The following is a 1,070,378-nucleotide window of genomic DNA, read 5'->3' as shown; positions in this document are numbered from 1 at the left end:
TCACTGTCTTCAGTTACCTTATGTGATCCTGTCCACATTGGATGTCTACCATAAAACCATCTACTTGATCTTTGAAGGCATACCTGGTGTCAAGACTTTAATAGATAACGTCATCGTCTGGGGAAGGATACAATGCATGACTGAGACAGGTGCTAGATGTAATCTGAAATATCAGTTTGAAATTAAATAAAGAGAAATGTGAGTGTGCTATTAAATACACTGACTCTCATAGGAGATGTCATAATGGAAGAGAGAGTGAAACCCTGACACAAGAAAGATGTCAGCCATTGAGAACATGGAGAGGCTCCAAAGAAAAAAGATGAGATGAGATGTTTCTTAGAGATAGCAATTTACCTGGATAAGTTCATCCCCTGATTGGCTACTGTGTCAGCACCACTTAGGTCACTCGTTGAGCAGCAAAATGAACAGATTTGGTCTCATAAGCCAGAAGAATGTTTCCAGAGGCTGGAAAGAATCCTAATTGAAGAGCCCATGCTGAAGTTTTATGATCAGGAGAGGTGTACTAGAATCTTGGCCGAATGGCCTTGGAGCAGTACTACTTCAGCAACATAATGACACATGGAAACCTGTGGTTTATCCATCACGAGCTTGAACAAGTGCGGAAGCCAACTGTGCACAGACAGAAAAGGAGCTTAGCAGCACATAAGCATGCAAAAGGCACCATCGGTATATCTATGGACAAGCTTTTGAAGTGGAGACAGACATAAACCATTGGTCTCAATTATGTCCAAACCACTGAATGAATGTCCCATGAGGATATAGCACATGTTGATAAGGCTGTAGAAATATGATGTGAAGATGATCTACACACCAGGAAAATATATGTTTGCTGCTGATGCGTTATCTCGAGCAGTCAACAAGAAAGAGAAGAGTGACTAGAGATTAATGTAGATATATAGGTCTATGTTGACATGATTATTGCCTCCATTCCAGTATCTCCTGATAGAACAGTGAATAATAGGACTGCAGCATGAACAAATGAAACAATGAAAGTACTCAAAGAGACAATATTGAAAGGATAGCCAGCAACTACTGTAAAAACGGCTGTCCATTGTGTATTCGGGATTAGTGGGTATGCAGAGTAGTGGAAGATATGGTCTTCAAAGGGAACAGGTTTGTGATTCCAGTTGGAGTGGATTTGTTTGTATGTAATGGGAAAAGTCACATTATTGTAACAGACTACTTTTCTAATTACCTAGAGGGCAATCAACATCCAGCAAAGCGGTCATCACCTTCTTGACAGCTGTGTTTTCAAGGCATAAAGTGGTATCAAACAATGGTCCACAATCCTCGAGCTGTGAATTTGAGCCCTTTGCCAATGATTGGGGGGTTAGTTTTGACATAAAAATTCAACCATACCTCACCCAAAATTTAATGATCTGGCAGAGAGTTTGGTCAAGGTAGTTAAGGGTCTCATGAAGAAAGTCTGAGATGGACAAGAAGATTTCCACAGAAGTCTGATGACTAACAGAACTTGGCTGCCACTGCAGAATGGCCTTTCACCAGCCCAAATGCTGATGGGTCAACGCATACGCAATAACCTTCCAGTCCATGAAAAGCTGTTCTACGACCACAAGTTCCAACCCATAGATGTGACACATCACCTGTTAGTGTGCAAAAGGGGCCAGCAGATGTAAAGAATAAATGTTAATCAAAATTCTCAGAAAGGCACAAATATTAAAGCACCAAATACAAGCAATGCACCTGTGGAAACATAGAGCAGACCAAAATGGATTGTTAAACCACCCGAGAGACTGATTGAAAGTTGTTAAGTAAATAAGGAGCTGTATTTGCTCATTACAATTGAAGTTTCACTATAAGGAGAAGCACTGTCGACGTTTCAGGCCGAGAAATTGAAGTTAATGTAAATGTCTGTGTTGGAAAATATAATTGTTTCTGGTTGGATTATGAGGGCACAGTATTGTGTTTGTTTTTTCTTTAAAGGTGGAAGATGTGTTATTAAGTGTGTACATAATAAAGAACTTTAGTTCCCAGTGTGCAATGTGGCAGTTCAGAGGGATCTGGAAGTGACATTGGTAAAAGGGATGCACACACACTTTTGGCAGGCTGAAGGTCCTATTAGTTGAGTAGTATGGTTGAGCTGAAGCCATTCTGTAAATCTGTGAATAAAACAGTTCTAGCATTTTTACCCATGCAAGTTTGTTTTTGTTAAAGAACAAACATAACATTAACTAATAAAAAACATATCAATCTCTGCTTTAAATGTGCCCAATAACTTGGCCTCCACAGCTGTCTACCAACCTCTGACTAAAAAAAATTACTCTTCATCTCTATTTAATATAAAGGATCATCCTTCTACTCTGAGGTTGTGTTCTCTTGTCCTAGATTCTCCCACTGTAGGAAACATCTTCTCCATGTCCACTCTATCTAGGCCTTTCAATATTCTGCAGGGTTCAATGAGATATCCCCTCATTATTCTAAACTCCAGTGAGTACAGGCCAAGAGCACTCAAACATTCAACCACCACTGAGGACATCTTCAAGAGTTGCTATCTCAAGAAAGTGGTTTCCATCACCAAGGATCCTCACCTCGGAACATGCCCTCTTCTCATACATCAGAGAGGATGTACAGAGCCTGATGACCCACACTCAGTGTTTTAGGAGTAGCTTCTTACCCTCCACCATAAGATTTCTGAAATGTCCATAAACCCTACACTACCTCACAATTTCTCTTTTCCACGATTTATTTATTTCTGTAGTTGAGGAGAATTTTATGTCTTTGGACCGTGCAGCTGCCGCAAAGCAATAAATTTCAGATCATCTAAGTCAGTGATGATGAATATGATTCTGATTCTGACTCATCCTATTTACCCCCATTTTCTTTGTAGCCTTCTATTCAATGGCGATTCAATTATTTCTGGAAGCTTTCAAAGTTCAAACTTCAAAGCTTCTGCCTTTTAACCTGTTATGACAGCTGCCCTGACCTTTCCCCATGAACGATCAGCCTTTGACCAATGCTGTGGGTAGATTTCAATGGATGAGGTAAATATTTGATACCCCTCAAATGAATTTTACAGACAATTTGGAAAGCTTATTCCATTTCTGGGTGTGACAGCTGAACTTTACTATTAATCTGTAGCCTTGAAGAATTCTTCCAAGATTTAGTCTTGTCTGTTAAACGAAGCAGACATTAATTATTCTGCTGATGAAGATTATCATTCCAGGAGCCTCCGGTAAATGATTGCAGCTCAACACAGTGAATTATCTCTGAACAGCCCAATCTTGGAGATGCCTTTCAGAATGCACTTGAAGTGCAAAATGAACTCTCTGTCGAATAAATATCTCATCATTGATAGCACATTACTGGCATGGCTTCACTCATGTGAAAGGTCTGTTGTAAATCACTTATGAATCTGCCTGCTGTGAGTTATGAGGGTCCTTTTACCGTCTCGCATGACGTAATTTTGTCACTGCAGAAAGTGAGCTTTGCTTCACAATGAAGCAAAATTAAAAGATTAATTTGAAAATTCCAAGGATGAGGGGCTTCAGTTGTGAGGTTACTCAAGGGAAGCAGAGATTGTTCTCCCTAGAACAAAAATGGTTGAAGGGGCTTTTGATTGAGGTGGACAAGATTATGACTGGTTGAAACTGGTTTAAATAAGGTAAACAGAAGGGAGCTGTTCCATGAACAGATGGGTCAAGGGACAGAGTACCCTGGCTTAAATTTTTGATGTAAGATCCAAAGGGGATGGGGTGAGATAATTTTTTTTTTTTCTTAAGTTATTCTTAAGGGGCTGGATGAACTACGGATCATTCGGGAGGCAGAGGCAGAGATAGATAAGAGTTATCGGGAGGTAGTCACACCGAAAAGTCAGGAGGTAGGCAAATGGGTGACAGTCAAGAGAGGCAGGGGGAGCAGACAGAGAGAGCAGAGCACCCCTGTGACCGTTTTCATCAATAATAAGTATACCATTTTGGATACTGTTGATGGGGATGACCTACCAGGAACAAGTTGCAGTGGTCCTGTCTCTGGCACTGAGGTTGGACCCTCGACTAGGAAGGGGATAAGGGTAGAGAAAAGAGCAGTAGTGATAGGGGATTCTATAGTCAGGGGGGCAGATAGGAGATTTTGTGGGGAAGATCGGGAGTCTCGGATCGTATGTTGCTTCCCTGGTTATTCTCGAGAAGGAGGGCAAGAATCCAGATGTTGTGGTCCATGTAGGGACCAACGACATGGGTAGGATGAGTGAGGGGGTCCTGCGCAGGGAGTTCAGGGAGTTAGGTGCGAAGCTGAAGAGCAGGACCTCCAGGGTAATAATCTCAGGATTGCCACCTGTGCCACGTGCGAGTGAGGCAAGGAACAGAAAGATTATACAGATTAATACGTGGCTGAGAGGATGGTGCAGGAGGGAGGGCTTCAGGTTTTTAGATAATTGGGCTTTGTTCCAGGGAAGGTGGGATCTGTTCCGAAGGGACAGTTTACACCTGAACTGGAGCGGTACTAACATTCTTGCAGGGAAGTTTGCTAGTGCTTCTTTGGGGGGGGGGTTAAGCTAAATTTGCAGGGGGCAGGGATCCAGAATGAGAGAGAGGATAGAGAGAGGAAGAATAAAGGATAGGTGGGGACTACATGGTTCCGGAATATTAAGTGTGGAGTAGAGAAAGGTGAGGCAGAACAAGTGATGAGGAGGACACATGTACAGAGGGATGGTCTGACGGAACATGGAGTTAAATGTGCAGAAAGAATAAGTAAATTTAGGAAGGACAACAAAATTCTAGAGGCATAGAGCCCAATGGGAGTTCGGTGAGCTGGGTTAAGCACAATAGGCAGAGATTCAAACAGAGAGAGGAGAAATGGGCTAAAAGTTATATGTCTGAATGCACGAAGTGTCAGAAATAAGGCGGATGAGCTTGAAGCTCAGGTGCGAATGGGTAACTATGATGTTGTTGGGATAATGGAGACATGGCTGCAGGGAGATCAGACCTGGGAAATGAATGTACAAGGGTATACGTGCTATCGTAGGGACAGAAATGTGGGCAGAGGGGGTGGGGTGGCCCTGTTGGTGAGGAATGAGATTCAGTCCTTTGCAAGGGGGGACATAGAATCAGGAGAAGTGGAGTCTGTGTGGATAGAATTGAGGAACAGTAAGGGCAAAAGGACCCTAATGGGGTGTTGTCTACAGGCCACCAAACAGTAGCATGGATATTGGGTGCAAGTTGAATAGGGAGTAAACATTGGTATGTGGCAAAGGTGATGTCGCAGTAGTTATGGGGGATTTCAACATGCAGGTGAACTGGGAAAATCAAGATGGTGCTGGACCCCAGGATAGGGAGTTTGTAGAGTTCCTAAGGGATGCATTCTTGGAACAGCTTTACGAGAGCCGACCAGGGACAAGGCTATTCTGTATTTATTGTTATGTAATGAACAGGATTTGATAAGCGATCTTGAAGTAAAGGAGCCATTAGGAGGTAGTGATCATAATATGATAAGTTTTTATCTGCAATTTGAGAAGGATAAGGGCAGCTCGGAGGTGTCAGTGTTGTAGTTGAACAAAGGAGACTATGGAGCCATGAGGGAGGAGCTGACCAAAGTTAACTGGACGGATATCCTAGCAGAAAAGACAGTGGAACAGCGATGGCAGGTATTCTTGGGAATAATGCACAAGGTGCAAAATCAGTTCATCCCCCAGAGAAGGAAGGATTCAAAGGGGGGAAAGGGGCCACAGTGGTTGACAAAGGAAGTCAGAGATTGCATAGCATTAAAAAAAAGGAAATATGACAGAGCTAAGGTGAGTGGGAGGACAGATGATTGAGAAATTTTTAAGGAACAACTAAAAAGGCAATACGGGGAGAAAAAATGAGGTACGAATGCAAGCTAGCCAGGAATATAAAGGGGGATAGCTAGCAAAAGCTTTTTTAGGTATATGAAGAGAAAGAAGATAGTTAAGAACAATGTTGGGCCCTTGAAGAATGAATTGGGTGAAATTGTTATGGGAAACAGAGAAATGGCTGAAGAATTTAATAAGTACTTTAGATCTGTTTTCACTAAGGAAGACACAAGCAATCTCCCAGATGTATGGATGGGCCAAGGACATAGGGTAACAGAGGAAATTAAACAGATTGACATTAGGAAGGAAACGGTGATGAGTAGACTGATGGGACTGAAGGCTGACAAATCCCCAGGCCCAGATGGTCTGCATCCTAGGGTACTAAAGGAGGTGGCCCTGGAAATTGCGGATGCATTGGTAATCATTTTCCAATGTTCCTTAGATTCAGGATCAGTTCCTGAAGATTGGAGAATGGCTAATGTTATCCCACTTTTTAAGAAAAGAGGGAGGGAGAAAACGGAACTATTGACCTGTCAGCCTAACATCAGTAGTGGGGAAGATACTAGAGTCCATTATCTAGATAGCAGTGATAGGATTGGGCCAAGCCAGCATGGATTTACCAAGAGTAAATCATGCTTGACTAATCTATTGAGTTTTTCGAGAATGTAACCAGGAAGTTAGATGGGGGAGATCCAGTGGATGTAGGGTACCTCAATTTTCAGAAGGCATTTGATAAGGTCCCACTTAGGAGATTGGTGGGTAAAATCAAAGCTCATGGCATTGGGGGGAAGACATCGACATGGATAGAAAACTGGTTGGTGGATAGAAAGCAAAGGGTAGCAGTGAATGGGTGTTTCTCGGAATGGCAGGCGGTGACTAGTGGGGTGCCACAGGGCTCGGTATTGAGACCTCAGCTGTTTACGATTTATGTCAATGATTTAGATGAAGGCATTGAGAATAACGTCAGCAAGTTTTCAGATGATACTAAGCTGAGTGGCAGTGTGACATGTGATAAGGATGTTAGGAGAATTCAGGGTGACTTGGATAGGCTGGGTGACTGGGCAGATACTTGGCAGATGGCATTTAATGTGAATAAGTGTGAGGTTACCCACTTTGGGAGTAAGAATGGGAAGGCAGATTATTATCTGAACAGTGTAAAGTTAGGTAAGGGAGAAATACAAAGAGATCTAGGAGTCCTTGTTCGTCGGTCACTGAAGGTGAATGAGCAAGTGCAGCAGGCAGTTAAGAAGGCTAATGAAATGTTGGTCTTTATTACAAAAGGAATTGAGTACAAGAGCAAGGAAATCCTCTTGCATTTGTGCAGGGCCCTGGCGAGACCACACCTGGAGTATTGTGTACAGTTTTGGTCTCCAGGTTTAAGGAAGGACATCCTGGCTGTAGAGGAAGTGCAGCATAGATTCACAAGATTAATTCCTGGGATGTCAGGAATGTCTTACACAGACAGGTTAGAGAGACTGGGCTTGTACAAGCTGAAATTAAGGAGATTGAGAGGGGATCTGATTGCAACATATAAGATTATTAAGGGATTGGACAAGATAGAGGCAGGAAATATGTTCCAGATGCTGGGAGAGGCCAGTACCAGAGGGCATGGTTTGAAAATAAGGGGTAGGTCATTTAGGACAGAGTTAAGGAAAAACTTCTTCTCCCAGAGAGTTGTGGGTGTCTGGAATGCACTGCCTCGGAAGGCAGTGGAGGCCAATTCTCTGGCTGCTTTCAAGAAGGAGCTAGATAGGTATCTTATGGATAGGGGAATCAAGGAATATGGGGACAAGGCAGGAACCGGGTATTGATGGTAGATGATCAGCCATGATCTCAAAATGGCGGTGCAGGCTCGAAGGGCCGAATGGTCTACTTCTGCACCTATTGTCTATTGTTTGAAATTTATTGCCTGCAAACTGAAGGAAACAAATCGATGGTGCCAGCTCCATCATGGGCACTAGACTCCCCACCATCGAAGCCTGGAGAAAACAGCATTAATCATGAAGGACCCCACGACCCAGGACATGCCCTTTTCCCATTGCTGCCATCAGAGAGGGGGTACTGGTGCTTGAAAATACACACTCAACATCTTTGAAATAGATTCTTCCCCTTCGCTGTCAGATTTATCAATGGTCCATGAACCCATGAACACTAATAGCTCTCTTTCTGCACAAATTACATTTTTATAGTTCTTTTTCTAACTTATCATAATTTGTATGTATTCAACTGAATTGCTGCTGCAAAACAAAAATTTCACAATGTGCACTCTGTGTCCACTTTATTAGATACACCTGTACACCCGCTCGTTAGTGCAAACGTCTAACCAGCCAATCATGTGGCAGCAACACAATGCATTAAAGCATGCAGACATGGTCAGGAGATCCAGTTACTGTTCAGGACAAACATCAAAATGGGGAAGAAATGCAAACGAAGTTACTTTGACCTTGGAATGATTTGTCTCAGAAACAGCCGATCTGGCAATTTCATGCACAAATCTCTAAAGTTTACAGAGAAAGTTGTGATGAACAAATAGCATCCAGTGAGTATCAGTTCTGTGGGCAAAAACGCCTTGTTAATGTGAGAAGTCAAGGAGAATGGCTAGGCTGAAACAAGCTGAAAGGAAGGTGACAGTAACTCAAATAACTACACGCTACAACGGTGGTGCACAGAAGAGCACATCGAACCTTGAAGTGAAAAACCACAAACATACGCTCAGTGGCCTCTTTATTTGGTACAGGAGGTAGTGGCCACTGAACATTGTTTCTGTGACTGGACAGTGTTTCAAGTCAAACACCTAACTCCAGAGAAGGGGTGAATGAAGATTTACTCACCACCTTCGCACTCTCCCCCAGCATTTTCCGATGATACCCCATTTTCAAACTCTCTTGCTCCTAAAGGCAGTGTAAACAGAACCTTTGAAAATTGTTTAAGGCTCAGAGACATCGATTCCTGTTACAGGCAGTGATGGGACTGTGGAGCTGAGTTTACAAGCATATTGTCCATGATCTTATTGATAGCCCTGGGGTAAAGTGGAGAACATTCTAACTAATTGCATCACAGACTGATATAGAAACTGCAATGCACAGGATTGAAAGAGGTTGCAGACGGTTGTACACTCAGCCAGCTCCATTATGGTGACAATCCTCCCCACCGTCAAAGACATATTCAGAAGGCAGTGCTTCAAGAAGACAGCATTCATCATTAAGGACCCTCACTATCCATACCCTCTTCTCATTCCCACTATCAGGGAGGAGGTACAGGAACTTGAATTTCCACACTTAACAATTCAGAAACAGCTTGTTCTCTTCCTAATGATCCATTAACCCATTAACAATAATTCACTATTGTCATTCTGATTGTGTTCTCCATTCTGTGGAATGCTGCTCCTATGTTTATTGCTTCATTGCATGATGGTGCTTGAGGGTCAACATTCTCATGGTGGGCCGAATGGCCTGTTTATGTCCTGCCTGATCTTTAAAGCCTAACACTGGTCATTGATTCGGTGATAGGTATTAGATTTTAATTGTCCAGTGTCAGGCACAAAGCAACATTTAAATATGGGAAACCAAGCTGAGCTGACGCATGACGGACTAAATCTTTGACTTGAACTATTTTGTGGAGAGGAAGTGCTGCTTTATACCCCCTTTGGCTGCTTAGTTTTTCTGTGTTATATCTAGTTCCCTATACTTGTGGTCCTAATCTATTTAAAGCTATTTTAGAAATGAGTACTTATGATACTAGTCAATGAATGTTTAATGTCTTGATCCAATCGTACTCCACTGTTTCAATATTATTATTTAATCAACAATTTAATGGTTCTGTATAAATTTTTTATGTAAATGTGTTTATAACCTAATATCACACATACAGTTTCTTAGCTTTATTTCCTTTCAAAGGAAGTTTAATTTCCCTATTACTTTGAATCTGGCTTGTTACTCTTATAGTTAAATTTCCTCTGCTTTCACTCAATTTTTGCCTGGTTTTTATGATGCCCTTTGTCTTGATAAATCTGCTAATGACTTGAACTATCTGAGGGACGCTGGAGAGGCTTCCTTCCCGGCTCATCTGCGGATCAAAAGCCCTGCCTACCATCAGACTGAAAGACTGTAAGACAGAAGAGCAGAACTAGGCCATTCAGGCTATTGTGTCCGCTCTACCATTCCATCATGGCTGATTTATTACCCCTCTCAATCCTATTCTCCTGCCTTCTCCCTGCAGCCTTTCATGCCCTGACTGTTCAAGAACTTATCAATCTTGGCTTCAAATATACCCAATAATGTAGCCCCCACAGACATGAGATACCCCTCATTCTTCTAAACTCGAGTGAATACAGGGCTAAAGCCATCAAATGCTCCTCATATGTTAATCCTTTCATTCTGGGAATCCAATGCCCCAAAGAAAATTATCCAATCTGATAACCTCTATCAGATCTCCTCTCAGAATCCAATATTCCAGAGAAAATGATCCAAGTTTTCCAAACCTCCCATGACTCACTTTGCTTCCTTTCTAATGGAATTTCTAATACCTGACCTCATGACAGCAGAACTAAAATCATAAACTCCCTCCATACCTTGAGAAAATTCTCCTTCAGTCAAGCGAAGGCAACTCCATCCTGATCACTTTTGAGCAATTTCATGTGATGAAGATAATTACCAGTCTCAGTTATCTTTGCGATGAAGCTCGAATTGGATTCAGGCACTTCAAGGGATATGAATACAGGCATTACCAGAGGAATAATTGAGGCACCAGGGACTGAAAATTCAAGAGAGACACATCAAAGACAAGATGAAATATAAAAGTCTTTGGTCAATGGAAAGCAAAATAATAGATGACTGATGTCTCTTCCTCTTCATGCTGGTTATGTGCTGGATTGTGATTAACTCGCCTCTCGCCACAAACTGGAGCAGGAGCTGAGCACAAAGTCCAAAGTTCAAAGTAAATTAATTATTGAAGTACATATATGTCATCATTTATTACCTTGTGATCTGTTTTCTTGCAGGTATCAATTGCAAAGTAAAGAAATACAATAGAATTTATTTTAAAAAACTAACAAGACTGCCAAACAACCAATGTACAAAAGAAGACAAGTCATGCAAATAATACAAAAAGTCAACAAATAATCTTGAGTGGAGAGTCCTTGAAAGTGATCCTATAACCGTTCAGCATTAGGGTCAGTGACGTTATTCACACCGGTTCAGGAACCTGATGGTTGTGTGGTAATTACTGTTCGTGAGCCTGGTGTTGTGGGACCTGAGGCTCCTGTGTTTCCTGCCTGTTGGCAGCAGTGAGAAGGGGACATACTGGATGGTGGGGGTCCTTAATGATGGATGCTGTTTTCTTGTTAAACTCTGCCCCACTTATTAACATAACTATGGATGACCCCGTCTTTCATCTTCCTCTTTCTCGGAAATCTTTGGGGTCCAGGGTGCCTTGTTTCCAATCCAGATTTGTGGCTTCTGGGATTGTTAATGAAGGTAATCTCTACTTAAACCTTCCTTGCAGAAATTTAGCAAGGTCTCAGAGCCAGAGTCATAAAAGTGTATTTGAAGTGACATCAACAACCTCACAGACGAAGAACATTTGGAATTCAGGCCTCTGCAAAACTGTTAAAGGCTTACAACATGGACGGGTGGAGGAGGGCATCTGTGGTGTTGGGCAGTCCAGGTTAGTGGGTCCCACTGTTGGATGTCTATGCGAGCAGGTGGCACAAGGGCCAGTTAGTCTGTGTACCTAAAGTTGTAGCCTGGAGGTTAGGGTCCTGTCATTGGCTAATTTGATACTGAAGACTGAAGCCCAAAGGTCAAAGCCCATTGGCCAAAGCCTGGATATTAGAGGCCTATCTTGGAGTTGAAGGACAGTCCATGTGTGTGGGTTGATGGGAGAGATAAGCAGAGCTTGTTTCATTTTGCATTTCCCCCTCCTCCCACTACTTTCAAATCTCTTACTATCTTTCCTTTCGTTTAGTCCTGACGAAGGGTCTCGGCCCAAAACATCGACAGTTCTTCTCCTTATAGATGCTGCCTGGCTTGCTGTGTTCCACCAGCATTTTGTGTGTGTTGTTGTTTGAATTTCCAGCATCTGCAGATTTCCTCGAGCTTGTTTCAATGTTGTTGTTTTGTTGCTTGTTGTGTTCAGCTTTGCTGTGTTATGGATGTTATTCTGCCAAGCACTGTGGGCACGATATTTTGGCATTGGAATGTGTGACGATGCTTGTGGTCTGCACCTATCGTGGTACATCCCTAAGTGTGTTGGTTGTTAACACAAACGACACATTTCACAGTGTGTTTCAATGTACATATGATGAATAAACCTGAATCTGAATTTGAATCTAAATCAAGGCCATCCATCAGGATGACAGAGAAGCTCTGCTTAAGCAGTGAAATGAATGCACCCTCCCACAAGCTCCCCAGCTCTCCATCTCATCAACCAATCCCTGCCCCATCTGTGGAACCATCTGCGATTATGACACAAGATTCAATGACATGGCCCAATCCTTGATATCACTCTTTGTAAAAAAAATCCTTCAAATATACCCAGTAACCAAGTGTCCACCACTGCCTTTGGTAGAGATGGGCAAAGAGTTGAAGGCATTTCTCCTCATATTGGTCCCAAACAGCCAATCCATTGTCTAGTTCATTCCAGAATGGCTCACTAGAGGAAGCAACCTCTTCAATTTCAAGTTCATTGGCATTTAACCATATACACATATACCACCAAACAAAACAATGTTCCTCCAGACCAGGGTGCACAATACAGTATATATAACACACACACACAACATATAAAGTAATATTACCACAGATAAATTAACAATTAATAAGGTTGCATTGATGACACAATTTAAAAAGTAAACAGTATAACAGTTTGATAGGTGATGAGACCTGAGTGGTAGTGGGAAGTCTCATGGCTTGAGGGAAGAATCTATTTCACATCCTAACAAACCTTGCCCTAATGCTACGGTTCCACCCCCTGTCGGTAGGGGGTTGAAGAGATTGTTGGACAAATGGGAAGAATCACTGACAATGCTAAGGACCCTGTGTACGCAGTGCTCTTGATAAATATCTCTGATGGGTGGTAGAGAGACCCCGATGATCCTCTCAGCAGTCCTCACAATCCTTTGTAAGGACTTGCGATCGGATGCCTTGCAATTTCCATACCAGAGAGTGATGCAGCTGGTCAGGACATTATTTGTATTCATTTGCAGGATGTGGGCATTACCAGCTAAGCCAGCATTTATTGCCCATCCCTAGAGCCCTTGAGAAGGTAGTAATGAGCAGCCTTCTTGAACTGCTGCAGTCCCTGAGGTGTAGGTACACCAACAGTGATGTTAGGGAGGGAATTCCATGGTTTTGACCCAGCAACAATGAAGGAACGGCAATATGTTTCCAAGTCAGGATGGTGAGTGGCTTAGAGGGGGAGTTCCAAGTGGTGGTGATCACAGGTATCTGTTGTTCTTGTCCTAGGTGGTAATGGTCATGGTTCTGAAAGGTGCTGCCTTAAGGACTTTGGTATGTTGTTACTGTGCATCTTGTAGATAGTACACATTGCTGCAACTGTTCATCGACGGTGGAGGGATTGGATGCTTGTGGAAGGGATACCAATCGAGTGGGCTTCCTTGTATTGGATGGTGTCAAGCTTCTTGAGTGTTGAAGGAGCTGCACTCATCCAGGCGAGTGGTGAGTATTCCATTACACTCCTGACCTGAGCCGTGTAGATAGTGGACAGGCTTTGGGAAGTCAAGTGAGTTATATGCCGCAGGATTCCTAACCTTTGACCTGCTCTGGTAGCCATAGTGTTTATATGTCTAGACCATTTCCATTTCCAGTCAATGGTAGCCCCCAGGATGTTGATAGTAGGGGATTCAGTGATGGTGATGCCACTGAATGTGAAGGGACAATGGTTAGAGTCTCTCTTATTGGAGATTGTAATTGCCTGGCACTTGTGTGGCTCGAATGTTACTTACCACTTGTCAGCCCAAGTCTGGATATTGTCCAGGTCCTGCTGCATTTGGGTGTGAACTGCTCGCAATCTGTGGAGTCACAAATGGTGCAGAACATTGTGCAGCCATCTGTGAACATCCCCACTTCTGACCTTATGACAGAAGGAAGGTCATTGATAAAACAGCTGAAGATGGTTGGTCCTAGGACACTTCCCTGAGGAAATCCTGCAGTGATGTCCTGAGGATTTGATGATTGACCTCCAACCACCACAACCATCTTTCTTTGTGTCAGGTATGATTCCAACTAGCGGAGGGTTTTCCCCCAAATCACCATTGACTCCAGTTTAGCCAGTGCATCTTGAATCCATACTGCCTTGATGGCAGGGGCTACCACTGTCACCTCACCTCTGTTATTTAGCTCTTTGGTCCATGTTTAGACCAAGGAGATGATGAGGTCTGGAGGTGAATGGTCTTGATGGAACCCAAACTGGACAGCCTTAAGCAGGTTTTTGCCCAGTAGGTGCTGCATGATAGCACTGTTGATGATCCCTTCCATTACATTGCTATGGTAGAGAGTAGGCTGATAGTCCGGTAATTAGTTGGACTGCACTTGTCCTGATTCTTGTGTACAGGACATACCTGGGCAATTTTCCACATGGCCAGGTAGATGTCAGTGTCGTAGCTGTTCTGGAACAGTACTGGAACAGTCTTGATGGTGCTTCTGTAAAAATCTCTTAGCATCTACCCTGGAACATCTCCTGTTCGAGTACCCATCTCATGTGGCTTCTCCTGGTGGGAGAGATAGTTTGGATCAGAAACCAGTCTGAGACACAAATGGAGCCCATCACTCCTGCGGCCAGAACAGGAATTAGAATTGGTTTACTGTCACATGTACCAGGGTAAAGTGCAAAATTTGTCTGCATATTCTTCATACAGACCAGATCATTACACAGTGCAATGAGGGTAGTAAGATTATAAGACATAGGACAGAATTAGGCCATTCGGCCTATTGAGTCTGCTCTGCCATTCCACCATGGCAGATTTGCTATCACTCTCTACCCAATTTCCCTGCCTTCTCCCCGTAACCTTTGATGCCCTTACTAATCAAGAACCAATCGACCTCAGTTTTAAATATACCCAATGACTAGGCCTCTACAGCTGTCTGTGGCAATGAATTCCACAGATTCACCACCCCCCGGCTAAAGTGATTCCTCCTCAATTCTTTTCTAAAGGGATCTCCTCATATTCTGAAGCAGAGCCCTCTGGCCCTAAACTCCTCCACTGTAGGAAGCATCCTCTCCACATCCACTCTATTTCGGCCTTTTAATATTTGATAGGTTTCAAAGAGATTCTGCCCATTCTTCTAAACCCCAGCAAGTACAAGTCTAGAGGCATCAAACACTCCTCATACATTTCATTCCCTGGATCATTCTTTTGAACGTTCTCTGGACTCTCTCCAATGCCAGCACATCCTTTCTTAAATGAGGGGCCCAAAACTCCTCACAATACTCTGGCCCTCTGGCCAATGCCTTATAAAGCCTCAACTTTACATCCTTGCTCTTCTCTCTAGTCCTCTTGAAATTAATACTAGTATTGCGTTTGTTTTTCTTATCACCAACACAACCTGCAAATTAACCTTTAGGGAATCATGCACATGCAAGTTCCTGTGCACCTCTGATTCTGAATTTTCTCCCCGTTTAGAAAATAGTCTATGCATTTATTCCTTGCACCAAACTGCATGACCATACACTTCCCTACACTATATTCTATTTGCCACTTCCTCATCCAGTCTCCTAATTTATTTAAGTCCTTCTGCAGACTCCCTGCCTCTGCAACACCACCTGCCCCTCCACCTATCTTTTATCATCTGCACATGTGGCCACAAAGCCATCAATTCTGTCATCCAAATTGTTAACATATGCTAATCAGCAGCTAGCCACCAGATAATGCATCCCTTATTCTCATTGTTTGCCTCCTGTCTGTCAGTCAATCTTCTATCTATGTTAGTATGTTTCCTGTAATACTATGGACTCTTATCTTGCTTAGCAACCTTATGTGTTGCACCTTGTCAAAGGCTTTCTGAAAACCCGAGTAAACAACATCCACTAACTCTCCTTTGTCTCTCCTGCCTGGTATTTCGTCACAGAATTCCAACAGATTTGTCAGGCAAGATTTTGCCTTAAGGAAACAATGTTGACTTTGCCCTATTTTATCATGTGCCTCCAAGTACACCAAAACCTCATCCTTAATAATGGGCTCCAACATCTTCCCAATCACTGAAATCAGGCTGACTCTTGTATAATTTTCTTTCTTCTGCCTCCCTCACTTGCTAAAGATTGGAGTTCCATTTGCAATTTTCCAAGCATGGAGTCATAGATTTATAGAACACTTCATCATTGAAACAGGCCCTTCGGCCCAAATGCTCTGTGGCAAACCATTAACCTGCCTACTCTCATCGAACACCAACTGGACCACAGCCCTCATTACCCTTCCTATCCATGTACCCACCAAGATTTCTCTTCAATGTTGAAATCAACCCCGTATCCAGCACTTGCTCCAGCAGCTCATTCCATACGCTCCTGATACACTGAATGAAAAAGTTCCGTCTTATGCTCCCCTTAAACCAAGGGTCGGCAACGTTTACCACTGAAAGAGCCAATATGGACCCATTCCCCACAGAAAAGAAAACACTGGGAGCCACAAAACCCGTTTGACATTTAAAATGAAATAACACTGCATACAACAGTTTTTTTTGCCTTTATGCTATGTATAAACAAACTATAATGTGTTGCATTTATGAAATTGATGAACTCCTGCAGAGAAAACGAAATTACATTTCTGCATGCAACAAAAACATTTTGAACTCCGAAAAAAAGACGTTGGGTTGAAGGTTACTCCATAGTTAGCCTACCTTGGATCGAAGAATTAAAAGAAAGCGCGCACTGGCGGGTGTCAGGCATTGGCAGTGGTGATGTATATTAATAGCGATAAAAAACACGTTGTAGCAGTGTGCTACACGCAGCGCTAAAATAAAGACACTGCAGTCAAAGGTAACTTTATTCGAACTAAACAGCCTTGCTTTAAAGCCTCCCTCAACCCGTCCCCGTGAGCGCGGATGCTCCAAAAGACACGTACTCACAAACCCCCGTAGGCTATCTCCCTTAGCCGGAACGGTGGCTAATTGTGAGCCGGTTCGGATGTGCCAGGAAATGGGGTCTCCACAACGTTTTTAGATTGTACAAGATCACCATAATCTTCAAATTTCGAATTACATTTCAAAAACTAACAAACCACGGGGAGCCGCAGCACAGAGATGAAAGAGTCGCATGCGGCTCTGGAGCCGTGGGTTGCCGACCCCTGCCTTAAATATTTCACCTTCCACCCTTAAACTGTGACCTCTAGTTAACCTCAGTGGAAAAAGCCTGCATTAATTTACCCTCATAACTTTGTATACCTCTATCAAATCTCCCCCCCCCCCAATCTTCTATGTTCTAGGGAATAAAGCCCTAAACTATTCAACCTTTCTCTACACCTTAAGTCCTCAAGTCCCAGTAACAGCCTTGTAAATTTTCTCTGGACTCTTTCAATCTTATTTATATCTCTCCTGTAAGTAGGTGATCAAAACTAGACATGTTCCAAAAATGTTCCAAATTAGGCCTCACCAACACCTAATACAATTTCAACATAACATCCCGGCTCCCGTACACAATACTTTAAATTATAAAGGCCAAAATGCCAAAAGCTTTCTTTACGATCCTATTTACCAGTGATAATATTTTCAAGGAATTATGCATCTGCATTCCCAGGTCCCACTATTCTACTGCGCTCCTCAGCGTCCTATCGCTCACTGTATAAGGCCTACTGGACCTTGGTCTGTCCTCCCAAAATGCGACACCTCACATTTGTCAGCATTAAATTCCATCTGCCATTTTTCAGTTCATTTTTCCAGCTGGTCCAGATTCTGCTGCAAGTCATGATAGCTTTCCTCGCTGTACACTACGTCCACAAACTTGGTGTCATCTATAATTTTGCTGATCCAGTTAACCATATTATCATCCAGATCATTTATTTAGATAAGAAACAACAATGGACCCAACACCAATCCCTGTTGCACACCGCTGGTCACAGGCCTGCAGTCAGACAACTATCTACTACAACTCTCTGGCTTCTCCGGTGAAGCCAGAGTCTAATCCAATTTAATTACCTCATCTTCAGTGCAATCAACTGAATATTCTTGACCAACCTTACATGTGGGACTTTGCTAAAGCCCATCTAGACAACATGCACTGTTTTACCTTCATCAATTTTCTTGGTAACTTCCTTGAAAAACAAAGATTGGTTAGACATGGCTTAGCACACACTAAGCCATGTTGACTGTCCCTAATCAGTACCTGTCTATCCAAATACTTATATATCCAATCCGTTACAATACCTTCTTATAACCTTCTGGTGTCAGACTCATGGCCCACAATTTCCCACTTCTGGTGTCAGACTCATGGCCCACAATTTCCTGGTTTATTCTTAGGCCTTTTCTTAAACAATGGAACAACATTAGCTATCTTCCAATCCTCCGGCACCTGGTCCATGGCTAAGGATGTTTTAAATATCACTGCTTGGGCCCTTGCAATTTCTGCATTAACCTCCCACAGGGTCCAAGAGATCACATTGTCAGGCCCTGGGAATTAATACACCCTAATTTGCCTGAAGACAGCAATCACCTCCTTCTCTGTAATGTACAAGGCCCGTGATCTCGCTGCTGCATTGTCTCATGTTTATAATGTCCCAGGTAAATACAGATGCAAAAAGATCCATTTAGGATCTCCCCCATCTCTTATGGCTCCATGCAAGATTACCATTCTGTTCTTCCAAAGGACCAATTTTGTCCCTAGCTATCCATTTGCTCTTAATATATTTTTAGAAGCCCTTAGGATCTTCTCTGCTAGAACAATCTCATATCTTCTTTTAACCATCCTGATTCCCTTTAGTGTTATCTTATACTCCTTAAGTACCTTATTTGTCCATGCCTGCCTATAGCTGCTATGCATCTCCTTTTTCTGAACCAGGAGATCAATATCTCTTGAAAACCAAAGTTCCTTGGCCTGTAATCCTTACCTTTTAATCTGACAGGAACATACAAACTCGGTACTCTCAATATTTCAATTTTGAAGGCTCCCATTTACCAAGTACACCTTTGCCAGAAAACAACCCGTCCCAATCCACACTTGCCAAATCCATTCTGATACTGTCAAAATTGTTTTTTCTCCAATTTAGAATCTCAACCAGAGGACCAGACCTATCCTTCTCCAGAAGTACCTTGAAACTAATGGCATTATGAATACTAGATGCAAAGTATTCCCCTACACAAACTTCTATTTTCTGCCCAGTCTCATTCTGTGATAGGAGATGAAGTATCATACACCCTCTAGTTGGGACTTCAATGTACTTCAATGCAGTACAATGTAGTGAATGTAAAATGAGAAGGAGGGGATTGATATTAGGTAATGAGGAAATGGCCAAGGCTTTGAAGGACTATTTTGTGTCAGTCTTCATGGTGAAGGACACAGCTAACATGCCAAAGAGAGATGTTATGGATGCAATAGGAAGTGAGGACCTCGAAATAATAGCTATCACTAAAGAGGTAGTGCCAAGCAAACTTGTGGGCCTGAAGACAGATAAATCCTTTGGTCCTGATGGAATGCATCCTAGGGTACTGAAAGAAATGGCAGAAGTTACAGTAGAGGATTTGTGATAATTTATCAGAATTCTCTGGACTCTGGGCAGGTTCCAGCGGATTCGAAGATGGCGAATGTCACACCTCTGTTCAAAAAAGGATGTAGGCAAAAGGCGGGCAACTAGATGTTAGTAGTTGGGAAAATGCTTGAAGCTATCATTAAAGAAGAAATATTGAGGCATCTAGAAAGAAATGGATCCATCAGGCAGATGCAACATGGATTCAGCAAAGGCAAGTCCTGTTTGACACACTTACTGGAGTTCTTTGATGATATGAGTGCAGTGGATAGAGGGGAAAAGATGGACATTATTTACTTGGATTTCCAGAAGGCTTTCGATAAGGGGCCGCATAAAGGACATCCATAAGATAAGGATGCATGGAATTGTGGGTGATGTATTAGCATGTATAGGGATTGGTTAACTGATAGAAAGCAGAGAGTTGAGATACATGGGTGTTACTCTGGTTGGCAATCAGTGGTGAGTGGTGTGGAAGGTTAAAATCTTTTACTATCACAACCTTAAGTTTCATAACTAACAACAATCTATGATCTCTCTACAAATTTGCTTCTCTAAATGCCATGGACTGTTGGCTGGTCTATAACTTAATCCCTTTAATGTGGTCATACCTTTCTTGTTCTGCAGTTCCCTCCACAAAGCCTCATTAGACAAGCTCTCCAATCTGTCCTGACTGCTGTGACATTACCCCCTGACTAGGAATGCCACTTCTCCCACTTTAATCCCTCCCACTCTATCACATCTAAAACAACAGGACCATAGAATATTGAGCTGCCAGTCCTGCCCTTCCTGCAACCAAGTCTCACTAAACGCTGCAATGTCATAATTACATGTGCTGATCCATACCCTACGTTCACCTATCCTACGTTCTCCTTGCATTGAAATGTACACAGCTCAGAACATTAATCCCACCAGGCTCGACCTCTTGATTCCTGACTTTGTATGTATGCTTAACACCACCTTTCTCCACAACAGCTAATTAACTGTTCTGGTTCCCATCCCGCTGCAGAAGAAGAAGAAAGCCCTTAACTGTGAGTGGAGTCATCCGGGTGCCGTCGTGATAGTGTTTTTTTTAGCAGGCTTTCTTATTTTTACGAGGCCAGGTTGCTAGCTCGACGCTCATGGATGGAAAGCGTCCAAGGCAGCTGGCTGGATTCGAACTTGGGGGAGCCTTCAGCATAGTGATATCTTCTTCTCCAAACTCACTTTGCAGGACCTCATCACACATCCTACCCATATTATTGGTACCAAAGTGGACCACAATCTCTGACTGCTCACTCTCCCACTTAAGAATGCTGAAGACTCGAGCTGAGATGTCCCTGACCCTGCACCCGGGAAGCAACAAACCATCCATAAATCTTGTTCTCATCCACAAAACCTCCTTTCTGTTCCCCTACCAATGAACCCCCTATCACTACAGCTCACCTCTTCTCTGCATGTCACCCCACTTCCCTTCTGATCTGCACAGCTTATCTCAATGCCAGAGACTTGACCTTTGTGGCTTTCCTCTGCTAGGAAATACCCCTAGATTATCCAGAGCAGTATAATTACTGTTGAGGGATTTGACCACAGAGGTATCCCCTTTCCCCCATGACCATCACTCAGTTACCCAGGTCTTGGGTGTAACTACCTCCTTGTAAGCCCTATCTATCAACCCCTCAGCTTTCTGAATGGCCCACCATTCATCCAGTTCCAGCTGCAACCCCTTAACAGAGCTTTTTAGAAGCTGCAGCTAGATGCACTTCTTGCAGGAGTAATCGTCAGTGACACCCCCTCATCCTGCAAGAGGATCATTCCAATATTTTCTCTGGCATCCCCACTGATCTTAATTAGAAAGAAATGAAGAATAAATAATTTTAAAAATCTACCTATAGCCTACACACCTCCTCGCTGAAGCCTCAATGAACCAAAATCTCAACTCCCCACTACCCAATGTCTCCAAGGGACTGTGGTGCACAGAAAGAGCCCTCCAGAACCATTCCAAGAGAATCTAGTAATTCTTCAAAGATCACTCACAATGCCTGCTCAAACTGTACAGCTACCTCTTTCAAAACTTTGGCATGTAGTCCACCTGTTCCAGTGATTTATCTACCTTCAGGCCTTTCAGCTCCAAGCATCTTCTCCTAAGTAATAGCAACTACACTCACTTCTGTCCCCTGACACTCTCGAATTTCTGGCATACCGTTGCTGTCTTCCACAGTGAAGACTGAAACAAAATACTTACTGAATTCAAGGTAAAACAACAACAGAAGGCAGAATCAAGTGCAACAGTTACAGAGAAAGTGCACTGCAGGTATACAATGTAGATCGCAACAAGATACACTGTGAAGTCAAGGGTCCACCTTATTGTACCAGGAGACTATTCAGTTGTCTTAAAACAACAAGTAAGGTGCTGCCCTTGAGTGTGATAGCACATGCTGTTGTATCTTCCGCCTGATTGGAAGAGGGAGAAGAGAGAATGTCCGGGCTGGGTGGGTTCTGCATTTAGTTTAGAAGCCACGATGTTACATACAGATTTAGTAGGTTGATTGAAACTTAGGTTGGTTGATTGACTGTACAGTCAATGGCATGTCATATACTTAGAGCTCATCGCCGAAGGTGAAGTTCTCCCCAGTCAGTTCCTCCAGGGATTCCGAATCAGAATCTGAAGTAGACTGATTATCATTGACATATGTCATGAAATTTGCTATTTTTGTGGTAGCAGTACAATACAGTACATAAAAATACTATAAATTACAGTAAAAATATATCAAAGCCAAAAATAATCAATACAAAGAGCGAAAATAGGTAGTGTTCATGGGTTCATGCTTCTAATACAATGAGTGTGTTTCTTCAGGCTCCTGTGCATCCTGTCTGGTGGTAGTAATGAGAAGAGGGCTTGTCCTTAATAATGGCTGCCTCCTTTTTGAGGCATCACCTTTTGAAGGTGTCCTCGATGGCGGAGAGGCTAGTGTCTATAACGGAGCTGTCTGAGTTCACAACCCTCAGTAGTTTTTTCCAGTCCTGTACAGTAACCCCTCCAAACCAGCTAGTGATGCAACCAGTTAGAATGCTCTCCACTGTGCATCTGTAATTTGCTGGAGTGTTTGGTGACATAACCAATCTCCTCAAACTCCTAATGCAGTATATCTGCTGGCATGCCTTCTTCGTAATTGCATCAGTTTTCTGGGCCCAGGATGGATCTTCAGAAATGTTGACACCCAGGAACTTAAAACTGCTCACCCTTTCCACTGTTGACTCTTTGATGAGGACTGGTGTGCATTCCCTTGATTTCTACTTTCTAAGTTCTCCAGCAGGACCTTAATTAGACTTCAGCAAACACAGCACTCACGATCCTTTCACACTGGTGGCACAACAGTGGAAACTGTGAGCAGTTTCAAACTCCAGGGGGTGCATATCTTGCACAATCCCTCATGGTCCCTGAACACATTCTCCACACTAAAGAAAGCTCACCAAGAAGGCTAAGGAGGGATGGACTATGCAACCTTCTACTGACAGGCGCGCAATTCAGAGTAGGTTTGGAAAATGCACTGTGGTGGACCAGAGGGCTCTACAATCCCATCCACCCTGCTTATGGACTGTTTGACCTACTCCCTTCAGGGAAGAGGCTACACAGCACCACTAGACTCATATACAGTTATTTCCCCAAGCCATCAGCACCTCCACATATTAACCCAAGTGTACCCCCACCATCACCACTCTTCACCACCACCACCAAATCAGCCACTCTTCTCCACAGCCCCTCAGCAGCCTTCATCCACCCCCTCAACAACGCCACCGCCCCCCCCCCCCCACCATGCACTGCCACTCGATCATTGTGTCCTACCAAAGGATCTTGGCCAGAAATGTCAACTGTACTTATTTCCATAGATGCTGCCTGACCTGCTGAGTTCCTCCAGCATTTTATGTGGGTGGCTTTGATTTTCAGCATCTGCAGCTTTTTTCTTGTTTTTACATTATGTTTTAGAGGATTGCATTTATATTTATATTTACTGTGTTCTTTATGCTTATTATGGTTTCTAATGTTACATCAGATCTGGAGTAACAATCATTTCATTCTCATTTACACTGGTGTATTGAAGAATGACAATAAACAAATCCTGAATATTGAATCTTAAGTTAGCAAAGCTGATCAATACCTGAGAATTTGACAGGATTGGAAAAAGCTGCAGAAAGCTGTAATCTCCATCATGGGCACTAGCGTTCCCAGCATCCAGGACACCTTCAAAAGGCAATGCCTCAAAAAGGTGGGATCCATCATTAAGGACACAGGAGATGCTTATTTCTACCATCAAAGAGGAGGTACAGGAGCCTGAAAACACACATTTCAGAAACAGCTTCTTTCCCTCTGCCATCAGTCTTCTGAATCAACAATGAACCTATGAAGACTTTCTTAGTATTTATTCCCTCTCCTCTTGCATACCTATTTAATTTAATTTTTATATATACTTATTGTAATTTATAGTTTTTTTTAGTACAGTATGTATTGCAATTTCATGACCTATGCCGGTGATGCTAAACCTGACTCTGATTCTAAGAAATATCACTCTACCTTCCCACACAATTACGAAGCAAATTGTGATGCAGAGCCTCAGTGAGCTGCCAAGACAGGCGAGGTTCATGGATGAGAGCGAGAGGAAGAATCCGAGTGGGAATTCTAGAATTAAACATGATATTTTTAAACAAAATCAGTCTATTACAATTAAGCACAGACACATCTACCTATGGTACAGTACTTAATTCAGGAAATGTCACAGTAAACAATCCTTCTTTTACAGCAGAAGATCATACAGTGGCAGTGTTCAATTCCTGCCACTGCCTGTGCTTTCCCCGTGCCCATGTGAGTTTCCTCTGGGTGCCCGGATTCCTCCCACAAGTTTCCTCCCACTTGCGGGTTAGTAGATTAATTAGTCACGTGGGTGTAATTGGGTAGCGCAGGCTCATTGGACTAGAAGAGCCTGTTACTGTGCTGTATACTGAAACGAACGAACAAGCAAGCAAGCAAACAAACAAGTAAGTGAATAAATAATTAAATAAACAAGTAGGTGTACTTCTGAGAAAAATGAATTTAATATTCAGTCAGATTGCAAACTTTTCAATGAGTGAGTGTTCCTGTGATAAATTTGGTTAGACACAGCGTGTGCAATTTCTAATGTGAGCTTTAATCCTTTAATCTTTTAATACCTGCTTGCAATGTTCCTCCAGCACCATCAATTGGATTCACCTAACTTCCAGCCATTCGTTCTCATTGATAGAATTGCTTGTTCATGTCACTGGGAGTCCTGGACCAAGGCCTCGTCACTAACATAGTGAACTGTTTACTGTTTACCTACACTGTGCACCTCACATGCATTTTGAATTATATGTTATTAACTTACTCTAATATTTTGTTTTATGTGTTGTGTATGATATATGTATCCTCCTGTATATCGCTGAGACCCAGCGTAGACTGGGAGACCCTCCTGTATATCGGTGAGACCCGGCGTTGACTGGGAGACCCTCCTGTATATCAGTGAGACCCAGCGTAGACTGGGAGACCCTCCTGTATATCGGTGAGACCCGGCGTAGACTGGGAGACCCTCCTGTATATCGGTGAGACCCGGCGTAGACTGGGAGACCCTCCTGTATATCGGCGAGACCCGGCGTAAAATGGGAGACCCTCCTGTATATCGGCGAGACCCGGCGTAGACTGGGAGACCCTCCTGTATATCGGTGAGACCCGGCGTAGACTGGGAGACCCTCCTGTATATCGGCGAGACCTGGTGTAGACTGGGAGACCCTCCTGTATATCGGGGAGACCCAGCGTAGACTGGGAGACCCTCCTGTATATCGGGGAGACCCAGCGTAGACTGGGAGACCCTCCTGTCGATCGCTGAGACCCAGCGTAAACTGGGAGACCCTCCTGTATATAGGTGAGACCCAGTGTGAACTGGGAGACACTCCTGTATATCAGGGAGACCCAGCGTAGACTGGGAGACCCTCCTGTATATCGGTGAGACCCAGCGTAGACTGGGAGACCCTCCTGTATATCGGTGAGACCCGGCGTAGACTGGGAGACCCTCCTGTATGTCGGCGAGACCCGGCGTAGACTGGGAGACCCTCCTGTATATCGGCGAGACCCGGCGTAGACTGGGAGACCCTCCTGTATATCGGTGAGACCCGGCGTAGACTGGGAGACCCTCCTGTATATCGGCGAGACCTGGTGTAGACTGGGAGACCTTCCTGTATATCGGGGAGACCCAGCGTAGACTGGGAGACCCTCCTGTATATCGGGGAGACCCAGTGTGAACTGGGAGACCCTCCTGTATATCGGGGAGACCCAGCGTAGACTGGGAGACCCTCCTGTCGATCGCTGAGACCCAGCGTAAACTGGGAGACCCTCCTGTATATAGGTGAGACCCAGTGTGAACTGGGAGACACTCCTGTATATCAGGGAGACCCAGCGTAGACTGGGAGACCCTCCTGTATATCGGTGAGACCCAGCGTAGACTGGGAGACCCTCCTGTATATCGCTGAGACCCGGCGAAGACTGGGAGACCCTCCTGTATATCGGTGAGACCCGGCGTAGACTGGGAGACCCTCCTGTATGTCGGCGAGACCCGGCGTAGACTGGGAGACCCTCCTGTATATCGGCGAGACCCGGCGTAGACTGGGAGACCCTCCTGTATATCGGTGAGACCCGGCGTAGACTGGGAGACCCTCCTGTATATCGGCGAGACCTGGTGTAGACTGGGAGACCTTCCTGTATATCGGGAAGACCCAGCGTAGACTGGGAGACCCTCCTGTATATCGGGGAGACCCAGTGTGAACTGGGAGACCCTCCTGATATCGGTGAGACCCAGCGTAGACTGGGAGACCCTCCTGTATATCGGGGAGACCCAGCATAGACTGGGAGACCCTCCTGTCGATCGCTGAGACCCAGCGTAAACTGGGAGACCCTCCTGTATATCGGTGAGACCCAGTGTGAACTGGGAGACACTCCTGTATATCAGGGAGACCCAGCGTAGACTGGGAGACCCTCCTGTATATTGGTGAGACCCAGCGTAGACTGGGAGACACTCCTGTATATCGCTGAGACCCGGCGTAGACTGGGAGACCCTCCTGTATATCGGGGAGACCCAGCGTAGACTGGGAGACCCTCCTGTATATCGGGGAGACCCGGCGTAGACTGGGAGACCCTCCTGTATATCGGTGAGACCCGGCGAAGACTGGGAGACCCTCCTGTATATCGGTGAGACCCGGCGCAGACTGGGAAACCCTCCTGTATATCGGTGAGACCCAGCGTAGACTGGGAGACCCTCCTGTATATCGGTGAGACCCAGCGTAGACTGGGAGACCCTCCTGTATATTGGTGAGACCCAGCGTAGACTGGGAGACCCTCCTGTATATCGGTGAGACCCAGCGTAGACTGGGAGACCCTCCTGTATATCGGTGAGACCCGGCGTAGACTGGGAGACCCTCCTGTATATCGGTGAGACCCAGCGTAGACTGGGAGACCCGCCTGTATATCGGTGAGACCCAGCGTAGACTGGGAGACCCTCCTGTATATCGGTGAGACCCAGTGTGAACTGGGAGACCCTCCTGTATACCGGTGAGACCCAGTGTGAACTGGGAGACCCTCCTGTATATCGGTGAGACCCAGCATAGACTGGGAGACCCTCCTGTATATCGGTGAGACCCGGCGTAGACTGGAAGACCCTCCTGTATATTGGAGAGACCCGGCGTAGACTGGGAGACCCTCCTGTATATCAGTGAGACCCGGCGCAGACTGGGAGACCCTCCTGTATATCGGTGAGACCCGGCGTAGACTGGGAGACCCTCCTGTATATCGCTGAGACCCGCCGTAGACTGGGAGACCCTCCTGTATATCGGTGAGACCCAGCGTAGACTGGGAGACCCTCCTGTATATCGGTGAGACCCGGCATAGACTGGGAGACCCTCCTGTATATTGGTGAGACCCAGCGTAGACTGGGAGCCCCCCTGTATATCGGTGAGACCCAGCGTAGACTGGGAGACCCTCCTGTATATCGCTGAGACCCAGTGTAGACTGGGAGACCCTCCTGTATATCGCTGAGACCCAGTGTAGACTGGGAGACCCTCCTGTATATCGGTGAGACCCGGCGCAGACTGGGAGCCCCCCTGTATATCGGTGAGACCCAGCGTAGACTGGGAGACCCTCCTGTATATCGCTGAGACCCAGTGTAGACTGGGAGACCCTCCTGTATATCGGTGAGACCCGGCGCAGACTGGGAGCCCCCCTGTATATCGGTGAGACCCAGCGTAGACTGGGAGACCCTCCTGTATATCGGTGAGACCCGGCGCAGACTGGGAGACCCTCCTGTATATCGGTGAGACCCGGCGTAGACTGGGAGACCCTCCTGTATATCGGTGAGACCCGGCGCAGATTGGGAGACCCTCCTGTATATCGGTGAGACCCAGCATAGACTGGGAGACCCTCCTGTATATCGGTGAGACCCGGCGTAGACTGGGAGACCCTCCTGTATATCGGTGAGACCCAGCATAGACTGGGAGACCCTCCTGTATATCGGTGAGACCCAGCGTAGACTGGGAGACCCTCCTGTATATCGCTGAGACCGGCGTAGACTGGGAGACCCTCCTGTATATCGGTGAGACCCGGCGCAGATTGGGAGACCCTCCTGTATATCGCTGAGACCCAGCGTAGACTGGGAGACCCTCCTGTATATCGGTGAGACCCAGTGTGAACTGGGAGACCCTCCTGTATATCGGGGAGACCCGGCGCAGACTGGGAGGCCCTCCTGTATATCGCTGAGACCCAGCGTAGACTGGGAGACCCTCCTGTATATCGGTGAGACCCAGCGTAGACTGGGAGACCCTCCTGTATATCGCTGAGACCCGGCGTAGACTGCGAGACCCTCCTGTATATCGGTGAGACCCGGCGAAGACTGGGAGACCCTCCTGTATATCGGTGAGACCCGGCGTAGACTGGGAGACCCTCCTGTATATCGGTGAGACCCAGTGTGAACTGGGAGACCCTCCTGTATATCGCTGAGATCCGGCGTAGACTGGGAGACCTTCCTGTATATCGCTGAGATCCGGCGCAGACTGGGAGACCCTCCTGTATATCGCTGAGACCCAGTGTAGACTGGGAGACCCTCCTGTATATCGCTGAGACCCAGTGTAGACTGGGAGACCCTACTGTATATCTCTGAGACCCAGCGTAGACTGGGAGACCCTCCTGTATATCGGTGAGACCCAGCGTAGACTGGGAGACCCTCCTGTATATCGCTGAGACCCGGCGCAGATTGGGAGACCGCTTCACCGAGCATCTGCGCTCCATCCACCAGAACAAGTAGGACCTCCCACTGGCCACCCATTTTAATTCCACTTCCCACTCCCATTCCGATGCGTCCATGGCCTTCTCCATTCTCTTGATGAGGCCACACTCAGGTTGGAGGAACAACACCTTATATTCCAACTCCAACCTGATGGCATGAACATTGACTTCTCAAACTTCCGGTAATGCCCCTCAACTCCCACTCCCCCCCAACATTTCCCATCCCCTTTTCCCTCTCTGACCTTAACTCCTTTCCCACCCAATGCCTCTCTCTGGTGCTCCTCCACCAGTTGTTTCTTCCATGTCCTTCTGTCACTTTCACTAATCAACTTCCCAGCACTTTACTTCACCCTTCCCCCACTAGGTTTCACCAACCACCTTGTGTTTCTCTCCCCTCCTCCCACCTTTTAAATCTACTGCTCAGCTTTTTTCTCCAGTTCTGCCAAAGGGTTTCGGTTCTAAACGTTGACTGTACGCTTTTCTTAGATGCTTCCTGGCCTGTGGAGTCCCTCCAGCATTTTGTTTGTGTTGCCATGATATATGTATTGAGGGTGCACCATGGTCCAGAGGAATATTGTCTCATTTGGCTGTATATAAGTAGTCAGATTACAATAAACTTGAACTTGAAAGACCACACAGCCCTAATCGTCCAGACAATGCAGGGGTAGTCATTGAGTCACAGAAATGTACAAGACAAAAACAGGCCCTTCAATCCACTATGTCACAAAGTCTCTGAATCATAGACTCGAGTCATACAGCACAAAAATGGGTGCTTCAGGCCATTACAACAACGTGTCCACCTTAGCTTGTCCCATTCGTGCTCACTTGAATTGAACTGATTTTATTTCTAACATACATTTTTTTCTAACATACATTATTCTTGGCATACATGAGGAGTAAAAATCTTTACATTACGTCTCCGTTTAAATGTGCAATGTGCAATCATAGTAAGTTGTAATAAATAGAACAGTCAATGTAACGTAGAGCACGCTCAAATCTGTGTGAGTTACTCAGTCTGATGGCCTGGTGGAAGAAGCTGTCCCGGAGCCTGTTGGTCCTTTTCCCATAGCCTCTGAGTCGGTAAATTGGTATGGGTATTTGAATGTGCAAGAACATAAGAGGCTGCAGGGAGTAGTGGAATCTGCCAAATGCATCTATCTCCACCATCGAGAATGTGACATCTATCATCAAAGTTCCCCAAATGATGAACCATGTCATCTTCTCGCAACTGCCATTGGGGCTAAAGACTGGAATCCACACACCAGATTCAAGAAGAGCTACTTCCCTTCGACCATTCTGTCCTGAACCAACAGACAAAACCCTGATCAGTACAGTTCCGCAAGACTGATCACCGTGCACTAAAATGGATATTCTTCTTGTCCTTAAGTCTGGTGGTGTGTGCTTTCGGGCTTTTGCATCTTCCCCCCAATGGGGGAGGGTAAAACAGAGCATGTCTGGTGTGGTTGGGATCACCGATTATATTGTTTGCTTCACCGGAGCAGCGAGAAGTGCAGACACAGTCGATGCAGGGAAGGCTGCTTTCCGTGCTGTGCTAAGCTGACCCACAACTCTCTGCACTCTGCAGTTTCTTGCAGTCAAATGCAGACCAGTTGCCATATCAAACCGTGATGCACCCAGATAGCATGCTATGGTGCATAGATAATAATTTCATATCTATATCAAAAATGGATAAATGGATTCTTATCCATGTACACATCCAATTGCCCAAGTGCTTTTTAATGTTAATGTACCTACCTGAAAAGGTTCATTCAGCTCATTCCATATACTGAGCTTTCTCTGGGTGAAAAAGCTGCCTGTCAGGTATCTATTAAATCTCTCCTCTCTAACCTCAAGTCTATACCCTCTATTTCTTGATTTCCCAACCCTGGGAAATAGATTGTGTGCATTCACCCTTTCTGTGCCTCATGATTTTTAAACACCTCTGTATTATTACCCCTCTTTTCCTGCACTCCAATGAATAAACTGCAAGCCTGCTCACTGTCTCTCAATAATTCAGTCCCTCAGTTCATGCTGATCGATATTAATCTCCTTTACCCACATCAGACTCTGTCCTATGCCTTGCCTATTCAAGCTCTCGTTTAAATGCCTCTTGTCATATACCCCACCGTTCAATGAGATTCCTTGCTTGTGTGAGCTCACACAATGTTTACATTGTAAATACATGCTGCTATTCATGTACTTATGCTCACTTTACTTCACATCCATATTGTAGCTTTATTTTTATATAATTATTTATCTTTTAATATTGTTGGAAGTTGTTGGTTTTGTTGCATGTCGTGCCAACACACCACAGCAACTTCCTAATGAATATCAACGGTCGTGGTGAATAAAGCTGATCCTTGATCCTTGATCCTCACATGAAGGATATTCAAGATATTCAAGATTGCTTAATGTCCTTCCGGTAAATTAAAATCCCCTCCCCCTCCTTCTATTCCCTGCTCTGGCTTCTCAGCTGCCTATCACCTTCCTCTGGGTTCCATCCTCCTTCTCTTTCTCCTATGGTCCACTCTCCTCTCCAATCAGATTCCTTCTTCACCAGTACATCATCTTCCCAACCTGCAGAGCCATCCTCCTTCTCCTCCCCCCCCCCAGCTTTTTATTCTGGCATCTTCCCCCTTTCTTTTCAGTCCTGAAGAAGGAACTTGGCCCAAAATGTCATCTGGATGCTTCCTGACCTTGACTTCCTCCAGCATCTTATGTGTTTTGCTGCAGATGGAATTTAATTCAAAGTTAGGTGTTGCACTTTGGATGGATCAACCAGGGTAGGACTTACATGGTGAGTGGCAGGGCACTGAGGGGTGAGGTAGCACAGAGGAATCTGGGAAGACAGATTCAAAATTTCTGGAAAGTTGCATCACAGGTAAATAGGGTCATAAAGGAACCATTCGGTACGTTGGCTTTCATAAATCAAAATCTTGATTACAAGAAACAGGATGTCATGTTGAAGTTGTATAAGACATTGGTGAGGCCTAATTTGGAGTACTGTGTCCATTTTTGGTCAGTAAAGATGTCAGTAAGATTGAAAAAGTGCAGTGAAGATCTACAAGAATGTTGCCAAGACATGAAGACCTGAGTTATAGTGTGTAGGCCTCCGTTAGTCTCGATAGACCATGGATTTGCGCCTTGGAAAGTTTCCAGGGTGCAAGCCTGGGCAAGGTTTTTTTTATGGAACACCAGCAGTTGCCCATGCTGCAAGTCTCCCCTCTCCACGTCACCGACCTTGTCCAAGTGAAGGGCATTAGGACCCATACGGCTTGGCACTGGTGTTGTCGCAGAGCAATGTGTGGTTAAGTGCCTTGCTCAAGGACACACACACAGCCTCAGCCAAGGCTCAAACTAGCAACCTTCAGATCACTAGATGAACCACTTGTCTACGCGCCAACATCTGAGTTATAGTGTAAGGCTGAATAAGTTAAGACTTTATTTCTTAGAGTGTAGAATAATGAGGGGAGATTTGATAAAGGTGCACAAAACTATGAGGGGAACATTTAGGTAAATGCAAGTAGCGTTTTTCCACTGAAATTGGGTGAGACTAGAACTAGTGGTCATGGGTTAAGGGTGAAATGTGAAATGTTTAACAGGAACATGGGAGGGAATTTCTTCACTCAGAGAGTGGTGAGAGTGTGGAGTCAGCTGCTGGCATAAGTGGTGGATGCATGTTCAGTTTCAAACTTTAGGAAAAATCTGGATAGGAGGGATATGAGGCGAGCTATTGTCCAGTGAAGGTCAATGAGATAAGGCACATAAATAGTTCAGCACAGAATAGATGGGCTGAGGGGCCCATTTCTGTAACATAGTGTTCTATGACTCTGTGACTCTGTTCTCATTATCATTTTTTTTATTATTTGCAGGATTTGCCTCCTTTGCACATTGTTTGGCAGACTTTACTCATGTATAGTTTTTCATAATTTCTATTGTATTTCTTTAATTTCCTGTTAATGCCTACAAGGAATAGAATCTCAAGGTAGTATATGGTGACATATACGTACTTTGATAATAAATCTACTTTGACTTTGACAATGTATTGCTTTATTAATGATTGAACTCAACCAAATTTACTGAGCCATTCCAAGTCATGTTCAAGTTTATTGTCATTCAACCGTATACATACAGTATATTCTTCCAAAAGAAACAACGTTCCTCTGGACCAAGGTGCACAACACAGTGTGTATAACTCACTCACAACACCTAAAGTAATGTTACCACAAATAAATTAATGAATAATGAATTATATTCCAGAATTTGATTAAACGAAGGATTTTGAATGACTTGCAAGAACAAGGATTTGAATTATGACTTCTCTCAAAACTCTCCCAAACCCCAACCTGTTCAGTCCATCTACACTGGCTATCCTGGCCCACATGCTAATTATCTTCAGGAATTTAATAATAAGAAGGTCTATGAAGATAACAACTGGAAGGATGACATTCGCAGAGTGGCTAGAGAGGAAAACAGGAAAATAAATCATGCAACCTTTTCCTTCATACTGCATACTTTTAAATTTCTCCCAGGAGAGCTAATTAAAATACAGAGTCCTCTCTGGAGGCTTTGGTTTTCAAAATGTACAACCTAACGCCATTAAGGAAAACAGTCTCTGCTGCATTTAAGATATGCTGCTCAGTCCAAAAAATGTTCAACATCAAAATGACCTTATTACAAATTTTCTGCTGCCTCTGGCCCAGGCCTGTCTCTATGGCAACATAGCAACCAGAGCCAGATGCAAGGAGTTCCCTAATGGGTCTCTGTCTGATCCAACCCCAACAGCACGAACAGTCGGAGGCATTGCCTCATCCGTGGGATCACAGAGGAAGATTGGAAATGGGGAAGAAATCCAGAGGGTACATATTTTTATAACTTATGTATGGGACGAAGGTAAAGCCGGAATAGCGAAAGGTGATTATTTTACTTGCGAACATGTTCACCATGTTGTTTTATCTGTATTCATAGGGTTGCTCTCTTGATTATATCAGTGACTACATTTCAAGAGGATTCAAATAGTTGATTTGGGATGTTCTGTCATGAATGACGCTATAGAAATGTAAATCTTTCATTTTGCTTTCATAAAGAACATTAAACATAGAACAGTACAGCACAAGAACAAGAACAGGCCCATTGGTCTATAATATCCACGTGGCACATAAGTGTCATCACAAAGAAGGCTCAATAGTGCCCTTACCCTCTGTAGATTTGGCATGCCACCAAAAACTTAGACAATCTTCTAATGAGAACTTCATTAGAGAATCCTAATGGCCGGGAACAGACATCCTGGGCATTAATATCCCAGAGGATCTACCCTCTGCGAGGTGACCAGAACTGAGCACAGTACTCCAAGTGGAGTCTGATCTGGGTCCTATATAGCTGTAACATTACCTCTCAGCTCTAGAACTGAATCCCATGGTTGATGAAGGTCAATATGCCTTCTTAACCACACAGTTAACCTGCACAGCAGCTTTGGACTCCTATGGACTCAGACCCCAAGGTCACTCTGATCCTCCACACTGCCAAGAGACCTCCCATTAATACTATATTCTGCCATCATATTTGACCGACCAAAATGAAGAGGTCCCAGAACAGATCCCTGAGGCACACCACTGGTCACCAACCTCCATGCAGAATATGACCCTCTACAACTAATCTTTGCCTTTTGTGGGAAAGCCAATTCTGGATCCACAAAGCAAGGTTTCCTCGGATTCCATGCCTCCTTACTTTCTCAATAAGCCTTGCATGGGGTACCTTGTCAAATGCCTTCTGAAATCCATATACACTACATCTACTACTCTACCTTCATCAATGTGTTTAGTCACATCCTCAAAAAATTCAAGCAGGCTTGTAAGGCACGACCTGCCCTTGACAAAGCCATGCTGACTTTTCCTAATCATATTATGCTTCTCCAAATGTTCATAAATCCTGCCTCTCAGGATCTTCTCAATCAACTTACCATCCACTGAAATAAGACTCACTGGTCTATAATTTCCTAGGCTATCTCTACTCCCTTTCTTGAATAAGGGAACAACATCTGCAACTCTCCAATCTCTCCAATCCTCCGGAACTTCTCCTGTCCCCATTGATGATGCAAAGATCATTGCCAGAGGTTCAGCAGTTTCCTCTCTTGCTTCCCACAGTAGCCTGGGGTGTATCTTGTCTGGTCCCAATGACTTATCCAACTTGAAGTTTTCCAAAAGCTCCAACACATCCTCTTTTATATGCTCAAGCTTTTCAGTCTGTTCTAAATCACCCCTACTATCACCAAGGTCTTTCTGTAGTGAATACTGAAGCAACGTATTCATTAAGTACCTTCGCTACCTCCTCCAGTTCCATATACACTTTTGAATTATTTATGTATTATATTTTTATTCTAACTGATAGTAATTATTTATGTCATTCCAGCTGGTGGCAGAGCGTCATCAGCACTGGACTGCGTGGCGAGAGGTCCCAAGTTCAAATCCGGCCGGCTCCCTTGCACGCTCTCCATCCGTGTCTGGGTTGTTGAGTGTCGAGCTAGCAACTCGGCCTCGTAAAAAAAACCCTGGAGAGGGATGGGCTCCGCCAGGTTTCAGACACGCCGCATGATGAGCAATCACCAACAAGATCGGTGCAAAAAACTTGTTATGACGGAGTCCCGACAAATCCACCAGGAGTTAAGGCCGCGCCCGAGCACACACACACACTGTACTGCTGCCACGAAAGCAGCAAATTTCGTGACACATGTCAGTGATAATAAACCTGATTCTGACAACTCCTTTCCACTTGACCCGTTGAGTTCCTTCAGCAGATTGTGTGTTGCTCCAGATTCCAGAATCAACAGGCTGCTGTGTCTCCATTGAGCAAAAGCCTTGCTAGCTGTGTCTGAAACATCAAGAAAACTTGGATTGTTATACTTGAACCCTTATCACAAATTGTAAGCAATAAGCGCAAGAGATTGTGCAGATAATAGAAATCTAGAGAATCACACACAAAACGCTGGAGGAGCTCAGCAGGTCAGGCAGCATCTATAGAGATGAACAAGCAGTCACCATTTCAGGTCGAGACACTTCTTCAGGACTGGAAAGGAATGGAGAAGATGACAGAATAAAAAGGAGGGTGGGAAGAATGATAGCTAGAAAATGATAGGTGAAGCTAGATGGATGGGAAAGCTAAGAGTGCCCCTGTGGCTGTTTCCCTCAATAATAAGTGTAGATGCTGTTGGGGGCAGGGGGAATGAAGGATGACCTACAGGAGGAAGATGCAGTGACCAGGTCCTGGCCCTGAATTTGGCTCTATGATGAAGAGCAGTGCAATACTGATAGGAGATTCCATATTTAAAGCAGAGAGAAGACTCTATGGGTGTGAAGGACACACCCAGATGGTATGTTGCCTCCCAGGTGCCAGGTTCAAGGATGTCTTGGATCGAGTCCACAGCATCCTAAGGTGGGGGAGAAGGCGAACAGCCAGAAGTTGTGCTATGTATTGGTACCAAAGATGTGGGTAGGAAAAGAGAAGGAGTTTTGAAGAGAGAAATTTGGGGGTCAGGTAGCAACTCAGAAGCAGGACCTCCTGGGTAGTAATCTCTAGATTGCTGCCTGTGAGGGTAAGAATAGGATAATTTGGCAGATAAATGCAAGGCTGTGGAATTGACACAGGGGGCAGGGTTTCAGATTTTTGGATTACTGAAATCTCCCAAGGGAGATCAATAACCTTGCAGCAATGTTTGATAAGATTGTTAAGGAGGATGTGATAAGACTGTTAAGGAGGATGTAAACTAATTTGTCAGGGGGATGAGAACCAGATTGATAAGGTTGAGAATGAGGTAGTCACTATATAAGTAGATAACCATATAACAATCACAGCACTGAAACAGGCCATCTCGGCCCTCCTAGTCCGTGCCGAACTCTTAATCTCACCTAGTCCCACCTACCCGCACTCAGCCCATTAACCCTCCACTCCTTTCCTGTCCATATACCTATCCAATTTTACCTTAAATGACACAACTGAACTGGCCTCTACTACTTCTACAGGAAGCACATTCCACACAGCTATCACTCTCTAGATGCAGTGCGTAGTGAGGCTATGAGGAAGGACAGGCAGATGATAGGGCAAATTTGCAGATGAATTAAAATATAACTGAGGGCTGAAATCAAAAAGGGTGATGAATACAGGACTGAAGGTGTTATATTTGAGTACCCGTAGTATACAGCACATGGTAAATAATCTTGAGGCGCATTTAGACATTGGCAGGTATGATGTTGTGGACATCTCTGAGTTGCGGCTGAAAGAGGATCATACTTGGGAGTTTAACATCCAAGGATACGCATTGTATCAAAAGCACAGGCAGGGAGGCAGCGGGGTGGGTGACTCTATTCTTAAAAAGTGTAAAAAGAATGCTTGAGGGTAGAGTGAAAAGAGCCTGGTGAGAGTTACATACAGGCCTCTGAACAGTAGCTAGGATGTAGGTAACAAATTGCAACAGGAGGTAGAAAGATCATGGAAAAAGGGCAATGTTGCAATAATCATTGGGGGATTTCAATATGCAGTTATATTGTGAAAATCCAATTCGTACTGGATCCCAAGAGAGGGAATTTGTAGAATGCCACAAGATGGCTTTTTTAGAGCAGCTTGTGGTTGAGCTGGAGGAATGGCAATTCTGGATTATATAATGACGAAGATTTGATTAGGTAGCTTAAGGTAAGAGAACCCTCTTGAGGCAGTGATCATAATACGATAAAATTCACTTTGCAATTTGAGAAAAAGAAGATAAAATCAAATGCATCAGTATTACAATGGCATAAAGGGAATTAGAGAGCCATGAGAGAGGAGCTGACCAAAATTGATCGGAAGAAGTCAATAGCAGGGATGATAGCAGAACACCAGTGGCTGGTGTTTCTGGGGGAAATTCAGAAGGTGTAGGAAAGATACATCCCAAAGATGAAGAAGTATTCAAAAGGGAGGACAAGACAACCGTGGCTGACAAGGGAAGTCAAAGACAGTATAAAAGCAAAAGAGAGGGCATATAAGTTAGCAAGAATTAGTGGGAAGATAGAGGATTGGGAAGCTTTTAACAACCACCAGATGCCAACTGAAAAAGCCAGAGAGAAATGATGAAGTGTGAAGCCAATAATATAAAAGAGGATGCAAAAATTTTTTTCAGATACATGAGAAGTAAAAGTAAGATGAGAGTGGATATTGAACTGCTAGAAAATAACACTGGAGAGGTAGTATTGGGGGACAAAGAAATGGCAGAGGAACTTAGTAAGTATTTTGTGTCAGTCTTCTCTGTGGAAGACACTAGCAGTATGCCAGGAATTCAAGAGTATCAAAGGGCAGACATGAATGCAGTTACTATTACTTAGGAGAAGGTACATGGGAAACTGAAAAGCCAGAATGTAGATAAGTAATCTGGACCAGATGGGCTACACCCCAGGGTTTTGAAAAAGGCAGCTGAAAAGATTGTAGAGGCATTACTAATGATCGCTCAAGAAGCACCAGATTTTGGAATGGTTCTTGAGGACCCGAAAAGTGCAAATGTCACTCCACTCTTTAAGAATTGAGGGAGTCAGAAGAAAGGAAGTTATAGACCAATTAGCCTGACTCCAATAGTTGGAAAGATGTGGGTTTCAGGGAACTTGGAGGCACATGATAAAACAGGCCAAAGTCTGCATGGTTTTCTAAAGGAGAAATCTTGACTGAAAAATCCATTGGAATTCTTTGAGGAAATAACAAGCAAGATAGACAAAGGAGAGTCAGTGGGAGTTGTTTATTTGGAATTTCAGAGGCCCTTGACTAGGTACCACACATGATGCCATCGTCCAGTCTGTGGACTCGGCATTCCAGTTCATGGTCCGGTCCTTGGACTCCACATTCCGGTTATTTCTTTTTCCCTGTGTACAGTTGGGCACCTTGATTGAGGCACCTGATCCTCATTTCAAGCCGCAACATAAATAGCTCTGGGGTTCAGCTATTCCTTTGCTGGACCGTCATCAGAAACTCACACCAAGAAACTCGTCACCAGAAACATGTTACCAGAAGCCAGGCCGGTGGAGTCAGGCTCCAGGCTGCCGAGAAGTCTGGACCGCCGAGAATCGTGGACCCTAAGTGCTTCGGTGCCTGTGGCTGCTCAGCGAATTCAGTCGTTTTCATGTCCAGCTGAGTTGCCGGATGTTTGTCGCTGCTCTGAGTAAGGTACGAATTCTGTCGTTTCTGTGGCCGGCTGAGACTTGCTGGTCATTTGCTGCCACTCCAAGCAAAGATACAAATGGACGGTCATTGTGTGGTTTTATCTCTCCGCGTTGTCCCAGTCCTTTCCAGCTGAGTGGGTCTGGCCATTTGCTGCTGCTCTGAGTTGGGTATTCTGTTTCTTCGTTGTCCAAGTATGTGATCCAAGTCAAGTCAAGTCTGAGTTCCAAGTCAAGATCCAAGTCCTGAGTCTGAGTCGAGATCCTAGCCCCAAGTCCAAGTCAAGTCCAGGTTCTACCGGTTTTTTATCTAGCGTTTACGTCCATGTTGACATTGTGTCCTCGTTCCTGGCCTTACTAGTATTCTCAATAACCACATTTCAGTTTATCCTATCTCAGTGTCTGTGTCTTGCACTTGGGTCCACTGCCAACACCCCCTTGTAACACATGAGGCTGCTTAACAAGGTAAGAGCCATGGTATTACTGGAATGTACTAGCATGGATAGAAAATTAGCTAACTGGCAGCAGGCAAAGAGAACTAATTATTGTGGGCCTTTTCTGGTTGGCAGCTAGTGACCAGTGGTGTGCCACAGGTATCAGTATTGGGACCACTTCTTTTCACATTGTATGTCATTGATTTGGATGAAAGAATTGATGGCTTTGTGGCTAAGTTTGTGGACAATACAAAGATAGGTGGAGGGGCAGGAAGTGTTGAGGAAGCGGGGTTTCTGCAGAAGGACTGTGATAGATTGGGGAACTGGAGAAAAAAGTGGCAGATGGAATATAATGTAGAGAAGCGCATAGTAATTCACTTTGGCAGAAGGAACGAAGGCACGGACAACTTTCTAAGTGGGGAATTGCAGCTGAGTCAGTGATAAGGAAGACTAATTAGCAATCATTTTGAGAGGACTAGAATACCAGAATATGTATATAATGCTAAAGTTTTATAAGCTATTGATCAGACTGTGCTTGGAGTGTTGTGAGCAACTATGGGTTCCCTTATTTAAGAAAGGATGTGCTGGCATTGGAGAGAGTGCAGAGGAGCTTCACAAGAATGATCCCAGGAATGAAAGGGTTAACATATGAGGAGCGTTTGCTGGCTCTGGGCCTGTACTCACTGGAGTTTAGAAGAATGAAGATGGGGGAGGGGGATCTCATTGCACCCTATTGAATATTAAAAGATCTAACTAAGGTGGATATGAAGAGAATGTTTCCTGTAGTGGGGGAGTCTAGAACCAGAGAGTACAGCCTCATAGTTAAGGGACATCCATTTAGCACAGGGATGAGGAAAAATTTCTTGAGTTAGGGTGTGGTGAATCTGAGGAATTCTTTGCTACAGATGGCTGTGCAGGCCAAGTCATTGAATGTATTTAAAGTGGAGGTTAATAGGTTCTTGATTAATCAGTGTCAAATATTAAGAGAAGAAGGCAGGAGAATGGGATTTAGAAGGATAATAAATCAGCCATGATAGAATGTCAGCACAGACACGATGGGCTAAATGGCCTAACTCTGCTCCTATATCTTATGGTCTTTTGGACTAATTCTGAATTCCCCCAAGAAACTTTAAATAAGTGCTGCTCAGACAAAATCCTCTGTTGCTCCCTGGAGTTGAAGGATCTGTGAATGATAGTAGTTGGTGTTCAGGGCTGGCCTGAGTCCTCAGGATTCTCAAACTGTCATTGCCTGGCCTCAATAGGTGCCATCCCAACAGATAGACTTGGGTATAACCTCTCCCTCGAGTATTTCCAGACTAATTAAGCAAAATATAAAGGATGGCTAAAAATTAAACCATACAAACTTAAAGCCACTGAGTATTTACTCTGCAACCTTCCACTGTTGTGTCACGGAACTCACGATGACTGTTGTATTCCCTTCTATATAAAACTCTGTTACCAAAGTTTCAAGCTTATTCTAAAACGTACAAGCACTCTCATGAACAAGTATGCAACTGCACAGTACCCGCGCAATGAGTATACATGCACCCTTCTGGCATCCCAAATAATCAGTAACCATCTTTCACAAATGGTGGCCCCGTCACACCAAACTACCCAAAAATGTCTGGTACCTTACACAAATGTACATGCCTATGCACACCACACTTTTATATCTACCAGTTTAGCTCTCCACCATGTTTGTTGATACTTTATGATCCTAGGGTCTTTGATCTGAATAGATCTACGTGTGTGTGCTACTCTTATAAGTATTCACCCTCTTTCGACTGCCTAAGTTGCTGGCTGCACTGTGGGTCACAAACGTATGCCAGACAAGCCCCCAAATGTCGTGACTATACTATGATCAAAGTTACTAAAGAGACACTGAAGCTGGGATATAGAATCAGAATGTTCTAATTACTACTAGAATGTTACCTGGGTTTCAGCACCTAAGTTACAGAGAAAGGTTGAACAAGTTAGGTCTTTATTCTTTGGAGCGTAGAAGGTTGAGGGGGGACTTGATAGAGGTATTTAGAATTATCAGGGGGATAGATAGAGTTGACATGGATAGGCTTTTTCCATTGAGAGTAGGGGAGATTCAAACAAGAGGACAAGTTGAGAGTTAAGGGGCAAAAGTTTAGGGGTAACACGAGGGGGAACTTCTTTACTCAGAGAGTGGTAGCTGTGTGGAATGAGCTTCCAGTAGAAGTGGTCGAGGCAGGTTCAATATTGCCAGAAAAAAAATTGGATAGGTATATGGACAGGAAAGGAATGGAGGGTTATGGGCTGAGTGCAGGTCAGTGGGACTAGGTGAGAGTAAGCGTTTGGCACGGACTAGAAGGGCCAAGATGGCCTGCTTCCGTGCTGTAATTGTTAGATGGTTATATAGAAGTCTTTATTCAGCACAACAAGCAGGCATTCTTCTGGAGACACTTTCAGTAGAAGCTCACAAATCCAAAAGTGCATCACATTTTTATTACCTTCTGATCAAGGGTAACAGCTAGTGATTCAGTACAATTTCAATAGTTACTGTGAGTACCTCCAGTTGAACTCTGTCTTTTTGTGTGTTTCCCCTTAGCTGTTACTGTGTTTTTGTATTGCCATGTCCTCTTGCTTGTTTTCATACCCCATGTGCTCCTGTCCCTGCCTCTGTATCACTGAATACTTTGCTCCTCACCTGTTTCCCATTATTACCTGTATTGCTACTTGCATCTCATTGTGCTCCACCTATCATCTGCCTCTCTCTTTATTCCTCTGTGTATTTTAGTCCTGTGTTTTGCCAGATTGTGCCAGTGAGCTTTCCTGAATTCCTAACTGAACCCTGTCCCTCTGAGTATCGACCCTGCCTGTTTTTATTTACCCTGATTTTGCCTGTCTAGCTTGATTGTTCTGGTTTTTAACTCTGCCTGTTTCCTGATTCTGGTCTTTGGATTTCTCTAGATTTTTTGATCTCTGCCTGAACTTTGACAGCAACTTTGTTTGCTCCTCTGGATTTGTTATGCTATAAGTATCACAGTGTGCACAGTACTTGGTCTGCGATTGGGTCCCTGCTCCAGCATCCTGACAAGTTACAATAACATTGTTTACTTCATTTTTTTGGGTCGACACTACTTCCTTTGAATTACAAATCTACAGTGAGAAACATCTCCAAATATTTAAATTGCCCTTGTCAATAAGTAAGTCACACAACTTATCTAAGAGCTTCTGAAGACAGAGAGCCAGACACCAAAAGTTAATATTGTCAGACTGTCTCTGAATATCCTGATTTCCTATACCTGTGATCAAGTTTGGTATGCTAAGTGACAACATCAGTTTGGTCTGCCAGCTTGAACTCAAGTCACAATGGTTCAAATAACTTAAACCATGTTACCAGGTTCAATGCAAGCCAATTAACACAACCCCATTGTCTTAATATTTAGCTGATGTATATGCAAACATCTCCCAGTCACCACTTTGAAAACTCTTAGTCTATGAACAGCCTGTACTCCACATTCATTGCAAAGGTATGCTTTTAACTTCAATTTACTGCTTGCAGTTTACAAACCACGTTAAGAACTGAAGACTAGTTCCTGTTTGAATTAATATCTGCTTTATTCACGTAACTCCAGAACACTCCCTAACTCTTTCTTGGTACTGCTGCCATCAGGAAGGAGGTACAGGAGCCTTAAGTCCCACAACACCAGGTTCAGGAACAGTTATTACCCTGCACCCATCAGACTCCTGAACGAGTGTGAATAACTTCCTTCACCTCAACACTAAACTGCTCACTGAACACAGCCTATGGATTCACTTTCAATGACTTAACAACTCAGATTTGCAGTATTATTTATTTACTTGTTATTATTTTTAATTGCATAGTTTGTCTTCTTTTACACATTAGTTGCTAGTCATGCTTTGTGTTTAGTTCTTCATTGAATTTATTGTATTTCTTTATTCTACTGTGAATGCCTGCAAGAAAATGAATCTCAGTGTAGTATATGGTGACATATACAGTATGTACTTTGATAATCAATCTGCTTTGAACATTGAACTTTGAATCTTTTTCCCAAGTTGAAAGAAATCAAGTATTTGATGACATGAAATTAAGGTGAGAGCAGAAACATTTAAAAGGAATTACGAGGCAAGAGAGTGTGGTAGTTGCTTGAAATCGGCTGCCAAATGCAGTGATGGAAGGAGAAACAATAGTGGCGCATAACAGAATGTTAGATTAACTCATAAATATGTAGAGAATAGAGGGCTGTGGATCATATACAGGCAGTCGAGATTTAGTTTAATTCAGCATTGTGCTCTGTACAAAGTTCAATTGAATTTATATCAAAAATACTGTCATGGTGTGCACTAGCAATATCAGAACCAAAGTGCCGAGGAAAGACAGACTCCAATGTAAAGATGGCAGCCAGAGTTTGTTCATAAGAAAGCCAACAGAACGTCAGTGGCTCAGCTGAGCAACACCGTGAGACATAACACTCTCAAAATAGGATCTCGCGATTATCATAATTCAGGTGTCCACTTAAATAATACAAGCAACACAGAATTCCCAAGCCTATCAAAGTTCTCTTAATAAGTTCAAACAGACAGCACCAGGAGTCTGCATTACAAAGAGCGAGTCAATTGAGAAAAATCACAAGTTAAATCACAATGATTAACGATTCTCATTAAACAACAATTAACCCAATCAGGTGCTCTTCAAAATCTGAAATCCAATTTTCGTCTCTCCACACAAGCCTTTACATTCATTTTTTTCAGGCATTTACTTGAAAAAAAAGAAAAACAAAAGAATTTTATGAAAAACTATATATAAACAGACAAAAACTGACAAATGAACAATTGCAAAAGAAGACAAACTGCGCAAATAAAAACAGTACTGAGGACATGAGTTATCAAGACTCCTTGAAAGTGCGTCTGTAGGTCATAGAATCATTGCAGAGTAATGATGGATGAAGCTATCTGGTGATGGATGAAGTTCAGAAGCCTGATAGTTATAGGAAAATAACTGTTCCTGAACATGGTGGTGTGGGACCTAAAGCTTTTGTATCTCCTGCCTAATGTTAGTAGCGAGAAGAGGGCATTCCTGGGCATTGGTGTTCTCAATGCATTTCTGAAAACTAACGTGCCTACAAACAGCTTTACTTTTTAGTAATACTCTTGGTTTATTATTGCCATACGTACCAAGATACAGTGAAAGTATTTGTTTGCCTACCATCCAGACAGGTTAGAAGACTATAAAATAGAAGCAGAATTAGGCCATTCAGCCTATTGAGTCTGCTTTGCCATTCCATCATGGCTGATCCTTGATCTCACTCAACCCCATACACCAGCCTTCTCGCCATATCCTTAGATGCCCTGACTGATCAGGAAATCATCAACTTCCGTTTTAAATATACACACAGACTTGACCAGCACTGCAGTCGGTGTCAGAGCATTCCACAGATTTACTTCTCTAGGACTAAAAAAATTCCTCTGTTCTAAAGGGTTGCCCCTCAGTTTTGAGACTGTGTCCTTGAGTTTAGGATACCTCCCCTATAGGAAACATTCTCCCCACATCCACCTTATCTAGTCCTTTCAACATTCGGTAGATTTCAATGAGATTCCCCCACATTCTCCTAAATTCCAGTAAGAACAGGCCCAAAGCTGCAAAATGCTCCTCATATATTAACTCCTTCATTCCTGGAATCATTCTTGTGAACTTCCTCTAGACTCTCTTCAATGATAGCACATCCTTTCTGAGATACGGGGCCCAAAACTGTTGACAATATTCTTAAGTGCAGCCTGACTAGTGTCTTATACAGGATCAGCATTATCTCCTTCCTTTTATATTCTATTCCCCTTGAAATAAATGCCAACATTGCATTTGCCTTCTTTACCACTGACTTAATCTGTAAATTAACCTTCTGGGAGTCTTGTACAAGAACTCTTAAGTCCCTCTGCACCTCTGATGTTTGAACATTCTCCCCATTTAGATAATAGTCTGCACTATTGTTTCTTTTACCAAAATGCATTATCATACATTTCCCAACACTGCATTTCAACTGCCACTTTTTTTGCCCATTCTTCCAATTTGTCTAAGTCCTGCTGCTATCACATTCCTTCCATGGCACTATCTACCCCCTCCATCCAGCTTCATATCATCCACAAAGTTTCAATTCCATTATCTAAATAATTGATAAGCAATGTGCAAATCAGTGGTCCCAATACTGACAGCTGAGGAACACCTCTAGTCACCAACAAACAACCAGAAAAGGCCCCTTTTATTCCCACTCACTGCTTCCTGCCTGTCAGCCATTCCACTATCCTTGCCAGTATCTTTCTTGTAACACCACAGGATTTTATCTTGTTAAGCAGTCTCATGTGTGGCGTCTTATCAAACGCCTTCTGAAAATCCAAGAAAATGGCATCCACTGCCTGTTACTTTCTTGAAGACCTCTAACAGGCAAAATTTCCCTTTACAGAATCTATGCTGATTTTAACTTATTTTGTCATTAGTCTCCAATTACCTCGAAACCTCATCATTAGCAATAGACTGACACTTTCCCAACCACTGAGGTTCGGCTAACTGGCCTATAATTTCCATTCTTTTGCCTTTCTCCCTTCTACAAGAGTGGAGTGACATTTGCAATCTTCCAGTCCTCCAGGACCATGCCAGAGTCAAGTGATTCTTGAAAAGTTCATGACCAATGCATCTGTTATCTTTTCAGCAACCTTTCTCAGAAATCTGGGATGTAGTCTGTCTGGCCTAGGTGACTTATCCACCTTAAGAACATTGAGTTTGCCTAACACTTTTTCCTTTATGATAGCAATGGCCCTCACTCCTGCTCCCTGACACCCATGGACCTCTGGCACACTGAAGACTGATGCAGAGTACCCATTAAGTTCACCTGCCATTTCTTTGTACCCTATTGATACCTCACCAGCATCATTTTCCAGTGGTCCAACATCAACTCTCACCTCCCTTTTACTTTTTATATAACTAAACTTTTGGTATCCTACTTTATATTATTGGTTAATCTGCTCTCATATTTCATCTTTTCCCTTCTTATAGCTTCTTCCAGTTGCCTTTTGTTGGATTTTGAAAGCTCATCCAACTTCCCACTCACTTTTGCTACCTTGTATATCCTTTCCTTGGTTTTTAGGCAGTCCTTAACTTCCCTTGTCAGCCACGGTTGCCTACCCCTGCCATTTGAAAACTTCTTCCTCTGTAGGTCATAGCCATATCTATCCTGCACCTTGTGAACTATTCCCAAAAACCTCAGCTATCTCTGCTCTGCTAGTATCCCCCTCCTCTCTCATGCCCCTGTAATTCCCTTTATTTCATTGAGATAGAGAAATATCTGTGACTTATGCTTCTCCCTTTCAAACTGCAGTATGAATTCATGATCACTGTCTGCTAAGGGTTCCTTTACGTTAAGCTCCCAAATAAGATCTGGGTTATTACATAACACCCAATCTAAGTTAGCCTTTCCCAAGTAGGTTCAAACACAAGCTGCTCTAAAAAAATAATTTTACAGGCATTCATCAAATTCCCTCTCTTGTGATTTGACACGAATCTAATTTTCCCAAACCCCTTGCATATTGAAGTCCTCCCCATTACAATTGTGTTATTCCCCTTATTAGATGCCTTTTCCAGCTCCCTTTGCAATCTCAACCCCATATCTTGGCTACTATTTGGAGGCCCATGGATATGATTCCCATAATAGTTTTTTTTTACCCTTGCAGTTTCTTGACTCCACCCACAAAGATTCAATGACCCTATGTCACCTCTTTCTAATGATGCAGTTCTCTGTCTTACCAACAGAGCCACACCACCGCCTATGCTTTCCTACCTGTCCTTTCAATACAAAGTCTCTCCTTTGATGTTAAGCTCCCAACTATGGTCTTTTTTCAGCCGTGGCTCAGTGGTGTTGAGGAAGTAAAATGAAAACAGAATTCAGAATATACAGTTATAGTTACAGGCAAGGTAGACATAAAGTGCTATAGCCACAACCATAAGACATAGTAGCTAAACTAGACCATTCAAACCATGGAGTTCACTCGACCATTCCATCATGATTGATTCATTGTCCCTCTTTACCCCACACTCCTGCTTTCTCCCATAACCTTTGACATGGAAACTGGTTGTCAGACCCTTCTGATATGAATAGCTTAGGCACTTGAGAGGGACAAACTTAAGGGTTCTGGGGAGAGAACAAGCCGATGGGACTGATTGACTCTATGGCTGTCTCCTATGCCATATCAGTTCTCAGTTCTACAGAAGACCAAGTTTATGTATTTAATTAGCACAGTGTTTACTGGCATTGTCAAACCTATGCTGAGATTGTGGAATTAAGAACCAGAGAGCATAGGTTTCAGATGAGAGAGGAAGGAGCTTGAGGGGAGAATGTTGTACAATGAAGTGGCACATATGTAGGATGAGCTGGAGAAGGATGTGGTTGAGACAGGTCCTTTAAAGGACAGTTGCACAGGAAAGCTTACAGTAATATGATCAAACTTGGGTAAATGGGACTATCTTGGAAGCAGCATTTGGCTCAGCTTGGGCAAATTGGGCTGAAATCAAGAACAGAACACAAAAAGAAGGAGCAGGAATGGGTCACCTGACCCGTCAAGCCTGCTTTGCCATTCAATGAGATCATGGCTGATCTGGCCATGGACTCAGGTCCACCTACCTGCCTTTTCCCTTTAACCCTTAATTCCCCTGCTATGCAGAAAGAAAATCCATTCTTCGGACCGACAATCTTCACTATTGCTACACACAAAACGTGTTACATCAGTCAAGACACTATTGCCATCCTTATCTTATCGTATTGACAGTTTGGAAGCCCCTGTTCAAATTACACACAGTTAGAAGGACTGTTAGTTATTTCAGAAAAGTTTTGAACTATTAAGTTGACTTCAAGAATGGTAAATATTCAGATTATCCTTCCCAATCTCACTGGCTCCCCTACTCTATTTAGGAATGGAAGATGCTCTCCCCTTGTGATTCCAGACCCAGACCTCCAGGACTAACCACTCTGATACGCTGGTGTTGGCATTAGTATATTATTGTACACGTACTGAGATACATAAAAAAGCTTGTCTTGCACACTGTTCATACAGGTCAAATCATTACACAGTGCATAGGGTGAGAATAAGGCAAAACAACAGCAATGCAGAAGAAAATGTGAAAACAACAGCAAAAGTGCAAGATCATAACGAGGTAGATTGTGAGATCAAGAATCCATCTTGTACGAGAGGTCCATTCAAGAGTCTGATAACAGTGAAATAGAAGCTGTCCTTGAGACTGGTGTCACATGCTTTCAGGCGTTTGTATCTTCTGCCCGACGGAGATGGAGAATGTCAGGGTCTTTTTTTTATAAAGTTGCATCATGTGGTTTTGAATCAATGAGCCTTATGAAGCTGCTTTACTGAGGCAGTGGGAAGTGTAGACAGAGCCCATGGAGGGGATGCTGGTTCCTGCGATGTGCTGAGCCGTCTCTCTGCAGTTTTCTGTGGTCATGAGTAGAGCAGTTGTACCACAGAAGCCACACAGATCCACATTTCAGCCTAGGGCTGGGGTTTAGTTACACCATATCCATTTACTGAGAGGCAAGGACAGCACCGCAAGAATGAGGCTGCATTCTTCACTCACTTCAGGATCCAGAATCAGAGCAGCCAGGGAGGTTACTGGGAGCCCTTTCAACTAGAGGGAGCACCAGGATGCTACCAGGTGTGGGGAAAGTCCATTCTCAACATTGGATGAGTGTAGTTATCCTGTTTTGCTCAAGAGCCTGATGGCTGAGGAGTGGTAACTGTTCTTGATCCTGGTGGTGTGAGTCCTGAGGCTCTTGTACCTTCTACTTGATGACAGCAGTGAGATCTGAGTATGGCCTGGGTGGTGAGGATCTCTGATGATGGATGCTGCTTTCCTGTGACAGTGTTTCGTGTAGATGTGCTCAATGGTTTGGAGGCCTTTACCTGTAATGCATTGAGCCGAATCCACTACCTTTTGTAGGATTTTCTACTTAAAAGGTACTGGTGTTTCCAAACCAGCCACGATGCAGCCAGTCAATACACTCTCCACTACATATCTGTTGAAGTTCATCAAAGTTTTGATGTCATGCCAAAACTCCACAGACCCCTGAGGAAGTAGAGGTGCTGTTGTGCTTTCTTTGCAATTGCATTTACTGCATGAAAAAGCTGTTTCTAAAATCATGACTGCGTCTTTTCAGACTCTCGTACCTTCTCCCTGAAGGTAATAATGAGCCAAGGGCTTTTGCTGAGTGGTGATGGTCCTTAAATATGAACGCACGCACGCACACAAGCGCACGTGAGAGACAGTGTCAGGAAAACGGCCATCCATCTGAGCTGGCTTTCAAAGGGATGCTACCAACTGGAATGGAAACGTCTGTGTGTCAGTGCTGTGTGCTGCAGCAGAAATCAAGAGCATTCCCCACCTTGGCAGGCTGCCCCCACAAGCAACACACTAAATAAATCAGCTCTATCAATTTTTTTAAACCTGAAGATGATGAAATTCTCTGTGCCCTGTCCTGAAAATCTGCTTCATTGCTCTGACTGTGAAGGTGTCATTCCCAAGAAATCCTGTTCTAAATCAAATAGGTCCTTCTTTGAAGTGTTAATTTAAAGCTTGACATAATTTATCTTGGCGTTGGTGTCTTTGCTGTGAAACATCGTCTTGTCCCCAGTTGCAAAGAGGTGAGTGTGTACATTGGACAGATTTGCAATAGGTTGTTAGATTTTAATCCCAAGGTAAATATTTGGTCAGAGTCTGTGTAAATGAGTTTCCCAGTAGCTTGTAACACATTAATACTGTTTGTTTGCTGCTATGTTATTATTTTATTTGGTTGCCTCAGTGTTATCTTTGGCTGTGTGTGGGATCTCTGAGTGCCATTAGCAATCCTCTCCTAAAGACGTTCAGAACTAAATTGAATACTCTGCAATTTTTCTATTGGATACAACAGGAAAGGAGAAAGCCATTCAGTCCCTCTGGTCTTAGTATTGGAATCAGGTTTATTATTCAAGTTCAAGTTTAATTGTCGTTGAACCATACACATGAATACAGCCAAATAAAACAGCGTTCCTCCAGGACCACTCAGCCCAAGAGTATGTGCCTATTGTTGGTTTTCTGCAAGAAAATAAATTCCATGGTACAATATGGTAGCATATACGTACTTTGATAATAAATTTATTTTGACATTTGAATCACAACACCAATTTAAACTAAATGTGGGGTTGAGATGTTCTCTGCCCTTGGCAATTAACTGGAAAACATTTCATTACCATGCGAGGAGACATCGTCAATCTACTGTTGGTCATGGTGTGTCCTCTGAAAACCTGGCTTTTATATACTTTTCAATCGCTGATTGGACATCATTTTGGAAACTCAGTTGTGATGTGGGGAGGAAATCTCATCACTGATTGGCTGTGCGGCTCTACTGTCTGCATATGATACATATCCCTCAATTGCCTGCACACTCATGTATCTTAGTGATCACCAACCCATTGATCGCGATCGACTAGTCAATCTTTGAGACTTTCCCAGTAGATCCCGAAAAAAAATGAAAAATAAATACACAAATACAGTTGAAAGATTGTTTCTGGGTTGCGGGGTTTTAGTTCCTTTCTTTCTGCCCAGTGCACATGTGTGTAGCTCCCCCGCACTACACAGTGTGCTTCAGTGGTCCCCAACCACCGGGCTGCAAGGGAACGATAGGAGTCGGCTGCACCTTTCTTCATTCCCTGTCACGTTCACTGTTGAACTTGAACCCACGCGAGGTCATCAGTTGCCTAAATGCGGAGATACCCTCGTGCCAGGGCTCACTGGTTGGCCTCAGGCGGCTGGCGGGAAATGCCATCACTACTGGCCTGGAGTGCTGCCTCTAAACCTGTTTAACACACCGAATGTTCGTGGGGAATCCGGTGCTAAAATATTCACAGACGACCTAATTCAGGCTCAGCGTTTCATAAGTATCAGAGCAGCTACCTCGCTGCAATCTACTGAAACAAACTTTTGTCGGCTGATGGATCCTACAAGGGGGGGGGCAGCCGTGCACCCTGCACGCCTCACTCGGTCGCCCACTCTGTCCGGACTGTGACCACCACGGCCCCGACATGGGGACCTCCGGCCCTGACCTTGTCTTCTCACCCCACCCACGACCAACCACACCTGGCCAAGGCGACTGGTGGCAGGCGGGTGGGCGGGAAGCTGGAGTTCGGGCCCAGAGGCTGTCTAAGGAGGCAATGAAGCCCTCAAAACTGCTTCAGTACCCTGAATCCAAGCACCCCGCACTTAAAGACAAATCCATTGGGCTTTTCAGCAGAAAAAATGTGAGCAGTGCGGGACAGAAGCTAACACCTCCCCCCAACGCACCCCCACCCCCCCCGCCCGTCAGCTGGTCCACAAGAATATTGTCAATATTAAACCGGTCTGCAGTGCAATAAAAGGGTGGATACCCCTGGTGTTTATACATTATTTCTACTTCCGGGTTGTGGGGTTTTATTTCCGGTCTTTTCTGCCCCGGTGCGCATGCGTGTAACTAATCTGGGGTCGATCTTGCCTTTTAATGAGGCTGAGGTAGGGAATCTTGGGCTTAAAAAGGTTGGTGACCACTAATGTACGTCGTTTAATAGCCTCTATCATATCTGTCTCCACCATTACTTGACAATGTGTTCCAGATACCCAGCACTCAATGCATTTCACACATCTCCTTTAAATATCCCCTCCTCACTTCAAATGCATGACTTCTAGAATTGGCATTTCTACCCTGGGTAATAGGATACTGACCGACGATCCTATCAATACCACTGTTAATTTTATAAACTTACATCGAGCTCCCTTCAGGACCCGACACTCCAGAGAGAACAGCCGAAATGTGTCCAACCTCTTCTGACAGCTCATACCCTCTAATCCAGAGCAAGTAGAATCTCAGAGTTGCAGGTTGGCCACTGCAAATTTGCTCTCATGTTTCAGTGAGTGGTAGAGTCCAGCGGAGAGTTAATGAGAAAGTTTAAGTTCAAAGTAAGTTTATTATAAAAGAATGCATCTTCTTTCAGGCAGCCACAAAACAAAAAAAAACACAGTAGAATCCATGAAAACCCCACATAACAAAGACCAACAAACATCCAATATGCAAGAAAATTACAAATCATGCAAACCATTAAAAAGTGAACACATCATACACACTACATGAACTTGCAGGGTCCTCGAAAGCGAATCCACAGTGTCAGTTCTGTGCTGAGACAAACAAAGTGGGTCCAGGAGCCCCACAGCTACAGAGCCACAAAGATGAATTTGGCGGCATGGGCCCAAGATTCCCACACCGTCAGCCCAATGGTAGAAGTGAGGAGAGGAGGAGGTCAAACCCAGGCAAACAGGTCAGGCCCAGTTGGGAGACCAACACAAGATTAACGTAGGATTACTTTAAATGGCCGATTGATGCTCAGTGGAATTCAGTTGTCCAAAGGACTTGTTTCCATGTGGTTTCTCCCTAAGACTCTCTGAGAATTCCACCATACTCCAGGTTTGTGGGATTAGGTGAACATACTGAATGTTTTGAACTTCTTGCTTTTAAACTTTGTTGCCCCAGGATCACAATCTGAGACCAATGGAAGATGGATATTTGTAGATTATTTATTGTGAAGAACAGGTACAATGTCAACCTGGTATCCTCAGGAGGCTAAAGAAATTTAGCATGTTCCCATCAAGGCTTGCCAATTTTTGTTGATGTACCTTAGAAAGCATCCTACCTGAATGCAGAATGGCAATGGATCTGCCTGAGACTACAAAACTCTGCAGAGCTGTGAACACAGCTCAGCGCATTACAGGAAGCATCCTCTGCTCTATGGACTCCATCTATACTTCTCGATACCTCACTGAAGCAGCCAGCATAATCAGAGGTCTTACCCACCTCCTCAATTCTTTCTTCTCCCACTGGGCAGAAGATACACACCAGTTGCATCAAAGTTCAAAGTAAAATTTATTATCAGAGTACATGTCACCACATACAACCCTGAGATTCTTTTTCCTGCGGGCATACTTAGCAAATTCATAGAACAGTAACTGTAAACAGGATCAATGAACAACAAGCTGCGCAAATACAAATGTAAATAAATAGCAAAAAGTAATGAGCACATGAAATAACAAGATAATGAGTCCTTAATGTGAGACCATCATCTGGCACAGGAAATGCAAGCCATCTAACCACAAGTCCCTACAAAGAATTGCAAGGACTGTTGAGAGGATGACTGAGATCTCCTTTCCACCCATCAAGATATGTATCAGGAGCTCTGCAAACACAGGGTTTTTAGTATTGTTGATGACCATCCCATCTATCCTACAACTACTCTGACCTTCTACCATCGAGCAGGAGATACCATAACGTTAGAACAAGGACTGTTAGGATGGGAAACAGCTTCTCCCCCCAAGCCGTGAGACAACTAGGCGCCTTGCTTCCACCCAGGTCTCCTTATGTATGAAGTGCCAGTAGTGTTCTACTGCTTACTTTTTAACTTGTGCTGTAAATGCACCTTGTTATTTGTAAATTCATTTGTGGTAATATTACTCTATGTGTTGTGTGTGTTATATGTACTGTGTTGTTCTCCATGGTCCAGAGGAACATTATTTCATAGAAACATAAAAAACCTGCAGCACAATACAGACTTTTTGGCCTACAATGCTGTGCCGAATATGGACTTACTTTAGAAATTACGTAGGGTTACCATAGCCCTCTATTTTTTTAAGCTCCGTGTACCTATCCAAGAGGCTCATAAAAGACCCTATTGTATCTGCTTCCACAATTGTCGCCGGCAGCCCATTCCACACACTCACCACTCTCTCCGTAAAAAAACTTACTCCTAACATCTCCCTTGTACCTATTTCAACAAACACCTTAAAACTGTGCCCTCTCATGGTAGCCATTTCAGCCCCAGGAAAACGCCTTTAACTATCCACACAATCGATGCCCCTCATCATCTTGCACACCTCTATCGTCACCTCTCATCCTCCGTTGCTCCAAGGAGAAAAGGCCAAGTCCACTCAACCTATTCTCATAAGGCATGCTCCCCAATCCAGGCAACATCCTTGTAAATCTCCTCTGCACCCTTTCGATGGTTTTTGCATCCTTCCTGTAGTGAGACAACCAGAACTGAGCACAGTACTCCAAGTGGGGTCTGACCAGGGTCCTATATAACTGTAATATTACCTCTCAGCTCTTAAACTCAACCCCACGGTTGATGAAGGCCAGTGCACCATAATGGGTTCTCAACCACACAGTCAACCTGTGCAGCAGTTTTGTGTGTCCTATGGACTCGGACACAAGATCCCTCTGATCCTCCACACTGCCAAGAGTCTTACCACTAATCCTATATTTTGCCATCGTAATTGACCTACCAAAATGAACCACCTCACACTTATAAAGCTGTCTTCTTTTTAAACTCTTCTGGCTGTTCTATCTGGCTGACGTCCAGTCATGCTTCGATCAAAGCTGCTAAAGGAATAACTGTTTCCTTTTAAACTCTTCTCGCTGTTCTAACTGTCTGATGTCCACGCACTTGCGCAGTTGTGTCTCGATTTCATTGGGCAGTATATATGCACAGTTAAATGACAATAAACTGGAACTTGAACTTGAAAGCTTGAAAGCACATACCACTAGTCTCAAGGACAGCTTCTACCCTACTGTTATCAAACTCCTGAATGGACCTCTTGTATGATAAGATGGACTCTAAATCTCACAAACTGCCTTGCTATGATTTTGTACTTTATTGTTACCCTGCACTATATGTTTTATGAAGCCGTTACACTTTATTCTGCATTGTTATTGTTTTACCCTTTTCTACTTCAGCACTCTGTGTAATGACTTGATCTGTATGAACAGTATGCAAAACAAGCTTTTCTCCATACCTTGGTACAAGTGGCAATAATAAACCAATTTCAGTTCCAATTCCTATTTAGCCTGAGCCAGCCCAAGATGTCCTGACATCATCACATAGTTTGATACTGGAGTGACATATCGACAGGTGAGATAAGGTCAGTGAGCTCACAACACTGGAAACATTGGAAGCACTGATGTATCAACAGGTGAGGAATGGTCTGTGGACTCACAACCTCAACAGAATTGGGTGTATAGTGGTTGGCTGAAGTGTTGAGAGAACTTGTTGCCATCCTGAACTCCATCTAGGGTTATAGAGAGGTACAGCACCTTTCAGCCTACTAAGACCATAGAAACCATTAAACATGCATTTACACTAATCCTGAGCAATACAGAAGATGCTGGAGGAACTCCAGCATCTTGGGAATGGAGGAAAATAAACTGTCGACGTTTCAGGCCGAGTCCCTTCATCAAGATTTGTCTTTCATCAGTGTCTCGGCCTGAAACACCAACTGTTCATTCGTCTCCATAGATGCTGCCATGCCTACTGAGTTCCTCTAACAATTTGTGTGTTGCTTTGGACTTCTAGCATCTCTAGAACCTATTGTGCCTCTAATTTATGCTAATCCTACACTCAGCCATTTTCTGTCCTCCCATATTCCCATGAACACCTCCAAGATTATAAAACTCACCTGCACACTAGGGGCAATTGATAGCGGCCAAGGATAATCCCCCAACCCACACCTAAGTGTACACCTGTACAGTCCCGAGAACTCTTGCGGTCTTCACAGAAGACCTGCTGCCAAAAATCCATTCCTCCAAAGTGGAAACAAAGCCAAGAGACTCACCTATACACAAAAACACAATGACTGGGATACTGAACAATGGCAGCAAATGGTCTAGTCTGATGGGACAAAATTTGCCATTTTTGGCTCAAATAGCAGGCAGTCTGTCCATAGGCAAGCTGGAGAGTTCTTCATGGTTGAGCATCTGTAGCCAAGAGTAAAACATGCTGGAGATTCCCTGCAAGTTGGGGGCTGCAATTCTGCAAATGGAGTTGGTGATCTGGTCAAAATTAATGGACTCCTCAGTGCTGAGAAATACAAGTACTACACAATACCATCAGGCAGGGGTCTGATTGGTCCCATTCTGCAGCAGGACAATGACCCTAAACACACATCCAAAGACATGAAGAACTATCTTCAGCTAAAAGAAGAACAGGGAGTTCTGCAACAGATGGCATGGCATCCACCGAGCCCTGATCTCAACATCATGAGGCTGTCAGGGATTACCTGGAGAAACAGAAGCAAACCCGGCGTCAGCCAAAGTCTGCAGAAGAGCTCTAGCAAGTTTTCCAAGATGCTTAGAACAACATACCAGCCAATTTTCTGATAAAAATGCATGAGAGTGTACCTAAGAGAATTGATGCAGTTTTAAAGGCAAACATGTCAAATATTGATTTAATTTACTTGCTTACAGTTTACTGCTCTTTGTAGAAATGTTTTGATGTTTAGAAACTTTTCATTTCATTATTTGTGAAAGCATCTTCGCTTTACAGAATTTTCTTTACATGTGCCAGAGATTTTTCTACAGAACAGTAGAAGCAGAATTAGGGCATTTGCTCTGCTCTGCCATTCTGTCATGGCTAGAATCCTCCCATTGGAATACTTATGCAGCTTTAGGATGATTCTATCCTGCACCTTCCAAAATACCCCCAGAAACTCCAACCGGTGCAGTTCTGCCATCATCCCTGTTAGTGTCCCTTTCCAATCTACTTTGGCCAGCTTCTCTCTCATGCCTCCATATTTCCTTTTACTCCACTATAATACTGATGCATCTGATTTTAGCTCCTCGCTCTCAAATTGCAGAGTGAAGTCTTTCATATTATGATCACTGCCTCACTGGTGTTCCTTTACCTGAAACTCCCAATCAATGTCCTGAAGTGAGAGGGTGAGCAGCCAAAGGTTGTGGTACATATTGGTACCAACAGCAAAGGTAGAAAAAGGGTGGAGGTTCTGAAAGCAGAATACAGGGAGCTAGGAAGAAAGTTGAGAAGCAGGACCTCAAAGGTAGTTATCTCGGGATTGCTGCTCGTGCCACAGTGAGTATAGGAATAGAAAGAGGTGATGGATAAATGTGTGGCTGATGGATTGGAGCAGGGAACAGGGATTCAGATTTCTGGATCACTGGGACCTCTTTGGGGAGGTTTGCTAATGCTATTAGGGAGGGTGTAAGCTAGATTTGCAGGGGGGTGGGAACTGAATTGAAGAGTTAGAGGATGAGGATGTTGGCACACAAGTAGAAACAGCTTGTAGGGAGTTTATGAAGAAGGACAGGCAGATGATAGGGCAAAGATGCACTCAGCGTGATGGTTTGAGATGTGTCTAGTTTAATGCAAGGAGATCATAAACAAGGCAAATGAACTTAGAGCGTGGATCATTACATGGAACTATGATGTTGTGGCCATTACAGAGACTTGGAAGTCTCAGGGGCAGGAATGGCAGCTGAGTGTGCCAGACTTTGGATGTTTCAAAAAGGACAGGAAGGGAGGCAGAGGAGGTCTGCAGAAAAGGAGAAAATCATGGAGGGATTATCTACTGAGTCAGTGTGAGTGGAAGTTAGAAACAGGAAGGGGGTAATAGCTCTACAGGATGTTTTTTATTGACCTCCCAATAATAACAGGGACATCGAGGAGCAGATGGGGAGGCAGATTCTGGAATGGTATGATAATAATAAGGTTATTGTGATGGTATTTCAACTTTCCTAATATTGACTGGCATCTCCTTAGAGCAAGGGGCTCAAATGGGGTGGAGTTTATTTGGTGTGTTCAGGAAGGTTTCCTGATGCAATATGTAGATAAGCCAACTAGAGGAGAGGCTGTACTTGATCTGGTATAGAGAAATTAACCTGGTCAGGTGTCAAATCTCTCTGTGTGAGAGCATTTTGAGGGTAGTGATCAGAACTCTATCTCCTTTACCATATCGCTGGAGAGGGATAGGAACAAACAATTTGGGAAAACATTTAACTGGGGTAGGGGGAAATATGATGCTATTAGGCAATAACTTGGGAGCATAAATTGGGAACAGATGTTTTCAGGGCATGGCAGAAATGTGGCAAATGTTCAGGGAACATTTGCATGGCATTCTGCATAGGTCTGTTCCATTGACGCAGGGAAAGGATGATAGGGTAAAAGAACCATTGTGCACAAAGGATGTAGAGAATCTAATTAAGAAGAAAAGAAAAGTTTACAGAAGGTTCAAAAAACTAGATTCTGATAGAGTTCTAGAAAATTACAAGATTGCCAGGAAGGAGATGAAGAATGAAATTAGGAGAGCCAGAGGCCTTGGCGAGCAGGATTAAGGAAAACCCCAAGGCATTCTACAAGTGTGTGAAGAGCAGGAGGATGAGCCATTTGAGAATAGGACCAATCAGATGCGATAGTGGAAAGGTGTGCATGGAGTTGGAGGAAATAGCGGAGATACTTAATGAAGACTTTGCTTCAGTATTCACCAGGGAAAAGGACCTTAGCAATTGTAGGGATGACTTACAGTGGGCTGAAATGCTTGAGCATATAGACATTGTGAAAGAGGATGTACTGGATGGAGCTTTTGAAAAGTTAGATAAGGCACTAGGACCAGACAAGATATATCACAGGTTACTGTGGAAAGCAAAAGAGCAGATTGCTGAGCCTCTGCAATAATCTTTGCTTTATTCACAGGGAGGAACAGGAGAAGTACTGGAAGATTGGAGGGTTGCAAATGTTGTTCCCTTGTTCAAGAAAAGAAGTAGGGATAACCCAGGAAATTATAGACCAGTGTGTCTTCCTTCGGTGGTGGTCAAGTTGTTGGAGAAGATCCTGAGAGGCATGATTTATGAGCATTTGGATAGACATAATCTGATTGGGGATAGTCAGCATGCCTTTGTCAAAGGCAGATTATGCTTTTCGAGCCTGATTAAATTCTTTGAGGATTTAACAAAACACATTGATAAAGTTAGAGCAGTGAATGTAGTGTATATGGATTTCACTAAGACATTTGATAAGGTTCCCTATGTGAGGCTCATTCAGAAAGTAATGATGCATGGGATCCTTGTTTTGTGGATCCAGAACTGGCTTGCCCACAGAAGGCGAAGGGTGATTGTAGATAGTTCATATTCTGCATGGAGGTTGGTGACTAGTGATGTTCCACAGGGATCTGTTCTGGGATTCCTCCTCATTGTGATTTTTATGAATGACCTTGATGAAGTAGAGGGATGAGTTAGTAAGTTTGCTGATGAGGCAAAGGTTGGGGGTGTCATGGATAGTCTGAAGGGTTGTCAGAGGAGGTTACAGTGTGACATCAATAGGTTGCAGAACTAGGCTGAAAAGTGGCAATTTGAGTTTAACCAGATGTGTGAAAAGGTTCATTTCGGTAGGTCAAATTTGAAGATGGAATATAATATTAATGGTAGGACTCTTGACAGTGTAGAGGATCTGAGAGATCTTGAGGTCCTTGCCCATAAGACACTCAAAGCCACTACACAGGTTGACAGTGCTGTTAAGAAGACGTATAGTGTGTTGGCATTCATCAACTGTGGAACTGAGTTCAAGAGATGTGAGGTAATGTTACAGCAATATAGGACCTTGGTCAGACCCCACTTGGAGTACTGTGTTCAGTTCTGATCACCTCATTACAGGAAGGGTGTGGATACTATAGAGAGAGTGCAGAGAAGATTTACAAGGATGTTGCCTGGATTGGGGAGCATACCTTATGAGAATAGGTTGAGTGAACTTGGCCTTTTCTCCTTGGAGCGACGGAGGATGAGAGGTGACCTGATCGAGATGTATAAGATGATGAGAGACATTGATTGTGTGGATAGCCAGAGGCTTTTTCCCAGGGCTGAAATGGCAAATACAAGGGGGCATAGTTTTAAGGTGCTTGGAAGCAGGTATCGAGGGAATATCAGGGGCGAGTTTATCACACAGAGAGTGGTGAGTGCGTGGAATGCACTGCTGGCGGCAGTGGTGAAGGCAGATACAATAGGGTCTTTTAAGAGACTTGATAGATACATGGAGCTTAGTAAAATAGAGGTCTATGCAGTCGGGAAATTCTAGGCAGTCTCTAGAGTAGGTTACATGGTCGGCACAACATTGTGGGCTGAAGGGCCTGTAATGTGCTGTAGATTTCTATGTTCTATGTTCTATGTTCATTACACAACTCAGAGTTGCCTTTCCCCTAGTGGACTCAACCACAAGCTGCTCTGAAATGCCATCTTGTAGCCATTATACAAATTCCCTCTCTTGGGATCCAGTACCAACCTGATTTTCCCAGTCTTCCTGCGTATTGTAATTCGTAACCCAAGTCATCGCTACTATTCAGAGCCCTGAGGTTCATGATGTTTTTTACACTTGATCTTTAACTCTACCCAAAAGGGTTCCACATCTTCCGATCCTATGACACCTCTTTCTAAGGCCCAGAAGGGCTCATTCAGCACCGTATCACAATAAATAAATTGGAAGTACTTGGTATATTTGATTATATGTTATTCTATATATTGTTTGGTTTTACTTACGATTTTTAATTTTGTCTCGTATTTTATGGCTATATTGATTTATCTTTACAATCTATGTAAAGCACTTTGAGCCTGCTCCTTAATATATGAAAGATGCTATATAAACAGTTATATTATTATTATTATGTAATTCAAAGGAAGCACTGTCAACCAAAAACACTGTAGCAAATTATATCACTGTAACATTGAAATTGTATTGATTCACTTATTGATAAGGATATTAAAATGTAATGTACTTTTGGATTTGTGAGTCTCTATCTAGAGGACCTCCAGAAGAATGCCTGCTTGTTTTGATGAGTAAAGACTTTTATATCACCAGCTTCAGTGTCTCTCTTGTGACTTTGATCACAGTCACGACACTTTCTATTGTCCTTTGATAAAACTGTTCAGGGTTGACAAGAACATGCCAAATCTCTTTGGCCTTCTGAAATCACTGAATGCAGTAGACCAGGTCAGAAGAGGCACAGGTGAACCTCTGCTTCACCTAGACCGGGGGTCGGCAACCCGCGGCTCCGGAGCCACATGTGACTCTTTTACGTCTGTGCTGCGGCTCCCTGTTGCTTTAGGAAATAATTGGTCAGTATTTAATTAAAATGTACTTTATGTTAGTTTGTTAGTTTTTGAAATGTAAATCTAAATTTGAAGATTATGGTGATCTTGTACAATCTAAATAAGACGTTGTGGCGACCCATTTCCTGACACATCCGAACCGGCTCACAATTAGCCAGCGTTCAGGCTAAGGGAGATAGCCTACGGGGGTTTGTGAGTACGTGTCTTTTGCAGCATCCGCGCCCATGGGGGGGGGCGGGTTGAGGGAGGCTTAAAAGCAAGGCTGTTTAGTTCAAATAAAGCTATCTTTAACTGCAGTTTACTGACTGCATGTAGCACACCGCTACAACGTGTTTTTATCGCTGGCTGTCCAGAGGGGAGGTGCTGAAACGCTTTGTCGCGTGTCTGGAAGAAGTGAAAACTTTCCTGGGCAGCAAAGGGCTCACCTTTCCTGAGCTGGAACAGCCAGAGTGGCTGGAAAATCTACACTTCATGGTAGACATGACAGCGCACCTGAACACGCTGAACACAGCTCTTCAACGGGGTAAGGACGTACAGCCCTGCACATGTTGGAGGATGTTTTGGCATTCGAGCGCAAGTTGACAGTGCTTGCCAGAGATTTACAGAAAGGCACATTGTCTCACTTCCCCAATTTGAGAGAGTTCAAACAAGGTCACGACATGATAAATTCGGAGTATTTACATTCTGCAATCATCGCAATGCAAACATCGTTTGGGAAACGCTTCTGTGAGTTCAGAGAGGAAAAAAACACATTATCCTTCCCGGTCACTCCCCTAAGCATCGATCCATCCCTACTGAATACGACTGCATTGTCAGGTGTGAGTCAACCTGACCAAGTATGATAAATATTTTAATTGCCTATTATTTTACGTATATTCATATGTTTTCATTGTTCAGTGAAATAGTCCTTTTATTTTTCAGGTTGACAGCTGGCTGACATTATTTTTGGTTTGCTGCTGGTGGACAATTTAAGTTTGGCGTTTTTCATAAATACAAGAAGGACTCAAATAGACGTTGAGTATTTTACTTAAAAGTAACCTTCAACCCAACGTCTTTTTTTTCGGAGTTCAAAATGTTTTTGTTGCATGCAGAAATGTAATTTCGTTTTCTCTGCAGGAGTTCATCAATTTCATAAATGCAACACATTACAGTTTGTTTATACATAGCATAAAGGCAAAACAAAACATTGTATGCAGTGTTATTTCATTTTAAATGTCAAACGGGTTTTGCGGCTCCCAGTGTTTTCTTTTCTGTGGGAAACGGGTCCAAGTGGCTCTTTCAGTGGTAAAGGTTGCTGACCCCTGACCTAGACGGACTAACTAGGATGGTGGTAAGATTTGTTGGATGTGGTTACTGGTGGAGTGAACGGTAAGGACCAGGGAAACTCGCTCAGGTACTGTACCTCCTGTACTTACAGGGAAAAGTGCCAGCACACAGGGAGAATGAGTGGTGAGGGATGAGCGGACCAGTGAATCACAGAGAATGGATCCTGTGGAAGGGAAAGATATAACTGGTGATAGGATCAGGCCAGAGCTGAGGGCAGTGGTGGAAGACGACATTTTGTAGGCGGAGGTTGGTGGAACCATAGATTCATTGAGCACTACAGCACAGAAACAGGCCCTTCAGGTCTGTACGTACTGTTATTCTGCCTAGTCTCACATACCCACATCTGGAACAGCCTTCCATACTCCTCCCATCCATGTACAGTACTTATACAACCTTCTCTTAAATGTTGCAAGCAAACCTGCAGCCACCACCTCCATACAGTTCCTTCCACACTCACACCACCCTCAGAGTGAAGAAATTAACCTTTCACCCTTAACATAAGACCTTTAGTTCTAGCCTCAACTAACCTCCATGGGAAAAAGCCTGCTTGCATTTACCATATCTATAGCCCTCATAATTTTGTATACCTCTGTCAAAATCTCCCCTCATTCTCCTACACTCCAGGGAATAAAGTCCTAACCTATCAGACATTTCCCTGTAACTCAAGTTCTCAGCTACATTTTTGTAAATTTTCTCTGTACTCTTTCAAACTTATTGATATCTTTCTGAAGGTAGGTAACTAGGACTGAACACAATATTCCAAGTTTGACCTCACCACTGCCTTATAAAACTTCAATATAACATCCCAACTCCTGCACTTAATACTCTGATTTATAAAGGCCAACAGGCCAAAAGCACTCTTTATGATTTTATACATCTACAAAGCTACTTTTAAGGAATTATGGATCTGTATTCCCAGATTCCTTTGTTCTATCGCACTTCTCAGTGTCCTTCCATTCACTCTGTATGTCCTATGCTGAGTATCCTCCTAAAGTCCAACTTGGGAGCACATACCAGGAAGACATACACAGTGAACAGTAGGGCATTGAGAAGTCACGCTTGTCTACATTAAATTCCATTTGCCAATTTTCAGCCCATTTTTCCAGCTGGTCCAGATTCTGCTGCAAGCTTTGATAGCCTTCCTCTCTGTCCTCTACACTTCTGGTTTTGGTGTCATCCACAAATTTGCTGAGCCAGTTAATCACATTATCATTCAGGTCATTGATATAATGGACCCAGCACCGATCGCTGGCACTCCACTAGACACAAGCCTCCAGTCAGAGAGATAACCATCTATTACCACTTACTAGTTTCTCTTGTGAAGCCAATGCTGAATCCAATTTACTAGTTTATCCAGAATCCATGCGACTAAACCTTCTAGACCAGTCTCTCATGTGAAACCTTGTCAAAAACCACGCTAAAGAGACCAGGTGTACTCTCTTACTGCCCAGTCTGGAGGCAGAGAATGTCAGTACAGAAATGCGTATGAAGATATATTGGCGATGGAAGCGAGGGTTCCTTTTGGAAAACGGACCTCAGTGTAGCCAAGTAAAACAGAGTACTCCATCCCTGTGCTGGGGTTCTCAAGTAACGTTGACCACCAGCCCCAACATGCCAAAGCGAAGTGCAACAACATCTTGTTTATTGTGTTGCCACTGCGGAAATGTAAGAAAAGTAGCAAACTATGTGTGAGCTTTAAGCTCCTTGAGGTAGCAAGTGATAATCTTTGTCCGATGTGTCCTTTATCAGTTGATTTTCTCATCTATTATACAGCATGTTTTCTGCCGATTGTTCGCTCTATCTACCGTGAAGCGTCTCAGTTGGATTCCTGATCTATTTTGCTATTCATCCGTTGTGTTTGTTATCCATTGTTTTCTCATTGTTTATTAATTGTTTCTAGATGATTGCGTTCTTTATTTCCACCTAATACGTTCTTTATCTGCCATATTACTTTGTTTCTTATCTGTTGTTTCTAATATGGTTCCTCTTCATTATGCTCCTTTCTATTCTGTTCTTTCTCTGCATTGCTTATCTACTGTGTCCTTTATCGGTTGTATTTCTTATCTATCATGTGTTGTATTAATTGTGTTCAGAATCAGACTCAGGTTTATTATCACTAACATATGCTGTGAAATTTGGTATTTTCTGGCAGCAGTACAGTGCAATGCATAGAAAATTACTCAGGTACAATAAGTATATTAAAAATATAAATAATACACAAAAAGAGAGCAAAACGTGAGCTTGCGTTTGTTCAGAAATCGGATGGCAAAAAAAAAGAAGCAGTTCTTAAAACAGTTGGGTGTGTGCCTCCTGCCCTTCCTTCCTTTTCCCTAAGGATCACCACCTTGTCTGGTGGCTGGACTTGCAAGTTCTCAAAATCCCAAGAGTGATGCTGTCCTGGGGTTTAGTTCCTGGTAGGGTCACCCATGGCGGTAAGGTCAAGGTTTCAACAAAGAGTAGTCCAACCAAGACCTCATCGGCGAAGCTGGCAGAAGATAACACATCACAACAGTGAGGGTGGAGGAAGCTTGCAGCAGTAAAGGGTCCTCAGTTATCTTGCATCCCATGCCACTGGAGCCTGCCCTGATCTGCCAAGGGCAGCATTGCGACTGGCCATGCATCAATCTAAAACATTAGACAAAGTCACATACTGGCATTCTTCATTAAGGGAATAACCCCTTGGAGGGACACCATACTTGCCTCGACTGACCACACGATTACTGCTAGAAGCAGGGAAGTCCTGGGTGGTGGGGGTCCTTAATGATGGATGCCACTTTCTTGAAGCATTGCATTTTGAAGATGTCCTCGATGGTGACCTCATTGAAGTAATGTGATGATCTTTTACTTCTACCTGAGACGGCTGTTGAGGCTTCAACTGAGAGTCTCACCAGAGCACTGTACGCCCCCTGATACCCTCAACACAGCACATCGCAGGGTACAGCATCCACTCAATATAGTACCAATGGCAGTTCATCATTCCATTACATCTACTATCACCTTTCTGTGCAAGGAAACCGGAGAAAGCCCATGCATTCCACAAGGAGAATGTACAGAGACTCCTTGCAGAGGACGCGGGATTGAATTCCATACTCTGAGAAGCTGAGCTGTAATAGTGTTGCGCTCAACACACACAAAATGCCGGAGGAACTCAGCAGGCCAGGCAGCATCTATGAAAAAGAGTAAAGGTGGGGCAAGGGGAGGGGGAAACACAAGGTGATAGGTGAAACTGGGAGGGCAGGGGTGAAGTAAAGGGCTGTGAAGTTGATTGGTGAGAGAGATAAAGGGCTGGAGAAGGGGGAATCTGATTGAAGAGGACAGAAGGCCATGGAAGAAAGAAGAGGGGGGAGGAGCACCAGAGGGAAGAGATGGGCAGGCAAGGAGATAAGGCAAGCGAAGGAAAAAGGGGTGGGGAATGAAGGAAGGAGGGGGCATTAGTGAGAGTTCGAGAAATTGATGTTCATGTCATCATGTTGGAGGCTACCCAGATGGAATATAAGGTGTTGTTCCTCCAACCTGAGTGTGGCCTCATCGTTTCAGTCGAGGGGGTCAAGGATAGTCATATCAGAATGGGAATGGGAAGTCGAGGTATGCAGATATGAGTTCAGTGAGGCAGGAACAAGCTGAAACAATAGGTCTACATGGACAATTGGGTTTGTGGATACATTGTAGACCCATTGTTTTAGCTTGTTCCTGCTCCACTGAACTTATATCTACATACCTCGACTCTGTTTTATCCCCCCTAGTTCAGACCCTTCCTACCTACATCCATGACACTTCACTTACTCTGGATTTTTTCAATGATTTCAAATTCCCTGGCCCCCATCATCTTCCTTTTTTTACTATGAATGTCCAGTCCCTATTCACCTCCATCTCCCACCAGGAAGGCCTCAAAGATCTACATTTTTTTTCTGAAACAAGATCTAACCAGTTCCCCTCCACCACTCTCCTCCAACCACATCTCTTCCATTTCACACACATCTGTTCTCACCCCATCCTCCCAACACCTTACCAGGGATAGGGTTGGTCATGTCCTCACCGACCATCGCATTGCCAAGCTCATCTTCAGTGGCAAACCAATCAATTAGCCAGGAGAGGGACAGAGCTTCACACAGGTTGGGGTGAAGAGTTTAAAAAAGGAGCGTTTTGTGGAGCTCAGTGCATTAGCATGGACCAATCGATTCATAATTCATTAGCAGGACCAAATAAAATGAAAGCAGGTTCAAATTAGAGCAGCCTTTGTGTGAGTGGATCAGTGTTAGAAGTGAGAACTTGAGGCCGCAGCGAGGAGGCACAGGTGAGTAGCAGGTAAGGCTTTTGTAGTGGTTGAATAAAAAGTCACTAAATTACAGCTAATTAAATAAAGTTGGGATGATGCAGGAGCAGGTGATGTGCTGTAGCTGTATGATGTGGGAGCTGGTGGACCCCATTGTGGTTCCTGGTGACCACATCTGCGGCAAGTGTTGGCTGCTCGAGGAACTCAGGCTCAAAGTCAATGACCTGGAATGTGAGCTTCAAACACTGCGGCACATCAGGGAGGGGGAGAGTTACCTGGATTCTCTGTTTCAGGAGGGAGTCACACCCGCCTCAAGTTCGGTCTGTGGGTCAGGGGCAAGAGGGTGCGACTATGAGTGAGGTGGGTAGTGGGATCCAAGAGACAGGGCTGGAGGAGCCTCAGGCCTTGAGCTTGTCCAATGGGTCTGAGATTCCTGCTGCCTGTGTGAATGAGAGTAGGGGCTGCAGGAAGGATGAGCAACCTAACTGTGGCACCGTAGTTCAGAGAGCCATTCCAGAGGGGGGGAAGAAGAGAAATGTAGTGGCAATTGGGGATAGTATAGTCAGGAGAATAGACAGAGTTTTCTGTCATGAGGATAGAGTGTTCCGAAGGCTGTGTTACCCACCTGGTGCCCGAATTCGGGACATCTTATCTGACCTGCAGAGGAATTTGCTGTGGAGGGGGGGGGGCAAGATCCAGTTATCGTGGTCCATGTTGGTACCAACAACATAGGTAGAATGAAAAAGGAAGTTCTGCTGAGGGAGTTTAGTCAGGAATAAATTAAAAAGCAGAACCAAAAAGAGGGTAATCTCCGGATTACTACCTGAGCCATGTGCAAATTAGCATAGGGTCAAGAAGATTAGAGAGTTAAATGCATGGCACAAGGATTGGTGTGGGTGAAGTGGGTTTGAATTCCTGAGAAATTGACACCTGTATTGGGGAAGGAGGGATCTGTACCAGTGGGTGGGTTCCACCTGAACCGTGATGGGACCTGGATCCTAGCTAATCACAAAACTGAGGCTGTGGACAGGGCTTTAAATTAAATAGTAGGGGGTGGGTTCAACAGATTGGAGAAGTATGGATAAAGTAAAAAAGAAAAGTGTGGATAAAGAAAAAGTAAAAACAAAAAATAAAAAAGAGAAAATTAAGAGTGGTGTGAAGAAAAGTCGAGTTCAAAAGAGTAAAAGATTTCAAGATATTAAAAGCACAATGAGTGTAAAGGTGCTATATCTGAATGCCCATAATATAAACAAGGTCAGTGAACTTGTGGCACAAGTCAGTAGAAAGGGGTATGATTTTGTGGCCATTACAGATACATGGTTAGAGGGTGGAGAGGATTGGAAATTTGTGGTGGCATCCCTCAGTCTCAAGAGACCATGGATCTGCGCCTGGAATTTCCAGGGTGCAGGCCTGGGCAGGGTTGTATGGGAGACTGGCAGTTGCCCAAGCTGGGGGCCTTCCCCTCTCTACACCACCAATGTTGTCCAAGGAAAGGGCACTAGGACCCATGCAGCTTGGCACCGGTGACATCACAGAGCAATGTGTTGTTAAGTGCCTTGCTCAAGGACACAAACACGCTGCCTCAGCTGAGGCTCGAACCAGTGACCTTCAGGTTACTAGTCTGATGCCTTGCCCACTAGGCCACGCGCCAACACCAAATGAAGGATGAGATCATGGCAATAGTGAGAGACGATATAAAATCTAAGGAGCAGAATGCTGAATCCATCTGGGTGGAGATTAGGAATAGTAAAGGGAAAAAAAGCACTTGTGGGAGTTGTCTATCAGCAACCAAATAATAATGTTACAGTGGCACAGGCAATAAATAGAGCAATATCTGAGGCATGTAAGAATTGAACAGCAGCTATCATAGGGGACTTTAACTTGCACATAGATTGGGTGAATCAAGTTGGTCGAGGTGGTCTTGAGGAGGACTTCATAAAATGCATCTGCGATGGTTCTTGAACAGCATGTTACTGAACCTACAAGGGATCTTTAATCTGGGGCCGTGTAATGAGTCAAGTAAAATTAGTGATCATGTAGTTAGGGATCCTCTTGGAAAGAGTAATTACAGAATGATTGAGTTTCTTATATAAATGTAGGGTGTAATAATTCAATCTAAAACCGATGTATTGTGCCTAAACAATGGAGACTACAATGAGATGAGGGAGGATTTGGCCTGTGTAGACTGGGAACACAGGTTATATAACCATATAACCATATAACAATCACAGCACGGAAACAGGCCTTCTCGGCCCTCCTAGTCCGTGCCGAACTCTTAATCTCACCTAGTCCCACCTACCCGCACTCAGCCCATAACCCTCCACTCCTTTCCTGTCCATATACCTATCCAATTTTACCTTAAATGACACAACTGAACTGACCTCTACTACTTCTACAGGAAGCTCATTCCACACAGCTATCACTCTCTGAGTAAAGAAATACCCCCTCGTGTTTCCCTTAAACTTTTGCCCCCTAACTCTCAAATCATGTCCTCTCGTGTTAATAAAATTTGGTGGGACTGTTGAGGAACAGTGGAAAACTTTCAAGGAGATTTTTCACAGTGCTCAATAAAAGTGTATTCCAGTTAAAAAGCAAGGACAGTAAAGCTGGGGAGAGCCAGCCTTGGATAACTAAGGAAATAAAAGAAGACTTCAAGATGGCAAATGTCATGCCACTGTTCAAAACAGGATGTCAGCAAAAGGCAGGTAACTATAGGCCAGTTAGTTTAACATCTGCAGCTGGGAAAATGCTTAAAGCTATCATTAAAGGAGAAATATCGAGGCATCTAGACAGAAATGGATCCATCAGGCAGATGCAGTGTGGATTCAGCAAGGGCAGGTCCTGTTTGACAAACCTACTGGAGTTCTTTGAGGATATAATGAGTGCAGTGGATAGAGGGGAACACATGCATGTTATTTACTTGGATTTCTAGAAGGCATTCGACGGGGTTCAACAGAGGGGAAGAAGCCATTCCTAAAACATTAAGTGTGTGTCTTCATGTTCCTGTACCTCTTCCCTGAAGGCAGAAATGAAAAGAGGGCATGTCCCAGTTGGTCAGGGTCCTTGAAGATGGATCCTTCCTTCTTTTGGCATCACCCTTTGAAGATCTCCTCAATGGTGGGGCGAGTTGTGCTTCTGATAAAGCAGGCTGAATCCATAACTCTCTGCAACCTGTTGCAATTCTGTGCATTGGCACCTCCAAAGCAGATAGTGATGCAAGGAGTCTCCACAGTATAGAGAACATGGAATTTATAACATAGAGCAATACAGGTCTGTGTGCGCTTTTTGGTGCACAATGTTGTGCTGACCTTTTAACCTACTTATGATTAATCTAATCCCTCCCTCCCATGTAGCCTCCATTTCACTCTAATCCATGTGCCTATCTAAGAGTTTCTTAAATGCCCCTAATATATTTGCCTCCACCACTACCACTGGCAGCACAATATCTGTAGAAATTCTGCAAGAGCTTTTGGTGACATACAAAATCTCCCCAAACTAACGAAATATTCCCACTAGTGGGCCTTCTTTGTGATTGCATCAATGTGTTGGAGCCCAGAATAGATCCTTCAGATTCACCAACATCAGGTCTTTGACCCAAGGACGGGGCATCATGGGCTTCCAACCTCAGTAATTGCCAGCCAATTTCAAGCCTCCAATCCTGGGTCTTGAAAACCTTGGGGATCGCTGATCATCGTTCTCGGGGCCAGGCAGACTTCAAACCTTGGACCTCCGTCCTCAGGTTTTGCTAGCCTCTGGCCTCAGTCTTCTTCCTCTAACTCTTCATTTATTGGACTTAAACTCCTGCTCTCCTAATCTCAGATGCTACCCTTAACTACCCACATTGTCCCCAAAAGCCATCCAAGCAACCTTAAACAACTAAGTCTGACACACAAACCTGACAGAGATCATTCTTAGCACCATCTTGAAAAGAATATTTGCCTGCACAGTAACAGAAAATGTGCTCTTATGTTTTTCACTGCATGGGGATCACTGGAACATTTTTGGGAGATTTGAAAGACTACCAGACAAATGCAAGTCTTACCTGTATCACTGCAGCAGTCTTCTGTCATGTTTGTAGAGCAATTCTATCTCTCTGAGTTGACTGTCATTGACAGATAGATTTGGATAAATTACATTGCATTTTCCATCAGGCCATGTCCCATTGAACACAAAAATATAGTAATAAAATCCTGACATTAGAATATTAGGAGAAGTGTCGATCTAGCACCTCATTGGACAATCCAGCCTGTGAAATAGGGCTAATGATTGGCTGGTTCTGGGGGTAATATTTGCATTTTATGTTAAGTCGTGTAAAACACACGTCATTTTTTTTGTGTGTGGAGATGACAATGGTAAAGTTGTCACCACTCTCATAAGCCGTGAGTGCCAGAAATGTGAGAAAGAGTCATTGGTCAAACAACACAAAACAAGCCATACAATCCAAATCGTCAATGCCATCAAGATGCCACAGTTAAACTAGTGCTATTTAGAACATAGAATACTGCATAGTACAGTTCCTTCAGCCCACAATGTTGTGCCATCTTTTCACCTACCCTAAGAAAAATATATCCCTTCTTTCCCACATTGCCCTTCATTGATCTTTCATCCATGTGCCTAGCAAAGAGTTTCTCAAATGTTCCTAATGCACCAGCCTCTACCACTGACCCTGGCAGACATTCCATGCACCCACCACTCTGTGTAAAAAACCTACTGTGGTGAACTACATATACCTGTCTGGACACGCCCCCCCCCCCCCCACTGACTGCTCCTGTGGCTCCTCCAAAAGACCCCTGTATAAAGGCGATTGGAGACACAGCCCCAGCCTTAGTCTCCAGGATGTAGTGTGGTGGTCAATTGCTGCTTGTTCTTTCTTCCAGCCAATAAAAGCCTATATCTTGCCTCACGTCTCTATGAGTTATTGATGGTGCATTACCTACCTCTGACATCTCCACTGTACTTTAATCCAATCACTTTAAAATTATGTCCCCTTGTATTAGCTCTGGGACAATGGTGCTGGATGTCCACTCTGTCTTGGGTACCTTTATTAAGTCATCGCTCATCCTCCACTTCAAAGAGAGAAGCCCTAGCTTGCTCAAACTATACTGATAAGACACGCTCTCTAATTCAGGCAGCAGCTTGGTAAATCTCTTTTGCATCCTTCCTATAATGAGATAACCAGAACTGAACACAATATTCCAAATGAAGTCCAATAGAAATTTTATCGAGCTGCAACATTACCTCATAGTTCTTGAACTCAGTCCCCTAACTAATGAAGGCCAACATACCATATACCTTCTTAACAACCCTGTCAACTTGGTGGCTACTTTATCCATACCCTTTCACATCTTTCCTATGAAATGATGACCAGAAGACGTACTGACCATAACACATAGGAGCAGAATAAGGCCATTCAGCCCATCAAGTCTATTCTGCCATTTCATCATGGTTGATTTATTATCACTCTGAATTCCATTCTCCTGACTTCTCCCTGTAACCTTTAACATCCTTACTAATGTAAACCTATCAACCTCCGCTTTAAATGTATCTAGTGACTTGACCTCCACAACCGCCTGTGATAATGAATTCTACAGACTCACCACCTCCAGGCTGAAGAAAATCCTCCACATCTGGGAGGATTTATATTGCAGGCAAGGATGTTACTTAAACTTGACTTCTACAGAAATGTAGAATGGGTTCGGATTTTATTCCCTGGTGAACAGAAGAATGAAGGGAGATCTTATGGAGATTTACAGCATTATGAAGGGGTATAGATAGGGTAAATAAATGCATATAAGTACCTTGATAACAAGTTTATTTTGAATTTCTAACTTGAAGTTGAAATGGTTAGAGGAATCTAAGGAACAACTTTGCGCTCAGATTGTTCAAATTTCAAAGCTCAAAGTGATGACCCCACATATAACTCGAGATTCATTTTCTTGCAGGCATACTCAGGAAATCCAAAAACTATATTTGTATCAATGAAAGACTGCACTCAACATAGTGGACAAGAAACTGTACAAATAAAAAAGAAAAATAATAATAATTAAATAAGAATAAATATTGAGAGCGTGAGTTGAAGAGACCTTGAAAATGTGCCCATAGTTTGTGGGAACAGTTCAGCAATGGGGCAAGTGAAGTCATCCCTCTGGTTCAAGAGGCTGATGGTTGAGGAGTAGTAATTGCTCCCGTACCTTCTTCCTGATGGCAGCAGTGAGAAGAGAGCATGGCCTGGGTGGTGGGAACAAGTAGTGGATGCAATTCCAAAGTAACACTTTAAGAAAAGTTTAGATAGATTTATGGATGAGAGGTGTTTGGTGGGCTCTGGTCAGGTTCAGGTAGATGAGACGAGGCAGATCAGGTTCACATGGACTAGAAGGCTGATGGCTGTTTCTGTGCTGTTGTGCTCTATAACTATGACTCTGGCCTACACTAAACTGCAAAAGGTTCAAGTGCTCCTACGCCTCCTCCATCACCACCAGCTGATGTCCTAAATGGTCTTTCCAGGTGAGGTGACATTTCACCTGTCTGTCTGTCGGCATTGTCCACTGTATCCAGTGCTCCCAATGCGATTTCTTCCACATCAGTGAGACCGGACATAGTTGGGGGACCACTTTGCTGGCCACCTTCACTCCATCTGTCACAAAAGACATGATTTCCCTGTGGCCACCCATTTCAATTTGACTTCCCATCCCTATTCCGACATGTCAGTCCTGCAACAATGAGGCCACACACAAGTTCAAGGAACAACATCTCATATTCCATGTGGGTAGTCTCCAACCTGATAGCCTGAACAATGATTTATCTAACTTCTGTTAATTACTGCCCCCTCTCCAACTCTTTTTTTTCTCTATTCTGACACCCTTGTCTCACCCCTTTTCTCCTTCCCTCCTGAGGAGCATCTCCCTCGGGTGCTCCTCCTCTCCTTTTCCCATGGTCTTCTACTATCAGCTTCCTTCTTCTCGCCCTTTACCCCCTCCATCTATTACCTCCCAGCTTATTACATTATTCCCCCCCTACCCACCCACCCACCTTTCCCCTCATCTAGTCACATCTGCCACCTGCATCTCCCCCATCTTCTTATTCTGGCTCCTTCCCCATTCTCTTTACTGTCCTGATGAAGAGACTTGGCCCAAAAAGTCAAATCTTTATTCCTTTCCATAGACATTTCCTGACCTGCTGAGTTTGTCCAGCATTTTGTGTGTGTTGCTCTGGATTTCCAGTACCTGCAGAATCTCTTATGTGTTTTCTGAACAATCCCACTTGCAAGAGCAAAAGCAAATTTTGAGCACATGCAGACAAGGCATTAAAGCAATTATTTTGAGCTCTTAGCCACTAGGGACCAGAAAACAGAGCAATGCTCTAACACTGATACCAGCCTGCTCAATCCTGTATAAATAAAGTGCACGGAGGTTGATATTCCCTTTGGACCAGCGGTCTGTGAATCTTTGTGTTAAATTTATAATAAGGTCCTTCAATTGATTTCCAATCACTGCCTGTGATTCTCTCAGTATCTGACGCACAGCAGGATACAGTGCTCTGACTGTGGATGTAATCCTTCCGATGATTGTCACCTTGACGAGGTGGTGAGACCTACGAGTTCCTGAGATCCCGAAAGCGATGCTGTTGACAATTTAGCCATTCGGCACCTAGCTCCTGGGGCACTCACCCATGACGGTAAGGTCAAGGAGGAAGCTTCAGACAAAGAATGATCCAACCAAGACCTCAACAGTGGAGCTGCTGGAAGAGGATGGCACATCACAATGGCAGTGAAGCTGGAGGAAGGCAGCATTAGCGAAGGGTTCCCGGTCGTTGAAGGGGGAGGAAGGCTGCAGCAGTGGAGGGCCCCCAGTTATCTTACATTCCCTGCCACTGGACCCTGAGCCTGATCTGAGAAGGACCACATGGTGAGTGCCCATGCGTCAGCCTCCCCACGTTAAACAGAGTCCCACCTGGTCGCTTTTCATTAAGTGAATAAGCCCTAATGAGAACTTCATATTCGACTCAACTGATCTCACCACTACTACCAATCTAGAGAGCTCCTGCTTTGGATGGTTTTGTAGATTCACATTCCCCTATGATTTTCACCTCTCTTCTAAACCCTTCTACAGGCTGACCCTGGGAAATGACCCATTCTCACTAAAGGAAATATAATCAGAAAGTACACAAACAAAATCATTTGATCTGGCAACCACAGTTCCACAGAACTGGAATGAATGGCATCAAAACCTCATAAAACTGATAAGAAAGAACAGTTACTAATAGTGGAGGGGGGTGGAGAGGGAGAGAGAAAGTGTGGTCCAGAGAGGGGCTGCATTTGTAAATGCACCACAGTTACTTGCCCATGTTACTCTAACAACAACTCCCAATCATGTGACCATTACTAACAAGAAGGACAAGGGCAGAATTTGAATGAGACCACCACCTTGAAGTTGCACACCAATCTGAGTTGGAACTACATCACCATCTTGGAGGGAAGGCTGGTGTAGCAACGAATGAGGCAAACCCAAGCGCAGGGCACCGGCACGGAAATTTAGTTAGGATGCAGATGCGGGCATGAGGGTTGAACGGTAAACAGGAGGGAGAGCAGGAAGGTGGGAGACAGGTAGGATTTATCTTGACACAGGGAGACTGGGTTTCACAGGTAAACCTCAGAACTGGAGTAGAACTTAAAAATCTGATCTTGACACGGAGAGACTGAGTTTCACAGATAAATCTCGGTACTGAAACAAAACTTAGGACACACAATCCTAAGCGGCCGGGAAACGTTAATTACCACATTGGCAAACCCAACAAACTGGCAACTAGTGGGTGCAAACTCGGGATTCTTATACTGCAGGTCTTGATGAAAACCAGGTATGTCATCATCAAAGGGAATTAGGAGAAAATGAGGAATTAACAGTCAGGACTGTGACAGCTGGTGTAAAGAATGAGCAGCAGAAATATATTTTAGCAGTCACCCATTCAATATATTGTGTCTGACCTGCAGTTTTGAAGTATGGCAGCCAATTCCACCTCTTGTCTCTTTGGGGGCAGATTTAGACAGTTTTTTGGCACTCTAGATGTCTCCCTGAACTGAGGGAAGCAGTTATGAGAAGTTGGATAGAACCTGCTGTAGCTAGCCAGGAATGGGTAATGGTCATAACTAAACTTTAAGTTCAAAGTAAATTTATTAACAAAATACATATACCATTGAAGTCAGAAGTTTACATACACCTTAGCCAAATACATTGAAACTCAGTTTTTCACAATACCTGACATTTAATCCTAGAAAACATTCCCTGTCTTAGGATCACTACTTTATTTTAAGAATGTGAAATGTCAGCGTAATAGTAGAGAGAATGATTTATTTCAGCTTTTATTTCTTTCATCACATTCCCAGTGGGTTAGAAGTTTACATACACTTGGTTAGTATTTGGTAGCATTGCCCTTAAATTGTTTAACTTGGGTCAAACATTTTGGGTAGCCTTCCACAAGGTTCTCACAATAAGTTGCTGGAATTTTGTTCCATTCCTCCAGACAGAACTGGTGTAACTGAGTCAGGTTTGTAGGCCTCCTTGCTCACATGCGCTTTTTCAGTGCTGCCAAATGTTCTATCAGATTGATGTCAAGGCTTTTTGATGGCCACTCTAATACCTTGACTTTGTTGTCATTAAGCAATTTTGCAACAACTTTGGAGGTATGCTTGGGGTCATTGTCCATTTGGAAGACCCGTTTGCAACTGAGCTTTAACATCCTGGCTGATGTTTTGAGATGTTGCTTCAATATATCCACATAATTTTCCTTCCTCATGATGCCACCTATTTTGTGAAGTGCACCAGTCCCTCCTGCAACAGGGCACCCCCACAACATGATGCTGCCACCCCGTGCTTCACGGTTGGGATGGTGTTCTTCGGCTTGCAAGCCTCACCCTTTTTCCTCCAAACATAACAATGGTCATTATGGCCAAACAGTTCAATTTTTGTTTCATCAGACCAGAGGACATTTCTCCAAAAAGTAAGATCTTTGTCCCCATGTGCACTTACAAATCTGTCTGGCTTTTTAATGGTGGTTTTGGAGCAGTGGCTTCTCTCTTGTTGAGCAGCCTCTCAGATTATGTCGATATAGTACTCGTTTTGCTGAGAATATAAATACTTGTCTACTTGTTTACCCCAGCATCTTCACAAGATCCTTTGCTGTTGTTCGGGGATTGATTTGCACTTTTTGAACCAAAGTACGTTTATCTCTAGGAGACAGAATGCTTCTCCTTACTGAGCGGTATGATGGCTGTGTGGTCCCATGGTGTTTATACTTGCAATTGTACAGATAAACGTGGTACCTTCAGGCGTTTGGAAATTGCTCTCAAGGATGAACCAGACTTGTGGAGGTCCACAATTTTTTTTTCTGAGGTCTTGGCTGATTTCTTTTGATTTTGTCTGTAAACTTCTGACCCACTGGAATTGTGATATAGTCGATTAAAAGTGAAATAATCTGTCTGTAAACAATTGTTGGAAAAATTACTCGTGTCATGCACAAAGTAGATGTCCTCAACGTCTTGTCAAAACTATAGTTTGCTAATATGAAATCTGTGGAGTGGTTAAGCAATGAGCTTTAATGACTTCAACCTAAGTTTATGTAAACTTCTGATTTCAACTGTATGTCTCCATATACTACAATGAGACTGATTTACTTGCAAACATTCACAGTAGAAAAAATATACAATACAATCAATGCAGAACGACACACAAACAACCAATGTGGAAAAGAAGGCAAACGGTGCAAATACAATAATAATAATAATAATAATAATAATAATAATAAAATAATACAGAATGCACGAGTTGTAGTGTTTTTGAAAGTGAGTCCATAGGTCATGGAATCAGTTCAGTGTTAATGTAAAAAAAGGAATCCACACTGGCTCAGAAGCCTGATGGCTGAAGGGTTGTAATTGTTTCTGAACATGGTGGTTTGGGACCTAAGGCTCCTGTCCCTTCATCCCAATGGCAGCAGCAAGAGCCTGGGCTCGATCATGGGGGTCCTTGATGATGGATAATGCTTTCTTTTGACAGTGCTCCTTGTAGATGTGCTCAATGGTGAGGGGGACTTTGCCTGTGATGGACAGGGCTGTATCCACTATTTGTTGTAGGCTTTTCTGAATTTGAATCTCTTTCACTCTGGTGCATAATCCTAGTGAACACAAGATCTAACTTCTCTTTTCGTGTATTATATACAAAAGGTATGAGAAAAGGACAATTATACAGGGAATGTCACATTGTTCTTCCAACAAAACATTGACAGCTGTATGTTAAAGCATTTCAGGGATATTTGGAGAGGTAGTAATGGGGGACAACAATTTAGCAGATGAACTAAATAACTATTTTACATCTGTCTTCATTGTGGAAGACACAAGCAGGATGCTGAAACTCCCAGGTGTCAGGGGCATGAGGTGTGTGAAGGTGGTTGGGAAACTGAAAGGTCTAAAAGTAGAGAAGTCACCTGGACCAGATGGTGTACAACCCAGAGTTCTTGATGAAGTGAATGATAAGATCGTGGAGGAATTAGGTGTCACTACCGTGGATTCGGAAGCGCAGTAGATACGGCAATTGCGCTTGTGAATTTGCACATGTCAGCCAATTATCATTTAATCATGATGGTATTTAACTCCATACTTGTCGCCGTAGTGCTTGTAGAGACTTGGACAGAGCACAGGAATGCTTCCCTTTTGTTTTTCATCGACTCTGAAGACTCGCCGTATTTGTTTAATTATTAGATTCTCTTTTCAGCTGCAGTGTAGGCTTCATTTCCCATTTGAGAGTTTTAGTTAATGGCCCTGGTTGGCCCAGCGTTTATTGCTTTATTTTCCTTTGGACACTGTTTGCATTAAAGTTTTGTGATCTATCGACCAACTTCAGTGTCTCTCACTCAGCACTTGGGCCATATCCGAACCACAGTGACATTAGGAATGATCTTTGGAGAATCACTAGAATCTGGAATGGAGCTAGAAGACTGGAAAATTGCAAATGTCACTCCACTCTTCAAGAAGGAAGAGAGCCAGAAGAAAATAAACTATAAGCCAGTAATTCTTTGCCAAAGACAGTTGTGCAGGCCGAGTCTTTATGTATATTTAAGGCAGAGATTGATAGATTCTTGGTTTTCAGAGCATAAAGGGATATGGGGAGGAGGCAGGAGAGTGGGGCTAAAAGCAAAATTGGATCAGCCATGATGATATGGCAGAGCAGACTGGATGGGCCAAATAGCCCAATTCTGCTCCTATATCTTGATCATATGTTCTTGTAATTTGTCCAGCAGGATTTAATATCTGTCCTGCTTAAACAATAATTTTGTTTTGCAGCTCTATTTATACAAAATCTTGCAGGTAATGGATTGAAACATAGAAACATAGAAAATAGGTGCAGGAGTAGGCCATTCGGCCCTTCAAGCCTCTACCACCATTCGGTATGATCATGGCTGATCATCCAACTTGGAAGCCTGCACCTGCTTTCTCTCCATGCTCCCGATCCCTGTAGCCACAAAGGCCATATCTAACTCCCTCTTAAATATAGCCAATGAACTGGCCTCAACTGTTTCCTGTGGCAGAGAATTCCACAGATTCACCACTCTCTGTGTGAAGAAGTTTCTCCTCATCTCGGTTCTAAAAGGCTTCCCCTTTATCCTTAAACTGTGATCCCCCCCCCCCATTCTGGACCTGCCCAACATCAGGAACAATCTTCCTGCATCTAGCCTGTCCAGTCTCTTTAGAATTTTATACGTTTCAATAAGATCCTCCCTCAATCTTCTAAATTCTAGCGAGTATAAGCCCAGTCACTCCAGTCTTTCTTCATATGAAAGTCCTGCCATCCCAGGAATCAATTTGGTGAACCTTCTTTGTACTCCCTCTATGGCAAGAAACAAAACTGCTGTTAGATGTAAGTCAGAGGCAGGTTGTTTAGAAGAAGAGAATTGATATAATGAGGTAGAGGAAGGAAGGTGGTCTCTGGACAGGAATAAATTGGAGGAGATGGAGTACCAGATTACATAAGAGAAGATGGCTGGATTCATGAGTTGGTTGACATCAGTCCAAAGCAAACTAAGAGCTTGGATCACCTTTAAGGAAAGCAGATTCTTCAAAGGACATAGAACAGTACAGCACAGGAACAATCCCTTCAGCCCATGACATGCCAAACACAATGTCAAACACTAATCATAAATTGGACCATAAAACATAGGAGCATAATTAGGGTGCTTGGCCCAGCAAGTCTGTTCCATTATGCGATCATGGCTGATTTATTATCCTGCTCAACCCAATTCTCCTGCCTGCTCTATGTAACTTTTGATCCCCTGACTAATCAAGAACATATCAATCTCCACTTTAAATGTACCCAATGACAGCCTCCGCAGCTGACTGTGGCAATGAATTCTACAGATTCACTATCCTCTGGCTATTGAAATCCCTTCTCATCTCTGTTCCAAAGGGATTTCCTTTTTTTCTGAGGGTGTGCCCTCTGGTTGTAGGCTCCCCAACCATAGGAAACATCCTCTCCACACCCACTCTATCTATGCCCTTCAGTATTGAATAGTTTCAATAAGATCAACCCCTCATTCAGTTAAACTCTAGCAAGTACAGGCCCAGAGCCATGAAATGCTTCTCATTCCCAGAATCACTCTCATGAACCTTCTCTGGACCCTCTCAAATGCTTCTCCAATTCTAAAGACCACAATCATCTCTTTGGTCTTGTCCACATTGAGACTCAAGTTGTGCTCGTACCATTCTACATCCTCTCTGCGTGCTGTCTCATCATCATTGTTGATGAGGCCAACCACTGGTGTGTCATCAGTGAACTTGTTGATCTAGCAAAGCAGTCATACAGCAGTGGGCTGAGGATACAGGTCTGGGGTTCGACAATGCTCAGTGTGATGGAGCTAGAGATGCTGCTGCCAACGCAGACTGCCTGTGGCCTGTCAAGAAGCAAGGATCCAGTTACAGAGGGAGTTGTTGAGACCCAATGAGGACAGTTTATCCACCAGCTTCTATGGTATGCTCTTATTGAACACCAAGCTGAAGTCAGTAAACAGCATCCTGGTATATGAGGCACCATTTTCCAGGTGGGACAAGACAAAGTGGTGTGCAGAGGCTATGGTATCATCAGTGAACCAATACGAGCAATGAACAAGCTAGGGAAGGTTCAATGTAGCAGGAATATGGGATTTAATCTACTCTATCATGACCCCTCATGATCTTATATTTCAATCATAGTCATAGGGTCCTATGGACTGACAAAGGCCCTATGGCACACATGTGTCTAGGCTGGGCAAGATGTATATTCAAGCTAATACCCTTGGCCAGTACTTGGCCTATATCCCTCCATCAAGCAGGAGGTACAGAAACCTTAGCTTCCACACCAGCAGGTTCGGAAAACCCTAAAATGTCAGGCTCCTGAACAGGTGTGGATAACTTAATTCACCACCACTCTGAACTGATTCTCTGACCTACAGACTCTTTACAAATCATGTTCTACGTTTTCTTTTGAACAGCTCGTCTTATTTTCAACATCAGTTGTTTGTCAGTCTTTGTCTCTTTATTTATAGGGCTTTTTGTAAAATTCCTTTGTATTTCTTTATTTTTCTCTAAATGCCCCCTAAAAACTGAATTTCAAGGTAGTATAATAAAGTTATTTTGAACATTGAACTTCTGATACTCTTGTTATCTATGTACCTGTCCACATACTTCTCAAGTGTATCTAATATACCTGCCTCAACCACTTGCTCTGGCAGCTGTCATGGCAACTACTGTGCCTGTCACACAAGAAACAGCTCAGCACATCACAGAAACTCCATGAGTCTGCTCACATTTCTAGCTGCTTCAGTAAAGTACCATGCACTATCAAAGACCCCATCTACCTCTGACATTCTCTCTTCTCCCCCTTCCATCAGGCAGAAGATAGAAAAGCCTCAAAGTATGTATTACTAATCTCAAGAACAGCTTCTACACCATGTTATAAGACAACTGAATGGTTTCTTAGTTTGATAAGATGGACTCTTTACCTCACAATCTAACTTCTTACAATCTTACACCTTAATGTCTACCTGCAGTTCTTTTCTGTAGCTGTTACACTTTATTGGACATTATTATAGCTTTACCTTGCTCTACCTGAGAGCACTGTGTAACGATTTGATCTGTATGAACAGTATGTTAGACAGAAGCTTTTTGCTGGATCTGAATACATGGAACAATAATAAACCAATTCCAATTTCAATTCCAATTCCGAAAAGAAAAAGGGTTCTTACCAGATCTCTGCAAGCAGCTATTTCTGAAATGGGGGGGGAGGGGGTGAAGCAACTTTAGCTTGCTACTCTCCGCAGCTCCAGAAGAAGATTCCAACCAGCCTGCCTCTTATTTGTTCAGCAATATGGGATGTGGAAAATTGGAGCTTAATTATGAATTGGATTTGATGATGGAGGAGGCTGCTTTTAGAAATAAAATGCATAGGGAACAAAGAGGGAGGGCTCTCATCTCTATCATCACCCCTCTTTATCGTCAGCCCTCTGTATCATCAGCCCTCTTTACCCTTAAGCAGAAAGCAGGAGGGTGATACGAAATGTTTAAATGGTTCCCAAATGGAGAAAAGTCAGAATTAGCAGAATGTTAGTCAGACTTTTCAAAAATAAATAAAGATGAGCTCAAGAAATAGAGATTACAGCAGTCAGGTGGAAAATTGTGATAAACGTGTTATTTTTCAACTGAAGTCTTTATCTCCAAGACAACAGCTACTTGAGCTATTGGAATTTTTATGTTTTACTTGGAATTGCCATCAATTGTGACAGTGATGGATCCATCCAAACCTTGGTGGGGGGGGTGGGGGGGAGTGCAAGTCTTCAGAATTGTCCTGGCGTCTCCATGAGGGGCAGAATGATCCCCAGGAGGACCTTGCATTGGGGGGAAAGATTGACCAGGTTAGGCCAATATTTCCTAAATGTTAGAAGAATGAGAGGTGATTTGATTGAAATATAACGAGCTTGAGAGGACTTGATAGTGTAGAAGATGATTGAGGGGATTGTCCTCAAGGGTAAGTCTAGAACAGGGGCTTTAGTTTTAGGAAAAGTGGGTCAGTTACTTAATGTGTTAAGATGTAGGGCTAATAGGATGGAGTGGAGAAAAGAAAAGGGAAGATTGGTGATCTGGAAGAAGACAGAAGAGATTAAATCACCAACACAAGAGATTCTGCAGATTCTAGAAATCCAGGGCAACACCTACAAAATTCTGGAGGAACTCAGCAGGTCAGGCAGCATCTATGGAGAGGTCTAAACAGAAGACATACTAGGCTGATATCCTTTATCATGACAGGAAAGGAAGAGGGAAGAAGCCATAATGGGGGGGGGGGGGGAGGGAAGTACAAGCTGTCAGGTGATAGGTGAATCCAGTAAGCGGGAAGGCAGGTGGGTGGGAGAGTGGGGGATGAGCCAAAAAACTGAGAGGTGATAGATGGAAGAGGTAAAGGGTTGAAGTAGAAGAAGGAATCTGATAGGAGAGGAGAGTAGACCATGGGAGAAAGGGCCACCAGGGGGAGGTGATGGACAGGTGAGTAGAAGAGAAAGGGCCAGAATGGGGAATGGAACAAGTGAGAACCAGGGGGGAGGAGAAATTACTTATGTTAGAAAAGTTGAATTGAATCACAAAATGGGTTGACGATATAAGAAGTGTGAGAATGGTAACAGTCTGGTTTGATTTATTATTATTGTAACATGTACTGAGTACATAGAAATCTTTATCTTGTGTGCCATTCAGGTTTATCCTTCCATGCATAAGGACATTGAGGTAGTAAAAAGAAAATAACAATGAAAAGTATCCAGTAGTTTTGCAGTTACAGAGAGAGTGCAGAGCAAGTAAATAAAGTGCATGGGCCACGACGAGGTAGACTGAGGGATCAACATTTCATTTTTTACCACATGAGAGGTCTATTCAAGAGCTAGATAGAAGCTGTTCTTAAGCCTGGAGGTATGTGTTAAACACATAGCATAGAACAATAGAGGCCCTTCAGCCCACAATATTCTGCTGACCTCTTAACCTATTGTAAGATTAGTCTAACCCTTCCCTCCCACAGAACCCTCCTTTGCTCTTGAGCTTTTGTATCTCCTGTCCAATGGGAGAGTGGAGAGGAATGAGTCACTGAGATTGGGGGGGGTGGAGGGAGGAGTCCTTGATTATGTTGGCTTCTTCCCGAGGCAGCAGGAATTGGAAATGGTAAAGGGTGCTGGTTTTCACGTCGAACTGGGCCGTGTTCACAACTCTCTGCAACTTTGTAGAGTCATAGAGCACTACGGCACAGAAACAGTCCCTTCAGCCCAATTAGTTCATTCCAGCCTGATTTTCTGCCTAGTACCATCTACCCGCATGCATCAGGGCTACAGGCCACCATTAAACTAACTCCTAGGCAACCGTGTCGCTGTTTACCAGTTAAAACTGTTTATACTGAAGCAACAGCCGGGTGTTACAGGCATGATGTTCCAGCATCTTCCATTCATATTCCACCTTCCATCTTAAATCTATAACCTCCACAGAGGCCTCACCTAACCTCCGCATGCATTCTCCCCACATGTAAATGGTCCTCATTAAGTTTATCTACCTCTGTAAGATCTCCCATCATTCTCCTGCACTCTAGGTAATTAAGTCTTAACCTATTCAACCTTTCCCTATAACTGAGGTCCCAGCAACATCCTTGTAATTTTTTTTGCACTCTCACAATTTTATTGATACCTCTCTTATATGTAGGCCTCCAGAACCGCACACAATATTCCACATATGGCCTCACCAACTCCTTATACAACTTCAGCAGAACATCCCAATTGTTTGCATCTTGAGAAAAGCAAAGTTCAAAGTAAATTTATTACTGAAGTACATACAGTATATTTCACCATACACAACCCTGAGATTCATTTTTCTTGTGGGCATATTCAGTAAATCCGATAACCATAATAGTATCAATGAAAGATGGCACTAACGGGGCGGACAACCAGTGTGTAAGAGACATCAAACTATTCAAACACAAAAATAAAAAAATAAGAAGAATTAATAAATAAGCAATAAATATCAAGAACATGAGATGAAGAGTCGTTGAAAGTGTGTCTTTCGGTTGTGGGAACAGTTCAGTGATGAAGCAAGTGAAATTGAGACAAGTTATCCCTTCTGGTTGAGAAACCTGATGGTTGAGGGGTAATAACTGTTACCAAACCTGGCTGTGTGAGTTCTGAGTCTCCGGTACCTTTTTCCTGATGGCAGCATTGAGAAGAGAGCATGACCAGGTTGGTGGAGGTCTCTGATGTTGGAGAAAGCTCCGTCTCGATGTGCTCAGTGGTGGGTAGGGCTTTACCTATGATGGCCAAATCCACTACATTTTGCAAGATTTTCCGTTCAAGGGCATTCGTGTTGCCATACCAAGCTGTGATGCATCTGGATAGGATGCTTCCTATGGTAAAAATTGGTGAGGGTCATAATGAAATTCCAACAAAGGTTTGATCTCAATGCAGAGAATGTTCGTGATATTCAACAGGTTAAGCAGTATCTGTAGAAAGAGAAACAAAGTTAAAATTTTGGGTCAATGTATTTCCATCAGATCTTTCATTAGAAGCTTGGAATGGATGTAGTATAAATAGGAGACGATGAGTAATCATTAAGAACATCAGACCATAAGACATAGGAGCAGATTTAGACCATTTAGCCCATCGAGTCTGTTCCTCCATTCAAACATGGCCAATTTATTTTCCCTCTCAACTCCATTCTTCTGCCTTCTCCCCATAACTTTTGATGTCCTGACTAATCAAGAATCTATCAGCCCCCACTTTAAATATACCCAGTGACTTGGACTCCTCAGCCATCTGTGGCAATGAATTCCACAGATTCACCTCTGGCTAAAGAAATTCTCAATATCTCTGTTCGAAAGGGATATCCTTCCATTTTGAGACTGTGTCCTTTGGTCTCATACCATTGGAAACATCCTCTCCATATCCACTCTACATAGGCCTTTCAATATTTGTTAGGCTTCAATGAGCTTCCACCTCATTTTTCTGAACTCCAGTGAGTACAGGCCCAGAGCCATCAAATGCTCCTCATGTATAATCTGGAAGGTTGCAATTTATTCAATCAAAGTGCTGTTTCTTGATCTTCCATCGAGCATCTTTGGAACAGTGCAGGAGGCCAGGGAGAGAAAGACCAGAGAGGGTGTTTGACAGAGAATTAATTAAAAGACTGTCATTGGACTCTGTTACTCTGATCGCGTTTCTGTTATGCTAATTCCTGATTAAACGAGTCTAACCAGTTGAAAGGGCAATAAAGACATGGCCAGAAGGAGCAACTTCAGCATTGTGGAACTGTTTTGAAAACATAGACTGAAGCATGTTCAGGGAGGTAACTACAGTACTTTTGACCAGTGCATAAGATTGATGAATATGCAGGGTCTGCGACAGACTACATAGAGAAGTGCCTTGAAGATTTCACCATTATACACATCTACGTCAGGGCAAATCAGAAGCCATTGTGACTGTAGAGGTCCAAGCACAACTGAGAAATCAGCAAGCTGCCTTCAGGGGGTAAGACAGCTCTCAGGTCAACAAGAGTTGTTCTTTCCTGCATCATTAGGAAAGCCAAATGCAATTATTCACATGGAATTTACAGCCAGTTCTGTTACATCAGAGACATGGAGTGCATGTGGCAGCGTATGCTGACCATAATGGACTACGAGCCCACCCTGCTTGTCAATGGCAGTGCTGCTTCTCTTTCTGATGGGATGAATGTCTTTTACACCTGGTTTGATACACAGAACGATGTGCCGGCGAGGAAGTCTTCCCCCTACACTGAGGAGCAGGCCACAGCTGATGCGAGGAAGTCCCTAGCCAGCGTCAACCCATGTAAAACTGCGAGGCCTGCCAACATACCTAGTTGGGTGCTGAGGGACTGTGCAGCCCAGTTAACAGAGGTTCCAACAGATACCTTCAGCATGTCTCTGTAACAGTCCACTGTCCACTCAAGCTCGAGGCTGTCCTCATCCCAGTGCCCAGGAGGGCATCAATAACCTGTCTCAATGACTACCATCCACTGGCACTGATCTCAACAATAATGTAGTGATTTGACTGGCTGATTGTGGGTCTATTAAGTCCCATCTTTCTGCTAAATTGGACCCCTTCCAGTTCACTGATGATGTTTCTTCACTCTATTCCATCCCATCTCACCTGGCAAATGGTGTCTCATACACCAGAATGCTGATGGGTAAACTGTCCTCGTTGGGTCTCAACACCTCTCTTAGTAACTGGATCCTGAACTTCTTGACAGAAGGTCCACAGTCAATCCATGTTGGCAGAAACATCTCTAGCTGCATTACACTGAGCATCGGTTCCCCCAGGGCAGCGCCCTCAGCCCACTGCTGTGCAGGCTACTGACTCATGAATGTACTTCTAGATCCACTTCTATCCGAATCATTAGGTTCACTGGTGACACAAACGAGGTTGGCCTCATCAACAATGATGAGAAGGCATACAGAAAGGAGATAGAATGGATGGTAGAAAGCTGTGAATACAGCTTGAGTCTCAATGTGGAGAAGACTACAGAGATGATTGTGGACTCTGGCAAGGTGCCCATCACCCCTCACTGCATATAAACGACACCTCCATGGAGAAGGGTAGGAGGTACCAGCTTTCTGGGAGTGCACATAATAGACGATCTCACCTGTTCCCTCAACACTTACTTTTTTAGTCATGAAAGCACAGAAGCATCTCCACTTCCTGAGGAGATTTAGGTGAGCGAGAACCTGCCTGCCCCCCTCCCCAGCAGTTCTAATCGATTTTTACAGAGGCACCATTGAGGGTATCCTGAACAGTTGCACTGCCATCTGGTACAGGAACTGCAAGGCATCTTACTGCAAGAAAATACAAAGGATTGTGAGGACTGATGAGAGGATTATCAGGGTCTCTCTTCGACCTATCTGAGATACTTACCAGGAGTGCTACGTCTCCCATTTGTCTAGTAATCTCTCAGACGCCCTACCGTCAGGCAGGAGGACAAGGACTGTTAGCATGAGCTTCTTCTCCAGGCTATGAGACTACTGAACTCCCTGCCGCCACTCAGAATGAAGCGCTCGTAGTGTAATATCATTTACTTTTTAACATTTGTCATAAATGCACCTTATTATCTGTTAATTCATTCATAGTAATATTACTTGAATTTGTTAATTTATTAATGACACTATGACTTTATGAATTGTGTGTGAGTTATACATGTACTAAGTTGCACCTTGGTCTGGAGGAACGTTGCTCCATTTAGCAGTATCATGTTTACAGGTTAGTGGCATTAAAACTACAACATTCCACTCAATGTCAATAAGGCCAAGGAATTGATTGTGGACCTCAGGAGGGAACACACATCAGCCCTCATCAAGGGATCAGCAGTAGAAATGGCAAGCAATTTCAAGTTCATGCGTGTCCAAATCTCTGAAGATCTATCCTGGGCCTAACATCATTAAGGACCCCACCACCCAGTATATGCTTACTTCACATTACTATCATGAGTGATGAGATACAAGTACCTGTAGATACACATGACACACACCCAAACATTTTCTTCCCCTCCACAATCAGATTTCTGAATGAACAATGAATCCATTTTTAAACTACATACAGCTTATATATATACACAGGAGGTCTCCATTGAACTATTTATGTGACTTCTGAAACCAATTGGCTGCACCAGTGATGATTTGGTGTGTCATATTAAAGGGGGTGGATAAATATGCAATCAATTATTTTGTTTTATATTTGTAATTAATTTAGATCACTTGATAGAAACCTGTTTTCACTTTGACACAAGTCTTTTTCTGTTGATCAGTGTCAAAAAAGCCAAATTAAATCCACTGTGATTCAACGTTGTAAAACAATAAAACATGAAAACTTCCAAAGGGGGTGAATACTTTTTACACGCTCAGTATACTTCTTATTGTAAATCAGAGTATACTTTTATGTATTTTACTGTACTGCTGCCAGAAAGCAGCGAATTTCATGACATATGTCAGTAATAATAAACCTGATACTGATTCTGATTGTAACCCTGTAGATAAAATCCTTTATCTATCAAATAATTCCAGTAAATCTTTCCTACATCCCCTTTCACTTCATCCCTAAAATGAATTAGATACAAGATTCACACCAATCCAACTGTTTTCCTTTGATTCTGTAGGGAGAAGCTACAAAGGACGTGGCAGATGGAGCAAGGTTCGGAAGTTCTATAAGGCACAGAAAAATAGCTGCAAATTGAATCTCACAATGACACAGATCCTGCAGTAAGATATTTGGCTTAATTATTGGCTGTGCCCAAAATGCCACTGCAAGGCGTACATTCATCACACAGAAATCATAGCAATGATCTGTTTAGTTTGTTACATGAAAGGACTGCTGTAGGTTGTTGTTAGAAACATACTCGTGAATAGAACGGGCAGACAGATGTTGAAAGCATCGCATTGACGGATCGGTGGGGGGTTTTACATCGTTTGCTAATTGATTGGGTTTTGCTCCTTGCTTTTTTTAGAGTAAATTTTGCATGGATAGCTTTACTGTTTGTAAATATGGAACAGATTTTGCTCGCTGGCCAGATTAAGACATACTAAGTGCTGGAAAGGATTTGATGAAGGGTTTCAGCACAACAGTCCTTTCCATAGATGTCCTCTCCATTGATGCTGCCTGGCCTGCTGAGTTCCGCCAGCATTTTGTATCTGTTACTCTGGATTTCCAGCATCTGCCAAATAGTTTATGTTAATGACTTGTTCACTAATCAATGGCATTAGTTGAAGGAGTCTGGCATCTTGACTAGTCATAGAACACTACAGCACAGAAAAAGATCCTTGGGCCCATCTAGTCTGTGCCGAACTATTACTCTGCTAGTCCCATCAACCTGCAATTGTATAATAGCCCACTATACTCCCACCCATCCAAACTTTTTTAAAATATTGCAATCGAACCTGCATCCATCACTTCACTGGCAGCTTGCTCTACACTCTCATCATCCTCTTAGAAAATTTCTCCCTCAGGGCTCACTTAAATATTTCACCCTTCACACTTAACCTCTGAACATATTTACCACCTAGCCTATGCTCTAGTCTCATCTAACCTCAGTAGAAAAAGCCTGCTTGCATTTACCCTATCTATACCCATAATTTTGTGTACCTCTGTCGAATTCCCCCCCCCCCCATTATCCTACACTCAGAAGAATGAAGTCCTAACCTATTCAATGTTTCCCTGTAACTCGGGTCAAGTCTCAGATCAATCCATGCCTCTTGCCCAAGATGTTATTACTAATGCACAGAAAGGCTCTGGTCCAAGTCCAAATTACATCTGTATAGATTTTTTTCTGGCCTCTTTCCAGCTTAATGACATCCTTTCTAGTGCTCAGTGACCAACCCCAAGTATAAACAAAAGTGTTAGATCTAGGAGGAGTAGATGGAAGTGGGGAAACAACATAGGGGATTAGTGTAAATGGATGACTGATGGCTGGCGAGAACTCAGTGAATCAAAGGGCCTCTATCTCTCTATGACTCATTGTATTTTTTTATTGTAGAGCACCTTGGAAAGTTCTAGAACATAGTACAAAGAACGTAGAACATTACAGCACACCATGGCCCACCACATTGTGAGCTCTGAATAAACGGTTGCATACCCTTCCATCTCTCTTGGAGTTAATGGTCTTTTGCTGTTTAACACTCTTACATCAAGCCCATGTGAAAATATTCTTACCTACTTCAGTCTGAAAGATACACCTCATTTCCTGACGTCAATGTCAGAATGTAGACAGCAGGTATTTGAAAAGTGTTCATTAGCTTCAGCAAGCCAAAGAATAAAGTCTGAGGTACAAATTACAGGCCAGGATCACACTTCCAATAAACCAGTTTATAAAGCCACACATATGAACATAAACTCATCAAATGAGTCAACCCTTACAAATTTAGGGAATGGGAATAAAGGAGGCCTTTTCTGGTTGGCTGTCAGTGACTGGTGGTGCTCCACGGGGGTTGGTGTTGGGACCACTTATTTTCACATTATATGGCAATAGTTTGGATGATGAAATTGATGGTTTTGTGGCCAAGTTTGCGAACGATGGAGGAAGCAGTGAGTCTGCAGAAGGACTTGGACAGATTGGGAGAATGGGCCAAGAAGTGGCAGGGAGAATACAATATAGGGAAATGTTTGCTTCCTCAACACTACACTACCTTTGGTAGAAGGAATAAAGGCATAGTCTATTTTCTTAGCAGGGAAAAAATTCAGAAATCCGAGATGCAAAAGGGTTTGGGAGTCCTTGTGCATGAGTCCCTAAACATTAACTTGGTGGTAAAGAATGCAAATACAATGTTAGCATTCATTTCTAGAAATCTAGAATATAAAAGCAAGGAGATAATGCTGAGGCATTATAAGGCACTTGTCTGACTGCTCTTGTGTAGTAAGCAGTTTTGGAGCCTTTATCTAAGAGAAGATGTGTTTACATTGCAGAGACTTCAGAGGAGGTTCACAAGGATTAAAGTTCAAAGTTCAAAGTAAAATTTTATTATGAGAACACATACAGCACATGTCACCACATAAAACCCTGAGATTCTATTTCAGTCAGACATACTCAGGAAATGCATAGATTAGTAACTGTAAATACGGTCAATGATTGAGCAGAAGCATAGAGGACTACAGACTGTTGAATGCAACTATAAATAAATAGCAATAAATAATGAGAGCATGAAATAACAAGATAAAGAGTCCTTAAAGTGAGATCACTGGTTGTGGAAACACCTCAATAGATTAGTGTAATTATCCTCCTTTGTTCAATAGCCTGATAGTTGTGGGGTAATAACTGTTCTTGAACCTGGTAGTGAGTCCTGGGGCACTTATACCTTCTGCGTGATGGCAGCAGTGAGACAAGAGCTTGGTGAGGATCTTTGATGATGGATGCTGCTTTCCTATGACAGTGTTTCATGTAGATGTGCTCAATGGCTGGGAGCCTTTACTCATAATGTATTGGGCCTAATCCACGACCTTTTCGTACAATTTTCCATTCAAAGGCATTGGTGCTCCGATACCAGGCCGTAATGCAGCCAGTCAGCACACTTTTCCTCTACACATCTTTAGAAATTTGTGAAGGCTTTTGATGGCATGCTGAGTCTTCTTCTAGGGAAATAGAGGCGCTGTCATGCTTTCTTTGTAATTGCATTTGTGTAATGCATCCAGGACAGGTCCTCTGAGATAGTGACACACAAGAATTTAAAGTTACTGACCTTCTCTACCTCTGATCCTCCTCTGGTTTTCCTCTCTTGAAGTCTACAATTAGCTCCTTGGTCTTGCTGACATTGAGTGACACCACTCAGACAAATTTTCAATCTCCTTCTTGTATGCTGATTCATCACCACCTTTGATATGGCCCACAACAGTGGCGTCGTCAGCAAATTTGAATATGATGCTGGGGCAGTACCTAAGCCAAACATAGGTGTAAAACTAGCAGAGAATAAAAGGGTTAATATATGAAGAGCATTTGATGGTCCTGGGCCTGTACTTGAGAAGTTTAAAAGAACCGTGGGGTAAGGGGAATCCCATTGAAACCTATCAAATATGAAAGTACTAGGTAGAGTGCATGAGGAGATAATATCTCCTGTAGTGGAGGAGTCTAGAACCAGAGGGCACAGCCTCAGAGTAGAGGGATGTCCACTTAGAACAGAGATTAGGAGGAATTTCTTCTGCCAGAGGGTAGGGAAACTGTAAAATTCATTGTCAGAGACAGTTGCGGAGGCAAAGTCATTGGATATATTTAAAGCAGATGTAGATAGGTTCTTGATTAGTCAGGGCATCAAAGGTTATGAGAAGAAGACAGGAGAATAGGGTTGAGAGGGAAAATAAACCAGCCATAGTGAAATGGCATTGGAGACTTGATGGGTCAAATGGCCTAATTCTGTTCATATGATCTTACAGTTTTATGGTGTGATTTTTATCAATGCGCACAGAAGCCATCCTATTTGGATGCTTCACAGCTTGGCATGGCAACTACTCTGCCCATGACTGCAAGAAACCGCAGAGTGTAGATACATCTTGGTACATCACAAGAACCAACCCTCTCCGTACAGATTGCATATGTTTCAGGCTGCTTAAGTAAAGCATAATTAAAGGCCTCACCCACCCAGACATTCTCTCTTCCCCACTCTCCCATCAGGTGGAAGATACAAAAGCCTGAAAGCATGTCCCACCAGGTTCTAAGGCAGCTTCAATCCCACTGTAATGAGATTATTAAATGGTTCCTCAGTACGATAAGGTAGACTCTGATCTGCCATAGGAATTCTGAGTGGTCTGTGAACCCATGAACACCACCTCATTACTTTGCTGTCTTTTGGCACCATCTATTTATTTTTCTTATTATAATCCATAATTTTTATGTATTGCACTGTATTGTGGCTCCAAGCAGATAAACAGATTCTGATTTCTGACCTCACAATCTACCTCATTATGATCTTGCACTTTATCGTTTACCTGCACTGTACCTTCTCTGTTACGCTTTATTCTGTTTTGTTACTGTTTTACCTTGTTCTACCCCAGTGCTCCGTGTAATGATCTGATCTGTATGAACAGTATGCAAGACAAACTCTCACTGTATCTCTGTACGTGTGACAATGGTAAACCAATTCCATTTCCAATACCAAAATGACTCTGGGTGATTTCTTTCACTTTAAAGCCCATGAAGCTCAACTAATCAACTACATTTCCTTTCATAAGGGACTTTTCTGAGGCACACTGCAAATATTTTACAGAGATTAGTGTCTATCACACTTGTAGCCAGCGATCAGACACAGTCACACTTTGATTTTGCATCTTGTGCAGCCTTTCCATTCATTCCAACGTGGAAGGTTGAAAGCACAGCTGAACCCCTCCCTTGTAAGTTCAGAACTTGGTCCCCAGTTCAGTGGAAGAAGCGAAAAGTGCATCTCCCACCCTCCCCGCCCACCCCTTTTCCAAAGGAGGTTTACTTAGCTACACGAGGAAATCAGCAGATGCTAGAAATTCAAGCAACACACACAAAATGCTGGTGGAACGCAGCAAGCCAGGCAGCATCTATAGGAGGAAGCACAGTCAATGTTTCGGGCTGAGACTCTTTGTCAGGACTAACTGAAAGGAAAGATAGTAAGAGATTTGAAAGTAGGAGGGGGAGGGGGAAATCTGAAATGATAGGAGAAGACCAGAGGAGGTGGGATGAAGCTAAGAGCTGGAAAGGTGATTGGCAAAAGGGATACAGAGCTGGAGAAGGGAAGAGATCATGGAATGATGGGAGGCCAAGGGAGAAAGAAAGGGGGAGGGGAGCACCAGAGGGAGATGGAGAACAGGCAAGGAGTGATGGGGAGAGAGAAAAAAAAGGGGGGAGGGAAAATAAATAAATCAGGGATGGGGTAAGATGGGGAGGAGGGGCATTAACAGAAGTTAGAGAAATCAATGTTCATGCCATCAGGTTGGAGGCTACCCAGACTGAATATAAGGCTACCCGTCTGAACCTGATGGTGATGGTCGAAGTCCACAGTCTGCAAGTCCACTGGGAAAGTCAGAGGCTCGATATCTGCGAGTCCTCAAGTCTACTGGAGGCCCAGAGGCATTGCGACTGCGGGTCAGAGGATTGTCTGAGTGTGTGGGCGGCTGGAGGGGGTAAAGGGCTTGTTTTGTCCTTCTGGTGTTGGTGTTTGTATTGTTCTGTGAACATGGTGGGCACGTTATGTTCACTCTCTAATGTGTGCCCCAGCACATCCTTAGGTTGTGTTGATTGTTAACACAAATGACACATTTCATTGTATCAACCTGCAAAAAATAAATGAACCTGCACCAGATTCCTCACTAGGGGGATCAGAAGTGGGAGCTGTGAGCAACTTCAAGTTCCTGGGTGCCAACATCTCTGACGATCTATCCTGGACCCAACATATTGATGCAGCTACAAAGAAGATGGCAGCTATATTTCAGAATCAGAATCAGGTTTATTATCATCTGCATGCAGGTCATGAAATTTAACTTAGCAGCAGCAGTTCAATGCAATACATGATATAGAAGAAAAAAATAAATAAAATCATAATAATAAAGTAAAAATAAATAAGTAAATCAATTACAGAATATGTATATTGAATAGATAAAAAAGTGCAAGAACAAAAATAATATAAAATATATTTAAAAAGTGAGCTAGTGTTCATGGATTCAACATCCATTTGGGAATCGGATGGCAGAGGGGAAGAAGCTGTTCCTGAATTGCTGAGTGTGTGCCTTCAGGCTTCTGTACCTCCTACCTGATGGTAACAGTGAGAAAAGGGCATGTCCTGGGTGCTGGGGGTCCCTAATGGGCTACGCTGCAGCCCTGATTTTCACTTCTGCACCACTCTACGCCGTAGAGAGTATGCATTGGTGTGCACCAAAACCCTAGTTGACGGTGGTGTTTCTATGCCACTGTGCTGAGTTTCTTCATGAGAGACGTGGATGAGGAAATGCATTTCAAACATTTTCCCATGTCGGCAGGTAGATTTGATGATTTGGTTCAACTATTTTGCATTGGTGTACACACATGGCAGAGAAACACAACCAGAAATGCGATGCTACCAAGCCAACCAATGACGGTTATTGCAGTCTGCATCACTGCGACGCATGAGTGAGTGTTCTGGGGAGGTGCATGTCATCCTACGGCGTAGGGTACAGTGTAGGGTACACGGTACCTACAGTGTTGATGTGAAGCACAAGTATAAATCAGCCTTTACACCCTTCTGCAGCTTCTTTCGGTCCTGTGCAGTAGTACCCCCCCCCACCCCCATACCAGACAGTGATGCAGCCTGTCAGAATACTCTCCACAGTACAGCTATAGAAGTTTTTTGTGTGTGCATTTTTGGACATACCAAATTTCTTCAAACTCCTAATGAAGTATAATCACTGTCTTGCCTTCTTTATAACTGACAGGACCAGGTTAGGTCTTCAGAGATCTTGACATCCAGGAACTTTAAACTGCTCACTCTCTTCACTTCTGATCCCTCATTAGGAGTTTGAGGAGATTTGGTATGTCACCAAAGACACTCACAAATTTCTACAGATATACCATGGAGAGCATTCAAGAGGGGAGGCGGCTACTGCACAGGATTGAAGTAAGCTGCAGAAAGTTGTAAAATTTTTCAGCTCCATCATGGGAACTAGCATTGGTCGTATCCAGGACATCTTCAAAGAATGATTGCCCCAAAAAAGGTGGCACACGTCATTACAGACCCCCATCACCCAGGACATGCCTTGTTTTCATTGCTACCATCAGGGAAGAGATGCAGAAGCCTGAGGCACACACAACAGTTCAGGAATAGCATTATCCCCTCTGCCATCTGATTTCTGAATTAACATTGAACCATGAACACTACCTCACTACATTTTTATTTCTGTTCTTACTGCAATTCAGTTTTTTTCTATTATTATGTATTGCAATGTACTGCTGCCGCAAGACAACAAATTTCACAACGTGCCAGTGACATTAAACCTGATTCTGATCCGAAGCTGAGTTGATGGATGGCATTGCCTCAAGAAATCTGGAATAAAAACAGAAAATACTAGAAACTTTTGGAAGAGGACAGCGAGGCTTGAGAGGAAGTGCGGCGGCGGCCATTTTCAAATTGTCCAATTGCGTCTCAGATCGGAGTTCTGAGAGGCAGGACTGCGCAGGCGCGTGAGGAGGCCTGGGAAGGAGGGAAGATATAAAAAAGGAGAGACTGAGTGAGGTAGTTCTCTTTTGGAAGAGGACAGCGAGGCTTTGAGAGGAAGTGCGGCGGTGGCCATTTTCAAATTGTCCAATTGCATCTCAGATCGGAGTTCTGAGAGGCGGGATTGCGCAGGTGCATGAGGAGGCCTGGGAAGGAGGGAAGATATAAAAAGAACGCAGCCTTAAGAAGCGGGTAGCGGAGTGTGCCGGGAGCAGAGTGTAGGGCTTGGGCTCAGGGGGCTTAGGCGGAAGAGAGCACAGTAGGCTTATCTTTTAGTTCTTGTTATTTTTCAGTTTTTCGGGAAGTATGAGTGTGAGAGCAGCTTGTTGTTCTCAGTGTCGGATGTGGGAGGTCCTGGAGTCTCCGAGCCTCCCAGACGTCCACATCTGCGCCAGGTGCATCGAACTGCAGCTCCTGAGGGACCGAGTTAGGGAACTGGAGCTGCAGCTCGATGACCTTCACCTGGTCAGGGAGAGTGAGGAGGTGATAGAGAGGAGTTACAGGCAGGTGGTCACTCCGGGGCCACAGGAGGCAGATAGGTGGGTCACGGTCAGGAAGGGGAAGAGGCAGGTACTAGAGAGTACCCCAGTGGCTGTACCCCTTGACAATAAGTACTCATGTTTGAGTACTCTTGGGGGGGACAGCCTTCCTGGTGGGAGTGACAGTGGCCGAGCCTCCGGCACAGAGGACGGCCCTGTAGCTCAGAAGGGTAGGGATAGAGGAAAGAAGACCATAGTAATAGGGGACTTGATAGTCAGGGGTTCAGACAGGCGGTTCTGTGGAGGTGATCGGGAGTCCCGGATGGTAATTTGCCTCCCTGGTGCCAGGGTTCGGGACGTTTCTGATCGCGTCCAAGATATCCTGAAGTGGGAGGGTGAGGAGCCAGAGGTCGTGGTACATGTAGGTACCAATGACATAGGTAGGAAAGGGGAAGAGGTCCTGAAATGAGAGTATAGGGAGTTAGGAAGGCAGTTAAGAAGAAGGACCGCAAAGGTAGTAATCTCGGGATTACTGCCTGTGCCACGCAACACTGAGAGTAGGAGTAGAATTAGGTGGAGGATGAATGCGTGGCTGTGGGATTGGAGCAGGGGGCAGGGATTCAAGTTTCTGGATCATTGGGACCTCTTCTGGGGCAGGCGTGACCTGTTCAAGAAGGACGGGTTACACTTGAATCCTGGGGGGACCAATATCCTAGCAGGGAGGTTTGCTAGGGCTACAGGGCAGACTTTAAACTAGTAAGATGGGGGGGTGGGAATCAATTTGAGGAAACTATGGGAGAGGAGGTTAGTTCCACCAGCAGAGCAAGTAAATAGACAGTGTGTGAGGGAGGAAAGGCAGGTGATGGAGAAGGGATGCGCTCAGCCCGAAGATGTAGGGGAGAAGAAAGAAAAGGATAATAAATTTGAATGCATTGTTAGGGATGAAAAGAGAGGAGGGGGTGGAGAGTATCTTAAATGTATCTATTTTAATGCTAGGAGCATTGTAAGAAAGGTGGATGAGCTTAAGGCGTGGATTGATGCCTGGAATTATGATGTTGTAGCTATTAGTGAAACATGGTTGCAGGAAGGGTGTGATTGGCAACTAAGTATTCCTGGATTTAGTTGCTTCAGGTGTGATAGAGTAGGAGGGGCCAGAGGAGGAGGTGTTGCATTGCTTGGCCGAGAAAATCTTATGGCAGTGCTTTGGAAGGATAGATTAGAGAGCTCCTCTAGGGAGACTATTTGGGTGGAATTGAGGAATGGGAAGGGTGTAGTAACACTGATAGGAGTGTATTATAGGCCACCTAATGGGGAGCGTGAGTTGGAAGAGCAAATGTGTAAGGAGATAGCAGATATTTGTAGTAAACACAAGGTGGTGATTACGGGAGATTTTAATTTTCCACACATAGACTGGGAAGCTCATTCTGTAAAAGGGCTGGATGGTTTAGAGTTTGTGAAATGTGTGCAGGATAGATTTTTGCAACAATGCATAGAAGTACCGACTAGAGATGGGGCAGTGTTGGATCTCCTGTTAGGGAATGCGATAGGTCAGCTGACAGATGTATGTGTTGGGGAGCACTTCGGGTCCAGTGATCACAATAGCATTAGCTTCAATATAATTATGGAGAAGGACAGGACAGGACCTAGAGTTGAGATTTTTGATTGGAGAAAGGCTAACTTTGAGGAGATGCGAAGGGATTTAGAGAGAGTGGATTGGGTCAAGTTGTTTTATGGGAAGGATGTAATAGAGAAATGGAGGTCATTTAAGGGTGAAATTATGAGGGTACAGAATCTTTATGTTCCTGTCAGGTTGAAAGGAAAAGTTAAAGGTTTGAAAGCACCATAGTTTTCAAGGGATATTAGAAATTTGGTTCAGAAAAAGAGGGATGTCTACAATAGATATAGGCAGCATGGAGTAAAGGAATTGCTTGAGGAATATAAAGAATGTAAAAGGAATCTTAAGAAAGAGGTTAGAAAAGCTTAAAGAAGATACGAGGTTGGTTTGGCAAATAAGGTGAAAGTAAATCCGAAAGGTTTCTACAGTTATATTAAAAGCAAGAGGATAGTGAGGGATAAAATTGGCCCCTTAGAGAATCAGAATGGTCAGCTATGTGTGGAGCCGAGAGAGATGGGAGAGATTTTGAACGATTTCTTCTCTTCGGTATTCACTAAGGAGAAGGATATTGAATTGTGTAAGGTGTGGGAAACAAGTAAGGAAGTTATGGAACCTATGACAATTAAAGAGGTGGAAGTACTGGAGCTTTTAAGAAATTTAAAAGTGGATAAATCTCCGGATCCTGACAGGATATTCCCCAGGACCTTGAGGGAAGATTGTGTAGAAATAGCAGGAGCTCTGACGGAGATCTTTAAGATGTAATTAGAAACGGGGATTGTGCCGGAGGATTGGCGTATTGCTCATGTGGTTCCATTGTTTAAAAAGGGTTCTAGAAGTAAGCCTAGCAATTATAGATCTGTCAGTTTGACATCAGTGGTGGGTAAATTAATGGAAAGTATTCTTAGAGATAGTATTAATAATTATCTGGATAGACGGGATCTGATTAGGAGTAGCCAGCATGGATTTGTGCGTGGAAGGTCATGTTTGACAAACCTTATTGAATTTTTTGAAGAAGTTACGAGGAATGTTGACGAGGGAAAGGCAGTGGATATAGTCTATATGGACTTCAGCAAAGCCTTTGACAAAGTTCCACATGGAAGGTTAGTTAAGGAGGTTCAGTCATTAGGTATTAATGCTGGAGTAATAAAATTGATTCAACAGTGGCTAGATGGGAGATGCCAGAGAGTAGTGGTGGATAATTGTTTATCTGGATGGAAGCCGGTGACTAGCGGGGTGCCTCAGAGATCTGTTTTGGGCCCAATGTTGTTTGTAATATACATAAATGATCTGGATGATGGGGTGGTAAATTGGATTAGTAAGTATGCCGATGATACTAAGGTAGGAGGTGTTGTGGATAATGAGGTGGGTTTTCAAAGCTTGCAGGGAGATTTATGCCGGTTAGAAGAATGGGCTGAACGTTGGCAGATGGAGTTTAATGCTGAGAAGTGTGAGGTTCTACATTTTGGCAGGAATAATCCAAATAGAACATACAGGGTAAATGGTAGGGCATTGAGGAATGCAGAGGAACAGAGAGATCTAGGAATAACAGTGCATAGTTCCCTGAAGGTGGAGTCTCATGTAGATAGGGTGGTGAAGAAGGCTTTTGGAATGCTGGCCTTTATAAATCAAAGCATTGAGTACAGAAGTTGGAATGTAATGTTAAAATTGTACAAGGCATTGGTAAGGCCAAATTTAGAATATTGTGTGCAGTTCTGGTCACCGAATTATAGGAAAGATATCAATAAATTAGAGAGAGTGCGGAGACGATTTACTAGGATGTTACCTGGGTTTCAGCACTTAAGTTACAGAGAAAGGTTGAACAAGTTAGGTCTCTATTCATTGGAGCGTAGAAGGTTGAGGGGGGATTTGATCGAGGTATTTAAAATTTTGAGAGGGATAGATAGAGTTGACATGAACAGGCTGTTTCCATTGAGAGTAGGGGAGATTCAAACGAGAGGACATGATTTGAGAGTTAGGGGGCAGAAGTTTAAGGGAAACACAAGGGGGTATTTCTTTACTCAGAGAGTGATAGCTGTGTGGAATGAGCTTCCTGTAGAAGTAGTAGAGGCCAGTTCAGTTGTGTCATTTAAGGTAAAATTGGATAGGTATATGGACAGGAAAGGAGTGGAGGGTTATGGGCTGAGTGCGGGTAGGTGGGACTAGGTGAGATTAAGAGTTCGGCACGGACTAGGAGGGCCGAGATGGCCTGTTTCCGTGCTGTGATTGTTATATGGTTGAACACTCAGCAGGCCGGGCAGCATCTGTGGAGAGAGAACCAGAGTTAATGTTCTAGGTCTGAGACCTTTAATCAAATGCTGCCTGACTTGCTGAGAGCTTCCACTTTCTGCCTTTGCTTCAGAGTTTCAGTAACCGCAATCTTTTATGATTTACAAACAACCTCAGACTTCCTTTCAACATTAAAATCACTTCTGGTAAGAAACGTTTGACACAGGAAAGCCAAGTCAATAAAACCTGTCTCGCCACAGCTACGTCAATCTGAATCAGTAAACAAGCATCAGGCATAATTGACCAGTCATCAAAATGTCACAGCAACGGTTCCGCCAGTCAATAATGTGAGAAAAGGGTTCAGTAAAATAGAAATCATTAAAGGTATGGAGGTAGTTGAAACAAAAATTGCATATCTCTGAGAATGCTGCTTCTCGTTGCCTCAGTACAGCAGCCAGCATAATCAAAGACTACTCACCCTGGGTATTCTCTCTCCCCACAACAAAAGATAAAAAAACCCTGAAAACACATTACAAAATAGTCTGAAAGCACCTACCACCAGGCTCAGGGACAGCTGTTACATGACTATTGAATGGTCCCTTAGTATGATAAGATGGACCCTTGACTTCACAGTCGACCTCATTATGATGCTGCACTGCAGCTTCTCAAAGATCAAAGTACATGTTGAATCAAAGTATGTATTTTGTGTACAACCCAGAGGTTCGTCTTCCTGCAGAGAGCTGCAAAACAAAGAGACACCATGGGCCCCATTGAAAGAAAATATCATACGCCTAATGCACAAAAAAAAGAGCAAATGGTGCAAACAGCAAATACACGAGTGAATAGCACACAGGATATTAAAAATCAAACCTCAGAGTCCTTGAATGTTCAGCTTAGTTCTGCTCAGTTCATCTTCAGGCCCCAAAGAAACTGTAACTATAACACTTCATTCTGCATTCAAACCTGACTCCGGTGCTGTCTGCCAGGAGTTATGCACATTACCCTCGACTGTAGGTGCCCTGGGGTTCTTGGATTCCTTCCACACCCCTAAGATGTGCAGGTCGGTGGGTTAATTGATCACTCTAATTTTCCCCAGTGGGTGGTGAGTGGTAGAATGGATTGGCGATTAAAGCGTTATTGTCACATGTACAGAGATGCAGTGAAAAGCTCTTGCTTACATACAATTTGTACAGATCATTCCAAGGTAGTGCAAATGGAAGAAAAACCTGAAAGCACGTACCACCAGTCTCAAGGACAACATAGATAATGTTACAGATTCAGCAACAATAAATGAATAAGTGAGGCAGGGTTTTTTATAACAAATAAAACATTTATTAAACACTGAAAAACAATCCCCCAAAAGTAAACAAACCACTAACATAACCGGAAATCAGCTGCTGTGCGGCAGCTTAAACAGTTCTTAAAGGAATAAAGCAAAAATAGTTCTTAAAGCGATGTTGCAAAAACAGTTCTTCAAAGTAGTACTGCAGAAGTTCAAAATGCTTACAGTCCATTAAAGGAGAGACTTTTTAGACAATTTAAATTCACTTTCACTTCGTGTTGTTGTGGTTCCCAGTCGAACTATACTTTTCCCGGACGAAGATGAAAATGAAACGGCTTAAAGGCACTGACCTTTCCTTTACAAAACTGTACCCAACCCTTTCTGCTATATTTTGCAGGGGTTACCGGGGGACAGCCAACAAATTCCTTCCGAATGAGGATCAAACAAGGTCAAACCTGTTTCACCATTGAAATCGACTTTCCTCGATCTTTTAGCTCCCGAACTCTGATCTTCACTCTCTACTGATTTTTAACTGGCAGTATTATAAAGAAACTGCCGGCAATGACCTTTTAGACTTTAGGCATTAAATAAAACTCCATCTTTCAACCAAACTGCGTCATAATATTGGACCACGCAGTGGCATGGAGTCAAAATGGCAAATCCAGCCACAAACTGCCCCTCCTCACAGGGAGGGGTCCTCCTTTTATACCCTGTTAAAAAAAACCTGTCACATGACCTCTACTGGCGGGAAAATTACATCACTCCACCATCACAAGACCAGTACTTTAAGTCCAGTATAGCTTCAACACCACTGTCACGTGACAAGTACAAGATACCCACGGGTACATAACAATAAATACAGCTCATTAACAGGCCATTCAGCTCACAATGCTGTGTCAAACCTGCTAAAAACCAAATCAGAAACACCCAAACACTAATCCCTCCTACCTGCACCATATCCATATCCCTCCATCTTCCTCACACCCATCTGCCTACCCAAACATGCTGTCAATGCCAATGTCAATGCCAATGTCAATGCCAATGTCAATGTCAATGCCAATGTCAATGCCAATGTCAATGCCAATGCCAATGTCAATGCCAATGTCAATGCCAATGTCAGTGCCAATGTCAATGCCAATGTCAATGTCAATGCCAATGTCAATGCCAATGTCAATGTCAATGTCAATGCCAATGTCGATGTCAATGTCAATGCCAATGCCAATGTCAATGCCAATGTCAATGCAGTCAATGTACTTGCCTCTACCACCTTAGCAAACAGCACATTCCAGGCATCCCAAGTCACAAGTCAAGTCAAGTCACTTTTTTTATTGTCATTTCGACCATAACTGCTGGTACATTACACAGTAAAAATGAGACAACGTTTTTTCAGGACCATGGTGTTACATGACACAGCACAAAAACTAGACTGAACTATGTAAAAAAAACCAGAGAAAAAAAACTACACTAGACTACAGACCTACCCAGGACTACATAAAATGCACAAAACAGTGCAGGCATTACAATAAATAATAAACAGGACAATAGGGCAGTAAGGTGTCAGTCCAGGCTCTGGGTATTGAGGAGTCTAATAGCTTGGGGGAAGAAACTGTTACATGGTCTGGTCGTGAAAGCCCGAATGCTTCGGTGCCTCTTCCCAAACGGCAGGAGGGAGAAGAGTTTGTATGAGGGATGTGTGGGGTCCTTCATAATGCTGTTTGCTTTGCGGATGCAGATGTAGTGTAAATGTTCGTAATGGTGGGAAGAGAGACCCCAATGATCTTCTCAGCTGACCTCTCTATCCGCTGCAGGGTCTTGTGATCCGAGATGGTGCAATTTCCAAACTAGGCAGTGATGCAGCTGCTCAGGATGCTCTCAATACAAGATGTACAAACAAGCTGGATGAACTCAGCAGGTTGGGCAGCATCCATTCTCAATACAGCCCCTGTAGAATGTGATGAGGATGGGGGGTAGGAGATGGACTTCCCTCAGCCTTCGCAGAAAGTAGAGATGCTCCTGGGCTTTCTTTGCTATGGAGCTGGTGTTGAGGGACCAGGTGAGATTCTCCGCCAGGTGAACACCAAGAAATTTGGTGCTCTTAACAATCTCTACTGAGGAGCTGTTGATGTTCAGTGGGGAGTGGTCACTTCGTGCCCTCCTAAAGTCAGCAACCATCTCTTTTGTTTTGTTCACATTCAGAGACAAGCTGTTGGCTCTGCACCGGTCAATTAGCTGCTGCACATCCTCTCTGTAAGCTGACTCGTCGTTCTTGCTGATGAGACCCACCACGGTCATGTCATCGGCGAACTTGATGATGAGGTTCGAGCTGTGTGTTGCAGCACAGTCGTGGATCAGCAGAGTGAACAGCAGTGGACTGAGCACACAGCCCTGGGGGCCCCCATGCTCAGTGTGACGGTGTAACATTCCAGATGTGGCTGAACCGCAGTTTAATAGATGTAACATAATCTCTTGACTTTTGAGCTCAATGCCTCAAACTATAAAAGCAAGCATTCCCAAGCCTTCTTAACCTGTGTGGCCACTTTCAAGAAGCCATGAACTTGGATCCCAAGATCTTTCTGCTCAGCAACACTGTTAAGATCTTGCCCTTAGCAGTGTGCTGTCTCCTTGCATTTGCCCCACTAAGATGCGACACCTCACAATTATCTGGGTTAAGTCCTATCTGACAATTCTCCACCCATATTTGTAAATGATCTATATCTCGCTGTATTTTTTGTCAGTCTTCTACATTATCCACAACTCCACCAATTTTTGTATCATCTGCAAATTTACTTACCCACCCACCTGCATTTTCATTCAAATCAGATTATTTATACATCACAGCAGCAGAGGTCCCAGCACAGATCCCTGCAGAACGCCACTAACTACAGACCTAGCTCAAATAAGTCCGCACAAACGATTCCCTCTGTCTTCTATACACAAACCACTTTTGTAACCAAACAGTGAATTCACTGTGGACTTCATGCATCTTAATTACCTGGATTAGCCTCCCATCATGGACTTTGTTAAACACCTTACTAAAATCCTTGTAGGCAACATCCACTGCCCTACCCTCATCAATCTCTCTCGTCACCTTGTCAAAAGACTCAATCAAGTTGTTGAGGTATGACCTGCCACACACAAAGCCATAGTGGCTCTCCCTAGTTAGGCCATGGGTTTCCAAATGCGCGTATATCCTATCTCTGAGAATTTTTCTCCAGCAATTTCCCTACGACTGCTCCCCCAGCTTCTAACCATTATAAGACCATTGAACAGTCCCCTTGCTAGACTCTTGATTTCACAATCCACCTTGTTGTGGCTTTGCATCTTATTGTCTACCTGTACTGCACTTTCTCTGTAATCATAGCACTGTATTCTATACACTGTTATTGTTTTCCCTAGTACTATCTCAGTGCATTGATGTAATGAAATGATTTGGATGGATGGCATGCAAAATAAAGTCTTCACTGTACTTCAGTATATGTGTCATTAATAAACCAATTTACCATCTATATATAGGTACAGAATATATAGGTATGGAACTAAAACATTGACTGTCACTCTCGTCACACAAGCTGCCTGGCCAGATGAGCATATGACCATATTCAGCAGATCCTGTTTTTTTTTTATTTCAGATTTCTAGATGGTGCAGAATTTTTCTTTTTTTGATTTTGCTTTTCACCTTCCTGCTGTCTAAAGCTTTCCTCCTCACTCTACATCGCCCAGCCAACTGTTGTGCCATCTGCAAACTATTTTTATTGTATCTATCACAAAAAGCTGCAATCTCAACAAATGGCAAAGCATCCCCAAGGGCTGAAAGTCTGACAAGCGATTCTGCAGATGCTGGAAATGCAGAGAAACACACACAAGCTGCTGGAGGAACTCCACAGGTGGGGTCAGGCAACATCTGTGGGGGGAAATAGAGAGTTGACATTTCAGGCCAAGATTCTTCATCAACTTGGGACGGTGGGAAACTCTTGGGAAAATGGATGTTAGTGAAGCTTAGAGGTGGAAAGATGCAGAGGGTTGTAGACTCAGTTAGGTCTATCATAGGCCTGTTACCATGCTGTATCTCTGAATAAACAGGCACAACCATCCCCACTATCAAGAACATCTTCAAATTGCAGTGCCTCAGGAAGGGAGCATCCATCATTAAGGAGCTTCACCATCAGGGACATGCCCTTTTTTTATTACAACTATCAGGCAGAAGGTATAAGAGACACCTTCAATGCTTTAGGAACAGCGTCATTTCCTCTGCCATCAGATGTTCTTATGTTGCTGTGTTCCTACACACATTAAATCCACTCTTTTCACTCTTTACATTGCATGCATGAACAAGCAAGTGAATCTGGAGTAGGTTGTTGTAGCTTAGTACAATGACTGGAAGGAGGCAAAGTAGGTTGGAGAGAATGATGTACAATGGAACACGATGTACAATTATGTACTCTGTACAATGGAAAGAATGAGGAATATGCAGGATCTGTGGAGGGAGAAACCAATCAAGTATTGATTACCTGACTGACAGACCACAGTACGTGTGCTTACAACACTGTGTGTCAGACAGAGTGGTCAGCAGCACTGGGGCTCCACAGGGGACTGTCCTGTCTCCCTTTCTCTTCACCATCTACACCTCAGACTTCAACTACAACACAGAGTCTTGCCACCTTCAGAAGTTTTCTGATGACTCTGCCATAGTTGGATGCATCAGCAAGGGAGATGAGGCTGAGCACAGAGCTACAGTGGGAAACTTTGTCACATGGTGCAAGCAGAATCATCTACAGCTTAATGTGAAAAAGACTTAGGAGCTGGTGGTGGACCTGAGGAGGGCTAAGGCACCGGTGACCCCTGTCTCCATCCAAGGGGTCAGTGTGGACAGGATGGAGGATTACAAATACCTGGGGATATGAATGGACAATAAACTGGACTTGTCAAAGAACACTGAGGCTGTCTACAAGAAGGGTCAGAGCCATCTCTATTTCCTGAGGAGACTGAGGTCCTTTAACATCTGCTGGATGATGCTGAGGATGTTCTACGAGGCTGTGGTGGCCAGTGCTATCATGTTTGCTGTTGTGTGCTGGGGCAGCAGGCTGAGGGTGGCAGACACCAACAGAATCAACAAACTCATTCGTAAGGCCAGTGATGTTGTGGGGGTGGAACTGGACTCTCTGACAGTGGTGCCTGAAAAGGGATGCTGTCCAAGTTGCATGCCATCTTGGACAATGTCTCCCATCCACTCCATAATGTACTGGTTAGGCACAGGAGTACATTCAGCCAGAGACTCATTCCACCGAGATGTAACACTGAGCGTCATAGGAAGTGATTCCTACCTTTGGCCACCAAACTTTACAACTCCTCCCTTGGAGTGTCAGACACCCTGAGCCAATAGGCTGGTCCTGGACTTATTTCCACTTGGCATGATAAACTTATTATTATTTAATTATTTATGGATTTATATTGCCATATTTCTTCACTATTCTTGGTTGGTGCGGCTGTAACGGAACCCAATTTCCCTCAGGATCAATAAAGTATGTCTGTCTGTCTGTCTGACATTCAGCCCATCAAGAATGCTCTGCCATTCGATCATGGCTGATTTATTTTCACTCTCAACCCCATTCTCCTGCCTTCTTCCAATAAATTTTGATGCCCTTACTAATCAAGAACCTATCAACCTTTGCCGTAAATACACCCAGTGACTTTGCGTCCACAGCCATCTGTGGCAATGTATTCCACAGATTCACCACCCACTACTAAAAGAAATTCCTCCTCATCTCTGTCCTAAAGAGACATCTTTGTGTTTTGAGGCTGTGCCCTCTGGTCCTCGACTGCCCCAGTATTAGAAACATCCTCTCTGCTACCAATCTACTCTTGGCTTTCATATTTGGTCGGTTTCAATGGGATCTCCTCCTCATTCTTTTAAACTCCAGCAAGTACAAACTCAAACCATCAAACTCTCCTCATAACCTCATCCCCAAGATAATTCTCAAGAACCTCTTGTAGACCTTCTCCAATTCCACCTCATCCTTTGTTAGATATGGAGCCCAACTTTTTTAGATATGATGAATCTGTGGAATTCTCTGCCACAGGAAACAGTTGAGGCCGGTTCGTTGGCTGTATTTAAGAGGAAGTTAGATATGGCCCTTGTGGCTAAAGGGATCGGGGGTATGGAGAGAAAGCAGGTACAGGGTTCTGAGTTGGATGATCAGCCATGATCATACTGAATGGCGGTGCAGGCTCGAAGGGCCGAATGGCCTACTCCTGCACCTATTTTCTATGTTTCTATGTTTCTAACACTGTTCACAATACTCCAAGTGTAATCTGATCAATGTTTAAAGCTTCAGCATTACATCCTTGCTTTTATATTCTAGTCTTCTTGACATGAATGCTAGCATCGCATATTGCCTTCCTCACTACCGACTAATACGTTTGCCTTCCATATCAACAAGTTGTAGAGCTGCTGCCTCTCAGCCCCAGGGTTCAACCCTGACCTCGGTGCTGTCTGCGTGGAGTCTGCCTGTTTACTCAAAGATTACAAGGGTTTTCAGATGCATTGGGTGCTCCACCTTCCTCCCAGATCCCAGAGACACGTGGGCCAGTCGGTTAATCGAACACTGTAAGTTGTCACTAGGACATGGAATGTCGAACCATGCCAGCATAGCGTCAGGCCTTCTGGCCCACCATGATCCCAGCTTAAACTAATCTCATCTGCCTGCACTTAGTCTCTCTCCCTCCATTTCCTGAGCACTGTCCGCACAGATCATTTGATCACAATAGTGCTGTCATGGAGTGCTCTCAGAGGACTGGACCTCGGTGCGGAGGAGTGGCAGGATTACTGAGATGAGACAGGAACATCGGAATACCATCAGAACCTTGTAGGAGCTACTGAGTGACACCAAGAGACTATTCACTCTCTCCAACACAATGACACCTGCCCCCAATGCACTGAATGAGAGTCCTCTATAGACAGTGATAGAACGTGGGAAACATACACCAGCTACAATGAATTTAAACCAAGATTAAACCAAAAACACAGGGGCTTAACCACTCTAGTTAAGAGTCTAAAGGAATATTCTTGTATTCTAAGGTAATCCTTGCCCTCCATTGGAAATATCCACTCCACATTCAGTCTAAGCCTTAACCAAAAATTAAAATGGGGAGAGCAATATGAACAACAGTGATGATGTGTAAAGAACACCAAAGCAAACTGTGGATAGGAGAAACTGAATCAATAACTGGAAAACCCAAAGGAAAGTAATGTCCATGCTGGAAATATAAAAGCAAGTATAAGATTGGGACAGTATGGTGCAATTGCACAAGTTCAAAGGTTCATTGATTATCAAAGTATGTGTGCAGTATGCAACTCTGAAACTCTTCTTCTCCAGATAGCCGCGAAACAAAGAAAACAATGGAAGTTAGTTCAAAGAGAAACAGCAAACCCACCCCACACAAAACAAGAACAGCAACACAGTCATCAACTCCCCCTCCCTCCGCACAAAACGCAACAAGAACATTCTCCTCCCCCTTACAAAAAAGAACATTGGCCCCAAAATCCCCCTCCTCTGCACAAAATACAACAATAAGTACAGACGACAACACAGAATAAAAAAGGACTGAATAAGGCCACGGCCATCGTCCAAATCCATAAACACAAAACTTTGGTTCAATGTCCGACATCATGGAAAGATAGAGAGACACAGCTTCATTGAAAAGCCCTAGCCTCCGGGCGCAGCAATAAGCCACACAGGCTCCTTGTCTGGCAGCAGTCTCAGTGCTGAAACCTGACTCGCCTTCCGCACTCACCTCAATGTTTCAGTCTTCCTCAAAACTTCAATCGCTGATTAATGGACGCTTTAATCAGCAAACTGAAGTCGATCATCTGCTCACATCCTGTCTCAAAATTTCTTCACTTCAAGGCCTTGAGGGTTCAAGCTCACTTCCCAGAATATTCTTGGAGACAGCAAAGTGCTGCATCGCTCAATCCTTATCCAACCTGTAAATCACAGGCTTTAATAGTTCCAGAAACACATTTAAGATGAAAAACAGATGTAAAAGAACTGAAATTAATAGTTTCATGGTCTATCCAGAATTGTGAACCAAGGCAGCGTTGTACTCCGGTGCCATTTTGCCTGGCTATTGTTAAGCTGTGTTTGGAGTATTACGTACAGTTTTGGTTTCCCTCTTAAGAGAAAGGTGTCATTAAGTTGATGCAAAGAAGGTTTATGAGTGTGTTGCCAAAGCTCAAGGGCCTGAGTTATAGGCAGAGTTTGGGCAGGCATAGGAGACTGAAGGGGGAACTTACAGAGGTGTATAAGTTCATGAGGGGCATAGATAGGGTCTTTTTTCCACAGACAGGGTATCAAAAACTAGAAGTTGTAGGTTTAAGGTGAGAGGGCATAGATTTGAAAGGGACCTGAGAGTAAGAGTGGGCTGAAGAAGTAAAAAGACAGGTAACTTGTAGGGCTGGGGGCATAATGTAGTGGTACTGAGCTCCCCAGATTGATCAACCGTGAGCAAGCATGGACCCACCCACTGGGCTGAATAAACTCCATCTGTGCTATTCCAATTTTGACTCCATGGACAGTCAATATATATTGAATCCCTAGCCAATATACACTGAACGGCCTCGTTATTAGGTACAGTAGTGGCTCCCATTGTGGTCTCCTGCTGGCAACAAGGCATTTTCACCCACAGAACTGCTGCTCACTAGATTTTTTTTGTTTCTCACACAAAACTCTGGAAACTCTAGAGACGGCTGTGCATGAGAATCTCAGAAGATCAGCACTTACTCAAGATAGTTAAACCACCCCGTCTGGCACCAGCAATCATTCCACAATCAAAGTCATTTAGGTCACACTTCTTCCCCATTCTGATGTTTGGACTGAACAACAACTGAACCTCTTGACCACGTCGCCATGCTTTTATGCTGCCACGTGATTGGCTGATTAGATATCTACATTAACAAGCTGGTGAACAGATGAATCTAAAAAAAAAATGGCCATTGAGTGTCTGTTCTTCAATCCATCTCAATGAATTGAATGAGTGCCAATATAAAGGATCAGAGGGTTGTAGATTTAGGCAGCTCCATCATGGTACTAGCCTTCCACCATCGAGGACATCTTCAAAACGTGATGCCTCAAGAAGGTGGCATCCATTATTAAGGACCCTCACTACCTGAAATATGCCCTCTTCCCATTAATACCACCAGGGAAGAGGTACAGGAGCCTGAAGACTCAATGTGTTAAGAACAGCTTTGTCTCCTCCGACATCAGATTTCTGAATGGTGCATGTACCCACGAACGCTAACTCACTGTTTTGTTCTTTTTATTACACCTCTTATTTTTTTATATTCCTTATTGCAACTTATAATTTATTTTATGTATTACACTGTACTGCTGCCGCAAAACAACAAATTTTGCAACATACTGTATTGTCAGTGGTAATAAACCCTATTCTGGGTCTGAGATTATCTAGTCATTATCACATCACTGTTGGTGGGATCCTGCTGCTGTACAAACTGGCTATCTTGGTTCCAACACTTGGAACCACACTGCCTGCAAAGCACAGAGGACAATCGGAAAAGGCTCAGGGAATACGATTCTTTTAATTTTTTAATTAAACTGCACGTTGATAACACTTTGAAAATCAATACAATTGACCCGATGATCTGATGCTTGTTTCATTCCATGGTAATTTATCACTGTCTCGGACAGCAGATACGGTCAGCAGGAGACCAGTCGAGAGAACGTGCTTCAATGAAGTAAACTGTAGTAGCATTCAGTGTGAGGAATGGGCCCTCGCCCATGGGGATCTGTTAGTAAATAGAAAGGGAATGAAATGTCAGCTGTTCTCAGAGCCTCAGAAGAAAGTATTACATCTTTTCCTTATGTAGAGCGGCAGAGATAATTACTCAGCTGAGATGGGCTGGGACTAGCAGCGCTCCAGAGAGGGATTGAAGTGGCATGCGTCCCCAGCACTGTGGTCAGTCTGTTCACACACTGCACTGTTCCTCTGGTCCCCACTGAGGGTGATTAACCTTCAATCATTTACCAAGAGGGCAACTATAACCGAACCCGCTTATTAGTATTCTGATGAAAATGGACACTTTGCTTGGCTTAGCTCCCTTTTCAAGTTCACTCTCCAATTAAGGCAATGGAATACGATAACATTAACTATTTCCTTTTCTCAGTTTCTTTGTTTCTCTGTATCTGTTTCCAGGATGCAGCTTTTCATTCCAGAACATCAGAGACTCCCTCTTTACCATTGCTGCTGCCCTCACCTGCATCTCCCTTACTTCCCGGATATCCGCCCTCACCTCATAATCCCGATGCCTTAACAGGGATAGAGTTCCTCTTATCCTTACCTACACCCCATGAGCCTCCGCATCCAGCACATTATTCTCCGCATCTTCCAACATCTTCAGTGGGATACTATATCTTCACCTCCCCCTGCCACTCTCTGCTTTCTACAGGGATCGAACTTTCCCTTGACTATTCATTCCTGCCCCTTAATCTACCTCCTGGCACTTACCCCTGCAAGTAGAAGTGCTTCACTTGTCCATTCACTTCCTCCCTCACCTCCATTTAGAGCCTCAACGGTCCTTCCAGGTGAGGTGATACTTCACCTGCAAGTCTGTCAAGGTCACCTACTGTATCCAGTGTCCTCTACATCAGGGAAACCCAACATAGATTGAGGGACTGGTTTGTCAAGCACCTTTGCTCAGTCTACGACAAGCAGGATTTCTGGGTGGCCAACAATTTTAATTACAATCCCTATTCATATACTGACTTGTCAGAGATGGCCTCCATTACTGCCAATGGTGAGGCCACTCTCAGGTTGGAAGAGCCATACCTCATATTCTGTCTGGGTAGCTCCAACCTGATGGTGGGAACATTGATTTCTCTATCTTCCAGTACGTTTCATATCCTTCTTCCCTCTTCTTCTATTCCCCACTCTGGCTCCCCTCTTACCTTGTCTTTTCTCCTGCCTATCACCACCTCTGGTGCCCTTCCTTTTCTCTGATAGCCCACTCTCCTTCCTATCAGATCTTTTCTTCTTCAGCTCTTCTCCACCTATCATCTCCCAGCTTCTCATTTCATCACCCACTTCACTTCACCTTCACCTGGCTTCACCTGTCACTTGCACAAGAGATTCTGCAGATGCTGGAAATCCAGAGCAACACACACGAAATGCTGGAGGAACTCAGCAGATCGGGCAGCATCTATGGAAATGAATAAGCAGTTGGAGTTTTGGGCCGACACCCTTCAACAGGACAGGAAAGGAAGGGGAAGGATGCCAGAACAAGGAATACAGAAAATGATAGGTGAAGCCACAAAGGTGGTGGAGGGGAGGGGGGGGGGGTAGGAAGTAAAATGCTGGGATGTGAGCTGGGAGTGGCCCCAATGTGGCCTCTTCTACATAGATGAGACCCGACAAAGGTTGGGGGACTGCTTTGTCGAGCTCCATCCGCAAAATGTAGGATTTCCCAGTGGCCAACCATCTTAAACACAATCCCCATTCCCATTCCAACATGTTGGTCCATGGCATTTTCTTCATCAATGACAAAGCCATTCTCGGGGTGGAAGAGCAACATGTCATATTCCTTTTAGGTAGTCTCCAGCCTAATGACATACATACTACCAGCAATGTTCTGCCTTTCTCTCACTCTTCTTCAATTCCGACTCTGAACTCTTCTCCTCATCTACCTGTCACCTCACCCTGATGCCCCTTTCTTCCACGATCCACTCTCCTCTCCAAACAGATTCTTTCTTTTCCAACCCTTCACCCTTTCCACCTATGAGCTCCCAGCATCTTACTACATCGCTCTGTGCCCAACCCGCCTCAATTTACCTATGACTTTTTAGCTTATACTCCTTCTTCACCCCAGCTTCTTATTCTGTCATCACCCCCCTTCCTCTCCAGTGCAGCTGAAGGGTCTCAGCCTGAAAAGTTGACTGTTAATTCATTTCCATAGATGCTGCCTGACCTTCTGGGTTCCTGCAGTACTTTGTGTATGTTGTTCTAGACTTACCACATCTGCAGAATCTCCTGATGTCTTCACCAATCTAGGTCTATTATTATCGCAAGAGACCTGCAGATTCTAAAAAGCCAGTACAAGATGCTGGAGGAATTCAACACATCAGACGGCATTATAGAGAGAGAAAAACAGTCAACATTTCAGGCTGAGAACTGATGCACGTGGTGGTGGTGGTGGTGGTGGGGGGGGGGGGTGTTTTGTGTGTATACGATTGTGCACCTCTGTATTTGATGTGTGTCGCACGTGTGTTTTTATGTGTGCACACAAATGTGTGCATATGTATATGTTTGTACCATAAGACCATAAATCACAGGGCCACAATTAGGTCCATCAAGTCTGCACTGTCGTTCCATCATGGCTGATTTATAATCACTCTCAATCTCATTGTCCTGCCTTCTTCCCATAACCCTTGACAACCTTACTAATCAAGAACCTATCAACCTCTGATTTAAATACAGTTTACCTGATGACTTGGCTTTCACAGCTGTTTGTGCAATGAATTCCACAGATTCACCACCCTCTGGCTAAGAAATTCCTGCTCATCTCTGTTCCTAAGAGATGTCCAATTCTGAGGCTGTACCCTTTGGTCCTAGACTCCCCCATTATAGGAAACACCCTCTCCACATTCACTCTGTCCAGGCCTTTCAATATTCAGAAAGTTTCAATGAGATTCCCACTCATCTTTCTAAACTCCAGTGAGTACTGGCTCAGAGCCATCAAATGATCATCATACATTAACCCTTTCGTTTCCAGAATCATTTTTGTGAACCTCCTCTGGACCTTCTCCAATGCCAGCACATCTTTTCTTAGATAAGGGGCCCAAAACTGCTCACAATACTCCAAATGAGGCCTAATCAATGCCTTATAAAACATCAGCATTATATCCTTGCTTCAACATTCTGGTCCTCTCAAAATAAATGCTAACTTTGCATTTAGGTTCCTTACCACCCACTTAACTGGCAAGTTACCTTTTAGGGAATTCTACATTCACAAGAAAAAGACCTTTGACCAGTGGCCAACCCAAACATTGGAAGTTTTGAGAGGAGGGCACTTCAATCAGGTCCACTGCTCAAGTTCAAAAGTCAGCAGTGGGTCGCTGCAGGAAAAAAGAGCTTTAATCAGCGACCAGTCAGCTTTTGGGATTGATTAGCAAGAGCAAATTGAAGATAGGCAGGGCCACACGGTTGTCATCTGAGTGGACAGGAGCCACTCGAGGCTTCGAGGCTCCACAAAGAGAGGCTTCAGTCAGAGAAACTGAAAGAAAAGAAAAACTTAAGTTTTATTCCCCTTCCCTTCTTTACATCTGCTCAGCTGGGATAGTGGAGATGTCTGGCTAGATCAGGGGTGGGCAAACTTGTTGACTTGTGGGCCACAAAGGGTTCTAAAATTTGACAGGGGGGGCCGGACCAGGAGCAGATGGACAGAGTGTTTTGGTAATACACCTCATAAGAGAAAATAAAATATCATGGGATATGTAGAAAACATGTGCTTTAATTTCAATTGAAAATGAACAAATGCATTACAACAAAATATCTGTCTTTGAAGTCCCATAGTATTTAGCTATTTATTGAAATGACTTTTAAAACACTGAAAATTAAATGAATAAAGTACAGCTTTTTTTAATAGTAACAGTTATTATTTTAAAGCACTGAAAATTCTGTTATCCTTCAAGATATTATCATCATCACTCTCCTCCTGACTGTCTTTATTTCAAAAACGGTAGGAGATGCAGGTCTACTTGTCCTGCTCCTTCTTATTCAATTGTCCCCTGTGCCAAAACTCAACAACGACCAGCACAAGGACAGAACACTGACAGCGCGCCAGTATGCAGAGCGCATTACTTCATCTGGAGCGCATTTTTTATTTTGAGAACGTACGTGCACCTGTGCACTACTCATGTCCATCACTTAACAGAAATGACATGTAACATGTAAGGCTTATTGAAAAAAATATTTTCAAATGCATTTTTTACATAACACAACGAAGAAACTTATTTTTAATTTCAGTGGGAACAGTGTTGTTGGTCTCCCTTTTTAGCCAGCGCATCAAAGTCTGGATTTAGTTTTGTTGTGGCGATTCTCAGGATGGATCTGAGGTGTTGGTCAGTTAACTTGGATCTGTGGCTGGCTTTGTTGATGTTCATGATGCTGAACGCCTGTTCACACAAATAGGTTGAGCCAAACAAAGAGTAAAGCGCAAATGTGGAGTAATACGCTGCACCTCAACAAAGGTCAATGTATACAGAGTGTGTCATCTATTGGGAAAACGCCAGAATTGCGGGGAAAAAACGTTAACAAGGTTTATTAATATAATTTCATCAAGTTCTGCGGGCTGGATTAAAAAGCTTAACGGGCCGCATATGGCCCCCGGGCCGTAATTTGCCCATGCCTGGGCTAGATAGTTGAATTGAAATATATGTGGGACGTGGGAAGGCAGGGAGTCTCCAGTGCCCCTAATGACTACAACTGAGAGAAGTCCATGCAGCTGCAGCTTCTAACAAACCACATTAAGGAGTTGGAGCTGGAACTGGATGAACTCCAGATCATTCGGGAGGCTGAAACAGTGATAGATAGGACATTCAGAGAGGTAGTTACACCCAAGGTGCAGGACACAGGAAACTGGGTGACAGTCAGGAAGGGAAAAGGTGTAAAGGAGCCAGTGCAGAGCAACCCTGTGGTCATCGCCCTCAATAACCGGTACATCACTTTGGATACTGTCGGGGGGAATGACATAACAGAGGAAAGTCACAGTGGGTGAGTCTCTGACACCAAGTCTGCCTCTGTGACTCAGAAAGGAATGGGGAAGAAGAGGCAGACTATGGTGCTTGTGGATTTGTTGGTTAGAGGAATGGAAAGGAGATTATGTGGGCAAAAACAAGATTCCCGGATGGTATGTCACCTCTCGGGTGCCAGGGCCCAGGAGATCCCAGACTGAGCCCTTAGCATTCTTAAGTGGGAGGGTGAACAGCCAGTGGTCATTGTCCACGTAATGACATGGGTGGGATGAGTGACAAGGTTCTGCATAGGTACTTCTGGGAATTAGGTGCTAAGTTAAAAGGTAGGACCTCCAGGGTTGTGATCTCAGGATTGCTCCCATACCATGTGCAAGTGCAGCCAGAACTAAGAAGACTATACAGTTTAATATATGGCTAAGGAGTTGGTGTAGGAGGGGGAGGGCATAAGATTTTTGGATCATTGGACTCTCTTCCAGGGAAGATGGAACCTGTACAAAAGGGACGGTTTGTACCTGAACTGGAGGGGGACCAATATCCTAGCAAAAACTTTGTCAATGCTGCACAGTGGGGTTTAACCTCGAATTCCAGGGGGATGGGAACCAGAGAACAGTTAGTGGAGAGTTTGTGGAGGCAGATGGTGGTAAGACCTCAGACAAAGTTAGGAATAAAATGGTTGAGCATGGTGCGACTAATGTCCTGAACTGCCTGTATTTCAATGCAAGAAGTACTGTAGAAAAGGCGGATAATAGTGCTGAAGATGAGGTAGCTGGTTTACAAACAGAAGCGATATGTAGTGAGGAGAGGCTGTTGATAGGGAAAAATTGCAGTCAACAGGATGAGTTGCAACGTAAAAGACGGACACAATTGATATGCATGAACACAGGATTAATTGTGTTATATTTGAATGCACACAGAATATGGAATAATGCAGATGTGCTGTACTATTCTGTTCTATGTTCTAACTTGCAGCATATTTGCAGATTGGCAGGTATGATGCTGCAGGCGTCACTGAATTATGGATGAATGAAGATTATAGCGGGGAGCTTGAAGTCCAAGGATACACATTGTGTTGGAAGGATGGGCAGGAAGGCAGAGGGGACGGCATTGCCCTGCTGGTAAAAAAGTGAAATCATATCATTAGAAAAAGGTGAGATAAGGCTGGAAGGTGTTGAATCAGTATGGATAGATCTAAGGAACTGCAAGCATAAAAAAACCTGATGGGAAGTGACAGGCAGTAGTAAAGATGTGTCCTACAAATTACAACGGGAGATAGAAAATGCATGCCAAAAGGGCAATGTTACAAGTCATGGGGGATTTCAATATGCAGGTAGATTGGGAAAATCAGGTTGCTGCTGGATTACAGGAGGAGGAATTTCTAGAGTGCCTATGAGACGGCTTTTTAGAGCAGCTTGAGGATGAGCCCACTAGGGGATCAGCTATTCTGGGCTAGGTATTGTGCAATGAACCAGAATTCATTAGAGAGCTTCAGGTAAAAGAACCCTTAGGGGAGAGTGATCGTAGTATAATCAAATTCACCCTGAAAATTGAGAAGACCATAAGACCATTGGATATAGCAGCAGAAGTAGACCATTCAGCCCATTGAGTCTGCTCCATCATTCAATCATGGGCTGATCCAATTTTTCCAGTCACCCCCACTCCCCTGCCTTCACCCCATACCCTTTGATGCCCTGGCTAATCAAGAACCTATCTATCTCTGCCTTAAATACACCCAATGACTTGCTCATGGCAACGTCCACAGATTTGCCGCCCTCTGACTAAAGTAATTTCTCTGCATCTCAATTCTAAAAGGATGTCCTTTAATCCTGAAGTCATGCCCTCTTGTCCTAGAATCCCCTACCATAGGAAATAACTTTGCCATATCTAATCTGTTCAGGCATTTTAATATTTGGAATGTTTCAATGAGATCTCCCCTCATTCTCTTGAACTCCAGGGAATACAGCCCAAGAGCTGCCAGAAAAAGCTAAAGTCAGATGTATCAGTATTATAGTGGATTAAAGGGAATTGTAGAGGCAAGAGAGAGGAGTTGGCCAGAATTGATTGGAAAAGAACACTGGCAGGGATGACAGCACAAGCAGCAATTGCTGGGATTACTGGAAGCAATTCTGAAGGCACAGGATATATACATCCCAAAGAGGAAGTAATATTATAAAGAAAAGATGCCACAACCATGGCTAACAAGAGAAGACAATATTAATATAAAAGCCAAAGGGCATGTAATAGAGCAAAAATTAGTGGGAAGGTAGAGGATTGGGAAGTTCTTAAGATCCAACAGAAGGCAAGAAAAAAGTCAATAAGATGGTACAGATGGAATATGAAGGTAAGCTAGCCAATAATATTAAAGAGGACAAATAATTCTTCAGATAAATAAGGTGTTAAAGAGAGGCAAGAGTGATTATCAGACCACTGAAAATGATGCTAGGGAGGTAGTAATGGGAGACAAGGACATGGCAGATGAACTGAATAAGTATTTTGCATCAGACTTCACTGTGGAAGACACTAGCAGTGTGGTGGAAGTTCCAGATGTCAGGGGCATGAAATGTGTGAAGTTACCATAACTAGAGAAAAGGTTCTTGGGAAACTAAAAGGTCTGTAGGTAGGTAAGTCACCTAGAACAGATGGTGTCCACCCCAGAGTTCTGAAAGACGTGGCTGAAGAGATTGTAGAGGCACTTGTAATGATCTTTTAAGAATCACGAGGTTCTGGAAGACTGGAAAATTGCAAAAATGTGTCTCCACTCTTCAAGAAGGGAGAGAGGCAAAAGAAAGGAAACTATAGGCCAGTTAGTCTGACCTCAGTGGTTGGGAACGTGTTGGAGTAGGTTATTAAGGATGAGGTCTCACAGTACTTGGAGGCACATGATAAAATAGGCCAAAGTCAGCATGGTTTCCTCAAGGGAAAATCTTACTTGACAAATCTGTTGGAATTTTTTGAGAAAGTAACAAGCCAGAAAAACAAAGGAGAATTGGTTGATGTTGTGTACTTGGATTTTCAGAAGGCCTTTGACAAGGTGCCACACATGGGGCTGATTACTAAGCTACAACCCCATGGTATTACAGGAAAGATTCTAGCATGGATAAAGCAGTGGCTGATTGGCAGGAGGCAAAGGGTGGGAATAAAGGGAATCTTTTCTGGGTGGCTGCCAATGACTTGTAGTGTTCCATAGGGGTTTGCGTTGGGAACCAATTCTTTTTACATTAAATGTCAATGATTTGATAGATGGAATTGATGGCTTTGTTGCAAAGTTTGCAGACAATATGATGATAAGTGGAAGGGCAGGTAGTTTGGAGGAAGTAGAGAGGCTACAGAACAATTTAGACAGATTAGGAGAATAGTCAAAGGAATGGCAGATGGAATACAATATGTATAAGGAAGTGTAAATCATGCACTTTGGTAGAAGAAATGAAAGGGTTGATTATTTTCTAAATAAAGAAAAAATTTAAAAAGAAACACTGAGGTGCAAAGGGACTTGGGAGTCCATTTGGAGGATTCCCTGAAAGTTAATTTGGAGGTTGAGTGTGGTGAGGAAGGCAAATGGAAGTTAGCATTCATTTCAAGAGGACTAGAATATAAAAGCAAGGATAATAATATTGAGAATTTATAAAGCACTGGGGAGGCCTCTCTTGGAGGATTGTGAGCAGTTTTGAGCCCCTTATCTTAGAAAGTATGTGCTAAACCTGGAGAGGGTTCAAAGGAGGTTCACAAAAATGATTCCATATTGAATTGTCATATGAAGAGTATTTGATGGCTCTGGGTCTGTATTTGCAAGAATTCAGAAGAATATGGGGTAACCTCATTGAAACCTATTGAAGACAGTGGATGTAGAGAGAATGTTTCCTATGGTGGGAGAGTCTAAGACCAGAGGACACAGCCTCAGAACAGAGAGGCGACATTTTAGTTCAGAGATGAGGAGGAATTTCTTCAGCCAGAGTGTGGATTTCTTTTCCATAGGCAGCTGTGGAGGCCAAGTCTTTATGTATATTTGAAATAGAGGTTGATAGATTCTTGATTGGTCAGAGTATGAAGGGATATGGGGAGAAGGCAGGAGATTGGGGCTGAGAGGAAAATTGGATCAGCCATGATGAATTGGCAGAACTGGCTTAATGGTACAAGTGGCTTAATTCTGCTCCTACATCTTAATGTCTTAAAGTCTAAGCTCCTTTTCACCTCTGATTTCGGCCAGATTTGGGAACAGCTTCTTTCCAACTGTGATAAGACTGCTGAACGGATCCGGACCCAGATCTGGGACATACCTTCCAAATATCTGGACCTGACTTGCACTAGCTTACTTTCTCATTTCTATTTTCTAATTATGATTTATAATTTAAATTTTTATTATATTTACTGTGATTTGTACTAAAGCGCAGAAACAAATATCACTGTGATGATTGTACGCTTTAGTATCAATTGCCTGGTGACAATAAAGTATAATGGTAATGGTTCTGATTTTTTCCCCCATTTAGAAAATGGTTTATGTCTTTCCTACTTCTACCAAAGTGCATGACCATAAACTACTCTAAACTATATTTATTTTGCCATTTCTTTGTTCATTCACTTAACATATCTGAGTCCTTCTGGTAACTCCCACCTTCCTCAACACTACCTTCTCCTCCACCTATCCTTGTGTCACCCATAAACCTGTAATCAATTCCATTATCCACATCGTTGACATATAACATGAAAACAAACGGTCCCAACACTGACCCAAACACTACTCACCAGCAGCCAACCAGACAAGGCCTCCTTTGCTCCCACTCTTTGCTTCCTGCCAATCAGCCAACCTTCTATCCACGCTGGTGTCTTCCCTGCTATACTGTGGGTTCTTATCTTGCTTAGTAGCTTCAGGTGCAGCACCTTGTCAATGGTCTTCTGAAAATCCAAGTGAACAATATCTACTGACTCTCCCTTGTATATCCTGCCTGTAATTTCCTCAAGGAATTCCAAGAGATTTGTTAGGCAAGATTTCCCCTTAAGAAAACTATGTTGACTTTTGCTTATTTTATCATGTGGCTTCAAGTACACTGAAACCTCAACCTTAGTGTTAGACTCCAACATCTTCCCAACTTCTGAAGTCAGGCTAACTGGCCTATCATTTCCAAACATGAGGAAATCTGCAGATTCTGGAAATTCAAGCAACACACACAAAATGCTAGTGGAACACAGCAGGCCAGGCAGCATCGAAAGGGAGAAGCACTGTTGATGTTTCGGGCCAAGTCCTGACGAAGGGTCTCGGCCCGAAATGCCGACAGCACTTCTCCCTATAGATGCTGCCTGGCCTGCTGCGTTCTACCAGCATTTTGTGTGTGTGGCCTATAATTTCCTTTCCTTTGCTTCCTCACTCCTTAAAGAGCAAAGTGACATTTGCAGTTTTCCAGTTTTCCATAACCATTCCAGAATCAAGTGATTCTTGAAAGATCACTACTAATGGCTCCACAATCTCTTTTAGAACCCTAGGTTGTAGTCCATATGGTCCTGGTGACTTATCTAACTTTAGACATTTCAGCTTCCCAAGCACCTTCTCTATAACAATAGCAGCCATGCTCACTTCTGCAAGTCTGAGTAAGTGTGTGTGTGTGTGAGAGAGAGAGAGAGAGAGAGAGAGAGTGAGCTCTGTATCGTGTTCTGGTGAGGTTCTTATGCATCTGTGTGTGTATTTATGAGTTTGGTGTAAACATATATGTGTATAGCACTTCTCTGAGGGTTGTCAACTTATCGTGGTGGAGGACCTTGTGAGTTCTTGAGGTCCCAAAAGTGATGCCATCTGGAGTTTAGTCATCCGACTCGTAACTGCTGGTTGTGCCACCACTGCAGTAAGGTCAAGGAAGAGGTGCCAGACAAAGAGCGATCCAACCAAGACCTCAATGGTGGTGCTGGTAGAAGATGACGACACATCACAGCAGCGAAGGTGGAGGAAGGCTGTAGCAACGAAGTGTCCCCAGTCGTCTTGCATTCCATGCCACTGACCTTGACCCCGCTCTGCAATGGCTCTCCATGCACCAGCCTCCCCATGTTAAACAAAGTCATGCTCAGGTGTTCTCATTTAAGGGAATCCACTGACAGCCGCTCAAAAGGACCATACCTGACTCCAGTGACTGACTTACTACTGAGTGAATGGTGTGTCCCCATGTCTGAGTTTGAGTGTCAGATTGCCATCAGATGTTCAATAGTTCAACTCATGGGCCTGATGAGTCTCATCAGTCCAGAGGAGGAGATTGTTTTGATAGTGATGTTTCTACTCCAGATTGAGAGGATCATTCTAAGTAGTTAAGATGGAGGCAGATAACAATTTGAGGGAGCAGGGAGTTGAGAGCCATGGGGAACTGAAATGCAAACACGAGGAAATCTGCAGATGCTGGAAATTCAAGCAACACACACAAGATGAGGCCACACTCTGGTTGGAGGAACAACACCTTATATTCCATTTAGATAGCCTCTAACCTGATGGCATGAACACTGGTTTCTCTAACTTCCATTAATGCCCCCCTCCCCTTCTTACCCCATCACTTATTTATTTGTTTGTTTATTTATTTATTAATTTGTCTGGTTATTTATTAATTCCCTTTTTTCCTTCTTTTCTCTCTCTTTTTTCTCTCTCTGTCCCTCTCACAATCACTCCTTGCCTGTTCTCCATCTTCCTCTAGTGCTGCCCTACCCCTTTCTTTCTCCCTAGGCCTCCTGTCCCATGATCCTTTCCCTTCTCCAGCTCTGCATCCCTTTTGCCAATCACCTTTCCAGCTCTTAGCTTCACCCCTCCCCCTCCCACTTTCAAATCTCTTACTATCCCTTCTTTCAGTTAGTCCTGACAAAGGGTCTCGGCCCAAAACGTCGACAGTGCTTCTTCCAATAGATGCTGCCTGACCTGCTGCGTTCCACCAGCATCTTGTGTGTGGTGCGGGAACTGAAATGGGAGCTTTGGCCTGGGGTAGATGAGCCAAGGACATGTTGAACATTGGGGCAGCACTGAGAGGCCACGTGCTCTTCTGCTCTTATTTTGTTGCGTCTAATTTTCGTTCCACTCTGAACGAATCACAGGCCTAAAACAAATGCAGCTTGCACACTGCCAAGATATTTAGACAGCTGGAGTTACTGAGTCCCTGTTCACCTGGGGGACAGAGCCCATCTGCGGTCCATGCAAGCTCACAAGCCCGTGGAGCTGAGCTTTCAGGTTGTGGCACCTCTGAGCGCGTGACCCTCCCTCAGTACCACACAAAGCGCCACCTCTCTTTGCCAGAATGGGGATATGAGCCTGCAACTCACAGACACTGGACTGAGCCCAACCCAGGTAAAGCAGTGTTTGAACACTTTTGCACTGACCTCTTTTATCGATTCATAGAGTGTCACAGAAGCAGGCCCATCAGCCCATCTAGTCCATGCTAAACTGTTACTCTGTCTGCTTTCAACAACTTGCACCTGCACCATAACCCTCCATATCCATGCATCCATGCACTTACCTAAACTCTCTTAAATGTTGCAATTGAAACCATATCTGCCACTTCTACTGGCAGCTCGTACCACACTCCCACCACTCTCTGAGTGAAGAAGCTCCCCTGCAGATTCCCCTTAAACATTTTCACCTTTCACCCTTAACCTATGACTTCTAATCTCACCTAACCTCAGTGGAAAAAGCCTGCTTGCACTTACCCTATCCATATCCCTCCTAATTGTGCCTGCCTCCATAAAATCCCCCCTCATTCTCCATGCTCAAGGGAATAATGTCCTAACACTATTCAAACTTCCTTATATCTGAATCCTCAATTCCTAGCAACATTCTTGTAAATTTTCTGTGCACTTTTTCAATCTTATTGATACCTTTCCTAGAGGTAAACCAGAACTAGCCAAATAAATAGTAAAACAAAGCTTTCATTTCTGACTGAACATTTCACTAACCAACATCCATCTGCTTCTTGCAAAGCACTGTTTGTTAAATAATGAATTAATTTCATTTTCTGCTCCTTATCTAATGCTCTCAGCTGGTCCATAACAGCACAATTTTCATATTCACTCTCTGTTATCAATACATTGTCAACCATATATCATATTATTTCACTTCCATCATTTCAGTAATAACACAGCTCTTGGTGATAATGAAACATTCATTCCACTATTTGTAAGCTCTAAAGTACTGCAAAGAAACAGCCTCCTCAGGTAGTGTGTTAATATGAAATCCTGTTCTGTGAGTTTTTAATTCTGCCAGGCAATTAGTGTGCGAATCTGCAGTGTAAACAGCGGCTTTTCGTAAACTCGGTCGCCTATCAGCTCATTTTGATACTTCTGACAGTGAAATCTCCTAAACGATGCTTGCTGGGTAACGCTTTGCATTAAAGAATGATTTAGATGGAAAAGATTGTTCAGAGATTTTGAAATATCCATCTATTTAACATGCCCATCATTGAACTGTTCCCACAATCAATGGATTCACTTTCAAGGATTCTTCATCTCATGTTGCCGATATTTATTACTCACTTATTTATTATTATGTCTGCTTTTTGTACAGTTTGTTGTCTTCTGCACTCTGGTTGAACGCCTTAGTTGGGTGGTCCTTCATTGATTCTTTTTTGGTTATTATTCTATAGATTTATTGAGTATGCCCACAAGAAAAAGTATATGTACGTTGATAATGAAATTTACTTTGAACTTTGAATGTGACTCTAGAAGAGAGACAGTTCTCCTCTTTCTCTCTGTCCACTAATAGGATCTCTTGATGGTTACCCATTTCAATTTCGACATGTCTGTTCCATGGCCTCCTCCTACCGCCATGATGAGGCCATGCCCCAGCTGGAGTAGCAACACCTCATTTTCATCTTAGTAGCCTCTAACCTGATGGCATAAGCATCGATTTCTCTAACTTCTGGAAATTTCTCTCCTTCCCCCTTTTACCATTCCTCCCTCTTACCCCTTCCCTTCTCCTCACCAGTCTGTTACCTCCCTCTTGTGCCCCTCCTTCCTTTTCTCCCATGGTCCATGTCTACTCCTACCAGGTTCCTTGCTGGAGCAAGAAGATGGGGTGGGAGTGGAGAGGAAGTCGCTGGCTTAAGCTGGGAACATGGAATACTGAGTAAATCTTCACTGATGATGGGAGATGTGGTCTATATGAGACTCTGTTGATAACCTTCCCTACGTAGTTTGGTGCAAACTTGCGGCTCTCAACTTTCAAATGAAGATCCCTAGATGTCAGATAGATTCCCTCCCCTGGTATTAAAGGCCTCAGCTGTGAATGGAGCCAATCAGCCTGCCAGGCATGATGTCTTTGAGTGTGTAGCACAGAAGCTCTGGTCATCTCCACATGAGCTTGTCGCATTAGACCAACTGTTTAGCAGCAGGAACTCCCATTCCAACAGCAGTGGCTGGAATCCATTCTGGCATTCAAAGGGGGAACATGCCAGTGGAGGACAACTGAAGGTTGTTGTGGGTAATCTCTGCCCAAACCAATTGGGAGCACCAGGGCATTTGGTTTAAGAGGCAAGCTAGTGCAGGGTTGTTTCCTTCTCCTGGCTCACTCTCTCAGTCTGACTGTTAGATTGGGGGCAGAAAGCAGATGAGAGGCTGGCTTTGGCTCCAACAAGAGAACAAATGCCCTTTCAAAAACAGGACATATCCTGAGAGAACCCATGCAGCCTGAACACGTGCTGAACCATAAAGGTGGCAGTCTCAGGAGCCGGTGGGAGCTCAGAGAAAAGTGGGCAGACTTGGAGAATTGACCCACAACTACCAGAAAGGTAGTGTTTCCACCAGATGGGGGCAGACCATGATGAAATCCACTGACAGGGGGGTACACGCAGTGGACATAGCTAACTTGCAGAACACTAGCATGGCATCTTGATCTGGGTACAAGTGGGGCTGATAGAAATGTAGTCATGGATGTCCTGTGACAAGTTGCCCGCCAAATTCATCTCTTGATAAATTCCAGTGTCCGTTGAATTCATCGCAGTGACAAACAGCTGGTTGGGAGGTCCCCCACCTGGGCCTGGATCTGACTGTTATACAGCCCTCACCTTTGCCCCTGTTCCCCAAATGCACGAGCAAGGAAGGATGGGCTCTGGACTGTTGTCCTTGGAGATGCCAAAATGTTGGGAGAGAGCATTGGCCTCGGTATTCTTGGTAGGTGAGGAAGAGAGCCAATTGAGTCTTTTAGAGTCATGATTGTAGGGAAGGTTCTTGAGATCTGCCCAAACCAAAAAGGGGTGCTCTTCCCCATTCTGTCAATGTCGCCTTGCTTCCAGGTCCTCCTTGACAGCCAGAAATCCTCAGTTCCAGACACCACAGTTATACTTAGCCAGAGTCAAACAACAATGCTGACATCGGATGCATCCATCTCGACAAGGGATGGCTGTGAGGCAGCATTGAGGCAGGGGTGAGGCATCGCTTTAGTTTTCAGAACGCTTACTCTGTTTCGTTTGTCCAACTGGATCTTGGTGAATGCATTTAAAGGGGCTGTGATAAGACTGAAGTTTCTAATGAAGTGGCAATAAAAGTTTATAAACCTCATCAGGCGCCGTACTGTTTTGACTGTAGATGGTTTTGGTCACTCTGTGACTGCCTGAACTTTACACTGGTCCATTTGCACACTGGAAGGGGTGAGTGTTCAGCCCAGAAATGACATCTGCTCTTCATGGAACTCACTCTTCTTTAGCTTGGTGTAAAGGTTATTCTCGAGGAGCCATCTGAGAACCCTCCAGACGTTCTGTATGAGTTCCTGGCAAGAGTGGGAATAGATCAGAATGTCATCAAATGACCAAAAACAAACTGATTTAACATGTCCCTGAGCATATCATTTGCCAGGGCATGAAAAACAGGAGGTTCATTGTCCAAACCAAAGAGCATCACAAGGTACTCATACTGGCCTGTGAAGGTGTTGAATGCTGTCTTCTGTTTGTCCCCCTCTTAGATATGAACAAGGTTACAAGCATTGTGCAGATCTTTCTTGGAGAATATGGTTGCTCCTTGGAAACGCAGAGGCAAGCAGGAGAAGAGGGTTACGGTTCTTCACTGTGATGCCGCTTAGGGGCCAATAACCAATACAATGATGGAGTTTGCCATCCTGTGATGAAAGAAGCCCACCCCTAACAGGCAAGGTTGAAGGATGGAAAAAAACCCAAGGCAAATGTGACCTTGATGTACTCTTTCGTGGCCTCCATTTCAGAACGAAAGAGGGAAAAATGTGGACTAGTTCCAGTAAGCGGTCAATAGCACAGTCATGTAGCTATTATGGAGGCAGAGAGGTAGGCTTCAAGTTCAAGTTTAGCTGTCATTCAACCGTACATGAATACTCATGAATACAGCCAAACGAAATAGAGTTACTCCTGGGGCCAAGGTGCAAAACACAGTATCAACCGTCACACACAGCACCAAGCACATGTCAGGTCGCAAGCACATATAAGATATCAGTAAAATATAGTCTCGCAAAAAGAATTATAGTCCAAGACTCTGAATCCCAGGAGCGTTGAAGCAGTCAGCAATCAAACACATCTTGTTTTCTACTGAGCAAACACTTGGGGGCAGCGCAAACTCCATCTTGGAGGTCACACCACACCAGCTCCTTTGGATGCGATGATACTGATGCCTTTCTCCTGGGTGGCTATAAACAGATGACACTGTAGCTTGAGGCCAAGTCCTCACTACGTCTGAGGCCACACAACTCGCCCGCTGTCTGCCCCTGCTCACCACCAATAAGTCGGTAAATCAGACTTGCAGCATACCACAATTATAAGGTCCAAAAGGGTGTAACAATCAGAAGAAAAGCAATGATAGATTGCACACCGCCTACCCACACCGACTCCTCTGACGCCTCTCTGATGCAGGCGGCAACTCGGTCCACGCCAAGTCCAGCTCCTTCAGTTTCTCCGCCAACAAGCAACTCGCTGATTGCATAGGCCTGCAGAATTTTAAGGTCTTAATGTTCAGCAGGGTCCTACAATTGTAAAAAATACATTTTAAAAGGACAATAACACCTTTAGTCGAGGCTGTGATGGAACGCACCGCCATCTTACTGGAAGATAACTAAGGAAGACCAAGCACCAGCAGCAGTTCAGGTGAATCAATCAGATAGAGAGAGAGCTGTTCCTTATGGTTGCCTTCTAGCACAAATTGGAGGGTTTCCGTAGGAAGATGGCTCTTGTGGTTGGTCAGAGGTCAACCATCCAGGGACTAGACATCAGTAATTTATCTCAGTTGCTGAGTCAGAACTCTCCATTTCTGAGCCAGAGAGATATTCATGAGATTCCCAGCTGCCCCAGCGTCAATAAATACCTGGAGCTCATGGATCTGAGACCCACCCCACAACAAAGAAGCTGGGAGCATCACATAATTAAGGGAAGATGCTTTGAAGGGAGAACTGACCCATCAGAACTCCACTTCCTGCTGATGGGTATCCTGCTTAGATGGGTACTTTGGACATGAAGCTCAGAAGTGTCCTGGATTGCTACAATAGAGGCAGAAAGCTTTTCTTCTGCATCAAACGAGTTCCTCCTAAAATAGGTACTTGTAACCCCCCCCCACAACCACATAGGCTTCTCTGTGGACTGGGTGCTGGGTGCTGAGGGAAAGGGTGAAGACAGACGGTGATCCAAAGAGTAGAAAGCTCAAGGTATCCCTTCCCTGTGCCACTTAGTTATCAACATAGATTAATCAAGTCATCCAGGCTGTCCTGCTTGTCACACATTGCAATCCCATGCTGGACCCTGCATGAGGGCTCTCTTGTTCCACCCCGTCTCCACTGCAAGTATGTGGAACTTTACTGCATAGTCCCTGTCCTCCATTAGTGCGGGCCCAGGAATCAGTGGGCAGCCTCCTGACCTCAGACTGGAAGATCAAAAACTCTTTTGAACTCGACAACAAATTGCCAAAAACAACTGGACAGCGGGGAACGCCTTTCTTCCGCAGAATGTTGAACGGGCAGAGTGCAGATACGTCTGAGAAGCTCATCATGTACACCATTTTATGCACATCATCGTCAAACCAGGCCAGGCTTGGAAAGTCAGTGCACACTGGGTAATAAAATTCCTGCATTGTCAGAGCATTCGCCAGGTGGAGAAATATTCAGTTTTGGTCCGGACACGTATATAGGAGCCAGAGCACTGGTGGCCAAGGTTGATGCGGCTATTGAAGAGCAGGCTGTGAGAGATGCTGGGTGTGTGATTGATATGGCAAAAGGCTACTGAATTGAATTCGCGAGAGCAGTAATGGCTGTCGCCTGGTACTGGCTGTCAGTAGTGAACTGCTGATCCACAGCCATGAGAGGAGTAATACCTGCCACCTGATCCCAGCTGTCTGCAGGAAGTTGCTGAACTGTCACTGCAAGGGCTGATACCTGTACTTCCAGCTGGGACTGGACTTGCCACTTTGAAAGCAGCTGTCACATTGATTCCAGCAGTGTGAAAGACATCAGCAGATCCCTCTTCTACCGATCTTAGCTTCTCCTCTACACATTTCAGTTTGGACTGGGCTTATCGTTCTAGAGTATCCGTTGCACCCGCTACAATGCAGCTTCAACCGACTGTAATTTATCTCCTATCTGGCCAATGAACATCAGGGTTCATTCAAGATCGGTTGTTCCCTCTGCACTGGGTCCATTTTCTGCGGTCAAGACTTGCTGACTGGACCTGCAGTTATGACCCAAGTGCCGAGAGAGACACTGCAGTGGATCAGCTTAAATGGAAACTGTGCAGAAAACGAGGGGGAGAAGAACAGTAAACGCTGGGCTGACAGGGCTGTTAACTAGAACTGTTAAACTAGGGCTAACAGCAATATAGCGGCTCAACTATAACAGACTAATACTAAATAAATACCGTTCCTTACCAGTGTCAGGGTAAGTGGTGGTCTTCTTTCCCAGAACCAGAACAACTATAAGCAGTGAGAGTAGAGGTTGCTCGGCTTTTGGTCAAGTCTTAACAAGACTGAAATGAGAGGAACGGAGCTAAATACCACTAACAGTGAAACACTAATTGGCTGGAACATGCATATTCATGAACGTAATTGCCAAATCTGTTCCGCTGCCCAGCTGCAAGGGTGAATTGAATTGAATTGAATTGACTTTATTTCTTACATCCTTCACATGCATGAGGAATAAAAACTTTACGTTACGTCTCCATCTGAATGTGTAATGTGCAAATTATAGTAATTTGTAATAAATAGTATGTACAGTAAGATATAGAACAGAACAGTCAATACAGCTTAGAATTACAATTAGACCATAAGATTATAAGATATAGGAACAGAAGCAGGACATTCAGCCCATCGAGTCTGCTAAACCATTCAATCATGGGCTGATCCAATTCTTCCAGTCATCTCTATTTTCCTGCCTTCTCCCCACACCCTTTGGTGCTCTGGCTAAATTGTATCAGCCTGGAGGAAGAAGCTGTCCTGGAGCCTGTTGGTACTGGCTATAATGCTGCGGTACTGTTTCCCGGATGGTAGCAGCTGGAACAGCTTGTGGCTGTGGTGACTCGGGTCCACAGTGATCTTCAGGCGCTTTTTACGGACCTGTTGCTATAAGTGTCCTGATAGTGGGAAGTTCACATCTACAGATGCGCTGGGCTGTCCGTACCACTCTAAGCAGCATCCTGTGATTGAGGGAAGTACAGTTCCCATACCAGGCAGTGATGCAGCCAGTCTGGATGCTCCCAATTGTGCCCCTGCAGAAAGTCCTTAAGATTTGGGGACTCGTACCATACTTCTTCAATTGTCTGAGGTGAAAGAGGTGTTGTGCTTTTTTCAGCACACAGCCGCTATGTAGAGATCAAGTGAGGTCCTCAGTGATGTAGATGCCAAGGAACTTAAAACTGTTCACCCTCAACCCCAGATCCATTGATGTCAATAGGGGTGAGCCTGTCTCCATTCCTCCTGTAAAACACACAACCAACTCTTTTGTTTTTGTGACATTGAGGGAGAGGTTGTTTTCTTGGCACCATTGTGTCAGGGTGATGACTTCTTCTCTGCAGGCTGCCTAATTATTATTTCAGATAAAGCCAATCAAAGTAGTTATCATCTGCAAATTTAATTAGCAGATTGGAGCTGTGGGTGGAGACATAGTCATGGGCATATAGAGAGTAAAGGAGGGGCTGAGGACATGGCCCTAACAGAGTCCGTGATTGTGACAACCAGTTAGTACTCAGTTCCACACTCCCCACCTCACTCTGGCTCTGCCTTCTTCCTGATGAACAGTCTTATTCTAAAACATCGACTGTTCATTCTCCTCCACAGATGCTGCCTGATTTGCTGAATTCCTCCAGCATTATGTGTATGTGCATTTCTCAAGATTTCCATCATCTGCAGAAACCTTTGTGTTTATTATCTCTGCTTTCTCAAATTTTAGATGAAGGCATTTCAGTGGGGCAGGGTTTAAATTCAGGGATGTGCAAGAAACCAAATTTGGAAAAGCTTGACGAGCTCAGAAGTTTGTGCAGCTGGAGAGGATTACAGAGAGAGGGAAAGGGAGAGGTGTGGATGCAGGTCTGGGAATTTCAAAGGGAAGCAAGAGATGAAGAGGAAGTGAGTGTGGATTTGGGAGCACAAATCGTGGTTGAGGATTAATATCACGTGGAGGCAGCCTTTTGTTTCTGAAACTGAAGATGTGTCTTGTTATAGGAGACATCAAAAATCAATATAAAACTGCAGATGCTGAAATAAAATCAAGAAAAGCTGGGAAGGTCAGGAGCTTAGGGACTTCTAAGAGACTAATAGATAGGCACATGGATGAAAGAAAAAAATGGAGGATAACGTGGGAGGAAAGTGTTAGATTACTCTTGGAGTAGGTTAAAAGGTCACCACAACATCATGGGTTCTATGCCCTCTAGTGTGTGATATTTCTACCCTGGGGTATTTACCCTGTGATAAATTCCATCAGCCTCTAAAGCCCCAAAGACAACAACCCAGAGACAACAACCCTCTCCTTAAGTCGAACACCCACTATTCCAGGCAACATCCTGGTGAACCTTTTCTGTACCCTCACCAAAACCTGCATGTGTTTCCCGTACTAAGAGGAATGATTTGCTCACCATACATCAAGTGCAGTCTAAACAAAATTTTATACAGATGTAACACGACTTCCTGATTCTTACAATCAGTGGCCACTTTATTAGGTACACCTGTACACCTGCTCGTTAATGCAAATACAAAGTACAAAGCAAATTATATCATCAAAGTGTTTATATGTCACCACATACAACCCTGAGATTAATTTTTCTGTGAGCATACTCAGCAAATCTATAGAATAGTAACTATAAAAGGATCAATGAAAGATCAACTATTAGACAAATAAATAACGAGAAGATGAAATAACAAGATAAGGAGTCCTTAAATTGAGATCACTGGCTATGGGAACATCTCAATGGAAGGGTAAGTGAGTGTTTTTGTTCAAGAGCCTGATGGTTAAGGGGTAGTGACACCATGCATTAAAGTATGCAGACATAGTTAGATGTTTAGTGTTTGTTCAGACCAAACATCAGGAAGGGGAAGGAATATGATCCAAGTGACTTTGACTGTGAAATGATTGTTGGTGGCAGATCGGGTAGTTTGGGGATCTCAGAAATTGGTGATCACCTGGGATTTTCATGTCGTACAGTCAGAATCAGAATCAAAATCAGACTTAATATCAACAGCATACTGTATGTCATGAGATTTGTTGATTTTGTGGCAGCTGTACAATGCAATACATAATAATAGAGAAAGAACTGTAAATTACAGAAACTACTATATATATTAAACAGTTAAATTAAATAAATAGTACACAAAATAGAACTTTTTAAAAGTAGTGACGTAGTGTTCATGAGTGCAATGTCCATTCAGAAATCTGATTGCAGAGGAGAAGAGGACGTTCCTGAATTTTTGAGTGTGTGCCTTCAGGCTTCTGTACCTCCTTCCTGATGGCAGAAATGGGAACAAGGCATGACCTGGCTGTTGGGGAGTCCTTAATGATGAACACTGCCTTTTTGAGGGATCGCTCCTTTAAGATGTCTCTGGAATTTACAGAGAATGGTGAAAAAAAAATAGATCTAGTGAGCGGCAGTTCTGTAGGTGATAATGCCTTGTTAATGAGAGAGCTCAGAGGAGAATGGCCAGACTGGTTCAAGCTGACAGGAAGGCAACAATAACTCAAAATCACTATGTGTTACAACAGTGATGTGCCTACGAGCATCTCTGAATGCTCAACACGTTAAACCTTGAAGTGGATGGGCTACGGCAGCATAAGACCACAAACAATCACTCACTGGTTACTTTATTAGGTACAAGTGTATGTTGGAAGGTATATGAATGACAAGATTTTAAGCGTATACTCAGTGCCCTGACCAATGAAGACACTTGCCACTTTTAAGGGACTATGGACCCCCAAATCCCTCTGTATATCAATGCTCTTAAGGCTCCTGCCATTTACTGCATCCACTCCCTTACATTGGACCTCCCAAAGCGCAGGACCTCACACCTGCCTAGATTAAGCTCCAAACATCATCTTGTGCCTGCCGCATTAACAACACCATTTCAGCAATTCCACAATACTGTAATCCACTACACCAAAAATCATACTGATGTACCCCATAACACAGTGCAGGAGACTGGTTTGTCGAGATGCAATCAAAATCAATCAAACTGAAGGGAAGTAAGCTTGAAAGAATAAATAAGCTTAAAAGAGTGCAGGGAAAATTTACAAGGATATTGCTCAGAAATGATGAAAAGTTTAATTAGTTACGGCCTTCTTCCCTGGGGCATAGGAGAATGAAAGGGGAGGTCTTATAGAGCTATACAAAATTATGAGGGATATAGTTAGGGTAAATGCATGTGAGCTGTTTCCCTTCAGGCTAAGTGAGACTTGAACTTGAGGTTACAGGTTTAGAATGAAAAGTAAAATATTTAAGGGGGACATAAGAAGGAATTTCTTCACTCGGGGGCGGTGCGAGTTTGGAACAGGCTGCCAGTGGAAGTGGCAGGTGCAAGTTCAACTATAACATTTAAGGGAAGTTCGGATAGGTACATGGATGAGAGAAATGTGAAAGGCTGTAATTCGGATGCTGTTAGATGGGACTAGGCTATAATTTATATTCAGATTTAGATTATCACATATACATTGAGACATGCAGTGGAATACATCATTTGAGTTAACAACCAAAGTATCCAAGATAGGGTGGGGGCAGCCCGCAAGTGTCATCTCATGTTCTGGTGCCATTACTTTCAACAGAACACAAATGACAAAGCGACAATAGCAAAACAAAACCCCTTCCTCCCTCTCATCCACTCACACACATACATTGTACTCTAATCCCAGGACAGGTCATTTTCTTCAGCCTGCAGCAGACTCATGGGTATGCATGGACTAGTTTGAGCCAAAGGGCCTACTTCTATTGTGTAATGCTCTACAACTCTGTGATTGGAACAATGGAACAGTCGTCCATCCAGAGACGTTTCAAGAGCAATCTTCCCCTGGGCATGCAGGTGAGAGCCAGTGTAGTGCAAAACCTCTCCCATTGGCTGGCAGGGCACACAGGACAGCCAATGAGCACACACCCCACCCCTTTAACCACCCATTGAAGCTGTCACTTAACTTGAATGTTTGTGAGCATTGAATGCCTCTGACAATTGCCCACATGCCAAAAACATCTGGAAAGTAGTAAAAAGAATTCAAGTCAAATTATTCAAATCAATTCAAATTTTTCTCTGACAAGACACACACATTCACTTAAAGCAATTAAGTATATTTAAACTATCTGAATTAAATTGAATGAAACATTTAAGAAGTATCTGTGATCGAAATCCAGTAAATGGGATTAGCATCAATGCCTATTCAATGGTCACCATGGATGTAATGGGCCAAATGGCCTTTGTTATGCTCAATGCATAAAAACAACTGTTTTTCCTCATTTGAGCTCCCTCTTTCCATTGGTTTAGATGGGGCAATTTTACTTAATTTCCCCTCCCTTTATTCCTGCCCTGCTTCCCTCCTCTTCTAACTCCTCCTCCTCCTCTCCCCTCCTTCCCTTTACTTCCTCTCATCTCCCCTCCTTCTTTCTACCTCCTCTCTCTTCCTCCTCTTTCTCTCTAACTCCACCTCCTACTCTCCTCCTCTTTCCTGCCTCCTCATACTCTCCCTTCCTCCTCTTTACCTCTTCTCCTGCTCATTTTCTCATGTCCCTTCCTCCTTTCTACCTTTCCTAACCTCCTCCAACCGCTCACCTCACTCTTCGACTCTTCCCCATCCTCTTCCTTTCTCCTCTTCTTTACCTCCTCCTCTTCTCTTTACCTCCTCCCCTCCTCTTCCCCCTCTTAATTCCTCCTCTTTCCTCCACCTTCCCCTCCTTCTCCACCACTGCCACACCTCCTCACACTTCTTTCACCACTTCTCCACTCCTCTCCTTCCTCCCCTTTTCTCCTCCTCCTCTTCTCCACCTCCACGTCTCTAACTCCTCATCTCATCCTATCCTCCTCTCTACCTCCCTTCCTGGCTGAAAGAAGATCATAGTTGGGAGGTTCACATCAAAGGATACACGTTGTATCAAAAGGTCAGGCAAGTAGGGAGAGTGTGGTACGTTGACTCCTTTGGTAAAAAATAAAATCAGATCCTTTGAAAAAGGTGACACAGGATGTGAAAAGCCAAATCCTTGTGAGTAGAATTAAGAAACTACAAGGATAAAAATAACCGGATGTGAGTAAAATACAAGCCTCCGAACACTAGCCAGGGAGTGGGCTACAAATTACAACGGGAGATAGAAAAGGAATGCAAAAAGGGCAATGTTATAATTACCATGGGGGAATTTCAACATGCAGGTTCATTGGGTGAATCAGGTTGATGATGGATCCCAACAGAGGGATTTGTAGAATGGGTATAAGATGGGTTTCTCGAGCAGCTTGTGGTTGAATCGACAAAGCAAAAGGCAATTCTGGATTGAGTGTTGTGTAATAAACTAGTAACACACACAAAATGTTGGAGGAACTCAGCAAAAGGTCTCGGCCCAAAACATCAGCTGTACATTTTCCCATAGATGCTGCCTGACCTGCTGAGTTCCTCCAGCATTTTGTGTGTGTTGCTTGGATTTTCAGCATCTGCAGATTTTCTCTTGTGTGTAATTAACTAGATTTGATTAAGGAGCTTGAGGTAAAGAAACCCTTAGGAGGCAGTGATCATAATAAGATGGAATTCACCCTGCAGTTTGAGAGGGAGAAGATAAAGTCAGGTGTGTCAGTATCACAGTGGAGTAAAGACTATTACAGAGGCATGAGAGAGGAGCCAGCCAAAGTTGATTGGAAGGGAATACTAGCAGGGATAACCACAGAACAGCAGCAACTGGAGTCTCTGGGAGCAATTCATAAGGCGCAGGATAGATATATCCCAAAGAAGAAACATTCTAAAAGGAGGATGAGGCAACTGTGGCTGACAAGAGGTCAAAGACAGCATAAAAGCAAAAGAGAGGACATAAAATAAAATAAAAATTAGTGGGAAGCTAGAGGATTGAGATGCTTTTAAAAACCAATAGAAGGCAACTAAAAAAGCAATAAGGAGAGAAAAGATGAAATAGGAAGGAAAGCTGGCCAATAATGTATAATGCTACAGGCTTTTCAGATATATAAAGAGTAAGAGAGAGGGGAAATTGGATATCGGACCACTGGAAATTAACTCTGGAGTGGTAGTGATGGGGGATAAAGAAATGGCAAACAAGCTTACGGTAAGTATTTTGCATCAGACTTCACTGTGAAAGACACTAACAGTGTGCCAGAAATTTGAGCATGGCAGAGGAAAGAAGTGAGTGCAGTTGCTGTTACTAAGGAAAATGTGCTCGGGAAGCTGAAAGACCTGAGTATAGTTAAGTCATCTCGGACCAGATGGACAACACCCCAGCATTCTGGAAGAGCTGGTTGAAAAGATTGTGGAGATATTAGTAGTAATGTTTCAAGAATCACCAGATTTAAGGAATGGTTCCAGAGAACTGGAAAATTGCAAATGCTTTAAGAAGTTGTGGAGGCAAAAGAAAGGAAATTTAGGACAGTTGCCTAAGTTTAGTGATTGGGAAGATGTTGGATTCCAAAATTAAGGATGAGGTTTTGGGGTACTTGGAGGTACATGATAAAAAAGGCCAAAGAAATCTTGCCAGACAAATCAGTTGGAACTCTTTGAGGAAATAACAGGCAGGATAGACAAAGGAGAGTCAGTGGATGTTGTTACACGAATTTTCAGAAGGTCTTTGATAAGGTGCCACACATGAGGTTTGTAAACAAGATAGGAGCACATAGTGGCCATTTGCAAACAAGACTAAGATAGGTGGAGGGGCAAATTAGGAGAATAGGCAAAGAAGTGACAGATGGAATATAGTGTAGGGAAATACATGATCATGCACTTTGGTAGAAGGAATAAAGGTGTGGACAGTTTTCTTAACAAGGAGAAAATTAAGAAATCAGAAATGCAAAGGGACTTGGGAGTACTTATGCAGGATATCCTAAAGGCTAGCTGGCAGGGAAAGTAAATGCAATCAACACACACAAAATGCTGGAGGAACTCAGGAGGTGTCTATGGATAAGAGTTCAGTTGACGCTTCACTAAGGAGTAGATTTGAAAGGTCATCACCTTCCCCCCACTTTCTTCTTTCTTCCATGGCTTTCTATCTCTTTCACTAATCAACTTCCTAGCTGTTTGCTTCATACCTCCCCTTCCAAGTTTCACCTATCACCTGGCGTTTCTCTCTCCCCACCATCTTTCAAATCTACTCAACTTTTCTTCTCCAGTCCTGCCGAAGAGTTTTGGCCCAAAACATTGACTGGACTTTTATCCATAGATGCTGCCTGGCCTGCTGAGTTCCTCCAGCGTTTTGTGCGTGTTGCTTGGATTTCCAAGCATCTGCAGATTTTCTCTTGTTTGTAAAGTAAGTGCAATGTTAGCTTTCATTTCAAGAGAACTAGAATGTAAAAGCAAGGTTGTAATGCTGAAGCTCTATAAAGCATTGGTCTTATAAATCTGAGTCTTTTATTGTGAGCAGTTTTAGGCCCCATATCTAAGAAAAGGTGAGCTGGCATTGGAGAAGGTCCAGTGGAAGTTCATTTGAATGGTTCCAGGAATGAAAGGATTAACGTATGAGGAGTGTTTGATGGCTCTGGGCCTGTACCCTCAGGAGTTTAAAGAATGAGGGGGGGATATTATTGAAACCTGTTGAATATTGAAAGGCTTAGAAAGAGTGAAAGCTGAGAGGATGTTTCCTGTGCTGGGGAAGTTTAGGACCAGTGAGCAGTCTCAGAACAGAGGATTATCCATTTAGAACAAAGATGAGGAGATATTTATTTAGCTAGAGTGTGTTGAATCTGTGCAATTCATTGCCTCAGACAGCTATGTAGGCCAAGTCATTGAGTATATTTAAAGAAGGGGTTAATAAGTTCTTGCTTAGTAAGGGTGTCAGTGGTTACAGGAAAATGGGTTGAGAATGGGCTTAATCAGCCACGATGAAATGGCAGAGCAGATTCAATGGGCCAAATGGCCTAATTTTGCTCTTATGGACTTCTAGACTAACTTTTCTAGACTAACATCTTTCATCCCCTCCCCTCTGGCTGTTCTCCTCTTCCTACTCTCAACCTCCTCTTCTCTCTTCCTCTTCTCTATTTCCTCACCCTTCTCTTCCCTTCTCCTGCCTTCTATCTCTTCTCCTTGTTGTTTTCACCTCCTCCTCCTCCTCCTCTATTTTTCCTGCTCCCTACCTTACCCCCCTCCCATACCTTCCCTCCAAAATGCCCTCCATCCATTCTTCACTCACCATACCTTCCTGGCAGGACCCCATATCCTCTTTCAACACATTCACCCCATCCTCCTCTCCTCTCCTTCCCCCTCCCAACATATCCTCCCTCGCCCCCCCCTATTTCCCTCTCTACCCTCTTCATCCCGGGCTCTGCTCTTCCCATCCTCCGTCTTCCTTCTCCCTTCAATTGCTCCCCCTACATCGTTCCTCAGCGCAACAGGGCTGCCCTCGATGAGTTCTGTGACTGCAGGCCCTGTTACCATGGTGATGTGTCCAGGCTGCTTCACCGCTTAAATCTCATTAAAGTGTGGGGACCTGAACGTCCAGGGATATCAAATGCAATTTTTTAAATTAATACATATTCAAATAAATTTTTGCAGATATTATACAGGACAAGTTAAACCACACTAGCTGGTGTTAACGTCGACAGTCATTTCAGCCCAGTATGCCTGTGCTGACCATTATACCAAACCAAGATAATCCCATCTGCCTGCACACGATCCATATCCACCACCCCCCCACCCCCCACCACCCTTTCCCTGACTGTTCATGTGCCTAAGTGCCTTTTAAACATCTGCAGATGCTGGAAATCCAGAGTAACACACACATAGTGCTGGAGGAACTCAGCAGGTCAGGCAGCATCTATGTTGGTGTTTTGGGTCAAAACCCTTCTATTGCTATTGTCTCAGCTTTTAAACAGTTTCCTGGCAGTATGTTCCAGTCACCTGTCACTCCCTTTGCAAACAACATTGAAGTGTATTTCCTTTAAACTTTCCTTCTTCTCAGCTTAAGTGAATGCCCTCTAGTATTAGATATTTCCATCCTGGGAAACAGACTCTGATTATCTACTCTATCTTTGCCTCTCAGCATTTAATTCTCTTCTATCAGATCTCCCCTCAGCCTCTGATGCTGCAGAGAAAACAACCCAAGTTTATCCAAAATGGCCTCACAGCTCATACCATCTCATCAAGGTAGCATCCCGGCAAATCTCTCCTGCATCTTCTCTAGAACCTCCACAACCTTCCTAGAACGGGACAGCCCAAAAGGCACACAATACAGACCGGGAAACACATACTGTTTTGACAATATGGGATAGCCTACGTCATAAACAGAAAGAAGCTTCTCAGAGTTACCATTGACTAGGTAAGTGGAGAGTAGTTCGCCAAACACACTTGTGCTCTGGAGTTCGGTTTTCAGGGGTTGTCATGGGACACCCAGTGTTGTGACTGACTAAAACTAAACCACACGGAAGCTGTAACCAGAAAATATAAAAGTCTTATATGATTTATAAGTCTTTCATGCATCTTATTTGACCTTGTTGCAAAGGGAAAGTCTGTCCAGGACGAGCAGGATTTCACAGTGGTCCAACCATTTTAATTTCAATCCCCATTGCCATTTTAACATGTTGTTCCAAGGCCTCCTCTACTGTCACGATGAGGCCACCCTCAGGTTGGAGGAGAAACCCTTCATATTCTTTCTGGGTAATTTACTGTAGTGTTCCCCCCTCTGCTTCTCTGTTCATCCATTTTGGCTCCCCTCTTACATCTTCTCTTCTGCTCACCTGTCCATTACTTTCCTCTGGTGCCCCTCCTTTCCCCCATGGTCTATTCTCCTCTCCTATCAGACTTTTTCTTTTTCACCCCTTTACCTTCCCACCTATCACCTCTGAGCTTCTCACTTCATCCCCTATACTCCCTTACCCACATACCTTCCTCCTCACCCGGCTTCCCTATCACCTTCTAGTGTTACACCCTCCCCCCCCCTCCCAACTTCTCATTCAGGCTTCTTCCCCCTTCCTTTTCAGTCAGGATGAAGGGTCTCAGCACAAAATGTAAACAGTATGTTCCTTTCCATAGCGGCTGCTTGATCTGCTGAGTTCTTCCAGCATTTTCTATGTGCTACTGTGAATATCAAAGTCTTTATTCACATAGCAAACTCTCAAAAGTGAGAGAGTCAAGGAGAATCCAAGAGACTCTTATTCTCCTGATATGATTGCTTATACTTCTTCAATACAAAGACAACAATAAATGATTAACTTCAGATTCACTGTGAGAATGACTGAGTGGATCATAGGGGTTTCCCTAACATCCATCAGGGACACTTATCAGGAGCACTGTCTATGTAGGGATCTTAGTATTATCAAGGATCCCACCACCCACCCATCTTTTACTTTCTACCATCAGATAGGAGACTCCGATGCATAAAAACAAGAATGGTCAAGATGGGAAACAATTTTTTTCTTTCAGGCCATTAGGCGTCTGACTTCAAAGTGTCACCGGTTAATCTGTTCTGTACCTGACAATATTTAATCTATGCGCTTTACTTTGTTTATTTATGCGTATTTCATCTGTCAATTTTATCTTAAGTTATTGTGTGTTATATGTGTGTTATGTGTGGGCTGAGAAGTGGCAGATGGAGTTCAACCCAGATAAGTGAGAGGTGGTTCATTTTGGTAGGTCAAATATGATGACAGAATATAGTATTAATGGTAGGACTCTTGGCAGTGTGGAGGATCAGAGGGATGTTGGGGTCTGAGTCCATAGGACACTCAAAGCTGCTACACAGGTTGCCTGTGTGGTTAAGAAGGCATATGGTGCATTGGCCTTCATCAACTGTTTATGAGCTGAAAGGCAATGTTGCAGTTATATAGGACCCTGGTAAGACCCTACTTGGAGTACCGTGCTCATTTCTGGTTACCTCACTACAGGAAGGATAGAAAGAATGGAAACTATAGAAAGAATGCAGAGGAGATTTACAAGGATGTTGCCAGGATTGGGGAGCATGCCTTATGAGAATAGGTTGAGTGAACTTGGCCTTTTCTCCTTGGAGTGGTGGAGGATGAGAGGAGACCTGATAGAGCTGTATAAGATGATGAGAGGCATTGATCGTGTGGATAGTCAGAGGCTTTTTCACAGGGCTGAAATGGCTAGCATGAGAGAGCACAGTTTTAAGGGAAGAAGGTACAGAGGAGATGTCAGGGTTAAGTTTTTTTATGCAGTGAATGGAATGGGCTGCCGGTGACGGTGGTGGAGGTGGATACGATAGGGTCTTTTATGGGACTCCTGGATGGATGCATGGAACTTAGAAAAATAGACGGTTATGGGTAATCCTAGGTAATTTCTAAAGTACATACATGTTCGGCACAGCATTGTGGGCCGAACAGCCTGTATTGTGCAGTAGGTTTTCTATGTTTCCATGTGCTTTACACCCTGGTTTGGAGACATATTGTCTTATTTGATGGTCTACATGCATATACTTTAGTTAAATGACAATAAACTTGACTTGAATTGCTAGGATCACCTACTTAGCGTTAGCATTTGGAATATAGTCAGTTAAATTTACAGAATTGCATATTTACAGTGGAAACATATCCCAACTTGTGGAACTGCTTTGAATATTCAATGCAGGGGCCAGTTCCAAAAGCCAGACACCCAAAATATATCCCATTTGTAACGGTGTTGGGGGTGGCTCCATGATTATAAAACTAACCTGCAAGTTAAGTACCAAAGCAGGTCTGCCTTGAACTGTGCCTTAAGAGGCAGGGATACACCTTTAACAATGCATCAACCTACAGGAAAAGTGCAAATGAGGTTGAACAGGTGTAAAGAAAATTTACAAGGATGTTTCCGGTACTGGTGGACCTGATATCAGGAAAGATTGGATAGGTTCGGGCTTTATTCCTTAGAATGTAGAAGACTGAGGGGAGATTTGACAGAAGCATACAAAATTATGAGAGATATAGATAGGGTAACTGTAAGCAGGCTTTTCTCACTGAGTTTGGGTGGGACTACAACTAGAGGTCATGATTTAAGGGTGAAAGGTAAAAAGTTTAAGGGGAACATGAGGGGGAAATTCTTCACTTAGAAGATTGTGTGAGTGTGGAACAAGCTGCCAACACAAGTGGTGCATACAAGCTGGATTTCAATGTTTAAGAGAAGTTTTGATAGGTACATTGATGGGAAAGGTACGGAGGATTATGGTTCAGGTGCAGGTTGATGGGAGTAGGAAGTTTGTTTTCAGGTTTAATTTCCTAAAGACTGGTTCTCACTTCAGTTAATCCATAATTATGCTGTCCATAATTTCATAACCCCAGAGGGATCCCTTAATCCCAGGCTCTAGCATCCAATTTTTACAGATCCATAATTACATTCATCCACTCACAAGGAAGGACCTGAAGCCCTGGTACATAACCTATCCATCCATCAGTCCCAGCACCAGCTGCTTTGGAGCTCCATCTGCTGTCAAACAAAGCATCTTGCAGTTCCAGCCAACTTCTTCCTGGATGTCAGAAGACTCAAACATTCCTTGCAGGTTGACTTGGTTCTTGTGTGGCAAAGTGTGGTGGCCAGTCTATGGGACAATAAGAAATAGTAGCAGAATTAGGCCAGTCATTCCATCTAGCCTGCTCTGCCATTCAATCATGGCTTATTTATTTTCCTTCTTAACCCCATTCTCCTTTCTTTTCCCCACAACCTTTGTCACTTTTTATAATCAACACCCACTTTAAATATATCCAATGACTTAGCCTCCACAGACATCTATGGTAATGAATTCCACAGATTCACCATCCTCTGGCTAAAGAAATTCCTCCACATCTTCATTCCTCCACTCTATCTAGGCTTTACAATATTTTATATATTTCAATGAGAATCCCCCCTCATTTTTCTAAACTCCAGTAGGTACAGGCCCAGAGCCAATAAACTCTCCCCATGCATTAGCACTTTCATTCCCAGGATCATTCTTCTGAACTTCCTCGGGACACTTTCCAATGCCAGCATATCCTTTCTTAGATAAGGCAGTCAGTGCCAAGCAAGCTGCAAGAAATGCCAACTGAATAAACTTAGACTGGTGGTATTTGAGTGAACCAGGGGCATTTAAGAAACTCCTAGATAGGCACATAGATGATAGAAAAATGGGGGTGATGTTTAAAGTTTAAAGTTCAAAGTAAATTTACTATCAAAGTACGTATATGTCACTGTATGGTATCCAGAGATTCATTTACTTGCTGATCTTCACAGTAGCACAAAGAAATATAATAGAATCAGTGAAAAACTACACACAAAGACTGACAAACAACCAATGTGAAAAAGACAAAATGTGAAAATACATTGCGGACCTGTACAAATAAGTAAATAAATACACTAAGAACATGAGTCACAGGGTCCTTGAAAGTGAGTCTGTAGTTGGTGGAACCAATTCAGAGTTGAAGTGAGTGATGTAATGTATAGATCTATTTATTTTAGAGCAATAATCCTCCCCTTAGCACTAGGTATTGATCTGATGTCTGTGCATGCGCATTGTTTCCTCTCTCTCTGTATTGTAACACAAACAATGTAGGGAAGCAAAAGAAAGCCCCTGCACTTCTTAGCTTAAAGAGTGCAAGGACGTCTAGTCTCTTAAGCAACATGGACACCCTTGGAAAGCCAGCAAACACGACGTTTGTTGAAATTGTTACAAATTTTACAAAGTTACTTTAGTCCTAAACTATTGGTAATAGCCGAGAGGTTTAGAATTTACAAAAGGAATCAGTCAAAAGATGAAAGCATTTCTAAATACAGTACATTGCAGAACTTTGCAAACTACAGTGACTTTAGAGATGCCCTTGCTGAAGCATTAACGGATAGACTCGTATGTGGCAAGCATAATCAAAGCAGTCAAAAGAAGCTACTGACAGAAAGAGACCTAACCTTAGAACAGGCATTGACCACTGCAATGTCATTAGATATGGCAGCAAAGAATGCAGCAGAACTACAGAAAAGGGAGGTTAGAATGTGAAATGCACAAAATATACCTGAATGTTGTTACTGATGTGGCTGATCCTCTCATGATGCAAATAGCTGTTGGTTCGAAGAAAAAGTCTGCAGAAAGTGTCACAGACAAGGGCACATAGAGAGAGTGTGCAAAGTAGACAAAAACCAAGTGAAAAATCTCTAACACAAAACTAAGAAAATGCATAAAGTGACGGAGTGCAAAACAGAATCAGACAACATAGAGTTTGACAAAGGAAAGCTGCCATGCCTAGAAATGCATAGTATTTCTGAAGCAGATTGCAGTATAATATGGATCACAATAGATGTGTCTGGTGTAAAATTGAAAATGGAGCTGGATACAGGGTCAACTTTGTTCGTAATTCCAGAGGCTGACTTACAACAGACTGTTCACAAATTTAGCATTCAAGAAGACTTCAGTGATGGTAAAGACTTACACAGCTGAAAAAGTAACTCCCAAAGGCAAACTGAAGATAAATGGGACAGATAGAAGTCAAACATAACAGTTAGAGCTTTATGTATTGAAAAGCAGAGGACCAGTTCAAGGGTACCAAAAAACACAGCAATGCTGATGGCATGTCACTTCTTCCACTATTGACAAATGAAGAAAAAAGGTCTTCATACTGTGACCCAGCAGAAGTGTTCCACACTGCATTGGTGGACCCGTTGCCAGTAACAAATTCCAAATTACAAAGGGAAACAGGGAATGACCCAACATTGTCAGAAGACTATGAAATTATCATGCAAGGATGGCCAATTCATGGTAACCCAATGTTTCCAGAGTTCTCAGCAAGACAAAGCTAAAGAATACTGATGTGTGGATTTCGTGTTGTGGTCCCCTCTGAACCATGCACCAGAGTGTTAGAAAATCTGCATGAAGGACACCTGGGTACAGTCAAGATAAATAGTCTCTCCTGGAGCTATGTATGTGGCTGAGAATAAATAAACAGATTGAAGACTTGGCCAAAAGTTCAAAATGCATCCCTACAGTCACTGTTACTCCCATGGGAGTGGCTGTTATTACCATGGCAAAGAGAACATATTGACTTTACTGGGCCATTCATGGACTCCATGTTTCTGATTGCTGTGGATGCTCATTCGAAGCGGCCGGAAGTCATACCACCTCAGCAACCACCTCAGCAAAGACCGTCTCTGCTCTGAGGACTATCTTCACCAGAAATAGCTTACCAGAATTAATTGAGAGTGACAACAGACTACAATACATGTCAGAAGAATACCAACTGTTCATGAAGAAAAATGGCATCAGACATTTCAAGTCAGCTCCTCACCACCCAGCAATGAAGGGGTTAGCTGAAAGGTTTATCCAAACCTTCCAAGAGCCCATTAAAATGACGGACAAGGGGAAGATTTGTCTACAGCATGAGGTGGACAACTTCCTTCTTGTGTATCAGAACTCTGTTCATGCAATGATAAATTAAACACCTGCAATACTCTTCAGGAGCAGGAATCAGAGATCTTGCAGAGAACTCCTAAAACCATTCCTCTGGGGAGCTTCGAGATTGGATAGGAAGTCCTAGAGTGCTTGAAAAGTGAACACCGGGTAGGATTGCTACAAGAACTGGACCCCTGATGTACACAATGGATGTTGGAGATCAGACATGGTGACGTCATGTGGACCAGGTACTGAATGCTCAACTGAAGAACACACCTGAGTCAGTTGCATCCAACAAGATGGACACATCACAGTAACTGGACTTACCTCTCAGTGATAATCATGTCGATGACAGAACAATGACATGGGAAAGCAAAAACATTGTCTTAGACAAGACACCTTCCAAATCTGATGTCACTCCACAGGTCCAGAAGTACTATCCTGAAAGAAACAGAGCACTACCCAAAAGGCTGAGCCTTTAGAACTATGAAATTAATCATGGACTGTTATTGTGAAAGCATGTTTATGAAAGGGAAATTGAATGTTTTGTACATATACAGTTTGATGTTGCATTAATCTAAAGGGGGAGAAAGTGTAATATATGGATCTATTTCTTTTAGAGCAATGATCCTCCCCTTAGCATTACATATTGATCTGTCATCTGCGCATGTGTTTTTCTCCCTCTCTCCCTCTCCCCCTTCCCCTCCTCCCTCTCCCTCTCCCTCACTCACATAATAATGAATTATGTAAGTAAACAAAAAATGTTTAATGCACGGTAGTGAACAACACTCTGTAGTGCCACCGACCCAGGTTCAGTTCCTGTTGTGCCTGTAAGGAATTGGTATGTTTTACTTGTGACCATGTGGGTTTCCTCCGGGTGCTCTAGTTCCTGCCCACAGTCTAAAGATGCACCCATGAGTAGGTCATTGTAAGTTGTCCTGTGATTAGGCTAGAATTAAATTGGGGGATTGCTGGGCAACACAGCTCAAAGGGCCAGAAGGGCCTATTGCATGCTGTATGTCAATAAAACAAACAAATACCTACAATATTATTCAAATATTCCTGAAATATTGAATACACTACACTCCTCCCTGCTTAGCTATAAACTCCAACTCAAGATAGAGTGCATCTTAACTCAAATGTGTAACATATTGCTCTCTAGTCATTATATACCGTATACTATAGAATACAACTACTATAAAGGCATTTATAGCATTGTAAATGTTAAATTGTCCCATTCAGGACTAAAGATTTAATCACTGTGGAGGATTTCTACTCTTGTGGGGTAATGTAATTCCTGAAAGAGGGGTCACTCTGCTTGGCCGGTGAGATTTATGGCAGTGAAACAATCTCAGATTCTGGAGCTTGCTTCGTGGTAGTTATAGGAGTTCACTCTGGGACTGCAGGAAGTGGTTCTGACAGCTCCAGCCAATTGTCTTCTCTAACAATTTACTCTGCTCTCCTCAACTGATCAATGTGCCATCTCCAGATGACATCAGACACAATCTCCATTGTGGTCCAGTTCTTACAAAGTACCCACTTTTGATCACCTCTGTAGTCCTTTGCCAGGACTGCTTGTCGAGGAGTGAAACATCAAGCCTCTTTGTTTGAGGAGCCCTCAGTTTGTCTCAGCTGTTTGTCCTGCGTACTCCTTCTGGATCTGGACTTGAGGAGATCCAAGCATGAGCGCAAGAGATGACCCAGGAACAGCACAGGTGAATTGTGGGTTGTGGAGTGTGCTGCATTGCAATATGCAAGGAGGTAATTTGTGAGCTCCTGATTCAGTGTCAGTGTAGTGTGTTCTGCTGACATTGCTAGCAGTACAGTCTTTAGAATCTGGACAAACCTTTCCACTAAGCCATTTGTAGCTGTGTGGTATGGCTTAGATGAGATATGTCTTTTTCTATTCATTTTCAGAAACAGCTGAAACTGTTCCGCAACAAACTGTAGTCCATTGTCACTGACAAAGTGTTCTGGAACACCAGTCCTTGAGAAAAGGCTTCTCACCACATCAACAGTGTGCAAGGCTGTAGTGGAGGCTATTCTTGACACATTACTATCAAGAAATGTGTGATCATCAATGGTCGGTTAAAGTCTACATGAATTCTCTGTCAGGGCAATGCAGACCATTCCCAGGGATGGAGAGGCACTGCTCTTGGTATCTTCTGGATGTGTTGGCATCCCAAACAGTGCACAGCAAGCTGTTCAATCTTCTGATCTATCCCAGGCCACCAGACAAAACTTCAGACCAACACTTCCATTTGAAACATGCCTAGATGACCGGTATTACAAGAATCACCCCTTGTAATAATAATCAGAGAGGCACAGATAGATCTGCATTTACTGATAAGTACCTTTATTGTCTAAATTAACAAGCATGAGAATCCATACACTAAATAGTTTGTGTGCACACCAAGTAACTTTCCTTGACCTTCCATGAACAGAGAAAGAACAGAAATATAATACCATTTAAAAAGGAGTTTCTGCTGCTGTCCATGTTCCACGTAGTTTCATTTCGAATCTCCTCGATGGTGGGTCCCTGGTTGCTGAATTCTACTCCAAAAATAAGCCTATTATAGCAACAAAGCCCTTTGTGAGGGTTTATGGTGAGAAACACTTTGGACTTTTTTTTCATCTCCTGTACATAGGCCTCATCTAATTCCATTCTGCTGAAGTGTTTCCCTCCAGAAAGGTTTGCAAGGATATCCTCTATCCTCGGCAGAGGATATTGATATATTTTCAGCACTAGGTTGACGGTGACCTTAAGATCACCACAGATCCTGACAGACCCATTCTTCTTTTCTACTGAGACCACTGGGCTCCACTCAACCTTGCAAAGAATTCTTTCAGCCTCCATGCGATCTAGCTCTCTGGCTACTTTATCACAGATGGTATGAGGAACCAAATGGACTTCGTAAAACTTGGGGGTATTATATTTTCATTTAACACTATGTTATCCTTGATAAGTTTGAGTTTTCCAATGTCATCCTTGAACACTCTTGTGGCATCATCCAGTAGCTTTCTTAATTTGCTTTCAGTTGACTCTGTTGCAGGGGATGTGGCATGCAAATAGTGGATGGATCTCCAATCAAGTTGTAGTTGTCTCAGCCAATCACAGCCCACAATTTGGGCCTTCCTAGTTTTACCACATAAGGCCCCGCGTCTGTCTGTAAGGTGTTTGTACATTCACCCTGTGACCATGTGGGCTTCATCCAAGTGGTCTGGGTTTCCTCCCACAGCCGAAAGGCATAGCAGTTGGTAAGTTAATTGGTCATTGTAAACTGTCCATTATTTGGCCAGGGGTAAATTGGGGAATTGCTGGGCAGAGTGGCTTGAAGGGTGGAAGGGTCTATCCCATGCTATAGCTCAATACATAAGTAAACAAATCTGGCTTGTTGATTGTTGTGTTTCATTGTTACGAATGTCATTCCCATTGGAGCAATCTTTTCTCCAATATACAGTAATTTCTTAGTTGGATATCTACAGGCTTCAGTTTAGTATCTTTGAAATGCCATTAAAACTCATTTTCTGAAATGACTGAAAATGCTGAGCCAGTGTACCAGTCCATTTTAATTAATTTGCTGTTCACTTCTAGTGTAAGCTATATGGCTTGTCCCTTGATAGTTTTAACTTTGTAAATCTCATGGCTACCCGGTCCTTTGTCACTCTCATAATTCTCAGACTTCTGTCAACAACATTTAGATTAATGCTCTTTTTGAAACTGCAACTTGACCTTTTCTCATCCCTGTAAAGTCCATGTATTCCTGTTTGCCCGGCATTCTCTGTGTATGTATCCTACTTTGTTGCAAAATGATTGTTGTGCAGTGAGTAGGGCTTGTTGTTCTCACTTTCAGCTTCCACCGCTGGCTAGCTGTCTCACAAAATGGAGAGACGAGCATGTAAATCTCTCCCTGTCAGTACATAGCCTCTCTAACAGTAAGCCACGTGTAGTGACTCCTCACTGGCGACACACGGAAACTGAACTCCTTTTGGACTCAGGCTGAACTACAGAGGATGGGCAGATGGTATGGCCCCTGCACATGTAGCACGCAGGCCTACCAATCCATTCTGGTGTTCGTGAACCAGACCCCGTGCAATGGGTAAATAGCCCACTGCCTTGTTGGCTGCCTCGGGAGAGACAAAGGCTATGTGAGTAAATCCAGATAGTAAACCCTTAGTGGAGCCCCTAAGGTGGCTGGATGGTATTGAACATCATTCCAGCAGCTCCTGCAGCCAAGCTGGTACCAAGCGTATTGCTTCATAAGCTTTCCTTTGGACTGCACTGGTGAGGCCGAGAGGGGGATCTTGATGACTGGGTATCTCAGGATCTCTATACCTTCTGCCCAGGCTTTTGATAATGATCATTATCACCCATTGTCCTTTAAGACAGACAGATACCAACCACCGCCACTACCACTTTGTTGCATGTTCTGCAAGTTTTGAATTTAGATCTGCATTGATCTGGTGTATGTGAGCCCCTGTCACAGCAGTAACACAATTTGATCATCAGGCCGGTTTCTGTTTAGACATTGCAACTTTGTTTATGCTCACTTTTGTTCCTGACTGCAACTCACTTGCATCTCTGGCTGCTGTTTCCATTGATATAGTGATTTCAACTGCTCTTTAAAATGTGAGTTGTGCTTCAGTTAGCTGTTTTTGAATGTTTACTTGTAAGATTCCACAAACTAAACAATCTCTCAGTGCATCATTGCATCATCACTGAACTGACAATTGCTTCAATTCAGCCACATAAACTGAAATAGACTCTCCTTCCTCTTGCAGTACATTACAGGAACACAATATCTGCACTGAACATGAGGCCAAATTAAACTAAATCTTTTTATTTGGTACATGTCCATATTCCTCTATTCCCTGATATTTGTGTGTCCATCTAACGGCCTCTATAACATCAACCATTTTAAATCCTCCCATTCCCATTCCAACATGTCAGTCCATGGACTCCTATTTTGCCACTCTCAGGTTGGAGGACCAATACCTCATATTTCGTTTAGGTAGCCTCATATTTGATGGCACGATCATTAATTTCTCCTTCCAGTATTTTTTTTTGCTCCCCTTTCCCTCTGGCCTCTTACATCTTCTCCTCACCTGCTTATCTCCTGCCCCTGTTGGCCCTCCTTCTCCCCTTTCTACTATGGTCCACTCTCTTCTCCTGTCAGATTCTTTCCTCTCCAGCTCTTTGCCTTTCCTACTCACCTGCCTTCATCTATCACCTTCTAGCTAGTCCTCCTTCCCCCCCTGCCATTTTTATTCTGGCATCTTCACCCTTCCTTTGCAGTCTTGACGAAGGGCCTTGGCCTGAAACTTTGACTGTTTATTCATTTCCATAGATGCTGCCTGACCTGCCGAGTACCTCCAGCATTTCCTATGTGTTGCAATGTAACATCTGCTTCCACCTCAATGCCTAGAATTGTGTAACATGGCATGGATTTCAGATTCAGATTTATTTATTTATCACAGTGAAATGCGTCATATACATTAACAACCAACCCAACAAAAGGATGTGCTGAGGGCAGCCCACAAGTGTCGCCATACATTTCATTTGGAAAAGGCCCTTTGGCCCATCTTGTCCATGCTGACCAACGTACTCATGAAGCTAATCCCATTTGTCATTCCCCTGGCAGCCCGTTCCAGGCACCAAACTTGCTCTGTGTAAATAAAACACTTGCCTTCAACACCTCCCTTAAGTTTTCCCACTCTCAGATTAAATACATGTCTCCTAGTGCTTGACGTTACTATTCTGGTAAAAAATCTACACAGAGGAAGGGTCTCAGCCCCAAACCTCACTGTTCATTTTCTTCCATGCATGCTGACTGACCCACTGAGTTCCTCGAAGAATAAAGAATGATATAGAAAGATAAATTCAGAAATTTAAGGACAGATGGGGAATAAAATTTGTATAAATACATAAATACCTTTGCACTTACAATGCAAACAATTTTGGCAGAGCAGATTTAATATTGGGGTTTAAACTAGAGTTGCAGGGGGATGGGAACCAGAGTGCCAGAACAGTTAGCGGAGAGGTTGTGGAGGCAGATGTTGGCAAGACCTCAGACAGAGTCAGGAATCAAAGGATTGAGCATGATGCGACCGGTGTCCTGAGCTGCCCATATTTCAATTAGAAGTATTGTCAGAAAAGTGGATGATAGTGCTGAAGATGATGTAGCTGGTTTACAAACAGAGGCAATGTGTAGTGAGGAGAGGCTAGGGCAAAATTACAGTCAACAGGATGAGTTGCAACGTAAAAGGTGAATGAAGTCAGAAAGGGTGAACACAGGACTGAAGGTGTTTTATTTGAATGCACGCAGTACACAGAATAAGGTAGATGAACTCAAAGCCCAGTTGCAGATGGGTAGGCATTACTGAATCATGGCTGAATGATTATAGCTGGGTGCTTAATATCCAAGGATACACTAGTATCAGAAGGATAGGCAGGAAGGCAGATGAGAGGCATTGCTCTGTTGATAAAAAATGAAATCAAATCATTAGAAAGAGGTGACATGGGTTCAGAAGGTGTTGAATCATTGTGGCTAGAACTAAGGAACTTCAAGGGTAAAAAGACCCTGATGGGAGTTGTATACAGACCCTCAAACAGTAGTAAGGATGTGGCCTACAAATTACAATGGGAGACAGAATATGCATGCTAAAAGGGCAATGTTACAATAGTCATGCAGGCAGATTGTTGAAAAGCAGGTTGGTGCTGGATTACGTGAGGGGGAATTTCTAGAGTGCCTACAAGATGGCTCTTTAGAGAAGCTCGTGGTTGAGCCCATTGGGGGAAGGCAATTCTGAACTGGGTGTTGTTCAGTGAGTCAGAATTCATTAGAGAGCTTAAGGTAAAAGAACCCTTAGGTGAAGTGACCATAATATGATCAAAATCACCCTGAAATTTGAGAAGAAGCCAATGTCAGATGTATCAGTATTACAATGGACTAAAGGGAGGCATGTGAGAGGAGCTGGCCAGAATTGATTGGAAAAGAACTGACAGGAATGATGACAGAGCAGCAATGGCTGGAATTTCTGGAAGCAATTCGGAAGGCACAGGATATATACATCCCAAAGAGGAAGAAGTATTCTAAAGGAAAGAAGACACAACCACAGCTAACAAGAGATGTTAAAGCCAAAGAGAGGGCATATATTATAGCAAGAAATAGTGTAAAGTTAAAGGATTGGGAAACTTTAAAAAATCAACAGAACACGATTAAAAAGTCGTTAAGAAGGTATACAAAAGTAAGGTAGCCAATAATATTTAAGGGAATACTAAAAGTTTCTTCAGATACATAAAGTGTAAAAGAGGTGAAAATGGATACCGGACCACTGGAAAGCAAAGCTGGAGAGGTAGTAATGGGGGCAAAAAAATAGCGAACAAGCGGAGTAAGTATTTTGCATCAGTCTCCACTGTGGAAGACACTGGCAGTATGGTGAAAGTTCAGTGTCTCAGGGGACATGAAGTGTGTGAAGTTACATAAATAGAGAGAAGGTTCTTGGGAAATTGAAAGGTCTGAAGGTGGATAGGTCACCTGGACCAGATGGTGTATACCCCAGGGTTCTGAAAAAGGTGGCTGAAGACATTGTGGAGGCATTAGTATTGCTCTTTCAAGAATTAATAGATTCAGGAATAGTTCAGTGGTTAGAAAGATGTTGAAGTTGATTATTAAGGATGAAGTCTTAGGGTACTTTGGGGCACATGACAAAATAGGCTGTAGTCAGCATGGTTTCCTCAAAGGAAAATCTTGCCTGACAAATCTGTTGGAACTCCTTCAGAAATAACAAGCAGGATAGACAAAGGAGAATCTGTTATGTTCCATATTTGGATTTTCAGAAGGCTTTTGACAAGGTACCACACATGAGGCAGCTTAACAAGATATGAGCCCTTGGTATTACAGGAAAGATTCTAGCATGGATAAAGCAGTGGCTGATGGCAAGAGGCAAGGAGTGAGAATAAAGGAAGCCTTCTCTATCTGGCTGCTGGTGTTCCACAGATGTCTGTGTTGGAACTGATTCCTTTTGTTGCATGTCAATGACTTAGATAATGGAATTGATGGCTTTGTTGCAAAATTTGCAGACAATATGAAGAAAGGTGCAGCAGTAGGTTGTTTTGAAATAGAGAGGCTACAAAAGGATTTAGATAGATTAGGAGAACAGGGTGAAAAATGGCAGATGGAATAATGTATAGGTAAGTGTACGGTCACGCACTTTGATAGAAAGAATAAAAGCTTATTTTAAAGGCCTTGATAGAGAGGATGTGGAGAGGATGTTTCCTGTGGTGGGAGAGTCTAGGACCAGGGGACACAGCCTCAGAATAGAGGGGCATCCTTTTAGAATGGAAATGAAGAGGAATTTCTTTATCCAGAGACTTGTGAATCCATGGAATTCTTTGTGATAGGCAGCTGTGGAGGCCAAGTCTTTATGTATATTTTAGGAAGAGGTTGATAGATTCTAGATTGGTCATGGACTGAAGGGATATAGGGAGAAGGCAGGAGATTGGGGCTAAGAGGAAAATTGGATCAGCCATGATGAAATGGTGGAGCAGACTCAATGGGCCAAATGGCCTAATCCTACTCTTATATCTTACGGTCTTATGGGAGATTGGTTTGGTTTGCCAAATGCTTACTGATTTAATTAGCTTGAAGCAGGACTGTGGGCCAAAGGGCTGTGCTGTTGAATGTTCTATAAAAAATGTTTTGAAGTTTTTGCAGTGCAGTGTCTGATATAATAGGTAGAGGGGGGAGGGGCTACTTACAATGGCTGTTCAGACTAGGGGAAGAAATTCTTAAAATAGCATGAAGTCTTTGTTTTAATAGCTGTATAGCATTCTGCAGAAGGGAGCTTTTGGAAAAGGTGGTTTGAATGGTGGGTAGTGTCAGCAGTGACTTCTCTGCCAGATTCTTAGTCCTGGGCTCAGACAAGTCCTGCAGTGATGAATGACTGTAGCCAATGACCTTTTCTGCTGACCTGACAGTTTACTGTAGCTTTTGTGTATTGTAAGAGGATTCTGGTACAAAAACTATAGCACTTAGTTCCCTATATTCCAAATAATATAGTCCGAGCTCGCTCAACCTTTCCCTATAATGCAGGGCCTCAAGTCCTGGCAGCAGGGAAGGGGAACAAACTGCCAGAGGAACTGGTTGAGGCAGGTACAATAACAGCATTTAACAGACATTTTAGATTAGACCATAAAATAGAGGAACAAAATTGGGCCACTTGGCCTATCCAGTCTACTCTGCCATTTCATCATGGCTGATCCAATTTTCCTCTCAGCCCCAATCTCCTGCCTTCTCCCCATATCCCTTCATGCCTCGACCAATCAAGAATCTATCAACCTCTGTCTTAAATGTACATAATGACTCGGCTGCTTGTGGCAACAAATTCCACAGATTCACCACACTCTGGCTAAAGAACTTCCTTATCTCTGCTCTAAAAGAACACTCCTCTATTGTGAGTCTGTGTCCCCTGATCTTAGACTCTCCCATCATAGGAAACGTTCTCTCTACATCCACTCTATCAAGGCCTTGCACCATTCAATAGGTTTCAATTATTCTTCTGAATTCTATCCATCAAATGCTCTTCATATGACAAGCCATTCAATCCTGGAATCAATCTCGTGAACCTACATTAAACCCTCTCCAGTATCAGAGCATCCTTTTTAAGATAAGGAGACCAAACATCACACAATGCTCCAAGAGAGGCCTCACCAGTGTTTTATAAAGTCTCAACATTACATTCTTGCTTTTATATTCTAGTCCTCTTGAAATGAATGCTAATATCACATTTGCCTTCCTCACCACAGACTCAACCTTCAAGTTAACCTTCAGGGAATCCTGCACAAGGACTCCTTTTCACCTTAGATCTTTTTTCTCTCCATTTAGAAAATAATCAACCATTTCATTTCTTCTATCAAAGTGCATGACCATACACTTCCCTACACTGTATTTCAACTGCCATTTATTTGCCCATTCTCCTAATCTGTATGTCCTTCTGTAGCCTCTCTACTTCCTCAGAACTACCTGCCCCTCCACCTATCTTCATATCATCTGCAAACTTTGCAACAAAGCCATCAGTTCCATCCTCCAGTAAGTACATAGATAGGATGGGTTTACAGGGATACAGGCCAAACATAGGACTCTCCTGGTGGCATCAGGGTGGTTAGTGCAGTCTCTTTATCACCAATCAGGGTCCAATTCACATCGCTCTGCTAAGTGTCTGTACATTCCACCTGTGACTGTGTAGCATTCCTCCTGTTATTTTGATTTCCTCCCATATTCCAGAGATGTAGCATTAGTAAGTTGTGGGCATGTTATGTTGGCACAAGAAGAATCACTTGCAGGCTGTCCCTTGTATAATCCTCGAAGATTTGACTTGACACAAAACCACACATTTCACTGTGTATTTCAATGTACGTGACAAACAAAGCTAATCTTTATCTTGAATGATGGTCAGCATGGATGATTTGGGCCGAAGGGCTAGCTTCCATGATGTATTACTCTTTGACTATGATTCTGTACCGCTATCCACATGCATCAGCTGTTTTTATCTGCTGCGTACACAAGTTCCTTCAGCCATCTCTTCCTATCATACACTTGACAGGCAAATAATATTTTTTTGAAGAAAATGCTGAGAGCTCGTCTGATCACTGGACATTGATTCATGGGGCTCATAAGTCTTGCCAATGAGATTAGAATACAATCAATTAACCTCCCCTCTCTCCGTTACACTTGTCATTTATGCCTGACCCTCTGGTTGGAGAAATGTTTCATCGCTGAAACTTGAGTGAGAGAAGGGGAAAAGCTGTAGGGAGTTTTTTTTTCTCTCGGTTTACTTATTGTTTTTCCTTCTATATGTTTGCTTCATTAGGACAGTAGACATGCTCCTCTTGTAGGATATGGGAAGGCAGGGAGACCTCCAGTGTCCCTGATGACTACATCAGAGAGAAGTCCATCCAGTTGCAGCTTCTAACGCTTTGCATTAAGGAGTTGGAGCTGGAACTGGATGAACTCCAGATCATTCGGGAGGCTGAAACGGTGATAGATAGGACATTCAGAGAGGTAGTTACACCCAAGGTGCAGGAAACAGGAAACTGGGTGACAGTCAGGAAGGGGAAAGGAGTTAAGGAGCCAGTGCAGAGTACCCCTATGACCATCCCCCTCAATAACAGGTATATCACTTTGGATACTGTTGGGGGGATGACCTAAACGGAGGAAAGTCACAGTGGTCAGGTCTCTTGCACTGAGTCTGGTTCTGTGGCGCAGAATAGAAGCGGGAAGAAGAGGTGAGCTGTGGTGATAGCAGATTTGTTAGTTAGGGAAATAGAAAGGAGGCTCTGTAGACGAGAATGAGTTTCTGGATGGTGTGTTCCTTCCCAAGTTCCAGGGTCCAGGACATCTTGGATTGAGTCCTCAGTATTCCTAGGTGAGAGGGTGAACAGCCGGAAGTCGTGGTCCATGTAGGTACCGTTGACACAGATAGGAAGCGTGACGAGGTTCTGTGAAGTGAGTTCAGGGACTTAGGTGCTAAGATAAAGATCAGGACCTTCAGGATTGAGATCTCAGGATTGCTCCCCATGCCAGGAGTCAGTGAAGATTATACAGTTTAACACGCAGTGAAGGAGTTGGTATAGGTTGGAGGGTGACAGGTTCTTCAATGATTGGGCTCTCTTTGTGGGAAGGTGGCACCTGTACAGAAGAACAACTGGACTGGAGAGCGACTAACATCCTCATGGGAAGGTTTGCTTGTGCTGATGTGGGGGTGGTTTAAGCTAGAGTTACAGGGGGATGGGAACCAAAGTGCCAGAACAGATAGTGGAGGCAGATGTTGTTAAGACCTCAGACAAAGTCAGGAATCAAAAAGTTGAGCATTGTGTGACAAATGTCCTGAGCTGTGTATCTTTCAATGCAAGAAATATTGTACAAAAAGCAAATGAGTTCAGGGCATGAATAAACACTTGGAATTTTGCTATCATAGTCATTAGTGAGTCTTGGTTGCACGAGGGGCAGGACTGGCAGCTCAGTATTCCAGGGCTCCATTGATTTAAACATGACAGAGCAGTAGGGATTAAAGGAAGAGAGATGGCGTTACTAGTCAGGCAAAGTGTCATGACAGTGCTCAGACTGGAGAGCTTGACTAGTGAGACTTTATGAGTGGAACTGAGGAATAAGAAAGGTATGATCACGTTAATGGGGCTATATTACAAAGCAGCCAAAAGTCCGCAGGATTTAGAGGAACAAATTTGTAGAGAGATTGCAGACTTCTGCAAGAAACATTAGGTTGTTATAGTAGGTAATTTTAACCTACCACATATTGACTGGGAATCCTATACTGTAAAAGGACTGGATAGGATAGAGCTTGTCGAATGTGTTCAGGAAAGTCTCCTTCATCAATATGTAGAAGTCCCAATGACAGTGTGCAATAATTGTTCAGCTCTTAGGGAATGAGACAGGGCAGGTGACAGAAGTTTGTGTCGAAAAACACTTTGCATCAAATGCTATCAGCCCAATCAATGACAGGAGCAGGCCACAGCGATGGGCTTTCGCGCAGGTTGGTGACACTTGCTTAAAAGCACTGAAGGGCCAAGCAGGTGGCCATAGTCGGGGCAGCCATTGTTGGAAGTAGGCTAGTGGCAAGAGTAGGAGTGTCAAGCTTTAGCTCAAAGGAGGCTTCGGCTCAAAAGAGGCACTGGTTCGGGGTAAGTCTCTGTTAAGGTTCCCTTTTTTTCCCTCTCTTACTGTACTTAGTGTAGAGAATGGCTGTTGTGGGTTCTTCATGCTGGATATTGGAGTCCTGGGAGACCCAGACTCTCCCAGGAAACTACATCCATGTGAAGTGCATTGAAGACCGTGTTAAGAATCTGGAGCAGCAGCAGGATGACTTTCAGCTTATACGGGAAAGTGAGGAGATAATTGATCAGAGTTATAGGGAAGTAGTCGTGCCTAAGTTGCAGGGGGCGAGTAGCTGGTTGACTATCAGGAGAAACGGAAATGTGAATAGGCAGCTAGCACAGAGCATCCCGGTGGCCATTCCTCTCAATAACAAGTATTCTGTTTTGGATACTTGTGTGAGGGGTGACCTCCCAAGGGAGTGCCACAGGGGTTACTGGCACTGAGCATAGGTCCATGATGCAGAAGGGAAAGAAGGAGAAGAGGAGAGCGGTAGTGGTAGGGGACTCGATAGTGAGGAGAACAGACAGGAGATTCTGTGGATGTGAACGGGACATCCGAGTGGTATGTTTTCTCCCAGGTGCCAGGTTCAGGGACATCTCAGACCACATCCACAGCATTTTGGAGAGGGAGGGAGAACTGCCAGATGACTTGGTAATAATGACATAGGAAGGAAAAGCAATGAGGTCCTGAAAAGAGAATTTAGAGAGCTAAGTAGGAAATTGAGAAGCAGGACCTCCAGGGTAGTAATTTCTGGATGGCTGCCTGTGCCACACACCAGTGAGTGTAGAAACAGGATGATATAGCAGAATAATGTGTGGCTGAGAAGCTGGTGCAGGGGGCAGGTTCTTGGATCATTGGGATCTCTTCTGGGGAAGGTATGACCTGTCCAAAAGTGACTGGTTCCACCTGAACCCCAGGGAGCCCAATATCTTCGTGGGCACCTTTGTTGGAGCTGTTGAGGAGGGTTTAGGCTAGTTTGGCAAGAGGCTGGGAATTGCAATGAAGGGATCAGGAAAGGATGAAAGGTAAAAAAGCAAAGATAGCATGAAGTCAAACTGTCAGGAAGCGCAGGCAGATGATAGGCCAGGGTGAGTATCAGTGCATTAAGGATGCAAAATCAAAAAGGGTGACAAATACAGTACTCAAAGTTTTATATCACAATGCACAGAGTATAAAAAGTAAGGTGGATGCACTATTACAGATTGTCAGGTATGATGTTGTGGCCATCAATAAATCATGGTTGAAGGGCGGCTGTAGTTGGGAGCTGACTGTCCAAGGTTACACGTTATATCGGAAGGACAGGAAGGTAGGCAGAGGATGTGTTGTGGCTCTGCTTGTAAAGAATGGCATCAAATCAGTAGAAAGATGTGACATAAGATCAGAAGATATTAAATCCTTGCAGGTTGAGTTAAGAAACTGCAAGGATAAAAGGACCCTGATGGCAGTTATACACAGGCCTCCCAACAGTAGGTGGGTTGTGCATCACAGATTACAATGGAAAACAGAAAAGGCATGTCAAAGGGCAATGTTATGATAGTCATGGGAGATTTCAACATGTAGGTCGATTAGGAAAATCAGGTTGGTAATGGATCTCAAGAGAGTGAGTTTATAGCATGCCTACTGTGGTGAACTACATATACCTGTCTGGACACGCCCCCTGCTGACTGCTCCTGTGGCTCCTCCAACAGACCCCTGTATAAAGGCAATCAAGGCCTGAGCCCGGCCTCTCAGTCTCCAGGATGTAGTATGGTGGTCACTCACTGCTTGTTCCTTCTTCCAGTCAATAAAAGCCGATATCTCGCCTTTACGTCTCAGAGTGAGTTATTGATGGTGCATCACCTACAAGGTGACTTTTTCGAGCAGTTTGTTGTTGAACCTACTAGGGGATCAGCTATACTGGATTGGGTGTTACTGCAGGTGATTAGGGAGCTTAAGATAAAAGAACCTTTATGAGAGAGTGATCACAATATAACTGAGTTCAACATGAAATTTGATGGGGAGAAAGTAAAGTCTAACGTAGCAGTATTTCAGTGGAGTAAAGGAAATTACAGTAGTATGAGAGAAGAGTTGGCCAAAGTAAATTGGAAGAAGATGCTGGCAGGGATGACAGCAGGGCAGCAATGGCTTGAGTTTCTGGGAAAAATGAGGAAGGTGTGGGATAGACGCATTCCAAAAACAAAGAAATACTTAAGTGCAAAATTGTACAACCGTGACTGACAAGAGAACTCAAAGCTAATGTAAAAGCAAAAGAGAGAGCATACAGCAAAGCAAGAATTAGTGGGAAGATAGAGGACGGGGAAGTTTTTTAAAAACTACAGAGAGCAACTAAAAGAATCATAGAGGGAAAAGATGAAATATGAAAGCAAGCTAGCAAATAATATCAAAGTGGATAGTAAAAGCTTTTTCAAGTATGTAAAAATAAAAGAGAGATGAGTGTGGATATAGGACCACTAGAAAATGAGGCTGGAGAAATAATAACAGGGGATAAGGAGATGGCAAATGAACTAAATAAGCATTTTGCATCAGTCTTCACTGTGGAAGACACTAGCAGTGTGCCAGATGTTGAAGGCTGTGAGGGAAGAGAAGTGAGTGCAGTTACTGTTACAAGAGGGAAGGTGGTCAAAAAGCTGAAAGACCTAAAGGAACATAAGTCACCCAGACCAGATGATCTGCACCCTAGAGTTATGAAAGAGGTAGAGGTAGATACTATGGATTCATTAGTAATGATCTTTCAAAACTCGTTGGACTCTGGCATGGTGCCAGACTAGAAAATTACAAATGTCACTCCACTCTTTAAGGAAGGAGGAAGGCAGCAGAAAGGAAAGTATAGACCAGTTAGCCTGACCTCAGTTGTTGGGAAGATGTAGGAGTCCATTGTTAAGGATGAGGTTATGGAGTACTTGGTGACACAGGACAAGGTAGGACAAAGTCAGCATAGTCTCCTTAAGCAAAAATTTTGCCTGACAAACCTGTTGGAGATTACAAGTAGAATAGATAAAGGGGATTCAATGGATGTTGTATATTTGGACTTTCAGAAGGCATTTGACAAGGTGCCACACATGAGGCTGCTTACCAAGTTAAGTGCCCATGGTATTATAGGAAAGTTACTGGCATGGTTAGAGCATTGGCCGATTGGTAGGAAGCAGTGAGTGGAAATAAAAGGATCGTTTTCTGGTTGGTAGCCAGTGACTCTTGGTGTTCTGTAAGGGTCAGTGTTGGGACCGCTGCTTTTTATTCTGCATCTCAAAGATTTAGATGATGGAATAGATGGCTTTGTTGATAAGTTTGCAGATGATATGAACATAGGTGGAGAGGCAGGTAGTGTTGAGGAAATAGGTAGGCTGCAGAGGGACTTAGGCAGATTAGGAGAATAGGCAAGAAAGTGGCAAATTAAATACAATGTTGGAAAATGCAAGGTCATGCACTTTGGTAGTAGAAATAAAAGTGTAGACTATTTTTTAAATGATGAGAAAATCCAAAAATCTGAGATGCAAAGAGACTTGGGAGTCCTTGTACAGAACACCCTAAAGGTCAACTTGCAGGTAGAGTCGGAGGTGAGGAAGGCAAATGCAATGTTAGCATTCATTTTAAGAGGTCTAGAATACAAGAGCAGGATTGTGATACTGAGGCTTTATAAGGCACTGATGAGATCTCACCTTGAGTATTATGAACAGTTTTGGTCTTCTTATCTAAGAAAAGATGTGCTGGCATTGGAGAGGGTCCAGAGGAGGCTCACAAAGATGGTTCCGGAAATGAAAGGAACATTTGATAGGTCTGGGTCTGTACTCACTGGAATTTAGAAGGATGAAGGGGGATCTCATTGAAACCTTTTGAATATTGAAAGGCCTAAGTGTAGATGTGGAAAGGATGTTTCCCATGGTTGGGGAGTCTAGGACAAGAGGGCACAGCCTCAGAATAGAGGAGCGTCCATTTAAAACAGAGATGCAGAGAAATTTCTTTCACCAAAGGGTGCTGAATTTGTGGAATTTATTACCACAGGCAGCTGTAGAGACCAGTTTGTTGGGTGTATTTAAGGCAGAGCTTGATAGGTTCTTGATTGGACATGGAATCAAAGGTTACGGGGAGAAGGCCAAGGAATAGGGCTGAGGAGGGGAAAAAAAGGATTGGCCATAATTAAATGGTACAGCAGACTCGATGGGCCAAATGGCCTAAATCTACTCCTATGTCTTGTAGTGTTATGGTCTTATTGTGTCAAAGTAAATATGGAAAAATATAGGTCTTGTCTGTTGGTTGAGATTCTAAATTGGAGAAAGGCCAATTCTGATGGTATCAGAAAGGATCTGGCAAGTGTGGATAAGGACAGGCTGTTTTCTGGCAAAGTCGTACTTGGTAAGTGGGAGACCTTCAGAAGTGAAATTCTGAGAGTACAGAACTTGTATATGCCTGTCAGAACAAAAGGTAGGATAACAAGTGTAGGGGACCTTGGTTTTCAAGAGATATTGAGGCCCTGGTTAAGATAATGATAAAAGAGGTGCATTTCAGGTATAGACAGGTAGGAACAAGTTATGTACTTTATGGAGGATAAGAAGTGCACGAGAAAAAAATAAGAAAAAATCAGGAAGGTTAAAAGGAGGCATGAGGCTTCACTACCAGACAAGGTGAAAGAAAATCTTAAGGGATTCTGCAGATATATGTTAAGATCAAAAGGATTACAAGGGACAGAATTGGCCTCTGGAACATCCGAATGGTAACACATGCGTGGAGCCAAAAGTGATGGGGGAGATCTTAAAATGGATTTTTTGCATCTGTATTTAGTCAGGAGACCAACACAGAATCTATCGAATTGAGGGAAGCAACGGTTACCTCAAGTACCCCATAAAGATTATAGAGGAGGAGATGCTGTCTTGAGGCAAATTAGGGCCTGACAAGTTGTTCCCATGGACCTGTGGAAGACAATTGCAGAAATTGCAAGGGCTCTAGCAGAGATATTTAAACCATCCTTAATAACAGATGAGGTACTGGAGATTTGGAATATAGCTAATGTTGTTCCTCTGTTTAAGGAAGGCTCTAAATATAAACCAGGAAATTGTAGGCTGGTGATCCTGACATCAGCAGTGGAAAAGTTATTGGAAGGTATTCTAAGGAACCTCATATAAGAATATTTGGGTAGAGATTGGCTGATTAGGGATAGTCAGCACGGCTTTCTGCGTGGTAGGTCATGTCTAACTAATCTTAACAGAGTTTTTCAAGGAAGTCACCAGGAAAATCAATGAAGGCAAGACAGTGGATGTTGTCTACACTGTCTCTCTCTCTCTGTGACCTGGGTGCAGACCACACTAATGCCTGCTACTCAGAGGCACTGGAGTTGGTGCCTTCATGTTGGCATTAAGGCAGCATGTGTGGAACGTGGCCAACTGGTTAAGGTGTTGGACTAGCGATCTGAAAGTCGTGACTTCGAGCCCCAGCTGAGGTAGCATGTTGTGTCCTTGAGCTTAACCACACATTGCTCCAGTCCACCCAGCTGAAAATGGGTACTGGCAAAACGTTGGGGGTTAACCTCGCGATAGACTGGTGTCCTATCTGGGTGGGGGTGTCTCATACTCTCAGCCACTTCACGCCACTCAAACTGGCATAAGCACCGGCCTGATGAACCTATAAGGTTCGGGACAGACTTTAACTTTAACTAACTTGTGAAACTGTGAGTGGCTACCTTGGATGTTTCTTTTGCAATCACACAACGTTGGACATTGATTACTACAGGCCTGCATCCCTTGTTTGGTGGTGAGACAGGTGGTGAGGCAGCAGTGACGCCTTATTCATAGCAAGGACTAAGCTTCAATCCTTGCATTGCAGTGTGGCGTCTGGGCTCCACTGGGGATGGCCTCTCCCCTCAGTGCTGGACTGATAAAACTACAGGCTGGACTGCTGGAAACCATCAACTTGCAGGACATGTCGCTCGGGGTCTTGGATTAAAATTTTGTTTTCTTATGTGACTGTATTCTTTTTTTTTCTTTTATTTTGAATGCACATGTATGTTTTGCACCTTGGCCCCAAAGAAACATTGTCTCATTGGGCTGTATCCATCTATGGCTTGAATGACAATTAAACAATTTGATTTGGTTTCTCCCCCCTTCCATTCCTCTGTCTCTCTCTTTCTCTCCTTTCTCTCTCATACCCTATTCCTCTACTCACCTCTCCCTCGATCCCTCTCAACATCTCTCTGTATACTTCTCCTGATCTCTCTCTATCTCTCTCCTTATCTCTCTTCTTTCTCTTTCTATCATGCTCCTCTATCTCTCTTGCTCACGCTCCCTTCCCCCTTTATTACCATCTCTCACACTTTCTTTCTCTCCCCTGTGCTCCCCCTGTCTTTCTCCCTCTTTCTCACCCTCTCCCCTTTCTCCATCTCCATCATCATCTCTCCCATTCACTCCCATCTTTCTTTGTCTCACTCTCTCTCTCTCTCTCTCTCTCTCTCTCTCTCTCTCTCTCTCTCTCTCTCCCTCTCTCCTTTCTGTTTTCCTCACACATACAAACACAGGTTTTTCTCAAATCTGTGAACACAATTCCAGTGACAATCAATCACTCCTTCAATTTACTAAAATCATTATTACCTGTTCAACAACACAGTGATTAATCGATTCTCTTCTCTCAATATTTTTGTTTGCATTGAAAAGACATTGCACATGTAACAAACAGCCAGACACACAATGCCTCACCCTCCTTCAGCTCACCCCACTGATGTTGCTTTCTTCTTCCTTCCCTCTTGTTTCACAGGATCTCACGTGTTTTTGTTTCATGGACTACACCCAGGGTTCTGAAAGAAGTAGCTCAAGAGGTGGTGGAGACATCAGTAATGCAAGGTCACACTACTCTTTAAGAAGGGAGGGAGGCAAGAATATTACAGGCCAGTTAGTCTGATCTCAGTGGTAGGGAAGATGCTGAAGTCGATTGTTTAGTATGTGATACTTTTGGGATACTTGGACACATGTGATACAATAGGCCAAAGTCAGCAGTGTTTCCTTAAGGGAAAACCCTGCCTGACAAATCTGTTGGAATTCTTTGAGGAAATAACAAGCAGGGTAGAAAAAGGAGAGTCACTGGACAGTATGGACTTGGATTTCAAATGGCCTTTGACAATATGTTGGATATGAGGCTGGTTAACAAAATAAGAATCCAAGGTATTACAGGAAAGATACTAGCATGGATGGACATTGGCTGATTGGCAGAAGGCAAAGAGTGGGAATGAAGGGAACCTTTTCTGATTGGCAGCTGGTGACTAGTGGTGTTCCACAGAGGTCGGTGTTTGGACCGCTTCTTTAGTACATTGTATGTCAATAATTTGGATGATGGAATTGATAGCTTTGTGCCCAAATTTGTGGATGTTACAAAGAAAGGAGGAGGGCCAGGTAGTGGTGAGGAAGCAGAAAGGCTGCAGAAGGGAGACAGATTGGAAAATGCATAAAGAAGTGACAGATGGAACATGGTGTCAGGAAGTATATAGTCATACACTGGGGTATAAGGAATAAAAGCATAGACTATTTTATAAACAGGAGAAAAATCAAAACCCCAAGGGCCCCTTATTTTAAAAAAGGATGTGCTGACATCGGAGATGGTATGGAGAAGATTTACAAGAATGGTTTTCAAAATGAAAGGCTTATTGTATCAGTACTGATTGATGGCTCTGGGCCTGTACTCGCAGGAACTTAGAAGAATGAGGGGGGAATCTCACTGAAACCTACCAAATGTTGAAAGGCCTTGATAGAATGGATTTGAGGAGGATGTTTTCCATGGTGGGGGAGTCTAGGACCCGAGGGCACAGCCTCAGTATAAAGGGATACCCAATTAGAATGGAGATGAGGGGGAAATTCTGTAGCCAGAGTGCGGCGAATCTGTGGAATACGTTGTCACGGGCATTTGTGGAGGCCAGGTCTTTGAGTGTATTTAAGGCAGAGGTTGATATGTTCTTGATTAGTCAGGATGTGAAAGGTTGTGGGGAGAAGGCAGGGGAATGGGTTTGAGTGGGAAATTGGATCAGCTGTGATGAAATGGCAGAACAGACTTGACGGGCCGATGGCCTGACTGCTCCTATATCTTATGGTGTTATGGTCTTTTTTAGCAGCAGGTGGTGGTGCAGGGCTCAACCTGTATACTGCGGGCTGTAGCCTTCCTCTAGACAATTTAGGCTGACACACTGAGGGGTGCTGCCCAAATCATCATCTCTTTATTCCCCTCCATAGATGCTGTCTAAGCTGCTGAGTTCCTTCACTATTCCATGTATGTACTGCCTAGCTGCTGAATTTGCAATGCGTCCTTGGTGAGTTAGGTCTGTGATGTGGCCAGCTAAACTAATCCCCTCTGCCTACACAATCCTTCCATTTCCCTCATGCTTGTATGCCTATCCAAATGTATTTACTAGCACCACCCCAGGCAGTGCATTCCTGGTCAAAACCTGCTCTTCCCATCTCCTTTGAACTTACACCTCTCACCTTAAGTGCATGCCCTCTGATATTAAACATTACAACCCTGGGAAAAAGTTGCTGTCTGTCTATTCTATCTATGCATCCCATAATTTTATAAACCTCAGATCTTTCCTCAACCTCCACAACTCCAGAGAAAACAGCTCAAGTTTGTCCAACCTCTCATCTTCATGCATGTCCTCTAATCCAGGCAACATCCTCTTCTGCACCCGCTCCAAAGCCTCGACATCCCTTTCACATTGGAGCGACCAGAACTGTATAGAATACTCCAGATGTGGCCTAAATGGAGTTTTAGAAAGCTGCAACATAACTTCCTGACTTTTGAACTTAATGCCTTGTCCAATAATGGCAAACATGCCATATGCTTTCATAACCATACTGTCAGCCTGTGCAGCTACTTTCAGGGAGCTATGAACCTGGACCACAAGATCCATTTGTTCATCAGCACTGTTAATACTCTCGTTCTGAACGACATATTGTCTCTTTACATTTGACCTGCCAAGGTGCAATACTTCACATTTGGCTGTGTTAATCTCCATCTGCCATTTCTCTACCCATATCTGCAACTGATCTAAATTCTGCTGTATTTTTTTGCCATTCTTCTACGCGATCCAAAACACCACCAATTTCCGTATCATCTGCAAACCTACTAACCCACTCATCCACCTTTTCATCCAGGTCAGTGTTTATTTATTTAGATACAGCATGGACAGGCCTTTCTGGTCCTTTGAGCTGCACTGCCCAGCAACCCTGGACAATTTCAAGTTAACCCTAACCTAATCACGGGACAATTTACAATGACCAGTTAACCTACTGGGTTCAGCTTTGGATGGTAAGAGGAAATGAGAGGCTTTAACAGTCTCATGCTCTTCTCAATCCTAAGTTTTACAATCAAAAAAATCGATTCCAAATGAACCAGCATCCTTACCCTCCATCGGTTCTAGGTGAAGCCTGTTAAACTAAAGCCTGACCACTCCATTACTGGCACACTCACACAATGGCCGCTCCACTATCACCTCATTATTTTTATTGGCATTTGCCACATGCCTAATAGACCATTATGACTACAATATACCAAAAATTTCAAGGGGACCCCAAGCTCTTTATAAATTTCACACCACTTCTCCCACAGGCGAGTGCTCACAGAGATTGCAGGCCGCTGAAAAGTCTCGAAAGGCCTCAAGCCCTTTTTAAAGCATGCCAGCTCTTCCACAAGCAAGAGCTCATGATGATTGCTGGCTGCCTCATCAACTCCCTAAAGTTACTACACCTTCCCAGTCCTTGAAACCCCACCAGCACCTACTCCCTTCCCCGTCTCTGTAACCACTCCAGGCCAGAGACCCTTCCCTGTCTCTGTAACCTCTCCCACCACTACACTCCTCACTACCTCTATACAACCTTCCAGCTCCTACACACCTCCCTGAATCTGTAGCCCCTTCCAGCCCCTACAACCCTCCCTACCTCCCTATACCCCTCCAGCTCCTGCACACCTCCCTAATTCTGAATACACCTCCAGCCCCCACGCCTCCCTACCTCTGTAACCCCCTCAAGCTCTTACACCATTCTCTACCTCTGTATACCCCCTCCAGCCCCTAACACACCACCCTATCTCTATAATTCACTCCAGCTCCCACGCCCCACCATGTCCCTGTAACACATGAGGCAGTACCTTTTAGATCCAAAGACCCTCTGGGTGAAAATATTCTTCCTAAATCCCTTCTAAACTTCTCACCACTTACATTAACCCTGAGCCCTTGGACATGTTTTTGAGGGCTAAGGATTCATCCTATCTACCCTGTCTACGCCTCGCATCATTTTTTATTTTCAGCGTGCTCTTACTATTTACATATCAGACCTACTTATAGTGAAGAGTGTAATGCTGCCTTGCAGAATGTAATCAATGTTGTAAGAATTATTGATGAAAGAATTGGTCCTTCAGTTCCAAACATGCTTATCTGAAGCACACAGGAGCAGTCAAAAGACACAATATCCATCCAACAAACTCCTATCTCCATGGCAACATCAGCCCTCGAGCTCTCTGCTGTTGCTCCTCCCTCCCACCCCAGAACCTTTTAACCCTTTAGTATATTGCTGTTCATCACAACAACTGGGCCACCTCCAGTTGCTGCCTTGAGTGAGAGGATTTAAGGGCAGCTCAGGGAGGGTTCAATACTAAGCTTGAGTGTTGTCTATGTGGGAGTGTCCACTGTTATGTTTTTTAACTCCAGAAACTATCAAAAGAAAATCATGGGAGTCAGGGATACCTGTGTACTTAGTTTTCTTTTAGTGAGGCAGTCACATATGACATGGTGGCATAATGATGTATGCCATTCACATACTTGTTACATATAATCCATAATGAATTATGTAAACAAACAATATATTTGCAATATTGTGATGCTCTGGGGAGGGGCGTGGTTGACAGCCCGGCCCCTGCATTTCTAATAACCAGTACTGTTTATTGTTTTTGTGTTAAAATGCTTTTGTGGGATTATGGTGGTAAGTTCCAGTTCATTTATTGCTACATTTTATCCTGGGTTACACAGTTATTCACTTGTGTATTTGTGGGTCACCCTGACTGTAACCGGGGTGTGTGATGGTCACCTCCTCTAACTGGTGAGACTGGTGGGGTTCACTCTCCGGGTCATGGTGCCCGGTCTGATTTGTGTTCGTCACAATAAAACGGCTGTTGAGTTCAACAAGCAACCTTGTCTGTCATTATGGACCAAATGCTCAGCACAATATTATTCAAAGATTACCGGTACTATAAACTCCAACACAGTACAGAATTTATCTCAACTCAAAGGTGTAACATTTTGCTCTCTAGTTATTATATGTATATTAGTACACACACACACACCTACCTACCTGTGTAATACAACTACTCTATTGACCTCCACAGCAGAGTAAATTTTAAAATGTTCCGCTGAGGACTAAAGATTTCATCGCTGTGGAGGATCTGCTACTCTTGTGGGATAACATCTTTCCTGACAGGTGGGGTGGGCGGGGAAGGTGAGAATCACTCTGCTTGGCGAGTGAGACTTGTGGCTGTGAAACAGTCTCAGGTTCTGAGGTCTCCACTGTGGTGGTTGTAGAAGTTGACTCTGGGACTGTAAGAAGTGGTTCTGACAGCTCTGGACACCTTCCTTCTCTAACAACTGACCCTTCTGTCCTCAACTGATCGATGCACCATCTCCAACTGACCTCAGGTGTAATCTCCACAGTGTAGCAGAGAGGTCCAGTTCTGTCTGTACCCACTTCCTGTGTATGGGTTGACATACCAAACAGTGCACGGCAAGCTGCTAGATGTGCTGATCTATCCCAGACCGCCAGATAAAGCTTTGAGCCAACGTTTTCATCTTGACCACACCTAGATGACCAGTATATTGCTCCTCCAACACATTAGTACTCAGCTTGGATGGTACAACTCTCAATCCCCACATAAGGCAAGCTCTGTCGAGGGCAAGTTCATCCCAGTGCTGGTGAAAATAGGAGTACTGGAAACTCGGCTGTACATTCCAGCTATTTTGGGTTGCTATGCCAGCCTGAGGCAGTGTGGGATCTTTTCTGGTTTCCCTATAGATCATCTCTGCCATAACAAGGAGGCTTTCAATTTCCAGGGGTAAATGGGACAATCCAGCAGTTTTTCCATGATTAGTCATCCTCTTGAATTTGACCTTGTAATTGTATCCTCCATGAAAGAGAGCCCATCACTGCTGTTAATGGAACACTTCTGTGGATCAAAAACAGACACTCGTGGTTGATGGTCAGCACTGAGAGTACACTCTTCCCCATACAGGGATTGATTGAAGTGTTTTACACCCCAAACGAGGTTCAAGACCTCTCTGTCAATAAGTGCGTAATTTTTCTCTGCAGCTGTAAGAGAATATGATACAAATGATAAGGGGTGTTCACTTCCAACCTGTTGTAGGCTATTATAGTAATTGACAAATTCTGAAGAAGACTCTGACTGGTTCTTTGACCTTGGGGCATCCATCACTGCCTGGATTCTCTCAGCACACTCATGTAAACCTTGTGTGTCAATAGTGTGCCCACAGTAAATGATGCTTAGTTGAAAGAATTCACTTCTTAGTTGAAAGAATTCACTCTTGTTGCATTGTGCTCTGAGCCCATAATCTTCTAATCTTATTATCACTCTCTTGAGATTTTGGAGATGTTCCTTGTCATCCTCACTGATAACGATAATGTCATCCAGGTAACACTGAGTGCCTGGATAGCCTTGTGATACCTAGTCCATAGCTTTCTGCCAGAGTGCAGGTGTAGATACTACTCCAAAAATAAGCCTATTATTGTGGTAAAGCTCATTGTGAGTGTTTATGGTGAAAAACACTCTGGACTATTCTTCCATCTCAGCTAAATCCACTTGGATTTCCCTCCTTGTTTCCCTCCAGAAAGGTTTGCAAAGATATCCTCTAGTCCAGGCAAAGGGAATTGATCTACTGTCAGTACTGGATTGATAGTGATCTTAAAATTACCAGGAATCCTGACAGAAACATCATCCTTGGGTATTGAGGTCATTGCCCATGGGCTTCTCTCACCCTTGGAAAGAATTCCTTCAGCATCCATATGATCTAGCTGACTGGCTACTTTATCACATGTGGTGTAAGGAACCAGACTGGTTTTGTAAAACTTTGCTGTGAAATTTTCATTTAACACTGTTTGAGTTTGATGTGTTTGAGTTGTCCAATTAATAAATAAATTCCATTTATTTTTGTCTGCCTGGACATACTCTTTTTACATGTCCTACTTTGCTGCATTTTCTGTAAGTTTTGCCTTTAAACCTGCAAGTATGTGATGGTAACACAATTTGTTCAGCCAGGCAGGTTTCTCTTCAAATGTTGTAATTTTGTTCACGCTCACTTCATTCCGAACCACAACTCATTTGTGTCTCTAGCTGCTGTTTCCATTGATACAGCAATTTCAACTGTTCTATTAAGTGTAAATTGTGCTTCCATTAGCAGCCATCTTTGAAATCTTTGTTATAAGATCCACAAAATAAATAATCATTCAGTGCACCATCAAGACCATCACAGAACTAACAACGCTCAGACAATTTTGTCAATTCAGCCACATGGACTCCCCTTCCTTGTGAGGTACAGGAGCCAGAAGACACACATTCAAAGTTTGAAGAACAGTTTCTTCCTCTCTGCTGTCAGATTTCTAGACGGTCAATAAGCCCATGAGCTACCTCACTATTTTTGCTCTCCTTTTACATTTCTTATTTAATTTTATTTCCTTTTGTAATCTATAGTATATTTTATGTATGGCACTGTACTGCTGCCAGAAAATAACAAATTTCGTGACATACGTCAGTGAGAATAAGCATGATTCTAATTCGGAGTACTGTGTTCAGCTTTGGCCATCCTGTCAGAGGGACTGCATTATTAATCTTGAAAGAGTGCAACTGAGATTGATGAGAACATTGCCAGGATTTGAGGGCCTGAGTTACACAGAGGAGTTGGGAAGACTAGGACTGTATTCACTGAAACACAGGGCACTGAGGGGTGACCTTACAGAGATGTATAAAATTACAAGGGGTACAGATAGGGTGAACGCACTCAATCCCATGAGAAAAGAACTGTCGGGAACCAAGGGAATTAACTCCTGGCCTGCCCAACTTCTTCCTATAGATCAGGCACCGAAGTCCTGACAAGGTAAGCAGCCGACATTTCAGACTGATGAAGGGTACTGGTCCTAAACCTCAACCATTTATTCATTTCCATAGATGCTGCCTGACCAGTTCCTCCAGTATTTTGTGTATATTGCTCTGGATTTCCGGTATCTGCAGAAAATTTTGTGCTAAACATCTCATAAATCTGTTTTGCACTCCTCTCAGCTTAATGACACCTTTCCTATATCAGGCTTACCAAAACAGTACACAGTTCTTGAGGTGAGGCCTCAAAAACATCTTGTACAACCGTGACACCACGTCACAAATCCCATGCTCAATATCCCGAAAAACAAAGGTGAGAGTGCTGTACACCTTCTCAATCTTGCAAACACCAGTTGTCAAGGAAAACCTTTTCTCCAGATGTGCCTGTTTGAATGCCCTTTTCATGTTGTAATTGCACCCACCTCTATCACCTCCTCTGGCGGTTCTTCCCAAATACTCCCACTCTCTTTACAAAAATCTTGCCTCATACCTGGGATACTATACAGAGACTCTCATCAGCTCCAGTGCTTTGGAAAAGACCTGGAGAGTTCTCCCCAGCTCTTTCTTGTTTCTGGATGCATTAGAACTTGGTATGGCAACTGCTCTGCCCATGACTACAGGAAACTGCAGAGAGTTGTGGATACAGCTCAGCACATCATAGGAACCAACCTCCTCCTTAAGGACCCTGTCTGTAATTCCCACTGCATCAAATAAAGCAGCCAGCATAATCGAAGATCCCACCCACCCTGGACACCCTCTCTTCTCCCCTCTCCCATTAGGTGGAAGATATAAAAGCCTGAAAGTACATACCGCCAGGTTCAAAGACAGATTTTATCCCACTGTTATCAGACTCCTGAATGGACCTCTTGTACGATAAGGTGGACTCTTAACTTCACAATCTACCTCACGACGATCTTGCCCTTCATCATTTGTGTGCACTGTACTTTTTTTAAAGTCAGTTTTATACTTTATTCTGCATTGTTATTCTTTTTCCTCTAAGCACTGTGTAACGAGTTGATCTGTATGAACAGTGGGCAAGACCAGTTTTTCGTTGCATCTTGGAACATGTGACAATAATAACCAATACTTAACCCTCAATTACTCAACCACACAAAAACAAAGACAAATTATCCAATTATTCCCCAATGTTAGAGCTTGTAGGATTTTGCTGTGTGCAAATGGCTAACGACAACACTTTTTAAAAAAGTGCTTCACTGACGCAGAACCACACTGAGATCCTGGGGATATTGCTATATACATTGATTTTCATTACATAAAGATCATGTAATGTTGGGTTATGAATTTATAGAGAGCACAGCAGGTGAGTTACAAGATCTTTTTATTACAATGCCCATCAAAGTACTCTCGGCAATAGCACCACAAATCGATTTCATGTATATAAATATATAGACAAATAAAACTAACTTCAGCCAGTCGACATATTTCACTCAGAGCAGGAGAACTGAGAGCAGGGACGGGCTCCATTCTCTTCCAACAACTGACAGAGTTGTGAACTCGTTCTTCAGTCATCTTCATTCTGTGAGCCCAGCTCCAGCCCGCATCCCCCTCTGCTACATGCTTAAACCAGACAGAATGTGTGCAACTCAATAACTTAAAACAGAGGCTCACCTTAGACATGAACCTGCAGATGAGGGCAACGTACAGCAATAAAAGAGAAACTTAGACACTGGTGAGGTGGGAACATTTTGCACCTCATGAAAAGAATACATTTACCACATTAAAAACTAAAATAGGGAATGCAATGATGTTCAAAACCTGTGTCAGGTTTATTACATAATTAAGTCTATATTCAGAACAAAAATATTGACATTCAGCTCAATTTGTTCTGGTATTTTCCACTTTCAAAGCAATCTTTTGTGAGATTAGTTGGAAATTGTTTTGTATGACTTGCATTAAATTTTATTGATGCAAGGTTCAGTATCAGCTGAGGACGGTTACACAAAGACTGATTATCTAATGCCCAGATAAAGGGTCTCGACCCGAAACAGCGATTGTCCATTTCCCTTCACAGAACCTGCCTGATTGTCTGAGCTCCTGTATCTTGTGTGTGACTTGCAAGCCCCTTCCCTTCAACACCCACCCCCACCACCAATCCCTCCAGCCCCGGCCCCAGCCCAGGAAGGGAGCTGCCTTCTTGGACTGCCACAGCCTCTTTACTGAAGATGCTCTCATGTTTTGCTGATGGTGGGGAAGGAATGGAGTGAAGTGGGGGGTGGGGGGAGCTCCAGGAGTTAGAGACCCAGCAATATATTTCCAAATCAGGATGGTGGGCAACTTGGGGAGAGGGGTGTCAGTTAAGCCTGGAGATGGAAAGCTGCAGAGGGTTGATTTTCTCAGCCAGCTCTCTCATAGGCCTGTTACCATGCTGTGGCTCTAAAACAGGCATAATGCTCCCCACCATCGAGGGCATCTTCAAACAGCGATGCCTCAAGAAAGCTGCATCCGTCATTAAGGACGTCACCTCCCAGCACACACACTCTTCTCATTGCTACCATTACAGAGCAGACACAGGAGCCCTGATATTTTAGGAATGACTTTTTCCTCTCTGCTATCATATTTTGAAACAGTCAGAATCATTTATTATCAGTGATGTGTCTTGAAATCGGCTGTTTTGAGGCAGAGGTATAGTGCAAGACATTTTTTTTTAAAGAAGTTACAATGGAAATATATTTTTAAAATATCAATAAAGCTTGCAAAAACAAAGCAAAATAGTGAGATAGCATGCAAGAACTCAAACAGTATCTCACTATTTTGCTGTTTTTGCAAGCTTTATTGATTTTTTAATATATTTCCATTGAAACTATCTTTCTACAGTTTATTTATATTTTTTGTTGTAACTTGTAGTATTTTTCTTAAGTGTTGGACTGTACTGCCACAAAACAACAAATTTCATGACAGATGAAAGTGATAACAAACTCGATTCTCATTTGGATTCCCTCCTTTCCCCTCTCTGTATGGCCAGCTTCCATTGGTATCACCACTCACCACCCCAATCCCCCTCCCTCCTTACTCCTTGCCCCCTAGGTGCCGTTCCAGCCAGCTCCTAACCCCAGCCAGGCTGTAGTAAAAGGGCCCCCTCCCTCCGAGGTGTGCCACCCTCCCATCCCGCACAATGCAGAAGCGCTCGTAGGCCACACCGTAGGCCTGGCTGGCCCCATCCTCCATGGAGTCGGCCACCACCCGGCACCAGGGGTCCAGCCGGAAATGGCGGAGGAGGATGGAGGCAGCTGCGAGGCGCTCGGCCAGTGACCGGTGTTGCGGGAGCTGGAAGGGCGAGGTGGCAGCCCAGCCATCGGAGGGGTGGGCCTCGCCAATGTAGACCACCAGGAAGTCTGCCACTCCGGCGTACTCCTCGGCCAGCTGGCAGAAGTCGGGCAGGGTGCCCACGAAGGGGGGTCACGTAGCCGAGCCGAAGTTGACCACCAGTGGGCGGCCCGGCCTGGCCAGGTCCAGCAGCCGGCAGCGGGACCACCCACCCTCCGTGCCCACCTGCACCACTCGCGAGTTGGGGGCCACCCCACCCTGCTTCACCGGCTTGCGTGCGTCCAGCAGGAAGCTGTCCCAGACTGAGCGCAGGCCCGGCAGGGTGAGCATCCTCTGGCCCCTGGCCCAGCCTGAAGACAGGCCGAAGCCACTTAGCAGGCCTGCTACCTGCTTAATGAGCTGCACTGAGTCATAGGCGGCCAGGAACAGGCAGTTGGAGAAGAACCCAGGCAGGATCTGCAGGCCGATCAGGAAGTCGACACTCAACAAGCCCATGGTGTTGCTCCACGGAGATTAGCGGGCTTGCCTCAAAGTTTTTGTGAAAGTTGCTCTCTCCCTCTCTCTTCCACTCTCTCCGGTCTCCTCCAGCTCTTCTCCACTCTAATTGTTCATCTACTCCATGAGTCAGATTAACAAAACGAATCCACTTCCTTGAATCACCTCTGTCTCCTGAAGCCACTCTCTCTCTCGAATCCACACTCTTTCAAGGCTGCTGTTTTGCTCGAATCCACTTTCTCCTTTCCCTCTCAAAGGAGCTCTTCCTCTCTTGAATCTGCACAGTCTCTTGATTTGACACTTTCTCTGCCTCCAACCAATGGAGATGCAGGCAAGGGGAGGGAAGAAGGACTGAGGCAGGTCCTACCAATCCCCTGCAGAGGTTTAACCCAGCCAACTTCGGTCTCACGTGCACCCACCGGTCCTCCCCGTCACAGCTCTGCTGACATTCGCTGTGTGTCTGCACCGACAGCAGGTTGAGCTTACTTTATATACCCAGCTGCTGCCAATTACTGTGACTCCACAGAGCAGGACTAATCTCTGCTGAAGATCGTGACGTAGATGGCTGGCTGAGTAAGGAAAGTTTGCCCAGTGCTTGGAAAAAAAACATGTGCTTTGTAAAACAAACAGATTAGGCTGTCGCTCCTCAGACTGAGTCGATGCAGCATTTTGCACGAGGAAACAGTAAACTTAGGCACAGAATCAGCTTTATTATCACTGACATATGTGGTGATATTTGTTCCTCTGTGCCAGCTGTATAGTGGCAATAGATAAGATATCTGATAATTACAACAAAAAAATAAGTACTGCAAAAGTAGTAAGATAATGTTCGTGAGTTCATGGACTGCTTGGAAGGCTGACGGTGAAGGAGAAGAAGCTGTTTATAGAACTTTGAGTGTGTGTCTTTGCACTCCTGTATCTCCTCTGACAGTGGTAATGAGAAGAGGGCATGACCTAAGTAGCCGAGCAGTCATCCACACCAGACTTTGAGGTGAGAGATTCTAGGTTCGAATCCGGCTGGCTCCCTGCTCACTTTTCATCCATGCTGGGTTGAGCATCTCGGCCTCGTATATACTTAAACAAAAACAAATGCGAAAGAAATGACAAGGTTGCGACCCACTGCACCACAAGCTGCAGAGTGGACCAACAACAATGTCCTAGGTGGTGGGTGTCCTAAATGATGGATGTTGCCTTTTTGAGGCATCCCCTTTTGAAGATGTCCTCGATGCTGGGGAAGGTAGTGTTCCCATGATGGAACTGGCTGAGTTTACAACCCTCCGCAGCTTTTTCTGTTCTTTTCTGGCAGCAGTACAATGCAAAGACATAAAATTATGGTAAGTTATTAAATGAATAAATAGTGCAAAAAGGAATAACAAGGTAGCGCTCATGGACCATTCAGAAATCTGATAACAGAGGTGGAAAAGCTGGTCCTGAATCGCAGTGGTGTGTTGGTCACCTGTGATGATAGTGATGAGAAGAGGGCACGTGTTGGGGTCTTTAGTGATGGATGATATCTTCTCAAAGCACTACCTCAATGGTCAGGAGGGCTAGTGGCCATGATGAAATCCACAACTCCTGTAGCCTCTTGTAATGCAATCCTGGACACTGGAGATTCTACACCAGGCAGTGATGCAATCAGTCAGAACTCATTGGCAGAAATCAAACTTTGTTAATATACTAAGGATTCACGGGTCAATTTAAACAGCAATTTTGCATTTCTATAGCACCACTTGGGATGTGGCATCCCACTCTATCTGGCCTGCAGATACTGGCTGGAATGCAGAGGCACCAGCCACCACCAGTCACAACAAGCCCACACAAACAGCAGCACCATTCTGACTTACAGCATTGAACATAACAGTTCAGTACAGACCCTTCAGCTGCAATGTTGTGCCAACCTTTTAACCTACTTTAGTATCAATCTAACCTTCCTTCCTACAAAGCCCTCCATTTTCAATAATCCATGTGCCTATTATAAGAGATTCTGAAATGCCCCTAATATATCTGACTCTTCTACCATGCCTGGTAGGGCATTCCACACACCCACCACCTTCTGTGTACAAAAACCTACTTTTGACATCACCTTAAAATTATGCCACCCTGGGAAAATGCCTCTGGCTGCCCAGTCAGTCTATGTCTCTTACTATCCTGTACACCTCCATCAAGTCAACTCTCATCCTCCTTTGCTCGAGCTCGCTCACCCTATCCTCATAGGACATGTTCTCTAACCCAGGCATTAGCACGATGCTATTACAACTGCAGGTATTCTGTAGTTCGGAACACATGGATTTTCCCTGGGTGCTCCAGTTTCCTCCCAAAGTCCAAAGCCGTACTGGGTAGGTTAACTGGTCATTGTGAAAATTTCACGTAAGCAACACTTCAGCCTAGCGGAAGGAAGGAGTTCCAAGACATACATGCAAAAATTAAGCCCCAGTGATAATATTTTCAAATCAGGGCATTGTTAAACTTGGAAGGGAGTCAAGAGTAGGTGGATTTCCCTAGTGTCTGCTGCCTTTGTCCTTCTTGCTGGTGAAGGCCATAGATTTGGTAAGTGCCGTGGGGGTAATCCAGACTAGTAAATAACAATTCTGTTGATGCACGCATTATTGTGAGGAGGGAGCAATGCACAGGATCAGAAAGAGCTGATGTAAACTCAGCCAGCTCCATCATGGGCACTAACCTCCCCACCATCGAGGATATCCTCAAATATGATGCCTTAAAAAGGCAGAATCCATTATTACGGACCCCCATCACTCAGGATGCCCTCTTACCATTAGGGAGGAGGGACAGGACATGAGTTTTAGAGTACTCGCTCCATAGAGTACTCGATGGAGTGGTAGGATTCTATGGAGTACTTTGTGGGATCAATTCAGTGTTAAGGTGAGTGAAGTTATCCACTCTGGTTCTGCAGTCTGATGTTTATAAGGTAACACCTGTCCCTAAACCTTGTGGTGTGGGACCCATGGCTCCTGTACCTCCTTCCCAATGGCAGCAGTGAGAAGAGAGCATGGATGGTGGGTTTTTTTGATGATGGATCCCATCTTCTTGTGGCAGTGCTCTTTGTAGTTGTGCTCAGTGCTGGGGAGGGTTTTCCCTATGATGGACCCAGATGTTACACCATTTTCTGTAGAGTCATAGAAAAAGTACAGCACAGAAACAGACCCTTTGGCCCATCTGGTCCATGCCAAACCACTTAAACTGCTGCTCCCATCGAACTGCACCAAGACCATAGCTCTCCATATGCTTATCATTCATATACTTATCCAAATTTATCTTAAACATTGAAATTGAATTTGCATGCACCACTTGTGCTGGAATCTCAGTTCACACTCTCATGACCCTCTGTGAAGAAGTTTTCCCTTAAACTTCTCACCTTTCACCCTTAAACCATGACCTCTGGTTGTAGTCCCACCCAACCTCAGTGGAAGAAAACCTGCTTGCATTTACCCTATTTATACCCCTTCTAAGTTCTGCTATGTTCCAAGGAATAAAGTCCTAACTTATTCAATATTTCCTTATAAATCAGGTCTTCCAGACTCATCAACATCCTTGTAATTTTTTTCTGTACTCTTTCAACCTTATTTACATCTATGCTATAGGTATTTGACCAAAACTGCACACAATTAGGCCTCACTAATACCTTGTACAACTTCAACATAACATCCATTTATTATGCTCATTGCTGTGATTTATGACGGCCAATGTGCCAAAAGCTTTCTTTACAACCCTACCTACCTGTGACCTTTCCTTCTTGTGCATTGGTGTTTCCATACCATGCAGTAATACGACTTTATAGTGTTACTCTCTTTCCAGGAACTGGGGCTTCTCCGTTAGTCCTACCCTGTTCCAACAATTACAGCAAACACCAAAGAGTTTTCTCTGAAATACATTGAGTAATCACACTTTATTTTTTCAATTTGCTGGCTTATAAAAGGCTTTCATCATCTCAGTGGTGTCATATTGAATTCCCTTGGCAGAACTTCAAGCCATCGATCGTGCTCTCCTAAGTACACATTACGACCCGTTCCAACACATGTCCATTGGGAGCAACATTATCTTGCAGCGACTACAGTACCTACAACCCATTGCTTTCATTTTTTACTGAAGCCTTGTAAATCATGGGGTTCACCAGTCCCTCCATCTGTGTGCCAGCAGCAAAGACTACGAACACGCTGGTGCAGTGGATCAGAATCAGAGTATTATCACCGATTTATATGGTGTCAAATTTGTTGCTTTGCGGCAGCAAAGCTCAAAGTACAAATATATCACCATATACTATATTAATATTCATTTTCTTGCAGGTATTTACAGGAAAATAAAGAAATGCAATAGAATTTAATACATACATGGCTTATAAGATAGATTGAGTGAGTTAGGGCTTTCCCCTTTGGAGTGGAGGAGAATGAGGGGTAACTTGATACGTCTCAGGATGATAAGAGGCATAGATCAAATGAACAGCCAGAGACCTTTTCCCAGGGTGGAAATGGCTAATATGAGGGGTCATCATTTTAAGGTGTTTGGAGGGAAGTATAGATGGGATGTCGGAGGCAAGTTGTTTCTTTGCAGAGAGTGGTGGGTGCATGGAACACCCAGGGCAGATACATTAAGGATATTTAAGAAACACTTAGATAGGCATATGGTTGATTCAATTCCCGCCACTGTCCTTAAGGAGTTTTTAAATTCTCCCTATGACCACACGGGTTTCCTCCCAAATTCCAAGAGCATACAGGTTAAGGTCAGAAAGTTGCAGGCACGCTAATGTTAGCTTGAGAAGTGTGGGGACACTTGCGGCCTGCCCCCAGCACAACCTCAGTCTATGTTGGTCATTGACACAAAAGCAACACATTTCAGTGTGTTTCATGTACACTTTAATGTACATATGGCAAATATAGCTAATCTTGAACCAATGGAAAGGTGTGTCATCCTGGGGGGGAGCTACACAAACGGTAATGATGCTCTGCCTTAAAAACATGTTGACACAACAGCATTTATTGAGCCTGAATATAAAAGGTTTTGCACTATTTAGTAGAGTCATAGAACACTACAACACAGAAAACAACCCTCGGCCCACCAAGTCTGTGCCGAAATATTATTCTGCATGGTCCTGCACCAAATCCTCCCATCCATGTATTTACCCAGACCTCTTAAATATTGAAATCGATCCCACATCCACTACTTCCGTTGACAGCTTGTTCCAAATATGCACCTCAGTGATGTTCCCTCTCATGTTCCCCTTAACCTTTCACCCTTAACCTATGGCCTCTAGTTTAAGTCTCACCTAACCTCAGTGGGAAGAGCCTGTTTGTATTTTCCCTATTGATAATCTTCATAATTTTGTATACCTCTGTCAAATCTCCCCTCATTCTCCTTTGCTCCAAGGAGAAAATATATTTTATTATAGAATAAGTTCATTTAAAAAAAATGAAAGGACTGCAATCCAGCTACACGGGACTCTCACCAAAACACTGACTGCCTCTTCACTCTTCATCCTTCAGTCTTTGATTTTTTTTTTGTTCACATTTGGCACCAACAGTAAGGCAGATTAACCAATCCTTTCTAATAACAAATTCCTGGAAAGTGTTTAGCAGGCTGAGCAGTAAACGTATGCGGGGATGAGGAGAGCGCAGAGAGGAAATTTGGGTCAGGACCCTTCATCAGGACTCAATATAGCTCAACCCACTGAATGCTTTGAGCAGAATCAGGTTTATTATCACTGATTTTATGTTGTGAAATCTGTTGTTTTGTGGCAGCAGTAGAGTGCAAAACAGAAGAAACACTACCGTACATGCTACATTAAAATATAAATAAGTAGTGCAAAAATGAGAAAATAGGGAGTAATGTTCATTTTCTTGTGGACCATTCATAAATTTGATGGTGGAGGAAAAGAAGATGTTGCTCAAACATTGAGTGTGTGCCTTCAGGTACACTGGTGCAATTATGCATTGCTGTCATAGACAGCATCCTCCCATCAGCCTTTACTGCCTGGTTTGGTGCAGCATTCTCTCACAATATACGAAAACTACTGCAAACAGGTCAGCAGAAAAGGTCATTGGTTGTGGTCTACCATCACTGAGAAATTGTACGTGTCCAGGACAAAGAAGCAGGTGGGAAAAGTCATTTGCGGACACAACCCATCCTGCAAACTGCCTTTTCCAAAATCTCCCTTCTGCAAAGGACTTTAAGCCTACTAAAACAAAAAACAAATTATGTCATCCAAAGTTCCTTCCCACAGAAAGTTAATCTGATCAACCATTCCATTTAGCCCCAACAAATCCCCTCTATTATCTGAGTTAGAGCACTGTAAATACTTTAAATCACTTTTAAATACATTATACGAGAGGTGATTGATAAGTTTGTTGCCTATGGTAGAAGTCAATTTTAGAAAACCTAGCACATTTATTTTTCAACATAGTCCCCTCCTACAGTTACACACTTAGTCCAGCAGTTGTGGAGCATACAGATCTTGGGCCTCCAGAAAGTTGTCTCCAGATGGGAGATTGACAAGTTTGTGGCCTAAGGGAGAAGGTGATGAGTTATATAGCTCTCGTTACATGCACACACAGGTCAACTCTTTGAGTGATTATGCAGAAAGTTTTAAGTTAATAACTCATCTCCTTCTACCTCAGGCCACGAACTTATCAATCACCCCTCGTATTTATGTATTTAGAGTCACAGGGTCAGAGAGCACTACAGCACAGAAATAACCTTTGGCCCATCCGTCTGTGCTAAACTACCGTTCTTCCTTGTCCCATCGACCGGCACCAGGACCATAGCCCTCCATACCCCTCCCATCCATGTACCTATCCAAATCTTTCTTAAATGTTGAAATCAAACTTACGTCCACTACTTCTGCTGGCAGCTCATTCAACATTCTCACCACCCTGTGAGTGAAGGAATTCCCCTTTATGTTCCCCTTAAACATTTCACCTTTCACTCTTAACCCATGACCTCTGGTTTGAGTCTTGCCCAACCTTATTTGTAAAACTTTGATTGAATTTACCCTATCTGTACTCCTCATAATTTTGTACACCTCTATCAAATCTCCCCATCATTCTCCTACACTCTAAGGAGTTACTCCAACCTATTCAACCTTTCCCAATAACTCACGTCCTTAAGTCATGATAACATCCTTGTAAATTTTCTCTGCGCTCTTTCAATCTTATTGATATCTTTCCCCTAGGTAGGTGTATTCTCTGTCTACCAGGGAATGGCACATTCAAGGAATTATGGATCTGTATTCCCAGAATCCCTCTGTTCTACAGAACTCCTCAGTGCCCTACTGCTCACCATACAAATCCTACCCTGGTTTGTCCTCCCAAAGTGCAACACCTCATACTTGTCTGCATTAAATTCCATCTGCCATTTTTCAGTCAGCTTCTCCACACACAAGATCCTGTTGACTAACCCTAATCAGTCTCTGTCTATCCAAATACTTACATATCCAATCCCTTAGATTACCTTCCAATAATTTACCCACTAGTGGTGTCAGGCTCACTAGCCTATAATTACCTGGTTTATTCCTAGAGCCTTTCTTAAACAACAGAACAACATTAGCTATCCTCCAATTCACAGGCACCTCACCCATTTTAAATACCTCTACCGGGGCTCCTGCAATTTATGCACAAACCTCCTACAAGGTCCAAAGAAATATCTTTGTCAGGCTCTGGGGATTCATCCATCCTAATTTGCCTCAGGACAGCAAGCATCTTCTCCTCTGTAATCTGAATACAGTCCATTACCTCAGTGCTGTTTTGCTTCATTTCTATAGATCCTATACCTGTCTCTCAAGTAAATACAGATTCAAAAAAATCCAATTGAGATCTCCCACATCTCTTTCAAGTCCGCATAGATAGCCACTCTGATCTTCAAGAGGACCAACCATGTCCCTTGCTAACCTTTTGCTCTTAATAAACCTGGGATCTCCTTCATCTGTTTGTGCAATCTCATGCTTTTTTTTAAACCGTCCTGATTCCCTTCTTAAGTGTTCTGCATTTTTATACACAAGTACCTCATTTGTTCTTTGCTGTCTATTTATTCCGTATCTGTACTCTAACCTCTAATTTTTATAGAATTCTTTATAATTGTCAAATGTTGTAGATTTTGTCACATGTCATGACGACAGACCATAGCAAATTCCTAATAGACAAACACATGCATGTACGGTACATGGCGAATAAAGTTGATCCTCGAGAGTTAATCCTTAATCCTTAATGACAATTCTCCCATAAAGGAAGTTGGAAGTGAAACAGAAATTATTTCACTGTTCAGGAGGTTTGGAGAGAGGGAGACACAGGAGTCAGCTTGCAGATGTGGGGAAATAAAACACCAAAAATGTTCATTTCATAGCTTGTCACACCAGAGAGTCAGCCATTCTTTTCTGGCACGTAGTGTCAGGATTGGTCTCCTTTCGGATTAACCGGGTCACGGTATGAATGTTCCTGACTCAACCCTTGTTTTTTTACGAGGCTGAGTGGCTAGCTCGATGCTCAACCCAGCACGGGATGGAAACTGGGTTGGAACTCAGGAGCCTTCGCTTCCAAAGTCTGGTGCTGGTGCCACTGCGCCACCAGCCAGCTACCAAAAGGGTTGAAAACACTCAATGGGTCAAGCCATATCTGTGGATGGAATTTTATCTTACTTATTAGAGAGACTGCACAGTAACTGGCCCTTCCAGCCCAACGAACCCACGCCCCACCCCCCCCCCTTCAGTTACACCCATGTGAGCAATTAACCTACTAACCTGTGCATCCTGGGAATGTGGGAAGAAACTGGAGCACCTGCAGGACACCCACGCAGCCACATTGAGAATGTACAAACTACTTACTGACAGCCTTTCGTGAAACTTGCTATGTTTCAGTATAGCATCTTGCAAGCATTTTATCAGCTATTAAGCATGTTCTGAAGCTGTGCAAGCTGCAATTGAAATACAAGTTTTTTTAGACGACTAGTCACTTTTGAGAAACACAGGTAAACAGCCCAGGCAGGAGTGCACTCAGTGTAGGCCCAGAGTGCTGTCAAGACCTACCCTGTGTAAGATTCCTTCAGCAGGAGCAGCATCCTCTTCTGCGCCCTCTCCTAAGCTTTCAAGTCCTATAATGTGGCAACTAGGTTTGAATTCAATACTGCAGATGAGGCAATATAAAGCTTCAGCTCCGGAACTCAGTGCCTTGACTAACAAAGACACTCTGCTCACTTCTACAGATTCTTGATCCACACCCCTAACCTCCCTCTCCTCTCTCCCCACCAACAGACATCCAGCTGGGGTTTCATTGGTACAGCATGTCCTCTTGCAACAAAGTCAAACAGATTTTCCAAGAGCACTGATTATTTTCAGCTTCTGACAGGTCGAGGGCACTAAGTAACACTAAGAAATCCAGGCAATGAGGACCAATGCCTGAAAGAGGACCACATGTTCACTGCTCAAGCACCTGCCCTATTAGACCAGCAAGAGAACTGACAAAATAAGAGATCACTTGTTCTCTGCAGCGGCCGAGGCTATGGGGAGGTCTGATATTTCATGTGATTCTGATGAGGCATTGAAAAGGTAGAGAGCTGGAATCTTCTTCCTAGTGTAGAGACGTTGAATACATGAGGATTTGCTTGTAAGCTCTGACAAGGAAAGTTTAAGGAAGATGTGTGGGGCAGGTTTCTTTTAACAGGGTAGTGGATCTGCCGGGAGGACTGGTGGAACATGGTAGCAGATACAATAGTGGCATTTAAGATGCAAAGTTAATCTTAACGGGTGGCACAGTAGTCAGTATAACACATTACAGTGTCTGCTATACAATCAGTGTTTAATTGCTGCCACTGTCTGTAAGGGGTTTCTACGTTCTTCCCTGAGACTATGCGGGTTTCTTCCAGATCCTCTGCTTTCCTCCCATGTTCCAAAGATGTATAGGTTAGGGCCAGTGAGTTGTGGGCATGCTATGTTGGTGGCTGAAGCATGGATGCATTTGTGGGCTGTACCAGCACAATCCTCGAAGCAAATGATGCACTTCACTGCATGTTCCGATGTAGGCAAGGCAAATAAAGCCAGTTTTAATCTTTGTTAGACTGAATAGTCTGTTGCTGTGTTATTTAATCTCTATAACTGAGGTGAGCAGAAATTCAAGTCTTAGGGAACATGTGTGGATAAGTAGGCAAACAAGCCTTGTACCTGTGTGTCTTGTATGATAGCAAGATTTAAAATGCTGTTAGGGAGACAGATAAATATGCAGGGAATGCATATGGATAACATTAGGACAGAAGAGAATTAGTTTGCCAAATAAATCACTGGTGGAATTCATTGGGTCAGGCAGCATCTGAGGACAGTAAATATTTTGTGTGGAGGCTCTTCAAACTGACTACTATACCCAAAACCTCAATTGCCCGTTTCCTTCCATAGACCTCCCTGACTCACTGAGTTTCCCCTAGTGGGAACTGGAATTGGAATTGGTTTATTATTACTGAAACATTGTGAAATTGGTTGTTTTGCGGTAGCTGTACAATGCAATATGTAAAATGTACCATCAATTACAGTATGAAATGCAGTATATATATATTAATACATATATGCATACTCATATACATTAATATATTATACATTATACATAATATATGCATCACATTAAAATAAAGTAGTGCAAAAAAAAAGCAAAAATAATGAGGTAGAGTTCGTGGGTTTATTGTTTGTACAAAAATCTAATGGCGGAAGGGAAGATGTTCCTAAAACATTGAGTTTCATCTTCAGGTTGCTGCGCTTCCTCCCCGATGGTAGCAATGAATGCAGATAGTGCATTGAGGTGGAGCTAGGTAAAATAATATCAATACAGAATTACTTTGGGTGTTGTTTCAGAATCTGGTGTCCGCAATCTTTTGTGACTCCAGAGATCTTGTTCAATTTGGCATTGTTTTCAGTGCAGATCGTGTGGGCGAAGGGGGAGTTACTATGCTGTTCTGTTCTATGTTCTGTGTAATATCAGGGGTTAAATCATTCTATCAATTATTTCTGATCTGGACCTCAATCCCAGTTTGTTAACTAGACCCTACATTTCTTGCCTCCCTGCCTCCCCCCACCCCTGAACTAAACATCTCCAGGTAGTATCAATGGAGTTGGCTGGATCAAACCCTGATGGGAGTGTGCAGATACAAGTAGGGGAGGGAGTTGAGGTAGGGAACTGGGGAAGAGGATGGAAAATGTTGGTGTGAGGGATGTGGAGGGAGGGGATGCATTGAGTAAGCGTAATTGAAGTGAATGCTTCTCGTACCCTCCTGCACAGGACCCTGGTGGGTCACCACAACTGGATACAGAGCACATTGGCAGATTCCAAAGGGAACATCACCTGCAATTAGTAGCCGATAGTGGAACAGAAAGTCAGTTTCCATGACGTACAGGTTCACTTTCAAAGGCTCCTTACAACTCTTGTTCTCAGTACTATCTTTATTTGCACAGTTTGTCTTCTGCGCATTGATGTTTGTCAGATAATAGTCATGATTAGCAAAGCGGTTAACACAATGCTATTGATGTCAGCGACCCAGGTTCAATTCTTGTCACTGTCTGTAAGGAGTTTGTATGTTCCCTCTGTGACTGCATGGGTTTCCTCTGGGTGCTCTGGTTTCCTCCCACATTCCAAAAATGTATTTGTTAGTAGGTTAATTGGGCAGAATGGGCACGTTGGACCAGAATGGCCTGTTACCGTGCTGAGGCGGAGGCTGAGGGGATACCTGATAGAATATTATGACCACTTTGGTCACTTTGTACTAAAATGGACTTCATTGCTTTTTGTCCAAATTGTGTTTTTTCTTGTAAAAGGATTGCCTAATTTGCATTTAATTTATTTTTTATTGTGAATGCTGCTTCTCTGATGCTCTGTGCCTGTGTAGCCCCATACTTGAGCACATGACTATAAACTCAAGTTCAACTACGATTATGAGACTCCTCTCCATGGACTCTGTCCACACATCTCACTGCCTCAGTAAAGCAGCTGGAATAATCAAAGACCCCAGTTACCCCTGGCATTTTCTCTTCTCCCCTCTCTCATAGGGCAGAAAGATAGCTAAAATTTGAAAGCCTGGACCACCGGGCTCAAGGACAGCTTCCATTACACTGTTATAAGACTACTGAACTTTCCCTCATTATGATATAATGGATTCTTGTCCTCATAAGCTACCTCATTATAGCTTTGTTCCTTATTTTCTGCCTGCAATTCACTTGTCTATAAAAATTTGTCCTGCATTCTGTTACAGCTTTCCCTTGTACTGCCTCAATACACTGTTGTAATGAAATGATCTGTATGGATGGCATGCAAAACAGCGTTTTTCACTGCAACTCAGTACATGTGACAATATTAAACCAATTTATTGAAAAAGGAGCTGTGGTAGGAACTCAACAGGTCAGGCAGCATCTGCAGAGGGAAATGAACAATGGATCTCTCAGGTGCTGAACCTGAAATGTTGACCACCCACAGGTGCTCTCTGACCCACTGAGTCCTGTTTGCATTCCTGTGATCCAGGGTTTGTGTGTTTAAGTGAGTGCGTTCGTAAGTGCTTATGTGCATATTGTACCTGTAGTAAACACAAAGTGCACTGCACATACTGTGGCCAATCAAAAAAGCTGGATGAACTCAGCAGATCGGGCAGCATCTGTTGACTGCTTCTTTCAAGTTCTGTGATTGCTCCAGTCGGAATGGTGTTCTCCATAGGGGTTGTCAATCAGTGGGTCCTCAGGCGACTGTAAAGGAAGATCTGGGATCCACATAACTGGGATGTTAGGGTGGATTTCTTATGGCTGTGCATGACTTTGTTTAATGTAGGGAGGCTAATATATAGGCAGCCACCACACATTCCCTGACAGACTGAGATCAGAGTCTCGAAGCATGGGACTGGGTTCCTTTCATTGCTGCAGTCTTCCTCCACTTCCAATGCCGCTGTGATGAGTCATCACCTTCCGCCAGCTCCACTGTTCAGGTCTTGGTTGGGTCGCCGTTTGTCTGGAACCTCCCCCTTGACCTTAGCGCCAAGGGTTAAGTGACAGAATGCTGATCTCTAGAAGACATCGCTCTCAGGATCTCAGGAACTCACCAGCCTCTCCACCACGACCTCGGAGAAGGTGTGCATGCGCATGCTTGTGTTTTAAGGTGTGTTTGTGTGATGGGGGCTGTGACAGAGTGGGGAGGGAGAGGCACAGAGAGAAAAGGGGAGATAGCAAGAGAGTTGAGTAGGAGAAGGAGGGAGAGTGAGGAATGTGAGTGTAGGCAAGCAGAAATAAGTCAAGCCAAAGTCAAAGTGAATTTATTATCAAAATATGTAAATGACAACATATACCACCTTGAGATTTATTTTCTTGCTGGTAAATAAAGGTATACAATAAAATTCATGTAAAACTGTACATAAACAAAGACTGACAAATAACCAATGTGCAAAAGAAGACAAATTGGCAAAGTTTTGAAAATGAATACTCAGAACCTGAATTGTGGAGCCCTTGAAAATGAATCTGTAGCTTGTAGAATCAGTTAAAAGTTTGAAGTAAATTTATCGAGGTATGTATACTTCACAATATAGTACCCTGAAATTCATATTCTTGCAGGTTTTCACAATAAAACAAAGAAATACAACAGAATCAATGAAAAATACACATAAGCAACCAATGTGCAAATACAATAAATAAATAAATAAATAAATAATACTGAAGACATGATTTGTAGAGCTCCTGAAATTGTGTCCATAGGTTGTGGAATCAGTTTAGATTTATGGTGAGAGAAGTTATCCACGCTCGTTCAGAAACCTGATGGTTGAAGGGTAATAATTGTTCCTGAACCTGGTGATTTGGGGCCAGAGGCTCCTGCAACCCCTTCGCAGTGGTAGTAGCAAGAAGAGAGCATGTCCTGGATAGCGGGGTTCCTTCCCTGCTTTCTCAGGGCAATGCTCATTTCAAATGTAGTGAAAAAAGGGAGAAATGGAGAGAGAGACAGAAAGTTAATCATCAATAGAGGAACGAAAAGAGGAGTATGGGGGCAGGGGAAGTGTGTGACAGTGACGAAAAGTTGGAAACAATGCAAAGACAAAGAGAGAGAACATGGCACAGAAAGAGGCAGACTGGGAGATTCAGCATCAGCAGTCCCCATCTCCAAACTATTACTGGGGTTTGTATGTATTATAGGGGGTTAGCACTAGAAATAGGTCATTTAGCCTATTGAGTCTGCTCCACTGTTCGACCAAGGTTTATCTATTTTCCTTGTCAATCCCATTCTCCTGCCTTCTTCCTGTAACCTTTGATGCCCTTACTAATCAAGGATCTATCAACCTCTGCTTTAAAGTATACCCATTGACTTGTCCCCCACAATAGTCTGTGGCAATGAATTCCACAGATTCATCAACTCTGGAAAAGAAATTTCTCTTCATCTCATTTGTAAATAAGTGTTCCTCTATTCTGAGGCTGTGCCCTCTGGTCTTAGACTCTTTCACTCATGGAAACATCCTCTCCACATCCACTCTATCTCAATATTCTGTAGATTTCAATGAGATCCCTTTTCAGCTTCTAAATTGTTGTGAGTACAGGCCTACAACCATCAAACTCTCCTCACACATTAACATTTCCATTTTGGAATCATTCTAATGAACCTCTACTAGACCATCCCCAACACTACCACATTCTTTCATAGAATCGGAACCCAAAACTGCTCACAATAATCCAAAGGTGGTCTGGCCATTGCCTTTTAAAGCCTCAGCATTACATTCTTCTAGCCCTCTCCAAGTGAATGCTAACGGTTCTGTTGCCGCTTGCATTGTTCTGCTGAACACTGTGAGCATGTCCTATTGGCTCTGGAAATCGTGACAACACTTGTGGGCTGTGGGCTGCCCCCTGCACATCAAGTTCCTAAGCAACACACACAAAATGCTTGATGAAATCAGCAGGCCAGGCAGCATCTATGAAGAAGAGTAACTAATTGATGTCTTGGGCCTAGTCCCTTCATAAGGATCTCAGCCCAAAACGTTGACCGCTTCCTCTTTACCATAGATACTGCCTGGTCTGCTGAGATCCTCCAGCATTTTGGGTGTTGCTTTGGATTTACAGCACCTGCAGATTTTCTCATGTTTGTGACATCAAGATTCAAAATTGTTTAATACAATTTCCAGTACACAACTGTAGAGGAGAACAAAATTATTGTTACTCTGGATCTGATGCAGTACAAAAAAATTCAATAAGATAAAGAAAACAGTAATAAAACAACACAATAAATGTACTGAAAATACATTAGATAGCTCATATACTTTGATTGATTGTACAGCCACAAAGTAATGCTAGGCACGAGAGTGTCTGTACATCCTTGGGTGTGTTGGCTGTTAACACAAATGATGCATTTCACTGCATGGTTCAATGTACATGTGATAAATAAATCTGAATCTAAATCTGCATTTAACTTTCCAAGGAATTCACAAAAGAGTCACCCGGTGATATGACAGCAAAGTTGATAGTCAGCTTGGGACAAATTAAGTTGCACTTCCGTACATAGTTAACCAGCTGGCCTGCCTCGATGCAAGCTTCATTAGTAAAGCAAGGAACAGCCTGCATTGTGAATGCACCTTAATTTTGCACATTAATTATTTCTTGAAATATAATTATTATTCAGTTTGCATTTCACAGAGAGCCTGAATTTCCACTTATCTGTGAAGTACTCTTGATAGTCTAAGATGCAAATTTATAGGCTAAATAAAAGGTGAAATAATTTGTATTTGCACTCTAAGCAGGGAGTAATTTATTAGTACAAGCACCAGCTTATTTCATCTTAAAAGATTTACGATTTTGTCTAGCAAATTTTACTGAGTCCATATTATATCAACAGGCAGGTGGAATACTGTATAATGCAAACAAGTGTGAGGTGTTGCACTTTGGGAGGACAAACCAGGGTAGGATTTACACATTAATTGGTAGGGTTCCAAGGATTGTGGCAGAATAGAGAGATCTTGGAAAACAGATCCATAATTCATTGAAAAAGGTAGATAGGGTTGTCAACAGAACATGTCTAGTCACCTACCTACAAGAAGGAAAGTTATCCATAAGATTGAAAGAGTGCAGAGGAAATTTACAAGGGTGTTACCAGGAATTGAAGACGTAGATAAAGGTTGAATAGGTTCAGTCTTTACTTCCTGGAACCTGGGAGAATAAGGAGAGATTTGATAGAGGTATATGAAATTATGAGGGTGTAGATAAGGTTAATTTAAGAAGGCGTTTTCCAGTGAGGTTGGGTGAAACTAGAATTGGAGGTTAAGGGTTAAGAGTGAGGGTGAAATATCTAAGGAGATCCTGAGGGGAAATTTCTTCACTCAGAGGATGGGGCGAATGTGAGATGAGCTGCCAGAGGAAGTGATAGACGTGGGTTTGGTTGTAACATTGAAGAGGAATTTGGGAAAGTACATGGATAGGAGTAATGTGGAGGGATGTGGTCCAGCTCAGACCAATGGGACTAGGCAGAATGATATTTTGGCCTAGTGTAGATGGGCCAAAGGGCCTGTTTCTGTGCTGTAGTGCTCAATGATTCTATGCCTCTAGATTCCATTGTATTGTTTATTACATATACCTACCTATGTTTCAATTTAGTTATTCATTTTCAATTCCCTTTCACAAGCTTTAATTTCTTGTATTAGGTCTTTAAATCTCTGTAGCCCTTATTTGATTTATTAGCTTCAAGTTGTTGTTTTGGGGGGGATGCTTTAAGGATGTCAGTAAGTTGTGCAAAGGAGCAAGAGGAAAAGGAAGTCACTCCTGCCCTCTTCCCTTTGCCTTTCATTGATTTTTAATCACATTTCCTAGAGTGACACTTCAGTGCAAAGTATGAGGACCTGGTACTCAGCAAGAGAGACTTGGCCCATGAAGTTGCCAGGCAAGGCCAGGAAGAAGTTGAGGGAACCCACACCAGTACTCAACAAGGGATTAGCAGTGAGCATTTTCAAGCTCCTGGGTGTCAACATCTCTGAAGATCAATCCAAGGCCCAACATATTGATGCAAACACAAAGAAGGCACAACAGCGGCTATATTTCATTAGAAGTTTGTGGAGATTTGGTATGTCACCAAAGTCATCTACAGATGTACCATGAAGAGTATTCTAACTGGCTGCATCACCAATTGGTATGGAGGGGCCATTGCACAGGATCGGAAAACTGTAGATGAAAACCACAGACAGAGATGCAATTGAGTTGCAGTCAGCAATGAAAGTGAACATGAACAAAATTGCATGGTCTTCTGTTGTGACGAGGATGCGATTACAAATTACAGCAGGAGATAGAAAAGGCAAGTCAGAAGGGCAATGTCATAATAATCGTTGGGGATTTTAACATGAAAGTGGGTTGGGAAAACCAGGAGGGTATGGGACCTCAGGAGAGAGAATTTGTAGAATGTCAAAGGGATGGCTTTTTAGAACAGCTTGTTCTTGAGTCCACTAGGGGATCGGCTGTGCTAGATTGGGTGTTGTGCAATGATCCGGAAGTGTTAAGAGAGCTTAAGGTTAAGGACCCTTGGGGAACAGTGATCACAATATGATTGAGTTCTCTTTGACACTTGAGAAGGAGAAACTAAATTCCAATGTGTCGGTATTTCAGTGGAATAAAGGAAATTGCAATGTCATGAGAGGGGAACTGATCAAGGTTGACTGGAAAGGGACACTGGCAGGAAGGACAGCAGAGCAGCAATGGCTGGAGTTTCTGTGAAAAATTAGGAAAGTACGAGATAGATATATACCAAATAAAAAGAAATTTTTGAATGGAAAAAGGACACTACCATGGCTGACGAGTCAGAGTCAAAGAAAAAGCAGAAGAGAGGGCATACAAGGAAGCCAAAGCTAGTCAGATAATAGAGGTTAGGAAGCTTTTAAAAACTTGCAGAAGGAATCAAAGAAGGTCATATGGAAGGAAAAGATGAATCATGAAAGGAAGCTGGCAACTAATTTCAAAGAAGATACTAAAAGAATTTTTAAGTATATAAAAGGGAAAAAGAGAGTTGAGGGTAGAGATAGGACCAATAGAAAATGACACTGGAGATATTGTAATGAAAGACACGAAGATGGCAGAGGAACTGAATGCGTATTTTGCATCAGTCTTCATAATGGAAGACATCTGCAGTTGAATCTGCATTCAAGAGTGTCAGGGAAGTGAAGTTTGTGCAGTGAAAGTTACAACTAAGAAGGTGCTCAGGAAGCTTAATGGTCTGAGGGTGGATAAATCTCCTGGACCTGATGGAATGCACTGTTGGGTTCTGAAGGAAGTAGCTGGAGAGATTGCAGAGGCATTAACGATGATCTTTCAAGAATCAATAGATTCTGGCATTGTACCAGATGACTGGAAAATTGCAAATGTTACTCAGCTATTTAAGAAGGGTGGGAGGCAGCAGAAAGGGAACTAGAGATCTTTTAGCCTGACATCAGTGGCTGGGAAGTTGCTGGAATCAATTGTTAGGGATGAGATTACAGAATACCTGCAGGTACATGACAAGACAGGCCAAAGCCAGCACGGTTTCCTGAAAATGTGCATTCTTTTGAGGAAATTACAAGCAAGGTAGACAAAGGAGATGCAGTGGATATGGTGTACTTGGATTTTCAGAAGGTCTTTAACAAGGTGCCGCACATGAGACTGCTTAGCGAGATAAGACCCCATGGAATTACAGGGAGGTTACTAGCATGGGTAGAGCATTGATTGATTGGCAGAAAGCAGAAAATGGGAATAAAGGGATCTTATTCTGGCTGGCTACTGGTTATCAGTGGAGTTCCACAAGGGTCAGTGTTGGGACTGCTGCTTTTTATTGTATTGAGAGCATCCTGAGCAGCTGCATTACTGCCTGGTTCGGAAATTGCACCATCTCGGATTGTAAGACCCTGCAGCGGATAGTGAGGTCAGCTGAGAAGATCATCGGGGTCTCTCTTCCCGCCATCACGGACATTTACACTACACGCTGCATCCGCAAAGGAAACAGCATTATAAAGGACCCCATGCACCCCTCATACAATCTCCTCTCCCTCCTGCCGTCTGGGAAAAGGCTCCGAAGCATTCGGGCTCTCACGACCAGACTATATAACAGTTTCTTCCCCCAAGCTATCAGACTCCTCAATACCCGAAGCCTGGACTGATACCTTGCCCTACTGTCCTGTTTATTATTTATTGTAACACCTGCACTGTTTTTGTGCACTTTATGCAATCCAGTGTAGGTCTGTAGTCTAGTATAGCTTTCTCTGTGTTTTTTTTTAATTACGTAGTTCGGTCTAGTTTTTTGTACTGTGTCATGTAACACCATGGTCCCGAAAAACATTGTCTCATTTTTAAAATGCACTGTACCAGCAGTTATGGTCGAAATGACAATAAAAGTTGACTTGACTTGACTATACGCTGTATGTCAATGATTTGGACTATGGGATTAATGGATTTGTGGCTAAATTTGCCAATAATACAAAGATAAGTGGAGAAGTGTTGAGGAAACAGAGAAACTGCAGAGAGACTTAGATAGCTTAGGGGAATGGACAAAGAAGAGGCAAATGAAATATAATGTTGGAAAGTATATGGTCATGCACTTTGGTGGAAGAAATAAACAGGCAGACTATTATTTAGATGGGGAGAGAAGTCAAAATGCAGAGACGTAAAGGGACTTGTGCAGGATACCCTAAAGGTTAACCTCCAGGTTGAGTCAGTGGTGAAGAAGGTGAATGCAATGTTGGCATTGGTTTCTAGAGGTATAGAATATAAGAGCAGGGATGTGATGTTGAGGCTCTATAAGGCACTCGTGAGACCACACTTGGAGTATTGTGTGCACTTTTGGGCTCCTTATTTTAGAAAGGATATACTGACATTGGAGAGGGGTCAGAGAAGATTCACGAGAATGATTCCAGAAATGAAAGGGTTACCGTATGAGGAACGTCTGGCAGCTCTTGGGCTGTATTCCCTGGACTTCAGGAGAATGAGGGGGGATCTCATAGAAACATGATTGAATGGCAGAATAGACATGATGGGCTGAATGGCCTACTTCTGCTCCTATATCTTATGGTCTTATACACCCAACAAATGCAGATTTAAAGGTGAAACTTGCAGAAAATGCATCAAAGTAGGACACATACAAAGAGCATGTCGGTCTTAACAAAAATGAATAGACTACACAGGGAAGAGAAAAAGTTAAAAAGTCAGGTTGCAGTTTCAAAAAGAGCACTAATCTGTTGATGAAAAACTTGATAATGTCGAGAGTGACAAATAATTGTTTAGCCTTGAAATTAAGAATGAAAATTAACATTAGACAAGCAGTATGGCTTATGCTGGAAGTGAACAGTAAATCAATTAAAATGGAATTAAACGCTAGCTCAGCTGATCCAGTCATTCCCTGCATTTGAACGGCTTTTCAATGATACCAAACTGAAGCTTGCAAATACACAAATAAGAATTTATATTGCAGAAGAGACTCCTGTGGGAATGGCATCTGTATTTGTGAAACACAACAAACAAGAGCCACATTAAGCTTGTATGTGGTAAAAACAGAAGGACCAATACTGTGGGGCCATGATTAGCTGAAACAATTACAACTTGATTGAAGATCCATCCTCGATTTGCATGCCATGTCCCCTACAATGAAGCTGATTGAAAGCAAATTTAGAAAGGTACTGGACAATGCCACAACTGTCTCTATGCCGAACGCCATGAACTGTCACCATGCCCAACAGAGGACAAACAGCTACTGGTGCCAATATCTGTGTCTCTGGTTGAAAGGCATATTGGACCAAGGAAGGACCATGCTGCTCAGAGGAATTGTGAAAGTGACAAAAGCGGTGGTCCAACTACAACAGCTTTTGTTGGCAATATATCTTGGAAAATTTCTGATATGTTTATCAGGCAGTTACAAAATGAGCCTGGAAAAGAGTTCAAAGAGCTTCAGGAAAGTTGCGAGCATTCGACATTTGTGGGCATCGAGAAGCAGAATCTACTCTGCGTGCATTAGGGTTATTGCATGAACTTCAAGTGGAAGACAAAAGCGGCTTGTAAAAGTAGACGCAAAGACCAAAGCCCAGCTGGATGAATGGAAGGCCAAAAAGAATGGAGTCAATGAAGATACAAAAACAGAGAATTCATCCGATGATGTTGTGGAAGAGAAAACCAAGAGGAGAGATGAGATTGTAAAGGGAGTGATAGGATTAATGAGAGGATATTCTAGAGACCTAAATAGACCTTCCTAAGATTGAAATACACAAATTAGAAAGAGAAAAAGGAGGGAACAGATGGAGAATGTGAAAGTGAAAGAGAAAAGTGTGGAAGAGAGAAGGAAGATGAGAAAGAAAAAGAAAGAGACCAAAGTAGATCCAGCAAGAGAAAAGGAGAAGGAAGGTGTCCAGAGCTGTCAGAACCACTTCCTGCAGTCTTAGAGTCAACTTCTACAACCACCGCGGAAGAGGTCCCTGAACCTGGGATTTTTCACAGCCACAAGTCTTACCTGCCAAGCAGAGTGACCTCCCTTGTTAGGAAAGACATTATCCAACAAGGGAAAGAAAGCCTCCATGGTGATGAAATATTTCAGCCTAAATGGAACAAATTAAAATTTACTGTGCTGTGGATGTCCGCATATAGTGGTTGTGTTATATAGTATATTGTGTATATAGTTGAGTTGCATTCTCTGTTGAGTGGTTTATAGCTAAGCAGTGAGGACTGTTATGTATTTAATATTTCAGTAATATTTGGGTAATCTTGTGTATATTGGTTTGAATTAATTCCTTTGAATTAATTTAATGTTTTGATGTTACAAAACATAACAGTGACCACTTTGCTTTGACAGGCAACAGTGTTGTACAGTTTCTCTCCCTCCTTCCCATCCACCATGGACATGAGGCTTTTTCCCAGGGCTGAAATGGCTAGCAAGAGAGGGCACAGTTTTAATTTGTTTGGAAGTAGGTACAGAGGAGATGTCAGGGGTAAGTTTTTTCCGCAGAGTGATGAGTGCGTGGAATGGGCTCCCGATGACAGTGGTGGAGGTGGATATGATCGGCTCTTTTAAGAGATTCCTGGATAGGTACACGGTGCTTAGAAAAATAGAGGGCTATGGTAACCCTAGGTAACTTCTAAGGTAAGGACATATTCGGCACAGCTTTGTGGGCAGAAGAGCCTGTATTGTGTTGTCTGTTTTCTCTGTTTCTACGTTTCTTATTTTCCTCAAAACAGCAAACACCTCCTCTTCTATAATCTATACAGAATCCATGACCTAGCTACGACATTGGCTCACATTTACAGACTCTGAGTCCATCTCCCAAGCACAGAAGCATGAACAGTACCTTAAGTGGACTGAGGTTCATCGCCATGGCCAGAAACGAGGCAGGAAGGAAGAACTCCAAGCCAGGCTGAAACACAGAGGAATGAGGCCCCTCTACCCAGCATTTCGTTAGCAGTCACTGGAGAACAAAACTGAGAACCTGAGGGTAACATTGATGTATCGGTGGGAAATGGAGGCGGAGATGGCACTAAATGGCGAATCCTTTGCTTGCATCTTCGGGAACAGCTCTATTTCCATCTTTAATATTATTATTTTTCCCTTTCAGGGTTATTTTGAAGACCCTGATTTGGAGTTATACGTTGGCTTTGGTTCTTTGAGGGAATGGGACCCGTTCTTGGGTTTCAGGACTGGCCATTGTTTGGCATGCCAAGAGTTCGGCCTGAGAGTCCAGCTCAGATTTGGAAGCCTAAGATCTCAGGGCTCTGGAGACAGGCAGATCAAGGGCCAGCGTCACGGCAGGAGGAGTGTCATTGGAGGAGTCAGAAAATCTACTGCTGCATGTCCGAAGACCCGGATCTTTGCAATCTTCAGGAACAGTGCTCAAAAAAAGCAACACAACGGACTTCTAACACCATAAACTATTGAGTTGTTTGTTATGTCTCCCCGTTCACTGGCAAAATGGAGACTCCTCCTTCTCCCTTATTAGGGAAAAAGAGAACCTGTGGCATGTTGAATGCTGGGTGAAATGCGAAGTATTTGGGGTAACTGCAAGTCTGTGTCTTTGCCATTGCTTTGCTCATACTTGAGTGCTCAGTGACAGTGCTGATACTTGCTTTTTTTTGTTGGTGGGAGAAGGGGGGACTGTTGCTCGCTGGCACTTACACGCGGGGGAGTTGGGGGTTACTTTGGGGTTCTTACGTTTAACTGTTGTTCATTCTTTGGGGCACTTCTCCATTTTTGTGGATGTTTGTGAAGAAAAAGCATTTCAGGATATATATTGCATACATTACTCTGACATTAAATTGGCCATTTAAACCTTTGGACCTTTGAACCTTTGAAATGAGAGATTGTTGTGTTCTATCTGTAATTGAGACATGGCTTACTCCCACCACGCCAGATATGACAATCAGACACAAAAGCTTCTCGATTCACAGGGTGGACCAAACAGCTGATTTGGAAAAGGAAAATGGTGGACGTGTGTGTTACATGATAATCTCGGTGGTGCTCCAATGTGGTGGTTTTGTTCAACTCATGTTCCCCTGACCTTGAACACCCAATGGTTAAATTCCATCCATTCTATTTACCTAAGAAGTTCTCCTCCATAACCCTGACCACAGTTTACATAACACCAGGAGTCAGCTATAATCAGAGCACTGGAGATACTGCATGATGCCGTCTCCAAACAAGAATCAGCCCATCCTGATACATCTCAAATCATATTTGGAGCCTTCAGCCAGGCTTGTTTGAAGAAAACCCTGCTGGTTACCATCAGCATATAACCTGCAGCAACAGAGGTCCCAATACTCTAGACCACTGTCCACTGTTATACTAAGATAAGGAATGCCTACTGTTCCATGCCCAGACCATATTTTGGTAAATCTGGTCACTCCCATCTGCATGCAGGCAAAAGGTAAAGATCAATGCTCCAGAGATTAGAGCAACAAAGAGGTGGTCATGGGATTGCTTCAAGTCAGTGGACTTGGCCCTGTTCAAGGACTCATTTGTGGATCTGAATAAATACACCATGCTTGTCATGGACTTTATTAAAACAGTTGCAGATGAGTGTGTTGCCACAAGTTCATTCAGAGTCTTACCCAACCAGAAGCCAGGTCAGAGGGTCAATTCACTGAGGGCCAGAGACATTCAAGTCTGGTGATCAAGAAAGCTACGAGAGGTCCAGGTACGATCTCTAGAAAGCCATTTCACAGGCTAAGTGGCAATTCCAGACTAAAGTTGAATCAGCGAAGGATATTCGACAGTTGTGTCAGTGCTTGACTGCTATCGTCACTTATAACATAAAATCAAGCAAAATAGGCAACAACAGGGCTTCACTTCCAGATGAGCTCAATGCTGGCTTTGACTATCAAAATGAGGAGGAACCATCATGAACTCTCGTAGCTTCGATGATCCTGTGATTTCAGTCTCTAAGGCCAATGTGCGAGCATCCTTCAGGAGGGTGAGCCCACAAAAAGCATTTGGCAAAGACAGGCTACCTGGTCAAGTACTAAATATCTGTGCTGATCAATTCACTGAGATCTTTAACTTCTTGCTTTGACAGTCTGACACAGACCTGCTTCCAGCAGACTTCACTTACACCAAAGCTTAAGAAGAGCATGGTCACCTACCTCGATGGTTATCATTCAGTAGTTCTTAGATCCACTGTGATGAAGTGCTTTGAGAAGTTGGTGATGAAACAAATCAACTCCTGCCTGAGAAGCGACTTTGATCTGTTCAATTTGCCTACCAGAGCAACAGGTCCACAGCAGATGCCACCTTATTTGCTCTTCACCAACCCCTGGAATACCTGGACAGCAAAAATGCATACATCAGTAAGCTCTTAATCGATTACAGCTGGACATTCAATATCATCATCCCCTCAAAACTAATCAGTAACCTTGGCCTCAATAACCCCTTGTGCAATTGGATCCTCGAGTTCCTCACTTGTCAGTTTGGATTGGCAACACATCTCCTCCACAATCTCCATCAGCACAGGTACAGCACAAGACTGTGAGCTTAGCTCCCTCCCCGACCCCCCCCCCCCCCACCATTTTACTCGCTTTACACTTACAACTGTGTGGCTAAGCACAACTCCAATGCCATATTCATGTTTGCTGACTGTAGTAAACTATGTGTATACCTGTCTGGACACACCCCTCTGCTGACTGCTCCTGTAGCTCCTTCCTCAGTCTCTAAGATGTCGTGGTCATGTTTGCTGCTAATAAAAGCCTATCTTTTGTCTCCCGTCTCCGAGAGTTATTGATGGTGTATCACTGACAACACCACTGTTGGAGGCCAAATCAAAGTTGGTGATGAATCAGCATATAGGAGGGAAACTGAAAATCTGGCAACAACCTTTCACTCAAAGTCAGCAAGTGCAAGGAGCTGATTATTGACTTCAGGCGAAGGAAACCAGAAGTTCATGAGCCAGTCCTCACTGGGGAATCAGAGGTGGAGAGGGTCAGCGGTGTTATCATTTCCAGTACATAATTGCAATTACAAAGAAAGCACAGCAGCACCTCTACTTCCTTATGAGTTTGCAAAAATGACTTCTAAAACTTTGACAAACTTCTATAGATGTATATTGACTGGCTGCATCACAGCCTGATATGGAAACAGCAATGCTCTTGAAAGGAAAATCCAATAAAAAGTCATGGATATGACCCAATCCTTCGCAACACCATAGCAAGCCCCACCAGCGCAGCAAGCCTACATTGCCCAATTCTTCCTTAGAAAGCTGAAACGGGCCAAACTCCCACAAAGGCTGTTGCTTAACTTCTACAGAAGCACAACTGAAACTATCCTGACCAACAGTGCCACCGTGTGGTATGCCAGCTGCACAGCCACTGAATGACAAGACCTGCATCGCGTGGTGAAGGCGCCCAGCAAATTGTCAGGATGGAGCTCCCAGGACTGGACACCATCTATTCCAGCAGACTCAGGAGGAAAGCAATCAGCATAACCAGAGACACCACACACCCCGGCCACTCCCTGTATGACCCAGTGCCATCCAGCAAAAGGTTCAGCACACTGAAAGCCAGAACAAATAGACTGAGGAACAGCTTCTACCCCAGAGCTGTGGCCTCCATCACACCACTGCCACAGAACAATGACTGAAACTGTGAGCACACACAAGGACTCAAATACTTGCACTAACAGCACTTTGTGCATTACTGTGATATTCCAGTGCTGCTGCAACTTATTTTCTGCTACTTATCTATTTAATACTGTTTTTCTATTACTGTCTTGTTTTTATCTACCGCTTTATTGAATTGCCTGAGAGGAAGCCAAACAGAGTTTCATTGTACCTATGTATAATGACAATGAAGATCATTCAATTCAATTATGCCGATAACCAATTAACCTACTAATCTGTTGGTCTTTGGAATACAGAAGGAAGCCAGACCACCCAGAGGGAGCCTATGCAGTTACAGGGAAAACATACAAACTCCTTACATACAATGACAGGAATTGAACCCAGGTCTCTGATGTTGTAATACCATTTCACTAATCACTATGCTTCCATGCCATCCTTGAGCTGGGACATTAACTTTCGGCTTTTGAACCCAGTCCCGTGACTAATGAAGGGTAAAACACCATACACCTTCATAACAATCCTATCAACTTGAAACCTCACTTTAACTCCCGCTGACCTACAGAAAACAGAGCCAGCCTCTTCAATCTTCCCTGGTGTGGATTCCACCAGCCCAGTCTTCACAAGTATTGAAGATTTATTTGGCTGCGGGCTTGGCTGAGATCCCTGTGGTTTTTCTAGAGTGCTAATTTGCATTTAAATTACTTGCAGTGGCGCTTTTTGACATCGTCGTCTGCTTAGAATGAATCATTAGGTTGGACCCCCATGTCCATGAGCCTGTTCAACCACAGGGACCCCAAAACAAACAAATTGGTTCAAACTTTGCGCATGTGTTGTTCCAAGACTGAGGAAAGGCATGCTGAGCAACTTGTAAAGGCAAGGGTTCTCCTGACAAGGGCATCGTTATGGAAACATGCAGCGTTCACAGCAACAAGTGGAACTCAACCCAAGTGTTACTTTAAAATGGACCCTAGATTGTGGAGGTTTACATAATATAACTTCATAAAGAAACTGCATAGCTAAAGAAATTCAGCATGTCTTTTTTGGCCCTCAAAAATGTTTATCCATGCACCATAGAAATCATCCAGTTACATCACAGTTTGGTACGACAACAGCACTATCTGGGATCTCAAAAAAACTGCTGAGGTATATAGACACAGATCACTGTTCAAAGTGTACAGTAAAATGATTGTCAAAGTACAAATACATCACCACATACTACCTTGAGATCCACTTTCTTGTGGGTGTTCACAGTAGGACAAAGAAATGCCATAGAACCAATGAAGAGATAAGCGCACACAGACTGACAAACAACCAATGTGCAAAAGAAGACAAATTGTCCAATTTAAAAAATAAATAAATGTAAATGAATAATACTGAGAACATGTGTTGCAAAGCCCTTGAAGCTGGACTTCTTTAGAATTAAAAGCATAGATTAATAAGTAGATAAATTCAAAGTAGTCAAAGTGATTTTTAATATCAGAGTACATATGTGTCACCACATATAACCTGAAATTCATTCTCCTGCAGGCATACTCAGTTATAGAATTATAACTATAGCAGGATCAATGTAAGATCAGGAAGAGTATATGGAATACTGAGAACACGAGTTGTAGATATGCTCAAAAATGAGTCCACAGATTGTGGAATCAGTTCAGAGCTGAGGTGAATGCAGTTATCCACACAGGTTTAGGAGGCTGATTATTGTAGGGCAATAACTGTTCCTGAGCCTGGTGGAGTGCGACCCGTGGCTCCCGTACTTCCTTGCCAATGGCAGCGGCACATGGCAGAAGCCAGCCTCTCCTCCACGGACTCTGACGATGCTTCTCACCGCATCAGTAAAGCAGCCGGCAGAATCAAAGATCCCAGCTACTCTGGATGTTCTCCCCTCTCCCCTCTCCCACTGGTCAGAAGGTGCAAAAGCCTGAAAGAATGTGCCACCAAATAAAGGACAGCACCTATCCTGCTGTAATAATTGTGCAAAAAGGACAAATTTTTAATCTCACAATTTATCTCCTTATGATCCTTGCACCTTATTGTCTTCCTGCACTGTACTTACTCTGTAATTGTAACATGTTATTCTGCATTCTGTCATGGTTTTCCCTTGTAGTCTCTCAGTGCATGGATGTGATGAAATGAGATGTATGAATAACATGCAAAAACAAGGTTTTCACTGCACCTCAGTACACATTACAATAATAAACTAATTCATGGGTTATGGCGCTCTGGCCCAGTATAACTTTAAAACCCAACCCAGCCAAGGCCAACTGATCTGACTGAGCACAATGCATGAACTTAATCCCAACCACAGGCACTGTCGGTGTGGAGTTTGCACGTTCTCACTGTGACTGCATGGGCTTTCTCTCAGTTTGCCAGTTTCTATCCACACCCCACAGATATGCAGGTTACAAGCTGGCTGGCGACAGGTGAGGGGCAAGGTGGGTGGGAGGAGGAGGAAAGATGAAGTAAAAGCTGGGAGGTGGAGGAGGTAAAGGGCTGAAAAAGAAGAAATCTAATAGTAGTGGAGAGTGGACCAACCTCCTAAGCCCTATAATTTAGGCCCTCCAGTCCTGGCATCTGAGTTAACAATGGGCCTTGGGTTAATATATTCCTTTCGAAAGTTATCATGTCAAATCCTGGAGTGTACAGAAAAATAAAAAGTGGATTTAGTAAGGCAATGTGAATCGACAGGAAGATGTAGTTGGAGTGAAAGGGCTTAGTGACACTCATAAGTGTAGATAGCTTACATATTTCACTGCAGTCCGGCGGTAATACAGCTCAGCCACACTCGTCTCCCCGCTAGCTGGCTTCACCGCAGATCAAACCATAACACATCACTTCAGATCAAAGGCATTCACTGAGGGAATACCTGCGTCTGCCTGACAAACCTGTCGAAGTGAGGAGTCGGTATTTCTGAGATTCATAGGCTGGAACATGTTTCAAAGGTGTAACGTCAGATTGCAACAATATTAACAAAAAACTCTCTCTTGCTAACTGCTTCACTACAAAGAGTGGTGCATGCAGCCCAGTCTATCGCAGGCAAAACTCTCCCCACCATTGAGTACCTCTACAGGGAACTTTGCCCCAAGAAAGCAGCATCAGTCAGCAAGGATCCCCACCACCCAGACCATGCTCTTTGCTCATTGCTGCTTTCAGGAAAGAGGTCCAACGTCACCAGGTTTAGGAGCAGTTATTACCTTCCAACCAGCGGGTTTAGGAGCAGTTATTACTCTTCAACCATCAGGCTCCCGAACCAGCGTGAATAACCTCAACTCTGAATTGATTGCACAACCTGTGGACTCACTTCTGCGGATCCTACAACTCGAGCTCTCAATATTATTTATGTACTTTCACACAAAATGCTGGAGGAACTCAGCAGGCCAAGCAGCATCTTTGGAAAAGAGTGAACAATTGACATTTCGGGCTGAGACCCTTCAAGAGGGCTGTTCCGCTGCTTTATTTACGTATTTGTTTATTTGTTTGTTTATTATTTGTAGGGTTGTCTTTTTTTGCACTTTGATTGTCTTTTTTTATTTTTACATTTTTACATTTACATTGTTTTTATTGCAATTGTCTGTTCTATTGTAAATGCCTGCAAGAAAGTGAATCTCAAGATAGTATTTAGTGACATGTCCGTACCTTGATAAGATACTTTTCTTCCTCTCCCTCCTACTCTTTTTTTTCCATTCCCCATTCTGGTTACCCTCTCACTCCTTCTCTTCCCCTCCCCTGCCCATCACCTCGCTATGCCCATGCCCTTCTTCTTCCCTTTCTTCTATGGTCCACTGTCCTTTCCCATCAGAGTTCTTCTTCTTCAGCCCTTTATCTCTTCCACCAATCCCCTCCCATCTTCTTACCTCATCCTGATGAAAGGTCTCGGCCCAAAACATTGACTGTTTATTCTTTTCCATAGATACTGCCTGAGCTGCTGGTTTCGTCTAGCATGTCGTGTGTGTTACTTCCTACTTCATTCCCCCTCCCCCATCCATGCTCCTTTCCCCTCAACTTCTCTCACCTATCACCTGCCAGCTTGTGCTACTTCTCGTTCTGGCTTCTGTCCTCGTGCCTGGAAGTGTGTCTTGGCATCAGAGGACTGTCTGTGAGAGTGGATGAGTGGGAGGGAGGAACAGGGCTTGTTCTTCTGTTGTTGTTTTGTTGCTTGTTGTGATCTGTTTTGTTCAAGTTCAAGTTGAAGTTTAATTATCATTCAACCATACCCATGAATACAGCCAAGTGAAACAGCATTACTCAAGGACCAAGATGCAAAACACAGAACTAACAGTCATACACAGCACAAAGCACAGATAAGATAGCAACCACATGTCAACTATTGGTAAAATACGGTAGCAAACAAAAATTAGGTCCAAGACCCTGAGCCTATGAATGCTGCAGTAATCTGTAATCGAACACAATACAACTTGTCTTCAGCTGAGCGAACACTGGGGCCAGCAATGCCTCCAGCTTAGACTCCGCCTCCAGCAGAGCACGCTGGCTCCAACGCCTCTCTACTGGGTGGCTGTAAGCAGGCAACACCGCGACTTGAGGCCTAGTTCTTACTATGACTGAGGGCACACAGCTCTCCTGGCATCCGCCAAACTCTTGTGTTTATTATTACTGATGATAAAGTTAAATTCACAACTCCTTGGATAATGGAAGTTCCATGCAAGGGCCAGGTTAAAAACAGTCTGCATTTATGTAGCAGCATTAATAGACAATAGACAATAGGTGCAGGAGTAGGCCATTCAATCCTTCGAGCCAGCACCACCATTCAATGTGATCATTGCTGATCATCCAAAATCAGTACCCCTTTCCTGCCTTCTCCCCATATCCCTTGACTCCGCTAACTTTAAGAGCTCTATCTAACACTATAACATAGTGAAATATCCCAAAATACTTCACCAGACACAAATCCACACAGTCGGAGGTCGATTTTCAATCTGGTTCTCTGGTGTTGTGAGGCAGCAGCTCTATTAGCCATCCACAATGAACAAGAGTAGCATGAAGCTCACTATCTTGAGGTAAGGGATCAGTGCACAGTTTCCAGAGTTTTGTGGAGCAGGTAAATCCTGGACACAGAGATACTGCAGGTTCTGGAAACCCGAAGCAACACATACAAAATGCTGGAAGAACTCAGCCAGCCAGACAGCTGTGTCAACATTCTGGGCTGAGACCCTGAATCAGGAACCTTAAAAGGGATAGGGGGAGAAGCGTGGGGTAGAGGAAGGGGTACAAGCTGGCAGGTAATAGGTGAGATTAGATTAGGGGGAAAGTAGGTGGATGGAGAGGGGTGGGATGAAGTGAGAAGCTAGAAGGTGATTGGTGGAAAAGGTCAAGACTGAAGAAGAAGGAATCTGATTGGAGTGGAGAGTGGAGCATGGAGAAAAGGAAGGAAGAGGGTCACTAGAGGGAGGTGATAGGCAAGCGAGGAAAAGAGTTGGAGTAAGAGGGGAACCAAATTAGAGAATGGAAAAAGAGCATCAGGACTGGAAAGAAAGAGGAAAGAGGCCAGAATAAGAAGGTAGGGCAAGGAGAAGGTGTGCAAGTTAGAAGATGATGAGCAAAGTCAGATGAGGGGGAAGCTAGGTGCTGGCAAAATCCTGATTTAGCTTTATAATACTATGAGAGGCTCAATAGAATAGACAGTTGGCATCCTTCTCCCAGAGTCAAAATGCTTAATACTATAGAGGGCATGCATTTAAGGAGAGAAGGGGATATTTCAAAGGAGGTTTTTTACTCAGGGAGTGGTAGGTGCTTGGAATGTGCGGCCAGCAGTGGAAGTGGAGGCAGATATGATAGACGTGTTCAAGAGACTCTTAGGTAGGCATATGAATGTGCAGGGAAGGAAGAGATATGGATTATGTGCTGGCAGAACAGAGACCACAGAACAGTACCAACAGTACAGGCCTTTTGGCCCATGATGCTGTGCTGACCTTTTAATGCATTCCAAGCTTAATCTAATCCTTCCCTCCCACATATCTCACCATTGTTCTTTCATCCATGAGCCTATCTAAGAGTTGCTTTAACGTCCCCAATTATCTGCCTCTACCAGCATCCCTCCCACTCTCTGTATAAAAAACCTACCTCTGACATCATCCCATTTACTTCCCTTCAAACGCCTTAAAATTATACTTTCTTGTATTAGCTACTTCCATCATGGAAAAAAGGCACTGGCTACCCACTCTCTCTATGCCTCTTATCACCTTATACACCTCTATCAAGTCATCTCTCATCCTCCTTCACTCCAAAGAGAAAAGCCCTAGGTCACTCAACCTATACTCATGAGACATGCCCTCTAATACAGGCAACATCCTGATAAATCTCCCCTGTGCCCTATGTGGTGCTGACCTTTTAACCTACTCTAAAATCAAGTTAGTTCTTCCCTCCTACATAGCCCTCCATTTTTCCTTCATCCATATGCCTAAGAGTTTCTTAAATGAAATAAAAAGAGTTTCCAATGTCTGCCTCGACCACTGCCCCTGGCTGCACATTCCATGCACCTACCACTCTCTGTAAAATCCCTATCTCTGATATCCCTCCATACTTTCCTCCTTAAAATTATGCCCCCTCATATTAGCCAGTTACTCTCAGAAAAAGTCTTTGGCTGTCCAGTCAGTCCATGTATCTTATCATCTTGTATCTCTTCTCTTCGCTATTCCACAAAACTCTTTTCCAGTCCCCCTAATTCCTTGTTGGTGCCGATCCTCTCTCAACCTTGTCCTTTTTGACCTCCACTAGTTCCTGTTAAGCAATGTGTCATTTGTAAAATTTTAATTGGTCTTTTGAAATCTCACCATATTATCACTCCTTCTTATCTGTAATCTCCTCCAACTCTTAAATCCACCGAGATATCTGCATTCCTCCAATTCTGACCTCCAGACCTTCACCAAATGCTATCAGGCCACTATGCTGAATGATGGAATTCCTAGTGGCTGTATTTCATTAGGAGATTTGAGGAGATTTGGTATGTTAACAAAGCCTCTAGCAAATTTCTACAGACTTATGGTGGCCACTTCATTAGGTACACCTGCCCGTTAAAACAGATAACTAATCAGCAGCAACTCAATGCATAAAAACATGCAGACATGGTGTTGAGGCTCAGTTGTTGTTCAGACCAAACATCAAAATAGGGAAGAAATGTAACACCAGCAATTGGGGTACAATTCACGCTGCCATCTGTAAGGAGTTTTTATGCTCTCCTCATGAATGCATGGCATTCCTCCAAGTCCTCCAGTTTCCTCTCACATTCCAAAGCCATATGGGTTAGGATTAGCATGCCCAAAGCATAACATGGGCATGCTGTGTTAGTGCCAGAGGCATAGTGTCACTTGTGGGGCTGCTCCCTGCACATTCTCAGGCTGTGTTGTTTGTTAATGCAAACATTGCATTTCACTGTCTGTTTCAATGTCACAAACAAATAATCTTTATCCTTATCTTTATCTTCAAAAGGAAGATAGATTTATACTTGAACAGGAAAACCTTGGAGGGCAATGGGAAAACTGAAGGAGATTGGGACCAGCCAGATGGTTGCCATCAAATTAGTCTCAACTTCAGTATAGACAAATGACCTCCATCCGCTCTGTGTGGATTCTAAGGTAGAATCAATTGATGTGTTCAGTTCAGCAAGATTTGACTGGGAAATACATTGCTGTTAAATAAATGGGCTTATTAAAGTCAGTGGTATCTTGTTTCCAGGATTGAAATGTCTAATGACTTTTTGAATTAAGGTGAGAGGGGAGAATTCTAAGGAGATGTGTAGGGCCAGGTTTTTTAAACACTGAGATGTCTGTGGATGTCTGGAATGGCCTGCCAGGGATGGCGATGGAGACAGCTAGGTTTGAAGAGTTTACGAGGCTCTTAGGTTGGCACATGAATGTACAAAGAATGCAGGGGTATGGACCATGTTCAGGCAAAAAGGATTCATATAATTATAAACAGAAATCCTACAACATGCTACAGGCCCTTCGGCCCACAAAGTTGGGCCGAACATGTCCCTACCTTAGAAATTACTAGGCTTCCCACAGCCCTCTATTTTTCTGAGCCTCATGTACCTATCCAAAAGTCTCTTAAAAGGCCGTATCATATCCGCCTCCACCACTTCTCTTGTGGCAGCCACTTCAGCCCTGGGAAAAAGGCTCTGACTATCCACACAATCTATGCCTCTCATCATCTTATACACCTCTGTCAGGTCACCTCTCATCCTCCGTCACTCCAAGGAGAATAGGCCAAGTTCACTCAACCTGTTTTCATAAGGCATGCTCCCCAATCCAGGCAACATCCTTGTAAATCTCCTCTGCACTCTTTCTATGAGTTCCACATCCTTCCTGTAGTGAGGCAACCAGAACTGAGCACAGTACTCCAAGTGGGGTCTGAGCAGGGTCCTATATAGCTGCAACATTACCTCTTGGCTCTTAAACTCAATCCCACGATTGATGAAGGCCAATGCACCGTATGCCTTCTTAACCACAGAGTCAACCTGGGCAGCTGCTTTGAGCGTCCTATGGACTCGGACCCCAAGATCCCTCTGATCCTCCACACTGCCAAGAGTCTTACCATTAATACTATATTCTGCCATCATATTTGACCTACCAAAATGAACCACCTCACATTTGACTTAGTTGAACTCTATCTGCCACTTCTCAGCCCAGTTTTGCATCCTCTCAATGTCCCACAGTAACCTCTGATAGTCCTCCACCCTATCCACTACATCTCCAACCTTTGTGTTATCAGCAAGCTTACTAACCCATCCCTCCACTTCCTCATCCAGGTCATTTATAAAAATCACGAAGAGTAAGGGTCCCAGAACAGATCCCTGAGTAACACCACTGGTCACCGACCTCCATGCAGAATATGACCCATCCACAACCACTCTTTTCCTTCTGTGGGCAAGCCAGTTCTGGATCCACAAAGCAATGTCCCCTCAGATCCCATGCCTCCTTACTTACTCAATAAGCCTTGCATGGGGTACCTTATCAAATGCCTTGCTGAAATCCATATACACTACATCTACTGCACTACCTTCATCAATGTGTTTAGTCACATCCTCAAATAATTCAATTAGGCTCATAAGGCACAACCTGCCCTTGACAAAGCCATGCTGACTATTCCTAATCATATTATACCTCTCCAAATGTTCAAAAATCCTGCCTCTCAGGATCTTCTCCATCAACCTACCAACCACTGAAGTCAGACTCACTGGTCTATAATCTCCTGGGCTACCTCTACTCCCTTTCTTGAATAAAAGAACAACATCCGCAGCCCTCCAATCCGAAACCTCTCCCGTCCCCATTGATGATGCAAAGATCATTGCCACAGGTTCAGCAATCTCCTCCCTCACCTCTCACAGTAGCCTGAGGAACATCTCATCTGGTCCCAGTGACTTATCCAACTTGATGCTTTCCAAAAGCTCCAGCACATCCTCTTTCTTAATATCTACATGCTCAGGCTTTTCAGTCCATTGCAAGTCATCACTACAATCACCAAGATCCTTTTCCATAGTGAATACTGAAGTAAAGTATTCATTAAGTACCTCTGCTATTTCTTCCGGTTCCATACACACTTGCCTTGTGTCACACTTGATAGGATCTATTCCTTCACGTCTTATCCTTTTGCTCTTCACATACTTGTAGAATGCCTTGGGGTTTTCCTTAATCCTGCCCGCCAAGGCCTTCTCGTGGCCCCCTCTGGCTCTCCTAATTTCCTTCTTAAGCTCCTTCCTGTTAGCCTTATAACCTTCTAGATCTTTAACATTACCTAGTTCGCTGAACCTTTTGTAAGCTTTTCTTTTCTTCTTTACTAAATTTATTACAGCCTTTGTACACCACAGTTCCTGTACCTTAGCATTACTTCCCTGTCTCATTGAAATGTACCTATGCAGAAATCCACACAAATAGCCCCTGAACATTTGCCACATTTTTTCCATATTTTTTCCTGAGAACTTCTGCTCCCAATTTAAGCTTCCAATTTCCTGCCTGATAGCCTCATAATTCCCCTACTCCAATCAAACACTTTTCTAACTTGTCTGCTCCTATTTCTCTCCAATGCTATTGTAAAGGAGATAGAATTATGATCACTATCTCCAAAATGCTCTCCCACTGAGAGATCTGACACCTGACCAGGTTGATTTCCCAATACCAAATCAAGTACAGTCTCTCCTCTTGTAGTCTTATCTACATCTTGGGTCAAGAAACCTTCCTGAACACACCTAACAAAATTCACCCCATCTAAGCCCCTAGGGAGATGCCAATCGATATTTGGGAAATTAAAATCTCCATTCACAACAACTCTTATTATTACTCCTTTCCAGGATCTGTTTCTCTATTTGCTCCTCAATATCCCTGTTACTATTGGGCAGCCTATAAAAAACATCCAGTAAAGTTATTGACTCCTTCCTGTTCCTAACTTCCACCCACAGAGACTCCATAGACAATCCCTCCATGACGTCCAACTTTTCTGCAGCTGTGACACTATCTCTGATCAACAGTGTCGCGCCCTGTTACCTCCCTCCCTGTCCTTTCCGAAACATCTAAAACCCGGCACTTGAAGTAACCATTCCTGTTCCCGTGCCACCCAAGTCTCTGTAATGGCCACCACATCATAGCTCCAAGTACTGATCCACACTCTAAATTCATCCACTTTGTTCTCAATACTCCTTGCATTAAATTAGACACATTTCAAACCATCGGTCTGAATGTGTCTCTTCTCTATCACCTGTCTATCCTCCCTCACACTACAGACTCTTGCAGATGCTGGAAATCCAGAGAAACACACACAAAATTCTGGAAGAACTCAGTAGGTCAGGCAGCATCTATGGTGAGGAATAAACAGCTGATACTTTGGGATGAGACCTTTCGTCAAGACATTAGCTTAATTAGTTTGACTCAGCATTGTGGTCTGAATACTTTGTGCATTTCTGTACTAGAGAGTCTAAGACCAGAGGACACAGCCTCAGAATAGAGGGGCCTCCTTTTAGAATGGAGATGAGGAGGAATTTCTTTGCTAGAGAGTGGTGAATCTATGGAATTCTTTGTCACAGGCAGCTGTGGAGCAGGAAATTGGGGCTGAGAGGAAAACTGGATCAGCCGTGGTGCCTATTTCTGCTCCTATATCTTATGGTCTTTGTGGTGAACTACATATACCTGTCTGGACATGCCCGCCCCCCCCCCCCCCAGCTGACTGCTCCTGTGGCTCCTCTCACGGACCCTGGTATAAAGGCGATTGGGGACTCCACCCCGATCTCAGTCTCCAGGATGCAGTGTGGTGGTCAATTGCTGCTTGTTCTTTCCTCCAGCCAATAAAAGCCTATATCTCGCCTCACGTCTCCGAGAGTTATTGATGGTGCATCAGTCTTATATTTATTCTGTGTTTCATCCTGCATTTTTGGTGATCCCAGGTCAGAACGAATGGGTTCCCACCACAGGGACTGGTTTTGACTGCTACCCAGCCTGGTCGCAACATGCTGACCTGAAAAATACTGCCTGGGCAGTTCCAGGTGACAAAACTGGCCACCTCTCAAAAGTAAATCGTGAAACTTGGAACAGAACTGATGCAAACACTGAACTGCTGCTATAAATAGCTTGCCATAAAGTGCATTGCGAAGGGGAGTGAGATTTGGAAAACATTGAGCAAAAGAGATCCAAAGCACACACTGGTTACTTTCTCACATGCCCGCTGCTTGTGTGGGGCAGTATCCCCTGATGCCATACCTAACATTATTCTCCTGGTGTACAATAATGGGATTACTAGACTAGAAATCCAGAGAACTCTGAGACAATTGAAAATTCAAGTTCATTTGTCATGTGTTCAGCAGAACTTACAGTAAAATGTGTCAAATTAAAAAACAGAACCTCAAGGGTAATAATCTCTGGATTATTACCTGAGCCACGAGCAAATTTGGCTAGGTTAAATAAAATTAGGGAGTTAAACACGTGGCTCAAAGACTGGTGTGGGAGAAGTGGGTTTTGCTTCTTGGGACACTGGCACCAGTACTGGGACAGGAGAGAACTGTTCCGGAGGGACGGGCTTCACCTGAACCGGGCTGGGGTTAGTGTCCTGGCGAATCATATAACTAGGGCTGCAGAGAGGTCTTTAAACTAACTAGTGGGGGGGGGGGGGAGGATTCTAGAGAGCAAATAATTAAAAAGACAATGGAGAAGGTAATGGATGTAGGTAAAAGTGGAGGAATAAAAAGACAGAGTGTGTCAGGAGGGGAAAGAATGTACGGAGATAAGCGTAAAGTTGTACAAAAGGAAAAGGTAGGAAATAAGTGTCAAACATATTTGAAAGTCCTTTATTTGAATGCACGTAGTATTAGGAATAAAATTGATGAGTTGACGGTACAAATAATTACATATGGTTATGATATTGTGGCAATTACGGAAACATGGCTGCAGGGTGACCAGGACTGGGAATTAAACATACAAAGGTATTCGACAATTAGGAGAGACAGGCAAGAAGGAAAAGGAGGTGGGGTGGCTATGTTAATAAAGCAAGAAATCACTGCAATAAAGCGAAATGATATTGGCTCAAAGGATCAGGATAACGAAACAATTTGGGTAGAGATAAGAAATAGTAAAGGGAAAAAAGCAGTAGTGGGAGTAGTCTATAGGCCTCCAAACAGCTGTAACTCAGTTGGTTGGAGTATAAATCAGGAAATAGTTGGGGCTTGTAATAAGGGAACAGTTATAATTATGGGGGATTTTAACTTTCATATTGACTGGACTAATCAAGTCGGACACGGCAGCCTTGAAGAAGAGTTTATTGAGTGTATTCGGGATGGGTTCCTTGAACAATATGTTACTGAGCCGTCAAGGGGGCAAGCAGTCTTAGATCTGGTCCTGTGTAATGAGACAGGACTAATAAAAAATGTCCTAGTAAAGGATCCCCTTGGAATGAGTGACCATAACATGGTCAAATTCCATATTCAATTAGAGGATGAGAGGGTTGGATCTCAAACAAGCGTACTGAGCTTAAATAAAGGAGACTGTGATGGTACGAGAGCGGAATTGCTTAAGATGGTTTGGGAAAATAGATTAAAGGGTAGATCGGTACTTGATCAGTGGTGTATATTTAAGGAGTTATTTTACAACTATCAAGAAAAATATATTCCACTGAAGAAAAAAGGGTGTGAAAGAAAAAATAGTTATCCATGGCTAAGTAAAGAAATAAAGCAAAGTATACAACTAAAAAGAAAGTTATATAAGGTAGCTAAATCTAGTGGGAAGATTGAAGATCGAGAAGCTTTTAAAGATCAGCAGCAAATGACAAAAAGATTGATTAAGAAGGGGAAGATAGATTATGAAAGTAAATTGGCGAAAAACATAAAAGCAGATAGTAAGAGTTTTTATAGTTACATAAAAAGAAAAAGGGTGGCTAAAGTAAACGTTGGTCCCCTAGAAGATGAGACCGGGAAATTAATGGTAGGGGACATGGAGATGGCGGAAACGCTGAACAAATATTTTGTATCAGTTTTTACAGTAGAGGACACTCAAAATATCCCAACACTGGATAAACAGGGGGCTCTAGGGGGAGAGAAGCTAACTATGATTCAAATCACCAAGGAAATGGTGCTTGATAAATTCATGGGACTGAAGGTGGATAAATCCCCTGGACCGGATGGCTTGCATCCTAGGGTCTTAAGGGAAGTGGCGGTCGGGATTGTGGATGCATTAGTGATAATTTTTCAAAACTCGCTGGACTTGGCAGATTGGAAAAATGCTAATGTAACTCTTTTATTTAAAAAGGGCAATAGACAGAAGGCTGGGAATTATAGGCCAGTTAGCCTAACATCTGTGGTTGGCAAAATGTTGGAATCGATAATTAAGGAAACAGTAACAGGGCATTTGGATAAACATGGCTTAATAGGACAAAGTCAGCATGGCTTTACAAAAGGGAAGTCATGTTTGACAAATTTGTTGGAGTTCTTTGAGAACATAACATATAGGGTAGATAAAGGGGAACCAGTGGATGTGGTGTATTTGGACTTCCAAAAGGCATTTGACAAGGTGCCACACCAAAGATTATCACTTAAAGTAAAAAATCATGGGATTGGGGATAATATTCTGGCATGGGTGGAGGATTGGCTTTCTAACAGAAAACAGAGTTGGGATAAATGGTTTATTCTCAGACTGGCAGTTGGTGACTAGTGGTGTTCCGCAGGGGTCGGTGTTGGGACCCCAACTCTTTACAATCTATATTAATGATTTGGAGAAAGGGACTAAGTGCAACATATCGAAGTTTGCTGATGACACAAAGATGGGAGGGAGTGTAATGAGTGCGGAGGACATTGAAACCCTGCAGGGGGACATAGACAGGCTGAGTGATTGGGCAGACATTTGGCAGATGAAATATAAAACTGACAAGTGTGAGGTCTTGCACTTTGGCAGGAAAAATAATAGAGCAAGTTATTATCTAAATGGAGAGAAACTGGAAAGTGCTTCTTCTGTGCAAAGGGATTTGGGGGTCCTGGTGCAGGAAACACAAAAAGTTAGTATGCAAGTGCAGCAGGCGGTCAAGAAGGCCAATGGAATGCTGGCTTTTATTGCTAGGGGGATGGAGTATAAGAACAGGGAGGTCTTACTGCAGTTGTACTGGGTATTGGTGAGACCACACCTAGAGTACTGCGTGCAGTTCTGGTGTCCATATTTAAGAAAGGACATACTGGCTCTCGAGGCAGTGCAGAGAAGGTTCACTAGGTTAATTCCGGGGATGGGTGGGTTGATGTATGATGAGAGGTTGAGTAGATTGGGACTCTACTCATTGGAGTTCCGAAGAATGAGAGGCGATCTTATTGAAACATATAAGATTGTGAAGGGGCTTGATCGGGTGGATGCGGGGAGAATGTTCCCAATGATGGGTGAAACTAGGACTAGAGGGCATAATCTTAAAATAAGGGAATGCCATTCCAGGACTGAAATGAGGAGAAATTTCTTCACTCAGAGGGTAGTGGGGCTGTGGAATTTACTGACCCAGAGAGCTGTGGAAGCTATTACACTCAATAAATTCAAAACGGAGATAGACATTTTCCTGGATAAAAATGGCATTAGGGGATACAGTGAGAGAGCAGGTAAGTGGACATGAGGCTATGTTTAGATCAGCCATGTGATCTCCTGGACCAGATTTCAATAGCCTGGGTGGGTCGGAGAGGAATTTTCCAGACTTTTTCTCCTCAATTGGCAAATTGTTTGTTTTTCCCCCGGGTGATCACATGGGTTTGGGCAGGATGAATAATAAAATAAAATGGGCGGCATGGTGCCCTGTTGGTTGTCACTGTTGCCTTGTGGGATTCGGTGAAAACTAGAGTTAAGATTGGATCAGCCATGATCTTGTTAAATGGTGGAGCAGGCTTGAGGGGCCGATTGGCCTACTCCTGCTCCTTTCTCTTATGTTCTTATGTGTCATTTGCGTTAACAAACAACACATCTGAGGGTGTGCTGGGGACAGCCCACAGTGGCTCCACACTCTCTGTTGCCAACGTAGCATGCCCACGTGCTCAGCAAAACAACACAGAACACAATAAGCAACAACAGCAAAGAAAATAGCCCCGTTCCTCCCTCCAGCCACACACTTAGATAGTCCTTTAACACCAAGACAGGACTCAAGCCTCCAGCCTCAAGTAGATATGGACCCCGGCCTGCAGGCACCAGGCTTCAACCTCCCCAGCAGACCTGCAGAGATTCGCAGACTTGACTCTGACCAATGGGCTTCGACTTCCAAATTTCCAGAGCTTAAGTCCTCACCACAGCCATGAGATATTTAAAGTTAATTCATTAAGAAATTCTTAATAAAAAATAAAAATTTGCTATTACTTCTGATGGCCAAGAAACTGAGGAAAAAATAACTGGCCCACGAAAGTATTCTCTGTGGAGAAACAATCAGACGTCCTTATTCAGACAATATATACATGACATATCATTCGTTTTTTATTGATTGATGACAAATTGTAGAGAGCCAAATGGATCAAAGATTATTTTGGGATAGGCATAAATGCTGACCTTGCTGAAGAATCTTACTTCTTGTTGAAGAGTCATAGAACACTACAGCGCAGAAACAGGCCATTCGGCCCATCTAGTTTGTGCTGAACTGTTATTCTGCCTAGTCCCATTGACCACCCATGTACCATGGCCCTCCTTACCCTTCCCATCCTGTACTTATCCAACATTCCCTTCAAAGTCACAACTGAACCTGCATCTGCCACTTCTGCTGGCAGATGATTCCGTACTCCTGCTACCCTCAGTTTCCTCTTAAATATTTCACTTTCGCCCTTAACTATGACCTCTAGTTCTAATCTCACTCAAACTCACTAGAAAAAGCCTGCTTGCATTTATCCTATCGCTACTTCTCATATTCTCCATACCTCCGCTTATTCTCCCTTATTCCCTAAATAAAGTCCTAATTTATTCAACCTTACTCTATAGTTTAGGTCCTCCAGTCCGGACAAGAGCCTTGTAAATTTTTGCTGTACTCTTTCAATCTTACCAATATTTTTCCTGTAGGTAGATGACCAGAAATGTACACAATACTCTAAATTAGGCCTCACCGATATGTAACACAACTTCAACATAACATCTCATTCCTGTATTCAGTGCTTTGATTTATGAAGGTCATTGTCTCAAAAGGTCTTTTTATGACCCCATGAATTAAAAGAAAACAGCAGCACTCTTCCCACTCACTTCCCACTTATTCCACAGCTAGCACACAGTTCTTTTCCCAGAGAAAGGGATCAAAAAACTGGCCACAGTAGGCTACAGATGCCGGGATGTGGAGTGGCAAACAAGCTGCTGCAGGAACTCGGCTGGTCAAAAGACACCTGTGGGAGGAGAGGGATTAGTTTGAAGTTCAGGAGCAAAAACTTGACATTAAGGTAAAGAGGAAAGATTTAAAGGGACCAGGGGGGCAAATTCTTCATGCAGAGAGAGGTGCCATAGGAAGTTCTTGAGACAGGTACAATAACAGCTTTTAAAATATATTTGGATAACTAGGGCAACAAACACAAAATGCTGGGGGAACCCAGCAGCATCTATGGAGGGAAATAAATAGTCGATGTTTTGGGCTGAGACCCTTCATCAGAATAACTATATGGATAATAAACTTTTAGTGGGCCAAAGATGGGCAAGTAGTCAGCATGGTTGAGTTGGGCTGAAGGGCCTGTTCTATACTGTACTACTGTATAAATCTATGACTACTTTTTACTTACTTATTTTGGGAAAATCTATTCAATTCCTATCACGTCCACTTTCCTCCTTTGCCTGAACAAGTGGACTGAACCTTCTGCAGAGCCCCATCTTGCACCATTCAGATGCAGATTAGTTTATTGTCACTGGGGTTCCCAGCTCTCAGAGCAAGCTCTGTACTTGGGAATAATCAACACAAAAAATAAATACAGTGGCAAGTGCAAAGCCACAGAACTTGTGCAAAGTTTGTAGTGTGTCGGAACTGGTGGAAAGCAAAATGCTAACCTGACAATAAGGGAAGAGGTAGAATTAAAGTGTTTGAGAACATGTCAGCATCACCCAGAAGGGAATGTGGAAGAGGGGATTGCTTCAGAAGTTTGACAGCAGTGGAGAAGCAACTGCTCTTGAGTCTGATCAGCTGGGCCTTCAAACTCCTGTATCTTTTTCTGGAAGATAAAAGAGAGAAAAGGGAAAGGCCAGGGTGGCAGGTGGCCATGATTGTGTGCAGTTCTGGTCACCTACCTGTAAGAAAGTTATCAATAAGCTTGAAAAAGCACAAGGAAAATTTACAAGGATGTTGCCAGGTCTTGAGGACCTCAGTTACAGGGAAAAGTTGAATAGTTTAGGACTGCATTCAAAGACTCAAAGTACATTTATATCAAAGTATGTATGCATTATACAACCCGGAGATTAATCCTTCCACAGACAGCTATGGAACAAAGTTTGCACCAATCAAAATCACACAAAGTAGCAACAAAAAAAAGGAGCACCAGGAAACCAGAACACACCATAATGTGTCGTACAGAGCCCAATCTACAAAGCATATCAATTAAACCTTGCTCACCCAAGACTCTGGACACCATCCTCCAGCAGAATAGATAGATAGATAAATAGAGAGGGAGAGAGAGAGTCTTATGCAGACACCTTCCTCCAGCAGCAGTGAGCAAGAGGTTGATAGACAGTGTTGAAGACCCATTCACTTTAATGATTTCAATTTTCTCAATGCTTAAATTGACAAAGTCGGTGCAAAATGAAGTTGATCATGGTCTCCAGGTTTCGTGCCTTCAGGTCACACACTTCGCTCAAAACTTCATGGAACTTCCTCAAAGCACCAATTGGCCAGAAAACTCACCATCAGACTCACATTGTGATCAGTGTATTTTCCCTCAAGTCTGGGAGAATGAGGGGAGATCTTACAGTGATAAACAAAATTTTGATGGGTATATATAGGGGGAATGCATGCAGGCTTTTTCTACTGAGGTTGCATGAGACGAGAGTTAGATGTCATGGATTAAGGGTGAAAAGTGAAATATTTAAGGGGAACCTGAGGGGGTTCTTCTTCACTCAGAGAGAGGTACAAGTGTGGAACGAGTTGCCAGTGGAAGTGGTAGATGCAGGTTTAATTGCAACATTTAAAAGAAGTTTGGATAGGTTCATGGATGGGAGTGGTATGGAGGGCTATGCAGGTAGATGGGACAATCAATTCAGCAGGACTAGATAGGCTGAAGGGCCTGTTTCTGTACTGTGGCATTTTATGATATTACTAACCTTTGTGAAGCAATGGACTGTGAAGGAGGACTGGACGGAAGGAAGTGATAAGCCTGTGATGGACTGGGTAGTGCTGGTGCCAGAACCACTTGCCTTTCTTAATGGTGGAGATGGCAGCTGTGGTAGATGCTGTTAGGATAGCCTACGTGCGTAACTGCAGTCCACTTTGTAGAAGGTGCACACTGCAATTACCGTTGCCCAGTAATGGACGGAATCAATTGAATGGTCAGAGACAGACGAAGAGCTTAGAATAAGTGGTGGTGCATGGAATGCTTTGCCCAGGGTGCTGGTAGAGGCAGAGAAGTTAGAGATACGTAGGTAGATAGGCAGAGACTCTTAGATAGGCACATGGATGAAAGAAAAATGGAGCGCTATGTGGGAGGGAAGGGTTAGAGTAGGATAAAAGGTGGGTACACTGTCACGGGCTAAAGGGACTGTACTGTGATGGACTGTTGTATTTTCTGTGTACAAACCATGACTGAAGCCTCATATAGAGTACTACATGCAGTTTTAGACTCTGCATTTAAGGAAAGATATACTGTGAAGTCAGTTCAATGCCTATCACCAGGCGTTGCTTTGTGGTATCAAGCTGTGATGTGCATCGAAACCCCAACCACCCACTGTACATTCTGTGCCCTTCCTGCTCTCACTGTTCATTCCAGAAGGCAAATGCAATGTTAGCATTAATTTTCAGAAGGCTAGAATTAAAGCAAGGATGCAATGCTGAGGCATTGGTGAGACAGCATTTGCAGTATTGTGAACAGTTTTGTTCCAAGTACATTTATTACCAAAGTATACATTATCAAATCGTACATTACACAACCTTAAGATTCATCTCATAACACACAGCCACAAAGCAAGAAACCCAAAAGAACCCGTTTAAAATCCAATGTGCAGAGAGAAAAAAACAAATAGTGCAACAATAAAAGTAAGCAGAAGTATTTAGAATAAAAGTCAGTCCTCAGACACGAAGCCTGGAGGAGCCGGAGCAGGCCCACAGCCTCAGCCTCAGTTAATCACATAGTGGAGTAAAACATTGGGAGTTCACAGACACGAAGCCTGGAGGAACCAGAGCAGGCCCACAGCCTCAGCCTCAGTTAATCACATAGTGGAGTAAAACATTGGGAGTTCACAGACACGAAGCCTGGAGGAGCCGGAGCAGGCCCACAGCCTCAGCCTTAGCGGAGTGCCACTGAGCAGCGAGCAGAACTGGCATGGCATCCTCTGATCATGGCATCCTTCCTTTTCAATCTGGCTCAGCAGTTAAGTTGTCCCAACATCAAGATCGTTCCTCACTCTAAGACCTGGGCTCCTTATCTAAGAAAAGATGCACTGGCATTGGTGAGGATCAAGAGGATGCTCACGAGAATGATCTCAGTAATGAAAGGAGTGAATGCGTGAGGAGTGTTTGATGCCTCTGGTCTTGTACTTGCTGGAGATTAGAGGAATGGGGGGGGGGGAATCATTACTGAAACCTATCAAGTATTTAAAGGTCTAGACAAAGTGGATATGGAAAGGATGTTTCCAATAATAGCAGAGTCTCGGACCAGAGGGCAAGCCTTTAGATCAGAGATGAAGATGAGTCAGAGGGTGGTGAATCTGGGGAATTCATTGATGTAGAAGGCCGTGGAGGGCAAGACATTGGGTGTCAAAAGTTACAGGGAGAATGGGGTTGAGAAGGATAAACTTCTCATCAATCACAGAGGGATGGTAGATGGTGATGGTTTCCTTACAAAAGTTTGACCTGATACCACAAAAATGTATATGAGGATTTCGTAGTCATTCCAGTCTGCAATGGACTTTAGTGAAGATAATCAGCTTGTTTTAGGTAATATTTTCACGCAGTGTTGAACAGTATGAGTGGCTTGTTCTGTTGACACACCGAACTATGCAAATCCTAAACCAACAGAAATGTAAATCCTTAATCAGACTAACAAACAAAGGCAACAGTTTGTAGGATTAACTGCCAATTTACAAAATGCTTCAAGACTATTTCTCATTAACTGAGGGTTGCCTAGCACTCAGCTCAGATATGCCCTGATTGCAGTGTGGCCTGAAGGAACTGCAGCCTATGCACAAATGTAGTACACAGTCTGGGTCAGACTGGTTCCCGTCACTTCACGCCAGTGCAATGTTAACTGTACTGTATGGCTGGGAAAGGTCCAGAATGTATTGGATTGGCAGCAAAAGATCGCTTGGCATCCTAAATCAGAGTATTGAGTACAGGAGTTGGGATGTTATGTTGAAGTTGTATGAGACATTAGTTAGGCCTTATTTGGAGTATTGTGTGCCGTTCTGGTAACCTATCTACAGAAAGATATCAATAAGATTGAAAGACTGCCAAGAACATTTACAAGGAGGTTGCTGGGTCCTGATTTATGGGGAAAGATTGAAAAGTTTAGAACTTTGAAAAAGGATCTAGTGCTTTCCCGGCGTATATGACTAATAAACACTTCTCAGGCTTCCAGCTGGGTACAGGTATTAAATTTTAACCAACATTTCAATGACAAACTCTGCCACCTTCATCAGGGCTGATGCTTGGGCATGTCTATTCCAGTGGTACTTATACCTCTGTCATCTGTCCCTCCTGATTGGTTAGTCTTCATCCAATCAGTTTTCCGCTATCCCACCTTGTTTGCAATCGAATTCCAGTTCTTACTAAGAGCAAGACCTTCGTCTTCGTTAAAATTCTTCTCCTCTAGTTTTATTTCAATGGCTTCCTTTACCAAACAGACCCAAAGGCCATTGGTGCAGCACAGTAGTTTTGTGCCATTGAAGTCAATCCTATGGCTATTGCAAATGTGATGTTCTGCTACCCCTGATTTCTCCAGGTAACCCAAACAGATACACCTCCTGTGCTCCTGGATGGGTGTTTCCATCATGTATCCCTTCTGGCCGATGTACACTGTTCCGCCTTCACAGGAAATCTGAGTGTTGGATCATCTTTGACTCATATAAGCTGTGGTTTGAGCTTCCTTACGGGTTTGTGGATGTTATTAATCTGGTACTTCTTTGGGATCCTGGCAAATTATGATTCCACACAAACCATGGAAATATAGGGAAGACAGGAAGTAGCGATGGGCAGAGTTTGTCATCAAAATGTTGGTTAAAATCAATACCTGTACCAGTCCGAGAAGAGTTTATTCAGTTAGAATTTTCTTCACTGGAGCATAAGAGAATAAGAGGAGATTTGATAAATGTATGCATAAGTATGAGGGTGAATGCAAACAGGTTTTTTCTACTGAAGTTGAGTGAGACTAGGTCTTGACTTTAACAGTACATTGTACTTCCTTTGTTCCAAAGGAACTTTATCAAGTTCCTTTGATAACTATCCTCTACTTTTTTTGGACAAGCCAGTTCTGAATCCAAATGGCCAATTCACCATTGATCACATATATCTTAATCTTCTGGATTAGCCTCCCATGAAGGGCTTTGTTAAACACCTTACTAAAATCCATGTAGACAACATCCACAGCTCTACCTTATTCAATCACCCTTGTCACCTCGTCAAAAACCTGAATCAAGTTAGTAAGACATGACTTGCCCTGCACAAAGCCATGCTGGCTCTCCCTAATAAGCTATGGTTTTCCAAATACTCATAAATCTTGCCCCTAAGAATTCTCTTCCATAACTTCCCTACCTGAAGTGAGACTCACTGGTTTATAGTTTCCAGGATTATCCCTGGTTCCCTTCTTGAATAACAGAACAACATTAGCTACTCGCCAGTTCTCCAGGACTTTGCCTGTGGCTAGAAAGAGCAGGAAGGTATTGGTCAAGGTCCCAGTAATCTCATGCATCTCTTAATATCCTGGGGTATATCCTATCAAGCTCTGGGACTTATCCACATTAATGATCTTTAAGAGAACTAACAATGCCTCTTATCCTCAACGTCCTCATTGGCAAATAGTGTTGGCACGTGGCCAAGTAGTTAAGGCATTTGTCTAGTGATCTGAAGGTCACTAGTTCAAACTTTGGCTGAGGCTGTGTGTGTCCTTGAGCAAGGCACTTAACCACACATTGCTCTGTGATGACACCAGTGCCAAGCTGTATGGGTCCTAATGCCCTTCACTTGGACAAAATCGGTGGTGTGGAGAGGGGAGACTTGCAGCTTGGGAAACTGCCGATCTTCCATAAAAAAAAACCCTACCCAGGCTTGCATCCTGGAAACTTTCCAAGGCGCAAATCCATGGTCTATCGAGACTAAGGAAGGCCCACCTAATGATGTACTCATTAAAGACCTCATCCACAATCTCCACATCCAAGCAAATGCTCCTCCACTTTACCCTCTCCCTAATTATCCTCTTGCTTTTGATGTACTTATAGAATGGTTTGAGATTCCCTTTAATCTTACCTGCCAAGGACATTTCATGGTCCCTCCTGGCTTTCTTAATTCCTTTCTTGAGTTCTTTATAATCCTCAAGGGCTCTATCTGATTCTCACTTCCTATGGTTTACACACTTTTCCTTTTTCTTCTTGAAAAATTTATCACCTCTCTCGACATTCAAGAGCTTTTACTTTGCCATCCTTGTCCTTCCTTCTGACTGGAACATACCTGCCCTGTACTTTGTGCAGCTGGTCTTTACACACCCTCCACTTGTCAGATGTGGATTTGCTCAAAATAGCTGTTCCCAATTAACCCTCTCATTCCTTTCTAGTGCTCTTATAATTTGCCCTACTCCAGTTTATGATCTCTCACAAATTCCATGTTTATTCTTATCTATAGCCATCAAGAAACTTAAAGAATTGTGGACACTGTTCCTAACAGTTCGCCCATTGAAACGTTAGTCATCTGGTCAGCCTCTTTACTGAACACTAGGACCAGTACAGCCCCTCCTCTTGTTGGACTATCTACGTATTAATTTAAGACACTCTCCTGGATGCACCTAAAAATGTTGCCCCATCTAAACCTCTTGGACTAAAAAGGCCCCAGTTTATATTCCCCTGTGGCAATAACCCTATTCTTTTTTACACCTTTCCTTAATCTGCCTGTATATCTGTTTCTCAATGTTGACTTTGGGGGGGGGGGGGGGGGGGGCTTCTGTAGTACAATGATTGCACCCTTCCTATTTTTGAGTTTTCCCCGTTTAGACTCGGTGGACAAGCCCTCCATTATGTTCCCTTATAGTGTAGTTGTGATGCTGTCCCTGATTAATAATGCAACTCGCTCACCTCTTTTACTTCCCTTGCTATCTTTTCTAAAGCATCAAAACCCTGGGACATTGAGCACCCATCCTTGCCCTTGCCTCCTGCACCATTTCTTCATCCACTCATCCATCTGTACGATCACTCTATTCCTGCCCTGATTAGAACATAGCACCAGGAGTAATTCAGAGAGTACTACCTTGGAGGTCCTGCTCTTCGATCTCTTTCCTAATTCTCTATACTCACTGAACAGAACCTCTTTCCCTTTTCTACCTTTGTTATTGGTGCCAATGTGCACCACAATCTCTGGATGATCACTCTCCCCTTCAGGATATTCTACTGCCACTCTGAGATATCCTGGATCCTAGCACCTGGGAGACAACACACCATCTTGGTGTCTCTTTTGCAACCACAGAATCTCCTGTCTGTTTCCCTAATTACTGAGTCTCCAATTACTACCACTCTGCCTGACTTCACCCTTGCCTAATGAGCCTTAGAGCTGGCCACATTGCCACTGGCCTGGCTGCTGCTACTGTTCCCTGATAGGTTATCCACCCCCCGCACCCCTCCCCCAGCAGTATCCAAAGGGGTTTACTTGTTGCTGAGGGGAATGGTAATAGGAGAACCATGCCCTGACTGCCAACTCCCCCTGCTTCTCCTGGTGGTCACCCATAGCACAAGTTTCGTTTTTGTGGTTTTCAGCCACACGGATAGTCCTAAGTACATCCAGCTCCAGCTCCAATTCCTTCATCTCGTCGGTCAAAAGGTGAAGTTGGGTGCACATCCTGAAGATGCAGTCTTCAGGCAGACTGTTGGGTACCCTGTAATTCCTCGTCTCACAGGAAGAACATTCAACCGCCTTAACTACCATCCTGCCTGCACTGAATTAAGGATTAAGGATTAACAGACAACAACAACAAAAAAAACTTAACTGTTCTTGCCTGTGCCTTCTCTCTGAAACCTTTGAGTTTTGCCCTCACCTGGGTCACTTACTCAGCCTCTTCTCACTGAGCTTTGGCTCTAAGAGGCCCCACTCACTTTTTAAAACCAACACATAAAGTTCACAAGGAACTGTTTCCAACTCTCTTCTCAATCTCCTGCTCTCAAGACAAGTCCTAACATGCCCCACTTGCTTTTTAAAATTGGCGAGTAAAGTCCACAAGGAACTCTCTCTGTGAAAAGGTTCAGGAATGTTATGACTGACTACAGAGCAGGACACTCTGTGTAATAATTGTCATGGTATCACTCATGAACATTAAGAGCAGTCCAGGGGTAGAAATAGGCTGCAAACATTGGCTGGATTAACTGTGGCATCGCCTTCATTGAAAAATTTACTACTGCTCTTGAGGGGAATTAAACCCTGACATGGGTAAAATCACTACGAGAAACCAGAAGAGAGAAAAAAGACCAAATAATCTCTCCAACACACGCAAAATGCTGGAGGAACTTGTCAGGTATCGGCCCGAAACATCGACTGTTTATTCCCCTCCATAGATGCTGCCTGAGCTGCTGAGTTCCTCAAGCATTTTTGTGTGTATTGCTCAAGATTTCCAGCATCTGCAGGATCTCTTGTGACTATAAGTAATCTCTCTTAAAGATTTAATAACATCTCCACTCAAGTACCCGCAAGAAAATGAATCTTAAGGTTGTATATGGTAACATATACGTACTTTGATGCTAAATTTACTTGAACTTTGAATTTGGAATACTGTGTTCAGTTTTGGTCACCCTATTATAAGGGCACTATAGTAAGTTAGCAGTTAGCATGCCATTATTACAGCTGGGGCATTGAAGTTCAGAGGTCAATTCCAGCATCCTCATACAAGGCAAGCTTGTATGTACCTCCCCTTGTGCATGTGGGTTTCCTCTGGGTGATCCAGTTTCCACCCACAGTCCAAAAATGTACCAGGAAGTAGCGTATTGGTCATTGTAACTTGTCCTGTAATTATGCTTGGGTTAAATAGGCGGGTTGCTGGACAGTGCAGTTCATTGGGCCTTAAGGGCTGTTTCACACTGTATCTCTAAAATAAGAAGGCAGGAACGATGCCACTTAGCTGGAAAGAGGGCAGAGGAGATTTACAAGTATGTTGCAAGGTCTCGGGGAACTGAGTGATGGTAAGGAGTTGGATAGATTGGTAATTTATTCATTGGAACATAGCAGAATGAGAGGTGATCTTATAGTGGTGTATAAAATCACGAAGGGCATCGACAGGGTGAATGCACTTTGTCATTTTTCCCAGGGTTGAACATAAGTTTAAGGTAAGAGGGGAGAGATTTAATAAGAAACTGAGGGGCAATTATTTCACCCAGTGGATGGTACATACACTCAGTGGCCACTTTATTAGATGCCTCTTCTGTTTCTTCCAGCTTCTTCTACCTCTTCTCTCTTCCAGCTCTTCAACTGCTGTAGTCCATTCATTTCAAGATTCGGCATGTTGTGTGTTCAGAGATGTTCTTCTGCACAGCACTTTTGCAGAACTTTCTGAGATACTCAAGCCATCAAGTCTGACACCAAGAGTCATTCCATGGTCAAAGTCACTTGTGATGTTTGGTCTGAAAACAACTGAACCTCTTGGCCATTTCTGCATGCTTTTATAAATTAAGTTTAGGTTCATGGATAGGAAATGTTTAGAGCGATAAGGGGCAACTGCAGGCAAATGGGATTTGCTTAGATGGGTGCCTTGGTTGGCTTGCACCACTTGGGCTGAAGGGCCTGAATCCATGCTGTATGTCTCTATGACTCTAAAAGTAAGGAGTGTTTAGATAATGGGGTTGAAAATTTAAGCTCATTTAAGGGTCGGTCAGATCATTGGTTGGTTGTTAAATTAAAGCTGAGTTTATTTTATATGCATAATTACATAAGACCATAAGTAAATAAGATCACTAAACTGTAGTGATTATGATCTTGTCCGTCGGTTAAGGAACTGAATGATATAAGGAAAGTAACTGGTCTTGAACATGCTGGTGTTGGACTTCTTGTTTCTGACCTCCTGCCCAATGGCAGCTCTGAGAAGATGGCATGACCCAGATGGTGAGGATCTATGATAATAGATGTTGCCTTCTTGAGGGAATACCTCCTGTAGATACAACCAATGGTGGGGAGGAACATGGACTTGAAGTATTGGTCAGAATCCATTGCTCACTGTAACTTATGCTCCTGCACATCTGAATTGCCGTACCAGTCCATGATGCAACCAGTCAGGACACTTTCATTTATAGAGTTTCCAGTGACAAACCAAACCTCCTTAACCTCTTAAGAAAGTAATGAAGTTGGCAAGCTTTCCATAAGGCTAGGATGGAGCGATTGGCCGCCCTCCTCTCATGATCTCAACAGTAACTATTTCTGTGAAGATTTCTACCACCCACAGAGACCAATTACAGGAATTGTCACCGCCAACACAGCACAGGACCAGCTTAATCTAACGTGGCAACCACCTGCTGAGGCAGGTGAAATTAACAAGTTTTCACCAGTTACTTGCACAAAAATAGTCTTCAGATTAATTTCACCGATGATTTCACTGTAAAAAAAATGATCGTTTTCAAAGAAGCACACAGAAATATAAATTAACAATTCTTAACACAAATCCATAATAATAAATGCACCTATTCAAAAGTTTACAAATGTAATCGTTAAAAAATTGTATTTTAAGAGTAGAAAGCTATTTCTTTGAATATCTGACCTCAGTAGACTACTGTGTTTGATTAAGAGGAACACTCTATTCTCTTGTAATGATTCCTTTTGGAGTTCTCTCCATAAAAATTGGCCAAAAATAAATGCTTTAAGTCTTGATTAGTAAACACAGGATAAATATTTCTTCAAAGTCAAAGAAATACCTAGGAATCTCTGCAATTCTCCACCCCAGGAGGCAGTGAATATTCAGCTGTAGAGAACCTCCTGTATCTCATATTGCATATTCATGGTCTCCTACTACTGTGGCCCATCCATTTCAAAGTTCAATGTGTTATGCATGCAGAGATACTCTTCTGTTCACCACTATTGTAATGTGTGGTTATTTAAGTTATTGTTGCCTTCCTGTTATCGTGAACTGGTTTGACGTTTCACTGACCTCTCCCATTAACAAGCTGTTTTTGCCCACAGAACAGTTACTCATTGGATTTTTGTTTTGTTTTTTATACCATTCTCTGTAAACTCTGGAGAATGTTACGTATAAAATCCCCAGGAGATAAGCAGATTATGAGATACACAAACCACCTCTTCTGGTACCAACATTCATTCTATAGTCAAAATTACTTACATGCTTTTATGCCTTGAGTTGGTGCCATATGATTGGCTGATTAGATATTTACATTAACAAGCAAGAGTACAGATGTACATAATAAAGTGGCCACTGAGCGTGTAATCAAAGTTGAAATCAGTTTGAACAGATAAATCCAGATGTAACCTCTTCTCCTCATTCCCGTCTACCCACTGTAACCTTATTTGTCAATAAACTAATTCTGACTAATTCTATTCCAACACTTTACTTCTTTCAGGACATGAGTGTGACATGAGCCTTCAGAGAAATTAAATCATTTCACCTTCTCAAGTAAGTGACTCCTTCTATTCAAGTTCAAGATCATGTTTATTTGTCATTCAGCCATGAATACATCCCAACAAAACAGCCTTACTCCAGGGCCAAAGTGCAAAACACAGTACCAAGCACAGCACAAGGCACATAATAGCTCATATAAGATAATAAATACATATAAGGTAGCAGTAAAATACAATCACATAAAAAAGAGTCCAAGTCCCTGAGTCCATGAATGTTGCAGCAGTCTGCAGTCAAACATAATATGGTTGTCTTCTGACAAGCGAACACTGGGGGGCAGCAGCAAGCCCACTGGCTGCACCAGACCACCTCTGGCACTCTGATGCCTCTGGCTCTCCTGGCTGACAACGTGGCTTGAAGCCTAGTCCTCGTAACAACCCAGGCCATGTAGCTCCCCCACTGTCTGCTAATAAACCAGTGAATTAGACTTGCAGCACTCCACATTAACAATATCCAACAGGGTCTTGCGATCTCAAGAGAAGCAACTAAGACCACGCACCTCCTTCATGCTCACATTCCGATGCCTCTCTGATGCAAGCAGTAGCACAATCCACACCAGGTCCAGCTCCTTCAGTTTCCCCACCAGCGACCAGTTCACAGATGGAGTAGACCTGCCTGACCTTAAGCGCTTAATGTCTAGCCAGGTCTTGTGATCATAATAAATAAGTTTACAAAAGACAATAACACCTTTGGTTGGTCTTGAAGAAGCCACAGTGTCTGAGCCATCATCTAACTGGAAAAATATGTTCTAGATCCTCTGACAAGAGGAAAGATTGTTTCCTCATCTACTTTGTTAAAACCTTCTGAATCTTATATTTCAACCAAGTTCCCCTCACTCCTCTGAGGGCTGGCTGGTACAAGTCAAGTCTGTCAAGATACAAGTTTATTCATCACATGTACATTGAACTTACAGTGAAATGCATCATTTGTGTTAACAACCAACACAGCCCAAGGATTCTGCTGGGCGCAGCTCACAAGAGTCACCATACATTGCGACCCCAACATAGTATGCTTACAATGCTCAGCAGAACAACACAAGGAACAGCAAAACAAACTCCATACCTCTATCCCTCATACACAGCCTTCTAACACCAACCTTTCCACAAAAGACAACTCACCCGTTGTAGATTCTATTCCAGCAAAACCTTCAGAACAACCTCCAACACATTAACATACTTCCTTAAATCAGACATAGGGTACTCCAGGTGTGGCCTTCTTAACTCTTATGTTCAAATCCTCTAGCAGTAGACGACTTTTTAACTTTCTTAAATATTTCTTGTACCTGCACAGTAGCCTTGTGTGAATAATGCATTAGACCCCTCTGCATCTCAGAACCCTGCAATCTCTAACTTTTGGTATAAAAGCGCAGTATTCTTCCTGAAACTCAACAGTTTTTACATTTCCCGGCAGTAATTCCCATCTCTGCCATGGATGGTCAAGCCTAGCTGGAAAAGGAGGAGGGCTGGGCATTTGGCTAGTGACCCCATCCTGCAAAATCCCAGTGCTACAGAAATGCCAACAGAAGCTCCAGAGACCTCATCCCTGGAAGAGGAAGGATCTTCAAAGATGGGCTACACCTGAGGACAACTTGAAAGATTGGCCCAAGTCAGAACACTCCAGCATGCTGCTATCAGTCACCAATGCCCCAGTAGGGGTGATGGGCTGAATTATGCAAATAATTACAGTTCTCCCATTTACCAGATGGCTGTCCACTCAGTTAACCCAGCCATCTCTCTTCCTCTCTGGCCACAGCTGATGTGAGGAAGACCCACACCAGGGTCAACACACACAAAGCTGCGGGGCCTGACAACACATACCTGGTTGGGTGCAGAGTGACAGTGCGGCCCAGATAGCAGATGTTCTCATGAACTTCTTTAATGTCTCTTTAAAACAGTTCACTGTCCCTGCAGGCTACAAGGCTGATACCATCATCCCAGTTCCCAAGAGGCCGAAGGTAACCTGCTTTAACGACTACTGTCCACTGATGTTGACTTCAATAATAATGAAGTGCTTTGTGCAACTAGTCATAAACTGCATTAAATCCTACTTTGGACCCCTGCCAGTTCACATATCACCCAAATCGGTCCACAAAATGGTGCAATAGCCTCTGCACTCTACTCATTGCTGTCCTACCTGGAGAATGGTGTCTCCTATGTCAGGATGCTGTTCATTGACTTCAGATCATTGTTCAATATGATCATTCCTCAGAAGCTGATGGGTAAACTTTCTTTGTTGGATCTCAACACCTCCCTCTGAAACTGTATCTTCAGCTTCTTGATGTAGAAACCTCAGACAGTCTGTGTTGGCAACAATATCTTTAGTGCATCATACTGAGCACCAGAGCCCCCATGCCTGATGCTCAGCCAACTACTGTTCACACTACTGACACACAATCGTACTGTTAGATCCAACTCTAACCACATCATTAAGTACACTTATGAAACAATGGTGGTTGGCCCCATTAGCAACAATAAAGGGCTGGCTTACAGAGCGGAGGTAGAGCAGTTTATGGACTGGTGTGACCACAACAACTTAAGTCTCAATATGGACAAGACTAAAGAGATGATTGCGTAATTCAGGAAGGTGCCGGCTGACCACTCCCTACTGCACATCATTGGTTCCTCTCTGAAGGCAGCAGCACCAAGTTTCTCAGAGTACACATTATGGATGATCTTACATGGACACTCATGCATGTCTTTAGTCAAGAAAACACAGCAGTGCCTCAACCTCCTGAGGAAATTAAGGCAAGTGGTGCTCCTTAAACCATTTCTAACATTACAGAAGAGCACCATCGATAGTATCCTGACTAGCTGTATTACAGTATGGTATGGGAAATGCAAGGCATCTAACCACAAGTCTCTGTAAAGGATTGTGAGGACTGCTGAGAGAATCATCAAGGTCTCTCTCCTCCACCATCCAGGACACATACCAGAAGCACCGTGTTTGCAGAGCCCTCAGAATTACTAAGGACCCCTCCATCCATCCCACAATCTTTTTTTATCTGCTAGCATCAGGCAGGAGGTTCTGCACTGTAATACTGTAACAAGGACTGGGTCCTTGTCATTATACTGCAGTACCTCCCTCAGACTGTGAGACTTCTGAACATCCTGCTACCACCCAGTACACACTATTTATGACAATGTCGGTAGCATTATACTGTTGAATACTTAATGTTGTATATCCACTTTATGTCAACTTGTACATATACAGAATATTTTTATTATCTGTAATATCATTATGTTAATATTATTTTATATGCTGTATGTGATATATGTACTGTGTTTTGCACCTTGGTCCCAGAGTAACATTGCTTTGTTTAACTGTATACATGTGTAACAATAAACTTGAACTTTTCTGCCTTTTTGTCCTCTTCAATAATTACTTTGCTAACTATTTTTGTTCCATCAGCAAATTCGGTAACCTTATCTTTGGCACTTTTAATAGATTGTGAACCCAAGGTTGGGATCCGGAAATACAGAGACTAGGAAAAGTGGTGTAAAGGATCACCCACAATCAGAATCAGGTTTCTTGTCACTGTCATCAGTCATAAAATTTGCTCTTTTTTTGTCAGCAATACAGTGCAAGCATAACAAATTGCTATTAATGTTCAATAAATAATTGTGTAAAAAAATGAACAGCAAGGTGGTGTTTATGAGTTGATGGACCATTCAGAAACATGATGGCAGAGGGGACAAAACTGTTCTTAACATGTTGAGTGTGTGGCTTCAGGCTTCTGTAGCTCGACCATGGGAAGAAGGCACATTTCAGATGGTGATGATCTTTCATAATGGGTGCTTTCTAGAGACATCACTTTTTGAAGATATTCTCAATGGTGTGAAAGCCAGCGCCCATGATGGAACTAGCAAGAAATCTTCTTGAATGGTGTAACAGGCTCAAGGGATGTGAAAGGCCAATCTTGTGTTGTGTTCTGATATTCCCTGTGGGTTGGAATGGAATCCCTGTGAATTCTGTAAATTGGCAGAACAGAAGCCAACTATCTACCAAGGATCTAGATTTCCTAGATTACACTTGATTATGAATATACCTTGCAGAACCCTCAAGTGGAGTTTATTGTCACGTGCACAAGTGCGGTGAGGTAGAGGTGCAGTGAAAAACTTGCTTGCAGCAGCTTCACAGGTACAATGCACAAAGTATAAATTACAAAACATTATTATCGTCAGCGAGAGAAAAAAAAGGCTGTCCAAAACAAGATATTAGTGCATAAAATCCACAATCGGAGACAAGTCCACGGTGGTCTGCATTGTCCCATTGCTGAGATAGGGTTGGGGCTGTGCAGGTCAATTCAGGAACCTGATGGTTGAAGGGAAGTAGCTGTTCTTGAATCTGGGTGTGTGGGACTTCAGCCTGTGGCCGCAAGAAACCACAGAGAGTTCAGCACAGTTCAGTATGTCATGGAAACCAAAGACTCAGTCTATACTTCTCACTTAACATATTAAAGCAGCCAGCTTAATCAAATACTCTGCTCACCCTGAACATTCTCTCTTCTCCCCTCTCCTGTTGAACAGAAAATACAACAGCTTGAAAGCCAGGCTCAAGGACAGCTACTACCCTGCTGTTGTAAGACTATTGAACAGTCCCCAGTATGATAATGTGGACTATTGACCTCTTAATCTATCTCGTTTTGGCCTTGCTCCTTATTACACTGTATTTTCCCATTTTGTATTCTGTTATTGTTTTACTTTGTACTACCTCAAAGCACTGTGTAATGATTTGACCTGTATGAACCATATCTCAATAAATCAGTTTTGAACTTTTTTTCCCAGTTTTCCTTTCCTTTGTACTTAAGTTTTGAAATGATCTGTATGGATGGCATTCAAAATGAAGTTCTTCACTGCATCTCTGTACATGTGTCAATAATAAACCAAAGGGCAGAGACCCTTTTGAGATAACTCAGCCCTTGCCATAATGCTGAGTGATGTGACACAAAGAATAGTTGACCCCTCAGCTCCAATCAATGATGATAAAAAGCAGGAGGAGAGTGGTGGCAGTTTCTCACCTCCACTACAATGAGCTAGAGCAGTCACTTAGAAGTCGAACACAGAACATAAACCATCGCAGCATAGGAACAGAACATGCAGCCAACAACATCTGTGCTGACCATAATGCCAAGTTAAACTAAGCCCATCTGCCTTTATGCGATCCATATTACTCTAATCACTGCATGTTCACATTGCCCGTCTAAATGCTTGTTAAACATCTGCTTCTAGATCACCTCCAGTAGTCCATTCCAGGTGTCTATCACTCTGTGTCAAAAAGATGATGCACTCAGTGTATGGTGGTGGCTCTGTGTGAAGGGCAGTCTCAGGTAGCTAGCCAATGCCTAATCTGTTAAATTGATAGCCTTGGTCACAGTAAAAGGAGATTAAAGGCCCAGAGGCCCAGAAGCAGCCTGTCCAGGGATTGGAAGGCTGTCAAATGTGTGTGAGGATGATGGGAAAGGGGCTTGTCTTTTCTTTCTTTCTTTCTTTTTCAATCTTTTTATTAAATTTCATATATATATAAGAAAAAACATAGCATGATAATGAATAGATTATAAATTCAATAGACTTGAAATTACATTAGTAATAGGATAATAATATCCTATTAAACATCAACCAACAAAAGGTACATTAATCAATCAAGTCTATATAAATATATATGAAGAAAAAACAAAAATAATCATCAAAAGAGAAAAAAATTTGAAAATATATAAAAGAAAATATATATTGAAAAAAATACTAAACTAACATGGGCAATAATAACAGTTTATAAGTATGTGATAGTGTCAAGAAAAAACTCCGGAACTCCATTCCTGAACAAGAATAAGCAGGGGCTTGTCTTGTTGTTGTTTTGTTTTTGCTATTATTCTTTTTTATTTATTTTGTATTTAGCACGCTGCATGGAGTAGGCCCTTCCAGCCTCTTAAGCCACTCTGCCCCAATTAAACCTAACCTAATCATGGGACAATTCACAATGACCAATTAACCGACCCAGTATGTCTTTGGATTGTGGGAGAAAACCGGAGCACCAATTTCCTCGGGGAAGAGACTCCTTACAGAACAGTGCTGGGTTTGAACTCTGAATTCTGGAACGCCCCTAGCTGTAACAGTGTCATGTTATCCGCTATGCTACCATGACACTTGTGTAGTTCTGCTGAACATTGTGGGAATGCTATCTTAGCGACGTAATGTGTGTGGTGACATTTGCGGGCTGCCTCCAATACATCATTAGTTTGTGGTCCTTGTTAACGCCAACGATGCTTTTCTCTGTTTCTGGTCCTCCTCTATGATCACGATGAGATCACTCTCAGGTTGGAGGAACAACACCTCTTATTCCATTTGGTAGTCTCCAAGCTCTTGATATTTGAACTCAATGTCTCGACTAATAAAAACAAACATTCCATAAGCCTTCTTAACCACCTTATCAACCTGTGCAGCCACTTTCAAGGAGCCATGAGCTTGGATTCCAAGATCTCTCTGCTCAGCAGCACTGTTAAGGATCTTGTCTTTAGCAGCGTACTGGCTCCTTGCATTTGCCCTACTAAGGTGCAACACCTCACATTTATCTGGGTTAAACTCCATCTGCCATTTCTCTGCCCATATCTGCAGCAGATCCATATCATGCTGTATTCGTTGCCGGTTGCCTACAAAATCCACAACACCAATCTTAGTATCATCCAGAAATTTAACTCACCTACCTACATTTTCATCCAGGTCATTTATATACGTCACAAACAGTAGAGGTCCCAGCACAGATCCCCATGAAACTCTACTAATTACAGACCTCCAGCTCGAATAAGTCTCTTCAACCACTACCTTCTGTCTTCTATGTATAAATCAGTTCTGAATCCAAACATTCGATTCACCACAGACCATATGCATCTTAATCTTATGGATTAGCCTCCCATGAGGGACTTTGTCAAACAGCTTACTAAAATCCATAGACAACATCCACTCCCCTACCCTCAACAATGTCTCTCATCACCTTATCAAAAATTTCAATCAAGCTGCTAAGACACAACCTGCCCCAGACAAAGCCATGCTGGCTCTCCCTAATAGGCCAAGGGTTTCCAAATCCTCATATATCCCCTCCCTAAGAATTTTCTTGAGTAATTACCCTACAACTGATGTGAGACTCATCGGTCCATAGTTCCCAGGACTTACTGTTATTCCCTTCTTAAATAGAGGTACAGCATTAGTTACACATCAGTCCTCTGGGACCTTGCCTGTGGCGAGAGAGGACACGAAGAAACTGGTCAAGGCCCCTTCCCTTGCCTCCTTCAATAAACTGGGGTAAATCCCAACAGGCCTTAGGGGTTTACCCACCTTAATACTCTTTAGGAGTCCCAACACTTTCTCCTCCTTGACTTCTAAACACCCTAATGTATTTATACATTCAGTACTGATCACCTGGTATCCTTTTCTTCATGAAGTACCTCACTCAAATTCTCTGCATCCAAGCAAATATTCCCCCCTTTATCCTTCAGTGGTCCCTTTCTCTTTTTAGTTATTCTCTTGCTCTTGATGTATGTATAGAATGCTTTGGGATTCACCTTAATCCTACTTGCCAATAACTTCTCATGCCCTCTTAGCTTTCCTAATTCCTTCCTTTAGTTCTTATGAACATATCTCACTCTTTTTTGAACTACTTATTTCATTTTAAAGTTAAAAACGTATACAAACACGAACTACCATTTAACTGGGTAACTAATTATATACTACGAATAAACTTTTCTCGGGCTTTCAGCTTGGTACAGGTATCGATTTTAACCGACATTTTAACTGCTCTGCCACGTTCATCGGGGATGAAGCCTGGGCATGTCTAGGCCGGCGGTATTTATACCCCCGTTGTCCGTCCCTCCTGATTGGTTAGTCCTCATCCAATTAGGTTTCTGCTGTCCCACCTTGTTTACAATTGAATTCCAGGTTTTACTTAGAGCAAGACCTTCGTTTTTGTTAAAAAAAAATTCCTCTCGTTTAATTTCAATGGCTTCCTTCACCAGGCAGTCTCAAAAGCCACTGGCCGGCACAGTAATTTTGTGCCATCAAAGTCAATCCTATGGCCATTGTGAATGCAATGTTCTGCTGCTGCCAACTACTCCAGGTAACCCAAACGGATACACCTCCTATGCACCTTGTTGCAGGTTTTCACCACATGTCCTGCCTGGCCGATATACACTCAGTTAAAAGAGTACAGAGAAAATTTACAAGGATGTTGCTCCTGAACTCAAGGGGGATCAATATCCTTGCTGGTAGGTTTGCTAGCATGGTTCGGGAGGGTTTAAACTAATTTGCAAGGGGGATGGGACCCAGAGCGATAGAGCAGTGAAAGAAGTGCATGGAGTAAAGCCAGATCTAACATATGGAGAGGCTTTGAGGAAAGAGCAGCAGAATAAAGGGTATAAAGGTAGTAAGGTAGAAGGGCTAAAGTGTGTGTACTTCAATGCAAGAAGCATCAGGAACAAAGGTGATGAACTGAGAGCTTGGATACATACATGGAATTATGATGTAGTAGCCATTATGGAGACTTGGCTGGCACCAGGGCAGGAATGGATTCTCACTATTCCTGGATTTCAGTACTTTAAAAGGGATAGAAAGGGGGGGAAGGGGAGGAGGGGTGGCATTACTGGTCAGGGATACTATTACAGCTGCAGAAAGGGTGGGTAATGTAGCAGGATCCTCTTTTGAGTCAGTATGGGTGGAAGTCAGGAACAGGAAGGGAGCAGTTAATCTACTGGGGGTATTCTATTGGCCCCCCTGGTAGCAGCAGAGATACCGAGGAACAGATTGGGAGGCAGATTTTGGAAAGGTGCAAAAATAACAGGGTTCTTATCATGGGTGACTTTAACTTCCCTAATATTGATTGGCACTTGATTAGTTCCAAGGGTTTAGATGGGGCAGAGTTTGTTAAGTGTGTCCAGGATGGATTCCTGTCACAGTATGTTGACAGGCCGACTAGGGGGAATGCCATACTAGATCTAGTATTAGGTGACGAACCGGGTCAGGTCACAGATCTGTCAGTGGGTGAGCATCTGGGGGACAGTGATCACCGCTCCCTGACCTTTAGCATTAACATGAAAAAGGATAGAATCAGAGAGGATAGGAACCTTTTTAATTGGGGAAGGGCAAATTATGAGGCTATAAGGCTAGAACTTGTGGGTGTGAATTGGAATGATGTTCTTGCAGGGAAATGTACTAGGACATGTGGTCGATGTTTAAGGATCTCTTGCAGGATGTTAGGGATAAATTTGTCCGAGTGAGGAAGGTAAAGAATGGTAGGGTGAAGTGACAAGTGAAGTGGAAAATCTAGTCAGGTGGAAGAAGACAGCATACATGAGGTTTAGGAAGCAAGGATCAGATGGGTCTATTGAGGAATGTAGGGTAGCAAGAAAGGAGCTTAAGAAGGGGCTGAGAAGAGCAAGAAGGGGGCATGAGAAGGCCTTGGTGAGTAGGGTTAACGAAAACCCCAAAGCATTCTTCAATTATGTGAAGAACAAAAGGATGACAGGAGTGAAGGTAGGACCGATTAGAGGTAAAAGTGGGAAGATGTCCCTGGAGGATGTGGAAGTGAGTAAGGTCCTCAATGAATACTTCTCTTCGTTACTCACCACTGAGAGGGAACTCGATGACAGTGAGGACAATATGAGTGAGGTTGATGTTCTGGAGCATGTTGATATTAAGGGAGAGGAGGTGTTGGAGTTGTTAAAATACATTAGGACAGATAAGTTCCCGGGGCCTGATGGAATATTCCCCAGGCTGCTCCACAAGGCAAGGGAAGAGATTGCTGAACCTCTGGCTAGGATCTTTATGTCCTCGTTGTCCACGGGAATGGTACCGGAAGATTGGTGAATGTTGTCCCCTTGTTCAAAAAAGGTAGTAGGGATAGTCCAGGTAATTATAGACCAGTGAGCCTTACGTCTGTGGTGGGAAAACTGTTGGAAAAGATTCTTAGAGATAGGATCTATGGGCATTTAGAGAATCATGGTCTGATCAGGGACAGTCAGCATGGCTTTGTGAAGGGCAGATCGTGTCTAACAAGCCTGATAGAGTTCTTTGAGGGGATGACCAGACATATAGATGAGAGTAGTGCAGTGGATGTGATCTACATGGATTTTAGTAAGGTATTTGACAAGGTTCCACATGGTAGGCTTATTCAGAAAGTCAGAAAGCATGGGATCCAGGGAAGTTTGGCCAGGTGGATTCAGAATTGGCTTGCCTGCAGAAGGCAGAGGGTCGTGGAGGAGGGAGTACATTCAGATTGGAGGGTTGTGACTAGTGCTGTCCCACAAGGATCTGTTCTGGGACCTTTACTTTTTGTGATTTTTATTAACGACCTGGATGTGGGGTTAGAAGGGTGGGTTGGCAAGTTTGCAGATGACACAAAGGTTGGTGGTGCTGTAGATAGTGTAGAGGATTGTCGAAGATTGCAGAGAGACATTGATAGCATGCAGAAGTGGCAGATGGAGTTCAACCCAGAGAAGTGTGAGGTGGTACACTTTGGAAGGACAAACTCCAAGGCAGAATATAAAGTAAATGGCAGGATACTTGGTAGTGTGGAGGAGCAGAGGGATCTGGGGGTACATGTCCACAGATCCCTGAAAGTTGCCTCACAGGTAGATAGGGTAGATAAGAAAGCTTATGGGGTGTTAGCTTTCATAAGTCGAGGGATAGAGTTTAAGAGATGCGATGTAATGATGCAGCTCTGTATAACTCTAGTTAGACCACACTTGGAGTACTGTGTCCAGTTCTGGTCGCCTCAGTATAGGAAGGTTGTGGAAGCATTGGAAAGGGTACAGAGGAGATTTACCAGGATGCTGCCTGGTTTAGAGAGTATGGATTATGATCAGAGATTAAGGGAGCTAGGGCTTTACTCTTTAGAGAGAAGGAGGATGAGAGGAGACATGATAGAGGTGTACAAGATATTAAGAGGAATAGACAGAGTGGACAGCCAGCGCCTCTTCCCCAGGGCACCACTGCTCAGTACAAGAGGACATGGCTTTAAGGTAAGGGGAGGGAAGTTCAAGGGGGAATATTAGAGGAAGGTTTTTCACTCAGAGAGTGGTTGGTGCATGGAATTCACTGCCTGAGTCAGTGGTGGAGGCAGATACACTAGTGAAGTTTAAGAGACTACTAGACAGGTATATGGAGGAATTTAAGGTAGGGGGTTATATGGGAGGCAGGGTTTGAGGATCGGCACAACATTGTGGGCCGAAGGGCTTGTACTGTGCTGTACTGTTCTATGTTCTATGTTGCTCAGTCTGGAAAACCTAACTTGTAAGGAAAGATTGAATAGGTTATTCCTTGAAATGTAGGAAACTGAGGGAAAATTTGATAAAGGAATACAAAATTATGAGGGGTGCAGATGGAACAAATGCAAACAGGCTTTTCCACTGTGGTTGGGTGGGCCTACAACCCGTGGGAGGTCACAGGTTAAGGGTGAAAGGTGAAACATTTAAGGGGAACATGAGGGGAAATTTCTTCACTTTGAGGGTCAAGAGAGCATGGAATGAGCTGCCAGCAGAAGTTGTGCACATGAGCTCTCTTTCAAAGCTTAAGAGAAATTTGGATAGATATATAGTTGGTAGGGGTATGGAGAGCTATGGTTCCGGTACAGGTCAATGAGACTCAGCAGTGTAACTGGTTCGGCATGGACTACATGGGTCAAATGGCCCGTTTCTGTGCTATACTTTTCTATGACTCTAACATCTCTATGATCTAATCTGGACCCAACAAAGAGGGCATGCCAGCAGCTATATATCATTAGGAGTTTAAGGAGACTTGGTATGTCACTAAAGACTTCAGTAAATTTCTACACTGTACCATAGAGAGCATTCTAACTGGTTGCATCACCATCTGGTACAGAGGGACCAGAAAAAGCTGCAGTGTTATAAACTCACTCATCCTCAACATAGGCATTAGCCTCCCGACTATCGCAGATATCTTCAAAAGACAATGCCTCAAGAAGCAGGCATTCATCATTAAGCACCCCTGTCAGCCAGGGAATGCTCCCCTTCTCATTGCTACCATCATGGAGGATGTTCCAGAACCACTCAACTGTTTCAGGAATACCGGAATACCTTCTTCCCTGCGGTCATCAGATTTCTGAATGCATAATTAACCCATGAACACTACCTCACAATCTCTTTTCTCATTTTGCACTATTTATGTAATTTTTTAAAATATATTTTTCTTATTGTAATTTAGTATATTTTATGTATTGCTGCCATGAAACAAACAAATTTCACGACACATCTCAGTGACAATAAATCTGATTATGAGAAAGCTTTCAAGGCTTGTATTTTACTAACCTGACAATGCTGGCACCAGGCAACAAAATTATCCTAGAAGGCACATTCACCCAAAAAAGCCCATTGCTCCCCTTCCAAAATAACGCAAGATAAATATTCTTTAGGAATTAACACTTTTAGCACCTTCGGTAAAAGCCATAAATAGAGCATTTATTTAAATTGTAAAGCCTTTTCATCGTATTGTTTTTAAACAGTTTTACAACAATTACTAAATTAGTCTGTGCAATGATCTTATTCAAATAGTAAGCCTATGTATTGTAAGAAACACGAGTGCAATATTACAGCTCAATTCAAATTAATTCGTGAAGATTTACACACGACGATCAGGGTATCCAGTCACTACCAATGAAAGATAAAACACATTTATATTGCTGTGCACCTGGAGTCTTTAAACGCTGAGCGAGGTTTAGCTCATTTACGCAGCTATGCAAGATGCAAATTATGTGGCAATTAAATACATTTGCATTTATATAGTGCCTAATCAAGCTGAAATGTTTCAAAGCATTTGGCATAAGTTACGTTAAGTGCTGAGGCTATAGCAGCACGTACACAACACGTCTGCACCAGGCACACACACCCATAACTCGTTAACCTGTTTTCAGGAAGCACAAAGAATGAATGCTGATCAGGAGATGGGAACAATTCCTAGCACTTCTCCAGAGAGTGTTGTAAGGGTCTTTAACAGCTGCCTTAAGAGCCAGGACCTTGATTTAACATCTCTGGAAGTTGGGGATGGGAAAGCTATGTAACATAGCACCAGAGAAGAGAACGACAAAGGTGCCTCTTCAGATTTTGCTGGTGGACAGAGCTCATAATTTGGAGAAATATGTTTGCACGAAGAATTCAATAACTTGGAAAGGAAGAACGGAAAGACAACAAAACTTCTAAAGCTTACAGTGCATGAGTAACCAGGAGTTTGCAATTGTAAGTTATCTGCACTACTACAAAACCCTTGACAATGTACATGACCAGTAACATGGAGTAAACATTTCATTCCTGATTGGTCAGAGGTTACTCACTGAGGCCAAGTGTTGCTGGTGAAATAAAGGCAAGGAAAGGAACAACTTCCTATGTCTAACAGTCTGGCGTACACTCAGCGAGAGTGTTGATGGTTTCATAATGGACAGATACCTATTTCTGCTCTTATATCTTATGGTCTATGACATCTCTTCATGGGGAATCTGCTATCCTCCTGCAGAGTTTGGATCTATCTGTGTCACCAGCCCTGTAATGATTTCCACAGGGCTGGTCTGAGCCATAGCAAAAGATGTACAGGAGAGTTTGGGAAGGAAAAGATGCCCAGGTTTAGAATTTCCAGTTTGCCTCCAAATATACTATGGAGTGATCCACACATACAAAATGTTGGAGGACCACACCAGGCTATGCAGCAGATATGGAGAGGAGTAAACAGTGATGTTTCAGGCCAAGGTCCTTCATCGGAATTGGAAAGGAAGGGCATAGAAGCCAGAAATAATAAGGCGGTAAGAGGGATAGGAGTACAAGGTGGAAGGTGATAGGTGAGGGGCAATGAAGTAAGAATCTGGGAGGGGACCTGTGTCCCGGTTAAGGGTCTCAGGCTGAAATGTCGACCATAGATGCTGTCTGACTGTTGAGAGCCTCCAACATTTTGTGTGCATTGATCCAAATTTCCAGCATTTACAAAATATCCAAGGAGAGATACCTGCTTAAAAAGATTCAATCACTGTCTTGGAAATAACAAAAGTTAACAAAAATTTCAATTACATGGAAAGCACTCGAGCACTGCCAGTGCAGGAAATTGTGTAAGGAAGACACTGACGATATGCAAGAAGAGGCCTCCTCAATCCACTGTCTTCAGTGTTATTCAAGGCACTTCACCAATCACCAATAGAAAGTCAATTTATGGCTTTAGTCTCTGTAGGCCAGCTTCAGAGATCCCACTATTTAACCTATGGATGCCAACAACTACATTATTCAGTTATAATCTGCTCTTTCAAGTTTGTTTGAACATTTGGTGTCCAGCAGCAGAACTGTTCTGCCGTCTGTGTCCCTCAGTAGAATTACACGTTGACAGTCTTGTGCCAGGCTTTTTGGTGGGCTGCATAGCATCTGGGATACTCTCCTTGATCAGCACAGGGTTTCAGCTGCAGGTTCCTTCTCAGAAGTGTAACCAACAAATAGATTCAGGAATTCTGACCATTCAGATAGGTGCAAATAGATTCTAATTGTCATCTTCTGAAAATGGCCAAAGCTTCTGTGAATTTCACCCCTCGAACCAAAGCAGTTGTACCTCATTTGTTGATCCAACTTTAAGATTAGAATAATCTTGACCTTACTTTAAGGTTAAAGAACTTAGGCCCATTTGTGAGAGCAGTGGTCATTAAGCATGGTTGCCAAGACAAATTCTAGTGCCTAAAGCTTATCTTCAGAGTTGGCTGTAAAAAAAAACATTATTACTTCTTGCATGTAACACATATTACATATGGAATGATTTGTGTGGATGGCATGCAAACAAAATCTCTTCTCTGTATCTCATCACATTTTACAATACCAAATCAAAGCAAACTTCTGGACTGATCTTCTTTCAACACACACAAAGTGCTGGAGAAACTTAGCAGGCCAGGCAGCATTTACGGAAAAATGTACAGATGATGTTTCAGGCCGAGACCTTTTGGCAGGACTGACTGAGATTCTGACAACCTCCAGATTAAATTAATGACACAGTACAAATTAGCAGGAAGAGCTATTTTTTCCCTCATTCTTTGTTTCAATAATTGTAACTTTTCTTTCCTTCTCTAGCTGTTTGCTTGCTATCGTTTCAAGAACAGATGAAGATAACATGGCTGCTATGTGACTACACTGAAAAAGCTAATAAGAGGACTGGCAATAAATAGTATTATTGGCATATCAACACTTTTCGGCCTGAAACATCAAATGTACTTTTTTCCATAGATGCTGCCTGGCCTGCTAAATTCCTCCAGCATTTTGTGTGTGTGCTGTATCAACAAGTTGGAATCATTTGTAAATCTGTGCTTCAAGTATCCCCACAGACATTGATAGGAGTGTCACTGCATTTATTTCGATTCTGTGCTGGAATCCACTGAGGGTGGTGGATTGACTTTCAAAATGCACACTTTTGTAAAAACTATCACGGGGAAAATGATAACCCTTTAAGTTGATACAATTGAAAATAATAAGGGTGAGATTCAGGAAAAAAGATCCTGAATCCTGAATCTGATCCTGATCCTTCCGATCAACAGCGATTGATCTTTGCAGAAAAATAATTGGAGGACGGCCATACTCTCTTCGATTACAATATGTGCAAGAAATCAACACTACACATTGTTCTGAGACTGCATGGTGGAGCTAAGACGAGGATGAAGAAGTCATAAACCATTCCAAGGAAGAACCAGCAAAAGGGGAAGTAGGTCAAACTTGCTCTCCTTAAATATTATAAGGTTGATGAGTATGAGAAAATTTATTGCCTACACCGTGAATGCCCAGAGGAATGTAGTCCTAGTGTATTCACAGCCAGTCACTTCAACAAGCAATATTGTGGAAAGTGCTGTTTATATACTTAACGTGCTTTAACAAGGCTGAAGATGCAAAATTGTGTTAATTTTAATAAACACCGATGAAAAATTAAAATAAAAATAGTATCAGTAAGGCCTTAAGATTTCTAGAGATTCTGTCACCTTTGCAAATCTGAATGTCAGACAGAGGTTGAGAAGCCAACAAGACAGTACACAATGCCATGGAGGATGTGTGTCTGGGCAGAGCATGCTCCAGTACACATGCAAACCTTAAATAAAAGCTGAAAATGCAGGGAACATTCCAGACTTCTTTTTTCAGGCTGTTAAAGGAGGTTAACGAGAACGTATGAGGAGCATTTGATGGCTCTGGGCCTGTACTCACTGGAGTTTTAAAGAATGAGTTGGGGAATAAGTGCGGTTTTGAACTGATTGAAACCTATTGAATATTTCAGTATTACACACAAAATGCTGGAGGAACTTCGGCAGGCCAGGCACCATTATGGAAAACATACAGTCGACATTTCGGACTGAGACCATTCAGCAGATGCTGCTTGACCTGCTGAGTTCTTCCAGCATTTTGTGTGTGCTGCTTGGATTTCCAGCGTCTACAGATTTTCTCTTATTTGTGAATAGTCCATCATGAATGTGTATCAGCTACAGAGGGAATGGTAGATGGTGATTGAGAGTAGGTTTCCTTATCCATGTTTGACCTGATACCACAAAAAATGTATGAGGATTTCACAGTTATTCCGGTCGGTAATGGACTTTAGTGAAGATAATCAGCTTGTTTTCGGTAATGTGTTCACACAATGTTAAACAGCTTGAGTGGCTGTTCTGCTGACACACCAAACTTTGCAAATCCTAAAGCAACAGAAATGTAAATCCTTAATCAGACCAACAAAGGTAATAGTTTGTAGAATTAACTATCAGCATGCAAAATGCACCTAGAAACAAATTTCTCAACTCTGAGAGTTACCCAGCACTTGGCTGAGACTTGCATTGATCAAATGGCGGAGAGACTTGATGGCCCAAATGGCCTAATTCTGCTCCTATGTCATATAGTCTCTGACCTGAAACATTGGCTCTGTTTCACTTCCCACAGATGCTGGCTGACCTGCTGAGTATTTCCAGCATTTTCTGTTTTTGTGTTGGAGTTCCGGCATTTGCAATTTTTTTTCCAATTTTCACACAGACAACTCCAGTGAGTGAAGGGGATCAGTGCCCTAACCTGCGCAATTGAAGAATGATGCACAGATTCTTTTTCAAAAGGGCTCTGATGATGGAAGATAATGATTGCTTCACCTTGCATTGTGAGGTGGGCTCACTCCTGGAGCCCAGCACACTTGTCTCACAGGACGTTTCAAGCAAGAGTATCATTCAAACCAGTATAATTTGGGATCTACTTACAGGAAAGATAACACCAAGATTTACAGACTGCAGAGAAAATCTACAAGGATGCTAATAGTACTTGAGGACCTGAGCTATAGGGAAAGGTTATTCTCTGGAGTGTAGGAGAATGGGAGGAGATTTGATATGCAAGTTTCGAGAGGAATAGAAAGTAAATGCAAGCAGGATTTTTCACTGAGGTTAGGTAAGATTAGAATCAGTAAGGCCTTAAGATTTCTAGAGATTCTGTCACCTTTGCAAGTCTGGATATCAGACAGAGGTTGAGAACCCAACAAGCCAGTACACAATGCCATGGAGGATGTGTGTCTGGGTAGAGCATGCTCCAGTACACATGAATGACCAGAGGAATGTGGTCCTAGTGTATTCACAGCCAGTCACTTCAACAAGCAATATTGTGGAAAGTGCTGTACAGTGTGGCTTAAACTATAGAGGCTATAGTTTAAGGGTGAAAGGTGAAATATTTAAGGGGACCATAAGGGGTAATTTCTTTACTCAGAGGAGAGGGGAGATTTGACACAGATATAGAAAATTATAACAAGTATAGACTGGGTAAATACAACCAGGCTTTCTCCACTGAAGTTGGGTGAAACTAGAACTAGTGGTCATGGGTTAAAGGTGAAAGGTGAAATATTTAAGGGGTACATGAGAGGGAAATTTCTTCACTCTGTGCGTGGTGAGAGTGTGGAATGAGCTGTCAGTGGAAGATGTGAATGTGGGATTGCTTACAAAATTTAAGATAAGTTTGGATAAGTACATGGATAAGAAGAGAATGGAGGGCTATGGGTCCAGGTGAAAGTCATGGGGACTAGGTAGAGTAACAAATTGACACAGATTAAACGGGCCGATGGGCCTGTTTCCATGCTGTAGTGTTCTATGACACTGATCTTACAGGACATTTGTAGCTGTTATAGTTCAGGCATCATCCACTCTCCAGCCCCACACACCAGATACCAAATCTTAAACTGTAACAAGAGCCAAAAACTTATGACTTAGCCTCTTCTTGCTGAACTCATCACAGGAGTCTGCCTTGTCTTCATGCACTAAAACCAAGAAATTGACCTCTGACATCAACAGGAATCTCTTCATCCAGAGCAGAACCTCCCTTGGGCATTTACATTATCTTCAATGGAAGAGGTAGATCAGAAGTTGGCGTGGAGTGCTTATCTCATATTACCCGCTGTTAAATTGTGCTGAAGAATCATTTTTTAAAGGTGTGAAGACTAAAGCCTCTGGCTATTATTTAGTAAACACATTCTCCATTTAGGTTGAAGCATGCTGAGATGAACAATTGTGCGAATTGAGAATTTTACAGCTTCCAGTCACTGGCACTGAGAAATATTTTTTCCTGTAGTAACTGGCACACATTTCTAATGTTGGTAAATACAAAAGAAAATAAATTGAGAAGATTGTGCTTTTGGAGAGGCCTTTAGTGCCTGCCGTTGTCTTGCATGAAATGGATGGGAGCACATTCGATTAATGCTCCCAGACACCCTGCTTGGTGTGAGCTAAGTCACCATTCATTAGAGCTGCTGGGAAAACTTGCAGTTGTCACTTGGTTTTATGGCCTAATACTTGTCTTTTTCTGCAGGAGATTTTCTTCCACTCGTGGGCCTGCTGAATTCTCGTATTCCGTTTGCTTCTGTGATTCCAGGAGGCTGGTTTCTTCGCCTGTTGCTGCTGGCACTTGATGCTGCAACGAAAAATGCAACATTGCTCAGTGATCCACCTGCAGATGAGAATTAAAGACACCGTATCTATAAAACTACCCACCAGCCCACCCGACTCGTACACTATCAGCTTCAAGATCTACTCTTATGAACTTAGAAGAAAACAGCATAGGAACAGACCCAATGTCTGTGCTGAACACAATGTTGAATTAAACTATGAACACAAGTGATTCTGTAAATGTTGGATATCTGGTGCAACACATATAACATGTGCAAGTCAGGCAGCATCTATGGAGGGAGTAAAGAGTCACCCGTGACCACATAGAAACACAGAAACATAGAAAATCTACAACACGTTACATGCTCTTCAGCCCACAATGTTGTGCCGACCATGTAACCTACTCTAGAAGCTGTCTAGAATTTCCCTACCACATAGCCCTCTATTTTTCTAAGTTCCATGTACCTATCTAAGAGTCTCTTAAAAGACCCTTTTGTATCTGCCTCTACCACCTTCACTGGCAGTATATTCCACACACCCTTCACTCTCTGTGTGAAAAACTTACCTCTGATATCCCCCTTGTACCTACTTCCAAGCACCTTAAAACTATGTGTCCCTCATGTTAGCCATTTCAGCCCTGGGAAAAAAGTCTCTGGCTATCCCCACAACCAATACCTCTCATTATCTGATACACCCCTATCAGGTCACCTCTTACCCTCCGTTGTTCCAAGGAGAAAAGGCCAAGTTCACTCAACCTATTCTCCAATCCAGACAACATCCTTGTAAATCTCCTCTGCACTCTCTCTTTAGCATCCACATTCTTCCTGTAATGAGGTGACCAGAACTGAACTAACAAACTGGGCTCTAACTAAGGTCTTATAAACCTATAACTTTACCTCATGGCTCTTGAACTCAAACCCACAGTTGATGAAGGCCAACACACCATACACCTTCTTAACAACACTTTCAACCTGCGCATCAGCTTTGACTGTCGTATGGACATGGACCACAACATCTTGCTGATCCTCCACACAGCCAAGAGAATTACCATCAATATTATATAAGATATAGCAGCAGAAGTAGGCCATTCGGCTCATTGAGTCCGCTCCGCCTTTCAATCATGGGCTGATCCAATTCTTCCAGTTATCCTCACTCCCCTGCCTTCTCCTCACTTCATTTGATGCCCTGGCTAACCAAGAACCTAACTATCTCTGCCTTAAATACACCCAATGACTTGGCCTCCACAACCGCTCATGATAACAAATTCCACAGATTTACCACTCTCTGACTAAAGTAATTTATCCGCATCTCTCTTCTAAATGGACGTCCTTCAATCCTGAAGTCATGCCCTCTTCTCCTAGGCTCCCCTACCATGGGAAACAACTTTGCCATATCTAATCTGTTCAGACTTTTTAATGTTTGGAATGCTTATATGAGATCCCCCCTCATTCTCCTGAACTCCAGGGAATGCAGCCCAGGAGCTGCCAGACGTTCCTCATACGGTATCCCTTTCATTCCTGGAATCATTCTCGTGAATCTTCTCTGAACCCTCTCCAATGTCAGTATATCCTTTCTAAAATAAAGAGCCCAAAACTGCACACAATACTCCAAGTGTGGTCTCAAGAATGCCTTACAGAGCCTCAACATCACATCCCTACTCTTATATTCTATACCTCTAAAATGAATGCCAATATTGCATTTGCCTTCTTCACAACCGACTCAATCTGGAGGTTAACCTTTAGGGTATCCTGAACAAGGACTCCCAAGTATTTTGAATTCTGCTTTTTGAATTATTTCCCCATCTAAATAATAGTCTGCCCATTTATTTCGTCCACCAAAGTGCATGACCATACACTTTCCAACATTGTATTTCATTTGCTGCTTCTTTGCCCATTCCCCTGAACTACCTTAGTCTTTCTGCAGGCTCTCTGTTTCCGCAACACTACCTGCTTCTCCAAATATCTTTGTATCATCGGCAAATTTAGCCACAAATCCATTAATCCCATAGTCCAGATCATTGACGTACATCATAAAAACCAGCAGTCCCAACACGAACCCCTGTGGAACTCCACTGGTAACTAGCAGCCAGCCAGAATAGGATACCTTTATTCCCAGTCTCTGTTTTCTGCGGATCAGCCAATGCTCCCCCTATGCTAGTAATTTCCCTGTAATTCTATGGGCTCCTATCTTGCTAAGTAGCCTCATGTATGGCACCTTGTCAAAAGCCTTCTGAAAATCCAAGTACAGGTGTCCCCCGTTTTTCAAACATTCGCTTTACAACATCTCGCTGTTACAAAAGACCTACATTAGTTACATGCTTTCGCTAACAGAATTTGTTTTCACTGTTACGAAAAAAGGCAGCACACGAGAAAAGCCAGAGCCTCCCCTGGAACTGCATTCTAGTCGCTATTGCTTAAACAGGTGCCTGTGAGCATCTGTGCTTTATGTCAATTTATTTTGTGCATCCATTAACAAAATGAGTTCTAAGGTATCAGAAATGCCTAAAAGAGCTCGTAAGGGTGTTACACTTATAACTAGACATAATTAAGCGTTTCAATCGTGGTGAACAAAGTAAGGACATAGTGAGTTTGGCTAAGGAGGCTGAGTTCGTGGAAGTTGACAAAGATGATGTTGAAGAGGTTTTGGCATCCCATGACCAAGAACTGATAGATGAAGAGTTGATACAATTGCAAGAGGAAAGGATAACAATCGAAACTGAACGCAGTAGCAACGGCCCGAAAGTGAATTTGTCCAGGAACTGAACGTGAAGCAATTGCATCAGATTTTCACTGCAATTGACAATGCTGCAATGATTGCAGAAAAGTATAACTTTAATTTTGAAAGGGTATATAGGTTTAGGGCATATTTGTAGGATGGTTTGAGTGCTTACAAAGAACTATGATAGAAGATTGCGTGAGGCTAAGCAGTCAAGCATACTGTCGTTTCTCAAGCCTTCCACATCAGCTATAACAGACAATGAACCTTGACCTTTGACATTAAGGCAGGCGGACATAGAAGAAGGTGACCTGCCTGCCCCGATGGAAACAGACGACGATGAGATGACACCCCAGTCTCCTCTACCTCCCACCACCCTGAACCTCCGACGACTCAGCCTAACACACCATCATCAGTGTGCTCGCTGTCTTCCCGATTCTGATAAGTTAAAATACACTGTACATACATTATTTCTACTTTATATAGGCTGTTTATTTTTATGTGCTATTTGGTATGATTTGGCAGCTTCATAGCTTAAAGGTTACTGGAGAGATTGCTTCTACCGAGAGTGCTTGCGTTTGATTTTCGCTATGGTGGACAGTGCTGAAATGATTACAGAAAAGTATTTCTGCTTTATGTAGGCTGTGTATTTATCATATCATTCCTGCTTTTACTATATGTTACTGTTATTTTAGGTTTTATGTGTTATTTGGCATGATTTTGCAGGTTATTTTTTGGGTCTGGGAATGCTCACAAATTTTTCCCATATAAATAAATGGTAGTTGCTTATTCACTTTACTACATTCCGGCTTATGAACCATTTCATAGGAACACTCTACCTTCAGATAGTGGGGGAAACCTGTACACCATATCAAATGCATCTCCTTTGTCTACTCTGCTTGTAATTTCCTTATCTGGGTTGAACTCCATCTGCCACTTCTCAGCCTAGTTCTGCATCTTATTGATGTCCCACTGTAACCTTGGACAACCCTCCAGACTATCCACAACACCCCCACGTTTGTATCATCAGCAAACTTACTAGTCCACCCTTCTACTTCTTCATCCAGGTCATTTATAAAAATCACAAAATGGGGGGGGGGGGGTCCCAGAACAGATCCCTGTGGAACACCACTGGTCACCATCCTCCATGCAGAATATGACCCATCCACAACCACCCTTTGCCTTCTGTGGGTAAGCCAATTCTGGTTCCACAAAGCAAGGTACCCTTAGATCCCATGCCTCATTACTTTCTGAATGAACCTCACATGGAGATCCTTATCAAATGGCTTACTGATATAAATGGGAGGAAGAGATAGGTTTTCTCTGGGTACACCATACAAACAGCGGTGGGAATGGAAACCCGATCTCACAGCTAGTCCTGTAAAGCATTGTGCTAACCGCTTTGCTACCGTGCTACCCAGTAATTAAACCTGGAGCTGGCGCATTCTTGTTGAAGTCAAATGTATTCCTCCCGCTGCAGCATGAGCAGCAGATCCGTCAACCCTGAGACTTAATGGGCATTGGCTAAAGTTCAAAGCTCAAAGTAAATTTCTATCAAAGTACGTATATGTCACCATATGCTACCCTGAGATTTTCTTTGCAAACATTCATAGCAGAACAAAGAAATACAATAGAATCAATTAAAAACTACACACAAACAAACATGAGAAAATCTGTAGATGCTGATCCTGACCTCATACAACATAAAGACCCTAGAGAGGCTGGTCCTACTCACCTCTGACCCCTCATCAGATCAGCCCTTGATCCCCTTGCCTACCGGGAGCACATTGGAGTGGATGATGCTGTCATCTACCTGCTGAACGGAGCCTACTCCCATTTGAATAAGAAGGGTAGCACTGTGAGGACCATGTTTCTTGATTTCTCAAGAGCCTTCAATACCGTACAGCATTCACTGTTGGGGGAAAAGCTCCATTCAATGCAGGTTCGCATTTCCATTGTAACCAGGATAGTGGACTACCTGACTGGCAGACCACAGTTTGTGGCGCTTCAGAGCTGTGTGTCAGACATGGCTATAGGCAGTACTGGGGCCCCACAGGGGACCGCATTGGCTCCCTTTCTGTTTACCCTGTATACCTCGGACTTTAGATTCAACATTGAGTCATGTCATCTGCAAAAATCCTCTGATCACTCAGTAATAGTTGAGTGTATAAAGGGAAGACAGGAGGATGGGTCCTGATGGAGCACTTTATCAAATGGTCCAAGCCGAATCATCCGCAGCTCAACATCAGTAAGACAAACAAGATATAACCATATAACCATATAACAATCACAGCACGGAAACAGGCCATCTTGGCCCTCCTAGTCCGTGCCGAACCCTTAATCTCACCTAGTCCCACCTACCCGCACAAGATGGTGATGGACTTTAGGAAGACTAAGCCTGCACTGCTCCCAATTACTATTGATGGTGAGAACGTGGATGTGGTGAACACTTAAAAGTATCTGAGGGTGCAACTGGATGACAGACTAGAGAGGAGCACCAACACAGAGGCTCTGCACAAGAAGGGCCGGAGCCGCCTCTACTTCCTGAGTAGACTGAAGTATGCCTTTCCTTCACATGTTCTTCTAGTCTGTTGTCCCCAGATTAATCTTCTATGATGTGGTGTGCTGGGGCAATGGGTGATGCCAACAGGCTCAATAAACTGATTAGAAAGGCTGGCTCTGTTATAGGACTCAAACTGGACACACTGGAGACTGTGGTAGAGCAAAGGAGCCTACGGAAAATCCTGGCAATTCTGGACAATGTCTCTCATCTGCTCCATGCCATCTTGGCCAAACAGAGGAGCACTTTTAGTAATAAATTAAGACAACTGCGCTGCTCCAAAGAGTGCTATATGAAGTCATTCTTACCCTCGGCTTTTAGGCTCTATAATGAGTCAACCTGTAGTCAGGAAAGTGATGACTCCCTCCTGTTAGACTGTTTGAGGTAATGGTTTTTCTATTATTTCTCACTTTTCTTCTAATATTTGTGTATTTGTAGACACTCTAATTTCCTTTGGGATCAATGAAGTATATATCTATCTGATTCCAAAGCAACACACCAAAGATGCTGGAAGAACTCTGCAGGCCAGTCAGTACCTATGGAAAAGATTAAACAGTCAATGCTTCGGGCTGAGACCCTTCATTGGGTTCTGGCCCGAAATGTCAACTGTTTACTCTTTTCCATAAACACTGCCTGGCCTGCTGAGTTTCTCCAACATTTTGTGTACACAAAAACAAAGACTGAAACCAATCAAGAAAAAGAAGACAAAATAAAAAAAAAGTAATGATAGTAATAATGTAAATAAATAATACCGAGAACATGAGTTGTAGAGTTCTTGAAAGTGAGTCCATAGGTTGTGTTCAGTAATCAGTTCAGTGTTGTGGTGAATGAAGTTATTCAGGAGTCTGATGGTTGCAGAGTAGTAACTGTTCCTGAACCCGGTGGTGTAGGACCCAAGGCTCTTGTACTTTCTTCCCGATGGCAGCAGTGAGAAGACAGCAACCCTACCACACCTGCACTTTACAAAGGCAAAGTACTGAGTACCAGCTATGGTAAAAAGGAGCAACTCCATGGTAGTTCACTTCAAACAAAGCATAATCTGCAAATAACTGGTGTGACACAAAGAAGAGTTAAACTATTTCTTCATAAGACTTTGGCTCCTATATGTTATACAGTATATTCACAGCCTCACCGGGAGTTCTCAGTTATCCTCCTACCATGCTCTGCCATGTCCAATCAGCTCTTCACAAAAGATTTTCTGCTTGAAAGGTAATTTTAGATAAATATTTAAATCACTGCTGTTTCCGCATTCATTCTGTCTTCATTTGACACTGGACTGGATGCTCGGCTAAAACCATAACTTCTTAATGAATAGTGCAAGATAATAAGCCCATAAAAATGCAAACAAAGTCCAAGGTTTATTTCAAAGAGTAAGAACTAACGAGCATGGAAGTTACGTTAAATCTATATAGAAACTTGATTTGATAATGCTGGGGTACCAGAGATGATTCGAAAAAGATGTAGGGTCATAGAGAAAGACCATTTGCTCCATCATAACCATGCTGACCTTTTCACCTGTCTACAATAATCGCATTACTGCCTTCGGTCCTTATTCTACTATGTCTTGTCTATTCAAGTACCTGTTTAAATATCTCTTAAATGTAGTGATTGTATCTTTAAAAGCAGATGCCTCAAAAAGGCAGATCCATCATTAAGAACCCCCACCTTCATGTTCATTACTACCATTAGGGAGGACGTACAGGAGCCTGAAGATACACACTCAATGTCTTAGAAACAGGTTCTTCCCCTCCACCATCAGATTTCTGAATGTACAATGAATCCATGAACACTACCTCATTTTTTGCACTACTTATTTAATATATATTCCCTTGTAATTTATAGCATATTTTATGTATTGCACTGTAGTAATGTCACAAAACAATAAATTTCATGACAAGTCAGTAGTAATAAACCCAATTCTGATTCCGAATCCAACACTTCCTCTGGCAACATGTTTCAGCTATCGGCCATTTTATGTAAATTGTTTTCCCCTCAATCCCCTTTAAAATTCCTTTCTCTCTCTCAAGCCCTCTTGTTTCAGAAAAGGATTCAGACCATCTACCTTTCCTATGCCTCTAACTTTATATACCTTAAAATTCTATATCGAAACAATATCCAACGATTATACACAGCATAAAAGGACAAGTATATTTACATTTGTAGATAAAAGTAATTAGTTTGAAGCAACGTCACAGGTAGACACCCACCCTCTTCCAATTTCCTAATTCATCTCTGTCCCCCTCCCAATCACCTTCCCCCTCACCGAATGTTACCTATTACCTGCCAATTTGCAATCCTTTCCCATCTCCTAACTTCTTATACTGGCTTCTTCCCTCTTCCTTTCCAGTCCTGACAAAGGTCTTGGCCTAAAACGTCAACTGTTTACTCCCCTCCACAGATGCAGCCTGACCTTCCCTATTCCTCCACCATTTTGTGTGTGCTACTCTGGATTTCCAGCATCTGCAGAATCTCTTGTGTAAAGTATTTATGGGAAAGTTGAATAAGCGCATTGAAAAGAATGAAAGGAAGGGTTTGCCAGTGGGATTAGGGACATAGAAAGCTTGTGTGCAAAATAAACTCTAGTACAAAGGCTTGGTGTAAACAAATGATTCTCCTCTGTAAATGCTACCTACACTCAGTGGCCACATTATTAGCTACGTCTGTACACCTGGTCGTTAATACAAAGACCTAATCAGTCAATCATGTAGCAGCAACTTAATTACTAAATATGGTCAAGAGATTTAGTTGTTTTCAGACCAAACCTCAGAACAGGGAAGAAATATGATCTAAGTGACTTTGACTGTGGAATGATTGTTGATGCCAGATGGGGTAGTTTGGGGATCTCAAAAACTGCTGATTTCCTGGGACTTTCACATACAACAGTTTCTAGAGATTACAGAGAATGGTGCGGGAAACAAAAAAATTCAGTGAGCATCAGTTCTGTGGGAGAAAATACCTTGTTAGTGAGAGAGGTCTGAGGATAATGGCCAGACTGGTTAAAGCTCAGTCTTATGGTTTTAATATTCTGTGTTTTCGCTTATTCTTTCTCGTTTTTTTGTGCTGGGTGGAGGGCAGTTCTGGGGGTTGATGTACTTTTTGCATTTTTGTTAGGTTTTTTTGTGGGAAAGGGGAATTCGGGGGTTGATTGCTTTTTTTATAGATGAAGGGGGAATTGGGGGCTGATGTTCTTGTTACGTTTTGTTCAGGGGGAGAGGGGTTTGGCGCACTGATGATCGTTCTTTTATATGTGGGAACAGGATGGGTTTGCTGTTTCTCTCTTAACTGACTTCCCAGGTTTTTCTTTGTTTTGGAGAAGAAGCTCAGAGTTATATACTGCATATATAATTTGATAATAAATGAACCTTTGATCCTTTGGAAGACAATAGCAACTCAAGTAACCAGGCACTGCAACAGTTGTGTGCAGAAGAGCACCTCTGAACACGCAACACGTTGAACCTTGAGGTGATGGGCTACAGCAGCAGAAGACCACACTCCTGTACCTAATAAAGTGGCCTCTGAGTGCACTTCTGTGCACCATTGTGAAAGATACCAGCTTCCCATTTGAACCATGCTTTGCCCGTTGTATATTCTGGGAAACTGCAAAGGGTGAGGTGTATGGATTCGCTTTTCATAAGTTCTATTGTATCTCTTTTTTTGTGTGGAAATGCCTGCAAGAAAATATTAACATTTTATTTTTATTTTATTTAGAGATATAGCACATTAAAAAGCCCTTCTAGCCCATGGCACTCTCCCCCAATTACATCCATGTGACCAATTAATCTACTAACCTGTATGTCTTTGGAATCTGTGAGGAAACCTCAGCACCCAGAAGTAACATGCAGGGTGGTCAAAGGAGAGGCAGTAGATGTCAATTCAGTTCAGTGAGGATTGTGCTGGGCAGTCAGTAACTGGCACCAACACAGTATTCACACCACTCATTAACCCAAGCTTGGAACGTGGGAGGAAACCAGGGCACCCAATGGAAACCCACGTGGTCATGGGGAAAATGAACAAACTCCTTACTGACAGTGGCAGAATTGAACCTGGGTCGCTGGTGTTGCAATAGCATTATACTCATTGCACAGTCTGACTAATATAATCCAAGGATATGCTTCCAGTGTCAACGTATCATGCCCACAACTCACTATCCCTGACCTGTATATCTTTAGAATGTGGGAAGAAACCCATGCGGTCACAGGGGGGACACATAAATGCCTTACAGACACCAGCAAGAATCATATCCTGATTTTACATTGGCCCACTGTAAAGCTAGCCAAGCCACTCCAAATCTAGCACTTGTATTGAATTGCAATCTAACCACTCTTTAGAAATAGAGCAAGGTTTTATTGGCAATACCACATCGCAAAAGCAGAGGTTTATCCTTTCCAGAAATGGACAGGATGCATTACGGCCAGAGGCAGGGTCACGTCCAGGTCTGTAGATAGCACTCATTAAAGCTGAGCTTGTGTGTATTCTGAACAACTGGGTATTCAATTGTTGGCTAGAACTCAGATGAAACTTTCACAGTAGATTTGAGGCTTGTAGTTAGGGAGGAGCCTGTCCATACTTACAGCACATGCCTGCAGTCAAAGAGGAGGAAGGGAAATCATTCTGGTCACTTAATGTAGCAGATGTATCCTCCAATCGTTCAGTCCCCAAGCCTGCATCAGACTCTTCCACCTGTACGCCCAAGGGCATTCAAAATTAACACAGGTTTGGTTATTTCACATTATGAAATATTATGCCCCCTCTTGGAATATTATTTTCAGTTCTGATTGCCTCATTATAGGAGGATATGGAAGCTTCAAAGAGGGTGCGGAGGAGGTTTACCAGGATGCTGCCTATATTAGAGATCATATCTTATGAGGATAGGTTGAGAAAGCTAGGGCTTTTCTCTCTGGAGCGAAGGAAGATGAGACATGACTTGAGATAGATGTACAAGATGATAAGAGGCATAGATCAAGTAGATAGCCAGAGACTTTATCCCATCCAGAAAGGGCCAATACAAGGAGGCATAATTTTAAGGCAACTGAAGGAAGTATGGGGAGGGAGGGCGGGGAGACACAGAGGTAAAGACTGCAGTAATATTTGAGTAAATTTGTATATTGTTGCTTGATTAAGCATTCTTTGTTCAGGTTACATGTAAGAAGTGTGTGAATGCCTCACGTCATTACACCACCATGTCACATGTGAGACCCTTACAAAGAAAAGGAAGGAAAACTAAGTAGACAAGTCAATCCTGGCTCCTATGTTTTTCTTTTGATTAATTTCTGGAGTTACAAAACTCTTCTAAACATCAACGAGTACAGACCCAGAGCCACCAAATGCTCCTTCTAGTTTGCTCTGTAACACTGGGACTCTATGTGAGTGGGTCTGGGTGAACAGTGGATTTATTGACCATCCTTTACAGGCATGTTAGGAAGCTCTGGTGTACACAGGAAACAGTGGTACAAATCAGTGGCCTGCAATATTGCACCAAGAGGGTCATTTCAATTCTGCAATCAAATATAAGTTGCCATTAGTTTCAATATAATTATGGAGAAGTATAGGACTGGACCCAGGGTTGAGATTTTTGATTGGAGAAAGGCTAACTTTGAGGAGATGTGAAAGGATTTAGAAGGAGTGGATTGAGACAATTTGTTTTATGGGAAGGATGTAATAGAGAAATGGAGATCATTTAAAAGTGAAATTTTGAGGGTACAGAATCATTATGTTCCTGTTAGGTTGAAAGGAAAGGATAAAAGGTTGAGACAGCCATGGTTTTAAAGGGATATTGGAAACTAGGTTTGGAAAAAGAGAGATATTTACAATAAATATAGGCAGCATGGAGTAAATGAGGTGCTCGAGGAATATAAAGAATGTAAAAAGAATCTTAAGAAAGAAATTAGAAAAGAAAGCTAAACGAAGATATGAGGTTGCTTTGGCAACTAAGGTGAAAATAAATCCAAAGGGTTTCTACAGTAATATTAACAGCAAAAGGATAGTGAGGGATAAAATTGGTCCCTTGGAGAATCAGAGTGGACAGCTATGTGTGGAGCCAAAAGAGATGGGGGAGATTTTGAACAATTTCTTTTCTTTGGTATTCACTAAGGAGAAGGATATTGAACTGTGTGAGGTAAGGGAAAGTAGGGAAGTTATGGAAACTATGATGATTACAGAAGAGGAAGTACTGGCACTTTTAAGGAATATAAAAGTGGTTAAGTCTCTGGGTCCTGACAGGAAATTCCCTGGACCTTGAGGGAAGTTAGTGTAGAACTAGCAGGGGCTCTGACAGAAATATTTCAAATGTCATTAGAAACGGGGATGGTGCTGGAGGACTGGCGAATTGCTCATGTTGTGCCATTGTTTAAAAAGGGTTCTAAGAGTAAACCTAGCAGTTATAGGCCTGTAAGTTTGACGTCAGTGGTGGGTAAATTAATGGGAAGTATTCTTAGAGATGGTATATATAATTATCTGGATAGCCAGGGTCTGATTAGGAACAGTCAACATGGATTTGTGCATGGAAGGTCATGTTTGACAAATCTTATTGAATTTTCTGAAGAGGTTATGAGGAAAGTTGATGAGGGTAAAGCAGTGGATGTTGTTCATATGGACTTCAGTAAGGCCTTTGACAAGGTTCCACATGGAAGGTTAGTTAGGAAGGTTCAATCGTTAGGTATTAATATTGAAGTAGTAAAATGGATTCAACAGTGGCTGGATGGGAGATGCCAGACAGTAGTGGTGGATAACTGTTTGTCATATTGGAGGCCCGGTGACTAGTGGTGTGCCTCAGGAATTGCTGTTGTAGTTCTATACTGCAGTCATTGAGTCTGTCCTGTGCACCTCCATCACTGTGTAGTTTGGAGTCGCCACCAAGCAGGATAGAACCAGACTACAGCGCACAGTGAGGACTGCCGAGCGCATCACTGGAGCCTCCCTGCCTTCTATTGTGGACCTGTACTCTTCCAGGTTGAAGAACAGGGCGGGGAACATCATAAAGGACTCCTTCCATCCTGTGCACGGACTGTTTGAACTGCTTCCGTCTGGTAGGCGCTTCAGATCCCTCCAGAATAAAACTAATAGGTGCTGGAGAAGTTTTTTCCCTACTGCGGTCACTTTGCTGAACAGTTAACTGCCGGTTAACTGTCAGCTAACTATTACTTGGATTGCACTACTTGTATGTATAATCTATATTTTCATTTATATTTATCATTATTATTGTTGTGAGCAGAGAGGCAACATCTGCCGGAAGTAAATTCCTTGTATGTGCACAGGTACTTGGCGATTAAAGTCTGATTCTGATTTTGTTGTTTGTCATATACATTAATGATCTGGATGATGGGGTGGTAAATTGGATTAGTAGGTATACAGATGATACTAAGATAGGTGGTGTTGTGGATAATGAAGTAGGTTTTCAAAGCTTGCAGGGAGATTTAGGCCAGTTAGGCCAGATTTAGAAGAGTGGGCTGAACGATGGCAGATGGAGTTTAATGCAGGTAAGTGTGAGGTGCTACATTTTGGTAGGAATAATCCAAATAGGACATACAGGGTAAATGGTAGGGCATTGAAGAATGCAGTAGAACAGAGTGATCTAGGAATAATGGTGCACAGTCCCCTGAAGGTGGAATCTCATGTGGATAGGGTGGCGAAGAAAACTTTTGGTATACTGGCCTTTATAAATCAGAGCATTGAGTATAACAGTTGGGATGTAATGTTGAAATTGTACAAAGCATTGGTAAGGCCAAATTTGGAGTATGTGTACAGTTCTGGTCACCAAATTATAGGAAAGATGTCAACAAAATAGAGAGAGTACAGAGAAGATTTACTAGAACGTTACCTGGGTTTCAGCACCTAAGTTACAGAGAAAAGTTGAGCAAGTTAAGTCTTTATCCTTTGGAGTGTAAAAGATTGAAGGGGGACTTGATTGAGTTATTTAAAATAACGAGGGGGATAAATAGAGTTGACGTGGATAGGTTTCTTCCATTGAGAGTAGGGGAGATTCAAACAAGAGGACATGAGTTGAGAGTTAAGGGGCAAAAATTTAGGGGTAACACGAGGGGGAACTTCTTTACTCAGAGAGTGGTAGCTGCGTGGAACGAGCTTCCAGTAGAAGTGGTAGGGGCAGGTTTGATATTGTCATTTAAAGTACAATTGGATAGGTATATGGACAGGAAAGGAATGGAGGGTTATGGTCTGAGTGCAGGTCAGTGGGACTAGGTGAGAGTAAGCGTTCGGCATGGATTAGAAGGGCCGAGATGGCCTGTTTCCGTGTTGTAATTGTAATATGGTTACATAAGGCTGGAGTTTAGAAGAATGAGGGGGAATCTCAATGAAACCTATCAAATATTTCCTATTGTGGGGGAGTCTAGGACCTAGAGGGCACAGCCTCAGATTACAAGGAGGTCCCTTTAGAACATGGATGAGGAGAAATTTCCTTGGACAGTGGGTGGTGAATTTGTGGAGGTCATTGTCATTGACGGCTGTGGAGGCCAAGTCATTGGGTATATTTAAAGCAGAGGTTGATAGGTTCCCAATTAGGAAGGGTGTCAAAGGTTCATTTATTTAGATAAAGCACAGAACAGGCCCTTCCAGCCCTCTAAGCTGCACGGCCCAGCAACCCCTAATTTAACACTAGCCAAATCATGCGGATGTACACCTACTGAACAGACCAAAAACTCTGCAAAAAACGGAATATATATTAAAAAAAGTGAGGCAGTGTTAGCCATGATGGAATGGTGGAGTAGACTTGATAGGCCAAATGGCCTATGTCTTATGGCTTTATAAGGATCACAAGTTTATTTTGTCAAAGGCCTTTGTGACTATTTATGCAGCTGGTTTAGTTTGATAGTTTCAAGGTCACTTTTCTGGTCCGAGCTTTTTTAAAGCTGACATCGAATGCTCGGCATGCCTTGGTGGGATCTTAATTAGATTCTGGGAATTAATAATGCAGTGACATGACCACGGCATTGCTATTCCCACAGTACATGGCCATTAAATATATAAATCAACAAAATAAACTTCTTGTGCCCAGAATAACAGCCTTAAGCATTACAACAGAAGGAATAACTTCCATTTTCATGTCCCCAATAACCCTCACCAATTTTTATAGATGTACCATAGCGTAATATTTTACAGTGCCACTGAGCAGAGTTCAATTCTCACCGCTGTTGTAAAGAGTTTTTAAATTCTCCTCATGAGCACGTGGTTTTCCTCTGGGTGCTCTGGTTTCCTCCCACATTCCAAAAAAATACGGGTTAGGGTTAGTGAGTTGTGGACATGCTATGTTGACACCAGAAGTGTGGCAACACTTGCGGACTGCTCCCAGCACATCCTTGGACTGTGTTGCAAACAATGCATTTCACTTTATGTTTTAATGTACGGGGAAAAAATTCAGCTAATCTTTCTCATTAATCTATGTGTAGTTTAAGCTGTACTCATCCAGGTATGTGGAGAGTTCCATGGATATGTCCCCAATAACCTTCACCAATTGTAAAAGATGCACCATACACAGTTGTGTAGTGGTCAGTGTAACATTTTACACTGTAGTGATTGAGGTTCAATTCCAGCCACTGTCTGTATGGAGTTTGTACAGTCTCCCCATGACCGCATGGGTTTCCTCTGGGTGCTCCAATATCCACTCCCGTTTGAAAGGTTATGGTTCCTAAGTTATAGACATGTTATATTCCTGCTGGAAGAATGGCAACCACTTGCAGTCTGCCATCTGCACATCCTCGGTCTGGGTTGGTCATTGATTCAAATGACACACTTCTCTGTATGTTTCACTCAATATGTGGTAAAAAAGCTAAGCTTAATCTTTAACCTTAAAAAGCATCCTATCCAGACACATTACTGCATGGTATGGCAACTGCTCTGCACAAGAGTGCAAGAAATTGCACATTTGTGAGTACAGCCCGGCCTCCCCTCCATTGATTCCATCTACATTTTCTGCTGTCTCAGGAAAATAATCATAATCGAGGAACCCTCCCACCCTAGCCATTCTCTCTTCTCCCAAAGGATAGAATGTCCAAAAGCCTGAGAGCATGAACCAGCACAAGACTCAAGCACATGAACCAGACTCAAGGTCACATTCTGCTGTTTTCAGACCTTTGAACAAACAGATCTAACAGAGGTACATAAGATTATCAGAGGTATGGACAGAGTAGACAGACAGTACCTTTTTCCCAGGGTTGAAATGTCTAATACATTTAAGGCGAGAGAGGGTAATTTCAAAAGAGAATGTGAGGGGCAAGTTTGTTAAACAGCGACTGGTGGGTGCCCGAAAGGCGTTGCCTGGAGTGGTGGTAGAAGTAAATATATTGAAGGCTTCTAAGAGACAGTTGGACAGATACATGAATGTGAGGAAATAGAAGACCATAAGATATAGGAGAAAAATTAGGCCATTTGCCCATCTACTCTGCTCCACCATTTCATCATGGCTGACAAGAGAGAATCTGCAGATGCTGGAAATCCAAACAACACACACAATACGCTGCAGGAACTCAGCAGGCCAGGCATTTATGGAGTTCTGCTGAAGGGTCTCGTCCTGAAATGTTGACTGTATTTTTTTTCATAGATGCAGCCTGGCCTGCTAGGTTCCTCCAGCATGTTGTGTTTGTTACACACCATGGCTGATCTAATTTTTCTCTCAGCCCTAATCTCACGTCTTCTTTCCATATCCCTTCATGCCCTGACCAATCACAAATCTATCAACCTCTGCCTTAAATATACATAAAGATTTCACCTCCACAACTGCCTGTGGCAAAGAATCCCACAGATTCACCACTCTCTGGCTAAAGAAATTCCTCCTCATCTCTGTTCTGAAAGGATGCCCCTCAATTTTGAGGCTGTGTCCTCTGGTCTTAGACTCTCCCACCATAGGAAACATCCTCTCCACAACCATTCAATCAAAGCCTTTCACCATTCGATAGGGTTCAATGATGTCACTCCTCATTCTTCTGAATTCTGGTGAATACAGGCCCAGAGCCAACAAACATTCTTCATATAACCTGCCATCCAATCCTGGAATCATTTTTGTGAACTTCCTTAGAACCCTCTCCAGTATCAGTACAGCTTTTATAAGATAAGGGGCCCAAACTTGCACACAGTACTCCAAGTGAGGCCTCTTCAGTGCTTCAGAAACTTTCAACATTAAATCCCTGCTTTTATATTCTAGTCCTCTTGAAATGAATGCTAACATTGCATTTGTCTGCTTCACCACAGACATAACCTGCAAATTAACCTTTAGGAAATCCTGCACAAAGACTCCCAAGTCCCTTTGCACCTCAGTTTTTTATATTAGAAAATAGCCAACACTTTCACTTCTTCTATTAAAGTGCATGACTACACACTTTCCAACACTGCATTCCATCTGCCATTTCTTTGCTCATTCTCCTAATCTGTCTAAGTCCTTCTGTAGCCTCTCTACTTCTTCAAAACAAACTACCCCTCCGCCTATATTCATATCATCTGCAAACTTTGCAACAAAGCCATTAATTTCATCATCTAAATCATTGATATATAACTTAAAAAGAATCGATCCCAACTCAGACCCCTGTGGAACAACACTAGCCACAGACAGCCCTTTATTCTCAATCTTTGCCTCCTACCAATCAGCCACTGCTTTATCCATGCTAGAATCTTTCCTGTAATACTATGGGCTTGTGGCTTGGTAAATAGCCTCATGTGTGGCACCTTGTCAAAGGCATTCTGAAAATCCAAGTACACAACATCAACCAATTCTCCTTTGTTTTTCCAGCTTGTTACTTCCTCAAATAATTCCAACAGATTTGTCAAGTAAGATTTTCCCATGAGGAAACCATGCTGTCTACAGCCTATTTTAACATATGCTTCCAAGTACCATAGGACCTTATCCTTAATAATCTATTCCAACATCTTCTCAACCATTGAGGTCAGACTAACTGGCCTATAGTTTTCTTTCTTCTGCCTCTCTCCCTTCTTGAAGAATGGAGAGATATTTGTAATGGTCTAGTTTTCCAGAACCATTTCAGAACCTAGTGATTCTTAAAAGATCATTATTAATGCCTCCATAATCATTATAGCCAGCTCTTTCAGAACTCTGGAGTGTTCTCTGACATGATCTGGTCCAGGTAACTTATCTACCTTCAGACCTTTCACATTCCCAAGAACCTTCTCTCCAGTCATGGTAACTTCACACACTTCATACCCCCGACACCTGGAACTTACACCATACTGCTAGTGTCTTCCACAGTGAAGACTCTTGCAAAATAATTATTTAGTTCATCTGCTATTTCATTGTCTCCCATCACCAGCATAGTTTTCCAGCAGCCCGATAACCACTCTCACCCTTTTGTGTATCTGAAGAAGCTTTTGGTATCCGCTTACTTTTGTATTCCATCTCTACCTTCTTAATGACCTGTTTAGTTGCCTTCTGTTGGCTTTTAAAAGCTTCCCAATGTTCTAACCTTCCAGTAATATTTGCTCTATTATATGCCCTCTCTTTGGCTTTTATGTTGGCTTTGACTTCTCTTGTTAGCCACGATTGTGTCATCTTTCCTTTAGAATACTACTTCCTCTTTGGGATGTATATATCCTGTGCCTTCCAAATTGCTTCCAGAAATTCTAGCCATTCCATCATCCCTGCCAGTGTTTTTTCCAATCAATTCTGGCCAACTCTTCTTTCATGCCTCTGTAATTCCTTTTACTCCACGGTAATGCTGTTACATCTGACTTTAGCTTCTCCTTCTCAAATTTCAGGGTGAATTTGATCCTATCATGATCACTTATCCCAAAAGGTTCTTTCCCCTCAAGTTCAATAGTCAATTCTGGTTCATTGCACAACACCCAACCCAGAATAGTTGATCCTCTAGTGGGCTCAACCATGAGCTGCTCTAAATGTCAGTAAGACGGAAGAGCTGATTGTGGACTTCAGGAAGGGTAAGACGAAGGAACACATACCAATCCTCATAGAGAGATCAGAAGTGGAGAGGGTGAGCAGTTTCAGGTTCCTGGGAGTCAAGATCTCTCAGGATCTAACTTGGTTCCAACACATCGATGCAGTTATAAAGAAGGCAAGACAGTGACTATACTTCATTTGGAGTTTGAAGAGATTTGTAAGTCAACAAATACACTCAAAAACTTCTATAGATGTATTGTAGAGAGTATTCTGACAGGCTGCATCACCGTCTGGTATGGGAGGGCCGAAAGAAGCTGCAGAGGGTTGTAAATCTAGTCAGCTCTGTCTTGGGTATTAGCCTACAAAGTACCCAGGACAAGTAGCGGTGTCTCTGAAAGGCAGCGTCCATTATTAAGGACCTTCAGCATCCAGGGCATGGCCTTTCCTCACCGTTACCATCAGGTAGGAGGTACAGAAGCCTGAAGGCACACACTCAGAGATTCAGGAAAAACTTCTTCCCCTCTGCTATCAGATTCCCAAGTGGATATTGAATCCTTGAACACCACCTCACTTATTTAATATATATTATTTCTGGTTTTTGCACAATTTTTAATCAATTCAATATACGTATACTATAATTGATTTACCTAGTTTATTATTATTGTTATTCCTTTCTTCTTCTATATTATGTATTGCATTGAACTACTGCTGCTGTTAACAAATTTCATGACACACGTTGGTGATAATAAACCTGATTCTGATGCTGATTTCCAATGAGCAGACAGTCGCAAGGCTGCAGGACCGGACGGCATCCCAGGGCAGATACTCAGGATATGTGCGGCTCAACTGGCTGGTGTGTTTACAGACATTTTTAATCTCTCCCCCTCCCAGTGTAGAGTGCCTCCTGCTTCAAAATATCCACCATTGTCCCTGTACCTAAGAAGACCAAGGTAACATGTCTGAATGATGGCAACCTGTCACACTCACCTCAATGGTAAGCAAATGCTTTGAGAGTCTGGTCAAGGACCACATCTGCAGCTTGCTACCACCCACAATGGAGCCTCTACAATTTGCCTACCGACACAACCCATTGACTGATAACGCAATAGCCTTAGCTCTACACACTGTTCTTACACATCTGGAGGAGAAGGATGCTTACGTGAGAATTCTGTCCTTGGACTACAGTTCAGCACTCAACACCATAATTCCCTCCAGGCTCAACAAGAGACTCAGATACCTCAGCCTTCATCCTTGTGCAGCTGGGCTTCCTGTCAGATCGCCAGCAGGTGGTAAGAGTGGGGCTCCCTCACCTCTGCCCCTCTGACCCTCAACACAGGTGCCCCTCAGGACAGTATCCTAAGCCCCCTCCTTTACTCTCTGTATACCCATGACTGTGCCGTCACCCACAGCTCCAATCTGCTAATTAAATTTGCTGACTACACTACACTACACTAATTGGCCTAATCTGAAATAATAATGAGGCAGCCTACAGAAAAGAGGTCATCACCCTGACACAGTGGTGTCAAGAAAACAACCTCTCCCTCAATGTCGCAAAAACAAAGGAGCTGGTTGTGGACTACGGGAGGAATAGAGACAGGCTCACCCCTGTTGACATCAGTGGATCTGGGGTTGAGAGGGTGAACAGCTTAAGTTCCTCGGCATCCACGTCACCGAGGATCTCACGTGGTCTGATTCCCACTGTTCAGGACATTTACAAGATAGGTGTGTAAAAAGGGTCCAAAGGATCATTGGGGACCCGAGTCACCCCAACCACAAATTGTTCCAGCCGCTGCCATCTGGGAAACGGTACCGCAGCATAAAAGCCAGGACCAACAAGCTCTGGGACAGCTTCATCCGCCAGGCCATCAGACAGATTAATTCACATTGTACTTCTATATTATATTGAGTGACCGGTTGTACCTACTATTTATTACAAATTACTATAAATTGCACGTTACACATTTAGACAGAGATGTAATGTAAAGATTTTTACTCCTCATGTACATGAAGGATGTAAGTAATAAAGTCAATTCAATAATTTTTCAGCCATGATTCCATGATGCCTACAACATACCTGCCAATCAGCAACTGTGCTGCCAGTTCATCTACTTTATTCCATATACAGCGCACATTCAGATACAACACCTTCAGTCCTGTATTCACCCTTTTCGATACTGTTGCACCATGCTCAACCTTTTGATTCCTGACTTTGTCTGAGGTCTTACCAACATCTGCCTCCACAACCTCTCCACTAAGTGTTCTGGCACTCTGGTTCCCAACCCCCTGCAACTCTAGTTTAAACCCCACCATGCAGCATTAACAAACCTTTCTGCTAGGATATTAGCCCCCTCCAGTTCAGGTGCAAACTGTCCCTTCTGTACAGGTCCCACCTTCCCTGGAAGAGAGCCCAACGATCCAAAATTCTTATGCCCTCCCTCCTACACCAATTTATTAGCCGTCTATTAAACTGTATAATCTTCCCGGTTCTAGCCTCACTAGCATGTGGCACAGGTAGCATTCCTGAGGTCACAACCCTGTAGGTCCTGCCCTTTAACTTAGCAGCAAACTCCCTGAATTCCCTATGCAGAACTTCGTCACTTGTCTCACCCACGTCATTGGTACTTAACTGGACCACAACTTCTGGTTATTCACCCTCCCACTTAAGAATGCTGAGGACTCAGTCCAAGTTATCCTGGACCCTGGCACTCGGGAGGCAACATACCATCTGGGAATTTTGTTCTCGCCCACAGGATCTCCTGTCCACTCCCCTATTTAACGAATCCCCTATCAGCACAGCCTGCCTCGTCTTCCCCCTTCCCTTCTGAGTCACAGAGGCAGACTCAATGCCGGAGACCCAACCACTGCGACTTTCCTGTGAGGTCATTCCTCCTCCAAAGGTATCCACAGTTATATAACACAGGGGTACTCTGCAATGGGTCCTTTACCCCTCTCCCCCTTCCTGACTGTCACCTAGCTTTCTTTGCCCTGCACCTTGGGTGTAACTACCTCTCTATGTGTCCTATCTATCACCCCTTCAGCCTCCTGAAAGATCCGGAGCTCATCCAGTTCCACCTCCCACTTTAATGCGGTTTATTAAAAGCTGCAGCTGAACGCGCTTCTCACAGTTGTAGCGGTCAGGGATATTGGAGCTCTCCTTGCCTTCCCACATCCTGCAAGAGGAGCACTGCACTATTCTGCCTGTCCCCTCTACCTAGCCGAGCAAACATAAAGAAGAGAAGGAAAAAACTTAAGCTTTTCTTTCCTTTGCTTAGCCTGAAGCCTCTCTTCTCTGAAGCCTTGAAAAGCTAGTCTTAGCTCACCACTCTGTCCACTCAGAAGGATATGGACTTAGTGTAGACAGAAGAGGTTAGTTTCGTTGGCCATTTGATTACTAATTTAATTGGTTTGGCACAACATTGTGGCTGAAGGGCCTGTTCCTGTGCTGATCTGTTCTATATTCTGTGTTCAAACCTCTCTAATGCTGAACAATAAACTCTTGATCTCCCAATCTACCTTGTCACAGCCCTTGCACTTGCTTCATTATCCTGCACTTTCTCAATAATTGCAACAATATATTCCCCATTCTGTTTGCTTTTTGCTACCTCAACACAATTGTGCATGGTGCGCTCTGTCTGGATGGCATGCTAAACAAAAGCTATTCGCTGTATCTTAGTACATGTGACAATACTAAACTAATGCCAATACCAGAAGACACCTCATCTAGCCTGCCTTCTGCCAATAATAATACAACAATTACATTTGCTGGGTCCTTGGGAACAGGAGGAAGCCAGCACTGCTTTGGAGTACTCTTGTCATTCACTCAGATCATTGGTTAACAAACTCATTGATACCATTGGTTAACAGAACTGTCAATTTCAGATTTTAAATCTTTATCCATTATGCATTTAGTTTCCTCCTTCTATGTCACTTCTCTTCTTTGTTGCCGGAAACTTAATCAATGTAGCTGTAAGTTCCATATCGGACTACTTCTATATCTACCAGTTGGCACCCTCATTGTACTTTCAGTTAGCTGCCCACATCTCAACATGTTTAAGTCCTATTAACACCCATTCAAATCATCCTTGCTATGCAATTTTGACATCGGAAACATGGTGACATTTGAGGGCTGCCCCCAGCACATCTCAGACTATGTTGGTCATTAATGTAAAACAATGCATTTCACTGTACATTTTAATGCTCTGATGTATATTTGACAAATCAAGTTAATCTTTTTAAATCTCCCCTAACTTTGTGAGTCCAAATATTGGCTACTTTCAGTCCTAAGGAAGGGTGTTCTATCCTTTTAGATATTGCTCCTGATCTAAAACAATGCCTGAGGTATTAAATTTGCTTCCTTGTGTACCACATCTTCTTTGGCATTGACCACTCCCCAATCCAGAAATCTACTGTCAATTGAAATCCTTCTTAAGGTCTGCCATTTCTAGCTTTAGTCATCCCTAAGTTTGATTGGTCCATCACTCGCAGAGACATCTTAAGATATATTGATCCTATGCTCTGGAATTTCCTCTACAAAACCCTCTACTACTCCTTTTCTTTCTTTAAGATGCTCTTCAAAATTTGGGTGTTTGACCAAGCTTCAGGCCATCTGCTTACATGGACTTGCATCAAAGTTTATTTGATGTTCCTCCTTGCAGCAGTTTACAACGTTAAATTTGGTTTTAAAATTGCCTGCTGTTGGAAATAACTCAACCAGGAGATCTATACTTATGAGAGTGACATTTACGATAAAGAGGCTTAAACAATAACTGCTGTGTTTATATGTTGCAAGTTTCCACAGTAACGGAGATACAATTAACTTTAATAGAGCTGCCTTGTAATTGAGACCTAAATCTCATTCTCTCGTGTATAAAATATACGAAAACAGGATAAAAATTATCTGTTAGTGTCTCTTTCCATCGAGAGTGAATAGAAAATATTAACTTTATTTCCCTTTTTGTTGGTATTTTAGTGGATCCTAGTCAAAAGCAGCATCCATCATTTAGGACCCCCCACCACACAGGGCAAGCCCACCATTGTCACCATCAGAGAAGAGGTACAGAATTCTAAAGATCCACGCTCAATGGTTCATGAACAGCCTCTTCCCCTCTGACATCAGATTTCTGAATCATCCATGAACACAACCTCACTCCTTTTTCACACTATTTTAAATATATTTTAATGTAATGTACAATCATCTTTATGTATTGCACTGTACTGCTGCTGCAAAACTACAAAATATGTCAGTGATAATAAACTTGATTCTGATTTACATTTTGATTCTGATTTCTATTTACTTACATTTAAAGTACAGTAGAACATTACAGTACAATACAGGCCCTTCAGCCCACAATGTTGTGCCGCCATTTTAACCTACTCTGATCAGTTGAACCCTTCCCTTCTACTTAACCATTCAAGTCATATAACCAGTGACTATTAACAGTAAGGTTTGTGCAACTTCATTTTCAGCTCATTTGATCTCCGGTAATATTCAATTTTGCAAGGACTTTTCATTTTGATCAGGAAGAGGTCACGTTTTCACTGTGGTCCTGTTTAGTCTCAGAGGAGCTTTCAAAATGGAAACACACTACTGTAACAGAGACCTTGTTCCAGGATAGCTGATCTGCCCTCCAACACTAAGATTGCCCTCCTACCCAAGATCCACAAACCTGACCATTATTTCTATCTGCTCCCTTCCCACTGAACTTGTATCCACATACCTCGACTCCATTCTATCCCCCTTGGTTCAGTCACTTCTAAACTACATCCGTAACACTTCACATGCTCTTGATTTCCCATAACAACTTTCAATTTCCTGGCCCTGACCACTTCATTTTCACCATGGATGCCCAGTCGCTATACATGTCTATCCCCTATCCAGAAGGCTTTAAAGCTCTCTGCTTCTCTCCTAACAACAGATACAACTTATTCCCCTCTACCATCTATTAGAACTGATCCTCAACCTAAACAATTTCTCTTTTGGCTCCTCCCACTTCTCCAATCTCAAGGTGTAGCCATGAGCACCCGCATGGATCCCAGCTAAGCTTATCTTTTCACTGGCTATATCCAACAGCCCATGTTCGAAGCCTTTCCTGGTAATGCTCCCCAACTCTTTCTGTGTTATATTAACAATTGCATTGGTGCTGCCTCATGCACTCATGCTGAGCTCATCAGTTTCCTCAACTTTGCCTCTGATGGAGGAGCTATGGAAGATGGTACCAGTGGATTTATAGATCAAGGTGACTTATTTCAGCTTGTCCACAAAATAGCTTATTAGGCCATTCAGCCCTTTGAGGCTGTTCCACCATTTTATCATGGGTGACTTAACCTCATTCTCCTGACTTCTCATAACCTTTGAAGCCCTTACTGATCAAGAACCTATCAACCTTTGATTTAAATATACCCAATGACCTAGCCTCCAAAATCATCCATGACAGAGAATTCCACAGATTCACCATCTGGCTAAAGAAATTTCTTATCTCTGTTCTAAAGGGATATCCTAGTTTTCAGAGGTTGTGCCCTCTGTTCCACCACTGTAAGAAACATCCTCTCCATGTCCACTCTATCTAGGCTGTTCAATGTTTCAATGAGATTGCCCCCACCCCAGTGAGTACAGGGAACTACTTTAGTTCCTTAAGATTGTCACAGCCAGGGGAGGTAATGGGGATAAACTCCCAATACCTACTAAATGCTCCCAATGACGTGCATCTCAAATAGCCTCTGACAACCAAGTCCAGCTCCTGGCATTCACCTGTGGCTTAGCTGCTAAGCCCAGTAGGACTGTTTCTACTGACAAGAAAAGGACAAAGGTGGGTTACTGGTGCCTTAAAACCAGTCACTCCAGGAGGATGAAATTCAATGGCCACGGTTGGCAGCTCACCTGGAAGGAAAACTCTAATCACAAACCTCCATTGCCTTGCGGTTATACCCACTCATGGAAAAGGCTTCAGGAGTAAACACTAGAGCTGCAGTTCCTAAGGCAGTCCTATGTTGGGTTCAATGCTGACTGACAACTCCTGTGATGCTGATGGTACCAAACTATATCAGTATCTGCCTTTCCACTGGACTCATCAACAGTGTGGAGGTAGGGAGCTGCTGCATGGGCAACAGCTTCCACTCCATATTGTTCTGCCCTGGCTTGCATTCTGGCTTGCTTATCACATAGATGACTGGGAGGCAACATCCATGGCCGACCCCGACCAACCAAGGGCCTCAAGGGCAGGCCCAGAGCCATCAAATGCTCCTCAAAAGTTAACCCTTTCATTTGTGGGGTTATTGTGGTGAATCTCCTGTGGACCCTCTCCAATGCCAGTATATCCTTTCCTAGATAAGAGACCCAAAACTTCTCACCATACCCCAAGTGCGGTTTGACCAATGCCTTAGAAAGCCTCAGCCAGTCCAGTGCCTGCAGATGAAACTGCAAGACCCTTAACTGCAAGTCATCTCAAAGAAAGTTATCTGGGATCTAAAATATGGCAAAATATTGGTGTCACTGGCAGCCACAAGTTTGAAAGTGGCTTCAAATACCTCATTAACTGGGTTGAAAATGTTGTGGATAGATAAAGATGGTAACAGAGTAAAAGCAATAGGTGAAAAGCAGTGCAATGCTCAACATGAAAGTTCTTCCAGAAAACAATAGCTTCCTGTCTCAGGTTCCATAATGTTGTGATACCATCTGCATTCGGCAGTGTCCTAGATGTACTGAAGAAGCACTTACACATAATTAGGGTGTCAGAAACTGGGGGACGTAGATCTAGGGTAAGAGGGAATCTGATGAAGAATCTTTTCACCCACAAGTTGGTGGGAATGTGGAACACACTGCCTGAATAGTTGATAAAATGAGCGACTCGGCAGCTCAGCAGTTAGCACAGTCGTTTTACACTGCCAGCTTTAAGATGAGGGTTCGATTCCCATTACTGAACTATAAGGAGTTTGTATGTTCAAGTTCAAGTTTATTGTCATTCAACCGTACACGGCTAACAAAACAACCTTCCTCTGGGAACAAGATGTAAAACAGTACATATATCACATTCAACACATAAATTAATATTAACAGACAATAAAAATATTCTGTAGATGTACAAGTTGACATAACATGCACATATGACATACAGTGTAATGCTACTGGTGCTAACATAAATAATGTAAACCGGATGGGAGCAGGTTGTTCAGAAGTCTCACAGTCTGGGGGCAGAAGCTGTGGCCCAGCCTAACAGCCCTGTTCTTATACTGTGGTACCTTCTGCCTGACAGTAGGAGGTTAAAGAGATTGTGGGACAGATGGGGGAGAGGTGTTCCTTTACAATGCTGAGGGCTCTGTGAATGCAGTGCCTCTGGTATTTATCCTGGATGGGGAGGAGAGAGAACCCAATGATTCTCACAGCAATTCTCATGATACACTGAAGGGTCTTGTGGTCATAAGCCTTGAAACTCCCATACCTGGTGATGCAGATGGTCAGGGCACTCTCCATTGTGCTCCTGTCAAATGTGGCTGAGTGGGACAAAGATCCTTGCTTGCCTCAATCTCCTCAAGAAGTGGAGGAGCTATTGTGCTTTCTTGACCAAAGAGGTGGTGTTGAGGGACCATGATGTGCCATCCAAGAAACTTGATGCTCCTGACTCTCATTGATGTGCAGTAGGGAGTGGTTTTCCCCGTGACCAGGTGGCTTTCCTCCAGCTGCTCCGGTTTCCACCACATTTCAAAGTTTAGGATTAATGATTTGTGGCTATGCTCTCTTGGTGCCAGAAGCGTGGTGACACTTGCATGCTGCCCAATACAATCCTTGCTGATTTGATTTGACACAAATGATGCATTTCACAGTATGTTTCAATGTACATGTGACAAATAAAGCTAATCTTTAATCCTGTAGATATAAAAAGAGTACCTAAATTGGTACAGTATAGAGAGCTGCAACCAAGAAATGATGGATAATTGACAGATGGCATGCACATTGTGGGCCCAAGGGTGTATTTCTGTGCTGTATGAATATTTCACTATGACTAGCATTCAAGCAGTAAGTACTTAAAAATGTACTGACAAGTGGAGCGACCACAGTTGGAGTGGACCAGTGTGAGGATGTTTGGCTCTATCTCATCAGTTTGCCCGAGGTAAGTTTCTTCGTCATTTGTTAGTGCATAGTTAGTGGAGTGAGGATGGCCCCTGGGGCTATGTTTCGTTCTGTGTGTGAGATGTGGGAATTCTCAGATAATTCTCAGATCTGCACCAGGTGCACCGAACTGCAGCTCCTCAGAGAACATGCAGCTCAATGACCTTCGGCTCATACAGGAAAATGGGGAGGTGATAGATAGGAGGTACAGGAAGGTAGTCATCCATTTGTTGCAGAAGGCATGTATCTGGGTGACTGTCAGGAGAGGAAAAGGCAAAAGGCAGCTAGTGCAGAGTGCCCTGTGGCCGTTACCCTCAATAAAATATATCACTTTTGAGGGGGATAACCTATGAAGGGAAGACACAGCAGCCAAGTCTCCAGAACTGAGTCTGGTGCTGCAGCTCAGAAGGGAAGGGGGAAAGAGGACTGCAGAAGCAATAGGTGATTCCATAGTTGAGTGGATATGAGATTCTGTGGATGTGAAAGAGACACCCGGATGGTATGTTGCCTCCCAAGTACCAAGGTGGTCAGGTACCTCTTGGATTGGGTCCACAGTATTCTAAAGGGGGAGGGTGAGCAGCCAGAAGTCTCGGTACGTATTGGCACCAATGACATAGGTAAGAAAAAGGAGGAGGTCCTGAAGAGAGAACTTACGAGTTAGGTAGAAAGCTGAAAAGCCATACCACCACAGTAGTAACCTCCAGATTGATGCCTGTGCCACTTGCCAGTGTGGGTAAGAATAGGATGATTTGGAGATGAATTCATGGTTGAAGAACTGGTGCAGGAGGTAGGGTTTCAGATTTCTGGATAATTGGGATCTCTTCTGGGGAAGGCATGACTGGCACAAAAGGGACTGGTTACAACTGAACCCAAGGGGGAACACTATCTTGTGGGCAGGTTTTCTAGAACTGTTTCTAGGGAGGTTTTAAACTAATTTGGCTGGGGAATGATAGGATTCTAGAATGATAGAGAGATAGGATTGAGGATGGTATACAGATGCAGTGTGTATTCAGTGTCAGAATGGACAGGCAGACGACAGTGCAAAATTGCAGTCAGTGGTATGAGTTACAGTGTAAACTGGGAACAAAACCAAAAAGGGTGACAAATATAGGACATAAGGTGTTATATTTTAATGCATGCAGTATATGGAATAAGGTAGATGATCTTGTAGTAAAGTTAGAGATTGGCTGATATGGGTACAAATTACAATGGGAGATAGAAAGACATGTCAAAAGGGCAATGTAACAATAGTATGGGGAATTTCAATATACAGTTAGATTGGGAAAATCAGACTGCTGCTGGATCCCAAGAGGGGGAATTTCTAGAATGCCTCAAGATTATTTTTTAGAGCAGCTTGTTGTTGAGCCCACTAGGAGAAAGTCGATTCTGGATTGGATGTTTTGCAATGATCTAGATCTGAATAGGGAGCTTAAGGTAATGGAACCCTTAGGAGACAGTGATCATAATATGATAGAAATTACCTTGCAATTTGAGAGGAAAAAGCTAAAGTCAGATGTATCAGTATTACAGTGGAGTTAAGGGAATTATAGAAGCATGGCAGAGGAGCTGGCCAAAGTTGATTGCAAGAGGACACTAGTAGGGTGATGGAAGAACAACAATGGCTGGAGTTTCTGGAAGCATTTAAAAGGCACGATGGATATATCCCAAACAGTAAGTACTCTAAAGGCAGGATGATGCAACCATAGCCGACAAGCAAAGTCAAAGACAACATACTGTAAAAGCAAAAGTGAGGGCATATAATAGAGCAGTAATTAGTGGGAAGTTAGAAGACTGGGAAAAATTTTAAAACCAACAGAAGGCAACTAAAAAGTCATAAGGAGGAAAAATATGAAAGATGAAGATAAGCTAGCCAATAATATCAAAGAGTATACCAAAACTTTTTTTTATATATATAAAGAGTAAAAGAGAGGTGAGAATAGATAACGGACTGCTGGAAAATGACACTGGAGAGGTAGTGATGGGGACAAGGAAATGGCAGACAAATGTAATAAGTATTTTGCATCAGTCTTCACTGTGGTAGACACTAACAGTATGCAAGATGTTCATGAGGGTTATGGGGCAAAAGTGAATGCAGTTGCTATTACTAAGGCGGAGGAGTTTATGAGGCTGAAAGGACTGAAGGTACAAGTCATCTCGACAAGATGGATTACACCCCAAGGTTTTGAAAGGGGTGGCTGAAGAGATCATACAGACATTAGTAATGATCTCTCAAGAATCACTAGATTCTGGCATGATTTTAGAGGACTGGAAAATTTTCAATTACAGAGGCGGGCAGAAGAAAGGAAATTATAGGCCAGATAGCCTGACCTTAGTAGTTCAGAAGATGTTAGGGTCGATTGTTAAGGATGAGGTTTCAGGGTACTTGAAGGCACATGATAAACTAGGTCAAAGTCAGCATGGTTTCCTTAAAGGAGAATTTTGCCCAACAAATCTGTTGGAATTCTTTGAGGAAATAACAAGCCAGATGGACAAAGGAGAATCAGTGGATGTGGTGTACTTGGATTTTACGAGGCCTTTGACAAGGTGTTGCAAATGAGACTGCTTAACATGATAAGAGCCCGTGGTATTACGGAAAAGATACTATGAGGATGCACCGTTGGCTGACTGACAGGAGGCAAAGAGTGGGAATAAAGGGAGCCTATTCTGGTTGGCTGCCAGTGACTAGTGGTGTTTCACAAGGTGTTGGTGTTGGGACTGCTTCTTTTTACATTATATGTCAATGACTTGGATGATGAAATTGATGGCTTTGTGGCCAGGTCTGCAGATAATACAAAGATAGGCGGTGGGGCAGATAATGATGTGGAAGCAGGGAGGCTGCAGAAGGACTTAGACAGTTTAGGACAATGGGCAAACTGGCAGATGGAATGTAATGTTGGGAAGTGTATGATCATGCACATTGGTAGAAAGAATAAAAATGGAAACTATTTCCTAAATGGGGAGAACATTCAAAAATCCAAGGTACAAGAGAACTTTGGAATCCTCGTGCAGGATTCCCTAAAGGTTAACTTACAAATTGAGTCAGTGGTGAGGAAGACAAATACAATGTTAGCTTTCATTTCGAGATGACTAGAATATAAAAGCAAGGATGTAATGTTGAGGCTTTATAAGGCACTAGTGAGGCCTCACTTGGAATACTGTGAACAAGTTTTGGCCCCTTATCTAGGAAAGAATGTGCTGTCAATGGAGAGGGTTCAGAGGAGGTTCACAAGAATGACTCTGGGAATGAAAGGTCTATCATATGAGGAATGTTTATTGTCTCTGGGCCTGCAGTCAATGGAATTTAAAAGAATGATTGGGGGGAGATCTCATTGAAACCTATTGAATGTTGATAGGCCCTAATAGAGTGGATATGCAGAGGGTGTTTCCTATAGTCAGGGAGTCTAGGACCAAGGGCACAGCCTCAGAATAGAGGGACGACTATATAGAACAGAGATGAAGAGCGATTTCTTTAGCCACACGGTGGTAAATCTGTGGAATTCGTTGCCACAGGTGGCTGTGAAGGCCAGGTCATTGAGTGTATTTACAGTGGATATGATAGTTTCTTGATTAGTCAGGGCATGAAAGGTTACAGGGGAACACAGGAGAATGGAGTTGAGATGGAAAATGGATCAACGATGAAGTAATGGCAGAGCATACTCAATGGACAAAATGGCCTAGTCCTGCTCCTCAGCCTTATGGTCTTAAGACAAATGGAACAAAAGTTGGATGACTAGCAAAAATGACCATGCTTGACACAGATGGAAAGGAAGAGTGAGCACAAAGGCTGACCAGAAGTCGAAACCTGTTAACTGAAGCCTGGAGATTGGCACTCCCTAATTGGAGGACTGTCACTGTGTGTTCGGATGAGAGGGAAGAAAGGAACTTATTTTACTGTTGATGTTTGATTTTGCTAATTTTGTTCTGTTGAGCTTTGTTGGCATGCTATGTTGGTGCTATGAAGTGTGGAAACACTGGCGGGCTGCCCTCATCATATCCTTATGTTACGTTGGCTATTAATGCAAATGACACATTTCACCCTATGTTTCAACGTACATGTGATAAATAAATTAATCTGAATCTATCTGAAGTTGGAGAACTCAGTACTGAGCTATGCAATGTGCCCATACAGAAGGTGAGGTGCTGGTCCTTAGGTATTTATTGGACCTTACTGTAACAGTGCAGGAAGTCACAAACAGAAAGGTCAGAGTGAGGGTGGGGAAGGTAAATTAGAATGACAGACAACCAGAAGTTCAGGGTCACTTTACCAGATTGAGACACAGTAACAGACTGCAACTATCCTTAATATCACTCTGCTTGATGACAGTTCATCAGGATTCCATCTGACATTCAAGATTGTTTAATGTCATTTCCAGTACACAAGTCTAAAGGAGAACAAAATAATTGCTATTCCAGATCTGATGCAGCACAAAAAAGCACAATAATAAAAACATAGTAAATATGTTGTTGCCTCCTCAGTTTTAGGGGCCGGGATATTTCAGATCAAGTCCTCAGCATTCATAAGTAGGAGGGTGAGCAGCCAGATGTTCAGGTCTATATAGGTACCAATGACATAGGTTGGAAGAGGGACGAGATTCTGCAAAGTGAGTTCAGGGAGTTAAGTGTATAGTTAAAGGACAGGACCTCCAGGTTTGTGATCTCAGGATTTCTACCTGTACCACATGCTGGAAAGGCCAGAAATAGAAAGATTATACAGTTTAACACGTGGTTAAGGAGATGATGCAGGAGGGAGGGCTTCAGATTTTTTAATCATTGGGTTCTTTTCCAAGAAAGGTGGGACCTGTACAAAAGTGATGGTTTACACCTGAACTGGAAGGAGACTAACATTCTCACAGGAAGCTTTGCCAGTGCTGTACGGGGATGGGGTGTTTCAACTCGAGTTCCGAGGAGACATCCAGAGCACCAGAAAATATAGTAGAGTGGTTGTGGTGAAAGATGTTGTTAATCCTACATATAAAGTCAGGAATCAAAAGATTGAACATGATAGGACTAATGTTACTTATATTTTAATGCAAGGAATATTGTGGGAAAGGCAGATAAGCTTAGGGCAGGAATCAGCATGTGAAATTATGACATTGTAGCCATTAGTCAGACCTGCCAACAAGGAGGGTCAAAACTGTTAGCTCAAGGTTCCAGGGTTGTTTTAGAAGGATTAAAGGGGAGGGGTGGCATTACTAGTCAGGGAAAATGTCACAGCAGTGCTCAGTCAGGACAGACTGGAGGCTATATAGATAGAACTGAGGAATAAGAACGGTATGACCACAATAATAGAGGGCTGGGTTACTGGGTGTAGGTGTTGATCAACACTACTGCTTAGGGACAGTAATTGTTTTTGAGTCTCTCAATAGTACTCCTGTGACTGATAGAATGAGATGGGCAAAGACAGTATTTATAGAACTATGCACTTCAAAAGTTATCTGTAACACACACAAAATGCTGGAGGAACTAAGCAAGATAGGCAACATCTATGCAAAAGAGTAAACAATTGAGGTTCTGGGCCGAGACCCTTTATCCGACCTGTTAAAGGGTCTCAGACTGAAATGTCGACTGTTTATTCATTTCTATCATACTGCCTGGCCTGCTGATGTCCTCCACCATTTTGTGTGGTTTGCAGTCAATTTCCAGTATATGCAGATTTTTCATGTAAAAGATAATTTGGCCTGTTGACCTTCATTGACAAAGGTCTTACCCCCTGTGCCTTTCTCAAAATTATGAACTCTTTGCTTCTTCAAATATCTTTCTTGTTTTTAACAAGTACTACTGAAAGTAATACTGCTGCAATCTGGATCAAAACCAGTTAAAATCTCTTCAGGTTCCTTGGTTAATTGCACTAAATCTGTGTCATCTGATTACCCACATGGCCACCAATGGAGAACTTGCCTGGTTATATTCATGGAATTATCTAAGAGCCAGGAAAGCAGTAGAAGCTACCTCATTAAAAATATTTCAGACTTTTGCATAGTCGTGGAATTAAGTGTCCTGGGGTAGGTGGGTAGGCGGAGCAGAGTCCATATCTGGATATGAGAGATTAGGGAATGGGGACAGAAATCAACATTTTTTTTATATCAGGAATGCAAATAATGTGTAAACAGTGAATCTAGATGGTATGCTCTGATTTCTTGTATCCTTGAAAGCAAGTTACATTCCTCCCTCCCAATATAACCTCTGTTAAGCAGAGTGAGACTGAGTGACAGAAACAATGTAACACTAGACACATTCAGCCTGAGCTAAATAACAAGGCTGATTTCTTGAACACAAGTGGTTCTGCAGATGCTAGAAATCCAGAGCAACACACACAAAATACCGGAGGAACTCAGCAGGTCAGCCAGCATCTACAAGATGGAGGAGAATAAACTGTCAATGTTCAGCAGTGAAGAAGGTGGAATTCTTTCTGAGGATAATCCAGTCTGAGCATGTTAAAATCCTTCAAGTTCCTCTATGGGGGAAAAAAAACACCAACTGGCACATACCTAGCTGTGCTGTAGAAAATATGCTGATTATGCTATGAGGGAGTCAGTTTCTTGGCACACACAGTATTTCAGACCTTGGGTGTAATAGTTCACAGAAGGACAAAGAAAAATGTAATTACCACCACTGGGACATAGAGTTAGTAGATTGAGTCAAATCATCAGGAAAAATATTACAAGTGTATTAAGGGCCATTTCCTGTCATTTACTTGTAGCCTCGGGTCTATGATAGTACTCTTGCTTGAATCAGAGGTTGTGAGTTCAAATCCCACTCTGAGCACAATCAGTCTCCTGATCCAATAAAATAGCAGTCATTCTTCCTTAAAAGACACAATGAACTAATTTGGGCCTTTAAACTACTTATTAATGTAACTACTGAATGCATTCTTTTTGAAATTTTAGGTTTACTTCATTAACTGAATTTTAATTTCCCCAACTGCTGTATGCAGTATGTAACGCTGAGGCTTTATAAGGCATTGGTCAGTCCACATTTGGAAAATTGTGAGCAATTTTGAGGCCCTGATCTTGGAGAAAGGATGTATTGATATTGGAGAGGGTCCAGAGGAGGTTCACGAGAATGATCCCAGGAATGACAGGGTTAACATATGATGGGCATTTGATGGCTCTAGACCTGTACTCGCTGAAGTTTAGAAGAATAAAGGGAGATCTCATTGAAAATATTCAAAGGCCTAGATATATTTAAAGGATGTTTCCAACAGTGGGGAAGTCTAGGACCAGAGGGCACAGCCTCAGAATAGAAGGAAATGCCTTTAGACAGAGATGAGGAACAATTTCTTCAGTTAGAGCATGGTGAATCTGTGGAATTCACTGCTGCACAGTCAAACCATTTGGGTATATTTAAAGTGGAGGTTGATGGCTTCTTGATTAGTAAGTGGATCAATAATTACAGGAAAAAGGCAAAGAATGGGGTTGAGGAGGATAATAAATCAGCCACAATAGAATGGTGGAGCATACTCGAAGATCTGAATGGCCAATTTTACTCTTGTGTCTTAGGGTCTTATGGGTTGTATTGGGATTTGAAATTGTCTCTCAATTATTATTCCATGTTTGTAATGTCCAACTACATAATCAATGTACTGCCAAATCATACACCACTTCAGATAGCCCAGCCAATATACTTCTCACAATAACATAGACTGCTTCAGTCCATTATTCCAACGCCATTGTAAAACCATGTGAAAATTGGTTGTACTTCTGTCAATTGCCGGTCAAAAATATCTCATTGACTGCGAAGTGCTTTCACACATATCAAGGATGTAAAATGCGCGATAAAAATTCATAACATTTTTATTGCACAACATTTGTATCACACAACAGATTGATGTGGGTCTAAAGGATTTCTCAACCATTTCCGTTCCTTGAGACTAACGCGAAGGATTTCTTATTATGTGACCATATGTTGTATATTGACCATAACATGGCCTCAATTATATTCTTTTGTACATTTATGCTATTAAATTATGATTTTTTTCCAGAATATTATGTCTCTGATGCTTTGTCCCTGTGATGTTGCTGCAGGGAAACTTTTTAATGCACCTGTTAATACATGTACCGTACTGTGCAAAAGTCTCAGGGACACACAGTATATAGAGCTAAGGTGCACAGTACTGTATTTGTCACTGTGGAGTGGAGAACAAGCTTGTAAGTCTAGTAGGAGTAAAGGATGTTGGGAATGGCAAGGGTGATACTTGCTAGTTGCCCAGCACAATGCTTGTTGATTTGATTTGATGCAAAGTGACAGATTTCACTGTACAACAAACAAAAGAAAAACCGCAGATGCTGGATTCAAGCAACACACACAAAACACTGGAGGAACTCAGCAGGTCAGTCAGCATCAATCGAAAAGAGTAAATAGTCAATATTTTGGGCCGAGACCATTCATCAGGTCCTGAGGAAATGTCTCAGCCTGAAACTCTTTTCCAAAGATGCTGCCTGACCTGCAAAGTATTTCACTGTATGTTTTGATGTACATATGACAAATAAAGCTAATCTTTAGAACAGGGACAAAATGAAGACAGTGGGGGAAATAGCAACAGGTAAAGATCTTTCAATCATTTCAAAGGAGTAACAAATTCCTTTGTTATTTCCTTTGTTTTGCAGGTTGTGAGCAAATTTTGCTCTGTGCCTTGGAGTGAGAGCTGTAAGGACTGACTTAATCAATTCCTGGGTGAAAGCTTTCTTCTAAGAGAGACTGAATATATTTTTTTCTTTACTTATTGGAGCTCATTAGATTGAGAGATCATCACAATAAGACAGAGGATCTGAGGAGGGTTGACCAGGTAGGCACGAAAAGGATTTTTTTGCAGGCTGAAGAATTCAGAGGTTTGGAGAATGGTGTCAAAATAAGGCAATTACAATGAGGAGAAATTTCTTTACAGTTGCAAAAATATCTGGAGATCTCTTCCAAAGAATCCAGTGTGAAGTAGCAGGTACAATTGGTAGACAGAGATCTCGCATAAAATTCTCTCCACTTAAGTTTTAGCTGCCCTCCTCTCCCTTTCCTCTTTGTTCAGTTGAATAAATGAACTCTCATCTCAGTTTCCAGTTCAACCAACAGCATTTTCTTGATGCATGTCCTCACAGACCTATTATCTCTACTCAACACATCCTGTTCTTTTTGTTTATTTAGGACTTCACCTTAGTTGGTAGAGAAACTTAACATTTCAGCAATGTACACTCAGATTGGAGGAGTAACACCTCATATTCTGTCTGAGTAACCTCCAACCTGATGGCATGAACACTGATTTCTCTAGCTTCCAATAATTCCTCCCTTCTCTCCTTCTCACTTTTACTATTTACCTATTCTGGTTTCCCTTTCATTTCTTTCCTTTCCATACCTGTCGATCACCTCCCTCTGGTGTCTCTCCACCACTTTCTTCCATTGTCCACTCTCCTCTCCTATCAGATTCCTTCTTCTTCAGCCCTTTTCCACCTATCACCTGCCAGCTCCTCACTTCACCGTCACCTCCCCCCAACCCACTAACCTTGCCCCTCACCTGATCTCACCTATCACTTGTCAACTTCTTCCTCTCTCTCTCTCCACCTTCTCATTCTGGTTTCTGCCCCCTTCCTTTCCAGTCCTGATGAAGAATCTCAAGCAGAAACATCAACTGTTTATTTCCCTCCATAAGTGCTGCCTGACTTGATGAATTTTCCAACACTTTGTGTCTATTACTCAAAATTTCCAGCATTTGCAGAATCTGTTGTGTTTAACATTTCAGCAAGGGCTTTGCCACGAACATCCTGAACCCATGAACGAAATCCTGCAAAAATTCACATCACTTTACCTGGTGTGCCTGGATTCTCCTTGTTGAGTCTTGCAACTGCTGTTGTAAGGAGGTCACTATCTCTTTATACTTCGTGTACCGTTCTTCTATCATATCCCGGTGATGCTGGGAACGCTGCAAAAACAGAACATCTTAGCGCAAGAGGAAGAACCAGCTTCAATGTACAAAAAACCTCTCAAGCAAGTGCAAACAATGTTTTGAGGTAAATAGAGGTGATATAATTTTTTTAATTGATTTTTTACAATCCAGAAGCACTGATCTGGAAGTACAATAGCTAGGTATGTTCAGGTGACAACAGAACCAATAATAATAATAGAAAAAGCTGGGAGCACTCAGCAGTTCTGTCAGAAAATGTGAAGGGGAAAGATGGCCAACTGCTTCAGCCACAGACTTTGGGACTGTAATTCCTCAAAGTTTTAATCCTGGATGGAATGTTCACTAAAAGCTTGAAAACAGATACAAGCCTGAAAGCACGCACCACCAAACTCAAAGACAATTTCTACCACACTAAGATGAAGCTATTGAATGATTCCCTACATTAAGGTCTTGACCTCACAATCCATCTTCTTATGATCTTGTACTTTATTGTCTACCTGCACTGTACTTTCTCTGGAGCTGTTACACTTTATTCTGCATTTTGTTACAATGCAGCAGGCCAGGAAGTATCTATAAGGAGAAGCACTGTCGACGTTTCGGGCCAAGATCCTTCATCAGAATTAACTGAAAGGAACGATATAGTAAGAGATTTGAAAGTAGGAGGGGGAGGGGAAAATGCAAAATGATAGGAGAAGACCTGAGGGGGTGGGATGAAGCTGAGAGCTGGAAAGGTGATGGGCAAAAGGGATTCAGAGCTGGATAAGGGAAAGGATCATGGGATGGGAGGCATAGGGAGAAAGAAAGGGGGAGGGGAGCACCAGAGGGAGATGGAGATGGGCAGAAAGAGAGAAAAAATAAGGAGGGGGGGAAAACACTAAATATATCAGGGATGTGTGGCCACTGGGAGATCCTGCTTTCTCTGGCGGACAGAGTGTAGGTGCTCAGCGAAACAGTCTCCTAGTCTGTGTTGGGTCTCACCAATACATGATGGTCTCCCAGTCTGCGTCGGGTCTCACCAATACATGACGGTCTCCCAGTCTGCGTCAGGTCACACCAATATATGACAGTCTCCCAGTCTGCGTCGGGTCTCACCACCTACGCTCTGTCTGCCAGAGAAAGCAGGATCTCCCAATGGCCACACATTTTAATTCCATTCCCATTCTGATATGTCTATCCATGGCCTCCTCTACTGTCAAGATGAAGCCACACTCAGGTTGGAGGAACAACATCTTATATACCAGCTGGGTAGCTTCCAACCTGATGGCATGAATGTTGACTTCTCTAACTTCCGTTAATGCCCCCTCCCCTTCTTACCCTATCACTGATGTATTTAGTGTTTCCCCCCTCCTTTTTTTTCTCTCTCTTTCTGCCCATCTCTCTGCCTGTTCTCCATCTCCCTCTGGTGCTCCCCTCCCCCTTTCTTTCTCCCTAGGCCTCCCATCCCATGATCCTTTCCCTTCTCCAGCTCTGTATCCCTTTTGCCTATCACCTTTCCAGCTCTCAGCTTCATCCCACCCCCTCCGGTCTTCTCCTATCATTTTGCATTTCCCCTCCCCCTCCTACTTTCAAATCTCTTACTATCGTTCCTTTCAGTTAGTCCCGACGAAGGGTCTCGGCCCGAAATGTCGACAGTGCTTCTCCTTATAGATGCTGCCTGGCCTGCTGTGTTCCATCAGCATCTTGTGTGTGTTGCTTGAATTTCCAGCATCTGCAGATTTCGTCGTGTCTGCATTTTGTTATTGTTTTGCCTTGTACTACCTCAATGCCCTGTGTAATGATTTGATTTGTATGATGAGTATGCAAAACAAGTTTTTCACTCTGTCTCTGTAACCAATTCTAATTCCAACCTGTAGGTTTCTTCAAATTTAAAACACAAGATGCTCTGTAGATGCTGGAAATCTTTAGCAACACATATAAAGTGCTAGAGGAATCTAGCAAGTCACTCGGCTATGAGGAGGAATGAAGTCATCATTTTGGCCAAGAACCTTCATCAGGACTGGAAAAGAAGGAGTTTTTCCAGAATTTTGTGTGTGTTCATCAAATCCAGATTTGCATGGCTGATAGGCTAAGATTCCATTAGTATGTGGTGGTCAGGTTGGGACTTGAAGTGTTAAAGACCATTGGCAGCTGTGCCTCTGCAGGCCATCCGTTTTGGAAATCCCTCTCACCACCTTCCTCAACACCACTTTCGACTGATCATTTTGCTAGTCTCCTGTAATCTCTTCCTCTGCACCAATGTTATGATGCCACAACATACTGCCTTGGGACAATTAGAAGGTATTTAACACATGATAGCAAGGACTGTCAATACACAGACTGCAGTGTAATTACTGATTATGTTCTCAAGTCACTGGAGCTGTCAGCCAAAGATCAGTAAACAGGACTTCTGCTAGAGATAGAACATCTCCCAGACCAGAGAAGGGAATTCAAACATCTAGTCTGACTAGTTCATTCACATCTTTTAGACAAATTGTTAAGTGGAGGCCATTTGCTCCCATGAAGGAGACCCTGTGACAGGATATTAAGAAAGATAGACAGATACTTGATTGGTCCCAAAGGAAATTACAGTATGTCAGTACAAGTGCACAGATATACAAATATACAAGAAAGAATAAAAAATAAATTACCTCAAACAGTCTAAAAGGAGGGGGTTATCACTTCTCTGGCACCTAAGTCATCCTTGGCGTTCCCTTATACTAACTATTCCTCAACCAACATTACAAAAGCAACATTACTAACCCTAATGCATGTGTTGTACTGTTATATGTTTTATCACAATTCCTGAAAAGCCTGGATCTTCAAAACCTACAAGAATTTGTAAAGTCTAAGTAAGTTACAATGGTCAGGAAACTGTCTAGGACCTTCTCAGGACAGAACTGGCCTGAAATGTCATCCATACTTTTCTCACATTCACGTAAAATCAGTACAACCTATCAGTCATGTGACCTTTTAGCAGCACGGATATAGTTTCTCACATTTAATTGTGGACCAAAACATACATTTCTTATAACAATTAGCATTGCAGTAGATTATAGATTTGCCTCAAGGCTCCATTTAATCTTCATGTTTTACAAGATGCTGCAATAAATCTCAATGCAATAAATGCAACCTATAGACTCACTTTCAAGGACTCTACAATTCAAGTTCTCATTACTATTTATTTAGTTTTTATTGTATTTCACAGAAGTTTGGCACGAGTCCCCAAATCCTAAGGTCTTACTACAGGGGTACAATTGAGATCATCCTGACTGGCTGCCTGGTATGAGAACTGTATTTTGCTCAATTGCAAGACTCTGCAGAGAGTGGTGCCGACAGCGCAGCGCATCTGTAGAAGTGATCTTCCCACTATTCAGGACACTCACAGAGACAGGCGAGTTAAAAGGGCCTGAAGGATCATTGGAGACCCGAGTCACCCCAATCACAAACTGTTCTAGCTGCTACCATCCGGGAAATGGTACCGCAGCATAAAAGCCAGGATCAATAGGCTCTGGGACAGCTTCTTCCACCAGGCCATCAGACTGATGAATTCACGCTGATACAATTGTATTTCTATGCTATATTGACTGTCCTAATGCACATAATATTTATTACAATTACTATAAATTGCACATTTAGAGGGAGATGTAAAGATTTTTTACTCCTCATGTACGTGAAGGATAAAAGAAATAAAGTCAATTCAATTCAATTGTCTTCTTATGGTTGTTTGTGTGTAGTTTTTCATTGGTCCTAATGCATTTCTTTGTTCTACTGTGAATCTTACTTAACCAGTATGATGGAAACATGCTCAGATCATAAGTGCTATTTGTGCTATTTGCTATGTACACTGCACTGCATGCAGTTGGTAATGTGTGTTGCACCTTGGCCCTGAAGGAATGCTGTTTCACTTGGCTGTATACAGACAGACAGACAGACAGACATACTTTATTGATCCCAAGGGAAACTGAGTTTCCTGAATGCCTTAATGATAATTAAACTTGAACTTGAATGCCCACAAGAAGATGAATCCTAGAGCAGTATATGGTAACTGATACATACTGTATGTACTTCGATAAAAAATTTACCTTATACTTTCTACTTTCTTTGACCTATTTCAGAAAATTTCTTTTTGGCATTTTTTTCCACCCAACTCTTGCCTTGATCTTTATCTTATTTCATCACTTATTCAGTTTAATGAAAATGAAGATCTATGAGGTTAGTATCAGCAGACAGACACTTCCATTCTCCTCACTACTACAGACCAGCAGTTACGGCAGTGTTTCTGACTAAGAATATCTTCTAAAAATAACATGCAGTACATTGATTTCAAGGAACTATATCACATATTGGATACACAAATCAGTTACCTAGTCCAAGTGTTTTCAAAGTTGCATTCACTGATTCTGCACATGCACGAAATCTGGATCAACACACACACAAAATGCTAGAGGAACTCAGCAGGTCAGGCAGCATCTATGGAGGGAAAAGAGCAGTAGAAGTTTCAGGCTGAGGCCTGATGCGTCTACACATCCTTCTTATAATATGGCAACCAGAGGTGCACACAGTACTCTGTGCATTCTGACTAAAGTTAGTTCATAGGACCATAAGACATAGGAGCAGAATTTGACCATTCAGCACATTAAGTCTGCTCTGCCATTCAATCATTGCTGATTATCCTTCTCAACCCTATGCTTCTGTCTTCTTTGACACCCTTACTAATCAAGACCCTATCAAACTCTGCTTTAAGTATACCTTGGCCTTCATAGCCATCTGTGGCAATTTCCACAGATTTTCCACTCTCCTGCTAAAGAAATCCCTCCTCATCTCTGTCCAAAAGAGAAATCCTTATATTCTGAGACTGTGCTCTCTGGTCCTAGACCGTCCCACTATTGGAAACATCCTTTCTATGTCCACTCTATCTAGTCCTTTCAGTGAGAGTTTTACCCAATCAGGGAATAACTTCTTAATGTTATACCCAACAGCCCTACCAATGAAGGCAAGCATGACATATCTCTTCTTTACCACACTTTTCACTTGTGTCGCCACTTTCAGTGAACTATGCAACTGGACCCCAGGATCCCTTTATACCTCAATGCTATTAAGGAATCTACCATTAACTGTATACTTTCCCTTTTCTCTGAGGATCATCACCTGTTCACATTGGAGAGGCTTGTGAGATCCCAAGAGCAGTGTTGTCTGAAGTTTTGCACCTGGTAGGGTCACCCACAGTAGTAAGGTCAAGGGGGAGGTTCCAGACAAAAAGCGATCTAAACAAGCTTTTGCAAGATGATGACACATCACAGTGGCAGTGAAGGTGGAGAAAGGCTGCCAAGGTGAAGGGTCCCCAGTCATCTTGCATTTCATGCCTCTGGACTCTGATCCCAATCTGTCAAGGACCACATGGTGGCTGCCTCTGCATCACCCTTCCCACGTTGAACAAAGTCATATACAGGCGTTCTTCGTTAAGGGAACAACCACTCAGGAGAATATCAGACTCAACTTGAGTGATTGCTCTTGTACAAGTTTGTCCTTTCATTTAACCTCACAAAGTGCCACACTTCACACTTAGCCAGATTAAACTCCCTCCCCCCCCCCATAGATGCTGCCTGACTTGCTGAGTTCCTGCAGCATTTTGTGAGTATTACTTAAGATTTCCAGCTTCTGAAAAATCTTTTGCATTTACATATCCTGCTGTATCTTGTGACGGCCTTTACACAGTCCATAACTCCACCAATCTTGGTGAAATACACTAAGTTCCTAATATACGCATCTATATCTTCATTATAAACAAAAGAGGTCCACAGAAAAAAACACTGGTCACAGACCTTCAGCCATAATAACTGCTTTCCAGCTCTACCCTTAGTCACTTATGAGCAACCCATGAGAAATTTCACACTTGAAATCAGTGCTTCTCTCATGACTTTGAGAGACTCATGCACAGAAGGTCAGGATGCATTCTTACACACACAAGTCTGTGCTAGTTCCACACACAGAAAAATCATTCTCCTTTGACTATGCAGTATTATTATGCTTCGTGACAACCAAGAATCCCTAGGGATTTGTGTTTTAGATGGAACACTATCCAAGGGGCATAGATAGGGCAAATTTATTTAGTCATAGAATCATAAAGCACTAGAGCACTAAAACAGGCCTAGTCCTATTGACGCACACTTGGACCATAGCCTCCATACCAATCTCATCCATGTACATATCCTATCTTCTCTTAAGTGAAGCAATCAAACCCACATCCACCACTTCTACTGGCAGCTCATTCCACACTCTCATCACCTTCAGTGAAGAATATTTCGTCTTTCATCCTTAACCCATGATGTCCAGTTCTAGCCTCACCCAATCTCAGTGGGAAAACCCTGCTTGCAGTTACCCTAACATAATCCCTTCTTTAATTTGTTTTCCTCCATCAAATCTCAACTCACTCTCCTACATTGTAGGAATAATGTCCTAATTTTTTCTACCTTTCACTATAATTCAGGTCCTAAATTCTTGGCAATATCCTTGTAAATTTTCTCTGTTCTCTCTCAATCTTATTGATATCTTACTTATAGGAGGATGACCAGAACTGCACACAGTACTGAGAATCAGATTCAGAGTCAGGTTTAATACCACTAATATATGCAATGAAATGTATTGTTTTTTTGGCAGCAGTACTCTAAAGTTACAATAAAAATATATAATTAAAAAATAGTGCAATAAGAGATCAAAAATATTGAGGTACTATCCATGGTTGGTTCATAGTCTGTCTAGAAATCTGATGGTGGAGAGGAAGAACTCTTCCTAAAATGTTGAGTGTGTGTCTTCGGGGTCCTGCGGCTCCTCTCTGACGGTAACGGTAAGAAGAGGTCATGCCTAGGTGATAGAGGTCCTTAATGATGGATGCTATCTTTTTGAGGCATCACCTTTTGAGGATGCCTTCGATGGTGGGAAGGTGAGTGCCCATGATGGAGTGGGCTAAGTTTGAAATACTCTGCAGCCTTTTCCAAGTCTATGTACTGGCCCTTCCAAATATCTGAGATGCAAAGGGACTTGGGAGCCCTTGTGCAGAACACCCTGAAGGTGAACTTGCAGGTAGAGTTGGTGCTGTGGAAGGCAAATACAATGTTAGCATTCATTTCTAGAGGTCTAGAATACAAATGCAGGGATGTGATACTAACTTTTATAAGGCACTGGTGAGGCCTTACCTTGAGTATTGTGAACAGTTTTGGGCTCTTCATCTAAGGAAAGGTGTGCTGGCATTGGAGGGGGATTGGAGGAGATTCACAGGGATAATTCTAGGAATGAAAGGGTTATCATATGAAGAACATTTGATAATTCTGGGTCTATACTTGCTGGAACTTAGAAGGATGAGGGGGTATCTCATTGAAACCTTTTGAATGTTGAAAGGCCTAGACAGAGTAGATGTGGAAAGGATGTTTCCCATGGTGGGGGAGTCTAGGACAAGAGGAGACGGCCTCTGGATAGAGGAGCAGCCATTTAAAACAGAGATGTGGGGAAATTTCTTTAGCCAGAGGGTGATGAATTTGTGGGATTTATTACCATAGACAGCTGTGGAGACCAGGTCGTTGGGTGTTTTTAAGGCAGAACTTGATAGGCTCTTAATTGGACATGGCATGGGGAGAAGGTCGGGAACTGGGGCTGAAGAAGGGAAAAAAGGATTGAATGGTGGAGCAAATGGCCTAATTCTGCTCCTATATCTTATGGTCTTATACAACTTCAATATAACATTCCAACTCCTGTACTCAGAAAATTGATTTACAAAGGCCAATGTACCAGATGCTCTCTTTGCAATTTGAGGGACATAGACAGAATAAATACACACCATCTTAGACTAGAAGGCATTGGTTTATGATGAGAGGGGCAGATTTAATAGGAACTGGAAGGGTAGCCTTTTCATCCAAGATACCTTAAGGCAGGGGTGGGCAAACTTTTTGACTTGTGGGCCACAAAGGGTTCTAAAATTTGACAGGGGGGCCGGACCAGGAGCAGATGGACGGAGTGTTTTGGTAATAAACCTCATAAGAGAAAATAAAATATCATGGGATATGTAGAAAACATTAATTTCAATTGAAAATGAACAAATGCATTACAACAAAATACCTGTCTTTGAAGTCCCATGGTATTTAGCTATTTATTGAAATGACTTTTAAAACACTGAAAATTAAATGAATAAAATACAGCTTTTTTTAAATAGTAACAGTTATTATTTTAAAGCACTGAAAATTCTGTTATCCTTCAAGATATTATCATCATCACTCTCCTCCTGACTGTCTTTATTTCAAAAATGGTAGGAGATGCAGGTCTACTTGTCCTGCTCCTTCTTATTCAATTGTCCCCTGTGCCAAAACTCAACAACGACCAGCACAAGGACAGAACAGTGACAGCGCGCCAGTATGCGGAGCGCGTTATTTGATCTGGAGTGCATTTTTTATTTTGAGAACGTACGTGCACCTGCGCACTACTCATGTCCATCACTTAACAGAAATAACATGTAACATGTAAGGCTTATTGAAAAAAATATTTTCAAATGCATTTTTTACATAACACAACAAAGAAACTTATTCTTAATTTCAGTGGGAACAGTGTTCTTGGTCTCCCTTTTTAGCCAGCGCATCAAAGTCTGGATTTAGTTTTGTTGTGGCGATTCTCAGGATGGATCTGAGGTGTTGGTCAGTTAACTTGGATCTGTGGCTGGCTTTGTTGATGTTCATGACGCTGAACACCTGTTCACACAAATAGGTCGAGCCGAACAAAGAGTAAAGCGCAAATGTGGAGTAATACACTGCACCTCAACAAAGGTCAATGTGTAGCGGTGTGCTACATGCAGCACTAAAATTACGACACGGAGTCGGTAACTGCAGTTGAAGAAAAAAACTTTATTCGAAATCCCCAGCCTCACTTTTAAGCCTCCCTGAACCTGCCCCCCGTCGCGCAGAGGCTCCAAAGCTGTGTGCTCGCAAATCCCCGCAGGGTATCTCCCTTAGCCGGAACGCTGACTAATTGTGAGCCGGTTCGGATGTGCCAGGAAATGGGTCGCCACATATGTATATAGAGTGCGGCATCTATTGGGAAAACACCAGAATTGCGGGGAAAAAACGTTAACAAGGTTTATTAATATAATTTCATCAAGTTCTGCGGGCCAGATTAAAAAGCTTAACGGGCCGCATATGGCCCGCGGGCCGTAGTTTGCCCATGTCTGCCTTAAGGACTGCTAGTATAGTCAACAAATAGCGAAAAGAGTAGAATTCATTGGCACAGGTGGCTGTGGAGGCCAAGTCATTTTAGATATTTAAAGCAGAAGTTGAGAGGGTATTAAAGGTTATGGACAGAAGACAGGAAAATAGGGCTGAGAGGGATAATAAATCTGCCATGGTGGGACAGACTCATGGGCTGACTGGCCTTTGGCTCCTACACCTTATGGTTTTACAGTCTTATACCAAGTGTCCTCTGTTGCATAAATTGTTTTAGATTTAGCTCCTACCATTGCTCTGTGACTCTGTCTGGTTATTGAAATTGACTTTTGATGACCACATTTCAGAAAATAATTCATTACCTATATTCCCTTCCACCAGCTTTAACAACTCCTAGTATTCATTCAGCTCTCAAAACTAAAGCCAACACAATCTCATTATGACCTTGCACCATATCGTTCATCTGCACGGCACTTTAGTCTGCAATGTTATTTTTTTACCTTGTTCTACCTCAATACACTGTATATCTGATCTGTATAATAAGTATACAAGACAAAGTTTTCACTGTAACTTGGACAATAATAAACCAATTCCAATTAGCAATGAGAAGATGGCCTAGCAGCCAAAGTTTTTCCATAGAGTATATTTTTATGAGATTAAAGATTAGCTTTATTTCTTGCATGTACATCAAAACATTGAAGCACACAATGAAATGTGTCATTTGCGTTAATGACCAATGCTGTCTGGATATGCGCTGGGGCAGCCCCAAAGTATCACTAAGCTTCCTGCGCCAACATAGCATGCCCACAACTTATTAAAAGTAAGTCTTTGGAATGTGGAAGAAATCCGGAAAACCTGGGGGAAAACTTCACGGTCAGGGGGAGAAAGTACAAACTCCTTACAGACAGTAGGGGGAATGAAACCTCAATCTTACAGCTGCCATTCTATGCTACCTTGCTGTCCACATTATACAGCTGGGTAGGAAATATTCTCTGTTAAGGTTGCCTTAACAATGGATATCCCAAATTTGTTGCAATATTAAATTTCAAATGTCATTTTGTTTCTAAGTTCTATCAATGATATAGAATTTGTTTGATAGATTGTGCATAAAAACTTATCCCCATCCAGATACAGCGAGGCAGAGTGAAACATTTCTTCTTTCATTATCACTTTGCCTCTCATCAACTTGAAACCTTTGATTTTCTACCATCAGAACAGACATCAGAGCTAGCCAACAAAATGATTTTTTAGATAAAAATCTTTCATAGGTCCAACAGCCTGCATTTCGATGTCATTGAAGATATTTTCAGCTCAATGCAATAACTCTTCAATTAGTTTAAAAGCCTGAATAATTTTACTGAAGATGCAATCATCATCGGGACATACTTAGTATGGCCTGTTGAAGGGACTCGCCCTGAGTCATTTATTATTTATTCTTTATTCCTTTATTCTTCTCTATAGATGCTGCCTGACCTGCTGAGCTTCTCCAGCATTTTGTGGGTGTTATTCTGGATTTACAGCATTTGCAGAACCTCTTGTGTAAATAAGAACTGCAAAATCTTTGGCTCCTATATTTTATGGTCTTTTGGTCTTATTGGCTTATAACAAGTGGCCACTGTTGTATAAATTGTTTTTGACTTAAATCCCTCAATTTCCCTTCCAACTCAATTCAGTAACTTGATCTGCAAAATCTTTCCCAATAGGAGAACAATAAAAGTAAATTTATTATCAAAATACATATACAGTATGTCACCATATACAACCCTGAGATTCATTTTTTGCAGGCATTCACAGTAAATCCAAGAAACACAGTAGAATCAATGAAATAAGATGGACAAGCAATTAATATGTAAAAGACAACAAACTGCACAAATACAAAAAGGAAGAGAAAAAACTAATAATAATAATAATAACAATAAATAAATAAGCAATATTTATCAAGAACACAAGATGAAGAGTCCTTGAAAATAAGCACATAGGCTGTGGGAACAGGTCAGTGATAGGGTGAATGAAGTTATTTCCTCTGATGAGAAGAGTCTGATGATTGAGGAGTAATAACTGCTCCTGAACCTAGTGGTGTGAGTCCTGATGCTCCTGTATCACCTGTATGATGGCAGCAGTGAGAAGAGAGCATGGCCTAGAAGGTGAGGGTCCTTGATGATGCTGCTTTCCTGTGACAGCACTCCATGCAACTATGCTCATGGTGGGGAGAGATTTACTCATTATGGACTGGGGTTATATCCACTACATTTTGCAGGAACTTCCATTCAAAGGTATTGGTCTTTCTATACCATGCTGTGACCCAACCAGTCAATATACTCTCCGCCACACATTTCTAAAAGTTTTCCAAATCTTTGCAAACTTATAAGGAAGCAGAGGCGCTGCTGTGCTTTCTTTGTAATGGCACAGACGTGCTGGGCCCAGGACAGATCCTATGAAATGATAACACTGAAGAATTTAAAGTTGCTGACCCTCTCCACCTCTAATCTTCTGATGAGGACTGGCCAATGGACCTCCAATTTACTCCTCAAGTCAATAATCAGCTCCTTGATCTTGCTGACATTGAGTGAAAGTTTGTTGTGGCACCACACAACTAGATTTTCAATCTCTCTCCTATATGCTGATTCATGACCACTTTTGTTTGGCCAAGACTTTTAGTTTGACAACAATGAAAAATGCAAAATATATATTATTTTGTCTATAAGACCATAAGACAAAGAGCAGAATTTGGACACTCATCCCATCAAGTCTACTCTGCCATTCCCTCATAGCTGATTTATTATCCCTCTCAACCCCATTTCCCTGCCTTCTTCCTGTAATCTCTGACACCTTGACTAATCAAGAATCTACCAACCTTCATTTCAATAGACTCAATGCCTTGGCCTCCACAGCCATTTGTGGTAATGAATTTCGTAGGTTCTTCACCTCTGGCTAAAGAAATTCCTCCTAATCTCTGTTCTAAATGGACATCACTCTATTTGAAGCTGAGCTCTCTGGTCCTGGACTCACCCAGTATAGAATACATCCTCTGCATATTCACTCAATCTTGGCTTTTCAATATTTGATGGTTCAATGAGATCCCTTCCCACCCCCACTCATCTAAACTCCAGTGAGTAGAGGCCCAGAGCCATCAACCACTCCTCATACATTAACACTTTAATTGCCAGGATGATTTTCATGAACCTCCTCTGGACCCTCTCCTAAGCCAACTTTTTCAGATAAGGGGACCAAAACTACTCATGATACTCCAAGTCCAGTCTGACCAATGCCTTATAAAGAGTCAGCATCACATCCTACATTCTTATATTCTAGTCTTCTGAAAATGAATGATAATATTGCATTTGCTTTCCTTACCAATGACTCAACCTTTGGGGAATTCTGCATGAGGGGAAACATCCTTTCCACGTCTACTCCATCTAGGCCTTTCAACATTCAAAATGTTTCAATGAGATCCACCCCCGCCCCCCATCCTTCTAACTTCTAGGGAGTACAGATCCAGGGCTTTCAAAGTTTGTCGTATGATAAACCTTTAAGGAAACCACGCTGACTTTGTCATATCTTGCCCTGTATCACCAAGTACTCCATAACCTCATCCTTAACATTTGACTCCAACATCTTCCAACCAATGAAATCAGGCTAACTGATCTATAATTACTTTTCTGCTGTCTTCCTCTTTCCTTGAAGAGTGGTGTGACATTTACAATTTTCCAGTTCTCTGGCACCATGCCGGAGTCCAATGATTTTTTTGAAAGATTATTACTAATGCCTCCACAATCTCTACTGCTGCCTCCTTCAAAACCCTAGGGTGCAGTTGATCTGGTCCGTGTGACTAATGTACCCTTAGGTCTTTCAGCTTTTTGAACACCTTTTTCCTTGTAATAATAACTGAACTCACTTCTCTTCCCTCGTATCTTTCAACATTTGGCACACTGCTAGTGTCTTCCACAGTGAAGAATGAAGCAAAATATTCATTTAGTTTATCTACCATCTCCTTGTCCTCAATTATTATTTCTAAATTTCTAGTGGTCCTATATTCACTCTCATTTTTCTTTTTTTTACATACTTGAAAAAGCTTTTACTATCCATTTTGATACTGCTTTCATATTTCATCTTTTCCCCTCTAAGGATTTTTTTAGTTGCTCCTTGTAGGTTTTTAAAAGCTTCCCAATCCTCATTTTTTCACTAATATTTGCTTTGTTGTATGCCCTCTCTTTTGCTTTTACATTGTCTTTGACTTCCTTTGTAGCCACATTTACACTATTTTGAATTTTGAGTACTTCTTTGTGTTTGGAATACATCTATCCTGCATCTTCCTCATTTTACCCAGAAACTCATGCGATTGTTGCTCTGCTGTGTTACCTTCCAATTTACTTTGGCCAACTCCTCTCTCATACCACTGTAATTTCTTTTACTCCATTGAAATACTGCTAAGTCAGACTTTACTTTCTCCCTATCAAATTTCAAGTTGAACTCAATCACATTGTGATCACAGCCTCCTAATTGTTGTTTTACCTTAAGCCCCCTAATCACCTCCAGTTCATTACATAACACTCAATGTAGTATAGCTAGTCCTTTAAAGCCCTATAGGTTCAATGACAAACTGCTCTAAAAAGCCACCTCATAGGCATTTAACAAACTCACTCTCTTGTGATCCATTACCAATCTGATTTTCCCCAATCAGCATGCATGTTGAAATCTCCCATGACTATCATAACATTGCCCTTTTGATACGCCTTTTCTACTTCTTGTAAACAGTGGTTCACATCACAGCTACTGATAACTGCCCATCAGGGCTCTTTATATCTTGCAGTGTGTTAACTCAACCCACAAGGATGCAACATCTTCCTATCCTATCTTTCTACTAATTTTTACCATTCTTTACCAGCAGAGCTATTCCATCCCTTCTACCTACCTTCCTGTCCCTCTGATACAATGTGTAACCTTGGACATTCAGTTCCCAACTACATCTAACTTTATCTTCTCCCTCTTAAATTGCATGGTGAATTGTATCATATTATGATCACTGTCTCCTAAGGGTTCTTTTACCCTAGGCTCTCTAATCAAATCTGGTTCATTACACAACACCCAATTCAGAATTGCCTTTCTAGTAGTGGGCTCAACCACAAGCTGTTCTAAAAATCTGTCTAGTAGGAATTCTACAAATTCCCTCCCTTGGGATTTTCCCAATCTACTTGCATATTGAAATTCCCCCTGACTATCGTTGTCACAAACATGGATTTAGCAACGCTTGTGAAAATGCACGTGTCAGCTAATTATTATTTAATTGTGATAGTACTTAACGACATACTTGTCGTCGTAGTGCTTGTCAAGACTTGGACAGAGCACAGCAACGTTTTGCAGCCTGTTTGCTTTCGGCCTTCCCCGAGAAATTGGACCTTCAAGTCACCTGATTCTGAAGACTAGTGGTATTCGTTTAATATTTAGATTTTCTTTACAGCTGTAGTGTAGGCTTCATTTCCCATTTGAGAGTTTTAGTTAACAGCCCTATTTGGTCTAGCGTTTATTGTTTATTTTCACTTTAACACTGTTTGCATTAAAGTTTGTGAACTATCGACCTGCTTCTGTGTCTCTCACTCCGCACTTGGGCCATATCCAAATCTGACTGTCAAGGAGGCCCTGGAGGAATGACAACACTGGCTGCAGGGGGCAGAGCATCCATTCTTGGTCTGGACAGATCACAAGAACCTCTCCTATATTCAGGATGCTAAGAGACTCAACTCTCATAAAGCCCGGTGGACTCTCTTCTTCACACGGTTCAATTTCATCCTCACTTATCGTCCCAGCAGCAAGAATACAAAAGCTGATGCTCCCTCCTGGCAGTTCGATAGATCTGACAATGCCGATCCAGAGCTCATTCTTCTTCGCTTGTGTATCGCTACTCCGGTGATCTGGGGAATAGAGGCTCGTGAGACTGCCACACTCATGGTTCAACATGTGTTCAGGCTCCATGGCTTTCCTCAAGATAGTGTCTGACCATAGACCACAGTTCACTTCCCGCTTTCGGAAGACTTTCTGCTCTCTTGTAGGAGCCACAGCCAGCCTCTTGTCTAGCTTCCACCCCCAATCTAATGGCCAGACTGAGAGTGAACCAGGAGTTGGAGACAACCCTGTGCTATCTTGTCTTCTCCAACCATGTCCTGGAGTTCCCAATTAGTTTGGGCAGAGATCGCCCACAATAATCTCCAGTCTTCCTCCACCCTTTGAATGCCAGATGGGATTCCAGCCCCCCCCCCCCCCCCACCTTCCCTGATCAGGAGAACGACAGGAGTTCCTGCTGCTGATCAGCTGATCCAGCGCTGCAGGCACACCTGGAGACGAGCCAGGGCTTCTCTGCTGCACACCCAGAAACAGCATTCCCAGTGGCTGATCGGCTCCGTCGACAGGTAAGGCCATTCAAGTCAGGACAGGAGGTCTGGCTGGCATCAATGGATCTTCCCCTGAAAGTCGAGAACCGGAAATTGGCATTGCGCTACATGGGACCATTTGTAGTGGAAAAGGCTGTCAACAGGGTGTCCTATAGATTGCGTCTACCAGCATCACTAAAGATCCATTCAGTATTCCATGTTTCCCAGCTCAAGCCAGTTACAACCTCTCCTCTGGCCCCAGTCACCTTATCTCTCCCTCCTCTCCGCAGGTAGATGGTTCCCTTGTCTATACTAGTGGTCCCCAACCACCGGGCTGCAAAGCATGCGCTGCCGGGCCACAAGGGAACGATATGAAACGATATGAGTCAGCTGCACCTTTCCTCATTCCCTGTCATGCTCACACGAGGTCATCAGACGCCTAAATGCAGTGAAACCCTCGCGCCAGGGATCACTGGTTGGCCTCAGGTAACCAGCCGCCTCGTGTGGACGGCGAAAAGTGCCATTGTTACTGGCCTGGAGTGCAGACGGTTGGGCGCCGCCTCTAAACCTGTTTAGCAAACCGAATGTTCGTGGGGAACCCGGTGCTAAAATACTCGCAGACGACCTAATTCGGGTTCAGCAGAGCAGCTACCTCGCTGTGATCTACTGAAAGTCATCCCTCGAACCAAAATTTTGTCGGCCAATAGATCCTACCTACCTACAATGGGGGAGGGCGGGAGGGAGTCTGGAGTTCGGGCCCGGAGGCTGTCTAATGAGGCAATGAAGCCCTCAAAACTGCTTCAGCACCTTGAATCCAGGCACACTGCACTTAAAGACAAACCTGTTGAGTTTTGAGCGCAAAAAAAAGTGAGCAAGCGGGACAGAAGCAAGTGCTGAGAGCCACGAAAACTAAATTGCAGAATAGACTGCACATAAGGAACCCCTTCGCGTATCGCTGTCTCCCATCACCCCTGGATAGGACCGTCTTGTTGCAGGGAAACAAGCCCCCAGGGCTCCCACTGATTCAGCGATATTGCTGTGTTGCAATGATTTTATATGTTCATACGAGGAAAATATGCGCTGTGTATTTAATATTAAATTCATTAGATAAACCCTTGTAGAAATGAAATTGAGTGTATTAGCCACCTATAAGTGACTTATAGTTGACATCACCTATTTCCAGTCGTGATTAACACCCCCCCCCCCCCACTGTCGGCCAGTCCACAAGAATATTGTCACTATTAAACCGGTCCACAGTGCAAAAACGGTTGGTGACCCCTGGTTTATACTGTGCGGCACCTCTTGGCATCTTGGCAGATACGTGGTAAGGACCAGTACCCAGTACCTTGTGGACTGGGTATGGCCCAGAAGAACGTTCTTGGATCCCAGTGAGGACATCTTTGACAAGTCACTGATCCGATACTTCCAGCAGACACAGATCTGTGGCGCCTCAGGGGCGTGCCTAGAGGGTGAGGGCCCTGTCACAAGCACGGATTCAGCAGCGCATTAGATACAGCAATTGTGCTTTTGAATTTGCACGTGTTGGCTAATTGTTATTTAGTCATGATAGTATTTAATGCCATACTTGTTGTCGTAGTGCATGTCGAGACTTGGACAGAGCACAGCAACACTTCACTGTCTGTTTGCTTTCAGCCTTCCCTAAGAAACTGGACTTACGAATTAAATGATTCTGAAGACTAGCGGTATTCGTTTAATGTTTAGATATTCTTTTCAGCCACAGTACAGGCTTTGTTTCCAATTTGAAAGTTTTAGTTAATGGACATATTTGGCCTAGCGTTTATTGTTTATTTTCTCTTTAATACTATTCACATTAAAGTTTGTGAACTATCGACCTGCTTCGGTGTCTCTCACTCCGCACTTGGGTCATATCCGAACCTAGTGACATTCATGGCATTACCCTTATTATATGCTTTTTCAATCTACTGTTGTAACTTATACCCTACATCCTCTCTACTGTTCAGGGTCCTGTATATAACTTCATAGAAACATAGAAAACCTACAGCACAATACAGGCCCTTCGGCCCACAAAATTGTGCCAAACATGTCCCTCCCTTAGAAATTACTAGGGTTACCTATAGCCTTTTATTTTTCTAAGCTCCATGTACCTATTCAAAAGTCTCTTAAAAGACCCTATCGTATCCACCTCCACCACTGTTGCTGGCAGCCTAATCCACACACTCACCACTCTCTGTGTAAAAAACTTACCCCTGACATCTCCTCTGTACCTACTTCCCAACACCTTAAACCTGTGCCCTCGTGTGGCAGCCACTTCAGCCCTGGGAAAAAGGCTCTGACTATCCACATGATCAATGCCTCTCATCATCTTACACATCTCTCTCAGGTCACTTCTCATCCTTGTCGCTCCAAGGAGAAAAGGCCAAGTTCACTCAACCTATTCTCATAAGGCATGCTCCCCAATCCAGGCAACATCCTTGTAAATCTCCTCTGCACCCTTTCTATGGCTTCACAATCCTTCCTGTGGTGAGGTGACCAGAACCGAGCACAGTACTCCAAGTGAGGTCTGACCAGGGTCCTATATAGCTGCAACATTAACTCTCAGCTCTTGAACCCAATCCCGATTGATCAAGGCCAATATCCCATATGCCTTCTTAACCAGAGTCAACCTGTGCAGCTGCTTTGAGCGTCCTATGGATTCAGACCCCAAGATCTCTCTGATCCTCCACACTGCCAAGAGTCTTACCATTAATATTATATTCTGTCATCATATTTGACCTACCAAAATGAACCACTTCATACTTATCTGGGTTGAGCTCCATCTGCCACTTTTCAGCCCAGTTTTGCATCCTATCAATGTCCCGCTGTAACCTCTGATAGCCCTCCACACTATCCACAACACCCCCAACTTTTGTGTCATCAGCAAACTTACTAACCCATCACTCCACTTTCTTATCCAGGTCATTTATAAAAATCACGAAGAGTAAGGGTCCCAGAACAGATCCCTGAGGCACACCACTGGTCAGCGACTTCCATGCAGAATATGACCTGTCTACAACCACTCTTTGCCTTCTGTGGGCAAACTAGTTCTGAAGCAACAAAGCAATGTCCCCTTGGATCCCATGCCTCCTTACTTTCTCAATAAGCCTTGCACAGGGAACCTTATCAAATGCCTTGCTGAAATCTATATACACTACCTCTACTGCTCTACCTTCATCAATGTGTTTAGCCACATCCTCAAAAAATTCAATCAGGCTCGTAAGGCATGACCTGCCTTTGACAAAGTCATTCTGACTACTCCTAATTATATTATACCTCTCCGAATGTTCATAAATCCTGCCTCTCAGGATCTTCTCTATCAACTTACCAACCACTGAAGTCAGACTCACTGGTCTGTAATTTCCTGGGCTATCTCTACTCCCTTTCTTGAATAAGGGAACAACATCTGCAACTCTCCAATCTCTCCAATCCTCTGGAACCTCTCCCAGAACTTCCATAAGGGTTTTTTTCCCTTGCAGTTTCTTAACTACCCACAAACATTCTAGATCTTCTTATCCAACGTCACCTCTTTCTAAGGATTAGATTTCATTTTTTTACCAACAGAGCCACTCCACCCCCTCTTCCTACTTGCCTGTTTTTGATACAATGTATATCCTTCACACTTCGACAACTATGTTCTTCCATCCGCCACAATTCAGTGATGCCCGCAGCGTCATACCTGCCAAGCCCTAACTGCACTATAAGATCATCTACCTTATTCCATATGCTGCATGCATTTAAATATAACACTACCAGTCCTGTATTCATAGCAACATAGAAAACCTACAGCACAATACAGGCCCTTTGGCCCACAGAGTTGAGCCGAACATGTCTCTACCTTAGAAATGACTGGGCTTACCTATAGCTCTCTGTTTTTCTAAGCTCCATGTACCTATCCAAAAGTCACTTAGAAGACCCTATCGTATCCGCCTCCACCACCGTTGCTGGCAGCCCATTCCATGCACTCACCACTCTCTGAGTAAAAAACTTACCCCTGACATCTCCTCTGCACCTATTCCCCAGCACCTTAAACCTGTGTCCTCTTGTGGCAACCATTTCAGCCTTGGGAAAAAGCCTCTGACTATCCACACGATCAATGACTCTCATCACCTTATACACCTCTATCAGGAAACCTCTCATCCTCCGTCACTCCAAGAAGAAAAGGCCGAGTTCACTCAACCTGTTTTCATGAGGCATGCTCCCCAATCCAGGCAACATCCTGGTAAATCTCCTCTGCACCCTTTCTATGGTTTCCACATCCTTCCTGTAGTGAGGCGACCAGAACTGAGCACAGTACTGACCAGGTATTCATCAACTTTTTTGATTTTTCCCGTGTTACACTTCAACTCATCCCAATGAGTGCAACTTTGCCCTACTATCTGTATGTCCTTCCTCACAGTCTCACTAGACTGTGATACCAACGGCCTCATCCTCAGCCTTATCCCTCTGTTAAATTAGCTTAACTCCCCTACCAAAAGTTCTGGTAAACCTGTCCATCAGGAACACACAAACAATTAACAGAATTAAATTAGCTATTTGAACAGTTGCTTATTAATTTGAAGAATATGTTTGGTGAATATTCCGATAAAGGTTTGGGAGAGTTCTGCCATGCTGACCTTGCTCTGTGCGTATTACTATATGTGACCTGTTTGCTAGAAATTGTTATATATACAGAAATTGCTGGGTCAGATGGGGAAAAGAATTACAAGTGTTTGAGCTCCTATTGACGTTGGTTAGATCAGATTTTAACTTTATGCTTCAGTAGATCCCCTGCTTCCAACTACCACCGTCATGCCACTTCAGTTAACCTCTCCACGCATCATTTTTCAGACTCTCTGAATCTTCCTTGCAGTTCACATTCTCTGATTATGTCTTGGCACTTTTTAAATGTTTTTTCTTAGAGATGTGAACTTATAAGGACAGCATTTATTGCTCATTCCTCAACTGCCCATGAGAAGTTGGTGCAACACAAAAAAAATCTGGAGGAAAATGCAGTGGGTCAGGCAGCATCTGTGGAGGGAAATGGACAGTTGACATTTCAGATCAACCCTTCATTTGAACTCAAGAAAGTGATGTCTGCTGCAACGTCACTGGCTTCTTGAGTTCCAAGATTGAGACCAGGTGAGGCTGAAGGCGCAGCAAAATTTTCTGATCCTTAAAACTATACTCATCAAGTAACACCGCGCTGGGTATCTGAAACCTTATATAACTGTCTATATGTAGAGCAGCACCGTAGCTTAGTGGTTAGTGTAACAGTGCCAGAGATCACTGATTGGGGTTCGATTCCTGCTGCTGTCTGTAAGAAGTTTGTACATTCTCCCTGTGACTGCATGGGTTTTCCACATTCTAGGAAGATGTACAATTAGGATTACTGAACTTTGGGCAAGGCATATTGGCACTGGAGACTAACCCCAGCACAAACCTTGGACTATGTTCATTGTTGACACATTTCACTATATGTTTGATGGTTCGTTGGACATTTGACAATTAAAGCTAATGTCTTCATATAACGTAAATTAAATAGTTGTGAATTCAGTAACGGGAAGCTCTTTAATATTCTTCCCACCTGTTGGAGTGTGGAGTTTCTGGACCTTCCAGTGTCCTTGTATACGCCACAGGATCAGGAAGATAGCTACATGCTGTGAGCCAGTGAAATCTGCTGGATCCCAGATACTGGGAAGTACAGTGGTACTGCTAATGGAACTACAAGCTCACAGCTCCAGTGACCCAGTGTGTTTTATTATTATTATTAGTTAATTTACTTACTTATTTAGCAATACATCACGGTAACAGGCCCTTCCAACCCAAAAAGCCTGCACTACCTAATTACACCTATGTGATCAACTAACCTACCATCTGGTACGTCTTTAAGTGTGGGAGGAGAGCGGAGAACCTGGAGGAAAGCCATGTTGTCATGGGGAGAACATACAAACTCCTTACAGACAGTGGTGGGAATTGAACCCTGGGTTGCAGGCACTGCATTAGCATTACACTAGCCACTGCGCTATTATGCATGCTCTCCCTCTGATCACACATACTTTCTCCATGTGCTCTGGTTTCTTCCCACATCCCAAAGGTGTGTGGGTTGGTAGGTTCATAGGCTTCAGTAAGTTTCCCCTAGTGTGTGTGTGTGTGTGTGAGGGGTTGAATCTGGGATGGGGAGGAAGGTGTTAATGAGATTGTCAGGAGATTATAAAATGGGTTTAGTGTAGGATTAGTGCAAACTGGGTGCGTGATGGTCACCATGGACCCAACAGACTGAAGGGCCTGTTTCTGTGCTATATGACTGTGACTGAGATTGTCTTTTATGTCACGGTACACTATGTGTAATGTGCATGGTCTATTGGTAGCATATCAATAATGCCAGAATACCTCATAATACTAGACTACATTTTCCTTATTCACACAACCAGTACAATGGTCAAAAGTAAGAGAAACATCACGTAACATCTAACAGTCTACATCAAAAGATGACAGAAATGACAAAGTGCCTCAAGTAGATTATCACTGGCTAAAGGAAATTACTGAAATTCAATGCAACAGAAATCTAAGGATTAAGAAAAATGTGTTCGCTCTGTACACACTATGGAACCATTTTTTTCTGATTGTATTCTTTCTTGTCAAAATTGTGCATTTTTTTGTTTAATTTACATTTTTCTTATGCATGCTACTTATCTGATGCTATGTGCCTACATTGCTGCAGCAAGTATGTTCTTCATTGCACCTGTACTCATGCATAGGACAATAAACTCAATTCAATCAACTCTGAAATAAAGATATATACTGCTGAAAATTCTCAAAGATCAGCATTATTTAAAGACAGTTCAAGATTAGTTTTATTTGTCACATGTACAGTGCAGTGCCAAATGCACATATATATTTAGCTAGGGTGCCTAAGAATTTTGCACAGGACTCTATTTATCAATGTGGAGTGGACAGCAAGTTTGTACATCTGGCAGCACCAAAGGATGCTAGAAATGGTGAGGGTGGAGTGCCATAAAAGGGATGTGGGACAAGCGGCAGAAAAGGGGTGCCACGGGCACGGGTCCTGTGGCTGCAGATATACCCGGCCCTGAAGTACCAGGCAAGGTCATTTGATTCCAAACAACTGGTTTATTAATCATTTCAGAATGTCTTTCTGGTGCTTCCTGCTCTCTCCCCCACCTTTCCCCTTTTCCCAACCATGATTTCACTCTTCCTGCCCCACTTCCGATTCTCAGTCCGCAATAGAGCCCCAGATCAGAATCAGGTTTATTGTCACTCACAAAAGTCAAAAATCTGTTTTTTTTTTTGCAGCAGCAGTACAGTGGAATACATAAAATTACTACAGCACTGTGCAAAAGTCTTAGGCATCCCAGCTATATATATGTGTCTAAGACTTTTGCACAGTACTGTACATTGAAACACAGTGAAATGCATAATTTTTGTCAATGGCCAACACAGTCCAAGGATGTATGGGGCAGTCTGCAAATGTTACTATGCTTCTGGTGCCATCTTGGTAGGCCCACAACTTACAAACCCATACATTTTTAGAAACTGGATAACCCTAAGAAAACCCACAAAGTTAGGGGAAGAATGTGCAAACTCCTTACACAGAGCATTGGAACTGAACTCAGGCCACTGGCACTGGAACAATATTATACTAACTAGCCACAACTCCGTGGTGCCACCTCAAATCTACAGCATCTGTAGTTTCTCTAAAATTTTTGGCACAATTTCCTCACCCAATTGCCTCAGCACAGCATCTGTAATTTCTTTTAAAGTTCTGGTTCAATTACTTCCCCCATTTAGCTGGAGACAGATACTGCTTATAATTAACAATGACATTTTTCACTCAACCAAAGAATAAGAGAAATAAACAGTAATACACACAAAATTTTGGAGGAACTCAACAGGCCAAGCAGCATAAAAGGGAAAAGAGTAAACAGTGGACATTTCAGGCCAAGACCCTTCATCAGGATAGAAATAAACAGTTGGCCTGTTAGCTAAGGCTCTGTGTTTACAGCATGTGCTAGTTGTAAGTAGAGGTTCTCTGCAGTATCGTCTTGAAGATACTTGAATTGCAAATGGATCTTCCTAAAAATCCACTCAGCAAGCACCCTACAATGAGAGAAGGCTCGAAAGAAATCTGAAGACTTAGGGACATACTAACAAGCTTTCAAAACAGCAGCACTGGGAGGGAGATCAAGCACTCATGATCACTAAAAGGATTGCATTCTCTTGAACTGTGTAATATTGTTGTTCCACGTGAGGTCTGTGCGTTTTATTCAATTACAAAGTCAGTCACCAATAATCTGTGTACTGGCCCTTGATCTGGAGACATGGTGTCTTATTATGCCAATCAATCATTTCTGAACACTTACACCTCCCCTCTTCACTTGCACTCTTTAAAGATTTATTTCGAGATATAGTAAGGTCCTTCCAGCCCAACGAGCCTGTACCATCCAATTACATCCATGTGACCAATTAACCTACTAACTCATACCACATCTTTCGAATATGGAAGGAAACTGGAGCACCCAGAAGAAACTCACTTGCATCAGAGTATTTCTATACAGGAAGTGCCATTTCTAGGAAGTGTCTGTGATCCACAAAAAACAAAGCAGAGGAAAATTTGCAAGCAGTGAAAACATTGAAAGTTGATATTCAATAATTGCAAAGAAATTCATTTTAGTCCAAAATGTCATTAGAATATATCATGGGGTGACCTTTTATGGTTGAAATGCTGCAAGTTATGATAACAAATGGAGAAATACAAATTTCAGTGTAGCCTGTCATTGCGCAAGGATGCTGAGAAAGGTCCCAAATAAAAGAGAGACTCTACCTAGTGGTCATCAGAGTAGTGCAAGTCAGAGTAGTAGGGCTTTGGCTCTTCGGTGCTTCAGCGAGGACAGGCCTAGGCAAGGTAAGTTACTTCTTTTTCGCCCTCTCACAAGAATAGCAGGTATGACTATGAGGCCAGTTTTCTATTCTGGGTAACAGATGTAGGATGTCCGGGTATTACAACCACGGATTCGGCAGCACAGTAAATACAGCAATTGTGCTTCTGAATATGTACGTGTCAGCTAATTATTATTTAATCATGATAGTATTTAACTCTATACTTGTCGTCGTAGTACTTGTTGAGACTTGGACACAGCAACGTTTCACTGCCTGCTTGCATTCTGCCTTGCCTGAGAAACTAGACTGTGGAGTCAACTGACTCTGAAGACTAGCCGTATTTGTTTAATATTTAGATGTTCCTTTCAGCCACAATGTAGGCTTTGTTTTCCATTTGAGAGTTTTAGTTAACAGTCCTTTCTGGCCTAGTGTTAATTGTTTTCTTTCCCCTTTAACACTGTTTATATTAAAGTCTGTGAACTATCGACCTGCTTCAGTGTCTCTTACTCCGCACTTGGGCCATATCAGAACACAGTGACACCAGGAGACTTTCAGAATCTTTGATGGCCACATCTGCGCCAGGTGCATCAAGCTGCAGCTCCTTAGAGACCAAGTTAGGGAACTGGAGCTGCAGCTCAACGGCCTTTGGCTTGTTAAGGAGAGTGAGGAGGTGATGGACAGGAGCTAAAGACAGGTAGGCACCCCGGGGCCACAGGAGACAGATAAGTGGGTGACCATCAGGAGAGGGAAGGGAGGGCATCAGGTAGTGAAGAGCATCCCTATGGCTGTCCCCCTTAACAATAAGTACCCCATTTTGAGTTTTGTTGGTGGGGAACGACCTACCTGGGGGTAGCAGTATTGGCTGTGCCTCTGGCATTGAGTCTGGCCCCGTGGCTCAGAAGAGTAGGGAATGGAAGAAGATGACAGTGGTAAAAGCAGACTCTATAGTTAGGGGGACAGATAGGTGATTCTGTGGGTGCGAAAAAGAAACAAGGATGGTATCTTGCCTCCCAAGTGCTAGAGTGGTGTCACAGCAACATCTTGGCACTCAACATCAGTAAGATGAAAGAGCTGATAGTGGACTTCCGGAAGGTAAGATGAAGGAACACATACAAATCCTCAAAAAGGGATCAGAAGTGGAGAGAGTGAGCAGTTCCAAGTTCCTGGGTGTCAAGATCTCAGAGGATCTAACCTGGTCTCAACATATCGATGTAGTTATAAAGAAGGCAAGGTAGTGATTATACTTCATTTGGTCTGTCAACAAATATACTCAAAAACTACTATAGATGTACCATGGAGAGCATTCTGACAGGTTCTGACACTGTCTGGTATGGGGAGGGGGGGCCCACTGCACAGGACCGAAAGAAGCTGCAGAGGGCTATAAATTTAGTCAGGTCCATCTTGGGTATAAACCTATGAAGTGTCTCAGAAAGGCAGCGTCCATTATTAAGGACCTCCAGCACCCTTTTCTCATTTTAACCATCAGGTAGGAGGTACAGAAGCCTGAAGGCACACACTCAGTGATTCAAGAACAGCTTCTTCCCCTCTGCTATCCGATTCCTAAATGAACATTGAACCTTTGGACCCTACCTCACTTTTTTAATATCTATTATTTCAGTTTTTGCACAATTTTTAACCTATTCAATATATGGATGTTTTAATTAATTAATTAATATCATTATTATTATTATTATTTGTTTTTCTTTTTCTATATTAAATACCGCATTGAACTGCTGCTACTAAGTTAACAAATTTCACAACACGTGCCGTTGATAATAAACCTGATTCTGATTCTGACATCCTGAAATGGGAGGGCGAGCAGCCAGAGGTTGTGGTACATATTGGTACCAACGACATAGGTAGAAAAAGGGAAAAAGCACAATACAGGGAGTTAGGGAGGAAGCTGAGGAGCAGGACCTCAAAGGTAGTAATCTCAGTATTGCTGCCTTTGCCTTGCAACAGTGAGTACAGTCTAGGAATAGAGTGAGGCGGAGGATAAATATGTGGCTGAAAAATTGGAGCTGGGGGCAGGGTTTCAGATTTTTGGATCTCTGGGACCTCTTCAGGGGCAGGTGTGCCCTCTACATAAAGGATTGGTTGTACTTCAATTTGAGGGGTCCAATATCCTGGTGGGGATGTTTGCTAATGTGATGGGGGAGGGTTTAAATTACATTTGCAGGGGGTGGGAACTGAACTGAAGAAGGACAGGCAGGTGTTAGAGCAAAGATGCACTCAGCCTGATGGTTTGAGATGTGTCTATTTTAATGCAAGAAGTATCATAAACAAGGTGGATGAACTTAGAGTGTGGATCAATACGTGGTATTATGACATTGTGGCCATTCCAGAGACTTGGATGTCTTGGGAACAGGAATGGCTGCTGAGTGTTCCAGACTTTGGATGTTTCAAAAAGAACAGAAAGGGAGGCAAAAGAGCTGGGGGTGTGGCATTGCTACAGAAAGGGAGGAAGTCATGGAGGATTGTTCTACTGAGTCAGTGTGGGTGAATGTCAGAAACAGGAAAGGGGCAATAACTCTACTGGATGTTTTTTTATAGACTGCCCCGATAGTAACATGGATATCAAGGAGCAGATAGTGAGGCAAATTCTGGAATGGTGCAATAATAATAGGGTTGCTGTGATTGCAGATTTTAACTTTCCCAATATTGATCGGTATATCCTTAGCGCAAGGGGCTTAGATGGAGCGGAGGTTGTTAAGTGTGTTCAGGAAGTTTACCTGACGCAATATGTAGGTAAGCCAACTAGAAGAGAGGCTGTACTTGATCTGGTATAGGGAATGAAACTTATTAGGTGTCAGATCTCTCAGTGGGAGAACATTTTGGAGGTGGTGACCACAACTCTATCTTCTTCACCACAGTGCTGGAGAAGGATAGGAGCAGACAATTTGGGGAAACATTTAATTGGGGTAGGGGGAAATATGATGCTATTAGAAAGGAACTTGGGAGCATAAATTGGGAGCAGATGTTCTCAGAGAAATATGGCATATGTTCAGGGAATATTTGCATGGAGTTCCACATAGGCATGTTCCATTGAAACAGGGAAACGATGGTAGATTTTCAACAGCCTTTGTACAACATGGTTCCTATACCCTACCATCCTTTCCTTGTCTCATTGGAATGTACCTATGCAAATATCCCCTGAACATTTGCCACATTTCTGCCGTGCATTTCCCTGAGAACATCTGCTCCCAATCTATGCTTCCAAGCCCCTGCCTGATAGCTTCATATTTCCCCTTACTCCAATTAAACGTTTTCCTAACTTGTCTGCTCCAATCTCTCTCCAATGCTGTGGTAAAGGAGATAGAATTGTGATCACTATCTCCAAAATGCTCTCCCAGTGAAGAGATGTGACACCTGACCAGGTTCATTTCTCAATACCAGATCAAGTACAGTCTCTCCTCTTGTAGGCTTATCTCATATTGTGACAGGAAACCTTCCTGAACACATCTAACAAACTCCACCCCATCTATACCCCTTGCTCTAGGGAGATGCCAATCAATACTGGGGAAATTAAAATCTCCCATCATGACAACCCTGTTATTATTGCACCATTCCAGAATCTGTCTCCCTATCTGCTCCTTGATGTCCCTGTTACTATTGGGTGGTCTATAAAAAACACCCTGTAGAGTTATTGACCCCATCCTGTTTTGAATTTCCACCCACAGAGACTCAGTAGACAATCCCTCCACGACTTCCTCTTTTTAAGTAGCCATGACACTATCTCTGATCAGCAGTGCCACACCCCCACCTCTTTTCCCTGTCCTTTCTGAAACATCTAAAGCCTGGCACTCTAAGTAGCTATTCCTGCCCCTGAGCCATCCAAGTCTCTGTAATGGCCACAACATCACAGCTCCAAGTAGTGATCCATGATCTAAGCCCATCTGCTTTGTTCATGATACTCCTTGCATTAAAACAGACACATCTCAAACCATCAGTCTGAGTGTATCCCTTCTCAATCACCTGCCTATCCTCCCTCTCACACTGTCTCCAAGTTTTCTCTATTTGTGGCCAACCACCCCTTCCTCCAATTCTTCAGTACGGTTCCCACCCCCCAGCAATTCTAGTTTAAACTCTCCCCAGAAGCCTTAGCAAACCTCTCTGCCAGGATATTGGTCTCCCTCGGATACAAGTGCAACTTATGGTATAGGTCACACCTACCCCAAAAGAGGTCCCAATGATCCAGAAATCTCAATCCCTCCCCCCACTCCAATCTCTCAGTCACACATTTATCCTCCACCTCACTCTATTCCTATACTTACTGTCACGTGGCACAGGCAGTAATCCCGAGATTACTACCCTTGTGGTCCTGCTTCTCAACTTCTTTCCTAACTCCCTGTAGTCTGTTTTCAGGGCCTCCTCCCTTTTCCTACCTATGTTATTGGTACCAATATGTACCACGACCTCTGGCTGTTCTCCCTCCCACTTTAGGTTATCATGGCGGCGATCAGAAACATCCTGGATCCTGGCACCTGGGAGGCAAACTACCATCCGTGTTTCTTTCCTGCGTTCACAGAATCACCTGTCTGACCCCCTAACTATAGAGTCCCCTATCACTGCTACCATCCTCTTCCTTTCCCTACCCTTCTGAGCCACAGGACCAGACTTGTGCCAGAGGCATGGCCGCTGTTGCGTCCCCCAGTGCTCAAATAGGACTACTTATTTTTAAGGGGGCCAGCCACAGGGGTACTCTCTAGCGTCTGACTCTTGCTCTTCCCTCTCCTGACTGTTACCCACTTATCAGTCTCCTGAGGCCCCGGTATGACTACTTGCCTATAGCTCCTATATATCACCTCCTCACTTTCCCTGACCAGACGAAGGTCATCGAGCTGCAACTCCAGTCCTCTAACCTGGTCTCTAAGGAGCTGCAGCTTGATGCACCTGGCATAGTTGTGGCCATCTGGGAGGCTGGGTGTCTCCCAGACATCCCACATCTGACACCCAGTACAGAACTCCGGCCTTGCAGACAAACTTCCTATTCCTATTCTTCACAAGTAACTTACCTTGACTTGACCCATTATCACCGAAGCCCTGTGAACCAAAGCCCTTCCACTCTGACTGTCTCTCTATAAAGCTGTCTTCTTTTTAATTTTTCCCCCCAGCCTAACTCGCGGATGTCCATGTGCACATTCGTGGCTCGATCAAACTGCTGAAGAAAAAATGCTCTCCTTTTAAATTCTTCCCACCGATCTAACTTGCTGACGTCCACATACCTGCAGTCGTTCCTTGTGGTTCATTTTGGTAGGTCAAATTTGAAGACAGAATATAATATTAACGGTAAGACTCTTGGCAGTGTGGAGGGTCTGAGAGTTCTTAGGGTCCATGTCAAAGCTGCTGAGCAAGTTGACAGTGTCGTTAAGAAGGCATATGGTGAGTTGGCATTCATCAATCGCGGTATTGAGTTCAAGAGCCGTAAAGTAATGTTACAGCTATATAAGACCTTGCTCAGGCCCCATTTGGAGCACTGTGTTCAGTTCTGGTCACCTCACTACAGGAAGGATGTGGATACTGTAGGGAGAGTGCAGAGATTTACAAGGATGTTGCCTGGGTTGGAGAATAGGTTGAGTGAACTTGGCCTTTTCTCCTTGGAGTGACGGAGGATGAGAGGTGATCTGATGGAGGTGTATAAGATGATGAGGGGCATTGATTGTGTGGATAGTTAAAGGCTTTTTCCCAGGGCTGAAATGGCTAACATTAAGGGGTGTAGTTTTAAGGTGCTTAGGAATAGGTACCGAGGAGATGTCTGGGGTAAGTTTTTCACACAGAGAGTGCTAGGAGTCTGGAATGCACTGCCAACAGCGGTGGTGGAAGCAGATACAATAGGGTCTTTTAAGAGCCTCTTAGATAGGTCCATGCAGCTTAGAAAAATAGAGGGCTCTGCGCTAGGGAAATTCTAGGCAGTTTCTAGAGTAGGTTACATAGTCAGCACAACATTGTGGGCCGAAGGGCCTGTAACGTGCTGTAGATTTCTATCTTCTATGATCTAAATTACTTCATCCATCCTGAGTGGGTGGCACAGTAGCACGGCGGTTAGTGTAACATTATTACAGCACCAGCGACCTAAGTTCAATTCCACCACCGTCTGATGAAGATTGGACATACTCCCAAATTCCAAAGATATATAGGTTAGTAGGGGAACTGGGCACATGGGTGTAGCTGGCACAGGCTTTTTGGGCCGGAAGGGCCTGTTACTGTTCTGTATCTCTAAATCTAAATCCCTGCCTTTATCAAGATTCAAGATTTAATTTGTCATTGAATTTTATCATTCTTTGGTCCATGAGTGTAAATGAGATCGAAATGATTTTTACTCCAGATCTGCTGCCGCATAAAAAAGCACAACCGCCATAAAAACACAATAAATAGAAGTATAAAAGAAATCTATAAAACACAGTGTACCAGTATTTGTTGAGAGTGGTCATATAAGCATAAGATTAGCAGATACACATAGACTGAGTGTATGTACATAAAGTGAAGCTAGGTGCAGAAGTACCTGAACATAAGTAACTCTGACAGGAATTGATAAAAGTGACAAAGAGACTCTTGGCAAGAGGAGATCTTCTAAGTAGCTGCAGGACTGTAAAAATACACAGTATTGATTGTATCAGTCTAGGTATGAGGTGTGGCAGTGCATGGGATGATGAAGGGTGCTGAGGGGCTGTGGAGAAGAGTGGCTGAAGTGCATTTAGTGGTGGTGGGTTGGGTTAGTGGATGGAGGTGTTGATTACCCAGATGGCTTCAGGGAAGTAATGGTTTTTGAGTCTAGTGGTCTAGGTGTGGATACGGCATAGCCTCCTCCCTGATGGGAGTGGGACAAACAGTCCATAAGCATTATCATCTCTATTCCACCAGAATGCTTGCTTCACTTGTTGAAGAAGAATTTTTTGATATCTAAGTTACCTTTCACCTCTGTTCCCAGCTTTTATTCCATAGATGCTGCTCCAGCTTGACTTCCTCTAACTGTTGAACTTTATATATAGCTTCACAAAATTATTCCTCAAATGTTTTTTTTTTCTCGTGGGAAAAAATTGAGTTTGTGTACTCCAGCCCCTTAACTACAGGATCAAATAAAGTGCTCAACAGCTGATCTTCACATTATAACTTTCTCTAAAAGGGAGAGAGATGCTTTTGTTTACACTGACTTACTGCTGAACCCATAACTACACAGAAGGACTTCTGAGAAGCCAAAAGTACAAACTTGAGAGCATGGAACTACTGCTTAAGTCCCCATTTCTGTTAATATATATTGTCCTCTTTTCTATTTGAGCTGACCGTGAGCACCAGCTACCACGCTACATTGACCAGACTTACAAAAGTATCAGTAGTCATGTGACTGCTTTTTTTCTGCTCCATGTTGTTATGATTTAGAAAACACACCCTTCAAATGGGATTGGATAAATACTTGAAGAAGAAAGGTGCCAGAATGAGCAAGAGCAGGAGATACAGAAACCTGAAGTGTCACATCACCAGGTTCAGCAACAGCTACTTTCCTACAGCCATCAGGTTCTTGAACTGACCAATGATTTGGCCTCCACAGCCATCTATGGCAATGAATTCCACAGATTCATCCTCTGCCTAAAGAACTTCATCTTCATCTCTGTTCTTAAGAGACATTCTTGTATTCGGAGGCAGTTCAGTCTAGTCTTAGACTCTCTCCACTATAGGAAACATCCTCTCCACATCCACTTTAACAGGGTTTTTAATGTTCAATAGGTTTCAATGAGATCTCTCTCATTCTTCTAAACTCCAGCAAATACAGACCCAGAACCAGCAGATGTTCTTCATATGTTAATCCTTTCATTCCCAAGATCTTCTCTTGAACCTTCTCCAGATCTTCTCCAATGCCACCATATCCTTTCTTAGATAAGGGTCCCAAAACAACTCATCATATTCCAAGTGCAGTCTGATCAATGTCTTAAAAATCCTCAGCATTATATGAAGGGTCTCAGCCCAAAATATCAACTGTTTATTCCTCTCCATAGAGGTTGCCTGACCTGCTGAGTTGCTCCACTATTATGTACGTGCACTCTGGATTTTTAGCATCTGAAGAATTTCTTGTCCAGTACGATTTGTTTCTCAAAATTTTGCCTTTTTGTTCTAAAAGCCAGGGCTTGCATATCTTTTAAGGACTGTAAGCTTTCATAACAGAATGCTTCAAACGAAGACGGAACTAGTAAGTGACAACCTGTTCGAAAGGATTCTCAAATGTGCAAAGAATGAATGCAAAAATGTGGCATTTTCAGGTCACCAAACTGGGTTTAATGAATACCGGCACTTACTAATAGAGGAAAACCATGATATTTCAAGACATAACAGTCCATCTGATCATTTGAGACATCTTATTAGTGTAACATCGTGCCCATTTAACGTCTCTCTAACTCATGGATTCTACATTTTCAAGTTGTGATATTATTTGATGCAGTGAGCGCTGTTGATCAGCGACTGCAGATCAATTCGTTAATCCCAGAACCTTTGGAAGATGTGCAGTTTATCTCACTCAGATAGGGTGAAAAGCAGCTTAACTCCAAATGTCACAGCACAAAAAACTTTGATTAGGAATTCAAATCTTAATACCACCCAACAATACCACAGGTTCAAGTTTTCTGTGGCAGCTGAGTGGGAGTGGCTTTGAGAGTGGTGACATTTGTTTAATTTAAAGATACAGCATGGAACAGACCCTTCCAGTGCAATGAGCTACACTGTCCAGCAACCCACCTATTTAACATTAGCCTAATCACAGGACAATTTACAATGACCAATTAACCTACTAACCAGAACATCTTTGGACTGTGGGAGGAAACTGTAGCACCCAGAAGAAACTCATGCACTCATGGGAAGGCCTGTACAAACCTCTTACAGATGATGCCAGAATTGAACTCTGAACTCCATTGCTCTGAGCTATAATGGAGTCGCACGAACTGCTTAATATAGGAATATGATAAAGGAACTGAAGGTAATTGATGGACCAAAGAGCGGTGAAGAATGATAGGCTGGATAAGCCAGTTTGAGGAGGGGTGGAGTTGGGAGAGAAAGACAGGTGGATGATGGATGGAGGTAGAGAAAACAATAGTCTTACTCCTTTGCATTTAAGAGACTCTTGAATAGGCACATGGATGAAAGAAAGATGGAGGGCTATGTGTGAGGGATGTGTTAGATTGATCTCAGAGCAAGTTAAAAGAGCAAGACTGGTGAAAAGATAGAACAGTACCACACAGTACAGGTCCATTGACCCATGATATCATGCTAAGTTTTCTAACTTACTTCAACATCATTTAACCCTTCCATCTCACATAATCCTCCATTTATTTTTATCCATGTGCTTATCTAAGGGTCTTTTACATGAGAAGGAAGAAGATCTTTTTTTCTCTGTCCCCATCTATCATCCACCTGTCTTTCTCTCCCAACTCCACCCCTCCCGTACCTGGCACAATGTCTATAATCCTTCACCTTCCACAGTCCAACAATCATCTTAACACCAACCACTCTCCCTCGCCTCTTCATACTGACTGTCTGCCATCTCAGTCCTGATATAGAATTTGGATCCAAAACATCAACAATTCCTCCACCCCCCAACCCCACCTCAGCAGAGGGTGGACAAATGTGCAGTGTTTTCTCTGAAGCAGCAGAGGCGAGACCTGATACAAGAATACAAGAGATGTAAGTAGAGTTGACAGCCAGTATCTTTTTTCCAGGGTTGAAATGTCTAATATTGGAGGCATACATTTAAAGTGAGAGGGGTTAAGTTCAAAGGAGTTGTGCAAGACAGTTTTTTTACAAAGACAGTGGTGGGTGCATGGAATGCACTGCCAGGGCTGGTGGTAAAAGCAAATATGATAGAGGCATTTAAAGTATCTGTACTGGTGGTATAGTGGTATTCACACCTGGACTTTGGAACATGAGGTCTTGGGTTTGAAACCGACTAGTTCTTTGCCTGCTTTCCATCTGTGCTGGGTTGAGCATTGAGCCAGCAACTCAGCCTCATAAAAAAAATGCTAAAGAAATGGTGAAGTTGCCACCTGAGACAAAGTGCAGTAAGGAACTTACATCGATATGTCAGCTCCATCATGGGCACTATCCTCCATAGCGTCCAAATCATCTTCAAGGAGTGATGCCTCAAAAAGGTGGTATCCATCATTAAGGACCCCCATCACCCACGATATGCCCTCTACTTATTGTTACCATCAGAGCGGAGGTATAGGAGCCTGAAAGCAAACACTCAACGATTCATAAACAGCTTCTTCCCCTCTGCTATCTGATTTCTGAATGGACATTGAACCCATGAACACCACCTCACTACTTTTTTTGTACTATTTGTTTAACTATTATATATATTACTGTAATTCAGTTTTTATTTTAGTGTATTACAATGTACTGCTGCCTCGTAACAACAAATCAAATTTCACAGCATATGCTAGTGATACTGATGTGCAGAGAATGGAGGGATATGGACATTGTGTAGGCAGCTGGGTGTTATGAGTACTAGTTTAATTAATTCATCACAACACCATAGGCCGAGTTCCTTTGCTGTACTTTTCCATGTTCTAGACACCGCTAGGATTTTAAAAGTGAGATACATGCAACTGCTCTGTCTGAGACCACAAGAAATTGCAGAGAGTTGTGAAAGCAGCCCAGTCCATTACACAAACAGGTCTCCCTTCCATTGATTCCACTGATACATCTCGCAGCCTTAGGAAAGCAACCAATGTAAGCAAAAACCCCATCCAACCCCAGCCACTCTCTTTCCTCCCCATCTCTACAACTTGTACGACCAGCTCAAGATCAGCTTCTATCTGTCATCAAGACCTGTCATCACACATAAAAGATACATTCCTGATCTCCTAATCTACATTATTGTAGCCTTTTCACTTTAATTGTCTACCTGCAGTGCACTTTCTATGTAAGTGAAACACTATATTTTGAATCCTGTTTTTTTACTGCCTTGATATACACGTAAATTGGCAGATACAGTCCAGTCCATCACAAGCAAAGCTCTCCCCACCATTGAACACACTTAAGGACTGCTGTCACAAAAAAGCCACATACATCATCAAGGACTCCCACAATCCAGACCATATTCTCTTCTCATTACTACCATCAGGCAAGCACAGTGCTTGTTTGTCAGTCTTTATGTATAGTTTTTCATAAATTCTATTGTATTTACAGTATTTATTGAGATGCATCACAGAGTGGGCCCTTCTGGCCCTATGAACTGCACTGCCCAACAACTCTAATTTAACCCTAGCCTAATCACGGGACAATTTACAATGACCAATTAACCTACCAAGTGATACGTCCTTGGACTGTGGGAGGAAACCAGAGCACCTGGAGGAAACCCATGCAGTCATGTGGAGTAGTACAGACTCCTTACAGACAGCAGCAAGAATAGAACCTGTGTCGCTGGCACTGTAAAGCATTGCGCTAAGCAGTACGCTATCGTACCACCTTGTACATGCCTGTAAAAAAATTAATCTCAAGATAGTGTAAGGTGATACGTAGTATGTACTTTGCCAGTAACTTCACTTTGACGTATGGAATGATCTGTCTGGATTCCACTCAAACAAAACTTTTACAGTGTGTCTCAGTACATGTGATAATAATAATCCAATACTAATACTGCATACCAAATCAATCCTAAGCACAATTTGGTAATAATGGAACATTCAAACTAAAATTAAGTGAAGAATTAACACATAACAACTAAAGGAATGCAATTACAGTGTATGTATTAACATTGGAGGTTCACGGAGCAATTCTAAAGTAGCCTCCCTTGTAAAGCCAATGGCATTTGTAACCTTTTCCATTTTAATAACATTAAACTCTTACCTCAATTCCTTAAAAGGTCAAAGAACATTGTGTTTAAAATTAAGCATTCATTTCAATTCCTATGAGCAGCACTTTGTGTATTCTTGACAGTTCCCAACATTTTAGCGGGTATTGGTAGTGAAATAAAAGGATGAGTAGATTAAGAAAATATAATAACTCTAACCATTATTTTTAACTAAAATGACCTTTAAAATATGAAAAAGCTATAAGAACATTCATCAATATTAGATCTGAATAGCAAATGTCTGTCTGGGAAAATTTAAATATTGGGTTTGCATTTGAGAAAGCCAACTGGTTAGTCAATGCTTCTGTTCAAATCTCTATTTAAACTGGAAGTACCTCCCCACCTCACAACACTTCCGTTTTGACATTTTCTCTTTCTCTCCCATTTCATTTCTCCAACAAAAATACCAATTCCTCTGATAAATTCAGAATCACTATCAGAATCAGGTTTATTATTATTCAGTGGTCACTTTATTAGGTACACATGCACACCTGCTTGTTAATGCAAATACCTAATCAGCCAATCATGTGGCAGCAATTTGTTGCATAAAAGAATACAGATATGATCAAGAAGTTCAGTTGTTCAGACCAAACATCAGAATGGGGAAGAAATGTGATCTAAGTGAGTTTGACTGTGGAATGATTGTTTGTGCCAAATGGAGTGATTTCAGTGTCTTAGAAACTGCTGAACTCCTGGGATTTTCATGCACAACAGTCTTAGAAAATGGTGTGAAAAACAAGAAAACATCCAGTGAGTGGCAATGCAGTGAGCAAAATTGCCTCGTTAATGAGAGGTCAGAGGAGACTGGCCAGACTGGTTCAAGCTGACAGGAAGGCAACAGTAAGTCAAATAACCACACGTTACAACAGTGGTGTGCAGAAGAGGACCTCATGCACAGCATGTTGAACTTTGAAGTGGATGGGCTACAGCAGTAGAAAATCATGAACATACACTCAGTGACACTTTATTAAGTAGAGGAGGCAACCTAATAAAGTGGTCATTGAGTGTGTATATACTGTACATGGAGGGGAAGAAGCTGTAATTAAAACATTGAGTCTACAGATTTTTGTACCTCCTCTCTGATGGTAGCAATGAGAAGACATATCCTGGGTGATAGGTCCCATTAAATTTAAAATTTAAAATTTCAGGATCCTATTTGATTTACTGTTTAACACATTTATATTAAAAGAAAACAAATAGAGTATGTATATAAGCCACATTTTAACTGTGAGAAATTAAGGTGCAATGTTTGCACATAGAACACTACAGCATAATATAGGTCCTTTAGTCCACAATGTTCAGCTGCCATTTTAACCCACTTCAAGTTCAATCTAACACTTTCCTCCCACATATGCTTAAGCATTTAGTGTTTCTCAGAGAATTAGTTTGAAATACTGTAATTTGAAAGAAATACAAGCAGCCATATGTGGTAAAGCCTATTTCCTCTCCCCAAACTGCATTGCTTCATGGGGATTTCTATTGTAGTGTAACCTTTTAAAGTATTTAGATTACATGAGCTGTCACCTTACATCAGAATACTCTGAGGAATAAACAGATTCCAGAGGTGATGACAGCCTTATTAGTGAAGTACAAGTCAAAGTCAAAGTCAAAGCAAATTTATTATCAAAGTAAGTATATGTTACTATATACTACCTTGAGATTCATTTTCTTGCGGAAATTTACATGAAAAATAAAGAAATACAATAGAATTTATTAAAAAAACAAATGACTGGCAAACAACCAATGTGCAGAAGAAGACAAATTGTGTGAAGAAAAAATAAATAATACTGAGTTGCAGAGTTGCAGAGTTCTTGAAAGTGAGTCAGTAGGTTGTGGAATTAGTTCAGAATTGTGGTGAGTGAAGTTAACCACACTGGTTCATGAGCCTGGTGGCTGTAGGGCAATAAGTGTTCCTGAACCTGTTGGTGTGGGACCCAAGGCAACTGTACCTTCTGCCCAGTTGTATTAGTGAGAAGAGAGCATGGCCTGGATGGTAGGAGTCCTCGATTAAGGATGTTGCTTTCTTGTGGCAGCAACTCCATGTAGATGTGCTCAGTGGAGGAGAGGGCTTTTCCTGTGATGGACTGGGCTTTATCCACCACTTTCTGTTGTCTTTTCCATTCCTGGGCTTCGGTGTTTCCATACCAGGCCGAATGATTAAATGAGCTGTCAGAACAGGTTTACTTTCAAAGTTGAAACTCCAAAGTAAGCTTATTATCAAATTATACCCAAGATTCTTTTTCTTACAGGCACCCACAGGTAAACAAAGAAATACAATAGGGACTACAAAAACCCACACATAACAAACAATCATTACATAAAAAAGGACAAATCATGCAAAATAATAAAAAAAGTAAATAAGTAATACATAGAACATGAGGTGCATGTTTTGTGGAGGAGAAATAAATGCACAAAGTCAAACAGCACAAAGTGCTTGTTGATTTGGAAACAATGCCAACTCTCAGAAGCCCCAGCAGCTTTTTAACTCATTTGAAATATTTTTCAGCATCCACATGTGGTTGAAAAGAACACTTGCAGTGTATTGTGTTCACATTCTTTCTCGCAGCCACACAAAGTACATCACAGAGGATTAGCTAAGTTCAATGCAGTGACTGCAATGCCAACAGGCTTAACAAACAATGAAAAACAGGTGGGCAGCACTTGTTAGCATTGTAAGAAAAGCTTTTGTCTTAATGAATGCAGTGAGGGTGCAGGGTGAGTTCAGGACCATGCTGGCTATAGAGAGCTTCTTCTCATTCTAAATTACAAAGTAAAGCTTTTTTCCACTTGCGCTTAGCTCATCTTTAATGCACTGACAGAATGTTAATCATCAAGAGTCTAATGATACATAATTGGCAGTGGTTGGCTATCTTCAAAGTTTATAGTTCAAAATCAATTTATTATGTAAATATGTAGAAGTAATCACATACTACCTTGAGATTCATGTTCTTGCAGGCATTCACAATAGAACAAAGAAAAACAACAGACTAGACAAAACTTACAGAGATTGACAACCCACCTGCAAAATAAGGCATGACTCCTCTTCCTGACATTCCTTACACAATCCTGCCTGGTGTTTCCCCTACATTTTCAATGTTTGGTTTAGTGCACAGAGCCCCAGCCTTAACCTAGTCCACACAATTTCTTCTCTTCTCTATCTACCTACCCTAGTACCTGCAACACTTTTTGTATTTGATATTAATGCCTCCCTTTCCCTTCCCTGTCCCATCTTTCTTGCCATATTTGGTTGATTTTTTTTCCCAGAGTACACACTTAACCTCTGCTTTCCTGATACTAATGTGCATTTCTATATTTTCTTTCTTTAATGTCCTCTTTGCTAACTCATCCACCCCTTCATTCCCCTTCACCCCTACATGAGCTGGAACCCATAGAAATTTAACCTGACCTCCCTGATTTGCAACTCTTGTGACTGACTGAAGGACTTCATGAAGTACATCTTGCTGGCCGTTTGAGTGAGAAGACCTTAAACTTGCTAGTACTGAAGATGAATCTGAGCATATCAACGCTTTGACTAGTCTAGCTTTCTCCACCCAACCCAACGCAAGCAACACTGCCATCATCTCCACTGTATACACTGCTAACTTATCATATGTTCTTCTGCTGATTGCAATTGTTTTTACTGGTATAGCCACCCCAAACCCTGTCACTCCTGTCTCAGGTTCCTTAGCACCATCTGTATAGACCTGAGTATAATCACTATACTTTTCCATCACATGACGGTTAAATGCACTTAACAAATCAGTTTTATATTTTCCTTTCCTTTTTACCTCTAACAAATGCCAGTCTATGTCAGGCAATACAAGCTTCCATGGAGCTACAACCAGATAAACTACTGAAGGACTTATCCCTAGAGCAAACACTCCACATGATCTAGCAATATCATTCCCTACCCGACTAAAGTTTTCCCTCTGAAACCTCCCATTTTCCCAGGACTCCTGCAACACTCCTTTAGCTGGGTGAGAATCATTGCGTCCCTGCAAATTAGCCCAGTAGTTTGCCATCAATTGCATCCTTCTTAATTCCAAAGGCATTACTCACATTTCTACCTGCAGGGCTGATACTGGTGATGTTTTAAAAGCCCCACTGCACACTCTCAAAACCTGAGCCTGAATCACATCCAGTTTCCTTACAAGAGACCTAGCTGCTGATCCATATGCTACACTTCCATAATCCAACACAGATCTTACTAAAGCCACATACATTCTCTTCAATGCTGAACAACTTGCTCCCCATTCCCTACCAGTCAAACATCTCATCACGTTTATTACTTTTTTACATTTCTCCTCAACTTTCCTGATATAGTCTTTCCATGTTAATCATGAATCAAATATAACTCCCAGAAATTTAAATGATCCAACCCTTTCTAATTCAATCCCATACATCCTTAACTTCTTCCCTATTTCAATTCTTTTCCTGGTGAAAAATACAGTTTGAGTTTTTACTACTGAAAATCTACATCCCCAATTATAACCCCACTCTGTGACCACATGGGTTTCCTCCAGGTGCTCCAGTTTCCTCTCGTATTCCACAAAAAAGACACACTGCTTAGGGTTAGTAAATTGTGGGCACGCCAGAAGCACGGTGATACTTGTGGGCAAACATGAGGAGATCTGCAGATGCTGGAAATTCAAGCAACACACACAAAATGCTGGTGGAACACAGCAGGCCAGGCAACATCTATAAGGAGAAGCACTGTTGACGTTTCAGGCCCAGACCCTTCGTCCTGACAGTTCTTCCCCTTATAGATGCTGCCTGGCCTGCTGTGTTGCACCAGTGTGTGTTGCTTGACACTTGTGGGCTTTGTTTTGCAATGCCCAGATCTCAAGAATGTTCAATATATGAATATATGTGACAGACAGTGTCATTTGGTCCTCACTGCAACCCCAAGGAGAATGGTACAAAAGTTCAATTTTACTGTCATTTAACCATACACATGTATACAGTTAAACAAAGCATCAGTCTTTTGGGGCCAAGGTGTGAAACGCAGTAAATATAGTCATACACAGCACACATAGTTTCAATCCAGGACATACAGTCACAAAATAATACTAGCACAAGTTACTGAGTAACATGACCTGAAGGTTGACAGGTTGATGGAAAGTGCAAGGTGCATATTAATGTAAGACAGTGTAATGTTACCGGCATTATTATAATAAAACAAGCAGTCGTATGAAGATATGAAAAATGACCAGTGCAGGATACGGCTGTATCAGTGAGTTGAGGAGGGCAGAGGAGGGCAGGACGTTCAGACAGGGTGTACATATTTGCTGGGTGGCAGCAGGATTTTAAGAAGTCTAATGGCTTGGGAGAGAGGGGCTGGAAGAAGCTGTTACTCAGCCCAGTAGTACCGGTTCTTAAGCTGCAGTACCTTCTGCCTGGTGGCAGGAGATTAAAGGGACTGTAGGAAGGATGGGAGGTGCTGTGTATGCAACGCTTCCGATATATACCCTGAGTAGGGGAGGGGGGAAGAGAGACCCCCAAAACACATCATTTTTGACCCTGCTGACCATGCACTTAAGCATGCCTTTTCTTTTAAAAAAAATTACAAAGGACAATTATGGGATAACAAGTTTCAAATAATTCTAAGTGTTTGAGATTCCGTGCTTTAGACATAAGATATTTTTCATAGAAATCTCAGCAAAATTCAATGCTTTAGTAGAGCTATAGAGTTATCGAGCACTATAGAAAAAGGCCCTTCTGTTATGCTGCTGAGCCCCATCAACGGCACCTGGAATATAGCATTCCATCTCCCCCTCCCTAGCCCTGTACTTATCCAAACCTCTCAAATGTTGCAGTCAAACTCTTATCTACCACTTCCACTGACAGCTTGTTTCATACCCTCAACACATGTTGTTTCTCCCTCAGGTTCCCTTAAATTTTACACCTTTCACCCTAAACCTATCGCTCTAGTTCTAGTCTCACCTGAACCTTAGTGGAAAATGGCTGCTTGCATTTACCTTATTTATTTTGTTGTAGTTGAGAGTCATCTCGTCGTTGTCGACTAGTTATAGTTGTCCATAGGGTTTTCCTGGCAGTAGACTGCCAGGCCTTGCTTCCGTGCAGATGCTGCTGTTGCCCAAGTTGGGACCTGGCTGGATTCGAACTCGGGACCATCTGCCTCGAGGTCTATTGTTGACGCCACTACACCACCAGCCAGCCCCTACCCTCTCTATACTCCTCATAATTTGGAATACCTCTATCAAATCTCCCCTCATTCTCCTACACTCTAGCAAATAAATTCCTAACCTATTTAACCTTTCCCTATTACTCAGGTCCCCAAGTCCCAGCTACATCCAAATAATTTTCTCAGTACTCTATCAATCTTATTGATATCCTCTCTGCAGATAGGTGACCAGAACTGCACACAATTCTCCAAATCTGGCCTCACCAATGTCTTGTATAACTTCAATCTAACATCCCAACTCCTGTACACAATACTTTGATTTATGAAGGCTAATGTGCCAAAAGCTTTCTTTATGACCCTATCTATCTGTGAGATCACTTTCAAGGAATGATGAACCTGTACTACCAGATCCCTCTGTTCTACCACACTCCTCAGTGCCCTGCTGTTTACCATGTAAATCATACCCTGATTTGTCCTTTCAAAGTGCAACATTTCACACTGTCTGCATTAAAAATTCACCTGTCATTTTTCAATACTTTTTTCTTTGCAGGTAGTATTTGGATTTGCTGTGAAAACAACTATAAAGCATCTTTACCTCCAGATCCCGGATGGTGTCCAAGGTACTCAGCCTCTCTGGTACTGATTCAAGATGGTCCAGTGTCACATGTGTGCCCTAAATGCAGAACAAACTGTAAATATACTCAGACTCACTCAGTTTGTTCAAACAGACCACAGCAGTAAGACCAATGTGACCAAGTAAACAGAATTGTGGAACTGTGTACTGATTATTAACAGTTTATACGGAGGCTAAAGTTCCCCTTCATAGCAGAACGCGTAGTTCACGCTTCCCATTGGGGACAGAACTTGTGAGCCAGAGTTACACAGCAAACAATGCAAAGCTTTGTTCTCTTTTATTAGCGAAAGCAAACATTCAAAGATGCAACTGAAAATCGAAAACTGCACATCTACGGAATCTGGAATAAAATTAGAAAACATGAGGAGTGCTCTGATGGTCAAATAGCCTCTGCGGAAAGATATTGGCTTAATGTTTCGGGTTGAAGGCCTTTTGTCAAATGTGGAAAAGTGGGAAGGGAGAATGGGTTAGAGATGGATAGGACAAATGGACTGTGTCTTACAGGGAGGGAGCAGGGTTTCCATGGTGATACCATTATTTACAGAGATATAATAGATAGATAAATGAGGGGGAGAGAGTGAGAAAGAGACAGAACAAACAAACGGACATATGAAAACCTGTGAAACATGGGTCAGAGCTGCTTCTGACATGGGAAAAAGCAAAATTGTTGAAAATAGTATTTCGAAACAGCAATGTGGACATAGAACAGGCCCTTTGGCCCACGATGTAGTGCCGACTTTTTAACCTACTCCAGGATCAATCTAACCCTTCTCTCCCATATAGCCCTCCATTTTTTCTTTCATTCATGTGCCTATCTGAGAGTCTGATAAATATTTCTAATTAACTGCCTCTTCTCCACCTCGGGAAGGGCATTTTGCGCACTCACCACTCTCTGTGTTTCAAAACAAAAACCTGTACTTTCCTCCAATCCCCCTCACAGTTGCCATTTCCACCCTGGGTAAAAGTCTCTAGCTATCCACTCTATCTGAGCCTCTTACCAACCTGTACACCTCTATCATGTCACCTCTCACCTTCCTTCACTCCAGAAAGAAAAACCTTAGCTCATTCAACCTATCCTTACATGCTGCTTAGTCCAGGCAGCATCCTGGTAAATCTCCTCTGCACCTTCTCAAAAGCTTCCATCTTGTGCCTATCAACAACCTCACAGAATTCAGCAACTTTGGGCTCACTATTCCCTTTGTCTATTAATCCTTCTGCAACTTAAAACTACACTTCTTTTCCACTTTTCCAATTCTCATTAAGGATCTTCAGCTTGAAGCATTAATTCTATCTCTCTTACAAGTGCTAAATGACCTGCTGGACGCCTGTTATTAATTGGCAGGGACGCCCATGGTCCTCTCTTGACAGAAAACAGTCTTTCATTTTGTTCCGAAGCAGGAAGAGGAGAAGATCATGGGATGAGATGTGGTAGAAGGATACAAATGTAGTCAAGAAAAGGTGGGCTCATTTTTCAAGCTCATCTACAATAGCCTTTGTACCTCAACCAACTCCTCTCACAAACTGGGATCCATACTGGACTAACGTGTCAGGGCAAGACACATACTTTGCCAATATGACTATTCTTCATGGGAGACCTCAGGAAGCAAACACACAAGGGGGCGTGCAGTGATGAATCATTGGTAGGTAAACCACAAACCTGCAACTTACAATTGAAAGTCATCCAATATTGGAAAGGAATGAAGAAGCTGCTTTACACTAGTCCACTAGGGTTACTAGAGAAACAAACAGTTTTAGACACTAGCTCTTTGGCTTTCAAATCTTAGGCTGCTCTGCTCAGTATAACCACTGCAGAAAAGTCACTAACCAAGTCCCTCAAGATTATAACGACAGGCTGGAGGCCTGTCCTGGGGTTAAACAACTGTGCTAGTGCATGAGCAGGAGAGAAAAACAGGGCACATTTTTGCTATTGTTTGTTGCTTGTTGTGTCTTGAAGCATTATGGGGATGCTATGTTGACAGTGGAATGTGTGGCAGCACTTGCGGGCTGCCCCCAGTGCATCCTCCGGTGTGCTGGTAATTGACACAAACAACATTTCACTGTGTATTTTGCTGCACACTTGACAAATAAACTCAACTTAATTTACAATGACCAACTAACCTACTAACTGTCACATCTTTGACCTGTGGGAGGAAACCAGAGCACCTACACCAGGGGTCGGCAACCTGCGGCTCTTTGATCTCTGTGCTGCGGCTCCCCGTGGTTTGTTAGTTTTTGAAATGTAATTCGAAATTTGAAGATTATGGTGATCTTGTACAATCTAAAAATGTTGTGGAGACCCCATTTCCTGGCACATCCGAACCGGCTCACAATTAGCCACCGTTCCGGCTAAGGGAGATAGCCTACGGGGGTTTGTGAGTATGTGTCTTTTGGAGCATCCGCGCCCACGGGGACGGGTTGAGGGAGGCTGTAAAGCAAGGCTGTTTAGTTCGAATAAAGTTACCTTGACTGCAGTGTCTTTATTTTAGCGCTGCGTGTAGCACACCGCTACAACGTGTTTTTTATCGCTATTAATATACATCACCACTGCCAATGCCTGACACCCGCCAGTGCGCGCTTTCTTTTAATTCTTCGATCCAAGGTAGGCTAACTATGGAGTAACTTTCAACCCAACATCTTTTTTTCGGAGTTCAAAATGTTTTTGTTGCATGCAGAAATGTAATTTCGTTTTCTCTGCAGGAGTTCATCAATTTCATAAATGCAACACATTATAGTTTGTTTATACATAGCATAAAGGAAAAAAAACCGTTGTATGCAGTGTTATTTCATTTTAAATGTCAAACGGGTTTTGTGGCTCCCAACTTTTCTGTGGGAAATGGGTCCATATTGGCTCTTTCAGTGGTAAACGTTGCCGACCCCTGACCTACACAGTCACTGGGAGAATGTACAAACTCCTTGCAGACAGTAGCGGGAATTGAACCCAGGTAGCTGGTGCTGTAAAGTGATGCACTAATCTGGGATCCTCATTCATCATCATCATCACTGAGTCCTGGTTCAATACCAAAGATCGAAGCTTAAAGGTTGATAAGTACCTGAAGGTCGATCAGAAAGCAGAAGTCAAGGCCCAGTAGATTGAGCCCCTGAGCCTGCGAATCTTTGAAAGCCAACTGGGGAAATCAAAGGCCCAATCTGTAAATCCACGAGGGAGGAATGGGACTCGTTTTGCTATTGTTGCTTTGTCACTTGGTATGCTCTGTTTTTGTTGTGTTCTGTGTTGTTTTGCCGAGCACTGTGGGTGTATTGGTTGTAAATACAAACGATATGTGTCACTGTGTTTTGAAGTACACATAACAAATAAACTGGAATCTTGAATCACTTGCATGCTGCTGATAATGTGATGGACTGGCTACACACTGCAATAGACAGGAATAATATCAACACGGGTTTTATAAGCATGGAAGTGCAGCATCATCTAAACTCAACCTGGACTTCTAAATCCAATAAGTATTGACCATGTGAAGGAAAGCTTCACTGTGCCTCTACCTCTCAGTGTCTTGAAATGGAAAGCATGCCAGTTTTCAATAATCCAATGAGCACAGCATTCACTGAAAAAGCTCATGAAAGTGTTTATTTTAACCAGAACCCCCCCACATGGTTTTTTACGGTGGTTGGCCAGAGAACACGTTAAGACCTGTGCAAATGACAACACACTACAAAGGCAGAAGATCAGGCAGTAAAGAAGGAGAGAGAGGGCAGGTCATCAGCCCACAATCCCTGCATTGGACAATGATATCAGTGTGAAGATGCCTACAGTCCTCTTCAAATAGCATCAATAGTCTAAGGTTAGGTATGGAAGGGAAAAAGGATACACAACAATTATTCATGAATTAGATGCTGTTAAAGGCAACATCAAAGAAATAGGTTAAAAGAGCTGTATTAAAAAGGCAGAGGCATTTACAGGGAGATGTCCAGAGCACAGCTAGCATTCATTATATTAGATTAGATTAAAATAGATTACATTAAAGTAAATTAGGTTAAATTAGATTAGCGTTGCCACTTTGGAACATACAGTGAAATGTTTCATTTGCATCAAATCAAATCAGCGAGGATTGTGCTGGGGCAGCCTGTATTGTCACCATGGTTCCGGCACCAACATAGCATGCCCACATCTCACTAACCATAACCATATGTCTTTGGGATGTGGGAGGAAGCCTTTGCAGACACGGGAAGAACATACAAACACCTTACTGAGAGTAGTGAAATTGAACCTGAGTCAATGGTGCTGTAATAGTGTTACAGCATTGCTGCACTACTGTGCCACTCATTCTGCCACTCAGGGTAGAAAAAGGATAGAGATATTACAAAGAAGGCCTGAGTGAAATGTTGTCATTCAATGGCACAATGAACTGTTGTAACGGTTAGACATTTGAGTTACTGTCGCCTTCCTGTCAGCTTGAACCAGTCCAGCCATTCGCCTCTGACCTCTCTCATTAGCAAGGTATTTTTGCCCACAGAACTGCCACTTTCTGGATGCTTTTTGCTTTCTGCATCCTTCTCTGTAAACTCTGGAGACTGTTGTGCATGGAAATCCCAGGAGATCAGCAGTTTCTGAGATACTCAAACAATACTGTCTGGCATCAACATTCATTCCACAGTGAAAGTCACTTAAGTCTAATCTCTTCCCCATTCTGAGGTTTGGTCTGAACAACAACTGAAGCTCTTGACCATGTCTGCATGTTTTAATGCACTGATTCTCTACCACATGATTAGCTAATTAGATATTTGCGTTAATGAGAAGGTGGACCTGATAAAGTATTCACTAAGTGTATAGGGAGCAGTGATCAAGGTAAATAAGCTTTAAATAAGCAATGGGAAAGGAATAGGGACAATTCAAAGTGAAAATATTTAGTTAAAGTTCAAAGTAAATTTATTATCAAACTTTGAAAAGATGGCTACACTTAGAATAATCACCAGGTTTGGATGCGCCACAAACTAGGTTCGTGAGTCAAAGGTAAGTAAAAAATTGCACAGCGATGAACCAGAATCTTCCAAATGTCCTTCAATATGGCGCCTGTATAGAGCACAGGATTCGGGATGTTATATTTAAGTTGTATAAGACATTGATGAGGAAGTATTTGGAGTATTGTGTGCAGTTCTAGTCACCTACCTAGAGGAAAGATTAAAAGAGTGCAGAGAAAAACTTACAATGATGTTGCCATAGTTTGAGGACCTGAGTTATAGGCAAAGGGTGACTATGTTAGGACTTTTTCCATGAAGCATAGGAGATTGAGAGGAGATTTGATAGAGGTATTCAAAATTATGAGAGTTATAGACAGAATAAATGCAAGCAGGCTTTTTCCACTGAGGTACGGTGACTATACTCAAAGATCATAGGTTAAGGGTTAAATGTAAAATATTTAAGGGGAACATGAAGGAGAACTTCTTTACTTAGAGGGTGGTGAGGATGTGGAATGAGCTGCCAACAGAAGTGGTGGATGCAGGTTCAATTCGACCTTTTAAGAGAAATTTGGTTAAATACATGAATGGGATGGGCATGGAGGACTATAGTGCAGGTGTAGTTTTGATGAGTTGGGCAGAATAACTGTTCAGCATGGACTAGATGGGTTGAATGGCCTGTTTCTGCGCTGTAGCACTCTATGACTCTAAGTGCAAATGTTGAGCTCTTGTTCAAGAACAAAATGGAAGAACAAATCCAACAATCACCGACCAGTCAATTGAACCTCAGCAGAATCAGAATCAGGTTTATTAAAACCGGCATGTGATGTAAAAAATATGACGGGAAAGTTGCAAACAAAAGTCTGAGGCAATATAAAAATGCCAGCAAGAGAATTAATAAAGAAATCCCGGACCAGATTTGCAAAAAAAATCGAAGGATACCATACTGTGCAAACGTCTTTGGCACGTATGTATAGCTAGGGTGCCTAAAACGTTTGTACAGTATTGTATTTGTCAATCTAGAGCAGAAAGCAAGTTTGTAAACCTGATGGGAGCAAAGGATGCTGGGAATGACAAGGGCAGAGCACTGTGGGAGGGGTGTGGTGCTAGGGAAGGAGTGCCAGTGGTGGAGGGTGGCACAGATGCAGATACATCAGCCCTGAGACAGCAGCCAAGGTCACCTGAGGCCAAACAATTGGTTTATTGATCATTACAGAATGTCTCTCTGGTGCTTCCCACTCCTGCCCCTCTCCACAACTGAGACCCATATCAGAATCAAGTTTATTTTCACTCACATATGTCGTGAAATTTGTTTCTTTTTTCCAAGAACAGTACAACGCAATGCATAAAATTACTAAAGTAATGTGCAAAAGTATATGTGCCTAAGACTTTTGCACAGTACTGCTGATCCTGCATAACTAATTTGATCAAATGTTTTGTTCAGTTAACAGACAGTGCAATGGATGAATATCTTCTTAACGTACTCTACAATTCATTGATTTGGCAGTTTGTTTACACACTATCACATTTTTGTCTTAGTAATTTTATCAGAATCAGAACCAGAATAAGGTTTATTATCTCCAGCATGTGTAGTGAGATTTGTTAACTTAATAGCAGCAGTTCAATGCAATACATAATGCAGAAGAAGACAAATAATAATACAGAATATGTATATTGAATAGATTAAAAATCATGCGAAGAACAGAAATAAAATATATTTAAAAAATGAGGTAGTGTTCACAGGTTCAATGTCCATTTAGGAATCAGATAGCAGAGGGGAAGAAGCTGTTCCTGAATCGCTGAGTGTGTGCCTTCAGGCTTCTGTACCTCCTACCTGATGTTAACAGTGAGAAAACAGCACTCTCTGGGTGCTGAAGGTCCTTAATAAAGGATGCTGCTGACTAAATTTATGACCCTCTGCAGCTTCTTTTGGTTCTGTACAGTAGCCCCTCCCCCATACCAGACAGTGATACAGCCTGTCAAAATGCTCTCCACAGTACATCTATAGAAGTTTTTGAGTGTCTTTGTTGATACCAAATCTCTTCAAACTTTGAATGAAGTATTGTCGCTGTCTTGCCTCCTTTATTACTGCATTGATATGTTTGGGACCAGGTTAGGTCCTCAGAGATCTTGACACCCAGGAATTAAAACTGCTCACTCTCTCCACTTCTGAAACCTCTATGAGGACTGGTACGTGTTCCTTCATCTTACTCTTCCTGAAGTCAACAATCAACTCTCCCATCTTATTGACATTGAGTGCAAGGTTGTTGCTGCAACACCACTCCACTAGTTAGTATATCTCACTCCTGTACGCCCTCTCGTATCCATCTGAGATTTTACCAACAATGGTTGTATCATCAGCAAATTTATAGATGGTATTTGAGCTATGCCTAGCCACACAGTAGTGGGCTAAGCACACCCCCTGAGGTGCAAGGAAGAGATGTTATCACCAATCCACACAGATTGTGGTCTTCTGCTTAGGAAGTTAAGGATCCAATTGCTGAGGGAGGTACAGAGGCCCAGGTTCTGTAACTTCTCAATCAGCATTGTGGGAATGATGGTATTAAATGCTGAGCTATTGTTGATGAATAGCATCCTGACATAGGTGTTTGTGTTATCCAGGTGGGTCTAAGGCCGTGTGAAGAGCCATTGACCTATTGAGGCGATAGTCAAATTGCAATGGGTCCAGGTCCTTGCTGAAGCAAGAGTTCAGTCTAGTCATGACCAACCTCTCAAAACGTTGTCTCATTTTAACTATGCACTGTACCAGCAATTATGGCCGAAGTGACAATAAAAGCTAATTTGACTTGACTTGAGTGCTGCCGAGAGATAGTCATTAAGGCAGCCCACATTATTCTTCTTAGGCACTGGTATAATTGTTGCCTTTTTGAAGCAAGTGTGAACTTTCACCCATAGCAGTGAGAGGTTGAAAATGTCCTTGAATACTCCCGCCAGTTGGTTGGTACAGGTATTCAGAGCCTTACCAGGTATTCCATCGGGACCTTCCGCCTTTTGTGCGGGTTCACTCTCTTTAAATACAGCCTAACATCAACCTCTAAAACAGAGATCACAGGGTTATCAGCTGCAGCAGGGATCTTCACAACTGTGGTTATATTCTCCCTTTCAAAGTGGGCATAGAAGGCGTTGAGTTCATCTGGTAGGGAAGCATCGTTGCCATTCATACTATTGGGTTTTGCTTTGTAGGAAGTAATGTCTTGCAAACCCTGCCAGAGTTGTAGTAATTTAGCCTTAGATTACATGGCTGATTTGATGGAGCACTAATACATCTGTAGCTAAACCAGCAGAAAAAAAAGGTATTTAATTCATGGTAAGTAAACACTGAGTAAAAATTGGCCAAATTTTGACTAATTGCATACCTTAAGACCAAGGGACTGTCTACTGAACAGGGTTTAAGATCAAGGAATTGCTGGAAAAATTATTTGTACAGACAAATTTTAACATTAATTAAAATTTTAAGTTATTTATAAAGTTGGAGGTTGATAACTTCCTTATCTGAAGACTTGTGGTAGGCTGTCAAAGACACTTATAGACATAAATAATAACCAAGTCAAAATTTATATCCAACATTTGAAAGCTTTAATTGGGCAATTGTCTCTACTCTAAAATCCAATCATCAAATTTTCAGGATACTCATTAACTCTGATGTTGCTCTGGCAAGAAGCCTTTGTTGTGGTAACAGACAAATATCAAGCAAAACTGCATTCATAAATGACAATAGGTTGGTTCATTAAATAGAGCATTTAATAAACTTCAAAGATTCAAAGTACATTCATTATCAAACAATGTATAAAGTATACAACCATGAGATTTGTTAACTTACAGGTAGCCACAAAGCAAGAAACCTGAAAGAATCCAATTTCATAAAATAAAAGGCCAACACCCGATGCAGAAGAGAAAGGGAAAAGAAAAAAACACACAAATCATCTGAACAATTAAAGCAAGCAACAACAGTCCAAACCAAGTTGAGTCTTCAGATCTGAACCTGAAGCAGCCAGGAGTAGGCCCAAAGCCTTGCTTATCAGTTCATCACATTAGCAGAGCACAGCAGCTAGGACAGTATTCATAGCCTCAGCGCCATGGAGAGAGGAGTGACCATCACAGGGAGCGAGTGTAATCACCTCTTCCTTTGAATCCCGACACCCTGTCTTTTCAGTCCACCCAGACCAGCGTTTAAATTGACCAAACAACTGATTGTACCTTGCATTCTAACTAGAAACCTCTGCAGCGAAAGGTTCTGGTGCTGTTGAGAGAGGAGTGAACAACGCAGAGAGCGAGTGAAGTTGTCTCTTATCTCCAATCTGGGACGGCTTTTAAATTGTCTAAACAACGGATTGTGCCTTGCACTATGACAAGGCTACTCTGAAGGGCTTGAGGCCTAGACCATGCAGCCTAGCAACTCACTTCAAGCCCAGATTTCACCGCCCAGCCCGAAGCTGCTCTCAAGCTCTTCAAATCATTTCGGTGCCCAAAACGATCCAACCTCCCACCAAAGCCAGTTGTATGGGCACTTAGGTAGTGGAATTGATGGCTTTGTAGCAAAGTTTGCGGATGATATGAAGATAGGTAGAGGGGTAGGTAGTGCTGAGGAAGCAATGCAATTGCAGCAGGACTTAGACAAATTGGAAGAATGGACAAAAAAATGGCAGATGGAATACAGTGTTGAAAAATGTATGATGACGTATTTTGGTAAAAGGAACAAATGGGGAGAAAATTCAAACATCAGAAGTACAAAGAGACTCGTGCAAGACTCCAGGAAGGTTAATTTACAGGTTGAGTCTGTGGTAAAGAAGGCAAATGCAACGTTGGCATTTATTTCAAGGGGAATAGAATATAAAAACAAGGAGATAATGCTGACACTTTATAAGACACTATTCAGGCTGTACTTAGAATATTGTCAACAATTTTGGGCTGCTTATCTCAGAAAGGGTGTGTTCTCATTGGAGAGAGTCCAGATGAGGTTCACAAGGATGATTTCAGGAATGAAGGGCTTAACATATGAGGAGCATTTGGCAGCTTTGGACCTGCACTCACTGGAATTTAGAAGAATGCATAGGGATCTCATTGAAAACTACTAAACATTGAAAGAACTAGATAAAGTGGATGTGGAGAAGACGTTCCCTCTGCTGGGGTATTCAAAACTAGAGGGCACAGCTTCAAAATTGAGGGGCGACCTTCTCAAACAGAAGTAAAGAGGCCAGAGAGTGGTGAACCTGTGGAATGCTCTGCCTCAGACTGCCGTGCAGGCCAAGTTCAGGGGTATACTTAAAGCAGAAGTTGATAGATTCCTGATTAGTTAGGGCTTCAGGGGGTATGATGAAAGGGCAGGTGTGTGGGGTTGAATGGAATCTGGGATCAGCCATGATGAAATGGCAGTGGACTCGATGGGCTGAATGGCCTTATTCTGCTCCTATGTCTTATGGAATTACTCTATCCCAACTTCTCCTGTCCGAATGTCTCACTCCATCTGCATCGATTCTGCAAAACACCAGCCCCCTAACTCATCCCCAGAACTCGCCTCATTATCACTCGCCCCCTTGCTGTTTTTGGTGAGAATTTAATAAAATTTACTTCAGAAAAAGAGGTTTTAGTGTTGTTTTTAGTCAAATTTCTTGCCACTTGAACTATCAATGAGCAGACACATGCATTTTTAGCGCTATCTTAACCATAAGTATCTTGCTATAAACAGGATATAGATTGTACGATCAAAGCAGGGTTACATCAATCTAACTTGCTATAGGTGAAATTTTTGTACATTTGACTCAGTAACCTTGTTTGTGGCCACCCAGACCTGGTGACAAACACAAGGGGTCAGGACAAGCCTTTGCAACTTGCAAGGAGGGGATAGGCAGAATTGATCCCCTGTACATGTGGGAAAAACTCCAAAGATTGCAGGGTCAAATTACATTTGAAATCTTCTAAAGGTAGAAAATATACATACAGATAATAATTAAAGTGTGGAGCAATACAAGTATGAGGATGATCATTCCTGTCATAGGGGCAACAAAAACATGATTTATGTGAGAGGAAGGGATCTGAGCTGTAAGTTTTGTTTTACATACAGATATCCAGAGCTCTCTGACAAAGGAGGTAGTGGAGTCAGGGACTTTTGGCAGCTTTGGCAGCTTTGGACCTGCACTCACTGGAATTTAGAAGAATGCATAGGGATCTCATTGAAAACTACCAAACATCGAAAGGACTAGATAAAGTCACTGCTTTTAAGAGATATTTAGACGTACTTTAACAGGCTTGGTGGGGAAAAGGGATGAGTGAAGATGGCAGAAAGAGGATGGCATGGACATGATGAGTCAAAGATCCCATTTCTATCCTCCGCAACAAAATGACTGTGAATCTATTATTTGAACACCAAGGTCCCTGATGTGTTTACCTTCAAGGTCTGGGTTAGACAGATATACTGACATGTGAGTTGAAGTTACAGTTGCACATGTGTAATAGGATCATTGGGCTACACAGATCACATTCACACAAGGTAGTTTGTACAGTTTATTATATTATTCTTATTTGTAATAATTAGCCAATCTTAATAAACTTTTAAAGGTGTTTTCCGTTGTGCAAATCAATGAGCTTGGACTAGTTTTAACCTACCCAGATAGGCTTAGGTCAAACTGAGAGAACAAATTCAAGAGGCATCTATTTACGTGGAAAAGCCAATTACAAAACATTTAAAAGAAAAAGGTTTGCTCTATTTGTCACATGTACATTAAAATATCGAAACATACAGAAAAGTATGTCATTTTCATCAAATTACATCAGGCATCATGCCCACAAGCATCGCCATTTCCTGCACCAACATAGAAGGTTCACAACCTGCTAACTCTAACCATACATCTTCAGAATGTGGAAGGAAGCCAGAGCATCCAGAGGAAATGGGAATAATGTACAAACTCCCTACAGAGTGGCGGGAATGATCTCAATTGCTGGTGCTGTAAAGCATTTGCAGTAACTGCTACGTCGTGCATGCACACACACACACACACACACATCACAAAGGCAAACACTTGGAGAAAGTACTCACTGTTTCCAAATCTGCGATCCGATCCTATACAAAATAAATGAAAATATGAATCACTCAACCAGCTCTTAAATGTTTGACATCTATACATCAACTAAACCTTTATAACTTAAAGCAAAATTAGACACACATTAAGTAGACAGTTATTATCAGCATCTTTAGATGGAAAGCACAAGTCTATGTTTTTGAAGTAAAGTGAGTAATTATGGTTTGTAGCATTCTACCTGAAAGGGTGGTGGAAGCAGATTCAATAGTAACTTTTGAAAGGAAAACAGAATATGTACAGGAAATGTAAATCAGAAACACAAGCAATTCTGCAGATTCTGGGAATCCAGAGCAATACACGCAAAATAAGACCAATCCTTCTTAATAACTAATCAGGAAACTATCAACTTAAGCCTTAAATCTCCCCATGGACTTGGCCTCCACCACAGCCTGTGGCAGAGCATTTTCCAGATTCATTTTTCTCTGGCTAAAAAAATTCCTCCTTACCTCTGTTCTAAAAGGTCATCCCTCAATTTTGAAGCTGGGCCTCAAAATGATAGGGGAACTCAGTAACTCATGCTGCATCTATGGAGAAGAATACACAGTTCACTTATGGGATGAAGGGTCTTGGCTCGAAATGTCAACTGTTTATTTCTCCCTCATAGATGCTGCCCGACCTGCTGAGTTCCTCCAGCATTTTGTGTGTGTTACTATACATGAGAAGCAATGCTTTGCAGAATCATCTAGAACAGAATCATGTTGGCAGACATGAACAAAACAAAACATGGCTGTGGAATAAATATTCAAAGCCATCAACACTCTTGACACTTGGCTTTTACCTTCAGATGGCCTTCCTATTATCACTTCTGACTACCTTTATATGGCCCTTCTGATTCATCCGACAAAAAAAAGTTCATACTCATGATTACAATCTCTGGCTTGGCACATTCCTGGAGGTGGTTATGAAATGATCTCCCACCAATAACTGCCCCAACCAGAGATTTGCTCCCAATTTCCATATTTTTGTAAATAACTAGAGATATGACAAAGAATCAGGTGTTCTGCCAACCCTGTGCACACTAGGATTTTTGCTGTTCCTCTTCCTATCACCCTCTCATTCAGCACAACCTTTCCCACTCCTGTTCTTATCTACCTTCTCCTGCATAGTTCAAGTATTTCATGCGCTCATGAGTTCCACGTTCTTATCACTTCAGGTGTTAAAATATTAATTCTCTATGTTATCTTTGGGTGATACAGGCGGGCTTCTAGCTCATCCTCAGAAACAACATATTTGTACTTAATGTGAACTTTTTAAAAAACCTCTTTTAGCTAACTCCTCGGTTTTTCCCTATTAAGTATGACATCAATTTTCTGATATCCTCCTCTTCACTGCTTTTCACATTTTTTTGAGAAACCACTATATCAGTTCATGGTGTGGAGTTCGGAAGTGGCCATAGTATTTTAAGCGTGGCCTAACAAACATTCAGGACAAGTATATAACATCTACTCTTGTTTCTTTGTAGTAATAAATTTAAAGTGCCTATATTGTCATGCTATGACCATGAAAATATTACTAATACTTCTAGTTTTCCTTCCATCTTATTCAAGCCCAGTGATTATGCTACTAAACTGTGTTTCCCAGCATATTACAGCTTCTAGACATACCAAAACCGTCTGCTTTTTACAGATGCTCCTACATACTTTCAGGTTTTTCTCTTTAGGTTTATATTTCCAGCACTCATTGTATTCTTCCTTTACATTTTATTGCCAATTTATAAAACTTTTCTATAAATAGAATCACCTTCATGTTCCAGCTTATCACAGTTATCTTTAATATAAGCAAGTGCTGAATTAGCATGATATGCAATTCCAAAACGCAAAAGCAAATTTCAGGGCAGACGCTGTAATAATCTATCACTACTTATCCTGAATTCCACTCTCTTCACTGCTTCAAAATTCTGGAGGAACTCAGCAGCTCAGGGTGCATCTATGATGGGAAATGAATAGTCAATATTTCAGGCCGAGACAGTACCAACCAAGGTCTCGAGACAAGACTGTGCATTTCCCTCCATAGATGCTGTCTGTCCTGCTTAGCTCCTCAAGCATTGTGTGTGTGTTGTTTACAAAATCCAACTGAGATGACACTTAATCGAATGGATGCAGAGAACAGTCAATTGAGAGTACTGGGTGACATTCCAGCAATGCCTGACACCAAAAACGGGAAGATATCAAAGGACAGCCAAGGAGTCAGATTCTTACTGGATGAAAGTAGACCCTTCAGCCCAACTCATCCTTGCCCACTCTATTTCCCAGAGAGGCTGTCCCATTTGCTGGTACTTGGCCCATCACAGACACCGGGCCTCCAACCTCCAGTCCCTGGCCTGGACTCAGACTCAAACTAGAGCAAGTGTTGCCACACATTCCAATGCCACATACCATGTCTATTATGTTCAGCAGAACATCACAGAACAAGAGACACTCTTGTCTCAGAAGTTCAGACATGTTATACGTGTTTTTAAGTGCTTTGGTACTGAACTTAAAATTGATCGCTAGTAGCATTCAACAGCTCATATTGAAACTGTTGTGTTTTGCAACTTCAGAACATTAAACTAATTCAAAGGTGAATATGAGAATCCGGGAATGGGAGTCTAACTTTGTGCACATGTATCACATGGTCGCATGATGACATACACAATTCACATATTTTTACATATAACTCATAATTACTTATTTAAACGAACAAAGATATTTAATCAAGCACTACATATACTATATATATATTCACACACAAGATTATTCAAATATTACTTAAATATTAAATACACGACATTCCTCCCTGCTTTGTTATAAACTCCAACTCAATACTGAATGCATCTCAGCTATATACATGGCATACTATATACTACAACTATATAGTATAGACATCCACAGTATTGTAAACTTAAAATTGTCCCATTCAGGCCTAAAGATTTAATCACTGTGGAGGATTTCTTACTCGTGTGGGATTGCATCTTTCCTGACAAGGGGGATCACTCTGCCTGGCAAGTAAGACTCGTGGCTGTGAAACATTCTCAGGTTCTGGGACCTCCTCTGTGGTGATTGTAGGAGTTGACTCAGAGATTGTAAGAAGTGGTTCTGACAGTGGTAGCCTCTTTTCTTCTCTAACAAATAACTCTGCTGTCCTCTACTGATCAACGTGTTGTCTCCAGATGACATCAGTTGCAATCTCGACTGTGTTGGAGAGTGGTCCAGTTCTGTCCTTAATCTTTCCGAGTACCCACTTTTGATTACTTCTGTAGTTGATGAACAAACTCTTCTTGGACTTTCAGTCAGGCACAGGTATTGATTTTAACCAAATTTTTGATGACCAACTTTGCCATTTTCATCAGTAAAGATCCCTGGGCATGTCTAATCAAGTGGAATTAATATCCCCATTATCCATCCCTCCTGATTGTTTAGCCCTCATCCAACCAGGTCTCTGCTTTCCCACCTTGTTTACAATCAAATTCTAGTTCTTATTTAGAGCAAGGCCTTTGGCTTTGTTAAAATTCTTTTCCTCTAGCTTTATTTCAATGGCTTCCTTCACCAGGCTGTCCCAAAAACCAATGGCACTGCACAGTAGTTTTGTGGCATCGAGCCAATCCTATGGCCATTGTGAATGCAATGTTCTGCTACCATCGATTTCTTGAAGTTAGAAGATTGGGAGGCTTCTAAAAACCAACAGAGGACAACTAAAAAGTCATTAAGAAGGTAAAGGTAGAATATGAAAGTAAGCTAGCCAGTAATATTAAAGAGGATACCAAAAGTTTCTTCAGATGCATAAAGTGTATAAGAGAGGTGAGAGTGGATATTGGACCGCTGGAAATCGATGCTAGAGAGGTAGTAATGGGAGACAAGGAAATGGCGGATGAACTGAATAAATATTTTGCATCAGCCTTCACAGTGGAAGACACTAGCAGTATGCCAGAAGTTCCAGGTGTTAGGGGTCATGAAGTGTGTGAAGTTGCCATTACTAGGGAGAAAGTTCTTGGAAAACTGAAAAGTCTGAAGTCTATATAAGCCACTTGAACTAGATGGTGTACACCCCAGGGTTCTGAAGGAAGTAGCTGAAGATATTGTGGAGGCATTAGTAAAGATCTTTCAAGAATTACTAGATTCTGGAATGGTTCCAGAAGTCTGGGAAATTGCAAATGTCATTCTACTCTTCAAGAAGGGAGAACAGCAGAAGAAAGGAACTTTTATGCCTGTCAGTCTGACCTCAGTGATTGGGAAGATGCTGGAGTAAATTATTAAGAATGAGGTCTCAGGGTACTTGGAGGCACATGGTAAAATGGGACGTAGACAGCATGGTTTCCTCATGGGAAAATCCTGCCTGACAAATCAGTTGGAATTCTTTGAAGAAATAACAAGCAGGATAGACAAAGTAGAATAAATATGTCAATGTAGTGTAACTAGATTTTCCAGGAGGCCTTTGACAAGGTGCCGCACGAGGCTGCTTAAGAAACTATGAGCCCATGGTATTACAGGAAAGATTCTAACAGGACAAAGCAGTGGCTGATTGGCAGGAGGCAGAGACTGGGGACTGGGAATAAAGGAAGGCTTTGTGGTTAGTGACTAGTGGTGTTCCACAAAGGACTGTTTTGGGACCGATTCTCTTTACGTTATATATCATTGATTTGGATGATGGAATTGATGGCAAAGTTTGTAGATGATACAAAGATAGTAGGTGGGGGTAGGTAGATTTGAGGAAGTAGAGAGGCTACAAAAGGACTTAAACAGATTAGAAGAATGGGCAAAGAAGTGGCAGATGGAATATAGTATTGGGAAGGATATAGTCATGCACTTTAGCAGAAGAAATGAAAGGGTTGACTTGGAGAGAAAATACAAAAACCTGAGGCACAAAGGGATTTGGGAGTCCTTGTGCAGAATTCCCTAAAGGTTAATTTGCAGGTTGAGTCTATGGTGAGGAAGGTAAATGTGATGTTGGCATTTATTTCAAGAGGACTAGAATATAAAAGCAAGGATGGAATGTTCAGACTTTATAAAGCATTGGTGAGGCCTCACTTGGAGTATTGTGAGTAGTTCTGTGCTCTTATCTTAGAAAGGACGTGCTGAAAATGGAGTTCAAAGGAGGTGCACAAAAATGATTCCAGGATTAAATGACCATTTAATGGCTCTGGACCTGTTTTCACTAGAATTCAGAAGAATGAGGGGTTAAAATCTACATTGAAACCTATCGAATGGTGAAAGCCTTTGATAGAGTGGATGTGGAAAGGATGTTTCCTATGGTGAGAGTGTCTAAGACCACAGCCTCAGAACAGATGGATGTCCTTTTAGAACGGAGATGAGGAATTTCTTTAGCCAAACAGTAATGAATCTGTGGAATTTGTTGCCACTAGCAGCTGTGGAGACCAAGTCTTTATATATATTTAAGGGAGAGGTTGATAGATTCTTGATTAGTCAGGGCATGAAGGGATACGGACAAAAGACAGGAGATCAGGCTGAGAAAAAGACGCATCAGCCATGTTGAAATGGCGAAGCAGATTTAATGGGCCAAAAGGCCTAATTCTACTCCTATAGCTTATGATCTTACAGTCTTAAGACCATGCTTTATATTATTAATACATTTATTCTGTGGATATTTTTATTTCTTCAGAATTTCTCAAACTACTCTAAGAGTTTCTTCAATTTCATTATACAAGTGAGTATTTCATTTCTGCTGTTTAAAATTATAATTCAGTGATTGATAAGTTAAGCTTGTTAAATTAGCCAATAGAATTAGTCTTGGGAACAATCCAGAGAGAGCATGGGAAAATGATGGGAAGCCATTTTACTCCTTTTCAAGGGAGAGCGTGGGATCGAAGAAGCAGAATGGAAACAGTCAACGAATATTAGAGATGAACATGGTGAAATGTTCACAGAACCATTTGGAAGGACAGATACTGATGTTAGAAAATCCCCATGCAGACAATGTGCAGATAACTTTTAATTAGCTAGTTAGCACATGACATTAAAGGAAGTTTGACGTTTTTCCTTGGGATATTGCGTGAAAATTTGTTTCTTGGGACAGGTTCTTCAGTGCAAAACCATTTTGTGTTGTGAGTAAACGAAGTGAAGTTAACTGGATTGATTACGCAACAATGAGCTCCAACAATTATCTCCTTTATCATAGCACTGTAAAGGGATAGGAGCAGACAACTTAAGAAAGCATTTAATTGGAGAAAGGGAAAATATGAAGCTATCAGGCTGGAACTTGGAAGCCTAAATTGGGAACAGATGTTCTCAGGGAAATGTATGGCAGGAATGTGGCAAATGTTCAGGGGATATTTGCTTGGTGTTCTGCATAGGTACATTACAATGGGACAGGGAAAGCATGGTAGGGTACAGGAACCGTGGTGTACAAAAGCTGTTGAAAACCTAGTCAAGAAGAAAAGAAAAGCTTACGAAAGATTCAAAAAACTAGGTAATGTTAGAGATCTAGAAAATTATAATGCTAGCAGGAAGGTGCTTAAGAATGAACTTAGGAGAAGCAGAAGGGGCCATGAGATAGCCTTGGTGAGCAGGATTAAAGAAAACACCAAGGTGTTCTACAAGTATGTGAAGAGCAAGAGGATAAGAAGTGAGAGAATAGGACAATCAAGTGTGACAGAGGAAAAGTGTGTATAGAAGCGGAGGAGATAGCATAGGTACTTAATGAATACAATATTGATCTGAGTTTATACTGTTGTGAACTAGCGATTGGTAAATTTGCATTTGGTGTCAGTATTCATACAGTAACTGCCTGTGTTTTCCCTTGGTAGGAACATTCAAAACTTTTATGTTTCTATATACCAAAACCACATTTACCCTGGACTTGGTTATTTAATGGAAATGACCTCTTTCATCATTATTTCCATGAATTGTCGAGTTGTATTGCTGTTAGTTTGAATTCATAGCAACAGCTAACTCATTATGAGCCTACGGTGAGAGAGATGGATTTATTTGTTGAGATACAGCACAGAATAGGCCCTTCCGGCCCTTCAAACCATGCTGCCCAGCAACCCACCAATTTAACACTAACCTAATCACAGAACGATTTACAATGACCAATTAACCTACAAACCGATACGTCTTGGGACTGCTGGAGGAAACTGAAGCACCCAGAGGAAACCCATGCGGTCACAGGGAGAATGTACAAATTCCTTAAAAGCAATGTCGAGAATTGAACCCAGGTCACTTGTACTGTAAACCATTAATACCTAACTCCATTAAGCATGATGACATAGATCACAAAATATTTTGTAATTAAGTTACTGATGCTGATTAATCTGAAATGTTTGGCTCAAATAGCTGCTGGGTTAGGATCTTGTGCATTGATACATATTCATTATGAATATGCCTGCTTAAATAAGGGTTAGCTGGGGAAACTACAGCTGGACATTCAAACTCACCTTCATCTTTATTTAATTTAATACAATGTCCTGGTGACAGTGATAAAATTAATAGGCTCACTGTCCCAGTGGATTGGTTAGGTTCTAGGTGCAAGAGTGAAATTTCCATCTGCCAACCTAGTTTTCTTTCTCCACTCAAGCCTTTTAGAAATGGTGATTGATGGGCCCAGATTGAGCCTCAACCAAGTAACTAATTTTCAGTCACAAGTATAGTTAGAAGCATCAGTGGCCTCCGTGATCACAGGGTTAATGGGAAGGGTAGGTGCAGAGATTGGGGACGGATGCTGAGATTTCTTTTCCTCCTGTCCCCAAAATCCACAGTTGTTGAGGATCAGAATCAGAATCAGGTTTAATATCACTGGCAGCAAAAGATGTACAGTTAGAGTGATCTCTCTATAACAGCAAAAGATCAAGGTGCAGGAGGTATCTGATAAAGTGGCCACTGAGTGTATACCTAAAAAAAGTGCAAAAAGAGAGCCAAAATTAGTGATGTAGTGTTCAGGGGTTGGTTGATTGTCTGTTGTGTGTGTGTCTTCAAGCTCCTGTACCTCCTTCCGGATGGCAGCAATCAGAAGAGGCATATCATGAGTGAAGAGAGTTCTGAATAATGGATAACATCTTTTGAGGCAACACTTTTAGGAGATGTCCACAATGCTGGGGAGGCTAGTGCCTAGATGGAGCTGGCTGAGTTTACAATCCTCTGCAGCTTTTTCCCATTTTAACCTACATAACAAAACCCCTCCTAGACTTCAGCTCATTCCCCTGCCTTGCATACAAAAAAAAGAAGACAGGCTACATTCATTTTGCCTTGTACCGTCCTGTCATGGTAAGGAAAGTGTTGTCTAATTAGAATAAGCAAGCTCAATCAATTAGACACCTCTACCACACTGTTATAAGATTATTGAATGGTTCTTTGGTACAAGGTGGGCTCTCGACTTCACAATCCACCTTGTTATAACTTTATTCCTACTGTCTGCCTGCACTGCACTTTCTCAGTAGCTGTTACACTTTATTCTGCACTCTTTTATTGTTTTTTTGATGTGTATGAAAAGTATGCCAGATGGGTTTTTCACTGTACATGTGACAATAATCAAGCAATTCCAATTCCAACTTGAAGTGAGGAAGTCCCCAAAACAAAATGTTTGGCAAACTTAGGGACAATGTCCTACTGAGCATTGCACATTTTACACATATCAAGTTTTAATTCACTCATACTGAAGGGTCACAGACACAAGTGCTAACTGTTTCTCTTCCCAAAGATGCTGATCTGTTGAGATTTTCAGCATTTCCTGTTTTTTTAGTTTTCAGTGAAGATTGTGTTGGGCAACCTGCAAGTGCCTCTGTGCTTTTGACACCAATTCAGTAGGCCCACAACTTACTAACCCTAACTGTACATCTTTTGGAATGTGGGAGAAAACCACAGCACTCAGAGGAAACCCACGTGGCCAGGGGAAAATGTACAATTTCCTTACAGACAGCAACAGGAATTGAACCCCAAACCTACAACTGGCACTGAAAAACACTGCACTAACTGTTATACCACCCTGGAGAGGTAACCAGTGAAAGATTAGGGCCTGTTAGGGACTAAAGGGCAATCATAGTGGTACAGGCAAACTATATTTGAGGCTTTTAAGAGGTGTTTGAATAGGCAGATGGATGTGAGGAAGGTGGAGGGATATGGATATGGTGTAGGGAGGAGGAATTAGCATTTGGTTGTATTTGATTTGTTTTTTTAGCTGGTTTGGCACAATGCTGTAGGCAGAATGGGCTGTTCCTGTGCTGTACTCTTCTATTTTCTGTAAGATCCTACATGGAAAGTTAGTCCAATCAGATTAGAGCACTTCACAATTAGCAAAATGGATCCAAAGTTGGCTTGGATCTCAGAGGGTGATGGAGAAGGTTTGCTTTTGTGATTGGAAGCCTATGATTAGCAGTGTACCACAGGGATCAGTGCCGGGAACTTTTCTGTTTATCATGTATTATTTTGAAAGTGGAACTAGGAAGCTGGTTTAGAAAATCATACAAAAATTGTTGGTATTGTTGACAGTGAGGACAGACTTAAGTTACAGAATTGACCAGCTGATAAATTGAGCTGAGCAACAGTAGATATAATTTAGCCTCAGTTAATGTGAGGTGATGCACTTTAGAAGTCAAGTAAGAATACAATGGTAGAGAGTTTGGTGCATGTCCAGAGAAAGGTAGCAACACCGACAGATAATGTAGAAAAGAAAATATATGAGATGCTGGCCTTCATTATACAGGTCAAAGGATGTAACAGCATGGACTTCATTGCTTAACTGTATAAAACCTTAGTTAGGCCAAGGTACTATGATCTGTTATGGTCACTATGCTGTGAGAGGGACATCATTGAGAATGGATAGATGGAGTGGAGGGGCCTGAGGGGACACCTAATATATAACATTATTATGGGCACAGACAGAGCTGTGGGTCCCTCCACTGCCTGGTCACATGATCCCTTTTATGCTCTCGTCCTTGGTGGCTTCATTAAGGGATCGGAGGTGGACAGGGTCAGCAACTTTAAATTCCTTTTCATTATCATATGAGAGGATCTGTCCTGGGACCTGCATACAAGTGCCATTACAAAGAAGGCATGGCAACACCTCTACTTTCTTAGAAGTTTGCAAAGATTTGGCATTTCATCTAAAACTTTGATGATCTTCTATAGATGCACAGTGGAGAGTATCCTGGCTGGATATCCCATGGCCTGTTTGGAAACACCAATGCCCAAGAATTGAAAAGCCTATACAACGTTCATTGTTCATTTAAGTACCAAAGCATCTCCAGATACTTTTGTCGCATATGCTGTTGCTACGAGAGCTGCTGATCAACAGTGATCTGTCCTGACCTATGAAGTTCCCTCTGCATGGGCCTTCCTTGCAGATGTGCAGATTAGTACATTCATTGGCCTTTGTAAGTTGCCCCTAGGTAGCAAGATTTGAACAATCTAGGGTGAGTTGACGGAAATGTTCAGGAGCACTGGTTACAAAGAAAATTAGTGAGGAAGTAGGATTTCTTTATGAGCCTTCAATAAGCCAATGTGATTTTCTTCTGTCATTAGTAAATATGAACATTATATTATTCTATGATTCTATGTGCAAATGGGATTACTTGCAAAGTGCAATCTAACAGATGTGGCTTAACGGCTTTCTTTTCTCATAACATTATTGTTTTGTCACTTATAAAAAGAACTCTCCATCTCCAAAGAAGTGCTAAAGAACAGAATATAATGTCTATATTCTTGTTACACATTTTTGTTCAAAGGGATTAGAAGCAACCAGAGGACAATATATGAAACCAGTGGAACAAATGATTTGAACACACAATGGAGATCAGGAAAATGTACAGACTTAAGATCTAATCTGGCCCAAGATAATGATGCAATTATGAAGAAGGCATGCCAGCAGCTATATTTCATTAGGAGTTTGGGGAGATTTAGTATGTCACCAAAGACCCTAGCTCCTGAAGTCAATAATCAGTTCCTGGGTCTTGCTGAGATTGAGTGAGAGGTTGTCGCTGTGGCACCACTCAGCCAGATTTTCAATCTCCCCCCTCCCCCATGTTGATTCATCACCACCTTTGATTTGGCCTACAGCAGTGGTGTTGTCAGCAAATTTGAATGTGGCATTAGAGCTGTGCTTAACCACATGGTCATAAGTGTAAAGCAAGTAGAGTAGGCGGCTAAGTACACTGCCATGTGGTGCACCTATGTTGATGGTGATTGTGAAGGAGATGTTGTTGCCAATCCGAACTGCCTGGGGTCTACAAGTAAGGAAATCGAGGATCCAATTGTACAACGAGGCATTGAGGCCAATGCCTTTGAAGTTTATTGATCAGTTTTGAGGGGATGATAGTACTGAATGCCAAGCTGCAGTTGATAAAGAGCATTCTGATGTACATATTTTGCTGTCGAGGTGTTCTAGGGTTGAGTGAAGAGCCAATGAAATGGCAACTGCTGTGGATCTGTTATGCTGGTGGACAAACTGGAGTGGATCCACGTTGTTTCTCAGGCAAGAGTTGATGTGTTTCATCAGCAACCTCTTAAAGCACTTCACCACTGTGGATGTAAGAGCTACTGGACGACAGTCAAAGAGGTGAGTTACCATGCTCTTCTTAGGCACCACTGTAATTGAATCCTGCTTGAAGCAGGTGGGTACCTCAGACTGCCAAAGCAAGTGGTTAAAAATCTCAGTGAGCACTTCAGCGAGTTGATCAGCACAGGTCTTTAAAACTTGGCCAAGCACCCCATCTGGACCAGACTCCTCCATGGGTTCACCCTCCTGAAGGACGCTCTCACATTAGTCTCAGACAGAAACCATAGGATCATCAGGGGCTGTTGGAGTTCGTGATGGTTCCTCCAAATGTTGATGGTTAAAGCGAGCATAGAAAACATCGAGCTCATCTGGAAGTGAAGCCCCATTGTCGCTTATGTTGCTTGATTAAGAGGTACATAGAAGGTAGAAACCTACAGTGCATGATAGAAACTGCCTAAAGTTTCCCCAGTGCATAGCCCTCTATTTTTCTAAGCTCCATGTACCCATGCTGCAGGTGACAACATTCAAACCCTATCACAAGTGTAGAGCATCCTTCATTGATTCAAGTTCAGTCCAGAATTGCCACTTCACCCGTGAGAAAGCTTTCCAGAGATTGTAGCTGGACTTCTTGTAACATTTTTTGATCACCAGACTTGAATGTCTCTGACCTGCCTCACAGTGCATTGCAGATCTGATGGTTTATCCAGGTCTTCTGGTTGGAGAAGACTATGAATGATTTTGTAGGGACACAGTCATCTATGACTGATTTTATAAAGTCTGTGACAACTGTTGTGTATTCATTACACAGCATTAAAGCAATAAACTGGAAGCATGCAGAGAAGATTTACACTGGGACTATTTTCATTGGAGCATTGAAGAAATTGAGGGTGACCTTACAGAGGTGTATAAAATCACAAGGTATATATATATATTTAGGGTAAATACACACAGTCTTTTCCCCAGGATTGGGAAATCAAGAGCTATGGGAGATTTAGTTCAAGGGGAGAGATTTAGTAGGAAACTGAGGGGAAACTCTTCTACCCAGAGGGTGGTCTGTCTATGAAATGAACTACCAGTTGAGGCAGGTACATTAATGACATTTAAAAAGTACTTGAACAGGTATATGGATAGGAAATGTTTATCAGACAAACATGGACAGATGGAAACAATTTAGATGAGAATCTTGGTCAAGCTGATTTCTATGCTGCATCACTCTGTGACTCTAAGGAGGTGAGAGGAGTATCTTGGCCTTCATATGTCAAGGGGTTATAAAGGTGGCATTGTATGTCATGTATAATTAATATATGTTTATGTTACCTAATAATAGTCCTCATCTTCTAATATACTGTGCTGCCAATACAAAAAGTAACTTTTCAAGGCATTTAAACCCTGTGTCCATGCCAATGACAACATTGAACTTGAACTGAGAAGCCCTCTCCCTTGGGATGTATCCAACATCTTCTGTACTAGAAGAAACTACTGTTTGAAAACAGTGAGAGTACAGTTTAATTAAATAAACAGAGAGCAGGTGAACCCCTACATCATTGGCGAGTCCAGTGTTTGAGGCCCAGTGTTCTGGGTCCATATTTATCATCACTGGCATGTCCTGGTGTCGATACTGAAGATCGAAGTGCAAAGATCTATCAGGAGTCTGGAAGTCGAGGCCTGAAGGCCAGAGCCCTAATTATTCTATTCCACTGGGGAAGTCGAAGGCCCATTTTCTGTGAGTCCGGTCCACTGGAGGCTGGAGGCCAGAGATAACCTATCCTAGGGCTGGTGTTGTTTTGTTGCTTGTTGTGTTCTGTTTTGTTGTATTCTGTGTTAATCTTGGCATGATTAACTTATTATTTAATTATTTATGGTTTTATATTGCTATATTTCTTCACTATTCTTGGTTGGTATGGCTGCAATGAAACCAAATTTCCATTGGGACTAATAAAGTATGTCCGTCTGTCTGTTCTCACAAACAATGCTACATTGGCACTGGAATGTGTCAGACACTTGCCGGCTGTCCCCACCTCTTCCTTAGGTTGTGTTGGTTGTTAATGCAAGTGACACATTTCACTGGGTGTTTCAAAGTAATGAAATGTGATATGTTTCAATGTTATTTAATGTGATAAATAAATGAATCTAAATCTGGAATATTCAAAGATTTCAAAGTACTGTGGCGACCCATTTCCTAGCGTATCCGAACCGACTCACAATTAGATAGCCTACGGGGGTTTGCGAGCACAGAGCTTTGGAGCCTCTGCGCCATGGGGGGCCGGTTGACAGAGGCTTAAAAGTGAGGCTGAAGTTTTCGAATAAAGTTTTTTCCTTCGACTGCAGTTACCGACTCCGTGTCGTAATTTTAGCGCTGCGTGTAGCACACCGCTACAATTGGTGACCCCGACGGTCCAAACGATTTTTGGACCAGAAATGACCGGCATTTCAGGTACTTCCTAGAAGGTCGGCCCTTCACCGCGTTCACGGACCACAAACCGCTTACCTTTGCGTTTACGAAAGCATCTGACCCCTGGTCATCCCGCCAGCAACGCCACCTGTCCTACATCTCTGAATACACGACGGATGTCCGGCACGTCTCGGGTAAGGCCAATGTCGTGGCGGATGCGCTCTCTCGCCCTACCGTTCATGCCCTTTCCCAAGGGGTAGACTTTGAGGCGCTGGCAGAGGCACAGCAGGCGGATGAGGAGATTCCGAGTTACAGGACCGCAGTCTCCGGTCTGCAGCTCCAGGACCTCCCCGTGGGCCCAGGTGAGAGGACCCTACTCTGTGACGTCGCCACCGGCCAGCCCCGTCCGGTCATCCCGACAGCATGGCGGCGCCGCGTTTTCGACTCCATTCATAACTTGGCGCATCCCTCCATCCGGACAACTGTCCGGATGGTTTCCAGCAGGTTCGTTTGGCACGGACTCCGCAAACAGGTCAGTGAATGGGCCAGAACGTGCATGCACTGCCAGACGGCCAAGGTGCAGCGGCACACCAAAGCCCCACCGCAGCAGTTCCATCCCGCCCACCGGCGTTTCGACCACATTCATGTGGATATCGTGGGCCCCCTGCCAGTGTCGCGCGGAGCGCGTTACCTCCTGACTATCGTGGACCGGTTCACAAGATGGCCAGAGGCGGTCCCGCTCACCGACACCACCTCCGAATCTTGCGCCCGAGCCCTGATCGCCACCTGGATATCTTGCTTTGGTGTACCAGCCCACATTACCTCCGACAGAGGCGCCCAGTTCACCTCCAGCCTGTGGTCAGCTATGGCCAGCCTTTTGGGGACTCAGCTGCACCACACAACTGCCTACCACCCACAGTCGAACGGGCTAGTGGAGCATTTCCACCGTCACCTGAAGTCGGCCCTCATGGCCCGCCTGGGAGGAGCCAACTGGGCGGACGAGCTTCCCTGGGTCCTACTCGGCATCCGCACAGCGCCCAAGGACGACCTGCACGCCTCGTCGGCCGAGTTGGTATACGGCGCGCCCCTGGTCGTCCCCGGGGAGTTCCTACCAGCCCCAAGGGGGCAAGAGGAAGAACCCGCAGCAGTCCTGGGCAGACTTCGCGAGAAGCTCGGTAACCTGGCCCCCATACCCACTTCACAGCATGGGCGGCACCCGACCTGCGTACCCAAAGACCTACAGAACTGTAAGTTTGTGTTTGTACGAAGGGGCGGGCATCGGCCACCGCTGCAGCGGCCATACGAGGGGCCGTTTATGGTGCTCCGGAACAACGGGTCCACGTTCGTGCTGGACGTTGGGGGGAAGGAGGAGGTTTTCACGGTGGACCGCCTCAAGCCGGCCCATGTGGACCTGGCGCAACCGGCCGAGTTTCCGGCGCCTCGGCGCAGAGGCTGACCTCCCAAGCAGGTTCTGGCCCAGACTGTGGACATTGGGGGGTGTATCGCCGGTTCTGGGGGGGGGTTATGTGGCGACCCATTTCCTAGCGTATCCGAACCGACTTACAATTAGATAGCCTACGGGGGTTTGCGAGCACAGAGCTTTGGAGCCTCTGCACCATGGGGGGCCGGTTGACAGAGGCTTAAAAGTGAGGCTGAAGTTTTCGAATAAAGTTTTTTCCTTCGACTGCAGTTACCAACTCCGTGTCGTAATTTTAGCGCTGCGTGTAGCACACCGCTACAGTACATTCATTATCAAAGAAAGTATAAATTATACAACTTTGAGATTTGTTTGCTTACAAGCAGCCACAAAGCGAGAAACCTGAAAGAACACCATTAAAAAAAAATAAAGACCAACACCTGATGCGCAGAGAAAGGGGAAAAATCATACAAATCATGCAAACAACAGAAGTGAACAACATTCCAAACCAAAATGAGTTCTTAGATCCAAACAACAGAGCAGCCCAGAGTAGGCCCAAGCCTCGGTATCAGTCCATTATATTAGCGGGCACGGAGAACTCCAGCCTGGGGCAGTCTTCATAGTCTCAGTGCTACAGAGAGAGAGGAGCAAAATCGGCTCTTGCCTCCGATCCTGACACCCTGTCTTTCCAGTATATCATTTAAATTGTCCGAACAGCATATAAGAATCTGATCTCAGCTGGAGATGGGAAAGCTTCTCAAGTTCCAGTTCATTGTTATCATAGGCACACTTACGAAAGTGGATGGCCTCCCAGAAGGGAGTCCACTAATAATGCATTTGATCTGTGTTTTTCTTTTGCTGAATTTCAATTCTTGAAAGCTTAACCTGTCAACTAAAGTGGCTGCTTTTGCTCGGTGAAAAAAAACATTCTAACTCCAAGTCAAAACAGCTTAGACTTAATACAGAGAGCAAAGCCAGAGGTTGAAATCCAGAGCCTGACAAGTCTGGAGGTAGAGGCCCAAGTGTCAAGTCTGCAAATCTGGACCAGGGACTGGAGATAGGAGACACAATGTCTGCAAGTCTCAGACTCTGAGGTCAAGGACTGGAGGTCTAGAGCTGGCCTGTCCTGGGGTGGAGGTCTAAATGTACATATTTGAGGGGGTTGGTGTACAGGAGGGTGGGAAAGGGGCTTGTTTTGTTGTTGCCTTATTTTGTTCTGTTGGTGTTGTTGTTGTCTGTGTTGTTCTAATGAATATTGTGGGTGTGCAATTTTGGTGCCAGAATGTATGGTGACACTTGCAGGCACGTCCTAGGGTGTGTTGGCTGTTAATGCAAATGACACATTTCATTGTATGTTTTAATCTACACGTGATAAATAAATCTGAATCTGAAATCAAAACCCTATTCAATTATTTGAACAATAATCTGGACTGACATTTCTAGAGAAAGGCATTTCTAATGGCATTTTTACTTCTCTTTCAAGATGTCCCATGGTACTTAACAACCACTGAGCTACTTCTTGAACAATAGTCACCTGTGGTAATGTAGGAAATGTAGTATCTAATTTGTGAGTATGAGTGGATAATCTGTTTATTTTAATCAACAATGACTCAGGGATAAGTATTGGATAATGATAACTACCCTGTTCTTTTGCCACCATTGTCTATCAGGAGCTTGCAGATTCTCCCTGTGACTGCATAGGTTTCCTCCAAGTGCTCTGGTTTCCTCCCATGTTACAGACGTAGGTTAATTGGTTACACATAATTGGGCTAAAGTGCCTGTTGCTGTGTAGTATCTCTCTTAAAAAAATAGTGCCATTGGAGCAATTATATCCAGTTGCAGAAACAGATGGGACAGCAACTTACTGTTGGAATTGACCCGTTGACAATGCAATATCTCACCGGACTATCAGGTTAGAAATTTACACTTAAAACTGGAGTGGGCCCGAAACAAAGAACTTTATGACTCGTGGCTATGGCAATAGCATCACAAACTGAACCTGACATAGTAAGTGTTAGATTGAGAGAGTTTTATGATGCTGTAGTTACTATCTTTCAATGAGAAACTAAATTTATATTACATCAACACTTTGATCCCGTGGTACCAGTTTAAGTAAAGGCGTGGGAATTTTCCTCAATATCCAGGCAATCAACATTTCTAAAATGGATAATGTGATCATCATCTCATTCCTGTTTCTGGGCCCCTGCTGTTCTCAAATTAGCTGATGGTCTTACAACATTAACTATACTTTTAGAGTACTTTATTAACTGTAAGATAACTTCAAACTCCTTAAATTCCAAAAGATGCTCTATAAATGTAGGACCATTCTGTTTTTCTTTCTACAAGTCTATTGCATGGTACAAATGCAATAATTAATTGTAGGAACAACAACACACACAAAACACTGGTAGAACACAGCAGGCTAGGCAGCATCTATAGGGAGAAGCGCTGTCGACGTTTCGGGTCAAGACCCTTCGTCAGGACTAACCGAAAGGAAAGATAGTAAGAGATTTGAAAGTAGTGGGGGGGAGGGGGAAATGCGAAATGATAGGAGAAGACCAGAGGGGGTGGGATGAAGCTAAGAGCTGGAAAGGTGATTGGCGAAAGTGATACAGAGCTGGAGAAGGGAAAGGATCATGGGATGGGAGGCCTCTGGAGAAAGAAAGGAGGGGGGGGGGAAGCACCAGAGGGAGATGGAGAACAGGCAAACAACTAAGTATGTCAGGGATGGGGTAAGAAGGGGAGGAGGAGCATTAACGGAAGTTAGAGAAGTCAATGTTCATGCCATCAGGTTGGAGGCTACCCAGCCAGTATATAAGGTGTTGTTCCTCCAACCTGAGTTTGGATTCATTTTGACAGTAGAGGAGGCGATGGATAGACATATCAGAATGGGAAAGGGACATGGAATTAAAATGTGTGGCCACTGGGAGATCCTGCTTTTTCTGGCGGACTGAGCGTAGGTGTTCAGCGAAACGGTCTCCCAGTCTGCGTCGGGTCTCACCAACATATAAAAGGCCACACCGGGAGCACTGGATGCAGTATACCACACCAGCCGACTCACAGGTGAAGTGTCATCTCACCTGGAAGGACTGTCTGGGGCCCTGAATGGTGGTGAGGGAGGAAGTGTAAGGGCAGGTGTAGCACTTGTTCCGTTTACAAGGATAAGTGCCAGGAGGGAGATCGGTGGGAAGGGATGAGGGGGGACAAGTGGACAAGGGAGTCGCATAGGGAGAGATCCCTGCAAAAAGCAGAAAGAGTGGGGAAGGGAAAAATGTGTTTGGTAGTGGGATCCCGTTGGAGGTGGCGGAAGTTACGGAGAATTATATGTTGGACCTGGAGGCTGGTGGGGTGGTAGGTAAGGACAAGGGGAACCCTCTCCCAAGCGGTGTGGTCGGTGGATGGGGTGAGGGCAGATGTGCGGGAAATGGGAGAGATGCATTTGAGAGCAGAGTTGATGGTGGACGAAGGGAAGCCCCTTTGTTTAAAAAAAGAAGACATCTCCTTCGTCCTGGAAAGAAAAACCTCATCCTGAGAGCAGATGCGGCAGAGACGGAGGAATTGTGAGAAGGGGATAGCCTTTTTGTAAGAGACAGGGTGAGAAGAGGAATAGTCCAGGTAGCTGTGAGAGTCTGTAGGCTTATAGTAGATATAAGCCTACAATTAATTGTAGGATTGAGTTCAATGGATTTGGTGGACACTTGAAGATCTTGGTCAGGTCCAACAAATCCTGGATACTTGTCAATGGGAAAACCATCAGTTAATAATGAAACAGCATATGATTTGAAGAGTAAGAAAGTAGGCAATCTTCCCTTGGGCTATTTAATTTGAATTGTCTTCATTCTAAAAACCTTTGACACAAATTATTCACAACAACCCTGGAAGAATAGGAGCAAGCAAAGGATAGATTATATCTATATGTTGATGGGAAACCTAGGAACATTAAACATTTTGATGGCATATTCTATAGCTTAATAATGTTCCTACTATTACCAAAGTTTACAAATGAATCATGAAGTATTCTAAGCAGACGCATTGCAGGTAGGTACGGTATTACCTCTGCCCATGACTGCAAGAAACAATAGAGTTGTGGACACAGCTCAGCACATCATGAAAACCAGCCTCCCCTTCATGCACTCTGTCTATACTTCTTGCTGCCTCAGTAAAGCAGTTAAAAATAATCAAAGTCCTCCTCCACAATGGATATTCTCTCTTCTCCCCCTCCCATCAGGCAGAAGATAAAAAAGCTCAAAAGCACCTACCACCAGGCTCAGACACATTTTCTAACCCTCCATTGTAAGAGCATTATATAGTCCCCTAGTGTGATAAAATGGACTCCTAACCACAATCTACCTTATGATCTTGCACCATTTGTCTGTATGCACTACACTTTCTGTAATGCTAACATTTTATTCTGCATTCTGTCAGTACTTTCTTTTATACTACCTCAGTATTGTAATAAAATGATATGTATGGATGGCATGCAAGACAAAGTTTTTCAGTGTACCTCATACATGTGATGATAATAAACCAATTTATCAATTTAATCTATATTTCAGGGCAAAAGGACAAATACATTGTACAGTTATGATCAGAATGCCCACTCACCACCTCTTTGAGGAAAAATGTAATAATGATTAATTCATTAATACAACAATGAAAAACATGCAGTCACTAAGTTACTGATATAAACACGGCAAAGAAGGTCACTAAGGACCCTCACCATCCAGAACAAGCCCTTTTCTCGTTACTACCAATGGGAAGGAAGTACACACTCAACAGTTTAGGGATAGTTTCTTTCTCTCTGTCATCAGATTTCTGAAAGGTCCATAAACCCATGAATACTACCTCACTATTCTGCTCTTTTTTAGTAATACTTATTTTTATAATTCTTATTGTAACTTATTGCAATTTTTATTATGTATTGCAATGTACCCTACTGCAAAACCATTGTGGGAAGGGCTTTGCCTATGATGGAGAGGGCTGTATCCACAACTCATTTTCTGTTGGTGGGCACTGGTGTTTCCATACCAGGTTGTGATGCAACCAGTCAGGATATTCTCCACCTACATCTATAAAAGACCCACCTCATCCACGCTGACCTTTATTCCAATCTACACTAATTCAATTTGACAGTATTAGGACAGTATCCTACTGAAGAACAGTATTGATTTACATTATGATATCTCCCAGAGGACAAAGAAACCATGCAGTAACATATCTTTGTGAGCAAATTCTCTGCTATACATTCTGCTAATGTAAACAATAATGCTTTCTACTCATTTAATAAGGAAGCATATTTAATGACTAGAATTATTTCAGTGTCATAGAGCCATACACACACTAACAGCCCCTGTGACCAAACTTGCCTAGTCACTCAGCGAGCTAGTCCCATCTGTCTGCAATTGGCCCAAAGCCCTTCAAATCACTTCTATCCATGTATTTATCTAAATAGCTTTTAATTGTTGTTTATGTGTAGGACACATAATGTACACAGATGGTTCAAAGGGCTTTGGACCAAGCCACTACTTCTGATAGCTCATTTCAAATACGTACCAACCTTTGCATGAAGAAGCTGCCCAGATGTCCCTTCCAAACCTTTCACATCTGATCTTATTTCTAGCATAGCCTCCCTGGGAAAAAGACTTTCATATCTATACTCTTCATAATCTTATATACGTGTCAGGTCACCACTCAATCTCCTTTGTTCCAGGGAATAACATCCTAGTCTGTCCTTGTAACATGAATTAGACTCTCTAGAAAAGCAAAGCACTTTTTAGAAATCAAAAACAGAACAGCAACTCCCACCTTCTTATTCTGGTTTCTTCCCTCTTCTTTTCCAGCCCTGATGAAGAACCTTGGCCAGAAATGTCAACTCTTTATTCCTTTTAAAAGATGCTGCCCAACCTGCTGACCCCCCAGCATCTTATGCATGTTATTCTGGATTTTCAGTGTCTACAGAATCTCTTGGTTTTATTTCAGTGATTTATGGTTGATTCATTGTGGGGTGGGTGGGGGGGGGGGTGGTGGAGAGACCTTTCTACTGTCCTTCATGATCGCACACCTCATTTAGATCTTAAGTCATGCCGGGAAATACGCTTACTCACCTGCAATGTTCTCATCTCTTCATCCTTTCGACACATCTTTTGCAATAATTCTGTTAAAGAACAATAAGGAAACAAGTACTATTATAAAAATACTGCACCAATCATCCTGATATCATTTCTCACAATGGCTGTCATAAGCAAAGTAATTATTACCAAGCACTTCATCTTCTAACCTTTCAAAATCTCCTTGCATGAACACAAGAAATTCTGCCAATGCTGGAAATCCAAAGCAACACACACAATTCTGGAGGAATTCAGCAGGTCAGACAGCATCTATGGAAATGAATAGATAGTCGACGTTTTGTACTGAGACCCTTCTTCAAATCACCTCCTTATGATATCTCCAGAGAACGAAGAAACCATGCAGTAATATATCCTGTGACTAACTCAAGATACCGCCTGGCCTGTTGAGTTCCTCCAGCATTTTGTGTGTGTTGATCCCATTCTAGAAAAGCTTTTTTTTTTATTTTTACTTTTATTTCTTTAGAGATCCAGCACAGTAACAAGCCTTTCCAGACCAATGAGCTTATGCTGCCCAATTACACACATGACCAATTAACCAACTAACCTATACATCTTTGAGATGTAAGAGGAACCCAAAGCACCCAGAGGAAACCCACACAGTCACAGGGAAAACATACAAACTCCTTATAGACAGCGGCAAGAACTAAACCTGATTCACTGACGTTCTAATATCATTCCACTCACCGCTATGCTACCATGCTGCCCCAATTCCGAAAATGTCTCGGAATATAAAACAGTACAGGCCCACTCTTTGCTGAACTTTTACCTACTCTGAGATCAATGCAGCCCTTCTTTCCCACATAGCTCTCCATTATTATATCATCCACGTGCCTATCTAAGAGTCCCTTAAATGTCCTTAATGTATCTGCCTCCAACACTTATCCCCGGCAGCATATTCCACATACAGTATATTAAAAAAAAGTGAGGTAGTGTCCAAAGATTCAATGTGTATTTAGGAATCGGATGGCAGAGGGGAAGAAGCTGTTCCTGAATCGCTGAGTGTGTGCCTAGAGCTTCTGTACCTCCTACCTGATGGTAACAGTGAGTAAAAGGGCATGTCCTGGGTGCTGGAGGTCTTTCTGAAACACCGCTCCCTAAAGATGTCCTGGGTACTTTGTAGGCTAGTACCCCAAGATGGAGCTGAATAGATTTACAACCTTCTGCAGCTTCTTTCGGTCCTGTGCAGTAGCCCCTCCATACCAGACAGTGATGCAGCCTGTCAGAATGCTCTCCACGGTACAACTATAGATGTTTTTGAGTGTATTTGTTGACATGCCAAATCTCTTCAAACTCCTAATGAAGTATAGCCGCTGTCTTGCCTTCTTTATAACTACATCGATATGTCAGGACCAGGTTAGATCCTCAGAGATCTTGACACTCAGAAACTTGAAATCTTTTGTGCTCTCTAGTTTTGATTGTTCTATGCAGGTGGCCATATTTCAATGCCTGTTTCCATTGGCCCATCAGTCCACAGATGTATGGTCCTTTAAGATAATCCTGAAAACCTGCTTGATCTGACTTTAAGTTGCCCACCTTAAGGTCTCCTCGTTTCATAATATTCCCCTGAAGCACTTTTGATGGTAAACCGTATTACAGGTGAGAGTCCAAACCTGCCCATTTGTGTATAACTGCATAGTGGTTAGCAAAATGCTATTACAGTGCTGACAACCTGGGTTTGATCCCACCACTGTCTATAAGGAGTTTGTACATTCTCCCTGTGAACATGCGTATTTCCTCTGGGTGCCCCAGTTACCTCCCACATTCCAAAGATGCATGGATTAGTAGGTTAATTGGTCACATGGGTGTAACTGGGCAGCGTGAGCTCATAGGGCCAGAAGTGACCTGTTACCGCGCTGCGTCTCTAAATGACCAGGTAAAGATGCCACATTACAGGAGTGTAACATTGATAATGAATGTCCAGCATGCTATTCGACGTTGAATTCTACAACTTCCGGTAATTCTCTCCCTCTCCCTTCCCCCATCCAACCTTCACTCTGTCTCCTCTTCTAGCTGCCTATCACCTCTCATGATTCTGCCTTCTTCTACTACCCATAGAGCTTTCCCCTTAGATTCCTTCTTCACCTCTCCAGCCTATCCCCTCCCTGTTTCCCCTCCCCCACCCCTTGATCTTAACTCTGAATGGTTTTCCACCCTCCCCCCACCTTCTTTATAGGGACCCTGCCCCCTCCTTCTTTAGTCCTGACGAAGGGTCCTGACCCAAAACGTTGACTGGTTCTTTCAACGGATGCTGCCCGACCTGCTGAGTTCATCCAGCTTTTTTGTACGACTTACTAGGATGTTGCTGGGTCTTCAGGAGTTGAGTTACAGGGAAAGATTGGACAGGTTAGGTCTTTATTCCTTGGAGCGTAGAAGAATGAGGGGAGATTTGATAGAGAGGTTAACAAAATTATGAGGGGTACAGACAGAGTAAATGCGAGTAGGCTCTTTCCACTTAGATTAGGAAAGATAAATACGAGAGGACGTAGCTTTAAGGTGAAAGGGGAAAGATTTAGGGGGAACATTAGGGGGGAACTTCTTCACTCAGAGAGTGGTGAGAGTGTGGAACGAGCTGCCATCTGACGTGGTAAATGCAGGCTCACTCTTAAGTTTTAAGAATAAATTGGATAGATACATGGATGGGAGAGGTCTAGAGGGTTATGGACTGGGTGCAGGTCATTGGGACTAGTGAAATAAAGTTTCAGTCCAGACTAGAAGGGCTGAATGGCCTGTTTTCTGTGCTGCAGTGTTCTATGGTTCTATATGCACCACATGGGTTTACAGAATTCATGCTCAAACTCCTAACATGAACACATGAAAACCCAAAACAGATCCGCTTTATTTGTCACATGTACATTGAAATATCAAAACATACAGTGAAATGTGTCATTTGTGCCAATGATCAGCACAGTCCAGGGATGTGCTGGGGTAGCCCATAAATGTTGCCATGTTTTCAATGCCAACACAGCATGCCCACAACTTCATAACCCTTACTAATCAGTACATACTTAGAATGTGGGAGCAAACAGGAACTCCCAGAGGAAATCCACTCGGTCATGGGGAGAACATACAAACAGCAGTGGGAAATGAAACCCTATTGCTGGCCCTGTAAAGCATTGCGCTAAGTGCTATGCTACCGTGTCACCCACTCTTAAACCAGCTGTGCCAACAGCCAAATTGTTCCAAAACAATCAAAAAGTTGGCATTAACTTGGCATTGTATATAACGGCACAGACATGGCCACACACAATAAGGAAAAAAAAGCAATTTGAATTCAGCATGGGCAATCGAGGTTATATCTCTTGTATTCATTGGCTATTAGATTCTTGCAGTAAATCCCAACAATCCAAACTGCCTATCATGAAATTTATGAATGTGAAATTGTTACAGATTGACTCCAGGTTGATAGTTACTTTGAAAGAAAAGCAGGCTTAAAATTAGAAAGGTCCATCTGGAGATAAGGATGTCCTTCTTCGAAGCTGGAGATGAAAGCACGATGCCACAGGCTAGGCATGAAGAAGGCGGCTGTATTATGAGGAAGCTGATTAAGTCACCAAGACACCCTAGGGTTCTGCACAGCCGAAAAATTACTTAAAAACTATAGTGAATGTTTTATAACAACAGCCGGGAGCAAAGCAGTGAATGAGTGGACAATTTACTTGTTTTTTATATTGTCATTTTGCATGGACACAGGCCATTTAGACCTCATGTCCAGTGGGTATCCATGTGTATTAACCCTACCAGCACACTTGGACCAAGGATTAAGAAATATGCACACACACACACATATACATATATCTACATACACATGCATTTATATTTATGTGTATATAAATATGTAAATGAGTGATTTCAGGGCTCATCTAGACATTTATTAAATGCTGTCAGTGACTCTCCTTTCGCTGTCCTCTCCAGCAGTGCATTCCAGATGCTCACCACTCTCTGGGTGAGTAAGTCTCCCTTCAGATCACTCTACATCACTTACTCCTTACCCTAAAGAGACCAGCATGGTAGCATTGAGTTTAGTGTTAATGCTATTACAGCATCAGTGACATGGGTTCATTTCCCACAGCTGTCTGTACGCAGTTTGTACGTTTCATACATGACCGCGTGGGATTTCTCCAAGTGCTCTGGTTTCCTCTGACATTCCAAAGACACATGGGTTTAGGAGGTTAACTGGTCACATGGGTGTGTTTCCCGTATCCAAAAAAAAATCTTTGCCCTTTAACTATATTCAACTCTGGCAAGGGGGAGGCTTCCTGCAGCCTATTCAAACTCTACCCTTCATAATGTTTAATTTCTCAATCATGTTCCTTCTCAACCTCCTCCTCTCCAAAGTGAACAGATTCAGCCTCTCCAGTCTCTCCTCATAACTGAAATACTCCATCCCAGACAACATACTGGTGAGTTTCCTCCTCACCATTTCCAACAGTGTCACACCTTTCCTGTAGTTTGGAGACCAGCAATGCATGCAGTATTCCAGTGAGGTGAGAATCACTGACATATGTCATGAAATCTGCTGTTTTACAATACATTAAATATACTATGAACTACAAATAGATCGATTGGATAGAGAGACTATATATGCCAGAAATGGCCAGGAGTGAAAATAAAACAATTCCACTACTGTAGCAAGTTAGCATCTACAAAGAATTTGAAGTTATCGACAATCATCTTGAATGTTACAATAAAAATGAAGATTTGGAGGATGCAATCGCCAATAGCATTGTATGAAGGCGTCCATTACCTGCACTAGGTGTCCACGCTGATATTGTTCATTCTGTACATTGAATGAATTCCTCCAACTAATGTATTAAATTGTGTATTGGGAACTAACACACAGTTTTAGATATATAGATCCTTTATTCATCCAAAGGAAATTAGTGTCACAGTAGCATTACAGATGCACAGATATACAAATACACAAATATTAAAAGAGAAGTAAGAAATAAAAAAATAAGTTACTTCAAACAGTCTAACAGAAGGGGGGGGGGCATCTCTTCCCCAGCTATAGGTTGACTCATTATAGAGCCTAATGGCCAAGGGTAAGAATGACCTCATAAAGTGCTCTTTGGAGCAGTGCAATTGTCTTAATCTATTACTAAAAGCACTCCTCTTTAGCCAAGGTGGCATGCAGAGGGTGGGAAACATTATCCAGAATTGCCAGAATTTTCCAAAGGGTCCTTTGTTCTACCACAGCCTCCAGTGTGTCCAGTTTGACTCCTATAACAGAGTCAGCCTTTCTAATCAATTTACTGAGCCTGTTGGCATCATGTGTTGATGCCACTGTCCCAGCACACCACCGAATAGAAGACTGTACTGACAACAAAGACTGGTAGGTCATATGTAAGAGAGGCCTGCATACTCCAAAGAACCTCAGACTCTTCAGAAATGTAGAAGTGACTCTGACCCTTCCTGTACACAGCCTCTGTGTTGGTGCTCCACTCAAGTCTGTCATCCAGGTACACCACATCCACGTCCTCACCATCAATAGTAACAGGGAGCAGTGCAGGCTTAGTCTTCCTAAAGTCCATCAACATCTCCTTTGTCTTACTGATGTTGAGCTGCAGATGATTCAGCTTGCACTATTCAACAAAGTCTCCACCAGGGCCCTACATTCATCTTTCCATCCTCCCTTATTCACCCAACTATTGCTGAGTCATCAGAGAATTTCTGCAGATGACACAATTCAATGTTGTATCTAAAGTGCAAGGTATACAGGGTAAACAGGAAGGGAGCCAATACAGTCCCCTGTGGGGCCTCAGTGCTGCTTTTAGGCATGTCTGACACATAGTTCTGAAGCCACTGAACTGTGGTCTGAGAGTACTGCAGTACTATTGGTAGTGTTCTAATTTGTTCTGTATTTTGTTTAGATGCACAATTTGCTACTCATGTTTTATTTTAATATACCTTTTTAATTATTTCCATGAAACTTCAGCTAATTGGGGCAGCTGCTTAATTGGGAAAAAATGTACTGGCCCCAATGTGTCCCAATTAACCAGAATCCAGTGGAAAGGTATAAAAACGACAAACTGCTGTTTAATTTAATTAAAAATTATGCAATTAAATGAAATACAGAACAAATACTACCAGTGGTTCTCCGTCATATCTGAAGATGACAGGAAACCTGTGCGGGAAAGTTTTTAGAATGGAAAAGCCATTGCACTGGAGCAATTCCATTCTCTGAACTTCGGAAGTCCAAGTCCAATGGTATGAGTAGATGCCACCACTGGGGTTTTTTCAGGTTTCTGTGGATGACCCTAATCATGCCTCATCATGCCTTCCACTCTCCAGGTAGCATTGCAGAACCACCTTCTTGGTCGTTGGATTTTACTATAGATCTCATCCACTATGACCTCAGGAGTTGCCTTTGCATGCTACAACAGGCATGTCCCCATCTTATCAGGTATGAGACCTGGAGGCTACCCTCATCTGGTTTAGCTGGTCCATTGAAGCAGCGTAACATTCAAGATGATTATCGATAACTTCAAATTTTCCGTAGTTCCTTACTTGTTAAAATAGTAAAATCTTTTCAGTTTCACTCCCCGTTTTTGGCAATGCTTGAAACCACAGTGAACAATACAGTTCTAAATTGGCTTCCTACTTATTCCTCACTAACTATTTTTTTAAAAAATGCAAACACATGCAACTGATGCTATTTAAAAACTGATCACTTTAAGTACAGTGCAGCATTTAACAGTCACACTAAACTGACACTAGATAGAACCTGTTTGGCAACAGGCAATGCAAGTATAGTAATATATGCTAATACAAAAAGAGATGACTTATTACAGAATTTATTGGATTAGGTCAGGTCAACTTTATTTGTCACATTTACATTGAAATATCAAGGCATACAGTGAAATGCATTGTTTTGTGTCTACAGTCTGTGGATGTGTTGGGGCCAGCTGAAAAATGTCAGCATGTATCCAGTGCCAACATAGCATGCCTACTATTTACTAACCCTAACCCATACATCTTTGGAACGTGGAAGGAAACCTAAGCACTGGGAGAAATCCACACAATCACAGGGAGAACATACAAACTCCTTACAGGCAGTGGCGAAAATTGAACCCTGAACTTCTGATGGGCCAAATGACCTTCTCCAATGAAGGTTTGTGTAATATAAGAACTTAAATCCACCTTCTGCTATAGTGAGATTTGAATACACTGCTGGCTGATAGCCCACGTCTATAGATTACAAATCCAGATACATTTGAACTGAGGAGATTTTGGATCGGTTTGCTGTGGTGTGTTGGTCAGGGTGTAACCACACAACGAAAACAACAACACTCTATAACTATAAAGAATAAATAATTAGATATAAATAAAAAGCTAATTATGTTAGAGCTTAAAGAATGAATGAGATAAAATGTACGCTAATACATAAATAACAGCATGCATTTGCAATGTGAAAAGTGGGTTAAAATGTCTTCAGTACAGTGCAGTGATGGGGGTAATAGATAGAAGAGAGTGGGGAAAAGAGATAGAGAAAGAAAATCACACTACAATGGGAAATGGAAAAACATCTACATCTTCAGTAATGAGTGGCGGCATCTAAAAGACCTCCCTCTACAGAGCAGATGTCAGTATGCTGGGCCCAGCACTTCTAAAGTGGACAAGTGCTGTGTTTCTGCTTTTCCACTGGGATTGGTATTGGTTTATTAGCATCAGTTGACCAGAGATGTAATAAAAAGCATTTGTTCACATGTTTTCCAGACTGATCGTATCATAAGGTAATAAAAACATACATAATGTCGAATGTAGTGTTACAGTTACAGAGAAAGCACATTGCAGGTAGACAAATAAAATGCAGGATGCCACAAACAAAGTGGACTGGCAAATGAAGAGTTTGTGGCGACCCATTTCCTGGCACATCAGAACCGACTCACAATTAGATAGCCTACGGGGGTTTGCGAGCACAGAGCTTTGGAGCCTCTGCGCCACGGGGGGCAGGTTGAGGGAGGCTTAAAAGTGAGGCTGAAGATTTCGAATAAAGTTTTTTCCTTCGACTGCAGTTACCGACTCCGTGTCGTAATTTTAGCGCTGCGTGTAGCACTCCGCTACAATTGGTGACCCCGACAGTCCAAACGATTTTTGGACCAGAAATGACCAACGCCGCCTCTGTTCATGCGGCTTCGTTGAAACTGCCGGGTTTCTGGACACAGCGCCCAAACCTATGGTTCCAGCAAGCCGAAGCCCAATTCCACGTTCGTGCTGGACGTTGGGGGGAAAGAGGAGGTTTTCACGGTGGACCGCCTCAAACCGGCCCATGTGGACCTGGTGCAACCCGCCGAGTTTCCGGCACCTCGGCGCAGAGGCCGACCTCCCAAGCAGGTTCTGGCCCAGACTGTGGACATTGGGGGGTGTATCGCCGGTTCTGGGGGGGGGTTTATGTGGCGACCCATTTCCTGGCACATCCGAACCGACTCACAATTAGATAGCCTACGGGGGTTTGCGAGCACACAGCTTTGGAGCCTCTGCGCCACGGGAGGCAGGTTGAGGGAGGCTTAAAAGTGAGGCTGAAGATTTCGAATAAAGTTTTTTCCTTCGACTGCAGTTACCGACTCCGTATTGTAATTTTAGCGCTGCGTGTAGCACTCCGCTACAAGTTTATCTTTTAATGATGAGAGATCTGTTTCAGGAGTCTGAGAACAGTGGGATAGAAGCTGTCCTTGAGCCTTGAGGTACATATTCTCAGGCTTTTGTCTATTCCACTAGAGGGAAGAGGGGAGCAGGAAGGAAGTCCGGGATGGGTGGGGTCCTTTTTATTGCTTGACTTCTCTGCCACAAAACAACAAATTGAATGCCATACAAGTCAGTGACTTATCCTGCCCGGTAAGGAGGCTCCAACGTGCAGGATCAAAAGAGGCTGAGGCGGATTGTAGACACAGCCGGCTCCATCACAGGCACAGGCCTCCCCTCCATCAAGGACATCTCCAAACAGCGTTCCTCAGGAAAGCAGCATCCATCACTGAGAACCTTCACCATCTGTAGCATCTTCTCTCTTCTCATTACTACCATCAGAGAGGAGCTTAAAGATCCAAAATCAAACTTTAAGAATAGCTTCTTCCCCTCTGCTAGAAACACCATCTTACTAATTTATATTATTTATTTTATTTTTATATTGTGGCTTATTGTAATTGTTATGCCTTTCTCTGTATTGCTGCCACAAAACAAGATATCTCAAGTCAAGTCAAGTTGCTTTTTATTGTCATTTCAACCATAACTGCTGGTACGGTACACAGTAAAAACGAGACAAAGTTTTTCAGGAACATGGTGCTACATGAACAATACAAAAACTACACTGAACTACGTAAACCAACACAAAAACTACACTAGTCTACAGACCTGCCCAGGACTGCATAAAGAATACAGAACAGTGCAGGCATTACAAGAAATAATAAACAAGACAATAGGCACAGCAGAGGGCTGAAGGTTGGTAGTCCGATGGCTTGGGGGAAAATCTGTTACATAAATAATCAGCTGAATGGCGGCGCCCGGGACTCAGTCCCTTTCTGTACTCCTGCCGAGTATTTCGTTGCCACAGACGTAGTCAATTTAATGTCCATTTGAGAGCAGAATGGATGGGAGAGCTGGCCGGCCAGGGCTTGCTTTTTTCCTGGCATGGACTCCTGACCACTCACCTCACTTCCTCGTTGTATGTCATTGATGTATGTCAATGATGTATGTCAATGATTTTAAACCTGATTCTGATTCTGTCTTCGATTTGGCTGATTTCCTAGGTCATGAGGGCGTGTAGACAGTCAATGATGAGGGAAGGCCGGTTTGCATGATGGACTGGGCACATGCAGCTTTTAGTTTTGATAAAACTATCAAGCTGATCCATGCTTTGGCTGGTGAATATGATTAGATTTGATCAATTAGATCAGCTTTATTTGTCACATTAAAACATCAAAATATGTTGTGAAATGGCTTGCAAAGCACCACACACAAAATGCTGGAGGAACTCAGAAGGTCAGGCAGCATCTATGAAGAGGAGGAACCGGTCGATGTTTCAGGCCGAGACACTTCGTCAGGACTTTTCCCATATATGCTACCTGGCTTACCGAGTTCCTTCAGCATTTTATGCTTGTTGCTTGGATTTCCAGTATTCGTAGATTTTCTCATGTTAGTAAAATGTCTGCTAGTTTCTTCCCACTGCCTTTCCAGTCTTGACGAAGAGCCTCAACCCAAAATCTCCACTGTTTATTCCTCTCCATATATTCTGCCTCTCCTGCTGAGTTCCTCCAACATTTATTGTGTGTTATTCCGGGTTTCCAGCAACTGTAGAAACTCTTGTGTTTATATAGTAAAATGTGCTGTTTGCATCAACAAACAACACAGTATGAGAATGTGATGGCAGCAGCCCACAAATGTCACCAGCCTCCATTGCCAACACTGCGTAACCACAATTTGCTAATCCTAACCCCTGCTTCTTTGGAATGTGGGAGGAAACTGGTGCACCTGGTCATAGGGTAAACATAAAAAGTTCTTACAGACAGCGACAGGATGAAACCTCATTTGCTGGCACTATAACGGATTATGCTAACTGCTACACACACAAAATGCTGGAGGAACTCAGCAGGTCAGACAGCATCTTTGGAAAAGAAGTCGACGTTTTGGGTTGAGACCCTTCTTCAGGACTGAAAAGGAAGGAGGTAGATGCTAGAATAAAAAGGCAGGGGAGAAGGAGGAGGATAGCTAGAAGCTGATAGATGAAGCCAGGTGGTTGGAAAGATAAAGGAAGGGCTGGAGAAGAAGAAATCTAAGAAGGAGAGGAGAGTGGGCCATGGGAGAAAAGGATGGAGGAGGGAACCTAGAGGAAGGTGTTAGGCAGGTGAGAAGAGGTAAGAGGCCAGAGTGAAGAATAGAAGAAAAGGAAAGGGGGAGGGAAAACTCCCTTTACCAAATGGAGAGATCAATATTCATGGCATCAGGCTGAAGGCTACCCAGAAGGCATATCAGGTTTTGCTCCTCTATTCTGACGGTAGCCTCAACTTGGCACAAGAGGAGGCCATGGACTTACACGTCAGAACGGGAAAAGCAATCAGAATTAAAATGTTTGGCTTGTGGGAAGTTCTGCTTGTGGAGGATTGAGTGGAGGTGCTCAAACAAGCAGTCCCCCAATTTACAATGGGTCTCACCAACATAGAGAGATGTATCTCTCTCTATATATATAGAGAGAGATGTAACACAATAGACGACCCAGAAGATTCACAGCTGAAGAGTTGCCTCACTTGGAATGACTGTTTTGGACCCTGAATGGAGGTGAGGAATGAGGTGAATGGGTAGGTGTTGCACTCAGACCACTTGCAGGAGTAAGTGCTGGGAGGGAACTGCTAACCACTACACTACCATACCGCCCCTACAAAAGTAATAGGGAGTAATTCTAGAGTTCTGAGCCTCAGATCGTTTCAGATAGTCAATCAGCCTAGAAATGTTCCTGGAAATACAATTTCATATCAGTTACATTGGCATGGATGCAAGAGTTTCATTCCTTTGTACACCTTTCAGCAGAACTGTCACCAGCATCTCACCGTGTACAGATCCCAGTTTGGAACCTGGCAAAAAGAAAAGGTCAACAAAACGTTGCTCTCCGTGTCCTGCTTGCAGGTGATTACAAAAAGCAGCTCCGTGATAAAGTGCAGCGCTGCCTTAGGAAGATGTGTCAATGTCAGCGTGTAGCCGACTGTGAAAGGATGAGGGAAAGGAAGAGCCTTCCCTCTGACAGGCTCATCCATCAAAGAGCCTGCAAGGTGGAAAGCCGCTCCAGTGTTTGATTCTAAACTGCTTGTGAGCTAAATTGCAGAGTACAGCAAGACGCCCGAAGCAGAATTTGTTCTCATTATGCTGACTCTGTACTGAGAATGCTTGTTTATCAAAACTCAAGGTAGAAGAAAAAGGGGAAAAAATCAGCCTGATAAAGGAAAAAAAAGCTGCTGCTTTTATTAGAGCAAAAGACCCCATTGCTTGCGCCGACCTTTGATTAATAGCACAACCAGTTTTAGGACACCCTCAGCTCTCTGGAGTAACATGCTAATCCCAGGACCAATGATGGCATGTTGATGAAAAGCCACTCAGGGCAAGCAACATGAACTTAAACCAATACATTGGTAGCAATGCACTGAATAAATGCATGGATTTGCAAGTTCTCTGATAACGAACCTGTGACTAATGAGGGACCACAAGCAGAACCCTTTTCATTGACTGACTGTTATCCTGGAATTTAGAAGATTCAAAGGGAATTGCAAATGTGAATGGACAGGCAGATGTCAGAAGAGGGATCTGGGAATACAAATCCATAATTCCTTGAAAGTGGCATCACAGGGCCGTAAAGAAAGCTTTTGACACATTAGCTTTCATAAATCAAAATACTGAATACTGGAGCTGGACTGTTGTGTTGAAGTTATATAAGATAATGGTGAGGCTTAATTTGGAGTATTGCATACAGTTCTGGTTGCCTTCTTGCAGGAAACATATCACTAAGATTGAAAGATTACAGAGAAAATTTACAAGGATGTATCCAGAAAGTCTGGATCTGAGTTATAAGGAAAGATTGAATTGGTTAAGACTTTGTTCCCTGGATCCTGGAAGAATGAGGGGAGATTTGATAGAAGTATTCAAAATGATGAGGCGTATAGATACGGTAGATGCAAACAGGCTTTTTCCACCGAGGTTGGGTGAGACTAGAACCAGAAATCATAGGTTTAGGGTGAAAGGTCAAATGTTTAAGAGGAGTGCAAGAGGGAACAACTTGAGAGTGGTGCAACTGTGGAATGAACTGCCAGCAGAAGTGGTGGATACAGATTCAATTTTAACATTTAAGAGACATTTGGATGCATACATGGATAGGTGGAGTATGAAGAGTTACGGTTCAGGCATGAGTCTATGGGTCTAGGCAGAATACTGTTCAGCACAGTCTAGGTGAGCCACAGGGTTTGTTTCTTTGTGAATCTATGCCAAATTCTGGATCAACCCACATTGCTGGAGAAACTCAGCTGCACAATCAGCTTCTAAAAAGGGAAATGGATGGTTAACATTTCAGGTGGAGACACTTCATCTGAACTGAAAGATAGAGGAAAAATAGCCAATATTAAAGATAGAGAGAAGGGGGCAGGCAAGAGGTAGCAGCTGATAGGAGAAGAGGAGGTAATAGCTCTGCCTTACTTGTTTTCAATCCCATCTCAGTCTCATTCAAGCTGCTTCAGCCTGAGCAATGGGTTTGTAACACTTTTACCCTGCTGGAACATTGGAGAGGATCCAGAAGAGGTTCACAAGAATGATCTTGGAACGTATGAGGAGCTTTTGGTGGCTCTGGGTCTTTACTCACTGGAGTTTAGAAGAATGGTAGTGAGGGGAGGGGAAGATCCCAATGAAATCTATCGAATATCGAAAAGCTGAGATAGAAGAGGCATGGAGTTGATTTCTATTGTGGAAGAGTCATGTACCAGAGAGCAGCACCTTAGAATACTAGGACGTCCCTTGAGAAGAGATGTGAGGAGGAATTTTCTTAGCCAGAGGGTGATGAATGTGTGAAATTCACAGAATTGATTATTAAGGGCGTCAAAGGTTGTAACCTTTGACACACTTAAAAATGTTTGTAAAGCCAGTGTTTTAAAGCAATTGCACTAACTGCTCTGCTACCAATCCATCTAAACCTATTGTATTTTATTTAAATATATTTATTAATGAACATTAATTAGTACAGGAAGAAGATAGAGCACCTAGTAACCTGGTGACATAACAACCACCTTTCCCTCAATGACAACAGAACAAAAGAGCTGGACATTAACTTTAGGAAAGGGGCTCCTGTCTACATCAATGGTCGGGAGCATTGAAACCTTCACGTTACCGGGAGTGAACATCACCTACAACCTGTCCTGGTCTAACCATGTAGATTCCGTGGCCAAGAAAGTGCAGTAGTGCCCCCATTTCCTCACAAATGCAAAAGAAATTTGGCCCGTCCCCTTTAACCATCCCTAAATTTTAATAATGCATCATAGAAACCATCCTATCATGATGCATCACAGCCTGGTATGGCAACTGCTTTGCCTGAGACTGCAAGAAATTGCAGAGAATTGTGGACACAGAAGTCAGCCTCCCCTCCATGGATACAGACTGCACCAGGGGAGGGGTGGTGATATGTGAGTGAAGTAGGGAGGAAAGTGGGAATGATTTAAGGAGCTGGGAGGTGATAGGTAGAAGTGACAAAAGTCTTAAAAAGGTGGAATCTAATAGGGGAGAATGATAGACTATGGGATAAAGGGAAAGAGGTGAGGAAGGGAACCAGTGGGAGGAGTCTGTGGGTGATGGTCTGATAGAGAGGGTGGGAATGGGAAAGTGAGTGATGGGGGATAAAAGAGGGGAAGGGTCACCCCTTATCTGGATCCGCCTATCACCTGCCAGTTCCTGCACACCCCTTCCCCACTTCCTTTTTTAAACCTGGCTATCTTCTTTATTCTTTCTTACTTCTCTTCTAATATTTGTACATCTGTGCACTTATAATGCTACTGCAACACTGTAATTTCCTCTGGGACCAGTAAGTTATCTATCTATCTAACTCCCCTCTTTCTTTCCAGTCTTGATCAATTGCCAAATCCCTTCATAGGTGCTGAGTTCCTCCATCGCCTTGTGTGTTGCTCCAGATTTCCAGTATCTGCGGTCTCCAGTAGTGAAAGCTGTATTGTTTTCCACAGGACATTTCTCAGTCTGGGATGCCAGGCACAACTACATTTATTACTTCCATTTTAGATTTCCAAACCTTTTCTCCTTCACATAAATATGATAGAACTTAAAAATTCTGCCAAGAATATGATATATCCCCAGTGGACTTCTATTCTCTCATATTACTTAAGTGTTACAGACAGTGATATAAAATATTTACTCCATCAACAATAGTATCCATTCAAAAGTTACAGTTTGTTATCCATTGTAGACAATTTTTCTTCTCTCTTGTGTGACTGTGAAAGAAATAACTCATTTTTACATGCAGTGGCCACTTTATTAGGTACACTTGCTTATTAATGCAAATACCTAACTAGCCAATTATGTGGCTGCAACTCAATGCATAAAAGCATGCAGTTATGGTTGTTATTCAAACCTAACATCAGAGTGGGGAAGAAATTAGATCTAAGTAATTTTAACTGTGGAATGATTGTTGTTTCCAGATGGAGCAGTTTAAGTATCTCAAGAAGTGCTGATCTCCTGGGATTTTCACAAGCAACAACCTCAAAAGTTTACAGAGAATGGTGTGAAAGTAAAAACATCCAGTGAGCGGCAATTCTGTGGGTGAAAATGAGAGGGGTCAGAAGAGAATAGCCAGACTGGTTCAATGTGACAGGAAGGTGACAGTAACTCAAATAACTACATGTTACAACAGTGGTGTGCAGAAGAGCATCTCTGAGCGCATAGCATGTCAAACATTGAAGCGAATTGGCTACAGCAACATAAAAACACGGACATACACTCAGAGGCCACTTAATTTGGTGCAGGGGGCACTTAATAAAGTGGTCACTGAACGTATATTCCTTTACACAATTTGTGAAGCCCCAATGGGCTCTGCAGGCTACTAAGTATTTCTATTAGAAGTGAGGTTACTGTTCTAATCTGGGCAACACAGCTAATTTTCTTCAATGGATATTCCACAAAGATAGCTCATTCACAAATATGCAGATTTCTATCAAACCACAAGGGAGAAAAGGCAGAAAACTGCAATGTATAGTCATGAATAACACAACAGGAAACTAAAACAACTTCATTCAAATTATCTGTCAAATACTCTGCGCTGACTCATAGCTCCTCTGTATAGGTACAGCCTAGGATATGTATGAGTGTTTCAAGCTCTGATTTCTGACAGTTTTCAGTGCAGGCGAACCGTGGTCCAAACAAGCTTAGCATTACTTCCCAGGATCAAAAATCTCTGTCAAATCTCAATAGCAGAGTACACAAAAGAAGACTCACTTCAGTTATACCACTAGTTTGCATTGTTGATTAAAATCTGAAAGGCAAATTATATCCCTAAGCTTATTATGCTGCTGACATAAAAAAGAATTGAAATACTACAGTGTAAACATATCCTGTGGGGAGTACAAAATTAAAAAATTCATAAATAAAAGCTAGTCACTAATTAAAGCATGTGCAAATTAGGAAAAACATCATCACTAGGAGCTTTGGGGATGTGAAACACACTTAAAGGTGGGAATAGATGAGATAGCTGGTGACGCTGGATAAAAGGGAAAGAAGAATGGAAGCAACACACAAAATGCTGGTACTCAGCAGGTCAGGCAGTATCTATGGAAATGAATAAACAGTCAACGTTACAGCCTGAATACCTTCTTCAAAACTGAGAAGGAAAGGGGAAGATGTCAGAATAAAAAGGTGGGGGTAGGGGAAGGAGGGGAGCTGGAAGGTGATAGGTGAAGCCAGGTTAGTGGGCAAGATCAAAGGCTGGAGAGGATGGAATCTGATAGGAGAGGAGAGTGGACTATAGAAGGAAGGGAAAGAGGAGAGACCCGGGGGAGGTGAAGGCAGGCAAGAAGAGGTAAAAAGTTAGAGAAGAAAAGAAAGATCCATTAACAGAATTCATTGCAAAGAGCTGGAAGGCATGGAGAGTGAATATTGTTGTTCAAAATGCATTGTCCCTGTGCTGCAAGTTCAGATTCAGATTCAGATTCAGTTTATTGTCATTTAGAAACCACAAATGAAAATGCAGTTTAAAAATGAGACAACGTTCCCCCAGAATGATATCACAAAAGCATATGACAAAACAGACTACATCAGAAAATCCACATAACGTTTGGCAATCCCCAATCCAGTCTGGAGAAGCTGCTGCGTATTAATATTGCGCTACCATGTTAGCACGTTCCCCGGAAAGAAGCTCCAAATCCACCAGACAAACAAGACCAAAAACTAAAGCTACAATTGAGGAAGTGCAGCGTAGATTCACTAGGTTGATTCCTGGGATGGCAGGGCTGCCTTACGCAGAGAGATTGGAGAGATTGGGCTTGTACACACTGGAATTGAGGAGATTGAGAGGAAATCTGATTGAAACGTTTAAGATAATTAAAGAATTTGATAGGATTGAGGCAGGAAATATGTTCCAGATGTTGGGAGAGTCCAGTACCAGAGGGCATGGATTGAGAATAAGAGGTCAGTTATTTAAAACAGAGTTGAGGAAGAACTTCTTCTCCCAGAGAATTGTGGAGGTGTGGAATGCACTGCCTCGGAAGACGGTGGAGGCCAATTCTCTGGATGCTTTCAAGAAGGAGCTAGATAGATATCTGATGGATAGGGGAATCAAGGGATATGGGGACAAGGCAGGGACTGGGTATTGATAGTGACTGATCAGCCATGATCTCAGAATGGCAGTGCAGACTTGAGGGGCCGAATGGTCTACTTCTGCACCTATTGTCTATTGTCTAAGACCTGCACAAAACCACATAGTTACGGCATATAGTTACACAGGTGCAAACAATAGCATAATTGATAAAAAAACAGACCATGGACACAGTGAAAATAGTCCAAAGATGTTAAAAGACTATAAGTTCAAAAGAAACCACCACACAGTTTCCACAAGTCCTCAGGGTCCCGACAGACTCGTCATCCCATGCAGGCGACAGAAGGGTATACCCCCGCTATGGACTTCCATGGTGCCGCCCAACTCAGCCTCTCAGACGCAGCACACAATGAAAGCTCTGTCAAACCTGCCTCGCAGACACAGCACACAGTGAAAGTGCTCTGACCGCAGCGGACTCCGAGTCCGTCGAACCTCCGAGCCTCCGACCATCCCCTCCAGCACAGTTTCTCCAAGCACCATCCTCTGCCAAGCGTATTAAGACACTCCCGCCAACGGCCATTGGCAATGCAACCCCAAGGACTGGGGGCCTGTTCTTCCCAGCAGAGACCCGGACCACACAGCAGCAGCAGCAACGAAGAAGGTCTTCCTGGAGATTTCCAGATGTTCCTCTGTGCTCCCACATCCATTTTTCATCCAATTATGATTGCGCATGGCACCCCGCTTCACAAATAACAGACAATCAGCTCCGGAGTGGCTGCTGCAAGCTGCATCGTGCTGCCAGCTTGGATTACATGTTCTTAGTCATTCTTAATAGTTCTTAGTAATCCTACCACTATTGTTAATATCTTTTGATAACTTGATTTCAAATTTTGTTGCATATTCATTTGCACTGAGCATCAAAGGAATCCCAGTACGGCACAAGCACATCCCTCCCCACCATCAATATAGTGACTGGAGGTGCTGCCTCAAGAACACGACATTCATTATCAAAGATCCCCACTGTTCAGGCCAAGATATCTTTTCGCAGTGACCATCATGCAGGAGGTACTGAAGCCTGATATCCCACACCACAAGTTCAGGAACAGCTACTTCCTTTTAGCTATTCATCTTTGAACCAACCAACAAAACTCTGGTCACTGCTGTTTAGCATGATCACTTTCATCACTGCACTGGACTCTTTGTTTTTTTTTTCTAATACTGTTCTTTATTGTAACAATTGAGTATAATTTATATTTGATTTATGTTTTTCTTGTGAATGCTGCTTACATGATGCTATGTGCCTATGACGCTACTGCAATTAAGTTTTTCATTTTATATAGGCGCACATGCCAATAAATTTTGGCGTTTCCCATTCAATTCAATCTAACATGTATCACTTAATTCATTTAATAATTTGATCCATGTCAACCTATCTATTCGGATCAGCAGACAGCTGAAGAGTTCAGCAGATTCCAGCCTTGTTCTGATCATCTTTGACAATGCTATGGTCTGCATCATCGTTGGGCTAACGCAATAGTGTGGCAATTGATACAAAGCTATTAGAGCATCAATAGTCCGGGTAGGAAACTTATATGTTCTTCCCATGACTACGTGGGTATCATCCTGGTACTCTAGTTTCCTCCCATATTCAAAGACTTATGGGCTAGAGTTAGTAATCTGCTGGCATGCTATGTTGGCACCAGAGGAGTACAGACACTTGCAGGCTGCCCCCCCCCCCCCACATCCTCACAGTGTGTTGGTTGTTGATGCAAAAACTACACATTTCACTGCATGTTTTAGTGTTTCAACATACAGATGATAAATAAATCTAATTATTGACCTTTAATTTTTAATCCCTTTTATTTTTCTTACATTCTCAGCAAATCCTACAAAATTCACATACTATACGATGGTCAACTAATTTAGCAAACTGGATGTCTTTTGGGATAAGGGATCTACACTTAGATCACTTTACACTAAAATGGACTTTCTTTAGATTCTAGTTGGGTTTTTTGCTGTAAATAATGTATGTAATTATATGTAAGGCAGCATGGTAGTCTAGCAGTAAGCATAACACTATTACAGCGCCAGTGATCTGGGTTCAATTCATGCCGCTGTCTGTAAGGAGCTTGTACGCTCTCTTTGTGACCAAGTGTGTTTCCTCCAGATGTTCCTCTTTCCTCTGACATCTCAACAATGTATGAGTTTGTAGGTTAATTTGTCACATGAGTGTATCTAGGCAACTGAGCTTGGTGAGCGCAAGGGCCAGTGCCGTATCTCTAAATAAATAAAAAATGTAAATTAAAGTACAAACATGAGAAAATCTGCAGATGCTGGAAATCCAAACAACACACACAAGATGCTGGAGGAATTCAGTGGGCCAGGTAGCATCTATGGAAAATAGTTAATGGTCGAAGTTTCGGGCCGAGACCCTTCATCAAGATAGTTAATTTACGTTTTTCTTGTGAATACTGTACTGCTTATATGATGCCATGTGTTTCTGATTCTACTGCAAGTAAGTTTTTCATTGCACCTGTGCATACATGTTTTTGTGCAGATGACAACAAACTTTACTTTGACTTTGGAAGGAAACCAGAGCACCTGGAAGAGATCCACACAGTAATAGGGAGAACACACAAATGTTAAATAGTTCTCAATCTCTGTCTTAATGCCATTTTGGAAGCAAATTTTCAGCCAGAGCTTCATGGATTTATTCTGTCCCCCTTTTTGCTTTTTCAGACGTTGCATTAAAGGCTGATATTTCTACAAAATCTTGAATTTCCTGTGAAAATTTTGTGTCAATTGAAGCAGTAATGCATCTGGTAACATCAAAGATAAATCCTGATATTCCTGCCGGACGCAGTGAAACTCATCACTTACAGAGCAACGGCTGGTAAAGTTGTATTTTAATTTAATTTGCTAAGTGTTGACTGGTTAAAAAGGATGAAACACAGATTGCTATTGAGATAGGAGCTGTTAAAACAATTGCAAATTATATTGTCAAATATCTATAAGCACCAATCACAATTCTCGGCATTTGAATAATGCAGCCATTATCGAGCTGCTGTTGTTTACAAGAAATCTTAAAAGAAACTATTATATAGAACATAGAATATTACAACACAGTACAGACCTTTCAGCCCATGACGTTATGCAGAATGTTAAACCTTCTCTAAAATCAATCTAACCTTTCCTTCACACAATGCACTTCATTTCCCTTTTCTTCCATGTACCTATCCAAGAGTTTCTTAAAAGCCCCTAATGCATCTGCCTCTATCACTACCCTTGGCACAGGTTCCATGCACCCACCACTTCCTGCGTAAAAACCTGCCCCTGACCTCTCCCTGTACTTTCTATTCTGTTAACACTAGTATTTCGGTTTTACCCTATCATTTACTCTCCCTACAGCTAATCAATACTTTTCTCTCCTCCACATCTCTGAAGAAGGGTCTTTAACTTGAAAGATTAGCTCTGTTTCTCCTCCCACAGATGCCTCCTGACCTGCTGAGTATCTGGTGACCTGTTGAGGAACTCAGCAGGTTTGGCAGAATCTATAGATAGGAATAAACAGTGAACATTTCAGGTTATTAGGACTGAAAAGGAAGAGAGAAGAAGCCAGAATACGAAAGTGGGAGGGAGAGGAAAGAGTACATGTGGCAGTGATAAATGAGAACAGGTGAGAGGGAGATTAGGTGTATGGGGAAGGAGTGATGATGTGAGAAGCTGGGAAGTAATAGGTCAAAGAGGTAAAGGGCGGAAAAAGAAGGAATCTGACAGGAGAGAACAATGGCCCATGGGAGAAAGGGAAGGAGGAGGAAAACTAGAGGGAGGTATTGGGCAGGTGAGAAGAGAAGGAGTAAGAGGGAAGCCAGTATGGGAACTGAAAAAAGACACTGGGAGGGGATTACTGAAAGTAAGAGAGTAATGAAAACATTATTCATGATATAAACCATTTCCAGCATTTTGTTTTTATTGTAAATAAGTTTAACCTCGACTATTTTAGTCTATACTTTATGCAGCTTAAACTCATTTGCCAGGTTGTGCTATAATGTACAATAGTGAGCAAACGAATTATATTGCTCTTCACTGAACATTATAAATGTTTGCTAGTTCAAATCCCATCCCTTGGATCAGAATTTGGCACCAGATGTAATAGGAAATAATTGCAAGGTGTGTACAATGAGTGGACAATATGTGTTTCAAAAGCAGTTCTGGAGAAAACTAGCACTCTCTGTCCAAGAGAAGTAAGAAAATATTAAAACATGGTCCTTCAGCCCATGATGCTGTCCCAACCTCTTAACCTACTCTAAGATCAATCTAACCTTTCCCTCTCATATAACCCTCCATTTTTCCAGCATCCATGTGCCTACCTATCATTTGTCTCATTTATTTTTCCAAGAAAATTCACCAGTGTCTCTACTTCCTCTGTAGACTAAAGAAACTTGGCAAGTTCCTTTGATGTCCACAATAAAAGCATCCTGTTGGGATGTATCAAGGCTAGGTACAGCAACTGCATTGCCTGTAGCTACGAAAACTGCAGAGAGTTGTTGATACATTATAGAAACCAGCCTCCTCTCTATGGTCTCTGTCAAACCTACACTTCTCACAGCTTCGGTAAAACAGCCAACATAATTAAAGAACTCACTTATCCTAAATATTCTTCATTCTCCCCCTCTCATCAGACTAAAGATACAAAAGCCTGAAAGCACATACCACTGGCATGGTGGTAACTTCCCTATGAACTCTTGATCTCACAATCTAACTCATGACTTTGCAAGTATTGTCTACCTGCACTGCCTTTTCTCTGTAACACTTTATTGTGTACTCTGTTACTGTTTTACCTTGTATTACCGCACTGCACTTTGTAAAGAACTGATCTGTACGAATGACTATTGGTACAAGACCAGCCAACAACACTGTACCTCAGAACATGTGGCAATAATACACAGAATTACTATTTTATCATTTATTAGTGAAAAGTCAAACACAGATCAATGATGAGAAGCCTGGGAAACTCATAAAGCTATCATACCTATTTATGTTTGGACAGAGGAACTGAGAAAAGGGGAAGACGTTTTTCTGGGAAGGACAGTCTCTTGCTCCTTATTTTTACTCTCAGTAGTTGTCCTTTGGAGTTTTCTTAATTGTTCTTTGCCCAACGCCAGCCCCCTAGGCCTGAGTCGACATAGTAGTAGTTAGTTGCTCTCCCAATACGACTTCCTCTACATCAGGGGAGCACCTTATTGAGCACGTTCGCTCTATCCGCTGCAAAAGGCAGGATGTACCATCTCAATTCAACTTCCTATTCACATTCTGACATGTCTATCCATGGACCTCCACTGTCATAATGAGGCCAAACAGACGCTGGAGGAGCAACACCTCATATTGCCTAGGTAGCCTTCAACCCAATGCATTAATATCAATTTCCCTAACCTCCAGTAACTGTCTTGCTCCTTCTCTCTTTTTCTTTCCTCCGTTCTAGTTACCCTCTCACTCCCTCTCTTTTCCTCACCTGTGCATTGCCTCCCTCTAGTTCACCTCCTCCCCTTTCTTCCATGGTCCATTGTATTCTCCTATCGTCACAAAACTCCTATCAATTACCCTTATCTAAGAAAGCATTTGCTAGCTTTGGAGACTGTCCAGAGGAGGTTTACGAGAATGAACCCGGGAATGAAAAGATTAACATCTGAGAAGTATTTGCCAGCTCTGGCCCTGTACTCATTGGAGTTTTAGAAAAATGAGGGGGGCTCTCATTGAAACTTATCAAATATTGAAAGGTCTAGACTGAATTGACGTGGAGAGGTTGTTCCCAATATTTGGGGAGTTTCAGACCTCAGGGCACAACCTGAGAATACAAGAACATCTCTTTAGAACAGAGATGAGGAGGAATTTCTTTAACCAGAGGGCAGTGAACCTGTGGAATTCATTGTCACAAACAACTGTGGAGGCCAAGCCACTGGGTATACTTAAAACGGAGGTTGACGGTTTCTTAATTAATAAGAGTGTTGGAGGTTATGCAGAGAAGGCAGGAGAATGGGGTTGAGAGGGATAATACATCAGTTATAATGGAATGGCAGACCAGACTCAATGGGCAAAATGGCCTAATTCTGCACTTATGTCTTACGGTCTTATTAGATATCTTCTTCAACCCTTTACTTCATCCACATATCCTCTCCCAATTTCTTACTTCATTCCCATACCCTCACCCACACACTTTTCCCCTCACCTGGCTTCACTTATCAACTATCAGCTTGTACTCCTTCCCTTTTCCTCCATCTTCTTATTCTAGAACACAGAACATAGAAATCTACAGCTCATTACAGGCCCTTTGGACCACAATGTTCTGCTGACCATGTAACCTACTCTAGAAACTGCCTCGAATTTCCTACCACATAGCCCTCTTCTTTCCTATGCTCCTTGTACCTATCTCAGAGTCTCTTATAAGACCCCATTGCATCCACCTTTACCACTGTTGCTGGCTGTGTGTTCCACGCACTCAGTACTCTGTGTGAAAAACTTACCTCTGATATCCCCCCTGTATCTATTTCCAAGCACCTTAAAGCTATGCCCCCTTGTGTTAGCCATTTCAGCCCTGGGAAAGAGCCTCTGACTATCCACACAATCAAAGCTTCTCATTATCTTATACACCTCTATCAGGTCACCTCTCATCCTCCGTCACTCCAAGGAGTAAAGGCCAAGTTCACTCAACCTATTCTCATAAGGCATGCTCCCCAATCCAGGCAACATCCTTATTCTGGTTTCTTCTCCCTTCCTTTCCAAACCTGATGAAGGGTCTTGGCTTGAAGTGTCACCTGTTAATTCCTTTCATAGAGGCTGCCTGACCTGCAAAATTTTCTCAGCATTTTGTATATTATTTTGACAAAGCAAACACACTGTTCTCACTAGGAGAGCAGGTTTTCTGATTCTATGCATAGCTTTTAAAGCAAATGTTAATATTTTTCTACGTTGAATATTTGATTCTATCAAGAGCCAGCAATTGCCTGGATTGGCATTCCAATCAATTATTGAACACATCAGTAATTAATCTGTCTGATAAAGATCTTTGATCTGAAACATTGACTCTTAATTTTAAGAGATGCTGCCTGATCTAATGAGTGTATCCAGCATTTTCTGTTCCTGTTAATGAACACAGAAAATCTCTCCATTCATCTCAAACTTCAACTACCAAAAAATAAGAGTTTGGAAGAAGAATTCACAGCTGTGTTTGGAAAACAGCGCGGCTCCAAGCTGAAATGAAAATTGCTTTTACCAACTATTTTAATAATATTAATAAGCTGAGTCTGTTGGGCCTGAACGCCTCCTTCTGCAACTGGATCCTAGACTTCCTGACTGGGAGACCTCAGTCAGTCTGGATCGGGAGCAGCATCTCCAACACCATCGCACTGAACAGAGTGGCTCCCCAGGGCTGTGTGCTCAGTCCACTGCTGTTCACTCTGCTGACCCACGACCATGCTGCAACACACAGCTCGAACCATATCATCAAGTTCGCCGATGACACCACCGTGGTGGGTCTCATCAGCAACAAAGAGTCAGCTTACAGAGAGGAGATGCAGCGGCTAACGGACTGGTGCAGAGCCAACAACTTGTCTCTGAATGTGAACAAAACAAAAGAGATGGTTGTTGACTTCACGTGGGCACAGAGCGACCACACCCTGCTGAACATCAATGGCTCCTCGGTAGAGATCGTAAAGAGCACCAAATTTCTTGGTGTTCAGCTGACAGAGAATCTCACCTGGTCCCTCAACACCAGCTCCATAGCAAAGAAAGCCCAGCAGCGTCTCTACTTTTTGCAAAGGTTGAGTAAAGTCCATCTCCCACCCCCCATTCTCTTCACATTCTACAGGGATTGTATTGAGAGCGTCCTGAGCAGCTGCATCACTGCCTGGTTTGGAAATTGCACCATCTCGGATCACAAGACCCTGCAGTGGATAGTGAGGTCAGCTGAGAAGATCATCAGGGTCTCTCTGCCCGCCATCATGGACATTTACATTACACGCTGCATCCGCAAAGGAAACAGCATTATGAAGGACCCCATGCACCCCTCATACAATCTCTTCTCCCTCCTGCCATCTGGGAAAAGGCTCCGAAGCATTCAGGCTCTTACGACCAGACTATATAACAGTTTCTTCCCCCAAACTATCAGACTCCTTAATACCCGAAGCCTGGACTGACACCTTGCCCTACTGTCCTGTTTATTATTTATTGTAATGTCTGCACTGTTTTTATGCACTTTATGCAGTCCAGTGTAGGTCTGTAGCATAGCTTTCTCTGTGTTTTTTTTATTACGTAGTTCGGTCTAATTTTTTGTACTGTGTCATGTAAACCATGGACCTGAAAAATGTTGTCTCATTTTTACCATGCACTGTACCAGCAGTTATGGTCAAAATGACAATAAAAGTTGACTTGACTTGACTTGACTATTTTCTCATACGAAAATAGTGGAAGCAAGATGGCGGTGCGACGCAGTTTGCAGCAGCCTCTATGGAATTGATATCTGTTATTTGTTAAGCGGGGTGCCGTGCACAATCGTAATCTGATAAAAAAAAATGGACATGGGAGCACAGTGGCCATTGCTGGGGGCTTTGTAGTTGCGCTTGGCAGAGGGGATGGTCGGAGGCTCGGAGTCCGCTGCAGTCGGGGCGCTTTAACTATGTGCTGCATCTGCTAGGCTGGGTGCGACAGAGCTTTCATCGTGTGCTGCGTCTATGAGGCTGAGTCTGGCAGTGCCTTGGAAGTCCATAGCAGAGGTATTCCCTTCTGCCGCCTGTGTGGGATGACGAGTCTAGCGGGACCCTGCGGACTTGTGGAAACTGTGTGGTGGTTTCTTTTAAACTTCTAGTCTTTGAAAATGGGATCCAGGGAAGTTTGGCCAGGTGGATTCAGAATTGGCTTGCCTGCAGAAAGCAGAGGGTCGTGGAGGAGGGAGTACATTCAGATTGGAGGGTTGTGACTAGTGCTGTCCCACAAGGATCTGTTCTGGGACCTTTACTTTTTGTGATTTTTATTAACGACCTGGATGTGGGGTTAGAAGGGTGGGTTGGCAAGTTTGCAGATGACACAAAGGTTGGTGGTGTTGTAGATAGTGTAGAGGATTGTCAAAGATTGCAGAGAGACATTGATAGCATGCAGAAGTGGCAGATGGAGTTCAACCCAGAGAAGTGTGAGGTGGTACACTTTGGAAGGACAAAGTCCAAGGCAGAGTATAAAGTAAATGGCAGGATACTTGGTAGTGTGGAGGAGCAGAGGGATCTGGGGGTACATGTCCACAGATCCCTGAAAGTTGCCTCACAGGTAGATAGGGTAGTTAAGAAAGCTTATGGGGTGTTAGCTTTCATAAGTCAAGGGATAGAGTTTGAGAGACGCGATGTAATGATGCAGCTCTATAAAACTCTAGTTAGGCCACATTTGGAGTACTGTGTCCAGTTCTGGTCGCCTCAGTATAGGAAGGATGTGGAAGCATTGGAAAGGGTACAGAGGAGATTTACCAGGATGCTGCCTGGTTTAGAGAGTATGGATTATGATCAGAGATTAAGGGAGTTAGGGCTTTACTCTTTGGAGAGGAGGATGAGAGGAGACATGATAGAGGTGTACAAGATATTAAGAGGAACAGACAGAGTGGACAGCCAGCGCCTCTGATTAGGTTATCTTAATTTTAGTTTTATTTGTCACATGTACTTTGGAACATCGAAACTTATTCATTACCTCACATTCTCATTTTTAATTGCTACTTATTTATATTTGCAGTTGCACAATTTATCATCTTCTTCCCTCTGGTTGATCTTTCACTGACTCTGTTACAGTTACTATTCTATAGATTTGACAGGTATGCTGCAGGAAATTGAATCTCAGGGTTGAATATGGTGACAAACATGTACCTTGATAATACATGTATTTTGAACTTTGAACAAACAATGCCCGAAACACTGTCTCTTCATTCCTCTCCATAGATGCTGCTTGACCTGTTATATTCCTCTACCACTGTGTGTGTTACTCTGGATTTCCAGCACCTGCAGAATTCCTTGTGTTTACAAACTCCTTACAGACAGTGGCAGGAATTGAATCCCAATCTTACTTCTGGCTCTGTCAAGTGTTGCGCTAACCGTGACACTACCTTGCAAATTGGGGAATTGCTTGGCAGTGTGGGTTAGTTGGAGGGAGGGAGGGAGGGAGGGAGGGAGGGGGGAGGGGATGGGAGGGGAGGAGAGGGGAAGGTGGGTAGATAGGTAAAGAAATACTGAAAATGTTTGATTGCTTTCCATCCAGATAGCTCTTTCTGTACATATGTCTATCAAGGTAGTACAAAAGGAAAAACAGAATGCAGAATATAGTGTTAAAGTTATGAAGAAAGTACAGTGCAGGTGAACAAATGAAGTAAAAGGGCCATGGAGAAGTAGACTGAGAGATCAGCAGTTCATCTTATCCTAAGAGGCAAGAGGCATGTTCAAGAGTCCGAAACTGTCCTTGAGCCTGGTGGTTTGTATTCCCAAGCTTTTGTATCCTCTACCTGACTGGAGGGGAAGAAGAGGGAATGACTGGAGTGGGAGGGATCCTCGACTATGTTGGCTTCTTTCCTAACACAGCGGGAAGTGTTAGCAGAGGCAGTGGAGGAGAGGTTGGTATGTGAGATGGACTGGGCTTCATTCACAGCTCTCTGCAATTTCTTGTGGTCTTGGGCAGAGCAGTGTTTGAAGACCACACTGCAGATATTTTCACCATTCTTGTCCTACAAGCTGGCAATCTTTTTGTTTGCTCAATGATGCCAGCTTCCACTTTTGATCATGTTTGATGCTCATACAGATGCATGCATGCCTGGCTGCATTACAGTCTGATATGGAAACACCAATGACTTTGAGCAGAAAATCCTACGAAAGGTAGTGGATTCAGCCCAGTACATCATGGGTAAAACCCTCTCAAACACTGAGCACATCTGCATAAAACATCACTGTAGAAAATTAGCATCCATTATCAAAGATCTTCGCCACAGATGTCATGTTCTTTTCTCACTGCTGCCATTAGGTAGAAGGTACAGGTGCCTCAGAATTCACAACCCACGGTTCAACAACAGTAACCACAACCATCAGGCTCTTGAACAAAAGGGGATAACGACACTCATTTAAGGACTCTTTTATATTGATAGATGTTATATTGTTATTTCATGTCTTTATTGCTATTTATTTATATTTGCAGTTGCACAGTTTGTTTACAGTTTACAATTACTGTTCTATAGATTTGCTAAATATGCTCATAGAAAAAAAATTCAGGGTTGATGTGGTGACATGTATGTATTCTGATAAAACATTTTACTTTGAACTTACAATTTTCATTTTCAATAAACTGTACAAAACATAATTTATCTACAACCTGAAGACCAACTTTTGAATGGGAAGCAGGATCTTCCTATCTACTGCCAAGTATTTAAGAAAAAGCCCACCAGAGAATATGAATTCACAAGAGAATACAGAGGCTGGAATCTGGAGAATAAGATAAACTGCTGGAGGAGCTCAGCAAGTCAGGCAGCATTTGTAAGGGGAAATGGACAGTGTATGTTTCAGATTGAGGAAAAGGTGATCCTACCTGGACCTTTGGACTTGAATCTAATTTAAAGGCAACATTTCTAATTTTACTTTGTGCAATGTAGGCCAACTGCATCATATCTAGGACCTGAAAACGCTATTGCTTCCCCACAACCTTAACTTTCTATTGTAACCTTCATACTTCTAAAATCTTGAGTCTGAAGACACAGCATGATCTATATAGTACCTATAAAAATATCCACCCCCTTTTGGAAGATTTCATGTTTTATTGTTCTACAACATTAAATCACAGTGGATTTAATTTGGGTTTTTTTGACACGGATCAGCAGAAAAAGACTTGTGTCAAAGTGAAAACAGATCTCTACAAAATGATCTAAATTAATTACAAATATAAAACACAAAATAATTGATTGCATAAATATTCATCCTCTTCAAGTCAATACTTAGTAGATACACCTTTGGCAACAATTATAGCCTAGAGTCTAGTGGATAGGACTCTGCCAGTTTTGCACATCTGGACACTGCAACTTTACCCCATTCTTCTTTACAAAACATACAGTGAAATGTGTCATTTTGCTTCAATGACCAACATTGTCAGAGAGCGTGCTGTGGGCAACCCACAAGAGTCGTCAGGCTTCTAGCGCCAACATAGCATGCCCACAATTTACTAACCCTAACCCATTCGCCTTTGGGACATGGAAGCAAACCAGAGCATCCAGAGGAAACCCACATGGTCACAAGGAGAACACACATACTCCTTACAGACAGCAGGGGGGAATTGAAACTCTATTGGTGATCACTGATGGTATAAAGCGATTGCGCTGACTGCTACGCTGCTGTGCTGCCTTGAGTCCTGAACTGTGGAATTTGGTCCTTTCCCTCGTGCATCGACTAAAACAAAAATGTTAAAACAGGAGCGGATTTAGATGATCAGCATTCTTTATTGATGTATTTAGTGCTTTCATAATTCCAAGCTTAGTACTTCCATGACTAAACTATCAACATTTAAACAAACCTGCAACTGCTTTCTCTACTTTTTTCTTACTTTGTACATTTCAGTTCAACAAATGCCGAGCAAAAAAAAACTTTCCATCTCTCTCCTGTCTCCTTACCAATTACTTTAAATCTGTCTCTTTTGGTTACTGACTCTCCAACTAGTCCTCAGCTACTCTTATCAGATGCCATCTTCCTGTAGCAATTTCTCCATCTCGCTGCCTTTTCTTTTCTTTTTCAATCTTTTTATTGAATTTCATATATAAAAAAATAACATAATATTGTATTAAATAGGTTACAAGTACATTAAACTTAAAGTTAAATTAATAACAAGATAATAATATCTTATTAAACTATCGGCAAAAAAAAGATCATATAATAATCAATCTAACCTATATTGATTATACATGAAAGGGATTAAGAATAGTCAACAAAAGAAAAAAATATATAAAAATGCAAGAAAAAAAAATATATATAAAATAATAAACCTAAACTAAACATGGGCAATAATAATAGTTTATATGTATATGATAGTGTCAAGAACTCCGGAACTCCATACCAGAACAAGAATAAAAAGAGAAAAGGTCTGGAAGCAGCCAAATTAATTCATATGAAAATGTCGAATAAACGGTCCCCAAGTTTCTTCAAATTTAATTGATGAATCAAAAATAGTACTTCTAATTTTTTCAAAACTCAGACAAGAAATAGTTTGAGAGAACCATTGAAATCTGGTAGGAGGATTTACTTCTTTCCAATTTTGTAATATAGACCTTCTGGCCATTAATGTTGCAAAGGCAATCATTCGTCTAATTGAAGGGGAAAGTCGACTATCATCCTCATTTGGTATACCAAAAATTGCAGTGATAAAATGAGGTTGTAAATCAATATTCCAAATTGAGGAAATGGTAGCGAATATGTCCTTCCAATAGTTATGTAAGGTAGGACATGACCAAAACATGTGGGTCAATGAAGCCACATCTAAATGACATCTGTCACATTGAGGGTTAACATAAGAGTAAAATAGAGCAAGCTTATCTTTAGACATATGAGCTCTATGTACGACCTTGAATTGTATTAAAGCATGTTTAGCACATATAGAAGATGAATTAACCATTTGTAAAATGTTTCCCCATTTTTCCGTTGATATATTGTATTGAAGTTCTTTTTCCCATTCCTGTTTAATTTTACTCGATACCTCTGGTTGTATCTTCATAATCATATTATAAATAAAAGCCACCAATCCCTTCTGACAGGGATTTAAAGTAAAAATCATATCTGAAAAATATATCAAAGTTGAATTAGAAAAGGATGGTAAAACTTTATATAAAAAATTTCTAATTTGTAAATATCTAAAAAAATTAGATTTCGGTAACTTAAATTTGTTGGAAAGTTGGTCAAAAGACATCAAACTACCTTAAAAAAAAAGGTCACGAAAACATATTATACCTTTCCTTTTCCATATGCTAAAAGCTTGATCTGTTAAAGAAGGTTTAAAAAAAGTAAGTAAGATAGGGCTATCAAGAACAAAGTTTTTCAGAGTAAAAACCTTACAAAATTGAAACCAAATTCGTAATGTATGTTTGACAATAGGGTTAGATATCTGTTTATTGAATTTAACTAAATCAGCAGGGAGAGAAGAACCAAGAACAGAGAATAAGGAATATCCTTGTGCATCATTACATTCTAATTTTACCCACTGTGGGCACAATGGTGAGTCTAAATCTAGTTTCCAATATATTAAATTTCGAATATTATTCACCCAATAATAAAATCTAAAATTAGGCAAAGCTAAACCACCATCCTTTTTAGATTACTGTATCTGTCTTTTACTTAATCTGGGATTTTTATTTTGCCACACAAATGAGGAAATTTTTGAATCAATGTTATCAAAAAAAGATTTAGGAATAAAAATTGGTAAGGCTTTAAATAAATATAAAAATTTCGGTAAAATCATCATTTTAATAGCATTGATCCGACCAACTAATGATAAGGATAAAGGAGACCATCTAGTAGTAAGTTGTTGAATTTGATGAAGCATAGGTAAAAAATTCAATCTGAATAAATCTTTATATTTCTTGGTAATTTTCATACCTAAATAGATAAAGTTATCAGTAACAACTTTAAATGGTATCCTGTCATTCAGTAAAGTTTGCGCATTTAAAGGAAATAATTCACTCTTGTCCAAATTTAGTTTGTAACCAGAGAAACTACCAAATTAAACCAACAAGGACAGAATAGCGGGAATAGACCTATCCGGATCAGAAATATATAACAACAAGTCATCAGCATAAAGTGATAACTTGTATAACTTCTCATTACGGGTAATACCAAAAATATTAGGAGATTCACGAATAGCAATGGCTAAAGGTTCTAATGCGATATTAAATAATAAAGGACTTAAGGGACAACCTTGTCTCGTACCACGAGATAATTGAAAAAAAGTGGATCTGTAATTATTCGTAAGAACAGAAGCAACAGGTTTATAATATATTAATTTAATCCATGATATAAAATTAGAGCTAAAATTAAAATTTTTCAAGGCATTAAATAAGTATGTCCATTCAACTCTATCAAAAGCTTTTTCAGCATCTAATGAAATAACACATTCTGAGATTGTGGGTGGAGAAGTATAAATTATATTAATCAATTTTCTAACATTAAAAAAGGAATATCGGTTCCTAATAAAGCCAGTTTGATCTCCTGAAATAATCTGTGATAGTATCTTTTCTAACCTAATAGCTAAAATTTTTGTAAGAATCTTAGAGTCTACATTTAGTAGCGATATAGGGCGATAAGATGCACATAAAGTAGGATCCTTATCTTTTTTAAGAATTAAAGAAATAGTAGCTTCATAAAAAGACTGGGGTAATCTCTTCTTAATGAATGCATCATTAAAGATTTCACATAACCAAGGGGAAACCAAAGAAGAAAAAGTTTTAAAGAATTCTATAATATAGCTATCAGGACCAGGAGCTTTCCCTGAATTCATTGATGAAATAGCCTCTCCTACTTCAGCCATAGAAATAGGAGCATCAAACAAACTTCGATCTTCATCTGTCAGTTTGGGAATATTCAAATTGTTAAAAAAATTATCCATCATAGACAGATCGCCATCAAATTCTGATTGATATAAAGATTTATAAAAATCTTGGAAAGCATTATTGATTTCTTTATGATCAGTAGTCAAATTACCGTCTTGTTTACGAATTTTAATAATTTGTCGCTTAGTCGAAATAGCTTTTATTTGGTTAGCTAACAATTTACCAGCTCGGTCACTATGAATATAAAATTGAGCCCTGGTCTTAATTAATTGATTCTCAATTGAAGAAGATAATAATAAGCTATGTTCCATTTGAAGCTCAACTCTCTTCTTATAAAGTTCTTTGGTAGGAGTCACGGAGTAAATCTTATCAATTTCTTTAATTTTATCCACTAATAAAGCTATATCTAAATATCTTTGTTTTCTTTTACCAGCAGAATATGAGATAATTTGTCCACGAATAAAGGCCTTAAAAGAATCCCAAAGTATTCCTCTGTCAATTTCTTCAGTATAGTTAGTTGGAAAAAAATAAGTCAATTTGCTGTTTTATAAAGGTAATAAATTCTGGATCTTAAAGTAAAGTAGCGTTGAGTCTCCAAGATCTAGTATTAATGGAAGAGTCCGAAATCTTGATAGGTAACTTCAAAGGTGAATGATCCGAAATGGCAATAGAATCGTATTTACAATCAGTAACATCTGTTAATAAACGATGATCAATAAGGAAATAATCAATTCTAGAATAGCTATGATATACATGTGAAAAAAATGAAAATTCTTTATCTTTAGGGTTCAAAAAACAGTGAAATGTGTCATTTTGCTTCAATGACCAACATTGTCCGAGGGCGTGCTGTGGGCAACCCACAAGAGTCGTCAGGCTTCTAGCGCCAACATAGCATGCCCACAATTTACTAACCCTAACCCATTCGCCTTTGGGATGTGGAAGCAAACCAGAGCATCCAGAGGAAACCCACATGGTCACGAGGAGAACACACATACTCCTTACAGACAGCAGGGGGGAATTGAAACCCTATTGGTGATCACTGATGGCATAAAGCGATTGCGCTGACTGCTACGCTGCTGTGCTGCCTTGAGTCCTGAACTGTGGAATTTGGTCCTTTCCCTCGTGCATCGACTAAAACAAAAATGTTAAAACAGGAGCGGATTTAGATGATCAGCATTCTTTACTGATGTATTTAGTGCTTTCATAATTCCAAGCTTAGTACTTCCATGACTAAACTATCAACATTTAAACAAACCTGCAACTGCTTTCTCTACTTTTTTCTTACTTTGTACATTTCAGTTCAACAAATGCCGAGCAAAAAAAAACTTTCCATCTCTCTCCTGTCTCCTTACCAATTACTTTAAATCTGTCTCTTTTGGTTACTGACTCTCCAACTAGTCCTCAGCTACTCTTATCAGATGCCATCTTCCTGTAGCAATTTCTCCATCTCGCTGCCTTTTCCGTCAAATCTCATCATATCAAGTCCCTCATCTCCCCATCCAGTTACCAAAACTGCTTCCTTCCAATTTATCAATTATTTTCTTAGAAAAGTCAAATCTACAGTGGTAAAATAACAACTCCCAGGAAATTGTGACTGTACAACACATACAAAATGCTGGAGGAACTAAGTCAGGCAGTATCTTCGGAGAGGAATAAACAGTCAGTATTTTGGGCCGAGACTCTTCAACAGGGGAGGGGAGAGAGTCCAAGTTGGCAGGCAATAGATGTGAGCAGGTGAGGGTGGGTGGGTGGGTGGGTGGGGGACAGGGGTGAAGTAAGAAGCTGGGAGGTGATAAGTGGAAAACATTAAAGGCTGAAGAGGGAGGAACCAGAAAGGAAAGGACAAACAAGAGAAAATCTGCAGATGCTGGAAATCCGAGCAACACACACAAAATGCTGGATGAAATCAGCAGGCCAGGCAGCATCTATGGATGCTTCGGGGCGAGACCCTTCAGCAAGACTGGAGAAAAAAAAGATGAGGAGTAAATTTAAAATGTGGGGGGAGGGAAGAGAGAAACACAAGATGATAGATGAAAACCGGAGGGATAGAGATGAAGTAAAGAGTTGGGAAGTTGATTAGTGAAAGGGATACAGGGCTGGAAAAGGGGACATCTAATAGGAGAAGACAGAAGGCCATGGAAGAAAGAAAAGGGGTAGGAGCACCAGAGGGAGGTGTTGAGCAGGCAAGGAGATAAAGTGAGAGAGGAAAAAGGGAATGAGGAATGGTGAAGCATAGGTGGGGGCATTACCAAAGGTTCAAGAAATTTATGTTTGTGCTATCAGGTTGGAGGCTACCCAGATGGAATACAAGGTGCTGTTCCTCCAACCTGAGTGTGGCCTCATCGCAACAACTGAAGGGACCATTGATTGACATAGTGGAATGGAAATGGGAAGTGGAATTAAAACGGGTGGCCACTGAGAGATTCCACTTCATCTGATAGACAGACAGCAGGTGCTCAGCGAAGAGGTCTCCCAATCTGTGTCGGGTCTCACCGACATACAGGAGGCAACACCGGGAGCACTGGACACAGTATATGATCCCAACAGACTCACAAGTGAAGCGTCACTTCACCTGGGAGGACTGTTTGGGGCTCTGAATGGTAGTGAGGTAGGAGGTGTAGGGGATGGTGTAGCTCTTGTTCTGCTTGTAAGGATAAGTGCCAGAATCAGCAGGAGATCAGTGAAGAGGGAGGAATGGACAGGGGGAGGTGGCTACATAGGATCCCTGCTGAAAGCAGAAAGTGAGGGGGAATGAGGGAAAGATGTGGTTAGTGGTGAAATCCCATTGGAGATGGCAGAAGTTCCAGAGAGTTATGTGCTGGATACAGAGGCTGGTAAGTGAGGACAAAAGGAACCCTATCCCTGTTAAGCTGGCATTTGTAAGAGCAGACATGCATGAAATGGAACAGCCCCACCCTCTTACTTATAAAAACACCATCTCCTTCTCTCAATTCCTCTGTCTCCGCCACATCTACTCTCAGGACGAGGATTTTCATTCCAGAATGAAGATGTCCTCCTTTTTCAAAGAAAGGAGCTTCTCTTCCTCCACCATCAATGCTGCCCTGAACCATATCTCTTCCATTTCACGCACGTCTACTCTTACCCCATCCTCCTGCCACCCTATCTGGGTTAGGGTTCCTCTTGTTCTCACCTACCACCCCACCAGCCTCATTGTGGGCTCTGCAAACTCCTCACAGACAATGGCAGGAGTTTATTTAATTGTTTATACACATTTTATTCCATGTCCATCCATTAACCACTAACTTTATTAGCTTTATTATATATAATTCTTTATCCTTCATAATTGTTGAATGTTGTTTTTTTTGTTCCATGTAGCGCCTTGACCAACACACCACAGCAAATTCTGAAGACATGAAAATGTATATGCTGAATAAAGTTGATCCTCGATCATTCTCCCCATAACCCCCAAATTTTTGCTGCTTAAAAACCTATCCGATTTTGATGAAAAGTCTTGTTCTTTTCTCTTTCCAAAGAAATTGCCTTACTAGTTGTGTTTCTATATTTTCTGATTTTATTTCAGATTTCCAGCATCTGTAGTGTTTTTTAGTTTGCAAAATCTTTATATATAATCAAGGATTCTCTCTTCACAGCTTTGTATTACCATGTAAATGGCATTATAAAGAAAGCCCGCCCACATCTCTACTTTCTTAGAAATTTATGAAGATTCGGTATGTCATCTCAAACTTTCAAACATGAGTGGAGGAAGGTGTATTAACTGGTTGTATCACGGCATGGTATGGAAACACCAGTGGCTTTGTATGGAATGCCTACAAGAACTAGTGGATATGGCTCAGTCCATCACCATTGCTCTCCCCACCATTGAACACATCTACATGGAGAGCTGTCGCAGAAAAGCAGTATCTATTAAGGATCCCACTATTGAGCTCATGTTGTCTTCCCACTGCTGCCATCAGGAAGGAGGGACAGGAGTCTCAGGACCCACACCACCAAGTTCAGGAACAGTTATTACCCCTGAATCATCAAGCTCTTAAACCTGAGGGTCAATTTCACTCAACTACTCAACTTCACTTTCCCATCGCTAAATTGTTCCCATAACTCTCAAGGACTCTTCAACTCATGCTCTCGATATTTACTGCTCATTTGTATATTATTATTATTTTCTTTTTTTCTCTTTCTTTTTGTATTTGCACAGTTTATTGTTTATTTTTTCCGCATTGGTTGATTGTCTGTCCAATTGGGTGTGGGCTTTGACTGATTCTATTGTGTTTCTTGTATGTACTGTGATTGCCCAGTAAATGAACCTCAGAGTGTACTTTGATAATACATTTACTTTGGACAAAGCAAAATTAAGTTAGAACTTTGGGACAAAGGTTTCTAAAGTCTTACAATCATAGAGCATAGAACAATACATTACAGGGACTGGCAGTTTTGACCACAAAGCTGTTACGAACCCTTCCTTACTTCAGTCCTAAATGGGCTTTAACTGAGACTGTGCTCTCTGGTCCTACATTCTCCCATGTGGGAATCATTCTCCCTGCATTCACCCTGTCAAGCCCCTCAGACAGTACAGCAGGACAGCAGATATCTCCAGCAACCCAGCTTCAATCTTGAGTACTTTGTACAGTCTCCATGGGTTTTCCAAATGAGTGCTCCAGATTCCTCCCGTATAGTAAAAGTGTGCTGGTTTATAGGTTAAGTGGCCGCTACAAGATGTAGTTAAGTCGGTGGTAGGAGGAGGAGGATCTTACAAACATACAAGGCAGAATAGGGAATAGACAAATCAATGGATTAAACAGATTCCTGTAGGCGCCAGCATGGATTTAAAGGGCCAAAAGGTCTCATTCTATGTCCTTCAGGAAAATGAGAAATAAAAATTATGTATTATTAATAAAATAAGCTCTCTTTCTATGCTCCAGTGAACACAGATCCAGTCTGTTCAATATTTCTCATAAAACAATCCCTCACATTAGAGTTCATTGAAGTGAATGTTTTTTGAACTGACTTCAATGATAATTTATTATTGGCTCATTCTTTGTTTATTATTGCCATATGCACCAAGATACAATGAAAAGTGTTTGCTTTGTGACCATGCCACGCAACCTCCACCTTAAATAGACCCAATAACTAGGCCGCAGAGTCAACATCTTCGGGTTAAAGAAATTCCTCATTTATGTTTTAAAGTGCCATTCTTGGATTCTGAATGTGACTCTGAAACATTGAAACACAGTGAAATGTGTTGTTTGTGTCAATGGCTAAATAGTCTGAGATGTGATTTGACACTATAAAATGTTACACTAACTGCCACACTAACATGCCATCCTTTCCTGAATACCTGCTGAACTTGAATGCTGGCTTTCAGTATTTTATTAAATTAAAAAGGAAACAGAATACAGAATATGCAGTGCAGGCAGACAAATAAAGTGCAAGGGCTTCTGCAAGATAAACTGGGAGTCCGAGAGTTCAAATATTAGCATATGATGTCCGTTCAAGAATCTGATAGAACGAGTAGTCTTTGGGGTACTGCAAGTCTGTGTCTTCATTGATGCTTTGCTGCATGCTCGAGTGCTCGGTGAGGGGTGCCAATGTTTTTGCTGGTGGGGGGGGGGGGAGTCATTGCTTTTCCTGCACTTTATGCATGGGAGGGAGGAGTTGGGGGAGGGCTTTAGGGTTCTAACAGTTAACTGTTATTCATTCTTTGGGGCACTTCTCTGTTTTCATGGATGCTTGCAAAGAAAGAGAATTTCAGGATGTACATTGTATACATTTCTCTGACATTAAATGTACCTATTGAAACCTAATGAGAAGCTGCCCTTGATCTGGCAGTACATGCTCTCAACCTTTTATACTGTCCAGATAAAGGGACCAAAATTGTATGATTCAAATTGTGGCCTCTCTGGTTCCTTGTACAAGTGCAAGTCTTCTCTAACTTTATAGACCAAACCCCTTGAAATAAAAAGCAACATGCCACTGAAAATAAAGATTAGCTTTATTTATCACATGTACATCAAAACCATAAGACCATAAGACATTGTAGTCGAATTAGGTAATTCAGCCTATTCAGTCTGTTCCGCTATTCTATCATGGCTAATTTATTATCCCTCTCAACCCCATTCTCCTGCCATCTCCTCATAACCTTTGACATCCTTACTAATCAAGAACTTAATAACTTGGCCACAGAATCACCACCTTCTGGCTAAAGAAATTCCTTCTCATCTCTGTCCTTGTATTCTGAGGGTGACTCTGAAATATCATTTATGTCACCTGCCAAACAGTCCAAGATGTGCTTTGGCACTGTAAAGTGTTACAAGGATTGCTGTGTTACCATGCCACCCTTTGCTGATTATCCGCTGAACTTGAGTATTGGCTTTTTTGTATTTTATGATGTGGAAATCCAAAACTCTTGGACTTCAGGTTTTTTTTCCATTTTGACAACAAGATTTACAGGGGATCTAAGGAGGATTTTTTTTTCACTTAGAGGTGATTGAGTACTGAGAGGAGCTGCTTCAGTTGGCAGAGGCGCATACAACATTCAACAGGTACTCAGAAGAAGACCTTCCCCCACCATCAATGACATTTTCAAAAGGTAATGTCTCAAGAAAGTAGTATCTATCATGAAGGACCCTCACCATCCAGTATATGCACTCTTCTAATTTGCTGAACTCCCCCAACACCCAAATCTAATTTTGGTAAATGTTTCGATGTGTCCATTTTTGTTCTCATAGTATAAAATGTTGAAGTCATGCACCCTCCACTGGCTAAGCCTTCCAGATCTCAATCCCCAGAGAAAGATGCTGACAGCTTCCCAACTCTGTCTCTGAATATATTACCAAACTAGGGGGACATGTTAACAAACCAGCGAGGCACATGGATGAAAGAAAAATGAGGAGCTACATGGGAAGGAAGGGTTAGATTGATCTTGGAGTAGGTTTTAAGAATGTCACAACATACTGAGCTTAAGTTCCTATACTGTGCTTTGTTTTTCTATACTCTGTATCTGTAGGAGTGTACCTGCTGGTGTAGGTCTAAAACAATGAGAGCAGCTGAAAATTCTGCACTCCATTCTATTGGAAGACCACGGAGGCAATAAAATTGGCACAGTGCAAACTCCTTTGGATTACTACACATACAAGAACAAATCTGACGACGGGATAAATTATGAACAATCCAGCTGAACCAGAAAACAAGACATTAACAATGGGGATACCTCATATAACAAAGGGATTGGAGTGGAATAGATAGCAACCAAGAAGATCTGAGTGGTTAAGCAATTGAAGGGGGTGGAAATGAGGTCTCATGCACACAGAGACAAAACCAAATGTTCTGTTTAGGGCAAAGGTCCAGTATTCAAGTTGTAAGTTGAGAGGCTGGATAACTCATGAAAGAGAGATCATATCATCATTTAAGAAGAAAGTAATTGGAATTGAAATTGGTTTATTATTGTCACATGTACCAAGATACAGTGAAGAGCTTGCCTTATACACTGTTCATGCAGATCAATTAATTACACAGTGCATTGAGGTAGAACAAGATAAAACAATAACAATGTAGAATAAAGTGTAACAGCTACAGAGAAAGTGTGGTGCAGGCAAATGATAAGGTACAAGATCGTGAGAAGGTAGATGATAAAGTCAAGAGCCCATCTCATCGTGCTAGGAAATGTGCTTTCAAGCTGTTGTACCTTTTGCATGATGGGAGTAGGAAGAAGAGAGAATGTTCGGAGTGTGCGGAGTTGTTGATTATGCTGGGTTCTTTATTAAGGCAGTGGGAGGTGCAGACAGATAAGTATATGTTGGGTACAGCTATTACAGCTCAGAATGTTCTGGGGTTTAGAGTTCAATTCCAGTGTCATTCTGTAAAGAGTTTCTGTAAGTCCTCCCGTGGAATGCATGAGTTTTCTCTGGGTGCTCCAGTTTCCTCTCAAAGTCCAAAGTTGTATTAGGTCGATTAATTGATCATTGTAAATTATCCCATGATAAGGTCTTTATACATCTTTAGAAAGAGGAGACATAGGGTCAGAGAATGTTGCATCTTTGTGGGTGGAGTTAAGAAACTGCAAGGGTGAAAAAACATTATGGAATCATACAGAGGCCTTGAAATAGTAGTGACAATGTGGGGTTGAGATTGGAAAGAAAGCTGGAAAAGGAAGGTAATAAGGGTAATGTCACAATTGTAAAGGGGGACTTCAATATTCAAGGGGCTGGTAAAATCAGGCTGGCGTCAGATCGCAAGAAAGGGAATTTGCTAATACCTATGAGATGTCTTTTAGAGCCTACTAGGGGAAAAGATATCTTAAATTGGGTGTTGAGCAATAACCTAGATCTTAATAGTGAGCTTAACATAAAGGAACCATTAGGAGGCAGAGATCATAATATGATTGAAATCATACTGCAATTTGAGAGGGAGAAGCATAAGTCAATTACAGAGGCATGAGAGAAGAGCTTGCCCAGGTAGATTGGAAGAGGATACTGGCAGGGATGATGGCAGAGCAGAGATGATTAAGGTTTCTAGGAATAGTTCACAAGGCACAGGATAGATATGTCCCACAGAAGTAGTTCTCAAATAGCAGGGGGAGGCAACAACAGCTGATAAGGGAAGTTAAGGACTGCATAAAGCAAAGGGAAGGACATATAAGGTAGCAAAAGTGAGTGGGAAGCTGGATGATTGGGAAGCTTTTAAAATCCAACAAAAGGCAACTAAAAAAGCTATATGAAGGGAAGAGATGAAATATGAGGGCAAACTAGCCAATAATATAAAGTAGGATACTATAAGTTTTTTAGTTATATAAAGAGGAAAAAGGGAGGTGAGAGTTGATATTGAACCACTGGAAAATGATGCTGGTGAGGTAGTAATGGGAGACAAAGAAATGGAAGATGAACATAATAAGTACTTTGCATGTCTTCACTGTGGAAGACACTCGCATTGTACCAGAGGTCCGTGACTGTCAGGGAGCAAAAGTGAGTGCCATTGCTATTACAAGGAAAATGTGTTAGGCAAACTCAAAGGTCTTAAAGTGGATAAGTCACCTGGACCAGCTGGACTATATCCCAGAGTCCTGAGAGAGGTTGCTGAAGAGGTAACAGATGCATTGGTTATGATCTTTCAAGAATCACTCGATTCTAACATGATCCTGGAAGATTGCAAGTGTCATTCCACTCTTTAAGAAGGGAGGAAGGCAAAAGAAAGGAAATTATAGGCTAGTTAGCCTAACCACAGTCGTTGGGAAAGTGTTGGAGTCTGTTATTAAGGATGAGGTTTCAGGTACTTGGAGACTAATGACAAAATGAGTCAAAGTCAGCATGGCTTCATAAAGGGAAATCTTGCCTGACAAATCTATTAGAGTTCCTTGAGGAAGTAACAAGCAAGGTGGACAAAGGAAAGGCAGTGGATGTCATTTACAGTACATGTCAGAAGTCATTTGATAAGGTGCCACACATGAGGCTGCTTAACAATATAAAATCTTATGGCATTACAGGAAAGATACTGGCATGGATAGAAGAATGGCTAACAGGCAAGAGGCAGCGAGTGGGAATAAAGGGGGCCTTTTCTCGTTGGCTGTTAGCAACTAGTGGTGTTCCTCAGGGGTCAGTAATGGGTCTGCTACTTTTCACATTGTTTGTCAACACTTTGGATAATGGAATTGATGGCTTTGTGCAAACTTTGCGGATGATACAAAGATAGATGGAGTGGTAGATAGTGCTGAGAAAGCAAAGCAAATGTGGCAGGACTTAAACTAATTGGAAGACTGGGCAATAAAGTGTTAGATGGAATATAGTGTTAGGAAATGTACGGTAATACATTTTGGTAAAAGGAACAATAGTGCAGACTATTATCTAAATAAGCAGAAATATTCAAACATCAGTGGTGCAGTGTGACTTAAGAGTCCTCGTGCAAGACTCCCAGAAGGTTAATTTACAGGTTGAGTCTGTGGTAAAGAAGGCAAATGCAATGTTGGCATTTATTTCAAGGAGAATAGAATATAAAAACATGGAGATAATGCTGGTCCTTTATAAGATACTAGTCAGGCCATACTTGGAGTGTTGTCAACAGTTTTGGGCCCCATATCTCAGAAAGGACGTGCTGTCATTGGAGAGAGTCCAGAGGAGATTCACAAGGATGATTCCAGGAATGAATGGGGTTAACACAGGAGGAGTGTTTGGCACCTTTGGACCTGTACTCACTGGAACGTAGAAGAATGCTGGTGAATCTCATTGAAACCCACCAAATGTTGAAAGGACTAGATAGGGTGAATGTGCAGAGGAAGTTTCCTATGGTGGGGGTATCGAGAACTAGAAGGGCACAGCCTCAAAATTGCGGGGCGACCTTTTAGAACAGAGATAAGGAGCAAATTTTTTAGCCAGAGAGTGGGAAACAGTGGATTGCTCTTCCATGGACTGCGGTGAAGGCCAAGTACTTGGGTATATTTAAAGTGGAAGTTGATAGTTTCCTGATTGGTCAGAACTTCAAAGGAAATGGCGAGAGGCAGGTGCATGGGGATGACTGGAATCCAGGATCAGCCATGATGGAATGGCAGAGCAGACTCTATGGCAGGCATGGGCAAACTACGGCCCGGGGGCCATATGCGGCCCATTAAGCTTTTTAATCCGGCCCGCAGAACTTGATGAAATTATATTAATAAACCTTGTTAACGTTTTTTTCCCTGCAATTCTGGCGCACTCTATATACATTGACCTTTGTTGAGGTGCAGCGTATTACTCCACATTTGCGCTTTACTCTTTGTTCGGCTCGACCTATTTGTGTGAACAGGCGTTCAGCGTCATGAACATCAACAAAGCCAGCCGCAGATCCAAGTTAACTGAACAACACCTCAGATCCATCCTGAGAATCGCCACAACAAAACTAAATCCAGACTTTGATGCGCTGGCTAAAAAGGGAGACCAACAACCCTGTTCCCACTGAAATTAAAAATAAGTTTCTTCGTTGTATTATGTAAAAAATGCATTTGAAAATATTTTTTTCAATAAGCCTTACATGTTACATGTCATTTCTGTTAAGTGATGGACATGAGTAGTGCGCAGGTGCACGTACGTTCTCAAAATAAAAAATGCGCTCCAGATCAAATAACGCGCTCCGCATACTGGCGCGCTGTCACTGTTTTGTCCTTGTGCTGGTCGTTGTTGAGTTTTGGCATAGGGGACAATTGAATAAGAAGGAGCAGGAGAAGTAGACCTGCATCTCCTACCGTTTTTGAAATAAAGACAGTCAGGAGGAGAGTGATGATGATAATATCTTGAAGGATAACAGAATTCTCAGTGCTTTAAAATAATAACTGTTACTATTAAAAAAAGCTGTATTTTATTCATTTAATTTTCAGTGTTTTAAAAGCCATTTCAATAAATAGCTAAATACCATGGGACTTCAAAGACAGATATTTTGTTGTAATGCATTTGTTCATTTTCAATTGAAATTAAAGCACATGCTTTCTACATATCCCATGATATTTTATTTTCTCTTATGAGGTGTATTACCAAAACACTCCGTCCATCTGCTCCTAGTCCGGCCCCCCTGTCAAATTTTAGAACCCTTTGTGGCCCACAAGTCAAAAAGTTTGCCCACCCCTGCTCTATGGGCTGAATCGCCTGATTCTGCTCCTGTATCTTATGGTCTCATGGTCTAAGGTTACTGGTAATCAGGGCTGTGGGGTTGCTGGCAAACTTACATAAAAGCAGAAGAGGATTGGGTAACTGGAGGACAAATACCCACCACAAAATACAGAGCAACTGTTCCATAGACGGATGCCATTGAGCTGTTGGAATCAACTTCCACTCTGATCCAGCAAATATCACATCTCTGCTCTCTCCCCACAATGTTGCAAATTCTTTCTTTTTCAAAATCTTATCCAGCTCCCTTGTAAATGCGACAAATTATATGCATTTGGGTGGTATGCGTCTGCATTTGACAGTGGTAGAGGTAATTGAATTTGTCTCTACCACTATTGCAGACAAATACCACTCAATATTTTAAAAAAATACTTATATTCATTTTGAACTCTTTTGGCAATCACGTTCATTGCACATCTGCCTAATTCTAACCTGCTGTTCAATGGGAACTGTTTCTCCTTAACCACTTGTCACTATCCTCTATGACTTTAAATCTCTATCAGACCTCTGTGCAGTGATAGTAATTTCAATTGTGTAGGAATATCCTTTTTAAACATTCATAAACACACCTTAAAGGCATTTTAATTTTATTATTCTGCTCATATAAACTCACTGTAATAGATTTTCCGATTTAGCAAATTACACACATTCTTTCACAATCTAAGAGCCAAATGCAATCAAAAATCTTTATCTCCGACAGAATAGGCTGCCATGTCCAGTATTCTTAAAGTAAAAAGATTAATTTACCATTTTCTTTTGCAGTTTACCATAAATTATAATTTAGAAACAAAATGGGTTGCCCTATGTTACACAACAATCAGGAGAAAGAAATATCTCCAAAAAAAAAACCTGCATCAACAATGGATTTACTGGCACAGTTTAGTAGTTATGAAGGCTGCCAGATATAAATGTTCCCTGGCCTAAATGACACATTGAACATTTTCTTCTCTAAGCAGGTGATCTACAAAGCAGGCTCCATCTTTTTTTCCCAGAAGCGAAATTGCATTAAGCAAAAGCTAACAGTGCATGGCAGCAAGAACCAATGAGTGCACAAAAACAACAGCAAGCACAAAGATAAGATTAAGTAAATTCAAAGATACTTGTTTCTGCAAATAAATTTGTTACAAGCTAATTTAATTTAAGGGAGTGTCTGAGTAGTGGCAGGAATGTAACTCCTCTCAGTGCATAAAGTATAGGTCCTTGACTGGCTTACAACAGCCATTGAGGTATCCTTTGATTGAAACACAACGATTTTCTTTTAATTACCTGTTGGTACATAAAGCCAATGAAACCACTTAAGAGGATTTGCTGAGATTGTAATTACAGAGGAAGCTTACAGCCAGCAATATGATAAAATGATTCTATTTACAGGAGCTGAGGAATTAAAGCCAAGCTTTGTATGATCAACATTTCTTTCTATTTCATGCCAAGTGAATGAGCCGGTCAAACAAACGACTGGGAACAATAACACTTAGGAGACCAAGTAGACTGCATAAGGGGCATAGTTTGGATGAATCCAGTCTTTTTTCCAAGGAAAGGGAGTCAAAAACTAGAGGGCATAGGTTTAAAAGATGAGAGGAAAAAGACTTATAAGAGAGCTGAGGGGCAACTTTCAAACACAGTGGGTATTTGGAATAAGCTGCCAGAGAACATGGTTGACGTGGGTATAATAACAACATATAAAAGACACTTAGGTACATAGATAGTAAAGGCTCAGAGAGATATAAGCCAAATGCAGGCAACTGGGGACTAGCTTAGATGAGAACATGGACAAGTTGGGCCGAAAGGCTTGCTCTCTAACTGTATCACTCTATGGTTTTAAAGCTACCATCATCAGCATTCTCACTTCAGACCCTCAAACAAGTCCATTCCTCTTCACAACCACTGTCTGAGACCGAATTAGTCTGTTTACAACATTATTGATTGTGAACTGATCTGGCCACACATTTGTTCATCGCAAAAGACATTTATTTTTACTTCTTTTTTTAAGATTAAGATTGGCTTTATTTGACAGACAAGCAACATAAAATACACTGAAATATGTTATTTGTGCCAAATAAAATCAACGCGGATTGTGCTGGGAGCAGCCCACAAGTATTGCAATGCTTCCACCACCAACATAGTATGTCTAGAACTTACTAATGCTAACCATACGTCTTTGAAAGCAGAGCACCTGGGGGAAGCCCATGCAGTCACAGGAGAATGTACAAACCCCTAACAGACTGCAGCAGGAATCGAACTCTGATTGGTGATCACTGGTGCTGTAAAGTAATTGCACTAACTGTTACACTACTGTGTACCCGCCCATTCTATAATATTGTCCACTTTTCTCTCTATTGGCTTCTGGTTTAAAGTTCAAAGTAAATTTATCATCGAAGCACATAAAAGTCACCATATACTGCTTTGAGATCCATTTTCTTGCAGACATTTACAGTAAAATAATGACATGCACTGAAATTTATGAAAAACTATACACAAACACTGACAAACAACAGAAGTGCAAAAGAAGCAAATAGTGCAATAAAAAAATAAATAATACTGAGGATGTGAGTTGTCAAATCCTTGAAAGTAGGTCCATAGGCTGTGGAGTCAGTTCAGGGTTGAGGCGAGTGAAGTTATCCATGCTGATTCAGGAGCCTGATGGTTGGAGGGTAGTAACTACTCCTGAACCTGGTAGTGTGAGACCTCAGGCTCCTGTAGCTCCTGTCTGATGGTAGTAGCAAGAAGAGATGGCCTGGATTGTGGGGGCATTATCCTTGATGATGGACATTATCCCAGTCCATATACTGTGTGCCAGTCACCACATGCAATCATCAGATGAAGTTAATTTGAGGCATTCACATTAGAACAGAGAAATACAATAGAACCAATAATAAATGACACACAAAGACTGATAACTGATGTGTAAAAGAAGAAAAGCTATTGAAATTTTAAAATAAATAAATAATATTAAGAAGGTGAGTTATGTAGTCCTTGAAAGTGAGTCCATAGGTTGTGGAATCATTAAATCCTAGCTGTTTGACAAAGATAAGAAATGACTGTCCTAATTATTCATGAAGCTGCATCTCGGACTTTGATAATCCTTAAGAAATACTTTGGATCTTGTTATTCCATTACACGTTCTACATATAGGGAAAATATTACAACTGTAAAGGACATAGAACACAGCACAGTACAGCACAATATAGGCCCTGCAGCCCACAATGCTGTGCCAACATTTTAACCTACACTAAGACCAGACTAGTTCTTTCCTCTCACAAAGCCCTCCATATTTCTTCCATCCATGTGCCCACCTAAGAGTCCATTAAATGTTCCTCACCTCCCTTTTCTTGGGGCTGCTTAATGCTAAAACTTAGATGGGTTTTCACTGGACAGTTTACTGAAGTCTTAACTAAACTCTTTTACTTTGGAGAACAAAAAATAAAAGCCCCATGTATGTTCTTATTTCAAGTTGTTTTACTATTTATAATCAGACTTGTTACAAGTCTGTGACTTACCAATTAATGTCGTGGTAATAGTCAGTTACTGCACAATACACAGACATCTGCTTCAAATAAAAACTCAGAAGTGGTGAAATCGCTAGATAGATACTGGTGTCAGAAATAGTTCTTAAATCAAGAAATAATTACAACAAAATAAAATGACCGATAAAGAATTGCAAACACAAAATCGGATTTTAGTTATACATCAGTTTTCATTTTGAGACTACTAATTGATAATCTGACACTGGAAAATACATTTTAATTAATGATTTGTCCTGATGAGTCAATAAGCAATTACTCTAATGGATCCGTACTGGTCTGTTGAACAATTCAGGGAATTGAAAAGATCTGTACTTAGTTCAGAATAGTATGCCTTAAGCAAAGCTTATTAAGCATGAAACAGTTCACATCACAGACAGTACCCTGCTTGAGCAGTAAAAATTCACAAGTAATAACTGCACAGCAGGTAAATCAGCATCTGGATGAGAATAAAATGCATTGCACAGGTAGGAGACATTTTACTCACAATGGGAATATGTGGGAAGATATGAGAAATTAAATCAAATAGTAACTGTTCTTCTGAATCTTAATTCAATGTATTTAACATTGTGACACAACAATAATAAGATCATACTTTCACAGTATCCCATCTTGCCAAGGATCCCAACGGTTGCATCAAGATGGAATCTGTGGTGGTAGAGCCTATGCATTTGAGTCTGTGAGGATGTCCTTCACTGCTGTCATGACTAAAGGTGGGTGCTAACTAAGAGTCATAAAGCAATACAGGGTCTTTAGCCCGACAAGTCCACACCAACCACAATGCCTCTCAGCCAGTACCAATTTTCTGCATTCAGCCCATACCCCTCAAAGTCCCTCCCCTCCATGTACATATCCAAGTGCTTCTTAAATGATACTATTGTACCTGACTCAACTAATTTCACAGATTCACCACCCTCTGATTAAATAAATTCCTCATCATCTCTGTCCTAAAGGGACATCCTTATTTCTGAGGCTGTTCCCTGTGGTCCTAGACTCTTCCACAATTGGAAACATCGTCTCAACACCCACTTTATCTAGACTTTTTAATATTCAATAGACTTCAATGAGATCCCCCATATTCTTCTAAACACCAGTGAGTACAGGTCCAGAGCCATTATACCATTTCATTCTCATGAACCTCCTCTGGAAACTCTCCAATACCAGCACATCCTTTCTTAGATAAGGGGCCCGAGTATGGCTTCACTAATAACTTCCATAAGTGTGGACACAATGTCCAACTCCTGTACTCAATGTCCTCATCATGCCCTACTTGATGACTTTGAACACAAAAATATCCTGTGTGTTGACATGCAGTCAAAGGAGCGGCCACCACAATCAATGCCACTGTCACAGCCATCCCACTATCTCATCGCACTCCCCACGTTCCTCCCTACCCACCCCAAAACTGAAAAAGTCAGTTGCCTTCAACAGAACACAAAGGGTTACTTTCGTTTCAACTCTGACGTGGAGTCAACTTGCACTAGAGCTGGTCTGTATGCTTAGAGTTAGTGATTAACACATTCCAATACAAACAGATGAGATTGTGGGGGTCAAGGATAGCTCCATAGAAATCTTACAGCTATAAAATTCCATTTATTGTACAACCCAGATGCAAATTTACCTTTTGTGTGAAGTAAGTTGGTTTCTACGTGCCAAGATTTAAAGTCTGCAGCACAGAAGGGGATTTGCAATGTGTCAGTCTAAACTCCAAACAAATGTTACCACTTGCTAACACTGCACTAAGCAAATTCAACGCTTGTACCTAAATGGTAATTGATACCACATACCCCTTCAACAGAATCAGAGCAGACTTGATTAAATAATCTCAAGAAACAATGCTTCTAAATCATCAACATTCAACGGGTAATGACATTTTATGACACCAGTCTAGCTCTGCAGGCTGTTCTGTCTTCCTCACTTCTCCGAGCCTCTTCACCTTTACGTGGCAGAGGGACTTGTGAGTTCCTGTGATCCCGAGAGCGATGACTTATGACGCTTAGCTCTGGATCAGGTCACTGAAGGCTGCAAGGAGGAGGTTCCAGACAACCATCAACTCAAACAAGAGCTCGACAGCGGAGCTGGCGCAAGATGATGACACATCACAATGGCAGTGAAGCTGGAGGAATGCTCCAGCAGTGAAGTGTCCCCAATCATCTTGCATTCCATGCCACTGGATGCTGATGCTGATCTGTCAAGAACCATATGGTAACTGCCATGTTAGCCTCCCCAAGTTAAACAACGTTCTACACAGGTTTCTCCATTAAGGGAATAGATAATCCCTTAGATCATACTTCACTTGAGTGATCACACATGCAGTCTTCCTCAGGGGATATCAAATTAAGAGTTCAACAATGATGTCTACCACACACAGTGTGGAATTGAACACAGACCTAGAAAAGCAAATTCTTTCAGCTTCTTCCTTGCACTCATACTTCTTCAGCGTGAGGTGGATGAATATAAGATTTGTTGACAAAAAACGATCTCTCTATCCACTCATGACTGGTACCACAAACAGTTGTCAGATCTCATGGAGAAATGCAGTCAATGATCACAAACTGAACTTTGAACTTTGTCAGGTCCCAGATGATGCCCTAGCCACATCTACAGTCAGCCCTCCTTATCCACAGATTCCGCATGCGTGGATCAGGAAAACCTGGAAGTTCTCTCTCTCCAGCACTTGTTGTTTGAGCATGTACAGACCATATTTTTCTTGTCATTTTTCCCTAAACAATACAGTATAACAACTATTTACATAGTGTTTACATTGTATAAGGTTTTATAAGTAATCTAGAGATGATTTAAAAGTACAGGCAGTCCCTGGGTTATGAACGAATTCCGTTCCTGAGTCCGTCTTCAGTCAGATTTGAAGTCAGAACAGGTACATCTGCTATTATATTGCCTCAGTTAATAAAACGTTTGTCTTAGTGTATAGTATATATTTTACCTTTCTATGCATATAAAACACTTAAGAAACATATGTATTTCAATAATTAAACCACTGCATTGCTTAGTAATAATTGTACCTTTCATCGGGGCTGGGCCTTTCACATGCTCCATTAAATTTCTTCCAATCATTGACCTACTGTAGTCTAACGCTTTTCCAATGACCGTTGGCATTTCACCTCTTTCCAATCACTTTATACTTCCATTTTATTCATTTTATTTTCAATCGTGATCGTGATAATTTTCGTGAACAGAAACCCTGAGGATTCAGAGCTGCGCCAGGTCCTAAAGACCACCGCACTGCTACATGTTAAATAAAGTCCAGTGTTCCTCTGGGTCCTAAAGACCACCACATTCAGACAGGTTAAATTAGAGACTTGAACATCCGTGTTTTTTGGTATCCGCGGGGGGGGGGGGGGTGTCCCAGAAACAATCCCCCACGGATAAGGAGGGCCAACTGTACATGTTTACAGATGAACCACAGTAGTGGGCCATATCTCATATGATGATCTGTGGATAGCCAGACCCAGGGCTGAAATGGCTAACAAGAGAGGGCATATTTTTAAGGTGGTTGAAAGTCGGTACAGAGGGGATGTCGGGGCAAGTTTTTCCAGTGTTGGATGCATGGGATGCACTGCCAGCAACAGTGGTGGAAGCAGGTCTTTTAAGAGACTTTAAGAGACTCTGAAATAGGTACATTAAGCTTAGAAAAATAGAGGGCTATGTGGTAGGGAAATTTTCTAGAGTATGTTACATGATTGGCACAACATTATGGGCTAAAAGGCCTGTAATATGCTGTAGGTGTCTATGTTCTATGAGTCAGAGCATAGGAAAGAGATAGCACACTTGGTGTCATGGTGTCACAACAATATCAACAAAACAAGAGTTAGTCATTGACTTCAGGAATGAGGGTGGGTGGGAGGGTGATGCACATCCTCCTGCTTACATCAACATTGCTGACGCTGAGATTGTTGAGAACTTCAGATTCCTAAGTCAGATCAGAAATACTTCCACCCTCCATCCACTTCATCAAGAAGCTGAAGAAACTTAGCATGTCCCCTTTGACCCTCACCCATTTTTTAATCAATGCACCACAGAAAGCATCCTATCCAGATGCATCACAGCTCACAACAGCAGCTGCTTTGTCTGTAACTACAGGGAGCTGTGGATTCAGTTTAGCACGTCATTGAATTCATCCTCCTCCCTCTAGACCCCTCTACAAACTCTTGCTGCCTTGGTAAAGCAGCCTGCATAATCAAAGTCCCCATCGACCCCAGAATATTCCTCTTTTGCCCCCCTCCATTGGGCAGAAGATACAAAAGCCTGAAAGCACATACCACCATACTCAAGGACAACTTCTACCCCACTGCCATAAATATATTGGACAGTTCCCTAGTACAACAAGATGGACTCTTGCCTTCACATTATACCTAGTTATAGCCTTGCACTTTATTGACTACCTGCACTGTACTTCCTCTGTAACATATTATTTTGCTTATTGTTTTCCCTTCTACAACCACCTCAATGCATTTCTGTAATGAACCAATCTGTATGAAGAGTGAGCAAAACAAGTTTTAAAACTGTACCTCTGTACATATGAGAATAATAAACATTCACAATTTAATTTTAACTTTAAGCTTACTAAAGTTTCTTATCCCACCACTCACACTGCTCATTTATCTCAAGAACATATCAAACCTTTAGTAGTAAAACAATTTATTTTGAATTTCCATTTTAATCCATTAGTGTGCATAAATCCTGTATGTGAGGGGTATGTGTACAAATCATTATGTATTGGACTAAGTAGCAGTGATACCACAGTTCAAACAGCTATGTTGCCACTGCAGGCATCAGAATACAAGTGAATGATGAGAATTCATTGCAATCAATGCTGGCACTGACACAGAGCCCATCAACATTGATTTTCCTGTTCTTTTTTAGCAGGGATTTCTCAACCGAGATAAAGGCTCAAGCCATTTTGGTTCCAATTCAAACTCCCAACAAAAATTTTCCCGCAGAGATACAGCAGTTAATTTGACATAGGGCCAGAGAAATTTGTACCCCATTTGGTCAGCTGCAATTAAACTGGAGGCTGACAGATCTTTGTAAGCAGAACGCCTTTTTGTACTTGAAATCCAAACTACAATTGTTCCAATAAGAAACAGCATGCAAATATTCAATGCCAAAACATAGGGAGATGAATATGATTAATAAATGTAGGAGATTAATGCTGGTAGCCAATGAAAATCTCAAACCCAATATTGATTGATATTCTTTTACACATGGAAATATTGATGGCAGAATCAAGGCATGTGGCTGAAGTTAAACATAGCACAGTTTATCGTTGTTCAAAAGAGAAAAGCTCACTCAACCTATTCTTATAAGAGATGCTTTCTAATCATCCTGAGAAATCTCCTCTGTACTATCTCTAATGCTTTCACATGCTTCTTATAATGAGGCAACCAGAAATGAAAGCAATACTCTGTGTGATCTAACCAGAGTTTTATAGAACTGCAACATTACAGGAAAGGATCAAGCAAATCTTGACCTAATTTTCTCCATTCCCTTTTTCCCCCCAATGAGATTGGGCACTTGTATAGTAGTAATGAGAAGAGGGTCCTTAATGATGGATGCCACCTCCTGGGGCGCCACCTTTTGAAGATGCTCTCAATGGTTGGGAGGCTGGCGCCCAAGATGGAGGTGGTTTATGGTTTTTTCATAGACACCAAGGTACAATGAAATATTTTGCTCAAGTGAAGCACACAAAGTAGACAGTGCACATGGTAATATTCAATACAGCAAAGAGCACTTATCAACAGAAGGGTGCAAAGATAGTAAATGCAGTCTGAGGTGCTCTAAAATGAAATACTGAAGTTACAATAATATAATAACTGAGAGAGGAGGATTAAGATTCTGACAGTGCAGCAGGATAAGGTGTAGGATCTGGTGATACTGATGCAGAGGCTCCTTGGAAATTGAGAACGAGGCATAAAGCTTGGACATTACAGCCATAGTACAAGCACAAAGAATGGACAAAGAAGACAGGAAGTAAATGGAGTCTTGGTCATCTCATACTCAGACTAGAGATAGCAAGCTCGAGGCATGTTCGAGATGGAGTCACAGAGAGTGGAACGGAAAAAGGAGGAGAGGCAGATCGGGACACACCCACCAAAACCAAGAGCAAGATTTCACCGATCCAAGTGCTGGGCCAATTTAGAAAGGTCAGGTATGGGCCAAAACGTGGCGGCTGGGTTGAAGCCCAGAGCATATTAATGTGACAGGGACCGGGTCCTAATGCAAGGAACGAGCTGATGTTTATATGATTTAAGTGGCAGACTGAATGGATTGAAAAGGCAAGGTGTCAGGAGAAGAGGCAAGTGTCGGGCTGGTTCTATTCGCTGCTCCACGACGTGTACTCCACTCTTCGCTGATGCTGTGGGTCTGCTCCAGATTCCATGTCTGCGGGCTCTACACTATGTGTTAACTCAGGCTGAGACAGTGGGCCTGCTCCGGCTTTGTGTCACCTTTGTTCTAAATGCTATTTGCTTACTTTTATTATATGCACAATTTGTTTTTCTGTTCTCTCTCTGCAGACTGGGTGTTGGTCAGTCTTTTTTTAAATGGGTTCTTTTGGGTTTCTTGTTTTGTGGCTGCCTGTAAGGAGGTGAATCTCAAGGATGAATAATGAATACGTACTCTGATATACTTTGAACTTAGAACTTTGAAAAGGTGGTGCCTTAAGAAGCCAGCATCTACATCAAGGACTCTCACTATCCAGGACATGCCTCTTCTTATTGCTACCATCAAGGAGGTGGTACAGGATCATGAAAATCTACACTCAATGTTTTAGGAACAGCTTCATCCCCTCCATCATCAGAGTTCAGAATAGACAAAGATCCCATGAATACTATTTCACTATTTTGTTCTCTTTTTGCATTAATTATTTAATTTTATAATTATACACTCAGTGGCCACTTTATCAGGCACACCTGTACACTTGCTTATTTATCCAGATATCTAATCAGCCAATCATGTGGCATTATTTCAATGCTTAAAAGCATGCAGACATGGTCAAGAGGTTCAGTAGTTGTTCAGACCAAGTATCAGAATGGGAACGAAAGTGATCTCAGTGACTTTGACTGTGAAGTAATTATTGATGCAAGATGTGGTGGTTTGAGTTTCTCAGAAACTGCTGATCTCCTTGGATTTCATGTACAACAGTCTCTAGAGTTTACAAAGACTGGTGCAAAAAACAAAAAGTAAACATCCGGTAATCAGCAGTTCTGTGGGCAAAAATGTCTTGCTAATGACAGAGGTCAGAGGAGAATGTCCAGACTGGTTCGAGCTGACAGGAATAAACATAAAAAATCTCTAAATACACAGCATATTGAACTTTGAAGTAGGTGGACTACAGCAACAGAAGACCATGAATATACACTCAGTGGTCATTTATTAAATACAGGAGGTAGAAAAATAACAGTTCTACACCTTGATTCAACAGAGGTGATTAGGTGAGGAGTATAACAGCAGTGGGGAAGAAGCTGTTCTCTGGTCTGATGGTCCAGGCTTTCAATTTCTGTATCTTCTCCCAGTAGGTAAAAGAGGGAAAAGGAAAAGGCCAGGGTGAAAGGCATCTTTGAAAATACTATTAGCCTTCTTGAGGCAACACACTGTTAGTTAAGGTGGACTGGATGGACAGAAGTGTCAATGCTGTGATGTACTGGTAGTGTTTAACACGTTCTGCAGGTTCCATCAAACCAGAGTACAGCAGTTGTTCTACCAGGCTGAAGTCCAACCCATTAGGATACTTCCTGGAGCAACAAATGTGATTCCTTTTTAGCTTTTAAATTAAAAGCAAAGGAGTGAGGTCTGCAAATCTCTGTGGGTCAACAGGGGATGTCAAAATCCGGTGTCTGCAGGCCTGAATCCACTGGAGGATGGAAGCTGAATGCCTGTCCTAGGGGTAGGGAACTGTATATGTCCATGGGTAGAAGGTAGGTCTTGTTTTTGCTGTTGTTGTTTTGTTGCTTGGTGTGTTCTTTGTTGCTCTACCAAACAATGTGGGCATGCTATGCTGGCACCATCAAGTGTGTTAGTTGTTAATGCAACTGAACGTATTTTACTGTATGTTTCAATGTACACATGACAAATAAACTTAAATCCTAAAACTGGAATCTTCAATACTGAAGACCTTAAAGTCAAAAATGGAAATAATAAAACAATATGGTTATGTATATTGGAACGCTTAGAAAGAGGAAATTACGATTCTCGGAGATTGTAACAGTAGCTGTGGATTGATGAGATCTACAACTATTGAAGAACTATGGTGTTTAATAAAGCATTGGTCAGGCTGCTAAATGATATGCTTAATGAATGAGATACCCTTCAGCTCCTGCAATTACAATTTCCCAAGAATAAATGAGACCAAAGAACCTACATATAACCATCAGTAAAGCAACATGCAGGATTTCCCGGTGGCCAAACATTTTAATTCTGCTCTCCATTGCATTCTGAGATGTCAGTCCATGGCCCTATCCACTGCCTTGATGAGGCCACTCTAATGTTGGAGGAGCAACAGCTCATATTGCATCAGGGTGACCTTCTATCTGACAGCATGAACAGCAATCTCTCTAACACCAGTAACTTCTCCCACCCTCCCCAATTCTCTCTTTCTTCACTTCCCATTCTGACTCCTCTCCTACCCATTTTCTTCTCTTCATCTGCCCTTCAGCTCCCTCTACTACCCTTCCTCTTTCCCTTTCTCCCATGGGCTATTCTCCTCTATCAGATTCCTTCTTCTTCAGCCCTTTATTTTTCCCAACTGTCATCTCCCAGATTCTCATTTCATCCTCTCTTACCCAACCACTTAACTTCCCCCTAACCTGGTTTCACCTATCATCTGTTAGAAGATGAATCACAGGTTGAATAATGTATACATATTTTGATAATAAATGTACTTTGATCTTTGAACCTGTCAGCTTATACACTTTTCCCTCCTCCCACCTTTTTTTAGCTTCTGTCCCCTTCCTTTTCTGTGCTGATGAACAGTCTCAGCCAAATATCAGCTGTTTATTCCTCTCCAAAGATGCTGCCTGACCTGATGAGTTGCTCCAGCATTTGGTGTGTGTTACCATAAGGAAAGTGAGCAAAATAGAAATCATTTATCTTAAATGGTCTAATTCTGCTGCTATGTATTATGGTTTTGCATTCTCATGAATGTTACAACAACCATGGTGGGATCTCAACGCAGGATGCCGGGTTACTCTATCTATACCTCTTACCGTCTTTAAACCTTTATCATGTTATCTCTCATCCCCCTTAACGCCAAAGAGAAAAGCTCCAGATCAGTCAACATATCCTCATTAGACATGGTCTCCAATTTAGGCAGCATCCTGGTAAATCTCCTCTTTAAAGCTTCCATATCCTTCCAATAGTGAAGGGACCAGAAATGAACACAATACTCCAAGTGTGGTCTAAATAGAGTTTTAAAAAGCTGCAACATTACCTTAAGGCTTTTGAACCCTATCCTCAGTACAATACCATATTACTGTTGACCCAACACTGACAAGGGATACAAACCTTTTTAAAAATGTAAAAGTGTATCTGTTGATATTGAAATAATTTATAATAAATTAAAATCCACAAAGTTCTTATCTTTATAGGCTCCATGAATTGAAGTCTAAAGTCCAACAGATTGCTATAAGGAACAAGCAAGTTACAAAGGCAATAAAAAAAACCCTGTAAAATGTAATACTGCAGTTTCTAAATTAAATTACATAATTAATGATGATAAGTGATTATAATTAGCTTGTAATTGTGTCCAACAATGTGGAAAATTACCCAGGTATGCCCCATCAGTCTACACTGATTCAGCAGGTGATAAAAGGTGTCAATAGCAGCGCACTTAAAAGGAATTCATCCACCAAGAACTGTTCTCCAGCCCCCTGTGTGGGTTTTCCTGAACCACTCTGCACAGTGCTTGTCCAAAAGTAGATTCCTGAGGTGATAGTGAGAGGCTGGCTTGAACATCCAGGCAGTATTTGATAATGTGAGGCCTCAAGGAGCCCTGGGCGAACTGAGGTTGATGAAAACTGAGGGGGACAATATCCACTTACAAAGGAAGGCAGATGATCAATCGCTATCAGTGCCCAGGCCAATGATTTAAATACAGATTCAGATTCATTTATTTATCATGAGTATATTGAAACATACTGTGAAATATATTATTTGCATTAACAACCAACACAGTCTGACATTGTGATGAGGCAGCCCCAGGACAACAGCATTCAGCAGACTCATGAATTCATAGACGTTGGGCCTTCAACTCCATCTGACTCACAGAGACGTACAGACCCAGGCTTCCACAGACTCCCGGACTTCGATCTTCAGTATGGACCCCAGGACTCATGAATGAGGATCCCAAACACTAGACTGCTTCATTAATGACTTTCCATTATGTCCACTGATGTTTGCACATCGTTCAAATTCAGTTGCAAACTCCAAGAAAATAAGGTACTCTATGCTTGCAAGCAACAAGACCAGAGAATATTCAGACAGGAACTAATCAGAAGCAAGTAGTATTCGCTCCAAATGCTCTTGTCATTCAGCTTCCAGTGATTCAACTCTATCGATCTAGTGGACAGCCTAAGACTTTTCACCAGGGTGGAAATGGCTCATATAGGGGTGCACAATTTAAGGTGATTTGAGGAAAGTATAGGGTGTATGTCAGAGGTAGGTTTTTTTGCACAGAGAGTGGTGGGTGTTTGTAACACGCTGCCAGAGATGGTGGTAAAAGCAGATATATTAGGGCCAGTTCAGAGATTCTTAGATAGGACAAGAAAGAAAAACAAATGGAGGGATATGTGGGAGTGAAGAGTTAGATTGATCTTAGATTAGATTAAAAGGTTGGCACATCTCGTGGGCTGAAGGACCTGTACTGTACTGTATTGTTCTATGTCCATTGGACCAGTTAGGTAAATACCGGACTGAAAGAGTGAGTCAGAGATGGGTATCCAGCAGTGTGAGTGACTAACCTTGTGACACTCCAAAGCCTTTCCATCATTCAGGCACAAGTCAGACGTATGATAGAATGGTCTCAATTTGGCTGAGTGGGTAGAGCCCTTCAAGAGGCTCCAGCACAGAGATGAACATCCACTGTAAGTGGCAACTAAACCTCTCCTATGCTCCTTTGATTAGTGGAACACTGGGGCTGCATTGAATCGAGCTTACAAGTACACAGTGGAGAGTACACCAACATGAGAAAACCTGCAGATGCTGGAAATCCAAGCAACACACACTAAATGCCAGAGAAACTCAGCAGGTCAGGCAGCATCTATGGAAATGAGTGAATAGACCTTTCGGGCCAAGACCTTTAACCAGGACTCGTGTATCAGTCCTGAAGAAAGGTCTCGGCCTGAAACATCGACTTGTTTACTCATTTCCACGGTTGCTGCCTGGCCTGCTGAGTTCCTCCAGCATTTTGTGTGCGTCACAATATCCTAACTGGTCGTGTCATGCCCTGGTATGGAAATACCAATACACAGTAACAGAAATGTGGTGGATACAGCCCAGTCCATCACAGGCAAATCCAATGTGTACATTTTCATTGAGCACTGTCACAAGAAATTAAAATCTATCAAGGTCCCTTGCCATCTAGGCCATGCCACCTTCTCACTACAACCATCGGGCAGGAAAAACAAAAGCCTTAGGGCCCACACCACCAGGTTCTGAAACAGTTATTATCCGTAAACTTTACTCACCAAGACTGAACCTATGGACTCACTTTCAAGAACTCCACAACTCATGTTCTCAGTATTTATTTATCTGCAGTTTGACATCTTTTGCATATTGGTTGTTTGTCAGTCTTTGTTTATGTATGTTTTTTGTAGATTCTATTGCATTTCTATATTTTTCCCTGTAAATGCCAGCATGAAAATGATTCTCAAGGTAATATGTACTGACATATACATACTTTGATAATAAATTTACTTTGAACTAAACTTTGAATACCGAACTGATTCCAAAACTCACTTTCAAGAACTCTACAACTCATGTCCTCAACATTATTTAGTACTGATTGATTTATTATTATTATTTGTCTTATTATATTTACCCATTTTGTCTTCTTCTGCACGGTGGTTGTTTGTTCATCTTTGTGCAAAGTTTTTCATTGATTCCATTGTATTTCTTTCTATCTACTGTGAATGCCCCCAAGAAAATGAATCTCAGAGTAGTGTATGGTAGCAGATAGAATACGTACTTTGACTTTAAATTTATTTTGATCTATGAGCTAATGCTACTGGCCAAGACATCTCCAATGGCAGTACCTCTAAAAGCCATGGCTTCTACAGCCAAAAAGTAGAAAAGCTATAGGTGCCGGGGGTATATCACTGCCTCCAACTCCTGTCCACCTTTACTTCATTGTTGCTGGACCTACATCCCGGAAACCCCTACTTAATAATGTTGTGTGGATCCTTTATCACCTGGGCTAAAGGAATGTAAGGAAAGGGCTCACTTGCACATTCTGTAGGGGCACTTAATGACAGGCATGGACTTTGTCAACCTCACCCAGATCATGGATAAAAATCAAATTGAGAAAGAAGGATATGCTTGTAATAACAAAGTAGTGGAAACCAGAGGTCATGTAATCAAAATGCACTTGGAATATTGTGGTTGGTTCCAGTCGCTTCATTATAATAATAGGAAGGATGTGGAAGCTTTAGAGAGTGTGCAAGTGATGCCTAAATTGAAGAGCACATTTGATGAGAATAAATAGTGTGAGCTGGAACTTTTCCCTTTGGAGTGAAGGAGGGTGAGATGACTTGACAGAGTTGAGCAACATGATAAGAGTGATCATAAGATAATAAGAGGGTCATAATTTTAAGCTGATTGGGAAAAATATACAGGGGATACAAAGAACGTGGCAGGTGTGTGGAATGCCCTACCAGAGTTCATGGTAGAAGTAAATACCATATTGATATTTAAGAGACTTTTAGATAGGTACATGGATGATAGAAAAATGGAAGGCTACCTGGGAGTGAAGGGTTAGATTGGTCTTAGAGTAGGTTATGATGTCAACACAAGCATCCTGGGTCAAAGGGCCTTTACTGTGCTATAGTGTCCTTTTTTCCGTATTCTGTATTAAAACTCTAGGAATACATCCAAAATTCAACCCTGGAGAGAAAGAAGAGAAAAAAACTCACAATATGTATTTAAAGGCACTTTTCTCCACCTCGATTCTAAAACATTGAATCAGTGAAACATTCATCATGTTTAACCGCAGTGAGATGCCTATTTCGTTTTTGGGACACATCTGGTGAACAGGTCAGCATGGGGCATATATGGCACTGATTACAGAGGCAGGGCAGCAAGCTGCAGTCAAGAGCTCTCAGCTCTTTATACTTTCCACATACTGCTCATGAGAGAACTCCTTCAATACTGCCAGTAATGTGGAACATCCTTCCAGTGACATTTTTACCAGCACAATTTAAAGAGGCTGAAAAGCCCACATCTTTTACACCTCTGTTTTTTCAAGTTTTTACTCAACTACTGCCTCAGTTGCGGCTTGAAAGAATACTAGATGTGAAATATGCTACTGAGAAGGCGATAATTACTTCAGGACAAGGAGAAAATAATGATAAATTTACGTCCAAATGACATTGCAGATTTTAACAATCACAAAGATGGCAATTTTGATTAAATTTTCTCCATTATTAAGTGAGCTGCTTCATTAAAAATGGCATCGTACCATTCCACTGAAGCAAATACTTGGTAAATTGAAAGGAATTCACCAGAATAATAGATAAGACCACGTTTATACTGGCAAGGGTCCCCGTAGCATAAAGCAGACTTTGACTTCTGTGTCACGGTACATTGACCCTGACATTTCCAGCGAATAGGATCTATTTATCATATTATACTCATGAATGCTAGCAACAGAATGGGTTCCTAGAACAAGAGTTCAGAGAGATCAGACAGATCACACTGTGTACTGTATTGTCTGGTTAGCAATCGCCAACTTACCCACTCTTTAAGAGTCAGGCATCCATTACAATTTATAATAAAAGGGACTATCAAATTTGATGGATGCATCCTCATTACTACCAGTAATCAGTTGCTTCTGCAACTACTAATTAATCATGGAGGACACTTTCAAATTCAGAAAGTATGCCATTGCAATCAGAATTGGTATTGGTTTATTACTGTTATAGACACTGAGATACAGTGAAAAACATAGAACATTACCGCACAGTACAGACCGTTCAGCCCATAATGCTATGCTACCCTTTTAATCTACTCTAACATCAATTTAATCTTTCCCTCCTACATGGCCCTGCATTTTCTATCAGCCATGTGCCTATTTAAGCTTCTTAATTCCTCTAAAGTACCTGCCTCTACCACCACACCTAGCAGGGTGATCCACACACTCACCACTCTGTAAAAAAAATCCTAGTTGGTACTTTCAAATTCAGAAAGAAAGTCAATGGAATTGGAATTGGAAATGGTTTATTATTGTCACATGGACCAAATACAGTGCAAAGCTTGTCTTGCACACAGTTCATACAGATTAGATCATTACACAGTACATCAGATAACACCACATAAAACAAAAACAGAATGTAGAAAAAAGTGCAACAGCTATAAAGAAAGTGCAGTGTATAGAGTCAGAGCACCACAACACAGGAAGAGGGCCTTCAGCCCATTCTACCTGGTTTCATCAACCTGCACCTACCATCCTTGTACCTACCCAGACTTCTCCTAAATGTTGCAAACAAACACACATCCACCATTTCTGTACATCCACCATTTCCGCACTCATACACCCTGAGGGAAGAAGTTACCCCCTCATGATCCTCTTAAATATTTCACCTTTCACCTTCAACTTCTAGTTGAGATTTCAGCTAACCTTAGTGGAAAAAGCCTGCTTATATATACCCTATCTATGCCCCTCATCTATTATGAATACCCTCATTCTACTCCAGGAAATAAAGAGCATGTAAACAATAAAGTGCAAGATCATAACAAGGTAGATTGTGATTCTCTTTGACTTTTGTTAATCTTATTGATTTATAATATTATAGAATGTATTGTATGAAATGATCTCATATTAAGGAAAAAATTGCAATGATCCAGATTTGATTAGGGAGCTTAAAGTAAAGAAAACATTGGGAGGCAGTGATTATAATATGATAGACTTCACCCTGCATTACGAGAGGGAGAAACTAAAGTGAGATGTATCAGTATTACAGTGGAGAAAAGAGAATTACAGGGGCATGAGGGAGGAGCGTGCAAACATTGATTAGAAAGGGACACTAAAAGGGCAAAACAGCAATAGTTGGAGTTTTTGGAAGCAATATGGAAGGATACTTCTTCTTCCAAAAGAAGAAGTATTCTAAAGGCTGGTTGACGCAACCATGGTTGATAAGGAAAGTCAAAGACAGCATAAAAGGAAAAGAGAGGGCATATAATATAGCAAAAGTTAGTGGGATGTTAGTGGATTGGGAAGCTTTTCAAAAAAACAACAGAAGGCAAATAAAAAAGCCATAAGGAGAGGAGCGATGAAATATGAAGGTAAGCTTACCAATAATATAAAATAGGATACCAAAAGATTTTTCAGATATAAAAAGAGTAAAAGAGAAGCACTGGAAAATGTCACTGGTGAGGTAGTAATCAGGGACAAAGAAATGAAAGATTAACTGAATAAGTATTTTGCATCATTCTTCACTGTGGAAGACACTAGAGGTATGACAGAAATTCAAGAATGTCAGGGACCAGAAGTGAGTACAGTTGCAATTAACAAGGAGTAGGTGCTTGGAAATTTGAAAGGTCTGAAGGTTGATGACTCACCTGGACCAGATGGACTACACCCCAGGGGTTTGAAAGAGATGACTGAAGAGATTATGGAGGCATTAGTAATGATCTTTCAAGAATCACTAGATTCTGGAACGGAGGACTGGAAAATTGCAAATGTCACTCCACTCTTTAAGAAGGTAGAGAGGCAGAAAAAAGGAAATTATAGGCCATTTGGTCTGACTTCAGTGATTGGTAATATGTTGGAGTCCATTATTAAGAAGGAGGTTTTGGGGTACTTCGACGCACATGGTAAAATTGGGCAAAGCCAGCATGGTTTCCTTAAGGGGAAATCTTGCTTGGCACATCTGCTAAAATTCTTTAAGGAAATAACAAGCAGAATAGACAAAGCAGAGTCAGTGGATATTGCTTACTTGGAGTTGAAGGCCTATGACAAGAGGGCGCACATGAGGCTGTTTAATAAGATGAGTCCATAATATTACAGAAAGATACTAGCATGGATAGAAGATTGGCTGACTAGCAGGAGGCTAAAAGTGGAAATAAAGGGGGCCTTTTCTGGCTGGCTGCCAGTGACTAGCGGTTTACTGCAGGGGTCAATGTTGGGACAGCTTCTTTTCATGCTGTATGTCAATGATTTGGATGATGGAATTGACAGCTTTGCGGTTAAGTTTGCAGATGATAGGAAGATATATTGGAGGGGCAGGGAGTGCTGAGGAAACAGGTACTCTGCAGAAGGACTTCAGTTGGAAGAATGGACAAAGAAATGACAGATGGACTATAGTGTTGGGAAGCATATGGTCATGTACTTCGGTAGAAGGAATAAAGGCATACACTATTTTCTAAATGGGGAGAAAATTGAAAGCAAAATTAGATGCAAAGGGATTTGTGAGTCCACATACAGGATTCCGTAAAGGTTAACTTAGAGGTTGTGTTGGTGGTAAGGAAGGCAAATGCAATATTAACATTCAATTCAAGAAAACTAGAATATGAAAGCAAGGATGCAATACTGAGGCTTTATAAGGCATTGGTGAGGCATCATGGAGTATTGTGAGCAATTTTGGGCCTCTTATCTAAGATGTGTTGGCATTGAAAAGCATCCAAAGGAGGTTCACATGAATAATTCTGGAATGAGAGGTTAATGTACAAGTGTTTGACGGCTCTGTGCCTATAATCACTGCAGTTTAGAAGAGTGAGGGGAAATATTGAAAATTATAGAATATTGAAATGCCTAGATTGAGTGGATGTGGAGAGAATGTTTCCTATAAATGGTGAGTTCAGGGCCAGAGAGCTCAGCCTCAGAATAGAGTAATGTCCACCTAGAACAGAGATGAAAAGGAATTTCTTTAGCCAAAGGGCAGTGAATCTGTGGAATTCATTGCCACAGACAGCTGTGGAGGCCAAGTCATTGGAGTGTATTTAAAGCAGAGGTTGATAGGTTTTTGATTAGTTAGGACATCAAAAGGTTACAGGGAGAAGGCAGGAAAATGGTGTTGAGTGTGATAATAAATCAACCATGATGGAATGGTCTGAATGACCTAATTCTGCTCCTAGATATTATGGTCTTAACAATCTACTGAAGGAACTCAGCATGTCGAGCAGCAGGAAAGGTATCAAATCGAAGCCCTCACTCTGACTCTGTTCCTCCAGTAGGTTGTTCATTACTTCAGATCTGAGAACCTGCAGTGTCCTGCGTCTCTGTCAGTACTCATAAATTCATAGAAATTTGTAGCACTGGAGATAGACGTTCATCCTACTGACTCCATACAAGCTGAAAGAAAGGGCCATCTAATCTAAGCCATATCTTAGCTTGTGTTCTGGTTCTTCAAAGATACACTCAGTGGCCATTTTATTAGGTACACCAGTAGACATTCTCATTGATGCACAAGCAGGAGGTATTTAATGAAGAGGCCACTGAGTGTATTTTTCAACAACTCTTCTCTAATCCTTATGAAAATTACTGTGAATTAGTATCCCCTGGTAATTGTCAGCTCCTCCAAAGGAAGAAGGTGCCTCTTACCTATTTTATATGTGCCTCCCATGATTTTATAAACCTCAGTTTAATTTTCTGTCAACTTTTGCTGTTCCAAAGAAATCCATCCTAGGTTCTGGTAATGTGTTTATAAGCCTTCTCTTTGATAGAGGCTATTATAAAGGATGAGATAACACGAGCGTTGGAAAATATCAATGGGATTATACAAAGTCAACATGTATTTCTGGAAGGAAATCACATTCAATAAACTACTGGAGACTTCTGAGGATGTAACTGGTAGAATAGATAAGGAAACACTAGTGGAGGTGGTGTACTTAAATTTTCAGAAGGTCTTTCATAGAGTCCCACATAAAAGATTGCTCTTTGCAAAATTAAAGCAGATGTGTTTGGGGTAACATATTGGGAAAGATTGAAAGTTGGTTAACAGGCAGGAAACAGAGAGTAGGAATAAATGAGTCTTTTGTTAGAATGGTGGGCAGTCGCCACAGGAATCAGCTTAGATCTTAGCTACTCATAATATAGTAATGATTTGAATGAAGGAAGAGAATGTAATATTTCAAAGTTTGCAGATGACACTAACTGCATGGGATTATGAACTGTGAGGGGGACACTAAGAGGCTTCAAGGTAATTTAAAACATGGAATGTGTGGCAAAACACAGTAGGTATATTATACAGAGTGGAAAATTGGTAAATTAGTTTACTATTGCCACATGCACTGAGCTGCAGTGAAAAACTTTGTTTGGCATGCTAATCATGCAGATAGTTTCATTACAACAGTGCACAGAGTTAGTACAAGGGAAAGCAATAACAGAATGCAGAATGAAGTGTTACAGTTACAGAAAAAGTGAAATGCAGGCAGACAATAAGGTGCAAGTCCATAACGGGGAAGATTATGAGGTCTATCGTACTAAGTGGCCATTCAGTAGTCTTACAACAGTGGTTGAAGCTGTCCTTGAGCCTGGTGGTATGTGCTTTCAGGCTTTTGTATCCTGCCCCAGAGGAGGGGGAGAAGGGAGAATTTCCAGGACTAGTGGGGTCCTTGATTATGCTTGTACCTTAATGGAGGCAGTAAGAAGTATAGACAGAGTCCATGGGCTGAATATCTCCTGTGATGTGCTGAGCTGTGTTGACAACTCTCTGCAGTTTCTTGTAGTCACTTGCAGAGCAGTTGCCATACCAAGTTGAATTGCATCCAGACAGACTCAAGAGAGACTGCAATGCTGGGTGTCTGGAGCAACACATACAAAATGCTGGAGGAACTCAGTAGGTCAGACAGCATCTATGGAAGGAAATAAACAGTCACTGTTTGACCCAAGACAATTCAACAGGATTAGTGAATGTTTTTGACCAAATATATCAACTATTCATTTCCCTTTGTAGATGCTGCATGTTCTGCTAAGTTCCTCCAGCATTTTTCATGTGTGTGTGTGTGTGTGAGAGACTCTATGATATCACCTTTCTAATTAACAAATTCTGAAGTGCTACTGGACATGATGGTCTCAGGCCACCTACACATGTCCCATCAATGAATTACATGTTTGTACCATCTGGCTTCTGATTTCTTTACATCTTTTGGGCAAGTATGTGTTCCCACCCACATCTTCCCTCAATTGTAACTGACATTTGTGAGATACCTACATGTTTTTGTTTTGAACAACTTCAGCATTAATGTGCTTTACAAAAACAAATTAGCTGCAGCAGAAAAAGCAGCCAATGCACAAAGCTGACTAAACTCATCGCATTTTCAAAGAGAGTCACCTAATTGTTTCTGTCACTCTGCGCTCAGACCTATTAGGTCAAAGTATGGCTTGTGGCTAGGCTGCTTTGCACTGAACTGTTAACGTATGCACGTCCGTATCCCAAGAAAAACAGACAAAAATCATTATTTCTAACGGCCAGCTCGCTGAGGGACAATTTCATGAAGATGATTATTAATGTCTCCGCATTAGCTTCTGTCACATGATAGATTTCCTTTGGCATTGACACAGTGCCCAAGCTGCTCAACTTCAGAAATCGACCTATAAATCATCTGGCACACAGGTGTCATATCCAGAAGTGTACACACGTCTGTTTCATTTACAGAATTTACAGATTATTGGTGATCTGCAAGAAATTTCTTTTTCCTAGAACAAAAGCACAGCATAGGCCCTTCAGCCCACAATGTCGTGCCAACCTTTTAACCTACTCCACAAAGCACATATTTTGAAAACGATTAGATTTATTTGTTACATGTATATCGAAAGATCAAAACATAGTGAAATCTGTCATTTTGCATCAACCATCATCCAAAGATTGTACTGGGGGCAGCCCACAAGTGCTGCCATGCTTCCAGCACAATACAGTATACCCACACTAATTAACTCTAATCCTAACCATATATCTTTGGAAAGTGGGAGGGAACTGTAGCACTCGGAAGAAACCCACATGGTCATGTTGAGAACGTACAGATTCCTTACAGACAGTGGGAGTACAACCCCAATCACTGGCGCTGTAATGCTCTATGCCAGGCATGGGCAAACTACGGCCCGCTGGCCATATGCGGCCCGTTAAGGTTTTTAATCCAGCCCGCAGAACTTGATGAAATTATATTAATAAACCTTGTTAACGTTTTTTTCCCTGCAATTCTGGCGTTTTCCCAATAGATGACGCACTCTATATACATTGACCTTTGTTGAGGTGCAGCGTATTACTCCACATTTGCACTTTACTCTTTGTTCAGCTCGACCTATTTGTGTGAACAGGCATTCAGCGTCATGAACATCAACAAAGCCAGCCGCAGATCCAAGTTAACTGAACAACACCTCAGATCCATCCTGAGAATCGCCACAACAAAACTAAATCCAGACTTTGATGCGCTGGCTAAAAAGGGAGACCAACAACCCTGTTCCCACTGAAATTAAAAATAAGTTTCTTCATTGTGTTATGTAAAAAATGCATTTGAAAATATTTTTTTCAATAAGCCTTACATGTTACATGTCATTTCTGTTAAGTGATGGACATGAGTAGTGCGCAGGTGCACGTACGTTCTCAAAATAAAAAATGCGCTCCAGATCAAATAATGCGCTCCGCATACTGGCGCGCTGTCAGTGTTCTGTCTTTGTGCTGGTCGTTGTTGAGTTTTGGCACAGGGGACAATTGAATAAGAAGGAGCAGGAGAAGTAGACCTGCATCTCCTACCGTTTTTGAAATAAAGACAGTCAGGATGATGATGATAATGATGATGATGATAAAGGATGATAATGATAATATCTTGAAGGATAACAGAATTTTCAGTGCTTTAAAATAATAACTGTTACTATTAAAAAAAAGCTGTATTTTATTCATTTAATTTTCAGTTTTAGAAGTAATTTCAATAAATAGCTAAATACCATGGTACTTCAAAGACAGATATTTTGTTGTAATGCATTTGTTCATTTTCAATTGAAATTAAAGCACATGTTTTCTACATATCCCATGATATTTTATTTTCTCTTATGAGGTGTATTACCAAAACACTCCGTCCATCTGCTCCTGGTCCGACCCCCCTGTCAAATTTTAGAACCCTTTGTGGCCCACAAGTCAAAAAGTTTGCCCACCCCTGCTCTATGCAAACTGCTATATGTCTCACAGAAAGTTTCAGAGTACCAAAAACTAAGCCTGACGCAAGGATTAGGAGAGGTGTGAAAAGCTGGTCAAAAACCAAGGTTTAAAACATCTGCTGAAATGGAGAAACAGCTGGAGAGGTTTGGGAAAGTACTTCTGTAGATTAGAGCCCAGCGAATGAAAAGTGAATAAAGTGTTGGAAGAAACCTTGAAATTAACTTCAATCTCTAAACAATCAGTTAGAGTAACAGGATTATTATTTTTTTTATAAAATGGAGGTTGGGAGATGCATTCTATTGTATTTCTTTAAATGCCTGCAAGAAAATGAATCTCAAGGTAGTACATATGCCACTATAGTGGCATATACTGTACATCTTTTGATAATAAATTTATTTCAACTTTGAAGTCAAAAACTCTGTTTACACATCTGAAATGATACTTATTTAACATTTAAACAATTTGATACACAGAAGGAAATAATAATGCAAAGTTAAGGCACAAGTCTATCATTGTATCAGAATATTTTTAAAATCAGGTTGTGTTTTATGGATAAAAGACAGGAACTGAGATCCATTTGAGAAACCTGATAAATCTTATTAGCAAATGTTTAGTGAATAGTTTAGATACAGGAGTAAGACTCATTTCTACTGAGAAAAACATTTCAGTTAAATTCAGAATTTTCATTTCTATGACCTTACTGCTTTTAACATAAGCAATACAGTTCTAAATTAGATGGATAAAACAACTGAAAAGTTATGCTGCTGAAGTTTCATGAACGATAATTAAAACTAGATCAGAAAACACCACAATATTAAAAATATATATTTGCCCTGAACCAACTACTTTGGACTTCCAACTCTCTGTGCCTCCTTGACAACCTGCATTTGAGTAACAATCTGTCCCATGGTCTTCCACTGAGATGGAAGCTAATCATGACTCATTCTTTTGTAAACCACCATTAATTCCTGAATAGTGCATTATGTATTGATACTGATGACATCAAAACAAAGTTATCTCTGCTCCGCATAACTTAATTGCAGGAAAGCAGGAAATTTATACCTTAAAGCCTGCAGATATTAAAGGGGATACACTTTCAGCGATTAGCCCAGTAAAATAATGTCCTACAATTGAAATAATTGTAATTTCCTAATAGCACGAAAACATCTTTTGACCTTCCTGCTCTTATAGTTCTACCCACTATCTTTAATATAAGGGATGGGCCAAATAGCCTAATTCTGCTCCTATGTCAGAAATTTATGCCATAGATTGATGTATCAGAATGTTTGGAACTTTCCAAGAACAACACATGTTCTCCACTCTTGCTCACTCAGATTCTGCTTTCTTTTGCCCTTCATTCCTGAATTAATTATTTTACATTCATCTATTTTAAATTGCTCTTTGCAATTACCTAAAAAAGATTGAATTCAATTGCACTGTTCCTTAATAATTGCTTTAATTGTTTTGCATTGTCACTAAGTTACATTTACCATATCCTTGTCATGATTAAAAATATCATGTTCCTAAGATTTACTTTCTGGAGGAAAGTAAATTCCATTATGCCCTTGAATGGAAAATACTCCAAAAAGTAGTGGATACAGACCAGTCAATCACCATTGAGCGCATCTATACAGAGTGTTATCACAAGAAAGGAGCATCCATCATCAGGGACGCCCCCCTACCCCCTCCACCACCCAGGTCAAGCTCTCATCTCACTGCTGCCATCAGGAAGGTGGTAAAGGAGACTCAGGACCCACACCACCATAAGAACATAAGAAATAGGACTAGGAGTAGGCCATCCGGCCCATCGAGCCTGCCCCGCCATTCAATGAGATCATGGCTGATCTGTCCGTAAACTCATCTCCATCTACCTGCCTTTTCCCCATAACCCTTAATCCCCTTACTATGTAAAAACCTATCTAACGGCTTCTTAAATATATTTAATATATTCCACAGATTCGCCACTCTTTGGCAAAAACAGTTTCTCCTCATTTCCGTCTTAAATCTTCTCCCCTGAAACTTGAGGCAATGTCCCCTAGTTCTAGTCTCACCTACCAATGGAAACAACTTTCCTACTTCTATCTTATCTATCCCTTTCAAAGTTTTGTATGTTTCTATCTGCTGGACGGGCTCGCCTTGTTTCGAGCGGACAGGGACGCAGCTCTATCCGGTAAGACTCGCGGTGGTGGCTTGTGTGTTTACATCAATACAGAATGGTGCAAGAACTCTGCACTGGTTTCCAGACACTGCTCATCGCTAGTGCAGTTTCTGACTGTTAGATGCAGACCATTTTGTTTATCATGGGAATTCACCACTGTCTACATTCCCCCAGCGCTAATGCTAAGGAGACGCTGTGTGAACTGTACGGGGCTATTAGCGAACTGCAGAACACACACCCTGATGGACTGTTTATTGTCGCCAGAGATTTTAACCATGTGAACCTCATGTCAGTGCTCCCCAAATTCCATCAGTATGTGGACTTTGCAACAAGAGGGGAGAACGTGTTGGACCTTGTTTACACAAACATTCCCAACGCATACCAGGCAGAGCCCTGCCCTCACCTCGGTTACTCAGACCACATCTCTGTTATGCTAATTCCAGCATACAGACCGCTCATCAGGCGCTCCAGACCAGTTCAGAAGCAGGTGAAAACCTGGCCAGCAGAAGCCATCTCTGCTCTTCAAGACTGCTTTGAGCACACTGACTAGCACATGCTCAGGGAGGCTGCAACCAATAGCGACTCTTCCAACTTACAGGAGTACACGGCATCAGTGACTAGCTACATCAGCAAGTGCATTGATGATGTTACTCTGTCCAAGACCATCACTATACACGCTAACCAGAAGCCATGGATGACCGCTGAGGACTCGTGACTCTGCCTTCAGAGCAGGTGACAAGGCAGCCCTAACAGCAGCAAGGGCCAAACTGTCCCAGGCCATCACAGGGGTAAAGCGTGCACACACCCAGCGAATCCACAGCCACTTTCAGGACAGCAGCGACACGCGGCACATGTGGAAGGGCATCCAGGACATCACCAATTACAGGACAACATCACCTTACTGTGCTGGTAATGCCTCCCTCCCAGGCGCTCATTTTGAGGTGGAAAATGATGTGGCGGTGAGGAAATCCACCACCCCTACAAATTACTAGGTGCTATGTCTCACCATGGCCGATGTGAGAAGAAGCCTGTGCAGGGTCAACCCACGGAAGGCTGCTGACCCAGACAACATTCCTGGTAGAGTGCTCAGAGGATGTGCAGACCAGTTAGCAGATGTTCTCACTGACATCTTCAACATCTTCCTGAACAGCGCCACCGTTCCAACGTGCTTCAGTCGCTGCCATTGTCCCTGTGCCGAAGAAGTCTTCAGTGTCCTGCCTAAATGACTACCGTCCCATTGCACTCATATCCATCATCATGAAATATTTCAAGAGGCTCATCATTGAGGCATATCAAGACTCTGCTGCCCCCCCCCCCACTGGACCCCTGCAGTTTGCGTACCGTCCAAACCACTCAACAGACAACACCATTGCCATCACCCTCCACCTGGCCCTAACCCACCTGGACAAAAAAGACACGTACGTTCGAATGCTGTTCATAGACTTCAGCTTAGCATTCAACACAATCATCCCTCAGAAACTGAAGCTTACTGGGCCTGAGCACCTCCCTCTGCAACTGGATCCTAGACTTCCTGACTGGGAGACCTCAGTCAGTCCGGACCGGGAGGAGCATCTCCAACACCATCACACTGAGCACGGGGGCCCCCCGGGGCTGTGTGCTCAGTCCACTGCTGTTCACTCTGCTGACCCATGACTATGCTGAAACACACAACTCGAACCATATCATCAAGTTCGCTGATGACACGACCATCATGGGTCTCATCAGCAAAAGAACGACAAGTCAGCTTACAGAGAGGAGGTACAGCAGCTAACGGACTGGTGCAGAGCCAACAACCTGTCTCTGAATGTGAACAAAACAAAAGAGATGGTTGTTGACTTCAGGTGGGCACGGAGCGACCACACCCTGCTGAACATCGATGGCTCCTCGGTATAGATCGTTAAGAGCACCAAATTTCTTGGTGTTCACTTGGCAGAGAATCTCACCTGGTCCCTCAACACCAGCTCCACAGCAAAGAAAGCCCAGCAGTGTCTCTACTTTCTGTAAAGGCTGAGGAAAGTCCATCTCCCAACCCCCATCCTCACCACATTATACAGGGGTTGTATTGAGAGTACCCTGAGCAGCTGCATCACTGCCTGGTTCGGAAATTGCACACCATCTCAGATCGCAAGACCCTGCAGCGGAGAGTGAGGTCAGCTGAAAAGATCATAGGGGTCTCTCTTTCCACCTTCACGGACATTTACACCACACGCTGCACCCACAAAGCAAACAGCATTATGAAGGACCCCATGCACCCCTCATACAATCTCTTCTCCCTCCTGCCATCTGGGAAAAGACACCGAAGGATTCGGGCTCTCACGACCAGACTATGTAACAGTTTCTTCCCCCACATCGTCTTGTTTATTATTTATTGTAATGCCTGCACTGTTTTGTGCACTTTATGCAGTCCTGGGTAGGTCTGTAGTCTAGTGTAGTTTTTCTCTGTGTTGTTTTTTACATAGTTCAATCTAGTTTTTGTACTGTGTCATGTAACACCATGGTCCTGAAAAAAAAGTTGTCTCAATTTTACTGTGTACTGTACCAGTGTTACGGTCGAAATGACAATAAAAAGTGACTTGACCTGACTTGACTTGACTTGAAGATCCCTTCTCATTTTTCTGAACAGTATAGTCCCAGGTGACTCAATCCCTCCTCATAGGTTAACCACTTCATCCCTGGAATCAACTTGGTGAATCTCCTCTGCACTGCCTCCAAAGCCAGTATATCCTTCCTCAAGTACGGAGATCAGAACTGCACACAGTACTCCAGGTGCGAACTCACCAGTTCCCTGTTTAGTTGCAGCATGACCTCCCTGCTCTTCAGTTCATTCTCTCTAGCAATGAAGGCCAACATTCTGTTTGCCTTCTTAATAACCTGTTGTACCTGCAAGCCAACTTTTTGCGATTAATGCATGACCACTCCCAAGTCCCTCTGTACAACAGCATGCTGCAATCTTTCACCATTTAAGTAATAATCTGCTCTTCTATTATCACTTCCAAGTGGATGATCTCACATTTACCAACGTTGTATTCCATCTGCCAGTCCTTGGCCTACTCACTTAACCTATCTATATCCCTCTGCAGACTCTCCACATCCTCTGTACAATTTGCTTTTCCACTCAGTTTAGTGTCATCAGCAAATGTTGCTACACTACACTCAGTCCCCTCTTCCAAATCATCAAAGTAAATGGTAAACAGCTGCGAGCCCAGCACCGACCCCTGCAGCACCCCACACACCATTGACTGCCAACCAGAGAAACACCCATTTATACCAACTCTCTGCCTTCTATCGGTTAACCAATCCACTATCCATGCCAATACACTTCCTCCGACTCCTTGCAGCCGTATCTTATTTATGTGCAGCACCTTATCAATCGCCTTCTGGAAATCCAAGTATATGACATCCACCTGTTTCCCTCTATCCACTGCACTCATTATGTCCTCAAAGAACTCCAGTAAGGTTGTCAAACAGGACCTGCCCTTTCTGAATCCATGCTGCGTCTGTCTAATGGAACCACTCCTTTCTAAATGTTTCGCTATTTCTTCCTTAATGACAGCTTCAAGCATTTTCACGACTACAGATGTTAAGCTAACTGGCCTATAGTTGCCCGTCTTTTGCCTACATCTTTTTTAAAAAAATAGCGTGATATTTGCTGTCTTCCAATCCGCCGGGACCTGCCCAGAGTCTAGAGAGTTTTGATAAATGATTACCAACACATCTACTATAACCTCCGGCAATTCCTTCAGCACCCTGGGATGCATCCCATCAGGACCAGGGGATTTATCTACCTTCAGGCCCTCCAGTTTGCTCATCACTATCTCTTTAGTGACAGTGATTTTATCGAGGTCCTCACCTCCCATTTCATCCATAACATCCTTCTTTGGCATATTAGACATGTCCTCCACCATGAAGACCAACACAAAATGGTCGTTCAATGCCTCAGCCAGTTCCTTATCACCCAATATCAATTTCATCTTATCGTTTTCCAAGGGATCTACGTTGACTTCAGCCACTCTCTTCCACTTTATATATTTATAAAAAATTTTACTATGTTTTTATATTTTGTGCTAATTTACTTTCATACTCTATCTTCCCTTTCCTTATTTCTTGTTTAGTTGTTCTCTGTTGCTTTTTAAAGTTTTCCCAACCCTCCATTCTCCCACTACTCTTTGAGACTTTGTACACAAGCTTTTAATTTGCTACTATCTTTAACTTCCTTAGTTATCCAAGGTTGGCTCTCCCCACACTAACTGTCCTTACTTTTGACTGGAATATACTTTTGTTGAGCACTGTGAAAAATCTCTTTGAAAGTATTCTACTGTTCCTCAACTGTCCTACCAAATAGCCTGTGCTCCCAATCCACATTAGCTAACTCCTCCTTCATCCCGTTGTAGTCTCCCTTGTTCAAGCATAATACACTAGTTTTAGATCTATTTCAACCTCCATCTGAATGTGAAATTCAATCATACTATGATCACTCTTTCCAAGAGGATCCCTGACTACAAGTTCGTTAATCTTACCTGTCTCATTGCACAGGACTCAATCTAAGATAGTATTTTCCCTTGTAGGTTCACTAACATGCTGCTCAAGAAAACCATCTCACATGCATTCTATGGAGTCCTCCTCAGGACTTCCTTGACCAACCTGATTCACCCAATCTAAGTGGAAGTTAAAATTCCCCCATGACAACAACCATTCCGTTCTTACAAGCCTCAGTTATTTCTTGGTTAATCGCCTCTGCCACTGCAATATTTTTATTAGGTGCCTTATAGACAACACTCATGTGATTTTTTCCCTTTACTATTCTTAATCTCTACCCAGATGGATTCAACATTCTGCTCCATAGATCGTCTCTCACAATCGCGCTGATCTCATCCCTAATCAAGAGCGCCACTCCACCTCCTCTGCCTTCCTGCCTATCTTTCCATATTACCTGATACTCTTGGATATTTAATTCCCAGTCATCTCCACCTTGCAACCAAGTTTCTGTAATGGCCACTAAATCATATGCCTTGGTACTGATCTGTGCCACAAGTTCACTAACCTTGTTTCTAATACTACGGGCATTTAGATAAAGTGCCCTTATACTCACTGTCCTTTTAGAATCTAGTGACCTATGGGATTTTTGCTTTTTACTTTTATGCACTTTACTCTTACTTTTTTCTTCACTAACTCTAGCTTTGGTCTCTGCATCACTTCCCTCTTCTTTTCTGTGTGGGTTCCCCTCCCCCTGCCATATTAGTTTAAAGCCTCCCCAACAGCACTAGCAAACAATCTCCCTAGGACGTTGATGTAGACCATCCAGACGGTACTGATCCCACCTCCCCCAGAAACGGTTCCAATGCCCCAAGAATCTGAAACCCTCCCTCCTGCACCACCGCTCAAGCCACATATTCATTCCAACTTTGGCTAGCATGTGACACCAGTAATAATCCTGAAATGACTACCTTTGAGGTCCTACTGTTTAATTTATCTCCTAGCTCCCTAAATTCAGCTTGTAGGACCTCATCCCACTTTCTTCCTATATTGTTAGCACCTGCATGCACCACGACAGCTGGCTGCTCACCCTCCCCTTTCAGAATGCCCTGCAGCCTCTCCAAGACATCTCTGACCCTTGCATCTGGGAGGCAACACACCATATGGGAGTCCTGTTTGCGGCCACAGAAGCTCCTGTCTATTCTCCTCACGTGGAATCCCCTACCACAACAGCTCCACCACTCTTTTTCTTGTCTTCATGCGCAGCAGAGACAGCCACGGTGCCATGATCCTGGCTACCTTCACCTGATGAGCCATCTCCCCCAACAGACTCCAAAGCAGTATACTGTATCTGTTTTGGAGGGACATGACCACAGGAGACTCCTGTACTACCTTCCTGCTACTATTCTTTCTGATTCAGTAACAGTTATTACCCCTCATCCATCAGGCTCTTGAACCAGTGGAGATAACTTCACACAACTTCACTCGCCCCATCACTTAATTACTCTCACAACCCATCGACTTACGTTCAAGGACATTTCATCTCACGTTCTCAATATTTATTTATTATTATTATTATTTCTTTTTTTACTTTGCTTGTCCACCCCACTGGGTGTGGTTTTTCATTGATTCTACTATGGTTCTTGGATTTACTGAGTAAGTCCGCAAGAAAACAAACAGGGTTGCATATGGTGACAAATATGTACTTTGATAATAAGTTTACTTTGAACTTTGAAAAGACCTACAACTGTATTTACTACTGTTATGTACCAGCAGCAATAGATCACACACTGAGTCGGGTTTTAATGTTGAAACCACTATCTTTATTAGTATCAACTTATAATATAAAGTTCTATTTTCACTTCATCAATCCACAGGACATGTTTCCAAAATGCATCAGGATTGTTTAGACGTTCCTTTTGTTACGAATCCCGTAACTGGAGAACTTACCAGCAAAGATAGAGAGGTCCGTTGAAGTCTGATGTCACTATTTTCAAAAGTTTTTATTGATAAAGGGACACAAAAGTAGGCTTAATACAAACATTCAGGTAGTGCACATCGTCAACACTCAATCTAAAGCGCGGATATAGTAATAATCATCATTAAGAAGTGAGCTCTGCTGGTGTCTAGGGGTTAATAGATTGTCCGTTGGAAATATAAAAGTCACTCAGAAAGTCTGCAGGCCTCAGCCCTTTGAAAATCGCTGGGTTTTCCGTGGGGCGACCGAGAGAGAGAGATTGGGGGAGAAGAGAAAGAACTTGCCGAGTCTCGATGAATCTTCTGTGAAATCGGGGGAGCGTTGGTTTCCTCTCCCCGATGTTAGTTAAAAGCGGTTTTCTGTGATTCCAGCCACAGATTCCAATCCCGGAATCTAACGCACGTGGCTTTCTTCAGAATGGCTTCCCGCTGCTGCGGGATCACTCCCGTGTCTTCTTGGTGCGTCTGAGGGAGCTGTCCCCCTGAGACTCTCCTTTATACTTCCTCACGGGGTCGCAGGTGTCAATCAGGTTGTGATGATGCAATCTCTCTCTCACCCAGCCCACCTTGCCCAAGGGCTTTTCACGTGGTCTCCATGAGACAATAGTCGCTGTTGTCTTCATTCTGTATCCCGGGTGGGTCGTGCAATTTGGCACATTTCTCTCTCTCTCTCTCCGACTGGGTCTACTGACCCCCCCCCCCCTTTCGACGGGTGCTCTTGCGATTCTCACAAAGGAGGGGGCTGGGATCATAACACTTTGAACTTTTTGAATAGAATTTTTTGGCCACAATGAGCAAAGGTATGTTTGGAGAAGAAAGGGTGCAGAATTTCATGAAAAGAACACCTCTCTAACTGTTAAGCACGGGGGTGGATCGATCATGCTTTGGGTTTGTGTTGCAGCCAGTGGCACGGGGGACATTTCACTGGTAGAGGGAAGGATGAATTCAATTAAATACCAACAAATTCTGGAAGCAAACATCACACCGTCTGTAAAAAAGCTGACGATGAAAAGAGGATGGCTTGTACAACAGGATAATGATCCTAAACACACCTCAAAATTCACAATGGACTACCTCACGAGATGCAAGCTGAAGGTTTTACCATGGCCCTCACTGTCCCCCGACCTAATCATCATCAAAAATCTGTGGATAGACCTCAAAAGAGCAGTGCATGCAAGACGGCCCAAGAATGTCACAGAACTAGAAGCCTTTTGCAAGGAAGAATGGGTGAAAATCCCCCAAAGAATTGAAAGACCCTTAGCTGACTCCAAAAAGCATTTACAAGCTGTGATACTTGGGGGTGTTACTATGTACTGACCATGCAGGGTGCCCAAACTTTTGCTTCAGGCCCCTTTCCTTTTTTGTTATTTTGAAACTGTAAAAGATGGAAATAAAAAAGTAATCTTGCTTAAAATATTAAAGAAATGTGTCATCTTTAACATTATGCCTTTTGGAAATCAGGTCATCTTTCAGTCACTTAGCCTTTCATAGTAACAGAAATTTTGATCAGAGGTGCCCAAACTTTTGCATGCCACTGTACCTGCACTGTACTTTCTCTGTAGCTGTTACATTTTATTCTACATTGTTATTGTTTTACCTTGTTCCACCTCAGTGCACTATGTAATGATTTGATCTGAACAAACAGTATGCAAGACAAGCTTTTCACCACACCTCAGTACATATGACAATAGTAACGCAATTAAATTCAATTCAATTCATTGTAACTAAAACAGATTTGGCTAATTCATGCCTAAACCAACCAGCTCAACCCACACACCACCTACAATGATTTTGTGAAAACTCAGTCAAATCAAACTCCAGGCCTCTCTGTAAAGTGCAGTGGACCACAAGAAACAATGAGGCTTGTGTCATGGGTCCCGACACCTTATACTTTGACAATGCCGTCAAAGTCCTTTACAACAGGTCTTTGCCTCTGATATCCAGAGACATTTAAACACAGTTGAAGCAGATTGAAGAAACTGAAAAATATTTCTGAAAATTAATTTACTCAAAAAATTGCTTACGGAAATTAATTTAAAATATTAACATTGAGTAAAATAAAGAACCTACAGTATTTATCATCATGTACAGTAGCTTCCCAATCCAGGTTGAAGATGCAATACAAAATATGATATTACAGAGATTTGCTTTATTTGTCACATGTACATTGAAATGTGCTGTTTGCGCCAATGACGAACAATGTCCAAGGATTGTGCTGGGGGCAGCCTGCAAGTGTTGCAACGCAGCATGCCCACACCTCACTAACCCAAACCCGTACATCTTTGGAATGAGGGAGGAAACTGGAGCACCCAGAGGTTACACGCCAGGGCAGGTGCAAGATGGCGGCGCGACACAGCGCGCAGCGGCCACTTCAGAATGAACATCTGTAATCTAAGTAGGATGCCGTGTACAATCCTGATTTGATGGAGACGGATGTGTGAGCAACGGAAGAACAACTGGTGAAACTTTTGAAATGCCTGTTTCACTGCCGCTGCTACTGTGCGATTGGGAAAAATCTCTGGCCGGAAGGCCCCGAATCCTCAGCTTTGCCTGTTGCTTGGCGGCTGGTGCTGGGGTTGAAGTGCTCGGCAGAGATGGTGCTCGGTGTCGGAGGCTCAAAGTTTTCGGATGGACTCGGAGTTGGCTGTGGTTGGGGCTCCCAGAGTGCTGTATCGGCAAGCTGCGGCGCTGGAGGTTCATGGCAGGAAGAGTTTTTCTTCCTTCTACCATCTGCGTGAGATGATGGGCTGTCGGGACTTTGAGACTTTCTTTTGAACCGTGCCATGGACTGCTCTTTATCAGATTATGGTATTGCTTTGTACTGTTGAAACTGTGTTATAATGATGTGGTCTTTGTCAGTTAGTCTTTTATCAATTATGGGATTGTCTGCACTGTTGAAACTATATGTTAACCATAATTATATGTAACTATGTGGTTTTGTGTAGGTCTTGTAGCTTTAGGTTTGTCTGATGGGTTTGGAGTTTCTTTCTGGTGAACGTGCTAAGACAGTAGCGCGATATCGAAACACATCAGCCTCTCCGGACTCTGGATTGAGGATTACCAAACGGTATGTGGTTTCTCTTGTGTGGTCTGTTTTGTGCTTTTTCGTGATATCATTCTGGAGAACGTTGCCTCAGTTTTTAACTGCATTGTATTTGTGGTTTATAAATGACAATAAACTGAATCTGAATCTGAATCTGTAATGGTGAGAACATACAAACTCTATACAGACAATGACAGGAATTGAACCTGGTTGGTGATTACTAGTGTTGTAGTGTTGCACTAATCACTGTTACTGTGCCACTCCCTACACACACCAAATTACACTTGCTGAATGCTTCTCAGTAGTCAAATAACTGATTATTATGAGGAATGTAGTTAGAAACTGTGTATCATCATAGAGGTAATGCATCACGATACATGACTGAAAGTCAGAGAATATCCGAAGTTAATAATAACCACATAATAACTCTTCATTTTTTGAGAGAATAACTTCACACATTGTCACATCCATCTCACCCTGATTCCAAAAAGTAGTTCGGAAAGGATGGGAGAACATCATTGAAGCAACTCACTTAATCCTCTCAGTTTATTCACACTCACAATTTTTAGGCTCCTTTGCTAAAAATAACCTACCTTTACACCATACTAAATCAGGAACTGAAGTCTGTCACATCACCCCATGCTGATTATTAGATTTAAGTTTTGTTAAGGAACAGATTAAATTATAACTTCAGATTCTTCTAACTTTCAGTTTTCTATTTTGCAGTTATTTCAGTGTTATTATTTTTGTTCTATCCAAAGTGCTTTCTCACACACAACCCATAAATTCCTGTCAGCATTTTGAAAGGAGATCGATTATTACACCATGATTAATTTTTCCCTCAATAAGAATGGATCGACATAGTGTCTCTTCATGATTCAATGATCCAAAATTCTGAGCAAGACACATTTCCTTACTTTTAAATCATCTCCACTCCTGTTTTTGAAAACAGAACACAGACAACAGCACAAGAGCAGGCCCTTTAACCCACAACGTCTGTACTAACCATGATACTGTACCAATTTAAAAAGGTACATCTGTCTGCATGTTGTCCATATCCTCCCATTGTCTGTTTGTTAATGTATCTAAATGGTTCTTGGATGTTACTTTTATATCTCATTCCACCACTTCCCTGGCAATATGTTCCAGGTACCTACCCGTTCCTCGATTTAAAAAAAAGTTGTCTTGTAAATCCCCTTTAAAAATATATTCTCTCACCTGAACGGTTTCTCTCTAGTATTTAATATTTCTATACTGGGAAAAAGACTCTGTCTACCTTGTCTAAGCCTTTCATAAATTTTATAAACTTGTTCTCTACTTCTGCCAATCCACAGAAACAATCCAAGTTTGTCCAGTCTATCTTTATTGCTATTACTCTCTAATCCAGGCAACATCCTGCTCAACCTCTTCCGTACCCTCTTCAAAGGCAGAGAGAAAAAAGAAAAGCTTAGCTTTATTTGTCACGTGTGGTCAGCAAAATGTGTTAAACATACTGCACAATGCGTCCAAAGCTCCAACTCCTACCTGTAATGCGGTGACCAGAACTGCATGCAATGCTCCAAGTGTGGCCAGATCAAAATTTCATACAACTGCAACTTGACTTCCCAAATTCTACACTTGGTGCCTTGACTGATGAAGGCAGGTGTGCCTAACAGCTTCATCATCCTACCTACTGGCTGTCACTTTCAGTGAGGGCTATGGACATACTCCAAACAACCCCTTTGTTTATCAATGCTTCGAAGGGACCAGATATTCACTGTGTACTTACTCTTCCATTTGACCTCCTACTTGTCCAGATTAAACACCATCTGTAATGTTTTTCTGTCCATGTTTCCAGCCGAAATGCCGTATATCCCACAAAATCCTCTGACAGCATTCTTCACTATCCACGACTGTCAATTTCTGTCATCTGCAAATTTACTAATCAGCACTGCCCCCCCCCCCTCCATTTTCAGCCAGATTATTTATAAATATAATAAACTACCTAGCTAACTACAGTCCAATATCAAATCCTCCCTTCCTGGGCAAGATTCTTGAGAAAATCATTTTCAGCCAACCCAACAACTTTCTGAATGAGAACAACATCTTAGAAAAGTTTCAGTCAGATTTTAGAATAAACCACAACATGAAGACAGCTCATACCAAAATTGTCAGACCTTAGGTTCAGCACTGATGCCAACAGAGTCTCAGTTCCAATCCTCCAAGATGCAAGTGCTGCTTTTGCCACAGTTGATAACAAGCTCCGAGATTGCTTTGAGAACTGGGTTGGCCTCTCTCGTAGTGCTCTTCATTGGTTTTGTTCATATATCTCAGAGAGACATTTTTTCAAGTCAAGTCATTTCGACCATAAACTGCTGGTACAGTACACAGTAAAAACGAAGCAATGTTCCTCCAGGACCCTGGTGCTACATGAAACACAAAATGACACTAAACAGCACAAGGCTACACTAGACTACGTAAAACTACATAAAAAATTGCACTAGACTACAGACCTGCACAGGACTACATAAAGTGCACAAAACGGTGCAGGGCAGGAGAATAATTATATAAACAAGCCAATAGGCACAGTAGAGGACAAATCTCAATATAATAATAAATGATGTAGATGTCAGTCTGATGGCTTCGGGGAAGAAACTGTTGCACAGTCTGGTTGCGAGAGCCCGAATGCTTCGATACCTTTTGCTAGATGGCAGGAGGGAAATGAGTTTGTGTGAGGGGTGCACGGGGTCCTTCATAATGCTGTTAGCTTTGTGGGTGCAGCATGTAGTGTAAATGTCTGTAATAGCAGGAAGAAAGACCCCAATGATCTTCTCAGCTGACCTCACCATCCGCTGCAGGGTCTTGCGATCCAAAACAGTGCAACTCCCAAACAAGGCAGTGATGCAGCTGCTCAGGATGCTCTCGATACATCCTCTGTAGACTGTGATAAGGATGGGGGGTGGGAGATAGACTTTTCTCAGCCTTCGCAGAAAGTAAAGACACTGCTGAGCTTTCTTGGCTATGGAGCTGGTATTGAGGGACTAGGTGAGATTCTCCACCAGGTGAACACCAAGGTGGTCTTAACAATCTCAATGGAGGAGCCGTCAATGTTCAGCGGAGATGGTCGCTCCGTGCTCTCCTGGAGTCAACAACCATCTCTTTTGTTTTGTTCACATTCAGAGACAGGTTGTTGGCTCTGCACCAGTCAGTTAGCCACTGCACCTCCTCTCTGTATGCTGACTCATTGTTTTTGCTGATGAGACCCACCACTGTCGTGTCATCGGCAAACTTGATGATGTGATTTGAACTGTGTATTGCTGCACAGTCGTGGGTCAACAGAGTGAACAGCAGTGGACTGAGCACACAGCCCTGAGGGACCCCTCTCCTCAGTGTGATGGTGTTGGAGATGCTGCTCCCGATCTGGACTGACTGAGGTCTCCCAGTCAGGAAGTCTAAGATCTAGTTGCAGAGGGAGGTGTTCAGGCCCAGCAGTTTCAGCTTTTCAATAAGGTGCTGAGGAATGATTGTGTTGAATGCTGAACTGAAGTCTTTGAACAGCATTCAGACATATGTGTCTTTTATGTCCAGGTGGGTGAGGGCCTGGTGGAGGGTGGTGGTGATGGCATCATCTGTTGAGTGGCTGGGACAATACGTGAACTGCAAGGGATCCAGTGAAGGGGGCAGCAGGGTCTTTATGTGCCTCATGACGAGCCTCCCAAAACACTTCACGATGATGAATGTGAGAGCAATGGGAGGACGATAATCATTGAGACAGAACACTGAAGACTTCTTCGGCACGGGGACGATGGTGGCGGCCTTGAAGCTCGTTGGAACGATGGTGCTGCTCAGGGAGATGTTGATGTCAGTGAGAACATCTGCCAGCTGGTCTGCACATCCTCTAAGCACTCTGCCAGGAATATTGTCTGGTCCAGTAGCCTTCTGTGGGTTGACCCTGCATAGATTTTTCATCACTTCAGCCAGGGTAAGGCACAGCACCTGGTCATTGGGAGGAGGAGTGGTCTCCCTCGCCACCACATTATTTTCTGCCTTGAAACGTGCGTAGAAGTTGTTCAAAGCATCTGGGAGGGAGGAAACGCCAGCACAGGCAGGTGATGTTGTCCTGTAGTTGGTGATGTCCCGAATGCCCTCTCACATGCGCCACATGTCGCTGCTGTCCTGGAAGTGGCTGTGAATTCACTGGGCATGTGCATGCTTTGCCTCTCCGATGGCCCGGGACAGTTTGGCCCTCGCTGTTGTTAGGCTGCCTGGTCGCCTGCTCTGAAGGCGGAGTCACGGGTCTTCAGCAGAGGCTTCTGGTTGGAGCGCGTATAGTGATGGTCTTGGACACAGTGACATCATCAATGCACTTGCTGATGTAGCTAGTCACGGATGCCATGTACTCCTCTAAGTTGGTAGAGTTGCCATCGGTTGCAGCCTCCCTGAACATGTGCCAGTCAGTGAGCTCAGAGCAGTCTTGGAGATGGTTCTTGCTGCTTTTTTTTGTCATTCTTGGAGACTAATTTTCTAAGGGATATGATGTATCTTTTGGTGTTGCTCATGGAAGCATCTTGACTCCTAGTCTTCCTCTTATACATGTTTCTCATAGGAGACATCATTAAAGAGCGTAAGCTTTACATCCATAGTTAAGCAGATGACAGACAATTGTATTTCTCAGTTGAGCCTGATGAATGCAATAACACCCAGTCTTCGCTGATTTTTGGTATGACTGCAATACAGAAATGGATGAGCAATAATTTCCTAAAACTAAATGAAGAAAAATGGAAATACTTTTGGTTGGTCAAAAACCAAAAGGCATAAACTTCTTGATAAACTTGGGAACTTGGCTCCCCTTGTAAAATCAGAAGTAACAAGCCTCGTGTTATCCTTGATTTAGATTTGAATTTGAAATCCCACATAAAGAGAGTAAACAGAGCAGTATACATCAGTTTCTATCATGTAATTAAGCTAATTCATGTTTTTGTATCGAATAGACTAGATTACTACATTCCACTTTTTACTATCCTTCCAAAGCAATTTATTGACAAATTTTAACTCATTCAAGGTGGTGCCACTAGACTTAACCAAAACCAGAATGAGGGAACATATCATTCCCATCCTAACTACTCTGCATTGGCTTCCTATATCTTTTAGAATTGATATTAAAGTTTTCTTACTTGTTTTTAAAGCTCTAAATGGTCTGGGATTAGAGTACATCACAGAATCACTTTCATTTTATAATCCTGTTTGAGCTCTCAGGTCTTCATCTGCCAGCCAGTCTCTTAAATTTGAAAAACGCTCCCTCAAAAGATAATTGGTTGGTCATCTTTGATTGATATGAGTTAAGGGCATGTCCTGCGCTGTAGGGGTCCTTAATGATGGATCCTGCCATTTTGATGCATCAACTTTTGAAGGTGTCCTCAATGGTAGGAAGGCTTTTGCCCATGATGGAAATGGCTGAGCTCAAAGTTTACTTTGAATTTTGAACTGCACAGGATTGGAAAAGGCTGCAGTAGGTTGCAAGCTCAACCAATTCTACCATAGACAAAAGCTTCTATACCACTGAGGGCATCTTCAAAGAGTGATGCCTCAAAAGGCAGCATCCATCATCAAGGACCTCCACTACACAGGACATGACTTTTCCTCATACCATAGAGGAGCCAAAAGCCAAAAGTAACATTAGCAAATTTGCCGATGACACAAAGCTGGGTGGCAGTGTGAAATGTCAGGAGGATCTTATGAGAATGCAGGGTGTCTTGGTCAGATTGGGTGAGTGGGCAAATGTACGGCAGATGCAGTTTAATGTGGATAAATGTGAGGTTATCCACTTTGGTGGCAAGAACAGGAAGGCAGATTACTATCTAAATGGAGTCAAGTTAGGAAAAGGGGAAGTACAACGAGATCTAGGTGTTCTCATACATCAGTCAATGAAAGCAAGCATGCAGGTACAGCAGGCAGTGAAGAAAGCTAATGGCATGCTGGCCTTTATAACAAGAGGAATTGAGTATAGGAGTAAAGAGGTCCTTCTGCAGCTATACAGGGCCCTGGTGAGATCCCACCTGGAGTATTGTGTGCAATTTTGGTCTCCAAATTTGAGGAAGGACATTCTTGCTATTGAGGAAGTGCAGCGTAGGTTCACAAGGTTAATTCCCAGAATGGCGAGACTGTCATATGTTGAAAAATTGGAGCGACTGGGCTTGTATACACTGGAATTTAGAAGGATGAGAGGGGATCTGATTGAAACATATAAGATTATTAAGGGATTGGACACGCTGGAGGCAGGAAGCATGTTCCCGCTGATGGGTGAGTCCAGAACTAGGGGCCACAGTTTAAGAATAAGGGGTAGGCCATTTAGAACAGAGATGTGGAAAAACTTTTTCACGCAAAAAGTGGTGGATATGTGGAATGCTCTGCCCCAGAAGGCAGTGGAGGCCAAGTCTCTGGATGCATTCAAGACAGAGTTAGATAGAACTCTTATAGATAGTGGGGTCAAGGGATATGGGGAGAGGGCAGGAACCGGGTACTGATTGTGTATGATCAGCCATGATCACAGTAAATGGTGGTGCTGGTTAGAAGGGCCGAATGGCCTACTCCTGCACCTACTGTCTATTGTCTATTGACCCACACTTATTGGTTAGGAAAAATAGTTACAGAGTTATAGAACACTACAACACAAAAACAGGCCTTCGGCACATCTATTCCATGCCAAACCATTGATCTGCCAAGTCCCATTGCCGTGCACCCTCCCATCAATGCACCTATCCAAATTTTTCTTAAATGTTGAACTTGACTTGTGCTGGCAGCTCATTCCACACTCCCATCACCCTCTGAGTGAAGAAGATCCCTCCATGTTCCCTTTAAATATTTTACCTTTCGACTCAACCTCGGTGGAAAAAGTCTACTTGCATTTACCTAATCTATACTCTTCATTATTTTGTATATTGCTAATAAATCTCCCCTCAATCTTCTATGTTCTAGGAAATAAAATCCTAACCTATTCAAACTTCCCCCAACTCAGGTCCTCCAATCCCGGAAACACCTTTGTAAATTTCCTCTGCACTCTTTCAATCTTAGTTATATCTTCCCTGTAGGTAGGTGACCAAAAATGGTCACAGTATTCCAAATTAGGCCTCACCAATGTCTTATGCAATTTCAACACCTCATCCCAACTCCTGTACCTCTGTTCCTTCCCCTCCAGCAACAGATTTCTGAATAGTCCATGTACCCATGAAAACTATCTCACTATTTCTGCTGTCTTATTGATATTTTGTTTTGCACTGTACTGGTGCTACAAAACAACATATGTTGCTGATAAGAAACCAAATTTAGATTCTGATTCTGATTCCTTTAAGTGCATTGCATTTGGCTTATTTGGGAAGGGGGGCAGGTGAAATCAGCATTACAAAGATTCACAGCCTTTTCAAAGAGCCAGGTGGTTATAATATTCATAACTCTGCTCCTTTATTTTATTTAAGTCCAGACTAAACCAATCTCTGGATGAAAGAAGCTTATCTCCAGTGAAATTTACCCACAAATCATGACAAGCGACTACGTGCACACCAACTTCGCTTAGCAATTTGACATGGACAGGCAGATGGAAAGGATCATTGCTTTATCCCGTTTGTCATCCCAGGAGATGAATTAAAGGGACTAAGAAAGACTGGGTAGCCTGAACTGATTGTAAAGCTTCCTGTAATTAATTAAAATGGTTCAAGGAAGCACCTGAACAATCGAAATTCACCAGACACTATTATTACCATGGATAGGAGGGGCGGAGGTGACAGAATTATATATAATTTGTATAGAATATTCCATAATTTGTATAATTATATGAGAGGTACTGATAGGTTAGCCACTGTCTACTTCCATGACAGTGCTGTCAAAAACTGGACAGCGTAGGTTTAAGGTGAGAGAAAGGAGGCAGAGAGAAAATTTGTTAGACAAGGAGTAGTTGATATCTGGAATGAGCTGCCAGAGGAAGCAGTGGAGGCTGTTATAAGATTTTCCAAGCTTTTTCCCCCCCCCCCCAAGATGGAAATGGCTAATATGATGGGGCATACCTTCAAGGTGATTGGAGGAGGGTACGGGGTGGGGGGGGGTTGTCAGAGATAAGTTTTTAACAGAGAGTGGTGAGTGCTTGGAACACCCTGCTGGGGTGGTGATAGAGGCAGATACCTTAGGAAAATTCTCAGACCGGCACATGAATAATAGAAAAATTAAGGGCTATATTGGAGCGAAAAGTTAGATTGATCTTCAGAGTAGGTTTAAAGGTTGGTACAACATCATGGGTCAAAGTGCATGTACTGTGCTGAGATTTTTAACAGTTTAAACCATTACTCCCTGGAGTGTAGGGGAATGAGGCATATAGATAGGGTAAATACATGAAAGCTGTTTCCTCTCAGGTTGACTGAGAGTAGAATCAGTGGTCACAGGTCTAAGGTTTAGAGATACAGCACAGTAATATGCCCTCCTGGCTCAATAATCCTGCAGCGCCCAATTACATGCATGTGACCAATTAGCCCACTAACCTACTCCTGTGCTGTAGTATTTGTATTTCTATTTAATTTATCTCTTACATCCAAGGGAGTAAAAATCTTTATGTTGCATCTCTGTCACAATGAACAAGCAATAAAAAGGGGAAATGTGAAAGGATATTGCCCAAACACCAAGATTGTATACATAATTATTTTGTATACATGTTCTAACCTCTATGTTTCTGGAATAGAAACATAGAAAAGCCTACAACACAATACAGGTCCTTCCGCCCACAATGCTGTGCCAAACATGTACTTACTTTAGAAATTACCTCTGGTTACCCATAGCCCTGTATTTTTCTAAGCCCCATGTAACTATCCAGGAGTCTCTTAAAAGACCCTATTCTATCTGCCTCCACTACTGTCGCCGGCAGCCCATTCCACACACTCACCACTACCTATGTTAAAAAATTACCCGACATCTCCTCTGTACCTACTTCGAAGCACCATAAAACCGTGTTAGACATTTCAGCCCTGGGAAAAAGCCTCTGACTATCCACACAATCAATGCCTCGCATCACCTTATACACCTCTCATCCTCCGTTGCTCCAAGGCCAAGTTCACTTAACCTATCCTCATAAGGCACCTCACTAATACAAGCAACGTCTGTATAAATCTCCTCTGCACCCTTTCTATAGTTTCCACATCTTTCCTGTAGTGAGGTGACCAGAACTGAGCACAGTACTCCAAGTGGGGTCTGACCAGGGTCTTAGGTAGCTGCAACATTACCTCTTGACTCTTGAACTCAGTCCCATGGTTGATGAAACCCAATACACCATATGCCTTCTTAACCATAAAGTCAACCTGCACAGCAGCTTTGAGTGCCCTATGGACTTGGAGCCAAAGATCCTTCTGATCCTCCACACTGCCAAAAGTCTTAACACTAATACTATATTCTGCCATCATATTTGACCTACCAAACTGAACTACCTCCCACTTATCTGGGTTGAACTCCATCTGCCACTTCTCAGCCCAGTTTTGCATCCTATCAATATACTGCTGTAACCTCTGACAGCCCTCCACATTATCCACAACACCCCCAACCTTAGTGTCATCAGCAAATTTACTAACCCATCCCTCCACTTCCTCATCCAGGTCATTTATAAAAATCACGAAGAGAAGGGGTTGCAGAACAGATCCCTGAGGCACACCACTGGTCACTGACCTCCATGCAGAATATGACCTGTCTACAACCACACTTTGCCTTCTGTGAGCAAGCCAATTCTAGATCCTTGGATCCCATGCCTCCTTACTTCCTCAATAACCCTTGCATAGCGTACCTTATCAAATGCCTTGCTGAAATCCATATACACTACATCTACTGCTCTACCTTCATCAATGTGTTTAGTCACACTCTCAAAAAATTCAAAAGCCATGCTGACTATTCTTAATCATATTATGCCTCTCCAAATGTTCATAAATCCTGCCTTTCAGGATCTTCTCCATCAACTTACCAACCACTGAAGTAAGACTCACTGGTCTATAATTTCCTGGGCTATCTCTACTCCCTTTCTTGAATAAGGGAACAACATCTGCAACCGTCCAGTCTTCCGGAACCTCTCCTGTCCCCATTGATGATGCAAAGATTATCGCCAGAGGCTCAGCAATCTCCTCCCTCGCTTCCCACAGTAGCCTGGGATGTTTCTCATCCAGTCCCGGTAACTTATACAACTTGATGCTTTCCAAAGGCTCCAGCACCTCCTCTTCCTTAATGTCTATATGCTCAAGCTTTTCAGTCCACTGTGAGTCATCCCTACAATCGCCAAGGTCCTTTTCCACAGTGAATACTGAAGCAAAGTATTCATTAAGTACCTCCACTACCTCCTCCAGCTCCATATACACTTCTCCACTGTCACACTTGATTGGTACTATTCTCTCACATCTTATCCTCTTGCTCTTCACTTACTTGTAGAATGCCTTGGGATTTTCCTTAATCCCTTCCGCCAAGGCCTTCTCATGGCCCCTTCTGGCTCTCCTAATTTCATTCTTAAGCTCCTTCCTGCTGGCCTTATAATCTTCTGGATCTCTATCATTACCTAGTTTTTGAACCTTTTGTAAGCTTTTCTTTTTTTCTTGACTAGATTTTCAACAGACTTTGTACACCACGGTTCCTGTACCCTAGCATTCCTTCCCTGTCTCATTGAAATGTACCTGAGTAGAATGCCACACAAATACCCACTGCACTTTTGCACATTTCTGTCGTATATTTCCCTGAGAACATCTGCTTCTAATTTATGCTTCCAGTTCCTGCCTGATAGCTTCATATTTCGCCTTACTCCAATTAAACGCTTTCCAAACTTGTCTCTTCCTATCCCTCTCCAATGCTATTGTAAAGGAGTTAGAATTGTGATCACTATCTCCAAAATGCTCTCCCACAGAGAGATATGACATCTGAACAGGTTCACTTCCCAATACCAAATCAAGTACAGCCTCTCCTCTTGTAGGCTTATCTACATACTGTGTCTGGAAACCTTCCTGAACACACCTAACAAACTCCACCCAAACTAAATCCCTTGCTCTAGGGAGATGCCAATTAATATTGAGGAAATTAAAATCCCCCATCATGACAACCCTATTATAATTACAACATTCCAGATTCTGTCTCCCTATCTACTCCTCGATATCCCCAATAGCCTTAGAAAACCTCCCTGCCAGGATTCAAGTGCAACCCGCCCCTTTTGTACAGATCACACCTGCCCCAGAAGAAAATATGAACGGAAAGCAGAGCATCTGGAGGAAATCCATACTATCATGGGGAGAATGTACAAACTCCTTACAGAAAGCAGCGGGAATTGAACCTGAATCACTGGCACTGCAACAGTATTGCGCTAACCGCTATGATACCATGCTCCCCACAAAAGGTGAACTATTTAAGGGGAAGCTGAGGGGGAACCTCTTCACTCAGTGGGCATTGAGAGTGGGGAATGAGCTTCCAGTGGAACACTTAACGCTTAAGTTTGGTTAGGTACATGGATAGGAGGGGTACAGAGGGCTATGGACCAGTTGTGGGTCGATGGGACTAGGCAGAAAAATGGGTCCTTATGGACTAGATGGGCCAAAGGGCTGGTTTCTGTGCTGTTGTGCTCTATGGTTCTAAATATATGTTATATTTGACAGTCAGTTTTATTGCATTGCAACATACAGCTCAGATAGATGAAGGGGACAGGCACACGGATGTAAGGAAGATGGAAGGATATGGACATGGTGTAATAGGAGGGATTAGTGTTTGGGTAGTTTTGAATTGCTTTTTAGTTGTTCCTGTGCTGTACTCTTCTATGTTCTATGACTTATAAGTTGGTGAAGAAGGACTAAATGGGCCTTCATATTCCATGCCCTGGCTGATGAGAGCAAGGAGATAAAGATACAATTTTACAACATTGGTCAGATTACAGCAAGAGCATCAGCACAGTTCTGGCTGCTAGAGTAGTGGAACTTCTGGGAATAATGTGCAGGAGATTCACTAGGAGGTCCTTGGGATGAAATATTTCAGTTCTAAGGAAAGCTGGGATAGGTGAGTATGTTTTTCCTGGAGTGGAGGAGGCTGAGGGTGACCAGATAGAGCTAAGCAAGGTTCTGAGGGGCCTAGATGTAGCAGGTAATAGGGAACTTTCCCAGATGCAGGGTAAAGATTAGGCAATTAAGAATTTTTTTTCAGTCATGGCTAGAATCTGTATGGATGCAGACGTCAAATTGTTTCACAATATTTAAGGATCTAGAGGAGTACCTAAATTGCTAAACTACAGAAGGCAACAGATCAAGTGCAGGTAAACAGAATTACTGGAAAATGGGATTACTGGTATGTGATGGAAGTTACAGCAAGGCAAGGGTTAAAATGGTATGCTGACAGAACAAGACACTTTGTACAGTCTTGAGCTGAATTAAATCTTTGAAAGCTGGACTCCTCTTTATTCACCCTTTTCTGAGTTATTTGTGAAACCAGGATGAAGAGGGATATCCAGCCTTTCTGTTCAAGCCTGGCAACAAAGGTCACCATGCAGACCAAGACAACAATGCATACAAAGGATTCTAGGACACTTAACACTGAGCAGTTATTTTACTAGTTCTCAAGTATTATTGGCCTTTAACACATAGATTTAATTGGTTATTAACAACTGAAATATGTATTAAATGATGGTATTCAGAAAATGTATTTGAGGAATGAGTCCAGTTAAAAGGAGCATAGTGAGTTGAAGGGCCTATTTCTGTATTCTCTAACTCTATGAATGGGTGGGAGGGGTTCAATGGCCAACTTCTGCTTCTATGCCCATGCCATTATGCGTATTTGTCAATCACAGCAAATCCCATTCACTTATCCTTCTTGTGTAGGTTGACCGAAATTGCCAAAGAAACATGCAATTGTACAACTCTTACCTTGCCTGAAGTCCCTTCAAGTCTTTACACCTCTCAGTCTCTAATCTGATCAGCCATGTTCCTATAAGATCTCTGTGTTCCTCCATCCCGAAAAAATTGTTGGTCCTTCATCTGATAATTGTAATTTCAGTTGCTCAAGTCCTAACTCCTGGAATTCACTCATGAAATCGCTTGACCTCCCCTCATCTGAGATATTCCTTAAACTAATATCGCTTAATACAAGAATAAAAGATATTGGAGCACAGTTAGACTATTCAGCCCATCAAGTCATTCTATCGAGCCATTCGATCATCGCTGATTTGTTCACCCTCGCAACCCTATTTTCCTACCTTATCCTTGCAACCTATGACAGGCTCACTAATCAAGAATCTATCAACTTCTGCTTTAAATATATCCAATGGCTTGGCCTCCACAGCCATCTGTGACAATGTACTCTGCAGATGTATCACCCTCTGGCAAAAGAACTTTCTCCTGTCCCTTTTATTCTGAGGCTCTGCCCTCTGAACCTTTGTCTTCCCTATCTAGACCTTTCAATATTTGGTAGGTTACAACGAGATCCCCTCAATGTGCCTCGTTGTTTAGGAACTTCTGTAAAGCACCCCTAAACTGTGCTACATTAAATATGGGTGCCACAGTAGCATAGCTGTTATTGTAGAGCTATTACAGCTTAAAGCATCAGAGTTTGGAGTTCAATCCCAGCATCATCTGCAAGGAGTCTGTACGTTCTCCCCGTGAAATGCATACGTTTTCTCCAGATCCTCTGGTTTCCTCCCATAGTCCAAGGACATACTGGTTAACAAATCATTGTAAATTGTGCAGTGATTAGGCTAGGGTTAAATCAGGACTTACTAGACAGTGCTGCTTGAAGGGCCAAAAGGGACTATTTCGTGCTGTATCTCGATAGATAGATAGATAGATAGATAGATAGATAGATAGATAGATAGATAGATAGATAACTAAATAAATAAATTGCACTATAAGAATAAAACCTACTTGGATTATTATGTAATACCTATAGACCATAAGATGTAGGAGCAGAATTGGGCACTGGCCAACTAAGTCTGCTCTACCATTTCATCATGACTGACTTATTATCCCTCTTATTATCCCATTCATCTGCCTTCTCCCTGTAACTTTTAATGCCCTTACTAATCAAGAGCCTATCAACCTCCGCTTTAAATATACCCAATGACTTGTTTTGAAAAGAATAGCTTACTTCACTGTCCATATTTTTGACCAGAAGACCAGAAGACATTGAAGATACTAGAATAGGGGAGCATCATCTCTAGCACCCAGACAATCAGTACCAGTGCCCCCCAGGGATGTGTGCTCTCCCCACTGCTCTTCTCCCTTTACACTAATGACTGCACCTCACAGGATCCATCTATTAAACTCCTGAAGTTTGCAGATGACACAACTGTCATTGGCCTTATCCGAAATGGTGATGAGTCTGCATACAAATGGGAGGTGGAACGGCTGGCCCTCTAGTGTGGTCAGAACAATCTGGAGCTAAATACGCTCAAGACTGTGGAGATGACAGTGGACTTCAGGAGGAGCCCCCCAATACTCCCCCCACTCACTATACTCAACAGTATTGCGTCTACCATGGAGACCTTTAGATTTCTGGGTGAAGTGGACACTCAACACAGACACTCTTATCAAAAATGCTCAGCAGAGGTTGTATTTCCTACATCAACTCAGGAAGTACAACTTGCCTCAGGAGCTGCTGATTCAATTCTATTCAAATATTCCAGTCTGTTCTCTGTTCGTCCATCACTGTCTGGTTTGGATCAGCTACCAACAAGACAAGAATAGACTCCAAAGAACCGTCAGGGCTGCGGAAAGGATTATTGCTGTGAAGCTGCCCTCGATCCAAGACTTATATGCATCTAGAGTCAGGAAGCGAGCAAGCAGCATTATTGTAGACCCATCACACCCTGGACATCACCTGTTCCATCTCCTTCCTTCTGGTAGGCGATTTAGATCACTGTAGGCCAGGACAAATAGGTACAAGGACAGTTTTTTTCCGTATGCCATCAGTCTTATGAACTCTTGAATTTTAGTCTATTATAAATCAAGTCCACCTGTATATTCAATGAGGTGGACCTTATTTTATATAGTTTATGATTATTTGCACAATTGTTTTTGTTTGCTTTTAATTCTGTACAGAGAGAGAGAGAGCTCAGGGAAACCAGCATCAAATTCCCTGTATGCGTCCTCATACTTGGCGATAATAAAGGATTCTGATTCTGATTCTGAACAGTAAAATGGCAAATTATTGCCAGACACTTTAGAATAACAGAACAAAGCAAAATTTGACATCATACCATGTGGAAGGTTAGATGACAAAAAAAACCTTGGACAAATAAATAGGATTACAAATTCCAACATTTAATGTAAAATATATGTCAGGAGAGGCAATAACTGCACCAAGCAGTTAATATAGTAAAACACCAGGAGCAATTTTGTCAAGACCACAGCATTAACTCTAATTCCAACATGTACTGTCATTGATTCTGAAAGTGAAATGCTTCGTCACCACTTGGATTTAAAAATTGCTGATTTATAGAAACAGCTGAATGGGTGTTAGAAGATAAAACGAGTCTGCCTAATATAACAGAATCAAGGGGAACCAAAGACAGAGATACTTTATTGATCCCGAGGGAAATTGGGTTTCGTTACAGTTGCACCAACCAAGAAGAGTGTAGAAATACGGCAATATAAAACCACAAATAATTAAATAATAATAAGCAAATAATGCCAAGTGAAAATTAGTCAGGACCAGCCTATTGGCTCAGGGTGTCTGACACTCTGAGGGAGGAGTTGTAAAGTTTGATGGCCACAGGCAGGAACTACTTCCTATGACCCTCAGGGTTGTATCTCAGTGAAATGATTGTCAAGACCACAGCATTAACTCTCAGTGTTGTATCTCTGGCTGAATGTACTTCTGTGCCTAACCAGTACATTATGGAGTGGATGGGAGACATTGTCCAAGAAGGCATGCAACTTGGACAGCGTCCTCTTTTCAGACACCACCATCAGGGAGTCCAGTTCCACCCTCACAACATTACTGGCCTTACGAATGAGTTTGTTGATTCTGTTGGTGTCTGCTGCCCCAGCACACAACAGCAAACATGATAGCACTGGCCACCACACTCTCGTAGAACATCCTCAGCATCGTCCGGCAGAGGTTAAAGGACCTCAGTCTCCTCAGGAAATAGAGACGGCTCTGACCCTTCTTGTAGACAGCCTCAGTGTTCTTTGACCAGTCCAGTTTATTGTCAATTCGTATCCCCAGGTATTTGTAATCCTCCACCATGTCCACACTGACCCCTTGGATGGAAGCAAGGGTCACTGGTGCCTTAGCCCTTCTCAGGTCCACCACCAGCTCCTTAGTCTTCTTCACATTAAGCTGCAGATGATTCTGCTCACACCACGTGACAAAGTTTCCCACCGTAGCCCTGTATTCAGCCTCATCTCCCTTGCTGATGCATCCAACTATGGCAGAGTCATCAGAAAACTTCTGAAGATGGCAAGACTCTGTGCAGTAGTTGAAGTCCGAGGTGTAGATGGTGAAGAGAAGGCGAGACAGGACAGTCCCCTGTGGAGCCCCAGTGCTGCTTACCATTCTGTCTGACACACAGTGTTGCAAGCGCACATACTGTGGTATGCCAGTCAGGTAATCAATAAGAAAAATGGCAATTAAGAACTACTGTTGAAACAATTAACTAGATTTAAACATATGATCCTCAAGTCAATAAGAGCATTTTCCATTGAAACCACAGTTTAGGAAATGTCATTAAAGATTAGCTTGATTTGTCACATGTACATCAAAACATCCAGTGAAAGGTAACATATGTGTCAAATGTAATCAGCAAGGATGCTGCTAGTACAGCCTGCAATTGTGCCACCCTACCAGTGCCAATGTATTATGACCACAACTTACTAACCCTAGCCGTATGTCATTGGAATGTGGAAGGAAACCTGCGCACTCATGGGAAGCATACAAACTCCTTAAAGACAAACAGTTATAGGAATTGAAACCTAGTTGGTGATCACTGGTGCCATAAAGCATTTGTGCTAACTGCTACTCTACTGTGCCGCCATTGTTGCATTGCCACCCATTAATGTATCTTCCACAACATCTAGACTAAACAAAGCTTAAAGATCTTCCATATACTGAACCACAATATATTTGTAATGTACACAATTTTTCAGCATAATCAAAATGCAACACCTTTATAGATAATGCCCATAATCCCAGGAAAATCTGTTTCCTAAGCATTCCAAGAATGTTGCCTGAGGAAAAGAAGTTTTTATTAAATCTGTGAAGTTGAAACAAATGGCATATTTCTCTATTATAAAGGACTTTATAGTAGAAAATGATGAAAGATCCTTTCAACTGCTTGGTAAACTTGAAGTGAATATATAATTTGTTGCATTGAATTGTAACTGGGCTGCAGTTAATGAATTTGGAATATGTAATTACCTAAGTAAAAAGCATGCTCAGTCTTATGGGCTGAGGGGTCATTTCTCGATCATAATTTCTGGTCAGTGATCTAGAGTTTATCAATCCATGCTGATCAATAATCATTGTAAGAGGCACTGTACAAAGCCAACTTATTAAGTTTATATAATGGCTGCTCATCGAGCATTCCAAATGCTCTGTAGGGACGCAGACAGAATTTGACTTCAAGCCAAAGGTCTGGGAAATCAGCAGGATCATTCTGTTCATTGATATCAGCCAAAAGACAAACTTCTGTTTTGCAAGCCTGAAAGTACATTTGAAAGTACAAGGTCGGAAGACAAAGATCCTCTTCTAGTGACACAGCACTTTTCTTCCAACAACCTATATTCCTGTAAAATCCTAGGAATTATGGATCACTTTTCATGTCATATCACAGGAAAATGGCCATTCAGTCCACCAAGTTTATGACCCATTGATATTAATTCTACATTATTCCTGTTTTACTTCCCCATCTTTGGGATATGGGAGGAAATCTGAGCAATTAAGGAAAAACAAGTGGCCACAGGGAGGAGGTGCAAGCCCCATATAGACAGCACTCAGGGTCTGATTGAATCCAGTTCCCTACTGCTGCAAAGCAGCAATTCTACCAACCGCACCCATTGAGCCATCCAAGGAGAAGGATATATTGGACACAGCGGAAAACGCTCAGACTAGCAAATTAATTTTTAGAATCTGACGTGACTGTTTCTGTTAAAACTTTGAATATGTGTAGCTCTGTTAGAATGAGAAGGCATCACCATAAGCAGTCACATCAGATTTTCTTTTATTATATCATTCAACTGTGGGGGTTGTCACAGTCAAAGTCCCTATTTATTCTCCATCTCTAATTGGCACTCAGCAGAGATGGGTAACTTCAGCCACCTCAACGATGAACTGATTCCAGAAATTAGAGTCATATTCAAGGACTCTATAACTTATGTTCTTATATATTATAATACTTTTTTATTAATTATTATTAGTATTTGCTTTTTTGTATTTGCACAATTTGCCTTCTTTTGTATGTTGGTTTGTTGTTGGTCTTTGTGTGTAGTTTCTCACTGAATCCATTGCATCACATCCTTGCTTTGTATTCTAGACCTATTGAAATGAATGCTAACATGGCATTTGCCTTCCTCACCACCAACTCAGCCTGCAAGTTTACCATTATGGTGTTCTACGCAAGGACTCCTGATTCCCTCTGCATCACAGATTCCTGGATTTTCTCCCCATTTAGAAAATAGTCGGCACATTTATTTCTACTACCAAAGTGCATGACCACGCATTTTCCAATATTGTATTTCACTCTCCTAATCTGTCTAAGTCCTTCTGCACCCCACCTGTTTCCTCAGCCCTACCTGCCTGTTCACCAATCATCGTATCATCTGCAAACTTGGCAACAAAGCCATCTATTCCATCATCTAAATCATTTATATAGAGCATAAAAAGAAGTGGTCCCAACACCAACACCTGCAAAACACCACTAGTCACTGGCAGCCAACCGGAAAAGGATCCTTTTATTCCGATTTGCTGCCTCCTACCAATCAGCCAATGTTCTAATGATATTAATACCATGGTATATCCTGTATTACCATGGGCTCTTTACTTGGTAAGCAGCCTCATGTGTGGGACCTTGTCAAAGGCCTTCTGAAAGTCCAAATATACAATATCTACTACATCCTCTTTATCTATCCCACTTGTAATCTCCTCAAAGTATTCCAACAAGTTCGTCAGGCATGATTTCCCCTGAAGGAAACCATGCTGACTTTGTACTATCTTGTCCTGTGTCACCAAGTACTCCATCACCTCATCCTGAAAAATTGACTTTAACATCTTCCTGAGGTCTTCACAACTTCACTGAGGTCAGGCTAACTGGTCTATAATTTCCTTTCTGCTGCCTTCTTCCTTACTTAAAGACTGGAGTGGCATTTGCAATTTTCCAGTCCTCTGGCACCATGTCAGAGTCCAATGATTTCTGAAAGGTCATTTCCAATGCCACCACAATCTCTAATGCTACCTCTTTCAGAACTCTAGGATGAGGTTAATCTGGTCTGGGTTACTTATGTACCCTTAGGTTTTTCAGCATTTTGAGCACCTTTTCTCTTGCACTAGTAACTGCACCCACTTCTCTTTCTTCACACACTACATCATAAGGCATACTGCTAGTGTCCTCTTTAATCTTCTTCATTTTGAATGCAGAGATTTCTATGAGTGGGCTAAAGTTCAAAGTAAATTTATTATCAAAGTACATATATATCACCATAAATAACTCAGAGGTTCATTTTCCTGCAGGCATACTCAGTAATCTATAGAATAGTAATTATTACAGGATCAATGATAGATAAACCATAGTGCAGTAGACAACAAACTGTGCAAATGCAAATATAAATAAATAGCAATAAATAACAACATGAAATAAACATGTTGGTTGTGGGAACATCACAATGGTTGGGCAATCTCTCACTCAATGTCATTAAGATGAAGAAGTGACTGTAGACTTCAGGAGAGAGAAATCAGAGATTCATGAGTTGGTACTAATCAGAGGATAGGAGATGTAGAAGGTTAGCAACTTTAAATTCCTATGTATTACTATTTCAGAGGACCTTTCTGGACCCAGCACATAAGTGCAATTGCAAAGCAAACACGACAGTGGTTCTACTTCCTTAGGAGTCTGTGGAGATTTGGCATGACATCTAAAACTTAGACAAACTTCTATCGTTGTGTAGTGAAGGGTGTATTAATTGGCTGCATCATAGCCTGCATCATAACACCAATGCCTTTAAATGCAAAATCCTACAAAAGGTAGTGGATTTAGCTCAGGACATTGAAGGTAAAACCCTCCAAACTATTGAGCACATCTGCATGTAACACTACCATAGGAAAGCAGCATCCCTCATCAGAGATCACTATCACCCAACCATGAGTCATAGAGGGATGCTGAGCCAGGTTGGGATTTTTCATGAGAGTACTGGAGAAGTAGGGGGTGATCTTATAAAATCACGAGGGGCATATATAAGGAGAATGCACTCAGACTTTTTCTCAGGTTGGGGAATCAAGAACTGGAGGGCATAAGGTTAAGGTGAGAAGGGAAATATTCAAAAGGGACCAGAGGGGTAGCTTTATCACCCAATGGGATGTCATTATATGGAATGAGCTGTCAGAGCAAATGGTAGAGGAAGATGCATTAAGAATATTTAAAGTACACTTGGACAGGTCTGTAAGTATGAAAAGTATTGAGGGATAGAGGCCAAGTCAAACAAATGGGATTAACTAAGATGGAAATCCAGGTTAGCATTGACCAGTTGCCACAGGACCTGTTTCCATGTTTAATGACTCTATATCTGCCTTTGCTAAGATGTGACTGCTATGGCTTGAATTCAAACTCCACCTTGGAAGGGAAAGAATTTAAACTGAATCAACTAAATAAATCTGGAATAAAATTATGCTTCAGTTGTAGTGATCATAAAACTACCATATTATCTTATAAATCCATCATTCACCAAAGCCCTCAAGAGAAGGAAAAGTGTCTTCCATACCTACCAGAGTCTAAAGTTCAAAGTAAATTTATTGTCAAAGCACTTACATATATGTCACCATATACTATAATTTTTACTTTGAACTTTGAAGCAATAGTCACCCTTGGGAAAGAGATTCTCAATATCTACACCATCAGTCAGTACATTGTATGTACCAATGAATCACCACTCCTTCCTTTAAACCTCTGTCACAGTCTGTAAAAGAGAAGAAATTTCCTTTTCTACACTGTAGTTCCCTGTGTGTCAGATTCCAAAAGCAATTTACAGTCAGTAAATTAACTCTGAAAAACATTCAATACCGTACCACAGGAAACAAGGCAAGCAATTTACATGCTGAAAGCCCCCACATCCTGTAATGTGATGATAACCAAATCATCTATTTTAACACGTAAGAGACTATAGATTTTGGAAGCAGGAGCAACAAACCATCTGCTAGAGGAACTCAGTGGGTTGGAGAATGTGTTAGGCTCAAAGTCTACATCAGAATAAGCATCAACAGGGTAGATGGCCAGAAGAGAGGAAGGGAATAGGTGGGATAAAGTTGAGTTGATTAGTGGACTGACAGGGAGTGAAGAATGATGAGTATATGGATAAACACAGGAGATTCAGCAGATGCTGGAAATCCAGTGTAACATATACAAAATACTGGAAGAAATCAGCAGTTCAAACAGCATCTATGGAGATTAAGGGTCTCACCCAAATCATTGAACATTTATTCCTCTCAATAGGTTCTGCCTGACCTGCTGAGTTCCTTCAGCATTTTGTGTGTGTTGGGCAAATTAAGTCAAGTGAAGGAGGAACTGGGATCAACTTGTGAGTCAGAGACTGGTGGATGATAGATGGACTCAAGCAAAAAAAAATCGCAAATCATAAAATGGTGCCAATTAGGGGCGAGCAGCTCCGAAGGGAAACATCAAATATTCCCGTTCAAGACCACTATAGCTGAAATCCACAGACACCGCTATGGGTAAGCAACATCATTTTAAGACATTTTAAAAGATCTACAATGCCTATAAAAAGTATTCAGCCCCTTGTAATTTTTCATGTTTTATTGTTTTACAACATTGAATCACAATGGATATAGGTTGGCTTTTTTTGACACTGATTAACAGAAAAGACTGTTTTGTGTCAAAGTGAAAACCAATCTCTACAGAATGATCTAAATTAAATATAAATATAAAACACAAAATAATTGATTGCATAATTACTCACCCCTTCAAGTCAGTATTTAGTAGATGCAACACACAAAAATGCTGGAGGAACTCAGCAGGCCAGGCAGCATCTACGGAAAAAAGTACACTCAACGTTTCAGGCCGAAACACTCTCTTTGGCAGCAGTTACAGCCTTGAGTATATGGAGACAGGTCTCTATCAGCTTTCCACATCTGGACACTGCAATGTTTCTCCGTTTTTCTTCACAAAACTGCTGAAGCTCTGTCAGATTGCATGGGGATCGTGAGTGAATGGCCCTTTTCAAGTCCAGCCACAAATTTTCAATTGGAGGTCTGGACTCTGACTTGGCAACTCCAGAACATTAACTTTGTTGTTTTTAAGCCATTCTTGTGTCACTTTGGCTTTATGCTTAGGGTCACTGTCTTGCTGGAAAGCAAATTTTCTCCAAGTCCAAGTTCTCTTGCAGACTGCATCAAGTTTTCCTCCAGGAATTCCCTGTATTTTGCTGCATTCATTTTACCCTCTACCTTCACAAGCCTTCCAGGGCCTGCTGCAGTGAAGCACCCTTACAGCGTGATACAGCCACCACCATGCTTCACGGTAGAGATGATGTGTTTTTGATGATATGCGGTGTTTGGCTTACAACAAACAAAGCATTTACTCTGATGGCTAAAAAGCTGAATTTTCATTTCATCAGACCATAGAACCTTCTTCCAGCTGACCTCAGTCTTCCACATGCCTTCTTTCAAACTCTAGCCAAGATTTCATGTGAGCTTTTTTCAATAGCAGCTTTTTCTTTGTAACTCTCCCATAAATTTGCGGCTGGTGAAGCACCCAGGCAACAGTTGTTCTATGTGAAGTCTCTCCCATCTCAATCACTGAAGCTTGTAATTCCTCCAGAGTTGTCATATGTCCCTTGGTGGTCTACCTCAATAGTGCCCTTCTTGCATGGTCACTCATTTTTGAGGACAGCCTTGTTTAGGCAGATTTACGGCTATGTCATATTATCTCAATTTCTTGATGATTGACTTAACTGTACTCCAAGGGATATTCAGTGACTTAAGGGTCGGGCAAAGTGATGACGGTGCTAAATGGCGACTCCTTTGCTTGCATCTTCGGAAACAGCTCTTCTTCTATCTTTGATACCTTTTTTTTAATCCTTTTCAACATTTTTTTGAAGACCCTGACCTGGATTACACTCTGACTTAGTTTTTTTGCAGGAATGGGAGCCACCCTCAGGGCCTCACGACCAGCAGCATTTTGATATCCCAAGGATGTGGCCTGGAAGACGAGCATGCATTCAGGTTGCCGGAATTTTGTGGCTCTGGAAACGGGTGATTCAAGGCCAGTGCCTCTGAATGAGGTGTCAAAGGAGAACACTGAACACTGGGAGCAGCCGGTTAGCTACCATGGGCTGTGTGTCCAGAGGCCTGAGCTCTCTGGGTGCAGAGCTCAGAAAATGCGACGCAACAGACTTTAAACATCATAAATCAGCAAGTTGTTTGTTATGTCTCCCCTCTCGCTGTGAAATGAGGACACTTCTTCTTCCCTTATTAGGGAGAGAGAGAGAGCCAGTGGTATGTTGAATTACCGAGTGAACGAGTAGTATTTGGGGCACTGCAGGTCTGTGATTTTATTGATGCTTTGCTGCACACCACACTTGAATGCTCAGTGGGGGGGCACCTATGTTTGTTTGCTGGTGGGGAGGGGGGAGGTGTCATTACCTTGCTGCTACTTGTGCGTGGGAGGAGGTAGCTTGGTGGGGGGGCTTTGGGGTTCTAACATTTAACTGCCATTCATTCTTTGGTGCACTCCTCTGTTTTCATGGATGTTTGCGAAAAAAAGGAATTTCAGGATGTATATTGTATACATTTTTCTGACATTAGATATACCCATTGAAACCTATTGGAAATTTTCTTGTATCCATCTCTTGATTTGTGCTTTTCAATAACTTCTCTGTGGAGTTGCTTGGAGTATTCTTTTGTCTTCATGCAATAGTTTTTGCCAGGATACTGACTCACCAACAGTTGGATCTTCCAGATACAGGTGTATTTTTACTACAATCAATTGAAACACCTTGACTTTACGCAAGTGATCTCCATTTAACTAATTATGAGACTTCTAAAACCAATTGGCTGCACCAGAGGTGATTTGGTGTGTCATATTCAAGGGGGTAAATACTTATATGATCAATTATTTCATGTTTTATATTGTAATTAATTTAGATCACTTTGTAGAAATCTGTTAACACTTTAACAGTTTTTGTGTTCATCAGTATCAAAAACACCAAATTAAATCCACTGTGATTCAATGTTGTAAAACAATAAAACATAAGAACTTCTGTGGGGTGGGTGAATACTTTTTATAGGCACTGTATCTATACTCAAAATCAATGGATGCCAGACTGCAGACTCAGGAAGCAAGTGCAATTACCCTTTAAGAAAAAGGAAGCGAGGAACCCATGCTGCGCTTCAAATAAGATTGAAATGCAGAGGCTTTAGACCCCCTCTCCCAACTATCCTGCTGGTGAATGTACAGTCTCTGGAAAACAAAATTGAAGACCTAATGGCAAGATTGCTGTACCAGAGAGACATCAGGAATGCTGTGTACTTTGCATCAGGGAAACGTGGCTATCCCCTGCTAGTTCACCATTTACAATAAGGACAAGACAGCTCAGTCTTTTAAAGGCAGAGGAGATGGGTGTATGCTTTATAATTAATTCAACGTTATCCTTTATATCTGCTGAGGGAGGTTTCCACCGTCATCCTGGTAATAGTGTACATTCCATCTCAGGTCAACATCAGGCAGGCACTAGAGAAGCTAAGCTCCATAACCCGCAAGCACAAAAGAGCATACCCTGATGCCTTCCCTATCATTCTGGGGGATTTGAACCAGGACAGCTTGAACAAGTGTTTGAACAATTACCACCAACATATCACCTGTGGAACCAGAGGAGCCAACATATTTGACCACTGTTAAACCACCATCAAGAACGCTTACCATACCATCCCACACCCAGTGTTTAGAAAGTCCAACCACCCAGCTGTACTTCAACTCCCAGCATATAGGTAGAAACTAATCATTCTGATTCTGATTAAAAAGGGTAGCTGGGTGGGGAAGGGAGGGTGAAGATGGAGACAGCAAGGAGGGTGGCTGATAAGCATGAACATAAAGAGTACCAGTGCTATAATATGATGTAAGGAAATTAATGGTAGGAACCATTAGGGGAGAGGTGCAAGGCTACAGAGAGCATTCTGATTGGTCTCATCACCATCTGGTATAGAGACTCCAATGCACAGGATTAGAAAAAGTTGCAAAGGATTGTAAGCTCAGCCAACTCAATCACAAGCACTAGCCTTCCCAACATTGAGGACTTCTTCAAAAGCCAGTCCTTGAGACGGCGGGATCCATCTTTGATGGACATACCTTCTTTTCATTACTCCCATCAGAGAGGAAACACATGAGCTGTAAGATGCACATTCAGTGCTTTAGGAACAGATTCTTTCCTTTGCTGTCTGAATTCTGAATGACCAATGAACCCATGAACACTACCTTGTTATTTTAATATTTTGCTAATTTTTTACACTATTTAATTTTTAAAATATTTATTATTGTATAGTAATTTTATGTATTGAATTGTACTGCTGCCACAAACCAAATTTAACAACATATGTCAATGATAATAAAACCTAATCCTGATTCAGAGATGAAACCAGATGGGTGGGGAGGGATTTGAAGAGAATTATGGATGGACCAAGAGGGGGAGGGGACAAAAATGGGTGATGCGGTGATTGGAGAGCAGGAATGGAAAAGGGAGAAAATTGGGGGACCAGGGGATGCTCAGAAAGAAAAAAAATGAGGATGGGGGAGGGCTGCAGGGGAACATCCTGAAGATGAGGGCTATCTGAAATTGGAAAACTCAGTGTTCACACCATAAGGCTGTACACTACCCAGGTGGAATGTGAAGGATTTTTTTTCTAGTTTATGCTGCATCTCAAGCCAATAGTGAAGAAGGTTGAGGATGGACAAGCTTGTGAGAAATTGAAATGCATACAGCTGGAAGAGCTCAGAATGGCTGTTACATACTGAGCACAAGTGCTCTGAAAATCAGTTGCCAAGTCTGCACTAAGTGTCATTGATGTAGATGAGGCCATATTGTGGGCAGTGGAGGAAGTTCATGTGAAGCTTTACTTCATTTGGAGAGCTTCCATCCACAGAAGGATCACCATCCATTTTAACCATGTTGTTTAAGAATAAAGATTTTCCAGATCTGATATTGATCAAGAATAGTTTGAAATGTCTTCCCCTTAGAATACACTACAAAACTCACTTAAAGGCAGCTTATGAATGGGAATCAGGATCAGGTTTATTATCATTGACATTTGTTATGAAATCTGTTGTTTTGCAGCAGCAGTGCTACGCAATACATAAGATATACCATAAGTTACAATAAGAAAGATATATAAAATAAGTAATACAAAAAGACAACAAAATAGTGAGATAGTGTTCATGGACCATTCATAAATCTTAAGTTGGAGGAAAAGAAGATGTTCCTAAAAGGTTGAGTGTATGTCTTCAGACTCCTGTACCTCCTCCCTGATGGTAGTAATGAATAGAGGGCAAGTCCTGGGTGGTGGGGGTCCTTAAAGTCGGATGCTGCCTTCTTGAGACATCGTGTTTTGAAGGTGTCGGCGATGGTTGAGGAGCTAGAGCCCTTGATGGAACTGACTGAGTTTACAACACTCTTCAGGTTTTTCTGATCCTGTGGATTTGCGCCACCATACACAATGCAATGCTATGATTCAAAATAGCTGCCTGATTGTGCTTTTAAATTACTATGGTCAACCCAGCTCGATTAACATAACAAAACGAAGGATTCTTTTCTCATTTATCCTGTTCTGATCAGTTATACCTGCACTTTCTGTATGTTGCTAATGGCTCTTTTATGAAAGGTTAGTAATTGTACATTTGTGTACAAGAAATATTACTCAGAGTTCAACAGAATACATGAGATTTAATTAGTTCTTCCAGGCAATAGTATAAAAGATGGAACAATTTTATAGGTATTATGTTTTTACACTAATGCGCGCACAATTTCCTCCGATAAAGAAGGGCAAGAAATACGCCACAGCCTGGATTTTCAGACACCATATCTTTTTGCATTCAATCTAGCTAACAACACTTTCACCAACCAGGCTGTTTCCAACAAAAGAAAATCTTCGCCTCTTTGCTTCCTCGGGATATTGTCATAAAGGTCTGATAGTTAACCTTCAATTGTGGTAAATCGCGTAATTGATTTGACACTGAACTTCCACTGTTCCACACTGTCGGATGATAGAAAACATGTTGCTAACAATGACAAGTGCCTACTATTTCATTTAAGTCGAGAAACCCTGGCAGCCAATTGGTACACACTGAGATCCTAAAAACAGGAATGAGAGAATTGGAAATGATAAATAACCTAATTCTTTTAATGCCACTTTTAATAATGCTGTTTACATTGTAAATACATGCTGGTATCTATGTACTGTATTTCAAATGTGAAAAATAAAGTTATCAGTGTACATATATGTCACCATATACTACACTGAGATTCATTTTCTTGCAGGCATTCACAGTAGAACAGAGAAACACAATAGAATAAATGAAAACTACACTCAAAGATGGAAAAATAATAAATGTGCAGAGGAAGACAAACTGCAAATAAAAAAAATAAGTAAATAAATAAATCAATGAACATGACTTGTAAAGTCTTTGAAAGTGAATCTGTAGGTTGTGGAATCAGTTCAGTGTTGAGATCAGTGAACTTATCCACACCAGTTCAGGATTCTGATGGCTTAAAGGTAATAACTGTTACTGAACCTGCTCATGTGGAACCTAAGGCTCCCGTACCTCCTTCCTGATGGCACAATGAGAAGAGAACATGGCCTGGATTATAGGGAGTCCTTGATGATAGTCTCCGCTTTCTTGTGGCAGGCTTCCTATAGATATGTTCAATGCTGGGGAGGACGTTTGTTGTGATAGACAATTATGTACATCTTATTCCACATCCATACTCCTAATTTTACCTTTATATAATCCTTTATAATTGTAGAATGTTGTCTTAGTTCCATGTCACACCAACACACCAGAGCAAATTCCTAGTATATTCACAACTTCTAAATGTGTATTAGAAGTTGATCCTCCTTCTTCTCCTTTTCCATTCAGTGATGCAGCATCATATTATTACAACACAACATTATTCTATGATTCACACTATTTAGTTTCAACAATAACATATTCATCTCTATCTGGAACGCACTCAACCCTTGTAGTGACCACGGTCCTGGAATCGATCCCCCCTCCACCCCCCACCTTTGTACCAGTGGATACTGCATGCATCTTCTCTGGGGACACACAGGCGTGGGCATAACCCTGGAAGAGGGACAGGCAATCAGCTCGGGAAAAACCATTGAATGCCTGCTGCCTAGACCTGTAAATGCTCACCTTGGTCGGGCCCAGGAACAAACAGGGTGGATTACATCAGCCATGATTGAATGACAAGGCAGACTCAAAGACTGAATGGCCTAATCCTGCTCCTATGTCTTCTAGTCTTATGATCTTTATAATTGTCACATGTACTGAGATACAGTGAAAAACATTTGTTTGCATGCCACCCAGACAGATCATTCTGTATCTTAAGTGTATTGGGGTAGTAAAAAGGTAAGAATAGAGTGCTACAGTTGCGAGAGTGCAGTGCAAGTATACAAATGAACTGCAAGGCCTTTGTGAAGTAGACTGGGATATCAGAAGTTCATCCTTTTGCACACGAGAAGTCTGTTAAAGAGCAGTGAAGTAGAGGAATGAGGTAAGATCATAGCATCATAGAGCATTAAAAAAACTTAAACAGACCCTTCAGCCTATCTAGTCCGTGTTGGCTTGGTCTTCTGCCTACTCCCATCTACCTGACCATTGTCCTTCATGCCTCTCTCATCCATGCAATTATCCAAAGTTCCCTTAAATGCTGTCATTGAACCACTTCTTCTGGCGGCTCATTCTGCACCCTCTGAGCGAAGAACTGATTTTGAGTAAAGGTTGAATGTTGTCTAGAGGTTCTAGAAAAACTTCCTTGATCTTCTTCAAAATGTGTCAATGTATCCACCAGGAGGAACAAGAAACTATAGAGGCTGGAAATCTGGAGCAATACACAAAGGAACTGGAACTCAGGGACAAGCACGCTGGAGGAACTCAGCAGGTCGGGCAGCATCCGTGGAAACGAGCAGTCAACGTTTCGGGCCGAGACCCTTCGTCAGGACTGAAGAAGGATGGGGCAGGGGCCCTATAAAGAAGGTGGGGAGAGGGTGGAAGCTGCCAGGTGAAAAATCAATCAGAGGAAAGATCAAGGGGTGGGGGAGGGGAAGCAGGGAGGGGATAGGCAGGAAAGGTGGAAGAAGGAATACATACACAACGCTGGAAGAACTCTGCAGGTCAGGCAGCATCCATGAGAAAAGAGTAGCCAACGTTTCGGGCCGAGACCCTTCATCAGGAATGGGAGGGAAGAGAGGGCCGAAGCCCAGTAATAGAGATAGGGGAGGGGGTAGGACATACAGGCGCCAGGTGGAAAACCAATCAGAGGAAAGATAAAGGGGGGGAGGGGATAAGCATGAAAGAACTGTAGAGATAAAGAAGCAGAAAGTCAAAAGGGGAGAGAGGCAGAGAGGGACCTGGGATAGGGGAGGGGGGGGGGGAAGGATTTACCAGATATTGGAGAATTCAATGTTCATACCACCAGGCTGGAGGCTACCCAGACGGTAGATGAGGTGTTGCTCCTCCAACCTGAGTTAGGCCTCATCATGGCAGTAGAGGAGGCCATGTATGGACATATCTAGATGGAAGTGAGAGGCAGAGTTGAAGTGGGTGGCAACCGGGCGGTCCCGTCTATTGTGACGGACGGAGCATAGGTGCTCGACGAAGCGGTCCCCCAATCTGCGTCGGGTCTCGCTGATGTAGAGGAGGCCACAACGGGAGCACCTACCCCCTCCCCTATCTCTGTTACTAGGCTTCAGCCCTCTCTTCCCCTCCATTCCTGATGAAGGATCTCGGCCCGAAACATTGGCTACTCTTTTCTCACGGATGCTGCCTGACCTGCTGAGTTCTTCCAGCATTGTGTACGTATTCTTTGATCCACAGCATCTGCAGTTGTATTTTTGTGTTTTGAAAGATGAAGAAGGAATGTAAGGGGAAAGCACTATGGGTAGTAGAAGAAGGCAGAATCATGAAAGAGGTAATAGGCAGCTGGAAGAGGAGGCAGAGTGAAAGTGGGATGGGGGAAGGGAGAGGGAGGGAATTACAGGAAGTTGGAGAATTCGATGTTCATACCAAGGGGCTGGAGACTACCCAGACAGTATATGAGGTGTTCCTCCTCCAACCTGAGTTTAGCCTCATCATGGCAGTAGAGGAGGCCATGTATGGACATCTCCGAATGGGAATGTGCAGCAGAGTTGAAGTGGGTTGCAACCAGGAGATCCTGTCTGTTGTGGCGGAGGTTGCTTGATGAAGCGGTCCCCCAATCTGCGTCGGGTCTCACTGATGTAGAGGAGGCCACACCGGGAGCACCAGATGCAATAGATGACCGCAACAGACTCACAAGTGAAGTGTTGCCTCACCTGGAAGGACTGTTTGGGGCCGTGAATGGTGGTAAGAGAGGAGGTGTAGGGACAGGTGTAGCACTTACGCTTGCAGGGATAAGTACCAGGTGGGAGATCTATGGGGAGGGACATGTGGACCAGGCAGTCGTGGAGAGAATGATCCCTGCAAAAAGCAGAGAGGGTAAGATGTGCTTAGTGGTGGGGTCCTGTTGAAGGTGGCAGAAGTTGCGGAGGATAATATGCTGTATCCGGAGGCTGGTAGGGTGGTAGGTGAAGACAAGGGGAACACGGTCCCTGTTGTGGTAACGGGAGGATGGGACAGTCCTTCCAGGTGAGGCAACACTTCACTTGTGAGTCTGTTGGGGTCAGCTATTGCATCCGGTGCTCCCGGTGCGGCCTCCTCTACATCGGCGAGACCCGACGCAGATTGGGGGACCGCTTCGTCGAGCACCTCTGTTCCGTCCGCCACAATAGACAGGATCTCCCGAATGCCACCCACTTCAACTCTGCTTCACATTCCCATTCAGGTATGTCCATACATGGCCTCCTCTACTGCCATGATGAGACCAAACTTAGGTTGGAGGAGCAACACCTCATATACCGTCTGGGTAGTCTCCAGCCCCTTGGTATGAACATCAAATTCTCCAACTCCCGGTAATTCCCTCCCTCTCCCTTCCCCCATCCCACTTTCACTCTGTCTCCTCTTCTAGCTGCCTATTACCTTTTTCATGATTCTGCCTTCTTCTACTACGCATAGTGCTTTCCCCTTACATTCCTTCTTCACCTTTCCTGCCTATCCCCTTCCTGTTTCCCTTCCCCCACCCCTTGATCTTTCCTCTGATTGGTTTTTACCTGGCACTTTCCACCCTCCCCCCACCTTCTTTATAGGGTCCCTGCCCCCTCCTTCTTCAGTCCTGACGAAGGGTCTCAGCCCGAAACCTTGACTGCTCATTTCCACGGATGCTGCCCGACCTGCTGAGCTCCTCCAGCAAGTTTGTACGTGTTGATTTGACCACAGCATCTGCAGTGTACTTTGTGTGGATCTCAGGGAGTCAGGCAGGAGGGAAAAGCAGAGGAGGGAAAAGAAAAGTTAAAGTTTTGGATAAACCCTATATATGAAGAACCCTGGACATTCCTACAACTTCTCTGTGTATCTTCTACATCCTTTTACACATGGAAGAAGGAAAAAGGGAGGACTATATTGGAGGGAATTGTTAAATTCAATTTGAAGTAGATTAAAAGGTCAGCATAACATCAAGGGCTGAAGGGCCTGTACTGTGTTCTGTGTTCTTCAAACTGACAGAAGACATTGTTTCAACATCTTATTTAGAAGGTGGCACCTCTGTCAATGCAACACTGCTTCAGTACTGAATTTAAAGATTAAAGGTCTTTAAGATTAGTTTTATTTGTCACATGTACATCAAAACATTGAAACATACAGTGAAATACATCATTTGCATCAATGATTAACACTGCCCGAGGATTGCAGGGGACTGCACACAGATGTCGCCATGCTTCCAGCACCAACATAGCTTGCCCACAATCTACTAACCCATATGTCTTTGGACTATGGCAGGAGACTGGAGCAATCTGAAGGAATCCACATGGTCATGGGGAGAATGCACAAACTCCTAACGGACAACAGTGGGAACTGGACCCCAAGCGCTGGCACTGAAAACTGTCATGCTAACCACTATGCTATTGTGCCATTGGAGTGGGATTTGAACTGAAGCTCAGATACACAGACAAGAGTGCTGCACACTGGATACTTCAGTATCTTAAACTCTAGGAACTTGGCCCGGCACAGAGGCAAATTCCAAATCATAAGACATAGAAGCCTACAGCGTAGTACAGACCCTTCAGCCAATGATGTTGTGCCAACCTTTTTAACCTGCTCTAAGATCAGTCTAACACTTCTTTCCTCTATTATGTTCCATTTCTTGATTTTCCGTGTGGCTATCTAAGAGTATCTTAAATGCCCCTAATGCATATGCCTCTACCACCACCCCGGATGATCATTCTATGCATTCAGTATTTTCAGTATGAAAAAATATACACTGGGAATCCCCCAAATATTTTCCTCCCATCACCTTAAAATTATGCCCCCTGGTATTGGCCATTTTGCCCTGGGAAAAGTCCCTGGCTATCCATTCAATTTATGCCTCATCATCTTGTATACCTCTATCATCCTCCTTTGTGCCAAAGAGAAAAGTCCTAGAGGGCTCAACATATCCTCATAAAACATACTCTCTAATCCAGGTAGCTTCCTGGTAAACCTCCTCTGCATCCTCTCTAAAGCTTTCATATCCTTTCTATAACAAGGCAACCAGACACAATATTCCAAGTGAATTCTAACTAGGGTTTTACAGCTCTCCAACATTATTTCGAGACTTATTCCCCCAGCTATTGAAAGCCAACACACCATACACTTGCACAGCAATTTTGGAGCATCTATGGAGATGGACTCCAAGATCCTTCTGTTCCTCTACACTGCTAAGAATCATGTTATTGACCCTGTTTTCTGCCTTCAAATTCAACCTTCCAAAGGGAATCATTTCAAACTTCTCCACGTTGATCTTTTACCATTTCTCAGCTCAGCTCTGCATCCTGTCAATGTTCCACTGACAGCTACAATAAAGTTCTACAGTATTTACAAGTCCACTAACTTTCCTGTTATCTGCAGACTTACTAATTTATCCTTCCACTTCCCGATCCAAGTAATCAATAAAAATCACAAAGAGCAGGGGTCCCAGAATAGATCCTTGCAGAACACCGATTGTCATTAACCTCCAGGCAGAATTGGAATGGTGTGGGATTTAGCAATGATGGTCTGAAATGTTATCAATCTGGAAGACTATTAAAATTGTCAACTGCGTTCCTGACATGATATAAAATAATTACTTACCTCAACCCTCAAGGAGGACTTTTCATTGAAATATGCCAGTCAAATGCTGAAGAGGATTCTTAATCTGGGTAAGTGCCAGCAATCCGCAATGAACAAAGCAAAGCAACATTCATTTGTTTTATTTCCTCTAATATCGTTCCATAACAGGGCTCTCAATCGTGATCAAAGCAACAATTCCATTTTGACAAATTGCACAGATTTGCTTAATTATTCTCCACAATTGGTCTGCAGTTGGATGAAGACAAAGCCATGGAATGCTAATGAGAACATAAAATCCACCCATATTTCTGATGTTTCCTTACTTTTGTGTTGATTATCACAGAGAAACTCCAGTAACAAGGTTAGCAAATCATAAACACAAGAGATTCTGCAGATGCTAGAAATCCAGAGAAACACACAAAAATGATGAAGGAACTCAGCAGGTCAGGCAGCATCTATGGAGAGGGATAAACAGGCAACATTTCAGGCCAAGGCCTTTCATCAGGACTGAAAAGGAAGGGGGAAGATATCAGAATAACAAGATCGGGGGAGAGGAAGGAGTACAAGCTGGAAGATGATAGATGAAGCCAGTTAGAGGTAAGATGGGTGGATGGGAGAGGGGGAATGAAGAAAGAAGCTAGGAGGTTGTAGGTGAAAAAGGAAAAGGGCCGAAGAAGAATCAATCTGATAGGAGTGGAGAGTGGACCATGGGAGAGAGGGAAGAAGGAGAGGCACCAGAGGGAGGTGATAAGTAGATGAGGAGAAAAGAATAGGTAAGAGGGGAGCCAGTATAGGGAATGGAAAAAGAGAGATAGGGTAGAGGGGGAGATATTACCAGAAGTCAGAGAAATCAATGTTCACACTGTAAGGTTGGAGAATACTCTGGTGGAAAAAGAGGTATTGCCCCTCCACACTGAGAGTGTCCACATCGTGTCAGTAAAGGCAGCCATGGACCAATGTGTCAGAAAGAGAGAAAGGAAGTGGAATTAAAATGGGTGGCCACTAGGAGACCCTCCCTTTTGGGGGCAGAGTAAAAGTGCTCCACAATCAGGGTTAGCAGGCTCCAAATGTACAATTAAACTAATTTTTAGATCCAATCGTTGGCTGGGTTTAAAAAGTCTTCAAATGTGCTTTTTAAGCTTTGAATGGTGAAATACATTTTTTGATTCAAATTATTTTCCTCCCTCAGTACAGTGCAGATTTTATAGATGTCAAGTTGCCCACAAATTAGTTAGAGGTTTCCAGGATTTCAGATTTCACACAATTCATTACCTCTGGATTAACAAATGTTCATTAGGGTGTATTTTAGCCCCTTTGAAATATTACTGATTATTGCAGCTAACCCCCTCACAATGTTGAAGGAACTCAGTAGGCCAGGCAGTATCTGTGGAAAAGAGTACAGTCGACTGTGTTGCTTGGATTTCCAGCATCTGCAGATTTTCTTTTGTTTATTATTGCAGCTAAACTGCTTTTCCTGTCACAACTATCTTTTTTAAATAGAGACACACCAATTTCAAACAAGTATAAACGCCCGTACAAAGCAGTAATTTTGGATCCTCAGTTGGTTCAGTTTGCAGTATAGTCTTCTAGTTATCCTTTCAGCCATTTTGACAATTTACTAAATTTACAAACGGTTAGATTGATCTTAGAGTTGATTAAAAGGTCGGCACAACATCATTAGTCCAAAGTCCTGTATTATGCTGTGCAGTTCTATGTTCTAAATGTTTTAAAAGTGTATAGGCAGCACTATAGCAGCACAGAAGCAAAGTGGTTGGCGTAACGCTTCCCAGCACCACTGATTGTGATTGGGGTTCAATTCGCTGCTTGTAAGGAGCTTGAACATTCTCCCTGTAACCGTGTGGGCTTCCTCCAGATGATCCAGTTTCCTCCTACATTCCAAAGACATATGGGTTACAGTCAATAAGTACTGGGCATGCTACGTTGGCACCAGAAGCCTAGTAATACTTGGGGTCTGTTTCCAGCATAAACCTTGGACTGGTTGTTCACTAATGCAAACAACGCATGTCACTGCATGTTTCAATATACAGGTGACAAATAAAGCTATCTTTATCTTTAAAGTGAATGTGCTGACTGAAGATTACCACGAATTGCAGCTCCCCAGCTGATAGTCAAAATTCCTAGCACTTAGGCACCGAGAAAACATGCAATACCCCACATGATGAAAACTGCAAACACTTTGGTTGTCTAGACTGGTATCTGGTCTGAAATAGCATCAGTGACATCGAGCACAGCTCAGCATTCCAGGAGCCTCTTGGCTGGAAGATATGTAGTCAAGGCCAAAGAGATCCATACAAGGTTAATAAGTTATGCATAAGACCTGCCTTTAAAAATCAACTCTTCATTTATGAAAAAAGTTATACTTTAAATCCAGTTTACTTTAAACCTGCTTGAGAATGAGTATTGTAAAATAAAGGAAGATATTTCCATCATCTATTTTTATTACATATATTGAGATTCACAGAGAAAAGAAAGAACAGAATTAGGCCATTTAGCCCATTGAGTCTGCTCCATCATTCTATCATGGCTGATTTATTATCCCTCTCAATCCCATTCCCCTGCCTTCTCCCCATAGCCTTTGATGCCCTGATTAATCAAGAACCTTTCAATCTCTGCTTTAAATATACCCCAGTAACTTAGTCTCCACAGCAATGAATTCCACAGATTCACCACATGTTGGCGTAAGAAATTCCTCCTCATTTCTGTTCTAAAGGGGCATCCTTGTACTCCTGAGGCTCTATCTCTGGTACTATTGAAAACATTCTCTCCACATCTTCCCTGTCTAGACCTTTCAATATTCAAAAGATTTCAGTAAGATACGCCTTCTTCTAAGCTCCAATGAGTACAGCCCCAGAGCCATTAAATGCTCGTCATATGTTAACCCTTTCATTCCTGGCATCATTCCTCTTGACCCTCTCCAATGTGAGCACATCCTTTCATAGATAAGTCACCCAAAACCACCCCTTGTGTTACGCCAATCAGGAAAGCACTGGTAAATGGCAATTGAAACAGATTTAATAATGGCTTTCAAAACTGAGTTGGGTAAAAGCCTGACGGGGAAAATACTGCAGGGATGTAGTGGACAAGGAAAGGGGAATTCATGGGACAGTTTTTTCAAAGAGCTAGCACAATGACAATGGCATGAAAGGCACCTCCCGATTCTAGTATCTGTAGACACATCATGTTAAATCATGTGATATTTTCAGCATTTCGCTCCTCACAGAGGACAATGAATGATTGGTATTTGGTTTAGTGTCATACACACCAAGATACAGTAAAGATTTGACTGTGTGCCATCCAGACTGATCACTCCATACAGAAGTAGATTGAGGCAGTACACAAAGGAAAAGTAATAAAAATGCAAAATAGAGTGAACAGTTACAGAGAAAGTAGGCTTACAAGCAGATGATGTAATATGCAATATTAATGTAAGGAAGGACAAGTCAATGATTGGGTACAAATGCAGACAGAGCGAAAAGTTAAGTGGCACCACGGAGGCAAAATTTAAAAAGGCAAAGAATGCAGAACTGAAGAAGCTGTATTTAAATGCACGTAGCATTTGGAATAAGGTGGACAAACTTGTGGCACAATTAGGGATTGGTCAGTATGACACTGTGGGCATCACTGAGTCATGGCTGAAGTCATAGTTGGGAGCTTAACATCAAAGGATGTCCTTTATACAGAAAGGAAAGGCAGGAAGGTATAGGCAGTGGTGTGTCTCTATAGGTAAAAGTTGGAATTATATCTTTAGAAAGAGGTGACGAAGGGTCAGGGAATGTCGAATATTTGTGGGTGGAATCAAAAAAAAATTATGGGAATCATATATAGACCGCCATATAGTAGCCAAGATGTGGGGTTGAGATTGCAAAGGGACTTGGAAAGGGCATGTAGTGATGATAATGTCACAATTGTTATGGGGGACTTCAATATGCAAGGCGATTGGGAAAACCAGGTTGGTGTTAGATCCCAAGAGAGGGAATTTGTTGATTGCCTACGAGATGGCTTTTTACAGCAGTCTGTGCTCGAGCCTACTCAAGGAAAGGCTATCTTAGATTGGGTGCTGAGTAATAACCCAGATTATATTAAGAAGCTTAATGTAAAGGAACCCATAGAAGGCAGAGATCATAATATGATTGAATTCATACTGCAGCTTGAGAGGGAGAAGCATAAGTCACATGCATCAGTACTGCAATTGAATAAAAGGAATTACAGAGACATGAGAGTGGAGCTTGCCTAATTGGATTGGAGAGGGATACTGGCAGGGATGACAGCAGAAGTTTCTGGGAATAGTTCACAAGGCACAGGATAGATATGTTCCACAGAAGATGTGGTTCTTAAATGGCAGGGCTAGGCAACTGTGGCTGACAAGGGAAATTAAGGACTGCATAAAAGCCAAGGAAAGGGCATATAAGATAACAAAAGTGAGTGGGAAGTTGGATAATAGGGAAATCATCCAACAAAATCCAACAAAAGACAACTAAAAAAGCTATAAGAAGGGAGAAGATTAAATACCTAGGGCAACATAGCGGATAATATAAGCAGGATGCTAACAGTTTTCTCAGTTATATAAAGAATAAAAGGGAGGTGAGAGTTGATATCGGACCACTAGAAAATGATGCTGGAGGTAGTAATGGGGGACAAAGAAATGGCAAGTGAACTTAATAAGTATTTTACTTTTGGTCTTTACCGTGGAGGACCCTAGCTCTGTACCAGAGATTCGGAGTGTCAGGGATCAGGAGTGAGTGCCATTACTATTACAAAGGAAACAGTGCTAGGTACACTCAAAGTTTTTAAGATAGATAAGTCACCTGGACCAGATGGACTACATCCCAGAGTCCTGAGAGAGGCTGCTGAAGAGATAACGGATGCATTGTTCATGATCTTTCAAGGATCACTTGATTCTAGCATGGTCTCGGAGGACTGGAGAATTATAAATATCACTCCACACTTTAAGAAGGGAGAAAGATAAAAGAAATGAAATTACAGGTCAGTTAGCCTAACCTCAGTGGCTGGCAAAGTGTTAAGAGTTAACTTAGAGGTTTTGGGAGACTAATGATAAAATAAATTAAAGTCACCATAGTTTCTGTAAAGGAAAATCTTTGCCTGACAAATCTGTTGGTATTCTTCAAAGTAACAATCAGGGTGGACAAATAGTAGGCAGTGGATATTATTTATTAGATTTTCAGAAGGCATTTGATAAGGCACCTCACATGAGTCTGTTTAACAAGATAAAATCCTTTTGTGTTACTGAAAATATACTGGTGTGGCGACCCACTTCCTAGCGCACTCGAACCAGCTCACAAATAGCCAGTGTGCCGGCATAAAGGCCAGTCCCAAAAGGGCGCCAGGTCTGCTCCACCAACAAAGGGAAAAGCCTGCGCAGGACTGCGAGTACGTGCCTCCTACAGCATCTGCGCCCGGGGAGGGCGGGATCAGGGAGGCTTTAAAGCGAGGCCACGAAGTTCGAATAAAATCTTCTTTAACTGCAGTTTACCGACTCCAAGTCGTTACTTTAGCGCTGCATGTAGTACACCACTATAATTGGTGACCCCGACAGTCCAAACGATATTTGGGCCGAAGATGAACGACGCCGCACCTGTTCATGCAGTTTCATTGAAACTGCCAAGGTTCTGGATGCTGCAACCTCACCTATGGTTCCACCAAGCAGAAGCCCAATTCCACGTTCAGCAGATAACCTCAGAGGACACACGTTACTACTATGTGGTGAGCTCCCTCGACCAGGAGACAGCGGCCCAGGTTGAGGAGTTCGTACAGTCTCCTCCAGCGGACGGCAAGTACATGGAATTCAAAACCCTGCTCCTAAGGACTTTCGGACTCTCACGGCACGAGCGGGCTGCCCGTTTACTGCACCTGGATGGCTTGGGAGACAGACCTCCATCGGCTTTAATGAATGAGATGTTGTCTCTGGCCAGCGGACACAAGCCTTGCCTCATGTTTGAGCAGGCATTCCTGGAGCAGCTGCCCGAGGACATACAACTGCTGCTATCCGTCACAGATTTCAGCGACCCCCGGAAGGTGGCAGCCCGGGCAGACTTGCTGTGGAATGCCAAGAAGGTGAGTGGGGCGTCCGTCATACAGATCACCAGGCCACGCTCCCAGCAGCAAACCAGACCCGGCCTGGCCACAGAGCCCACTAACCCCAGAGGAAGGGGTGGGGAGCCCAACGAACCGGTGCCGAGATCAGTGTCTTACCTCCGACGAGTTACGACACCCGCAACAGGGCACCGGGGTCCCCCCCTGAGGGCCGCGAACGGCAGCACAATAAGGACCTACGGCACCCATATGGTGCAGCTACAGTTCTGCTCCAGCCGGTTCACGTGGGATTTCACACTGGCCGCCGTAGCCCAACTGCTTCTGGGTGTGGATTTTTTGTGGGCTCACAGCCTACTGGTTGACCTGCCCAGAAAGAGACTGGTCCACGCCGAGACCTTTCAGATGTTCTCCCTGGGTGCAGCCCAGTTGCCAGCCCCTCACCTCGACTCCACCATGCTGTCCGACAACGACTTCACCAGGGTCCTGGTGGATTTCCCATCAGTTCTGGCACCACAGTTCACGGCACCCATGCCCCGACACGGCGTACAGCACCACATCCCGACCCAGGGACCACCCCTCCACGCCCGTGCTCGAAGATTTCCCCTGGACAAGCTCCGACTGGCGAAGGAGGAGTTCAAGAGGATGGAGGAATTGGGGATCATACAGAGGTCCGACAGCCCATGGGCCTCCCCCCTGCACATGGTGCTCAAAGCGACGGGGCTGGAGACCATGCGGCGACTACCGCAGGCTGAACGAGGCTACAACACCTGACCGCTACCCTGTGCCGCACATTCAGGATTTTGCAGCAAACCTGCACGGCGCACGGATCTTCTCCGAGGTAGACCTCGTCCAGGGATACTATCAAATCCCGATGCATCCGGACGATGTCTCCAAAACGGCACTCATCACCCCGTTCAACCTTTTCGAGTTCCTCTGCATGCCGTTCGGCCTGAAGAATGCCACACAGACGTTCCAGCGGTTAATGGACGCGGTGGGACGCGACCTGGACTTCACTATCATCTATTTGGACGACATCCTCATAGCAAGCAGCAGTCGTCAGGAGCATCTGTCCCACCTCCGTCAACTCTACGCCCGACTGAGTGAATACGGTCTAACAATAAACCCGGCCAAATGCCAGTTCGGGCTCGACACCATCGACTTCCTGGGCCACAGGATTACTAAAGATGGGGCAACCCCTCTGCCCGCTAAGGTAGACGCAGTCCGCCATTTCCCCCGACCCACCACAATCAAAGGCCTTCAGGAATTCGTGGATATGGTAAATTTCTACCACCGCTTCCTCCCTTCAGCTGCCTGAATCATGCACCCCCTGTTTGCCCTGATGTCGGGTCCGGGCAAGGACGTTACCTGGGACGAGGAGTCCGCTGCCGCTTTCATTAAAACATAAGAAGCCTTGGCAAACGCCTCGATACTAGTACACCCTAGAATGGAAGTCCCTACCGCCCTCAAAGTGGACACATCTAACACGGCAGTCAGTGGGGTACTGGAGCAACTCATCGCGGGTCGCTGGCAACCCCTGGTGTTTTTCAGCAAACACCTGCGACCACCCGAGCTCAAATACAGTGCTTTCAACCAGGAACTGTTGGCGCTCTACCTGGCAATCCGGCATTTCAGGTACTTCTTAGAAGGTAGGCCCTTCACCGTGTTCACGGACCACAAGCCGCTTACCTTTACGTTCACGAAGGTGTCCGACCCCTGATCATCCCGCCAGCAGCGCCATCTGACCTACATCTCTGAATACACGATCTCTTTCTTTCTTTCTAAATCTTTTTATTAATATTAGTAATATGGACAGAATACAGATGATATATTGATAAAGAAATTACCAACATACACATTCCATTACATATGAAAAAAAACATACATAATAGTTACAATATAAATGAGTTTACCAAGACATAAGCCATAAGATATATGTATGGACATAGTAAATCTAAATATTTCATAATGTATAATATAAAAAAAACAGAAAAAAAGAAAGAAAAAAAAAACAAAAAAAAATTTATATAATGCAAAACTAACTAATCTAATCTAATAACTATAACTAATAAGTAATATAAAAGAAAAAAAAACAAAAGAGAAGGAAAAAAAAGAAGTGGGCTGTTTATAATATCTCACAAAAATAAGTATTCATCAATGCCGTCACTTCCGGTCCTCTCAAAATACCTAAGCTAAAAGCTGGGAAATCAAATGTACTTGGCACAGGGTCATATTACATCATATGAAAATGTTGAATAAATGGTCTCCATAACTTTTCAAATTTAATAGAAGTCTCAAAAGTACCACTTCTAATTTTTTCTAAATTTAAACATAACATAGTTTGAGAGAACCAATTAAATACAGTGGGAGGATCAATTTCTTTCCAATTCAACAATATAGATCTTCTAGCCATCAGAGTTAGAAATGCAATCATTCGACGGGCTGAAGAAGATAAATGCTGTGAATCTAACATTGGTAAACCAAAAATTGCGGTAATAAGATGAGGTTGTAAATCAATATTCAAAACCGCAGAAATAATATCAAAAATATCTTTCCAATATTTCTCCAAAAATGAACACGACCAAAACATGTGAGTTAAAGACACAATTTCAGAATGACATCTATCACAAATAGGACTTATATGAGAGTAAAAATGAGCTAATTTATCCTTGGACATATGGGCCCTATGTACAACCTTAAATTGTATTAGTGAATGTTTGGCACATAACGATGATGTATTAACTAATTGAAGAATTCTATCCCAATTCTCACTAGAAATACTAAAACTAAGCTCTCTTTCCCAATCCTGTTTAGTCTTATAAAGAGGCTCTAAACGTATCTTCATAATTATATTATAAAGTTTTGAAATAAGCCCTTTTTGAAAAGGGTCTAATTCAAATAAACTCTCCAAAGTATCTGAAGGCACAAAATTTGGAAACGTAGAGAGTACAGAACTTAAAAAATGTCTAATCTGTAAATATCTAAAAAAATGAAATCTCGGCAAGTTATATTTGTTGGATAATTGTTCAAAAGACATGAAACAATTATCTAAAAATAAATCAGAAAATCTTAGTAATCCCTTAGTTTTCCAAGCTGAATAAGCTTGATCTATAATGGAAGGGTGAAAAAAACAATTAGATACAATAGGATTATTTAAAACGAATTGAGTCAACCCAAAAAATCTCCGAAATTGAAACCATATACGCAATGTATGTTTAACTATCGGGTTGTCAATTCGTTTCGGCAATTTAGAAAGAGCAAAAGGGAGAGAAGTCCCTAAAATAGAACCCAAAGCATAAGCTGATACCGATTTAGTTTCTAAACCCACCCAACAAGGGCCAAAAGATCCACCCCCATCTTTCAACCAGCATAACAAATATCTAATATTAACTGCCCAATAGTAAAATCTGAAATTAGGTAATGCTAACCCACCTTCCTTTTTTGTCTTCTGTAAATATGTTTTACCTAACCTGGGATTTTTATACTGCCATATATATGAAGAAATTTTAGAGTCAACATTGGCACATCTCGGGTAAGGACAATGTCGTGGCGGATGCACTCTCTCGCCCTAACATTCATGTCCTTTCCCAAGGGGTAGACTTTGAGGCGCTGGCAGAGGCACAGCAGGCAGACGAGGAGATCCCTAGTTACAGAACCACAGTCTCTGGTTTGCAGCTCCAGGACCTCCCCGTAGGCCCAGGTGAGAGGACCCTACTCTGTGACGTCACCACCGGCCAATCCCGTCCTGTTGTCCCAGCAAACTGGCGGCGCTGTGTTTTCGACTCCATTCATAACTTAGCGCACCCCTCCATCAGGACAACTGTCCGGATGGTCTCCAGTAGGATCATTTGGCACAGTCTCCGCAAGGCAGGTCAGTGAATGGGCCAAATGCATGCACTGCTAGACGGCCAAGGTGCAGCGGCACACCAAAGCTCTGCTGCAGCAGTTCCACCCCACCTACCAGTGTTTCGACCACATTCATGTGGATATCATGGGCCCTCTGTCAGTGTCACATGGAGCGTGGCACCTCCTCACTATCGTGGACTGGTTCACCAGATGGCCAGAGGCGATCCCACTCACCGACACCACCTCCGAATCTTGCACCCGGACACTGATTGCCAACTGGGTATCCCGCTTTGGTGTACCGGCCCACATTACCTCCGCCAGAGGCGCCCAGTTCACCTCCAGCCTGTGGTCAGCTATGGCCAGCCTTTTGGGGACACAGCTGCACCACACCACTGCCTACCACCCACAGTCGAACGGCCTGGTGGAGCATTTCCACCGTCACCTAAATTCGGCTCTCATGGCCCGCCTGAGAGGAGCTAACTGGGTGGATGAGCTTCCCTGGGTCCTACTTGGCATCCACACGGCGCCCAAATACGATCTGCACACCTCGTCGGCCGAGTTGGTGTACGGCGCACCCCTGGTCGTCCCCAGAGAGTTCATACCAGCCCCAAGGGAGCACGACGAAGAACCCACACCAGTCCTGGACAGACTACGCGAGAGGCTCGGCAACCTGGCCCCCATACCCACTTTGCAGCATGGGCAGAACCTGACCTGCATACCCAAAGACCTGCAGAACTGTAAGTTTGTGTTTGTACGAAGGGACGGGAGTCGGCCACCACTGCAACGGCCCTATGAGGGGCCGTTTATGGTGCTCAGGAACAACGGGTCCACATTCGTGCTGGGCGTTGGGGGGAGAGAGGAGGTTTTCACGGTGGACCGACTCAAACCAGCCCATGTGGACGTGGCGCAATCGGTCGAATTCCCGGCACCGCGGCGCAGGGGCCGACCTCCCAAACAGGGTCCGGCCCAGACTGTGGACATTGGGGGGTGTATCACCGGTTCTGGGGGGGGGGGGTTATGTGGCGACCCACTTCCTAGCGCACTCGAACCGGCTCACAATTAGCCAGCGTACCGGCATAAAGGCCGGTCCCAAAAGGGCGCCAGGTCTGCTTCACCAACAAAGGGAAAAGCTCGCGCGGGACTGTGAATACATGCCTCCTACAGCATCCGCGCCCGGGGAGGGCGGAATCAGGGAGGCTTTAAAGCGAGGCCGCGAAGTTCGAATAAGATCTTCTTTAACTGCAGTTTACCGACTCCGTGTCATTATTTTAGCGCTGCATGTAGCACACCGCTACACTGGGAAGGATAGAGGAACAGCTGACAGGCAGGAGGCAGAAAGTGGGGGGCCTTTTCTGATTGGCTGCCAGTGACTACTGGTGTTCCTCAGGGGTTAGTATTGGGACTGCTACTTTTCATGTTGTTTGTCAATGATTGAGATAGTGGATTTGATGGCTTCGTGGCAAAGTTTGCAGATGATACAAAGATAGGTGGATGGGGTAGGTAGTGCTGAGGAAGCAATGCGATTGCAGCAGGTTTTGGACAAATTGAAGAAAGGGAATACACCATTGGGAAATGTATGATAAGGCATTTTGGTAAAAGGAACAATAGTGCACCCTATTATCTAAATAGTCAGAGGAGCAGTGTGACTTAGGAGTCCTTATGCAAGACTCCCAAAAGTATAATTTGCAGGTTGAGTCTGTGGTAATGAAGACAAATGCAATGTTGGTGTTTATTTCAAGGGGAATAGAATATAAAAGCAAGGAGATAATGCTGGTGCTTCATAAGATACTAGTCAGGCCGCACTTCGAATATTGACAACAGTTTCGACCCCATATCTCAAGAAAGGATGGGTTGTCATTGGAGAGAGTCCAGAGGAGGTTCATGATGATGATTCTGGGAATTAAGGGGTTAAAATATGAGGAGCATTAGACAGCCTTGGGCCTGTACTCACTGGAATTTAGAAGTACACACGGGGATCTCATTGAATCCTAGCAAATGGAGTGGAAGATTTCTCTGGAGGGGATATCCAGGACTAGACAGCACATTCTCAAAATAGAGGCGTGACCTTTTAGAATAGAAGTAAGGAAGAATTTTTTTTAGCCAAAAAGTGGCGAATCTGGCTAATGCTCTGCCGCAGATTGCAGTTGAGGCCAGGTCCGTGGGTATATCTAAAGCGGAAGTTGATAGATTCCTGATTGGTCAGGGCATCAAGAGATATGGTGAGAGGGCAGGTATATGGGGTCGAAGAGGATACAGGATCATCCATGATGAAATGGTAGAGCAAACTCAATGGGCTGAATAATCTAACTCTGCTCCAATATTTTATGGTCTTATGGTCTAAAGTGCAGTGCAGACAGAGAAATAAGGCACGAGGGCCATAACAAGGTAGATTGAGAGATCAAGAATGAACATACAAGAGGTCCATTCAAGAATCTGATAACAGAAACTGTATTTGACCCTGGTAGTACATGTTTTCTAGCATTTGTATCTTCCTCCCAATGGGTGCAGAGAGAAAAGAGAATGACAGTGGTGAAAATGGTGTTTGAAAGGGCCTACCTTAGGCCCTGGGAAGTGCATGTGGGCACTGTTGTCAGATATGGCTTTCTTACACAGACCTTTCAAACTATTCCAAAGTTCATCCAGTGCTTCCCTCCCTTCATTTATGTGCCTACCTAAGTCTCTTAAATGCCCCATGTATCTGCCTCTAACACCACTCCTACCAGCATGTTCAAAGCACCCATCAGTCTGCGAAAAGAACCTCTGACACCCCTCCTATACTTTCTTCCAATCACCTTAAAAATATGGCCCCTTGTATTACTCATTTTCATTCTGGGAAAAAGTCAATGGCTGTCCATTCTATCTATGCCACTTATCATCTTGTATAACTCAACCAAGTCACCTCTCATCCTTCTTCACTACAAAGAGAAAACCCCAGTTGCACTATCTAGCTATCTCCCTAACTATCCATATATTATTATTTATTTTATGTTTTTATTGTAACTTATAGCAATTGTTAGTGTCCTGCACTGTACTGCTGCTGCAAGACAACAAGTTTCACAACATTTGTACTGTGCAAAGGTCTTCGGCACCTTAGATATTTTATATGGTTTTAGATGGTGTGGCCTCCAGAGTCCTAATCTCAACATCATTGAGACTGTCTGGGATATACCTGGACAGACAGAAGCAAGCTAGACAGCCAAAGTCTGCAAAACAACTGCTTCGAGTTCTCCAAAATGCTTGAAAAACCGTACCAGCCATTTTTCTTATAAAGCTGCATGACAGTGTGCCTAAAAGAATTGATGCAGTTTTAAAGGCAAAATGTGGTCACACCAAATACTGATTTTTTTTTACTGTAACTGCTCTTTATATATTCTTATATATTTTTGATATTTAGAAACTTTTCATTTCATTATTTTTTAAAAGCATTTTCACTTCACAATGTTTTTTTTTACACGTGCCTAAGACTTTCTGCACAGTACTGTGTGTCTGTGACAATAACCCTGATTCTCATTCTTGTGGTTGAAGAATTGACTATCTGTTGAGACTTGTACTCCATGCTGTTGAACAGTGCATTCAGAGAACGTGTCCTGAGTATTCAAACTCAGTCATGGTTCACTGTATAAATCATGTATTGTAGAGTGCGGATTCATTTATAACCATACTACTAATTTGGCAGGCCCAACTAAGCTTGTAACCAGTAAGCTACTAATATTGATGTTGTGGATGGGGCAATCAGTGAAGCAGGTTTACTGATGTTAAGGTTTGCCAGAGGAGACAGGTTGGTCCCAAAGTCAAGGCAACATCTGGTGTAAATGTTACCTATCATTTGTCTGGCTAAGCCTGAGTTGTGCCCAGGCTTTCTTCTTGACGATTTCTTGAGTTTAAGATGTGTAATTGAAATTAAGTGCTTTCATTAGGCCAGGTGGGATTTTTGCTAACAATTTGTAATGGAAATTTCAAAGATTGGTACTCCAGGCCAAATTCTGGAGGGAATGTCATTGAAGAAGCCTCAAACAGGTCAAGAACTCTTCCTGATGAAGGGTCTTGGTCTGAAGTGGTGACACTTTATTACTTTCTGTTGATGCTGCCTATCCTGCTGAGTTCCTCCAGCATTTTATGTGTGTTACTCTTCCCCAAGATGGACTTTTCCGTGGACTTGAAATTAAATAGCAGGTTTTGATAAACACTTTCTTTTGCAGGCACACTGATGGATTTGTGGTGACTCCCTCGACTTCTGCTTTGCCACATCTCTTTGGCACTTCAGTCTTTCAAATCCTACTTGATGACAATCCTACTTCACTGACTTGACTTGGAGGTATCGCAACATAATGCAAAATTCTACACAGCATAGAGAACATTTGAATGTTTCTCATTAAGATAGGTTCCTGTATTTTAAAGACAATCTGCCAACAAAAAAGCAGCAAGGTGTACTCATCTCTCCTTGAAGAAAGCATGTATCTTCAACAGCTGTCCTCTTCTCTTTAGAGCTACTGAATGTCAAAAGTTGTAAAGAGTCCTCTATGAAGTTAGGTAGGAACATTAAATGAAATTTTAGAGTGCTTTGGAAAAAATAATCCATTTACACCAGTTTTAAAAATATACAATATTCTGAATCCAGTGACTAATACAATGGGGCATAACTTTAAGATGTTAGGAGGAGTGTATAGGGCATATGTCAGAGGCAGTTTTTCTTTAAACGGAACACACTGTCAGGGGTGATGGTAGAGGCAGATACATCAGGTACATTTAAGAGACTCTTAGACGGCACATGGATGAAAGAAAAATGGAGGGCTATGTGGGAGGGAAGGTTGGATTGATTTTGGAACAGATTAAAGTCTTGGCACAACATTGTGGTCTGAAGGGTCTGCACTGTGCTGAACCGTTCTATGTTCAACAAATTAAATGTTGATAACTATTCTGTAATATTAGCTGCAGAATTTATAATGCAAGCCACAAAGACTGTTTTAATCATATTTCTTTAACCTGGTTTGCCAATACTAACATGCACAGATGTATTGGAAAATTAATTTTACATTGTCTTATGCAGATACCCTAAAATAAATCAGTGTTAATTAAATAATACCCATCTGCCTGATTCCAACCTTCATTTAAATCCGATGATGCAGGGTAACCTTATAATAATTAACTATTCAAGGCAATTGAAAGATTATTTGTTTAATAGCTGGATCCTTAACTTATTTTCCTAATATATTTTCCTAATGATTTTCATTCATACTCTTATTCAATATTACATGAAATATTGGACAACAGAACTGCAAATAACCATGAATTAAATGACGGGAATGGTGCTAATAGTTCTGTAGATTTAATTACTTGCATAAATGATCACAGTATGAGTTTTCAAATTGAATATGAAGTGATAAGGTCAGAGAATATATCAAAAAATGAGTAACCAAAGATAGAAAATAAAAGTGCTGAGAACACAGGGAACTGGGAAAGAGTGAGTTGGGGGATGGAAGAGAGGGAAAGCCACAGGCCGGGTAGGCGTACATGATGTAGGGTGGGATGGTATGGGAAGTAAAGGGCAGAGCAGAGGTGTAAATGAGAGTCTAAGGGCAAAGGCAGGGATGGGAGAGAAGGGTGGGAAGGATAGGCGGCACAGTAGCATAGCAGTTAGTGCAATTGTTTGACAGTGCCAGCGACCACTGACTGACGTTTGATTTCCATCACTGACTGTTGAGAATTTGTACATTCTCCCTATAACCATGTCGGTTTCCTCTGGGTGGTCCGGTTTTCTCCCACGTTCTAAAGGCATGCAGGTTAGTTTTAGTAAGTTGGAGGTGCGTAATGTTGGCACCTGAAGCGTGACTGCACTTACGGGCTGCTCCTAGCACAATCCTTGCTGATTTGATTTGAGACGAAAGATGCATTTCGCTGCATGTTTTGATTTTCCAATGTACATGTGGCAAATGAAGTTAATCTTGAATTTTTAACTGCTAAAGGGGAAGAGAAAGTTTAACAACAGGGGTGAATGGGGTTGGCTTGGGGGCGAAGTATAGGTGAGAATAAGGACCAAACTGGAGGAGAGCACAAAGGTATATACAGTGGATCCATAAAATCATAAAGCAATACAGTAGGGAAACAGGCCCTTCAGCCCATCTCATCCATGCTAACCAAGATATCAAATAAACTAATCACATTTGCCTACATGTAGTCTATATCCCTCTACTCCTATCCTGTTCATGTATTCCAAGTATCATTTAACTGTTATTACTGTGTCTACCTCTGGCACCTTAATGCATATACAGACCACCCCGAGTGAAGAAGATGTCCCTCAGGTCCCTTTTGAATCTTTCCCCTCTCATCTTAAAATCACGTGGTCACAGACAAAATGTACAAACTCCTTATAGACAGTGTTTGATTCCCTTACCCCAGGAAAGACTGTGTGCACACACCCTACATAAGCCCCTCATAGGTGGGGCTCGGAGGGGGGGGTTGTTTGGAGAAAAACAGGATGGGAGGATAAGCAAGATGGGGATTGATGATGGGGCTAGGGATTGAAGAGGACTGCAGTACATCATACAATATTGGAAATGGAAAGAGCTTTGCTGATTACACTTTGGACCAGATGAGCCCCTGTAGGAGAAAATACATACAAAACAATAAACAGTTACATTAACTGATTGAAACTGATCAAATATTGAAAGAGTATACAGAAAGAGGATGTTTCCTATAGTGGGGAGTCTAGGACCAGAGGATACAGCCTCAGAGTAGAAGGATGTCCTTTTAGAACAGAAATGAGGTGGAATTTCTTTAGCTACAGGGCAGTGAATCTGGGGAATTCATCGCCACAGACAACTGTGGAGGCCATGTCATTTAGACTAGGTCTTCATTTCTTGGAATCTAGGAGTATGAGGGTAATCCTAAAGTGCAGATATATTTAAAGCAGAAGCTGATAGGTTCTTGATTGGTAAGGATATCAAAGTTACAGAGAGAAGGCAAAAGAATGGGATTGAGAGGGATAACAAATCAGTCATGATGGAACTCAATGAGCTGAATGTTCTAATTCTGTTCAAATTTATAACGCTACTGAACTCAATCTCTGCTGACATTTTATATTGAGTCATTTCCTGGCAGAACAAAATTAAGTTCAGACTACGCACAGAAATGTGCAATTGTTAGCATTTTGCTCAGTCTGTAAAAGAAGTGCAATAGGTGCAGATGGCTGGCAGGGAGCATTATCCCATAAATGCCACTTGCACATGGATCTCATGTTAAAAAATGCTCACTTGGTAACGCCTGCTTACTGTCCCTTGGAGGTTACACATATGCTGTCGACTTCATTTCACTCAACCTATAAATGCACCTGCCGTAGATCACTGAAACCTGACAGCTGGTCATTAATAAAATGCCAGGATGTAATTTACCTCACTCTCATGGCCCTAAAGCCATTGTTTTCCCTATTTTCCTTCCTGTCTGTCCAAGAGTAGTATTTTCCCATTGAATACAAAAACTGTCAGTTGAGGAGATGTGCACTGATAATCTCGCTCTTGCCAGTATATGGGTGGCACAGTAGCATCACGATTAGTATATTACTATTACAGTGCTAGCTGTAAGATTGGAGTTCCATTCCTGCTGCTGTCTGCAAGGAGCTTGTACGTTCTCCCTGTGACTGTCTGGGTTTCCTCCAGGCTCTCCGGTTTCCTCCCACATTCTGAAGATGTACAATTTAGTAAACATCATGTTGTTTTGGCACTGGAAGTGTAATGACCCTTGCAGGTTGCCCCCAGCCCATCTCTGACTGTGCTTTGGTTGTTGGAGCAAGTCGGCACATTTCACCGTATGTTTAAAATTTTTGATGTACATGTGACAAATAAAGCTAACCTTCCTTTATAAAGCTAATCTTTCCATTGGTAGTGGAAACAAATTTAGATTTCACAAGTGAAAAGATGTGCACCTTATTTTAAAAAAAAAACACATATTAAATGTTGGAACTCTGCCAGGTAAATGTTGAAATCTAAACACACAACATGTATCAGTTGATGGCCTGAATTTGTGAGATGGCCAAAGGTGGAAAACTGAGATGGCTGAGTACACAGGGAAATGGGGAAAGGGTGGGTTGGGAATTGAAGAGAGGCAGAGCTATAGGCAGGGTGGACAGATATGGGAAGTAAAGGGTGGAGCAATTGAGACAAAGAGCTATCCAACTGAGACCTCAATTGTGGAGCTGGTGAAAGATGACGACACATCACAGCGGCAGTAAAACCTGAGGAAGGCTGCAGCAGTGGCAGGTCCCTAGTCATCCTGCATTCTATGCCACCGACCCCTGACCACAATCTGTCAAGGTCTATGTGGTGGCTGCCTCTGCATCATTCTCCCCATGTTAAACAAAGAAATGTTCCATTTAGGAACTCGGCCCTAACATCCCAAACTCCTTAGGAGAACATACTATTCAGCTTAAGTGATCACACTACTAATCACTTGTATAATAGCTAAACCTTGTCTTAGAAAATAGATGATCCCACTTGCCAACAAAAAATGATTCGATGGCCAGAACAATGGCATCCAAATAAGATAAATAAAAGCAAATAAAGGTTATGCAGCAACTTTCGCGTCCCAAATTAATTCATGTTACCATTCACTTTCCGAACACAGCCAACCAATTCTTTTCACTTCTCAGTTCTACAAATGGCAACAAGATAATTATGCAGCTAATGAGCTCTGGTCATGTCAGTTGAGGGATAAATCTCAGTTAAACTGCAACAGTCAGTACATTTTCAAAATAGTTCATCAGCATCAAAACACTTTGGGATGCCTGGAGTTGAGTAATATGCTAACCCAAGTAGATGTTAGAACATCAAACATTACAGCATAGTACATGTCCTTCAGCCCACGATGTTGTGCCAACTCTTAAACCTACTCCAAGGTAAATATAACCCTTCCCTCTCGCACAGCCTTCCACTTTTCATTTATCAATGTGCCTATCTAAGAGCCTCTTAAATGTCCCTAATGTATTTGCCTTTATCACAACCCCTGGCAGACATACCACCCACCTACAAATCTGTGTGTAAAATGCCCACCTTTGACATTCCCCCCTATACTTTCCACCAATCACCTTAAAATTATGCTCCCTCATATTAGCCATTTTCGCTTTGGGATAAAGTCTCTGCTGCCCACTCTATCTATGTCTCTTATCATCTTGTACACCTCTATCAAGTCAACTCTCCTTCTACTTCACTCCATAAAGAAAAGCCATAGCTTGCTGAAACTATCTTCATAAGAAATGCTCTCCAAACTCTTCAGGCAGTATCCTAGTAAATTTCCTCTGCACCTCTCTGGAGCTTCCACATCCGTCCCATAATGAGACAACCAGAAATGAACACAATAATCCAAGTGTGGTCTAATCAGGGTTTTATAGAGCTGCAACATTAACATGCAGCACTTGAACTCAACCCCCCCGACTAATAAAAGCCAACATAACAAACGCCTACTTATGTTCTTTACTGTGAGGAATATTTGTCAGGCTCTCAGTCCATGAGCCACAGAGGATCTTTCACAGCCAAGAGACAGGCCTCTGTTCATTATCTCAGCCAAAAGATAGCAGTGACCTTCCAAGGAATAAAAGTGGTAGCATCTTCCATGAAAGGGCCCTTAAACAAAGTATTCAAAGTCAAAGTACAATTTATTCAAAGTTCAAAGTAAATTTATTTTTGAACTACTCTACTGTGAGGAATGTTTTTCAGGCTCTCAGTTCATGAACTACTAAAGGTCTTTCACCATATACTACCTTGAGATTCATTTTCTTGCAGACATTCATAGTAGAACAAAGTAGTACAGCAAGGTTATGAAACCTACACATAAAGACTGACAAGCAACCAACGTAAGTATTATCAGAGTACAAATACATTCAGTGGCTTCCTTATTGGGTATAGCTGTACACCTGCTTGTTAATGGAAATATCTAATGAGCCAATCATGTGACAACAACTCAATGCATCAAAGCTTGCAGGCGTGGTTAAGTGGTTCAGTTGTTGTTAAGACCAAACATCAGAATGGGAAAGAAATATGATCTAATTGACTTTGACCACAAAATGATTATTGGTGCCAGACAGGGTGATGTGAGTATCTCAAATATTGCTGACCTCCTGAGATTTTCATGCATGACAGTCTCAAGAGTTTGCAGAAAATAGCGCAAAGAACAAAAAAAGTAGTAGTTCTAGGGGTGAAAATGCCTTGTTAATGAGAGAGAAGGTAGAGGAGAATGGTTTTACTGGTTCAAGCTTACAGGAAGGCAACAGTAACTCAAATAACCATGTATTACATACATCAGTAGTATGCATCTCTAAACACACAACACATCAAATCATGAAGCGGATAGACTACAGCAGCCGAAGACCACACTGAGTTACACCTCTGTACCTAATAAAATGGCCACTTTTGGTATCTCACCATATACTACCTGAAGATTCATTTTCTTGTGGGTATTTACAGGAAATTAAGAAATACAACAGAATTTATGAAACCCTATACATAAACAAAAACTAACAAATAACCTATGTGTAAAAGAAGATAAATTGTGCAAAAAAACTGAGAAATTGAATAGTAAAGTGTGCTTCAAAATGAGTCAGCTGCAGGATCAGTTTAGAGTTGTGGTGAGTGTGATTATCCATATTGGTTCAAGAGCCTGATGGTTGTAAGATGGTTGTAGAATTCAGCCCTTTGCAATATTTACGTTATTTTAAGACCATAGGACATAGGAGCAGAATTAGGCCATTTGACCCATCAAGTTTGCTCAGTCATTCCATCAAGGCTAATTTATTATCCCTCTCAACCCCATTCTTCTGCCTTCTCCTCATAACCTTTGGCACACTGACTAATCAAGAACCTATCAGCCTCTGCTTTACGTATAGCTAAAGACTTGGCCTCCACAGCTATCTGTGGGTATGGCAGTTGTTAAAATGCTATAAAAATATTCTGATTTTTAAAGGAACAAAATAGATAGGAGCACTCACACAGACACATTGATATTTGTACAGAACAATCTCTTGGTCCAATTTTTGCAGCAGAATTAGCTGCCGACTAGTGCAAACCAAGGTGACAGAATCATTATGTGATGAGCAGCAGGTATTTAGAAAACTTTACAGAAGGCGAAAGAAATCGAATGAGCTCCCAGATGGCTCACTAAGTGCACACGCTGAGTAATGTCAGGCTGAGTAGGTGCAGCACTAAATCCTTGGTTTGTCTTGGGTTTGGAGTTTCTACCTAATCCTTTCAATGACTGTGAGCAGCTCAGAAAGTGGACAGCAAATGTAAATAGACAGTGGTCCATTTTTTAAATTACTGCCCAGTGACTGCACTAATGCATGCTTATGTTAATATTACGAGGTTAAGTGAATTAATCAGTGAATAAAACTTCCAACAGTCAATTGTCCACATAGCCAAACACATCGGAACTAGAAATGCACAACAAGGCAGTCAGTGCTTTGGATCGTTGTGCTTTGGCCACACATTGTTATTCAGGACTAGACTTGGAGGACATTGACTGGCCCCAGAAGTAATTCTCTCATTTTGTGATCTTATGTCAAACTTCTAGCATTTCACTTGCCTGGATTAAATTTCATCTGGACAAACCTCTTCCAGACGTTCTATTACCACTCAATTTGTATTTTCTCCAGCCATGGCCTTTTGTATACCTCTTCTTCTCAGCTATCATTTGCTGTGTCTTCAGTTACATACACGGGTTCCTTCCAGGCCTCTCTTTTTAAGACATACCTTAAAGCGCACCTCTCCTCCCCTATTTAACTCTACAATGTACTAACAGTATTAAGATTCAAGATTGTTTATTGTCGTTCTTCAGTGTACGAGTGTAAAGGAGAATGAAATGACTGTTGCTACGGATCTGATACAACATTAAAAAAAAACTCAATAAGAACACAGTAAAAGTTGTGGTTATTGTTATTTATATTACAAAACTGCATGGACTAGTAGAGATTGTAGAGGTTACCCCTGCATAAGCCATCACCTTCAAAAGGCAACTGAAAGAATACTGGGAGCAAATGGCAAAATGAAACGGAAATTAAATCCACCATAAGAAGTCTCACTGTGAAAATATCCTGAAGTAAATAAAAGCACGCTATTATTATGATTAGAAGGTTAAGGCAATATCAAAATTAAATCTAAGCCTTGTCGTCACAAAACCATGCCACAGTCTTACAGAAATCTGCAGAATAATTGGGGCTCTTTACAGCTAAGTTCCTATAGTTGAATAAAAAAAAACCCTCAGCAAATCAATTGTGTAATCCACAGGGTAACTACTGAATTTCAAGCCGAGCAATTTCAATCCCCTACAGAATGATTCATTCCATGTTCCCAAAAACGTCCCAGTATTCTTGCAGCAATGTCATTCAGCCGTAGCATGCTTTTGTTCAAGTTACCTCATTTTCTGAGCTTAACACATCTGAAGCGTGATACAAAAGGATGAAGGAACACTAGCAACTTCCGCCTGCCATGGTTGACTTCACCAATGCTCTCCCTACTGTTATAAGGCCAGAAGCAGTAACATTCACGGATAATTGCAGAGTGTTTGATTCCACTTGCAACTCCTCAGACAATGAAGCAATCCATAACCCAGAAGAAGTTGATAGGTTGAGTGAGCCCGGCCTTTTCTCTTTGAAGAGAAGGAGGGTGAGAGGTGGCCTGATAGAAGTGTACATAATGGTAAGATTCATAGGTGTGGCGGATAACTAGAGACTCCTCCCCGGGCCTAAATTGATTAATACAAGGAGATGATGTCAGAGGTAAGCTGTTTACACAGAGACTGCCAGGGCCGTGGTAGAAGCAGACACATTAAGAACATTTCAGAGATTCTTAGCTAGGCATGTGGATGAAAGAAAAGTGAAGGGCTATAGTGGAAGGGAAGAGTTACATCAGCCTTGGAGTAGACTGAAGGATTGGCAAAACATCATGGGCCTGTACTATGCTGTAGTGTTCTATTGTATATTCATAAACACAAATACTGGAAATCCAAAATAACACAGACAAAATGTTGGAGGAACTCAGTAGGTCAGGAAGCATCTATGGAGAGAATTAACAGTCAATGTTTAGGGCCGAGACGCTTCACAGGACTGGAAAAATATTGGGAAGAAGCCAGAATGTGTTCAATATTCTATGTCCTGGACATCAAGTGGGCAGTAACATTCATGTCACATGATAAATATATCCAACATAATAATGTTTAACTATCTCCCTATCATCCACTCCATCCATCACCAGTGTGTTATGTCTGAAATGCACACCAATTAAATTATACCCTGTTCACAACAACGCAAGAAAATAGGAATAGGCCACCAAGCTCTTCAAACCTGTCCCATCATTCACTATGATCATGGCTAATCAATGCTGGTCTCAATTCCTCTGTCAGTTCCCCATAACACTCAATTCACCACTCTTTCAAATATTTATCCATCTACACCTTAAATATAGCTAATGAACTGGCCTCCCTCACCCCCAGTACAAAGAATTCCAGAGATTGACCACCCTTTGTGAGAAGAAATTTCAACACACCTCAGTTTTAAATGAACAATCATTCAGGCTATGTTCCCTTGTTTATAACTCTCCCACTGGTAAAAGCATTCTAACATCTACCTTCAGTGCCTGAGGAAGGATCTTGGCCAGAAATATCGACTGTTTATTTCCATCCATAGATACTGCCTGGCCTGCTGAGTTCCTCCAGCATTTTATAGGTTTCTCTTCTACAGTATGCCTGAATAAGGTTACCCCTCATCATTCTAAATTCCACGGAATACATACCCAAACTGTCTAGCCTCTCTTCGCAGGACAACCTTCTCATCACAGGAGTTAGCCTGGTGAATCTACTTTGGACTGCCTCTAATGCCACTGTATTTTTTTCAGGTAAAGGAACCCAGAGTGTGCACAGTAGTCCAACACACTAACACACTGTACAACTGAAACAAAACCTCACTATTTTTGAAAAACAAAAATCTCCTTTCACATTAAAAACTAAATTCTGCTTTCACATTTGAAACTTGTATTAATACATTATGTATTAAGACTCTGCATTCAGACTGATGAGAACTGCTTTGGCAACTTCTGAGCTTCCATTTACTATAACCTTTTGCTGGAGTTCAACTCATTTGAAAATTGATGGATACTTTTCTTGGTCAGAGGATAGTGTGTGAGAGGAGTTGCCAGCAGAAGTTTTAGATGGGGGCTTTATTGCAATGGGAGAGGTTTGGATAGGTACATAGATGCATAGGTGACGCAGTAACGTAGGGATGGCACTGCAGCATAGCAGTTAGTGCAATGTTTTACAGTGTCTGCTGTAAGATTGGAGTTCAATTCCCTCCACTCTCTGTAAGGAGTTTGTAAGATTTCTCCTGTGACCGCATGGGTTTCCCTTAGGTGCTCTGATTTCATCCCACGTTCCGAGGATGTATGGTTAGGGTTAGTGAGTTGTGGGCATATTATGTTAACACTGGAAAAGTGGCTACACTTGCAGGTTACATAGCACATTACACACTGATTTAATTTGATGCAAATGACACAGTTCACTGTATATTTTGATGTACTTGTGCATACAAAGCTAATGTTAATCTCAAAGCTCAAAGTAAATTTTATTATCGAAATGCATATATGTCACCACATACAACCCTGAGATTCTTTTCCTTTTCTTGCAGGCATACTCAGCAAATCGTTTTGAATAGTAACAGGATCAACGAAAGATCAAGTAGAGTATAGAGAACAACAACCTGTGCAAATGCAAATATAAATAGCAAGAGCACGAAAAAACAAGGTAAAGAGTATTTAAAGTGAGATCATGGGTTGTGGAAACATCTCAATAGACAAGTGTAGTTAACTTCTTTTGTTCAAGAGCCTGATGGTTGAGGGGTAGTAACTGTTCTTGCACCTGGTGGTGTGAGTCCTGAGGATCCTGACGGCAGCAGTGAAAAGAGCATGACCTAGATGTGAGGGGTACGAAGGATTATGATCCGGTTGCATGTAGATGGGACTGGGCAGAAGACCATTAAGACATAGGAACAAAATTAGGCCACTCAGCCATTGAGCCTGCTCCACCATTCCATCATGGTCGATTTATTATCCCTCTCAAACCCATTATCCTGCCTTTTCCCTATAACCTTTGACCACCTCCCCACTTGTTAAAGCAGGTATGAACCTGGTATAAACTAGATTGACCAAAGGGTCTGTTTCTTTGCTGTATTACTCTATGACTCTGTGAAAATCCCATTTGCCGTCTTGACTACATGTAAGACCTGCTTCCTAACGATTTCATCAGGCTACTCTATTCAATCCTCCCAAACCCGTAAGTCCGACCAGTTACAAGTGTGTATGAGAACACCATTACATCCAGATTACACACCCAACTTGTGATTTCTAATTTCCCTATTCACCCTGTCAAAGGGGCCCAGAGAGATTGTACATGTTCAGCACTCCTTGTTACATGGGCTAGCGGCTGTCTTGATACAATCAGATCAAGAGTATCTCAGTCTGAAAATCAATACTTTGAATTGGGATTTAATTAACACCCCAACTAGAGTGCCTCCTACAAAAATACTGCATTTACCTTTAAATCCACAGAACTTACTTGTAAAAGAGAAAAATAAAGAAATAATAATAATCAGAGTTGGAGACATCTTCCCAGAAACAGAGGGGTTCCTTATAGCAATACAGGATCAAGTGGTTAACACAAAACTTTATTGAAATTACTTAATAAAAGACCAACAAATTCAAGATGTTAAGTGCAGAAAATGCCAAGAGAAACCAGAAAACAATCCAACACATTACAGGAATCTGCAGTAGTTTAACACAAACTGATTACTTACACAGGCACAATCAAGTATCATTCACCAAAATCTTACTTTAAGATACAAACTCATAAAAAACACCATACCTTACTGTAAATACCTGCCTGATCCAGTATTAGAGTCAGAGTTAGACAATAGACAATAGGTGCAGAAGTAGACCATTCGGCCCTTCGAGCCTGCACCGCCATTTTGAGATCATGGCTGATCATCTACTATCAATACCCGGTTCCTGCCTTGTTCCCATATCCCTTGATTCCCCTATCCATAAGATACCTATCTAGCTCCTTCTTGAAAGCATCCAGAGAATTGGCCTCCACTGCCTTCCGAGGCAGTGCATTCCAGACCCCCACAACACTCTGGGAGAAGACGTTTTTCCTTAACTCTGTCCTAAATGACCTACCCCTTATTCTCAAACCATGCCCTCTGGTACTGGACTCTCCCAGCATCTGGAGCATATTTCCTGCCTCTATCTTGTCCAATCCCTTAATAATCTTATATGTTGCAATCAGATCCCCTCTCAATCTCCTTAATTCCAGCATGTACAAGCCCAGTCTCTCTAACCTCTCTGCGTAAGACAGTCCAGACATCCCAGGAATTAACCTCGTGAATCTACACTGCACTTCCTCTACAGCCAGGATGTCCTTCCTTAACCCTGGAGACCAAAACTGTACACAATACTCCAGGTGTGGTCTCACCAGGGCCCTGTACAAATGCAAGAGGATTTCCTTGCTCTTGTACTCAATTCCCTTTGTAATAAAGGCCAACATTCCATTAGCCTTCTTCACTGCCTGCTGCATTTGCTCATTCACCTTCAGTGACTGATGAACAAGGACTCCTAGATCTCATTGTATTTCTCCCTTACCTAACTCCACACCGTTCAGATAATAATCTGCCTTCCTGTTCTTACTCCCAAAGTGGATAACCTAACACTTATTCACATTAAGCGTCATCTGCCAAGTATCTGCCCACTCACCCAGCCTATCCAAGTCACCCTGAATTCTCCTAACATCCTTATCACATGTCACACTGCCACCCAGCTTAGTATCAACAGCAAACTTGCTGATGTTATTCTCAATGCCTTCATCTAAATCGTTGATGTAAATCGTAAACAGCTGTGTTCCCAATACTGAGCCCTGTGGCACCCCACTAGTCACCACCTGCCATTCCCAGAAACACCTGTTCACCGCTACCCTTTGCTTTCTATCTGCCAACCAGTTTTCTATCCATGTCAATGTCTTCCCCCCCAATGCCATGAGCTTTGATTTTACCCACCAATCTCCTATGTGGGACCTTATCAAAAGCCTTCTGAAAATCGAGGTACGCTATATCCACTGGACCTCCCTTGTCTAACTTCCTGGTTACATCCTCGAAAAACTCCAATAGATTAGTCAAGCATGATTTACCCTTGGTAAATCCATACTGGCTCGGCCCAATCCTATCACTGCTATCTAGATATGCCACTATTTCATCTTTAATAATGGACTCTAGCATCTTCCCCGCTACAGATGTTAGGCTGACAGGTCGATAGTGCTCTGTTTTCTCCCTCCCCCTTTTCTTAAAAAGTAGGATAACATTAGCCATTCTCCAATCCTCAGGAACTGATCCTGAATATAAGGAACATTGGAAAATGATTACCAATGCATCCGCAATTTCCAGGGCCACTTCCTTTAGTACCCTAGGATGCAGACCATCTGGACCTGGGGATTTGTCAGCCTTCAGTCCCATCAGTCTACTCATCACCGTTTCCTTCCTAATGTCAATCTGTTTCATTTCCTCTGTTACCCTATGTCCTTGGCCCAATCATACATCTGGGAGATTGCTTGTGTCTTCCTTAGTGAAGACAGATCTAAAGTACTTATTAAATTCTTCGGCCATTTCTCTGTTTCCCATAACAATTTCACCCAATTCATTCTTCAAGGGCCCAAAATTGTTCTTAATTATCTTCTTTCTCTTCACATACCTAAAAAAGCTTTTGCTATCCTCCTTTATATTCCTGGCTAGCTTGTGTTCGTACCTCATTTTTTCTCCCCGTATTGCCTTTTTAATTAAGTTCTGTTGTTCCTTCAAAATTTCCCAATCATCTGTCCTCCCACTCACCTTAGCTCTGTCATACTTCCTTTTTTTTAATGCTATGCAATCTCTGACTTCCTTTGTCAACCACTGAGGCCCCTTTCACCCCTTTGAATCCTTCCTTCTCCGGGGGATGAATTGATTTTGCACCTTGTGCGTTATTCCCAAGAATACCTGCCATTGCTGTTCCACTGTCTTTTCTGCTAGGATATCCGTCCAGTTAACTTTGGCCAGCTCCTCCCTCATGGCTCCATAGTCTCCTTTGTTCAACTGCAACACTGACAGCTCTGAGCTGCCCTTATCCTTCTCAAATTACAGATAAAAACTTATCATATTATGATCACTACCTCCTAATGGCTCCTTTATTGCAAGATCGCTTATCAAATCCTGTTCATTACACAAGACTAAATCCAGAATAGCCTTGTCCCTGGTTGGCTCTCGTACAAGCTGTTCCAAGAATGCATCCCGTAGGCACTCCACAAACTCCTTATCCTGGGGTCCAGCACCAACCTGATTCTACCAGTTCACCTGCATGTTGAAATCCCCCATAACTACTGCGACATTACCTTTGCCACATGCCAATGTTAACTCCCTATTCAACTTGCACCCAATATCCATGCTACTGTTTGGTGGCCTGTAGATAACACCCAATAGGGTCCTTTTGCCCTTACTGTTCCTCAATTCTATCCACACAGACTCCACTTCTCCTGATCCTATGTCCCCCCCTTGCAAAGGACTGAATCTCATTCCTCACCAACAGGGCCACCCCACCCCCTCTGCCCACATTTCTGTCCCTACGATAGCACGTATACTTTATACCTTGTACTTTCATTTCCCAGGTCTGATCTCCCTGCAGCCATGTCTCCGTTATCCCAACAACATCATAGTTACCCATTCGCACCTGAGCTTCAAGCTCATCCGCCTTATTTCTGACACTTCGTGCATTCAGATAAAGAATTTTTAGCCCATTTCTCCTCTCTCTGTTTGAATCTCTACCTATTGTGCTTAACCCAGCTCCCCGAACTCCCATCGGGCTATACACCCCTAGAATTTTGTTGTCCTTCCTAAATTTACTTATTCTCTCTGCACATTTAACTCCATGTTCTGTCAGACCATCCCTCTATACATGTGTCCTCCTTATCACTTGTTCCGCCTCACCTTTCTCCACTACACACTTAATATTCCGGAACCATGTAGTCCCCACCTGTCCTTTATTCTTCATCTCGCTATCCTCTCTCACATTCTGGATCCCCGCCCCCTGCAAATTTAGTTTAAACCCCCCCTCCCCCAAGAAGCACTAGCAAACTTCCCTGCAAGAATGTTAGTACTGCTCCAGTTCAGGTGTAAACCATCCCTTCGGAACAGATCCCACCTTCCCTGGAACAAATTCTACAGATTATATTATGACTGATCCATTAATACAGATAGAAAAATCTATAATGACCATCTGTATGAACAACTTACAGAACCTAATAGATATAGCCATTCCAAATACACATAACATACAGAAATCAATAAGTGAAAAACACCGGAAATATGCTGAATTAAAAGAGGAAATTGAAAGATTATGGAACATGAACAGGCTATATTGAACACTGTCCCAATAATAATATCTACAACTGGTATCACTCCAAAGTCACTACCCAATAGAATTAAACAATTAGGCCTATACTGCAATATTTATGTAAATCTCTATAAAAAACCACAATACTAAACACTACTAGAATAGTCTGAAAGTTCCTTGCAATTGAGAAATGAGTGTGCTTGGCTATATCCATACCTCAGGTTTTACCAGCTTGAGCTGAGAAAAATAGAAAATATCTATAGAAAGTAGAAAATAATAGAAAAAGATAGAAAACAGATAGATAAGCAAGCAAGCAATAATTATAGAACATGAGATGAAGAGTCCCTGAAAGTGACCCCATAGGTTGTGGAAACAGTTCAGTGATAGGATGAATGAAGTTATCACTCCTGGTTTAAGAGCCTGATGGTTGAGTGGTAATAACTGTTCCTGAACCTGCAGGTGTGGATCCTGAGGCTCCTGTACTTCTTTCCTGATGGCAGAAGTGATGTAGCCATTCAATATATTCTCTGAACTGATAACACTGAGGAATTTAAAGTTGATGACTCTCTCCACCTCTGATCCCCTACTGAAGACTGGCTCATTAACCTCTAGTTTCCTCCTCATTAAGTCAATAATCAGCTCTTTGGTCTTGCTGACATTGAGTAAGAACTTGTTGTGACAACCACTCAGCCTGATTTTCGATCTCCCTCCTATATGGTGATTCATCACCACCTTTGTAGTCAGAGTAGAAATAGGAGGATATTTTAGATGAATACATGGCTTGAAAAATGGTGCAAGGGGGAGGGATTCAAATTTCTGGGGTATTGGAACCAGTTCTGGGGGAGGTGGGACTGGTATAAACAGGACGGTCTGCACCTGGGCTGGACTGGAACCAATGTCCTAGGATTGCTACTGCTGTTCAGGAGGCTTTAAACTAATGTGGCAGGGGGATAGGAACAAGTGCAGAGAGACAGTGGGGTGTAAAATGAGGGTAGAAGCGAAAAGTAGTAAAGTGAAAAGTAAAAGTGGCAGGCAGGCAAATCCAGGGCAAAAAGCAAAGAGAGCCACTTTTCAACATAATTGTGTAAGGGCTAAGTAAAAACAAGCCTGAAGGCTTTGTGTGTCAATGCAAGCAGCATTTGTAACAAGGTGGATGAATTGAATGTGCAGATAGTTATTAATGAATGACATAGTTGGGATCACAGAGACACGGCTTCAGGGTGACCAAGGATGGGAGCTCAACATCCAGGGATATTCAATATTCAGGAGGGATAGACGGGAAAGAAAAGGAGGTGGGGTAGCATTGCTGGTTCGAGAGGAGATTAACGCAATAGAAAGGAAGGACATTAGCCTGGAGGATGTGGAATCGATATGGGTAGAGCTGCATAACACTAAGGGGCAGAAAACGCTGGTGGGAGTTGTGTACAGGCCACCTAACAGTAGTAGTGAGGTTGGGGATGGCATTAAACAGGAAATTAGAAATGCGTGCAATAAAGGAACAGTAGTTATAATGGGTGACTTCAATCTACATATAGATTGTGTGAACCAAATTGGTAAGGGTGCTTAGGAAGAGGATTTCTTGGAATGTATGCGAGATGGTTTTCTGAACCAACATGTCGAGGAACCAACTAGAGAGCAGACCATTCTAGATTGGGTATTGAGCAATGAGGAAGGGTTAGTTAGCAATCTTGTCATGCAAGGCCCCTTGGGTAAGAGTGGCCATAATATGGTGGAATTCTTCATTAAGATGGAGAGTGACATAGTTAATTCAGAAACAAAGGTTCTGAACTTAAAGAAGGGTAACTTTGAAGGTGTGAGACGTGAATTAGCTAAGATAGACTGGCAAATGATACTTAAAGGGTTGACGGTGGATATGCAATGGCAAGCATTTAAAGATCGCATGGATGAACTATAACAATTGTTCATCCCAGTTTGGCAAAAGAAAAAACCAGGGAAGGTAGTGCAGCCACCTACACTATCTGAGCTAGATGTTTTCCATGGGTTCACCCTCCTGAAGGATGCTCTCACATCAGTCCCAGAGACCGAAATCACACAGTCATGAGGAGTTGTGGATGCCTCCATATTTTGACAGTCAAAGTGAGCATAGAATAGTTTAAGTTCATCCGGTGGCAAAGTGTTGTTGTAGCTTATGTCACTTGGTTTCAGTTTGTAGGAGCTGATAGCATTCAAGCCCTGCCTCAGCTGTCAAGCATCCCTCTGTGATTCAAGTGTGGTCCGGAATTGCCACCTTGCATATGAGATAGCTTTCCGGAGAACGTACTTGGATCTCTTATATTTAGCTCAGTCGCCAGTCCTGAACACCACTGATCTAGCACTCAGCAAAATCTGGATCTCTTGGCCTCTGACTGGGAAAGACACTGGATAATTTTGTGGAGACATATTCACTTACTACTGTTCATATAAACTCCATGACAACCATGAAGTATTCATTCAGATCCTCTGATGAGTCTGTGCACAAGGCCAGTCCACCAACTTGAAGCAATCCCATAGCCGCTCCTCTGGCTCCAGCGACTATCTCTACCATATCTTTACTGCTGGGGTCTTGCTCTTTAGCCTCTCCCTGCATGCAGCTAGGAGGAGGACAGCCATATGATCAGAATTCCCAAAATGCGGTTAAGGAATTGGCAGCACAGCAGTGGTCATGTGTAGAGATCCCTGGTGCTGCAAGTGATATGCTGATGATAATTGGGCAGAGGCTTCTTCAAACAAGCCTGATTAAAGTCCCCAATGATGATCTGAAAGGTATTGCAGTAGGCTATTTCAGGATGAGGGAACAAGAGGACAATAAAATCATCGCATCTGACCACTACAAAGAATTTATCATGAAACACAAACCCTCACCTTTTGCCTTCATCGAATCAGCAGTCCAGTACATCCAGTGTATCAAGAAGCCATCTGGTCGTATCGAAGTATCTGGCATGTCAGAAGCAATTGCTCATTTCTCTCCGAAACAGCAGTTTTGCCCTTAGGTCCTCAATCTTGTTCTCCACAGACTATACATTTGCTAGAAATTTCATATCCCTGTGTTTTATTCTGGCTTGAAGTCCTCCCCTGCTCTCTCTCTTCTGGCTGTGGCAATGTGCCTTTATCTGCTTAAGGGTGCTGTACCTGTATTCCTGAGAATCAAGTCCACTGAGTCCTTCAGAAGATCGTGAAACTGTTAGTTTGTTAAGCCAGTTTAAAAGTACATTACTTAGAGGGAAAATACAGGCCGCAGATTGCAGCAATAGTAGTTTAGAAGAAGTATAACTAAAAGTTCTGTTTGCTGCCTGCAAAACATTTGTCACCAGCGCCATCTTGCTCCACCAAATAGCAATATAAACTGGTGCTGTTTTATTTTCCCCAATTGATATTTCAGTGCCATCAAATGTGGTAGAAATATTGGTCAGTTTCTGTAGATCCTGGAAATATTGGACAACAGATGCAAAATGCTGGAGGAATTCAGTAAGTCGGCAACATCTATGGAAATGAGTAAACAGTCAATGGTTAAGGGACCTTTCATTAGGACTGGAAAGAAAAGGGGAGAAGGCAGGGAGTAGAAAGAGGGAGAGCTGGCAGAAGATAGCTAAGACTGGTTGAAGGGGGATTGTGCATGGGTGGGGGAAGGGGGATGAAGTGAGAAGCTAGAAGGTAATGTGAAAGAGATAGAGTGCTAAAGAAGAAAGAATATGATCGGAGGGGATAGTGGACCATGGGAGAAATAGAAAACAGAGGGGAATCAGAGGAAGCTGATGGGCAGGTGAGGAAAAGGAAAGGGATGAGGTGGGGAATGGAAAAAGTAGGAGATAAGGCAAGAGAAATTACCTGAAGTTAGAGAATTAATGTTGGAGGTTACCCAGATAGAATATGAGGTTTTGGTCCTTCAATCTGAGTAATGCCTGAACATGGTAGTAAAGGATTGGGTACGGGAAGTTGAATTGAAATGGGTGGCAGACCAAGCAAGAGGATGCTTGATGAAGCAGTCCCCCAGTCTTAGGATGTGATCTACACATTGATGCCAACCTGAATGAGCAATGTCCTCATTTAATAGAGAGGCTAATCATTGCATCATCTGACCTAATTTGATTCACAGCCTATCAAAGCACCATCATTCACTTCTCCTGCTCCTCTGAAAAAACACACACACACAAGGATGCTAACCATATTTTAACTGGCAACAGAATTGATTTTTTAATCAAAAAAAAAATAACTGCAGACATTAAAACTCTGAAGTCAAGGGCTGGAAACATTGCAGGTACTCAGTGAGTCAGCCAGAATCGTGGATGGAATTGACAGACTTGTGCACAAGCATTTCACACACACTGAGCAAACTGCTGAGTTTATCAAGAATTTTGTTCACTCTTTCTTGTGTTTTGTGATTGGGACAGATGGTGGAGGCATGTAAAAAGTCAATAATTGTCTGATTTTGTGATTCAGCTTTAATTGTTGGCACAAGGTTAAACAACTGACAAAGCCAAAAATAGCGATTACAAGTACCACACTCACTTCAACACAGCCCACAATGATTACTCTACATTTCCTTAAAATCTCAATTAGTAAAAGCAACCAGATAATCAGCTTAAAGCAAACCACGTTCTGCTTATGATGGAACAAATTACATAGACTACAAGGTACCTCAGCACTGCACACTGTCCTGTAGAACAAACATGTCTACTATTCCACAAATATTTCCATCAGAATATTTAAATTTCCTTATACCTAGTGCCTATTTCCATCTAATAGGTCTCTCCCTTTCTCTCAATGCAACTACTACAAAGATCCCCCAGCTAATACCCTTTGCTTGCTTCTGTGCACAATTGCTCTAATTTTACTTGCCCCATCTCAAAATTCAAAGTTCAAAGTCAATTATTATCAGAGTACATACTGTATATGTTACCATATACAACGCTGAGATTCATTTTCTTATAAGCATTTACAGGAAAATAAAAATACAATAGAATTTGAGAAAAAAACTATGCATAAGCTATGACTGACAAGCAGCTAATGTTAAAAAGAAATATTGTATAAATAAAAAATACAAAAGTAATATCACATATTATAGCAGCAACACACACCTGCCACTTCATAATAAATCTAATTGGTAAAGTCAAACTTCTGGTCATATTATAAAGAGGATATAGAGATGGAGGGGAAGGCATGGAAAAGGCTGCCTGGGATGGTAAGCACCAGTGAAAAGTTATGTCTTTCAGAAGAGCTCCAGTTTCTGTAGGCTAGGGGTCTCTTCCACTGGAAGAAGACTGAAAGTGATCTAATAGAGATTTAACATTATGAAAGGAATCGATAGCACAGATGTAGAGATCTTTCCTTTTGTAGCGCAGACAAAAACCATGAATAAATGATACATTTATAAAGAACTGTAGTAACTTATTTGGCCAAATGCTCTGTTTCTTTGTTGTAAGTACTTTCAGACACTTTGTCACCTCAATGTACAAATACACTATCTTAAATTAGATTATGTAACATTAGAATAGATCAGATTAGATGAGCTTTATTTGCCACACATACATTGAGAGATGCAGTGAAATGCATCGCTTATGACAAACCAAATCAGTGAGGATTGTGCTGGTGCCATCATAGCATACCCATAACATACTAACCCTAACCCAGATGCCTTTCGAATGTGAAAAACACTGGTGCACCCAGAGGAATCCCACATAGTCACAAAGAGAACATATAAACTCTTTACAGGCAGTGGCAGGAATCAAATCCCAATAGACAATAGGTGCAGGAGTAGGCCATTCGGCCCTTCTAGCCAGCACCGCCATTCACTGTGATTATGGCCGATCATACACAATCAGTACCCCGTTCCTGCCCTCTCCCCATATCCCTTCACCCCACTATCTGTAAGAGCTCTATCTAACTCTCTCTTGAATGCATCCAGAGACTTGGCCTCCACTGCCTTCTGGGGCAGAGCATTCCACATATCCACAACTTTCTGCGTGAAAAAGTTTTTCCGCATCTCTGTTCTAAATGGCCTACCCCTTATTCTTAAACTGTGGCCTCTAGTTCTGGACTCACCCATCAGCGGGAACATGCTTCCTGCCTCCAGCATGTCCAATTCCTTAATAATCTTATATGTTTCAATCAGATCCCCTCTCATCCTTCTAAATTCCAGTGTATACAAGCCCAGTCGCTCCAATCTTTCAACATATGACAGTCCCGCCATTCCGGGAATTAACCTTGTGAACCTACGCTGCACTCCCTCAATAGCAAGAATGTCCTTCCTCAAATTTGGAGACCAAAACTGCACACAATACTCCAGGTGGGGTCTCACCAGGGCCCTGTACAGCTGCAGAAGAACCTCTTTACTCCTATACTCAATTCCTCTTGTTATAAAGGCCAGTATGCCATTAGCTTTCTTCACTGCCTGCTGTACCTGCATGCTTGCTTTCATTGACTGATGTACAAGAACACCTAGATCTCGTTGTACTTCCCCTTTTCCTAACTTGACTCCATTTAGATAGTAATCTGCCTTCCTGTTCTTGCCACCAAAGTGGATAACCTCACATTTATCCACATTAAACTGCATCTGCCATACATTTGCCCACTCACCCAACCTGTCCAAGACACCCTGCATTCTCATAACATCCTCCTGACATTTCACACTGCCACCCAGCTTTGTGTCATCGGCAAATTTGCTAATGTTACTTTTAATCCCTTCATCTAAATTATTAATATATATTGTAAACAGCTGCAGTCCCAGCACCGAACCTTGCGGTACCCCACTGGTCGCAGCCTGCCATTCTGAAAGGGACCCGTTAATCGCTACTTTTTGCTTCCTGTCAGCCAGCCAATTTTCAATCCATGTCAGTACTCTGCCCCCAATACCATGTGCCCTAATTTTGCCCATTAATCACCTATGTGGGACTTTATCAAAAGCTTTCTGGAAGTCCAGGTACACTACATCCACTGGTTCTCCCTTGTCCATTTCCATAGTTACATCCTCAAAAAACTCCAGAAGATTAGTCAAATGATTTTCCCTTCATAAATCCATGCTGACTCGGACTGATCCTTCTACTGCTATCCAAATGTGTCGTAATTTCCTCTTTTATAATTGACTCCAGCATCTTTCCCACTACTGACGTCAGGCTAATGATGATAAATGATTATGATCAATCTTATGATAAATGTGAAGTATATTAGATCTACTCAACAAAATTGCTAATGACCTATGCCAACACACACAAAATGCTCAAGGAGCACAGCAAGTCAGGCAGCATTTACTGGGAGGAATAAAAAGCCAATGTTTTGGACTAATGTAGACCTGTAATATTTTTTTAACATAACTTGGCGATATATTTGGGTAGGCTTCTATTTGGGTGAATTGGTGCTGGGACAAATGGAACAATCTCAATGTCAATTACCTGACGCATCAGTCCATTGCACACATGCCATTAAGGGCTGTGTTCCACACTGGATGTAATCTGCCTGCATGTATGCCATATCTACACAATTGTACACTTAACTTCTCAGCACTTTCAGAAGCAACGGCTGGTTGTTACCTTTCTTCCCATGACAGCCTTTACTTTTAAACAATTAGCCCTGCTGTGACTATATCGTACGGAAAAAAAAAATAAGTGAAGCGCTGATACAAAGTTTGACAGATTCTGCATGATAAAGACAAAAATTTTGTGCATTAAAAATAATTGGAACAGAGATGAGGAATTTCTTTCGCCAGAAGGTGGTGAATCTGTAGTATTCATTGTCACAGATGGCTGTGGAGGCCAAGACATTTGGTATATTTAAGGCAACAACTGATAGGTTCCTGATTAGTAAAGGTATTAAAGGTTACAACAAGAATGGGGTTGAGAGAGATAATAAACGAAACATGTTGAAATGGCAGTGCAAAGTCAATTGGCCGAATGGCCTAATTCTGCTCTTATATCTTATGGTCTATTATTCTCCGTTGAATAAAGATTAAAAGTATTGAATGTAGATTTGAAAAGGAACCATTTTCAGGACTGTTGGGGGTAAGGATAAGAAGAATGATGTATTCAACTTTTCAAAGAAAGACAGGTCAAATGACCCCTATGTACTTCATGTTTTTAGGGTTCCATGAAAACAAATTGTGCATCCAATTAAAAGCTGATCACTAGCTTATTGGCTAGCAACTGCTAAATGAGGGATGCAAAATGAAAAAAAGAGTCAGACAGACTGTGAATTGCTCAATGTGCCACAAACACTAAGCATTGTGAACCTTTACCTGATTGTACATACTCCTGGAATACATACAACAAATATAACACATGGCAATCACCTAAGTGATCAAATAAACTTTGGCAAAGATGATGAAACTAGTTTGCTGAAGTGAATTCAAACAAATACTAAAGGATTACAGTGCAGGGAACTCAGGGATCTTGGATTTACACAATTCTGCAGCACAATATCTGCGGGATTTGTTGTGCGTGCTATCAATGCCTCTGAGTGGAAAAATCAATTTTGATCAAATCAGGCGCAATGGAAAGAATGTGCAGACGCTTTGAATACCAGAGATGAGCCCTGACTACTAATGACTCCCATCAGTACACATAATCATGTGATTCTGCAGTTAATTGCAGCCTTACTGAATCACAGCAAGGGCAATACTTCGTAAAGCACTTCAAGAGCACTGATTAGACTGGTAATTTTTCTGGATTTTCCTAGTTTCATTTGAAGTACAGTTTAGTGGCCATCCTTCTAAGTCCTTCAGTCATTGAAGTAATATTTTTATATTATGGCCTAAAAAACAATTTCAAGATGATGACACATTCCTTTTCTATGAAAGGTGTTGGGCATCACTGCAATTGTAAATATATTAAGGATCTCTCCTTTTCAACTTTGTACAAATTCATGGTGTCCTATTTAAAATGGTAAATGTTTTATTATTGCCACATGTACCAAAGTACAGTGAAAAGCTTGTCTTGCCTACCATCCATACAGATCATTTCATTACAACAATGCATTGAGGCAGTTCAAGGGAACATGATAATAGAGTATGGAATAGAGTGTTACTTTATACTTATAAATAAAATATTTATGATGGGCTAGGCAGTTATGCATCTGATAGAGCCGCAGCTTCACAGTGAACTCTGGTTCAATTCTAACCTCAGGTGCTGACTATGTGGAATTTGCATATTCACCTTAGTGAGTTCAAGTGTTTCCTCCAAGTGCTTCAGTTTCCTCCCACATCTCAAAGTCAAGCCTTTTGGTACTTTAATTAGCCACTTTAAATTGCCCTTGGTGTAAATGAGTGGTGAATAAATAGTCGATGTTTCGGGCCAAGATCTATCTTCAGGACTGAGAAGGAAAGGGGAAGATGCAGAATAAAAAGGTGGGGGAAGGGTTAGGAGGATAGCTAGAAGATGATAGGTGAAGACAGGTGAATGAAGGCAGGAGAATGGTGTTGATAGGAAAGATAAATCAGCTCTGTTCAAATGATGGAGCAGTCTAGATGGACCAAATAGGCAAATTCTGCTCCTATGCCTTATGGACATCTCTCCTAAACCTTTGTCCACTCATCCTAAATGGATGTCCTCTGCATTGGCCATCACAGTCCTGGGAAAAAGGCGCTGGCTGTCTTTTCTATCCATGCCTTTCATAATCTTGTGCATATCTATCGTTGCCTCTCTTCCTTCTTCACTCCAAAGAGAAAAGCCCTAGCTTGTTCAACCTTTTCTTATCAGGCATGCTCTCTAATCTGGTAAATCTCCTCTGCACCCTCTCTAAAGCTTCCATATCCTTAGCCTATATAAGTAGGCATCCAGAAAAGAACAAGGTATTGAGGGAAAAGTACATTGAGGTGTGATTCTTGGCTAAGGTACTAAACAGACCACTTGTCTGACTTCTCAGAATGACGAAGCACCACTTTGAAGAACAGGTGAGTTAGAACATAGAACAGTACAGGACAATACAGGCCACTTGGCCCATGATATTGTCCCAATCTGTTAACCTACTCCAAGATCAATCTAACCCTTCTCCCTCAGAGAGTCCTCACTTCTCTATCATCCATGTCCCTATCTAAGAGTCACTTAATTGTTCCTAATATATCTGCCTCTACCACCACCTATGGCAACACATTCCGCACACACTCACTCTGTAAAAAATTCATCTGGAAGCAAAGACCTGTATCTATAAATAAATTATCGACATTTGCCCCAGAGTGATATATAAGGTAAAATTAATGCTCTGATCATTAAAGATATACTAATTACTAATCTAATGGCTGTAGAGTGATTTGGGAAATTCTGAGGTTCCTAAACACACATACGTCAATTGTTTATTCCCCTCCATACTGTGTAGATATTGCCTATCATGTCGAATTCCTCCAGCGTTTGTAAATATGGCTCATATATATGTAAGCCTTTTACCTTTCATTCATCAGTGTCTTCTGTAGTTCTGACATTTATTCTTCTGTCTTGGGAACTAATGCCCCAAAAGTTAGCATGCAGCAGAAATTGGTTTGAACTGGTAAGGAGTGTTTAGATCTACATTTGGAGATGTACGTCAATGAATCCAGCCTTAGCTTTGTAACTTACATCTTTGTAACCTGCATGACATAGCATGGGAAGTAAGAAACCAATAGACTGCGAATATGAGAGTCTGGGGCCTAACACTGGAGTTAAAGGTCTGTGTGTGGATGGGTGGGAGGGTGGGAAAGAGGCCTGTTTTACCATTGTTCTCTTGTTCTGTTACTATCGTTGTTGCTTGTGTTGATCTGTGTTTTGTGTTGCACTGTTGTTCTGCCGAGCATGGTGGGCATGCTATGTTTGTACCGGAATGTGTGGCAACACTTGTGAGCTGTCCCTAGCACATCCTTGAGGTGTTAACACAAATAACACTTTTCACTGTATCTTTCAATGTACACGTGATAAATCTGGATCTGCATGGGGAGTGTCCTTTCGAGATTGTATGAATTTTAAATGAAGCAAACAGAAATTATACAGAAACAGGTCTTAAAGTAACTTGGCTTGAGCACTTGGCATCTGAACATTGCTGAGAATGTAGTAATATTATAAATTTTACCCCAAAAAATTATTCTCTATTTTACAGCTATACGCTTTTCAGAGCTTTTTGATTTGAGGCATAACGTATTAATCTCACATTATATAATCTGAGGGTCATTACTCTGAAACAAATGATGATCATTTCTTTGTAGATGAAGCAATTGTCTGCTGACATTTTTTTTTCCAGACACTACCTGCCAAGAGTGATTGCAGCTGATGTTCAATCAGTTTTTGGTGAACTTTAACACTGCACGTAGAGAGAAAGACAAATAAACCACTGAAATCTTATGCACTCTTCATTGCACTTTAACACATTAATTTCTTATGCAGTCGTCAAAGTACATATTCATCAATGGTTTCAAAAAGTCACCATCTCTGAAAATGGAACATCCCTATAATTTGGTTCAACAGTAGTCATAGAGTCATAGAGCAATACAGAACAAAAACAGTCCCTTCGGTCCATCTAGTCCATACTGAACTATAATTCTGCCTAGTCCCATAGCCCCACTCCCAAACCTCCTCTCATCCACATACTCAACCAAATTACTCTGAAATGTTGAAATGCAACCCACATCTAACACTTCCACCGGCAGCTCGTTCCAAGCTCTCACCACCCTCTGAGTGAAGTGGTACCCTGGGAGCCATGATAGAGTACCAGTTAGCATGACGCTATTTCAGCTTGGTGTGTTCCGGAGTTTGGAATTCAATTCTGGCGCCATTCTGTTAGGAGTCTCTATAAGTCTTACCTGTAGAATGTGCGGGTTCTCCCTGTGTTCTCCAGTTTCCTTTAACAGTCTAAAGACATACCTGGTAGGTTAATTGTAAGTTGCTCCATGATTAGGTTAGGGTTAATCGGTGCTCTGGGCTCGCTGAGGAAGTGTGGCTCAAAGTGCTTTAATGGCCTATTCCGTGCTGTATTGCTAAATAATTAATATATAGAATGAAGTTCCCCTTCATGTTCCACTTAAACATTTCATATTTCACCCTTAACCCATGACCTCTGGTATCATCCAGGTTCAGTGGAAAAAGTTAGCTTGCATTTACACTATCTATATTCATAATAATTTTACACATCTCTATCAAATATCCCCTCATTCTCCTATGTTCTAGGGAATAAAGTCATAAGCTATACAACTTTTTCCTATAACTCAGGTACTCAAGTCCTGGCAACGTTGTTACAAATTTTTTCTAAACTCTTTCAAGCTTATTGATAGCTTTCCTGTAGGGTAGGTGACCAGAAATTGCACACAGTATTCCAAACTAAACCTCCCCAATGCCTCATACATCTTCAACATAACATTGTAATTCTTCGACCCAATACTTTGATACTTAATACTTCAATTTATGAAGGCCCAATTCTCAAGTTATTGCCCTGTGACTTGCCTCAGCAACATCTAATTATTTAGAGCCCTTCATGGTTTTTGCTGGTAAAAGGCCAGCAATATCATGAAGGATCCCACCCACCTAGCTTTTGGGCTGTTCGTGCCACTCCCATCAGGGAAGGGGCTATGTCAGGACCAGAAAGCCAACCACTCCTCATTATGTCTCCTCCATGAAAAGAGTTAGAAGCACCGACTTTCTGGGAGTACACATAGTGGATGATTTCACATGGTCCCTCATGTTAACACCTCTTTGGTTAAGAAAGCAGAATGGCATCTCTACTTCCTGAGGAGACTGAGACTCCCACCCCCATTCTAACCGATTTTTACAAGAGTATCATTGAGAGTTTCCTGACCAACTACATCACCATCTGATCCAGGAACTACAAGGCATCTGACCACAAGTTCCTACAAAGGATTGAAAGGACCATCGGGATCTCTCCTTCACCCATCAGAGATATTTATCAAGAGTGCTGCTTACGTAGAGTCCTTAGCATTGTCAGTCATCCCTCTCATCCGTCTGACAATCTCTTTGGCTTCCTACCATCAGGCAGAAAATACTGTAGCATTAGGACGAGAACAGTTAGGATAGGAAACAGCTTCTTCCGCCAGGCCAAGAAACTACTGAACTCTCTGCCAACATCCATGTCCTCTCAAGTATGAAGTGCCAGTAGCAGATACTATTAACTTTTTAATTTGCATCATAAGTGCACTTTATTACTTGTTAATTTATTTGTGTATGTGCTATGCATGTAAGTAATATGTATTGTGTTGTACACCTTTGTCTGGAGGAACATTGTTTAATTTGGGAGTTTAAATGTGCATTGTTGAATGACGAAAAACTGAACTTGAGCTTGATAAACAGTTGCTTCCCCCAAGCTGTCAGGCTGATCAACACCTCCAAACTATCTATTCCCATTCACATTAGCTAGCTTTCTCCACAACCACTCAGCACCCTTCATTTCCTCTCATACACTGCCACTCTACAGTTACTTGTACACTGGATTTCATAGGATTGCTTTTATGTTATATTTATTGTGTTCTGTACACCAGATCAGGAGTAACAATCATTTCATTCTCTTTTACACTTGTGTACTGATAAATGACAATAAGCACTCTTGAATCTTAATGTAGTTAAAATACATTGTCTGGTATTCACAGAGAGTTAACTAGTGAGAGATGTGTTTTAAGGTTGATCTTAAATGAAGGCATCATGAAGTAACTTGTGTGTGTAGCTGAAGACACAGCTAATGAAGAGGTACACAAAAGGCCATGGTTGGAGAAAGTAAAGATTGAATGGTATTAGAATGCCTGGAGGAGTTAGTCCAGATTTGGGTGGTCAAATTTAAGAAGAAAGTAATCAGAACTCTTAAGAATATTGATGTACCAGTGAACCTTGGGGTGCAAGTCCACCACTCCCTGAAAGTGGCAACATATCAACATAAGATGGCAAAGAATGCAATAAGAGGTTAGACAAACTTGGACTGCTTTCTGTGGATTGTGGAGGAAGCTGAAGCACCCAGAGGAAAGCCATGAGGTCACAGGGAGAATGTACAAACTTGTTACGGACAGCGGTGGGAATTGAACTCTGATCAGTGGTTGCTGGTGATGTATTGTGTTAACCACTGCACTACCATGGTGCCAAGTGGCTAGAATTGAGAAGAATGACATCAGTCGGCAAACACAGCTGCATTTCACTTCTTTGTCTTCAGAAGTGTGTGTGTGACTTCCACAACTCTACTTCTCACAGCCCAGTCTCTCATGATCATTTACACACTTTAACAAAGGAACAACACACAAAGTGCTGAAGGAACTCAGCAAGTCAGGCAGCATCAATGGAGGGAAAGAGGAGTCAATGTTTCAGGCTGAGAACCTTCATCAGGACTAGAAAGGAAAGGGGCAGAAGCGAGGATAAGTAGGCTGGGGGGAGGGGAGGAGCGGCAAGCTGCATGGTCCTTGATGAAGGGTATCAGCCTGAAACAATGACTTTTTAATCCTCTCCATAGATGTTGCCTGACCTGCTGAGTTCCTCGAGGATTTTGTGTGTTACATGTGATAGGTGAAGCCAGGTGAGTGGATGGGGTGGAGGACAAAATGAGAAGCTGGGAGGTGAAAGGTGGAGGTGGTAAAGGGCTGAAGAAGAAGAAGAAATCTTAAAGGAGAGGAGAGTGAACCATGGGAGAAAGGGAGTGGCACCAGAAGGTGGTGTCAGGTAGGTGAGCAGAAGGGGCAAGAAAGGAGCTAGAATGGGGAATTCAAAAAGGAAACAGAGAGCTGCAGCATTCTAACAAAGGAGCAGAATGCTGCAGCATATGTGCAGAAGACTGAGCCTCGAGACACCAACTGGATCACAACCAGCTTTAGGTTCCTTTGAGATTCACAATTACCCAATTCACTGATTGCACCACATGCTTGCTGAAATATTCCAAACTAGCTGATATTTATTAAAAATGCTCTCCATAATCTCCATATCAAACTCGCTTCACTATTCTGATAGCAGCAGTGCGTGATGAGTGAACAGTGGCTGATGAATACAGTTGAGGGTGGTGTGTAAAAATCTGAGTTGTACATCTCAAAGAGTATTTCTACAATTGTTCTTACATGTGCAGTCAATGGAGTTCTATTTCCAAGCTTTAAAAGGTGTATTTCAAATCCTAAATACAGGAGGGATAGACAAATACAAGCATGATAAAGACTTCACCATTCCTCATATCATTAATATCCATTGCTTAGAACAGCCTTAAGGTATTCACCGGTGACTCAAACAAGCAGTTTTCAATTTTACAGTCAAAATGGTCCTTGCCATGGCAAGGGCTTTATGTAGAAATCAACCAAGGATATGCTGAGGTGTGGGGCAGGCAACCCATAAATGTCGCCATACATTGCAGTGCCAAGACAGCATGCCCACAATGCTTGGCAAAACAACACAGAACACAACAAAAAAGCAACAAACAACAGCAAAGTAAGCCCTATTCCTCCCTCCCTTCCACCTACCAGGGCCTGTTTAATGTCTGCTGGAGACATCGTTGGTGCACAAGAATTTATTGGACTATCCCCGAGGTACAAAGTGCTAAGATCCCAAATAATTAAAAGACAGGAAAGTTGTAAAAGCCTGGGAGATATACAACAAAGGTATTAAATGCATAAAATTGGTATGTCTACAGGGTCAACAATGTCTCAGCAGTAGCATCTGAATCAGAACATCATGGGCCTAAACTCACTCAGTACTTGATTGCATACAGCATTTTTTGGTTGGAGTATCAAACAGGTCATGCTATAGCTGTTAATAACATCAGTCAGGCCACACTTGAGGTACTCCATACAGTTCTAATCCACACAACACTGTGGTTGCATTAGAGAGAAGCAGGTGTTGTTTTAATTCATTCATTGAACATGAAGGGCTCTGAATTTGAGAGAGATTAGCTTAATTTGATGTTCAACGACATCAAAACAAAGAGTAAAATACGTCATTTGCGTCAATGACCAACACAGAGGGAGGCAGCCTACAAGTGCTGCCATGGTTCGAGCACCAACATAGCACACCCACAACTTACTAACCCTAACTTGTATATCTTTTTGGAATGCAGAGGAAACTGCAGCACCCGGAGGAAACATGCAGTGATGGGGAGAATGGACAAACCACTTACAGACAACCCCTTTCAGGTGGCAATTGAACCCCAGTGTTACAGTTGGCACTGTAAAGCATCACGCTAATCACTAAGCAAAAGGAGAAGAATTAACAGCACTGTTGAGAGACGGAGCCACATGTGGACCAGTATCAGTAAGGACATTGCAAAAGAACATTTGTGAATCTGATGGGTATCTTTTTAACAGCGCAGTAGTTTCTCGGTTACTGATTAATTATTTGCATTTAAATTCTGTAGCTGCAATGGTAGGATTCAAGCTCCAGATCAGTGGTGCAGATGGTCCTGAAAATTGGTTGTTGGATCGGTAATTTAAGCATAGTGCTACCAACTCTACTTTGAGAACGTTGGCAAGCCTAGAGGATTTCAATCATGTGAAGTACAGACATTTCTGTGCTGGATGACTCTTTGACATTGTTAGGGTAGAGTTCTTCAGGGTGAAGGAAGCTGAGAGGAGATCTGATCTGATTGAGATGCCTAAAATTCTACACTAGAAAGGCCTATTTTATTTAGCAGAGAGGTTCATAATTAAAGAACATGGATTTGTGTCAGCAGGAGAGAAGGAAGCTGAGGAAATGATGGTGGAGGACCAGAAATCATTGTCTGAAAGGTTGGGGGGGAGGAGGTGGAAGAAAGTAAACCTATTCACATTTAAACATTACCTGGATGAGTCTGCCAAAAATTGGGAAGCAGAACTAGTCTATGTAGTTCATTTGACATATGATGGGCTGAATGGCCTCATTGTACACCATATATTCCTCTGATACTGTAATCCAGGTTGATATTTGTCAGAATGTTCATGGATTACTGTACTGCTGTACTTTCAGATTAAATAATTCTACTGTCTTTTCCATTGGATCCATCACAGGCACATTCCCCCGACCACTGAGAGATTTAAAGATTAACTTTATTTGTCACGTGTAAATCAAAACTTAGAGTGAAATGTGTCATTCGGCATCAAATCAAATCAGTAAGCATTGTGCTGGGATGCCATGCTTCTGGCACCAAAACAGCATGTCCATAACTTACTAACCCTAATCAAATGTCTTTGGAATGTGAGAGGAAACCGGAGCACCAGGAGGAAACCCATGTAGTCACGGGAAGAATGTACAAACTCCTTATAGGCAGCAGCAGGAATCATACTCCAATCTTACAACTGACCACAATATTACTGAGTCTTGAGGCAGTGTCTGCAGGAGATGCTGCCTCAAGGAGGTTGCATCAGTCACCAAGGGTCCCCAACAATCAGTCTGTGCACTCTTCTTGCTGCCACTATCAGGCAGGAGCTACAGAAGCTTGGAATCCCACAACTCCGGGTTCATGAAGAGCGACTTTTCTACAACCCATCATGTTCTTGAAATGACCTGCGTAACCCTAACTGTACCTCTGCATTGGAACACCATGCACATGCACTAAGCACTCTTGCATAGTGAGGACTTGTCTTAGATTATATCTTAGGTCTTGCTTCTACACAGTCTTTCTTTTATTGTATGGTATAAATTTATGTTCTGTGTGTCATTTCACTGTCTGTTTTGATATACATGTGATGAATAAATCTAAAATCTGAAACTTGAAATCTTATCTGTGCCTGTGATGATGCTGCAAGTTTTTCACCACACCTGTACCTCACTGTAATTGCACATATGACGATAAACTCTACTCGACTTGAGGAGCAACAAGGGCGTACTTGATTTACTCTTCAACCATCAGTACAGATATTTTCATTCACCTCAACACTGAGCTGATTCCACAACCTATGGACTCACTTTCAAGGATTCTACAACTGATATCATTATTATTATTCAAGATTATTTATTTCTTACTTATTTATTATTATTGTTTTTTTCTATTTGCACAGTTTGTCTTCTTTTGTACATTGGTTGTTTGTCAGTCTTTGTGTGTAGTTTTTCATTGATTCTATTGCATTTCTTTGTTCTACTGTGAATGCCTGCAAGAAAGTGAATCTCAGGGTAATATATGGTGACATATACTTACTTTGATAATAATTTTACTTTGAACTTCTTAATCTTGCTCAATAAAACAGATTACCTGGCCTTTTATTTTATTTCCACTGCTGCCACTCTCTCTAGTACCATCTCATCATTCCGAGAACAAGTGGGGGGGTGGGGATAAGAATAATATATTATGCCTAACTGTACATGTTAAATCTGTATAACTTTAACATTAATTTCTAGTTAATTTCTACACCTCAGCTACTAAAGAGAAGTATGTGATCAAGATTCTGGAGAGTGACTTGTGACCCATGTTCCTGTGATTCAGATAATAAGTGCTACACTAAGCCACAGCTGGCTCTGTGGACATATATATTTTATGTATTTAATACCTTTGTCAATGTGCCTCCCAAGTTTATACTATTTTATTGAAGCTTAATTTTTTGGGATCCTAGCTTTTTATTGCTTGAGGGGCAGCTGAATAAATTCCTGCGAATTGGTGATGTCTGCAAAAGAAATTAAATAATTCCTGTGGGCAACATTTTTTATATCACCACAGTGACTACATTTCAAAACTACCTTATCATTAATGTAAATGCATTGGACGTCCTGGGAGTATGGAAGATGATATGTGAATGTAAATACCTTACAGAATCATTGTCCACCTCGAATAAAGGACTGTAAAAAATGTAAAGGTTACAAAACAGAATAATACTGCTGTGATGACCTCTAACATAAACATAGAACAAAGAGCAGTATGGCACAATACAGGCCCTACAGCTCAAGATAATGTACCAAACTTTTAACTGACTCCAAGATCAATCTAACCCTTCCCTCTTACACAACTCTCCATTTTTCTAATATGTGCCTATCTAATAGTTTCTTAAATGTCGATACCATATGTACCTCTACCTTCACCCCGGCACCCACCACTCCCTGTGTAAGTAACCTACCTCCGACATCTACCCATACTTCCCTCCAATCACCTTAAAATTATGCCCCCTCATATTAGTCATTTCCACCCTGGGAAAAAGATTCTGCCTGCCTGGTCTATCTATGCCTTTTACCATGTTGTACATCTCCATCAAGTCAACTCTCATCCTTCCTCACTCCAAAAAGAAAAGTTCTAGCTCAGTCAGTCTATCCTCATAACCTGCTCTCCAATCCAGGCAGCATTCTGATAAATCTCCTCTGCACACTCTCTAAAGCTTCTACATCCTTCCTATAATGAGGAGACCAGAATTTAACACAATATTCCAAGTGTGGTCTAAACAGGGTTTTGTAGAACTGCAATATTAATTCATGGTTCTTGAACTTAGCCATTTAAGGGCAACAACTCTGTAAGTCTTTCTATTGAGGCTGCCTGACCCACTGAGTATTCTTAGCTCCAAACTCCCTGCACCTGGCTTCTTGAGCATTCAGAAGTAATCAGAATCAGAATCAGGTTTATTATCACCGGCATGTGATGTGAACGTCGTTAACTTAGCAGCAGCAGTTCAATGCAATACATAATATAGAAGAAGAAAAAAATAATAATTAACTAATGAGTAAATCATTACAGTATACATATATTGAATAGATTAAAATTCTATTCAATAATAGATAATAATAGTAATAGAGTGGAAGAGCAATACGGCATAGATACAGGCCCTTCAGCCTAATTTATAGGCTGAAGGACCTGTAAATTATACAATAAATCCATGTTAAATCATATATATGTGTATATATGCCCGCACAGCCAGCTGTGGCTTAGTGTAGCACTTATTATCTGAATCACAGGAGCATGGGTCACAAGTCACTCTCCAGAATCTTGATCACCTACTTCCCTTTAGTAGCTGAGATGTAGAAATTAACTAGAAATTAATGTTAAAGCTACAGATTTAACATGTACATTTATAACAATAAATCCATGTCACCCAGCTTGTCCTAATTTCTTGTGCTCAGCCCATATCCCTTAAGCCATGCCCCTCCTTGTATCTATCCAGGTGGTTCTTAAATGATACCATTGTACCTGCTTCAGCCAGTACCTCTGCAGCCCATTCCCTATACTCACTACTCTCTGCATGAAAAACTCGCCCCTCAGGTTGTTTTAAATCTTTCCCCTCTCACCTTAAACCTATGCCCCATGGTTTTGAATTCCCCTACCCTGGGGAAGAGATCATTATCCAAAACTCTCAATTTTAAACACTTCTATAAGGTCCTAAGACCATAAGACAGAAGCAGAATTAAGCTATTCAGCAACTGAGTCTACTCTGTCATTTGATTATGGCTGATTTATTGTCCCTCACAACACAGTTCTCCAGCCTTTTCAAGAACCTATCAACTTCCGCTTTAAATATATCTCCACCTTAAGGTTGCCCAACATTCTCTTGTATTCGAAGTTTTAAAGACCTACCCTGGCCAACTTCTCCTCTATTCCTGGCAACATCCTCATAAATTCTTTCTGCACCCTGTCTAAAGTCTTAACTCAGTAAGGATGCTTGAATTTGGAGTAGCTCCCGATATTTACTTTGAAAACAAACTCACTCTTTCTGGTTACTTTCACCACAGCACAGGTTTCTTTTCTTTTCTCAACAGCATCTACCCTTGCCCAATAGCCTCATCGTGTGTTGTGCTTCTTCTCAGCATGCAGAGGGAAGATAAAGTCAATTCTATCATCGTAATCTCATAGCTCCGCAGCTGGTCTTCCATTACACCACACGAGGAGTGATTGATAAATTCGTGGCCTAGGGTAGGAGGAGTCGATTTCAGAAAACCTAGCACATTTATTTTTCAACATAGTCCCCTCCACATTTACACTCTTTGATTATGCAGAAATTTTGAAGTTAATAACTCAGTAGTTAATAACTCATCGGGGTGATTGATAAGTTTGTGGCCTAAGGTAGAAGGAGATAAGTTATTAACTTCAAACTTTCTGCAAAATCACTCAAAGAGTTGACCTGCACGTGCATGTAACGTGTAGCTGTATAACTCATCGTCTTCTACCTTAGGGCATGAACTTATCAATCACCCATTTGTGGACACTTTCTGCAGATCCAAGATCCGTATGCTCCACAACCGCCGGACTAAGTGTGTAAATGTAAGAGGGGACTATGTTGAAAAATAAATGTGCTAGGTTTTCTAAAACTGACTCCTCCTACAGTAGGCCATGAACTTATCAATCACCCTTCATATACTGGGTTTGTTTTGTGTTTTCCGTTCTGTACTGATCTGCTGCTGTGTTCAGCAATAGCTCACCACACCATCGGACGTCATCAGTCACATACAGGGGTTATGGCAGGATTCTTAGATTCCCCAAAGTTTCTGTGCAATTTATTAAAGTTGTTAAAAAGTTGTATGATGTGTTGGCCTTCATTCGTCAGAGACCGAGTTCAAGAGCCAAGAGGTAACGTTGCAGCTCTATAAAGCCCTGGTTAGACCACACTTGGAGTATATTGTTCACTTTTGATTGCCTCATTATAGGAAGGATGTGGAAGCTTTAGAGAGGGTGGACTGAAGATTTACCAAGATTATGCCTAGATTAGAGAACATGCCTTATGAAGATAGGTTGAGCTAACTAGTGTTTTTATCTTTGGAGAGAAGGAGGATGAAATGTGACTTAGAGGTGTACAAGACGATAAGAGACATGGAGTGAATAACCAGAAACTTTTACCCAGGGTGGAAATGGGTAAAAAGAGGGGCATAAAGTTACAAGGACGTTGCCTGAATTGGAGAGCATGCCTTATGAGGAAAGGTTGAGAGAACTTGGCCTTTTCTCCTTAGAGTGACAGAGGATGAGAGGTGACCTGATGGAGGTGTATAAGATGATGAGAGGCATTGATCATTTGGATAGCTAGAGGCTTTTTCCCAGGGCTGAAATGGCTAACATGAGGGGACATAGTCTTAAGGTGCTTGGAAGTAGGTACAGAGGGAAAGTCAGGGGTAAATTCTTCACACAGAGACTAGTGGATGTGTGGAATGCACCAGCAGCGACGGTGGTGGAAACAGAGACAATAGTGTGTTTAAAGAGACTCTTACATAGGTACATGGAGTTTAGAAAAACAAAGGGCTCTGCGATAGGGTAACTCTCAGCAGTGTCTAGAGTAGTGGTCGGCACAACATTGTGGACCAAAGGGCCTGTAATGTGTTGTAGATTTCTATGTTCTATTATCTAAATTTACGGTGATTGTTAGAAATATAGCCGGGGGGATATCAGAGATAGTTCTTTTACGTAGAATGATAGGTGTATTGAATGCCCTGGCATGGGGTTGTTGTCGAGGGAGATACATTCAGAACATTTAAGAATCTCTTAGTTAGGCACATGGATGATAGAAAAATAGAGAACTATGAATGAGGAAAGGGTTAGATTAGCCTTGAAGCACATTAAAAGGTTGGCACAACATTGTGGGCTGTGCTGTAATGTTCTAAGTTTTAATAACAGTTCTATCAATTTAACCTCAAAACTCCACAGCTGAGCTTCCATTATACTATAAGCCTGATTTGCTTTCTTTATGTTGCTCATTCTGTGGGGATTTTCTGCTGTGTTCTGCAGCAGCTCATCACTCACTGTGGGAGGTCATCAGTCACATTAGTTACAAACTCTGACTGCTCCTTTCCATTCCCAGAACCTGACTAAGTTCATCAGTACTGGTCAGAAACATCTCACAGACAGCCACCTTCCAGACTACCTTTCATGTCAGCAGTGCAACGGTTACAGAACTAACCTCTTTTCTCCCTGTGAATCTCCTCCAGGAGATGCTCCTGCTTCGTGATTTGCTCTATGAAAAGCTCGGTCTCTGACTCCTTGCTCTGCATGAGTTCCTTCAGCTGTCCTCGACACTGCCGGAGATGCGATCGCAGCTTGAGCTCCCGTCCATCGCGCTCCTTCACTTCCTCACACAGCCACTGTAGCTTGGTCTAGAAAGTGACATGGTCAGTCAGTTTCAACCTGCATCCAGCACTATCTAAGTCAGTCAGAATTTTAAAACTGTGACATGTCACTGAGAAGGAGTTGATGCTAGACAGTGATAGTATTTAACATTCGGCACAATGGTTCCATCATCCCACCACATTGTGAAGTTTCAGTCCTGAAATGTCTTACACTTATTACTCCTAGAAGATGAAAGTTGAAGTCAAAGTACATATGGCCTACACCACCTTGAGATTAATTTTCTTAAAGGAAAATTTTAAAATGCAATAGAATTTATGAAGAAGTATACATCAATAAAGACTGTAAAACAAAAAACTTTCCAAAAATGTCATCCCATCAAAGATAAGCTTAGGAGATTGACAAACACAGTAGCCTGACGTTCAATAAAAATGATATGTTAATGAATAGAAAAGAATTTACATTGAGAATAAGAATGCTTACACTACCATTTTGAATAAAGGTTATCCTATAGCCAAGCATGCACAATGGTCTGCACAGCAACAGTTATTACCCTACAACTATCAGACTCCCTAAACAGCATGGATAATTTCTCTCCCTTCAACTCAGAACTGATTCTATAACCTACCGACTCATTTTCAAGGACTCCACAATTAGTGTTCACAGTATTAATCAAATATTTATTTATTTGCATTTGTCCTCTTTTGCATATTGGTTCTTAGTCTGTCTTTGTTTAGGTATAATTTATTTCTTTTCCTGTAAATGTCTGCAAGAAAATTAACCTCAAGGTAGTATATGGCAACATGGCCATATTTAGATAATAAACTTACTTTGACGTTGACTTCTGCTGCCAACCCCTTTGTCCAAGAACCAATTGCAGCTTTGGTGAAAGTCATCCATTCACAGACCCCTCCTCAAAAAGTAAGAATGCAGCCAATCTATATTTTATTCTAAACTTAGTTCTAGCTATGCAATCATTATGGGGTACCTTTAAGGACCACCAAGTATCAGCGAATATAACAATCCCCAGCTAAACGACCTCCACCATCTACATATTTACAGAATTGGAAAGGCTTATTAAGTAGTTTAACTACTCCTACCAGATTCTTATGGCAGCTGTCCCATCACTGCTGTAAAAGAGAGATTCAAATGTACTTATCACATGAACATCGAAACATGCAGTGAAATGCATCGTTTGTGTGAACAATCAACACACCTAAGGATGTGCTGTGGGCAGCTTGCAAGTGTTGCCACACATTCTGGTATGCCTAAAATGCTCTGCAGAACAACACAGATCACAACAAAGCATAATACACCAAGTGACAAAGCAACAACAGCAAAACAAGTTCCTCCCTCCCACTCACCCACACATTTATCCAGTCCTCTAACCCCAGATCAGGCTGTCTTCTTTAGCCACCAGCAGACTTGCAAAATTGCAGACAGTGCACCTTCTACTTCCCCAACAAACTCTCAGAGATTCAGTGTCTTTGGGCTTTAGATCAAGTCACTTGTTATTGTCATTTCGATCATAACTGCTGGTACAGTACACAGTAAAAACGAGACGTTTTTCAGGACCATGGTGCTACATGAAACAGTACAAAAACTACACTGAACTACGTAAAAACAACACAAAAACTACACTAGATTAGAGACCTACCCAGGACTACAGAGAGTGTACAAAACAGTGCAGGCATTACAATAAATAATAAACAAGACAATAAGGCAGTAAGGTATCAGTCCAGGCTCTGGGTATTGAGGAGTCTGATGGCTTGGTGGAAGAAACTGTTACATAGTCTGGTCGTGAGAGTCCAAATGCTTCGGAGCCTTTTCCCAGATGGCAGAAGGGAGAAGAGTTTGTATGAGGGGTGCATGGGGTGCCTTCATAATGCTGTTTGCTTTGCAGATGCAGCGTGTAGTGTAAATGTCTGTGATGGTGGGAAGAGAGACCCCGATGATCTTCTTAGCTAACCTCACTATCTGCTGCAGAGTCCTGCGATCCAAGATGGTGCAATTTCCGAACCAGGCAGTGATGCAGCTGCTCAGGATGCTCTCTATACAACCTCTGTAGAATGTAGTGAGGATGGGGGGTGGGAGATGGGCTTTTCTCAGCCTTTGCCAAAAGTAGAGACGCTGCTGGGCTTTCTTTGCTACGGAGCTGGTGTTGAGGGACCAGGTGAGATTCTCCACCAGTGAACACCAAGAAATTTGGTGCTCTTAACAATCTTTACCGAGGAGCCAACGATGTTCAGCAGAGAGTGGTCACTCTGTGCCCTCCTGAGGTCAACAATCATCTCTTTTGTTTTGTTCACATTCAGAGACAGGTTGTTGGCTCTGCACCAGTCAATTAGCCACTGCACCTCCTCTCTGTATGCTGACTTGTTGTTCTTGCTGATGAGACCCACTGTGGTCATGTCATCGGCAAACTTGATGATGTGATTCAAGCTGTATGTTGCAGCACAGTTGTGAATCAGCAGAGTGAACAGTGGTGGACTGAGCACACAGCCCTGGGGGGCCCCCGTGCTCAGTGTGACGGTGTTAGAAATGCTGCTTCTGATCTCGACTGACTGAGGTCTCCCAGTCAGGAAGTCTAGGATCCAGTTGCAGAGGGAGGTGTTCTGGCCCAGTAGGCTCAGCTTTCCAATCAGTTTCTGAGGGATGATTGTGTTGAATGCTGAACTGAAGCCATCAGATCTCAACTTCTGGCCTTCTGATCAACCCTCAGGTTTCAATCGGGGCTTCCAATTGACCTTCAGGCCTCAATATTCGGTATCCAACCAGGATTCACCAATGTTGATGAATGAGAACCCTGGATTACGATCCCAAACATTAGGCCTTGAACTCCACTCTAGCAATTCATATACTCAGAGGGTCACTAACCCTCATTCTTCTTTAATCTGCTGACATCTGGCCACGTCTATGTCACTGACTTTGAATGCAGAGTGGAGCTTTAGACTCCAATTCTTAACTCCCTCACATTCACATCCCAAAACCCTAACCTAATCCCTAACTCCCCTCTCCGTCACCAAAACCATCACTATGAACCTAAAAATAAACTAAAAAGAAAGGATGTCTACCAATGATCCCTTTCAGCAACAAAGGAAAATAACAAGATACAAAATGGACATATGGGATGCTAGGGAGGGTAACACCTCTGGTGAATAGGCTTGGCATGTCTCCTCTGGGGCAGCTCACTCGACTTTGCTCCCCACCAGACACTTAGCTCTCACCTGTGGCTCCAAGTAGTTGTTTGCATACGACCATGGCAACACCCTGGTAGACCACTTCGACACTCAGGTTAAACCAGCTGAAGATAGACTGCAGGCCTCATACCCCAGTGAGACAGGGACATGCCTGCCCTAGCTTGCAAAGTCAACTCTAGCAGACTGGGCAGATGAGATGAACAAGGAGATCCAACAGGGAGGTCAGGAAGGCAGTTCTGCAATGCTTTATGGAGAACAAAGGGCAGGACAAGTAATCAAGGAAGATCCCAGTTGTGATGACTACTCAAGACTACTGGACTCAGACTCCAAAGGTCAGGAGAGTAGAACTGCCCCAGTCAAAAGCTTTTCCCAAGTCATAGTAAGTCAATGTAAATTTATTGCCAAAGTATATATACATTATGATATACTCCATTGAGATTCATTTTCCTGTGGGCACATAATGAAATACTATAGAATTTACGAAAAACTTTTCATAAATAAAGACTCACAAACAACAAATGTGCAAAAGAAGATAAAATGGACAAATAAAAAAAATAATACTGAGAACATGAGTTTCAGAGTCCTTGAAAGTGAGTGTGTAGGTTGTGGGATCAGTTCAGAGTTGTAGTGAGTGATGCTAACCACACTGGTTCAAGAGCATGATGGTTGTAGGATAATAACTGTTCCTGAACCTAGTGGTGTGGGAACTAATTCTCCTGTTCCTCCTGCCCAATGGTCAGGAATTCTGTGATAGTGGATGCTGCTTTCTTGTTGTAGGACTCTATGTAAATATGATCAGTGGTGGAGAGGGTAACTTCCACTTTAAAAGTTCCCCTGCACAGGTTCAGACTGTCATCGTCAGATAAAATGGATAACTAATCAATCAAATGCACAGTAAGACCAAATGAAGCATCTTCTGGTATCGACATCAAAATCTATAAATGACCTCCTTTCAGGATTTTTTCCCATCCCCCCCCCCCCCCGTCCCCTCTTCTTCTATTCTCCACTCGAGCCTCTCACCACTTTTCACCTATCACTTTGCCCCCTCCTCCTTTCCTTTCTCCCACACTCCACTCTCCTCTCCTATCAGATCCTCTCCAATCATTTACCTTTCCAACTGACTTGGTACCTTCCCCTTTCCTTTCCAGTCCTGATGAAGGATCTTGGCCCAAGACATTGACTGTTTATTCATTTCCATAGATGCTGCCTGACCTGCATAGTTCCTCTAGCATTTTGTGTGTGTTGCTTTGTATATCCAACATCTGCAGAACTTCTCATGTTTATCAATGAGCTGAATCTTTTCTCCATATTTGCTTTTACGCTTGCATTTAGTTTATTTTCAAAGAATGGTTCTTAAACATAATTAAGACACAGTTAGAAAGATTTTTGCATAGCAGGGGAAATAAGGGATATGGGAAAACGGCAAGGTAGGTGCAGCTGAGTCCATAGCCATATCAGCCACAATCTTATTGAATGGTGATGCAAGCTCAACAGGTCAAATAGATGATTTCTGCTCCTATTTCATACACTCATTGGCTATTTTATTACACTTATACACCTGCTCATTAATTTAAATATCTAATTAGCCAATCATTTGGCAGCAACTGAATATATAAAAGTAAGCAGACATGCTGAAGAGGAAACACAAAGTGCACTGCAGATGCTGTGGTCAAATCAACATGTACAAAGAGGTTCAGTTGTTGTTCAGACCAAATATCAGAATAGGGAAAAAATGTGATGTAAGTGACTTTGACCATGAAATGCTTGTTGGTGCCAGGTGGGGTGGTTTGAGTATCCCTAGAAATTACTAATCTTTTGGGATTTTCATGCACATCAGTCTCTAGAGTACACAAAGAGTGATGCAAAAAAACAAAAAAAATCCAGTGAGCGACAGTTCTGTGGATGAAAATGCTTTCTTCATGAGAGAAGCATTGAGTCATAGAAGGTCAGAGGAGAATGGCTGGACTAACTAAAGCAGACAGAAAGGCAACAGTAGCACAAATACCCATGCATTTCTGAACGTACAACACATCGAACCTTTGAGTGGATGGACTACAGCAGCAGAAGACCACAAACATTCTCGCAGTGGCCACTTGATTAGGTACCTCCTGTAAGTAATAAAGTGGTCCCCTTATGCTTTCCTCCAACCTCCTTAAAGTTATGCCCCCTTGAATTAGCCATTTCTGCTCTGGGGAAAAGTCTCTGTACGTTCTTATTCCAGTCAAAAGAAGGTGGATCCTGTGAAGCCATCCTGCTGGATGCTGCTTTTCTGATTTATTGCTTGGAAGAAAGCAGGTAAAGGGCTTTTTTGTCTGGATAAAGCATCTCGTAATGATGTATATATTTTTGACATGACTTTGATTCCAAACAAATATGATAGTAAAGCTTTATTCCAGCCTATGGCTAAGCAGGAAATAACAACAAAACTCTGCTGGGAAACAAAAAGGTCTGTCAGCAGCACTCTTGTATGGCAAGGAAGCTGAAAGGGAAAGACGTCACGTTAATCTCAAGCCTTCAGTGAATGGCTGTAGTTGGACGGAGCTAAGCATCTTAGCATTAACGGTAATTCACAGCCACTAAGGAACAAATGCTTCAACAGTTGCTTGGAAGGTAGCACCATATCCCACTGAAAATATGCTACATACATCTGCACAATGCTTCTATGAAAGCTATTTATAACAGAAATTAAATATTTACTAGCATGCACAGATGAACACAAGCATACGCTTGTAAGAAAGCCAAGAGAAACATGCTATCATTCTGTCATAGTATGATTGAATTATACAGTCCCTTTCATCCCATCTCATTCATGCTGACCACAAGCCCTGTCAATGCTAATCTCTGCTTGCATTAGGCCCGTTTCCTTCTGCAATTTCCATGTACATGCCCAAATGTCTTTTAAACTGTTCAACTGCATCTACCCACTTCACCTCCTCTGGTAGCTTGTTCCTACAACCAATGTGGAAAAATTACATAATACATGGAACATCACGTACAGTTCAGTGCAGCACTGTACAGGCACTATTGACCCAAGACTCTGTTGCGACCTTTTATCTTCCTCTAAGATCAATCTACCCTCCCCTCCTACCTAGCCCTTCTTTCATCCTTGTGCTTACTTAAGAGTCTCTTATATGGCCCTAATGTTTCTGCCTCTACCACCACCACCGACAGCATGCTCCACACACCTACCATACTCTGTGTAAAAGGTCTATCTCTGACACCTTCCTTATACTTTCCTCCAATCACCTTCTCGTATTAGCCATTTCTACTCTAGAAAAAAGTCCCTGACTGTCCACTCTACCTTTGTGTCTCATCATAGAATATAGAACATAGGACATTGCAGCACATTACAGGACCTATGGCCCACAAAGTTTAGCTGACCTTTTAACCAACTCAAAGATTAATCTAATCCTTCCTTCCTAGATAGCTCTCCATTTTTCCATGCCTGTCTATGAGTTTATTAAATGTCTCTAATGTATCTTCCTCTACCATCAACTCTGGCAGGGCATTCCATGTGACTAACACACACTTTTTGCATTACTTACTTAATTAATTTTTAATACACACACTTCCTTTACTCTCCGTATACCCATGACTATGTCACCACCTACAGCTCCAATCTGCTAATTAAACTTGCTGATGATATTACATCGATTGGCCTTATCACAAATAATAACAAGGTAGCCTACAGAGAAGAAGTCATCACCCTGACACAGTGGTATCAAGAAAACAACCTCTCCCTCAATGTCACAAAAATAAAGGGGTTGGTTGTGGACTATAGGAGGAATGGAGACAGGATAACCCCTGATGACATCAATGGATCTGGGGTTGAGAGGGCGAACAGCTTAAATTCCTCGGCATACACATCACTGAAGATCTCACATGATCTGTACATACCAGCTGTGTGGTAAAAAAAAGCACAACAGTGCCTCTTTCACCTCAGATAGTTGAAGAAGTTTGGTACGAGTCTCCAAATTCTAAGAACTTCCTACAGGGGCACAATTGAGAGCATCCTGAGTAGCTGCAGCACTGCCTGGTATGGAAACTGTACTTCCCTCAATCGCAGGACTCCGCAGAGAGTGGTGAGGACAGCCCAGCGCATCTGTAGATGTGAACTTCCCACTATTCAGAACATTTACAGAGATAGGTGCATAAAAAGGGCCCGAAGGATCATTGGGGACCCAAGTCACCCCCAACAACAAACTGCTCTAGCTGCTACCACCCAGGAAATGGTACCACAGCATGAAAGCCAGGACCAACAGGCTCCAGGACGGCTTCTTCCACCAGGCCATCAGACTGCTTAATTCATGCTGATACAGTTGTAATTCTATGCTATATTGACTGTCCTGTTGTACATATTGTTTATTATAAAGTACTATAATTTACACAATGTACATTTAGACGGAGCTGTAATGTAAAGATGTATTACTCATGTGTGTGAAGGACGTAAGAAATAAATTCAATTCAATTCAATTCACACACATACATATATATATAGTAATTTATAGATTTTTATTATGTATTACAATGTGCTGCTGCCGCAAAGCCACAAATTTTATGACATATGCCAGTGGTACTAAACCTGATTCTGATTTATTGTAATTTATAGTTATTTTGTTTATTATGTACTACTACAAAACAACAAATTTCAAGACATAGGCCAGTGATATTATATCTGATTCTGATTCAGTGTAATAATCTAACCTCCCATATCCCCTATACTTTCCTCCAAACACCCTGAAGTTATGCCCCTTATATAAGCTATTTCAGCCCAGGGTAAAAAGTCTCTGCCTATCCTTTCAATCTATGCCTCTTATCATGTACACCTTTATCAAGTCACTTCTCATCCTCCTTCACTCCAGAGAGTGAAGCCCTAGCTTGTTCAGCCTTCATTTCTCACCTGTCGCCTTAAGCCTCCACTCTCCAGAATCAAGAATCTCTTGCACCTCATAATTTTAAGGTCAGCCCTCAACTTCCAGTGAGAATAAATCCGAACTTGTCTTACAAATGGAGCCCTCCATTCCAGTTAATACCCTGGTGATTTCTTCTGCACTCCAATTGCTACTACATCCTTCCTCCAGCATGCCAACAGAATTAGTAAACAGCACTTCAGTGCTGAACAATCCATTTCTCCAAAGCGAACCATGACACCCCTATCCAGAGTAAGAATTCACAAAAAGGATGCCAGGGATCTATACCTGAAGAGGAAATGGCTTGAAGCTTGGAAAAGAGAGGGATCTTATTTTCTAACCATGCTAGTTAGACTTCCCTTCCCCCCCACACTCCTTTCCATCTATTACCCTTGACACTGCATTGCACTGTAAACACTTTAAGTATTTTATAATGCTGTTTACATTTTAAATACATGCTGGTATTTAATTATTTATGCACATTTTATTCCATATCTGTACTTTAACCTCTATTTTATATAATTCTTGAAAATTTCTAAAATGTTAAATATTGTTCGGTATTGCATGTCACTCCCTAACTTGTTGACAGTGAGAACAATATGAGTGAGGTTGATGTTGTGGAGCATGTTGATATTAAGGGAGAGGAGGTGTTGGAGTTGTTAGAATACATTAGGACAGATAATCCCTGGGGCCTGACTGAATATTCCCCAGGCTGCTCAATGAGACGAGGGAAGAATTTTCCACAGGAATGATACCGGAGGATTGGAGGGAAGCAAATGTTGTCCCTTTGTTCAAAAAGGGTAGTAGGGATAGTCCAGGTAATTATAGACCAGTGAGCCTTAGGCCTGTGGTGGGAAAGCTGTTGGAAAAGATTCTTAGAGATAGGATCTATGGGCATTTAGAGAATCATGGTCTGATCAGGGACAGTCAGCATGGCTTTGTGAGGGGCAGATTGTGTCTAACAAGCCTGTTAGAGTCCTTTGAGGTGGTGACCAGGCATCTCGATGAGGGTTGTGCAGTGGATGTGATCTACATGGATTTTACTAAGGCATTTGACAAGGTTCCAAATGGTAGGCTTATTCAGAAAGTCAGAAGGCATGGGATCTAGGGAAGATTGGCCAGAATTCAGAATTGGCTTGCCTGCAGAAAGTAGAGGGTCGTGGTGGAGGGAGTACATTTGGATTGGAGGGTTGTGACTACTGGTGTCCCACAAGGATTGGTTCTAGGACCTCTACTTTTCATGATTTTTATTAATGACCTGGATGTGGGGGTAGAAGGGTGAAGGGTGGGTTGGCAAGTTTGCAGACGACACAAAGGTGTTGTGGATAGTGTAGAGGATTGTCGAAGATTGCAGAGAGACATTGATAGGATGCAGAGGTGGGCTGACAAGTGGCAGATGGAGTTCAACCCGGAGACTTGTGAGGTGGTACACTTTAGAAGGACAAACTCCAAGGCAGAGTACAAAGTAAATGGCAGGATACTTGGGAGTGTGGAGGAGCAGAGGGATCTGGGGGTACATGTCCACAGATCCCTGAAAGTTGCCTCACAGGTGGATAGGGTAGTTAAGAAAGCTTATGGATTGTTAGCTTTCATAAGTCGAGGGATAGAGTTTAAGAGATGCGAGGTAATGATGCAGTTCTATAAAACTCTGGTTCGGCCACACTTGGAGTACTGTGTCCAGTTCTGGTCACTGTGTTCAGGAAGGATGTGGAAGCATTGGAAAAGGTACAGAAGAGATTTACCAAGATGCTGCCTGGTTTAGAGAGTAATGATGCAGCTCTATAAAACTCTGGTTCGGCCACACTTGGAGTACTGTGTCCAGTTCTGGTCGCTGTGTTCAGAAAGGATGTGGAAGTATTGAAAAGAGTACAGAGGAGATTTACCAAGATGCTGACTGGTTTAGAGTGTAATGATGCAGCTCTATAAAACTCTGGTTAGGCCGCACTTGGGGTACTGTGTCCAGTTCTGGTCACCTCACTATAGGAAGGATGTGGAAGCATTGGAAAGGGTACAGAGGAGATTTACCAGGATGCCGCCTGGTTTAGAGTATGCATTATGATCAGAGATTAAGAGAGCTCGGGCTTTACTCTTTGGAGAGAAGGAGGATGAGAGGAGCCATGATAGAGGTATACAATATATTAAGAGGAATAGATAGAATGGACAGCCAGCACCTCTTCTCCAGGGCACCACTGCTCAATACAAGAGGACATGGCTTTAAGTTAAGGGGTGGGAAGTTCGAGGGGGATATTAGAGGAAGATATTTTAACTCAGAGAGTGGTTGGTATGTGGAATGCACTGCCTGAGTCAGTGGTGGAGGCAGATACACTAGTGAAATTTAAGAGACTACTAGACAGGTATATGGAGGAATTTAAGGTGGGGGGTTATATGGGAGGCAGGGTTTAAGGGTCAGCACAACATTGTGGGCCGAAGGGCCTGTACTGTGCTGTACTATTCTATGTATGTTCAATGTAACCAACACATCACAGAACATTCGCAATACATATAAGTGCATAAGGTGAATAAAATTGATCTATGACTTGTCACACAATGAAACATACAATGAAATGCATTGTTTGTGTTGACCAACACAGTCCAAGGATTGTGGTGGGCAGCCCACAAATAGCATAACCACAACTTACTAACCATAACCTGTGCATTTTGGAATGTGGAAGGAAACTGCAACCCCAAAGGAAACCCACACTGTCAGAAATAGAACATACCAACAGTGGCAGCATTGAACCCAGTTCCTTGATGGTGTAAGGTGTTATACCAATTATTACACTACCATGCCACCGACAGATGGGTTTTCAGGATCCAAGAAACAATGAAAAGAGAGTTAAAAAGGCTTAGAGCATATATGAACAGCAGGACTAACACTATATGCTAACATTAAAAGTGGGATGAAACAGAAAAAGGCGCACACACGTCTTCAGTCAGAAGACAACCAACTAAGAGAGGATAAAGTATTGCAAAGAAACTGTATGTGAAGACAATGAAGGAACTTGTAGAAGACTATAAGCATTTTAATAATAATAAAAGTCAAAAGTCAGAGTCATTTATTTATAGGTAAGTACAGATGCAATGAAAACTTACTTGCAGCAGCATCACAAGCATTAAAGACACAATACTTAATAAATTTAATAAAGTAAATTATAAATAAATTGAACAAGAACACAATTAGAACCAAAATACATATGGTTCTTTATAGTGCAATTTGGTCAAAATGGTCGTAAAGTTGCTATACTGAGGTACTGATTCAAACTTTGTTGGTTGTTTCAAGAACCAAATAGTTGAAGGGCAGTAGCTCTTCTTGAAACTGGTGCTGTGAGACTTCAGTCTTCTGTCCCTCCAGATGATAGCTGCGAGACGATGGCATGGCCTGATGGTGAAGATCTTTTGTTAACAATGTTGCCTTATTAAGGAATGGTATATACTTGTCCAAAATGTCGACAGCTTATTCCCCTCCATCGATGTTGCCTGACTTACAGAGACCAGCATTCTGTATTGTAATCCTACATAGGTCAGTAAGGATATGGGTGACAAGCATCTACTGCAAGTGTGAACATTTTTTCCTGCCTTCACGTTCCAATTTTTTCCTAGTGAGGAACAAATTGGAATATGAAGGCAGGGGGAAATGACAGGCTGAAAAAGTATGAAACAGCATGATTGACCAATGTGGAACAGTTGTTGAAGCTCGGTTAAAGAACCACTAGCAAAGACCTCATGCCCGGGATCTCATGCCATTACACAGCAGGACTAACAAATTCTTCATAAATATACACAGTTATCAGAAGTTCTAAACCCTTTGATCTGACTTTCAACTCTATGCAGTTTCTATCTCATTTCTCAGTTGTCTTCTCAGTTTCCATAAGAGTCATGGAGTTGTACAGCTCAGAAACTACATCTGTCCCCATCTTTTTGACCATCTACAACAGTCCCATTTGCCTGCATTGGGACAATGTCCTCCTATGCTTTGCATATGTCTGATAAAAATAATGATTGTATCTCATTCTACCACATTTTCAAGTGGTATTCCAGATATTAACAGGTCTTTGTGTAAAATAAACTTTCCCCTCAAAGCTCCTTTAAAATTCCTTCCTCTCGCCTTTAACCTGTATCCTTTTGTTTTTTAATACCCCACAATGAGGAATTGTGATTAATTACACAAGATTTTGATCAAGAGAATTAGATCACTCATGATCAAGAGTTGCTTAAAACTTCTAGCAACTTACGAATCTCTTGCATTTTTGATTAATTACTCTATCTGCGCCTATTATAATTTTATGTACCTTCATTAAGGTCACTCCTCAATCTCTTCACTCCTGGGAAAACAAACATCACCAATGTAATCTCTCTGCATAACTAAAGTCCTCCAATCTTGGTGAATCTTCTCTCACTCTCACCAGGATAACAACACCCTTCCTATAGCGAGGTGATCAGAACTACACACAACACTTCAAGTGTAGTTTAACCATCATTTTGTAACATTACAAAATTATGTCCTAACCTCTGTATTTCATGCCCCAACCTACGAAGGCAAACATAGCTTCTTCACCACATTATTCTTGCAATTTCAAGGATCTATGGACTTGCACCCTAAGTTCCATCTGTTCACCAACATTCTCGGCTGCCTTATCATTCACTGTATAAGCACTATCACTATCTGACTGCCCAAAATACATTAAGTCATACTTGTCAGGATTAAATTCATGTGTCAACACTCTGCCCTACCTTCCATCTAATATACATCCTTGCTGTAGCTTTGGACAACCTTCAAATTTTGATTTAGGGGCAAATGGAGAGAAGATATCTATGAGTTTAGCTAATGTTTAGCTCTTGATTACATTGACTCTCTGAGAGACAGCTCAATACAGGAGATCACCTGAAATGAAAATATTTATGATATGCATGAAGTACCAATCTAGTACTACGAGCAATTGCATTCATCCATACTGATCTTCAGAGGGTACAGAAGAAGCAATAAATATAATTTCCAGTTTCAGAAATAGATGAAGGAACCAAAATTGTTTCTGCTGGAGATAATTTTGAGATGACTTTGAGTTTATTGGGACAAGTAACAGCTCAACATGCCAAGGGACATCAGGAAAAAGTTTGCAAATACAAAAAAAGAAGCTGACAGTAGTATATCCATTTAGAGGATAAACGTCAGAGATTTTCACCAACACAGGCAGCAAAGATGGGACTCTAAAGAATAATTTCAATGCATTTCAGAAGAAAGACAGAATTGCAGAGTATAGTGATGTGGCAGGTAGCTAGGATCAATACTGGAAGATGGTGCTAGCTTTGTTCATGATTCCTAAAAATTTCTGTACTTATGCGATTCAGATTGCTGCTCTGCAAAAGGATCTGGTTTTAGTCCTCCTTAACAGTGTAATGCCCTGTAAAAATATCCTTTTTTGTTTCCACCTTTGAAGCTTGAGTTGTTCTCTGTGCTCACTCCAGTGACATCTGAACATCTTTTGCAGCAACAAAAATTATTTAATCCACATCAGATTAAGCTAAAAACGTTCGACAGTGGATTTCAACAGTTCAAGGATCTCTCTATAGGTTTTACTCATTAAGCTCAGAGATGTTAGTTTATCATAATGTGTGTTATAGAAGGATTTTATTGAGCTTTCTTTAGATGTAATAATTATTTAGTATGCTAAAATAATGATCCACTCTCTGTAAGTAGCAGGGTGCTGTTCTCCACAGGCCAATACATTCATTGTAGCCCCTGCTATTTGTAGTTTTCTTGCACTGTTGCTCTTCTTTTATCAAAAGGCAATTACTTTTGTTTTTGTTTAACTTCTAACACAGATAATCAATCCATTCCTGAGGGAGTCCATGATCTTTAAGATCTGAAAACTTCTTTTTGAAAATAAAGCAGAGATCATCAATATTCACGCTTCACTGCAGGCACGATGTTGGGGCCACTTTCCACTGCTTACTTCAGCAAAGGGAAGTGTTGAAGAAGTGTTGAGTAGCAGGTACACCCAGCAGCCTCAGTTTGGTAAGGTGATGGATGAACTACAAATCATGTGCTTTTATTTGACCTGGAGAAGGTTGCAGTTCTAATTGTTACAATTGCACTCATCCAGACACATTCCTATCACACTCATCACTTGTAAATTGCAGATGGTGCAAAGGATTTGGGGATCAAGAAAGCACATTACTTGCCTTGCCGGATGACTTCAAAAACAACATTTTCTAAAGCATGTACAAGTTAATAATCACAAACCACATTATGATTAACTTAAGATAAAAAGTGCAACATTATATTCCACCTGGATAACGAAGGGCCCCTCCATCTCCTTGTGGCCCTTGCGTTTTATCTGTCTACCTGCACTGCACTTTCTCTGTAACAGAAAAACTATATCCTCAGCCCTGATGAAGGGTATTGATTCAAAACATTGACTGTCCATTTCCACTAATAGCTTCCTTTTGATAAGCAGCTCCCTATGCCCCACATCCTTTTCCAACCTTCTTAGCATTGTAGAATTGCTCAAGATTCATGCTACTCTGCAGGAAGGCAGTTTAAGAATTTATAAACTACTCTTTCATGCAAGTTGAGATTAAAAATTTGACTTTGGCAATTATCATGATTCTTTTATAGATGCATCATCCTATTCAAGATGTATCATGCCTTCGTATGCCACCAGCTCTGACCATGACCACAAGAAACTGGAGAGTTGTGAACACAGCTCAGTCTATCACACAAACCAGCCATCCATCAACTGATTCCATCTACATTTTCCACTGCCTTCAGAAAGCAGCCAACATAACTGAGGACCCCTTTAACTTCTCATGGCCTTTGCATTTTATTTGTCTACCTGCACTGCACTTTCTGTAACTGCAACACTATATCCTCAGCCCTGATGAAATGCCTTGACCAGAAACACCGATTGTCCATTTCCTTCCATAGATTCGGCTTGATTTGTGGAGTTCCTCCCATGCCCTTGTGTGTTGCATTTTCTTCTGCATTCTGCCTTTTCCTACTACCTTGGTGTATATATGTATGCATGATCTGTCTAGACAGCATGAAAACAAGCATTTCACTGTATCTCGATACAAGTGACATTATTAAACCATTATCAAGACCATACCACTGCTGGATTAAGGTGTAGAGTTGATATTTTTCTCACAGCTTAAATTTTCCTTTGCTTGCTTGTATTTTAAAATAATCATCAATAAATGTGCAATTGCTCAGTGAACTTTCTAATAATTGTAGTACAGCTCTTTCTGTATTTTTCTAGAAACTTCTTTCTGGACACTTGTAAATCTGAAACAAATGTCATGTCACTTGAATCTGGCTATTTTATAGGTTAATTGTTATCACTGGAATGTTGTTATCTTTTTTAGTCGGTGCTAGTCTTAGTATATGGCGACCACAATGACTTTGTTTTTTCTCTCTTCTTTCTTTGTTCTTGTAACACTTAATAAAATGGCCATAACCACCAAGTTTTATGCCTGATTTCTGACTTCCAAACTGCTGGATTGCCAAACTCACCGGCATCCAACATGACAACTAAGCCAAGTTGGGATTTGTTGTGAAGCAGTCCAAAGGAAAGTTGAACACTTTTTCAACATCATCAATCAAATGAAACAAACACTTTTTTAAAAATGAAGGATGATCAGAGTAAAAAGGAAAGGCATTTACAAACCTGTCCTTTGCTGATGAAGCCTGCTGTTCTCATTTTAGAGTTACACAGGGATGACGGAACAATGACAGACTTTCAGCCTAATTAGTTTGTGCTGGTGTTTATGCTCCAAATGAGTCTTCTCCCATGCTACTTCATCATAACAGCAGCATGTCCTCCCATCACTTCCTCTCATGCTCTGACAATATCCCATTAAATGTGTTTCTGTTATTCACTCAACTCTTTGCTCAAGCCCTTTCCAACTGCTCTTTGGATTAGACATTTCCCCTCAAAACAAGAGATTGTGCAGACGTTGGAAATCTTGAGCAGCATACACAAAATGCTGAAGGTTATCACAACACTTAACAGCACCAGCAATCATAATCAGGCTTCAATTCCTGCCATCATCTGTGAGGAGTTTGTACGCTCCCCCTGTGATCACGTGGGTTCCCTCGGGTCACTCTGGTTTCCTCCCACATTCCAAAAACATATCGGTTAATGAGTTATGGACAGGCTGAGATGTCACCAAAAGCATGGTGACACTTAGAGGCTGTCCCCAGCACATTCCAAATACTGTGTTGATCATTGCATTTCACTGTATGTTTCAATGTACATGTGACAAATAAGGTCAGTCTTTCAACTTTAATCAAGTCAGGCAGCATCAATGGAGGAGAATAAATAGTTGACATTTCAGGTTGAGACCCTTCATCAGCACTAGAAAAGAAGGGGGGAAAGCCAGAGGTGGGGCTGGAGGGCAAGGAGTACATGCTGGTGGTGATTGGTGAAACCAGGTGAGGGGAAACAAGGATAGGTTGGGGGAGGAAGAATGAAATAATGTTGGGAAGAGATAGATGGAAAAGGTAAAGGGCTGAAGAATTAACCTGATAACAAACAAAGTAACCTAAAAGGGGAATGGAAAAAGAGAGAAGGAGCAAGGGAAAAGAAATTACCAGAAGTTGAAGAAATCAATGCTTATGCAATCAGTTTGGAGGCTACCCAGACAGAAAACGAGGTGTTGTTCCTCCAACCTGTCTTTGGGCTCATCATGGCAGCAGAGGAGGCCACAGACAGACATATCAGAATGGGAAAGGTAAGTCAAATTGAAATGAGTGGCCACCATGACACTCCATCTTTTGTGGAAGACTGAGAGAAGACACTTGACAAAGCCACTACCTCTGAAGGAACTGCTGACAACATCTCAAAGACCTTTCAAAGAGCTACCAGCATCAAAGGGACCCTGAAGTGGTTAATCATTCCGTCACCTTGTATACGTACTTTCATTTCAGCCAGCCAGCGATGGGGATCATTTTCTAATCCAGGTGTAAGCGTTATTGCCTGCAAAGAAAATTAGATTGCAGTTTGTTTATTAACAGAAGAGATTGTATATGGAAAGAATGATTGTTTAAAAGAAACTATTATCCAGGTGGCAGATTCATACAGTTTATAAACTAAATTAATTAGCTCTATGATTTTCAAGCATGAACAATGATCGATTTTCTGCCGGAGTCTTGAAACACAATGTCAGAGAAGCTTAAACACACAGATAGCTTTCCGGAGGTAACCAGTGTTCAAACTCTCACCAATTCTAGCTGTTCACATCATTTTTCATCATTTTCATCGTCTCCATGCAGGAAAAAATGGGATTTGCAAGTCAAAGAGTCACGAGTTATTCCCGCACTGCCGAGTGCCATTTGTATCTTCAAAGGGTGATTTGCTTAGCATGCACCATCTCAGCAGTGTGTACCTGTCCACGGTGCAGTCAGTGCTGCGGACAACATCAAGGTGCATGGCAGGAGTTATAGGGAGGGCGACTGAATCAGTGGGTACTGATGACAATACAAATCAAAAAAATATTAACAGCATAGCTCACCATCGTCAAGCAACTCACAATGCTTCAGATATAATGATCTGCTTTCAAAAAGTAATTTTGCTGCTCAAATAGCAACCATTTCATGCACAGCAAGATCACACAACAGCAGAGAGATGAAGGACCAGCTGGAAGGTAGCTAAAACAGCAGGCTGGAGTTGTTTATGAACAGTGACTGGAATACAGTTCATTGTTAACCACTTCCTTTTCCTACAAGACCTAACTTACAAATTTATCAGGTGCACTATTCCACCTTTAGAAGAATGAGGGCATGGTTGTCATTGAAAGCTATCAGAGGGGAATCACTTAGCATAGGGGAATCTAAGGTCTGAGGGCACAGCCTCACAATACAGCCTCAGAAATTCCTCCTCATAACGAGGAATTTCTTAGCTGGAAGGTTGTGAATCTGTGGAATTTATTGCTACAGACAGTTGTGAAGGCCAAGTCATTGGGGATTTTTAAAGCGGAGGTTGATAAGCTCTTGATTATATGGGCGACAAAGGTTACAGGGAGAAGGCAAGAGAATGGAGTTAACAAGAATAATAAATCAGCCATGATGGAATGGCAGAGCAGACTCAATTGGCCAAATGGATTAAGTCATTTATTATTGAATTCACATACCAAATATTACTGAATATTAATTAAACAATTCTGTTCTTGTGCTTTGTGGTCTTTACATTATGCTTCAGACACAACAGTACTACTGAGCACAGTGCATTACTGTTGAACAATTAACAATAAATAATAAAGATAGGTTTTATTTGCCTCATGTATCTCAAAACATACAGCGGAATGCATTATTTATATGAAATCAAATCAGCAAGGATTGTAGTAGGCAGCCCCTAAGAGTCACCACCCTTCCAGTGCCAATATAGCATGCCACAGCTTACAAACCCTAAACTGTACGCCTTTAGAATGTGGAAGAAACCAGAGCACCCAGAGGAAACCTACATGGTTTGAACTTGGAACTCTTTAGCAGAAAGTACACATTCATTGGTGTCAGAGTGAAGATAACAAGGTGCTCAAATTTTAAAAAATTCCACTGATAGAATTGGTGTTTCACATGATCAACTATTTTCAGGTGCAGTTTAGGATTACTATGTCCTATGAGTCTTGCAGTTATATTTAAATATCCCATAATTAAATAATTTAAACAAGGATTAAACGTAGAACCTAGAAACTGGAGTAACAAACAATCTGCAGGAGGAGTTCAGAAGGCAGAACAGCATCGGTGAGGGGTGAAGGAACTGTCGACATTTTGAGTCCCATGTAGGAAGCCCCAAGTTAATGTTGCAGCTCTATAAAACCCTGGTCAGACCATACTTGGAATATTGTGTTCAGTTCTGGTTGCCTTATTATAGGATGGCCATGGAGGCTTTAGAGAGATTGCGGAGGAGATTTACCAGGATGCTGCTGAACTGGAGGACATGTTGTATGAAATAGGTTGAGTGAGCTAGGGCTTTTCTCTTTGGAGCAAAGGAGGATGAGAGGTAACTTGATCGAGGTGCACAAGATGATAATAGATGCAAGACCTAGGGTGGAAATGGCTAATACATAGCATAGTGGCTAGCATAAAGACTACAAATGAGTTTCAATTCCCACAACTGTCTGTAAGGGACATGTACATTCTCACTGTTACTGCATGCGTTTCCTCCTGATGCTCTAGTTTGCTTACACATTCCAAAGACATATGGATTAGTAAGTTGTAGGAATTCTATGTTGGTACTGGAGGTATGGCAACACTTTCAGCATATCCGCATACATCGTCGGTCTGTTGGTCGTTGACACGAACAATGCATTTCACTATATGTTTCAATGTCCATGTAACAAATAAAGCATTTGGAAAACTGGAGTTCCTTTGACTTATCATGGCAGCCACTTCTCCTGTGTCATTTGCAAGCACAATGACAATATCACCACACACAATGTTCACATTTGCTCCACCTACTGAAACTGGATTGACAATCCACAACCTGCAACTTTCATTTTTAAGTCATGGTGAAAGTCAGTGCCTTAACCTGAATTAAATGATATTGGCTGGGATGTTGTTGCTTTGGTCACTGACTACTAAAATCATTTACACTCAAGTTGTAGACTATAAACGCTAACTCTCTCATACTTCACGATGATTTGGTGCCATTTACAGTACAGAGTCTCCACAGAGCACCATGCTCCCTATTTACACCCTGGTTTCCTTCACCTGCAGGGCAGCCTTTGCCTTCTATATCATGGGTGACATCCAGAGTGTACTTTAAAGCTCTGACTCATTTACCATAGTCAGTGTGGGAGAAAGGACTAAAGATTGGCTTCATTTGTCACATGTACCTTGACACATAGAAATATACAGTAAAAGGTGCTGTTTGCATCAATGACCAACACAGTCCGAGGATGTGCTGTTCAGCCCCAAAGTGCCACCACACTTCTAGTGCCAATGTAGCATGCCCACAATTTACTAACCCTAACCTGTCTTTGGAATGTGAGAGGAAACTGGAGCACTCGAAATAAACCATTGTAATCATGGGGAGAACATACAAACCCTCTAAGACAACAGCAGGAATTGAAGCCTGATCACTGGCACTGCAAAACATGATGCCAATCACTACACAATCTTACCACCCTACTCCACAGCCACAAACTTTCCTTAAACTATCACCTCAAAATTTGTTTTTGGGGCAGCGTGGTACTGTAGCTGTGAGCATATTGCTTTTACTGTGCCAGCAATCTGGGATTAATTCCATTGCTTTCTGGAAAGACTCTGTGCGTTCAACCCATGACTGCATGGATTTCCTCCAGTGCTCCTGTTTCCTACCACATCCCAAAGACACACAGGTTAGTAGATTAATTGACCCACGTTGGTGTAATTGGATGGAGAGGGCTCATTGGGCTACTATATGCATACATCTACTGATGCCTCTGGACACATCATCAGTGATGTTCCTGGAATCATCGGGTGTTTTGGGTCTTTCAACATCATACACCATTCTCCAGGTGACCCAGCCAGGGCTGATCAGACCCCAGCTTGTGTCCAGATGGCTGGCTACACATGACTCCATGACTCCCCCCTCTTGAGCCACAGCCACCTTGAGGCCCTCTCTGCCGCATCGGTGGTACTGCAGATAGCTCTCCTCTTCCTCTCTCCTTCGATGCCCAAGTTGCTGTAGGCTCTGGCTAAGGAACAGGCTGCAAATCCCCTACAACCAACTTCCACTGGGAGACACCTCGCTCTCCATCCAGCCTGCTGGCAGTTGCTGACCAGTCCTGCATACTTAGATAACTTCCTTTCAAAGGCCTCTTCCAAGTGAGCTTCCCTTGGGACTGTCAGCTCCAGCATCACCACCTGCTTCGTAGATTCAGACACAAGGACAATGTCTGGTCACAGGGTGGTGGCTGCGATATGGGCGGGGAACCTCAGCTGCCTTTTGAGGTCCAACAACAGCTGCCAGTCTCTTGCAGAGGTCAGGAAACCTGCCGATGTTCTTTTGGCGAGTATTGGCTGCTCCCCAGCTCTTACAAAGGCAATGGTCTGCTTGGAGGGTCGGGACCACTTCACCAACTCCACTCCTGTGCTGATGGCTTCAGCAATGGTCTTCAGGACCTGATCATGCCTCCATCGGTACTGTCCCTCACCAAGTGCCCTTGTGCAGCTGCTGAGGCTGTGCTCCAGGGTTCCTCACTTGGAACACAGTGGGCACGCTGATGATAATAAGTAAATAAAATAATAAGTAAAAATGCTCAGGCAACAAGTTTAATAAAGAAATAAGGGTGAAAAACATACCACCTATTTTTTCTCCTGGATCTTCCCCAGTTTAGCTATTTATTATAAATCCATCTGGGCATTAGGGATTATCGCAGAACCCGAGCAAAATAGCAAAAGAGAATGAAATCTAAATTCTCCGCACAGCTCCATTGCAATAAGAGATGACTTAGCACCCTCTGGTGGAACAAACTGAGTGAACATCAGTGCTCAGATGGAAGAACTGCAGGAGATTAACAGGAGAAGAGGCTATGAAACACAATTTCACTGCCAGTAGAGTTCATACTCTGAAAATCAAAGAGCTGATAATATGAACGTCTTGAATAAAAACATCAAAATAAAAACCCATTACTTCGTTCATCATTCGCGATACAGTGCTGCCAACTGATGATTTATAGTGCAACGGCAGAATTGAAAGATGCTCAGGATAAAATATGCACATTGAGGAACAGGCTGCTACAGGAATGAAAGCAGCAAGATTATTTATATGATCTGCACTTGAGTCAAAATGAGATAAAATGAATGGACAAAGTACTTATACAGACAGAACTGAGGAGGAGAGCGAAATGGCTGTTTATTGTACACATGATTCTATTGGCCAACACTGTTTTCCTGCTCGAGAAATGAAATCTATTGATGCAAGTATGGCAAGGGAATAAATTTGATAAGAATGCTTTATAATTTACTGGTCTATATTGTACTGACATTAGCTGGCAAGTCCACAGGGAACTGCTGAGTAGTTACAGTACACTCATATCAGTGCAAGCTGGGCCCACTATCCTTTAACACCATTGGTTTCAAAATCTGAAGGGGCAGAGGTTCAAGACAAGCAACAGAAGTTCCTTTCATCAGGAATTGTAAGTTCATTACCCACCACCATGTGCTGACAATATAAAATGCACTTTAGTTCTGGCTACAGTATTGAAGGCACTACATTTTGGTAGAAATATTGTGATTAGCCCTCACGCACCCTCTACAGTACAGGACAGAAAAACCCGTAGACCTGACCGACGTTAATTTTCCAACTACAATCAACAAAGTATGCTAATCTTCAGCATGGGACAGTAGCGTAGGAGTCAGTGTAATGTTTTATAGCACCAGTTAAGGGAAGATCAGGGTTCAATCCCTGCTGTTATTTGTAAGATGTTTATCCTATACGTTCTCTCTGTGACCATGCAGGTTTCCTCTGGGTGCTCCAGTTTCCTCCCACATTCCAAAGATATATGGGTTAAGGTTAGTAAGTTGTAGGCATGCTATGTTGGCACTGGAAGTATGGCAATACTTGTGAGCTGCCAGCAGGCACATCCTTAGACTGTGTTGATTGTTGATGCAAACAGCACATTTCACTGTGTGTTTCCATGTGCATTTAACAAATAAAGCTCTTGTGGCTGACTGTGACTTTATGTTTAAATATTGTGATAGAGTAATTATTAATTAAGAACAATAGGCAGTATAATAGTAGCAATATTATTGGTAAATCGGTAACACAACAGAGGTAAATGAGCCTGATCTAACGTCCATTAGCAAGGTGTGGGTATTAGGTAACAATTTCTGAGAACCGAATAAAATAAGATAGATTATCTAAAATGTAAGATTAGCCTTATTTATCACATGTACGTACAGTGAAATGCACCATTTTGCATCAACATCAACACAGTGCAAAGATGTGATTGGGCAGCCCACAAGTGTCATCACACTTCCAGCATCAACATATCATGTCCACAACTTACTGTTCCTAACCCTAACCGTGGATCTTTGGAATATAGAAGAAAACTGGAACACCAGGAGGAAACCCATGCAGTCTTGGGAAGATCGGACAAACTCCTTACTTTACTTTATTGTCACCAAACAATTGATACTAGAGCATACAATCATCACAGTGATATTTGATTCTGCACACCGCGCTCCCTGAAGTACAAATCAAAGTAAATATAATAAAAATTTAAATTATAAATCATAATTAGAAAATAGAAAAGGGAAAGTAAGGTAGTGCAAGTCAGGTCCAGATATACAGACAGACAGACAGACATACTTTATTGATCCCGAGGGAAATCCGCACCAAGAATAGTGAAGAAATATAGCAATATAAAACCATAAATAATTAAATAATAATGTTAATCATGCCAAGTGGAAATAAGTCCAGGACCAGCCAATTGGCTCAGGAGTCTGACATTCCGAGGGAGGAGCTGTAAAGTTTGATGGCCACAGGCAGAAATGACTTCCTATGATGCTCAGTGTTACATCTCTGTGGAAAGAGTCTCTGGCTGAATGGACTCCTGTGCCTAACCAGTACATTATGGAGTGGATGGGAGTCATTGTCCAAGATGGCATGCAACTTAGACAGCATTCTATATTTGGAAGGTACGGCCCAAATCTGGGTCAGGATCTGTTCAGTAGTCTTATCACAGTTGGAAAGAAGCTGTTCCCAAATCTGGCTATATGAATCTTCATGCTCCTGAACCTTCTCCCGGAGGGAAGTGGGACAAAAAGTGTGTTGGCTGGGTGGGTCTTGTTTCTGAATATCCTGGCAGCACTGCTCCGACAGCGTGCGGTGTAAAGTGAGTCCAAGGATGGAAGATTGGTTTGTGTGATGTGCTGGCCTATGTTCACGATCTGCAGCTTCTTCCGGTCTTGGACAGGACAACTTCTATACCAGGTTGTGATGCACCCTAGAAGAATGCTTTCTACTAATTTCCATAGAAATTAGTGAGGGTTTTAGGGGACAGGCCAAATTTCTTCAGCTTTCTCAGGAAGTAAAGGCGCTCGTGGGCCTTCTTGGCAGTGGACTCTGCTTGGTTAGACCAAGTCAGGCCATTTGTGATATTCATCCCGAGGAACTTAAAGCTTTTGACCTGTTCCACCTGCGCACCACTGCTGTATATGGGGTCGTGCGGTCCGCTACTCCTTCTAAAGTCAACAACCAATTCCTTCATCTTGCTGACGTTGAGGGATAGATTATTGTCTTCACACCATGCCACCAGGTTCTTAATTTCCTCTCTGTACTCAGACTCATCATTACCCAAGATACAGCCTACAATTGTGGTGTCACCAGCAAACTTATATATTGAGTTCGATGGAAACTTGGCTACACAATCATGGGTGCACAGTGAGTACAGCAGGGGGCTGAGTACAGCCTTGTGGGGCACTGGTGCTCAGAGTGATTGTAAAGGAGAGCTTGTCCCCTATTTTTCAGCCTGTGACCTGTCTGTGAGGAAGTTGAAGATCCACCTGTAGATCTGTGTGCTAAGACCCAGGTTCCGGAGCTTAGGAATCAGTTTATTTGGAACAATGGTATTAAAGGTAGAGCTGTAGTCGATGAGAAGGAGCCTTACATATGCATCTTTATTCTCCAGGTGCTCTAAGGAGGAAGGCAGTGCCGGAGAGATGACATCTGCCGTTGACCGGTAGGCGAATTGCAAAGCGTCGAGGTTGACATGTGCCATAACCAATCGCTCGAAGCACTTCACAGCAATTGATGTTAGAGCCGCAGGTCGGTAGTCATTCAGGCATGCTACCTTGCTTTTCTTCGGCACCAGGATTATCACTGCCTTCTTAAAACATGAGGGGATCTTAGACCGAAGTAGAGAGCAGTTGAAAATGTCAGCAAACACTCCAGCTAGCTCGCTTGCAGAGGCCCGGAGAACCTGTCCCAGGACACCATCTGGGCCCATCAGCTTCCTTGGATTTATCTTCAGGAATGTTCTTCTAACTTCTTCCTCGGTGACAATGAATCTTGATGTCACCAGGTCCAGTTCATCCAGAGGGGGCGGGATGCTCCTTTTCTGTTTGAATCTTGTGTAGAATACATTAAGTTTGTCAGGAAGAGAAGCGCTACAGTTATTGATATTCTCAGCCTTTTCTTTGTGCCCAGTGATCTCATTTAGACCCTGCCATAGTCTACTGGCATCCTTCTGGTTAGCCTGGGCTTCCAACTTGTCTCGATATTGCCTCTTGGTGCCCTTAATGGCTTTCCAGAGTTCACGCCTGGATTCCATGTAGCGACTGGTGTCTCCGGACCTAAAAGCTGCAGCTCTAGCCGTCAAAAGGGACTGGACCTCATAATTCATCCAAGGTTTCCGGTTAGGGAATACTCAGATCGTCTTGCAAGACACACAGTCCTCTGTGCATTTCCAGATAAAGTCCACAACAGCTGAGGCATATTCATCGAGGTTAGCTGCTGAGTCCTTGAATACTGATCAGTCCACCGATTCAAAGCAGTCATGGAGGACCTCATCCGTTTCCTCTGTCCAACACGACACCACTTTTGACACCGTGACCTCCCGCTTCAGTTTCTGTTTGTAAACCAGGAGGACTACGGCCAGATGGTTCGATTTTCCAAAGTGAAGTAATTGGACAGAAAGGTAGGCATTCTTGACTGTTGTATAGCAGTGGTCAAGTATATTCGGGCCTCTAGCGGAGCAGGAAACATGTTGGTATAACTTTGGCAATGCTTTTCTGAAGTTGGCCTGGTCAAAGTCCCTGGCTGTAATGAGAAAGCTGTGGGAATCAGACTTTGAATGGTGACGCTTCACACTATAAAGTGATTGCGCTAACTGGTACTCTACCGTGCCACCCTTAATTCACCAGAACGCAAGAAAAAAATCGTAAAACTGGACCCCGCAAGCCCTCCTTAGCGTTCAATATGATCAAGGCTGACCTGTTCCAGGACTTATCTCCTCTTCTTTGCAATCTCCCATTGCCTTCAATTCCCCAATCTTTCAAAAACGGATCTCACCTCCATCACTTTCAGGGCAAAAGGTCCCAGAGTTTCACCACCCTCTGCAAGAAGAAATTCCTACACACATCAGTTTTAAATACACACCTTTATCTTGTAACTCTGTCTCCTTATTTGAGGCTTACCCACTAGCGAAAACTTTCCAATATTTATTCACCCCTCCTATCTACCTCATTATGATCTTGCACTTTATCATTTACCTACTCTGCACCTTTTCAGTAGCTTTTACACTTCATTCTGCGTATTTATTTTTAACGTACTCTCGCTCAATGCACTGTGAAATTATCTGATCTGTATACAGTACTATGGATTCTGCTTAATTGGGACACATCAGGACCAGTACATTTTGCCCCAATTAAGTGGCTGTCTCAATTAATTAGTTTCACGTAAATAGTTAAAAAGGTATAAAAAAGACAAATTACCATTTAACTGATTAAGAAATTATATATTTAAATAAAATACTGAACAAATTAGAACACTACAAATACTACTACAGTATTATTAGAACTGCGTATTAGTTCCTAATAGTTATCAACGGAGGAATACATCCAGTGTACGCTGCTGTGTTCTTTTAACTGTAAATGAACAAAATCACCACGGATATCTATGGGAAGATAATGGACGCCTTCATACAATGCTTTTGACAATTGCATCTTCTAAGTCTTCATTTTCATTGTAACATTCAAGATGATTGTCAATACCTTCAAATTCTTCTTCCTTACTTGTTGAAGTAGTGAAATCATCTCATTTTCACTCTAGCCGTTTCTGGCATTTCCAGCCAGTTCTGATTTGTGTTACTGCTTATTTCTCGCCAACTATCAGTGACAAAAATCACCTCTTTTTGAACATAAACATGTGCAACTGATGCTATTTAAAAACCGTTCATTCAAAACACAGTGTAAAGTCAAGCAAGTAAACATGACTGACGTCAGTTAGAAATCGTTCAGCAACAGCCTCTTGTCCCAATTAAGCGGCAAATAAATGAAGGGAATCCCAGTTACTTTTTCTATTAGCTTTTGCTCTTTAAGAGTTGTCCCAAATAAGTGGCTGCCCTGATCAACTGATGACCCAATTAACCAGAATCTACTGCATAGCTTTTCCTAAATAATGGGACTAATACTGTTCAACGTACTGTAGAGGTGATCTCATCAATATTCCACCAATTGTACATAAAGCAGTACAGCACAGTACGAGCCCTTCAGTAGTTGATGCTCTACTGACCTATATAAACGTACTGCAGTTCGTAACCCACACAAAATGCTGGAGGAACTCAATAGGTCAGGCAACATCTATGTAAAGTCCTAATGAACCTATGATTGTTTATTCCTTTCCATAGATGCTGCCTCACCTGCTGAGTTCCTGAGTTGTGTATTAGGTGTTAACCCTAACCCAAATCTGCAGATTTTCTCGTGTTTGCAGTCCATGTTTTTTCTTAACATTCATGTACCTATCTAAGAGTCTTTAAATTATTCCTATTGTGTCTGCCTTTACCACCACCCATGGCAGTGGGTTCCAGGCACATACCATTTTTCTCTGACAAACATATATTTCTGACATTCCCCCTATACCTTCCTTCATTCCTCTTAAACTGCTGTCCTCTGGCATTGGCCTCTGCCACTATGAAAAATAGTCTCTAACTATCCACTCAATCTATGCCTTTTATCATCTTATACAGCTCTGTCAAATCATCCTTCGTTCCAAAGAGAAAAGCCCTCATTCATTCAACTTTTCTTCATGAGACATGATCTCCAGACAGCATCCTGGTAAATGTCTTCTGCATCCTCTCTAAAGAATTCACATCCTTCGTGTAATGAGGCGACCTGAACTGAATGCTATACTCCAGGTGTGTTATAGAACATAGAACACCGAATAGTACAGCACAGTACAGGCCTTTCAGCCCACAATGTTGTGCCGACCCTTATACCTTGCCTCCCATATATCCCCCACCTTAAATTCCTCCATATACCTGTCTAGTAGTCTCTTAAATCTCATTAGTGTATCTGCCTCCACCACTGACTCAGGATAACCAGGATTTTATAGAGCTGCAACATTATCTTGCAGCTCTTGAACTCAATCCCACAAGTAATGAAGACCAAAACACATACACCTTCTTAACTCCCCTATCAACTTCATGGCACCATTCAGGAATCTATAAAGTTGGAGCACAAGATCCACCTGTTCCTTCACACTGCTAAGAATCTTGTACTCTACCTTTGTTTAATCATCAAGATTTTATCAACTCATATTTTTTGGAGTGTACTCCGTCTGCCACTTCTCCCCCAGCTCTCCAACCTGTCTATATCCCTTTGTAACCTATGATGTTTCCACACTATCCACTACACCACCAACCTTAGTGTAATTTGCAAATTTACTAACCCACTCTCCCACTTTCTCAACCAAGATATTTATAAAAATTACTAAGAGCCAGAGTTCCAGAACTGATCCCCACAGAATACCACTAGTCACCTACCTCCAGGCAGACTCCATCTACCACCACCCATTGCTTTCTGTGGGCAAGCCAATAGTAAATCCATGCAGGCAAAATCCAATGGACATGTATTTATTGGTACCTCTAAGTTTCATCCCCCTTGCAGTAAAATTCAACATGGAACTTAATTGTACAAGGCATTGGTAAGGCCGAATTTGGAGTTTCGTGTACAGTTCTGGTCACCAAATTATAGGAAAGATATCAACAAAATAGAGAGAGTACAGAGAAGATTTACTAGAATGTTAACTGGGTTTCAGCACCTAAGTTACAGGGAAAGATTGAACAAGTTAGGTCCTTATGCTTTGGAGCGTAGAAGGTTGAGGGGGGACTTGATAGATGTATTTAAAATAATGAGAGGGGTAGATCGAATTGACGTGATAGGCTTTTTACATTGAGAGTAGGGGAGGTTCAAACAAAAGGACATGATTTGAGAGTTGGGGGCAAAAGTTTAAGGGAAACATAAGGGGGAATTTCTTTACTCAGAGAGTGGTATCTGCGTGGAACGAGCTTCCAGTAGAAGTGGTTGAGGAAGGTTCGGTATTGTCATTTAAAGTAAAATTGGATAGGTATATGGATAGGAAAGGAATGGAGGGTTATGGGAATGGCGGGCCAGTGGGACTAGGTGAGTGTAAGGGTCGGCATGGACTAGAAGGGCCGAGATGGCCTGTTTCCGTGCTGTAATTGTTATATGATTAAATATAACTTGTCTTCCCAGCGAACAGTTGCACCAGCCCGCACCTTCTTCCAGGGAGTAAAATCCATCAGTACAGGTATAAGGAATAATAATATGAGAAGGCACTAGTAAGATATACTCTGTCCCAAACAAAGTGATCTAGTCTTGTACTAAGTGTTAACAGGAAAATAATGGGATCTAACAAACATAATTTGGAGCAACACGTTTGCGTAGCAGATAGTGCATCACTTTAGAGCGCCAGCAACTGGGATTCAATTCCCACCGCCATCTGTATGTTCTCCCCATGAGTTCATACATCCTTCCTGTGACCGCATGGGTATCTTGCAGGTGCTCTGGTTTCCTCCCACCAGTTAGTGAGTTAATTGGTCACATGAGTACAATTGGATGGCAAATGGGCCGCAAAGGCCTGTTACAATGCTGCACTCTAAAAAAATAATCATAGGGGGCTTATTCTCCACACAAACTGAGCAAGTCAAGTTGGTGGAGATCACTTTAGAATGTATTTGAAATACATATACCTACCCAGAACATTCAATTAGAGAAAAAACTGGTGTTATGAGACCAGAGACCCATACAATGAGAGAAATTAAATCTCCAAATGAAGGTGACATACAAGAGTCCAAAACTACAAGACAGCAAATTAAATATGTATGTGCAGTGTGGCACAGAATAAAAATCAGATTTATTATCACCAACATAAGTTGTGAAATTTGTTAACTTATCGGCAGCAGTACAAAGCAATACATGATAGTGCTGAAAAAAATAAGTAGCTCAATTACAGTAAATATATATGCATATATATAAAATAGTTAAATTAAAAATATTGCAAAAACAGGAAGTGAGGTAGTGTTCATGGGTTCAATGTCCATGTAGGAATTGGAAGGCAGAGGGAAAGAAGCTGTTCCTCAGTCACTGAGTGTGCACCTTCAGGCTTCTCTACCTCCGCTCTGACAGTCCCAAAGAGAAGAAAGCTTGTCCTGGGTGATGGAGTCCTTAATAATAGTCATCACCTTTCTGAGGCACCTCTCCTTGAAGATGTCTTGGATACTACAGAGGCTAATACCCAAGATGGAGCTAATTTTACAACTTTCTGAAACTTCTTTTGATCCTGTGAAGTAGCACCCCGCCTCCCACACCAGACAATGATGCAACCTGCCAGAATGCTCTCCACGGTACATCCATCGGAGTTTTCAAGTAACAAACCAAACTTCTTCAAACTCCTAAGGAAATATAGCCATTGTCCTGCCTCCTTTATAGCTGCATTGATAACTTAGGACCAGGTTAGATCTTCAGAGATCTCAACAGCCAGGAACTTGAAATTGCTCACTCTCTCCACTTCTGATCCCTCTATGAGGATTGGTTCGTGTTCCCACATCTTACTCTTCCTGAAGGCCACAATTAGCTCTCTGGTCTTAATGATATTGAGTGCAAAATGGTTGCTGCGACACCACTCAGCTAGCTGGTATAGCTCTTGTACGTCCTCTCATCTCCATCTGAGATTCTACTAACAATGATTGTACCATCAGCAAATTTATAGCTGGTATTTAAGCTATGCATAGCTTCACAGTCATGGGTATAGAGGAAGTAGAGCAGTGGGCTAAACACACGCCACTGAGGTGCACCAGTGTTGATTGTCAGAGATCAGGAGATATTATTACCAATCTGCACAGAGAGTGGTCTTCCACTTAGAAAGTCGAGGCTCAGGTTCAGCAGCTTATTGATCAAGACTGTGGGAACGATGATGTTAAACACTGAGCTATAGTCAACAAACAGCATCCTGACATAGGAACACACACAAAAACGGTGGAACACAGCAGGCCAGGCAGCATCTATGGGGAGAAGCACTGTCGACATTTTGAGCCAAGACCCTTCGTCAGGATTAACTGAAAGGAACGATAGTAAGAGATTTGAAAGTAGGAGGGGGAGGGGAAATGTGAAATGATAGGAGAAGACCGGAGGGGGTGGGGTGATGCTGAGAGCCTGAAAGGTGATTGGCAAAAGGGATATAGAGCTGGAGAAGGGAAAGAATCATGGGACGGGAGGCCTAGGGAGAAAGAAAGGGGGAGGGGAGAACCAGAGGGAGATGGAGAACAGGCAGAGTGATGGGCAGAAAGAAAGAAAAAAAAGGAGGGGGGAAAAAAACTAAATAAATCAGGGATAGGGTAAAAAGGGGAGGAGGGGCATTAACGGAAGCTAGAGAAGTCAATGGCAAGGGTTTCGGCCCGAAACATCGTCACTACCTCCTTTCATAGATGCTGTCTGGCCTGCTGAGTTCTGCCAGCATTTTGTGTTTTTATTAGAGAAGTCAATGTTCATGCCATCAGGTTGGAGGCTACCCAGCCGGTATATAAGGTGTTGTTCCTCCAATCTGAGTGTGGCTTCATCTTGACAGTAGAGGAGGCCATGGATAGACATATCAGAATGGGAATGGGACGTGGAATTGAAATGTGCGGCCACTAGGAGATCCTGCTTTCTCTGGCGGACAGAGCATAAGCGTTCAGCGAAACAGTCTCCCAGTCTGCGTCGGGTGTCACCAATATATAAAAGGCCACACCGGGAGCACCGGACGCAGTATACCACACAAGCCAACTCACAGGTGAAATGTCGCCTCACCTAGAAAGACTATCTGGGGCTCTGAATGGTGGCCCTCCCCCTCTCTTTCTGCTTTCCACAGGGATCGCTTCCTACACGACTCCCTTGTCCATTCTTTCCCCCCCCCCCCCAATCCCTTCCCACTGATCTCCCTCTTCGCACTTATCCTTGTAAGCGGAACAAGTGCTACACCTGCCCTTACACTTCCTCCCTCACCACCATTCAGGGCCCCAGACAGTCTTTCTAGGCGATACTTTTATATATTGGTGAGACCCGACGCAGACTGGGAGACCGTTTTGCTGAACACCTACGCTCTGTCCGCCAGAGAAAGCAGGATCTCCCAGTGGCCACACATTTCAATTCCACGTCCCATTCCCATTCTGATATGTCTATCCATGGCCTCCTCTACTGTCAAAATGAAGCCACAATCAGGTTGGAGGAACAACACCTTATAAACCGGCTGGGTAGCCTCCAACCTGATGGCATGAACATTGATTCTCTAACTTCCGTTAATGCCCCTCCTCCCCTTCTTAACCCCTCCCTGACATATTTAGTTGTTTGTTTTTTTTCTCTCTCTCGGCCCATCACTCTGCCTGTTCTCCATCTCCCTCTGGTGCTTCCCTCCCCCACTTTCTTTCTCCCAAGACCTCCCGTCCCATGATCCTTTCCCTTCTCCAGCTCTGTATCCCTTTTGCCAATCACCTTTCCGGCTCTCAGCTTCACCCCACCCCCTCCGGTCTTCTCCTATCATTTCGCATTTTCCCCTCCCCCTGCTACTTTCAAATCTCTTACTATCTTTCCTTTCAGTTAGTCCTGACGAAGGGTCTCAGCCCAAAACATCGACAATGCTTCTCCTTAATAGATGCTGCCTGGCCTGCTGTGTTCCACCAGCATTTTGTGTGTGTTGCTTGAATTTCCAGCATCTGCAGATTTCCTCGTGTTTGCTCCTGACATAGGTGTTTGTTTGGTCTGGGTGATCTAGGGCCGTGTGAAGGACCATTGAGATTGCATCTGCCATTGACCTATTGTGGCAAAAGGCTGATTGCAGTGGGTCCAGTTCCTTGCTGAGGCAGGAGTTGATTCTAGTCATGACCAGCCTCTCAAAGTATTTCATCACCATAGATGTGAGTGCTACTGGATGATAGTCATTAAGGCAGCTTACATTATTCTTCTTAGGCACTGGTATAATTGTTGCCTTCTGAAGCAAGTGGGAACTTCCAACCATAGCAGTGAAAAGTTGAAAGTGTCCTTGGATACTCCCACCAGTTGTTTGACACAAGTTTTCAGAGCTTTACCAAGTATTCTATCAGGGCCTGCTGCTTTGTGAGGGTTCACCCTCCTGAAAGACAGCCTGATATCAGCCTTTGAAATAGAGACCACAAGGTCACTGGGTGCAGCAGGGGTCTACACAGTACTAGATATACTCTCCCTTTCAAAGCAGACAAAGAAGGCATTGAGTTTGTCTGGTAGTGAAACATCATTGCCATTCATGCTATTGGATTTCGCTTTGTAGGAAGTCATGTCCTGCAAACCCTGCCAGAGCTGATGTGCATCTGATGTCACGTCCAACCTCACTCAGAATTGTTTCTTTACTCTTGAAGTAGCCCTCCGCAAGTCATTACAGAGATTATGAATTCTCCCTGTGACCACATGGGTTGCCTCCAGCTGCTCCAGTTTATTCCCACATTCCAAAGACATATGATTAGGGTTAGGATTAGTGAGTTGTGAGCATGCTATGTTGGCACCAGAAGCATCACGAGGTCACAGGGTCATATAAAATTACACCAAAGAGACAGGCCCATCAACCCGTCTAGTCAATAACGAACCCTTAAGACTGCCTAGTCCCATCGACCGGCACCAAGACATTGTCCTCCATACCCCTATCATCCATGTACCTATCCAAACTTTTCTTAAATGCTGAAATCGACCTCACATGCACCCCTCGTGCTGGCAGCTCATTCCACACTCTCACCACCCTCTGAATGAAGAAAGTTCCCTTCATGTTTCCTTTAAACTTTTCACCTTTCACCCATGACTTCTAATTGTAGTCCCACCCAACCTCAGTGGAAAAAGCCTGCTTGCATTTATTCTACCTATACCCCTCATAATTTTGTACACCTCTATCAAATCTCCCCTTAATCTCAGCAGATCTGTAAGAGCAATCTGTTCTGCTTTCGGCCTGTTCGGGTTTTAGCTAAGGTAAGGGGTTTTGTTGTTCAGCTTAGGAATGTTGTGTCAGCCAGTCAGGGTGGTGGAATTGGGAGAAGGTTCTAGAGAATGCTGGATAGAGAGGTTTTTTGTGATGGATACTGTTGTGGGTCAAGGTCTTTTTGGCAGGACCTGGGAGAAGACAGGAGGGTAGATAGTGAAGGTTGTTGTCCCTGCTGCACACGGGGCTTTGTGCAGATGAATGGCTTCAAGAAAAAAGTTCCAATACCTCTGTGGTGTAGCCATTTGTTTGAGATGGATTTCAAGGAACATTCGAAGGTGGTGTGTGCTTTCACACAGACCAAGAGTCCAGCATGTGAGTTAAAGACAAGTTCAAGATGAGCTCCAATTTATGTGCACATTTGACTATTATTATGATGGGCCCTTTTGTTTTTTTTCTTTCTTTTCTTTAATAATTTCTTGGTTAAGCCAAAATTCTTAAATATACTTTCTTTATAATTGTATGCAGCGTATGGTCTGTTATTTTTTGCTGAAGGGGGATTACCTGGGACCAGTAAGTTACACAATATTCATGTAAATCGGGGATCAGGTGGGTGAAACATCCCAACCTCACAGGTCTGGCAGGACCCAAGTCATATCTATCCTAGACTTACGGAGACTGCAAAAGGTGGTTTTCTCACCGCTGAGTCCAGTGGCTGCTAGTGAGGAGTTAATGAGCCGCATCTCTAGGGACACCCAGTAAAAGGTGGTTTCACTTATTTCCATTTCTCCTGTAGGTAGGTGACGAAAACTGTACGCGATACTCCAAATTAGGCCTCAGCAATGTCTAATACAACTTAAGTCAAGTCAAGTCACTTTTATTGTCATTTTGACCATAACTGTTATGTACAGTACATAGTAAAAATGAGACAATGTTTTTCAGGACCATGGACCATTGCACAGTACAAAAACTAGACTGAACTACGTAAAAAACAACACAGAGAAAAAAAGACCCATAACATAACACCCCATCTCCTGTATGTGGGCTGCCCCAGCGCAATTAAAAAAAAACTGCATAATTGATATTGGATACAGTATACATTTCTTGGTAATGGTTCCAAGTTGATCAAAGTGTTAAAATTTGGTAAAGATGATATCCAGAACAGATGATCAAAAGCTTAACCAACAGAGTAGGTTTCAATTATTTTTTTTAGGAGAGGAGAGAACATCTTAGACAACATTGACTGCTAAAGGTATCACCTTCAATGGTAAACTGAGCAACATAGGAACGGCACGAGAGGTCATAATTGGAGAAGTGCAAAGATTTTGTGGAACTACAGAACTGGAGAAGATTACAGGTCTCTATACCTATAAGTGGGACCTTAGGTAGGTTATGAGTCATAAATACAAATGAGAAGTGTGGAAAGGACTGCAGAAAATCTCAGGGCAAGCTCCAAGATACAACCTTCTCCAACAGTGACAAAATACTATAAGACAAAGGAGCAGAATTAGGCCATTTTAGCCCATCGAATCTGCTACACCATTCGATCATGGCTGATTTATTACCCCTCTCAACTCATTCTCCTGCCTTCTTCCCCTAACCTTTCATGCTAATCAAGAATATATTAACTACCATTTTAAATATACCCAATGATTTGGCCTCCACAGCCATCCATGGCAATAAATTCCACAGATTCAGCAGCCTACGGCTAAAGAAATTCCCCCTTATCTCTGTTCTAAAGGGACATCCTTATATTCTGTGCCCTCCTATTCCTAGACTAATCTGCTATAGGAAACATCCTCTCCATGCCCACACGATCTAGGCCTTTAAACATTCAATAGGTTTTAATGAGATCTCCCCTCCCCCATTCTTTTAAATGCAAGCAGGTACGGGGCCCAGAGCCATCAAACCATCAAACGCTCCTCATATGTTAACCATTTGATTCCAGGGATCATTCTCATGAACCTCCTCTGGATCATCTCCCAGGCCATTACATCTTTTAGAACCATAGAACCATACAGCACAGAAACAGGCCCTTCAGCCCTTCTTGGCTGTGCCGAACTATTTTTCTGCCTAGTCCCACTGACCTGCACCTGGACCATGTCCCTCCATACACCTCTCATCCATGTACCTGTCCAAGTTATTCTTAAATGTTAAAAGTGAGCATGCATTTACCACTTCATCTGGCAGCTCATTCCAAACTCCCACCACTCTCTGTGTGAGGAAACACCCCATAATGTTCCCTTTAAACTTTTGCCCCTTCACCCTTAACCCATGTCCTCAGGTTTTTTTCTCCCCTAGCTTCAGTGGAAAAAGCCTGCTTGCATTCACTCTATCAGATTCAGCTTATTGTCATTTAGAAACCACAAATGCAATGCAGTTAAAAAATGAGACAACTTTCTCCAGAATGATATCACAAAAAAAAGCACACGACAAAACAGATCACACAAGAAAAACCACATAACGTTTGGTAATCCCCAATCCAGAGTCCGGAGAGGCTGCTGTGTATCAATATCGCGCTACCATCTTAGCACATTCCCCGGAAAGGAGCTCCAAACCCATCAGACAAAACAAGACTACCCAGACACACCAAGTCAAGTGACCAGCACTACCACGCAACAAACCAAAAACCTACACAAAACCACATAGTTATAGTTAACATTTAGTTGCAACAGTGCAGACAATACCATAATTGATAAAAGACTAACTGACAAAAACCGCATAATTTAACATATAGTTCCAACAGTGCAAAGCAATACTGTAATCTGATAAAGACCAGACCATGGCACAGTAAAAAAAAGTCTCAAAGTCCCGGCAGATGGTAGAAGGAAGAAAAACTCTTCCTGCCATGAACCTCCAGTTCCACAACCTTGCCGATACAGCCCCCTGGAAGCACCCGACCACAGCCAACTCTGAGACTGTCCAAAAACTTTGAGCCTCCGACCAGCCCTCCGACACCGAGCACCGAGCACCATCTCTGCTGAACACTTCGACTCCGGCCCCAGCCGCCAAGCAACAGGCAAAGCCAAGGATTCAGGGCCTTCCGGAGATTTTCCAATCACACTGTAGCAGCAGCAGCGAAACAGGCATTTCAAAAGTTTCACCTGATGTTCCTTCATGCTTCACCCGTCCAACTCCACCAAATCAAGATTGTATGGCATCCTACTTGACAGATTACACATATTCATTCTGAAGTGGCCATTGCACGCTGCTGCGTTGCGTCGCCATCATGGGTCATCATGGTATGCATGTATCTATACCCATCATGACTTTACATACCCCTATCAAATCTGCCCTCATTCTTCTACGCTCTGGCAACATCCTTGTAAACCTTCTCTGCAATCTTTCAACCTTATTAATATCCTTCCTGTAATTAGGTGACCAAAACTGCATACAATACTCCAAATTCGGCCCCATCAATGTCCTATACAACCTCACCATAACATTCCAACTCTTATACTCAATACTTTGATTTATAAAGGCCAATGTACCAAAAGTTCTCTTTACAACCCTATCTACCTGTGACACCACTTTTAGGGAATTATGTATCTGTATTCCCAGTTCCCTCTGTACTACTGCACTCCTCAGTGTCCTACCATTTACCTTGTATGTTCTACCTTGGTTTGACCTTCCAAAGTGCAATAACTCACACTTGTCTGCATTAAAATCCATCTGCCATTTTCAGCCCATTTTTCCAGCAGATCCAAATCCCTCATACAAGCTTTGAAAACCTTCCTCACTGTCCACTACACCTCCAATCTTTGTATCATCAGCAAATTTGCTGATCCAATTTACCACATTATCATCCAGATCATTGATAGATGACAAATAACAACGGACCCAGCATTGATCCCTGTGGCACACCACTAGTCACAGGCCTCCACTACCACTCTCTGGCTTCTCCCATTGAGCCAATGTCTAATCCAAGTTACTACCTCACCATGTATACCTAGCAACTAAATCTTCCTAACTAACCTCCCATGTGGGACTTTGTCAAAGGCCTTACTGAAGTCCATGTAGACAACATCCACTGCCCCTTCATCCATTTTCCTGGTAACTTCCTCAAAAAACTCTAATAGATTTGGTAAACATGACTTACCACGCACAAAGCCATGTTGACTCTCCCTAATAAGTCCCTATCTATCCAAATACTTGGAGATCCTATCTCTTAGTATTCCTTCCAATAATTTACCTACTACTGACATCAGACTTACCAGCCTATAATTTCCCAGAGTGCTTTTAGAGCCTTTTCTAAACAACAGAACAACATAAGCTATCCTCCGATCCTCTGGCACCTCACCTGTAGATACCGATATTTTAAATATATCTGTCAGGGCTTCTGCAATTTCAACACTAGTCTCCTTCAAGGTCTGAGGGAATACCCGGTCAGGTCCTGGGGATTTATCTACTCTGATTTGCCTCAAGACAGCAAGCACTTCCTCCTCTTCAATCCATATAGGTTCCATGACCTCACTACCTCTTTCCCTTATTTCCATAGACACCATGCTAGTTTCCTTTGTAAATACAGATGCAAAAAACCCATTTAAGATCTCCCCCATTTCTTTTGGTTCTATACATAGCCGACCACTCTGATCTTCAACAGGACCAATTTTATCCCTTACTATCTTTTTGCTCTTAATATACCTGTAGAAACTATTTGGATTATCCTTCACCTTGACTGCCAAAGCAACCACATGTCTTCATTTAGCCCTTCTGATTTCTTTCTTAAGTATTTTTTTGCACTTTTTATACTCCTCAACCACCTTATTTGCTCCCTGTTGCCTATACATCTCTATCCTCTTCTTTATCAGAGTTCCAATATCCCTTGAGAGCCAAGGTTCCTTATTCTTATTCACTTTGCCTTTAATCCTGACAGGAACGTACAAACTCTGCATTCCCAAAATTTCTCCTTTGAAGGCCTCCCACTTACCAATTACACCCTTGCCAGAGAACAACATGTCCCAATCCACGCTTTTTAGATCCTTCCTCATTCCTTCAAATTTGGCCTTTTTCCAGTTTAGAACATCAACCTAAGGACAAGGACTATCTTTATCCATGATCAAGTTGAAACTAATGGCGTTATGATCATTGGAACCAAAGTGTTCACCTACACACACTTCCGTCACCTGTCCTAACTCATTTCCTAATAGGAGATCTAATATTGCATCCTCTCTAGTTGGTACCTCTATATATTGATTTAGAAAACTTTCCTGAACACAGTTTACAAACTCTAACCCATCTAGACCTTTAAGAGTATGGGAGTCCCAATCAATGTGTGGAAAATTAAAATCCCCTACAATCACAACTTTATGTCTCCTGCAGTTGTCTGATATCTCTCTGCAGATTTGCTCCTCCAATTCTCGCTGACTATTGGGTGGTCTGTAATACAACAATAATCTGGTCATACCTTTCCTGTTTCTCTTTTCTTTCTTTTTCAATCTTTTTATTGATTTTCATATATACACAAAAAAAACATAACATAATAATGAGTAAATTATGAATACAATAGACTTGAAATCACGTTGATAATAAGATAACAATATCCTATTAAACATCAACAGAAGAAAATACCTTAATCAATCAAGTCCATATGATTATATATGAAAAAAAACAAAAATAACCATTAAAAGAGAGGGAAAAAAAATCTGAAAATATGTGAAAAAAGTATATATTAAGAAAAATAAAACACTAAACTAAACTAACATGGGCAATAATAATAGTTTACAAGTATATGATAGTGTCAACAAACTCCGGAACTCCAGACCTGAACATGAATAAGCAGAAAGAAGGTCTGGAAAAGGCCAAATTAATTCATATGAAAATGTCGAATAAACGGTCTCCAAGTTTCTTCAAATTTAATTGATGAGTCAAAAATAGTGCTTCTAATTTTTTCCAGGCTCAGATAAGAAATAGTTTGAGAAAGCCATTGAAATGTGGTAGGAGGATTTACTTCTTTCCTATTTTGTAATATAGACCTTCTGGCCATTAATGTTACAAAAGCAATCATTCGTCTGATTGAAGGGGAAAACTGATTACCATCTTCATTTGGTATGCCAAAAATTGCAGTAATAAAATGAGGTTGTAAATCTATATTCCAAATTGAGGAAATAGTAGTAAATATGTCCTTCCAGTAATTATGTAAAGTGGGACATGACCAAAACATATGGGTCAATGAGGCCACTTCTGAATGACATCTGTCACATTGAGGGTTAATATGAGAATAGAATCGAGCAAGTTTATCTTTAGACATATGAGCTCTATGTACAATTTTAAATTGTATTAAAGCATGTTTAGCACATATAGAAGAAGAATTAACCATTTGCAAAATTTTTTCCCATTTATCTGTTGATATATTATATCGAAGTTCTTTTTCCCATTCTTGTTTAATTCTAACTGATATTTCTGGTTGTATCTTCATAATCATATTATAAATAAAAGCCACTAATCCCTTCTGACAAGGATTTAAGGTAAAAATCAAATCTGTAAAGTCCACCAAAGTTGAATTAGGAAAAGATGGTAAAACTTTATGTAAGAAATTTCTAATTTGTAAATATCTGAAAAAATTAGATTTAGGTAATTCAAATTTGTTGGAAAGTTGGTCAAATGACATCAAAGTATCTTCAAAAAAGAGATCACGAAAACATTTTATACCTTTCCTTTTCCATATGTTAAAAGCTTGATCTGTCCAAGAGGGTTTGAAAAAGAAATTAAGTAAGATAGGGCTATCAAGAACAAAGTTTTTCAAAGTAAAAAACTTACGAAATTGAAACCAAATTCGTAATGTATGTTTAATAACAGGATTAAATATTTGTTTATTAAATTTAACTAAATCAACAGGAAAACAAGAACCAAGAACAGAGAATAGAGAATATCCCTTTACCTCATTACATTCCAAATTTACCCACTGTGGGCACAGTGGTGAATCCAAATCTAGTTTCCAATACATTAAATTACGAATATTATTTGCCCAATAATAAAATCTAAAATTAGGTAAAGCTAAACCACCATCTTTTTTAGATTTTTGTAATTGCTTTTTACTTAACCTAGGGTTTTTATTTTGCCACACAAATGAGGAAATTTTTGAATCAATGTTATCAAAAAAAGATTTAGAAATAGAAACTGGTAGGGCTTGAAATAAGTATAAAAATTTCGGTAAAATCATCATTTTAATAGCATTAATCTGACCAATTAATGATAAAAACAAAGGAGACCATCTTGTAGTAAGTTGATGAATTTGATGAAGCATAGGTAAAAAATTCAGTCTAAATAAATCTTTATATTTCTTGGTAATTTTTATACCTAAATAGGTAAAGTTATCAGTAACAACTTTAAATGGTATCCTATCACTCAATAAAGTTTGTGCATTTAAAGGAAATAATTCACTCTTATCTAAATTTAGTTTATAACCAGAAAAAGTACCAAATTGAACCAACAAGGATAAAATAACGGGAATAGACCTATCAGGGTCAGAAATATATAACAGCAAATCATCAGCATAAAGTGATAATTTGTATAACTTCTCATTACGGGTAATACCAAAAATATTAGGAGATTCACGAATAGCAATAGCTAAAGATTCTAATGCAATATTAAATAATAAAGGACTTAAGGGACAGCCTTGTCTCGTACCACGAGATAATTGAAAAAAGAGGATCTATAGTTATTTGTAAGAACAGAAGCAACAGGTTTATGATATATTAATTTAATCCACGATATAAAGTTAGGACTAAAATTAAAATTTCTCAATGTATTAAATAAATATATCCATTCAACTCTATCAAAAGCTTTTTCAGCATCTAATGAAATAACACATTCTGGGATTGTGGGTGGTGAAGTATGAATTATATTAATCAATTTTCTAACATTAAAAAAGGAATACCGATTCCTCATAAAACCAGTTTGATCTTCTGAAATAATCTGTGATAGTACTTTTTCTAATCTAATAGCTAAAATTTTTGTAAGAATCTTAGAATCTACATTTAATAGTGATATAGGGCGATAAGATGTACATAAAGTAGGATCTTTATCTTTTTTAAGAATTAGAGAGATATTAGCTTCATAAAAAGATTGAGGTAATCTTTTCTTAGCAAACGCATCATTAAAAATTTCACATAACCAAGGAGAGAGCAAAGAAGAAAAAGTTTTAAAAAATTCTACTATATAACCATCAGGACCAGGAGCTTTCCCTGAATTCATTGATGAGATAGCCTCTCCTATTTCCACCATAGAGATAGGAGCATCTAACAGGCTATGGTCTTCATCAATCAGATTAGGAATATTCAAATTGTTAAAAAAATTATCTATCATGGACTGGTCACCATCAAATTCTGATTGATATAGAGATTTATAAAAATCTTGAAAGGTATTATTAATTTCTTTATGATCAGTAGTTAAATTACCGTCTTGTTTGCGAATTTTAATAATTTGTCGCTTAGTCGAGATAGCTTTTAATTGATTAGCTAACAGTTTACCAGTACGATCACTGTGAATATAGAATTGAGCCCTGGTCCTAATTAATTGATTTTCAATTGAAGAAGATAATAGTAAACTATGTTCCATTTGAAGCTCAACTCTCTTCTTATAAAGTTCTTTGGTAGGAGTCACGGAATAAATCTTATCAATTTCCTTGATTTTATCCACTAATAAAGCAATATCTAAATATCTTTGTTTTCTTTTACCAGCAGAATATGAGATAATTTGTCCATGAATAAAAGCTTTAAAAGAGTCCCAAAGTATTCCTCTGTCGATTTCTTCAGTACAGTTTGTTAAGAAGAACAAGTCAATTTGCTGAATTATATAGGTGATAAATTCTGGGTCTTGAAGCAAAGTAGCGTTAAGCCTCCAAGATCTGATATTATTGGAATAGTCCGAAATCTTAATAGATAACTTCAAAGGTGCATGATCCGAAATAGTAATAGAATCATATTTACAATCAATAACATCCGTTAATAACCGATGATCAATAAGAAAATAGTCAATTCTAGAATAGCTATGATATACATGTGAAAAAAATGAAAATTCTTTATCTTTAGGGTTCAAAAACCGCCATATTTCTGTAATTCCCGAATCAACCATAAACGAATTAATAAGTAGGGCTGATCTGTTCGGAAGAGTACGAATAGGTTTAGATCTATCCATCGAAGGATTCAAACAACAATTAAAATCTCCACCCATTATCAACATATATTCACTTAGATTAGGAAGGGAAGTAAATAAACGTTTAAAAAATTCAGGGCAGTCAAAGTTTGGAGCATAAATATTAACTAGAACAACTTTCCGATGGAAAAGTAAGCCAGTTATCAACAAAAATCTACCCTGTAGGTCAGAAATAATTTCATGATGTGTAAACGATATTGAGGGGTCTATAAAAATAGACACACACCTAATTTTAGCGGTACAATTCGAGTGAAATTGTTGACCCTTCCAGAACCTAAAAAAACGTTGATTATCCTCCCTCCTGATATGGGTCTCCTGTGCAAAGATAATATTAGCATTCAGTCTATGGAATACTTTAAATATTTTTTTACGTTTAATCGGATGATTTAAACCATTAGTGTTCCAGGAGATAAAGTTAACAGATTTATCCATCATACTAATATTAGTTGTGTGTATCATAAAAGGTTAGAAAGACACATAACCCACAATTCAGGAAGGAGGAAAATTGATTCAGGAGCAACCGGAGAACATGACACCTCAACAATATTAATAATTTAAAGTCGGCCCATAAACTAAAAGCAAAAAAATAAAGAGCAAAAGCGTGAAAAAAGATCCCTGCCCCCTCCCCCCACCCTTCGAAAAAAAGCCAAGCGGCAGGTGCATAATCTAATACTAATATTACCCCCATTTCAAGATGGCAGCTCTATAAAAAGATTAAAAGAAAACTATATAACACCCAAATTAAGATATAGAGTTGCAAAAAAAAATATATATCAATCAGAATAAAAGAAAACTAATATAATAAAACAAACAATCATTAATAAAAAAAAGTATAAACATCAAAATTTAAAAGTGTAATATACCTTTAAAAAAAATCCCGTGTACAAATACAAGATGACGTTTCAAAAGCAAAGACTTATGGGAAGAAGAAACGCCATTTTGAAAAAACCATATTACTAAATACAAATGTGAGTTCAGCAATCTGTTAAAAGACAAAATAAGATTTAAAAAAAGGGATATAATAAACAGTACAATATATATAAAAAAAAGACCAAAAATCCAAAACATTCGTCCCATTTCTGAGTACAGGCAAACAAATAAATGCTTACAAAAAACAGAATCTTACGGGAAAAAGAAACGACATCTTAAAAAAAAGTAAATCATTATTGCAAAATATAAACGTATATAACCAAAACAGAAAGAAAAAAAAGATATTATAAAAATTAAAAAGAACATCTATAAACAATGATGATAGTAAAAAAAAACAGACCCATAGATCAAAATAAGAAGTTATAACCCAGCTTCATAGGTTAAAACTTAAAATAGAAAGATATCCTCTCTCCGAAAAATCTTCCACATAACACATAGTTCAAGTTGCAGTAGAAGATCGAGATTCTTCAACAAATTTCTTCGCTTCTTCCGGAGTGTTAAAAATTTGCTGACTGTTGTCGCTCAGCGTAATTCTAAGCTTCGCTGGATACATTAAAACTTGTTTAAGTCCAATCGAATAAATCTCTGCCATCACTGGTTTAAAAGCGATTCTGGCTCTCATAACCTCATAAGAATAATCCTCAACAATTCGAAATTTGAAGTTATTGTAAGAAATCATACCTTTTTTACGAGCTAATCGAATTAAAAGCTCTTTCTCACGAGGATAATGAACGCGAACAATCACCGCTCGTGGTTTATCAGTCATAGACGAAAACCTCGCAACTCTGTGAGTATGGTCAATAACAGGTTTAGTTTGCAAACCTTCATCACCGAAAATTTCCCACAGTAATTTAGAGAAAAATTCAGTTAAATCACCGGACTCAACTTTTTCGGAAAACCTGATAATTCGCAAATTCTGTCTGCGAGATCGATTTTCGAGATCAGTAATTTTAAACTTATGCTGATTTACAGCTTTAAGAGTCGATTGTACCTTCTTATCCAACTCCTCAAGTGTACGTGCTTTTTCAACAATTAATTTTTCAAGAGTCTCCAACTTATCTTCATGCCGCTGAATATCCGTTGCCTGCGACTGAAACTTGGTATCAAGCGATTTAACAGCTTCTTCAAGTTCAGACATTTTCGTGGTAAGCTTGTTTTCCAAACTTGCCATTTTACTTTCCAGGTTATCTTCCAAACTTGCCATTTTACTTTCCAGCTTGCTTTCCAAACTTGCAAATTTAGCGTCCAGAAGATTAGAAATTGCATCGATAGATAAAGGCTCCTTAGACGATTTCTTACTTGTAGCCATTTTAAGTTCGGCAGAGTTAGATCAAATATAGTTTTAGGGAAAAAAAAGTCAATCGAAAATATCAACTCATTTGATTAAATTCGAAAAGATTTGATTAAAGGGTGATTATAGTTAGAAAAGTGAAGAGCGCCTAAAAGGCAGATGTTTACGTCGCCATCTTGAAACTCCCCCCTTTCCTGTTTCTCAGTTCCACCCATATGGCCTCGGTAGACAAACCCTCTAATCTGTCCTGCCTGAGCACTGCTGTAACACTTTCCCTGGCTAGCAATGCCCCACCCTTCATCCCTCCGCCTCTATCAGACAGACAGACAAACAGACATACTTTATTGATCCCGAGGGAAATTGGGTTTTGTTACAGTCGCACCAACCAAGAATAGTGTAGAAATATAGCAATATAAAACCATAAATAATTAAATAATAATAAGTAAATAATGCCAAGTGGAAATTAGTCCAGGACCAGCCTAGTGGCTCAGGGTGTCTGACACTCCAAGGGAGGAGTTGTAAAGTTTGATGGCCACAGGCAGGAATGACTTCCTATGACACTCAGTGTTGCATCTCGATGGAATGAGTCTCTAGCTGAATGTACTCCTGTGCCTAACCAGTACATTATGGAGTGGATGGGAGACATTATCCAAGATGGCATGCAACTTGGACAGTATCCTCTTTTCAGACACCACTGTCAGAGAGTCCAGTTCCACCCCTACAACATCACTGGCTTTACGAATGAGTTTGTTGATTCTGTTGGTGTCTGCTACCCTCAGCCTGCTGCCCCAGCACACAGCAGCAAACATGATAGCATTGGCCACCACAGACTCTTAGAACATCCTCAGCATTGTCCGGCAGATGTTAAAGGACCTCACTCTCCTCTGGAAATAGAGATGGCTCTGACTCTTCTTGTAGACAGCCTCAGTGTTCTTTGACCAGTCCAGTTTATTGTCAATTCGTATCCCCAAGTATTTGTAATCCTCCACCATGTCCACAATGACCCCTTGGATGGAACAGGTGCCTTAGCCCTCCTCAGGTCCACCACCAGCTCCTTAAGTCTTTTTCACATTAAGCTGCAGATGATTCTGCTCACACCATGTGACAAAGTTTCCCACCATAGCCCTGTACTCAGCCTCATCTCCCTTTCTGATGCATCCAGGGCAGTCATCAGAAAACTTCTGAAGATGGCAAGACTCTGTGCAGTAGTTGAAATCCGAGGTGTCGATGGTGAAGAGAAAGGAAGACAGGACAGTCCCCTGTGGAGCCCCAGTGCTGCTTACCACTCTGTCTGACACACAGTCTGAAACATCTAAACCCTGGAACATTAAGCTGCCAGCCCTGCCCCTCCTGTAGCCAAGTTTCACTAATGGCTATAATATCAAATTCCATGTGTTAATCCACACCCTCAGCTTGTCTGCCTTCCCCACAATACTCCTCGCATTGAAATAGAACACACCTCAGAAGATTATTACCATCACACACAAACCTTCTATTTCTTTAGATACCTTTTTTTAGATAAGGGGCCACAATTTCTCACAATATTGCAAGTGCAGTCTAACCAATGCCTTAAAAAGTCCCAGCATGAGATCCTTGCTTTCCTATTCTATTCCACTCAAAGTGAATGTTAATATTACATTTGCTTTTCCTACTACTGACTCAACTTATAAGTTAACCTTTAGGGAATCTTGCACAAGAACTCCCAAGTTATTTGCACCTCCAATTTCTAATTCACTCCACTTTTAGAAAATAGTCTACACTTTTCATTCCTTTTACCAAAGTGCACGGCCATACTCTTCCCTACACTGCAGTCCATTTGCCACTTCTTTGCCCATTCTCCTAATCAGTCCAAATCCTTCAGCAGAATTATGTTTAACAAAGCCTGGAAAACATATCATTTAAATGAAACGCCAATAAAAGAGATCAATATGGTGTTAGAAGGCAACGTATATGAAAAAAACAAAGTTTGTTGTGAAAAGCAAAAAAGTTTACATTACTTTGAACTTGTCACTAGTATCCCTGGAGAGGAAATCACACGCAATCTCAATTTCTTTTCCAATAGCACCAAGGATTGTCTCTTGCTCTGTCTGCACCTTTGTGATCTGATCTTTTAGCTGAAATGTCATTTGCTCTAGTTGTCTTGCACACTCTTCATCGTTAACCGCCAGCTTACCCTGTAGAGGAAATGTAAAAGATCAACATTAAGGTTTGTCGCTTAATACATCGTTCAATAACTCAGTGCAGAAAGACACAGAAGATTCCTGTGTAATTTGAATTGTGCCTTGTGTGGCTTCAATATCCCGAGTATGCTTCATATGTCTAAAAGGGCATATATGATGCTTTATCTACTCCATAATGCAGGGGAATGTACACAGCCTTGGATTGCAAATCAGGTTTGTGCCATCATTATGTGCCAAGTTGTATGACAAGGGTGATCATGGTCTTTCCATGACCATGATTATTCTTGGCAACACACACAAAATGCTAGAGGAACTCAGCAGGCCAGGCAGCATTTATGGAAAAAAGTAGAGTCAATGTTTCAAGCCAAAACCCTTTGACAGAACTGGAGAAAAAATGCTGAGGAGTAGATTTAAAAGGTGGGGGAAGAGGAGAGAGAAACACAAGGTGATAGGTGAACCTGGAGGGGGATGGATGAAGTAAAGAGCTGGGAAGTTGATTGGTGAAAGATACAGAAGGCTATGGAAGAAAGAAAAAGGGGGAAAGAGCACCAGAGGGAGGTGATGGGCAGGCAAAGAGATAATTTGAGGGAGGGAAAAGGGGATGGGAAATGGTGGAAGAGGGTGGGAAGCATTACCAGAAGTTTGAGAAATCGATGTTCATGCCATCAGGTTGTAGGCAACGCAAACAGAATAAGGTGTTGTTCCTCCAACCTAAATGTGGCCTCATCACAACACTGGAGGAGGCCATGGATGGACATATCGGAATGGGAATGGGAAGTGGAATTAAAATGGGAGGTGACTGGTAGATCCCACTTGTTCTGGTAGACAGAGTGTAGATGGTCATCGAAGAGGTCACCCAATCTACATTAGGTCTCACCGATATACAAGAGGCCACACCAGGAGCACCGAACATAGTAAATGAACCCAATAGACTCAAAGGAGAAGTGTCGCCTCACCTGAAAGAACTGTTTAGGGCCCTGAATAGTAGTGAGGGAGCAAAATGTAGAAGCGGGTGTAGCACCTGTTCCACTTGCGAGAATAAGTGCAAGGAGGGACAAAATGGAGAAGGGAGTCATGGAGGGAGGGATCCTTGCGGAAAGCACAAAGTGAGGGGAAGAGAAAGATGTGCTTGGTGGTGGGATCCCATTGGAAGTGGTAGAAGTTTCAGAGAATGATGTGCTGCATGCGGAGGCTGGTGGGATGGCAGGTGAGGAGAAGAGGAACCCTATCTCTGGTAGGGTGGCAGGAGGATGGGATCAGAGCAGATGTGTATGAAGTGGAAGAAATACATTTGAGGGCAGCGTTGATGGTGGAGGAAGGAAAACCCCTTTCTTTGAAAAAGAAGATATCTCCTTTGTTCTAGAATGAAAGGCCTCATCCTGAGAGCAGATGCAACAGAGACAAAAGAATTGAGAGAAGGGGATGAAACTTTCACAAATAGCAGGGTGGTACAAGGTATAGTTCAGGTAGCTGTAAGAGTTGGTGGGTTTGTAATAGACATCAGTGGATAAACTGTCTCCAAAGACAGAGACAGTGAGATCAAAAAAAAAGGGAAGGGAGGTGTCGGAAATGGACCAGATGAATATGAGAGCAGGGTGGAAGTTGGAGACAAAGTGGATGAAGTCGATGAGTTCAGCACGGGTGCAGGAAGCAGCAACAGTGCAGTCGTCGATGTAGCGTAGGAAAAATACGGGACTGTCACCAGTGTCAACTTGGAACATAGACTGTTCCACATAGCTGACAAACAGGAAGGCATAGCTGGGACTTCCTTTTGTTTGAAGGAAATGGGAGGGGCCAAAGGAAAAATTATTTAGAATGAGGACAAGTTCTGCTAGGCGGAGGAGAACTAGTTAGGTCTTATGTTCAGAAAAAATTTAGATCTTTAAGGCCTTTCTGGTGAAGGATGAAGGTGTATAGGGACTGGACATCCATAGTAAAAATAAGCTGATGGGGGCCATTTTGGCAAATTTTTCTACAGAAAAGTGGTTTGCCATTGCCACCTTCTGGGCAGTGTTTTTACAAGATAGATGACCACAGTCATTATCAATACTCTTCAGGGATTGTCTGCCTGGGGTCAGTGGTCGCATAACTAGGATTTGTGACATGCATCAGCTGCTCATACAACCATCCACCATCTGCTCCCATGACTTCACGTGACCCTGATTGGGAAGCTAAACAGGTGCTACACCTTGCCCAAGGGTGACCTGCAGGCTAGCAGCGGTATAATGCCTTATATCTCCTTTGGTGGAGACGTACCTCCACCCCACCACCTTAGTTGATTTAGAAGGTTAAGGGCCAAACACTGGCAATGGGACTGACTTGGATTGGACATCTTAGTTGGCATAGACCAGTTGGCCATTGTTTCATGTTGTATGACTCTATGACCATAAGACATGGGATCTGAATTAGGCCATTCAGCCCAACGAGTCTGTTCCACCATTCAAAATGGCTGATTTATTATCAACCCTCAACCCTATTCTTCTGCCTCCTCCCCGTAACCTTTGAAATCCTTGTTAATCAAGATCCTAGAAACCTCTGCTTTAAATATACCCAGTGACTTACATTCTGCAGCAGTCAGTGGCAATGACTTCCACAGATTTGTCACCCTCTGGCTAAATAAATTTCTATAACCATAAATGGTCATCATAGATCATGAAAGGGTTGTTCTTTTAAAATGGTAATTGAAGGATAAGTCTTTCCAAAACAGCAGGGTTCTCTTGCTCACTTTAATGTGGTGCCACAATATCATTAGTGTGCACTCAAAGAAACAACGGGATCAATAGCACTATCATCACTGAAGCACACATCAGTACTGCACTGGCATGTTGTCCTCGATTATTTCCTAGTCTGTGGAATTGGACTCAGCACATATCCTACCAGCTCTAGGAAAACTGTCCTTTTGAGATAATACTAACATGCTTGAGGGTCTGTTATCCTGTTGTCTCTCTAAATAAAAAATAAATAACACTATGACTCCAATAAAGGTCCTGCGTTATGTAGACTAATTTCCATTTTCTGAATCCTCCTTTGAAGGTAGACAACTCAGAATAAACTAATGGTCTATCATGTTACACCAGCTACTGGCTTTCTACATTCTTTTATGACGTGGAATTACCTATAGATGCCTCAAGGTGGCACAGTTAAGTGGCACCTCTTTGCAAGCAGCTCCAATGGGAATCATCCTGTTTAGGGCTAGTACAGCTGAAATCTACAGTTACAGCTATGGTACAGCTAAATCTACAGTTACATCCTTGGGTACTTCAGTAAGCAACATCGTTTTAAGATGTTTAACAAGTTTATTAATCCTCAAAATTGAAGGACAACAGACAGCAGACTCCCAATGTCAAAAGGCTTTAGACGTTACCCCCCACTCCCAACTATCCTGCTGGTGTAAGTTTGCACAGTCTCTGGAAAATAAAGCTGAAGAACTCAGTACCAGAGGGATATTAGGGAGTACTGTGTACTTTGTTTCATGAAAATGTAGCTCACCCTCACAGTTTCAGATGCCACGCTGCAGTCCAATGTGGTAAAGTATGCTTCATGATTAACTTATCATGGTGCACAGATGCAACGGCTCTGTCTCAGTCTTGCTCACATGACCTGGACATCTAATGATCAAGGGTCATCCACTTTATTTGCCAAGCAAGGTTTCTGCCATCATCCTGCTAACGGCATACATTCCACCTCAGGCCAACATCAAGCAGGCTTCAGAGGAGTTGAGCACCGTGATCAGCAGTCACAAAACAGCACATCCTGAGGCCTTCTTTGTCATTGCAGGGAATTTCAACCTTGAAGAAGACTTTGAACAAATATCACCAACATATCACATGTAGATCCAGAGGAGCCAACACGCTTGACTACTGAGATAACAGCATCGAGGATGCTTAATGTGCCATCCCACACCTGCACTTTGGAAAGCCTGGTCACTTGACTATATTTCTACTCTCAGTGGGTAGGTAGAAGGACCAAGAAGTTATGGTCAAGGAAGGTGGAGGAACACTTACAGGACTGCTTTGAATCGGTGGACTGGACAATATTCAGGGGTTCACCTTCAACTCTGAACATATATGCTCTAGCTGTCCCTGCCTTCATCAACACCTGTGTAGATGAGTATGTGCCTTCGAGAACAAACAGGACATACCCAAACCAAAAGCTGTATATGAACCATGAGATTCGTAGTCTGCTGAGGACTGGGTCTGTGTCATTCAAGACTGATGATCCAGAACTAGACAAGGAGTCCAAGTACAAGCTATGGAAGGTTAGCTTAAGGGCAAGAAAACAATTCCAATTGAAGTTAGGGACGGAATCGGATACACATCACCTCTGGCATGTTTGCAGGCCATTACTTCCAACAAGGCGAAGCCTAATATGATGAATGGCTGTAATGCTTCACTCCCAGAGGAGCAAAACAGCTCTTATGTACATTTTGAAGGGCAAAATAAAACTACAACTGTGCAAATCCCTGAAGCATCTGGTGACTTTGTGATCTCTGTCTTCACGGGCGAAGTCGGAAAGTCAGAACATCTTTCATGATGTTTAACCTTTACATCATCAGGCCCTGATGGTGTACCTGGCAAGGTACAGAAAACTTGTGCCAATCAACTGGCAGGAATGATCAAGGACTTCAAGGACATCTTCAATCCCTCGCTACTGAAGTCGGAGGTTCGCACCTGCTTCAAAAGGGCAGCAATCATACCAATGCCCAAGAAGAGTAGGGTGAGCTGCCATAATGACTATTGTCCAGCAGCACTCAAATCTACAGTGATGAAGTGCCTTGAAAGGTTGGTTATGGCAAGAATCAACTCCTGCCTAAGCAAGTACATGGACCCACTGCAATTTGCCTATCACCACAATAGGTCTATAGTGGATGCAATCTCACTGGCTCTCCACTCAGCCTTGGTTCACCTGCACAATAGCAATACCTACATCAGGCTGCTGTTTATTGATTACAGCTCAGCGTTCAACACCATCATACCTTCAGTACTAACCAACAATCACCAAAACCTGGGCACCATACCTCCCTCTGCAACTGGATCTTTAAGATTTCTTCATTGGGAGACCAGTCAATGTAAATCAGAAATAACATCTCCTCCTGGCTTACACACCTGAAGGATGCGTGCTTAACTCAATGTTTTACTCTCTCCTCACCCACACTGTGTGGCTAGGCACAGCTCAAACATCATCTATAAACTTGCCGCAGTTTTTGCTGGCGGAATTTCAGTTGGTAACAAGGAGGCAAACAAAAGTGAGACAGTTGAGCTGATTGAGTGGTGTTGCAGCAACAATCTTGTACTCAACATCAGAAGACCAAGGAACTTCAGGAAGGGGAAATTAAGGGAACATACGCAGTCCTTATCAAAGGATCAGCATGGAAAGGGTGAACAGTTTCAAGATTCTGGGTGTCAACATCTCTGAAGATCTGTCCTGGGCCCAAAACACTGATACAATTACAAAGAAGGTACAACAGCTGCTATACTTCATTTGGAGTTTGCAGAGACTTGATACCAAAAACACTCGCAAATTTCTACAGGTGTACTGCAGAAAGCATTATAACTAGTTGCATCACTCCCTGGTATGGAGGGACCAGTGCACAGGATTGGAAAAAGCTGCAGAAGTTGCAAGCTTCCATCATGAGCACTTGCCTGTCCAGCATCAAGAACATCTTCAAAAGGTGCTGCCTCAAAAAGGTGGCATCCATTACAAAGCACCCTCACCATCCAGGACGCCTTTTTCTCATTGCTACCATAAAGAAGGGGTAACAGGAGCCTGAAGACACACACACAACGCTTTAGGAACAGCTTCTTCTCCACCACCATCAAATTTCTGTATTGATCATGAATACATATACATTACCTCACAGTATTTTTTATTGTAACTTACAGGTTTTTATTATGTACTGCTGCCGCAAAACAACATATTTCATGACATCTGGCAGTGATATTAAACCTGATTCTGATTCTACAGCAGGTACTTCTACACACAGTCCCCACAAGATCTCTAAATCCACTAATAGGATCAGTGAATTCCTCTCCCTGGCCTCAAGGTTCACAACAATCAGGTTCCAAGTACATTCAGCTAGCAGCTTCACATGTATAGCCCAAGGCTACTGACAATTATGAGGAGTGTGGTAGAACAAAAGGATCCAGGAATAAAGGTCCATAATTGAAAGTGGTATCACAGGTAGATACAGTCATAAAGTAATCTTTTGGCACATTGGTCTTGATAGATCAATGTATTGAGTACAGGAGAAGGGATGCTATGTTGAAGGTGTATAAGAAATAGGTGAGGACTAATTTGGAATATTGTGTGCGGTGTTGTCCACCTACAGGAAGGATGTAAACAAGGTTGAAAGAGTACAGAGAAAATTTGAAAGGATGTTGCTGGGTCTATAGCAATCTTATAATTAAAGATTGAATAGGTTAGGACACAGAAGATTGAGAGGAAATTTAACACAGGTACACAAAATTATGAGGAGTATATGCAGGTAGGCTTTTTCCACTGAGATTGGGTGGGACTACAACCAAAGATCATGAGTTAAAGGGTGAAAGGTGAAAAGTTTAACGGGGAAAATGAGGGGAAACTTCTTCATTCAGAGGGTCATGAGAGTGTGGAATGAGCTGCCATCACAAGTGGTGCATGCAAGCTTGATTTCAACATTTAAGAGCTAACTGAATATGTACATGGATGGTAGGGGTATGCAGGGCTACTGTATGTCCCAATTCAGGTTGATGGGAGTAGGTAATTTAAATGGTTTTAGCATGGACTAGATGCCGCAAACGGCCTGTTTAAGTGCTGTACTTCTCTTTGACTCTATGACATATGCCAGTGATATTAAACTTGATTCTGATCTGAAGCTGATTCTAATGCTGGAGGAGCACAGTAAGTCAGGCAGCACCTATAGAGGAATGAACCAACATTTCGGGCTAAGACCCATTCTGTTTCTCTTCTTATCACTTGTGTTCCTCAAATTTACACTGTACTCTGAGTTAAGGTGGACAGGGGAAAGCAATGCAAAAATCTTAATAAAAAATATAACATCTATGCTGACTCTTGGGAACTCTTGAGCCATGACTGTTCAGAGTGGAGAAGGAGTGTTCATCAAACATAGAACAGATAAGTAAAGGAATAGGCAGTTTCTGTGTCCAGTGACTCTGTGACACTATGAATCTGCACTGTCATATTCTTCAAAGTGTCCATTCAAATAGGACAACATTCACTGCACACAGGAGAAGAGCTGAGTTATAAAAAAGCACTTTCTCAGGTGAAACATTCAATATTTATCCAGAGGATATAAAACTAAGGGGAAAGAAAAATAGTCTGAGTGGATAATGGTGCAAGGAAGCAATGGCCCACTTCACAAAATCAGTCAGCACCTATAAAACAACATTCTCAATGACTGGACTGCTGATGGATACAAAGCCAGATTAATAGTGTAATGTGGAATCATAGTTTCAAAGGTATACAGCACAGAAACAAGTTCCCCTCTGGCCAAGTTTGCCCATGCGGACTAAATGGCCTATCTACACTAATTCCACATCCCTCTAAATCTTTCCTTGAGAATGTGTATGCTGCATAATTACTACTAGGTTTGCTAGAGCTGTTGGGGAGGGTCAAACTTCTATCAGTGTGTAGTGCAGTGTATACTGACTGGTTGCATCATGGTCTGGTATGGAGACACTGATGCCCTTGAACAAAAACGCCTACAAAAAGTAGTGGATACAGCCCAGTCCATCATAGGTAAAGCCCTCCCCACCACAGAGCACATTTACATGCAGCGCTGTCACAGGGTTGTTTATGGTGATGTGTATGTACTTTTATTATAAATTTACTTTAAACTTTCAACTTTTAAACTAATTTGGCAGGGGGATTGGAACCAGAATGAAAGGGTTGGGATGGGGCAACTGCTATACAAGTCGACACATGTGTGTTGTGAGACTGTGAAGAACGAGAGGCAGATGATAGGGCAAAATTGCAATCACCGGGATGAGTTGAAGTGTAACATGGGGGCAAAATCGAAAAGGATGCCGAATACAGGACTGAAGGTGAATGCACACAGTATACAGAATAAAGTAGCACAGTTAGAGACTGGCAGTTATGATGTTGTGGGCATCAGAGTTGTGGCTGAAAGATCATAGTTGGGAGCTTAACATCCAAGGATACACATTGTATCAAAAGGACATGACAAGCCACCACACATGAGGTTGCTTAACAAGATAAGAGCCTATGATATTACAGGAAAGATACTAGAATGGAAAGAAGATTGGTTGACTGGCAGGACGCAAAGGGGGGAATAAAGAGGACCTTTTCTGATTGGCTGCTGGTGACTAGTGGTGTTTCGCAGAGATCGGTGTTGGGACCATTTCTTTTAATGTTCTATGTCAAGGATTGGATGACTAAATTAATGGCTTTGTGGCCAAATTTATGGATGGTACAAAAAAGGCAGAGGGACAGGTATTATTGAGGAAGCAAAGAGTTTGTAGAAGGGCTTAGACAAATTGGGAGAATGGGCAAAGAAGTAGTAGATGCAATATTGTGTAGGGGAGTATATGGTCATGCACTATGGTAGAAGGAATAAAGGTTTAGACTATTTTCTAACTGAGCAGAAAATTCAAAAATCAGAGGGGCAAAGGGATTTGGGAGGTCTTGTGCAGGATTCTCTAAAGGTGAACTTGCAGGTTGGCTCAGTGGTAAGGAAAGCAAATGCAAAGAGCATTCATTTCAAGAAGACTAGAACATAAAAGAAAGGATGTAATGCTGAAGTTTTATAAGGCATAGGTCAGACCACACAAAGTATTGTAAACTGTTTTGGATCCCATATGTAAGAAGAGATTTGCTGGCATTGGAGAGGGTCCAGAGGAGGTACCCGAAAATGATTCCGGGAATAAAAAGGTTAGCATGTAAGAAGAGTTTGATAGCTCTGGGCCTGTACTCACTGAGGTTCAGAAGAATGAGGGAGGATCTCATTGAAACACCAAATTTTAAAATGTCTGGATAGAGTGAATATGGAGATTGTTTTCCATTTGTGGGAGAGTTTAGGACCAGAGACCAGCCTCAAAAGAGAGGGATGTCTGACTAGGACAGAGATCAGGAGGAACTTCTTTAGCCAGAAGGTCATGAATTTATGGAATTCATTGCCGCAGGGTTGTGGGAGCCAAGTAATTAAGTATATTTAAAGTGAAGTGGAGGTTGTTAGGTTCTTAATTAGTAAGGGCATTAAAGGTTATGAGAAGGAAGGAGAATGGGTTTGAGATGGATATTAGATCAGCCACGATGGAATGGCAGAGCAAAACCGATGGGCTGAATGACCTAATTTTGCCTCTATGTCATATGGTCTTATAACACTACAAGTGCCATTTAGGCAACAATCTGTACGACTATAACAATGGCATTCCAACTATTATACCCAATACCACAGCTGATGATGCAAACATACCATAAACCTTATTCACATTGATGGAGAAAGAATGCAAGCAGCTCAACTTCATGAGCCGTTTGAGGAGATTCCATATATCAGTAAAAACTCTCACAAAATTGGGCTTTGTAGTTGCATATTGGGTGGCATGGCAGCATAGCGATAAATGCAATGCTTGACAGTGTGCCAGCTATAAGATTGGGGTTTGATTCTCACTACTGTCTGTAATGAGTTTGAAGGTTTTCCCTGTGAACGTGTGGATTTCTTTTGTGTGCTCTGGTTTCCTCTCAGACTCCAAAGTTGTATGCGTTAGGGTGAGCTGTGTGCATTCTATGTTGGTGCCGAAAGCATGGCGACTTTTGTAGGCTACTCAGCACAATCCTCACTGATTAGATTTAATACAAACGATGCATTTTGCCGTGTATTTTGATGCACTGTACCCATAACTAATAAATAAATAACATTAAGCTAAGCTAAGCAAATTTCTACAAGTGTATGGTGGAGAGCATTCTGACTGGTTGTTCTAATGCACAGGTTTGCAAAACGCTGCAAAGGGTTGTGGACTCAGCCAGGTCCATCATGGGCATAACCACCCCTGCCTCTGAAGACATCATCAAAAGGCAGTGCCTCAAGAAGGTGACATCCACAAATGAGGACCTGGGACATGGGGCATTCCTTCTTCTCATTACCATCATCAGAGAGGATGGACAGGAGCCTGAAGAACCACACTCAGTGATTCAGAAACGGCATCTTGCACTTTGTCATCAGATTTCTGAACAATTCATAAACATTAATTTGTTATTCCTTTTTTTGCATTACTTACTTTTGTAACTTATGTGACATGCTATAAGGTTTCACTGATAATGTGCAAACACGAGGAAATCTGCAGATGCTAGTGTTACGAAATTCCCGTAACTGGATCAGCAAAGATAGAGAGGTCCGTTGAAGTCTGATGGTACTATTTTTAAAAGTCTTTATTTATAAAGGGGCACAAAAATAAGATTAATACAGACATTCAGATAATATACGTCGTCAATACTCAATCTAAAAAAACGCGGGTATAATAATAATAATCATCAATTAAGCAATAGCTCTATCATTTGTCTAGGGGATATTGTATTGTCCGATGGAAAGATAAAAGTCTCTGTCCTTTCAAGCTGCAGCTCTGTGGGTTTAAGAAAGAGATGGTTTGAAACTTGCCCGGGTCTTTTATGAGGCCAATCCGTTGAGTCGGGGGGAGTTGGTTCCCCGTTGTTAGTTCCAAGTCGTTTTCCATGGTACCAGCCACCAGCCCCCAGGCAAGGGAACCGAACGCACATGGCTTCCTTCAAATGGCTTCCCACTATTACGGGATCGCTAGCGTTTCTTCTGGTGCGTCTGAGGGGCTGTCCCTACAGCCCCCCTTTTATCTTAACCCGCCGGGTAGTAGATTTCAATCAGGTTGGGGTGATGCAATCTCTCTCTCAACCAGCCCACTTTGCCCAAGGGCTTGCATGTAGCATAGTCCCCAATCCACAAACGTGGTCTCCAGGAGACAATGGCCATGTCTCTCTCTCTCATTTCCTGGGTCCTCTGACCCAACCCAATAATGCTCTTGCGATTCTCACAAAGGAGGGGGTTACCCCACACCCTTCAGCCCCTCAGAGCTGTGGTACATTCATAACACTGGAAATTCAAACACAACACACACAAAATGCTGGTGGAACTCAGCAGGCCAGGCAGCATCTATAGGAGAAGCACTGTCGACGTTTCGGGCCGAGCCCCTTCGTCAGGACTAACCGAAAGGAGAGATACTAAGAGATTTGAAAGTAGTGGGGAGAGGGGGAAATGCGAAATGATAGGAGAAGACCGGAGAGGGTGGGATGAAGCTAAGAGCTGGAAAGGTGATTGGCGAAAGTGATAAAGAGCTGGAGAAGGAAAAGGACCATGGGACGGGAGGCCTCGGGAGAAAGAAAGGTGGGGGGGAAGCACCAGAGGGAGATGGAGAACAGGCAAACAACTAAATATGTCAGGAATGGGGTAAGAAGGGGAGGAGGGGCATTAACGGAAGTTAGATAAGTCAATGTTCATGCCATCAGGTTGGAGGCTACCCAGTCGGTATATAAGGTGTTGTTCCTCCAACCTGAGTTTGGATTCATTTTGACAGTAGAGGAGGCCATGGATAGACATATCAGAATGGGAATGGGATGTGGAATTAAAATGTGTGGCCACTGGGAGATCCTGCTTTTTCTGGCGGACCGAGCGTAGGTGTTCAGCGAAACAGTCTCCCAGTCTGAGTCAGGTCTCACAGGTGGGAAGAGATTGAACAAGGGGATCTCTTCCCACCTATGTTCGTGACACTTCTCATGCTTTGAATTTTTTCAATGATTTTAAATTCCCTGGTCCCCACCATCTTATTTTCACCATGGATGTCCGGTCCCTATATACCTCCATCCCCCACCGAGATGGTCTCGAAGTTCTTCACTTTTTTTTGGATTCCAGACCTAACCAATTCCCCTCTACCAGCACTCTCCTCCGTCTAGCGGAATTAGTTCTTACTCTCAATAATTTCTCCTTTGGCTCCTCCCACTTCCTCCAAACCAAGGGTGTAGCCATGGGCACCTGTATGGGTCCCAGTTATGCCTGCCTTTTTGTTGGCTTTGTGGAACAGTCCATGTTCCAAGTCTATACAGGTATCCATCCCCCTCTTTTCCTTCGCTACATCGACGACTGCATTGGCGATGCCTCCTGCACGCATGCTGTGCTCGTTGACTTCATTAACTTTGCCTCCAACTTTCACCCTGCCCTCAAATTTACCTGGTCCATTTCCAACACATCTCTCCCCTTTCTTGATCTTTTCGTCTTCATCTCTGGAGACGGCCTATCTACTATAAGCCTACAGACTCCCACAGCTACCTGGACTATTCCTCTTCCCACCCTGTCTCTTGCAAAACTGCTACCCCCTTTTCACAATTCCTCCGACTCCGCCGCATCATCTCTCAGGATGAGGCTTTTCATGTCGCTCCCTACGCGACTCCCTTGTCCACTTGTCCCCCCCCCCCAATCCCTTCCCGCCAATCTCCCTCCTGGCACTTATCCTTGTAAACGAAACAAGTGCTACACCTCCCCTTACACTTCCTCCCTCACCACCATTCAGGGCCCCAGACTGTCCTTCCAGGTGAGGCAACACTTCACCTGTGAGTCAGCTGGTGTGGTATACTGCGTCTGGTGCTCCTGGTGTGGCCTTTTATATATTGGTGAGACCCGACGCAGACTGGGAGACCGTTTCGCTGAACACCTACACTCGGTCCGCCAGAAAAAGCAGGATCTCCCAGTGGCCACACATTTTAACTCCTCCCCTTCTTACCCCATCCCTGACCTATTTAGTTGTTTGCCTGTTCTCCATCTCCCTCTGGTGCTTTCACCCCTCCCCCTTTCTTTCTCCCGAGGCCTCTCGTCCCATGGTCCTTTCCCTTCTCCAGCTCTGTATCACTTTCGCCAATCACCTTTCCAGCTCTTAGCTTCATCCCACCCCCTCCGGTCTACTCCTATCATTTCGCATTTCCCCCTCCCCCCTCTACTTTCAAATCTCTTAGTATCTCTCCTTTCAGTTAGTCCTGACGAAGGGTCTCGGCCTGAAACGTCGACAGTGCTTCTTCCTATAGATGCTGCCTGGCCTGCTGTGTTCCACCAGCATTTTGTGTGTGTTGTTGTTCATTGATAATGTAATGGTTTCTCTGTAGCATCAACGTTCGGGTTATGACTAGAGATAAAGGGGTTTGGAATGATGTTGTTCTTTCTTGTGAGTCTGGAAGAGAGATTTTTGCGGGCTTTTGCTGAGGAGAGATGAGGAGAGAAGACACGAATGAAGGGAGTTGGTAGACCACTGGACAGAGTGGACTTGGAGCAAGGGTCCAAAGGGCAGCGATGATCAGAGGAGGTCGATGGTGGACAATCGGCTTGTCGGTGAGCTCCAACATTGTGTAATAGACTGTTTCATAAGAATGGGCCCTTTTTTCTTGTTTTTCGTTGTCTTTACTAACCACATAATTAAAGTAGTTATTATAAAGCTTAATCATTTAATCACATACTGTGTACTGTTAGTTATTTCAGGGTACTGATTTGTAACAGGGGAACACGTCACACAGCATCCACCGAACGAGATTTTTTTAAGTTTGGCCGGGCTGGGGGCTATCAACTCCTATATTGAGCTGCTAGCTGGAGTGAGAGTTACACTTATAATAATTTTATGTCTGCACTGTACTGCTGTTGCAAAACAGCAAATTTCGTGTCATATAAGCCAGTGATAATAAACCTAATTCTGAGTGCTCAGGATATGTGTGCCATTACGTTCAGGGAACCATGTAAGGGGAAGAGTGTGATACAGAATGACAGGTGGGAGAGCATGGGTAAAAGAGAGAGAACAGGTGGTGGGGAGAGAGACCACAGGTGGCATATGAAAATCTTAGGTGTTGGGAGGGAAGAAGAGAGGATGGATCAGGATTGGAAATGGAGTTGGTTTATTAGTGCCATGTGTACCAAGGTACAGTGAAAAGCTTGTCTTGCATACTGTTCATACAGATCAGATAATCACACAGTAATACAAGGTAAAACAATAACTATGCAGAATAGAGCGCATCAGGATGAGCAGGAAGGTGACAAGGACCACTGTAAGGAGGTAAGTGGCAAGTGGTGTAGGGCAGCTTGGTAGTGTAGAAGTTCGTGCAACACTCTACAGCGCCAGCAACATGGTTCAATTCCCCCCACTGGCTGTGAGTTTATATGTTCTTCCTGTGAACGAATGGGTTTCCTCCAAAGCTACAGTTTCCTCTCACAGCTTGAAGACATAAGGGTTCGGGTTAGTGAGTTGTGAGCAGGCAACATCGGTGCCGGAAGTATGGCAATTATTGCAGTCTGCTCCACCACATCCTTGAACTGAATTGGTCGTTGACACGAATGAAGCTAATCACTAATCTTTTGTTCATACTGATCAGATCATTACACAGTGCGTTGAGGTAGTACAAGGTAGAATAAAATGCAACAGGATGAGTAGGAGGGAGATGAGGAGCACAGTGGGGAGGAGGAATGCAGATGTGATGGGGAAGATCAAAGAGTAAGGGAGAAGGAAAGAAAAGGTTGAGGAGGGGGGTGGGCAGGTGGGGTGAAATTAAGCAGGACTGCAACTCAAGACTGGATGAAGACAGAGGCAGGGAGAAGAGAGTGCAGGTGGGCAGAAAAACACAAAGGGGGCAAGTGAGCATAGGTGAAGGTAAGGAGAGAAGTCAGCACAGTAAGAGGGTTAGTGGAGGAAAGAGAGCACAGCAAGAAGAAGATGGGACAGAAGGAGAGAGGGAGAAGACTAGAGGGAGAACAGCAGAGGGTGGGTGAATAGAGAGCAGAGTTGTGGTGGGGTTGATGAGGGAGCAAGAAACAGAGGAAGAGGACATTTGGTGGTGGTGGGGGGGAGAAGTGAGCACAGTTTTTGGAGGAAGGAGCACAGTTGTGGTTTATTTATTTTGAAGCCATCAATTGATTAAAAAAAACTAGGGTGATAATTTTAATACTGAAGTATTGTTTAATATACCGTAAATCAGCAAGTGATGGACAAATATGTACAGAGGAGGCAGAAAGGGTTTTTTTATTTGGAGATACAGCCAGTAACAAGCCCTTCCAGCCCAATGATCCTGCACCACCCAAATATACCCATGTGATCAATTATACTAATTCATATGACTTTGGAATGTGGGGGCAAACTGGAGCAGCTAGAGGAAACCCCGGGAGAACGTACAAACTCCTTACAGACCGTGGCAGAATTGAACATAGGCCGCTGGCAATATAATAACTTTATACTAACCACTACTCTACTATGCCGCCCCATAAGCTTGGGGTTGGAGGCCTGTCTGTGTATGTGAGTGCTTGGGTGGGTAAGAGGCTGGGTAATGAGCTTGCTTTGCTGTGGTTATTTTGATCTGTTCTGTTGCTGTTGTTGCTTCTGTTGTTCTCTGAATAACGGGGACATGCTATAACGGCGCCAGAGTCTGTAGTGTCACTTGTGGCTACCGCCAGCACATCCTTCAGTTGTTGATGCAAACAACGCATTCACTGTATGTTTCAATGTACAAGCGATAAATGAATCAGAATCGGAATCTAAAGTTATTGGAAGGGTAGCAGTGGAGTTCCAGAGAGCATGGGGTGGGGGACAATATAACATGGTAGGGTAACAGTTGGTGCTTCTGTCCCATAGCTTGAGCGACTTACAGTTGCAGTGGGTGGCTACCACCTGTGTGCAGCTTGCTCATTCTCCTTGTGAGCACAGGGGTTTCTCCCAGGCACTCCAGCTCCCTCCCACACCCCAAAAGTGTGCTGATAGGTCAGTTCACTACTACAACTTATCCATAGTATCATGAGGTATACAAGAAAAAAAATCAAAAGACAGTTAATGGGGAGGTAAGAGAGAATAAAATGCTGGGCTGTAGGGAAATCAGAGTGGGAATGGGACTGATGAGATTATTCTGCTGGGAATGGCACGCACCCAGTGGGCTGAATGGCCTTCTTCTGTGCTACAGTAAGAGATGGAGGGAAATACAGCCTGTCTGTGAAGAACGGTGGCATGATTTAGGCTGGGAGGAGATCAGAAGTGGGGGGAAGGGAAGGGAGCTCTGCTTCCAATCGATTTTTTAAAAAATTCTGTTGTTAACTTTTCAATCTTTGACTGCTTAGAATTCATGTGCATTCTCTGGTGTTGATCAGTCTTCATATGACAATTATATTCTCATTGCCCACAACCCTCAAGCTCTAGAACCTGATCCTTCATCCATCAATGTGAAATAGCTCGGCTTAAGCTGCTAGTAATGGCTGTTCACACTTAAGCATTGATTTCTCTCTCTCTGACTACTCAAGTTCCCTTTATCACACACAGGCTTACTCTGTCCTCTCATGGCATTGCTTGCTTCCTTTAAATATTACGTCAAACATTATACAAACATTTCTGCTTTATAAAAATGTACGCTATCTTGGAATGCCTGATGAAATCCTAACCATATTTCCCATGCTTATGATTAATTCTATGCACAGCCTCTTCCAGCACAAGTTGCAGCCAATTAACTTCAATTTTATACAATGCTCTGAAAGCACCCCAGACCATCGCACTCACACAGATTTTAAATTGCCGTGTTGTGCCCTCCTAACCAATTCCTTTCAAGGAAGTATTTTGCATCTGTCTCCATCAGAAATAAGGATGAAGTTGTCAGAGTGGAAGAGGAGAGAGTAGAGATATTAGATGGGATAAAACTGATAGAAGGAAGGTGCAGCATAGATCACCATATCTCAAAACTGACATCAGCTAGTTCAGAAAGGATCCATGCAGGTAACTGATAAAGAGAGGAAATTGATCATGGAAGGAATAACACTTGTTCAAAAAAGAAAGGTGGGGTGGGGTGGAGGAATCAATCTAGAAACTAGAGGTCAGTCTAACTTTGGTGTCGGGGAAACTACTGAAGACCAATGTCAAGCAGAGTGTTAATTCATACTTAGAACATAAAATCCTACAGGTCCATTGGCCAATTTTTTAACCTACTCTAAGATTAATCTAACCCTTTCCTTTCACATAGTCCTCCATTTTTCTTTCATTCATCTAAGAGTCTCTTAAATGTCCCTAATGTATCAGCCTCTACCTCCACTGTTGACAGTAGATTACATACAACACTCCCCAGTCTGTAAAAAAGTGTACTTCGGATATCCTTCCCATAATCTCCTTCAAACACCTTAACATTTTTTCCCCTCAGAGGTACTTTTGCTTTTCAAAATTCAGTCATTCGTTTTGTGGAGGATTATGCCCCCCCCCCAAGGTTCTGAAGATGCGTGCTGAGTTTAAAGGTGTAATGAAAGTGCTTTTTGATCGTGGACTTAGACCCTCCCTTCGTAACCCAGTCGACCTTCAAATTACGCTTGCTACTGGAGAATACAAGTGGTTTAAGTCAGTGAAGGAGGCTGAGGCACTTGTTGGAAGTCTTCCGGCTATCCAGTCTTCTTCGGAACCTGGTCGGACATCCTAAAATGGTGGTTAAGTACCTCTCGCAGTAAAAAAAATTTTTTCCGGACTCAGACTTCACTTGAATAACTCAGACGTTATCTATTGAAACTCTAAGGGCTGTAGACAATCTCTCCCTGGATTTGATACATTTTTTCTAAATTGATATTCTGTGCTTAATGTTTCCCTGCGGACGGTTAGATTGCACTTGTGTATTCTATTTTATTCTTGTATAACTTTATCTATAGAGTTCTACAATTGACTCTAAGTTGTTTTGGAGGTTTGGAGTTTTTATTGAAGGCCTCCCTGTTGGTTGATTTACAGTTTAAGTTTTGCTGCCTTTTTTTTTTCTGTAAATGGTTGATAAGTACTCTCCTCGAATCTATAATTTCCCCCTTTTCTCCCTCCCTTTTTTTTTCCCTTCTTTTAATCTTCTATAATTTTTCGTGGGTAGGTTAGTTTTGGTTATCCTTTGATTTTCTTTGTATTAAGTTTTATACTTCTGCAGAAGTTGTTCCTATTTGTAATTATGTTTTCCAGTGCATAAACTAGCTACCATTTGCTATAGTATTTATACATAACTGTTGTTAATGACACAGATCTGGAAGTCATATTTGGGTTAATTTTTTTGGTAGAGCTAGCTGTTTTTTTTGGTAGCCGTCTAGTTTTGGGTTGCGAGGATGAGGTGGGTTTTCCAGTTCTAACATCACTCACTGTTTCTATTGCTTTCCCTTGTTACTCACGACATGTTTATGTTTTGATTCTACGAATCTATGTTTACATCTCTGCTCCCAGACTGTTATTGTACTGCTTGACTTTTTATATGCCTGCTGCCTTTTATGCATTAACAATTGACAATGGCTAGTACACTTAAATTTGTGAGCTGGAATGTAAAGGAATTGAATCATCCTGTTAAAAGAAGGAAGGTATTCTCACATATTAAACAACTCAAAGCTGACATTGCTTTCCTTCAAGAAACTCATATTTGTTGTTCTGATAACTCCCAGCTTTTGTCAAAGTGGGCGGGTCAGCATTTTCATTCATCCTTTGCCGCTAAAGCTAGGGGGGTCTCCATCCTTATTAACTCAAATATTCCTTTTGAACTCCATAATAAGATATCTGATACAAATGGCCATTTTATTATTGTTTCTGGTAAACTATATAATACTAAAGTTGTACTAGCAAACCTGTATGCCCCAATTTTGATGATGTTAATTTTTTGAACTTTTTTTTCCTCACTAACAGACTTAAACTCATACTCTCTTATACTGGGTGGTGACTTCAATTGTTGGTAGATCCTAATTTGGATCGATCGTCCTCTGTTACTAGACCACCTACTAAATCTGCCTTAGCTATCCAATCGTTTCTCTCTAACTATGGTATCTCTGATATATGGTGTTTCCTTCATCCTACTGAGAGAGCTTATTCTTTTTTTTCACATGTTCACCATACCTTTACTAGAATTGACTACTTCTTACTCGATAACCAACTCATTCCATTTGTCTATTCTTGTGATTATCAAAGTATACTGATTTCTGACCATGCCCCCAATTACTCTCTCTTTAAACTTTCCTGGTCTCCCTCAGAGGAATAAACACAGGCGGTTTGATTCGACTTTATTATCGGATGATGATTTTCTAAAATTTATTAAGGATCAGATAACCTTTTATTTTAACACTAATACATCACCTGAAGTGTCATCCCAGATTGTCTGGGATGCCATGAAAGCATATCTGAGGGGTCATATAATCTCCAATACAGCAAATCTTAATAGAAAGTCCTGTGCAGATCGATTAGACCTCATTAACCAGATTAAAGAATTGGATCAACTGTATGCTCAAACTAAGAATCCTGAACTATACAAGAAGCGTGTAGAACTTCAAACTAAATTTAATCTTCTGTCTACTCAGCCTGTCGAACGCCAACTTCTCGAAAGCAAGAGTCGCGTTTACTTTCATGGTGACAAATCTGGTAAATTTCTAGCCAATCAGCTGAGGCGTTCCAAAGCTAAACAACATATTACAAAGATCCAGAAGGAGAACGGAGACTTTACATCGGATCACTTAGAAATTAATGACGCAATTAAAATTTTCTATTCTCGACTTTATTACTCTGAATCTTTGAATGACAATATCTCTGTTGATCATTTTTTAAATAATCTGAATATTCCTTTGCTTTCACCGGATTTTAAAGCCAAACTTAATGTGCCTATATCATCAGAAGAAATATCTTTTGCAATTTCTGCATTGTCCTCAGGGAAATCTCCTGGAACTGATGGGTTCCCCGTAGAATTTTATAAATCATTCTCTTCACTTCTTTCTCCTCAGTTACTCTCAGTATTATCTGACTTGTTTAATTACGGCAAATTGCCACCCTCTTTTAATGAGGCATCTATTATCCTTTTATTAAAAAAGGGTAAAGACCCAACAGAGTGTTCCTCGTATAGGCCGATTTCTTTGCTTAATGTTGATGTTAAAATCTTGGCTAAAGTTTTGGCTTATAGATTAGATACTGTTATTTCCTCTATTATCTCTGATGACCAAACTGGTTTTATTAAAAACCGTCTCCCTTTTTTTAAACATTTGGCGTTTATTTAATATCTTATATTCACCTCCAACTAGGATTCCTGAATGTGTATATTTCCCTCGATGCAGAGAAAGCATTTGATCGTATAGAGTGGAACTACCTTTTTGCAGTTTTAGAAAAATTTGACTTCGGTCAAAGTTTTATCTCTTGGATCAAATTGCTGTATTTGTGTCCTACTGCCTCTGTTTTAACTAATTTTCAGAAATCCCAGTTATTTAACCTCAAACGTGGCACCCGTCAGGGATGCCCTTTAAGTCCCTTTCTCTTTGATTTGGCTATAGAACCTTTGGTGATAGCATTTCGAAATTGTCCTGAATTGACCAGGATTTGGAGAGGGGGTGTTGAGCATAAAGTTTCTCTTTATGCTGATGACTTATTACTCTTTCTCTCAAATCCGTCTACATCCTTACCTCCAATGTTTTCACTTCTTGACCAGTTTAGCCAGTTCTCTGGCTATAAACTTAATTTACATAAGAGCGAACTTTTCCCAATTAATAAAGAAGCACAAGAATTAACATTTCGTGAACTCCCTTTTAAAGTAGTCCATAATCAATTTACCTATCTTGGGATTACAGTCACAAGGAAGTTTAAAGATCTCTTTCGTGAAAATTTTGCCAATCTTTCATATACTATAAAACTCTGGTACAATGGTCACCTCTATCTATGTCTTTGGTAGGTCGTATTAATGTTGTTAAAATGTATGTTCTCCCTAAACTTTTATACTTATTTCAATCAATCCCAATTTTTATTCCTAAATCTTTTTTTGATTCCTTAGACTCTATTATTTTGTCATATCTGTGGAAGAATAAGCGCTCTAGAATTGATAAAGTTTATCTCCAAAAACCTAAAAAAGAGGGTGGCATGGCTTTACCTAACTTTTGTTTATATTATTGGGCAGCCAATATACGTTGTGCTTTTGGTCTTTTTTCCATGGCCAACCCGAGTGCCCTAATTGGGTGGCAATGGAGCTGAGCTCCACTAAAGAATTATCTATCTCTGCAATTCTTGGCTCTGTACTCCCTAGTAGTTTGTCCAGATTAATAGTTAATCCTCTTGTTAGACACATTTTGCGTATATGGGCTCAGTTTAGGAAATTTTATGGTTTCCATGGTTTTTCCATTTCCAGCCCTGTCATACATAATCACCTTTTTTTTACCTACTATGTATGACTCAGCATTCCATGTTTGGTATAGGAAGGGCATTAGACATTTTGAAGATCTTTTTATTGATAATCGCTTCACTTCTTTTCAACAGCTCTCTGCTAAGTTCAATCTGCCCAATGCTCATTTTTTTAGATATCTCCAAATTAGACACTTTATTGTTCCTTTAATTCCTAACTTCCCTGAAATGCCTGAGAAAAATGTTATGGACTTATTTCTTTCCATTAATCCACTAGGTAAAGGTTTAATATCAATTATTCGAGATAAATTAGCAGCCTTACGACGTGCCCCTGTGGATAAAATTAAAATGGCATGGGAGCAGGATTTAAATACCTCCTTATCTGATGAGACTTGGGACTCGATTCTCAAATCGGTTAATTCAACCTCTCTTTGTGCTCGCCATTGCCTTTTATAGTTTAAGATTGGTCATAGAGCCCATATGTCTAAATCTAAATTATCTCAATTTTACCCTAACATTAGTCCGTTTTGTGATAAATGCAAAAGGGGCAAGGCCGCTCTCATTCATATGTACTGGTTTTGTCCTAGCTTGGAGAAATTTTGGAAAGATGTCTTCATAACGTTATCGTATATTCTGAATCACCACCTAGAACCAAACCCTTTAATTGCTTTGTTCGGTTTCTGGGGTGAGACAGATTTACGTCTGAGTTCAACTAAGTGTCGAATATTATCTTTTGCCTCTCTCCTGGCTAGACGTTTAATCCTCCTTAGATGGAGAGATGTTGCCCTGCCCACGCATGCTCAACAATATTATGGCCTGCTTGGACCTTGAAAAAATTCATTATTCAGTTCTTAATTCAGATTTAAAGTTCCATAAGGTCTGGGGGACCTTTTATTGAGTACTTTCATAACCTTCCTTTTAAATTAGGTATTTTTTTCGGTCCCTTGCTTTCAGCTCCTTTTCCTTTTGGTAGTAGGCATTATTATCTTCTGTTGCTAAGTGTATTCACAGTTTGGGGGTTTGATTGTCCTGATTTATATTCTCGCTATTGTGTTGTGGTTGGTCTGGAGTTTTTTTTGTGTTGTGGGGCTTGGGGAGGATACTAATTTTACTTGTCTTCAATTTGAGTGCTTTTTCAATTATTTTTCTTTGTATCATATTGTTATTGTATGCTTATTTTTGCACTGTATCAATGTTCTTCATTTTGATCTGGAGTTTTTTTTTATCCATAGTTATGTAGAAAATGTATTAAAAAACTAATTTAAAAAATTATTTCCCCTCATATTAGCCAAATTTTGTCCTGGAAAAAAAACCTCTGGCTATCTATTCAATTTGTCCCTTTTATCATCTTGTACACTTTATCAAGTCACCCCTAATCCTCCCTCACACAAAGGAGAAAAGCACTAGCTTGCTCAATCTATCCTCATAAGACATACTCTCCAATCCAGGCAGCAAGAAAGTAAATCTTTGTGAGTTTTTAAAGCTAAGAAATATCCAAGGGGCATGATGAATGCAGACAGAGTCATATAGTTATACAGCACTGAAGCAGGCTCTACAACCCAACATGCCAACCTAGGTTTTGTCCTGAACTAGCTCCATTCATTCACCTGACTTTGATTCGTTTCTCTCTAGATTCAGATTCAGAAACATTTATTTATCCTGTGTATTGGAACATTCAGTGAACAGTGTAATTTACATTAATAACTAACACAATCTAAGGATGCGCTTGGGGGGAGCTGGCAAGTTTCACCACCCATTCTGGCGCAAACATAGCATGTCCACAATGCTCAACACAGAACACAAAAACAACAGAACCACAGCAAAACAAACCCTTTTCCTCCCTCCCTCCCTCACCTCTCTCTCTCTCTCTCTCTTTCTCTCTCTCTCTCACACACACACACACACAGAGTCCTCTAACCGTAAAGCTTTCCTATCTATAAATCTCCCCAAACATTGTAATTATATATGTCTCTACCATTTTCTCTGATAGCCCGTTCCATATAAACACACTCCTGTGTGAAACAGGTACCCCTAAAATCCCTTCTAAATTTTTCCCTTCCCATCTTAAACCAGTGCCCTCTATTAGAATATGAAACCAGCATTGGTTCAGAGTGTGAAGTAATTTTTCACTTCCTCACTGGCTTTTTTTTCCATTATTTTAAGTCTTTATGAGTTTTTTTCTCAGCGGTGAAAGGTGAAATATTTAAAAGGAACATGAGGGGGAATTTCTTCACTCAGAGGGTGGAGAGAGCCTGGAACGAGCTGCCAGCAGAAGTGGTGGATGCAGGTTCAATTTCAGCATTTAAGAGAAATTTGAATATGTACATGGATGGGACGGGTATGGAGGGCTATGGTCCAGCAGCAGGTCAATGGGACTAGGCAGAATAAAACTTTGACATAGATGAGATGGATTGAAAGGCCTGTTTCTGTCCTGTAGAGCTCTATAACTCTATAATGTATTTTACCCTATTTGATCTAACAAACCTCATTTATAATTTCAAAATACTTCAAAATCTCCTCCTATCTTTCCATCTCTAAGAACAGCAACAACAGCTTTTCCATTGTAGAGTGCAGCAGTCATTGTTCACAATGTGAGCTCCTCTACAAGGGAGAATAAATGGTGCTGAGGTATGGTGATTCGATGCAAGCTGCTCTCCACAGATCCACTCATTACTTCCATTATAAACCTCTGATTCATTTAAATCTACTTCAGTACACTGTTGTAATTAATTGATCTGTATGAACTGTATGCAAGACAGGTTCTTCACTGTACCTTGCAGCTTTCAATGCCCTCCACTTTCAGAGGGATTTCCTGGAGTCAGTAGTAAAGTTATCAAATATTTCCAAGAGGGCTTTGTTCACATTCTTCCCTTCCTCTTTGTCCCCTGGTAAATTTTTCCCATGACAAAGCTCGGAACAAACTGTCTGATTCATTCAGAAGGCTGGTGCTGGAAATGTGAATGATATGACCTGCCTATCAGGATTGACTAAGGCCTCAATTGTAGTGAGTGACTGGGGTGAGTGAGTGACTTGCATCCATTTGTCCTATCAACGTTTTTGTACCCCAACTTGCAAATCTTTTAAAGTTACATCCTCACCTGGGTCAGGATAATGGAGGAGAATCCTTTGGCATTTGATCGTTCAGTGTTCAAGGTCGGGGAACATGACTTCGCAAAACCGCCATATTGGAGCACTACCAAACAGTTTATCATGAAATGTACACCTCTTGCTTTTTCTGGATCAGCAGTTCGATCTATACAGTAAATCGAGAAGCTTTCTGGTTTGATCATTGTATCAGACATGCCCAGGGAAAGCCATGTCTTACTCAGTCATAAAACACACCAATCCCTCATTGGTCTCTGATACAGCAATCTTGCCCTCAGATCCTCAACTTTGTTCTCTAGCGACTGCACATTTGCTACCAAGATGCTGAATAGAGGGTGCTTGGCTTGGAGTCCTCCTGCCCCACCCCCTGCCTCACTTCTGGGCAAGCTGATGAACCATCGTCCTCTTACCGGTGTCATACCTGCTTGATTCACCGAGTCCTTCAGAAGATCGTGGTCTGTAAATAATTAAGTCAATGTAAAGATGTATTGCTTAAAGGGAAATTAGATGCAGCAGATTGCAGTGAGAGTAACTCAAAAGAGGTATATTTAGCAGTATCGTCTGCAGCCCGCAGAATGTTTCTGTGGTTCACTGGCACCATGATGTCTATGGCCTTATGGTCTGTTCCAGCACCCCTTTGAAAATGGACCATTTAGTTCATATTGGATCTCCTGGGACTTCTTATAACATGCACGTTTATATTTCTCAACACTACATTTTCTCTGCTTCATGCCTGTTCACTTTACCAACATATGTCCTTGTAAATTCTTATAGCATCCTCCTCATTATTTATTATACCTGAGCCTAATCAAATGGAAACTTTCATATCCTGTATGACTCAAAGGCTTAATAGAAGAAAAATCTACCTGACTCCTTCAGAATCAGGTTTATTATCACATGAAATTTGTTGTTGTGTGGCAGCAGGAGAGTGCAAGACATAAAGTTACTGTAAATTGCAAAATAAATAAATAGTGCAAAGAAAAAGGAATAATAAGGTAGTGTTCATGAGTTCATATCCTGCCAATGAATTGGGAGGATTTTACAGAAAGCTTTGGTGACATCTCTGCAGCATTTTGAATGGCTGCTTTAAGTAGTCCAAATCTCAGAAACATTCATGAGGTCAGAGATCACTGCTGCCTAGTAGACCATGACATTCGGACTTAGCAGGACTGAACAACACCAGAGGAACAGCAATACATTTCTAACTCATTATGGCGTATAATTTCTAGGTGAACTTGAAGGAGAAAGCCCACACAGGACTCAGATTAGTACCCGTTGGACTAAAGCCACTGTGCCACGTTAGGTGTTTGGCAAGATCTCGAAAGACCCAAAATAGCCTCATTCTCCATTGGCAGCTAGAGATTTAAACTGCCTCAAAAGATTAAAATGATGATTTAGCAACACATTAGTAAAATCTCCAGAACAGAACAAACCATCCTGAACAAACTCTCCTAACAGTACAGCAAAGGTTACATTACAGTCATATATTTATAAAGTCATCGAGCACTACCCGCACAGAAACAGACCCTTCAGCTCATCTAGTCCTTGCCAAACTCCTGTTCTATCTAGTCCCATGGACACCAACACCTGCACCACACCCCTCCCATCCATGTACTTAACCAAACCTCTTAAATATTGCAATGAAACACTCATCCACCACTTCCATTGGTAGCTCATGCACACCCTCACCACCCTCCGAGCAAAGAAGATATCCCTTATATACCCCTTAAATATTTCACCTTTCTTATATTTATCTCAGAGTAGGTTAAAAGTCAGCACAACACTGTGGGCTGAATGGCCTGTATAATGCTTTAATGTCCTATGTTCTAAGTTTTCACCCTTAATCTATGACTTTTAGTTTAAGTCTCACCAACTTCAGCGGAAGAATCCTTTACCTATATTCATAATTTGGTATATCTCTATCAAATCTCCCCTCATTTCCTTGTGCTCCAGGAAGCAAAGTCTTAACCTATTCAACCTGTAATTCAGTCAACATCCTTGTAAATTTTAAATTATACTCTTTCAATTTCTCAATTTCATTGATATCTTTGCTCTAAGTAAGTGACCAAAACTACACACAATTCTCCAAATTTGGCCTCACGAATGTCTTAAACAACATCAACACTCTGCCCATCATTCCTGTCCTGGCTTTTTAAAAGCACTGCCCAATTATACTTACCTGCTCTTTCTAAATGAGCCTGAATACTTCATTCAGACACATTAGTTGCCACTTACACTAAGATGGCAACACTTAGGTCACCTGAATCTGCTTGGACTCCAACTGACTTTTCCCTCTCTACCTCTCCGCTTTGTTGACAAATATTTACCTTCTCGCTTTTCCTGTTATCAGGGAAAATCATTATCACAGAGTCATAGAGTTTTACAGCACAAACAGGCTCTTCGGCCCACCTAGTCCATGCTGAACTGTTATTTTGCCTAGTCCCAATGACCTGCACCTGGACCATAACCCTCCATACCTTCCAAGCACCAATCCAAACCTCTCTTAAATGTTGCAACTAAAATGCTACTGTCCTATAAAAGTTTTGTTTGTTTCTCTCCCCAGAAATATCTGTATCTTGTTGAGTATTTCCAGCAATTTTGTGTTTTATTTGAAATAAATGAACAATTATATAATTTGTTTCTGGAGCCGTGGTCCACCACAATTTGGAAAAATCAATTTCACCAGGGAAACAAAGATGTCCATCTTGCTTTGGACACAAATGGAATGCCTGTGGTGTTCTTAATAAGTAATTTTCGTATCTGCTCATTTTTAGACAATCACTGACAATCACTTTTGTGGAAAAGCCACCAGCAGAGAAATATAAAAGCATAATGTTACAAAGAAAATCTGAATATACAATTGTCAGCCCCAGCTGACAAGGGTCCAGTTTGGGGGAATGGTTGAGAAGAAATAAACTAATCTGAATTTTCCAAAAGTCTTCATGTATCGGATGTCATGCTGAGTTTCAAGTGTCACACTCCTGATCAAAAAGTCCCTCTCGGAGAAAAAAAATTAAAAGGCTAGTCTATCATACCTTTGACTATAGCTACATTTGTAGAGATAGCTAGGCATGCTTGACTAGTTTAATTGAATTTTTTTATATGTGGAGACTGCTGGATTTGAAATGGAGTTAATAATAGACATAATAAAAACTAAGGTATATGGTATTAAAATTAACACAAAAGAAAGAATGTAGAAGCAGCTGGGGTGTAGATATAAAGAGCAGGGATAAATGAACTGCTCAAGATATGTCCAGGGATCTATGATACAACATTTTTTGACTTCCATTTATCTTCAACATACCCAGAATGAGCGATCAGTTATAAAGGAAGACTTGAAGACATTATCACTGAAAGACATTTTATCACATTGAGGTTATTAGAAAACAGAATACTTTACTCCTATTAGCTAGAATATCAGTTAAAAGCAACCAGATAAATATTGGAAAAGGAGAATATGAAATACCACAGACAAAAAGACAGTAGTTTCAATGGCACAATGGATGAATAGCCTCCCCTGAGCTCTATGATTCCAATTCTGAAAATGTGGAATAAAATATCACTTCCTTCAATGCCCCATCATTAAAAAATGTCATATTTCATGGCATCTTTCGAGGTACAGTACAGCGCAGTAACAGGCTCTTTCAGCATAATGACCTTGTACCACCCAATTACACTCATTTGACCAATTGACCTACTAATCTGTATGTCTTTGGATGGTGGGAGGAACCCAGATCACCCAGTGGGACCCCATGCGGTCACAAGGAGAATGTACAAACTCTTTTCAAGAAGCAGCGGGAACTGAACCCAGGTTGCTGGCAATGTAATAGTATTATGCTAACTGCTACACTACTATTATGTATATCCATTGATACATTAGATTGGATGATGCAGAATTAATTTTTGGGACTAAATATTAGGGATAGCTTTATTGGTTTTATTTCTGAAATGTTAAACAGACAGGATCTGCTGGTTAACATTAATTGGGTTGCTTAAGAAAGTTTATGTAAATCATCATTTCATAAGTCCTCGTCCAGACATCATTGAGGCATGAACCAATGAGAAAGCAACTTACTCCATTGTTTGCTGGGTCAAAGTGCAGATTTAAAGACCAGTGCATTTATTACTGTTAGCATACCTTAGTCTCTGCTTTTCTAAATGTGTGTTACTTACGCTCTGTAAATCAACATAGTTCATTCTCAATAGAGCCATAATCACAGATTCATACAGCACCAAAACAACCCATTCAGCCCAACTCATGCATGCCAACCAAGATGTCTATCTGAGTTAATTCCATTTGCCTCTGCTTGCCCCATATCCTCTAAACTAGCAACTCTCAACCTTTTTCTGCTCATGGCCCACTTATGACTTTTATGTACATCTGTGCTCCCCACTCTCCATAGTCTCAGTTAGTTGCTAAAGTTTATTTTCAAATATGTCTGACAGGTAAAATATGTCAATGCTGCTTATTTGTTGTTCATCGTTAAGTCGGGTCTGACTCTTTGTGATCTCATGAACCATTGGGTCCACAGGGTTTTCATAGCAAGATATGGAAGTAGATTGCCAGGCTGATACTGCTGCTGCCCAGGCTGGGACCCTGCCTTGAAATCCAGTGCTGATACCACTACACCACCAGCCGGCCCTGTGATATTATACCAATGTGCAAAGAAGTAACAAAGACAATTACCTTTTGATAACTATCACATCTCTGTATGCATTAGTAGCTGTGTAATATCTTCATTTTCTCACAAAGTTATCAAAATAGGCAATCAAAGTGCATTTTATTTGATGAAGTTGACAGCCATCATTACACCAGCAAAAGTGCCGTGCAAACATCCTGCCAACTCTTGTGCTCTGTGCCCTGACTGATGAAAGCAATCATGCAAAATGCCTCTGTTACATCCTTGTCAACCTGTGATGCCACTATCCTACTATTTTGTGTGATTTCAAAAGTCATTTTTGGAGAAAGCCTCTACCTGGAGTTGGGCAGAGCTTAATGGAATGCAGAATAGAAGCTTGGGGAGTACAATTTTTGTCCTAGTGTGTGAATTTACACATTATTGTGTACAGTTCTGGTCACTTACCTAAAGGAAAGATATCAATAATTTACCACCCTCTGATTAAAGTAATTTTTCCATATCTCTGTTCTAAATGGATGTCCTTCAATCCTAAAGTCATGCCCTCTTATCCTAGACTCCCCTACCATCGGAAATAACTGCATTATCTAATCTGTTCAGGCCATTTTAAAAGGATGTTTAAAAGGATGTTGCAAGGAATTGAGGTCCTGAGTTATAGGGAAAGGTTGAATGGGTTAGGGCAGGGGTCGGCAACCCGCGGCTACAGAGCCGCATGCGACTCTTTCATCTCTGTGCTGCCGCTCCCTGTGGCTTTGGAAAATAAATGATGAGTATTTAATTAAAATGTATTTAATGTTAGTTTATTAGTTTTTGAAATGTAATTCTAAATTTGAAGTTTATGGTGATCTTGTACAATCTAAATAAAACATTGTGGCGACCCATTTCCTGGCACATCTGAACCGGCTCACAATTAGCCAGCGTTCCAGCTAAGGGAGATAACCTACGGGGGTTTGTGAGTATGTGTCTTTTAGAGCATCCGTGCCCACGGGGGGGGGGGGGGCGGGTTGAGGGAGGCTTAAAAGCAAGGCTGTTTAGTTCGAATAAAGTTATCTTTGACTGCAGTTTACCGACTCCGTGTCGTTATTTCAGCGTTGCGTGTAGCAAACCGCTACAATGTGTTTTTTATCGCTATTAATATACGTCACCACTGTCAATGCCTGACACCCGCCAGTGCGCGATTTCTTTTAATTTTTTGATCCAAGGTAGGCTAACTATGGAGTAACCTTCAACCCAACGTCTTTTTTTCGGAGTTCAAAATGCTTTTGTTGCATGCAGAAATGTAGTTTCATTTTCTCTGCAGGAGTTCATCAATTTCATAAATGCAACACATTATAGTTTGTTTATACATAGCATAAAGGCAAAAAAAAACGTATGCAGTGTTATTTCATTTTAAATGTCAAACGGGTATTGTGGCTCCCAGTGTTTTCTTTTCTGTGGGAAGCGGGTCCATATGGCTCTTTCAGTGGTAAAGGTTGCCGACCCCTGGGTTAGGGCTTTATTCCCTAGAATGTAGGACAATAAGGGGAAATTTGATGGAGGTACATAAAATTATGAGAGGTACAGATAACATAAATGCAGGCAGGCTTTTTCCACTAAGATTGGTTGAAACTAAAACTAGAGGTCATGGGTTAAGGTTGTCAGGTGAAATATTTAAGGGTAACATGATGAGGTGGTGCAAGTATGGAACGAGCTAACAGCATAAGTGGTGGGTGTGAGTTCATTTCAACATTTAAGAGAAATTTAGTAAGTATAAGGATGGGAGAGATACTGTACACAGAGTATAAGAAATAAGGTGGATGATCTTGTTGCACAAGTACACATTGCCAGATATGATGTTGTGGCCATCACTGAATCATAGTTCAAGGATGGTTGTAGTTGGAACCTGAATGCCCAAAGTTGCACATTATATCAGAGGGATAGGAAGGTAGGCAGAGGGGGTGGCGTGGCCCTGTCGGTGAAGAATATCATCAAAGCAGTAAAAATATGTTGAATCCTTGTGGATTGAGTTAAGAAACTGAAAGGGTAAAAGGACCCTGATGGCAGTCATATACAGGCCTCCCAACAGTATCTGGGATGAGCACCACAGATTACAATGGGAAATAGAAAAGGCAAGTCAAAAGGACAATATTATGATAGTCATGAGAGATATAAATATGGTTGATTGGAAAAATCAGGTTGGTAATGGATCTCAAAAGAGTGAGTTAGGTGAATGCCTATGAGATGGCTTTTTAGAGCAGTTTGTCATTGAACCTACTAGGGGACCAGCTATACTGGATTAGGTGTTATGTAATGAACCAGAGGTAATTAGGTAGCTTAAGGTAAAAGAACCCTTAGGAGGCAGTGATAACAATATGACTGAGTTCAACTTGAAATTTGATAGGGAGAAAGTAAAGACTGACATAGCAGGATTTCAATAGAGTAAAGGCAATTACAGTGGTATGAGAGAGAAATTGACCAAAGTAAACTGGAAGGAGATGCTGACAGGGATTACTACAGAGCAGCAATGGTGTGAGTTTCTAAGAAAAATAAAGGAAAGTGCAGGATAGATGTATTCCAAAATCTATGAAATATTCAAATGGCAAAATAGTACAACCATGGCTCACAATAGAAGTCAAACCTAATGTAAAAGCGAAAGAGAGAGCATACAACAAAGCAAAAAATTAGTGGGAAGATAGAGGATTGGGAAGCTTTTAAAAACCTACAGAAAACAACCAAAAGAATCATTTGGATAGAAAAGAAGAAATTGAAACCAAACTGGTAAACACTATCAAAGTGATTAGTAAAAGCTTTCTCAGGTATGTAGAACATAAAAGAGAGATGAGAGTGAATATAGGACCATTAGAAAATTAGACCAGAGAAATAATAATGGAGGACAAAGAGATGACAAATGAACTAAGTGAGTATTTTGCATTAGTCTTCACTGTAGAAGACACTAGCAGTGTGCCAGATATTGAAGGATGTGAGGGAAGAGAAGAGGGTGCAGTTACTGTTACAAGGGAGAAGGTGCTCAAAAAGCTGCAAGACCTAAGGGTACATAAGCACCCAGACCCGATGATCTGCATCCTATGGTTCTGAAAAAGGTAACAATAGAGATTGTGGAGGAATTAGTAATGATCTTTCAAAAATCATTGGACTCTGGCATGGTGCCAGAGGACTGGAAAATTGTAAATGTCACTCCACTCTTTAAGGAAAGAGGGATGCAGAAGAAATTGTAGACCAGTTAATCTGACCTCAGTGGTTGGGAAGATGTTGGAGTCAATTGTAAAGCATGAGGTTACGGAGTACTTGGTGACACAGGACAAGATAGGACAAAGTCAGCATGGTTTCCTTAAGGGAAAACCTGGCCTGACAAACTTGTTGGAATTCTTTGAGGAGATTACAAGTAGGATAGATAAAGGGGATGAGTGGATATTGTACATTTGTACTTTCAGAAGACATTTGACAAGGTGCCAAACATGAGACTGCTTACCAAGTTAACAGTCCCATAGTATTACAGGAAAGTTACTGGCATGGTGAGAGCATTGGCTAATTGGCAACAAGTGGGAATTAAAGGATTCTTGTCTGGTTGGCTCCCAGTAACTAGTGGTGTTCTGCAGGGGTCAGTGTTGGAACCGCTTCTTCTTATGCTGTATATCAATAACTTAGGTGATGGAATTGATGGCTTTGTTGCCAAGATTGCAGATGATACGAAGATTGGTACAGGAGCAGGTAGTGTTGAGGAAACAGGTAGGCTGCAAAAGGACTTAGATTAGGAGAATGGGTAAAAGAGTGGTAAATGAAATCACAATGTGGGAAAATGCATGGTCATGCAGTTTGGTTCAAGAAATAAATGTGTAGACTATTTTTGAAACGGGGAACAAATCCAAAACTCTGAGATCCAAAGGGACTTGAGAGCCCTTGTGCAGAACACCTTAAAGGTTAATCTGCAGGTTGAGTTAGTGTTAAGGAAAGCAAATGCAATGTTTGCATTCATTTCAAGAGGTCCAGAAAATACAAGGCTTTATAAGGCACTGTTGAGGCCTCACTTGGGCTCCTCATCTAAGAAAAGATGTGCTGCCATTGGAGATGGTTCAGAGAAGGTTCACAAGGACGATTCCAGGAACGAAAAGGTTATCATTCAAGTAACGTTTGATAGCACTGTGTCTGAACTCACTGGAATTTAGAAGAATAAAAGGGGATCTCATTGAAACTTTTCAAATGATGAAGGCCTAGACTGGGTAGATGTGGAAAGAATGTTTCCCATGGTGGGGGAGTCTAGGACAAGAGGGCACAGCCTCAGAATAGAGGGGTGTCCATTCAAGACAGAGATGCGGAGAAATTTCATTAGCCAGAGGGTGGTGAATTTATGGAGTTTGTTACCACAGGCAGTTGTGGAGGCCAAGTTGTTGATGTATTTATATTTAAGCCAGAGCTTGAAAGGTTCTTGATTGGACACAGCATCAAAGGTTATGGGGAGAAGGCCGGGGAGTGAGGCTGAAGAGAGCAGAAAAAGATCAGCCATGATTGAATGGTGGAGCATACTGAACAGGCCAAATGGCCTAGTTCTTCTCCTATGTCTTGTGGTCTTATGGATATGGAGGGCTACAGCCTAGGAACAAATCAATGGAACTAGGTAGAATAACATTTCAGCACAGACTAGATAAGCCAAAGGGCCTGTTTCATGACTCTATGAAGCTATATTGCTGCATGGTATGGAAACTGCAATGCGGCCAGCAGGAAGGCTCTACCACAGGTAGTTAAAACTTTACAATGCATCACCATCAACATATATATACAGAACAAACAAGCTGGATGTATGTGTTGATTTGACCACAGCATCTGCAGTATACTTTGTGTTGGTTATATATATATATATATATATATAGAAATTAGTCTGAAAAAGGCCAGTAACATCATGAAGGATGCCACCCACCTCGCTCATGGAGGAGGCTACATAGCAACCACGCCAGGACCACAATTACTTTCCCCAAGCAGTAAGGATGATCAACACCTCCATCCACTAATCCACACCTCCACACCTACAAACACCACTACTTTATCATTTCCAGTCAATCACTTTGTGTACAGACACTTATGTACGTAAAATCAATCTACGCACAGTATGTAAGATATCATATGCATTTATATTTATTGTGTTTTTATTGTATATTTTATTGTGGTTTTTGTTTTGTGCTGCATTGGAGCCAGAGTAACAATTATTTTGTTCTCCTTATGGAAAACCTTAATGGAAATGACATTAAACAATCTTGAATCTTGACTCAATTATCCTAAATTCCTAGTTGGATAAATTAAACCAAAATTATCTTAGACTTTGGTTTAATACCATGGGACTGTGATGAATAAAAGTTTCTGGTTTTAGAGTTTCCAATATGTGAAACCATTCAAAAGATAATTGCTTCCTTAAAAAATAGCAAGAGTTGGCCATTTCTTGTTGAAATAATAAGGATAGAACAGCGGGACCCTATAGTTCTCCTAATTATTGGCCATTAAGAGTTTCAAGCAGATGGCTGTTACATCTCTGAAAATATTAACTAGTTAAATATGTTTGAATTATCAATTTACCATTAACTGCAAGTTATATGAATTAAAAATATTTGTTCAAAACTATTTCAACCTCGTGATAAAAGCCTCGATAAGATTTCTCTAAAGCAATATGTATACAAATGGAAAGCAGGGAAAATTAAAAAGAATAAAAGAAAATCCGGATTGCAAAATTTTTATTTGAAAGCAATTCTAAAGATGAAAACTACTGTCATATAAGAAATTAATTTGGGATTGGTATCAATGAGAATAAAAACCAAAATGACTTTAGATGCTATTATATAAACGATGATTAGCTTTTGGCTGCTTAATCAGTTCCTTTGTACAGTACCAAAAAACAAACTACTGAAGAAATTCAGTGGGTTAGGCAGCATCTGTGGATACAAAGGGATTAATGCAGGGCATCAGCCCGAAACACTGACTAACTGTCACCAAACATCATGCCTGACCTCCTCAGTTCCAGCATTTGCACTCTCTTCAGATTCTGATTTATTTATCACATGTTCATCAAAACATACAATGAAACGTGTTGTTTGCATTAACAACCAACACAACTTAAGGATGTGTTGGGGCAGCCCGCAAGTGTCACCACATATTCCAGTGCCAACAAAATGCAGGAGGAGCTCTCAAGGTCAGGCAGCTATCCTGTGGGGATCGTGGCTTATTCTGATTGTTAAAAGTCCCTTCCATCATGATTGGTTAGTTTAGAAACTGCAGCTGCTTTTCCAATTGGATAGCTGCCTGGTGTCCAGTTTCAAATATCTTGGGTATATAGCACTTCTCCTTCTGTTAAGGCAAGCAGTGGACATGGCCATTGGAAAGGTGTGCTCTGTGCTTACTTTTAACTAAGTATGTTTGTTGAATATTCAGATTTGTAGTTGCTGCAACTTGGGGAACATGAATTTTTACTGCATATCAATAAATTAATATATGTATTCAAAGTTATTGCTTTCTGTCTCACTTGCCAGACTCACAAACATTATAGCAGTATGTCTGGAAGGGAGTAAACAGTCAACACGTTAGACCAAGACAATTCATCAAGACTAAAGTCCTGAATTACAGAAGGCTGCTAAACAAGATGCAAAGACCAGAAAAATCAAACATCATTCCACTCTTTAAGAAGGAAAGGACACCAAAAACAAGAAATTATAGGCCATTTAGCCTGACTTCAGTGCTTGACAAGAGTTAGAGTCCATTATTAAAGATGAAGATTCGGAGTTCTTGGTGGCAGATAATAAAATATGCTGAAACGATCGTGGTTTCCATTAAGGGATATCTTACCCAACAAATCTGTTGGAATATTTTGAGGAAGTTACAGGCAGGATCAACAAAGGAGAGTTAGAGTAATCTACTTTGATTGTCAGAAGGACCTTGACAAGTGATGTACACGAGGCTGCTAAACAAGATAGAACCCATGGTATTACAGGGAAGGTACTAGCATGTACAGAAGTTTGGCTGATTGGCAGGAGGTAAAGAGTGGGGATAAAGGGGATGTTTTCTGATTGGCTGCTAGTGAGTAGGGATGTCCCACAGAGGTCAGTCTTAGGTCTGCTACTTTTCATTCTATATGTCAATTGATACTTTTATGACTACTTTTGCATGTAGTACTAAGATAGGGAGAGGCACAGGCAGTGTTGAGGAAGCAGAGACTCTGCAGAAGGATTTAGACAGATTAGGAGAATGGGCAAAACTGTGCAGATGGAATACAGAGTAGGGAAGGCTACGACCATGCACTTCGGTAGAAGGAATTGTTACAAACCCCGTAACTGGGTCACTTACCAGCAAAGATAGAGCCGCCCGTTGAAGTCTGCTGATACTATTTTTAACAGTATTTATTAGTAAAAATACACAAAAATAATATCAATGCAAATATACAGATAATATACGTCGTCAATACTAAATCTAAATGTGCGGGTATAATAATAATCAATAAGAAATAAGCTCTGTCGTTGCCTAGGAGATAATGCTTTGTCCGATGGAAATATAAAGTTCACTGCAGTTCCACAAGCTGCCGTCTTTTGGGTTTTCGCTGTGTAGTAATTGTTGGAGAGAGAGAGAAATAAGAATAGAATGGGAACAGTTACCACTACGGGTTTTTCCAACCTTCCTTTTTGGTTTCGATCCGTCGGTGTCTCGTTGGTGTGGCCGTTCAAGTGTGACCTTTCCTTTAGCTAAACCGTTCTTCCATGGTGAGCTCGCCACCCAGGCAAGGGAGGACGCACACGAGCCCCCACCGGCTTTTGCTATAAAACACTGTCCCTGGATCTCTAGCATTTCTGGTGCATCTAAAGGGGTTGTTCCCCAGACCCCTCTTTTATCCTTACTCACAGGATCTCAGATGTCAATCAGGTTGGGATGATGCAATCCCTCAACCAGACCACTCTGAGGGGTTTCAATGAATAGTACAGTACTCAATACACAATTCCGTCTCCAAGAGACAATGGCCGTTATCAGTGGTTCCGTTCCGCTGATGTCAGGACACATTCCAAACCTTGTGTATTCTGGATGTCTCTCTCTCATTTCCTGGGTCCCAGACCCGAAATAATAGCGATCTTGCGATTCTCAAAAAGGAGGGGGCGACTTTGTACCCTTTGGCCCCTCAGAGTTGCTTCACCTTCGTAAAAGAATAAAGGCATAGACTATTTTCTAAACAGGGAACTAATTCAGTAATCGGAGATGGAATGGGAACAAATACGGATTTCCCTAAAGGCAAACTTGCAGGATAAGTCAGTAGTAAGGAAGGCAAATGCAAATATCATTTTGATAGGGTTAGAATATAACAGCAAGGTTATAATGCTGAGGTTTTATAAGACATTGATCAAACAACATTTGGAGCATTGTGAGCAGTTCTGGACCTCATATCTTTGAAAGTTTGTGCTGGCATTGAAGAAGGCCCAAAGGAAGTTTAAGAGAGTGATCCCAAAAATGAAAGGTTAACATATTAAAAACATTTGATAAACAAGAGAAAATCTGCAGATGCTGGAAATCCAAACAACATACACAAAATGCTGGAGGAACTCATTTGATAGTTCTGGTCCTGTACTCACTTGAGTTTAGAAGAATGAGAGTGGACGTATGTCTTATTGATTTGTACTGAATATTGAAAGGCCTAGATAAAGTGGATATGCAGAGGTTGTTTCCAATAGTGGGAGAGTCCAGGACCAGAGGCACAGTCTCAGTTTTGAAGGATATCCCTTCAGAACAGAGTTGTGGAGGAATTCATTTAGACAGAGAGTGGCAAATCTGTAGAATTCATTGCCACAGTTGGCAGTGGAGGCCAAGTCATTGGGTATATTTAAAGTAGAGGCTGATTGGTACTTAATTAGTAAGGGCATCAAAAATTATGGAGAAAAGGCAGGAGAATGGGGTTGAGAAGGAAACTAAATCACCATGATCGAATTGCTTAACTGACTCATTTAACCTAACAGCCTAATTCTACTATGTCTTATGGTCTTATAGAAAGGAAGGGGAACTGAAGCAAGAATAAGAAGGGGGAACACGGAGGTGCAAGGAGTAAAAGCTGGCAGGTGATAGGTGAGGGGGAAGATGAATGGGTAGAGAAGAAGGGATGATGTGAGAAGCTGGGAGATGGCAGGTGGAAGATGTACGGGGCTGAAGAAGAAGGGATCCAATCCTTATTCTCGGAACCCTCTCATCCCTTTTCTTCTCCTAAAGTGTCCATCACCTCCCTCTGGTTCCCTTTCCCCTTCCCTTTCTTCCATGGTCTACTGACCCCTCCTTATCAGATTCCTTCTTCTTTAGCCTGTTACATCTTCCCGCTATTAGTACATGGATGGGAGGAGTATGGAGAGCAATGGTCAAGGTGTAGGTCAATGTGACTAGGAAGTTTAAATGGTTGACCATGAACTAGATGGGCTGAAGGACCTGTTTCTGCGCTGGAGTTTTGTATGACTCCATGTCTCCTCTCAGCTTTCTACCTCATAGCTGCAGCAAAAGTAATGGAGTAGATGAAGAAATAGTTTCTTCATCATTACATGGATCAACTAAACTGCTAATAGATTTTAACTTACTGAGGGAACTAGATAACTGAGGTTGGAGGAGCAACACCTCATATTGCATCAGCATAACCTCCAACCTGACAGCACAAGCATTGATTTCTCCAATTGTTGGTAATTACTCCCCTCTTCCCCTTCTCTCTTTTTCCCATTCCCTATTCTGGTTACCCTCTAATTCTTCCTCTTCCCTCTGGTTTCCCTCCTTCCTTCCTTCCTTTCCTTCCATGGCTCCCCTCCTTCCAGACTTCTTCCTTCATGATCCATCCCCCAACCCCCAACCACTCATTTGATCTACCTGCCAGCTTGTACTTCTTCCCTTCCCCCCACCTTTTTTGCTGGCTTTCCTTTCCTTTCCAGTCCACATGAAAGGTCTCAGCTCAAAACGCCAACTATTTATTCCCCTCCATAGATACTACCTGACCCGCAGAGACCCTCCAGCATTTTCTGTGTGTTGTTCAAGATTTCCAACATACACAGAATCTCTTGAGTCTAAGATGACTGGAAAATTGCAAATATCACCCCACTCTTCAAGAAGGGAGAGAGGTAGACAAAAAGGAAATTATAAGCCAGTTAGTCTGACCACAGTGATCGTGAAGATGTTGCAATCAATTGTTAAAAATGTGGTTTCGGGGTACACGAGGCACACGACAAAATAGGCCATAGTCAGCATGGTTTCCTCAAGGGAAAATTTTGGCTGACGAATCTGTTGGAATTCTTTGAAGAAGTAACAAGCAGAAAAAAGCAAAGAAGAATCAGTTATTTTCCGAATGCATTTGACAACTTGCCTCACATGAGGCTGCTTAACAAGCTCTGAGCCTATGGTATTATAGGAAAGATTGTAGCTTGGGCTGATTGGCAGGAAGTGAAAGGTGGAAATAAAGGGAGGCTTTTCTGGTTGTGACTGGTGGTGTTCCACAGGAATCTGTGGAGGGACCGCTTATTTTTACATTATATGACAATGATTTTGATGATGGAACTGATGGCTTTGTTGAAGAGTTTGCGGATGATATGAATATAAGTGAAGGGTCAGGTAGTTTTCAGAATTAGAGAGGCTACAGAAGGACTTTGACAGATGAGGAGAACGGGCAAAGTAGTGGCAGATGGAAGAGCATCGGGAAGAGTATGGTAAAACATTTTGGTAGAAGAAATAAAAGAGTAGACTATTTTCTAAATGGAGAGAAAATTCAAAAATCTGAGACACAAAGGGACTTGGAGTCCTTGTGCAAATTTCTTAAAGATTACTTTACAGATTGAGTCTGTGGTGAGGAAGGCAAATGTGATATTAGCATTCATTTCAATAAGACTAGAACATAAAAGCAAGGATGTAATGTTGAGGCTTTATAAAACACTGGTGAGACCCTACTTAGTGCTGTTACGCCTGTGCCCGCCCCCCTCCTTTTTGAGAATCGCAAGATCGCTGTTAAGTCAGGTCAGGAGACCCAGGAAATGAGAGAGAGACGTTTGGAATGTCCTGGCCCCAGCGATACAAAGCCACGGAACAGGTCATTGTCTCTTGGAGACGGAATTGTGTATTGAATACTGTACTTCATGGAAGCCCTCAGGCAACGTGGGCTGGTTGGGGGATGGCATCATTCCACCCTGAGTGACATCTGAGACCCTGTGAGTAAGAATAAAAGAGGGTCTGGGGAACAGCCCTTGACACAAGCACCAGGAGAAACGCTAGAAGTTCAGTGACGGCGTTTAATAGCGATAGCCGGTGGAAGGCCCACGTGTGTCCTTTCCCTTTGCCCCGGGATTGAGGCCCTACCACGGAAGGTGGCTTAGCTAAAGGAGAAATCAGCCCCAACGACTCTCGAAGGATCAACATCATTAAAGGAATGGGCAAGTTTTAATCCATCTCTCTCTCCAACCAAAAGCTGCAGCTTGAATGAACTAAAGTGACTTTTATATTTCCATCAGACAATACATTATCCCCTAGACAACGATAGAGCTATTTCTTATTGATTATTATTATACCCGCGCTTTTAAATTTAGTGTTGATGACGTATATTATATGTATGTTTGCATTGATATTATTGTTGTGTATTTTCATCAATAAATACCTTTAAAAATAGTACCATCAGACTTCAACGGACCTCTCTATCTTTGCTGGTAAGTGACCCAGTTACGGGTACGTAACAGTGCATTGTGAGCAGTTTTGGGTCCCTTATCTTAGAAAGAATGTGCTGACACTGGATGGGGTTCAAAGGAGGTTCACAAAACTTAATTCCAGGATTGAACAGCTTGTCATATAAAGAGCGTTTCAAGGATTTGGGCCTACATTCACTAGAATTCTGAAGAATGGGGGGGTTGACCTCATTGAAAACTATCGAAATGTGAAAGATTTTGATAAGAATGGATGTGGAGAGGATGATTCCTATGGTGAGAGAGGCTAGAACCAGAGGACACAGCCTCAGAATAGAAGGGGTGTCCTTTTAGAATGGAGATGAGGTGGAATTTCGTTAGCCAGAGAGTCATGAATCTGTGGAATTCATTGCTACAGACAGCTGTGGAGGCCAAGTCTTTATATATATTTAAGGCAGTTGATAGATCCTTGGTCAAGGCATGAGGGGATACAGGAAAAAGGCAGGAGATTGGGGCCGAGAGAAAAAATGGATCAGCCATGATGAAATGGCAGAGCAGACTTGATGGGTCAAATGGCCTACTTTTGTTCCTATATCTTACAGTCTTATGGTCTAAAATGAAGGTAATTGGAATAAAGGGGATATGCTGGAAGAATGAGAGGAAGAGAAATAAGTGAAAATTTGTTTGGTTCTCAGACATCAACATAAAGTATGTGGGCTGAATGGCCTGTTCCTCGGCTGGGTATTCTAACCTCTTAGGAAAATCTTTACATTCCAGAGATGTACAGATTAATAGGTTAATTTAACAGATGGGTGGCACAGGTTTGTTCAGCTATAAGGGCCTATTACTAATAGATAGATAGATGGATGATGAGGGATAGAGGGAGGGAGGAAAGGGAGGAAGGAAGGAAGGAAGGAAGGAAGGAAGGAAGGAAGGAAGGAAGGAAGGAAGGAAGGAAGGAAGGAAGGAAAGAAGGAAGGAAGGAAGGAAGGAAGGAAGGAAGGAAGGAAGGAAGGAAGGAAAGAAAGAATGAAGTAAGGAATTTATCAATTTGATTTGCTCAATTCATGCACTTTTGAACTGGCTCTAACTTGTGTTACGAATTCCCGTAACTGGATCACTTACCAGCAAAGATAGAGAGGTCCGTTGAAGTCTGATGGTACTATTTTTTTTAAGTATTTATTGATAAAGGGGCACAAAATTAAGATTAATGCAAACATACAGATAATATACATCGTCAATACTACATCTAAAGCGCAGGTATGATCATAACCAATAAAACGTAACTCTATCGTTGTCTAGGGGATAATGTATTGTCCAATGGAAATATAAAAGTCATTAGCTCGTTCAGGCTGCAGCGTTTTGGGTTTAAGAGAGGGAGGCGTTTAAACTTGCCTAAGTCTTTTATGATGTCAATCCGTTGAGTCAGGGGAGCGGGTTTCCCCGTAGTTAGCTAAAAAGCCGTTTTCCGTGGTTTCAGCCACGGAATTGAACGCATGTGGTTTGGTTTCCGATGACCGTCTGCTGGTACGTGGTCGCTTAACGTTTCTTCTGGTGCGTCTGAGGGGTTGTTCCTACAGCCCCTCTTTTATTCTGACTCGCAGGGTCATAGATGTCAATCAGGTTGGGGGTGATGCAATCTCTCCCTCAACCAGCCCACTTTGCCCGAGGGCATTCACATAGCAGAGCATCTCAATCCACAAATCTGTCTCCAAGAGACAATGGCCATGTCCCGTAGCTTTACATCGCTATGGGGGGGGGGGGGGGAGAGAAACGTGACATCCTGCACGTCTCCCTCTCATGTCTTGGGCCCCCCTTTCGACTCAACCCAACAGTGATCTGGCGATTCTCACAAAGGAGGGGGCTACGGACGTAACACTTGCCATAATTGTACTGAAATCTGTGCTTGGGAAACATTAATGACCGAAGAACTATACACTGGCTGCACCTGGGCCCAGCGTGATGAAGATGGAAACTCTGAATGCAACCTGGCAAACCCATCATGGGTTCATCATGTGATTCCAGCGGCAGAATATTTAACTTGTAATGAAAGGTAAGTGAAGATAAGCTTAAGTAACAAATCAGAAATTACATGGACTTGCTGGCAAAACTTTTCCACTTAAGCAGTGAAGAAGTATCATTTGGGGATGATTTAGCAGGATAGAACCCAATTGCTAATTCCCAATTTTATTCCAAGAATAACAAATGGTGCCTGGCATCCATTATGTTGCTTTTCAGCAATCAACTTTATAACATTTGGTAGAGCTTCAGTGGTTATATCACAGTCATTATTCCTCCAGTGTGGACATTATCACATATTAATTACATGATGTACTCGAGCCAGCATCTCCTGAAAGAACTGTCGGCACAACCCTAAAACAAGATAAACCAGAAAGAGGCAGATGCTGCCAAGTGCAAATATATGATGAAAATAATGAGTACGCCAGTAATTTCAAGATGCTAGTTTCATCTTGTATTTCAAACAGTTGTTTGATGGCACTGGGTATTTGATCTGAAACCACTCAGTGAAATCATTGCCACGTAATCACTGCCAGATATCTATTTCTCTGTACAAGTGAATCACATAAAAAGGCCAGCCACTTCAAGCCATCCCTCAAATTAAAGCAACAGTCAAACATGAAGCTATTTTAACACACTAATCTACACACGCTCTGTTAAACTGTCAACACTCAACAAAGCTGTAATGAAAAGCCATTGAAAAATATTGTAGAGAATACTCAGTGCTGCCTTCAAATGTCAACACCTCCACAATGGATGTGAACAAAATTACAATTGTCTCAGGATTCATTTATTCTAGCAAGTATGAAGACTTGAGCTTTATTCAATGAAATGGTGCATATGGACCCTATCATCCAGGCCATTCTCTCTTCTAAGACTCCCACATGCCATGCTCTCTTCTCACTGCTGTCATCAGAAAAGAGGTACAGGAGGTACAGGAGCCTTAGGACTCACACCATTAGGTCCAGGAACAGTTATTACCATTCAACCATCATGAACATAGCTCCTGAAACAAACTCCTGAACCAGCGAGAATAACTTCACTCACTTCCAACACTGAATTGATCCTACAATCACTGCATCCATTATCAGAACTCTACAACTCATGTTCTCAAAAGTGTTTATTATTTACACACTTATCCTTTGTTGTGTATAGTTTATGATTGCTTCTATTGGATTGCTTTGAATCTACTGGGAATGCCCACAAAAATAAATCTTAGGTAGTATATGACCACATATACTGTGCATACTTTGATAATAAATCTTTGAACTATCTTCTGTGCTTATAAATGACCAACAGTAACATGACAGCTTGATTATATGCTGCAAATTTTGCACGTTAATCACATCTGTAGGGTTTATCCATTCCTTCCCAGCACACAGCCCCATTTCACCAAGCCAAGTGAAAACTAAACATCATCTTGTTGTGAATTAAGCACCTAGAAAGGTGTAGTGTCAAGCCCCACCATTACTTCTTATAGTTAATTAATTATCCATATTAAGATTACTTCTCAGCTAGCTGGCTATAAATTTACAGAAGTACATACAGTATGTGAAAGAAGTTACCCAAGCCTATGAAGTTACCAATGATGAATTGCAGATGCTGGAAATCTAGAGAACTTAAATAAGCAAAGAAGGGTCTTAGCCCAAAATGTTGACTCTTTATTCCCCTTCATATATGCTACCATACTAATAATGAGCCAGGTTTCACAAGATTTCACAAATCTGTATCAACGACTATACTACTTGAAGATCGTACAATTAAAAAAATAGATCTAATAAATGTTTAACAATACATTTTTTGTATAATTGTATAGAAACTCATTATAAGAGCAGCATTATTGAGAGTCAGCAAAAAAATTCACTTGTCTTGTGCCATAGATAGCCAAGGTTCCAGAAAAAAATATAATTACTCATTATTTATTGTGTTGCATGCTGCTCCTCAAAAGTTAATGAAGCTCGTGCATTATGAAAGCAGTAGTCATTTAGTCACTGACTAAAGAAATGTTGGTGATATATATATTAAGTTTTGCTCTGTAATCTATCAGAAAATACGAGCAGAATGTACCCAATATCCACATGCTAACAATATCCTCCACTCTGCAGAATTCCAAATGCAATGTGAATCTTGTTCTTAGTACCTTAGCCAACCTTCGCTCAGTGAATGTCCTTGATTATTTTCAAGTGAGGTAGTCCAAATGATCACTCAGCGAAGACAAAAATGCACATTATTTGCCTTCAGCACGTTTCCTCAGCACTCCAAGATAAAGGACAGGGCCAATGGAAATCAGGCTCTTTTCAGGCCTAGGTTCAATTGCCCATCTTAATCAGAATCAGGTCGTGAAATATATGTCATGAAATTTATTGTTTTGCAACAACAGTACAGTGCAATACATAGAAAATTACTATAAATTATAGTAAGAAATATATACAAAATAAACAAGTAGTGCAAAAAGAGAGTAAATAGAGAGATAGTGTTCATAAGTTTACAGTCAAAGATTCAGGATTCAAAGCACATTTATTATCAAAGTATCTAGGCAGGATACAACAGTATCCACCCAAAAGTAGCAACAACAAAAAAGTGACCAGAACTAGAACTAGAAACCAGAACACGTCATAAACTGTTCAGAAAACCGATGTAAGAGGGTAAGAAGCTGTTCGTAAATCACCTTCAGGTTCTTGCATCTTTTCTCCGATGTTAGCAATGAGCAGCGGCATGTCCTGGAAAGTGAAGGTCCTTAGAGATGGATGCCACCCTCTTGAGGCGTCGCTTATTGAATTGTCAAACAACAACTCTAGCTGTGGCTTGATCATAGTGGAATTTCAGTGGGGCAGGGAAGCAGAGTTATCTGAACACTCAGAGCCAACTTTATTTGGTATACCTGATCATTAATGCAAATATCTAATTGGCCAACCATGGCAGCAACTCAATACATAAAAGCATGCAGACATGGTCAAGAGGTTCAGTTGTTGTTCAGACCAAACATCAGAATGAGGTAGAAATGCCATTTAAGTGACTTTGACTGTGGAATGATTGTTGGGTGGTTTAAGTATCTCAGAAACTGCTGATATGTTGAGATGTTCACGCACAACAGACTCTCGGATTTACAGAGAATGGTGTGGAAAAACAAAAAATCATCGAGTTAATGGCAGTTCTATGAGCAAAAATGCCTTGTCAGAGAAGAATGGCTGAACTGATTCAAATTGACAGGAAGGTTACAGTAACTCACATTACAACAGTGGTGTGAAGAAGGGCATCTTTGAATGCACAACATGTCGAATCTTGAAGTGTATGGGCTACAGCAGCAGAACAACAATAAACACTCAGTGGCCACTTCATTAAGTTGAGGAGGGACCTAAAAATGTGGCCATTGAGTGTATACTCATAATATAAAAGGTGCAGTTTGGTGGGACCAAGATTCTGTTGTTTGTATATATAGCAAACTGGATATCACTGTAAGGTCATGCATGAGTGTAACTTTCCCAACCATCAAGGATATCTTCAAAAAGGTGCATTCTCAAGAAGGTAGCATCCATCACTAAGGATCTTCACCACTCAGGACATGTCTTCTTTCCATTACTACCATCAGGGAGGAGGTACAGGAGCCTGAAGACACACACTCAACATTTTAGGAACTGCTATTTCCTCTCTGCTATCAGATTTATGAATGGTCCATGGGCCCAATTGTTTGATTTATTTTATTTTATTTAGCAATGCAGCGTTGAGTACGCCCTTCCAGCCATGCCACCCCACCCTAAAATCCATCAACCATGATTAACCCTAACCTAATCACAGGACAATTTACAATGATAAATGAGCCTATATGGTACGTCTTTGGACTGAGGGAGGAAACCGGAGCACCTGGAGAAAACCCAGGGGTTTCCAGGGATTCCCACCCTGAAGAAGTTTATATCTTCCCTTCAACAGGAGTCAGTGAAACCCGCTCTCACTGTATTCCCTGCTGCTCTCCAACTCTTTGACCACATGCTTACCACCCATCACCTTGTGTTTCTCCCTGCCCTCCCCCTATCTTTTAAGCCTACTCCTCAGCTTTTTTTTCTATAGTCCTCCCAAAGGACTTCAGCCTGATACGTCAACTGTACCCTGTTGGACAGTTATGTTACTAGGTTGCTCACTAAAGGTGACCAGCAAGGAATTAAACAATGGGAAATATTAAAGATTAGCTTTATTTGTCACATCTACATCAAAAGATACTCTGAAATACACTGCTTGCAGCAATGGCCAACACAGTCCAAGGATGTGCTGAGAGAAGTCCACAAGTGCCGCCATGTTTTCGGCACTAACATAGGATGCCCACAACTTACTAACCCTTACTAATCAATACACCTTTGGAATGTGGGAGGAAAGCAGAGCACCCAGAGGAAACCCACACAGTCACAGAGGGACCATACAAACTCCTTAAAGAAAATAGCAGGAACTGAACCTTAATTACTTGCACTGTAAAGAATTACGTTAACCGCTACACTACAGTGCTGCCCACCTACTAGGTACCAGGTAGGAACCAAGTAAGAAATAATATTAACATACAAGGGCAAAGGGCAAGGAAATCAGATGAAAATACTTTTAGTGAACAAGCTTGCATGGACATGCTCATCTATGTAGGCTCTTTCTGTGCTGTGACTTTCTGGTAAATAATTGCTACACTAAATCCTGCTGGAAGGTGAAGACACAGAGTGCATGATACTGAGAAGCACGATGACAATGAGAAGATGTGTGCTGACTGATAACATGCATCACCAGCACTATACTGATTACATTGATTTGTGACAAAAAGTTATGGGGCTGGTTCACAAATATGAACAATAGTTTTTTTTCTTTATCGAACTGTCATTTCTGTGGCTACATCAGTCACATTTCAGTCAGATTCTCTCCCTCAAGAAATTCTTACCTTTGCTTCCAGTTCTTGCTTCAGTGCGAGGTATTTCCTCCTCAGTTTGGTGTTTTCTGCCTCGCCCTGAATGAGCTCTTCTGCGAGTTTATTGCATTCTGTTTTCATCTTTTCCACTTGGCGCCGCTGCGCTTTTGCAAAGTTTCTCTCTTCAGCTTGTTCAGCCTAAGAAGCAGAAAAAGGCAAGTTGGATGATTAACAGTTCCAAAGGCATACACTTCAACTTAACTCCACATAATCACACAATTCTGCAAGCCTTGATAAATTGAAATAACACACTTACAAAATATGCTTTTCTTTAAGTGAATATGTAAAAAAGTAAATTAAGGGAAAAAGACGCCAACAAATATATTTCAAATGCAACGTGGCTGCTGAAATTCTCAAATTACAATTGTGATTCTGTTTTCAATAAATATTGAATAACTAGTTTTGGATAAGACACAAACAAGAGAAAATCTGTGGAAAAGAGTATAATTAATGTTTTGGGCCAAGACCCTTCAACAGGACTGTAAAGGGTCTCAGCCTGAAACGTCAACTGCTCTCTTTTCTATAGATGCTGCCTGGCCTGCTGAGTTGCTCCAGTAATTTTGTGTGTGTAGTTTTGGATTAGTATTCAATTTTTAATTTATGCAGAAGAAAGTCCAATTTATACTAATGAGAAAGGAAAATGGAACCTATCAGTCATTGTCTCAGTCATATTACAGAAAGTGTCAACCAATGAATCTCACAATGGAGCATGTAGTTTTATTATTAAAATTATAATATGGGAAATAGGTTACACCTTTGTATTAAATAAACTTTATTTTACTGTTTGAGGCAACATGAGATATCATTTCAACTTGAGATCAGGTTTATCAGTGGAAAGTGATTGGCCTATCTCCACTTCCTCAATGTCCAGGAGAAAACAAGAGGGCGTCTAATACGTGTGTAGCTACAATATGATATGGGTTGAAATATTTTTCATTAGAAGTCAGACTGTCTTCAAGCTCTAAACTAAGTTGGAAGTCTATACGATAAGAGGGACTCTTGACCTCACATTTCAAGATTCAAGTTTATTTATTGTCATTCTTCAGCACACAAGTATAAAGGAGAATGAAGTGATTGTCACTCTGACACAATGCATCATAAGCACAATAAGCATAAAGAACACAGTAAAGAAATACAATAAATATAAAAACATAAGGTTAGCTTATATAGCTAGACTGATTACATGTACATAAAGTAACACTAGGCACGGGAGTATCTGTACTTCAGGTGACTGACAGGAAATGAAAAGTGATGGGGTGAGTTAATGGGTGGAGGTGCCTCATCGTGGCCCTTGTGCCTTACTGTCTAACAACACTGTACTTCTTCTGTAACTTTAACACTATATTCTACAGTCTATTATTGCTTTTCCCTTGTATTACCACCATGTACTGATATGATGAAATGATGGGCAAGCAAGACTAAGATTTTCACTATACCTTGGTACATGTGACAATAATAAACCAATTATCAGTTTTAAGTGGGTTTCTTTGGTTTCATCCTAAAGAATGGAAAAATAATTTTGCAAGAAACTTGCTGACACAGGGCTTAAAACATCAACTGTCCCTTGTCTCCACAGATGCTGCCTGAGCCACTGAATTCCTCCAGCATTTTCCTTTTTATGCTCCAGATTATAGCATCTTCATTCTCTTGTGTCTCAGTATCACTAAAACCTTTATTGTTTCTCCCATAACGAGTTCCAGCTGTCATACACACAAACTGGTTGGCATTTATTAAAGATTAGCTTTAATTGTCACATTTAATCGAAACATACAGTGAAATGCGTTTATCAAATCAATGAAGATTGTGCTGTGCAGTTTGTAAGTGTCACCGTGCTTCTGGCGCCAACATAGCTTATCCACAACTCATGATATAAACCCACACAGTCTTTGGAATGTAGGAGGAAACTGCAGCACCTGGGGGAAACCCACATGATCATGGGGAGAGCATATATACTCCTTTATTTTGCTTTATTTCCAGCATTTTTTGTTATATTACAATGGTCAACACAAGTTTTAAGTCTCTGTTTAGTAATCAGTTATTAATTGGGGCGGCACAGTGGCATAATGATTAGCACAACACTTTGCAGTTCCAGCAAACCGGGTTCAATTCCCGCTGCTGTCTATAAGGAGTTTGTATGTTCTCCCCATGACCGTGTGGGTTTCCTCTGGGTGCTTCAGTTTCCTCCCACAGTCCAAAGACTTACCCATTGGTAGGTTAATTGGTTATTGTAAATTGTCCCATGATTAGACGAGTGTTAAACTGGGAATTGCTGGATGGCATGGCTCAAAGGACCAGAAGAGACTGTTCCACCCTATACCTCAATAAAATAACTAATTGAAAGCTTGGCAGTTTCTTGTTGAATTGAGGACAAAGTGGAGATACAACAGACAGCAGATGCTCAAATATGGAGCAAAAAACATTTTGCTAAAGGAACTCCACACAAAAAGCTGAGGGAACTCAGCAAGTACGGCAGCAGCTATGGAGAGAAATGGACAGTCAGTATTTCAGGTCAAGACCCTTCATCTGGGCTGAAAGTTAGAAGGGTGATAACCAGAATAAAGCGATGAGTGGGTGGGGTGAAGCAAGAGTTGCCAGATGATGGATGAACCCAGCCGAGAGAAAGGGTGATAGGCAGATGGGGGGAGGAGAGAGTGAGAATAACAGAAGTGTGATAGCTGGAAGTGATAAGGGGCTGGAAACTTATCACAAAGGAAGGCAGAGCATGGATAGGCAGCATCTATAGGGAGAAGCGCTGTCGACATTTCGGGCCGAGACCCTTCGTCAGGACTAACCGAAAGGAAAGATAGTAAGAGATTTGAAAGTAGTTGGGGGGAGGGGGAAATGCGAAATGATAGGAGAAGACCAGAGAGGGTGGGATGAAGCTAAGAGCTGGAAAGGTGATTGGCGAAAGTGATACAGAGCTGGAGAAGGGAAAGGATCATGGGACGGGAGGCCTCCGGAGAAAGAAAGGAGGGGGGGAACACCAGAGGGAGATGGAGAACAGGCAAACAACTAAATATGTCAGGGATGGGGTAAGAAGGGGAGGGGGGGCATTAACGGAAGTTAGAGAAGTCAATGTTCATGCCATCAGGTTGGAAGCTACCAGCTGGTATATAAGGTGTTGTTCCTCCAACCTGAGTTTGGATTCATTTTGACAGTAGAGGAGGCCATGGATAGACATATCAGAATGGGAATGGGACGTGGAATTAAAATGTGTGGCCATTGGGAGATCCTGCTTTCTCTGGCAGACCGAGCATAGGTGTGCAGCGAAACAGTCTCCCAGTCTGCGTCGGGTCTCACCAATACATAAAAGGCCACACTGGGAGCACCGGACGCAGTATACCACACCAGCTGACTCACAGGTGAAGTGTCGCCTCACCTGGAAGGACTGTCTGAGGCCCTTTCTTTCTCCTGAGGCCTCCCGTCCCATGATCCTTTCCCTTCTCCAGCTCTGTATCACTTTCGCCATTCACCTTTCCAGCTCTTAGCTTCATCCCACTCCCTCCGGTCTTCTCCTATCATTTCGCATTTCTCCCTCCCCCCACTACTTTCCAATTTCTTACTATTTTTCTTTTCGGTTCATCCTGACAAAGGGTCTCGGCCCAAAACGTCGACAGCGCTTCTCCCTATAGATGCTGCCTAGCCTGCTGTGTTCCACCAGCATTTTGTGTGTGTTGTTGTTTGAATTTCCAGCATCTGCAGATTTCCTCGTGCAGAGCATGGATGCAAGGGAAGGAGATGGTGAAGGCAGAAGGTAGTAATTGGGGAGGGGAACCAGTGGGAAGAGGAGGAGGATGGGAGCTGAAAAGTTCAGACTGAGAGAGAAGAAAGGACTGGCAGGGTGCAATTTACTGCAAGTTGAAGAATCTAATGTTCAAGCTATTGGATTATAGACTACTGAGGCAAAATCCTCTAGTTGACATATAACCTCATCCTGACAGTAGAGGAAGCCAAGGACAGACATGCAGTGTGGGAATGGGGAGGGGAATTAAAATGGCTGGCATCTGGGAGATCCAGATAGCCACAACGGACAGAGCAGGCACAGGGTGAAGCACCCAGCCTTACTGATATAGAAGAAGCTACATCGCTATTGCAGCTCAGGGTTTGGGCATTTGGAGTTCAATTTCAGTGCAATCTGTAGGGAGTTTGTACGTCTTCTCCATGAATGCATGGGCTTCATTCTGGTGCTCTGGTTTCCTCCCACAATCCAAAGGCGTAACAGCTAGTAGGTTAGTCGGTCATTGTAAATTGTCCTGTGATTAAATAGGTGGTTTGTTGGGCAGTATGGCTCAATGGGTCAGAAGGGCTTTTTCTCTGCTGTATCTTTAAATAAATTTTAAAAACAAAACCAGGAGCATCAAATGCAACAAATAAGGCTCGGGGAGATGCATGTGAAGGTAGCCTCACTTGGAAGGATTGTTTAATGCCCTGGATGGTGGTGAGGGAGGAGACATAGGGGCAGATGTTACACCTCTTGTGGTTACAGGGGAGAGTTACTTTGGTGGGAGTAGGTCGGGTGGGGAGGGATGAGCAGACCAGGACGTCACATAGGCAGAGATCCCTGCGGAAAGAGGTAAGGAGGGGAAGGTGCAGTGGGAGGTGGGATCACGTTGTAGTTGAGAGAGGTTGTGGAAAAAGATAGGCTGGATGCACAGGCAAGACATATCAGGTACATTGGCAATTCCTTTTCCCTCTATAGATGCTGCTCAACCTGCAAAGTTCCTCCAGCAATCCGTTTGTGCTAGGCACAAGGTCTTCACTTCGATAAAACCAGTCTGAGGGGCTGAATGCTCTAATCCTGCTGCTGTGGTTTATCAGCCAAAAACTGTTCTGAGGCATCTTGCGGACACAGGAAAAATGATTTCTTTGATTTTTTTCCCCAAAATTCGATCAAACAAAGGACTTATCTGATTATTCTGAAACAGTGCCACAAAAACAAATTCTCTTGAAAATCAAACAACTGCAGATTTTGTAAATCGGAAATTGCCACAAAATGCTGGCAATTTTCAGCAAGTCAGGCAGCTTCTGTGAAGGAAGTAAAAGAGTTAACATTTCAAGTCAATGACCCCACACAACTGAAAAGTAACGAAACAAGTATGGTTTTACATTCAGAGAAGGGGAGGGGGGATGGAGAGACCAAAAGGGATTTCTGTGATTAGAGTGAGAACCAATACTGAGTGACTAAATGCTTTTCAGGACATTTTTATAGGATTGATAATGGAAATTAGAGAGAGTATTAAAGAAAAACAAACATGCTAGAACTATACAAAATTATGAGGGATATAGATAGGGTGAATGCAGATCAGATTCACTTTCAGATTCAGATTAATTTATTTCTCACATGTACATCGAAACATATAGCGAAAAACATGATTTGCATTAACGACTAAAACAGCCTAAGGGTGTGCTGGGGGGATCCCACAAGTGTCACCAAATATTCCTGTGCTAACACAGCATGCCCACAGGATTAAATATTTAAGGGGACCTGAGGGAGAACATCTTCACTCAGAGGGTGGTGTGAGTGTGTTACAAGCTGGCAGCTTAAGGGGTAGATGCAGGTTCAATTACAACATTTAAGAGAAGTTTGATTATATTGTTATTGTATGCTTAATTTTGCACTGTATTAATGTTCCTCATTTTGATCTGGGGTTTTTTTAATTTGTAGTTATGTAGAAAATGTATAAAAAAACTAATAAAAAAAAGAGAAGTTTGGATAGGTACATAGATGGGAGGAGTTGGAGGGATATAGTCCAAGCACAGGTGGGACTAGGCAGAAGATCAGGTCAGTATGGACTCTTATTTCTGTGCAATTGTATGCTATGACTATAATTGTGACAGGCAGGAGACAGCAGCTGGTGGAATCAGAAACAAGAGGGCTTAAAATAATGCTGGAAAGGCAGGCAACAATTGTAGACAGAGAAATATTGAGGAATGGGTCACCATCTATCTTTCAGTCTAGATGTTTCAGTCTTGACCTGAAACATCAACCATTCATTCCTCTCCTTAGATGCTGTATGACCTGTTGAGATGCACCAGCATCTTGTATGTGTGTCTATTGTTGTTCGAACTGGGAGGAAAGAGGGCAAGAGAAAATATGCAGGAAATAAGAGATGCAGCTGAGAGCCCTGCCAACTTTAGTGAAGAAGAAAGGAAAACATCTCGAAAGTACTAACGTGGAAATTCTCATCACCTGAACAGATGTGATGGAGGTGGAGAAAATGTGAGCATGGAATGGTTTATTAGTAGAACCAGAGTTGGAGGAGGGGTAGTCTATGAACTAAAGAGCTCTAAGTCTTGTATCATCTGAATCACCTTGTTCTCAACCCTAACACAACAGTCTCTTTGTTCTCTCCATCCATCCTTCCCACTGTTAAAAGTATACATACGGCAATATGGATACTTTAACCAGAAATTCTACTTAAGAACAACAAACCTGAAATATTAACGCTGTTCCTTTTCTTCTGTCACCATTAATTGCCCTTACCTTTAATGCACTGATGGTATTTTCTAGTTTATCTCGTTCTTCTTGAATTTGCTTAAGTACTTCCTGCATTTTCTTCTCATGCTTAATTCTTAGACTCTGCATCTCTGATTTGACATCCGCAAGTTCCTTTTTGTGAGCATCCTTCTCCAACTTCAGCTGGTTGCTGAGGGAATCAATCTCTTCTTGGGCCAGGGTGTGCTTCACTTGGGATTCCGAGAGTCTCTTCTTAATCTCCTTCTTGGAGCTCTCTTCTTGAGCCAGCTTAGCGCTGAGCTCAGATCGAATGGTATTCAGCTCAGTGACTGTTTGCTGCATTTCTGAGAGCTTCTCCTGGCCTCTCTCGTGCTGATCCCTCAGCATCATCAGTTCCTCCACAAGCTGCTGCTTCTCCTCTTTGACCTTAGTGTGCAGCATGCACTCCTCATGCATGTCGGCACCCAGCTTGCGCACACACTCCCTAGCATCCCGCAGCTCACCATCCAGGTGCAGCAGCCTCGACTTCAGCTCATTAAGCTCCACGTCTTTCCTTCGGATGTCCTCTTCCTGCTGCACTCGTTTCATGATGATATCATTGAGCTCCCTGCGGAGGCTCTCCAACTGATGCAAGGAGGCATCGTGTTGCCCCTGCAGCGCGTCTTTCTCTTTACTCACATGGTTATGCTGTTCCATCCACTGATCGACAGCCTCCTTCTGCCTCTCCACATCACGCTCCAATTTCTTGCATTTCACTTTCCACTGTCTGATGGACTCCTGAGCCTTTACCTTCAATTCATCCCTCTTCTTTTCACTTTCCTGTCGAAGGAGCTCAACCTCTTTCCACTGAGTCCTGAATCTTTCAGCTTCTTCATTAGACTCTTTTAATTGGCGGGATAAGTCTGCAATTTCCAAAGCTGTAGACTTACGATCTTGCATGCAGTCTTCATAACATTTCTGGATTTCCTGAAGCTGGTTCAACATCCTCAGCTGCTGTTTTTCTCTCTTCGCCAGGTCTGAGCTGAGAACCTTTGGACACAACAAAAAAATGTCATCAGTATATTGCTTCCAGCTGGCAGCAACTCATAGTAACTACTCAATCAGGCATCTGAATGTCCTTGATGAAATATTTTAAGGAGCAGCTAGAAGAACAGATGCACCAACACCAGCATGTTGGAGGAAGTCAACAAAAACAGCATATCCAAATACGATAGGTCATATACTTGCAATGCCCAACTCAGTCTTCCCAAACAGATCCTTTACACTCAGTTGAAGGAAGATCAGTGAGCCTCTAGTGGGCAGAGGAAATGCTTCAAAGTTGACATCAAAATCAGCCTGAAGAAATTCAATATTATATCTAAAAATGAAGAAGCCATTGCACTCAATGGATACACCTGGAAGAAATCTGTTCAAGGGGGAAATGCACTATATGAGAACAACCTCCAGCGTGCTGCAGAGAACAAGCAGCAGCTACGACTGCCACCACTCACTTGTGCCCAGACTGCACCAGAATATGTGAATCCTGGATTGGCCTCTCCAGCCACCCAAGGATCCACTGATAGACAAACTCTTAGGAGAACATCATACTTGACTCAAGTAATCACATTTTAGCCTCTGGTGGGCAAAGGAAACACTTCAGAGTTAACTTCAAAATCAGCCTAAAGAAGCTCAACATGCTATTTAAAAACTGTGAAGACATTGCACTCTGTAGACACACTTGGAGGAAATCTGGTCCTCCAGCCAGTGGAACACATTTTAGCAAGTAACTACCCGGGCTCTACAATGAGTTGATAAAACTGCTCAACTCATCACCAGCACCAGCCTACCCCTATCAAGGGCATTAAAAACAGAAAGGTGCCAGAAAGAGCCAGTATTATCCTTTTGTTCTCCTTTAAGCTTGTGTGCTGATGAACGACAAACAATCTTGAATCTGGAATGCCAAAGTGGAATTCTGCTTAAATAGAAAATATGAAATCAGTTACTAGGTGAAAAGCAATAAAGCAACTATAATGAAAACAATCATTCCTTTATGAGCAGTGCCTTCGCTTTTTGACAATGGTCCAGTTTGATCTTCGGCATAACATTTGAACCACAGCATGAGATTTGCTCCATTGACAAAATGATCACCAACAAGGAGTCAAGCATTCCTACTTGAGGACTGGGATACAACAGTGCTGTGGTTAAGTTACAGGACCAACAGCCAGAGTTCTGGACCAGAGATCATCAATTCAAACCTATGGATTCAAATCCCACCATTAATGCAATATTTACAACCACCATAGGATCGTAAGACATAGCAGAATTAGACCATTTGGACCATCGAGTATGCTCCACCATTCAATCATGGCCGATCCCTTTTTCCCCTCCCCAGCCCCACCCCACAGCCTTCTCTCCGTAACCTTTGATGCCATGTCCAATCAAGAACCTATCAAGCTCTGCCTTACATACACCCAACAACCTGGCCTCCATAGCTGCCCGTGGTAATAAATTCCACATATTCACCACTCTCTGGCTGAAGAAATCTCTCTGCATCTCTGTTTTAAATGGACGCTCCTCTATCCTGAGGCTGTGCCCTCTTGTCCTAGCTCCCCCACCATGGGAAACATCCTTTCCACATCTACTCTGTCTAGGATTAAAACATTCAAAAGGTTTCAATGAGATGCCCCCTCATCGTTCTAAATTCCAGCAAGTGCAAATTCAGAGCTATCAGGCGTTCCTCATACACTAACCCTTGCATTTCAGGGATCATCCTTGTGAACCTTCTCTGAACCCTCTCCAATGCCAGCATATCTTTTCTGAGATGAGGACCCCAAACCGGTTCATAATACTAAAGGTGAGGCCTAACCAGTGCCTCAGCATCACATCTTGCTCTTTCATTCCTAGAATCATCCTTGTGAGCCTCCTCTGAACCATCTCTAATGCCAGCACATCTTTTTTTAGATAAGGAGCCCACATAAGGCCTCACCAGTGCCTTATAAAGCTATGGCAACACATCCCTGCTCTTGTATTCTAGACCTATTGAAATGAAAGCTAACATGGCATTTGCTTTCCTCACCACCGCCTCCACCTGCAGGTTAACCTTCAGAGTGTTCTACACAAGGGCTCCCAAGTCCATTTGTATCTCAGAATTTTGGATTTTCTCCCTGTTTCAAAAATAGTCTGCACATTAACTTCTACTACCAAGGTGCATGGTCATGCATTTTCCAACATTGTATTTCATTTGCCACTTTCTTGTCCATTCTTCTAATCTGTCCAAGTCTTTCTGCATCCTACCTGTTTCCTCAACACTACCTGCCCCTCTATCAATCATATCATCTGCAAACTTGCAGCAAAGCCATCTATTCCATCATCTAAAACATTGATATACAGCATAAAAAGAAGTGGTCCCAACACTGACCCTTGCAGAACACTACTAGCCACTGGCAGCCAACCAGAAAAGGATCTTTTTATTCCCACTCGCTGCCTGCTACCAATCAGCCAATGCTCTATGTTAGTAACTTTCCTGTAATACCATGGGCTCTTAACTTGGTAAGCAGTCTCATTTGTAGCACCTTGTCAAAGACCATCTGAAAGTCCAAATATACAACAACCACTACATCTCCTTTGTCTATCCTACTTGTAATCTCCTCAAAGAATTCCAACGAGTTCATCAAGCAAGATTTTCCCTTAAGGAAACCATGCTGATATTGTCGTCACTACCTCCTCCCATAGATGCTGTCTGGCCTGCTGAGTTCTGCCAGCATTTTGTGTTGATATTGTCTTATCTTGTGCTGTGTCACCAAGTACTCCTTAACCTCATCTTTAACAACTCCAACCACTGAGGTCAGGCTAACTGGTCTATAATTTCCTTTCTGCTGCTTTCCTCCTTTCTTAAAGAGCGGAGAGACATTTGCAATTTTCCAGTCCTCTGGCACCATGCCAGAGTCCAAGGTTTTTTGAAAGATCATTCCTAATGCTTGCATGATCTTTACCGCTACCTCTTTCAGAACCATAGGGTGCAGTTCATTTGGTCCAGGTGACTAATGTACCCTTAGGTCTTTCAGCTTTTTGAGCACTTTCTCCCTTGTAATAGTAAATGCACTCTCTTCTCTTCCCTGGCACCCTTCAAAATCTGGCACACTGCTAGCGCTTCCACAGTGAAGACTGATGCAAAATACTCATTTAAGCCATCTGCCATCTCCTTGGACCCCGTTATTATTTCTCTGGCCTCATTTTCTAGTGGTCCTATATTCACTTCCACCTCTCTTTATTTTTTTACATACTTGAAAAAGCTTCTACTATCCACTTTGATAGTGTTTGCTAGCTTGCTTTCATATTTTATCTCTTTCCTAATGATTCTTTTGGTTGCTCTCTGCAGGGTTTTAAAAACCTCCCAATCCTCTGTCTTCCCATTAATTTTTGCTTACTTGTATACCCTCTTTGGTTTTACATTAGTTTTGACTTCCCTTGTCAGCCACAGTTGCACTATTTTGCATTTGAGTATTTCTTCATTTTTGCAATACATCTATCCTACACCTTCATTTTTCCCAGAAAATCATGCCATTGCTGCTCTGTTGTCATCCTGCCAGCATCTCCTTCCAATTTCCTTTGGGTAACTCCTCTCTCATACCACTTCTTTTACTCCACTGAAATATTGCTACGTCAGACACTGCTTTCTCCCTACCACATAGATTAACTATTTGAGGGTTTTTTTTTAAAAAAATCTGGTCTCAGTAATTACAACTATACTATATTGTCATAAAGCTCCCTTTGGCTCGTGAACAGGAGAAAATCTGCAGATGCTAGAAATCCAAGCAGCACACACAAAATGCAGGAGGAACTCAGCAGGCCAGGCAGCACAGTCGACGTTTCAGGCCAAAACCCTTCAGCAGGACTGGAGAAAAAAGGATGAGTAGAGCTAAAAGGTGGGGGGAGGGAAGGGAAAATCATGGGAGGGGGAGGGGTGAAGTAAAGAGCTGGGAAAGTGATAGGTGAAAGAGAAATAAGGCTGGAGAAGGGGGAATCCAATAGGAGAAGACAGAAGGCCACAGAAAAAGAAAAGCGGTGGAGGAGCACCAGAGAGAGGCGATGGCCTGGCAAGAAGATAAGGTGAGAGAGGGGAAAGGGAATGGGGAATGGTGAAAGCGGGGGCGGGCCATTACTGGAAGTTTGAGAAATCGATGTTCATGCCAACAATTTGGAAGATACCCAGACAGAATGTAAGGCATTGTTCTTCAAACCTGAGTGTGGCCTCATTGCAACAGTAGAGGAGGCCATGGATAGACATATCGGAATGGGAATGTTAAGTGGAATTAGAATGGGTGACCACTGGGATATCCCGATTTTTTTGGCAGATGGAGCATAGGTGCTCAGCAAAGTGGTCTCCCAATCAATGCCAGGTCTCACCGGGAGCACCAGACACAGTGTTCTCAATTCTCTCAGTTCTTCCGTCTCCACTGCATCTGCTCTCACGATGACGTTTTTCATTCCATAGCAAAGAAGGTGTTCTCCTTTTTTAAAGAAGGTGGCTTCCCTTCCTCCTCCATCAATGCTGTCCTCAAACACATCTCTTCCATTTCACACATGTTTGCTTTTACCCCCATCCTCCCACAACCCTACCAGTGATAGGGTTCCTCTTGTCCTCACCTACCACCCCACCAGCCTCCGAATCCAGCACATAATTCTCCGGAACTTCCGCCATCTCCTACAGGATCCCACCGCCAAGCACACCTTCCCCCCCACCTCCCCGCTTTCTGCTTTCCACTTTCCACAAGGATTGCTCCCTATACAACTCCCTTGCCATTCATCCCTCCCCACTGATCTCTCTCCTGGCATTTACTCTGACAAACGGAACAAGTGCTGCATCTGCCCCTACACTTCCTCCCTCATTACCATTCAGGGCCCCAAACAGTCCTTCCAAGTGAGGCTGTACTTCATCTGTGAATCTATTGGCTGAGGATATTCTATGAGTCTGTGGTGGCCAGTGATATCATGTTTGCTGTTGTGTGTTGGGGCAGCAGGCTGAGGGTAGCAGACACCAACAGAATCAACAAACTCATTCGTAAGGCCAGTGATGTTGTGGGGGTGGAACTGGACTCTCTGACGGTGGTGTCTGAAAAAAGGATGCTGTCCAAGTTGCATGCCATCTTGGACAATGACTCCCATCCACTCCATAATGTACTGGTTAGGCACAGGAGTACATTCAGCCAGAGACTCATTCCACCGAGATGTAACACTGAGCGTCATAGGAAGTCATTCCTGCCTGTGGCCATCAAACCTTACAACTCCTCCCTCGGAGTGTCAGACACTCTGAGCCAATAGGCTGGTCCTGAACTTATTCCCACTCAGCTTAATTTACTTATTATCATTTAATTATTTCTGGTTTTATTTTGCTATATTTCTATTCTATTATCGGTTGGTGCAACTGTAACGATACCCAATTTCCCTTGGGATCAGTAAAGTATGTCTGTCTGTCTGTCTGTCTGTCTGTCATATACTGTGTCCGGTGCTCCTGATGTGGTGCTCCTGCATGTTGGTGAGATCTAACATAGATTGGGAGACAGCTTCACTGAGCACCTATGTTCTGTCCAGCAGAAAAAGTGTGATCCCCCAGTGACGACCCATTTTATTTCCACTTCCCATTCCCATTCCCAGACTGGACCTTAAACCTAGATTCTGAGGGACAATAAAACCAGAGCTTTTAACCACCATTTGACTGAGTTGAATCTTTAATCACAGGAGCTTCAAGACCCACACACCAGGTTTCAGAACAGTTATTATCCCTCAACCACCAGGCTCTTGAACCGGGGGGGGGGTAACTTCAAAACCTATGATCTCATATTCAAGGACTCTTCATCTCATGTTTCCAATATTTTTGCTTATTTATTTATTTATTTATTTATGTGGTTTTTTTTTCTCTTTTGTACTTGCAGTTTGTTCTCTTTTGGTTGGTGTCTGTCCTGTTGTTGGGTACAGTCTTTCACTGTTTGTATTGTGTGCCTTGGATTTACTGTGGATACTTACAAGAAAATGAATCTCAGGGTTGTATATAATGACATTTAGGTACTTTGATAATAAATATACTTTGATACTGCAAACATACTATTGCCCCCTTCCGAATCCCAGTACACAACAGGGACCCATATCAGAATCAAGTTTATCATTACTCATGTACGCCATGGATTTTTTTTTGTTTTAATGCGAGAACACAGTGCAATACATAAAATTACTACAGTAATGTGCAACAGTCTTAGGTACCTAGCTCTGTATATGTGCTTTAGACCTTTGCACAGCACTGTAGGAAGGAGTAATTTTTTCAAAAAAGCACTGAAATAAATTATGCTTTGATCTTGATTCTCAATGAGTTTTGCTTGCAACTTTGAAACCATTTCCCCAAATGTTTGAAAATTTGTTTAATTATTCTAGCATCTGAATCATAATGTACGATACAGAAGGCACCAACAGCATCTGAAAGCCTGGATGGACTGGTGAGTCTTTTCCACTTATCACTACTCATCACATGCTCATATTTATTTTGGCTCTCAGCAGAAATCAAATGTGTCGAGTGATTTGATTTCCCTTTTCCTAATATTAGTTGTAGCCAAGAATAATGTATTTAATGACAAATTAATAGCACCCTCTAAGAGGATAATGAGAATAATCAGCTAAAGTAATTGTTGCTCTTATTCGTTGAATTACAGGCTAAATTCTGCATGGGACAGAATATTAATTATCTGCACGTGTTGATAACTAATCAGTTTCCCTGGGTGGGGGGGTGGGGTGGGTATTAACTTGTAGCAAGGAAGCCAAAGAGGCCCTGTTGTTCCTCAACCCCACACAGATAGAAAATGCAAGAATCTGTTCGGATGCAAAGAAAAAGAGTCTAGTTCCAATGCTTACCAGTTGCCCACTGAGGTATTATCTCAAGAAACACAGCAACATAATTGGACCATGAAAGATGTTTGCCCAGAAAATGGACAACGTTGAGCAAATATTTTATGCCAATCTTCTTATTAAGATCATTATGTGCACACAAGATCATGATTTACGTATTATTGTCACGTACTTACAATATTTAAAAACTAGGACAAGTACATAGTAAAGTTGATAGAGTGGTTAAGAAGGCATGAGCTGTGTTGATCTTCATTAGTTAGGGAATTGAATTCAAGAGCCACAAGATAGCCCCAGTTAGACCATACTTGGAATATTGTGTTCAGTTTCAATGCCTCATTATAGAAAGGATGGGACATTTTAGAGAGACTGCAGAGGAGATTTACCAGGATGCTGTCTGGATTAAAGGGCATGTCTTATGAAGATAGGTTGAGCAAGCTAGGGCTTTTCTCTTTGGAGCAAAGGAGGATGAGAGGTGACTTGATTAAGGTGTACAAGATGACAAAAGACACAGATTGAGTGCATAGCTAGAAACCTTTTCCCAGGCTAGAAATAGCTAAATCAATGGGGCATTATTTTAAGCTGATTGGTGGAAAGTCTAGGGGAAATGACGAAGACAAATGCTTCAGAGAAAGAGTGGGTGCATGGAATGCCCTCCCAGGGGTAGAGGCAGATACATTAGGTACATTAGATACATTAGGAACATTTAGGAAATTCTTAGATAGGCACATGGATAATAAAAAAAAATGGAGGGCTATAGAGGAGGGAAGGGTTAGACAAATCTTAGACTAGGTTAAAAGGTCAGCACAACATCATGGACAGAAAGGGCTAGACTATGCTGTACTGTTCCATGTTCTATGTTCTATGTACAAACGTGTTCCATGGATAAAAAAGGTTTAGAGCAGGGTTTCCAAGTTTGGGGTCCACAGACCCCTTGTTTAATGGTTTTGGTCCATGGCATGAAAAATGGTGGAAATACCTGGTTTAGAGGAATATGGGCCAAACACAGACAAATGGGCCTCAATCTTGCCATATGGTTTCGAGACATGTGTACCCCAGTGACCTGAAGCATATGTTGGCTGGAGTCACAGCCTTGTGCTTTGACTCTTGGTAGGGTCGCCCATGCCAAACAGGTCAAAGGGTAGAGGCTCGACTAAGAGTGGTCCACCAGTTCTCCAGACATGGGGGTTCAGCTCAAGGCTAACAACCCTGACTAGTACAAAAAAGTTTTTACATAAACAGCAATGAATAATCCTACATCTGTGTGCAAAGGTATTCCTAAGTCTCCACCCAAAATTTGCATGACCAACAGTAGCGAAAACCAAGAGGAAGCTAATGGAACGAAGTAAGCCCTGTACACCGCCAACGTCAAGAACAAAATTACTTTCTGGATGTTCGAACCATATACAACACTGGCAAGCTAGCACAAATAACTGCAGAAATGCGTTGCTACACCCTACATGTACTGGGTGTCAGTGAAAGCAGATGGACAGGGTCCAGCAGACTAAAGGCAGCAACTAGTGAAACAGTTTTATATTGAGGAAGGGATGGTGGTCAGTATCATGATGGTGCAGCTGTCATTTTGAAGAAAGACATTGAGAAGTACTTGCTGGAGTGGAAACCAATCAACAGTAGGCTGATGAGAGTCAGTCTGAAAGGGAAGCAAGTGAACATGATTGTGATCCAGTGCTGTGCTCCAACTAATGACAGTGACATTGAAGAAAAGGACATCTTCTATGAACAGCTGCATTTGGAGGTAGAGTTAACAAAACCCCATGACATAATAATCAAAATGGGAGATCTAAGTGTCAAAATGAGAAGAAATAACAACTCACATTTCACTAGGGTCATGGGCACACATGAATGTGGAACGATGAATAACAATGGTGAAAGACTAGTGGAATTCTGTGCCATGAAAAATCTGGTCATGGGAGGGACCTTCTTTCCACACTGTGAAATCCAGAACCTGACATGGTGCTCACCCAGTGGATGTGACAAGAACCAGATTGACCATCTAAATATTAATGGCATGTGGAGACAATCTTTGCAGGATATAAAGGTGAAAAGAGGAGCAGATACAGGAAGTGATCACTACCTTGCTGTAACAGTGATGAAACTCAAGCTGAGAAGACATTTTTATGTTTAAAAGCTCAAGGACACCAGTGTGAGATCTGCTTTCACTATTCAGATTAAGAATAGATCTCAGGCCTTGCTAGACCTTGACAAGGATGTGTCAAAAGACAAGACTGACACAATGTGGAAACTGATTGCCTCAGTCTTCAAGGAAAGCAGTGAGTCTTGTCTAGGATAGAGAGCTGGAACCAAGAACACAGAATGGATACAGCAGGAAACATGGACAGCCTTAGAAGAAAGACAGAAAATTAAGAAGAAAATGTTAGATGCAAAGTCAACATGAATTAAGATGAAACTTCAACTAGCATAAAATGAACTAACGAGAAAGTGAAGAGACTTGTAAGAAAGGTTAAGGGAGTCTACATGAAAGGCATTGCAGAGGAGGCTGAAGCAGCAGCTATTCGAGGTGATCATGAAAATATAGACAAGATTTCAAAGTTGGTATGCAGAAAGTTTCAGGCCAGATCCGGTGGTCCTATGAGAGTTAAGAATGGACTGTTTTGATGACTGAGAAAGAGCAAGAAACACGATGGTCACAGTATTTCAGAGAATTGCTGGATAGATCATCACCAACTGAAGAACTTGTCATACAAGAAGCAGCAGAGGACTCGACATCAACACAGATCCGCCCAAGAAAGAAGAGATTGTTGCTGCACAGCACCAGGACGTTACAACTTGAACACCAAATTGCTCACAACTGAAACAAAAGTTGCAGCAGCCATCCTGCAACTACTGTTTACTATAATCTGGGAACAGGGTCAAGTCCCCAATGATTGGACAAAGGGAGCTATTGTTACAATTCCCAAGAAAGGAGTGCTGAGTGACTGCAAGAACTAGCGTGGCATCACTTATTTGTTAGTGCCCAACACGATTCTTGCCAAAGTCAATGTCTATCAGATTGCAGATGCTGTTAATGTTTGCTTAAGGAAAAAGCAAGCTGGCTTCAAGAGAAACAGAGGCTGTGTCGACCAGATCTTCACACTGTGTAACATCATAGAACAGTGCACAGAGTAGCAAAAACAACTATATGTGAATTTCATGAACTTTGAAAAGGCCTTTTTGATAGCATTCACAGGGAGAGCCTCTGGCAAATTCTTAGATCATATAGGATCCATTCTAAAATTGTCCAGCTTATTCAGAATTTCTAAGATAATTTTACCTGCACAGTTGGGTACTACAATTTGAGCTTTGAAGTCAAGGCAGGAGTCAGGCAAGGCTGTGTGATGTTGGTGATATTATTTAACCTGGTGATTGCCTGGGTTTTGAGGCAAAGGAAGAAAGACAAGCAGAGAGGCATTAAGTGGACTCTATTCTCTACTTTTAGAAGACCGTGACTTTGCAGATGTCCTCGCATTACTATCACATACGTTACAGCACATGCAAGAGAAACTTTAGTGTCTGTGTACCTTTGGTGGACAGGTTAGAGTCAGCCAGAGTCAGCTGGCTTTAATGCTGTGGTAGTGTTTCCCAGACAGAAGCAGCAGAAACAGTTTATGGTTGGGATGACTGGTGTCCCCGATGATCTTCCAAGCCTCCTTTCTGCACCAGCTGCTATAAATGTTCTCAATAGAGGGAAGTTCACATCCACAGATGCACTGGGCTGTCCATACACTCTCTGCAGTACCCAGCGATCAAGGTAGGTGCAGGTCCTGTACCAAGCAGTGATACAGCCAGTCAGTATGCTCTCAATGGTACCCCTGTAGAAGGTCGTGAGGATTTGGGAGCCCATGCTGAACTTCTTCAGTTGCCTGAGGTGGAAGTGATGTTGTTACACTTTTTTTGCCAGAAAGCTGGTGTGTACAGTCCAGGTGAGATCATTGGTGATGTGTATACCAAGGATCTTGAAACTATTCACCCTCTCAACTGCAGACCCATTGATTCTGATCAGGCAGAGCCTGTCTCCGTTCCTCCTGTAACCCACAATCAGCATTTCTATTTTTTGAACACTGAGGGAGAGGTTGTTATGCTGGCACCACTGTGTCAGGGTGTCAATCTCCCTGTAGGCTTAGGGAATAGAAGAGGGAAGAGGGAGGGAATTTTTTCCCCAGAAGGAGAAATCGATGTTCGTGCCAGCAGCTTGGAAGCTATGCAGACGGAATATGAGATGTTCCTCATCCACCCTGAGAATAGTCTCATTGTGACAAAAGAGGAGGCTTTGGACTGACATGTCAGAATGGCAATGGGGATAGGTATTAAAATGGTTGGAAATTCCATCTCTTGGCCATCGGACTGGAGGTGCTTAGCAAAGCGATCCCCTTTTATCACAATGAGACCACTTTCAGGATGGAGAAACAACACCTCAAATTCTGTTTGGGTAGTCTCCAACCCGATAGCATGAACATCAATTTCTCCTTCCAGTTTAAAAAAAATTCCCTCCCCCTTCCCTCTTCTTATTCTTTTTCTCCCATGGTCCATTCCCCTGTCCTATCAGATTCCTTCTTCTCCAGCCTTTTCCCTTATTCACCCACCTGGCTTCACCTATCATTTTCTAGCTAGTCCTCTTTCCCTCCTCGCACTTCTTTACTCTGCCATCTTCATTTCTTTCCAGTCCTAAAGAAGAGTCTTGATATGAAACGTCGACTGTTTATTAATTTCCATAGATGCTGCCTGACCTGCTGAGTTCCTCCAGCATTTTGTGCGTATTTCTCTTGTGATGCATTCTCTTATAAACTATCAGTTTGGTCAGAAGGAAATGCAAGTGTAAAGAAATAAACTCAAGACTTACATTGAAACATGTTGAAAGGATTAGTGGCCAATTACTTATCTGCATCCAACAGACTTGTCCATACACAAAAAAAAACAAAACAAACTGAGAATTGGATTTCTGGATAATTCCATTGATCTCTCTATACTCAACCCAGTCGTGGACTGCTTGGCATTCACTTGCTTTAATCTATCAAGGCAAAAGATCCATTCCTTTAGAACAATAAATTGCCTTCATGCAAAACTCAGTGGGTAGAAGCTGACAATTCTGTCACACATTTTCTACCACTGATGTTAATGAAGTCGTAAATTGGGTTTACCAAGCACATACACTTTATGAAGCCAAATCATGCTGGGACAGTTTGTATCGATTTACCTGACATCTGAGAAACAAAAGGTGAAAGCTGACTGAACAAGTCCATACAAATGACATATAATTAAACCCAACAGACAAATGGAGCTACGCTTTCTGCTTCCCCCTCCAAATTGTCTTTTTCTCAGGGTTCGGGAATCAAGAACCAAAGGGTGATCCTTATATGGAATTAGGTAAGGCAAGTACATTGACAACGTTTCAAAGTTCAAAGTAAATTTATTCTCGAAGTACATATTTGTCACCACTTACTACCCTGAGATTCATTTTCTTGTGGGCATTCATAGTAAATGTAAAAATATACAATAGAATTAAGGAAAAACTGCAAAGATGATCAACCAACCAATGTGCAAAAGACAACAAACAATACAAATAGAAAAAGTAACAGTGATAAATAAATAAGCAATAAATATCAAGAACATGCATTACAGAGTCCTTGAAAGTAACTTCACAGATTGTGGAATCAGTTCAGTATTGCAGTGAGTGAAGTTGAATAAAGTGATCCTCTCAGGTTTGAGACCTTAATGGTCGAGAGGAAATAATTGTTCCTGAACATGGTGGTGTGGGACCTGAAGCTTCTGTACTTCCTTCCTGATAGCAGCAACAAGCGCTACAACAAAAAGAAGAGGGACAAATACCACCATAATGAAACACTAATTAGCGACAAGTGCATGTTCACGAGCACAATTGCTGAATCACCTGCACAGCCCACCTACAGGGGTGCGTAGACCCTGCAGCTGAGTCCGTGACTGTGACACTTGTGACAGCGTTCCTTGTAAATGTGTTCAATGGAAGGCTTTACCTGTAATGGACTGAACTGTATTCACTACATTTTGTAGACTTTTCTGTTCAAGAGCATTGGTACTTCCATATCAAGCTGTGAAGCAACTACACAGTATGCTCTACACCTTGCATATATAGAAGTTTGTTGAAGTTTTAAATAACATCCGAAACTTTGCTCTGGGTGCTTTATTCATAATGGCACTTACATGCTAGACCCAGGGGACAGATCCTCTGAAACAAAGACACATAGGAAACTTACAGCACAATACAGGCCCTTTGGCCCACAAAGCTGTGCCAAACATGTCCTTACCTTAGAATTACCTAGGCTTACCCATAGCCCTCTATTTTTCTAAGCTCCATGTAGCCAGCCGGGAGTCTCTTAAAAGACCCTATCGTTTCTTCCTCCACCGCCACCAGCAGCCCATTCCATTCCATTCTGGGTTATAAACTTACCACTGACATCTCCTCTGTACCTTCTTCTAAGCACCTTAAAGCTATGCCCTCTCGTGCTAGCCATTTCAGTGCTGGGAAAAAGCCTCTGACTATCCACACAATCATTGCCTCTCATTACCTTGTACAGCTCTATCAGATCACCTCTCATCATCCATCGCTCCTTAGAGAAAAAGCCAAGTTCACTCAACCTATTCTCAAATGGCATGCTCCCCATTCCAGGCAACATCCTTGTAAACCTCCTCTGCACCCTTTCTATGGTTTTCACATCCTTCTGTAGTGAGGCAATCAGAATTGAGAACAGTACTCCAAGTGGAGTCTGACCAGGGCCTTATATAGCTTTAACATTACCTCTCGGCTCTTAAACGCAATCCCACAATTGAAGAAGGCCATTGCACCGTATGCCTTCTTAACCACAGAATCAACCTGCGTAGCAGCTTTGAGTGTCCTATGAACTCAGACCCCAAGGTCCCTCTGATCCTGTCAAGAGTCTTGCCATTAATGCCATATTCTGCCATCATATTTAACCTACCAAAATGAACCACCTCACACTTGTCTGGGTTGAACTCCGTCTGCCACTTCTCAGCCCAGTTATGCATCCTATCAATGTCCCGCTGAATCCTCTGACGGCCCTCCACACTATCCACAACACCCCCAACCTTTGTGTCATCTGCAAATTTACTAACCCATCCCTCCACTTCCTCATCCAAGTCATTTATAAAAATCATGAAGGATAAGGGTCCCAGAACAGATCCCTGAGGCACACCACTAGTCACTGGCCTCCATGCAGAATATGACCTGTCTACAATGACCTGTCTATGGGCAAGCCAGTTCTGGATCCACAAAGCAATATCCCCTTGGATCCCATGCCTCCTTACTTTCACAATAAGCCTTGCATGGGGTACCTTGTCAAATGCCTTGCTGAAATCCATATACACTACATCTACTGCTTTACCTTCATCAATGTGTTCAGTCACATCCTCAAAAAATCAATCAGGCTCGTAAGGCATGGCCTGCCTTTCAAAAAGCCATGCTGACTATTCCTAATCATACTATGCCTCTCCAAGTGTTCATAAATTCTGCCTCTCAGGTTCTTCTCCACCAACTTACCAACCACTGAAGTAAGACCCACTTGTCTATAACTTCCTGGGCTATCCCTACTCCCTTTCTTGAATAAGGGAACAACATCCGCTACCCTCCAATCCTCCGGAACCTCTCCCGTCCTCATTGATGATGCAAGGATCATCGCCAGAGCTCAGCAATCTCCTCCCTCGCTTCCCACAGTAGCCTGGGGTACATCCTGTCTGGTCCTGGTGGCTTATCCAACATGATGCTTTCCAAAAGCTACAGCACATCCTCTTCCTTACTATCTACATGCTCAAGCTTTTCAGTCTGCTGCAAGTCATACCTACAATCACCAAGATCCTTTTCTGTAGTGAATAATGAAGCAAAATATTCATTAAGTACCTCTGCCATCTCCTACTGTTCCATACACACTTTCCCACTGTCACACTTGATTGGTCCTGTTCTCTCAAGACTTATCCTCTTGCTCTTCACATACTTGTAGAATGCATTGGATTTTCCTTAACCCCGTCCACCAAGGCCTTCTCATGGCTCCTTCTGGCTCTCCTAATTTCATTCTTAAACTCCTTCCTGCCAGCCTATCTTCTAGATCTCAATCATTACCTAGTTTTTTGAACCTTTCATAGCTCTTCTTTTCCTCTTGACTAGATTTACAACAGCCCTTGTACACCATGGTTCCTGTATGCTACCATCCTTTCCCTGTCTCATTCGAATGTGCCCACGTAAATATCCCCTGAACATTTGCCACATTTCTTCCGTACATTTCCCTGAGAATATTTGTTTCCAGTTTATGCTTCCAAGTTCCTGCCTGATAGCCTCATATTTCCCCTTACTCCAATTAAACGTTTCCCTAACTTGTCTGTTCCTATCCCTCTCCAATGCTATGGTAAAGGAGATAGAATTATGATCACTATCTCCAAAATGCTCTCCCACTGAGAGACCTGACACCTGGCCAGGTTAATTTCCCCAATACCAGATGAAGTACAGCCTCGCCTCTTGTAGGCTTACCTACATATTGTGTCAAGAAACCTTCCTGAACACATCTAATAAACTCCACCCCATCTAAACCCCTCACTCTAGGGAAATGCTATTCAATATTTGGGAAATTAAGATCTCCCACCACAACCACCCTGTTATTATTACTCCTTTCCAGAATCTGTCTCCCTATCTGCTCCTCGATGTCCCTGTTACCTTTGGGTGGTCTATAAGAAACATTCAGTAGAGTTATTGACCCCTTCCTATTCTTAATTTACACCCACAGAGACTCCATAGACAATCCCTCCATGACTTCCTCCTTTTCTGCAGCCATGACGCTACCTCTGATCAACAGTGCTGTGCCCTCACCTCTTTTGCCTCCCTCCCTGTCCTTTCTGAAACATCTAAGGTCTGGTACTTGAAGTAGCCATTCCTGCCCCTGCACCATCCAAGTCTCTTTAATGGCCACCACATCATAGCTCCAAGTGCTGATCCACACTCTAAGCACACCCACTTTATTCATAATACTCCTTGCATTAAAATAGACACATCTCAGACCATTGGTCTGAGCGCATCCTTCTCTATCACCTGCCTATCCTCCCTCTCACACCGTCTCCAAGCTTTCCCTACTTGTGAGCCAACCTGGCCTGCTGAGTTCTGCCAGCAATTTGTGTTTTTATTTATTTCCACCATTTGTGGATTCACTCGTGTTGCCTTTGAATTCACTACTGCGAAGCCTCTTCCAGTGATGCCTACACTGAAGAAGTTCAGATCTTCTTTCCGACAGGAGTTCAGCGAGAGCTTCTCTCTCTGCTCCCAACCTACTATTTCTTCGCCCCTGAAACTTTTGGACCACACGCTGACCCAGACCCAGTATTGTAGTCACATATCCTTCCTTGGTACGTGTATCTATAATTTTAGTCTGGTTCTCTTTCTCTCTCATTTTCCCCCCCTCACTATAATCTCCCCCCAGCCCTACCTTTCTTTCTCTTTTATTTCCCATAATTCTCCACCTTCCCCCTTGCCCATTTCCCTCCAGCCTATCACTTCCCAGCTCTCTACTTCATCCCCCCCTCCCCCCACTTCTTATCTTCCCCCCCCCCCCCCCGACCATCCCATTTTACTTCACTCCTGATGAAGGGTTTCGGCCCGAAACGTCATCACTACCTCCTCCCATAGATGCTGTCTGGCCTGCTGACTTCTGCCAGCATTTTGTGTTTTTTATTTATTTCCAGCATCTGCAGATTTACTCGTGCTTCCTTTCCTCCATTATTTCAGTTCAGTTCCCACCCTCCAGCAATTCTAGTTTAAACTCTCCCCAATAGCCTCTGCAAATCTCCCCACCAGGATATTGCTCCCCCTCAGATTCAAATGCAACCTGTCCTTTTTGTACAGGTCACACCTGCTCCAAAAGAGGTCCCAATGATCCAGAAATCTGAATCCCTACCCCTGCTCCAATCCCTCAGCCACACATTTATCCTCCACCTCATTCTATTCCTATATTCACTGTCACATGGCACAGGCAGTAATCCTGAGATAACAACCTTTGAGGTTCTGCTTCTCAACTTCCTTCCTATCTCTGGGTAGTCTGCTTTCAGGACATAAGAACATAGGAAATAGGATTAGCCCATCCGGCCCATTGAGCCTGCGCCATCATTCAATAAGATCATGGCTGATCTGTCCGTAAGCTCAGCTCCATCTATCTGCCTAATCCCCATAACCCTTAATTCCCTTACTATGTAAAAATAGATAGATTTCTTAAATTGCCTCTGAATCTCGAGTCAATGTCTTCTAGTTCTATTCTCACCTACCAATGGAAACAACTTTCCTACTTCTAACTTATCTATCCCTTTCAAAATTTTGTATGTTTCTATAAGATCCCCTCTCATTCTTCTGAACTCCAAAGAGTATAGTCCCAGGCAACTCAATCTCTCCTCATAGGCTAACCCCTTCATCCCTGGAATCAACATGGTGAACCTCCTCTGAACTGCCTGCAAAGCCAGTATATCCTTCCTCAAGTACGGAGATCAGAACTGCACACAGTACTCCAGGTGTGGCCTCACCAGTTCCCTGTACAGTTGCATCATGACCTCCCTGCTCTTGAGTTTAATCTCTTTAGCAATGAAGGCAAACATTCCGTTTCCCTTCTTAATAACCTGTTGTACCTGCAAGCCAACTTTTTGCAATTCATGTACAAGCACTCCCAAGTCCCTCTGCACAACAGCATGCTGCAATCTTTTGCCATTTAAGTAAATCTGCTCCTCTATTATTCCTTCCAAAGTACATGATCTCACTTTAACAACGTTGTATTCCATCTGCCAGACTTTGGCCCACTCACTTAACCTATCTATATCCCTCTGCAGACTCTCCACATCCTCTGTACAATTTGCTTTTCCACTCAGTTTAGTATCATCAGCAAATTTTGTCATGCTACACTCAGTCCCCTCTTCCAAATCATCAATGTAAATGGTAAACAACTGCGGGCCCAGCACCAACCCCTGTGGCACCCCACTCACCACAGACTGCCAACCAGAGGAACACCCATTTATACCAACTCTCTGCCTTTTATTGGTTAACCAATCCACTATCCATGCCAATACACTTCCTCCAACTCCATGCATCCGTATCTTATTTATAAGTCTCTTGTGTGGCACCTTATCAAATGCCTTCAGGAAGTCCAAGTAGATGACATCCACCTGTTCCCCTCTATCCACTGCACTCATTATGTCCTCAAAGAACTCCAATAAATTTGTCAAACAGGACCTGCCCTTTCTGAATCCATGCTGTGTCTGTCTAATGGAAACACTCCTTCCTAAATGTTTTGCTATTTCTTCCTTAATGACAGCTTCAGACATTTTCCTGACTACAGATGTTAAGATAATTGGCCTATAGTTGCCTCCTTTTCTTACCCATGTCATTGGTACCAATATGTACCACAATCTTTAGCTGTTCTCCTTCCCACTTCAAAATATGAAGCGATATGAAATGATAATGCCAAGGAAATTACAGTTGCTGACCCTTTCCACCTCTAATCTCCTGATGACAACTGGTCCATGGACTTCTGGTTTCCTGACCCTGTGGTCTATAATCAGTTGTTTGCTTATGCTGACATTGAGTGAGAAGGTATTGTTGTGGCATCATTCAACCAGAATTACAATCACCCTCCTGAATGCTGATTCATCATCACTTTTAATTTGGCTGTGACAGTGGCGCAATCAGCAGACTTAAATATGACATTGGAGCTGTGCTTGGTCTCGTAGTCATAAGTTAAAGTGAGTAGAGCAGGGGACTAAGCACACAGCCTTATAATGCACCTAGAGATTGTGAAGGTGATGTTGTTGCCCATCCAAACTGACTATGGTTTGCAAGTGAGGATATCGAGGATCTAGTTGCACAAGGAGGTATTGAGGCCTAGGTCATGGACCTTATTAATTCGTTTTCAGGAAATGATAGTGTTGAATGCAGAGCTGTAGTCAATGAAGTGCATCCTGCGTATGCATTTTTACTGTCCAGATGTTCCAGGGTTTAGTGATGAACAAATGAAATGGCATCTGCTGTTGACCTGTTGTGATGGTAGGCAAATTGGAGTGGATCTAAGTTGCTTCTCAGGCAGGAGTTGATATGTTTCATCACCACACGTCATCACAGTGGATGTAAGTGATATTGGACGATTGTCATTGAAGCAGGTTACCACAATCTTCACTCTCCGTAGCACAGCGATCCCACCAGCAATCAAAAGGCAGTCTCCCCTCTCCATAACAGAGCATCCCTCTGCGATCAAAAGGCAGTCTCCCCTCACCGTAGCAGAGCATTCCTCTGTGATCAAAAGGCAGTCTTCCATCTCTGGCAGCAGAGTGATCCCCCAGCAATCAAAAGGTAGCCATCTATACCTCTGGAGCTAAACTTTGACTACAAAGCATGGAGGCATCCTGGCAAATTCCCACAGCCCCTGACTGCTCTGTGATTTCAGTTTCTGAGGCCACTGTGAGAGCACCCTTCAGGAGTGTGAACTCAGAGAAAGCTTAAGCTGCATAATGTATCCTACTGCTCATCCTAAGTATCTCCTGCTAAACCCAATTGGTATTCTAATCCTGGAATCATCAAACTCATAGGTTCATACTACACGGAATTAGATTTTTCAATCCTTATGCTGACTAAGATTTCCTTCCAAACTTGAGTTGCCTGCATTTGACCCATATCCTTCTGGACCTTTCCAATCTATGTCCAAAAGTCTTTTAAACTGAGAGAGATCTCCCCTGTGGTCCTGGCTGCAATCTACATAATGCCAAAGGGTGATGATAAGCAAACATTTGATGTATTGAATGCCACTATCAGCAAACAACCAACAGCCTACCCCAACACCTTTCAAATCATTGCCAGCGACTTCAATTAGCCTCGCTTGAAGAAATCCCAATTATCATCTACATATCGCCTGCAGCATCAGGGGTCTCAAAACACTCAGCCATTGTTACACCACAATTAGAAATGCCTATTGTTCCACAGCTAGAGCGAACTTTGGGAAATCTAATCATTTGGAAGTTCTTCGCCTATCTGAAGGCTAAAGAGCAAGGCTCCATAGGTAAGGACAACAAAGAAGCGATCACGGGAATCAGAGAAGCAGCTACACTATTGCTTCGAATCAGTGGTCTGGGCCATATTTAAGGACTTATCAAAGAATCTCAAACAATTTTGAGTTCCTTGTTTATTACAGCTGTCTTCCAGTCATCACTAAATTCTTGGAGGTTATCAGTGAGGCCAATCACCATTGTTTGAACATTCCAACATCCCAAGTTTTAAGCTGGTCTCGTTTATTGTGTTATTTTGCCTGGTGCAGTGTTCCCTGTTTGCAGTTTGGATAACATTCAATCCCCATGCTCCCAATTAGAAAAGCAGACAGTGGCAGGTCAGCACCTTTTTGACTGGGGTCTGCCCAGCTTAAGGCAAGAGGTAGCTGTCCAGTGAGATCCGAGAGTCCCTCCCACCTTCCGAAGCAACCCCTGGCACCACATTCTACGTCAATCAAGCACAGTGGCTTATAACCGGTAACTGCTGTTTCCCGTGTTGTGTCAACGTCACGAGGCAAATCAGGAGTGTCCACTCCTGAATAGTGTCAACGCCGCAAGGTTAATACTCAAGCAAGTATGCAAACCAGGGCAGTACAATATTGAGAGCAAGCTGTTGCCCATACAGCAGACTCCCACTCTCCGAAGGAATGACAGAAACTGATAGTTTGGCAACTGCAACACCGCAGGAGTTGCCAGTCAGCATTGAACTCAACATATGACTACCTTAGGGACTCCCACTCTGGGCCTTTCCTAGGGTTTACTCCTGAGGCTTTCCCAAGGACCAGGTATAGCCGCAAGGCAGTGGAGGTTTGTAATCAAAGTTCTCCTCATCCTAGATGAGCTTCCAACCACAGCTGCTGGGCCTCACCCGCTGGAAGCAACTGGTTTTAATGCACCAGTAACCCACCTTTGCCCCTTCACCAATCAGTAGAAACAGTCCAGCCGGCTTAATAACCAAGCCACACATGACAACCAGGAGCTGGACTTGATTGTCAGAAGCTATTTGAGACCTTCGTCTGTGGGAGCATTTAATAGGTAGTGGAAGTTTATCTCCACTAGCCCGCGGACTATGACGACCTTAAGGAACACAGTCGACTGTTTACCCTTTTCCATAAATACTACCTGACCTGCTGAGTTCCTACAGCATTTTGTGTGTGTTGTAACACTCTTGCCTGCTTTACCACACGAGTATTGGAGAACTCCCAAACTCCAAGTCAAAACAAAGATGGCAGTGTACAACACTTATGTCACCTGCACACTAGAGTACAGCAGTGAGACCTGGACAACATATGCTAAGCAGGAAAGAAGGCCTTCAATTTAAAGTGCCTTTGTCACATCTCGGATATCTTTACGAGAAACAGAGTACCCAGTCTTGAGGCTCCCTCTCGTGCCAGCCTCCCTAGCATGTACAACCTGCTCAAACAATGTAGCTACACTGGCTAGGCTGTGTCTGCCACAAACAGGATGGCCACATCCCAAAGACAGCCTCTATGTACGGTGAGTTGGCTTCAGGCTCGAGAACCTCTGACCACCTGCAACTGTGCTACAGGGATATTTGCAAAGTCAAACTCTTAAGTGCATTTATTATCAAAGTAAGTACACTTCATACAACCTTGAAATTCATCTTCTCCCAGGCAGCTACAAAACAAAGAAACCTAACAGAACCCATTAAAACAAAAAAAAAGACCATCAAACAGTCAAGAGAAAAAAAAGAGAAAAAAAAACGTGCAAACAATAAAAGAAGCAAGTAGCATTCAGAAGTAAAGATAACAAAAGTGAGTGCACACTATAATAGTTGCAGGCCATATCCACAGTTCGGTGCAGAGATTAGTAAACCTCGCTCACAGAGCAGCTACTTGAATTGGCATGTGTCTCGCCTCTGGCCCTCACACCATGTCCTTTTTGATCTGGCCAAGCACTTAAATCATCCAGCCCTTGCTCTCAGACCCAGATCCTGCTGTTTTGATACGCTATCGGACCAGTGCCCCACCATCCCAATTCAGCCCGTACCCACCCTTCCAATTCGGCTCGGCTCTTAAATCGATCAAACCTCGGGTTTTACTTCACTCTGGGTTCGGGCCCTGACTCCTCAACTCTGCATCGCCTCACCTTAGTTCTGCTGAATCCAATTGCCCCCATGAATGGCCAAACATTGGCCTGTCCCCACTCTCCGGCTCAGATCCCGCCACCTTGATTCAGCCCAAGAACACCACCCTACAGCCATCCTGCCTTTGAGTCCTCAGTTCCCACTGCAAAAATGCCAGGTCAGACAGCCGGTTCAAAACTCAACACTAACCAGGAAGTTACAGTCTATTGTTTGCAGTGATCATTACCAGAAAAAGTGCAATTAATGAGGTATTTAGTTGTTTTCTTTGTTTTATTTGCCACTAACAAGCAGACACTGACCTTCACCGGCACCATCTTAAACCAGAAGATGCTGTATGCAAGTGGGATGTGATGGTGCTGGACATCAACATTGAGTCCTGGGAGGAACTTGCAGCTGACTGCACCAAATGGAACATTTTAAAGGTATGACATGTGAATTTCAGTTTACTTAATACTAACAGTCTCTTGAACCAAAAAGGGTAACTTCACTCAACTTCACTTGTCCCATTATTGAAATGTTCCCACAACCTATGGACTCACTTTCAAGAAATCTTCATCTCATATTCTCAATATTTATTGTTTATTTAATTAATTTATTATTATTATCAATCCTTTCTTTTTATATTTGCGGTTTGTTGCTTTTTGAATGTTCAAGTAGGTGCTGTCTTTCATAATTGTTTCTGTTAAGGTTACTATTTCTCTCTCTTTTCTCCCCCCTTACTATAATCTCCCCCCAGCCCTACCTTTCTTTCTTTTTTATTTCCCATAATTCTTCACCTTCCCCCTAGCCCATTTCCCTCCAGCCTATCACTTCCCAGCTCTCTACTTTATCACTTCCCCTACTTCTTATCCCCCCCACCCCTGACCATCCCATGTTACTTCACTCCTGATGAAGGGTTTCGGCCCGAAACATCATCACTACCTCCTCCCATAGATGCTGTCTGGCCTGCTGAGTTCTGCCAGCATTTTGTGTTTTTTTTTAATTTATTTCCAGCACCTGCAGATTCACTCGTGTTACCGGACAATTTACAATGACCAATTAACCTACTAACTGTTACGTCTTTGGACTGTGGGAGAAAACCAGAGCACTCAGAGAACACCCACATGGTCACTGGCAGAATATACAAACTCCTTACAGGCAGCAGTGGGAATTGAATCCAGGCCATCTATGTTCTAAAGCATTGTGCTAACTACTACTACCTCTGTTTCTTGGTAACCTATGTAATTCCTGTCTGGCACATCTGTTATGTTTGAGCTACTTCTCAAAAAAATGCAGAGAAGTGGTACTTTCCATGTGCTTTTGGAACTTTGAAAGATTGGTGATTTCTTTCTTTTTAGAAGTTATTGGAAATAAAATCATTAAATTGAATGAGGAAAATTCCTTAGGTGGAACCAGATTGAGGGAGAAAAATAAATTAGATAATTATCATATTCAAAAGTTGCTAACACTAAAAATGAACAGAAAAACTTTAGAAAAATACATCTTCAACTGCTGTAGCTTTCTGTATATTGACTCATGTCAGCACTTTGCAAAACATATTGTAGTGCTGATTAGACTGCCATCACCATGGTAACCTCGAATTTTCCACTGAAAACTCTAGTAGAATAAAGCCATAGTGCTCATAGAGCTATATGTATTTGTAAATAATTTTAATCTCATGATAAATGCTTTAAACAATATTGTGAATATCTTGTTCACATCTGTAAAAGGACAAATAAATTTCAATTACACTCAGCTACTATACGGCAGTTTGGTGTGCTACCAGGAAACAAAGCTCATTTAATACAATTCATTGCTTTCAAAGCTTAGGGGACCATAAGCAAAAAGTAAAATGGCCAGCTAAATTTTAACTCGGCACAAGAATGGTAAACTGAACTCTGTAGTTAATTAATTTTGCATATCCTAATGGCCCTGCTTGCAAAATGACTCAATGACTTAAGTGGGAACAATTTTACAGCAAGTTATCAAAGTGCCACCTGCACCACAATCAAGAGAGCAGGACAAAACACAATGGCAAAAAGGAGCATTTCCTTATGACCATAAATTTATTTGCCCGCCTAGAGGACTAAGAAGATAAACACTATGCTGCTGAATTTCAGATACAGAAGAGTAAGGGTATTTTAACGTGACAACTCTCATGAAAAATCCCATTCGTCTTCTCAACCACATTACCTGTGACAAATGTATTGAAAAATAAGAAACAGCAAGGTGTCGACAACAAAAAACTTATGAATTCAAATACCAACATTTATTGTACAATATAAGAAAATGGCAGTGATGGAAATGGTCAATAATGGAGACAAGGTGTTCTTTTTAAGCCATCAGTAGTACTCAACTACTTTAAATTTTTAAAGTGACATCCCTTTTTCATCGTATTAAATCTATGCTTAAAATACAGTTTTAAACTAACATAGACATGAATTCATTAACATAGTCATCACATTTACTACAATTCTTTGGATCATTCTGACCAGATGGAGTTGGGATTTATTACTTCAAGGATTTATTGACAAAAGAACTGCAATCGTATAGAGATACATTACATCCATAACACTCAAGTACATATACTACAGCAATAGTAATTTAAATTACATTCTTATTTTAAAACTCAAGCCTAGAATTATTCTGTGCATAATTTTAAATGGGAATTGTATTAAACATTTGAACAACTTAGTTCACTGTCATTCAACTACTTGCAAAACTCATAATAAAATAAATGTTAAGTACTGTTTGCCAAAATTGTGTATTTGCTAATTTTATGGATAAAGAAGGCACAGCAGCACATCTAATTTCTTAGAATTTTGCATAGATTTGGCATGTCACCTAGAACTTAGACAAACTTCTATAGATGCACAGTCAGGGTATCCTACTCATCACAGCCTAATATGGAAACACCAGTGCCCAAGAACAGAAAAGCCTATTGATCGGTGGATACAGCCCAGTCCATCACAGGCAAAGCCCTGTAAAAAGCTTTGCCACATGAAAGCAGCATCCATCATCAAGGACCCCCATCATCCAGGCCATGCTCTCCTTTTGTTGTGTCAACAGGAAGGAGGTGCAGGAGCCTTAAGTCCCACACCACCAAACTCAGGAACAGTTATTACCCATGAATCATCAGGCTCTTGAACCAGCATGAATGACTTCACTCACCTCAACTCTAAATTGATCACTGAACACAACCTATGCATTCACTTTCATAGACTCTACAACTCACGTTCTCTGTATTATCTATTCGCTTATTTATTTATTATTTTTTCTATGTGCATCATTTGTCTTCTTCTTTTGCACATCGGTTGCTTGATGGTTTTTGTGTGCAATTTTCATTGATTCTATTGTATTTCTTTGTTCTAATGTGAATGCCCACAAGAAAATGAATCTCAGGGTAGTATATGGATACATATATGTACTTTGAAAATAAATTTGCTTTCAACTTTAATTACCTGGGAGACATATTAAAATGTCAAGTGTTAAGTACTCTTTGCTAAAATTGTGCATTTACTATTTACAAGTTTCAATGTTATGATTTCTTGTGAACTTAAATTCTTTTTGACCTATTAAGATTGCAAACTCAGCACTGGAAATGGACTGGTCTCAGTCTAACAACAAATCGCCAGATAAAAGGTGTCTCTACCCAACAAAACACACTTTAATCCCAGCCTCACAGAAGTATTGTTATGGCATTCTATTTCACAAAACAGTAATCTTGGAGGTTCAATGAGCATTATTAAATACAATCCCTTTTAGAAAATTATAGGTATTTCATTAATAGATTTGTGGAAACCAGAAATTCTGTTCCAACCTCCCAGAATCCCATTTAGATCTTAAGTTAACAGATAAAACTCTGTAATCAGCCATCATTCATTAAACCCTCAAACTAGGATTGGTCCTCCAAATACAACTTTGAGTCAAGACCCTGCACACCTATTCAAATGACAGAAATAATTCTGTGGTGCTATTGGAAAAGCAAGTTTCTGTAGAAAACATTAGGTGATTTTCAAATACACAATGAGATATTACATAAGTGCACCATTTTCTGCTTCCATTGTTTTCTACTTCCATTATATAGTTTCTTCACTGAAATCTTTGCTGCCCACAACGGACAAGTGGGATAACTTTTATTGAGTCCACTTGCTATCAGCTTGGTTAAGCTCATAATCAAAATCAGCATCAGATTTACAAAGTTTGTATTATAACTGACACACATCATGAAATTTGTTGTTCTGCGGCAGCAGTAGAGTACAATAGATAAAAATATTATAAATTACAATAAGAAATACACATACTAAAAAAAAATTAAATAAGTAGTACAAAAACAAGCAAAATAGTGAGGTAGTGTTCATAGAGTGGTTCATTGTCTGTTCAGAAATCTGATGGTTGAGGGAAAGAAGCCATTCCTAAAACGTTGAGTGTGTGGCTTCAGGCTCTTGTACTTCAATAAGAAGGTGACATGTCCTGGGTGATGGGTGACTAATGCCACCTTTTTGAGGCACCACCTTTTAAAGATGTCATCAGTTTTGGGGAGGCTAATGCCCATGAAGGAACTGGCTTGAGTTTGCAACACTCTGCATTTTTTTCCTATCCTGTGCCGTGGTCCATCCATACCGGATGGTGATGCAACCTGTTAGAATGCTCTCCGCTTGTAGAAAGTGGATGCTTTCCATTTGTAGAAATTTGCTAGTCTTTGGTGACATAATAAACCTCCTCAAACTGCAAATGAAATATAGCCACCGAAGTGCCTTCTTCCTAATTGCATCAATATGGTGGTCCCAGTATAGATCTTCAGCGAGGTTGACACATATGAACTTGAAACTGCCACCCTTTCCGATGCTATCCCCACAATGAGGACTGGTGTGTATTCCAACTTCCCCTCCCTGAAGTCCACAGTCAATTCCTTGGTCTTACTGACATTGAGCGCAAGAGTGTTGTTGCACCCATGCAACTATGTTTTGACATTTTTAAATCTTGCTTTCAAATCCTTTCATGAAATCCGTCCTCCTGTTTTTGAAAATATTGCTATTGCTCAGCCTAATATTACTCAAAGTGTAACAGTAATGACATTTTAGCCATAATAGAAATAAAATTTAAAGGAGTACAGAAATAGAAGCTCAACCTTTTCAGACAAGATGGAAAGGGGGATTAAAAGTGTGGGAGGGGAATGGCAATACTGGCTAGAGAAACAACCATAATGGTAAGAAGGTGCAATCAAAATAGGCTATATGGGTTGGGCAAAAAAAAAGCAGTCCTGTTTGTTAATGATCTCTAAATACACAAAATACATGAGCAAGTTTCTGACAAGGCCATAAGAAATAAAAGCAGAATTAGGCCATTTGTCCATCAAGTCTGCTTCACCATTTCATTATGGCTGAATTATTATCCTTCTCAACCCCATTCACCTGCCTTCTCCCCATAACCTATGATGGCCTCACTAATCAACAACCTACCAACCTTTGCTTTAAATATACCCAATGACCATGTCTCGATAGTTGTCTGTGGCAATGAATTCCACAGATTCACCACCCTGTGGCTAAAGAAATTCCTCCTCATCTCTGTTCTAAAGGGATGTCCTTCTATCCTTTGTCTTTTGATCCTCGATTCCCCCACTATTGGTTAATATCCACTCTTCATCCACTCTATCTAGGACTTTCAATATCTGAGAGGTTTCAAAGAGATCACCCTCATTCCTCTAAACTCCAGTGTACAGGCCCAAAGCAAGCAAATGCTCCTCATACATTAACTCTTTCATTCCCGTGATCATGCTTGTGAACCTCCTCTGGACCCTCTCCAATACCTGCACATATTTTCATAGGTAAGGGGCCCAAAACTGATCACAATACTCCAAGTGCAGTATGGCAAGTATAAAAGCACTATGGCATAAATGGTAGAATGTTTCAATTAGTCAAATATTAAGTGAAAAACAGTCAATGTAAGATGTGAAATTCTAAACTGGAGTAAGAACAAGCTTCTCAAAAAATAATTTGGCTTCCAACTGGAAATAGCTAACTGAAGAGATGTCCATCTTTGGGCAAAGGGAAGCATTTAAGCAAGTGGTTTAAGAAGTTCAAGGTAAGTATGTCAAGAGAAAGATCAAATCAGCCAGATCTCAAGCTTTCTGGATGACAAGCATCATATTCGATCAGATAAGGCAAAAAAAAGGAAAAAAAGAAGCCCATATCAAATACCTGGAGTTTAATATTGTAATTGAAATTGGTATTGTCATATGTACCAAAGAATAGTGAAAAATTGTTTTCCAAGCCATCCATACGGATCATTTCATCAGTACATCAAAGTAATGCAAGGCGAAATCAATAACTGAGTGAGTGAAAACAATCCCATCTCACTAATCAGTGTGAAGACTTACAGTTTTGGTTCATAGATGGTGTGTCTGTCATACTATCTAGGCCAGACCTCTATTCTTTAGAGTTTAGAAGAACAAAAGGTGATCATTTATACACATCAGTATCTTCTTTATGCATTTTATCTATTTAGAGAACGAGCAAAAATGATTGCTACTTTATTTTGTTCAATCTATATGCCCGTTTTGATGATACCTTTGTACTGTTGTGATTGTTTCTTTAACTGCTGAGCAAAAGGTTTACAAAATACAAACTTCCAGCAGGGCTCAGTAGGTTAGAAAGGGTAATGTCTAGAAATGTGGATCACAGATCTATATACTACTAAAATTCTCACGCTCTGTTGGTCTGTTTGTGACCTCCAATTAGCCCAAGCAGTGCATTACAGCGGCACTTTTTTGACTAAATCGACTTAAAATGCGCAAGCTTACAGAATGCAGGCAAAGTTCAGGGTTATATATTCGTATAAAATTGCTCACTCATCAATCAGCAGGCCCCACTTTCCACAACCTGAGCCGATTCCACCTTTCATGGAAACCACGACGCGATACCATGACACATGCACACGGCCAGCCTCAGCAGCGCCTCACGATGCTCACAGCAGTGACGCAGTGATAAGGTATTTTTGGAGTGAATAGAGAAGACAATATCACACAGTATTAGACAGACAGATATATCAGGCCCTCTGAAGCTGTTGGATTGATACTTGGATTTCCAATTCACGAGAGGGAACCAGCCGTTGTTCACCTTCAAGTGCACCTTCCCCAACAGCATCAAGTATTCTTTCGAGATAATGCTGCTGTGCAACTGAATAATGATATGGCAAGAACCACTTTAACGGAATTCATGGATCTTTGCACTCGCGATCCATTTGCAAGAACCTTGTACTATGCAGGTAATCCCAGATTCTACACTTAGACTAATAAGAGATGGGAAAGAAGGAGAATGGGGAAAAGAGTGGAGGAGTACTCCGGGATTTTTAAAGCAAATGTTCGGGGTCAAGTGTATACCATTTCTCCACAAAGTGGTGAGACTTCTTCATCACATAGAGGGACCAGTATATCTTTCGAATCATTGATGGGGATATCCTTTCATCATTCAAAGATGTCTGCAGAGAGAGAGAGGATTGTTGCAAGCTGACGATCATTGGCAGCAAACAATGAAAGAAGCAGAGAGAACAAGAATGCCCAGAACAATGAGAGGTCTGTACCGGTTCAAGAACGCAATGTCTGAAGATTTCTTACAAATGGAGAGCAGAATTATCAATGATCCTAATATCATGATCGATGAGAGGCATCATGGACAAGCTCTTCTGTATATCCAAGAGAAACTTGAGAACTTGGGCAAAACACTCGAAGAACATAACTTGCCAACACCAAAATACGGTATAATTATTCAAAGTGCTGGCAATCTGGAATTATTGCGTGAACTGCAATACAACAGAGATGAACAACAGGAATTTGTTTCACCGAAGCAGTGCTTATTGAATAATGAGCAAAGACAAGTATATGAATATGTGTGCGACTGCTTGGAAAGGAATCTCTCTTCAATGATTTTCATTGATGCACCAGGAGGAATGGGCAAGACATTTATCATCAACTTGATCCTCACTAAAGTTAGGGGAGATGGAGGTGTTGCTATTGCTGTAGCATCATCAGGTACTGCAGCAACATTGATGCCTGGTGGTAGGACAGCGCATTCAAGATTCAAAATACTGTGCCCCTCACAGTCAATGAAGATGCCCTTTGTAACAACAATAAAAACAGCAATACTACAAATTTACTCCAAAATGTGAGGCTTATTGTCTGGGATGAGTGCCCCATGATTAGGAGGGAGAGCTTCAAAGCCGTGGACAGGACTCTTTGTGATGTATGCAGCAAGAATGAGGCCTTCGGGGGTATTTTAACCATTTGCTGTGGCGATTTCCGTCAGTTTCTAACAGTTGTGAAATGCAGAAATGATGCTGATGTGGAGAATTCATGCATAAAAAAATCCTAATTATGGAGAAGCTTCATTAAGTTTCAATTGAAGAGAAACATGTGATTGAGTGAGGGAGAAGGATGATATTCTGAGCTCTTATTAGATGCTGGAGAAGACAAGATTGAGAAAAATGAAAACGATGAAATCGAATTACCTGAAGATATGATACTGCCAGCAAAAACTATGAAAAAATGCATTGATTTCATCTACCTGACATTCAACAATCCTGCAGAACTGTTCTTGAGGAATTCCATCTTGGTTCCTCTCATTGAAATGATGCGAAAAATAAACTTCACATGCATTAGACGCTGCCCTGGAATCATGAAAGAATACTTTTCCTTCAATGCTGTAAGTGAAGGAGCTAACGCCACTCATTTTCCAACCGGATTCCTTGATTCGGTCGAAGTCTCTGGATTACCACCACATAAACTGGAATTGAAGAGGGGATTTCCTGTCATTTCCATGAGGAACTTGGATCCACCAAGGCTTTGCAATGGAACACGAATGATGGTGGAAGAACTGCATGACAATCTCATCGTAGCAAACATAAACATTGATGTGTTCAAAAATGACATTGTCATGATCCCAAGAATTACTCTCAATTTATCTGAAGGGGAAGATGTCCCTCTTCAACAGAGCCAGTTCACGATACTGTCATGCTTTGCTATGACTATACATAAGGCACAAGGCCAAACCATGGAGAATGTGCTGCTTTATCTAGAGAAACCGGTATTCCTGCATGGTCAGCTGTATGTGGCTTTAAGCTGGGGAAAAAGAAATGAAAACGTTAGAGTATTCTTGAAGGGTGGCAGATCAACCAGAAATGTTGTTATCAAAAGTGTCCTTTGTTAAATGAGGAGGAGCTATATTTATCTTGCTACGCATCTTTCTTCTTTAATAAACTGAGTTTTTCTTCTTTAATTTCCAAAGCACATCACATCAGACTGTACTACTTTTCTCTCAAAGGGTGCCCCAACGGGTCACTCAGTTGTCTAGTTCAAACTAAAGCTCGAGTTATTTCGGGAGAAGAAATGAGAAGATATTTCTCTCATTAAGTAATTTAGTAAATTGGTTTATTGTTGCTACATGTATTAAGGCAGAGTGAAAAACTTGTCTTGCTTCCAGTCCATAGAGGTCATATTATTACATCAGTGCATTGGGTTCATACATGGGGAAACAATAAAAGAAAGTAAAATGAAACATTTCAGAATGAAGAGAAAGTGTAGTGCAGGCAGACAATAAGATGCAAGGCCATAATGCGAAGATCGTGAGGTTAAGAGTCAGTCTTAGCGTACTTGGGCCATTTTCAATATGACAGTGGGGTAGAAGCTGTCCTTCAAACTGATGTACATGCTTTCACGCTTTTGTATGTTCTGCCCAATGGGAGGGGGGAGAAGAGAGAATAACCAGTGTGGGAGGTTTTTTATTATGTTGGTTGCTTTACTGAGGCAGTGAGAAGTGTAGACAAAGTCAATAGAGGAATGTAGGATTGAAAAAGTAAGCAATATCAAAAAAGAGAGAAAGCCTGAAGAAATAATAGCAAGTAAAATCAGGAATATTTTATGTACATAAATAGCAAATGGATGCCTAAGGAAAGAACTAGATCTATCAGGGCCCAAAGATGAAACTTATGTGGAGGTGAACAATGTGGAGAAAGATCTCCCAAGTACTTTACAACTACCTACACAGAAGGTGTTGAAGTCAAAGAAAACAAATGTATTTAGTAGCATCTTTGAAAATAGATCAATCAACAGGTCTGGATAATGTACTGCACCAAGCCATGATGCATGCGATGGGGGCTGAGAACACAACAGTGTGCAGCGGTAGTGTTGAGAAAACCCATGGTGGAGCTGTTGCTAACTATCTTTACTGATTGCATTCAAGAAGTCAAGGATCCAGTTGTAGAGAGAGATGTTGAGTCCTATGTTTAGAAGCTTGAAGATGAGTTTGTTTATAATTATAATAGTCAATAAACAGTAGTCTAACATAAATGTCCAGGAGCTCCAAAGGTGAATGAAGGGAGATGGCATTTATTATAGACCTTGGTCAGTGATTGACGAATTCCAATGGGTTGAGGTTGGCTGGAAGGCAGGAGTTAATACATTCCATGACCTGCCTCTCGAAGCAATTCATGATGGCAGATGTCAGACCCTTAGTTGTTAAAGCACATTACCTTCTTTTTCTCAGGTACTGGGATGAAAATGGTCTTCTTAAAGCAGAAGAGAACCTCAGGTTGATGTGTGGAGATATTTTTAAAAATCTGCAAATACCCCCATCAGCTGACCTGGGCAGGATCTAAGAACACAGCCAGGGACACTATCTGTGCCAATTGCTTTCCATTGGTTCACTCTCTGGAAAACTGATCTTAGATTCACAGTGAAAACTGAGGGTTCAGGTGCATTTGGAGGTAGAAAATCAATGGAATTCTCGACCCCAGAGGGCACTGGAAGTTCAGTCATTAACTCCATTCAAAACAACTTCTGGTTATTATAGAGTTCAAGGCTTAGGGAAAGAGACACAGAAACAGTGCCGTTAGTAGAGGATCAGCCATGATCATGTTGAATGGTTCAGCATGGTAGCATAGCGGTTAGCATAATGATTTACAGTGTGTTTAGGCCTCTGTTAGTCTCGATAGACCATGGATTTGCGCCTTGGAAGGTTTCCAAGGTGCAAGCCTGGGCAAAATTTTTTTTTGTATAGAAGACTGGCAGTTGCCCAAGCTGTAAGCCTCCCCTCTCCACGCCACTGATGTTGTCCAAGGGAAGGGCATTAGGACCCATACAGCTTGGCACCAGTGTCATTGCAGAGCAATGTGTGGTTAAGTACCTTGCTCACGAACACACACGCAGACTCAGCCAAGGCTAGAACTAGCAACCTTCAGATCACTAGAAGAACACCGTAACCACTTGGCCACACGCCAACACTACTGTGCCAGCTATAAGATTGGGGTTTAATCCCCACCACTGTCTATAAGTAAGGTGTACCACATGGGTTTCCTCCTAATTCTAAAAAAGATGTATGGATTAGGATTTGTAAATTGTAGGCATGCTATGTTGGTACTGGAAGCATTGTGACACTTGCATGCTGTTCCCTGCACAGCATCAGACAGGTCATTAACACAAACAATGCATTTTATTGTAATGTTGCAATGTTTTAATGTACATGTGACAAATAAAGCTAATCATTAATTTCTCTCTTTGAATGAGAGTCAGCTCGAAGGGCCAAATAACCTATGCCTTCTCCTAATTCATTTGTATTTTTAAGCATCGCTTGAAGCTCTGGTGACCTGATTATCAGATAGTTGTGATTGTGATAGAAAAATTAAAGTGTAGACTTAGGAGCATGCTGTCATGCCTGGAGATCTGTGGCTTGGAGGAAAATTGGGATAAACTAGAGCTATTTCCTTTGAAAGAGTAGAGCACAGCAGGAAACTCGAGTAGCAGCAGTACTCTCAATGGATACAATTAAATATACAAAATGCTGGCAGAACTCAGCAGGCCAGACAGCATCTATGGGAGGAGGTAGTGATGACGTTTCGGGCCGAAACCTTTCATCAGGAGTGAAGTAACATGGGATGGTGGAAAGGGGATAAGAAGTGGGGGGAGGGATAAAGTAGAGAGCTAGGAAGTGATAGGCTGGAGGGAAATGGGCTGGGGGAAGGTGGAGAATTATGGGAAATAAAAGAGAAAGAAAGGTAGGGCTGGGGGGAGATTATAGTGAGGGGGAAAAAAGAGAGAGAAAGAGAACCAGACTGAAATAATAGATAGGGATGGGGGTAAGGGGGGGCAGGGGTATCAACAGAGGTCTGTGAGTTGGATGTTCATGCCGGCAAGTAGGAGGCTACCTAGGCGGGAGATAAGGTATTGCTCCATCGACCTGCGTGCGGCCTCATCTTGACGGTACAGGAGGCCATGGACAGACATGTCGGAGTGGGAGTGGTCTGTGGAACTGAAGTGTGTGGCCACAGGGATACATCCAACTCACAGACCTCCGTTGATACCCCTGCCCCCCCTTAACCCCACCCCTATCTATTATTTCAGTCTGGTTCTCTTTCTCTCTCTTTTTTCCCCCCTCACTATAATCTCCCCCCAGCCCTACCTTTCTTTCTCTTTAATTTTCCATAATTCTCCACCTTCCCCCTAGCCCATTTCCCTCCAACCTATCACTTCCTAGCTCTCTACTTTATCCCTCCCCCCACTTCTTATCCCCTTTCCACCATCCCATGTTACTTCACTCCTGATGAAGGGTTTCGGCCCGAAACGTCGTCACTACCTCCTCCCATAGATGCTGTCTGGCCTGCTGAGTTCTGCCAGCATTTTGTGTTTTTATTTATTTCCAGCATCTGCAGATTCACTCGTGATACGATTAAATATTCCTGTTTCAACCTGATACAACTAAGAAACACAACTGCTTCCAAGGTCAGTACAGTCAACAAAGACATCTTAATGCATTTAAATGAACGATCGCTGCTTAAAACTGACAGAAACAACATCGACTGTGGTCGGAAATGCCCACCTCAGAGAAAGCGTGGGCATAGATCAGGATTACAAGTGCATTTAAGGAAACGGGGTTTTAAACTCCCTACACCAACTATCTTACTGGCAAACGTGCAGTCTCTGGTGAATAAAATCGATGATCTCAGAGCAAGGGTGCTGAATCAGAGGGACATTATGACCGTGAGTTTCCTTTGTTTCACAGAATCCTGGTTAACTCCTTCCGTACCAGATGCAGCAATCCAGGTTGTCGGGTTTACTATACACCATCAAGATAGATCTATGGAGTCTCTCAAAAGCAGAGGTGGAGGAGTCTACCTCATGATCAACTCTTCTTGCTGCACAAATATATCAGTGCTGTCCCAATTCTGCTCACTAGACCTGGAATATCTAGCAGTAAAGTGCCATCGTTTTTACATACCACGGGAGTTCTCTGGGGTCATTTTAGTAGCAGTATACATTCCACCTCAGGCCAATCTTAAGCAGGCTTTAGATGATCTAAGCAATGGGATCAACATGCATGAAACAGCACACCCTAACACCTTCACAATCATTTTGGGAGATTTTAACCAGGTCAATCTGAAAAAGTCACTAAGCAACTACCATCAACAGATCACTTGCAATATCAGAGTAAACAACACACTGCTACACCTCCATCAAGAATGCCTACTGTGCTATTCCACGCCCTCACTTCGGGAAGTCTGATCACCTAGCTGTACTTCTACTCCCTGAATATAGGCAGAGGCTGAAGACTGCAGCACCAGCAGTGAAGACCAAGAAGACAAGGGACAAGGGAAGCACAAGAATGCCTACAGGACTACTTTGAATTGGAGGACTGGACTGTATTCAGGGATTCATCTTCGAACCTGGATGAGTATGCTGCAGTTGTTACTGACTTCACTAAAATCTGTGTGGATGAGTGTGTGCCCACAAAGACTGACTGTACATTCCCAAACCAAAAGCCGTGGATGAACCGGGAGGTAAGTCATCTGCTGAAGGCTAGATCTGTGGCATTCAAGTCTGGCAACCCAGGTCTGTACCAGTAAACCAGGTATGATTTGTGGAGGGCTATTTCAAGGGCGAAGAGACAATTTCAAACGAGGTTGGAGGCACAGCAACTCTGGCAGGATCTGCAACACATGACTTCCTACAAAGCAAAACCCAATAGCATGAATGGCAGTGATGCTTCACTACCAGATGAACTCAATGCCTTCTATGCACGCTTTGAAAGGGAGAACACAACTACATCTTGAAGATCCCTGCTGCACCTGATGACCCTGTGAGCTCCATCTCAGAGGCTGATGCTAGACTGACTTTAAAGGGTTCACATCTAGTGAACCCTCGCAAGGTAGAAGGTCTCGATGGAGTACCTGGTAAGGCTCTGAAAACCTGTACCAACCAACTAGCAGGAGTATTCTAGGACATTTTCAACTTCTCACTGCTAAGGGCGGAAGTTCCCACTTGCTTCAAAAAAGCAACAATTATACCAGTGCCTAAGAAGAATAATGTGAGACAATCACCCAGTAGCACTCACATCGAAAGTGATGAAATGCTTTGTGAGATTGGTCATAACTAGATTGAACTCCTGCCTCAGTAAGGACCTGAACCCATTGCAATTTGCCTATCGCCACTATAGGTCAATGGCAGATGCAATCTTAATGGCTCTCCACATGGCTTCAGACCACCTGGACAACACAAACACCTAGTGTCAGGCGGCTGCTGATACTTAGTCAGGATGCTGCTCATTGACTACAGCTCAAAATTTAATACCATCATTCCCACAATCCTGATTGAGAAGTTGCAGAACCTGGGCCTCTCTACCTGCCTCTGCAAATGGATCCTCGACTTCCTAAACGGATTACCACAATCTGTGCAGATTGGTGATAAAATATCCTCCTTGCTGACAATCAACACTGGCGCACCTCATGGGGGTGTGCTTAGCTCATTGTTCCACACTCTATATATACATGACTGTGTGCCTAGGCATAACTCAAATACCATCTATAAATTTGCTAATGATACAACCATTGTTGGTAGAATCTCAGGGTGTGAGAAAGAGTATTTCAGTTAGCAAATCAGCCAAAAACAAGGGGAATTTGCAATAGAATTTAAAGGCTAAGGTTAAAAAAAAACTTTTGCAGAGAGAGTTCGGAAACTTATTTCTTGATTGAGAAAGTTAAAAAAAATCACACTGAGGAAGCATCTTTCTGTACTGCAAAACTATAATCCAAGTGTGAGAAGGAGGGATTAGGCTGGCTAGCTCTTTTTCACCAGTGCAGACACAATGGGCTGAGAAGTCCCTTTCTATGTTAAAAATGTTCTATTATTCTATTACTGTGGTATTCTTCAGATACACAAATTTAATTAATTGCTTTATCTACATTCAGCATTTTAGGAACAGCTTCTTTTTCTCCACATAGGATTTCTGAACAGACCAAGAACCAATGAAGGCTACCTAATTTTTGCTCTCTTCTTGAACTACTTATTAATGGCTTATATTTCCTATTGCAATTTCTAGTAATGTTTATGTATTGCACTGTAATGCTGCTGCAAAATAATACATTTCATGACATATGTCAGTGATAATGAACCTGATACTAAACTATTAAAATCATAAGCTCTGGCATTGTTCTTTCCCTTGCATTCTCACTCTAGTTAATGAGGATAGGTTGAGCGTGCAAGGGTTTTTTTCTTTGGAGCAAAGAAAAATGAGAGATGACTTGATAGAGGTGTACAAGATGAAAAGAAGCATAGATAAAGTGGACAGCCAGAGGTCTTTTTTTTTCCAGGGCAGAAATGGCTAATCCCAATGTTAAAGTGATTTTAGGAAAATATAGGTGCGATTTCAGAGGTAAATTCTTTACCCAGAGAATGGTGAGTGCAGTCAGTATTGTGGTAGTAGAGGCAGATACATTAGGGGAATTAAAGAAATTCTTAGACAGCCCCAAAGATTATATAAAATGTAGGGCTATGTAGGAGGGAAGGGTTACAGTAGAGTAGGTAAGGTCAGCACAACATTATGGGCTGAAGGGCATGTATTGTGCTGTAACGTTCTATGTGATCCTTTAAGACACTTCGAATAACCCACCTCTTTAACCACTGCTTTGTGTCACTTCTTTAGATTCATAATGCACCTGTACAGTACCTTGGGACGTCTTTTGCTTCAATAAAAGCAATCGAAAAATAAAAATTGTTGGCTTCTGTTAGCATAGCCTTTTAAAATCACAAGGGTAACAAAGGATTTTTCACTGCTAAATAATGATCACAATTGAGGACTAGCAGAGAGGTAGCATTTCTACTTAGAAGCTGATTGATGGCCAATTTTACTTCATTTTGGAAGTCTCTCGGATGTACATCTCACCAGACAGAAATTTTAGTGTTTGGTTTGGTTGTTATTGGGAGATACTGACTGATAAAGGCAGAGCACTGTTGAATACACCTGACAGATACATCCACTGCATTATTTTAAAAAGTCAGATCATCCACTGACCTTACTTTAGACTCAAACAGAATGCCTTGATGAAAGAAAACCTTCTTCAAAATAAAAAATACTTGGAAGAAATGTTTTTATTCATTCATTTGATCAATAGGCAATATTTAATGAGATTTTAATGCAGTCAGGTTAGGAATACCAGTTATCATAGTTCAGCAGAATAGGAAAAAATATTAAGCTACCTTCATAGTTACCTGTGTGGGTAATATTTTTATCTTCTCCCTCTTGCAAAATAGCCTAGATAGTTGACCTACTGGAGGGGAAATCATTTATCTGAGCAAAGGTGCACAGTCATGCTTGTGATGATTTATCTTAGGAAAGGGCCATACAAATAAACCTTTCTAAAATAGGACACAGACCCTAGATCAGTACGGTACAGGAACAGACCCTTTGGCTCAATATTTTCTGCCAAACTATTTTAAATAATCAAAACCAATTAACTAATCACTTCTGCCTGCATATGGTCCATATTCTTCTATTTGCTGCATGTCTGTGTGCCTATCTAAGAACCTCTTAAACACCTCTGTCATACTGATCTCCAATGGGAATGGAGATCTACTCTCCACTTAAAAACCGTAATCCACACATCTGCTTTGAATTTATCCCCTTTCAGCTTAAATGCATTGCAGTTGTCAGAAAACATTACTGGCACTCTATAACTCTCATACTTTTATATACTTCTATTTAGTCTCCTCTCAGCCTCCACTGCAGCAGAGGAAACAACCCTTGTCTGTCTAATCTCGACTCATAACACATGCTCTCTAATCTAAACAGTATCCGGGTAAATCTCTTCTGCATCCACTTCAAACTGTCCACAGCCTTCCAGAATTTAATGCAATACTCCAGATGTGAACCAGAGCCATATAAAACCACAACATGACTTTCTGAATCTCTAAATCAATGCCTCGAAAAAAGGCAAGCTAGCCACATGGCTTCTTTGCTACCCTATACCATGCGGCGTGGGGCAGCGTAGTAGTGTAGTGGTTAGCAAAACACTATTACAGCATCAGCATGGGCTCCCCCCACATTCCAAAGTCACAGGAGTTAGGGTTAGTGAATTGTGGGCACAGGATGCATAGCAACACTTGCAGGCTGCCCAGCACATGCTCACTGATTAGATTTGACACAAATTACACATTTCACTGTATATTTCAATTTACATGCGACAAATAAAGCTAATCTTTAATCTTTAATCCATCAACCTGTGTAGCAGCTTTCAGGGAACTGTGAACTTAGACGGCAAGATCCCTGATAACTGTCTAGTTGCATTTGCCTCTCAGCTCTTTCCCTCCCAGAGAAACCAAAATGGTTTCACTCTGTGTCAGCAACATTTACAGCTGTAACTGCAATGTGGGACATTATTCTCACTCTCTGCTCTAAGACCACTGAGCAGTCTATAAATACACCTAACAATACTACAGCCCTTTCTCATCTCTCAGCCCGTAGCCTTGTTCCACCAGACAAGTCTCTCTTGGGAGCCAATCATCTGACTACTGCATACGTGCTGGTTTGGTATATCACAGCAATTCGACAACATCAAAACATCTCCAAGTGCACTTAAATCTATCATATAAGTAAGAGCAGTTTACTATAAACATTAATATATATTTGGACAGAAGATTTTCAGTTCTTTGGAAAAGCTCAAGTGTTACAGAAATACTGCAGAGCTGCACCAAGAATTGGCAGATAGAGCTCAACCCAGAAAAGTTGTCAAGTTATTCATTTTAGAAGGACAATCTTTTATGCGGAGTACAGAATTAATGGCAGAATTCTTGGTAGTGTGGAGGAACAGAGGGGTCTTAGGGACCACGTCCGTAGATTTTTCAAAATTCCTGTGCAAGTTGATAGGACTGTTAAGAAGCCGTTTGGTGTGCTAGCCTTCGTTAGCCAGGAGATTGAGTTCCAGAGCCGCATATAAAGTTACAGCTCTATAAAACTCTTGCAGTATTGTGTTCAGTTCTGATCACCTCATTCCAGGAAGGATGTGGAAGCTTAACAGAGGGTGCAGAGGAGATTTACAAGGAGGCCGACTGGACTACAGGCATGTTAAGCAAGCTAAGACATTTCTTATTGATGCAAAGGAGAGTGAGAGGTGACTTGATAGAGGTGTACAAGGTGATAAAAAGGCACAGATAGGGTGGATAACCAGAAAGTTTTTCCAGGGGAAAAATGGCTAATACAAGGGGGTAACCAGAGTTAGAATCATTTTGTTTTTCTTTACACTCAGGTACTGAACAACGACAGTAAACAATCTTGAATAATTCAAAGTTGATTAGAAGAAAGTATACAGGGATGTGAGAGGTGTTTTTTTTTTACACAGAGAGTGGTGAATGCATGGAACAACCTGCCAGGGATGGTGGTAAACACAGATACATTAGGAGCATTTAAAAAACTCTTAGATAGGTACATGGATGATGATGAAAAAATGTAAGGTAATGTCGGAAGGAAGAGTTAGACTGATCACAGAGTAGTTTTGAATGTTAGCACAACACTGTGGACCAAAGGGTCTGTACAGTGCTGTAATGTTCTATATTCTAAAAGAAAGCATCTGCAAAGAGCAACTGGTAAAAGATGAGCAGTGTGTACAGAAGAGCTTTAAGGATCACACAAGAATTTTTGTGAAATGTACGCTGAAGCCCATAAACGCAATGTGTTTAACCAATCCAGTTTTCACTGTTGAAAAAGTGATGTGAAGAATAAGAAACTTAACTTCATGGCCATATGGGTTTCCTCTGGGTGCTCTGGCTTCTTCTCCCTAAAGACATATAGTTAGGGTTAAGGCTAGTGAGTTGTGGATATGATATACTGGCACCAGATAAACGGCAACACCTGCGGATTGCCCAGTTCATTCTTAATGATTTGGTGAAAACTGGCACAGTTCACTGTACGTTTCAATGTGTCAATGTAGATGTGACAAATAAATATGTCAACCATTAATCACTTAGATTTAGGTGCATCCAAAGTCAATCAAAGGGGAATTGAGGGTTATGGGGAAAAAGCAGTTAGGTAGATTTGCATCCATGGCCAGATCAGCTATTATCTTATTGAATGGTGGAGCAGGCTTGACAGGCCAGATCGCCTATGCCTGCTCTTATTTCTTATGTCCTAATGTAACCATTATCAAACATGTCATTAAACCAGGGAAGTTTAACTCAAGCATTTGGATATTGTCAGTAAATAAATTTCCATCAGGCAGAACATAACAGCAGCCTCATGGAAGCCAGGAAATCCATCTCACCGACTTCTAAAATTCAGTTGTAACTATGAGTTATACCTAAGTTGGATGTTTGTAACCTGGAAAGGACCTGTACAATCTTTATACTTGACAACAAAACTTCATCCACCAGCTCTTCAAAATGGTAGATCTCCTTCCATACCTACTGGATACTGGTTAAACTACTGGATTTTGAAATACGACTTTGGATGCACCTAAACCTAAGTGATGACTTACTTCATTCTTTAGGTTTGTAATTGAGTCCTACACCCGTTTAATAACCTACACCAAATCCGATGCAAGCTTTCAAAGAGAAACATCCACAACTCCATTCTCCTACAGATGCTGCTTGACCTGCTGAGTTCCTCTGAACTGATTCCATAGCATATAGACTCATTTTCAAGGACCCCACAACTCAAGTCCTCAGTATTATTTATTTATTTTGTATGTTGGTTGGTTGTCAGACTTTATGTATAATATTCATTAATTTCATTGAATTTATTTTGCTGTAAATATTTACACGATTATGAAAATCCAGGTAGTATATGGTGACATATACATACTTTGACAATGAAATTACTTTGACTTTCAACTTGTTCTTCTTAATTGGTCATTCAATTGGATTATTCCCTCTCAATCAAAAGACACTAAAGTTAATTTTAGGTAATTGCTCATGAAGCGATTCTTGGGCAAAAGTAGTGTAGAAGTTGAGCAAAGGCAAGAGTTAACATAATATCCAGGCAAGGACAGACTGCAGATAGAGTGCACACAGTCCAGGTAAGAAAGTATTTGAACAGCATAGCTTCCCTTTGCCCACCAGGAGTCTGGAGACAAGATAAGCAAACAAAAGAACACACAACTAAGGGACAATGGCTTTACTAACTTCAAAGCTTCCAGTTTAAAATGGCACTGGTGAAGCCCAGCGACTGCTTATCGGCGGCAAAAAAAAACAAAGAAAACTACTAAATACTTTATTAATAGCACTTTATTAATACCGATCACCACTAACAATGGAGAGGTGAGTCAAGGCAAGCGGAGGTGGAGGCAGACTAGAAGCGAATGGAGGCAGAGTCCGGGTCAAAGTAGAGTTGAAGTGTACCAGAGAGCAATGGAAGACCAATGTTTGATCAAATTAACTGCCAGGTCAAACTGGAAAAGTTGGTACAGGTTGAATTGTGGTGGCAAGGTCCAGGCCCCTGAGCAATCTGAGAGCATGGTTTGGATGATTTAAGCACCAGGTCAAGGTGCCAGAACTGGAAGCGATGGAGGGGATGACTCTGTTCAGTTCTGCTCATTGCTCCACAATGTTTACTCAGCTCTGCGCTGAACTGAGACTGTGGCCTGCTTCAGTTGCAGTGACATCCAGCTTTGTGTCTGTGGTATCGTGATGTTTACTCGGTTCTGAACTGAACTGAGACCGTGGGCTGCTCTGGCTGCAGTGATGCCCAGTTTTGAGTTGTTACATACCTTGTAGGTGTCTTGTGACTGTCTTATGACCATGTGATGTAATTTCACGTCAGTGTGAGGTCACATGATGACATGTCGCAACAGGTATAAAACGGGAAAGCCTGCTGTGACGCAGGAGTTTTTTTATGTTGAGTCGTCATTTAATTCATCAGTTACTCCATAATGCTCAGTATTTGGTCTCATGACGCAGTTTCGTTTTAAAGTGGAGTTTTACTTTATACTGTAAGGTACAGAATCATTGTGCCGGCAGTTTTGGCCAATTGCTGCCAGTTTTTGTTTGATGTATCTTTGATTTAATTTTAAAGTCTGAGTATTGGAGAATGAAGATTTTACCGAAGTATGGGAACCCGAAGGATCGAGTAAAGTTGGTGTCGTCAGCTGTTTACTACAGTATCAACCTTATAATGACCTGCATCTGAGATAACCCCCACCTGTAAGAGTAGAAATGGTTGTGCAGTGTTCATTCGCCAAGGAAAAGGTCAGTTCCTGTAAGCCATTTTTTATTTCCTTCATCGGGAATCCTTCGAACAAGGCCTATTTCGGCAGTAACGTCACGTCGTCAAGGAATTTGTTACTTCAGGAAAGTCTCTCCTAATTGACTGTATAAATCACTTGGACTTTCACATTTACCACTTTAAGGACTGTTCCAGAACTGCCATATAGCAGTTAACTTCCAGTTAAGTTAGTCGTTTGCTTACTTTTCATCTTTGTTGAGTAGAGTTTAATAAATGTTAATTTGTTTATAAACTTCAACTCAATTCTATATTCATTGTTGCCGGACACATATCGTAACAGAGTCTTTCATAAAACTTCAGTTCTGAATACTAGCAGCACACACAAAATGCCAGAGGAACTCAAACATTTTGTGTGTGTTGCTTGGATTTCCAGCATCTGTAGATTTTCCCTTCTGAGTTCTGGATACTTACTTTTATTGTTTGTACAATTTGTTTCTTTTTTCTCTGCATGTTGGGTGTTTGGGTATTTAACAGTCTGTTTTAATGGGTTCTTTAGTTTCTTTTTGTATTGGGGCTGCCTGAAATGAGACCAATCTCTAGGTTGTATAATGTATAAGTACTTTGACATTAAATGTACATTGAACTTTGAAAGAATCATCCATTATTGGCTTGTAGTTTCTAGTGACTTTTAACATCTGAATTATGAGCATATAGTCAATATCCATAACTGATAAGCCAATTCTGTATAAAAATAGCAATTTTCTGTTCAGAGTTTAGAACAATGAAGTGACAGGAGCCGTGCTGTTCTCCATGTGCACTAGTAAAGAAAAGTAAGTCTGAGTCATAAATGTGTGTGTGTGTGTGTGTTCAGTTATTTTATTTTATTATTGGCCATGACAGTTACTTGGAGTCAAGGTGTGCCAACATCTCAGTGCTGCCATAGGGAAGATGCAGCATTAAAAAAAGAGTTGCCTTGGTCTAGGTCAAGTCCTGCACAAAGTTGCCCTGGCCCGTATCGAGTCCCAGAAGAAGCAGAGGAAAAACTTCCTCCGGTCCTATACAGGTCCCACAGGGAGCCCAGGAAAACTTTGGTAATTGGGTGGTTAAAAAGGAATTCTGAAATGCATGCGTCTGTGTGTATGTGTATACTTCCTCATAATGCTTCTCTCACACTGTAGATTGTCATATAAAAAGTGTTGGACATAAGGCAATGATGTTAATTAATACGTAGCATCTATGTGTAAATGTTTTTAAAACTATTCGGATTCACACTAGAAGCAGGGGTGCCGGGTTTTAATAAATGGTATTGTAACTAAGTTGCAATGTAGGTTAAAAGAAACATATACCGTTGGTTGTGTTAGATTGGAAGAGTTAAGTAAAATTGTGAGTGTTGTACAATATTCCCAAAAGCAATTACAACATCAAAGGATTCAAGCAGTCAAGGGGAATGGGGCCAAGACTTGTGTGAGATCATTTGGCTGCTCCACTTTAGCCTCTAGGCAATAATGTACATTGCTTTAAAAGTATTGTAATAGCTGCCCCATATAATTTTAATGTTATTTTAACTTAATTGTTTTGTTTTATATTTAACCAAATTCACAGTGACCAAATCCTGGCTAATAATTACCAGATTATTTTCTGCTTAAAATTTCACTATTAAGTTTTAACTTTACCTGTTTTATTCACATATGGCTGAGTGGGACAGTGGACACAGTAGGGGGAAAACATGGGAAGGTCTGTGAGGGATGTGTTTTTGTTTGCGGACATCTGGTCACTGGGCTCAAAGACGCCTTTGGGCCAAGTCAGCTTTAATAACAGTTGACTACTTATACCGTCACCAGCACCATAGATTATGCAGTAACGTGGCGGTTAGTGCAATGCTATTGCAGCTCAGAGCATTCTGGAGTTTGAAGTATCGTGCCAGTGAGGGTGGAAGTGACTTTGTTGACAGAAAATGAAATCAAATCCTTAAAAAGAGGTGACATAGGATTATGTGTAGAAACCTTGGGGTAGAGTTACGAAACTGCAAGGATAAAAAGACCCTGATGGGAGTTATATTCAAGCCTCTGAACAGTAACCTGAATGTAGGGTATAAATTACAAGGGGAGATTCTACAAGAATGTGAAGAGCAAGATGATAAGCCATGAGAGAATAGGACTAATCAAGTATGAAAGTGGAAAAGTGTGTAGGGAACAGGAAGAGATAGCAGAGGTAATTAACGAATACTTTGCTTCTGTATTCACTACAGAAAAGGATTGTGGCAATTGTAGGGATGGCTTGCAGCAGACTGAAAAGCTTGAGCATATGGATATTAAGAAAGAGGATATGCTGGAGCTTTTGGAAAGCATCTACTTGGATAAGTCACAGGGACTGGACGAGATGTACCCCAGGTGAGGGAGGAAATTGCTGAGCCTCTGGCAATGATCTTTGCATCATCAATGGGGACAGGAGAGGTACCGGAGGATTGGAGGGTTGTAGATGTTGTTCCCTTATTCAAGAAATGGAGTAGAGACAGCACAGGAAATTATACACCAGTGGGTCTTACTTCAGTGGTTGGTAAGATGATGGAAAAGATCTTGAGAGGCAGGATTTACGAACATTTGGCAAGGCATAGTATAATCAGTCAGCATGGCTTTGTCAAAGGCAGGTTGTATATGGATTTTAGCAAGGCACTAGATAAGCTACCCCATGCAAAGCTTATTTAGAAAGTAAGGAGGCATGGAATCCAAGGGGACATTGCTTTGTGGATCCGAAATTGGCTTGCCCACAGAAGTCAAAGAGTGGTTGTAGATGGGTCATATTCTGCATGGAGGTCAGTGACCAGTGGTGTACCTCAGGGATCTGCTCTGGGACCCCTTCTCTTCATGAGGAAATCTGCAGATTCCGGAAATTCAAGCAACACACACAAAATGCTAGTGGAACACAGCAGGCCAGGCAGCAGCTACAGGAAGAAGTACAGTCAACGTTTCAACGGACGACTGTATTTCTTCCTATAGATGCTGCCCAGCCTGCTGCGTTCCACCGGCATTTTGTGTGTGTTGCTTCCCCTTCTCTTCATGATTTTTATAAATGACTTGGATGAGGAAGTGAAGGGATGGGTTAGTAAATTTGCTGATGACACAAAGGTTGGGGGTGTTGTGGATAATGTGGAGGGCAGTCAGAGGTTACAGTAGGGCATCAACAGGATGCAAAACTGGGCTGAGAATTGGTAGATGGAGTTCAACCCAGGTAAGTGTGAGGTGGTTCATTTCGTTAAGTCAAATATGATGGCAGAACATAGTATTCATGGTAAGACTCTTGGCAGTGTAGAGGATCAGAGGGATCTTGGGGTCCAAGTCCCTAGGACACTCAAAGTTGCTGCGTAGGTTGACTGTGTGGTTAAGAAGGCATACGGTGCATTGGCCTTCATCAACCATGGGACTGAGTTTAGGAGCTGACAGGTAATGTTGCAGCTACATAGGACCTTGGTCAGACCCCACTTGGAGTACTGTGCTCAGTTCTGGTCACCTCACTACAGGAAGGATTTTGAAACTATAGAAAGGGTGCAGAGATCTACAAGGGTGTTGCCTGGATTGGGGAGCATGCCTTATGAGAATAGGTTGAGTGAACTTGGCCTTTTCTCCTTGGAGCAACGGATGATGAGAGGTGACCTGATGGAGGTGTATAAGATGAAAATAAGAACATAAGAAATAGGAGCCTACCCAGCCATTCAATAAGATCAAGGCTGACCTGTCCGTAAACTCAGCTCCATCAACCTGCCTTTTCCCCATAACCCTTAATTCCCTTACTACGTAAAAACCTATCTAACTGTTCCTTAAATATATTTAGCGAAGAAGCCTCAGCTGCCAAGGCAGTTTTCTGCCATCATCCTGATGGTGGAGTACATTCCACCTCAGGCCAATGTCAGGCAGTCTCTGGAGAAGCGAACCAATGCAATCAGCAGGCATAAAACTGTGCACCCTGATGCCTTTCCTATCATTGCAGGAGATTTCAGCCAGGCCCTCTTGATTAAGTCACTGAACAACTACGACCAATACATCACTCATAAAAACCAGAAAAGCCAATACACCTGACTACTGTTATACCACCATCAAGAACGTTATACCACCATGCCATCCCACGCCTACACTTTGCAAAGTCCGATCACCTGCCTGTACTTCTATTCCCAGCATATAGGCAGAGACTAAAGACCACAGCACCAGTGGTGAGAACCAAAAAGGTATGGTCAGGGGAAGTGGAGGAGCATTTATAGGACTGTTTTGAGTCAGTGGACAGGACAATATTAACCATATATAACCATATAACCATATAACAATCACAGCACGGAAACAGGCCATCTTGGCCCTCCTAGTCCATGCTGAACCCTTAATCTCACCTAGTCCCACCTACCCACACTCAGCCCATAACCCTCCACTCCTTTCCTGTCCATATACCTATCCAATTTTACCTTAAATGACACAACTGAACTGGCCTCTACTACTTCTACAGGAAGCTCATTCCACACAGCTATCACTCTTTGAGTAAAGAAATACCCCCTCGTGTTTCCCTTAAACTTCTGCCCCCTAACTCTCAAATCATGTGCTCTAGTTTGAATCTCCCCTACTCTCAATGGAAACAGCCTGTTCACGTCAACTCTATCTATCCCTCTCAAAATTTTAAATACCTCGATCAAATCCCCCCTCAACCTTCTACGCTCCAATGAATAGAGACCTAACTTGTTCAACCTTTCTCTGTGACTTAATTGCTGAAACCCAGGTAACATCCTAGTAAATCGTCTCTGCACTCTCTCTAATTTATTGATATCTTTCCTATAATTCGGTGACCAGAACTGCACACAATATTCCAAATTTGGCCTTACCAATGCCTTGTACAACTTTAGCATTACATCCCAACTTCTGTACTCAATGCTTTGATTTATAAAGGCCAGCGTTCCAAAAGCCCTCTTCACCACCCTATCTACATGAGACTCCACTTTCAGGGAACTATGCACAGTTATTCCTAGATCTCTCTGTTCCTCTGCATTCCTCAATGCCCTACCATTTACTCTGTATGTTCTATTTGGATTATTCCTGCCAAAATGTAGAACCTCACACTTCTCAGCATTAAACTCCATCTGCCAACGTTCAGCCCATTCTTCTAACTGGCATAAATCTCCCTGCAAACTTTGAAAATCCACCTCATTATCCACAACACCTCCTACCTTAGTATCATCGGCATACTTACTAATCCAATTTACCACCCCATCATCCAGATCATTTATGTATATTACAAACAACATTGGGCCCAAAACAGATCCCTGAGGCACCCCGCTAGTCACCGGCCTCCATCCCGATAAACAATTATCCACCACTACTCTCTGGCATCTCCCATCTAGCCACTGTTGAATCCATTTTATTACTCCAGCATTAATACCTAACGACGGAATCTTCTTAACTAACCTTCCATGTGGAACTTTGTCAAAGGCTTTGCTGAAGTCCATATAGACTACATCCACTGCCTTACCCTCGTCAACATTCCTCGTAACTTCTTCAAAAAATTCAGTAAGGTTTGTCAAACATGACCTTCCACGCACAAATCCATGCTGGCTACTTCTAATCAGATCCCGTCTATCCAGATAATTATAAATACTATCTCTAAGAATACTTTCCATTAATTTACCCACCACTGATGTCAAACTGACAGGTCTATAATTGCTAGGCTTCCTTCTAGAACCCTTTTTAAACAATGGAACCACATGAGCAATACGCCAATCCTCCGGCACAATCCCCGTTTCTAATGACATATTAAAGATCTCCGTCAGAGCTCCTGCTATTTCTACACAAACTTCCCTCAAGGTCCTGGGGAATATCCTGTCAGGACCCGGAGATTTATCCACCTTTAAATTTCTTAAAAGCGCCAGTACCTCCACCTCTTTAATTGTCATAGGTTCCATAACTTCCTTACTTGTTTCCCACACCTTAGACAATTCAATATCCTTCTCCTTAGTGAATACCGAAGAGAAGAAATCATTCAAAATCTCTCCCATCTCCTTCGGTTCCACACGTAGCTGACCACTCTGATTCTCTAAGGGGCCAATTTTATCCCTCACTATCCTCTTGCTTTTAATATAACTGTAGAAACCTTTCGGATTTACTTTCACCTTATTTGCCAAACCAACCTCGTATCTTCAATATTCAGGGATTCATCGTCAAATCTGAATTAATACTCCACAGCTGTCACCAACTTTATCAAAATCTGTGTGGATGAGCAAATGCCTTCAAGAACATACCAACCATACCCAAAGCAAAAGCCATATATGAACCTGGAGATTCGTAGACTGCTGAGGCTCTGCTGAATCTGTGGCATTCAAGACCAGTGATCCAAAACGATAGATGTCCAGGTTTAACCTATGGTAAGTTATCGTAAGAGTGATAAAACAATCCCAGTTGAGGTTAAAGATGGAATCAGATGTGTCAGCTCTGGCAGGGTTTGCAGGCCATTACTTCCTACAAAGTGAAATCTAACATCCTGAGTGGCAGTGATACCTCAGTCCCAAATGAGCTCAACGCTTTTTATACACACTTTGAAAGGAAGAATTAAAATGTATTTTATACAAATTCCTGCAGCATCTGGTGACTCTGAAATCTCTGTCTCAGAGGCTGAAGTCAGAACATCTTTTGTGAGGGTGAACCTTCGCAAGGCGTCAGTCTCTGATGGTGTACCTGGTAGGGCTCTGAAAACCTGTACCAACTAGCAGAAGTGTTCAAGGACATCTTTTATCTCTTAAAGCTGCAATCGTTGGTTCCCACTGGTTTCAAAAGGCAACAATCATACCAATGCCCATGAAGAGCAGGAAGGGCTGCCTCAACAACTATCGCCCAGTGACACTCACGTCTACTGTGCTTTAAAAGATTGGTCATGGCAAGAATCAACTCCTGCCTAAACAAGGACCTGAAACCACTGCAATTTGTCTATCGCCACAATAGGTATACAGTGGATGCAATCTCACAGGCTCTCCAGCCAGCCTTGGACCACCAGGACAATAATAATACGTAAATCTGACTGCTGTTTATTGACTACAGCTCAGTATTCAATACAATCATATCCTCAGTTCTAATCAACAAGATTCAAAGTCTGGGCCTCTATACTTCCCTCTGCAACTGGATCCTTGTCTTACACATCGGAAGGCCACAGTCTTTGTGTGAATTAGACGTAACATTTCCTCCTCACTGACAATCGACATTCGCACACCTCAAGAATGTGTGCTTAGCCCATTGCTGTACTTCATCTATGCCCAAAACTGTGTGACCAGGCACAGCTCAAATGCCAGCTATGAATTTACTGATGACACAACTATTGTAGGCAGAATTTCAGATGGTGATGAGAAGCTCTAAACTCAAAGTTCAAAGTATATTTGTTATTAAAATACATATACTGTATGTCACCATATATAGTCCTGAGATTAATTTTCTTGTGGGCATACTCAATAAATCCAATAACCGTAATAAAATCAATGAAATACTACACCAATTGGGCATACAACCAGTGTGCAGAAGACAATAAACTGTGCAAATGCAAACATAAATAACAATAGCAATGATAATTAATAAGAAATTAATATCAAGATGAAGAGTTGGCACAGCAACCTTCCCTCCTGTTCTGCTCAAACAGCTGAACCTTTCTACCTGAACAAAAGCTTGCAATCTTGCAGCTGGTGCTGCTATAAGCACTTACACTGAATCTTATTACACCTTAGTAGCAACAAATAGCAATGGACAATTATGGAAACTCTGTGGGTTTGTCACCTCTTCAGAACTTTGGTAAAACGTGGTTATTTACTTGCATAGCTCTGAATGACCTGCTTGAGTTCCTCCACCATTTTATGTGCATTACTCTGGATTTCCAGAATCTGCAAAATCTCTTGTGTTTATGATTTGCTGCTCCATTGCAACATCACTTTGAGGTATGCCTACCCTGAAGAAGTTTAAACCTTCTCTTCAACGTGAGTTCAGCGACACTCTCTCGCACTGCTCCCCCTCTGTGATTTCTGCTGCCCTTCAACCACGTGCTCAGCCAGACTCACTACCACAGCCACGAATTCTTCCTGGGAACTTATCTTCACCACCATCTAATTCCACTTTCCTCTCATAGAAACATAGGAAAACCTACAGCACAATACAAGCCCTTCGGACCACAATGCTGTGCCAAACATGTACTTACTTTAGAAATTACCCAGGGTTACCCACAGCCCTCTATTTCTCTAGGCTCTATGTATCTATCCAAGAGTCTCTTAAAAGACCCTATTGTATCCTCATATCAGATCTTTCTTCTCCAGCCCTTTGCCTTTTCCATCTATCACCTCCCAGCTTCTTACTTCAACCCCTCTCACCTACCCACCTGGATTCACTAAGTTGACTCATTTGTCCTCCTTCCAACAACACCCCCCCCCCCCAAGCTGATTCTGGCATCTTCCCTCTTCAATTCCAATCCTGCTAAAGGGTGTTGGCCTGAAATGTCAACTGTTTATACATTTCTATAGATGCTGCCTGACCTGTTGAGTTCCTCCAGCATTTTATATGTGTTGCTCTGGATTTCCAACATCTGCAAAATTTATTGTTTTGAATTAATTATGAAACTTTTCCTGCTTTTCAATACTTAATACAATTGTTGTTATAACCTATGCAGCTTATAGTAAAGGGAATAATGAAAAAACTAGAGGGAACAAACAAGCTGATTCCTTTGCTAAGGCAGCAACAGCAGATCTTTTTGACCACGAGGTACCCCAGTGTGATCAAGCTGCCAATACTTCCCAAATTTTTGATGAACTAGTATAATTACAGTGTGACCTGAAAGGACTTTGTGGACTAAAGAACACAATGTGCAAAACTATAAATGATTCCAGGTATAATTGAAAATGAGAGATTCTTGACCATGGCAAGAAAAATAACAACAACTGTATGATTTATCAGAGACATAATCCCAAAAGACACAGCCAGACTCTGCCACTGTTGGGCCCTCTCCATAGAGGGATTTGAGTATCTTCAAACTGACTTTATGCAATTACCTAAATGTATGGGTTGTGTTATTTTGTTTGTTATTGCCATGGGTAAAAGGCTATCCAACTCAGAGAATTGATATTGCTAATATTTTATTCTGAGAATTTATTCTGAGCTTTGGGATCCCTGAGAAAATCTCAAGTGATAATGATACTCGCTTTACCAATAAGGATATATAGGAGTTGACAAAAGCCTGGCTGTGTGAACATCATTTCACCTGCCTTTACCACTGGTTAGCATGTAGCATAGCTGGTCCTATCAAAGAGCAAACTTTACACTTCACTGCATTAAATTTCATCTGCCATTTTTCAGCCCAAATTTTCCAGCTGGTCCAGATCCCACTGCAAGTCACGATAGCCTTCCTCGCTGTCCATTACACCCCCAATCTTGGTGTCATCCGCAAATTTGCTGATCCAGTTAACCACATTATCATCCAGATTGTTGATATAGATGATAAACAACAATGGACCCAGCACCAATCCATGCAGCACTCCACTAGCCACAGGCCTCCAGTCAGAGAGGCAACCATCTACTATCACTCTCTGGCTTCTCCAACAATGCAAATGGCTAATCCGATTTACTACCTTACCTTGAATGCCAAGCAACTGAACCTTCTTGAGCAACCTCGCATGAGGAACCTTGTCAAATACCTTGCTAAAGTCCATGTTGACAGCATTCACTGCCTTGCCTTCATCAACTTTCCAGGTAACTTCCTTGAAAAATTCTAAAAGGTTAGTTAAACATGACCTACCACGCACAAAGCTATACTGACTAACCATATAACAATTGCAGCACGGAAACAGGCCAACTTGGCCCATAACCCTCCATTCCTTTCCTGTCCATATACCTATCCAATTTTTTTTTAAATGACAATATCGAACCTGCCTCTACCACTTCTACTGGAAGCTCGTTCCATACTGCTACCACTCTCTGAGTAAAGCAGTTCCTCCTCGTGTTACCCCGAAACTTTTGCCCCTTAACTCTCAACTCATGTCCTCTTGTTTGAATCTCCCCTATTCTCAATGGCAAAAGCCTATCCACATCAACTCTATCTATCCCCCTTATAATTTTAAATACCTCTATCAAATCCCTCCCTCAACCTTCTACTCTCCAAAGAATAAAGACCTAACTTGTTCAACCTTTCTCTGTAACTTAGGTGCTGAAACCTAGGTAACATTCTAGTAAATCTTCTCTGTACTCTCTCTAATTTGTTGACATCTTTCCTATAATTCGGTGACCAGAACTATACACAATACTCTAAATTTGGCCTTACCAATGCCTTGTAAAATTTTAACATTACATCCCAACTCCTATACTCAATGCTCTGATTTATAAAGGCCAGCATACCAAGAGCTTTCTTCATCACCCTATCCACATGAGATTCCACCTTCAGGGAACTGTGCACCATTATTCCTAGATCACTCTGTTCTACTGCATTCTTCAATACCCTACCATTTACCATGTATGTCCTATTTGGATTATTCCTACCAAAATGTAGCATCTCACACTTATCAACATTAAACTCCATCTGCCATCGTTCAGCCCATTCTTCTAAATCTGGCCTAACTGGCTTAAATCTCCCTGCAAGCTTTGAAAACCTACTTCATTATCCATAGTGCCACCTATCTTAGTATCATCTGCATACTTACTAATCCAATTTACCACCCCACCATCCAGATCATAATCTTAATCATGTCCATGTCTATCCAAATACATATACAGTCGGCCCTCTTTATCCGTGGGGGATTGGTTCCGGGACCCCTCGCAGATACCAAAATTCACAGATGCTCAAGTCCCTAATTCACCTGTTTCAATGCGGTGGACCTTAGGACCCAGCGAAACACCAGACCTTATTTAATCTGTCTCAGTGTGGTGGATATTAGGACCGGGCGCCAGAGCTCTGAATTCGCAGTGTTTCTGTCCACGAAAATAATCACGATCACGATTGAAAATAAAGTGGAAAAATAAAGCGATTGAAAAGAGGTGAAACGCCATCGGTCATTGGAAAAGCATTAGACTACGTCGGTCAACGATCGGAACAATTTTAAAGGATAAAGTGAGAAAGACCCTGCCCTGAAGAAAGCTACAATTATTACTAAGCAATGCAGTGGTTTAATTATTGGGTTTTGGGATTTTGATCCTCCACATCAACCCGGCACGGCGGAGGGCACGCTCAGAAGTGGTCTGTCTCTGGACAAAACTCGGAAAATTCCATTCCCAAGCCCGGCGCTGAAACGTATGTTCTTAAGTGCTTTATATGTATAGAAAGGTAAAATATATACTATATACTAAGACAAACGTTTGACTAACTGACGCTAAATAATATTGGATGTACCTGTTCCGACTTACTTAGTAAGAACATCGATTTTTTTCAATTCCGATGCATTATAACCCATGCACATCCTCTCATACACTTTAAATCATCTCTAGATTACTTATAATACCTAATACAATGTAAACACTATGTAAAATGGATGTTATACTGCATTGTTTAGGGAATAATGACAAGAAAAAAAGTCTGTACATGCTCGAACAACAAGTGCTGGAAGAGCACTTCCGGATTTTCTCGATTCGCGGTTAGTTGAATTCGCACATGCAGAATTCGTGGATAAGGTGAGCCGACTGTATATCCGGTCCCTCAGAATACCTTCCAATAACTTTCCCACAGCTGATGTCAGACTTACTGGCCTATAATTTCCTGGTTTATTATTAGAGTCTTTCCTGAACAGCAGAACAACACTGGCTATCCTCCAATCCACTGGTACTGCATTTGTCACTAAGGATGATTTAAACTCTACTCAGGTTCCAGCAGGGTCTGAGGGAACATCTTGTCAGGCTCAGGGAATTTATCCGCCCTAATTTGCAAACACCTCCTCTTCTGTAATCTGTACAGGGTCCATGAAGTTGATGCCACTTTGCCTCACTTCTATAGTCTATGTGCCTGTCTCCTGAGTTAATGCAGATGCAAAAAAAAATTTAAAATCTCCCTCATCTCTTTCAGGTCCACACGACGATTAGTATCCTGATCTTCCAAAGGATCAATTTTGTCCCTTGCAATCTTTTTGTTCTTAACGTATCTGTAGAACCCTCTGCCAGGGCAACCGCATGCCTTCCTTCTTTTAGCCCTCCTTTCTTAAGTATTGTCTTGCATTTCTTATACTCTATAAGCACCCCATTTTTTCCTGCCTGCTATACACCTTTTTTCTCAACCAGGGCCTCAATATCTCAGAAAAACCAAAGTTCCTTACACCCGTAATCTTGACCTTTTATTCTGACAGGCACATAAACTCTCAAAATTTTACTTTTGAAGGGCTCCCACTTACCAAGTACGACTTTGCCAGAAAACAGCCTGTCCCAATCCACATTTGCCAGATCCTTTCTGGTACCATCAAAATTGGCCTTTCTCCGAATTCAAATCTCAAGCACGGACCAGACTTATCTTTTTGCACACTAACTTTGAAACTAATGGCATTATGATCACTAGATGCAAAGTGTTCCCCGACACAAATTTCTGTCACTTTCCCTTACTCATTCCCTAATAACAGATCCAGTATTGCACATTCTCTTGTTGAGACTTCTACACACTGAAGGAAACATTCTTGAGCACATTTGACAAACTCCATCCCAAATAGTCCTTTTAAAGTATGGGAGTCCCAGTCAATATGTGGAAAGTTAAAATCATCTACTATAGCAACCTTATGTTTCTTGCAACAGTCTATGACAGGCATGGGCAAACTACGGCCCGCGGGCCATATGCGGCCCGTTAAGCTTTTTAATCCGGCCCGCAGAATTGATGAAATTATATTAATAAACCTTGTTAACATTTTTCCCTGCAATTCTGGTGTTTTCCCAATAGATGACGCACTCTATATACATTTGTGGCGACCCATTTCCTGGCACATCCGAATTGGTTCACAATTAGCCAGCGTTCCGGCTAAGGGAGATAGCCTGCGGGGATTTGCGAGCACAGAGCTTTGGAGCCTCTGCGCAGGGGGGCAGGTTGAGGGAGGCTTAAAAGTGAGGCTGGGGATTTCAAATAAAGTTTTTTTCTTCGACTGCAGTTACCGACTCCGTGTCATAATTTTAGTGCTGCATGTAGCACACCGCTACACATTGACCTTTGTTGAGGTGCAGCGTATTACTCCACATTTGCGCTTTACTCTTTGTTCGGCTCGACCTATTTGTGTGAACAGGCGTTCAGCGTCATGAACATCAACAAAGCCAGCCACAGATCCAAATTAACTGACCAACACCTCAGATCCATCCTGAGAATTGCCACAACAAAACTAACTCCAGACTTTGATGCGCTGGCTAAAAAGGGAGACCAACAACACTGTTCCCACTGAAATTAAAAATAAGTTTCTTCATTGTGTTATGTAAAAAATGCATTTGAAAATTTTTTTTCAATAAGCCTTACATGTTACATGTCATTTCTGTTAAGTGATGGACATGAGTAGTGCGCAGGTGCATGTACGTTCTCAAAATAAAAAATGCGCTCCAGATCAAATAACGCGCTCTGCATACCGGCGCGCTCTCACTGTTCTGTCAATGTGCGGGTCGTTGTTGAGTTTTGGCACAGGGGACAATTGAATAAGAAGGAGCAGGACAAGTAGACCTGCATCTCCTACCACTTTTGAAATAAAGACAGTCAGGAGGAGAGTGATGATGATAATATCTTGAAGGATAACAGAATTTTCCGTGCTTTAAAATAATAACTGTTACTATTAAAAAAGCTGTATTTTATTCATTTAATTTTCAGTGTTTTAAAAGTCATTTCAATAAATAGCTAAATATCATGGGACTTCAAAGACAGATATTTTGTTGTAATGCATTTGTTCATTTTCAATTGAAATTAAAGCACATGTTTTCTACATATCCCATGATATTTTATTTTCTCTTATGAGGTGTATTACCAAAACACTCCGTCCATCTGCTCCCTGTCAAATTTTAGACCCTTTGTGGCCACACCTGGTCTATGATCTTTCTTTAACTTTGTTCCTCTAAATCCCACAGGCTTTTGGGTGGTCTATAATATTGCCCCAATAACATGGCTATACCTTTCTTATTTCTCATATCCACCCATAATGCCTTACTGGACAAGTTCTCCAGTCTGTCCTGACTGAGTAGTAAACACAAAGTACACTGCAGATGCTGTGGTCAAATCAACACGTACAAACAAGCTGGATGAACTCAGCAGGTCGGGCAGCATTCATTGAAATGAGCAGTCAACGTTTCGGACTGAGACCCTCCATCAAGACTGACTTCGTCCTGACGAAGGGTCTCGGCCCGAAACGTTGACTGTTCATTTCAACGGATGCTGCCCGACCTGTTGAGTTCATCCAGCTTGTTTGTATGTGTTGTCCTGACTGAGCACTGCCATGACATTTTCCCTAATTAGTAATGCCACTCTTCCTCGTTTAATCCGTCCTGCTCTGTTGTATCAAAAACAATGGTACCCCAGAATACCGAGCTGCCAGTCCTGCTCATCTGCTTTTCCTTGGATACCTTTGGCATTGAAATATACACAGCTCAGGCCACTAGTCGCAGCAGGCTCAACCTTTTGGTTCCTGACTGTCTGGGGTCTTAACAACATCTTGTCTCCACATCTTCTCCACCGACTGTTCTGGCATTCTGATTCCCATCTCCCTGCAACTCTAGTTTAAACCCCGCCATGCAGTACTAGCAAACCTTCCTGCTAGGATTCTTTAAAGGTCCAAGGGAAACCGACATGGATACACATCCTACACGTTAGACTAGCAGTGCCACCAGAACAGGGAACAGGCGACCAGAAGGATCTTGATAAGAAATAATTAATTGAATTTGATTATAATTACTTGTGACCTTAAGTGATCACCATGCGTTATATGTCTGTGCATCTGCTTTCTGGCTAAGTACAGAACTACCTGATGACACTAACACTCCTACCACATTACCTTAGTTATGAATATATGTCATGTACTAACTGGATGAGTTGTTAGATGCGCTCTAGAAGGCCCATACATTCAGAAGGCAGCTTGCCAATGGGCCTATACCTTGAATCATATTGTGTTTGATTCTGTGATTATTCTAATAATGAGACTAGAGTTGTAAAGGAAGCAGGAAACTGCACCACCTATAGGAATGGCTTGCTAATGCAACTGTTTTGAGGAATGATTTCAACATACCTACAATGATTGCACAAAGCCCCTGCTCTGAAGCTGTTTCATGGGGATAACGGTGAATTATAATACTTTAGCACCAAGGGACAGGACTAGAGTTAGATAACACTACATGCAGTGCCAATACCACTGGTGATCCTCCAAATCCTGTCAATGGTACTTACTATGTGTGTGGCCACCAAGCCTGTCATTACTTGTCAGGAGTACCTTTTACAAAATGGAATCTTTGTTCTGAACCAGATCCATAAAAGGGTTATAGTTATCTGGCCTATATAGTACCGTTTATGCCTACTCTCTCTCTCTCTATATCTGACTGTGTGTGGCTGCCATTGAAGGACTACAGAGTCTGAGCATTTCTGAATTGTAGGGATCCCTGTTCTGGGGGCCTGCCAGACTGGCTTATGAGAGCATCAATTGCCTGAACACTGGAGAAATTGGCTAACTGGTACGAGCTAGGCCATCAATGACATTACTGCCAAATGCTGCAATCTGTACTGTGGCCTTTCAAAATCGACTTTTGCAATCTAAGAGAGATGGTACAGGTGCCATTATCAGCCAAGAGTTGCACGTATGTCACTGATACACCTGAGAACATCACCAAATTAGCCGTCATACTCTGCTAGAAGCAGATAGCGTTAGAAGGACTGGGCAGGAATTACATGGGATTCTATTGTCAACATGGGGACAATTCAGCTGGTTTCAATCTCTACAAGTAATTATAATAATCCCTGCTATTGCATTGCATTCGTGGTTTTTAAATGACAATAAACTGAATCTGAATCTGGTATTTGTCATTTTCATTTTAATCTCATGGCTGAGATCACTCTGTGAAGCAACAACATACTACAGAGCAGCTGCCTCCATCATGATCAAACAGCCAACTGTCCTTGAAGAAACCATCACAGAGTTTCAGGAACTCTGTGCGACTGAAATTCAGTAAGATTTGTATTGTACTTTGCAGGACAAAAAGGAAGGAGTAGGAAGTTGCAGCAAGACAAGAATATCCATGTGAGGATAGACTGTGGATAAGAAAGTTCTTTAAAGAGCATAGCTTCCCTTTGCACAGCAGAGGCCTGAAGATGAAATAAGCAATCCAATGCACACACAACTAAGGTATAATTGCTTTACTAGCCAAGGTATCATCAGTTGTCAGCTTGTAGTTTCTATTGACTGTTGTAAATGATGGTTGTTTCTGCAAGTAACGAATTGAAATTTACACAATTTACCAAGAGATCAATATCCATATCTGATAAGCCAATTCTGAAAAAAAGCAGTTTTCTGTTCAGACTTCAGAACAGTATGGTGACAGGGTCTAGGCTGTTCTCCTTGTGCACAAGTAAAATAAAGTATGTTTTAGTCATAAGTGTGCATGTGCTCAAGATCCAGTTATTTTACTTTATTATCAGCAATAACCCAGAAGGAGACATCAAAACCTAAAGAGCCTACTCAATCTTTAGCTGCTCTAATGTTTAGGGTCACAAAGTACACTCAGTGCTACTTTATTCGGCACCTCCTGGTCTTCTGTTGCTGTAGTCCAACCTCTTCAAAGTCCTACGTGTGTGTGTTCAGAGATGCTCTTCTGCATACCTGCTGTAACGTGTGATTATTTCAGCTACTGTTGCCTTCCTGTCAGCTTGAACCAATCTAGTCATTCTCCTTGGACCGCTCTCATTAACAAGTGTTTTCACCAACAGAAATGCTGCTCAATGGATATTTTATGTTTGTTTTCAACACCATTCTCCTTAAACTCTAAGGACTGTTGTATGTGAAAATCTAAGGAGCTCCGCAGTTTCTGAGTTACTCAAACCAACCTGTCTAGCACCAATAATCATTCCATGGTCAAAGTTACTTAGATCACATTTCTTCCCCATTCTGATGACAGTCTGATCAACAACTGAACTCGTGACTATGCCTGAATGTTTTTATGCATTGAGTTGCTGCAACATGATAGGCTGATTAGAGATTTTGATTAACGAGCAAGAGCACAGGTGTACCTAATAAAGTGGGCACTGAGTGTATCTAATTCATTTTGAGCTATATATTACAGGCATAATCCGATGTTCTATCACAAAATATACAATTAAATATTTATATTCATAGCTTCCAATACTTTGTCCTTTTGATTTCCATGCTATGCAATGATGTGAGGAATCAAAGGGCAAGAATCTGTTGAGAAATACACTAACATAATTGACAAAGAATTGAAATAACCAAGTTAATCAGTCAAGACAGTTGGGGGTAGGTAGCACTCATGGATTTGTTTGATACAGTCCATCAGTTTGATCTAATACATCACTGGAACATTTTTTCCTTTGACAAAAAGAGGCACAAACAAAACTTGAGCTTCTACTTTTTCTTCAGTCTCTCGGTAACTATTAATTAAATGGAACAAATTATAACAATAGCAGGAAAGGATTTGCTATGCTGAAAAATGCTAAGCAGCTGGCAACAATTAATTGTCGAATTTATTCCTTTAAGCATATGCAAAAGAATGGATGTGATTTCATGCACTTCCTGCCTTGGCTGCAAAATACTAATTGTAAAATAAATTTTAACACAACTCTTTTTCATGATATATTCAAACAAGCTTTTGGGAATATAAAAAGTGTGTGCTGCAATTACAAATAATGTATGCCAGTGGCTATATTTCATTAAGAGTTTGAGAAGATTTGCTATGTCACCAACAACTCCAGCAAATTTCTACAAATATGCGTACAGAGCATTCTAACAAGTTGTATAACCACCTGGTATGGAGGGACCACTGCACAGAATCGGAAAAGGCTGCAGAGGGTTGTAAATTCAGCCAGCTTCATCATGGACACTAGTCTTCCCACCATCAAGGACATTTTCAAAAGGCAATACCTCAGGAAGGCAACATCCATCAAAGGTCAAAGTAAAATTAATATCAAAGTACATTTGTATATGTCACCATATGTGTAATTTTCTTGTGGGCATTTACAATAAATTCAAAGAAGCAATAGAATCTAAGAGAAACCACAGAAAACAAGACAGACAAGCAGCCAAACTATGAAAATACAAAATGAAAAAAACAAACAAAATAATAATTACAAATAAATTAAAAATAAATAGCAAGAACATGAGATGAAGAGTCCTTGAAAGTGAGTTCATAGGTTATGGGAACAGTTCAGTACTGGGGTGAGCTAAGTTGAATAAAGTTATCCCCTCTGGTTCCAGAGCCTCATGGTTCAGGGGTAATAACTGTTCCTGAATCTGGTGGTGTGGGTCCTGAGGCTCCTGTACCTCCCCGATGGAAACAGTGAGAAGAGAGTATGGCCTGGATGCGGAGGGTCCTTGATGATGGATGCTGCTTTCCTGCAACAGTATTCATGTAGATGTGCTCAATGGTTGGGAGGGCTTTCCTGTGATGGACTGGGTTCAAGGCTTTTCTGGCTTTTGTAAGCTTTTCTATTTAAGGGCATTGGTATTTCCACACCAGAGCCTGAGGCAACCAATACTTTACACTGCACATCTATACAAGTTTGTTGAAGTCTTAGATGACATGCAGAATCTTCTCAAACTTCTAAGAAAGTAGAGGTACTGCTGTGCTTTCTTTGTAATGGCTCTAATGTGCTGGACGCAGGACAGATCCACTAAAATGATAACACCAAGGAATTTAAAATTGTTGACCCTCTCCACCTCTGATCCCCTGATGAGGTCCAACTCATGGACCTCTGGTTTCCTTCTCCTGCAGTCAACAATCAGTTCTTGGTTTTGTTGACATTCAGTAAGAGGGTGTTGTTGTGGCATGATTTAAGCCAAATTTTCAATCACCCTCACATTCCAGTATGTGTCCTCTTCTCATTGCTACCATCAGGGAGATGGTACAGGAGCCTTAAGACACATATTTAACATTTTAGAAACTGTTTATTCCCCACCACAGATTTATGAACAGTTGATAAACTCAGTATTTTGCTTCCTTTCTGCACTACCTACTTATATTTATATTTTTATTACTATAACCTATATTATTTATGTATTGCACTGTACTGCTGCTACAAAACAATGAACTTAATGACGTGTCAGGGATAATAAACCTGATTCTGATATAATATGACAGTTAAGTAGGCTCATATGTAAACCTCCATACAAATTTACTAATATACATGAAAAAGAAAAGTGTGCTGATGTAGAGTTAGAGTGAGGGCTTCTTTTTCAAAGATACAGCACAGATATGAAAGAATGTTCAGCCTCATCATGCATTTCCAAGATTCATACATTAGGTTTTCTAACATCACACATCAAAACTGGTCTTCTTCCAAATAAAAATAGAATATTTGGTTAAAGGGAAAAACATCTATAGATATAAAAGAAGCTACAAAAAAAGAATGATTACCTGGTCTGATCATTTTGTGCCGGTGTTCATCCCTAAGCAAAAAAATAGCTTTTACCCACCCTCCTTCCTGATACCTTCAAACTATTTTCTGTCATTGCTTCTGAACTAAGAAAAATAAGTTCCTCAAGCTCTTACTTCTTAAGAATTCCTCTAACTTCTGAAATGTTCCATTTCATGTTTAATCTCAGATCAATGTTTCAAATGTAGATTTCATTAGACATGCACCTGCTCTCTGGGACATATCCATACCCAGGATGGTTTGTTTATGAATTACTTTTTATTGAGAGAAGAATATAGCAGAACATATACTATTTTCTGCATCTCAGTGGTTTCTTACTCAACTGGCCCTAACATTTTGTTTTCCATCAGCTTAGGCAATATATCAAATAGTTCCCAACTGCAAATACTTAAAATCAAATAAAACAGAAAATGCTGAAAATACTCAACAGGTCTGACAGCATACATGGAGAAATTCGGAATGAGAACCACAGCCCCCCCCCTCCCCCACCACCACCACCACTTATTCTGATAAGAGCACCACATTTTCTGTTTTTCCTCTACAGCTATTGCCTGAACTGCTGAGTATTAACATAACATAGGCCATGAATCCTCAAAGGCAGGATAGCCGTTTGCATGATGCTTAACAGTGCCTGCAACCTGGAAAAAATTCTCGCTGCTGCCTGCAAGGATTTGCATATTCTCCCTGTGAAACCATGGGTCTTCTCCAATTGCTCCAATTTTCTCCCACATTCCAAAGATGTTACTAAGGGTTTCTAAGCTATGGGCATAGTACATCTGCGCTGGAAGCATGGTAACACATATAGACTTCCCCCAACACTTTCTTGGACTGTGTTAGTGACTGACATAGATGATGCCTTACACTGTACAGTAAGTTTTGATGTACATGCAACAATATTATTTGAAGATTAACTTTAAGATCTGAATCTTATTTTCAGCACTTATGCTTTGTTGAGGATTTTCTTTTATTCATAGCTACACTGCTTAACTTACTCTCAATTGCCTTGGGACTCACCTCCTTTCCTATATTGATCCTATTTGCAAAAAAAATCAATGGCCAGGATTAATTAACAAGTCAATTGTCCATACTTTCCAGTGGTCCCATCTTCCATATGGAGGAAGCAGTTCTTTTAAGTCTAACAATCATGTGGAATGTCTTGGATACACAACCAGAATCAACTTTATTATCACGGAGCACGTTGTGAGAGTTGTTATTTTACAGCAGTAGTACAGTGCAATACATAAAAAAATTATTACAATACATAAGTTGCAGTAAGAAATAAAGAAATGCAAAAAGAGAATGAAAGGTGAGGTTGTGTTTATGGGTTCAAGCCTATTCTGAAGCCTGATGGCAAAGGGGAAGCAGCTGTTCCTAAAACACCAAGTATGTGTTTTTAGGTTTCTGTCCCTCCTCCCTAATGGTAGTGATGAGAAGAGGACATGTCCTGTATAGGGTGAGTCCTTAATGATGGATGCCACCATCAAGGCCATAAGAGCCAAGAAATGAATTAGGGCATTCAGCCCAACAAGTTTCTCCACCATTCTATCGTGGCTGATTTATTATCCCTCTCAACCCCATTATCCTGTCTTCTCCCCATAACCTTCAATGCTCTTACTAATCAACAATATGTCCACTTCTGCTTTAAATATATCCAATGACTTAGCCTCCACAGCCACCTGTGGCTTGAATTCCACAATTTCACCATATTCTGGCTAAAGAAATTCCTCTCATTTTCTGTTCTAAATAGACATCTTTAAATTCCAAGGCTGTGCCCTCTAGTCCTAGACTGACACCCTATAGGAAACATCCTCTCCACATTCCCTTTTAACCTTTCAAAATTCAATAGGTTTCAATGAGACAGATCTCCTCATTCTTCTAAATTCCATTGAGTACAGGCCCAGAGCCATCAAATGTTCTTCAACCTCCTCTGGACCGTCTCCAACGCCAGTGTGGTGAACTACATATACCTGTCTGGACACGCCCCCCTCCCCCTGCTAACTGCTCCAGTGGTTCCTCCCACTGACCGTGGCTCCTCCCACGGACCCTGGTATAATTGGGGACACCGCCCTGGTCTCAGTCTCCAGGATGTAGTGTGGTGGTCAATTGCTGCTTGTTCTTTCTTCCTGTCAATAAAAGCCTATATCTCACCTCACGTCTCCGAGAGTTATTGATGGTGCATCAGCCAGCACATCTTTTCTCAGTCAGAAGGCCTAAAACTGCTCACAGTATGGACTGATCAATGCCTTATAAAACCCCAGTATTATGTCCATGCTTTAATATTCTAGTGCTCTCAAAATACATGCTAACATTGCATTTGCCTTCCTTACTACCAACTTAACCTGCAATTTAACCTTTAAGGAATCCTACAAGGCAATTCCTAAGTCCCCTTGCACCTCTAATTTCTGAATTTTATCTTCATTTAGAAAATAGTCTACAACTTTATTCCTTCTACTAAAGTGCATGAATGTATACTTCCCTACACTATTCAATCTGCCACTTCACTGCCCATTCTTGCATTCTGTCTCAGTACATCTGAAGACTCTTCCAACTCTAACTGCCCCTCCATCTACCTTCATATCACCGCAAACTAGGCCACAAAGCCATCAATTCCTTCATCCAAACCACTGACACACAGCATGAAAAGAAGCAGTCCTAACACTGACCCCTGCAGAACCCCAATCATTTCCAGCAACCAACCAGAAAACACGCCTTTATTCCCACTCTTTACCTCCTGCCGGTCAGCCAATCTTCTATCTATGCTAGTATCTTTTCTGTAAAAGATAAGATGGGCATTCATCTTGCTCAGCAGCACCTTGTCAAAGGCAGGATTCCTCCTTAAGAAAACCATGCTGACTTGAGCCTATTGTCTCATATGTCTCCAAATCTCCTAAAACCTCATTATTAATAATGGGCTCCAACCACTACAGTCAGGTTAACTGCCCTCTAATTCCCTTTCCTCTGACTCCTCCCTTCTTAAAGAGTGGAGTGACATTTGCAATTTTCCAGTCTTCAGGAACAATTTCAGAATTTAGCGATACTTGAAAGATTACTACTAATGCCAACATAATCTCTACACTTACCCCTTTATATCCCTTGGGGTATAATCCGGTCTAGGTAACTTATCTGTCTTCAGAGCTTTCTGCTTCCAAGCACCTTCTCCTCAGTAATAGCAACTACACTTACTTCTGCCCCTTGACGCTCTCAAAATTTGTGATATACAGATGGTCTATTACACAGTGAGGACTGACGCCATTTCTTTGTCCCCCATTACTACCTCTTCAGTGGTCCAATATCTACTTCTGCCTCTCTTTAATTTTTATATACCCAGAAAAACTTTTTCTATCCTCTTTAATATTATTGGCTGGCTTACTTTCATTTTCATCTTTTCTCTCCTTGTTTTCTTTAAGTTTTTTTGTTTTTTAAAAACATCCCAATCCTCTAACTTCCCATTAATTTTTACAATATTATATGCCCTCACTTTTGCTTTTATTCTGTCTTTGACTTCCCTGATCATCCTCCTATTAGAATACTTCTTCATCTTTGAGATGTATAGATCCTGCACCTTTGGAATTGCTCCCAGAAACTCCAGCCATTGCTGTTCTGCAGTCATCCCTGCTGATGTCCTCTTCCAATCAACTTTGGCCAGCTCCTCTCTCTTACCTCTGTAATTCCCTTCACTCCACTGTAATACTGATACATCCAACTTCAACATCTCCTTCTCAAACGGCAGGGTGAATCTTATCCTATTATGATCAAGCTCCCAATTCAAATCTGATTCATTACACAACACCCAATCTAGAATTGTCTTTTTCCTAGTGGGTTCAACCACAAGCTGCTTTCAAAGCCATTTCATAGGCATTCAACAAATTCCCTCTCTTGAGATCCAGCACCAACCTGATTTTCCCAATCTACCTGCATATTGATTGAAATCCCTCATGGCAATCATAACATTACCCTTTTTACATGCCTTTTCTATCCCCCACTGTAAACTGTACACAGTATCCTGGCTACTGTTCAGAGGCCTGTAAATAACTTCCATCAGGAAGTTTTGCCTTGCAGTTTCTACATTTTCCATTCCAAAGTCACCTCTTTCTAATGATTTGATTTCATTTTTTTCCCAACAGTCACCCCACCTCCTCTGCCTACCTGCCTGGCCTTTTGATTCCATGTACATCCTTAAATGTTAAGCTCCAAACTATGATCTTTTTTCCAGCCACGATTCAGTGATGCCCACAACGTCAAACCTCAAAAGCGAGCATAAAATGCATTCAGATCATTGGGGAGTGAAGCATCACGGCTATTTATGATGTTAGTTTTTGCCTTCTAGGAGGTGATTGCCTGTAAACCTTGCCACGGCTGACATGCATTCGATTCCAACTCTAACTTCAAATGAAATTGCTTTTCCATTACAACCCTCATTCTGTAATTGTCATTTGTGTTCTATCAACATTGTCTATCTTATGGTCATGAACAATTTGCAGATATGATATTGGCATCTAAGAAGTTTTTAGATGGAGTTGTAGAGTTATAGACATCTAAAAATGCAAGTGATGAATGAGCAGAAGAGATTTAGTTTAATTTGGCACAGACATTATGGGCCAGTGTTAATGCATGTGGAGTATTAATTTGGCTCTGGGCCTGTACTCGCTGGAGCTTAGAAGAATGAGAGGGGATCTCATTGAAACCTATCAAATATTAAAAGGCCTAGATATAATGGATGTGGAGAGCATGTTTCCTATAGTGGGGTAGTCCAGGACCAGTATGCACAGCCTCAGAAAACAAGGACATCCATTTAGAACAGAGGTAAGGAGAAATTTCTCTAGCCAGAGGGTAGTGAATCTGTAGAAACTAAGTCACTGGGTGCATTTAAGGTGAAGTCTGATAGGTTCTTGACTAGGAAGAGTGTCAAAGTTTACGGGGAGAAGGCTGGAAACTGGGTTTGAAAGGAGTAATAAATCAGCCATGAAGGAAAAGCTGAGCAGACTAAACGGAGCTGAATGGCTTAATTCTGCTTCTACGTCTTACGACCAAAGGGCCTGTTCCGGAACTGAACTGTTCTATGTTCTATGTTCTAAATTACCAGAGTGAACAAATACACTGTGATTGATACTTATATACAAAAAAAATACACTGTGGTCACTCACCCACAGTGAGAAATCACTTTGTTAAATTAATTCTTCCTGTGTGGATAGAATAAAGATTAACTTTTCACCAAGCTTCTTATGTTTAACACATTCACCCACTGTCAGATAATGAGAGATGGACAAAATTGCGCTGTTCCCATGGTGCAGACTATTAGAATCCTTCAATTTAAAACACTTCTTCTCCATTAGAGTACTAATTATTAAACAAAGCTATCAATAGTGAACACTTCTTCCACAATCCTATTAGAATCACGTAAAAATAAATTCCTTTCTTATTCCAATATTCTATTAATCATAAACTTCTAGTTAATATACACTAACATTCCGAGCCTAATTTAAAATGCACTTTAAGGATCAGTTTTTAATATCAATATACTCTCTTCACTGCTGACTGCATAATGATTTTTGGAAACTAGATGAATGTGGGGGTTCAGAGAAAGGAAGAAAAGCTATTTACAAAGAATTACTGAGCCAAAAGAAACTGAATTATCAACAGATACGGTCATTAAGCAAGGTCATTCTAGCAACTAAGTTACTTTTAATAGTGTATGTAAATTTAGTTCCGTTGCACAGTCTGACTTGGTAACTCATTTAAGCCAAGTCCCCTAATGAGCTCATGAGAAATGGGGAAAAACAAACACAATCAAGAAATGTGTTAAAGCTAGGTAACTGCTTTAAAATATTGTCACTAAATATATTTAAGATATTGGTGTTAATATGTTATTAAAAATGTAACAGTTAATATATTTGTTATGATTAGGTGGTGCTTATTTGGCATCATAGCGTTGGGAACCAATGAGACTAGTGGGAATTTAATCCACAGATAACATAAAAGTTCACAGTTCAATATAAATTAGATTAGATTAGATTATGAGAACACTCAGTCCTCGTTTATTGTCATTTAGAAATGCATGCATGCATTAAAAAATAATACAATGTTCCTCCAGAGTGATATCACAAAATAAAAAAAGACAAACCAAGACTCACACTGACAAAACACATAATTATAGCATATAGTTACGGCAGTGCAAAACAATACCGTAATTCGATATTCGAATTTATTATCAAAGTGTGCATATGTCACTGTGTACTAGCTTGATACTCATTTTTTTGTGGGCAATCACAGAAGAACAAAGAAATACAATAGAATCAATGAAAAACTACACACAAACAGAGAAGGACAAACAACCAATACTCACAACAAAACAAACTGCAAATTACAAAAATAAAATTCCAGAATCAGGCTTAACATCCCCGGCACAGGTCGTGAAATTTGTTGACTGTGAGACAGCAGTACAAAGCAATACATAATAACAGAGAAAATACTGTTATTTACAGTAAGTAATTATTTAAAGTATTTATAGCCAGGGGTGGTAATGGGGACAAGCTCCCACTATCTATTAAATGTGCCTCATATAGCCTCTGAAAACCAAGTCCAGCTTCTGGCCTTCACATGTGGCTTAGCTACCAAGCCCAGCGGAAGCATTTCTACTGACAGGAGAAGGGGCAAAGGCAGGTTACTGGTGCCTTAAAAACAGTCACTTTGGGTAGTTGGACTCATCAGCAATGTTCCCTCTAATTTTTAGTAGTCAGTGTGCACAAAAACTTGTGTTGTGCAAATTTTTTTTGTGACAAAAGTATGTGCGCACTGAATTCACACATGGCACAGTTTATGTAGGTTTACAAAATATTTGACATAAAACTACACAGAATAACAACAAAATAACATACATATCCTGTTAACTAGTTAACAGAAACATTTAGCTAAAAGATCATTTTCAATAAGTATAATTATTAATTACTACATTATTTAGGTAACACCTTTTGTGTGCACGTTAATTACCTTTGTGCGCTGGTCAAAAAACACGTGTGAGCTCGCACACGCGCACAGCTTAGAGGGAACATAGTTCATCAGCCATGGTTGGCAGCTCATCTGGCAGAAGGAAAACTCTAATCTCAACCTCCTCTGCCAAGCAGCTATACCCACTTATGAGGAAGGCTTTGGGAGTAAACCCAAGGGAAAAGTCCAGATCCTGAGTCCTTATGACAGTCCTACAATGAGGTCAATGCTGACTGGCAACTCCTGTGACACTGCTGGTACCAAAGTGTATCAGTCTCCGCCATTCCTTTGCATTCATCAGATGTGTGAATAGGGGGAATTTGCTACATGGGCAATAGCTTGCTCTTCATATCATACTGCCCAGGCTTGTGTGTCTAGATAGTTAGGACACAATATCCATGGTCAACTCTGACCAACAGAGGCCTCAGGCCTCATACTGAGACAGGAGATTTATATATAATTTATATATATATAAATTAAATTAGTAGTGCAAAAATAGAAATTAAAAAGTAGTGAGGTAATGTTCATGGGTTCAACATCCATTCACAAATCGGACAGCAGAGGGTAAGAAGCTGTTCCTAAATCACTGAATGTGTGCCTACACACTTCTTTATCTCCTTCCTCATGGTAGAAATGAGAGCAAGGCATGACCTGGGTGATAGAGTTCCTTAATGACAGATGACAACTTTTTGAGGCATCTCTCCTTGAAAATGTCCTGGATACTATGGAGGCTAGGGCTCAAGATGAAGCTGACTAAGTTTACAACACTCTGCAGCTTACTTCAATTCTGTGCAGTACCCCCCACCCATACCAGACAGAGATGCAGCCAGTTAGAATGCCCTCCATGCTACATTTGTAGAAATTTGAATGTTTTTGGAGACATATCAAATCTTATCAAACTCCTAATGAAATACAGCTGTTGTCGTGCCTCCACTCAGCCATCCTCAAAGTCAAAACGCTGTCAATTTTGTTTTCTTCCGGGATTGCTGGAAATGTTATTCTGGTATTCCGGATACCCCAAGATAATCATAGAGTTTGAACTTCTCTGTTCCATCACTAATCAAAAATCACCATATTTTCTTAGGTAATTAGCAATTAGTTTGTTGTTGTCACATATAGCAAGACACTGTGAAAAGCATTTTAAAGATTAAAAAGATTAAAGATTAGTTTTATTTGTCAGATATATATATCAAAACATACAGTCAAATGCGTCAAATCAAATCAGTGAAGATTGTAGGTCAGCCTGCAAGCATCTCCATGCTCTAGCACCCACAACTTACCAACTCTAACCTGTCTAGTATGTCTTTGGAACATTGAAGGAAACCAGAGCATAGGGAGAAAACCCACACGGTTACAGGGAGAATGTACAAACTTCTTAGACAGCGACAGCGGGATCAATAAAGTATGTCTGTCTGTCTGTCTGCCTGAATTCAAACATCAATCAGTGATTGCTGATATTACACTATCCATTACTCTACCACACCATCCGTGGGACCCAAAGGGCCAAGGAAGACTGTTCATGCATTAACTGTTGCCAAAATTGGTAATATTGCTGTCTGCCTTTCCAGTCCTGATGAAGAGCCTGGGCCCAAAATGTCGATTGTTTATTCCTCTCCATTGATGTTACCTGACCTGCTGAGTTCCTCCAGCATTTTGTGTGTTACTCCAGTAATGTCGCTGCAATTTTTGACAGTCTACCATTTTGCAAATGATTATGTTTTATTAGAAACAAAGTTAAACATTTCATATGCTGTATTAACTGGCTTGGAAGATGTTCTTAATATACAGTTGGCCCTCCTTATCTGCGAAATCCGCATGCGCGAATTCAACCAAACACGAATCGCCAAAACCCGGAGGTGCTCTTCCAGCACTTGTTGTTTGAGCATGTACAGACTTCTTTTTCTTGTTATTATTCCCTAAACAATGCAGTATAACAATTATTTTACATTGTATTAGGTATTATAAGTAATCTAGGGATGATTTAAAGTATACGGGAGTATGTGTGTAGGTTATTGTGGATCGGGATCAAAAAAAATCGGAAGTTCTTTTACTAAGTCGGAACAGGTACATCCGGTATTATTTAGCGTCAGTTAGTCAAATGTTTGTCTTAGTATATAGTATATATTTTACCTTTCTATGCATATAAAACACTTAAGAACGTATGTTTCAGCACCGAGCTAGGGAAGTTTCCAAGTTCCATCCAGTGAAAGACTGCTCCTGAGTGCACTCTCCAGTGTGCCGGGTTGATGTGAAGGATCAAAAACCCAAACCCCCAAAACCCAATAATTAAACCACTGCATTGCGTAGTAATAATTGTAGCTTTCATCAGTCATAGACAGTCACAAGATACCCACAGGGTATGTAACAGTTTACAATGAAAAGTTGTCAGTGGGAACAATCAATTCAAAGTAAATTTATAATCAAAGTACATATATGTCACCATATACAAATGTGAGGTTCATTTTCTTGCAAGCATTCTCAATAAATCCATAGAATGATAACCATAACAGAGTAAATGAAAGACCGCACCAACTTGGATGTTCAACTAGTGTGCAAAATACAAAAAGAAAGAAATAATAATAATAAATAAATAAGCAATAAAGATTGAGAACATAAGATGAAGATCCTTGAAAGTGAGTTCATTGTGGGAACATTTCAAAAGAGGGGCAAGTGAAGTTGAGTGAACAGCTTGATAGTTGAGAGGTAATAACTGTCCCAGGACCTGGTGGTGTGAGTCCTGAGACTCCTGTACCTTCTTCCTAATGGCAGCATTGAGAAGAGTGCAGGCCCTGGGTGGTGGGGATCCCTAATGATGGATGCTGCTTTCCTGAAACAGCGTTTTGAGTAGATGTGCTCAATGGTGGGGAGGGCTTTATCCATGAAGGGCTCGGCCATATCCACTACTTTTTGTTGGATTTTCCGTTCAAGAGCACTGGTGTTTCCATACCAGGCTGTGATGCTCTCTGCTACAAATCTGAAGTTTGTCAGTTTTAGATGTCATACCAAATCTTCACAAACTCCTAATTAGAGGAGCTGCCACACTTTCTTCATAATTGCACTTGTGCACTGGACCCACGATAGGTCTTCCAAAATAATAACACCGAGGAAATTAAAGTTGCTGACCCTCTCCACCTTTGATCCAATGAGTAGGTCAAATTACCTACTTCAGAATTACTCAGCAGAAACTTGACCTTGCTTCTTTATCTTTTCAGTAACAGTATTGAAGGCCCTCAGTTATGCTTTGCTCCACAACTGAAAACATTATCCCCGTACCCACTCTATCAAAACCTTTCATCATCTTAAAGACTTCTTTAGGTCACCCTCAGCCCCTATTCACAAGGGTAAAGAGATCTAGTCAGTTCATCCCTTCCTAATGTGTGTACCGTCATATTTCTGGTATCATCCCAATTCTATTCTCAGCCTCTCAAAGTCAGCTTCTCTCCCCCATCGGTGAACCTACTTTTTATCATATTCTTGCCATGTTTTATTGCCATCTTAAAGTGCACTAAATTATGATCATTAAAGCCAAAACATTCCCCTGCTATTGTAACTTTTAACTGCTCCGGTTCACATTCCATCATTCTATCCAATAGCAAACACTCTTATGTTCAACTTTTTGCATACTTGAAATTGGAAGGAATTTGGTACATATTGATGGAACACTATTTTATCCCCTTTATCTATTTTTTTTACCTAAATGTTCCTAATTTGTCTGCATGTTTCTTCCTCTAACTCTCCAGAACAGCTGAAGGTCTCTTCAATCACATCCGTAAGTGAGATTGAATCTTTATCAGTCTGCGCAGGGTCTATTTTTGTCTTCCTGATAGCAATCCCTTCACAGTCGTTATGCCATCCTTAATAAGTACTGCTACATCACATCTCCTTTCTTGCTGCTTTCTTTATTAAATATATTATACCCTGCAATGTTTAATTCCCAATCCTAATTTTTCCTGCAGCCAAATTTCAGTAATTCTTTCTACAACTGGTTCCTTCCAATGCATGGTTGCCTCCAGTTCCAGTGTTTTATATTAGGCACTAGGTGGATTACCTTATAAACAGTTTATAACACGTTTCAACATACTCATTTGCTGTAAACCCTAACCCCCCCCCAGCAATTTTTATCAGAATCAGATTTATTATCACTGACATGTCGTGAAATCTGTTATTTTGTGACAGAAGTAAATAGAGTCAGAGTCATAGAGCTATAGAATACTACAGCACAGAAACTGGTCCTTCGGCCTATCTAGTTCATGCTGAACTATTATTCTCTCTAGTCCCATTGACCATAGCCCTCCATAACCCTCCCATCCATGTACTCATCCAAATTTGTCTTAAATTTTGCAATTGAACCTCTAACCACCACTTCCACTGGGAGCTCACTCCACACTCATGTCACCCCGAGTGAAGAAGTTCCCCTTCAGCTTCCTCTTAAATAGCTCTCCTTTCATCCTTAACCCATGACCTCTAGTTCTAGTCTCACCCAACCTTAGTGGAAAAAGCCTACTTGTGTTACCATATCTATAACCCTCATAATTTTGTATACCTTTGTCAAATCTCCCTTTATTCTCCTACACTCCACGGAATAAAGACTTAATATATTTAACCTCTCCCTATAACTTAGGTCCTCAAGTACCAGCAACATCTTTGTAAATTTTCTCTGCACACTTTCAAATTCATTAATACCTTTCCTGCAGGTAAGGAACCAGAACTGCATACAATACTCCAAATTTGGCCTCACCAATGTCTTATACAACTTTAACATAACAGTCCAACTCTTGTACTCAGTACTTTGATTTACGAAGGCCAATGTGCCAAAAGCTCTTTACAACCCTATCTACCTCAAGTATAATACATAAAAATACTGTAAGTTACAATAATATATAAAACAATTCAAAATGAGAACAAAATGGTGAGGTAGTGTTCATGGGTTCCTGGACCATTCAGAAATCTGATGGCGGAGGGGAAGAAGCTGCTCATAGAACACTAAGTGTAGGTCTTCAGTTTCCTCTACCTCCTCCCTGATGGGAGTAATGATGGCATGTCCCAAATGATGAGGGTCATTAATAACAGATGCCATCTTCTTGAGGCACCAACCTTTGAAGGTGTTCTAGGTTTTGAGGATGGTCATGCTTGTGATGGAGCTGGCTGAGTCATAACCATCTGCAGCCCCTTTGGTGGTTGTTCTCCCAGCTCTCCCTTTCTGAAGCCAACAAGCAATTATTTAGTCTTGCTGACGTTGAGTGCAAGATAGTTGCTGCGACACCATTGGACCAGCCAATCTACTGTATCTCACTCCTGTACACCTCCTGAGATTCTGTCAAAAAGTTATGTCATGAACGAATTTATAGTTAGCATATGAGCTGTGCTTCTCCACATGGTCATGATTGTAGAGAGAGCAGGGCAATGGGCTAAATATGCACCTTTGAGTTGCACCCTGTTGATTGTCAATGAGGAGACATTACTTCCTATCCATATTGACTGTGGTCTCCTGATAAGGTAGTCAGGGATTCAATTGCATTGAGACATATAGGGGCTCTGGTTTTGAAGATTGTGGATTATTATTGAGATTATAATGGTATTGAATCCTGTGATGTAATCAATAAACAACAGACTGATACATGTATTGCTATTGTCTGCATGCTCCAAAGCCAAGTGAAGAGCCAATAAGATTGCTTCTGCTGTAGTCCTGTTATGACAATAGACAGATTGCAGTGGGTCCAAGTCCTTGCTCAGGCAGGAATTAATTCTAGTCATGACCAATCTCCCAAAGTACTTCATCAGAGTAGATGTGAGTGCAGTGTGTTAAAGCAGCTCATTTTGCTCCTCTTATGTCACACCACCTCCCCCAGCCACCCAATTTTCCCTCACCTGTACTCATCTATCGTTGCTGGCATGTAGCCCTTCTCCTCCTGCCACCTTCTTATTATGGGGTCTGTACTTTCCTTTCCAATCCTGAAAAAGGGTCTTGGCCTAAAATATCAACTGTTTATTCCCCTCCATGGAAATATTTGCTTGCTACTTAACTCCACAGTCATCAAAGCTTCTTTTCTTAATCAAACTTAAACATTTCCATCCATGGATACCTCATATTATCCAACCAGAGCCTAATTTCTACACAGCCCTCTAGCCCTTACAACACCACTTTGACACCAAACACAGATCACAGGTGAAAATGCAGCTACAATGCTTTTCATACCTATTGCCTCTGATGCCGATTAAGCCCAGTTTGGTTACGAACAAGGCAGTCAAAGGAGAAACAAACACAGAACATGCTGGAGGGCACTCAGAAGATCAATCCGCCTCCAAGTGGAGAGGCAGAGAGTCAATATTCCAGTTCAGGAACTGTTCAAATGATTAGAAATGTGAGAAGACAGCAATGTTGCAGAAAGGGAGGAGTAGAGAGAACACAAACGCCAGCTATCAGGGTAACAACTACTTTAGAAGGTAGCACTTAGAGGCAAGAAAGAAAATAAATTTGAATAGAAAGGTACAAGCACACCTGTGGAGAGAGACAAAAAGTGTAGTGAACTGAAATTATTCAATTCAATATTGAGTCCTTTAGGTTGAAATATGCCTTCTCATCATGCCATCAAGTTTCTGAGCAGTCCATGAACCTATAAACACTCTACATTATGCTAAAATAACTCACTATTCCTCTTTTGAATTACTTACACTCAGTGGCCATGTTATTAGGTACACTGGAAAACCTGCTCGTTAATGCAAATATCTAATCAGCCAATCAATCCACAAAAGCATGCAGACATGGTCAAGAGGTTCAGTTGTTGTTCAGACCAAACATCCGGATAGGGAAGAAATGTTATCAAGTGACCTTGACCATGTTGGTGCCAGAAAGGGTGATTTGAGTATCTCAGATACTGCTGATCTCCTGGGACTTCCATGGACAACAGAAAATGGTATGAAAAAAACATCTAGTGAGCAGCACCTCACCTTTGTAGGAGAAAACACCTTGAGAGGTCAGAGGAAAATGGCCAGACTGATTCAATCTGACAGAAGGAAGACAGTAACTCAAATAGGCACTGGTGTAAAGAAGGGCATTTCTCTACACACAACACATTGCAACTTAAAGTGGATGGGCTATAGCAGCAAAGACCACAAACATACAGGAGGTACCTATTAAAGTAGCCACAGAGAGTATATTTTGATGTCTCATTATACATGTGACAAATAAAGCTAATCTCTAATCTCTTTATTCTGGTTTGGAGATGAGGAGAACAAGACAGAGGTGCAGGAAACAGAGGAGATATGATTGATAACAATCAGAGCTGTATTGGACAGGACATCTCAAGGTAAGTTATAACAATTTGTCAATTGTCTATCCTCCCAAGAATTCATCCACAACACATGTCGAACTAAGTGGAAGCTTGTTCAAAACAGAATGAAGCTGTAAACACCACATCATGTCCATCACCATACATGTTTGTCTCCAACCCTAGAAAACAACTGTATAATTACTGGCTTCATTAATGAGGCAAGATATAATAAAATTTAAAACTGCAATATCTTAACCAGAAACTCCAACCGCCCAAGCATCTACCAGCTGCTAAAGTAAGCTTGCAGCTCAGAATGCAAACAAGGAACCCTGAGGAGGCAGTGATCATAATACACTAGAACTCACTCTGTAGTTCGAGAAGTCAAATGTATCAGTATTACAGTGAACTAAAGGGAATTACAGAGGCAAGGGAAAGGAGCTGGCCAAAGTCTGTGGCAACAAATTCCACAGATTCACAATCCTCTGGCAAAAGAAATTCCCTCTTATCTCTGTTCTAAGTGGATGTCCCTCTATTCAGAGGCTATGCCCTCTGGTCCTCAACTCCCTTACTACTGGAAAATACCCTCTCCACATTCACTCTATCCAGGCCTTTCAAGAGAACCCCTCATTCTTCTAAACTCTAGTGAGCACAGGCCCAGAGCTATCAAGTGCTCCCCATACATTCTCAGGAAAATTCTCATGAACTTCCTCAAGATCCCCTCCAATGTCAGCACATCCTTTCCTCAGATAAGGGGCCCAAAACTGCACACAATATACCAAGTGGGTTCCAACCAATACCTTTTAAAGCCTTTAAGAGACTGCAAATACTGGAGCCTGGAACAATAATCAATCTGCTAGAGAAACTTAAAGGGTCAGGCAAGGAATTGTTGAGGTCAATGGTCAAACCCTGCACCAAACAATTTCTTTCCTCCCACAGATGCCACCAAAACTGTTCAGTTTCTCTAGCAGAGTGTCTGCAGCTGCCAAGATGGAATGATTTATAGCTCCGTGGGGTGGGTGTTGTCAATTTCCCTTTGGCAATGTCAATTCCAACCATTCACAGGGAGTCTGTGGTTCTGATGCTGGATTCCAGCAGCAAACATGAAACAAAAGTTCATGATCTCTTTCTTGATGCACCTGAGAGTATCTGATTACCACAGGCCTTGCAGCCTGAAGGACAAATGAAGGCGCATTACAGTAAATCAGAGAGTACAGGTTAGGATACCAGTCTAGAGTAAAAGTGAAACAGAAAAAACAGGTTCAACTTTCTAAATATCCATAAGTAAGCCTCCCAGAACAAACTCTAAATATTAGTTCTTCACAACAACCTACGTCAGTATCTGACCAGAATAAGCACATTTTCTGGCATTATGCATGACAAAAGATATGCATTGAAAGGAAAATGTTACTTCAGTCAATTAGAATTTCAAAACATATTTCCAGAAAGACACAGGTTCTCACAATCACAGTGGAGGTACCTCAATCTGTGCAGACAGTTCGATTTTCTGTTTCTCTTTTCTCTCGAGGGATCGTTTCAGCTCTCCTACTTCAGACCGCATAGCATCTTCATTCAGCTGTGCCCTGAGCTCCAAAATCTGCTTTTCCAGCACTTGCTTCTCAAGCTTGGATCTTGCAGCCACTATAACACAAGACATTGAACGTTTAGCAAGATGGAAAAATGAAGAAGCAAGGGAAAAGAGCAAATCAGAATCTGTATCAAAAAATCGTTCTCGATATTGGTAACCAGTAATCTAGGATTTATTTTTGAAGCAATCCTTTAATTTATTTTAAGTTTGAAATCTATTATGAATGGCCTTCAAGCATTTAACCTTTAAAGCAAATAAGTTTGAAAGTTGAAGGATCATAATAGACTACAAATGTTGGAATCCAGAGTAACAAGCAATCTGCAGGAGGAACTCAGTGGGTTAAACATCTGTGGGGGGGAAAGGATATGCTAACATACTGGGTAAAAACTTTGTATCAATCTTGCCTTATCTCTTGCTTTGTCCTGGATGGTGTTGAAAATCTTGAGAATTGTTGGAGGTGCAATCATCTAGGCCAGCAGAATGTGGTCCAGCATACTCCTGACATGTGTCTCACGGATTCTAGACAAGCACTTCAATTACCAAGATATAGAAGGCTACAGGCCAAATGCAGATAAATTATACTGTTATAGTTAAATACAAAGGTCAGCATGGACATGATGAACTGAACGGGCCATTCCTGTGCAGTACAACTCTGTGACAACACACACAAAATTTTGAAGGAACTCAGCAGGTTAGGCAGCACCCATGATGAAGAATAAACAGTCAGTGTTTCAGGCCAAAACCCTTCATCAAGTCATTTTATCAACAGATTGAGTTCCTCCAGCATTTTGTGCATGCTGTTCTGGATTTCCAGCATCTGCATATTCTCTTATGTTTATAACACAGGACACATCATGGTCGGATCCTCCTAGTGAGCCATCTCTGAACCTCTTCCAGCGAAACAGTATTTTATTTGGAGGCAATCTTCTTTCATTCTTCTAAATTTCATTGAATACAGGTGTAATCCATTCAATATCTACCGTCCTATAGACAACAGTCCTATCATTACAAGAGTCAGTCTGACACTCTCTCTACAACAGGTGCATTTCAACAGATAAGAGTCCACAAGTTCACACAATACTGCGGGTGTGATTTGACAAAGGCACTGTAAAATTATAACAAAGCATCCTAAAACCATAATCTTGTTGTCTTAAGCAATGACTATTGATGAGCAGACCCAATAATTAAATGGCAGAACTGTCCTTGTGGTACATGCTTTCAAGGCTTTTGTATCTTCTACCCAATGGGACAGGGGAGAGAATGTCTGGAATGGGGTTAGTCTTTGATTATGCTAGCTGAGTTACTGAGGCAGCAAGAAATGTTGACAGAGTCTATAGAGGGCAAGCTGGCTTGTGTGATGTGTCCACAACTCTTTACAGTTTTGTGTGGTCACATACAGAGCAGCTGCCATACCAAGTAGATATGCTACTAGACAGACTGCTTTCTATGATGAATCAATTAAATTGGTTAAATGGGATTCCATCTGTCACATCCTAAATATCTATCTGTAAGTTGACCCTTCTGTGAGAGAGAATAATAGATGCTGGGCAGACTTGAAAGTATAAAATGGGATTAACAACAACTCAGTGGCCATTTTATTAGGTATTAATAAAGTGGCCACTGAGTGTATGCTTGTGGCCATCTGCTGTTGTAGCCCATTCACTTTGAGGTTCAACATGTTGTGCATTACAGATGTTCTTGTGCACACAACTGCTGAAGAACATGGTTATCTGAGTTACTGTTGCCTTCTTGTCAACTTGAATCAATCTGACTATTCTTCTCTGATTTCTCTCATTAACAAGGCACTTTTGCTCAAAGAATTGCTGCTCACTGTTTGTAGTTACCCTTCAACCATCAGGGTTTTGAACCAGAGGGGATAACTTCATTCAACGTCACTTGCCCCATCCCTGAAGTATTCCCACAACCTATCGGCTCACTCTCAAGGACTCCTCATCTCATGTTCTCAATACTTAATGCTTATTTATTTATTATTATTATTAATGAGCAGATGTACAGGTGTTCCCAATAAAGTGGCCACTGAGTGTAGGATTAGTGCCCAATAACCAGCACGGACTTGACTGGCCATTGGGTCTATTGCCATTCTACACCTTTCTATGATTTTATTTGCTTAAACTCACATAGTAACACAGTATTGAAACAAGTTCTTCAGCCCATCTGCTCCATGCTAACTCCAGCATACCCTACCAGTCCCAATTACCTATGTTTGACCTACAAACTGCCAAGCCCTTCCCCTCTATGTACTGATCCAAATACCTCCTAAATGTTGCAATTTTGACCCCTTTCTCTCTCAGTTCATCCTGGGTAGTCACGATGTTCTGTATAAAGAAGTTACACAGCTAATCTCATTAGATCACTTTTAAATCTTATCTTTATTGGTGCCCTCTAGTTTTGAACTTCCTAACACTGAGGAAAAGACTATGACCATCCATCTAATCCATGCCCCTGGAGTAATAAATTGCTCCAATTTCCTTCCACGTTCCAAAAATGTACAGGTTATGGCGTGCTTTGTTGGCACCGGAGGCATGATGACTGGGAGTTGCCTCCAGCACATCCTTGGACTGTGTTGTTTGTTGATGCAAAAATTATGCATTTCATTGTTTGATTCTGTACACCTGTGACAAATAAAGTTAATATTTAATCCTCTATCTCTACGTTCTGTTTATACAGATCAAATTATTACACAGTGCATTGAGGTACAGTAAGGTACAGCAATAACAGAGCAGAACAAGGTGTAAAAGCTTCCAAAAAAGAGCAGTGCTCATAGCAATGTGGAGGCTTTAGAGAGGGAGCACAGGCAGTTTACCAGGATGCTGCCTGAAGAGGCCAGACAAGCTGGGGCTGTTTTCTGCAGCACAATGGAGGCTGAGCAGGGATTCATAGAAGTTTTCAAAATTATGTGAGGTGTAAATAGATTAGATGGGTCAATATCTTTTTCTTAGCATTGAAATGTCTAATAGTAGAGGGCATGGAGTTAAAGTGAGTTGCGGCAAAATACAAAGGAAGTGTGCAAGGCAGGTTTCTTTTTTTACGCAGAGAGTGGTGGCTGGCTGAAATATAGAATGAACGACTAGGGGTGATTGTGGATGCAGACAGCATGGAAGCTTTTAAGAGATGTAGATACATGAATATGCAGAGAAGGTAGGGAAATGGTCAATGAGGAGGGAAGAGGGGTCAGATTAAAGACTTAAAGTTTTAAAGCTTTAAAGATTAGCTTCACTTGTCATATGTACATCAAAACATTGAAACATACAGTGAAATGTGCTGGGGGCAACCCACAAGTGAGGTCATGCTTCCAGTGCTAATATAGCATGCCCATGTCTTGCGAACAGTAACTGACACTTCTTTTAGAATGTGAGAAGAAACCAGAGCTTCTGGAGAAAACTCCCATGGTCACAGGGACAATGACAAATTCCTTACAGACAGTGGTGGGAATTGAACCCCATACCGTAAAAGACAAGCTTTCCACTGTATCCTGGTACTGTACATGTGACGATAATAAAGCAATACATCCTTCCTATAATCAGTTTTCTTCTAAATTAGACTCCGTCCCAGCAGAAAAAGCTTAAAGCACTCAGCACATCAGGTCTCATCTGTGGGAAGAGGAAAAGAGTCAATGTTCTCACAAAGGGTCTCCAGCTTGAAACATTGACTTGCCTCTCTTCCCACAGATGCACCCAGACCTGCTAAGTATATCCAGTATGTTTTGCTTTTGTTTTAGATTCCCAGGCACTTCAGATTTTTTGGGGGATATTCTCTAACTTATAAATACAGTTTCGCTGCCACTGGGACTAACTATTCAGCAGCATTGTGTCAGCACCTTTTCCACTTGGGTTACCGAAATCCAGAAAGCCAAGTCAAAACTCGGGGGAGGTAAACTAGAAGACACAATACAGAATTTCTACTGAAAGTATAGTAATCACTGATGAAGTAAAAAAGATTTTTAAGCTTAGGGAAAAAAATAGGCTTTAAAGTCATAAAGCATTTCAAGACACATGTTCAGAAGCACAACACACCTGAACAACTGGTGTCCTGTCGCACTCACCTCAATAGTAAGGAAATGCTTTGAGTAGCTGGTCAAGGACTACATCTGCAGCACACTACCACCCCAACTGGACCCCCTACAATTCACCTAAACACACTACCGATTGACAGATGACACAATAGCCACTGCTCTAAATACTGTACTTCCACATATGGAAAAGGAGGATGTTTATGGGAGAATGCTATTCTTGGACTAGAGTTCAGCATTCAACACCATAATCCCATCCAGGCTCAATAAGTAGCTCAGAGACCTCTGTCTTGAACCTGCCTTGTGCAGCTGGATCCTGGAATTCCTGTCAGATCGTCGGCAGGTCGTCACCTATAACCCTCTGACTCTCAACACAGGAGCCCCCAGGGCTGTGTACTAAGTCCTCTTCTTTACTCCCTACACCCACATCTGTATCGCCATCCGCAACCCTAATCTGCTAATTAAATTTGCCAACAACACTACATTGATTGGCCTAATATCAAACAATAACGAGGTGGCCTACAGGGAAGAAGTCATCTCTCTGACACATTGGTGTCATGAAAACAATCCCTCCCTCAATGTGACAAAAACAAAGGAACTGGTTGTGGATTAACCCCTATTGACATCAATGGATCTGGGGTTGAGAGGGTAAACAGCTTTAAGTTCTCAGCATCCACATCACCGAGGATCTCACATGGTCTGTACACACCAGCTGTGTGGTGAAAAAGGCACAACAGTGCCTCTTTCACCTCCGATGGTTGAGGAAGTTTGGTATGGGCCCCCAGATCCTAAGAACTTTCTACAGGGGCACAATTGAGAGCATCTTGACTGGCTGCATCACTGCCCGATATGGGAACTGTGACTCCCCTAGTTGCAGGATTCCGCAGGGAGTGGTGCAGACAGCCCAGCGCATCTGTGGTTGTAAACTTCCCATGATTCAGGACATTTACAAGGACAGGTGTGTAAAAAGGGCCCATAGGATCATTTGGGACCCAAGTCATCCCAACCACAATCTATTCCAGATGCTATCATCTGGGAAAAGGTACTGCAGCATAAAAGACAGGATCAACAGTTTCTTGCACCAGGCCATCAGACTGATTAACTCATGCTGATTTGAGTGTATTTCTATGTTACATTGACGGTTCTATTTATTATAAGTTACTATGATTGCACATTTAAACTGAGACATATCGTAAAGATTTTTATTCCTCATATATGTGAAGGATGTAAGAAATAAAGTCAATTCAATTCAATTCACTTAACACTGAACAAGATATGAGAACAAATGACCGAGCATTTGATAAAAATGAAAGTTTTTATGCAAAATTAAGAAATAGGGAAGTGAGTTTTAGAAAGTTCAAGAGGTTTAGTGAATAAATTATAGAGCTTACAGCCTTTGCAGCTGAAAGCAGGTCTATCAGTTGTAGGTTTACGGGACTAATACTGCTAACGTCTCAAAGGGTTTTAACGCTGGAGGAGATCACAGAGATAATGAGGGTAAGCCCAAAAGAGATTTTGAATTATAACTAGGCGTGTTACTGAACTGTGAACCAATTTTGGGTGAAGTGAGCAGTGTAATTTAGGATAATAAAAACAGGGAATATCAGGAACACTCAAAATATACTGCCTGATCTGCTGGAGGAGTAACAGTACCTGAAACTTTCCACCAATGCTGCCTGATCTGCAGATATTTCCAGTGTTTTCTGTTTTTGTTTTATATTACCAGCATCTGTAGTTCTTGATTCCTCCACATCAGTAAGACCTGACGTAGATGGGCAGGAATTCCCGGTGGCCAGCCATTCTAATACTACTGCCCATTCCCATTCCGATATGTTGGCACATGGCCTCCTCTCCTTAGGCCACACTGAGGTTGGAGGAGCTACACCTCATATTCCGTCTCGGTATTCTCCAACCTGGCTGTATGAACATCGATTTTTCTACCTTTAGATAATTTCTGGTTCCCCTCTTACCTCTTTCTCTTCTCCTCGCCAGCTCATCACCCTCTGGTGTCCCTCCCTTTTCCCTTTCTCCCATGATCCACTCTCCTCTCCAGATACAGTCCTTCTTCTTCAGCACTTCCCCTATCACCTCACAGCTTCTTACTTCATCCCCTCTCACCCTCACATCCACCTTTCTTTCCAGTCCTGATGAAGGCTCACAGCCTGGAACATCAAATATTTAGAAGCTCCACAGATGATGCCTAATCTGCTCAGTTCCTCCAGCACTTTGTGTATGTTCTTGCAGATTTTGCATTTTCATTCAAAGCAAGAGGTTGAGAGTGGAAGACTGAAGGCATCACGGAGAGAAGGTCGTTTTTCTTTTCTTTAACTTATCGGGGAAAAAAGGCTAGACTGCGCAGGCGCGTGACATAGCGCGCCAAGATTTAAAAGAAAGACCGCCATATACAGCGGCCATCATTGGAGTGGACTGAGTCGAAGTGGGACGGCTTCGGCCAGAAACAGGCAGAGGTGAAGGTAGTTTCCGGTAAGTTTCAGTTTTTCTTCTTTTTTTCCAGACTAGAGAATATGCCAAGCAGGATGTTGGAATGCTCCTCTTGCAGGATGTGGGAAGTCAGGGCTCCGGTCTCACTGACAACGATATCTGCAAGAAGTGCATCCAGCTGCAACTCCTAACTGACCGCGTTAGGGAACTGGAGCAGGAGCTGGATGACCTCTGGATCATTCAGGAGACAGAGCAGTTTATAGATAGTAGCTTCCGGGAGGTGGTTACACCTAAGCAACAGGGCACAGGTAATTGGGTTACCGTCAGGCGAGGGAAGGGGAAAGGGCAGGTAGTACCATTCCGCTCCAAAACAGGTACATCCATTTGGATACTGTTGGGGTGGCTTACCTGGGACAAGCTGTGGCAGCCAGATCTCTGGCACTGAGTGTGGTTCTGCAGTGCAGAAAGGAGGGAGGAAGAAGAGGAGAGTGATATTGACTCCACAGTCAAGGGTACAGACAGGAGATTCTGTGGTCATGACAAAGACTCCCAGATGGTTTGTTGCCTCCTGGATACAAGGGTCAGGGATGTCTCTGATCGCATGCGCAGCATTCTGAGATGGGAGGATGTCATAATACACATTGGTATCAATGACATAGGTAGAAAGAGTCAGGAGGTCCTGAAGAGTGAGTACAGAGAGCTTGGTAGGAAGTTGAAAAACAGGACCTCGAGGGTAGTAATCACCAGATTGCTGCCTGTGCCACGTGCCAATGAGGGTTAAGAGTAGGATACTCTGGCAGATGAACATGTGGCTGAGAAACTGGTGTAGGATGCAGGGTTTCAGATTGCTAAATCATTGGGATCTCTTCTGGGGCAAGTGGGACCTGTACAAGAGAGACGGGTTACACCTGAACTACAGGGGGACCAATATCCTTGCAGGGAGGTTTGCTAGTGTTATTGGGGAGGGTTTAAACTAGATTTGCAGGGGATGGGAACCAGAGTGCCAGAGTAGATAGTGGGAACTGAGATAAAAATAAATTATGTTAGTAGTTCATGCAAAGTCACAAATAGTAAGGTTGTGCATGGTGGTAATAATTTTCTGAGGTGTGTATATTTAAATCCGAGGAGTATTGTGGGAAGGGCAGGTGAGCTGAGGGCCTGGATTGACACATGGTATTATGACATCATAGCCATTACTGAAACTTGGCTACAGGAGGGGCAGGACTGGCAGCTCAGTGTTCCAGGGTCTAATGTTTCAGACGTGATAGAGGCAGAGGGATGAAGGGTGGGGGTTTGGCTTTGCTAATCAGGGAAAATATTACAGCAGTGCTTCAGCAGGACAGATTAGAGGTCTTGTCTACTGAGGCCATATGGGTGGAGCTGAGAAACAGGAAAGGAAGGACCACATTAATAGGGTTGTATTATAGACCACCCAATAGTCAGTGAGAATTGGAGGAGCAAATCTGTGGAGAGATAACAGACAATTGCAGGAGACAGAAAGTTGTGATTGTAGGGGATTTTAATTTTCCACACATTGATTGGGACTCCCATACTGTTAAAGGTCTAGATGGGTTAGAGTTTGTGAAATGTGTTCAGGAAAGTTTTCTAAATCAATATGTAGATGTACCAACTAGGGAGGATGCAATATTAGATCTCCTACTAGGAAATGAGTTAGGGCAGGTGACGGAAGTGTGTGTAGGCGACCACTTTAGTTCCAGTGATCATAATGTCATTAGTTTCAACTTGATCATGGATAAAGATAGATCTGGTCCTCGGGTTGAAGTTCTAAACTGGAAAAAGGCCAAATTTGAAGAAATGAGAAAGGATCTAAAAAGCGTAGATTGGGACAGGTTGCTCTCTGGCAAGGATGTGATTAGTAAGTGGGAGGCCTTCAAAGGAGAAATTTTTGAGAGTGCAGAGTTTGTATGTCCCTGTCAGGGTTAAAGGCAAAATGAATAAGAATAAGGACGCCTTGGTTCTCGAGGGATATTGGAACTCTGATAAAGATGTATAACATGTATAGGCAACAGGGAGGAAATAAGATGCTTGAGGAGTATAAAAAGACTAGGAAAATACTTAAGAAAGAAATCAGGAGGGCTAAAAGAAGACATGAGGTTGCTTTGGCAGTCAGGGTGAAGGATAATCCTGAGAGCGTCTACAGGTATGTTAAGAGCAAAAGGATAGTAAGGGATGAACTTGGTCCTCTTGAAGATCAGAGTGGTCGGCTATGTATGGAACCAAAAGAAATGGGAGAGATATTAAATGGGTTTTTTGCATCTGTATTTACTAAGGAAACTGGACTGGAGTCTATGGAAACAAGGCAAACAAGTAGGGAGGTCATGGAAGAGGAGGAGGTGCTTGCTGTCTTGAAGCAAATCAGAGTAGATAAATCCCCAGAACCTAACAGGGCATTCCCTCGGACCTTGAAGGAGACTAGTGTTGAAATTGCAGGGGCCCTGGCAGAAATATTTAAAATGTCGATATCCACCGGTCAGGTGCCGGAGGATTGGAGGATAGCTCATGTAGTTCCGTTGTTTAAAAAAGGCTCAAAAAGTAAGCCAGAAAATTATAGGCCGGTAAGTTTGACATCGGTAGTAGGTAAATTATTGGAAGGAATACTAAGAGATAGGATCTACAAGTATTTGGATAGACAGAGACTTATTAGAAAAAGTCAGCATGGGTTTGTGCATGGTAGGTCATGTTTAACCAATCTAATAGAGTTTTTCAAGGAAGTTACCAGGAAAGTGGATGAAGGGAAGGCAGTGGATGTTGTATACATGGACTCCAGTAAGGCCTTTGACAAGGTCCTGCATGGGAGGTTAGTTAAAAAGATTTAGTCGCTAGGTATACATGGAGTGGTAGTAAATTGGATTAGACATTGGCTCAATGGAAGAAGCCAGAGAGTGGTAATAGAGGATTGCTACTTTAAGTGGAGGCCTGTGACTAGTGGTGTGCCACAGGGATCAATGCTGGGTTCATTGTTATTTGTCAACTATATCAATGGATGATAATGTGGTAAATTGGATCAGCAAATTTGCTGATGATACAAAGATTGGAGGTGTAGCGGACAGTGAGGAAAGTTTTCAAAGCTTGCAGAGGGATTTGGACCAGTTGGAGGAACGGGCTGAAAAATGGCAGATGGAGTTTAATGCAGACAAGTGTGAGGTATTGCTCTTCGGAAGGTCAAACCAAGGTAGAACATACAAGGTAAATGGTAGGACACTGAGGAGTGCAGTAGAACAGAGGGATCTGGGAGTACAGATACATAATTCCCTAAAAGTGGCGGCACAAGTAGATAGGGTCATAAAGAGAGCTTTTGGTACATTGCCCTTTATAAATCAAAGTATTGAATATAAGAGTTGGAATGTAATGGTGAGGTTGTATAAGACATTGGTGAGACCGAATTTGGAGTATTGTGTGCAGTTTTGGTCACCTAATTACTGGAAGGATATTATTAAGGTTGAAAGAGTGTAGAGAAGATTTACAAGGATGTTGCCGGGACTTGAGAAACTGAGTTACAGAGAAAGATTGAATAGGTTAGGACTTTATTCCCTGGAGCATAGGAGAATGAGGGATGATTTGATAGAGGTGTATAAAATTATGATGGGTATAGATAGAGTGAATACAAGCAGGCTTTTTTCCACTGAGGCTAGCGGAGAAAAAAATCCAGAGGCCATGGGTTAAGGGTGAAGGGGGAAAAGTTTAAAGGGAACATTAGGGGGGCTTCTTCATGCTGAGAGTGGTGGGAGTGTGGAATGAGCTGCCAGATGAAGTGGTGAATGCGGTCTCACTTTTGACATTTAAGAAAAACTTGGACAGGTATATGATGAGAGGGGTTTGGAAGGATATGGGCCAGATGCAGGACAGTGGGACCGGGCAGAAAAATAGTTCAGCACAGCCAAGAAGGGCCAAAAGGCCTGTTTCTATGCTGTAATGTTCTATGGTTCTATTTGCTACTGAAATTTAGGACATGGGCATCAGAATTGGTAAATGTGATGAGAGTAAAATTCCACATTTCCATTAACTTAAAAAAACAAAACAAACATCATCTCCCCACAATGACTCCCTGGGGATTAAGTGAGAAGCTGAGAGGTAATGTGTAGCTACAGTAGTGGGAATATAATTTTTCTCCCTGAAGTGGTGGAATCAAACAGAGGTTAAGATCCTGGCTGCAGTAAGCCTAACAATTAAAGGATGCATAATTCAGCTCACACTCTCAATACTGAGGGAGTACTCTGCTGTCAAAAGTGCCACTATACAATTAAAGATGTTAAGCAGAGATCTTGCCTGCCTCTCCAGTAGGCAAAGAACCAAGATTTAAGCTGGAATTAAGCACTACAGAACTGCAGGCGTTTCTGAATCTAAATCTTTTTTTAAACAACTGAGGACCAAGACTGATGAGAATTCTCCAAGAGCTGCTGCAAATTATTATGTGCAGAATGATGGTGTAGTGTAACACCGTTAGACAGCCAACAACAGGTTAAATTCCTGCTGCTATCTGTAAGGAGCTTGCATCATGACCATGAGTGTTTCCTCTGGATGTACTGGCTTCCTCCTACATTCCAAAGACCACAAGATATAGGAGTAGAATTAGGCCATCTAGCCCATCCAGTTTGCTCCGCCATTCAATCATGGCTGATCCTTTTTTTCTCCTCTTCAACCCCATTTCCCAGCCTTCTCCCCATAACCTTTGATACCATGTCCAATCAAGAACCTATCAATCTCTGCCTTAAATACACCCAACAACCTGACCTCCACAGCCGCATGCAGCAACAAATTCCACAAATTCACCACCCTTTGGCAAAAGGAATTTCTCAACATCTCAGTTTTGAAAGGGCACCTCTCTATTCTGAGGCTGTACCCTCTTGTGTAGACGATCCCACCATGGGAGACATCCTTTCCACATCTACTCCATCTAGGCCTTTCAACAGTCAAAAGGTTTCAATGAGATCCCCCCTCATCCTTCTGAATTCCATCGAGTACAGACCCAAAGCCATCAAATATTCCTCGTATGATAACCTTTACATTCCTGGAATCACCCTTGTGAACCTCCTCTGAACCCCCTCCAATGCCAGCACATCTTTTCTAAGTGAGAAATCCAAAATTGTTCACCATAATCAAGGTGAAGCCTCACACTATGTGTGCAGGAAGTGTGTCCAGCTTCTGGCAGACCACATTGAGCATCTGGAGTTGCGATTGGATTCATACTGGAGCATCCGCAATGCTGAGAAAGTCGTGAATAGCACGTTCAGTGAGTTGGCCACACCGCAGGTAAAGGCTACACAGGCAGAAAGGGAAGGGGTGGCCACTAGACAGCATAGCAGTAGGCAGGTAGTGCAGGAGTCATCTCCCTCCTAAACAGATATACTGTTTTGGATACTGTTGGGGGAGATGTCTCATCAGGTGAAGGCGGCAGCAGCCGAGTTCATGGCACCATGGGTGGCTCTGTGGCACATGAGGGAAGGAAAAGGAGTGGGAGAGCTATAGTGATAGGGGATTCAATTGTAAGGGGAACAGATAGGCATTTCTGCGGCCGCCAACGGGACTCCAGGATGCTATGTTGCCTCCCTGGTGCAAGGGTCAAGGATATCTCTGAGCGGCTGGAGGACATTCTGGAGTGGGAGGGTGAACAGCCAGTGGTCGTGGTGCACATAAGTACCAACGATATAGGTAAAAAACAGGATGAGGTCCTACAAGGTGAATTTAGGGAGTTAGGAGATAAACTAAAAAGTAGGACCACAAAGGTAATAATCTCTGGATTACTACCAGTGCCATGCACTAGTCAGAGTAGAAATAGGAGGATATTTCAGATGAATACGTGGCTTGAAAAATGGTGCAAGGGGGAGGGATTCAAATTTCTGGGGCATTGGAACCAGTTCTGGGGGAGGTGGACCCGTATAAACAGGACAGTCTGCACCTGGACTGGACTGGAACCAATGTCCTAGGGGGAGCGTTTGCTACTGCTGTTCAGGAGGATTTAAACTAATGTGGCAGGGGGTTGGGAACAAGTGCAGAGAGACAGTGGGGTGTAAAATGAGGGTAGAAGCAAAAAGTAGTAAGGTGAAAAGTAAAAGTGGCAGGCAGGCAAATCCAGGGCAAAAAGCAAAAAGGGCCACTTTTCAATATAATTGTATAAGGGCTAAGAGTGTTGTAAAAACAAGCCTGAAGGCTTTGTGTGTCAATGCGAGGAGCATTCGTAACAAGGTGGATGAATTGAATGTGCAGATAGTTATTAATGAATATGATATAGTTGGGATCACAGAGGCTTGGCTCCAGGGTAACTAAGGATGGGAGCTCAACATCCAGGGATATTCAATATTCAGGAGGGATAGACAGGAAATAAAAAGAGGTGGGGTAGCATTGCTGGTTAGAAAGGAGATTAAAGCAATAGAAAGGAAGGACATTAGCCTGGAGGATGTGGAATCGATATGGGTAGAGCTGCATAACACTAAGGGGCAGAAAACGCTGGTGGGAGTTGTGTACAGGCCACCTAACAGTAGTAGTGAGGTTGGGGATGGCATTAAACAGGAAATTAAAAATGCGTGCAATAAAGGAACAGTAGTTATAATGGGTGACTTCAATCTACATATAGATTGGGTGAACCAAATTGGTAAGGGTGCTGAGGAAGAGGATTTCTTGGAATGTATGCGGGATGGTTTTCTGAACCAACATGTCGAGGAACCAACTAGAGAGCAGGCCATTCTAGATTGGGTATTGAACGATGAGGAAGGGTTAGTTAGCAATCTTGTCATGCGAGGCCCCTTGGGCAAGAGTGACCATAATATGGTGGAATTCTTCATTAAGATGGAGAGTGACATAGTTAATTCAGAAACAAAGGTTCTGAACTTAAAGAAGGGTAACGTTTAAGGTATGAGACGTGAATTAGCTAAGATAGACTGGCAAATGATATTTAAAGGTTTGACAGTGGATATGCAATGGCAAGCATTTAAAGATTGCATGGATGAACTACAACAATTGTTCATCCCAGTTTGGCAAAAGAACAAACCAGGGACGGTAGTGCACCTGTGGCTGACAAGGGAAATTAGGGATAGTATCAAGTCCAAAGAAGAAATATACAAATTAGCCAGAAAAAGTGGCACACCTGAGGACTGGGAGAAATTCAGAGTCCAGCAGAGGAGGACAAAGGGCTTAATTAGGAAAGGGAAAAAAGATTACGAGAGAAAGCTGGCAGGGAACATAAAAACTGACTGTAAAAGCTTTTATAGATATGTGAAAAGAAAAAGATTAGTCAAGACAAATGTAGGTCCCTTGCAGTCAGAAACAGGTGAATTGATCATAGGAAACAAGGACATGGCAGACCAATTGAATAACTGCTTTGGTTCTGTCTTCACTAAGCAAGACATAAATAATCTTCCGGAAATAGTAGGGGACCAAAGGTCTAGTGAGATGGAGGAACTGAGGGAAATACATGTTAGTAGGGATGTGGTGTTAGGTAAATTGAGGGGATTAAAGGCAAATAAATCCCCAGGGCCAGATGGTCTACATCCCAGAGTGCTTAAGGAAGTAGCCCAAGAAATAGTGGATGCATTAGTGATAATTTTTCAAAACTCCTTAGATTCTGGATTAGTTCCTGAGGATTGGAGGGTGGCTAATGTAACCCCACTTTTTAAAAAAGGAGGGAGAGAAAAACCTGGGAATTATAGACCAGTGAGACTGACATCGGTGGTGGGGAAAATGCTAGAGTTGGTTATCAAAGATGTTTTTGGAAAGAGGTGAAATCATCGGACAAAGTCAGCATGGATTTGTGAAAGGAAAATCATGTCTGACGAATCTTATAGAATTTTTTGAAGATGTAGCTAGTAGAGTGGATAGGGGAGAGCCAGTGGATGTGATATATTTAGATTTTCAGAAGGCTTTTGACAAGGTCCCACACAGGAGATTAGTGTGCAAACTTAAAGCACACGGTATTGGGGGTATGGTATTGATGTGGATAGAGAATTGGTTGGCAGACAGGAAGCAAAGACTGGGAGTAAATGGGACCTTTTCCGAATGGCAGGCAGTGACTAGTGGGGTACTGCAAGGCTCAGTGCTGGGACCCCAGTGGTTTACAATATATATAAATGATTTAAACGAGGGAATTAAATGCAGCATCTCCAGGTTCGCGGATGACACGAAGCTGGGTGGTGGTGTGAGCTGTGAGGAGGATGCTAAGAGGATGCAGGGTGACTTGGATAGGTTAGGTGAGTGGGCAAATTCATGGCAGATGCAATTTAATGTGGATAAATGTGAGGTTATCTTATCCACTTTGGTTGCAAGAACAGGAAAACAGATTATTATCTGAACGGTGGCCGATTAGGAAAAGGGGAGGTGCAACAAGGCCAGGGTGTCATTGTACACCAGTCATTGAAGCTGGGCATGCAGTTACAGCAGGTAGTGAAAAAGGCAAAAGGTACGTTGGCATTCATAGCAAAAGGATTTGAGTACTGGAGCAGGGAGGTTCTACTGCAGTTGTACAAGGCCTTGGTGAGATCGCACCTAGAATATTGTGTGCAGTTTTGGTCCCCTAATCTGAAGAAAGACATTCTTGCCATAGAGGGAGTACAGAGAAGGTTCACCAGATTGATTCCTGGGATGGCAGGACTTTCATATGAAGAAAGACTGGATCGACTAGGCTTATACTCACTGGAATTTAGAAGATTGAGGGGGGATCTTATTGAAACATATAAAATTCTAAAGGGATTGGACAGGCTAGATGCAGGAAGATTGTTTCTGATGTTGGGGAAGTCCAGAATGAAGGGTCACAGTTTAAGGATAAAGGGGAAGCCTTTTAGGACCGAGATGAGGAAAAACTTCTTCACACAGAGAGTGGTGAATCTGTGGAATTCTCTGCCACAGGAAACAGTTGAGGCCGGTTCATTGGCTATATTTAAGAGGAAGTTAGATACGGCCCTTGTGGCTAAAGGGATCAGGGGGTATGGAGAGAAAGCAGGTACAGGATTCTGAGTTGGATGATCAGCCATGATCGTACTGAATGGCAGTGCAGGCTCGAAGGGCTGAATGGCCTACTCCTGCACCTAATTTCTATGTTTCTATGTTTCTACCAGTGCCTTATCACATCCTTGCTCTTGTATCCTAGACCTCTTGAAATGAATGCTAACATAGCATTTGCCTTCCTCACCACCAACTCAACCTACAAGTTAACCTTCAGGGTGTTCTGCACAAGGACTCCTGAGTTCCTCTGCATCTCAAATTCCTGGATTTTCTCCCTGTTTAGAAAATAAGTCTGCACATTTATTTCTACTACCAAAGTGCATGACCATGCATTTTCCAACATTGTATTTCATTTGCCACTTTCTTGCCCATTCTCCTAATCTGTCTGTCCTTCTGCATCCCGCCTGTTTCCTCAGCCCTACCTGCCCCTCCACCAATCTTCATATCATCTGCAAACTTGGCAATAAAGCCATCTATTCCATCATCTAAATCACTTATATACAGCATAAAAGGAAGTGGTCCCAACACCGAGCCCTGCAGAACACCACTAGTCACTGGCAGCCAACCAGAAAAGGATCCTTTTATTTCCACTCGCTGCCTCCTGCCAATCAGCCAGTGCTCTAACGATGTTAGTAACTTCCATATAATACCATGGACTCTTAACTTGATAAGCAGCCTCATGCGTGGCACCTTGTCAAAGGCCTTCTGAAAGTCCTTATATACAACATTCACTGCATCCCCTTTATCTATCCTACTCGTAATCTCCTCTAAGTATTCCAACAAGTTCATCAGGCAGGATTCCCTGAAGGAAGCCATGCTGACTTTGTACTATCTTGTCCTGTGTCACCAAGTACCCCATCACCTCATCCTTAACAATTGACTCTAACATCTCCCCAACCACTGAGGTCAGGCTAACTGATCTATAATTTCTTTTCTGCAACCTTCCTCCTTCCTAAAGAGTGGAGTGACAATTGCAATGTTCCAGTCCTCTGGCAGCATGCCAGAATCCAATGAATTTTTTTGAAGGATCATTTCTAATGCCACCACAATCTCTAACACCACCTCTTTCAGAACCCTAGGGTACAGTTACTCTGGGCCAGGTGACTTAGGCACCGATAGGTCTTGTCAAAGAGAGCACCTTCTCTCTTGTAACGGTAACGGTAGTAGGTTTATTGGTCACATGGCTGTAATTGGGAGGTGCAGGCTCATTGGGCTGAAAGGGCCTGCTACTGTGCTGTATCTCAAAATACAAAATAAATAAATAATAAACTCAAGTGGCATCTTTCTATATCATCACGAAATGTGCTTTTTGCTGAGTTTTTAGCAGTGGAAGAAATTAAAATAAGATATTAAGATTCATATTGTACATGAACACATACAGTGAAGTGCTTTGTGTAAACAAACAGCACGTCCAAGGATGTGCAGGGGTTAGCCCACATGTGTTGCACACATTCTTGTGCCAACAAAGCATGTCCATAACATTCCACAGAGCAACAACAACAAACAGGAGAACTACAGAAAATAACCCCTTTCTCATCCCTACTACACTCCCATCCACACATCCACTTACACACCAGACAGGCCTCTGACACCAGAACCGCTTCAAGTCCTTGTCCGCAGATTCTCAGACTCTGTACTTTGCCAGGTTTGACCTTCAGGACTCTACTCCCGAACTCACACAGACCTCGTTTGACCTTCAGGCCTTGACTTCCAGACTCAGGGACACCTGCAACCCTGGTGACCTTGAGGAGGGTGTGGTCACTGATCCTCATGACTCCCACCAGTATCCGGGACCTGTCAAATGTACTGACTTCTAACCTGGAACATGGAGATTACTGCCTGTGACACGACTTCCAGAATCACTGGTGTTCAACCACAAAGCGCTTTGACCTGAACTCAAACTCCTGTCCAGATACTTAATTTATTATCCCTTGACCTCTAACTCACACTCATCCTTCTCCCTAAACCCTAAAACCCCTAACTCCCATATCACCCTCAACCCAATAATCTGCTAATAACTCTCAGAACAAGACAGATAAAGGTCTGAAATTTGCTCAGTGGACTTATAACCACGAAATTAGGCATGGATTAATGCCCAAATATCCTCTCACTCCAAGTATCAAAGCATAGCATAAGTCAGTGTAAGCAGCCATAGAAAGCCTAGCCATAAACCTTCTCCATTAAATATGAAGATTCAAGTTTACAGTAATTTCTCTGTCAAACACAGTAAGTATCAGAAGATGCAATAAGGGAAGCACTTCTGTTTTAATCAGACTTTTGACATAAAATGCACAAGAAGAAACAAACTATAGATCAGAGCTCATTTTAAACACAAACTTCAGCATTAAATACTGCAATAGCTTTCTCCCTGAGTTAGAAAGATTGGTTACAGTGTTAGTATTATTTCGTGAGGACTAGAATATAAAAGCAAAGATATAATGCTGAGACTATACAATGCATTGGTCAGACCACAGTTGGAGAATTATCAGCAGTTTTAGACCCCATATTTAAGAAAGGATGTGCTGACATTGGAGAGGGTCCAGAGGAGGTTCACAAGAATGAGCCCAGGAATGAAAGTATTGTATGAGGACCAGTCTGATATCTCTACACCTGTACTAGTTGGAGTTTAGAAGAATGAAGGGGAATCTTATTGAAGCCTATCAAATATTGAAAAGCTTAGATAGAGTAAAAATGGAAAGAATGTTTCCTATAGCGGGAGAGTCAAGTTCAATAAAAGGTAACAGACTCAGAATATAAGCACATTTATTTATAACAGAGATGAGAGCAATTTCTTTAGCCAGGAAGTGGTGCATTTGCATGGATGGTTATGGAGCCCAAGTCATTAGATATACTTAAAGTGGAGATTGATAGGTTCTTGATAAGGTCATCAAAGGCTATGCAGAGAAGTCAGGAGAATGGGGTTGAGGAAGAAAATAAATTAGCCACAATGGAATGTGCAGTAGACTCAATGGGCTGAATGCCCTAATTCTAAACATGAGAAGTTCTGCAAATGCTGGAAATCCAAAGCAACACACTCAAGATGCTGGAGGAACTCAGCGGGTCAGGCAGCATCTATGGAAATGAAAAAATAGTCAACGTTTCAGATTGAGACCCTTCTTCAGCACTGGAAAGGGGGAAGTCTCCAGAATAAAAAGGTGGGGAGTGAGGAAGAAGAAAAGAGAGAAGGTGATAGTTGAAGTCAGGTGGGTAGGAAAGGGAAAAAGCTGGAGAAGAAGGGATCAGATAGGAGAGGAGAATGAATCATATGAGATAGGGAAGGAGAAGTGGACCCAGGGAGAGGTGAAAGGCATGTGAGAAGAGGTAAGAGGCCAGAATGGGGAATAGAAGAAGAGAAGGGGAGGACAAGTATTGACATGTTGCAATGGGAATGGGAAATCACAATCACGATGTTTGGCCACCAGTAATCATGCCGTGCCTGGCCTTTCTTAAACAGCAGAACAACATTAGCTATCCTCCAATCCATCATCGGTCACTAAGGATGATTTTACTATTTCTGCTAGGGCTCCAGCAATTTCTGCATTGGCCTCCCACAGGGTCACCTTGTCATTTATCCATCCTAATTTGTCTTAAGACAGCAAACACCTCTCCTCTGTAATTCGTATAGGGTCCATGAATTTGATGTTGCTTTGCCTCACTGTGTCGGTCTCCTGAGTAAATACAGATGCAACAAAAAATCCATTTAAGATCTCTCCCATCTCTTTTGGCCCCATGCATAGATGACCATTCTGATCTTCCAGAGGACCAAATTTGTCCCTTGCAATCCTTTTGCTATTAACATACTGTAAATTCCGGTGTATAAGCTGAGAATTTGGCCCTAAATTTTGATCCTAAAATTAGGGGGTCGGCTTATACAGAGGGTGCCAACTTTGGAAAAACGAATACACGGAAGACAGGTCACATTTATCGGCTGTTTTTGAGTCAAATTGGTTCCACTGTCGACGCATGAATTCTTTGGTTTGGTGGTTTAGTCTGAAGCATGGACATCAAACCACCAGGGATGACTGCAATGTCCCTATTTTCAACTTTCAATGCTGCTTTTGTCTCACCTGACAAGTGCGCTTTGATCATGTCCCAGACAAGTAGCGACTTTTCCTTCCCAAAACATTCAGGACGTCGATGCCACACCTCTTTAACCCACTTCAAGCAACCTGCTTCGTCCCTCCAGCAGTGTTCTTGAACATAAGCAACACCTCGCGGGAATTTTCTGAGCAATCTTTGTTTTTCGTCTCAACACAAGATGATGTCTATTCATAAATCGGGTGCACCAACTTCGCATAGCTTTGAAATTTTCTCTGACCTCACGGCGTTTTTCGTCCCATTTCAACGCTTGAACTCGAATCATTACTCTGGTAACAATGTATCCGGATGATCGCTGGTGATTCACCCACTCTAAAACTTTTTCTTCCAGTTCTAGCCACTGGCATGTTGTCCCACAGTTTGTACATTTCGACTTTGGCATTTCCCTCAGCATGTTCTCTTCCTTTCTCCACTCTCTCTCTCTCGTTTACACTAAACTTCTTAGCAGTTGCAGAATTATTCGGTCCTTTAGCAAAATCAACAACCTTCAGCTTGAAGCCAGCATCATATCACATTTGTTTTAATCTTTTATACACAGTGGTCGCAAACTCAATACTGAGCACACGTACTGATCCCGCCACCCCGTGTTATGTTTTAACAAGATTACGATGGGCACCAAATGGTTTCACAGGGATTACATTTCAGAGGATTCTTTTCCATTGGAAACCTAATCCAAAATTTCTCTCCCTGATTTATTTATTAAGAATTCATCTATAATGCTCTACAATGTGTAGGCCTGTTTTCTTAGCAGGTACTGGTTCACAAAATTTCCAGGGTCCGGATCCAGCAAAGCTGAGTACCAGCATGTGAGATCTTGTGATTGTTTCTGGTTAAAACAAAAACCTCTACAAAAGGGATCGGCTTATACAAAGGTAACATGAGAAAGTCACTTTTTTAACCTTGAAATTGGGTTGGGGGGGGGGGGGGGGGAGTTGGCTTATGGTCCAGAATATACAGTATCTGTGGAATCAATTTAGGATTCTCCTTCACCTTGTCTGCTATAGTAACCTCATGCCTTCTTTTAGCACTTCTCATTTCTTTATTTGTGTTCTAAAGTTCAAAGTGCAACTTATTATCAGAGTGCATACATGTCACCACATACAACCCTGAGATTCTTTTTCTGCGGGCATGCTCAGCAAATCTATAGAACAGTAACTGTAAACAAGTCAGTGGACAACAACCTGCACAAATGCAGATATAAATAAATAGCAATAAATAATGAGCATGAAATAACAAGATGACGAGTCCTTAAAGTGAGACCATCAGTTGTGGGAACACTAGAAATAGGATGAGTGTAGCTATCCCCTTTGTTCAAGGGTCTGATGGTTGAGGGGTAGTAACTGTTCTTAAACCTGGTGGTGCAAGTCCTGAGGCTCTTGTACTTTCTACCTGATGGCATCAGCAAGAAAAGAGCATGGCCTTGGTGGTGAGGATCTTTGATGATTGATGCTACTTTTCTACAACAATATTTTATGTAGATGTGATCAACGGTTGGGATGGTTTTACTCATGATGTACTGGGCTGACTCCATTACACACACAAAATGCTGGAGGAACTCGACATGCCAGGCAGCATCTATAGAAGAAAAGTACAGTCGGCATTTCAGGCTGAAACCCTTCAACAGGACTCCAGCATCTCTTATTTGTGAATCCACTACTTTTTGCAGGTTGTTCCACTCAAAGGCATTGGTGCTCCCATACCAGGCCATAATGCAGCCAGTCAGTACACTTTCCACCATACATCTCTAGAAGTTTGCCAAGGTTTTTGATGACATGCCAAATCTCCGCAGACTCCTGAGGAAATAGAGGCGCTATCGTGCTTTCTTTGCAATTACATTTATATGATGGGCCCAGGACAGGTCCTCTGAGATAGTGACACCCAGGAACTTGAAGTTACTGACCCTCTCCACCTCTGATCCTCCAATGACTACTGACTCATGGACCTCTGGTTTCCCTCTCCTTAAGTCCACAATCAGTGCCTTGGTCTTATTGACATCAAGTGAGAGGTTGTTATTATTACACCACTCAGCCAAATTGTCATTCCTCTCCTGTATGCTAGAAGTGTTCTCTTGCTTTTTTATATTCCATAACTACCTTATTTGTTCCAACCAGCTATACATTATAGCAACTCCTTTTTTTTCTTAACCAGGACTTCAATCTCTTGAAAACCAAGACTCCCTAAACCCATTATCCTAACTTTTTTTTCTGACAAGTTTTGTACTATCAAAATTTCCCTTTAAAATGCCTCTCACTTACCAAATACACCTTTAACAGAAAACCACCGGTCCTAATCCACACTTGCCAGATCCTTTCTGATACCATCAAAATTGGCCTTTCTCCAATTTAGAATCTCAATTTGTGAACCAGGCCCATCTTCTTCCATACTTACTTTGAAACTAATGGCAGTATGATCACTAGATGCAAAGTATTCCCCTGAACAAACCATCTGTCACCTGCCTTGTCTCAGGAAATCAACTATTGCACACTCTCTCAATGGAACTTCTACGTACCGATTAAGGAAACTTTCCTGAACACATTTGACAATCTATCCCTTCTTGTAATCTTACAGTATGGGAATCCCAGTCAAATGTGAGAAGTCAAAACTTACGATTCTTGCAACAATCTGTGATCTCTCTAAAAATGTGTTCCTCTGAATACCGCAGACTGTTGGGTGGTCTATAATATAGCCCCATTAATGTGGTCATACTGTACCTTATTCCTTAGTTCCACCCATAAAGCCTCATTAGATGCATTCTCCAGTCTATCCTGACTGACTACTGCCATGACATTTTCCCTGACTAGTAATACCACCTCTTTAGTCCATCCCACCCTGTCACATCTAAAACAGTGAATCCCAGAACACTGAGCAGCCAGCCCAGCCCTTCCTACAACCAAGGCTCACTAGAGAGAGAAAGAGGCAACCATTAGTCTTGCGAGACCATGGATCTGCACCTGGAAAGCCTTGCTTCAGTCTGCATTGATAAAGCAGTGTCTGTTGTGGCTGTAGAGGCCCGCACGGGAGTGACAGTCTCAACCACAGCGACTGCACTTGAAGGCGCTGTCCTCTAGTGTTGTCTTGGTGCTGTTTTTTCTGTCACCTCAGCTTCTCTTCTCCTCTTTTTAGACCTCCGCGTAGTTCCAGCTTCCAGTGAGAGCGGTCGCTTGCAATGTCCTCCCACCTCTCGACATTCATGTTCAGTGACTTCATGTCTCTTACGAAACGAAGATGGGGCTGCCCTTGTGCTCTCTTGCCAGAGGCCAGTTCCTCGTACAGCAGGTCTTCCGGATCCTCCCGTCTGACATGTGGCATACGTGGCCCAGCCAGCAAAGACAGCGCTGTTGGAGCAGGGTGAAGAGGCTGGATATCTGGGCACGGGCCAGGACCTCATTGTTGATGATTCGGCCAGTCCACTTGATGTCCAAGATCTGTCTCAGGCTGCGAAGGTGGAAGGCACTGAGATGCAGTTCTTTGTCTGGAGTAGAGGCTCCAGGTCTCACTGCCATAAAGCAGTGTGCTGAGGACGCAGGCCCTGTAGACTGAAACGTTGGTGTGCATCGTCAGCTTTCTGTTCTCCCAGACTCTCTTTGTCAGCCTGGCGAATGTTGAGGCTGCTCGTCCAATCCGTCTGTTGATCTCAGGGTCTAGGGAGAGACTGTCCATGATGGTGGAGCCAAGGTATATAAACTCGTGAACTACCTCCAGCTTGTAGTTGTTGATGGTAATGGCAGGGGGGTGCTCAACACCTTGGCCCAACACGTTTGTCTTCTTCAGGCTGATGGTCAAGCTGAAGTCCTAACAGGCTCTTGAGAAGCTGTCCACAAGGCGTTGCAGTTGCTCTTCAGAGCGTGGTGCCAGTGCCGCATCGTCTGCAAACAACATCTCCCTGATGAGTACTTCACGAACCTTGGTTTTCGCCCTCAGCCAGGACAGACTGAACAGCCTCCCATCTGGTCTGGTGTGGATCCAAAGGCATGCTTCAGCATGACTGCGAAGAAGATGCCCAACAGGGTGGGGGCAACCACACAGGCCTGCTTCACACCGCTGCGGATGTTGAAGGCCTCCGAAGGAGAGCTGTCAAACTGAACGACACCGTTCATGTCTGTGTGGAATGACTGAACTATCCTGAGGAGCCTCGGGGGACAACCAATCTTGGCAAGGATTTTGAACAAGCTGTCTCTGCTCACAAGGTCGAAGACCTTTGTGAGGTCAATGAAAGCAACACACAGTGATTATCTTTGCTGTCTGCATTTCTCTTGTAGCTGTCGAAGGGAGAAGATCATGTTGATTGTGGAGCGTGTTGACCTGAAACCGCACTGGACTCAGGATATAGCCTTTCGGCTATTTTCTGCAGTCTATTCAGAACCACTTGGCAAGACCTTCCCAATGAAAGAAGCACAAGAACTAACATTTCATGATCTCCCTTTTAAAGTAGTCCATAATCAATTTACTTATCTTGGAATTACAGTCACAAGGAAGTTTAAAGATCTCTTTCGTGAAAACTTTGCCAACCTTTCATATGCTATAAAACAGAGTCTGGTACAATGGTCACCTCTATCTATGTCTTTGGTCGGTCGTATTAATGTTGTTAAAATGTATGTTCTCCCCAAATTTTTATACCTATTTCAATCTATCCCAATTTTTATTCCTAAATCTTTTTTTGATTCCTTAGACTCTATTATTTTGTCGTATCTGTGGCAGAATAAGCGCTCTAGAATTAATAAAATCCATCTCCAAAAATCTAAAAAAGAGGGTGGCATGGCTTTACCTAACTTTCGTTTATAGCTAATATACGTTGTGCTACCTTCTGGTCTTTCTTCCATGGCCAACCCGAGTGCCCTAACTGGGTGGCGATGGAGCTGAAGAATTATCTATCTCTGCACTTCTTGGCTCTGCACTCCCTAGTAGTGTGCCCAGATCAATAGCTAATCCTCTTGTTAGACACACTTTGCGTATATGGGCTCAGATCAGGAAATGCTATGGTTTCCAGGGGTTTTCCGTTTCCAGCCTTATTGCTCATAATCACCTTTTTTGACCTACTACATACGATTCAGCATTCCAGGTTTGGTATAGGAAGGGCATTAGACATTTTGAAGATCTTTTCATTAATAATCGCTTCGCTTCTTTTCAGCAGCTCTCTGTTAAGTTCAATCTGCCCAATGCTCATTTTTTCAGATATCTCCAAATCCGACACTTTATTGCTCCTTTAATTCCTAATTTCCCTGAAATGCCTGCGAAAAATGCTATGGACCTATTTCTTTCCATGAATCCACTAGGTAAAGGCTTAATATCAATCATCCGAGATAAACTAGCGGCCTTACAACGGGCCCCCATGGATAAAATCAAAATGGCCTGGGAGCAGGATTTAAATATCTCCTTACTTGAGGAGAGCTGGGATTCAGTTCTCAAATCGGTTAACTCAACCTCTCTTTGTGCTCGCCACTGCCTTTTACAGTTTAAGATTGTTCATAGAGCCCATATGTCTAAATCTAAACTATCTCGATTCTACCCTAGCGTTAGTCTGCTCTGTGATAAATGCAAGAGGGACGTGGCCTCTCTCATCCATATGTACTGGTTCTGTCCTAGCTTGGAGAAATTCTAGAAAGATGTCTTCACTACGTTATCGTGTATTCTGAATCAGCACCTAGAACCAAACCCCTTAATTGCTCTGTTCGGTTTTTGGGGCGAGACAGATTTATGTCTGGGTCCAACCAAATGCCGAATATTATCCTTTGCCCCTCTTCTGGCTAGACGCTTGATCCTCCTCAGATGGAGAGATGCTGCCCCACCCACTCATGCTCAATGGCTTAACGACATCATGGCCTGTTTGGACCTCGAAAAAATTCATTATTCAGTTCTCAATTCAGATCTAAAGTTCCATAAGGTCTGGGGACCTTTTATCGAGTACTTTCATAACCTTCCTCTTGACTAGGGTTTTTTTTTCTTTTTGGTCCCTTGCTTTCAGCTCCTTTTTTTTTCTGGTAGAAGGCATTATTATCCTCTGTTGCTGAGGGTATTCACAGTCTGGGAGCTTGGCTGTCCTGACATTCTCTCTATATTGTGTTGTGGTTGATCTGGAGTTGTTGTTGTTTTTTCCTGTGTTGTGGGGCTTGGGGAGGACACTAAGCTTACTTGTCTTTAATTTAGGTGTTTTTTTTTGCTTAATTCTCTTCCTTTGTAGCATATTGTTATTGTATGCTTAATTTTGCACTGTTTTAATGTTCCTCATTGGGATTTGGGGTTTTTAATTTGTAAAATGTTTTGAAAAACTAATTAAAAAAAAATTTAAAAAAAGACCTTCCCAATGATCCTCAGCAAGGAGATTCTCCTGCAGTTGTTAGAGTCGTTTCTGTCCCCTTTGTTCTTATATAGGGTGACAAGGTTGCAGTCTCACTAATGGCTACAATATTGTAATTCCATGCATTGATCCATGCCCTGAGCTCATCTGCCTTCCTAAATACTTCTTACATTGAAATATACGCAACACACGGCATTAGTCGCACCATGCTTAACCTTTTGATTCCTTTCTTTGTCTGAGGTCTTAATAAATCTGTTATCACACACTCTCCACCATCTACTCTGGCACTCTGATTCCCATCACCCTGCAAGTCTAGTTTAAACCCAATCGAGTCAATAGCCAGAGACTTATTCCCAGGGCAGAAATGGCTAACACAAGGGGCATCATTTTAAGGTGATTGAACAAAAGTAGAAGGGGAACAACAGAGATAGTTTTTTGTTTTTTTTTTACACAGAGAATGGTAGGTGCATGGAACATGCTGCCAGGAATAGCGGTAGGTACATTAAGGGTATTTAAGAAACTCTTAGAAAGGTACACTGTTGATAAAAAAAACATAGGGCTATTTGGGAGTGAAGGGTTAGGTCAATAGAGTAGGTTATAGGACTGACAACAACACTGTGAACCAAAGGACTTGTACTGAGCTGTGCAGTTCTATGTTGCATAACTCACCTGCTTGAGTCAGTCTGTCATCCTCATCTGTTTCACGATAACCTTTCTGCTGTGATTGCAAGAGGCTGTGCTGCAAAGTTACTCGTTCCTGTTCAGTCTTCAACAGTTGATCGCGCAAATCATCTATCTAAATTCACAGATAAGACTCAGTGGATCAGTAGAGCATTACCGTTTTTGCATTTCACATCTTTTCAACATGCAAGTCTTTTCCGTGTTAAATAGTAAACGTGCCCAGAATTAAATAAAAAATTGCCAGAAAACTTTACTATCTTGAATAATAGACAACAGCAAAATAAAAAAAATATTATCTGGCAGTCTTTCAGAAACAATTATGAATATACTTGTCAGTACAACAGAAAACATCAGACAGCAAATCAAGATTCAAACAAAGGCTTGCAGCAGGCAGTTAGAAAAAACTGGAAATTTTTAGCAAGCCAGGCAGCATCTGGGGAGAGAGAAACAATAATTAGATTAATTTCCAGCATCCACAGTTTCTCTTTACACTGGTGGAGGTAACTGTACCCTAATATAGAATGAAACATTGCAGTGATTTGATCGCTGAAACATACTGACACGCCAAGGTGGTTTTAGATTAAAGCATTCATTTAGATGCCCTCGTCTTATTACTATCAGCAGGGAGGAGGTACAGGAGCCTGAAGGCACCTACTCAATGATTTGGGGATAGCTTCTTTCCCTCTGCCAACAGATTTCTGAATGGACACTATTTCACTACTATTTTGTTTCTTTTTTTGCACTATTTATTTCATTTAACTTTTTAATACATAGACTTACTCCAATTTACAGTTTTTTATGTTTTGCAATGTACTTCTGCCGCAGAACAACAAATTTCGCGACATATGCCAGTGATATTAAACCTGATTCTGATTATGATTAGATTAACTAAATAAAACAGCCACATTAAAAAAAAATTGCTGGAGGAATTTAGCAGGTCAGGCAGTAGCAGTGGATGGAAATGGGCAAAGTTATTGACCTGGAGGCTGAAACTCTGGCAGTATGATACATCAAGGAAGAAGAAAATTACTATGACATTTTTTCTTCAGGAAGTAGTCATAACATTACAATAAATGCTACTGAAGTCATTAGTCAAAAGGGAGAGGAAGAAACAAAATGAATTGTTGGGGGTACTCAGTGGGCCAGACAGCACCTGGAAAAGGGAATAGGCATTTCACATTTGAGTCAAGGCACTTCGTTTGGACTGGAAATCTGAAGTAAACAGAAAATACAGAGACACAAATGAGGTCCAAATAAGTTTATTTTCTAAGTACAATTTATATACGTGATGCACCATCAATAACTCACACTGAGACGTAAGGCGAGATATCGGCTTTTATTGACTGGAAGAAGGAACCAGGAGTGAGTGTCCATCATACTATGTCCTGGAGACTGAGGCCGAGCATCAGGCCTCAGATCGCCTTTATACAGGGGCCTGTGGGAGGAGCCACAGCAGCAGTCAGCAGGGGGCGTGTCCAGACAGGCACATAGTTCACCACAATACGTTACCATATACAACCTTGAAATTCATTTTCTTGCAGGCATTTATAGGAAAATAAAGAAATACAATAAAATTTATGAAAACAAGTGGGAGGAGCTAAAGTTGGCACTGGAGGTTTTAGTGGACCTGGGCGACTTCTTTGAGTTCATCCTCAAAAAAGGTTAAACCATCATTTTTTTCCCTTTTCAAGGTGGCTGGGGTCCAGTCAGAGTCCATTATCTACAGCTGCGCTCAAACTACATTCTTCAGAACTCATCAAGTGACCTGCGTTTCAGGATCTCCAGGAGCGGCTTGGAAGACTTGCAACTTTGGGGTGTGGACCTGTGTGGACCTTATGGACGACCCGATCCCCTGTCGATGTCACCAACTGAAGCGTCGCAGGAAATCAAAACATCAAAGCAGTGGCTGTGACTGTCAGAAGCCTCTGCACTTGAGTGATCTCTCTCTCTCTTCCCCTCTTTCATTCTCTCTTTCCATGGTATAGAGAGAGTCTGCTGGTTCTAGAGTCAGGAGAACTCAAAATATGCAACAGTGCAGATCGTAACATCAAAACAGTGAGCTGTTAGCCTCCCCTCTCGCTGTGGCAGGATATTTCTCTCTCCCTCATTAGTGAGAGAGAGGGCCTGTTGAGATGTCGACATGATGGGATGGAAAGCAGTCTTTGATGGTCTATAAATCATGGTCTCCTGGGGCTTGCTGGGTGGTGGAGCGGACTAATGCTTTTTGCTGGGACAAGTGGGAGTTTTGGGGTTCTAACGTTTTTCTGTTATTCATTTTTGGTTTTTCTCTCTCTCTGTTTTGTGGATTTCTGCAAAATGTAAGTATTTCAGGTTCTGTACTGTCTACATTTTCTGACATTAAATTGAACCATCGAACAATATACATAAACAAAAACTTAAACTACCAATGTGCAAAAGACAAACTGCATAAATAACTAATACTGAGAACATGAGTTACAGAATCCTTGAAAGTGAGTGCAGATTGTGGATTCAGTTCAGAGTTGAGGTGAGTGAGTGAAGTTGCCCACGCTAGTTTCAGGAATCTGATGGTGGAGGGTAATAATTGTTTCTGAGTTTGGTGGTGGGACCTAAGGCTCCTATACCTTCTTCTCGATGATAGTATTGAGAACAGGGCATGGTCTAAATGGTGGGTGTCCCTGATGACTGATTTCAGTTTTCTTTTATTTTTTTCTTCCTTCATATTACTTTGATCGGATAGTGCAAAGTTTCTCAAAGCACTTCATTAGAGTGTTATTAGACAAAAGCTGCCATCGAGCTAATTAGGCAGAAATCAGTATAGTTTAATCAAAGAGTAATGTTTTAAGAAATATCTTAAGGCAAGTAAAGTTCAAGGAGACAACTTCAGGCCTTAAGAAATGTAGGGATGATATTTGGGAAAGTTATGGGATGAGAGAATGTAGATCAGGGGAACACGTTAGTATAGAAGTTAATATAACACTTATAGTACCAGCGACTGGGGCTCAGTTCCAGCACTGCCTATAAGGAGCTTGTGTGTTCTCCCTCATGACTATGTAGGTTTCCTCCATGTGTTCCAGTTTCCTCCCACATTTCAAAGACATACAGGCTAGTCGGTGAATTGATCACCTGGGTGTTAATGACTGAAGGTACCTGTTACCAACCATGCCATATCTATTAAAATAAATCATGCATGAGGTACAGGTCAGATTTGCTGATTGAAATTTCCAGGAAGCTGAAGCACTTTCTTCAATGGCCTTCTGTCCTCTCCTGTCAGGTGCCCCCTTCTCGAGCCCTGTATCTCTTTCACAAATCAACTTGCCAGTTCTTCATTTCACCTTGTGTTTTTCCCTCCTCTTCCCCCACTTTCTAACTCCGACTCCTCATTCTTTTTTCACCAGTCTTGCTAAAGGGCCTCGGCCCAAAATGTCAACTTTACACTTATCCACAGATGCTGCCTGGTGTGCTGAGTTCCTCCAACATTTTGCATGACTCTTGAAATTAACCTGCCTATTTCAGATACTGAAGTACCTGAGAGTCTAAATCACCAAAGCCACAAGAACCTGACTGTACCACAGACTATGCCAAATACGAGCTTTAAATTTAAAAACTGTGGACAATATTGTGCTTGGAAAATCCTATGTGTTTTTTCTTGTTCTCAACTTCAAACCGTGTAACAAATTGTAATTATTGGCAGAACGTACCAGAGAAATAGTTCATGAATATGTATAACATGTTCAGTTCTAACTTCTCCTCGTTCTGTGTCTAATGGTGCAGAACATTCACTCTGTTTCTCCTCTACAGGAGCTGCCTTATGTGGAGTATATCCAGAATTTTCTGCTGTTATTTCAATTCTCCACATTCTGGAGTTTTTTCTTTGCTTTTCAAACAATATTTCCACAATGATCTAAAATTTGGACTTTCATAGTAAAGTCAAAGTAAATATATTATCTAAATATGTACACGTCACCATATACTACCTTATGATTCAATTTTTTCCAGGCATTTACAGGAAAACTAAATACAAAAGAATTTCAAAGATTCAAAGTGCATTTATTATGAAAGTATGTATGCAGTATACAACCCTGAGATTCATCTTCTGCACAGACAGCCACTAAACAAAGAAACCATGGAACCTGCTCAAAGAAAAACATCAACTCAGTCCCTCCATGCACAAAAAAGAACAATCGCACAAACAGCAACAAAAAAAAAACAAGCAATAAACACGAAGTATGAAACACAAGATTAAAAGAGTCCAGGCATATTCAGTTCAGCTGAGCGTTTGTTATCCGAAGGCCAAACCGATTCAAGATTACCCAAAATAGCAACAAATAAAGGAGCAGCCAGAAACCAGGAACACATCAAAAAGTGAACTAGAGTCCAATCCACAAAGCCCATCAATTAAACCATGCCAAAGACATGGTTTCTCCAGCAGCATCGAGGGAGAGAGAGACCATCGGAATTAAGAAATCTTCTTCCAGAAGCAACAAGTGAGAGGGAGAGAGAGATCGTCGCACCCAGACACCTTCCTCCAGCAGTTGCGAGCAACAGACTGGTGGACAGTGATGAGTACACTGTCACCTTCTGAACTGATTTCAATCTTCCACAACACTTTAATCAGCAAGAAATGGAGTCAATCTTAGGCTTGCACGCCATCTCCAGGCTCTTGGTCTTGGAGCTGCACACTTTACAGAACACCCACCGAAACAGCAAAGTGCCAGATCACTTAATAACCTCAAAAAAATAACACCAAAATGTAGATCATAGGCTCCAAAAGTAGCAAAACGCATTTGAAAGAAAATGACGTAAAAGAAATGAAAGAAATAGTTTTGTGAATCATCTGAAGGATTTTGTCCTGGTCATGCTGTTTGCTGGTGCCATCTTCTTCCGGATCCAGATTTATGACAAATTATACATAAAGATTGATGAGCAACTAATGTGTAAACAAAGACAAATATGCAAATTAATATTAATAAATAATAATGAGAACGTGAGATTCAGTTCTTGAAAGTGTGTCTCTCAGTTGTGGAATCAGTTCAGTGCTGAGGTGAGTGAAGTTATCCATGATGGTTCAAGGAGCCTGATCATTGTTGGGTAATAACTGTTCCTGAATCTAGTGGTGCGTGGCCTAAGGATCCCTTACCTCCTGCCCAATGGTAGTATGGTGGAGATCCTTGATAATGCTTCTGCTTTCCAGTGGCTCCTTATAGATTCACTCAATATTGGGGAGGACTTTTCCTGCAAGGACTGGGCTGTACACACCACTTTCTGGAAAGGGGTGTGGAGGTGAGTGTGAATTTTGCCAGTAATACCTTGATCAAGAAAATGAATATTTAAAAATAGTTAACTGGGAGAAAAAAAATCACTTATCAAAGATCCACCCTCATCTCTTCTCTCTGAAGTGCAAGGCAATAGAGATTTATGTCAAAATCAGCTTTGATAGTTGTCATTCCCAATCCCAGTCAGCAGATGGCCAAGCCTTTTCAGCAGTATATTTGTACAGCAAGTTTATGCTTAACATCATTCAACAGCTAGAATCAGTATGTCTCAGCTCACGGATCTGTAGCAGAGCCAGGCATACACAAAATCCAAAAATAAAAAGGAAAATGGTACAAGCCCTCACTGATAGATACGGCATCCATCATCAAGGACATGCTCTCTTCTCAGTACGACTATCAGGAAGGAGGTACAGAAGGATGAAACTCATTTTAGGAAAAGCTTCTTTCCCTCCACCAGCAGATTTCTGAATAATCCATAAACCACTGAATGCTACCTCACTATTTTGCTCTCTTTAGGCAGTACTTTTTTTATTTCTTATTATAACTTGTAATTTTAAACAAAGAACATGGAACAGTAAAGCACAAGAACAGATGCTTTGGTCCACAATGTCATGCCAAACCAAATAAAACAGTAATCAAAAGGCCAACTAAACTAATCCCATCTACCTACACAATGTCCATATCCTTCCATTTTCCTCACATTCATGTGCCTATCTAAACATTTCTTAAAAGATCCTAATCCGTATTATCTGCCTCTAAGACGACCCTCAACAGTGCATTCCAGGCACCCACCACTCTGTGTAAAAATCTTGCCCCCACATTTCCTTTGAATTTACCCCCCTCTCACCTTAAATGCATGTCCTCTGGTATTAGACATTTCAACCCTGGGGGAAAAAAAGAGTCTGTCTACTCTACCTATGCCCCCTATAATCTCATATACATCTATCAGATCTCCCCTCAGCCTCTGCCACCCAAGAGAAAAGAACTTAAGTTTATCCAATATCTCATTATAGTACATGCCCTCTAATTCAGACAACATCCTGGTAAACCTCTTTTGCACCCTCTCTATAATGGAGTGACCAGAACTGTAACTAATACTCTAGATGCGACCAAATACCTGGGGGTGCATCTGGATGACAGACTTCAGTGGAGCAACAAAACAGAGGCTAAGTAATAGGGCCTGAGTTGCCTCTACTTCCTGAGGAGACTGACATCCTTTGGATTGTGCAGGCCTCTCCTTCACAAGTTCTACCAGTCTGTTGTCACCATTAGAATCTTCTTTGGAGTGGTGTGCTAGGGCAATGGCATCAACACAGGTGATACCAACAGGTTCAATAAACTGATTAGAAAGGCTGGCTCTGTTATAGGAGTCTAACTGGACACACTGGAGGATGTGGTAGAACAATGGACACTACAAAAAATCCTGGCAATTCTGGATAATGTTTTTCACCTCTGCATGCCATCTTGGCTAAACAGAGGAGCACTTTAGTAATAGAATAAAACAGCTATGTTGCTCCAAAGAGCACTATATGAGGTCATTCTTACCCTCAGCCATTAAGCTCTATAATGTCAATCTATAGCCAAGGAAGTGATGAGTCCCTCCTGTTAAGACTGTTTGTGGTCATTTATTTTTTATTCTTTCTACTTCTCTTCTAATATTTATACCTGTGCACTTGCAATGCTACTGTGACACAATAATTTATTTTGGGATAAATAAATTATATATCTCTAACTAGAGTTTTATACAGCTACAACATAACCGCCTGATTTTTGAACTCAATGCCTCAGCTAATAAAGGCAAGCATGCCATATGCCTTTTTAACCATCACATCAACCTGTGCAGCCAGTTTCAGGGAGCTATGAACCTGAACCCCAAGATCCACTCATTGACACCAGAAGTACCTTGCACATAACATTGTATATTTATATATATTTGACCTATCAAAGTGCAACACTTCACATTTGGCTGTGTTAAATTCCATCTGTCATTTCTCTGTCCATATGTGCAACTGATCTATATCCCACTGCATTCTTTCCCAGTAATCTATGCTAATAACACCTCTAATCTTAGTATTATCTACACCCATCTATATTTTCATCCAGGTCATTTATATACATTACAAACACAGAAGTCTCAGTACAAATCCCTGCAGAACCTCACTGATCACAGAACTCCAGCTAGAATAAATCCCTTCAGTGACTACATTCTGTCCTCTATAGGCAAGCCAATTATGAATCCAAATGGTTAATTCATCATTGATGCCATGCATCTTAAACTTCTGGGTGAGCCACCCATGAGGGTCTATTTTTATGTGTTGCGCTGTACTGTTGCCTCAAAACAACAAATTTCATGACATTGTCAATGATGATAAATCTAAATTTTATTCTGATTTTGAAACACTAAGAATGCTACTGCAGAGAATGCTTTAAGATCCCAGATGACTTCTCCAGCAATGTAGTGGAATCCATTGTAACAAGAACAGACACTTCACACATTAATCCTGATTTTTAATGGGTACACAATATACCTTGAAAGATATTACTAATTCTATACAAATAAAACAAGGGTCATGAGCTCAATGTCACCATGACTGTGGAATGAATTTTAATTAATCAAGTAATTTTGAATATGGTGATAAATGTTACTGATGCAATGGAGCAATCATTCTGTCAGCAACATCAGACACCAGAGTTCATTTGTGCACAGCTGTTAGCAACTAAACAATGCTGCTTGAAGCTCAATGGTTGTCTGCTCTGAAAACTTTATTTTAAAATTGATGCTAAAAGATCAAATTGGACTACAGGCAAATGTGTCCTCAGTTTAACTTTTCACCTGAAAGGTGTCCTCTCCTACACATTTGTATTATATAGAGCTGTCACCATAGACAGCATGTTAAGAGGAGAGGAGGAAGGAAGAAGGGGAAAAAAGAAAAAAAACACCAAGTATTGTGAGCAGTTTTGGATCTCTTATCTAAGAAAAAGAAGAGCTGGCATTGGAGAGGGTCCAGAGGAGGTCCATGACGATGATTCCTAGAATGAAAGAGTTAACATCTGAGGAGTGTTTGACGGCTCTGGGCCTATATTCACTGATGTTAAAGGCCTAGATAGAGTGGATGTGGAGAGGGAGCTTCATATAGTGGGGCACAGCCTTAGAAAAGAGGGATATCCCTTTAGAACAAAGTTGAGGAGGATCTGCTGTTGACCTATTGTGACAATAGGCAAACTGCAACAGGTCCACGTCCTTGCTGAGGCAGGAGTTCAGTCTAGTCATGACCAACTCTCAAAGCATTTCATCTCTGTCGATGTGAGTGCTACCGGGCAATAGTCATTAAGGCAGTCCATATTATTCTTCTTAGGCACTGGTATAATTGTTGCCTTTTTGAAGCAAGTAGGAACTTTCACCTGTAGCAGTGAGAGGTTGAAAATGTCCTTGAATACTGTCACTAGTTGGTTGGCACAGGTTATCAGAGCATTACCAAGTACTCCATCAGGACCTTCTGCCTTGCGAGGGTTCACTCTCTTTAAAGACAGTTTAACATCAGCCTCTGAGACGGAGATCACAGGGCCAGCAGGTGCAGCAGGGATTTTCACAACTATAGTTGTGTTCTCCCTTTTAAAGCGTGCAGAATCGATGGGCCAAATGGCCATTCTGCTTCTATCTCTTGTGATCCTAGGATGCATGTCCAGAACACCATAAGACATAGGGGCAGAACTATATCCAGCATTAATCCTCAGCATTACATCCTTGTTTTTATATTCTAATCATCTCAAAATGAATACCAACATTGCTTTCATCTTCCTTACCACTAACTCAATCTGCAAATTAACTTTTAGGGAATGCTGCACTAGGATTTCCAAGACCCTTTGCACCTCGGTTTTTTTTTTAAATTTTCTTCCCATTTAGAAAATAGTATACATCATTATTCATTCCACCAAAGTGCATGACCATACACTTCCTTACACCATATTCCATCTGACACTTCTTTGCCCAATCTCACAGTCTGTTTTAGAACTTCAGCAGACTCCCAGCTTCCTGAACACTACATGTCTCTCTGCCTATTTTTGTATCATCCACAAACTTTGCCACAAAGCCATCAATCATGTCACCTAAATCACTGATATACAATATGAAAAGAAATGGCCTTAACACCAACCCCCAAGGCACACCACTAGTTACTGCCAGCTAACCAGGGAAGGACCCTTTATTCCCATTCTTTGCCTCCCACCAGTCAGCCAATGTTCCATCTATGCTAGTATCTTTCCTGTAATACCCATGGGCTCTTATATTGTTAAGCAGCCTCATTTGCAGCACCTTGTTAAAGGCCTTCTGAAAATTCCAGTAAACAACACTCATTTACTCTCCTTTGTCTACTCTGCCTGTTACTTCCTCAAATAATTCCAATATATTTATCAGGCAAGATTTCCCTTTAAGGAAACCACACTAACTTTGGCCTATTTTAACATATGTTTCCAAGTATCCTTAATAGTGGATTCCAACATCTTTCCAACCACTGAAGTGAGGCGAACTAGCCTATGATTTGCTTTCTTCTGCCTTCCTCTCTTGTTTAAGAGTGGAGCAACACTTTCAATTTTCCAGTCTTGAGGAACCATTCCAGAATGTAGCAATTCTTGAAATATCACTACTAATGCCTCCACAATCTCTTCAGCTATCTCTTTCAGAACTCTGAGATGTGGTCCATTTGATCCAGGTGACTTATCTACATTCAGACTTTTCAGCTTCCAAAGCACCTTCTAGAAATAGCAACTACATTCACTTCTGCTCTCTGACACTCTCGAATATCTGGCATATAGCTAGTGTTTTCCACTCTGAAAACTGGCGCAAAATAGTTATTAAGTTTGTCCACCATTTCTTTGTCTTCCATTACTACCTCTCCAGCATCATTTTCCAGTGGTCCGAAATCCACTCATGTCTCTCTTTTACTCTTTATATATCTGAAAAAACTTTTGGTAGCCTCCGACATTATTGGCTAGATTTTCTTCATATTTTATCTCCTCGCTCCTTATGGCTTTTTAGTTGCCTTCTATCGGTTTTTAAAAGCCTCTCAATCACTTACCTTCCCACTAATTTTTGGAATATTGTATGCTCTCTCTTTTGCTTCTATGCTGTCTTTGACTTCCTGTGTCAGACACGATTGCATCATCCTCCCTTTAGAATACTTCTTCATCTTTGGGATGTATCTATCTTGCATCTTTTGAATTGCGCCCAGAAACTCCAGCCTTTGCTGTTTTGCCATCATCCTTGCTAGTGTACCCTTTCAATCAACTTTGGCTCCTCTCTCATGACTCTGCAATTCCCTTTACTCCAATGTAATACCGATACATTTGACTTCAGCTTTTCCCTCTCAAACTGTAGACTGAATTAATAATTATTATTATTGTTATTATTAATTCATCCTTCAGTTTATTATTATTGGTAATAAAAATTATTATTATGGATATATTAATAATGGAAGAAATCCACATGATCTGAGCAGTCTAAATGTTGACAAGGAAATGTCAAATGCCTAGCTCAGAATTGGAGACCTCTTCCCAGAAACAAAGGGACAGGTGGCTAACACAAAAAAGTATCAAAAATACATAATAAAAGACAAGATAATAAATGCAGAAAATACATACAGAAACCAGGTACAATCCAACACATTACAGGATCTTGCAGCAGTTTAACCCAATCTGATTACCTACACAAGCACAATCAAGTGACAAACATTATTCATCAAAACCTTGCTTTAAAACACAAATTCATAAAAGGAACCATACCTTACTATAAGTACAAGCCTGGCTCAGTTTTAGAGTCAAACTCCTACACATTTTATTACAACCAAGTCATTATTACAGATAGAACAATCCATAATAACCATCTGAATACATTACAGGATAAACAAGAAGGAACAACTTACTTAATAGATATAACCATTCCAAACACACAAAACATAAAGAAATCAGTAAGTGAAAAACAGAAATATGCTGAATTAGAAGAGGAAATTGAAAGACTGTGTAACCTGAAGTGGGTATGCATTGTCCAAATCGCAATATGTACAACTGATATCACCCCAAATTCACTAAACAATAGCTTTGCATAATTAGGCTTTCACAGCAGTATTTATGTAAATCTCCAGAAAGCCACAATACTAAACACCACTAAAATAGTCCAAAAGCTCCTTGCAATTGAGGAATGAGCGTGCTTGTCTATGCCTGTACCTCAGGTTTTACCAGCTTGAGCTGAGAAAAAATAAAAATACAATAATAACAACTTTATTTATATGGCACCTTTTATACATTAAGTTGCAGACTCAAAGTGCTTTACAAAGATTGTAAAGATACATCAATATACTCATAAAATTATGAGACAATATTAAATACCATAAGTAAAGACAAACATTATATAGAATAAAATGTTACCGAATATACCAAATTTACATAAATGTAATCAACATCAACAGGCATTAAGTAATCCTATACATACGCCAAATTAAAAGAGTAGGCTTTAGAAGTATGCTGAAATGCTCTACAATACTAGCCTGGCGTATCTCAGTCAGTAATATATTCCAGGTCTTTGGTGCATAAGGGCAAAAGGCTATATCACCAGTTCCTATGTGCTTGGCTCTAAGAAAACTAAGCAAACCAGTATTTGTGGATAGTCATTAGTAATGTAAGAGGATAGACACTCCAATATATATGGAAGAGCTAGATTATTCAGAGTCTTATATACAATTAAGAGGAGTTTAATATTGATCCTAAAGGACAAAATGAATTAATCAGTTACAGTAAGTATACATGTATATTGAATAGATTAAAAATAGTACAAAAACAGAAATAATATATTTTTTAAAAGTAAGGTAGCATTCTTGGGTTTAATGTCGATTTACGAATCATAAAGCAGAGCAGAAGCTGTTTCTGAACCACTTAGTGTGTGCCATCAGGCTTCTGTACCTCCTTTCTCACAGTAACAATGAGAAGAGGGCATGCCCTGGGTGATAGGGATCTTTAATAATGGAGAGCACCTTTCTGAGGCACTGTTCCTTAAAGATGTTTTGGTACTACATATGCTAGTACCCAAGCTAGAGCTGACTAATTTTAAAACATTCTGTAGCTTCTTTCAGTTCTGTGCAGTAGCTCCCCAGCCAAATCTCTTCAGACTCATAATGAGATATAGCCACTGTCTTCCCTTCTTTATAGCTGCATCGATGTATTGGGACCAGGTTAGATCCCAAGAGATCTTGACACTCAGGAACTTTAAATTGCTCACTCTCTTCCCTTCTGATCCCTCTATGAGGATTGGTTCATGTTCCTTCATCTTACCCTTCCTGAAGTCCACAATCAGCTCTTTGATCTTACTGACATCAAGTACAAGGTCATTGCTGTGATACCACTCAACTAGCTGGTATATCTCACTCGTGCCCTCTCATCTTCATCTGAGATTCTACCAACAATGGTTGTATCATCAGTAAATTTGTAGATGGAATTTGAGCTATACTTAGCCATACAGTCATGGGTATAGAGGGAGCAGAGAATTTTGAACAAGCTGCAGTTGATATACATCTGTCTTAGGCAGTCCTGAAAAATGTGGCATTACAGTAGTCTAATCGGCTAAAACCAAAAGCGTGCATCACTTGTTCCGCATCTTAAGACATTATAAGAAATCAAACTCTTGCAAGGTTCCTTAAGTGAAAGAATAGTCTTAATAATGTGGTTAATATGTGATTTCTTAATTTAGCTCAGTCAATAACATCTAAATTCTTTACTTCTGGCTTGATTTATAAGGCCAGATGATCAAGTTTATTTCTAAGATTCACACTCTTTTCTTACTTCCACCAGTAAACAAAATTTCTGCTTTTTCTTATTTAGTTTCAGGAAATTCAAACTCTTCAATTTTGTAATGATGGTAAGACATTAGACCAGAGAGTTTAGAGCCTCATGGTCATCTGGCATAACAGGCAAATACAATTGTGTCATCTACATAGCTGTGGTAATTCAGCTCGTGATTTGAAGTAATCTAACCTAATGGGAACGGGTAGATTGAGAACAACGACAGGCCAAGAATTGATCCTTGCAGCACACCAAACACAATATCATGGATTTTGGTCCTACAATCACTACAGCTAACAAAGAATTTTCTTCCACTTATACAAGATTGAAACCAGCTTAAGGCAGTACCAAAAAGATCTATCCATTGACTAAGGCAGTTTATGAGACTGTTCTGATCAATGCTATCAAATGCTGCACTCAAATACAAGAGAACAGGAACTGATAAGTTACCTGCATCGGCATTAAGCTACAAGTCATTAACTACTTAAGCAATGCAGTTTCTATACTATGATTTGATCTAAAATCTGATAGATGCTTGTCAAGAATAGAATGTTTATTCCAGTAATCCTTTATTGTAAAACAACAGTTTTTCTAAAATTTTACCTAGAAAAGACAGTTGGAAATAGTTCCAAAATTTTCCAAAACAGAGCAGTCTAGATTATTTTTCTTAAGCAGGGGCTTAACTATTGCGGTTTTTAAGGAATCTGGAAAAATTCCAGAAACTAGCGATTAACTACGTCCAGTGCACTGTCAAAAAGCATGTCAGAAATGCCTTTTAAAAAGTCTGTAGGAATAGGATCAAAGACACAAGTGGTTGGTTTTAGCTGAGTAATTATTTCTCAAAGCTCAGGTAAGCTTATAGAAACATAGAAAATAGGTGCAGGAGTAGGCTATTTGGCCCTTCGAGCCTGCACCGCCATTCAGTATGATCATGGCTGATCATCCAACTCAGAACCCTGTACCTGCCTTCTCTCCATACCCCCTGATCCCTTTAGCCACAAGGGTCAAATCTAACTTCCTCTTAAATATAGCCAATGAACCGGCCTCAACTATTTCCTGTGGCAGAGAATTCCACAGATTCACCGCTCTCTGTGTGAAGAAGTTTTTCCTCATCTCGGTCCTAAAAGGCTTCCCCTATATCCTTAAACTGTGACCCCTCATTCTGGACTTCCCCAAGATCGGAAACAATCTTTCTGCATCTAGCCTGTCCAATCCCTTTAGAATTTTATACATTTCAATAAGATCCCCCTCAATCTACTAAATTCCAGTGAGTATAAGCCTAGTTGATCCAGTCTTTCTTCATATGAAAGTCCTGCCATCCCAGGAATCAATCTGGTGAACCCTCTATGGCAAGAAAGTCTTTCCTCAGATTAGGGGACCAAAACTGCACATAATACTCTAGGTGCGGTCTCACCAACGCCTTGTACAACTGTAGTAGAACCTCCCTGCTCCTGTACTCAAATCCTTTTGCTATGAATGCCAACATACCATTTGCCTTTTTCACCACCTGCTATACCTGCATGCCCACCTTCAATGACTGATGTACAATGACACCCAGGTCTCTTATGTATTTTAGTAAATGAGTTTAAGCTCCTTAATCAAATCTGGCTCATTACCCAGCACCCAATCCAGAACTGCCTCTTCCCTCGTAGGCTCAGCCACAAGCTGCTCCGAAAAGCCATCTTGTAGCCATTCTTGAAATTCCATCTCTTGAGATCCAGCACCTACCTGATTTTCCCAATCTACCTAGATATTAAAATCCCCCATGACTGTCATCACATTATCCTATTTATATGGCTTTTCTATCTCATTTTGAAATTTGTACCCCAGAGGCCTATATATAACTCTCATCAGGGTCTTTTTACCCTTGTAGTTTCTTAACTTAACCTACAAGGATTCTACATCTTCCAATTCTATGTCACCTCTTTCTAAGGACTCGATTTTATTTTTTACCACCAGAGCCTCCCCACACCCTCTGCCTACCTGCCTGTCCTTTCAATACAAGGTGTATCCTTGGACTTTAAGCTCCTAACAATGATCTTCTTTCAGCCATGACTCAGTGATGCTCATAATCTATAAATGCACTACAAGGTCATCTATCTTATTCCATATATGTGCATTCAAATATAACACCTTCAGTTCTGTATTCGTCACCCTTTTCAATTTTGCCCCCATGTTACACTTCAACTCATCCCATTGACTGCAATTTTGCCCTATCATCTGCCAGTCATTCCTAACATATTCACAACACATTGCAGCTACACGTATACCAACTACCCCATCCTCAGCCCTATCACACCGGTTATCATCTCCCTGCTAAATTAGTTTAAACCCTCCCAAAATTCTGGATGTTCAGGGCAAGCAATAGATAGGAATTTGGTGGCGTGTTGGACCCACTTTAATTGGTAATGAGTAATTAGCTTGTCCTCCTTTGATGAATTCTGAAATTTGGAAATTTTCTCAGTTTCCAGGATTGCTGATTTTATATTGTGGTGATGTTATAAGGCTTTCCCTTTCATCAAGTACAATTTTATTACTTTACAGTTTCAGATAAATCTTACCTCCTCCATATGTGTGTGTCTCCTCTTTCCGTCCCTCTTTTGCTCTTTCCAATCATTGTGCAGCACATTATTGTTTCCTTACAGACACCCCATATAGCCATCCATTACCCATTTTTGTCCCAGTCCCCCAACCCTTATCCCCACTCCCTCTCCTCCTTCTGTCTCCATCCATACATTTCACCACCTGGATCTCCTCTCCCATCTCATTTCATCCGCCCTGCATCACTCCTTAGTAATTCCCATTATCACCTGCTTTACTAATCAGATTCCAGAACTGGATGCCTCTGTGTATCTATTTATCACCCTCCAGATTCTGCCATTACCTTCACCCTCCCTTCCCCCACTGCCCTCCAACTGCTGTTTTAACCCAGCCTACTTTCATCTATTAACCACTTGCCTGCTAATCCCAACTCTACCACACCCATGAAGCAGTCCTTGGAACATCTATCAGCCCTACCAGACTGTCCCTTTCCTCTTTATAATGTCCATCTTCACACTCCACCATTATTTTGAGGGCTAATTTTCAAGAGACTGGAACTAGAGGTCATAGGTTAAGGGTGAAAGGGAAGTTGAGGGTGAACTTCTTCACTCAGAGGGTGCTGTAATTATGGAATGAGCTCCCAAGGGAACTGGTGGATATAGGTTCAAATGCAACAGTTAAGAGAAGGTTGAATAAGTATATGGATGGGAGTGGTATAGAGGGTTATGGTCCAGGTACATAGGTGAAAAGGAAAAGGTAGGATAACAGATCAGCATAGACAAGGTGAGCCAAAGACCTCTATGTTGTAGTGCGCCAAGACTCTATATTCAAAGTTCGAAAGAGATTCAACTGAGTTGAGTTCCTCTAGCATTTTGTGTGTTGCTCAAGAGCACAAGAGAATAAACAAAAGACACTTTCAGCTCAGTCATCACTTAGTGTGGAACTGAGCATTACTCACCTGACTAGCCAGTATTTCCCGACTTCCTTCTGATTGGTCTAATTTCCGTCGTGTGCGGCTGAGCTCTTGCTCGATCTTAAACAGTACAAAAAATAAAAATCAGCATTCAAGCCAACTGAATCTTACAGTAGGTTTAAAGGTCGGCACATCATGGGCCAAAGGGCCTGTACTGTGCTGCACTTTTCTATGTTCTACAGATGGAACTACTATGCTGCAAACACTACCGCACGTCGCTCAGAAACATATACCTAATCTGTCTTCCTTACAGTCACTGCCCTCAGTGGTAAGTTCCGGGTAATTGTACTCAGACCACAGATTTATTTATTTAGAGATACAGCACAGTAACAATCCCTCCTGCCCAATGAGCCCATGTCGCTGAACTACACCCATGAGGCCAATTAACTCACCAACCTGTACATCTTTGGAATGTGGGAGGAAAATGGACTGCTCTTTATTACAGCAGCAGAAAATGAACATGGGTTACTGGCGTCATAATAGCTAGCTGCTACACTACCATGCTCCCCAAGATTTAGTGGTATTTGTGCATTTCGGACTGCAGATAAGAGGTTTCTTTAGCTTTTTCAGCTTATTCTTGTTCAGGTATGGAGTTCTGGAGTTTTTGACACTATCTTATACATATAAGCTGTTATTATTGCCCATGTTAGTTTAGTTTAGTTTTTTTTTCTCAATATATATTTTTTCTTGTATTTTTAATTTTTTTTTCTTTTGATGATTATTTTTATTTTTTTTTCATATATAATTATTATAGGCTTGATTGATTAATGTACTTTTTTTGTTGATATTTAATAGGATATTGTCATCTTATTATTAATGCAATTTCAAGTCTATTGTACTTATAACCTATTCATTACTATGTTATGTTTTTTTTATATATGAAACTCAATAAAAAGATTGAAAAAGAAAGAAAGCTTTTTCAAAGCAGTTACCTGGTAGAATGCTTATACAAAATAGAGGATGTTGAACCTCTGACAAGATAGATATCCAATGAGCAACAAAGACAAAATGCTGGAGTTCCTGATGAAGGCTCTTGGCCCAAAACATCAACTTTTTATTTCCCTCCATAGATGCTGCCTGACTTGCTGAGTTAGACCAGAAGTCCATAAGATATAGGAACAGAAGTAGATCATCTGGCCCATCAAGTCCGCTTTGCCATTCAATCATGGGCTGATCAAATTTTTCCAATCATCCCCATTCCCCTGCTTTCTCCCCATACCCTTTGATGCCCTGGCTAATCAAGAACCTATCTATCTCTGCCTTAAATACATCCAATGTCTTGTCCTCCACAGCTGCTCATAGCAACAAATTCTACAGAGTTACCACCCTCTGACTAAAGTAATTTCTCTTCATCTCTGTTATAAATGGACGTCCTTCAATCCTGAAGCTGTGCCCTCTTGTCCTAGAATCCCCTACCATGGGAAATAACTTTGCCATATCTAATCTGTTCAGACCTTTAAACATTCAGAATGTTTCAATGAGATCCCCTCTCATTCTCCTGAACTCCAGGGAATACAGCCCAATAGCTGCCAGATGTTCCTCATACAGAACCAGAATCAGAATCTGGTTTATTATCACTGGCATGTGACATGAAATTTGTTAACTTAACAGCAGCAGTTCAATGCAATACATAATCTAGCAGAGAAAAATAGTAATAATAATAAATTAATAATAATAATCAATGAACAAGTAAATCAATTACATATATTGAATAGATTTTTTTAAACATGCAAAAACAGAAGTATATTAAAAAAAAAAGTGAGGTAGTATCCAAAGATTCAAAGTCCATTTAGGAATCAGATGGCAGAGGGGAAGAAGCTGTTCCTGAATCGCTGTGTGTGTATCTTCACACTTCTGTACTTCCTACTTGATGGCAACAGTGAGAAAAGGACACTCCTTGGGTGCTGGAGGTCCTTAATAATGGACGCTGCCTTTCTGAGACACTGCTCCCTAAAGCTGTTCTGGGTACTTTGTAGGCTAGTACCCAAGACGGAGCTGACTAGATTTACAACCTTCTGCAGCTTCTTTTGGTCCTGTGCAGTAGCCCCTCCATACCAGACAGTGATGCAGCCTGTCAGAATGCTCTCCATGGTACAACTATAGAAGATTTTGAGTTTATTTGTTGATAGCCACTGTCTTGCCTTCCTTATAACTAGATCGATATGTTCGGACCAGGTTAGATCCTCAGAGATCTTGACACCCAAGAACTTGAAACTGCTCATTCTCTCCACTTCTGATCCCTCTAGGAGGATTGGTATGTGTTCCATCTTACCCTTCCCGAAGTCCACAATCAGCTCTTTCATCTTACTGACATTGCGTGCCAGGTTGTTGCTGTGGCACCACTCCACTAGTTGGCATATCTCACTCCTGTATGCCCTCTCGTCACCACCTGAGATTCTACCAACAATGTTGTATCATCAGCAAATTTATAGATTGGTATTTGATCTATGCCTAGCCACACAGTCATGTCTATATAGAGAGTAAAACAGTGGGCTAAGCACACACTCCTGAGGTGCGCCAGTGTTGATCGTCAGCAAGGAGGATATTTTATCACCATTATGGGAACGATGATCATGCGTGATCATGACCATTATGGGAATGATGATATTAAATGCTGAGCTATAGTCGATGAACAGCATCCTGACATGGGTGTTTGTATTGTCTAGGTGGTCTAAAGCCGTGTGAAGAGCCATTGAAATTGCATTTGCCGTTGACCTATTGTGGCAATAGGTAATTTGCATTGGGTCCAGGTCCTTGCAGGAGTTCAGTCCAGTCATGACCAACCTCTCAAAGCATTTCATCACTGGTGACATCATTAAGGCAGCCCACATGATTCTTCTTAGGCACTGATATAATTGTTGCCTTTTTGAAGCAAGTGGGAACTTCTGTGCGTAGCAGTGAGAGGTTGAACATGTTCTTGAATACTCCTGCTAGTTGGATAGCATTCCCTTACATTCCTGGAATAATTCTTGTGAATCTTCCCTGAACCCTCCCCAATGTCAGTATATCCTTTCTAAACTAAGGAGCCCAAAACTGCACACAATACTCCTACCATGATCTCACGAGTGCATTATAGAGCCTCAACATCACATCCCTGCTCTTATACTCTTCCTCTAGAAATGAATGCCAACATTGCATTTCCCTTCTGCATCACCAAATCAATCTGGAGGTTAACCTTTAAGGTATTCCTGCACAAGGACTCCCAAGTCCCTTTGCATCTCTGCATTTTGAATTATCTCCCCATCTAAATAATAGTCTGCCCATTTATTTCTTCCACCAAAGTGCATTTCCAACATTGTATTTCATTTGTTATTTCTTTGTCCATTTCCCTAAACTATCTAAGTCTCTCTGTAGGCTCTCTGTTTTCTCAACACTACCCATCTTTGTATCCGGCAAATTTAGCCACAAATCCATTAATCCCATAGTCCAAATCATTGACATACATCATAAAAAGCAGAATCCCAATAGCAACCCCTGTGGAACTCCACTGGTAACTGGTAGTCAGCCAGAATAGGATCCCTTTATTCCCACTCTATACTTTCTGCCAATCAGTCAATGCTCCACACATGCTAGTATCTTGCTAAGCAACCTCATGTGTGGCACCATGTCCAAGACCTTCTGAAGATCCAAGTACACCACATCTACTGCATCTCCTTTGTCTACCTTGCTTGCAATTTCCTCCAAAAATTGAAGGAGGTAAGTCAGGCAGGATTGTCCTCTCAGGAAACCACGCAGGCTTTGGCCTATCTTGTCATGTGCCTCCAGGTACTCCATAATCTCATCCCTAACAAGCAATTCCAACAATTTACCAACCACTGCTGTCAGGCTAACAAGTCTATAGTTTCTTTTCAGCTGCCTCCCATCCTTCTTAAATAGCGGAGTAACATTTGCAATTTTCCAGTGATTCAGTACAATGTCAGAATCTATCAATTCTTGAAAGACCATTGTTAATGCCTTCACAATCTCTCCAGCTACTTCCTTCAGAACCTGAGGGCGTATTCCATCAGGTCCAGGAGATTTATCCACCCTCAGACCATTAAGCTTCCTGAGCACCTTCTCAGTAGTAATTATCACTGCACATACTTCACTTCCCTGACACTCTTGAATGTCTGGTCTACTGCAGATGTCTTCCACTGTAAAGACTGATGCAAAATACACATTCAGTTCCTCTGCCGTCTCTGCGTCTCTCATTACAATATCTCCAGCATCATTTTCTATTGGTCTTATATCTACCCTCAACTCTCTTTTACCCTTTATATACTTAAAAAAGCTTTTAGTATCTTTGATATTAGTCACCAGCTTCCTTTCATAATTCACCTTTTCCTTCCTAATGACCTTATGCAAGTTTCCAAAAGCTTCCCAATCCTCTATCCTCTGACTAGCTTTAGCTTCCTTGTGTGCCCTCTCTTTTGCTTTTACTTTGGCTCTGACTCACTTGTCAGCCACGGTAGCGTCCTTCTTCCATTCCAAAATTTTTTCTTATTTGGAATATATCTTTCTTGATCTTCCCTCATTTTTTGCAGTTCCTCCAGCATTTTCTGTGTGTTGCTCTGGATTTCCAGCATCTGAAGAATGTCTTCTAAAATATCCAATGAGTTTTCAAAGATTTTGTTCTTAAGGCACAGGTGATGCTGCAAGATCCCACAGATAGTCACCACACTTGCCCCAATACAGTAAAAACCAAGTTTGTATTGTGTAGTGTCAGTGGACATTCTAAAACATTGGCATTTTAATCTAAAACAAACTGTTATGTTTGTAACATATTAATCTACAGGTGAAAAACTCAGCTTAGCCATTTCAAGGGCATTAGTTGTAAACCAATTAATGAACTAAAATCCTAATTGTGCATGATGGAAATCAGTGTGATGCGCTTCTGTACTGCCGGGGATAAGTTTAAGGAGAACCTAACATCATGTTTTCCCTACACATATGGTTTTACTTCAATATTTCAGCTAAGGGTGTCCCTGGTTTATTGGCTGGAAAGAGCTATATGACCTGAGTTTAAGCAGTATACAAATAGAATCACAGAGTCATATGGCTTGAAAACAGGGCCCTTTGGCCCAACTCACCCATACCAACCAAGGTTCCTATCTAAGTTGGTCCCATCTACCCACATTTAAATCCATATCCTTCTAAACCTTTCTTCTCCATAGTTGTCCAAATGTCTTTTAAATGTCGTTATTGTACTTGCCTGTCCTACATTCTGTGTCAGCTCATTTCTTATTAGCACCACCCTCTACATGAAGTAGTTGCCCCACTGATCCCTTTTAAATCTTTCCCTACTCACTTTAGCTTATGTCCTCTAGCTTTTGATTCCCTGTCCCTGGGGAAAAGACTAAGCATTCACCTTATCTATGACCCTCACTAATTTCACCCATCAGTCTCCCATGTTCCAACTAATAAAGTCCTAGTCCGTCTAACCTCTCCCTGTAACTCAAGCCTTCAAATCCTAGCAACACCTTTGCACTCCTTTCAGCTTACTGACATATTTGCTATAACAGGGTGATCAAAATTATACACAATGCTCCACGTGTGGCTTTACCAATGTCTTGCACTACTGCTGCATATTATCTAAACATCCCACAGTCCATTACCTTATCGATTAATGCCAGCATGTCAAATCTGTCTTCACCACTCTGTCTTCCTCTGATGCCACTTTCAACAAACTATGTACAGAGCTCTAAGGTCCCTCTGATCCACAACACTCCCCAGAGAACTATCATTCATTGTACAAGAACTACACTGATTTAACTTTCCAAAATGGGTTCATCCAAAGCCAGAGCCAGAATTAGTTTCCAATCAAAATGCAAAATTGCACACCATTTGGGAATCCTTAGCTGAATCCTCAGCTAATGAAAATCCTTTGGTAACCTTTATTAAATTTCTTCACTGTCTTCACATCTTATACCAACAAATGCAAAATGTCAGTGGTAAAGACATTTTTCTTGATTTAGGAGCCAAGCTGTGATGCTCTGGAAACTTTCTGAACAGGGAGTGTGCAATGATCACTCGACGTTTACCCACTCCATCCCTAATCTCATCACAATTTTCATAAAGGATTTGTCCCTTTTCAAAGTTTTTGTTCATTGTTACTTTTGTCGATATATTTCTGACTTCCCTAGAAAAAAAAATTTACCTGAGTAACACACACAAAATGCTGCAGGAACTTGGCAGGTCAGGCAACATTTATGGAAATGAATCAATAGTCGACATTTTGTCTTTCATCACCACCTCTTTAATCAAGAAAGCACAGCAGAGTCTCCATTTTGAGGAGATTGAGGTGAGTGAGGCATTACCCCCCAGCCATTCTAACCATTTTTTACAGGAACATCATCCAGACCTGCTGTATCACTGTTTAGTAGGGGAATTGCAAGTCATCTGACCACAAATCCCTTTAGAAAATTGTGAGGACTGCTAAGGATCAACAGGGTCTCTCTTCTACCCATCAGAGATATTTACCAGGAGCGCTGTATATGCAGGGCCCTTAGTATCATCAATGATCCTTCCCATCTATCAATGATCCCTCTACCATCAGGCAAGAAGTACCATAGCATTAGGATAAGGACTGTTAGGATGGGAAACAGCTTCTTCTCCCAAACTGTGAGACTACTGTCCTGCCTGCCACCAGCCAGGTCTCATCACTTGTGAAGCAGCAGTAACATTGAATTGTTTACTTTTTAACTTATGTTGTAAATGCACCATATTATTTGTTAATTTATTTGTGGTAATACGTACTGTGTTCTGCACTTTAGTCCAGAAGGACATTGTTTTGCTTGGTGGTATACATGCATATGGTTGAATCACAATAAAATTGAACTCGAACTTTGAAATATGGAAGGAAATGAGTGGATCTGGCGGAAACCCACACAGTCAGGGGAGGACACAGAAACTCCTTATAGACAACGGAGGGAATCGAAACACAATCTTACAGCAGGTCTGTAAATTGTTGCACTAACCACTTTCCTACAGTGCCACTCTGCTGTCACAAACGCTATAGCAATTTTAGTCAGGGACCAATGCCAGGTCAAAGGTAGAAATACAAAAGCTATTCTTGGAGACACCATTTTGCTGTTAGCAACACAGAGACAATACCTTGCGAACAACTTTACTGCTGAATGATATGAAGTTACTAATTTTAAACCAAGAAACTTGCAACATAAAGTAAAGGCTTGTCTAGTCAGTCCTGGTGCACTTTCAACAAGATGATGTGTTTATTATTCAGTCAACTAGCATTCAATCTCTCAGCCATTGGAAGAAAATTCATTCCTTGAGGTTTAGAGTTGCTGGCATCCCTGGAATTACGGAGAGGGGAGAGCAGTATCACAATTTTCCATTACACAAAGTTGCATTACCTGAGCATACAGCAAGAAATATGGATTGAAAGAAAATAAATGTTGTTCCGATTTATTTTGTTTCCCCATATAAATTCTGTGAGAGTGAAATTTAGTCCATATCTCAAATTTCTAGGTGTGATTTGTGCACTCTGTAGGGGCAAACTGTTATAACCCAAACAGCTGTAATGCAAGATACACCTGTGCTTTTTTTAAGTTTTTAAATTACTTTCTCTCTGCTTCTGATTTCTGATTCTGAGCATTATCTACATGTGAAATCACCAATTTTAATTTCCACTGCCTTTTCAGTATTTATGCTATTAATTTTGTTCAATAATTTGATTGGCTTGCCCTATTCATTTGGCTCCCAGATGTTCAGTGTTCAATGCTGATGCTATCAGCTTACTTTTTTCAATAACTTGCCACTTGAAAATCTCAATGTGCTGGGAATTGTTTAATTAACGGTAGAGTTGTTATATTCACTCCGACAGCGAATTATGGACCAATGAGTTCTATTTGAGTATGATTTTAAACTTCAGTTGAAACAACTGCCATAATAAAGATAATCCCTCCAGTGATTTTACATTATTGCTGTTTGTTCATTTGTGAAAGAGAAGCAGCACTGTATCACCACTTTAATATTCTACATACATTTACACATTGAAGAAGCTTAATAACTTCAAAGATCCATTAGCACAAAAAACACATTTTATTTAAGCACAATGCCAGAATACATTTTCCCCCAGTAATTCTGCAATTGTGATCTAATTGCCTGTATTTGAAAAGAACCCATTCTTTAAAATCTAAATATAAATGATGTGTATGTGCCCAAGTACAGTAATTATACCAGAGACTGCAACTTGTACAATATGTTCTTTAGACTCAGAATTACATTAGAATTGTAGAATTACTGGATGAATCATGGATGATTCATAACTGAATGACAATACGTTTATATTGCACCCATTACAAAAGCTGCAGGTGATCTCAAAAGTTCCCATAATAATCCTAAATTTACAGCAATTTGAGCTTCAGAAACTTTGTCACTCTTTATCGTTAACAGAGAAGTGATTAACAGATGGGTTATATTTCCAATTTGACATCAGGACTATCAGGAGAAAGCAACACAGGACTATACTACATAGAACCATGGCCATGTCCATTACAGGACTGTAATACAAATGTTGTGGATAGTGAAGCAGGTTGTCATCGGTTACAACAGAACATTGTCAATGTTCAAGGCTACAATAGAACATTGACAGGATGCAGAGCTGGGCTGAGAAGTGCCAAATGGAGTTCAATCCAGAAAAGTCTGAGCAATTCACTTTGTAAGTTTGAATTTGGAGAAAGATACAGGATTAATGGCTGGACTCTCTATGGGGTTCATATCCATAGATCCCTCAAAGTTGCAGTGCAAGTTAATTGGATTATTGGATTAATATGTATGATGTATTGATCTTCATTAGTTGGAGGATTTAATTTACAAACGTAAGAGCAATGGGGTAATGTTGCAGTTCCATAAGACCCTGGTTAGACCACACTTGAAATATTGTGCTCATTTCTGGTCGCCTCATTATAGGAAGAATGTAGAAGCTTTAGAGAAGGTGCAGTGGGGATTTACCAGGATGTTCAGATCAGGAGAACGACCATCGAGGGGTCGACAGTGGGAAAGCTGAGCAGCTTCAAGTTCCTGGATACCAGCTTCTCATTGGATCTATCCTGGGCCCAACATATTGATGCAATCCTGAAGAAGATACACCAGCAGGTATACTTCATTAAGAGTTTGAGGAGATTTGGGATTTCACAAAACATTCTAGCAAAATTCTACAGATGTACCATGAACAGTATTCTGGATGGTTGCATCACCATCTGGTATGCATCGGATCAGGAAAAAAACTGCAAAGGGTTCCACTCCATCACAGATGCAAGCCTTTCCACCTTCCAAGGAGATCTTCAACCGGCAATCACTCAAGAAGTGGCATCCATCATCAAGGACTCTCACCATACAGGACCTGCCCTCTTCGCACTTCTACCAGCAGAGATGAGGTACAGGAGTCTGAAGACACACTCAACACAAAACAACACAACACATTTCTTGATATATGCCAATGAAAATAAACCTAATTCTGATACTCCTTTATGAAATCCTGGTTCTCTACCATGCTCTGAGATTGAAGTAATCCCTAAATTATGTACGTTACTACACTAATGAAATCTTTCCAAGAGTTGATAATGACCAGAAAGTCAATCGTGGGACCTTTCACACTCAAAATATCCAAAGTAAGGAGTGATAAGTCACAATAAACTGAACAGCCTATAAATAATCTATCTCACCTATTCCACAATTCATATTATTTCAAACTAGATGTAGAACATAGAACAGTACAGCACTGGACAGACCATTCAGTCCACAATATTGTGCTGTCATGGTGCCAATTTAACCTCAAGTTTATTGTCATCTGACTATACGTATATACAACCAAACGTAACAACATTCCAGACCACAGTGCACCCACAAAACATATAATATCCACAATTCATAAACCAAAATATTACCATAAGTTTATAAAACATACGTCAGGATGCTGTTCATTGCTTACAGCTCAGCATTTAATATCATTATTCCCACAATCCTGATTGAGAAGATGCAGAACCTGGGCATCTGTACCTCCCTCTGCAATTTTACCTCCCTCTTCCTAACCGGAAGACCACAATCTGTGTGGATTGGTAATAACATCCCCTCCTCACTGATGATCAACACTGGCACACCTCAGGGGTGTGTGAGTAGCCCACTGCTCTACTCTCTATATACACATGACTGTGTAGCTAGGCATACCTCAAATACTATCTATAAGTTTACTGACAATACAACCATTGTTGGTAGAATCTCAGGTGGTGAAGAGAGGGCGTACAGGAGTGAGATATGCCAACTAGTGGAGTAGTGCCACAGCAACAACCTAGCACTCAACGTCACAGTAAGACGAAAGAGCTGATTGTGGACTTCAGGAAGGGTAAGACGAAGGAACACATACCAATCCTCCTAGAGGGATCAGAAGTGGAGAGAGTGAGCAGTTTCAAGTTCCTGGGTGTCAAAATCTCTGAGGGTCTAACCTGGTCCAGACATATCGATGTAGTTATAAAGAAGGCAAGACAACCAGGAGTTTGAAGAGATTTGGTACGTCAACAAATACTCTCAAAAATGTCTATAGATATACCGTGGAGAACAATCTGACAGGCTGCATCACTGTCTGGTATGGAGGGGCAACTGCACAGGACCAAAACAAGCTGCAGAGGGTTGTAAATTTAGTTGGCTCCATCTTGGGTACTAACCTGCAAAGTACCTAGGACACCTTCAGGGAGCGATGTCTCAGAAAGGCAGCATCCATTATTAAGGACCTCCAGCACCCAGGGCATGCCCTTTTCTCACTGTTACCATCAGGTAGGAGGTACAGAAGCCTGAAGGCACACACTCAGCGATTCAGGAACAGCTTCTTCCCCTCTGCCATCCAATTCCTAAATGGACATTGAATCTTTGGACACTATCTCAACCTTTTTTTAGTACACAGTATTTCTGTTTTTTGCACTTTTTAAAATCTATTCAATATATGTATACTGTAATTGATTGATTTATTATTATTTTTATTCTTTTTCTCTTCTATATTATGTATTGCATTGTACTGCTGCTGCTAACAAATTTCATGTCACATGCAGTGATAATAAACCTGATTCTGATTCTGAAATGTAATCCAAAATGAATGCACTACAGGTAAATGGTACACAGTACAGTAAACAGTACTGTCCTAGTGATTAGGCCTCAGGTGGCAGGGTATTCATTAAGTTTCAAAGCCTGAGGGAAGAGGCTGTTACAGCCTGGCAGTCCTAGTCCTGATGCTTCTGTACCTCTTTCCTGATAGTAGTGGAGCAAAGAGATTGTGAGATGGGCGGTGGGGATCCTCAACAATGCTTTTGATACTTTGTCTGCAACGCTCCTGGTAAATGGCACCAATGAGGTTGGGGGGGAAACACCAGTGATCCTCTTGGTGGTTTTAACCATCCTCTGTAGGCTCTTACCATCTGCTGCCTTGTAGCTTCTGTATTACACAATGATGCAGCCAGATAAGATATTCTCAATGGTGCTTCTGTGGAAAGTTGTTGGAATAGGAGCATGCCTCAATCTCCTCAGAAAGTGTATACAATACTGTGCCTTCTTCACTAGTGAGGAAGTGTTATGGGTTCAGGCTAGATCATCTGTTACATACACACTAAGGAACTCACTGCTCTTCACTTTTTCCAAAGCAGAGCCATTGCTGTTCAATGCAGAGTGATCGATGTGTGCAATCATCTCTTTTGTCTTGGGCACATTGAGACTTAAGCTGTTGTTATCACACCGCTTGACAAGCTTCTCAACTTCCTCCCTGTATGCTGACTCATCATTGTTGCTGATGAGGTCCACCACTGTGGTATTATCAGCAAACTTGATGATGCGGTTTGAGCTAAGTCTGGCAGTGCAGTCATGAGTCAGCAGTATGAACTGCAAAGAGCTGAGCATATAGCCCAAGGGACCACCAGTGCTCAACATTAAGGCACTTGAGCTGTTGCTGCCAACTCAGGCTGACTGGGGTCATTAACTAACAAGTCCGAGATGCATTTGCATAGAGGGTTGTTGAGTCCCAATGAGGACAGTTTGCCCACCAGCCTCTGATTGTGTTAAATGCCAAGTTGAAGTCGATGAAAAACATCGTGGTATATGGGAAATCATTTTCTAGGTGAGACAGGTCATAGTGAATGGCCCAGGCTATGGTATCATCAGTACACTGGTATGAGTGATAGGCGAACTGGAAAGGGTCCAATGTAACCAGACTGTGGCATTTTATATGATCCATTAGCAGCCGCTCAAAGCATTTCATGATTGTTGAAGTTAGTGCCACTGGGCAGTAATTGTTGCTCTCTTTGGCACCAGAATGATAGTGGCTGCCTTGAAGCTTGCAGGATCAGCAGACTGTTTCAAAAAGATGTTAAATATGTACATTAATATATCTGGTAGCTGATCCACACAGTCCCTCAGCACTCGACCAGGTATGTTATCCAGCCCCACAGCTTTGCTTGGGGTTATCTGGCTAGAATCCTTCTCACCTCAGCTGCAGCCAGAGAGGGTGCCTGTTCTTCAATGGATAAGGGTCTTTCCTCAATGTCACATTATTGGCTAAATGCCTTCTATGATTTGATTATTCAATATCAAATCATAGAAGGCAATCAGCCTATCAGAAAGAGAGGCATCAGTGTTCTCCTCCTGTGTATCATCTGTATCCCTCCATAATCATTTTATCTTTTATCCCCACTCTCCACCCTCCATTAATAAAAGTTATGAATAATTAAACCAAAGGTGATGATTTTCCTTTAACCTGTAGCTAAGACCTTGAAAGCTAAAATTTATATATACTTTTTAAAAGACCGGCCTTTTATGGGTGATGTGGGCACAACTATCTATGCTGGTATATGATTTTTCCCACATCAAAATGTAGTTGAATGTTTCAGAAAGACTATCAAAACAATACGTTCTGCCGAATTCAACCACTAAATTCAAACAAAGGTTCTTTAAGGGTCTAATTTAAACCTATAGTTTTTATACTGTACAACTCAAACTACTTAATGATTCAAATCTATCTGACACAAAAGGAGCTGAATCATCAAGTATAGAAAATATATTTGATGGTACATTTGAAAGGATAAAAGCTTACAAATGAAAACTCTGAACTGAAAGCAAAACATTCTAAATCTTCCAATTCAACTGGACAGCCACAGAGATGCTCTCTGGCGTCTCCTGAGAGTAGTGGTGGATAACTGTTTGTCAGGTTGGAGGCCGGTGACTAGTGGTGTGCCTCAGGGATCTGTACTGCGTCCAATGTTGTTCATCATATACATTAATGATCTGGATGATGGGGTGGTAAATTGGATTAGTAAGTATGCAGATGATACTAAGGTAGATGGCGTTGTGGATAATGAAGTAGGTTTTCAAAGCTTGCCGAGAGATTTAGGCCAGTTAGAAGAGAGGGCTGAAAGATGGCAGATGGAGTTTAATGCTGAGAAGTGTGAGGTGCTACATTTTGGTAGGAATAATCAAAACAGGACATACATGGTAAATGGTAGGGTATTGAAGAATGCAGTAGAACAGAGTAATCTAGGAATAATGGTGCATAGTTCCCTGAAGGTCGAATCTCATGTGGATAGGGTGGTGAAGAAAGCTTTTGGTATGCTGGCCTTTATAAATCAGAGCATTGAATGTAGGAGTTGGGATGTAATGTTAAAATTGTACAAGGCATTGGTGAGGCCTAATTTGGAGTATTTTGTACAGTTCTGGTCACCGAATTATAGGAAAGATGTCAACAAATTAGAGAGAGTACCAAGGAGATTTACTAGAATGTTACCTAGGTTTCAGCACCTAAGTTACAGAGAAAGGTTGAACAAGTTAGGTCTTTATTCTTTGGAGCGTAGAAGGTTGAGGGGGGACTTGATAGAGGTATTTAAAATTATGAGGGGGATAGATAGAGTTGACGTGGATAGGCTTTTTCCATTGAGTGTAGGGGAGATTCAAACAAGAGGACATGAGTTGAGAGTTAAGGGGCAAAAGTTGAGGGGTAACACGAGGGGGAACTTCTTTACTCAGAGAGTGGTAGCTGTGTGGAACGAGCTTCTAGTAGAAGTGGTAGGGGCAGGTTCGATTTTGCCATTTAAAAAAAATTGGATAGGTATATGGACAGGAAAGGAATGGAGGGTTATGGGCTGTGTGCAGGTAGGTGGGACTAGGTGAGAGTAAGCGTTCGGCATGGACTAGAAGGGCCAAGATGGCCTGTTTCTGTGCTGTAATTGTTATATGGTTATAACTTGAAAGTATTTCTTAACCCATATAAAAATAAACAAATAAACATAAAATCAGTTTCACTGATATCAAGATGAAATTATCTTCTGTGAGGATTGATAGTGCGACCACATCAGTCCAGTATGATGGTCCCCTGAGGGGTTGTCTACTGGATGTTACAGAGGATTCCTTTAATGAAGAACACCTGTGCGTGACTTTAACAAGTTGAGGCTGATGCATGGGCAGCCAGCACACGGGCCTTGACAGATCACGCTCAGGGTCCAGTGGCATGGAATGCAAGACGCCTGGGGACCCCTCACTGCTGCAGCCTTCCTCCGGCTTCACCGCTATTACGATGTGTCATCATCTTCCACAAGCTCAACCAGTGAAGTCTTGGTTGGATCACTCTTTTTCTGGAATCACCCCATTAAATTTACCACCATGGATGGTCTACTAGGAGCTAAGCCGCAGGTGGCTGAACTCTAGGTGGCATTGCCCTCGGGATCTCAGGAACTCACAAGCCTCTCCACCATGACAAAGTGACAATCCTTGGAGAAGTGTGAGCATTGTAATATAGTAATGTCCAAACAAATGTGCAAAGTCAAATAACTTGTACAAGGAACAAAACACCCTCTGTAACTTTCATCACAGCGCATGTTGCTTGAAGCAACATGTACGAAGGAGACAATGCACAGGATTGGAAAAAGCTGCAGAGGGCCATAAACTCAGCCAGTTCCATCACGGGCATAGCCTACCCAGCATCAAGGACATCTTCAAACAGCAAAGCCTCAAGAAGGTAACATCATTAAAGACCCCACCATGCCCTGTTCTTATTACTACCATCAGGGAAGTAATATAGGATACTGAAGAAGTTCAAAGTAAATTTATTATTAAAGTACTTATAGATCACTACATACTGACATTATCACTATATCTTGCAGGCATACTCAGGTGAAGAAGCGATTTAAGAACAACTTCTTCACTTCTCCCATCAGATTACTGAACGATACATGGGCCCAAAAACACTACCACAACATTTCGCTCTCGTTTTGCACTACTTATGTAATTTTCATATGTTTCTTATTAAACTTATAGTATATTTTATGTACAGCACTGGACTGCTGTTGCAAAACAACAAAGTGAGGGTGTCAGGGATTATTATTGTGGCTGTTTTTTGCTGCAGGGAAGGGGAATTGTGCACTCTGCAAATGTTGTTTCTTTTTTTGGTGTCAAGGGGGAGTTGACATATTTTCTTTCAACAACACGCGTGGTCTTTCTGTATTTAATGCCTATCTGCAGTGGACAAATATCAGAGTTGTATTGCACATGCACACTTCAAGACAGTAAAATTTGAATTTCACGACAAATGTGAAATAATTCTGATTCTGAGATCTCATGTAGAATTACATCAGCATATAATTAATCCATTGTCATCTGTCAAAAGGTAGATAATATTTTCATTTCAAATTAATAGCAATTTATGGAACTTCTTTCTGAAAGTGACACTTCAAATAGATAAAGTTGGGAAGAAGGTGTAGCCTCCACCATTCAGAGTCAGGAAGTTGTGTTGCAGCTGCATAAAGACTTGATTACACAAGAGACTGCAGATGTTAGAATATGCAGCAACAATCTGCTGGAGGAACTCAGTAGGTTGAGTAGCATCTGTGGGAGGGAAGGAATTGTCAGTGAATTTGAGAGGAACTATCAACGTTTCAGGTACTGATGCAGGGTTTCAATGTGAAACAGTTCCTTTTCCTCCAGAGATGCCACTCATCCCACTGAATTCCTCCAGCAAACTGCTTATTGCTAAAGTTTGGATCAGGCTGCATTTGCTGTATGGTGTGCAGTTCCCCATTGTGGGAAGTATGCATGTGGAGGCTTTGCTTGTCTTAAAACTTTGCTATTGTATCAGTTTCAATCACCTCCCCGAGCACCCACCAAATGAAACCAAACTTGCCCACTATGGCTACTCTCCTTAGAGCAAAAAAGGTTGAGAGGTAATTTGATACAGGCCTTGCAATACTATGATGGATTAGACAAAGAAAACCTGTTCCAATTAGTTTATAATACAAGGTCAAAGTAATACAGATTTAAGGCACTGGGCAGGAGATACAGCAGAATAAGCAGAAGAATTTCTTTTAACCATAGTGAGTGGAAGTCACTGCTTCCAGGAAGTCACAAGGAAAGAGCAAGACTACAGAATTGACTGGATTGCTCCACAGAGCACCAGCATGATCTCAAAGGGCCAAATGGACACCTTCTGTGCTACAATGACTCTGAGATGCCTGTGAAGCACATAATTAATTTTGCACATTAATCACAGACATGTAAAGTAGTGCAGAAAACACCCCAGGCTATTCATACCTGGACATAATGAAAATACATGTACATATACTATAAACAACCCGCTAACCAAATCACTTTCAGGAACAGTAACAGCAACAGAAAAATAATCACTGCAACTTTTTCAGAAGAATATCACAACTTGTTGCGGCACATCAAGCAATGTTATTGGAGGCAATGCATTGTATCGGCTGATATTAATTTATCCTCTATAACTCAAACAGATCCTCATTTCAGGAAGCAGGTAATGTTCTTTCAAAGGACTTTAGACAAATCTATTTCTACATCAAACTAAACTAGTTTTGGCATACATTTACTTCTGCCCCCAAACACAGCAGTCAATTTGTACATCACTAGGTCCAAAAAACAACAAAGATGAATGACCAGTCGATTGGTTCTGTTTGCTGCTGTTGGTGGCAAGAGTAATGACAAAGAACATCCATATCCTTCCAATAGGAGCCTCAGTTCAATGTCTCATCTGAAAGACTGTACTACATACAGTGCAATGCTCCCAAGCTTACATGCCTACTGAAGGGGCACAAAGTTTCATGTAGTGTTCGTCAAATGGTCTGCTACTGTAAAGTTATTTAAATAACATACAGCCTTATTGTCTGAAAAGGTAATATGCCATTCAAAGGTTGAGCAAGCTCAGGCTTTTTCTTTGGAGCAGAGGAGGATGAGTGATGCTCTGATAGAAGTGTACAAGATGACAAGAGGCACAGACTGAGTGGACAGCCAAAGAATTTTTCCCAGGGCAGGTATGGTTAATACAAGTGGGCATAATTTTAAAGTGGTTAGTGAAAAGTATAAGGGGGGAGGTGAATGTCACAGATAAATTCTTTACACTAGTGGTGAGTGTAGGGAACACCCTGCCAGGGGTGATGGTAAACACAGATGTATTAAAAGCACTTAAGAAGCTCTTAGAAAGGACCATGGATTAAAAAAAAGAATTGTAGGGCTATGGGGGAGGGAAGTGTTCGATTCATCTTAGAGTAGATTGAAGTTAAAAATTCAAAATAAAACATTATCAAACTACATACATGTAACTACATACAACCCTGAGATTCTTCTTCTGCAGACATACTTAGCAAATCTACAGAACAATAACTGTAAACTGTAAATATCAGGAACTATAAACTGTAAACAAACTGTGTGTAATGCGTGGTAAGGTTTCACTGCTAATGTAATGGCCTCTCTGCAATGTTGCACTGTTAATGTAATGGTTTCTCTGTAGCAGCAATGACTAGAGGGGGTTTTGGAATGTGGGCTAACCAATGAGAGGCATGTTGTTCTTTCTTGTGGGTCTCAGAGAAGGGATTTCTTGGAGCGAGGGTCCGAGGGTCAGCAACGCTCGGAGGAAGTCAATGGGGAACGAATGGACGAACGTGCACATAAGACTGTTTCATTAAAATGAGCCCTTTCTCTTTTTATTTTCTTTATAACCCTATAGCCAGATTAAGATTTATAAAGCTCAATAGTTTAATTGCATATGGTGTACTGTCTGATATTTTGAGCTACAGATTTATAACAGGCAACACATCATACAGCATCCACACAAAAGCGATTTTTCAGTTTGGCTGGGCCAGAGGCTGTCTGCCCCTAGACACACGCATGCTGGCTGAACCTGAGGGTTACAAGTGCAAATGCAGATATAAATATAAATAAAAGGTCAGCACCACATTGGGGGCTGAAGGGCCTGTATTGTATTGTGCTGTACTGTTCTATGTTGAAATACTTCCAAAAGCAAAAGACTCAACCAGAGAGATGCAATCAGTCAAAATATTAACTTACCAGGAGCTTCTCCTCTTGAGATTTTGAAAGTTTACTCTTCATCCTCTCCACTTCATCAATCTTATCCCGTTTCTTTAACTCCTTTTAAAAATAAATAGCAAAACTTAGACCTCAAATACCACAAGCACCAAATTTCAAACAGAACAATTCTTAAAAGAGATGCAGATTTAGAGAGTGAATAGAGATGTTTTCTGTTCCAACTATTTTAGATGAGTGTATGTGAACAAAGATTAGTAGGGTGTCAACAGGTTTTCATAAAGCAAAATCAAATACACCTGCACCAGCTGGGACAACACAACTCTACAGAGGCTAAAAAGAAACATTCTATTATTATATTATCTTCATGTATTTGTGATTAAATTTTGTAATATCCTGAAATCTGTAAATAGGTGTACAATATGTCATACTAATTTGCCTGTATAAAGGATTTTGGCTCTCAAAACCTTTAAAACTGAGAAAGGATGCCAAATGTACAGATTTATGTGCAGATAATTTAGCAGCAGCAGATAGGGACACAAAAAACTGCAACACGATGACGGTGGAGAGAGGATGGATCTCTGCTTTGAAGCAATGGTCCTGAAACGTGGCATGAACATGATCACTAACAGGAAGCATGTGGTGTGCTCTGAACAACTGTGGTAGAGGCCCAGAAAAATATGCTCCAATCTACTGCAGGGGTAGTCACATGAATAAACTTTACACCATTATTAATCACACATTGAGGTTCATTACAGGTTCCACAGTTTTAAATCACGAAGTGTGCACTTCGTGACCTCTTGAGCGATCTAGGGCTATCCCCTTGGAGTAAGAGAGGATGAGAGGTGACTCGATAGAGGTGTACAAGATGATAAGAGGCACAGATGTAGTGGATGGCCAGAGACTTTTTCCTAGGGCAGAAACAGCTAATACAACAAGGCATAAACTTAAGGCATTACAAAAGTTCAAAGTTCAAAGTAAATTTATTATCTAAGTACATGTGTGCTACCTTGAGATCATTTGGAGGAATGTATGGGAGGATGACAGGTTTTTTTTATACAGAGGGTGGCAGTGTGTTCCATGTCCCCTCCATTCTCCATGCAAATTACCTCTGATTACCCCCCCCCCCCAGTATTTTCCTCCAATCACCTTAAAATTATGCCCTGTTGTATTAGCCATTTCCACCTTGGAAAAACTCTCGGACCTCCACTCTATTTATCACTCTTATGACCTTACACCAATTTCCCTCGGGATCAATAAAGTATGTCTGTCTGTCTGTCTGTTACACCATGTACTACCTTGAGATTCATTTGAACGAATGCACAGGGGAATGTCAGAGGTAGGTTTTTTTTTACACAAAGAATGGCAAGTGTGTAGAATGCACTATCAAGGGTGGTAGTAAAGCCAGATGTATTGTGGACATTTAAGGCACATGGGTGGATGAAAATTGGAAGGCTATGTGAAAGGGAAAGATTTGATTGATCTTAGAGTAGGTAACAGAACCAGCACAACATTGTAGGCTGAAGGGCCTGTATATGCTCTACGTTCAAACAGACACACTATCAATGAAGGCAGATGAAAATGGGCACAAATTGATGACTGCAACACGTACAACACGCTGGAGGAACTCAGCAGGTCAGGCAGCATCCGTGGAAACGAGCAGTCAACGGTTTGGGCCGAGACCCTACATCAGGACTGAAGAGGGAGGGGGAAAGGGCCCTATAAAGAAGGTGGGGGGAGGGTGGGAAGGAGAAGGCTGGTAGGTGCCAGGTGAAAAACCAATAAGAGGAAATATCAAGGGGTGGGGGAGGGGAAGCAGGGAGGGGATAGGCAAGAAAGGTGAAGAAGTAATGTAAGGGGAAAGCACTATGTGTAGTAGAAGAAGGCAGAATCATAGGAGGGGTGATAGGCAGCTGGAGGAGCAGGCAGAGTGAAACTAAGATGGGGGAAAGGAGAGGGAGGGAATTACTGGAAGTTGGAGAATTCATCTTCATTCCAAGGGGCTGGAGACTACCCAGACAGTATATGAGGTGTTCCTCCTCCAACCTGAGTTTGGCCTCATCATGGCAGTAGAGGAGGCCATGAATGAACATATCCAAATGGGAATGTGAAGCAGAGTTGAAGTGGGTGGCAACTAGGAGATCCTGTCTGTTGTGGCGGACGGAGCGGAGGTGCTCAACGACTGCAAATTTGAGCAGGGGAATGCCCGAGATATTAAAAGTCACAAAGAGTTGGTACACAAAGTACATAACATAAACTCTGGGAATAGAGGGGAGAAAAAATCAGATTCATGTGCCAAAAGGAAAGTGTTGAATGATGGAAAAGTTTATGCTAGTGAGTTTCATTACAATACAAAGTAACACCCACCCCCCCCCCATCTCCCATCCTTTGGCACAACCCCAGCTCCCCACTTCCCCACCTTACAATGTTTCCTTGATGAGGAAAGTGAATCAAAAGCTGAAATACACTGATCGAAACAGTCACTCACTTAATGTCTCGTGGCATAAAGACCAACAAAGCAGTGGCTTTGATGCACACTATCTGCCATAATGCCCCAAATAATGGAAGAAGCTGGTGACAAAGACTGGCGTGTACAATCAGATGACATCATTCAGCACATCTCGCACTCAATGACAACATGTTTTTCTCTGCTATACTAAATGACCAATATGAGTCAGAGCCACCCTCTGGCCAAGAGAATAAAGAAGCTCCTAAATGCAGCTGGCAAGAAAATACCCTCAGCGACAAGTCAGCGTGTGGCTTCATTTACAAGTGGTGCAGATGGCACAACCTGAACAGATCGTGAGTGAGACAAGCAAAGGCAATTTTGTTATGAAATCACAGGCCATCAAATACTCAGTTGTCTACATCAGAAGAAGCACGCTAGAGCCATTGAGTTATACAGCACAGAAACAGGTCATTGAAACTTGCCAAGATGGCGCCAAGCTGCTATCTCCATCAAGGTCGCACCTTAGTTGTTTTTTCAGGCTTTTGTTTTAGGTTTGTAGGGATGGTTTAGGGATAGAGAGGGGAATTATGGGTTGGGTTACAGTTTATGGATGGGGATGTAAGGAAATTAAGACAAGTAGGAGTCTAAGCCTCTGCTCCACATTCAAAGGTGAGCACTGTGGACATGGTTGGCAGACCAACAATGACATTCAGGGTCACACCATTGGCAAATCCAAAGTTAGGGGCCTGGAGTTCGGGTCTGCATCCAGCAATGACATTCATTGTCATCGGCAAGTCCAGGGACAATACTAAGAATGCAGAAGTCCAGATCAAAGTCCAAAGGTTGATTGGCTGTCCAGAAGTCAAGGCACGATGGCCAGGGCCTTGAATCTGCAAACTTCTGCAAGTCCGCTGGAGAAGTCGAAGGCCTAATGTCTGCGAATCCATGAGTCCCAGGGTTAGAATACCGAGTATGTGTGTGGGTAGAGTGGTGGGAAGGAGGGAAGTATAGGTCTTGTTTTGCTGGTGTTCCTTTGTAATTGGGTACATTGTTTTGTTATGTGCTGTGTTGTTCTGCCAAACATGGTTAGCATGCTATGTTGCTGCTGGAATGTATGGTGACATTTGTGGGTTGCCCTCAGCACAATCTTGGGTGTGTTGGTTGTTAATACAAATGGCGCAATTCAGTGTATGCTTTGATGTACATGTGATAAATAAAAATGAATCTCAATCTGATCCAAGCATCTACCTGAGCTATAACATTTGCCCCTTTTTTCTCTGGGCCTTTCCAAAGGAAAGTATCTCTCCACTTTCTTCACAATGTTACAACTCCCCTATGAGTTGCCCATTTGAACACAGAAAAAAAGCTTTAACACCACTCTGTGAGGGTGGCATGATAGGACAGCAGTCAGCATAACACTTCACAATACCAGCCACCTGGTTTCAATTCACACAACTGTCTGTAAAGTTGCACATTTTCCCCATGACTGTGTGGGTTTCCTCCCACACTCCAAAGATGCATGAATTAGTGAATTGTGGGCATGTTGGCACTGGAAGCATGGCAACATTTGCAAGCTGACCCCGCAAACTATGCAGTTAACTGTATGTTTCAATATACATGTGACAACTAAAGCTAGTTTTTTCTCTCATTGAGTTGTACAGCATGGAAACACAGCCTTCAGTCCAACTTGTCCATGCTGTCTGAGCTAGTCAATTGACCTGCATCATGTCGCAACTCCAAAACCAGGAGCTTTGGCCTGTGCAGGACACTAGCAGAAAACCACATAGGATGGCTAGACTGGAGATAGAGAATATTACAGCACAGTACTGGCCCTTCAGCCCACAGTGTTGTACCAACCTTTTAACGACCTTCTAATCCTTTCCTCTTGCAAGAAGTATGAAGTGTGGAGAATGGAGTATGAAGAAGCAAAGAAGTATGGATTCATTGGCTTCCCAGGACCCAAAACGTGTCAGTGAATGATTATAAACACAATAGATTATGCAGAAGCTGATAAGTTTAAGCAACACACACAAAATGCTGAAGGCACTCAGCAAGTCGAGCAGTATCCATGCAGGGCATAAGTAGTTTAGGTTTCGGGCCACTGAAGGCAACTCAGTGCAGCAAGTGCCTGACTTGCTGAGTTCCTCCAGAATTTGTGAGTGTTACTCAGTGAGTGATTGTATGTTCCCAGCACACAGTAATTAAATAGTAAAAGTGAAGGATAACTCAAAACACCATTGACACACAAACATGTTCGTTTTGAGATGCTGCACATATCTGATGCCAGCACATACTTCCCTGTCCACCTCGCTCTTCACAGCACTAAATCCATTCACTGCAAAATGTGATTTAACAATAAAAGACAGTTCTTATATTTAAGGTATAATGGGTTTCAACTGCAGCTAACACACTTTCTGTCCAATGATCAATACTTAACTGCTAGGACCAGTAGTGTTACTGTTACTCTCCTGTCAGGTCAGAGGAGCTTAATATATAACACACTGCAAAAAGATTTATTGACTCAAAGGTTGGCTTTATTACAGTTTGACATTGCTTTAATAACAAAGCTTGATATTTATAAAATTTAAACCGCAGCCTCAGCTCAAAGTTGAAAAGCTAGAAAGAAATAGTCAAATGTTTAGCTTGGGAACATTAGGCTTGATTGTGAGTGCCTTCACAATGTCACAACACTAATATTAGTTCTCCATCTGAACACAAGGCAAAGACTTAAAATGACTGAAGGTGCCAAGCCCCAACAGTACAAAGACTTGGTGTGGGGATGGATGGCCTTGGAACTTCAATAACATGCTTCAAGTCAGCCATCCTGGGCATACGAACCATCCAAAGACAGGTGAATCAGTAAGCTATCACCCTGCTGCTTGAAGCATTGTGCAATCACCTTGTGGATGGCATCTAAATTAAATGTTAGAAATTCACTGTACAAAATGCTGAAAGTTGATTTCACAGTACAATGTGTATTATAAATAAGATTTTTCTTTCCTACCTCAACAAAGTAACGCATTTTAATAGTGTCTGTTTTTTGTGCAGCACCCAGCTGAAGGTGAGCGACAGGCAGAAAATGAGAAACAAACATCCTTAATCCATATTTGGTCACCAATAAAGCGAGAAGGAACCCCCACTGACACTAGCTGCAAAGGTTCTTATGAAGGCAAGACATGGAAAAAATGGGAGGAATTGGATTAAAGTTCCCTGAATACAGTGTAGTCAGGAAAGGAGAGTTGTGTCAGCATCAGCATTGAATAGGGGAATGTTTCAGTAGCAAACAGAGGATATGCTGGAGCGATCAAAGGAAAAATACACTTAAAGGGAAAAAAATCAGAGATGCAGTGTTACCACTCCGACTATTCAACAGGTACCAACCAGTGGAATGATGCTGAAGAACAGATTTACAGGGAATTACTAGCTGTGAAAATAATAGTGGATTTGAACTATCCAAACATTAGGTTGGGTTAGACCAATGAACGAGGAAGTGGATGGGATTGAGGGTCAGAAAGAGGAAGAGAGAGACACACACACACACACACACAGAGGAGAGAGAGATTCAAGATTGTTTAATGTCAGTTCCTGGTCACAAGTGTAAAAAAACAAAATAATTGTTACTCCAGATCCAATGCAGTGCAAAAAAAGGACAAAAAAGATAAAGAACACAATAATAATACTAAAAATAAAGGTCTATGCAGTAGGGAAATTCTAGGCAGTTTCTAGAGAAGGTTACATGGTCGGCACAACATTGTGGGTCGAAGGGCCTGTAATGTGCTGTAAATTTCTATGTTCTATGTTTAAAGAATACACATAATAAATATAAAGAAATATAAAAAGCTTACAGTACCATCCAAAAGTTGTATGTATATATGTGCCTAAGACTCTGGCACTACTGTATATACATGGATTGATTGTATGTCCACACAGTGACACTAGGCTATGCAGAAGGTGACTGTATTTTTAAAAAGTAGTGGTGGACTTAGAGGGTGGAGGTGTCGATCGGCCTCACTGCTTGGGAAAGTAACAGCTTTTGAGTCTGATGGTCCTGGTGTGGATGCTCCTGATGGGAGTGGGACAGACAGTCCATGAGCAGGGTCTGTGGAATCCTTCATGATGTCACTGGTCCTTTTCCAACACCTCCTTGTATATACGTCCCTAATGGGAGAGGGAGAGAGAGAGAGGGAGGGAAGGAGAGGGAGGGGGAAGAGAGAGTGAGAGAGAGAGAGAGAGGGAGGGGGAAGAGAGAGAGAGAGGGGGGAAGAGAGAGAGAGAGGAAGGGGGAAGAGAGAGAGAGAGAGAGAGAGAGGGAGGGGGAAGAGAGAGAGAGAGAGAGAGGGAGGGGAAGAGAGAGAAAGAGAGGGAGGGGGAAGAGAGAGAGAGAGGAAGGGGGAAGAGAGAGAGAGAGAGAGAGAGGGAGGGGGAAGAGAGAGAGAGAGAGAGAGAGAGAGACACACACACAGAGTGAGACACAGGAACTCCACTGGGACTGCAAGAAATTGGGACACAGACAGACAGAGAAATTGTTAGTTTATAAAGTGCATTCAGCAGAATTTTCCTGATGAGCGTGGCACAAAAAGGAAGGTTGTATTATGGGATGTATTATGGAAACGTGACAGAATACTGTACTGAGTAACAGCAAAAGAATATTGAGGAAACTAATCATATTACAGTAGAAAGTACAATACTTATGGAAAAGAATACAGATAGATCAATTACAATGGAATAAGAATAGATTGGCCAGGATAAATTGGAATCAAAACTTGACTGGCAAAACTACAAATGCACAATGGGAAGTCTTTAAAATGGGGTGTTTTGGTTAGTTTGGATGAGAGAGGAAGGTTAAGAAATTTAAACCAGGACTTCTTGGATCATCAAGAGAAAATTTAACCATTAAAAAATCCATGCAACAAATGCCAGGTAAATAAATGGGAACAAGACTGATGACAGTAAATTCAGAGAGAAACTCTATATAAGTGAGGCAAAGAGAGCATGTGAAAGACAGGCAACAAAAGGAAAGGCCAAAAATGTGCCACAATACTTTAACAAGTAAAGGTCTGCATGAATAGAGGCAGAGATATTCAGTGACCAAATAAGAAATATTGTTATGAGGGCAAAGTGCTTATGGAGATATTAAATGTACATCTTGATATTGATTTATTATTGTCACATGTACTAAAGTACCGTTTTACATTATCATCCATACTGCTAATTTCAGAACACAAATACATCAAAGGTGGTGCAAAGAGAATAGCAATTTCAAAGCCTCTGCTATTTTAAAAGTTTGCACAGGTTTAGCATGTCATCTAAAACTTTGACAAACTTCTACACATGTAGGGTGGAGTATATCCTAACTGGTTGCATCACATCTGGGTATGGAAACACCAATGCCCAAGAACAGCAAGTGGTGGATACTGCCCAGCCCATCACAGGAAAAGCCTACTCCACCACTGGGTATATCTACAAGGAACACAGCCACAAGAAAGAAGGATCCATCATCAAGGACCCCCACCATCCAGGCTCTGTTCTCGCTGCTGCCATCAGGAAAAAGGTACAAGAGCCTCAGGTCCACCACCACCAGGTTCAGGAACAGTTCAACCATTAGGTTCCTGAACCAGCATGAATAACTTTATTTTCCACAACTGACTCAATTTCAAGGACTCTACAACTCATGTTCTCATTACTATTTATTAACTTTGTATTTGCACAGTTTGCCTTCCTTTACACATTGGTTGTTTTTAAATTGATTCTATTGCATTTCTTTGTTCTACTGTGAATGCCTCAGAGAAAATAAATCTCAAGGTAGTATATAGTGACATACAGCATTTGTACTTTGATAATAAATTTACTTTGAAAAAGCAGAATTTGTTACATTTACAGAGTAAGTGCAGTACAGATAGACAATAAGGTGTGAGGGCCATGATGGGGTAAATTGAGTTCAACTGTTAACATACAACATATCTTTATGGTACAAGATATCTATTCAAGATCTTTTAACAATGAGATACACTCAGTGGTCACTTTATAAGGTACAGGAAGTACCTAATAAAGTGGCCACTGAGTGTATGTTCATGTCTTCTGCTGCTGTAGCCCATCCACTTCAAGCTTTGACATGTTGTACACTGAGAGGTATCTTGCACATCACTGTTGAGGCGCATGATAACTTGATTTACTGTTGTCATCTACTGTTGTCTCCTCTGACCTCTCTTATTCACAAAGTGCAACAAGACCTGGGTGTCATTGTACACCAGTCATTGAAAGTGGGCATGCAGATACAGCAGGCAGTGAAAAAGGCAAATGGTATGTTGGCATTCATAGCAAGAGAATTCGAGTACAGGAGCAGGGAGGTTCTACTGCAGTTGTACAAGGCCTTGGTGAGACCACACCTGGAGTATTGTGTGCAGTTTTGGTCCCCTAATCTGAGGAAAGACATTCTTGCCATAGAGGGAGTACAAAGAAGGTTCACCAGATTGATTTCTGGGATGGCAGGACTTTCATATGAAGAAAGACTGGATTGACTGGGCTTATACTCACTGGAATTTAGAAGATTGAGGGTGGATCTCATTGAAACGTATAAAATTCTAAAGGGATCGGACAGGCTAGATGCAGGAAGATTGCTTCCAATGTTGGGGAAGTCCAGAACAAGGGGTCACAGTTTCAGGATAAAGGGGAAGCCTTTTAGGACCATGATGAGGAGAAACTTCTTCACACAGAGAGTGGTGAATCTGTGGATTTCTCTGCCACAGGAAACAGTTGAGGCCAGTTTATTGGCTATACTTAAGAGGGAGTTAGATATGGCCCTTGTGGCTAAAGGGATCAGGGGGTATGGAGAGAAGGCAGGTACAGGGTTCTGAATTGGATGATCAGCCATGATCATACTGAATGGCGGTGCAGGCTCAAAGGGCCGAATGGCCCACCCCTGCACCTATTTTCTACGTTTCTATGTTTCTAAAGCATTTTCATTCATAGAAATGCTGCTCACTGAATGTTACTTTGCTATTCACACCATTCTCTGTAATCTCTGGAGATTGCTGTGCACGAAAATCGCAGGAGATCAGCAGATATTTGCATTAACAAGCAGGTGCACATGTGTAACTAATAAAGTGGCCACTGAGTGTAGAAGCTAACATAGAAACCTAGAAAACCTACAACACAATACAGGTCCTTCAGCCCACAATGCTGTGCCAAACACATACTTAGTTTAGAAATTACCTAGGGTTACCCATAGCCCTCTATTTTTCTAAGCTCCATGTACCTATCCAGGAGTCTCATAAAAGACCCTATCATATCCGCCTCCACCACAGTCGCCGGCAGCCCATTCCACACACTCACCACTCTCTGCATAAAAAACTTACCCCTGACATCCCCTCTGAACCTACTTCCAAGCACCTTAAAACTGTGCCCTCTCATGTTAGCTATTTCAGCCCTGGGAAAAAGCCTCTGACTATCCCCATGATCAATGCCTCTCATCATCTTGTACACCTCTATCAGGCCACCTCTCATCCTCCTTCGCTCCAAGGAGAAAAGGCCAAGTTCTCTCAACCTGTTCTCATAAGGCATGCTCCCCAATCCAGGCAATATCCTTGTAAATCTCCTCTGCACCCTTTCTATGGTTTCCACATCCTTCCTGTAGTGGGGTGACCAGAAATGAGCACAGTACTCTAAGTGGGGTCTGACCAGGGTTGTATAAAGCTGTAACATTACCTCTCAACTCTTGAACTCAGTCCCACAGTTTATGAAAACCAAGTACCGTACACCTTCTTAACCACACAGTCAACCTGAGCAGCAGCCTTCAGTATCCTATGGACATTGACCCCAAGATCCTTTTGATCCTCAACATTGCCAAGAGTCTTATCATTAAAACTATATTCTGCCATCATATCTGACCTACCAAAATGAACCACCTCACATTTATCTGGGTTGAACTCCATCAGCCGCTTCTAACCTTCAGCCTGATAGTACAATTCTCAAGTTTTTCTATCTTCTGCCTACTGGGAGAAAAGAGAATGACCATGATGAGAGGAGTCTTTGATAATGCCTGCTGCTTATCCAAGGCAGTAAGAACTCCAGACCCCATGTAAGGGAGGCTAACGTTCATGATGGACTGAGCTACTTTCATAACTCCCTGCAATTTCTTGCAGTCGCAGTGGAATAGTTGTCACACTAATACACGCAAAATGCTAGTGGCAGCAGCTATGGAGGGAAATAAACAGTCAACATTTGCACTAAGATCCTTCATCAGGCCTGATGTTAACTCTCTACATAGATGCTGCCTGGCTTTCTAAGTTTCTCCAACATTTCATGTGTATTCCTCAAGATTTCCAGCATCTGCCGAATCTTTTGTGTTTATCAGTTACCATACCAAACTGTGATGCATCTGGATAGGATGCTTTCTTCAACAATGCATTGATAAAAATCAGTGAGGATTAATGGGAACATGCCAAAATTTCTTGGACTTTAGAAGAATTAGAGAGATCTATGTGGTAGAGCCTCGATAAGCTATTGGTGAAATTCATGCCTCAAAGGTAGAAGTTCTCAACCATCTCCTCCTCAACACCATTGAAAAAAGAAGGACCTGTGCTCTACCCCACTTCCTGAAATAAATCATTCTCAGCCAGATAAAAAGCTGGAGGATTGAAGGCCATTGAATAAAAGGTGTGGTTACAGCAAGTGTACAAAAATTAGTTAATAAACAGGAAACAATGTAATGAAAGGTCATTTTGCAGGCTGGAGGGAAGTGTACAGCAGCACTCCTGGGGCTTGGTACTTGGATCACTGCATTTAAAATACAGTACATTAATTATTTACATTTAGGTGTACAGTCTTCATACTCAGAAGGCACATGACATAGAGGGGAGTCAAACTGTGAGGTGTGGTATTTTGGGAAGTCAGAGTCATAGAAAACTATAGCACAGAAACAAGCCCCTCCATCCATTTAGTCTGTGCTGAACCATGTAAACTGCCTGGTCCCAATGACCTACACCTGGACCATAGCCCTGCATGCCCTTCCCATCCATGTACCTATCCAAACTTATTTAAAAGTTGAACCCGAAATGGCATTCACCACTTGCACTGGCAGCTCAGTCCACACTCTCACCACCCTCTGAATGAAGTTACCCCTCACACTCCCCTTAAATATTTTACCTTTCACCCTTAACCTCCAGTTGAAGTCTCACCCAACCTCGGTGGAAAAGGCCTGTTTGCATTTACCCTATCTATACCCCTCATAATTTTGTGAACCTCCATCAAATCTCCCCTCAGTCTTCTACACTCAAAGGAATAAAATCATAACCTACTCGATCTTTCCTTATAACTCAGGTTCTCCAGTCCCAGCAAGTCCTTGGAAATTTTCTTTGTACTCTTTCAATCTTATTTACATCTTTCCATTAGTTAGGTGACCAAAACTACATACAATACTTCAAATTAGGTCTTACCAATGTCTTACACAACTTCAACATAACATCACAACTCCTGTACTCAGTACTTTGATCTATGAAGGTCAATGTGCCAAATGCTTTCTTTACGACCTAACCTACCTGTGACATTTTCAATGAATTATGGACTTGTTTTTATTTTTAAATTATGTTATTGAGACACAAGGCAGAACAGGGTCCCTTCAAGCCACACCGCCCAGCATCCCCTATTTAACCCTAGCCTAATCACAGGACAACTGTGGGAGGAAACTGGAGCACCCAGCGGAAACCCACGCAGTCACGGGAAGAACGTACAAATTTCTTACAGACAGCAGCAGGAATTGAATCCAGGCTGCCAGTATGCTACCATGCCACCCCAGATCCATTTGTTCAACTGCACTCCTCAGTGTCAGACAGCTCACTGTGCAAGACCTACCCTGGTTAGTCCTCCCAAAGTGCAACACCTCACACTTGTCTACATAAAACACCATCTGCCAATTTTCAGCCTATTTTTCCCAGCTGGACCAGATCCCACTGCAAGCTCTGATCGTCTTCTTCGCTGTCCACTAAACCCCCAATCTCGGTGCCAATTGCAAATTTGCTGATCCTGTTAACCATGTCATTATCCAGATTGTTAATATAGACGACAAACAACAATGGTCCCAGCACCAATCCCTGTGGCGCACCACTAGTCACAGGCCTCCAGTCAGAGAAGCAATCATCTACAACCACTCTCTGGCTTCTCCCACAAAGCCGATGTAAAATTCAATTTACTACATCTTGAATGCCAAGCAACTGAACCTTCTTAACCAACCTCCCATGTGGGATCTTGTCAAATGCCTTGTTGAAGTCCATGTAGACATAATCCACAGCCTTGCCTTCATTAACTTTCCAGATTCTAAAAGATTGGCTAAACACAACCTACCACGCACAAAGCCAAGCTGGCCTCTAGCTTCCTGGTTTATTCTTAGAGCCTTTCTTAAACAGCAGAACAACATTAGCTATCCTACAATCCACCAGTACCTCACCTGTCACCAAGGATGATTTAAATAACTTTTCTAGGGCAGTTGCAATTTCTGCATGCCTCCCACAGGGTCGAAAGGAGCACCTTATCAGGGCCTAGGGATTTGTCCACCCCAATTTGCCTCAAAACAGCAAACATCTCCTCCTCTAATCTGCACTGGGTCCAGGACCACACTGCTGCTTTGCCTTACTCCTACAGATGATGTGCCTGTCTCCTGAGTAAATACAGATGCAAAAAAAATCCAGTTAGATTACCATTCTGATCTTCCAGAGGACCAATTCAGCCCCTTGCAATTATTTTGCTCTTAACATATCTGTAGAAGCCCCTAGGATTCTCCTTCACTTTGTCTGCTGGAGCAACCTCTTGCCTTCTTTTAGCACTCCTGATTTCTTTCTTAAGTAATCTCTTGCATTTCTTATACTCTTCAAGTACCTCATTTGTTCCTACCTACTATGCACCTCCCTTTTTACTTCTCAACCGGGGCCTCAATATCTCCCTAAAACCAATCTTCTTTAAACCTGTTATCTTTGTCTTTTCTTCCGACAGGACTATACAAGCTTTGTACTCTCAAAATTTCACTTTTGAATGCCTCACACTTACCAAATACACCTTTAGCAGAAAACCACCTGTCCTAATCCACACTAGCTAGTTCCTTTCTGATACCATCAAAATTGGCCTTTCTCCAATTCAGAATCTTAACCTGAAGACCAGACCTTTCCTTTTTCATAATTATCTTGATGGCATTATGATCAAAGTGCTGCCCTACACAAACTTCTGTCACCTGCGCTGTCTCATTCTCTAATAGGAGATCAAGTATTGCACACCCTCTCATCTGTATACTGATTAAGGAAACTTCCCTGAACTCATTTGATAAACTCTATCCCATCCAGCCTTTCACACTATGCGATTCACAGTAAATATGTGGAAAGTTATAATCATCTACTACCACAACCTTATGTTTCTTTCAACAGTCTATGATCTCTCTACAAATTTTTCCTCTAATTGCTACAGACTCTTAGGTGGTTTGTAATATAGCTCTATTAGCATGGTCATACCTTTCTTATTCCTCATTTCCACCCATAAAGCCTCAGTCTCCAGTGTGTCCTAACAGAGCACTGCTGTAACATTTTCTCTTACTAATAACGCCACACTTCCTCCTTTAATCACTCCTGCCCTATATCTAAAATAACAGAACTACGTAATACTGAGCTGCCAATCCTGCCAATCCTGCAACTAAGTCTCACTACTGGCTAGAATATAATTCCCTGTGTTGATCCATGCCTGAGCTCATCTGCCACTCCTACAATACTTCTTGCCTTGAAATACACATAACTCAGAATATTAGTCCACCATGCTCAAACTGTCTGAGGTCTTCACAACATGTCTCTACAACCTCTCTACTACCTGTTGTAGCACTCTGGTTCCCATCCTCCTGCAAATTTAGTTTAAAGCCCAAGCAATTAGGATCTCTATTAATGAAAGTAAATGGTGAAGAGGAATTTAGGGTCTGATAGTAGATGGGATTTAATCCCTTGCCTCTTTGGTAATTGGTTTATTATCGTCGCATGTACCGACATACAGGGAAAAGGTTTTGTTTGTGTGCCATCCACACAGATCATTCCATGTTCGTTAGTACATCAAGAGTACATCCTGGAGGAATTAAACTGATCAGGCAGCATCAATGGAGAAAAATAGACAGTAATCATCAGAACTGTACAAGTATAAAGAAAATTTACACAAATGTTGCTGGTTCTTTAGAACCTGAGTGACAGAGATAGGTTGAATAAGTTAGGGCATTATTCTCTGGAGTGTAGGGGAATGAGGGGAGTAAGGTATACAAAACTATGAGAGGTACAGATAGGGTGAATGCAAGCAGGCTTCTTCCCCTCATGTTGGGTGAGACAAGAACTAGAAGCCAAAGATTTAAGAGGAAAGGAGAAATATTTAAGGGGAATCTGAGCGGAAAACTTCACTGAGAGTGTGGTGCGAGTGTGGAATGAGCTCTGCAGAAGTGGTAGAGGTATGTTCATTTGTAGCATTTAAGTGCAGTTTAGATTGGTACATGAACAAGAGGAGTATGGAGAGCTACTGTCTGGGTGCAAGTAAATGGAACTAGGCAGAAAACCAGTATGGACTAAATGGGCCAAAGGGCTTGTTTCTGCACTGTAGTCCTCTGTGATTCTATCTTCAGAAGTAACAGTCTTTTCTTTCGAGAAAAACTGAATTGACGGATAAGATTATGAACACAGCACTGGCAGGGTATATCAGCCATGAAGTCTGACAAATCCACATACCTGCACTGCGCAAAGCTCTTTTCCCAAGGAAGTGAAGTCCCCACTCCTTGACTAAAAATCATAATAAACTTAAAGAGATAGCATAAAATTGTGCAAAAATGGGTGGCAGATCAAAAGATTGAATGGAATATAAAACAGCAAAAAATTCCAAAAGATGAATAAAGATAAAGTTAACCAAAAACATATTACACAGATAGTGAGAGTTTCTATAGATATTTGAAAAGAGTTACAAACTTAATTCAAATATTGCAGAAATGCTGAAACCACTCAACACATCAAGCAGAATCAGTGAAAAGAGAAAGTTAAAGATTCAGATCTGAGACCCTCTGCCATAAATCATTTTATTTTCATATTTTGAAGAAAAACAAAATAAAATCATTAGAAAATAAAAACACTAGAAAATGCTTCTAGAGAGTTAATTTATGGAAAACAAAGAGTTGGCAACTGAATTAAACAGGTATTTTGAATCAGTCTTCGCCACAAAAGATTCAAGAAACATCCTGAAGATAGCTGCAAATTAGGAATTGAGGGTGAGAGAGGAGAGCAGGGAGTTACAATGGATTCACGAGAGCAGTTCATTGCTGGAATCCAGAGCATTAAAAGTAAACTATTGGAAACACTCAGCAGGTCAGGCAACATCGATGAAGGCAAAGGGCTGGTCTACATTTGGAATCAAGACACTGCAACAGGACTGGGAGTATAATTGAAAGGCACATTTTGAACTATGTAGCCAGTATAGAGGAGTGAGACAGAGGCTGGAAGGTGATAGGTGGAACTGGATGGAGAGCATGATGTGCAGACTGAGCCAGGTGAGGAGGGGAAGGACAGAGTTGAGACAGAGATTGATAAGAGGAACCATATAAGGCAGGGGCCAATGGAATGTAGTAAAGGTGCACCAAGGGATACAAAACCATGTTGAATAACCATGTATATGTAACAGGGAGATGGCAGCAGGCTGGGAGGATACTGAGTCTGAGTAACCAAGGGGGAAGTGATGGAAAAGGTGATCAAAGGGTGAACTTGGAAATTGGGAAAGGAACATTGGGGGCTGAGGATAGAGCAGGAGTATTGGGGACTTGGAATTGTAAAGTTCAATGTTTGAGTGAAGCCAAATGCTTCAAACTAGAAGAATGACTCCTTATATTCCGCTTAAAATTAACTTTATTTAAAACGTACAGTGAAATGTGTTGTTTGTATCAATGAGCAACGTAGTCTAAGGATGTGCTAGGAGCAGCGCACAAATCACTAACCCTAATATTAGGACCATAAGACGCAAGAACAGAATTAGGCGAATCAGCCCATACAGTCTGCTCCATCATTCCATCATGGCTAATCTCTTGCAAACCCATTCTCCTGTGTTCTCCCTTTATCTCTGACACCCTTCCTAATTAGAAACCTATCAAACTTTAAATATACCTGATCACAGGGCCTCCACAGTTGTCTGAAACAATGAACTCCACAGATTCACTTTTCTCTGGCTAAAAAAAAATCCCCATTCTGAGGCTGTGCCCTCTGGTCATGTACTCTCCCACCAACAGGAAGATCCTCTATCTAAGCTTTTCAATATTTGGTAGTCCTTGACCATCAAATGCTCCTTTCATTCCCAGGATCATCCTTGTGAACCACCTCTGGGCTCTCTCCAATGTCAACACAACCTTTCTTAGATATGAGGTAATACTTACAACACTCCAAATATGAATCACACAGAGTAAACAGTAAACAATAAGTACAACAATAAATAGAGTGATGAGTACAAGGCAACAGATTGTTGCAGTAACTTGTAGTGAAAAAGAAATGCTAAAGTGACTATAACAAAAGAGATAGAATTGAGAGTTCAAGCATGAGGTATTACCCACCAGAAAGAGGGTATGAAAGAGGTGGTTGATTCAGAAGTCTGACAGAAATGGTTAAGAGGCTGTTCTAGGCTTTCAAGCTCCTGTACCTTCCTCGAAAAAATAGAAGAAAGAAAAAGGAATAGCCAGGGTAGCAAGCATTCTTGACTATACTGTTAACTTTCCTGATGCAATGCAGTGATGAAATGCTTTGAGAGTTTGCTCATGACTAGTCTGAACTCCTGTCTCAGCAAGGACCTGTACCCATTACAATTTGCCAATCACCATGAAAGGTCAACAGCAGATGTAATTGCACTGGCTCATCACACAGCCTGAGACCACAAACACCCATGTCAGGATGCTGTTCATCAATTATAGCTCAGCATTTAATACCATCATTCCCACAATCCTGATTGAGAAGTCACATAACCTAAGCCTCTGTACCTCCCTCTGTAATTGGATTCTCAACTTCCTAACCAGAAGACCACAATATGTGCGGATTCATGATAACATCTCCTCCTCGCTGATGATCAAAACTGGTGCACCTCAGGGGTGTGTGCTTAGCCCACTGCTCTACTCTCATGATACCCATGACTGTGTGGCTAGGCATAAGTCAAATACCATCTATAAATTTGCTGATGATACAACCATTGTTGGTAGAATCTCAGATGGAGACAAGGGCATGCAGGAGTGAGATAGGCCTACTAGTGGAGTGGTGTCACAGCAACAACCTGGCACTCAATGTAAGTAAGACAAAAGAGCTGATTGTGGACTTCAGGAAGGGTAGGCCGAAGGAACACATATTAATCCTCATTGAGAGATAAGAAGTGGAGAGAGTGAGCAGTTTCAAGATCTCTGAGTACTTAACCTGGTCCCAACATTTCGATACAGTTATAAAGAAGGCAAAACAGTGACTAGACTTCATTTGGAGTTTGAAAAGATTTGGTATGTCAACAAATACACTCAAAAACCTCCATAGATGTACCGTGCAGAGCATTCTGACAGGCTGCATCACTGTCTGGTATGGAGGGGCTACTGTACAGGACCAAAAGAAGCCGCAGAAGGTTGTAAATCTAGTCAGCTCCATCTTGGGTATTAGCCTACAAAGTACCAGGACATTTTCAAGGAGCTTTGTCTAAGAAAGGCAGCATCTATTATTAAGGACCTCCAGCACCCAGGGCATGCCCTTTTCTCACTGTTACCATCAGGTAGGAGGTACAGAAGCCTGAAGGCACACACTCAGCGATTCAGAAACAGCTTCTTCCCCTCTGCCATCAGATTCCTAAATGAACATTGAACCTGGGAACACCACCTCACTTTTTTTAATATATTATTTCTGGCTTTTGCACAATTTTTAATATATTCAATATACGTATACTGTGATTGATTTATCTTCTTCATCTTCTATACTATGTATTGCATTGAGCTGCTGTTGCTAAGTTAACAAATTTCACGACACACGCTGGTGATAATAAACCTGATTCTGATTCTGATCATTAAGAGGGATTAGATAGAAGAAATGACAGGCCAGTGACTGGGCAAATCATACCACTCTTTGCAGGTTTCATTGCACCAGAGCAAGCAGTTGTCATATCAAGCTGAGTGTAACCTATCAAGATACAGTATTTGCTTTGGAGCATCTGCAGAATCTCAGAACAATCCTTCTGATTATGCCAAACCCTTTGAGACCTCAGTATATATGCTGATGTGCTTTCTCGATCACCACAACAGTATGGAGGGACCAGGAGAGATGGTTATATGTATGTTGAGAATTCAGATTCATCACACATACATCAAAACATACAGAGAAATGTGTAATTTGCATTAACAACCAACACAGCCTAATGATGTGCTGTGGGCAGCACACAAATGTCGTCATGCATTCCAGCAACATCACATCATGCCCACCATGTTCAGAAAAATAACAGCAACAACACAACATCAGCAGAATAAGTTCCTTTCCCTCCACCTCCCCCCCCAATCCACCTACACACATATATAGTCTGCCAACTCCGAAACAGGCCAGGCCTCCAGCATCCATTGAACTCACTGATTCTTAGACAATGGCTTCCAACCTCCCCAGTAGACTAGCAGACTCAGGGTTTCAACCATTAGTCCTCAATTTCTGGACTTTTGAGCGACCTTCAGGCTTCAATCTTAGGTATTGATCCCAGGATTCATCAAAGTTGGGACCTCCCCAGAAGCTTGAAACTGATAACAGGCTATTGATCAAGACAAGGTAGTGTTCATCTCATCCCAACCCCTCCCACTCCACACTTCCTTAGGTCAGAAAGGTCAAGATCTAGGTTACTGTTCTGACACCAGAACACATGTTCTCCATCTCTTTCCTGGACCTCACCTCATCACTGCTGTTGATCCAGCCTATAACAATGTTGTCATCTGTGAACTTAACGATCAAGTTGCTGCTGAATGAGGCCATACAGACATTGGTATACAGCAAGCAGTGCTGGGCACCAAGCACAGAACCCTGGGGAGCACCAGTGTTGAGGGGCAGGGTGAATGAAATGCTACAACCTATTCTAACTGACTGAGGCCTGCCAGTCAGAAAGTCTAGAAACCAGTTATAGATGGGGTTTCAAGGCCAGGGTACAAAAGTTGAGTTGGCAGGCGCTGAGACCAGCAATCCCCAGTGATTCCTGGCCCTGGGTCAGATGTCCATATGGGTGATAAGTCCCGGGTACAGGCAGGATCTAAGAGGGCTAGCAACTCCCCATCCAGGTCATTGGACTTGGTGGTCCATATGAGTCTGGAAGTTAACCCATGATTGGCAAGTGAAGCCAAAGGTTAAAGTCCAGAGCACAAGACGTCCAAACTAGTGGAGGCCAAGGTATACTTATTCAGGCTGGATAAAGTGGTCATGTTCATGGTCATGCTTCTGGACTCAAGACAGTCCTGAAGTAGACGCTCAGACCACTGCTGTAATGCTTTTTGTATTTGTGTCCCACGCTTAAGTCTCCATCTGGAAGCCAGAGGGAGCACACCCCAACAAGTTCTATTGTTTATGTTGTTTCAGTTGTTCTAGTGAATGTAATATTATTATGAGATTTTGTTCATCTGTAGGGATACCCATACGTTTATGCATTCTTAACCCGGAGACAGACCATACTCTCACAACATTTTAGTAGCAGCTGCAAGGCACATGAACCACCAAGGCATGAAAAATAACTGTTTGTGAATGGGATTAGTATGAATGGTACAGGTTGATCAGTTTAGGCAAGATGGGCCAAAGGTCCAGTTTCTGTACTGTATGACACAGGTCTTTATTTGTTTTAATTAAATACAGAAATTATAAAAGGCACCTCTAAATGCTAAAATCTATGAAAATGCTGCAACTCCAAAGTTCCACAATGCTGAGTTAAACAAATTTTGTTCCAACTGACTTGTCCCATACTTGCAAGTACTTGATGATCCCTTTAACTAGTGTGGTTTATTTCCTGCTGTTCAGAATTGATTTATTTTGTGTGGCTCACACCAAGTGTTAATTGTATACAGCCAAATCAATTTTACATGCAATGCCTCCATCAGGCACTGTCTTCATCCTTGTATGCTTAAAGCGCAATTGAATATTTCATTATGTGCATTATGTACAGTCAAGTTGTGATGTACAATCAATTTTGCATAAAAATTCAATCATTTAGCACCATATTTGTTGAAACAGACAACAAAATTTCTAGGTCTATATTTTTAATGTCCTTATAATATTGATGAACGTTAATGCTGTTTGAATGGGTAAAATGTACACTGAGCATCGCGTAAAATTAATATGTACCCCCATTACATGCTTTTTCATTACATAATAATGGCTACCCATAGAAAAAAAAATGTACAATGTATAAAATAAATTGGAGATGCCTTGATCATTGAATTCTTTTCATACAATTACAACTTAGTTATATTTTTACCATTCCCAAAGCCACAGCTTCCTGCAACAAAGAAAATTATGCCAATGACATTGCGTTACAAACCTTGCAACATGCACTTATTAGCAAGCAAACCAAGCACATAATATTTTATTAAAGGCAAAGTAAGGCACCTCAGGTGTTGGTCTTCATAGCCTCAAAGCATCAGAGATGAACAATTCTCATCGCCAAGACCATTTCTATTAATATTTTAGAAAGGAAATATTCAAACAATAATATCAATTGTTTGCCTTACTTTTTGCCACTGCACAGTCTCACAATTACCCCTGGACTCAAGACACCTATTACATTACAATATTATACTGATCAATAATTCCATTCTGAACAATACTCACCTCTTCACATCAGTTCCTACCGTACACTTTTACGCATACGAAAAAATGCGTAGATATAGTCAAAACATTTTCTCCGAGGATTGCTACTTTATCGTACTAGAGAGGTTTGAGTTCCTGAGATCCTGAGGGTGATGCAGTCTGGAATTCTATCTGGGGCTTGACTTCTGATAGGATTACACATGGCAGTAAGGTAAAGGAGGAGGTTCCAGACAAAGAGTGAACCAACCAAGATCTCAACAGTGGAGCTGTCAGAAGGTGATGACACATCATATTGGCAGAGATGATAGAGGAAGGCTGCAGCAGTGAAAGGTCTCTAGTCATCCTGCATTCCATGCTACTGGACCCTGATCCCGTTCAGTGAAGGACTGTGCGATGGCTGCCTGTGCATCAGCCTCACCACGTTAAGTGAAGTCACACACAGGCATTCTCCATCAAGGGAGTCCATCCTATCAACCTTGAGGACCACTTGATGACTCACCAAAAGAAAATCCATTTGGAGAATATCAAGCACAGCTCAAGTGATTGCACAACTCCTACTAGTCAGGATGTTCAAAGTAAAATCAAGATAGACAAATAGCAGCAGGAAGTGTTCCAGTCACTTTCCAATACATATGCTTGAGATTATTCATTACCATCACCAATGCTTCAGTATGGATTTCTTCTCTGAAGTTCATCATTTTGTCATTGTGGAGGGGCTAGAGAGTTCCTGAGAACAATGCTGTCTGGAACTTAGCACCTGGTAGGGTCACTCATGGCTGTAAGGTCAAGGGGAAGGTTCCAGAAAAACAATCCAACCAAAATGTTAACAGTGGAGCTGGTGGACTACGATGTCACATCACAAAGGAGGAAAACTACAACAGTGAAGTGTCCCCAGTCATTTTGCAGTCCACGCCACTGGACCTTGATCTCGATCTGTCAAAGGACCATGGTGGCTGCCTGAGATAACCTGAAAACTTCTCTCAGATTAAACAAAATGTTAAACAAAGTCAAACACAGGCATTCTCCATTGAGGGAATAACCCCTGAGGTGAACAACGCACTCAATTCAAGCGATTGCCTTACTACTAAATATGAATTTAAGTGTATTTATTAAATAAGCTACCTGATCCAAACATTATATCTTAAATTCAGTCCTGATGAAGGGTCTCGGCCTGAAACATTGACTGTTTACTCCTCTCTATAGATGCTGCCTGACCTGCTGAGTTCCTCCAGCATTTTGTCTTGTGTTATCGAAAATCTTCCTTCCTTTAACCAGCTTTTCTCCCAGTTTCTATATTTCCTACAGCAATATTTTTTCATATACTTTTTCTTAAGTCTGAAAGAAGATTTTCAGGTTATCAGTCCTAATCTGGAAAACACGACAGTGACTGACTGCTTATAGCCATTTCATCTTAAGTGATTTAAGACAGCGTTCCCTTCATAAGTTGTGCTAACATCAATTCTCAAGTTCACACCATGCTGACACCACATGAGATTTTGATCTTTCATTGCATCTTGAATTCTTATTTCTGGTCTATCAGATCTTTGATTTCTCTTCTGTTTTGAAACAATGAGATTTAATGTAAAACATAGATTTTTATTATTCTATTTATAGAGGTCAGAGAGAGGAAGAAATCCCTATCACACATGCCAAAAGTTATTGATTACAACTGGGAGTAGCATAATCAGAAAGGTCAACTCCTCGAACAGCAAGTGAAATATTACAATATTGTCTGCTAATTGAAGGCTAGGGCTTATTCAGGCTCTGTTTGCTAACCTTCAAGTACTTTGCCAAGTCAATGGTAAACAATCCCGACAGCTTGCACCGTCTATTTCTATTGTGCATTGCTTGTAAGGGTAATGAGAAATCCTTTTACCTTTCTCTGCACTTTATCCATTTGTAAATCTGCTCACTGACTACTCCAGGGAATATTAAACATCCATCTCCAATCCAATCTCCGACAGGATTGTATACCACGATTACACAAATAAATGGTTTTGTTCTCACTCAACAACTGATCGGGATTATAGCTCCTCTGTGGTTAGTGACCTGACCAAACTAATTACTTTTTTATTTTATTCTTGCAGATTCTCTACTAGTTTCCGCTACCTGCAGATACCACTCATAGTTCCACATGTACATTGAACATAAAGTGAAATGCACCCCTTACCTCTCTTCCCTCTCTCTCAACCCCCCAGACCTACACACACACACACACTTCTTCTTCTTCGTTTGTCCATCAGAATCCGATGACGATGTCCACTCCTTTAACGGTGAGATCTTTGATGACTATACAGTCCTAACCTGGACCCGCAAGTTGTATTGCAGGTGGGACATGTATATGTGGTAGTGGTGGTAGTGATGGCAACCATGGCTACGTTTCTCCTGGCTCTCTTCTGCTGTCTTGTGGTTGTTCATTCTATCTCCAGAATACAAACCCCATCCCTACACAGCTGTCGCCAAGTGTTACGCTCAGCAGCAACATCCTCCAGGACCTCAGGTCTGATCTTGCACTTCCTTAAAGCATTCTTCATCTGATTCTTATAGTGCTTCTTCGGCCCTCCAGCTGAACGTCGACCATGATGTATCTAGCTGTATAACACTCTGTGAGGTAGCCGACATGGGGGGGGGTGCAGAACAGGGCCAAAGGTTCCTGTTCTGAAAGACTCTACGCCAAAGTCTCCCAAAGGCAGCTGATGTCTGTTTAATGCGGCTCTGGATGTCGTTGTCATTGCCGCAATCCTCAGAGAAAATGTTCCCCAGATATTTGACAGATGGCACTACTGACAGCTTTTCATCACCAACAGTGAAGGCAGGTAGGGTGGGTGGGCCCCCACTGGCAAACCACTTCTGTCTTGGTGGTATTGACAGTCAGCCCCATCCTGCTGTACGCTCTCACCACCACAGCAAGGATAGTCTGAAGATCCTCCAGAGTATGGACCACAACAGCACAGTCATCTGTGTACTGCAGCTCCAAGACCCATTTCTCTATGGAGTTTGGTGGTTGCTTGGAGCCTCCTGATGTTAAAGAGGTTGCCATCTAATCTGATGTCCACTGCCACAACACTGTTATCCTCAATCTCATTGTGAGGAAGCTTGGTAACACACAAGAGGAAGATGTTAAAGAGTACTGGTGCTAGCACACACACCTGCCTCATCCCTGTGCGTACAAGGAAGGGCTCGGACTCTTGCCCTCCTATGGTCACCCGAGCAGTCATCCCATCGTGGAACTGGCAGAGGATGTTAACAAATTTATTGGGACAGCCAAACCTGAGGAGAACATCCCATAAGAGCTCTCTTTGCACAGTGTCGAATGCTTTGGAGAGGTCAACAAAAGCCATAAACAGGTATTGATGTTGCTCCCGGCACTTTTCCTGAAGCTGCCCGGCTGTGAAAATCATGTTGATTGTGCTCCTGTTCTTCCTAAATCCACACTGCGATTCAGGCAGCATTGACTCGGTGATATTGCTGATGAGCCTCTGAAGCATCACCTTAGCCAGGACCTTTCCAGCAACAGAAAGGAGTGATATGCCCTATTATTGCCGCAGATGGCCTTGTCACCCTTGTTCTTATAAATGACAATGATGTTTGCATTTCTTCATTGCTGTGGGATGTTCTCCTCAGTCCAGGCCTTGGTGATGTACTGGTAGAGGGTCCGCATACACATGTACCCTTCATTCTTCAGTATCTCAGCAAGGATATTGTCAGTGCCAGGGGACATTGTTCTTAAGGGAATGGACAGCTGATAGAACCTCCTAGAAGGTTGGTGGTAAACTGAGGTTGTGGATAGGAGGAAGTTCAGGCAGTTCGTCCAGGATGGTGGGGTCTGCGTCAGAACCCTGATTAAGCAGTTTTAAAATGCTCAGCCCACCTCAACAGAATAGTATTCTGATTCTTCAGAAGCATTAGACCATCTGCTGTTTTCAGGGGAGTAATGCATCAATTTATTGGGCCGTAGATGGTGTTGACAGCATTGTAAAAATGATGCACGTCATTATTATCGGCAAAGGACTGGATTTCATGTGCCTTTTCAGTCCACCACTCATTTTGTATGGCCCGGATTGCCTTTTGCACTTTCCTCCGAGCTGCCTGCCAATGCTGCCTGATGCTGATGGATGATGGTTATCTAAAGTTGCCCGGTGTGCTTTGTGCATGTCCTTAAGCAAGTTGTGGATGGTATCTGAGTTATCGTCAAACCAGTGTTGGTGGTTTCTGCTCTTATGGCTGATGGATTGGACTGCTGCCTCAGAGCGCAGAGCCAATATAGGTCCACTGTTGCTTCATGGTATTTTCTGAACTCAGACAAGGTTCCAGCTCCCTTACTTTCTCAGATAGGATGCGTCAAAGGTCACTTCTTGCTTCTGTGTTTCTCAGGCGGTTGCAATTTAGCCGCTTTTTATTGGTTTTTTGCAGCCACAAAGGGGGACACACTTTCATATGGAGCTTGGCCACAATCATACGATCTCGCACATGCACACACACCTCCAGGTTTTGGCCATTGGGCTATGACTTCCGGACTTCCAATCAACCTTCGATCTTTGGTATCAACCACTAGAATAGCCATTTAGCCAATGATGGGACTCGCAGGTCAAAACTCCAAGAGTGCCTGGCCTTTTGAGCACAAAGTGGAGACCTTGACTCTGGATGCCTTTGTTACCCATCCAAGTCACTGGCCTTCAACCTACAGAGCACAGGCCTGACTCTGTTCATACTCCATTGTTCCACAAATGGCAAGCACCATTCAGTACCTTGCTTGGGTGGCAAATTTAGAAAGCCATGCAGTGTGGAAACAAGATATTTTGCCTAGCACGTCTATGCTGACCCGATGTTGCAGTACTTGGCCTAGACTTCTATGCCTAGGCAATTCAAGTGCTTAATTAAACATTTATGAATACTGTCAGTGACCCTGCCTACACCACTTGCTCATTGGGCCATAAGGGCCAGTTACCATGTTGTATCTCTAAATAAAATATGAATGGGTACCTACAGATCAGTATGAAAGTGATGAGCTGAATGACCTGTTTTGAAGCTGCATAACTCTATTTTAATCAAGCCGTAGAACGAGCTCATTAGGTCGAATGATTTCTGCTGTTCCTGGCAAAGTTTGCACAAATAATTCCTCAGATATTTCTTTTAATCCATCTGCAGCATGAGAACATTACTGGCAAGGTCAGCATTTGTTGTCCATCCTTATTTAGCCCGAAACTGAGGGATAAGAATCAATCACAATTGATGCTCTGGAGTCAGTTACAGACAGTCTAGGTAAAAATGATCAATTTGTTTCTGAAAGCCATTAGTGAAGCAGAAGGCTTTTTACAACGACTGCTACTTTCATGGTTATTGTTAAGACTAGCTTATTTTTATTTCCAAACTTATTTAATTACTTAATTTTAAATTCCCCAGCTGCCATGGTGGGATTCAAACTCATGTTTCTGGCTCAGTGATCCGGAACTCTGGCTGCTAGTGCAATAGCTGAATAAAACTATGTTCTTGTGTATGCACTAATCTGAATCAATGATAGAGTGGAGCACAGATTTCTTGTTTCAGAAATGAAACAAAAAGAAACTAGAGTCCCTCAGCCGTTCATTGGGTTTAACATGAATTAGTAAAAGCTAGACATACGTGCATTTTAAATGCATGGAGAATTTCTGCCTTCCAGTGATGACATTTGCACTCAATGGGTTCATTATGCCGATGGCATTTCAGTTGCTTGATGGAATGAAAATATATTTTCATATATTTAAAAAAAATTTGGTCTTTCTTCAGTTTACTAATTCAAAACCATGGGCAACCTACAACAACGGTTGAAGGTTTTATTTAAAGGAGTTTATACACTAGGATTAGGTGATATTATTTAGAAGGTCAATCTCGATACAAGGAGATTTACAGTCAATCTACGGATTATAGTGCAAACGAAAGCAAATTTCTGTAGGAACTTCTGCAGGTCTTCAGTCAGCATTTTGGGTTGAGATTGTTCATCTGGTCCAGAAACATTGACTGTCAATTTCCCTTCATAGATGCTGCCATACCCGAGGAGTTCCTCAAGCATTTTGTTTGTTGAGGCAGAGAGATGGTCAACGTTGCAGATGCAAACATGCTCCAGGAAATAAATGACAATCATCCTTTCTGTCTCTACAGATGCTGCATGACTCATGGAGTTTTGCCAGTAGTTTGTTTCCCTCCCCCCATTTATTTTTATTGAGAGGCTCTTCTGGTCCAACAAACCCATGCCAGCCATGGGACTAATTAACTCACCAACCTGTAGCCTTTGTAATGTGGGAGGAAACTGGAGCAACTGAAGAAAACCCACAAGGTCTTGAAGAGAACATAAAAACTCCTTACATACAGCAGTGGAATTGAACCCAGGTTGCCGGCACTATAATAGAATCCAGCACCTACAGTCTCTGGTATCTCCTCAAATTATAATGTTGACTCTTAAGGATGGTTGATCGTTCTCTATTCCATTTCAGATGCCTGTTTCTCCAGCCATGACAAGCACCTTGAGCTCAAACAATAGCAAGGTTCATGGAATGCTCAGGTTACATAAAGCCAAGAAACAAGAATAGAATGGTCACACATATGCTGCAGCTCTGAAATTAAAGTGGACAAGGCATGAAATACACCGCAGCTATAAGAAGCACTATTAATAATGACTAATTTGCACAAAGTTGTTAATCACCTATCAATTTAAGTACATTGGTTAGAATAAGTAACAACTATAAAAATACAAATGGAGATTGCAGTACAATGTGAATTATTTCCCATCTCAATGGAACAGATGGCACAAAGGTCGGCAGAGTTGTGGATAACGTGTAAGGCAAGATGGCGGCACGATGCAGCGTGCAGCGGCCACTCCAGGAATGAATATATGTTATCTGAAAGTAGAGGCCGTATACAATCCTAATTTGATGGAGACAGACATGTGAAGCACGGAGGAACATCTGGTGAAACTTTTGAAACGCCTGTTACTGCCGCTGCTACTGTGTGATCGGAAAAATATCAGGGAGGAAGGCCCTGAATCCTCGGCTTTGCCTGTTGTTTGGCGGCCGGTGCCGGGGTCGAAGCACTCGGCAGAGATGGTGCTCGGTGTCAGAGGGCTGGTCGGAAGTTTTCAGACGGACTCAGAGTTGGCTGTGGTCGGAGCTCCCAGAGTGCTGTATCGGCAAGCTGCAGCACTGGAGGTTCATGGCAGGAAGAGTTTTTCTTCCTTCTACCGTCTGCGTGAGATGATGGGCTGTCGGGACTTTGAGACTTTCTTTTAAACCGTGCATGGACTGCTCTTTATCAGATTACGGTATTGCTTTGCACTGTTGAAACTATGTGTTATAATTATGTGGTCTTTGTCAGTTAGTCTTTTATCAATTATGGTATTGTCTGCACTGTTGAAACTATATGTTAACCATAACTATCTATGTAATCTATGTGGTTTGTGTAGGTCTTGTAGCTTTAGGTGTGTCTGATGGGCTTGGAGTTCCTTTCCGGGGAACGTGCTAAGACGGTAGTGCAATATCGATACGCAGCAGCTTCTCAATGGAACATTGACAGGATGCAGGGCTGGGCTAACAAGAAACAGATGGATTTCATTCCAGAAAAGTGCAGAGATCCACTTTCGAAGGTCAAATGAGAAGACAGAATATAGGATTAATGGCAGGATTCTCAGCAGTGTGGAGGAACAGAAGGATCATCAGATTCACATTCATAGATCCCTCAAAGCTACAGGGTGGTTAAGAAGGCATATGGTGTGTTGTCAGTCATTAGTTGAGGGAATTGAATTCAGGAGCCACAAGATAAAGTTGCAGATTTACTTACATGTTTTACTGGTTTGAACCTCCCCACGTTAGTTCAATTAGGTCCCTGTGGGGCCAATATCCCTGCGGGCAGGTTAGCTAGAGCTATAGGGGAGGGCTTAAACTAACTTGGCCAGGGTGTGGGAACCAGATGGGGCTGTTGGTTTACAAACAGAGGCACTGTGTAGTGAGACTATCATGAAGGACATGCAGATGATAATTGCAGTCAGTGGGATGAGTTGCAGCACAAAAGAGAGGTAAAATCAAAAAGAATGTTGGATACAGGATTAAAGGTTTTATTTTTGAATGCACACAGTATACAGAATAAAAAGATGATCTTATAGCTCAGTTAGAGATTGGCAGGTATGACCTTGTGAGCAACACTGAGTAGTCGCTAAAAGTAGATTATAGCTGGGAGCTTAACGTCCAAGGATACACATTGTAACGAAAGGACTGGCAGGTAGGCAGAGGGTGTGGTGTGGCTCTGATGGTAAAAGATGAAATTAATTTTTCTGAAAGAGGTGGCATAGGATCTGAAGAGATAGAAACCTTGTCGGTACAGTTAAGAAACTAGAAGGGTAAAAAAAAAGACACTGATGGGAGTTATATACAGGGCTCCAAACAGAAACCATGATATGGGCTACAAATTACAATGGGAGGTAGAGAAGGCTTGTCAAAAGAGCAAAGTTGCGATAGTTGTAGGGTATTTCAATATGCAGGTAGATTGGGAAAATCAGGTTGGTGCTGGATCATGAGAGAATTTGTACAATGCCTTTAAAATGGCTTTTTAGAGCAGCTTGTGGTCAAGCCCAGTTGGGGATCGGCTATTCTGAATTGAGTACTGTGTAATGAACCAGCTTTAATTAGGAAGCTTAAGGTGAAGGAACCCTTAGGTGACCACAATATGACAGAATTTGAGAGGGAGAAGTATGTATCATTATTAAAATGGAGTAAAGGGAATTACAGAGGCTCAAGAAAGGAGCTGACCAAAGTTGATAGGGAAGGGACACTGGCAGGGGTGACACCAGAACAGCAATGGCTGGAGGTCTCAAGATGGCGCTTATGGAGTGAGATTGTTTCAGGCTTTGCTCCAATCCTTTTACTTTTTTCTACCTACAAACACCCCCTAATTGACCTGTTTATACTTATTCTAAAGGGGTTCATACTTATGAAATCTTTTTCAACTGTTTGAATCATTTTCAACTCGTTAAAATGTCTAAACCACGAGAACCTAAGGAATCGAAACAGACGAAAGAACCGTTAACTTTGGAAGCAATGGCGAAACTTATGGACGAGAGACTTGAAAAACTGGAGAATAAATTAACCCCAAAGCTTTCAGCGCTTGATGAAATTTTAAAGTCAGTCGATGCAAAACTTCAATCACTTACACTGGATTTACAACAAGCAGCAAGAATTTTAGTTCTTGAAGATGCCGCTCGCCAGAGAGATCGCAAAATTGAAACCCTGCAACAACAGCAAGCTTCGACTTCTCAACTGCTGGATCGTTATAAATCTAAATTCACTGATCTTGAAAATCGGTCTCGAAGACAAAACCTCCGGATAATTGGGCTTCCAGAAAATTTTGAGAACGGTGATTTGACTGTATTTTTCTCTAAATTTTTAATGGACGTCTTCAGCTCAGAAGTACTGGATACCCCTCCAATAATCGACTGTGCACATTGTATTTCTCGTTTTCAACCAGCGTCAGGTACGAAACCACGACCAGTGATCCTCCGGATTCATTATCCTCATACCAAAGAACGTTTGATTCGGGCTGCCCAGAAAAAGGGTATGATCAGCTTTCAAAATTTTAAATTTCGTATTCTGGAAGACTATAGTCCCGAAGTTATAAGGGCAAGAATGGCTTTTAAATCGGTTATGTCGGAAATTTATCAGAAAGGCTACTAACAAGCGCTGTTATTTCCAGCACAATTGAGAGTTACTCTCCAAGATGGGACATCGGCTGTTCAAATCTCCAGCGGATGCTCAAAGACTCCTTGAAGAATAGTACTTATTTTTGCTACGAGCTGACTAATGTATTGTAATTTTACTATTTGTATTAAATTTTCTTTTCTTTTCTTCATGCTAACAATTAGCCTATAGATTTGGATCTTCTATAATTTGATGATTTTTGTGTGATGGCTAATAGTGTATTTCTTACACATGGTAAAGGTCCGTTTTTTTTGGTTTATCCTGAATTTGTTCTTTTTATATTATTATTTTGTTATTTTTGAAAGTAACTCATTAGGTTCTTCTTTTGAGTTCATATACATTTTTTTATATTTTTAACGCTTAAATATTAAGGTTTTTTTAATTAAAAACTTTTCTAAGATGTCGTTTCTTTTCCCCAAAAGACCTTAGTGCTTGGACACGTCACATCCGTTTGGATATGTCTGAATAAGTTTAAGGACTTTCTTTTAAAATACTAATACAATATGATCCATTTATGGGTTTTAACGTTTTAGTTTTTTTTTTGTTTTAATCCTTTTGTTTTATATATATATAAAACACTAATTTTATAGTTTAATCTTTGATATATTAACCCTTTCTTAAAATATGGGTGGTTAGTATCTTTTTTTTACTTTTTTGTTTGAGTTGCCATCTTGAGACATGGGGGTAAAATTAGTTTTAGATTGCCTGCTTGCCTCTTTTTGGCTTTTTCCCTGGGGTTTTGAGGGTGGAGGGAGGGGGATTTTTCTTTTTGCTTGCTTCATGCTTCGTTTTACTTCATGGGCTGACTCGAAACTACAAAAATGGTTGCAGTGTCATGACTTCTGGTTCCTCCTTGAACTTACTTCCCTCTTCCGGTTTCATGAGGTCATCTTTTGTTTAACCTTATATGTTAATTGTAATAAATATTGGCAATATGGATAAGATTATTAATTTTGTTTCTTGGAATACTAATGGTTTAAATCATCCGATCAAATGGAAAAAAGTATTCAAAATATTCCACAGAATGAATGCTAATATTATCTTTGTACAAGAGACTCATGTGAGGAAGGTGGATAGTCAACATTTTTTTAGGTTTTGGAAAGGCCATCAGTATCACTCGAATTCCCAAGCCAAAGTAAGAGGTGTTTCCATTTTTATAGATTCTTCAACCTCTTTTATACACTATGAAACAATTTCAGACCCACAAGGTAGATTTTTGCTTATTACTGGTTCATTTTTTAATCAAAAAGTTGTTTTAGTTCATGTCCATGCTCGGAATACTGATTGTCCTGAATTTTTTAAGTGTTTATTTACATCCTTTCCTAATTTGAATCTCTACATGCTGATAATGGGTGGGGATTTTAACTGTTGCTTAAACCCTTTGATGGATAGATCTAAGCCCACCCAAGCTCTTCCTAATAAATCGGCCTCTCTTATCAATTCCATTGGAATCTCCAAAGTTTGGCATTTTTTACACCCCAATGACAAAGAATTTTCATACTTTTCCCATGTTTATCATAATTATTCAAGAATTGACTACTTCTTTATTGATCATCATTTACTTACAGATGTTATTGATTGTAAATATGATTCTATTACCATTTCTGATCATGCACCATTGAAGCGATCTATTCAGGCTATGGATTCATCTTCTAATGCTAAATCTTGGAGGTTCAACTCTATTTTATTGCAGGACCCAGACTTTCTTAATTTTATTAAACAACAAATTGATTTGTTTTTCTCAACAAATTTTACAGAAGAGAACTCTAGTGGAACATTATGGGACACCTTTAAAGCATATATTTGTGGACAGATTATTTCATACTCTGCTGGAGTTAGGAAATGAACTAATTCGGAAATATTAATATTGGTTGATAAAACTAAAGCAATTGATAAGATTTATTCAGTGACCCCTAGCAAAGAACTTTATAAATAAACAGTTGAACTTCAAATGGAGCATAGTCTGTTATTATCCTCTTCGGTTGAAAATCAGTTAATTAAATCTAGAACCCAGTTTTATGTACATGGAGATAAATCTGGCAAATTATTAGCTAATCAATTGAAAATTGCTTCGGTTAAACGACAAATTACTAAGATTCGTAAACGAGATGGCGCTTTGACGATTGATCATAAAGAGATAAATAAAGCCTTTCAAGATTTTCATAATTCTTTATATCAATCAGAATTTGTTGAGGATTCTTCTATAATGGATGAATTTTTAAGAAAATTGAATATCTCAAAATTAACTACAGAAGATAGTGTACTTCTAGACACACCTATTACGGAAACCGAAATAAAAGAGGCTATTTTTTCAATGAATTCAGGTAAAGCCCCTGGTCCGGATGGTTATACTGCAGAATCTTTTAAATCCTTTTCCTCTATACTCTTTCCTTGGTTTTTTTAAAGTTTTTAAAGATGTGTTAACTGTAGGTAAGTTGCCACAATCTTTTTATGATGCCTCTATTTCTCTAATTCTTAAAAAAGATAAAGACCCCATTGACTGTGCATCCTATCGGCCTATATCTTTGCTGAATACGGACTTTAAGATTTTTAGTAAAATTTTGGCCACTAGATTAGAAAATATATTACCTCAAATTATCTCTGAAGATCAGACTGGATTTATTAAAAACCGTTATTCATCTTTTAACATCAAAAATTGATTAATATTATTTGTACTCCTTCATCCAAAATACTAGAATGTGTCATTTCTTTAGATGCTGAAAAAGCATTTGATAGAGTTGAATGGCCATATTTATTTAATACTTTGCAGCATTTTAATTTTAGTTCAAAATTTATATCATGGATTAAGTTAATATATTATAAACCTTTGGCTTCAGTTTTCACCAATAATCAAAGATCTCCTTTTTTTCAGTTATTCCGTGGCACGAGGCAAGGCTGTCCTTTAAGTCCCTTACTATTTGACATTGTTTTGGAACCTTTAGCTATAGCCATTCATGAATCACCTAATGTTTTGGGTATTACCCGTGGGGAAGGGACTTATAAGTTATCATTATATGCTGATGATTTGTTACTATACATATCTGACCCTGAGAGATCTAATCCTGCTATCTCGTCCTTGTTTGCTCAGTTTAGTAGCTTTTCTGGTTACAAACTGAATTTTAATAAGAGTGAATTATTTCCATTAAATATGCAAGTTCCAATTTATAAACACTTACCATTTAAAGTTGAAACAGATCATTTTACTTATTTGGGTATTAAAATTACCAAGAAACATAAGGATTTATTTAAAGTTAATTTTTTACCTTTAATTGACCAAATTAAGCAACATTACCAGGTTGTCCCCATTATCTTTGTCATTGGTTGGTTGAATTAATACTATTAAGATGATAGTGTTACCCAAAATTTTATATTTATTCCAAGCACTACCAATTTTTATTCCCAAATCTTTTTTTTGATATTATTGACTCTAAAATATCTTCGTATCTGTGGCAGAATAAAAATCCTAGACTAAGCAAAAAATATTTACAGAAGCCTAAGAAGGAGGGTGGTTTGGCTTTGCCAAACCTGAGATTTTACTATTGGGCAGTCAATATTAGATATTTAATATTTTGGACACAAGAATTGATTATAGCATCTTGCCCACAATGGGTAAATTTGGAATGTAAATCTGTACAAGACTTTTCATTGTTTTCAATTTTAGGATCTTCACTTCCTTTTTCTTTATCTAAATTGAATAAACAAATAACTAATCCCATAGTTAAACATACATTGCAAATATGGTTTCAATTTCATAAATTTTTTGGCTTGGATAAGTTTATCCTATCAAGCCCTATTATATCTAACTTTTTTTTTACCCTCTTTTATGGATCAAGCCTTTGTATTATGGAAAACAAAAGGTATAACATGTTTTCATGATCTATTTTTAGATAATAGTTTTATGTCCTTTGAACAGCTATCTAATAAATATAATTTACCTAAAACTCTTTTTTTTTAGATATTTGCAAGTTAGAAATTTCTTGAATCATATGTTACAGTCTCTTCCGAAATTATGTCCAATGGACATTACGGAAAAAAATTTTAGCTCTGAATCCTTGCCAGAATGGTTTAGTAGCCACCATTTATAATATGATCATGAAAATACAGCCAAAAGTATCAGAAAAAATTAAGAAGGAATGGGAAAAAGAATTTCATTGTCTTATACCCACTGAGCAGTGGGAGAAAATTTTACAATTAGTCAATTCCTCCTCTGTTTGTGCTAAACATGCCCTAATACAATTTAAGGTTGTACATAGGGCTCACATGTCCAAGGATAAACTTGCTCGATTTTACTCTCATGTTAATCCAACCTGTGACAGGTGCCATTCTGAAGTAGCTTCATTGACCCACATGTTTTGGTCTTGCCCTTGTTTGCAAAATTATTGGAAAGATATTTTCGGTATTATTTCAACAGTTCTGAATATCAAATTGCAACCGCATCCTATTACGGCAATTTTCGGTTTACCAATGGTGGATAATATTTGTTTATCCCCCTCAGCTCGACGGATGATTGCATTTGTTACATTAATGGCTAGAAGATCTATCCTATTGAACTGGAAAGAAATTAATCCTCCAACTATATTTCAGTGGTTTTCTCAAACTATCTCTTGTTTGAGCTTAGAAAAAATTAGAAGTGTTGTCTTTGGTTCTTCAGTTAAATTTGAAGAAACTTGGAGACCATTTATCCAACATTTTCATATCAGTTAAACTGACTTTTCCTAAACCCTGCTTCTATTATCCTTAATTACTTGGATGGAGGTGCGGAGTTATTGAAGCTACTGTGTATATTTGACATAATGCAATGGCTCATGTTGGTTAGCTTTTTTTTTCTTTTCTTTTTTTGGGTTTTTTTTTCCTTCTTATTTACTCCTTTTTTTGTAATTACTATGAGTTTGGGAGGTTTTTATATATGGATTCTCATCTATATGAATGTATACTTAACCTATTAATTATGTACTTTCAAGCTCTCTGTATTCATGTTTCATTTATGTTTGTTTAAAATTAATAAAAAGATTTAAAAAGAAAGCAAGCAATGGCTGGAATTTCTGGGAGCAATTCAGAAGGCACAAGATAGATACATCCCAAAGAAGTAGTTGACAAGGGAAGCCAAAACCAATATAAATGGAAAAATTAGTTGGAAATTATAGGATTGGGAAAATTTTTAAAATCAACAGAAAACAACTAAAAAAAGTCACGGGGGGGGGGGGGAGATAAAATATGAGGGTAAACTAGCCAAGATTATCAAAGAGTATATCGATAGTTTTTTCAGATATATAAAGCCCCCTTCTTTACTCTCTGTATACCCGTGACTGTGTTGTCACCCACAGCTCCAATCTGCTAACTAAATTTGCTGATAATACTACACTAATGAGGCAGCCTATAGAGAAGAAGTCATCACCCTGACACAGAGGTGTCAAGAAAACAACTTCTCCCTCAATGTCGCAAAAACGAAAGAGCTGTTTGTGGACTACAAGAGGAATGGTGACAGGCTGGCCTCGATTGACATCAATGGATCTGCGGTTGAGAGGCTGAACACCTTTAAGTTCCTCTGCATACACATCACTGAGGATCTTACGTGGTCTGTACATACCAGATATGTGGTTAAAAAAAAGTGCCTCTTTCACATCAGACAGTTGAAGAAATTTGATAATGGACCCTCAAATCCTAAGAACTTTCTACAGGGACACAATTGAGAGCATCCTGACTGGCTGCATCACTGCCTGGTATGGAACTGTACTCCCCTCAACTGCAGGATCTTGCAGAGAGTGCTGTCAATAGCCCAGCACATCTGTAGATGTGAACTTCCCACTATTCAGTACATTTACAAAGATACGTAAAAAAGGCCCGAAGGATCATTGGGGACCCAAGCCACCCCAACCACAAACTGTTCTAGCTGCTACCATCCTGGAAACAGTACCACAGCATAATTCATGCTGATACAACTGTATTTCTATATCATATTGTTGTACATACTATTTATTATAAATCACTATAAATTGCACATTGCACATTTAAATGGAGATATAACATAAAGATTTTTACTCCTCATGTATATGAGGGAGCAAGTAATAAAGTCAATTCAATTCGATAAAGCGTAAAAGACAGGTGAGTATTCATATTGGACCGCTGGAAAATTATGCTAGAGAGCAAGGTATAGGGGATAAGGAAAGGCATTATACTGTTGTATATTTAACTGTATGTCATATATGCACTTTATGTTATTTGTGCATCTACAGAGTATTGTTAAATTATCTGTTAATTAATATTGTGTTAATTTTATTTTATGTGCTGTATGTGATATACCGGTACTGTGCTTTGCATGTTGGTCCCAGAGAAACATCGTTTCATTTAGTGATACACGTGTATGGTGAGTAACGATAAACTTGAACTTAATTTTTTCTCATTTCAGTCCCAAGTGGCAATTTTTTTTTAAATGCTGAGACTGTTCTAGTTATTGCACCTGCTATCTCCAGTATCATGAACCTTCACTGTGTTTCATCAACTGCTTCACCCCAAAGTCTTTAATTTTCAAATAAAACACTAAACAAAACAAACTGGCTGAACAGTTATCAGATCAGAAACCATTAGTATGGTTTCCTAGGAGAACACAGCAAATGGGTGAAATTGGAACTGCTTTGCTGCATGCCACATTTTAAATTAGGTCAATTTTTAATTTTTAATTTTACATGCATACATTTTTGCTAACCAAATTTGTTAAGGGTTCTGGGGCAAAATGCAGGTATATTGAGTTAGGTTAAATATCACACATGATCATGCTAATAGTTTAATAATAACTGTCAATATCTCTGGGGGCCTAACCTAGACAACCATATTGATGCAGCTATAAAGAAGGCAAGACAGCGGCTATATTTCATTAGGACTCTGAGAAGATTTGGTTTGTCACCTAAAACATTGGAAAACTCCTACAGATGTACTGTGAAGAGCACTCTGACTGGCTGCATCACTATCTAGTAAGGCAAGTTACAGAAAGTTGTAAAATTAGTCTGCTTCATCATGGGTACTAGTCCCTGTAATATCCAAAACACCTTCAAGGAGCAGTGCCTCAGAAAGGCAGCATCCATTATTAAAGACCCACACCCTCTTCTCATTGTTATCATCAGAAAAGACGCACAGAAACCTGAAGGCACACACTCAGCAATTCTAGAATAGTTTCTTCCCCTCAGCCATCTAATTTCTAAATGGGCATTGAATCTATGAACTCATTACTTTTTTTAAATTTCTGTCTTTGCACCACTTATTTTAGCGTAACTAGTTTTTAAACATAGACACACTTAACGTAATTCAGTTATTTTCTATATTTATCATGTATTGCGTTGCAATGATGCAGCAAAATTAACAACTTCCATGACATATGCTGGAGATATTAAACTTGATTCTGAATGACTCACTTTTCTTGCTTTAAGGGTCAGTTCAAAGAGACAGTGGGCAATAATTCGGCAACAGTTCTCCACTAAGCACATTTACATGGAGTGCTGACACAAGAAAGCAACACCCACCACCTAGGCCATACTCCCTTTGAGCAGGAGGTACAGGAGCCTTAGGTCCCACACCAACAGGTTTAGGAAAAGCTATTACCCTACACCCATCAGACTCCTGAACCAACATTGATAATTTCACTCACCACAACCCAGAACTGATTCCACAACCTCACTTTCAAAGACTCTACAATTTATGTTCTCAGTATTAATATTTTTTTAAGTATTTGCACATTTTGTCTTCTTTTCAGAATCAGTTAATATCAGTAGCATGTTGTGAAAGTTATGCTTTTGCACATTGGTCATTTATGCACAGTTTTTCATAAAATTCTATATTTTTAGAAATATAAATTCTATATATTTTTCTTTATTTTCCTGTAAATATCTGCAAGAAAATGAATCTCAAGGTAGTATATGGTACTTAAATAATAAATATGTCCACATCTCAAATGTCGTCAACTTATTTTCATCAGCTGCTCTTAGGGTCCATGTTTCGCAGCCATATAGGGCTACTTTGTCAAATACAAGGTTCAAATATTCCAATACTCTTCAGGCCAAGCTCCCAAAATATTGTCTGTGAACTTCTCATCATTTTGCCCAATTCAAATAACAAAATCCTGACTAGTCCACTAAATCTTTCTACATTACCTCCTAGTCCACCAATACTTTCTATAATCAAGCTTTTTTCTCCCCCATTTCCTCAGAAATTTCTCCACTCCTTTACTTATAGCCTCAGCACTCCCAACTTGCATTAGCCAACCCTACAAATGCTTTTTAAATCTTACCAAAAAATTGAATCGTGATGGAAAGGTATGACTTCATAATAAAAGACCCATCATTACTGCTATAATGTTATTCTAATTTCATTACTTAAAATTATAAACTACTCTTCCAACCACAGATTAAAAAAAACACTTACTAAAATATACTGCACCTGGAATTTTTATACTTACAGTTATGTTAAAGGTTTATAGCAGAATTAATATTCCATTCTACACAGCAAAAACATTAAATAAGCTATTGAACAAGTCTCTGCTGAATAACCAATGCTCTGGAATTGCATGCGAGGCTGCATAATGGTGAATAACGGCATATTTTAATAAACTACACACCACTGTAAAAAATTTATCACAGCAGCTTTGGGGATTTAGTTCACTACTTAATTTTCTTCAGAAGACATTGTATTTAATGTCATACATATTTGAAGTGCATTCTGCACTGTCACAAGCTTTCATAAAGTTTTTTTTGTCAGTTTATAAAGTATTCCCACAGTTGCTTAAAGACTGATTAAATGAAATGCACAAAATGAATTTTATTTTGGTGCATTAAGGTGCTAGAATAAATCACCAGAAATCTCAGAGCTATTATCATCAATGAAGAAAAACTGACCCCTGGTGGTTACTCAATGTAGAAGCATCTAGTTCAACAAAACACAAATCCTAAAAACTAATTCAGATGAAAGATACTGAGCAAAACAGTTAACATAAAACATAAAGCCAATCTTAATAAAAAACTGAATACCAATCTTAATAAAAATTGAAGAGAAGATCAGGAGATACTTGCCGCAAAGTTTCCACATGCTGCATCAATTAGAATGAAATTGACACAATGATCAAAGATTAAAAGCTTTTTGAAAAGAAAAGAGCCATAAATGCTGTAATTATTAAGTAAAATGTAAAGGCACTGAAGAGGGAGAACTGGCAGCAACATCAGAATGAGAAACCAATTCAACACTTCTAGTTAAATAACTTCCTTCAGAATTTATTTTACTGATATTCTGTGATAATAGTTTTATAACTATCCAACGATTATCAGGAATTACATAATCCTGATAATAATTGAACAGCTGGAAAAGAGGGCTGAGGAATGGCAAAAGGAGTTTAATTCTGATAAATGCATGGTATTTCATTTTAGGAAGACAATAGAGTAGGACTTTTAGTGAGCAGTAGGGCCCCAAAGGGTGTTGTAGGTATCTCTGATCAACGAGTACTAGTACATGGTTCTCTGAAAGCATTAGGTAAGGCAACAAGGAAGACTTTGGCATTTGTTAGTCAGAGCATCGTGTATAGAAGTTTGGATGTTAGGCTGCAGTTGTACAAATCATTGGTGAGACTCAGTTATGGTCACCCTACTATTGGAAAGATGTCATTAAACTGGTAAAAAGGCAGAAGAGAATTACAAGGAATTGATGGGACTTCAAAGTTCAAAGTACAATTTATTATCAGAGTGCATACGTCACCATATACAACCCCGAGATTCTTTTTCCCACGAGCATACTCAGCTATGAGAAACAAAGATAGGGTGCATTTGCACAGTCTTTTTCCCAGGGTTGGAAACCAAGAACAAGCGGTCATTTTCTCAATGAAAAACGATTAAATATTCCCATTTCAGCCTGTTGCAGCTAAAATGCACAACTGTTTCTAAGGTCAGTACAGTCAACAAAGATGCCTTAATGAGTAAAACGAACTATCGTCACTTAAAACCAACAGAAACAACACCATCTGTGGTCAGAACTGCCCATAGAGGACACTTCAGAGGAAGCGTGGGTGAAGATCAGGATTACAAGCACGATTAAGGATATGGGGTTTTAAACTCCCATGGCGGCCATCTTGCTGGCGAACATGCAGTCTCTGGTGAATTCAGTGAATGCAGTGATTCAGATCGACGTGTTTACTATACACCATCAGGATATTATGACCGTGAGTTTCCTTTGTTTCACAGAATCCTGGTTAACTCCTTCCGTACCAGATGCAGCAATCCAGGTTGTCGGGTTTACTATACACCATCAAGATAGATCTATGGAGTCTCTCAAAAGCAAAGGTGGAGGAGTCTACCTCATGATCAACTCTTCTTGCTGCACAAATATATCAGTGCTGTCCCAATTCTGCTCACCAGACCCGGAATATCTAGTGGTAAAGTGTCATCCTTTTGACCTCCCATGGGTGTTCTCTAGGGTCATTCTGGTAGCAGTTTACATTCCACCTCAGACCAATGTCAAGCAGGCTTTAGAGGATCTGAGCAATGGGATCAACATGCACAAAACAGCACACCCTAACACCCTTCACCATTGTTTTGGAAGATTTTAACAAGGCCAGTCTGGAAAAAATCACTAAGCAATTATCATCAACAGATCACTTGCAATACTGGAGTAAACAACACACTGGACCATTGCTACACCACCATCAAGAATGCTATTCCACGCCCTCATTTCGGGAAGTCTGATCACCTGGCTGAACTCCTACTCCCTGAGTATAGGCAAAGACTGAAGACTGCAGCACCAGCAGTGAGGACCAAGAAGGTTTGGACAGGGAAGCACAGGAGCACCTACAGGACTGCTTTGAATTGACTGTATTCAGTGATTCATCTTGAAATCTGGATGAGTATGCTGCAGTTGTTACTGACTTCATTAAAACCTGTGTGGATGAGTGTGTGCCTACAAAGACTTACTACACATTCCCAAACCAAAAGCCATGGATGAACCAGGAGGTACGCAATCTGCTGAAGGCTAGATCTGTGGCATTCAAGTCTGGCAACCCAGGACTGTACCAGAAAACCAGGTATGATTTGCAGAGAGCTATTTCAAGAGCAAGGAGACAATTTCAAATAAGGTTGGAGGTGATACCAGATGCATGGCAACTCTGGCAGGGTCTGCAAGACATCACTTCCTACAAAGCAAAATCCAATAGCATGAATGGCAGCGATGCTTCACTACCAATTGAACTCGAGACCTTCAATGCCTGCTTTGAAAGGGAGAACACAACTACAAGATCCCTGCTGCACCTGAGGACCCTGTGATCACTGTCTCAGAGGCCGATATTAGACTGTTTTGAAAGAGAGTGAACCCTCGCAAGGCAGAAGGTCCTTAAAGGCTCTGAAAACCTGTGCCAAACAACTAGCAGGAGTATTCAAGGACATTTTCAACCTCTCACTGTTACGGGAGGAAGTTCCCACTTGCTTCAAAAAGGCAACAATTATACCCGTGCCTAAGAAAGAGAATGTGGGCTGCCTTAATGACTAATGTCCAGTAGCACTCACATCGACGGTGATGAAATGCTTTGAGAGGTTGGTCATGACTAGACTGAACTCCTGCCTCAACAAGGACCTGGATCCATTGCAATTTGCCTATCGCCACAATAGGTCAATGGCAGATGCAAATTCAATGGCTCTCCACACGGCTTTGGACCACCTGAACAAAACAAGCACCTACGTCAGGATGCTGTTCATCAACTATAGCTCAGCATTTAATACCATCATTCCCATAATCCTGATTGAGAAGTTGCAGAACCTGGGTCCCTGTACCTCCCTCTGCAATTGGATCCTCGACTTCCTAACCAGAAGACCACAGTCTGGGTAGATTGGTGATAACATATCCTCCTCACTGACGATCAGCATTGGTGCACCTCGGGTGTGTGCTCAGCCCATTGCTCTACACCCTGTATACACATGACTGTATGGCTAGGCATAGCTCAAATACCATCTATAAATTTGCTGATGATACAACCATTGTTGGTAGAACCTCAGGTGGTGACGAGAGGGCATACAGGAGTGAGATATACCAACTAGTAGAATAGTGCTGCAGCAACAAACTGGCGCTCAACGTCAGTAAGACGGAAGTGTTGATAGTGCACTTCAGGAAGGGTGAGACGAAGGAGCACATACCAATCCTCAGAGAGGGATCAAAAGTGGAGAGAGTGAGCAGCTTCAAGTTCCTGGGTGTCAATATCTCAGAGGATCTAACCTGGTCCCAACATATCAATGTAGTTATAAAGAAGGCAAAACAGAGGCTATACTTTATTAGGAGTTTGAAGAGATTTGGCATGTCAACAAATACACTCAAAAACTTCTATAGTTGTACGAAGGAGAGCATTCTGTCAGGCTGCATCACTGTCTGGTATGGAGGGACTACTGCACAGGACCAAAAGAAGCTACAGAAGGTTGCAAATCTAGTCAGCTCCATCTTGGGTACTGGCCCACAAAGTACCCAGGTCATCTTTAGGGAGCAGTGTCTCATAAAGGCAGCATCCATTATTAAGGACCTCCAGCACCCAGGGCATGCCCTTTTCTCACTGTTACCATCAGGTAGGAGGTACAGAAGCTCAAGATGCACACTCAGCAATTCAGGAACAGCTTCTTCCCCCATTGAAGCCTTGGACACTACTTCACTTTTTTTTTAATATTCAGTATTTCTGTTTTGGCACTTTTTAAAAATCTAGTCAATATACAGTACGTAATCAATTTATGTGTTTATTTATTATTATGTTTTCTCTCTCTGTTAATTATGTATTGCATTGAATTACTGCTGCTAAGAACAAATTTTACATCACATGCCGGTGATAAAAAACCTGATTCTGATTCTAATTTGTAGGCTTAAGGGTGACAGAGGAAAAGACTGAAAAGGAAACTGAGGAGAGTTTTACACCAAAGGGTGGTCAGTATAAGGATGTGCTGCCAGAGCTGAGACAGGTACATTAACAACATTCAAAAGGAATTTAAGCAGGTTCATGGATAGGAATGATTTAAGAGGCATATGGGCCAAATGAGATTATATGACACAATAATATCAATGAAAAACCACACAGGACAGAGACAGGACAACCAATGTGCAAAAAAAAAACAACTAACTTGGCAAATGCTAAAAGAAATTGATGACGATGCTGATAATAATAAATAATAATCCATAAATATCAAGAACACGAGTTGTTGACTCCCGAAAAGTGAGTCCATGGATGTGGAATCAGTTCAATGGGTTGAATGAAGTTATCCCCTTGGGTTCAAGAGCCTGATGGTTGAGGGGCAAAAATTGTTTCTACGCTGGTGGTATGGGTCTTAAGATTCACTTCCTGTTATGTTGAAGTTGTACAAGACATTGGCGACACCTAACCTAGAGTGAAGTATTATCTGCAGTTTTGGTCACCTACCTGCAGGAAAGATACAGAGAAAATTTGCAAGGATGTTGCTGGGACTGGAGGACCCAAGTTACAAGGAAAAATTGACTGGATTAGGACTTTATTTCTTTGAATTTAAGAGATTGAAGGGAGATATACAAAATTATGAGTACAGATAGGGTAAATGTAAGCACTTTTTTCACTGAGGTTGGATAGGACTACAACTAGAGGTCATGGGTTAAGGCTGAAAGGTGAAATGTTTTAAGGGGAACATCAGGGGAAATATCTTTGGTCAAAAGGTTGTGAAAGCGAGGAACTAGCTGCCAGCTTAAGTGATACATCCAAGCTTGATTTCAATGTTTAAGAGAAGTTTGGATGGGAGGGGTATGGAGTGCTATAGAATGGATGCAGGTCGATGGGAGTAGGCAGTTTAAAAGGTTCAACACTGACTAGATGTGCCAAAGGGCCTGTTTCTGCCTGGTACTTTTCAATGACTCTATTGACCACCCTTTCAGTGAAAAAGCTGACTTCAGATTTCTTTTCAACAGATTAAAAATTTAAGTTGTTCCACAATACTAAATGGCAGCAGTTGTTCCTCACACCAAATACAGTATATGATGCAGTGTCTAAATCACTAATAGTTTTAAACTTTTCTGTCTAATGGGTTCAGCAAATCTCTTGAAGATTTTGCTCTGGGATTGTTCCTCAAGTTTTACACTTACACAAATGTCTACTCCCCGAATGCAAACAAACTATCAATTCTCCCTACGCTTTTCAGGAAAATGAATGAAATGTAAAAATGACATGTGTAACACATCATGTCATAATCATACTGTTACCTGTTTTAAGAAAATTGATTATTTAGAAATAGTCTTACTTTTAATTTCATTGGCTATCCCCTTAAAATATCCACAGCAAGAAATCCACGTTTTCGACAGCCTTCAGCCCATCATATTAATTTTGGCCTTTTTTGCCCATCTACCACATCAGAACCATATCCTTGCAGAAAATAATACAAGCATTATCCCCCACAACACTGTTTACCTCCAATTACCTAGATGCAAAGGTTTTTGACTTTCAATTCCCAGTCACTTTCACTTGATAACAAAAACTTATGCCACCTAATGCGACCTCCCCAAGAGTAAAATTAGTAAATAAAAACAAAAGTCAAAGACTTGGATTGACATAACATCTTTCATGTCCTCTTTCAGTACACTTCAGAGTATTTTACAGCCAGTGTAGCATTTCTAAAGTGAATCAAATTGAGGTTCATTTTATTTATCATATGTACAGTACATCAAAGCATACAGTGAAACATGTCATCTGTGTTAATAACTAACACAACCTATGCACCAACCCTATGAACCTGAAAAAAAAATTAAATGTAAGCCACATCCTTAACGGAGACAGCAGCTTGGCGCCATCTTGTCAGTTGCAAATTTGGCAGCTAATTTGCACACAGCAGAATTTGCAGAAACAGTAATATTCATCCTCTTTGCCAAAATAAACAAAACAGTATTCATTAAAATGGAGATTTAATGACGTCAATGTACATAAGGAGCTGGATGTCCTTGCGTAGGAGTCACTGAAATTTAATATGTAGCAGCAACAAGCAACGAGGATGGCATACAGTACGTTGTACTAAAATCTTCTTACAAAAATAGCCAAGAGTAGAGATGGTGAAACCACATCTAGAATATTGTGTATAGGTCCCCCTGCCCAAAGGAAGATAGAGGGAGTCAGCAAAGATCTCCATTGGGCACATCTACAAAGAGCATTGCCAATAGAAAGCAGAATCCATCATCAAGAACCCCCACCATCCAGGCCATGCTCTCTTCTTGTTGCTACCATCAGGAAGGAGGTACAAACAAAATTCTGGCAGAACTCAGCAAGTCAGGCAGCATCTATAGAAAAGAAAAAGCAGTCAATGTTTTGGGCCGAGATCCTCTTCAGGTCTGAGACAGAAGGGGGAAGATGCCTAAATAAAAAGGTGTGGGGGGGGAGGGGAAAGAGAGTAGCTCCCCCTTATTCTCAGTCCTGAAGAAGGGGCTTGGTCTGAAATGTCAACTTTTTCTTTTCCATAAATGCTGCCTGACCTGCGGAGGTTCTCCAGCATTTTGTCTGTAGCTTTGAATTTACAGCATCTGCAGACTTCTCATGTTTAGGAAGGAGGGACAGGAGCCTTAGATCCCACACCACTGGATTCAGGAACAGTTATTACCCTTCAACCATCAGGCTTCTTAACCAACACGGATAACTTCACTCACCTCACACTGAACTGATGCCATAACCTATGGACTTACTACAACTCATGTTTTCAATATTATTTACTACATATTTATTTTTATTGTATTTGCACAATTTGTCTTCAATTGCACATAGGCTGTCTGTCTTCATATGAAGCTTTTCATCGATTCCATTGTATCTACAGTGAATGCCCGCAAGAAAATGAATTTCAGGGTAGCATATAGTGACCTAAATGAACTTTGATAATAAACTTACTTTGAACTTTAACTGATTCTGGGATGTTGGATATTTTTATACGAAGAAAGTTTAAGCTAACTAGGCCAAAAATCCACCAATTTTTGTGTCTTCTGCAAGCTTACTAATCAGACCACTTACATTTTTGACCAAATCATTTATATATCACAAACACTAGAGGTCCTAGAACTGATCCCCACCACTGGCTACAAGCCTCCACCACTGCCCTGTCTTCCGTGACCAAGACAATGTCCAATCCAATCTACAAAGATTGCCATAATCATCTGGACCAGCCTCTCACAAGGGACCTTGTTCCATGTAAACAACATCCACTGTCCTACCCTTATCACTTCCTCACAGTTTATTATTTATTTATTTTGTTGAGATTAGGCCCTTCTGGCCCTTCGAGCCGTGCCACCTAGAACCCCCAATTTAATCTGAGCCTAATCATGGGGCAACTTACAATGACCAATTCACCTACTAACCAGTACGTCTTTGGACTGTGGGAGGAAACTAGAGCACCTAGAGGAAACCGATACATTCCACAGATACACATATAGACTCATTATAGAACTCTGAACTCCAATGTAATAGCATCGTGCTAACTGCTACACTGACTGAGCAGCACAAAACCACGGTGACTATCCCAAATATGTTTATGTTTTCCCAGTTGTGTGTAAATCCTATCCCCAATGATTTCCCTACCACTGATGTAGGCTCACCGGCCTATAATTTCCTACTGTCCTTCATGTCCTTCTTAACTAATGGAACAGCATTAGCTCTTCTCCAGTCTTCTGAGACCTCACCAGTGGCTGAAGTAGTTCTGAAGTACTTCTGTCAGAAATCTCCAGAAATCTGCCAAAAGTTCTGCCAGAAATCTCCTCTCTTGCCTCTGAAAAAAAACTAAGATAGATCCTGTCAAATCCCAGGGGAGTGCCCGCCTTAATGTTCTTCAACAGAACATTATGTTCTTCAAAGACCTAAAGTAGGATGTTATGACAACACAGAATAACATGAATAACATAGAAAATAAATTGTCACTTCTTGTAAAAACAAGGGAAGTGCTGCTGACATCACATTAAGGTATTTCTGCCTGTATCTCTCAATTATACATCTCTAGAGAACGATACCTGGAACCAATCTAGAACAGGAAATATAATGTAGAATAATACAGAACAGTATTGGCCCTTCAACCTAAGAAGTTGTACTGGTCTTTAACCTACTCTAAGATCATTCTAACCCTTCCTTCCTCCATAACCCTCAATTTTTCATTCATGCATGAGCCTATCAAAGAGTTTCTTTAAAGTTCCTAATGTTTCTGCCTCTACTACCACTCTGGCAGGACACACCAAACACCTACCACTCTGTGTAAAAACCAACCTCTGATACTTCCCCTATACTTTCCTCTAAACCCCTTTAAAATTGTACCTAGTTGTATTAGCTAGTTCTGCCCTAAGAAAAAGTCTTTGGTTGTCCAAAATCTCTATACACCTCTACCATTTCGCTTCTCATCCTCCTCTCCAAAAAGAAAAGCCCTGTGTTATTTATCCTATCCTCATAAAACAGGCTCTCTAATCCAGGCAGCACATTGTGTTGTTAAGGCTTAATCTTTGTGCTTGTCAAATGCCTTCACCACCACTGTGGCCTTGAGCACAACAGAACTAGCTGCTGAAGCTTTGATTACTACTGTGAGAATACTATACAGCAACAACGAGAATGCAAGATTATGGGAATACACTAGTGAGAACGTGGAAGTTGGGTGAACACTGAGGTGGGACTCATGAAGAGTGGTGACAAATGATCCAACTCAGTGGCTGAGTATTGGTCCAGTTACTGAGGTGAAGCGGGTACAGATATAGAGTATTCGGTGGGGGGGGGCTCGAGAGCAGTTCCTCAAGGCCTCACCGATGGGCTGATCACGAACAGCGCTGCAGATCACAGAATGGGAGGCGTGCTGCAGCGAGGGAGTACCCATGCGTATTTTAATGCTTGCTCTATTCTGTTCTAATAAACATAATTTTAAGGAGATAATTGGGGTTTGTGTCTTTCTGCCTATCTAGGCCTAATTCAGGAACCTTTTGGTATAAAGTAACATTCTCTCTAAAGCTTCCATATTCTTCTGATAATGAGGTAACCAGAACTGAACACAATATTCCAAACGTGGTCTAACCAAAGCTGCAACATTACCTTATGGCTCTTGAATTCAATCCCCCAACTAATGAAGGCCAACATATCATACACCTTCTTAACCACCCTATCAACTTGCATTTTTCTTTCATCTATGCCTAACCAAGTCTCTTACATCTTTGAGGAATCTATTGATGTGAACCTCAATATCCCCCTGTTCCTTCATAGTTAAGAATCTTGCCATTAACCCTGCATTATGCCTTTAAGTTCAGCTTTCCAAAATGACTCATTTCACATATTTCTGGCTGGAAAGTTGGCAATCCAATCTTTTTGTCCATAAAACCAATGGAATGAAAAGCAGGTGCTGTGCAAAATAGGTGACATATTCAGGAACCCATGATTCATCATCACTGTCAAAATATCATCATCAGCTGTTTAAGTGATTTTTTTTTAAATCGCTTAATACACAACTACAAACATACAGAGTGAAAAGGTTCACTCTCATCCCTTATTATACACATTCAGTCTTTGAACTTCTCCTCCATCCCCCGAGTATTGCAGAGAAAATACTAAATTTATCAAGAAATCAAAATAGTTATCACTTTTATAGCAGGTCTTTCAATACGAGCTTCAAGTTACCATAAACACATTGGAAGTGGACTCCTTACCTCCTGCAGCTGCACTGCTATCTGTCCTAGCTGATCCTGGCGATGTTCTGCTAATTGTCGCTCACTTCTCATTTCCTTTTCAATTTCTTGAAGGCGCCTTTCAACCCTTTCTGACACCTATTAAACACAAGACCAAGAAAGTTTGTTGCTAGAAAAGGGAAGGTTATTAGATTTAATATGCTGGCAATGCTTACAGAGCAATACCTGCTCTAATGAATAATAGAATTAATATTCATTGGGTCTGGAGACACCTGTAAAGATCGACACAGGTTTAACATTACAGGTCCAAGACCTTCAATCAGATGCCTGTTTATCAATTTCCCTTCACCAGTCAAACCGCTGGAATGAAAACATTTGTCATTTGCAACACGGCTGAGGTTAAGATGAAAGGTGAAATGTTTAAGGAGAATCATGTGGGGAAGCTCCTTCACTCAGAGGGTGGTGAGGATGTGAAACAAACTGCTAGCAGAAGCAGTGGATAGGGGTTTGATTTAAGAGAAATTGGATAGCTACATGGGATGGGAGGGGTACGGTCTGGGTGCAGGGCGATGGGACTAGGCAAAATAATAGTTCAGCACAGACTGGAAGGGCCAAAAGGCATGTTCTATGATAGTTCAAATTCAAAGCAAATGTATTACCAAAATTTGGATATGTCACCACACTATCTTAAGTTCATTTTCTTACAGGCATTTACAGTAGAACAGAGAAATACAAAAAAAGTTAATAAAAAATTACCCAAAGACATACAACCAATGTGCAAAAGAAAATCTGCAAGTATACAGATAGATAAATAGATGAATGAATGGATAAAAAAAAATAGATAACTAACACTGTTAACATGAGTTAGGAGTACTTAAAAATTATGAGTCCATAGTTTTTGGAATCAGTTCAGAGTTGAGATGAGTGAAGTTATCCATGCTGTTTCAGGAGCCTGATGGTTGAAGAATAAGAACTGTTCCTCAACAAAACCCAAAATACAAATTGCTTTTACACCAAAGCATCATCGTGTGGGGGGGGGGGGGGGGAGGGATATCCTTTATTAAACAGCTACTGTTCTAGAAGCAAAAGTTATCACAGCATGGCATAAATATAGTTAAAATTAATAGTATGAGAAAGTGGAAATTAGCAATCTCAAGCAACAACTAGTCCAAGGTAGCTGGGGCCACACTGTAGTGTAGTGGTTTGCACAACACTTACAGTATCAGCTGTAAGATCAGGGTTCAATTCCCAATACTGTCAGTAAGTATGTTCTTCCCGTGACCATGTGGGTTTCCGCCAGGTGCTCCAGTTCCCTCCCACATTCCAAGATGTAGGTTAGGATTAGTAAGTTGTGGGCGTGCTCCCAGCATGATTCTTGCTGATTTAATTTGACGCAAAATGATGCACTCCACTGTATGTTTCGATGTACATGTGACAAGTAGAACTAAACTTTTTCTCAGGGTAGCATATGATGACATATATATGCTTTGACAATAAAGTTACTTCAAATCTGTTAATTTAGACAATCTCTTCTCCTCCACTCTCACCCTGAACACCGGCGTGCCTCAAGGCTGTGTGCTGAGCCCTCTTCTGTACTCCCTTTTCACCTATGACTACGTTCCCGCACATGGTTCTAACTCCATAATCATGTTCGCAGACGACACCGCGGTGATTGGCCTGATCAGAGAGGATGACGAGATGGCCCTACTGGGACAAGGTCCAGCACCTGGCTGCGTGGTGTGCCGACAACAACCTGGCAACACCCAGAAGACTAAGGAGATCATTGTGGACTTCAGGCATGCTAGGAGCCACTCTCATTTCCCCATCTACATCAATGGAGCTGTAGTAGAGCATGTATCAAGCTTCAAATTCCTAGGTGTCCACATTTCCGAGGATCTCACCTGGTCCCCGAACTCCTCCATCCCGATCAAAAAGATGCAACAGCACCTTTGTTGCCTGCGGAGCATCAAGAAAGCTCACCTCTGTCCCAGGATACTGACGGACGTTTACTGCTGTACCAATGAGAGCATCCTTACCAACTGCATCTCAGTGTGGTATAGCAATTGTCCCGTATCAGACCGCAAAGCACTCTAGTGAAAACTGCTCAGCGGATTATCGGCACCCAATTGCCCACCATTGAGAACATTTACCATAAATGCTGCCTGTGCAGGGCAAAAAGCATTATCAAGGATGCATCTCACCCTAACCACGGACTTTTTACTCTCCTCCCATCCGGTAGGCACTACAGAAGCCTCCACTTCCACAGCAGTGGGCTCAGGAAGAGCTTCTTCCCTGAGGCTGTGTCCCTGCTGAACCTCACATCACAGCGCTAAGCAGTATTGCACCCATATTGTACGGTCTCAGTACTTTCATATTTGTGTGCTGTAGCACTTACTTTTTATTCGTAGTTATTTTGAAAATAACACTATCCTTTGCATTTCTGGTTAGATGTTAACCGCATTTCATTTGGCTTTGTATCTGTACTCGGCACAATGACAATAAAGTTGAATCTAATCTAAATCTAATTTAATCTAATTTGAATTTTGATGTAATACTATTTTCCCCAAGAGAGGGGGCCAGAGAGCAACACAAATCCTACTGAACACAATTCAAATTTTTAAAAATGTCAAAATAGAAATCTGTTCCACAAACTTTAAACAGTCAGAAAAAATGAAAAAGTACATGCAAGAATGAATGCAGTAACATGTATTTGAAATACAGTAGGACAAGCTGTTGCTGGTGGAAAAACATACAAGATTTATATGCAACACACACAAAATGCTGGTGGAACGCAGCAGGCCAGGCAGCATCTATAGGGAGAAGTGCTGTCAACGTTTCGGGCCGAGACCCTTCGTCACTACTAATTTACGTAGATTTATATGCATTATGGAACACAGAACTGTATAGCACAACACAGAACCTTCAGCCCAGCATCTTGTACCAACCTTTAAACCTACTCCAAGATTAACTTAACCCTTCCCTCCTACATAGAAACATAGAAAACCTAAAGCACAATACAGGGCCATAATGCTTGTGCTGAACAATAGGCCTACATAACACTCCATTTTTCTATCATTCATGTTCTATCTAAGTCTCTTAAATCTCCCTAAAGTATCTGCCTTTACCACCAGCCCTCACAGTGCATTCCACACACCTGCTACTCTCACACACTCTCATCCTCCCCCATACTTTCCTCCCAACACCTTAAAATTGGGAATAAGATTATGCTAAACATGAATAAATATCACTTGTTAAGTCATACAGCATTGAAATATGCTCCTCAGCCTAATCCTAGCATGCTCCTCAGTCCAACCAAGTTGCCCATCTGAACTAGTCCCACTTACCTGCATTTGGCCCATATCCCTCAAAACCTTCACTATCCCTTCACTATGGGGTGGCAACCCCACCCAAATGTTCTTTTAATTTTCATAATTGTACCCACCTCTACCACTTCCTCTGGAAGCTCAGTCCATATACTCACTATGCTGTGTGGAAAAAGTTGCCCTCCAGGTGCCATTTAAATCTTAACCCCCTCACTTCAAACCTGAGCCCTCCAGTTTTGGAATCCCCTACCTTTAGGAAACAACTTTAGCTATTCACATAGACAACAAAATCTATAGACGCTGGAAATCCAAACAACAAACACAAAATGCTGGAGGAACTCAGCAGGTCTGGCAGCATCTATGGGAAAGAGTACACAATTGATATTTCTAGCCGAGACCCTTCATCAGGACTGGGAAAAAGAAGATGAGAAGTTACTGCAAGAAGGTGAGGGGAGGGGAGGACGAAGTACAAGGTGGCAGGTGGTGATAGGCAAAACTGGGAGGGGGGAGGGGTGAAGTAAAGAGCTGAGAAGCTGATAGGTGAAAGAGATAAAGGGTTGGAGAAGGGGGAATCTGATAGGAGAGGGTAGAAGACCATGGGAGAAAGGGAAGGGAGAGGAGCACCAAAGGGAGGTGATGAGCAGGTAAGGAGATAAGGTGAGAGAGTGAAAAAACAGGAATGGGAATGGTGAGGTGGGGGGCAATTACCAGAAGTTCTAGAAATCAATGTTCATGCCATCAGGTTGGAGGCTACCCAGGAGGAATATAGATGTTACTCCTCCAACCTGAGTGTGGCCCAATTGCAACTGTAGAGGAGGCCAAGGATTGACACGTCAGAATGGGAATGTAGAATTGGGCAGTAGAATTGAAGTGTGTGGCCACCGGGAGATTCTGCTTTCTCTGGCGAATGAAGCACAGGTGTGCAGCAAAGCAGTCTCCCAATCGACATCAGGTCTCACTAATACTGGGAACACTGGATACAGTAGATGACTGCAACAGACTCACAGGTGAAGTGTTGCCTCACCTGGAAGGACTGCTTGGGGCCCTGAATGGTAGCAAGGGAGCTGGTGTAGGGGCAGATACGGCACTTGTCGATAAGCAGCACTCGTTACCCACTTCAATTCTACTTCTCATTCCAGCATGTCAGTCCATGGCCCCTGCTACTGCCACGATGAGGCTACACTCAGGCTGGAGGAACAACACCCTATATTCCATCTGGGTAGCCTCCAACCTGATGGCATGAACATTGATTTCTCTAACTTCCAGTAATTGATCTCCCCCATCGCTTCACCATTCCTATTTCCCTCTCTCACCTTATCTCCTTACCTGCCCATCACCTCCCTCTGGTGCTCTTCCCCCTACCCTTTCTTCCATGGTCTTCTATAACCATATAACAATTACAGCACAGAAACAGGCCATCTCGGCCCTTCTCGTCCGTGCCGAATGCTTACTCTCACCTAGTCCCATTGACCTGCACTCAGTCCATAACCCTCCATTCCTTTCCTGTCCATATACCTATCCAATTATTTTTTTAAATGACAATATCGAACCTGCCTCTACCACTTCTACTGAAAGCTCATTCCACACAGCTACCACTCTCTAAGTAAAGAAGTTCCCCCTCATGTTACCCCTAAACTTTTGACCCTTAACGCTCAACTCATGTCCTCTTGTTTGAATCTCCCCTACTCTCAATGGAAAAAGCCTATCCACATCAACTCTATCTATCCCCCTCATAATTTTAAATACCTCTATCAAGTCCCCCCTCAACCTTCTACGCTCCAAAGAATAAAAACCTAACTTGTTCAATCTTTCCCTGTAACTTAGGTGCTGAAACCCAGCTAACATTCTAGTAAATCTCCTTTGTACTCTCTCTATTTTGTTGACATCTTTCCTACAATACTCCAAAGTTGGCCTTACCATTGTCTTGTACAATTTTAACATTACATCCCAACTTCTATACTCAATGTTCTGATTTATAAAGGCCAGCATACCAAAAGCTTTCTTCACCACCTTATCCACATGAGATTCCACCTTCAGGGAACTATGCACCATTATTCCTAGATACCCTCTCGTATCAGACTCCCCATTCCCCAACCTGCAGTTGCTAGAGATCCAGAGCAACACATAAAAATGCTGGAGGGACTCAACAGGTTACACAGCATCTATGGAGGGAAATAAATAATTGATAATTTGGGCTGAGACTCTTCCATCAGTGCTGCAAAAGAAGAGGAAAGAATCCAGAATAAGAAGGTGGAGGGAGGGAAAGAAGTACAATTTGGCAAGTGGTAGTTAAGGGGGAGAGAGGTGGGTTGGTAGGGGAGGGGTTAAATAGAAAGCTGGGAGGTGAAGGGCTGAAGAAGGAGCCTGATAGGAGAGGACACTAGACCATGGAAGAAAGGGAAGGAGGAGAGGCACCAGAGAGTGGTGATTGGCAGGTGAGAAGAGAAGAGATACAGGGAAAAGGGGAGCTAGAATGGGGGCTGAAAATAAAAAAAGAGAAGTGGGAGAGAAATTACCAGAAGTTAGAGAAATTGACGTTGATGGCATTAGGTTGGAAGCTACTCAGATGAAATAAGATGTTGCTCCTCCAATCAAAGTGTGGACTCATCATAGCAGTAGAGGAGGCCAGGGACCGACATGTTGGAAAGGGAATGAGAAGTCAAATTAAAATGGGTTGCCACTGGGAAATCATACTCCACTTTAATTATTTAAAAAAACAATGGCAGACCGTCCAGATCTGTACACCATTCGTCTAGAGGATTTTGCTTGTGGTATACCGGGCCAAATCCATCACTTTCTGGAGATTTTTCCTGGTCATTCCTGTACTCATGCCAAGTCATGACACAACCAGAGGATGTTGCACAATACCATGAACTTGCCTATAAGCCTCCATTAAAGGGATATTCGGCAAGGACTAGGAGGATTGAAGGACTATGCTATGATACTCTGACTCTATAGCAGTGGATAGAGGGTAGCCAGCAGAGCTACTGGTTTAGGATTTCCAGAAAGTATTTACTAAGATACCATACAATGAACCACCCTTGAAACAGTGTGAAAAGCTTTAGGTTTCCTTACTGCATTGGAACTAGTTATTCTTGGAATTGCAACTTTCTTAATGAGCAAGTTGTCAGATCAGATCAGAATCAGGTTTATTATCACTGGCATGTGACATGAAATTTAACTTAGCAGCAGCAGTTCAATGCAATACATAATATAGAAGCAAAAAAAATTATTTATAAGTAAATCAATTACAGTATACATCTATTGAATAGATTAAAAACATGCAAAAACTCAGAAATACTGAATATTAAAAAAAGTGAGGCGGTATCCAAGGGTTCAATGTCCATTTAGGAATCAGATGGCAGAGGGGAAGAAGCTGTTCCTGAATTGCTGAGTGTGTGCATTCAAGATTCTGTACCTCCTACCTGATGAAATTTACAAGGAGGAGAAGTAATCTTATTGAACCAACAACTTCTGCCGAAAGGCAGTCCCATCTGGTAGAGAACCTAGAACTAGGGTGGCAGTTTTAAAAGGGACTGCTCGGTTAAAATAGAGATGAGACAGTATTTATTTTCTTCCAGGGCCATGGATCTTTGGAATATCCTGTTGTAGTAAAAAGTAAATCCAATTCAATGTAATAGAATGACGAAACAGAATGACATATCCAAAATGCTGAAAGCAGCAAGTTGGGCAGCATCTACGGAAAGGAATAAACAGTCAAATGTTTCAGGTCAAAATCTTTAACCAAATTGGAAAAGAAGGGGGAAAGAGGCCAGTATATGGTGGTGGGGGCGAGGGAAGGGGAAGGAGTACAAGATGGCAGGTGATACATGAAGCCAGGTGAATGGGAAAGGGATAGGTGGAAAGGTAAAGGGCTAAAGGAGAAGGAATCTATCAGGAGATGAGAGTGACCACGGGAGAAAGGGAAGGAGGAAGAGCACCAGATGGTGGTGATAGACAAGTAAGGAGAAGAGGTAAGAGGGGAGCCAGAGTGGGGAATGGAAGAAGAGGGAAGGGAGAGGGTGGAAACTGATTTGATGAAACAAATGTTTTCTTTTGTATGTATTCACTTTGCTCTGTTATAAGTGAGTAGAAGAGTAAAGCCAAGGCTGTGGTTATATACAATGTCAGAACCAGGTTGAAAGGCATAATGACCAATTCCTACTCCTATTTATGTTCTCTCTTCCCAAAATGCGTGAGGATATTGGAGGTCAATCCAAAACTAAGACAAATGGGTTTTTATTTGCCAAGTATAAATAATGGGTTCTAGGACCAAATTGTTTTAAGATACATAACAGAATTGTGTAACAGGCTTGAAAGGCTTTCTTTTTCTATGTTTCTTGTGTGTTCTCTAGGCAAGCAATCAGATCTCTCAACATTTGATTGAGAGATAAAGCTCTTAACAAACCATTTCAGCAGGCAAAGCTTTTAGTCATCTTATCCTCACTGGGGGAATCAGAGGTGGAGGAGGTCAACAATGTTTAATTCCTTGCTGTCATCATTACAAGCTACATTAATTTTGACCAACATGAAAGAGGTCCATTTAGATTCTAATTAGTATCTACAACATTTAATGAAGAACAGAAATTCATGGTTTATTTTCCCCTAGTATGGACACTTAGAAATTGAACTGCAAACAACATTCAACCTGACAGCACCCTTGAACTCAAAACAGCCTGAGATTCACAGTAACACACACAAAATGCAGTGGGGAGGGGAGAGATCAGCAAATCAAACAGGAATAAACAAATCAACATTTTGGACCGAGTTCCTTCATTCACTGTACATAAGTGTGAAGGGGATGGCTGTTTACATTGGCAAATGGAATGGCTTATTCCGCATGGAACTGAGCTCAACAGTTACTGGATCTGAATTTCACCTAGTCAAATGCAAGTATTCTGTCATGCTTCTGACTTCTGATAGAAAGACTTGGTTACCCGGTCCCTACTTTGCAGAAGGCTTGTCTAAAGAAGAAAGTAGGTTTTCATGAAGACCTCATTTGACTCCTTAAACAAGGACTCCAAAGACAGTACATTGTCATCCTTATTCCATCTGCAGCTGCCCTTTTAACTATCATAAGGCTAAGGTGAGGACTGAACCTGTGTATTGGTCACACACTATAAATCAGCTCAATCAGCTGTTACTACAGTTTTTCACAACAAAAACAGCACTAGCTTTCTTCTATGACCTGATGAAAGGTCCCAGTCAAAAACATCGAATGTTAATTTCTTGCCTGACCTACTGAGCTCCCCCAGAATTTTGCACATACTGCTCAAAATTTCCAGCATCTGCAGAATCTCTTGTGTCTGTGAGCCCAAGTCTCCCAAATGACCTGGTTTTTCATTCACCCTGCAAGGACACACTAGAGTCCACCTGCCCATCATTCCTATGCACTGCTTTAATTATTTTTTAAAATAGGGATCAAAATACTTCAACGATAATCATACCAAGATGATAGATTAATTTCAGTTAAATATACCCAAAATGAAAATTAATTGAACCAACAGAAGGCTATTTCTGAGTAATAGATTAAACAATCGATCCATCATGGAGTGGAATACACTTCTACCGAACAACACTCACAGTCTCTTTTCCGGAAGTTTCTCGCACTCTCTCCGACAATGAATCGATAGCAGTTCTCATTTCCTTATCAGCCCTGTCAATAGGGGAAAAAAAATTGGATAGCATCTACTTGAAAATAAATAACAATCACAATATCAAATTCCTTTTCTCGCCCTACACATTCAAAAGTGATTTAGCGCTTCTCAATACAAAGTTAATGAACCTCTCCTGTTGTAGTTTTGTCAGAACAAAGCAAAGCTGTTGAAAGAGCCATCACATCATCTACATACATGACCAATAAGATCAATCTGACCCTTCCCTCAAACATAGCCCTCCGTTTTCTATCATCCATGTGCCTACCTAAGAGTCTCTTAAATATCCCTAATGGGTCTGCCTTTAGCTGGCAGGATGCTCCATGCACCCACCACACTCTGTAAAAAAAATTAGTTTTGACATCGCCCCCCCCCCCCCATACTTTCCTCCAATCAACTTAAAATTATGCCCTGTAGTATAAGCCATTACCACTCTGGGAAAAAGTCTTTTGCTGTCCATTTGATCTATCCCTTTTAGCAGCTTGTAAACCTCAATCAAGTCACCCCTCAACCTCCTTCCCTCCAAAGAGGAGAACATTATTTCATGTCAATGAACTCATGAAAGCTTCTGAGATTTGGACTACGTATTTATATTTGGCATGACACGTAAAACCTTGACACAAACTTCTGCAGATGTGCAGAGGAGAATACATTGACTGGCTACATCACACCAATGCCTTTGAAAGGAAAATCCAACAAAAAGCAATGGATACAGCCCAGTCCAACACAGGCAAAGCTCTCCCCATATTCAGCACATCCACACAAAACACTGTCGCAGGACAGTAGCATCCATAATCCGGGATACTCCCTCCCCCTCCCCACACACACTACAGCTCATGCTCTCTTCTCACTGCTGCCATCAGGAAGAAGGTATAGGAGCCTCAGGACTCACAGCACCAGATTAAGGAACAGTTATCATCCCTCAACCGTCAGTTTTGAATCAGAGGAGATCACTCACCAAATCATTGAAATATTCCTGCAACTTATGGACTCACTTTCAAGGACTTTTCATCTCAAATTATCTATATTTATTGTTTATTTATTATTATTATTTCTTTCTTTTTGTATTTGCACAGTTTCTTGGCTTTTACACACTACATGTACCCCAAGTCGGTACAGTCTTTCATTAATTCTACTATGGTTATTATTCTATTATGGATTTATTGATTATGCCTGCAAGAAAAGGAAAATGAATCTCAGGGTTGTATAATGGTAATATACATGTACTTTAATAATAAATCTACTTCGAATTTTCAACTTTTAAAGAAGCCATTCAAAATGCTGCAGATATCACCCAAGCTCTTTCAGAATATCCTCCCAATTCACTGTCAGGATATCAGCCCATGAACATTATTTATTTTGTAATTTACAGTAGCTTTACGTCTTGCACTCTGCTGCTACCACACAAAAAATTTCATGTGAACAGGCTTCAGTGAGAACAGGCAGGGTCAAGGTAACTAGACAAGTTCATTCCTTATTTCTTTTATTTAAAAACTTAACTCTTAAGAAAATAGGGGTCAGGTCAACAAGACCAGTGGTCTGTTCTGGGTGTCAGATGTGGGATTTCTGGGAAACTACCAGCCTCCCCATTGGCCACATCTGCTCCAGACGCATCAAGATGGAGCTGCTTAGAGACCACGTGTTAAGGAACTGGAGCTGCAACTCAATGACCTTCGGCTTGCTAGGGAAAGTGAGGGGATAGACAGGAGCTACAGAGAGATAGCCACCTCAAGGCTAGAGGGGACAAATGTAAACCCTTTCAACCCCGGAATCATCCTTGTGAACCTTGTCTGGACTCTCTCTAATAACACATCCTTCCTGGGATATGGAGCCCAAAACGGTTGACAATATTCCAAGTGCGGCCTGACTAGTGTCTTATAAAGGCTCAGCATCATCTCCTTGCTTTTATATTCTATTCCCCTTGAAATAAACACTAATATTGCATTTGCCTTCTTTTCCACAGACTCAACCTGCAAATTAACCTTCTGGGAGTCTTGCATGAGGACTCCTCGGTCCCTCTGCACCTCCGATGTTTGAACTTTCTCCCATTTAGATAATAGATAATTGTTCCTTTTACCAAAAAGCATTAGCGTACATTTCCCAACATCATATTCCATCTGACACTTGCTTGCCCATTCTTCCAACTTGTCTAAGTCCTGCTGTGATAGCATTGCTTCCTCAGCACTACCTACCCCTCCACCTATCTTTATATCATTCGCAAAGTTTGCCACAAACCCAAAAAATCCATAATCCAAATCACAGACAATGTGAAAAGTAGTGGTCCCAATACTGAGCCCTGAGGAATAGCACTGGTCACCAGTAACCAACAAAGCCCTTTTCATTCCCACTCACTGCCTCCTGCCTGTCAGCCATTCCTGAAGCCATGCCAGTATCTTTCCTGTAACTCCACAGGATTTTATCATGTTAAGTAGCCTCATGAGTGGCTGCTTAACAGAAACTTACCAAATGCTGAAAGGACTAGATAAGGTGGTTGTGGAGAGGATGTTTCCTATGGTGGGGATATCCAGAACTAGAGGGCACAGCCTCAAAATTGAGAAGCAACCTTTTAAAACAGAGGTAAGGAGAATTTTTTTTAGCCAGAGAGTAGTGAATCTGTGGAATGCCCTGCCACAGACTGCAGTAAAGGCCAAGTCCATGGGTATATTTAAAGTTGAAGTGGATAGTTTCCCGACTGGTTAGGACATGAAAGGATATGGCGAGAAGGCAGGTATATGGGTAACACACACAAAATGCCAGGAGAACTCAGCAGGCCAGGCAGCAACTATGGAAAAAAAAGAGTACAGTCGACGTTTTGGGCTGAGACTCTTCAGCAGGACTGGAGAAAAAAGATGAGGAATCAGAGTAAAGGGGTGGGGGAGGGGAGGGAGAAACACAAGGTGATAGGTAAAACCTGGGAGGGGGGGGATGGAGTGCTGAAGTAAAGAGCTGGGAAGTTGATTGATGAAAGAGATACAGGGCTGGAGAAGGGGGAGGTTTAATAAGAGAGGACAGAAAGCCATGGAAGACAGAAAAAGAGGGAGAAGCACTAGAAGGAAGGATCGACAGGCAAGGAGATGAGGTGAGAGAGGGAAATGGGAATGGGGAATAGAAAAAAAAGAGGACAGCATTACTGGAAGTTTGAAGAGTCAATGTTCAAGTCATCAGGTTGGAGGCTGCCCAAACGGAATACAAGGAGTTGCTTCTCCAAACTAAGTGTGGCCTCATCGCAACAGTAGAGGAGGCCATGGACTAACATGTCAAAATAGGAATGCGAAGCAGAATTAAAATGGGTGGCCACTGGGTGATCCCTTTTTCTCACGGACAGAAAGCAGGTGCTCGGCGAAGCAGTCCTACACCTACACCTCTTCCCTCACTACCATTCAGGGCCCCAAACTGTTCTTCCAAGTGAGGCAACACTTCATCTGTAAGTCTGTTGGAGTCATCTATGGTATCTGGTGCTCCTGCTGTGGCCTCTTGTATAGCAGTGGGACCCGACATAGATTGGGAGACCATTTCGCTGAGCACCTATGTTCAGTCCACTAGAAAAAGGATCTCCTAGTGGCCACCCATTTTAATTCCATTTCCCAGTCCCACTCCTCTACTGTCAAGAGGCATATCCCCACTTTTCTCTATTCCCCATTCCCATTCCCCTCTCTCACCTCACCTCCTTGCCTCCCCATCACCTCCCTCTAGTGTCCCTACCCCCTTTTCTTTCTGACATGGCCTTCTGTCTTCTCCTACTAGATTTCCCCCATTTCCAGTCCTGTATCTCTTTCAGTAATCAACTTCCCAACTCTTTACTTCATCTCTATCCCTCTTGTTTTCACCTTTTTTTATGTTTTTCTCTCCCCTCCCCCCAACCTTTTAAATCTACTCATCTTTTTTTTTCCTCCAGTCCCTCTGTCAACTGTTTATTCATTTCCATAGAGGCTGCCTGGCTTGCTGAGGTTCTCCAGCATTTTGTGTGTGTTACTTGGATTTCCGGCATCTTCAGATTTTCTCGTTTATGGTAGGTGCACAAGATTTAATGGGATTCGGGATGAGCCATAATGGAAGTGCGGAGCAGACTCAATGGGCTGAATAGCCTAATTCTGCTCCTATGTCTTATGGCTCTAATTCTGAGTCAGGTCAATTTTTCTCTCATTGAGTCATAGAGCATAAAAACAGGCCCTTCGGCCTATCACACCTACATTATCATCAAGCACATATCTGCATTCAAACCATTTGGTAAGTACAACTAATAAAGGCTAACACCCTTCAACATCCACTAGTTTGTATTTTGAAAGGTTTCCACTTACAAGGTCCAATCCACAGATACCTGACTTGGCATGGCCATTCACTACCTACCCTTATTGTGTGGAGCTGATCCAGTGTGGGCATTGACTAGGGGCTCATTAGGCCCTTCCAGCCTAATGAGCCTATGCTGATCAGTTACACTGATGTGACCAATTGCCTAATAATTAATACATCTTTGGAATGTGGGAGGAAAACAGAGCTCACAGAATAAAGCCACATGGTCACGGGGATAATGTACTCCCCGTGTACAGCAGCAGAAATGAACCCAGTCATGGGCACTATAATAGCATCACATTACGCTACTGGTTTACTACTTGTCAGCAGCAAACAAAACAAAGAATACAACTAAACGCTTTATTAATAACACTTTTCCCTAGTCAAATTTATGGTAAACGATCACCGCAAAGAATCGAGAGGCGGTCGGAGGCGAGGAAGAGTTGAGGGTCAAAGTGAGCGATGATAAGGCTGTCGAAGGTCAAAGCAAGCAGATTGCGAAGCAAAATCAAGATGAGGTCAAGGCAAACAGAGGTGAGGCAAACTCAGGACAAGTAGAGACAAGGAAGAGTTAAGGCCTATTCACCTAAACCAAGAGTGAGGTTTGATCAAACTAAACGCCAGACTGATTTGCAAAGTATTGTAGCAACAATGCCCAGATCCTAGAGCCAGGAATGACCCGATGTTTGGACGATTTAAACGCAAAGCCAGATTGAAAAGAAAAGATGTTGGGACCAGAGGCAAAGGTCAGGCCAGTTTTGCTCATTATTCCACAACGTTTACTCAGCTCAGCAGTGAACTGAGGCTGGTGTCTGTGGACTCACTTTCATTCTCAATGCTTTTTGTTTAATTTATTGTTTGCGTAATTTGTTTTTTGTATCTCTTTCCTCTGTACATTGGGTGTTTGACAATCTTCTTATTTTTTATGGGTTCCTATATAATGGGTTTTTATATAAGGAGATATTTGCCTGTAAGGAGATGAATCTCAAGGTTGTATAATACATACATACTTCGGTAATAAATGTACTTTCAACTTTGTACTGCTCAATAGTTAACAATCTAACTAAATTAAATATTTAAAATAAAATCTCTTGGACCTTGAACAGTGCCTATAAAAAGTATTCAACCCCCTTGGAAGTTTTCATGTTTTATTGTTTTACAACATTGAATCACAGTGGATTTAATTTGGCTTTTTTTTGACAGTGATCAACAGAAAAAGATCTCTACAAAGTGATACAGATTATTAACAAATACAAAACACAAAATAATTGATTGCATAATATTCACTTCATTTAACATGGCACACCAAATCAATCCTGGTGAAGCCAACTGGTTTTAGAAGTTCACGTAATTAGTTAAGTGGAGATCACTGTGTGCAGTCAAGGTATTTCAAATGATTGTAGTAAAAATACACCTGTATCTGGAAGGTCCAACCACTGGTGAGTCAGTATCCTGGCAAAAGCTACACCATGAGACAATAGAAAACTCCAAACAAAGGTTATTGAAAGGCACAATTCAGGAGATGGGTACAAGAAAATTTCCAAGTCACTGAATATCCCTTGAAGTACAGTTACATCAATCATCAAGAAATGGAAATAATATCACAGAGCTGTAGATCTGCCTAAAGCAGGCTGTCCTCAAAAACTGAGTGACCGTGCAAGAAGAGGACTAGTGAGGGAGGCCACCAAGAGCCCCATGACAACTCTCAAGGAGTTACAAGCGTCAGTGACCAAGATGTAAGAGATTGCACATACAACAACTGTTAACCTGGTTCTTCACCAGTCACAGCTTTATGGAAGTGTGGCAAAGAGAAAGCCACTGTTGAAAAAAAAACCTCACATGAAATCTTGGTCAGAGTTTGCAAGAAGGCATGTGGGAGACTCTAAAGAATATTCTATGGTCTGATGAAACCAAAATTGAGTTTTTTGACCATCAGACTAAACACTATGTCTGGCATAAGCCAAATACCGCACATCATCAAAAAAAACACCATCCCTACAATGAAGTATGTATGGTGGTGGCTGCATCGTGCTGTGGGGATGTTTCACTGCAGCACGCCCTGGAAGGCTTGTGAAAGTAGAGGGTAAAATAAATGCAGCAAATTACAGGGAAATCCTGGAGGAAAAGCTGATGAGGTCTGCAAGAGAACTGCAACTTGGGTCAAAATTTGTTTTCTAGCAAGACAATGACCCCAAGCATAAAGCCAAAGCTACACACTAATGGCTGAAAAAACAAAGTTAATGCCCTGGAGTGGCCAAATCACAGTGCACACCTCAATCCAATTGAGAATTTGTGGCTGGACTTGAAAAGGGCTGTTCATTCATGATCCCCATGCAATCTGACAGAGCTTGAGCAGTTTTGTAAGGAATGGGGGGAAATTGCAGTGCCCAGATGTGCAAAGCTGGTAGAGACCTATCAGCAAAGAATCAAAGCTGTAATTGCTGCCAAAGATACGTCTACTAAATTCTGACCTGAAAAGGGTGAATACTTATGCAATCAATTATTTTGTGTTTTATATTTTTAATTAATTTAGAACATTTGCAGAGATCTGTTTTCACTTTATCATGAAACAATCATTCTCTGCTGATCAGTGTCAAGACAAGTCAAATTAAATCCACTGTGATTCAACGTTGTAAAACATGAAAACCGGGGGAGGGGGGTGAATACTTTTTATAGGCACTGCAAGTGGAAACCTTTCAAAATACACACTAGATTGGCAAACATAATGCTGACTGATTTGATAAGGTAATGATTTTATGGAAATAGCTAAATCTAATTCCTTAAGCATACTTGTTACTTCCGGTTATGCAATAAAACTGAGCCAAATAGAAACATTTTATACCTATTTCTCCGAGCTATTTCCTGATCAATTTCTCCTCCAAGCCGTAGCTGATCACTGCTGAGGTCCCTCAGTGACTGATGTAAAGAGTGCACCTGTAGAAAGACAAAATTTCAGCAGGCTGAAATTACAAGTTAACTACTTGTATTCATGTTCATAATTTCATGTTCTGTAATGCAAGAAGGACCTGTAACTGTACTATATCTCTAAATAAATAAAGTCAAGCATCCAGTTGCAAAAGGAAGTGCTGAATTATAGATATAGGAGTTTGGAGATGAGTTTGCTTGAAACTACAGTAGTCAACAGTAGTCTAACATAAGTACCTTTACTGTCCAGATGCTTTAGAGATGAGTGTAGGACTAGGGAGATGACATCCCCTGTAGACCTGTTTCAGCAGTAGGTGAATTGCAGTGGGTAGAGGTTATCTGGAAGGCTGGAGTGGATGTGTGCCATGACCAGCCTCTCAAAACGCTTCATGATGGTGGACGTCAGCACCACCACATGGCAGTTGTTAAAAAAAGCTTTACCTTGTTTTCCTTAGATATTGGGATGATAGTGATCTTCTTAAACTAAGTGGGAACCTCAGATTGAAATGGGGATAAATATGTCCACAAGTGTCCCTGCCACCTAATCTGCATGGGATCTTGGGACTCCATCCAAACCAGATTTGCTTACCACAGGTTCACTCTTTGGAAGATTGACGTTACATCTGCATTGATGAAAATGGGTACAGGTGCATGGAAGGTTTTCAGAGTGAGTGGTGCTATTCCAATCCCCTTCCATTCAAAACATGCATAGAATGCATTAAGCTCATCAGGAAGGGATGCACAGTTGTCAGAAATGCTGTCTGACTTCATTTTGTAGCCCATTATAGCTTGTAAGTCATGCTGCAACTAATCTTTATGAAAACTGCACCGTTATTATTATGATAATAACTGATGGCTGGTCTGGTATTGTCTCTTGGCATCCCTGATAGCTTTACAAAGGTCATATCTCAATTTTTTTGTAAAGCTCAAGGTCACCTGATTTAAATGCCCAGACCTAGGCTTCAGTAGGGTAGTAGATCTCCAGTTTCATCCACTTTTTCTGGTTTGGAAACACCGGGTTTGTCCTCTTTGGTACACAGACCTCATAACACCTACTGATAAAACCAATGATGGTGGCGACATACACATCTAGCAGAGTGGTGCTTTTTTAACATGGAGCAGCCTATCCACTCAGAGCAATCAATGAGAAGCTCATCTGTTTCCTCAGAGCAGCACCATGCAACTTTCTGTACTGAGTCCTCACATTTCAGCTTCTGTTTGAATCCAGGGAGAAGAAGCATAGCCTGATTATCTAATTTACCAAACTATAGGCCGGGGTGGCTCCGTAAGCATCTTAGATGGTTGTGTAGCAATGTCAAGGGATAGAAGACATGTTGATAGTAATTTGGTAAAACACTCTTGAAGTTGACCTGGTTAAAGTTACTGGCAATGATGAAGATGGCCTCAGGGTGTCCTATTTCAAGGCTGTTGTCCAAAGGATATAGTTCATTGAGTACAGGTCTGGGGCTGGATGCAGGCTGTCATCAGGATAGCTGAAGTGAACTCCTGTGACAGGTAGTTAGATACTCCAGGCTGGGTGAGCAGGAATTTGCCAAGACCATCATATTTAAGCACAGCAAGGTGTTGATTAGAAAGCCCTGTGTTTAACTTTTCCCAATAATGGCATATGGTCTGATGAATTAAGAAGCCATATAATTATAGTAAAACTATCAATACCAACTTGAAATGGAGAACTTTAACGTCTTCAGATATAACTGGCATAACCTAGATGGTAGGTATACAGTATTAACCAGGTGCAAAGCACTCACATTACCTCTAGTCTGAACTGGAATAGCAGTAAGTCCATTCAAAAGCTGAACTTTACAAAGGCAAAGAGCCAACACACATCAGCTTTTGACTTGTATTTTATTGCTACTTTCTACAGTCATCTTTGTGCCCCAGCTATCAATCCTTATTTCTTTGTTTACTTTGTTCATTCTTTTCATCCCTCTTCTTTCAGGTCTGTACATATCCCAGGTCTGACTTGTGGAGGGCTACTTCTAGAGTGAAGAAACAATTCTAAGCAAGGTTGGAGGCAACATCGGATACACAAACTCAGGCAGGGTTTGCAAGACATTACTTTTTACAAAGTGAAACCCAATAGCATGAATGGCAGCGATGATATACTATCAGATGAGTCAACACCTTCTATGCCCAATTTGAAGGGGAGAAACTAACTACGGCTGTGAAGATCCCTGCTGCACCTGAACCTTGCAAGGTGGCAGGTCCTGATGAAGTACCTGGTTAGGATCTGAAAACTTGTGCTAACTGGTGAAAGTATTCAAGGACACTTTCAACCTCTCACTACAGCAGTTGGTAGGTCCCACCTGCAACAAATATTGCAGTGCCGAAGAAGAGTAGTGCAAGCTACCTTAATGACTATCGCCCAGTAGCACTCACATCTACGGTGATGAAATGCTTTGAGAGGTTGGTCATGGCTAGAACTCACTCCTGCCTCAGCAAGGAGCTGGACCCACTGCAATTTGCCTATCGCCACAACAGGTCTAGGGCTGACTCAATCTCAATGTCTTCTCACATGGCCTTAAATCACCTGGACAATACAAAAAACCTACATGAGTCAGGATGCTGTTCGTTACTATAGCTCAGCATTTAACACCATCATTCTCACAGTCCTGATCAATAAACTACAGGAACTAGGCCTCTGTACCTCCCTTTGCAATTGGATCCTCAACTTCCTAACCAGATGACAATCTATGCGGATTGGTGATAATATCCCCTCCTCACTGATGATCAACACTGACGCACCTCAGGAGTGTAGCCCACTGCTCTACCCCCCTCTATCACTGTGTGGCTTGGTAGAGCTCAAATACCATCTATAAAGTTGCTGATGATACAATAATTGCTGGTAAAATCTCAGATGGAGATGACAGGACGCAGAGGAGCAAGATATACCATCTAGTTGAGTGGTGTCACAGCAATGATCTTGCACTCAATGTCAATAAGATGAAAGAGTTAATCATGGACTTCAGGAAGGGTAAAACAAGAAAACAAGAACCAATCCTTAGAGGGATCAGAAGTGGAGAGAAAGAGCAATTTCAAGTTCCCGAGTGTCAAGATCTCTGCGGATCTAACCTGGTCCCAACATATTGATGTAGCTATAAAGTAGGCAAGATAATGGCTACATATTATTAGAAGTTTGAAGAAATTTCGTTTGTCATCTAAAACACTTGAATACTCCTACCACGGAGAGCATTCTGACAGGCTGCATCTCTGTCTGTATTGGGTGGGGGGGGGGGCAACTGCACAGTATCGAAAGAAATAAAAGAAAGTTATAAAATTAGTCAGCTCCATCTTGGGTATTAGCCTCCGTAGTATCCAAGACATCTTCAAGGAGCGGTGCCTCAGAAAGGCGATGTCCATTATTAAGGACCCCTATCACCCAGGACATGCCCTCTTCTCATTGTTACCATCATGAAGGAGGTACAGAAGCCTGAAGGCACACAACTGTGATTCAGGAACAGCTTCTTCCCTTCTGCCATAGAATTCCTAAATGGACTTTGAACCCATAAACAGTAGCTCACTTACTTTAAATATATATTATTTCTGTTTTTGCACTATGTTTAATCTATTTAATATACAAATATATACTTACTGCAATTGTTTTACTCATTTTTTCTTTCTATATTCTCATGTATTGCATTGTACTACTGCTGCTAAGATTATAAATTTCACAATACATGCCACTGATATAAACCTGATTCTGATTTAAGTCGCTAATATGTCCAACAGTTCTTTTGTCTCTTTTACCACATAAACAATTTTTGAGATCAATGTACTGTATATGTTCATGTATCTATTAAACAGCTAAGATAATCACAATGGGAAACAAACTGACAATTTTGAGATTAGATAATTAAACTAAATCAATGAAATTATAAAACGATAAGTCAGGAATAGAGAGGCAAACAGGTTCCAGAACTCCAAGTTTCTAAACACAATGGGCATTGGCAGAATTGCATTTGATGTTTTTACATACATGATTCAGTGGCTCAGTCTCATCTACAAATCTCACAGAAGCAGATCTAGACCTTCTGAGACTTGATTTTGTGTAAGTTCCAGGGTCCCTGAGGGGCGAGGTAGGGCGATATCGATGACCTACTGAAAACACAAAATTAGTTAAATTCACTTTACATTAAATAAGGGAGATCAGAAACAAAAGTTCACAAATTGTTCAAAGACTGTTAAGAAGTGGATTTCAATTAAAGAGGCAAAGGAAATGTTAGACATATTTGCAATATAAAGAACAAGAATAAAAAGAATGAAAACAGCATTAGAAATAAGGTTGATACTTGGAGAACAAAGACGTTTATGGAAAGTAGAAAGAAAAATAAAACTGAAGTTGTGAAAAATAACAGCATATTAATCTGCCTACAAAGCAGACCACAGAGAATCAACATCAAATTGGGGAATTGAAGACAGTAATTAAAATGGAGACCACAATGATTATGAAAACATGGGATCGACAATTAAATTCTGCACTACATGGAAATGTTAGAGAACAAGAAATGATGGGCAGGGTTATAATGTAAATTAGAATTATGGCAGTTGCAAGAATGCATGCAACTAAAAGGGCTGAAAGAATCCATATGAATTGAGATAAAAGGAAAAGGAAAGATTGTACTGGTTGAGATATTCTAAGGGTCAAATAAAGGAGGAATATGGAGAAAAAAATGTAAAACTGGAAGCATTATAACATGAAAACAACGGGTTTAACAATCCATTTATAATGGCAAGAAGTGTAAATAAACGATAAAGGATAAGCAACATTTTCACTGTGGAACATTCTGAACTTGAATGCAAGAATCCCAACAAAGAACAAAATGCTGCCAAAGCTGATAATAGAAAATAATCTGAAGCTAATAGCACAAATATAGGAACCCAAGTAACTGTGAATGCAACACATTACAAAGTAGCTAAAGATAAAGAGAGAACAAAATGGCATTAGAAGAGTCAGATTAGAGGGAATCAGAAAGGAGTATAGAAACATAGTATCAACAGATGTAAGTAAATTAACAGGGTTTTAATAAAAAAAAGTTCAGAAATATATATGTGCACTACTAACAGCACAGCAGCATGGGGAATCTGCCACAAAGTTCTATGCTCTCTGTTGCTGCATGCCGATGTGTCAGGAACCCCGCCCTCTGCAGGTGACCATCACCAAGCTTGAGGAATCTCCAGACCAAGGAGAACCATGACAAGAGTGCTCCAGTTCGCTCCCACATTCCAAAAAAGGTGTACAGTTATGGTCAGTGAATTGTTGACAAGTTATATTGGCACCAGAAGCGCGTTGACACTTGTGAGCTGACCAGCCCAATCCTCGCTGATTTCATTTGACTCCAACAATGTATGGCTTGATGAACATATGACAAATAAAGGTAATCTTCTTCTTGTAAAACTGTGCAGCCAAACAAAGAGGGGAGACAGCAGTTTCCATTTCATCCAAGAGGAGACGATGAGAGAAACTACAAGACCTAAGTGAGCCATCAACACATGCAGCAGGTCCTGTCTGTAATACTAATGTGATTACTCAAGTGGAGTATGATGTTCTGCTAAAGGTTATCTATTACTGGGTCCTCATTGGTTGTAAAGGCCTCACATCGCAGAATCAAGTAGCTGCAGCAATCACCTCCTCAAAACCAGCCCTCACAGGCAGACCCTTCACACCAAGCCAAAGGCATCGCAGGACAGAGTAGAGTACCAGGTACCCAATGGGGAGAAGTAGCAACAGCGGAGTTCTCGGTACGGCAGTCCACATCCCAAGCAGATTTATTTTTAAGTTCATACACACCAGTGTTCAGACCAAATGACTAAGAGTACAAAGCTTGAACATTTTATCTAAGGAAGGACATTCTAGCATCGGAGACAATCCAAAGAAGGTTCAAGAAAATTATCTCTAGAATGAAAGGGTTAATAGTTGAGGAGTGTTTGATGCCTCTAGGTCTGTATTCACTGAATTTTAGAAGAATGGGGGGGAGAATCTCATTGAAACCTATCAAATATTGAAAGACCAACATAGAATGAATGTGGAGAAAACATTTCCTGTAGTGGGTGAGCCTAGGACCACAAGGCACAGCCTCAGAACAGAAAGATATCCCTTTAGAACAGAGATGAGGAGGAATTTCTTCAGCCAGAGGCTGCTGAAACTGTGGAATTCATTGCCACGAATGGCTGTCGAGGCCAAGTCATTGGATATATTTAAAATAGAGGTTGATAGTTTCTTGATTGGTAAGGATGTTAAAGATTATAGAGAGAAGGCAGCAAAATGGGGTTGAGAGGGTAAATAAATCAGTTAAGATGGAATGATGTTGCAGACTCAATGGATCAAATTCTGTACCTATGCCTTATGGTCTAATGGAAAGGATGCAGAAATAGTCAAAAGGTAGTTACAAGGACTAGAATGCTTGAGATATAAAGAGGAACTGGTAAAATGGGGCTATTCACAAGTAAGAGAAAATCTGTAGATGCTGGAAATCCGAACAACACCCGAAACTTCGACTGTACTCTTTTCCTATATGCTACCTGTCCTGCCGAGTTGCTCCAGCATTTTTGTGAGTACTGCTAAGATGGGGCTATTTTCCTTAAAATGAAGGAGCCTGGGGGATGATCCAATAGAGGTCTATAAAACCCATGAGGGGCAGAGTGAAGGTTGTAGTATTTCTCCCTTGAGGTAGGGGAGTCCAAAACTTCAGGGCATAGCTTTAAGATGAGAGAGGAAGATCTTCCCACACACACACTCACAAAAGGTGGTGAATATACGAAATGAGCTGCCAGAAGAAGTGGTAGAGACAGATAAAATTACAACATTTAAAAGACATTCAGACAGACAGGTACATCAATAGGAAAAGTTAGAGGGACAAACTCAAGCAAATAGGACAAGCTCAGGTAAACAATTTTTGTTTTGTTTTGTGCCTTATAACCCCCTGACACTACTAGAATGAATCGACACTCAGCAGGGTAGCTCAAAAAAGGATATCAGTGAAATATTAGTGGAAGTGGCAACAAACATAATTAGGAGGCCAAAGAGGAATTAAATTAAAATATCAAAAGAATGTGAAAAAGAATGAAGTATTCCACTGGCGCCCAGATGTCAAAAGGAAATAAAGATGAAACAGGCATAATAAATAATGAGCAAATTAAATGATTTAAATGGGAATTACAAAAAATATTGTGGTCCTTTCTTAACAGAGTGCAACTGAAACAGTTTAAGCTAAGGACTGAACTTTTTTTCTAGTTCAGAAAGAAAATATTATACACCTCAAAACAAGTCAAATTTGAGGATAACAGAAATTAGAAAGACAAAAAGGTGCCAAACAACTGGAGTTTAGCATATGTACCTACTATTTTAAGTCACCAATTAATCAAAGGAACACAAGAGCTCTTTTATGTATGATAAACACTGGAGCCCATTCAAGAACATGAACAAAACATGTAAGGAGGTTCAATATAATGAAGTCAACAGAGAGTTCAGAAAGGAAAAGCATTTTCAGGCAACATTGAATTATTTGTAATAGTAACATAAAGTATAGACAAATACAACACATATGACAAGTGGCCTTTTGTAAGAGACAAACTTTAAAAAAAAGTATGAGGGTTGACTTGCCAACATCAAATTGCTATAGTCAGATTAATCATAGAGAGATACTTCACAGAAAAAGACCATTCAGCCCATTGAGTCCATGCCAACAATCAACTGCCATTTAAAATAATCCTGCATTCATTTTTTTTTTATTCTCCCCACATTCTCATCAATGGCCCCAATTCCTACCACTCACCTACTGTTTGTACATACCAGCACCAATTTACAGTGGCCAACTAACTGTACAACTTGATGATACCCAGCAGTTACAGGGAGAACATGCCTGTAACTGAATGTGCCACACTGGTGCTCAGAGTTTAACTTGGGTATCTAGCAGTACAAGACAGGGGCTCTATTAGGTGCGGCAATATGCTTACTACAAATTTATAACTGAAGATTGAGAAGCAGGTCCTGATTTATAATGGATAAACAATGAATTATGTGAATTCAGGATAGAACATCAGTGTCATCTCTGATATCCCAAAATATCATCTGGCCAATTAGAGTTCAGAACACTGCCGCTATGAGTGGGAAATGGCCAAGGGAAAAACAGACACTAAACAAACTAAATCATAACCGAGAAACTCAAAGAAAAAGTCATGATGGGGAAAATATTCTAACTAATGTAACATCAATGAAGTTGTTGACAGTGGAGTATCAATAAGAAGTCTATCACTAGGAAAAGCATTGATAAATGCAGAATCTGGTTAAGGTTTTGTTTGGAAATGTGAGAATGAGCAGGGGTCAGTCAAATAACTACTTAATATTCAATATTATGGCAGATTCTTCTACTTATCATCAACCATCTTCACCATTTGATCACCATTAACCCATTCCCTTAATGTCCAAATACCTATTGTACCTAGTTTTGAATAGTTTCAATGACTGACCAAACATAAGTACAACAAATTTACACCCCCCCCCATGTAATTTCTCCATAATTCGTTCCCAGTTTGCCAATCCCTCATCTTGTGACTGTAACCTAAACTCAAGATCCTACCACTAAAATTTGGACGGTAGTACAACTACTATCCTCCAAATCTCTCTTTGAATCTGTGTACCTCAATGAATTTACCTTGGGTGTTTTTAAAATCCAGTGAATGAGAGTCAATATTACTTGATCTCTAAAGACAAATGCTACATTTCAATGCTGCATCAAAATATCCCTTGAGGGCAGCACAGTCGCATAGCAGTTATCATATTGCTTTACACCACCAGCAATCACAATCAAGGTTCAATTCCCACCACTGTCTGTATGGGTTTCCACCAGGCCTATATTCTGATTTCGCCTACATTCCAAATGTTGTACAGGTTATCATTAGTAAGTTGTGGGAATGCTACACTGATACTGGAAGCATAGTGATACTTAGAGCTGCCCCCAGCAAATCCTCAGTCTGTGTCGGTCACTGGTGCAAATATCACATTTCACTGTGTGTTTCAATGTACATGTGACAAATAAAGGTAATCTTTATCATCTTTGATTACATTGAGATTTGAAGAAAAACACAGCATTTTATGGCCTGACCATAGCATTTCCTTTACCTGTGGCTGAGTCACTTTGCAGCTCACTTGCACGAAGAGGAGCTATTCCAGCGTTTCTGCTCAATCGCTGGCTTCGCAGCTCATCGATGGATTGTTCTAAATTATCTCGCAGCTTCAAAAAAAAATGGCAGAATTGTATTATGTTGCTGTTTCAATATATCATTTCAATTTTGATAATAAGGACAGTTCAAGACAAATTCTCCATACAACATACCGTAGGAGGAGTATTAGGCCATTTGGCTCAACCAGTCTGTTCCGCTATTCTCATCATGGCTGATTTATTAACTCTCTCAATCCCATTCTCTTACCTTCTCCCTATAACTTTTGTTGCTCTTACTAATCAAGAACCTAGCAACCTCCTCTTTAAATGTACCAAATGACTTCACCTCCAGAGCCATATGTGGCAATGAATTCCTCAGATTCACCACCATTTGGCTAAAGAAATTCTTCCATATCTCTGTTCTAAAGAGTTGTCCTTCTATTCTGAAGCTGTGCCCTCTGGACCTAGACTCTCCCACCACTGGAAGTATCCTCTCCACATCCACGCTAGGCCTTTCAATATTCAACAGGTTTCAATGAGATTTTTCCTCATTCTTCTTAAGTCCAGTATATACAGGCCCACAGCCATCAAACTCTCTAGGAACATTTAAGATTTTCATTCCCAGTACCATTCTCATGACCCTCATCAGGACCCTCTCCAACACCACCACCTGGTTTCTGGTTAAGGGGAGCAAAACTACTCACAAACTCCAACTACAGACTGAGCAATGCCTTATAAAGTGTCAGCATTATGTCTTCGCTTTTTATTACTATCTAAGCTATGCAGTGGAATGACTCAAGACTACACTAGAGATTAATGCATAGAAGGAAGCCATATAGCGCACACTGCTCATGCCAAGTTCAGGGACTTACAAAATAAAACAAATATCAGAGAGCCATACAGCACAGCAATGTATTCAGAAGACATTCATCCCAGAAGGTAGAGGTTCATGACCTAAAAGCAGAGAGGGAACCAACAAATTCCAATGCTAAAAAATATTTTCTTAACCCTCAATGTATTGAAATGCTGATTTACTCTTTATGTTCTGACCTTGCACAATGAGATTAAATAACAAGAAAAGACTTCTATAAAATAAAGCATAATGTTGAAAATATGTAGAATCCCACCACATAGTAAAATCTTTCATAATGTAATTTCTGGAATGGTAGCGCAGCAGACAGCACAACACTTCACAGAGCCAGCGATAGTGCTTGAGGTTCATTTCCTGACACAGTCTGTAAGGAGTCTGTATGTTCTTCCAGTGACCGTGTGGGTTCCATTCAGATGTTCCAGTTTCTCTCACATCCCAGAAATGTACAGGTTAGGCTAGTAAGATGTGGGCATACTACGCTGGCACTGTGAGGATGGTAACGTGGGCTGCCCCCAGCCAATAAGACCAGAAGATATAGGAGCAGAAATAGGTCATTTGGCCCATCAAGTCTGCTCCACCATTCAATCATGGGCTGATCTAATTCTTCCAGTTACCCCCAGTCCTCTGCTTTCTCTCCATCCCCTTTGATGTTCTGGTTAATCAAGGACCTATCCATCTCTGCCTTAAATGCACCCAATGAATTGGCCTCCACAGCCACTCACGGCAACAAATTCCACAGACTTACCACCCTCTGACTAAAGTAATTTTTCCACATCTCTTTCTAAATGGACGTCCTTCAATCTTGAAGTTGTGCCCTCTTGTCCTAGACTCCCCTACCATGGGAAATAACTTTGCCATATCTAATCTGTTCAGGCCTTTTAACATTTGGAATGTTTCTACTTTCATTCCTGGAACCATTCTCGTGAATCTTCTCTGTACCCTCTCCAATGTCAGTATATCCTTTCTAAAATAAGGAGCCCAAAACTTGACACAATACTCTAAGTGTAGTCTCACAAGTGCCTTATAGAGCCTCAACATCACATCCCTGCTCTTATATTCTATACCTCTAAAAAGTAATTCCAACATTGCATTTGCCTTCTTCACCACTGACTCAACCTGGAGATTAACCTTTAGGCTATCCTGCACAAGGACTCCCAAGTCCTTTTGCACCTCTGCATTTTGAATTCTCTCCCCATCTAAATAATAGTCTGCCTGTTTATTTATTTCACCAAAGTGCATGAGCATACACTTTCCAACATTGTATTTCATTTCCCACTTCTTTGCCCATTCATCTATGTCTCTCTGCAGGCTCTGTTTCCTCAACACTACCCGCTCCTCCACCTATTTTTGTATCATCAGCAAATCCATTAATCCCATAGTCCAAATCATTGACATACATCATAAAAAGCAGCAGTCACAATACTGACACCTGTGGAACTCCACTAGTAACTGGCAGCCAGCCAGAATAGGATCCCTTTATTTCTACTCTTGTTTTCTGCCAATCAGCCAATGCTCTACCCATGCTAATAACCTCCTGTAATTCCATGGGATCTTATCTTGTTAAGCAGCCTCATGTGCAGCACCTTGTCAAAGGTCTTCTGAAAATCCAAGTACACCACATCTACTACATCTCCTTTGTCTACCCTGCTTGTAATTTCCTCCAAAAATTGCAGTAGGTTAATCAGGCAGGATTTTCCTTTCAGGAAACCTGAAAGTTAGGCTTTGGCCTAACTTGTCACGTGCCTCCAGGTACTCTGTAATCTCATCCCTAACAATCAATTCCAACAACTTCCCAAACACTTATATCAGGCTAACAGGTCTATAGTTTCCTTTCTGCTGCCTCCCACCCTTCTTAAATAGCAGAGTAACATTTGCAATTTTTCAGTCATCCGGTACAATGCCAGAATCTATCGATTCTTGAAAGATCATCGTTAATGCCTCCACAATCTCTCCAGCTACTTCCCTCAGAACCCGAGGGTGCATTCCATCAGGTCCAGATTTATCCACCCTCAAACCATTAAGCTTCCTGAACACCTGCTCAGTCATAATTTTCACTGCATATGCTTCACTTCCCTGACACTCTTGAGTTTCCAGTATGCTACAGATATCTTCCACTGTGAAGACTGATGCAAAATACGTATTCAGTTCCTCTGCCACCTTATGCCTGATCATATCATTCTTGCGCTTGTTAGCATGTGGCACAGGCAGCAATCCTGAGATTATTGCCCAGAAGGTCCTGCTTTACAGCTCGGACTATGATGGCCATTGATGCAAACAATGCATTTCACTGCATGCTTCAATATACGTGACAAATAAAGCTAATCTTTAATTGCTCTTTAATCTTTTATTCATTGAATATTGGTGTGAAGCTGATACAGAGAAAGCAACGTGGTGGGGGGGGTTGGGTAAAGGAGAGGACAAGACAAAGTCAAAATACTTTCTGGCACAGAGAAGCAATTCAGCAGATCCTGTTGTAATCATAATGGAATCATGCAGCGTACAATCAGTCCATGTGGTCCATCATATCCATGTGGCTCAATGAAAGAGTGTTTAACTCACTGTTACATCCCGTTTTCAAAAAAGGTTTTGTAAAAAATGTAAAATAAACCATTTCTAAAAATTAATAGGAGGAAAATAGAAAATAAATCAAAGCCTACAAATAATCATGATGTAATTCCTCAGTACTCTGTACCCTCAGTACTGCTTAACAGTGTTCAAAATGCACTCAATACAGAACTACCATAATGAATTGCAATAAAAGGCAAAGAAGAAAAGTACTGCTGTTTCTGTTGTGTTGAAAGAAGTAACCGTTGATTGTGCTCCACAGGTGGTTTACAGTGTGTGACCAATACACAGATCAATCTTCACCTTAGTCTTATGATAACCAAAATCAGTTATAGGACAGCTACAGATGGAATAAGGATTACGAGCCACTTTACTCTCTTTGGAGTCCTTGTTTAAAAAAAAAATCAAAGGAACTCTTTGTCAAAACAATAGCTTATTTTTTCTACCATTCTTCTCATTAAGCAGTACATGTTTTGATATTGCACTTCTAGAAGTAAACATCAAAACAAAAAAAAAGACATTTGAGTTTGAGGAGTCCATGCTTTTTAAGTACCTAATGATGCAAAAATTCACAAAAGAAACTTTATTTTGAGCCTCTTCTGTTATAAATACTGAAGACATGACCAACAGGGAACATTGATAGTCAACCTCTCTACAACCTGCTGACTTTTCAAACAGCTTCAGAATCTGACTATGATTTTCCTGAAGTGAATTTTATTGGAATGAAATTGTTGTGGTTTGCATTAATAAATTTCCAAATACATTAATATCACTTGTTGTACAACATATTTTGTTAATAAAGGCAACCTTGTCAGAATGTTTACCCTCCGTTATGCAGTATTTCACTAATCTCCGTAATTGATTAATGATGGATGTATATTTGATATATTTAAAGTGGAGGTTGAGGGTTCTGGATTAGTAAGGGCGTCAAAGGTTAAGGGGAGAAGGCAGGAGAATGGGATTGAGAGGATAATAAATCAGCCATGATTGAGCAGACTTGATGGATGAATGGCCTAATTCTGCTTCCATGTTTTATGGTCTTATGGTCTAATACAGACGAATAGTCATTTTGTATTTGGCTCATTACTTAAAACTTCAATTCTATTGGAAACTACTAAACCGGTTTCTTTGATAATGAGGAAATATGTCATCATCAAGGCCCTGGGAATCTTTGACTGTTTAGCAACATATAAATCAACAGTTTTTGGCTATTAATTTTTATATTAATACTAATTTATAATTCTATTGATTTAGAGTGGACAGTTAGTGTGTTTTTCCTAGGACAGCAACAACTAACACCAGAGGACATCTAGGCAAAGCAAATTAAAACTTCTTCCTCGCAGAAAAGGTTAGATTGTTCACTCGATCTTTCAGCTGGGTGAATGCATACTGCTGACCTGTAGAAGGGCAAGATAAAGAACACTTGGATGGTTCATCTTTTACTGGTACATACCTGTGCTACGGCCTCCATTTGTTCATTGGTATAGCCCCTGTACTGTCCCAGCAAACGATCCACAGCCTTCAGGTCTCGACTGGTGTCCTGAAATTAATTCAAGCATTAAGAGAACTTCTCAAAAAATAATGCTATGACCATCACTGGCTCTAATTTTTTTTTAAAGTGGACAAACCAATTTAATTAAACCAAAAAGCAACAACTATCAATATTTTTAAACAGAAGAGATTCTGCAGATACTGGAAATCTAGTGGAACACGTGCGAAATGCTGGAGGAACTCAGCAGGCCAGGCAGTATCTATAGACAGGAATAAACAGATTGACGGGGTTTTGACTTGAAACATTGATTGGTTATTCCTTTCCAAAGATTCTGCCTGACCCACTGAGTTCTTCCAGCGTTTTGTAGGTGTCCTTATTTATCTGTAACATTGGAGAAACCCCAAGCAGAAAGCTCTTCAATGTATCTAAAGGGAAAAAAAAGTCCTGACAATTACAATTGCTGCCTCTAAATTATTAAGAAATATCTTTATGAGACTTTAACATCATTGAAAAGCTCTTAAATGAAAAGGCAGTGAAAAGAGAAATTAGTTAATGATCAACTGATATCAGTTCTCAAATGTCCCCCAAATTCTCAGCAACACCCACAAAAATAACACCACGAATCTCACCACACCAAACTCTCTCAAGTTTCCTAGATCATCAAGATACCAGCTTCACTCTTCAGACAATCTGTAACATGCTCTAACATTTAACATCTATTCATAATTGGGGCATGGGGAGAAATCAGTATTATTCCCAAACATGGGGGTGGGGAGAAGGTAACAGCTTCATACTTCAGTGGGCCTGCAAAACACTACAACATCTAACATCTTCACCATGATGAGGATAGGGGATGATCAGTGTTACTCCCCACCGTAGGGGTGGGGAGGGATTTATAAAAGTTTGGAAACAACTGATTTTCCAAAATAACACTAAATCCTTCCTGCCCCTGCTTCTAATATCTACAAATATATATTTAACGTTTTGTATTTGGAGAGGACCTCAAAGGCTTTGTTGCAGTCACAGTCACCATATCAGACAAGTACTTATGCACATGATAAAAACCTTCTTTTTGACACTGATGTTTGCTGTAAGAGTGCAACACTAAAGCTTCTCATAACCAATTTTGTCAAATAACTGTCTTAATTGGTTGTGAACACAAGAGTTTCTGCAGATGCTTAAAATAACGAGCACACAAATGCCAGAGGAACTCAACAGGTTAGAGATATTGTATTTGCACATTCATTGTTTGTCAGTCTTTATTTGTGGGTGGTTTTTCCATTGATTCTTTTTTATTTCTTTGGTCTATCTACTCTGAATGTCTATAAGAAAATGTATCTCAGGGCATCACTCTAGAGTAGTGGTTAGCACAACACAACTACAGCTCAGGGTGTCAGAGCTTGTAGTTCAATCCCAAATGTCCTCTTAAGAAGTTTGTACATCCTTCCCCTGAGCACATGGGGTTCCTCCACGTTTCAAAGATGTACTGGTCAGCAAGTTAATTAGGCATTGTAAATTTTTCTGTGATTAGGCTAGGGTTAAATAGGTGGGTTGCTGGATAGTGCAGCTCGTAGGACCAAAGGGCCTGTTCCACACTATATCTCTAAATAAATAAAATATGGTGACACATACATACTTTGATATTAAATTTACTTTGAATAGGTGCTACCTAACCTGCTGATATGCATTCCTCCTGCATTCTGTGTGTGCCAGTCGGTTGTACTTGTTTAATAGAATTCAGTACCTGTAAAGTGTTTGCTAACGTGTCAATCTTTTCAGTGACTCGAGCAGCATGGTGCAACCTGCTCCTTCCCCTTGCTGTCGCATTCAGTGAACGTCGCCTCCTGGAGAGATTATGCAGTGGTGTGTCTGAGTCACTCGACGAGTCTGCCATAGGTACTGTGCAGCCTTCTTAAACAAAAAGCCAAAACTTAGAAAAGATGAGTAAACCAAAATGTCAACTTTATAACATGGCTGTTTGTAACGCAAAAGTAGCTCTCAGGCTCAGAAGATGATGGTTGGGAAGAAAAGGAAAAAGGATTAAAAATCTGGCATTAGTGAACAGTTTTTCAATTTGACCTCAGAGCTTCTTTCCTACTGCTATCAGACATCTGAACCAGTTCTTTCATGCCCCCTCCCCAGTGGTGTTGGTACACTCTCAAACTGTTAGTTCAACCTGTTCTGTTATCGCCAGTGCTCATTTCTTTTTGCCCTACTTGATCTTGCACAAATATACAGCAATAAATACAGTAAGTGCAAAAACTATTCTACATCAGTATAGTTTTGGTAGTACCTGTATTTAATGCCCTATTTATTATTTACCTGTACATAGAACTTCACACCAGCAAGGAAATTCATTGCTCCCTGGTATATATACCAATAAACTAATCTGAACATAAATCAAAGTCATATTAAGTTATATCAAAGTACATATATATTACCTTGAGATTCATTTTCTTGCAGGCATTTACTGGAAAATAAAGAAATACTATAGAACTATACATAAATGAAGACTGACAAAGTGCAAAGGAAGATGAATTATCCAAATTAAAGTATAAATAAATAATACCAAGAACATGAATTGTAAAGAGTTCTTCAAAGCAAGTCTATAGGCCCTAGAATCAGTTCAGATCTGAAGTAAGTGAATCAGAATCAGAATTAATATCATCAATATATGTCATGAAATTTGTTAACATAGCAGCAATTGTACAATGCAATACATGATAAATTAAGGGGCAAAAATAAAATAGATAAATGACAAGTGTGTGTGTGTGTATGTGTATATATATAAATATATATATATAGTGGGTATGTGCAACTCTGTGTGTGTATATAAATGTGTGTGTGTTAAATAGCTAAAAAGTGCAAAAACAAAAATAATTTTTAAAAATGTGAGGAAGTATTGATGGCTTCAATGTCCATTTAGAAATCGGATGGCAGAGGGGAAGAAGCTATTCTTGAATCACTGAGTGTGTGCCTTCAAGCTTCTGTACCTCCTTCCTGATGGTAACAATGAGAAGAGGGCATGTTCTGGGTGAAGCTATCCATAGTAGTTCAGGTATCTAATGGTTGTAGGCTGGTAACTGTTCCTGAACCTGGTGGTGTGGGACCCAAGATTCCTATACCTCCCTCAAGATGGTAGCAGCGAGAAGGCGGCATGGCCATGATGGTGGAGGTCCTCTCCTCTGACAGCACTGCATGTAAATGTGCTCAATAATGGATTATGTGACTGTTGGACTGTGGGTGAATTATTGCCCATTGTCTCTCATCAGCTTTCATTGTATTAGTCTAACCAGATTTATTATCAAAGTGTATATATGTCATCACATGCTACCCTGAGATTTATTTTCTTGCGGGCATCTACAGGAAACTACATAAATACAATAGAACTTAAGAAAAAATATGTATAAACAGAGACTAACAAATCTGCAGATTGCTGAGGCTAACACAGCCAGCAGAAAATTGGACTCAGGCGCAGTGACATAATTCTGAAGTGCAGGTGACTATCAGCTGCAAACACAACATTCCATGTAACAGCACTTGGCAACTGTAGTCCAAAGTTCAACTACGCAAGATTTTACAACAAAACAAATTAATAGGGTTAAGAAGGTATATGGTGCATTGGCCTTCGTTACTCGTAGGACTGTTCAAGAGCCATGAGTTAACGTTGCAGCTCTATAAAACTCTGGTTGGAATATTGTGCTCAGTTCTGGTCACCTCATTACAGGAGAGATGTGTAAGCTTTAGACAGGGTGCAGAGGAGATTTACCAGTATGCTGCCTGGAATAGAGAATATATCTTATGAGGATAGGTTGAGCAAGCTGCAGCTTTTCCTTTGAAGTGAAGGAGGATGAGAAGTATCTTGATAGAAGTGTACAAGATGATAAGAGAAATAGATCAAGTTGACAGCCAGAGACTTCTTCCCAGGACAGAAATGGCTAATCAAGGGGGCATAATTTTATGATGATTGAAGGAAAGTATGAGGGGGGTAATGTCAGAGGCAAGTTCTTTACGGAGAAATGGGAGATTACATGGAGAACTCAGCCAGGGATGGTGGTAGACAGGCAGGTACATTAGGAGCATTTAGATAAGCACTTGAATGATAGAAAAATGGTTACGTAAGAGGAAAGGGTTAGATTTATCTTAGAGTAGGTTAAAGTTCAGCACACATTATGGGTCAAAGGACCTGTACTGTGCTTTAGTGTTCTATCTTCTGTGGTCTCTGAAGGAACTCAACAGATCAAGCAGCATCTGGTTTGTTATAGTTCTAGCCTTTTAGTTTCTAATCATTCTGTTTCAAGTAGCTCCTCGGACGGTCACCAAAAATAACAGAAACTTACCACTCAGACTCCCTCTCATCATTTTTGAATAGGGTGAAGCCTTGTCTAGTGTATTAGAAAATCATTCTGACCCCTATCTTTCAAAAAACTGGCAGTAACTATTCAAGTTTTACTGATCATATCCTAAACTTACTGGCTAGAAATCAGAGGATAGCCTATAGCAAACACAGTCTCATTTAGAAACTTGGACAGACTACAAGGGTTTGGTGGCTCTGGGACCATATTCACTGGAGTTTAGAAAAGAGAGGCGATTTCATTGAAACATCAAATATTGAGAACGAACTAGATAAATTGGACATAGAGAGGATGGTTCCAATATGGGGGAGTCTAGGACCAGAGGACACAGCCTCTGAATACAAGGATGTCCCTTTAGAACAGAGATGAAGAGGAATTTCTTTAACCTGAGGATAGTGAATCAATGGGTTTGTTACACAGACGACTGTAGTGGCCAATTATATATTTAAAGCAGAGGTTGACAGATTCTTGATTAGAAAAGGGGTTAAAGGTTACAGGGAGAAGGCAGGAGAATGGGGTTGAGAGGAATAATAAAGCAGCCATGCTGGAACAGCAGAGCATACTTTTATGGGCCAAAAGGCTTAATTCTGCTCCCATGCCTTAAGGTCTGTGGTCATACAGATTCCTTTCATTAATCGTGTACGGCTCTTAGTTATTGGCAGAGAAAACAAAATCTACCACACTATAATAACAGTGAACATACATGAAGCCATAACTAAAAAGCAAAAAAATGCAGATACTGTAAATTTCAAATAACAGAGGAACTTGTAAAAAAAAATCACAATCACAAGGGACAGAGTATTAAATAAAACTAGACCATTATAGTCAGTAAATGCCCATAGGCCTATGGTGTTGAATAATGGACTCACTTTCAAGAACTCTTCCTCTCATATTTTCCACATTTATTCCTTATTTATTTTTTTATTATTATTTCTTTCTGTATTTGCACAGTTTGTTGTCTTTTGCACACTAGTTGAATGCCCAAGTTGGTGTAATCTTTCATTGCTTCTATTATGGCTATTATTCTATTATGATTAGGTATACCTGCAAGAAAACAAATCTGTGTTGTATATGGTGACACGTACTTCAATAATAAACTTACTTCGAACTTTGATGTTGTGCCAATCTTTAAATCTACTCTAAATTCAATCTGAGTTCTCCCACCCATATAGCCCAGCATTTTTCTTTCATCCATGGAACAGTTTAGCTCATGGTGGAGTGGTAGAGCAAACACAATGGGCCGAATGGCCTACTTCTGCTCCTTTGTCTTGTGATCCATGTGCCGAAGAGTCTCTTAAATGTTTCTAATGTATCTGTCTCTATCACCACCGCTGACAGCGCATTTCACGCACCCATCACTGTGTAGAAAAAAATTACCTTACTTCACACTTTGAATGGTTTGTATCAAAGTTTCTATCAAAATGGCCGAATCAAAGTATGAAGTGATTTACTTTGGAAGGTTGAATTTGAAGGTAGAATGTGATGCACCATCAATAACTCACTCTGAGGCGTAAGGCAAGATATCGGCTTTTATTGACTGGAAGAAGGAACAAACAGTGAGTGACCACCATACGACATCCTGGAGACTGAGAGGCCGGGCTCAGGCCTTGATCGCCTTTATACAGGGGTCTGTGGGAGGAGCCACAGGAGCAGTCAGCAGGGGGCGTGTCCAGACAGGTATATGTAGTTCACCACAGAATGTAAGGTAAATGGCAGAATTCTTAGTAGTGTGGAGAAACAGGGATCTTGGGGTCCACATCCATAGATCCCTCAAAGTTGCTACGCAGCTTGACAGAGTGTTTAGAAGGCATACAGTGTGTTAGCCTTCATTAGTCAGGTGATTGAGTTCAAGAGCCACAAAGTTGCAGCTCCCTTGGTTAGATCACATTTGAAATATTGTGTTCAGTTCTGGTTGCTTCATTATAGGAAGGATGTAGAAACTTTGGAGAGGATGTGGAGGAGATTTATCTGGATGCTGCCTAGATTGGAGAGCATGTCTTATGAGTAGATGTTATGCAACCTCTTTGAAGAGAAGAAGAATGAAGTGGCTTAATAGAGGTGTACAAGATGATTTGTGGCTTGTATTGAATGGAAAGACAGAGTTTGGCACACTTTGATTCAAACCATTCAACCAGATTTTCAATCTCCTTCGATTTGTGAAATCGAAGGAGATTGAAAATCTGGTTGAATGGTGTCGCAATAATAACCACTTAATATCAACAAAACCAAAGAGTTGATTATTAGCAACAGGAGGAAAAAGCCAGAGATCCCCTAATCCTCATTAGGGGATTGGAAGTGGAGAGGGTCAGTAACTTTAAATTCCTTGGTGTCAACATAGTAGAGGAGCTGCCCTCAGACCAGCACATAAGTGTCAAAAATAAGGCACAACTCTACTACAAGACCATAAGATATAGGAGCAGAATTAGACCATTTAGTACAAAAGGAATGAGTTGCACTTGAATCAGTTGGGGACCAATATTCTTGTGAACAGGTTTACTAGAGCTGTTAAGAGCGATTTGAACTAATATGCCGGAGGGATGGAAACCAATATGATACAGCTGAGGATGAGCCCGCAGGCTTACTCATAGATGATGGATGTAACATAAATGCAAGGAAGGATAAGTCAATGATTGGGTACAAATGCAGACAGATCCATGCTAGAATCTTTCCTATAATACCATGGGTTTGTAGCTTGTTAGCAGCCTCACGTGAGGCACCTTATCAAAGATCTTCCGAAAATTCAAGTACACAACAACTTGTCTATCCTGCTTGTTATTTCTTCAAAGAAATCCAATAGATTTGTCAGCCAAGATTTTCTCCTGACGAAACCATGCTGACTGTGACCTATTTTATCATGTGTCTCCAAGTACCACGAGGCCTCATCCTTAATAATCAACCCCAACATCTTCCGAACTACTGAGGTCAGATTAATTAGCCTAAAGTTTCCTTTCTGGCACCCCTCTCCCTTTTTGAAGAGTGGGGTGGCATTTGCAATTTTCCAGTCTTCCAGAACCATTCCAGAATCTAGTGATTCTTCAAAGATCATTACTAATATCTTCACAATCTCTTCAGCCACCTCTTTCTGAACTCTGGGGTTTAGTCCACCTGGTTTAGGTGACTTATCCACCTTCAGACCTACTTATCCACCTACTTTCCTAGAAGTTTGAGTAGATTCGGCATGTCACCAAAGACTTTTAGCGACTTCTTTTGGAGCATATCTTAACTGTATCACAGCCTGGGTTGGAAACAATGCCCAGGAATGGAAAAGGTTACAGACAGTGGTGGACACAGTCCAGACCATCACAGGTAAAGCCTTCCCCATCACTGAGTACATTTACAAGGAGCAACTCCACAAGAAAGCAGCATGCATCAAGGACCCCCATCACCTTGGGCATGCCTTCTTTTCATAACTACCATCAGAAAGACGGTACGGAAACCTTAAGTCCTATGCTACCAAGTTCAGGAACAGTTATTACCCTACAAACATCAGGCTCCTAAACCAGTGTGAATAACTTTACTCACCACAACTCTGAACTGACACTACAACCTACAGACTCAGTGTTGTATCTATTTTCACAGTCTGCCTTTTACCATGGTACTTGTCAGTCTTTTTTATGTATTTTTGTAAAATCCTATTGTATTTCTTTTTCTCCTGTAAATGCCTACAAGAAAATGAATTTCAGTGATATAAATCCTCAGCCAACAACAGAAAAGAGGAAACAATCAGTAGATAAGGCAGCACCAATACAAGGTGAAACAAACTAAATACCCATGTCAACAACCCCTCATCATGAAAGACAATCAGCCAGAAATATCATCCATGTCCCCTTCCCATCATCCAGGTCTGATGCTCAATAGGTCTGTGAGGAACAGGTACCACTTATCTCCATATCAATAAGTGAGCCTCTACCCCATTCCATCCGCAGCGTCTGCCCCATCCTCTACCCCCGGATTCCTACCCAAACACATCCCTGTCCCATCTCCGGACCAGTACAATCCCAAAGTCTGCAGCACTGTATCCTCCCACCCAGGTGATACCCAGTGTTCTAGCCTCCTGTACCCCATCCCCCTCACCTCCAAATCCCCATTACTCTCTCCCCAACCCTCACTACTACTCCCAGTCCATTTTCCCACACACGCTCATCCCTTGTACCCGTCCTTCTGTCCCCAGACAACCTTAGTTCCCCACTCTCCATCTGTCCACAACCCCTGACCCCTCTCAACTCCGTCCCCCACCACCTCTGTTAATACACACCCCCTTTCCCCAAGCCCTATTCCTATCCCCCGTTCCACCCTGGGCCCGACTCATTTCCGATCATTATTATCACTACGTCCTTTATAATAACATAACACTGGGAGGGATTTAAAATTCTGATACCTTGTGTTCGCCGTCGAGTTCCATACCGGCTATAGCCGCCAAAGCTGCCAAACCCCGACCATCCCAGGCCACCAGTCCCGCTCCAGCCGTCGCTCGGCGTCTATAGCAACTTGAAATGTCCGCCCTCGCCCAGCCGCAACCGAGGACCCCCAGTTCGCAGGGTCGACTGGGAAATGTAGTCCGATCGACTCCTCCGTAAGTAGCAGAACAAAACATTTTAACTATAGTTCCCAGAAGGCCTCGCAGCCAAGCTAACAGACCGGTAGAGGTGTCCTATTCTAATGCCTGCAGGAAAATTGCGCCAAACGTCCCGCCTCTGACCAGTGACAGGTTGGGCGCCAGTGAGTGGGACAGGGCGCTAACTGTGCTCAGGGCACAGAAGTCATCACCCTCCCTGACATCTGTATCCGTTTGCCGTAAGACCTTCAACTCACTTGCATTGTCTGTTTCAATGTTAAACAAACTAAAATGTACAGTTATAAAGTTTAAAAATTCTGTAGATGCCGGAAATCAGGAGTAACGCACTAAACCCTTAGGGACTCAGCAAGTCAGGCAGCACCTATGGAGAGACTCGAGTCTGATGAAGAATCTCGGCCGAAACGTAGACTTTTATTCAGTTCCATAGATGCTACGTGATCTGCAGCTTTTTGTATGTGTTACTCTGGATTTCCAGCATCTTTTATCTATGGAGGGAAATAGTTGACATTTTGGACCCAGATCCTTCATCAGGATTGGAAAGGAAGAGGGAAGAAACCAAATTATTTATCACCCCTTACCCTTTTATTCCGGCCTTTGCCTTCTTTCTTCCTGTGTTACAAGGACAATATTCCTAACCTTTCTAATTTAATATAGCCTAAGTCCTCTTTGCCTCTCTGTATCCTTCCCCAGAAATCCACAAGAACCCTCTGCCAGGGCAATGCAGGCCGATCCCAGCAATGGAGAGCTGCTGCTCTTGGCATCTACTGGATGTGTTGGCAAGCTGTCAATCTGGTCATACTCTGTTCTCCCCCCACCTTCCATGGGGCAGAAGATGCAAACGTTTGAGAACACATACAAGCAGGATCATGGAAGGCTTCTGTCCTGCTGTTATAAGACTTAAACTGAACTTTTATCATACAGCATTAGGAAAGTGGACCAACATCATGCACAATCAGGAAAGCTCACCGACACCTCTGCTTTCTGAGGAGTCTGAAGAGAGCTGGACAATGCTAATCTCTACTCACGTTCTTCTACAGATGTCTTAATGTGCTGCATCGCTGCTTGCTATGGAAACTGCACTGTGATGGACTGGAAGGCTCTACAGCAGGTAGTCAAAACCACCCAAACCGTCACCAGCATATACATACAGTATATACAGACAGGTGCCAGAAAAGGGTCAGTAACATAATGAAGGATCCCACCCCCACCCTGCTCATGGACTGTTTGTCTGACTCCCAACAGGGAGGAGGCTATGTGGCATCCAAGCCAGGACCAGCAGACTCAAAAGCAATTATTTTCCCCAAGCAGTAAAGCTAATTAACACCTCCACCCACTACTCACCCCTCCACACCCCTCATCACCACTTCTTTATCATTAGTCATCTTATAAGGTCAGAGTCATCTTATGTACAGGCACTCCTGTGCCTAGCATCACTCTGTGGACATGCAATCAGTCTATGCATAGAAGCTGTCTTACATACTCACATTTATTGTGTTTTTGTGCTACATCGGATCCAGAGTAACAATTATTTCATTCTCCTCTACACTCGTGCATTGGAAATGACACTAAGCAATCTTGAATCTTGTGTATGACAAACATAAACCTTTAATCTCTCATTCTACCTCATCATAATCGTTACACTTTAGGTGTCCATCTGCACAGCACTTTCTCTGTAATCTAACAGTATATTTTTCATTGTCTTGCCTTCATTTTACCTTTACCTCGAAGGAATGTTGTACTGAATTGATCTGGGTGGATGGCATACAAACAGAGCTTTTTGCTGAACCTCAGTACGTGTGACAATAAGAAGCCAATTTTTTGTTACAGAACATAATCAATGCCCAAGTTTCTATATTTAGAAGCTGAAAACAAGGAAAAGCATTTACCTGCCCATTACACCATTACCAATTAAGGATGCCTGTTATGGTCAAACTGGCAACCAATTTTGCTACATTACCTCACATGCTACATTTCCAAGGTTCTTCAATGACAATTAACTATCTTGAGACATTGTGAGATCCTTAACTTCAAAGTAAGTTTATTATTAAAGTGCGTATATGCTGCACTGTCTGGTATGGAGGGGCTACTGCACAGGATCAGAAAAAGCTGCAGAAATTTGTAAACTCAGCCAAGGCCATCATGTACATTAGCCTCCCCAGGACGCATTCAAAAGGTAATGCCTCAAAAAAGGCGGTAGCCATCATTAAGGACCCCCATCACTCAGGACATGCCCTTGTCTCATTGCTACCTTCAAGGAGGAGGTACAGGAGCCTGAAGACAAACACTCAACATTTCAGGAACAGCGTCTTCCCTCTGCCATCAGATTCTGAATGGACAATGAACCCATGAACACATCTTCAGTATATTCCCTCTCTTTCTGCACTACTTATTTAATTCATGTTTTACATATACTTACTGTAATTTATAAATTTTATTACTATGTGTTGCAATGTACTACTGCCACAAAGCAACACATTTCATAACATATGCCGGTGATATTAAAACTGATTCTGATATATTACCATTAACTACCTTGAAATTCATTTTCTTGGAGGCATTTGCAGTAAAATAAAGGAATACAATTGAATTAATGGAAAAAACTATACTCAGTCAAAGACTGACAACCAATCAATGTGCAAAAGACAAATTATGCAAATATAAAAAATGAATAATACTGAGAACATGAGTTGTAAAGTCCTTGAAAGTCAGTCTATAGGTTGTAGAATCCGTTCAGAGTTGTGGTGAGTAAAGTTATCCATGCCCGTTCAATAATAGGATACAAAATGTTCCTGACCCTGGTGCTTTGAATTGAATTGACTTTATTTCTTACAACCTTCACATACTTGAGGAGTAAAAATCTTTACGTTATGTCTCCGTCTAAAAGTGCAATGCGCAATTTATAGTAGTAGGCAGCCATCAATCCCAGGGGGTGATGGGTTTGCACCTCTGGTGGCCTGTGTCCACTCCAGGGTGCAAGCCTGGGTGGTAAGATTTGAGGAACCAGCTGTTGCCCATGCATCAGGTTCCCCCTCTCCACGTCACTGATGTAGTCTAAGGGAAGGGCAAGTGCCAATACAGCTTGGCACCAGGGTCACCGCAGAGGTTGCCAGAGTGAAGTGGTAAACATCAAACTGCCTTAGGGACCTCACTTCCAGATTTCTTCCACAGAGTTTACCCCAGAAGCCTTTCCCATGGGAGGGTATGGCCACAAAGCAGCAGAGGTTTAAAATCAGAGTTTTCCTTCTCCAAGGCAGGCTGCCATCTAAGGCTGACGAGCCCCACCTGCCAAAGCAACTGGTTTTGAGGCCCCAGTGGTCCACCTTACCCCTTCTCTTGTTAGTAGAAACCATTCTGCTGGGCTTAGTAGCTAAGCCACATGTGAAGGCCAGGAGCTGGACTTGGTTGTCAGAAGCTGTTAGAGTGGCATGCCATTTGGAGTACTTTATAGGCAGTAGGAGCTTATTCCCACTACCACCCCCAGCTATGACGACCTTAGTAATTCATAACAAATAGTAGTAGTAAATAGTATGTACAACAGGACAGTCAATACAGAATAGAAATACAATTGTATCAGCATGAATTAATCAGTCTGATGGCCTGTTGGAAGAAGCTCTCTCGGAGCCTGCTGGTCCTGGCTTTCATGCTGCGGTACTGTTTCCTGGATGGTAGCAGACGGAGCAGTTTGCGGTTGGGGTGACTCAGGTCCCCAATGATCCTTCGGGACATTTTTATACACCTGTCTTTGTAAATGTCCCGAATAGTGGGAAGTTCACATCAACAGGTACGCTAGGCTGTCCTTACCACTCTATGCAGAGTCCTATGATTGAGGGAAGTACAGTTCCAATACTAGGCATTGATGCGGTCAGTCAGGATGCTCTCAATTGTGCCCCTGTAGAAAGTCCAGGATCCAGCTACACAAGACAGGGGTGAAGGCTGAGGTCTCTGAGCTCCTTGTCGAGCCTGGAAGGAATTATGGTGTTAAGTGCTGAACTGTGGTCCAAGATCAGCATTCTCACAAAGTTATCCTTCTTCTCCAGATATGTGTGTAGAACTGTGGTTATTGTGTCATCTGTCGATCAGTTGTTTCAGTAGGCAAATTGTAGGGGGTCCATTGTGGGTGGTAGCAAGCTGCAGATGTAGTCCTTGACCAGCCTCTCAAAGCATTTGCTTTTTATTGAGGTGAGTGCGACAGGACGCCAGTCGTTCAGATATGTTACCTTGGTCTTTTTAGGTACAGGAACGAGAGTGGATGTTTTGAAGCAAGGGAGGCACTCTATAATGGGAGAGGGAGTGATTTAAAATATCTGTAAACACACCTGCCAATTGTGCCATGCACATCCGGAGTATCTGCCCTGGGATGCCATCCGGTCCTGCAGCCTTGTGACTGTACGCTTGTCGGAAACACCTGCGTACTTCAGCCTCGGAGATGACCAAGATGCAGGTTGCTTTGGTGGCTCTCAGATTTAGCTCATCTGTGATAGTGGCAGCGATGTTGGCAGCACCACTGCGCTTAGCTTTGAAAAGTGCGATGGCAGACCTTGCCATGAGCTGCGTATGTTGTTGGTGAGGAGTTGTATATGGATCTTGTCCCTGTATTGTTGTTCCACTGCCTTGGTTACTGGCAACATAAGCTCGGTCTGGTGCAGTTAGTGCTGCTCGCATGGAACTGTTGATCCAGGGCTTCTGGTTTGGGGCCTAAGGCTCCTGTACTTCGTGCCCAAAGCGAGAAGAGAGCATGAGTTGGATCGTGGGGTCCTTGATGATGGATGCTGCTTTCTTGTAGCAGGGCTTATGCAAATAGGAACCTTGCCTTGAATTTTATAAGATCCAAATTCACTAAAAGACAAAATAGTCAAGGGTCTGTACATCCACTGATGTACTCTACATTATATAATTCTGTATCAGCTAATGCAAGGAGTAACCCAACTAGTAACAGAGTGATGTGAACAAACAAAACTGGATCCTTTTTACATTCAGTTAAAAACTTAGAATTTGGGAGGAAAACACCAAAAGGTCTTAGTGATAATGGCCATGCAAACTGAAAATTTCTCATCAAAACTGACCTGGTTCACAAGTGACCATCCCAACCAATATGTGACAAAATTGTCATTCAACCATACATGTATACCCATGAACACAGCCAAACAAAACAGCATTATTCCAGGGCCAAGGTGCAAAACACAGTACCAACAGTCACACACAGCACAAAGCACACATAGCACATACAAGATAGACAGCACATGTAAGATATCAGTAACATACAGCCCCGAAAAAAGAAGTCCAGACCGTGAGCTTGTCTTCTGCCGAGCAAATACTGTGGGGCACAGCACTGACTCCAGCCTGGACACTGTGCTACACCACCCCTGGTGGAGTCCACCAGCTTCGATGCCTCTCTCTTGGTGGCCGTAAACAGGCAACAGAGCAGCTTGAGGCATAAACCTCGCTACGACCAAGGCCACACTGCTCCCCACCCGCCTCACACCCCGCCATTCGCCAATAAATCACTGAAATGAACTTGCAGCATTCCACATTAATAATGTCCAAAAGGCTCCTCCAATCACAAGAAAAGCAACTAAGATGGTCGCTCACTATTAGACTGCATGCTTCCTTCACGCACCGACTCCTCCAAAGCCTCTCTGATGCAAGCAGAAAAATAATGTTTCAAAAGGACAGTAGCACCCTTTGTTCACCCCACAGAAGCCGCTGTAATTGAACACACTACTTGATGCACCATCAATAACTCTCTGAGATGTGAGTCAAGGTAGGCTTTTATTGGCTGGAAGAAAGCACCATCAGCAGCAAGACAACATCCTGGAGACTGAGGGAGGAGCAGTGCCTCCAATCGCCTTTATACTGGGGTCTGTGGGAGGAGCCACAGGAGCAGTCAACGGGGGGGGGTGGGGGGGGGGCTTGTCCAGACAGGTATATGTAGTTCACCACACTACTGTCTTACCAGAAGTCGAGCCACTGGTATGCCTTCTTTGTGATTGCACTGATGTGCTGGGTCCAGATAGATCCTCTGAGATGTGAACATTTGGGTGTAAGGCTGATCCTCTGAAAGGTTTGCATTCAGGAATTTTAACTTATTGTTTAGTGAGTACAAGGGTAGGGAAGTTATGCTTCAGCATGTCTCAGGGTATTTAGAGACACATGATAAAATAGGCTGTAGTCAACATGGTTTCCTCAAGGGAAAATCTTGCTTGACAAATCTATTGGAATTTTTTAAAGAAATAACAAGCAGGATAGACAAAGGAGTATCAGTTGATGTTTGTACAAAAAGCCTTTGACAAGATGCTACAAATGAGGCTGCTTAACAAGCTATCAGCCCATGGTATTACAGGAAAGATTCTAGCACGGATAAAGCAGTGGCTGATTGGCAGGAGGCAAAAAGTGGGAATAAAGGGAGACTTTTCTGCTTGGCTGCTGGTGACTAGTGGTGTTCCACGGGCTTCTGTGTTAGGACCAATTGTTTTTACATTATATGTCAATGATTTGGATGATGGAATAGCTTTGTTGCATGGTTGCATCGTTTGCAGACATTGTGGCTGTGCATAAAGTGAATTCACAAAGTCTTTTTCCCAGAGGAAGAGATTCAGAAAAGTAGAGGGCAAAGGCTTAATGGGAGAGGGGAAATATTTGAAAGGGACAATTTCTTCACACAGAGGGTTGTGGGCTGATGGAACAAGTTGACAGTGGAAGTAGTTGAGGCCGGTATTATTACAATATTTAAAATGCATTTGGATATTTGGAAATGCATTTCCTATATAGATAGGAAAGGTTTAGAACAATTATGGCCTAATGGAATAGATTAAATAGACATCTAGATTGGCATGGGCAAGTTGTGCCAAAGTACCTGTTTCTGCGCTGCATTGCTCCATTTCTCTCTGACCTGTGGAGTTCCTCCAAATGACTATTTGTTGCCTGGGAATATGTGGGTCAGGAATGGTGGAGGGGAATAGGTGTGGTAGGATAGTGATGGTGGAATAGAGGGTTGGACAGTAGCTTAGCATAGCAGCTTTACAACACCAGCAGTCACTAGTCAGGGTTCAATTCCTGCCACTGTCTGTAAGAACTTTGTATGTTCTCTCCATGACACATGTGTTGCCCCTGGGTTCCCCAGTTCCTTCCTACGTTCCAATGATGTACAGTTAAGGTTAGATAGTTGCAGGCATGCTATAAGATATAAGAGCAGAATTAGGCCATTTGACCCATCCAGTCTGCTCCACCATTTCATCATGGCTGATCCATTTTCCCTCTCAGCCCCAATCTCCTGCCTTCTCCCCATATCCCTGACCAATCAAGAATCTATCAACCTCTGCTTTAAATATACTTAAAGACTAGGCCTTCACAGCTGGAAAGAAATTCTTCATCATCTCCATTCTAAAAGGATGCCCCACTATTCTGAGGCTGTGTCCTCTGGTCTTAATCTCTCCCACCACAGGAAACATCCTCTCCACATCCACTCTATCAAGGCCTTTCACCATTCTATAGGTTTCAATTAGATCTCCCCTCATTCTTCTGAATTTTAGTGAATACAGGCCATGAAACACGCTTCATAAGACAAATCATTCCATCCTGGAATCATTTTCATGAATCTCCTTTGAACCCTCTCCAGTTTCAGCACATCCTTTCTAAGATAAAGGGTACCAAACTGCTCACAATACTCCAAGTAAGGCCTCACCTTTTGAAATGAATGCTAGCATTGCATTTGCCTGCCTCACTACAGACTCAATCTTAATCTTAAGGTTATCCTGCACAAGGGCTCCAAGTCCCTTTGTGCCTCAGTTTTTTGTATTTTCTCTCCATTTAGAAAATAGTTAATCCTTTCAATTCTTCTACCAAAGTGCACAACCTTACACTTCCTGACACTGTATTCAATCTGCCATTTCTTTGCCCATTCTCCTAATCTGTCAAAGTCCTTCTGTAACCCCTCTATTTCCTTAAAACTACCTGTCCCTCCACCTATCTTCATATCATCCACAAACTTTGCAACGAAGTTATCATTCCATCATCCAAATCATTGACATATAACTTAAAAAGAATCAGAACCCACACTGACCTCTTTGGAACACCACTAGTCACCTGTAGTCAACCAGGAAAGGCTCCCTTTATTCCCACTCTTTGCCTCCTGTCAATCAGCTACTGCTTTATCCATGCTAGAATCTTGGGCTCATAGCTTGTTAAGCAGCCTCCTGTGTGGCACCTTGTCAAAGGCCTTTTAAAAATCCAACTACAGAATATTACTCGATTCTCCTTTGTCTACCCTGCTTGTTATTTCTTCAAAGAATTCCAACAGATTTGTCAGACGAGATTTTCCCTTGAAGAAACCATGCTGATTACAGTCTATTTTATCATGTGCCCCCAAGTACTCTGAGATGTCATCCTTAATCATCAATTCCAACATCTTCCCAATCACAGAGATTAGACTAATTGGCCTCTATTTTCCTTTCTTCTGCCTCTCTCCCTTCTCGAAGAGTGGAATGACATTTGCAATTTTTCAATTCTCCAGAACCATTCCAGAATCTAGTGATTCTTGAAAGATCATTCTTAATGCTTCCATGATCTCTTCAGCCGCCTCTGCCACCTATGTTGGTGCCAGACACATAGTGACACTTGCAGGCTTTCCCCCAGTACAATTCTCAGACTGTGTTGGTTGTTGACACAAAGCAACGTTTTTCACTGTATGCTTTGATACTTCGTTGTATATGACAAACAAAGCTAATCTCAATCAGTACAGGCTGACTCAACCTATACTGATTGTGATTCACCATATTTGGAAACCCTGTTGGAAAATGCATGGTGCACGTATAGAATCTCTAATAAGTGTGTTGGATTTGGTTTCAGAGTCATAGTGTCATAGAGTTGTACAGTTTGGAAAAAGCCCTTCAGCCCACCCACTTTCATGCCAACCATGATGTATATTCAAGTTAATTCCTTTTCCCAGTACTTGGCCAATATCCCTCTAAACCCTTGTCATCCATGTATCTGTCCACATACTTCTTACGTGTATATAATGTACCTGCCTCAATCATTTCCTCTGACAGCTGCTACCATATACAATATCTACCACCCACTGAGTAAGATAGTTGTCCCTTGGGTTCTTATTAAACCTTTCACTGCTAACCTTAAAACCAGCAAAGAAGACAATTGCAGATATGGACAGATCAGAATCAAAGTCAGGTTTATTATTACGTAAAATTTGTTCTTTTGTGATAGCAGTACAGTACAAGACATAAAAGCTACTATAAGTTACAAAAATAAATGAAAAAGCACAAAAGAGGAATAGTGTATTCATGGGCCATTCAGAAATCTGATGGCAGAGGTTAGGAAGTTGATCCTAAAACACTGAGTGTGTGTCTTAAGGCTCCAGTGCCTCCTCCCTGATGTTAGTAATGTGAAGAGAGTATGCCACCTTCTTCAGCTATGTAAATTGTTAGTTAGAAAGAAATTAGGATAGCAGCAATTATGAGCAAAAAGTGGAAGACAATCCACAAGACTCAATCACATTTACTTTCCCCAAGCCGTGAGGCTCATCAACACCTTCCCTTATCAACCCACCTCACCACCACTACTGTATTTCCTGTCTGAGTCACCTTATGTACAGATACACCTGTACCCAGTGTCACTTTATGTACACACAATCAGTCTATATATGTAACATGGGACTACAAAGATTTTGCTTTCTGAATACTTTTGGGTATATCTATGAATTTTGGGCTGCTGATTATGAAAATCTCCAGGAAATTTTGAAATTGCCAGAATTTGCTATTTCAATTCATAATTCAATTCAGAATCAGAATCAGAATCAGGTTTATTATCATCGCCATGTGTCATGAAATTTGTTAGCCTAGCAGCAACAGTCAACGCAATACATAATGTAGAAGAAGAAAAAAAAATAATAAATAATCTATATATTTTAGTATATGTATCTTGAATAGATTAAAAATCATGCAAAAACAGCAATAAAATACATTAAAAAAGTGAGATTGTTTTCACAGGTTCAATGTCCATTTAGGAATCGGATGGCAGAGGGGAAAAAGCTGTTCATGAATTACTGAGTGAGTGCCTTCAAGCATCTGTACCTCCTACCTGATGGTGAGAAAAGGGCATGCCCTGGGTGCTGGAGGTCCTTAATAATGGACACTGCCTTTTCTGAGACATGGCTCCTTGAAGATGTCCTGAGTACTTTGTAGGCTTGTACCCAAAATGCAGCTAACTAAATTTACAACCTTCTGCAGCTTCTTTTGGTCCTGTGCAGTAGACCCCCATACCAGACGGTGATGCAACATGTCAGAATGCTCTCCACGGTACATTTATAGAAGCTTTTGAGTGTATTTGTTGACATACAGAATCTGTTCAAACTCCTAATGAAGTATAGTCACTGTCTTGCCTTCTTTATAACTGCATCAATATGTTGGGACCAGGTTAGATAGAGATCTTGACACTCAGGAACTTGAAACTGCTTACCCTCTCCACTTCTGACCCCTCTACGAGGATTAGTATGAGTTCCTTCATCTTATCCATAATGAAGTCCACAATCAGCTCTTTCACCCACAGTGTAAGCCGAAATGTTTCTATCTTAGCATGCTTAGGCAGGGTGGATACTGCATGGCAGGGCAGGTTTTAGAAGGGCTATAAAAGCATCAAGCACACACCGTTCTATGCATTGCATTTACATGTATATTGGTTTGCAATCACATTGATGTGTATGCTCTATGCTATAGCATATTGTGTGTATTCATCATAATAAAGTAATTGTTTTTCTCAGAAGTATTTGTGATAGCAAAATGGCTCGCCACTGTTGCAACAGCTGCAATGCTCTCTGTTATATTTGTGCCAAGGATATGCTTAAATCTCAAAGACGGAGTATGACTCCACTTATTAAGAAAGCCAATGAGCTCAATTTGGGTGTAAAATTGGTAATCAAGACAAAACCCAGGCTCCTCATGTTTGTTGCTGTTTGCTCCTCACTGTCATTCTTAGAGCTTGGCTCAGAGGTTTTCGGAAGTCAATGTTATTCGTTGCCCCAATGAAATGGCAAGAGCAGAAGAATCATGTGACAGATTGCTACTTCTATCTGATCAGTGTGCCTGATTTCTCTGCTAAAAACAAGAAATCCATTGAACACCCAAATGTCCCTTCAGCCAATGTGCTGCATTGTGATAGTCTGCCAGTACCAAAGCCACTAGAGACACGGATCTAAAGGAGGAAGACAAAGATGCCATGATGCATGAGCCAGAAGTGAAGAACGATGCTGATCTGATACAGATTTTGAACCCTTTAAGTGAATCTCATCTTGTTACTCAAAAGCAGAATTATTGGGTTCAAGACAGCACAGCAAGGATGAAGTCTGCTGTCACCAGACACAAAACTTTCTGTGAAGGATTTTGACTTTTGAAGCAAGTGTTTCCCAGAATAACTGACGCCAAGGCATTTTTGTTGGTCCACAAACCAAACAGGTCATCAATGACAGGCAATTCGAAGAACTTCCAGTGGGACTAGAGAAAATTGCATGGAAGGAATTCAAGGATGTTGTTGAAAATTTTCTTGGCAACTACTGAGCAACAAACTACATGCAGCTGGTTGACAACATGCTTCAAGCATGTCACTAAAGATTCATTGTCTGCATTCCCATTTAGACTTCTTCCCTGCAAATCTTGTCAGTGACAAACATAGTGAAAGGTTTCACCGGGACATTGCAGTTGATGGAGAAACAACATCAGGTCAACTGGAATCCATCAATGCTGGCTGATTATTGTTGGACACTTAAGCGAGAAGCCTCAGACACTGAGTACAAAAAAAAATCATCAACAAAACATTTTTAGCTTAGTTGAAATATTGCAAAGTGTCAGCGCCGCTATGCAATTAAATTAATACATGCAATTAATGCAATTAAATACATAATATTCAATAAAAGTCAATTTCTCGTTTCTCCAAATCCCTACATAATACAAGTAGTCTGAAATTATATTTGTATTCAGCTTCAAGCAGTCTATCATAGCCACAGAAGAGTTCTACAGAAGCAATGCTTTTGAAAAAAATTGCTGTCTTAAGTATTTATATTTATTGTTTTTTTATTGTTCTTTATGCTTATTGTGTGTTTTTTGGTGTATTGGATCCAGAGAAACAATTATTTTGTTCTCCTTTGCCCTTGTGTACTGATGAAGGATAATGAACAATCTTGAATCTTGAAGAGTTTGGAAGGGTGCTTCCACAATGATATTGGGTAGGGAGGTGCAGGAATTGGTCCAGCCTCGTGAGGGATCAGCAATGTGTTTCCAAGTCAGCATGGCATGTGTTGTGGAGAGACAAGTGGTGGTGTTCCTATGCTCAGTTGATGAGGAGGTATCAGGGAGACCAGCCCTTAAACCACCAAAACATTGAATGCTTAGACCAAATAGAAATTAGTAGAAATTGGAGATGCAAAGAGACTTAAGAGTCCTAGTGTTGGAGTCCCTAAAGGTTAACTTGTAGGTTGTCTGTGGTAAGGAAGACAAATGCAATATTAGCTCTCATCTCATGAGGACTAATATATTAGAGCAAGGATGTTAAGCTGAGGCTTTACAAGAATTTGGTTTCACCACATTTGGAGTATTGTGAGTAGTTTTGGACTTCATATCTAGGAAAGGACGTGCTGGCATTGGAGAGGGTCCAGAGGAGATCTGCAAGAATGATAATGAAAATGAAAGGGTTAATGTATGTTTGAGAAGCGTTAATGGCTCTGGATCCGTACTCGCTGGAGTTTAGAAGAATAGGGGTATGGTGGGGTTTCATTGAAACCTATTGAATATTAAACATCCTAACTAGAGTGAACATGCAGAGAATGTTTCCAATAGAGGTGGAGTCTAAGGCCAGGGGCTGCAGCCACAGAATAGAAGGATATCCATTTAGAACAGAGGTGATGAGGAATTTCTTTAGCCAGAGGGTGGTGAATCTGTGGAATTCATTGCCACAGACAGCTGTGGGTATACTTAAAGCAGAGGATGTAATGTTCATGACTAGTAAGGGTGTAAAATGTTACAGGGAGAAGGCAGAGAATGATGTTGAGAGGGAAAATAAATGAGCCATGATCAAATGGCAGAGAAGACTCTATGGGCCGAATGGCCCAATTCCACTCCTGTCATGTTAATGTGTAGGTTAGCTATGAAGAGGATGTAGAAAAAAATTAACAGGCTGTTGCCTAGATTTGAAGGCATGTACCATTACATATGGTTAGAAAAACCTAAGCTGATTTTTCCAGCGTTGGAAGCTAAGGGAAGACCTGATTGAGAGTTTATAAAATTATGAGACGCCTAGGTAGAGAAGACAGCCATTATCTTTTACACAGTGTCAAAATGTCTTTTACTAGAGGGCATGCTTTTAAGTTGTGAGGTAGTTTGTTTGAATGAGACGCACAGGGCAAGTTTTTTTACCGAGAGTGGTGGATGCCTGGAATGGGCTGCCAAGGGTGGAGTTTGCTGGAGGCAGATATGATAGAAGTGTTTAGAGAGGCAGGTGACCTCTTTGGCACACGGTCTCTTTGAGGGCTTTTGCTATTGCTTGCATAGTGGGGGGTTCTTTTGCTGTTGCAAGTGGGGGGAAGGGGAAGGTTGATGACTCTGCCGCTGCTTGTGCATGGGGGGGAGGGAGGCTTTGACATTCTAATGTTCCTGGCATTCATTCTTTGGGGTTTTTTGTTTCATGGATGTTTGCAAAGAGTAAGGATTTCAGGCTGTAGGCTGTATACATTCTCTGATATTAAATTCATCCATTTGAATGTACAGAAAATGATGGATTATGGATCATGTGCACACAGAAGGGATGAGACTTAATTAGTTTGGCAAAACATAATAATTAGCTTGGGCCAAAGGATCTGTTCCTGTATTGTACTGTGCTGTGTTTTATAGCTGGGTATTTGATAGGTATGAAGACAAAATGCTGAAGGAACTCCGCAGGTCAGGCGACATCTATGGAGGGGAATAAACAGGCTAAGTTTTGGGCGGAGCCGTTCATCAGGACTGGAAAGGAAGGGGGAAGAAGGGCCTGTTTATGTAGCAACAAACAATCTGCTGGAGGACCACAAACAAGAGAACATCTGCAGATGCTGGAAATCAAAGGAGTCCCGAGGAAGGGTTTCAGCCCAAAACATCCACTGTTTACACTTCTCCACAGATGCCGCCTGACCTGCTGAGCTCCTCCAGCATTTTGTGTGTATTAATCAGCAGGTAGAGCAGCATCCGTGGGAAGAGGGGGAAGTAAAGGTCAACGTTTGGGGCCTGTTTCTATGCTTCAAAATGCACTACAACCCGTTGCACCGACAGTGGAACGAGGGACTAAGAGCTTCTAAATACGGCACTTTCTAAAACTGGTTCCTTGTTTCCCGTTTGCAATTATTTGAACGGACAAGGTAGAGGAGGAAGGTAAACTGTCAATCAACTGGCAGCTCCTGGGATCACCAGCGCTGGCATGAACGCCTTTGCAAACCTGCCTGAGTACTCCTGGCGGCGGGAACTCGAATGTAACGCTGCAATATAATTTTGGGAGGTTATAGAAAAAGATTTGCAAGCTTCCGTGAATGGTTTGCCCTGAGGGAGACTGAGTCGGGCGATGCTTCTGCTAACCCTGCAGGCGCTGACTCTGACGAGAGTTTCTCTGGGACTGAGCGCGGCTGCTAGCGAACGCGCAGCGGCTCGGTGCCCGAGCGCCTGCGAGTGTTCAGAGTGGGACTCCTTAAAGATAACCTGCAAGTCCATCGATCACATCCCGACTTTCCCCCAGAGCACGGAGAACATGTGAGTAGCCTACCTCTGAGTGCCTCTACCTCCCCCCACGGGATGGCTAAGCACAGTGGGGCAAGGGCTTTGCATTTAGCCGGCTATGGATAGAGTTGGCGTGGAGAGGATGTTCCCTATAGCGGGGGAGTCTGGGACCAAGAGCATCATTTCTGGCTAAAGAGATGATGAGTTTCTTTAGCCATAAGTTGGTGAATCTGTGGAAGTCATTTCCACAGTTGTCTGTGGAGGCCAAGTCATTAGGAATATTTAAAGCGAGGACTGATAAGGTTTAAAGCGGTTCTTGATTAATAAGAGTGTCAAAGGTGTCGGGGAGAATGCAGGAGAATGGGACTGAGAGGGAAAATCGATCAGCCATGATGGGATGGTGGAGCAGACTCGATGGGCTGAATGGCCTCCAATGTCTTATGCAGGGGTCGGTACAAGTCCCTGCCTCTGCTGCAGGATGCCCTTTAATAAGCCACTAGCCAGCCCTACCTGGCTCGTGCAATCACGGTGTAGCGCTATTTCTTATCGGGTTAATGTCAGCGACCTGGATTATAGGTGATCGAGGCTATAGGACAGATGCAAGGTAGCAATCTCTTTTGCCATTCCACACTGCTTGTAACAGTTTCTGCATTGCCAAAGCGGCAGAAATAATACTATTACGTCCCCAACTGACCCCCGAGAGCAGTTGCCGTACGCAGTAGCGGAATCCGTCGGAATACTGTACGCCATTGTGTAAACTCCTTTACAAAAGGTCGGATATAAATTTAGGGTTTATTCACCTCTAGGGACAGATGATACTTTTAGTCAGGGAGCATTCACATTTGAGCGCAGTTCAATGCAAGCAGCAAATCATAAACTCAAGAGATTCCTGTGTATGTGGCTCCGTATGTCTGGGTTTGTAGCTTATCGTGTGGCGCGCTGATGGGGTTTTTGTAGCTGTTCCGCTCATTGCCCTCATGAAGGTGGAGGGCAAGCTAGTGTGAACCGATGGGGCAGGTGCTCCCTCCACGCTGCTGGGTGGAGATCTCCAGGATTTTGACGCAGCCACAGGGAAGAACCTGCCAGTATGTTTCCAAGTCAGCATGGTAGGCAGTTCAGAGTGGCATCTCTAGCCTGAGGATGGTGAATCTGGAATTCATTGTCACAGTTGGCTCTGGAGGCTAAGTCATTGGGTGTATATAAAATGGAGGTTGGTGGGTTCTTCATTAGTAAGAGTGTTAAAGGACACAAGGAGAAGGCAGGAGAATGGGGTTGAGAGGGAATAATGAATTGGCCATGATTGAATGATAGAACAGCCTCTATGGGTTGGAGGCTGCTGGAATGGCCTCTGTGGGCTATTGCTGTGTATTTTGGAAATCCTACACACCAGTGTGTGTATTCATGTGTACATGTATTCATGTGCTTTCTCATTTATGTATATGCTTGTGTGTACATATGTGTGTGTAAATACATGTGATTTTAAGTATGTTTTCAAAGAGTCATAGTTGTATGGAAAGAGGTCCCTTTGCCCAAATGACTTCTCAGCCACCAAACTTCAAATCTGAATGCAAATTGTAGATCTAATTTAAATGAATAATCGGTTTCTAAAAGCCATGAATCACAGACCAGACAATGCTGACTAAAACATTGAAATGTCTTGTGTGGTGTGGGTGCAAATCAGGAGGTGTGGCGGTTGTGTGTAGTTTCTAAGAAAGCATTATAAATATGGAATTCTCCTTTGATGTTTGGCACATAAAATATCAAGCCCCATGTCGGGCAATTGAGATCTTTCCACTGAAAGGCATCTCCGTATGATGCCCATTGTAGCTTGTTTTCTCAAATAATGAAGCTGCTTCATTTTGCCAATATTTTTCTCCTGTGCCTTCAGTCATGCAACAACAGCACGAACTCGGGAGAGTTAATTGAGAACAACTTTTTTGGGCACGTGTGCAGCCCACAGGTGGAGAGTTTATTAAGACCATATGCAAAGAATACAGGACGGGTATGTTTCAGTACAAAACAAGGACAAGGATGTCAAGCATAATATAGCATGTAAGATTTAAAATTGATAAAAATCAAATAGCACCTTTGAGAATTAAAAGAAGCCAGAAAAGAAGTCAAGAATGAAATTGGGAGAGCCAGGAGGAGCCATGAAAAGTCATTGGCGAGTAGAATTAACGAGAATCCCAAGGCATTTTAGACATACATCAGGAGCAAGAAGATAACTAGGCAGCAGGTAGAACCACTCAAGGAACAAGTACTTGGAGGTGAAGGATCTGAGTGAGGCTTTAAATGAGTACTTTGCATCGGTATTGTTAATGTTAATATGCTAGGGCATTATGAGATAAAGAAGAACATGAAGGTGGATCATGGGACGGGATGATCTTTTCCCTTCTCCAGCTCTGTATCCCTTTTGCCAATCACCTTCCCAGCTCTTAGCTTCATCCCTCCCCCTCCTGTCTTCTATCGTTTTGGATATCCCCCTCCCACTCCCACTTTCAAATCTCTTACTATCTTTTCTTTCAGTTAGCCCTGACGAAGGGTCTCAGCCCGAAACATTGACAGTGCTTCTCTTTATAGATGCTGCCTGGCCTGCTGTGTTCTACCAGCAATTTGTGTGTATTGCTTGAATTTCCAGCATCTGCAGATTTCCTCGTGTTTGCGTTTGAACTTTGAACTTGGGATTTTGAGCGTTCTGCAGTGGTCCAAGTTTGGTCTAGAATTGCTGCTTCACATGTGAAATGGCTTTCTGGATGTCGTACCTGGACTATTTAAATTTTACTCGATTGCCAGAACTGAACACCACTGTTTTGGCCCTTAGCAGATAGTGGATCTCATGTTCCATCCAGATTTCTGGTTGGGGAAGACTGTGAATGATTTTGTAGGGACACATTCACCTACGACTATTGCTATATTGTCTGTGACAACCATAGTGTATTCGTTCAGATCCTCTGATGAATCCTTGAACAAGGTTCAGTCCACCGACTTGAAGCAATCCTGTAGCTGCTTCTCTACCTCCCGCAGCCTCCTTTTTGTTGTCCTTATCTCTGGACTCTTTGGCCTCTGCCTCTATGCAGATAGGAGGTAGACAACCAGATGATCAGATCGCTTAATATATTAAGTGCTTTCTTAACATTGGCCTTTTGGGGTATGTAAACTGTGGTCAAGATCACGGATGAGAACTCTCGATAAGTAGAACGAACGGAACTCAATCATTAGATGTTCCTGGTTGGGGGAACAACAGTATGACAAAACTGCTACATCCGAGCACCATTATAAAACACAGACCTCCACCTTTGCCTTCTCCAAATCAGCAGTCCAATTCATCTGCTGTATTGAAAAGCCTTTGGATCTTACTGACGTATTTGGCATGTTTGAAGTCAGCCATGTCTCCGCGAAACATAGAACGCAGCAATCCTTCATTTCCCTCTGATACAGCAAGGAGCTCGTTTTTGTTCTCTAGCAACCATTCATTTGCTAACAAGTTAATGGGTAAAGGAAGCTTCATACCTTGGTGTTTTGGTCTGTTTTGGAGTGCTCCCCAATTGTGGCAGTATAAAGATGCCATAACTGCATTTTTGAGATTAAAGTCCGCTGAGTTCTTCAGAAGATCGTGAAATCATTAGTTTGTTAAAACAGTTCAAAATTACATTACTTAAAGGAAAATTACGGGCTGTAGATTGCAGTGAACGTAGTTCAGACAAAGTATTTTTAGAAGTTTTGTAAATTGTTCACAAAGCATTCACTGTGTTTCACCAGCACCATCTTGCATACTCAAAGAGAATACGCATAGTCTTTTTCCCAGGGCCGGGGTATCAAGAATTAGAGGGTATAAGTTTAAGCTGAGAGGGAGGAGATTTAATAGAAACCCAGGGAGCAACTTTTTCACCAAAGGGTGAAATCAGCTGCCAAAGGAAGAGGTTGGGGCAGATGGCTGAAGGCCAGGGATTCCTGAGGATATGGGTTCAATTTCAACATTTAAGAGAAGTCTGGATAAGTACATGGATGGAAAGGATATGGGTGGTAATGGTCCATACAGGTTGGTGGGACTAGGCAGAATGATGCTTCTGTACTGTAGTGCTCTGTGACTCTTTGGACATCTATTTTAATGAAGATGGGAAATCCTGGCTAAAACAGATGATTTCATGTATTACATTGCTGTTAATGATATCTCAGTTTCTGCAAATTATGTGCCAAATTTCTTGTATATTTAGTGACTAGTTAATTGCCCATAGAACCCCTGCATCACTCCAAGGTCATGGGTGGTCTTCTCAAAGTTCCAAGTAAATTTTTTTATCAGAGTGCATGTGTGTTACCACACACAACCCCGAGATTCTTTTTTTTTGCTGGCATACTTAGCAAATCTGTCGAACGATCACTATTTACTGTAAATATCAGGAACTGTAAACGAACTCAGCAAATGCAGATATAAATAAATAGTAATAAATAACGAGCATGAAATAACAATATAAGTCTCCTGCGAGATGTTCTCTGTTTTCATTCATACAGAGAATGTATCAACCCTTCGTGCGTGAGTATGCGATTCATAGAGTTATACAGCATCGAGTCATCCACAAGAGTGGACAGCAAGACCAGCAGTTATTGTCCACCCCTAATGCTCCAGGAAAGGTGATGGTGAACAAGTGCACACAGTAAAGGGTCTATCCAGAGATTAAGCCAAGGTTGCTTTCCAATATGTTCCATCCTTTAGAATCAGAGTAATACAGTACAGATACAAAGTTCAAATTAAGTTTATTAACAAAATACATATATATCACCTGATACAACCCTGAGATTCGTTTTCTGGTGGGCATATTCAATAAATCCAAGAACTATATTAGATTGAATGAAAAATCACACCCAACAGGGCGAGCAAACAACCAATGTGCAAAAGGCAGCAACTGTGCAAGTACAAAAGCAAAAAGAAATATTAATAATAAATAAATAAGCAATAAATATCAAGAAGATGAGTAGAGTCTTTGAAAGTGAGTCCATAGATTGTGGGAACAGTTCAGTGATGGGGCGATAAAGTTGAGTGAAGATATCCCCACTGGTACAAGAGCCTGATGGTTGAGGGGTAATAACTGTTCCTGGACCTGATGGTGTGTATCCTGGGGTTCCTGCATCTTCTTCTTGATGGCAGCAGTGAAAAGAGAGCTTGCCCTGGGTGGTGGAGGTCCTTAATGACAGCTGCTTTCCTGTACCAACACTCTATGTAGTTATTTTCAATGATGGGAAGGTTATACCATTGATGGAGTAGGCTGTATCCACTACATTTTGTAGGAATTTTCATTCAAGAGCATTGGAGTTTCCATACCAGGCTGTGATGCAACCAGTCAATATACTCTCCTCCACACATCTATAGAAGATTGTCAACATTTTAGATGTCATGCTGAATTTTCGCAAGCTTCTAAGGAAGTAGAGGTGCTGCCGTGCTTTCTTCATAATTGCACTTACAGGCTGAACCCAGGACCCTCTCCACCTCTGATCCCCCAGTGAGCACTGGCTCATGGATCTCTAGTTTTCCTTTTGCTGAAGTCAATAATCAGCTCCTTGGTCTTGCTGACATTGAGTGAGAGGTTGTTAGTATGGAACCATTCAACCAGATTTTCAATCTCCCTTCTATATCCTGATTCATCACCACCTTTGATTTGGCCAATGACAGTGGTATTGTCAGCAAACTTAAGTATGGCATTTGGATACAAGCCCTTTGCCCCAACTCATCTATGTTGACTGAGATGCATATTATAACTAGTCCCATTTTTAATACAAGATATTCTGCAGATGCTGCAAGTTCAGAGCAATTTGCACACAGAATGTTGGAGGAACTCAGCAGGCCAAGAAACATCTATGGAGAGCAATAAACAGTCGATGCTTTGGATTGAGACCCATCATCTGGGTCTATGTAAGACCATAAGACATAGGAGCAGAATTAGACCATTCGGCCCTTCAAGTCTGCTCTTCCATTCGATCATCGTTGATTTACTTTTCCTCTCAATCTCATTTTCCTGCCTTCTCCCCCTAATCTTTGACATCCTTACTAAGAACCTGTAAGCTTCCATTTTAAATATACCCATATCCCTCTAACCCCTTCCTATACATGTACCCATCCAAATTTTTTTTAATTGTTTTAATTATACCAGTCTCTACCACATCCTCTGGCAGCTTATCCCTCCGCATGGAAAAACCTATGCCTCTGATCCCCTTTAAGCCTTTTCCCTCTCACCTTAAATCCTTGCCCTCTAGTTCCCTACAAAGATTATGACCATTCCACTCCATTGAATCCCCTCATAAGACAAAGGAGCAGAAGTCAGCCATTTGGCCCATTGAGTCTGCTCCACCATTTTATCATGAGCTGATCCATTCTCCCATTTAGTCCCACTCCTACCTTCTCACCATAACCTTTGATGCCCTGGCTACTCAGATACCTATCAATCTCTGCCTTAAATACACCCAATGACCCAGCCTTCACTGCTGCCTGTGGCAACAAATTCCACAGATTCACCACCCTCTGGCTAAAAAAATTTCTTCGTATCTCTGTTCTGAATGGGCGCCCTTAAATCCTTAAGTCATGCCCTCTCGTACTAGACTCCCCCACCATGGGAAACAACCTTGCCACATCCACTCTGTCCATGCCTTTCAACATTCAAAATGTTTCTATGAGATGCCCCCCTCATTCTTCTAAGCTCTAAGGAGTACAGAGCAAGAGCGGTCAAACATTCCTCATAAGTTAACCCTCTCATTCCCGGAATCATTCTAGTGAATCTTCTCTGAACACTGTCCAATGTCAGCACATCCTTTCTTAAATAAGGAGCCCAAAACTGCACACAGTATTCCAAGTGAGGTCTTACCAGTGCCTTATGGAGCCTCAACATCACATCCCTGCTCCTATACTCTGTTCCTCTAGAAATGAGTGCCAACATTGCATTGCTACTCTTAATGGAATAGAAGGGCATCCCTTTAGAACAGAGACGAGGAGGAATTTCTTTAGCCAGAGGATGGTGAATCTGTGGAATTCATTGCCACTGACTGCTGTGGAGGCCAAGTCATCGAGTATATTTAAAGCAGAGGATAACGGATACTTAATTAGTAATGGCATTCAAGGTAATGGGAGAAGCCAGGAAGGTTGAGAGGGGAAATAAATCAGCCAGGATTGAATGGTGGAGCAGACTTAAAGGCTGAACAGCTTAATTCTGTTCCCATGTCTTGTGGACTCTCGTGTAAAAAATAACTTCTAAGTGCCCCCTTCAGCCTTCACCTTTTCAGAGTAAAGATGCCAGCCCATCTAGACACCCCCTCATGACTCAAGCCCTCAACGTCCTTGTGAATCTTTGCTAGCTTAAGCACATCCTTTCTGTAGTGGGGCGACGAGAACTGCACACAGTTCTTGGGGTGTGTTCTAATCGGCCTATGACACTAGTGTCGTCAGCAAACTTGAATATGGCATTAGAGCTGTGCTTAGCCACACCATCATAAGTGAAGGTAAGTATGAATCTTGATGACTGCCTCAGAGCAGTACACCCTTTCAGTCAGTCATGGAAATTCAGAAGTGATAGCGGTGTCACCCCTAATACGCACATGAGACCTCTTCTAGAGCAATCAGACAGAAATAGTGAATTGATTACGCACAGAGCACTTGTAAACTCTTCTTACCGTAAAAAATCCACTGAAAGTGTTATGCTTTGTTAGCTGAGGTGTAACTGAGAATTTTTTAGCTGTCAGCACCAACGGGAAAGAACAACTGAACGCTAACAAGGTTCCTTGCAAAACAGCTTAACCCTCGAGGGTAAGGCTGCTGTTCCTTAACTTTCCACTGCTTTCCAGTCGATGCAATGGTCCTGCTCAACTTTCTCAGGAGCACCACAGAAACAGCCCACCTCCTCATCACAGAGTTCACCCCCCAAGCAAGACAGATACTAAACCTTATCACTTCATGTCCAAGTTGAGTGGTTGCATTGTGGGTTTTTTTTTCGGCAATTCAAATGTGCTGGAATGCAAGAAGCTGCAGAGAGCAGTGGGTTCAAGCAAATACAATACAAGTGATGAGTCTGCATATCGACAGCAGGTGGACCAAGAGTATGTGTACAGGTACTTGGCGATTAAAGTCTGATTCTGATTCTGATTCTGATACATCATTAGCACATCCCTCCCCACTGTCAGTGGTATCTACAGGAAGCAATGGCTCAAGTTGGCAACATCCATCATTGCTGCCCTAGGACAAAGTCTCTGTCTACTCTGTCTATGCCTTTTTTCATCTTGTACACGTCGTATCAAGTCACCTTTCCTCCTCCTTCACTCTAAGAAGAAAAGCCTTATCTAAATTCATGTCATGTTCTCTAATCCAGGCAGTATCCTCGTAAATCTCCTCTGCATCTTCTCAAAAACTTCCATATCCTTCCTATAATGAGACGATCGGCACGGAACACAATATTCCAAGTGTTGTCTAACCAGAGTTTTATAGAGGTGCAACATTACCTCATGGCTCTTGGTCAGTCTCATAAACTAATGAAGGCCAACTCACCGTATGCCTTCTTAATAACCCTATCAACGTGTGTAGCAACTTTGAGGGATACATGGATGTGGACCCCAGTATCCCTCTGCTCCTCCACACTGTTAAGGATCCTGTCATTAACCTTGTATTCTACCTTCAAGTTCAACCTTTCAAAGTGAATCGCTTCATCCTTCTTCAGTCTGAATTCCATCTGCTACTTCTCAGCCCAGCTCTGCACCCTGGTTGGCACTGTCTCCAAGCAGGCAGGTGTGGTGGCTCAGGGGTGTCCACCAATACCAGGCATTGTTGGTGATGGACTTTGACCATGGTCCATCTGCCGAGATGGCTGAAAGTAGAGTGAGGTAGGTTAACCGGAGACCTTCTAAGAGGAGGCAGGAGCTTAGGTCAAGGAGAGAAAGGTTGCACTCTGAGATTACTACCTTCAAAGATGGGTAACATACACACACACACGCACAATGCTAGAGGAACACAGGAGGTCAGCCAGCGTCTATGGAGAGGAATAAACAGTCAGTGTTTTGGGCCAAAACCCTTCGTCAGTCATGATTGACTGTTTATTGCACTCCATAGATTCCATTAACCCTCATGAAGGGTCTCAGCCCAAAACGTTGCCTATTTATTCCTCTCCATAAATGCTGCCCGACCTGCTGAGTTCCTTTACCATTTTGTTTGTATTGCTCAGCACCTGCAGAATGTCTTGTGTTGAATGAGGGGCGTTCCATTGCTAGCCCTACTTATACAGGTAGAAACACAAAATAGCTGACAGAAACGAAATTATCTTTATTTAGTTGTAAGGGGAAAAGAGCAGAAGATCTATTTTGGTAAAGCATCCTTCATTGTTTACTGTTAATGTGTGGAAGTCTGACATCCTATATCTTCCCCCCCCCCCCCCACATTTCAGATTCCCACTAAGCAGCTTATAATTGCAAGTAATTTTTTCTGAGGACACATTAGAATTACCCCATGTGGAATTTGTTCAACTTTATATTATTGGGCACATTGAGGTCACATTGGTATCAACGTTAATGTTTCAAAGTTCAAAGTAAAGAGTATCATCAAAGTGCATATGTGTTACCTTGAGATTTATTCAGGCATTTACAGCAATATAAAAAACAATAGAATTTATGAAAAATTATTCATAAACAAAGACTGACAAACAACCAATATGCAAAGGAAGACAAATTAAGCAAATAAAATAATACTGAGAAAGAGTTGTAAAGAGTCCTTGAAAGTGAGTCTGTAGGTCGTAGAATAGTTCAGAGTTGTGGTGAGTGAAATTATCTACGCTGGTTCAGGAGTCTGATAATTATAGGGTAATAACTGTTCCTAAACCTGGTGGTGTGGAACCGAAGGCTTCTGTACCTCTTGCCTGATAGTAGCAGCGAGAAGAGGGCATGGCTTGGATGGTGGAGGATCTTTGATGGATGCTGCTTTCTTGTGCCAAATGTACTCAAAGATAGGGAGAGCTTTGCCTGTGACATTTGAGCTGTGTCAATCACTTTCTGTAGTCTTTTAGTTCTTTCAGTGCTGCAGTTGAGTAGAACTGTACAACACAGTGAAATCCCAGGGTGAGAGTTAGAATTCTACAGAGAGACTGTTGGAACCAGTGGTCAGCCTGTTCGTGGCCAGCACTTAAGGCTTCTCATCAGTGGATCTTTCCTATCCCAAGAGTAATAGAACACCCAACATCTCCTCCAGGTGCTTCACTTCCCTCCCACGTACCAAAGGTGTATGGGTTAGTAAGTTGTGAACATGCTGCGTTGTCACCGGAAGCATGGCGACATATACGGTCCCCAGCACATCCTCGGACTGTGTAAGTTGTTGTTGATGCAAACAACACATTAAACTGTATGCTTTCATATACATGTGACAAATAAAGCAAATCTTTATCTTTTAATCTTTGAGAGTTGAAATGCTTTCAACATCCAGCCAAGCCACAGCCACACCCATTGGCTTAGCTGGCTGTCAATCCTTCCAATAGCTTTTGAATGTTTCTGAAAGTCCCTGAAACCTCTCTCTCATTTCATGGGCAATACTCCTCATGTGAAAAAGGAGGAATCCATCTGGACCACAAGAAGATCAGGGACATCACCAACAAAAAGGGGCTGCAGGCTTGGGATTTCTCTTCATTGGGAATGAGGCACAGGAGTCTGAAGTCCGATACCACCAGGCTCAAGAATAACCTACAACCATCAGGCTCCTGAACCAGTGTGGGTAGTAACTTCACTCACCACAACACCGAACTGTTCACAACCTACAGACTCACTTCCAAGGACTCAAGGGGGTGGAACTGGACTCTCTGATGGTGGTGTCTGAAAAGAGGATGCTGTCCAAGTTGCATGCCATCTTGGACAACGTCTCCCATCCACTCCATAATGTACTGGTTAGGAACAGGAGTACATTCAGCCAGAGACTCATTCCACCGAGATGTAACACTGAGCGTCATAGGAAGTCATTCCTATACAACTCCTCCCTTGGAGTGTCAGACACCCTGAACCATTAAGTTGGTCCTAGACTTACTTTTAACTTGTTATTATTTAATTATTTATGGTTTTATATTGCTATATTTCTTCACTATTCTTGGTTGGTGCGGCTGTAACGAAACCCAATTTCCCTTGGGATCAATAAAATATGTCTGTCTGTCTCTACAAACCTTGTCCTCAATATTATTTATTTAGATATTTGCACAGCTTTTCTTCTTTTGCACATTGATTGTCCATCTTTGTGTGTAGTTTTTCACTGACTATTTTGTGTTTATTTGCATCTACTGTGAATTCCCTGCAAGAATATGCATCTTGGGGTAGTATAGGGTGATCTATACGTACTTTGCAAATAAATGTACTTTGAACTTTGTATTCAAGCACTCAGGAACCGCACGCCCAGTGGCAGACAAAATGCTGGCAGTTCCACACATAATGGCCAGCATTTCCCGGCAAAATCCAAACCAGTGGTTTGTGTGGAATTGCAGCGCAGTTTGGCTCCCAGAGCTAGGAATGTTTCAATAATAACATTCTTAGAATAGCATGTCAAAAAAAAACAGCTGTTTCCACTGGGAGGAGGGATGGTGGCCAGAGGGCGCATCTTGCAGAGCAGTTGCCAAGAGAACCTGAAGGGCAATGAGGATATTTTATGCAGCAAATTGCTCCGATCTGGAATGCACAGTCTGAATGCTACTGCAAGTAGTTTCAGAAGAGACTGGAAACTTGATGTAGATTTGAAAACAAATCACTGTAAGGCTGCGGAGAATAAGCAGTGAGAGAGGGCTCTTTTAACAGTGTTGGTTAGTCAGGAGCTCCAGGATTTATCGAGTCATAAGACCAAATGATGTAGGAGCAGAATTAGGCCATTCAGCCCATCGAGTGCGCTCCATCATTCGATCATGGCTGATTTATTTTCCTCTCAACCCCATGAACATAGAACTGTACAGCACAGGAACAGGCCCTTCAGCCCACAATATTGTGCCAAACCAATTAAATTAGCGATAAAAAGGCCCAGCTAAACTAATCCCTTCTGCCTTCTCAATGTCCATGTCCTCACATCCATGTGCCTGTTTGATTGTCTCTTAAAAGTCCCTAATGTATCTGCCTCTACCACCACCCCAGGTAGCACGTCCCAAGCACCCACCACTCTGTGTAAATAAAACTTGCCTCTCGCATCTCCTTTGAAATTACCCCCTCACTTTAAATGCATGCCCTCTGGTATTAGATATTTCAGCCAGAGGGAAAAGATATTGTCTGGGTACTCTATCTCTGCCTCTCATAATCTTTGAAATCTCCCCTCGGCCTTCACCACTCCAGAGAAAGCAACCTCTCGTTATAGCACATCCCTTCTAATCCAGGCAGCATCTTGGTAAACCTCTTCTGCAAGCCTCAATGCCCTTTCCTAAAATGGGTCAATCAGGACTGTATGCAGTACGCCAGATGCAGCCTAACTAGAGTTTTATAAAGTTGCAGCAGAACCCCTTCCTTTGAAGTCAGTTCCTCAACTGATAAAGGCAAGCATGCCGTGTGCCTTCTTAGCCACTTTTGTTGCCACATGAACTTGGACCCCAAGATCCCTCCACTCATCAACGCTGTTAAGGTTCTTGTTTCTTTATATTCTCCTGCTTTCTCTCCATAACCATTGACACCCTTACTAATCAAGAATATGTCAACCTCGGCTTTAAATATATCCAATGACTTGGCCTGCACCGTCATCTGTGGCAATGAACTCCACTAATTCACCACCTCTGGCTGAAGAAATTCTTTCAATATGCTTGTGTGAAGTTCCCTCATTGGCAGTTGCCACCTATCCTCAGCCTGGAAGGCATCTTTTTATGGGACTTCTGTCTCTAATTTTTTTTTAATTCATTCAGTTCTGATGGCTTTGGGAAATTATCACGTGGTTCAGAAAATACCCAGTGCATTGTGGTGCTAAACTTCTTGCAAAACCTTATACTGAGAAAAAGGAGCAGGTTACACCTGAACCGTTGGGGAACCAATATCTTTGCGGGCAGTTTAATAAGCTAGAGTTGCAGCTGGATGACCTTCGGCTAATAGAGGAGAGTGAGGAGGTGATAGGCAGAGGAGTCCCAAAGTTGAAGGAGGCAAACACCTGGGTGACTGGGAAAGGAAGGCAGACAGTACAGAGTACTCCTGTGGCTGTTCCCTTCATTAATAAGTATACTACTTTGGATACTGTTGAGGGGGACGAATATCAGTGGGGAGTCTTAGCAACTGGGTCCCTGGCACTTAGTCTTGCAATGTGGCTCAGAAGGGAAGAAGGGAAAGAGGAGTGCAGCAATGATAAGGGATTCCATAGATAAAGGAGTGATGGGCCAAAGGGCCTGTTTTTGTACTGTGCAAGATTCTGTGGACATGAAAAAGACACCCAGATGTCAGCGTCAGGGACGTCTGGGATTGAGTCCACAGCATTCTTAAGGGGGAGGGGGAGCAGCCAGAAGTCTTGGTACATATTGGCACCATTGACACAGGTAGACAAGGTGAAGAGGGTATGAAGAGCCAGTTAGAAAGCTGAAAAGCAGAACATCTTTGCATAGTAATCTCTGGATCGCTGCCTGTGCCACGTGCCAGTGAAGGTAAGAGTAAGATGATTTGGCAGATGAATGTGTGGCTGAGAAAATGTTGCAGGAAGCAGATCTTCAGATTTCTGGATCATTGGGATCTCTTCTGGGGAAGGTATGACCTGGGGGCAGCCTGCAAGTGTCACCATGCTTTCGGTGCCACCATAGCACTACAGTACAGAAACAGGCCCTTTGGCCCATCTAATCTATGCCGAATACCATTCTGCCTGCAGTCACATTGATCTGAATCAGGGCCATGACCTTCCACACCCCTCCCATTCATGACTTTTCTTAAATATTGAAATAAAACCCACATCCACCGCTTCTGCTGGCAGCTCACTCCACACTCTCACCACCCTCTGAATGATGAAGTTCCCCTTAAACATTTCACCTTCCACCCTTAACCCATGACCTGTAGTTCGAGTCTCACTCAACCTCAGTGGAAAGTGCCTGCTTGCATTTACCCTATCTATAGCCCTCATAATACCAACCATCAAATCTCCCCTTATTCTCCTATTATGCTCCAGGGAATAAAGTCCTAACCTATTCAATCTTTCCCATTAGGACTCCAGTCTTGGCAACATCCTTATAGATTTTCTCTGCATTCTTTCAATCTTACTGATGTCTTTACTGCACTGTGGTGGCCAGAACTGCACATAGTGCTCCAAATTTGGCCTCACCAAAGTCTTCTACAACTTCCAACATAACGCCCCAACTCCTGTACTCAATTCTTTGATTGATGAAGGCCAGTGTGATTTCACTGAAGAACTGCAATATGCATTTCCAAGGCAAGGTGATATATGAGTCGGAGGTGAAGGGTGGCATGATGGTTAACAGTTTATGGTTTCAGGCCCAGGTTTGAGGCATCATGGTAGCATAGTAGCAAGCATCAATAATCAGCATTCTGTTCCTGCTTGTACGTTCTCCATATGACCATGTCAGTTCCTCCAGGTACTCTGGTTTTCTCCCACATTCCAATGATGTAGTAAATTGTCGACATGCTATGTTGGCGCTAGAAACACGGCGACACTTATAGGCTGCCCCGAACGCACCTTCGACTTTGCTGGTCTTTGATGGGAATGACATATTTCATTGTAAATTTTGATGCAACAAATAAAGCCAGTATCTTTAATCTAGTTGCAACTTGAGTTAGTTGTTAAACACATTACCACCTGTAGCTTTCTAATCTGTCATTAAGGAGGATGAAATATTATCCCTGTATCTGTGTAAGCACTTCTGCATTAACAGTAACACATTTCATTGTGTATTTTAATGTACATGCCGCAAGTTTAATCTTTTAAGAACGCTGCATGAGTGTAATACTTTGATTCTTAGATTCTCTTGCAGATTTGCTGTACAGCTCCATGAATGAGCCACTGGTTCCTCTGGCAATTCCTCTTGAATTCTACTCCCCCCCCCCACCCCACCCTCTTGCCAGTGGAAGTTGTGACTCCAGCACTTCCAGTGGCCCCTCCTAAAGCACAGCTCCATTGAACCTGGCCCAGACTCCTAGTATATTCAGGAGAGGGTTTGTCACATTGGTGAATGTTGAATTAATCATGGGACACTGGGTTGGCTCAAAAATAGCAGAAATGCAAGTAAATCATTTAATTAAATCTAGAACCCCAGTTTTATGTATATGGAGATAAGTCTGGCAAATTATTGGCTAATCAATTGAAAACTGCTTCGGTTAAACGACAGATTACTAGGATTCGTAAACAAGATGGCACCTTGACGATCGATCATAAAGAGATAAATAAAGCCTTTCAAGATTTTTATAATTCCTTATATCAATCAGAATTCGCTGAGGATTCTTCTATAATAGATGAATTTTTAAGGAAATTGAATATTCCAAAATTAACAGCAGAGGATAGTGTATTCTTAGATACACCTATTACGGAAACTGAAATAAAAAAGGCTATTTTTTCAATGAATTCCAGTAAAGCTTCTGGTCCAGATGGTTATACTGCAGAATTTTTTAAATCCTTTTCCTCTATACTTTCTCCTTGGCTTTGTAAAATTTTTAAAGATGCGTTAATTATAGGCAAATTGCCACAATCTTTTTATGAAGCCTCTATTTCTTTAATTCTTAAAAAAGATAAAGACCCTACTGAATGTGCATCCTATCGGCCTATATCCTTGCTGAATAGGGATTTTAAGATTTTTAGTAAAATTTTGGCTACTAGATTAGAAAATATATTACCTCGAATCATTTCTGAAGATCAGACTGGATTTATTAAAAATCGCTATTCATTTTTAACATTAGAAAATTAATTAATATTTTTTATACTCCTTCACCCAAAATGCCAGAATGTGTCATTTCTTTAGATGCTGAAAAAGCATTTGATAGAGTTGAATGGCCATATTTATTTAATATGTTGCAGCATTTTAATTTTAGTTCAAAATTTATATCATGGATTAAATTAATATACTATAAACCCTTGGCTTATGTTTTTACCAATAATCAAAGATCTCCTTTTTTTCAGCTATTTCGTGGTACAAGGCAAGGTTGTCCTTTAAGCCCTTTACTATTTGACATCGCTTTAGAACCTTTGGCTATAGCCATTCGTGAATCACCTAATATTTTGGGTATTACTCGTAGGGAGGGAACGTATAAGTTATCATTATATGCTGATGATTTGTTACTGTACATATCTGACCCTGAGAGATCTATTCCTGCTAATTCGTCATTGCTTGCTCAGTTTAGTAACTTTTCTGGTTATAAATTAAATTTTAATAAGAGCGAATTATTTCCATTAAATATGCAAGTTTTAATTTATAAACATTTACCATTTAAAGTTGTTACAGATTATTTTACTTATTTAGGTATTAAAATTACTAAAAAACATAAAGATTTATTTAAAGCTAATTTTTTACCCATAATTGACCAAATTAAGCAACTTGTTACCAGGTGGTCTCCACTATCTTTGTCATTGGTTGGTCGAATTAATGCTATTAAGATGATGGTATTACCCAAATTTTTATATTTATTTCAAGCATTACCAATTTTTATTCCTAAACCTTTTTTTTTATTTATCGACTCCAAAATATCCTCTTATCTGTGGCAGAATAAAAATCCTAGACTAGGCAAAAAATATTTACAGAAACAAGAAGGAGGGTGGTTTGACTTTGCGAAACTTGAGATTTTACTATTGGGCAGTTAATATACGATATTTAATATTTTGGACACAAGAATCGACTATAGCCGCTTGCCCACAATGGGTAAATTTGGAATGTAAATCTGTACAAGACTTTTCATTGTTTTCAATTTTAGGATCTTCACTTCCTTTTTCTTTATCTAAATTGAATAAGCAAATAACTAATCCTATAGTCGAATATACATTGCAAATTTGGTTTCAATTTCATAAATTTTTTGGTTTGAATAAGTTTATTTTATCATGTCCTATAATATCTAACTATTTTTTTCATCCCTCTTTTATGGATCAAGCTTTTCTTTTATGGAAAACAAAAGGTATAACATGTTTTTGTGATTTGTTTTTGGATGATAGCTTTATGTCCTTTGAACAGCTATCTAATAAATATAATTTACCTAAAACCCATTTTTTTAGATATTTACAAGTTTGAAATTTTTTGTATAATGAGTTACAGTCTTTTCCGAAACTATGTCCATTGGACATTACGGAAAGAATTTTAGCTCTGAATCCTTGTCAAAAGGGTTTAGAAGCTGTCATTTATAATATGATCATGAAAATACAGCCAGAAGTTTCAGAAAAAATTAAGAAGGAATGGGAAGAAGAACTTCATTGTCTTATATCCACTGAGCAGTGGGAGAAAATTTTACTATTAGTCAATTCGTCCTCTATTTGTGCTAAACATGCCCTAATACAATTTAAGGTTGTACATAGAGCGCATATGTCTAAGGATAAACTTGCTCAATTTTATTCTCATGTTAATCCAACCTGTGACAGATGTCATTCTGATGTTGCTTCATTGACCCATATGTTTTAGTCTTGCCCTTGTTTGCAAAATTACTGGAAAGATATTTTCAGTATTATTTCAAGAGTTTTGAATATCAATTTTCAACCGCATCCTATTACTGCAATTTTTGGTTTACCAATGGTGGATAATAGTCGTTTATCCTCTTCATCTCGACGAATGATTGCATTTGTTACATTAATGGCTAGAAGATCTATTCTATTGAACTGGAAAGAAATTAATCCTCCAACTATATTTCAGTGGTTTTAGACTATAGACAATAGGTGCAGAAGTAAACCATTCGGCCCCTCGAGTCTGCACCGCCATTCTGAGATCATGGCTGATCATTCACTATCAATACCCAGTCCCTGCCTTGTCCCCATATCCCTTGATTCCCCTATCCATCAGATATCTATCTAGCTCCTTCTTGAAAGCATCCAGAGAATTGGCCTCCTCCGTCTTCCGAGGCAGTGCAATCCACACCTCCACAACTCTCTGGGAGAAGAAGCTCTTCCTCAACTCTGTTTTAAATAACTGACCTCTTATTCTCAATCCATGCCCTCTGGTACTGGACTCTCCCAACATCTGGAACATATTTCCTGCCTCAATCCTATCAAATCCTTTAATTATCTTAAACGTTTCAATCAGATCCCCTCTCAATCTCCTCAATTCCAGCCCAATCTCTCTGCGTAAGACAGCCCTGCCATCCTAGGAATCAACCTAGTGAATCTACGCTGCACTTCCTCAATTGCCAGAATGTCCTTCCTTAAACCTGGAGACCAAAACTGTACACAATATTCCAGGTGTGGTCTCACCAGGACCCTGTACAAATGCAAAAGGACATCCTTGCTCTTGTACTCAATTCCCCTTGTAACAAAGGCCAACATTCCATTTGCCCTCTTCACTGCCTGCTGCACTTGCTCATTCACCTTCATTGACTGGTGAACTAGGACTCCTAGGTCTCTTTGCATTTCTCCCTTACCTAACTCTACACCATTCAGACAATACTCTGCCCTCTTGTTCCTGCTTCCAAAGTGAATAACTTCACATTTATTGACATTGAATGACATCTGCCAAGTATCTGCCCACTCACCCAGCCTATCCAAGTCTCCCTGTATTCTCCTAACGTCTTCTTCGCATGTCACACTGCCACCCAGTATAGTATCGTCAGCAAACTTGCTGATATAGTTTTCAATGCCCTCATCTAAATCATTAACATAAATCGTTAAGAGCTGTGGTCCCAATACAGAGCCCTGTGGTACCCCACTAGTCACCTCCAGCCAGTCCGAGAAACACCCATTCACTGCTACCCTTTGCTTTCTATCTGCCAACCAGTTTTCTATCCATGTTGAAACCCTGCCCCCAATGCCATGAGCTCTGATTTTACTCACCAATCTCCTATGTGGCACCTTATCGAATGCCTTCTGAAAATCTAGGTACACAATATCCACTGGCTTACCCTCGTCTAACATCCTTATTACACCCTCAAAAAACTCCAACAGATTAGTCAAGCATGATTTGCCCTTGGTAAATCCATGCTGACTCGGCCTAATCCTATTTCTGTCATCAAGATGTGCCACTATTTTGTCCTTAATAATGGACTCAAGCATCTTCCCCACGACTGACGTTAGGCTAACAGGGCGATAGTTCTCCGTTTTCTCCTTCCCTCCCTTCTTGAAAAGTGGGATAACATTAGCCACTCTCCAATCTTCAGGAACTGATCCTGAATCTAAGGAACATTGGAAAATGATTACCAATGCATCCGCAATTTCCTGAGCCACCTCTTTTAGAACCCTCGGGTGCAGACCATCTGGACCCGGGGATTTATTAGCCTTCAGTCCTACCAGTCTACTCATCACAGTTTCTTTCCTAATGTCAGTCTGTCTCAATTCCTCTGATATCTTATGACCCTGGCCCATCCATACATCTGGGAGATTGCTTGTGTCCTCCCTGGTGAAGACAGATCTAAAGTATGCATTAAATTCTGTTGCCATTTCCCTGTTTCCCATAACAATTTCTCCCAATTCATTCTTCAAGGGGCCAACATTGTTCTTAACTATCTTCTTTCTCTTCACATAGCTAAAAAAGCTTTTGCTATCCCCTTTTATATTCCTGGCTAGACTGAGCTCATACCTGATTTTTTCTCTCCGTATTGCTTTTTTAGTTAAGATCTGCTGTTCCTTAAAACTTACCCAATCATCTGTATTCCCACTCATCTTAGCCCTGTCATACTTCTTTTTCTTTAATGCTATACAATCTCTGACTTCCTTTGTCAACCACTGTGGCCCCTTCCCCCTCTTTGAATCCTTCCTTCTCATTGGAATGAACTGCTTTTGCATCTTTTGTATTATCCCCAAGAATATCTGCCACTGCTGATCCACTGTCTTTCCTGCCAGGGCATCCGCCCATTTAACTTTGGCCAGCTCTTCCCTCATGGCTCCGTAGTCTCCTTTATTTAATTGCAACACTGACACCTCTGATCTGCCCTTATCCCTCTCAAATTGTAGATAAAAACTTATCATGTTATGATCACTACTTCCTAATGGCTCCTTTACTTCAAGATCACTTATTAATTCCTGTTCATTAAACATCACCAAGTCCAAAATAGCCTCGTTCCTGGTTGGCTCAAGCACAAGCTGTTCCAAAAATACATCCCTTAGACACTCCACAAACTCCCCTATCCTGAGGTCTAGCACCTACTTGATTCTCCCAGTCCACCTGCATGTTGAAATCTCCCATAATGACTGCATTTTCTTTAGCACATGCCAATGTTAACTCCCTAATCAACTTGTACCCAATATCCACGCTACTGTTTGGGGGCCTGTACACAACACCCATTAGGATCTTTTTACCCTTACTGTTCCTCAGCTCAATCCACACAGACTCTACTTCCCCTTTTCCCAAGTCACCTCTTGCTAAGGACTGAATCTCATTCCTCACCAACAGGGCCACCCCACCCCCCTCTTCCCATATTTCTGTCTCTACGATAGCACGTATACCCTGGTACACTCAATTCCCAGGCCTGATCCCCTTGCAGCCATGTCTCTGTTATCCCAACAATATCGTAGTTCCCCATTTTCATCTGAGCTTCAAGCTCATCTGTCTTATTTCTGACACTACGCGCATTCAAGTATAGAATTCTGAGCCCATTCCTCCTCTCTTTGCTTAAAACACTGTCTACTGTACCTAACCCAGCTCCTTGAAATTCCATCAGGCTAATTGCACCCTGAATTTTGATGACCTTCTCAAGATCACCCAAACCTTCTACACATTTAACCCCATGCTCCTTCTGACCAACCCTCTGGATCGGGATCCCTGCCCACTGCACATCTAGTTTAAACCCCCCCGAGCAGCACTGGCAAACACTCCTGCAAGAATGTTAGTACCCCTCCGGTTCAGATGTAGACCGTCCCTTCGAAACAGATCCCAATGTCCCTGGAACAAAGACCAATTATCCAAAAACCTGAACCCTTCCTTCCTGCACCATGCTCTCAGCCTCGTATTGATGTGCATAATCATTCTATTCTTCGCCTCACTCGCATGTGGCACAGGTAGCAATCCCGAGATTGTCACTCTGGAGGTCCTGCCTTTCAGCTTCACTCCCAACTCCCTGAACTCTCTAAGCAGGACCCCCTCACTCACCTTACCTACATCGTTGGTCCCTACATGGACCACTACATCTGGGTTCATGCCTTCGTTCTCAAGAATAGCCTGCACCCGATCTGAGATGTCCCGGACCCTGGCACCAGGGAGGCAACATACCATCCGAGACTCCCGATCTGCCCCACAAAATCTCCTATCTGCCCCCCTGACTATAGAATCCCCTAAAACTATCGCTCTCTGCTCTTCCCTCCTCCCCTTTCTAGTTGAGGGTTCAACCTCTGTGCCAGAGGCAGGACCACTACAACTCATTCCTGGTAGGTCATCCCCATCAACAGTATCCAGTACGGTATACTTATTGTTAATGGGAATGGCCGCAGGGGTGCTCTGCTCTCTCTGCCTGCTCCCCCTGCCTCTCTGGACCGTCACCCATCTGCCTACTTCTTGGTTTTTTGGTGTGACTACCTCCTGATAACTCCTATCTATCTCTGCCTCTGCCTCCCGAATGATCCGTAGTTCATCCAGCTCCAGCTCCAACTCCCTAACTCGGGCTGATAGGAGCTGCAGCTGGACGCACCTCTTTCTCAAACTATCTCTTGTTTAAGCTTAGAAAAAATTAGAAGTGTTGTTTTTGATCCTTCAGTTAAATTTGAAGAAACTTGGAGACCATTTATTCAACATTTTCATATGAGTTAAATTGTCTTTTCCTAAACCTCACTTTTATTATCCTTAATTATTTGGATGGAGGTTCGGAGTTACTGACACTACTGTATATATTTAACATTATGCATTGACCCATATTGGTTAGTGGTTTTTTTTCTTCTCTTTTTTTTGGGGTTTATTTTTCTTTTTATTTCTTTTGTTCATATATACTATGAGTTTGGGAGGCTATATATATTGATTATTATATATTTGAATGTCTACTTAAACTATCAGCTATGTACTCTCAAACACTTTGTATCCATGTTTCATTTATGTTTGCTTAAAAATTAATAAAAAGATTTAAAAAGAAAAAGAAATGCGAGTGATGGTTGCTGGTTTATTTGGTACATCAACAAACCCAGGAGGTGCTGAGCCAGTCAGCCCAGGAAGATCCTAGGTCTAGCTGTGTGGGCTCTGTCACAGCATAAACCTCAACACCATCAAGGACATCTTCAAAAGTGTCTTCAGTATTAAGGACCCTCACCATTCAGGACATATGCTCCTCTCATTTCTACTGTCAGAGGGGAGATACAGGAGCCTGAACACCCACATTCAACGTTATAGGAACAGCTTCTTCCTTCCACCATCAGATCCTGAAGTGTCTGTGAACACTACCTTACTATTTTGCTCTCTTTTTGTACTAATTATTTATCTATCTATTTGTTCACATATTTATTTGTTTGTTTATGTATTTAACCTTATTGTAATCTATAGTAACTTCATGCATCGCACTGTAGTACTGCTGCAAAGCAACAAGTTTCGTAGCATATAATAAACCTGATTCTGGTTCCTCCAGGTCTCGCTTGAGTTGCAAAAAAAACCCAGCAGGAACCTGAAGGAAAAGCGTAGTAGTTTTCAGTCTGATTGTGAATGATTGCCCTACAGCAACATACAACGTTAACCGTGAGCTCTTATTCTTTTTGTCAGTCGATTCATGGAGACTCGGCTCAAGTCAATCCCGACAGAAGCCTTTACAAAGCTCCCAAACATCACAAGGATGTAAGTATTACTGAAACGCATTCAACTGCCTGCCTCATTATTGAGGCAATGCACACAAAGTACTGGAGGAATTCAGCAGGCCAGGCTGTGGAAGAGTACAGTCGACATTTTGGACCGAGACCCTTTGGCAGGACTGGAGAAAAAATGTCATCATTGAGGAAACCTGCTTAGTGAACAAACCACATGTTCACCCAAATTTATCATCATGTGCATAATTGGTTTATTATTATAACATGTACTGAGATACAGAGGGAGACTTAGCTTTGCCTCCCATCTGGACAGATGATTCCAAGCATAAAGTACATCAAGGTAGTACAAAGGGAAAAGCAATAACAGAATATAGTGTTACCGTTACAGAGAAACTGCAGTGCAGATAGTCAAAGTAATTTTTTTATCAAAGTACGATTATGTCACCATATTGAAATTTGCAGGAAAGTAAATAAATGCAAGCAAATCCATGGAATAAAACATACATTAACAAAAGACTGACAATCAATGTGCAAAAGAGGACAAATTCTGCAAGTAAAAAGTTAGTACTCAGAACATGAATTATAGGTCCTTGAAAGTGAGTCATTAGGTTGTAGATTCACTTCAGCGTTGTGTAGAGTGAAGTTATCCACACTGGTTCAGGACCCTGGTGGTTAAAGGGTAATAACGGTTTGTGAACCTGGTGGTGCAGGACCTAAGGCTCCTGTTCCTTCATCCCGATGACAGCAGTGAGAAGAGAGCATGGCCTGGATGCTGGGACTAGACAAAAAAGTGCAAGGGTCATAATGAGGCAGACTGAGAGGTCAAGAGTTCAGCTTTATCGTACAAGAGCTCCATTCATGAGTTTTTTTTAAACAGTCGGGTAGAAGCTGTCCCTGAGCCTGCTGGTGTATTATTTCAAACCTTTTTTAAATTTACTGCACAGTGGAAAGGGGGAGAGGAGAAGGGATGTTTGTTGCCTCCTGGCTGCCAATGTCAAGCAAGTCTCAAAGCGGCTGCAGAACATTCTCAGAGGAGAGGGTGATTGTGGGGCTCATGGGCACCAATGACGCTGTTAGAAAGGGAGAAGAGGTCCTACTCAGTTTTTAGAAGGAGGTGGCTGAAAAGCAGGATCGCTTCCCATTCCCATTGCAATATGTCCCCACTTAACCTGTGGTATTGAGGCCACACTTAAGTTTGAGGAACAACGCCCTATGTTCAGTTTGGGTAGCCTCCAACCTAATGACATGAACATTGATTTCTCCAACTTCTGGTAATACTTCCCACTCCCCCCCCCCCCACTTCACCATTTCCCATTCCCTTTTCCCTCCCTCACCATATCTCTTTGCCTGCCCATCACCTCCCTCTGGTGCTCCTCCCCCCTTTTTATTTCTTCCAATGCCTTCTGTCTCTTTCACTAATCAACTTCCCAGCTCTTTACTTCATCCCTGCCTCTCCATGTTTCACCTATCTGCCTTGTGATTCTCGCTCCTCTCCCCCCACCTTTTCAATCTACTCGAGCTTTTTTTCTCCAGTCCTGCCGAAGGGTCTTGGCCCGAAACGTCGACAGCGCTTCTTCCCATAGATGCTGCCTGGCCTGCTGTGTTCCACCAGCATTTTGTGAGTGTTGCTTGAATTTCCAGCATCTGCAGATTTCCTCATGGTGGGTTAATAGATTGCAGATGATATGAAGACTGGTTTTGTTATGGATGGTTTAGAATACTGGCAAAGAATACAGTGCAATATAGATCAGTTGCAGATACAGCAGAAGGAGTTTAACCCAGCCAAGTGGGAAGTGTTGTACGTTGGGAGATCAAATGTAAAGGGGCATGACAGTGTCAATGGCAATCAACATTACCACCGAGATTCTTGCCATGTTTCTCAGAACCTGTGACAATAATAAAGCAACTCTGCAGATCCTGCCGTTGATTGTTCTCATTCCTCTTGCACTGGACCTCTCAAAGTGCAGCACCTCACACTAGTCTGGATAAACTCCGCCATTTCTCCACCCATCAACAATCAAGGATCGACTTTATTCATTGTCCACATTTACATGTATTCGGAAATTAATGCGGAGTGTGAGCACAACAACTGACAACATTAACAATTATACAGAAATAATTATATAACAGTAAAGTTACAAGTTCAGAGATGGAATAAGATGTGCATAAATGTAAGCATTATTTTCAAGGGTAGATAGCATTATAAAAAGTGGTTTAAAGTGTTTCCAGTGCAGTGACTGAGATAATAGATAGAGGGGGTAGGAGGAGGCTAGCTAGAACGGTCGATCAGATTAACAACCTAGGGTAACAAACTTTTAAGATGGTGTGATGTTTTTGTTTTAATAGCCCTATAGTGTTTTCCAGAGGGGAGCTTTTGGAAAAGGCAGTTTGCTGAGTGGGTAGTGTCCACAATGGCTTCTTCTGCCCACTTCATTGTCCTGGACACATACGAGTCCTGTGAGTGATTGTAGACTGCCGCCTATATCCTGCTGTATCCTTTGACAAACTTCCTCACTCTCCACAGCTCTAGCGATTTTTGTGTCATCTGCAAGCTTCATAGTCAGACCAGCTACTTGTGTGTGCAAGTCATTGATATTCATCACAAGCACCAGGAAGTTTGGGTAGCGTGGGGCTTTGGAAGAATTTGGTGCAGAACTTTAGAAGAGGAGGAGAGAAAAAAGTGACTGAGAATTAATGAAGCCACAGTCATCTTGTACAACTGTGACAAAGTGGCAGATAAGAAGAAAGAACACTTCTAGAAAGATGGGAAAAAAATCAAACTTCAAATGATGTTGATTTCCCCAAATTTTAATAACAATAATTGCATCCTGTTTGGTAATCTGTCGAATAGTGAATCACTGTTGGTCTGCTTGTGGGTGGTTAAAAGTGACTTTTTTTCATAGAGGAAATAACTATTTACCGAATAGTGAAATGCCTAGATATAGTGGACATGGAGAGGATGTTTCCTATAGTTGGAGAGTCTAGGACAGCTTCAGAATAAAACAAAATCCCTTTAGAACAGAGATGAGGAAGAATTTTTTTAGTCAGAAGGTGGTAAATTTGTGGAATTCATTGCCACAGATGGATGTTGAGGCCAGGTCATTAAGTATATTTAAAGCAAGATACTTGATTAGTAAGGATATCAAAGGTTATGGAGAAGGCAGGAGAATTGGGTTGAAAGAGATAATAAAGCAGCCATAATCAAATAGTAAAGCCAACTTGATGGGCTGAATAGCTTAATTCTGTTCCTCTATTTTACGGTCTTTCATGTTGTCCTAATGATTATCCCAGCTCTTTCACATTTCTCTGCTAGATACATTTCCATTGATGCAACCCTCGAAAGAGTGGATGTCAGGGCTTTCTTCAGTCTGGATAAAGTCACGCACATGTGAGTATTTTTGCCAAAAGCTGCTGGTCCCAAATTCGCAAGACTGAAGCAATCTCCCCAAGACTGTCCAGAATTCCCTGAGGAATAATGAGCCGTAGTTTCCCCTTTCCTGATCATCACTGCTGACGTGAAGACTTCATGTGCAGTCAGGAGGGGCGGATTGAGTCTCTGTTTCTCTTGGTGGGTTTCACTGAATGATTGAGTCAGCCTCAAGAGGTGGACAATGCTGGCAACTTACTTGAGCCCATTACTCCTATCGGGGCATAGGCCACTGACAGCAGGTCACCAGAGTCCTTTGTCCTGGGCCTGTCCTCGAGTTGTCCCCAGGTATAGCTCATCTTTGAAGATCCTTCCTCTCTCAAAGATGAGGTCTTTGGAGTTTCTGTTGGCATTTCTCTAATACTGGGTTTTTATGGGATGGGGTTGCTAGACCTATGCCCAACGCACCTCCTTTCACAACCGGTCTTGGAACTGTCCATGGTGGAGTTACGTTGCCGGCAAAACCAGCATTTATTGCCTTTCACTCTGTGCCCCTGGTCCCCTGGGCCAGTTGATCGAAAGCTGCAGTCCATGCAGTCCAGACCTTGCTGAGATTATTCCAATCTGCTGGTCCCTTTGTAATAGTAGTACACATGATCAAAATCAAGAGGCAAGAAGCCTCAGAAACAGAATGCGGTAATAAAATATCATATTTATTTGTTAACAGAGAAATACGGAATGCAAGGAGCTTAAATCAGATTGATCCAGAGGCTTTCAAGAATCTCCCTGTTCTGAAATACCTGTGAGTATGACAGAGATCAGTCCCTGTTTGAACTTCTGTGTGCCAGACACCAGGTTGGTCGATATTCTGAGCAACACACACAAAATGCCGGAGGAACTCAGCAGGCCAGGCAGCATCAATGGAAAAAAAGTACAGTCGATCTTTTGAGCCGAAACCTTTCGGCAGGACTGGAGAAAAAAGCTGAGGAGTAGATTTGAAAAGGTTGGGGGAGGGGAGAGAGAAACGATGGGGGGAGGGGTTTACTGGAAGTTTGAGAAATCGATGTCCATGCCCTCAGGTTGGAGGCTAGCCAAATGGAATATAAGGTGGTGTTCCTCCAACCTAAATGTAGCATTATCCCCACAGTGGAGGAGGCCATGGATGGACATAACAGAATGGGAATGGGAAGTGGAATTAAAATGGATGGCCACTGGAAGATCCCACTTGTTCAGGTGGACTGAGCGTAGATGCTCGGCGAAGCGGGCTCCCAATCTACGTCAGGTCTCACAGATAGTCAAGAGGCCACACCAGGAGCACCAAACACAGTATATGACCCCAACAGACTCACAGGTGAACTGTCACCTCTGCTCCTCACCTGGAAGGACTGTTTGGGGCCCTGAATGGTAGACACTAACCAGACTTTATAAAGCTGCATTGTCACTTCCCGATTCTTGAACTCAATGCTTCATAGAGTCATAGAACGGTACAGAAACAGGCCATTTGGCCCACCTAGTCCATGCTGAGCCATTTAAACTGCTTACTCCCATCGATCTGCACTGGGACCATAGCCCTCCACACCCCTGCCGTCTGTGTACCTATGCAAACTTCTCTTAAATGTTGAAATCAAGCTTATATGCACCACTTGTGCTGGCAGCTTGTTCCACACACTCATGACCTTCTGAGTGAAGAAGTTTCCCTCATGTTCCCTTATACTTTTCACCATTCATCCTTAACCAATGACCTCTAGTTGTGATCCCACCCAACCTCAATGGAAAAAGCCCAATTGCATTTACCCTATCCATATCTCTCTTTGTATACCTCTATCAAATCTCCCCTCAATCCTCTATGTTCTAGAGAATAAAGTCCTGACCTATTCAATCTGATAACTCAGGTCCTCCAGACTCGGTAACAACTTTGTGAATTTTCTCTGTACTCTTTCCTGTAGGCAGGTGACCAAAACTACACACAATACTTCCAGCTAGGCCTCACCAACGTCTAATACAACTTCAACATAACTTCCCATCTCCTGTACTCAGTGTTTTGATTTTTGAAGGCCAATGTGCCAGAAGCTTTCATTACGACCCTCTCTATCTGTGACACCACTTTCAATGAATTATGGACCTGTATTCCCAGATCCCTTTGTTCCACCACACTACTCAGTGCCCTACCATTAACTGTGTAAGACCTATCCTGGTTGTTCCTACTGAAATGCAACACCTCACATTTGTCTGCATTAAATTCCATCTGCCATTTTTCTAGATCCCGCTGCAAGCCATGATAGTCTTCCTCACTGTCCACTACACCCCCAGTCTTGGTGTCATCTGCAATTTTGCTGATTCATTTAACCACATTATTGTCCAGATCATTGAAATAGATGACGAACAACAACAGACCCAGCGCTGATCCCTGCTGTACTCCACTAGTCATAGGCTTCCAGTCAGAGAAGCAACTATCTACTACCATCTGCTACTCCCGTGAACCCAATGTCTGAACCAATTTACTACTTCACCTTAAATGCTGAACAACTGATCCTTCTTAACCAATCTCCTTTGTGGGACCTTATCAAATGCCTTGTTAAGGTCCATGTTGACAACATCCACTGTCTTGACTTCATCAACTGTCCCAGTAACTTCCTCAAAAAGCTCTCTAAGGTTGGTTGGAAACAACCCACCTCACACAAAGCAACAGGGCAACATTGATTGGAAGCGGATACTAGCAAGGAGCAGCAAACGCTGGAATTTCTGATCATTCAGAAGACACAAGATCAGTTCATCCCAAAGAGAAATGTGGCAACCGTGGCTGACAAGGAATGTCAAAGACAGCACAAAAGTGAAAGAGAGGGCATATAATATAGCAAACAAGAAGCTAGAGGATTGGGGAGCTTTTGATTTTGAAATCTTCGAGCTTCCCACTAAGAGAAGGCAACTAAAAAACAATAAGGAGAGAAAATACAAAGGTAAGCTAACCAATAATATAAAAGTCTACAAAAAGTTTTTTTTCGGATGTGCACAGAGTAAAAGAGAGGCAAGAGTGGATGTTGGACCACTGGAAAATGATGCTGGAGAATTAGTAACGGGGAACAAAGAAATGGCAGTGAACTTAATGAGCATTTTACTTCTGTCTTCACTGTGGAAAACATTTGCAGTATGCCAAAAATTTGAGAGCCTCCAGGGGCAGAAGTGAGTGTAGTTGCTATTACTAAGGAACAGCTGCTTGGGAAACTAAAAGTTCTGAAGGTAGTTAAATCACCTGGACCAGATGGACTACACCCCAGGGTCTAAAAGAGGTAGCTGAAGAGATTGTTTTTTGCATTAGTAGTAATCATTCAAGACTCAATAGTCAGGAATGGTTTAGATGTACTAAAAATGTCATTCCAATTCTTTAAGAAAGAGGGGTGGGGGAACACAGGAAATTATAGGCCGGTAAACATGACTTCAGTGTTGGTAAGATTTAAAATCCATTATTAATTATCAGGTTTTGTGGCACGTGGAAACACGTGATAAAATAGGCCAAAGTCGTCATGGTTTCCTCATGCAGAAATCTTGCTTGACAAATCTACTGGAATTCTTTGAGGAAGTAACAAGCAGGGTAGACAAAGGAAAGTCAGTGGGTGGCTTTTCAGAAGCTGCTGATGTAGCTTCTTTGTGATTGTATCAATGTGTTGGGCCCAGGATAGATCCTCCCCGATGTTGGCACCCAGTCTACATCTCAGAGATAAAAAGATCTCATGGTCCTACTTGGAAGAAAAGAAGAGGACTGTTCTTTGATCACCTGACCAATATTGAATGGAATTGAGTTGACTCTATTACTTACATCCTTTATATACATGAGGAGTAAAAATCTTTACATTCAGATGTGCAATGGAGTAATTTAAAATATTTATAATTTATATAATTTATAATAAATAGTATCTACAACAGGACAGTCAATATAACAATTATATCGGCATGAATTCATCAGTCTGATGGCCTGGTGGAAGAAGCTGTCCCGGAGTCTGTTGGTCCTGGTTTTTATGCTGTGGTACCATTTCCCAGATGGTGGCAGCTGGAACAGTTTGACGTTGGGATGACTTGGGTCCCCAATGATCCTTCGGGCCCTTTTTACAAACCTGCCTTTGTAAATGTCCTGAATAGTGGGAAGTTCACAACAACAGATGCACTAGGCTGTCAGCACCACTCTCTGCAGAGTCCTGTGGTTGAGGAAAGAACAGTTCCCGTACCAGGCAGTGATGCAATCTGTCAGGATGCTCTCAATCTTGCCCCTACAGAAAGTTTTTAGAATTTGGGGGGGAGGGGCATACCAAACTTCTTCAACCGTCTGAAGTGAAAGGAGCACATTTGTGCCTTTTTCACCACACAGCCAGTATGTACAGACCACCTGAGATCCTCAGTAATGTTTATGCCGAGGAACTTAAAGCTGTTCACCCTCTCAACCCCGGATCCATTCATTTGACAACTAAATACCGTTTCTTTGATCATTATTGCTGTATGTCAGAGTTTCAAGATTGTTTAATGTCATTTACAGTACACAAGTGTTAAGGAGAATTAAATAGTTGTTACTCCAGATCCAAAGCAGTACAAAAAGAACACAAAAAGATAAAGAATATAACAATAAAAATAAATACATGAGATAGCTTGTATTGTATGTCCATATAATGACACTGGACACGGAAGAGTCTGTACATAATGTGACTGTGACAGGAAATGATAAAGTAGTGGTGGTGGTGGGTTGGTTAGTGGGTGGAGGTGTTGATCAGCCTTACTGCTTGGGGAAAGTAGCTGGTTTTGTGTCTGGTGGTCCTGGTGTGGACACTAGGTAGCCTCCTCCCTGATGAGCAGGGTGGGTCGAATGCTTCATGAAATTGCTGGCCTTTTCCTGGCACCTTTCTGTTTATATGTTTTCAATAGCAGATAGGTTGGTGCCCGTGATGCATTGGGCAGATTTGACTGCTCGTTGTAGAGCCTCCCTGTCCCCTGCAGTGTGGTTTCCGTACCAAGCAGTGATGCAGCTTGTTAGGGTGTTCTCTACTGCACATCTGTAAAAGAACATGAGTATTAATATTCATTGTCCAACTCACTTCAGGCTCTTCAGAAAGTAGAGCTTTCTTGATTGTATAAAATATGTTCTGAGACTGATCACATTAGATCAATGTGTATCGATTGATAATACTGATCATGTGCGATCAATGTGTACCTATCGATTGTCACACATCCCAAACTACAACAAGAGCCTCATAGCTTTAGGATGACCTGATTCAGAGTGAAAAGTGAGATCGGAATGCAAGCACTTCTTCCCATTTCGGAGCATGATGAATGGTCCTGAAATCCTTCCACTAACGCTGTGTGTTTTTGTTCTATTCACAGTGGGATTTTCAACACCGGCCTGGCCAGGTTTCCCGACCTGACGAAAATCCGTTCCACCGATGTGAACTTCCTAATGTAAGTCATTTTCTTCTCTGCTTTGGCGGATTGCAGACTCGTCTTCGCGAAAGAGTCACCTTGACCCCCCCCCCCCCAGTTCTTTCAGTACCTGTGCGTTGCGGTGTAATTGTAGGACAAACTCAGAAACATCAGCCCTTTGGCTTTACTGTACTGTCAGATCCTACAGTGGGCAGCACAGAGGTGATGGGGACAGGAATTGGAACCTCATCCACTCAGAGAGAATCTGCAGGTTTATATTTATTTACAGAGGTTATGCAGGTTAAAGATGACCTGAAATCCAATGTTATGCTAATTTTTCCATTTAAAAAATTTTTTTTTCAAATTGCTTGTCATAATCATAAAAAAATATTGTTTCATGGCGTTCAATAAAGCAGAACTGGTAAATGCCTGTCCTGATGAAGGGTCTCATGCCAAATCGTCAACAGTTTATTTCCCTCCATAGATGCTGACTGGCTTGCTGAGTTCCTGCAGCATTTTGTGGGTGTTGCTCAAGTTTTCCAGCATCTGCAGAATCTCTTCTGTAAATGTTGACCAAGCCTCTGCCTGCACAGATGATGCAGGTGACCCACTGAGTTCCTCCAGCAGCTTGTTTTTTGCTCCAGATTCCAGTCTCCCTTGCCCTCAGATCTTACAGAGTGTCTTCAAGGAGGATTGCAAGGATTAGAGGTTGAGGGGGAGATTCCCAAAGAATGGGTCCAAGGACATTGAATGCAAGATTACCGGTACTGGATGATGGGTGCTGATGTTCTTGGGGTGGTGGAGAGATCACAGAGGGTTTCAGGGCTGGAGAAGATTACAGAAAGACTTGGATACAGGGGTTAATTCATTGATACATAGAGCACAGCACAGAAGCAGGCCCTTTAACAATGTTGACTTGATCTTTTGCCTAGTCCCTGTATCCTGACAATATCATTCCAAACACCTCTCATCCATGTACTTATACAAACTTCTCAGTGATTACAACTGAACCTGCATCTGCCACTTCCGCAGACAGCTTGCTGCACACTCACCACCCTCTGGAGGAACTCAGGCATCATGAGTAAAGAAGCTCCCCTTCAGATTCCACATGAATATTTTACGTCTCACCCTAAACCTATAGTATGACCTCCAGTTCTAGACTCTCTCAACCTGAAGGGAAAAAAGCCCCTCACCCTATCTATACTCCTCATAATGAGATCTCCCTTTTTTCTCTTATGTTCTAGGGAATATAGTCCTAATCTATTCAAAGTTTCCCTGTAATTCAGGTCCTCAAGTCCCAGCAGCATCCTTGTACATTTCCTCTACAGTCTTTCAATCTTGTTGATAACTCTCCTGTAACTAGGTGACCAGAATTCACACAATACTCTAAATTCATCTCACCAACACTTTGTACAGCTTCAAAGTAACATCAGCACTCTTGTGCTCAGTACTGTGATTTATGAAGCCCAGTGTACCAAAAGCTCTCTTTGCAGCCCTGTCATCTGTCTGTGACATTACTTACAAGGAATTATTGATCTGTATTCCCAGGTCCTTTTGTTCTAACATACACTCAGTACTCTGCTGTTCACCTATCCTGATTTGTCCTCCCAAGCTGCAACACCACACACTTGGCTGGATTCAATTCGATATGCCATTTTAAAATCAAAGTTATGCTTAACCAGCAGTCAAAAGTATCAGTAATAGAAGAAAACATTTAAAGGTTGAACAAAGACCTTGCTTGGCCAATATGACTCATGAGTTAAAGCTTAACACAGTGTGAACATTCAACCCCGGCAATAGATTAAACTATATTTAGAGAGCAAGCAGGATTTGTTGAAGAGCAAATTAAAGTGCTATTTTATGTTTAAACATTATGTTTGGATCAGAGGGCCTATAGAACGGAAATGAATGGGGTGTGGTAGGATTGGTGGAATTATTTTCGCAGTGTTGAGGAATCGTTGGAGGGAATGTGTGTTTTACTGTACCTCCTCTTGTCTTTACATCTTTGGAATGTAGAAGGAAGCCCATGTGGTCATGGGGAGAACATACAAACTCCTTACAGACTGTGGCAGAATTGAACCCAAGTCACTGTAATAGCATTGCAGGAGGAACTCAGCAAGTCAAGCAGTGTCTCTGAGGAGAATAAACCGCCGACAGTTTGGGCCGAGACCCTTCATCAGGACTGGGGCCAAAGCCAGAAATAAAGGCAGGGAGAGGGGGAGGAGCACAAACTGACAGACGATAGGACAGTCCAGGTGAGAGGAGACCGTAGATGGGCAGGGGAGGGGGTATGAAACTGGTCAGTTGAAAGGAGGAAGTTGGGTGGGTAAGGAAAGGGGGGGGAATGTGCTTAGTATACGTAAGTCGGATGTGTGAGACATAGAGGGGATCTGAGCAAGACCCCATTCATCCAGAGAGTGGTAAGGACCTGGAATACACATCAAACAGACAGAGATGGAACCGGTCACTGGCAGCAATCCAGGTGACCAAATGATCATAGGTGTAGGAGTGGAATTAGGCCATTCAGCCCATCGCATCTCCTCTGCCCGTCATTCGTGGTTTTGTTTTTTGGTTGACCCTATTCTGCTTCCACCCTCTTGCCAATCAAGAACCTCTCACTGCCTTAAATACACAAATGATTTGGTCCCCACTGCCCTCCATGGCAACAAGTTCCACCCTTTGGATGAAGAAATAGCTCCTCATCTCAGTTCTAAGGGTAAAATGCCAACTGATGGAACCATATTCTCCACGTCCAGACCATCCAGGCCTTTCAGAATCCAGTAGATTTTGATCAGACTCCCTCCCTTACAGCCATCCTTTTGATCTCCATTCAGTCGATTCCAAGATGGTATTTCGACGATGGTGGACTCGAGCTTGATCTGGTTGCCTGCTTGCTCAGTGATAGCCTGGGACAGCCTTGTGTGACTGCTGCGTGTACTTCTCTCTTTTCTAGTGAAATCGCTGACAATCCATTCATTTCGACCATTCCTGCCAACGCCTTCGGTGGGTTGGGTAATGAATCGCTCACTCTGTAAGTACAGGAGCTCCTGGTTGAATGGATACCCCGGGCTGGGGTGGATGGAGGGGAGGGTGTGGGGTAAACCAGACTCCAGCAGTCGTATGACTTTCATCAACCTTTGCCCATGAGACCATGTTCCAGCCCAGAGCTAGATGTCTGAGATCTCTGCACCAGTGTAGTGGATCCTGTAACACAAGCAAAGACCTCTCCCGGGGCACTTAGATCATAAGATGATAAGACATAGGAGCAGAAATACACCATGTGGACAATTTATTTTCCATCTCAACTGCCTTCTCCCTCTAACCTTTGATGCCCTTACTAATGAAGAATCTATCAACCTCTGCTACTGCCCATGGTACTTCATTATATGCTGTCTTCTCTGAGGATTGCCACCTTGTGGTGGTGAAGAGGCTTGTGAATTCCTGAGATCCTGAGAGCAATGCTGTTTAGAGCTTAGCTCCTGGTAGGGTTACCCGTGGTGCCAAGGTCGAGGGGGAGGCTCCACCAAAGCACAACCTCAAAGGAGTGGAGATCAGAGGCCCAGTGTCTGCGATGTCTGGCTATATAGATGTGCAGTGCTGTATATCGCCATAAAAGGTCACAGAGAGCGGTTCACCAGGTGTGGAGGTAGAAATCAGGTGAGCGACAGGCCAGGGACTGTTCAGGCTTGTTGGACCCTGGTGATTTTACAATGTAGAAGCTTGAATGTCAAGGATGAGGCACAAAACCTGTTGCTGACGGCTGTTTATTATGTGTTACAAAAACAAGGAAAAGGACAAATTACAAAGGAGTTATGGTCATCTCAAACACAAACTGGAACATGGAACAGTACAGCGCAGTATGGGCCATTTGGCCCATAATGTAGTGCTGACCTTTAACCTTCATTAACCCTTCCTTCCCATACAGCCCTCCATTTATCTTTCATTAGCTCAGACAAAAAGGGTAACACATTCCAGTAATAACAGTTAATCTATGAAATAGCTAGATTCAAGTGGTTTGACAGCTGCTAAAGTAAGAAGCTTATAGAAGACTACAGAAGCAGCTATACTACAATTATTGGAAACTCCACTCAACAATTGTGTATATATAGATGAAATCATAGAGCACAGCAGCTCAGAAGGAGACTCTCCAGCTCATTCAGTCCATGCCAAAATGTTGTTCCAGCTAGTCCTATTGGCCCACACCTGTATCATAGCCCTCCATACCTCTTCCATCCAGACTTCCCTTAAATGTGGAGAGCACCCCTGTGGCCGTCCCCCTCAGCAAATACATTGAGTACTATTGTGGGGCCGGAGGGGGAGATGACCTACCTGGGGGAAGCAACAGTGGCTGTGCCTCTGGCACTGAGTCTGGCCCTGTGGCTCAGAAGGATAGGGAGCTGAAAAGGATGGCAGCGGTAATAGGGGACTCTGTAGTCAGGGGGACAGATAGGTGATCCTGTGGATGCAAAAAAGGAAACATGGATGGTAGTTGGCCTCCCAGGTGCCAGGGTCTGAGATATTTCTGGATGCGTCCACAACATCCTGAAAAGAGAGGGTGAGCAGCCAGAAGTCGTGGAACATATTGGTACCAATGACATAGGAAGAGAAAGGGAGGAGATCCTGAAAAAAGAATATAAGGAGTTAGGAAAGAAACTGAGAAGCAGGACTACAAAGGTAGTAATCTTGGGATTGCTACCTCTGCCACAGGACAGTGAGGATAGGGATAGGATGAGGTAGTGGATAAATGCAGGGCTGAAGAATTGGAGCAGGGGGCAGGGATTCAGATCTTCTGGACCATTGGGACCTCTTCTGGGGCAGGTGGGACCAATACAAAAGGGATGGGTTGCACTTGAATCTGAGGCAGACCAATGTTCTTGCGGGCAGGTTTACTAGAGCTGTTGGGAGTTGTTTAAACTAATATGGCAGGGGAATGGGAACCAGTATGATAGAGCTGAGGATGAGCCAGCAGGTTTACAAGTAGATAATGGGTGTAACATGAATGTAAGGAAAGGCAAGCCAGTGATTGGGAACAACTGCAGACAGAGCAAACAGTTAATTGAACAATAGAGGCAAAATTGAAAAGAATGAAGAACGCAAGTCTGAAGGTGCCATGTTTAAAAGTGAGTAGTATTTGGAATAGGGTGGACAAACTCGTGGCGCAGTTAGAGATTGGTGGGTATGACGTTGTGGGCATCACTGAGTCGTGGCTGAAAGAAGGCCATAGTTGGAGCTTAACATCAAAGGATACACTTTGTATCAAAAGGACAGGCAGGAAGGCGTAGGTGGTAGTGTGGCTCTGCTGGTAAGAGATGGAAGTATATCTTTAGAAAGAAGTGACATAGGGACAGAGAATGTTGAATCTTTGTGGGTGGAGTTTAGAAATTGCAAGGGTGAAAAAACAATTATGGGAATCATATATAGGCCTCCAAATAGTAGCCAAGATTTGGGGTTGAGATTGTAAAGGGACCTGGAAAAGGCATGTAATAAGGGTAATGACAACTGTAATGGGGGATTGGGAAAATCAGGTTGGTGTTAGTTCGCAAGAGAGGGAATTTGTTGAATGCCTACAAGATGGCTTTTTAGAGCCTACTCAGGGAAGGGCTATCTTAGATTGGGTGCTGTGTAATCACCCCAGTTTTATTAGTCGGCTTCACATAAAGGAGCCCTTAGCAGGCAGTGATCATAACATGCTTGAATTCATACTGCAATTTGAGAAGGAGAATCATAACTCACATGTATCAGTATCACAATGGAATAAAGGGAATTACAGAGGCATGAGAGAGGAGCTTGCCCAGGTGGATTAGAGGAGGATAGTGGTGAGGATGATGGCAGAGCAGAAATGGCAGAAGTTACTGGGAATAGTTCGCAAGGTGCACGATAGATAGGTCCCACAGAGGAAGAAGTTCTCAAATGGAGCGATAAGCACCTGTGGCTGACAAAAAAAGTTAAGGACTGCATAAAAGCCAAGGAAAGGGCATATAAAATAGCAAAAGTGAGTGGGAAGTTGCATGATCGGGAAGCTTTTAATCCAACGAAAAGCAACTAAAAAAGCTATGACAAGGGAAAAGGTGAGATATGAGGGGAGACTAGCCAGTAATATAAAGCAGGATATCAAAATTTTTTTTCAGTTGTATAAAGAGTGAAAGGGAGGTGAGAGTTCATATTGGACCACCGGAAAATGATGCTGGTAAGGTAGTAATGGGAGACAAAGAAATGGCAGATGAACTTGATAAGTACTTTGTATCTGTCTTCACTGTGGAAAACACCAGCAGTGTGCCAGAGGTCCATGAATGTCAGGGAGCTGGAATTAGTGCCGTTGCTATTACAAAGGAAAAAGTGCCAGGCAAACTCAAAGGTCTTAAGTTGGATAAGTCACCTGGTCCAGATGGACTACATCCCAGAATCCTGAGAGAGGTTGCTGAGGAGATAGTGGATGCATTGGTCATGATCTTTCAAGAATCACTTGATTCTGGCGTGATCCCGGAGGACTGGAAAATTGCATGTCACACTGCTCCTTAAGAAGGGAGGAAGGCAAAAGAAAGGAAATTATAGGCCAGTTAGCCTCACCTCAGTGGTTGGGAAAGTGTTGGAGTCTATTATTAAGGATGTGGTTTCACGGTAGTTGGAGATTAATGATGAACTAAGTCACAGTCAGCATGATGTCTGTAAAGGGAAGTCTTGCCTGACAAATCTGTTAGAGTTCTTTGAGGAAGTAACAAGCAGGGTGGACAATGGAGTGGCAGTGGATGTCATTTACTTGGATTTTCAGAAGGCGTTTGATAAGGTGTCACACATGAGTCTGCTTAATGGACAAAATAGTGGCAAATTGGAATATAGTGTTGGGAAGTGTATGTGTTTTGGTAAAAGGAACAATAGTGCAGATTGGCAAGGCAGAAGGTCCCGATGGAGTACCAACTAAGCCTCTGAAAACCTGTGCCAACCAACTAGCAGGAGTATTCAAGGACATTTTCAACCTCTCATTTCTATGGGAGGAAGTTCCCAATTGCATTAAAATGGCAACAATTATACCAGTGACTGAGAAGAATAACGTGAGCTGCCTTAATGACTGTTGTCCGGTAGCACTCACGTCAACAGTGATGAATTGCTTTGAGAGGTTGGTTATGACTAGACTGAACACCTGCTTTAGCAAGGAGCTGGACACATTGCAATTTGCCCATCACCACAATAGGTCAATGGCAGACGCAATCTCAATAGCTCTCCACACGGCTTTAGACCACCTGGACAATGCAAACACCTACATCAGGATGCATTTCATCGACTATAGCTCAGCATTTAATACCATCATTCCCACAATCCCGATTGAGAAGTTGCAGAACCTGGGTCTCTGTATCTCCCTCTGTAATTGGATCCTCTACTTCCTAACCAGAAGACCACATTCTGTGCTGACTGGTGAAAACATATCCTCCTCGCTGACAATCAACACTGGCACGCCTCAGGGGTGTCTGCTTAGCCCACTGCTCTACTCTCTAAATACACATGACTGTATGGCTAGGCATAGCTCAAATACCATCTATAAATTTGTTGACGATACAACCATTGTTGGTAGAATCTCAGGTGGTGGCGAGAGGGCATACAGGAGTCACATATGCCAACTAGTGGAATGGTGTCACAGCAACAACCTGGCTCTCAAATCAGTAAGACGAAAGAGCCGATTGTGGACTTCAGGAAGAGTAAGATGAAGGAAAACATACCAATCCTCGTAGAGGGATCAGAAGTGTAGAGTGAGCAGTTTCAAGTTTCCTGGGTGTCAAGATCTCTGAGGATCTAACCTGGTCCCAACATACCGATGCAATTATAAATAAGGCAAGACAGAGGCTATAATTCATTAGGAGTTTGAAAAGATTTGGCATGTCAGCAAATACACTCAAAAACTTCTATAGTTGTACCATGGAGAGCATTCTGACAGACTGCATCACTGTCTGGTATGGAGGAGCTACTGCACAGGACCTAAAGAAGCTGCAGAAGGTTGTAAATCTAGTCAGCTCCATCTTGGGTACTAGCCTATAAAGTACCCAGGACATCTTTAGGGAGCGGTGTCTCAGAAAGTTAGCGTCCATTATTAAAGACCTCCAGCACCCAGAGCATGCCCTTTTCTCACTGTTACTATCAGGTAAGAGGTACAGAAGCCTGAAGGCACACACTCAGCGATTCAGGAACAGCTTCTTCCCCTCTGCTATCCAATTCCTAAATAGGCATTGAATCTTTGGACACTATCTCACTTTTTTCTAAATATACTGTATTTCTGTTTTTGCGCTTCCAAAAAATCTATTCAATATATGTGTACTGTCATTGATTTACCTGGTTATTTATTATTTTTTTTCTCTCTCTGCTAAATTATGTATTGCAATGAACTGCTGCTGCTGCTAAGTTAACAAATTTCATATCACTTGCTGGTGATAATAAACCTGATTCTGTTTAAATGGGCAGAAAATTCAAACATCAGAGGTGCAGAGGGACTTAGGAGTCATCGTGCAAAGCTCCCAGAATTTACAGGTTGAGTCTGTGGTAAAGAAGACAAATGCAATGTTGGTGTTTATTTCAAGGGGAATAGAATATAAAAGCAAGGAGATAATGCTGATCCTTTATAAGACACTAGTCTGGCCATACTTGGAGTGTTGTCAACAGTTTTGGGCCCCATATCTCAGAAAGGATGTGTTGTCATCAGAGAGAGTCCAGAAGAGGTTCACAAGGATGATTCTGGGAATAAAAGGGTTAACACGTGAGGGGTGTTTGGCAGCTTTGGAATTCACTGGAATTCAGAAGAATGCAGGGAGATCTCATTGAAACCTACCAACTGTTGAAAAGACTAGATGTGGAGGGAGGATATGGAGAGAATGTTACCTGTGGTGGGGGTATCCAGAACTAGAGGGTACAGCCTCAAAACTGAGAGGTGACCTTTGAGAACAGAGGTAAGGAGGAATTTCTTTTAGCCAGATAGTAGTAAATCTGTGGAATACTTTGCCATAGACTGCGGTGGAGGCCAAGTCTGTGGGTATATTAAAAGTGGAAATTGATCATTTCCTGATCAGTCAGGGCATCAAAGGACATAGCGAGAAGGCATGTGTATGGTATCCAGGATCAGCCATGATGGAGTGGCAGAGTAGACTTGATGGGCTGAATGGCCTAATTCTGCTCCTATGTCTTATTGTCTTATGTTGTAATTAAACCTGCATTCACCACTTCCTCTGGCAGTTTGTTCCACACTCACACGGCTGTCTGAATGAAGAAATTCTCCCTTGGGTCCCCTTAAAAATTTCATCTTTAACCCTAACCTATGACCCCTAGATTTAATCTCACCCAACCTCATAGGAAGCAGAAGTGTCAGGCTGGGTAACAGCTTCTTCCCACACCACCCCCCAAGAATATAGAGTTCGTAACACCCTGCTACCACTCAACACACGTGTACACCCTCTCTGAATGCGCTGCCAACACCCCACCCCCACCCCCGTCCCCACCTACTCCCCAATTCACAGACACACCCTCATTCTGCACTGGTTACCTTTCATCTTTTATTGCTGCTGTTTATGCAACTGATTTATTATAATAGTATCATAATATATACTGTAACAGTAACGTTATACTGTCTTAGATAAATATATACCTCACACTTTATGTTAGCTTGTCAGTCTTCAGGCCATGTCACTTAGGGACTTGTGCTAATATTACTTTGTGACTGTATGTGTTGAATTGTAACTGTGTGTTGTGTGTGATTATACACACAGCATATTTTTGCACCCTGTCCCCAGAGGAATGATATTTCATTTAGCTGTATACATGTGTATGGTTGAATGACAGTAAACTTGAACTGGAACTTGATTTTGGAAACCAACATCCAGTTGGTGCAGTCTTCCATTGATTTTGTTATGGTTATTGGATTTATTGGATATGCCCACAAGGAAATGGATCTCAGGGTTATGTATGGTGACATATATGTACTTAGATAATAAATTTACTTTGAACTTTGAAACGTGTTTTATTGTCAGATTAATGGCCTCTGTTGTGTTTCCTTCCTCACAGAAAGCTCTACAACAACGGGTTCACTAAGGTCCAAGCTTACGCCTTTAATGGAACCAAACTAGATGCTGTGTAGGTATTACCTTTATTAAACAGGGTGCAAAGTAGATGCCTGGTTTACGGTTCACAGGGCGTACCTAAGGATTGGCACAAAGTTAGTAGTGACTGGAAGTCCAACATGCATTGTTGTGGAGGCTACGTTATCAGGAATATTTCAAGCAAAGTTTGAAAGGCTTTTGATTAGTAAGAGTGTTGATGGCTACAGTGAGAAGGCAGGAGAATGGGCTTGAGAGGGAAAATAAATCAGCCATGATAGAATGGCGGAGCAGACCCGATGGGCCAAATGGAATAATTGTGCTCCTGCATCTCATGGTCATCCTACTAAATGCTGGAGAATAGTCCCTAGAACGTAAGACATCGCAGTCTGTCAGGCCAGTGAAATAGTGAATGATGTCTAAGCCAGAGACTGGCTGGGCAAACTGTTCTAGTACTGGGGATATCCATCCTCAGAGTTCAGAGGATAAATGAAGTCTGGGAAGCATGGAACGGTTTGAAGAAAGACAAGGGGATTTGACACTGCCCCCGGTGCTCTGATCAGTCTCTAACCTGCTATTACTCAAGCAGCAGACCGCAGTTGACTGGGATTTTTCCGTGCACAGTGGGCTACTGCAACCTTCTACAGTGTTGACCCTGGCCATACGTTGTCTGCAGCTTGATTCCATAGCACATTCTGAAGTTGCTTGAAGTGGAGGATGCAGGTGACTTTTCAGCATGGCAGGACTTGCCCGCAAAACTCAGTGGCGTAGTTAGCTGGGCTGCACCATACACCAGTGTTCAATCCCCACCTCTGGTCTTGTCTGTATAGCATCTGCAAGTTCTTCCTGTGAATGTATGGGTCTCCCCTGAGTGCTCCCATTCCCTCTGATGATGTGCGGATAATTAGAGTCATAGAACACTACAGTCCAGGGACAGTCTCTTCAGCCCATCTGATCCATGCCATCCTGGTTTTCCACTTAGTCCCATTGACCCACACCTGGATTACATCTCTCAATACCCCTCCTATTTGTGTGCGTACTTCAAACCAAACTTCTCTTAAATGTTGCAGTCAAACCTGCAACTGTCACTTCCACATTTTGTTCCTTAGAACAATACGGCACAGTACAGGCCCTTCAGCCCTCCAGGTTGTGCCAACCCATATAATCCTTAAAAAAAAGTACTAAACCCACACTACCCCATAACCCTCCATTTTTCTTTCATCCATTTGCCTGTCCAAGAGGCTCTTAAATACCCCTAATGTTTTAGCCTCCACCACCATCCCTGGTAAGTCATTCCAGGCACCTACAACCCTCTGTGTAAAAAAACTTACCCCTGTTGTCTCCCCTAAACTTCCCTCCCTCAATTTTGTACCTGTGCCCTCTGGTGTTTGCTATTGGTGCCCTGGGAAACAGGTACTGACTATCCACCCTATCTATGCCTTTCATAATCTTGTAGAACTCTATCAAGTCCCCTCTCATTCTTCTAAGCTCCAAAGAGAAAAGCCCCAGCTCTGCTAACCTTGCTTCCCTCCACATATGCACAAACCTCTGAGTGAAGAAGTTCCCCAGAAAAATTTCACCTTTTACCCCTAACCTACAAGGAAAAAGCCTGTTTGCCTTTGTCCATTTAAATAGCCCTCACAATTGACAATTGGAAATTAAAGCTAGGATTTAGATGAGTAGGACTTGGGGGGAGCTGATGGGAATGTGGGGATAATAACATGGGCTTGGCATAAATGCCTCTACATTGGTGAGACCCAACGTAGATTGGAGGACCGCTTTTGTTGAATTCCTTTGCTCCACCCTCAACAAGCAGAATTTCCTGGTAGCCACCTGTTTTAATTCCAATCCCCATTTCCATTCCAACGTGTTGTGAGGCCACTCTCAAGTTGGAGGAGCAACACCTCATATACTGTCTAGGTAGACTCCAACCTGATGGCATGTGCATCAATTTCTCTAACTTCCAGTAATTTCTACCCCTTCTCTCTTTTCCATTCCCCATTCTGGATCCCTTCTCATCTGCCTGTCACCTCCCTCTGGTGCCCCTCCTGCTTCCTTTTCTCCCATGGTCCACTTTTCTCTCCTGTCAGATTCCTTCTTCAGCTGTTTTCTTTTTCCACCTATCACCTCCCAGCTTCTCACTTCATCCCACCCACCTACTTCCCCTCTCACCTGCCTCACCAGCTTGAGTTCCTTCACCTTACCCCAACTTCTTATTCTGGCTTCTTTCCCCTTCCTTTCCAGTCCTGATGAAGGGTCTCAGGCTAGAGCACCTCAGTAAGTGCTGTCCGATCTGCTGAATTCCTTCAGCATTTTCTGTGAGATACTCTAGTTTTCCAGCATTTCCAGATTCTCTTGCTCCTATGTGCTGGTATAAATTGGTGGCTGATAGCCAGAGGGAGCCATTGGGCCAAATGGCCTGTTTCTGTTCCATGACTCTATGGGACACTATTGACTGATCAACTTGGAAAGAGAATTAGACGGTGCAGAGAGCAAAGAAGTGTGGCGCATGGCCAAGTGGTTAGTGAGTTCAGCTAGCGACCTGAAGGTCGTGAGTTCAAGCCCAGCCGAGGCAGCGTGTGTGTCCTTGAGCAAGGCACTTAACCACACAATGCTCCAGTCTACCCAGCTGAAAAATGGGTACCGGCAAAATGAAAAATGCTGGGGGTTAACCTCGCGATAGACTGGTGTCCTACCTGGGTGGGGGTGTCTCATACTCTCAGTTGCTTCACGCCACAGAAACCAGCCTGATGAGCCACAAAGGCTCGGGACAGGACTTTGACTTTGACTTGAGAGAGAAAAGAACAATCACAAGACAGAGTTGTCACAGTAACAGCAGGCAATGATGTAAAGTTGATAGATTTTAAAGGAAAGGAGATTTATTTATAAACACTAGAGATTCTGCAGGTGCTGCAAATCCGGAGCAACTCACACAAAACGCTGGAGGAACTCAGCAGGTCAGGCAACATGTATGCAGAGAAATAAGACCCTTCTTCAGAACTGGAAAAGAAGGGGGATGATGCCAGAATAAAACGGTGAGCGGAGGGGAAGGAGGACTAGCTAAAAGATGATAGGTGAACCATGTGGGTGGGAAAGGTGAGGATTTATTTATCCTGGCACCACACTGTCCCAAGTTTTCTAGTGGAATTGATGCACTTAACGCTAGCCACGTTTTAAAAGACATTTGCAAGACGCTTTGGAGTAGCAGTCATGGGGAGTTGGGATCGGATCTTCAGTACTGCTGAGAATAATCACAGACACTGTTCCCTCTTTAAGCATCTGGCAGGTGAAATCATCTTTCTCAAGAAGCACGATTTACTTCTGCCAGTAAATAGTTAATGTAGCTCCGAGCTTTGCTTCCAGAGACATGAGTTGGATTCCCATTACGACAGCTGGGAATATCATTAATTAACTTCTCAGAGCTCAGAAACCATTGGCATCCTTAAACCACTCACTGAAATGTTTTTCTAAAATCCTTTTCAGTTCACAACTGCCCTCATGGAAGAAAAGTTTGCTCTTGCTAGGTGTGATCTCAATGGTCATGGAACTAGCCTGTCCATTTAATCCATTGATGGGCTAATTCTATGACCATTTAGACACAGAACACACACCTAGCTGTCCAATGGAACTAATTCTATCTGGGTTAGTTATCTCCTATAATATTTCTTGCTTCCTTTTAAACATTGTACCATTTTTCAAGTTTTGGCTCTCCTGACTTTTTCCTACCCTCTGAAAATCTCCTCACATTCCTCTGAGCTGAATTCATCTCCTACATTCCATTGCCTGTATCCTCTAGGAATCTGGGAATGTTTTCCTCCCTCGTTCCTACTTTTCCAAGCACTGTGTCACCTGTAGAGTTCAGAACTGTGTGAAGTGCCCTCAGCTCTAGTTCAGAATCACATTTATTATCCCTGATAAATATTGTGAAATTTGCACTTGGACTGCAGTTTAATATATAAAAATTACAGTAGGAATATATATAAAAGTAAATAATTGTGCAAAATAGTATTTATGAACCGTTCGGAAATTTGATGGCAGAGGATGAAGCTGTTCCTAACACACTGAGTGTGTGTCTTCAGTCTCCTGTACCTCCACCCTGAGGGTAATAATGAGAAGGCATGTCCTGTGAGGATCCTCAATGATGGGTGCTACTTTCTTGAGCACCGCCCTTTGAAGGTGTCCTCAGTGGGGTGGATTGTGCCCACGATGGAGCTGGCTGGGTCTGTGTAACCCCTTGCTGCATTTTCCAGCTCTGTGCTTGGAGCTTCCATACCAGGAGAAGGTTTAGTCATGTTTATCAAAAGCACCACTGGTTCTTGTACTGGACACAGTGGAACTGCACTCTATAACCCTCTCCTGTCTGTGCCCATCAGGGGTACTAGCCCCTGTTGTTCCTCAGATATCTTCAAGGAGTGGTGCGTCAGAAAAGCGGCTTCCATCATCAAGGATGCCCACCACTCAGGACGTGCCCTCTTCTCATTGTTACCATCAGGAAGGTGGTACAGAAGCACGAAGGCACACACTCAGTGATTCAGGACCAGCTTCTTCCCCTCTGCCACCCAATTCCTGAATGGACGTTGAACTCAAGAACATAACTTCACTACTTTTTAATTTTATTTTGTTTTTTGCACTACTTAATTTAGTGATTTAATATACATACATATACCTGCTGTAATTCAGTTTTGTTCTATATTTATCATGTATTGCATGTACATATTTGTTGGCAAGCCTGACATCAGACAACACTAGAAGTTCAGTTCTCCCATTTCAAGTAACCTGCTCCCTGTCTTTCCCTTTCTCTCTCAGGATCAGGTTTTTTATCACTGGCACATCATGAAATTTGGTGTTTTGTGGCAGCAGTACACAAAGATTACTATAAGAATGCATAAAATAAATAGTGCAACAAGAGCAAAACTTTCAGCTAGTATTCGTAAGTCTGATGGTTGAGGGAAGAAGCTTTTCTAGAACGACGTATGTGTACCTTCAGGGTCCTTGGCCTTTTCCCTGATTTTAATAATGAGAAGATGGCATGTTCTGTGCAATGGAGGTCCTTCTGATCTACTGGGTTTCTCGTACGCACAGAACCCCTTGACCCGAATCACCTTCTTTCTTTCCTCTCCTCCACCCACTGTATCTGGCCAGCACTCACACCCTCCTCCCACGGGGTCCCATCTCCCATTGTTCCCATCTGCCCTCTCCCTCCCCCTGTTATTCGGTGCACTGCTGCACCTTCCTTCCCTATCAGATTCCATCATTTTCACCCCTTTGTTGCCTCCACCTATTACCTCTGACACTACTCCTACACTCCGCTTCTCCATCTGCCTATTGCCCTCTTCACCTCATCACCTGGATCCACTTATCACTTGCCAGCTCTTGCTCCAGCCTTTCCCCTCACATCTGTCAAGTCCATAATGAAGTGTGTCGACCCGAAATGTCAACTGTCCGTTTCACTCTGCAGATGCTGTCTGACCTGCTGAGTTCCTCCACTGAGTAAGCTTGCAGATTGGTGGTGATGTGGATAATGTAGAAGGTTGTCATAGATTACAACGGGACGTCGACAGGTGACAGGGTTGGGCTGAGACGTGGCAGAAGGAGTAAAACCTGAAAGTGTGAAGCGATTCACTTTAGAAGGTCAAGATTGAAGGCAGAATACATGGTAAATAGCAGGATTGTTAGTAGTGTAGAGGAGCAGAGGGATCTTGGGTCCAGATCCATGACCACTGGACATAAGAGCAGAATTAGGCCATTTGGCCCATTGACTCTGCTCCGCCATTCAATCATGGCTGATCCCTTTCTTCTCCCCTTTCTCACCCCCTGGCCTTCTCCCTGTATCCTTTGATGCCATGTCCAATCAAGAATCGATCAAGCTCTGCCTTAAATACACACAATGTCCTGTCCTCCACAGCTGTCTGTGGTAATAAATTCCACAAATTCACCACCCTCTGGCTAAAGAAATTTCTCTGCATGTCTGTTTTAAATGGTCACTCCTCTATCCTGAGGCTGTGCCCTCTTGTCCTAGACTCCCCCACCATGGGCCACTTGGAAGGTTTCAATGAGATACCCACTCATCCCTCTAAATTCCAGCGAGTACAGATCCAGAGCTATCAAATGTTGCTCGTATGATAATGCTTTCATTCCAGGAATCATCCTTGTGAACCACCTGTGAACCCTCTTCAATGCTGGCACATCTTTTCTTAGATGAGGAGCCCAGAACTGTTCACAATACTCAAGGTGAGGCCTCACCAGTGCCTTATAAAGACTCAGCATCACATCCCTGCCCTTGTATTCTAGACCTCTTGAAATGAATGCTAACATGGCATTTACTTTCCTCACCACTGACTCTACCTACAAGTTAACCTTTAGGGTGTTCTGCACAAGGACTCCCAAATCCTTTTGCATCTCAGAATTTTGGATTTCCTCCCCATTTTGAAAATAATCTGTGCATTTATTTTACAAAAGTGAATGACCATGCATTTTCCAACATTGTATTTCATTTGCCACTTTCTTGCCCATTCTTCTCCTTCTGCATCCTACCTGTTTCCTCAACACTACCTGCTCCTCCATCAATCTTTGTATCATCTGTAAACTTGGCAACGAAGCCATCTATTCCATCATCTAAATCATTTATATACAACGTAAAAAGAAACAGTCCCAACATCGACCTTTGCGGAACACCACTAGCCACTGGCGGCCAACCAGTAAAAGATCCTTTTATTCCCACTCGCTACCTCCAATCAGCCAATGCTCTAACCATGCCAGTAACTTTCCTATAATACCATGGGCACTTAACTTGGTAAACAGCCTCATGTGTGGCATCTTGTCAAAGGCCTTCTGAAAGTCCTAATATACAACATGCACTGAATCCCCATTATCTGTTCTACTTGTAACCTCCTCAAAGAATTCCAACAAGTACTTCAGGCAGGATTTTCCCTGAAGGAAACCACACTGACTTTGTACCATCTTTTCCTGTGTTACTAAGTACTCCATCACCTCATCCTTAACAATTGACTGTAACATCTTCCCAGCCACTGAGGTTAGGTCAAATGGTCTATAATTTCCTTTCCGCTGCCTTCCTCCTTTCTTAAAGAGTGGAGTAACATTCACAATTTTCCAGTCTGGCACCATGTCAGAGTCCAATGATCAACTAATACTTCCACAATCTCTATTAAAAACTCTTTCAGAACTGGAGGGTGCAGTTCATCTGGCCTGGGTGATTTACGCACCCTTAGGTCTTTCAGATTTTTGAGCAGCTTCTCCCTTATGATAGTAACTGCACTCACTTCTCTTCCCTCACACCCTTCAACATCTGGCACACTGCTAGTGTCTTCCACAGTGAAGGCTGATGCAAAATACTGATTTATTTAATCTGCCATCTTGTCCCCATTGTTATTTCACCAGCCTCATTTTCTAGCAGTCCTATATCCACTCTCATCTCTTTTATTTTTTACATACTTCAAAAAACTTTTTACTATCCACTTTGATATTGTTTGCTGGCTTGCTTTCATATTTCAATTTTTCATTCCTAATGACTCTTTTAGTTGGTGTCAGTATGTTTTTAAAAGCTTCCCAATCCTCTATCTTCCTATTAATTTTTGCTTTGTTATATGCTTTGTCTTTTGCTTTTACATTTGCTTTGACTTCCCTTGTCAGCCACTATTTGTACTATTGAGTACTTATTCAATTTTGGAATACATCTATCCTGCACCTTCCTCATTTCTTCCCAGAAACTCACGCCATTGATGCTCTGCTGTCATCGCTGCCAGCATCTCCTTCCAATTTACTTAGGCCAACTCCTCTCTCATACCACTGTAATTTCCTTGACTCCACTGAAATACTGCTATGTCTTACTTTACTTTCTCACTATCAAATTTCAAGTTGAACTCAAATCATATTGTCATCACTGTTTCCTAAAGGTTCTTTTACCTTAAGCTCCCTAATCACCTCCAGTTCATTACTTAACACCCAATCCAGTATAGCTGATCTCCTAGTGGGCTCAACGACAAACTGCTCTAAAAAGCCATCTCATAGGCATTCAACAAATTCACTCTTGTGAGATTCGTTACCAACCTGAATTTCCCAATCAACATGCATGTAGAAAGTTCCCATGGCCATCATAACATTGCCCTTTTGACACATCTTTTCTATTTCCTGTTGTAATCTGTGATCCACCTCTCAGCTTCTGTTGGGAGGCCTGTATATAACTGCCATCAGGGTCCTTTTCCCCTTGCAGTTTCTTAACTCAGTCCACAAGGGTTCAACATCTTCCAGTTTTATGTCACACCTTTCTACTGATTTGATGCCATTTTTTACAAGCAGAGCCACTCCACCACCTCTGCCTACCTTCCTGTCCCTTCAGTACAACATGTAACCTTGGACGTTCAGCTCCCGAGCACAACCATCCTTCAGCCACGATTCAGTGATGGCCACAGCATCATACCTGACAATTTGTAATAGTGCAACAAGATCGTCCACTTTATTTCTTAAACTTTGTGCATTGAGATAAAACACTTTGAGTACTGTATTTGTTACCCTTTTTGATTTTGCACTGCTAATACTCACCCTGCTGGCTGCAATTTTGTCTCCTCATCTGCCTGCGCTTCCAGACTGACTGCATGCTACCTTTGCATTTTTACAACCTGGCCTGTCCTAATTCCCTCCACTCTGGTTCTCACCTCCTGCCAAATTAGTTTAAACACTCCCCAACAGCTCTAACGAACCTGCCCACAAGAATATTGGTACCCCTCGGATTCAGGTACAACCCATTACTTCTGTACAGGTCATACCTCCCCCAGAAGAGATCCCAATGATAGAAATATAGAAAACCTACAGCACAGTACACGCCCTTCTCCCACAGAGGAGATTTATCAGGCTGTTGCCTAGATTAGAGAGCATGTCTAGAGTGGATATTGGACCACTGGAAAACAATGCTGGAGAGGTAATAATAGAGGACAAGGAAATCGCAGATGAACAAGTAAGTATTTTACATCAGTCTTCCCTGTGGAAGACACCAGCAGTATGGTGGAAGTTCCAGGTGTCATAGGTCATGAAGTATGTGAAGTTGCCATAGCTTTGGAAACTGAAAGGCCTGCAGGTAGGTAAGTTACCTGGTCCAGATTGTGTACGCCCTAGGGTTCTGGAAGATGTGACTGCAGAGATTGCGGAGGCATTAATAATGATCTTTCAAGAATCTTTAAATTCTGGAAGACAGGAAAGTTGCAAATGTCACTTCACTCCTCAAGAAGGGAGAGAGGCAGAAAAAAGGAAATTATAGGCCAGATAGTCTGACCTCAGTGGTTGGGAGGATATTGTTGATTGTTAAGGATGTGGTTTTGGGGATACTTGTAAGCACATGATAAAATAGACCATAGTAACATGGTTTTCTCAAGAGAAAATTTTGCCTGACAAACCCGTAGGAGTTCTTAGAAGAAGTAAAAAGCAGGATAGACAAAGGATGATGATGTGTACTTGTATTTGTAGAAGATTTGCACCTTGGTAGAAGAAATGAAAAGGATGACTATTTTCTAAATGGAGAGTAAAGACAAAAAACTGAGATGCAAAGGGACTTGGGAGTCCTTGTGCAGGATTCCTTTAAGGTTCATTTACAGGTTGAGTCTGTGTTGAGGAAGGCAAATGCAATGTTAGCATTCAATTCAAGAGAACTAGAATAGAAAAGCAAGAATGTAATGTTGAGCCTTTATAAAGCACTGGTGAGGCCTCACTTGGAGTACTGTGAGCAGGTTTGAGCCCCTCATCTTAGAAAGGATTTGCTGAAACTGTTCAAAAGAGATTCACAAAAATGATTCCTGGCTTTAATGGCTTGTCATATGAAGAGCATTTGATAGTTCTAGGCCTGGGATTCAGCAGAACGAGGGATGACCTAATTGAAACCTATCGAATGGTTAAAGATCTTGATCAAGTAGATGTGGAGAGGTTGTTTCCTATTGTGCGTTGTCTAAGACGTGAGGGCACAGCCTCAGAATCAAGAGACTTCTTTTAGAAGGGAGATGAGGAGAGATTTCTTTAGCCAGAGACTGGTGAATCTGTGGAATTCTTTGCCACAGGCAACTGTAGATTCTTAATTGGTCAGGGCATGAAGGGATACTGGGGGAAGGCAGGAGACAGGCTAAGAGGAAAATTGGATCAGCCCGTGATGAAATGGCGGAGCAGACTTGATGGACCAAGTGGCTAATTCTGCTCCTATATCTTATGGTCTTAAGATAAGACCCTTAGAGTGAGTAGTCAGCCAAAGATTTTTTTCCCCCAGGGTGGGTTCCCCAGGCTAACACAAGGGGGACATAATTTTAAGATGTTTGGAAGGAAAGTATAGGCGGGATGTCAGAGATATTTTTTACACAGAGAGTGGAGAACCCTCCTGCCACAGATGGTGGTAGATGCAGAGACTCTTAGGCACGTGGATGATAGAAAAATGAAGAGCTATGTGAGAGGGTAGATTGATCTTGGAGTTGGTTAAAAGGTCAGCACAACACCATGGGTCAAAAGGTCTTCACTGTACTGTAGTGTGCTTTGTTACTTTCTCTAGTTTGTTGCTCCAGATTCCAGCAAATGCAGTCAGTCTCTTGGGTCTCCTTATTTTGGTGACCCATCTCCAAACAGCAGGTGTCAGGACCTGATGAACAGCCCTGATCAAGGGATAATACTCTTGCAATCATTTACGCCAAGTAAAACATCTTGGGGGTCTAGATGTTTACACCTCTGGTTGTGAAGTGTCAGAATTAAGATCTGCTTGAACCTTATCTTTTACAGATACCTGCACAAGAATAAGCTCTTATCATCTTTCAGTGAGGATGTCTTTGCAGGGGTCTTGAGTGGACCCACTCTGCTGTAAGTAGCTGGCATTTACTGTGTGGATGGGGATTTTGGTGTAAGATTTCCACATTTTGGGGCCGATGCCTACTAGACATATAGAGAATGGAATAGGGACACTCAAGTGTTTGGATCTTTGACAATAGATTTATTATTGTCACATTCACTGAGATTCGGGGAAAAACCTTGTTTTGCTTACCATCCAGATTTAGATTCAGATTATTTACCACATGTACATCGAAACATACAGTGAAGTAAGTCATTTGTGTTAACAGCTAGCACATGTAAGGCTATGCTGGGGGCAGCCCACTACTGTCACCACATATTCAGGTGTCAACATAGCATGCCCACTGTGCTCAGCAGAACACGACAGCAAAACAAGCCCCTTTCCTTCCTCCCACCCGTTCACACACCATGACACTCCTCCAATCCCAGGGCAGGCCTCCCGTCTCCTGGCTTTGGCCATCAGTTGTCGAGTTCCAGACTGACCATTGGACTTTGATCTTCGGTATTGACTCCAGGACTAGCGAATGATAGGACAGCGAACTCCGGGCTTGCCTCCTGACCAGCTCTTGTGTCTCCTGCTCATGTGGTGTACGATCCAGAGAACCGCCAACTTGTGTCAGCCTGACGTTCACTGATCCTTCATCACCCATCCATGTCGCTGGTCTGCAAGTGCAGAGCTGAGGCCTAGATCTCTAGCTCCTCCATGTCCCTGTTCCTAAACTTAATCTGACCTCTAACACCCCCACATCACTGTCCCTACATCCTAACCTGACCCCTAACTCCCTTCTCTATCCCCAGAACCATCCCTATGAACTTTAAAAAAAAACAAGTCTGAGTCATGATCTCTGTGGAAACTACAGTACAGCGCCATCTTGACTGGATTGATCATGCTATACATCAGTACTCAGAGGTAGTACAACAGGAAAATTAATAACAGAATGCAGATTAAAGTGTTACAGAGAAAGTGTAGTGCAGGCAGACAATAAGGAGCAAGTGGGAGGAGTCCTAGATTATTCTGGCTGATTTCCTGTGGCAGTAGACAGTCAGTGGCAGGGAGGGTGGTTTTTGTGATAAGTCTGGGTTGTGTTCATAACTCATAATTTCTTAAGATCTCGGGCAGAGCAGCTGCCATACCAAGCTATGGTGCATCCGTACATGTTGCTTTCTGGGGTGTATCTGTAAGATCCTCAGGTTCACGTCAAATTTCTGTACCTTTCTGAGGAAATAGTGTGATTTCTTGGCCATAGCACGCACGTAGCAAGACTAAGACAAGCTATCGGTGATGTTTACACCGAGGAATCTGAAGTTCCAAACCATCTCCACCTCATTGTTGTGTACAATGTCCTGGGTATGTTACTCAAAATGGCCTCTTTGGTTTGTTACAAGTAGGAATGTTTCTTTGTCGGATAAGTGTTTCTCTCACCGAATGGCTGATATGGTAATTGTATTCATTTGTTAATCAATGGGGAATGTCATTGTGTCTTGTGATGCTGGGAACTTGGGGGAGGGGTTTTCGCGGGTTTTTTGAGAGAGGCCGAGGAAGACACTGAAGAAGGTGGACGTGTGCTGGACTGCTCGTAAGACCACCGGGGTGGTCCCAGGTGCGACGGCCGGATGGGTCGATTGGTTCGTTGATTGAGCTCCAACGAGTGCACTAAACAGACTGAACTTTGATAAGTGGCGCCTTTTGTTTTTTTCCTTGTGTATATATATTGTATTGCTTACTACTCTTTTTAATTTTAGTAAACTCTTTAAAGTGTATTTCATAACGGTATTTGTTGTGTATTTGATACTGTTGGCGGGCTCGAGGCGTAAACTCGATTCTCACAGCACCTGCGTGTACGGGAGGTGGGTTGGAGAGTGGCTGGATCCCCTTTTACCCCTAGACATATACCAGCCTGTTGGGTAAGGGTTACAGTTGATACAGAAGTGTGTGTGTTTAGCCCCAGTTCCTAATGTCAATGATCAGCTCTTTTGTTGATATTGAGTGGAAGGTTGTTTTCTGGACATTATGTTCTCTGTCTCCTTCCTGTACTCTGACTCCTGATTTGGTTTTATCAATCCAAGTCACTCTGGTGTGATAAAAGGGCTGAGGGAGTTCATGGTGGACTACAAATTGATGTTAGTAACACAGAACTCTCCCTGGCATGGTAGCGTAATGGTTAGCACAACACTATACAGTGCCAACAGTGGGGGGGGGGGGGGGTGGTATTCAACTCCCACCGCTGTCTGTAAGGAACTTGGACAATCTCTCAATGACCTCTGGGTTTCCTCTGGGTGCTCGGTTTCCTCCCACATCCTAAAGATGTATGGCTACTCGGTTCATTGGTTACATGGTTGTGCCTATTGGGCTGTCTCTTAAAAAAAACAGAGCTGGTTTATATTTGTCATGTGTAGCAAGATACAGAGAAAATCTTGTTTGCAAACTGTTCATACAGACCAGATGATTACACAGTGTATTGAGTGCATAGTGCATTGCACATTACCTAGTCAGTCTGTGTATGTAGTTACTAGTACATGGTGTTTTCTAGGATTGCATTTCTATTTATTGTGTCATCTTTTTGGTTTTTGCATTGTGATTTTTATGCTTATTGTATTTTACTGCGCTGCATCGGATCCGGACTAACAATTATTTCCATCTCCTTTACACTCGTATGCGGTAAAATGACAGTAAACAATCTTGAATTATGAGGTGGTACAAGGTAAAACAATAACAGAACGCAGAATGAAGTGTTGCTGTTACAGATAAAGTGCAGTCAGGTGGACAATCAGACGCAAAGCCATGTTGAGGGAGACAAGGTCACGAGTCCATTTTGTCATACTCGGGAACCATTCCATAGTCGTATAAAAGCTGTCCTTGGGGTACATGCTTTCAGGCTTCTCCGTCTGATGGGAGACTTTTTTTTCTCTCACTGTTCCTCCCCCCCCCCCCACCCCCCCACTGCAGGGATGTGTCCCAGACCAGTGTGCACTCTCTCCCTTCCAAAGGGCTGGAGCCACTGAAAGAACTGATGGCCAAGAACACGTGGACCCTGAAGAAGCTACCTCCTCTGAAGACGTTCCTACACCTGACGAGAGCTGACCTCACGTACCCAAGCCACTGCTGTGCCTTTAAGAACTGGAAGAAAAACAAGGGGTGAGTGTGAACTCCTGGGAAAGGCCAGGCCAGGGAGAGTGATGAGATGATGGACACCAAAATTTACCAGTGATTTTCAGAATCAGAATCAGCTTTATCATTATTTTGAGCACCTGAGCAATGATTGAGTTGTGTAGAGGGAGAGAGAGTTTTAAAAAAGTGAGTGGGATGGTTGGCACAATTTGCATGTCATAGACCTGAGGAATGACCAGAATGCATAGAGTGAGCGAGAGAGTTTAAAAGTAGTGAGGGGGAGGGCAGTCAGCACATTTTGCATGCCACAGTTCCTGAGGAGACATTAGGCACTTGGCAAGGTCCAGTAAAAAGAAATTAGACTTAAACGGAGAGGTCATTGTGTGAGTAGGGCAGCGTTAGAGTGCTTTGGCTCATTGAGGCTTCAGTGAGAAGAGGCATAGGCCGTAGGTAGATTTTTTTTTGTTATTTATTTTTTCTTATCGCACATTTAGAGCAGTTGGGATGCCAGGACAGTGGTATGTTGCCCCTGAGGGATTTGAGAAGGGAAGGAGACCTCCATTGTCCCTGTAAGAAGTGCATCTAACGAACCGCATTAAAAAGTTGGAACTGGAGCTAGATGAACTCTGGATCGTCTGGGAGGCTGAGGGATTGATAAAGAGGACAGGTAAAAGGAATAGGCTGCCAGTGCTGAGATTGTTCCCTTCTACAACAGGTTTGGATACTGTGTGGGGGGGGGGGGGGGGGGCAACTTGGTAGATGAAAGCCATAGCGTTCAGATCTCTGGCACTGAGTCTGGCTGTTCAGTTCAGAAGGAAAGGGGGAGAAGAGACAAACTGTAGTGACAGGGGATTCATTGGTTAGACGAGGAACAGAAAGGAGGTTCTGTGAACGAGAACAAGATTACTGAATGGCACATTGCCTCCAGGTGCCAGAGTCAGAAATTTCTCAGATCAAGTCCACCACAGTCTTAAGTGGGAAGGTGAATAGTCAGAGGTCATGGTCCATGTCAATAGCAAAGATGTGGGTGGGAGGGCGAGGAGACACCGGAAAGTGAGTTCAGGAATTCGGTGGCTAAGGAGTTGGTGCAGGAGGGAGGGCTTCAGGTTTTTGGATCATCGGGCTCTCATCCAGGGAAGGTGGGCCTTGCATAGCATTTACATCTGGAGGGGGACCAATATCCTAGCGGGGAGGTTTGCTGGTGCTGCAAGGGGGGTGTTGGGTTTAAACTAGAGTTGCATGGGTACAGGGTGATGGGAACCAGAGTGCCAGAATAGATAGTGGAGTGGTTGTGGAGAAAGCTGTTGTCAAGCCTACATTGTCATAAGGTGGGCGTTGGGAACGGACCCAAATGCAAGACACAGACACTGAAGTACCAGGGAGAGGACTAGGTGTGTCAAGAAAGCAAGGGAAGTGGGGAAGAAACAACACTGGGCAAGACACAGCCCTTGGACAAAACTAGGAGACAGGGCATGGGCTAGTACTAGAGAAGGAAAGTGGGACCTGGACAAGGACTCCAAACCAGAGACTGGACAGGGACCCGGAACCTGGGTCTTGACTCAGGCTTGGACTCCAGATCCAGGTGAGGACTGGACGTGGCAAGGCAACAGGACTGGACACAGGGACAGGACGTGGGACTCCAGGGCTGGAAGAGGACATGAAGCTCAGACTTGGTCTTGATCGAGGGAGAGCAGGAACGCAGAGCCTACGTCGAGGGAGAGCAAAGCAGAAGTGGGGAGAGGTGTAGCTGGACACAGACACTAGCCCTGGACGAGACCAGGACTCGGGGCCTAGGCTACAACTTGGACTTGGACGCAGACTGGAACCTCCTCAGAGCCTTGGACTAGAGCATAGGAACACAGAACACAGAGTCAGGACCCCTCCTTGGGGACAGAACTTAGGGCCGGGACTCATACAGGGACACAAAGAGACAGTTCCAAGCTCAACGATAGATAGTTCCTTCTGTTGGTGTGGCAAGGCTCTGGTCTCACTCTGGCGGCTGAACTTGACAGCGATACAGGCGAGGATATAGACATGGATAGCTGGCGGGGCTACAGGCATGGGTTGCCGGTGGGGCTACAGGCCAGGCTTCAGAGGGAAAGAAGGGAACAGTCCAGCCTCAGGGTAACAGCAAAGATAGCCTGACTTACCCAATGGAGGCAAGGACAGGAAGGGACGGATCCTGCCGTAGGGTAACAGCAAGGACAGCCTGACTTACCCCACGGAGGCAAGGACAGGATACTGACAAGACAAACCAGCAACCACACTCGAACCCAGGGCCACTTATATTCCTGCCCCAATATGAGTATCAGGTGCCTGTGATTAAGCCCAACAGAAACAACGGACAGCCAAAAGACCCGGAGTCCACGGACCGGACCATGAACCGGAACGCAGATTTTACATAATGACATACATAATGTGGCTGGCAATCAAAAGGTTGAGCATGGAAGGACTAATGTTCTGAGCTGTGTATATTTCAATGCAAGGAGTATTGTAGGAATGTCAGACGAGCTTAGAGCATGGATCAGCACATGGAATTATGACATTATAGCCTTTAGTGAGTCTTGTTGCAGGAGGGGCGAGATGACAACTCCACGGTTCCGTTGTTTTAGATGTGATAGAACAGGGGGGATTAAAGGGGGAATTATTGGCATTACTAGTCAGGGTGAATATCACAGACAGACTGAAGAATTCATCTAGTGAGGCTTTATAAGTCGAACTGAGGAATAAGAAAGGTGTAACCACATTAATGGGGCTATATTATATAGCACCCAGCAGTCCATGGGATTTAGAGGAGCACATTTGTAGAGAGATCGCAGATTGTTGCAAGAAACATAAGGCCGCGATAGTAAGTGATTTTAACTTTCCACGTATTGACTGGGATTCCCATGCTGTGAAAGAACTGGATGGGAAAGAGTTTGTCAAATGGCTTCAGGAAGGTTTCTTTAATCAGTGCATAGAAGTCTCAACTAGAGAGAGTACGATACTTGATCTTCTATTAGGGAATGAGACAAGGGCACGTGACAGAAGTTTGTGTAAAGGAACACTTTGCATCAAGTGATCATAATGCCATTAATTTCAAGGTAATTATACAAAAGGATAGGTCTGGTCCTTGAATTGAGATTCTAAGTTGGAGAATGGCCCATTTTGATGGTATCAGAAAGGATCTAGCAAGTGTGGGTAGGAACAGGTTATTTTCAGTCAAAGTTGTACTTGGTAAGTGTAAGGTCTTCAAAAGTGAAATTTTGAGAGTACAGAGTTTTATGTTTCTATCAGAATAAAAGGCAAGGATGACTTGTTTTTTGAGTCCCTGGCTAAGAATAAAAAGGAGGTGCATAGCAGGTATAGGCAGGCAGGAACAAATGAGGTACTTGAGGAGTATAAAAAATGCAAGAGAACACAAAAGAAGGAAATCAGGAGAGCTAAAAGAAGAGCTCCAGCAGAGAAGGAGAATCCTAACGACTTCTACATATATTTTAAGAGCAAAAAGATAGCAAGGGACAAAATTGGTCCTCTGGAAGATCAGAGTGGTAATCTATGCACGGAGCTGAAAGAGATGGGGAAGATCTTAAGTGGATTTTTTGCATCTGTTTTTACTCAGGAGATGGACTTGCAGGTGAAAGGCATGAGGCAATGCAGCAGTGAGGACATGGACCCTGTACAGATTACAGAGCAGGAGGTGTTTGCTGTCTTAAGGCAGATTACAGTGGATAAATCCCCAGGGCATGACATGGTGTTCCCTCAGATCCTGTGAGGCAACTGGAGAAATTGCAGTGGCCCTAGCAGAGATATTTAAAGCATCCTTAGCCATGTGTGAGGTGCTGGAGGATTGGAGGATAGCTAATGTTGTTCTGTTGTTTAAAAAAGGTTCTAAGAATAAGAGGTGGATACGATAGGATCTTTGAAGAGACTTTTGGACAGGTACATGGAGCTTAGAGAAATAGGGGGCTATGGGTAAGCCTAGTAATTTCTAGGGTAGGGACACGTTGGGCACAACTTTATGGGCCAAAGGGCCTGTATTGCGCTGTAGGTTTTCTATGTTAAGGGCGAAAGGTGAAATGTTTAAAGGCAACTTGCATTTACTCTGTCTATACCCCTCATAATTTTGTAAACCTCTATCAAATCACCCCTCATTCTTCTATGCTCCAAGGAATAAAGTCCTAACCTGGTCAGTCTTTCCCTGTAACTCAACTCCTGAAGACCCGGCGACATCCTAGTAAATCTTCTCTGCACTCTTTCAGTCTTACTGATATCCTTCGTATAGTTAGGTGACCAGAACTATACACAATACTCCAAATTTGGCCTCACCAGTGTCTTATACAACCTCACCATAACATCCCAATTCCTATACTCAATACTTTGATTTATGAACGCTGGGATGCCAAATGCTTTCTTTACAACTCTGTCTACTTGTGACGCCACTTTCAGGGAATCTGAACTCCCAGATCCCTTTGTTCCTCCACACTTCTCAGCACTCTACCATTTATTGTGTACGTCCTACCTTGATTTGTCCTTCCAAAATGCAACACCTCACACTTGTCTGCATTAAATTCCATCTGCCATTTTCTGGCCCATTTTTCAGTGGACAATAGACAATAGGTCCAGGAGTAGGCCATTTGGCCCTTTGAGCCAGCACCGCCATTCAATGTGATCATGGCTGATCATCCACAATCAGTGCCCCGTTCCTGCCTCCTCCCCATATCATTGACTCTGCTATCTGTAAGAGCTCTATCTAACTCTCCCTTGAATGCATCCAGAGAATTGGCCTCCACTGCCTTCTGAGGCAGAGCATTCCATAGATCCACATCTCTCTGGGTGAAAAAGTTTTTCCTGAACTCCATTCTAAATGGCCTACCCCTTATTCTTAAACTGTGGCCTCCGTTCTGGACTCCCCCAACATCGGGAACATGTTTCCTGCCTCTAGCATGTCCAATCCCTTAATCTTATATGTTTCATTCAGATCCCCTCTCATCCTTCTAAGTTGGTCTAAGTTTTCAGTTGGTCCAGATCCCTCTGCAAGCTTTGAAAACCTTCCTCACTGTCCACAACGCCTCTAACCTTAGTGTCATCAGCAAACTTGCTGATCCAATTTACCACATTATCACCTTGATTATTGATACAGACAGCAAACAACAATGGTCCCAGCACAGATCCCTGAGGCACACCACTAGTCACAGGCCTCCAGTTTGAGAAGCAATCATCCACTACCACTCTTTGTCTTCTCCCACACAGCCAACTTCGAATCCAGTTTACAACTTCTCCATGGGTACCTAGTGTCTGAACCTTCTGAACTAACCTTCCATGTAGGACTTTGTCAAAGGCCTTACCAAAGTCCAAACTGGCCAAGGTCCTTCATTGGGACTGGAAAGGAAGGGGGCAGAAGCCAGAATAAGAAGGTGGTGGGAGGGAAAGGAGTACAAGCTGACAAGTGATAGGTGAGACCAGGTGAGGGGGAAGGTGGGTTGGTGGGGGAAGTGGGATGAAGTAAGAAGCTGGAAAGTGACAGGTGGAAGAGATATAGGGAATCCTGTCCCCAGTCCCAGGTCTCAACGTTGTGCCCTGTCCCCTCACCCTCAACCCCGCCTTTACTCTACCATTCCCTTATCAACACTTCCTCAGTCACCAGCACCCTCCATAATGGTGGAAAGTCACCGAGGATGTTGTTTCTCAATTCCTGCAAGAGGGAGAGTGACCAAGGATGGAAGAAGTTCAAGACTTGCTGCGGGCCACGTCAGCCATACCGGCTAACACTCGAGTTTCCATGCCAACGGAAGCAACCACTGAGAATCAGAATCAGGTTTATTATCACCAGCATGTGACGTGAAATTTGTTAACTTAGCAGCAGCAGTTCAATGCAATACATAATCTTAGTAGAGAGGAAAAAGTAATAATAAATAAAATAAAACATAATAATAAATAAACAAGTAAATCAATTATGTATAATGAATAGATTTTTTTAATGTGCAAAATCAGAAATACTGAATATTTAAAAAAGTGAGATAGTGTTCAAAGCTTCAATGTCCATTCAGGAATCGGATGGCAGAGGGGAAGAAGCTGTTCCTGAATCACTGAGTGTGATCCTTCAGACTTCTGTACCACCTTCCTGATGGTAACAGTGTGAAAAAGGCATGCCCAGGGTGCTGGAGATCCTTAATAATGGACACTACCTTTCTGAGACACCGCTCCTTGAAGATGTCCTGGGTACTTTGTAGGCTAGTACCCAAGATGGAGCTGACTAGATTTACAACCTTCTGCAGCTTCTTTCGGTCCTGTGCTGTAGCCCCTCCATACCAGACAGTGAAGCAGCCTGTCAGAATGCTCTCCACAGTGAGGGGGTGACGTGGTACTGCTGTGAGTAGAGCTGCTGCCTTAGATCTCCAGCGACCCTGGTTGGATCCTGTCCGCAGGTGCTGTGTGGAGTTTGCGTGTTCTCCCTGTGACTGCCTGGGTTTATTCCCGCATCCCAAAAACATGCGGTTGACAGGTTAATTGGTCTCCATTAATTACGCCTTGTGTGTAGCTGAGTGGAAGAATCTGGACAGTGTTGAGAGGAATGTAGGGAGTGAAGATAGAATCAGCGTAGGGTTGGTGAGCATTGGCATGGACTCACTGGGTGGCTTCTGTACTGGATGTCTCCATGAACATAGAACAATACCATACAGTGAGAGCCCTATGGTTCATGATGTCACATTGATCGATATAAACCTACTCCATGATCAATCTAACTCTTCCCTCCTTCGCAGTTCATAACACTCCATTTTTGAGACCCATGTCCCTGTTGTATCAGCCTCTTGTGTCATTCCCTGACTTTTGACGTCGCCCCTAAACTTTCTTTCACTCACCTTTCCTGAACTTTAGGTCTGAATGTTATTTGTGTACTTTTTATTATTTGCACGATTTGTTCTGGTTTTTTGCACATTGCACATTGGCAGTTTGGCAGTCTTTTTTAATGGGTTCTGTTGAGTTTCTTTGTTTCTGTGGCTGCCTGTAAGAAGACAAATTGAACATAGTATATGTATGTTTGATAATAAATGTACTTTGAACTTTGAACTTACTGAATGTCCTTGTTGTTGGCCATTGTCACCCGGGGGAAAAGATGTTACTATCCACTCTATCCATGTTTCCGATAATCTTATACACCTCTATCAAGTCACCAAGTGAATCTCCTTTGCATGCTCTTTAAAGCTTCTGCATCATTCCTATAATGGAGAGACCAGAACTGAGTGCAATACTCCAAATGTGGTTTAAACAGGGTTTTATGGAGCTGCAATATTACCTTGCAGCTCTTGAACTCAGGGCCCCCAATCAATGAAGGCCAACACACCACATGCCTTCTTAACCTTCCTATCAAATTGGGTATTAACTCTAAGGGATTTATGGACATGGACCTCAAGATCCCTCTGTTCCTCCACACTGCTAAGAATCGTACTATTAACCTTCTGCTCTGCCTTCACGGAAATGAAAGAGTTAACATATGAGGAGCGTTTGATGTCTGAAATTGTACTCACTGGAGTTTAGAAGAATGAAGTGGGGGAGAGATCTCATTGAAACCTATCGAATATTGAAGGGCCTCGAGAGAGTGAATATGGGCAGGATGTTTCCAATAGTGGGAGAGACTAGGACCAGAGGGCACAGCCTCAGAATAGAAGGATGTCCCTTTAGAGCAGAGATGAGGATGAATTTAATTAGCCAGAGGGTGCTGTATCTGTGCAATTCCTTGCCACATACAACTGTGGACCCAAGGCATTGGGTATATTTAAAGCAGAGGCTAATAAGTTCTTGATTAGTAAGATCATCGAAGGTTATGGGGAAAAAGCAGGAGAATGGGGTTGAGAGGGATACTAAAGAAGCCAAGGTGGAATGGCAGAACACACTCAATGGGCCAAATAGCTTATTCTGTTCCCATGTATTATGGTCTGCTAGTTTGGTCTTCCAATCTTACAGTTGAAAACCACTTGCCAACAAACTAGTGATGACAAAATGCTTGTCCTGTTTTGATTTCCTTCAGCATGATTTTCTACGGGTTTGATGTTCCAAGACTAACGTACATCTTCCTGGTCCACAGTTTACCCTACAGGCTCCTGGAGTCACTGATGTGCAACCAGACCCTTGGCCATGGTTTCCGAAGGAGGAGGTCCTTCACTTTGTACGAAGGAGCCTTTTACCAGGACTACACAGAGGGTAACACAGACAAACATAGCCCTCAGCAGGGCCTGAAACGCCAAGATTTCCACAGCAATTCCCACTATTACGTGTTCTTCGAGGAACAAGGAGATGGAGATGTTGGCTTTGGTCAGGAGCTGAAGAACCCTCAGGAAGACCACGTGCAAGCTTTTGACAGCCATTATGACTACATGGTGTGTGGAGGGGGTGAGGAGATTGTATGCCAGCCAGAACCAGATGAATTCAATCCCTGCGAAGACATTATGGGTTACAACTCTTTACGGGCTATTGTGTGGTTTGTTAATCCACTGGCTATAGCAGGGAACATCTTTGTTCTCCTCATTCTGCTCACCAGCCGCTACAAGCTGACAGTGCCCAGGTTCCTGATGTGTAACCTAGCCTTCGCGGACTTCTGCATGGGTGTCTACTTGCTCCAGATCGCTTCAGTGGACCTCTACACCAGGGGCGAGTACTACAACTATGCCATCGACTGGCAGACAGGTGCTGGCTGCAACTCAGCCGGTTTCTTCAGCGTCTTCGCCAGCGAGTTCTCTGTCTACACGCTCACCGCCATCACGGTGGAGCGCTGGTACGCCATCAACTTTGCCATGCGCCTGGACCGGAAAGTGCGCCTGCGCCATGCTGCTGCCATTGTGGCCGGGGGCTGGCTGCTCTGCTTGGCGCTGGCCGTCCTCCCCATAGTGGGGGTCAGCAGCTACATCAAGGTCAGCATCTGCCTGCCGATGGACACGGGGACCCTGCTGGCCCAGGGCTACGTGGTCCTGGTGCTCTTACTCAACATTGTTGCCTTTCTGGTCATCTGCGCCTGCTATGTGAAGATCTACCTCAGGGTGAAGAGCCCCCACTACAAAGCCGGAGGCAAGGACGCTAGAATATCCAAGAGGATGGCGGTGCTGATCTTCACCGACTTCACCTGCATGGCCCCCATCTCCTTCTACGCGCTCTCGGCCGTCTTGCACAAGCCCCTGATCACGGTGACCAACTCCAAGATACTGCTGGTTCTCTTCTACCCACTCAACTCCTGCGCCAACCCCTTCCTCTACGCCATCTTCACCAGGGCCTTCCGCAGGGACGTCTTCATCCTGCTGAGCAGGGTGGGCCTCTGCCGACAGCGGGCGCAGCTCTACAGGGGGCAGGCCGTCCCCGGCAGGAAGAGTGGCTCCTCCTGCAGCCTCCGCCGATACCGTGGCAACTGCCAGCAAGCGGCAGCAGCCAGCCGAGGTTGCCGAGAGACGGAACTGTGAGCGTGGAGAGCCAGCTCATCAAACCTGCCTGGTTTGTACTGCCATCGGAAGGTTCAATTGCCCCTACTTAGTGCTGGATCCAAATGGTGCATTGAGATGAGGCATTAACAGCAGCCCGAGGGAAAAGTGGGTCTAATTCAACTTAGATTGAGGAATCCCTGTACTGTTTCTTCACAGATATCCAAAAGTTTATTCACTAACAAAAATACATACAATAATCAGGTGTTTACAAAGCTTTTTGCAATTCCACATTAAACTATGATTATTGTTATCTACAAATCATTCAGCCTCTTCAGGGCCCACCATTCTCAGAGCTCCCCAATGTGTCCAGAGAGACTGTGTGCTCTTCCTCCAAGAAGCCCAGGGCACAGATGTAACCCCGAAAGAGGGACGGGCAGTCAGCTTGGCTGGAGCCCTCAACTACCCACCGCCTGAACCCATGAATGGACAGCTTGGCCAACCCAGGCGCACACAGACCACGAGATTCCTCGAGTGACCCAGCCGTCCCTACTAGGTGACCGCGGACCAGGGGTGTGTGGCTAAAGCACAGGGAGAACTTGAGGAGCAGCCCCTTCAATCGAGGTCCTGTTTCGACAGCCCCACAGCAACCACTGATGCTGTTTAGTCTAGAATTGGACTGTTCGTTCCATAGTAATTGGCTTATAATTGTCACATGCAGCAAGATACAGAGAGAGTTTTCCATTGCATGCCATCCAGACAGATCATCCTAAGCATAAGTACATCACAGTTAGTCCAAAAGGAAAAGCAATAATGAAATAGAGAATATAATGATACAGAGACTGCACAGTGCAGGCAGAGAAGGGCCACAACAAAGAAAACTGAGAGACCAGGGGTTTATCTTTGTTGTACAAGAGGTCCCTTCATAGCATACAGAACATTACAGCACAGTACAGGCCCTTCAACCCACAATGTTGTGCTGAAGTATTCCATCATCAATCTACCCTTTCCCTTCCACGTACTGTGAGGCCTGTATTTTTCTATCATCCACATGCCTACCTAAGAGTTTTCTAAGTGCCCCTAATGTATGTGCCTCTACCACTGCCCCTGGCAGGGTGTTCCACACACTCACTCTCTGGGTAAGAAACCTACCTGTGTCATCGCCCCTATACTTTCCTCCAATCTCCTTAAGGTTATGCACTCCTGTATAAGGCATTTCCACCCTGGGAAAAGTCTGTGTCTGTCCACATGATCTATGCTTTTCATCATCTTATATGCCTGTCATCCAAAGAGAAAAACCATAGCTCGATCAATCTATCCTTTCTATCAGCAGGATAGAAGCTTTCCTTGAACTTGATGGTGCAATTTTTCAATTTTTTTTTAAGATATTCTCGGCACGGTAACAGGACCTTCTGACCCAATAAACCCATGCTGCCCAATTGCAGCCATGTGAATAATTAATCTACTAACCCATATGCCTTTGCGACGTTGGAGGGAAGCAGAGCACCCAGAGGAAACCCCCACAGTCACAAAGAGAACCTATAGACAGAATTGACCATGGGTTGTTAACATTACGCTAACTGTGTGCACCCTGTCTTCTGCCTGATGGGAGAGGGGTGAAAGTAGAACAACTGGGAAGGGGTGTCTTAGGTTACATGGGCTGCTTTCCCGAAGCATCTGGAAGTACGGACGGAGTCCATGGAGGGGAGGCTGTTTTCTGTGGTGTACGGAGCTGTGTCCACAACGTTGCACTTTCCAGTGTGCTTAGACGGAGCAGTTCCCATACCAAGATGTGATACATCTGGATAGGATGTTTCCTATAGTTCCTCTATTGTATATAAATTCCTGCGGGCCAACCAGAATATGTTGAATTTCCTTAGCCTGGAATGGTGTCCACAGCCTGTCCTCCAAGAGCTATCCAGTTAAATTGCGTCACACTCACACGGGAAAAGTCCATGGAGAAATAGCAGCCCCAGGGAGGTTTTTGTGTACAGCTGCCTTACCCTTTCCACCTCATGCCAAGGCATGAGCAACAGTGAGAGGTTTTATTGCTGAGTGACACCAATGAATTTTGCACCATCTCCTGTTTTAAAGAGAGATTAAATAAGATAAAACTTTATTTATCCCGAAGGAAATTATTGAATAAACTGGGTTTGTTTTCCCTGGAACAGAGGAGGCTGAGGGGTTCAGTGATAGAGGTAGAGAGTCATAAAGAACTACAACACAGAAGCATGCCCATCTAGTCCATGCCAACTGTTATTGTGTCGAGTCCCATCAAACCATGCCATGACCATAGTCCTCCATTCCCCTCTCATTCATGTACTTATCCAAACCTCTCTTAAATGTTGCAATTGAATCCACATCCACCACTTCTGCTGGCAGCTCATTCCACACACTGAGTGAAGAAGTTACCTCTCAGCTACTCTTTAAATTTTTCACCTTTCATCTTCAACCTATTACTTCTAGTTCCAGTTTCACCCAACCTCAGTGGGAAAAAGCCTGCTTGCATTTACCCTATCTATACCCCTCATCATTTTGCATACCTCCATCAAATCTCCCTTTATTCTCCAGTGAATAAAACCCTAATCTATTCAACCTTTCCCTATAACTCTGGTCCTCAAGTCCCAGCAACATCCTTGTAATTTTTTCTCTGTACGCTTTCAATCTTATAGGTGTACAGTGGACTAGATAAGGTAGATAATAATCTCTCATGGTGGAGGTGTCTCAGGTAAGAGTGCATAGTTTTAAGGTGAGGAAGGGACGTGAACGAGAATTACTTCACACGGAGGGTTGTTGGAGTCGAGAATGCACTGTCTGCGGTGGTGATGGAGGCAGAGACTCCCACGTTAAAAAGAAATCCAAACAAGCATGTGAATCACCAAGAGCTAGACATTACACATCAAATGCGGGTAAGTGGGATTAATATACGCTCAGTGGCCACTCTATTAGGTACAGGAGTGGAAGCTGGCATGGTCTTCTTCAAGGTTTGGTGTATGTGCGTTCAGAGATGCTCTTCTGCACACCAGTGTTGTAACACATGGTTATTTGAGTTTACTGTCACCTTCCTATCAGCTTGAACAATTCTTGCCGCTCCAGTGACCTCTCATTAACAAGGCGTTTTTGCCCACAGAACTGCTGTTGACTGGATTTTTTTGGGGCTTTTTCTCGCCATTTTTTAAACTGTATTGACTGTTGTGCATGAAATTTCCAGGAGATCAGCATTTTCCAAGATACTGAAACCATCCCGGCTGGCGCCAATAATCATTCCATAGTCAAAATCACTTAGATCACATTTCTTCCCCATTCTGATGTTTGATCGGAACAGCAACTGAACTTCTTGGCCATGTCTGCATGCTTTAATGTAATGGGTTGCTGCCACATGATTGGCTGATTAGATGAGCAGGTGCCCCTAATAAAATGGCCATAAAGTATAGGAGGATGCAGTGAACAGTAGAGATATGGTGGGCCAAAGGGCCTGATTCTCTGCCTTAGGAACAGAAGGATCCCTATACCACCATACCACTACTTTAAGCATCCATGGGTAAAACTGGCAGTGGCCACTCAGAGCAGACAGTTGGCATCAGTTTCAACGGTGCCAACTTCTTCAGTTCTTTAGATTAAAGATCAGCTTTATTTGCCACATGTACATCAAAACATACAGTGAAATGCATCATTTGTGTCAAATCAAATCAGCGAGAATCATGCTGGGCAGCCCGCAAGTGTCAATAGACAATAGGTGCAGAAGTAGACCATTTGGCCCCTCGAGCCTGCACTACCATTTTGAGATCATGGCTGATCAATTACTATCAATACCTGGTTCCTGCCTTGTCCCCATATCCCTTGATTCCCTTATCCATAAGATACCTATCTAGCTCCTTGAAAGCATCCAGAGAATTGGCCTCCACTACCTTCCGAGGCAGTGCATTCCAGATCCCCACAACTCTCTGGGAGAAGAAGTTTTTCCTTAACTCTGTCCTAAATGACCTACCCCTTATTCTCTTATTCTCAAACCATGTCCTCTGGTACTGGACTTTCCCAGCATCTGGAACATATTTCCTGCCTCTATCTTGTCCAATCCCTTAATAATCTTATATGTTTCAATCAGATCCCCTCTCAATCTCCTTAATTCCAGCGTGTACAAGCCCAGTCTCTCTAACCTCTCTGCGTAAGACAGTCCAGACATCCCAGGAATTAACCTCGTGAATCTACGCTGCACTTCCTCTACAGCCAGGATGTCCTTCCTTAACCCTGGAGACCAAAACTGTACACAATACTCCAGGTGTGGTCTCACCAGGGCCCTGTACAACTGCAAGAGGATTTCCTTGCTCTTGTACTTAATTCCCTTTGTAATAAAGGCCAACATTCCATTAGCCTTCTTCCCTGCCTGCTGCACTTGCTCATTCACCTTCAGTGACTGATGAACAAGGACTCCATGATCTCTTTGTATTTCTCCCTTACCCAACTCTAGACAGTTCAGATAATAATCTGCCTTCCTGTTCTTACTCCCAAAGTGGATAACCTCACACTTATTCACATTAAATGCCATCTGCCAAGTATCTGCCCACTCACCCAGCCTATCTAAGTCACCCTGAATTCTCCTAACATCCTCATCACATGTCACACTGCCACCCAGCTTAGTATCATCAGCAAATTTGCTGATGTTATTTTTTATGCCTTCATCCAAATCATTAACATAAATGGTAAACAGCTGTGGTCCCAATACCAAGCCCTGTGGCACCCCACTAGTCACCACCTGCAATTCTGAGAAACACGCATTCACCACTACCCTTTGCTTTCTATCTGCCAACCAGTTTTCTATCCATGTCAATGCCTTCCCCCCAATGCCATGAGCTTTGATTTTACCCACCAATCTTCTATGTGGGACCTTATCAAATGCCTTCTGAAAATCGAGGTACACTACATCCACTGGATCTCCCCCATCTAACGTCCTGGTTACATCCTCGAAAAACTCCAACAGATTAGTCAAGCATGATTTACCCTTGGTAAATCCATGCTGGCTCGGCCCAATCCTATCACTGCTATCTAGATATGCCACTATTTCATCCTTAATAATGGACTCTAGCATCTTTCCCACCATCGATGTCAGGCTGACAGGTCGATACTTTTCTGTTTTCTCCCTCCATCCTTTTTTAAACACAACACTTCTGCCGCCAAAATAGCTTACCCACAATTTTCTTTGTGCCTTTGGAATGTGGGAGGAAGCTGGAACCCGCATGGGTACAGGGAGAACGTATAAACTCCTTACAGACTGTGGCAGGAATTGAACCCCAATTTTACAGCAGGTGCGGTAAGGTGTTGCACTAATTGCTTCATTACCATGTCGCTTACTAATAAGCCCTGGTTTGAGCACAGACTGTGGAGTGATTGCCTAGTTCACCTTTTGTCACTTGTCCTTTCTAATACCCAGTCAGTTACAGTTTGTCACACAGCTTGTCCACAGATGAAATAAAATTGCTCTGCTTGCACAAAGCCTCTGCCAACAGCTGCAATTTGACTTTCAAGAGTAGTTTTAGTTGTCACATGTTCAAAGTAAATTTATTATCAAAGTTCTTATATGTCACCATATACAACTCTGAGATTCATGTAGGCATTCACAGTAGAACAGAGAAATGCAATAGAATCAATTAAACTACACACAAAGACTGACAAAGTGAAAAAGGACACAAAATACTCTGGCGTCAAAGTACCATGCTGGAGGAACAGCAGGTCGGGCAGCATCCATGGAAACAAACAGTCAACGCCGCGGGCTGAGACCCTTCATCAGGATCCAAAAGAAGATAAACTGCAAATGCAAAAATAAACCCAAATAATAATAAATAAATAAATAATACTGAGAACATGAGTTGTAGTTCTATAGGTTGTGGAATCAATTCAGTGTTGAGGTGAGTGAAGTTATCCACTCTGGTTGAGGACCAATAACTGTTCCTGAACCTGGTGGTATGGGACCTGAGACTCCTGTACCTCCTTCCTGATGGCAGCAGCGAGAAGAGAGCATGGCCTGGATGGTGGAGGCCCTTGATGCTGCTTTCTTGTGCAGCACTCCTTGTAGATACTCTTAATGGTGGGGATGGCTTTTCCTGTGATGGACTGGCCTGTGTCCACTACTTTTTGCAGGCTTTTCTGTTCTTGGGTGTTGATATTTCTGTACCAGGCACTGTGCATCTATTGTAGTTTGTCAAAGTGTAAGTTGACATGCTGAATATCGCAAACTTAGAAAGTAGAGGTGCTGCCGTCCATTTTTCATAATGGCACTTGTGCGCGGAACTGAGGGCAGATCCTCTGAAATGATAACACAGAGGAGCTTGAAGTAACTGACCCTCTCCACACATATATTGAAATATGCAGTGAAATGCATTGTTTGGCGTCAACACAGACGGAAGACGAGCTGGGAGCAGCCTGCGAGTGTCACCAGACTTCCCACCCCAACTTACTATCCCTAAACAAAAAAGAAGAGATGCAAATGCTGGAAATCCAGAGCAGCACACAAGATGCTGGAGGAACTCAGCAGGTCAGGCAGCATCTATGGGAGGGGAATAAATAGTTACTGTTTCAGTTCTTCATCAGGACTGCTAACCTTGACTCGCAAATACTAACCCTAACCCTCGACTACAGGGAGGGCATACAAGCTCCTTACAGCCAGCAGCGAGAATTGAATACCGATCTTCTGGTCGCTGGCACTGTAAAGCGTATTGCTAACCGTGCAGTGTCGGCATGTGGCCAAGTGGTTAAGGCGTTCATCTAGTTATCTGAAGGTTTCCAGTTCAAGCCTTGGCTGAGGTTGTGTGTGTCCTTGAGCAAGGCACTTAACCACACATTGCTCTGCGATGACACCGGTGCCAAGCTGTATGAATCCTAATGCCCTTCCCTTGGAGGACATCGGTGGCGTGGAGAGGGGAGACTTGCAGCTTGGGCAACTGCCAGTCTTCCATAAAATAAAAACCTTGCCCTGGAAGCTTACCAAGGTGCAAATCCATGGTCTATCGAGACTAACAGAGGCCTACACACACTTGTAACATCCTGCTTCATTGTGTTAAGAACTGACTTCAGTAGATTTCCCCCAGCAGATCCACAATATAGGCATCATTCACATTCACACAGATCACACTGCGGTTAACGCTTATGCTGTTACATCAGGGGAGGCTAGAGACTGCTCTCTGTCTGGGTCTAATGTGCTGTCGTAGAGTGATACAGTACAGATACAGCTGACTGTGTTGTCTAATTGTTTATTGGTGTTCGGCTGTACCTCCTTCAACCCACTGCCTCTGGCAGCTTGTTTCTCAAACCCACTTCTGTGTGGACAGAGTTGCCCCTCAAAGGTTCATTTTACTGTCAAAGTATGCATGTGTAATACATCTTTGATACTTGTGTTCGAGATAGGTATTAAACACAGAAAGATCACGGGTGTTGATGGAAGGAAAGATATCAGTTCCCAACCCCCCCCCCCACCCGCACAATACATGCAGACCCCAAAAATCCCCCCTGGCCTGCAGCAAAAAGCAGCCACTAAAACAACCAACAATCCTCCGCACATAACGATCCCTGACCCCATCATTTACAGAAGAGAACAGTGACAGCATCAGATCTGCCCCCCACCTCATGCATAAAAAAAATCAACAGATCACCCCCTGGCCAATCAACCATGTGAAAGAAAACACCAAAAAAGCTGAAGGAAACCTACGTAAAGGTACAAGTCCCCTTTAAATTCCTCTCGTCTCACTAAATCTATGCCCTCTGGTTTTAGACACCCTTTATGTGTACTAGGGTCCATGGTTGTTGATGGGAGTTCCAAACACTAACACCCTTCACCAAGTGAACAGAAAGTGCACACAGAATTTACAGTTGAGATGTTTCTGTGAAGTGCCAGCGTTAACTTGGAATCTCCTTCCCCTCTCCCCACCTGGTTCCGACTTCTGCCCCCTTCCTTTCCAGTTCCTGAGGAAGGGTCTGTTCCTGAAACATGAACTGTTTGTTCATAATTTCCGTAAGTGTTGCCTGACTTGCTGAGTTCCTCCAGCATCTTGTGTGAATAGAATTGAATTGACTGTATTACATACATCCTTCATATACATGACGTTTTGTCTCCGTCTAAATGTGCAATTTAGAGTGATTTGTAATTAATAGTATGTACAATAGGACAGTCAGTATAACAGAAATACAATTGTATCAGAATGAATATTGCCCATGAAAACAGAACACTGGAGACCTTAGAGTCATGGAGAGATTTTACACAGAAACAGGCCATTTGGCCCATCCTGACCACACTGACCACCTGTTAAACGATAACCACTGAGTTTCCATGGGGATATTCAGTGAGGGATTCCAATGATCTGGTGGGCTAAATGGTTTCGTCTTGTTACCAACTCCCCATGTCGCAGTGTGCAGCTGTGTATAAAGACATGGAAGAGCAACTTCAGTGATAAATAAAGCAGAATTTCTGACTTGGTAATCACCCTTATGTTGTGAAATGTGTTTTGTGGCAATATATAAAAATTACTATAAAGGTAAAATAAGAATACAGTAACAAATAGTGCAAAGCGAGAGCAAGATCATGAGTTAGTGTTCATGGACCATTCAGAAATCTGATGGCGGAGGGGATGGTGTTCTTAAAACATTGAGTGTACATCTTCAGGCTTCTGTACCTCCTCCATGTTTGCAGTAATGAGAAGAGTGCTTGTCCTGGATGGTGAGGTTCTCTGTTTTGTTGTAAGTAAGGCCCTGACCAACACACCACAGGAAATACTAGATGTATATGGCACATAACCTTTTTTTTTAAAACTTTTTTATTGCATTTTTAAATGATTACAAAGTATGAAAAAACAATGTATATAACCCTTACCCCCTCCCCTTAACCCCTCCCCCCTAACTGCCCTATAGAAAAAAAAGAAAGAAAGAATGCCTGGTTGTTGGAAGATCTCCACATGCTCCATGGAATTCGTAATAACTTTAATATGTATATTTATTTCTTTCCCCTAATAACCAATTGTTTCATCTTCAGAGCATCTATACATTTAATCCTGTCTTTTGTAAATAAGGGCTCCAAATTTTCAGAAATGTTTCATATTTATCTCTTAAATTATAAGTAATTTTTTCTAATGGAATACAACCATAGATTTCTTTCTTCCAAGAATCTATACTTAAATGTGTATCCGATTTCCAAGTAACTGCAATAGCTTTTTTGGCTACTGCCAGTGCAATTTTTATAAATTGGTATAAAATATTTAGGTATAAGAATTGATAATGATATAAAAAACTTATACAAATTAAATTACTTACCACTTTTGAAAAAAATTCAGGAAGATCTTGAAAAATGGATGGCATTACCAATAACATTAGTAGGTAGAGTAAATACTATAAAAATGAATATATTCCCTAGATTACAATATTTATTTCAATCATTACCAATACAATTACCCCAGAAGTTTTTTCAAGAGTTAAACAAATATGTGAGGAAATACCTCTGGAAAGGTAAGATGTCAAGAATATCGTTGGAAAAATTGACATGGAAATTTGATCTAGGAGGATTACAACTTCCAAATTTTAAGAATTATTATAAAGCAAATCAACTTAGATTTATTGCATCTTTTTTCGAGAAAGATAAACCGGCATGGATTAGAATAGAATTAGATAAAATAGGAGAAAATGTACCAGAAGATTTTATATACAAATGGGAATCTAAATGGATACGGGAAAAGAAAGAATCTCCTATATTAAAACATTTGATTGATTTATGGAATAAGATAAATGTTGATGATGAGACAAAAAAATCTTTATTAGCAAAGAGATCTTTAATTCAAAATAGATTTATTCCTTTCACAATGGACAATCAACTTTTATATAATTGGATTCAAAATGGGATTAGATATATAGGGAATTGTTTTGAAGGAGGTATATTAATGTCATTTGATCAATTAAAGAATAAATATAAAATATCAAACAGCACATAACCTTGAACCTGGAGGCTGGACACTGTCTTCCTGAGGCACTACCTTTTGAACATTAACTTGGAATCCAAGAATGTTGCTTTTTGATACAAGAGGCTGCAGATTCCCTTTGGGTTCTGTAGGGAGAAGGTTCTGAATTAGTTTACCACTGTGTTAAAGTAAAGAGGTTTATCACAAGACCATAAGACGGGCTTTTAAGACAGAGGAACAGGAGTAAGCTATTGGGCCATTTGAGGCTGTTCCACCATTGCATCATAGCTGATTTATTGTTTCTCTCAATCCCATTCTCCTGCCATCTCCTTGGAACCTTTAGAGCCCTTAATAATCAAGAATTTATCAACCTCCATTTCAAATAAACCCAATGACTTGGCCTCCACAGCTGTCAGTGGCAATGAATTCCACAGACTAACCATCCTCTGGCTAAAAAAAAAGACCGTCATCCCTGTGCTAAAGGGACATCCCTCTAATCCGAGGCTGTGCCCTCTGGTTCTAGAGTCACCCACTATAGGAAACATTCTCTCCACGTCCACTCTATTTAGTCTTTCAATATTCAATAGGTTTCAAAAAGATACTCCTCTCATTCTTCTAAACTCCAGCCAGTACAGGCCCAGCACCGTCAAACACTGCTCATACATTAATGCCTTCATAGCCAGGATCTTTCTCATGAACTTCCAATGGACCCTTGGAAACTTGACAAGTCATAAAGAAATGTGGATACTCTAGTCAGAAGTCAGCTCACGCTGAACACAGGTTCATTTGGATGTGACAAACCATGCTGCTCATGGTTCAGATAAGACCTCAGCCCAATAGTACCATGTAAAGCAAATTGGATACCAATCAATTCTGTCTTAATAACATCAGGAATAGGATCCTGTCAAATGACATCTGACTCCCGACACCCTGCTCACTAGCAGTAGTTCCTGAGTGCCATTAAGTACTCAACAGATCAGACAGCATCCTGCCAAGTGAGCAGGTTTAACCCTTCAAATCCTGATGCAGAGTGTTGACCTGAAACATTGAGTACTCAGTCTTATGGAGTTTTTCAAGGAAGTTACCAGGAAGGTTGAAGGCAAGGCGGTGGATGTTGTCTGCATGTACTTTGGCAAGGTCGCACATGGGAATTTTGTCAAGAAGGTTCATCCAAATGGCATTTAGGATGAGGTAGTTAATTGGATTAGACATTGACTTTGAGGGAGAAACTAGAGAGTGACTGTAGATGGTTGTCTCTCTGACTGGAGGCCTGTGACTAGTGATATGCCACAAGGAGTGGTACTGGGTCCATTTTTGTTTGCCATCTATATCAATGATCTGGATGATAATATGGTAAAGTGGGTCAGCAAATTTGCAAATGACACCAAGATTCGAGGTGTAGCAGACCAGCAATGAAGGCTATCAACGATTGCAGCGGGATCAGGACCAGCTGGAAAAGCGGGCCAAAAAATGGCAGATGGAATTTAATGCAGGTAAGTGTGAGGTATTTCACTTTAGAAGGACAAACCAGGCCAGGACTTACACTGTGAATGTTAGGGCTCTGAGGAGTGCAGTAGAACAGAGGGATCTGAGAATACAGATCCATAATTCTTTGAAAGTGTCATCACAGATAGGTAAGTTTGTAAACAGATTTTGTCATATTACAGAACCATAGAACATTACAGCACAGAAAAAGGCCTTTTGGCTCTTCTTGGCTGTGCCGAACCATTTTTCTGCCTAACCTAACCTTTTCAACCTTTCTCTGTAACTCAGTTTCTCAAGTCCTGGCAACATCTGTGTAAACCTTCTCTGCACTCTTTCAACCTTATTAATATCCTCCCTGTAATTCGGTGACCAAAACTGCACACAATACTCCAAATTCGGTCTCACCAATGTCTTATACAACCTCACCATTACATTCCAACTCTTATACTCAATACTTTGATTTATAAAGGCCAATGTACCAAAAGCTCTCTTTATGACACTATCTACCTGTGACGCAACTTTTAGCGAATTATGTATCTGTACTCCCAGATCTCTCTGTTCTACTGCACTCTTCAGTGCCCTACCGTTTGCCTTGTATGTTCTACCTTGGTTTGTCCTTCCAAAGTACAATACCTCACACTTGTCTATATTAAATTCCATCTGCCATTTTTCAGCCCATTTTTCCAGCTGGTCCAAATTCCTCTGCAAGCTTTGAAAACCTTCCTCACTGTCCACTACACCTCCAATCAGCAAATTTGCTGATTCTGGCCTTCATAAATCACAATATTGAGTACAGGGGTTGAGATGTTATGTTGAAATTGTATAAGACATTGGTGAGACCTAATTTTGAGTATTGTGTGTGGTTCTGGTCACCAACCTACAGGAAAGATATCAATAAGATGGAAGGAGTGCAGAGAAAACTTACAAGGATGTTGCCAAAACTTGAGGACCTGAATTATATAGAATAGTTGAACAGGTTAGGACTTTATTCCATGGAGTGTGAGAGATTGAGTGAAGATTTGAAAGAGATGTACAAAATTTTGAGGAGTATAGGCAGGGTAAATACTAGCATGCTTTTCCACTGAGGTTGGCTGAGACTAGAGCTAGAGGTCATGGGTTAAGGGTGAATGGTGAAATGTGAGAGAGAACTTCTTCACAGAACCACACAAATGCTGCCCGGCCCATTGAGTTCCTCCCGCAGATTGTTTCAAATTATCAACTAGAACTGGGAGGCTAGAAATAGACGGCGCAAAAAATTTGAAGCAAGCTAAAAGGTAGTGATGGGCACTTGGAGAACCTGCTAGAGAGTTAAGCAGGGTGGAAACAGGCCCTTCAAATTCAGGGTTATTTATCACAGGTATATCAACCGTACGATGAAATGTATTGTACGTGTTTACAACCACCACACCTAAGGATGTGCCAAGGGAGGCCCACAATTGTCCAGCACCAACTTGGAATGCCCACAATGCTCCAGAGAACAATGCAAGCAGCGACAACAACAAAGCAGAAGAACTGGAAAGCAAGCCCCTTTCCCAAACACCCACCCACCCCCATGCACACAGACAGTTTTTCAACCCCAGGACAGGCTGCCTCCAGTCCTTAGCCCGAGATACTCAGACTCACAGACATTGTACCTCCAACCTCTGTCCCTGGCCTGAACTCGTAGACATGAGCTTTGGCCTCTATCTCTGGATTCAGTGACTTCAATCCTCAGCCTCTCAGGCTTTCTATCTCCGATCACACATAGCTTTCCACGTAGCCCTCCATTTTTCAATCATCCATGTTCCTACCTATGAGTTTCTTAAGTGTCCCCAATGTATCTGTATCTACCAAGTTGGCTGCCCCCTTCCATGTATCCACCACTTTATGTGTAAAAGAACTTACCTCTGACATTCCTCCTAAACTTGTCTCCAATCACCTTAAAACTATGCCGCCTTTTATTTGCCATTCACACCCTGGGAAAAAGTCTTTGGATATCCACTCAATCTGTGCCTCCATCAAGTTGCTTCTCATCCTGTTTTGCTCCAAAAAGAAAAACCCTAGCTCACTCAAACTGTTCTCATAAAACATGCTCTCTAATCCAGGCAGCATCCTGCACCCTCTAAAGCTTCCACATCCTTCTTATAATGAGGCAAAGAGAACTGAACACAATATTCCAGTGCGGTCTAACCAGAGTTTTATAGAGATACAACAGTATCTCATACCTCTTGAACTCAATTCCCCAACTAATGAAGGCCAACACTTAACTTGCACAGCAACTTTGAGGGATCTACGGACATAGATGAATGTTTGAGTGAGTGTGTTTCAAGAAAGTCTACAACTGTCACTCTCTGAGATCAGGTTAATGTACTCATGAGAAAAGGTCACCAATGTTGGACACAGCTACGTCCCGCCATCAGCAAAGACTGTTGCTAAAGCTGAAGATTGAACAAGTCTTAAAGATTGTCTATTCCAAAAGTAGTTTGCTGCATTTTGTGTCAAATAGACAAAGTCTTTGCCATCCCAGAAGAGATCAAATTGTGTTTGCATCCAGGTCCCATTTTTCCCTTGTCGTCACCAGACTCCCAAAGCCTGGAAGTGTTCTCACTGCTCACAGCTCACCGACCCATTGAAAGAGCGCAGTGAGCAACCAACTCACATTTAGTGCTTTCAGATTTATCTATCACATTTATGTAGGAACATACAGTGAAAAGTGCCATTTGCATTAACGACCAACACACTTAACGATGTACTGGGGGCAGCCTGCAAGTGTCACCACACATGCCAGTGCCAGCACAGCATGCCCACAATGTTCAGCTGAACAACACAGAACACAACACGCTCCATAACAACAACAGCAGCACAACAAGCTCCCTCGCTCCCTCCCACCCAACGGGCAGTCCTCCAACTCCAGACTTCCAAATGACCTTCGGGCTTCAACCTTTGACCCAACAAGAAGAAAGTCTGACCTGAAGGAGTCTGCTTCCAATGTGGAATGCTCACTGTTGCTCCCGTTCATCACACGCGATCCTAGGCACCGTTGTTATTGGCAACCTGAGCAGCCTCATGCCACACGAACTTAATTGGCTGCCAGTACAAACAAATAAGACATCCACATGGCCTCAAGCTTCACTTTTTGGCTTGATGGGTTAGGAAAGTGTCTGCTTCCTAATGTTTGCAGTAACTGTTAACTTGAACACAGTCTTTTGACCACAAGCACGGGGGAACGTGTACTTAGCCTAATCCTGCTGCTTGTCCTCAGCTTCTGAAAGGCATTTTTTAACCAGGCTTCATAAGGCACTGGTCGAACCACACTCGGAGGATTGCAAGGAGTTCTAAGCTCCGTATTTAAGAAATGACATGTTGGCATTGAAGAGGCCCCAAAGGAGGTTCACAGGAATGATCCTAGGAATGAAAGGGTTAACATATGAAGAGCATTTGATTGTTCTGGGCCTGTACTCATTGGTGCTGAGAAGAATGAGGGGGAATCTCATTGCAGCCTATCAAATATTGAATAGTCTGGATAGAGCAGATGTGGAGAGGATGTTTCCTGTGGTGGGGGAGTCTAGGACCAGAAGGCACAGCCTCAGAATAGAAAGGCATTTAGAACAGAGATGAGGAAGAATTTCTTTAGCCAGTGGGTGGTGAATCTGTGGAATTCATCACCACAGAGGGCTGTGAGAGGCCAAGTCATTGGGTCTGTTAATAGCAGAAGTTGACAGGTTCTTGATTAGTAAGGACATCAAAGCTGAGTGTCTCCGGTTATGGGGAGAAGGCAGGAGAATGGGGTTGAGAGGAAAATTCAATCAACCATGATCGAATGGTGGAGCATATTCAATGGACCTAATTGTGCTTTATACTTTAACCACTATGAAGCTGTAAAAGCACCTCCACCACCACTTTTAGACAGAGTCAGTGGAAGATCAATAGAGGCAAAGAAAGAGAAAATTGAGAGGCAAATGGAGTACGGTGGGGAAGAGAAGATGAAGTTAGAAACAGATGATGAGCAGGAACACAGGGAGTTCTCTAAGGGTAGATTCATTTAGATAGTGCTTTTAGCATTATTAAACATCGTACATTACACCATATCTAGTCATGATGCACAATCAGACTAATGGAATGCCAAGCTATGAGAACTTCTCCATTCTCAGTGATAGCAGGACCCAGCACAAGTTCCAGAGACGAGACTGAGGCATTCGCAGCCATGTTCAGACAGAACATAGAACAGTACAGCACAGTACCGCCGAAGTTCTCGTAGCTTTGCATTCCATTAGTCTGCTTGTGCACCATGACTAGATATGGCGCAACTGATCTGATCCATTGGCCTCTTGCATTTACATCATCCCCTGTTGCAGTTTAATCCAATTGGCACCACTTTTAGCACGTATTTCTGCATTCTTGGTTGAATTTGGATTGATAACCTGGCTTGATAGTAATGGGAGTGTAGAGATATGTTGGACCACAAGGGTACATTGTAGTGATGTGTGCAAAGGTTTTGACACATTGTGGATGATGAACTTTGAGTTCTAAGTTTGTCTCATTTGGCATTGTTACAATGCCACACAGCACAATCCACAATGGCACAATATGTGGCATCCATCATCAGGCACCCCATCACCCAGGACATCTCCTCTTATCATTCCTGCCATCAAGGAGAAGATACAGGAGCTTAAAGACACACACTCAGCATTTTAGGAACAGCTTCTTCCCCTCCACCTTCATAATTCTGAATGGACAATAAACCCTTGTCTCTATTTAGGCCATAAGATATAGGAACAGAATTAGGCAATGTTGCCAATCGAGTCTGCTCTGCCATTTCTTCATGGCTGATCCAGCATTAATCTCCTGCCTTCTCCCCATATCCCTTCATGCCCTGGCCAATCAAAAATCCATCAACCTCTGATTTAATATACCCAATGACCTGGCCTTCACAGTTTACTGTGGCAAAGAATTCCACAGATTCTCCACTCTCAGGCTAAAGAAATTTCTCCTCACCTCCATTCTAAAAGGATGTCCCTCTATTCTGAGATTGTGTCCTCTGGTCTTAGACTCCCCCGCCATCAGAAACATCCTCCCCATATCCACTCTACTGAGGCCTTTCAACATTCAATAGGTTTCAATGAGGTTACCCATCATTCATCTGAATTTCAATGAGTAAAGGCACAGAGCTATCAAACGCTCCTCATATGACAAATCTTTCAATCTGAAATGATTTTCATAAACCTCCTTTGAACCCTCCCCAATGTCAGCAAATTCTTTCTTAGATAAGGAGCCTAAAACTGCTCACAATACTCCATGAACCGTCACCAGTACGTTATAAAGCCTCAACATTATCTCCTTGCTTTTATATTCTAGTCCTCTTGAAATGAACGCTAACATTGTATTTGCCTTCCTCACCACCGATTCAACCTGCAAATGAGCCTTTAAGGAACCCTGCACAAGGACTCCCAAGTCCCTTCATGCCTCAGATTTTTGAATTTTCCCTCCATTTCGGGCTTTTATTTCTTCTGTCAGTTCTTTATTCATTCTCCAAGTGGTCTCAACATAGAACCCTGGGTGACACCACTGGTCACCAGCAGCCAACCAAAAAAAGGCTCCCTTGATTTCCACTCCTTGGCTCCTTCCAATCAGCCACTGCTTTATCCATTCTAGAATCTTTCCTGTAATAGCATAGGCTGGTTTCTTGTTACACTGCCTCATGTGTGGCACCTTGTCAAAACCTTCTGAAAATCCAAATATGGACCATCAACAGATTCTCCTTTGTCTATCCTGCTTGTTATTTCTTCAAAGAATTCCAACAGATCTTCCCTTATGGAAACCATACTGACTGTGGCCTATTTTATCATGTGCTTCCAAGTACCCTGAGACTTCATCCTTAATCATCAACTCCAACATCTTCCCAACCACTGAGGTGAGACTAACTGGCCTATAGTTTCCCTTCTTCTGCCTCTCTCCCTTTTTAAAGAGTGGAGTGACATTTGCAATTTTCTAGTTTTCCAGAACCATTCCAGAATCTAGTGATTCTTGAAAGATCATTACTAATGCCTCCAAGATCTCTTCAGCCACCTCTTTCAGAACTCTGGGGTGTACACCATCTGGTCAAGGTGGCTTATCTACCTTCAGATCTTTCAATTTGTCAATACCCTGCTCTCTAGTTATGGTAACGTCACACATTTCATGCTCCCGTCACCTGGAACTTCCACCATACTGTTAGTGTCTTCAATAGTGAAGACTGATGCAAAATATTTATTCAGTTCATCCACTATTTTGTTGTCCCCCATTATTCGCCAGCATCATTTTCCAGCAGTCCAAATTAACTCTCACTTCTTTTTTACACTTAATGTATCTGAAGAAACTTCGGATATCCTCTTTAATATTATTGTCTAGTCTACCCATGTATTCCATCTTTTCCTCCTCCATGAATTTTTTAGTTGCCTACTGTTGGTTTTTAAAAACTTCCCAATCCTTTAATTTCCCACTAATTTTTTCTCTATTATATGCCCTCTCTTTGGCATTTATATTGGCTTTGACTTCTCTTGTCAGCCGTGGTTTTGTCAGTCTGCCTCTTCCTCTTTGAGATATATCTATCCTGCACCTTACGAATTGCTCCCAGAAACTCCGATCGTTGCTGCTCTGCTGCCATCCCTGATAGTGTTCCTTTCCAATCAATTTCGGCAAGCTCCTCTCTTCAGCTCCACTGTAATACTGACTTTAGCTTTTCCCTTTCAAATTGCTGGGTGAATTCTATCATATTGTGACCGTGGGTTCCTTTACCTTCAGCTCTCTGATCTATACCGGTTCATTGCACAACACCCAATCCAGAATAGCTGATCCTCTAAAGGGCTCAACTGTGAGCTGCTCTAAAAAGCCGTCTCGTATACACTCTAGAAATTCTCCCTCTTGGGATCCAGAACCAACCTAATTTCAGAATCTACCTACATATTGAAACCCCCATGACTATCATAACATTGCTCTTTTGATCTATATTTACTATTTCCCGTTGTAATTTGTAGACCACATTTTTACTACTGTTTGGGGTCTGTATACAACTCTCATCAGGGTCTTTTTACCCTTGCAGTTCCTTAGCTCCATCTACAATGATTCAACACCTTCCAGCCTATGTCACCTCTTTCTAATGATTTGATCTCATTTTTGATCAACAGAGCCACACCACCCCCTCTGCCTACCTGCCTGTCCTTTCTATACAATGTGTATCCTTGGACATTAAGCTTACAGTTATAATCTTCTTTCAGTCACGATTCAGTGATTCACAAAATGTCATACATGCAAATCTGTAACTGTGCTACAAGTTCATCTACCTTATCCTGTATACTGCACGTTTTCAAATTTCAGTCCTGTATTCACCCTTTTTGATTTTGTCTGCATTTTACATTGTAACTCATCCTCTTGACTGCAATATTGCCCTATTAACAGCCTCTCCTGGCAAGCAGTCTCACTACACACTGCCTCATCCAACAACCCCATCCTCAGCCCGATCAGCCCAGTTCCCATCCCTCTGCCAAATTAGCTCAAACCTGCCCGAAAAACTCAAGCAAACCTGCCTGCAAGGATGTTTGTCCCCATCAGGTTCAGGTGTACAGGTCATACCTCCCCCAGAAGAGATCCCAATGATCCATAAATCTGAACCCCTGTCCCATGCTCCAATTCATCAGCCACTCATTCACCTGCCAAATCACCCTATTCTTACCCTCTCTGGTACATGACACGGGCAACAATCCAGAGACTATCACTGTGGAGCTCCTGTTTCTCAGCTTTCTACCTAGCTCTCTAAAATCTCTCTTCAGGACCTCCTCACAGTATGTCATTGGTACCAATATGTACCAAATCTTCTGGCTACTCATCCTCACCCTTCAGAATGTTGTTGACCCAGTCTGAGACATCCCTAACCCTGGCACCTGGGAAGCAATATAACATCCAGGTATCTCTATTGCGTCCACGGTTCCTCTGACTATGGAATCTCCTGTCACCTCTTCAGCTCTCTTCTCCTCTGAGCCATGCCGCCAGAGAACTGGTCACCCTGGTCGGTTGCCCCCCTTAACAGTATCCAAAGTGGTATAATTATTATTGAGGGTAATGGCCCCAGAGGTAATCTGTACTAGCTGCCTTTCCCTTCCTTCCCCTGACATTCACCCAGTTACCTGCCTCCTGCAACCTCCTTGTAGCTCCTATCACCTCCTCATTCTCCCCTATGCAAACAAATATTTTGTGTTTAATAACCGTAATAAATTTAGACTAATTTGTAGAAATTTGCTTTCATTTCAATGGAAAAGAATCTTTTTCTGAGATCAGTGTCAAAAGAGCCAAATTAAATCCACTGTGACTCAATGTTGTAAAACAATAAAACATGAAAACCTCCAGTGGGGAGGGTGAATAATTTTTATAGGCACTGTATGTTGTGAAATTTGTTGTTTTGTGATAGCAGTACAGTTCAAACAGTGATCTTTGCAGAGATCATTTGTACAACTGAAAGGCATACTGTACAATACCTATTAAATGCAGGGGATGCAGCTGGAATCACAAGCAGACTAGACTGGGAGTGGCAAAACTCCTTCACCACTAAGAAATTAAACCAAGATCCCTTCAGCCTTCTCAATTCTCACTGAATATCCACCACTGATGTCGCCCTCACCTGCATCATGTCCATTTCCCAGACATCCACGCTCACCCCCTCTTCCCACTGCCTTAACAGGGATAAAGTTCCTCTTGTCCTTACCTGGTTCCCCTTGAGCCTCTTCATCTAACACATCATTCTCCACAATTTCTGCCATCTTCAACTTGATCCTACCACTAAACACATCTTTACCTTTTTCCCCTTGCTCCCTTCCCCCCTCTGGCTCCCTGATTTTCACAGGGGTTGCTCCCTCCCCACTGATCTCCCTCGTGGCACTTATCCCTGCAAGTGACGGAAATGCTACCCCTGCCCCTTTCATCTTCTCCCCTACCTCCATTCCAGGCCTCAATCTGTCCTTCCAGGTGAGGCAACCCTTCACCTGAGAATCTGCTGGGGCCATCTATTCTGCATTGGTGAGACTCGACATCAATTGGGCATCCACCAAAAGCAGAATTTCCCAGTGACTAACCGTTTTAATTCCTATCCCCATTCCCATGCCAACATGTTGGTCTATGACCTCCTTTTCTGACATGATGAGGCCACTCTCCTCCGCCTTTGTTTCCAGTCATGATAAAGGTCTCAACCTGATGGCATGAACATTGATTTCTCCTTCTGGTAATCTTTATTCCCTCTTCCTCTATTCCCCACACTGACTACTTGCCTCTTCTTGTCATCATCTATCACCTCCCAGGGTGCCCCTCCTTCTTCCCTTTCTCCCATGGTCCACTCTCTCCCAGCAGATTTCTTCTTCTCCAGCTCCTTATCTTTCCCAGCCACCAGGCTTCACCTTTCATTTTCCAGCTGTCCTCCTTGCCCTCCCTCCACCTCTTTATTCTGGCATCTTCCCCCTTCCTTTCCAGTCCTGAAAAAGGATCTCAAGCCCAAAATGCCGACTGTTTATTCATTTCCAGATGCTGCCTGACCTGCTGAGTTCCTCCAGCATTTTGCATGTGCCCCATTAATCCTTCATCTCGGGCTCCACATCCAATCTAAACTGAACGTTCGTACTTAGATATTCAATTGGATAAAATGGTTCCATAGCTTCCTATTTCAAGCCTAAAGTGCATTAAATCTATTGCAGTCAATTATATAATTTGTCCTAGTCATTGCTTCACTAAACTAGTTCCCACTGTTCTTTCTGTTTATAAAAAAGATTATATTTCTAATTATAAACTTTAGGTTGATCAGTCTAGGTGACCACGAAAATATTTGAAGAACTGTTTTAAGCACAGAAGTCATGATCAAGTGGTGTGTTCTGTGCTTAACTGTATTTTGGTCTTCTGTTTTTGCAATAAAGGATTAAACAAATCAAAGGTGTTTACGCAGCAGTCAGTCTGGGAACTGTTTTACACATGGGTCCGATCCAGCACACGCCGGCTTCATACCAGAGCGCAGGGATTCAGGGATTTGCACTGTGGATCTAAGTCCATTTATATAAAGGGACTTCAGAATACAAATGAATAAACCCTTAAGCCACTGATCTATCATTCCTCAGTCTTTACTTCTTTCTACCTGCTGAGTTCCTCCAGCATTTTGTGCGTGGTACTCTGGATCTCTATAATCCGCAGGATCTCCTGTGCCTATGATCCAGTTTTCATTTGAGCAGGTGTTTATAGGAAGAGCTGTGGGATATGGTGTCTCCGTCATCAAAAGCTGGAACCAATGGGGCGGCATGGTATCGCATGGGTTAGCGTAATCATTTTTCAGAGCCAGCGATCACTGGGGTTGCTGTCTGGAAGGAGATTGTACATGCTTCCTAATGACCGTGTGAATTTCCTCCAGGTGACCTGGTTTCCTCCCACATTCCAAAGACGTACTGGTTAGAGTTAGTGCGTTGGGGGTATGTTGGTGCCCAAAGTATGCCAGCACTGGCGGACTTCCCCGAGCACATCCTCTGACTGTGTCGGTCATTGACACAAAACAACACATATTTCAAAGTACATGTGACAAATAAAGCTCATCTTAAAGAATGGTGCAATTGAGATTAACGAGCTTAAAAATGAATGATTCTACCAATAATCTAAACTAAAAATGCTATGAATTCTTGGAAACTTGACTTATTTTAGTCCCACATCCTTGCTAATTTGAGAGCATTTTAGTTTCCTTATGTTGTATCCCTGCAGTTCAAGATCTTGGTTTCAATCCCCTCGAAGGTGCATTCATATCCATAGTCCCGTTAAGAGAGTGCTGGCTGTATTGCTTTCTTTGGGATTAAAACAAAAGTCAATGTAAAAGATCCCAGAAGCTATGTGAAAGAGCAGGGAGTTCTCCCTGGAGCCCTGGTTAGTGCAAGACTGTATATTGGATACTGCTGTGGATGTTGACTGTGTAACTTCCTATTTAATCAGCATTTTGGGGCATCCCAAGGCCGTAAAAGGCACTATATAATATGCCTCTTTTAAGAGCAGCTTCATAATCTGCACTGTTGACTTTCCATACAAGTGTATTCAACTGTATGTGACTGAGTTAACAGAAGGTTACAAGCCAGTGGCTGGGGAGTGCTAAGGATCTGGAGTTGGGGAGTAATGGTCCTCTGCATGTGGAGAGATTCCTGGTGCTCACTTTATGGTCTTGCATCTGAAGAATGGGCACAAGTTAACTTACCTATACCCAGAGGCAAAACAAAAGAGCTTGGTCCTTGAGGTTTGCCAGGTCAAGCGAATTGTACTGCAGTGGGCTGAACGTGTGGTGACACTTGCAGGCTGCCCCTTGGATGTGCTGGTTGTTAACACGAGTGACACATTTCACTGAATGGTTTCATGTACAAATAAATCTGAATCAGGTCAAGGATGACTTCCTACAGTAAATATGTTGTTCATAGACATATTCCCAAAAATAAACACATGGAATTTAACACCATTGAAGGAAGGATGTGGAGGTTTTGGAGTGCAGTAGAGATACTAATTGGATTACAGGTGATTAGCTCAAGGTGGCAGAATCCATCATTAAGGACCTTCATTACTCAGGACAGGCCCTCTTCTCATCACTACCATTAGGGAGGAGGTACAGGAGCTGGAAGATCCACACTCAACAACTCAGGAGTAGCTCCTTCCCCTCCATCATCAGATTTGCAAATGGTCCATGAACCAATGAACACCACCTCATAATTCCTTTTCTTTGGATTTTTTTTTTTGTAATTTACAGCAATTTTATGTCTTTGTGCTGTACCACTATCACAGAACAAAAAAAAATTCATGTCATATAAGACAAAAATGAGAAACTTGATTCTGACAAACACGATTTGTTTCCTCTAGAGGCTAGAGGGAGATCAGATAAAAGTTTATAAAATTATAGGAGGCATAGACTGGGTAAATATATCAAATACTAGAGGGCATAGCTTTAAGGTGAAAGGGGGAAGTTTAATGGAGATGTGAGGATAAGATTTATTACAGAGGGCAGTAGATGCCTGGAACACGGTGCTGGGGCGGTAGTGGAAGCAGATTGAATAGAGAAGTTTAAGAGGTACTATATATGAATATGCAGGGGGAATGAAGGGATATGGATTGTAGGTAGTTAGCAAGTGCATGAGCCAATCCACTTCAGGGAATCAGAAGTGGGGAGGGTCAGTGAGTCTTAAAGTCCTCGGTGTTATCATTTCAGAGGACCTGTCCTGGGCCCAGAATGTAAGTAGAATTACAAAGAAGGAATGACAGCACCTCTACTTCCCTAGAAGTCTGCGGAGATTTGGCATAACATCAAAAGCTTTAATAAACCTCTGTAGATGTGTGGTTGAGAGTATATTGACTGGCTGAATCACAGCTTGGCATGGAAGCATCAATGCCCTTGAACAGAAAACCCTAAAAAAAAGTGGCGGATGCGACCCAGTCCATCATGGGTAAAGCCCTCCCGGTCAGTGAGCACATCGACAGGGGGTATTGTTGCAGACAAGCAGCATCCATCATCAGGGACCCCCACCTCCCTGGTCGTGCTCTCTTCTTGCTGCTGTCATCAGGAAGAATGTACAGGACCCTCAGGGCATGTGCAATTTTCCAGTCTTCTGGAAACATTCCAGAATTATTCTCATCATTACTAGTGCCTCCACAATCTCTTCAGCTGTCTCCGACAGAACCCCAGGGTGTACACCATCTGGTTCAGGTGATGTATCTACCTTCAGACTTTCAATTTCCCAAGAACCTTCTCTCCAGTTATGGTAACTTCACACACTTCATACCCCCCACACCTGGAACTTCCACCACACTGCTAGTGTCTTCCACAGTAAAGATTGATGCAAAATACTTATTCAGCTCATCTGCTATTTTTTTGTCCCCAATGACTACATTTCCAGCATAGTTTTCCAGTGATCGGATAGCTATTCTCACCTCTCTTTTACACTTTATATATCTGAAGAAACTTTTGGTCTCCTCTTTAGTATTATTGGCTAGCTTACTTTTGTATGTCAAAATGGTTGTTGTTACATTTCTAGGCTGGTAGTGTAGAGGGTAGTGCTTGTCGCTCTCACTTTCAGCTTCCACCACTGGCAAACAGTCTCGCGAGAAGGAGATCTGAATGCGTAAGTCTCTCCCTGCCAGCACACAGCCTCTCCAACAGCATGTAATACATCCTCACTAGTGATGCAGAGAAACTGAACTCCTTTTGGACTCAGGCTGAACTACAGAGGACAGGGAGGAGGTCTGACCCCTGCACACTTAGCACGTGGGCCCACTGGCATATGGACTGCCTGGTGCTTGTGTACCAGATCCCCACTATGGGTAAACAGCCCCACTGCCTTGCGGGCAGCCTCAGGAGAGACAAAGGCTACAAGAATAAGTCCAGTTAGCAAATCCAGAGTGGAGTCCCTAAGGCAGATGGATGACATTGAACATCCTTACGGCAGCTCCTGCAGCCAAGTTGGTGCCAAATGTATGTCATCATAATTTTTCCTTTGGACCACACCGGTGAGGCTAAGAGAGGAATCTTGATGACTGGGCATCTCTGGATCTCCATACCTTCTGCCCAGGCTTGTGATGATGCTGATCATCACCCATTCTCCTTTGAGACCGACAGATGTCAATTACCACCACCAACACTTTCATATTCCATTTTTATCTTTATCAACCTTTTTTAGTTGCCTTCTGTTGGTTTTTAAAAGCTTCCCAATTCTCTAACTTCCCACTAATCTTTGCTCTCTTTATATGCCCCTCTTTGGATTTTATTTTGGCCTTGACTTCTCTTGTTAGCCATGGTTGTGTCACCTTTCCTTTAGAATACATCTTCCTCTTTGGGATGTATATATCCTGTGCCTTCTGATTTGCTTCCATGAATTCCAGCCATTGCTGCTCTGCTGTCATCCCTGCCAACGTTCTTTTCCAATCAATTCTGACCAACTCTTCTCTCATGCCTCTGTAATTCTCTTTATTCTGCTGCAATACTGATACATCTGACTTTAGCTTCCACTTCTCAAATTTCAGGGTGAATTCAATCATATTATGAATGCTTACCCCTAAAGGTTCTTTTATCTTGAGCTCTGTAATCAATTCTGGTTCATTGTGCAACACCCAATCCAGAGTGGATTAAACAGATCCCACGATTTATGGACTCACTTTCAAGGACTTATACCATGTCCTTGATATTTATTTGCTTATTTATTATTTTGTTTTATCCTTTTGTATTTGCAGATTGTTGTCTGCAACACTGCACTGTTGTCTGGACAGACAGTGTCCACACTGTTAGGTGTGGTTTTTCATTAATTCTATGATGGGTATCGGGTTTACTGAATATGCCCAAAAGATAACAAAGTTCAGAGTTCTATATGGTGACTTGTATGTACTTGAATAATAAATTTTCTTGGAACTGAATAAATAAATAAGCAATAAATATCGAGAACATGAGATGAAGAGTCCTTGAAAGTGAGCCCATGGATTGTGCAAACAGTTTAGTGACAGGGCAAGTGAAGTTATCCCCACTGGTTCAGGAGCCTAATGGTTGAGGGATAACAACTGTTCCTGAACTTGGTGTTATGGGTCCTGAGGCTCCTGTACCTTCTTCCTGATGGCAGCAGTGAGAAGGGAGCATAGCCTAGTCCTTGATGTTGGATGCTGCTTTCCTACAACAGTGCTCCATGCTCAGTGATGGAGAGAGCTTTACCCATGATGGACTGGGCCATATCCATTACTTTTTGTAGGCTTTTCCATTCATGGGCATTGGTGTTTCTGTATCAGACAATATACTCTTCACCATATATCTATAGATGATTGTCAGAGTTTTAGATGACATGTCAAATCTTCGCAAACTTCTAAGAAAGTAGAGGCACTGCTGTGCTTTCTTCATAACGGCATTTGTGTGCAGACCGAGTATAGATCCTCTAAAATGATAACACCGAGGAATTCGAATTTGCTGACCTCTCCACCTCTGATCCCCTGATGAGAACAGACTCATGGACCTCTAGTTTCCTCCTCCTGATGTTAATAATCAGATATTGGGCTTGCTGATATTGAGAGGTTGTTGTGGGAGCACTCATCCAGATTTTCAGTCTTCCTCCTATATGCTGTCACCACATTTGATTCAGCCAACAATTGTAGAGTCAACAGCAAACTTAAGTATGGCATTGAAGCTGTGCTGTCTTACACTGTATAAAGTGAGTAGAAGAGGGGTTAACCACACAGCCCTGTGGTGCAACTGTGCTGATGGAGATGGTGGAGATATTGTTGCCAATCCAAACTGACTGGGGTCTGCATCTGAGGAAATCCAGTCACACAAAGAGGTATTGAGGCCTAGGTTTTGGAGCTTATTGGTCAGGCTTGATAGGTTTATAGTATTGAATGCCGAGCTGTAATCAATGAAGAGCATCCTGTTGTATGCATCTTCACTGTTCAGATGTTGTCTGGCACCAACAATCATTTCATGGTCAAAGTCACTTGATCACATTTCTTCCTGATTCTGATGTTTGGTCTGAACAACTGAACCTCTTGACCATGTCTACATATTTTTATATGCTTGAGTTCCTGCCTCATGATTGGTTGATTACATATTTACGTTAACAAGATGTATTGGTGTACCTGAAAAAAATAGCCACTGATTGTATATCCCTAAAATAAACAAATAGAATTTAACACAACCTTGAATGGACAGTTTCATCCCTACGAACCGTATGCAAGACAAGCTTTTCACTCAGTACATGTGACAATAATAAACCAATTCTATCTATTGCCCACCTTTCCCTTCCATCTCACATTCATCTTGCAAGTCTGAGGAAATTAAAGCCAGTTAAGAGGATGAGATTTCCACTCCAGTATTACTCAGTTTGCTCACATGTAAATCTGAATCTCCTCCAAGCTGTAGAAAATCTTGGCCAGGTGGCATTTGGAGTGTTCTTTTTGCAGTTCAGGTCACCCCATTACGGGAAGGATATGGAGGCTTTGGAAAAGGTGCAGTATAATTTTACCAGGATGTGCAAGGATTAGAGTATTGGTTACGGGGCTAGAGAATCTTTTTTTTCTCTGGAGCATCCGAGGCTGAGGGGAGAATTGATAGAGGCTTATAAAATTATGAGACAAGTAGAGCAGAAAGCCTGTCTTTCTACTTCAGTGTAGAAACTTCAAATAATAGAGCAAGATGGCACTTGCGTACAAACTCTACTTCGGTCGACATCTTCTGGATACATCAAGTTGGAGCTGTTGAAGCCTGTGATTTTCAGTTTGGGTATCAGTGGAGTGCTTCAGTGCTCTGCAATCTCAGAGGGGATAACAGGAAAGGCTGATATAGGCCTCCATTTCACTAATTAAAACCCATTGTTCACTGATGAGGGAGTTTGACACTCCCTGCGTGCCTTTTTATTGCTGGGGGATTGCGATGCAACCGGATAGGGGAGACTGTCTTTTATTGCTGATGCTCTGCTATAGAGAGGGAGAATTTTGCCCAGGTTTTCTGTATTGGATGTGGACTTGGTCTTTGGACTAATTTTTCAGTTATGTGTCTTTTTTTGTATACTGTGGTTATTGCCCAATCTTTTTTCACTTTTTTGCATGCGGGTAGGGGGATTTGGGTGTCGTTGTGCCTGTTCCATTTTTGTTCTTTTTTTTTTGCATGGCAAGAAGGGATTTGAGGATTGATGATTGTGCTGCCTTTTTCATTTTTGCTTTAATGGCTATCTGGAGAAGAAATTCAGAGTTGTATACTTTGATAATAAATCTTTGAACATGGCTTTAAGGAGAGGGGGACAGTTTACAAATGTGCAGGTTAAACATTATTTTTACACAAGTATTACATACACTGCCAGGAGTGTTAGTGGAAGCAAACATGATAGTGCTACAGAGGGCTATGTGGGCAAGAAGGGTTAGATTGATCATAAAGTAGGTTAAAATGTTGGCACAACATGGGCCCAAGTGCTTGTAATGTAATGTTCTACAGACATGCAGGGAATGGAGAGATAAGGATCACATGCAGTCAGATAATGTAGCTATATGGTTAGCACTGACATCATGGGCTGAAGGGCCTGTTTTTGTGCTGTACAATTCTACTTTCCATGATTACCAATGATCTTTCCAAACTGAAGTCCTATCCACAGCCCCCAACCCTGTATTCACGTAAATGAGCATTACAACCAGGGATTTTGATCAATTTAACTGACAATCTTTATTTGTGAATGACATGCTCCTCTCTTCACAATAGAGCACCCCCACCAAAAAAAAACAGGGAAAATTGTAAAGCATTAAAAACTAAAAATTCAAAAGCTTAAATGTCAACACTTCAAAAGTATCCTGCATTGAGAAGTCCTTAGTTGAACCATCTCCCACAGCTATTTCAGCCAAGTCTTTTTGGATAAGACTCTATTAGCTTTGCACAATGTGATGGAGCAAGATTTGCCTATAGCTCCTTGCAAAATTGTTCCAGCTGTGCCTTATTAATTGGGTAGCAAAGGAGGACAGCAATCTTGAGGTTTTACCAGAGATGTTGGAATAGTTTAAGGACTGTGACCAGGCCACTTAAGGACATCAATTTTTTCCATTTGAAACCACTCTGTGGTTGCTCTGGTAGTGTGCTTTAGGTTGTTGTCTTGCTGAAATGGGAACTTCCTCCCCGAGTTTAAGCTTTCTGGCAGAGGGTAACAGGTTTTTATCTATCTTATTAATCTTCCCATCAATCCTGACCAGATATTCAATCCCTGCTGCTGCAATTCCCATAGCATGATGCTACCTCCATCATACTTTACAGTAGGTTCTTTACCTGGCTGATGTATAGTATTATATTTAAGCCACACATACTTACTGTTGAGGCCAAAAAGTTTCACTTTATCTCATGTGATCACAAGACTTTCTTCCACATCTTTACAAAGGGCCACTAAGAAGATACTGTGAAGTCTCTACAGGCAGGGCCTCTTCCTTGCTGCTCTTCTATAAATATCCTTTTTGTGCAAGGCTGAGAGATTGTGGAGCCATGAACTTCATCTCCAGTTGCAGCCACTGACTTGTGCAGCTCACTCAGAGTGACTGTTGGTGTCACAGCAGCCCCTCTTACAAGTGCCATTCATCTCCAGCAAGTAAGTCTAGAGAGCGGCCTGACTTAGGCAGTGTGGTTATGAATTCATACTTTTTCACAATGGACTGCACTGAGCTGTGAAGTAGGCTCAGTGGTTTTGAGATGGTCTTGTACCCTTCCCCAGATTTATGCTTCTCCGTTATCATTTCCCTGACTTGCCTCGAATGCTTTTATGCTTTCATTTTGGTTTGGTTGTTGAAAATCTATCATACTGTATGGCCTTACAGAGAGTGGGGGTATTTATTCAGGTGATCCTCCAATTTTCTACATCAACAAATTGGGTGAGGTGGTAATATACCGGAGAAAACAATAGCACCTAACCTCAACTCCTTTGCTTGCATCTTTGGAAACAACTCTTATTTCCATCTTATATCTCTATTTTTCCCTTTCAGGGTTCTTTTGAAAATCCTGACCTGGAGTTACACGTGGACTTTGGATATGGGACCTGCTTTCGGGGTTTCACTACTGGCTGTTATTCAACATGCTAAGGGTGCGGCCTAAGAGCTCAGCTCACCTTCAGGGGGCTGTGATTGCGTAGTTCTGGTGATGGGCAGATCAAAGGTCGCTGTCCAGGCCAATTGGTGTGTCATGGGAGTCAGAAGATTTATGGGCGTGTGCCCAGAGACCTGAGATCTTTGGGCACAGAGCTCAGAAAAGTGATGCATCGTAAACCAGCAAATTCTTTGTTATGTCTCCCCTCTCACTGTGAAACAGAAACACCTTTTTCTCCTTTATTAGGGAGAGAGAGAGCCTGTGGTATGTCGAATACCAGGTGAACGACTAGTCTTTGGGGTACTGCAAGTCTATGTCTTTGCTGCACGCTTGAGTGCTCAGTGGCGGGTGGCGATGCTTATTTTTTGCTGGTGGAGAGGGGGGGAGCTTTGCTTGCTGCCGCTTACGCGCAGGAGGGAGGGGAGTTGGAGGAGGGACTTTGGGGTTCCAACATTCAACTGTCATTCATTCTTTGGGGGCACGTTTTCATGGATGGTTGCGAAGAAAAAGCATTTCAGGATCTATATTGTATACACTGACATGAAATGTACCTTTGAGTATTGCACCTGAGGAAAGTTAGCATAGAAATTACAAAGGGGATAAATGCTTTTCCAGCCTCAGACTTCTGATTTTTTTTTAGTAAATTGTTGATGGGTTTTGGTAATTTTCTTTTGATTTCTGCAGATTAGCCCAAAAAAACCCTACTTCAATATATTTTAAAGTTAGAAAATGAGACCCTAAAATATGAAAACAGTTGTGGGGACAGAATACTTTTCCCAAGGCACTTTATTTACAAGAGGGATTGCTAATCGAACCACTGCCAATGGAATCAGCTGAGCATGATTTGGCAGAGCAGGGAGTCACAGCTGTCACACCTGACAGCTTGACACCTGACACCTTGACATCCTGACACCTGACATCTTGAGCAGCCGCTTTAACTCACTTCACAATTCACTTATTTTTTGGTTCAATGTTTTTGTAACACTCACTGTGTACTGTATATACACCTCAATTCTGAAAACAAATTCAAATCTCAGTAATTGTAACAGGATTGCTTTTGGATAAAAATCCATTTGACAGAAATTAATTTAAATTCCTTTCTCATGTACTGTTGTGAAGCTGGAATCCAGCAGGGCAAAAGCCTGAAATATCAAAATCAAATAGGACAAAAATTGAGAGGGAATAATAAATCAGCTGTGATCAACTTGTGGAGCAGGCTCAATGGGCCAAATTCACTCCTATGTCTCAAAAACAAGACTCTTCTGTTCTTCAGAACTTGCCTCATCTATTTATCTCTTTTCCAGTCAAGTTGCGATGTCCTTGCATAGTGGCTTAGACTTGGTTGATTTTAAGCTCATAGGGATGTTTTTGGGGGAAGTTAGGGGGACAGGTTGGGAGTTCAAGGACAAGGATGAGAGGAGTTAGTAGTTAGGTGAATGAATGAAGAATCAGACGCAGGAGCCAGTGCTGACACGCAATCCCCTGTCAACAGCAGGTTCTGTAGATGAGAGATGGTGAACCCCACCCAACCACTCAGTGAGTTGCCCTGGGTCAGCGAGTGCCAGGTTTGGAGAGTCTGCAAGTCTGCGACTGTAGGGCTTGTTTTGCTGTTATTGATCCATTGCTGTTCCTTGTTGTTCTGAACTTTGTGAGCATGCTGTTTTGGTGTCAGAAGCCATGACAACACTTGTGGGCTGCCCCTGCACATCCTTGGATATGTTAAAAATGCAAACAACACATTTCACTATATGTTTTGATGTGCATGTGATAAATAACCTGAATAATCACATCTATATATTTCTGGAAATAAGTAATTTCTCATAACTCAAAAATACTTGTACAATGGCTTTTTCAGGTAATTTGGTCTATAACACATCACAGTACTTGAAGGATAACGAGTTATCTGACTTGTTGACATAGTCATTTTAGCAGAACTTCCCTGCTTGACTAGGGAATAATTAGAATGGATTACTGTCTTCATTTTGAAAAAAAGAACAATCACCCCGATCCTGCGATCTACCTTTGAATTGCTCCTTGATTAGCAGTAAGTAGATCGGGTTATTCACTGGAGATGCATAGATTTTGGCCAACTCATTTCAATGAAAGTTGAAATACTGTTCCAAAAACATTACAAATCGTGAAAGTTTAATTTTTGTACAATGAATTGTCCAATTTGAGATTCACAATATATTTGAAATAAAAAATATAAATTATAACAAAGTATTCATTCTCACTCAGTTTAAAATGTTGAAGCTGGGGTTAATAATATACATATATACATCTACCACCCCTCCCCACCCAAACATTCTGATTTAAAACCTACAATGATTAGGGCAAACTGTAAATATATTCTATTTCTGCAATTTATTTCCCCCCAGAGAAATTACACAAAATCTAGGTAAATTAAAGGAATAAACACAAACTTTAAGGGTGTTTTTAATTAATTTTTTTGCAAAGGCAAAATACTTTAAGTAACTTAAAATAGATCTTAGTACAAGAAAATACTAAGTTCTCTAATTGTCTTACAAGCAGGGCCTTAAACAAAGATGACTTTATTTTATTAAGAACCTTGATTTAAATGGTACAAGATGAATTATACAAACATAATAAATAGATTTCCCTCTTACATTTATGTACAACACCAGTTGACTAAGAAGCTGTGGGGTGTAGAAAAGAGATAAGCTAATTAAAGCTGATCTTTCTCCCCACCCAACTTGCCGTGTGTACAGGCTTTTCTCTTAATTTAAAAAAAAACAAAACTTGTAAATGGTTGGTTTTATCTCAGAAAGCAAATTAATTTTTTCTTTCAAAAGACGCTCATCTTTTTTGCAAGTTCCACCATTCTATGTGCAAACTTTGTCACTTCCTTCTCTCTAGAATCATCTCAGTAATCGCATAATACTGTCTCTGTTGAAAACGTAGCTAAAAGTGATGTCGCTGTCATCATTTTTAAAAAGGTAAATACCCTCACTCTTCTAATAAATTCCAAAGTCTTCCACAAGATTAAAAAACCCATTATATAAAACAGGAGGGGAGGAGGAAGGGAATAAAACAGAGAAAATTTAAAAGGAATGATGATTTCTATTCAAACCTAATGTGGCAGTCCAAAATAAAAGTTGTCAATTAAAATCAGGCTGCGCACTGATCTACAGTATAGCTCGATGTGCCACATGGAGAAAAATAAACTATGAAACATGCTGCAAAAGGAACACTTGATAACAGCACTATATAAGAGCACAATTTGGTGTGTTCAGCCTCAGGGATTGGGCTGACTTTCAGAATTTATCACAGGTATGGCGTGAAAACAACAGGTTAGTAGAGTCTGTCTCAACTATATTGCATACCGTAATAAAATCACAGCATAAAAAAGGTAAACAGAATACATGTCAAGGTTATCAAACTGTTCGCAATTCAAAGTCATCTATCAACTTTGTTCTACTTTTTTTTAAAATATATCAGCCATTGTTATACCTTAATGATACATTGGTCCTGGCTCCGGAAGTTATTCAATCACTATATGAGTGAAGGGATTTGAATTTACAAGATATTTTTCCCCAGCTATAAACCTCCCCTATAAAAGAACATTTTTTTAAACTTTTATATATTTAGTTTCTATGCAATTCAAATGACAGCACTTAGCACAAAGCACAGTGACCAGGTCCTCTAAATGCTTTCTCCTTGGAAGAGTCTTGGAGCTTGTAAACTCATTAGCTCTGTGGATATATTCATCAATCAACAAGCAGTGACTGTATTATGGTATGACTGATAGTTAAGCACACTGTTCTTTTGTTTCTTTGTAAAATGTTAGCCAGTTCAGTGGCAAGGCTTTTTCCCCCATGTAATGTAGTGTTGTACAACTCAGTAGCTTGGGTTCCAGTAGTTCTGTATTCTTTTCACTTGCAGGCTTTATACTCCAGTTTAAGTGCACATTAGTCCAGTCCAATAAGCCTGTCCTTTTCTTTAGGAAGATCTGAATTCTTACCACTCTGCATCTCCAATAGCTTTGGAAAAAACATAATCTCTCCCATTAAGGTTCATGATCCCATCCTTCAGGTGAAACTTCCACTTATTCTTACTTCGGTGGATCTAGAAACAACAACAATAATTGTTATGCTGAACAGTGCCACAAGGGTAACATAGATTTACTCGCTCTTCCAACCATCCCCAACTTCAAGGTCCCAACTTCTGAAGGTTTTGAGGAACAACAGCTTCCTTCTCTGTCAGAGGAAGGGTCGAAAAAGCTCTACCTTACGAAAAGTAATCTGAGAGGACTTCAAAACAATTAAGGGTTTTGATAGGGTGGACACAGAGGTACCTCTTCAGCAGAGTCTTCATATTCAGCCTCTTTTCCCAAATATGGGGCAGCAAAATAGTATAGCAATTAGCATAATGCTATTACAGTGCCAGCGGCAGAGGTTCAATAATGCTGCTGGCTGTAAGGAGTTTATACATTCTCCCTATGACCGCACGGATTTCTGTCAATTGCTCCAGCACAGGTTAGAAGGTTAATTGGTAATGTGAATGTAATTGGGTGCACTGGCTTCTTGTGTCAGAAAGACCTGTTACTGTACTGTATCTAAAAATTTAAACAAGATTTGAGAATAGCTTTACTCGTAACAAGTACATCAAAACATTAATCCATACAGTAAAATGCGTTGTTTGTATTAACGACCAAACAGTCCAAGGATGTGCTGGGGGCAGCCTACAAGTATCACCATGCTACCAGTGCCAACAGAGCATGCCTACAACTTACTACCGTGTACATCTTTGGAACGTGGGAGGAAACTGGAGCACCCGGAGAAAACCCCCAGGCACAGGGAAAACATACAAACTCCTTACAGGCAGTAGCAGGAGTTGAACACTGATCACTGGCACTGTAAAACGTTAAACTAACCGCTACACTACCATGCTAATCAACCATCAAGAAAGACAAAGGCAGCAATCAGAGGGAACAACATCTCCAAGTTCTCCTTCAAGTTGCATTCTATCCCAACTCAGGGAAGGCAATGTCCTGCTGAGAAATTCTAGAAGTTCCTTCCCAAAATCACAGTAGAAAGATCAAGTTTCTCTCAAAGGGCAATCTTGAGGGGTGAGGGTACAAGGAGAAAGCTTACCACTTTTGCAGAGTAACTAGAACAGGACAGTAAATCTGCTTTAATAATGTCATCTGCTTAGTGAAAAATGTAAATGTAAAAGAAATTGCTGTCCTTCCCACTACCCCTTCCTATTTCAAAAGAAAACTATGAAGAGAAAATGCTGAATCTTTTTGTCTGCCTACACTGCATTTTCTCTGTAACACTTCATTCTGCATTGTTGTTTTCCCTTGAACTACCCTGATGCACTTTTATAACAGAAAAAAATTGCATGAATGGCATGCACTGTTAAAAAGACCATAAAATTAGCTGAAAATCATTAGATCTGTGGCTTCAACAAATGCAGTGATCTCAGGGGCAACTCAAATTATTTTCCAAAGTAGACCAATTAAGAAAATTTTTAGAATGTTAGATAGTTGAAATTCATGCCAGAGAAATAGGAAGCTGCTTCAAAAGCCAACATAAAGGATACTGTCTCTTTTTTCTTCTTAGTGCCCAAAGTAAATAAACACACTGAATCGTTCATTACTGTTTGTTCAGCAATCTGCCAAAGCAAATCAAATATTTTATTATCCACACGCGCTTCTTTTCCTTTCTGACTACAATTACGTTCAGTGATAGCTTCATGTGAGACACATATGAAAATTTCAATCAAAGAATAAATATTAAGTCAACAAATCTTCATGTAGAAGACTCCAAAAAAACACCCTACCCAGTGGTCTATTGCAGCTTGTGGAACTGCAGATATCTTGTTTCCCTTCCAGTCTCGCTGCAGGATTCCAACCAATCATCTGTGGCTTGGAAAATGAAAAGGGCGAGAAGTAGATGCAACTTCAGTTGCTGAACTTACTGGAGTAGCTGTAAAGACGTTCTGCCATGATTTGCCCCTTATCCCCTCCTAAAAATGAGTACAACTGATCTCATGTGAGCAACTTCAATAATATCTTCCTCTGTCCTGCCTGTAGCTGCCAATTTCAGTAGCAGCTTAACTTCTTGAGCACATTCTGCACTAACTCCACTTGATAAACAAATCCCGGCATTCCCTCTAGTTTTTCCATCAGCCACAAAAGCTCGGAGGTGACTGCAAGTACCTTGCATATATTCATAGTTTAATGATCTACACATTCATTAAGACAACTGGAACATAGTTCACAGTATCAACAGTGACAAATCAGGGCGTCAGAGTTCAGAATTCGATTCCAGAGCTGTCTGTAATAAGTTTGTACAAACTTCCTGTGAGCATGTGGGTTCCTTCAGATGCTCTGGTTTCCTGCCACGTTCCAAAGATGCACCAGCTAGTAGGTTAATTGGTCGTTGTAAATAGTCCTGTGATGGGATTAGGGTTAAATAGACAGCTTGCTGGGCCAGAAGAGCCTCCATCTCCAAATTTTATTTATTTTTACTTTATTTATTTAGAGATTCAGCACAGTAACTGGCCATTCCGGACCAACGAGCCCAAATTGCCTAATTACAGCCGTGCGACCAATTAACTTACTAATCTGTAAGTCTTTAGATTGTGGAAGGAAATGGGATCACCCATGTGGCCACGGGAGGAAAAGTACAGACAGCAGCCAGAAATGAAACCCAGTCGCTGACATTTGAATAGTGTACGCGAACTGTGACACCACCATGCCACCATTAGAGGGAAATCTTATTTATTTATTTAGAGATAAATTGGCCCAACAAGCTGCACCGACTAAACAAATAAATAGCCACAGTAAAGGCCCTTCAGCCCACGATGTTATGTCAATCTTTTAACTTACTCTGAAGATCAATCTAACCCTTACCTCCTACATAGTCCTCCATTTCTCTATTATTCATGTGCTTATATAAGAGTCTCTGTCTCCACTACCATTCCGGGAAGGGAATTCCACACACCTATCATTCCCTGTGTAAAAGATTTACCTCTGACATCCCCTTTTATTTTCCTCCAGCTACTTAAAATTATGCCCCTGCATATTTGCCATTTCCACTGTGGCTAACCACTAGATCCACGTCTCTTACCATCTTGTACATATCTATCAACTCACCTCTCATCCTCTTTCACTCCAAAGTGAAAAGCCTTAATATGCTCAACCTAACTTCATAAGACATGCTCTCTAATCCAGGCAGCACCCTGGTGTATCTCTTCCGCACCCTCTCTAAAGTTCCCACATCATTTTTATAATGAGGTGACCAGAAGTGAACAATTAAGGAACACAACACCATTATTATGGACAAGTAGGCCTGTTGACAAGAAACTGAATGGCCAAAGAACGAGCTACAGAATGAGTGCAGGTATATAAACAACATAGCCATGGTGGGCCAAATGCCCAACTCTGTATTTGACTGACTAAATAGATATGGCAACACTGCAAGAAGATGAAGCAGAGGTAGAAAATGGGGTATAACCTTGGTTTCAAGAGCCATGAGGTCTTATTTCAGTTCCTAATATTTGCAGATTCCCCCAAAAATTTCCTCCACAGACTCTTCAATCTTTTCTGTAACATAATGACCAAGAATATGTGGTCATTATGGTCATATATGGAGGACGAAAGGTGACCTGATAGAGGACGTGTAAGCACGTGTGGATAGTCAGAGGCTTTTTCTCAGGGCTGAAATGACTGCCACAAGAAGGCACAAGTTTAAGGTGCTTGGGGGTAGATACAGAGATGTCAAGGGTAAGTTTTTTTACTCAGAGTGGTAATGCGTGGAATGGGCTGCCAGCAATGGTGGTGGAGGCGGATACGATAGGTTCTTAGGTACATGGGGCTTAGAAAAATAGAGGGCTATGGGTAACCCCATGTTCAGCACTACTTTGTAGGCTGAAGGGCCTGTACTGTGCTGTAGGTTTTCTATGTTTCTAATATATGAAATTCTCAAGCTCTGATCCAACTAATACTGCACTGTGTATGTTTTTATTCACCCTGCTTTAATATCCTATGTTCCAATTAATAAAGAAAAACATCCTATATTCCTTTATAACCATGTTATTCCGTTGTCCTGCCATCTTTCTAGATTCTAGTAAATACACCAAGTTTCCTTTGATCCTCCACATCACTTAATAATTTTCCGTTTATTGTATATTTCCATACCTTTCCACATCTGACCACATGCATTACCTCACACTTCTCAGGATTAAACTCTTTTTTTGCAACTTTTTTTTCCCTATCTGCAGCTAAGAGTGAGTGAGTTGTGGACATGCTACGCCGGTACCATGGGCTGCTCAGCACAATCCTCATTGATTTGATGCAAATGATGCATTTCACTGTATAAGTGACGAATAAGGCTAATCTTCATTCGTCTTCCTACTGAAGGAATTGTTTGTCCACGACATAAACCACACAGCCAGATTTGTATTATATGCAAATTATTTTATTATAATCTCTACAATTGTATCACCACTTCCGTCGTAGTCGGCCAGATCTATCAGTAGTTCAACAAATTGGTTCATCATAAAAAGAGAGAAATACACTCAGTGGTCTCTTTATTAGGTGCACCACTACAATTAATCCAAATATCTAATCAGCCAATCATGTGGCAGCAACTCAATGGATATAAGCATGCAGACATGATCAAGCGATTCAGTTGCTGTTCAGACCAAACAACAGAACGGGGAAGAGATGTGATGTAAGTGACTTTGACTGTGGAATGATTGCTGATGCCAGACATGGTGGTTTGTGTATCTCAGAAACTGCTGATCTCCTGAGATTTTCCCACAGTACAGACTGTTTTTACGCCATTCTCTGTAAACTCCAAAGGGTATCCAGTGAGCAGTAATTCCATAGGAGAAAAGGCATAGTTAATAAGAGGTGAGAGGAGAATGGCCACACTAATTCAAGCTGACAGGAAGGCGACAGTAACTCAAATGTTACAACAACAGTGTGCAGTGTGCAGAACAGCATTTCAGCACAACCTGTTAAACCTTGAAATTGATGGGGTGCAGCAGAAGACCACAAACATACACTTAGGGGGCACTTTATTAGATATAGGTACCTAATAAATTGGCCACTAAGTGTAGGTACACAATGTATAAACAGAACTCATTTTGCAGTGCTCAATGGCTTTTTCAGAAGAGTTCATGATTTGCAAATAACTGCAAATATGATCTCCAGCATACAGTGCTTTAATGAAATTTAAAATTGTGATTTCTCTATAACCTAACCCCACCCACATACATTCAAATCTCTATAATTCATACTTATCTAGTCTTGTATGAAAACTTTAAATGCTCAATAGATACCTAATTTTTCAGTCCGTTTACCTTTTGGGGAGCCTTCCTAAATCAGGAGGCAAACGCAAGGCTTTAATGTGAAAAGGGTTGGAACCACAAAACCGCAAATAGCTTAATGCCGTCAGTTCTGATTAGAGACGAGCCCCAGAAAAACCTGGCCCACAGTACTTGCCTTAGAAAGCAAATCATTTACAAATCAACAGAATAACTTTGCTAATACCCAGAAACTGGGTAAGATTTCCAAACTCTAAATTCCATTAGTTCCCATCTCAGATTTTTTGCAGAGTTAAAATAAACTAACTCTTCTCAAGTTCTGAAACGTATGGTCAACAACAGCCAAGATGTTCCTGTTCACTTTGTGAATCTCAGAATAAGCTGCTGCAATTCAGCACATAACAAGTGAAACTGTCCTCTGATGAGTTGGACACCGTCTGCCAGATGGTTCTGTTTGTTTAAACTGGTGGAAGTTTCTTTTTATAAGCCTTCCTGTGCTAATACAAATTCAATAAGTAGTATAAATATATCAAACAAAACATAGCATCTAAATCCTCTGAATAAAGTTCCAAGAGTTAGGCCTACCCATACATGATTACTCGCTCAAAAAACCTTATGCAGAACTAATCCACCACTTCATGTGATCATACACTAACCATAATTCCTTAATTCACAGAAGGTGAATCAAGCCACTCAGCCCATCAAATCTGCTCTACTATTCCATCATGGCTGATTTATTATCCCTCTCAACATGATCTTTTTGCTTTCTCCCCGAAACCCTTGACGCCCTTACTAATCAAAAACCAAACAACTTCCATTTTAAATACACCAAATGACTCTGCCTCCACAGCCATTTATGGAAATTAATTCCACAGAATCACCACCCTACGGCTAAAGAAATTCTGCTTCATCTTTGTTCTGAAGGGTGGTCTTTCTATCCTGAGGCAGTGCCCTCTTACCCTAGACTTCCTCACTATTGTACAACAATTGAATTATTGGCAGAAGTGTTTAGGCAGGATGACTGCAGTGGGATTGAGAAGAACCACAAAACGTATCAATGAAGATGAGTTTTTAATCACAGAAACCTTTCACAAATTTGTGGAGACATGAACAATTTACCATTGATGCAGAAACACCTTTATACTACAGAGAAACCTGGAAGTATGATAAAGGAACTTTCACCTTGTCATTCTCTGGAATGTTCCAAGACTCACAACATTTATAAGGAATAAATCTGAGATTAGAGCCAAGCATGTTGACCACAATTATGCTTTGATCTTCTTTAGGTTCTCACCTTATCATATTGGCACACGACGACATTTTCTGTGTCAAATAGTTCTTGGCCTTCTTCATCACTGACATCATCTTCACTGTTCAGTGGCTCCTAGGAGAGAATCAGCATAGGCAATTAACCCACTTAAAATCAATTTCCATAAATCAATCAACCCCAGTTAAACGGTGCAGTACACAAAGAAACTCACACAATATATGCCCTGCAATTCTCAGAATCTTCCATTCCTCCTCTCTGCTCCCTCAAGCCTTCCCTTTCCAACTGCTACTAATAACTGTGGTTTCAATTGCCACTGCCCTAGTCTGGAATTCCTATCTTGACCTCTCCAATGCCCATCGTTAAATGTAATATGGCTGATTACACATATACAAAGCATCTCATTGAATTTCTAAACATAAGAGATTCTGCAGATGCTGGAAATCCAGAGTTACACATAAAAAAAAAGCTGGAGAAACTCAGCAGGTCAGCAGCATCAATGGAAAGGAATAAAAAACTGTGTTTTGGGCAGAGACCCTTAATCAGGACTGGAAAGGAAGGGTAAGAAGCCAAAATGATTTTCTCCTATGTTCAAGATACTATTTAAAGCAGTTTGCTAAGTAACAACTGCAGATTGATAATGGAACATCTACTTTACACATATCCACTGCAACATTTTGACCCTTCACTATCTTGAAATAAGACATTAGTACCACTCCTGTAAAGAAAATTCCTGTCACAATACATGCCATCTACTTATTCGCAATATTGTACCAAAGATGTAATTTTACAGGAATTGTGGTTCAGACCCATACACAGCTCTTTTTTTAAAAAAAATGCTTTGAATGTAGCTTTCAGAGATTCACAGAAAATACACTCTTTAAGTTCCCCAAATTCAGACTTAAATAGGGGAGCGGGAGCCATCTAGTGCATATGTGAGACTCAATTACTAGCAGTCATATACTAACTTTGCAATGACACCATTAAATTGCGTGAGGCAGATGAACCAAAAAAAATTTTAAACAAGAAAGAAAAAGGTGATTCTCCATTTATTGTTAACGGGAATACCATTTTGCTATATGTGAAAAACATTGATCATTCAATACAAAATGAGTCATCTGAAATGTCACCACTGAATGAATCACAAGCTTTCACCTGTGCAACATCCTGGATCACAATCAAGAAAGAAAAAGGTAGCCGTGTGAAAAATTATACATTGGTTTCTATATTCTGTGAGAAAAATGACAACAGAAGTTCTTTTAGTTACCATGAAAAATGAAAATAATCACCATATTCTGATGGAGAATTTAGGAGAAGTATAGTGGATGACTGCACCTTTAGACAAATAACACAAACTTTAATAATGCAAATTCCAAATTTCTAAAGACTTACGGATTACAGAGCTCTTCTCTATTTAGCAATGAGTCATGATACAGCCTAGTTTTCTCAATAAATTTTCTACAGAGTGGTATTTGTAATAAACTTCATTTCTAAACATTATGCACATCTCGCAGATGTCCAATTTATGAACTTTATAACATACACTCAATGGCCTCTTTATTAGGTATGCCAGTATACCTACCCATTAATGTAAATACCTAATCATCCAATCATGTGGCAGCAATTGAATGCTAAAAAGCATGCAGACATCATGAAGAGGTTCAGTTTTTTTTCAGACTAAACATCAAAATGGGAAGAATAGTGATCTAAGTGACTTTGCCAAAAGAAGTTAGTACCAGATGGCATGGTTTGAGTATTTCAGAAACTGCTGATCATCTGGGATTTTTTTTAAATAAATGTACAAGATTCTCTAGTATTTAGAGACAAAACACATCCAGTGAGTGTCAGTTCTATAGGCAAAAATGCCTTGTTATTGAGAGGGTCACAGGAAAATGGTCAGACTGATTCAAGCTGACAGGAAGGCAAAAGTAACTCAAATGACCATGTGTTGTAACAGTGGTGTGAAGAAGAACATCTCTGAACACACAAAATGTCAAAAATGTAAATGGATGGACTACAGCAGCAGAAGACCATAAACATATATATACACTCAGTGGCCACTTTATTAGATACAGGAGGTGCCCTAATAAAGTGGCTACTGAATGTATATCCCTTAGGGCCAATTGATTTGATACCTCAGTAATTTACCATTTATTAACTACACAGGTTTTGAGACAGATAAAAGTAAATTCTACATAAATCATAATAATACATAAATAGTTACCAATTGAACTGACATTCCTCTTCAATGAAACCTAGCCACACTTCCCATAATCTTTCTGGTGAATGCGCAAGTGTCGATTCTACAATTTTAATACCACAGCTTTGATTTTATCTCTTCACACATACCAGATTATCAACAACCTGTGTTCCTAAATAAATTGTGGTCTTTGTTTGGTTTTGGTTTATCAAACACAGCCAAGCAACCATTTTGAAAATACAAGTACCATATTGTATATGTTTAGACTATCTACATTATATTATGCATAATGCCTTTTCTCCCCAACATGAAGGCCTTGTCCAACAATCCAAAAACATCAGTTTCACAAACACAAGAGATCTTGCAGATACTGGAAATCTGTCTTGATGAAGCATCTGAGCTCGAAATGTCAACAATTCATTTCCCTTCGTAAATGCTGCCTGAACTGCCATGTCCCTCTGCGTTTCATTTTTAGATCATTTTAAGCAGGTTTCAAGGGACAAATAAAGGCACTTCTGTATTTTGTTTTAAGTATTGATTGTTATGTTCTCACCAGGCCTGTTTCAGAAAAGGATCTGCATTTCTATAGTACCTTTGATGGCACACTGCAGTCAATTAAATACTGGTAAAGTGTTCCCAACTCAATTCACAGGAGTAATGGAAGTGTGCCCACAAATTGAATCACAGCAACCTTCCACAACAGACAATGACTGCATAATTATTTTTTTAAAATTTAACTTTGTCACATGTACCAAAAATACAAACAATGTGTTGTTTGCATCAATGACCAATGAAGTCTGTGGATGTGCTGGGGCAGCCCGCAAATGTCGCCACATTTCTGGCGTCAACATAACATGCCCACGACTTTGGAAGTACACCTTTGGAAGATGGGAGGAAACTGAAGCACCCAGAGGAAACCTATGCAATCACAAGGAGAACATATGAACTCGATCACTGTCGACTGAGGCTTAAGTATTGGCTAGTACATCAAGTCCCCGATCCTTTATTGAAACAGTGAAATATTTTACATTCTCCAGAGATACATTCTGCGTCTCTTTTTGATTTCTCAACCAAAACATGGCATTTCTATTCCTGAACACAAAGATTCTGCAGATGCTGGAAATCAAGAACAACACTCTAAATGCTGAAGAAAGTCAGCATGTCATGCAAAATTTATGAGGGGGTGGAATAAATAATTGACGTTTCAGGTAGAAACCCTTCATCAAGACTGGAAAGGAGGGGGTAAGAAGTCAGAATAAGGTGTGGGGGAGGGAGAAGGGAACAAACAGGAAGGTGATAGTTGAAGGGGAAGGTAGATGGGTGGGAGGTGGGATGAAGTGAGAAGCTGGGAGGTGAAAGGTGAAAAAGGCAAAGGATTGAAGTAGTAATCTAATATCATAGGAGAAAAGGAAGGAGGAGATGCACTAGAAAGAGGTATTGAAAAAGAATAAGAGGGGAGCTGGAATGGGTATTGGAAATAGAGAGAAAGAAGGGGTGGGGGGTTGGGGAAATAACCGGAATTTGGAAAAATCAATTCTATTCCTTCACAGCTCCATTGCAGGGTCACTGCATCTTATGCACTAAGGGAACTTAATAACGTAACTTCTAGATTCAAGTTATAAACATGACAAAACATTACCTCTTCAACTTGTCCATCCTCTCCAACCTCTTCCTTGTCTTTTTCTTCTTCCTCATCATCATACTCATCCTCTTCATCGTCCTCGTCTTCCTCAGAGGAGGTGTCCCCGGACCCATCTACTTGCATGACTAATGGTGGCTGTTGCTGCTGTGGTTGTTGCTGCTGCTGCTGCTGCTGTACTGGGGCAGAGCTGTTGGTCTGAGCAACCTGTGCTGAAGGCGTTGCTGTAACAGTGGTCGCTTGCATTACCTGTAAAGTTCATTATTAAAAGTCATTTACTTTTCAGTCATTATTATAAATGGTTTAACAATTTTATTTTTGGTTCAGCGAAGAGTAAACACATGAGGAGCTCTGGGTCCCTACTTGCTAGAGATTGGGAATGCTGGGGAATCTCACTGACACCCGTCAAATATTGAAAACCCTAGATAGAGGAGAGAATGTTTCCAATAATGTGGAAGTCTACAACCACAATAATGGGGAAGTCTACAACCAGAGGACACAGCCTCAGAATACAAAGACATTTCTTTTAAAGGCAATTTCTTTAGCCAGAGATGGTGAATCCATAGAATTCATTGCCACAGATGATCATGGAGAGCAAGTCACTGGGTATATTTAAAGCAGAGGTTGATAGGTTCTTGATTGGTAAGGGAGTCAAAGGTTACAGGGAGAAGGGCTGAGAGGGATAATAAATAAGCCTTACCGGAATGGAAGAGCAAATTCAATGGGCCGAACTGCGTAATTCTGTTCTTATGTCTTATGGTCTAACAAATGGATTAAAAGGTGGCATCCACCACTAAGGAACTTCACCACCCAGACCATGCCCTCTTTTCATTGCTCCCATCAGGGAGGAGATCAGCAAGGATAACATGTATTTTTTTTTAAATTGTAGTTTATAGTACATGTTATACATTGCACTGCTGCTACATAGCAAATTTCAAGACACGTCAGTGATAATAACCCTGAGCTCTGATTCTGTTATAATAAACCCTTATGTGGCACACAGCACACACTGGCTCTCCTGTGTCTACTTTGCAGATAAGCTTCAAAAAAAATTTTGAGATCACACTCATCTTACATTCATAAACTTTTCTTCCCAGCCAATTAATGTTTTGAGGCTTTGGTGTCAGAAGGTGAGTAAATCAGCATGGATTTCAAGGCTTTGGCATGCTCTTGTAGCCACAGCATCTGGGTAACTGTTCCATTTCCATTTCTGACCTCTCTGACAGTAATACCAATGAATGTTAAAAGTAGGTGGCTAGACGCTCTCTTGGAGAATATCATTACCTGTGGCATGATGATAACTTTGTCACTTTATCAGCATAAGCCTGGATGTTATCTATAGCTTGCTACATATAAAGATGGTCTGGTCTATCTGTTGTGGAGTTGCAAATGGAATTGAATTTTATGCAAGTGTCAATGGAAAATGGAAAATGAAAAAAAGGCCAATAAGGAAGCAGTGGAAAATGGCTAAAATGAACAGATGAAAAACTCTTGCAGCCACGTCCAGGGAACAGGATAATTAATCTCTAATAACTTATTTTGTCTGGGGTATGACCTCTATCATTGGAATGCTTAAACACAAGAGATTCTGCTAATGCTAGAAATCCAGAGCAACACACACAAAACTCAGGAGGTCAGGCAGCATTTATGGAAACAAATAAACAGTTGATGTTTCAAGCCAAGCCCCTTCATCAGAATCTTTTCTCCTTGATGCCTAATAAATTGTTTCAATAGGGTTTTTGATCTCTTGATCAAATACTGCCTTGATGTCTAGGGCAGTCATTTTCACCTCACCTCTGGAATTCATATCTCTAGTCCACGGCCATGTTTGAACGGAAACCACGATGAAGTATCAAGCAAAATTGTTCAACCGTAAACCAAACTGGCCGTTGGTGAGCACATTACTGGAGAGCGAGTGTCACTTGGTAGCAGCAACGAAGTTATTTTTTAGATGACTAAGAGGTAATTAGACAGAATTAATTTGTTCTGCTTTATATGATCAGGGTATGGCTGGGTGATTTTTCACATTGCCAGGTGCACGCCAACACTATAACTGAACTCAAATTAATTGGGCTAGAGGTACAGGGCTTTAGTACTATAGCAGGGATATTGTTTGATCCCAGAGTCTTTACTGTATCCCAGCCATTTCTTGATATTGCATGAAGCAAGTTGAATTGGCTTCTGTGATAGCAGGAAGCTCCCAATGAGTATACTGCCCATCTAAGCTTTTAATGAAAGGTATACCTGTGTATTTGAAGGAACTTTATTCCCTGCAACCAGAATCTGCTGGGGCTGGATAATCACTCCAGTCTGCTGAGGGATGGTTCCAGGTGGTAGTGGAGCCAGCATCTATATAGAGAGAGATTAGATCAAACTTTCCAATTTATTGTCTCAATAATATTGCAAATTAGAAGCCTTATCTTGCTAAAAAGGTAAAACAGCATTATATTTTTATTAATCTGAAGTATATCTGACTGGAACTGTGAATAAGGTAGCTCAATTCCAGAACCTTGTTACTCCCTTATTCACATGACATATTTTTGGAATTTACCATAATTTTATTTCATTGCACTGTACTGCTGCAGCAAAACAACAGATTTCATGTCATGTCATGATAATAAATCCCATTCGATTCTTAACATATAGCATTACGTAAATTGAGGCAAAATACGCAACTCCTCTTCAATATCATACACTTACAAAAATTAGTTAAAAATTACAAAGATCAAAAAAGAATCACAATATGTGTAACTAAAATCAATGACAGGAATTTATACTTCATTTAAAAATCACCAAATAAGATTATCTAGTTCTTTGCTAACATGGATTGATAACTTTGTCTGCTAGGGAACTAATCAGCTGTACGAACCTGCTGTATGACAGGTGCCTGCACACTGCCAGACTGCATCTGTTGAATGACCTGTTGCTGAGTGACCGACTGGGCCAGTACAACTTGCTGGTGAGGCTGGATAAAGTAATGAGCCCCATTGGGAGTTCGTACAAACTGCAGCAGTTGCCCTGGGGAGAACAAATATCAATATACGGGTTATACCAACGAATTTAGTTATGACTCTCTCCACTTCTAATCCCTATCATAGGACCATAGAGCCAAATGTAGACCTTATTGTCTCTATCTCGACTTCCAAAATAACTATCCAAATTAGTCCTACTTCCTTTCCCCTCATCTTTACAAACCATTACACCTTTTCAAAGTGCTTCTCCTTGTCTTTCTCAAGCAGTTTATTCTAGATGTGTTGCAAGTGCTTCAGCACAAAGGCTAAATGCAAACTGATAATATTCAGGCCCTGGTCCAGACCCATTCCATCACATCTCACCTTCCACACAAAGTACTGCTGAGGGTTAGATGGTTTTACTTAAGTTGCAAGGCACTTTTACAAAATGTAGGGTAACAGTTCAAAATAAAAGCACAAGTTTAGTTCTCAAGCCGTCATCAAACAAGATAGTGATGGCATAAACTAGCCACCTATGGTATTGCTTATGGCAACACATCGCAACTTGAGGATGGTGAGCATGTGGAATGAGCTGCCAGCGAAAGCAGTGAATGCGGGTTCAATTTAAGCATTTAAGGGAATATGATTAAATACATGGATGAATGGGCTATGGAAGTTATGTTCAGATACAGGTTATTAGGACTAGGCAGAATAATAGCACAGCATGGAATAGATGGGCTGAAGGCCCTATTTCTGTGTTGTAGTACCCTGGGAATCTATAAGCCAATGCTACTGGTAGAACCAAACTTTAGACTAGAGTTAAATGTGCTTGCACTACTGAGGATATTTTCCATCATTTTTCTAATGACCAAAAGGTAATTAGTGCCACAATGAGTTCTACTTCTGGATCACTGGTACATTCTGGTCCCGTCACTCGTGTCCTTCTCTGTATTGTAAAAAGTAAACTTAAACATAAACAAAAGCCTTGTGCTTGGACCTGCTGTTACCTGTATTTGTAAGTATTGGTCCATTAGAAAGCTGGTATGGAGCTGGAACACCAGCAGGTAATGCCAGCGTTGCTGCAGCGGCAGCTGCGCTCTGCAAAAGAAATTACAAGAATTTTATTTGACTGACAAAAGCAATCAAAAGAAGAGGTCCCTTTTGACACTTGGTGCAGAAACAAATCAGGGTGGATTGTGGGGACATACACATTTGCACTGTGGTGAAACAGGCATTTTGTAGAGTTGCAGACTTTTGTAGAATTATGCAAAAAATGTCAGCAAGACCAAAGAGCTGTTTATTGACAATTAGAGGAGGAAACCAGAGGGCCATGAGCCAGTCGTCATCAGGGAATCAGAGGTGGAGGTGTCAGTATCTTTAAATTCTTCTGTGTTATCATTTCAGAAGATCTATCCTGGGTCCAGCAAATAACTGCCTTTACAAAGAAAGCACAACAGTGCTTCAACTTTCTTAGAAGTTTGTGAGGATTCGGCATGTCAAATAAACCTCTGACAGACTTCTACATGTGTAGCGGAGAGTAAATGGTCAGGTTGGAAACACCAATGCCTTTGAACTGAAAAGCCTACAAATAGTGGATACAGCCCAATGCATCATGGACAAAGCCCTTTCCACTATTGAACACAACTACAGGAGCGCTGCTGCAGGAACACAGCATCCATCATCACGGACCCGCACTTCTCTCTGCTGTCATCAGGAAAGAAGTACAGGAGCCTCAGGACCCACACAATTATTACCCCTCAACTATCAGACTCTTGAACCACAGTGGCTAACTTTACTCACCCAAACACTGAACTGTTCCCATAACCTACGGACTCATTCTCAGGGACTCTTCATCTCATTCTCCTGATATTTATTGCTTATTTATTGTCTATTTTTATTTTAGTATTTGCAGAGTTTCTTGTCTTTTGAACATTGGTCCTTGGTGTTATGTGCAGTCTTTCATTAATTCTATTGCATTTCTTAGTATTTACTGTGACTGCATGCATGAAAATTTATCATAGGGTTGTACATGATGACCTATGTGTACTTTGATAATGAATTCACTTTCAACTATGAACTTTGAACATCACTCCCAAACAAAGGTAACAAATCAGAAGTTCATAATAAAACCAGAACATTTTGGGCTCTGTTATGTTGGAAAAAGATATAATCCAAAGACTTTTAATCGCTATTCATAATCACATTTTTCTGCTTAATTACCCTGGCTATGACCAAGTATTAACTCTTAATTCTTAGTTGGATCCTAGGTTTTAGTAAGACCTGTGTATGGATCTGTAGTACAGAAGGGAAAGAGGCAGAAGAGAGAAGCAGTTGGGAACTCGAAAGTCAGAGGAACAGAGAGGAGATTCTGTGGATATTAACGGGACACCTAGATGGTATGTTGCCTCCCAGGTGCCAGGGTCAGAGACATCTCGGATTGTGTCCACAGCATTTTGGAAGTGGGTGCCAAATGTTTTGGTACATATTGGTACCAATGGCATAGGAAGGAAAAGCAATGAGGTCCTGAATAGAGAATTTAGAAAGCTAGGCAGAAAGCTAAGTAGGACTTCAGGATAGAAATTTCTAGGTTGCCACCTGCGCCATACGCCTGTGAGAGTAGAAGCAGGATGACTTGGCAGATAAATATGTGGCTGAGAAACTAGTGCAGGGGCAGGGCTTCAGGAACTTCGATCACTGGGATCTCTTCTGGGTGAGGTATGACCCGTATAAAAGGGAGGAGTTGCACCTGAATCTGTGGGGGACTAATATTCTCACAGACAGGTTTGCTAGAGGTGTTAGGGAGGTTTAAACTAATTTGGTAGGGTGATGGAAACTGGAATGAAAGGACTCAGAATAGGACGGATGGTAAAAAAGGCAAAGCTAGCTTGCGATCAGATGACTACAGCCAACAGGGTGGGTATCAGTGCATTAGGGATACAGAATCAAAAAGGGTAGCAAACACAGTACTCAGGATGTTACATCTTAATGCAGGGAGTATAAGAAATAAGGTGGATGATCTTGTAGCACTTTTACAAATTGTCCGGTATGATGTGGCCATTACTGAATCATGGCTGAAAGATGGTTGCAGTCCAAGAATGTCCAAGATTACACATTGTATTGGAGGGTAGGTAGAGGAGGTGGCATGGCTCAGCTGGTAAAGAATGGCATCAAATCATGAGAAAGATATGACATAGGATCAGAAGATGTTGAATCCTTGTGGGTTGAGTTAAGAAACTGCAAGGGTAAAAGGACCCTGATGGCAGTTATATACAGGCCTCCAAACAGTAGCTGGGATGTGGACAACAGATTACAGTGGGAAATAGAAGAGGCATGTCAAAAGGGCAATATTATCTTAGTCATGGAAACTTTTAACATGCAGATAGATTGGGAAAATCAGGTTGGTAATGGATCTCAAGAGAGTGAGTTTGTTGAATGCCTAAGAAATGGCTTTTTAGAGCAGTTTGTTGTTGAACCTACTAGGGGATCAGCTATACTGGATTGGGTGTTATGTAATGAACCGGAGGTGATTTGGGAACTAAAGGTAAAAGAACCCTTAGGAAACAGTGATCACAATAAGACTGATTTCAACTTGAAATTTGATAGGGAGAATGTAAAGTCTGATGTAGCAGTACTTCAGCAGAGTAAAGGAAATTACAGTGGTATATGAGAGAGGAGTTGGCCAAAGTAAATTGGAAGAAGATGCTGGCAGGGATGACAGCAGAGCAGTAATGGCTTGAGTTTCTGGGAAAACATGAGGAAGGTGCAGGATAGATGTATTCCAAAATCAAAGAAACTGTTGCCTGGATTGGGGAGCATTCCCAATGAGAATAGGTTGAGTTAACTTGGCCTTTTCTCCTTGGAGTGATGGAGGATGAGAGGTGACCTGATAGAGGTGTATAAGAAGGTAAGAAGCATCGATCATGTGGAAAGTCAGAGGCTTTTTCCCAGAGCTGAAATGGCTAACATGAGAGGGCACAGTTTTAAGGTGCCTGGAAGTAGGTATAGAGAAGATGTCAGGGGTAAGTTTTTTCTTACGCCTAGAGTAGTGAGTGCATGGAATGGGCGGCCGACGACTGTGGTGGAGGCAGATATGATAGGGTCTTTTAAGAGACTCCTGGATAGATACATGGAGCTTAGAAAAATAGAAGCTATGGGTAACACTAGGTAATTTCTAAAGTAAGTACATGTTCAGCACAGCATCATGAGCTAAAGAGCCTGTATTGTGCTTTAGGCTTTCTATGTTTCTATTAATACCAAAGCATATTCACTCCTGTAGAGTGATGCTATTTTTTTTAGGATTAATAGTAAGATATGCAAGAGGATTTTGTTCTGCTGCTAAGAAATATTACAATCTGGAAAGCAAAACGATACAGACAAAGAAACTATGTTCATATGCAACAGTATGTGGGGCATGATAAAAATTACCCAAGAGAGGAAAGCCCAAAACAAAAACTAAAAGTAGTCTTGCACAACATACAATTGGGCCTTTTCCCACTGCGACAGTTAAGATGCATCAGTTATACTTAAGTTCTAATAAGTAGTAAACTGCTCACTATTCAAAATAATTTTAAAACCATTTTCCCTAAAACAAAAGTTTTGAAGTCCTTACAAATTTGACAGCAATACTGAAAAGAGAATGGATTTCATTCAGCAATCTAAAGGGAAAAAGCTTCAAATCTGTATTTCTTCTATAAAAGGATGTTTCCCAAAATGCAAAAGTTTTTAAATCAGAATAATGGTGATTTTTGAGCAGTACTGGGACTCATTTGAAACAAGTCACCATGATACACTCTGCAGATATTAAACAAAGTTGAAATCAATTCTCTTAGCCTTCATTCTCCCAAGAGCCAATTAGAAAAATTGACTGATTATAATTTTATAGTCAAAAGCTAAAGCAACTTTAAAAGGTAGACAACTAGGACCATGCACCCTCATGTGGCCATAACTAAAAGAGCATGCCAAACTAAATAATGCCCCAGTTGTGAAGATGACAGCATTCTGGCACGAGAATGCAAAAATCAGTGAAACAGAAGCACCGATGGGCAGCTTTACACTTTCACAGAATTACTCAAAGGCCACAGTAAAAACGAGTCAATTCCCATAAAGACAAAAGCACTTAGAAACTTAAGTAATGAACAAGCACATGAATGACTGTAAAACATCCTGTCAGTAATCCTCCCCCATCAGGTCATGTGGGAATTGTCTCACTAAACCCAAACTCCTTCAGGATTAGAGACGATCAATAAAGCTGCCAAGGAACAAACAAAAGAATATTCTTACCATGCCAGTTGGATTCATGTGCTGTATTAGTTTCCCATCTTGCATAATAACCTGCGGTCCTGATTGATGAGAAGATGAGAAAACTATGGGATAAATTGTGCAAAGTGAAATACTGCAATTAGTGCAGTGGATTCTAGTTAATTGGGACACATCAGGCCAGTACAATTTGGCCAAATTAAGCAGCTGTCCCATTAAGCCGAAGTTGCATGGAAATAGTTAGAAAGGTATACAACAGATATACTACAATTTAACTAAGTAACAAATTATGTATTTAAATGAAATACTGAATAAATTAGAATACCACCAAAGCTACTACAACGCTATAAAACTGTATTAGTTCCCAATAATTATTGGAGGTATTTACAATGCTCTGTTGATTGACTAAATGAACAAAATCAAAGCAAACATGTAACACAGAAATTTTACTGCTTTCATACAATGCGATTTGACTTTTGCATCTTCCAAATCTTCAGTCTTATTGTAACATATAATTATCAATACCTTCAAAGTCTTCACAGTTCCTACTTGAAGTAGTGAAATTGTTTTATTTTCACTCCCAGCTATTTCTCACTAATCATCAGTGACAAAAATCACTGCTTTTTGAACACAAGCACATGCAAATGACAGTATTTTACAACTGTTCACTCCATGTACGGTGTAGTGTCTAACGGCCATACAAAGGCAAGTGAATGATGCTAGTTAGAAACTGATTGGCAAGTATCCTGTCCGAATTAAGCAGCACAGTGTCCCAAAATAAACAAAAGGAACCTTGGCAATTTTCTCAGTTAGTTTTTGTTCTTTAAAGGCTACCCCAAATACGTAGCTGCCCAAATTGACTGATGGCCCAATTAACCAGCATCCCCACTATACTTGTAAATAAGGATAATCTCCACAGCTGAGTTGCACTGGTGATCCTACTTTTTTCCCCAAAGTCCCACATAGTACACTGGCAGCAACAACAACTGGAACTTCAAAATATTGCGACACTTCTAAACAGTGTCATGGGAATTTCAAAACCAACTAAGGTGGCAGGCAGGGCCTTCATTTAATGTTCCAAGTAGTAAACAGAACTCAGGATATAAGTATTCGGATAGACGTGGGCTGATTAAGGACAGTCAGCATGGCTTTGTGCGTGGTAGGTCACGTCTAACCAACCTTAAAGAGTTTTTCGAGGAAGTTACCAGGAAAGTGGATGAAAGCAAGGCAGCGGATGTTGTCTACATGGCCTTTAGCAAGGCATTTGACAAAGTCCCGCATGGGAGGTTGGTCAAGAAGGTTCAGTCGCTTGGCGTTCAAAGTGAGATAGTAAATTGGATTAGACATTGGCTTTGTGGGAGAAGCCAGAGAGTGATAGTAGGTGGTTGCCTCTCTGACAGGAGGCCTGTGACCTGGGGAGTACTACAGGGACTGTACTGGGTCTTTTGTAATTTGTTGTCTACATCAATGATCTGGATGATAATGTGTTTAACTAGATTAGCAAATTTGCAGATGACATCAAGATTGGGGGTGCAGTGGACAGCAAGGAAAACTATAATGGACCAGCTGGAAAAATGGGCTGGAATTTAGTGCAGGCAAGTGCCAGGTATTGCATTTCAGTAGTACCAACCAGGGTAGATCTTACACAATGAACAGTGGGGCATTGAGGAGTGTGGTAGAACCAAGAGATCTGGGAATACAAGTCCGTAATTTGTTGAAAGTGGCGTCACAGGTTGATAGGGTCATAAAGAAAGCTGTTGGCACACTGGCCTTCATAAATCAAAGTACCGAGTACATTAGATTGGCTTGGTCCACTGAGGTAGGGTGGAACTACAACCAGATGTCACAGATTAAGGGTAAAAGGTGAAAAGTTTAAGGGGAACACGAGGGAAAACTTCTCCACTCAAGAAGAGTGGTGAGAATGTGGAACGAGCTGTCAGCTCAAGTGGTACATGTGAGTTTGATTTCAACACTTAAGTGAAGTTTGGATCGGTACATGGATGATAGGGGTACGGAGGGCTATGGTCCTAGTGCAGGTAGACGGGAGCAGGCAGTTTAAATGGTTTTGGCATGAACTAGATGGACCAAAGAACCTGTTTCTGTGCTGTATTATTCTACAACTCCAACACTATGCATAGGAAGTGAGTCCAGATTAGCTGTTCAGATCCCTGAAATGAAATGTGAACCAATAATCTTCTGAACTAGAGTTGGTAAAAATACAAGTCACAGATGGCCTGATGGAGAAAATGAGACCTTGCCTTCTAACTTTAATAAAAATTCATCTCGTGCACCCTCCATATTTAAGCACTATGGCATATCCCAAAAGTCAAACAAGAAAGTCTGCAGATGCTGGAAATCCGGAGGAACACATACAAAAACTGCTGAAGGAATTCAGTAGGTCAGACTGCATGTATAGCAGAAAAAAGTCAATATTTCAGTCCAAGACCTGTTATCACGATGAAGATCTGGGCCTGAAATGTCAACTGCTTATTGCTCTCCATGGAAGCTGCTGAGTTCCTCCAGCATTTTGTGTATGTGTTACTCCTAAACTCTTAATTTGTGAAGTCCTCTATTAAATAAATTCTTAAATTGTGCAAGTCCAGATGAAGGTTCTTGACATGAAACAGTAACTATCTACTTCCTTCTGTAAATGCTGCCTGACCCACTGAGTTCCTCCGGCATCTTGTGTGTTGAGCCAGTGTAGCTTACCTGAATTAGCAGGGATGGTGAGCACTTGCGGTGTCTGTTGTTGCTGTTGGGCCTGATGTTGCTGTTGCTGTTGCTGTTGTTGCTGCTGCTGCTGGTGGTGATGCTGCTGTTGCTGTTGCTGCTGCTGCTGTGCCTGAATTAAAATCTGTTGTTCCTCTGAGTGGAATCCATCCACAGCCTTCGACTGCATCAGCTTGCTCTCCCATAGCTGAAATGATTGAAATAAAAAGGAAAAGTTAACATGGAGGTCTTAGAGGGAAAAAAAAAGTCAATTGGGAAAGATATACATTGCAATAAATAACTAAATAGGTTGACAGTCACTTTTAAACTTTGTCTAAATATTGTACTAGATTTTAAAATATCACTGCCACGTTTGACCTAAGCACAATTCTGTGGCAGTTTCTGGAAACAAATGGTATAATTTTACAAAGCAGGTCCTTCAGATATTGTCAGTGTTAATATTTTATTATAGCAGTTTCAAGTTACAATGTGAAGCTTTGTTAAATTCAGTTTAGCTGATAACATTGTAAGAAACTTAAGGTCACAGTAAAACCCTTGAAATGAAATGTGTTAAGGGCAGAGATGGCAAAGAGAAGGGTCCAGTTAGGGGTGAATGAATAGTTTAAAATAGTCTTAAACGGCACCATTGGGAAGAGATAATAATGAACATTAAGTACTTAGCAAGAGACTTCAACATGTACGGACTATAAATACAGGGAGAAGAATGTGATAGATATTCACTATCCTGGGCCAAAATGTGGCCTTGCTTTTTGCCGAGCTTAGCTTTCTAAACATAGCAGGTGACACTTCTAAAGATCAGTGTTTTGAATAAGTTAAACTTCCAACTAGTGTTCTTTGTTTAGCATCTAATCATAAACTGGAGCCAATCTTCAGTTCTTAATGTAAATGGCAAGCAGTAATCAGTTTGAAGTTTTAAAAAAAACACAGCTCTGCAAATAAGCACTTTCTATAGAGCAAGGTGTTGGTTCACAGCACCTGGATTGACTCCTGAAAAGGTGCAGTATAAGACAACAAGATATATTTAATTGGGCTTGTTTCAAGCAGACACACTGGCCAAGTTGTTCAGTATAAGGAAGCTTGTAAATTGGAAGGATATTATCAATAGCTGATCTATTAAAAAGCTGGATGGTTTATATACTCATAGTGTCAGCATCACAATATTAATCGCAGGTGCTTGGGAATGCTGTCACCAGAAGTTTTTACACCATTTGTGTTGATAGGTATCTGAAAAAATGTCACACATGTAAAATCACCCAAGTGGCAAAGTGATCAAGAACACAGTTCAGGGTTATTCAGAACGGGGTACAGAACATCAAGTAGCATGACAAAACATGGAGAGAATTAGAATTTATACCTCTGCCTTCAATTTCTATGATGGATGACTGATTCAACTGTGGCTTGATGGTGTGTCTATTTAGCTTATAATCAGAATCAGGGTTATTTACACTGGCATGTGTTGTGAAATTTGTTAACTTAGCAGCAGCAGAACAATGCAATACATAATAATAATAATACAGAAGGAAAATAAATAACCAAGTAAATCAATTAAATACACACACATCGATTAGATTAAAAATACTGCAAAAACAAATATTTTTTTAAAACGTACTTGTGATTTACAAATCTTTTGTTTTATATGTGATTTGTAATTTGGATATCTTTTACATAATAAAAATTCTCTGTTTTAAGAATGTTGTTTGAAATTAAATGTGTATCACTGAAAATAAATGAACTGTATTTTAAATTTATTTGTTAGTTGGAAGTATCTTCTTGGTAGGGAGGGGGAATTCAGCTCAAATGGTGGGTATTGGCAGCTAAACTCGTGCAAGTAAAACGGGGAAGTGAACTAGACTTCAAAGATTGCGTAGTTACAGTATAACCTCCCTTTAGTGAGGATACCTGTAGCTATCTATACTGGATAGGGCTTAATGTCTTTTTTTGAGTTTTCAACTTCATAGTCAGCAATCTCAATACCATCACAGGAAATGGTGTCTTAAATAATACCAGTACCATAATCATTTTCTTACAGCAGAGAATTCTAAGGAAGAAAGACCCTATTCAAAGATTATAACTTCCTGTTTGGAGATTCAAAGGGATATGTTACAAGTTAAACCCTTCATATGGAATCTATTTTTATAGGTTAATATTTAATTGACTATTTTTCAGAACTATGAGCTTAGAAAACATATTCTCCATTAGTCTGGGTTCATGCGTTTTGAGGTGGACAACTAGGATGGATTACAGAGATTCATACTCAATCTTTACATTACAACAGAAAAGGAAATCAGAAATTATGTAGTCTGGCAGTCCCATTAGCTAACCATTGTGCATTTCTCCAATGCGGCATAGGATAAATTACAAGCAGTCAAAATAGTATATACTAAATTTAAATCAGTACAATGGAAATCTGAGTATATGGATACCATTTAAGAGAATACAGTGCACTTCAGAACAGAAATGAAGACTAGTTCATCAACAACCTCAACATCAATGAGAATGAAAATTGGGTTTAACATCACAGGCGTATGTCATGAAATTCCTGATGAATTCAGACCTGACAAAGGGTCTCGGCCCGAAACGTCGACAGTGCTTCTCCCTATAGATGCTGCCTGGCCTGCTGCATTCCACCAGCATTTTGTGGGTGTCATGAAATCTGTTGTTTTGTGGCAGCAGTACATTGCAATACATAAAGAAAATCTATAAATTACAATATTTATAAAAAGAAATCAAATAAGTAGTGCAAAAAGAGAACAAAAAAAAGTGAGGTGTTTTCATGGGGTCATTGCCAACTTAGAAATGTGATGGCGGAGGGCAAGAAGCTGTTCCTGAAATGCTGAGTGTGTCTTCAGGCATTTGTACTGTCACCTGGATGGTAGCATTGAGAAGAGGGCATGTTTTGGGTGATGAGGGTCCTTAATGATTGGGTGCTACCTTTTTTTGAGTCCTTCTCTGGTGTGAACAGCAAATCGTAAGATATCGAGCAGAATTAGGCCATTCAGCCCATCAAATCTGATCCTCCATTACATCCTGGTTGACTTATTATCCCACTCAAACATTATCCTGCCTTTGCTTTGTAACCTTTGATGCCTTGTATTATATCTTACATCTGTCCCATGTTACATCTATCCACAGTCAGCCATATGTCATCTATCAGATGTACACCGATGTAACATATTTCAGAGCATGATTTATATAAAAATTATTACTTCGATCCATTTTTTTTTTCTCTACCAAATTGCTAAGGTGTAAACCAGACTAGGAGAACAGTATCACAAATTATTTGTGTCCCTCTACATGAAAAGTAGTCAATGGATTGACTTTCATCCAGAGAATCTGGTTTCAAGCACTGTACAAGTCTGGGTAGATTTAAAAGCAGACATGCCCTCTGCCAATATGGCAATCTCATTTGTAAAGGTTGTGGTATAACTTCTGTGGGAAATGGAAATAGTGTTGTGTAGTGCACTTCAAGTTCTAACAGTGGCATATTATGTCCAGACAATGGAAGAACATGTCATTTACATCATCTCTGCCACAACTGTATTCCCATAATTGCAAGCAGGTAGTCCCTAGTATATCTAGCTTTGACAAAAATAAATTACTGACATTTAAATACTAGTGTTGAGAATGACCACAGCAAGATTAGAAATACCAGTGGCCATAATTTGTGTTAGACTACACTGCAAAGCTATTTTTCCAAGAGCCACATCAGAATTTCTAAACATGTCAACTTGTGAAAGGTTAATGGAAAGGACACAAGTCTAATAAAGCTACCAAATCTTCTGGGGGAAGAACATCAACTATGAAATCATCACCAGCTCGGGGAACATCTGTGGAGAAACGCAATTAACAGTTTAGGTCAATGTTCTCATCAGAACTGGAAGTTAGAATAATTAAGTTTTAAGCAGAAGAAGGGGGAAGGAAAGACAGAATAAATGCTCAGATAGGTGTAATGCTGAGGGGGTGGAGTTTCAAGATGGCGACGTAAGCATCTGCCTTTTAGGCGCTCTTCATTTTTTCAACTATAATCACCCTTTAATCAAATCTTTTCGAACTTAATCATATGAGTTGCTACTTCTGATTAACTTTTTTTTCCTAAAATAATATTTGATCTAATCTTGTCAAACTTAAAATGGCTACAAGCAAGAAATCGTCTAAGGATCCTTTATCTATCGACATAATTGCTACTCTTCTGGATGCTAAACTTGCGAGTTTGGAAGGCAGGTTAGAAGGTAAATTGGAAAGTAAACTGTCAAGTTTGGAAAATAGGCTTACCACGAAAATATCTGAACTTGAAGAAGTTGTTAGATCGCTTGAAACTACGCTTCAATCGCAGGCATCAGATATTCAGCGGCATGAAGATAAGATTACGACTCTTGAAAAATCAATTTGTGAAAAAGCACGTACAATTGAAGCGTTGGAGAAGAAGAGTCGACTGCAAAAACTATGGATCAGTGTAAGTTTAAAATTACTGATCTCGAAAACCGATCTCGCAGACAGAATTTGCGAATCATCGGATTTCCCGAAAAAGTTGAGTCCAGTGATTTAACTGAATTTTTCTCTAAATTACTGTGGGAAATTTTCGGTGATGAAGGTTTGCATAATAAACCTGTTATCGACCGCGCTCATAGAGTTGCGAGGTTTTCGTCTACGACTGGTAAACCATGAGCGGCGATTGTTCGCCTTCATTATCCTCGTGAGAAAGAGCTTCTAATTCGATTAGCCCGTAAAAAAGGTATGATTTCTCACAACGACAACACATTTCGAATTGTTGAGGATTATTCATACGAGGTAATGAGAGCCAGAATCGCTTTTAAACCAGTGATGGCAGAGATTCACTTGATTGGACTTAAACAAGCTTTAATGTATCCAGCGAAGCTTAGAATTGCGCTGAACGACAACAGTCAACGATTTTTCAACACTCCGGAAGAAGCGAAGAAATTTGTTGAAGAATATCGATCTTCTAGTGCAACTTGAACTATGTGTTACATTGAAGATTTTTCGGAGAGAGGATGCCATCTCATTTTAAGTTTTAACCTATGAAGCTGGGTTACAACTTCTTATCCTGATCTACGGGTCTGGTTTTTTTTTTACTACTATTATCATTGTTTATAGATGCTGTTTTAATTTTTATAATATCCTTTTTTATACACGTTTGTATTTTGTAATAATGAATTACTTTTTTTTCAAAATGTCGTTTCTTCTTCCCATAAGACTTTGCTTTTTGTAAGCGTTTATTTGTTTGCCTGTACTTAGAAATGGGACGAATGTTTTGAATTTTTTTAGTCTTTTTTTATATATACTGTAGTGTCTATTAAATCTTTTTTTTAATTCTATTTTGATAACTCTTTTTTACTAAATTTTTTTAATAGATTGCTGAACTTATATTTATATTTTGTAATATGGCTTTTTCAAAATGGCGTTTCTTCTTCCCATAAGCCTTTGCTTTTGAAACGTCATCTTTCTTGTATTTGAACATGGAATTTTTTTTAAAGGTATATTACACTTTCAAATTTTAATGTTCATACTTTTTTTTATTAATGATTGTTTGTTTTACTATATTAGTTTTTTTATTCTGACTGATATATATTTTCTTTTTGCATCCCTATATCTTAATCTGGGTGTTATATAGTTTTTTTTTAATCTTTTTATGGAGCTGCCATCTTGAAATGGGGGTAATATTAGTATTAGTTTATGCGCCTGCCGCTTGGCTTTCTTTCGAAGGGTGGGGGGAGGGGGTAGGGATCTTTTTTCACGCTTTTGCTTTTTATTTTTTTTGCTTTTAGTTTATGGGCCGACTTTAAATTATTAATATTGTTGAGGTGTCATGATCTCCGGTTGCTCCTGAATCAATTTTCCTTCTTCCTGAATTATGGGTTATGTGTCTTTTTAACCTTTTATGATACACACAACTAATATTGGTATGATGGATAAATCTATTAACTTTATCTCTTGGAATACTAATGGTTTAAATCATCCGATTAAAAGTAAAAAAATATTTAAAGTATTCCATAGATTGAACGCTAATATTATTTTTGCACAGGAGACCCATATTAGGAGGGAGGATAATCAACGTTTTTTTAGGTTCTGGAAGGGTCAACAATTTCACTTGAATTGTACCACTAAAATTAGGGGTGTGTCTATTTTTATAGACCCCTCAATTTCGTTTACACATCATGAAATTATTTCTGATCCACAGGGCAGATTTTTGTTGATAACTGGTTCACTTTTTAATCGAAAAGTCGTTCTAGTTAATATTTATGCTCCAAATTTTGACTGCCCTGAATTTTTTAAACGTTTATTTACTTCCCTTCCTAATTTGAATGAATATATGTTGATAATGGGTGGAGATTTTAATTGTTGTTTGAATCCTTCGATGGATAGATCTAAACCTATTCGAACTCTTCCGAATAGATCAGCTTTACTTATTAATTCTTTTATGGTCGATTCGGGAATTACTGAAATATGGCGGTTTCTGAACCCTAAAGATAAAGAATTTTCATTTTTTTCACATGTATATCATAGTTATTCTAGAATTGATTATTTCCTTATTGATCATCGTTTATTAACAGATGTTACTGATTGTAAATACGATTCTATTACTATTTCGGATCATGCACCTTTGAAGTTATCTATCAAGATCTCGGACTCTTCCATTAATACTAGATCTTGGAGACTTAACGCCACTTTGCTTCAAGATCCAGAATTTATTACCTTCATAAAACAACAAATTGACTTATTTTTTTCAACAAACTATACCGAAGAGATTGACAGAGGAATACTTTGGGACTCTTTCAAGGCTTTTATCCGTGGACAAATTATCTCGTATTCCGTTGGTAAAAGAAAACAAAGATATTTAGATATAGCTTTATTGGTGGATAAAATTAAAGAAATTGATAAGATTTATTCCGTTACTCCTACCAAAGAACTTTATAAGAAGAGAGTTGAGCTTCAAATGGAACATAGCTTATTATTATCTTCTTCAATTGAGAATCAATTAATTAAGACCAGGGCTCAATTTTATATTCATAGTGATCGAACTGGTAAATTGTTAGCTAATCAATTAAAAGCTATTTCGACTAAGCGACAAATTATTAAAATTCGTAAACAAGACGGTAATTTAACTACTGATCATAAAGAAATCAATAACACTTTTCAAGATTTTTATAAAACTTTATATCAATCAGAATTTGATGGTGACCTGTCCATGATGGATAATTTTTTTAACAATTTGAATATTCCTAAAACTGATAGATGAAGATCGTAGCTTGTTTGATGCTCCTATCTCTATGGCCGAAATAAGAGAGGCTATCTCATCAATGAATTCAGGGAAAGCTCCTGGTCCTGATGGTTTTATTGTAGAATTTTTTAAAACTTTTTCTTCGTTGCTTTCTCCTTGGCTATGTGAAATCTTTAATGATGCGTTTGTTAAGAAGAGATTACCTCAATCTTTTTATGAAGCTACTATCTTTCTAATTCTCAAAAAAGATAAAGATCCTACTTTATGTGCATCTTATCGCCCTATATCATTATTAAATGTAGACTCTAAGATTCTTACAAAAATTTTAGCCATTAGATTAGAAAAGGTACTATCACAGATTATTTCAGAAGATCAAACTGGTTTTATTAGGAATCGGTATTCCTTTTTTAATATTAGAAAATTGATTATAATAATTTATACTTCATCACCCACAACCCCAGAATGTGTTATCTCATTAGATGCTGAAAAAGCTTTTGATAGAGTTGAATGGACATACTTATTTAATGCATTGAGAAACTTTAATTTTAGTCCTAATTTTATATCATGGATTAAATTAATATATTATAAACCTGTTGCTTCTGTTCTTACAAATAATTATAGATCCTCTTTTTTTCAATTATCTCGTGGTACGAGACAAGGTTGTCCTTTAAGTCCTTTATTATTTAATATTGCATTAGAACCTTTAGCCATTGCTATTCGTGAATCTTCTAATATTTTTGGTATCACCCGTAATGAGAAGTTATACAAATTATCACTTTATGCTGATGACTTGCTGTTATGTATTTCTGATCCTAAGAGGTCTATTCCCGCTATTTTATCCTTGTTGGCTCAATTTGGTAGTTTTTCTGGTTATAAATTAAACTTAGATAAGAGTGAATTATTCCCCTTAAACGCGCAAACCTTATTGAATGACAGGATACCATTTAAAGTTGTTACTGATAACTTTATCTATTTAGGTATAAAAATCACCAAGAAATATAAAGATTTATTTGGACTGAATTTTTTACCTATGCTTCATCAAATTCAACAATTTACTACAATTTACTCCCTTATTCTTATCATTAGTTGGTCGGATTAATGCTATTAAAATGATGATTTTACCGAAATTTTTATATTTATTTCAAGCCTTACCAATTTTTATTCCTAAATCTTTTTTTGACAACATTGATTCAAAAATTTCCTCATTTGTGTGGCAAAATAAAAACCCCAGGTTAAGCAAAAGGCAATTACAAAAATCTAAAAAAGATGGTGGTTTAGCTTTACCTAACTTTAGATTTTACTATTGGGCGAATAATATTCGTAACCTAACGTATTGGAAACTAGATTTGGACTCAACATTGTGTCCACAGTGGGTAAATTTGGAATGTAGTGAGGTAAAGGGATATTCTATATTCTCCGTTCTTGGCTCTTTTCTTCCTGCTGATTTAGTTAAATTCAATAAACAGATATCTAATCCTGTTATCAAACATACACTACGAATTTGGTTTCAATTTCGTAAGTTTTTTACTCTGAAAAACTTTGTTCTTGATAGCCCTATTTTACTTAATTTTTTTTTCAAACCTTCATTGACAGATCAAGCTTTTAGCATATGGAAAAGGAAAGGTATAAAATGTTTTCGTGATCTTTTTTTTGAAGGGACTTTGATGTCTTTTGACCAACTTTCTAACAAATTTAAATTACCTAAATCTAATTTTTTTAGATACTTACAAATTAGAAATTTCTTACATAAAGTTCTTCCATCTTTTCCCAATTCAACTCCATTGGATTTTTCAGATTTGATTTTCACCTTTAATCCTTGTCAGAAGGGATTAGTAGCTTTTATTTATAACATGATTATGAAGATACAACCAGAAATATCAGATAGAATTAAACAAGAATGGGAAAAAGAACTTCGATACAATATATCAACAGATAAATGGGAAAAAAATTTGCAAATGGTTAATTCCTCTTCTATATGTGCTAAACATGCTTTAATACAATTTAAAATTGTACATAGAGCTTATATGTCTAAAGATAAGCTTGCTCGATTCTATTCTCATATTAACCCTCAATGTGACAGATGTCACTTAGAAGTGGCTTCATTGACCCACATGTTTTGGTCATGTCCCACTTTACATAACTATTGGAAGGACATATTTGGTGCCATTTCCTCAATCTGGAATATCGATTTACAACCTCATTTTATTACTGCAATTTTTGGTATACCAAATGAGGATGGTAATCAGTTTTCCCCTCCAATCAGACGAATGATTGCTTTTGTAACATTAATTGCCAGAAGGTCTATATTACAAAACTGGAAAGAAGTAAATCCTCCTACCACATCTCAGTGGTTTTCTCAAACTATTTCTTATCTGAGTTTGGAAAAAATTAGAAGCACTATTTTTGACTCATCAATTAAATTTGAAGAAACCTGGGGACCTTTCATTCGACATTTTCATATGAATTAATTTGGCCTTTTTCAGACCTTCTCTCTGCTTATTCTTGTTCAGGTATGGAGTTCCGGAGTTTTTTTTTGACACTATCACATACTTATAAACTGTTATTATTGCCCATGTTAGTTTAGTTTAGTGTTTTTTTTTCAATATATATTTTCTTTTATATATTTTCAAAATTTTTTTTTCCTTTTCTTTTGATGATTATTTTTGGGTTTTTTTCATATATAATTATATAGACTTGATTGATTAATGTACTTCTTATTTGTTGATGTTCAATAGGATATTATTATCCTATTACTAATGTAATTTCAAGTCTATTGAATTTATAACCTATTCATTATTATGTTATGTTTTTTCTTTTATATATATATGAAACTTAATAAAAAGATTGAAAAAGAAAGAAAGAAAGGTGTAATGCTGAGGGGTCATGCAGACAAGAAATAAAAAGTCAACATAATAAGAAGTACTAGTGGAAGTAGCAGAATCAGAGAAATCACCTAAAGTTTTGAATTAGATGCTACGTTCAGGAGACTAATGTGCCTGGTCGAAAGGCTGCTCTTTGACATTATGTTGAACTGGTAAAGCAGAGGAACCAAGGACAGAGACACATAATGAAGCCAAGAACTAAAGTGAAAAGTGTATTGAACCTTGGGGTTACTCCATCTGCATTTGGTCCCTCCGATGGAGCATAGCCTAAACTATAAGCAACCAATCCAACGTATACTAAATTGAAAGCAATACAAGTAAACTGTTGTTTCCCCTGGAGTGAGTGAGGAGTGAGGAAGTTAAAATTGCAACTCCTGTCATGCACGGGACTGCAATGAAGGAGAACCATGTGTTGCCTGTGATGAAAAAGCAAACCAGAGGAGAAAACAGTCCTTACATGTCCCTTTTATTCACCATTTGCTATGGCTGAGAAATGCCTGTGGGCAAGTACCCAAAAGCTCCTTCCATTACTCTACACAGATGAGCAAAGACCTGAAAATGAAATCATTTTCTTAATCATGTTACAATTCAGCTGAAATTAAAAAGTCATTGCAAGGTATTAAGTAATGCCAGAAAAAAGAGAGCACCCATGGGACTAGGAAAGAAACTTAATTTTATGACTTCTTAAATTTCAAGTCATTTTTATTACCACTTGCCTACTTATTAATGGAAAGATCCCCACAGATGTTTATACTAGGAAGAACAAACCGCAGATGAATTTGTTGCTAAACCAATAGATGTTTTTACAATCCTCAATGGAGCCACAATACTGTTGCAACCAAATAAATCTGAATAATTGTGCAGGCTTTGTAATTATTGCAGTGAAAGTGAAATAATATTGCTGACACTTTTTTGTTGTTTATATCCTGGTATATAATTGTGAACCTAAATTACATTATAGCAGAAAAGAATATCACTTAAAATCTTGTAGAACCCAAAAAGAAAAAAAAACAAACATAATTGCAAGAAAATTGCATTATTGATGGCTAAATCAATCACTCATTTAGAATTATGGAAGGTAAACTTAAATTGCTTTGCAAAGACAATTTCCTACTTGACCAATAAAAAATTCAAATCAGAGAATCAATTTCATGTAATTCTTGAGTTTAATTAGCCAAAGTTGCAATGTCAAAATAATGCTGCCAAGATGAGAACTGATTATCACCAAAATGCAAATCAGGTTAAACTTTCATAGCATGTTCACTTTTCTAACTTGTTTACTTTGAAACACGCATTTTTTTAAAATAAAAAACCTACCGTCTTTAATTCTATTAGAACTTGCTCATCCACTCCTTCATCGAGGAACTGTTCCCGCACATCATTAATTACATCTTCAATCACTGATCTGTAGAGTTTAGGCTAAAGAAACAAAGCAAAATAAACAAAAGATTAAAGAGTTCATACTTTTGGTTATGAATATTACAGTGCTACTGAAATTAATTGGATGTTTTTCTAAAATATGTACTGTATGTTTTTCAAGATAACTGGATTTGCCACAGAGCAGTGGAGTGAATTATTAACAGGTGAACAAGCCATACAAAGATAAACAAACAGACCTAGTAATAAAGGAAAACTTTGCATAGCCTCTACCTTCAAGAACTTTTGAAAATTCATCTTTCTCAGCAAACTTCAAAATTGAAAGAAATTATCCATCACTAGTTGGCTTCTTAAGCATTCAAAAACCACCAAGACAGTGTTGTATTTATATTATCAATGAGCTTGTTGGTGTTCCTAGATGCAGTATAAGTTAGCATCCTGTACTGAAGTCTTCACCAACAGATAGCCATTGAGAATACCTTTGTCAGTTTTTCCCTGAAGATATTAGGTATATGATTCCCCATAAAGCACCCACAGAACCATGCCCTGCTTGGCTGTGCCGAACCGTTTTTCTGCCTAGTCCCACACTGACCTGCACCTGGGCCATATCCTTCCAAACCCCTCTCATTCATATACCTGTCCAAGATTTTCTTAAATGTCAAAAGTGAGCCTGCATTCATCACTTCATCTGACAGCTCATTCCACACTCCCACCACTCTCTGCGTGAAGAAACCCCCCCCCCCACCAATGTTCCCTTTAAACTTTTCCCCCTTCACCCATGACCTCTGGGTTTTTTTTTCTCCCCTGGCCTCAGTGGAAAAAGCCTGCTTGCATTCTCTCTATCTATACCCATCATAATTTTATATACCTCTATCAAATCACCCCTCATTCTCCTATGCTCCAGGGAATAAAGTCCTAACCTATTCAACCTTTCTCTGTAACTCAGTTTCTCAAGTCACGGCAACATCCTTGTAAACCTTCTCTGCACTCTTTCAACCTTAATAATATCCTTCCTGTAATTAGGTGACCAAAACTGCACACAATACTCCAAATTCGGTCTCAACAATGTCTTATACAACCTCACCATTACATTCCAACTCTTATACTCAATACTTTGATTTATAAAGGCCAATGTACCAAAAGCTCTCTTTACGACCCTATCTACTTGTGATGCCACTTTTAGCGAATTATGTATCTGTACTCCCAGATCCCTCTGTTCTACTGCACTCCTCAGTGCCCTACCATTTACCTTGTATGTACTACCTTGGTTTGATCTTCCGAAGTGCAATACCTCACACTTGTCCGCATCACCCATCTCAATGGTATCTATAAAATGACAGTGCTTTGAAAGCATGGCTGGATTCTTAATTATTAACAGGCCATTTAAACAACTAGAGAAGCAGTCTCATTCAAAGCTAATGTCTACATATACTGAGACATTTCCAATAGGACTTACTGAGTAGTACTGTATCTACAAGTAGAGCAGAGAGCTGATTTATCTATCCAACCACAATTCAGGGTTACTACATGTAAATGTAACAGCACCATCATCTTTAAGCCAACTACAATTGATCTAATTGACTTACAGCAAGTACTATTGTTTGCCAAGGTCCCACAATTGCACATTTACCACTCAGAAACTCTTCGCATAGAATGGAAACTAATGTGGGTGTTATGCTATATACGGATATACTGTGAGTGAATTATTTAGAATCCTAGTTTATTAGGCAGGTTATTGGTTTTATTAGTTTGATACATGATACATCAGAAAGCTATTAAGAATAATATTTTAAATTACCCTGAACTCTGTTGAGACTCGCTTCCCTCAATGCCATTCTCTGGTATCATTTAAAAATGCTGGAGGAACTCGGTGGGTCAGGCAACATCAATGGTGAACACTGAACAGTACAGCACAGTGCCTTCAGCCCACAATGTTGTGCTGTACTGTTCAATGTTCGCCTTTGATGTTGGCTGACCCACTGATTACTCCAAAATCAATCTATTCTTCCATCCCAAACTGTCCTTCATTTTCTTGCAAGTCTCTCAAGTCCCTTAAATGTCTCTAATATACCTGCCTTTATCACCAACCTTGACAGTACATTCACACACCTACCACTCTCCATTAAAAAACTACCCCTGACATCCTTCAAACACCTTAAAATCATGCCTTCCCATACAAGTGGACAGTCAATGCTCATGGTTGAGACCTTCAAGATGCTACTCAAGTTCTTCCAGCATCTTATGTGTTACTAAAGATTTCCATCAGTCCCTCTTGAGTTTCTATGTCTGTTTACATTCATAATAGCTCACCACCCTGCCCTGAGTTTTGCACTGATTCTTGATTCATGCTCAACTGCTGCAATTGTCAAGACATGGAGATGATTTCTACCAACTTACTACAAACCAGGAAGCTTTTCTAGGAACTCCATATTGTCCACCCTGATGAGCGAAGTATTTCATTGATTCTACTATGGTTTTTGGATTTACTGAGTATGCCTGCAAGAAAATGCATCTCTGGATTTTATATGCTGACAGATGAACCTTGATAAAACATAGAACACAGAAAACTACAGCACTTTACAGGCCCTTCAGCCCACAATGTTATGCCAACCATGTAACCTACTCAAGATATATTGATAATAAATTTACTTTGAACTTCTGAATTAATGGATAGCATCGTGATCCTCCAGGCAGCCAACAGCGTATTTCGAGAATCGTTACTGAAAGGGTATTGAAGTATTAACCATAAACAAAGAGTGCCATTGATAAGAGAAGAAAATCAGATAAATGGGGTTCATTCTTAATCTATTTAATCGAACTTGAATAAAATACCAGTAATTGTACAATGTACTTTTATGCCCACATTGAGCCAGACTATTAACAGGGTCCTGAAGAGGTGACCACAAGACAAAAAGACACAGGAGAAAAATCAAGACATTCTGCCCATTGAGTGTGCTTCAACATTCCATCATCGCTGAGTTATTACCTCTCTCAATCCCATTCTTCTACCTTTTCCCCATAACCTTTGGCACCCTTACCTCCACTTTAAATATACCTACAGTCATCTGTGGCAATGAGTTCTACAGATTCACCACCCTCTGGCTAAAGAAATTCCTCTGTCTCTGTTCTAAACAGACATCCCTCTATTATGAGGTTGTGTCCTTTGCTCCTAGACTCAACCACTATACACAACCTGCACTCTATCTGGGCTTTTCAATATTCAATAGGTTTCAATGAGATCACCCTCATTCATCTAAAACTCCAGCAAGTACAGGCCCAGAGCCATCAAACACTACTCATATAATAACCCTTTTATTCCCAGAATCAATCTCATGAACCTCTACTGGATCTGTTCCAATATTAGCACATCTTTAACGACACAAGGGGCCCAAAACTGATCACAATACTCTACCCACAAGGATTCTACATCTTCTGATCCTATGTCACATCTTTTTAAGAATTTGGTTTCATTTTCTTTAACCACAAAGAAACAGCACGCCCGCTACCTACTTGCCAGTCCTTTTGATACAATGTGTATTTTTCTATGTTAACCTCCCAACTATGATCTTAGATCATCTTCCTCATTCCGTATATTGTGTGCATTCAAGTAAAATACCTTCAGTCGTGTATTCATCACTCTTTTTGCTTTTGCCCCCACATTATACTTCAACTCATCCCAACGACTGCAATTTTGCTCTATCATCTGCTTACCTTCCTCACAGTCATACAAGACACTGCATCTACTTATATACCAACTGCCCCATTCTTGGCCCAATCAACCCCAGTTCCCATCCCCCTGCCAGGTTCACGAGAATGATCCCAGGAATGGAAGTTTTAATGTATGAGCAACATTTGATGTTCTCTACTCACTGGAGTTCAGAAGAATGAGGGGAATCTCACTGAAAGCTATTGAATATTGAAAAGCCTAGATAGAGGAGACATGGAGAGAATGCTTCCTATCCTGAAGGAGTCTAGGACCAGAGGGCACAGCCTCAGAATAGAAGGACATCCCTACAGAACAGAGATAAGGAGGAATTTTTTTTTTGCCAGTGGATTGTGAATCTGTGGAATTCGTTGCCAAGGTCAGCTGTGGAGATCAAGTAATTGAAAGCAAATGTTATTAGATTTATGATTAATAAAGGCATCACGGAGGTTGTGGGTTGGAGGGGGGGGTGGATAAAAAATTAAGACATAATGAATGGTGGAGCAGACTCAACGGGCCACACGGCCCAATGCTGCTACTATGTCTTATTGTCAAACTGCCGGAGGAATTCAATGGGTCAAGAAGCATCACTATTTTGGAATCCCAGTGCAGGGTCTTGACCTGAAATGTTGACAATTCTTTTCCTCATACAGATGCTACTCAATGCTTTAAGATCCTCTGCAGTTTAGTTTTTTTAACCGTCATTCCTCGGTTAGATTTGGTTCAAGTAATCTGCTGCCAATTAACATTTTAAATCCCTGAACTTTCACAAAAGATGAAGACACAAGGAGAATTTGATGAGTTGATTCCATCTAGTGATAGGAAGTCAGTACTGCAACAAGTTAATGAGAAAGCTAACTGGCCAAGGTAAGGAAGGATACATAATCATCACTGGACACTACAGCATAGTAATTTTCCCAACCTATTCCTGAGTCATTAAAAATTTATCTCCCTTAAACGTCTACCCAAATTTCCCTTGAAATCAGGGATCACTTCCACCACCCTCAAAGGCAACAAGTTCCAGGTCATTAACATTTGCTGCAGTTAAAAGGTTCTTCCTCAAATTCCTCTTCCATCCCTTGCCCAAAACCTTAAATCTGTGGCCCTAGATCCTGTACCGTCAGCTAATAGGAACAGCTTTTCTTTGCATACTTCATCTGAATGTGATTACACTGGAGAGGCTGCAGAAACAAATTCACACCATGTTGCCAGCAATGGAGGGTTTCAAAGTACATTTATTATCAATGTATGTATACTGTACACAACCTCGAAATCTGTCTCCTTACAGGCAGTCACCAAGGAAACCCAATAGAACCCATTAAAAAAGACCATTAAACACCCAATGTGCAAAAAATAAAACAAGTTGTGCAAATAATAAGCAAATAACATTCAAAACTAGTTCACGGAAGTGAGTCGACAGCCAGGAAACCAGTCACAGCTATTCCAGAAGCCCATCAGTTGCAGGCCACAGCCTCAGTTCAGCAGAGAGATGAGTGAACTTCGTAGAGTAATGAGCTTAACACAGGCCCATCCCTCTCTTCCACCCCCAAATCCTGGCCCAGTGCTTAAATCAGCCAAACCTCGGGTCATTACTCACTCTCAGATCCAGACCGTCACTTTGATATGTTCTTGGGCCTAGGCCATGCTGCCTCGGTTCGGCCCATACCCAATCTAGCCCGGTGCTTAAATCGGCTATGAGGTGAGATTGAAAAGATCAGAGTTGTCTTCCTGGAGCACAGCAGGCTGAGGGATGACCTGATGAAGGGTCATACAATTATGACAGGCAAAGGGTAGATAGCCACTGTCTTTTATTCCCAGTCAGAGAAGTCTAAGACTCAAGGGAGTAGCTTTAAGGTGAGACAGGGAAAATTTAAAGGGGATCTGTGGGGCAAATTTTTCACATAGGAGGTGGTGATTATATTGAACAAGCTCCAAGAGGAAGGTACAATTATAATGCTTGCAATACATTTTGATAAGTACATGCTGAGGAAAGGTATGAGCCAAATCCAAGCAAATGGAATTAGCAAATACAAACATCTTAGTCAACATGGATGAACTAAAATGTAGAACTGTACAGTAAAGGGTCTTCAGCCCACAATGTTGTGCTAATCTACATAAAACTACTCCATTATCAATCTAACCATTTCATCCCACATAGCCCTCCATTTTTTTCTTTCATCCACATGCCTATCTAAGAGTCTCTTAAATGCCCCTAACGCTGGGGGTTCCCAACCTTTTTTTAATGCCATGAACCAATACCATTAAGCAAGGGGTCCATGAAATGTTAAAGTTTCCTCTGCACCCTCTCTAAAGCTTCTACATCTTTTCTAAAATGTGAACAGAACTAAACATAATTCTCCAAGTGTAGTCTAACCAGGGTTTTAGAGAGTGGCAGCATTACCTCACGGGTTTTGAACTCAATCCCCTGATAATGAAAGTCAACATGCTTACGTACCTTCTTAACCAAGAACTTCTTAACCTACCAACTTGTGCAGAAACTATGGACCTGGGACCCCCATGTTCCTCCACACTGCTAAGAATCCTGCCATTAACTTTCTATTCCAGCTTCAAGTGTGATTGTCCAAAGTGCATCACTTCACATTTTTTTTGGATTGAACTCCACCTGCCACTTTCCTTGCCGATCTCTGCATCCCGTCTATATCTTATTGTAACCCATGACAATCTGCTATACTATCAACACTTCCAAGCTTTGTGTCATCTGCAAACTAACCCACTCCTCTACTTCCTCATCCAAGGCAAATATAAAAAATTACAGGGGTTCCAGAACAGATTAACATGAAACACCACTAGTCACTGATCTCCAATACTTTGCCCACCACTGGTGTAAAATGAGTCAGGCAGAAGGACCTGTTTCATTGCTGTATAACTATCAATAACATAATGAGGACATGGTATTATTTTCATTAATCACATCAAGCATATAATCTTATCCACTCACTAATGTTTCACCCTCATAAATCTCACCAGTTAAAATAGTGGTTGCCAACCTGTCGATCGCGATCGACTAGTTGATCTTTGAGACTTTCCCAGTAGATCCCCAAAAAAAGAAAAATAAATACACAAATATTTACGTTGAGATTGTTTCCAGGTTGCGGGGTTTTAGTTCCGTTCTTTCTGCCCAATGCACATGCGTGTAGCTCCCCCGCACTACACAGTGTACTTCAGTGGTCCCCAACCACCGGGCTGCGAGGAAACGATAGGAGTCGGCTGCACCTTTCTTCATTCCCTGTCACGTTCACTGTTGAACTTGAACCCATGCGAGATCATCAGTTGCCTAAATGCAGTGATACCCTTGTGTCAGTGATCACTGGCCGGCCTCGGGAGGCCGGCTGGAAATGCTGTCACTACTGGCCTGGAGCGCTGCCTCTAAACTCACTGAATGTTTCATGAGGAATCCAGTGCCAAGATATTCGCAGACGACCTAATTCGGGCTCAGTGTTTCGTAAGTATCAGAGCAGCTATCTTGCTGCAATCTACTGAAACAAACTTTTGTCAGCTGATAGATCCTACCGGGGAGGGGGCGGCGGGCACCCTGTTGCACTCCTCGCTCGGTCACTTGCTGTCTCCGGACTGCGACCGCCATGGCCCCAGCACGGGGACCTCCGGCCCTGACCTTGTCCTCTCACCCCACCCACGAACAACTACACTTGGCCAAGGCGACTGGCAGCGGGCGGGAAGCTGGAGTTTGGGCCCGGAGGCTGTCCAATGAGGCAATGAAGCACTCAAAACTGCTTCGGTACCTTGAGTCCAAGCACCCAGCATTTAAAAGATAAACGTGTCGAGCAGCGCGGGACAGAAGCTAAGTGCCCAGAGCCACGAAAACTAAATTGCGGAATAGACTGGACATAAGGAACCTGCTTCGAGTATCGCTGTATTCCCATCATGTTTGACACCTGCCCCCCGTCAGCCGATCTGCAAGAATATTGTCAATATTAAACCGGTCTGCAGTGCAATAAAAGGGTGGGTACCCCTGGTGTCTATACATTATTTCTACTTCTGGGTTGCGGGGCTTTTACTTCCAGTCTTTTCTGCCCCAGTGCGCATGTGTGTAACTAATTGATCTGGGGTCGATTTTGCCTTTTACTAAGGCCGAGGTAGGGGATCTTGGGCTTAAAAATCCTGGTGACCACTAAGTTAAAATCTGAGAGGTTTATACATAGAACCTAGCCCTGTAGCAGGAGGAACATCACCTACTACATATGTTAATCTCACTGTTTGTATTCTTTCCTGAACAAAGGATGGCATCTTTGCCTTTTTCCACTCTTCTGTCACCACCCCTGAATCTAGGAAAACAGGAAGATTATATAATTATCTCTGTCATTTCCCTTGGCAACCTGGAATACAATTCAATTAGACCATGCAACATATCCACTAAATCTAGAGTCTTTTTTAGTTAATCTTGACTATCAAGTACATCTACCACAAACACAAGAAACTCTGCAGATGCTGTACATCAGGAGCACCAAAAGACAAAATGCTGAAGGAACTCAGCAAGTCAGGCAGCATCTATAAAGGAAATAAAGAGATGATGATTCTTCCACCATTTACATTACCACTAATGTGTTCTATTTTCTTCCTTAGTAAACATTGAGACAAAGTACTTTTTAAGTAAACTACTAGCCTTACTTAGTACCTCCAAATTTAGATCTTATTTATCCCCATCAAGCAGCACCACACATCTAACCACCTACGTATTATTTAAACACAGAAGATATTTCACTTCCCTTTTGAGTGCAATATATTCTGAAATTCTGAACTATAGGAAGAGAATAAAATAAAAATGCACTAAAAGTGGGAAGCTCTCCAAGCAGCTAGGCCAACATTAATGTCTGAGCCATCATTTTCCAATCCTATTTCTAAACTGTAATCTCTCCTTCCTTATGAAATATTTCTGGCTAGAAAATGGCTGTGTACTTAATGCACCAGTGAACCACAGCTAACTAGCAACATTCTCCTTTTAAGTTATTTTTTTAAATTTCCCCAAGTCACATTGGTATTTTTCCACAAGGCTAACTTGTACAGCAAGTTAGAACAGTATAGACTTTTGGCTGATGATGTTGTGCCAGCCTTTCAACCCTTCCCTCCCACACAGCCCTCTTTTTTTTCCATCCATGAGCCCATCTAAGAAACTCTTAAATTTTCTTAATATATCTGTCTATATCCACCACCCGCAGCAGACCGTGCATCTAATGAAGTTTATCAAAGTTTTGGGGACATACCGAATCTACACAAACTTAGAAGAAAATAGAGGCACTGCCTTACCATCTTTGTGATAATACTTATCTACTGCTCCCAGGACAGATCCTTTGATATGTTAACACAAAATAATTTAAAGCTACTAGCCCTCTCCACTTCAGTTCCCTAATGAGGACTGGTTCATGGACCTTGGCATTCTTTCTCTCATCGTTGGTAATCAGCTTTTTGGTTTTGCTGACATTGAATGAGAGGTTGTTTGGAACCATTCAACCAGATTTCCAATCTCCCTCCTGTATGCCAATTTATCACCAATACACAAATACAAAACCATTGTTAGACCAACTGACAAGAGATTGTAGGTTTGAGAGTGATACATGGTCAAATGCCAGTTAGAAAGCCTGATGGGCATGGGACCTAGGGTTTCTGTACGTCCTGCAGTGGGCATGGACTGAACGTGGGGATCTTTGATGATCCATGCTGTTTTCTTGTGGCAGCACTCCATGTAAATGTGCTCAATGGTGGTGAGGGCTTTGCCTGTAAGGAACTGGCCTGTATTCACCACTTTCTGTAGCTTATTCCAGTCCTGGGCACTGTTGGTTTCAGATGAGACTAAGATGATCAATCCTGCCATCAGAGGCCCCAAGGTTCAACAATAGCTTCTCCCCCTACTGCAACAAGTCCTTAAACCAACCCGAAAAACCTTAACCCCTTTTCAACCTATTTACTTTTTTCTCTCTCTCAACCTTGCACTTGTGTCATTTGGTTTATTTTATTGATTGCACACATGCAGGTTATATACATGGACTTGTTAAAATTTTAAGTTTATGCTAATGGATATTTTCCCTCATCTTGTAATGTAATAAATTGCTGGTGTAAATAGCCAATTTTCACGGCATTTACACCCATGTATTGCCTACAACAATAAACTTGAACTAGAAGTGGGAAAAAAAAATCTTATTGTTTTGTATGCACAATGTAAGCGCTCTAACCATGTCTTTACCAGGCAAGCAAAATCAATCAAAATCTTTCCAAAGACAACCACATTTTCTAATGTCAAAACCACATTTTCTAATGTCAAAACAGCAATAATGTTTTAAAAAGTGCTTCACTGGATGCAAAAGTTGTTTTTTTTTAAAAAAGTGTACTTCAAAGTATTTTTAGTAACCCTTTAATTTCCCTGGTACTTGGACAAACATGGAAATAATCAAATGTAAGGAAGATGACAGCATGATAATTCCTATCTACGAGGATGAAAATTAAAAATTCAGGGTATTACAATATAAAGCTACTTAATTTGTTCTCAGAAAAATCAGGTTCACAGGAACCCAAACTAACTGATGCATAAAGAAAGCACAGTAATATATATTCAGAAAATCATAAAATGACTATGACTGTAATTTGGACTGCAGCAGAAATGAGTACCACCATACAATCCCAATTTTTAAAAAATCACAACAATTAGTTTGAATGATTAATTGCTTCTAAATTAAAGCGTAAACAAATATAGCACTTCATTTAATGTCAATATCTGTTACAAAATAAAAACATAGTTCCTATCAACTTTTCCCTTAAACATTACCAGAGTAAATTGGGGAGGGGAGATTGTGACACAGGCCAGCATCAGCAAACCAGGTATGATTTGCACAGGACTATTTCAAGGGTGAAGAGACAATTTCGAACAAGGTTGCAGTTGACATCAGATGTACGACAACTCTGGCTGGATTTGCAAGACATTACTTCCTACAAAGCGAACCCAATAGCATGAATGGTAGTGAAGCATCACTATCAGATGAACTCAACACCTTCTATGCATGCTTTGAAAGGGGGAATATAACTACAGCTGTGAAGATCCCTACTGCACCTGATGACCCTGTGATCTCTGTTTCAGAGGCCAATGTGTCTTTAAAGAGAGTGAACTCTCGCAAGAGGGAAGGCTTCCATGGAGTACCTGGTGAGGCTTTGAAAACCTGTGCCAATCAACTGGCGGGAGTATTCAACCCCTCAATGCTACGGCAGAAGTTCCCACTTGTTTCAAAAAGGCAACACCAGTGCCTAAGAAGAATAATGTGAGCTGTCTTAATGACTATCGCACAGAAACACTCACATCTGAAGTGATGAAATGCTTTGAGAGATTGGTCATGCCTCTTGCCTCAGCAAGGACCTGGTCCCAATGCAATTTGCGTATCACCACAATAGGTCAACAGCAGATGCAATCTCAATGGCTCTTCATATGGCCGTAGACCACCTGGACAACACAAACACCTGTGTCAGGATGTTCTTCATCGACTATAGCTCAGCATTTAATACTATCATTCCCACAATCCTGATTGAGAAGTTACAGAACCTCAGCCTCTGTACCTCCCTCTGCAATTGGATCCTCAACTTCCTAACCAGAAGACCACAATATGTGCAGATTGGCAATAACACCTCCTCCTCACTGACGGTCAACACGATGCTCAGGGGTGTGTGCTTAGCCCATGTTCTACTCTCCCTATACTCATGACTGCATGGCTAAGCATAGCTCAAACACCATCTATAAATTTGCTAATGATAAAATCATTGTTGGTAGAATCCTGGATGGTGACGAGAGGGTGTACAGGAGCGAGATATGGCAACTAGTGGAGTGGTGTGACAACAACAACCTGGTACTCAGCATCAGTAAGACGAAAGAGCTGATTGTGGATTTCAGGAAGTCTAAGAGGAAGAAACACCGATCCTCAGAGGGATCAGAAGTGGAGAGAGTAAGCAGTTTCAAGTTCCTGGGTGTCAGGATCTCTGAGGATCTAACTTGGTCCCAACATATCGATGCAGTCAGCGACTATATTTCATTAGGAGTTTGAAGAGATTTGGCATGTTACTCTCAAAAACTTCTATAGATGTACCATGGAGAGCATTCTGACAGGCTGCACCACTCTCTGATGTAGGGGGGCGGGGGGCTACTGCACAGGACTGAAAGAAGCTGCAGAGGGTTATAAATTTAGTCGGTTCCATCTTGGGTACTAGCCTCAAAAGTACTCAGGACATCTTCAAGGAGCAGTGTCTCAGAAAGGCAGCGTCTATAATTAAGGACCTCCAAAACTGAGGGCATGCCCTTTTCTCACTGTTACCATCAGGTAGGAGGTACAGAAGCACGAAGGCACACACTCAGCAATTCAGGAACAGCTGAATTTCTTTAGGAATTTCTTTAGGAACTTCTTTAGGAACAGCCTCTGCCATGCAATTCCTAAATGGACACTGAATCCTTGAACACTACCTCACTTTTTTTAATATATTATTTGTTTTTGCATGATTTTAAATCTATTCAATATATGTATACTATAATTTATTTACTTATTTATTTATTTTTATTTTTATTTTTATCCCTCTTCTTATGCATTGCATTGAACTGCTACTACTAAGTTAACAAATTTCACAACACATGCCAGTGATAATAAACCAGATTCTGATCTTACGCAAATGCATCATGGCTTGGTATGACCACCACACTACCTACCGCCACAGAAACTGCAGAGATTTGCAGATATGTACTATCACGGAAACCTTCCTCCCCTCCATGGATTCCGCCTACACTTCACACTGTCTCAGTAGCACCCAACATGCTCAAATACCCCACCTATCCCTGACATTCTCCCTTCTCCCTCCTCTCATCCAGAAGAAGATACAAAGACGGCTCAAGGACAGCTTCTATTCTACTGAAACACTACTGAACAACCCCACCCCACCCCCCCAGTACAAGTTGGACTCTTGGCATCACAATCTATCTCGTGGTGGTTTTGCACCATATTGTCTGCCTGCAGTGCACTCTCTTTTTAACCAAAGTTGGCCCTCTGTATCTGCGGGTTCAGCATCCATGGATTCAACCAACTGCAGATCGAAAATACTGTGCAAGTATCCCCCACTATCCAAAAGTAGAGCGCTCCTATGAAACCTTTCGTAAGCTGGACCCAAAAAGTAACCTACCAAATCATACCAAACAACACACAAAACCTAAAATAACACTAACATATAGTAAAAGCAGGAATGATGGCCACTAGCAGAACTGATAGTAACATCAGCAGCTTTCAAGATTTTTTCTCTCTGCGTGAAAGTAGTATGAATGGTGGATGCAGGCAAGTTCAGCGCACGCACAATGTCTTTATTTCATTCTCCATGATGGAAACACTTAATTACATCCAGTTTTACACTATGCATAACACCCTTACGAGCACTCTTAGGCTTTTCTGATACCTTAGGACACATCTTGCTATAAGATGCATAAACTAAATCCAGGTAAAGCACTCTCGCTGCTCGGGGTGCACGCTGCCTCTATAACGGCTTGCTGCTAAACAAACGCTGAATGCTATTTTCACTTTTCATAACACCCTTGCGAGCTCTCTTAGGCTTTTATATAAGGAACTTGAGCATCCGTGAATTTTGGTATCCACGGGGGGGGGGGGGGGGGGGGGGTCCCAAAACCAATCCCCCGCAGATATGGAGGGCTGACTGTATTACAATTTATTCTGCCTTCCGTTACTACTTTCCCCTGTACTACCTCAATACACTGTTGTAAGGAAATGATCTGTATGGCATGCAAAACAAAATTTAGTTTTTCCACTGTAACTGCAGTACATGACAATAATAATAAATCAGACCAATTTATCCTGAATTAGGTACTTCCACACAACAAAATGGTCAAAATACAATGTAATAATACATGCTGAACATCCACAGGACAAAGAGTGCTGCAGGAGTCACAAATTTGAACAACATTGCCACTGCTCTGCTCTCTCTTCCTCCTCAGTGATAAAAGCTTTCAAAGTAATGTAATGCAAAAACACCAGCTGCAATTTAACTGATGTACATGATCTTTGCATCTGTTATTAGACGAGATGAAGTTTCAGCATGGAGATTGGGAAATAATTAAGTCTCGGTTTCATAACACACAAGCAAGAACTTGACACGAGTTGAAAAGGTAATAACAAGGCAGAGAAAAAATATTTCTTCAATTCCAAAGCTAACCAGAACCTGAGGAAAGTTTAAGGTTGGAGACGCCCACCTTCCAGCCTCCGGCTTGTGGGGCAGGAAGAATATATTACAAACCTACACTCAGCGGCCAATCTATTGGATACCTCCTTACCTAATAAAGTGGCCACTGAGTACATGTTCATGTTTTGCTGTTCCTGTAGCCCAACCACTTCAAGGTTCGACCTAATATGCATTCAGAGATGTTCTTCTGCATGCCACAGTTATTTGAGTTACCGTCACCTTCCTGTCACCTTGAATCAGTCTGGCCATTCTCCTCTGACCCCTCTCATTAACAAGGCATTTTTGTCCACAGAATTGATGCTCACAGGATGTTTTTGTTTTCCCTCACCATTCTCTGTAAACTCTAGAGACTGCTGTGCATGAAAATCCGAGGAGATCGGCATTTTCTGAGATACTCAAACCACTCCACCTGGCACCAATCATTCCACAGTCAGAGTCCTTTAGCTCACATTTCTTCCCATTCTGACGTTTGGTCTAAACAACAACTAAACATCTTAACCATGCCTGTGTGCTTTTATGCACTGAAGTGCTGTCACGTAATTGGCTGATTAGATGTTTGTATTAACAAGTTGTACCTAACAAAGTGGCCACTGATTGTAGATACACCACTAATCCCAAACAGAAATGAAAATCTGTAGTTGTTATTGCAGACATAATTTGTTTCCCCAACTCTCTCAGCACCATGCCTCCCCCATCTTTCCTAACTGCCTCCTCTCCAAGATACCTCGTGCTTCTCTCTCCTTTACCAGCTCCCTAATTTCATTTTTCCTCAGACCAATCATATTGCCCTCTATCCATTATTTATCACATATCACCTGATTTCCTACAATAGAAAAACTTTTAAAAACTATTCTTTTTGTCAACCTAAGAAATTAATGATGCTCCAGGAAAATCTGAGGAACAATAGTTTGCACTTCCTTAACAAACTAAGAAACACATTTACTTAATGCTGAACCAACTAAAAATGTTTAAAAACATGAACGCAGAAATTCTTTTAAACATACCCAGGAAGCAGGTCTTTATTAGGAAAAATGTTAACATCAAGTAAAATAAAATTTCCAACACCAAGAAACGCAAGGTAAATATTTGCAACAAATTAAAATAAGTAACTTCATTACGGTAGTAATAATTGTATCCAAACTAAAAAACCTAGTTCATTACAATGTGATCACTACCACATTAAGACCCCAAATAAAAGTTACTTCACATTTCCCAAGTTACAAACACTTGTATCCACACTCCAAGCATCTCCTCCTTTTTACCAACTCCCTAGTATCACCCTTAAGCATTTAAGCTGGCCAAACCCAGCCACCTTAAAACCTCAAACACAAGAAAATCTGCAGATGCTAGAAATCCAAAGCAACACAGACAAAATGTATGTCTGGACTAATGAAGGATCTTGGCTCAAAATGTCGACTATTTACTCTCTTCCATAGATGCTGTCTGGCCTGCTGAGTTCCTTGCGTATGTTACCTTAAAACCTGCCACAACAAGGATTTTCCAGTCCTGATGAAACTTCACTGACCCAAAATGTTGTGTTTTTCAGATTCATATAGCAAAGTCACCAACATTTGTCAGAACTAAAATTTCCCACAGTCCTATTCCCAAATTTCCTAACCAATTGGAGAGAGCAACCGATACAAAATGTTGAAGGACCTCAGCAGGTCAGGCAGCAGCTATGGACTGTAATAAACAGTCCACATTTTGAATCGAGACCCTTCATCAGGACTGAAAAGGAAGGGGAAGTGGTCAGAATAAGAAAGTCAACAAGGGGCCAACCAGACAGAACAACTCATCAAGCATGGCCGCATCTACAGGCAGATCACATCCAATGAAATCTGGAATTGCATACATGGTGTGGAGGAGGAGGAGAAGGGGCAGCAAAAGAAGGGCTGACTGATGATTCAGTAGCCACAAGTAGCAGCAGCAGTGTCATATTGTCACATCTGTTCCTTGACCCATGAATGCAAGTTTTAAAAGGTTAAAGATTACTTTTATTTGCCACACTCACAACAAAACAGTGAAATGCATTGCCTTTTTATTTTATTATACTCACACGATGAAGGCATCACTTAAAACGTCCGTCTTTATTGCCCATCCCAAACTGCAAATAAACTGAAGAGTTAAGATTCTGGGATTTTAGCAGATTTCCTTATATAAATGAGTTTTTTTTTGAAAATCTGGAAGGTTATGGTTCTTTTGGATGAAAAGCTATACTGATTTACAGTCTTCTGCATAATGATTGTTAGAAATCAATACAAACATTCCTTTTTCTTCCAAGGAAGCCTGACTATATTCTTGTATCTTTTCTAGTCCACCTGGTAATCTCTTCCCATGACAAAGTTTAGAATAATTCACATCATAAAAAATCCATTTATGGAGTTTAGGGTCAAACATGTGAATGACATGGCCTGTCCAAAAGAACCATCCAAGTATAACTAGGAACTCAACATTAAGAATGTTGGCCAAGGAGGAAACACTGTGGTATCCTTCTATAAGATTGAATAGCCTATTCTAAGAAATCCTAGTGTCAGGAGAACATAGGAGTGCAGGAATGACCAGAAAGATTCTGAAGGTGATTGACAAGGTGGGCTCTTTCTTAAAATGGGATTATCTGGAACCAGGGGATGTTGTGACAGAATAAGGAGTCATTCATTTCCAACGGGCAAAAGGAGGAACCTGGAATTCTCTGCCCCAGAAAGCTATATGGAGGCAGAATTCTTGTACATATATTATTCAGGGAATAACAGACATTTTATTACACGGAATAAAAGTATGTTGGAAAGCCAATAACAGACAGCAAAAACAGCTTTTTCAAGGGGCAACTTCCTTCTTGTATTCTTATATACACTTCGGGTAAATAAACTTATCTATTCCCCTCCTCCACTCTCAACCTTCCCATTACCCACACCTACCATACTTTGGTTTCACCATCTTTATTCCATGGATCTCTTCTATCAGATTCCAGCTTGTTTAGCCTTTTTCCCCTGCCAATTATCACCACCCAGCTTCTCCCATCATTCCTACTTACCCACATACCTCCCCCACTAAGAATTCACTTATCATCCGTCAGCTTATGCTCCCCCCCCCCCTAGTTCATTTTATTCTGACTTCTGCCCTCTTTCTTTCCAGTCCTGATGAACAGTCTTGAAATGTTGAGTGTTCATTTCCCAACACATACAGCCTGGCCCAGAGTTCCTCTAGCATTCTGTATGTGTTGCAGCAGTTCCTCTAGCATTCTGTATGTGTTGCAGCAGTTCCTCTAGCATTCTGTATGTGTTGCAGCAGAAACTCCTGGGGAGGCTGCGAAAGGGCACATCAGAGCAGGTATCTTCAGCATATTTATCCTCTTTGACCCAATAAAAAGTCTTTGACTTGGCTGAACTCAGCAGGTCGGGCAGCATCCATTGAAATGAGCAGTCAATGGATGCTGCCCGACCTGCTGAGTTCATCCAGCTTTTCTATGTGTTGATTTGACCACAGTATCTGCAAAGTACTTTGTGTTTACTTTGACTTGGCTAGTTGATCATCTTTAATCTCCATGCTGCACATGTTACACAATGGTATGCAATCTGATTCAAACCTCAGTGCAGCCAGTGCTAGACATAGCACACCATTTCCACAAGGCTTCCCACTGGACCTGAGCTAATCAATCGGATAAATGAAAAACTGTTCAACTTAAGTTACCGCTACCCAAGAACTGAGGGCAATTCAACCTCACTCATTGAAATTCAGGTGAAAACGATGCTTATACATTTTAAGTCCAAGTTATAATTTGGTTTGTTCAGTGAATCATAGGACCAAATCAATCACAAGATTTTCTGCAGATGCTGGAAATCTTAAGCAACACGCACACAAAATGGAGGAACTCAGCAAGTCAGGCAGCATCCATGGAGGAGAATAAACTGTCAAGGTTTCAGGCCAAGACCCTACGTCAATATGCCTTACACTGAACAACAATAAAACAAAGGACATCTATCAACTTCGCCCCAAAAACATCCTTGTCTCCCTGACATTAAAGATTGATTTGACTGCACCCTAGTAAACATCATGGATTCCCACTTATTACTCAACAAAGGCTGTCATTAATCATGCCAGCACAGTCTTTGGATAACTGAGGAAAAAATGTGTTTGAATTTCAGTGTCTTAAACCAGTATGTGGTCTGTTGGGCAGCTCTCCTACCTTGAGACATGGATTAACTACAACAGACACATCATAGCACTGGAAAGATAGCAACAATGCTGTTGGTAACAAAATCCAAATCATGGGTCAGATTAGTGAACCCATGTCAAGCTCCTCTCATGGGAAGCATCCCCACTATTGAAGATCTAATTACATCCAGCCTGCTCTATGGAAAGGTCACATGTCCAAAACCAGAGACCTGATGCAAGTAGCTCCATCAGATCAAAAACTAACAGGGGAACAAAGATAATTCAAAGATATTCTCCAAGCTTCTCTGAGAAAGTGAATCGAACCCATAAACCTGGGAATCCCTGGTTCAATGTAAAGAAACAACATTCAGAGTGGAATTAACAATGTCACATCTATTCAAAACAGAGTGGCTCAATACCCACCAGCAAACACCTTCTGCCCCATTTGTGGTTAAATCTGTCCAAGTCTGCCAAAATGGGCATCAGAACCCACAGAAGCAAGTCATCTTCCATCTCAGGAGATTTCAGTAGACATAATCTTGCTCCCCTGATGTACTCTCTGCCTCAACTGATAAAGGAAAGCATTAATAGTTGAACTGCTACCTGTGGATATACTATACTCACCGACATCTTTTTTCTTCCACATGACCAAATATCCCATAAATTTGCAGCACATTCCTGTGCATTGCCACAACTCTGCACATGGATTGCCTCACATTTTTCTGTCCAATTAACCAGACTATTTATATCTTTCTGAAGCTTTTCTCTTCATCACAAATCTCACAACTTTTATTCCATCTGCAATTTGTTATCATACGCCTACATTTGAGGTCCAATAATTAATATATTATTGAAAACACAGAACTAAATACTCAGGAACTACTATGTACGCATATCCTACACTTGTCTTTGTGTTTTCAGTCCCCCACCAACCAATCTTACCCAATACTCAATGATCAACTTGGATCAAACTTGATGTGCTAATATAAACATATATACACACATATACACACTTAATTCATTTTGAGGTCACTATTTTGCTTAATATAGGAAATAAAAATATAAATGCTGTGCAGGATAGATTTACTAAACTGATCTCCTAGTTAAAAGAGTTGTTTTGAGAAATCAAGATGTTCAGGCCACATTAACTGGGGTTCAGAAACAAAGTGATCCTCTTTGAAATTTACAATAAGTTTGAGGGGGATTGATCAAATAATCATCTCTGGCTATAGTTTCTGCAGAGTTGATACACTGAATTCAAAACAAGCAATCATTTAAGACTGAGAAGATTCTCATTTTCAAGCGGGGTTGGGAATATTTATAATTACCCACCATGGAGTAAGATGGATGACCAATCACCAAAAATATCTTGGGCTAAAATTAATTTTTGAGACAGCTGGAGGCACATGAACTTAAGACTGTGATACAAGCATGGCAGGGTTTGTACTATGAGGCTTATTCCTGCTTTATTCTTTATATTATTAGCAAAAATTACAGGAAATAGAGATGGTGAGAAATGTAATTATAAATGAGGAGAAATATTTGATGGGATTTGACAAGTGATGTTCCTAAGTACTCAATATTTGAAGAGTATATTTAGTATTTTGCCTCTGTAATCTGGTATTATGCAGGAGCAGAAAAACACAAGAGTGAAATGTTCAATGAGTGAAGGTGCAAGGTCCTCAACTAATTTGGATTCAAGAACTAAAATATGTTATGATGACAGGCTCCCTAAATGTGGAAGCACAAAGTGATTTGGCTGTCCATGTTAAAAAAAACATGGAGCCATTTTACAATTTATCTCAGTGGTATTGGAATTGAGTGCAGGAATTATGCATATATGGTCAGATCCTACCTGGAGGATTAGACTCGTTTTCCCTGACCAAACTACAAAACAGTACATTTCTGGAACACGCTAAACTGCCAAGTTAAATTTCAAGAACAAGTCACATAAATTTGCCTGGAATTTAGACTGTCAAGTAGTGGGCTAATTATTTACAATAATTGAGAAATTCACTGGAGACACAGGAAAGATATTTCACATCCCAACCCTAATCAGGACAATTGCTTAATTTCCATCTTTTAACATTCCAACTGCTTTTCTAACTGCATCACTTTTCCCCATTGAAATCCTGTTATAAACCCCAAATAAAATGGAAATAAACTAAGTGTAGTATGCTTTAACATCAGTAGTATCATTTATTATTTAGCCATACAACATGGAGCAAGCCCTTCCAGCCCTGTGAGCCCCACTGCCCAGCAACTCCAAATAACCCTAACCTAATCACAGAATAATTTACAATGACCAACTAACCTACCCAGTATATCTCTGGATCGTGGGCGGAAAATGGAGCACCTGGGGAAAACACATGCACTTTACAGGGAGGATATACAGAGACTCCTTACAGAAATGGACTGGAATTGAACCCCAGAATAGCCCGAGCTGTAAAAGCAGCACAATGCTACTGTGGCACCCATGGAACATGATTGATCCATGATTTGCAATGAAATAAGGAATCACTTCAAGTCAAGTCGCTTTTTATTGTCATTTCAACCATAAACTGCTGGTACAGTACACAGTAAAAACGAAACAACATTCCTCCAGGACCATGGTGCTACATGAAACAACACAAAAGTACACTAGACTATGTGAGACACTAGACTACGTAAGACAACACGAAAACTACACTAGACTACAGACCTGCACAGGACTACATAGCTACAGAGTAGAAATCTGGAAACATATCAAAGACTATGAATACTGAACCAATTTAAAACTGAATTTTATAAATTTTTTTTTACTAAGGGCATCCATCACTGCAGGACTTGTATATACACAGGACAAAGCAGCTGGCAGGAAAAATCATTGGATACTACCTGCTCAGCCAACTGTCTTTTCCAAAAGCTGCCTTCTGGAAAGCACAGTAGGGCTATCAAAACAAAAACTTCATTTCATCTTAAATTTCTTACCCCAGTTAATTTGATCAACCTCTGCAGCTGCGCCCCATACCCCCCCATTACCTCAGCCACTGCACTGCAAACACTTCAAAAGCACTTTTCATAATGCATGTATTTATCCACATTTAATTGCATATCTGTACTTTAATTTCCTATTTTATTTTAATTTAATTTTTATAATTGTTAAATGGTGTTTTTTGTTTCATGTAGCCAACACACCACAACAAATTCCTAATACTGGCAAATACAGATGATTCTTGATCCAAGAATATGAAATAGGAGAGAGATAAAAGCAGCATAACAATCTAATTCAATGGTGGAACAAACCAAGGAACTTAGTGATGTACTTATTTCTTCAGTGTTTGGAGCGAGCGAGCGAGCGCACACACACACACACACACACTCACTCTTCTCTATGCAAGCTGCCTGATCTGTTCAGTAGGACCAGAATTTTCTGTTTTAATTGCAAAACAAATTTATGTTCCCAATGTGCCAAGATTTTAGAGTACCATGAAATGATGGTTCATAATATGAGCAAGTGACACCACAAGTTTAACCAGTGGGGCCAAGTGACATCAATAACCAGCTGGAGAGGTGTTAAAATGACAAAACATGCAACAACTACATTTCAGTGTTACACAGCTATTTGTGCAAACAAGATCCTGATTCTCACCAGCAAGTGGAGTTCAACGACAGAATTCTGCAACTCCACCATTGCAAATCAAAGTGTGAACATTCAGCCCATTGAGATTCTGCTAGCATTTTGGAAAAAAAACTAATCCTGATTCTACTCTCCTGCCCTTCACTGTGGTGGCAAAATCGTTTTCCCTTGAAGTAGTAATCTGTGTTAATACCGTTGCAAGTATTAATTTGAAACAATACTCTCTTGTCCTTTAACTGGCTGGCAAAATCCCCTTTTACCCCCTTGAAGTAGTAACTTTACTAGCAGAGTGCAATTTGCCAAATTAATTTGAAATCATCACCGATTAGACAACAACATGTTATGCTTGGGTGTATTTATTTATTTTTTAAATAATTACTCGAGGGAAGAAATGTTTCGAGTTTTGCAGTGTATTTTCACACACTGAAAGCCAGAGCATGGTGATCCCGTGGGGATACACTGACAAACATTAAGGGAGAAAAAAGGGAATGAAGAAGTGTGCAAATGAAAAATAAAGGGCTCCCAATTAGAAGGCGCGCTGGATAAGCGGGAGACAAGTTAATGAGGATGGTTCGGCGGCCTGCGTGTGCCTGCCTTTATAAGCAAGCGACCGCTCTCCCCGTGACGTAGGGCCGGAGGTACAGCCCAGCCAGGCGGCGGCGGCTATAATTGAGGCGGCGGGCGGAGCAGGAGCCAGGCCTCCGCCGCCCTTGTCCCCGAGCGCAGAGGCTGTGGGCAGTACCGTGGATGGACAGATACCGGCCTCGCAACGTCGCAGGACCCCGCTCCCCCCTCGATATTTTCCTCCGTTCCTCTCATTTACCCTCTTGCATCAGCCCCTTTCCCCTCTACGCCGTGCAGCCGGCCACAAACAAAATGGCTCACCCTGAGCCTCATCTCCTGCCAGTGAGCCCTCCAGGAACAGTGTCTGTTGGTGTTTGGGCTTCATCCCGTTTTGATATCGCATATATTTCTCCCCCACCCCCAAATAACAACGTGCAAATCTAAAATTTTCTTGGCTTATTCCCATTAAGATTTCAGATGCCTCTCTCAGGGAGAGAAAGAGAAAAAAAATCCCCGGGTTCAACCACCTCAGAACAACCTTTCAGCTAAAATAAAGGCCCGAGTAAGAATGTATTTAAGCAGACTCCCAACTTTTGTTTTGCTGAATCACCCAAGAGAAACACATTTTAAATACAAAACGGGAAATGACTAAGTAAGTGGGCGAAGTGCTTTTCTTATCCTTGCTCCAGTTAATTAAAAATTAGAAGTTGAAGTGAAAATTTTCCCTCCAACCCAGGAGAAAAAAAGAACATATACCCAGAGTGGAAATTTGCTTTTACTTCTTGTTGCTCTGAAGCCACACGAAACCCACGCACTTTTGCTGCGGGCCATCTTAATTTTGGTGCTTGCTCTAGTTAACTTATTTTTGGAAAGGTGGTAAAGGAGGACACCAAAAAAGTTATTAAAATCATAGAATAATTTCCAGTCGTATTTTAAACCACAAAGTTGCAGGGATTTCCTTGGGTGGCGATTATCTTCAGCAACAGACAAACGACACCCTTTAAGAAATGTTTTTAAAAACTGTCTTTTAATAAACACCCAGGTTGCGAGGGAGACGAAAAGGAGAAATTTGATTATATGCACTCTTCAAAAAAGATATAAAATGGTTCCCATCTTAAAGTCTCTTTTATTTCGGAGGATAAAAAAACAACCACACTCACACACAAAAAAAAATCTTACCACCGGGTTTGAGTTGGCCGAACTCGCCATGTGGATACGGATGAGAATTTAAATGAATTATCCAGGTGAGGTGCGGCTTTTGTATTTTTGGAAAAAAGGGCGATTGATAAGAAAAAAATAAACAGAAATAGGCAGCTGCCTAGAGCGGGCTTCGGAAAGCCGTCCGTCCTCTTCCAGCGAGCGCTTATATACTGCCGAATGGAGCTTCAATTGCCGCTATAGGGAGGGTCGCGCAAATGAGGCGTTGCGTCAGCGACTCCCTCCTCCCCGACACCCACACCGCTATCGCGAGAGGGAGACATCCGGGTGTCTCACTCTGCCGCCGAGCCTGCTGAGAGTTGTAGTCCGCCACGTCGCGCTCACTGCGCATGTGCCTCCGGGAGGCGGGGTGCATTCATTGCTTGAAAGGCTCAGATTTAGATTAATTTATTTTTGTTTGCACGGTTGAATGGGGGTGAAGTTTGCATTTGCTACAGTGTTTTTTCCCTCTCGCTTGCAAGATGTCCTGAAGCACCTTACAATCAATGTGTTGATGGTGCTGAATTTAAGGTGGGGGTAATATGGGAGGCAGGGTTTAAGGGTCGTCACAACATTGTGGGCTGAAGGGCCTGTACTGTTCTATGTTCTATGATGACTTTTTTTTTAAAAAAAGTTCAAACGACGTGTAAACTTAAAAGTTAAAATAATAAAATGCATTAAATAATATTAAATCTGAATAATTGGCAGGCAAACCCAGCTCCTGCAGACAATAGTGTGGTCACAATATGCAAGGTGCTGCAGGAACTCAGCAGGTCAGGCAACTTCTCTGAAGAAATGCCCAGTGTCCTTTTCCCTCCATAGATGCTGCTTGGCCTGTTGAGTTCTTTCAGTATCTTGTTTCTTGCTTAAAGTTCGAGCAGTCCTTTCTATTTTAGTAATGTAGTCACAACCAAATGTTGTGTGAACTTGCTTTGGGTATTTTCATGCACCCAGCTCTCTGGGCAATGAGAGTCTACATTGGACTCTGCCCAAAATGTCACAAGCCCAACCCTCCCCACAATTGGCAGTATCTACAGGAGACACTTTCTCAAGGAGTTAACATTCACCAGCAAAGATCCCCACCCGAATTCCCACACCGGCAGGTTCATTAACAGCTACTTCAAGTTGTGAACCAACTGGCACAACCCTAATCACCACTTCAGTATAGCAACACTATAACCACATTGCACTAAAAGGACTTCTTTTACTCTAACTGTCTTTACTTATAAAAATTGTGATACATTTAAATCTTTCTTGTGAGTGCTGCTTATTTGATGCGACATGCCTGTGACAGTAATGCAAGTGAGTTTTCCCATAGCAACTATGCATACATGTATATATATGACAATAAACTTGACTTTAACATTAACTTCACGTAGCTGTCGACTGACATGAAAGGTCATGAAATTTGTTCTGTGACAGCAATAGTGAAATACATAATTAATAAATATATTTTTAAAATAAATAAATAATGCAGAAAGAGAGCAAAATAGTGAGGTAGTGTCCATGGATCGTTCAGAAGTCTATTGGTGGAGGGGAAGAAGCTGTTCCTATAACATCGAGTGTGCACCTTCAGGCTCCTGTACCTCCCACTGGATGGTAGTAATAAGAAGAGGGATTGTCGACAATGTCAAGGGTCTTTAGGGATGGATGCCACCTTCTTGAGGCAGAGCCTTTTGAAGACGTGTTTGATGGTAGGAAGGACTGTGCCCGTGGTGGAGTTGGTTGAGTCTACACCCCTCTGCGGCATCTTACAATCTTGTGTGTTGGAGTGTCCATACTTGCCAGTGGTGCCTCCAGTCAGAATGCTCTCCACCGTACAGCTACGTATAGATATTGGCCAGAGTCTTTGGTGAGAAACCAAATCTCCTCAAGCTCCTAATGCAATTGAGCCACTGGTGAGCCTTCTTCAGGATTGCATCAATGTGTTGGGCCCAGGAAGCTGAAGCTGCTCACCCTTTCCACTGCCGACCCCTCAGTGAGGACTGCCGTGTGCATTCAATTCCTTCATCTTGCCGATGCTGAATGCAAGGTTGCTGGTGTGAAACCACTCAACCAGTTCAAGTTCAAACTCAAGTTCCGTTTACTGTCATTCAACCGTATTCATGTATACCGCCAAACCAACTAAGGTTCCTCTGGACCAAGTACACAACACAATACATACAACTCCCACACACAACTCATGAGCAAGGTTACCACAAACGAATTAACAAGCAACAAAGTGCATTTATGACAAGTTAAAAAGTAAACAGTATAATGCTTCATACATGAGTAGTCTCATGGCCTGGGAGGTGGAAGAAGCTGTTACCCATCCTCACAGTTCTTGTCCTAATGCTATGATGGTAGGGGTCAAAGAGATCGTTGGATGGATGGGAGGGATCATTGACAAAGCTAAGGGTCCTGCATACACTACACTGTGCTCCAGATAAATATCCCTGATGGGTGGAACCCCCCCCCCCCCATGAACCTCTCAGCAGTCCTCACAACCCTTTGTGCGGTTTTGTGGTCAGATGCCTTGTGGTCTCATACCAGACAGTGATGCAGCTGGTCAGGACGCTCTCAATGCTCCTCCCAGAAAAATTGCTTAGAATGTGTGTGTGTGGTGGGGGGGGGGGGGGAAGGAGGGTGCTCACTCTCTTCTGGAAGTGGAGAGGTTACTGTGTTTTCTTGACCAGAGAGGTGATATCGAGAGACCAGGTGAGATTATCTGTCACGTGCACTTGCAGAAACTTGGTGCTCCTAATTCTCCCCAAGGAGGAGTGTAGTTGTGCAGTGGGGTGGGGGGGGGGGTGGTCAGCCTGCACATTCTGCAAGTCCACAATCATCCCTTCAGTTTTGTTCACGTTGAGACTCAAGTTGTTGCGCTTGCACCAGTCTACATCTGCTTTACATCCTCTCTGTACACTGTCTCATCATCATTGTTGGTGAGGCCAACCACTGTTTGGTCATCGGCAAACTTGAAGATTTGGTTTCAGCCAAATCTGGCAGTCCAGTTGTGCATCAGCACTGTGAACAGCAGTGGGCTGAGCGCACAGCCCTGGGGGCACCAGTGCTCAGCGTGATGGAGCTAGAGATGTATCTCAGCCAATCTATCTCACTCCTGCCCTTTGCCTACTGTGGCTGTGTTGGCCATTTCAGATTCAACCACCTTCTTCTCCCCCTTGCAGAATAGTAATGAACTATGTGGTTTATACAACTGTAAGCATGCACCAGTCTTTCCTTTTCTCCCATGGTCCACTCTCTTCTCCTGTCAGTTTCCTCCTTCTTCAGCCCTTTACTTTTTCAACCTACTACCATGCAGTTTCTCATTTTATCCCACCTTCCCCTTCACCTGGTCTCACCTATCACCTGCCAACTTATACTCCATCCTTCCCATCCCACCTTCCTATTCTAGCTTCTACACTATTCCTTTCCAATCTAGGTGAAGGGTTTCAGCCTGAAGCAACTGTTTTGCTAGAGCATATATGGTAGTCATTGTTAAGACTAATTACATCTCCAAATGCCAAACTACTCCCAATTTTAAAAAACCACTATTGCTTTGCTGGGATTTGAACTGCAGTTTCTAGATTGTTCCTCCTGGTCACTGGATTACTACTTAAGTAGTTTAACCCTCAGGTGCAAGCACTCTTTGGCCTCCAGGTTCGATGGGACATCTTCCATTTTGTTCAACAGTAGCTCAGGTGGGCACCTTGGTTAGCGTGGGCCAGTTGAGCCAAAGGGCCTGCCTCCATGCTGTATAACTCTATGATACCATGTTCAACAGCTGTACCATGGGACATCATCTGACTGGACATCATGGGCACTAGCCTCCACCCACTGAGGATATCTTCAAACGGTGATGTCTCCAGAGGGCATCATCCATCAGTAAGAACCCTCACCATCCAGGACATGCCCTCCTCTTACTGCTACCATCAGGGAAGAGAAACACACACAGTTTTGTTTTGTTTTTTTGTTTTTTTTTTTTAAAAAAGGAACAGCTTCTTCCTCTTTGTCATCAGAGTTCTAAATGGTCCATGAACACTATCTCAATATTTTTGCATTATTTATTTTAAATATATTTTATTATACAGTAACAGTATTTTTATGTATTGCAAAACAAATTTTGTGACATGTCAGTGATAATAAACCTATTCTGACTTTGACATTTCTTATGTGAAGCTGTTACCTCTTCCAATTTCAAAGTTCAAAGTAAATTCAAGTTTATTGTCATTTAACTACATACAGTACATATATAGTTATAGTGTATTTAACCATAGAACATATATAGAAACAGGACATTTCTTCGAACCAGGATGTGAAGCACAGTAGTACTTATAACACTTAGCACACGATAACTTATGACAGCACAGAGAAAACGAACAGATGAATCACACATAACTCAAAGTGAAGTGTATTTGATGCACCAACAATAACTCTCAGAGACATGAGGCGAGATATAGGCTTTTATTGGCTGGAAGAAAGAACAAGCAGCAATTGACCACCACACTGCATCCTGGAGACTGAGGGCGGGGCGGTGTCTCCAATCGCCTTTATACCAGGGTCTGTGGGAGGAGCCACAGTCAGTGGGAGGAGCTGTAGGAGCAGTCAGCAGGGGGGGGCATGTCCAGACAGGTATATGTAGTTCACCACAGTATTAATATTAAATATTGTAAGGTATGGAACAGATGAACCTGTAACACTGAATACAATGCGGTCGGGAGTTCAGAAGCCTAATGGCCTGGGGGAAGAAACTGTTTCTCATGCTGACCATTCTTGGTTTGGTGCATCATTGTCTCTTGTCTGATGGTAGGGAGTCAAAGAGAATGCTGGATGGATGGGTGGGATCCTTAATAATACTAAGGGCCCTGCATATGTAGCGCTCCTGATAAATGTCCCTGATGGATGGTAGGGAGACCCCCGTGATCCTCTCAGCTGTTCTCACAGTCCTTTGCAGGGACTTTTGGTCCAATGCTCAACTGCTCCCACTCCAAATGGAGAAACAATCTGTCAGGATGCTCTCAGTGGTGCTCCTATAAAATGCAGGAAGGAGGTGGGGGTGTCTTGCTTCTCAGGAAGTGGAGGTGCTGCTCTGCATTCTTGTTCATGAGGTGATATTAAGGGACCAGATGAAGACATCCGTGATGTGATTATCAAACATGCATATGTTACCTTATACTACCTTGAGATTCATTTTCTTGTGGGTATTCAAAGGAGACTTTTCTTTTCTGCCTCCCTGATTCACTCTTTCCTCTCCAGCAACATCAACTCCCTCCTCTCAGGGTGCCTTCTGAAACAACCACGGGGAATGTGATACCTGACATTTTGTCTCTCCCCCCCCCCCCACCCCATCAGGTGACACAGTGACTTACGTGCACTTCTCGTGCATGGCACCACACGACGTGCCCTTATCCTGTCAGCACAATACCCTGCAACATCCACTCAAATTACCTACATCAACGCAAGGCGCTGGAGCAGAATGCTCAGTTGTGCAGCGGTTGGTGTAACGCTGTTACAGCGCCAGTGACCCGGGTTCAATTCCCCTGGCTGTCCGTAAGGAGTTCGTACCTTCTCCCCATGAATGTGTGGGCATCCTCTGAGAGCTGCAGTTTGCTCCCAAATTCCAGCCCCGCTTGACAAGGTAGAAAAGTAGCCTTTGCATTGATGCTGCCTTTACTATATGTTGGAGAAAGCAGTATTCAGTTTAAAAACTTAATTTATGGAATTTCTCACAAATCATCAGGCGACATTTCAAGGAATAACATTCTATGGTATGCGATGTCAGTGAAGACATTGATCAAATCTGGTAGCGCCTTCAATACTCACAAACACAAGAGATTCAGCAGATGCTGGAAGCCTTGACCAACACACTCAAGATGCTGGAGGATCTAGGTAAGTCGGGCAGTATATATGGGGAAGGGTCCCGATGAAGGGTCTCAGCTGAAAGCATAGATTGTTTTTCACCTCCGTGCTGCCCAACTTACCTAGATCCTCCAGCATGTTGTACGTTGCTCAACTCAATTACTTTTGAGGAGGAATTTCTTTAGCCAGAGTTTGGTGAATGTGTGGAATTCATTGTCAGAGACAACTGTGGGGGCAAGTCACTGGGTATTTTTAAAGCAGAAGTTTATAGACAGGGGTATCAAAGCTTACAGGGAGAAGGCAAGAAAATAGGGTTGAGAAGGATAAGAAATCGGTCATGATGGAATGGCACAGCAGATTTGATGGACCAAATGGCCTAATTCTGTTCCTATGTCTTATAACTGTACTGGTAATCCTGATGAAATGTTGATATTTGATATTTCATCTCTCCCCCTCCCTCCCCACATCTCCACAGATACGGCTCGACTTACTGAGTCCCTCCAGCAGATTGCTTGTTGCTCCAGATTCTAACACCTGCAGTCTTCTGTGTCTTCAGCACTGCTGTTGTCAGGTCCCCACTTATCTCCTTCCTGCTTCTGTCTCACCTTCAACACAAGAGACTCTACCGATGCTGGCGATCCAGAACAACACACACAGGATGCTGGAGGAACTCTGCAGGTCAGGCAGCATCTGTGGAGAGGAATGAACAGTCAACATTTTGGGCCGAGACCTATCATTAGGATGGGATAGAATGGGAAAGAAGCCAGAATGTCTCCCCTCATTCTCTCCCCCCCACAACCAGCAACTGTACCCATCACCCACCTGGCTTTGCCTCCCTACTCGATTTCTCCCACTCCCCCAGGTGGCACAAGTGAAGCCAAGGGTTTATTGGCATGTGCACAAGGCCAGAGTGGTACAGATACTTGAAAACCTGCTTATGGCAGCTTCACAATCACATGGGTTCAGACATCACACAGAAAACAAATTAAACATAAATACTTGAAGTCCGCCTAGCCCCCTTTGCCTCTTCTCTGTCCATTTTCTGGCCCCTATCTCACCCCTCCCATTATACCATCTTTATACCAGCTACCTTCCCACTCTACTCAGTCCTGACTTAGAATCAGCAGTTCCCTTCTCCTCCGCAGATACTATTTGACACACTCCGTTCCTCCACCAGTTTGTTTTCCTTACTCCAGACTCCTTGTGTGTCTCTCTGATGATCAATAATGTCCAACTCATCACTGACCTTGCTTTAGGCCCCATATCCAAGAAAGGACGTGCTGGCATTGGAGAGGGCCCAGAGGAAGTTCACAAGAATGAGCCCGAAAGTGAAAGGGTTAACATATGAGCAGTGTTTGATGGCTTCGGGCCTGTACTTGCTGGGGTTCAGAAGAATGGAAGGGAGCAGGGGAAATCTCATTTGAACCTATTGAATATTGAAAGGCCAAGCTAGAGTGTACGTGGAAAGGACGTTTCTTGTAGTGGGAGAGTCTAGGACCAAGATAGAAGGGTGCCCCTTCAGAACAGCCATGAAGAGGAATTTATTTGGCCAGAGGTTGATGAATCTGTGGAATTCATTGCCACAGACGGCATTGGGTATATTTAATACAGAGGTCGATGACATCTTGATTAGTTAGTGCATCAAAGTTTACAGGGAGAAGACAGATTAATGAGGTTGAGGGGGAAAATAAACCAGTCATGAATGAAAAGCACAGCAGAGTCAATGGGCTGAATAGCCTACCTCTGTTCCTATGTCTTATTGTCCTTATGTTTTTCCACCTCTTTCCTCGAGCAATGATTCAGACAGAGGCAAGTTCCTGGACAGTCTGTTGCAGACAAACTAAAATATTCAAAGGCGCCCTTGATCAGCATTGTCAAGTCAAAAAGTCAAAAAGTCAAGGTTATTAACAGACCCATAATTGCAACTACGTAACTACTGAATGATCCTCTAGTACAAGATAGATTGTGAAGCCAAGATTCTATCTCATAGTAACCTTGCACCTTATTGTCTGCCTGCAGTGCACTTTCTGTTCCTCTGTAGATGTAACACTGTAATACTTTGTGTGGTAAACTACATATACCTGTCTGGAATCACCCCTCTGCTGACTGCTCCTGTGGCTCCTCCCACAGACTCCTGTATAAAGGTGGTTGGAGGCACTGCTCCCCCCTCAGTCTCCAAGATGTTGTGTGGTGGTCTCTTGCTACTAATCGTGGTCTCTTGCTGCTAATAAAAGTCTATCGTTCGCCTCCCGTCTCCGAGAGTTATTGATGGTGCATCACTTCATAAGCACCTACACTTTCTGAGGAGATTGAGACCCGCAGGTCTCCCCTCTCTGTTCGAACTGGAGCACTATTGAAGGTGATCTGTCTGGCTGTATCATTGTGGGGTATGAAAGCGGTAAGGCATTGCACCACAAGACCCTACAGAGGATCACCAGCGTCTCCCTCTTCCCTTTTTGTGACACTTACCGGGGCCGTTGTAAACAAAGGAAGCATTGTTAAGAATCCCTACCACTCATCCGACAACATCAGGAAGGAGGTACAGAAGCATCAGGACTAGGATTGGTAGACTGGGTAACAGCTTCTTCCCTCAGGCTGAGAGACTAATGAATACCCAGCCACCACTGAGGTCTCAAACTAGGACAGGGAGCTGTTTACTGTTAACTGTGCTGGGCACTACATGCACTTCGTATTATATTTTATTAACTTTTTTGAGGCAATATTTTGTTTTACATGCTGTATAATATACATTTTGTGGATACAACGTGGTCCGGAGGTACGTTGTTTCATTTGGCCATACGTTCCCCCCAGGTGGCCATGTCAGATTTCACAGGGGCCACAAGTAAAATATACAAGAATCTTTGGGCCACAGGAGTTTCTGAATGAGCCATGATAAGTTTACTGTTTTAATTAAATATTAAAACAAGAGAAATGGATTTATGTACTGTACATAATTTAATTGGAACCCTGAATGAATGGGAAAATATGCTAGGTGATGCAAATGTGTGTGCAGCCCCTTGAGCCCCATTCCTCGTCCACCCCCAAATCACAAACTGCAGATTGGACTGGGCTGTCTGCAGCAAGGCCAATCAGCCACCATGCAGCAGGAGGCTGGTTCCATGTGCCTTCCACTGACCTGTGCATGTTATAATACTTATAAACGTGACTCAAAGGCTGCAGCTACTGCAGCAGGGGTCATCTGCCAGAAACAAGAACGCATGAAGTCTACCATTACATCACTATCTACCACTACAACATCCATTACATTCCTGATACTCATATTTGGAAAGGAAGTTTGATTTGCTTTTCTTGATAGCATTGTAGCATTTCTCGGTGGTAAGCGGCTTGGACAGTCTTTACTTTTCCTTTAGCTTTTCTTTTTAAAAAAATCTTTCATTAGATAGGGTCACAAATAAAGTTTTTGGCACATTGGTCATAAATCAAAGTACGGAGTTGGGATGTTACGCTGAAGTTATGTAAAACTTGGTGGGGCAGTGTTGGAGTGGTGTGTGCAGTTTTGGTCACCTGCCTACAGGAAAGATGTAAATAAGGTTGAAAGAACACAGAGAAAACTTACAAGGATGTTGCTGGGTCTGGAGGACCTGAGTTACAAGGAAAGATTGAATAGGTTAGGACTGTATTCCTTGGAACATAGAAGATCGAGAGGAGATTTAATGGAGGTATACAAAACGATTTATTAAGGTTGTCATAGCTGGGGGTGGTAGTGGGGATAAGCTCCCACTACCTATTAAATGCTCCCAATATCTTAAATAGCCTGTGACAACCAAGTCCAGCTCCTTCATGTGTGGCTTAGCTACCAAGTCCAGCAGAACCATTTCTACTGACAGAAAGAGGAACAAATGTAGGTTACTGGTGCCTTAAAACCAGTTGCTTCGGGCAGATGGGGCTCGTCAGCCATGGTTGGTAGCTCACTTGAAAAGAACCGAAACTCTGATCTCAAACCTCCACTGCCTCGTAGCTGTACCCTCTCATAGGAAAGGTTTCAGGAGTAAACTCGGAGGGAAAAATCCAAAGCTAGAGTCCCTAAGGCAGTCCAAAGCAGAGTTCAATGCTGACTGGCAACTCTTGCAACACAGCTGGTGCCAAACTCAATCAGACTCTGTCATTCCTTTGGGTATATCAGATGCATGGAGAGGGGGAGCTTGCTATGTGGGTAACAGCTTGCTCTCCATATTGCACGGACCTGACCTGCGTATCTAAACAGCTAGGATGCATCATCCTGACCAACAGCGGCCTCAGAAGATAGGACGAATGCAAGCAGGCTTTTTCCACTGAAGCTGGGTGAGATTACAACTAGAGGTCAACTAGAGCAAAAGGTGAACATGAGGGGAAACTTCTTCACTCAGAGGGTCACAAGAGCTGCCAGCGCAAGTGGTGCATATACAAGCTCGATTTCAACATTTAAGTTTGGATGGGAGGGATACACAGGGCAATGGTCCCAGTGCTGGTCAATGGGAGTAAGCAGTTTCAATGGTTCAGCAACACTGGATGGGCCGAATGGCCTATTTCTGAGCTGTACTTTTCTATGACTCCATGTTGCTGCTAAGTCTGACATACTTTAGCTCTCAGATATTTGAGAAACTGAATTTATTAAACAGTTACACGGCAAAATAGCTGCAATCTCGGATCATGCAAAGGGGCTATAACCCTTTTCCATAGAAAGCTCAAACCTGTTTATGCAATTTCCTTCTCTGGCCACTCTTAAAATAGAATTGCAAGATGATGATCCAATTGTATATCTGATCATTGATGGGGAGTTTCGGTTCGAGACCTGCTGGAGATGACTGGGCATTTGGAGTGAACGCGAGTGATGTTGACACCACATTGCCAGAATGTCTCACTGAGCTGCAGAGCGATACAACGGCTCGAGCAAAATTCAAACACAGCAAGCAAAATTTCTGGATAACTAGTGATATTCAAAATAAGTTTCCACAGCTCTGGGAGAAAGCAAAGCTGTTTTTAAATTGGATTCCCCACCTCTTACCCAGTTGAATATGGTTTCAGTGAAGCTTTTCTCTTGCTATCAAAAGCTCATAACCATTTTGATGGTGTGAAAAGGGGTGATCTTCGATTATCTTTAAGTTGCAACCAGATATTCCGAAACATGCAAATTTGCATCAGTCACAAAGACCTCACTAAGTACTCAAACTAACAATAATATGCGCTTTTCATAGCTGGTTGGAAGAATATCATATATTACAAATAAAGTATCCTATTCAGAGCTTTGAAGTAGTTTTATTTTTCATATACAGCTCTAACATTATACTTAACAAATAATACCAATACCAACATAAATATTGGCTGTATATTAGAATAATTAGTACAGTTGACAAAAAAAGCCTTAGTAACTAATGGAGACTGAGGCAAATGAAAGTCACAAGTGGGGCTGCAAGCAGTAAAAGGTTGAGAACCATTGCTATACAGTCAGATGACAATAGTCTTGAACTTGATAGTCTGCATTCTTTTATAGTTTTCTATTTAACCTATTCAATGCACTAATGCGTTGAAATGATCTGTACAGACAGTGTAGCAGTATTAGTTTGTTATGGCCACGTGTACCAAGCTACACAGAAAAATGTCCGTGTGCGTGAGCACAGCTACACAGAACACGGTCACAGGAAAGCAGCGTTCACCATCCAGGACCCCACCACCCAGACCATGCTCACTTCTCTCTGTTATCATCAGGACTCACACCACCAGGTTCAGGAGCAGTTGTTACCCCTTGTTACAAGGATTGCCCATTAGGAACAATGATCGTTAGGCACAGAGAGAATCTGCATTTACTGACAAGTACCTTCACTGGCTTAGTTCACAAGGACGTGAATTCACACAAATGAACACCTGTGGGTGTGCCTACCATGTTTCCCCGAACCTTCGTGAACAGTCAAAGAATAGAAACAGTAATACCTTGGAAAGGTGGCCATGTGTTCCTCGTGCTCCCATGGGGTACTCCACATCCATGATGGTTGGTCTCTAGGGAGTTGACACTCTCTTGCTGTTAAACTTGTTCCTCACCAGTTCAAATGCTGCACCTCAATCTCATTTGCTCAAATACACCTTCTGGTTAGCTCTCGTCCAGAACTACCACCAGCAATGTTCCATAACGTTTGCCTTTACCCTCAGCCTCTTACCTTTAAATCCTTGCAACTCCAACTGCTTCAAACCAGTCAAACCAGGTAACCCAGACACTGAATCTAATGAGATTTCAGATTGCTCCTCCTACAAACCTGCTACTTTACATAATAAATAGCTAATTGTCAGACAATGGTATCAAGATTTAGCAGGTTACAAGCTGAAACTCCTTGTGCACATTCAATTACTCTGATTAAATTATCCCTGGTGCAAGAAACCAATTGAAAGATCACAAAATGGCAGCTGTAAGGACAGTCTCACAAAATGTCCACCTCCAACCCTGTGCGGTGAACTACATATACCTGTCTGGACTCGTCCCCTGCTGACTGCTCCAGTGGCTCCTCCCACTGACCCCTGTATAAAGGCGATTGAGGCCTGAGCCCGGCCTCTCAGTCTCCAGGATGTAGTATGGTGGTCACTCACTGCTTGTTCCTTCTTCCAGTCAATAAAAGCCGATATCTCGCCTTTCCGTCTCAGAGTGAGTTATTGATGGTGCATCACCCTGTTCACTGACTGCTTTTCTTTCTGACCAATACCCTCAACCACCAGGGTCTTGAACAAGTGGGGATAACTTCACTCAACCTCACTCCCCCCGTCACTGAACTGTTCCCACAACCTATGGACTCACTTTCAAGAACTCTCCATCTCATGTTCTCAATATTTATTGCTTATTTATTTATTATTATTCTTTCATATTTGTACAGTATGCTAGCACATTGATTGTCCTGTTGGGTGCAGCTTTTTATTGATTCTATTATGTTTCTAGGATTTACCGAGTATGCCCACAAGAAAACAAATCATAGGTTGTACATGGTACTTTGATAATAATTTTACTTTGTCCTTTGTCATACAGAAAGTAGGAAAAAGAAAACAATGTAGAATGCAGACTGTAGTGTTGAGTTACTGTTGGTGCTGTACAGACAGACAAATAAAGGGGATCCCACACACTGGTCCATCTCACAAATGTAGCTTTGAATTTTCCAGTCGCTTGACATGTTTATGTCTCCAGACCTTCCCAGTTTGACCTCATGAAATGCTCAACCTCTTAGTTTGGTCTACAGCCTCTGATTGTAGACAGGAAGCGGCCCTGAAGGGTCTGGGCCTAACTATCCATTTCCCTCCATAGATGCTGCCTTGCCTAATGAGTTCCTTCACCAGTCTGTGTGCTTTATCTGGAGCAAAAACAGAACAAGATGCTGGAAGAACATCTGTGGAGGGGAATGGGCAGGTGCCATTTTGGGTCGACACCCTTCATCCAGACTGCAAGTCTGAGAGGGGATCATCAGTATAATGAGGTGGGGAGGGGTTGGGCCCCAGCAAGGGATGGGTGGATCAGGTGAGGGAGACAGGCGGAGGAGCAAAGGGTACAAATAGTGACAGAGGCTTGGAGGTGACTGGATCTAACAGGAAAGGATGGCGGAGTGTGGAACCAAACAAGGAAGGTGGAGAGGGTAGGTGGGAACAGTGAGGACAGAAGAAGCAGAGGGAAAAGGGTGCGAGTGAAGGAAAGAGAGAGTTGGTGGGAGGAGGAGAGAGAAACGGGGTGATGGGGGGGCTAGGGTGGGTGAAAGAAGAGATGGGTAGGTCACAGGGAGAGAGAGAGAGGGGAAATGGGATAGTGGGGGGAGAGATCAGGTTACCTGAAATCGGAGAATTCTGTGTCCTTGCCACTGGTTCGTAGTCTACCCAGGCAGTAGGTCAGGCGCTGTTCCTCTTAAATGGAAACCAGAAGCAGGCTCCAACGAGTGGACTGTACACAGCGAAGATCAGCCAGCGAGCCAGGTGCTGAAACATTCCCCTGCTCTTCTATGGGACAAACTAGACCCACCTTTACAGACTCGTTCTTAAGACAGCTGCCTCGACAGCACAGGGAACCCTCGAGGTGCCTTGGAACAGGTTTTTTTTAATACTCAAATCCGGATCTTAGGAACCACAGTGTTCAGACACAGAGTTTTCAACCACTCACCAAGTGAAGACGTTATTGTGACAGATTGGATTTAGAGTTCACTGTCTGATGTGTAAATACGGATTCACTGAGAGCGCTCGAAAGGAAATTAAAGTTAACAGAAATGCTAAAAGAAAATGCAGAAAGGAATCGAAAGTGAAACTGAAACTTCATTCGAGCTGAAGCAGGCCAGATGGCCTCTGGAGACACAAGGAACTTGAGGGTGACAGGGTAAAGTGGTAGTTAGCATAACGCTTTACAGGGCTTCCTGTAAGATCAGGACTCTGTCTGGAAGGAGCTTGTACCTTCTCCCTGTGACACATGGGTTTCCTACGGGTGCCCGATTCCTTCCACGTTCCAGAGACGTACGGTCAGTGAGCTGTGGGGGTGTTAAGCTGGTGTCAGAAACGTGGGGGCACTTGTGGGCTGCCCCCAGCTCATCCTGGGACTGTGTTGGTCGTTGACACAAATGACCCATTTCACTTCAGCCAGAGAGTGGTGAATCTGTGCAAGTCATTGCCATGGTTGGCTATGGAGGTTGGTCAAAAATTTACAGGGAGAAAGCAAGAGAATGAGGTTGAGAAGGATAATAAATCAGCCATGATTTAATGGTGGTGCAGACTCAGTGGGTGGGCTGAAAGGCCCGAACCTGCTTCTATCTGTGTTGTTCCTTTTCACTAACTCGACACTCAACTCAGCAGGGATGGAAAGTGAGCAAGGAGCCGACCAGATTCGAACTCGGGACAATTTGCCTCGAGGTCCAGTGCTGATGCCACCACACCATCGGCCAGCTTTCTGCTGTCATGATATGTTACGATCTTACGGAAGGGCAGTGATGAGATGGAAGTCTGAGGCGATAGGTGGACAGAGGAGGGGTAGGTTACACCAGGTAGGGGAGGTAAGCAGAGTGCAGCTGAGAGACAGAGGCAGGTGGAAGATGGATGAAGGCAGACACAGTGAGAGAGAAAACACATATACTGTTTATTACAGACAGACAGACATACTTTATTGATCTCGAGGGAAATTGAGATGCAGATGGGGCAAGGTAAGGGGAGTATGAAGGTTGGAAGCTATGAGCAGAAACACAAGGGCCCACAGTGCTGGACTCTGATAATTAAAGGCCGTGAGGATGGGAACCAGTGGAGGGCAGATGGAACCAGACCAGATGGTGGTGGAGGGGAAGAAGCCTGAACTGTGTGTGTGGTGGCAGGTTTATAGAACCGGGGGTGGGGGTGGGGCGCTGCAGGTTCCTCCCACATTCCAAAGACGTACGGGTTAGTAGGTTAATTGGTCATATGAGTGAAATTATGATCGCTGGGCTGGAAGGACCCATAATCATGCTGTAACTCTAAATAAAAAAAAATAATAAAGGCACTGTTGTTGTCTTGAATGCATGAAGTACAGAGGATGAATGTATGTAACTGATATACACTGGCAGAGCACAGTGGAAACAGAGTCACTGGCAGTCTGAAGCATTGAGATAAGCACTTGCTTTGAAGACGATGGCCCAAGTGCAGGAGAGTGGGATTGATACACATGCGTGCCCACTGGTCAATATGAACACTGTGAACCAAATGGTTGTGGTTTCAGCTGTCATACACCTCTCCCCCAGTGGTTCCTTTTCTGACTGCCTTTACTTATCAGAGTCCAGCATTGGGAATTCAACTGAGAGTCCAAGATGCCCATCTGCACTAATCCTATGACCCTGAATTTGGGCCATATCACACTGAACATTTCCTATCCATGTTCCTGTTTGAATGTTTCTTAAAGATTGCAGTTACACCCACTTCTGCCCCTTCCATTGACATTTCGTACCCGTATGCCTTCCTGAGTCATTGCCTGTGGTAGATGTTCCTTGAAGATGGGAAGAGCTGTAGCTGTGATGGATCTGCCTGAGCCCACCATTCTTTTGTATTTGTTCAGTATGTTGTCTGCAAATTCTCTGCGGCCTTGTGCATCCCTGTGCCTGTAGCCCATCCAGTTGCAATTCCAGTTCTGTAAGACAGTCTGTAAGGAGCTGCAGCTAGATGCACCTCTTTCAGATGTAGTTATCAGGGTGCCTGGAGGTTTCCCAGAATTCCCACACCTGACACAAAGAACACACCATTGACCCTGGGCCCATTGTCACTGCACCAATTAGTCACTAAAAGGCAAAGAAAGGAAGAAAGTAACTTACCAGAAACTTAACTTAGTCTCTACCCCTTCTTGCCAAAGCCTCAAAACGTTCCACTCTAACACTGTCCACTCCAACAATGGTTGCTCAGCTTAAACCTTATTGGAAACATCCTCTCCATGTCCACTCTATCTAGACCTTTCAATACGTGGTAGGTTTCAGTGAGATTCCCATTTATGTTTCATGAAGTTCTTTGGTTGTGAGAGGAGGACACTCAGCCCAATATGTGCCTGTGTATCTCTCTGTAAAAAGTCTCCAGTTGGTTCCTCTCTTCCACCTGTTCCTTATCGCCCTCAGCGTTTCCTTTTCCACAGTGTAGCCAGTTCCCATTCTGAGGTTCCAACACAATCAGCTCCCGCTGCACTTTTAGCCAGATATTGCAGACTATATTAACCTGGCGTGTATAGAAAATCTCCTCCTCCTCCTCTCCCTCTCTGATTCTTCCTCCGCTTCTGTCAATGGAAAAAATTTCCCCCCAAGCAGCCTTGTTAACATGACTCCTAATTTTGTGCCTTTCTATTAGAAGAAATTCTTCTTAATTCTTCCCTTAATATGATAAGATTGACTTTTGACCTCACTGCACTTTCTCTGTAAGTATAACACATCATTCTGCACATTATTTCTGTTTTATCTTGATTGTGCTATCTCAATGCGCTGTTGTAATGAACTGGTCTGCATGAATGGTAATTTTTCTGTATCTCAGTACTTGTGACAATAATAAACTAATTTACTCTAACAGACCCAGTTTCTCCACAATGCCCATCACTGGAAGGTGGAGGACAGCTTTCAAAGGGACATTTGTAAGACAAGACCTCCGGCAGTGTGATATGACTGATGAGATAATTTCAAAACCATTCTGTTTAATTATTTTAATTTCCCATCTCTCATAGATAAAATCAGGAGGAAGCCACATGACTCCTAAAACTATCTTCACCACAGTAACCTCCAGACTAATTTGCCATATCATCCAGTTTCCACTCTAATCCCACATTCCCTGGTAAGTAAATTGAGCCCATCACCCCTACTGGGGCATAGGCAGCTGGCAGCAGTTCACCAGAGTCCTCTGCTCTGGGCCAGTCTTCCAAGTTATCCCCAGGTGTAGTCCATCTTCTTGGTGCCGGTCTTTGGAGCTTCTGTTGGTGTTTCTGTAGCACCAGGTTTTCACAGGATGGGGTTATTAGCCTCCTCATTTTGCTGCTGGGCTTGAGACCGTCCATGGTGGTTCTACATTTCTTACTATCCAACTATGTATTGAACACAATCGGTAATAGAACATTCACAGAGAATTTGGTAAGGTTAAAAGTTCAAAGTAAACTTATTATCCAAATACATATATATCACCGTCTGCAACCCTGAGATTATTTTTCTTGCGGGCATACTCAATAAATCCAAGAACCATAGTACAATCAATGGAAGGCCACACTCTACAGCGTGGACAAACAATCAGTGAGCAAAAGACAATAAACTGTGCAAATACAAGAGAAAAAAAAACAAATATCGTGAACATGAGATAAACAGTCTTTGAAAGTGAGTCCACAGATTGTGGGAACAGTTCAGTGATGGGGCAAGTGAAGCTGAATGAAGCCTTTTAAATGAAGTGTTTTCTTCTCATCTCAATTCTAAATGACATTCCCCTTATCATTGTACTGTGACCCCCCCAGTCCCAGTAAGCCGAGTCAGATGAAGAAGTTTTGTCTCTGCTCAGTCCTCCTGAAGTCTGCTCCATTCAAGTAAGGTCATCTGCAACAAGTCATAAACACAAGAGGTTCTGCAGGTGCTGGAAATCCAGAGCAACACATACAAAATGCTGGAGGAACTCAGCAGGTCAGGCAGCATCTATGGAGGGCAATAAACAGTCAACGTTTCCAGCTGAGACCCTTCATTAGGACTGAAAAGGAAGGGAACAGAAGTCAGAATAAGAAGGGAAGGGAAGAAGGGGAAGGGTGATAGGTGAGACCAGGTGAGCGGGTGGGGGTGGGGGGGGGGGGTTGTAAAAAGAAGCCAAGAGGTTATAGGTGGAAAAGGTAAAGAGCTGAAGAAAAAGGAATCTGATTGAAGACAGTGGACCATGGGAGAAAAGGAAGGCGGAGGGGCATCAAAGGGGGGGGGGGATGGTTACAGACAGATGAGGAGAAAGGGGTAAGAGGGGAGCCAGAATGGCGAATGGAAAAAGAGAGAACGGGAGGGGAAAAATAATCAGAATTTTTAAAACCTGGTATAAGAAAATAAACTAGTCTCAATAACCATTTAAAAATATCCAGTTCATTGATGGGGAAGGTTAGTTTTTTTTAAACATTTATTAATTTATGAGATGTGGGCATCGCCAACTAAGCTAGCACTTATTGCCCATTCCTAGTTGTCCTTGAGAAGGTGGTGATGAGCTGCCTTCTTGAACCGCTGCAGTTCCTGAGGTGTAGGTACACCCACAGTGCTGTTAGAAAGGTAATTCCATGATCTTGACCCAATGACAATGAAGGAATAGCGATATGTTTCCAAGTCAGGATGGTGAGTGACTTGGAGGGGGATTTTCGAGTAGTGGTGTTCCCAGGTCTCTGCTGTTTTCGTCCTTCTAGATGGTAGTGGTCGTGGGTCTGGAAGGTGTTGCCTTAGAAATTTGATGTGTTGTTGCAGTGCATCTTGTAGATAGTACACGCTCTGCAACTGTTCATCGATGGTGGAGGGATTGGATGCTTGTGGAAGGGGTATCAATCAAGTGGGCTGCCTCGTATTGGATGGTGTCAAGCTTCTTGAGTATTGATGGAGCTGCACTCATCCAGGCGAGTGGCGAGTATTCCATTACACTCCTGACCTGAGCCTTGTAGATAGTGGACAGGCTTTGGGGAGTCAGGAGGTGGGTTACACACCGTAGCATTCCTAGCCTTTGAGCTGCTCTGGTAGCCACGGTGTTTATGTAGCTAGACCAGTTCAGTTTCCTGTCAATGGTAATGCCCCCCCCCCACCTCCTCGATGTTGATAGTAGGGGATTTTAGACTATGAGGAGAGATTGAGTTCCTGGGTCTATACTCTCTGGAGTTCAGAAGAATGAGAAGAGATCTTATAGAAACGTATAAATATTTGAAAGGGGTGGATAAGATAGAGGCAGGAAAGTTGTTTCCACTGGTAGGTGAGACTAGAACTAGGGTATATAGCCTCAAGATTCAGGGGAGAAGATTTAGGATGGAGATGAGAAGGAACTGCTTTTCCCAGAGAGTGGTGATTCAGTTAGGCTACCTCAGTAAATATATTTAAGACGAGGTTGGATAGATTTTTGCACAGTAGGCAATTAAAGGTTAATGGGAAAAGGCAGGTAGGTAGAGGTGAGTCCGTGGCATAATCTTATTGAATGGCGGAGCGGGCTTGACAGCCCAGATGGCCTACTCCTGCTCCTGTTTCTCATGTTCTTTTGATTCAGTGATGGTGATGCCACTGAATGTCAAGGGACAATGATTAGAGCCTCTTTTTTTGGAGATGGTCATTGCCTGGCACTTGTGTGGCTCGAATGTTACTTGCCACTTGTCAGCCCAAGCCTGGATATTGTCCAGATCCTGCTGCATTTGGGTGTGAGCTGCTTCACTATCCGAGGAGTCATGAATGGTGCAGAACATTGTGCAGCCATCTATGAACATCCCCACATCTGACCTTATGACAGAAGGAAGGTCATGGATGAAGCAGCTGAAGATGGGAAGTCCTGGAGTGATGTCTTGAGGATGACATGACTGACTTCCAACCACACAACCATCTTCCTTTGTGTCAGGTATGATTCCAACCAGCAGATTTCTCCCAATCCCCATTGACTCCATTTTAGCTAGGGCACCTTGATGCCATACTCGGTCAAATGCTACTTTGAAGTCGAGGGCTATCACTTTCACCTCACCTCTGGTATTGGGACCAAGGAGGTGATGAGGTCAGGAGCTGCGTGGCCTTGATGGAACTTAAACTAGGCATCCATAAGCAGGTTAATGCTGAGTAGGTGCTGCATGATAGCACTGTTGATGACCCTTTCCATTACTTAGCTGATGATTGAGAGTAGGTTGATAGGCCGGTAACTGGCTGGGTCAGAGTTGTTCTTTTTCTTGTGTACAGGACATATCTGGGTAATTTTCCACATTGCCGGGTAGATGCCAGTGTTGTAGCTGTACTGGAACAGCTGGGCTAGTGGTGCGGCAAGTTCTGGAGCACAAATCTTCAGGACTACTGCTGGGATTTTGTCTGGGCCCAAAGCCTTCGCAGTATCCAGAGTTTTCAGCTGTTTCTTGATATCACGTGGAGTGAATCAGATTGGCTGCATTCTGCCATCTGGGTTGCTGGGGACTTCTGGAGGAGGCTGAGCTGGATCATCTACTCGGCACTTCTGACCAAAGATTGTTGCAAATGCCTCAGCCTCATCTTCTGCACAGGCATGCTGAACTCCTCTATCATTGAGGATGGACGTACTTGTGGAGCCTCCCCCTCCAGTGAGTTGTTTGATTGTCCACCGCCGTTCACGGCCAGATGTGGCAGGACTACAGAGCTTGGATCTGATCCGTTAGTTGTGGGATCACTTAGCTCTGTCCATTACTTGCTACTTCTGGTGTTTGGCATGCAAGTAGTCCTGTATTGTGACTTCACCAGGGTGACGCCTCATATTGAGGAATGCCTGGTGTTGTTCTCGGCATGCCATCCTGCACTCCTCACTGAACCAGGGTTGATCCCCTGGCCGGGTGGTAATGTTAGAGTGGGGGATATGCTGGGCCATGAGGTTACAGATTGTAGTTGAGTACAATTCGGCTGTGGATGGTGGCCTACAGCTCCTCATAGATGCCCAGTCTTGGGCTGCTAGTTCTGTTCGAAGTCTATCCCATTTAGCACAGTGGTGGTGCCACACAATGCAAAGGAGGGTTTCTTCAATATGGAGATGGGATTTAGTCTCCACAAATACTGTACAGTGGTCGCATCTACCAATGCTTCCACAGCAAGCAGGTTGGTGAGAATGAGGTCAAGTGTGTTTTTCCCTCTTGTTGGTTCCCTCACCACCTGCTGTAGTCCCAGTCTAGAGCTTTGTCCAGAAGAACCCAACCAGCTCGGTCTGTGGTGGTACTACCAAGCCACTCTTGGTGATGGACATTGAAGTCCCCCACCCAGAGTACATTCTGTGCCTTTGCCACCCTCAGTGCCTCCTCCAAGTGCTGCTCAACATGGAGAAGTACTGATTCATCAGCTGAGGGAGGACGGGACGTGGTAATCAGCAGGAGGTTTCCATTCCCACGTTTAACCTGGTGCCATGGGACTTCATGGGGTCCAGAGTCAATGTTGAGAGTTGCCAAGGCAGCTCCCTCTCTACTGTGCCACCACTGTCTTCTTCAGCCTCCATTGGACTCATGGATTTGCAGACATTGTGCAGGCTCAGCCATTGGGCCTTCTCTTCTGATTAACCCTTGAGCTCTGATCTGATCCTTTCATTGACATTCAAGGTTCAATCTCTTTCCAAACCTCCTCCATTTCCCCAAATGTGTCCACTTTCCATCCCAGTCCCTCCAGTCCACCATCCCCTATTTTTGCTCCCTCTCACAGGTCTATCCACTCACTGCACGCTCATTTCACCCACAAGCCCTCCACTAATGCTCCCATTCCCGCCCCCCCCCACCATCTGGTTCTGGCTCCATCTGCCTTACACCTTTCCCCAAATGGTTCCCATTCTCATTTCCTTTACTCAGCAGAGTTTAGCACCCTTTGTGTTCCTGCATATCTCCCAGCCACCCTGCTCCATCTGCCTTCACCTATCATCCACTTGCAAACGTCTCAGAGGATCAGAGGTAACTTGATAGAGATGTACAAGATGATAAGAGAGTGCAGTCAAATAATTTTTCCCAGACCATCAATGGTTAATAAAAGGGGTGTATAATTTTAAGATGATTAGAGGAAAGTAAAATGGGAATGTCAGAGGTAAGTTTTTTACACAGATAGTGGAATGCACTGCCAGGAGTGGTGGTAGAGTCTGGTACATTAAAGATAATTTAAGAGACTCCTAGGTGGGCATATGTATGAAAGAAAAATGGAGGGCTACGTGCAAGGGAACGGTTCAATTGATCTTAGAGTACATTAAAAGATCTGCACAACATCATGGGCCAAAGGATTTTTACTGTTCTATGCTTGTTGTTATATGCTTCTCTCTCCCAACTCCAGCACCCTTCCCTACCTGACTCCATCTGACAATTGTTCTTGGTCTACTTGTATTCTGAGCTGTGTCCTCTGGTCCTAGACACCCCCACTATTGGAAACAGCCTCTCCATGTCCACACTATCTAGGCATTTCAATATTCAGTGGGTCATTCTTCTAAACTCTAGCAAGTATAGGCCCAGAACCATCAAATGCTCCTCATACAATTCCTGGGATCATTCTCGTATACATCCTCCAGACCCTCTCAATTGCCAGCACATCCAAGCTTGGGGATGTAGTGGATAGCGAATAAGGCAATCAAAGCTTGCAATGGGATTTGGACCTGCTGGAAAAATGGGCTGAGAAATGGCCAATGGAATCTAATTCAGAGAAGTGTGAATTGTGCACTTTGCAGGGACAAACCAGAGTAGGAATTACACATGAATGGTAGGATACAGACAATTATGGTAGGTCAAAGGGATCTGGGGATATAGATCCATAATTCCTGAATGAGGCATCATAGGTAGATTTTGTCATAAAGAAAACTTTTGGCACGTTGGCCTTCATAAATCAAAGTACTGAATACAGGAGTTGGGATGTTACGTTGAAGTTGTATAAGACACTAGTGAGGCCAAATTTGGAGCATTGTGTGTAGTTCTGGAAAGATATCATAAGCTTGAAAGAGTACAGGGAAAAGTTACAAGAATGTTGCTGGGACTTGAGGTCCTGAGTTATAAGGAAAAGTTAAATAAGTTATGACTTTATTCCCTGGAGCATAGGAGAATGGAGATTTGATAGAGGTGTACAAAATTATGAGGGGTATAGATAGGGTTAATGCAGGCAAGCTTTTTTTCACTGAGGTTGGGTAAGACTAGAATTAGGGGACATAGGTTTAGAGTAAAGGTGAAATATTTGAAGGGAATCTGAGGGGGAAATTCTTCCCTCGGAGGGTTGTGCAAGTTTGGAACAAGCTGCCAGCAGAAGTGGTGGATGTAGGTTCAATTTCAACATTTTAGAGTAATCTAGCTAAGTGCATGAATGGGGTGGGTGTGGAGGGCTATGGTCCAGATGCAGGCTGGTGGGACTAGGCAAAATAACAGATCAGCATGGACTAGATGGGCCAAAGGGACTGTATCTGTGCTGTAACACTCTGTCCTTGTGAGCAATTGTCACAATGCCAGGACTTTTGAGATTTTGTTCTGGTTTCTCCTTGATCAAACAATAGCAAAGATGAAAGCACACGAAGGATGTTGTGGGTCTGGCTCGTGAAAGCCTCTCGAAGCCTGGAATAGCAACATGCACACAGCTGCCATTTTCGGTTGGTGTCTATTATGAGTCATTCATCAACAGTCAACAAGCAGATGGCAATTAGTGTCTGTGGGAGAGTGTGTTGGTAAACTAGGTGCAGCTCCCAAAATGACACACAAATTTTGGCAAAAAGATATGCAAGTCCCTGCAAAGTTGTACCATCAGGGGCGTAAACCTTCACACCAATATCAGCCAAGGTTCAGGTCTGGTCAGGTTTGCCATGAAGCGCCGTGCAAGGTGAAGAGCAGGGAACAAGCCGTGGTTATACGGACAAAACTCCTCCCTCCCCGTTTCCACTCTAAACAGTTGAATCAGTGACCAGCTCAACACAGGATGTTGTGTACATGCTAGAAATCCAGAACAACACACACAAAGTGCTGGAGGGACTCAGTAAGTCATTTCCTGTCAGTACCTTATGTACAGACACTCCTGTACCTAGCATCACTCTGTGGACACACAATCAATCAATGCATATAAGCTATCTTATGTATTTATATTTATTGTGCTTGTTAAATTACTATTATGTTCTTTATCTTGTGTTTTATTTTATGCTGCATTGGACCTGAAGTAACATCTTTTTATCTTCTTTACACTTACATACTGAAAATGGTATTAAACAACCTTGAATCTAGAAGTCTGGCAGCATCTATGAAGGGAAATTAACCATCCAGGAGGGAAATGATGAAGGGTCTTGACCTGAGACTTTGAGTTTATTTCCCTCCAAAGATGCTACTGACCTGCAGAGTTTCCTCCATCATCTTAAGTGTTGCTTTGAATATTCAATATGTGTGTCTATTCCAAAAGTCCTAGTACAAAAACCAGACATTCAAATCATAACTCTTTTGTTAGGGTGGATTCCCTTAGTAGAGAATGCCCGTGTGTGACTTTGTTTAATGTAGGGAGAGTGATGCACAGGCAGCCATCATTAACAGATTGGGGTCAGGGCCCAGTGGGAAGGAAAGCAAGATGACTGCGGATCCTTCACTGCTGCAACCTTCCTCCACCATCACTGCCAATGTGATGTGTCATCATCTTCCGCCAGCTCCACCGTTGAGGACTTGTTTGGATCACTCTTAATCTGGAACTTCGCCCTTGACCTTACCGGCAAGGAGTACCAGGAGCCAAGTTCCAGGCGGCATTGCTCCCAGGTTCTCAGGAGCTCACAAGCCTTTCCACCACGACAAGGTGACAATGCTCAGAGAAGGTCCTCAAGAGGAAGCTGCTCTACACGAGAGCAACCTCCACCGTGCCACGGAGAGCAAGTGGTAGCTGCGAAAGGAAAGACTGAACAATCAAAAGACCCAACCGTTAACCGCTTACACTCGCCTACACTACAGCAGAGCATGTGGATCCTGGACCAGCCTCACCAGCAATCTGAGGACCCACCAGAAGACCACCCTTAGGAGAACATCATACTCGACTGGAGTGATTGCTCTACCCCTTTTGTTACCGTGTTGAAGGATGGTTCTCTGAATGTACAACCAATGAGTGAATCAGAATAAGGTTTAATAATTTTGCCACATGCCATGAAATCTGTTTTGCACCAGCAGTATATTCATGTTAGTTTAATTGTCATTCAACCATACATGAATACCCACGAACACAGCCGAACAAAACAGAGTTACTCCGGGGTCAAGGTGCAAAGCACAGTACCAAAAGTCATACACAGCACAAGGCACATAGAGAACATACACAAGATCGTAGTGAACATACAGTCAAACAAATAAAATAGATATAGCCCAAGTCCCTGAGTGACATGTCCTGTAAATTGATGGTGTATGGATGTTGTTAGAAAGAAAAAGCCAGTCTGCAGATGATTGTACACACGCATGCATGCATGCAATGCAGCTTGTCTTCCACTGAGCGAACACTGGAGAGCAGCATCAATGAAAGGCCAGCCCCCAACTCAGCATAGATGCTGTGCCACACCACCAGCATCTCCCCTCCTGGACTGCAGCAACAGGCAACCATGTAGCACGGGGCTGAGTCCCTGCTACAACTGAGCCCACGCAGCTCCCCGCTGTCAGTCTCGCCAATAGACCAGTGAACCAGACTTGCAGTATTTTACATCTCCGATTTCCAACAGGGTCTCGCGATCACAAAGAAAAGCGTCGAAGTCAATTGCATGCTGTTAGCCTGCACACTGTTTTCACACACTGATTCCAATGCCTTTCTGTAGCAGGCAGTAACATTGTCCACATCAAGTCCAGTTCCTTTAGCTCCTCTGCCAAAAAGTGACTCACTGATCCGGTAGACCTGCAGTACTTGAAGTTCTTAATGTCCATCATTGCCTCGCAAGGTAAAAGGGACATTTAAAAAAGACCCAAACACTTTTGGTTGGCTCTGGAGAGGCTGCAATACATAATAATAAAGAATATATAAATTACAATTTATATTCTCTATTGTACTCTTTATTGTATTCAATGGTGAATCAGGGCAGCCACCTATTTGGGACAACTCTTAAAGAACAAAAACTAAATTGCAAAAATGGCCAGAATTCCCCTTGTTTATTTGGGACACTATGCCATTTAATGGGGGCAGGAGACTGATGCCAAAGAACTTATAACCAGCACCAATCATGTGCACTTCTGTGTTATTAAGACACTACACCATGCTTAGATTGATCATTTTTTAAATAGCGTCAGTTGTTTATGTTTGTGTTCAAAAAGCAGTGATTTTTGTACTGATGGTTGGCAAGAAATAAGCTGTAAGACAATTTGGAACTGTTTTGCTCACTGCATTTTCAAGTGCTCAGGAATGGAGATGTCAGAAATAACTGGGAGTGAAAATGAAATGATTTCACTACTTCAACATATCAAAATTTCCAGTCTTTTTTTGTCTATGATTTGCCAAGAGGAGTTGTGGTTTCTTGTTTATATAAAATAGCTTAGTATCATATTTATATCACTTTGACAGCATATATCTCTTTTGTTGTTTGTTTTTTGCATTATGTGTTTGCTATAACTTCTCCTCTGATTTATTTCTCCTCTTTTTTTGTTTAAAAATCAATAAAAAAGATTGAAAATGAAAAATGAATGAACAAATTTGAAATTATGAAGATATGTAACAATGAAAATGAAGATTTGGAGGATGCATTGCTTAAAGGGGGTCCATTATCTGCACTAGGTAACTGGCGCTGATTTCGTTCATTTACATTTAACCAAGAGAATACGACAGATGAATTAAGAACAAATGCACAGTTTTATAATACTGTAGAGCTATTGCTAGCATTCTGATTTGTTTGTATTTCATTTAAATACATAAATTGTTACTCAGTTAAAAAGTTGTTTGTCTTTTTTACCATATATATATAAAATTAAATTTATATTAATTAGATTAAAATAAATTAGTGCAAAAAGAGAGGAAATGTTGAGTGTGTGTCTTTAGGTTCTTGTACCACCTCATTGATGGTAGCAATGAGAAGAGGGTACATCTTGGATAATGGGGGTCCTTAATGATGAATGCCACCTTTTTGAGGCATTGCCTTTTTGATGCTGGGGAGGCTAATGCCCATGATGGAGTTGGTTGTGTTTACAACTTTCTACAGCGTTTCTCAATCCTGTGCAGTGGCCCTCCATACCAGACGGTGATGCGACCAGTTAGAATGCTCTCCATGGTACATCTGTAGAAATTTGAGAGTGTCAAGTTTCCTCAAACTCCTACTGAAAGCTAGCCGCTGTTGTGCCTTCTTTGTAATTGCATCAATATGTTGGGCCTAAGAGAATTCTTCAGAGATGCTGACACCCAGGAATTTGAAACTGCTCACCCTTTCCACTGCTGATCCCTCAATCAAGACTGGTGTGTGATTCCTTGATTTCCCCTTTCTGAAGTCCACAACTAATTCCTTGGTCTTACTGACAATGAGTGCAAGGTTGTTGTTGCAACACCACTTAACCAGCTAATCTATCTCGTCCCTGTACGCCTCCTTGTCAGCATCTGAAATTTTGTCGATGATGGTTGTGTCATCAGCAAATTTACAGATGGCTTTTGAGTTGCGCCTAACTGCACAGTCAAGGGTGTAGAGAGCATAGAGCAGTGGCTAAACACACATCCTTGAAGTATGCCAGTGTTTGTTGTCTGTGAGGAGGAGATGTTATTTCTGATTTGCACAGACTGTGGTCTCTTGGTGAGGAACTCAAGTATCCAGTGCAGAGGGTGGTACAAAAGCCCAGGTTTTGGAACTTGTTGATTAGAACTGAAGGCATGATCGATTGTGTCAAACATTGAGCTGTAGAAAATAAGCAGCACCCTGATGAAAGGTATTACTATTGTCCAAGTGATCCAAGGCCAAGTGGTGCAAATGTTCCCTCTGATTTGTCATGACCAGTGTGCCAAAAATCTTGTGCAATTTTTGCCCAGTGACAACAACATGGGTGTGCTGTATTTTATATATAGAAGTATTTATTTTAATAGCTAGCAAAACACTGTTAATAAGAACTTTGATCTCCTCTGGGTTTGATTGTTTTCACTCTGGTTCATTTGCACTCTCACAAAACACATGTAGCAGGCCTGTAGCGGGTAATGAAGGATTTTCTTGCCAGAGTTTTTGCGTACCATCCACGTGATTTGCTTGCTAAATGACACTTTAAAAAGTCAAGTTTCCAAACATCACTCCTCTTCTTTCCATTTGCAAATTCTCCAGAACGTTTCCATCGTGACAGTACACACAGGTAACACCAGCTTCTGTATTTTACATAAATATTTCTCGTAGCTGCACGTTCCTGACCTCACGAGCTTTCTACTGTTTCATTAAGCCATTCCACTTTAAATGAACTAGCAGTTCTTTTGCGCTTCACGTCCTCTGCTTCTTTGGAATTTGACATAGTGAATAAATAATTTCTTCAGTAAAAACAGTATAAACAAGCCAGTTCTAAAATCTGCAGACAAATCAAACTCCATGTTGTCAACACCATCCACATCAGAAAATGGAAAAGGAAATGTGATTGTGTATGAATGTGAAATATGCCTAACATGCCAATGAGGTAGAGGGTGACAACATTTTGTGCATCGTTCAACTTCCTTTGGGTACATGTAGCAAAAGGTGTGTGTGTGTGTGCGCTTACCTTAGAGAGAACATTGGTGGAGAGCCATTGAGTTTGCATCCACAGTAGATCTATTGTGGCGATAGGCAAATGGCAGCGGCTTCAAGTCCTTACCTCAGCAGGAGTTGATTCTAGCCACGAGCAACCTCTCAAAGCACTTCATCACCTTCTTTCATTTGGCAGAACTGGTCCTTACCCTCAACAACTTTTCCTTTGGCTCCTCCTATTTTCTCTAGGCTTGAGGTAGCCATGGGCCCCAGCTATGCCTGCCTTTTCATTGACTACATAGAACAGTCAATGGTCTAAGCCTTCCCATGTAATGCTCCCAAGCTCTTCTTCCACTACATCGATGACTCGATTGGTGCTGCTTCATGCACCCATGCTGAGCTCATTGCCTTTAACTTCTACCCTGTCCTTAAATTCACTTGGTCCATTTCAGACACCTCCCTTTCCCTTTCTCAATCTCAAACTGTCAACTGGCATATTTTATAAGCCTACCAATTTCCACAGTTATCTTGACTATACCTCTTTCCACTCTGTCTCATGTAAAAATGCTATTGCTTTTTCTCAGTTCTGTTATCTCCATCACATCTGTTTCCAGGATGTGGCTTTCCTTTTAAGGACATCTTCAAAGAATGAGGCTTCCCTTCCTCTACCATAGATGCTGCCCTCACCTGCATCTCCTCCATATCCCAGACATCTGCGCTCACCCATGTTCCAGCTGCTTTAACAAGGATAGAGTCCCTTTTGTCCTTTCCTACCACTCCATGAGCCTCTGCATCCAACACATCATTCTCTGCAGCTTCCGCCATCTCCAAATGGATCCTACCACATGTATCTTCATCACCCTCCCTCTCTTCGCTTTCCACAGAACCTCCTCCCTCACCTCCATTCAGGACCCCAAACAGTCCTTCCAGGTGAGGCAACACTCCACCTGTGAATCTGCTGGGATCGTCTATTGTGTCTGGTGCTCCCAGTGCCGCCTTCTTTATATTGGTGAGACTCATCATAACCTGGGGGACAGCTTCATCAAGCACCTCCACTCCATCCGGCAAAAGCAGAACTTCCTGGTAGCCAAACATTTTAATTCCGATTCCCATTCTTGTTCCACATGTTGGTCCATGGTCTCCTCTTGTGCCACGCTGAGGCCACCCTCAGGGTGGAGGAACAACACCTCATATTCCATCCGGATACCCTCCAATATGATGGCATGAATATCAATTTCTCCTTCCAGCAAAAAAATCCCTCCCCCCCCCCTTTTTTTCTATTCCCCACTCTAGCCTCTTACCTATTTTCACCTGTCTATCACCTCACCCTGGATCCCTCCTCCTATTGTCCACTCTCCTCTCCTATCAGATTCCTCCCCTCCAGCCCTGTACGTTGTCCACTCACCTGGCTACACCTATCATGTTCCAGCTATCCTCCTGCCCCTCCCTCCACGTTCTTATTCTGGCACCTTTCCCCTTCCTGTCCAGTCCTGAAGAAGGGTCTCGGACTGAAACATCGACTGCTTGTTCATTTCCATAGATGCTGCCTGACCTGCCAAGTTCCTCCAGCATTTTGTGTGTGTTCCTTCATCACAGTAGATGTGAGTGCAAGTGGGTGATAGTCATTGAGGCAGCTCACTCTGCTTTCATTGGGCACTGGCAGGTGTTGCCTTTTTGAAACTTCTGACTGCAGCAGTGAGAGATTGAAGATGTTCAAAGTTCATATTAAATTTATTATCAAAGTACATATACAATCCCAAGATTCATTTTCTTGTGGGCATACTAAATAAATCTATAGAATAATAACTTTAACAGAATCAACGAAAGACCGCACCAACTTGGGTTTAACCAGTGTGCAGAAGACAACAAACTGTGCAAGTACAAAGAGAAATAAATAATAATAATAATAATAAATAAATAAGCAATAAATATTGAGAACATGAAATGAAGAGTCCTTAAAAGAGATCCCATTAGTTGTGGGAACATTTCAATGATGGGCCAAGTGAAAGCGAGTTAAGTTATCCCCTTTGATTCAAGAGCCTGATGGCTGAGGGGTAGTAACTGTTCCTGAACCTGGTGGCGTGAGTCCCAAGCTTCCTGTACCTAGTTTCTGATTGCAGTAGCAAGAAGAGAGCATGTCTGGTGTGGTGGGGATCCCTGATGATGGATGCTGATTTCCTGTGATGGTGTTTCATGTAGATGTACTCAGTGGTGGGGAGGGCTTTACCCATGATGGGCTGGGCTGTATCCACTACATTTTGTAGGATTTTCTGTTGAAGGACATTGGTGTTTCCATACCAGGCTGTGATACAGCCATTCAATATACTTTTCACTACACGACGATAGAAGTTTGTCAAAGTTTTAGATGTCATACCAAATCTCCACCAACTCCTAAGGAAGTAGAGGTGCTGCCGTGCTTTTTTGTAATTGCATTTTCGTGCTGGGTGCAGGACAGGTCCTCTGAAATAACACCGAGGAATTTAAAGCTGCTGACACTCTCCATCTCCAATGAGGACTGGCTCATGGACTTCTGGTTTCCTTCTCCTGAAGTCAATAATCAGCTCCTTGGTCTTGCTGACATTGAGTGAGAGGTTGTTTTTATGGCACCACTCAGCCAGATTTTCAATCTCGCTGCTATATGCCGATTCATCACCACCTTTGAATTGGCCTACGACTGTGGTATCATCAGCAAATTTGAATATGGCATTGGAACTGTGCCTAACCACACAGTCATACGTGCTTAGCAGGGGGTAAGCACACAGCCTTGAGGCGCACCTTTGCTGAAGGAGATTATGGAGGAGCTGTTGTTACTAATCCGAACTGACTGGGGTCTGAAAGTAAGGAAATCAAGAATTCAAATGCACAAGGAGGTATTGAGGCCAAGATCTTGGAGCATATTGATTAGTTTGAGGGGATGATGGTATTGAATGCTGAACTGTAGTCGATAAAGAGCATCCTGATCTTTGCTGTCCAGATGTTCCAGGGTTGAGTGATGAGCCAATGAGATGGCAAATGCTGTTGACCTGTTGTGATGGTAGGCAAGTTGGAACAGATGCAAATCAATTCTCAGGCAGGAGTTGATATGTTTCATCACCAGCCTCTCAAAGCACTCCACTGTGAATGTAGGTGCTACTGGATGTTAGTAATTGAGACAGGTTATCATACCCACTTAAGCACTGGTATAATTGAAGCATGCATGAAGCAGGTGGGTACCTCGGACTGTCAAAGCAAAGTTAAAGATATTGGTGAACACTATAGCCAGTTGATCAGCACAAGCCTTTAGTACTTGACCTAGCAAGGAGCATCTGCTTGCAAATGGTTCTCTTGGTGATTTCCAGCACACAGACATAAAGGAGAATGGAATAATCATTACTCCAGATCTAATGCAGACAAAAAACATAAGATAAAGAGCACAATGATAAAAAGCAATATATATAAATACATAAGATAGCTTATATACATAGATTGATTAATGTGTCCATAAAATGACATTAGGCACAGGAGTGTCTACATAAGGTGATTCTGACAGGAAATGATGAAGTAGTGCAGGGTAGGAGCTCTGTTGGGATGGGTTTGTGGGTGAAGGTGTTGATCAGCCTTACTGCTTGGCAAAAGTAACTATGATTGATTCTAGTGGTCCTGGTGCGGATGTCACGTAGCCTCCTCCCTGATGGGAGTGGGACAGGGTGGTGGGATCCTTCATGATGTTGCTGGCCATTTTCCAGCACCTTTCTATATGTCCTTTATGGCGAGTAGGCCAATGCCAGTGACGCACTGGGCTATTTTGACTACCTGTTGCAGAGCCCTCCTGTCCATTGCAGTGAATCAGCTCTCTACTGTGCATCTGTAGAAGGACAGGAATACTGATGTGCATAGACCAGCTCTCTTCAGCCTCTGTACAATGTAGAGCTTTCTTGGTTGTGTAGAACGTGTTCTGGGACAATGAGAGGTTGTGTGAGATGTACACTCCCAGGAGTTTTCACTGTTGCGCAGCCTACGTAAGGAGGGGTGTGCTGGTCTGAGTCCTCCTGAAGTTGATAACCATCTCCTTTCTCTCGTTAACATCGAGGAAGAGCTTATTTGTCTGGAACCAGGCCTCTAGCTCTTGACCTGCTGTCTGTAGTCCATCTCAATATTGTTGATGATGAGCCCCACCACCGTCATATCATCAGCAAACTTGTTGATGTGAGATTACCCGGGTGTTTGGCCATGAGCAGAGTGGACAGCAGTGGGTTCAGTACACAGCCGTGTTGAGAATGATGGCAAGGGAGGAGTGGGTATACATCCTGACTATCTGAGGTCTGTTCATTAGGAAGTCCAACACCCAGTTGCAGAGTGGTGTATTTAGACCAAGGAGTAGGAGTTAGTTCACCAAAGTTTGTGGGACAATAGTGTTGAATGCCAAACTGAAATCCAGAAATAACATCCTTCTTTATCTCCTTCCACACCTGCTTCCTGAACTGCTGAGTTGCTCCAGCATTTTGCATATGTATTTGTGCTGCTTAAGATTTCTACCAGCTGCATAATCTCTTGTGTCCCTGAAGGCAACAGACTAAGTAGTTAAGCTGGTGAAGAATGTGATATTAGTCTTTACTAAATAGATCATGGATCAAGGTTGAGCTATATTTGTTGATATTTACATGTACTTTTACAGATGTAGGGAATTTGCTGCAGTGTTTTGGTCAGGTTGGGCCATTCAACAAAAAATAAAACATTTAACAATGATAAAGAATAAAAACTTATACAGGAAATAAGCTAGAGGTTGAAGTATGGATTTGGAATAAAATATGCATAATAAAATGGGGCATAGAATATAACAACAAGTGAGGTATTATAACTTTATAAAATCTTGGTCATGCTACAATGGAGTACTATGCACCATTCTGGCAACATGTATATTGTATATGTATACATGTATATTGCTGCCAAATGAAACAACGTTCCTCTGGAACGAAGTGCTCAACACAGTACACACAACACAAAGTAATATTGCAACAAATAAATTCATGAATAATTAAACATATTTAATAAGATTGACATTTAGCATAACGTGCATTCACGACACAGGTTAAAAAGTAAACAGTAAAATGCTACTGGTGCTTCATATGTGATGAGCTTGAGTGGTGACAGGAAGTTCAGTAGTCTCATGGCTCGGGGGAAGAATCGGTTTCAAATCCAGGCAGTCCTTGTTCTAATATTATGGTACCTCCTGCCTGATGGTAAGGGGTGAAAGAGACTGTTGGACAGATGGGAGGTATAATTGACAATGCTAAGGGCTCTACATACACAGTGCTCCTGGTAAGCATGTTGGATAAGTGGAAGAGAGACACAAACCTTTGTAGGATCTTGCAGTCGCTTACCAGATGTTGATGCAGCTGGTCAGGACACTCTCAATGGTGCTCCTGTAAAAAGTGGCTCGAATGAGGGGGGTTGGGTAAGAGGCACTTGCTTGCCTCAATCTCGTCTGGAAGTGGATATGTTGCTGTCCTTTCTTGACTAGAGAGATGGTGTTGAGGGAGCAGGTGAGATCCTCCTTTATGTGTACTCCTGGAAACTTGGTGCTCCTGTCACCAGGGAGGACCTGTTTATGAGGAGTGGTCAGCCTGCACCTTCCTGAAGTCCATAATTATCTCTTTAGTGTTGTCCACGTTGAGACTTAAATTGCTGTGGTCACACCATTCTGAAAGTCAATCTACCTCTCCATACATCGTCTCGCTGTCATTGTTGAGGTGTGTAATTGGTGAACTTTGATTCAGATTCACTTTGAGCTGGATCTAGCAGCAGGTCACGCCTTGCAATGAACAGCAGCGAGTTGAGCATGCAACCGCGAGGGATGCTGGTACTCAGCGTGATGGAGCTAGAGATATTGCTGCCAACACGAACTGACTGCAGTCTTTCTGTCAACAAGTCCAAGATACAATTACACAAAAGCTATTGAGACCCAATGAGGATAGTTTACCCACCAATTTCTGCAGATCAATCAGGTTAAATGCCAAGTTGGAGTTATAGACAATAGACAGTAGGTGCAGGAGTAGGCCATTTGGCCCTTCTAGCCAGCACCGCCATTCACAGTGATCATGGCTGATCATACACAATCAGTACCCCATTCCTGCCCTCTCCCCATATCCCTTGACCCCACTATCTATAAGAGCTCTATCTAACTCTCTCTTGAATGCATCCAGAGACTTGGCCTCCATTGCCTTCTGGGGCAGAGCATTCCACATATCCACCACTCTCTGGGTGAAAAAGTTTTTCCGCATCTCTGTTCTAAATGGCCTACCCCTTATTCTTAAACTGTGGCCTCTAGTTCTGGACTCACCCATCAGCGGGAACATGCTTCCTGCCTCCAGCTTGCCCAATCCCTTAATAATCTTATATGTTTCAATCAGATCCCCTCTCATCCTTCTAAATTCCAGTGTATACAAGCCCAGTCGCTCCAATCTTTCAACATATGACAGTCGCGTCATTCCGGGAATTAACCTTGTGAACCTACGCTGCACTCCCTCAATAGCAAGAATGTCCTTCCTCAAATTTGGAGACCAAAACTGCACACAATACTCCAGGTGGGGTCTCACCAGGGCCCTGTACAGCTGCAGAAGGACCTCTTTACTCCTATATTCAATTCCTCTTGTTATAAAATACAGCATGCCATTAGCTTTCTTCACTGCCTGCTGTGCCTGCATGCTTCCTTTCATTGACTGATGTACAAAAACACCTAGATCTCGTTGTACTTCCCCTTTTCCTAACATGACTCCACTTAGATAGTAATCTGCCTTCCTGTTCACCAAAGTGGATAACCTCACATTTATCCACATTAAACTGCATCTGCCATACATTTGTCCATTCACCCAACCTGTCCAAGTCACCCTGCATTCTCATATCACCCTCCTGACATTTCACACTGCCACCCAGCTTTGTGTCATCAGCAAATTTGCTAATGTTACTTTTAATCCTTTCATCTAAATCATTAATGTATATTGTAAACAGCTGCGGTCCCAGCACCGAACCTTATGGTACCCCACTGATCACAGCCTGCCATTCCAAAAGGGACCCGTTAATCACTACTCTTTGTTTCCTGTCAGCCAGCCAATTTTCAATCCATGTCAGTACTCTACCCCCAATACTACGTGCCCTAATTTTGCCCACTAATCTCCTATGTGGGACTTCATCAAAAGCTTTCTGGAAGTCCAGGTACACTATATCCACTGGCTCTTCCTTGTCCATTTTCATAGTTACATCCTCAAAAAACTCCTTAAGATTAGTCAAGCATGATTTTCCCTTCATAAATCCATGCTGACTCGGACTGATCCTTCTACTGCTATCCAAATGTGTTGTAATTTCCTCTTTTATAATTGACTCCAGCATCTTTCAACTGATGTCAGGCTAACCGGTCTATAATTCCGTTTTCTCTCTCCCTCCTTTCTTGAAAAATGGGACATTAGCCACCCTCCAATCAAGCAGGAACTGTTCCTGAATCTATAGGACATTGGAAAAGGATTACCAATGCGTCCATGATTTCTAGAGCCACCTCTTTAAGTACCCTGGGATGCAGACCATCAGGTCCCGGGGACTTATCAGCCTTCAGACTCAACAGTCTATCCAACACCGTTTCTTGCCTAATATAAATTTCCTTCAGTTCATCCTTTACCCTAGTTCCTTTGGCCACTATTACATCTGGGAGATTGTTTGTGTCTTCCCTAGTGAAGTCAGATCCAAAGTACCTGTTCAACTCATCTGCCATTTCCTTGTTCTCCATAATAAATTCACCTGTTTCTGTCTTCAATGGCCCAATTTTGGTCTTAACTACTTTTTTGTTGATAAACAGCATCCTGGCATGGGAGGCACCATTTTCTAGGTGGGTCAGGACAGGGGCTATGGCATCATCAGTGGACAGATTTGAGTGATAAGTAAACTGGAAAGGGTCCTATGTAGCAGGAGGATGAGACAATGCAATTCATAGCCAGCCACCCAAAACTCTTCATTATTATCAAGGTCAGTGCCACTGGTTGGGTAGCTGCCTTGAATGTGATAAATAAATCTAAATCTTTACTAAGCACTTCCTTCATGAAATTGTGTAAATTAAATGAAAGGTAATACTGAAATCTTTAGTAAGCCTCTGCTGTCCAAAAACAAACACTCTCAAACCTTCTTCTTTGCAATCAGAATCAGGTTTATTTTCACTGACATATGTCATGAAATTTATTGTTTTCTGGCTGCAGAATAGTGCAAGAAAAATTACAAAAATAAATAAATTGCACAAAAGAGGAACATTGAGGTAGTGTTCTTGGATTGTTCAGAAATCTGACAATGGAGGGGAATAAGCTATTCCTAAATTATTAAGTGTGGGTCTTCAGGCTCCTCTACCTCCTCCCCGTGGTAGTAACGAGAAGAGGGCTTTTTCCGGATGGTGAGGGTCCTTAGTGTTGGATGCCACATTCTTGAGGCATCAGCTCTTTAGTATGCCCTCAATGGTGGAGTTACTTGTGCCCATGATAGAGCTGGCTGAGTGTACCTCTACGGCCTCTTATGATCCATTGCACTGGAGCCTCCTTCCCAGGCTGTGACACAACTAGTCAGAATATTCTCCATTACCTTTGGCCACAGTTTACCAGTCCTGTTTAACATCGGTTCTTTAACATGTTCAAGGATCACAGATACTGTGGGTCTCTCATAAAGCTAGTCGACTAAAGGATTGGGAATGCGCTGTGAATACATTTCCTAGTTCATTTCCTGGGAATTGAAGGTGCCAGGTAGGTTTTCCTTCAGTGTATTTCTCAGAGAATGCTCCTATTACCTCAGTATCTTGGCTTCTTGTCTGTGGTTTCTGGTTCCTTAATTGGTGCTTTTCTTGCCAGCCTAATCACAGAAAACTGATCATTATCCTGAGGGGTAGTGTGCAGTGGAATGTGCATTTGGCCTTGTTTTCCATTTCTGGTTTATTGAGTTGTAATTCATAATCTTTATTATCTGAATGACCAAATTTGGATGGATTTTGGAGAATGCCTCACTGTTTGTACTGAAGCAAGGCAAGAACTA

At 41.9% G+C, this 1,070,378-nt stretch overlaps 4 protein-coding genes, 2 long non-coding RNA genes and 1 pseudogene across 21 annotated transcripts in view; 3 read left to right on the top strand and 4 right to left on the bottom strand.

The window, feature by feature from the left end:
- Positions 1-10,540, bottom strand: part of LOC132389138 (uncharacterized) — a 31,910-nt gene extending 21,370 nt beyond the window's left edge. Inside the window, exon 1 of the long non-coding RNA XR_009510437.1 lies at positions 10,380-10,540. This is a non-coding gene — a long non-coding RNA (uncharacterized LOC132389138). The remainder of the gene's footprint in view (positions 1-10,379) is intronic.
- A 166,224-nt stretch (positions 10,541-176,764) lies between these two features.
- On the bottom strand, positions 176,765-181,336 carry dio2 (iodothyronine deiodinase 2). Its single transcript, XM_059988129.1, has 2 exons — positions 181,253-181,336; positions 176,765-179,131 (listed from the first exon to the last, which is right to left on the bottom strand). The coding sequence occupies exon 2, from the start codon at positions 177,515-177,517 to the stop codon at positions 176,765-176,767; it is 753 nt and encodes a 250-aa protein (XP_059844112.1). The 5' UTR covers positions 177,518-179,131; positions 181,253-181,336.
- A 66,014-nt stretch (positions 181,337-247,350) lies between these two features.
- LOC132389112 (ubiquitin-ribosomal protein eS31 fusion protein-like) lies at positions 247,351-247,843 on the top strand (annotated as a pseudogene).
- A 2,879-nt stretch (positions 247,844-250,722) lies between these two features.
- LOC132389065 (centrosomal protein of 128 kDa) lies at positions 250,723-862,712 on the bottom strand. Of its 10 annotated transcripts, none has more exons than XM_059961488.1 (23): positions 862,577-862,712; positions 855,588-855,754; positions 853,805-853,891; positions 848,876-848,987; positions 843,734-843,855; positions 839,654-839,745; positions 832,451-832,523; positions 823,566-823,682; positions 773,950-774,030; positions 755,614-755,688; positions 739,021-739,147; positions 712,427-712,587; positions 632,666-633,667; positions 626,155-626,319; positions 578,535-578,711; positions 548,157-548,216; positions 530,968-531,160; positions 364,349-364,398; positions 342,972-342,995; positions 330,965-331,042; positions 287,854-287,967; positions 260,676-260,784; positions 250,723-250,854 (listed from the first exon to the last, which is right to left on the bottom strand). In XM_059961488.1, exons 2-23 carry the CDS (start codon positions 855,735-855,737, stop codon positions 250,730-250,732), a joined length of 3,294 nt encoding a protein of 1,097 aa, XP_059817471.1. In that variant the 5' UTR covers positions 855,738-855,754; positions 862,577-862,712; the 3' UTR covers positions 250,723-250,729. The 10 variants fall into 10 exon arrangements, with proteins under 10 accessions (XP_059817471.1, XP_059817464.1, XP_059817477.1 ...); XM_059961481.1 differs by having other exon boundaries at positions 855,588-855,751; XM_059961494.1 differs by having other exon boundaries at positions 843,734-843,852; positions 855,588-855,751.
- On the top strand, positions 701,420-743,952 carry LOC132389117 (uncharacterized). 3 transcript variants are annotated; one of them, XR_009510423.1, is made up of 4 exons: positions 701,420-701,497; positions 710,902-710,985; positions 732,805-732,928; positions 740,724-743,002. It is a non-coding gene; the product is annotated as an uncharacterized LOC132389117 (long non-coding RNA). The 3 variants fall into 3 exon arrangements; XR_009510427.1 differs by lacking the exons at positions 732,805-732,928; positions 740,724-743,002 and adding an exon at positions 743,011-743,952; XR_009510426.1 differs by lacking the exon at positions 732,805-732,928.
- A 14,334-nt stretch (positions 862,713-877,046) lies between the features above and the next one.
- Positions 877,047-946,684, top strand: tshr (thyroid stimulating hormone receptor). Its single transcript, XM_059961471.1, has 10 exons — positions 877,047-877,545; positions 900,249-900,320; positions 903,603-903,677; positions 904,384-904,458; positions 909,021-909,095; positions 912,010-912,087; positions 919,095-919,163; positions 929,891-929,968; positions 932,904-933,092; positions 941,131-946,684. Exons 1-10 carry the CDS (start codon positions 877,361-877,363, stop codon positions 942,491-942,493), a joined length of 2,259 nt encoding a protein of 752 aa, XP_059817454.1. The 5' UTR covers positions 877,047-877,360; the 3' UTR covers positions 942,494-946,684.
- Positions 946,685-974,986: 28,302 nt separating this feature from the next.
- On the bottom strand, positions 974,987-1,046,591 carry gtf2a1 (general transcription factor IIA, 1). Of its 5 annotated transcripts, none has more exons than XM_059961461.1 (11): positions 1,046,393-1,046,591; positions 1,039,091-1,039,289; positions 1,009,225-1,009,326; positions 997,768-997,975; positions 995,083-995,165; positions 990,810-990,900; positions 989,721-989,869; positions 989,096-989,200; positions 986,852-987,100; positions 983,040-983,129; positions 974,987-976,531 (listed from the first exon to the last, which is right to left on the bottom strand). In XM_059961461.1, exons 4-11 carry the CDS (start codon positions 997,955-997,957, stop codon positions 976,424-976,426), a joined length of 1,065 nt encoding a protein of 354 aa, XP_059817444.1. In that variant the 5' UTR covers positions 997,958-997,975; positions 1,009,225-1,009,326; positions 1,039,091-1,039,289; positions 1,046,393-1,046,591; the 3' UTR covers positions 974,987-976,423. The 5 variants fall into 5 exon arrangements, with proteins under 5 accessions (XP_059817444.1, XP_059817436.1, XP_059817422.1 ...); XM_059961453.1 differs by lacking the exon at positions 1,046,393-1,046,591 and adding an exon at positions 1,044,528-1,044,713; XM_059961439.1 differs by lacking the exons at positions 1,039,091-1,039,289; positions 1,046,393-1,046,591 and adding an exon at positions 1,032,744-1,032,934.
- Positions 1,046,592-1,070,378: the final 23,787 nt, after the last annotated feature.

Source organism: Hypanus sabinus, chromosome 2, assembly GCF_030144855.1.
Source record: "Hypanus sabinus isolate sHypSab1 chromosome 2, sHypSab1.hap1, whole genome shotgun sequence".
NCBI classification, from domain to species: domain Eukaryota; kingdom Metazoa; phylum Chordata; class Chondrichthyes; order Myliobatiformes; family Dasyatidae; genus Hypanus; species Hypanus sabinus.
The sequence above is the reverse complement of the archived record's forward strand: the minus strand, read 5'-3'. Positions and strand labels throughout refer to the sequence as shown.

Bases quoted from the DNA above. Each gene is read 5' to 3' on its own strand.
- LOC132389065 (XM_059961488.1), bottom strand. From the start codon at position 855,737: ATGGCAGACTCGTCGAGTGACTCAGACACACCACTGCATAATCTCTCC. The intron at 853,892-855,587 runs GTACTGAATTCT...AATTAATTTCAG, and splicing joins CGTTAGCAAACACTTTACAG to GACACCAGTCGAGACCTGAA. The intron at 755,689-773,949 runs GTAAGTTAATAT...GTACTGTTTAAG, and splicing joins CTCAAGAGGAGAAGCTCCTG to ATCGAGCAAGAGCTCAGCCG.
- tshr (XM_059961471.1), top strand. From the start codon at position 877,361: ATGCTTCTGCTAACCCTGCAGGCGCTGACTCTGACGAGAGTTTCTCTG. The intron at 912,088-919,094 runs GTAAGTACAGGA...CCTTCCTCACAG, and splicing joins GGTAATGAATCGCTCACTCT to AAAGCTCTACAACAACGGGT. The intron at 933,093-941,130 runs GTGAGTGTGAAC...CCTGGTCCACAG, and splicing joins AACTGGAAGAAAAACAAGGG to TTTACCCTACAGGCTCCTGG.
- gtf2a1 (XM_059961439.1), bottom strand. From the start codon at position 1,032,773: ATGGCGAGTTCGGCCAACTCAAACCCGGTG. The intron at 990,901-995,082 runs GTAAGAATATTC...TTTCTTTTGCAG, and splicing joins ACATGAATCCAACTGGCATG to AGCGCAGCTGCCGCTGCAGC. The intron at 987,101-989,095 runs GTATACCTTTCA...TGAACTTTACAG, and splicing joins AAGTTCCTTCAAATACACAG to GTAATGCAAGCGACCACTGT.